Here is a 1,111,661-nt window from a genome sequence, read left to right as displayed (position 1 = left end):
TGAAAAGTGACACATTAAACGTCTTTCAAATTAATTCTAACATCAAAAGTGATGAGGTCAGAGGTCTTTGATGTTTTACTCGTATATCAGACTTCCTTCAAGTGAATTCCAGGATTCTATCATCAAAAGCAACAAGGACGAAGGAATTCAGTGTTTTATATTAGACTTCTTTCAACTGAATTCTGGAAGTCTACCATCAAAAGCATTGTAATGTTAGATTTCTTTCAAATGAATTCCGAAATTCAAACATCAAAGGTGATGTATTAGACTTCTTTCAAGTGAATTCCAGACTTATAATATGAAAAGTAATGTACATGACTTCTTTTGAGTGAATTCTGAAATTGTAACAAAAGTGATGTCAGAATTCCAGAATTCACTTGAAAGGAGTCTAACATTAAAAAGCAATGAGGTCAGAGCTCTTTGATGTTTTTATATTATAATTCTTTCAAATGAATCCTGGAATTCTAAGATCAAAAGCAATGCAATATTAAACGTCTGCCACCTGAATTCCAGAGTTCATTAAAAGTGATGTATTATTCTTCTTTCAAGTAAATTCTGGAATTCTGACATCAAAAGTAATGATGTCACAGCTCTTTGATGCTCTATGTTAGTCTCCATTCAGTTGACTTCCAGCATTCTGATATTTAAAGTGATAAGGGCATTGGTCTTTGGTGTTGTTATATTAGGCTTCTTTCAAGTGATTTCTGGATTACAAACATAAAAACAATATATTTGATGTCTTTTAAATGAATTCTGAAAGACGAAGATCAATAGCAATGTAATTACATACCTCTTTCAAGTAAATTAGGGAATTCTCACAATGAAAGTGATGTATTAGACTTGTTTTATTGAATTCCATAATTCTAACATCAAACGCAATAAGGTCAGTGGTTTTTGGTGATTTAAATTACATTTTTTCCACGTGAATTCCTAAATTCTAACATCAAAGTGATGTATGAGACTTCTTTCAAGTGAATTGTAGAATTCTAACATCAAAAGTGATGAGGTCAGAGCTCTTTGATGTTTTATATTAGGTTTCTTTCAAGTGAACTCCAGAATTCCAACATGAAAAGTGATGCATTGAGAGCATATTGGTGTTTTTACGAGGGCTGTCAATAAAGTAAGGGTCCTTTTTATTTTTTTCAAAAACTATATGGATTTCATTCATGTTTTTACGTACATGCTTGAACCCTCGTGCGCATGCGTGAGTTTTTCCACGCCTGTCGGTGACGTCATTCGCCTGTGAGCACTCCTTGTGGGAGGAGTCGTCCAGCCCCTCGTCGGAATTCCTTTGTCTGAGAAGTTGCTGAGAGACTGGCGCGTTGTTTGATCAAAATTTTTTCTAAACCTGTGAGACACATCGAAGTGGACATGGTTCGAAAAATTAAGCTGGTTTTCAGTGAAAATTTTAACGGCTGATGAGAGATTTTGAGGTGATTCTGTCGCTTTAAGGACTTTTCACGGTGCGAGACGTCGCGCAGCACTCTCAGGCGGCGTCATAAGCCTGTTCAAGCTGAAAACCTCCACATTTCAGGCTCTATTGATCCAGGACGTCGTGAGAGAACAGAGAAGTTTCAGAAGAAGTCGGTTTCAGCATTTTATCCGGATATTCCACTGTTAAAGGAGATTTTTTTAATGAAAGACGTGCGGACAGGTCCGCGCGTCGGGACGCAGCCGCCGCGACGCTCCGCCACAGGAAAAACACCTCCGTTGAAAGTCTTAAGGACAAGTTGGAACATGTCCTGCCTGTTAAACAATTTCTCATATACTCACTCCACTGAAAGCCATCAAAAGCCGCCTGGATTTTACAAATGGTTATCAACACAGAGGTGTTTTTCCTGTGCCGCTGCACCGCACTGGCTGCGTCCCGACGCGCGGATCCGTCCGCACGTCTTTCATTAAAAAAATCTCCTTTAACAGTGAAATATCCGGATAAAATGCTGAAACCGACTTCTTCTGAAACTTCTCTGTTCTCTCACGACGTCCTGGATCAATAGAGCCTGAAATGTGGAGGTTTTCAGCTTGAACAGGCTGATGACGCCGCCTGAGAGCGCTGCACGACGTCTCGCACCGTGAAAAGTCCTTAAAGCGACAGAATCACCTCAAAATCTCTCATCAGCCGTTAAAATTTTCACTGAAAACCAGCTTAATTTTTCGAACCGTGTCCACTTCGATGTGTCTCACAGGTTTAGAAAAAATTTTGATCAAACAACGCGCCAGTCTCTCAGCAACTTCTCAGACAAAGGAATTCCGACGAGGGGCCGGACGACTCCTCCCACAAGGAGTGCTCACAGGCGAATGACGTCACCGACAGGCGTGGAAAAACTCACGCATGCGCACGAGGGTTCAAGCATGTCTGACGTAAAAACATATGAATGAAATCCATATAGTTTTTGAAAAAAATAAAAAGGACCGTTACTTTATTGACAGCCCTCGTATATTAGACTTCTTTCGAGTGAATTCTGGAATATCAAACATCAAAATCAATGTATTATTAGACACTCTTTCAAGTGAATTTTAACATCAAAAGTAATGAGGTCAGAGCTCTTTGATGTTTTATATCGGACTTGTTTCAAGTGAATTCCAGAACTGTAACATTAAAACGACAAGGAGCAAGGATTTCAGTGTTTTTATATCAGACTTCTTTTAAGTGAATTCCACAATTCAAACATCAAATGTGATGAGGTCAGAACTATTTGCTGTTTGTATATTCAACTTATTTCAAGTGAATTTTGGAATTCTAACATAAAAACTAGACTTCTTTAAGTGATTTCTGGAATTTTAATATCAAAAGCAATGAGGTCAGAGCTCATTGTGTCTAAAACTGGACTTCTTTCAAGTGAATTCCAGAATTCGAAGAACAAAAGCAATGCAGTAATAGTTATTTGGTGTTTTTATATTCCACTTCTTTCAAGTGAAACCTGAAATTCTAACATCAAAAGCACTGAATTATTAATTTAATTTAACATTCTTTTAACCAGTTTAGTCCCATTGAGACTGAAATCTTTTTTTGCAAAGGAGACCTGAGCAATTATAAAATTAAAAAATATAAAATTCACCCAACCTGCATGTCTTGAAATGTGGAAGGAAACCGGAGCAAACCCACACAAACATGGGGAGAATATGCACACTCCACACAGAAAGGCCACAGGTGGGAATCGGTCCCATGATCATCTTGCTGTGAGGCAACAGTGCTAAATTTGATAATTCTAACATCAAAAGTGATATATCAGACTTCTTTCACTGAATTAAAGAATTGTAACATCAAACGCAATAAGGTCAGAGGTCTTTGGTGATTTATATTACACTTGTTTCAAGTGAATTCCTAAATTATAACATCAGAAGTGATGTATGAGACTTCTTTCAACTGAATTATAGAATTCTAACATTGAAAGCAATGAGGTCAGAGATGTTTGATGTTCTTATAATTGAACTCCAGAATTCTAACATTAAAATTAACTCATTCACTCTTTCCAACAGCATTATATAGCAACACACCGAGTAAGAAGCAGTTTCAAAAGTGAAAGTAAAAAAGTGAAAGTAAAAAAGAAAAACAGTTTGCAAGTATAAATACACAATTATAAATACCAGACATTCAATTTATTTCATTTACATAGCACCAAATCACAACAAAGTTGGCTCAAGGCCCTTCATACAAGTAAAGTTGAACTTTATCAATGCCTAGAGCAAGCACACAGGCGACAGTGGTAAGGAAGATTCAAGATTAAAAGCTTTTATTGTCATATGCACAGTATAGAAACATGTTTCCCTGTGCAATGAAATTCTTACTTTGCTGCCCACACTGGATGTGTCCTGTTGTGAAAGTGTAGTGACACGGACCCACAACAGGGGGCGCAAATGAACGGACAATAGGAGAAGTTAAATCTGAACACTTTACTGTTGTGAATGCCACAACTACACACAGCAGATTATAGAATGATTACAAAGTCAATTGATAAAGGTGTCGTGTGGGCAGGCTCGACGATAGGAGACGTCCGTCTGGAGAAGAACCGGAACCACACGATTTCCTCTGCCACCGAACCAGGAGGATACTGGAGCCGCCAGGTCCCGAGTTCCCCAGGTGGCCACCGTCTCTGCGTGTCGGATCTGGTACTGCTGGCGAAGAGCACAGTCAGGTGTGGGTGTGTGTGCACCCCGTAACAAGGATGGTGGTTATTCCACCTCCACCTCTAATCACACGCTCGTGCAGCTCCTGTCTAATTACTTATCTGGCGGAATGCAGAGTGAAGCAGTCGCAGCATACGCCAGTCCTTCGGAAAGACAGCTGCAACAATGTATCTACTGGACTCAATGTAGGAATACTCAGGCAGAGAAAGTTACCTCCAAGAAGTACAATATCTCGGCAACGTGGTGGAGGTGTCATCCTGCTTTTATCCGGGGTGAAGTGCAGAGGATTGGTGACAGCTGTCATAGCTGATGAGTGACAGCTGTCAACCCGGCCGCTCTTGGGAGGTGGCAGCGCCCTCTCGTGGCTGAAGCCCGCACTTCAGGCAGGGCGCCCTCTGGTGGTGGGCCAGCAGTACCTCCTCTTCTGGCGGCCCACACAACAGGATGCCCATATATATAACTAAGTATAAAATATCTAATTGTAAGGGGGGGGGATGAAATAACATAAAATAAGCATGCTGTATGTTTGTGTAATGGCCTACGTGATATGCACATGATAGTGCATCAGTGTGCAACATTCACTGTTTTGTGCAGCATTCAGCAGTAAATGGTTTCGTGCAATTGAGCCAATGGATTCAAGTTAACAGGTATTGTAGTGCAACAGAATAAAGTGTCCGTAATATAGTAAAGTGTCCAATAGAAGATAAAGTGACCAGTGATGGGGGGCTCTGTCCTTGGTGGGGGGTGTTCACCTGTTTAACAGTCTAATGGCTGTGGGTAAGAAGGAGTTCTTGAACCTGGTGGTTCTGCATCTCACAGTCCTGAACCTGCGGCCTGAGGGGAGGAGTGTGAATAGTCAATGTTGGGGTGAGTGGGGTCTTTGATGATGGAGACGGCTCTCCTGTGGACTCTGCGGTGGTAGATGCTCTGCAGAGAGGGTTGTGGGGTCCTGGTGATCTTAGATGCAGTCCTTATCATTCTCTGTAGGCGTTTGCGGTCCCACACAGTACAGCTGCCGTACCACACAGTGATGCAGGTGGTCAGGACTGACTCAATGATGCAGCTGTAGAAGTTGCTGAGGATCTTGTGTGCCATCCCAAATTTCATCAGCCTCCTCAGGAAATACAGCCACTGCTGAGCCTTCTTCACCACCTGTGTGGTGTTGAATGTCCAGGTGATGTCATGGCTGATGTGGACCCCCAGGTACTTGAAGTTCCTCACCCTCTCCACCTCAAGACCTCGGATGAACAGCGGCTGGTGAGGCCTCCTCTCCTTCCTCATGTCCACTATCATCTCCTTGGTCTTGTCTGTGTTGAGGGTGAGGTTGTTGTCTCCACACCACATCACCAGACTGTCCACCTCCCTCCTGTAGGCCGCCTCATCTCCGCCAGTGATGCATCCTATCACAGCGGTGTCGTCAGCAAACTTGATGATGGTGTTGTTGGGGTGGGAAGCGACACAGTCGTGGGTGAACAGGGTGTAGAGGATGGGGCTCAGGACACAGCCCTGTGGGGTCCCCATGTTGGTAGTGATGGTGGCTGACGTCCTTCTCCCGATCCTGACAGACTGTGGCCTGTCATTCATGAAGTTGAGAACCCAGTCACAGAGGGAGGGGTGAAGTCCGAGGGTTAACAGTTTGTGGGTAAGTTTGTGGGGGACGACTGTGTTGAAGGCAGAGCTGTAGTCGATAAAGACCATCCTAATGTAAGAGTCTTTATTTTCCAGATGATAGAGGGAGATGAGAAGGGCGGTGGCGATGGCGTCTGACGTAGACCGGTTGTGCCTGTAGGTGTACTGCAGTGGGTCGGTGGTGTCCAGGATGCTGTTATGAATGTGGGACAGTATCACTCTCTCAAAACACTTCATAATGATTGAAGTGAGTGCTACTGGCCAGACGTCATTCAGACAGGATGGGGGGTTCTTCTTGGGGAGGGGGACGATGGTGATGGTCTTGTAGCATCTCGGGACGATGCATTGCCTGAGGGAAAAGTTGAAGATGGAGGTGAGAACATCAGCCAGCTCGTTAGCACAACCATTAACATACCACTGTCCCAGCTTTTTTGAAATGGGTTGCAGGCATCCATTTCAAATATTTGCACAAAAACAATAAAGTTTATCAGTTTGAACTTTAAATATCTTGTCTTTGTGGTGTATTCAATTGAATATAGGTTGAAGAGGTTTGCAAAAGATTGTATCCTGTTTTTATTTACATTTTATTCAACGTCCCAACTTCATTGGAAATAGGGTTGTATGCCAGTGTGCTAGCCATACGAAAGGGAAAATAAGTGTATCTTAAGTCTGGACTTCGAAGTCTTTACAGAATCTGATTATTTTATTGATGCAGGGAGATCATTCCACAGAACAGAGGCATGATGTTGTGTGGGCCGCCAGAAGAGGAGGTACTGCTGGCCCACCACCAGAGGGCGCCCTGCCTGAAGTGCGGGCTTCAGGCACGAGGGGGCGCTGCCGCCTTACAGGAACAGCCGAGGTGACAGCTGTCACTCATCAACTATGACAGCTGTCACCGATCATCTGCACTTCACCCCGGATAAAAGCAGGATGACACCTCCACCACGTCGCCAAGATATCGTACTTCTTGGAGGTAACTTTCTCTGCCTGCGTATTGTACTAATTGATTTCAAGAGCTACTTCGTTGCAGCTGTCTACCCAGAGGACCGGCGTGGGCTGCGACTGTTTCGTTCTACGTCCCACCAGATAAGTGGTACTCAGACGCTGCACGAGTGTGTGTTAGAGGTGGAGGTGGAATTCCCACCGTTGTTGTTGCGGGGTGTACACACACCCACACTTGACTGTCTTTGCTCTTCGCCAGCAGTACCAGATCCGACACGCTGAGACGGTGGCCACCTGGGGAATTCGGGACCTGGCGGCTCCAGTATTCTTCGGGTTCGGTGGCGGTGGAAATCGTGTGGTTCCGGTTCATCTCCAGATGGACGTCTCCTATCGTCGAGCCTGCCCACACGACACCTTTATCCATTGACTTATATTTATTCTATAATCTGCTGTGTGTGGTTGTGACATTCACAACAGTAAAGTGTTCAAATTTAACTCCCTCTATTGTCCGTTCATTTGCGCCCCCTGTTGTGGGTCCGTGTCACTACACTTTCCCAACACATGATAAGAGAAAGCTCTGTGACCCACAGACTTTATTCACCCGAGGGACACAAAGTAGTCCTGCACCCTGAGAATGCAGAGCCTGAGCCAGTACGTAGGGTTCAATTAGATCAGCTAATTAGGGAGGTGCCAGGCCATGAACAGTTTTACAAGTTAGTAACAGAACCTTAAAATCTGATCTCACAGGGACAGGAAGCCAGTGAAGAGAAGCCAAAATGTGTGGCATGTGGTCAAACTTTCTGCTTCCTGTCAAAAGTCTGGCAGCAGCATTTCTAACCAATTGGAGACCCCAAATGCTGGACTGTGGCAAACCAGAAAATAGAAGATTGCAATAGTCCAATCTAGAAGAGACATGAATCAGGGTCTCAGTATCAGCCATAGACAGGATGGCACTAATCTTCGCTAAATTTCGCAGGTGGAAGAAAACAGTCCTCGGAATATCGCTAATGGGGAGGTCAAAGGGCAATGTAGGATCAAAAATTACCGCAAGGTTCCCCACTTTGTCAGTGTGATGTATGACACACAAGGCTAGGCTAAGCATTAGCTGGTCAAATTGATGCTGATGTCTCACTGGACCAAGAACCATCATTTCAGTCTAATCAGAGTTTAAAAGTAGGAAATTGCTAGACATCCAGCATCTCACTGATGCAAGGCAATCTTCTAAGGATTTTATGTGGATGAGATTACCAGCAGTTATCGGCATGTATAACTGTGGAACCCCAAATTTCATGTCACTAAGGTTAGAGGTAGTGTTATTGTACAAAACACAGTGAGAATGACTGGTCAGGTATGATGTCAACCATGCAAGGGCATTCCCAGTAATCTTAAAATAATTCTCCAGCCTATCGAGCTCAATATGATGATCTACAGTAACAAATGCAGCACTAAGATCTAACAGCAGAATTCTAACATCAAAAGCAATACCCCCCCCCCCCCCCCCCCCCATTTATTTAGGGTGACCAAACATCCTGTTTTCCCAGGACATGTCCTGGTTTCTCTGAGAAGCCTATCTGAATTTGTGTCTTTGGATATAGATAGTACTTTGTAATATAACAAATTTCTACCCATACAGAGGAAGCATATTTTAAATGTATTGAAATTATAAGGCGTCTTTGAGTAGACTTCGGAGTATCTCATTGCCAGGTCGAGTGTCCTGGTTTTTCGGTAGTCAAAATATGGTCACCCTAATTTATTTGATTACCATTACTACCAGTCTAATACTTCTATTAGTTTTTCAGTGTAACTGCTGTGAATTGTAGCTCATTATTTTACTCCTGTGTGAATCTTTGGAGTGGTTAGCATTTTCGTTAGAGGTTAGCTTGTGCTAGGTTGGCTATACTCTTGAATTTTCTGGTGCACAAAGTAGACAACTTTACACTTTACATAAATCCTGTGCGATGCTGGCAGATAGGGTGGCTTTTTTAGAGAGCTGTGTCCGTAAGCTAGAACAGCTTCTTAGCTCAGTGAAGTTAGATGTTACAGGCACTCCAGATGAGGTTAGTGTTGGGCCAGCTAGCATGCCCATTAGCATCAGCTTAGAAACGCCGGCTGTGGATGACGGCTTTTGGACTGGAGTTAAGCAGAGGAGGAAGTCACGCAGGGCTTGGTGCCCAGTTGCGGTACCCCGATCATACTCGCCACTGCGAACTGTGAACCGGTTTTCTCCCTTGGATATGCCTGTTGTGAGTTCTTGAGCCCATGGGTGACTTCCACGCCTATCTCCAGGCCTAAATGCCGGACTTTAGTGATAGGGGATTCTATTACCCGCAAAGTCAGGTTACAGATGCCGGCTGATGTTAAATGTATTCCTGGGGCCAGAGCTCCTGACATTGCCTCCCATCTTAGGGTGCTAATGTGACAGAAGGGTAGACAGACAAAGGAATGTGACACTATTCCAGGGAGTGAGGCATAAGTGTTGTTCTTCTTCCACGAGGTTCTTATCACAGCAGCCTTGAAGTGCAGCTGTGTTTGGTCGAATCAATCATGTGGGGCAGCCTGGATGGGCCAATTATTGCCGCTTCCACCTTCTTTATTTTCCGGTAAACCAGCGCTATGCCCGCTTCACACAGCAGGAACCCAGTCACCACCGTGCCAAATATATACACATCTTCAACATCCTCCACAGACAGCGTGTACAGGCACATGACTTCCCACTTCCTCCAACTGTCCATCATGTAACCCATCACATGTGTCCCGGCAGGACAGGTCGGGTCCTCTGGTCCCGAGTGTCTTATAGAAAAAATTGTGTCAATTGCGTTCAGAGACCACTTTAACAGATCCATTTTGCCGTTTCCAGAAGAGCAAAGCTGGCAGCCTCACAGACAACACGCCACAGAAGCAGGAAAGATAAGGAGGGAGGGAAAAGAGAAAAATGCGACCGTCTCGGCCGAAAGCAAGAAGGCAAAAAAAAAAGAAAAAAGAAAAAAAGAAAACTGGCCTTTTTGGGGTTGCTGTGGCTTGCTGATGCCGGACAGCCTTCATCCTACTGGGGAAGGTGCTGTCAACTTGTGTGCGAACATAGATAGAGCTCTACAGGGAGGGTAACATTAGGACTTCACAGCAGGCCACGGAGCAAGTGATTAGAGACCCTGCAAGGCTTATGACAAATGTGGGTGTGGAATCCATTAGCTTAGTGGGGAAATTAGTACAGAAAATCCACTATGGTAATAGTGCAGTTCATGTGGCAGGAAGAAAAATTCTTCCAGTTGAGACTGTGGCCTGTTTCCACAGACTTGTCCATAAAAATCATAGAGGGATATGCTTTGCAAATGTAATACCTATTACTACATTGGATGATGTTGAAATTGAGGATGGCCTGTTGGCTGTTGCAGCAATATCAAATATTTCGTGTCTGGTACCTACAACCCGCGTGGAATGTCCTGGTGTATTGAAAAATTATAGGCCGATATCAAATCTATCATTCTGCTCTAAAATTCTGGAAAAGGTGGTTTCATGGCAGCTTGTGGACTATCTTACTGAGAATTACCTTTTTGAGCCACTGCAGTTGTTGTGAAAGTGTAGTGACACGGACCCACAACAGGGGGCGAAAATGAACGGACAATAGAAGAAGTCAAATATGAACACTTTACTGTTGTGAATGCCACAACTACACACAGCAGATTATAGAACGAATACAGAATCAATCAAGGTGTCGTGTGGGCAGGCTCGACCATAGGAGACGTCCGTCTGGAGAAGAACCGGAACCACATGATTTCCTCCGCCTCCGAACCAGGAGAATACTGGAGCCGCCAAGTTCCGAGTCCCCAGGTGGCCACCGTCTCCGCGTGTCGGATCTGGTACTGCTGGCGAAGAGCAAAAACAGTCAGGTGTGGGTGTGTGTACACCCCGTAACAAGTATGGTGGTTATTCCACCTCCACCTCTCATCCACACTCATGCAGCTACTGTCAATTACTTATCTGGCGGGATGCAGAGTGAAGCAGTCGCGGCATACGCCGGTTCTTCAGGAAAACAGCTGCAACAACGTATTCACTGAAACAACGTTAGTAACACTCAGGCTGAGAATATTACCTCCTTGGTAGAACGATATCTCGGCGACGTGGTGGAGGTGTTGTCCTGCTTTTATTAGGGGTGAGGAGCAGATAATTGGTGACAGCTGTCATAACCGATGAGTGACAGCTGTCACCCTGGCTCTTGTGGGGCGGCAGCACCCTCTCGTGCCTGAAGCCCGCACATCAGGCAGGGCGCCCTCTGGTGGTGGACCAGCAGTACCTCCTCTTCTGGCGGCCCACACAACAGGACCCCCCCCCCCAACGGGCGCCTCCTGGCGCCCGACCAGGCTTGTCCGGGTGGCGACGGTAAAAATCGGCCAGGAGGGCCGGGTCCAGGATGAAGCTCCTCTTCACCCAGGAGCGTTCTTCGGGTCCATACCCCTCCCAGTCCACCAAATACTGGAAACCCCGGCCCATTCGACGGACGTCCAGGAGCCGGCGCACTGTCCAAGCCGGCTCCCCGTCGATGATACGGGCAGGAGGCGGCGCCGGGCCGGGTGTACAGAGGGGTGAGGTGTGATGGATCCGCATTGAAGCCGGGAGTTGGAGCCTCACTGCGGCGGGAGTGAGGATCTTGAGGATCTTATAGGGCCCATTGTACCGGTCCTTGAGTTTGGAGGAATCGACCTGGAGGGGGATGTCCCTCGTAGATAGCCACACCTCCTGCCTGGGCTGATATGCGGGGGCTGGGGACCGTCGGCGGTCTGCATGGGTCTTCGCCCTCGTCCGGGCCCTCAACAAGGCCGAACGGGCGGTGCGCCACACCCGACGGCATCTCCGCAGGTGGGCCTGGACCGAGGGCACACCGACCTCTCCCTCCACCACAGGAAACAAAGGGGGCTGGTACTCCAGAAACACCTCGAATGGGGAGAGGCCGGTGGCAGAGGACACTTGGCTGTTATGCGCATACTCGATCCAGGCCAGGCGTTCACTCCAAGCCGTCGGGTGTGCGGATGTCGTACAGCGCAGGACCTGCTCCAGCTCTTGGTTAGCCCGTTCTGCCTGTCCGTTGGTCTGTGGGTGATACCCAGACGAGAGGCTCACGGTGGCCCCCAGCTCCCGGCAGAAACTCCTCCAGACCTGCGAGGAAAACTGGGGACCACGATCTGAGACGATGTCTGTTGGTATCCCATGCAGACGTACGACATGGAGGACCAGGAGGTCCGCTGTCTCCTGGGCCGACGGGAGCTTCGGGAGGGCCACGAAGTGGGCTGCCTTGGAGAACCGGTCCACTATCGTGAGGATGGTGGTGTACCCCTGGGACGGCGGGAGGCCCGTGACGAAATCCAGACCAATGTGGGACCAGGGGCGATGAGGCACAGGAAACGGCTGAAGGAGTCCCTGTGCCTTTTGGTGGTCCACCTTGCCCCTGGCGCAGGTGGTGCAGGCCTGGATGTATTCCCGGATGTCAGCCTCCAGGGACGCCCACCAGAAGCGCTGCCGGACCACTGCCACGGTCCTTCGCACCCCTGGGTGGCAGGAGAGCTTGGAACCATGACAGAAGTCCAGGACGGCAGCCCTGGCCTCTGGTGGGACGTAAAGTTTGTTCTTTGGCCCTGTTCCGGGGTCCGGGCTCCGTGCCAGGGCCTCCCGGACGGTCTTCTCCACGTCCCAGGTAAGGGTGGCCACGATAGCGGACTCTGGTACGATGGGCTCCGGTGGATCCGACAGCTCGGTTTTGACTTCATTTTCATGCACCCGGGACAAGGCATCCGACCTCTGGTTCTTGGTCCCGGGGCGGTAGGTGATCCGGAAGTCAAAACGGCCGAAGAACAGTGACCAGCGGGCTTGCCTGGGGTTCAGCCGCCTGGCGGTCCTGATATACTCCAGGTTCCGGTGGTCAGTAAAAACCGTGAATGGCACTGACGCTCCCTCCAACAGATGTCTCCACTCCTCAAGAGCCTCTTTCACCGCAAGGAGTTCTCGATTGCCCACGTCATAGTTCCGTTCTGCTGGGGTCAACCTGCGAGAAAAATAGGCACACGGGTGAAGAACCTTATCGTTCTCTCCGCTCTGGGATAACACGGCTCCTATCCCTGAGTCAGAGGTGTCCACTTCAACCACAAACTGGCGACTGGGATCGGGCTGCACCAAGACGGGTGCAGTCGAGAAGTGCTGTTTCAACTCCCTGAACGCGGCATCGCACCGATCCGACCAGGTGAAGGGAATCTTTGGTGAGGTCAGGGCTGTCAGGGGGCTAACTACCCGACTATAGCCCTTAATGAACCTCCTGTAAAAATTTGCGAAGCTGAGGAACTGTTGCAGCTTCCTACAGCTCATAGGTTGGGGCCAGTCTCTCACCGCCGTGACCTTGGCCGGATCCGGGGTGACGGAGTTGGAGGAGATGATAAACCCCAGGAAGGACAAAGAGGTGTGGTGAAACTCACACTTCTCGCCCTTCACAAACAGCCGGTTCTCCAACAACTGCTGCAGGACCTGACGTACATGTCTGACATGAGTCTCAGGGTCCGGAGAAAAAATGAGTATATCGTCCAGATATACGAAGACGAATCGGTGCAGGAAGTCCCGCAAGATGTCATTTACCAAAGCTTGGAATGTCGCGGGGGCGTTAGTGAGGCCGAACGGCATGACCAGGTACTCAAAATGACCTAACGGGGTGTTGAATGCCGTCTTCCACTCGTCTCCCTTCCGGACCCGAACCAGGTGATATGCTTTCCTAAGATCCAGCTTTGTGAATATTTTGGCTCCATGCAGGGGGGTGAACACCGAATCTAACAAAGGCAACGGATATCGGTTGCGAACCGTGATCTCGTTCAGCCCCCGATAATCAATGCATGGATGAAGACCGCCATCTTTCTTGCCCACAAAAAAGAAACCCACTCCCATCGGGGAGGTGGAGTTACGGATCAGCCCGGCAGCTAAGGAGTCCCGGATGTAGGTCTCCATCGATTCGCGCTCAGGTCGTGAGAGGTTGTACAGCCTGCTGGACGGGAACTCCACGCCTGGAATCAAATCGATGGCACAATCGTACGGACGGTGCCGGGGAAGGGTGAGTGCCAGATCCTTGCTGAAAACGTCAGCAAGATCGTGGTACTCAACCGGCACCGCCGAAAGATAGGGAGGGACTTTGACCTGCTCCTTAGCCTGGGAACCGGGAGAAACCGAGGATTCTAAACACACCCGATGGCAGGTCTCGCTCCACTGAACCACCACCCCTGACGGCCAATCAATCCGGGGATTGTGTTTTAACATCCATGGGAACCCCAGAATCACACGGGAGGTAGAGGGAGTCACAAAAAACTCTACCTCCTCCCGATGATTCCCTGACACCCTGAGTTACTGGTAGTGTCTTGTGTGTGATTAAAGGGAGTAGGGTGCCATCCAGTGCTCGCACCTGCAATGGCGAAGGAAGCGCCACCAGAGGGAGCCCTACCTCCCTGGCCCATCTGCTGTCTAGCAGATTCCCTTCTGACCCTGTGTCTACCAGTGCTGGGGCCTGAAGGGTTAAATCCCCGCTAAGGATTGTAACTGGGAGTCGTGTGGAAATATGTGTGTGTCCCACGTGAATGTCTTGGCCCACCCTAAGCCCAGTTTCTAGGGGCGGGCATTGGTGTTTAACCGCTCGGGGCAGTCTCTCAATTGATGCTCAATTGAGCCGCAGACAAAGCACGCCCCGCGGGCGAGCCTCCTCTGTCTATTCGGTGGTCTAAATGTGGCCCTGCTCGTGTCCATAGCTTCGTCAGCAGGGGGAGCTGTAGCCACACGGAGTGTAGAGGCCGTGGAGTGTAGGAAGGGCGGACCTTTTTCGGACCCGGAAGGAAGAGGGACGGCGCGTGCCCGGCCACGCCCCTCATCTCGTTCCCGACGGCGTTCCTCCAACCGATTGTCTAACCGTATAACGAGGTCGATAAGCCCATCTAAATCCCGCGGTTCGTCCTTAGCCACCAGGTGCTCCTTCAGGACCGACGACAGATTGGATTATTGTAATGCTTTATTTTCTGGCCTGCCGCAGTCTAGCATTCGAGGACTTCAGTTGGTACAGAATGCTGCTAGCAGACTTTTGACACAAAGTAGAAGGTTTGACCACATTACTCCCATTCTGGCATCCCTTCATTGGCTACCGGTTTCTGCCAGATTGGATTTTAAGGTTTTATTATTGGTTTATAAAATTGTTCATGGACTGGCACCTTCCTACCTGGCGGACTTGGTTAAGCCCTACGTACCTGCGAGGCCTTTGCGTTCGCAGGGCGCAGGGCTTCTGTGTGTTCCGAGGATGAGCAAAAAGTCTGTGGGGTATAGAGCCTTCTCCTACCGTGGTCCGGCTCTTTGGAACGATCTACCTGCTGTTATTCGGCAGTCTGACACAGTGGAGATTTTTAAATCAAGACTGAAGACCCACTTTTTTAGACTGTCTTATCATTAATTTTTTAATCTGTTTGTGTTTGCTTTGTAATTTCTTTTTATTCTACTATGTTTTATCTTTTTACTGTGCTTTTCTTGCTTTTAATTTTGATTTTAGATTAATTTGTGTTGTTGTGAATTATGTGAAGCGCCTTGGGGCGAGTTTGTCGTGATTTGGCGCTATATAAATTAATAAATTGAAATTGAAATTGATAACTGCTGGTAATCTCATCCACATAAAATCCTTAGAAGATTGCCTTGCATCAGTGAGATGCTGGATGTCTAGCAATTTCCTACTTTTAAACTCTGATTAGACTGAAATGATGGTTCTTGGTCCAGTGAGACATCAGCATCAATTTGACCAGCTAATGCTTAGCCTAGGCTCATGTGTCATACATCACACTGACAAAGTGAGGAACCTTGGGTTAATTTTTGATCCTACATTGTCCTTTGACCTCCACATTAGAGATATTACGAGGACTGCTTTCTTCCACCTGCAAAATATAGGGAAGATTCATCCCATCCTGTCTATGGCTGATGTTGAGACCCTGATTCATGTGTTTGTCTCTTCTAGTTTGGAGTACTGCAATGTTCTATTTTGTGGCTTACCGCAGTCCAGCTTTAGGGGTCTCCAATTGGGTCAAAATGTTGCTGCCAGACATTTGACAGGAAGCAGAAAGTTTGACCACATTACACCCATTGTGGCATCTTTTCACTGGCTTTCTGTCCCAGTGAGATCAGATTTTTAGGTTCTGCTACTTGCCTATAAAATTGTTCACGGACTGGCACCTCCCTACTTAGTTGACCTAATTGAACCATACGTACTGGCCTGGGCTCTGCAGTCTCAGGGTGCAGGACTACTTTGTGTCCCTAGGGTGAATAAAAAGTCTGCAGGTCACAGAGCCTTCTCTTATCGTGCCCATGTTCTGTGGAACGATCTCACTGTATCAATAAAACAGTCCAGGCTTGCGTCTTAAGTCCAGACTTAAGACGCAGTTATTTTCCCTTTCGTATGGCTAGCATGCTGGCATAGTATGTTACTATGCTTTCTACCCTTTTAAATTCACTTGATTTGTAAACAGAGCAGGTTGCAGCCTCAACTTTATTTAACGTCTGGGTCTTTGAGTGAAGCTTAGGGCTAGTGGCGGCGATCATCTAAGCTTTTTTTCTGTTTTTCTTGTGGCTTAATGCTGACAAATTATGCTGTATTTGTTGTCGTTCTGATGCCTGATTCTGTTTGAGGTGCGGCTCCATCCAGAGATGGGAGTGGTGTCTACTTCTGCAACCCATCTCCCATCCAAGTACTAACCAGATCCTGCTTTGCTTAGCTTCTGAGATCTGACGGGATCAGGCTAGACTTCTTTCAAGTGAATTCCAGAATTCAGACATCAAATGTGATGAGGTCAGACCTATTTGCTGTTTGTATATTTGACTGCTTTCAAGTGAATACCGGATTTCTAACATTAAAAACGATGTATTAGACTTCTTTAAGTGATTTCTGGAATTCTAATATTAAGAGCAATGAGGTCAGAGCTCTTTGTGTTTTATACTGGACTTCTTTCATGTGAATTTGAGAATTCTAAGAACAAAAGCAATAAAGTCAGAGCTATTTGGTGTTTTTATATTCCAATTCTTTCAAGCGAATTGTGGAATTCTAACATCAAACGTGATGTTGTAGACTTCTTGCAATGAATTCCAGAATTTAAAAATATAAAAAAAGATGAGGTCAGAGCTCTTTGGTGTTTCTGTATTAGAATTCTTTCAAGTGAATTCCGGAATTATAACAATAAAATTTATGTACGCTTATTCTTTCAAGTGAATTCTGGAATTCTAACATCAAAAGTGGAATTCTGCATTTCAAACATCAAAAGCGATGAGGCCAGATCTATTTGGTCTATTTATATTAGACTTCTTTCAAGTGAATTCTGGAATTGTAACATCAAAAGAAATAAGGTCTGACCTCTTTGGCATTTTTATATTAGACTTTTTTCAAGTCAAATCCAGAATTCTAACTTCAAAAGACATGTATCAAACTTCATTTAGGTGAATTTTGGAATTCTAACATCAAACGTGATGTGGTCAGAGCTATTTGGTGTTTGTATTCCAATGTAATATTAAACCTCTGTCATCTGATTCCAGAATTCATTAAAAGTGATGTATTATTCTTCTTTAAAGTGAATTCTGGAATTCTAATAACAAAAGCAATGTAACGACCCCTGCGACATCTTGTGACATCTTCTTGTACTTAAGTTTGGTCAGGATATTCGGTAAATTAGATATAGAAAATGTATGGCAACAAAGTCACATTCAATATTATTGAATAGATTTAAAGTCCTGTCATACACATTAAAACTTAAATTAAACAATTATTTTAGGTACAGATAAATAAGAACAACAGTGTAAATGTGTTGAATTTAGAAACAATGTGCGAGAACAGGAGTTGGGCAGGGGTAGTGGCCAAGTGGTTAGTGCAGCTGGTTTCAGTGTGGAAAGTTCCTGATTCAAACCCCACCCCTGCCACATTTCTGTCAAATATTTTTTGGTGATATAACTCACCATTTGGTGTGCCATTACTAAATGCAACATATTTCAACTGTTGCTTTTATTACCATGTACTTAATTTTTTTGTTTAAGTTTAGTTAACTTATTCATTACCTTTTAATCAAAATTACCAAACTTAAAATCTATTAATTTATTTCATGTGTCACTTTGTTGCCACTTTTTAAAGTAACCATTGGTCAAATTTTTCAGTGAAATTCCAGAATTCTGATGAAAGAAGTCTAATATGAAAACACCAAAGAGCTCTGACTCATTTTTTTTTTAAATATTTTTAAATTCACTTCAAGAAGGCTATTATTACATTGCTTTTGATGTTTGAATTCCAGAATTGATGAATTCTAACATTGAAAGTGATGTATTATGATGAAAGTGATGCATATGTGTATGTGTGTATATGTATGTGTATGTATATGTATACGAGGTCTGTTAGAAAAGTATCCGACCTTTTTATTTTTTTCAAAAACCATATGGATTTGAATCACGTGTGATTGCATCAGCCAAGCTTGAACCTTCGTGCTCATGTGTGAGTTTTTTCACGCCGGTCGGTTGCGTAATTCGCCTGTGAGCAGGCTTTGTGTGAGCACTGGTCCACCCCTCTCGTCGTTTTTTTATTGCGAATAAATGTCTGAATGATTTGGAGCTTTGCTGCATCAATTTTTTTTCCAGAAACTGTGAGAGACCTCCAGGTGGACACCGTTCAGAAAATTAATATGGCTTTCAGGGACGATTTTATGGGGATTACATAGATTAAGGAGTGATCCAGACGGTTTAAAGACCGCCCACAACTGCTGAGAGCGCGCCGCGCTCCGAGCACCGATCGACAGGCTCAAACCCCGCTGAAACAACCAGATCATTTCCAACGTGAAGGCTTTGTTGATCCGGGACGTCGTCTGACCTTCACAAAAAGGCAGAAGGCGTGGATATCAGCACTTTTTCGGCATATTCCACTGTTACAAGAGTTTTTTTCATGGAAAGAAAAGCGGAGGGACGCGCCACGGAGCCGTTCATTACGCGGCACAAAACCACCTCCGTGTTGGTCTCACAGGACAGCTTTCAGGTGGACGCGCGGAATTCCGCTCCTCTTTCCATGACAAAAACTCCTGTAACAGTGGAATGTGCCATTCATTTCTAAACTGGATGCTGTCTTGATCCAATATGTCGTCTGACTAGCACAGGAATTGTGAAAAGATGTGGACATCAGCACTTTTTCGGCACATTGAGACAGACGTGCGGAGTTGTTCCACGCATCGCGGTGGAACCGCATGGCGCAAAGCAACGCCGTGATGAAGCCTCACAGGACATGTTGGGGCATGTCCAGCTCATGCTCAATTTCTCGGATAATCACACGACTGAAAAGCAACCGACAGCCGTCTGAAATCCACCTGAAAGCCGTCCTGTGAGACCAACACGGAGATGGTTTTGTGCTGCGTAATGAACGGCTCCGTGGCGCATCCCTCCGCTTTTCGTTCCATGAAAAAAAACTCCTGTAACAGTGGAATGTGCCGAAAAAGTGCTGATATCCACGCCTTCTGCCTTTTTGTGAAAGTCAGACGATGTCCCGGATCAACAAAGCCTTCACGTTGGAAATGAACTGGTTGTTTCAGTGGGGTTTGAGCCTGTCGATCGCGCTCTCAGCAGTTGTGGGCGGTCTTTAAACCGTCTGGATCACTCCTTAATCTGTGTAATGCCCATATAATCGTCCCTGAAAGCCATATTAATTTTCAGAATGGTGTCCACCTGGAGGTCTCTCACAGTTTCTGGAAAAAAATTGATGCAGCAAAGCTCCAAATTGTTCAGACATTTATTCGCAATAAAAAAATCCGACGAGAGGGGTGGACCACTGCTCACACAAAGCCTGCTCACAGGCGAATGAGGCAACTGACAGGCGTGAAAAAACTCACGCATGCGCACTAAGGGTCAAGCTTGGCTGATGCAATCACACGTGATTCAAATCCATATGGTTTTTGAAAAAAAATAAAAAGGTCGGATACTTTTCTAACAGACCTCGTATATGCATATATACAGTGAGGAAAATAAGTATTTGAACACCCTGTGATTTTGCAAGTTCTCCCACTTAGAAATTATGGAGGGGTCTGAAATTTTCATCGTAGGTGCATGTCCACTGTGAGAGACATAATCTAAAAAAAATCCGGAAATCACAATGTACGATTTTTTAATAATTTATTTGTATGTTACTGCTGCAAATAAGTATTTCAACACCTGTGAAAATCAATGTTAATATTTGGTACAGTAGCCTTTGTTTGCAATTACAGAGGTCAATCATTTCCTGTAGTTTTTCACCAGGTTTGCACACACTGCAGCAGGGATTTTGGTCCACTCCTCCATACAGATCTTCTCCAGATCTTTCAGGTTTGGAATTTCAGCTCCCTCCAAAGATTTTCTATTGAGTTCAGGTCTGGAGACTGGCCAGGCCACTGCAGGACCTTGAAATGCTTCTTACGGAGCCCCTCCTTAGTTGCCCTGGCTGTGTGTTTGGGGTCATTGTCATGCTGGAAGACCCAGCCATGACCCATTTTCAATGCTCTTACCGAGGGAAGGAGGTTGTTTGCCAAAATCTTGCAATGCACGACCCCATTCATCTTCCCTTCAATCCGGTGCAGTTGTCTTGTCCCCTTTGCAGAAGAGGACCCCCAGAGTATGATGTTTCCACCCCCATGCTTCACGGTTGGGATGGTTTTCTTGGGGTTGTTCTCATCCTCTAAACATGGTAAGTGGAGTTGATTCCAAAAAGCTCTATTGTGGTCTCATCTGACCACATGACCTTCTCCCATGCCTCCTCTGCATCATCCAGATGGTCACTGGTGAACTTCAAATGGGCCTGGACATGTGCTGGCTTGAGCAGGGGGACCTTGCTGCCCTGCAGGATTTTAAACCATGACAAGCATCATGTGTTACTAATGTAATCTTTGTGACTGTGGTTCCAGCTCTCTTCAGGTCATTGACCAGGTCCTCCTGTGTAGTTCTGAGCTTTCTCAGAATCATCCTTACCCCACAAAGTGAGATCTTGCATGGAATCCCAGACCGAGGGAGATTGACAGTCATCTTGTGTTTCTTCCACTTCCTAATAAATAATCATAACAGTTGTTGTCTTCTACCAAGCTGCTTACCTGTTGTCCTGTAGTCCATCCCAGCCTTGAGCAGGTCTACAGTTTTGTCCCTGGTGTCCTTAGACAGCTCTTTGGTCTCGGCTATGGTGGACAGGTTGGAGTGTGATTGACTGAGTGTGTGAACAGGTGTCTTTTATACAGGTAACAAGTTCAAACAGGTGCAATTAATACAGGTAAAGAGTGCAGAATAAGAGGGCCTCTTAAAGAAAAATTAACAGGTCTGTGTGAGCCAGAATTCTTGCTGGTTGGTAGGGGTTCAAATACTTATTTGCAGCAGTAACATACAAATAAATTATTTAAAAAAATCATACATTGTGATTTCCAGATTTTTTTTTTTAGATTATGTCTCTCACAGTGGATATGCACCTAAGATGAAAGTTTCAGACACCTCCATGATTTCTAAGTGGGAGAACTTGCAAAACCGCAGGGTGTTCAAATATTTATTTTCCTCACTGTATATATGCATATATACATATACATACACATACATATACACACATACACATACGAGGTCTGTCCATAAAGTATCGTACCTTTTTATTTTTTTTTAAACTATATGGATTTGATTCATATGTTTTCACATCAGACAAGCTTGAACCCTTGTGCGCATGTGTGAGTTTTTCCACGCCTGTCGGTGACGTCATTCACCTGTGAGCACGCCTTGTGGAAGGAGTGGTCCCGCCCCGTCGTCAGATTTTCATTGTCTGGAAATGGCGGAATGATTTGGGGTTTTTTTCCATCAGAATTTTTTCAGACACTGTTAGAGACAAGCAGCTGGAAACCATTCGAAAAATGTATCTGGTTTTCGGTGAAAATTTTACGGGCTTCACAGAGAATAAGGACTATTACTACAGCTTTAAGGATGGCCCACAATGGCGCTCGGTGCGCCGCGCTCTGAGCCACGACGACAGGCACGAACCACCGGATCATTTCTAAACGGATGGCTGTGTGGAGCTGGGACCGTCGTGTGCATTTTCTCTGGTTATCACAAGAGCTGGACATCAACCATTTTCTGGCAGATTTCACTTTTAACAAGAGATTTTGTCGTGGAAAGCCACACGGAGGCTTTGTGCGTCACGATCGATTTGCTGTTCGAGCGAGACAAAGAACATCTCCGTTTCGGCATGCCAGAGGACAAGTTCGGACATGCCCAGCTCTCCACAATTTCTCTTATAACTCACTCGACTGGTAAGCATTGAAAGCCGAGATAGACATGTCCGAACTTGTCCTCTGGCACGCAGAAACGGAGGTGTTCCTTTGTCTCGCTTCCAAAGTGAATCGGTCATGACGTGCGAAGCCTCCGCGCAGCTTTCCATGACAAAATCTCTTGTTAAAAGTGAAATCTGCTGGAAAATGGCTGATGTCCAGCTCTTGTGATAACCAGAGAAAGAGCACACGATGGTCTCGTATCGACAGAGCCATCCGTTTAGAAATGGTCCGGTGGCTTGTGCCGTGTCGTCACAGCTCGGAGCGCGGTGTGCCGAGCGTCCTTAAAGGGGTCCTTAAAGCTGTACTAACAGACCTTATTCTCTGTGAAGCCCGTAAAATTTTCACCAAAAGCCAGATAAATTTTTCGAATGGTTTCCAGGTGCCAGTCTCTAACATCTTCTGAAAAAATTCTGATGGAAAAAAACACCAAATCATTCCGCCATTTCCAGACAATGAAAATCCGACGACGGGGCGGGACCACTCCTTCCACAAGGCGTGCTCACAGGCGAATGACGTCACCGACAGGCGTGGAAAAACTCACGCATGCGCACAAGGGTTCAAGCTTGTCTGAAGTGAAAACATATGAATCAAATCCATATAGTTAAAAAAAAAAAAAGGTACGATACTTTATGGACAGACTGTAGAAGAATTTTTAGGTCCTTATTTGAACTATGATGAACTATCAAGTGTCCTGATCCGAACTGTATGTCCTCTGGTTGAACTAGCAGGTGTTCAACCCAAAAAAAAAGGGCTCTATTAGTCATTCAGTCTGTCAGGGGCTTTCCAAGGCCTTTTAGGTGCTTTCCCGCAGGCCACGTGCAGGGGCCTCAGGCCAGCTGCACTTGTGGCTGAGGCCACGTGCGGGGGGGGCCTCAGGCCAGCTGCACCTGTGACTGAAGGTCTTTTAAAAAAATCAGTTGTAAATCCTTCACGTTTTAATGGGAGCGTTTGTCACATTGAAATAATGGCCTAACACCTGCTCAGGGTTCACTAGAGGACGCTTCCAATAGAAAACCATGTCTTGGGAATGAAATAAATAAAAAAGTCGAAGGAGGAGCGATGCCCGCGGGTCTCCAATAAATAGATGAGCACGGTTGTCACTTATTCAGTCTCTCTAGAGGACTCAGTTTGTCTAAGCTCTGTGTCGAAGGCTTAAATAAACTTAAAAACTCTGTGCATTTTATCTTGCTTAAGGCTGAATTATTCTAAAGTGTTGTGTCCTTTTCTAGCATATCACTTGCAATTAGTTTGTGTTATCTAAAAGACGACATCCCGAGAAGACTAAAGACGGACCACGTCAGAACTTGGCGAGCCAGCTTCAGGAGGGTCCAGGGGCATTCCGGCAGCCTGGGACGGTCCAGCTCATCCCTCCAGACCGTAAATAACAGTGATCACGACTAAAAGGTAAGCAGAAACCTTTTATAACTCTGCACGATGTGGAGGAGCGAGTCGGGATTTCCGCCCAAGTTGACAGGTGATATTTTTTAATTGCCTCTTACCCAAAAGAACCTGGACTAAGAAAATTGATAAGAGACTAAAAAAAGATAAGATTGAAAATTATCAGGCCTTGTAGATAAAATGCTCAGAAGGTGTGTGTGTTCCCGGGAAAAAGAATGTCTGTGTGAGTGAAAGGTCAGGAATGTTCATGAACTCTGGTGCGGAAAAGAGTGCGTGGAGAACTAACCTGGATGCTTGGGGAATAACTGGTGTTGAAATTCGTTACTAACGTGCCGGCTGATAGCATGCGCTGTAGGGGTTAATTTAGGGGAGTATACTGACAAATAGATACAAGGTAATACAAGGTTATTTAAAGAGATTAACAGAGACTGAAGTGAAATAAGTGAGAAAAAGAGTTTAACAGAGAATACGTGCAGAGGAAGCACAAGATAAGCGCCTGAGGGGGCGCAGTAGAAATACCGTACGTGATAAAAAGAGAAAAGTGCAAAGTAGCACAGCTGACAGTAAGTAAAAGAGCTCAATAAAGGACGTCATTTTTTAAGAAAAGAGAAAAACTATAAAAAAAAAAAAATGAATGAAGAGTTAGTGCAGAATACATGAGAATTAATGAAGCAGAAAATAGTGCAGTAAGGCACCAAATACACGCTTGTGGGGCGTGGGAGAAGAATAAGTAATTAAGTACACAGTAATATGAGTTTTTTATAAGAAAAGAAAAAGAGAATATTTTCAGTGCAAAGGCACATTAAGCTCACGAGGAGCTCAGTAAGTGAAGAAAAAAAGTAGAAGAAAGTGCAGAAAGGCACAGGATACGCACGCGAGGCGCGGTAAGGCGTAGAAGTAAATGAAATATTGTATGCTCAGAGAGGAGCTTGTGAAAAAAAAAAATATATTAAGCACAGGATACGCACGCGAGGCGCGGTAAGGCGTAGAAGTAAATGAAATATTGTATGCTCAGAGAGGATCTGGTGAAAAATAATATATTAAGCACAGGATACGCACGCGAGGCGCGGTAAGGCGTAGAAGTAAATGAAATATTGTACGCTCAAAGAGGGCTTGTAAAAAAATAATATATGAAGTTGCTGGCAGCGCCGGAGAAGCTGTCTAACGTGAAGAAGAGATACATGCTTAAACAGAACACATTGGTGTTAAGTGAATAAAAAGCCGCGGAGTGAAAAGTGGCAGAAGTCTAGATAGAGATATATAGAAAGTTGTTTTTAATCATTTTTGTGTATAAAGCTTTTGAAGATTGGTGTGTGGGAGAGCGGGGAGTTGCAGGCAAAGCTGTGAGAGCTTGCAGGCTGGCTGACATACAAGATTAATGTGAAAGAGTACGAGGAGGAGGTGTTTAGACCCAACAGAAGGACTTGGGAAGTGCATGACAGGCAGAGAGGAAAGTGTGAAATAGAGACAGTGAAGAAAAAGACAGGAGAAAAGACTGCTATGTAAATACAGAGAAGGTAGATATTATTTCAAAGAAAGAAAACTAATAAACAAACATAGCAGAAAAAGACAAGAAGCAGAAAGTTAAAAAATTAGAAGGAAAATAGAAAGTCGGGAGCAAAGACATTAGGAAGTGTTAGGGTTGTAAGAGGATTAAATAAATAAAATTGGTTATAAATCAAAAGAGATAAAGCTTAGATTATAGTGAAAAAGCTGACAGACTGATCAATGCTTGGGACAGTCATTGATGGGAGACTTAAGTGATGATGAAATAATACTCCCAGAACATTACTTGACTGACGGAGACATCGAAACCCAGGGAATCAGGACACATTTTTGGCTGGAAAGGACCTATTTTGACAGGGTAGGAGCAGAACATTGGCAGGACGAACAAGAGATCAATCAGAAATTATGGCAGATTACTAAGGTAATCAATCTGAAGCAAAAGAAAGAACAATTCCCTCTAATTAATTGGGAGCTGCTGATAAGACGTCTGTGGCATCAGGGTTTAACCCCGTGGCTGGAGCTGCTTTGTGCTGATCCTAATAAAGAAATTAGCATACCATTAAATCATTTAATAACACTGCCAACCGATCCAGGTGAAGAACTGTTTCCTAGGTTGACTCTGACTGTGGTCCCAAGGAAGGTTCGGTGGGAAACAGGTAAATTTTCATATTTAGTTAAAGAAAAAGAAGACGGGCATAACAGTTGGAAATTTAATCCTTTTAAGGGTTTAAAATACAAAACAGGTGTTACAGCCAGCAAGTTATTGGTCTGGATCAGGACAGCCCCTGAGGGACTACCAGAACACCATAGAAACACCTCACATAGCGTTTGTCAGGGTTACATGGGTAACTCTCAAGGTCAAGGTCGGGAAAGTACCCCGCTAGACTTAGTACTAAGAAAATATCCAGGAAAACGCACTAAGGCCAACCAATGTATGAGAAAGTGGCACAAAAGGTCACATGGGGGCAGGCAATGGCCTTTGGAGGGATCATTTGATCCGGTGATGTGTGAAGCAGTTGCGGTAGAAATACAGAAAAAAGAAATTAAAGATCAGCAGAAGAACGTAAATAACAACAAAAAACGCACTGAAGAAAAAGAAGTTTTGGCCTTGTTCAAGCAGGAAGCACAGAGGCTACAGCAGAAAAGAGAAAAAATGACAGAGGAAAGATCCAAAGACACTAAAGCCAGTGCACCGAGCTGGGAAGCAGAGCCACCCCCATATAAACGTCATGATATGGGAAAGACAGCTGGACAATTTGTATTAGGAACTCGTGAAGAGGACCAAGGCATGGATGTGGAGGGCAAATTCACACTGACACTAAAAGCTCGAGAGCCACAAGGAGACAGGTCCTCAGTCTGTCAAATGGATCATACAAGGTCTCCAAGTCCGAAAGTAAGTGGTCGCTCACCACGACCAGCAGGGGGGGCCACAAATAACAGTGACACGGAGGCAGACGAGGATAAAGAGAGAGACCTGAAGGCTCCGCCTGCACATCGAGGTCCACTGAAAACCGTCCCCTCCCACCATAAGTCAGCCGACTGGACCTTCACAGGCTATAGAGGCTCCGAAGAGTGGCACAAGAGCTTCTGTGACACACTGGATCTGGCCAGAAGAGATAATGAAGAACTAGCTGAGCAGCTTCGGCTAGCGAAGGAAAGAATACAAAGACATAGGGATGCCGAGGAAAGAAGAATATTACAACAATCGACGCCCAATCAAGGGAATCACATTATAGAGCCACCCACCCGAACAATTTCTGGTGAGATCGTCATTGAGAGTGCAAAAGAGGCCCGACTCAGGCAAAGACAACAATGTGTAGCCAAAGACATAGCGGCTTTAGAACAGAATATAACCAACTGGATAGACTGCCTGGAACCAGTCAGTCGCACTTGATCTGGAAGACAGTATGGAGCCCCCACAGAAGAAGAGGAGGACGAAGACCTCATATGCCCATTGGTGGTTAGAAATGGTCACCATGTGTATACCCCATGGAGCTGGACAGACATGGTGGGGCTGGCCAACAGGCTGCCAGACATCACCCAAGGAGCTGGGAGATGGATAACTGCCTTAGAAGAAGGCACTGCAGGTGTAACCTTGTCTTTAGGTGACATAAAAGCCTTGCTAATGCATGTCATGGGAAAACATGACACTGAAGAATTAGCAGGAAAGGTTGGACTAACACAGATGATGGGCACTAATCAACATGATGAAGTCCCCTTTAATCGCTATAGAAACTCCATGTGGGAAGGACTGAGAAGAAAGTACCCTGAGGTCTTGGATCCCTCTAAATTGGATGATGAGGAGTGGACACCTGAAGAGTGCCCAAAGAAGTTCCTGCACCGATTCCAGAAGAGATGGGCAGAGGAAACAGGAAATGCATGGAACCATTCTCCAGCAACTGAAATCCTGTTTAAAATAACTGTAAAAAAGGCTCTACCAGATGAGGTTCAGAAAGCCCTAGATGGAGTCGTGGGACTATCAAAAATGAATTGGGCTTTATACTCTGAGCATATTTGTCACCATCTTGAAATCTACAAGAAAGAAAAACAAAAAGAAGATGCAGCAGCAAAATCCCTGACGAAAAAATTGGTGCAGATGCAGTTGGGAGAGCTAACCAAAGTCAAGAAAGAAAAAACAAAGACCCAGGCACCAATGATGACCCCTGTTCCTTCTGAGCCAGCAAGCATGGGCCTTACGGCAAACATTGCTGCCACCATACAGGCACCTGTGGTAACAGCCACACAGAGCCCCCAAGGAGCAGCAGGAAGCACTCCTACAGGAGAAGTCTCAGCACCAGTGGAGCATCACTATCACTACCATAGCACTGGCACACCCGGAAATGGACCCACCTACAGTCATGGGTGGAGAGGAGAGTCACGGAACTTTCAAGGTCAAAGAGGAGGGTGGCGAAGAGGATCTCGCCAACCTTCATTTGGAAGCAGATTCCAAAACTCAGCTCCCAGGAACAGTCAAGCGGGACCGCCTATGGGATCAACACCCCCAATAGGGGATCAACCCTCTAATGAGTGTTGGAGCTGTGGACAACCTGGACATCGAATGAGAAATTGTCCGGCCCGACCTTGGGTTGGACCCTCTGCCTATTGGCAATAGGGGGGCCTAGAGAAGACAGAGGGGGAAACGGTGGCATTGGCTATTTCGATGATACCTAAGGAAGAGCCAACCGTCACTGTTAATATACAAAACAGAGATTTCCCTTTCATGGTGGCTACAGGGGCAACATACTCTTGCATAGGGAAAATGGGCGCTCATCTCCCCCTCTCTGGGTCTGTAATTAAGACCATCGGCTTCTCTGGGAAAACTCAAATAATACCTTTTACACGCCCACTTCCTGTAACGATTGCAGGAAAAACAATTGAAGCACCCCTGTTATACTCACAAAATACACCTGTGAATTTGCTGGGAAGAGACATTTTATGTAAGCTACAAACCCAGATAGTGTGTACCCATCAAGGACTGCAAATACACTTTCCTGACGAAGCACTCGCCAACATTATGGTGCTTATGGACATGGAAAACAAGGTCCGACCTGTGCAACCCATGGTATACTGGCTGAAGTTACAACCAGAAAATTCAAATCTCCAACTGGAATGGGAAAAATGGAAGCCCTGGGCAGAACAACACTATGAAGCAGTATATACACCTAGTTTACCTTTACATGTCACCCTGATGTTCGATGCCAAACAAGAACAAACTGACTATGCATGCTGCTGGGATGTATTGATGAATCAACGGCTGTTTCACATAACCACCACAGAAATTTATTTAGGCCCCCAAGGGGCCGCAGCTTCTGTCAAGCTAACTTCAGCTGAACAACAATGGTATCAAGTGCCGAATGCCACGCCTCATGTGACCCTTTTAGTCTCAGAAAAGTACGAATCCCATGACCTAGGTCCAATGGTAAAGACAGCCTCAGAAGTTGAAGAATGGCAAAACATGGAAAGTCCACAAGTACATCTGTCAAAAGACCAGCAGTTTGTACGAATTAATTTAAAAGTAAATGATGAGGCTATAGCTCAAAAAGTGGAGCTCAATCCTAGATCAGAGGGACAGATGGTGTTATCGGCCCAACAAGAGAAATTGTTAGAGCAAATACCACCAGTGGTGTGGTCCAAAAGCAAAATGGATGTAGGACTAGTAAAAACAGCCTTACCAGTAAAAATAAAAGTAAAACCGGGAGCAAAACTGCCTCACCAAAGGCAGTATCCATTAAAACCTCAGGCTATTGAAGGCATAAAACCAGTAATTAAGGGACTAATGGCAGCTGGAGTTTTAATAAAAACTGCAAGCCCATGCAATACTCCTATCTATCCTATCCCTAAAAACAATACCGAAGAGTATCGGCTGGTACATGATCTGCGTCCTATCAATGCAATAATAGAAATGGATGCGCCTATAGTACCTGATCCGCATACTATACTATCAAGCATCCCTGCTGGAGCAAAATGGTACACGGTAATCGATCTGTGTTCAGCCTATTTCAGTGTACCTGTGCACCCAGACTCACAACATTTGTTTGCATTCACATTTCTGGGACAACAGCTAACGTATACACGGCTACCTCAGGGACTGAACCTGTCCCCAGCCATCTTTAACAAAGTCCTGGCTGAAGATTTACAACACCTTGACATACCCAGTACATTGGTGAAATATATGGATGATCTCCTTATTGCATCAGAGACTCAAGAACAGTGTGAAAAAGATTAATTAATTGTATTGCATGATTTGGCAGATGGAGGTCATAAAGTAAGTAAGGACAAATTGCAGTTCTGCAAACAACAAGTAGAATACTTGGGAAGACAGTTGTGTGGGACCACGCGATGTATAGCCCCAAGCCAAGTGGAGGCTATAATCAAGGCTCCCAAACCCCAAACAGTGGGACAGATGCTTTCATTCCTTGGGATGGCAGGGTACAGTCGGCCGTGGATTTGTGATTATGCTATAAAAACTGCACCTTTGCGTGCCATGATTAGAGCAGTGGGGCAAACAAGCAATGCAGCTCTCCTCGTCTGGACAGATGAGGCAACGGGAGCTTTTGAGGCCCTAAAAACAGACATGCAATCTGCTCCCGCATTAGGTAACCCAGATTATGGGAAACCTTTCCATTTGTATGTTACTGAAAAAGCTGGATATGCTTGTGCTGTACTAATGCAGGAAACAAATGAAGGAAAACAACCATTGGCCTATTATAGTACAAAGCTTGACAACATTGAAACAGGATTGCCACCATGCTATCAGGGTCTAGCAGCAGCTGCCTTTGCATTTGCTAACCAGTCAACGTTTTGTCTTAACACAAGCTAGACGCACTGGATATGAAGTTGTGTTGTCCGCCCCAGAAATAACAATACAACGTTGTCACACGGTGAATCCTACCACCAAATTGACCACACCGTTAGATGGTACTCCACATAACTGTGTGGCAGAGACAGAGAAATTTTTGAGAGCCAGAGAACATTTGTATAATCACGCCATAGATGCAGATCTAACCCTGTTCGTGGATGGCTCATGCTTTCGGGATGCCGCGGGATTGCATGCGGGTATGGGGATAGTTAAACTAAACACGGATGGCGAGACCTTTGAATTACTGGAGTCCCAAGGAATTGATCAGCCTTGTTCAGCCCAACTGGCAGAAATCAAAGCCTTAACTATGGCTTGCCAGATAGCTAAAGATCAACGGGTTAATATCTACACAGACTCAGCCTACGCTTATGGCGTATGTCATGTACATGCAAACATTTGGAAACAAAGGGGATTCCTGAGAGCAGATGGCACCCCTGTCACTCATGGAGAAGCGATTTCCCAACTGTTACAAGCTCTGCAATTACCATCTGAGGTAGCCATCATTAAATGTGCAGGTCATCAAAAGAATAATAACATCATAGCTCAAGGTAACAACTTAGCAGATGACGCAGCTCGCAAAGGAGCACAAGGAGAAAATATGTTTCCCCTGCTAACCATCCAAGATTGTGCCCCACTGGTTTCACTTGACGCACTGATAGTGGCTCAAAGTAGGGCCAGTGGAGAAGAAAAACGAATGTGGGTTAAACGAGGCGCTATTGAGACACGCAGTCAGGGGCCAGCGGACAAGCTGTGGCGCAGTAGTCATGGACATTTTGTGTTACCCACCAATTTATTACGACATGCAATCATTTGGGCCCACGGACCCGATCATTGTTCGCGAGTCCAAATTATGAACAAACTAAAAGCTGTCTGGTGGTCACCATATATGGCAGCTACAGTGGACCCTTTGTTGAATGAGTGTGAGGTATGTGCACAGTACAATGTCCGGAAATCATTCACAGCCCCTTTAGCCCACATTCCGGTCCCTGATGGGCCATTCAGACATCTTATGATGGATTTCATAGACATGGGAGCTGAAAACAGAGTTAAACGAATGAGATATGTTTTGGTAGTGATATGCAGATTCAGCCGATGGATTGAGGCAGTAGCCTCTGCAAATCAAGACCATAAAACGGTAGCCAAATTTCTGTGCCGAGATGTCTTTCCAAGATTTGGCATTCCAGATACTATCTCATCTGACAACGGTAGGGCTTTTGTAGCCAAGGTTACACAAGAAACATTCAAACAATTGGGTATCAAACAGAAGTTTGGGTGTGTTTATCACCCTCAATCAAATGGGGCGGTGGAACGGGCTAATGGCATTTTAAAGAACAAACTAGCAAAAATCATAGCAGACAGCAATGGCAAACTAACCTGGCTGGATGCGTTGCCGCTTGCTTTATTGTCAATGCGCTCACAAACTAACCGACTAACCCATTTGACACCATTTGAAGCTCTTACAGGTCGGCCGATGCCTATTCCATACCTGAGAGGACCCTATGAAGGACCATCGCTGGAGCAGCTACAAGACGAATGGCATAATTACCTGAGACAGTTAACCCAAATACACAAAACTATCTTTTTGCAGGTCAAAGGTGCTACAGAAGACAGAGAAGCAGAGATTCCACTCGGAAATCAGAGCATCCAGCCTGGTGATCTGGTTTACGTCAAAGTGTTCAAAAAGAAGTGGGACAGGCCCCGCCGAGAAGGTCCTTTTAAAGTTATTCTTGCCTCACATACAGCAGTCAAAGTAGACGGTAAGGACACTTGGTTTCATTTAAACCACTGCTGTAGGGTTGGTGGCCCAGCGCCCCTGCGGCCTCGGCAAGCTCGTCTTGGCAGAGCCGCCGGGCCAAGGGGGGAAGCAAGAGAAGCCAGAGACCCTACAGCAGCACCGAGGGATAGCCACGTCTCCCTGCAGCCAGAAGAAGCACCGAGGGAAGGCCACGCCTCCCTGCAGCCAGGCGAACACCGGCCAAGGCGCTCACAGAGACTGATTGAACAAAGACGACGCACAGCTTCAGAGAGTAGTGGATCCCTGCCAGATAGAGCAGCGACAGACTCAGATGCAGACTCAGAAACAACTGGAGACGCAGGCCAACAGACAGACAGAAATACAGACCGACAGATAGACAGGCCACAGGAGACATCAGACTCGGACAGCAACTTAGTAGATTTACCGACAGAAGAACCACAGGAAGTACAACCCAGACAAAGCACAGATACACCACACATCCCTAGTGACAACTCATCTAGTGACGGCTCACTCAGTAGCACATCTAGTAGCACATCTCAACAGTCATCAGAGCAATGATTAAGGAATTATTCAAGGGATTGACAATACTACTGGTGGTCAGTATGGGAGAAAATAGACATCCAAAACATACAACGGACTGTGCCGTGGCCATGGCCGCAATAGCAGCTAAACAAGGCATTCTAAACACAGGAAAAACATATAATTTGGTATACATTAAATCAAAAGCCTACAAGAACATAGGAATACAGGGAAAGCTGGGGGATTACATATTAGGCGAAGCCATTAGCATCAAATGTGAAGAGGAGGGAACACTCAACATAGAGGTAATTTGTGATAAAGGAGGATGCAGGGAAACCAAGCAAGACGTAACTGTTACAGTACATGAAGCCACAAAATGGGTAAAAATCAAACCAAGGAAAAAGAGGACAATTAGAAGCCTAGAAACAAGCAGTCACTTAGGGAGATGGGATCCCAGTACAGACCTAGCCCGTACACAAGGGTTGAAGACCAATTTATTTTACCAATGGTTGAAATTTTCGGCTAGGCAGATCAGTGAAAAGCCTTGCATAGCCTGTCACCGGAAAGGTGTGATACCTCAGGCTAAACCCCTACCTGATATCAACAACTGTTATAGGAGCCCCCAACATAACTCAGACCAAGCAGAATGCTATACACAATGTGTTATGAAAATGGCAGTAGGTGATGAAGACCTCGTATGCATCACTTTCATCACTTTATATATACACTCAACAAAAATATAAACGCAACACTTTTGGTTTTGCTCCCATTTTGTATGAGATGAACTCAAAGATCTAAAACTTTTTCCACATACACAATATCACCATTTCCCTCAAATATTGTTCACAAACCAGTCTAAATCTGTGATAGTGAGCACTTCTCCTTTGCTGAGATAATCCATCCCACCTCACAGGTGTGCCATACCAAGATGCTGATTAGACACCATGATTAGTGCACAGGTGTGCCTTAGACTGTCCACAATAAAAGGCCACTCTGAAAGGTGCAGTTTTGTTTTATTGGGGGGGATACCAGTCAGTATCTGGTGTGACCACCATTTGCCTCATGCAGTGCAACACATCTCCTTTGCATAGCGTTGATCAGGTTTGTTGGGTATTTTCTCCTCCAAACATTCTTAAAACCTTTTATAAGACAAACAGAGTCAAGAAACACCAGTGAGACAGAAAGTCAAATTAATCACGCGCGGAGTGCAGTCCAGGCTGTACACCAAGGCTACACTAAAGTCTGGCCTGTGCTCCCGCTCTTTTTATTAGAGATGCCCTCATTACATCATAAAACTTGTCCTAAGGGGGGGGGGGGACAACGCGAGACAAGTTTCTTCCCGTAACATAAACACATACGTCAATAAGCGCAGCTGTAAGGAAAAACAGTTTCTTTCTTTTACTCTTATCGTCGAAGGTCAGCACATCTCGTTCGTCTGTTGCAGTTATCAGCTGTTGTGCATCTGCCTGGAGTGTCCTGGTCTTCACACTAAGCATCACATCACAACAGTCAAAACACCCTTCAGGTCTATTACTCCCAGTTCATGACTGACCCCGTCATGCTTCACTCCCAGTCGTTAGCGGCTACAAAAACAAGTTGTATAATAATAATAAGTACATCCAGCTCTTCATTCCCAGTTCAGATTGACCCCAGCATGCTAAAACAAGGTTGAATAACACATACAGTCTCAGGGTTAGGTGCAAAACAGCACAACACCGTTCTCATGAGAAAGAAGACAAGGTACAAATGTTTAACAGTGATAACATATATACAAAATCTTTAACATTCCCCCCCTGTTTATCGCCTGTTAAACATACAGTAGTAGTTATCACCTAGCTTAGCACTTCTTTTTGAGATTTTCACTAAGAGGTTCATCATGGTATGTTCTATAGGCTTACACCCCAGAGGTGATGTCATCATTGTCACCATCATCGGTGTCTGGGTTACATACTTCCATTGGTCTGGGTACAGGTCATGGGAGTCATCGTCCTCCTCGGTGTCGTCTTGCCCCAGGAGTGGATATGATGCTGGTCCCCCTCCTGGTCCTGGACTTATTGCTGTGGTTATCATTCTATTTACAAGGCCTCGGAGACATGGAATACAACAACATCCACACAATGTTAGAATTGCAGCAAATACTGCTATAGACACTAATAGTGAAGAAATCAAAGACCTCCATCTTCCCATCCCTTCCAGCCACCAATCCCAGCCTTCGGTGTTTACTCCACTGTGCTCTTTCATCTTCCTGTTCAACGTCCTCAGCCCGTCAATGGCTTGAGTGAGACTGCCGTCTGCAGCCGTGTTGTTGGGAATGAATGTGCAGCATTGTTCTCCGAACATGGCACAAACACCTCCTTTCTCCGCCAACAACATATCCAGAGCAATACGATTCTGGAAGGCCATAAGGGACGTGGCTTCTAACTGTGAATGGACAGCCTTAAATCCTTCCTCAGTCCAATTTCCTAATTTCTGTACATTGTAGTGGATGTAGTTTATTCTGTCCACGTTTTTATTAATTGAACACCACCAACAGATGGAAGATTCGAATCCAGCTGCTATTTGATCAATCAGTTTATACTCGTCGGGCACTCCTCTGGGGACTCCTATTGCGTCAATATATGTTGGATTTCCTACTCCTTTCCACTCTCTTTTTACTCTATGTCTGGCTATGCCTTTCTGCCAATCTTCAGGAATAAGAGAGGCTGCATATGTCGTAACGTCTTCAGGGGTCATGGGTATGGCTTTAACTGGTAACAATAATGATATTAATGCACAATAACCTGACACATTTCGTGGCAGTCTGTCAAAGATTCTGTTATCACCACACCACCACCATACGTCACTCCTCCCGACAGGTTTGAATGTGGGAGTACTACGGACCACATTCTTACACCAGGCAGTGTGGCTTAAGCTACCCAAAGTCTTACTTGTCCCTGTCAAGTGTACACATGTATGGTTAGCATGCCCAACTTTGCTTGAAAATAAAGGTTTGATCTTAGTCAATTTGGTCAATGGATAGATCTTGTCCCACTTAGAACAATTGTTGTTTGCTGCAATGTATGTCTGTGTCATAACAGTCAGCAGACAGTCTTTGGGTAATGCTGCCGGTATTACCTGTAATATAGGTCTGGGTCCCATACATACAGCACAGTCCTTCTTTGCTGCTAGTCCTGCTTGTTCTGCCATTAAAAGCCAATTGTTATTTTGTCCACTAATTCCTGTAGTTACTAGGAACCAGTCATCTGCCTTCATGTCTTTTGTGCCTTGTACGGACATCCCCTTTGCTTGTATGGGCACCCCCTTTGCTTGTATGGACACCCCCTTTGACGTACTTAATTCGGTCAATATTGGTTGCTGTACTCTATCTGTTTCACAGAGGAAAAAATGGAAATACGGATCTTTTCCTGGTTTGTATACCCAAAGGAGGAACAACCAACAGTCTCCCTCTATATCAGGTGGGAATATGGTTCCTTTTTCTGTGGTATTTGAATTTGACTCTGGTACTTAGCCCACTCGGTTTGTGCCCATCTTGGTGTCCATCTACTCCATTCATCGGCTACCAACGTTTCCCATCTCTTATCTTGTTGATCATTGGTCATATACCATGAGAAACTATTTCCGTAATTAGTCCCTCTGTCACCATCCCCACCATCCCATATTCCATGGGTAAGAGCACTATATGGTACAGAGATGACCACAGAAGCTTTTCTAGGAATGCAGGCTTGTATACCAAATCGGTACGCATTGTTCCTATCACAGCTATGTACTGTGGCATTTATTATTGGACTGGGGTCTTCGTTACTTCTTTTTGGTCTCTGCAATCTGCGGAGGTGATCCTTATTATCATGTCCCGTGCTTATGGCTTTTAATAATAAGCCCAATCCAAAAAAGAAAAGTAGCATAACAAGGACTGTCCATGGGGTCCAGAAACCCTCGTTCTTTTGTTTTTTTTCTTTCGCCATTTCTGCACACTACAGCACACCTATGTTCAGAACAGTGGCTTCTTAATGTCTTCTGCTAGCTTTCGTGTCTAACCTGGATCTTAACACCAAGCTCACACACTATTACTAGTCTTGTCCTACTGTTCTTACTGTTTGTCTGTGTCTGCAGAAATGACTTTCTTACAGTGAGTTAAATGAATCCATGTACTTCTTTCCCCAATTTTCAAGGCTGTGGGTGTTGTGAGTAGTACTTGATGGGGCCCTTCCCATTTAGGTGAATGCCAGTGTTTTCTCTTGATGCTTCTTATCAACACCCAGTCTCCAGGTACCACTTTAGGGTCCTCCTGTGGAGAAATGGGATCATCAGTGTTTGGAACTCTCCCTCGTTGTCCTTCTAACATTTTTCTCATGTAATCCGCCAAATTGGCTTCCTCAGGTACATTCCAAATTTGCCCATAATATGGCAATCGATATTTTCTGCCAAACAATGTTTCATACGGTGTCAACCCCATGGTACTAGTTATGTTTATATACATTTTTACCAAATCTACACAATGTGTCCATGGTCTGCCTGTTTCCTCCATTGTCTTTCTAAGTCTGTTTTTTACTGTTCCATTCATCCTTTCCACTAATCTGGCGCTTTGTGGATGATAAGCACAATGATTTTTGAGATTGACCTGTAGCGCTTCTCCTACGTATTGCACCATTGTATTAACAAAATGCGCTCCATTATCTGAATAGACTGTTTCTGGTATTCCAAATCGTGGAATGATGTCTTTGCATAATGCCTTAGCCACTGTAAGTGCATCTGCATGTTTTGTAGGGAACAATTCTACCCATTTTGAGAAGGCATCAATTATGACTAAACAAAATTCCTTCCCTTCATGTTTACTCAGCTGTATATAATCCATATGAATCACTTGAAAGGGATATTGTGGTGTTGGAAATTTGCCTCTTTGGGGTCTCAAATTGCCTTGTGAGTTGTGTTTTGCACATATCATGCATGCTCTACAATGCTGTTTTGCATATGCATCGAACCCATAAAGACAAAAAATAGATTGCAATTGCGATATCATACCCCCTGATGAGACCTGCGTCACGCCATGGCTCATAATAGCTGCCCATTTAAACATATTTTTTGGCAATATGGGTTTCTTTTGTGGTCATACGTACAAATCATTTGCATACGTAGTTTCGTTCTACTTCCCACCAGATAAGTGGTTACTCAGACGCTGCACGAGTGTGTGTTAGAGGTGGAGATGGAATTCCCACCATTGTTGTTACGGGGTGTACACACACCCACACTTGACTGTCTCTGCTCTTCGCCAGCAGTACCAGATCCGACACGCTGAGACGGTGGCCACCTGGGGGACTCGAGACCTGGCGGCTCCAGTATCCTTCGGGTTTGGTGGCGGTGGAAATCGTGTGGTTCCGGTTCTTCTCCAGACGGACGTCTCCTATCGTCGAGCCTGCCCACACGACACCTTTATCCACTGACTTGTATTTATTCTATAATCTGCTGTGTGTGGTTGTGACATTCACAACAGTAAAGTGTTCAAATTTAACTCCCTCTATTGTCCGTTCATTTACGCCCCCTGTTGTGGGTCCGTGTCACTACACTTTCCCAACACAATACTCATCAAGACGGATCAATACGCTCAGTTGCGACCTCCACGACGTGAGACGAAATGAGGGTGGTGTGTGACATTCGTGGAAGATTTTTTGACAGGCAAAAACATGCTCCACAAATATCAAGAATATCACGCACCAACATGTACTATTAAGAAACCTATTCAGATGCGTTAAGTCACATTAAGAATTTTTTAGTTACTTTTTTAGTTGCTTTATACAGGTGCTTTATGCAGTTACTTCATTAGCAGCTTTATGCAATTACTTTATTAGAATCTGCAGAAAACTTGCAATTAATAAGTAATGTAACTAATAAGGTAACGAGTAATCTAACTTGGTTACTCGTTAGATTGAGCAATCAGAAAAGTAACTAATCAGCAAAGTAACTAATAGTTACTTTTCTGAGTACTAAATCTTAAAAATAACCAAATTAGATTATGAGTAACTTTATTAATTACATTCAGCAGCTGCCGACAAGGTGTCTGCAGCTGCTAATGAAGTAAATGTAAGAAGTAACTGTAAAATATAACTGTATAGATTAACTAATGAAGTAACTTTCCAAAGTTACTTTCCCCAACACTGGTCACGAATGACAGAAAAATGACATTCGTAACGCGTCTTGCTTATGTGTAAACGCACCTTAAACTGTTCCTTATGCAGGTGAATTCAGACGTTACAATGATGATTAAACACATTATACGAGGTCTGTGATAAAAGTAACGGACATTATTATTTTTTTCAAAAACCATATGGATTTGAATCATGTGATTACATCAGACATGCTTGAACCCTCGTGGGCATGCGAGAGTTTTTTCACGCCTGTCGGTTATGTCATTTGCCTGTGGGCAGTCTTTGAGTGAGGAGTCGCCCACCCTCTCGTCGTTTTTTCATTGTTTAGGAATGGCTCAGAGACTGCTGCTTTGTTTGATAAAAATTTTTTCAAAAACTGTAAGGCACAACTGAGTGGACACCATTCGATAAATTCAGCTGGTTTTCGGTAAAAATTTTAACGGCTGATGAGAGATTTTGGTCTGGTAGTGTCGCTTTAAGGACGGCCCACGGTGCCTGATGGCGATCTGCGCTTCGAGACGGCAGCGTCTCGCCGTTTCAAGTTGAAAACTTCCACATTTCAGGCTCTGTTGACCCAGTAAGTCGTCAGAGAACAGAGAACTTTCAGAAGAAGTCGGCATGAGGAGTTTATTCAGACATTCCATTGTTAACGGACATTTTGTAATGAAAGAAGTGCGGGAAGAGTCGCATGTCGGGCCAGACCCGACCGCGGGGGGTCGCGACAGGAAAAACACCTCCGTTGGAAACCTTAACGGGCAAGTTGGAACATGCCCAAGCTGTTAAACAATTTCTCAGTTACTCACTTGTTGAAAGCCATCAAAAGCCGCCTGAATTTTACAAATGGTTTTCAACACGGAGGTGTTTTTCCTGTCGCGGCGCACACAGATTTCCGTGATGACTCTGCGAATTTGCGCGCACGTCTTTCATTACAAAATGTCTTTAAACAGTGGAATGTCCGCATAAAGTCCTCATGCCGGCCTCTTCTGAATCTTCTCTGTTCTCTCACGACATCCTGGGTGAATTAAGCCTTAAATTAGAATGTTTTCAGGTCGAAACAGGCCGACGACGGTGCCTGGAAGTGCTGCGCGACGTCCCGCTCCGTGGGAAGTCCTTACAGCGACAGAAACACCCCATAATCTCTCATCAGCCGTTCATGCTTGGACAATGCTTGTGGCGTCCCACAGGGGTCAGTATTAGGTCCAAAACTGTTTCTAATTTATATAAATGATATTATCAATGTTTCCAAAATATTAAAATTAGTATTATTTGCAGATGACACAAGCATTTTTTGTTCAGGGGGGGATTTGCAGGAGTTACTGAGGAGGATCAGTATAGAAATGGGAAAATTGAAAATATGGTTTGACAGAAACAAATTAACATTAAACTTAAGTAAAACAAAATACATGTTATTTGGCTATTGTAATACAGACATACAGGTTCAGTTACAAGTCGATGGGGTAGATATTGAAAGGGTACATGAAAATAAGTTTCTGGGGGTGATAATAGATGATAAGATAAACTGGAAGACTCATATAAAACATATACAAAGTAAACTGTCAAGAAGCATTTCAGTTCTAAACAAAGCGAAACATATTCTGGACCACAACTCACTCACTGGTTATAACTCACAACGTGAAAATTTAAACTTATTAGTTTCAATTGAAAATGAAATTACAGATGGTCTAAACAAGTATCCTAATTCAATTATTATAATAGGAGGAGACTTCAACATGGTGATAAACAGTCAGATTGATAGGTGGCCACCTAAACAATCTAGCCCTAACAATCAATTACTGCTACTTATGCAAAGATTTCATTTGAAAGATATATGGAGAGAAAAATTTCAAACAGAAATAAATTTTACCTGGAGCATTAACAATGGTTCTAAACAGTCACACATTGACTTCTGGCTGGTCTCTGATTGTCTAAATACAGATGATATCAAAGTTCGTATCCTTCCTTCTCCGCTCACTGATCATAAAGCAATCTATCTCTCAATTAAACCATCTAGAAACATGTCTCAGGAAAACAGGAAAGGCTACCGGATACTTAAACTGGACATTGTGCAACAGAAGATTTTAAAAATACTCACTTACTATGTAACTAAAGCTAAAAATGAGAATTCTTTTGGAACAAACTGGGAGCTTTTTAAATATGAAAGTGCTAAATTTCTTACAACATACAGTTCCTACCTGGCTAAAACCAGGAAGGCTGAAGAAGATAAACTAGTTCTAGACATTATGACAATATCCAAATTAATTCCATCAGACTTGTCTGATGAAGAAAAAATTAATCTAGCATCTTTACAAAACAAATTAGATTATATATATATAAGGACAGAGCACAAGGTGCATTTGTAAGATCTCGTCTAAAATGGTTGGAAGAAGGTGAAACTCTTCATATTTTAAGTCTAATACACTCCAACAATTAAAAATTAATGGTCAAATAATCTCTGACCCAGCTTGTATTGCAGATCATGTAAGCTCATTTTATAGCAATCATTATAGGCCAAGTGATGCTGCTGGGAATATTGAGCAATTTTTAGCGGATATTAATATTCAACAAATTCAGTCTTCCCAAACAGAAACATGTGATTCCCCTCTTTTGATCAGTGAAATTCACTCAGCTATAAATCAATTAAAAAACAATAAATCCCCAGGACTGGATGGTCTAACATCAGAATTCTACAAACTTTTTAATAATCAGATTTCTCCATTCTTAATCCAAGTATTTTTAGAGAGCATAGAAAAAGGGACCCTTCCTCCTACATTAAATCAAGGAGTAATTACACTAATCCCAAAACCCAAAAAAAGACATATTCTTAATCGATAACTGGCATCCTATATGCTTACTGAATAAAGATTATAAAATCCTGGCATCTATCTTTGCCAAGAGACTTAAATCTGTGTTAAACACTGTAATAGGAGAAACACAATCCAGTTTTATGCAAAATCGACACATCTCTAATAACATCCGTCTTGTTTTAGATATTTTAGATTACTCCTACTTAATGCCAGATGATAGTTATATCCTATTTCTGGATTTTTATAAAGCATTCGATTCTGTTAATCATGATTTTATATTTAGCTCTCTTTCTAAATTTGGTTTTGGCCATCTCTTCTGTGATGCTATTAAAATGCTCTATAAAAATAACAACTGTACAGTTAAATTAAAAGCGGGCACCTCTCCCAGATTCAACCTGAATAAAGGAATCTGTCAGGGCTGTCCAATTTCTCCCTATCAATTCCTTTTAGACATGCAAATACTTGCTAGTTATATATCCACTAAGCAATTAAAAGGTATATCTGTTTTTGGTAAAGAAATTTTAATTAGTCAATTAGCTGATGACACTACACTTTTTTTTAAAGGACAACACCCAAATCCCATATGCACTACATTTAATACAATCTTTCTCTGAGGTCTCAGGTCTTAATCTCAATATAAAAAAATGTGAACTCCTCCCAATAAGGAATTGTGATTTATACTCAATTTGCGACATCCCTGTAAAAGAAAGAGTAACATATTTGGGCATTATTATTTGTAAAAATTATAAGGAGAAATGTGCTGTAAATTTTGCTCCCATAATTGATAAAACAAAGAAGCGTTTCAACCAGTGGCTCCAAAGGGATCTAAGTCTGAAAGGCAGAGTTCTGCTTACGAAAGCGGAAGGAATCTCATGGCTTACTTATTCTGCCTTATCACTATATTTAGACAATCCTACCCTTAAATCTATAGACCAGATACTGTTCAACTTTATTTGGAAAAATCGCATATATTATTTGAAAAAAATCCATCATAATGAACCTGTATGAGAAAGGTGGATTAAATGTCCTTGACTTTACAACTCTAAACAATACCTTCAAAATAAACTGGATAAAGTCTTATCTCAAAAACCCGACTTCCATTTGGAATATTTTTCCTAATCATATATTCTCGTGGGTTGGTGGCCTCAATTTCCTCCTCCTCTGTAATTACAATGTTGACAGGATTCCAGCAAATTTATCTGCTTTTTACAAACAATCACTATTAGCATGGGCACTTTTATATAAACATAATTTTTCTCCTCATAATTTTTTTATTTGGAATAACCAATTTATACTTTATAAGAATAAATTATTATTTTTTCCACATTGGTTTAACAAGAATATTCAACTGGTGGGTCAGCTTCTTGATAAAGATGGACTCTTATTCAGGTACAATGAATTCAATCAAAGGTGTAATCTTGCTGTAACACCAAAGGAATATGCAATTGTGTTTGATGTGGTTTCCAAAAAAACTTGTGAACTGTTCAAGTTGAATTGCTTTAATGGAACTATGTCTGTACCATGTGTAACTGACACTGCTGTTGGGAAAACTTGTTTTGCATCTAACACTAAACATAATAACAAAAGAATTTGTGTCCTATTTCAACAGGTTATAATATCTGTGCCCAATGTAATTTTTTACTGGTGAAAACTTTGTAAATGATAATATCTGGAACCAGAGCTGGTCCATCCTCCAAAGACTTATGATAAATAACAAAATGAAAGATGTAGCGTTTAAACTTTTGCATAGAATTTACCCCACAAATCAATATATGGTAAAATTTCTCAAAAAACTATTGATCCCAGCTGTTCTTTTTGCAAAAAAACTCCTGAAACTATTAGTCACCTTTTCTGGAGCTGTCCAGTCACGAGAATGTTTTGGAAAGATTGTCAGCAATTTATCAGGAAGTTTGATCCTGCTTTTTTATTAAAATTTGAACATGTAATTTTTGGTATTCACACGAATCTCCTCAGAAACAAAAAGATTGTTTTAAATTTAACTGTTTTTTCAAAATTTTACATACACAAATGTAAATTTTCAAACACAACTTTATTTTTCCCTGTTGTTATAAAAGCAATTGAAATGTATTTGTCCTCCATAGCAAAGAGCTCAAATCAAAAAGCAATCCTTACATATAATAGCTGCTTGTCACTTAATATATTCAACATTTCTTGATCTCATATTGTATAGACATTTTTTTTTGTATTTTTTTTCATTGTGTTACACAAAAAATGTATGTAATATATATATACGAGGTCTGTCCAAAAAGTAATGGACCTTTTTATTTTTTTCAAAAACTATATGGATTTGAATCATGTGCACTTGCATCAGCCAAGCTTGAACCTTCGTGCGCATGCGTGAGTTTTTTCACGCCTGTCGGTTGCGTCATTCACCTGTGGGCAGGCTTTGAGTGAGCACTGCTCCACCCCCCTCGTCGGATTTTTATTATCAGTGAAATGGCTGAGAGACTGCCGCTTTGCTCCATGAAATTTTTTTCAGAAACTGTTAGAGACAATCAGTTGGAAACCATTCGAAAGATTCAGATGGATATCGGTGAAGATTCTGTCAGCGTCACGCGGACTAAGGACTGTTAAAACCTTTTTATAGACGGCCCACAACGGCGGAGGGCATGCGGCGCACCGAGCGGCCATCGACAGACTGGAACGACCAGATCATTTCTAAACTGAACGCTGTGTTGATCCGGGACATCGTGTGACTACCACAGAAATGGCAAGAGAGCTGGACATAGCACTTTTGCGGCACATTCCACTGTTACAGGAGATTTTGCAACAAAAGACGTGCAGAGGATTTCGCGCGTCGGCACAGAGCCTCTCATGGCGCGCAACAAAAAAACACCTCCATGTTGGAAGTCTCACAGGACATGTTGGGGCATGTCCAGCTGTTACTCACTCGACTGAAAGCCATCAAAAGCCATCTGAATGGTTTCCAACACGGAGGTGTTTTTTTGTTGCGCACCATGAGCAGTTGCATGCTGACGCACGAAATCCTCTGCATGTCTTTCATTACAAAATCTCCTGTAACAGTGGAATGTGCCGCAAAAGTGCTATGTCCAGCTCTGTTGCCATTTCTGTGGTAGTCACACGATGTCCCGGATCAACACAGCATTCAGTTTAGAAATGATCTGGTCGTTCCCGCCTGTCGACGGCCGCTCGGTGCGCCGCGCGCCCTCCGCCGTTGTGGGCTGTCTTTAAAAAGGTTTTAACAGTCCTTATTCCGTGTGACGCCGACAGAATCTTCACCGATATCCATCTGAATCTATCAAATGGTTTCCAACTGCCTGTCTCTAACAGTTTCTGAAAAAAATTTAATGGAGCAAAGTGGCAGTCGCTCAGCCATTTCACTGACAATAAAAATCCGACGAGGGGGGTGGACCAGTGCTCACTCAAAGCCTGCCCACAGGCGAATGATGCAACCGACAGGTGTGAAAAAACGCACGCATGCGCACGAAGGTTCAAGCTTGGCTGATGCAAGCGCACATGATTCAAATCCATATAGTTTTTGAAAAAAATAAAAAGGTCTGTTACTTTTTGGACAGACCTCGTATATATAATTGCTTTTGGCTTTGCCTCCCCCTGGCATTCTGATGTTCATGTATAGTTTACTTTAAATATTACAAAAAAGGAACTTCTTTTTTCTTCTTTTTCCTTTCTATATCTCTTTGGCTTTATGTTTTGTTCGTTTGTTGTTGTATTTCTTGAAATAAAGTTTTGAAAGGAAAAAAAAGCAACTGCACATGGGGAGATGATGTAACTCGCTCGACGTGCAACCGTGCATGCGCATTTTTTTTGTTTTTTCCATCAAAGTTTGTTTTTATTAATTGTATTCAGTGTATCTATAGCCTAGTAAGTAAAACATTTTCTGTATTTTATGTTAGGAGCATAAATGTATTGTAGTGACCCTTCAAATATGTTCAGCTTGAAAATGTTATGAGATGTTCTGGGTTACTGACTGTTTGTAAATGCGTTGTTGTGTGTGGGGTAAAAGACAGGTATGTGATTGGACCACATGGGGAGGGGGGCCGGGCTAGAGAGCAGGAGTATAATGTGTTGGTGTGTACGTGCAGATATGCCACCGTGTGTTCAGCCTGTGTAGTAGCAGCTCGCTCAGAGACACCTGTATTGGCGTGGTTGCGGCCGACAGTAACCATTAAGTTTCCATAAAGAGATGGTTGTTCACGTCTATCTCGTCCATCCTTTCGTCACGTCCAGCAGGACGCGACACTGGTGTCAGAAGTAAAAGACCGGAGTTTCTGTTGTTTATCTCCGTTAGCCGCTCGTAGCCCGGACCGGCAGGATGGCCAAACAGCGGGGCAAGACCGACCACCGATGTGTGAAGGAGGAGGTGATGGACAGTGATTATGGAGGCGCTTCATGGTATATGAAGGAATCTGGCCCTACTTCTGAACACGTTGCTCGCTTAAAACAGACCGCTAGGAAGCTAGCTGCTGATGCTGGGTTCGGCTCGGGTGTGGGGGACCGCCTCGGCGCCAAATCTCCAGCTGGCGACGTGCGGCCGAATGTAAACAAAGATGGCGGCGCCCTTCGGCTCGAAGTGAAAACGCCGAAGTACTCCGGTAAGGTGGACTGGGAGGCTTTCCATGCCCAATTGGAAATGTTAGCATGGGCTGCGGGCTGGTCTGAGGACATTAAAGCACTTCAACTTGCCCTTTGCCTTACCGAAGAAGCCCTAACATGCTTGCTGCTGCTAAGCCCAGCTGAGAGGGACAATTATGGAGCTTTAGTGGGGGCCCTGAAGAGGCGTTTTGGGCAGTGTAACCAACCCAGTGTCCTGCGTTCAGAGCTGGCAAGCAGGCAGAGACTGAATGGGGAGCCAGTACATGCTCTAACCAATGACACTGAAACCTTAACTAGAAGGGCATATTCCCACATGTCTGCTGATGTGCAAAGTGAACTTGCCCCTGGTGAACGGAGCCCAACCGAAGGGTCGGGGGAGCGGGGTTCCTCTTCCCCCAGAAGCAGATGACGTCGCAGAGTCTGCATGCTTGGTGGGCTGGACGCACGCGGGGAATTTTTGCCATGTTCCCATCGCTCTGGCGGGTGCTCCATGTGTGGCGCTTGTCGACACGGGCTCCACTGCTACTTTGATGCGCCCTGATCTAGTTCCAGTTGAAACTTGTTTGGAATCTACTGTAGTAAAACTCCGGACAGTGACTGGTGAGCTGGCCTCTATGCTTGGTAGAGGGGTGGTCACTATTCGGGTGGGGAATATGTCTGTGAACTTTGAGGTGTGGGTTGCAGCTGTCCAAGATCCATGCATATTAAGACTGGACTTTCTCTGGGCTGCTCACTGTGTGTTGGATCTGGGCAAGAACACACTGACTTTTCCCGAGGGCCCCGCAGTTTAAATGGTGCACCCAACACAGACCCCATGCCCTCACCCAGCAACCTCGAGAGCTGCAGAGGCTTTCGACCCCCCCTTTTCATGTTACTTCCCCAACTACCTTGCCCACCGCACCCCAGTCCCCAACCCATGTGCTTCCCCCTGCCCTTGTCCAGCAACCTGTGGGGGGAGGGGTAGACAGACTGGCAGCAGTGAGGGAGATATGGGGGCGGAACAGAGAGAACTTGGAACCCCAACAGCAGGAGCAACCCGCTGCCTTGCATTGACGAGTCTCTGGACTTGGTGTCCGGCTCATCCTGGTTTTCGTCATTGGATTTACACAGCGGGTACTGGCAGGTGCCGCTTAGCCCTGACGCTAAACCAAAGACTGCTTTCTGCACTGGTAGAGGGCTGTGGCAGTTTCGTGTCCTCTGCTTCGGACTGTGCAACGCTCCAGCCACTTTTGAACGGCTGATGGAAAAGGTGCTGGCCGAAATCCCACGACAGGAATGTCTCATATACTTGGATGACATACTTGTCCACGGGAGCTCCTTCAAGGCCGCTTTAATGTCCCTGCGCCAGGTTTTACAAACGATAGCAGCAGCAGGTCTAAAACTCCACCCTGACAAGTGCTGCTTTATGAGAAAAGAACTGGAGTTTTTGGGGCACAAGATTGGAGGAGAGGGCATAAGCACCATGGAGGAGAAAGTGCAAGTTGTAAAGAACTGGCCAACCCCCTCTAATCTGCGAGAGCTAAAGAGCTTCATTGGACTGGCATCCTACTACAGGTGGTTTGTGCGTGGCTTTTCTTGTATAGCTGCGCCCCTGTTTCACCTGCAGTGTAAGGACAGTGACTTTGCCTGGACACCAAAGTGCGAGCAGGCCTTCAGCTGCTTGAAGAAGGCCTTAACGGAATCTCCCATTCTCACCCCTTCAGACCCCAACCGGCCATTCGTTTTGGACACAGACGCCAGCGATGTGGGAATGGGAGCAGTGCTAAGCCAAGTGGGGCAAGAGGGAGAGAAAGTGGTGGCTTACTTTAGTAAGACTTTCAATAAAGCTGAACGGCGCTGTTGTGTCACACGCAGAGAGCTCCTTTCTATTGTGAGAGCTATAGGCCACTTCAAGTACTACCTTTGCGGCCTGCCCTTCTCTGTGCGAACTGATCACGCAGCCCTCCAGTGGTTAATGTCCTTCAAAGAGCCGGAGGGGCAAATCGCACGCTGGCTGGAAGAACTGGCCCCGTATGTCTTCCAGGTGGAGTACAGTGCGGGAACTCATCATGCCAACGCAGACGCCGTGTCCAGACGTCCCTGTGCACCCGATGGCTGTCATCACTGTGAAAAGAGAGAGGCCCGGGAAACTGAGCTCCGCTTTGAGGAGGAGCAGGGCCCCACACAGCACGGTGATGTGCTGCTCTGCAGAGGAACACAGGTAGTTGACCCCCTGGAGTGGAGAGCCCAACAAGAACAGGATCTGGACTTACAACCAGTGTTGCAGGGGGTGGAGTCAGGACAAAAACCACAGTGGGGTGAAATTGCAGGTTGTTCTCTCGCTACTAAAGGACTGTTTGAAAAGTTTGGGGCTCTCCGGGTGAAGGACGGGGTGCTCCAGAGGGCCTGGAAAGAGCCAGCCACTGCGGAGGAGAGGTGGCAGGTAGTAGTCCCAAGGGCACTAAGAGAGTCAGTGCTAAAGGCCTGTCACGGATCTGCTGGAGCAGGTCACTTTGGAGTCTCAAAAGCTCTTCACCGTCTCCGGCAGAGTTTCTACAGGGGACAGCTCAAGAGGGATGTTGAGGACTTTTGCCGCCGGTGTGACCTTTGTACTGCTCACAAGGGTCTCCCAGACCAGTCCCATGCCCAGCTCCAACAGCTGGTAGTAGGTGCCCCTATGGAAAGAGTTGCAGTGGACATAATGGGCCCATTTCCCCGTACTGACAAGGGCAACCGCTATGTCCTAGTTGCTATGGACTACTTTACTAAATGGTCGGAGGCCTACGCCATACCAGATCAAGAGGCCGGGACTGTTGCAGATGCCCTGGTCGAGGGCATGTTTTCCAGGTTTGGTGCAGCAGAGGTCATCCATAGTGACCAAGGACGAAACTTTGAGTCTGGTGTTTTCTCTGCTATGTGTGAGCGACTAGGCATGCAAAAGACTAGGACTACCCCACTACATCCTCAGAGTGATGGCCTAGTCGAGCAATTTAACAGGACACTTGCAAAACAGTTCGCCATACTCACTGCCGAGCACCAGCGTGACTGGGACATGCACCTCCCACTTGTCCTCATGGCTTACAGATCTGCTGTGCAGGACTCCACCCTTTGCACACCTGCCCTTCTCATGTTAGGGCGAGAGATACCAGCAGAAATTGTTTTCGGCAAACCCCCGGACACACCAGCTGTTCCCCCAGGACCAGAGTACGCAAGGAGGCTCCAGGACCGAATAGAGTCAGCCCATGCTTTTGCTCGTGACCAGCTACAGAAAGCGGGCATAAGGCAGAAGAGAAACTATGACATTAGGGCCAAAGGAAAGGATTTCAGGGCTGTGGACCTGGTGTGGGTGTACAGCCCAAAAAGAAAGAAGGGACGATGTTGGACTGTCATTGGGTGGGGCCTGGTGAAGTACTAGAAAAACTTAGTGAGGTGGTGTATAGAGTTCAGTTGCCCCCTAGGGGTAGACAGGTGGCCCTTCACAGGGACAGATTGGCCCCGTACAGAGGTGATGCACGCCCCCAACACCGCCCTGCTCCCTCTAGCCCTTCCCAAAGGAGCCGGGATGGCACACCCCCAGATTCACCCACTGTTTCCCCTCCCAACTACCCGCAACCTTCCCCATCCCCACACTCACCCCCTGCCCACCAGCAGGTTCAGCCCTTTATGTTCAATGCCACTAGGCCCCAGAGACAGAGAAAGCCCCCTAGTCACCTCAGAGACTTCCTATGTGATCCCTCGGGGCGAGGGACTTAGTAAGGGGGGGCAGTGTAGCGACCCTTCAAATATGTTCAGGTTGAAAATGTTATGAGATGTTCTGGGTTACTGACTGTTTGTAAATGCATTGTTGTGTGTAGGATAAAAGACAGGTATGTGATTGGACCACATGGGGAGGGGGCCGGGCTAGAGAGCAGGAGTATAATGTGTTCAGCCTGTGTAGTAGCAGCTCGTTCAGAGACACCTGTATTGGCGTGGTTGCGGCCGACAGTAACCATTAAGTTTCCATAAAGAAACGGTTGTTCACGTCTATCTCGTCCATCCTTTCGTCACATCCAGCAGGACGCGGCAGTATGTATATGTATATTTTGCCTGTCAAAATAAGCTACCTCAAGGTTAAAAATACTTAGCGTTTTATAGTAAGTAGATTTTATACATAACTACATTCGGATGAACAATTTATACATTTACTTGCCCATCAAAATAACCGAACTTCGTCAAGTAATTTTTTCAGTGCACACATATGCAGTTACGCGAGGAACCTCATCTCGACGATGCACCTCATCTCGACAGAACACCGGTTGGAATTAATAACTTCAAAACGAATTGCCGCTTTAAATAAAATACCTCTTTAAAATGTTGTATTACAGACACGAAGCTACAATTGACTAAAATGTTTTTTTCTTTCCAAAATGAGACGTCCTGCATTCTTTATGAATTAAACTGATGCTGACTTGAAGCACAGCAAGCTCAGATGTATGGAAAGACATTCATGCCAATAATGTCTGAAAGGAAATGCTTTTGACAAAAACTACAGATTTTGTTTATTCCTATTTATCAAGGATCCACCATGAAGTTTATGTCCAACGTTTAAGGATCCAGTGACCAATTTCATATGTATTTACTTTATTCAATTTATTTTTCATGATTTATATAATGTATTTCCATTAGTGACACAGTTCTTGTTTCTGTAAAAAATAACTAAATTTGACACATTCAGTTCAATAAAATTCAGCTTGACGCATACTAGATCGCTATTGTTTGAAATTCAACTGTGGAGGAAATACTAATTATCCTGACTTTAATGTCATTGCAGCAACTCATAATTTGTGGACAAAAACCCAGTTATGTGACACCGCTATGCGGTTGTGTGTACTGTAATAAAACTGATTTTGGTGCGATTTGGATGTTATAAGGATTTTGTGTTGATTTCATGGATTTTCTCACTTGGTTATACAGGTGGACCCTGTATACATGTCAAAGGGATTGACATGTATGGATTCTTTCAATGGTAATGTGCCAGTGTTAATAGCTTTTAAGGCTCAAGTCAAGTTTTCTGCCTTTTATAGACAACGTCAAAGTTTTTCAGATTAAGAGTGAATTTGCCAAAAGAGTGTTTTTCTTGTTAAAATTCATTACAAGCTGAATGCTGGCACAGGAGATATCTCCCTGCAGCACTGGTAGAGAAGAGCACCACTGCTCTTCTCACACCATGGTGCTTAAAGTGTAGGTGACACCAAAAAATGTGCACAAATAATTACTAAAAATTATGAAATGTTGCTATTTTAAAAAATCCTCAACAATAAAAGTCGATAAGTGCGTGGGTGAAGGATAAAACAGCAGCTGTCTGAAGCCAGCGCTCTATTTCAGTCCTCAGCCGCAGCCATATTGTTGCTACATCATCACCAGAATGGCACCTGCTGATTCAAGCACAAATCAATTGCGAACACGGTGGAGGTTGAGCCGTTTTCGGATGAATTTTTTTTTCTAGTGTGGAGCTTTTTATTTATTTTTTAAGTCCAGTCTAAATGTGTTTCTGAAGAAACTGTGGGGGACACAGACTTATGGTTTTGAGGGTTATTTAGACCACAATGAGGGAGATGAAATCTTGGAGGAAAACCTTCAGTCTTGACAACAGTGATGATATTTATTGGCAGAGTTCAAAACACATAATGGTGATTCTAAAATAAATAAATACTGCAGGCAATTGCGGCATGCAGGTGGAGGTGATACTTTTTTTTTTGCCAGCTCTTTGGTCATAATCAACTGATAACTGATGTGACATCAAAAAAAAAAAAAAAAAAAAAAAGTGATGAAGAAGTGTGGATTTTTTTATTTATGACTTTTTTCTGAGAAACAGTTACATACATTTCACATCTGAAAAATGTTACAAAGGACTGAAAATATCTGCCATTTTAAAATAAATATTGTTTCCTTCTTGAATACAGTTAGCATACTGTAGCTTAGCAGCGTAACGCGTCATTATTAAATATTAAAGCCATTCATACAAGGAGTAAATAATATAGTCTTTCTTGTCCGTTTCAGTGAGATCATCTTCAAACTGATGAAAACATCTGAAAATAATTTAATTCGTTGTCCTGGTTGAAGAAAAGTCCATGATGAATTGAGTCTTTCCTGTGAATGGATCCTCTTGTTCCACCGCAGCCCGCTTTACACCGCAAGTTAAAAGACTCGCAGTTCCTCATCTGCTCCTAACGTCTCAGTCTGCACACAATGAAAATAATGTGAAAATACTCAGTTTTGCCTCCATGTGAAGTGGAGAATCCACATGACACTGCGCGTCCGTGCTCGTCAATATAAGTGTTTCCACCTGCCAATCACAAGGATTCTGCCAGCGAGAATGAACTGTTCTGACACCGAAAATACCGTGCAGCTCCGACCCGAACCATTCAGTGGAAACGGGAATGTCACTAGCCTGTACGAATCCATAAATTAATGGGACTATTAAGATAATGGATCCAGCGCTGATATCACTTCCTCCTTCTCCAATGTCGGGATTTGCCAGGAAGTTCCTGGTTTTTAGTGGCGCGCAGTTCAAAATCTGAATATTTATCTCTTCAGTAACTGCACACCAGGAAAGGATAAATTTCAAACAGTTTAATTTAAATTTTTAAAAAGTCTTAAATACTCAAAAAACATTACATATTGTGTTACCTACACAATAAACATGCTATGGGGACCTTCTTATCCTGGGCAATGTCTGGCTAGTTTATCATTTTTCAACTTTTCCTTCTTTATGTCCTGCATGAATTTTCATGTGTTTGATCAGATTGTTCTTATGTCCAAATCTTTTACAACAATCAGAACATCCAAATGGTTTCTCACCTGTATGAATTCTCATGTGTGTCATCAGATCAACCTTTTGTCTAAATCTTTTTCCACACTCAGAGCAGACAAATGATTTTTCTCCTGTATGAATTCTCATGTGCGAAAAAAGATTACCCTTCTGTCCAAATCTTTTACCACAATTAGAACAACCAAAAGGTTTCTCTCCTGTATGAATTCTCATGTGTGTGATGAGATTGTCCTTTCGTCCAAATCTTTTTCCACACTCAGAACAGCCAAATGTTTTCTCCCCTGTATGAATTCTCATGTGTAAAAGAAGATTACCCTTCTGTCCAAATGTTTTACCACAATCAGAACAGTGAAAAGGTTTTTCTCCTGTATGAACTCTCATGTGTGTCATCAGCTCACCCCTCTGTCTAAATTTTTTCCCACACTCAGAACAGCCAAAGGTTTTCTCTCCTGTATGAATTTTCATGTGTGAAATAAGATTGCTCTTCTGCCCAAATCTTTTACCACAATCAGAACAGCCAAAAGATTTCTCTTCGCTATGAATTCTCAAGTGTGTGATCAGACTTCGTTTATAACCAAATCTTTTACCACACTCAGGGCAACTATATGCTTTTTCACTTGCTTGCATTCCTTTGTGTTGTTTTGAGACATTGCTCTTTGTCTGACAGTTCAAACCTGAATAAAGATCTCTGGTTTCTTTCCATTCACAACTGTCATCAGTCTCGGTTTCAGAACTGTCTGAACTCCTACCCATGGTATCTGGTTGTAAATGATTATATGCACGTGAGCTGCAGGCTGGTTGTGGTCCTCCATATTCCTCTTCATCTTGTGCTGTCAGCGTTCTCTGCACAGTTGAGCTGCTGGCTCCATGTACAGCCTCTGTGCTCTCATCACTTTGGCTTTGATGAACCTGTGAGGACTGTGGTTTTTCATCATCTTCACTCTTCACAGGGTCAACAGTGAAAGGGTACTTCATGATGTCAGCGTCCTCCAGCTCATGTAGCTGCTGTGCCTGCTGACTTATCCAAAGTTTCTCTTGCTCCTTTTTAATGTCCTCCTGCTGTTCGGGGAAAAATTCTTCTTTTATCATGACCTGCTGCATGTCTGCAAGGAAACAATGAAATTAAATGTTAGAACAACATTCATTAAAATAAAGTAGCAGAGTGGTGAGTGTGACCAGACTACAGTAAGTTACTGCACGAATGGAACTGACAATATGGCAATGTATATCAAGAGTGTTATACATTTCACACATTTTTGAACTGCAGCCAGACATAACATTTTTACAACTTTGATGATTCGTCTAATTAAATCAAACTCTGGTACAATTTTGACCTTAATAAAGGCCCCTTCACACATAGTGTGAAGTTTGGATGACGTTTAGTGAAACAGAATTTGCGCACCACAAAACATTGCGCCGATGGGTAGGCGTGCACAATCCCGGTGCGAGAGCTTGTTCACGTGACAGTGTATTTCTAGCAGGAACAGTGTGAGGTACACAACATCGCGCTGCTTATGTGGAATTAAAAAAAAAAAAAAAAACAGCCGGTACCTGTGGGACCACATCGGATATAATGGATTCAGGTGGACCAGCAAATTTTGTCCGTTAACAAAATCAGTGATATGTATAAAATGGAGACAATCCATTATACGTATAAAACTGACAAAATCCGTTATATGTTTGCAATGGATTAGCTTCATTCAGGAGGTGCCGAATGATCAATGAGGAATCCGGAATCGGGACCTGCCTCGTTTAATGACCGGGTCAAAACTTTGTCTAAAAAAATAAATGCTTGCCTTAAATAAGCACTGGAGATTATGTGCATAAAAAAGTTCACATTTGGACGAGTCACTCTTTTTTCTAAGTCTGCTGTGGAGTGGTACCGTTAAATCCTAAAGCATGATTTACTCATTTTAATTTACTTTTTACTTTACTTTTACTAATTTTAATTTACTAATGGTAATTTTCAGTTCAACTTTTAAAAAATGGTGCCAGTTTGTTTCCCATGTCATGATTCAGAGGGCTACATATTATAGTTTGGGAGTTTACGCACATGGTACAACACTGTATGGTCTTACATAAATGACTATTTTGGGGGTAATTTTCAGTTCAACTTTTAAAAAATGGTACCAGTTTGTTCCCCGTGTCATGAGGATTCAGAATATATATAGTTTTTAGGGCTACATATTATAGTTTGGGAGTTTATCCCGGACAGACAGACAGACAGACATAGCCCTTTATGTGTACAGATTAAAGGGGAACAAACGCTTTTTGAGAATTTGTTTGGACATTCCTTGGTAAAAAATTAAGTGTTATTCATACACTTGCAGAATGTTTGAGCGCAGTGTAGATAATATTATTTGAATCAAATGTGCCGCTAAATTGACATGTAAATCGCCATTGGCTGAAGTCAGTGGAGGGCACTTCCGGGTTGACGTCTCCTCTGCTGGGGACGAGTACAGTTTACTGAGCTCACTCACTGAAGTTCTGTTACTCTCGTCAAGAAACAGGTGGGATATGCTGGAAAGTTGCACATATTGGCAAAGCTACAAAAAGAGGAACAAGGGAGATAATATTTCTTTCCATAAGTAAGTGGTTTTGGTTATTCTTGTCACTTTGTCCATGACATTTGGTTGATAAACAGGTGTATGTTTCTTGCCCATGCCCGTGTTGTCCAGGGACACGGATGACACTTAATTTGGAGATCCGTACTTTGTAAGTACTGCCTCAGTACGAATTTAGGAGCACGCAGACATGCCGTAGAGGTTTTAGTGCATGCAGAACTTTCGCTGCGGTCAGGCTGCGGATTCACCAGCAGTACAGATGACGCACGTTGTGAGTACTGCCTCAGTACGGATTCAAAGCAGCACATTTTCATTCAATTACTACTGAATTAACCAAATCCGTACGTAGGCAGTACGGATTATGGCACTCACCACATACTATGGAGGTCGACAGACTTGCATGCACAACGCAGCTTCTCACTTGAACTTGGACTTTATTTCCATGCGTCAGCAACACACACTCCACAGCTTCAGTCTGTTAACTAGCTGTAACTTTTCGAGGCAAGTAAACACTGGTACAACTGACTGCTGCAGGCTGGACATGCTCATGCATCGCCGATGCCGAAAAACACCTGCCGCTCCGGTCCCGCTCATAAAAAAGAAAAGCGACCCCACACACACACACACACTGCATTATTGTCAACTCTCTTTATCATTACACTCCTAGAGACGTGCGCTGAACGTACTCCCTCCCTCCTTTTGCTACTGCCTCCGTACGTTTTCACAAAAACGTAGTGGCCGTGGCATCGCAGAAAACGTACGGCGAAAAAAAAACGCACGGTGGGTTGTGACCGGGGCTTTACACACACCACTCAGACACAGAGATGTGCACACACACCACTGACTTCATGAATGAAACTCGGTCAATAAAGGATAATTGTGTAAAAATATAATATATTTACATAAATGTTTCATAATGGTTTTAGGAGCTGCGCTATGCTGAAAACAGCAGCAGCAGCAGCTCAGTTCAGTCCAGCAGCACAGCTTAACAATGCAGATCCCTGTAACTTTCAATACTAATATTTCGGAATGTGTGACTGGCAAAGTAAGTTTAATACTTTCCTAATATGACTTAATGTTAATTAATTTTACTGTCTCGATATCCAGGCCAGAATGGCATTTTAACACGCATTTTGCGAGTATTTTTTCTGAGTGTGTTCAGTCGCGAATCCCCATTAAAAATGCATTAACATCCAGCCACTTCGTCAATATTTTGCCCGGTTAGGAGGTGTCATGTCGCTGTCCATGAAAGGACATTTAGTGGGCAGCATTGGGAGTGCGGACTCTAGTACTCACATACGAGGTCTGTTAGAAAAGTATCCGACCTTTCTATTTTTTCCAACGACTGGAGCAGCGCGACTGCAAAATTTGATGCAGTCGCGCTGCTCCAGTCGTTCCGCCATTTCCTTGCAAAGAAAAAACGACGAGAGACCCCACCCAACCTCACACAAAGGCTGCTTACAAGCAAATGACGCAACCGACAGGAATGGAAAAAAATCACGCATGCGCACGAAGGTTCAAGGTTGGCTCATGCAAGCACACGTGATTCAAATCCATCAGGTTTTTGAAAAAAATAAAAAGGTCGGATACTTTTCTAACAGACCTCGTATAACCTCTTTGTTGGTGCCTCTGGCAGGGAATCTCAGAACAAGGCTCATCTTCCCCCAAACAGTGACGTCACCCGCGTAACCTGCATAAATGGCGGCAACCAGTCGATGCCAAATCCTCTCAGACCACAACTAAAACAAGGTTTTCTGTAGATGTTTTATAGTCTTTAGTGTTTCTTGAACTATCAAAAGAACGTTTTTTGTGTGTTTATTCATGCTATAAATAATCCATGGGGTTTTTTGTTCCCCTTTAAGCTTATAGACTCTCCCAAAGGTCATAAAACTGTCGATCGCTATGAGAAACTTTTTAAAGAGTAAAAATGTTGAAGAATCCCTTTAAAAATAATAATAATAATAATAATAACAGCTGACATGCAGATTAATACAGCGCAGCAGCTGTTTTATTGCCGCTTTATACATGAACATGGAATGTCTCAGTGACAGTTTTTCCACAGGCAACATGATGGCACACACATACATAGATACATATATACATATACACACATATATACATACATATATACATATACACACATATATACATACATATATACATATACATACATATACATATACACATACATATACATATATACATATACATATATATACACACACACATATACATACATACACATACATATATTTACATATATATACATACATGGGTGATTCCTTAACTACGGGCACTATTGGCCTTGTAAATGTAATTTCCACCACACCATTGCCTTACAATATAAAGCGCCTTGGGGCAACTGTTTGTTGTGATTTGGCGCTATATACATGTGCTCTGATGTCACTGTTTATCTCCATAGAAACTACCCAAACAATCTTTCATACAAACTGTTTAAAGGGACATTACAGTGTTGTGGTGGAAATTACGGCAATAGTGTGGGACAACTACATTTTGTTTAAAAAAATCACAACAGTTGTATGACATTGAATACCCCAATTATGTTTTGATTATTTTACTGATATTTTATTCAGAGATATTTTAAAACATTAGAAAAAACGTTTCTTTACCATTCATTTTTATCATTGAAAATCAAAAGTCTGGGTATGGGACAAGCACAAAAACGGCAATATTTGCATATAAAGATGCTGAAAAAAGGTGAAAAAGTCATCATAGACTACTAGAACAAATTTCTTAACACACTTTCATTGTAAAGATAACTATAAAAGTGTGAAATTTCCCCTTTTTTCTGTTTTTCATACAATATGATCAAAGGACATAATAAGTGCCCGTAGTCTAAGAATCACCCATATACACACACACACATATATATATATATATATATATACGAGGTCTATTAGAAAAGAAACCGACCGTTTTATTTTTTTTTTAAAAACTATATGGATTTGATTCATATGTTTTTACGTCAGCCAAGCTTGAACCTTCGTGCGCATGCGTGAGTTTTTCCACGCCTGTCAGTGACATCATTCGCCTGTGAGCACGCCTTGTGGAAGGAGTGGTCCAGCCCCCTCGTCGGATTTTCATTGTCTGAGAAGTTGCTGAGAGACTGGCGCTGTGCTTCATCAAATTTTTTTCATAAACTGTGAGGCACATCCGAATGGACACCATTCGACAAATTAAGCTGGTTTTCGGTGAAAATTTTAATGGCTGATGAGAGATTTTGGATTGTTTCTATCGCTGTAAGGACTTCCCACGGAGCGGGATGTCGCGCAGCGCTCCGAGGCGACGTCGTCATCCTGTTTCAAGCTGAAAACCTCCAAATTTAAGCCTCTGTTGACCCAGGACGTCGTGAGAGAACAGAGAACTTTCAGAAGAGGTCGGAATCAGCAGTTTATCCGGACATTCCACTGTTAAAGGAGATTTTTTTAATGAAAGACGTGCGGACGGATTGGCTCGTTGGCTCACGGCCGGTGCGGCGTGCCCGCCACAGGAAAACACCTCCGTGTTGATAACCATTTGTAAAATCCAGGTGGCTTTTGGTGGCATTCAGTTGAGTGAGTATCTGAGAAATTGTTTAACAGCAGGGCATGTTCCAACTTGTCCTTAAGGCTTCCAACGGAGGTGTTTTTCCTGATTTTTAAAAAAATAATAAGGTCGGATACTTTTCTAATAGACCTCGTATATATATATATATATATATATATATATATATATATATATATATATATATATATATATATATATATACACGCACACACAAAACCCCAATTCCAATGAAGTTGGGACATTGTGTAAAATGTAAATAAAAACAGAATACAATGATTTGCAAATCTTCAACCTATATTCAATTAAATACACCACAAAGACAAGATATTTAATGTTCAAACTGATAAACCTTATTGTTTTTGCACAAATATTTACTCATTTTGAAATGGATGCCTGCAACACATTTCAAAAAAGCTGTGATGGGGCAACAAAAGACTGCATAAGTTGATGAATGCTCAAAGAAGACCTGTTTGGAACATTCCACAAGTGAACAGGTTAATTGGAAACAGGTGAGTGTCATGATTGGGTATAAAAGGAGCATCCCCAAAAGGCTCAGCCTGTCTGCAGTCCAGACCTGTCGTCCATTGAAAATGTGTGGCGCATTATGAAGCGCAAAATACTGTTGAACAACTGAAGTCATACATCATGCAAGAATGGGAAAGATATCCACCTACTAAGCTTCAACAATTAGTGTCCTCAGTTCCCAAATGCTTACTGAGTGTTGTTAGAAGGAAAGGTGACGTCAATATTTGCACAAAAGCAAAGTTTATCAGTTTGAACATTAAATATCTTGTCTTTGTGGTGTATTCAACTGAATATAGGTTGAAGAGAATTTCCAAATCATTGTACAACCCCTGGCAAAAATTATGGAATCACCAGCCTCGGAGGATGTTCATTCAGTTGTTTAATTTTGTAGAAAAAAAAGCAGATCACAGACATGACACAAAACTAAAGTAATTTCAAATGGCAACTTTCTGGCTTTAAGAAACACTATAAGAAATCAAGAAAAAAAGATTGTGGCAGTCAGTAACGGTTTCTTTTTTAGACCAAGCAGAGGAAAAAAATATGGAATCACTCAATTCTGAGGAAAAAATTATGGAATCACCCTGTAAATTTTCATCCCCCAAACTAACACCTGCATCAAATCAGATCTGCTCCTTAGTCTGCATCTAAAAAGGAGTGATCACACCTTGGAGAGCTGTTGCACCAAGTGGACTGACATGAATCATGGCTCCAACATGAGAGATGTCAGTTGAAACAAAGGAGAGGATTATCAAACTCTTAAAAGAGGGTAAATCATCACGCAATGTTGCAAAAGATGTTGGTTGTTCACAGTCAGCTGTGTCTAAACTCTGGACCAAATACAAACAACATGGGAAGGTTGTTAAAGACAAACATACTGGTAGACCAAGGAAGACATCAAAGCGTCAAGACAGAAAACTTAAAGCAATATGTCTCAAAAATCGAAAATGCACAACAAATGAGGAACGAATGGGAGGAAACTGGAGTCAACGTCTGTGACCGAACTGTAAGAAACCGCCTAAAGGCAATGGGATTTACATACAGAAAAGCTAAACGAAAGCCATCATTAACAACTAAACAGAAAAAACAAGGTTACAATGGGCTAAGGAAAAGCAATCGTGGACTGTGGATGACTGGATGAAAGTCATATTCAGTGATGAATCTCGAATCTGCATTGGGCAAGGTGACGATGCTGGAACTTTTGTTTGGTGCCGTTCCAATGAGATTTATAAAGATGACTGCCTGAAGAGAACATGTAAATTTCCACAGTCACTGATGATATGGGGCTGCATGTAAGGTAAAGACACTGGGGAGATGGCTGTCATTACATCATCACTAAATGCACAAGTTTACGTTGATATTTTGGACAATTGAAAGGATGTTTGGGGATGATGAAATCATTTTTCAAGATGATAATGCATCTTGCCATAGAGCAAAAACTGCGAAAACATTCCTTGCAAAAAGACACATAGGGTCAATGTCATGGCATAGGGTCAGTGTCAACAAGCAGATCTGATTTGATGCAGGGATGAAAATTTACAGGGTGATTCCATAATTTTTTCCTCAGAATTGAGTGATTCCATATTTTTTTCCTCTGCTTGGTCTAAAAAAGTAACCGTTACTGACTGCCACAATCTTTTTTTCTTGATTTCTTATAGTGTTTCTTAAAGCCAGAAAGTTGCCATTTGAAATTACTTTAGTTTTGTGTCATGTCTGTGATCTGCTTTTTTTTCTACAAAATTAAACAACTGAATGAACATCCTCCGAGGCCGGTGATTCCATAATTTTTGCCAGGGGTTGTATTCTCTGTGTATGTGTATATATATATATATATATATATATATATATATATATATATATATATATATATATATATATATATATACACACACACACACACACATATACATATACACACATTTTTTTTCACTTTTTAAGAGGCTACGTTTATGACTAATGGCCGCAGGTACACTAAACATCAGGACTGCTGCTTTTACTGCGACTGCATCAAAATGAACTGTTGTCACTTAAAAACGAGTCATCATAACACGACATCACGAGTGAGGCATGTGCTCTCTGTACCCCATATCATGCACAATCCTACCTGCTTCTTTTGTACTATGAAAAATGGTTGAAAGTTGCTTTTGTAGGTGTTACCCTACACCTACACACAGTAGTTTAGCCATGGTAAAATAAGCAAACAGTATACAATATACACTGATTTATATTTCAGCCCTGGATTTTTTTTGATCCAATATTACACCCTGAAATTTATTTTCATACACTTTTTAAATAACACTTTCTATTTTGATTTCCACCTCTGCATCTATGCCACATTTCCCAAATATTTTTTTAATATTTTTAATCAAACCACCTTTTTTAAAAAAAAAAATTTCTGTTGTGATGTTCATCAATGAAACTGTTGAGTCCAGCAGTGAACAGTTTTTTCTCATATGCTGGAGAATTACAGAGGCACAGAATTCAGAAAGTACAGGCCTGTAATTTGTAAAATAGTGTCTGTACCAGTTGTGTATAATGGAATTACTTTGGCAGTTTCCATTTTGTTGGGAAATGCACCATTTGACAAAACATATTAAAAATATAAAAGTTAATGGTTTAGTTGTTTCTTCAATGACTCTCTTCATCACTATGCCAAAAGCCATTCCAGTCAGTAAACTGTTTCGTTTTTGCATGCACACCTATCATTCCTTTTTCATTTACTGCACTGAGAAACACTGACCATGACTGGTGTCTTGTCCAGTGTGAGGGGCTCAGCATTCCCCTTTCTGATCACTCCCCCTGCCTCCACTGCATATGCATCATTTCAGAGCGTCAGCAGTGACTCACCGATTATCACCTTGTTTCTGCTTAAAACTGCACTCCAGTCATCATCTATCTCAGCGACAGATCTCTGAAGCTTTTGTAAAATAATCATTTCCACATAAATTCAGCAATAATTCATAACAAAAGACAGGAGACTGATCAGAGCGAGACACCAGCGCAGCCGAGACTGACTCTCCGAGTCTAACTGTCTACACCCAAACCAATCAAAGGGAATAATGTGATTATTAACCATCAGATGACAAAGAAAAACCTCTAAAAACATTCTAAAGTCAGTTTTAAGCAGAAATGAGGCGATAATCTGTTAATCGCACTAAAGCTCCGACATGACGCATGCGCAGTGAAGGCCAGACTAGTGTAAAGGAGTGCTCAGTCTTGGAATCCCTGACACCGGGATGTACCCTGCCTAATGACTGCTGGGATAGGCTCCAGCCCACCCCAGCCTTTACTGGAGTAAATGGGTGCAGAAAATGAATGAAAGATCTTGCTCCAACTCGTCTCTGGTTGTATGTGGCTGTACTATTGTTTCTTCCAATTCTGGACAAATATTTACAAAGTATTTATTATATAAATGGTAAATGGACTGCATTTATATAGCGCTTTTCCATCAAAATTATGCCTCACATTCACCCCGATGTCAGGGTGCTGCCATACAAGGCGCTCACTACACACCAGGCGCAAAAGGGGGTTAAAGGCCTTGCCCAAGGGCCCTTAGTGATTTTCCAGTCAGGCAGGGATTTGAACCCATGATCTTCTGGACTCAAGCCCAACACCTTAACCACTAGTCCACCACCTCCCCCAATTATAGCCATGATCTACATCATTCATATTATTTATAGTCACATCAATAAGTCTGCATGGCTTGTGTGACTTTATCTGTTCCTATTTAATGCATTCCAAATACATTTATTTTATTATCTTCAAATAATCTCATAACACTCCTTTTTGCATATCCTCATAATACTCGATCAGGTGTGATCAAACCTGAAAAGAGCTGTGACTCTGCACCACACGGTGCAGTAGAGAACAGAGCGCACTTCCACAGAAGCAGAAAATAGCAGCTTTGGCTACATAACTGTAAAAACCTCCTGGTACAGTCCGCTGTTTTCCAAGTGCAGTGAGTGATGTGTCCTGCACAGCCGGCAGGAGTGAACTGGTTTTAAATAGCGGCAAGGTACACGCAACTGTGTGCACACATTAAAAAGCAAACACACGCAGCTGCAAGTATGAAATGAATATAGAAGGCTGAGTATGCGTGCATTTCGGGCGTATTTAAATGAAACACAACGCCACAATCTGCAGCTCTACAAATACGCCAATGTGAAAGGGGCTTAAAGCCCAAATACTGCCTCATGGCCAAATGGAGCCCTGCAGCCACAACAAGGACTGAATAGCCCAAAGGAACCCCCGTGCAGGGTTCTCAGCAAGATTTTAATGGGATGGAAAAATCACTGTAAGAAGCTGGTGGTTAGGCTTCAACCCCACTTTGCTTTATGGGCTTATAAAGGGCTTTTTACTTTAAAATGTAGCGTAATCACAAATTAATCTTGAAGTAAAAACAAATAAATAAATAAAAAAAAACATTTGTAAGGATTTTCTATAGTAAACTGCTTTATCTAAATTAGCAGTTCTGATGCTCCTGTGCAGTGACATACATTTCTACACTCTTCCATGTTCTGGCCTGATGCCTCATTTCTTATGCCTTTAAAGTAAGGCTGTAACGAAGATAAAAACAAACAAACAAAAAAACCCTATGGCTTTACTTAACAAAATGTGGCCCTCAAAATGCAGGCAATAGTGTTTCATAGGGATATAAATGTAAAAATTTTCTTTGGCCCCGGTCTCCCCTACAATACTCGCTCCTGCAGTACTGCTGCATGGCTGTGCTCAGACTGGGGGAGCGTTGAGACTGTGACACCGGGATAAGCTCTCCCTGACAGAACGGATGATGTCTCATTTTGGGGAAAACCAGTTTTGGTCATTTGTAGTTTGTCTGTATTACAACTTATGTAAAGAAGTGTCATTTGATTTAAAACGGCAATTTGCTTTGAAGTTATTAATTCCAGAATGATCTGTCTTTCCACCTTTACTCAGCAGAGAGCTGCAGCAAATCCCACAACACACACAGAGCGGGGGATATGATCATTATTATTATTATTTTTATGAGGGACAGTAACTTTAGTTTACGAACCAGAGAAGCAGGAAATATTAATGCTCCAGACCACGGCAGAGACTGGATTTTGGCTGCCCCACAAAAAAATGCACGTTAATGACGAACGAATATAAACTGTCTGTGTGAAGCGAGGGACAATTCTCGCTCCTGCCCGCAACTGCAAAAAAAAAAGAGTCCTGTTTAGCAACTTTAATCAGCAGAAAAGGTGACTCACGACTGATAGCTTTAAATGTTGTTGATACAGGTTGATGAATAAATCTTGGACCCGCTGCTTCTAAATCAGAACCAGCGGGTCCACAATTAACATAGAGAAATTATTATTTTCCCGTAACACACCTTCAAAAACCACATAACGGCTCAAATGCAGTTTGATTTTTTTTTATTATAACAGCGTAATGGTCTGTTACGCTGTTATAATGCTGGTGAGAACCCTGCCGTGAGAGAAACCATGATCGGTAACCCGCGATTGTGAATTCCTGAGTTAAACAGTGAATTCATGAATTTACCAAAAATTTTAAGGATTTCATGAAACCCCTGGTTTCACAGTCTTACTGTAACACACACACACACACACACACACACACACACACACACACACACACACACACACACACACACACACACACACACACACACACACACACACACACACACACACACACACACACACCCTGAGAGTTTCTACCCAGCCCTAAGCACCATATCCAAAGAGGCAGGAGTCTACCACAGCCAACAGGACCAAAGTTGCAGGCTGTGCAAATGTGCCTCAGAGACAGTCCAACACATAGCAGGATGCAAGCTGGGACAGTGTACACTGAGAAGCACAACAATGTGTCAGGAACTGTGCACAGAAACATCTGTGCCACATACGAATTAGAAGTCCCCACCCAAGGTGGTTGAGAACAACAGGGCTACTGGCCTACGGGAGTCCGATTCCAGACAGACAAGCAGCTGCAGGCCAACCAACCAGACATAGTGGTGGTTGACAAGAAAAAGAAGACCACAAATGTATTCGATGTGGCAATCCCAGCCAACAACAGCAGAAACAAGGTGCACAGGAAAAATTCAGAAGAACCAAGAGCTGAAGGAACAACTGGAGCAGATGTGGAAGGTAAAGTCCAAAGTGGTAATAGAAGCATTACAAGCTGTAACCTCCAATATAATACAATCCTTTTAATAGCTCAAGCTTTGTATAATCATTTTTAAAAGTCTGTGTTTCTCTATTAGTGCAAATGAATATTGAAGAATCTTATGTACAACTTGGATACTTTTACCACTGTGCACATAATAGGCCTACCGTAGGGGATTAGATTTATATTATTTACTGGATTGTCACAACATGTATAACTGCAACTTTGCTAATAAATATTCAGGCTGCTGTATTTCACAAAATGTTCACAAATCTTCTCATGAAAGGCTCATGAAATTTCTTCAATTTATTGCTCTAAAATGTACTTCAGAGAATTGAGATCCCTTCAGCTCCCAGGGACCTCCATCCTGAGGGTTTACTTGTCCTTGGATTTTTCTGTTACTGAATCACATGCCTGATATAGACATACAGAACTGCTGAAGGAGTGTGCGTTTGGTTGCATCTACTGGAAGATGGGGTTTGCCATGAACATTTCATATTAACAAAAAGATACTCAATGAAGAACAATGTAGTTTCTTAAGGCACCATTGTCAAACCCACCAACAGGAACCAAGTCAGGATAGCAGTAGGACAAGTGAGTCTCTAACTCCACCAAGTTGCTAAAACTGCTTACTGTCTATGCCTGCTCAACCTTGAAAAAGTATTTAATAGGTTTTCAACCTTTCAAACACAGTTTCCACTTTGTCAAAGTTTCAAATTCACTGTATGTTCATCAGTCTACGTGTCAGAAACGTCAGAACTCTTACCATCAGTTTGTGGTTGAAAATGACTCCATGGCCTCGGGTTCCTGGCTGCTTGTGATTCTCCACAGTTCTCTCCATCAGTTTCTACTGTCATTGTTGTGTGTTCAGTCGAGTTGCTGGCAAGAAGCTCCACTTCTGTGCTCTCACCTGTTTGGCTCTGGTGAAACTGTGATGACTGTGGTTTTTCTTCATCTTCACTCTTTCCAGACACAACAGTGAAAGGGAGCTTAGTGATTTCAGCCTTGCCTAGCCCATGAAGCTTCTTTCCCTCCTGACTTACCCAGAGGTCATCCTGTTCCTCTTTAATGTTTGGAAGATCTGAGTCATTTTGGTCCAGAAACTGATTCCCTTCAATCTGCTCAGGAAGAACATCTTCTTTGGTCAGTAACAGCTGGTACATTTCTGCAAGGAAGAATTTAAATGGATAAAAGTATGATCAACAATCATTCTTTGGGCCCTGACCAAATAACACACACACACACACACACACACACACACACACACACACACACACACACACACACACACACACACACACACACACACACACACACACACACACACACACACACACACACACACACACACACACACAAAGACTCTAAGACTCTGACCCCCTTTCTGAGATTACATAGTTACAGAATCATGAAATCAGTTAATCAGTTCACAGAACTTTGCCAGGGTATTACATATAGCCCAATAAATGTTAGATGCAAGACACATACATACATGCATAGATAAATGGATATGAGGGGAGGATGATAGCAAAATTACCCATTTGTAATACTTGCTATTCAGGAACCATAATAGATACAACCTTTTGCAACTCAAGATTTGAAAGAATCTTTTACTGTGTGTAGCAGGGTGGAAAATTTGGCGACAGTGCTATATACAGCCCAATCAAAGTAATAGGCAATATGCATAGTGTTCTCTCACAGCAGTTATAATTCAGTGTTCATACAGTATATCTTGTGTAATAGCATCCCCTTGTGGTCAACCATTTAATTTACCAGGCTATTTTTTTTTTACCACATTTGCTTCCTCTTTGAAAAGATGGAGTCAGATGGAAAAAATTAGAGGGCAAACAACAATTAAAATTTAATTAAGATTTAACATTTCATGCCCAAAACACTGTGTAAAAAAGAAAGGGGGTCAACTTTACAACTCTTGCTGTTTTGTAAATAACAATAAAGATAAAATAGTAAAGCTGGTGTGTGTGTGTGTGTGCGTGTGTGTGTGTGTGTGTGTGTGTGTGTGTGTGTGTGTGTGTGTGTGTGTGTGTGTGTGTGTGTGTGTGTGTGTGTGTCAACAGCATGTTATTGGACTGAGGAATTCGAATCAGGTCTGGGATTTGAATCAGGCTAGGGGTCTATACTGGGTCACAGAGTTCTCAAAGTACCGGTATAAGACATTCTGTACGCGTACTAGTGTTCCCATCCCCATAAATCAGTGCTGGATGTGATGAGCCGTTAGTCTGCTGTTTTAAGCAGCATTCAGCAGTGTGGTGACGATGCAACAAACAAGCAAGACACCCACTGTGAGTTTTAGAAACATATTTAGAATTTGTTGTCTTTCAAAATCTGTGTGCATCCGCTGGCTGTGTTAGCATGGACCCAGCTGCAGCTAAAAACATAAAAGCACACGGTTGGTATATATGTTTGTATATAGGGTGTCTCAAAAAAAATGTACCCAAAAGTGTTTTGACAGCACAGAAAAACCAATCAATATTATCAGACATTTTCTGCATGACCATGTCGCCAAAGCGTGTCATTTTTTTCTCCCCAATGCACAGTTATTAGTTGATATTTTAACCCCTTATCTTTTATGCCACATGATCAATGTCTGAAGTTTCCTAAGAAGCAATCATCAGTCTCCAGTTTTCCAGAAAACCACAGAGCAAATTCAAGTCTCCTTGCCATTTGTTAGGGAGTTAGTTTCCTCAGAGACTGAATTTTGTGTGGAATATATATACGAGGGCTGTCAATAAAGTAACGGTCCTTTTTATTTTTTTCAAAAACTATATGGATTTCATTCATATGTTTTTACGTCAGACATGCTTGAACCCTCATGCGCATGCGTGAGTTTTTCCATGCCTGTCGGTGACGTCATTCGCCTGTGAGCACTCCTTGTGGGAGGAGTCGTCCAGCCCCTCGTCAGAATTCCTTTGTCTGAGAAGTTGCTGAGAGACTGGAGCTTTGTTTGATCAAAATTTTTTCTAAACCTGTGAGACACATTGAAGTGGACATGGTTCGAAAAATTAAGCTGGTTTTCAGTGAAAATTTTAACGTCTGATGAGAGATTTTGAGGTGATACTGTGTCTTTAAGGACTTTTCACGGTGCGAGACGTCGCTCAGCGCTCTCAGGCGGCGTCATCAGCCTGTTCAAGCTGAAAACCTCCACATTTCAGGCTCTATTGATCCACGACGTCGTGAGAGAACAGAGAAGTTTCAGAAGAAGTCGGTTTCAGCATTTTATCCGGATATTCCACTGTTAAAGGAGATTTTTTTAATGAAAGACGTGCGGACGGGTCCGCGCGTTGGGACGCAGCCGCCGCGACGCTCCGCCACAGGAAAAACACCTCTGTTGAAAGCCTTAAGGACAAGTTGGAACATGTCCTGCCTGTTAAACAATTTCTCATATACTCACTCCACTGAAAGCCATCAAAAGCCGCCTGGATTTTACAAATGGTTATCAACACGGAGGTGTTTTTCCTGTGCCGCCGCACCGCGTCGGCTGCGTCCCGACGCGCGGATCCGTCCGCACGTCTTTCATTAAAAAAATCTCCTTTAACAGTGGAATATCCGGATAAAATGCTGAAACCGACTTCTTCTGAAACTTCTCTGTTCTCTCACGACGTCCTGGATCGATAGAGCCTGAAATGTGGAGGTTTTCAGCTTGAAACAGGCTGACGACGGCGGCTGAGAGCGCTGAGCGACGTCTCGCACCGTGAAAAGTCCTTAAAGTGACAGTATCACCTCAAAATCTCTCATCAGCTGTTAAAATTTTCACTGAAAACCAGCTTAATTTTTCGAACCGTGTCCACTTCGATGTGTCTCACAGGTTTAGAAAAAATTTTGATCAAACAACGCGCCAGTCTCTCACCAACTTCTCAGACAAAGGAATTCCGACGAGGGGCTGGACGACTCCTCCCACAAGGAGTGCTCACAGGTGAATGACGTCACCGACAGGCGTGGAAAAACTCACGCATGCGCACGAGGGTTCAAGCATGTCTGACGTAAAAACATATGAATGAAATCCATATAGTTTTTGAAAAAAATAAAAAGGACCGTTACTTTATTGACAGCCCTCGTATATATATATATATATATTTTTTTTTTTTGCCAAATGCACAGTCTCTTTCTGAGGATGGCATGAGATAAAGACACCTGTTACCTGTTAATCAGGTAGCGCTTTCCACATAAATGCACAATACCTAAGTTCTAAATTCTTCCTTGTTCAGATTGTGCAAGCCAGGGCCTTACCCAGGGGGAAACATGACATCCCACCCTCTCCCAACACCCCACATTGCTTTTGAAGACATTTTTTTGTATATTATACTGCTACTAATACTAACAACAATAATATTTTAACTAAAATGTTGATCAGTATTACTTTGTACCTAGGTTTTACTACTACAGCTCTGTACAAAGTGATACTGATGAGCCATATAAAAATGTTTACTTAATTTAACTTTTCTGCATAACTAAAGTGGGATGTGAAGTAATATCTTTTTTTTGAAGTAATACCTGAACTAGAGCATAAGCAGCTGGTCTGCTCTGTGTCAGCCTGATCCCGTCAGATCTCAGAAGCTAAGCAGAGCAGGATCTGGTTAGTACTTGGATGGGAGACCTCTTTGGAACGCCAGCGGCTGTGTGTGTTTCTCCAGGTAAAACTGGAGTTGCATCAGGGAGGGCATCCGGCGTGAAACTTGTGCAAAATATCAATGTGGATATGGTTGTATCCGCTGTGGCGACCCCGAACAAAACCGGGAGCAGCCGAATGAACAACAACCTAAACTACAGCATAACTGGGTCTGTTTGGGGCTCTAACTTTAAAATCAGATCAGTTAGGGTTAGAGAAGCCACGTGAACATGAAAATGAGACTCTTGGAGTTAGTAATCTTTTCAAATGTAGGTTGTGATGTCAAGTAAGGACCCGGTCACACGGCGTTAGCTAGACGAAGAAAAAAAAAAAAAGTCCCACAGTCAAAAATCATCGAGAGCGCATAAAAGGCCAAAACAAAACAGAAAATAACAAAAGAAAAATGAAGCGAACAGCGACCTTGATGCTAAATCAAAATGAAGCGCCAGCTTGTGATCATTTCTGCAGCAAGTCTGTGGACAGCATTGCTGCAGCTGCAGTGTCTTAGCGTGTACGCGCACACGCACGTATCAGCCAGAGATGTTGACAGGCTGGAGAGAGAGAGAAAACTTCATTTAACATTGCTATAATGTTTTGTTCATGTGGTTTCTGACATGTCTGGAATAAATGAACTTGAAATTAAATATGTACTGAGCATCGGACATCGTACGCACTGCATTGTATCAACTTTTAAGAACTGACATTGAGTCCTACAGGGAGTATATGCTGGTATTACACAGTTGTGGTTGGACGTTTACCTGCACTCACCACGGGCATGAATGGCTTTCTAGTCATAATGTCCACAAGCCAAAAAGTCCACAGCCAAAACGTCCACAGCCAAAACGTCCAAATGCCAAAATGCCTACAAATACACCAAAATGTCCACAGATATAAGCCAAAACATCCACGAGAGGTGCTAAAACTACTGTAACTACATCCCTTTCACAAATAAAGCACAAATAAAGGAATTTTGACTGAAAATAATGGTTGTCTGTCTTAATTCATGTATTTCCATAGGTCACTATTTTCTCAAAATTTTATAATTTCTGCATGCCTTATGTGATAAGATAATAAATAATTTAACAAATACATACAGATAATATTATATTATATTACCAGTAAACTGTGGACGTTTCGGCAAATATATGTGGATGTTTTGGTTTGTGGACCTTTTGGCTGTGACTTTTTGACTTGTGGACCTTATGACCAGCACCCCATGAATGTCATGGTAATTATGGGCTTTTAATGATGTCTTTGAACTGTTGTTTTGGCAGGGTGATATAACTGTACATCATAAATCATATAAGACATTAAAAATAATTCCTGTTTTTAAGGTACATACATCATAAAAAAAAAAAAAACTTTAAAAAAACAAGAGTGTGAAACACGTTTTGTGAACAAACCTGCTCTGCTTCAGCGCACTTTAGGCTTGAAAACAGCATTCAGCACTGTGACTCATTTCTTCTCTTCTTTAAAACCATTAATAATTTCTCCTTGATAATTCAATTATCTCTTCATCAGCTGATCACGGAAACGTTCTTCTCAGCTGTGGAACTTTTTGCTGTATCCTCGTACTTTCTCCTTCTGTCTTTTTATTGTCATTTTGTGTAGGTCTGGAGCTCTTTAAGAAACATTTGTTTCCGGCTAGCTTGCTTTAGCTTCGCCGCTCAACCCTATAACAGGAAACTGTATCGCCACCATCATCATCATCATCGTCATCGTCGTCGTCTTCTTCTTCTTCTTCTTCATCTTCCACCGCCCCTTCTTCTTCCTTGATTCATAATGGCGGCTGGCAAACCACCAGGTGCATTGCCGCCACCTACTGGACTGGACTGCAGACAGGAGTCGGTGAGAGTGGCGGCGGCGGTGGTGGTGGTGGTGGTGGTGGTGTCTTCTTCTTCTTTTAGGTTTAAAGATGGGTGGCAACCAGAATAAAGGTGCATTGCCACCACCTATGGTGTTGTATCTCAGTAGTCCAAGAAAAGAAAACAGAGAGAAAGAGGACAGAAGAAAAAAAAAAAAAAAAACAAGAAAGGAAAGGAAATACAAGGAACAAAGAAACCTACATCCAGTTGCACTCCAAGTTCTACTGAATAACCTCGTGTTTGTCAGACAGTGAGCCAAACTCACTATGCACCTTATTCCCGAGGGTGCTGCTGTAGATTATACCTCAAGTGCATGTGGATCCATGGGTTTACGAGTCAATCCAGTACCCCCGGATCCATTGTAACGGATCCACGTTGTGCCGACTTACTTTCCTTCGGCCATCTTTCTTGGCGGACAGACAACAGATCCACAGAAAATGGATCCCCAATCTTGTGTAACCTATCATTTTCATAATAATACAGTACCAGGTGAAATATAAAAAGCAACACACCCTTCGTCTGGGGAGCAATATAAGCGGAGGATCCAGTTCGTTGGGGATGGCGGATCACCTGAGCCGGAGACGATCCTTCCACCATCCCCAACTCACTGGATCCAGCTCACATTGCTCCCCAGACGCTGCATATTTTGTTATAATTTATTATGAGTGCGATTTCCTGTTAGACACCGGAAGTAGAAATGAGCCATTGTTTTCGGGCAGGTTTCATTTCCTGGAACGGGTTTATTTTAAAGTTTACTGTTTTCTTTTCTAAACGATGATCAGCTCCCGCAACATTTAAAAAATGTCCTTGCACAACTCGGCAACATGTTGCGCTGGTCGCTTTTGTACTAACGACCAGACAAAGTTAAATCTGCAGCTAAAATAGTGATTTTTTAACATGCAGCTGGAAGCCAGACTAAAAGAGTTTCCACTGCCGACCAAAGGATGAGAAACCAGAAGGATGTCGCTGAAAAAAACTCAACTTAAAAAGACTACCTAAAATGTTATACGTGTGCTTTCAATTTGCTGACAAAAAGCCCATAGAGGAACTTAGTTTATGACTGGGATATGACAGACCAGCGGAAAAGATAAAGATGATTGACAGCAGTGTCACCAGAGTAACAGGTATGATGTGTCTGGAGGACAAATCACTGTAGTAATAAAAATTAGCAACAACATGTATTACCCTTTTCTGAACAGTTAAAATGTAAGGTGTGTTTGGAATGCTGGTCAGTATGAACCTAAAAATGCCATAATTTCAGTAAAGACATAACAAAATGTTCAACAATGCAGTATTTTAATCTTAATCTGAATTTAATATTGTAGCTGTTGTTATTATTACCAGGTTTTCTCTTGGTTTCTGTAGCACAGAGGTGATGCTGTTACCAATGGGAAGTAGTGGGGTTGATGGAAGGTTAATGGTGTAATTAAAGTGTTGTCATGAAAACCCCACTGCATCACTTCTTGATAATGATGTACTGGGTTGCTGACCTCAGATGAACAAGATGAGAAAGATTTGGGTGAAGATGTCATCATGTGACGTCCATCGATGGAGGATCACACCTGTTCAAAAGGGCCCACCTTCACATGTGAAATACATCCACCACCATCAGCACCGCCACACCCTGTAGCTCACTGCATCTAAGGGCCCTGTCCCACTGGCATTTAGGAGGATTTGCATATGGATTGCGCACAAAATTGGCTCATATTCGCTTAACATCCGCAATATGCGTGAAACATGCTTGTATGAGTCAGCCGACACCCGCACACATCCGCAATTATCTGCAGAGGCACGTTTTTCCGTTATCAGGATTTTTGAGCTGCACAAAATTTTGGCTGCGGATGACATCCGCCTTACATACACAATACATACATATACCCACTCAATCTATGTGCTGTATATTCACTGTCATCTGCTGATATCCACAACTGACAGGGATTTGCGGCTTGGCAGCGGACTGGGAGAGTGTGTAAAATGGATATTTTGCATGACCATACATCACGAACTAAAATAAGTAGTAGCGACTGCATACAGATTGGCCACGAATAAAGCGTTTTTATTACATCTGCTTTGCATCTGATTTGCGGCGGCTGTAAATCAGATGCACTGTGTTCACAGCTGGACGCCGTTCTTTGTTCTACCGGCTGCCACGCGCTCTGCGCTGGACGCTGCGTATATAAAATAATTATTTCATGGCGGATTAATCATTTTATTCTGCAAACTGGCTGTTGAAAATGGCTCTAATCACCTTCTGAATCACAGAGGAAGCTGTAGCTGGGCCGTTTGCACGCGCGTCCGTCCGTGCGAACGGCTAACAAGCTGCAGAAAGCATTTTGAGCTGTCTAAAAGGTAATTATTTGACTTGTTTACATTGTCAAAGCTTGATAAAACAGTTGCATGTTTTTTCCTTCTTGTCTGCAGCTGTTACAGTATTTATTCCTGTGTTTATAACAGATTTAACTTCTTATTATAATCGGTCAGACGAGCTGCACTCTGATGTGATCCGCTTACATCACCACTCGCTCTGTTCACTGTTTGTTTACTCCAGTCAACTTGTCCAAGTCCAGCAAATGCTCCAGAGCCTGTATTGTTGGTGTGAATAGTGATGCCGACAGCCCGAGTGCGCTTCTTTTATGACCACAATGTAGATGCCGTGCACACGCAAACACGTGCACGATGCATTCATAATACACCTGTAATACTGCCGTAATAATTGCAATGCGTCGGATCCGTTTCTTCACTACGTGCGTTATACAACCATGATTGTTCATCATATATTTGCTATATATTATTAATATATCCATAATTCATACTGGGACATTTGTCATTTTTAGCCATTTTTGTTGTGGATGACAACAAATGCCCGTAATTTATGTACTCAATTCATGTGCAATTAATCCTCTCCCCAGTGGGACAGGGCCCTTAGGGAGTGATGCAGACTCCCGTCTGTATGCAGGGATTCCACTCGCAGAATTTCAAACACTTCATCAGCAATGATGGTTGTGGATCAAATTCTTATAACTTTGATGAAACGAAGACAAACCTTTGTCATGGATGATTTGACACACCGATTTAAACTAACACAAGCTCAGGTCAGCAGGACAGTGGGACTGTGGGTTGACATTATGTATGAACACATGAAGGATCTCACTGTGTGGTTGCCTCGTGAAACATTCAAAGCAACATTGCCAAAGGCTTTTAAAGAGCATGTTCCAAACACAACCTGTGTAAGTGACTGCACAGAGACAGTTTTACAAAAAGCAAAAACCTGGATTCAAGAAGTGAGTCAGAGAGTCACTATTATGCAAATAACAGTTAAGTATTCAGTGGCTCTTTCTCCCTCTGAAGTAGTTATGTTTATTTCTGATCCTTATGGTGGAAAATGCAGTAGCATGTACATAACACAGATCATGTTTTTTGTTTTGCTTTTTATTATTTGGAACATATATTGACAATGTATTGAAAACACAGTTTTCCTTGTAACTGTCATGCCCTGCTTGGGGTTAGTCCTTATTTTGCATCCCCTGTTGGCTCACCTCCGGCCCCAGCTTTGATGTATTAGTTATTTTTTTCATCATGAGTTATTCTGTTATGTTTTTCTTATCACTTTGTTACTTTTCATACTTTAGCCATTGTCCAGTTCTGTTCTAGTTCTGTTCAGCCAGTTTGTGTTTTCGTTGTATATCATTTAGCTTTCTTCTGTATATGCTGGCTGTTGTTTTCTGTTGTACTTTTATATCAGGTTTTGATTTCTGTTTATTAGTCTGTTCCTGTTTAATTTTGCTTTTGTATTGATTCCCTGATCAGTTCTAGTTGCTTTTGTTCTCATGCTCATGTTTGATTTCAGCTCTTGTTTTTGAAGTTCCACATTTGGTATTAGTTTATTCGTCACACCCAGCTTATTATGTTCACATCACAGCACCTGCCCCATGTCTGTTTCCCACCTTGTTTATGTCTGCTTTGTGTTTTCATTCACTCCCACTCTTGCTCCAGTTCACGTGTCTTTGTCTGTTACTTCACTCCACTCTGTGCTTTCCTTCCTTCACTATCTTGTACTCTGCACAACCTTTGGCTCCCCCGGTCACGCCCCCTTCCAGAGACTTCCACGCACCTGATTCACATCACCCTAATTTGTTTGCTCCTTATTTAAACCATCACAGTCTCACAGCTTACTGGCAGTTTGTCGTCAGTGGGTGATTCTTAGACTACGGGTACTTTTATGTCCCTTGATCATATTTTATGAAAAAAAGAAAAAAGGGGAAATTTCACACTTTTATAGTTATCTTTACAATGAAAGTGTTTGAAGAAATTTGTCCTAGTAGTCTATGATGACTTTTTCACCTTTTTTCCGCATCATTATATGCAAATATTGCCGTTTTGTGCTTGTCCCACACCCAGACTTATGATCTTCAATGATAAAAATGAATAGTAAACAAACGTTTTTTCTAATGTTTTAAAATATCTCTGAATAAAATATCAGTAAAATAATCAATTCAATCAATCAATCTTTTTTTTTATATAGCACCAAATCACAACAAACAGTTGCCCCAAGGCGCTTTATATTGTAAGGCAAGGCCATACAATAATTACAGAAAAAACCCCAACGGTCAAAACGACCCCCTGTGAGCAAGCACTTGGCTACAGTGGGAAGGAAAAACTCCCTTTTAACAGGAAGAAACCTCCAGCAGAACCAGGCTCAGGGAGGGGCAGTCTTCTGCTGGGACTGGTTGGGGCTGAGGGAGAGAACCAGGAAAAAGACATGCTGTGGAGGGGAGCAGAGATCGATCACTAATGATTAAATGCAGAGTGGTGCATACAGAGCAAAAAGAGAAAGAAACAGTGCATCATGGGAACCCCCCAGCAATCTACGTCTATAGCAGCATAACTAAGGGATGGTTCAGGGTCACCTGATCCAGCCCTAACTATAAGCTTTAGCAAAAAGGAAAGTTTTAAGCCTAATCTTAAAAGTAGAGAGGGTGTCTGTCTCCCTGATCTGAATTGGGAGCTGGTTCCACAGGAGAGGAGCCTGAAAGCTGAAGGCTCTGCCTCCCATTCTACTCTTACAAACCCTAGGAACTACAAGTAAGCCTGCAGTCTGAGAGCGAAGCGCTCTATTGGGGTGATATGGTACTACGAGGTCCCTAAGATAAGATGGGACCTGATTATTCAAAACCTTATAAGTAAGAAGGAGAATTTTAAATTCTATTCTAGAATTAACAGGAAGCCAATGAAGAGAGGCCAATATGGGTGAGATATGCTCTCTCCTTCTAGTCCCCGTTAGTACTCTAGCTGCAGCATTTTGAATTAACTCAAGGCTTTTTAGGGAACTTTTAGGACAACCTGATAATAATGAATTACAATAGTCTAGCCTAGAGGAAATAAATGCATGAATTAGTTTTTCAGCATCAATCTGAGACAAGACCTTTCTAATTTTAGAGATATTGCGTAAATGCAAAAAAGCAGTCCTACATATTTGTTTAATATGCGCTTTGAATGACATATCCTGATCAAAAATGACTCCAAGATTTCTCACAGTATTACTAGAGGTCAGGGTAATGCCATCCAGAGTAAGGATCTGGTTAGACACCATGTTTCTAAGATTTGTGGGGCCAAGTACAATAACTTCAGTTTTATCTGAGTTTAAAAGCAGGAAATTAGAGGTCATCCATGTCTTTATGTCTGTAAGACAATCCTGCAGTTTAGCTAATTGGTGTGTGTCCTCTGGCTTCATGGATAGATAAAGCTGGGTATCATCTGCGTAACAATGAAAATTTAAGCAATACCGTCTAATAATACTGCCTAAGGGAAGCATGTATAAAGTGAATAAAATTGGTCCTAGCACAGAACCTTGTGGAACTCCATAATTAACTTTAGTCTTTGAAGAAGATTCCCCATTTACATGAACAAATTGTAATCTATTAGACAAATATGATTCAAACCACCGCAGCGCAGTGCCTTTAATACCTATGGCATGCTCTAATCTCTGTAATAAAATTTTATGGTCAACAGTATCAAAAGCAGCACTGAGGTCTAACAGAACAAGCACAGAGATGAGTCCACTGTCCGAGGCCATAAGAAGATCATTTGTAACCTTCACTAATGCTGTTTCTGTACTATGATGAATTCTAAAACCTGACTGAAACTCTTCAAATAGACCATTCCTCTGCAGATGATCAGTTAGCTGTTTTACAACTACCCTTTCAAGAATTTTTGAGAGAAAAGGAAGGTTGGAGATTGGCCTATAATTAGCTAAGATAGCTGGGTCAAGTGATGGCTTTTTAAGTAATGGTTTAATTACTGCCACCTTAAAAGCCTGTGGTACATAGCCAACTAACAAAGATAGATTGATCATATTTAAGATCGAAGCATTAAATAATGGTAGGGCTTCCTTGAGCAGCCTGGTAGGAATGGGGTCTAATAGACATGTTGATGGTTTGGATGAAGTAACTAATGAAAATAACTCAGACAGAACAATCGGAGAGAAAGAGTCTAACCAAATACCGGCATCACTGAAAGCAGCCAAAGATAACGATACATCTTTGGGATGGTTATGAGTAATTTTTTCTCTAATAGTTAAAATTTTGTTAGCAAAGAAAGTCATGAAGTCATTACTAGTTAAAGTTAATGGAATACTCAGCTCAATAGAGCTCTGACTCTTTGTCAGCCTGGCTACAGTGCTGAAAAGAAACCTGGGGTTGTTCTTATTTTCTTCAATTAGTGATGAGTAGAAAGATGTCCTAGCTTTTTCGGAGGGCTTTTTTATAGAGCAACAGACTCTTTTTCCAGGCTAAGTGAAGATCTTCTAAATTAGTGAGACGCCATTTCCTCTCCAACTTACGGGTTATCTGCTTTAAGCTACGAGTTTGTGAGTTATACCACGGAGTCAGGCACTTCTGATTTAAAGCTCTCTTTTTCAGAGGAGCTACAGCATCCAAAGTTGTCTTCAATGAGGATGTAAAACTATTGACGAGATACTCTATCTCACTTACAGAGTTTAGGTAGCTACTCTGCACTGTGTTGGTATATGGCATTAGAGAACATAAAGAAGGAATCATATCCTTAAACCTAGTTACAGCGCTTTCTGAAAGACTTCTAGTGTAATGAAACTTATTCCCCACTGCTGGGTAGTCCATCAGAGTAAATGTAAATGTTATTAAGAAATGATCAGACAGAAGGGAGTTTTCAGGGAATACTGTTAAGTCTTCTATTTCCATACCATAAGTCAGGGTGGACTCATTTACATTTTGAGCAAAGCCAATAGAGTCTAATAATAGATTAAATGCAGTGTTGAGGCTGTCATTCTCAGCATCTGTGTGGATGTTAAAATCGCCCACTATAATTATCTTATCTGAGCTAAGCACTAAGTCAGACAAAAGGTCTGAAAATTCACAGAGAAACTCACAGTAACGACCAGGTGGATGATAGATAATAACAAATAAAACTGGTTTTTGGGACTTCCAATTTGGATGGACAAGACTAAGAGTCAAGCTTTCAAATGAATTAAAGCTCTGTCTGGGTTTTTGATTAATTAATAAGCTGGAATGGAAGATTGCTGCTAATCCTCCGCCTCGGCCCGTGCTACGAGCATTCTGACAGTTAGTGTGACTCGGGGGTGTTGACTCATTTAAACTAACATATTCATCCTGCTGTAACCAGGTTTCTGTAAGGCAGAATAAATCAATATGTTGATCAATTATTATATCATTTACCAACAGGGACTTAGAAGAGAGAGACCTAATGTTTAATAGACCACATTTAACTGTTTTAGTCTGTGGTGCAGTTGAAGGTGCCATATTATTTTTTCTTTTTGAATTTTTATGCTTAAATAGATTTTTGCTGGTTATTGGTGGTCTGGGAGCAGACACCGTCTCTACGGGGATGGGGTAATGAGGGGATGGCAGGGGGAGAGAAGCTGCAGAGAGGTGTGTAAGACTACAACTCTGCTTCCTGGTCCCAACCCTGGATAGTCACGGTTTGGAGGATTTAAGAAAATTGGCCAGATTTCTAGAAATGAGAGCTGCTCCATCCAAAGTGGGATGGATGCCGTCTCTCCTAACAAGACCAGGTTTTCCCCAGAAGCTTTGCCAATTATCTATGAAGCCCACCTCATTTTTTGGACACCACTCAGACAGCCAGCAATTCAAGGAGAGAAAACTACAGAGTCCGACATTGTTTTTGCAAAGTTATACACCGATTCAATGTTAATTTTAGTGACCTCCGATTGGCGTAACCGGGTGTCATTGCTGCCGACGTGAATTACAATCTTACCAAATTTACGCTTAGCCTTAGCCAGCAGTTTCAAATTTCCTTCAATGTCGCCTGCTCTGGCCCCCGGAAGACAATTGAGTATGGTTGCTGGTGTCGCTAACGTCACATTTCTCAAAACAGAGTCGCCAATAACCAGAGTTTGATCCTCGGCGGGTGTGTCGTCGAGTGGGGAAAAATGGTTAGAAATGTGAACGGGTTGGCGGTGTACACGGGGCTTCTGTTTAGGGCTACGCTTCCTCCTCACAGTCACCCAGTCGGCCTGCTTTCCCGGCTGCTCTGGATCTGCCAGAGGGGAACTAACGGCGGCTAAGCTACGTTGGTCCGCACCGACTACAGGGGCCTGGCTAGCTGTAGAATTTTCCACGGTGCGGAGCCGAGTCTCCAATTCGCCCAGCCTGGCCTCCAAAGCTATGAATAAGCTACACTTATTACAAGTACCGTTACTGCTAAAGGAGGCCGAGGAATAACTAAACATTTCACACCCAGAGCAGAAAAGTGCGGGAGAGACAGGAGAAGCCGCCATGCTAAATCGGCTAAGAGCTAGTAGCTGCGCTAAGCTAGCGGATTCCTAAAAACACGCAAAGTGAATAATGTGTAAATAATTTAGAGGTGATTCAGCAGAAGGAGTGCTTTAGTTAAGGCACGTGAAGATTACACTGGGAAACAAATCGTTATCTAGATAACTAGATCAATCTAACTGCGCAGATTAAACAGCTAACAGATACAGCAAAACACCGCTATGCTCCGGAACAGGAAGTGATACAATATCGCAGTGAGAGCCAACCACCAGTAGAGGCAAGCAAGAGCAAGCAAAAAGCTTGCATTTTAAACAAAATGTAGTTGTCCCACACTATTGCCGTAATTTCCACCACAACAATAATGTCCCTTTAAAACGTTTGTATGAAAGATTGTGTGGGTAGTTTCTATGGACAGTAAACAGTAACATCAGAGGACATGTATATAGTGCCAAATCACAACAAACAGTTGCCCCAAGGCACTTTATATTGTAAGGCAATGGTGTGGTGGAAATTACATTTACAAGGCCAATAGTGCCCGTAGTTAAAGAATCACCCCAGTACACATCCTAGCTCTTGTATCCAGTCCTGTTTTGCCTAGCTGTGTGTTTTTGAAATCTGTTCTGTTTTTTGACTACGCTTTTCACCTCATCCCTGATGTCCATGTTTGCTCGTGCTTCTGAACCCTGCTTGAATATGACTGCGTTTTTGCCTGACCCTGCTTGTACCTCCACTCCGCTGACTGGTCACCTGTGTACCATACCTCAGCCTGAAATAAAGACGACGACTGCACGTAAACCTGACCTGGGAGTCTGCAATGTGGGTCCAGCCGCTTCAGTTGGCTGGCAGCCGCCCATCCTGACAGTAACAATAAAAAATAGTAAATCCCTTCGGCTGGTCCCTTGTTTTGCACTCGGGGTCGCCACAGCAAATCCAAGGTGGTTTTGCATGTTGAATTGGCACAGGTTTTATGCCGGATGCCCTTCCTGACGCAACTCCACATTACATGGAGAAATGTGGCAGGGGTGGGATTTGAACCCGGAACCTTCTGCGCTGAAACCAAGCGCATTAACCACTTGGCCACCACCCCTAGTAACAATAAAAAACAAACAACTGAAAGTGTCTTATTTCCATCCTTCTTTATTTTCCTTCATATGGTGTTCCTTTGTTGTCTGTAACACACATTACATCTGGTAAGTGATGACTGTATTTTTAAGATATTCAGATATTTGGGGCAGAATCTTCTTTGCAACAAATTCATCCACTAATGTAGGAAGCATGTCTGAAAAGTAGAAATTCTGGAGGTGTTTCATGTGTCTCTGAAGACTTTGTCAAATGAAATGTCCAACTTCTGGTGTCCAGATAACCAGCTGCAAACTCATCACTGTCAAATGGACCTGGAGGAATGTACGAGGTCTGTGAGAAAAGTATCGGACCTTTTTATTTTTTTCAAAAACTATATGGATTTGAATCACGTGCGATTACATCAGACAAGCTTGAACCCTCGTGGGCATGCGAGAGTTTTTTCACGCCTGTCGGTTGCGTCATTCGCCTGTGGGCAGGCTTTGAGTGAGCGCTGGTCCACCCCCCTCATCAGAATTCCTTTGTCTAACAACTTGCTGAGAGACTGGCGCTTTGCTTTATCAAAATTTTTTCAGAACCTGTGAGGCAGATTGAAGTGGACACCATTCGAGAAATTCAGCTGGTTTTCGGTGAAAATTTTAACAGCTGATGAGAGATTATGGAGTGTTACTGTCGCTTTAAGGACTTTCTACGGAGCGGGACGTCGCGCTGTGCTCTGAGGCGCCGTTGTCAGCCTGTTTCGAGCTGAAAACCTCCAAATTTAAGCCTCTGTTGACCCAGGACATCGTGAGAGAACAGAGAAGTTTCAGAAGAGCTCGGGATCAGCAGTTTATCCGGACATTCCACTGTTAAAGGAGATTTTGTAATGAAAGACGTGCGGACGGATTGGCGCGTCGGCAGGCAGCCGGCGCCGCCACAGGAAAAACAGCTCCATTGGAAGCCTTAAGGACAAGTTGGAACATGTCCAATTGTTAAACAATTTCTCAGATACTCACTCTACTGAAAGCCATCAAAAGCCACCTGGTTTTTACAAATGGTTATCAACACGGAGGTGTTTTTCCTGTTCCTCTGTTTTCTTCTGAAACTTCTCTGTTCTCTCACGACATCCTGGGTCAACAGAGGCTTAAATTTGGAGGTTTTCAGCTCAAAACAGGCTGAAGATGGCGCCTCAGAGCACGGCGCGACGTCCCGCTCTGTGGGAAGTCCTTAAAGCGACAGTAACACTCCATAATCTCTCATCAGCCGTTAAAATTTTCCCCAAAAACCAGCTGAATTTCTCGAATGGTGTCCACTTCGATCTGCCTCACAGGTTCTGAAAACATTTTGATAAAGCAAAGCGCCAGTCTCACTCAAAGCCTGCCCACAGGAGAATGACGTAACCGAAAGGCGTGAAAAAACTCACGCATGTGCACGAGAGTTCAAGGTTGGCTGATGTAATCGCACGTGATTCAAATCCATATAGTTTTTGAAAAAAATAAAAAGGTACATTATTTTTCTCGCAGACCTCATAAAATAAAATGTAAAAATATGGCTTAGAGTTTATTTTAATGAAGGCTCACATGTATTCTGACACATCAGTTCAATATATTAGTTTATATATTATATGAGCAAAGCACCACGCAGCGGCGCAAAGCACGAAGGCACAAACCGGAAATGGCACAAACAATCTGATGTTGAATTAAAACCCAGGCTCGGTGATGTGGGATTTTAAGGCTTCTGCTGGACTCTACGTCTGCCTTAAAGCTAGAATATCGGCGATCTTCAATAGATAAAATATAGTCTGAAGTTTAATAAACTACATCATATTTCGAACTCATTAAAATTTTGGGGGAATTTTTAATTTGTGGGAACATACATAATTTGAGGGAAATCCATAGCATATTTTGCCCAGCGAATTTTAAAACCTGCAGACGAATTCAAGCCGGAATAACTCAGATAATCAGATAATAACAGACTCAGATAATAACCATAACTGTACACCATCAGACACCAGTCACCAGGCAACTCACCTGTCCAAAAGCAGCGCAGCAAAATCCTTGTGAGTTCGTTGCCAGTCTTCTGTCGCAGTTGCTCCCAACGATCTCTTTGGTTCCCAATGTTCACCATCATTGATCTTCTCTTTTTCTCTCGCTCCAAATGACGTCTTTTCTTCGCACTTTCTGTGTATATTGCCGGTCTTCCTCGCTTTCTTCCACTTCTACTGTCTCTCTCCTCCATCTTGCCTTCTTCAGTTTTAAATTTCTATCCCAGCATGCATCGCAGCTAGCGGTGAAACCCCCCACGTGACCTCTGATGTCACCACGATGGTGTCCTGGTTTTCGAATTTTTGGCACATGCCAATAATTCAGAATTTGCTTCGATACAGACAAATTTTAATCACGTTCAGACTAATATTTTGGGAATCCTTTATACTCACACTAACGAACAAAATTACTTTGGTCCCCATCAAAATTCTAACAATCGTCTCAATTTCAATATGCTTCCTAACACTCCAACTTTAAGGTAAATAAGTTGTGTCCTAAGATCTCTTTTAGCAGAATGGGACCGACCTTATGACGTGCAGGGACAGATACGCTTCATCAGAGCTTTTTGAGATTGTTCATTGCCTCCTAGTCCAGAGAGAGCTATGAAAGTAGCTAAAAATGCTACTGTATATTATCTTAGGCCACTTCTTCACGTCGTCCTCCCACCTCTCGATATTTATAGACATCGGGATTGTAAGGTTGTGTTGTTTGAGCTGTGACAGCTGCTGTCTCAGCTTCGTAGAAAGTGGATTCGCCACGAACAGTTAACATGTAAACAAATGCTGGTTCCGGTTCATACCGGAAGTCTTGCACTTGTAGATGTAGCGACGAACTGTCTTAACTGACAATGGTTTTCTGAAGTGTTCCTGAGCCCATGCGGTAAGATCCTTTACACAATGATGTTGGTTTTTAATGCAGTGCCGCCTGAGGGATCGAAGTGTCACGGGCATTCAATGTTGGTTTTTGGCCTTGCCAGGTATGTGTAGAAAGTTCTCCAGATTCACTGAATCTTCTGATTATGTTGTGGACTGTAGATGATCGAATCACTAAATTCCTTGCAATTGAACGTTGAGAAACATTATTCTTAAACTGTTGGACTATTTTTTCAAGCAGTTGTTCACAAAGTGGTGATCCTCGCCCCATCTTTGCTTGTGAACGGCTGACGCTTTTGGGGATGCTCCTTTTATACACAATCATGACACTCACCTGTTTCCAGTTAGGTGTTCTTTGAGCATTCATCAACTTTCCCAGTCTTTTGTTGGCCCGTCCCAACTTTTTTGAAACGTGCTGCAGGCATCCAATTCCACAAAACAATAGTTTATCAGTTTGAACGTTAAATATCTTGCCTTTCTGGTGTATTCAATTGAATATAGGTTGAAGAGGATTTGCAAATCATTGTATTCTGTTTTTAGTTACATTTTACACAATGTCCCAACTTCATTGGAAGTGGGGTTGTACATGCGATTTCTTAGTTTTTATTTTTAATAAATTTGCAAACAAAAAAAAAACTTTTTTCACATTATCATTATGGGGTGTTGTGAGTAGAATTTTTTTGGAGGGCGGGGGGGGGGGGGGGGGTGATTTTACTCCATTTTGGAATAAGACTAACATAACAAAATGTGGAAAAAGGAAGCGCTGTGACTACGTTCCTGATGCACTGTACCTTGTTCGGGTTGATGTTTCTCCTGTGCATCAGGTCAAAAGGTGGAACTCCAGCTCTGTTGGGAAGATACTAAAATGCTGGACATGAATTCTGGAGTGGCACAAAGAAGCTCTCATACACTAAAAAGATAAGCAAATGAGAGAAATTACAAAAGATGCTTTTTGGTTGTTTCTAAAACAGAGAAATGGTATAAAAGCAAGAAACAAACCGTCAGTGGCACCAAAACATAAGCAGTTAGGTTGCTCTCTAAAAGAGGGCTGCTCCCTTGGGGTTGCCACAGCAGATCCAAGGTGGCTATGCATGTTGATTTGGCAAACGTTTTACGCCGGATGCCCTTCCTGACGCAACTCCACATGACATGGAGAAATGTGGCAGGGGTGGGGTTTGAACCAGTAACCTTCCTGAAACCAAGTGCCTTAACCACTTGGCCACCAACTCCAAACGCAAGCCACGTATTTTGAAAAATGATGACCAAAAATGAAAATAAAATTGTTTATTAACACCCATCCACTTTTTATTTTTGGAGCCAATCTCAGCAGTCTGACGGCGAGAATATATGAACAACTTTATACCCAAAATTGATGAAACAACAAACCTGGCAACAGAATTTTCTTTTTTTGGTAATATCCCCAGTGGGCTGTAGGGATGAGTATAGAGAACTGGTTCCTTTCGGGTATCGTTAAGAAATGATTCGATCCACCTTCATCAATAACCTTTTTATTTAATGATTCCCTTATCGGTCCTTCAGAGTAGCGGTTGTTTTTGGGGGTGTTTGTCAGGAAAATTATAATTTCTCTACATTGATTACAGACCCTGCAGCGGGTCTGTAATCAACTTTTCTGCAGCGTGGCTTTGCTTTGAACCTTGAACCAATCGAAGCAGTGATTCACAGATCGAAGCAATGCTTCGATCATTGCTTCGTTGATTCATTTTTTTCTTTCGCTTTATCTTAATTTTCCCCCGCTAAAACCCTAAAGACCATATGGCTGTGAGTATTATTTACCTTTTTTTATGTTAAACCGACATTGTTATGGTCTTCTGAAACAGTTGATCGATGTATTTTAGCCCAATGCTAACACGTTAGCATGTCTATGGCATTTTCAATGTTAAAGTTAGCATTAAGCAGTTGCAGCTGTCAGCACGTTCGGGTGCATTGTTTTCTGTATAATAAGCGTTTGTTGTTGTGAAAGAGTCAAATGTATTACAAATTGTAATATTTTTTAAATTTATTTTTGTTTATATATTAATAGTGACAAAGTGACAAAGTAATAGCTAGCACAACAATAATAGTAATAATAACTAATCTAATGATTATATACAATTTTAGAGAAAGAGACAAAAAGAACCTGAATAAAAACACAACAGAAAATATAAAACCAACTAACAATGAACATAAATAAATAAATAAATAAATACATACATACATACAGAAATAAATAAGTGTTTCCTGTGAACACCTAGTGACTCTTACACCTCCATTTCATCCCTGCCTCATTTAAGTTTAATGACACTTTGTTTCGGTCAAACCATATTTTCAATGTGTTAATTTCTTCAGTGATTTCCTCCAGAACTATCTGCCAAGTTAGAAAACTGCTGCATCCTAGTAAGAGCAGAATACTACTGGAATGAATTTGAATAAGGAAAGTTGTTTTTTTTTTTCTTTTTTCTTCTCACCAAAATGGATGCTAAAATCATAGAATAAAAACTGTAAATTAATAGAAATTAGTAAGAAAAGAGTAAATAAACCATGGCTGACAAAGGGAATAAAAAAATGCTTGTGCAAAGAAAAACTATTTATACAGGTGCTTTTTAAAAATGCAAACAAAGGAAACAGAACACAGATACAAAAAATATAAAAATAAACTATTGACAATAATTAGGAAACAAAAAAAAGATTATTATAGTGAACAATTAAATAAGAGTAAAGATAATATGAGGGCAACATGGGGAATTATAAAAAGTGTGGTTGAAAGTGATGGAATGAAAGCAACTTTTCCAAATTACTTTGTCAAAGAAAATAAAGAGATATATGACATAAAAGAAGTGGCAAATGGGTTTAATGATTATTTTTCAAATGTAGGATCAAGTCTGGTGGGAAATAAACCAATAGTAGAAGATACATTACATACACTTGTAAATACGGTCAATAGTATTTTCCTGGACAATGTGGAAAAAGATTAAATAAGAAATATTGTAAAAAACTGTGTAAGCAAAAGATCAACTGACCATGAAGATTTAGACATGATGACTGTAAAAAGTATAATAGAAACTGTTATTGAACCATTTACTTATATTTGCAATCTGTCTCTGTTAACAGGGATTTTTCCAGATGAAATGAAAATTGCCAAGGTAGTCCCATTATATAAAAATGGAGACAAACATAAATTCTCTAATTACAGGCCAGTATCATTGCTTCCACAGTTTTCTAAAATTATGGAAAAAGTTTTTGTGACAAGGTTGGATAAATTCACTGAGAAACATCATATTTTAAATAATGCTCAGTATGGATTCAGAACAAAACATTCGACAGCTATGGCAATTATGGAATTAATAGAGAAAATATCAACAACAATAGAAAATAAGGATTATTTTGTAAGTATTTTTATTGACTTGAAAAAAGCTTTTGATGTTATTGACCACTCAAGATTGCTTCACAAGTTACAACAATATGGAATAAGAGGTATTGCACATCAGTGGGTAAAAAGCTACTTAGAAAACAGAAAACAGTTTGTTCAGATAAATAATATCAAATCAGAATTGTGTAATATTGCTTATGGAGTACCACAAGGATCAGTACTTGGACCCAAACTGTTTATTTTGTATATCAATGATTTTGTGAATGTATCTAATGTGCTTGGTAGCATTTTATTTGCTGATGATACAATGCTGTTTTACTCTGGATCAGATATACAGGAAGTAGCACAAGTGATAAAAACAGAATTGGAAAAGGTTAAGCATTGGTTTGATATAAACAGACTGTCACTAAATATTAATAAGACAAATTTCATATTGTTTAATGACAGAGCAAAAAAAAAAAAACGTGTCATTACAAATAGATGGAATGGATATACAAAGGGTAAAAGAAATGAAATTTTTAGGAGTCATAATTGATGAAGATCTTACATGGAAGTCACACATAAATTACATAAAAGGAAAAATAGCGAAAGCCATTGCTGTTTTGCATAAAGTAAAATATTCATTAAATAGTTATGGTTTATTAACATTGTACAATTCATTGATTTTCCCATATTTAACTTATTGTGTAGAAATCTGGGGATCAACATATACAACTTATATACAACCTTTGTTTATTCTGCAGAAAAGGGCTTTAAGGGTGATTAGCAACAGTGGTTTTAGAGATCCATCTAATCCATTGTTCATTAAGTACAGGGTACTTAAATTTCGTGATTTGGTCGATTTGAAAATATTACAAACAGTGTACCAAGCTAATAAAAATGCTTTACCAACAAACATTCAAAATATGTTTGAGAAAAGAGTAAGTAGTTATAAACTGAAAGGAATAGAAGTCTTTAGAAAACCAAGATACAGAACCAGAGTAAAAGAACGGAGTATTGCAGTAAATGGTGTAAAATTATGGAACAATCTCAGCAAAGAAATTAAAGAATTAAGGTCGCTTAAATTATTTAAAAAACGTATTAAACTAGATGTATTAAGTAAGTATGAAACTATAAAATAAGTTAGTGGGCTGTAAGGAAGTAAAAAAAAAAAAAATGTAATTTGTTAATAATGTATAAAATTTTTTAAGTTTAAAAATGTAACCTGTCAGAGATGTAATCTATTTAATAATGGTCATAATTATGAAATAAGTCAGTGGTATGTGACAAGTTTAAAGAAATACAATCTGTTAAATAATGTTGAAAAATGACGCTGGATATTGAAAGATTGTATTGTAAAAAGGGGCAGAAAATATAAGACTTGTTCTTCTCTCTGCTCCTTTTCATTCTGGTAATGGAGATGCTTTATTTCTGCTTTTCTGTTTTTTTTTCTTTTAAATGAATGAAATAAATAAATAAATGAAATGAAAATGAAATTGTCTGGAATAGTCTGGAATAGTCCCAGATTGCATTTCAGAGCTTCTAGAATTCACACATTTTCATGCAGGTGGTGTTTGGGGGTAATTTTGGGTTTCAGCTTTTTTTGTTTTTCACCACTTTCATCCCTGAATATGTGAAATCGTGAGTCACTTTTGTGCGGATTAAAGTTACTAACTGGGACTCCTGTCTTGTTGCGAGAAAGAAACAAGAATCGTTTTTTTTGTTTATTTTTATTTATACTCAACAAAAATATAAACGCAACACTTTTGGTTTTGCTCCCATTTTGTATGAGATGAACTCAAAGATCTAAAACTTTTTCCACATACACAATATCACCATTTCCCTCAAATATTGTTCACAAACCAGCCTAAATCTGTGATAGTGAGCACTTCTCCTTTGCTGAGATAATCCATCCCACCTCACAGGTGTGCCATATCAAGATGCTGATTAGACACCATGATTAGTGCACAGGTGTGCCTTAGACTGCCCACAATAAAAGGCCACTCTGAAAGGTGCAGTTTTGTTTTATTGGGGGGGGGGGGATACCAGTCAGTATCTAGTGTGACCACCATTTGCCTCATGCAGTGCAACACATCTCCTTCGCATCATCCGTGAAGAGAACACCTCTCCAACGTGCCAAACACAAGCGAATGTGATCATTTGCCCACTCAAGTCGGTTACGACGACGAACTGGAGTCAGGTCGAGACCCCGATGAGGACGACGAGCATGCAGATGAGCTTCCCTGAGACGGTTTCTGACAGTTTGTGCAGAAATTTTTGGTTATGCAAACCGATTGTTTCAGCAGCTGTCCGAGTGGCTGGTCTCCGACGATCTTGGAAGTGAACATGCTGGATGTGGAGGTCCTGGGCTGGTGTGGTTACACGTGGTCTGCGGTTGTGAGGCTGGTTGGATGTACTGCCAAATTCTCTGAAACGCCTTTGGAGACGGCTTATGGTAGAGAAATGAACATTCAATATGCGAGCAACAGCTCTGGTTGACATTCCTGCTGTCAGCATGCCAAGTGCACGCTCCCTCAAATCTTGCGACATCTGTGGCATTGTGCTGTGTGATAAAACTGCACCTTTCAGAGTGGCCTTTTATTGTGGGCAGTCTAAGGCACACCTGTGCACTAATCATGGTGTCTAATCAGCATCTTGATATGGCACACCTGTGAGGTGGGATGGATTATCTCAGCAAAGGAGAAGTGCTCACTATCACAGATTTAGGCTGGTTTGTGAACAATATTTGAGGGAAATGGTGATATTGTGTATGTGGAAAAAGTTTTAGATCTTTGAGTTCATCTCATACAAAATGGGAGCAAAACCAAAAGTGTTGCATTTATATTTTTGTTGAGTGGATACAGTGACCAATTTCATATTTATTTACTTTAAGACTCAATGAAATACATAGAAAACCTGTAAAGCCTACTTTTAGTACTAAATTCACAAGGGGTATCGATAAGGGAATCGATAAGGAATTGGATCGATAAGCAGAATCGATAATGGCATCGATATTGATAAAATCTTATCAATACCTATGGGCTGTGTACTAAAAAAAAAAAAAAAAATCTATACTCAAGTAAATGTATAATTATCCATTTCTGCCCCCTGGTCTTCCAGTCAAGCCTGTGCATTAATTTGACTCTGGTTCTCTTATTGACTTTTTTTTCAAAATGTTTCTGCAATTTATTCACAGCAGATTTTTGCTCAGTATTTTGAGAAACTTTAAAAATATTTTGCATCTTGCATCATACTGTAACCCAGGTGACTGTTGTATTTCTGTCTATTTTTTCCTCTATCTGGCACTTCAGCCAATATTTTCTGTCCCTAAATCTCACGGCAATATGAGCTGTTCGTGTGGTATTTTATGCCACAAGATCACGTTGGTCTGTTTAGCCAATTGCTGGTGCTCCTCCCCCGTGACATCACATGGTCACACGACGCGACGCAACCAGTCATGTTCCTTTTTTATGCCGCGCTGATTTAGTTTGGGTTAGGTGCTGTTGGTAGCCGGATGAGCGTCGAGCTGCAGGTCGGTCTAAACTTATTTTCTTTCTTTTTACTACCTTATGCTGCGTGACATTTAATGTATACATTGTAGGAGCCTCCTATCGTTAGTGATGGCAATTTCGAAGCCTCATGAACCAATGAGCCACTGCAACACAACTGGTTGAAAATCGACACACTGCTTCGACGTGTTTGATACAGTTTGAAGGGTGACATCTGCTGGATTGCTTTGAGAATTACCTTGAGCGAGTGCCCTGACAAATGTTTGCATTAATTCATGACTGATGTGGTTTGTTCTTGAAAAATAATAATAACAAAAATGTCATATGTATTATTGTGTCTTCTTAATGTAATAAATAGTCCCTATAGATGCACACATAATGGTTATGAAAGCCTTTATTGTAGATTATATGTAGATTTGTGTTATCATTCCTCAAACTATATTTGGATAAAATGTGATGGGAAACGTGAGAACGGCATGTGCTTCTGCAACTGGTGCTTATGTTGCTGTAATTTGTAAATTAGAATAGAGGGGATAGGAGACGGTGATTGTGCAACTTTAAACAATTTTTATTCAAAAAAAGAATAATGTCAACAGTGCTGGACTTTAATCGGCTCCTCTTCTGCCTCACCACCTCTCCAGCTTTGGAGGAGACCCGCTCGCAAGGCACTTATGTTGCTGCATCGACAAATATTTTTTTGCCATTCTCTGTAAATTGGGATCGACTGCGACTCGTGTTGCCCAGTATTTGAGCAGGTCTTCCCCTCTGGAGGTAGGCATATGTTGGGTCAAACCTTTGTAGTAAAGCCCTGACTATTCCACTATTTTGAACGGTTGTGCATCTTCCACAACATAGTCCACCAGTGCCTCATCCAAATCAGCTTGTCTGCCTTTAATAGAAATACAGTATGACATGCTGAGCTATTTTTGTTTATGAGTATGTTTTAATCTTAGATAAAGAATAAAATACAGGTTACATGGCCTGATTCCTGCTCCAGGAGCAGCAACAGAAGTAGCAGCCATTGATGTCTCTGGATGTTTGGACCTCAGGTGTCATTGAAGACGTATTGTTACTGTACCTCAGCTCTTGAGCACAAATCAAGCACTTGACCTTTTTGGGGCTTATTAGATCAAAGTGCTCCCAAGCAACTGATTGTGCTCTTTTTGGAACTGGCTCCTCCATGTCCCTTCCTCACCACTACTCACACACACACACACACACACACACACACACACACACACACACACACACACACACACACACACACACACACACACACCTTTCACTTCAACTAAATCACAGCTCTTCAGTCACTCAGCTCAGTCTCTGATCTACCTATAATATATAGTCTAACCTATAACCTATGTTGATGTACTGTGTGAATAAATGTTGCATATGAATGGATGCCTGTTGTGTATGGTGTGTGTCTGTCTATGTTAGATCCTATGTGTATGTACCAAATGAACGCTAAACTAGACCTAAATATAAACTAATGCTTTCCTTGGCTCCGATTCACGTGGTAATTGGCAATAACAGTGTCGCTAGCAATGTGAGTGTGTGTGTGAACGCAAGTGAGAGAGAGAGAGCGTGCGCGTGACCGTGGTGCACGCCGCTGAGAGCGGGACTCGGCAGAGTGACGTGATGCGTGTAGTAGTGTACGTTAATGGAGAAGTTTAGTGACGGTGGTTGGGCAGGTAGGAGGGCTCGTGCTGTAAACAGTATAGTTTATAATTAAAGCAGCAACTCTTCAGCACAATACTGCCTGCTTTGTTTGTGCTGCACCACACTATAGCAGCGTGGAACGTTCGAGGGAGTTAGCCCCGGAGGAAGAGCTGCCTTCGGCCCTGGAGGACAGATCTCCCCTGTGTCCCCCAACTAAAAGAGTTAGGAGGCTGAAGCAGGAATGGTTAACACTGGCGACCCAGATGGGACTCTCGTGCTGTTATAAGAGTGGTGAGCTTAAAAAAAAAGAAAAAAAAAAGAGGATGATTAAAAGCCAAAGATGAGTGACTGAAATAGCTGCGTGGCTAAGCTAACAACAACATGGCGGCCGCATGCTATCCTCCCGATGTTTACGGACAAGAAACCAACTTCTCAAATCCATTCATGTCATTTACCAATGGTCAGGACAATGTACAAGGTACTGTGGAAGCTTATGAACGCAGGACTGAGAGCAAATGTGAACATTATAACCCATTTCTGTACGCTGAAAAAGGCGCTAGCACACACGCTAATGTAGAAGATTTGTTCGCGAAGGCCGGCAGTCTCGCTCAGTTTTCCCCCACTAATCCCTTCTTCGAAGCTAACAGTCACCGCCACGGCTTTGTGGGAGTACCAGATGTCAATATGCCACTGTTTCCTCCTCCAGACATGTCATTAAAGGTGCATTATGCAGACACTAACCCTTTTGCTACTGCACACATGGACAGTTTTGTACATAGTACACCAGCTACATCCAAACCAGAAGCAAAAGCACTGCCTGTGTCCTATCCATGCATCTATCCAGCAAAGACTGTTAACTATGGACATTCTTCAGTAAGCCACCCCCGTCACTCGGCTCTACCTAAGAGCCAGCCCGCGCCCTGTTTGCCTCCATTATCGGACAGCGATGAGGACTACGACCCCAAAGAGAGTCCCCACGCTACGCCCTGGCCAGTACGACGGCAATACACCATGGAGAGAGTTTCTTCATAGATTTGAGAGCTGCGCTGAGGCAAACCACTGGTCAGCAAAGACAAAGGCCACCCAGCTAAAGTTCTGTCTTACTGGAGCTGCAGGCGCTATTGTCCACAGAAACCCTCGTTCATCCAAATGGGAGTACCGCCGCCTGCTGGAGGAACTCGAGACTGCATACAGCCCTTCTTCAGATCATGCGGTGGCTGTGGCAGTGGAGCTGAGGCAAAGAGTACGCAAATCTGGCGAGGCTCTTCATGTTTTCAGAGATGACATTTATAGAAAAATTGCTGTAGCTTATGGAGATTGGTCAGAGTCTGAACAAGATGCTATAGCTGTTGAGGTTTTCACAAATGGCTTGAGTGATGCAGAGCTAGTCCAAAGACTGTTAGAAAAGCATCCAGCTACACTAGCCAGAGCATGTGAAACAGCACACTGTCATGAAACCACAAAAAGGGCCGCATCCTATGTCACCAGCATGATGCAGCCAGGGGCCCGCAACACCCTTGGACGCAGACCTTGTGCTGCTGTTGTCAGGGAAATGGAGAAAAATGAGACTGTACCTGTAGTTACACCTGCAGCCAGCCCCTCAACCAACTGCTTTGTCCCAAGCATCCCTGCTAAAACTCCAAAGCCGCACAAGAACTTTAAAAAGGGCGAGATCCGCTGTCACAACTGTAAGGGTTAGGGTCACAAGCAGAGCCAGTGCCCCTCCTCTCCGAGAAACATATAGACTTTTGTTCCAAGCGCCAACCGAGAAAACTCCCAGGCTGCTGTGCTCCACCTTAAAGAACAGAATTGTGAAATGAGCATCCACCTGCACATGTACGAGCTGGAGGTGTGCGCAGTCTTGGACAGTGGGGCGCGGAGGAGCGTGCTGCCCCTTCATCATTACAGTGTCATTCATCCAGAGATGAGGCCTCCACTTCAGTTATCCATCGTTGAGACCTTGGTCAATGTGGGACCCGGAGACGTACCAGTACTTGGCGAAGCCAAAGTACCTGTCAGCATCAACAACCATCAAATCGAAGTGGACTTTCTAGTGGCAGACATTGCCGGTCACGAAGTGCTGTTTGGTCACCCTTTCCTCATCCAAGCAGAGGCCCGTCTGGATTTCGGTAAGCACCGCATAGTTCTGTTTGGAGAAGAAGTGCTCTACTTTCACCCTCAGGCCATCCCAAAGTCGCATGCTGTGAGAGTAGCCAGGACTGTTGTGGTTGAGCCCGGACAAGAGTACCTCATCCAGGGCACTGTGCATTGTAACAAAGCTGCTCAGGGAGACATGATGCTTAGCCCCACAAAAGGTTTTGTTGAGAAGCATAAAGTACTCATTGCCTGAGCCCTAGTTGACACTAAGCCCACTAATGTTGTTCCACTACGCCTCTTTAAGCCTGGCAACAAGACTGTGACTATTAAAGAAGGTGCTATTGCAGGCCTCCTCCAACCGGCTGAAATTGTGCCACCACCCCGTGTCCCCACGGCGGCAGACCATCCAGACAGCTCCCCTGCAGTGCCGGAGCACCTCCAAGAACTTTATGCTCAGACCTCCGTTGACCTTAATGACGGTGAAAAACTTGAACTGTCTAACCTGTTATGTGCATATGAAAGTGTCTTTTCCAGGGGACCTGGTGACTTGGGCTGGACCAGCCTTGTGCATCACCCGGCCTGGGGCTCCAGTGAAGCAACAACCTCGTCGGATAGCTGGGGGCAAGCAGCAGGATGCAGACTAGCAGATCCGTGAGAGCCTCCAAAGCGGCCTCGCCTCCCGCAGCCATAGCAGTTGGGCCTCACCGATCGTTATGGTTCGTAAAAAGGATGGTACGTACCGCCTGTGTGTTGATTACAGGGCCCTCAACGACCACACCATCACCGACGCATACCCGCTGCCCAGCATCCAAGACACCCTGGACACACTTGCCACTGCCAAATGGTTCAGCACCCTGGATCTTGCCTCAGGCTACTGGCAAGTCGAACTAACACCCAGAGCCCGGCGTGCTGCTGCCTTCTGTACGTGAAATGGACTATTTGAATGGAACGTCATGCCATTTGGCTTATGCAACGCGCCGGCGACGTTTCAGTGCCTCATGGACCACGTCCTAGCTGGCATGCAGTGGGAGACCTGCCTTGGACTACCATCACCCCATGCAGCCCATCCACCAAAACGTACTGGAGTCAATGGAAAAGACTACTTCCGAGATGGAGTCCTGGTTCGTTGTTTTTATTGTTTGGACGATACACAGTTCTATCCACAAATTGTCCTGCTACGCAAAATGCAACCCGATGTTATGCGCCAACTGCATGAGGGGCCAGTAGGTGGACATTTTGGTATTGAACGGACTGTGGCCAGACTTCAAACCCGATACTACTGGTACCACATGAGGGAAGATGTCGCCCTCTGGTGCCGGACTTGTATAAACTGTGCATGCAGAGCCCGACCCCACAAAACCCCTCAAGCACCCATGGGAACTGTCAGGGTTGGAGCCCCCATGGAGCGCATTGCACTGGACATTATGGGCCCACTTAACGAGACAGAACGCAAAAACTGTTATGTGCTTGTCATACAGGAGTACTTCACTAAATGCACTGAAGCTTTCGCCATACCTGATGAAAAAGCTGTGACAGTGGCACAGGTCATTGCAACCGAATGGGTGTGTCGTTTCGGAATGCCTCACTCGCTACACAGCGACCAAGGACGCAATTTTGAATCCGAGGTTTTTCAGGAAATGTGCCGTCTGTTTGGCATTGAGAAAACCCACACGACACCTTTCAGACCACAGTCCGACGGCCAAGTTGAACGTTTCAATGCCTCTCTACAAAAGATTCTGGCCTCCACTGCGGAATGTTGTCACTGGGATTGGGACTTGATGGGGAAGTGATGGTCTAGTGGTTAAGGTGTTGGGCTTGAGTCCAGAAGATCATGGGCTCAAATCCCCGCCTGACTGGAAAATCACTAAGGGCCCTTGGGCAAGGCCTTTAATCCCCTATTGCTCCCGGTGTGTAGTGAGCGCCTTGTATGGCAGCACCCTGACATCGGGGTGAATGTGAGGCATGATTGTAAAGCGCAAGGCCTTTAATCCCCTATTGCTCCCGGTGTGTAGTGAGCGCCTTGTATGGCAGCACCCTGACATCGGGGTGAATGTGAGGCATGATTGTAAAGCGCTTTGAGCGTCTGATGCAGATGGAAAAGCGCTATATAAATGCAGTCCATTTACCATTTACTTGATGATCCCATATGCAGTTATGGCCTACAGAGCAACCAAGCACAGTTCTACTGGCTTCACCCCTAACTACGTGATGTTCGGACGTGAAATAAATGAGCCTGTGGACCTGGTTGCTGGTTTGCCCCCGGACTCTGACTGTGCACTTTCAGCCCCAGAGTTTGTACAACAAATGCGTGAGTGGCTTGAACTGGCTCACAGCATCACTCGTGGAGCCCTGGGTGAGTCAGTCACACGTGCTAAAAGACAATATGACAAAAAAGCTTGCCCCGCACAGTATAAAGTCGGAGATGCTGTGTGGTATCTGATCAAAGGAACTCGTCATGTCAGAAACAAAGTCAAAAAGTTTCTCCCCTCCTTGAAGGACCTTTCTTTGTCATGGGACAGCTGGATGATCTGGTCTACAGGATCCAAAAGAGCCCAAGAGCCAAAGTCAAAGTCGTCCACCATGCCCAACTGAAACACTACCGCAGCCGCGAGCCCCTGGACAACACCTGGGTACTGGACCAAGCCCAGAACTGGACACCTTCTGAGATCCATCCACCAGCCTTGGACAAAGACCCAGCATTCCAGGACCTCGGCCTGCACCACCTCTACTCTACTGCCTCCAGTGATGGCCCCAGCAGCTCTCAGCCGCCTACTCCACCTGCCAACGACTCCAGTGTCATCGGGTTGCTTCCATCCACTCCTTCCCATGTGATATATGACCATGGTGGAGGTGCGGTGGAGGAGCCAGACCACCAGAGTCAGCCCGTGTCACGTCCTGAACGTCAGCACAGGAGATCAAATCGGTATGGGGACTGGGTCACTGAGTAAGTCACTTTCGAAATTAATATTTGCACTAGAGACATTATAGTTCTATTGAGACTCTAGTCTTGTTTACAATGTTTTGCATTTCTGCTACAAAGCACTTTTTCATTGTTAAAAAAAAAAAGATGAAGAGACAATGTTTTATATTCTTGCAGTAACATTTGCATGCATTGTGATTATAAGACCAGTCAGTTATTCCCGATCGTCGTAGAAATGTAGCTTAATCTGTAATGTACTCTTTTCCTCCTACTCACTTGTTCACTGTGAAATGAGCTAAAATTTATCACTGCTTAGACACTTGTGCTTACAGTTAAACCTACCTACTTTAATATTTACATTAGAATGTACTGGTTGGACTCAGCTGTCTCTTCACATATTTATGCCTACATTAATAGAGATTGTGTGGTAACTTTTCTTTATAATATGGAATGGAATTATTGCTAATTGCCAGTCCATGGTGGGGGTAGTGTTGTGGGATGTGTCTAATGTGTTGTGTTTAGCTCAGTGAGTGTGTGTGTGAACGCGAGTGAGAGAGAGCGTGCGCGTGACCATGGCACACGCCGCTGAGAGTGGGACTCGGCAGAGTGACGTGATGCGTGTAGCAGTGTATGTTAATGGAGAAGTTTAGTGACGGCGGTCGGGCAGGTAGCAGGGCTCGTGCTGTAAACAGTATAGTTTATAATTAAAGCAGCAACTCTTCAGCACAATACCCGCCTGCTTTGTTTGTGCCGCACCACACTATAGCAGCGTGGAACGTTCGAGGGAGTTAGCCCCGGAGTAAGAGCTGCCTTCGGCCCTGGAGGACGGATCTTCCCTGTGTCCCCCAACTAAAAGAGTTAGGAGACTGAAGCAGGAATGGTTAACAATGAACACTAAATGATGTGATGTTTTAGCCACGTATCCAAAGCATGTAATGTATGGTGTTATATTTAGTACATTAATTGTTTGGCTATATATACCTGCCTTTTTTTAATCATTGCTAGTCATTGGTTCTCATTACTAGCACTTTTGACCTGAATGTATTGTGTACTTAAGATTATTTTTGGGAATACTACAGCTAATCTTTCAGTATTCATGTGCAATGAAATACATGTGTATTGAACTGCTTTATTTATTTTTATACTGTTAACTTATTACATTGAAAATTGTTTATGGTGCAACCAGTGCTATGAATATGTATTGTGTGCACACTGAGCTAATGTTAAACATAGCCTACCAGAAGTGGAGTTAGTTACAGTCACTTGCCCAGTTCCGGATCATTGCCAGTTCCGGATCACTGCTGTAGTTTTTGTGCCGCCGTTTCTGGTAATCAGCACAAATAAGCTAATACTTGGTACCAATGGAAAGATTGATGTTTTGTCTACAAACGACCACAAGCTCGACCGGATCCAGCCATCCTTGTGATCAGCAGAGGAATCAAAACATCCCGGTGTCTGCAGTGTGCGCACTTTTTCTGACTCACTCATTCCTGCAAGTTTTAATTAGCCGTTCTGTGTTTTTGGTTCTAGAGTGGGAAAATACTTACTTGGGTAGAAAATGTCATTGTGTTATGTCTTGCTGTTTAATTGCTGCACGCATTTATCTCCGACGCGAAAATTTGCCAGTTCCGGATCACTTGAAGCAGCAGCCTCCTGTCTGTAGTTGTGAGCCTTGTGGACTTTGGGGCTCATCTCAAAATCACGAATGGGCATGAATGTGGGGGCTTTTACTTTTTAATTCAGGAGAAATCTCACCTCCATTTTTTGCTCGTAAAAACGTATAACGGTGCTTTTCGAAACTAAGTAAATTCTCATTTAATAAGTATAATTTCTATCATTTTGTGTTCAAAACACATTCTCGGGCACAGTGTGTATCATTCTGCATTAGAAGTGCTCCAGCCAGATGCCAGGAATGACCCCAAAGTGACACAGAGTGTCGTGATCCGGAACTGGCAAAAGTGATCCGTTTCTGGCAAATGTTTGCGCCACACATAATGTGGCTTCACACTTTAAGTAGAAGCGCTACACCACCCAGACTTTTTCAGCTAAATAACATCTAAATACCCAATACAACAATACACAGTAAAGTACATTCAGTTGCATTATGGCTCCGTATAGCGGGACTTTAAAAAAGGTGATCCGGAACTGGGCAACCATCTGTACATTTTATTTACTTTGGTCCTGTTGTCCAGGCCAGGTTTCTGACCCGATGGCGAGCTCGAGAAGGAGCAGGTCTTAAGCCTATTGAGCCTACCTGAACAGAGAGCACCTCTCCTGCTGGGCTGGTAGGGGCCTCTTTGCAGCCTACCAAAACTCTCCCCATGCACCCACATCACCCATTGCCTCTGCCATCCACACACACCCCACGGACTCTCCTGTGCACTTACCTGCCTCTGGAACCCAGTCAAATCCAGGCAGGGCCTTGAACTATGTGTGTGTGGCTGGGCTGCTGTTTTCTGGAGTTGCCTTTTGCTCTGTTGGATTTTTGATATAGTGCTGTTGGTTAGTGCACTTGGTTTCAGTTCAGAAGGCTCCGGGTTCAAATCCCACCCCTGCCACATTTCTCCATGTAATGTGGAATCGCGTCAGGAAGGGCATCCGGCGTAAAACCTGTGCCAATCCAACATGCAGATCCACCTTGGATTTGCTGTGGCGACCCCGAGTGCAAAACAAGGGAGCAGCTGAAGGGACTTACTTTTACTGTTGCTGGACTCTTGATATATTGCACTACAATAGTTCATTGTGTGTGAAATTTTCTAAGCGCTTATGGAGTGTAAATATTTCTATTTTTAGATGGTCGTTCATATGAACTGTTTTTTTTATGTTTGTCATTTTTGTATTCTTTATAATATATGGTACCAATCAAAATCAATTTAAGTCTCCTGCCACTTCTCTCCTTGAGCATATCCTGGTCTTCTGATAACTAGCCTATCATGCATTTATTATCTTACAATCTTATCTTGCGTCTCATTGGGATAGCATAATACACTTTAGCCTCTTAGCTTATTTGGTGACAGAGTTGCTACAATACATCTTAGGTGAACTGGAGTCTCTAAATTGACCGTAGATGTGAGTGAGAGTGTGAATGTTTTTGTCTGTCGGCATTAATGTTAATTGGCATTTTACAATTTTTGACTGTCAAATCTCTTGTGGTTAAAGCAGTGGGCTTGTGACCGGAGGACCGTCAGTTCAAACCCTGTCAGAATGAAAAAAAATAAGGACTCTTGGGTGAGGTCTTCATCCCAGGTTGCAGCTGAGCGTCTAAACGATGGCACCCCAACAGTGTGTGTGTGTAAATGGACTGAACGTGAGGCATTATTATAACGTACTTTGACAATAAAAGTACAATAAAAATGCAGTCCATTTATAGTTTACCCTAAAGTAAAGAAGCTGGCTACTAATTATACAAACCTTGAAATGGGATGTACATCACTCTACATACAAATATCACCTGAAAATGCTTAACTACATGTAAGATGTAAAATATGCATACAAGTGATAAGGTCAGATCAGTCACTTGCCTAATATACTAATACACACACACACCTTGTATGAGATAATTGTGGATTTACAAATCAACACTGTAGTGTCACAGAGGATGAATGCCATCATTTTCAATTTGGTCCTTGTTTTTGTGTTCAAGGTTTCACTCTATTTTTAAAGGGTTCCCATATGGACTGAGAGCACAAACACAGTAACAAGCTAAACAGCTCATTTGCATCTTGTATATGTTGTTTAAAATATGTACATCAATTTTTAAGTAGTTCATATTAAAATATACTATTTAAACTAGTTATTTGGTTGGATGGGGAGGTGATGGTCTAGTGGTTCAGTGTTGGGCTTGAGACCAGAGAATCCTTGGTTCAAATCCCAGCCTGACCGGAAAATCACTGAGGGCCCTTGGGCAAGGTTCTTAACCACCAAGTTAGTCCCTGTGTTTAGTGAGTGCCTTGTACGGCAGCACTGTGACATCGGGGTGAATGTGAGGCATACAGTAATTGTAAATCCGTTTGAGTGTCTGATGCAGATGGAAAGCGCTGTATAAATGCAGTTCATTTATCATTCATATGACATTCCATATTTGAGTACGAACTCATGTTTTGTTTTGTTTTTTCCCCCCTTTTAATGATGGAAGTTGATGACCTTTGACTTGGGTGGATTAGTGGTCAGTACCATCACCTCACAGCAAGAAGGTAGTAGGATTGTTCAAGGGTTGAAAAAGAAAACTTGTACTGAGACAAATTTTATGAAATTGTTTCCTTTTCATAAAAGCGTTACGTATCAATTTTCAGGACTCAACACACCGTTGGGTTTCATTTATCAGGGACTTGGAGCAATCAAATCCGTCACGGCATCACTGAGAAATATCAATGTATTCTTTAAATATAACAATGCTAAAATAATCCCTCGGCTGTATGAGCATAAAAATAGGAAAACGAATGTGACCTTTGGACGTCTTCAAATAGGTCAAGGTTTGCTATCTTTGAACTTCTCCAAGGTCTGTGTCCCAAGAATGTTCCCTGGTAATTTGAAGACTGACAGTAATAGGACTGGACTTATGCTGAGCACAGACAGGCGCAAAGTCTTCACAATACCCGATGGCCGAGTAAAAACCCTTTCAACAGTGTCATTAAAAACGTGTGTGTGTGTGTGTGTGGGGGGGGGGGTGTAGTAAACATGCAAAAAGACTGAAGACATCAATCAGATAATTTTACAAAAATAATTTATTTTATGTCCGGTCTCATAAACACACTATTTACAGAAATGTCTGACTGTATGTCCTATAACCATTATTTTGAGGGAGGGGGGCACTTTCCCCCCACACCTCTTGTGGGATTGTAGACTGGGTCCAGCCATGTCAGCTGCTTCATGTTCCAGATGTTCCAAGAACTCCTCGTGTTGCCTCTGACCCTTGCAAATGGCACAAAGTGTTGTCTCTGTTAAAATGCTTCCTCCAAAAATAAAGAATGTTGGACCTGAAATAACAAAATAATAGAAAAAAAATTATCTGCTGTTGCTTACAGAGTTGGTGTTAAGTCCTCAGATTCTGAGCCAGTCTGTTGAGTTCCTGTGACAGAGCTGTAACTGTGTCCAGGATCCTCTGTTTGTCCTCCTCCAGTCGAGCTCCACTCTCACGTTGCTGCAGTCGACACTGTGAAAGATGATGGGCACCATTTGTTGGACGGTGCTGTTTGGAGCTGGCCAGGCGACGTCACTGTAGCTCATCTTTGTGCTGAGTGATGAAGCGCCGCTGTGGAACGTAGCATCACACCGCTCATCATAACGACGCTTCTTCACCTCCTGACTCTCTTCCTTGTGATGCGCAGATTCAGGACATTTCCTCTGAAAATAAAGAACAACATAAGTTGCTTTGCTGTATCTTCAAGAAATTCTCATTTTCCCATATTTATATTATTATTTTTAATGTTTTACATTTAGACTATCTTCTAAATTGTTCACTGTTTTCACACCTTTGGGCAATTCCGGCGTCACTGACGTTATGAATTTTTGGACATGGCCCTTTAGCCCTATAGCTTCCAAGTTCCTCTACTTAGATTCTAGAGTTTTACAGTAAGAAACAATTGACCTTTACTTATTCTCACTGTATTACAAATTGGTCACTGTTCCCACTGTGCTTAGTGCCAGGGCAGAAAAAGAGTGCGTCACTGACATTACGAAAAAAGCACATCATGAAAAATCAAGCAACTTTATTCAAAATTTCTCCTCAAACTATTGGAGTTCAAACCAAGTATGATATTCATTTCTACCCAACATATTTGTTGTGAAAGTGTAGGTACACGGACCCACAACAGGGGGCGTAATGAACGGACAATGGAGAAAGGTGAATAACAAGTTTTACTGTTGTGAAACGAGCACAACGAATACAACAATTAACAATTTGGGGTCGAATCCGCTGGTGTCGTGTGGGCAGGCTCGAAGGTAGGAGACGTCCGTCTCAGTCGAACCGGAACCACCCAGATCTCCTCTGCCACCGAACCCTGGAAATACTGGAACCGCCAAGTCCCGAATTCCCAGGTGGCCACTGCCTCCGCTCGTCGGATCCGGTACTGCTGGCGGGAGAGAGCAACAACACACAGGTGTGGATGCGACAGCACCCAGTAACGGAGAGGGGAAGAGCCGCCTCCACCTCTTGTCAATATATAGCAGGAAGGTGAGTACTTATCCAAGCAATTTAGCTATCAGTAGTCAGCAGTCCTGAAAAGGTTTAACAAGTTTTAGCTGGTTATTCAGTATATGAATGCAGAGAACGTTACCTCAGTCTTAAGGCGATATCTCGGCACTGAGGTGGAGACGCCGTCCTGATGATATACCCCCGGGCTGAGTGGAGTCAGCTGTGTCCAGTAATGGGTGACAGCTGTCACCCTGACTGCTCTCGTACGGCGGCGTCCTCTGGTGCCTGGAGCCCGCACTCCAGGCAGGGCGCCCTCTGGTGGTGGTGGGCCAGCAGTACCTCCTCTTCAGCGGCCCACACAACAATATTGACAAAACCATCCACAATACTTTCATTCAACATGAATGATTTCTGAACTCGGTACGAATGGAAAATTGCGTCTCTGACATTACACGTCACTGACATTACGGATTCTTGACCTCTAAACATCTAAAGAGTGCATGAAAACTATCAGGTATTATGTGCCATACCTTATACTGTGGCTTGATTGAAGTATAAAGAACTATATGAAGTTGAATTTAGCCACATTTATGATGAGAATATTATAATTAAACAAATATGTTTGACTGTAGTGATATATACGTCTGTTTGTATGTATCAAACTACTAAATCATCAATCATGTAATCTGAAGTCATGCAGCTATTATTCTGATATGTCTGTAAACAGTCAAAATTCAAACAGCAGACAAAACAAGAGTTAAAAACATTGATAAAGAGGGTATTTCAAACATTCATTTCTGTCGGTTCCCGCAGACCCTTTTCCAGGGGTCGGGTCTCCTCCCTGATGGGTCGACGCTTACCGGGGTGAAGGCATTCGAATTCAGCGGCAAAGCCTGATCACGGGTGAGAACTGAATTTCTTTAAGTGCACGTGTGTGCTTGTGGCCGGGACCACCGCGAGAGAAAAAAAAACCCCGTAATGTCTTTCTTGGTTCGTCTCTTGGCTTAAACACTGTAAGGTGTGAGGCAAAAGCCTGGCTGTAAAGCGTTAAATTTTACTTAATTGAAAAAAAGAAAAGGTGGCACAGTGGAGCCATGCGCTCTGTGCTCGTTTCATTCCCGCTGTGTCAGACACCTGATGTGGGCTGTCAGGTCCATGTTGGGCCAACAGTGGTTTACAATTGGGGAGGAAAAAAAAAAACAAGAGACAACTAAAGACCACTTTCGGTTGCAGAACAGCGCGTAAAAAACTGTACAGTGTTAGGTCGGTGAAACCTTCGGTGGACGAGCCGTAAAATTCTGATATAAAAACCGGTTGGAGCAGAAGCGTGATAACAGCGGAGCTAAAACGTGATAACAGCTGAAGTGCGGCGGTGTGAATGTGTTTGTGTGAGTGCGCTTTTATGAATGAGTGTGCACAACTGACACCAGTTTTAACCCACTGGCAGAAACGAAGCCCTGTCTGTGAAGTAGGTTGTAAGCGTTCTATACGCACCACACCTGTTTGTGAACCTACAAGTCTGGAAAGAAGCCATAAGCAAGGTCTCCCACCTCTCAGAGGTCGAAGTGGTGACACTTTTCAGGCTGATCAGTGACCAAACAGTGAAAAAAGAACAACCTGTTCGTTTAGATCTCCCTATGAGATAACCCCACGAACAGCTAAAATGGGTAACAGTTGTTCTCGCAGCCAACATGACACACAGTCAAATGATGTTGGGTACATGGAGACAAAAGATCCAGCATCACCTGAACACTTAAAAAGTTTGGCGAGAGACAGTTAACTTCTCTGGAAAATTACAGTTAAACTCCACAACAAAGTCATTTGATACCATAAAAGAGAACACCAGTGATTTTACAAAAACACAAGAGATGTGGAGTAAAAAATACACCAGACCATGGTTTTGCACCAAACACAGCAGTTTTTAAACCTGCCAGAGCAGTCATAATGATGTAAGGTAGAAGTGTATTTTGTAGGCAAAGGTCAGCCCCACAGAGCGGCCAGAGGCAAGGCCCGTGGGCGTGAGATAAAGAGGAAATTAACATGTTGGAAGTGTGGGAATAATGGACACTTTGCGCGTGAATGTACACACTTGCAAAGATAAGGAGTCCTCCGTTTTCAACATGAATTTTATTTATGCACACATAAGGTTGCAATTCTTTCTTTTCTAGAAGATTATACTTGTCAATTTTTCCTTACTTTTTATTCTGTTGTCGCTATATAGACAGATTGTGTGTAATTGTGAATTGTTTTAGATAAAACTGTCAAGGTCACAGTTGCTGGCGCTCCAACATTTTAAAGTGTGGGGTTAAGATACTGAGAAAACGATGCATATTAATCAATTTTGTATGTGCATATGTGTGTGAGTTAGTGTCGAGGGGAAAAAGATAGATTATTTAGGGGAAAATTCTGAAATAGATCTGTTGATGAAATAAAACTTTTCAGCTTGTTAAGATGATAACTCAGACAATAAATACTATCGTCTTCCTACTTTCCATATTGAATGATCATATAACTGGGATGAAGTGGTTAAAATATGGTTGATTTTTGTACACTGGATAAGGTGTATAAGTTGGTTAGGTTTGCCTACTTAACAGATTTTACATAAAGCTAATCAAGATTATAGTCCCGTAGAGTGATTGATTGGATTTATTGTTGTGTGGTATATTTTTGTGTGGTGTTAGTTTGAGATTTGTGTGGGCCGCCCGAAGAGGAGGTACTGCTGGCCCAACGCCAGAGGGCGCAGTCGCCGCCAGGAGCACCAGGAACTTTGACAGCTGTCACTCATCTACTCATCATGCCTCACCCATAAAAGCCTGGGGGAAGACACCACGCCTCTGCCGAGAAATCGTCTAAACCGTTCAGGTAGACACTCAGCCATATTATTCAGCAAAGTTAAGTTGTGACTTCTTTCACACCTGTGCGGGTAACGATTGCATCTTCTGAGTTTGCAGCTTCTCCACTGACAGCCGAGTTGGAGGGAGTGGTAAGAGTTGGTGTTCTCCACTCTTCACTCTTACACTTGTGTAGTGGAGTCTGCACGGATAACCGGAGGAAGTAGTAAGATAAGGAGGTGGTGTTTTCTCCCTCCACCAGGAATAATCAGCTGACTGTTTTACTGGGTGTGTGCACTCACACCCACTCTTGACTGTTTCTGTTTCCTGCCAGCAGTACCTGATCTGACAGCTGGAGACGGTGGCCACCTGGGGACTCAGGACTTGGCGACTCTGGAGTGTTCCAGATCCGTTGGTGGTGGAAATCGTGTGGGTCCCGACTCTTCTCTGGATGGGCGTCTCCTATCCTCGAGCCTGCCCACACGACACCAACTTTATAATTGACTGTAGTATTGAATTGTATCTGTATCCATTGTGCACATTTCACAACATTAAAATTGTTACTTCGTATTTCCATTGACCATTCATTTACGCCCCCTGTTGTGGGTCCGTGTCATCACACTTTTCACAACAGTTGGTTCTTTTCTGTCTGAAGGAAAAAAAACTTAATTGACTGGTCAACTAATTACTTTTGATGACATAACAGACAGAAGGGAGCAGTGGTTGTGGTAGATTCTCTGAGGATTAAAAGTGATTGTGAGACTGTGACTTGACACCCGGTTTTTGACCTTCGGGCCTTAAACAGCCTGATAGAAGGTTTGGCGGAGTAAATCTCCTATCAGTGCACTGTAATTAATAGTTCCTTTGAGTTCTACATGTATACATGTGTGTACATTATGTTGCGTGTAATGTAACACAGGCCTTCTTTGGACCTGTGGACATTTTTTGGGTTTTTATTTGAGAAGAGTTGGGTTATTTTGCTTGTTTGTTGTAGCAGTTGTGGGATTTTGTTCCTGGTCTGGGCTGTTGGAGGAGGAGCATGTACACACACAGCTGCTGAGGGAAGCTCTAAATGCTCACTTCTCCTCCTCCTCCTCTCCCTGCCGCTCCACACCCCCACAACTTGAGAAATTGAGAAACACTGCAACGATATTTTGTTCTGCTTTAACACGTGAATTACAGGGGTTTACATGTAATTGCTTACATGTAATTGATACTAGTGTTTTAAAAGTGTTTGTTACTGTTAAATTTAGAGATATATTGTTTATTTGATGTAATCAATTCCAGCTTTAATGTTTTGCATTACGTTGCATTGACTTTACTAAATACATTCAATGTTCTATTTTTTGAAGCGTGGTTTGTTTTGGAAACAAAGTGTAATTTATCACTCCAGCCGAAGAGCAGAGCAGAAGGTTGTACAGTGTGTGAACAGTAAAACTAGGTTGATTATTGTAACATGTTTATAGGGCTCCTGTTAGACGCATTAATGTTGGTGAGGGTGAACTGACAGCAATGTAGAAGCAACAAATAATAACTCAATATTTTGATCATCCTGTGTTTTGATTGAAATAATGTGAACTCTCATGAGATGCAACTAACCCCTGCTGCAAATCAAGCAAGAAGCTGCAGGCTTTCATAAAGCATTGATGACCAATGAAGTGCTTATTAATTATTTGATGTATGCAGATTAAGTTTGGCCTTAAAGGATAGAGATTGTTGGACAACTTTTCACATGATTATTGTCCATTCTGACCCATAGTTATTCCTGCGAACCAAACATTGTTTATGTGTCTGATTCTGTCATTATTTCTATTGGTGTTTAAGCATTGATCAACAGATCTATTATTGGATAAATTGCTAAAAGATACTTCAATTCACTTTCAGTGATCCTGCATGTTTGATGTTCTGTGCAATTAAAACTGTTTTGACATGACACCTCTTAATGGGTGTTCCCCACCCCTTGGAACCCCTGCCCAGTATGGAAGGCTGCGAGCTCATGACGGGTAAGATCCCATCTTAAACCCTGGGATAACCTAAGGCAGGCCCAGTCACGATTACTCGACCTTGTCTCTGTGATGCTCTGACTCACTAGGACATGACGATATGGCACTGGGGTACTGTGGTGGGGTCAAATTTGCCCGTATGCCTAAATGGTAGGCAGTGTATTGATCTAATAGTACTGGATCATTGTCGGGAATTGAATTGTCATATTAAGGTTGGCCTGCACGTAATAATCAATATTAATCAATGCTTATCATTCATCCAATCAATCAATTTTTGCAAATTAATGCATCACAACATCCACCAAACCGCCGATGGTGGGTATGCCTGATCCTCAAACGAACCAGTCTAACCCTGCCCTGCAGCCTTTTCAAGTGAGCAGCTGTTTTAAGTCATGGACCATGTCGCGTTTCCACGGCTGTGATGGTTGGACTGGTCAATAATCATTTTGTGACGTTTGGATTTCAGGCATATGGAAAACATTATTGCAGAGCATGTCTAATTTGTGCAAAGCATAACCCGCAGGGTAATGAGGCTACTACAAGGGACATTTCCAACACCTCAATACCCATGCCTATCTCGGCTTTCAGTGCTTACCAGTCGAGTGAGTATAAGAGAAATTGTGGAGAGCTGGGCTTGTCCCAACTTGTCCTTTAACACTCCGAAACGGAGGTGTTCCTTTGTCTCGCTTCATCAGCGAATCGGTCGTGACGCGCAAAGCCTCCGCGCGGCTTTCCATGACAAAATCTTTTGTTAAAAGTGAAATCTGCCGGAAAATGACTGATGTCCAGCTCTTGTGATAACCAGAGAAATTGCACACGATGGTCCCGGCTCCACACAGCAATCCGAAATGATGTGGTGGTTTCTGCCTCTCGATGGCGGCTCGGAGCGCGGCGCGCCGTGCGCCATTGTGGGCAGTCCTTAAAGCTGTAGTAACACTCCTTATTCTCTGTGAAGCTCATAAAATTTTCACAGCCAGATAAATTTTTCGAATGGTTTCCAGCTGCCTGTCTCTAACAATTTCTGAAAAAATTCTGATGGGAAAAAAAGCGCAAATCATTCTGCCATTTCCTCGCAATGAAACAATGACGAGAGGGGTGGACCAGTGCTCACTCAAAGCCTGCCCACAGGCGAATGACGCAACCGACAGGCGTGGAAAAACTCACGCATGCGCACGAAGGTTCAAGCTTGGCTGACGTAAAAACATATGAATCAAATCCATATATTTTTTGCATAAAATAAAAAGGTTGGATTCTTTTCTCACAGACCTCGTATTTAAGCCTGGAACTTGGAGCTGTCATCTGACTGTCAGTCTGCTACAAATGCCCGCCTTCAGGGTGTGTCATGTCAAACTAAGGTCCTGAATGAACAAAGACTGTGATATGAACTTGACTCCTGAATGAACTGCACTTTTGATCAAACTCCAACCTGGAATGAACTGATCCTCTGAACTATTTAGTTTGGATTTATTTTCATGTCCAGATGTGTGCCCATATGCATTCCATAATCTCACCTGTCCTCTCACTTTCCCCCATGCAGTCCCAGCAGTGCCACAGGCTCACTTCCCTGGTTCCTGTCCCGGTTCTTTGTCTCGTCTATCCAGTCCTTGAGGTCCATCCTCCTTTGTTCTTCCACTACGCAGTCCCTTGTTTGGTTCAATAAACTTTTGGTTAACTCCTCCTGTGTCTGCCTTACTGCTCCTGCTCTTGGGTCTAACACGCAACCCGGTCCTAAACCGTAACAGAAGATTCTGGCCAAAACAATGACCCAGCAGGAGCAGTATTGGTTTTAGTTCCTAGTCTAGTTTGTTTTGGATACTGAACACCTCTGAGCTCCTTGACTTTTTGTTTTCCTGCTGAGTTTTTGGACTGAAGTCTCCGCTCTTGTCATAACTCCTCCTCTGTGGGCTCCCATGTCCACAACCTTTTGTGTTTTCCTGCTGTGTCATTTCAAGTTCTAATTATTGCCGTTATCAAGCGTTTCTTTTCCTGCAGTGTGAGCCTCGGCTATTAATTTATACATAAGTCATGTAAAACGGTTCATACGGTTTTTCCACGTCATGCTTTTGTTTCTGGCTTTAATATGGACATTCTGTAATTCTGTCGCGTGTGTACTCACGCAGCTGTTAATTATCTGAGTCATTCATCTCCACGCTGCATAGTGTTCAGCAGATATGCTACGTTGAGTTCGTTCCTCTTTGTGGAGTTCTGTGAACATCAACATGTAATCTGTAGTTCAGGTTGGCGCTGTTTTGGTACAGTGTGCAGTCATTCTGTTATTCCACGGGTTGAACCGTTCAGTTACAGTATGATGTAATCTGCTGACAGGCGGGAGTGATCAACACGCAGCCACTAAGTTCTGAGTTTATATAACTGTGGTTCTTGGAGTGCAGTTTCCCAGAGAATGTGAGCTGCCAAATTGCTGCATGTATTTAAGCCTTGGAGCTGTCATCTGACTGTCAGTGTTGGGGAAAGTGTAATGCACGGACCCACACCAGGGGGGCGTAAATGAACGGACAATAGAGATGCCAATAAATACAATTTAATATTGCAAATGTGCACAACAGGTCAAAATACTGCTTTTAGTCTGTCAATTGAGTTTCCACAAAAAGGTGACGTGTGGGCAGGCCCGAGGGTAGGAGACGCCTATCCAGAGAAGAGCCGGGACCCACAAGGCTCCACCGCCAACGGAGACCTGCAATACACTGAAGCCGCCAAGTCCCGAGTCCCCAGGTGGCCACCGCTTCCAGCTGTCAGATCCGGTACTGCTGGCAGGGAAAACAAACAGGTTAAAGGTGGGTGTGTATACACCCAGCAAACAGTCAGCAAAAAGTACAGTTCCTTCCTGAGGGAAAAAATCTCCACCTCCAAACACGGGAACACAGAGTACGTGCAGTGCCTTATGTATCATTTAAGTCAGAAGTGAGGAGTGGAGACGCCAACTCCTCCAATTTCCACAAACTCTGCTACAAGCTGCAAGTGTACAAAAGGTTACCACTGCAAAAAGCTCTGCTGCAAAAAACGTGTGCGTACGGCACCGAACGGCTGAGTTGTTTACCTGACAGGTAAGCTGATAACTCGGCAGACTTGTGGTGTCTCTTCCAGGCTTTTATGGGTTGAGATGATGCTGATGATGATTGCTGACAGCTGTCAGCTCCTGGCTCCTGGTGGACTCCTGCGGCGACTGCGCCCTCTGGTGCCTGAAGCCCGACGACAAGCAGGGCGCCCTCTGGTGTTGGCCAGCAGTACCTCCTCTTCGGGCAGCCCACACAACAGTCAGTCTGCTACATATGCCCACCTTCAGGGTGTGTCATGTCAAACTAAGTTCCTGAATGAACAAAGACTGATATGAAATGGACTCCTGAATGAACTGCACTTTTGATCAAACTCCAACCTGGAATGAACTCAAACTCGTTTCTGAACTAACCACATTAATGAGCTGAACCTCTGAACTATTTAGTTTGGATTTATTTTCATGTCCAGATGTGTGCCCATATGCTTTCCATAATCTCACCTGCTCTCTCATTTTCCCCCTTGCAGTCCCAGCAGCGCCACAGGCTCACTTCCCTGGTTCCCGTCCCAGTCCTCGAGGTCCATCCTCCCTTGTTCTTCCACTGCGCAGTCCCTTGTTTGGTTCAATAAACCTTTGGTTAACTCCTCCTGTGTCTGTCTTACTGCTCCTGCTCTTGGGTCTAACACATAACCCAGTCCTAAACCGTAACATAAATTATATTATTAATAAAAAATCAGCTATTACAATATAAAAAATTAAGTAGTGCTTGTGACGGGGTGCTTGCAGCACAGCGTCCCTCTCTGCCTTGCGTGCCCCTCCTTCTCTCTCCCGCTGTGCTCAGGGACTGTGATTACAGCGCACTGGTTCTCTGCTTGAATTCATATACACTTCCTCCCCAGTTGTAGCGCGGTTGAGGGTGCACATTTTGGGTCTATATGTCCCTATTTTTGGATACTGAATGTTGACAAACTCTCTTACCTGTTGTTGCGCAGCTCTCAGCTATCCTGACGGGGCTAAACTGAAGCGCTTTCTGGTTATGCTTTAAATAGCACATTGTGGCGTGCATCAAGCGGTCAGCTGACCTCGGGCTGAACCATTTTTGTGTGTGTAGATTTGTTACGTTTTCTTATTTTTGGGTACCAAAGATGGGTAAGGAATTTTTATTGTGATTGAGTTATAGATTGGTGGGCAGAGTTAAAAGGGAAAAAAAAGGAAGAAAAAACCCAGATTCCCCTCTGATTATCTCTTGGTTCGCCCAGGGGCAGGGCGTTGGGTATTTAGGGGGGGATATTGCTGCCGGGAGGAGATGGTGTTGGAGCTTTGGTAGTGATGCATGGGTGGTGCTGTTGTCCATACGGTGTCCCTACGGTATGGTGACCCTAAAATCCCTCAGTATGTGGCGGGAGAGGACATTGAAAACTATCTCCTTCGCTTTGAGCGTATTGCTAAGACATGGGGGTGGCCGCAGTATGAGTGGGCCTGCCGTCTGGTGCCGTTACTTAGTGGTAAGGCACTGGAGGCCTATACGGCAATGGATGAGGAGAGGGCCCACCTGTATCCTGAGCTGAGGGCGGCGCTCCTGGCCAAGTTTGACATCTCGCCGGAGACGTATCGTCAGCAGTTTCCGGTCCAGCCTGGTTCCACCTGGGGAAAACCCAATGGAGACATACAATCGCCTGAAGGGACTCTATCGTCGATGGATCCGTCCTGAGCAGCACTCCAAGGAGCAGATCAGGGAACAGGTCATCCTGGAGCAGCTTCTGCGGGTCTTTCCAGCTGACATCCGTACCTGGGTGAAGGAGCATGAGCCTGTAGATGGACTAGCTGCGGCCAAGCTAGCACTGCAGTATCTTAATGCGCGGAGGGGAGGCCCACCTGTACATCCCGGTGGACTTGGCTGTCAATCCATGGTGCAGCCCCGACGAGCATTCCGGACTAGCTACCAGCCACCAGCGGATCCGGGCCCAGCTCCTGGTCAACAAGGTGCCGGGAAGGAGTTTGTCTGTTACTACTGTCAACAGCTGGGGCACAAGGCGTCCTTATGTCCACTCAGAAAAGCAAAGTTGACTGGTGCCTGTTATACTCCCAGGACAGAGGTGGAAAATGCTGTAAAAAGAAGGCAGCGGTTTAAAGACATTACCATTAATGGCCAGCCTGTGACTGCTCTTGTGGATTCTGGTAGCTTCCTGGCCCTAGTGCGGAGAGACATTGTATCGACAGAGATTGTGGACTTTAGCAGGCAGTAGGATGTTTTATGTGTGCATGGGGACAGACATTCCTATCCAACAGCAGACCTGACGGTGGTGGTGGATGAACAGCCCTATTTGCTGACGGTGTCGGTAGTGGACAAGCTACCTGTTGCGGCCATTTTGGGGTGGGACTTACCAGTGCTGCTGGATGTACTATTGGATGAAAAGGATAGGCTGTTCCCACTGTCACTATCAGTTCCTGCGATCACCCGGGCCCAGGCCAGGGCTGGAGTGATGTCCATACCAGAGACGGTTCAGGAAACGTGTAGACCCCTTTTCGATGTTGGATAGTAGTCTGTTTGATAGAGGGGTCAAGGGGTCATGGAAGTCTCGCTGCCAGCGGCGTTTTGAGAAGGGGCTTGGGTAGGAGGAGGATACTGTGACGGGGTGCTTGCAGCACCGCGTCCCTCTCTGCCTTGCGTGCCCCTCCTTCTCTCTCCCTCTGTGCTCAGCGACTGTGTGATTACAGCGCACTGGTTCTCTGCTTGAATTCATATACACTTCCTCCACAGTTGTAGCGCGGTTGAGGGTGCACATTTTGGGTCTATATGTCCCTATTTTTGGATATTGAATGTTGACAAACTCTCTTACCTGTTGTTGCGCAGCTCAGCTATCCTGACGGGGCTAAACTGAAGCGCTTTCTGGTTGTGCTTTAAATAGCACATTGTGGCGCGCTTCAAGCGGTCAGCTGACCTCAGGCTGAACCATTTTTGTGTGTGTAGATTTGTTGTCTGATTTGTTACGTTTTCTTGTTTATTTTTGGGTACCAAAGATGGGTAAGGAATTTTTATTGTGATTGAGTTATAGATTGGTGGGCAGAGTTAAAATGGGAAAAAAAAACACATTCCCCTCTGATTATCTCTTGGTTCGCCCAGAGTCGGGGCGTTGGATATTTAGGGGGGGATATTGCTGCCAGAAGGAGATGGTGTTGGAGCTTTGGTTGTGATGCATGGGTGGTGCTGTTGTCCATACGGTGTCTGAGGTTGTTTTTTTTTCCCTCTTCCCCTCCTTGTGGGTTTTTTTTTTTTTTTTGGAAATTGCTGGCCCTGAATAAAGTATATTGCTGGGAGACATCTTGGACTCAGCCATTATTATTATATTTTTGAGCAGTTTCAGCAGAACCCCGTGACAGTGCTACTTGTTTTTGTCAAAGCCACACACCAAGTTCTACTTCACCTGTGTGATACACAAGTCGAAGCTTGGAATCAAGTTGTTGACAATGATGGCTAAAATAATTAATTGTCATTTGAATTTCAATACACAAATTGACACATTATAATTTGCAAATAAAGAATTCCTTTATTAAATGTCGTTCCTGTAATCTTTAGTTTTGATTGTCATGGCAATACACACACGCTGCTCAAAATAATTAGAGGAACACTGTGTTCCTCTAATTATTTTGTAGATCTATGTTTATATATAGATATATCAGTATACATATTATTTATTAAATATATCAGTGACATCCTCTGGACCACTGGGATGGGCTCCAGCATCTCATGACCTTGAACTGGAACAAGTGTGTTTAGAGGATGGATGGATGGATGGATGGATGGACGGACGACATCCTCTGTCTCCATTCTTTAGTTCATCAGGGGTCTTCCCCTATGGACCATCCTCTGGCTCCACCACTCTCCAATTTGTTTCATATATAGAGTGAGGAAAATAAGTATTTGAACACCCTGCAATTTTGCAAGTTCTCCCACTTAGAAATCATGGAGGAGTCTGAAATTTTCACCTTAGGTGCATGTCCACTGTGAGAGACATAATCTAAAAAAAAAATTCCGGAAATCACAATGTATGATTTTTTTTAAATAATTTATATGTATGTTAATGCGGCAAATAAGTATTTGAACACCTGTGAAAATCAGTAGCCTTTGTTTGCAATTACAGAGGTCAAACGTTTCCTGTAGTTCTTGACCAAGTTTTCACACACTATAGCAGGAATTTTGGTCCACTCCTCCATACAGATCTTCTCCAAATCTTTCAGGTTTGGAGTTTCAGGTCCCTCCAAATCTCTATAAATCGCCTCTATTGAGTTCAGGTCTGGAGAATGGCCAGACAACTCCAGGACCTTGAAATGCTTCTTACGGACCCCCTCCTTAGTTGCCCTGGCTGTGTGTTTAGGGTCATTGTCATGCTGGAAGACCCAGCCATGACCCATCTTCAATGCTGTTACTGAGGGAAAGAGGTTGTTTGCCAAAATCTCACAATACATGACCCCATCCATCCTCCCGTTAATACGGTGCAGTCGACCTGTCCCCTTTGCAGAAGAGCACCCCCAGAGTATGACGTTTCCACCCCCATGCTTCATGGTTGGGATGGTTTTCTTGGGGTTGTTCTCATCCTCTAAACATGGTAAGTGGAGTTGATTCCAAAAAGCTCTAGTTTGGCCTTGTGCAGGTCTACAGTTTTGTCCCTGGTGTCCTTAGACAGCTCTTTCGTCTTGGCTATGGTGGACAGGTTGGAGTGTGATTGACTGAGTGTGTGAACAGGTGTCTTTTATACAGGTAACAAGTTCAAACAGGTGCATTTAATACAGGTAAAGAGTGCAGAATAAGAGAGCTTATAAAAAAAAAATTAACAGGTCTGTGTGAGCCAGAATTCTTGCTGGTTGGTAGGTGTTCAAATACTTATTTGCAGCAGTAACATACAAATAAATTATTTAAAAAATCATACATTGTGATTTCCGGATTGTTTTTTTTTTTTTTTAGATTATGTCTCTCACAGTGGACATGCACCTAAGATGAAAATTTCAGACCCCTCCATGATTTCTAAGTGGGAGAACTTGCAAAATCGCAGGGTGTTCAAATACTTATTTTCCTCACTGTGCATATATATATATATATATATATATATATATATATATATATATATATATATATATATATATATATATAACAGCAGACGTACCAGCTTCTGCACGTACTGCAGACAAATCACAGTCCAAAAGCTAGAGTTTACTTTGTGTGTCTCAGACAAACACACAGATAGAATCCCACTGACATATTTATAATGTCGCCAGATTTTCGCTGGTTTAAAAGTGGGTAAAAAGACATTAAGACCAGATATCACCAATGTTTTCAACATAAATTTCAAAGTTGAAATTACAGTTATTCTCACTGGGAGCAGTCTTGTGGTTCATTAATTACATGGGACTTTCTGCTGTTAGCTGGAGCTAAATCATTGTTACTGCCACCAGTGATGAATAATACTTTCTTGAAAAACCTTCGTGTATCCATTCTTCAAGGAATCTTCTTGCTGCTCTGTGCGCTGGCTGCAGGTACACACACACACGCTGCAAGCAAGGTCGCAGGGAAAACGAGGACTGGATTTTCAGAGATGTGGACGTTCTCTATATGAATAAGTGGAATGGATTGGATAACGGTGCACTTACAGGGCTGTATGAAGTGAAGGGAAACTGACAGATTTATGATCATATTTAAGTTAATAATGAGAGGTTATATGATTGTTTATTTACACTCATATTCTAGCCACATTATATTGAATCTGTCAGCACTTTTTGTAAAAAAAAAAAAAAAATATTTAGGGGGGCTTAAAAATATTTTAGGGTGTGCTTCAGCCCCCCTAAATAGGCCTAATGACGCCACTGGCACTAAGACTGTGAGTGGATTATTAATCAATGACATTAGTGGTCATCTACCAGTTTTCATCGTTTATAATAGAAACCATCGGCGGAATCAGCCAGAGGAGAAAAAATACAGGCGAGTGCGGACAGAGGAAAACATGAACACACTAAAGAAGGATTTACAGGAGCAAAACTGGGAAAAGGTATACAGTGAAAGTGATGTTGATAGTGCATATGAAACTTTTTTTTTACAAATATTTACATTATTATATGATAAAAATTGTCCAATTAAGACTACAGAAAACAAAAAATCCAAGCTCGACCATGGATGACGAAAGGGTTACGAAATGCATGTAATAAGAAAAATACACTGTATAGAGAATTCATAAAACTAAAGACTAAAGAGGCAGACAATAGATATAAGAAATACAAAAATAGATTAACTAATATTATACGGGTATGTAGGAAGGAATATTATAGTAACATATTATATAATAACAAAAACAATATTAAAGGAATATGGGATAAAAAACAGGGTTACCCTCAGTATTTCATTGATAATAATGTCAAGAAGGAAAATAAGGATGAGGTAGTCAACGGTTTTAATAATTTTTTTGTAAATATTGGACCAAGCTTGGCAGAAAAAAATCCCAATTCCCAACCTGAGGAGTGGGATAATAATCTCATAGAAAGAAATCCCTGTTCAATGTTCCTCACAGCAGTGGATGGAAAAGAAATTATAGACATTGTGAATAATTGTAAATATAAAACATCTACCGATTTAAATGAAATTGATATGGTGGTGGTAAAACAGGTCATTGAATGGATTGTAGAACCATTAACATACATCTGTAACTTATCATTTCAAACCGGTAAATTTCCCAATCAAATGAAAATAGCTAAGGTTGTGCCGCTGTATAAGACTGGGGATAGACACCACTTCACAAATTATAGACCTGTTTCTTTGCTTCCACAATTTTCCAAATTATTAGAAAAGTTATTCAATAATAGATTAGACAAATTCATAAATAAACATAAATTACTTACTGATAGTCAATATGGATTCAGAGCACATAGTTCAACATCACTTGCATTAATAGAATCAGTTGAGGAGATTACAAACGCCATATACCACAAATTACATTCAGTTGGAATATTTATAGACCTTAAAAAGGCTTTTGATACAATCAATCATGACATATTAATCAGTAAACTTGAACAGTATGGGATTAGGGGGTTGGTGTTGCACTGGGTGAGAAGCTACTTAAGTAACAGAAAACAGTTTGTGAAGTTGGGGGAATATACATCATCATGCTTGGACAATGCTTGTGGCGTCCCACAGGGGTCAGTATTGGGTCCAAAACTGTTTCTAATTTATATAAATGATATTGTCAATGTTTCCAAAATATTAAAATTAGTATTATTTGCAGATGACACAAGCATTTTTTGTTCAGGGGGGGATTTGCAGGAGTTACTGAGGAGGATCAGTATAGAAATGGGAAAATTGAAAATATGGTTTGACAGAAACAAATTATTAAACTTAAGTAAAACAAAATACATGTGATTTGGCTATTGTAATACAGACATACAGGTTCAGTTACAAGTCGAGGGGGTAGATATTGAAAGGGTACATGAAAATAAGTTTCTGGGGGTGATAACAGATGATAAGATAAACTGGAAGACTCATATAAAACATACAAAGTAAACTGTCAAGAAGCATTTCAGTTCTAAACAAAGCGGAGCATATTCTGGACCACAGCTCACTCCGCATTCTTTACTGCTCACTGGTTTTACCATATTTACAGTACTGTGCAGAGGTATGGGGTAATACTTATAAAGGTACAACACAATCACTGTCAGTAATGCAGAAAAGAGCTATAAGAATTATTCATAATACTGGCTATAGAGATCATACAAATCCACTATTTTTACAATCCAAATTCTTAAAATTCACAGACTTGGTTCATTTTCAAACAGTACAAATCAGGTATAAAGCAATAAACAATTTACTTCCAGCAAATATTAAAAATATGTTTTTAACAGATCAGGGGATTGCAGTGTGAGGGGGAAATTTAATTTAAAGCATCAGTGGGCACGAACAACATTAAAAGGTTTCTGTATTTCTGTCTGTGGGGTGAGGATGTGGAACAGATTGGGAGTGGGGCTCAAGCAATGTCCAAGCATGAACCAGTTCAAACAGCGGTACAAAAATATGTTTTTTTTCTAGGTATAAGGAGGAGGAAGGGTAATGAGGGTTAGGGTGTTCTTGTTTTTTGCTTCGGCTTGTAAATATATAGTATTTTGTATGTAAGTAGGTATGTGTAGGTGTATATTTATGTTTGTGTATATATATGTGTATATGTATATGTGTATATATATATATGTATATATGTGTGTATGTATGTTGATATATATATATATATATATATATATATATATATATATATATATATATATATATATATCGGTTTAGGTGTGTAGGAATCTATGTGTATATGTGGCAAAGGGTATTACTGGTTGTGGGGAAGAAGGGGTAGGGATAAATAAGCTGATGCTTCACCCTACCCCTTTTCGGACATGTTGGGTACACAGTAGGAACTTTTTTGTTGTTGTCTTTACTGATCTATCTTGTAATTGTTGTTGTATCAAATGTTCGAAATAAACAGTTTTCATTCATTCATTCATTCATAAGACACACACAGTGGTCATAAAACAGCCCTCTCACTACTAAAGTTTGAATGCCCGGAGAAACAAATGGGTTTTAAGTTTGCTCTTAAAAACACCAAGAGTCCAGCGAACGAAGAGACAAAGGGAGATCATTCCAGAGTCTCAGAGCAACGGAAAGAGCGATCTCCTCAGGTCTTAAAGTGGGTACGAGGGACCCTTAGAAGGTTCTGATCCACTGACCTCAGGCTCAGAGCGGGAGCGTGGGGACATAACGTAAGAGGGAGCCTGTCCATGCAAAGCTCTAAAAGTCAACACTAGGATCTTAAAATGGAAATGAAAGACACTGGGAGCCAATGAAGGGACTTTAAAATAGGAGAAATATGAGTCCTTCTGTTTGAGCGAAACAGCAGCCTTGCTGCAGAATTTTGAACCTGCTGCAGAGGGGACAGCTCCTTTTTGTTCAGACAGGAAAACAAACTGTTGCAGTAGTCCAAACGAGAAGATACAAATGCATGAATAGTCAACTCAAGATCATCTTTTGAAACAGTTGATCTGAGATTGGAAATCTTCCTCAACTGGGAGAAACAGTCTGCTTGGAATGATACTCAAATGACGTTTCTTTATCGAAGATAACACCTAGATTTCTCAGGCTAGATTTTGTTTAATCGCTGGAATGACATCATCGGGGGCAAACGCCAGCACCTCGGTTTTATCCAAATTTAACTGCAGGGAATTTGTGCCGAGCTGGGACAGTGGTATGTTTACCACTGTGTTACATCACCTTTCCTTCTAACAACACTCAATAAGCGTTTGGGAACTGAGGACACTAATTGTTGAAGCTTTGTAGGTGGAATTCTTTCCCATTCTTGCTTGATGTACAACTTCAGTTGTTAACAGTCTGGGGTCTCCATTGTCGTATTTTGCGCTTCATAATGCGCCACACATTTTCAATGGGCGACAGCTCTGGACTGCAGGCAGGCCAGTCTAGTACCCACACTCTTTTACTACGAAGCCACGCTGTTGTAACATTTTTCTTATGAAAAATGTGCAATGTTTGGGTCTGTCTGAATTTGTCAAATTAAAATTTGGAGATTTGCCTTTGACATTTTTGTGTTCATGCGTATATGAGATAGAGGTGGACAGGGTGACAGGGGATAGGTGATGAGGAGGGAGAGAAGTGGCCTGCACGCTAGCTTTTTTGGATGCACAGTACGTGTGTGTGTGTGTGTGTGTGTGTGTGTGTGTGTGTGTGTGTGCGTGTGTGTTTATTAAAAGAGATTTTGCAAATTATGTTGTAAAAAGACGACTAAAACTGTCCTTTCATAGATTATGCATTTTTTGTTTGTTTTGGGACTTTTAGTTTACTTTGAATTCATAAAGAGGTAAATTTGGAGGCAGTGCGTTGTTCTGGTGGGTCAAAAATAAATGAGCTGTTTCAGCCTCTCCTGTTTCTCTGTGAGTGACAGCTTTCAGCACCACGGACAGCGCTGCGTTTATGGAGCTAAATCCAGGCCAAAAGTTTTGTAATCTGAAATAAAAAGACTGAAAAAATTAATTTTGAAACTGAAAATTCAATGTTTGTTCTTGAATTTTATAATCATTCAAAAAGTATTATCAAAATAAAAATAAGTGTAAGATATATATTTTTCAGTTTAAATAAATTTTGGATTCATCTCTGTAATTATTTTGATCAAATTATTTTCATTCGTATTTCTTTTTTTCACCTTCAGAATTTTTTTTTTCACTTTCAGATCTTATTTTTTGAGTTTCAAACTTTGGCCCCGTTCTGGCGTGGGAGGGCATGGCTTCGATTGAGAGGGGCATGGAATTGTGAGTGACAGGAGAGCAAACAGGCCTCACATGATGTTGCTTTCAGGAAACGTGGGTACTTTGATAGATAATGACTTAATACTTTCTCTCTACTGTCTTGATACTTGTAAATAAAGTGATATTAAGGACAAAGATGTCTATTACAAGTAATTCTGGACCACTCTGTCATTTTTGATGTTTAAAAACTGGAAAATATGCAAGATTGTAAAGTTTAACACCTATACCTAAAAAAACGATGTGTCCCAAATCCACCGTAAACGGTGGACTGGTCTTGGGTGGACTGTGCGCTGCACTTTTATATATATATGTGTATATATGTGTGTGTGTGTGTGTGTGTGTGTGTGTGTGTGTAAAAGCCTATTTTGAGTAATGTTGCCATGACAGTCAAAACTAAAAATTACACGAACGACATTAATTAAAGGAATTCTTTATTTGCAAATTGTAACGTGACAATTTGTGTGTATTTACACACATTTGAAATTCAAATGACAATTAACAATTATTTTGGCCGTCATTGTCAACAACTTGATTCCAAGCTTCGATGTTGTGAAAGTGTAGGAACACGGACCCACAACAGGGGGCGCAAATGAACGGACAATGGAGTAAGTCAAATAACAAAGTTTTACTGTTGTGAAACTCGCACAACAAACACAACAGATTACAATTTCGGGAACAAGCCAAATTCCAATGGTGTCGTGTGGGCAGGCTCGAAGGTAGGAGACGTCTGTCCAAGTCGAACCGGAACCACTCGATTTCCACCGCCACCGAACCCCGGGAATACTGGAGCCGCCAAGTCCCGAACTCCCAGGTGACCACTGCCTCCGCTTGTCGGATCTGGTACTGCTGGCGAGGAACAAAAACAGTCAGAGGTGGGTGCGCTGCACCCAGCAACACGGACGGTGGTAACACCACCTCCTCCTCTCGTCAAGTAAACACTGAAGTGCAGGAGTGTGAGTACTTATCCAACACTGTCTCCTGCTGCTCTTCTCTCTCTCTGTATAAAGGCAAAAAGTATTCAAGGTTGATATAGTCGGCTGGATACGTTACCTCCTCGTTAGAAACGATATCTCGGCAATGAGGTGGAGATGCCGTCCTGCTGATATACCCCTCTGATGATTGCTGTCAGCTGTCTCAGGTGATGGGTGACAGCTGTCACCCTGGCTGCTCCTGTGAGGCGGCAGCGCCCTCTGGTGCCTGGAGCCCGCACTCCAGGCAGGGCGCCCTCTGGTGGTGGTGGGCCAGCAGTACCTCCTCTTCAGCGGCCCACACAACATTCGACTTGTGTATCACACAGGTGAAGCAAAAGTTGGTGTGTGGCTTTGACAAAAACAAGTAGCACTGTCACGGGGTTCTGCTCAAACTGCTCAAAAATATAATAATAATGGCTGAGTCCAAGATGTCTCCCAGCAATATACTTTATTCAGGGCCAGCAATTTCAAAAAAAAAAAAAAAAAAACCCCACAAGGAGGGGAAGAGGGAAAAAAAAACAACCTCAGACACCGTATGGACAACAGCACCACCCATGCATCACTACCAAAGCTCCAACACCATCTCCTCCCGGCTGATTTTTTTATTAATAATATAATTTATTGGTAATTTTATGGAAAGATTTAGTATTCAGGGAAACTATTTATCCCAAAGTGGGATTCAAAGACATTGTTCATGTTGTATTTAAATAGTTGGCTAAAGCCACCTTATGTTTGTGTGCTGCATTTAAAAAAAAAAAAATGTCATGAATTAAAAGATTTCCTAAATGGAACATTTTAGCTTGAATAGACATATATAAACGGTTATGGTGAAAACCCGTTGAAATGCGAACGTTTAATGTCTGATTTTATTACTTTTTTAACCCCCTGCGGCCCCTTCCCATTTAATTCTTCTTGGACGTTATGACGTTTGAGCAAACGGTCTTTGACCTCAGAACTTTGTGACCCTCAGAGGTTCGCTGCAACATTTCCAAGTGCAGAAACATTTGATGGTGATTTCAGAGTCTCTGGCAGCAGCATGTTGACTGACAGTCAGGAGAAGCTGTGGACGCTCCTGTACAAAGGCGACCTGATCAAACTCAAGTGGCACTTGAGGAAGAACCCTGGCCTGGATGTGAACTTCCAAAGGGGAAGGAGGCGGAGAACCCCGTTGCATCTGGTCTGTGAGCTGGATCAGGACTCTGTGGAACCACGGAGCTGACGCCTCTGTGGGAGACTCCAGAGGAGACACGCCCCTTCACAACGTGGCCAAGAAGGTGCGGAGACACGGAGGAGTAGGTAAGAAGGAACGAGAACCACTGACAGGGACCCACACAGAGATCCCAGTTCTTTAAGGTCACCAGAGTGGATCCTGGACTGAAGTTTTTCACAGTGTATTTGTAAACGTTGAATATAAGTGTTCGGATTTAGACTGTTTTTAACCGGGATTGTGGCGTTTTTTCAATTATAATTTTGAATCTCACAAGGCACATCTATATTTATCATATTTATTTATTTGAGTCTAGATTTTCATAACTCAAGTGGTCAACTGGTACAATTGCAGAATAACGAACATGAAATGTGTGTTGCCAGCTGGATTTTCCACAATTTTGGCCTATTTTTTATTTTTTTTTATTTTTATACATTCTGACAGTCTTTTTTTAGCATCATTTCTCATATTTACTTGTGTATTAGCCTTTTTTTTTTGTTGAGTAAACCTGATTTTTGAAGTCTTTTCACCCACACAGGTTCTTCTTTCCAGCTTTTCAACGGTTTCTCTTTTTTGTGTTTTCAGTGTTTGAGCGCTTCTTTGTACCACTTCAGAATTCCTGTCCAAAGTCTCAGTATCTTCCTAACAGAGCTGGAGTCACACCTCTCGACCTGATGCACAGGAGGAGCATCAACCCCAACAAGGTAACATCATGGATTCAAGACAACAGCCACAACTTCATATTTATGATCAGAGAAGGTTTTGTTTTCACCTGTTTGTTCATGTGGGATAAACTCAAAAGTTTTCTCCTGATTTTTAATGTGATGGAGCAGCAGGACTTTAACATTTAACCTTATTAAACGTGGCTGCAGAACAGTTTTATCACATATTAATGTGTAAACAACATCACAAACAGATTCACTTCATCAAAAAAATAGTCTACACTAAATTAAACCAGCATACTGCCTGTGGGGATCCACAGCCTCTAGATTGGGTACACAGTAAATTTTGCAGAGTAAAATATACTCTGCCAGGATAACATTTGGTCCAAATAGAGTTGAATATACTCTATCAAAGTACTAAATCAATTCTCTCACAGTGTAAAATCAACTCTATCATGCTGTGAATGACTCTTACTGGAGTTGAAAAACATGATTTGGCAGTCTGGTAGAGCTGATTTCACTCTATAATAAAGTGTATTTAACTCTATTTGGACTGAGACCAAATGTTATCCTGGCAGAGTATATTTTATTCTGCAAAATTTACTGTGTAGTGTTTATAAAATAGGTAGGTGACACTTTTTGTGGTAAGGGTGGTAATAAATTAAGTAAAGCTTGTATGAAAATTCAGTAAGGTGTATCTTCTACATTACAAATCTAAGGTGTAACTCTACTAGTGTATACTAAGGTACACCTAAATATCTTTAAAATGAAAAATGAGAGCAGAGCCACTTCAGTGCCTGGTCTTGAGAACCAGGGATGGTTCTCAAGTATAATGAGTATGGGCCACCGTATCATGAGTTGGAATGGTGTGTGAGTCCAGAATGTTTTTAGAACCTTAGACTTCAACCATTTTTAGAAGAAGAACTCAACCCTTTTATTTCCTGTTAATGTTAATTTACTGTTGTAATGTATTTATAAATTGTTTAGGTTCTTATCATATACACACTATTATTATTTTATTTCTACTTCTGTTTTGTCATTTGATTTTTAAATGGATCACAATGGAAATGTTTTCACTTTCTTGTGTGATCCATGTATTTTTTAATGTTTTTACAATTATATTATGTACTTACATTGAACTTAAAATCACTCACACTTTTAATATAAAGATGACTTACTGCCCCCTGCTGGAATGGCGTGAGTCCAGAAAGTAGTTTGCATCACGTACGCAGAGCTGCTGTAAGCAGGTGGTTTTAATTTGACAAAGACAGCGGCTGAAGACATTAAAACCACTAAATATTTCACTCATGTTACCAAGATGAAAGTTACGTCACTTGTGGTACTCGTGAGACTTATTTAAACTGACTAAACTAACTGAGCTACACATCCCACTGTATAAACATCACAAATTAAACTGACATGGAAAAGAATCACTGCAAATCATTATTATGTTCAAAGAGGACAAAATGGTCCAAAACATGAGGCTGACTGGTCCTCACCTGAATCCATCAGAATACAAAACTCCAACAAGGAAAAGCAGCAGTTTTTACAGAGTTAGTGACAGAAACTTTATGAACTCACTCGCTCACTCCATTATGTCCACACTCACTGCAAAGGTGTAAAACCAGTGAACAACTTACAAGATAGTCAAAATGTAAAACATTAAAATTAATAAATAATAATAATATAAATATGGGAAAATCAGACAGTTTCTTGAAGATACAGCAAAGCAACTTATGTTGTTCTTTATTTTCAGAGGAAATGTCCTGAATCTGCGCGTCACATGGAGGAGAGTCAGGAGGTGAAGAAGCGTCGTTATGATGAGCGGTGTGACGCTACGTTCCACAGCGGCGCTTCATCGCTCAGCACAAAGATGAGCTAAAGTGACGTCCCCTGGCCAGCTCCAAACAGCACCGTCCAACACATGGTGTCCATCATCTTTCACGGTGTCGACTGCAGCAACGTGACAGAGTTCCACAAAGCACTCAGGAAGCAACAGGTCATGTGGCATCCTGACAAATTTTCTCAGCGTTGTGGAGCTCGACTGGAGGAGGGCAAACAGAGGATCCTGGACACAGTTACAGCTCTGTCACAGGAACTCAACAGACTGGCTCAGAATCTGAGGACTTAACACCAGCTCTGTAAGCAACAGCAGATACTGCAAAACCGGTTAACCTTAAAGTAAACCTGAAGAAAAACTATATATTTTTTCTATTATTTTGTCATTTCAGGTCCAACAGGCTTTATTTTTGGAGGAAGCATTTTGACAGCAGACACTTTGTGCCATTTGCAAGGGTCAGAGGCAACACGAGGAGTTCCTGGAACATCTGGAACATGAAGTAGCAGACATGGCTGGACCCAGTCTACAATCCCACAAGAGGTGTGGGGGAAAGTGCCCCCCTCCCTCAAAATAATGGTTATAGGATATACAGTCAGACATTTCTGTAAATAGTGTGTTTATGAGACTGGACATAAAATAAATTATTTTTGTAAATGTATCTGATTGTTGTTATCTTTAGTCTTTTTGCATGTTTACTATACCAGTTTTGGTGCTTGTTTCCAGAAATTAACATTTGTTACAGTTATCTGTGCCACTAAGAAGCAGATGAAGAAGCAGAAGAAGAAGGAGAAGAAGAAGCGTGGTTTCCATTTCCATTCCTCAGCATTTCAAATGGCAAATCTATTTGCAGGCCAGACCTGAGCAGTGAGATTCTTCAAAGCTTATTTAAGCTATGACAACAGAATTTTTCAGTATGTTTCATGTGGGTTCCATCTCATTATGAAATTGAGGGCAGTGAAGAAGTAGATCAGCTGGCCAAAGCAGCTCTGAACTCAGAAATACAGATCAACATTCCACTTAGCAAATGTGAAGTCAAAACACTCAAGACAGAAATGACCAAAGCATGGCAAAAGCTATGGGACAGGGAATCTAAGGGTTGGGTATTACAGAAAATTCAGGGACAGGTTGTATCAAGGAGATGGGAGATGGAGTCGCAGGGAAAAAGAAGTATTCACACGAGTACATATCGGTCACACAGGTTTAAATCATTCTCTCAGCATCATTGTAAAACATGAACCCGGTCAATGTTTGAGACGCAGCAGAAGGGAGACTGTTGAGCACGTGTTACTGGAGTGACAAGCACATAGCAGACAGTGAAGACTTCTATTATGCTACTTTCTTTTTCTATAGTAACACCACCTGCTTGGAGGCATGCAGTTACATATTTAAAGGGTACAGGGTGTTGGGGAAAAAACAAATAACCTTTTCTTAAAACACAAACAACAATAATTTAAATTCAAGTTAATCCTACCAGGTTTATTAAAAAGCAGAGCAGATCAGTCATCAAAAATCATTCATCTTTGCGTACAAATGGGTTCAGAATGCATACACATCTTTAATAACGCCACAAAACCGATACCCACAGCATTGTGCAGCAAAAAGAACAATCTTCTTTTCAAAAGCAGAGTTTTTAAACTTGCAGTTCAGAAATCTGTCCGGGAGGGGCTCCCAGTCCCACACGTCCTCGGTTTGAGCACAAACATGTAATAATGTAACTCCATGGTATAAAGTCCATAAAGCAGGCATTGTTGTTAATCCTTAATCGTCCAACGTTGTGATGGAATATGATCTGATAATTGCCCTGGGTGCAGAGGTTTGCAAGCACATACACCCCCACTTTTTGCCTTCGCGGCAAAGTGTAATTAATGTAGAACAGTGTTAAAGAATCACTCTCTTCTTGTTTTCAGCTCCGTATGAGAACAGGTCCATGTGTTTAGTTCAGTGGCGTTATTGTGTTTCTCCAAACACTCTCAAGGTTGGCTTTAGATAAGAAATAACGCAGTCATTGTTTTCCCTCTGGAAGCAAAGTTCTTTCACACAGTCAAAATATGAGATCACTAACATTTTACAGAATGCAGAAGCAGCAATTTTGAACAATACAATCATTTAACTTCATTATTTATCACCATAGTTCAAACATAAATGTACAAACCATTTGATTATAAACAGAGGCAACAACAATGATATTTGCAGTACACATCTTGACCTCATGACCTTTGAACATATCATGAAACATGTCAGGCATTAGCCATGACTTTATTAAAAATGGTCAATGTCTGACATGTTTTAAACCAACATGTTACACCCTACTTAAGCATATGTTATTTATGAAAACCTTAAACCAAAACACTTTACTGATGTGAGAGTCAACAAATCTGTCAGCAGTTCGACATGTTCAATACAATTCATCATAAGAACATATTTCAATCATTAATCAAACTATGATATTGTATCATTTCAAAACCATCATAAATCAATTGAATACCTATCAAAGCATAGGCATACACATTTTCATTCATTTGACATCATGATAAAACCCTTAAACACATTATGGCACAAGTATACACTCTATTCAACTTCATTCAATACAACACCTACTTCATTTAAACCTGCATGATGTGCATACTTCTAAACATTTGTTATTTTTTTGACAATAATAAACACAAAACTTTTTATTCAGTTTGGTAACTTTTAGCATTGCTAGCATGCAAAGCTAATTATGAGTAAAACAACATATATTTTCATTTATTCTTTACAATTGTTATTCACAAGGGCACAATTACAACTAGAAAGTGGGGGGGGAGACAAAGTGCAAGGCACGCAGGACCGAAGCCCATAGTCCAGGGGTTGTTGTGTGGGTCGCTGAAGAGGAGGTACTGCTGGCCCACCACCAGAGGGCGCCCTGCCTGAAGTGCGCTGGAGCAACCGGGAGTGACAGCTGTCGCTCATCAACAGCACCAGCTGTCACCCATCTTCACCCCAAACCACTTCACCATAAAAGCCGGGCAGCATCTTCACCTCGCTGCCGAAAAATCGTCTACCTGTCAGGTAAACCGCTCAGCCTGAGTAAACACAACAGTAGTAACGTCTTTGCTTCACTGTGTAACATTACTTTTGCAGACGAACCTGTTTGTACGTAAGGAGTAGTCGTGTGTTGGGGAGTTGGCGTACTCCGCTCCTCGGTTGGGGACTACTAAGTATACCAACAGGATCTGCACTTAATTCTGGAATATTGTGATTAAGAGGTGGAGGTGTTTCCCACCCTCTTCTGACTGTTTGCTGGGTGTTCACGCACCCACCATCACCTGTCTGTTCTTCCTGCCAGCAGTACCAGATCTGACAGCCGGAGGGAGTGGCCACCTGGGGACTCAACGCTTGGTGGCTCCGGGGTGCTCCAGATCCACTGGCAGTGGAAAGCGTGTGGGATCCGGCTCTTCTCTGGACAGGCGTCTTCTATCCTCGAGCCTGCCCACACGTCACCTTGAATTATTGACTGCTGTTCTAAATTGTGACGTCTGTTGTTCTGTTGTGCACATTCACAACATTAAATTGTTGTATTTTGGCTTATTCCATTGTCCGTTCATTTACGCCCCCTGTTGTGGGTACGTGTCCCTACACTTTCACAACAGGATTTCTCGGCCAGCGTCATGGATCCCGAGGGGCGTCAACCATCGAGTGAACCACCAATGGAAACGCAGGGTGCACAGGAGGCGTGTTAGGTGAGCTGCAGCAAATCTTAACCGCCTTCACTGCTCGGTTGGACTTGGTGACGGAGCAGAACGTTATACTTAATCGGAGGATGGAGGCTCTCACCGCCCAGGTGGAAGCGTGCATACAGGGCGCTGCTGCAGCACCTCCTCCTGCTGACCGAGCACTGAATACAGACATTCCAGTGGTGATTCAACGAACCTCCCCCCACCTTCCCCTGAAGCATACATAAGCCCTCCAGAACCGTTGTGTTGAGATGTGCGCAGACTTCTTGATGCAGTGTTCGCTCATCTTTGCACAGCGTCCCGTCATGTACGCGTCCGATGCCAGCCGGGTGGCTTATGTTATTAATTTGCTTCGAGGAGAGGCACGCGCCTGGGCTATGGCGCTCTGGGAGCAAAATTCACGGCTCATAACCACATATACTGGGTTTGTGAGGGAGTTCAAACAGGTGTTTGATCATCCCAATAGAGGCGAGACCGCTTCGACCATGCTGCTGTCAATGAGACAGGGACGTTGGAGTGCAGCCGAGTATGCAGTCGACTTCCGCATCGCGGCTGCGAGGTCCGGCTGGAATAACGTTGCACTCTGCACCACCTTTGTAAACGGACTGTCTACGGTCCTGAAGGAGCACCTGCTGGCTAAGGATGAGCCGTGGAATTTTGACGGGCTTATCGACCTGGTCATACGTTTAGACAACCGGTTAGAAGAACACCATCGGGAGCGAGGAGAAGGGCGTGGCTGGGCGCGAGCCGTCCCTCTTCCTTCCGGGTCCGAAAGAGTGCCGCCGTCCCCACGCTCCACAGTCAGAGAGCTCCGTGTGGCAACAGCTCCCCCTGCTGACGAAGCTATGGACACGAGCAGGGCTAAAGTAAAATCAAATGACAGACAACGGAGGCTGGCTCGCGGAGAATGTTTTCTCTGTGGCTCGAGTGAGCACATACAAAGAAACTGCCCCAAGCGGTTAAACTTCAACGCCTGCCCTTAGAGACTGGGTTAAGGGTGGGCCATAACATTCACGCGGGGAAATCCCGTAGATCCACACGCATCCCAGTGATGATCCTGAGTGGGCATCTTACCCTTCACGCCCCAGCACTGGTGGACACAGGGTCGGAAGGAAATCTGCTGGATAGCAGATGGGCTAGGGAGGTAGGGCTCCCTCAAGTGGCTCTACCTTCACTATTGAAGGTACGGGCACTAGATGGCACCCTTCTCCCGTTAATCACACCCCAGACACCACCCGTGACTTTGTGGTGTCTGGGAATCACAGGGAGGAGATTGTGTTCTATGTAACACCCTCTACCTCCCGAGTGATTTGGGGATTCCCATGGATGGTTAAGCACAAAACCCCGGATTGATTGGCCGTCTGGGATAGTGACGCAGTGGAGCAAAACCTGCCACCGGGAATGCTTAGGATCCTCGGTTCCACCCGGTGTGACAGCTAACGAGGAGGTTAAAGTTCCCCCCAATCTGTCGGCGGTGCCTGAGGTGTACCATGATCTTGCTGACGTCTTCAGCAAAGATCTGGCACTCACTCTTCCCCCACACCGTCCGTACGATTGTGTCATTGATTTGATCCCGGGCGCTGAGTACCCGTCCAGCAGGTTGTACAATCTCTCACATCCTGAGCACGAATCAATGGAGACCTACATCCAGGACTCCTTAGCTGCCGGGTTGATCCGGAACTCCACCTCCCCGATGGGTGCAGGTTTCTTTTTTGTGGGCAAGAAGGACGGCGGACTCCGTTCATGCATTGACTACAGAGGGCTGAACGAAGTCACGGTTCACAACCGATACCCGCTGCCTCTGTTAGATTCAGTGTTCATGCCCTTGCATGGAGCCCAAATTTTAACCAAGTTGGATCTTAGGAATGCGTATCACCTGGTTCGGATCCGGAAGGACGACGAGTGGAAGACAGCATTTAACACCCCGTTAGGTCACTTTGAGTACCTGGTCATGCCATTCGGCCTCACCAATGCGCCCGCGACGTTCCAAGCATTGGTTAATGATGCATTGCGGGACTTCCTGCACTGGTTCGTCTTCGTATACCTGGACGATATCCTCATCTTCTCCCCGGATCCTGAGACTCATGTGCAGCATGTACATCAGGTCCTGCAGTGGTTGTTGGAGAACTGGCTGTTTGTGAAGGGTGAGAAGTGCGAGTTCCACCGCACTTCTTTGTCCTTCCTGGGGTTCATAATCTCCTCCAACTCCGTCGCCCCTGATCCGGCCAAGGTTGCAGCGGTGAGAGATTGGCCCCAACCGACAAGCCGTAGGAAATTGCAGCAGTTCCTCGGCTTTGCAAATTTCTACCGGAGGTTCATAAAGGGCTATAGCCAGGTAGTTAGCCCCCTGACGGCCCTAACCTCTACCAAAGTCCCCTTCACCTGGTCGGATCGGTGCAAAGCCGCGTTTAGGGAGTTGAAACGCCGGTTCTCAACTGCACCCGTTCTGGTGCAGCCCGATCCCAATCGCCAGTTTGTAGTCGAAGTGGATGCCTCTGACTCAGGGATAGGAGCCATGCTGTCCCAGAGCAGGGAGTCCGATAAGGTTCTCCACCCTTGTGCCTATTTTTCCTGTAGATTGACCCTGGCAGAGCGGAACTATGACGTCGGCAATCGGGAACTCCTAGCGGTGAAAGAGACTCTTGAGGAGTGGAGACACCTGTTGGAGGGAGCGACGGTACCATTCACGGTTTTCACGGACCATCGGAACCTGGAGTACATCCGGACCGCCAGGCGTCTGAACCCCAGGCAAGCCCGCTGGTCACTGTTCTTCGGGCGTTTTGACTTCTGGATCACCTACTGCCCCGGGACCAAGAACCAGTGATCTGACTCCCTGTCTCGGGTCCACGAAGAGGAAGTCAAGGCCGAGCTGTCAGATCCACCGGAACCCATCATACCCGAGTCCACTATCGTGGCCACCCTCACCTGGGATGTGGAGAAGACCGTCCGGGAGGCCCTGGCACAGAACCCGGACCCGGGAACCGGCCCAAAGAACAGACTTTACGTCCCACCAGAGGGCAGAGCTGCAGTCCTGGACTTCTGTCACGGTTCCAAGCTCTCCTGTCACCCAGGGGTGTGAAGAACCATGGCAGTGGTCCGGCAGCGCTTCTGGTGGGCGTCGATGGAAGCCGACATCCGGGAGTATGTCCAGGCCTGCACCACCTGCGCCAGGGGAAAAGTGGACCACCAACGGGCACAGGGACTCCTCCAGCCGTTACCTGTGCCTCACCGCCCCTGGTCCCACATCGGCCTGGACTTAATCACGGGCCTCCCGCTGTCCCTGGGCATGACCACCATCTTCACAATAGTGGACCGGTTCTCCAAGGCGGCCCACTTCGTGGCCCTCCCGAAGCTCCCGACGGCCCAGGAGACCGCAGACCTCCTGGTCCACCATGTCATACGTCTGCATGGGATTCCATCCGACATCGTCTCAGACTGTGGTCCCCAGTTCTCCTCGCAAGTCTGGAGGAGTTTTTGTAGAGAACTGGGGGCCACTGTGAGCCTCTCGTCCGGGTACCATCCACAGACGAACGGAGAGGCAGAGCGGGCCAACCACGAATTGGAGCAGGCCCTCCGCTGTGTGACCTCCGCACACCCAACAGCCTGGAGCAACCATCTGGCCTGGATCGAGTACACACACAACAGTCAAGTTTCATCTGCCACCGGCCTCTCCCCGTTTGAAGTATGTTTGGGTTACCAGCCCCCATTGTTTCCGCTTGTGGAGGGAGAGGTCGGGGTGCCCTCGGTCCAGGCCCATCTGAGGAGGTGCCGTCGGGTGTGGTGCACTGCCCGCTCTGCCCTACTCAAAGCCCGGACGAGGGCCAAGGCCCATGCAGACCGCTGACATTCCCCGGCCCCTGCATACCAGCCCGGGCAGGAGGTTTGGCTGTCAACAAAGGACATCCCGTTACAGGTGGAATCCCAAAAACTGAAAGACCGTTACATTGGCCCATTCTCCATCCTCAAGGTCCTCAGCCCGGCCGCAGTGAAGCTGAAGCTGCCAGCTTCACTGCGGATTCACCCAGTCTTCCATGTCTCCCGCATCAAGCCGTACCACACCTCTTCCCTCTGCACTCCCGGACCGGCGCTGCCTCCTGTCCGGATCATCGATGGGGAGCCTGCTTGGACCGTGCGCAGGATCCTGGACGTCCGTCGACGGGGCCGGGGTTTCCAGTATCTGGTGGACTGGGAGGGTTATGGACCCGTAGAGCGCTCCTGGGTGAAGAGGAGCTTCATCCTGGTCCCGGCCCTCCTGGCCGACTTCTACACACGTCACCCGGACAAGCCTGGTCGGGCGCCAGGAGGCGCCCGTTGAGGGGGGGGTCCTGTTGTGTGGGCCACTGAAGAGGAGGTACTGCTGGCCGACCACCAGAGGGCGCCCTGCCTGAAGTGCGGGCTTCAGGCACGAGAGGGCGCCGGAGCAACCGGGAGTGACAGCTGTCACTCATCAACAGCACCAGCTGTCACTCATCTTCACCCCAAACCACTTCACCATAAAAGCCGGGCAGCATCTTCACCTCGCTGCCGAGAAATCGTTTACCTGTCAGGTAAACCGCTCAGCCTGAGTAAACACAACAGTAGTAACGTCTTTGCTTCACTGTGTAACATTACTTTTGCAGACGAACCTGTTTGTATGTAAGGAGTAGTCGTGTCTTGGGGAGTTGGCGTACTCCGCTCCTCGGTTGGGGACTACTAAGTATACCAACAGGATCTGCACTTAATTCTGGAATATTGTGATTAAGAGGTGGAGGTGTTTCCCACCCTCTTCTGACTGTTTGCTGAGTGTTCACGCACCCACCATCACCTGTCTGTTCTTCCTGCCAGCAGTACCAGATCTGACAGCCGGAGGCAGTGGCCACCTGGGGACTCAGCGCTTGGTGGCTCCGGGGTGCTCCAGATCCGCTGCCAGTGGAAAGCGTGTGGGATCCGGCTCTTCTCTGGACAGGCGTCTTCTATCCTCGAGCCTGCCCACACGTCACCTTGAATTATTGACTGCTGTTCTAAATTGTGTCGTCTGTTGTTCTGTTGTGCACATTCACAACATTAAATTGTTGTATTTTGGCTTATTCCATTGTCCGTTCATTTACGCCCCCTGTTGTGGGTCCGTGTCCCTACACTTTCACAACAGGGGTCTGAGAGCCGCTTTAGGCCCCCAGAAGCCAACGGTTTCTAGATAAGCTCACATACATTCTGAGCATCCATAACAGTAAACGTAATGTTTTGAGAAGACCATGAAGTGGACACCATTTGACTTATGCAATTTGAAACTGTGGATATAAGTACTTTATTCTGAGAATAGCCAGCATTGATTTTATTAACATCCTGGTGTAAATAAGGTATCACCACATGTGTAGAACTCAAAAAGAATGATAGGTTGAGTTTTCATTAAAAAAACAACAACTGCAATGTGGTAAAATGGATTCATAAATATGAAAGAACAGGCTCTTAATAATTATTAACTATCACATACTGTATTTTTTTTCTCAAGATTTGTTTTTGCCTAAGCTTGAAAAAACAACAGATCATAAGTTTAGGATAAATTACTTACCATGAATTTAATTTTCAAAGTGGCACTAATGACAACACTCATACTGAACATAATTTCGCTTGCATAGACTGATTTTGGAGATCAAGCAATAATTGCTGATGGGCTTTCTGAGGTCCCAGATAGCTTTTCTGATTTCCTTTTCTAACTTTCAGAATTTAGTAAATTAGCATATGGTCCATTGATACTTGTGTGTAGACACTAGCCCCTAGAGGCAACTATTTTTCTAATTCCGAATGTGACAAACAAGAAACAGGTGTTGTAAACAAGTCAATGCTGCTAAAAATACAAACTTGCAGAAACAAAGATACTATTCTGACATGGTTTTGCACATAAGGCTGACATGGTTTGCACATAAGACTGGCATAGCATGTTTCAAGTACACACATATGTCAGAACGTGGGGGGGGGGACATACCATATTCTGTCCCCCCTGGTTGAAAAGGTGTGTGTGGGGGGGGGGCATGTCCCCCTATCCCCCACCAAATTGCACCCATGGTTATTCAATAGAATATAGTCCAGTGCAGTCCCCACCACCACCACATTCTTTTTTTTCTTTTTCTTCCTCTTCTCCCTGTTTCTGTGTAGGCTCTCAGTTGTCCAGGTGGTTTCCATAGTAGAGAAGCTTGAATCTTCGACTGGACTGGGTTGCTTGACGCAATGACGTTTCGCTTCCAATCGCAGAAGCTTCCTCAGCTAAAATTCTCGCTCTGGTAGTCTGACTAGAGCGAATTTTAGAGACCATACATGCCCAAACAGTTGGTGGCGGTAAAATACTGTGTCGGTTTGCAAACCGCCAATAAACTCGATAGAAGAAGTTTCCGTTTCCTGTTAGCTTCCCAAACTATGGCTAGCTCACTGAATGTAGTCTGTGGATGAACACTGAAAACTCTACTTGGAACAGCTTAAATCTTACTCTGTGTATCTCGAATATGCCTCTTAAAGTCTGCAAGAGCTACAAAAACTAACCGTAAACCAGAAGAAGAACAGGCGAAGTTAGCGCAAAAAGTCCAGCAGCTGAGAAGATGTAACAGCGGCTAACTGCTGCTAATGAAGAGCGATTTGAGAATAATGATCCCAGTGTACCAGGAATAAATTAGTGGTTTAAAAGAAGAGAAGAAACGAGTCAAAGTGCTGGATTCTGTTTTCAAGAAACTGAAGTTCGCTGATACAGAGCAGGTTTGTCCACTCAATTTTAATTTGTTAGTTGAAATTGGAGTTGTGACCAACTCATCATCATTATGTCAGTCAAATAAATGACTGCGTTTTATGATGAATAAATCAAAGATAATTCAGCTTTTTAGTGAGTCTTTATAACGATAACAGCTTTCAATGACATTTGAACTGGATGATAACATGTTTGAAGGTTAAGGATTACCAAAAGACTATCACATTTACCAACATTAAAATATAGACAAGAGGGGATATGATTGAGCTTCATGAAATTGTCACGACAATTTATGAACCTGAGATTCATCACGGTGTAATCAGACACACAATTTAAAATATATATATATATATATATAAATTAATATCAACTCCGTAAACTAAAGTAAAGATTGAAAAATGGCAAAAGCTTTAAAATTGTAAATGGACAGCCTTTATGGAGTGCTTTTCCCTCTGATGTTGACAGTCCAAGCACTTTACAACAATGCATCTCTCACTCACTAACTTATCTGTCTGTCTATATGCGCTGTGTACATATATAGTGATGGTGCAATGAAACTTTGTGAAATGTTGAAGCCTTTCTCTGCAAGTTGTCTTGAAAAGTGGTTAATTTCTCGAGGCTTCCAATGCACACTAGAGACCCTACTGGTCATTAAGAATATGATGGAACAAAAAGTAAAAGACTGAGCTGGACACAAACCCAACCCAAAAATGTCTGTGTATTGACACAAATACAGATGTTTGAGAATACAAATGATTCTCATTGATTGATCTTGCCTTTGTCATAATGAAAATATAAAATTTATAATAATAAAAAATTTTGGACATACAGATTTATTGATAATGTCTTAGTTATTCAAATAAATGAATTAAAATAATGTATATATTGCTGTCAAAACCTCACACCAAGATCTGATTTGCTTCTCGAACCAGTCACGTGGTACAGCTCGGCAGTGAGGCTTTGGAATGATACTGATAACATTACTAGTCTGAAATGATACAAGCCTCGAAAAGCGCATCGCGTAAACACTTCCTGGATTACTCGACACACACTACGAAGCATTGCCACAACATATCACTACATGTACGTATGCATGTATGTATGTAAATGTGTGTATATGTAGAAATCAAATTAATTCATTCATTTTCTATACCCATGTACTCCAATTAAGGGTCATGGGGGGGACCTATCCCAGCAGACATATGGTGAGAGGCTGGGTACACCCTGGACAGGATGCCAGTCTATCGCATGACCACATATATATTCACACCTATGGCCAATTTAAAGTCATCATTTCACCTAACCTGTCTTTGGAAGTGGGAAGAAGCTGGAGCACCCAGAGGAAACCCACACAAACACAGTGAGAACATGCAAACTCCACACAGAAAGGACCAGGTGGGAAGCCATCCCACAACCTTCTTGGTGTGAGACAACAGCGCTGAGCACTAAGCCACCGTTTCTAGAAGTCAAATGTCAATTTAAATAGGCCAGATTTTAGGGCTGCAGCTATTGAATATTTTTGGAATTGAGTATTCTATCGATTATTTCATCGATTAATTGAGTAATCGGATAAAAAAGTACTTTTGTATTTTTAAACAATATCAGTAGTGGCAGGGCTCTCCCTAAGCAATGGCACAATGTCGCTGTGCCATCATGCAGATTTTTTAGTTTAGGGTGTTCCTTCTCTCTCTGTTTTCCAAGGTAATTATTTATTTTTTCACATTATTAAGTTTTGGAGCTTTGCCAAACCATAAGCCCAGGAGCTCTGAGAAATCTTCAGTCTGCGGACAGGACATTCTTTTTTTTCTTCTTCTTCTTATTGCACATTTCATTTGCACTTTTGTTTAGTGTATATTTCTACATGCCGTACAGAGCAGCTCAAACCGAAGTCAAATTCCTTGTTTTCTGTGGATACTTGGTGAATAACAGCATAATTTGAATAATTTGAAAAAACAGCAGTGGAGTGCAACATTTCCACAACAGCTGCACTGATAAATTAACTCTACAGCCTGTTGATTAAAAACGCTTATCAAATCTGAAAAAAAGACTCGTTAGCAGACTTTTAATGAGCCTTTCATTGGATTCAGGTGTGTTGGAGCAGGGAGACAACTAAGAGTGTCAGGAAGGTGGCTCTCGAGGACCGAACTTGGCCACCCCTGCTCTACAGTCTTCTTCTCGGTTTTTTGTGGGAGCGTTACAGTGCCACCTACAGGCCTGGCATATGTACTACAGCTTTAAACGAAGCTTTGAGGCAAAGAATTTGCCTCGAACATTTTTTGTAATCGAATTAGTCGAATTACTCGATTAATCGTTTCAGCCCCACCAGATTTAAATAATGACATAGACAGTGAACGGAATGTGTGAATGTTATATTGGAGATAGTTATGGTTGGTAACTGAATTATATTTACTTTTATGTGTGTAATATTAAAATGAGGCACAGCAACAGTTTTTTACACCTTATGGTTGTTCTGTGTCAGATCATCAGATGGCTTCCACCACTCCGTCTTGGAAAATTCTGGAAAAAGAAAACAATGTGTCTGTGTACTAGGTAAAAAAGCATATCCTGTCAATTTCATTTCAGTCAGCATTTTCCAGTTTTTGGTGGATGTTTGAAGTTATGTAAAACTTTACTGATTTTGCACTGTGAGATGAAATGCCATGTTTGGACCTCCATAAAAAATATATTGATAGTATACCCTTGAAACTTTGTATGCAGACTAATTTATGTATGGAGAATTCGATGATTTTAGTAATTTTTTGTGTATGATGATCAGAAGATGAGCTGCAGCCCTTGAAAAACGGGTTTTTATGCACTTTTACTAATTTATATGGGGCAACTTGGTACAGTTAAACAGGCCTCAAAATGGCAACAATTTTTTTTTTTTTTTTTTAGTTAAGGTTGCCAAAATGCTATTTTTTGGCACATGAGAATGGTAACATAGTGTTACTTATGTGCATCCCTTACAAAAAGACTAATTTGACAAAATCATTTTTGTCATTGATCATATCTCCAGGGGTATTGGTCACACAACTTTGAAACTTGACTAGTTGGTTACTAGCATAGATATGAGTTACTTGTTAAAAAATGGGAGATGTTTTCCTTTTTATTTTATGAAATTTTGAAAATGGCCATGTGACATGAAATACATTGTTTGGAGCTTACTAAAAAAGTTCTACTGATAGTATACCCTTGATACTTTGTAGTGTATAGACTAAATTATGTCTGGAAAATTCACTTTCTTAGTCATTTTAGTGCAGGGGTGCCCAACCTTTTTTGAACCGAGATCTACTTTTAAAGTTAACAAGCCATATCTACCAAGCCATATCAAACGCCATAGTGTAGCCCATGGGTTAAAGTTCTCCGTCACCACGACAGATTTCCGTCATTTGGAGAATTTATCCGCACATACGAGGGCGCACATAGTGTCATACGTGTTTTGGGGCCGAAATATGATACGCACATTGTCAAAGCAGCATCCCATTCTGCGCTAATTAAATTAAATTTAATTAGCTTATAATGCGCCAAATCACAGCAAAAGCTGTCTCAAGGCGCCTTACATAAAACAAGTCAACATAAAATTGAATAAATAATTAAAAATGAATAAAAAATTCAAATACATTAATAAAACAGCAGTAAAAGAATAAAACAAATAAAAAACTATCCATAAGAAAGAGAATAAAAATAGGTTTTGAGTCTTGACTTAAAAATGTCTACAGACTCAGACTGCCTCACAGTCGCAGGAAGACTGTTCCACAGGGTGGGTGCATGATACGAAAAGGCTCTTTGACCTGCTGACTTCTTCTTCACCCTTGGAACATAGAGAAGTCCCGCATCCTGCGACCGCAAAACCCGGGCCGGCACGTAGAGTTCCACCAGATCACACAGATAAGATGGCGCCAGTCCATGAACAACCTTATAAGTCAATAACAAAACCTTAAAATCTGCTCTCACAGAGACGGAGCCAGTGCAAAGATGCCAAAATGGGTGTGATATGTTCAGACCTTCAGCTACGTGTCAGAAGTCTGGCGGCAGCGTTCTGAACCAGCTGAAGACCCCTAATGCTGGACTGTGGTAACCCTGAAAATAGAACATTACAATAATCTAGTCTAGAAGAAACAAAAGCATGAATCAGGGTTTCAACATCAGCCATGGACAGGATGGGGCGGATCCTCGCTATATTTCTCAAATGGAAAAAAGCAGTCCTAGTAACATCCCTGATGTGGAGGTCAAAAGACAATATGGGATCAAAAATTACCCCAAGGTTCCTCATTTTGTCCGTATGATGTATGACACAGGAACCCAGGCTGAGCGCCAGCTGGTCAAACTGATGCCAATGTCTCGCTGGACCAAGAACCATCATTTCAGTCTTATCAAAGTTTAAAAGTAGGAAGTTACTAGACATCCAGCTTCTCACTGATAGAAGACAGTCCTCCAGGGATTTTATGGGAGTGAGATTTCCCGCAGTTATTGGCATGTACAACTGAGTATCACCAGCATAACAATGAAAGGCAATCCAAAAACTCTGCAGTATATGCCCAAGGGGTGCCACATACAGGGAGAAAAACAAGGGGCCTAAAACAGATCCCTGTGGAACCCCAAATCTCATGTCAGCAAGGTCAGATGTAGTGCCATTATACAAGACACATTGAGAACGACTGGACAGATATGACGTCAACCAGGCAAGGGTACTTCCAGTAATCCCAAAAAAATTCTCCAACCTATTGAGCAAAATATGATGATCCATGGTATCAAACGCAGCACTGAGATCTAACAACACCAAAACCGTAGTGGTGTCTGAGTCCATTGCTCACAGAAGATCATTCACAACTTTAGTGAGCGCTGTCTCTGTGGAGTGATATTCCCTAAAAGCAGACTGCAGCGGCTCAAAAAGATCATTATCAGTGAGGTGGTCTATGAGCTGCCTTGAAACCACCTTTTCTAAAATTTTGGAACAGAATGATAGATTTGATATCGGCCTGTAATTTTTCAATACACTAGGGTCAAGATTAGATTTCTTAAGTAATGGTTTAATCACTGCTGATTTAAAACATTTTGGAACAGATCCAGAGGTTAATGACAGATTAATCATTTCCAGCACAGTCAGCCCAAGAGTGGGCCACAGGTCCTTAAACAATTTTGTTGGTATGGGATCAAATAAACAGGTTGTGCTTTTTGTAGACGCCACAAGTTTCGTCAGCACGCCCAATGAAATACTATTCTGTCAATCTAGGTAACACCTCAGTGGTAGCGCCCACCTCCACAGCAGGTTTTAATGGCTGGGTCGAGGCGTGCTGAGATATGCTCAGCCTAATATCTTCTATTTTCTTCTCAAAATAATCTGAAAAGGGAGAACGACTAACAGGTGGCTGCCCATGAATAAGAAATGCGACCGTGTCAAACAGAAACTTTGAGTTATGTTTGTTATGTATCAGATCCGAGTAATAGGTCCGCTTCGTGGCCAGTAGTGCATGCTTATAATCTAAAATAGCATCCCGCCACACAAGGCGGAACACCTCTAATTTGGAATAACTCCATTTCTGCTCTAAACCTCTATCCTTCTGCTTGAGGTCACGCAAGTAACCATTGAACCAAGGTGACTGTGCCTTAGGAGGGCGTGACCTTAAAAGAGGAGGCGCAATCTTATCAAGTGTAGTTTTAAGCGTTAAATTTAGACTATCCGCAAGGCTGTCCACTGATTTTAGCATTCTCCAGATTCAAAGCTAAAATATCAGGTAGTCTGGCCTCAAGTTCAGTCATAGTTGAGGGTTTAATACGACGCCGCAGTAGTAGACAAGGTTGTTGTTCCACTAAACACGGCAGCGTAAATGTAAACCTGATAAGTGAATGGTCAGAGACTATAGATGCGAGAGGCAAAATGTCAATATTTGTGATAGCAAACCCACGTGCAAGAACCAGATCCAGGGTATTTCCGCTAATGTGTGTCGGGTCCTGAATGCATTGCTGGAATCCTAAAGCATCCACAATTTGCATAAATGATTTGCTAAAGGGATCAGAGGGCTTATTTATATGAATGTTAAAGTCACCAATAATCAAAATGTTATCTGCACTGGTTGACAAACTAGAGATGAACGCACCAAATTCATCTAAGAAGTCAGAATATGGGCCAGGGGGCCTGCAGTGACAAAATAACATAGCTGAGCTCCAGTTTTATGACCCTGACAGTACTTAGCATATGGGGCATAACGGAGAGTCAGATGCTCAAAGGAATTATATTTGTGACCCCAACAGCTAATAAAAAAAACCTAGATTTGTAAATAAAAGCCACACCCCCGCCTTGCTTCACACCATGAGACACGTGACTAAATGTGTACGCTAGTGGACAGGCCTCATTCAAAGGAAGGAGAGTTGTGAGTTTGAGCCAGGTTTCACACAAGCCAATCATATCTAAATGATGATCCATGATTAAATCATTAATCAGCAGTGATTTCGAGGACAGTGATCTGATGTTCAGGAGACCCAGGGTAAGGACCTCAGTGGGGATGACAGTCTCACTGTTCGGAACCCGGCGAAGCAAGCCCAGGTTCCGAGAGCGTCACTGGCGCACATCAATCCGGCGAAGACGTGGACGGCCGGGCCGACAGTCCTCAGAGCCCACCAGCGGCACCACACAGGCTCTAACCGGATCCACAAGGCGCCAGGGCAGCACAGATCCTACCAGAATTCTGTGCACAGCTCATCCGGAAGCCAAACAGCAGGCCAAACAGAGCTTCAGCTTCACCAGACGTCCACTTCGTCTCCCGCGGCGACGACTGTGCTTTCAGCCGAAAGGCAGCGCAGGAGCACGGCACAGAAAAGCCGGCACCTCCGATAAAAATGCAGCAGCAGTGTCAGCGTGGACTTCGGAGGAAGGGACTGTGTGAATTTTCACTCCTATCCGCTCTGTTTACTGCTTGCCAAGAGCCACGGTCCTTCTCCTCTCTATCTTCGTGGGAACATTGGCAGACCTTCCCCAAGTATAGCGGGGTGTGGCTTTGCTTTGAACCTTGAATCAATGAAGCAATGCTTTGATGTGCTGTTTCGATCCTTTATTTTATTTCGCTTTACCTTAATTTTTCCCTGCTAAAACCCTAAAGAGCATATGTCTGTGAGTAATATTTACTTTTCTTTGTTAAACCGACCTGTTATGGTCTTCTGAAAGAGTTGATAGATGTATTTTATAACTTAAAAACGGGACCGATGCTAATGCGTTAGCATGCCTATGCCGTTTTCAATGTTAAAGTTAGCATTAAGCTGTTTGCATCTCAGCATGTTGTGTACATTTGTTTTCTGTATAATAATTATTGGCTCAGTGTTTGTTGTTGTAAGAGGCAAATGTATTACAAATTGTAATATTTTTATATTAATAATAATAATAATAGCAACAACAATAATAGTAATAATAACTAATGCTACAGTACAATTTCAGAGAAACAGACAAAAAGAACCTGAAAAAACAAAACAGAAAAGATAAAACCAACTAACAATGAACATAAATAAATAAATATAGATATAAATAGCTGTTTCCTGTGAACGCCTAGTGCAGGAGTGGCCAGGTTCAGTTCATGAGAGACACATTCCTGACACTCTTAGTTGTCTCCCTGCTCCAACACACCTGAATCCAATGAAAGACTCGTTAGCAGACTTTTAATGAGCCTTTCATTGGATTCAGGTGTGTTGGAGCAGGGAGGTGAGTGGGGGCATCCATGCCCCCACTCATCATAAGTTCAGGATACTGTGCCCTCCAAACGCATTTGGAACACTTAGAATTTCACACATTTTAATTTGTTTATGTCATTTTAAATACAAGAAATACAAAAAAATAAAGAATAAAAATTTCTAAAATTATCTTCAAACTCAAACTGAAAGCAAATCTCTAAAACTTGATCAAACCTGTAAATAATCAGTTTTATTGCCAGTTTTCTTTAGACAAGTCAGGGGATGGAAACATGAATATTTCCATGTCAATGAATATGTCTTGGACTTTATTTACATCAGTTATGAAGAAATACAAAAGTTTCTTCACCAAAACATCAAATCTAGGCTTTCATCTCATCACATGCAAACACATGCAGCCTCCTACACAATCCAACAACCATGTCACAGACTGTAATGAGGGGACAGGAAAGGCAGAAAGCAGAGTAATCACAAAGTCCCTTTACCCTTAAAGACTGGCAAAGGGCATATCTCACTCCATTCAACACTATCTTTTAAAAAATTATATAACAGATTATGAATCATTACTTCATCACTTTTTCAGCTTACTTTATCTTGGGTGGGCGCTGTGTATCTGATAAAAATAAAATTAGCCATATAGTGACTGAAAAATGCACACAAATTCAGAGATATTTTAGCCATAAAAGTGACGTAACCTCAGGTGCTGAGTATTGTCACCAAAGTTCACATTCCTGACAGCTTCAAGTTTCTGAGCATTTATGAGAGGCAGGTAAAACCATCCCAATCCATGTTTATGACTTAATTTCTCTGGTCATATGGCCCCGAAATAAAACAAAATAAGTCCCCTCGGCTGCTCCCTTGTTTTCACTCAGTGTCGCCACAGCAGATCCATGGTGGATCTGCATGTTGATTTGGCCCAAGTTTTATGCTGGATGCACTTACTGATGCAACTCCACATTACATGGAGAAAGGTAGTAGGGGTGAAGTTTGATCCGGGAACCTTTCGCAGTGAAGCCAAGTACACTAACCACTTGACCACCACCTTCATATTATTAATAATAGTCAGCTCATTTGACATTTTATTTACTAGTGATATGCATTTTAAACTTGGTGGAGATCACAGATCTCCCTTCCCTTTCTCAATGTCAATGCCATACAACTCCCAAACCAACTTTAAATAATATGAGCGAAGCGGCGAGAAGCTCACTCATGGTACAGGGCGTCCTAAACAGGAAGTACTAAAATTCCAATCCACAGTAAAACGGGAAATGTTCAAATGTCAAACACTTCCAGGATTGACAGACGAGATCCCATGGAATCTTGCAGGAACTCAGTGGCAAGCTCACACTCAAACAGGAAGTGCTGAATTCTCAGTCACAGTGAAACAGGAAATGTCCGATGTTGAACACTTCCTGGCATGGGTGGAGCTAGAGCGGAGGACGGGGTTTCACTGGACTCCCCTGAAATCTGATGGGACACAGATGATTGACATGTCACGGCACCACACGTCTGGTTGAAAGGCCTGAATTTTCAAATCAGCGAGTCACATTGACTGTTAGGTTCCTCCTGTCCAGTACTTGGTGCTGTGTACCACAAAAAGTTCTAATCCACCTTAGTAGAAGAAGAAAAATGTTTGCTTCAGATTTGAACTGAACATGTCGTTTGAACTGAAACAGTCCTTCAAATGGTGATACAAGCATCAAATTCAGCACAGATACAGCTGGAACAAAATTAATGGAGCAACTTTAACTTTTGACCCCTGTAGAAACTGAAACTGACCTTTGTCACCATTCTTGCTGCTTTTACCTCATAACGCCATAACATTCAGTCACAAATTGTCCAAACTACCTTTTTGGAGTCTTTATGATCAGGCAAATAAATAATGTAGTGTAGTTTTCTGTATGATTGGAGCATATTTTAATTTTGACCCCTGTGTAATTCTTCAATTCAGAGATACAAAGAGATACAATATTGATTTTGTGTGTGTGTGTATGTATGTATGTATGTATATATATATATATATATATATATACACACACACCTACCTGGCTGCCTATTGAAAATTCAAGTGGCTAATCAGTTTTTTTAAAAGCTCCTCGCCATCTAATTTATGGATTATTTGTGCTGAATTTGATGCTTGTATCACCATTTGCAGGATTCCAATCTAAATATTCTCTTATCTGCTGCACTATATATGAGATGTAAGATGCTGCTCCTCAGTGTTTCTCAAATGCCATCAAAAATATTGGAACACTTGGTATTTCACACATTTTGATTTGTTTATTCCATTTCAAATACTTGTACATTTTTTTCTAAAATGATCGTCCTTAACTAAAAATGAAAGCAAATCACTACAACTTGATATAAATGAATTAAAAATATAAAATCATGTTTCCTGATGAAGTGGTGTAGAGGAGGATTTTCTTAAAAAGAAGACCTCAAAGTTCAGTAGTCCGTGGGCCAATTCGAGAAATGTGCACTCTGGTTGCACCCCCCCGCAACTTTAGTTTGATGGTACCACATTGTTCCTGGGTCTATTGGGATGACATTTTAACTTGTTGTCATTCACACAACCCGTCAAGGCTATATGAAAACAGCCACTTTATAATTGAGGGGTCGGAACGGCAGCTAAAAAAGCTGAAATATGTAATAAACATGTCACTACTGGAACCAGTTGTCCAGGAAGGTTCAAAATGTTATACACATAAACAAAACTTATATATTTAGTGAATAAGCACCTTGGTTTTCATTATCCATGGTGTAAAATATTGATATATTGTCCATTTGTCTAAAAAACGACCGATATTTTTGCTTTTTTTTTTTTTTCAAAAGTTTCATTTTAAGTTGTTATTATTAAGTACAATCTGTATATGACTTAAAACAAACAACACAGATCTATTCTTATGTTATTCCTACTATACCATATGAAATATAGACATCCTAGCATCAGTAGTAGTGGTGTTATAAGCATTTTCTTACCCCTACCTCCATATTAATGATAATCAGATAAGCAGCGATTTTCTGGAAAACATGTCAATTTTATTACTGAATGACTTTGACACTGGCCATACTGGCTGAAAAGTAATACTACTAACTACATAAACATGATCATCTGTACCAGCTAAACATAGCTTTGAACAAAATTTATTAACAACTGCTGTAGATAATAGGAAATGCATGGTTTGCCTTTAGTGGTAGTACAATGTTTCGGGCAGCCATTTTCATACATATAATACTGCATGTTATTCTGATGTCACTCTAATTGTCATCATAATCATCATAGTCATCATAATCATCCTCATCATCATCACTGGATTCCACTTGGTCTGTTTTATGGATGTTTGTGCATTGGCTGCAACCACATGCATCAGTACATGGTAGAGCATTCTTGCGGCATGAGCACCGACCACTCACACACTGCCTAGTATTACAGTTGCAGAAAACCAACTGCAGGAGTGCCTTCGGTGCAGGTGGCTTATCCATCCAGTGTATAGATATTGTGCCATTGCTGAGGTCCCAACCATGACCATCAGGGCTTGGTGTTGTAGCATCAGCATCAAGTGATGACCACCAGATGCATGCCTGGTAATTTGCACGCTTCACATGGTACTTGAGGGCATCTTTTGTGGGTGGAAGATGACAGGTTTGTGCATTCTTGCTGCAGAAAAGTTTGTAGCACACAAGGTCTGTGTCATTGCCACTCTGTCCATAGAGTGAACAGACAAATTTTTCACAGCCTTTCACTCTTTCATCATTAGCATCAAATGATGATCCAACCAGTTTCATGGCATTGCACATCTCTGCATTAGAAACAACCATTTTGAATGCCTGCTTTTTGCCCTCGCCAATGATCCAGTTGGCAAGGGCAACTGTTGATCATAGATGCCAGTTGATCATAGATGGCATCTTGCCATTCCTCTGCCGATTGTCGGAGTTTTGTCCAACTTTGCTGTGTGAAGTTTGTGAGAGGTTCGGCCACTGATCGGACATGACAGAGACACTGGTTCCAGTCAGGGCCCTGACGTGCAACCTTGGGGGCACGGGTGTCAAGGTTTATCAGTGGTTCAGCCATGGCTCATGACAATCTGTAGAATGAAAGGATAGTAGAAATAACCTGTGAATAGATCTGTGTTGTTTGTTGTAAGTTATATACAGATGGTACTTAATAACAACTTAAAATGAAACTTTTGGGAAAAAAAAGTTTACAGCTACAATTTGACAGAAAGATGAGATGAAATGAAGTTTCTAGTATTTACAGAAAGTGTGCAGTAATTCAGTCAATCAATGTCAACATTTATTTATAGAGCGCTTTACAGCACCAACTGGTGTCCAAAGCACTTAACATTAAAAACACAAATTCACAAAAATAAAACATATATACAAAAAAATTTAAAACAGCATGTAAAAATAGAACATGTCACCTCCCCACTAGGTGTTAAAAGCCAGTTTAAATAAATAAGTCTTTAACTTAGATTTAAAAAGTGCTAGGTCAGGAATAGTACATAATTCAAGAGGTAGCTTGTTCCACAGTCTGGGGCCAGCTACCGCAAAAGCATGATCACCCCAGCGTTTGTATCTTGACCTCGGAACATCTAAGTAAAGCTGGCCAGACACCTGTAATGTCCTACTGTAAATGTGCAAAGTTAAAATTTCAGACAAGTAGGGAGCTGCAAGGCCAAAAATAGCTTTAAAAACAAACACTAAAATCTTAAAATCAATTCTAAAATGAACTGGAAGCCAGTGGAGTCAGTACAGGACGGGCGTAATATGCTCCAGTCTAAAAGTGTTTGTTAAAAGACGAGCAGCAGCATTCTGCACCAATTGGAGACGTGCAAGAGAAAATTATTTAAAATTAAAATTAAAATTATTTAAACAAAATTAGGCAGGTGCATTTCACTTCTCAAATATCACTGTGTTTGTCTGCTATATTTAACTGAAATTGCTGATCCAAACAACCAATCATTTATAAAGGAAAATCATGGAAATCATCAGGGGTGCCGAAACCTTTACATACCACTGTAATTATATGGTTCTTGTTCTTTATTTTTGTTGTAATATGTGATAAATCTCTTATCACATGTCTATGTATCACTCCATCCATCATGCCCTTCGTATCTATATATATATATATATATATATATGTGTGTGTGTGTGTGTGTGTGTGTGTGTGTGTGTGTATGTTCTCCACTCAGATTGCAATAGCCAATCACAGATTAGCCTTTCTGTCCATCATTTACCTGTATTTTGGCATCCTTGGCACCAGACAGTTATGTTGGATCCAAAAGGATCCAAAAAGGCTAGGACCAAAAGTTATATTGGATCGGTTCCCACTAACCAATAGCGTTAGAGCTTACTGCCAATCAGAGCGTGGCATACAATTATTCATGAGATGACATCACCAATGACGTACTGGAGGTCAGGAACTTGCTGACAGACGCTGGTTGAAAAAAATGGCAACAAACATGTCAACAACAGCAGAAAATCGTCTGCCAGCGAGGTTTGCTGAGTTCACAGAGGAGGAACTGGTGGAAATATTGAACTCCAAGGATGCCAAAAACACTAAGAAGGTAGACAAGCATGCTACTGATGTTTTAGAAGCATTCATATGCTGTTCACAACAAAATAAATTGATCTAATTTACTTGACTTTGTTGTTTGCTTAATTTGGGAGGGGGGGTGGAGAACATAACAATTGATGGATGGCAAGTCGTCCAACATAGAGAAATATTGGATGCAGAAAAGTTATATTGGACGAGGCGTACTCCTTACCATCCATTATTTGTATAATATACACACACATACAGGGGTGCACATAACTGGTACTCGTGCTTCTGTGTGCTAAACAACATTGATGCACAGCAGAGGGAAACACTTTTCCTACAATCTGTCATTGTTTTCCTCTTATGAAACGCTTTCCTTGTGTTTTCTGCTGCGCATCATTTATTTTTCGCATGCACAAGCACCATGAGTACCAGTTATGTGCCGCAAGAGAGACAGAGAACCGCTGTCTGAGGAAGACAAAAACAGCGTGACAGACCCAAGGATCACACATGGATCAACCTCAGTTGGGTTTTCTTGGAATTGCAGACCTCAAAAATAATGACGTGTGAAAAACAGATACAGATCTAATGTTCTTGCTGCTGAGGGACGCTTTGTAACAGAGTTTGGTGTGGTCTGAAGCATGAAGTCATATTTCCTCCGTGATCATGTAGAGAGAGAGAGAGAGAGAGAGATCTGCCTGAGCTGAACACGTCCGAGCCGTAGGTGGAACGCCGTACAGAACAAATGGTAAAACAAAAAAACCGACCAACCTTATCTATGTCCCCTTTAATGGGTGCCCTCACGTTTGCCCTTTGCCCTTCGATATTCAGGTACAGTTCTTCACTGAGGGTGACGACAGAGGCTCTGGACACTCAAAAGTTCTCCCTCCATCCATTGTCCATGACAACGGCATTAACAAAGTTATCTCACCAGCTTCAACGTCTACTGGGTCTCTACCTCGTTCCAAACGTTTGTCCTGGTTGCTCTTCACAGTGGATCTAATAGCATGTGGCGTATGTTGTTGGCCATGACATTTGTTTCTCATTGTAGTACAAGAGGAGCAAAATATTTTGCTGTGGTAGTCCCAATAAGCTCAGCAGCTTCTGTAGCATGAACACAACCTGTAGTTTGCTATTGTAGTTGTTACATGATGTCTTGCGGCCAAGGTAGAGGTTACAGAAGGGGGGCTATCACATCATCATTCCAAAAAAAATTCTGTTTTGGGTGAACACATAAAAACACAAAGGTGCCATCTTCAGATTTATCCAGTCCTGGAGCAGGTTTGAAAAAGTTGCATTTTCGGCCACTGAAAACACCTGTTCTGTGTGAACAGAACACCTACACGATACAGAACTTCTGCAGATATACCTAAATTAATCTCTTTGTAGATGGGGCTTCAATTTGTTGAACCTCCTTTCTGAAACGGGCCCCTAGACATGCTCCCAGACCTGACAAGAATTCTGCTTTATCTTTATGATAGTAAATGTTCATAATTTTATCAATTTAAATTCTTCTTTGCAGACATGCCCCAGCACTTAATGATTAAAGAAGACATATGTGAGTGGCAGAAAGAGAATCCGAATCTTGACCAAAATTACTTGCAGCTTCCAAACATTAAAGAGGAGCAAGAGGAACTCTGGGTAAGTCAGAAGAGAAAAGAGCTTTATGGGCTTGGGGAGGCTAATATCACTAACACCCCAGTCACACCATGACATTTTAGCCAGCGTGTGTCGACCATATTAAAAACACTGGCATAGGCTGGTGTACGTCTAATAAGTTATGGGCAAGTTTTGTTTACGTTAAGAGCCCATTCAAGCATGATGGTATACACCATAGTCCAGCGAGTACGTCAAAAAAGTTTTGGCAGGCACAATATTTTTGACGTATGGCTGATATGTCCCGCATACACTAGTGTGCCGAGATAGAGTGGTGTCAACTCAGAACATGGCGCCATTTTGGGTTCAACTGCACTGAACTACTGAATGAACCTTTAATGTTTTCAACATTTTTTAAAATCATTTAACCACATACAGCAACACATCCAGGTACAGGCACTATCAAAATAAATATAAAAATAGTTAAGATATCAAATTTACATAAATTGACAATTTATGATGATTTATTTAATTAAAGTCTGATTTATGCAGCTGCAGCTCTGTAACTCCATGTCATGCAATGACACGTGTGACGGTTTTAAAGTTCTCCATCTCTGGACGATATTTTATTTTGGACAAATTTGATCCTCAACAAGCTTTTCTTTCTACAATCATCACCTCCAATTCAAAGGTAAGCTCTACATTTTCCTCTTTTACTGACTTTGTGCTTTAAATGTGCGGACTTTTGAGATCCATTTATCCACGTGCGCACGGTATAAACTGTTATAATATGATGGGAGACGAAGGATTGAAAGCAGAAAAGTATCAAATCACAACCTTTTGTGTCTGATTTAACAGGTGCACATCAGGCTTCAGATCCCAGTCTGAAAAAAAATAAATGGCTGGACTTTTAATCACAGAAATGACACTGGTCCTACTTTTCCTCAAATTTGCTAGTGTCAGAGCTTAACTTTAATTTGCTCCTCTGTATGTCCAGACTGATCAGGGTTTTTAATGGAAATACATTGCAATCAGATGGGACATTTTATCCAATGTGAGCGAAATGTATGTCACGGATTAGTTACAGTCAGGAGGCGCTGAATATCTACGTGCACGCCAGGCTGTGGCTCTGAGTCTGAGCATGGCTTTTAATCATGGAAATGTCTCCGGCCCCACATGCGAGGGGTTTAATGGAACTACATTGTGATCAGATGGGACATTTTATCCGATGTGAGTGAAAAATCCATTATATACAGTGTTTATTACGTGGAAATCAATACAAAAACTTAGGGACTTTTTTGTCCGGTGACTGCGAATATCTGGTTTATACGATGACAGTTTAGGTGAGTTTTAGTGTACTTTTGACTGAACAATAAATTTACCTACCTCACAAAGCTTTGATGATGAAGTCGCTTCCATCCCACAGCTGACTTTATTTTCCAAAATCTTTCTTTTGTTCAGATCTGAAGGGAATCTGTACATCTGAAGCTCTTGCTGTGTCTATTTGTGCATCCAAATGCACAGCAACATGTCATTTTCAGCAAATAAATAAAAAATTGCTGGATTTACATGCAGATAGATTAACAGTGAACACTATTTTGAACCCAAGATGGCAGCATGAGTCACGTGACCTTTTTTTTTTTTTCTTTCTTTTTTCAACTCTTCATGTCGCCACTCTCTCTAATCAAGGCACTCTAGCATATGCAGGCCATAAGTTGTAGGTAAGTTATGCAATTGTTGACACACATTTCTTGCAAGTTACTCATAGGTTGAAATACAGCCATTGATGCTGTCCATTGATTGGCTGAACAACTGAAAGCTGCAGTCCTCATACGAACAGTTCAGACTATTTCAAACATTAAAACTATTCACACACAGAGCAAATATAAAGCCTTAATCTTACCCGTTCAGTTCACTCGGATTCATCATCACACCCTGACGAAAAATCCACATAAAGCGTCCTGATTTTGGAAAACGACATCTGAAAATACTTTAGTTCCTTGTCATGGCTGAAGAAATGTAGTGTTTTAAAAGAAGTCCTGCAGTGGTTTGTGCGTTTCTCAGCCTGAACCAGAGAATACCAGCGCTTTGTGCCACAACAAGAAAATGAACTTATTTGAAAAGATGAAAGAGTCACAGCGCTTCATTCATTCATTCACCTCAGTGTTTACCACAGACATCAGTCGATTCTTCAGCATTCTGCTCACTCTCATCACTCATCTTCAACCGCTTTTACGGGTTCGGGTCGCGGGGCAGTAGCTCCAGCAGGGGACCCCAGACTTCCCTTTCCCATGCCACATTGACCACCTCTGACTGGGGGATCCCGAGGCGTTCCCAGGCCAGTGTGGAGATTTAGTCTCTCCACCTAGTCCTGGGTCTTCCCCGGGGTCTCCTCCCAGATGGATGTGCCTGGAACACCTCCCTTGGGAGGCACCCAGGAGGCATCCTTACCAGATGCTCAAACCACCTCAGCTGGCTCCTTTCAACGCAAAGGAGCAGCGACTCTACTCCGAGCCTCCCACGGATGACCGAACGTCTCACCCTATCTCTAAGGGAGACACCAGCCACCCTCCTGAGGAAGACCATTTCGGCCGCTTGTACCCGCGATCTAGTTCTTTCGGTCATGACCCAACACTCGTGACCATAGGTGAGAGTAGGAACGAAGACTGACCAGCAGTTTGAGAGCTCTGCCTTTTGGGTCAGCTCCCTTTTCATCACAACAGTACAGTAGAGCGAAAGCAATGCCGCCCCTGCTGTGCAGATTCTCCGGCCAATCTCACGCTCCATTGTCCCCTCACTCGGGAACAAGTCCCAGAGGTACTTGAACTCCTTCACTTGGGGCAAGGCCGTATTCCCTACCCGGAGTAGGCAATCCATTGGTTTCCTGCTGAGAACCATGGCCTCAGCTTTAGAGGTGCTGATCCTTATCCCAGCCGCTTCACACTCGGCTGTGAACCACTCCAGTGAGTCTTGGAGGTCACCGGCCGATGAAGCCAACAGGACCACATCATCTGCAAAAAGCAGTGATGAGACCCTGAGCCCACCAAACCGGAAACCCTCCTCCCCCCGACTACACCACGATATCCTGTCCATGAATATCACAAACAGGATTGGTGACAAGGCGTGGCACTGGCGGAGGCCAACCTCCACCAGAAATGAGTCCGACTTACTGCAGAGCACCTGAACACAGCTCTCGCTTTGCGAGTACAGAGATTGGATGGCCCTGAGAAGGGACCCCCTTATTCCATACTCCCACAGTATATCCCGCACGCAAGAAAATAAATACCATGAGTCAGCACGATAAAAATAAAATTGAAAAAAGTTAAATTACTCTGTTTGGCTCCGTGTGGAGGGGAGAGGCCGTGCGACAGCGTACATGTGCTTGATGGTGTGCTTGTCAATATTTTTGTGTTCCAACTGCCAAACTAAAGGATTTTGCCGGCGGTCGAAATGCAAACCAAGCCAGACTTGACTGTTCCAACACGTACCATACCGTGTAGTATTGACCCAAACCGCTCTGTGGAAATGCGGCTGTCAGCATACGCTGGCTAAATAATCATGGTGTGACAGGGCCCTAAGTTCATTTTCATGACTGTCTCTGTGAAGTGTGAAGATGAAGAAAAACTACAGTCATATCATATTCATCAAAGCCAAAGGCGTGAGAGCATAGAAATGGAGCACTTTTCCAGCAACTCAACTGAACACAGAACACAGAAAATAGAAGCTCATGGAGAGGACTGTGGTGGATCACAACCAGCCAGCAACTCGGGGTCATGCCCTCATTTACAACCACAAACTGATGGTAAGACTAACATATAGAGTTGATGTAAATTCCTAAATTTGAAAAGTGCAAACTTAGTATTTGATAGCTTGAAAATTTTCATGTATACCGTGTGCTTTTGACTGGTAGTGTGCACGCACACACACACACACACACATATACATATATATATATATATATATATATATATATATATATATATATATATATATATATATATATATATATATATATATATTCAGAACCAGAATTGGAAGCTATAGAAAGCGTTTAGAGGCTGTTATTTCTGCAAAAAGAGAATCTACTAAATATTGATGTATTTTTTTCTGTTGGGGTGCCTAAATTTATGCACCTGCCTAATTTTGTTTAAAGAATTATTGCACACTTTCTGTAAATCCTATAAACTTCATTTCACTGTGTTTATCTGCTATATGATAAACAACCAATGATTTATAAAGGACAATCATGGAAATCATCAGGTGTGCCCAAACTTTTACATACCACTGTATTAGGGTGGTACTCTACAGTTTGCCAAAAATAAAAATGTAACCTTTTTTTAAAGCACTTCCTAACAAAATTGTTCATCTTGATGAGAAAATGTTTTGTGCAGAATTTTATTTCGATACAACTATTCTAACCACTGCTATGCGCGGGGTGGAAATTGCAATGGTTGAGCATATTAGCTGAAACCAGCAATAGTAATGTACCTGTTCACAAATGAAAAACAAATTGAAACGACAATCCTTTCTCCTTTAACTGACCATACAGGAGAGATAAAAATAGTATTACATGTCACTGTCCACCTATTTGGTGAAAACAAGCAGTCATGGGGAGTGATGTTTGGCTCCAATTTTCTTCACCTCTGGGAATGTACGTTGATGCCACTCAACAACTTACAGCAGGTGTTGGCGCTGCTGTTCATCCTTCATTAGGATCTGATTGTAATCCTGGATAAGTTCAACTTGTCGCTCAGCAAAATCATTTACAGTAGCAATGGTATCCAGGACCTGCTGTGACGACTGGAATGATGGTCATCCTCCCACTCTGAGGGTTCTTGAGGGGTCTTGATGAGGAAGTCCATGTTGACGTTGAATGCCTCAAAAATGCAACCTGAGGAAGATGTAACAAAATCTGTCAGTGCCGGGCGGCAGTGGTTAATATTTTCCAAATCTCATGAAATTTCACCCAATTTATTTTTAATCCCTAAAGGAACCAAAACATGAAGAAGCACCTTGAAAAAGTTGTTGTTCTTTGGGTCCACTCTAATATATACAGTGAGGCAAATAATTATTTGGTTTGCCACAATAAAAGGCCACTCTGGAATGTTCAGTTTTATCACACAGCACAGTGCCACAGATGTTGCATGCTTTGTAATTGTGGGCATTTGTCAAGCTGACTGCAGGAATGTCCACCAAAGCTGTTAGCCGTGAATTGAATGTTAATTTCTCTACCATGAGCCATCTCCAAAGCCGTTTCAGAAAATTTGGCTCATGTGCATGCTTGTTGCCCACATCGGGGTCTTGACCTGACTGCAGTCCATTGTCGTAACCGACTTGAGTGAGCAAATGGCCAGATTCCATGGCATCTGGCTGCTGATCAACTCTATGCAAAGGAGATGTGTTGCACTGTGAGGCAAATGATGGTCCCAGCAGATACTGACTGATTTTCTGACACCCCCCCATCCAGACTCCCCAATAAAGCAAAACCACACATTTTTAGAGTGGTCTTTTATTGTGGCCAGCCTAAGGCACACCTGTGCAATAATCATGCTGTCTAATCAGCATCTTGATATGCCACACCTGTGAGGTGGGATGGATTATCTCAGCAAAGGAGAAGTGCTCACGAACATGGATTCAGACAGATTTGTGAACAATATTTGAGAAAAATAGAAAATGAAAATGTTTTGAGTTCAGCTCATGGAAAATGGGAGCAAAAACAAAAGTGTTGTGTTGATATTTTTGTTCTGTGTGTGTATATATATGTATGTATGTACATATAAAATTTTGCAAGGTTGGGAATTATTTTTTTTTTAAGTATAATGTTTGGAAAGACTGAGAAATCAGTTTTTTTCTTTGCAACTGAAAAGAAAATCTGTACAGATTTTCCCAAACACATTTTGAGTTTCAGATTTGTCATGCTTCACCTCGTGAATTTCCTACTAAAACATGGCGTATGCTAAAACACAGAAACTGGCATATGCACAAAAATATCATGATATATCAAAGTGTGTGCTAGCATGGATCCACGCACATTTCGTTTGTACATCCCACTGAAGGTGGAATTGAGCACACACGCACCAAACATTGCCCTGGCCATGCACCTGTTTAAATATGCAAATCCATGTAAATATAGACCCTGGAGCTGGGATTCCCCACACTGTCACACCAGACAACATGAACACAGAAAAGAATTTAGACCGAGTGTGTGTTGCAGATTAATGGAAATTACGTGGAGACATGCAGGATAGTTTATTTGTGACCGTGTTAAATGGAATATTCATGAAACTGGAAAAATTAAAAGTAAGCTTTATGGGTTATCTATGTCAGCAACATTTTATTGAGTTTTAAAGTAAATAAATATGAAATTGGTCACTGGATCCTAGTTCTCTGCACATAAATAGAAATAAACAACGTGTAGTTTTTGTCAAAAGCATTTCCTTTCAGATACAAATGAGACACGTGAAGATCAATGAACGAAGGATGTCTCATTTTGGGAGGAAAAAACCTTTTGGTCGGTTGTAGTTTATTGTTTGTACAACCCCTGGCAAAAATTATGGACTCACCGGCCTCGGAGGATGTTCATTCAGTTGTTTAATTTTGTAGAAAAAAAGCAGATCACAGACATGACACAAAACTAAAGTCATTTCAAATGGCAACTTTCTGGCTTTAAGAAACACTATAAGAAATCAGGAAAAAAATTGTGGCAGTCAGTAACGGTTACTTTTTTAGACCAAGCAGAGGGAAAAAATATGGACTCACTCAATTCTGAGGAATAAATTATGGAATCACCCTGTAAATTTTCATCCCCAAAACTAACACCTGCATCAAATCAGATCAGCTCGTTAGTCTGCATCTAAAAAGGAGTGATCACACCTTGGAGAGCTGTTGCACCAAGTGGACTGACATGAATCATGGCTCCAACACGAGAGATGTGAGTTGAAACAAAGGAGAGGATTATAAAACTCTTAAAAGAGGGTAAATCATCACGCAATGTTGCAAAAGATGTTGGTTGTCCACAGTCAGCTGTGTCTAAACTCTGGACCAAATACAAACATGGGAAGGTTGTTAAAGGCAAACATACTGGTAGACCAAGGAAGACATCAAAGCGTCAAAACAGAAAACTTAAAGCAGTATGTCTCAAAAATCGAAAATGCACAACAAAACAAATGAGGAACGAATGGGAGGAAACTGGAGTCAACGTCTGTGACCGAACTGTAAGAAACCGCCTAAAGGAAATGGGATTTACATACAGAAAAACTAAATGAAAGCCATCATTAACACCTAAACAGAAAAAAACAAGGTTACAATGGGCTAAGGAAAAGCAATCGTGGACTGTGGATGACTGGATGAAAGTCATATTCAGTGATGAATCTCGAATCTGCATTGGGCAAGGTGATGATGCTGGAACTTTTGTTTGGTGCTGTTCCAATGAGATTTATAAAGATGACTGCCTGAAGAGAACATGTAAATTTCCACAGTCATTGATGATATGGGGCTGCATGTCAGGTAAAGGCACTGGGGAGATGGCTGTCATTACATCATCAATAAATGCACAAGTTTACGTTGATATTTTGGACACTTTTCTTATCCCATCAATTGAAAGGATGTTTGGGGATGATGAAATCATTTTTCAAGATGATAATGCATCTTGCCATAGAGCAAAAACTGAAAACATTCCTTGCAAAAAGACACATAGGGTCAATGTCATGGCCTGCAAACAGTTCGGATCTTAATCCAATTGAAAATCTTTGGTGGAGGTTGAAGAAAATGGTCCATGACAAGGCTCCAACCTGCAAAGCTGATCTGGCAACAGCAGTCAGAGAAAGTTGGAGCCAGATTGATGAAGAGTACTATTTGTCACTCATTAAGTCCATGCCTCAGAGACTGCAAGCTGTTATAAAAGCCAGAGGTGGTGCAACAAAATACTAGTGATGTGTTGGAGCGTTTTTTTGTTTTTCATGATTCCATAATCTTTTCCTCAGAATTGAGTGATTCCATATTTTTTTCCCTCTGCTTGGTCTAAAAAAGTAACCGTTACTGACTGCCACAATTTTTTTTCCTGATTTCTTATAGTGTTTCTTAAAGCCAGAAAGTTGCCATTTGAAATGACTTTAGTTTTGTGTCATGTTTGTGATCTGCTTTTTTTCTACAAAATTAAACAAATGAATGAACATCCTCCGAGGCCGGTGATTCCATAATTTTTGCCAGGGGTTGTATTAGTCCTACAAAACAGAGAATATCATTATTATTACTCGTATTTACTTTATTTGATGGACAACTTCAGTTTATGCACCGGTGAAGCGCGTCCAGCTCACGCCAGAGAACCATCACGTAAAACTGTGGTGTGGAACGGAAAGCGGTTCTCGTTTCTTGCCCGCAACAAGACGAGAGTCCCAGTTAGTGACTTTAATCAGCACAAAGGTGACTCATGTTTGACATCTTGAATTGGATTTGAGGGGAAGTGAATGCAGAAATTACAGACCTGCTGTTTCTGAAAAGCAGCGAAGCAGAGAACCAGTGAAGCAGTCGGTCGCAGCGCTGCTTCATTGCTTCATTGCTTCAGACTTCAAGCAGACCAAAAGGCAAAAGCCATACAATAATTACAGAAAAACCCCAACGGTCAAAACGACCCCCTATTAGCAAGCACTTGGCGACAGTGGGAAGGAAAACTCCCTTTTAACAGGAAGAAACCTCCAGCAGAACCAGGCTCAGGGAGGGGCAGTCTTCTGCTGGGACTGGTTGGGGCTATGGGGGATGTCTTGGGTAGTGGGACTGCGGTAGAGGTCTTCAAGTATGACTGGACAGCAGACTGTGTCAGGGACTGGTTGAAGATTTTGGTGAAAATCCCAGCAAGCTGGTCTGCACAGTTTTTCAGCACCCGTCCGGAGATGCAGTCGGGTCCCATTGCTTTGCGTGACTTGACTCCCCTCAGCGTGCGCCTCACCTCGTGCTCCCCCCACCGTGATGTTGCTCCTGGACGCTGGTGGTGGCATGGCTGCTCCTGGTGCCACAGTCTCGAAGCAAGTGAAGAAGAGATTTAACTCTTTTCCCAAAGCGGCATCACCTTGAGCAGCTCTGATACCGGGTTTGTAGTTGGTGAGGTGCTGGACCGCCATCCATGCATGCCTGCCTGCTGTTGTTGCTGTTGGCGCGGACTCTGCTGTAGAGAGCCCTGTCACCAGCTTTGAAGGCGGAGTTTCTCTCCTTCAGCAGCTGCTTACCCTCCCTGGTCATCCAGGGTTTCTGATTGGTGTAGACCTGGATGCGTTTCTCCACTGTGACCGTATTGACAAAGTTTTTTTTTTTTTTTATACTTATCATTTTTATTTTTCATTATAACATAAATCACATTTTAAAAGAATGATAACACACATCAGAACAAAGTGGCATGTGACAATTGACAACATATTACTTTTTCACAATACAATCTTAAATAGGTCTCAGTTTACATCACCGAAGTTTGAATTCTGTCCATTTTTTCCACAGCTCTTCACATTTTGGTAGCTGTAGTCTTATGATATATGTAAGCCTTTCCATATTGTAGATGTCATCCACTATTTCTCTCCAGTTGCCCAAGGTGGGAGTGGTGGCCTTGTACCACTTTTGCATAATTGCTTTTTTCGTGGCCGCCAAAAGAATCTTCACCAAGTATCGGTCTTTAGTTGGGATTGCAATGTCTGTTAAATATGCTAAATACAATACTGTACATGTATTGGGTAGCTCATATCCCAGTATGTCTTTTAATTCTTTCCGAACATTATCCCAGTAGCTTGTCAACTTAATACAATGCCAAAATATATGTGTGTGGTTAACATCCTGCTCTCCACACAATCTCCAGCAAGGTTGATGTACAGACAGTGAACTCTTCTTTATCTTTGGAGAAATGAAAAAACATACAATATTTTTCCAGCAAAACATTTTCCACATTTTAGAACTCGATGTGTCCTGTTGTGTTACACAGATGTCATACCACATTTCATCACTTATCTCCGTCTTTAGTTCTTTTTTCCATTTATCTCTTATGTATAATGTTGAAGTTTTACTGTTACCTACCAAGCCTTGATACAATTTTGAAATTAGTTTTCCAGATATATTCTTGTATGCGTTACTTAGTACTTCTGTAATTGCATTTATTTTCCCTGTAAGACCTGGTCTTATTTCCTTGCGGTAATAGTCCCGAATCTGAAGATACATATAAAAATCTTGTTTGTCCAAGTCAAATTCTCTTTGTAGAGTCTGAAAGGTCTTAATTTCACCTCTTTTGATTAATGTACTAAACATAGTCAGGCCTGTGTTTGACCATTCCTTAAATTTTGAGTTCATGATTCCTGGTTTGAAGTTTGTGTCGTATGCCAACCAACTAAAGATCTTAATTTCACTCTCCATCTTGTATTTTTTTTAACTACTGAGAACCAGGTCTCCAATGTGAATTTAGTAAGCGAGTCTAAATATTTCTCATTTTCTTTAAACATGTTCTTGTTGGTTATCATGGTTCTTATACGGCCTCCTTCAGTATCCAATTCTATTTCCTTCCATTTAGTAGAACAGTCGATGGTACACCAGCAAATCAAAGATTTCATCTGTGCGGCGTAATAATAATTTTGTAAGTTTGGAAGTGCCAATCCCCCCTCTTTCTTAGGTATTTGAAGTGTTGAGTATTTGATTCTTGGTTTCCTCCCATTCCAAATAAATCTTGAGATTTTTTTATCCCACTCTACAAATTGTGAGGTGGGCATTGGCACCGGCAAACATTGGAACAGATACAAAATTCTGGGTAGTACATTCATCTTAATTATATCAATTCTTGCATTCATATCGAGTAACAGTATTCCCCACTTCTCCATATCTTTGTATATTTCCTGATTAAGAGGAATATAGTTTATTTTGTACAGATTGGTTAGATTGTTTGTAATTGTTATGCCCAGATAACTGATTGTTTCTTTCACCCACTTGAAGTTGTATTGTTTAATCATGTCTGTTGTTGGACTATAGTTAAAAGACAAAACTTGAGTCTTCATTTTATTCAATTTGTACCCTGACAAGAGACCATAAAAGTAAAAAATGTTCATCAATTTAGGGAGACTTATTTCTGGTCGTTTTAAATATATTAAGACATCGTCTGCAAATAATCCAATTTTATGTTCAGTTTCTCTAATTTTAACTCCCTCTATTTCCTCGGCCTGTCTTATTGCTTGGGCCAAGGGTTCAATAAATATTGCAAATAGAATAGGGGAGAGGCAACAGCCTTGTCTTGTGGACCTTTCAAGTTTGAACCAGTTCGAGAGACTACCATTTATCTTGATTCTTGCTTTAGGATTCTGGTATAATGTTTGAATACATGCGACAGATTGTGAATTTAAACCAAATTTCTCCAGACAAAGATACAGAAATCTCCAGCTAACACTGTCAAAAGCCTTTTCGGCATCTAAACTTAATAATATTGCACTTTCCTCCTTTTTCTGGATTTCTTCGATTACATGTAGAGTCCTCCTAATATTGTCATGAGTCTGCCGCCCTTTAATAAAGCCAGATTGATCTTCGTCTATTATGTCTGATATGAAGGTTTGGAATCTATTAGATATAATAGATGAATATATTTTGTAATCGCAATTTAGTATTGATATTGGTCTATAGTTTTCGCAGTATTCTCTATTTTTGCCTTCTTTGGGTATGACCGTGATTGTGGCCTCGTTCCATGATGAAGTTTCCCATTCTTTAGTGTCTGATTAAATGATGCTAACATCATTGGATTAAGTTCTTTTTTGAAGCTCTTATACTATTCTATGGGAAATCTGTCAGTCCCCGGAGTCTTATTAGGTTTCATTCTTTTAACTGTATCTTCTAATTGTTTCTCTGTAATCTCAGAGCAAATTTTAGTATTTTGTGAATTTCCTATATTTGGAAGATCTAATGAATTTAGAAATATTTTAATTGTCTCATCGTCGGCAGCTCTGGGTTGTTTATATAAATTTGTATAATATTCTTCAAATGCCCTCTCGATCTCTTCTGGTTTAAACTTTAGTGCTTTTGATATAGGGTCTCTAATTTTTAAAATTGTACTAAGCTGTTGTTTGTTTCTTAATTGCCTCGCCAATGATTTAGTTGCTTTCGGACCTCCTTCATAGTAAGTCTGTTTTAGAAATCAGATTTTTTTTTTTTCCACTTCCATTGTTAGTATATTATCAATCTTAGTTCTAGCTTCCTTGATTTTTAACAATGTGTTTGTGTCGTTTATCTTCTTGTGCAATTCTTTGAGTTTTTGTAATTCCTTCACAGTTTCCTGGTACTCCTTCAGTTTTTGTTTTTTATTGTATGAAGCTATTGATGTTAGTTTACCCCGTATTACTGCCTTCATAGCATCCCACAATATTTTGGGATCTATTCCTCCCCGGTCATTTTCGTTTCTATATATGTCGATGTCTTTTCTTATTTTTTTCCACTAATTCTTTATCATTTAGCAATCCAATGTTCAATCTCCAATTTGTGATCTTGGTTCTCCTATTTAACTTTACGGTCAGGTATAGTGAGCAATGGTCAGACAGGTCAGCTGTGCCTATCTTGCATTCTACTATTCTGAATCTATCTTCTTTATTCATTAAGAAATAATCTATTCTCGTGTAGGTCAAATGTGGGCTTGAATAAAATGTGTAGTCCTTTTTCAACGGGTGGGATTCTCTCCAGACATCTATTATTCCCAATTCTTTCAAAGTAGTATTTATGTAGTGTGCTATTTTGGTTTTGCTACCTTTTGTCTTGCTAGTAGTGTCCAAAAAGTGGTTCAAAACAATATTTAGATCACCTCCACTAATTAATATGCCATCAGACTCCTGGGAAATGATATCAAATACCAATTTATAGAAAGATTTATCTGACTCAGGGGGAGCATATATATTAAATAATGTAACCAGTTCTTCTTCTAACCTCCCTTTAATCATAATATATCTGCCTTCCTTATCTTTTACTTCTTTTATGCATTCAAATTTGATTTTATTAGAGATTAAGATTGCGACTCCCCTTTTACTACTTCCTTTAAATGAACTATAAAAAGTATTTCTGTAGCCCATAGTTTTTAATTTTCCATGCTCCTTGTCAGAGAGATGAGTTTCTTGTAAGTAGATTACATCAGCGTTTTCTTTTTTAAACTTAGTGAGAGCCTTTTTTCTTTTTATTGGATTATTCAATCCATTTATGTTGAGTGATATTATATTCAAAGGATTAAGTTGCATCTTTAACAAAAAAAGGATTCTTGTTTTTCACATTGCCACGAAGAACACATTTAACAATATGAACAATAACCTGAAAAGAACGGTTGAGAACCTGTATCCGGTAAGTCCAGGGACCTTCATCTGGTCCCAATGTCCCGTTGGTGGTGGAGGGGTAAAACCTCCTGGAGAAGGAGGGCCCCTCTGTAGCTGTGGAGATGGACTCCCCTTCATTCTACACTAGTCCAACAGTTTTCGATAGTCTCGCCAAAATTGTGCGTTAACGACGACGTTTTAGCTAGGGAGGTAGGTTGTAGCTTATCCAAAATATCTATCCAATATAAATAAAAACAGGTTTGTTTGTCCACATGACAATTTGTGTTGGGTTAATGATTTTCAAGTAAGGACAAGACAAAAAATAAGTAAGAGACACAAATCAAGGTTGATATAAAGAAATAATAATAATGTTTACTCCCAAACATAGCACTCTACTTATACTGGAACCTCGTATTAATAATATATATATATACACTCAACAAAAATATAAACGCAACACTTTTTGTTTTGCTCCCATTTTGTATGAGATGAACTCAAAGATCTAAAACTTTTTCCACATACACAATATCACCATTTCCCTCAAATATTGTTCACAAACCAGTCTAAATCTGTGATAGTGAGCACTTCTCCTTTGCTGAGATAATCCATCCCACCTCACAGGTGTGCCATATCAAGATGCTGATCAGACACCATGATTAGTGCACAGGTGTGCCTTAGACTGCCCACAATAAAAGGCCACTCTGAAAGGTGCAGTTTTATCACACAGCACAATGCCACAGATGTTGCAAGATTTGAGGGAGCGTGCAATTGGCATGCTGACAGCAGGAATGTCAACCAGAGCTGTTGCTCGTGTATTGAATGTTCATTTCTCTACCATAAGCCGTCTCCAAAGGCGTTTCAGAGAATTTGGCAGTACATCCAACCAGCCTCACAACCGCAGACCACATGTAACCACACCAGCCCAGGACCTCCACATCCAGCATGTTCACCTCCAAGATCGTCGGAGACCAGCCACTCGGACAGCTGCTGGAACAATCGGTTTGCATAACCAAAGAATTTCTGCACAAACTGTCAGAAACCGTCTCAGGGAAGCTCATCTGCATGCTCATTGTCCTCATCGGGGTCTCGACCTGACTCCAGTTCGTCGTCGTAACCGACTTGAGTGGGCAAATGCTCACATTCGCTAGTGTTTGGCACGTTGGAGAGGTGTTCTCTTCATGGATGATGCGAAGGAGATGTGTTGCACTGCATGAGGCAAATGGTGGTCACACCAGATACTGACTGGTATCCCCCCCAATAAAACAAAACTGCACCTTTCAGAGTGGCCTTTTATTGTGGGCAGTCTAAGGCACACCTGTGCACTAATCATGGTGTCTAATCAGCATCTTGGTATGGCACACCTGTGAGGTGGGATGGATTATCTCAGCAAAGGAGAAGTGCTCACTATCACAGATTTAGACTGGTTTGTGAACAATATTTGAGGGAAATGGTGATATTGTGTATGTGGAAAAAGTTTTAGATCTTTGAGTTCATCTCATACAAAATGGGAGCAAAACCAAAAGTGTTGCGTTTATATTTTTGTTGAGTGTGTATATATATATATATATATATATATATATATATATATATATATATTTTGTCTGTGGTACTTGTGTTGACAATGTCTATTTACAACTACCTCCCTTTATTTGTTTCACCTCATCTTCGAAACTCCTGGAGCCTCTCCTTTGCTCTCTGACTGGCTCCTCTCCTCGCAGATGACTCCTGGTTCCTCTCCCATGGAAACACTTCTTTGATCCTGTTGTTGAATGCCTCCTCTTGTTCTTCTCCCATCTCCACGTCAAGCCCCCTCTCCCGCATCTCCTTTGCTGCCTCCTGTGGGCTGGCATAGGTTTTTGGCCCGTTTTGCCAATGGATTCTGATTTTTGTTAGTGGTGTTTGGAATTTAACACTGTGTGTCTTCAATACCTTTTTGATGCCACTGTATGCTTTACGTTTTTTAACTACCTCGTTGGGGTAGTCGTGATCAAAAAACAGTGGTTTGTTGTTCACTTGTATTTGTTACTTCCATGCTTTCTTGAGAAGGGACTCTTTGGTGTCAAATTCCAAAAAGTTCACAATGATAGACCTAGGTGTTGCTCCAGGTCTAGGACGTCCAGCTATTGCCCTGTGTGTTCGTTGAATTGCGAGACGGGTCTCATCTGGTAGCTCCAATTCCTTCTGCAGCATTTTCTCCACGTAGCGGTGGACTGAGTCCCCCTCCGCTCCCTCTGGTACCCCGAAGATTCGAATGTTATTTCTCCTTGATCTTCCTTCTAAGTCAGTTAACTTCTCTTTCATATCCCGTTGCGTTTCCAAAGCCGTGAGGAGGGCTCGTTTTAACTCAATACTCCATTCTTCCAGTTCTTCGATCCAGTTTTGCGCCTCTTCTAGAGCTTGTTTCTGCTCTGAGAGTTCTTTTGTGCTTTCCGACAATGTCTGGTCGACCTGTTCTTTAAACGTACTGAATTCCTGCTTTAAATCTGACTTGACTTCGTTTTTGAGTGTCACAAAGTCACTCTTCATTTCTTGTTTAAGCTCTCGTATTTCTTTTGTTATGCTGTACAGCCCGTCCTGCCACGTACTAGCTGTTAGCTTAGCTCCCTTAGCATTAGCCATTAGCTTGTCCTCTCAAGTGGTACCTTCTTCCTCCGTTTCTGAATCGTTTTCGGCTCTGTTCTGAGGTCTCTGTTTTGGTCGTCTTCCTCTTTTTTGTTCCCCACTCATCCCCACTTGTCCTTTAATGTTGAATTTCGAGTATTCTCAGATTTGGGGATGAGTTTATGATTTCTTGGCGAGAGCCCTGTATTAAGCGTCCATTTTGCTTTCCGCCGACCAGAAGCCTCCTTGACAAAGTTTTTAATGTAACACAGTACAGTGTCTGTAAAAATATCCAGGTCCTCATCCTCAAAGATGTCCCAGTAAGTGCTGTTGAAGCAGTGCTGCAGCTACTGAGAAGCACTGTCTGGCCATGTTTTCATTGTGCTAATAGTGGTGGGGGTAGATTTCTGGAGGGAGGTATATGCAGGGATGAGTTGCATATATGGTCTTACTTGCTTATATGTGGTGCAGGTCTGGGCCTGTAGCCTTGCTTGATGTTGGTGTAAACCTTGCCCAGTGTATTTGCTCCTCTTGTGGTACATTTGATATGTTGATGAAGTTTGGGGAGCACTGATTCCACATGATTAAAATTACCCATGATAATGTGCACCACGTCCAGGTGTTGGTTCAACTGTAGGCTAATGACGTTGTGTAAAGGTCTGAGGGCCAAGCTAGCATTTGCATCCGGTGGAATGTAAACAGCGGTTAGCAAGATTCCAGTAAACTCCAGAGGAAGGAAGAAGGATGTGGATGGATGGATGTGCTGAGGGAGAACATGGATGTGGTTGGTGTGACAGAGGACAGGGTGAGATGGAAAAGACTGATCTGTTGTGACAACCCCTAACGGGAGCAGCCACAAAAAGAAGTGTGTGTGTGTGTGTGTGTGTGTGTGTGTGTGCATATACAGTGAGGAAAATAAGTATTTGAACACCCTGCGATTTTGCAAGTTATCCCACTTAGAAATCATGCAGGGGTCTGAAATTTTCATCTTAGGTGCATGTCCACTGTGAGAGACATAATCTAAAAAAAAATCTAAAAAAAAACAAAAAACAAAAATTGGAAATCACAGTGTATGATTTTTTTTTTTTTTTAATAATTTATTTGTATGTTACTGCTGCAAATAAGTATTTGAACACCTACCAACCAGCAAGAATTCTGGCTCACACAGACCTGTTAATTTTTCTTTAAGAAGCCCTCTTATTCTGCACTCTTTACCTGTATTAATTGTACCTTTATAAAAGACACCTGTTCACACACACACTCAGTCAATCACACTCCAACCTGTCCACCATAGCCAAGACCAAAGAGCTGTCTAAGGACACCAGGGACAAAACTGTAGACCTGCACAAGGCTTGGATGGACTACAGGACAACAGGCAAGCAGCTTGGTAGAAGACAACAACTGTTATGATTATTTATTAGAAAGTGGAAGAAAGACAAGATGACTGTCAATCTCCCTCGGTCTGGGATTCCATGCAAGATCTCACTTTGTGGGGTAAGGATGATTCTGAGAAAGCTCAGAACTACACAGGAGGACCTGGTCAATGACCTGAAGAGGGCTGGGACCACAGTCACAAAGATTACATTAGTACCACATGATGCTGTCATGGTTTAAAATCCTGCAGGGCAGCAAGTTCCCCCTACTCAAGCCAGCACATGTCCAGGCCCATTTGAAGTTCACCAGTGACCATCTTTTTGGAATCAACTCCACTTACCATGTTTAGAGGATGAGAACAATCCCAAGAAAACCATCCCAACCGTGAAGCATGGGGGTGGAAACATCATACTCTGGGGGCGCGCTTCTGCAAAGGGGACAGGGCGACTGCACCATATTGAAGGGAGGATGGATGGGGTCATGTATTGTGAGATTTTGGCAAACAACCTCCTTCCCTCAGTAAGAGCATTGAAGATGGGTCATGGCTGGGTCTTCCAGCATGACAATGACCCCAAACACACAGCCAGGGCAACTAAGGAGGGGCTCCGTAACAAGCATTTCAAGGTCCTGGAGTGGCCTGGCCAGTCTCCAGACCTGAACTCAATAGAAAATCTTTGGAGGAAGCTGAAACTCCAAACCTGAAAGATCTTGAGAAGATCTGTATGGAGGAATGGGCCAAAATCCCTGCTGCAGTGTGTGCAAACCTGGTGAAAAACTACAGGAAACGTGTGACCTCTGTAATTGCAAACAAAGGCTACTGTACCAAATATTAACATTGATTTTCACAGGTGTTCAAATACTTGTTTGCAGCAGTAACATACAAATAAATTATTTTAAAAAATCATACATTGTGATTTCTGGATTTTTTTTTTTTTTTTTTTTTTAGGTTTTAGGTCTCTCACAGTGGACATGCACCTAAGATGGAAAATTTCAGTGGGAGAACTTGCAAAATCGCAGAAATAGAAATAAACAAAATCTGTAGTTTTTGTCAAAAGCATTTCCTTTCAGATATTAATGACACAAATGTAACTTCATAGCCTCTGAGCTGAGCTCTTCACCCGGTTGCACGTCAGGATGTACTTCATAAGAAACTTAGACATTTAATAGATTTTGATTATAATGAACAAAATTCACTGGTCCACCTGTGTGCTGGCATAGTTTATTGTCCCACCAATGTGAAATGGTGGAGTATTTTGCCACCGTCAATGCGGTATATTATGGTCTGAAATCTCACAATTAACCAGTCAGATTTGCAGAAAAAAATGTAATTGGATTAGAATTATGCTTAAATAGATTTATGTTTTGGTGAGGGTTATCCAGATTTTGCATGCATACATTTGTAAATACATAAAAATACAATCTAAATACTTTTTACTTGATTCTGTTTATAGTTTCACTGTGTCAGTAGTTGAAGGAAACGTTAATAAAAGTACAACACACCTGTCAATTGTATCTAGTCTAACAGTGAGGGCAGAACAGTGAAAAAGCATCTACCTATATGACAACAAGCAAATGTTATGTCAGCCTCAGCATAATCAACGATGTCTGAAGAAAGGCGATAGAGCGCAGTGTCCATTTGCTCTGGGAAATCACATCACTCCAAAATCTCTAAAGGTTCAATTAAGTCATCTGCTAGTATAGCTGCTCTAAATCCTCGAGCCTGTGCCATAAATGTAAACACTGCCAAACTGCTGCAGGAGAGTATGATATTCTTGTGGTAGCAGAATTGAGTCAGTTTTCCTGATCTTCTGTTCAATCCTACCAAAGACATGGTCAGCTGGGAGATAACTGTGCCCTCTAACTGAAAAGTTGTGCTCAATGCCAGGATTGGGGAAAAAACTGTTTAAGTTCCATGAGCATGGACACCACAGTCAGATTTTTGTTTTGCCCAAAACAAGAGTCGCTAAACAGCCCTTATTGGTTGATCTAATAGGATTAATAAATGGAATAGTGTTGACAGTCCTGAATGCTTGGTCTCCAAAATAAAGGTCAAACAAGGTCTACGTCTATTGGATTCTATGATATGTGACATATGTTACCCCGTAACGTGATAAGTAAGGATGATACATGGTCCAAACTATTCCTTTTTAAAACCGTGTTAACTCAACTAGTAATTTGCATCACTTTTTACCAAAATTGGAGCAACTTCAACTTTTGACCCCTGTACAAAATGACGCTGACCTTTGTCACCATTCTTGCTATTTTTTATCCCGTAACTCCGTAGAATTCAGTCACAGATAGTCCAAACTATACCTTTTTGGAATCTTTATCATCTGGCAAATAATGTGGAATATTTTTCAATATGATTGGAGCATCTTTTAATTTTGACCTCTGTGTAATTCTTCAAATGACCCCTACCTGACCACCGATTGAAAATTCAAGTGGCCAATCGGTTTTTTCAAAAGAGGATTGTCTGAGGAGTATTTCTGCTGAATTAGATGCTTTTATCACCATTTGCAGGATTGCCCTCTAAATATTCTCTTAACCGCTGCACTAATTGGTCTAGAGGAAATGTCGGACTCAGTCAAATACCATGTGTAGTGCCAATCGCGGTTTGGAAAGAAGCAACAATTTGCAGCACATATAAACAAGGAAATATAGCGACTTGGCATGAAACATTCATGGAGCAGTGAATATGCTCAGTACAGAATAGCGTGGCAAATTTGTTTTTTTTTTTTTGTTTTTTGTTTTTTTTAAATTGGCATTTATCACGTTTTGGAAAAGAGCTCTTAATAAATAAATAAATATATGAATTTGAATTTATTAGGCACCAATGCTTACAAAAAAAAACCAAACACTCATTTACAGACAACAAAATCAATGCAAAAAAAAAAAAAAAAAATTACAGGAAAGAAAGAACAAGTAAACAATGAACATGGTGCCCAAAAGGTGTAGGCAGAAGGAACACTTACCAATGCCTACACCCACTCGTACAGTCAAATCAACCCAAGCTAAGTGCCAGTTCATACACTTTCATTTCCAACATAACTACAGCTGAGGGAAGTGAGTATTTCACAACAGCTCCTATTTCATTCCAGTTACCCCGGTACATATTCAATAGTAAGAATTCAAATGAAGCAGATTCATCATACAACACAACATTTTCCATCAGATACATATCCGGTGAACACCATTTCTTTGTATAAATATTTAAACTGGTTGATATTTGGACATTGTTTGAGTTTCTGAGGTAGCTTTTTTGGGCCACAAATAGAGACACAGAAGCATTTCCTGGTCGTCCTAGTGCCAGCAATTTTAAAATGATACAAACCCCTTAAATTATATATTCCTTCTCTTTGCCTAAAATATCCTTGAATTCTAAATGGTACTTGCTTATTTTTCACTTTATACATCAATTGAACAGTCTTAAACAAAATCATGTCATAGAGTTTTAAAATATTTGATTTGATAAAACATGGATTGGTATGATCCCAATAGCCTGCATTATGACTTATTCTTAATGCTCTTTTTTGAAGGATGAATAATGGTTGCACTGTAGTTTTACAGTTATTGCCCCCATACTTCAGCACAGTAAGTCAAGCACTGTAGTTTTATAGTTTTTGCCCCATACTTCACCACAGTAAGTCAAGTAAGGTGCAATCAGTGTGCAGAGTATGTAGTGATTTACCATCAAGAATGTGCTTTGCCCTATTTAATATTGCAATACTTTTTGATACTTTCTTTTGAATATGTTGAATATGAGCTTTCCAGTTGATTCTATCATTGATGATCACACCTAAGAACTTTTTCTCTTTGACACATACTATGTTTACCCCCTGTATGTTTAGCTGTATTTGTTCATCTTTTTTATGGTTTCCAAATAACATTATTTTACTTTTAGACCAATTTAATGACAATTTGTTCATATCAAACCATCTCTTCAACTTTATCATTTCAGATCCCAAATCAACTAATGTTGCAAATTATCTCCTGAACAAAATAAGTTTGTGTCATCTGCAAAGAAACTGCTTTAAACAAATCCGAGACTTTACATAAATCATTGATATACAATATAAATAATTTTGGTGCCAACACAGAACCCTGAGGAACCCCACAAACGATGTCCAGATACAAAGAACAGCAGTCCCCAAGTTTAACAAACTGTTTCCGGTTTTGTAAATAGCTTTTAATTAAATTCAAAGCACTCCTCTGATCCCATAAAGCTCCATCTTTTGAAATAATATGTTGTGATTGATTGTGTCAAAAGCCTTTTTTAAGTCAACAAATAATCCTATCACTATTTTCCTTTGGTCCACATGTTTATTAATCTCTTCTATTGCATTGAACAAAGCCAGTGCTGTGGACCTTTTTGCTCTAAACTCATAGTGACTATCATTAAGCAAGTTGTGTCGTTCAATAAATTTATCCAATCTGTTATTGTAAAGTTTTTCCAATATCTTTGAAAATTGTGACAATAAAGACACAGGCCTATAGTTAGTAAAAAGATGCTTGTCACCGGATTTGAATAAAGGTGTCACTTTTTCTACTTTCATACCATTTGGGACAATTACAGTTTGAAATGATTTATTAAGTATATATGTTAATGGTTTAGCAATTTCTGTAATTATTTGCTTTACTAAGGACATATGTACATCATTATGATCAGTTGACTTTTTGCTTTTACATGTACTGACTACCTTAATAATTTCCCTCTCATCAACTGGGCCAAGAAACATTGTATATGGATTTCTGTCAATTAATTTATGATTTCCCCATGGGCTGTGTGGAATGTTAGCTGCAAATCTGTCCCAACATTAGCAAAAAATGTATTGAAACTGTTCACAACTTGGTTCATGTTGTATTCATCCTTGTTGTTATTAGTAAAGTATTTTGGGTAGTTCTTTGCCTTTGATTTATTTGCTATAATGATGTTCAGCATTTTCCATGTTTCCTTTATGTTATTTTTATTATCATATAGTATTTTTGCAAAGTATGATTTTTTGCAGTTCCGCAAAATGGTTGTTAATTTATTTTTATAGTCCTTATATTTAATCTCTATCTCTTGATTTGTTTCTAATAAACTCTCTATATAGCATATTTTTCTTCTTGCAAGCCTTTTGCAGCCCCTTTGTTATCCATGGACACTCCTTATATTTATTATTTACACTGTACTGTATAATTGGACAGTTTTTGTTGTATATATCAAGGAATATATTTTCAAATTCGGCATATGCTAAATTAGCATCATGCTCTGCATAAATGGACTGCATTTATATAGTGCTTTTCCATCTACATCAGACGCTCAAAGCGCTTTACAATTATGCCTCACATTCACCCCGATGTCAGGGTGCTGCCATACAAGGCGCTCACTACACACCGGGAGCAATAGGGGTTAAAGGCCTTAATGATTTTCCAGTCTGGCGGGTATTTGAATCCATGATCTTCTGGACTCAAGCCCAACACCTTAACCACTAGACCATCACCTCCCCTGCATAAATAGAATTCCAATCCTGCAGACATAAATCATTTTTTAAGGCAGTAATAGCTTCTTCAGTTTGCAGTCGTGTACAATATTGTACTTTCTCATCACATTTCTTATTTAATTTTAGATCACCTACTATAAAAATTGGTAGGTGGTCACTAATATTGATCAATAATCGACTTGATGTTTTGGTATCAGTGAGAGTAGCTGACTGAGAAGTTATTCTTGAAGGCCTAGTAATTTCTGGATACAAATTTAAGCTGTACCTGGTATTAATGAAATCCTCTGTTACTTTATGTTGATATGGATTTAAGAGATCAATCTTTATATCACCACAGACAAATACACACTTATTACCCATCTGTGAAAAATGCTTCTCTATCCAATTTTGAAATTGTTCAATTTCAGAGCCTGGAGCTCTATATTATATATGCAACTAATATGATCTGAAAAAGAGAAGATATCCAGTGAGCTTCACTTGTGTGGACCAAAATACCTTGTTGATCTCAGGGGTAGAATGGGTAGACTGCTAAATGAGCGACAGTGTCACGCTCTCATGTCAATATGGACCAACATTGCTGAGGAATGTTTCTAACACCTTGTTAAATGGTGCCATGAAGAATTAAGGTCAGTCTGATACAGGTTACTTTCTGATCCAACACCGGGGGGGGGGGGGGGGGGGTTATACTGTTACACTGGTACCCATTTAGAGCTGGGTGGACTGAGGCCATGTCATGAAAATGAGGAGCAGCAATAGTATTTGACAGGAAGTCACACTGCACTCAGCTGTGATTGCTCATGTTCCTTCTGTCCAGTTGTATCCCGTCAAGCAAAAAATTGTGCCCAAGTTCTAGTCAATTCAAAGAATTGCCAAACCTTTGACAATTTATTGTCTAGCTGCAGTTCAACAGTGTGTGAATGTAAAACAAACACTCCTGATGCAGATTTCTATACTATCAGTCCCATCACTGCAATAACTTAATGTAGTCTGGTCTCCACTCCACTGCTTTATTATTATAATAGCGAATGCTATTCTAACTATATCAATTTGATTGCTCATTTGCAGACATGCAGCAGTTGTTGTTGATCAAAGAAGAATTTCTCCCGGAACAGCAGGAGAGGAATTTGAGTGTTGACCAGGAGGTGATTAAAGAGGAACCAGAGAATATGTGCATCAGTCAACAGGGACAGCAGCTTCACCAGGTGGAGGAGGCTGATATCACTGAGTTCTCTTTCACTGCTGTTCCTATGAAGACCGAACATGATGAAAAACCACAGTCATCACAGCTTCATCATAACACAAATGATGAGCGCACAGAGGCTGAGCATATAGCCAGCAGGTCAACTGTAAACAGAACACTGACAGCACAAGCTGATGAAGAGGACTATGGAAGACCAGAACCAGCCAGCAACTCAGGTCCATATAGTCATTTAGCACTTGACACCAATGGTAGATTTTCAGACAGTTCTGATACTGACAACGGTTGTGAATGGATGCAAATCAGAGAATTTAATTCAAGTTTTAATGGTCAGAAAAAACATAATGTCTCTGTTATTCATTGCAGGGGCAACATTACTAAAACACAGTTTCATTTCAGTGAATGTGAAAAAGCATGTGGTCATGTGAACTATTCAAAGCAAAACACAGGAATGCAAGCAAATGAGAAACCATTTAGTTGTTCAGAGTGTGGCAAAAGATTTGCATTAAAGGATAGTCTGATTACACACATTAGAATTCATCAGGGAGAGAAACCATTTGGCTGTTCTGTTTGCCATATAAGATTTAGGAAGAAGGAAGTTCTGCACAATCACATGAAAATTCATACAGGGCAGAAAGCATTTGGCTGTTCTGTGTGTGGTAAAAGATTTGGTAAAAAGAGCACTCTGATCACACACCTGAGAATTCATTCAGGAGAGAAACCATTTGCCTGTTCTGACTGTGATAAAAGATTTGGACGAAATAATGACCTGATCGCACACTTGAGAATTCATAGAGGAGAGAAACCATTTGACTGTTCTGAATGTGGTAGCAGATTTAGACGGAAAGGCAATCTGATCAGACACATGCGGATTCATACAGGAGAGAAACCATTTGCCTGTTCTAAGTGTGAGAAAAGATTTGGACAAAAGGATGAGCTGATTGCACACTTGAGAATTCATACAGGAGAGAAACCATTTGATTGTTCTGCGTGTGGTATCCAATTTAGACGAAAGTGCAATCTGTTGAGACACATGAGAATTCACACAGGAGAGAAACCATTTGTCTGTTTTGAGTGTGGAAAAGGGTTTGGACAGAAGGATGATCTGACCAAACACATGAGAATTCATACAGGAGAGAAACCTTTTGGTTGTTCTGAGTGTAGTAAAAGATTTGGATTAAAGGGCAATCTAATCAGACACATGAGAGTTCATGCCATGCAGGAGACAAACCTGCATGGCACGAACTCCACCACACACATAACACTATAGTGTGTCTTAGTGCCTGGCAGTGGTGGGCACAGCTAAACGAAAAGTTAGCTTTGATAACCATTAAACCGCTAACTGAAAATTTGACTTTTAGAACGCTAAACTGATGAACCGCTAAAAAATTTAGCGGAAGTTACCGCTAACTTTTCGTATTGACGCAGTACACTGTCAGCTACTGATAAGCCAGTTTTGAGTTTAAGCATCGCAGGGGCTGCTGTTGCGGCATATATTGTCGCCATGAGTATATGCAATGTTCAAAGACGCCGGCACATATTGTCCCAAGAGACAATATAAACTGGCAATCAAGGCACATATTGTTGCTGGTCATCAGAGCAAGAAGTTAAACATGATGTTTAACTATAAATTGTTTTTTCTTTTCTCTCTTCTCACACACACAAATGCACACTCATTCGCTCGCATTAAGTCTGTCAAGTAAGTCAGTCCCTTCGGCTGCTCCCTTGTTTGCACTCGGGGTCGCCGCAGCAAATCCAAGGTGGATCTGCATGTTGAATTGTCACAGGTTTTACGCCGGATGCCCTTCCCGACGCAACTCCACATTACATGGAGAAATGTGGCAGGGGTGGGATTTGAACCCGGAACCTTCTGCACTGAAACCAAGCACATTAACCACTTGTCAAGAACGTAATAAACTCATCTGCATTTATTTACTTCATTATTTAATATACTCCTTAAATTCAGCGGATGGTGTCATCTGATCTGAGGTCGTAGCCCTTTTTCTTTTTTTTGTGAGTGGCCCCTGGGGGTGCTCAGGAGGGCGGGGGCTGCAGGCAACCCCATCAACAGAGACAGTGGTGCGTCGACCGCTAACCCTTGACACGGGCAGCCGGCACACGGAGGTCTAAAAAGTAGGCTTCCTGTGGATGCGCACCGGGTTCGATTCTTCTGTTTTATCACTGTGAGCGCATGAAAATTGTCACATTTATTTGCTTGCATGCCTTCTCAACAGCACCAGGACTTTTCGCGACCAGTGCGCACAGGGCCGAGGAAAATGGTTTGATCCATCCTGTACTAACTGGTGATGCGTAACGTGGAGAAGCTTTTGCGCAGGCTGTAGAACACATCATTTCAGCATGACTTTTAGCACTCAGATGTTGAATTATTCAAAACTGTCAGGTGACATTGGCTGAGTAATAATAAAAAATGCTGGTGCTGCTGCTGATGGCAGTGACACAACAGGGCACGTGCCGGAGCCCCTGAACCCTCGCACTGTGCATAAGCACTGTGGCAATTTCAAATGAAATATTCACTGTGGGTGCGGTTGCTCAGTCCTCTCGTGCCCTTCCCTCCTCACCATGGGTTTGCCAAAGCGCGCAGTTGAACAGAAAATGACTGTCATGTGGTGATGTGATCCCTAAAGTGAGACTTAAGGACATTTAAACAGGTGCTTTTTGCTGTGAAGTTCTGTTAACTGTGCACAATAATATATTGTCATGTACGTGCAGACGAAGATGATTCGGGCTGCTGCCGGCAGAACAATCAAACGGGGATTTACGCTGTGCCTACAGTTCTTGCGCTGATCCACAGATTTACCCACAAATCCAACCAGGTTTTATGCACGAGGTATACGGATCTGATTCGAGCATCTCTCTCTCTCTCTCTCTCTCTCTCTGTCTCGCTCATTGATTGATTGGGCAAAATACATGGTATGAAATAACTGACAATATACATACGTATACTTGCTGAGGATGGCAAGGATGGCATTTCCATCATGGTCCCCATGACAACACAGGAAAACAAGATTAAAAAAACACAGAAATACTTAAAAATGGCTACAAAGTCATCTATATACACAAATTAATAAAATACAAAATTATTATGACTTCTCTCTCTCTCACTCACTCTCACACACACACACACACACAGAGATCTGTTGCGGCATATCATGACACTATGTACCAATGCTCACGGCACATATTGTCACTGGTGCAGTGGACTGTATGTAGTAACACACCTGACAAATTGTGACTGGCGACTGTGCCGCAATGGGGCCATGAACGTCAGCATGTATCGTCGTGGTGACAATATATGCACTGTGACAATATGCGCTGTAACAAGCTGCTGGGTAAATTCAAAGGTGATCACAAACATAAAATGAACACATGAAAAATAAATAAATAAAAATAAAACCCCAAACACTGTCATCATCTTTATCAGAAGCAGTAAATTGCAATATTTGAAGTCATATATGTATTTGACTCGCATGTATGTATGTGAATGGAGCTGCATTCACAAAACAAATGCATGAAAAATAAATAAAAAATATAAAATCCCAAAGACAGTCATCGTCTTTATCAAAAGCAGTAAATCACTGTATTAAGAGTCACAGTTTCTCTGTTATATTTATACTCGTATACACAGGAACTGCTCACCCGTGTTGCGTTCAATGCGACTGGTAAAATCCACACCTCATCCGTCGCGTTGAGCTTCCCCACTGAAGAAAAACCACGCACGTTTTGTTTTTATATAAAAATACAGCAATAAGTGTATTTTCACTTTAAAAAAAAAGTAAAAATTTGCATGTACACGCTTTCTTTAAAGCAGACACTGTCGATTTACACGACAAGAGCTCATCTCGATAGATCACCAGCGCTGCCGTCACACTGATCACTCCCCCATCTTTTATTACAAAATAAATGAATTTATGTGAAATGATTATTGTACAAGAGCTTCAGATATCTGTCGCTGAGATAGATGATGACTGGAGTGGAGTTTTAAGCAGAAATGAGTTGATAATCTGAATTGCTGCTGGTGCTCTGAAATGACACATTTGCAGTGAAGGCAGGGAGAGTGCTCAGAAGGGGGAGGGCTGAGCTCCCCACACCTGCCTGATTGTTGCAGACACACAACAGACAGGAACTAACGTGTGATTTTAGGGTTTACAAATGTTTTTGACTGTTACACTTTACTCACAATACCAGCAAAAAAAAAAAAAGTTAGCAGACAGAAAGTTAGCGGAACTAAATTTAGTGGAAGCTAATTGGTCTGCTGATGGTTTTCAAAGTTAGCTGAAAAGCTAATTCGCTAACGAAAAGGTTAGCTTTGCCAGTTAGAGATTAGCATTCTGTGCCCACCGCTGGTTCCTGGCATATACAGATGAGGACAAAATTATTAGCTTTGTTTTCTTCAAAATGTTTGAAATAATTTTGTGTGCAAAGTAAAATAATGTAAGCATCCAGAATAAAACTAGGATGTGTAGAATTTGTTGTGTTAAAAATTCCTTGCTCTGTTGAAAAGGAACTTAGTAAAATTTTGAACAAAATGTAAAATTTTGTGGCGGGGGGGAGGGAGTCATCATTTTCCTCAACTGTATATTTGTGGTGTTGACATTACATGTATGTAACACACATCTATACAGGAGAGATACCTTTTTTTCTGAATGTAATAAAATGTTTCACACAAAACAGAAATATCTTTTTGTGTGTCAGTCAGTCTTTCAGTTCCTCCCTTTTTTGTTTGGGAGTCAGCACATCTCTGGTATCCTCATGCTGATTTGGCACAGGTTTACATTGGGCACCCTTCCTAATGCAACTGCACTGCAACTCATTTATAAATGATGTGTGCACAGAAAATCTCATACACCTTGTTCCACATAGATGGTCTCTTAATCGATTCTCAGAGGGAATGGTGAAGGCAGAGATGACTGAACAGGCCAGTCTTGATGTGCAGTGTTTCTGACAGACGCTGCACATGGTTGCTGTGGTAAGCTTCTGCCAGTCAGGATCTTGCTCCCTCTCATTCCTCTGTCTCCTCTTCTTCTTTGTGTTATTCTTCTGCATTGGCTTAGTCCCTTCTTCCCAGGTCTTCCATTTGATGGAACAGCTCTTGTGGTTGTGCTTCAGACTTCAAAAAATGAAAATAAATAATAATGTTGTTATTGTTTAATAATAAACTACAGGTTTATTAACAAACATTGGCCAGAAAAACAACATGGAACCAATGTAAATTCTGTTAATTAACATTCAGTGCTGCATCAGTGGAGACTATCTACTGTGTCCACATAAGTACCCAGTAGAGCATTTTCACTGACATAAGAATTATGTGCATGACCCTGATTATGAAAATGTCACAAAACATCGTGAGACAGCCTTGAGATAAAGACACGGACTAAGCAGTGAAGTATGGTCACATTAAAAGATGAAAGCAAAATGAATTGGTGGTTTAGAGCCTTACGAAATGCCATCATTTGCATGGTCGGAGAGTGTTTTACTGCCTAGTAGTTTCAGGGTTTGCTCTGATGCAAAATCAACAAAGCTGGACACAATATATAAAATGTATCGTGTCCCTGGGATGCAGAATGTGTGGGGATGCCCCACGCATTCAAAACATTCAAAATCAGTTTTAAAGTAACTTTGTCTCAATTCTGTTTGATTATCCTCATTGCCATCAGCGACTCGCTGCATCTGTTCCTCTGTCTCCTTTTTGTTGGAGGCTGGGTCAACCTGCTGTGTGTTTGAGCAGAGCTCTGTAACAGCCACAAGAGTGGACACCAGCCTGCATCCCTCTATACAGAAAGTTTGGAAGAATAAATGGCATTGGTTAACTTTTATTTTCTTACAACTAGGAACCTAAAAGCCAAAGTGTACCAAACCACCTTTGTGTTTAATCATTGCATTTTAAAGAAGATGCCAGTTACTGCATTACATCGTTACTTATTATTAATTTGGCATTTTATATGAATTAATAGATGATTTCATAGATGGGGTGGTTGCAGAATAGTGACACTGCCTGTATGATTTTTAACCTCTGCAGTGATGCTTTATGACATGCTGAAATTTGTACAAAATCAAACTTAAAATTGCCAAATATTGAAGGCTAGTCAAAAAAAAAAAAAAAAACAGTGCTCCCAAGTAAATTCATCCAACAATGGTGGATTACATTGCCGATTTAGAAGACTATCGACCACTACTACCAGACCTGCTGCTCAGACATGGCTTCCCCGGAAAACAAAGATCTGTGTAAATGTAAGAACAAGGACTCCACTACTAACACAGAGGATCTCCAGACAAGAAATGTGGAGGTAGGTATGCTCATTTCATCAACACGAAGCTGGATTCACTTATGGCGATACACAGAAATTAAAGACATTCAAGTAAGCCTCAATTTTGCTTATGAAATAATAGATCGGCCAGAGTCTGAAAATAAATTGCTCAAAGCATCGCTGGATTTATTAACCAAAAAACAGACATGCTAACCAAAGAAAACAGAAGGCAAATTAAATACGTAATATTGGATATTCAGTCTAGGAGCACATGTGACAACTTAAATCTTCTCAGGGAAAACCCCACCTTCAAGATCTATGAATGGAACTCTTCTATGAACTAATATACATACTCCTCTCTGCCTGCTGTTATAACAAGCTGAAAAAGACTAAATATTGGGCCAGTCTATATTTTCCTCTGCTTTAGATAGATGTGTTTCTTGTAGAAGACAAATATCTGCATTTAGTTTTATAACATGATTCATGATTTTTACTTTATTTGCCTGTGAGCAAATGCCACATACAGTAGTGTTCAGAATAATAGTAGTGCTATGTGACTAAAAAGATTAATCCAGGTTTTGAGTATATTTCTTATTGTTACATGGGAAACATGGTACCAGTAGATTCAGTAGATTTTCACAAATCCAACAAGACCAAGCATTCATGATATGCACACTCTTAAGTCTATGAAATTGGGCTATTCGTAAAAAAAAACTAGAAAAGGGGGTGTTCACAATAACAGTTAATGTGCATTCAGTCAGTGAGTCATCAATTTTGTGGAACAAACAGGTGTGAATCAGGTGTCCCCTATTTAAGGATGAAGCCAGCACCTGTTGAACATGCTTTTCTCTTTGAAGTCTGAGGAAAAATGGGACATTCAAGACATTGTTCGAAGAACAGCGTAGCTTGATTAAAAGTTGATTGGAGAGGGGAAAACATATACGCAGGTGCAAAAAATTATAGACTGTTCATCTACAATGATCTCCAATGGTTTAAAATGTACAAAAAACCAGAGACTCGTGGAAGAAAACGGAAAACAACCATCAAACTGGATAGAAGAATAACCAGAATGGCAAAGGCTCACCCATTGATCAGCTCCAGGATGATCAAAGACAGTCTGGAGTTACCTGTAAGTGCTGTGACAGAAGACAACTGTGTGAAGGTAATTTATTTGCATAAATCCCCCGCAAAGTCCCTTTGTTAAATACAAGACGTGCAGAAGAGATTACAATTTGCCAAAGAACACATCAACTGGCCTAAAGAGAAATGGAGGAATATTTTGTGGACTGATGAGAGTAAAATTGTTCTTTTTGGGTCCAAGGGCCGCAGACAGTTTGTGAGACGACCCCCAAAATCTGAATTCAAGCCACAGTTCACAGTGAAGGCAGTGAAGCATGGTGGTGCAAGCATCATGATATGGGCATGTTTCTCCTACTATGGTGTTGGGCCTATATATCGCATACCAGGTATCATGGATCAGTCTGGATATGTCAAAATCCTTGTAGAGGTCATGTTGCCTTATGCTGAAGAGGACATGCCCTTGAAATGGGTGTTTCAACAAGACAATGACCCCAAGCACACTAGTAACTGAGCAAATCTTGGTTCCAAACCAACAAAATTAATGCCTCGCAGATGTGAAGAAATCATGAAAACTGTGGTTATACAACTAAATACTAGTTTAGTGATCACAGGATTGCTAAAAAGCAGTTTGAAATATATTAGTTTGAGTTTGTAGCGTCAACAGCAGATGCTACTATTATTGTGAACACCCCCTTTTCTACTTTTTTTTACTAATAGCCCAATTTCATAGCCTTATGAGTGTGCAAATCATAAATGCTTGGCCTTGTTAGATTTGTGAGAATCTACTGGTACCTTGTTTCCCATGTTACAATAAAAAATATACTCAAAATCTGGATTAATCTTTTTAGTCACATAGCACTACTATTATTCTTAACACTACTGTATAAGTTACTATCATCCATGGGCACTGCTTTGGTTTACAGTTACCCAGTTTAAAATGGGGGGTGGGCTGCCTCCTCACATAGACCCTGACCACTGGACACAGATTTGCAAAAACACATTTTCAACTAGAAGCACTCAGAGTGCAAACCTCCACCAAGGCCATGGGGTCACTGACGCCATAACATCTACACGCCGTGGAATCATTGAACCTAAAAATGTCAACGATGTTTGCTCAGTAGTAAAAAAAGTTTCATCTGCTGTGACTGGATAGCATGTATCCTTAGCGCTTGGCATCACAGTTTATTGCAACTTGCACCTTTCCCAGAAGCTACTGTCATCTGAGCACTGATATTGATATTGCATGTGCTTATAGACAAAAACAAATAAGAGACAAAATTCAATTTATTTCAACTAAACTGCAAATATATGAATTTTTTAACATTTATGAAACACTTCTCTAAACAAGGCCATAGGGTCACTGACCCTAAAGAGATTCCCTCCTTGGCACAGTGATCTATTTCTTTTTGTCTCTTCTCTCTAAAATTGTATATAATAATCATTAGATTATTAATATATAAACAAAACAAAAATAAACGAAAGAAATATTACAATTTGAAAACAAATGCACCCGAACGTGATGACAGCTGCAACTGCTTAATGCTAACTTTTAACATTGAAAATGCCATAGACATGCTAACTCGTTAGCATCGGGATCCGGATCACCACTAAAATTTAATCACTTGTTCCTCTTGTCATTTCCAACCACTCCACAAAATTTCATCAAAATCCGTTCAAAACGTTTTGAGTTATCCTGCTGACAGACAGACAAACAAACGCGACCGAAAACATAACCTCCTTGGTGGAGGTAATGACAAAAAATACCAACTTACAACTCATCCAATACAAAATTCTTCATCGAACACACATCACACAATATAAGATGTATAAAATGGGCTTCACAGACTCTGATGTTTGCTCACACTGTGAGCTAAACACCACTGACACCTATGTATTTTCATGCCCTTTGGATTTGCTCACCTGTCCAGCTTTTTGTCATGAAACATGTGTCCTCCATCTCAAGATACAGAATCCCCTATCTCCCAATATATGTTTACTTAGAGACATAACAGTTTATTGAACTGCCAACTAAAACAATCTAAAAATATACTTGTAGCATTGACTATTACAAAAAAAAAAAAAAAACTCCATTGCTGAATTGGAAAGATAATCAATATCAACCACTGGTCAAACCTCCTTTTCGAATATATATCAATAGAAAAAATAGCCGCTTCATTAAGAAAACAATTACCACAATTTAATGAAACATGGTTCTTATTTATTAACTCATTAAATTTGAATTGGAAGGAAGTTGGAGGTCTGATTTTTGTTGTTTTGGTTGGTTCTCCACCTGGGCTTCCGGTGCTTTGGGACTGCCTGTCGCCTCCCCATCTCATGGTTGCCCTGGAACCTCCCTGGGGTCTGGGGTGTGTGGCCCGCTCCCAGCACTGTGCCTCTCACTTCCGACGGCCCTTCGGGGTTCAGCCTCATGTGTCACACCTTTTTAAAGCACTTCACTAGCTTAGTACTTGCACGCACATTATATTGGGTTTTAAGTAGTGCATTATAGGGTTCATATAAGTTAGGTGTCAGGTGTCCTCCCATTGTTTAGGAGCTGAAACACAGTACTTTGTGGGGAGTTCCTTCAGCAGGTGCTCTTTGACCATGGCGATGTTGAACCTTTTGCAATGTCCAGACCTCATCTTAGGGTGGATATTCAACCGGCTCCCGGAGTAGAGCAGACAGTTCCAACAGTTGTCTGCGCCAGTTATTGTCTTGGTGGACAGGACATCTTTATGGTTGCACTTTTAGAAGATGTTGTCCACACAGGTTCCAGAGTGTTTAACTTCCAACCGGTGTTATTGTTACTTTTTTGTTCAATCATTTAGAAAACTGAAGTTATAGTTAAAGAAACTTCAATATTAAGATGTGTGGGGGTCTTTTAAAAAATTCAGTAAACACTATGTTTCAAAATTTGAGTAATTCTTCCACACAAACATTTGGCCGGAGGTGAGAAATCAAATCTGTGTGAATAACTTTTGAATATATAATTTTAAATGTACAGTAGTGTTCAGAATAATACAACCCCTGGCAAAAATTATGGAATCACCAGCCTCGGAGGATGTTCATTCAGTTATTTAATTTTGTAGAAAAAAAACAGATCACAGACATGACAAAATTAAAGTCATTCAAATGGCAACTTTCTGGCTTTAAGAAACACTATAAGAAATCAGGAAAAAAAAATTGTGGCAGTCAGTAATGGTTACTTTTTTAGACCAAGCAGAAGGAAAAAAATATGGAATCACTCAGTTCTGAGGAAAAAATTATGGAATCATGAAAAACAAAAGAACGTTCCAACTTGGCAGTGATGCCGGTAACGCGTTACTCTAATCTGACCACTTTGTTTAGTAACGAGTAATCTAATGCGTTAATCTTTCCAAATCAGTAATCAGATTAAAGTTACTTCTCCATGTCACTGTGCGTTACTATTATTTTTCATTGTGGGTCGATAGCAGCATTAAACTTGGTCTGTGGGCAGGAGGTCGGGGTTCGACTGAACTGCCCACTTTCAGCGAGCTGTGAGCTTTTCATCCACGGTTTTTTTGCAGCTGCTCGACTCGTCCTCACCTCTTAAAGCGCGGTGATCAGCACACCTGCACTGAGCTTTACAAAGACATTTTTTATACTTTTTTCCCTCCTTTATTTAGAATTCTGAGCTGAGCTGCTCCATATCGTTTCGTTAAAAACAGCTGATCCTCCGTGACGCGTCAACAACTAACACTATTTTCCACTCAAATGCACCTAAACTCTCTTTCTGAGGACCACATGATGTGAAAACGCAATAAAACTTTCCTACCTGTAAATCTGGTCATTTTTTCTGCATAAATAAATGTTATCCATTCTTTGTGCTCAAACGCCAAAGCAGGGGCGAATCCAGATAGAACGGGGGCGTGGGGCAAGGATGTGCCCCCCCTCCCCACAACACCCCTAGATTAAAGGTCCAGTTTTCAATCAATCAATCAATTTTTTTTATATAGCGCCAAATCACAACAAACAGTTGCCCCAAGGCGCTTTATATTGTAAGGCAAGGCCATACAAGAATTATGTAAAACCCCAACGGTCAAAACGACCCCCTGTGAGCAAGCACTTGGCTACAGTGGAAGGAAAAACTCCCTTTTAACAGAAAGAAACCTCCAGCAGAACCAGGCTCAGGGGAGGGGCAGTCTTCTGCTGGACTGGTTGGGGCTGAGGGAGAGAACCAGGAAAAAGACATGCTGTGGAGGGGGAGCAGAGATCGATCACTAATGATTAAATGCAGAGTGGTGCATACAGAGCAAAAAGAGAAAGAAACAGTGGCATCATGGGAACCCCCCAGCAGTCTACGTCTATAGCAGCATAACTAAGGGATGGTTCAGGGTCACCTGATCCAGGCCTAACTATAAGCTTTAGCAAAAAGGAAAGTTTTAAGCCTAATCTTAAAAGTAGAGCGGGTGTCTGTCTCCCTGATCTGAATGGGAGCTTGGTTCCACAGGAGAGGAGCCTGAAAGCTGAAGGCTCTGCCTCCCATTCTACTCTTACAAACCCTAGGAACTACAAGTAAGCCTGCAGTCTGAGAGCGAAGCGCTCTATTGGGGTGATATGGTACTACGAGGTCCCTAAGATAAGATGGGACCTGATTATTCAAAACCTTATAAGTAAGAAGAAGAATTTTAAATTCTATTCTAGAATTAACAGGAAGCCAATGAAGAGAGGCCATATGGGTGAGATATGCTCTCTCCTTCTAGTCCCATCAGTACTCTAGCTGCAGCATTTTGAATTAACTGAAGGCTTTTAGGGGAACTTTTAGGACAACCTGATAATAATGAATTACCAATAGTCCAGCCTAGAGGAAATAAATGCATGAATTAGTTTTTCAGCATCACTCTGAGACAAGACCTTTCTGATTTTAGAGATATTGCGTAAATGCAAAAAAGCAGTCCTACATATTGTTTAATATGCGCTTTGAAGGACATATCCTGATCAAAAATGACTCCAAGATTTCTCACAGTATTACTAGAGGTCAGGGTAATGCCATCCAGAGTAAGGATCTGGTTAGACACCATGTTTCTAAGATTTGTGGGGCCAAGTACAATAACTTCAGTTTTATCTGAGTTTAAAAGCAGGAAATTAGAGGTCATCCATGTCTTTATGTCTGTAAGACAATCCAGTTTAGCTAATTGGTGTGTGTCCTCTGGCTTCATGGATAGATAAAGCTGGGTATCATCTGCGTAACAATGAAAATTTAAGCAATACCGTCTAATAATACTGCCTAAGGGAAGCATGTATAAAGTGAATAAAATTGGTCCTAGCACAGAACCTTGTGGAACTCCATAATTAACTTTAGTCTGTGAAGAAGATTCCCCATTTACATTAACAAATTGTAATCTATTAGACAAATATGATTCAAACCACCGCAGCGCAGTGCCTTTAATACCTATGGCATGCTCTAATCTCTGTAATAAAATTTTATGGTCAACAGTATCAAAAGCAGCACTGAGGTCTAACAGAACAAGCACAGAGACGAGTCCACTGTCCGAGGCCATAAGAAGATCATTTGTAACCTTCACTAATGCTGTTTCTGTACTATGATGAATTCTAAAACCTGACTGAAACTCTTCAAATAGACCATTCCTCTGCAGATGATCAGTTAGCTGTTTTACAACTAGCCTTTCAAGAATTTTTGAGAGAAAAGGAAGGTTGGAGATTGGCCTATAATTAGCTAAGATAGCTGGGTCAAGTGATGGCTTTTTAAGTAATGGTTTAATTACTGCCACCTTAAAAGCCTGTGGTACATAGCCAACTAACAAAGATAGATTGATCAGATTTAAGATCGAAGCATTAAATAATGGTAGGGCTTCCTTGAGCAGCCTGGTAGGAATGGGGTCTAATAAACATGTTGATGGTTTGGATGAAGTAACTAATGAAAATAACTCAGACAGAACAATCAGAGAGAAAGGAGTCTAACCAAATACCGGCATCACTGAAAGCAGCCAAAGATAACGATACGTCTTTGGGATGGTTATGAGTAATTTTTTCTCTAATAGTTAAAATTTTGTTAGCAAAGAAAGTCATGAAGTCATTACTAGTTAAAGTTAATGGAATACTCAGCTCAATAGAGCTCTGACTCTTTGTCAGCCGTGCTACAGTGCTGAAAAGAAACCTGGGGTTGTTCTTATTTTCTTCAATTAGTGATGAGTAGAAAGATGTCCTAGCTTTACGGAGGGCTTTTTTATAGAGCAACAGACTCTTTTTCCAGGCTAAGTGAAGATCTTCTAAATTAGTGAGACGCCATTTCCTCTCCAACTTATGGGTTATCTGCTTTAGAGCTACGAGTTTGTGAGTTATACCACGGAGTCAGACACTTCTGATTTAAAGCTCTCTTTTTCAGAGGAGCTACAGCATCCAAAGTTGTCTTCAATGAGGATGTAAAACTATTGACGAGATACTCTATCTCCCTTACAGAGTTTAGGTAGCTACTCTGCACTGTGTTGGTATATGGCATTAGAGAACATAAAGAAGGAATCATATCCTTAAACCTAGTTTACAGCGCTTTCTGAAAGACTCTAGTGTAATGAACTTATTCCCCACTGCTGGGTAGTCCATCATAGTAAATGTAAATGTTATTAAGAAATGATCAGACAGAAGGGAGTTTCAGGGATACTGTTAAGTCTTCTATTTCCATACCATAAGTCAGAACAAGATCTAAGATATGATTAAAGTGGTGGGTGGACTCATTTACTTTTTGAGCAAAGCCAATAGAGTCTATAATAGATTAAATGCAGTGTTGAGGCGGTCATTCTCAGCATCTGTGTGGATGTTAAAATCGCCCACTATAATTATCTATCTGAGCTAAGCACTAAGTCAGACAAAAGGTCTGAAAATTCACAGAGAAACTCACAGTAACGACCAGGTGGACGATAGATAATAACAAATAAAACTGGTTTTTGGGACTTCCAATTTGGATGGACAAGACTAAGAGACAAGCTTTCAAATGAATTAAAGCTCTGTCTGGGTTTTTGATTATTAATAAGCTGGAATGGAAGATTGCTGCTAATCCTCCTCCTCGGCCCGTGCTACGAGCATTCTGACAGTTAGTGTGACTCGGGGGTGTTGACTCATTTAAACTAACATATTCATCCTGCTGTAACCAGGTTTCTGTTAGGCAGAATAAATCAATATGTTGATCAATTATTATATCATTTACCAACAGGGACTTAGAAGAGAGAGACCTAATGTTTAATAGACCACATTTAACTGTTTTAGTCTGTGGTGCAGTTGAAGGTGCTATATTATTTTTCTTTTTGAATTTTATGCTTAAATAGATTTTTTGCTGGTTGTTGGTGGTCTGGGAGCAGGCACCGTCTCTACGGGGATGGGGTAATGAGGGGATGGCAGGGGGAGAGAAGCTGCAGAGAGGTGTGTAAGACTACAACTCTGCTTCCTGGTCCCAACCCTGGATAGTCACGGTTTGGAGGATTTAAGAAAATTGGCCAGATTTCTAGAAATGAGAGCTGCTCCATCCAAAGTGGGATGGATGCCGTCTCTCCTAACAAGACCAGGTTTTCCCCAGAAGCTTTGCCAATTATCTATGAAGCCCACCTCATTTTTTTGGACACCACTCAGACAGCCAGCAATTCAAGGAGAACATGCGGCTAAACATGTCACTCCCGGTCCGATTGGGGAGGGGCCCAGAGAAAACTACAGAGTCCGACATTGTTTTTGCAAAGTTACACACCGATTTAATGTTAATTTTAGTGACCTCCGATTGGCGTAACCGGGTGTCATTACTGCTGATGTGAATTACAATCTTACCAAATTTACGCTTAGCCTTAGCCAGCAGTTTCAAATTTCCTTCAATTTTGAAATCTTTTTTTACTACAACTACTACTACTACTTAAAATAATATTAATTTCGACAAGTAAAATATTTAGAGAATTTAAATGTTAGAAAAATGTCAGAATGAATTTAATAGTTACATTTATAAACAATGTAGGTTTGAAATTGCAAGTTTTACTGTTACAGTGCTGTCAACAGTTAAATATGAGGTCAAGAAAGAGGTCTTTATTTTACTTTTTATAAAACAAGTATTTATTTTCATTGAAGTTAAGAAAGGGTGACTATAAAGTAAGTTTTGGCAAAACAGGTATCATTGTCATGTTGAGGTGGGTTGTTGTCGGCAGCTGGGGAAAGTAAAAAAGTAACTAGTAATCTAACTTAGTTACTTTTACAATTAAGTAATCAGTAAAGTAACTAAGTTACTTTTTCAAGGAGTAATCAGTAATCAGTAATTGGATTACTTTTTCAAAGTAACTGTGGCAACACTGGCTCCAACACATCACTAGTATTTGTTGCACCATCTCTGGTTTTTATAACAGCTTGCAGTCTCTGAGGCATGGACTTAATGAGTGACAAACAGTACTCTTCATCAATCTGGTTCCAACCTTCTCTGATTGCTGTTGCCAGATCAGCTTTGCAGGTTGGAGTCTTGTCATGGACCATTTTCTTCAACTTCCACCAAAGATTTTCAATTGGATTAAGATCCGGACTATTTGCAGGCCATGCCATTGACCCTATGTGTCTTTTTGCAAGGAATGTTTTCAGTTTTTGCTCTATGGCAAAATGCATTATCATCTTGAAAAATTATTTCATCATCCCCGAGCATCCTTTCAATTGATGGGATAAGAAAAGTGTCCAAAATATCAACGTAAACTTGTGCATTTATTGATGATGTAATGACAGCCATCTCCCCAATGCCTTTACCTGACATGCAGCCCCATATCATCAATGACTGTGGAAATTTACATGTTCTCTTCAGGCAGTCATCTTTATAAATCTCATTGGAACGGCACCAAACAAAAGTTCCAGAATCATCACCTTGCCCAATGCAGATTCGAGATTCATCACTGAATATGACTTTCATCCAGTCACCCACAGTCCACGATTGCTTTTCCTTAGCCCATTGTAACCTTGTTTTTTTTCTGTTTAAGTGTTAATGATGGCTTTCCTTTAGCTTTTCTGTATGTAAATCCCATTTCCTTTAGGCGGTTTCTTACAGTTCCGTCACAGACGTTGACTCCAGTTTCCTCCCATCCGTTCCTCATTTGTTTTGTTGTGCATTTTCGATTTTTGAGACATATTGCTTTAAGTTTTCTGTCTTGACGCTTTGGTGTCTTCCTTGGTCTACCAGTATGTTTGCCTTTAACAACCTTCAATTGACAATCTCTCATGTTGGAGCCATGATTCATGTCAGTCCACTTGGTGCAACAGCTCTCCAAGGTGTGATCACTCCTTTTTAGATGCAGACTAACGAGCAGATCAGATTTGATGCAGGTGTTAGTTTTGGGGATGAAAATTTACAGGGTGATTCCATAATTTATTCCTCAGAATTGAGTGATTCCATATTTTTTTCCCTCTGCTTGGTCTAAAAAAGTAACCGTTACTGACTGCCACAATTATTTGTCCTGATTTCTTATAGTGTTTCTTAAAGCCAGAAAGTTGCCATTTGAAATGACTTTAGTTTTGTATCATGTCTGTGATCTGCTTTTTTTCTACAAAATTAAACAACTGAATGAACATCCTCTGAGGCCGGTGATTCCATAATTATTGCCAGGGGTTGTAGTAGTGCTATGTGACTAAAAGATTAATCCAGGTTTTGAGTATATTTCTTATTGTTACATGGGAAACAAGGTACCAGTAGATTCAGTAGATTCTCACAAATCCAACAAGACCAAGCATTCATGATATGCACACTCTTAAGGCTATGAAATTGGGCTATTATTAAAAAAAAAAAATAGGAAAGGGGGTGTTCACAATAATAGTAGTGTGGCATTCAGTCAGTGAATTCATAAATTTTGTGGAAAAAAACAGGTGTGAATCAGGTGTCCCCTATTTAAGGATGAATCCAGCACCTCTTGAACATGCTTTTCTCTTTGAAAGCCTGAGGAATATGGGACATTCAAGACATTGCTCAGAATAACAGCGTAGTTTGATTAAAAAGTTGATTGGAGAGGGGAAAACTTACACGCAGGTGCAAAAATTATACACTGTTCATCTACAATGATCTCCAATGCTTTAAAATGGACAAAAAAAAAAAAAAAAAAAGACGCGTGGAAGAAAACAGAAAACAACCATCAAAATGGATAGAAGAACAACCAGAATGGCAAAGGCTCACCCACTGATCAGCTCCAGGATGATCAAAGACAGTCTGGAGTTACCTGTAAGTGCTGTGACAGTTAGGAGACGCCTGTGTGAAGCTAATTTATTTGCAAGAATCCCCCACAAAGTCCCTCTGTTAAATAAGACGTGCAGAAGAGGATACAATTTGCCAAAGAACACATCAACTGGCCTAAAGAGAAATGGGGGAATATTTTGTGGACTGATGAGAGTAAAATTGTTCTTTTTGGGTCCAAGGGCCGCAGACAGTTTGTGAGACGACCCCCAAAATCTGAATTCAAGCCACAGTTCACAGTGAAGGCAGTGAAGCATGGTGGTGCAAGCATCATGATATGGGCATGTTTCTCCTACTATGGTGTTGGGCCTCTATACTGTATACCAGGTATCATGGATCAGTTTGGATTTGTCAAAATACTTGAAGAGGTCATGCTGCCTTATGCTGAAGAGGACATGCCCTTGAAATGGGTGTTTCAACAAGACAATGACCCCAAGCACACTAGTAACTGAGCAAAATCTTGGTTCCAAACCAACAAAATTAATGTCTCGCAGATGTGAAGAAATAATGAAAACTGTGGTTATACAACTAAATACTAGTTTAGTGATTCACAGGATTGCTAAAAAAGCAGTTTGAACATAATAGGTTTGAGTTTGTAGCGTCAACAGCAGATGCTACTATTATTGTGAACACCCCCTTTTCTACTTTTTTTACTAATAGCCCAATTTCATAGCCTTAAGAGTGTACATATCATGAATGCTTGGTCTTGTTGGATTTGTGAGAATCTACTGAATCTACTGGTACCTTGTTTCCCATGTAACAATAAAAAATATACTCAAAACCTGGATTAATCTTTTTAGTTGCATAGCACTACTATTGTTCTGAACACTACTGTAATAATGAAAAAAGGCTGTTCCATCTGGACATTATACATACTTCTCCAAATAGTTAAAGGGACAGTGTTTTGACCATAGACAGTGTACACAGTCAAAAGCTTGAACATACACACAAATGCACCCTGTATTACACATTCAGTTGGTGCACAGTCAAAACAGTGAAGAAGGGAACAAATGAAAGCTGTGAAAGCTCTATCAAATGAACATGTGGATCAATACTGGATCTGCTGTGGTAACCCCACACAAAAGCAGGAGCAAGCACAAAACAAAACAAAAAAAAAAAAAAAAACTGTTACATATATTCAAAAAAAAGGGGGGGGGAGAAACACGCACACAAAGAGATTGCTAGTTTATCTGAGACATTTATTACATTTAGAGCAAATAGTTTCTCTCATATGAATAGTGGTGTATAAGGTGGACAGAGGTCTAAGAGCCAAATGTTCTCTTGTGTGAATTGTGTCATGTGTCTGATCAGCTTGTCTTTTCATTCAAGTCTTTTACCACACCAAGAACAGTCAAATGGTTTCACTCACACTCTTTTTAATGTCTCTTAGATTTCTTAGAGTGTAATGGACCCCAGACCCAGGGGGCTCTCTTCAAGTTGGCAACTGGTTTCTGTAGGTGATAACTGATAACTGTACTTCTTGGGCATCTGGGTGACCAGGGATTGCCTCCAGGTACTTCTTATGCTTTTTCACAACTGTAAGTTGTGCTTGTCAAGGGCAATTGCTGTCCTTCCATCTGTCCATACAGCAAAACCTTTTGCATCCTAAAATTCAAGAACCACTAATGTCTGAGATTTAAATTTTTGCATGAGGAATATTGTATACCTAAAGACCTGCATGCTAAATTTTCATTATTTGGTTATTCTCACTCATATTTTGGGTGTTTTATTATCCAGAATCATTACATAGTACTATAGCAAAGAATGGCACTATTTTCATCATAAAACTGACTGCTTATTCTTAAAAATTATTATTTCCTACAATATTGTTTTAAGGCCACTTCACACATAACACGATGTTGGGCGAATCAGGCTGAAACAGGCCGAATGGCGAAACTCGAAAGATTTCAGCCACAGTGGTGAAAGACAGATGGTCAGACAGCCATGTACGGATGCCATACTATCCCACTGCGACAGTTTTGTGCATGATTGTGTGCACGCACACGAATAGTGTGACCATCATGAGAGGTGCGATACCACATCACAGTCTCACAGCAGCGGAAGCAATTAAATGTACAAATGTTCATAAATTTAAGAAAATGTATAAGGACAAAATAATGGGACTATAGAACATTATAAGAACAATAAATGTACCATTTAACTGTAAGACAATCATGTTACTGGTAATGATGTTTAATTGATGCTTGATGACTTGATGCTGTGACAGCGTCTGTGTTAGAATTGAGGAAACAAACGGACTTCTTTTTGTCTATTAAAATATTTAACTCCTGTTATAAAGAGCAGAGAATACAAGAATATTGTCCTACTGTTCCTTTTTGTTCATGGATCAGGCCCATAGAAGTAAGACAAAGAATTAATGAAATTACATAAATGAGATGAAATAAAATCATCCCTCTCTCCCTCGCGCATGCACTGACTGGAGGTGAGGCCAGCGAAGTTCACAGCTGCAGGTGCTTGGATGGGGGGGATGACACACCTGCATGTCATTTGTAGTGGTCAGGGAGGTCCTAGTGCTCACGGGGCGGACACGACACACTGACCACACCTGGACAGTGGTATCCTGGGCACTACATTCGTGCCGCAACTGCTGCTGGAAGTTCACATGTGGTACCTAGACTCTGGCCAAGTGTGGGTCGACTGGGCATTCGGGCACCATTCATCCTCATTCGGCCGCTAGTGTGAAGGCTGGGCTGGCTCGACTGCAACATTCAGCCAGGGTTCAATGTGGCCGATCATTTCGCGCAACCTCTTGACCGTGGTCCGAATGGTCCCACCTGTGTACGACATGTACAAATGTTGCAACCACGGTCAGATAGCAATACGACCTCATCTTGACCGCCGTTCAATTGGGTTTCGAGCACGAGCGAGACATGAATGTGGAGTGCATGTGCTGTGGTCTAACAGTTGTGCTGACTGCTGTATGAGGCTTTTGAGTACGGCTCGGATTTTTCACAAGAGCCATTCAAATCCTCTTTCGTGTGCTATTTGGCCTCATTCATGTTATGTGTGAAGGGGCCTTTAATATGGGTCAAGGGCTGAGGGTCAACATGTCAACTTATATTTGTGTTCCTTACCCTTAGGAGCAATTTACCTGTTCTTCATAAGCTCTATGAATTCTCATATGTTTGGTCAGATTACCCTTCTGTCCAAATCTTTTACCACAATCGGAACACCCAAATATTTTCTCTCCCGTATGAATTTTCAAGTGTCTGATCAGATTGCTCTCTTGTCCAAATCTTTTACAACACTGTGAACAGCCAAATGGTTTCTCACCTGTATGAATAATCATGTGTCTGATCATATCACTCTTTTGCCCAAATCTTTTACTACACTCAGAACACTGAAATGGTTTCTGTCCCGTATGAGTTCTCATGTGTGTGAGTAGATCACGCTTCCGTCCAAATATTTTACCACAATTAGAACAGTCAAATGTTTTCACTCCTGTATGGATTCTCATGTGTGTAATAAGACTGTCCTTCCATCTAAATCTTGTACCACACTCAGAACAGCAAAATGGTTTCTCTCCCGTGTGTATTCTCATGTGTTTGGTCAGATTACCCTTCTGTCCAAATCTTTTACCACACTCGCAACACCCAAATATTTTCTCTCCCGTATGAATTCTCAAGTGTCTGATCAGATTGCTCTCTTGTCCAAATCTTTTACAACACTGTGAACATCCAAATGGTTTCTCACCTGTATGAATTCTCATGTGTCTGATCAAATCACTCTTTTGTCCAAATCTTTTACGACACTCAGAACATTGAAATGGTTTCTGTCCCGTATGAGTTCTCATGTGTGTGAGCAGATCGTGCTTCCGTCTAAATATTTTACCACAGTTAGAACAGTTAAATGTTTTTAATCCTGTATGAATTCTCATGTGTATCATTAGACTGTCCTTCCATCCATATCTTGTACCACACTCAGAACAGCAAAATGGTTTCTCCCCTGTATGAACTCCTATGTGTTTGATCAAATTACCCTTCTCTCCAAATCTATTACCACATTCAGAACAGCTAAGTGACTCTTCACTAGCTTGCATTCCTCTTTGCTGTTTTGAGACATTGCAATTTGTCTGAGAGATAAAACCTAAATGAACTTGTTCAGTCTCTTTCCAATCATGGCTGTTGTGAGTCTCAGATTTAGAGCTGTCTGAACTCCAACTATTGGTATGTGGTTGTAAATAACAATACAGACCGGAGCTCCTGGCTGGTTGTGGTCCTCCATAGTCCTCTTCATCAGCTTGTGTTGTCAATTCTTTGTTTACAGTCGAGCTGCTGGCTACAGGCTCATCCTCTGCACCCTCATCACTTTGGCTTTGAAGATCCTGTGATGACTGTGTTTTTTCATCATGTTCACTCTTCACAGGGACAGCAGTGAAAATTAACTCTGTTATATCAGCCTCCTCCAGCTGGTGAAGCTGCTGGCTGTTACACAGGTTCTCTTGTTCCTCTTTAATGTCCTCCTGGTCAACATTCTGATGCCACTCCTGCGGTTCAAGGGGAATTTCTTCTTTAATCACCAACAACTGCTGCATGACTGCAAAGAATCAATTAAATGGAAAATAAAACAATATTCATGAAAATAAGGCAGCAGAGTGGTGAGTATGACCTGCTGACAGTTCAGTCAGACATCTTACTTTCAAGCATAGGTAATTTCAGCAGGGGATTTTGATGCTGTTGCGGTAAAATCCAACTAAGTGGAGGTTAAAGCAACTGTGTGTACATCATGCAGTCGTGAACGCAGCCTGTAAAAACAGCCTCATGCTTCTCTTGCCGCACACTCTATGCACTTCTGATTTCAAAAACTGACAGAATCAAAAAATTTACAGAGTTGAGGACAATCGTCTCTTACCCTATGCACACATGAGCCTATTGAATCAAGCATTGTGCTCAATGTATGTGGACAGCCAAGCTTGCCAAAAGTCCACAGCCCCCAAAAAATAAGTTTCCCTGACTTTTTCAGAGTGTCTACTCTGCAGGACCACTGATCTGAATGAATTTGGATCAGAGGTTATGACTAATGAATTTAGCCTGAAAGGGTTAAGAAAATGTTGAAATGTTGGTTTGCATTCCTCACAAAGGAGAAGATGAAGAACCATGCACTACTTTTTCTGGGTCAGGCTCAAAACTTTTCAATCACCCCTCATATGTGCAAACAGGGTGCACAGCAGATTTAAGAATGCAACTTCTGAGGAAATCGAAAGCCCCACTCCACACCTCCAACATCACTGCAGAGGAGTCATAATGCACAGTTTGGTGGAAATTTCAGGCTGAAGGAGGAGCTGAGAAAAGCAGGCTGTGATGATGATGACGTTGTGGGTATGAGGCATTTGTTAAGGGAATCTGAATAGGTGACTACAAAAATAAGTTAAGAGTTTTAGTGGCTGATCTGCATGTCAGCCTCAAACTACAAAATATGAGTAAGATCACAAAGGTAGTGAAGGAGCTGTGGGTGGGGAAAACTCCAGTGAACTGGTGTATTGGACCTGAACTCCTCCAGGAAGGTGAAGATGCTCCTCTCCTGGTTTTGCAAAAAAGCTTTTTTTTTTTTTTGCCATTTAGAAGACAGGTACTATCCCTCTGGATTGAAAGAAATTACTTTCTAATTCTTCCAAGGGGAGTTTCAATTTCAAGGGCAGAGTATCCACAGGCATGACTGTCACTGATGTGACGTGAATATGAAGCATCACCGTAAAGCACTTTGACGGTCTCCTTCAGATGGAAATGTAGAAATGCCATCCAATTAATGATGTGGTAGATGAGTGGCAAGTAACTAGGGCTGAATCCTGTTAAATATGATCCTTCCTTGTATTTTTCACAATATAGAGTGAGACAGCATCATGATATCTGAAATAACAACATCACTCCCAGCCTAATTATATCTAAACTTTAAGCAGTTTCTGGGTGTGTTTTTACCATTATTTCATTTTTACATGCCGACAGCTGCTGGCAATCTCATACAGAGACTTTAGAGCATTGCCTTTCTTTATTGAAAAGCTGGATGTCAAGTAATTTCTTACTTTTAAATCTGGAGAAGACTGAAATGATGGTCCTTGGTCCAGAGAGAGATACAGAAACCAATGTGATCAGCTAACGCTAACTGTTAGAATGGCATAAGCAGGGGTCACCCCACTGAATCTGGTCTGTTTGAGGCTCCTTCCATATCCTTGCCACAGTCGCCTGTGTGCTGGCTCAGTGGGGTTGGTAACCTTACCCGTGTGAAGCGCTGTGAGGCAGCATTACTGTGATTTGGCGCTATATAAATGAAAATAAATTGAAACTGAATTTTACTTAAGGCTCATTTGTCATCACGCCTGTGTTGCGACCAAGTAATTTATATACATATTTTATACATTGCTAATTTGGATTTTATTTTGACTTGACGGACGTGGACGTTCACGTACTGTGCTGGCTAGTCCATGAACACTTTGTGTAAAATGACCACTTGGAATTGGGGTAAATAAAGTTGCTAAATGAAAGATGCCGCCTGGTCTGGTTCAAGAGTGCAACATAAACTTAGTGTTTCTGCCTGGTGGGAGTTCTTGCCACAAAGCAAGTGAGTTACCAGCGACTAGCAATGGATGCTGCAAGAGCTAACGTTACCTGCTAACCAAGCCAACATCAAGACTGAGGTTCTGCAAAACAAAGCAGTGAAGGAGAGAAAATACTGTGCTGGTGAGAATTTTTTTTTTTTGACTGAAACCTTTTTGGCGATGACAGATTGTACGGTGAAGCAGTACAACACGAGCACCGAAGGCACAAAGTCCTCTCTGGGAATCCAGGGCATGCCCTCCAGAATTTTTTTTTAACAATGGTGCATTTTGGTGCATTCTGGTAGATTCTTGACACATAATTCTTACATTAAAAAAAATAGTGTTCTCAGTTATATCTAAAAAAAATATAAGCTTAGAAAGTGATTTTTTTCTATTAAATGTGTATCTTTGACTGCAAGAAAATTTGGATACAGTGACACCATTTTTAATGGTACCACCATAACCCAATATATCATACTATATAATAAGACATCCAAATAATCTGTTTAATTTTATATGAAATAATAAAAGCTTCAGATCAATGATCATTCTCTACATCAAAATATGAGATCAAATAAAAGTTAACTATGATTTGTACATATTTTTCTTTTTCTGCCAATGCAGACTTTCTCTGAATTGTTACCAACTTCAGTTACCAATACTGCAGATGGTAGAGAGGCTTGAATCTTCGATTGGACTGGGTTGCTTGACGCGAGGACGTTTCGCTTCTAATCGCAGAAGCTTCCTCAGCTAAATTTCTTGCTCTGGTAGTCTGACTTGTCAAGACATAAGTCAGACTACCAAATCAAGAAATTATAGATTCAAGCTTCTCTACTATGGAAACCACCTGGACAACTGAGAGCCTTCACAGAAATACTGCAGATGATTGTTTCTTTGTGAATTTAAATGAAAAAAATGAATACTACATGAAACCTATGAGATTATCTGACTTCAGTTCAATCTGGTATCATATTTAATATCTATTCACAGTTCCCAGAGTTTTTCTGAAAAAAAAAAAAATCATATTTTAATCAATAATGGTAAACCAAATCAAATATGAATGTAAATTTTTCAGATTTTTATAACTTCACCTTATGCAGTGACTGGAAGGCTTTTAATGTCAAAATTCTATTTAAATGTGTGTATCCAGGACTCATTTTTTTTCTTCCAAACAAAGCACAACCTGCTTGGGTGGGCATCTCTTATTTATTATTTATTTATTTACATGGGGTTGTGCTGATTTTTTCCCCTCTTGGTTTGGACTTGAGACACGCTTTGCTATTAAATTCAACAGGCATATTTTGATCTTTTTCAATATTTAAGAACATTTGACTAAAACATTAACCGTCGTTATCATTTGAATGTGTTTCAGTGACTTTTCAGGCTGGATTAAAAGGCGCTGGTGGCCACGTTACTAATATTGATTTCTAACGGTTGACATCTTTACTGGCTTTGAGAGGGGTTCATGAGGAAATTGCGGACCTGCTGTTTCTAAAAAGCAGCGAGTCGAAGCGCTGCTTGCTGGTTCAAGCAGCAAGCAGAGCTGCTGCAGAAGTTGTAGTTGTGCAATCAAGGTAGAGAAATGATCATTTTCCCGATAAACACAATCAAAAACAAAAAGGCTACTGATGTCCGTGGATCGAATCATTTCTTAACAGGAACCGCTTTTCGATGCCCAAACCCTATATCAGAATAAATAAATTTCTGAGCTGAATATACACCAGGTTTCACACAGTTACACCCTGTCACATGATGCCGACCGTATTGAAACGCTAGTGTATGTTTAATAAGTGATGGGTAAGTTTTGTACAAGTTACGAGCATGCTGATATACGTTGTAATACAGCAAGTACCTCAAAAAGTTTGGGCATGCACAATATTTTCGACATATGCCGGCGTATGACTCATACGTTATCGGTAAGTTATGCAACTGTTGACACACATTTTCTTGTAAGTTACTCATAAGTCATTACCCTGACCTCTAGTAACACTGTGAGAAATCTTGGAGTCATTTTTGATCAGGATATGTCATTCAAAGTGCATATTAAACAAATATGTAGGACTGCTTTTTTGCATTTACGCAATATCTCTAAAATTAGAAAGGTCTTGTCTCAGAGTGATGCTGAAAAACTAATTCACGCATTTATTTCCTCTAGGCTGGACTATTGTAATTCATTATTATCAGGTTGTCCTAAAAGTTCCCTAAAAAGCCTTCAGTTAATTCAAAATGCTGCAGCTAGAGTACTGACGGGGACTAGAAGGAGAGAGCATATCTCACCCATATTGGCCTCTCTTCATTGGCTTCCTGTTAATTCTAGAATAGAATTTAAAATTCTTCTTCTTACTTATAAGGTTTTGAATAATCAGGTCCCATCTTATCTTAGGGACCTCGTAGTACCATATCACCCCAATAGAGCACTTCGCTCTCAGACTGCAGGCTTACTTGTAGTTCCTAGGGTTTGTAAGAGTAGAATGGGAGGCAGAGCCTTCAGCTTTCAGGCTCCTCTCCTGTGGAACCAGCTCCCAATTCAGATCAGGGAGACAGACACCCTCTCTACTTTTAAGATTAGGCTTAAAACTTTCCTTTTTGCTAAAGCTTATAGTTAGGGCTGGATCGGGTGACCCTGAACCATCCCTTAGTTATGCTGCTATAGACGTAGACTGCTGGGGGGTTCCCATGATGCACTGTTTCTTTCTCTTTTTGCTCTGTATGCACCACTCTGCTTTTAATCATTAGTGATCGATCTCTGCTCCCCTCCACAGCATGTCTTTTTCCTGGTTCTCTCCCTCAGCCCCAACCAGTCCCAGCAGAAGACTGCCCCTCCCTGAGCCTGGTTCTGCTGGAGGTTTCTTCCTGTTAAAGGGAGTTTTTCCTTCCCACTGTAGCCAAGTGCTTGCTCACAGGGGGTCGTTTTTGACCGTTGGGGTTTTACATAATTATTGTATGGCCTTGCCTTACAATATAAAGCACCTTGGGGCAACTGTTTGTTGTGATTTGGCGCTATATAAAAAAAAAATTGATTGATTGATGATAAGTAGAAACACATCCATTAATACTGTCCATAGATTGGCTGAAAGCGATAATCCTCATGCAAACACGCTGTTTCAAATATTAAAACCATTCACACACGGAGCAAATTCATCTTACCTGTTACATTGTTTTATGTTGAATTCATCATCACAGCCTGATGAAAATGTATCCCCATAAATAAAGCGTCCTGATTTGGAAAACTATGTCTGAAAATACAGTTCCTTGTCGTGGCTGAAGAAACGTAGCCTGTTAAAAGAAGTCCCTCTGTGGTTTTTTCTAATCAGCCCACGACACTGGCGTTTTGCACAACAAAACAATTAGCTTATTTTAAAAGTTCAAAGAGTTACAGCGCCTCATTCATTCATGTCAGCATTTACAACAGCCATCAGTTGATAGTTCTGCATTCTACATGCAATGAAAATAAATTCCATGATCCACCAAGACAAAAATAAAATAGAATAATGTTAAATTATTTTGTTTTGCCTTTGTGTGGAGGGGGCAAAGCCGTGCGACAGCGTACGCACACTCGATAACGTGCTCATCGATATTTCTGTGTTCCACCTGCAAAACAAAAGGGTTCTGCCGGTGGTAGAAATGCAAACCAAGCCAGACTTAACTGTTCCAACCCACACTGTGCCGTGCAGTACCAACCCGGACTGCTCGGTGTAAACGGGGCTGTCAGCATACACTGGCTAAATCATTATGGTGCGACAGCTGTATAATTTATTAAATGTACACCCACGTATGCCAGCATTTTTTAATACGGTTGGCACACAATGACTAAATCGTCAAGATGTGACAGGCCCCTGACTGACAGAGACTTTGGAGACCCACTCACTGAGTGACTCCATGAATTATATGCATGCCCTGTTAATTGTAAGGAATAAAAACAACACATCACTGTTTGATTTTACCCTACATTGATCATTTTACACATGCAGACATTCATATATATATATATATATAAATTTTCAATGTTGGATGATGTAAATGATATGTCAGTCCCACTTTTCACCCTCTCCATCAGTGTGTGAATGTAAATGCCTGCATGGACCTGAGTTGCTGGCTTCTTGTGATCCTCCAGATTTCTCTCCATCGCCTTCTATTTTCAGTGTTCTAGGTTCAGATGCTTTGCTGGAAAGAAGCTCCACTTCTGTGCTCTCATCTCGTTGGGTTTGATGAAGCTCTGATGACTGTGGTTTTTCTTCATCTTCACTCATTACAGTCTGGCAGATATGTGAAATATAGCAAACAACTGTGGGTTTATACATAGAAGCATGAAATTTGCCACATGTCTAGACCATGGCCCTAGTACACATTTTAGCTATGGAGACGGTGAAAGCATTGCGAACACCCCAAAATTTGGCCCAGGAGGATTTAAAAATGAAAATGACAGTAGACACAACTGTATTATATAAAAACAAAGCTGTTCTGTAGATTTCAGAAATATATACATTTTATAAATCAAAACAAATATTAAAATGCTTCTCTAGCTGTGCAAGAGGAATAGCATCATCTTAGTCGGACATGGTGACTAAGCTGCTTCAGGGACCTGAAATACCAATTATATACATGAAATACCAATTTCAAACATATTCGGCTATATAAGCCATGTCAAAAATTTTGGTTTAAAAAAATATTAACATTTTTACTAAACATTACTAAACATTTTTAGTAAAAATAAGTCCAAGTGTTAGTGTTAAAGATTTTTTCTTTCTTTTACATAAGCTATTTTTTGACTAATTGGATTGAGAGTATGCACGTATCATTGTTTCAAAGTTGTTTAAAATACACCAATATATTAATAAATTTTGCACTCCAAGCCATTTTTGTTGGCATATTAAACAAAAAATAGGCATACTGTTACCATCTCTGCTTTTCAAACCAATAAACATTCAAAAGTACGATCCAAACTTCTCATAAAATATGTGAGGAGTACTGAATTTTTGCCAAACAAATTATGTATTATTTGTTATTATGGCAGCACAGTGGCTTAGTGGTTAGCACTGTTGCCTCACAGCAAGAAGCTCGTGGGATCAATTCCCATCTGTGGCCTTTCTCTGTGGAGTTTGCAAGTTCTCCCCATGTTTACGTGGGTTTTCTCCAGGTGCTCTGGTTTCCTCTCACATAATAACTAGTTTTCACTATTTCAATTGTATAGGGGCATTTGAACAGCTATCTTAGAACTGGCATTTTGGCAAATAATTTATAAATGAATTGCATTTTTCCTATTGATTTGATTTAAACAAACTTGTGACACTTATGTAAGAAGCAAAATAGATATATTATCACATAAATGATTATTTACCAAGTCTTTAGACAAGTGCTGTTGAAAACTGTGAAAAAAAGAGAAACAGCAGAGCACATGCTTCCAGCTAAAAATGGCTGCTGCCACAGGGCATGCTGGGAGGTCAAGCAGTGGTCACTGTTGAAAGGCTGGGGGCACAGTAAATAACTGCTGCCATCCACTGACTGCCAGCTGAATATTGTTCTCATAGGAATCAAACAAAATATGCACAAAAGAAAAAGGGCCACTGGTAACATGCAGAAGTGGTGTAAACGGTACTGAATTCAAAGTGTCGCCAAATTTTTGTTTTTAACAACAGCAGACTGCTGAAACTTTTAAGAAATTATGCAACATGACTAGTACATTATGTTGGGTTAATCAGTTGGGATTATTTTTTAACTGAAAAGAAACACTGAAGTTCTAAATTTACTTTCACCATATGTAAGAGTTTCCCTATTCAAAGCAGGCTGCCCCATCTCAAGAGACACAACCCATAACTGACTGCACATGTGCTGTCTTTGCCAGACAGTAACTCCAGAATCAACACAGTGCCCCACTGAAAGCAAGTGGACTGATGACAGTGTTGGTCAAGGGTACAATCCTGTGGCAAAAAAAAGCCTGATACACTTCAATGAGCTGCAGGCTATGCCCATGCCAATTGATCTTAGGTGCCTTGATGACGGCAAAGGCATCAAAGTCACTATGCCGGGTTCTGACAAGATGTCATTCCTGTTAGAGGCCAGCCCTCTGCGCAACTGCGCATGTGCAGACTTTCACACGTCCCCCATGGATTGATGTGCCTCTCTTTACTGCTGTTGAACTCCCCGAATGAGTCACAGAGGAATGAAAATACAAGAACAATAAGTGTCTTTCCAATTTTAAAAGTAAAAATTTGTATGTGCACACTGTATTTACAGCACAATATCGATGGGATGCGGAACTGTCGATGTATGCGACGAGACGCACAATTCGACAAGACCGCACATCTCAACAGAACACCAGAACACTTGGCCAAGTGGCTCAAATCCTGCCAAGCAAATTCAACAATTCAAAGCTAGAGTGAGCAGCAAGATATTCTAAGAAAGCCTGTGACTCCAGTTCAGGGGATTCCAAGAAGTTCACAAGAAGTTCCAAGAAGTTCACAAAGTGCTACAGAGCAGTGACAAAAAGATATATACGTATATTTTTTTTCCTGTGGGGATGATGACACAGTTGACACTCTCCACAAAGCAGTACTTTTTTGGGCTCAACAAGAAAGTAGCAAAAATGTGCCACAGATCTTCAAGAGCAGCAACGTCTTGCAAAACTCAGCAATGTCTTGCAAGACGCCATTAGTATCACCTATGTGTTTGGTATCACTTTTTAACTTAATATACAGACAAGCTCCTAAGTCTTCTTTGCTAAGCTTGATGTTACGTACCACTCTGCCTTAATTTTATAACAAATGGTTTAAAACAAATATGGTTTACAAAACAGAAGGAAGTTCCACTGGTATGTGTTATTTATAAATGTCTATTAGATCTATCTCACCTTATCTTAGTAATTTAAGCTTCTATAACACCAGATAGTACACGCTCAGCCCAACTCATATGCTTAATGTACTAAAATCAAATCAAAATATGGAGAACTATCCTTTACTTATGCTGCAGCAAAAGACTGGAACGAGATTCAAAAGGTATTAAAACTGAGCACCTTTGTGTCGATAGGAATTTTTAAGCGCATTTTAAAGAATCTGCTGGCTGAAAACCTGCTCATGCTTTGGCTAAAATGAAGTAATTAGTACTTTTTTCATATGACTGAAAATGCTATTGTCTCTTACTAGTTCTAGTCTGTTGTATATACTGTAAAATGTTGTTATTTGATCCACATTTGTGATTTACCTCTGGTTTTTCCCTATCCACCAGGTAGTTATTGTAAATAAGATTTTTTTTCTTAATAACTTACCTGGTTTAAATTAAATCAACAGAGCTGCAGCACAGCAAGCCCGCAAAGGCAAACAGAATACAACAACACCAGCAAAAGTGTTGCTCTCACAGAGTTGCTGACATACAGTAGAGTTCAGAATAATAGTAGTGCTATGTGACCTAAAAAGATTAATCCAGGTTTTGAGTATATTTCTTATTGTACATGGGAAACAAGGTACCAGTAGAATTCTCACAAATCCAACAAGACCAAGCAATCATGATATGCACACTTAAGGCTAGAAATTGGGCTATTAGTAAAAAAAAGTAGAAAACCCGTGTTCACAATAATAGTAGTGTGGCATTCAGTCCAGTGAGTTTTGTCAATTTTGTGGAACAAACAGGTGTGAATCAGGTTGTCCCCTATTTAAGGATGAAGTCTAGCACCTGTTGACATGCTTTTCTCTTTGAAGCCTGAGGAAAATGAGACGTTCAAGACATTGTTCAGAAGAACAGCGTAGTTTGATTAAAAGTTGATTGGAGAGGGGAAAACTTATACGCAGGTGCAAAAAATTATAGGGCTGTTCATCTACAATGATCTCCAATGCTTTAAAATGGACAAAAAAAAAAAAAACAGAGACGCGTGGAAGAAATGGAAACAACCATCAAATGGATAGAAGAATAACCAGAATGGCAAAGCCTCACCCGTTGATCAGCTCCAGGATGATCAAGACAGTCTGGAGTTACCTGTAAGTGCTGTGACAGTCAGAAGACGCCTGTGTGAAGCTAATTTATTTGCAAGAATCCCCCCACAAAGTCCCCCTGTTAAATAAAAGACATGTGCAGAAGAGGTTACAATTTGCCAAAGAACACATCAACTGGCCTAAGAGAAATGGAGGAATATTTTGTGGACTGATGAGCGCAAAATTGTTCTTTTGGGTCCAAGGGCCGCAGACAGTTTGTGAGATGACCCCCAAACTCTGAATTCAAGCCACAGTTCACAGTGAAGACAGTGAAGCATGGTGGTGCAAGCATCATGATATGGGCATGTTTCTCCTACTATGATGTTGGGCCTATATATCGCATACCAGGTATCATGGATCAGTTGGATATGTCAAAATACTTGAAGAGGACATGCCCTTGAAATGGGTGTTTCAACAAGACAATGACCCAAAGCACACTAGTAAACGAGCAAAATCTTGGTTCCAAACCAACAAAATTAATGCCTCGCAGATGTGAAGAAATCATGAAAAACTGTGTATACAACTAATAATAGTTTAGTGATTCACAGGATTGCTAAAAAAGCAGTTTGAACATAATAGTTTTGAGTTTGTAGCGTCAACAGCAGATGCTACTATTATTGTGAACACCCCCTTTTCTACTTTTTTTTTACTAATAGCCCAATTTCATAGCTTAAGAGTGGTGCATATCATGAATGCTTGGTCTTGTTGGATTTGTGAGAATCTACTGAATCTACTGGTACCTTGTTTCCCATGTAACAATAAGAAATATACCGTATTTTCGGACTATAAGTCGCCAATTTTTTACATGTTTTGGCAGGGGGTGCGACCTATACTCCAGAGCGACTTATAAATGAAAAATATACCGGTAGATTCTCAATTAATTTACCGTAAAAAACAATTTTACGTGACAGAGTTGCACTATGTTTTAAAATGACCACCGAAATGGAAATGCAATGCATCATTGGCACTGTAGTATGATGGCCACCTATAGGTCACGCTGGTCGCGATAACCAATCAGAGAACAGAACATTGGACGCGTATTTCCTCACCTACACCCCGACAATGATTGTGAAACAGCGTGTGAAGCGACGAACACGGTGCTTGCTGTTATTCCGGGAAGGCTAACAAAACAGCTTCAACCCTTGGATATCAGTGTGAGCAGAGTGTTTAAGTTGATGCTGAGAGCTGCGTGCGAGCACTGGATGAGCGACGGCGGAGGATTAGCGTCTGCACTTGGAAGGAGCTGGCGTCGACACCACGGGGAGGTCATGAGCTGCGCAGGTAGGTGCTGTACGAACATCTGCAGCTGACACCTGGTGTATACATGGTCACAGTGGGTAATATGTTAGAAAAGACCCGTTCAGCAATGGTGTGGGTTATGGTTCGGCTCGCATATGTTGGTCCGCAAAATACCAACATATCGTAGGTAAAATGCAGCTCACGAGAGCACGCAAGGCTTGTGTGACTGTTCCTGCGACTTCTGACTACCATAGAAAAAAAAAATTTCAACATTACTGATAACTTAACAAGACAACGGAGAAGGCCTGAAAAATGCCAAAAAGAAAATCATACTCTGCAGATTACAAGTTGCGACTGGTGAAATATGCATCCGAAAACGGTAGCCGTCACAATATTATCATCTGAACGTTTCATGTTAACAAACCTGTATGTCCATGCGACTTATAGTCCAGTGCGACATATTTATGGTTTATTTTTCTTTATAATGGACAAAGTGGCTGGTGCGACTTATACTCCGGTGCGACTTATAGTCCGGAAAATACGGTACTCAAAACCTGGATTAACCTTTTTAGTCACATAGCACTACTATTATTCTGAACACTACTGTACATTGATGAAGCAAGAATGGATGAAGATGAAGCTCCAGTCTTCAAGCTTGTCAAACTGTATTCTACACAGCTTCAGCAATTTGGCGTCAAGACACCGACACAGACAGCACTGACCTTAAAAATCGCATCCTTGCCCACTTCCCAGACCAAAAAGCCTACAAAGAAGGGCGTGATGTACTCCTTGGCTTTGATAGAGACCTGGGAGCTGCTTTGCGTAAGCTCTGCAAGGAAGATTTTGATGATTAAGCCATCTGTTTGGCACGAACAGCCAAAATTGTGTGGAATGTTCCAACTGCAGACGACATTCACAGGCTCCTTTGATGATGCATGTCAGGTCATCAGGTCAACTCTGTACCCCAGTCACTGCTGGCAATTGTAGCCATGATCCTTGATAGTCCCAACATCCAGTCCCAGTCAAGCAGTGGTACACATCAAGCATCCCTCAGTGTTTGTCAGCTTCTGCAGTGTAACAGCTCTTCTCGCCGATGGGCTGAGAGTGCTGGTGTACATGTACATCACAACAAAACAAAAGAAACACCACTGTCCATCTATGTTCGCCCCACCGTTCATGCAAAAACATGGAAGCGTGACCTGGTGGAGACACTGTTTGACCTCAGGTTATCCATTTCCTATGACCAAGTGATGGCAGTCTCACACAGCAACAAAGTGTGTGAGCAGTACTGCCGAGATCAGGACATTTGCCCACCCAACCTTCACCAGGGGCTATTCACAACAGCAGCCCCTGATAACGCATACCACAACCCCATCTTGATGATTGAACACATTCCTTCCATGGCACTGGAATCTCATTGTTCTAGTACCCCATGCCCAATAATCCTGGGATGACTGCAGGGAATATCGTATCATTGAAGAGACAGCACCGACCTAGACACTAGCTCAGCTGCCTGAGTCCTACACCAATGTACACCCACTGGAAAAGATGAGGAAGGATGCCCCACCACCCAAGGCCATGTGTCCTTTCACAAATGATGGCCAGGCTACATACCTACCACTACAGGGGGAGGCTAGGTTAGTGCCTGCAAAAGAAATCACCTAGACAGATGCAAGTCTAATAATATTCCCAAAATGACATGTTCTTCTGCCATCCCCAGATGAATGGGAGTGGGTCAACCCACCCACCCAGCTGGAAACCGCTCTGGACAACCTTGCAAGAGGCCAGGACATCCTCAAGGGAATAATTTCTTGTGGCTGTAAGAAAGGCTGCTGAGGACGATGCAAATGGAATAAGGCAGCACTGAAATGTACTGCCCTGTGTCAGTGCAGTGGACAAGACTGTGATGCACAGAGTGGTCGCAGGCAACCTGAACAACACTGACTGTTTGCAACACCTTCAACTACTTGTACATTATGGTTACCAATTAGACTCTCTTGAGGTGCAGCCTCACTCGAACAATCTGCTCTCAAATCTGTTAACATGCCCAGTAAAAAGTTATATTATTGGTCAATTTTGAGTTATGTGCTTTTACACCTTATGTTTATAGTTTACCATGAATAAAGGGTGCTATTTGGATGAACTGAATCATCCAATCATCTGTGATTGTTTCATGATGCAAAATACTCTCTGAGGACAGTGTTCTTTTGGCTGCCAAAGCTCACACAGACCTTATTTCGAGGGAGGAGTTCCATAACTAAAAAGTTTACTAGGCTTGATGTCTACACATGCACCAAATTTCATGCTTCTAAAATCCACAATTATTACACCAATCTACCTGACTATTACAGATACAGTGAAAAAGAACTTTGTGATATCAGCCTCACCCTGCTCATGAAGCTGCTTTCCCTAATAACTTACCCAGAGTTCCTCTTGTTCCTCTTTAATGTTTGGCAGCTCTGAATCCTTTTGGTCCAGAATCCGATTCCTTTCCTTCTGCTCAGGAAGGACATCATTTTTACTCACTAGCAGCTGCTGCATGTCTGCAAGTAAGAATTTAAATTGATAAAGTTATTCATTATAATAAAGCACTATAGTGGTGTCTCTGAGTGACTTTACTACAAAGTGTTATTGGACTGCAGGATTCAGCTCAGGTTTGGGAACATGTACTGGTGTTGCATCCATCAGACTATGAAAATGTACTGTGTCTTGGTTGGCAACAAACCAGGGCCCGGTTTCATAAAACAGTCTAATCTTTTAGTCTACTGAGCTTACTTAGTCAACTAAGGTCAGTCGCCCAACATTATCCATCTAATCTCAGTTTCACATCGATGACTAAACTTGTAGATTATCCGTCTTACGTTAGTCAACGATTTTCACAGTCATAGCAGCCTCGCGAGTGCCGTTGCTAATAAATACCTCCAATGCTCAACAGTTTTGTTTACTTCCGGGCTGGTCCATCTGTTACAAACATGGTTGAGTCCACTGCAGCAGAGGAGAAGTACTCCCGACCTCGGGTCCGTATACATCTCCAATGGATTATTCCGGTCCCGGAACACCCACTCCCACCGCAAGACTCTCCTTCCTTCCAAAAGATGAGTCTTAGACTGCTTTATAAAACCGGGCCGTGGCAAATCACTGCTCCATCACCACCTCCAAAACACAGCCATCTAGGTGACATGTGGGTGTGTCCTAATTACATTAATATTATCAGTTATCAAGTTGTTCACCAATGAATATGGCTTTATAGACAGTTGCCAGTTATGGCTTCTGAAACAAGGGAGAAAAAAAGAAACAGCACAGTTCAGTTGAATCATTAGTGGACGTACATGACACCGGTGGGAAATACACACGTGGAACAAGAGGTGAAGCTTTTAACAGACAGAATATTTTATGTCCACTAATGCTTCAGCTGAACAGTGCTGTTTCTTTTTTTTTCTCCCTTGTTTCAGAAGCCATAACTGGCAACTGTCTTCTAGTGTTAGCGGAGGTTAGCCTGTAAGCTCGCCGTCGTGCTGATAATCATTCGAGTACATTTGTTTAATGAAGCTGCTGTAAATGAAGAAATTCATCAAAATATTGACATAAATTGCAAAGGCGTTTTGCTTCTTTCATCATCCATCCACCTCAAGTTCCAAGCGCTGTTTTCTAAGTGAGGCGGAAAGAACTGTACGTGACACCTGATTGGCTGATTACTCGGGTGGTATGAAAAATATTACCCGTCCGCGAAAAGGGTGTATTGCTATTCATTCTTTAGTGTTTTATCCAATCATATTGGCGTATCATTTATATATATGATAATTGACAAAATCACTTTACAAATCAAGTTTCAGAAATATATAATTCCTTGCTTTCAGGAAAATGCATTATAAAATTCTTGGAAAACTTATTTTGAGTCATATCAGAGATGTAACAAGCTTTTTTGACTCACCACACAATTTAAGCTGCCGTGTTATTTGTAATAGAACACTTCCTGGTAATAAAACAAAATGCCTTTTCTCAAATAAATTTAAGAAAACCTAAGTGAATTTTCACTTGTTACAAGGTGTTTTTAACTTAAGAAAAGCAGTTATATCTTACTGAAATTTGACGTAAAAGTTATTCTGATTTATATTACGTGTAATCGGATATTTTGACCACAAACCAGACAAATGGTAAAAATTTTGTTTTTAGTGTTGCTCTAAAATAAAGTTTAGTGAACAAACCTGCTGTTTCAACGAACATCAAGCTTGAAAACAGCATCCAGCACTTTGACTCATTTCTTCTCTTCGTTTAAACCACTAATACCGTGCGATTATTTTTAATAACATTTGAGTGAAGATATATTTGAGTCAAATATATCTTCATCAGCAGTTAGCCGCTGTTTCCGCTTGTTTAACTTTTGGCCAAGTTCATCTTCCCTTCTTCTTCTTCCGGTTTCTTCACGAGGTTTTTTGTAAGTCTGGAGCTCCTTCAGAAACATATCACAGGTTTACAAACTGAAATGTTATTTGTTTCCATGATAATTTCCAGTGTTTCCAGCTAACTAGCTGTGGCTTTGAAAGCTACCAGGAAAACAAACCGTTCTTCTTCAATACGGGTTCTTCTTCTTCTTTGAATTTTATTGACGGTTTGCAAACCAACACGGCGCATTACCGCCACCAACTGGTTAGGATTGGAGCATTACTGGATTCTGAAGTACGTTATACTAATGAGGAATTGAGAAGATGAGCGAGGGGAGAAAAAAGGGTACTAAATTCTCTTGAATAAACCTATTCCCTTTAGATCTTTAGAGAAAATTGTAAAAAAAAATGTATTGTGGAAATGTAAATGTAGATAAAGAAAGTAATCCTCGAAGCGTTAAACTGCTCTGTCCTCGTGTTCTGTCATTGTCTCGTAAAATTCTTCGCTGTCTGTTATATGCTTGTCACTCCAGTAACACGTGCTCCACCGTCTCCCTCCTGCTGCACCTCATTCATGTTTTCCAATGATGTTAAGAGTGTGATTTAAACCTGTGTGACCTATATGTAGTTGTGTGATTACTCCATTTACCCTGCCTCCTTGATACAACCTACGGCTGAATTTTATATACAACCCCAATTCCAATGAAGTTGGGATGTTGTGTGAAATGTAAATTAAAAACAGAATACAATGATTTGCAAATCCTCTTCAACCTATATTCAATTGAATACACCACAAAGACAAAATATTTAATGTTCAAACTGATAGACTTTTTTTTTGTTTGTTTTTGTACAAATATTTGCTCATTTTGAAATGGATGCTGTCTGCTGTAGGTGAGTTTCTCAGGCTGAGCTGGAGGACGCCAGCACTTTGTCCCACCACCAACAAGAAGGAAAAAAACAAACAAACAAAATATGCTAAATTGCAGTGTAAAATTACAGTGTTAAGATGTTACAGAGGCAGGGCGATGACATCATCCCTTCAGTTTTCCACAGTACAACACTTCTGGCATTTTCAGATTTATGTGATTAGAAAGATATTCCACTCATAAAAGAAAATAAACATTCATTAAGAGAACTGATTGTTTACACAAAGTGAGTGTGACGTTCAGTGACATCACGTTCAACAGGAACTGGAGGTACCTGGGGCAGGATCGGTCTCAGAGGCTGCATTTCTGGAATAGCAGGTAGGAGAGCTGTGCCCGGTTTCTGTGTCGCTGCATGCCCATTATAAGTGATGGCGGCGTCTGAAAGTGTGATTACGCATGATTCCTCCCTGCAGGCAGCAGTTATCTTGGACTCAAACAGAAAGTCCATCAGGTCTTCAATACAAGGAAGAACCCAACCCTGCTTGAACTGTGCCTTAATGTTCATAAACTCATGAAAAGCGGTTAAGAGCTCAGGCTTGGCTCAAAAAATCTAGTTGAGAGCCGAGAAAATTTACCGTTTGCTTTGCTGATTGTGGCAGTGATATTCACAAAATAGGTCTTGGATTTTAAACAATAATGTAGCCATGTCCTGGAGAGCGGAATGGAGAAAACAAAAAGGAATTGAAGACAAAAGGTACAGAGACATTTGGGTCTGGTGAGTACAGGAAGTCCATAGGTGCCTTGATGTAGGGAGGAACCCATCATTGCATGAAGAGTGTTCTGATGTTATGTAGGTCTGGGTAAACAGTCATGACATGAGGTTCGGAGTGAATAATGTCATCAATGGAGTTTAATATTTTGTTTTTTCAGTACTGATTAATGTGTCAGTATAGTTTGGTGGTGTTGCGTCGTCTATTGAAACCAAAGTGCAGTTTCAGCATCTGATGGGGCCTTAATGGCAGGTATGCCTCTGGTCGGCAAACCCAATCCAGGAGCCTACCCCTATTAAATAGATCATCCAAGGCATACAGGTCCTGGAACCAGTCAAAATCCCATGAATTATCCTCCACTAAGTCCCATGCTTGTTCCAGAAATCCAAACTTTTAACTGGGAGTGTAACAGCAATGGTAACAATTGAAGAGCTAGTTTAGTCTTGAAAAAATTGTTCTCCGCACCACAATGTCAGGGATACTGCCTGTTGGATGCATGGGTTGCTGGATTCTTCTATTGCATTAGCAGTTTCAATTTGAACCCAAGAATGCAGGCAGTAGCCAGAACAGGATGTAAAGTGATTGCAAGTTGATTTATTATCGAAGAACATGTGAATACGTCCAAACAAACAGAGAATGTCCAAAGTGCAAAACTGGCATAAACATTACAAACACAAATCAAAACGCAGGAAAAGATACGACCAGGTAAAACCAGGGAGCAAAATACAGGGGATGACAAGCAATGGCAAAGCTTATGGAGGGCTCAAAGATAAAGGATGAATACACCTGTCAAGGATTTTATACAGTTCATGCTCATATTATCATTTATTTTCTTTAGTTTATGCTTATATTATTATTATTTATTTTCTTATAGTTTATGCTTATTTTTTTTTTGTAGGTTTTAGAAAGAAAGACTTGTTGTCTGCATTCTTCATGATTGAGCAAACTATTTTTCATTTTTAAGTGCCTTATCCTGCTTTGAGCCCAAGGCTCATGTTGCAGGAATGGAAGGTTTCAGCCGTTACCTCGCTTTGCTATCACCCTCTTGCAGATATGACTCGTGTAACCTCTCCCGACTGTCCTTGTTTGTTTTTTCTCATGTTGAACTAAATAAAAGGCTGGGCCAGAGGAGGAGATTTTAGGAGAGCTTTGTAGCTGAGCACTTACAAGCTGCTTCATTGTTCTCCTCCTCTGCGCAGAGCAAAAAAATTATATATTTGTCTCTCTCTGACTGGTTTCTTTTCAGTGTTTGTGCCTCTCATTTCTTTAAAAACAGGGTGCAAACCCAACAGTTTTTTCTTGGCGCCCAACGTGGGGCGTCGACAGATCTTCTCGAGCGAACGGAGGAGACACGCCGCAGACTGTGCACAGCCGATTCCACTAGAGGGATCGAAGGAAAGTCCTGAGGAGTGAATTCTCCGTCGGGCCGGTGACTATAGACGTCCACCTCCGCTCGCCGCAGTAGATTGACGACGCCTCCGAAAATGAGGGGCGCAACAAATTAACGTAAGTAATTACTGCCTGCCTGTGAGGAAAATATGTTGAGGAGGGGTTCGAGTCCCCATCCGAATAAAGTGCGGGGGAGGGAGTTAGAGTCTCCGGTCCTGCCGGCACAGGTGGCGGAGGGGTTCGAGTCCCCATCCGGCTGAGAAATACAGGAGGAGTAAGAATAAATTTCAGGAGAAGCAGTTAGAGAGACGCAAATTAATTGATTATTTCAAAAGTGAAACTAAGTGTGTTGTGGTATGAATGAGAGAAAATTCTGTTTTGTTGTTTTGTTGTAAGGATTTTGTTGTGTTATTTATGTCTTGATATAAATGATTTATTTATTATTATTATTTATTATTTTTTTTTTTTTTAGATGAGGGCTTGTCTGTAATTGCAATCATTGATGAAATCTGTAATTTATTTTGTATATGTGTGAGAGTTGGAGCGGTTGTGGGAGTGTGTGTGTGTGTGTGTGTGTGACAGTGTCGGACTGTATGTGTGGTATTGTTTGACTGAGTATTCCTTAGTAATGATAAAGAATGAGACTGTGAGTGACTGAAGCACGGACAGCTTGATATCCCATTTTATCAGGGGATAAAGTGGAGCCGTTGTCTGCAAAGTAGGTCATTTTAACTCCATATGCACCACACTCACATATTCCCGACGAGTCTGCAAAGAGGGGGATTCCAAGGAAGGTCCGCCCCACGGGGTAGAAGCTTGACCTGAACTTTGCAGAGTGAAGGGTTAGCAACATGGGAAACACATGCACAGAAAATAAGCCCCTATTTCAGGGCGACGAAAAACACATGCACAAACGCAATCCGGAAAATCTGAAGTACATAACTAAATGAAAAAGAAATATGGCTTTTCAGGTAAATTGGTTGTGCCAGATTGTGAAGGTTTGGTGTTAAAACTTACACAGCAGCAGCAGCAAATAAAAAGGGTAACAGGAAAGTAAGAAAAGAAGGAGAAATAGAGTGTGCAAAAGTATGGCTCAGTGAAGCACAGATGAGAGTAGAGGCCATAAAGAGGAAGAAAAACCTGTGGTGACTCTAAAGGTAAATGGACAGGACATGGATTTTCTCTGTGACACAGGAGCATGTAGGACAGTGATAACAGACAGACCTCCCGGAACAGTGCAGTAAATGCTGCAGTAGAAACTAGTGCCCCTCTGGTCCCAGACCCACATACGCTGCTAAATAGATTAAGTCCTGGAAATATGTACTTCTCTGTCATAGACATCAGTAATGCATTTTTCTCAGTACCTGTTCATCCAGACTCTCAATTTTGGTTTGCTTTTACATTTAAAGGGAAAAGATATACATATACAGGACCCACCCCTCCGCCTTTTTACCGACATTTTTACACAAGCAATAAATTGTTGCTTATATTCATTTACTCCACCAGAAGATTCACAAATCTTGGTGTATGTAGATGACAATTTGGTGGCAGGAAAGACAAAAGACAGCTGTACAAAAATGTACTATGATGCTTTTGCAACATTTGGCAGAAACAGGAAGTAAAATTAAAAAGCAAAAGGTGGCAGTTTGTGCAACCACAAGTGACTTATTTAGGCCATATCCTATCAGCTGAGGGGAAACAAATACAAGATGATCGAAAGCACGCTATTCTCAAAGCGCCTAAACCGGCAACAAAAAAGGAAATGATGACTTTCTTAGGTAAGATGTAATTATTGCAGAGCCTGGATTCCATGTTATGCAGAGAAGGTGCAGAAATTGCAGGATTTAATACACTCTATACCAATGGCTATGACTGACAAAATACAGTGGATAAAGAAGCTGAAGAACAGTTTACAGCTCTTAAACAAGAACTTGTGAGTTCCACAGTATTATCTCTGCCCAATTATGCCAAGCCATTCACTCTCATGGTGGACACAAAACAGGGATTCATGTGTGCAGTCTTGCTACAACAACATGGTAATAAAAATAAACCAGTTGGCTATTATTCCAAACGTTTGGATACATTCTTATCGCCTGCTAGACAGATAGCTTATACAGCAATGCTATTGTCTCAGCCACAGATTACCATTGAAAGATGCAACACCTTGAATCCCGCCACGCTCCTACCTACTGAGATAGACGGTGAACCGCATGATTGTTTGGCAGACACACAGAAACAACAATTACCTCGACCAGACTTAACAGACGAACCATTTACAGATGGACTACATTACTTTGTGGATGGCTCATGTTTCAAAGATCAGAAAGGACAGACATTAACAGGCTATGCTGTTGTTCAATTACCAAATACTGTTATTGAAGCAAAACAGATTGATCATTTTAAATCAGCCCAAGCTGCAGAACTCATTGCATTAACCAGAGCTTGTATCTTGGCTAAAGGACAGAAACTGACAGTCTATACAGATAGTCAATATGCATTTTCAACAATTTGGTTCTTTGCAAAACAATGGCAACAAAGAGGTATGATAACCTCTACAGGGAAACCATGACACATGCAGGCTTACTCACAAATTTGCTAGAAGCAGTGACATTACCATCACACCTGGCATTATGTAAATGCGCAGCCACACCAGAGGTACAGATTTTGTCTCCAGAGGAAACTGCCTGGCAGACAAAATAGCGAAAGAAGCAGCAGCTGGTCGATATGGCACTTCTTCTATTTACACAGCTCAGACAGACAATGAACCATTAATAGATTCTGACCTTTTATTGGATATGCAAAAACAGGCACCAGGCAGGAACGACATTTGTGGTTGAAAAATGGGGCAACCCCAAACCCCAAAGGACTTTATTGTGTACATAACAAACCCGCCCTACCCAAAAGCTTATTCAAAGCAGCTACAATTGCGACACATGGGTTAACGCATGTGTCGACAGGGGGGATGGTATATATGGTAGACCAATAGTTTACTACCTGTGGATTTAATTTATACTCAAAAAAATTTTGTAAAGCCTGTGTTACCTGACTGAAACACAACCCACAGGGAAATATAAGACCCCAGAGAGGGCAATTCCCAAAACCACAGTATCCTTTTCAAATTGTTCATATGGACTTTATTGAACTAAATCGATGTGGACCTTATCAATACTGTCTAGTATTAATTGATGCCTTTTCAAAATGGGTAGAAATTGTTCCATCACAAAAAGCAGATGCTTTAACAGTAGCAAAAGCACTGTGTAAGACAATTATTCCGTATTATGGAATACCAGAGACATTGTACAGTGATAATGGAATACATTTTGTAAATGAAGTTGTACAAAGAGTAGCAGAACACATGAAAATTAAGTTAAAACATCATTGTGCTTACCACCCACAAAGTGCAGGATTAGTGGAAAGGACAAATGGCACAATAAAAACAAGATTAAGGAAATGTATGGAAGAGACAAAACGAACCTGGATTGAATGTTTGGACCATAGTAAAATTGTATATGAGAATACCACCAACACCATCAGGTTTAACACCATTTGAGATACTTTATGGACAACCATATCGTCTACCAATTTTTGACATGGATACTAAAACAGCAGATGAGAACAAACATTAGCAGATTTTATGAAAAAGACATTACACAGAAAGAGATAACTCAAACACATTTACTGCCGAATAATTTGATCTCCACAGGACGGCCTTCCAGTAGTCCAGCCAGGAGACTGGGTGTTCATCAGAGTGATTAAGAGGAAGACTGGTCCAGTCCTCGTTGGGAAGGTCCATACCAAGTGCTGTTAACAACACCAACTGCAGTAAAGATAGCGGAGAGATCAACGTGGATACATCTAAGTCACTGTAAGATACAGCGTGTGTTGGCTGCCTCCACAGTGTAAGGGGAAGTCTGGCTACAAAGGGAGTCTATTTAATTAGCAATAGATTGTCTCAACGCCAGTGAAGCAGGGAGATCCTTGCACTATTAGGTGAGGTTGGTTAACAACACTGTATCCTAGCAATCATGACTGAACTACAGCAGACCTCGGAGCGGCGTGCTCAGCGCCGCCGCTGCCGGACTGTTGGTAGGGCAGCCGGTTGCGTTGTGATCTTAGTGTGTTTCATGCTCCTTGGATTCCTGGCCTGGTGGTTGACCCAAGAATTGCAGCTCACTGGGGACCGAGCCAGAGAACAACGGAAGCAACGTCAGAAGAGGTTTATTCATAATGTGAATGAGACAGATGGCACCCTCATATATACCATACTAATATGTGGTACAGTAGATTTGTTCTTATTGGCTATGGAATTACATTGTACTAATTGTTATGTTTGTTCGCAAATGCCTATATCCTCAACACACCCAGCTCTGACGGCTAAACCGTACCCTGCTAGGGTGACAGAATGTCTTATCATACGGATGCATAAATCAAACTGTAGTTTGGGGGCAACAGTTCTCAGCAAATCTGACAAGACGTAACACCACTTGCCTCAGTGCAACCACTTATATGATAGGGATTTCAACAGAAGACGTACAAGCGTGCCCAAGTGCTTTTGGATTTTATTTTGACTTGACGGACGTGGACGTTCACGTACTGTGCTGGCTAGTCCATGAACACTTTGTGTAAAATGACCACTTGGAATTGGGGTAATAAAGTTGCTAAATGAAAGATGCCGCCTGGTCTGGTTCAAGAGTGCAACATAAACTTAGTGTTTCTGCCTGGTGGGAGTTCTTGCCACAAAGCAAGTGAGTTACCAGCGACTAGCAATGGATGCTGCAAGAGCTAACGTTACCTGCTAACCAAGCCAACATCAAGACTGAGGTTCTGCAAAACAAAGCAGTGAAGGAGAGAAAATACTGTGCTGGTGAGAATTTTTTTTTTGACTGAAACCTTTTTGGCGATGACAGATTGTACGGTGAAGCAGTACAACACGAGCACCGAAGGCACAAAGTCCTCTCTGGGAATCCAGGGCATGCCCTCCAGAATTTTTTTTTAACAATGGTGCATTTTGGTGCATTCTGGTAGATTCTTGACACATAATTCTTACATTAAAAAAAATAGTGTTCTCAGTTATATCTAAAAAAAATATAAGCTTAGAAAGTGATTTTTTTCTATTAAATGTGTATCTTTGACTGCAAGAAAATTTGGATACAGTGACACCATTTTTAATGGTACCACCATAACCCAATAATCATACTATATAATAAGACATCCAAATAATCTGTTTAATTTTATATGAATAATAAAAGCTTCAGATCAATGATCATTCTCTACATCAAAATATGAGATCAAATAAAAGTTAACTATGATTTGTACATATTTTTCTTTTTCTGCCAATGCAGACTTTCTCTGAATTGTTACCAACTTCAGTTACCAATACTGCAGATGGTAGAGAGGCTTGAATCTTCGATTGGACTGGGTTGCTTGACGCGAGGACGTTTCGCTTCTAATCGCAGAAGCTTCCTCAGCTAAATTTCTTGCTCTGGTAGTCTGACTTGTCAAGACATAAGTCAGACTACCAAATCAAGAAATTATAGATTCAAGCTTCTCTACTATGGAAACCACCTGGACAACTGAGAGCCTTCACAGAAATACTGCAGATGATTGTTTCTTTGTGAATTTAAATGAAAAAAATGAATACTACATGAAACCTATGAGATTATCTGACTTCAGTTCAATCTGGTATCATATTTAATATCTATTCACAGTTCCCAGAGTTTTTCTGAAAAAAAAAAAATCATATTTTAATCAATAATGGTAAACCAAATCAAATATGAATGTAAATTTTTCAGATTTTTATAACTTCACCTTATGCAGTGACTGGAAGGCTTTTAATGTCAAAATTCTATTTAAATGTGTGTATCCAGGACTCATTTTTTTTTCTTCCAAACAAAGCACAACCTGCTTGGGTGGGCATCTCTTATTTATTTATTTATTTATTTACATGGGGTTGTGCTGATTTTTTCCCCTCTTGGTTTGGACTTGAGACACGCTTTGCTATTAAATTCAACAGGCATATTTTTGATCTTTTTCAATATTTAAGAACATTTGACTAAAACATTAACCGTCGTTATCATTTGAATGTGTTTCAGTGACTTTTCAGGCTGGATTAAAAGGCGCTGGTGGCCACGTTACTAATATTGATTTCTAACGGTTGACATCTTTACTGGCTTTGAGAGGGGTTCATGAGGAAATTGCGGACCTGCTGTTTCTAAAAAGCAGCGAGTCGAAGCGCTGCTTTGCTGGTTCAAGCAGCAAGCAGAGCTGCTGCAGAAGTTGTAGTTGTGCAATCAAGGTAGAGAAATGATCATTTTCCCGATAAACACAATCAAAAACAAAAAGGCTACTGATGTCCGTGGATCGAATCATTTCTTAACAGGAACCGCTTTTCGATGCCCAACCCTATATCAGAATAAATAAATTTCTGAGCTGAATATACACCAGGTTTCACACAGTTACACCCTGTCACATGATGCCGACCGTATTGAAAACGCTAGTGTATGTTTAATAAGTGATGGGTAAGTTTTGTACAAGTTACGAGCATGCTGATATACGTTGTAATACAGCAAGTACCTCAAAAAAGTTTGGGCATGCACAATATTTTCGACATATGCCGGCGTATGACTCATACGTTATCGGTAAGTTATGCAACTGTTGACACACATTTCTTGTAAGTTACTCATAAGTCATTACCCTGACCTCTAGTAACACTGTGAGAAATCTTGGAGTCATTTTTGATCAGGATATGTCATTCAAAGTGCATATTAAACAAATATGTAGGACTGCTTTTTTGCATTTACGCAATATCTCTAAAATTAGAAAGGTCTTGTCTCAGAGTGATGCTGAAAAACTAATTCACGCATTTATTTCCTCTAGGCTGGACTATTGTAATTCATTATTATCAGGTTGTCCTAAAAGTTCCCTAAAAAGCCTTCAGTTAATTCAAAATGCTGCAGCTAGAGTACTGACGGGGACTAGAAGGAGAGAGCATATCTCACCCATATTGGCCTCTCTTCATTGGCTTCCTGTTAATTCTAGAATAGAATTTAAAATTCTTCTTCTTACTTATAAGGTTTTGAATAATCAGGTCCCATCTTATCTTAGGGACCTCGTAGTACCATATCACCCCAATAGAGCACTTCGCTCTCAGACTGCAGGCTTACTTGTAGTTCCTAGGGTTTGTAAGAGTAGAATGGGAGGCAGAGCCTTCAGCTTTCAGGCTCCTCTCCTGTGGAACCAGCTCCCAATTCAGATCAGGGAGACAGACACCCTCTCTACTTTTAAGATTAGGCTTAAAACTTTCCTTTTTGCTAAAGCTTATAGTTAGGGCTGGATCGGGTGACCCTGAACCATCCCTTAGTTATGCTGCTATAGACGTAGACTGCTGGGGGGTTCCCATGATGCACTGTTTCTTTCTCTTTTTGCTCTGTATGCACCACTCTGCTTTTAATCATTAGTGATCGATCTCTGCTCCCCTCCACAGCATGTCTTTTTCCTGGTTCTCTCCCTCAGCCCCAACCAGTCCCAGCAGAAGACTGCCCCTCCCTGAGCCTGGTTCTGCTGGAGGTTTCTTCCTGTTAAAAGGGAGTTTTTCCTTCCCACTGTAGCCAAGTGCTTGCTCACAGGGGGTCGTTTTGACCGTTGGGGTTTTACATAATTATTGTATGGCCTTGCCTTACAATATAAAGCACCTTGGGGCAACTGTTTGTTGTGATTTGGCGCTATATAAAAAAAAAATTGATTGATTGATTGATAAGTAGAAACACATCCATTAATACTGTCCATAGATTGGCTGAAAGCGATAATCCTCATGCAAACACGCTGTTTCAAATATTAAAACCATTCACACACGGAGCAAATTCATCTTACCTGTTACATTGTTTTATGTTGAATTCATCATCACAGCCTGATGAAAATGTATCCCCATAAAATAAAGCGTCCTGATTTTGGAAAACTATGTCTGAAAATACAGTTCCTTGTCGTGGCTGAAGAAACGTAGCCTGTTAAAAGAAGTCCCTCTGTGGTTTTTCTAATCAGCCCACGACACTGGCGTTTTGCACAACAAAACAATTAGCTTATTTTAAAAGTTCAAAGAGTTACAGCGCCTCATTCATTCATGTCAGCATTTACAACAGCCATCAGTTGATAGTTCTGCATTCTACATGCAATGAAAATAAATTCCATGATCCACCAAGACAAAAATAAAATAGAATAATGTTAAATTATTTTGTTTTGCCTTTGTGTGGAGGGGCAAAGCCGTGCGACAGCGTACGCACACTCGATAACGTGCTCATCGATATTTCTGTGTTCCACCTGCAAAACAAAAGGGTTCTGCCGGTGGTAGAAATGCAAACCAAGCCAGACTTAACTGTTCCAACCCACACTGTGCCGTGCAGTACCAACCCGGACTGCTCGGTGTAAACGGGGCTGTCAGCATACACTGGCTAAATCATTATGGTGCGACAGCTGTATAATTTATTAAATGTACACCCACGTATGCCAGCATTTTTTACGGTTGGCACACAATGACTAAATCGTCAAGATGTGACAGGCCCCTGACTGACAGAGACTTTGGAGACCCACTCACTGAGTGACTCCATGAATTATATGCATGCCCTGTTAATTGTAAGGAATAAAAACAACACATCACTGTTTGATTTTACCCTACATTGATCATTTTACACATGCAGACATTCATATATATATATATATATAAATTTTCAATGTTGGATGATGTAAATGATATGTCAGTCCCACTTTTCACCCTCTCCATCAGTGTGTGAATGTAAATGCCTGCAATGGACCTGAGTGTGCTGGCTTCTTGTGATCCTCCAGATTTCTCTCCATCGCCTTCTATTTTCAGTGTTCTAGGTTCAGATGCTTTGCTGGAAAGAAGCTCCACTTCTGTGCTCTCAATCTCGTTGGGTTTGATGAAGCTCTGATGACTGTGGTTTTTCCTTCATCTTCACTCATTACAGTCTGGCAGATATGTGAAATATAGCAAACAACTGTGGGTTTATACATAGAAGCATGAAATTGCCACATGTCCGAACCATGGCCCTAGTACACATTTTAGCTATGGAGACGGTGAAAGCATTGCGAACACCCCAAAATTTGGCCCAGGAGGATTAAAAATGAAAATGACAGTAGAACCAACTGTATATATAAAAACAAAGCTGTTCTGTAGATTTCAGAAATATATACATTTATAAATCAAAACAAATATTAAAATGCTTCTCTAGCTGTGCAAGAGGAATAGCATCATCTTAGTCGGACATGGTGACTAAGCTGCTTCAGGGACCTGAAATACCAATTATATACATGAAATACCAATTTCAAACATATTCGGCTATATAAGCCATGTCAAAAAATTTTGGTAAAAAAATATTAACATTTTACTAAACATTTACTAAACATTTTTAGTAAAATAAGTCCAAGTGTTAGTGTTAAAGATTTTTCTTTCTTTACATAAGCTATTTTTTGACTAATTGGATTGAGAGTATGCACGTATCATTGTTTCAAAGTTGTTTAAAATACACCAATATATTAATAATTTTGCACTCCAAGCCATTTTTGTTGGCATATTAAACAAAAAAATAGGCATACTGTTACCATCTCTGCTTTCAAACCAATAAACATTCAAAAGTACGATCCAAACTTCTCATAAAATATGTGAGGAGTACTGAATTTTTGCCAAACAAATTATGTATTATTTTGTTATTATGGCAGCACAGTGGCTTAGTGGTTAGCACTGTTGCCTCACAGCAAGAAGCTCATGGGATCAATTCCCATCTGTGGCCTTTCTCTGTGGAGTTTGCAAGTTCTCCCCATGTTTACGTGGGTTTTCTCCAGGTGCTCTGGTTTCCTCTCACATAATAACTAGTTTTCACATATTTCAATTGTATAGGGGCATTTGAACAGCTATCTTAGAACTGGCATTTTGGCAAATAATTTATAAATGAATTGCATTTTTCCTATTGATTTGATTAAACAAACTTGTGACACTTATGTAAGAAGCAAAATAAGATATATTATCACATAAATGATTATTTACCAAGTCTTTAGACCAAGTGCTGTTGAAAACTGTGAAAAAAAGAGAAACAGCAGAGCACATGCTTCCAGCTAAAATGGCTGCTGCCACAGGGCATGCTGGGAGGTCAAGCAGTGGTCACTGTTGAAAGGCTGGGGGCACAGTAAATAACTGCTGCCATCCACTGACTGCCAGCTGAATATTGTTCTCATAGGAATCAAACAAAATATGCACAAAAGAAAAAGGGCCACTGGTAACATGCAGAAGTGGGTAAACGGTACTGAATTCAAAGTGTCGCCAAATTTTTGTTTTTAACAACAGCAGACTGCTGAAACTTTTAAGAAATTATGCAACATGACTAGTACATTATGTTGGGTTAATCAGTTGGGATTATTTTTTAACTGAAAAGAAACACTGAAGTTCTAAATTTACTTTCACCATATGTAAGAGTTTCCCTATTCAAAGCAGGCTGCCCCATCTCAAGAGACACAACCCATAACTGACTGCACAATGTGCTGTCTTTGCCAGACAGTAACTCCAGAATCACACAGTGCCCCACTGAAAAGCAAGTGGACTGATGACAGTGTTGGTCAAGGGTACAATCCTGTGGCAAAAAAAAGCCTGATACACTTCAATGAGCTGCAGGCTATGCCCATGCCAATTGATCTTAGGTGCCTTGATGACGGCAAAGGCATCAAAGTCACTATGCCGGTGTTCTGACAAGATGTCATTCCTGTTGAGAGGCCAGCCCTCTGCGCAACTGCGCATGTGCAGACTTTCACACGTCCCCCATTGGATTGATGTGCCTCTCTTTACTGCGTTGAACTCCCCGAATGAGTCACAGAGGAATGAAAATACAAGAACAATAAGTGTCTTTCCAATTTTAAAAAGTAAAAATTTGTATGTGCACACTGTATTTACAGCACAATATCGATGGGATGCGGAACTGTCGATGTATGCGACGAGACGCACAATTCGACAAGACCGCACATCTCAACAGAACACCAGAACACTTGGCCAAGTGGCTCAAATCCTGCCAAGCAAAATTCAACAATTCAAAGCTAGAGTGAGCAGCAAGATATTCTAAGAAAGCCTGTGACTCCAGTTCAGGGGATTCCAAGAAGTTCACAAGAAGTTCCAAGAAGTTCACAAAGTGCTACAGAGCAGTGACAAAAGATATATACGTATATTTTTTTTCCTGTGGGGATGATGACACAGTTGACACTCTCCACAAAGCAGTACTTTTTTGGCTCAACAAGAAAGTAGCAAAATGTGCCACAGATCTTCAAGAGCAGCAACGTCTTGCAAAACTCAGCAATGTCTTGCAAGACGCATTAGTATCACCTATGTTGTTTGGTATCACTTTTTAACTTAATATACAGACAAGCTCCTAAGTCTTCTTTGCATAAGCTTGATGTTACGTACCACTCTGCCTTAAATTTTATAACAAATGGTTTAAAAACAAATGGTTTACAAAACAGAAGGAAGTTCCACTGGTATGTGTTTATTTATAAATGTCTATTAGATCTATCTCCACCTTATCTTAGTAATTTAAGCTTCTATAACACCATATAGTACACGCTCAGCCCAACTCATATTGCTTAATGTACCTAAAATCAAATCAAAATATGGAGAACTATCCTTTACTTATGCTGCAGCAAAAGACTGGAACGAGATTCAAAAGGTATTAAAACTGAGCACCTTTGTGTCGATAGGAATTTTTAAGCGCATTTTAAAGAATCTGCTGGCTGAAACCTGCTCATGCTTTGGCTAAAATGAAGTAATTAGTACTTTTTTTCATATGACTGAAAATGCTATTGTCTCTTACTAGTTCTAGTCTGTTGTATATACTGTAAAATGTGTTATTTGATCCACATTTGTGATTTACCTCTGTTTTTCCCTATCCACCAGGTAGTTATTGTAAATAAGATTTTTTTTTCTTAATAACTTACCTGGTTAAATTAAATCAAACAGAGCTGCAGCACAGCAAGCCCGCAAAGGCAAACAGAATACAACAACACCAGCAAAAGTGTTGCTCTCACAGAGTTGCTGACATACAGTAGAGTTCAGAATAATAGTAGTGCTATGTGACTAAAAAGATTAATCCAGGTTTTGAGTATATTTCTTATTGTTACATGGGAAACAAGGTACCAGTAGATTCTCACAAATCCAACAAGACCAAGCAATCATGATATGCACACTCTTAAGGCTATGAAATTGGGCTATTAGTAAAAAAAAAGTAGAAAACCCGTGTTCACAATAATAGTAGTGTGGCATTCAGTCAGTGAGTTTGTCAATTTTGTGGAACAAACAGGTGTGAATCAGGTGTCCCCTATTTAAGGATGAAGTCAGCACCTGTTGAACATGCTTTTCTCTTTGAAAGCCTGAGGAAAATGAGACGTTCAAGACATTGTTCAGAAGAACAGCGTAGTTTGATTAAAAAGTTGATTGGAGAGGGGAAAACTTATACGCAGGTGCAAAAAATTATAGGCTGTTCATCTACAATGATCTCCAATGCTTTAAAATGGACAAAAAAAAAAAAAAAAACAGAGACGCGTGGAAGAAAATGGAAAACAACCATCAAAATGGATAGAAGAATAACCAGAATGGCAAAGCCTCACCCGTTGATCAGCTCCAGGATGATCAAAGACAGTCTGGAGTTACCTGTAAGTGCTGTGACAGTCAGAAGACGCCTGTGTGAAGCTAATTTATTTGCAAGAATCCCCCACAAAGTCCCCCTGTTAAATAAAAGACATGTGCAGAAGAGGTTACAATTTGCCAAAGAACACATCAACTGGCCTAAAGAGAAATGGAGGAATATTTTGTGGACTGATGAGCGCAAAATTGTTCTTTTTGGGTCCAAGGGCCGCAGACAGTTTGTGAGATGACCCCCAAACTCTGAATTCAAGCCACAGTTCACAGTGAAGACAGTGAAGCATGGTGGTGCAAGCATCATGATATGGGCATGTTTCTCCTACTATGATGTTGGGCCTATATATCGCATACCAGGTATCATGGATCAGTTTGGATATGTCAAAATACTTGAAGAGGACATGCCCTTGAAATGGGTGTTTCAACAAGACAATGACCCAAAGCACACTAGTAAACGAGCAAAATCTTGGTTCCAAACCAACAAAATTAATGCCTCGCAGATGTGAAGAAATCATGAAAAACTGTGGTTATACAACTAAATAATAGTTTAGTGATTCACAGGATTGCTAAAAAAGCAGTTTGAACATAATAGTTTTGAGTTTGTAGCGTCAACAGCAGATGCTACTATTATTGTGAACACCCCCTTTCTACTTTTTTTTACTAATAGCCCAATTCATAGCTTTAAGAGTGTGCATATCATGAATGCTTGGTCTTGTTGGATTTGTGAGAATCTACTGAATCTACTGGTACCTTGTTTCCCATGTAACAATAAGAAATATACCGTATTTTTCGGACTATAAGTCGCAATTTTTTACATGTTTTGGCAGGGGGTGCGACCTATACTCCAGAGCGACTTATAAATGAAAAATATACCGGTAGATTCTCAATTAATTTACCGTAAAAAACAATTTTACGTGACAGAGTTGCACTATGTTTTAAAATGACCACCGAAAATGGAAATGCAATGCATCATTGGCACTGTAGTATGATGGCCATCCTATAGGTCACGCTGGTCGCGATAACCAATCAGAGAACAGAACATTGGACGCGTATTCCTCACCTCACCCAGACAATGATTGTGAAACAGCGTGTGAAGCAGACGAACACGGTGCTTGCTGTTATTCCGGGAAGGCTAACAAAACAGCTTCAACCCTTGGATATCAGTGTGAGCAGAGTGTTTAAGTTGATGCTGAGAGCTGCGTGCGAGCACTGGATGAGCGACGGCGGAGGATTAGCGTCTGCACTTGGAAGGAGCTGGCGTCGACACCACGGGGAGGTCATGAGCTGCGCAGGTAGGTGCTGTACGAACATCGGCAGCTGACACCTGGTGTATACTATGGTCCACAGTGGGTAATATGTTAGAAAAGACCCGTTCAGCAATGGTGTGGGTTATGGTTCGGCTCGCAATGTGGTCCGCAAAATACAAACATATCCGTAGGTAAAATGCAGCTCACGAGAGAGCACGCAAGGCTTGTGTGACTGTTCCTGCGACTTCTGACTACCATAGAAAAAAAAAATTTCAACATTACTGATAACTTAACAAGACAACGGAGAAGGCCTGAAAAAATGCCACCAAAAAGAAAATCATACTCTGCAGATTACAAGTTGCGACTGGTGAAATATGCATCCGAAAACGGTAGCCGTCACAATATTATCATCTGAACGTTTCATGTTAACAAACCTGTATGTCCATGCGACTTATAGTCCAGTGCGACATATTTATGGTTTATTTTTCTTTATAATGGACAAAGTGGCTGGTGCGACTTATACTCCGGTGCGACTTATAGTCCGGAAAATACGGTACTCAAAACCTGGATTAACCTTTTAGTCACATAGCACTACTATTATTCTGAACACTACTGTACATTGATGAAGCAAGAATGGATGAAGATGAAGCTCCAGTCTTCAAGCTTGTCAAACTGTATTCTACACAGCTTCAGCAATTTGGCGTCAAGACACCCGTTCACACAGACAGCACTGACCTTAAAAATCGCATCCTTGCCCACTTCCCAGACCAAAAAGCCTACAAAGAAGGGCGTGATGTACTCCTTGGCTTTGATAGAGACCTGGGAGCTGCTTTGCGTAAGCTCTGCAAGGAAGATTTTGATGATTAAGCCATCTGTTTGGCACGAACAGCCAAAATTGTGTGGAATGTTCCAACTGCAGACGACATTCACAGGCTCCTTTGATGATGCATGTCAGGTCATCAGGTCAACTCTGTACCCCAGTCACTGCTGGCAATTGTAGCCATGATCCTTGATAGTCCCAACATCCAGTCCCAGTCAAGCAGTGGTACACATCAAGCATCCCTCAGTGTTTGTCAGCTTCTGCAGTGTAACAGCTCTCCTCGCCGATGGGCTGAGAGTGCTGGTGTACATGTACATCACAACAAAACAAAAGAAACCCACTGTCCATCTATGTTCGCCCCACCGTTCATTGCAAAAACATGGAAGCGTGACCTGGTGGAGACACTGTTGACCTCAGGTTATCCATTTCCTATGACCAAGTGTATGGCAGTCTCACACAGCAACAAAGTGTGTGAGCAGTACTGCCGAGATCAGGACATTGCCCACCCAACCTTCACCAGGGGCTATTCACAACAGCAGCCCCTGATAACGCATACCACAACCCCATCTTGATGATTGAACACATTCCTTCCATGGCACTGGAATCTCATTGTTCTAGTACCCCATGCCCAATAATCCTGGGATGACTGCAGGGAATATCGTATCATTGAAGAGACAGCACCGACCTAGACACTAGCTCAGCTGCCTGAGTCCTACACCAATGTACACCCACTGGAGAAAGATGAGGAAGGATGCCCCACCACCCAAGGCCATGTGTCCTTTCACAAATGATGGCCAGGCTACATACCTACCACTACAGGGGGAGGCTAGGTTAGTGCCTGCAAAAGAAATCACCTAGACAGATGCAAGTCTAATAATATTCCCAAAATGACATGTTCTTCTGCCATCCCCAGATGAATGGGAGTGGGTCAACCCACCCACCCAGCTGGAAACCGCTCTGGACAACCTTGCAAGAGGCCAGGACATCCTCAAGGGAATAATTTCTTGTGGCTGTAAGAAGGCTGCGAGGACGATGCAAATGGAATAAGGCAGCACTGAAATGTACTGCCCTGTGTCAGTGCAGTGGACAAGACTGTGATGCACAGAGTGGTCGCAGGCAACCTGAACAACACTGACTGTTTGCAACACCTTCAACTACTTGTACATTATGGTTTACCAATTAGACTCTCTTGAGGTGCAGCCTCACTCGAACAATCTGCTCTCAAATCTGTTAACATGCCCAGTAAAAAGTTATATTATTGGTCAATTTTGAGTTATGTGCTTTTACACCTTATGTTTATAGTTTACCATGAATAAAGGGTGCTATTTGGATGAACTGAATCATCCAATCATCTGTGATTGTTTCATGATGCAAAATACTCTCTGAGGACAGTGTTCTTTTGGCTGCCAAAGCTCACACAGACCTTATTTCGAGGGAGGAGTTCCATAACTAAAAAGTTTACTAGGCTTGATGTCTACACATGCACCAAATTTCATGCTTCTAAAATCCACAATTATTACACCAATCTACCTGACTATTACAGATACAGTGAAAAAGAACTTTGTGATATCAGCCTCACCCTGCTCATGAAGCTGCTTTCCCTAATAACTTACCCAGAGTTCCTCTTGTTCCTCTTTAATGTTTGGCAGCTCTGAATCCTTTTGGTCCAGAATCCGATTCCTTTCCTTCTGCTCAGGAAGGACATCATTTTTTACTCACTAGCAGCTGCTGCATGTCTGCAAGTAAGAATTTAAATTGATAAAGTTATTCATTATAATAAAGCACTATAGTGGTGTCTCTGAGTGACTTTACTACAAAGTGTATTGGACTGCAGGATTCAGCTCAGGTTTGGGAACATGTACTGGTGTTGCATCCATCAGACTATGAAAATGTACTGTGTCTTGGTTGGCAACAAACCAGGGCCCGGTTTCATAAAACAGTCTAATCTTTTAGTCTACTGAGCTTACTTAGTCAACTAAGGTCAGTCGCCCAACATTATCCATCTAATCTCAGTTTCACATCGATGACTAAACTTGTAGATTATCCGTCTTACGTTAGTCAACGATTTTCACAGTCATAGCAGCCTCGCGAGTGCCGTTGCTAATAAATACCTCCAATGCTCAACAGTTTGTTTACTTCCGGGCTGGTCCATCTGTTACAAACATGGTTGAGTCCACTGCAGCAGAGGAGAAGTACTCCCGACCTCGGGTCCGTATACATCTCCAATGGATTATTCCGGTCCCGGAACACCCACTCCCACCGCAAGACTCTCCTTCCTTCCAAAGATGAGTCTTAGACTGCTTTATAAAACCGGGCCGTGGCAAATCACTGCTCCATCACCACCTCCAAAACACAGCCATCTAGGTGACATGTGGGTGTGTCCTAATTACATTAATATTATCAGTTATCAAGTTGTTCACCAATGAATATGGCTTTATAGACAGTTGCCAGTTATGGCTTCTGAAACAAGGGAGAAAAAAAAGAAACAGCACAGTTCAGTTGAATCATTAGTGGACGTACATGACACCGGTGGGAAATACACACGTGGAACAAGAGGTGAAGCTTTTAACAGACAGAATATTTTATGTCCACTAATGCTTCAGCTGAACAGTGCTGTTTCTTTTTTTTTCTCCCTTGTTTCAGAAGCCATAACTGGCAACTGTCTTCTAGTGTTAGCGGAGGTTAGCCTGTAAGCTCGCCGTCGTGCTGATAATCATTCGAGTACATTTGTTTAATGAAGCTGCTGTAAATGAAGAAATTCATCAAAATATTGACATAAATTGCAAAGGCGTTTTGCTTCTTTCATCATCCATCCACCTCAAGTTCCAAGCGCTGTTTTCTAAGTGAGGCGGAAAGAACTGTACGTGACACCTGATTGGCTGATTACTCGGGTGGTATGAAAAATATTACCCGTCCGCGAAAAGGGTGTATTGCTATTCATTCTTTAGTGTTTATCCAATCATATTGGCGTATCATTTATATATATGATAATTGACAAAATCACTTTACAAATCAAGTTTCAGAAATATATAATTCCTTGCTTTCAGGAAAATGCATTATAAAATTCTTGGAAAACTTATTTGAGTCATATCAGAGATGTAACAAGCTTTTTTGACTCACCACACAATTTAAGCTGCCGTGTTATTTGTAATAGAACACTTCCTGGTAATAAAACAAAATGCCTTTTCTCAAATAAATTTAAGAAAACCTAAGTGAATTTTCACTTGTTACAAGGTGTTTTTTAACTTAAGAAAAGCAGTTATATCTTACTGAAATTTGACGTAAAAGTTATTCTGATTTATATTACGTGTAATCGGATATTTTGACCACAAACCAGACAAATGGTAAAAATTTTGTTTTTAGTGTTGCTCTAAAATAAAGTTTAGTGAACAAACCTGCTGTTTCAAACGAACATCAAGCTTGAAAACAGCATCCAGCACTTTGACTCATTTCTTCTCTTCGTTTAAAACCACTAATACCGTGCGATTATTTTTAATAACATTTGAGTGAAGATATATTTGAGTCAAATATATCTTCATCAGCAGTTAGCCGCTGTTTCCGCTTGTTTAACTTTTGGCCAAGTTCATCTTCCCTTCTTCTTCTTCCGGTTTCTTCACGAGGTTTTTTGTAAGTCTGGAGCTCCTTCAGAAACATATCACAGGTTTACAAACTGAAATGTTATTTGTTTCCATGATAATTTCCAGTGTTTCCAGCTAACTAGCTGTGGCTTTGAAAGCTACCAGGAAAACAAACCGTTCTTCTTCAATACGGGTTTCTTCTTCTTCTTTGAATTTTATTGACGGTTTGCAAACCAACACGGCGCATTACCGCCACCAACTGGTTAGGATTGGAGCATTACTGGATTCTGAAGTACGTTATACTAATGAGGAATTGAGAAGATGAGCGAGGGGAGAAAAAAGGGTACTAAATTCTCTTGAATAAACCTATTCCCTTTAGATCTTTAGAGAAAATTGTAAAAAAAAATGTATTGTGGAAATGTAAATGTAGATAAAGAAAGTAATCCTCGAAGCGTTAAACTGCTCTGTCCTCGTGTTCTGTCATTGTCTCGTAAAATTCTTCGCTGTCTGTTATATGCTTGTCACTCCAGTAACACGTGCTCCACCGTCTCCCTCCTGCTGCACCTCATTCATGTTTTCCAATGATGTTAAGAGTGTGATTTAAACCTGTGTGACCTATATGTAGTTGTGTGATTACTCCATTTACCCTGCCTCCTTGATACAACCTACGGCTGAATTTTATATACAACCCCAATTCCAATGAAGTTGGGATGTTGTGTGAAATGTAAATTAAAAACAGAATACAATGATTTGCAAATCCTCTTCAACCTATATTCAATTGAATACACCACAAAGACAAAATATTTAATGTTCAAACTGATAGACTTTTTTTTTGTTTGTTTTTGTACAAATATTTGCTCATTTTGAAATGGATGCTGTCTGCTGTAGGTGAGTTTCTCAGGCTGAGCTGGAGGACGCCAGCACTTTGTCCCACCACCAACAAGAAGGAAAAAAACAAACAAACAAAATATGCTAAATTGCAGTGTAAAATTACAGTGTTAAGATGTTACAGAGGCAGGGCGATGACATCATCCCTTCAGTTTTCCACAGTACAACACTTCTGGCATTTTCAGATTTATGTGATTAGAAAGATATTCCACTCATAAAAGAAAATAAACATTCATTAAGAGAACTGATTGTTTTACACAAAGTGAGTGTGACGTTCAGTGACATCACGTTCAACAGGAACTGGAGGTACCTGGGGCAGGATCGGTCTCAGAGGCTGCATTTCTGGAATAGCAGGTAGGAGAGCTGTGCCCGGTTTCTGTGTCGCTGCATGCCCATTATAAGTGATGGCGGCGTCTGAAAGTGTGATTACGCATGATTCCTCCCTGCAGGCAGCAGTTATCTTGGACTCAAACAGAAAGTCCATCAGGTCTTCAATACAAGGAAGAACCCAACCCTGCTTGAACTGTGCCTTAATGTTCATAAACTCATGAAAAGCGGTTAAGAGCTCAGGCTTGGCTCAAAAAATCTAGTTGAGAGCCGAGAAAATTTACCGTTTGCTTTGCTGATTGTGGCAGTCCTGATATTCACAAAATAGGTCTTGGATTTTAAACAATAATGTAGCCATGTCCTGGAGAGCGGAATGGAGAAAACAAAAAGGAATTGAAGACAAAAGGTACAGAGACATTTGGGTCTGGTGAGTACAGGAAGTCCATAGGTGCCTTGATGTAGGGAGGAACCCATCATTGCATGAAGAGTGTTCTGATGTTATGTAGGTCTGGGTAAACAGTCATGACATGAGGTTCGGAGTGAATAATGTCATCAATGGAGTTTAATATTTTGTTTTTTCAGTACTGATTAATGTGTCAGTATAGTTTGGTGGTGTTGCGTCGTCTATTGAAACCAAAGTGCAGTTTCAGCATCTGATGGGGCCTTAATGGCAGGTATGCCTCTGGTCGGCAAACCCAATCCAGGAGCCTACCCCTATTAAATAGATCATCCAAGGCATACAGGTCCTGGAACCAGTCAAAATCCCATGAATTATCCTCCACTAAGTCCCATGCTTGTTCCAGAAATCCAAACTTTTAACTGGGAGTGTAACAGCAATGGTAACAATTGAAGAGCTAGTTTAGTCTTGAAAAAATTGTTCTCCGCACCACAATGTCAGGGATACTGCCTGTTGGATGCATGGGTTGCTGGATTCTTCTATTGCATTAGCAGTTTCAATTTGAACCCAAGAATGCAGGCAGTAGCCAGAACAGGATGTAAAGTGATTGCAAGTTGATTTATTATCGAAGAACATGTGAATACGTCCAAACAAACAGAGAATGTCCAAAGTGCAAAACTGGCATAAACATTACAAACACAAATCAAAACGCAGGAAAAGATACGACCAGGTAAAACCAGGGAGCAAAATACAGGGGATGACAAGCAATGGCAAAGCTTATGGAGGGCTCAAAGATAAAGGATGAATACACCTGTCAAGGATTTTATACAGTTCATGCTCATATTATCATTTATTTTCTTTAGTTTATGCTTATATTATTATTATTTATTTTCTTATAGTTTATGCTTATTTTTTATTTTTAGGTTTTAGAAAGAAAGACTTGTTGTCTGCATTCTTCATGATTGAGCAAACTATTTTTCATTTTACATAAGTGCCTTATCCTGCTTTGGGAGCTGCAAGGCTCATGTTGCAGGAATGGAAGGTTTCAGCCGTTACCTCGCTTTGCTATCACCCTCTTGCAGACATGACTCGTGTAACCTCTCCCGACTGTCCTTGTTTGTTTTTTCTCATGTTGAACTAAATAAAAGGCTGGGCCAGAGGAGGAGATTTTAGGAGAGCTTTGTAGCTGAGCACTTACAAGCTGCTTCATTGTTCTCCTCCTCTGCGCAGAGCAAAAAATATATATATATTTGTCTCTCTCTGACTGGTTTCTTTTCAGTGTTTGTGCCTCTCATTTCTTTAAAAACAGGGTGCAAACCCAACAGTTTTTTCTTGGCGCCCAATGTGGGGCGTCGACAGATCTTCTCGAGCGAACGGAGGGAGACACGCCGCAAACTGTGCACAGCCGATTCCACTAGAGGGATCGAAGGAAAGTCCTGAGGAGTGAATTCTCCGTCGGGCCGGTGACTATAGACGTCCACCTCCGCTCGCCGCAGTAGATTGACGACGCCTCCGAATCAAATGAGGGGCGCAACAAATTAACGTAAGTAATTACTGCCTGCCTGTGAGGAAAATATGTTGAGGAGGGGTTCGAGTCCCCATCCGGAATAAAGTGCGGGGGAGGGAGTTAGAGTCTCCGGTCCTGCCGGCACAGGTGGCGGAGGGGTTCGAGTCCCCATCCGGCTGAGAAATACAGGAGGAGTAAGAATAAATTTCAGGAGAAGCAGTTAGAGAGATGCAAATTAATTGATTATTTCAAAAGTGAAACTAAGTGTGTCTGTGGTATGAATGAGAGAAAATTCTGTTTTGTTGTTTTGTTGTAAGGATTTTGTTGTGTTATTTATGTCTTGATATAAAATGATTTATTATTATTTATTTATTTATTTATTTATTTATTATTATTATTATTATTTTTTTAGATGAGGGCTTGTCTGTAATTGCAATCATTGATGAAATCTGTAATTTATTTTGTATATGTGTGAGAGTTGGAGCGGTTGTGGGAGTGTGTGTGTGTGTGTGTGTGTGTGTGTGTGTGTGTGTGTGTGTGTGTGTGTGTGTGTGTGTGTGTGACAGTGTCGGACTGTATGTGTGGTATTGTTTGACTGAGTATTCCTTAGTAATGATAAAAGAATGAGACTGTGAGTGACTGAAGCACGGACAGCTTGATATCCCATTTTATCAGGGGATAAACGTGGAGCCGTTGTCTGCAAAGTAGGTCATTTTAAGTCCATACGCACCACACTCACATATTCCCGACGAGTCTGCAAAGAGGGGGATTCCAAAGGAAGGTCCGCCCCACGGGGTAGAAGCTTGACCTGAACTTTGCAGAGTGAAGGGGTGACCAACATGGGAAACACATGCACAGAAAATAAGCCCCTATTTCAGGGCGACGAAAAATACATGCACAAACGCAATCCGGAAAATCTGAAGTACATAACTAAATGAAAAAAGAAATATGGCTTTTCAGGTAAATTGGTTGTGCCAGATTGTGAAGGTTTGGTGTTAAAACTTACAGCAGCAGCAGCAAATAAAAAGGGTAACAGGAAAGTAAGAAAAGAAGGAGAAATAGAGTGTGCAAAAGTATGGCTCAGTGAAGCACAGATGAGAGTAGAGGCCATAAAGAGGAAGAAAAACCTGTGGTGACTCTAAAGGTAAATGGACAGGACATGGATTTTCTCTGTGACACAGGAGCATGTAGGACAGTGATAACAGACAGACCTCCCGGAACAGTGCAGTAAATGCTGCAGTAGAAACTAGTGCCCCTCTGGTCCCAGACCCACATACGCTGCTAAATAGATTAAGTCCTGGAAATATGTACTTCTCTGTCATAGACATCAGTAATGCATTTTTCTCAGTACCTGTTCATCCAGACTCTCAATTTTGGTTTGCTTTTACATTTAAAGGGAAAAGATATACATATACAAGACTCCCTCAAGGTTTTGCTGACAGTCCGACCATTTTTACACAAGCAATAAATTGTTGCTTATCTTCATTTACTCCACCAGAAGATTCACAAATCTTGGTGTATGTAGATGACATTTTGGTGGCAGGAAAGACAAAAGACAGCTGTACAAAATGTACTATGATGCTTTTGCAACATTTGGCAGAAACAGGAAGTAAAATTAAAAAGCAAAAGTTGCAGTTCGTGCAACCACAAGTGACTTATTTAGGCCACTTCCTATCAGCTGAGGGGAAACAAATACAAGACGATCGAAAGCACGCTATTCTCAAAGCGCCTAAACCGTCAACAAAAAAGGAAATGATGACTTTCTTAGGTATCTGTAATTATTGCAGAGCCTGGATTCCATGTTATGCAGAGAAGGTGCAGAAATTGCAGGATTTAATACATTCTATACCAATGGCTATGACTGACAAAATACAGTGGAATAAAGAAGCTGAAGAACAGTTTACAGCTCTTAAACAAGAACTTGTGAGTTCCACAGTATTATCTCTGCCCAATTATGCCAAGCCATTCACTCTCATGGTGGACACAAAACAGGGATTCATGTGTGCAGTCTTGCTACAACAACATGGTAATAAAAATAAACCAGTCGGCTATTATTCCAAACGTTTGGATACATTCTTATCGCCTGCTAGACAGATACCTTATACAGCAATGTTATTGTCTCAGCCATATATTACCATTGAAAGATGCAACACCTTGAATCCCGCCACGCTCCTACCTACTGAGACAGACGGTGAACCGCATGATTGTTTGGCAGACACACAGAAACAACAATTACCTCGACCAGACTTAACAGACGAACCATTTACAGATGGACTACATTACTTTGTGGATGGCTCATGTTTCAAAGATCAGAAAGGACAGACATTAACAGGCTATACTGTTGTTCAATTACCAAATACTGTTATTGAAGCAAAACAGATCGACCATTTTAAATCAGCCCAAGCTGCAGAACTCATTGCATTAACCAGAGCTTGTATCTTGGCTAAAGGACAGAAACTGACAGTCTATACAGATAGTCAATATGCATTTTCAACAATTTGGTTCTTTGCAAAACAGTGGCAACAAAGAGGTATGATAACCTCTACAGGGAAACCAGTGACACATGCAGGCTTACTCACAAATTTGCTAGAAGCAGTGACATTACCATCACACCTGGCATTATGTAAATGCACAGCCCACACCAGAGGCACAGATTTTGTCTCCAGAGGAAACCGTCTCGCAGACAAAATAGCGAAAGAAGCAGCAGCTGGTCGATATGGCACTTCTTCTATTTACACAGCTCAGACAGACAATGAACCATTAATAGATTCTGACCTTTTATTGGATATGCAAAAACAGGCACCAGCGCAGGAACGACATTTGTGGTTGAAAAATGGGGCAACCCCAAACCCCAACGGACTTTATTGTGTACATAACAAACCCATCCTACCCAAAAGCTTATTCAAAGCAGCTGCAATTGTGACGCATGGGTTAACGCATGTGTCGACAGGGGGGATGGTATATATGGTAGACCAATACTTTACTACCTATGGATTTAATTTATACTAAAAAAAAATTTGTAAAGCCTGTGTTACCTGATTGAAACACAACCCACAGGGAAATATAAGACCCCGGAGAGGGCAATTCCCAAAACCACAGTATCCTTTTCAAATTGTTCATATGGACTTTATTGAACTAAATCGATGTGGACCTTATCAATACTGTCTAGTATTAATTGATGCCTTTTCAAAATGGGTAGAAATTGTTCCATCACAAAAAGCAGATGCTTTAACAGTAGCAAAAGCATTGTGTAAGACAATTATTCCGTATTATGGAATACCAGAGACATTGTACAGTGATAATGGAACACATTTTGTAAATGAAGTTGTACAAAGAGTAGCAGAACACATGAAAATTAAGTTAAAACATCATTGTGCTTACCACCCACAAAGTGCAGGATTAGTGGAAAGGACAAATGGCACAATAAAAACAAGACTAAGGAAATGTATGGAAGAGACAAAACGAACCTGGATTGAATGTTTGGACCTAGTAAAATTGTATATGAGAATAACACCAACACCATCAGGTTTAACACCATTTGAGATACTTTATGGACGACCATATCGTCTACCAATTTTTGACATGGATACTAAAACAGCAGATGAGGAACAAACATTAGCAGATTTTATGAAAAAGACATTAACACAGAAAGAGATAACTCAAACACATTTACTGCCGAATAATTTTGATCTCCCACAGGACGGCCTTCCAGTAGTCCAGCCAGGAGACTGGGTGTTCATCAGAGTGATTAAGAGGAAGAACTGGTCCAGTCCTCGTTGGGAAGGTCCATACCAAGTGCTGTTAACAACACCAACTGCAGTAAAGATAGCGGAGATATCAACGTGGATACATCTAAGTCACTGTAAGATACAGCGGGTGTTGGCTGCCTCCACAGTGTAAGGGGAAGTCTGGCTACAAAGGGAGTCTATTTAATTAGCAATAGATTGTCTCAACGCCAGTGAAGCAGGGAGATCCTTGCACTATTAGGTGAGGTTGGTTAACAACACTGTATCCTAGCAATCATGACTGAACTACAGCAGACCCCGGAGCGGCGTGCTCAGCGCCGCCGCTGCCGGACTGTTGGTAGGGCAGCCGGTTGCGTTGTGATCTTAGTGTGTTTCGTGCTCCTCGGATTCCTGGCCTGGTGGTTGACCCAAGAATTGCAGCTCACTGTGGACCGAGCCAGAGAACAACGGAAGCAACATCAGAAGAGGTTTATTCATAATGTGAATGAGACAGATGGACACCCTCATATATACCATACTAATATGTGGTACAGATATGTTCATTTATTGGCTATGGAATTACATGTTACTAATTGTTATGTTTGTTCGCAAATGCCTATATCCTCAACACACCCAGCTCTGACGGCTAAACCGTACCCTGCTAGGGTGACAGAATGTCTTATCATACGGATGCATAATCAAACTGTATTTCGGGGGCAACAGTTCTCAGCAAATCTGATAAGACGTAATACCACTTGTCTCAGTGCAACCACTTTTATGATAGGGATTTCAACAGAAGACGTACAAGCGTGCCCAAGTGCTGCTCCATTGACTAGACTGAAGGGAAATGCAAAAATATCATCACATGTTAAATTGTCATCACAACGGCCATTCCCGATTTGCTTTTATGGGACAGGGAATAAAACTGTAGGTAAAATTAAGAAACGTCTGTGTACCCAAACGTATGTTTTATCAAATAATTTAAGCCTAACCAAAACATATTATGTGGATGGTACTTATCTTCATCACATTGGACGGGGATGTAATTATACAGGCTCCTGTCCATGGGGAACGGATGAATCATGTGCTTATGTTAGTAAGTTTTTGCTACCACCTGTAAATGGTACTCCGCTGTATGATGACATCTATTGGCTTTGTGGTTCCAGACTGTACATGAGTCTCCCACCAAATTGGGGTGGTGTGTGTTCACCTACCCAGGTGACTGACTATACATATGTGGTAGTGCCAAGGACCTCCACAGAGAAGAATGGCAGCACCAGACGGAGGAGATCGATACCCAGATGCGTTGCCACATGTTCACATGTGGGGCTCGGATGTACCAAAGGACCAAAAATTGTGGTCTGTAGGAGATAAAATAGCACATTCATTGTTCTCCTGGATAGGAGTGGTAAAAAATTCATTAATGATTGAAACTCTGAATTATCGATTGGGTCTGTTCATGAATGTAACTGAGAAAATAGTAGCAGCTCAAAACACTGAAATAGATGCTTTACGTACCATGGTGATGCAAAATCGCATGGTTTTAGACTTGCTTACTGGTTCACAGGGAGGAGTTTGTGTTCTGCTGAACACAACATGCTGTACTTTCATCCCAGACTCCATTCATTCAGTGGATATGCAGGACGCATTGGAAGAGCTGAATAAACTTTGTGATGCAATGCATAAAGACACCCTAGCCGTGAACCGGTGGAATCCCTGGTCCTGGTTGACTTCAGGACCATGGTGGCAGTTACTATTGAAAATGGTGACACCAGTTATTATAGTCCTAATTCTGATTGGACTTTGCATGTGTTGTGTGATCCCTTGTATCAAAACAATGGTTGGCAAAATGGTGTCAAATACATTTGTACAGTGTAATCTGGCTTTCCAACAAACTATGCAATATCAAGCATTGAAACAGTCAGACCTTAGTGGAGAAAACTATAATGACTGTGTTGAGAATTATGATGATATTGAAAAGCTCACAACTCCAGTTCAAGCTTGAACTGTTGACGTGATGAGTTAACACACTCTTAGCCTATGAAGCTTTAGCTGAAAATGTAATAAGACAAATGGTTAAAGTGGACAAATTTTCTATTGAAGTGTGTTTTGGACATGACAACCTTATGTAAATAAACGATAAACAGGGAGGATTATGTCAAGGATTTTATATAGTTCATGCTCATATTATCATTTATTTTCTTTAGTTTATGCTTATATTATTATTATTTATTTTCTTATAGTTTATGCTTATTTTTTATTTTTAGGTTTTAGAAAGAAAGACTTGTTGTCTGCATTCTTCATGATTGAGCAAACTATTTTTCATTTTACATAAGTGCCTTATCCTGCTTTGGGAGCTGCAAGGCTCATGTTGCAGGAATGGAAGGTTTCAGTCGTTACCTCGCTTTGCTATCACCCTCTTGCAAACATGACTCATGTGTAACCTCTCCTGACTGTCCTTGTTTGTTTTTTCTCATGTTGAACTAAATAAAAGGCTGGGCCAGAGGAGGAGATTTTAGGAGAGCTTTGTAGCTGAGCACTTACAAGCTGCTTCATTGTTCTTATAGTGGAACATAAATGACTAAATGAGTGACAGGGGTGGGAAAATAGAGGAAGCCAGAAAACAACACATGCTGAAACAAACACACACACACACACACAACATGACTCACTACTTAACAGAAACCCGGGGGGTGAGTGGAACCAAAAATGTTATGGTAATAAGTAAAAAGAGAACCACAAAATAACCAAAGAAAACCAAGGAAACAAAGGTAGAAAACTAACATGGAACTCAAAGTGTAACCAAGTGCAAAACAGGAAAATAAGAAGAACAAATGAGGACACAGCACTGACATACAATGACCATAGACAGGGGACAGAATAAAAGGAAATCTACACAAAAAGGGCACGGACAGAACACAACAACACAGGGGGCAAAGATAGGGGCAAACCACAACACTAGAGGACAAATGAGACACTGCACATCAGTTTACGTTGGTCCTCATACAGACTGAAGCCAATGAAACACTTCTGGAAGTGAGTAATGAACCATAGGAGACTGATAGTTTGAAATTATGATCCACTTAATTTTAGCTTTTGGCTAATTTCACAGTTGTAACCTTTTGGTAACATCACTAACCAGTAGCTGTCATATATGTGCCATATATAGAGTGCCGTAAGTTGAGACTCTTGGATGCTGTGGTAAATCTGCATCTCTGTGTTGTTCTCTGTGTTGAGGCTGAAAACATTTTTCAGACTTTCGCTTTTGTGGAGGAAGTGGACCAAAAGAAGTTTGACATTGTGTTAAGAAAATACGACGAGTACCTCAATCCCAAAAGGAACATAATTCACGAGCACGCCTGTTTTCACCAGATAGTACAGCAGCCTGTTGAGAAAGTAGAAATGTTCATCAGAGCCCTTTATGACTTATCAGAATACTCGTATTGTGACTTTGGGATACATAGAGAGGAGCACATTAGAGACGAATAGTTGTGGGAATTCAAGGAGCTGTCCCGTAAACTACAGTTGGAGATGACGTTCACGTTGCCTAAAACTATTCAGGCCATGCGACAGTCCGAGGTGGTAACGACACATGTGCACCAGCAGGGGGAGGCATGCATGACGGTGCAGGAAATTGCATGTGCTAAATCCTTACACAGAAGAAGAGCAGTGGTTAAAATAAAAAGGAGAGAAAGTGGGGAACAAATAGAATCAAAATGTGGATGCGTAAAAATAAAGCACAGAAAGCAAGATAAATGCCCTGCCATGACATCTACATGCAGCAAAAGTGGGTCACCAGGAAAGAATGTCACAGTAAGTCAATGAGTAAGGTGACAAAGGCAGAATCTGTATCACTGATGCCATACCTGAGCCGTCACAGACACTAACGGAGACAGTGCTAAATGGACGATACAGATTGTAAGTGGATTGTAAGTGGTGCAACACCAGTTGAATTTAAAATGGATACAGGTGCTGATGTAAACATTATGGAAAAGGAGACATTCATCATCCCAGAGCAAAGACTGATGCAGACAAACATTCCACCAATGAACAGCCCTGGTGGTCAGCAGATACAAAGACAAACACTACTCATTCCCAGTGTACGTCATTCAAAGCCAGACTGCTAATAATGCATTGCAGCAGCAGCTCAATAATTCAGGAACAGCCACCCATCTTGCGCTCAATACGACTGGTAAAAATGTACGAGCTTCCCCACCGAAGAAAACCCACGTAAGTTTTGTCCTTACATAAAAATACAACAACTGTCTTTTCACTTAAAAAAGTAAAGAGTTGCATATACACGCTGTCTTTAAAGCAGACACACTGGTGATTGCTAGAGGTGGGCAGATCGATCCTAATATGGATAATATCGATACCAACGCTGGTATTGATATTGAACGATCCTTGTGTAAAAAGATCGATACTCAACCTTTATTTCTCTCCCACACACACTGACTGCTGCACACGCAGATTCATCAAAGTCTACTCTGGCTGTAAGAGCAGCGCTGTGCTGTGTCACACAACATGGAGCAGCGCACCCTTGTATTGTGGTTTGTCAGCCCTCTACCTCAGGAGATTTTGTTTTAAGTTGTGTTGAGTGATATTCTTTTTAAACAAAAATGTTGATTGTGATAATAAAGTATTTTGTTGTCACGTACAATGTTTGGTGAAATTCTATCCTCGGTCTTTTGGATCCTTTGGATCTATGAAGCTTAAATATGAAAAAGTATCGGTATCGGTGATACTGGGCCTGTATTTACTTGGTATCGGATCAATACTAAAATTCCCGGTATCGCCCACCTCTAGTGATTGCTGCTGCAATGCATTATGGCCATTCAGGTTTGGGTTTTTAAAATTATTGTTATTGTAGTACATGTTGCTTTAGCAGTATTGTTAGTGTTATAGATTTGATATGTTTTTCTAGTTGAAGTAGTGTAGTCTGTTTGGTAAAGATAAGTTACTGTATATTGACATCATTAGTGAAAAGTGCATGGTGTTTGATCTCTTCTGCCACTGTGTGTTGTTGTGTGTGAAAGTAAATAACACTTCTTTGTAACAGCCAGTAAGTTGCATAAAGACAGTTCTGGTTTGTTCTTCCACGCAGTTTGCCGCAATGTATAATATTGTCAGGATTCAGGGCCCTGGTCATGATTTATCATCTTGCCTTGCTTCTGTTTTTGATTATTCTGTTTATGGTTTCTGTTTATCCTTTGCTTCTGTGTTTTATCGTCTTGTTTATGCTCTGTTTATGATTAGTTGTGTTTCATTTATTTTCTGTGTATCACTTGGATTGCCATGTATTTAGTTTTGTCTTAGTTCCTCTCGGGGATGTAGTGTGTTTCTCTTTATTGCTTGTTAGTTTAGTCTCAGTTTAGTTTTATCACGTTTATTGTATTATGCTTTAGTCTCTGGTTTTGGTTATTATTTATCTTCAGTGTTTTCACCTGGTTACGTTCCTTTGGTTGTGTATTGAATTCTCTGTTCATCATCTATTTTCTAGTTAGTCATTAGTCTGTTTGCCACTCTGTCATTTATTGTATCACCTTTTATTCTGTAGTCATCAGTTCCATTCTAGTTCTGTTCAGTCTGCGCTTGTTTTCAGCACTTAATCGTTAGTGTATCACTTATCTGTTTATTTTGATCATATGTTGTATTATCTGATGTTCTATTTTTGCCACCAGTGAGTTTTAGTTAGTCTCTACTTTTTATTTTCTCATGGTGTAGCACTCTGTCTTTCTCTGTAATCATTAGTTGCTTTTCCTTTATACTTTAGCCACTTGGGGAGTTCTGTCTTAGTTAAGTTTCTTTTTATTTTTCTGTGGTATTCATTTCTTTTTGTCTCTGCTTGGTTGTAGGTGGGGTCACTTGCACTCAGTTGTTTTGTCTGTCACGCCCACCTGTCTTGTCTGGCCACGCCCCTTCCAGAACCTTCCCCACACCTGTTTTACATCACGCCCTGATTACTCCCCCTGTATTTAACCTCTGGGGTCCGAGGGCATTTTTTATACAGTTCACTCGCCTGGCATAAATGTTTTATTATTGCTGTTAACAGCTCTCCCTGCATCCCACAATCAAGTTTTATGTCTCTTTTTTTTCAGGACAACCTGTGCTTTCAGAATATATATGTTTTTGTTGTGTTTTATAAGTGTAATAAAGGTTTACAATCAAAAATAGGCAAGAATAAATAAAGTGAAAAATAATTTTCCACACACATTCATTTAAAACACACAGCAAACTATAATAAACAACTGTTTTGGCACTTTATAAAGGTAATTTCAGGTCTTGTGTGAAAGACTGGACAACAAAAAGGTTCAAACAAACACAAATGCACATTTTGAACAATATATACAAAATGGTCTATGCGTTTTGTTATTTTGATATGGTAAACAGTGCTTTACGCAGAGAAAGCAACAGAGTTATCCAGTAACATTCACATGCAAACTAGTGGAGCAATCCTGATAGTTACACACTCTTTGTTTGAGCACGTGAGATTGTCATAAGAGGCTCTCCATCTGCTCCTCTGCTTTCACTTTTGCTGTGCGTAATGGTGCAGGGCGCACTGAGTATGTACTAATAGTATGTACTCATTGGAGCACCCAGGGGGCTATTCAAATGGGCAAACTAGTAACATATCACTCCTGAAAATGATCTTTGGCTTTTCACGTGAAGGTAAATCTGCCCTACGATTGGATTTTGGAAAACCATGTGACAGTGAATCAATTCCGATTGGACACTCACATTGCGCACGTCATCACACAGCTTCTATGAGGAGTACAAAGATGGCCGATGGCTGGCTCGAAAGTCCGCGGAGTTAACTTTTCAGCAAAAAAAAAAAGTAAGTTTCTATCTCATATCATTCAAAAGTTATTTATAATTTGTAAAGCTGTCAGGGCTCATGATGGATTGACACAGGAAACAGGTGGAGACCAATGCAGACTCTCAGACATGGCTGGTTGTGATGAATAAAAAGCTTTATCTTGGAACCAGGCAGTAGATTCGTTACATGAGTAATCAGATAATGAGGCAGAGGTATCAGACAGGGTACAGGCTGGGACGTGGTCAAAAATACGAGCTGAGGTCATACCACGGCGTCGAGGAGTATCACAGGCAAAAACAAAGGCAGAGTAAAAATGCAAGCTGAGTTCAGGATTAAGGCAAGGCGGAGGTCGGAGCAAACAAGCAAGGTCAAAACACTGAGAATCAAACAAGACATGAACTGAAGGCGAGAGAGTGAACAAAGTCAACAATCGGGCAGTGAGCTGTGCAACTGTGAGGGTTTTAATAAGGAGCAAACTAATCAGGTTGATGTGAAGAAAGAGGTGTGGTGAAGTGAACAAAGAGGAGAGAAGAAAGGCAAGAGTGTGCGAGAGGGCAAAACAAAGCGGAGCAAAACAAGAGAAGTGGGTGACAGAAAAACGAACTGTGAGAAACATGACATGTTCAAAAAATGAATGTGAACAAAAACAAAAGGGGCAAACTTAAGAACTACCGTAACAAATCAAAAAGGGGAAACCAGAAAACTAATGATTAAAACTAAAACTAGAATGGAGGTGTAACTGAACGGTACAGAAAAGTGAATACAATAAAATGGCCAAACAAACTATCGGTTAAACCACAAATAAACAAAACCCAGTGAACACAGAATGATGCAATGAATAAAACAAGATAACTGATACACAGAAAATGCAATGAATAACAAATGGAACATAATCTGATGAGTAACACCAAAGATAAATAATAACAAAAACCTGTGACTAAACATTATACAACAAATGTGATAAACAGAACTAAACTAACTTAAAAACCCAGAGTGAGCAAATACGAACTACAAAATAAATGATAAACAAAGAATGAAACCAGTGACGAAAGTGTAACACAAGAAAAAGCAACAAATAACTGAATAACTGCAAACTAAATGATGAGGTGCTAAATGAAACCAGTGACTAAATAATAAAGAAAGCAAAACAATAAACAGATCCAAACTGAGACTAACTTGTTAAAGTAACAACTAATGAAAGTAGAACCAGAAAATCACAAAGGAAATCCACCAAGGGCTAAGACCTAAACCCCGAGCTGGGGCTGAGCATGACAAAAGCTTGGTCTTAGCCATCGTATACGACGGCGTTGGCCCCAGAGGGTTAAGCTCTCACAGTCCCTCACTTCCCTGCTAGTTTGTTGATCGTATGTCACATCTTCACCTTTTTGTCATAGTCTGTTTGCCTCGTTTTTTTTACCTTGCTTGTTTGTCTCGATCTCTGCCATGCCGTGAACCTGACCCCATCTTGTGAACTGAACTACAAATCTGCCTCTTGTCTGTCTGTACCACCGCCCCACTGACTGCCTTATTGTGTACCGAACCATTGCCTCATCAAGTTTGCGGATGACACAACCGTTGTCGGTCTCATCTCAGGGGGAGATGAGGCCGCCTTCCAAGAGGAAGTCCGCAGACCGATGGGGTGATGCAAGGACAGAAATCTTATCCTTAATACTTCCAAAACAAAATAAATAATCATGGATTTTCACAGAAGAAAGTCAGCAATGGAGCCCCTTCACATTAATGGGGAATGTGTGGAAAGGGTTCCTGCCTTCAAGTTCCTGGGCATACACATTGCAGAGGACCTCTCTTGGTCTATCAAGTCCTACCGCATCGTCAAGAAGGCCCAGCAGCGAATCCACTTCCTGAGAATACTAAGGAAACACCACCTGGAGGAGAAACTGGTGGTGTCCTTCTACTGCTGCTCCATTGAGAGTGTGCTGGTCTACTGCATTTCCACCTGGTATACCTGCTGCTCAGCAACAGATAAGAAGGCCCTACAACCCTGGTCATCATATGTTTGCACTGCTGCCCTCTGGCAAATGTTTCATGTCCATCAAATCATGCACAAATAGATTCAAAAACAGTTTCAACCCTACCGCAATACGGACATTGAGCACTTCCAATCATTTTCACATATGGTCCATTTAGATCTGAGAGACTGAGCCCTTCTGTGGGTTGGACTGCATGTACCTTATGCACTTATGCACTTTTTCCAGTCTACCATCAGCTGCTATTCCAATTGAGTACGGAGAATATATGTGTATGTATGTGGTGCTTCTGGGAATAGGGGAGGGCAGTGAGTGGAGATGTACGTGCAGGTTTTTGTTTTTTTTTTTTGCATTGTCTTATATTATTTTAGTACTCAATATTTTTTTTGTTTGTTTTTTTTTTGTTGTTTTATTTTAGAGCACCAAGCGGACTGCTGTCCAATTTTGTCGTATTTTGTGCAATGACATGAAAGAATTCAATTCAGTTCAATTCAATTCTGTGCCTCACCACACCCAGTTATGACAAATATAGAGATAAACTATGTCTTCTTTTGATAAAGATGATGACAGGGCTTGGGGTTTAATTTTTTATTTATTTTTCGTGTGTTCATTTTGGGTTTGTGATCGCCTTTGAATTTACTCAGAAACCCATGCGGTGCTTAAACTCAAAGCTGGTTTATCAGTAGCTGTTAGTGTATCAAGTCAATACCAAAAGTTAGCGGTTTGTTGTAACTTCCGCTAAATTTTTTAGCATTTTATCAGTTTCACACAGCTAACCGAAAAGTTAGCTTTTCGGTTAGCTGTGCCCACCATTGGGCTAGCCAAGCGCATGGAGGAAGTGCACAAAGCTTTTGGTGAGCATGGGACTCTCAAGACAATCTCGTTACAGTTAAAACTGAGCCATAAGCCATCTCACACTCTCAGATAGCGCACTGCATTGTGGGAGATGAGAGGTCATCTGACCCAAAAACAGCCAAGGTGTGTTTAGATCAGATGTTTATCAGTATTTTGTGTCTGTCTGGTGTCAGCAGTGACAGTAATTCCAGTTCCAATAGCGTATCTTAAAGTTGCTCCAGTTAAAAAGGTCGTAGATGGATCTCAATGCCCTTAACTGAGTGTCCCGCGGGAACCAAAGCATTTTTTTATTTAGAACTTTATTAGAGCAAAACCAAACAAATGAATACAGTGACAACTGTCAGAATCTATAACAAAGAATCAGATGTAATAACGAAGCGATGATAAACACGCCTCCAAAGAAAATACAGTCTGTATTACATCATTTCCTCAATGAGTTGGGTGGATTGTATCTGTTATAATGTGGTCTGAAGCATTTACTTTGAAAATTAGAGTGCTCAAAGTGGGCCAGGTCACCTGGATATCCCAGCTAAGAATAATGGAATAGGATTGCTATTTTGTGGGTTTTCATCTCTTAGCTGGGGCCATGATTAAGAGGAACAGCTGGGGGCTTTCGTATTGTGTGGCTAGAGGTGAAATTATTGAACCAGAAATGTTTTTCATTGATCAAGAATGAAAGTCAGAAGTTTGAAGGCGATCAGATACCGTTGTAGTTCCGGCCATAAAGCGCCGGTCACAACCCACCATGCGTTTTTTTTTCACCGTACGTTTTCTGCGGATGCCACGGCCACTACGTTTTTGTGAAAACGTACGGAGGCAGTAGCAAGAGGAGGGAGGGAGTACGTTCAACGCACGTCTCTAGGAGTATAAACATAAAGAGAGTTGACAATAAAGCAGTGTGTGTGTGTGTGTGTGTGTGTGTGTGTGTGGGGGGGGGGGGGGGGGGGGTCAGCTTTTCTTATGAGCGGACCGGAGCGGCAGGTGTTTTTTGGCGTCGGCGATGCATGAGCATGTTCAGCCTGCAGCGGTCAGTTGTACGAGTGTTTACTTGCCTTGAAAAGTTACAGCTAGTTATCAGACTGAAGCTGTGGAGTGTCTGTGTTGCTGAAGTTTGGAAATAAAGTCCAAGTTCAAGTGAGAAGCTGCGTCATGCATGCAAGTCTGTCGGCCTCCCCACATCAGAGTTATTAGTGAAAAGTCACACAAGGTGTGAAACACTGATAGAGGAATATATTCACTACACACTTGATTGCCAGCTTTTTAAATTTCAACTTAATTCTAATTTATATATGTGTATCACAATCTTCAAGATCTGATACCTACAGTTGAATTCCATAGTATGTGGTGAGGAGCCTACTGCCTCCGTACGGATTTGGTTAATTCAATAGTAATTGAATGAAAATGTGCTGCTTTGAATCCATACTGAGGCAGTACTCACAACGTGCGTCATCTGTACTGCTGGTGAATCCGCAGCCTGACCACAGCGAAAGTTCTGCATGCACTAAAACCTCTACAGCGTGTCTGCGCGTGTCTGCGTGCTGCTAAATTCGTACTGAGGCAGTACTTAACGACGTACGGATCTCCAAATTTAGCCCACATTTTTGCAAGTAGACTGCATGCACGTGCAAGTACGGCGGGTTGTGACCACGGCTTAAGCGATGCCAACTAGCGATCCGGTGGCATTATTCCCATGACCCGCCGGACAGCATCCGGTGTACTGGGAAGACGGGTGGAGATGGAAGGGTACTGACAGGAGCCTGCTAATTAATTTGACTCAACACGGGAAACTTCACCCGGTTGGGACACGGAAACGATGAACAGATTGATCGCTCTTTGGCTCCCACTGGCTCCTGTTAGAGTTTATTCTCACCGTTCTTAGCTGGTAGAGCGATTTGTCTGGTTAGTTCCAATAACAAATGAGACTCCGGCATGCTAACTGGTTACGCTGTCCCATGTGGTCACCGTCAACTTCTTACAGGGACAAGTGCTGTTCAGCCATCCAAGATTGAGCAATAACATGGGTAATTGTGACAGTAGTGAAGAAGGAAGCAGACATGCAAACTCCAGCCATATTGTTTAAGCCTGTAGCAAACCATTGCTTGGATCCCATGACCACTGACCTGGAAGTGCTAAAGGCTTTCCCAGGCATGCGCACGCAAAACTGTGAGATGGCTTATATGCAGTGCACATAGTGCGCAGAGTCCCCTTACCTGTCATACAGAAAGTAAAAGAGGAAATACAGTGTAAGGGGAGAACAGTGTCATTGAGAAAGTGACAGAGCCAACTGACTGGTGCGCTCCAATGGTGCCAGTCCCAAGGCAAAATGGCAACATTCACATCTGCGTGGACTTGAAGCATTTAAATGAGGCTGTAAAAAGAGAGATGTATGTCCTTCCAGCTGCTGAGGAAATCATTGCAAAGGTGAGTCGCACCACGTTTACATCACTGGATGTCACCTCAAGGTTTTGGCAGATACCTCTAAAGCTAGAAAGCAACAGATTAAACATGTTCATAACAGCATTTGCCAGATACTCATTCAAACGTCTTCCTTTCGGCATCACAGGTGCTCCGGAGATCTTCCAGCGAAAGACAGCCGAGACCCTCAATGGTGTCTTACTTCCCGTCTTATCCTTTTAACGCTTATGTTTTTTTTTCTTGTTTATTAGTCTTTAGTCTTAGGTCGTGCCTTTTTGTTCGGTAACTTTCTTTGTTTGATTCCTGTGTTTTTCTGTTTGATGAAGCAGTTTTTCAAAATAACTTTAAGGCATGAGTCAAGTCATCTGAGCTTCAAAGACAACTTCCTAGCTGAGTTTTTCAAATTAAGAACAAATTTGCGAGTCTACAAATTCTTCCTTTTCCACTCAATGCCCAAAGTTTTTTTGTTAACTTTAATTTTTCTCCACAACTTTTTTGCCAAGTCTTGAGTCTTTTTCTGAATTTTTACAAAGACTTTAAATTGATTTTCCATAGGTTTTGAAAGCTACTGGAGCATTTTTGACAGCAAACACCGAAATCTTGATCCTTGGTCTGGTGAATCAAACTTCAACAGCACTATCATATGGTCCTGCTGAAATCACCTGTACTAAGACCTGAACTGAACCTTCAAATGATCTGATGGTTGTTGCTGTCAGTGAACCAAAGTGCCTTTGTTTAATTTTCTTTAATAATATTAACAATAATTTGTGAACCCAAAATTCACCACAAAATTCAAACCAAGTTTATTCTTATGCATTTCATATTTAGCGTCTCTTTCACTTTCCCCTTTTTCTGGATGTCTCACGTCTCATCATCACCTCAGTAATAAAACTATGAATCATTATCCATATTCTCAATATCTGTCACATGTGTTTGTGTCAGGATTTGGGGTTTGACAGGTTTTTTATTTCTTGGCTTTGTGTTTTTCAGTTACATTTTGTTTTTTCTCTTGCTGGGGTTTTTTCTGTTTGGGTCTGTCTTTCCTGTTTGTCTCTGCTTGCTCTTGGTGGTGGGTGTTTCCCTCTGTCTGGCCACACCCTCCTTCTGGTGTGTTCCACGCACACCTGTTCTCTATCTGCACCTCATCACCTGGGTGTATTTAAGCTCCCCATTGTACCTTACTCTCTCGCCAGATTGTAGCGCCTTGTGCCTCTTTCCAGCTGTGTATCTTGTATTTCCTCGCCTTGCTTCATTTGCCTCATTGTGTTTTTTGACTACCTGCCTGTGTACCTCGACCATGCCTAAGCCTGATGTTTTTGTTACTGTTGCTCTTTTTGGACTGCCTATCTGTGTACCGACTCCAGCCTGTTTATAGAGTAAATGCCTTAACTCCACTGAGCTGTGTACCTGCGTCCTGCATTTGTGTCCAGCCCGTCTTGCCTGTCAAACCTGATAGTTTGTAGCTGTAAATATTTAAATAAAGGTAAATATTACTCCAGTTGGTTGTCTTGGTTGTGTTCAGTTGAAAACAGATGTTTAATTAATCGTATTCATAACTTATTTCAAATCAAAGATTGATTAATCCTGCGCTTCTGGCAGGTGTTGCCCCTTTTCAGGTATTTAATTAAATTTCAGATATAACTAAATATTATTGTTGCTACACAGAGCATCTCTTGGACAGATACTGCAACACTATGGAATTGCTTTTCATTGCTATGATGATGATGCCACTTTACATGCCAATAAATGCAGATAATCTCACTCACACTATGACTTAAGAGGATTGCCTTGTTTCAGTGAAGATAAGGCTATGTCCAGTAATTTCTTCCTCTTAAATTCTGTCATAGATCCTGTGAGACACACTGTGTCTGACACAGGCATCAGTTTGATTAGCAAAAGTTAATGTGCATGTGATTTGTGTGTCATTCATCATAGCAACAAACTAAAACTCTCAAGATGCCCTTGTCCCACAAATTAGAGAAACTACAACAAAAAATGTTAATTTCATGTTCTGATGCTTAAGGATTTTAAAAGAACAGATGGCCTTGAAATACTTACGGCAGCAATGGTAGAGACCCATAAGGTCAATGACAGTGACATCATAGATCACGCAGTGACTTCCACAAGTGACTTGCACAAAGTATTATGGGAAGCACACAGTGGCAACCAATCAGAGTAGAGATGTACAGTTACGTGTGCTGGCTCGTCTCTCTCTGGCTCCTCCTCCAAGCACACCAAAACTGCAAAGTTTATGTGTAAATCTAAGCTGCTTCTCATATAATATATAAAAGCTAGTGAGAAATAAACACAAAAAAACACTGTTTTTGTAACCTGATAACACCTCTGGACTGATTTATAAGACATTTCAGGGATTTCACATCAAGGTGAATTCTGGTCTTCTCAAAAGCTCATACATGCACACACTCCTCCTGCAGACGGCATTAAAAAGACAAGAGCAATCAGAGATTTCTGACAGCTGCCAATCTGGATCCGGATCACCTCCAGAATTCAGTGGAGTCCTCCATGCCCTAATATCTGTCTGTGGTACAAATTTAGCAAAAATCCTTGAAGTAGTTTGAAGTAATCCTTCAAAGCCTATATATAAAAGGAAAGCTTGATCCAGAATCCGGATCTGGATCCGGATCCAGATAACCTCCAAAACTGAATTGAGTATTCCATAGCCTAATATGTATCCGTGGGGAAAATTTGGTGATAATAAGTGAAGTAGTTTTGACAGAATCCTTTGAAGCCTATATAAAGTGAGACTTGAACCATAATCCGAATTCAGATCCAGCTCACCTCCGAAATTTAATGGAGTCTTTCACGACCTAATATGGATGTTGTTGTTGTTGTTGTCAATTCGGCTACTCCCATTTGTTCGGGGTTGCCACAGCAGATTCACCCAGATCCGCATTGGTATTCGGCACAAGTTTTACAATGGATGCCCTTTCTGACGCAACTCCAGTTTTACCTGGAGAAACACACACAGCCCCTGGTGTTCTGAAGAGGTCTCCCATCCAAGTACTAACCAGGCCCCGTATTGTTTAGCTTCTGAGATCTGAGGGGATCAGGCTTACACAGAGCAGACTGGCTGCATCATGGCCTAAAATACAGTATATTTGTGTTGAAAATTTCATCAAGATCCGTGCAGTAGTTTTGGCATAATCTTGCTAATAGTAATCTATCAAAGCCTATATAAAGTGAAACTTGATCCAGAATCTGGATCACCTCCAAAATTTAATGGAGTCTTCCTTGGTCTTCACAGGTGGTGAAAATTTCAAAATCCATGCAGTAGTTTTGACATAATCTTGCCAACAGACAGACAAATAAATAAACACAAATGATTTTATTACATCCTTGGAGGACGTAAAAAGAAAATATGCATTATGGAATTACCCCAAGATAAATATGTTCTCTTGATTAAAATGAGCTGTAATTTTACAAAACATTTCAAAATAAGATGACATTATATTACTTGGATTTCAGCAGAAATGAAATTGTTAGTTTAGTAAAATGTCAGTGGCTTTATAGCTTTAAGTAAACAAAATGTTGTGGAGCCATCTGAGATGGGGCTTTTGGTTTGTTGTTTAGGTCTGTTCCCCATGTTCCACCCTGACATCCACACCTGCTATCTTCCTGTTGCACCGTGCATGTGTGAGTGAAGTGATCTGTGGGTGCACCTGTTCTCCTGACTCTGTGTGTGTGTGTGTGTGTGTGTGTGTGTGTGTGTGTGTGTGTGTGTGTGTGTGGTTCCACCTTTTTTTCTGGATGCGTGGGGTATGTCTGCTGTTCTTTAAACCTTACCTGTCTTGGTCCTGTTTTCATTTTATATATCGCCAAATCACAAGAGCTGCCTCAAGTCACTTCACACAAGTAAGGTCTAACCTTGCTAACCCCCAGAGCAGCACTGGTAAGGAAAAACTCCCTCTGAGGAAGAAACCTAAAGCAGACCAGACTCAAAGGGGTGACCCTCTGCTTGGGCCATGCTACAGACATAAATTACAGAACAATTCACAAAACGAATATACAAGAAATCCTGTTGGTGCACAGGACAGGAGGGTTTTCAGCACAAATACCACATCCATCTCTGGATGGAGCTGCACCTTAACCAGGGAGAAAAAACAGAATCAGGCATCAGAAAGACAAGAAATACAGTATAATTTGCCAGCATTAAACAAGAAAAACAGGATACTAAGGTGATTGCCGGCCACTAGCCCTAAGCTTCACTAAAAGACCCAGAATTTAGGTAAAGTTGAGGCCACGGCACGCTCCGTTTCCTAACAAAATGAATTAAAAGAGTAAAAAGCGCAGAACTATACTATGCCAGTATGGTAGCCATACGAAAGGGAAAATAAGTGTGTCTTAAGTCTGGAGCTGAAAGTCTCCACAGAATCTGACTGTTTTATTGACACAGGGAGATCATTCCACAGAACAGAGGCACAATAAGAGAAAGCTCTATGACCTGCAGATTTTTTTATTCATAGACAGGATGGGACGAATCTTCGCTATATTTCGCAGGTGGAAGAAAGCGGTCCTCATAATATTGCTAATGTGGAGGTCAAAGGACAATGTAGGATCAAAAATTACCCCAAGGTTCCTCACTTTGTCAATGTGATGTATGACACACGAGCCTAGGCTAAGTGTTAACTGGTCATTCAAATTGATGCTGATGTATCACTGGACCAAGAACTATCATTTCAGTCTTATCAAAGTTTAAAAGTAGGACATTTCTAGACATCCAACTTCTCACTGATGCAAGGCAATCTTCTAAGGATTTTATGTGAATGAGATTACCAGCAGTTATCAGCATGTATAACTGCGTATCATCAGCATAGAAGTGAAAGGTAATCCCAATATGCACCCAAGGGGTGCTATATAAAGGGAGAAAAGCAGGGGGCCTAAGATGGACCCCTGTGGAAACCCAAATTTCATGTCACTAAGGTTACTTGTAGTGTTACAGTACAAAACACAGTGAGAAGGACTGATCAAGTATGACGTCAACCATGCAAGGGCACTCCCAGTAATCCCAAAGTGATTTTCCAGCCTATCAAGTAGAATCTGATGATCTACGATATCAAATACAGCACTGAGATCTAACAGCAACAGAACCGTAGTGGTGTCCAAATCTACGCCATTTCCATTCTAGACATCTAGCCTTATGCTTGAGATCATGCAGGTAATCACTGAACCAAGGTGACTGTGTTTTTGGGGAGCACGGTTTTAACACAGGTGGCGCAATCATGTTGAGTGCAGTTTTGAGCACTGAGTTTAAACTATCCACAAGACTGTCTACTGATTGGGTATTTGCCAAATGTGAAGCTAAGACATCAGGCAGTCTAGCTTCGAGTTTAGTCTTAGTTGAGGAGTTGATGCATCGCCGTAGTGATATATAAGGTTGTTGTTCTACTGAAAACAGCAGCGAAACAGAACACTTAATAAGTGAGTGATCAGAGACCACTGATGTAAGAGGCATGGTGTCAATATTCATGACAGCAATACCACATGTGAGAACCAAATCCAGGGTATTTCCACTAATGTGTGTCGAGTCCCGAATGCATTGCCGAAATCCTAATGCATCCACAATAGAGCTGCAACAACGAATCGCTAAAATCGATAAAATTCGATTACGACTGGCGTTGGCAACACATTGCGTCATCGATGCACTGTGTCGAGCGATTATGGCGCCAGAAGCGACCAGTGCACAGAGCAGATCAGACGCTGTTTCGTAGAAGAACTACACACTTAGAATATGGCAGAAGCAAGTAGACAGAAGAAAGTCAAGACTTCAGAAGTGTGGGAGCACCTTACGTTAACGCAAAGACGTTTTTTAACTGCAACATTTGCAAGTCGGACCTCGCATGGCACGGGAGTACGACGGTAATGATGCATCTCAAACGAAAGCATGTCAGAGTCATCAACGAGGAAGGGGAGAGCTCCGTGTCTGGGCAAGTTAACAAATCTTTATTTTTGTTTAAGCAGTCGTAACGTCTCAGTATGACAAGTCAGGCAGTGATATGAAGCTAGTCAGGCTCAGGCTGTCTGCGCGTCTCCCAGAGCAGTGAGGTGAGGGGCAGAGTGAGAGAAAAAGAAAACAGTAACAGCACCGACAGTTTTTTATTAATGTTGTCAAAGTCCGACCATCGACATTAACGCTTGTCTGATTGTCCGGGACAAGTGTAAAATGTGATCAAATCAAATCAATTTTATTTATATAGCGCCAAATCACAACAAACAGTTGCCCCAAGGCGCTTTATATTGTAAGGCAAAGCCATACAATAATTACGGAAAAACCCCAACGGTCAAAACGACCCCCTGTGAGCAAGCACTTGGCGACAGTGGGAAGGAAAAACTCCCTTTTAACAGGAAGAAACCTCCAGCAGAACCAGGCTCAGGGAGGGGCAGTCTTCTGCTGGGACTGGTTCCGACTGGGACCGATCAGACAAGTAATAGCTCTAAATCGTTGTCCGACTGGACAAGTGGCATTTTTTTTGTTTTTTGTTTTAAAACATTCAAATTCTTCTCGCACAACTGGCCGCTCCCCCCCTCCCCCGCAGACAGAGAGCCGAGCAGCGCTGCAGCGGAAAAAAACTCTGTCAAAGTCTTCACATTAAACGAGCTCCAGAAATTCATTTATAGGCTTTATTTTACAGTTGAAAACCTTCATGTTTCCAAAGTTTGCTGAGAGAGAGAGAGAGAGAGAGAGAATATGTGGGATGAGTCACATGTCATTGTGAGAGAATTACAGAGAATGTTGCACATATAATGAGTCAGGCTACAGTTTTTGATTTAGGTTTTATGGTTAACTGGTTATGCTAATTGCTCATTTGCAGCAATAAAAAATACCTCTTTTTTTCACCATATATTTTATAACATTTATATGCTTCAATGTTGTTTTATGGCAACTCAACCCTTTGATAAAGCAATGCCATTTGAAATAATTATTTTTGTTCTTTATTATAAACTGTTTTATTCTTTATTATTTTATATTTCAACAGCCAAGGGACATTTGACAATTTGTTGATTTTCAAGTATTTTAAGTTTTCAAATAATGTTCTGTTGTTAAATAAAGTGATGGAAGGAGAGAAAAATTGTTTCCCTGGCACATTTTTTAAAAATTCCCCGCTAATCCGATTAATCGTGTCGAAACCCCATCAGATTAATTGATGATCCAAATAATCGTTTGTTGCGGTCCTAATCCACAATTTCCATAAATGATTTGCAGAGGGGATCAGAAGGCTTATTTATATGAACGTTAAAGTCATCAATGATCAGAATGTTATCTGCACTAGTTGACAGGTTAGAGATGAACACACCAAATTCATCTAAGAATTCAGAATACGAGCCAGGAGGCCTATATACAGTGACAAAGTAATATGGCTGATTTTTATTCTTCTGACCTTGGCAATGCGTAATATCCTGAGCAGAGCAGAGAATCAGATGCTCAATCGAGTTATATTTGTGACCCCCAACAACTAATAAGCTAAACCTAGATTTATAAATAAGAGCAAGACCCCTGCCTTGCTTTGCATCACAAGGGACGTGACTAAATGTATATGCTGGTGGGCAGGCCTCATTTAAGGGGAGGACAGCTGTAGGCTTAAACCAGGTTTCACATAACTGAATCATATCTAAATTAATTAATTAAATTAAGTGATGATCAGTGATTAGATCATTAATCAACAATGATTTTGAGGATAGTGATCTTATGTTAATGACACCCAGACGAAGGACCTCAGTGGGATTGAACTGTCTGTGTTTAGAGGAAGAGGAAAAAGACCATCCAGATTGTTACCAGTGCAAAGTTCAAAAGCCAGCATCTGTGATGGTATGGGGGTGTGTTAGTGCGCATGGCATGGGCAACTTACACATGGGTGATGGCACCATCAATGGTGAAGGGTACAGCCAGGTTTTGGAGCAACACATGCTGCCATCCAGGCAACGTCTTTTTCGGGGATGTCCCTGCTTATTTCAGTAAGACAATGTCAAGCCACATTCTGCACGTGTTACAAATCAATTCAAAATCAAATCAATTTTATTTATATAGCGCCAAATCACAACAAACATGTTGGGAAGGTGTCGTAGCACGGACCCACAACAGGGGGCGCAAAGGAACGGACAATGAATAAGCCAAAAAGTAACAATTTAATGTTGTGATAATACACAACTAAATGTACAGAAATTTGCACAGTCAATAAACACCAGGTGACGTGTGGGCAGGCTCGAAGATAGAAGACCCCTGACGAGAGAGAAGCCGCGTCCCACACGGCTTCCACCACCAACGGTCTGAAGAACACCGGACCCGCCAAGTCCCGAGTCCCCAGGTGGCCTCTGTCTTCGGCTGTCGACCCTGGTACTGCTGGCAGAAAGCAGAGATAAGATGTATGAGTGTGAGTCCGCACACTCAGTAATTCACAGTCCATACACAGTTAGGAGGGAGCACCTCCACCTCCAATCACACACTCGTACAGCTCCTGGTTCAACCACTTATCTGGGTTGGGATGTGAGGCGAAGCCGTCACTGTCACACCAAACGCCAATCCCTCAGACAAGGAAACACTCCAGGAAAAACGGCTGTAACAGAAGTTCAGGTTAAACACACAAAGTGTCTGTCAGCAGAGAAATTACCTTTGTAATGGTAGTCGATTTCTCGGCGGGGAGGTGGAGTTGCAGTCCGGCTTAAGTAGTGGTGTAGATAAGTGACAGCTGGTGTGATGAGTGACAGCTGTCACTTCCTCTGGGTCTGGCGCCCTCTCGTGCTTGGAGCCCGCACTCCAAGCAGGGCACCCTCTGGTGGTAGTGGGCCAGCAGTACCTCCTCTTCAGTGCCTCCTGGCGCCCGACCTGGCTTGTCCGGGTGTCTTCTGTAGAAATCGGCCAGGAGGGCCGGGTCCAGGATGAAGCTCCTCTTCACCCAGGAGCGTTCTTCAGGTCCATACCCCTCCCAGTCCACCAGATATTGGAACCCCCGGCCCGTACGACGGATGTCCAGGAGCCTGCGGACTGTCCAAGCAGGCTCCCCGTCGATGAGCCGGGCAGGAGGCGGCGTAGGTCCAGGTGCACAGAGGGGCGAGGTGTGGTGTGGCTTGATACGGGACACGTGGAATACAGGGTGGATCCGCAGTGAAGCTGGGACTTGGAGCTTCACTGCAGCCGGGTTGATGATTTTGAGGATTGTGAATGGTCCGATGTACCTGTCTTTCAACTTGGGAGAGTCCACACAGAGGGGGATGTCCTTTGTTGAGAGCCACACCTCCTGCCCGGGCTGGTATGTGGGGGCCGGGGAATGCAGGCGGTCCGCATGGGTCTTGGCCCTGGCCCGGGCCTTCAACAGGACAGAGCGGGCGGCCCGCCACACCCGGCGGCACCTCCTGAGGTGGGCCTGGACCGAGGGCACACCGACCTCTCCCTCCACCAGCGGGAACAATGGGGGCTGGTACCCCAAACATGCCTCAAAAGGGGAGAGGCCGGTAGCAGACGAAACTTGGCTGTTATGGGCATACTCGATCCAGGCCAGATGGTGACTCCAGGCTGCCGGGTGCGCGGAGGTGACGCATCGAAGGGCCTGCTCTAGCTCCTGGTTGGCCCGCTCTGCCTGGCCATTTGTCTGGGGGTGGTACCCGGACGAGAGACTCACGGTGGCCCCCAGCTCCTTACAGAAACTCTTCCACACCTGCGAAGAGAACTGGGGACCACGATCTGAAACGATGTCTGATGGTATCCCATGCAGCCGCATGACGTGGTGGACCAGGAGGTCTGCCGTCTCCTGGGCCGTCGGGAGCTTCGGGAGGGCCACGAAGTGGGCCGCCTTGTAGAACCGGTCCACTATCGTGAGAATTACGGTGTTGCCCTGGGACGGCAGGAGGCCCGTGATGAAGTCCAGGCCGATGTGAGACCAGGGGCGATGAGGCACCGGCAGGGGTTGGAGGAGTCCCGTAGTCCTCCGATGGTCTGCCTTGCCCCTGGCGCAGATGGTACAGGCCTGGACGTAGTCCCAGACGTCGGATTCCAGGGACGCCCACCAGAAGCGCTGCTGGACTACTGCCATGGTCCTACGCACTCCGGGATGACAGGACAGCTTGGACCCGTGACAGAAGTCCAATACGGCAGCTCTTGCCTCTGGTGGGACGTACAGTCTGTTCTTGGGGCCGGTCCCCGGGTCCGGGCTCCTTGTCAGGGTCTCCCGGACGGTCTTCTCCACGTCCCAGGTGAGGGTGGCCACGACAGTGGACTCGGGGATGATTGTCTCGGTGGGGTTCGACAGCCCCGCTTTGGCTTCTTCTTCGTGCACCCGGGACAATGCATCTGATTTTTGGTTCTTGGTCCCGGGGCGGTACGTGATCTGGAAGTCAAAGCGCCCGAAGAACAGAGACCAGCAGGCTTGCCTGGGGTTCAGCCGCTTGGCGGTCCGGATGTACTCCAGGTTCCGATGGTCCGTGAAAACTGTGAAGGGCAACGATGCCCCCTCCAGCAGGTGTCTCCACTCTTCAAGAGCCTCCTTCACCGCGAGGAGCTCCCGATTGCCGACGTCATAGTTCCGTTCAGCTGGGGTCAACCTGCGGGAAAAAAAGGCACAAGGATGGAGAACTTTATCAGCCTCCACGCTCTGGGACAGCACAGCTCCTATCCCTGAGTCAGAGGCGTCCACTTCCACTATGTACTGGCGATCAGGATCAGGCTGCACCAGAACTGGTGCAGTCGAGAACCGGCGTTTCAACTCCTGGAACGCAGCTTCACACCGATCCGACCAGGCGAAGGGGACCTTGGTGGAGGTCAGGACAGTCAGGGGGCTAACTACCTGACTGTAACCTTTAATGAACCTCCTGTAGAAATTTGCAAAGCCGAGGAACTGCTGTAGTTTCCTGCGGCTTGTTGGTTGGGGCCAATCTCTCACCGCCGCAACCTTGGCCGGATCAGGGGCAACGGAGTTGGAGGAGATGATGAACCCCAGGAAGGACAAAGAAGTGCGGTGGAACTCGCACTTCTCGCCCTTCACAAACAGCCGGTTCTCCAACAACCGCTGTAGGACCTGACGTACATGCTGGACATGGGTCTCAGGGTCCGGGGAAAAGATGAGTATATCGTCCAGATATACGAAGACGAACCAATGCAGGAAGTCCCGCAAGACGTCATTTACCAAAGCTTGGAACGTCGCGGGGGCGTTAGTGAGGCCTAACGGCATGACCAGGTACTCAAAGTGACCTAACGGAGTGTTAAATGCCGTCTTCCATTCGTCTCCCTTCCACATCCGAACCAGGTGGTACGCGTTTCTATGATCCAATTTCGTGAAAATTTGGGCTCCATGCAGGGGCGTGAACACTGAATCCAACAGAGGTAACGGGTATCGGTTGCGAACCGTGATCTCGTTCCGCCCTCTGTAATCAATGCATGGACGGAGTCCACCGTCCTTTTTACCCACAAAAAAGAAACCAGCACCCATCGGGGAGGTGGAGTTCCGGATCAGCCCGGCAGCTAAGGAGTCCCGGATGTAGGTCTCCACTGATTCGCGTTCCGGACGTGAGAGGTTGTACAACCTACTGGACGGGTACTCAGCGCCTGGGACCAAATCGATGGCACAATTGTACGGTTGGTGCGGGGGAAGAGTGAGCGCCAGATCTTTGCTGAAAACGTCAGCAAGATCATGGTACTCCTTTGGCACCGCCGATAGATTGGGGGGGACTTTGACCTCCTCATTAGCCGTCATGCCGGGAGGAACCGAGGATCCTAAACACTCCCGGTGGCAGGTTTCGCTCCACTGCGTCACAACCCCGGACGGCCAAGCTATCCCGGGATTGTGCTTCACCATCCATGGAAAGCCCAAAATCACTCGGGAGGTAGATTGTGTTACATGGAACACGATCTCCTCCCTGTGATTCCCAGACACAACCAAAGTCACTGGTTGTGTCTGATGTGTGATTAATGGAAGCAGGGTGCCATCTAGTGCTCGCACCTGCAATGGTGCCGGCAGAGCCACCAGGGGGAGCCCTACTTCCTTTGCCCATCTGCTATCCAGCAGATTCCCTTCCGACCCCGTGTCTACCAGTGCTGGGGCGTGAAGGGTTAAATCCCCACAAAGGATTGTTACTGGGATGCGTGCAGATTTGCGGGGTTTCCCCGCGTGCGTGTTATGGCCCACCCTTAGCCCAGTTTCTAAGGACGGGCGTTGTAGTTTGACCGTTTGGGGCAGTCCTTCTGCCGGTGCTCACAAGAGCCGCAGATAAAACACTCCCCGCGGGCCAGCCTCCTTTGTCTAATGTTTGTTTTCACTTTGGCCCTGCTCGTGTCCATAGCCTCCTCAGCAGGGGGAGCTGTAGCCACACGGAGCTCTCTGGCAGTGAAGCGTGGGGACGACGTCACCTTTTCGGAACCGGAAGGGGGAGGGACGGCTTGTGCCCGGTCAAGCCCCCCGGCCTGCTCCCAACGATGCTCGTTTAAATGGTTGTTTAAGTGTATAACTAAATCGACAAGCCCGTCAAAATCCCGCGGTTCCTCCTTAGCCAGTAGGTGCTCCTTCAGGACCGGGGACAGTCCATTTACGAAGGCGGCGCGGAGCGCAACGTTATTCCAGCCGGACCTCGCTGCCGCGATGCGGAACTCGACTGCATACTCGGCTGCGCTACTGCGACCGTCTCATAGACAGCAGCACGTTCGAAGCGGTCTCGCCTCTGTTGGGATGGTCAAACACTTGTTTGAACTCCCGTACAAACCCAGTATAAGACGTTAGGAGCCGTGAATTCTGCTCCCAAAGCACCGTAGCCCAGGCGCGTGCCTCTCCTCGAAGCAGATTTATAACATAAGCCACCCGGCTGGCGTCTGACGCGTACATGACAGGGTGCTGTGAAAAGACGAGCAAACACTGCATGAGGAAGTCCACGCACGTCTCAACACAGCCCCCGTACGGTTCCGGAGGGCTTATGTATGCTTCAGGGGACGGTGGGGGGGTCGTTGAACGACCAGTGGAACGTCTGATACCGGCCCAGGACCAGCCAGAGGAGTGGCTGCAGCAGCGCCGTGATCGCGCGCTTCCACCCTGGCGGTGAGAGCCTCCACCCTCCGATTAAGGAGGACATTCTGCTCGGTCACTAAATCTAACCGAGCCGTGAAGGCGGTTAAGATCTGCTGCAGCTCACTCAACACGCCTCCCGCTGACGCCTGCGCTCCTGGCTCTTCCATTGGCCGTTCAAGCTCGGGTTGACGCCCCTCGGGATCCATGACGATGGCCGAGAAATCCTGTTGGGAAGGTGTCGTAGCACGGACCCACAACAGGGGGCGCAAAGGAACGGACAATGAATAAGCCAAAAAGTAACAATTTAATGTTGTGATAATACACAACTAAATGTACAGAAATTTGCACAGTCAATAAACACCAGGTGACGTGTGGGCAGGCTCGAAGATAGAAGACCCCTGATGAGAGAGAAGCCGTGTCCCACACGGCTTCCACCACCAACGGTCTGAAAAACACCGGAGCCGCCAAGTCCCGAGTCCCCAGGTGGCCTCTGTCTTCGGCTGTCGACCCTGGTACTGCTGGCAGAAAGCAGAGATAAGATGTATGAGTGTGAGTCCGCACACTCAGTAATTCACAGTCCATACACAGTTAGGAGGGAGCACCTCCACCTCCAATCACACACTCGTACAGCTCCTGGTTCAACCACTTATCTGGGTTGGGATGTGAGGCGAAGCCGTCGCTGTCACACCAAACGCCAATCCCTCAGACAAGGAAACACTCCAGGAAAAACGGCTGTAACAGAAGTTCAGGTTAAACACACAAAGTGTCTGTCAGCAGAGAAATTACCTTTGTAATGGTAGTCGATTTCTCAGCGGGGAGGTGGAGTTGCAGTCCGGCTTAAGTAGTGGTGTAGATGAGTGACAGCTGGTGTGATGAGTGACAGCTGTCACTTCCTCTGGGTCTGGCGCCCTCTCGTGCTTGGAGCCCGCACTCCAAGCAGGGTGCCCTCTGGTGGTAGTGGGCCAGCAGTACCTCCTCTTCAGCGGCCCACGTAACAAAACAGTTGCTCCAAGGCACTACAACAGTGTAGCTTCGTAGTAAAAGAGTGCAGGTACTAGACTGGTCTGCCTGCAGTCCAGACCTGTCACCCATTGAAAATGTGTGGCGCATTATGAAGCACAAAATACGACAACGGAGACCCCAGACTGTTGAACAATTGAAGTTGTACATCAAGCAAAAATGGGAAGAATTCCACCTAAAGAGCCTCAACAATTAGTGTCCTCAGTTCCCAAACACTTATTGAGTGTTGTTAGAAGGAAAGGTGTTGTAACACAGTGGTAAACATACCACTGTTCCAGTTTTTTGGAAACGTGTTGCAGGTATCCATTTAAAAATGAGCAAATATTTGCACAAAAACAATAAAGTCTATCAGTTTGAACATTAAATATCTTGTCTTTGTGGTGTATTCAGTTGAATATAGGTTGAAGAGGATTTGGAAATCATTGTATTCTGTATTGATTTACATTTTACACAACGTCCCAACTTCATTGGACTTGGGGTTGTAAAATATGTACATGTTCAGTGAAGCCCCTCTATCAGTCACCCAACCATCTATGTTGTAACAGCATCTGCTGGGGGCCTTGTGTGTGCACATATATGAGACGAGAGGTTGTGGAAATCAGCAAGTATATGTCCAGCACCCTCTGTGCATTTGCAGATTTTAATGAGACAAACGTAACTCCATAAGACGTTAGCTCTGCATTAGTGCAGGTCTGCGTGCACGCTGACGTCCATGCCATCGCTCAAGAGCTGTTATTACCTTCAAACAACAGCGGTGAAAGGGGCAGGAGTGTGAATGTCTAAAGAGAAAAAAGAAACAAACACTGCCAATCCTGAAGATTCTGAGATTTTCAGTGGAGAAGAAAATCGAAAGAAAAAAAAAGAGTGTGAATTTCTCGCTGGCCTGACATGATATATGACAAAGATAGGGTGACCAGATTTTCAAAGTAAAAAACTGGGACACTAACATTGTTAAAACATAATCACGACAGATTCTCAAAAAGACTTATGACTGTTTATTAAAGTTAACAGAGACAGTGATACAGCTTGTTAAGCTTTTTTGAAGAACTAATGCAAAGCCCACAAAACAGGCAAAACATTAACAATTTTAACAACAACAAAATAAGTGCATATATGCAGAAGTCTATGACTTTAATGTTTCAGACTTGAATGTACCTTTTTAAGGAAGCTATGGTTTGGAATTATTCTTTCAAAAAACTCAGAACAACTATCATGAAAGTTCACCCGAGTAATGAGCAGCGCTTTCAAAGTGTCCAATCCCATACGGTTTCTCTCATCAGTCCAAGTATTGTTCATTATTGAAAAAATGCGCTCAACAGGAGCATTTGTGCCAGGAAGGCACATAGCAAACACACAGAGCAAAAATGTTTTTGAATGGAACATGACCTTGCGTAAAATGTGTGAACATTTCTGCCCAGCTGTGTTCCACTGTCCAATCTTTTCACATGTGTAGGTTTTGACAGAGGTGACTTCATCAAACAGCTCTGTTTCACTGATGTCAATCTGTGGCAGCTTGGTGGAGACATACCTTAGGGAGCTTTCAACCTCACCCCACTCTAGTGTGTGTGCTCCAGTAGTGTCCAGGAGAGGCACTTCAGTTCTTGGAATGGAGAGCCCCACTCCTGTAGGTATGAGATGCAGCAGTCATAGAAGTTCTGGACACCGGTCTTAAACACATTCACTTGATGGTGCTCTGGGAAGCCAATCAGAAGACTTTTCACCTAAAATTAAAAATAATATTCAGCAATTAGAAATGTGGAAACATGCCATTCACTGTAAATCAATGCTTTAAATTTAAGGATAGGATATATAAAAAAGGCTATTTCAATTGAAGGTAGAGTTATTAAATGTATATACTATGCATTATTTCCACAAGTTCAATTACAACTCACCTTTAAGCCCATGAAGAGGGCAGCCTTTCTCTCCATAAGCTTTTCCAGGAGACTGGAGATGTGCAGGGCAGAATGGATGGCAGAGCTCTTCTCCTTCTCCAACTTTTTTATGTTGTCATTGAAGAGTGTCAGTTGGTTGTCAATGAACCAAAGCCATGCCTCACACACTGGGTCTTCAAGAAACTCTAGGATGGCATTTGGAGCTTTTTCCTGTGATCTGAAGTAGGACTGAAGTGCTGGATATACGAGGTCTATTAGAAAAGTATCCGACCTTATTATTTTTTTCAAAAACCATATGGATTTGAATCACGTGTGATTGCGTGAACCCTCGTGCGCATGCGTGAGTTTTTCCACGCCTGTCGGTTGCGTCATTCGCATGTGAGCAGGCTTTGAGTGAGGAGTGGTCCACCCCCTTGGCAGATTTTCATTGTCAGAAATGACGGAATGATTTGGGCTTTTTTTCCATCAGAATTTTTTCAGAAACTGGTAGAGACTGGCAGCTGGAAACCATTAGAAAAATTTATCTGGCTTTTGGTGAAAATGTTACGGGCTTGGTAGAGAATAAGGAGTGTTACTGTTGCTTTAAGGACGGCCCCCAGCGACTGTGGGGCGCGCTGCGCTCCGAAGCCGCCATCGACAGGCTGAACGACCATTTCATTTCTAAACGGATGGCTGTCTGGATCCATGACCATCGTGTGCCATTTCTCTGGTTATCACAAGAGCTGGACATCAACCATTTTCCGGCAGATTTCACTTTTAACAAGAGATTTTGTCATGGAAAGCTGAGCGGAGGCTTCACCGTCACGATGGATTCGCTACTGGAGCGAGACAAAACCACCTCCGTTTTGGTCTCACAGGATGGCTTTGAGATGGCGTTCAGACAGCTGTCAGTGGTTTTTCCATCGAGTGATTATCCGAGAAATTGTGGATGTGCCTGGACATGCCAGAACATGTCCCGTGAGGCTTCATCATGGCGTTGCTTTGCGCCATGTGGCACTGCCGCGACGCGCGAAGCCTCCGCTCCTCTTTCCATGACAAAAACTCCTGTAACAGTGGAAAGTGCCGTTCATTTCCAAACTGGATGCTGTGTTTTATCCGGGATGTTGATTTTGACAACAAAGTTCTCAATGTCACAGGGAAGTGTGTCAGCTGCTGACTGCACTGTGTTGTGCACAATGTGTGCAGCACATCCTACTCCAACCAGACTGCAGGGGGTGGCTTGATCAAGTTTATAAAACACATTATTTTGTCCTCTTCTTGCTTTTCCACCAAAATTTGTATTTGTGTTGTCAGCACAAAATCCAACCACTTTATCCATCAGTTCAAATGCAGAGAGGCTACTTTTGACTTCATTGAACAGGAGGGTGGATGTCTCACCTGGTAGTGATGCAAAATTTAGGATCTTCACACACACACCCTTGTCATGGTGAAGTAGCGAATCACAACAGGGACAAGTTTTACTGCCTTGTGGTTTGATGTGTCCGCCGCAACGGAGAGGAAACGAACATCCGCGGTCTCCTCCTTCAGTAACTCCATGGCATGGGATGCAATGACTCGCACAATAATAGCCTCAGCTTTGGTACGAGCTCAGGTAAAACGCTGGTCGTAAAATTTCCATGTCATGTGCTAAATGCGCTAACAAAGCTACTGTTAGCCTGTTCCCATCTCTTGTGCTTGCTAGTTTTGCTGTGGATCTGCACATCGGTTTTTCCACCATGTGAAACGGAAAACTCACACTTACAGAGTACAAAATGCAGCATGTTCGTTTCCAGGCACTTTCCTTAGAAAGCTGTATTGATCCAGGAGCTCTGTAGTTAATTTTGATTTTCTTTTCGGCATCGTACTGACTCGCTGTTTTAAATGCATCCATCTGAATGGTGGCAGCGTGCTACACGTTTCATGTCAAGACCATATGGGCCAACGATGAGCATTAAGATACAAATACGCGGAGGACTGTTGAGACTTTTAATTGGTTCAGATTTTAAATCTCCATAGCAACTATGTGATTGACATACACATGGTCCAAACACAACAGGTTTTAACCATAAATGCGCTTTGTTGGTTTTAAATGACTTTGCCGTGTGATTTATGATGTTAAAGGAAGAAATAGGGGGAAAATCGGGACGTACGGGACGGGGCTTGGATAAAACCAGGACAAAATCATGTGGGTGCTGAAATCAGCTGGGACAGGGGACAAAGGGCTCAAAATCGGGCTGTCCCAGCTAAATCGGGACATCTGGTCACACAAGACAAAGAGGTTATATCATCACACAAACGGGATGGAGCCTTTTATATTATGTTTCTGTTTGATATTCTTTTTGTATTTTATTGTCTTTTAAATGGAACGGAGCCTCTCAGCTTGCTGAACCAGCCTGTGACATCATCACGCTAACGTGTGATTCATGCTAATGAAATGTCCCCTACATCACCTTGGAGGTGTAAATGGGGCCAAACACAGAATCCCTCAGTGTCAGAAGTGTTTATCCCCCTCTGGCTTCCACTTAATACGAGATACAGTGAGGCAAATAAGTATTTGATCAACTGTCGAGTTTGTTTTCCCACCTACAAAGAATGGAGCAATCTGTAATTTTTATCATAGGTACACTTAAACTGTAAGAGAGAGAATCTCAAGGAAAAAAAAATCAGAAAATCAGGAAATCACATTGAATGATTTTTAAATAATAAATTTGCATTTTATTGCATGAATGAAGTATTTGATCACCTAACAATGAGCAAGAATTCTGTCTCTCACAGACCTGTTAATTTTTTTAAGAAGCCTTCCTATTCTGCTCTCTTTACCTGTATTAATTACACCTGTTTGAACATGTTATCTGTATAAAAAAAAGACCTGTCCACACACTCACTCAATCACACTCCACGCTATCCACCATGGCCAAGACCAAAGAGCTGTCTAAGGATACCAGGGTCAAAATTGGAGACCTACACAAGGCTGGGATGGACTACAGGACAACAGGCAAGCAGCTAGAAAGTGACAACTTTTGGCGTAATTATTAGAAAATGGAAGAAGCATAAGATGACTGTCAACCTTCCTTAGTCTGGGGCTCCATGCAAGATCTCGCTTTGTGGGGTAAGGATGATTCTGAGAAAGCCCAGAATTACACAGGAGGACCGGGCCAATGACCTGAAGAGAGCTGGGACCACAGTCACAAAGATTACATTAGTAACACATGATGCTGTCATGGTTTAAAATCCAACAGGGCAGCAAGGTCCCCCTGCTCAAGCCAGCGTATGTCCAGGCCCATTTGAAGTTCACCAGTGACCATCTGGATGATCCAGAGGAGGCATGGGAAAAGGTCATGTGGTCAGATGAGACCAGAATTGTTGGGAAAGTGTAATGACACAGACCCACAACAGGGGGCGTAAATGAACGGACAATGGATTGAGCCAAAAGATAACAATTTTACTGTTGTGAATGTGCACAACGAAATACAGACAATCACAGAATTTGAAACAGTCAATGTACAAAGGTGACGTGTGGGCAGGCTTGAGGATAGAAGACGTCTGTCCAGAGAAGCGCGGGGTCCCACACGATTTCCACTGCCAACGGGTCTGAAGTACACCGGAGCCGCCAAGTCCTGAGTCCCCAGGTGGCCACCGTCTCCAGCTGTCAGACCTGGTACTGCTGGCAGGAAGCAGAAACAGTTAGGCGTGGGTGTGTGCACACCACGTAACACAGTCAGCAACAGTTCCTTTATGGTGGGCAAAACACCTCCACGTCCGAAACAGGAACACAGTCAAAGCAGAGCCTGAATCAACTACTTATCACAGCTTGTAGTGAGGAGTGAAGACCGTCACTCTTCCGTCACCCACAAACCCAGCCTCCAGCTGAAGTAGAGAAACAGGTACGCCTGCAAACAGTTCAGAAGCAATTATGTGCGTTCGGCACAACAACGGCTGAGAGAATTACCTTGTAGGTAGAAGATATCTCGGCAGCGAGGTGGAGATGCTGCCCGGCTTATATGGTGGTGGTGGTTGATGAGTGACAGCTGGTGTTAACGATGAGTGACAGCTGCCACTCCCAGTTGCTCCTGTGGGGCAGATGCGCCCTCTCGTGCCCGAAGCCCGCACTTCAGGCAGGGCACCCTCTGGTGGTGGGCCAGCAGTACCTCCTCTTCAGCGGCCCACACAACAAGAATAGAGCTTTTGGAATCAACTCTACTTACCATGTTTAGAGGATGAGAACAACCCCAAGAAAACAATCCCAACTGTGAAGCATGGAGGGGGACACATCATTTTTGGTGGTGCTTTTCTGCAAGGGGGACAGGATGACTGCACTGTATTGAAGGGAGGATGGATGGGGTCATGTATCGCGAATTTGTCAAACAACCTCCTTCCTCACTAAGAGCATTGAAGATGGGTCATGGCTGGGTCTTCCAGCATGTCAATGACCTAAAACACACAGCAACTCAGGTGTGGGGCAACTCAGGTGTGGCTCCATAAGAAGCATTTCAAGGTCCTGGAGTGGCCTGGCCAGTCTCCAGACCTGAAATCAATATGAAATCTTTGGAGGGAGCTGAAACTGGAAACCTGACAGATCTGGAAAAAATCTGTATGGAGGAGTGGACCAAAATCCCTGCTGCAGTGTGCAAACTTGGTAAAGAACTACAGGAAATGTCTGACCACTGTAATTGCAAACTAAGGTTTGTGTTTGAAATATTAAGGTCTGTTTTTCTATTGTATCAAAAACTTATTTCATACAATAAAACGCAAATTAATTATTTAAAAATCATACAATGTTATTTATATATATACGTGTGTATATATATATATATATATATATATATATATATATATATAAGTTGTGCTCAAAAGTTTACGTACCCTGGCAGAATTTTTGCTTTTGACAACACAAAAACCTTTTCTTCACTCATGGTTAGTGGTTGGGTGAAGCTGTCATGCCCCGCCCTGATCTCGGCTCCTATAGTTCATCTCCATCTTCCCCAGCTTTGTTTTATTAATTGTTATTTTAATCATGTTTTTATTCTATGTTCTATTTTTGCTTTGTCACTTTCTTTCTTTGTTACTTTTAGCCTTCAGCCATATTTCAGTTCCGTTCTAGTTTTGTTCAGCCAGTCTGTGTTTTCATTATTTAACATTTTGTTATCATCTGCCTATTTTTTGCTGTTTACATTTCTGTTTTCTGTAGTACCTTGATGTCTGGTTATCTTTCAGTCTCTGTTTTACTTAATGTTTTATTTCTCAGTCGGCTGTTTAGTTTTGTCTTAGTATTTAATTCCTATTATTTTGTGATCAGTTTTTATGTAGTTTTTCTTCAGTGTTTATCTTTTGGTTTGCTTTGCTGGTCTGTTCGAGTTTGTATTGATCTTTAGTTGTCATGTCAGTAATTCTCTTCACTGCTCACTTGCACCTGCCTGTCATCCTGTCTTCGTCTGCACTCCTCTCAGGTCTCTTGTATTCACGCCCAGTTTCATTTGTATCAGTCTTCTTCTGCTCACTGCACTCTCTTGTTCTGCACCTGCACTTTCTCATCTCTGTTGGCCACGCCCCATTTGTCTGTCATTTCCTTGCCCACTTGTCACTGCTTTTTCTTTGCATCTCTTTTCCCCTCTTAGATTCACCTGACCACGCCCCCCTTCCAGGTCCTTCCTCCACCACGTGCACCTCGTTATCCAATTACCACCTGTTCTTATTTAAACTGCTTCAGTTCACTTCCTCCCTGCTCGTTTGTTGTTATTTATCATTTACTAGCACCTCGTCTCTGTCGTGTTTACGCCAAGCCGTGTTTTTTACTCTGCTCTGTGTACCTTATCCTGCTTTTTGCCTCAGCCCTGATAACCCTGTTTGCTCGTGTACTGACCCTGCTTGTTTTTGACCACGTCCTCTGTCTTGTCCCTGCCTGGTACTTTTGCTCCGCGGACTGCCTTCCTGTTGCCAAACCCCTGCCTGAATTAAAAACCATCCTTTTTACTCATACGTCCTGTCTGAGAGTCTGCATTTGTGTCCAGCCTCTGTCTGTGCCTCGCATCCGCTCAACCTGATAGAAGCCATTTATTGTCAAACAACTGTTTCCTTGTTTTAAATCAAAATGACAAGAGAACTACCCAAATGAACCTGATCCAAAGTTTACATACCCCTGTTCTTAATACTGTGTATTGCCCCTTTTAACATCAATGACAGCTTGGAGTCTTTTGTGGTAGTTGTGGATGAGGATCTCTGATGGTAAAGCTGCCACTGAATGTGTCTTGGACTTTATTTACATCAATTACAAAGAAATACAAACAATATGGCACTTTATGGTAAATCTGCATGGAGTAGACAGTTCTCAAAAACTGAGTGACTGTGCAAGAAGTAGCCCATATGGAAAAGATATTCATAAATTTTATAAAGTTTGTATCTGTTCTATCTGGAACTTGTAAGTAATACATGTGACAGTCAAACCAGATATAAGATCCTTAGTAAATTTGTACAATATGTGACTTATATAAATTGGGAACTTAAAGAACAATATATGACAGTAATTCCACATATAGAATCCTTAGTAGATATGTGTAATATCAAAATGAGACTTATACGCACAACACATGTCAAATATAAAGTTTATTACTGGAACCGATGTAATTTCTTGTAAGTTTTTTCTATTTCTTTTTCATATGGGAGAAGAGTGAGGAAAGCCACCAAGACACCCAGACAACCCAGAAGAAGTTATAGGCTTATGTGGCTGTAATTGGAGAAATTATGCACAGTGCAAGCTTTGCATTTTGTATCACCAGTTATCCATCTTCATGATAAAGTGGTATAGAGGAAGATTTTCTTAAAAAGAATACCTGAAAGTTTAGCTACAAATTGCCAGAAAGTACATCTGAGATTTGATCTGTTTTGGTGAAAGAAAATCCTTCTCTGCTCTACTCCACTATGAAGCCAAGAGTAGTGATGCAAAATGCAAAGCTTGCACTGTGCACAATTTCTCCAGTCACAGCCACATAAGCCCATAACTTATCCTGGGTTGTCTGGGTGTCTTGGTGGCTTTCCTCACTCTTCTCCTTCTTGCACAGTCACTCAGTTTTTGAGAACTGTCTACTCCATGCAGATTTACCATAAAGTGCCATATTGTTTGTATTTCTTTGTAACTGATGTAAATAAAGTCCAAGACATATTCAGTGGCAGCTTTACCATCAGAGAGCCTCGTCCACAACTACCACAAAAGACTCCAAGCTGTCAGTGATGTTAAAGGGGCAATACACAGTATTAAGAACAGGGGTATGTAAACTTTGGATCAGGGTCATTTGGTTAGTTCTTTTGTCATTTTGATTTAAAAAGAGGAAACACAGTTGTTTGACAATAAATGCCTTTCAACCAACCACTAACCATGAGTGAAAAAAGTTTTTGTGTTGTCATTCATATTCTCTTAAAAATGGCCAAAAAAGCAAAAATTCTGCCAGGGTATGTAAACATCAAACAGTGGATCAAATACTTATTTGCCTCACTGTAGGTACAACAACGAATGCAGAACTGGAAAACATACCTACATTACCCCCCCATCCCCACCCCCAGCTAGTAAGTGCATGGATAAAACCCTTATGACTGTATTGGACAGGATGTTATGTGCCGACGCGGGTTGAGGAGCGGACCAGCGTCTGACTGAACCCAGCGCTAAATAACCAGAAAGCGGTTCCAAAAACAAAACAGTTTTATTTCCCTCCTGTGCAATACTTGGTGTACAACATAAATATTTGGTTGTCTGAGGGTGAAGGACTCTTCTGCCAGCACCTTCTCCACAGACAAAAACCAGTTTGCATACCACCTGGAGAGCAAAGAAAAGAAAACAACACCAAAATGTCCAGCCAAACCCCCCAACACACAACAGTACCTCCCCATCAACGGGAAGCCTCCCGGCGACCGAACAGACCAGGCCTGACAACAGCACCTCCCTCTGGGGTCCACGTCAAGAAGCAGATGACGTAACGCTCCCAAGGTCCACCGCAGACAAGCAGGACAGGGCACCGTGGCTGGAAGGCCGGCTGGCATCAACAAAAAAGCCCAAAGAGTCCCATATACAACCCAACATACAAGAAAAAACACAAAACCCACCCAAACCCTCCCCAGGGGACCGTCCCATCCAACCCCTGGAAGAAAAGAAAAACCCCCAAATGCAATAACCTAACATAGCCCCAACAACACAATACAAACATAAATTCACAAAGAAAAATAACAAACAACACCCCCCCCCCCCCCCCCAGAACGATGTGCAGAGCCCAACACCCCACAGAAGACCTTTACCGCCAGTTCCAGGAGTAATAACCAAAACCGGGATCCCACTGAGGTCCCCAGGTATACATGGAGCAACAGCGCCCCCCAGAGGACCGTACCATCAACCCCAGGAGGCACCCTCCCCACAACCCAGGAACCCCAGACCCGGCCACACTTGGCTAGTCAGCCCCACAATCAATTCCCCCCCAGAGGACCGTCCCATCAACCCTGGAGGGGGAACCTGGAAGGAAACATAAAAAAACACAAAAATCCAACCCCCGGCGGACTTCATTAAACCACCCCGAGGGCAAATAAAACAACCGGCAAACCCTGTTAGCCCCCCCAGCACCCCGAAAGACCCCAGATCACTCCCAGTGCCTATCGTCGGCTCAATTTTGGCGAACGGCACAAAACTACCAAGCTGGGGAAGGAAACAGGAAAAACTAACCCAGTCCCATCCCCTAAGCGCAGCGGAAAACCGGAAATACGTCCGGTGCCCCAAACTGACCATACCACTAGCCCATCGGGAGGGGTGGAACTACCGAAATGGCGAACGGCACAGATCGGCCCACCACTCCGACTGAGGTACGTTCCCGCTGCACCATACCCCGGTAACACCAATGACGAACGGTCAAAGGCCCACCGGGGCTGGAGAGGAACCGGGCATCAACCAAACCAAAAAAAACGCCCCTGACAACCCCCCTAGGTGCAGAGGTTTTCTGAGAAACGCTCAGCTTAACCAACCTGCACCACCCCACAACCCAAAAGACAAACGGTCTTAGAGCATGTGAGGTTGGAGTTAGGGAAGCAGGGAAATAAAAAACAACAAAACAAAACGACCCAATCCTCAAACAGAAATTACCTAAGTCCAAAAAATGAAAACATATGATTTCCTGAGTCCAGCCGAGCTCCGAACTGCCAGTCGTTCACTCCACCAGAACCGCCTCAAAATCCCCAAATAATTTATAACCCCTTACATGAAAACAAAAACAGCCCAAATAACTAAACAACCAAAGGTCTCTTTTTTTGTGTGTGTGTGTCCATTATTATGCCTGTTTAAGAACACCTGGAGATACGTCATCGTTATCTTTCTTGACGCTTATGTGACCGGGGCAATATGGCGGCTTCAGCTCATCCAAGCTGCATGGGCTCATCCGCAAGAGGAGCCAGAGGTCCCATCGGAGGAGTCTCAGTGGGGCGAAGAAGAGGCAGCCCTGATCTGTGTCGGGGAAAGCCCCGAGACGAAAAGACCTGCTCTGATGTCCGCCCTCTCTCGCGTCCACGCTCCTTTATCCGATCATCTAGACGAATAACCAAAGATATTAGCTCATCTAAATCTTTTGGTTCGTCACGGACTGCTAGCTCGTCTTTTAATGAATCGTTCAAACCATCCACAAACACTCCTCTCAAAGTTGCAGCATTCCAACCGGACTGAGCAGAAAAAATTCAGAAATCCACGGAATAATCCGCCGCACTCCGCCTCCCCTGCCTGAGATTCAGCAACCGTTGAATCAGAAGAGAAGGAAGCCGGTCGCTGAGCAAAAACCAGAGAACATTGCATCAAAAACGGAGCACAGGCTTCAACGTTTCCCGCATAAGGCTCCGGATGACAAATAATTGGTTCGGAAGCCGACTCTCTGGGTGACAGAGTTATCTGCACCGGTATCGATGGTGCCGCAGCTGGAGCAGCAGGAAGCGGAACGGCTTGCACTGCAAGCTCCGTAACGCGGGCATCTGTTTGTTTAATTTGGTTTGCGAGATGCTGTAATTGCTCCCATATCTTCTCCAAGTGTTCTTGAACTCTTTCAGCAAAAGGAACCGCTTCTGCCGCTGGGTCCATTTTGGAATGGCCGGGAACTACTGTTATGTGCTGACGCGGGTTGAGGAGCGGACCAGCGTCTGACTGAACCCAGCGTTAAATAACCAGAAAGCGGTTCCAAAAACAAAACAGTTTTATTTCCCTCCTGTGCAATAATTGGTGTACAACATAAATATTTGGTTGTCTGGCGAAGTGAAGGACGGCGCGCTCTCCAGCGCCCAAATGGATCGAAGCCCGACACTTCTGGACCCAGACTCACCACCGAACACCCCCCAGGTGGATACGACAAACTGACTCTGTGAAGGATGGAAAAGGTGAGGTAAGTCAACAGAGCTACAACAAATATCCTTCAGAGGCACACACTATCAGCAACACATTCAGGTCTGAATTTAAGCTTTATGTAAATGAGCAGCTTCTCACAACAGGTGGAGGATCATCATTCCGTACGCCATGGCAGTGAGAAGCAAACTGCACAATTCTCATCACTGTTCAAATATACTGCGTAACAAAATACCAAATTACTGTTAACACTTATTCAGACAATCATCACCTCTGATGTGTGCTGACAGCATGTGTCCCTCACCCGTCCTCCTTCACAGGCACGATGTGTCAAACCCTGGCGCGGTCCTCAGCGTCTCACAAACGAACGTCACAAGGTCGAGTTCCCGGCCATTCTGCTCGAATCACTCATGGCTTAAATGCAGAACGCCAGCTTATTATCTGCTTCAGCTAAAAGTCTTTAAGTTTGCACGTGAGCATCATCCACAGGTGCTGCAAGTCATTAGGCCTGCACGTGAACATCCTCCACAAGTGCAGCCAATAATGCTGATGAGGGTGAAGGACTCTTCTGCCAGCACCTTCTCCACAGACAAAAACCAGTTTGCATACCACCTGGAGAGCAAAGAAAAGAAAACAACACCAAAATGTCCAGCCAAACCCCCCAACACACAACACAGGACACATTACATGTTTGTACTGTGAATGCACATTGGTTAACATAGTAACATATATGCTATTCAGGGTATTTGCTCGATTACATACACATGTCTACAGCACCCAGCCTCCATATGGTGCCTGCCCACAATGGATCTGGATGACTAAACAATATGGTACAGATACCAACACACCAACCTCCAACATACATATACCCCCCACCCCCACCCCACATGGTGTACACCCAATCCAACATGTGAACAGCAGCGGGCATACTGCATCATACCCATACAGATAGGATGCCCCCCCGACATCATTTTAGAAATTGGTGAGTGTGCTGTCCACATTTTTCTTCCTGTTTTTTAAATTATTATTTATTTTATTATGTATAGGGCTGTGCCTTACTGGCTACAATCGGGGGGAATTTCCACAGCCTCATTTCACATAATAACAGGATAATAGCAGCCCATAGCCATCTTGAGCAGTTTGTTCATAGAAATGTCATCATTTCAGCAGTGATTGGTGTTCAACATCCGTGAGAATGGTTCACAGGGAAGCTGGGCACAGCAGGAGGTAGGAGGCACAATACAGACTCACAAGCAGGTGGTAGGATATTAAAGGCTTTATTGTAAATTCAGGCAGTGGGTCTGGTACACAAAAAGCCAGTCAGCAAGGTGAAGGTACAGACAGATGAAAAACAATGGCATAGTCAAAAAACAGGCTGAGGTCAAGAGCACGGCAAACAGTAGAACGAGGGCTGAGACAAAAGGCAAGGTCGAGACAAACAAGCACAGTCAGCAACAAGGAACAATGGCAAGGAACTAGGAACTATGGTGCAAGAGCTGGAACGGAGATAGGAACATCAACAAACTAGCAATTGCAAACAGAACTCACAGGGCTTAAATACATGGTGGATTAATTAGGATGTGATGTGAAGAAGGTGTGGTAAGCAGGCAGGAGGAGGGCGTGGACTAACAAAGATGAGAGGCAACTGGGTGAGACGAGAGTGTTGTGACAAGTGGGCGAGGAGATGACAAACAAAATGGGGCGTGGCCAACAGAGATGAAGTACATGTGAAGGACAAGAGAGTGCAGTGATCAGAGGGCGTGACTGATACAAATGAAACTGGGCATGAAACATGAGAACCAAGATGAGAAGGGACAGACAAGGGAGTGCAGTGACAGCATATTGACTAAGAACCATAAACTAACAATACTAAAATGTCTGTACAGAGAAGAACTAAAAACCAAAGGCTGCATTGAATCTAAACATGAACAGAATCAGACTAGGCAACATATGGAAATGACTGAAGAGAAAGCAACAAGAAAATCAAAAGCAGAAACTAGAACGGAACTGACACAAATAATACAACTAAAGACTGTGGACGGTGGTGGTGGTGGTGCCTAACCCAGCAGTCCTGGGACGTGAGGCAGGGTACACCCTGGACAGGATGTCAGTCTTTTTCAGGGCCACATGTAGACAGACAAATATATACAGTAATATAAACAGTCTATGCTTCTGATGTAACGTTTTTATTGTGTGTGTGTGTGTGTGTGTGTGTGTGTGTGTGTGTGTGTGTGTGTGTGTGTGTGTGTGTGTGTGTGTGTGTGTGTGTGCATGTGCGTAAAAATGTTGCATCCAGAGTGGGAGCTGAACCTGCTTCTCCTGCATGATGGCGCAGGATTATTCTATTCGGCTAAACACCAGGTCGTGGACTGTGACATTCGTCATTCATGTGCACATGCTTGCCACCATCAATTCTCTTTCCTTTGCACTGATAAAGAAGCAAAAGTCTATGATAAATATTCTACCTTACACGTTTGTCACCACTGACTCTGTAGCTTAAATGGTAAATGATTGCATTTTTATTGCACCTTTCCATCTAAATGGAATGATGATGCCTCAGATTCACCCATTCACAAAGACACACTCACACACTGATGTCAGGGTGCTGCTATGCAAGGTGCACACTACACACCGGGAGCAGCTTGTGGATTAAGGACATTGCCCAAGGGCCCTTAGTGATTTTCCAGTCAGGCTAGGGCATGAACCGAGGATCCTCTGGTGTCAAGGCCAATGCTTAACCACGAAACCATCACCTCCCTAGCTTAGTGGAAAGAGTTTTGCACCTCCACGGGAGACATGGGTTAGATTCTCCAAAGAAAAATAAAAACCGTTAAAGTTAGCCAGTGAACCCCATCAGGATGCCAAAGCAACTTTCAATTGAAATATGTTATTATTTCAAATATGTATAAAAATGTATAAATAACAAATATAAATATGTTATTATTGTTGTTATTATTATTATTGTGGTGCAATCTGGGGTGGTGGTCTCCATCTTTAAAAAAGGGACTGGAGAGTGTGTTCCAATTATAGAGGAATCACACTTCTCAGCCTCCCTGGGAAATTCTATGCCAGGGAACTAGAGAGGAGACTTAGGTCGTCAGTCGAACCTCAGATTAAGGAGGTGCAATACGGGTTCCATCCTGGTCGTGGAGTAGTGGACCAGTTGTTTACCCTCACAGGGGTCTTGGGAGTATGACCAGCCAGTCTACATGTGTTTTGTGAACTTGAAAAAAGCCTTATGACCGGGTCCCTCTGGGTATCCTGTGGGGGGCACTGTGGGAGTATGGGGCACCGGATTCTCTGCAATGTACAATCCAGTGTCAATATGACCAAAGTAGGAGCTATGGCCACATTCTTGGCATTGTGTCAGACTTGTTTCTGATGGGAGTTGGACTCTGCCAAGGCTGCCCCTTATCACCAATCAGTCACGGTCTGGAGGGTGTCCAGTTTGGTGACTTCAGAGTTTCATTTCTGCATTTTGCAGATGATGTGGTTCTGCTGGTTTCAACAGACACAGAGATTAAGTTTGAGGATGAGTAAATGGTAAATGGACTGCATTTATATAGCGCTTTTCCATCTGCATCAGACGCTCAAAGCGCTTTACAATTATGCCTCACATTCACCCCGATATCAGGGTGCTGCCATACAAGGCGCTCGCTCCGGCTCATTAAAAGTCTGCTAATGAGTCTTTCATTGGATTCAGGTGTGTTGGAGTAGGGAGACAACTAAGAGTGTCAGGAATGTGGCTCTCGAGGACCGAACTTGGCCACCCCTGCACTAGAGCATCACCTCCCCTAAGCACTTCCAAATCTGAGACCATGGTCCTCTGTTGGAAAAGGGTGGATTGTCCTCTCTAATTTAGGGGAGAGTTCCTGACCCAAGTGGAGGAGTTTAAGTATCTCAGAGTCTTGTTCACAAGTAAATTGGAGTGGGAGATTGATTGATAGATAGATAGATAGGATTGGGGAAGCATATGAAATTTTACGGATGTTGTAACAGACCGCCGTGGTAAAGAAGGAGTTGAACTGGAAGGTGAAGCTCTCATTTACCAGTCGAATTACACTCCTATCCTCACCTATGGTCATGAGCTTTGGGTAATGAATGAAATAATAAGATGATCTGTGGTGACCTCTAATGTCAGTTATGTAAGTGAGGGTTAACAACAACATCTGTACTGTACGAGGTCTATTAGATAAGAAACTGACACTTTTATTTTTTTAACTATATGAATTTGAATGACGTGTGATTACACCAATCATGCTTGAACCCTCGTGCGCATGCGTGAGTTTTTTCACGCGTGTCAGTGACGTCATTTCCCTGTGGGCAGGCCTTGAGTGAGATGTGGTCCAGCCCTCTCGGCTGAATTCCTTTGTTTCACATGCTGCTCGACACGGCGCGGGTTGCTTTATCAAAATTTTTTCTGGACCTGTGAGGAATATCCGAGTGGACACTATTCGAGAAATTAAGCTGGTTTTCGGTGAAAAGTTTAACAGCTGATGAGAGATTATGAGGTGTTTCTGTTGGTGTAAGGACTTCCCACGGAGCGGGACGTCACGCAGCGCTTCCAGGCACCGTCGTCGGCCTGTTTCGACCTGAAAACATCCTAATTTAAGGCTTAATTCACCCAGGACATCGTGAGACAACAGAGAAGATTCAGAAGAGGCCGGCATGAGGACTTTATGCGGACATTCCACTGTTTAAGGCCATTTTTTAATGAAAGACGTGCGCGCAAATGCGCCGAGTCGTTTCCGTGACGACTCGGTGAATCTGTGTGCGCCGCGACAGGAAAAACACCTCCGTGTTGAAAACCATTTGTAAAATTCAGGCGGCTTTTGATGGCTTTCAACAAGTGAGTAACTGAGAAATTATTTAACAGCTTGGGCATGTTCCAACTTGCCCGTTAAGGTTTCCAACGGAGGTGTTTTTCCTGTCGTGACCCCCCGCGGTTGGGTCCGGCCCGACATGCGACTCTGCCCGCACGTTCTTTCATTACAAAATGTCCATTAACAATGGAATGTCCGAATAAACTCCTCATGCCGGCTTCTTCTGAAAGTTCTCTGACGACTTACTGGGTCAACAGAGCCTGAAATGTGGAAGTTTTCAACTTGAAACGTCGAGACGCTGCCGCCTCAAAGCGCAGATTGCCGTCAGGCACCGTGGGCCGTCCTTACGGCGACACTCCTTTGTCTTTCGGCTGTTCCCGTTAGGGGTCGCCACAGCAGATCAATTGTTTCCATCTCACCCTGTCCTCTGTATCTTCCTCTGTCACACCAACCACCTGCATGTCCTCTCTCAGCACATCCATGAACCTCCTCTTTGGCCTCCCTCTTCTCCTCCTGCCTGGTGGCTCCATCCTCAGCATCCTTCTCCCTATATACCCTGGGTCCCTCCTCTGCACATGTCCAAACCATCTCAATCTCGCCTCTCTGACTTTGTCTCCAAACCGTCCCACCTGAGCTGTCCCTCTGATATGTTCATTCCTAATCTTGTCCATTCTTGTCACTCCCAAAGAGAATCTCAACATCTTCAGCTCTGCCACCTCCAGCTCTGCCTCCTGTCTTTTTGTTAGTGCCACTGTCTCTAAACCATACAACATAGCTGGTCTCACTACTGTTTTGTAAACTTTCCCCTTCACTCTTGCTGATATTCTTCGGTCACAAATCACTCCTGCCACCTTTCTCCACCCACTCCACCCTGCCTGCACTCTCTTCTTCACCTCTCTACCACACTCTCCATTACTTTGAACAGTTGACCCCAAATATTTAAACTCATCTACTTTCACCACTTCTACTCCCTGTAACTGCACTATTCCACTGGGCTCCCTCTCATTCACACACATGTACTCAGTCTTGCTTCTACTGACTTTCATTCCCCTTCTCTCCAAAGCATATCTCCACTTCTCCAGACTAGACTCAACTTGCTCTCTACTCTCACTACAGATCACAATGTCATCTGCAAACATCATAGTCCACGGGGACACCTGTCTGATCTCATCTGTCAACCTGTCCATCACCACTGCAAACAAGAAAGGACCCAGAGCTGATCCTTGGTGTAATCCCACCTCCACCTTGAATGAGTCTGTCATTCCGACTGCACATCTCACCACTGTCACACTATTCTTGTACATGTCCTGCACTACCCTAACATACTTCTCTGCCACTCCAGACTTCCTCATACAATGCCACAACTCTTCTCTTGGCACCCTATCATAAGCTTTTTCTAAGTCCACAAACACACAATGTAGCTCTTTCTGTCCTTCTCTGTACTTTTCCAACAGTATTCTCAGAGCAAACATTGCATCTGTAGTGCTCTTTCTCGGCATGAAACCATATTGCTGCTCACAGATCTTCACCTGTTTTCTAAGCCTAGCTTCTACTACTCTTTCCCATAACTTCATGCTGTGGCTGATCAGCTTTATGCCTCTTTAGTTACTGCAGTTCTGCACATCACCCTTGTTCTTGAAAATAGGAACCAGCACACTTCGTCTCCACTCCTCAGGCATCCTCTCACTTTCCAAGATTTTATTAAACAATCTGGTTAGAAACTCTACTGCCATCTCTCCTAGACATTTCCATGCCTCCATTGGAATGTCATCTGGACCAGCTGCCTTTCCACTCTTCATCTTCTTCATAGCAGCCCTCACTTCTTCCTTGCTAATCTCTTTTACTTCCTGATTTACTCTCACCACATCATCCAGCCTTTTCTCTCACTCATTTTCTTTATTCATCAACTCTTCAAAATATTCCCTCCACCTTCTCAGCACACACTCCTCACTTGTCAGCACATTACCATGTGCATCTTTTACCACCATAACCTGCTGCACATCCTTTCCAGCTCTGTCCCTTTGTCTGGCCAATCGGTACAAGTCCTTTTCTCCTTCCTTACTATTCAACTTCTTGTACAGCTCGCAATATGCCTTTTCCTTTGCTTTTGCCACTTCTCTTCCCGCCTTACGCCGCATCTCCTTGTACTCCTGTCTACTTTCTTCATCTCTCCGACTATCCCAAAACGTTTTTGCCAACCTCTTTCTCCTTATGCTTTCCTGGACCTCTTCATTCCACCACCAAATCTCCTTGTCTTCCTTCCACTGTCCAGATGTCATACCCAGTACTGCCCTAGCTGTCTCCCTCACCACATCTGCAGTACTTTTCCAGTTGTCCAAAATTGCTTCCCCTCCAACTAGTGCTTCTCTCACCTGCTCGCTAAATTTCACACAACAGTCTTCCTCCTTCAGCTTCCACCATCTGATCCTTTGATGAGCTCTCACTCTCTTCTTCTTCTTTACCTCTAAAGTCATCCTACAAACAACCATCCTATGCTGTCTAGTGACACTCTCTCCTGCTACCACCTTACAGTCTGTGATTTCTTTTAGCTTGCATCTCCTATAAAGAATGTAGTCCACCTGTGTGCACCTTCCTCCACTCTTATATGTTACCCTGTGCTCCTCCCTTTTCTTAAAGTAGGTATTCACCACAGCCATTTCCATCCTTTTTGCAAAATCAACTACCATCTGTCCTTCCCCATTCCTATCCTTGATACCATATCTACCCATTACTTCCTCATCACCTCTGTTCCCTTCATCAACATGCCCATTGAAGTCTGCTCCTATCACCACTCTTTCATGCTTGGGCACACTCTCCACCACCTCATCTAACACACTCCAGAAATCTTCTTTCTCCTTCATCTCACAACCTACCTGTGGGGCATATGCACTGATGATATTCATCATCACCCCTTCAATTTCCAACTTCACACTCATCACCCTGTCAGACACTCGCTTAACCTCCAACACACTTTTAACATACTCTTCCTTTAAAATGACCCAACACCATTTCTCTTCCTGTCCTCACCATGGTACAACAACTAGTACCCACCGCCGATGCGCCTGCTCTTACTTCCCTTCCACTTGGTCTCTTGCACACACAATATGTCTACCTTTCTCCTCTCCATCATATCAGCCAGCTCTCTCCCTTTACCAGTCATACTACCAACATTCAAAGTCCCCACCCTCATTTCCACCCTTCTAGTTTTCTTCTTCTCCTGCTGTTCATGGCAGCGTTTTCCTCCTCTTCTTCGTCGTCTTCGCCCAGTAGTAGCCCAATTTCCACCAGCACCCTGTTGGGCAATAGCACCGGTGGCGGACGTTGTTAACCCGGGCCGCGACCGATCCGGTATGGGAATTCGATTCTGAGTCTGCATAGTTGGGTTGGCTTGTTTTACGCCGGATGCCCTTCCTGACGCAACCCTCCTCATTTATCCGGGCTTGGGACCGGCACTCAGAATGTACTGGCTGCACACCCCATGTGGCCAGACCAAAATCTCTCATCAGCCGTTAAAATTTTTACCGAAAACCAGCTGAATTTATCAAATGGGGTCCACTCAGTTGTGCCTTACAGTTTTGAAAAAATTTTGATCAAACAAAGCAGCAGTCTCTGAGCCATTCCTAAACAATGAAAAAATCGACGAGAGGGTGGGCGACTCCTCACTCAAAGACTGCGCACAGGCGAATGACGTAACCGACAGGCGTGAAAAAACTCTCACATGCCCACGAGGGTTCAAGCATGTCTGATGTAATCACACATGATTCAAATCCATATGGTTTTTGAAAAAAATAATAAGGTCGGATACTTTTCTAATAGACCTCGTATGTGTAGATGAGCTGATCAGTTAAATAATGTATGTCTGTGTTTTGATTGCAAGGATGAAGGAACGGAAGAACTTCTCTCACAATGTAAGTATCAGTTAACAAGAATACATGTGGGTATCCGCAATGTGTCAGTTGACATTAATAACATATGTGCTGTGTTTCCCTCGTGGGGAGAAAGGAAATGATCTGTGGCGACCTCTAACGACAGCTCAACAAATCCACAATTCAGTACTTTAACGTTTACTATAATGCCCCTGGCGGCCCCCTGCGCTTCACAGAATGCACCGCGGAGCCAGCAGAGTTCTGGAGTCTCACAGTGCTTGTAAACAATGGCAAAGCAAGGATGTGGATGGAGTTGATCCAGCGAGCTCACGGGCGATTATAATGATGACACATTCTCGCAAGTTGAGAGGGTTATCTAGGAGGTGTGGCACCTGTGATAAACTTCTCCTGTGCACCGATGTTGTCTTGTTGTCCATTCTTCATGACGATTGTTTACATTGTGCCCTGAAGCGAAACTCTGCTGAAACTGATATCTCGCGTGAGTCACGGGCCGCGAGATGGAGCGAGACTCACAACTGCGAAACACCAAATGTAAGTATCTCAACGGATCAGTTGCAGCTGGTAGTCTTGGATGGGGTTAATCTTCAAAGTTAAATTTATGACTGCCCCACTTGTTCACAATTTAAGTACCTTCAACATTTACCTACATGTTTGTGAACATCAGAGTGATTTCTTTCTTCTTTTTTAAACATTTGTCTCCAATGCTCTTGATCTTTTTTTTAATTTATTTTTTTTTAATTGAGGATTTATTTCATTCATTTAAAAGAAAAAAACAGAAAAGCAAAAGCAAAATTAACAAAACATTACAAACCATTGAATGAAAAGGAGCAGTTTGGAAGAACAAGTCATATATTCTGCCCCTTTTTTACAATACAATGTTACAAAGCATCATCAATCGACATCATTGCATTTCTATGACTTTGTCACATGCCACTGACTTCTTTCCTAATTTTAACCATTATTTAAAAGACTACATCCCTAATAGATTACATTTTAAAATTCAAACATTCTAAACATTATTAACAGATTACATTTTTGGCTTTGTCACAGCCCACTGACTTATTTCATAGTTTCATACTTATGAAATACATCAAGTTTAATACGTTTTTAAAATCATTTAAGCGACCTTGATTCTTTGATTTCTTTGTTGAGGTTGTTCCATAATTTTACACCATTCACTGCAATACTCCGTTCCTTTATCTTGGTTCTGAATCTTGTTTTTTAAAGACTTCTATGCCCTTCAAATTATAACTACTTACTCTTTTTTCAAACATATTTTGAATGTTTATTGGTAAGGTATTGTTATTCGCTTGGTACATTATTTGTAGTAATTTCAAATCAACTAAATCATGAAATTTAAGTACCCTATACTTAATAAACAATGGATTAGATTGGATCTCTAAATCGACTGTTGCCAATCACTTTTAAAGCTCTTTTCTGCAAAATAAATAAAGGTTGTGTATAAGTTGTACATGTTGATCCCCAGATTTCTACACAATAAGTCAAATATGGAACAATCAATGAATTGTACAGTGTTAATAATCCATAACTATTTAATGAATATTTAACTTTATGCAAAACAGCAATGGCTTTCGCTATCTTTCCTTTTATGTAATTTATGTGTGACTTCCATGTAAAATCTTCATCAATCATAACTCCTAAAAATGTTGTTTCTTTTACCCTTTGAATGTCCATTCCATCTATTTTTAATGACACATCATTTTTTTAACTCTGTCATTAAACAATATGAAATTTGTTTTATTAAGATTAACTGACAATCTGTTTATATCAAACCAATATTTCACTTTTTCCAACTCTGTATTTATCACTTGTGCTACTTCCTGTATATCTGATCCAGGGTAAAATAATGTTGTGTCATCAGTAAATAAAATGCTACCAAGTACATTAGATATATTCACAAAATCATTGATATACAAAATAAACAGTTTGGGTTCAAGTACCGACCCTTGTGGTACTCCACACATGATATTACACAATTCTGATTTAGTATTATTTATCTGAACAAACTGTTTTCTATATTCTAAGTAGCTTTTTACCCACTGATGTGCAATCCCTCTTATTCCATATTGTTGTAACTTGTGAAGCAATCTTGAATGATCGATAACATCAAAAGCTTTTTTCAAGTCAATAAAAACACTTACCATATAATCCTTATTATCTATTGCTGTTGATATTTTCTCTGTTAATTCCATAATTGCCATAGCTGTCGAATGTTTTGTTCTGAATCCATACTGAGCATTATTTAAAATATGATGTTTCTCAATGAATTTATCCAACCTTGTCACAAAAACCTTTTCCATAATTTTAGAAAACTGTGGAAGCAATGACACGTTATGTTTGTCTCCATTTTTATATAACGGGACTACCTTGGCAATTTTCATTTCATCTGGGAAAATTCCTGTTGACAGAGACAGATTACAAATGTAAGTGAATGGTTCAATAACAGTTTCTATTATACTTTTTACAGTCATCATGTCTAAATCTTCATAGTCAGTTGATCTTTTGCTTTCACAGTTTTTTACAATGTTCCTTATTTCATCTTTTTCCACATTGTCAAGGAAAATACTATTGACCGTATTTACAATTGTATTTAATTTATCTTCTACTATTGGTTTATTTCCCACCAGATTTGATCCCACCTTTGAGAAATAATCAAACTAATTTACAACTTCTTTTATATCATTTATCTCTTTATTTTCCTTGACAAGGTAATTTGGAAAAGTTGATTTCACTCTGTCACTTTCCATCACACTTTTTATAATTCCCCATGTTGCCCTCATATTGTCTTTACTCTTATTCAATTGTTCACTATAATAATCTTTTTTTTTTGTTTCCTAATTATTGTCAATAGTTTATTTTTATATTTTTTGTATCTGTGTTCTGTTTCCTTTGTTTGCATTTTTAAAAAGCACTTATATAAATAGTTTTTCTTTACACAAGCGTTTATTATTCCCTTGGTCAGCCATGGTTTATTTACTCTTTTCTTACTAGTTTTTATTAATTTTTTAGATAAAAAAGATAGATTAATTTTTCGAGATAAACCCTTTCAGGGAAATTCTGAAGTCAACCTCCATGCCAAGTTTGGTTGACTATGCCCTGAGAGAACCCCAGGGAACAGACAAACATTGTTCAACATTCTAGTAGTGGTGTTAATTTTATAGTGTTACGTTTATATTTTGTAGTTTCTTTTCTTGAGGACCACAATGTAAATAAGTCTTCTGACTTTATTGTGTTATCCTCAGCATTTATTGTTTTCATCAACAATATTGTACTGTTTTATGTTTTGAATGGCAAATCAAATCAAATCAAAAACCTCAAATTATAGTGTTATGTTGGCTCAACTGTTTATCCATAAAACATTTTATGTTTTATTAGTGTTTGTTTTAAATGACATTGTTATTTCGATGTGACGTATGTATCATGTTGTTTTCCTTTTTGGTTGTAACTTGTTTTTCGTGCACTACAATGAAAATAAGTATTTAATGTTTATTTATTGTTTCCAAATAAATCATTTCAGTTCTTTATGTGAGACGCCTGTGTCAGCGGCATCAACATTACCATAGCAACAGATACAACGCGATGGGAGATACCAAATGACAGGGGAGGGGTCGACTGTTTACAGCGACGATTAAAAATTTAAATTCAAAGGTTCCGTTAGACATAAAGAGGCCAAAACTATATTTTATAATTACAGAAAACACAAAAGATACATTTATTAATTTTGCTCAGTAAATACGATTGACTGAATCGTTTAATTTTTGTACCACCCCGTGTACATGGAATAATAGAGCCTGATTTCAACATGGCGGTTGTGGGCTGAGAAAGTTAGAGGTTGCTCTTTTTCTTCACTGATGAGTACCGATTTACACACGGCTTGTGATTTTTCTCTATTAAATGAGGATATGGTGAAAACAGACGACAGAGTGGCGGACGGCTGGAGAGAAGTGTTTGAGAGAAGCCGGATGATTCCGCCACCCGGTCAGACAGCCCGCCTGGCAGCGGAGCGACACTTGACGGAGTCCAGCGGGTTCCGGCTCCGCCTCGGCCGGCTGGCTGCAGCACATCTCCCGCAGGTGACGCTTTCTTCCACCGCTACACGGAACAAAGCCGACCAGCAGTCGTGTGGTTAGCAACACCTAAAGTCGGCGTGACGGCATGTTTGTTGGAAGTCAGTCACTTTTTTCTTAGTCAGAGTGGAACTAAATTAAGGGAAAGGCTGCCTTTTTTACTGTAAGATGAAAAACACAACTTAAACTGGCATTCAAATTTATAAACTAATTTGTTTAAAACTATAGTCCCTTTTTGTACAGACAGTTGCCCAGTTCCGGATCACCTTTTTTAAAGTCCCGCTATACGGAGTCATAATGCAACTGAATGTCCTTTAATTGTGTATTGTTGTATTGGGTATTTGGATGTTATTAGCTGAAAAAGTCTAGGTGGAGTAGCGCTTCTACTTAAAGTGTGAAGCCACGTTATGTGTGGTGCAAACATTTGCCAGAAATGGATTACTTTTGCCGGTTCCGGATCACGACACTGTGCGTGCGTTTACATGGCCGTGCGCAACCGGGTTATTGCTAATATTCCGGTTATGAAAGTGTTATTGGCTGCATGTAAACCTAGTCACAGAGAGAAACCTTGGGCACAGATGGGAAAGGTTTGGCTCCATGACACTACAGACTGACACACAGATGGGATCTTATACATTGGAAAAAGTCAGAAGACATTATTTCCAGGAATTAATGGACTTTATTGTGCCACAATCCTGAGAGAACTGGAGGTGAAAGAAAGCTGCATGCTGCAGCACAAACCATGCATGTCGCTCACAATCTGTCTGTGAGGAGTTAACCTGGATGTGGAAATGTCTTCTCACTAGAGATCAGTCTGTGAGCAGGAGTTAATGGACTTTTTTATTTTACTTGCCAAAATCTTGAGAGAACTGGAGGAGGCTTAGTGTGCAGTAGCGCAGGGTTGTGTAGATTTACAGACAGTTGTGTAGACAGTTAAAAACTGTGTACTTTCTGCATCCAGTGCTATACGCTGAAAAAATTAAACAGGTTCAATTTTTTGTTCAATTTTCTTTTTTCTGCTGCATAGAGGAGCAAAATCTCAGCATAGAGCTGCTTAAACTGGGCGTAGCGCTGTATAACTCGGCATAGTCAGTACACCGCAATACGCAACTCTACATTGGCCCCAGTATGAAAGTGGCTTTAGAGAAAAACAATACAGAAAACACTTTGGCTGTTGATAATGGTGCCATTACTTTGTTTGTCCAGCACAAAATGCTGTTGTTTTGCAGTTTATAAAATAAACACATATTTTTCAGTCATAATTTGTCTGCAGTCTGCAGTTAATCCTGTTTAAAACAAACAAACAAAAAAATCGTATGGAATTGTGAGTTGAGTGAATGATTATTCTATGACATCTACACATAGTGTGTCATGACATATTTTTGCAGTATTTTAACCTACGGGTTGGCGCAGAGACATGTCACTTCTGCCGAAGTGGCGAATCCAAATTCGTACTTCCGCGACTGGCCGCTCGATGAAAACAAACTCAGGCTGCATTGACAGTCTATTGAAATCAGCTGGTTTTGTTTTGCCTCTAACTTGCTTCAAACAGCCAGCTGATAGCTCTCATTGCCTGGCACAATGACATTTATACACCAAGCTGAGCTGAAATGAACCATTGTACATTAAATTGACTTTATTGACGAGTCAGACCCCTTTGAAAAGTGACCAAATTACATGAAAATTCAGTAAGGTATATCTTATATATTATATTCCAATTCTGAGGTGGAACTGTGCTAGTATATAAAGGTATATCTAAAAAGGAAGAGTAAAATAGGAGAGTAGAAAAGAGTAGATTAGAGCCACTTAGGTGCCTGGTCTTGAGAACCAGGGATGGTTGCGCATGGCGACGTTTTCATCGGCCAAAAACAGCCACCAGTGGGCACTCGGGTAAAGTCCATGGCAACCCACGAGTCAAAATAACAAACTTTCCAGACAATACAAAATATGATCATAATCATGGCGATATAAGACTGTAAATCCTTTATTTAAAGACTAAGCAACAAAATTATAGTGTGTCAAAGAAAATCATTTCTACGATTTAAAGTTACAGTCACTTGCCCAGTTCCGGATCATTGTCAGTTCCGGATCACTGCTTTAGTTTTTGCGCCGCCGTTTCTCGTAATCAGCACGAATAAGCTAATACTTGTACCAATGGAAAGATTGATTTTTGTCTCCAAACGACCACAAGCTTGACCGGATCCAGCCATCCTTGTGATCAGCAGAGGAATCAAAACATCCCGGTGTCTGCGGTGTGCTCGCATTTTCTCAATGAATCATTCCTGCAAGTTTTAAAGTAACGATCGCTAAGACGTAGCAAAGGTGAGTTAGCCGTTCGGTGTTTTTGGTTCTAGAGTGGGAAAATACTTACTTACTTGTGTAGAAAATGTCAGTGTGTTATGTCTTGCTGTTTAATTGCTGCGCACATTTATCTCCGACGTGAAAATTTTCCGGTTGTGGATCACTGAAGCAGCAGCCTCATGTCTGTAGTTGTGAGTCATGTGGACTTTGGGGTCATCTCAGCATCACGGATGGGCATGAATGTGGGGCTTTTACTTTTTAATTCGGGAGAAATCTCACCTCCACACTTCATTTTTTGCTTGTAAAAACGTATAACGGCGCCTTTCGAAAGTATAATTTCTATCATTTTGTGTTCAAAACACATTCTCGGGCACAGTGTGTATCATTATGCATTAGAAGGGCTCCAGCCAGATGCCAGGAATGCCCCCAAAGTGACACAGACTACGTTTACATGCCGTTAATATTCGGCTTAAGGTCAATATTCCGGTTTCTGAATCATTAGGAATAACCCGTTTACATGCTTAAGCAGACAGAGTTACTCCTGTATACATGGTCATTGGTATCATTTGGAATATCCCCATCTAAACAGCGGTGCACGTCTTCCACTGGTGCTTGATTTGGTCTGGCGTTCGTGCAAATCCTGCTTCGTGTAATCCTGCTTTGTGTCAAACCCCTCACTACACACTCTTCTCAAACAGGCATTAACATTTTCTCATTTTTCTCTCCTGCGGGCTGCCTCCACATCAAAACAGCAAGCGTAGTCTTTGGACTTGTTGCCAGATTTGGTGCAGCTCCGGACAGCGGAGAGAGGGAGGCGGTGTGAGTGGCCCGCTGCGGTGTTTACTGAGCCTGCAGACTCAGTAAGCGCATCGGAGGCAGAGCAATTGCAGTGATGCCGACCGGTGCCGCGACGCAGAACACAATACGCTGTTTATCTCTGCTTCTGTGGTGTCCGGTGGGTTGCGCGCACCGCATACAAGTATTTGCCGTACTCAAAAGACCAAGATTCCTTGCAGATAGGACATGCGCAGAACACAAAATAATGTTCCTTTCTATGGGATATCCCGATGCACGTTTATATGACTTGATATTCGGGTTAGAAAAGGAGTAACCCAGGGGTCTTATTTTGGGTTTTTAAAAAACGGAATATGAGCATATTCGGGGGTCTCTCTCTCTCTCTCTCCTCTCTCTCTGTCTCTCTCTCTCTCTCTCTCTGTCTGTCTCTCTCTCTCCCAGCGTGCAACAACATTTCTGATCGTCAAAAATGGTCATTTTCCTGCTACACACCCTTGGAAACAGCGTATTGACCCAACTGCAGCATACTTTCTTCAGGCAGCAGCGTAGTGGGCTGTTACGTTGTTAGAATGCTGGCGAGAATCATGTGAGCAAATCATCTACATCAACATCGCTTAGGGACAAAGCAACAAAATATTTTATAGTCTCACAGTTTAGAGGTCATTTTTGTGAAATAGTTTGGTTTTGTTTCCAGGAACCTTCTTCCATAGAATTGAATACTGGACACTGACAAGTACGGAAAGTTTTTGTCAGTTTGCAGTTACCTTGATGTGCAGTGTCTGCATGTCACTTTCAAGCAGAAAAACCTCAGTTTATGCAAGAATCCTTAAATCAGACTCAATTGTGTTACATTAGACAAACCTATATTGTAGATTAATTATGGAAGATGAGAAGTGTACATTTTATTTTTTAATCAAGCAATGAAGAAGTTGTTGGGTAATGTGTATGATTCAATTAGATAGATAGATAGATAGATAGATACATACATACATTACACCAGACACACAAATAACATTGTTGGTAGTGCAAAAAAAGCAATAAAAGGTCTAATCAGATGCATCTGAGGACTGGGACAGCAGTCTGCCACTGAATGAGCTCCTCTGCCTGATGATGACGCTGTGCAGAAGGTGCGCAACATTGTCCATAATGGCCAGCAGTTTACTGAGGGTCCTTGTCTCTGCCACTGATGTTAGTGTCTCCAGCTCTGTTCCCAGCATTTGATGGTTTGATTTGCACCACTCCACAAAGTCCTGTATCAGGTCCCTGTACTCTCTTTCCTGTCCCTCTCGCACACATCCCACAATAGCAGTGTCGTCTGAAAATTTCTGCAAAACTTCTTTAGCCATGCTACATAGGATGGCTGTTATTTGATTATACGCCAAGATGATTTGGTTGAATTGGTTTACTTGCCATGCAGCAAGTAAGGTAATTTAGCCAAATAATGTAAACATATATACATGCTATTGAGTATCTGCTGACACAAAGTCCTAATCCAGTACGTGCATTTTCTTGATATTGCATTTGCACAGAAACATATTGTAAGCACATTAAAAATCAATCCATTGTGCATGTTTGGCAGCACCATGCCTTAGTGGTAGGCACTGTTACAGCAAGAAGGTCATGGGTTTTGAGTCCTACCTCCATTCCCACCACCATCCATTTCCTATACCCGCTTACTTCAGTTAAGGGTTGGAAGGTCAGCTGGAGAATATCCCAGCATTCATAGGGCGAGAGGCAGGGTACACCCTGGATAAGATGCCAGTCTATCGCAAGGCCACATATAAACAGACAAACACCTTCACACCCACAAAGTTCCCAATTCACCAAACCTCTTTTGAATGTGGGAGGAAGCTGGAGCACCCTGGAGGGAACCCACACAAACACGGGGAGAACATTGTTAAAAATATATTTAGTATTATTATTATCACTTTACCGAGGCGTTGCTAGGCCGGTAGCGTAGATTTACGTCGATGCTACCTGGCTATACCCGCCCACTGTGCGTAAACAAATGACGTCGCTAGCCAAGAACTGTCTGCAGAGGGAAAAAAAAAAACTAAAAAGGTGAGAAGTGTGGTGTTGGTCCCTAATATGGATATTCTGGATGATTTTCTCATGGATAGTACGACAATGAACAGCAGCTAAAGCAGCCAGCTTGATGAGGACACAATGCCGAATTTGGAGAGCAACGCGCACCAGCCGACACCAACTTTTTATGTACGAGTTACGTGTTGTGTATCTCAGTAAAAAGTGATAATAATGCATATACATGCTTTTGGAGGGCGGTATGCATTTTCTCAGTCCCTCCGTCCATGCCGTCGCCCGCAATGACAGATATTCGTCCTCGTCTAACTCGGGCGAATATCTGTCATTTTGGGCGACTGGTCATGAACGTCAGGCCTCTGAAAATGCATAGCATCCTCCAAAAGCATGTTATTGTATTATTATTATTATTATTATTCATAGTAGTAGTATGTGCAAAATGTTGTCATGTCTTCACAAGTGGATCTTTACTCTCTAAGGGGGTTGGGGTGGCTCCTTCCACTGCTTGCCCAGCTGCCTACGCCCATGTCTTAGACAGTCATGGGACTTTCACACTGAATATGTCAGACGCGTCAAATGTCTCAAAACGGTCTAAAAAGCATTATTTTCAATGAGACGCGTTGCTTTTTAGATGCGTCAGAAGCGTTGCGTCAAAAGCCGAGCTAAACAGACACTTCTAACAGGAGCACGCTTGTCGGCAGGCTGACGCGGACAAAGTTCAATCCAGTCCAGCTTTCGACACTCTGAGCTGTGACGTACCTTCGCGTTGTCCAATAGGACGATGCGTCGGGCCAAAACATGGAAGACGAGTGGCAGAAACCACTGATCTCTACAAAATGGATCGGTGTAGAAACCACAGATTTGTACAAAACAGATCCGTGCAGAAACACTGATCTGTACAAAACAGAAACGTGTCACAGGACTGCTCATTTATAGAGTAGTTTTCTGAAGAAAAATCCTTGGAAAATGTTTTTTTTGTTGTTGTTTGTTACCTCAGAATTTGATTACTGTTAAAAAAAAAAGTTTAGAACACTTGTAATTAAAATAGCTAAATAAATCAATAAATGGTTCTTTAAAATTCTTTCATCTTAAATTAAAACCACCTGTTATTTCAGATTAGATAATTTCTTGTTTAACATAAGGAACCTCGGACATTTATTTTTAGACAAAATAACATGGAAATTTGTACATTTTTAAAATCTGGGAGATTATTTATATCTCATTTCAACCAGAAAAACAGACACTCTAATAAATACAAATGTTTATTATAAATATAACAGGAAATAATTTAACAATGACTGCAGTGTGATTGTAAAGTAGGATTTCTGTGACATAAACCTCGTGATGAATTTTTTTATAGTAATTTCAACTTGTAATTTTGCCAAAATATATAATTGCCTTAATGTTGTTATCAGGACAGTCATTTCTAAAATATGAATTTGAGCACAATAAGTGGAGAGCTTCTACCTGTGCAGATGTCTTTTGACTTGATTTGTGGACATTTTAATGATCCGTTCATTCATTGTTAAAATATAAAATGAACATCTTTTTAAAAAATAATAAAATAGTTGCTGTTGAAAGAGCCTTTTATTTAGAAGCAGGTGATGTTATGCTGGATTCTCGGGACCAGATGAAGGTCTCTTCTGCAGCTTTGAACTCTGGTGGTGTTGCTGAAGAAACTTTTGACCTATTTTGAAGAGCAGAGATGTTTTCTTTCGACTGGACTTCGTGGTGTTCAGCTCATCAATGGAAGTTTGGTTGTCTGCACAGCAAATGTTCCTGATTGGGACAAATAAAAATATTTATTTAAATATAAAGAAACACTGAACAGTTTATATATAAAAAAGGAAAAAAAAAAAAAAAGGTAAAAAACGATGGGAAAAAAAACGCCCGAAAAAATAGTTATTTAAAGATGAGCTTTTGTGGTGTATGCATGAATGACCACACCGATATGTGCTTTTACTCCAAAGCACATATCTGTAGCTGTAGCTTTATTTGGTAAAAATAAAAAAGACTGAACCATTTACAAATTAATGCGTTCACTCAGATCAACTGTGCTAAAAGGCTATGCTAACGTTAGCTGATCATTAAACCTTCACAGCAGTTCAGTAAATTACATTATTCTCACCTCGGTAAAGCTGCAGAACTAAACTCCGTTGGGCAAACTGGGACTTCACATATATCCAAAAAGTTGGAGATTTCGGACTGAGTGGGTTTGCTCCATCACCCCGGCTGCCTGCCTCACTCTGCTCAGTGATGATGCCTGAAGGCCGGCTTCTCCGTGTGGGTCAGCCCGCTGTCGCGGTTCGATCGATATACCACCAAGTCGTCAGTCCTCCCTCGGTCGGCGTCACTCCGAAAAGTAGCTGGAATAAAAGCTCCCAGCAAGGTGATGGGAGAATCGTTCTACTGCTGTTTTTTAAAGCTTTTTCGTGGTTCAGGTGACCCAAATTCAAGATGGCGATCGCTGAACTTTTTTCAGGTTGTGGAAACAGCCAGAGTGTGACGTAGCATTCTCTGCCCCCTTGCCGCTTCCAAAGCGACGCGTCTGACGTTACACGTCGAATGCGTCAGATGCGTTGGAAATGCATCCGACGGATTGGGAATAGGGCAGTCACAATTATTACAATATTCGCCAATCACGATTATTTTTCATATTCGCAAATACTTTTCATAATCACGATTACCGTGAATTACTTATTTTATCCACAAAGTTGTATAAAACGACTCCGAATCTGACGTCATTGTGCAGCAGCAGCCACACGCAGCCTCTCTGTCTCATTCACTCTGTTTCCTCTCGTCTTGGTCAGATGGTTAGCGAGGCTCGAATAATAACACGGAGCGTGAGGAGGTTCAGGTTCCAAAGCCACGTACCACGGCACTGCTGTGGATGCGTTTTGGTTTTAAGTAGGGCTGCCACGACTAGTCGACTACCCTTACCAAAAAATAGTACTGATAAGTATATAAAAAGTAAACTGGAAGTATACTTGAAACATACTTGCATGTACTACTTTTTGGTAAGGGTAGTCACGACTATGTTGACGATTGAAATCATTAACAACTAATTTAGTAGTATTTAAGTCTTTGTTTTTCCTTTCAATTCATAGTTTTAGGCAGCCGTCCTGCCGTCATTTGGACGTTCAAATTTTGAATGAGACGGCGAATTAAAACAGTGGCCGTCTCATTCAAAGCCGTTTAAAATGCGCAGTTTACCGAAGGAGCTGTGTGTATGTGCGTGCGTGCGCATGGAGTCAACTCGCTAGACTGCGAGGGAGGGAGCAGGTGAGGGAGTGAGATTCCTGAACGGAGGTACGAGACGTTATGTTCTGCTGTGAACCATCAGTGCACTTAAGACAGTGAGCGCGGAGCAGAGAGAAAGGATTTTAACCCGAGTGAACATGTTAAAAAACAAACAAACAAACAAAAAAAACCTTGGGGCTGCCTTTACTCTCTGTACTTTCTCTACACGTGTGGTTCTGATGGCACGGACCTGTTCACACCATGTGCGCGTCGTATACTAAATTTATGAGATCACGAGATGAAATAAACGGTCAGATATCCTTAAAACATCCTTAAAAATGAGAATATATAAATGAACTGAGCAAAAATTACACACACACGGGTTTAAAAAAACCCTGCTGTGGAGAGCTGTGCAGAGGCACAGATCACAAAAAGCTGAACTTTAACAGCTGTTTATTTTCCAAAGGTATGTATTTGTTCAATCTTGAGCTTAATGTAGTGTTCAAGCACAAAACGTGACTGATGAGAAAAAAAAGATGACTTCATCACACTAAAATGAACTGGAGTCAGAATAAAAATACAAGCTGCTGATTTCTGTTATTTTTCAAAGTTATTACGCTGCAGCTATATGTTTTAATGATTTCAAAGTGAGTTGCCTCTTACTGTATTCTGATTTATTTATACAAAATAAATAAATAAAAACATGGGGAGTGTAATCAGCCTGCATTGTTCTATTAAGTTTATATCAGTTTTCCTGAACATGTCCAGGTGTTTTTCCTTCTTTATAAGAGTTTGGTGTTTGCTCCACAATGTTTTAAAACACAATAAAATGTTCACACTGTTCTTTATAGCAGTTCTGTAATTTCAGAAATTCAACAGAAACAACCACAAATCATAAAAAGTTGGGACTGTATGTAAAATGAAGATAAAAATAAAAATGTTGCACTATTCCCAGTTTCTCCACTCAACAAAAGCCAAACATTCTTCCAGAGTTGTGTAATCATACTATGATAGTAGAATATAAAGAAGGGGAAAAAAAGAAAAAAAAAATAGACAATATAATCGTCAATCGCAATTATTTACCTGACAATTAATCGTCTCCAGAAATTCCTAATCATGACAGCCCTAATTGGGAAGCGCTGAGGGATTGGCCTGAAGTATTCAATGTGAAAGGCCCTTTACAGTCACAGTGGAAAGAAAACCCACACACACAATTTGTTTACTTTTGTGTAAAGCACAATGATAAGTTTAGATCGTGCCATCCAAGAGAAACACGTGGTGCATATTTGAAGAAAAGGAGAGCAAAATATATATTTTTGAAGTTTTCACTCCGGGGATACTGCTTATTATTTTGCATTGGCACTGCACTCTGAAATTACAAATGCACTGCTGATGATGGGTGTTTAAAATAGAGATGTGTAGAGGTGGGCAATGCCAGATTCTATGAGTAAAAGTCCTTCCACATATTTGTGCCACCTCAGGCAAGAGAGGGGCATGGAACAGTGGTCCCATATTCGGCCTATATTCTGAATTCTTAGATGAATTTGGTGAGTTTATCTGTAATTTGGTAATCCGTGCTGATAACATTTGATTGTTGGTGACTTCAGCATTCATATACTAAATAAGCTTTCTGACCCCCTCTGCAAATCATTCATGGGTATTATAGACCTATTAGGATTCCAGCAATGCATTCAGTGCTTGACTAACATTAGTGGCAATACCCTGGATTTATTCCTTGTTCGTGGTATCGCTGTCATAAATATTGACATCATCCCTCTTGCTTCGGTGGTTTCAGATCACTCACTTATTAAGTTTACAGCCTCTTTGCCTTGATCACTAAAGCAAGAAATTTATTTATCATCACATTAACTCCTCAGCTACAATTGAACTTGGAGCTAGATTGCCTGATATCTTGGCGTCACTTTTGGAAAATGACCATTCAGTAGATAGTCTTGTGGATATCTTAAACTCAGCACTCACGACCACAGTGGACATGATTTCTCCACATACATTAAAACGATGCCCCCCCAAAACACAGTTCAGTGATTACTTACATGGCCTAGGCTCAATCATAAGTCCAGGGTTCTAGAATGAAATGGTGCAGTTTAAAACTAGAAGTATTCCACCTCGTGTGGCACAATGCTATTCTAAACAATAAGCATGCACTGTTGGCTACAAAACGGGCCTACTACTCTGACTTGATTAACAAAAACAAGCATAATTCAAAATTCCTGTTTGACACGGTGGTAACACTTAATTCACCGACAACCACCTGTAAGTCACTCTCCTTTTTCAGCCCAAGATTTCTTAGATTATTAAGAGAAGAAAAGAGATGACATTAGGTTAAATATATTCCAGCATGCCTTAGTCCGGCTACTACACCCTGTTATTGAGTGGTGTCACTGATACATCACCCAGATTTACCGAATGTGATATTATTTCACTGGGTGTGCTGACAAAACTTCTGTTAAAAGCACAACCTGTCTGTTCGACGCTAGACCAACAAAATTGTTTAAAGACCTGTGGCCCACTCTTGGGTCTGTTGTGTTGGAAATTATGTGTGTCACTAATCTTCAGTTGAATATAGGTTGAAGAGGACTTGCAAATCATTGTATTCTGTTTTTATTTACATTTTACACAACGTCCCAATTTCATTGGAATTTGGGTTGTACATTACACTGACAAAGTGAGAAACCGTGGGGCGATTTTTGATCCCACATTGTCCTTTGACCTAAACATTAGATATATCAGGGTTCTCACCAGCATTACAACAGTGTAACGGGCCATTACGCTGCTGCATGAAAAAAGTACGCTGCAGTTGTGCCGTTGAGCTGTTTCCAGGGGCGTGTAATGGGAAAATGATCATTTCTGAAGATCAGAAATGATCATTACTGATTGTGGACCTGTAGAGGGTCCAAAATCAACCTCAGCAAACCCATTTAAAGATGTCTATCGTAACTCACTTTTCTGCTGATTAAAGTTTCTACTAGACTGTCGTTAGTTACTGCGGGTAACTGTTCCTCATGACGTGCATTTTCCATGGGACAGGGCACAAATGTTCTCTGGTGTGGATCATTGCGCGTATGGGGAAAAGTTCTCGTACAGCCACTAAAGTTCTTTTGCAGTGTGCCGCGCACCGAACTTTGGAAGGAAAGTTCTCTGCAGTCGCTAAAGTTCTCCTGCAATATGCCGTGCACCGGGCGCTGGGGGAAAGTTCTCTGGAGTTGCTAAAGTTCTGCAGCTGTTAATGTTCTCCTGCAATGTGCATCGCAACGAGTGCTGGGGGGAAAATTCTCTTACAGCCGCTAAAGTTCTCCTTGCATTGAGCCACATGCCAAGTGCTGCGGGATAGGGGAGAGCGGGACCAGCTTCCCCCGCTAGATTTTTAAATTTATAACACTCTGAAACACTACTGCCTACATTTTGAGCGCCAAATTGTGTGAAGTAAAGCCCTAGGTTTTTTTTTTTCTAATCTTTGTTACAGCCTTACTTTAAAGCCAAAAGAAACAAGGCATCAGGCCAAAATACAGAACAGTGTAGATGTGTGTCAGGAACATCAGAACTGCTAATTTATACACAGCAGTTTATTCAAGAAAATCCTTATGTGATCATCCCGAACCCCCGGCTTTTTAAGGTGATTTTTCCATCCCATTACCCTGAGAAACAATCCTGAATATCATGAGGACTTCTTTCTTCTACCTGTGAAACATAGCGAAGAGTTGTCTCATCCCGTCTATGGCTGATGCAGAGACTCTGATCTATGCATTTGTCTCCTCTATCCTCGACTACTGCAATGTTCTTTTCTCTGGTTTACCACAGTCCAGCATTAAGGGTCTCCAGTTGGTTCAAAATCCTCCTGCCAGAGTTTTGACAAGAAGCAGAAAGTTTGACCACATTGCACTGATTTTGGCATCTCTTCCCTGGCTTCCTGTCTTTGTGAGGTCAGATTTTAAGGTTCTATTACTAACTACTTCATTCTTCGGCCTCTCCCGTTAGGGGTCGCCACTGCAGATCAATCATTTCCATCTCACCCTGTCCTCTCTATCTTCCCCTCTCACACCAACCACCTGCATACCCTCCTTCAGCAGATCCATAAACTTCCTCTTTGGCCTCCCTCTTCTTGTCCTGTCTGGTGGCTCCATCCTCAGCATCCTTGTCCCTAGTGTACCCTGGGTCCCTCCTCTGCACATGTCCAAGCCATCTCAGTATCGCGGCTCTGACTTTGTCCCCAAACCATCCCACCTGGGTTGTACCTCTGATATGTTCATTCCTAATCCTGTCCATCCTTATCACTCCCAAAGAGAATCACAACATATTGAGCTCTGCCTCCTGTCTTTTTGTTGGTACCACTGTCTTTAAGCTGTACAACATAGCTGGTCTCGTTCTGTCTTGTTAACATTCCCCTTCACTGTTGCTGATATTCTTCGGTCACAAATAATTCCTGCCACCTTTCTCCACTATATATAGTGGACTGTACTATCTTCCTCACCTCTCTACCACACTCTCTATTTGAACAGTTGACCCCAAGTATTTAACTCATCTACTTTCACCACTTCTACTCCTTGTAACCGCACTATTCCACCTGGCTCCAGCTCATTCACACACATGTACTCAGTCTTGCTCCTACTTACTTTCATTCCCTTGCTCTCTAGAGCATATCTCCATATTTCCAGGCTTGACGCAACCTGCTCTCTACTCTCACTACACATCACAATGTCATCTGCAAATACCATCAGGGCTGTGAAAACTCTGCGGATCCGCGGGATTCCGTGGATTTCATCATGGGAGGTGGGGTGTTAGTGTTGTACTCTTTAATCGTGAAGATCACTGAGTTTTTAAAATGCTTATCGCAAAGCGTTCTCTTTTTTACGACATCGTGTAAGTTTTATAAGTCTGATGTGAGTTACAGATAAAAATCAGTTTCCTTGGATCCACGGAGTTTCGCGGAGAAAAAATGCCACTCAAAGCGTAGCTGTTATGACAGTTGTCGTAAAGCAGGACTGGTTGGATGCTGTGGCAATGCTGTGTGGCTCCTGTGCGATGCTTAAGCTAAACTTAGCATGTGGACATCCCAAACTTTTAGAGCTTTCAAGTTTTAAAAGAAGATTTGTGCAGCATGTCTGTGTCACAGACCGGCGTCGCACAGAGAGAAGGTGGCGAGAAGACTATTTGAAAAAGTCTTATAAGGACAAGAATCCGTGGAATTGTCGCTGGCCTCATCAACACACCTGAAAGATAAAAGAAACGGGAAAAGTGAACTGTGCTCGCTCAGGAAACACGGTAAGAATTTTTCTCTCCCTGGAAAATAAACATTCTGCTGTTCAAACAGGATTTTAGACAAGATTATGTGACTTTTTTCACTAATCTAGACTTTCTTTCATTGTAAAATAGACATTGTGGCTTTGAATGGATTTAGGCTGCATGAATTTACACAAGAATATAAGTAACTTTTTACTATAAGGTATGTTATTAATATTTTACCATGATTTTCCAAATATTCTACAAGCTTTAGCTGTGGTTTTTGAAATGCTGTAACAGTCTTTTCAGTCTTCAGAAATTTCATGTAATTTAATTGTTTTGAATTAATGCATAATTTGGTTAACAATTAAAAGGAAAATCATTCCAGGTCCTACTTCCATGTCATATTCTGTTATTTCAACATCATCATTGACAGGTCGAATAAAAGGTTGAATATAGGATCATTTAAATATCCACTAATTTTGAGATTTGTTCTTCCAGGAGATGCTGAAAAAGTATCATTAGATAAAAATTTAATTCTGGGGCCGCACAGATCCTTAGACCCCAGCTCCTGGGGAGCTGTACTCCCCCCCAGACCCCCGCAAATTTTCCTCGGATTTCACAATTTAATTTCACAGCCCTGCACCATAGTCCATGGAGACTCCTGTCCTGATCTCAACTGTGACTCTGTCCATCACCATTGAATGGACTCAGAGCTGATCCTTGATGTAATCCCACCTCCACCTTGAATGAATCTGTCATTCCTACTGTGCATCTCACCGGTGTTACACTATCCTTGTACATGTCCTGCGCAACCTTCCACATGCTTCTCTGCCACTCCAGACTTCCTCATAACAATACCACAACTCCTCTTTTGGCACCCTGTCATAAGCTTTCTCTAAATCCCCAAACACACAATGTAACTTCTGGCTTCTCGATACGAGGTCTGTTAGAAAAGTATCCAACTTTTTTTTTGTTTTTTGCAAAAACCCTATGGATTTGAATCACGTGTGATTGCATCAGCCAAGCTTGAAACCTTTGTGCGCATGCGTGAGTTTTTTCACGCCTGTTGGTGCGTCATTCGCCTGTGAGCAGGCTTTGTGTGAGCAGTGGTCCACCCCTCTCGTCGGATTTTATTGCGAATAAATGTCTGATGATTTGGAGCTTTGCTGCATCAAATATTCCGAGAAACTGTGAGAGACCTCAGGTGGACACTATTCGGAAAAATTCAGATGGTTTTCAGGGACAGTTTATGGGGATTACACAGATTAAAGGAGTGCTCCAGCCGGTTTAAAGACCGCCCACAGCGGCTGAGAGCACGGCGCACTCCGAGCACCGATCGACAGGCTGACACCCCCGCTGAAACAACCAGATCATTTCCAACGTGAAGGCTTTGTTGATCCGGGACGTCGTCTGACTATCCGAGAAATTGTGCATGAGCTGGACATGCTAGAACATGTCCTGTGAGGCTTCATCATTGCGTTGCGTTGCACCATGCGGCTCCACCGCGAACGCGCGGAATTCTCCGCACGTCTGTCTCAGTGTGCTGAAAAGTGCAGATGTTCCACTTCTTGCCGCAATTCCTGTGGAAGTCAGACGACATCCCGGATCACACAGTGTCCAGTGGTGAAATGAATGGCACATTTCACTGTCACAGGAGTTTTTGTCATGGAAAGAGGAGCGGAGGAATTCCGTGCAACGCGGTGGAGCCGCATGGCGCAAAGCAATGCCGTGATGAAGCCTCACTGGACATGTTCTGGCCATGTCCAGCTCATGCACAATTTCTCTGGATAGGTCACATGACTGAAAAGCCACCGAAAGCCGTCTGAAAGGCATCTAAAAGCCGTTCTGTGAGACCACACAGGAGGTACTTTTGTCCTTCGCCATGAGCGTCATGGTGGCGCTCCCTCCGCTTCTCTTTCCAGTGAAAAAAACTCCTGTAACAGTGGAATGTGCCGAAAAGTCGTGATGTCCACATCTTCTGCCATTTTTGTGGAAGTCAGACGACATCCCGGATCAACAAAGCCTTCACGTTGGAATGATCTGGTGTTTCAGCGGGGTGTCAGCCTGTCGATCGGCGCTCGGAGTGCGCCGCGCTCCTCAGCCGCTGTGGGCGGTCTTTTAAACCTGCTGGAGCACTCCTTAATCTGTGTAATCCCCATAAAATCGTCCCTGAAAGCCATCTGAATTTTCCAAATGGTGTCCACCTGAGGTCTCTCACAGTTTCTGGAAAAATTGATGCAGCAAAGCTCCAAATCGTTCAGACATTTATTCGCAATAAAAATCCGACGAGAGGGGTGTACCACTGCTCACACAAAGCCTGCCCACAGGTGAATGACGCAACCGACAGGCGTGAAAAAACTCACGCATGCGCACGAAGGTTCAAGCTTGGCTGATGCAATCACACGTGATTCAAATCCATATGGTTTTTGCAAAAAATAAAAAGGTTGGATACTTTTCTAACAGACCTCGTATTTCTCAATCAGTATTCTCAGAGCAAACATTGCATCTGTACTGCTCTTTCTCGGCATGAAACCACATTATTTTTCACAGATCTTCACCAGTTTTCTAAGCTTAACTTCTGCTACTCTTTCCCATAACTTCTCTCATTTTCTTCATTCATCAGCTCCTCCAAATTCCCTCCACCTTCCCATTGCACTCTTCTCACTTGTCAGCACTTTACCATGTGTATCTTTTATTGCCCTAACCTGCTGCAGATCCTTTCCAGCTCTGTCCCTTTTCTGGCCAATCTGTACAAGTCCTTTTTTCCTTCCTTCCTGTACAAATTCATGTACAGCTTGCTCTATGTCTTTTCCTTACCTTTTTCCACTTCTTTTTTTACTTTACACTGCATCTCCTTGTACTCCTGTCTACTTTCTTCATCTCTTTGACTATCCCAATTCTTTTTTTTTTGCCAAACTCTTTCTCCTTATTCTTCTTGGATATCTTCGGTCCACCACCAAGTCTCCTTGTTTTCCTTCCACTGTTCAGATGTCATGCCCAGTATCTTACTCGCTGTCTCCCTCATCACATATGCAGTACTTTTTCAGTTGTCCAAATTTGCTTCTCCTCCATCCAGTGCGTGTCTCATTTGCTCATTTGCTGAATTTCACACAACAGTCTCCTCCTTCAGCTTCCACCATCTGATCCTTTGTTGACCGTTCTCAGGGTGCAGGACTGCTTTGTGTTCCTAGGGGGAAAAAAGTCTGTGGGGCACAGAACCTTCTCTTATCATGCACCTGTTTTGTGGATTGATCTCCTTGCAGAGATAAAACAGTCAGATTCTGTAGAGGCATTCAAGTCCTGACTTAAGACTTCTGTTCTCCCTCACATATGGCTAGCATACTGGTAAAGCATGGAACTGTGCTTCCTATTCCCTTAACTCATCGTATTTGCAACGGAACAGGATTCGGCCTCACTTCATATAAATTCTGGGTTTGTTAGTGAAGCTCAGGGCTGGCTTCTAGTGATCACCTTAGTATCCTCGCTGTTTCCCTGCCAGTTTACTGTTGGTTAACTCATACCTTAGGTGTAGTTATTTCCGGTGTCGCAAACCGAATGGTCCCCCTGCCTTCACTGTGCATGCGTCATTTCAGAGCATCAGCAGTGATTCACTGATTATCGCCTCGTTTCTGCTTAAAACTATCTCGTTTCTGCTTAAAACTGACTTTAGAATGATTTAACAGGTTTTATTTGTCATCTGATGGTTAATAATCACAGCAGAGTCAGAGTTAGATGTGCGCTCTGATCGCACCCCGTCTTTTATTATGAAATAATGCTGAATTTATGTGGAAATAATTGTACAAACGCTTCAGATATCTGAGGTAGATAATGACTGAAGTGCAGTTTATACAGAAACAAGGTGATAATCGGTGAATTGCTGCTGATGTGCCAAAATGACAGTGCAGTGAAGCCAGAGGGGAGTTTTAGGGGGGACCGTTCAGTCAGCGACACCAACCAACTGATTCCTCTCTTTTCTCTCTGTCTGAGGCACTGATGATATTGTGCATAGCTGACAGCTGCGTGCTAGAGGGGCACTGGATTGATCACCGATGCCTTGGCTGAAGCTGATGCAGCACACTGCACTCTGCTTATGGAATGTATTCCTACATGATGATGTGATGGATGGATGCTGGCCCTGCATCTCAGGATGCTGGATGACTCCTTGCCAATGACTGTGTGCTCATCTCAGTAATGCACTTTGTTTTAATGCTATTCTGATGTCCTGTTTCCTGTTTCTTCAGTTTGGTAAAAACTTTGTAAAAACCGTGTAACTGTTAGAATGGCCAAAGAAGTGTGTCACCCTTCTGAGTCTGGTCTGCCTGAGGTGTATTTATCAATATCATCAGAGGGAGTTTTTCCATACCATGGTCACCTGTGTCCTTGCTCTAGGGGTTAGTAAGGTTTGACCTTACTTGTGTGACGTGCCTTGAGGCAGCTTTGTTGTGATTTGGTGCTGTATAAATTAAATAAATTGAGTTGAATTGGTCCAATAGCACCATTCACTCGCTGACGTTTAATGGACAGGCCCTGCCTAGCCATGTATATTTCCTGTGATTATTATTGTCATTGTGTTGGAGCCTTTATAAACTAGTAACAGTAATATTTTTTACTATTCTAGCTGTGGATGTTGGTCTTCTACTCAAACATCCACATATTGTGCATGAGTTTCCATTCAATGCAAAGTTTCCATTCAGTGCTTGGAATCTAAGGCTCAGGACTATACTGCAAACTCATCCTGACCATGGCTTGTGTCTCAGTCTCCTGTGCCACTATCATTATCGTGGAACCATTAGTCTGGTGTACACACAGTAATGCACACACAATACGAGGTCTATTAGAAAAGTATCCGACCTTTTATTTTTCTCAAAAACCATATGGATTTGAATCACGTGTGATTGCGTCAGCTGAACCTTCGTGCGCATGCATGAGTTATTTTGCCTGTCGGTTGCGTCATTCGCCTGTGAGCAGGCTTTGAGTGAGGAGTGGTCCACCCCTCTCGTCGATTTTTTTCATTGTTTAGGAATGGCTCAGAGACTGCCGCTTTGCTTGATCAAAATATTTTCAGAAACTGTGAGGGACATCAAAGTGGACACCATTCGAGAAATTCAGATGGTTTTTGGTGAAAATTTTGTGGGCTTCAGAGAGATTACGAAGTGTTACTGTCGCTTTAAGGACGGCCCAGAGCGACTGGTGGTGCGCCGCGCTCCGAAGCCGCCATCGACAGGCTGAGTGACCATTTCATTTCTAAACGGATGGCTGTATGGATCCGTGACCATCGTGTGCAATTTCTCTGGTTATCACAAGAGCTGGACATCAACGATTTTCCGGCAGATTTCACTTTTAACAAGAGATTTTGTCATGGAAAGTCGAGCGGAGGCTTCGCGCGTCACGATGGATTCGCTACTGGAGCGAGACAAAACCACCTCCGTTTTGGTCTCACAGGACGGCTTTGAGATGGTGTTCAGACAGCTGTCGGTGGTTTTTCCATCGAGTGATTATCCGAGAAATTGTGGATGTGCCTGGACATGCCAGAACATGTCCGTGAGGCTTCATCACGGCGTTGCTTTGCGCCATGCGGCACCGCCGCGACGCGCAAGCCTCCGACAAAACTGACAAAATGACAAAAACTCCTGTAACAGTGGAATGTACCGTTCATTTCCAAACTGGACGCTGTGTTTTATCCGGATGTCATCTGGCTAGCACAGGAATTGTGAAAAGACGTGGACATCATCACTTTTTCGGCACATTGAGACAGACGTGCGGAGGAATTCCGCACGTGTCACACATTTCCTAAGTGCTCCGCAAGCAGTATTAGATGTTCGTGTATGTCACCTGGAATTTGGCAGACACCTGCCATGAGAGGGATCGAATTGGAGGAATTCGCGGCGGTGCCACATGGCGCAAAGCAACGCCGTGATGAAGCCTCACAGTACATGTTCTGGCATGTCCAGGTACATCCACAATTTCTCGGGTAATCACTCGATGGAAAAACCACCGACAGCTGTCTGAACGCCATCTCAAAGCCGTCTTGTGAGACCAAAACGGAGGTGGTTTTGTCTCGCTCCAGTAATGATGCAACCGACAGGCGTGAAAAAACTCACGCATGCGCACAAAGGTTCAAGCTTGTCTGACGCAATCACACGTGATTCAAATCCATATGGTTTTTGAAAAAAATAATAAGGTCGGATACTTTTCTAATAGACCTCGTACGTTTTCTTTTCAGATGAGGTTTTTTCTATGTTAAAGTAGAGCTTGAGATAATCTGCAAACATGTAAGCATCCCCCTGTAAATTGTATCTAGAAATAAGTTACCAAACATCGTAACACTTCTTTGCCATATGAAATTGTTTCCCGCAAATTGGTCACTCTACATTTGTTCTTTAAGATAAATGGAAGAAGTAAAAACAAAGCTCTCGATTTACTGATCGATCTACGTTCCGATCCTCACCTATGGTCATGAGCTTTAGCTCATGAGATTTAGCTCATGACCGAAAGAACAAGATCGCGAGTACAAGCGGCCGAGATGAGTTTCCTCCGCAGGTTGGCTGGGTGCTCCCTTAGAGATAGGGCGAGGAGCTCGGTCACTTGGGAGGAGCTCGGAGTCGAGCCGCTGCTCCTCCATGTCGAAAGGAGCCAGTTGAGGTGGCTCGGGCATCTTTTCCGAATGCCCCCTGGATGCCTCGCTGGAGAGGTGTTCCGGGCACATCCCATCAGGAGGAGGCCCCGGGGAAGTCCCAGGACTCTGGAGGGACTACATCTCTCGACTGGCTTGGGAACGCCTTGGGGTTCCCCCGGAGGAGCTGGGGGAGGTGTGTGTGGATCAGGAGGTCTGGGCGGCTTTGCTTGAGCTGCTGCCCCCAACCTGACTCCGGATAAAGCAGAAGAAAATGGATGGATGGATGGATGGATGGAATAAGTAAAAACTGATTATGATGAAATAAATTTGTGTACTGTATATTGATGGTCAACACTTCAGGACCCAAGGCAGTTCCGTGATGTGGTGGATGTAGCAACGAGCAGCATCAGTGCATGCTCCCAGACTTGACTTGATATTGATACCAATTTATATTCAAGTGAAGGTTGGGCTTGTGGGTCTTACTGTGAATTTTCCTTTGCTTGTATTTTCCCATTGCTGTTATAGGATACGTCAGTGGGGGGAAAAGATGTGAACTACCAGCTGCGAGTAACACTGTTTGACAAGAGTCACCAGCACTTCTTTGGGACAACATGGAAAAGCTCACCTCAGAAGATGAAAAACAACAAGATCTTATTTGATGAGGTAACTTAATTATTAAAGCCATTTCTCTGAAACATGGCACCATTAGGTCATAACTGACTTTCTGTATTTGTAGCTCCTAATGTTAACTGCATCTATAACTTTTGTGTTACACATGGAGACAGGCACACCCAGTTAAGATGCCCTAACCTGACGGTTGGGCAACGTTAAATAATCTACGGCATACAAAGGAACATTTTATTTCATCATATTATGTATCACAAAAATGAAGATATTTTGTTTACTGCAATTGTTAAGCCATGTGATAGACTGACACACTGTGTAGGGTATTCCCCGTCTCATACCCTATGACTGCTGGGGTAGACAGAGCTCTCAAGTCTCATGTAGGGCTGCAGCTATCAATTATTTTAGTAATCGAGTATTCTATCGATTATCCTGGCGATTAATTGAGTAATTTGATAAAAGTACTTTTTAAAGTGCGTTTTTAAACAACATCAATAGTCCAGGGCTCTCCCTAAGCAGTGGCACAATGTCGCTGCTCCATAGTTTTGACATTTTGCTGAAATGGTGACGGGATGTGGCTTTCTATTTTGTTTTCTCCAACTTGTAAAATTTAACATTTTAAAGGTTTTTTTTTCTTCTTCTTTTTTTAATAAAGGTTGGTGGACTGGGTCCCTGCGTGACTTTTATTTTTTTTTATCCCTCTTTCATTCAGCAGATGCATTTCAGCTGAGGTTGAACATGCAAGCCTCGCAGTCAGTTTTTTTAATTGTTATTTTATTTAAGTTACTCTGTTTGTGAATAGTTGTGTGTTGCCCAAAAAAGTGAAAATTAAAAAGCGAAACACTCAGTACGAGTCCGAGGAAAACACAGGAAAACACAGAAGTGAAAGTGATTGGCTGCAACCTTCCATCTCTTCCGGACCTGTACATCTCCAGGACACTGGGGCGTTCAGGTCGGATCAGAGCCGATCCTTCTCACCCTGGATATAGCCTTTTTGACCTCCTCCCCTCAGGCAGGAGGCTACGGTCCCTTCAGACCAGAACCTCCCGCCATAAGAACAGTTTTTTCCCCTCTGCTGTTAGTTTCCTAAACAAGAACCTTTAGAACTCTACATTGTTGCTATCACCACCATTTATCACCATTTATCATCACCATTTATTTATCTTAGCTCGTACATTCTGTACATTTTGTAACATTGTTATAGTCTAAAGTTTCATTATTATTACTTGTTTTACTGCTCTTTTTTTTTTTTATGTTAGCACCAAGTACCGCAGCAATTTCCTAATGTCGTGAACTTGTTCACTCATATGGCAATAAAACTTTTCTGATTCTGAAGAAAGAGTGGACAGCAGCTGGCCGCCGGGTCAATAGTCTCTCCCCATGTAGTGTGTTTTTTAAAAGACAAACACACTGCTTCACTTTAAATGCGAAGTAAGTCTATTTCAGATAATCAGTGTGGACCATCTTTCTCTTAAAAGGCTTCATTTACTATGTGTGTGTGTTGAAAAGCGGTAGCTATCATTGCTAATTTGATTAGCTGTTATGCTCTAGCCTTCTTCTGTTTTTTTTTTTTTTTTCTTCTGGGAATGTTGCAGTGCCACACACAGGCCTGGCATATGTACTACAACGTTAAACGAAGCTTCGAGTTACAGAATTTGCCTTGAACATTTTTTGTAATCGAATTATTCGAGTTGCTCGACTAATCGTTTCAGCCTTAAGCCCTATTCGGACGGGATTAGTTTTATGTGGTGACGCGGGGTAAAGTAATTATTACCAGGGAATTTAGTCCCGTCCGAACGCACCGTGTCAGTAAAAAACACGGAGTATGTCAGTAAACTTTACAGCGACTTTTACCTTCTGTAAAACGGTCAGGAGAAACTACCGTAGGTAATATTAATCCCGTGCGAATGCGACCCTCAGTAAAAATGTAGGTAATATTTTGTCACATCCTGTTTTAAAATACTTTGCCGCACTTTTAAGAATATGGGGGCGCCTGAAGAAGCATTCGGTTTTGTGGGCAGTCAAAATTGTCCGACTTTTTTAACTAGTCATGAATGCATACGCCTAAGACCAGTGAAAAGACTTCAAAGGCCTTTTATTTTATAGTGTATTGTGATCCTCATTAGACTATATTTAACATACTAATTTATTATTTCTTCCTCAGCCGATGCCTTATTCCCTGCCCCACCGGCATCCACCAGAATGTTGAGAAACAACTTTTGGGAAACAGCAGTACAACATTTTGATGATGATGGCTGGTACCTTAATTTCAGGATGCCAAAAACATCTTTTTATTGTTTGTGCAATGACCTCTCCCCTCTCATACGCCCACAAAACACTGTCATGAAGAATCCTGTACCTCTTGACAAAAGAGTTGGGATTACACTTTATAATTGGCAAGCAATGTTGAATTTCATGATGTTGCATATTTATTTGGAGTTGGCATCAGCACAGCATGTGACATATTTTGGGAGGTGTGCAAGGCACTTTGCCAAATTAAGAAAAAATATGTCATAAGGCCAAGAAATGAGGCAGACATGCAGGCCATTATTGATGGGTTTGAAAGAAAGTCTGGATTCCCAATGTGTGGAGGTGCCCTAGATGGCACACATATACCAGTCATCGCACCTTCTGCATATCACACAGACTATTACAACCGCAAAGGTTGGTACAGTGTGCTACTTCAAGGGCTTGTGGACTCCAACTACAGATTCCTTGATTTTGATTTTGGATGGCCAGGGAAATGCCATGATTCTTTTGTTTTTGAATGTTCCCACCTTTACAACAAGTTGGAAAATGGAACCTTTTTCCCAAACCTGAAAAGGATGATTAATGGGGTTGAGATTCCAGTTGTGATTGTGGCTGATTCTGCATACAGTTTGTCTGAGACCATGATGAAGCCTTACCCAGAGGGCGCAGCAACACCATCGCAATGATGCTTCAATGAGCACCTGAGTCGGGCACGCATACATGTTGAACATGCATTTGGACGCCTCAAGGGGAGGTGGCGAACTCTGATGAAGAGTAACGACTCAAAAACCTGCAATCTAAAATATAGTTACAGCATGCATTGTCCTACACAACTTCTGCGAGAACCTCAAGCTGCAATGCAACACTCCACCACACACAGACAGCTGTGAAACATTTGAGCAGCCACAGGGAGAAATTAATGATGACACACAAATACCACAAGAAAATAATGGAGAACACACCCGCATGGCTTTAGAGGTCTTTATTAATCAATTGTCATAAAAAAAAAAAAAAAAACCCAAAATATCCAGCTCAAACACATGCCAAAAATGTTAAAATATTCAAAATATTTCAAAATGTAAACATTTACCACACTGCAACACAGTGGCTGCAACAGTTCCATTACGTTCTTCAAGTAAATGAAAAAAGTGCTTATGTTGCTAACTCTTTTTTAGCATTACAAATGAACTTTCCAGTTTAATTTTTTCTGCATAGTTTAACAAAGACAATAAAAAAATCCTGAGTTTAAGGACAACAAATGAACAATCTCATCCAAAATAAACGTTTTGGACAAAAGTAAATGTTTCTTGTGTTTTTGTAATAAAGTTGAATAAAAGTAAAGTGCGAAGAAACAAATATTTCTTGTATATCAAAACAAGGAGCTTATTAAAGGGGGAAAGAGTGCTGTGAGTGCTGTGACAGCTGAGGCACTTGGAGCGGGGGGCCCCTCAAGATGCTCAAGGTAGCTAGATGGATATGGACCATAATTGAACTGAGTACCTTGAGGAATGGGCATTTGCCCCCACTGAAAAAACTGCATCATGAATTTCCTCGTCTCTCTTGCATGGCGCTCAGCATGTTGGGAAAGTGTAGTGACACGGACCCACAACAGGGGGCGTAAATGAACGGACAATAGAGGAAGTTAAATGTGAACACTTTACTGTTGTGAATGTCACAACCACACACAGCAGATTATAGAATAGATACAAGTCAATGAATGAAGGTGTCGTGTGGGCAGGCTCGACGATAGGAGACGTCCGTCTGGAGATGAACCGGAACCACACGATTTCCACCGCCACCGAACCCGAAGGATACTGGAGCCGCCAAATCCCGAAGTCCCCAGGTGGCCACCATCTCAGCGTGTCGGATCTGGTACTGCTGGCGGAGAACAAAGACAGTCAAGTGTGGGTGTGTATACACCCCGTAACAATAACGGTGGGAATTCCACCTCCCTCAACACACACTCGTGCAGCTCCTGTCTCAGTACTTATCTGGTGGGAAGTAGGACGAAACAGTCGCGACCCACGCCGGTCCTCTGAGTAGACAGCTGCAACACAATAGCTCTTGGAATCAATCAACACAGGCAGAGAAAGTTACTTCTCAAAGAAGTCGATATCTCGGCGACGTGGTGGAGGTGTCATCCTGCTTTTATCCAGGGTGAAGTGCAGATGATTGGTGACAGCTGTCATAGTTGATGAGTGACAGCTGTCACCTCGGCTGTTCCTGTAAGGCGGCAGCGCCCCCTCGTGCCTGAAACCCGCACTTCAGGCAGGGCGCCCTCTGGTGGTGGGCCAGCAGTACCTCCTCTTCTGGCGGCCCACACAACAGGACCCCCCCCCTCAACTCCCAAGCTGGCTCCCCGTCGATGATACGGGCAGGAGGCGGCACCGGACCGGGAGTACAGAGGGGTGAGGTGTGATGCGGTTTCAACCACTGATGTTAGTGTCTCCAGCTCTGTTCCCAGCATTTGATGGTTTGATTTGCACCACTCCACAAAGTCCTGTATCAGGTCCCTGTACTCTCTTTCCTGTCCCTCTCGCACACATCCCACAATAGCAGTGTCGTCTGAAAATTTCTGCAAAACTTCTTTAGCCATGCTACATAGGATGGCTGTTATTTGATTATACGCCAAGATGATTTGGTTGAATTGGTTTACTTGCCATGCAGCAAGTAAGGTAATTTAGCCAAATAATGTAAACATATATACATGCTATTGAGTATCTGCTGACACAAAGTCCTAATCCAGTACGTGCATTTTTCTTGATATTGCATTTGCACAGAAACATATTGTAAGCACATTAAAAATCAATCCATTGTGCATGTTTGGCAGCACCATGCCTTAGTGGTAGGCACTGTTACAGCAAGAAGGTCATGGGTTTTGAGTCCTACCTCCATTCCCACCACCATCCATTTCCTATACCCGCTTACTTCAGTTAAGGGTTGGAAGGTCAGCTGGAGAATATCCCAGCATTCATAGGGCGAGAGGCAGGGTACACCCTGGATAAGATGCCAGTCTATCGCAAGGCCACATATAAACAGACAAACACCTTCACACCCACAAAGTTCCCAATTCACCAAACCTCTTTTGAATGTGGGAGGAAGCTGGAGCACCTGGAGGGAACCCACACAAACACGGGGAGAACATTGTTAAAAATATATTTAGTATTATTATTATCACTTTACCGAGGCGTTGCTAGGCCGGTAGCGTAGATTTACGTCGATGCTACCTGGCTATACCCGCCCACTGTGCGTAAACAAATGACGTCGCTAGCCAAGAACTGTCTGCAGAGGGAAAAAAAAAACTAAAAAGGTGAGAAGTGTGTGTTGGTCCTAATATGGATATTCTGGATGATTTTCTCATGGATAGTACGACAATGAACAGCAGCTAAAGCAGCCAGCTTGATGAGGACACAATGCCGAATTTGGAGAGCAACGCGCACCAGCCGACACCAACTTTTTATGTACGAGTTACGTGTTGTGTATCTCAGTAAAAAGTGATAATAATGCATATACATGCTTTTGGAGGGCGGTATGCATTTTCTCAGTCCCTCCGTCCATGCCGTCGCCCGCAATGACAGATATTCGTCCTCGTCTAACTCGGGCGAATATCTGTCATTTTGGGCGACTGGTCATGAACGTCAGGCCTCTGAAAATGCATAGCATCCTCCAAAAGCATGTTATTGTATTATTATTATTATTATTCATAGTAGTAGTATGTGCAAAATTGTCATGTCTTCACAAGTGGATCTTTACTCTCTAAGGGGGTTGGGGTGGCTCCTTCCACTGCTTGCCCAGCTGCCTACGCCCATGTCTTAGACAGTCATGGGACTTTCACACTGAATATGTCAGACGCGTCAAATGTCTCAAAACGGTCTAAAAAGCATTATTTTCAATGAGACGCGTTGCTTTTTAGATGCGTCAGAAGCGTTGCGTCAAAAGCCGAGCTAAACAGACACTTCTAACAGGAGCACGCTTGTCGGCAGGCTGACGCGGACAAAGTTCAATCCAGTCCAGCTTTCGACACTCTGAGCTGTGACGTACCTTCGCGTTGTCCAATAGGAACGATGCGTCGGGCCAAAACATGGAAGACTAGTGGCAGAAACCACTGATCTCTACAAAATGGATCGGTGTAGAAACCACAGATTTGTACAAAACAGATCCGTGCAGAAACCACTGATCTGTACAAAACAGAAACGTGTCACAGGACTGCTCATTTATAGAGTAGTTTTCTGAAGAAAAATCCTTGGAAAATGTTTTTTTGTTGTTGTTTGTTACCTCAGAATTTGATTACTGTTAAAAAAAAAGTTTAGAACACTTGTAATTAAAATAGCTAAATAAATCAATAAATGGTTCTTTAAAATTCTTTCATCTTAAATTAAAACCACCTGTTATTTCAGATTAGATAATTTCTTGTTTAACATAAGGAACCTCGGACATTTATTTTTAGACAAAATAACATGGAAATTTGTACATTTTTTAAAATCTGGGAGATTATTTATATCTCATTTCAACCAGAAAAACAGACACTCTAAATAAATACAAATGTTTATTATAAATATAACAGGAAATAATTTAACAATGACTGCAGTGTGATTGTAAAGTAGGATTTCTGTGACATAAACCTCGTGATGAATTTTTTTTATAGTAATTTCAACTTGTAATTTTGCCAAAATATATAATTGCCTTTAATGTTGTTATCAGGACAGTCATTTCTAAAATATGAATTTGAGCACAATAAGTGGAGAGCTTCTACCTGTGCAGATGTCTTTTGACTTTGATTTGTGGACATTTTTAATGATCCGTTCATTCATTGTTAAAATATAAAATGAAACATCTTTTTAAAAAATAATAAAATAGTTGCTGTTGAAAGAGCCTTTTATTTAGAAGCAGGTGATGTTATGCTGGATTCTCGGGACCAGATGAAGGTCTCTTCTGCAGCTTTGAACTCTGGTGGTGTTGCTGAAGAAACTTTTGACCTATTTTGAAGAGCAGAGATGTTTTCTTTCGACTGGACTTCGTGGTGTTCCGTCATCAGGAAGTTGGTTGTCTGCACCGCAAATGTTCCTGATGGGACAAATAAAATATTTATTTAAATATAAAGAAACACTGAACAGTTTATATATAAAAAGGAAAAAAAAAAAAAAGGTAAAAACGATGGGAAAAAAAACGCCCGAAAAAATAGTTATTTAAAGATGAGCTTTTTGTGGTGTATGCATGAATGACCACACGATATGTGCTTTTACTCCAACGCACATATCTGTAGCTGTAGCTTTATTGGTAAAAATAAATAAGACTGAACCATTTACAAATTAATGCTGTTCACTCAGATAACTGTGCTAAAAGGCTTATGCTAACGTTAGTGATCATTAAACCTTCACAGCAGTTCAGTAAATTACATTATTCCTCACCTCGGTAAAGCTGCAGAACTAAACTCCGTTGGGCCAAACTGGGACTTCACATATCCCAAAAGTTGGAGATTTCGGACTGAGTGGGTTTGCTCCATCACCCCGGCTGCCTGCCCACTCTGCTCAGTGATGATGCCTGAAGGCCGGCTTCTCCGTGTGGGTCAGCCCGCTGTCGCGGTTCGATCGATATACCACCAAGTCGTCAGTCCTCCCTCGGTCGGCGTCACTCCGAAAAGTAGCTGGAATAAAGCTCCCAGCAAGGTGATGGGAGAATCGTTCTACTGCTGTTTTTTAAAGCTTTTTCGTGGTTCAGGTGACCCAAATTCAAGATGGCGATCGCTGAACTTTTTTCAGGTTTGTGGAAACAGCCAGAGTGTGACAGTAGCATTCTCTGCCCCCCTTGCCGCTTCCAAAGCGACGCGTCTGACGTACACGTCGAATGCGTCAGATGCGTTGGAAATGCATCGACGGATGGGAATAGGGCAGTCACAATTATTACAATATTCGCCAATCACGATTATTTTCATATTCGCAAATACTTTTCATAATCACGATTACCGTGAATTACTTATTTTATCCACAAGTTGTATAAAACGACTCCGAATCTGACAGTCATTGTGCAGCAGCAGCCACACGCAGCCTCTCTGTCTCATCACTCTGTTTCCTCTCGTCTTGGTCAGATGGTTAGCGAGGCTCGAATAATAACACGGAGCGTGAGGAGGTTCAGGTTCCAAAGCCACGTACCACGGCACTGCTGTGGATGCGTTTTGGTTTTAAGTAGGGCTGCCACGACTAGTCGACTACCTTACCAAAAAATAGTACTGATAAGTATATAAAAAGTAAACTGGAAGTATACTTGAAACATACTTGCATGTACTACTTTTTGGTAAGGGTAGTCACGACTATGTTGACGATTGAAATCATTAACAACTAATTTAGTAGTATTTAAGTCTTTGTTTTTCCTTTCAATTCATAGTTTTTAGGCAGCCGTCCTGCCGTCATTTGGACGTTCAAATTTTGAATGAGACGGCGAATTAAACAGTGGCCGTCTCATTCAAAGCCGTTTAAAATGCGCAGTTTAACGAAGGAGCTGTGTGTATGTGCGTGCGTGCGCATGGAGTCAACTCGCTAGACTGCGAGGGAGGGAGCAGGTGAGGGAGTGAGATTCCTGAACGGAGGTACGAGACGTTATGTTCTCTGTGAACCAATTCAGTGCACTTAAGACAGTGAGCGCGGAGCAGAGAGAAAGGATTTTAACCGAGTGAACATGTTAAAAACAACAACAACAAACAAAAAAAAACCTTGGGGCTGCCTTTACTCTCTGTACTTTCTCTACACGTGTGGTTCTGATGGCACGGACCTGTTCACACCATTGCGCGTCGTATACTAAATTTATGAGATCACGAGATGAAATAAACGGTCAGATATCCTTAAAACATCCTTAAAAGATGAGAATATATAAATGAAACTGAGCAAAATTACACACACACGGTTTAAAAAACCCTGCTGTGGAGAGCTGTGCAGAGGCACAGATCACAAAAAGCTGAACTTTAACAGCTGTTTATTTTCCAAAGGTATGTATTTGTTCAATCTTGAGCTTAATGTAGTGTTCACAGCACAAAACGTGACTGATGAGAAAAAAAAGATGACTTCATCACACTAAAATGAACTGGAGTCAGAATAAAAATACAAGCTGCTGATTTCTGTTATTTTCAAAGTTATTACGCTGCAGCTATATGTTTAATGATTTCAAAGTGAGTTGCCTCTTACTGTATTCTGATTTATTTATACAAAATAAATAAATAAAAACATGGGGAGTGTAATCAGCCTGCATTGTTCTATTAATTTATATCAGTTTTCCTGAACATGTCCAGGTGTTTTTCCTTCTTTATAAGAGTTTGGTGTTTGCTCCACAATGTTTTAAAACACAATAAAATGTTCACACTGTTCTTTATAGCAGTTCTGTAATTTCAGAAATTCAACAGAAACAACCACAAATCATAAAAAGTTGGGACTGTATGTAAAATGAAGATAAAAATAAAAATGTTGCACTATTCCCAGTTTCTCCACTCAACAAAAGCCAAACATTCTTCCAGAGTTGTGTAATCATACTATGATAGTAGAATATAAAGAAGGGGAAAAAAAGAAAAAAAAATAGACAATATAATCGTCAATCGCAATTATTTACCTGACAATTAATCGTCTCCAGAAATTCCTAATCATGACAGCCCTAATGGGAAGCGCTGAGGGATTGGCCTGAGTATTCAATGTGAAAGGCCCTTTACAGTCACAGTGGAAAGAAAACCCACACACAATTTGTTTACTTTTGTGTAAAGGCACAATGATAAGTTTAGATCGTGCCATCCAAGAGAAACACGTGGTGCATATTTGAAGAAAAGGAGAGCAAAATATATATTTTGAAGTTTTCACTCCGGGGATACTGCTTATTATTTTGCATTGGGCACTGCACTCTGAAATTACAAATGCACTGCTGATGATGGGTGTTTTAAAATAGAGATGTGTAGAGGTGGGCAATGCCAGATTCTATGAGTAAAAGTCCTTCCACATAGTTGTCCACCTCAGGCAAGGAGAGGGGCATGGACAGTGGTCCCATATTCGGCCTATATTCGAATCTTAGATGAATTTGGTGAGTTTATCTGTAATTTGGTAATCCGTGCTGATAACATTTGATTGTTGGTGACTTCACATTCATATACTAAATAAGCTTTCTGACCCCCTCTGCAAATCATTCATGGGTATTATAGACCTATTAGGATTCCCAGCAATGCATTCAGTGCTTGACTAACATTAGTGGCAATACCCTGGATTTATTCCTTGTTCGTGGTATCCGCTGTCATAAATATTGACATCATCCTCTTCTTGCTTCGGTGGTTTCAGATCACTCACTATTAAGTTTACAGCCTCTTTGCCTTGATCATAAAGGCAAGAAATTTATTTATCATCACATAACTCCTCAGCTACAATTGAACTTGGAGCTAGATTGCCTGATATCTGGCGTCACTTTTGGAAAATGACCATTCAGTAGATAGTTTTGGATATCTTAAACTCGAGCACTGCACGACCACAGTGGACATGATTTCTCCACATACATTAAAAACTGCCACCCCCAAAACACAGTCAGTGATACTTACATGGCCTAGCTCAATCATAAGTCCAGGGTTCTAGAATGAAATGGTGCAGTTTAAAAACTAGAGTATCCACCTCGTGTGGCACAAGCGATTCTAAACAATAAGCATGCACTGTGGCTACAAACGGGCCTACTACTCTGACTTGATTAACAAAAACAAGTCATAATTCAAAATTCCTGTTTGAGCACGGTGGTGAAGACTTAATTCACCGATCACCCACCTGTAAGTCACTCTCCTTTTTCACAGCCCAAGATTTCTTAGATTATTAAGAGAAGAAAAGAGATGAAATTAGGTTAAATATATTCCAGCATGCCTTAGTCCGGCTACTACACCCTGTTATTGAGTGGTGTCACTGATACATCACCCAGATTTACCGAATGTGATATTATTTCACTGGGTGTGCTGACAAAACTTCTGTTAAAAGCACAACCTGTCTGTTCGACGCTAGACCAACAAAATTGTTTAAAGACCTGTGGCCCACTCTTGGGTCTGTTGTGTTGGAATTATGTGTGTCACTAATCTTCAGTTGAATATAGGTTGAAGAGGACTTGCAAATCAGTGTATTCTGTTTTTATTTACATTTTACACAACGTCCCAATTTCATTGGAATTGGGTTGTACATTACACTGACAAAGTGAGAAACCGTGGGGCGATTTTTGATCCCACATTGTCCTTTGACCTAAACATTAGATATATCAGGGTTCTCACCAGCATTACAACAGTGTAACCGGGCCATTACGCTGCTGCATGAAAAAAGTACGCTGCAGTTGTGCCGTTGAGCTGTTTCCAGGGCGTGTAATGGGAAAATGATCATTTCTGAAGATCAGAAATGATCATTACTGATTGTGGACCTGTAGAGGGTCCAAAATCAACCTCAGCAAACCCATTAAAGATGTCTATCGTAACTCACTTTTCTGCTGATTAAAGTTTCTACTAGACTGTCGTTAGTTACTGCGGGTAACTGTTCCTCATGACGTGCATTTTCCATGGGACAGGGCACAAATGTTCTCTGGTGTGGATCATTGCGCGTATGGGGAAAAGTTCTCGTACAGCCACTAAAGTTCTTTTGCAGTGTGCCGCGCACCGAACTTTGGAAGGAAAGTTCTCTGCAGTCGCTAAAGTTCTCCTGCAATATGCCGTGCACCGAGCGCTGGGGGAAAGTTCTCTGGAGTTGCTAAAGTTCTGCAGCTGTTAATGTTCTCCTGCAATGTGCATCGCAACGAGTGCTGGGGGGAAAATTCTCTTACAGCCGCTAAAGTTCTCCTTGCATTGAGCCACATGCCAAGTGCTGCGGGATAGGGGAGAGCGGGACCAGCTTCCCCCGCTAGATTTTTAAATTTATAACACTCTGAAACACTACTGCCTACATTTTGAGCGCCAAATTGTGTGAAGTAAAGCCCTAGGTTTTTATTTTTCTAATCTTTGTTACAGCCTTACTTTAAAGCCAAAAGAAACAAGGCATCAGGCCAAAATACAGAACAGTGTAGATGTGTGTCAGGAACATCAGAACTGCTAATTTATACACAGCAGTTTATTCAAGAAAATCCTTATGTGATCATCCCGAACCCCCGGCTTTTTAAGGTGATTTTTCCATCCATTACCCTGAGAAACAATCCTGAATATCATGAGGACTTCTTTCTTCTACCTGTGAAACATAGCGAAGAGTTGTCTCATCCCGTCTATGGCTGATGCAGAGACTCTGATCTATGCATTTGTCTCCTCTATCCTCGACTACTGCAATGTTCTTTTCTCTGGTTACCACAGTCCAGCATTAAGGGTCTCCAGTTGGTTCAAAATCCTCCTGCCAGAGTTTTGACAAGAAGCAGAAAGTTTGACCACATTGCACTGATTTTGGCATCTCTTCCCTGGCTTCCTGTCTTTGTGAGGTCAGATTTTAAGGTTCTATTACTAACTACTTCATTCTTCGGCCTCTCCCGTTAGGGGTCGCCACTGCAGATCAATCATTTCCATCTCACCCTGTCCTCTCTATCTTCCCCTCTCACACCAACCACCTGCATACCCTCCTTCAGCAGATCCATAAACTTCCTCTTTGGCCTCCCTCTTCTTGTCCTGTCTGGTGGCTCCATCCTCAGCATCCTTGTCCCTAGTGTACCCTGGGTCCCTCCTCTGCACATGTCCAAGCCATCTCAGTATCGCGGCTCTGACTTTGTCCCCAAACCATCCCACCTGGGTTGTACCTCTGATATGTTCATTCCTAATCCTGTCCATCCTTATCACTCCCAAAGAGAATCACAACATATTGAGCTCTGGCCTCCTGTCTTTTTGTTGGTACCACTGTCTTTAAGCTGTACAACATAGCTGGTCTCGTTCTGTCTTGTTAACATTCCCCTTCACTGTTGCTGATATTCTTCGGTCACAAATAATTCCTGCCACCTTTCTCCACTATATATAGTGGACTGTACTATCTTCCTCACCTCTCTACCACACTCTCTATTTGAACAGTTGACCCCAAGTATTTAACTCATCTACTTTCACCACTTCTACTCCTTGTAACCGCACTATTCCACCTGGCTCCAGCTCATTCACACACATGTACTCAGTCTTGCTCCTACTTACTTTCATTCCCTTGCTCTCTAGAGCATATCTCCATATTTCCAGGCTTGACGCAACCTGCTCTCTACTCTCACTACACATCACAATGTCATCTGCAAATACCATCAGGGCTGTGAAAACTCTGCGGATCCGCGGGATTCCGTGGATTTCATCATGGGAGGTGGGGTGTTAGTGTTGTACTCTTTAATCGTGAAGATCACTGAGTTTTTAAACTGCTTATCGCAAAGCGTTCTCTTTTTTTACGACATCGTGTAAGTTTTATAAGTCTGATGTGAGTTACAGATAAAAATCAGTTTCCTTGGATCCACGGAGTTTCGCGGAGAAAAAATGCCACTCAAAGCGTAGCTGTTATGACAGTTGTCGTAAAGCAGGACTGGTTGGATGCTGTGGCAATGCTGTGTGGCTCCTGTGCGATGCTTAAGCTAAACTTAGCATGTGGACATCCCAAACTTTTAGAGCTTTCAAGTTTTTAAAAGAAGATTTGTGCAGCATGTCTGTGTCACAGACCGGCGTCGCACAGAGAGAAGGTGGCGAGAAAGACTATTTGAAAAAGTCTTATAAGGACAAGAATCCGTGGAATTGTCGCTGGCCTCATCAACACACCTGAAAGATAAAAGAAACGGGAAAAGTGAACTGTGCTCGCTCAGGAAACACGGTAAGAATTTTTCTCTCCCTGGAAAATAAACATTCTGCTGTTCAAACAGGATTTTAGACAAGATTATGTGACTTTTTTCACTAATCTAGACTTTCTTTCATTGTAAAATAGACATTGTGGCTTTGAATGGATTTAGGCTGCATGAATTTACACAAGAATATAAGTAACTTTTTACTATAAGGTATGTTATTAATATTTTACCATGATTTTCCAAATATTCTACAAGCTTTAGCTGTGGTTTTTGAAATGCTGTAACAGTCTTTTCAGTCTTCAGAAATTTCATGTAATTTAATTGTTTGAATTAATGCATAATTTGGTTAACAATTAAAGGAAAATCATTCCAGGTCCTACTTCCATGTCATATTCTGTTATTTCAACATCATCATTGACAGGTCGAATAAAAGGTTGAATATAGGATCATTTAAATATCCACTAATTTTGAGATTTGTTCTTCCAGGAGATGCTGAAAAAGTATCATTAGATAAAAATTTAATTCTGGGGCCGCACAGATCCTTAGACCCCAGCTCCTGGGGAGCTGTACTCCCCCCCAGACCCCCTGCAAATTTTCCTCGGATTTCACAATTTTAATTTCACAGCCCTGCACCATAGTCCATGGAGACTCCTGTCTGATCTCAACTGTGACTCTGTCCATCACCATTGAATGGACTCAGAGCTGATCCTTGATGTAATCCCACCTCCACCTTGAATGAATCTGTCATTCCTACTGTGCATCTCACCGGTGTTACACTATCCTTGTACATGTCCTGCGCAACCTTCCACATGCTTCTCTGCCACTCCAGACTTCCTCATACAATACCACAACTCCTCTTTTGGCACCCTGTCATAAGCTTTCTCTAAATCCCCAAACACACAATGTAACTTCTGGCCTTCTCGATACGAGGTCTGTTAGAAAAGTATCCAACTTTTTTTTTTTTTTGCAAAAACCATATGGATTTGAATCACGTGTGATTGCATCAGCCAAGCTTGAACCTTTGTGCGCATGCGTGAGTTTTTTCACGCCTGTTGGTTGCGTCATTCGCCTGTGAGCAGGCTTTGTGTGAGCAGTGGTCCACCCCTCTCGTCGGATTTTATTGCGAATAAATGTCTGAATGATTTGGAGCTTTGCTGCATCAAATATTTCCAGAAACTGTGAGAGACCTCCAGGTGGACACTATTCGGAAAATTCAGATGGTTTTCAGGGACGATTTTATGGGGATTACACAGATTAAGGAGTGCTCCAGCCGGTTTAAAGACCGCCCACAGCGGCTGAGAGCACGGCGCACTCCGAGCACCGATCGACAGGCTGACACCCCGCTGAAACAACCAGATCATTTCCAACGTGAAGGCTTTGTTGATCCGGGACGTCGTCTGACTATCCGAGAAATTGTGCATGAGCTGGACATGCTAGAACATGTCCTGTGAGGCTTCATCACGGCGTTGCTTTGCACCATGCGGCTCCACCGCGACGCGCGGAATTCCTCCGCACGTCTGTCTCAGTGTGCTGAAAAAGTGCAGATGTCCACGTCTTCCGCAATTCCTGTGGAAGTCAGACGACATCCCGGATCAACACAGTGTCCAGTGTGGAAATGAATGGCACATTTCACTGTCACAGGAGTTTTTGTCATGGAAAGAGGAGCGGAGGAATTCCGTGCAACGCGGTGGAGCCGCATGGCGCAAAGCAATGCCGTGATGAAGCCTCACTGGACATGTTCTGGCATGTCCAGCTCATGCACAATTTCTCGGATAGTCACATGACTGAAAAGCCACCGAAAGCCGTCTGAAAGCCATCTAAAAGCCGTTCTGTGAGACCAACACGGAGGTGCTTTTGTCCTTCGCCATGAGCGGCATGGTGGCGCATCCCTCCGCTTCTCTTTCCGTGAAAAAAACTCCTGTAACAGTGGAATGTGCCGAAAAAGTCGTGATGTCCACATCTTCTGCCATTTTTGTGGAAGTCAGACGACATCCCGGATCAACAAAGCCTTCACGTTGGAAATGATCTGGTTGTTTCAGCGGGGTGTCAGCCTGTCGATCGGCGCTCGGAGTGCGCCGCGCTCTCAGCCGCTGTGGGCGGTCTTTAAACCGGCTGGAGCACTCCTTAATCTGTGTAATCCCCATAAAATCGTCCCTGAAAGCCATCTGAATTTTCCAAATGGTGTCCACCTGGAGGTCTCTCACAGTTTCTGGAAAAAATTGATGCAGCAAAGCTCCAAATCGTTCAGACATTTATTCGCAATAAAAATCCGACGAGAGGGGTGTACCACTGCTCACACAAAGCCTGCCCACAGGTGAATGACGCAACCGACAGGCGTGAAAAAACTCACGCATGCGCACGAAGGTTCAAGCTTGGCTGATGCAATCACACGTGATTCAAATCCATATGGTTTTTGCAAAAAATAAAAAGGTTGGATACTTTTCTAACAGACCTCGTATTTCTCAATCAGTATTCTCAGAGCAAACATTGCATCTGTACTGCTCTTTCTCGGCATGAAACCACATTATTTTTCACAGATCTTCACCAGTTTTCTAAGCTTAACTTCTGCTACTCTTTCCCATAACTTCTCTCATTTTCTTCATTCATCAGCTCCTCCAAATATTCCCTCCACCTTCCCATTGCACTCTTCTCACTTGTCAGCACTTTACCATGTGTATCTTTTATTGCCCTAACCTGCTGCAGATCCTTTCCAGCTCTGTCCCTTTTCTGGCCAATCTGTACAAGTCCTTTTTTCCTTCCTTCCTGTACAAATTCATGTACAGCTTGCTCTATGTCTTTTCCTTACCTTTTTCCACTTCTTTTTTTACTTTACACTGCATCTCCTTGTACTCCTGTCTACTTTCTTCATCTCTTTGACTATCCCAATTCTTTTTTTTTGCCAAACTCTTTCTCCTTATTCTTTCTTGGATATCTTCGGTCCACCACCAAGTCTCCTTGTTTTCCTTCCACTGTTCAGATGTCATGCCCAGTATCTTACTCGCTGTCTCCCTCATCACATATGCAGTACTTTTTCAGTTGTCCAAATTTGCTTCTCCTCCATCCAGTGCGTGTCTCATTTGCTCATTTGCTGAATTTCACACAACAGTCTCCTCCTTCAGCTTCCACCATCTGATCCTTTGTTGACCGTTCTCAGGGTGCAGGACTGCTTTGTGTTCCTAGGGGGAATAAAAAGTCTGTGGGGCACAGAACCTTCTCTTATCATGCACCTGTTTTGTGGATTGATCTCCTTGCAGAGATAAAACAGTCAGATTCTGTAGAGGCATTCAAGTCCTGACTTAAGACTTCTGTTCTCCCTCACATATGGCTAGCATACTGGTAAAGCATGGAACTGTGCTTCCTATTCCCTTAACTCATCGTATTTGCAACGGAACAGGATTCGGCCTCACTTCATATAAATTCTGGGTTTGTTAGTGAAGCTCAGGGCTGGCTTCTAGTGATCACCTTAGTATCCTCGCTGTTTCCCTGCCAGTTTACTGTTGGTTAACTCATACCTTAGGTGTAGTTATTTCCGGTGTCGCAAACCGAATGGTCCCCCTGCCTTCACTGTGCATGCGTCATTTCAGAGCATCAGCAGTGATTCACTGATTATCGCCTCGTTTCTGCTTAAAACTATCTCGTTTCTGCTTAAAACTGACTTTAGAATGATTTAACAGGTTTTATTTTGTCATCTGATGGTTAATAATCACAGCAGAGTCAGAGTTAGATGTGCGCTCTGATCGCACCCCGTCTTTTATTATGAAATAATGCTGAATTTATGTGGAAATAATTGTACAAACGCTTCAGATATCTGAGGTAGATAATGACTGAAGTGCAGTTTATACAGAAACAAGGTGATAATCGGTGAATTGCTGCTGATGTGCCAAAATGACACGTGCAGTGAAGCCAGAGGGGAGTTTTAGGGGGGACCGTTCAGTCAGCGACACCAACCAACTGATTCCTCTCTTTTTCTCTCTGTCTGAGGCACTGATGATATTGTGCATAGCTGACAGCTGCGTGCTAGAGGGCACTGGATTGATCACACGATGCCTTGGCTGAAGCTGATGCAGCACACTGCACTCTGCTTATGGAATGTATTCCTACATGATGATGTGATGGATGGATGCTGGCCCTGCATCTCAGGATGCTGGATGACTCCTTGCCAATGACTGTGTGCTCATCTCAGTAATGCACTTTGTTTTAATGCTATTCTGATGTCCTGTTTCCTGTTTCTTCAGTTTGGTAAAAACTTTGTAAAAACCGTGTAACTGTTAGAATGGCCAAAGAAGTGTGTCACCCTTCTGAGTCTGGTCTGCCTGAGGTGTATTTATCAATATCATCAGAGGGAGTTTTTCCATACCATGGTCACCTGTGTCCTTGCTCTAGGGGTTAGTAAGGTTTGACCTTACTTGTGTGACGTGCCTTGAGGCAGCTTTGTTGTGATTTGGTGCTGTATAAATTAAATAAATTGAGTTGAATTGGTCCAATAGCACCATTCACTCGCTGACGTTTAATGGACAGGCCCTGCCTAGCCATGTATATTTCCTGTGATTATTATTGTCATTGTGTTGGAGCCTTTATAAACTAGTAACAGTAATATTTTTTACTATTCTAGCTGTGGATGTTGGTCTTCTACTCAAACATCCACATATTGTGCATGAGTTTCCATTCAATGCAAAGTTTCCATTCAGTGCTTGGAATCTAAGGCTCAGGACTATACTGCAAACTCATCCTGACCATGGCTTGTGTCTCAGTCTCCTGTGCCACTATCATTATCGTGGAACCATTAGTCTGGTGTACACACAGTAATGCACACACAATACGAGGTCTATTAGAAAAGTATCCGACCTTATTATTTTTCTCAAAAACCATATGGATTTGAATCACGTGTGATTGCGTCAGCTGAACCTTCGTGCGCATGCATGAGTTATTTTGCCTGTCGGTTGCGTCATTCGCCTGTGAGCAGGCTTTGAGTGAGGAGTGGTCCACCCCTCTCGTCGATTTTTTTCATTGTTTAGGAATGGCTCAGAGACTGCCGCTTTGCTTGATCAAAATATTTTCAGAAACTGTGAGGGACATCAAAGTGGACACCATTCGAGAAATTCAGATGGTTTTTGGTGAAAATTTTGTGGGCTTCAGAGAGATTACGAAGTGTTACTGTCGCTTTAAGGACGGCCCAGAGCGACTGGTGGTGCGCCGCGCTCCGAAGCCGCCATCGACAGGCTGAGTGACCATTTCATTTCTAAACGGATGGCTGTATGGATCCGTGACCATCGTGTGCAATTTCTCTGGTTATCACAAGAGCTGGACATCAACGATTTTCCGGCAGATTTCACTTTTAACAAGAGATTTTGTCATGGAAAGTCGAGCGGAGGCTTCGCGCGTCACGATGGATTCGCTACTGGAGCGAGACAAAACCACCTCCGTTTTGGTCTCACAGGACGGCTTTGAGATGGTGTTCAGACAGCTGTCGGTGGTTTTTCCATCGAGTGATTATCCGAGAAATTGTGGATGTGCCTGGACATGCCAGAACATGTCCTGTGAGGCTTCATCACGGCGTTGCTTTGCGCCATGCGGCACCGCCGCGACGCGCGAAAGCCTCCGACAAAACTGACAAAATGACAAAAACTCCTGTAACAGTGGAATGTACCGTTCATTTCCAAACTGGACGCTGTGTTTTATCCGGGATGTCATCTGGCTAGCACAGGAATTGTGAAAAGACGTGGACATCAGCACTTTTTCGGCACATTGAGACAGACGTGCGGAGGAATTCCGCACGTGTCACACATTTCCTAAGTGCTCCGCAAGCAGTATTAGATGTTCGTGTATGTCACCTGGAATTTGGCAGACACCTGCCATGAGAGGGATCGAATTGGAGGAATTCGCGGCGGTGCCACATGGCGCAAAGCAACGCCGTGATGAAGCCTCACAGTACATGTTCTGGCATGTCCAGGTACATCCACAATTTCTCGGGTAATCACTCGATGGAAAAACCACCGACAGCTGTCTGAACGCCATCTCAAAGCCGTCTTGTGAGACCAAAACGGAGGTGGTTTTGTCTCGCTCCAGTAATGATGCAACCGACAGGCGTGAAAAAAACTCACGCATGCGCACAAAGGTTCAAGCTTGTCTGACGCAATCACACGTGATTCAAATCCATATGGTTTTTGAAAAAAATAATAAGGTCGGATACTTTTCTAATAGACCTCGTACGTTTTCTTTTCAGATGAGGTTTTTTCTATGTTAAAGTAGAGCTTGAGATAATCTGCAAACATGTAAGCATCCCCCTGTAAATTGTATCTAGAAATAAGTTACCAAACATCGTAACACTTCTTTGCCATATGAAATTGTTTCCCGCAAATTGGTCACTCTACATTTGTTCTTTAAGATAAATGGAAGAAGTAAAAACAAAGCTCTCGATTTACTGATCGATCTACGTTCCGATCCTCACCTATGGTCATGAGCTTTAGCTCATGAGATTTAGCTCATGACCGAAAGAACAAGATCGCGAGTACAAGCGGCCGAGATGAGTTTCCTCCGCAGGTTGGCTGGGTGCTCCCTTAGAGATAGGGCGAGGAGCTCGGTCACTTGGGAGGAGCTCGGAGTCGAGCCGCTGCTCCTCCATGTCGAAAGGAGCCAGTTGAGGTGGCTCGGGCATCTTTTCCGAATGCCCCCTGGATGCCTCGCTGGAGAGGTGTTCCGGGCACATCCCATCAGGAGGAGGCCCCGGGGAAGTCCCAGGACACGCTGGAGGGACTACATCTCTCGACTGGCTTGGGAACGCCTTGGGGTTCCCCCGGAGGAGCTGGGGGAGGTGTGTGTGGATCAGGAGGTCTGGGCGGCTTTGCTTGAGCTGCTGCCCCCGCAACCTGACTCCGGATAAAGCAGAAGAAAATGGATGGATGGATGGATGGATGGAATAAGTAAAAACTGATTATGATGAAATAAATTTGTGTACTGTATATTGATGGTCAACACTTCAGGACCCAAGGCAGTTCCGTGATGTGGTGGATGTAGCAACGAGCAGCATCAGTGCATGCTCCCAGACTTGACTTGATATTGATACCAATTTATATTCAAGTGAAGGTTGGGCTTGTGGGTCTTACTGTGAATTTTCCTTTGCTTGTATTTTCCCATTGCTGTTATAGGATACGTCAGTGGGGGGAAAAGATGTGAACTACCAGCTGCGAGTAACACTGTTTGACAAGAGTCACCAGCACTTCTTTGGGACAACATGGAAAAGCTCACCTCAGAAGATGAAAAACAACAAGATCTTATTTGATGAGGTAACTTAATTATTAAAGCCATTTCTCTGAAACATGGCACCATTAGGTCATAACTGACTTTCTGTATTTGTAGCTCCTAATGTTAACTGCATCTATAACTTTTGTGTTACACATGGAGACAGGCACACCCAGTTAAGATGCCCTAACCTGACGGTTGGGCAACGTTAAATAATCTACGGCATACAAAGGAACATTTTATTTCATCATATTATGTATCACAAAAATGAAGATATTTTGTTTACTGCAATTGTTAAGCCATGTGATAGACTGACACACTGTGTAGGGTATTCCCCGTCTCATACCCTATGACTGCTGGGGTAGACAGAGCTCTCAAGTCTCATGTAGGGCTGCAGCTATCAATTATTTTAGTAATCGAGTATTCTATCGATTATCCTGGCGATTAATTGAGTAATTTGATAAAAAGTACTTTTTAAAGTGCGTTTTTAAACAACATCAATAGTCCAGGGCTCTCCCTAAGCAGTGGCACAATGTCGCTGCTCCATAGTTTTGACATTTTGCTGAAATGGTGACGGGATGTGGCTTTCTATTTTGTTTTCTCCAACTTGTAAAATTTAACCATTTTAAAGGTTTTTTTTTCTTCTTCTTTTTTTAATAAAGGTTGGTGGACTGGGTCCCTGCGTGACTTTTATTTTTTTTTATCCCTCTTTCATTCAGCAGATGCATTTCAGCTGAGGTTGAACATGCAAGCCTCGCAGTCAGTTTTTTTAATTGTTATTTTATTTAAGTTACTCTGTTTGTGAATAGTTGTGTGTTGCCCAAAAAAGTGAAAATTAAAAAGCGAAACACTCAGTACGAGTCCGAGGAAAACACAGGAAAACACAGAAGTGAAAGTGATTGGCTGCAACCTTCCATCTCTTCCGGACCTGTACATCTCCAGGACACTGGGGCGTTCAGGTCGGATCAGAGCCGATCCTTCTCACCCTGGATATAGCCTTTTTGACCTCCTCCCCTCAGGCAGGAGGCTACGGTCCCTTCAGACCAGAACCTCCCGCCATAAGAACAGTTTTTTCCCCTCTGCTGTTAGTTTCCTAAACAAGAACCTTTAGAACTCTACATTGTTGCTATCACCACCATTTATCACCATTTATCATCACCATTTATTTATCTTAGCTCGTACATTCTGTACATTTTGTAACATTGTTATAGTCTAAAGTTTCATTATATATTACTTGTTTTACTGCTCTTTTTTTTTTTTATGTTAGCACCAAGTACCGCAGCAATTTCCTAATGTCGTGAACTTGTTCACTCATATGGCAATAAAACTTTTCTGATTCTGAAGAAAGAGTGGACAGCAGCTGGCCGCCGGGTCAATAGTCTCTCCCCATGTAGTGTGTTTTTTAAAAGACAAACACACTGCTTCACTTTAAATGCGAAGTAAGTCTATTTCAGATAATCAGTGTGGACCATCTTTCTCTTAAAAGGCTTCATTTTACTATGTGTGTCGTGTTGAAAAGCGGTAGCTATCATTGCTAATTTGATTAGCTGTTATGCTCTAGCCTTCTTCTGTTTTTTTTTTTTTTTTCTTCTGGGAATGTTGCAGTGCCACACACAGGCCTGGCATATGTACTACAACGTTAAACGAAGCTTCGAGTTACAGAATTTGCCTTGAACATTTTTTGTAATCGAATTATTCGAGTTGCTCGACTAATCGTTTCAGCCTTAAGCCCTATTCGGACGGGATTAGTTTTATGTGGTGACGCGGGGTAAAGTAATTATTACCAGGGAATTTAGTCCCGTCCGAACGCACCGTGTCAGTAAAAAACACGGAGTATGTCAGTAAACTTTACAGCGACTTTTACCTTCTGTTAAACGGTCAGGAGAAACTACCGTAGGTAATATTAATCCCGTGCGAATGCGACCCTCAGTAAAAATGTAGGTAATATTTTGTCACATCCTGTTTTAAAATACTTTGCCGCACTTTTAAGAATATGGGGGCGCCTGAAGAAGCATTCGGTTTTGTGGGCAGTCAAAATTGTCCGACTTTTTTAACTAGTCATGAATGCATACGCCTAAGACCAGTGAAAAGACTTCAAAGGCCTTTTATTTTATAGTAGTGTATTGTGATCCTCATTAGACTATATTTAACATACTAATTTATTAATTATTCTTCCTCAGCCGATGCCTTATTCCCTGCCCCACCGGCATCCACCAGAATGTTGAGAAACAACTTTTGGGAAACAGCAGTACAACATTTTGATGATGATGGCTGGTACCTTAATTTCAGGATGCCAAAAACATCTTTTTATTGTTTGTGCAATGACCTCTCCCCTCTCATACGCCCACAAAACACTGTCATGAAGAATCCTGTACCTCTTGACAAAAGAGTTGGGATTACACTTTATAAATTGGCAAGCAATGTTGAATTTCATGATGTTGCATATTTATTTGGAGTTGGCATCAGCACAGCATGTGACATATTTTGGGAGGTGTGCAAGGCACTTTGCCAAATTAAGAAAAAATATGTCATAAGGCCAAGAAATGAGGCAGACATGCAGGCCATTATTGATGGGTTTGAAAGAAAGTCTGGATTCCCAATGTGTGGAGGTGCCCTAGATGGCACACATATACCAGTCATCGCACCTTCTGCATATCACACAGACTATTACAACCGCAAAGGTTGGTACAGTGTGCTACTTCAAGGGCTTGTGGACTCCAACTACAGATTCCTTGATTTTGATTTTGGATGGCCAGGGAAATGCCATGATTCTTTTGTTTTTGAATGTTCCCACCTTTACAACAAGTTGGAAAATGGAACCTTTTTCCCAAACCTGAAAAGGATGATTAATGGGGTTGAGATTCCAGTTGTGATTGTGGCTGATTCTGCATACAGTTTGTCTGAGACCATGATGAAGCCTTACCCAGAGGGCGCAGCAACACCATCGCAATGATGCTTCAATGAGCACCTGAGTCGGGCACGCATACATGTTGAACATGCATTTGGACGCCTCAAGGGGAGGTGGCGAACTCTGATGAAGAGTAACGACTCAAAAACCTGCAATCTAAAATATATAGTTACAGCATGCATTGTCCTACACAACTTCTGCGAGAACCTCAAGCTGCAATGCAACACTCCACCACACACAGACAGCTGTGAAACATTTGAGCAGCCACAGGGAGAAATTAATGATGACACACAAATACCACAAGAAAATAATGGAGAACACACCCGCATGGCTTTAGAGGTCTTTATTAATCAATTGTCATAAAAAAGAAAAAAAAAAACCCAAAATATCCAGCTCAAACACATGCCAAAAATGTTAAAATATTCAAAATATTTTCAAAATGTAAACATTTACCACACTGCAACACAGTGGCTGCAACAGTTCCATTACGTTCTTCAAGTAAATGAAAAAAGTGCTTATGTTGCTAACTCTTTTTTAGCATTACAAATGAACTTTCCAGTTTAATAATTTTTCTGCATAGTTTAACAAAGACAATAAAAAAATCCTGAGTTTAAGGACAACAAATGAACAATCTCATCCAAAATAAACGTTTTGGACAAAAGTAAATGTTTCTTGTGTTTTTTGTAATAAAGTTGAATAAAAGTAAAGTGCAAGAAGAAAACAAATATTTCTTGTATATCAAAACAAGGAGAGCTTATTAAAGGGGGAAAGAGTGCTGTGAGTGCTGTGACAGCTGAGGCACTTGGAGCGGGGGGCCCCTCAAGATGCTCAAGGTAGCTAGATGGATATGGACCATAATTGAACTGAGTACCTTGAGGAATGGGCATTTGCCCCCACTGAAAAAACTGCATCATGAATTTCCTCGTCTCTCTTGCATGGCGCTCAGCATGTTGGGAAAGTGTAGTGACACGGACCCACAACAGGGGGCGTAAATGAACGGACAATAGAGGAAGTTAAATGTGAACACTTTACTGTTGTGAATGTCACAACCACACACAGCAGATTATAGAATAGATACAAGTCAATGAATGAAGGTGTCGTGTGGGCAGGCTCGACGATAGGAGACGTCCGTCTGGAGATGAACCGGAACCACACGATTTCCACCGCCACCGAACCCGAAGGATACTGGAGCCGCCAAATCCCGAAGTCCCCAGGTGGCCACCATCTCAGCGTGTCGGATCTGGTACTGCTGGCGGAGAACAAAGACAGTCAAGTGTGGGTGTGTATACACCCCGTAACAATAACGGTGGGAATTCCACCTCCACCTCAACACACACTCGTGCAGCTCCTGTCTCAGTACTTATCTGGTGGGAAGTAGGACGAAACAGTCGCGACCCACGCCGGTCCTCTGAGTAGACAGCTGCAACACAATAGCTCTTGGAATCAATCAACACAGGCAGAGAAAGTTACTTCTCAAAGAAGTCGATATCTCGGCGACGTGGTGGAGGTGTCATCCTGCTTTTATCCAGGGTGAAGTGCAGATGATTGGTGACAGCTGTCATAGTTGATGAGTGACAGCTGTCACCTCGGCTGTTCCTGTAAGGCGGCAGCGCCCCCTCGTGCCTGAAACCCGCACTTCAGGCAGGGCGCCCTCTGGTGGTGGGCCAGCAGTACCTCCTCTTCTGGCGGCCCACACAACAGGACCCCCCCCCTCAACTCCCAAGCTGGCTCCCCGTCGATGATACGGGCAGGAGGCGGCACCGGACCGGGAGTACAGAGGGGTGAGGTGTGATGCGGTTTCAACCGGGACACATGAAAGACTGGATGGATCCGCAGTGAGGCCGTGAGTTGGACTGAGGACCTTGAGGATCCGGAATGGCCCTATGTAGCGGTCCTTTAATTTTGGGGAAGCCACCTGGAGAGGTATGTCCCGTGTGGATAGCCATACCTCCTGCCCGGGCTGATATGCGGGAGCCGGGGACCGTCGACGGTCTGCATGGGCCTTTGCCCTCGTCCGGGCCCTCAACAAGGCCGAACGGGCGGTGCGCCACACCCGACGGCATCTCCGCAGGTGGGCCTGGACCGAGGGTACACCGACCTCTCCCTCCACCACAGGGAACAAAGGGGGCTGGTACCCCAGACACACCTCGAACGGGGAGAGGCCGGTGGCAGAGGACAATTGGCTGTTATGCGTGTACTCGATCTAGGCCGGGTGTTCACTCCAAGCCGTCGGGTGTGCGGATGTAGTACATCGCAGGGCCTGCTCCAGCTCTTGATTGGCCCGTTCAGCCTGTCCGTTAGTCTGAGGGTGATACCCAGACAAGAGGCTCACGGTGGCCCCCAGTTCCCGGCAGAAACTTCTCCACACCTGCAAGGAAAACTGGGGACCGTGATCCGAGACGATGTCTGTTGGTATCCCATGCAGACGGACGACATGGTGGACCAGGAGATCTGCTGTCTCCTGGGCCGATGGGAGCTTCGGGAGGGCCATGAAGTGGGCCGCCTTGGAGAACTGGTCCACTATCGTGAGGATGGTGGTGTGCCCCCGGGACGGCGGGAGGCCCGTGACGAAATCCAGACCAATGTGGGACCAGGGGCGATGAGGCACAGGAAGCGGCTGAAGGAGTCCCTGTGCCTTCTGGTGGTCCGCCTTGCCCCTGGCGCAGGTGGTGCAGGCCTGGATATAAGCCCAGACGTCAGCCTCCAGAGACGCTCACCAGAAGCGCTGCCGGACCACTGCCACAGTCCTACGCACCCCTGGGTGGCAGGAGAGCTTGGACCCGTGACAGAAGTCCAGGACGGCAGCCCTGGCTTCTGGTGGGACGTATAGTCTATTTTTCGGCCCTGTTCCGGGATCTGGGCTCCGTGCCAGGTCCTCCCGGACGGTCTTCTCCACGTCCCAGGTAAGGGTAGCCACGATAGCCACGACTCCGGTACGATGGGTTCCGGTGGATCCGACAGCTCGGTCTTGACTTCATGTTCATGCACCCGGGACAGGGCATCCGACCTCTGGTTTTTGGTCCCGGGGCGGTAGGTGATCCGGAAGTCAAAACGGCCGAAGAACAGTGACCAGCGGGCTTGCCTGGGGTTCAGTCGCTTGGCGGTCCTGATATACTCCAGGTTCCGGTGGTCAGTAAAAACCGTGAAAGGCACTGACGCCCCCTCCAGCAGGTGTCTCCACTCCTCAAGAGCCTCTTTCACAGCAAGGAGCTCTCGATTGCCCACGTCATAGTTCCGCTCTGCTGGGGTCAACCTGCGGGAGAAATAGGCACACGGGTGAAGAACCTTATCGGTCTCTCCGCTCTGGGATAGCACGGCTCCTATCCCTGAGTCAGAGGCGTCCACTTCAACCACAAACTGGCGACTGGGATCGGGCTGCACCAAGACGGGTGCAGTCGAGAAGCGCTGTTTCAACTCCCTGAACGCGGCATCGCACCGATCCGACCAGGTGAAGGGAACTTTTGGTGAGGTCAGGGCTGTCAGGGGGCTAACTACCTGACTATACCCCTTAATGAACCTCCTGTAAAAATTTGCGAAGCCGAGGAACTGTTGCAGCTTCCTACGGCTCGTAGGTTGGGGCCAGTCTCTCACTGCTGCGACCTTGGCTGGATCCGGGGCGACGGAGTTGGAGGAGATGATAAACCCCAGAAAGGACAAAGAGGTGCGGTGAAACTCACACTTCTCGCCCTTCACAAACAGCCAGTTCTCCAACAACCGCTGCAGGACCTGACGTACATGCTGTACATGAGTCTCAGGGTCCGGAGAAAAAAATGAGTATATCGTCCAGATACACGAAGACGAATCGGTGCAGGAAGTCCCGCAAGACATCATTTACCAAAGCTTGGAACGTCCCGGGGGCGTTAGTGAGGCCGAACGGCATGACCAGGTACTCAAAATGACCTAACGGGGTGTTGAATGCCGTCTTCCACTCGTCTCCCTTCCGGACCCGAACTAGGTGATATGCGTTCCTAAGATCCAGCTTTGTGAATATTTTGGCTCCATGCAGGGGGGTGAACACCGAATCCAACAAAGGCAACGGGTATCGGTTGCGAACCGTGATCTCGTTCAGCCCCTGATAATCAATGCATGGACGAAGACCGCCATCTTTCTTGCCCACAAAAAAGAAACCTGCTCCCATTGGGGAGGTGGAGTTCCGGATCAGCCCGGCAGCTAAGGCGTCCCGGATGTAGGTCTCCATTGATTCACGCTCAGGTCGTGAGAGGTTGTACAGCCTGCTGGACGGGAACTCCACGCCTGGAATCAAATCGATGGCGCAATCGTACGGACGGTGCAGGGGAAGTGTGAGTGCCCGATCCTTGCTGAAAACGTCAGCAAGATCGTGGTACTCAACCGGCACCGCCGACAGATTGGGAGGGACTTTGACCTGCTTCTTAGCCTGGGAACTGGGGGGGACCGAGGATCCTAAACACACCCGATGGCAGGTCTCGCTCCACTGTACCACCATCCCGGACGGCCAATCAATCCGGGGATTGTGTTTTAGCATCCACGGGAAGCCCAAAATCACGCGGGAGGTAGAAGGAGTCACAAAAAACTCGATCTCCTCCCGATGATTCCCAGACACCACCAGAGTTACAGGTGGTGTCTTGTGCATGATTAAAGGGAGAAGGGTGCCATCTAGTGACCGCACCTGCAATGGCGAAGGAAGCGCCACCAGAGGGAGCCCTACCTCCCTTGCCCATCTGCTGTCTAGCAGATTCCCTTCGGACCCTGTGTCCACCAGTGCTGGGGCTTGAAGGGTTAAATCCCCGCTCAGGATTGTGACTGGGAGTCGTGTGGCGATATGTGTGTCCCCCACGTGAATGTTATGACCCCCCCTTAGCCCAGTCTCTAAGGGCGGGTGTTGTCGTTTTGGCCGTTTGGGGCAGTTTTTCTGCATGTGCTCTTTTGAGCTGCAGAGAAAACACTCCCCGTGGACCAGCCTCCTCATTCTGTCAGCTGTTCTCATTTTGGCCCTGTGCGTTTCCCTAGCAACGTCAGCAGGGGGAGCTGTTGCCCCACGGAACGCTGCGGCTGTGGAGCGTGGGGAGGGCGGAACCTTTTTGAACCCGGAAGGGAGAGGGACGGCGCGTGCCCGGCCACGTCCTTCGCCTCGCTCCCGACGGCGTTCCTCCAACCGATTGTCTAACCGTATAACGAGATCGATAAGCCCATCTAAATCCCACGGTTCTTCCTTAGCTACCAGGTGCTCCTTCAGGACCGACGACAGTCCGTTTACGAAGGCGGCGCGGAGCGCAACGTTATTCCAGCCGGACCTCGCAGCCGCGATGCGGAAGTCGACTGCATATTCGGCTGCGCGCCGGCGCCCCTGTTGCATTGACAGCAGCACTGTTGAAGCGGTCTCTCCCCTGTTAGGGTGATCAAACACTGTTCTGAACTCCCTCACAAACCCAGTATACGTATGAAGGAGCCGTGAATTTTGCTCCCAAAGCGCCGTAGCCCAAGCGCGTGCCTCTCCTCGAAGCAGATTTATTACATAAGCTACTTTACTAGCATCAGACGCGTACATGACGGGACGTTGTGCAAAGACGAGCGAACACTGCATGAGAAAGTCCGCGCACGTCTCCACACAACCTCTGTACGGCTCTGGAGGGCTTATGTATGCTTCAGGGGATGGTGGGAGGGGTTGTTGAACAGCCACTGGAACATTCATATCCTGCACAGGGTCGGCAGGAGGAGGAGCTGCCGCAGCGCCCTGAGCGCTCGCCGCCACCTGTGCGGAGAGAGCCTCCACCCTGCGGTTCAGGAGGATGTTTTGCTCGGTCATCTGATCCAACCGAGCCGTAAAGGCGATGAGGATGTGCTGCAGCTCACCAATCACGCCTCCTGCAGACGCCTGCGCTCCCTGCTCTCCCATTGGTCGTTCAACAGCTGGGTGACGCCCCTCGGAGTCCATGACGCTGGCCGAGATATCCTGTTGGGAAAGTGTAGTGACACGGACCCACAACAGGGGGCGTAAATGAACGGACAATAGAGGAAGTTAAATGTGAACACTTTACTGTTGTGAATGTCACAACCACACACAGCAGATTATAGAATAGATACAAGTCAATGAATGAAGGTGTCGTGTGGGCAGGCTCGACGATAGGAGACGTCCGTCTGGAGATGAACCGGAACCACACGATTTCCACCGCCACCGAACCCGAAGGATACTGGAGCCGCCAAGTCCCGAAGTCCCCAGGTGGCCACCGTCTCAGCGTGTCGGATCTGGTACTGCTGGCGGAGAACAAAGACAGTCAAGTGTGGGTGTGTATACACCCCGTTAACAATAACGGTGGGAATTCCACCTCCACCTCAACACACACTCGTGCAGCTCCTGTCTCAGTACTTATCTGGTGGGAAGTAGGACGAAACAGTCGCGACCCACGCTGGTCCTCTGAGTAGACAGCTGCAACACAATAGCTCTTGGAATCAAGTTACCTCTCAAAGAAGTCGATATCTCGGCGACGTGGTGGAGGTGTCATCCTGCTTTCATCCAGGGTGAAGTGCAGATGATCGGTGACAGCTGTCATAGTTGATGAGTGACAGCTGTCACCTCGGCTGTTCCTGTAAGGCGGCAGCGCCCCCTCGTGCCTGAAGCCCGCACTTCAGGCAGGGCGCCCTCTGGTGGTGGGTCAGCAGTACCTCCTCTTCTGGCGGCCCACACAACACAGCAGCCTCCAATCTTCTCATTTCAAAATCAAGGCGACGCTTCTCAATATCCAGGCGGTTCCTCTCTAATTCTTTCTCCCACTCTAGCCTCTCCCTCTCATAACGCAGGCAGCTACATGCTGGAAAATGAGGTCCAGACCCTTCTCCACAGCCTCCATCACGTGTCTTTTTCCCCTTCCGTTTACGACTCCCTGTCGTAACAATGAAATTGAGAGATAGACACATCATTTTTTTTTTAGTAGAATTGCTTATTGAATGAATTCTATCTGAATTTATTAAATTGACAGACACACATGAATTTACAGTAGAGTTACTTATATTAAATTAATATGAATTCAAATTTATTTGAAATGGCAGGTGTTGGGCATAAATGAGTAAATAGAAGTTGTAAGCACAGACTTACTACTGCTTGGTGGCGGTTGTGATGTACTTGGAGTCATGGGCTCTGGATCATTGGTAGCTGCACTCACCTCACCACTGGGAGTACTGGATCTGCTCTGGTCTATTGAGGGTAGCGTGGAATCCTGTTCAGGGTTACTCAGAGTGCTAAGCGCTGTAAGGACAAACATAATTATACTTAATGCATTTTTAGAAGAGTAGCAAAATTTTATATTTTTTTACAAAACATTGGACCAATTTTAACAGTCCATACTGAATGTTGTCATTAGCTAGTTTTCTAAATGCTTGTGATGTCTATAATTAATGAATACCAGTAACATAAGTGGAAAAACATGAAAACAATTTAAAAAAACTTAATAACCTAGCTTCTGCTTATCCTTCATTTCGGACTTATCCCCTGTACTTCTGTTGTCCACGTGATTTTCGCCCGGGTTTGTTATGGGTCGGCACCCTAAAGAGAAGAGTTCGGTTATAGCATTGCACAGGAAACAGCAAGCTAGCTAGCTAGTGTCTTTCAGAGAGATTAACTAAGTAATTAATTAACTTATTCTTACCCAATACTGCATCCATCTCTTCAAAATAGGGTGACTTTACAGGATCGAGCCGCTCCGTCGGTTGTGCTTTACGCTGTCTCTATACTTCCTCTTCAAGTGCTCTATCCGCTCTTTTAGCTTAACCCACTCACCGAAATCTTCGCCGACTTTTGGACATTTCTTAACAACCGCGCGATATATTTCTTCCCATATGGTGTGGTTATGCACCATGCTTTCAAACATTTGTTGAAAGCGCTGTCCTCCCCACACAGATATTAAATAGAGAGTTTCCTCTCTTGTCCAATTTCTATGCTTCGCTCCACGTTTTGTCCTGGTCGGCGCCATGTTTATTGTAGTCAGAAAAACAAGGAAACGCAGTACGTACAGGAAGTTATGTAGCACGCACATGCCGATGAAAGGGTGACGGCAGGGTTTACTCCACCCATGTCTGGTGAAATTACGGAGATTTCCAGTCCCGTGCGAATTGAACATTTTTATTACAGAGATCCCATGGTAAACAGTAATTACCCTGCATCCTCCTGTAAAACTAATCCCGTCCGAATAGGGCTTTAGTCTCTTGCATTTGGAGTGAGACTCACGCTTGAAAACAGTTCTGTCAGGTCTCACGAACTCGCCGTGAAACTCAATATGTTGTCACACACTCATGCTAATGCGTGACATTCCACCGCTATGACCTGCAAGACAATATTTGGTGGAAAATAACTCCTTGAGCGTATCTCAACTTGAGAGCTCTGGGTAGACTTCAGCCCCCCGTGACCCTTAATTGGAGAAAGTGGGTATAGAAAATGGATGAATGGATGTAATAGTTAATTATTAAGACTTTGGAGGTTGGTTGACTTTAGAAGGTTGGGTCCTTAAGAAGGATACTTTTTGTAAAGTATGAGGTCTGTGCCATTTTGAAATTGAGCATTTGCTGATGTGTTTGACCTTGCATTTCTCCAACATTTTAAAAAGCCCAATCAAACAATGTGTTTTTTTTTTTGTCAGCAACCAATTATATAGCTTCATGGTGGAGTAGATGAGAGAAGGATTAAAAGAAGAAAAGAATTTCATCTAGAGTTGAGGCATATGGGAGACTCGAGCCTATGTTTGATCTGTGTATCCACACTAAAGAAGGCACAACTGAACGTGGCCTGCCAGGTGCTGATTAGTAACCCTCATTCATGTGCAGATTACTAAGCTGCTGTATAATGAACCATGACACAGACAATGTTAAAAATAAAGTTTTATATGCTTTTGTAAGAACACCTTGCCTTGCAGTGTCTGGTGTGAAACAGCCACTATTGAGAATGAGTTTTAAATTCACCAATGGATTGGGCGAATGGTGAGAGCTTTTCATGAAAAAACATGTCCAGTGAAAAAAATATATATTTGGGGTGTGGTTAATGTGAAAGCTATCATGTCAACAGCAGTCAAAATCTGTGGAGTTGATCGAATATTCTGACACCTTCTTTTGTAAGCGCTGGCTGCACTCATGTGGACAGCAGCAGGAGGTTATAATGGCACACTGCTGTCAGCCCATTATTGCCGAAATAAAAAGTTATAAGTATAATTCAGTTAGTGTGCTGCCAGATTCCTGTGGATGCGCTGAAATTATTATTGATATCTAAATTAATGGGTATATGGCAGTATTTTTGCTTGTTATTCACAAAAATATTTCTGTCCTGGCTGGGTTTCTCGGCCTGGCAGGCCATCAGACATAGAATGCTGTGGGGGAAACACCATATGGTCATGGTTGTACACACCATTTTTTGGGGGGGGCTTGTTAGATTCCTGTCTTGGTTGGGGGGTTTTGGATATGGTGTTCATGTGTCCCTTGTCCCCATGTCTTTTCTTGTCTTAGTGCTCACCTGTCCTGTCGCTTTCGGGGTTGTGAGGGTTCAGTGAGGATGTGTGAGTGAGTGTGCCGCTCACTCTCTCTCTTCTGCTCTTTCATTGATTGATTTTGTGATGCCTTTCGCTTTGTCAGAACTGCTCGGTAGATTGGAAAATGCTGCTTTCATTGTCTGCTGGCTTGCTGCTGCAGGATGTTTGGCTAGAAGCTCTGCATTTACTTCAGGATGGTGCCTTGCTAGGTGGGCTTTGAGGTTTGTCGTATTTCCGTAGTACGCAACGTGTGCATTACAGATTTTACAAATAGCTTTTGACATGTCCAGTTCTGCTTTTCCCTTCAAAGCAAAAAATCCAAAATGTGATGGTGGGGGTTTTATCCCTGCACCACGTAGCGAGTTGTCCGCCATTCTCTGCTTTGTTTTTTTCCCTGCGGATGGATGTGACATGGACTTGCCAGGTAGAGAATCCAAGAAAAGCATTTCACCCTTTGCTGGAGAAAAGCAGTAACTTTTACAAACCTGGCTGATAAACATAGTCTAAAATTAAGCATTCATATTTAGAAAAATATCAATATTTTTGTTAAAAAAATTGATTTAAAAATTATAAAACAAAAATTGCGATACTTATGTGAATCAATTTTTTTTCTCCCGTCCCTAATGTGGCTAGATGTGAGTGGGTCATGTTGATTTATTTAATTAATTTAAACCCTGATTTACACTTCTGCAGCTCTGTAACTCTGTGTCGTGGAATGACGTGCGTGACAGTTTTAAAGTTCTCAGTCGCTGGATTATGTTTTATTATGGATTAATTTGACTCTCAACTAACTTTTCTTTCTACAGTCATCACCTCCAGTTCAAAGGTAAGGTGTACACTTTCCTCTTTTTCAGACTCCGTGCTGTAAATTTGCAGACGTTTCTGTCGTATGTGATCCTGAAATGTAATCAGCATGCGCGCTGCAAAAACTATTAAAATATGATGGGAGACAAAGGAGTGAAAGCAGAACAGTGTCAAGTCGCAGCCTTTTGCAGTGCACGTCAGGCTGCAGGTCGGTGTCTGAGCTCAGTGTGAAAAAATAAACGGCCAGTCTTTTAAATCAGGAAAATGACTCCGGCACCACCTGCGAGGGGTTTATAAAGGAAAGACATTGTGATCGGACGATGTGAGCGAAAAATCCATGATACAAAATCCGCTATATACGGGATTTATTACATGGAAAACAATACAAAAACTTTGGGACTTTTTTTGTCTGGTGATTGCAAATATCTGGTTTATGTGATGACTGTTTAGGTGAGTTTTACTGTACATGGGACTGAAAAATAAATTTACCTACCTCGCAAAGCTTTGATGATGAAGTCGTTTCCATCCCACACAGCTGACTTTATTTTCCTAAATTTTTCTTCTGTTTGGGTCTGAAGCAATCTGTATATCTTGAATAAATGAATAAAATAGCTAGATTTACATGCAGACAGATTAACAGTGAATGCTATTTTGGCCCCGTGACCATTTTGGGGGGGGGGCATCATGTCGCTACTCTCTGAATAAAGGGACTCTAATTCACACAGCCAGCATGAAAGTAGAGAGCAGACTATGGGGCAATTATTGTAGCAAAAGTACAGATCCACAAAAGTGTAAAAAAAAAAAAAAAAAATCCATGTGTGTATAAAGACAAATGCTTAAAAAATCTGTGCGTCAATCAATTGGATGTGTTCTTACACGTGACTTTTTCTACAGTTCTGCTGCATTAGATCTGTAAATGCATGCAGCGATTTATGTGTGTGTGGAGACTTGTCTGTGTTACTCCACCAGAGGGCGCAAGCACCCTTGACTTCGCTCACTGCTGTCGTTTTAAGCCTGGCTGGTACCTCGAAGAGATCAAAATACACATTTGCAAATACTTTTCCTTCAATAATGGCCCCATAAATGTCCAAAAGACAAATGTCGGGCTGAAAAAGATGATGCAACAGTGTGTAGTTTATGAAGAAAGGTGTAATAAAAACACACAGCTTTGTTTCCGCCCCCGAGACCATCCACCAATCACAGTCGGGGACTCACACTGTTTAATTTGCATGCAGTATCTATAAATGAGTGGTTCCACTGGTCTACAAATATTTAGAAGTTGTCTGCTTCAGAAATAAAATGTGCTATTTATTATGGATTTTGATGTGTTGAATTCAAATATGACAGTAACAATGGCTAAATGGCTACTGTTTCCAAGATATACAAGGTTTTACATTTTAACTGTGTGAGTCCCCATCTGTGATTGTTGACTTGGAAAATTGTCTCGTCTTTTCCAGCCATGACAGTGTAAACTTGACAAATAATTACCTTTTTTAGACGGCTCCAAATGCTTTGTCCAGCTCATTCAGCGGCTGCTGCTGGAGCGGTCCTCTGAGATTCAGGAAGTGATTAGAGCTGTTTTCAGCAGCCAACTTGTAGAGAAAATGATTAATCCGCTATGAAATAATTATTTTATATACGCAGCATCCAGCGCAGAGCCCGTGGCAGCCGGTGCAACAAAGCACGGTGTCCAGCTGGGAACACAGCGGATGGGATCGTCACGACGACTTGCGTGCAAGTGTGTGCATCAAAGTCGTGCAAGTGTCAGGGCACCTTAAGGAAGCATGCTGATCTTGTTTAGGTGTGTTCATAAACGTTTTTGCAGATCAGTGTTTGCTTGCATTATTTACAACCTGCCGTGGCACTGTCTGCCTGTGATACTTTCACAGGCAGCCAGTAAAGACTCCCTACTGTTTTCAGATTAAAACACTTTTACTAAGCGATGAGCTGGTATCAGCTTTAGGTTGTTTAGTGCAGCAAGTGAATGAACCCTGACAAACACACAGGAGCTCCTGCTGTGACACTGCTGTTTAGCAGTCCATTCATTTACGCAAAATGCAAAAATTACGCATTTATGCAAAAACATTCAATGTCTGACCAAAGTCAGTTCATGTGTATTTAGTGCTCATGATAGTGATCGAAATTTGTACGACATAACCATGTGGTGCAAAAGAAGAGTTTATACTTATTTCTGTATTTGACACACTTTGACTTGAAGTTGTTTATGCAGAATCGTATGTTTGGCCTTTGAACTGGTTTGCAGTGAGAGGTTTTTTTGAGAGTCTGTAAATGGGGATAATATACTGAGTATTAAATGCAGAATTTTGTGTTAAATCCTGTTACAGTGATACCAGTGAGTCACAGCACTGGCACATTCTCATTTTGTCACCATCTGTTTTCGCGCATTTGCACTGATGTTCTTTTCATTGAGCAGTCTCTCGCAGTGTTTGGCCCCACATTGATTCACAATAATAGTCATAGCCTGTATAAAAACCCTCTCGGTATCCTAATAAGCATCCAAATCCTATTATCTATCCAGGGTAATAATATAAACCACATCATATCCTATCAGGATGATGAAGTGGGCCTGGCCCGCTCTGTGTCGTGCTGCAAGAGCTGCACCAGTTTTTTTTTTATTGGATTTGGCCCGTTGCACTCACATTCATGCTGGTGTTTATGAGTACGAAATTGCTGTTTGATATCCAAATAATTTGAGAAGGGGGATTCTCTCCTGAGTTACAGGAGCTCTGTGAAAATTGCAAGGCCTCCTCATCAGCCATGGTGGATTGGTTTTAATATCTGGTGAAAAATGAAGACAACCTGTGATTAAAGAGAGAAAGGGAGTGCTCTAACTAAATCTGCTCCTTCATTTCTTTCCAAGCAGAGGCAATATGTTATAACAATGATGACTGAGTCTTTTATATCTGCTGAGTTGTTTTTGAGCTGTCAGATTCTGATTGATTTGCTTTGTTTTGAATGTGGAGTGTGCATGCTTGAGGACAGTTTGATTTTAGGTTTCAGTGGTTTCATTGGTTGTCTTGAGAGCTGCAAGTATACTGTAGCTCAGAAATGACACATTTTAATAGAAATTTTTCATGTTGAATTGTCTGTTTAGTTGAATTTTGATTACTATAATTTTGTTTTTGGCTGTGCATCCTGGAACAAAGCGTAGCATGTGCTAAATCATCCAAATTTATTCAGTTGCTGTTTTTATTTTATAATGTTTGTCAGCTGTGAGAGGTTTTTTTTTTTTGTTTGTTTTTTTTTTTTGCTCATGCATTGCTTGCCTCAATCTGATAATGTGCAAGAAGTTGACAGTAGAGGGCAGTGTTGTTCCACAGATTGAGCAGATGGCAGCTGGCAGCTGCGCGAGTTGAAGGAGGCAATGGATGTGCATCTTTCTGCATTGTGTCTCACAGTGATCACTCTATTTGAACTCACAGGGAGCCAGTGGGTTCCTCTCACATGTGCAATATTGTCAGACAGACAGCTTGGCTTGAGAGAAAAGGCCACAGTTTGTTTTTGTCTATGCAACCTCTGTTTTTCCAGTTGTCACAGCGCCACTTAGCGAGATCTATGTATGACTGTACAGTAAAAACAATTTGACATAAGATACTCTGGAACTTTTCTGTTACTCCAACCCTAAAACTAATCCTTGTTTTGACCTCATGGTCAATTGAATTATCCTTCAACTAGAGATAGGTCAATTTGATCCTATTGCTTGCAATAAGTTGGGTCTGATATTGACATCATTCACTTGTTGGATATCGCATGCACAGGACAGGACTGATCTTGATCCCTCACCACTTCACATATGGCAAATAAATACATGGGTCTGGTTTCATAAAGCAGTCTAATTTTTAGTCTACTAGTCTAACTTACTTAGTCAACTAAGGTTAGTCGCCCAACATTAGCTGTCTAATCTCCGTTTCATGGCTAAACTTGTAGATTAGCCATCTAACATGAGTCGGCATAAGTGGCCTCACCAGTGCCGTTGCCAAGAAACGCCTCCAATGCGCAAGAGTTTTGTTTACTTCAGGGTTGGTCATCTACTGCAAACATGGCCAAGTCCGCCGCACCAGAGGAGCGCTCCCGGCCTCGACATCCGTAAACATCTCCAATGGATTATTCCGGTCCACGAACACCCACTCTTTTTGCAAGGCTGTCCTTCCTTCCTGCTCCATCAATTGGTGGTGCATGATAGCCACCATTTTGAGGTAAGACGCTGAAGTTTTGTTGAATATAATAAGATTAGACCCCTCTGTACTAAGCAAAATTTTATTTGGCTAACACGAAACTTTAGCCAACTAAGTGCTTTGTTCAGTGACTCATGTCGAAAGATTAGCCAACTAAGTGAGTTAAATCGACGAAACAAGATTAGACTGCTTTATGAAACCGGGCCATGATGTGGCGAGCCTACTGCACTTGTTAATTGCTATGGTGGTGACTATAAAAACACACACACAAATCAGTGTAGACATCGGGCATAATAAATGGGTTCATATCATGCTTGTTTGTTGCAGGAGTGGCAGCCAAGTGGTTAGTGCACTTGCTTGAAATCAGTCCGGAATGTTCCTGGTTCAAACCTCACTCCTGCCACATTTCTCCATGTAATGTGAAGTTGTGCCAGGAAGGGCATCCGGTGTAAAACGTGTGCCAGTTCCACATACAGGTCCTCCTTGAATCTGCTGTGGCGACCCCGAGTGAAAACAAGGGAACAGCTGAAGGGGCTTACTTTTACTTCATGCTTGTTTGGTGAAGAAAATGTTTCCTTGCGTAACACAGTTTACTTTTTTGTGCTGACCACAAAGTATTTTTTACAGAACTGCTCATCATTACTGTCATTATCGTTTATGATGAGATCATTTTCATATAGGCGGAAATAAATTTAATGAAAAGTGCTGTAAAGCTTTCTTTATTTTAAACACTTACATGGAAACTAAAAATAAACCAAACATCAACTTTCAGTTAATTACTTTTGTAGGTGCTGTGTGTCACGCTTTGTCTGCAACAAAAAACACATGCACAGGCAGACAAACGTACAGTTCAGTCCATAAGTATTTAGCTCTTGGTATTTCATGCATTGTAATTTGTTTCTGCCATTACAGAAACTATAAAAAAATTAAAATTTCTAAAATTATCATCCTTAAAATCAAACTCAAAGCAGATCTCTACAACTTCATATAAATTAATAAAAAATATAAAAACCAAGATAATGGGTTGCATACGTAATGGCCCACTTTGGTATAATAGCTGTAAATAATCAGTTTTATTGCTTGTTTTCTTCAGACAAGTCAGTAGATGGATAAATGAACATTTCCATTATTTACATCAATTATAAAGAAATACAAACAGTATGGCATTCCATGGTAATTCTGTGTGGAGTAGACAGTTCTCAAAACTGAGTGACTGTGCAAGAAGGAGAAGAGTGAGGAAAGCCACCAAGACCCTCAGACAACCCAGAAGAAGTTATAGGCTTATTTGGCTGTGATTGGAGAAATTGTGCATTGTGCATGTTTTGCACTATCAGCAGTTGTGCAGCTTCATGATGAAGAGATATAGAGGAGGATTTTCTTAGAAAGAAGACCTGAAAGTTCAGCTACAAATTGCCAGATGGTACATCTTACAACCCCAGTTCCAATGAAGTTGGGACGTTGTGTAAAATGTAAATAAAAATAGAATACGAGGTCTGTTAGAAAACTATCCGACCTTTTTATTTTTTTTTAAAACTATATGGATTTGAATCATGTGCGCTTGCATCAGCCAAGCTTGAACCTTCGTGTGCATGCGTGAGTTTTTTCACACCTGTCGGTTGCGTCATTCGCCTGTGGGCAGGCTTTGAGTGAGCACTGGTCCACCCCCCTCGTCAGAGATTTTGTAATGAAAGACGTGCGGAGGAATTTGTGCATTGGGACAGAGCCGCAATGGCGCACAACAAAAAGCACGTCCATATTGGAAGTCTCACAGGACAAGTTGTGACATGCCCAGCTGTTACACAATTTCTCGGATACTCACTCGACTGAAAAGCCACCGAAAGCTGTCTGAATCTTCCGAATGGTTTCCAACACGGATGTGCTTTTTGTTGTGCGCCATTGCGGCTCCATCCCGACGCGTGAATTCCTCTGCACGTCTTTCATTACAAAATCTCCTGTAACAGTGGAATGTGCCGCAAAAGTGTTGATGTCCACCTCTTATGCAATTTGTCTGGTAGTCACACGATGTCCCGAACAACACAGCGTTCACTTTGGAAATGATCTGGTCGTTTCAGCCTGTCGATGGCCGCTCGGAGCATGGCGCGCCCTCTGCCGCTGTGGGCCATCTTTAATCCGGTTGTAATGCTCCTTAATCTGTGTGACGCCCAGAGTATCCTCACCAAAAGCCGTCTGAATCTTCCGAATGGTTTCCACCTGGCTGTCTCTCACAGTTTCTGGAAAAATTTGATTCAGCGCTGCTCCAATCGCTCAGCCATTTCCCTGACAATGAAAATCCGACGAGGGGGCTGGACCACTGCTCACTCAAAGCCTGCCCACAATGACGCAACCAACAGGCGTGAAAAAACTCACGCATGCGCATGAAGGTTCCAGCTTGGCTGATGCAAGAGCACATGATTCAAATCCATATAGTTTTTTAAAAAAAATAAAAAGGTCGGATAGTTTTCTAACAGACCTCGTACAATTATTTGCAAATCCTCTTCAACCTATATTCAATTGAATATGCCACAAAGACAAGATATTTAATGTTCAAACTGATAAACGTTATTGTTTTTGTGCAAATATTTACTCATTTTGAAATGGATGCCTGCAACAGGTTTCAAAAAAGCTGGGACAGTGGTATGTTTACCACTGTGTTACATCACCTTTCCTTCTAACAACACTCAATAAGCGTTTGGGAACTGACAACACTAATTGTTGAAGCTTTGTAGGTGGAATTCTTTCCCATTCTTGCTTGATGTACGGCTTCAGTTTTTAACAGTCCGGGGTCTCCGTTGTTGTATTTTGCGCTTCTTAATGCGCCACACATTTTCAATGGCTGACAGGTCTGAACTGCAGGCAGACCAGTCTAGTTCCCACACTCTTTAACTACGAAGCCACGCTGTTGTAACACGTGCAAAATGTGGCTTGGCATTGTCTTGCTGAAATAACCAGGAACGTCCCTGAAAAAGACGTTGCTTGGATTGCAGCATGTGTTGCTCCAAAACCTGGATGTACCTTTCAGCATTGATGGTGCTATCACAGATGTGTAAGTTTCCCATGCCATGGGCACTAACACACCCCCATACCATCACAGATGCTGGCTTTTGAACTTTGCACTGTAACAGTCTGGATGGTCTTTTTCCTCTTGTGTCTGGAGGACACAACGTCCATGATTTCCAAAAACAATTTGAAGTGAGGACTCATCAGACCACAGCACACTTTTCCACTTTGTGTCTGTCCATTTCAAATGAGCTCCGGCTCAGAGAAGGCGGCGGCGTTTCAGGATGTTGTTGATGTATGGCTTTGACTTTGCATGGTAGAGTTTTAACTTTAACTTGTAGATGTAGCGACGAACTGTGTTAACTGACAGTGGTTTTCTAAAGTGTTCCGGAGCCCACGTGGTACGATCCTTTACCCAATGATGTCAGTTTTTAATGCAGTGCCGCCTGAAGGATCGAAGGACATGGGCATTCAATGTTGGTTTTTGGCTTTGCCGCTTACGTTGAGAAAGTTCTCCAGATTCTCTGAATCTTCTGATTATATTATGGACTGTAGATGATGGAATCCCTAAATTCGTTGCAATTGAACGTTGAGAAACATTGTTCGTAAACTGTTGGACTATTTTTTCACGCAGTTCACAAAGTGGTGATCCTTGCCCCATCTTTGCTTGTGAACAGCTGAGCCTTTTGAGGATGCTCCGTTTATACCCAATCATGACACTCGCCTGTTTCCAAACAGGTGTTCTTTGAGCATTCATCAACTTTCCCAGTCTTTTGCTGCCCATCCCAACTTTTTTGAAATGTGTTACAGGCATCCATTTCAAAATGAGCAAATATTTTCACAAAAACAATAAAGTTTATCAGTTTGAACATTAAATTTCTTGTCTTTCTGGTGTATTCAGTTGAATATAGGTTGAAGAGGATTTACGAATCATTGTATTCTGTTTGTATTTACATTTTACACAACGTCCCAACTTCATTGGAATTGGGGTTGTAGATGCAAGTCTATATGTGATGTTTTGGTTAAAGCCCCCCCACACACACATATAATAATTAATTAATTAATAATAAATTAATAATTAATTATAAGGCACACATGGTCATACAGAGCACAGCTAACAAGCTAATTAATGTTACTATACCAGGCACAAAACATGAAGAAACTGCTTTTTCAAGACACTGAACAGATGGTCATACGTGAGGTGAATGTGCAATTAAACGTTTGAAATTATTTATTTATTTATAACACAAACACTGCTTCAGCGATCACAAGCTATGAGCTAATTAATCTTATTGTAACAATTGCAAAATGCAAGTAAAAAATTAAATACCAGGTTCTGAATCATTACTTACAACTCTTTTTAACTTATGCGAGTCCTGCTTTAGTTGATAGAAATAAAATTAGCCATAGAGCGTCTGAAAAAAGTGCACACAGATTCAGGGCTATTTTTAGCCATAAAAGTGCTGTAACCTCAGGTGCTGCCTGAACGTGACTCCACCTGTGTTCAGCTCCAGTCCTCTTCATGACTTAGTCCAGTAAACAAGGTCAGTTTGGGTTATTTTTTTGTCTCCAAATGTAATATGGATTTAATCAGTGGTGGGCACAGTTCCGCTAATCTGCTAACGACTAATTATCGAAGATAATGTTTTCATTATCAGATTAGCTTTTCAGATAACTCTGAAAACCATCATCGGACCAATTGTTTTCCGATAAGTTTTGGACCGATAATTTTTAGACTGCTGTCATATTTTTGCAGACGTGGTAAACAAAGCTTAACACTTACAAATGTTTATGAAGTCTAAAATCAGTTGTGTACCGACTTGTTAAATGTTTTGTAGTAGATGTGCAGTTCTATCCTCTGCAAACAGAGGAGAGCTGGTTCCAGAAGAAACTGCTTTATCCTCTGCAAGCAAAGGAGAGCTGGTCACAGAAAAGAAAAAAGCTCATTTCTTTTAACCCCATACTGATATGCTGGCAATATCACACAAGTCATCCAGAGGCATACAGTTTTAACTTATGGTTAAAATTTTAACCAAAGTGATTTTGGACAAGTTATTTAAATTTATATTAGTTATTTAAATATGTTTTAGTTTTAAAGTAATGCACTAATTTTGAAGGTTTTAGTGTGGACACGCTGTGCCCAGTGCATTATGAGTAATCTCAGTACATTCACAACAGAAGAAATGCATTTGGGACGCTCTGATCAGGCTCCACATGGACAATAGCATTAAACTCTTTGTATATAGTGTCTAAAACTCTTGTGAATGTTGTATGGCTGGGGGGCCTGGCTGCCTTTTTGTTTCTGTCTTTTGTTTTTCCTTCCAGGTGGCTTGCATTTGGGACTGAGTGGCTGTGTTGCTGAGGTTATCAGGACCTCACCCTGATCACCTGCGGCTCGTCAGGACTCACAGCTGTGGTGCATCTATATGGATTGGATCATGGTGGCATTTAAGACAGGAGTATACAGTGTGTATTTGCCAGAGACTCGACCTTGTGACCAGACGGGTGAGATCGTCGTCTCGGGAGCCATCTCATCATCAGTGGATGCAGAGAACGTCCAGGGTTTGATGCACGGTCTGTGAAAGAGGAGGGGGTGAGGTCTCACGCTCGTCAGCACACTTCCTGAGGTACGTTAGATTTTGTGACTAACATTTATACAGTCAGTAAATGTGGTGTCCCTCACACCTTTTTATATTGAGCTGTATGTTAGTCATGTATCGGCTTCCACTGCAGTGGAGTTTTGTGAACTGGATGTTCCATGCCTGCAGGTTGGGAAGCTGATTAGTAATCAAGCCAGGAAGTGTTTGCTGTTTGTACACCTTTAAATGTTCTCTCTGTGTGTAGAGTGTGGACTCACATAATGGTTCCTTCTTTCACAGACTCGGTTTGTTGCGGCCACCTGGGGGGTGTCGACGGGGTCCTTGGGTCCGAACAGCTTCTGGCTCCGGACCGTTAGCGCTGCTGGGAGCGCACCACGCCAGACCGCACTTTCTTTTGTTGTTTTTTGTATCACTGTTATGTATTAAATTCAGTTAGCCTTTGTACCGTGCTCTGCTTATTTCATACTGGGTCCTTCAAACGCTGGTCGGTTCTCCGAGCTGCGTCCGACACATAACAGTGAATATATTCTCTGGACTTATAGATGCTGTTATTGTGTTTGTTTTATGTAAAAATGCCAAAAGAAGCCCAGGTTGCTTTTCCATTATTTTCAGTTGGAATCATTGCAGTCGATTCCTGTTTGCTCCTTAAAAACATAGCAGATACCGATTATCTGGAATTTTGTTTTGGCAAGTATATGGCAGTGTTCTATTTACTTTGACACCCGTTCAGTTCCATTCCATATCAGATGGTTATCTAATTACAACTTGTTTTTTTGTTTTTTTTTGTAAATGCTTTTTTTTTTTTACAAATAAAAAAATGGCATGTTTTACAACAGCACATTTATATGTAAACACCAACACACACCTCACATTAACGTGTTGGTTTTTACATAGAATGAATGAGTCAACCAATCAGTGTTAGCGGAGGCACATTTTACCCATAATCCCTTTGGCATCTGTCTGTGTTTGTTACAAAACCTCAGAATTAGTGCATTAACATTAAAATATATATGTTACATTTGATCTTTGTACAAATGACAGAATTGACATTAATGGAGTTATTCTATCATATTAATTTTATTTATAACTCAAAACCATAAGTCAGCACTGCTTTATTTTCCAAGACCTCCGCTTCACGGCGATGCTGCTATTGAGTAGAGAGTTGAGATTTGCTGCTCCGCTCAACTGCTTCTCTGCTGGAAGCTATGTAGTAAACAGGAGCTATGTAGTAAATAGGAGCTTCCAGCAGTGTGCAGGGCGCTCAAAGACAGAAGTGCTGACTCATTGTTTGGGTCTGTGATTGCCTTTGATGCTACCAGACGCAGTCATGGTGTTAAAACTCAAAATCAGCTTGTTAGTAATTGCAAGTGTACTGGAGACAATACTGGAAGTTATCGGTTAGCTGTAGCTTCCGATAAGTTTTTGGGTGGTTTATCGGTTTAGCTTTATAAAAGATAACTTTTCAGTTAGCGGATTATCTGTTATCAAAGCTAACTTTTTGGTTAGCTGTGCTCACCACTGGATTTAATATGGTTTTAATATGGCTTGAATTTGGTTTTCCAATCAAATTCTTGTATTTTGCGATCAACATCAGTCCATCTCGGCCTCTTTGCAACTCGCAGTGTACTTGGTGGGGAAAAAATTGCATACATCTCAGTAAGACTGAATAATAATGATTTCATACCATGAAAGTGGTGTCTCTAATTTCACTCCTGCTGTGTTTGCACACAGAGCCATGTCAAATTATTGTTCCACTTTGTGGCGCTATCTTTTGGCCACAGAAAAAGTGTTGCTGCTTGGCACCGGGGTTCCTGGTAGCTTAGCTCAACTATTGGTTTAGCTCAGCTTGGCCAATAACACAATCACTGAAGCTGGTCCACGTCATGGCTGTACTGTTAACAACAGTCAGTTGTCGTCACGTTCTGTCCGACTCGGTGATCACAGAAGTGACTTCCTCTGTGAGACTAACTGGTGTTCCACATACAGCAGCTTAGTTTAGCATGGCGTGGCGCCACGGCACAAACCACAAACACGGCCGGTTCCACACTTTCAAGAGGTGTCCCACACATATCATCTTAGCTTAGCATGGCGCAACGCCACGGCACAAACCACAAACACGGCCAGTTACAATCTTTCAGGATAGGAAACGTGCCTTAAGAATTTTCTCCTGGCCACACAAAAGGAAAGGATAAAATCAATGATTAGATCCATGTTTTGAAGACCATTCTGACACTGTGCTGGGCTTCACTGCTGTTTGTCTGAGACACACTACAAAAAAAAAAAAACCCTCCCACTTTCCTCCTGAAAATATTATGTTTGGAAAATGTGTCCACCTAATAAGCAACACTAGTCATTTTAGTGCATCCTCGTGAAACAGATTTTATCCATTTTGATATATTTACCATCAAAGTCCACAAAAACACAGATTTCACACTGTAAAAAGTTCCATTTTTTTCCCCCCATTCATTTCAATGGAGGCCCTCCAGTGGCCGTTACCGTACATGATGTAATCAAAGTCCAGTTTTATGAGAAGTTCATGTTTCTGAGCGTTTATCAGCAGGTGAAATTAGATTAAATTTGCCATGTTTATGACTTAATTTCTCAGGGCATATGGCACCAAAAATAAAATGCAATACACCAATATTTTCATAATTATTTATTTGGAATGGGTAGCTCATTTGACATTTTAATTACTAGTAATACGCTCTTGAAACCACTGAACAGATGATTATATGTAAGATAAGATAAATGCAATGCAACTAAATATTTGAAAACTTTTGTAGTACATGTGTAAAAGAAACTTTCCCTTAATTTTCATCTTGTTAAATATATATATATAATACTGTATTTTTGGAGTATAAGTTGCATTTTTGTCTAGTTTGGGAGGTCCTCCGACTTATATACCAAAAAAAAAAAAAAAAATCACACATTAGTTATTAAGCATAATAATTTTAATGACTATTTAGGTATATAAGACTTTAGCAGGAATCAAAGTACTAAACAAGATAAACTATAATAATAAAAGAATAAATGCCATTAATAAAAATTACACTACAATAATGCATAAAAATCCTAAAATAAAAGGCTGATGATACAGAAAAAGGTGCAACTTATACTTCAGTGGGAATTATACCCAGGTACAACTTATATATGGGTTTTTCCTCTTCAAGAGGCCTTTTTAGCAACTTGTACTCAATTTCAATTTCAACTTATTAATTTATATCGCGCCAACTCACGACAAAGTCGCCCCAAGGCGCTTCACACAATTCATTACAACACAAAGTAAATTAAAATCAAAATTAAAATCAAGAAAGGCACAATAAAAAGATAAATACAGTAGAATAAAAAGAAATTACAAAGCAAACATAAAAACAAATTAGATTAATGATAAGACAGTCTAAAAATTCAAGAGTAGGAAATTACTAGACAACCACCTTGTCACAGATATAAGGCAATCTTCTAAGGCTTTTATATGGGCAAGATTACCAGCAGTTACCGGCATGTACAATTGAGTATCATCAGCATAACAATGAAAGGCAATCCCGTAATGCTGCAGAATATGCCCAAGGGGCGCTATATAAAGTGAGAAAAGCAGAGGGCCTAACGCAGACCCCTGTGGAACCCCACTATTTTCCCCGTATTTTCTACTCAAGAAAATACGATATATGTACACACACACAAAAGTAAAATGTTGCATCAGGTCAGCGTGGCAACTCCTTTTACTTTTCATCCATGTCTTCTGATTTTTTAACTGTAATTAGACTGGACATAACTTCTAATATTTATGTACTGTTGGGAAAGTGTAGTGACACGGACCCACAACAGGGGGCGCAAATGAACACTAATTTTGTCTGCCACGTAGGTCGGTGTGATGTCATCGATGTGCAGAGGCACTTACATGTCTGCACCAGCGATGTGCTGGTCTGTTGGTATTAGCTGTTATGTAATATTTGTCTAATATATTTAAAATGTATTGACCTGCCCACAAATGGCGTATATCATTCAAATATTTTTTATTTGATTTGTGATCATGGGCACCCATTGTTTTGTATCACTCCGTGCATCACTAGTCTGCACGTTTTTTTTTTTTTTGTCAGTTCCACATTGCAACTGTGGGAAGTGACATACTGTTCTAGAAAGTACTGCAAAAAAGGTTTTAGCCTATTAACATAGTTTAGTATCTTTACCTGAAGTATAATAAATATGTCTAAGTAGAAAGTTTATACCTTCCTGTATGCTGAGATTTATCTGCATTTCTTGATTTTCTCTGTTATTTTGTTGTGGTTCAACCCTATCCCCTGACCACAGCAGTAAATTCACCCAATCAAATTCTTTCCCCATGCAGCATGACAATGCAATCTTGAGAGTTGGAGGGCTGCACTTCATCCTGTCAAAACAGCCTCGACTCCATTTTATTACACATAATTCTTTTTGCTGCTTCAGCCAAAAACATCATCCCCTTTGAGACTGAATTTATAGAAAACTCTCAGTTTACTGCCACTTCTTTTAGTGGTGAAGCATTTCAGATGTCATGTCTAAACAAGCTATAGTTACACTAATTAATGGTAGCTTTTAAATGTTTGCTTTAAGAAGCTTTGGTTGTATTTGACCAGATTTTGTAAAATTTATTCTCAGAAATTATGTCCTGTTTATTAAGAGACACCACAGAGCTGACATCAAACAGCTTTTGGTCTTTAAAATTTAACGTAGATTAATTGAAAAGTAAAAGTACCAGTGTGAACCTGTCTTGGTATTCTGGTGCCATGGCTGTGTGCTATTGGGCTGCTGTTATATGAGCATTTAATGGTTTCAGTTGGAAGTCAGACCAATCCATGTCACTGTTTCCTCAAATTTGGTTAATTATTTTTTGAGTTATTCTGTTCATAATTCATCCAACAAAGAAAGATTTCCTTAGCAACTATGTCATTTGCGGAGTAACTAGAACTCTCCTTGAAATATACAGATTTATTTTGAATTTTTCAAAAGTTTTTTAAATGCTGTGCTCACACAAACACACAAAGTACCATGAGCCTGGTTGCATTGTGTTAATATCTCAAAATCTTAATATAAACTACAAGTATGTGACCATTAGAGGCATTTGTTTGCTTTTAAAGGCTTTTTTGTTGGAGTATTGAATTGGACTCTGGTGTAAAAGACTCTTTTTAAGGCATTAAATAATTTTGCCTTTTACACTTTGAATTGAAACACCTTAAGCAAATGTTCAGCACAAAACCATTGCTCTATATTGAGTCTTATGTTTTGTCTTTCTCTCAACATTTCTTTTACAAGGCCTGGCAACTCCTTCAGTTAGTGCAGTGAGCCTATGAAACCCCTGTCTGAAAAGCCATGTGATTGATGGACAAAAGAGCTGCAATGGCAGCAAAGATGGGCCTTCAACTTAGTTGGGTGCTTAATTCCTTCTCCCGCCTGGCACGGTACACTCTGAGATATATGCTTCAATTATACATGGGGATGGTGGGGGTGCAGACTGCTGCCTTGCTGGAAAACTGATCAATATTTTAGCTCTGAGGAGACCAAACATCAAGTGGAGCAGCTGCTGCTTAACAGCTTTACACACTGGTGTTGTCCAGCACCTACTACACAGCCATGTAGTGTGTTTGTGAGCTTGGAGGTGGTTCAAGCGCCACAGGGGGTGCTGCCGAGGAGACAGTGGGGACAGCCAGGAGCTGGTGTGAGTTGTCTGTGTGTGGGGGGGTGTAATTACTGAATTTTTATGCAACTCTTCTTTGTCCATCCCTGTCCTTGTCTCATTATGTTTGCTGCCACACCACAGAACACAGGTACTTATATGTGGACTGACATGGAAGGTTGCACTGCCATTCACTGTGGCCACAGTGTATCCCTGACCACCTTGGGAGGTGCTTCGGCCAGTTGGATCACAATCCTTCCTCAATGCATTTTTGGGCACATTTACATGTGCTACTGCAATTGCAGTTCAACTGCATTCTGATCAGCAAAATTGGAAACATTTTAGTGCCGAATGTAAAGGGCTGAATGTTGTAAGGTCTCCCTGGAGTCTGCACTGCACATGGGAGAGGGGGACATGTGGGAAAAAAGAAACACAAAGTCTGTCTTATACAACTTGCACTGGGCTTTGAAACATAAATTCTAAAATGTACTTTTTTCCCCAACGGTTTTCAGCTTTTCTTTGCATTACTTTATTTTTCCTGCATTCAGGGCAAAACTTGTGATTCATTTCTGGTACTCCAGTGTAGCATGTACTGTACTTGAGAGTTTTCATATCAAAAGTACACTATTCAAAGCTCCATTCATTGTGATTTGTGTTTTCACTGTTAAGGATGCACAAGCAGAACTTTGTCTTTTGTATTTTATTTTTTGGCTTCTAATCCCAACCTCTGCCACAGGTGGCTACATTATCATGTCAGTCTGCATCAAAACCTGTGCATGAAAAATGGGATTCTGCAGTGCGCAAGGTAGTGTTCCCCAGTGGCGGTTTTAACTGTATATGCAACATCTCTCTCTCTCTCTCTCTCTCACACACACTCACACACACACACACACTTCAGAAAAGAAGAATTCTCCGATTGCCATGCTTTGAGCTAAAACGCCTGACAAGTTCATCCAAATCCAATGACTTGGCCCGTCGAGATTCGACGCTTAGCACACCCAAGTGACTCAGATGGGCATCACCCATGGTTGTCCTTAAATGGTTCTTAATAAGTGCTAGCACTGAAAAGCTTCTTTCACAAGAAGCACTACTTACGGGTGTTACTACAGCAATCTTCCCCAGCCTGAAAAGTTCATGGAACACCTCTTTGAAAGGCTCTAGAAAAGCAACAAAGTCTGTGAGGGTGGTCAGTTTTTCCATTCCATTCTTTGTCTCTATCCAGCACTCTCTTAATCTGATACACCTAATTGGACAAGTCCTCAAGATTCGAATCAAACGTCTTGGCAAAAACAAAAAGTGTCTCTTTCTCTAAAAAGGAAGCACTTTGAGGGCTAAGTGCTTGGATTCCCTTCATAATATGACAGTTGGGTTCAGAAAACCGTCTCTGCAACTCACCAATCATTGAATCAAGCACTGGGTAGTACACATGTCTCTTAAAGCTTTCCTTGTCATCTTTCTGTACTCTCCGCTCACCTGATGGTGCCATCAAAATGTAATCACACAACCTGGAATTCATCTTTGGACATATTCTAAGGACATATTTTACAGCAGTTTCCTCAACTTCTCTCCACAGATCCTCAAAACAAGCCTCACTCCTATATTGCTGTAAAGTCAAAAGCAGTGATTCCACAAGAGCAACTGCTGCCGCTAGGTCCAGTGAGGGAGACTGCAACATGTCTGACAGAAATTTAGACTGTCCTAACACTTTATGGAATGTTACCAAAACACCAATGAATCCCATATCAAGTTGTGCTAATATACCACGAGCATCGGTTGCCCGATCACCATCCTTTTCCTGCCCAATCTGTTGAAGAACACGGTACACAGCAGGAAGTCTATCCAGCATATTACGACAAGCTGAGTACCTGCAAGCCCACCTGGTGTCATTTAATGAAGGCATCTCACGGGGCTGACCATCATACCTCTCTCTTTGAACATCCTGCCATTTTGTATGCACGTAAGATCCTAACAAGAAATTGTGTAATTTTGCATGAGTGAAAAAAAAAAAAAACAACCTGCCTGAGTTACTGATTTCACACTATCCACAATCACAAGATTTAAGCAGTGAGCCTTACAATGTACATAAAAAGCATATTTTGCCCCCTCCTGAATTTGTGTGCAAACGCCAGAGTGCTTTCCACTCATAACAGCGGCTCCGTCATAGCCCTGACCGACTAGGTTGCTACGATACTCCAGCCCATGCTTTTCAAAGCATTTTATGATCAAACTACTTAGTCTTGTGGCATCAAGCTGATCAGCCTTCATAAAATCAAGAAAACTCTCATGAATGGCACCATTGTAGAAATACCTTACAACAAAAGACATCTGTTCTTTCTTCTGGAGGTCTTTTGTTTCATCCGCAATAACGCTGAATACCTCACTTTGCTTTACTTCATTAATTATGTCCTGTTGAACCATCTCTGCAAGAGTTTCCAGAATTTGGTTTTGTATGTTTTTGCTGGTGTATTTCACATTGCCATGTGCCTTCATGCGTTTTTCAATCAGTGGGTTGTGTTTTGCGATAGTATTGAGGATGGCTACGAAGTTGCCTTGATTGTCTGAGCCTTCAGACTCCCTGTGCCCACGCCGAGACATATTTTGAACAGCAGTTAGGAGCAGTACCTCAGCAATGGTTTTGATATACATCTGGTTCTCAGCTATTTGTTTTTCCCTCTCTTTAGGAGAAACAGAGTCTTTAGAGATGGAGTACTCCAGCCACGTAAAGTCTCTGTACCAGGCTACATTGAACCTTCTCTTCCTGTTTCCCTGCTCGGTCATGGGGAACACCTTTAGGACAGGTTGCACTGGACCGTCTACTCTGGACTTCGAAATGTCTGCAGAGAAGCAAATAGAAGAAATATGTTAACATTTTTCAAAATATTTTAAATGTCATTATCAAACAGTATGCAAAGACAGCTTTTTTTCCCGTTAAATTAAAGTATTAGACCGCTGAACACACCTCGCACAGTGTATGGTTACAACAGCAAGAGAAGAGAATCATCATCATCATCATGCCATCACTTATAAACATTTTTAACCGCTAAATGAATCTATGTATGCATGTCTGTCTGCAGATGTGTGCAATATCAATCAATCAATCAATCAATCAATCAATCAATCAATCAATCAATCAATCAATTTTTTATATAGCGCCAAATCACAACAAACAGTTGCCCCAAGGCGCTTTATATTGTAAGGCAAGGCCATACAATAATTACGTAAAACCCCAACGGTCAAAACGACCCCCTGTGAGCAAGCACTTGGCTACAGTGGGAAGGAAAAACTCCCTTTTAACAGGAAGAAACCTCCAGCAGAACCAGGCTCAGGGAGGGGCAGTCTTCTGCTGGGACTGGTTGGGGCTGAGGGAGAGAACCAGGAAAAAGACATGCTGTGGAGGGGAGCAGAGATCGATCACTAATGATTAAATGCAGAGTGGTGCATACAGAGCAAAAAGAGAAAGAAACAGTGCATCATGGGAACCCCCCAGCAGTCTACGTCTATAGCAGCATAACTAAGGGATGGTTCAGGGTCACCTGATCCAGCCCTAACTATAAGCTTTAGCAAAAAGGAAAGTTTTAAGCCTAATCTTAAAAGTAGAGAGGGTGTCTGTCTCCCTGATCCGAATTGGGAGCTGGTTCCACAGGAGAGGAGCCTGAAAGCTGAAGGCTCTGCCTCCCATTCTACTCTTACAAACCCTAGGAACTACAAGTAAGCCTGCAGTCTGAGAGCGAAGCGCTCTATTGGGGTGATATGGTACTACGAGGTCCCTAAGATAAGATGGGACCTGATTATTCAAAACCTTATAAGTAAGAAGAAGAATTTTAAATTCTATTCTAGAATTAACAGGAAGCCAATGAAGAGAGGCCAATATGGGTGAGATATGCTCTCTCCTTCTAGTCCCCGTTAGTACTCTAGCTGCAGCATTTTGAATTAACTGAAGGCTTTTCAGGGAACTTTTAGGACAACCTGATAATAATGAATTACAATAGTCCAGCCTAGAGGAAATAAATGCGTGAATTAGTTTTTCAGCATCACTCTGAGACAAGACAAAAAAGCAGTCCTACATATTTGTTTAATATGCGCTTTGAATGACATATCCTGATCAAAAATGACTCCAAGATTTCTCACAGTATTACTAGAGGTCAGGGTAATGCCATCCAGAGTAAGGATCTGGTTAGACACCATGTTTCTAAGATTTGTGGGGCCAAGTACAATAACTTCAGTTTTATCTGAGTTTAAAAGCAGGAAATTAGAGGTCATCCATGTCTTTATGTCTGTAAGACAATCCTGCAGTTTAGCCAATTGGTGTGTGTCCTCTGGCTTCATGGATAGATAAAGCTGGGTATCATCTGCGTAACAATGAAAATTTAAGCAATACCGTCTAATAATACTGCCTAAGGGAAGCATGTATAAAGTGAATAAAATTGGTCCTAGCACAGAACCTTGTGGAACTCCATAATTAACCTTAGTCTGTGAAGAAGATTCCCCATTTACATGAACAAATTGTAATCTATTAGACAAATATGATTCAAACCACCGCAGCGCAGTGCCTTTAATACCTATGGCATGTTAATATATCGGATCTGTGAAATGTATATTACGTGTATGTGGCTAGACACCTTAATTTTCTTCTGGAAATCTGGATCAATAAAGTACCTCTACTCTACTATTGTTAAGCAATGAATAGTTGTTGTCAACTGACAACTTCAACGGGATGCTGGGCATACATACCATCAGGTCCAGGTGGCATAGCACAACTGGTCTTCACTGGCTCCTCTGGTCTGCACTGGGACAGGTCTACAAAGAGCAAATGGAAAAGAATAAAACAATCACAGTTAGTGCAATACACCTTGCCTGTAATCTTTTAGTCACATTTAAGACAAACACAGCTTACCATCGGAGGAAGCACGATCTTGGGACTGTGGTCCGGGCAGTTGTTGTTGGTGGAAGCATACGGGTTCCCCCTCACTCTGGCTTTCATCCTTCGAACCTTCACCATCTGATAGAACTAATACAGAAATAAATAACCCATATTTCTATTCAAAATGCCATCTGACCTTACCAATTTAGTTATTTTAATTAATAAAATGCAAATAAGTACATTACACCCATACAACATGACATCATTACTTATAGGGTTACTATAACAGCTTAAGTTGAACTACATACTTAACTATACTTAACATTTGTACAATTGTACAAATTACCAAGTCGACTTGCTGTACAACTTATTAGCAGCAGTAGGCATTTGGGTGCTAAAACAAGTCTAGAACTTAAGCAGACCCTTAAACTGAGCATTTTTCCTCTACACAATCTCAATGAATAATACCATTTCCAGAACAATACATTGTATTATTTGTAGTCATCTCGTTTTGCCTACTATATCCTGTTTTCTCTGACCTGGTGTTGGGCTAGCAGACTGGTACTGCAGTTGTTGACTGTCCTGTGGTGCTGGTGCCTGTGTACTTGTGGTGCCCTCTAAAGCCTCACTTTCAGGTTTTCTTTTCACAAGAACCTGCTCAATTCCCTGTGTCTTTCTTTTCATGCTGTCTGTCTCTATATCTGCCAAAATCTTACACAAAACACAAAATCACACAACATCTTAATGTTAAGCGCTGGACAAACAGGTCAAAGCTATTGCTATCCTACCAACAAAATAACAACTTATGACGCTAACAAGTGCAGTGGATTACAAGTTTAGAAGCCACCCATTTTAATGTAGTCACAGTTTAGTTTAATATAAACCTAAACTTAACAACAAACAAGAAGATTTGACTCACCAAATAACGAAGTCACCTTGTTAAACTTCCATCTCGTCGCCGCTGACTGGCATTAGTTTGTAGAATTCTAGCAGCTACATCCTCTTTGATTCGCATGGAAGCGGAATGGTAGCTGTCTTCACGTGAAGCAATAGAGGGTTTTAATGTGACGTATCGGTCACATCATTTTGTGTCACGTGGCCATTCTGGATTACGACGCGGTGGCCGCTGTGATTACACTTCGTGCATTTGGCGAACAATTGCAGAAGTTTCAACGTCGGTGTGAGGAAACCTCACGGCACCGTGGCGCTGTGAGAGATCTGCCGCTAACAGAAATCCACTGCTCCCAGAATTTTTATTTTATTCGGCAATAAAATTATATAACAATACATAAAAATACTGCAGAGGATAACACAAGAACGCTTCCAATACGGATGCTTATTTACATTGTGGTCCTCGAGCACTGAGCTGCTGATCCACAAGCTGCCCTTACAGCGCCTGGTGAGAGAAATCGCTCAGGACTTCAAGACGACCTCTGCTTTCAGAGCTCCGCTGTGATGCTCTGCAGGAGGCCGGCGAGGCTGACCTAGTCGGCAGCTTGCTAGTTCACAATATCGCAGTGTGACACGGCCAGCCAGTTCGTTACATTAACACTAAACTCAGTATCTGGTATAAGATACGGATCCACTGAACCAACTGCTACACATCTATCACGATAAATAGCTTTATCTCGAGGATTTAAAGCCTCGTAATAACCGGACATTCTCTTCATTTTTCTATCACGCGTCAGCCTCCTTGTAATCCAGAATGGCGACGGCACCTGTCCTGCAGCAAATCGGTCACGTGATTGAAAACCCTCTATAGAAAAAAAATCCTCCACAGGTCTGTTTCTTTTTCTATTCAGTTGTATTGACCTAACCGGCGCACTGCCATCAACAGTTTGGGGGTGGAACTGCAGCAGTGATAATTTAATTCTCCATTTGTTGTTCTCGCCAGGTGATTGACAGAACAGGGGCACTTCAGGGGCCAATCAAATTAGAGGTGGGGCCTCGGCCCCTGTGGCCACGCCCCTAGATCCGCCCCTGGTGTTCCCACATGTCTAAATAGAGTTGACTCATTCCCCTAAATCTAACCCAGCAATGTTTGAGTGTAAAGACATCATACATTTTTTTTTTTTTTTTTTAGTCAAGGCTTCAGTGTTTTCTTCATTGTCACTGAGTCGAAGCATGAGCCCATTACTGCATAAAGTCCCTATTACACTGTTTTCACTGCTACACAAGACAGATGTTGGCAGAAAAAAAACCCCCAACAGTACCAAGTGCTATCACTGGCCTTAGTAAACCATGACAGGGTTTGTGGGTGTAACTGAGAAGCTCTCTTGGTGATTTCTACAGATTTATAATACATGATGGGAGAGTGAGTGTGTGACGTGTGCTGGCTTTTATTTCATGTTGGATCACTGATGAATAAAGCTTAGCCACTGCCAACTCCTTGCTTGACTAACTAGGTATTCCTCTGTGACACCATTACTGGTGATGTTTTGTGATGTTGTTTATTTGTAGTTCTACAAATTGCTCAGATGAGGTGACTTGTGGCTACACTATACCTCTCACAGCTCGGAATTATATGAAAAGCACTCCATTCTTGAAATCTCTACTGGACACATAAGGTCCCCAGACTATTGTTGATCTTTGTCTTTTCAGCTAGACTGTACAAAATACCAGGAGACCAAACCTTTGGTGTCAGAAAAAGTCTTCACACAGATAGTGCTTAGAGTGCATTCTGAAAGTATTCACAATGTGATGTTTCTTTTCTAGTACTACACCAGAGTACTGGAGAGTAGATTTTGTCAGTTAGGCAAATCTCAGATTCAGGAAGAGCAATGCGGGTTCTTTCCTGGTTGTGGAATGAGGGACCAGCTCTTTACCCTTGCAAGGATTTTAGAAGGGTCTTGGGCATTATTATCATTTATTCACTATTATCACCGGTAGCGTAGATTTACGTCGACGCTACCTGGCTATACCCGCCCGCTGTGCGTAAACAAATGACGCCATAGCGCGCGCACCCCAAGAACTGTCCGCAGAGGGAAAAAAAAAACTGTCTGCAGAGGAAAAGATAAAAAGGCAAGAAGTGTGTGTTGGTCCCAATATGGATACTCCGGATGATTTTCTCATGGATAGTACGACAATGAACAGCAGCCAAAGCAGCCAGCTTGATGAGGACGCACTGCCGAATTTGGAGAGCAGTGCATGCCAGCCGATGTGAGCCAACTTTTTATGTATGCGTTACGTGTTGTGTATCTCAGTAAGTGATAATAATTATCATCTAACTCGAGCGAATATCTGTCATTTAGAGCGACTGGGCATGAACGTCGGGCCTCTGAAAATGCATACCGCCCTCCAAAAGCATGTTATTGTATTATTACTTTAAAAGATATGTGCAATATTTTCACTTTGTAAAAAATGACAGCGTTACCGTTAATACCGGTAAACTGTCTGGAATTAGTTGTTTATGAGTAAAACCATGTGCATTGCATTTCATGTTTCCTCCCCACTGTCTGTCTTTTTGCATGTAGAAAGTAAATGACAGTTTTTTGGGGGTGGGGGGACAACAGCAGCCAGCCCGCTCTCTCTTCTGCTGGGGGAGGACTGAGCTCACAGCCGTCTGACTATGTAAGAAACTCTGGCTTGTTGTTCGTTTTTGGGTTTGTAATCACTTTTGATTTTACTCAGAAGCCTCGGCGGTGCTTAAACTTGAAACTCGCTTATCAGTAGCCGACAGTACTAAAAGTTAGTGGTTAGCTGTAACTTCCGCTATTTTTTTGGGGGGGGGGGGGTATTAGTTTAGTGTTATAAAAGTTAACTTTTCAGTTAGCAGATTAGCGGTTATCGAAGCTAACGTTTTGGTTAGCCGTGCTCACCACTGGGATTTGTGGTTTTGTTCCTTTGCCTGTCAATTGGTGCACTGCATCTGTGTCTCACTTTATTTTCAGCATTCTTCACTCATTGTCCATGGCTGTGCTATCAAAACTAGTAGCCATTGCTTAGCTTTGTTAGAACTAAATATGCTGAGCTGTTTTTTAAAGCTTTTGTTTGTTTGTTTGTTTGTTTTTTTAACAAGAAAATCCCACTGACGAGGCAGATGATACACTACATACATATGCACAGTTAAGAAGTGACGATCATATGGGCACTTGTTTAATACATTACTACATAGTGTGAACAAATGCTGTGTGATGATTTTAAAGTATATGGGTGATTCTCAAGAAATTCAGATTTAAAAGGAAAGACTGGCTGTGTCTCTGACTGTGTGTTTCCAGTGGGACCTCCTTCCCAGACGGATTGACTCCATAGCGACTGGATTGAACAGCGCTTTTCTGTTTAACAAGGTCATTATACTCTCTTTTATTTGAGTTACCAGTGCATTACTTTTGTTAGTCTCTAAGTGCAGCAGCTGTGGATTTTAGGTCATTAATTTACCACTGTGTGAATCCTAGTTAGCTTAGTTAGCTCCTGGTTAGCTTCTCGTTAGCACTTAGCTTGCACTAGCCTTCGCTACTCAATTATTCTTTTCTTACTGCACAGCACTTTAAAATAATTTGTGAGATGTTATCAGTCAACGTGGCCCTCTTAAGTTGCGTTTACACATAACCAAGACGCGTTACGAATGTCATTTTTCTGTCATTCGTGGCACATTCCTGACATTCTTAATGTGACTTAACACATCTGAATAGGTTTCTTAATAGTGCGTGTTGGTGCGTGATATTCTTGATATTCGTGGAGCATGTTTTTGCCTGTCAAAAAATCTTCCACGAATGTCACACACCACCCTCATTTCGTCTCACGTCGTGGAGGTCGCAACTGAGCATGTTGATCCGTCTTGATGAGTATTGATCCTTAATAGAACGTGACAACGTTCGTAGTGGTTCCTGTGATGGTTCTTGGAGCCCAAACTGTCACGCGTTATTACAAAGTGACACGAAAACTGTCAAGTTTTGACACGACTTGTAACGCAGCGTCACATTTCACTGCGCGCCACGACAAATCAGTTTTCTGTCACGTGCGCACAATTAAACTCGGCTCCAAATGTCGTTCCACAGTTCCTGCTGAAGCTCCTCAGGACGCTCCTGCAGGTATTCCACCTGCTGTTGTAACTGATGAGCGGGAGAACGAGTCTGGGCAACCAGAGGAGTGAGAGGAGACTCACGTGCAGCCAGACATCTCTGCACCTCCTCCAGTCCGGCAGAGGAAGAAGCGTGCGCACAGTTAAACCCTGCTGCATTGCATTCAGTTTGATTGCTGACACCAAGTCAGCTAAAAGTCTAATTTCAGTGCTCTTCAGCGCGCTCCTGCAGGTGTTTCACCTGCTGCATGTGCCTGATGTTTGGGAAAATGGGCGAGACGAGAGCCGCATAAAGCCACACATCTGGCTCTGTCCGTCTCCTCCTCCTCCTCTCTGCGCCACTCCATGGCACAGAGCCCAACTACGCATGCAGTCACAAAGTTATTCTGAAAAACTGGAGCGATCTGAATTTGGTTGGATGAATATGGGTGTGTGTGTGGAGACAATTCACCTCGTTCACAACGTGACTGAACTTAACGATGCGCTGTTACGCGCAGTAGCGCGCAACAACACGGAACACTATTCTTGACCGTGCGTAATGGTTCATGATAATTCTCCAGCAACACGTGCCATTGGTCGTAACGCATGGTAACAGGTTGCAGCAGTTCCTGAGGACACCTGACGCCTCTGCCCCGAATCATCACATTCGTGATCAGCGGCCAAGAATGTGTACTTCGTGGCATTCGTGACTTGTTGTCGTTATGTGTAAGCGCAGCATTATAGAGCCATGTCCTTAAGTTAGAGCAGCTTCTTAGTTCAGTAGAGTTAGATATCGTGGGTGCTGCAGATGAGCTTTGTGTCAGATTAGCTAGTGCACCCATTAGCATTAGTTTAGCACTGCCGGCTAAAGATGACAGCTTTCAGACTGTTGTTAGGCAAAAGAAATCCCATAAGGCTTGGTGCCCGGTTGTGGTACCCGGCTCACAGTCACCGCTGCCAGTTGTGAACCATTTTTTTCAGCCTTAGCTATGCCTATTGATAGCCCTCCACAGGTAACTTCTACCTCTATCTCTTGGCCAGAACACTGCGCGTTGTTGATAGGGGATTCTATTACCTACAAAGTCAGATTACAGATGCCAGCTGATGTTAAATGTATTACGGGGGTCCGAGCACCCGACATTACCTTTCACCTTAGGGTGACAAGGTCAGACAGACAAAGGAACACGAAGTAGTTATACCCATATAGTTATTCATGTCGGTGCCAATGATGTTAGGATGTGGCAATCAGAGGACACAAAAATGGACATGGAGAGGACTTGTGACCTCATCAGAAAGATGTGTAGGCATTGATTATCTGCAGAATAGTCTCTGCTCCCCTCCCCTCTTGGGGAACTAATGAGGCATTTAGTAGGATCATCTTTAAATAGGTGGCTGGCGCAGTTTTGTAGACTGCAAGGCTTTAGTTTTATTGATAACTGGCCCTCTTTCTGGGGTTGCTGTGGCTTGCGATTACCAGATGGCCTTCACCCTACTGGGCAAGGCGCCACCATCTTATCTGTGAACATAGAGTCATAGAGGCAGGGTAACATTTGGAAGCTACAGCAGGCCATGGAGCAGGTGAATGGAGAATCTGCAAGGCCTAGTAGTAGTGTGGCTGTGGAATTAATTAGCCTGGTGGGGAAATTAGTGCAGGAAATCCACTATGGTGACAGTGTAGGTTATGTGCCAGGGAGGGAATTGTTTTTTTTTCAAATTGAGGCTTTGGCCTGTTTCCGCAGATGTACCTATAAAAAGCGTAGAGGGATATGTTTGGGAATTTTAGTGTACATTGTTACACTGGATCAGTGGCAGTTCAACACCGAATTACTTCCTGGGCGAGACCCCCTCCAAGCACTCCCCACAAAAAACAGAAAAACATAGCACAAACAGCCATTTTTTTGTTATTATTATTTTTAATATTTTAGAAGTGCCCTTGAATTTGCAATTGAAATTGATATGAAAGGACCGCAGGCTACAATATAACCCGTATACAAAGCATCCATGAATTGCAAATTTGAATAAACATGCCCTTACATGCTAAATGTCTGTCATTAGATGCTATAGTAATCTGTCTTTCAGGGAGGAACAATTATTGGCTTGGTTACTGCCTCAAATTCTATGCTTGGCACATTTTTCATTATGAGGGGAGACGCCCTGGATTTGATCCTAGCTTATGGTACTGCTGCCTCAAATATTGACATTCTGGTAGACTGCCTGATTTACTTTCATCACGTGTAGAATGCTGAAGAATCAAATGATGTCTGCGGTAAATGCTGAGGTGAATGAATGAGGCACTGTGACTCTTTCAAGTTTTACAGTGTTAATTGTCTTGTTGTGACACAAAGAGCCACAGAAGGATTTCTTTTAAAACTCTGCATTTATTCAGCCACGGCAAGGAATTAAAGTATTTTCAGATGTTGTTTTCCAAAATTAGGACACTTTGTGGAAAAGTTTTCATCAGACTGTGATGATGAATCCGACTGAAATGAACAGGTGGGATTAATACTTTCTGGATGCACTGTATATTTGCTGTTTTGTGTTTATTTGTATTTGACATTTTATGTAAACTGTGATTAAAATATGGGAAAGGGGCTTGCGTGAACAAAGGCTGACTGATTAAAGCTACTTCCTGCAGAATTTGTTACTGCAGTGCACAGCTCAACTCATTTGACTGAAGTCACTGTCCTCAGAAGATTTACAGTATTTTAAATAAAAACTATGACTCGAGAATTAGTAATTAGCTTCCCAGATTACCTTAAGGTGCCCTGACACTTGCACGTCTTGGATTCATGCACTTGCACACACGTCATCGTGATGATCCTGCCTGCTGTGTTCCCAGCTGGGCGCCGTGCTTTGTTCCTCTGGCTGCCACGCGCTCTGCGCTGGACGCTGTGTATATAAAATAATTATTTTTGTAGCAGATTAATCATTTTCTCTGCAAGTTGGCTGCTGAAAATGGCTGTAATTGCTTCCTAAATCACAGAGGTCCGCTCCAGCAGCAGCTGTTCGCGTGCACTGAATGAGCTGGAGAAAGCATTTGGAGCCATCTAAAAAGGTAATTATTTAGGTTTACATTGTTATAGCTTGGTAAAACAGTTGCATGTTCTTTCCTTCTTGTGTGCAGCTGTAAAAGTATGTTTATAATTGATTTAACATCTTGTTATAATCGTTCAGATGAGCTGCGCTCTGATGCGGTGTCTGATGCAACGCTCCCTCTGTTCACTTCTTTACTCCACTTGACAAGCTGCACGTAGTGTTGGTGAGAAGATCACGCTACGTTGCACGACATTTAAGCGTGAAAGATTTTTTGAACATTTCAGAATTCTCTTTATGCAGTTGCGCACACCGGCGCCACTCTCACGTTCAGTCTACACCTGTTAAAGATGAGTTTACTCTCCTGCACGACACAGGGCATGCAAGCGCATGCATCAAAGTCGTGCAAGTGTCAGCGCACCTTTAGAATGCAGGAACAAAGTCTGCCCCACTCACCTGAAGCTAGATCCACCCCTGCAGTTTTAGCAGCTGAAAGTGGCTGTGCTCTGCTGAAATGGAGCACCTTGTGCACAGACAACAGATCTTAATCATTACAGTGAGGTGTGAATGTGTGGTTCTGTTTGTGAATGTATGTCTTTGTTTTGTGTGTATGTGTGTTTTTTCTGTACTGCTACAGGGGAACTTTGATTTTCATGTTTAGCCAGCTTTCTCTGGATGTACACAAATCTTTTCTGTGTCTGTGAATGTGTTGCATAAACGCTTTGAGCATGTGATCTCAGATAGAAGTAGAGCCCGACCCATATGAATTTTTTGAGACCGATGCTGATAACGATATTTGGATGGAAAAAAACGGCGATCATCGATAAATCTGCTGATTTGCCGATAGCCGATAAATCAGCTAATAGTGAATCTGAATGTTTCAACCTCTTAGCAATAAACAAATTTTTTCATGCTAGAAATAAGGTCTACACAATGTGGGCTTAATAAAAAGTGTGACCGACCCAATGAAGCACATTTGACACTACTACATAAACTGAGTTGATCAAACTGAGTTGAACTGAAACGAGAGAAATGTGGGGTGAATGTAATCGCAAAGTTATTACAAACAACATCCTTATAAACTTACTTGTATGCTTTTGTCAGCTGATCAGTGCAGTGTGATGGTGAACTACGGGGGCCGGTGATGAACACATTTAAGCAGGGGTATAAGCAGCTCTCAGTTGAATGGAGTCAGAGCTCCATCTACTGGACAAACGGTGCAAGGACATTTTACATTGCCGACACAAACACTATTTCAGTAATTGTTCTGTTTATGAGAAATTATCGGCGTTCTATCGGCAAAATTTCGGCCGATACTTTGAAAAGGGCTTATATCGGCCGATAATATCGGCCGGTTGATATATCGGTCAGGCTCTAGATAGAAGTGCCACAGACATGTTGTTTAATAATAATAATCAATTTTATTTATATAGCGCCAAAACACACATATACACATCGACTTACATTATGTTGTTGTTTCCTGTCTCTTGTAATTAATGTTGAGGTTTTGAATTTAACCACATTTTCTTGCAGTAGAAATTTCAGCAGTTCTGGTACCAAAACAATTCTGGGACCTAAGCATTTTTGTACAGTGCAACTCAACATGTACTGTATTTTTAATCACATTAATGAATGCTGGGATTATTTTGGGTTGTGGTTAAATACTGAGTTGATGCAGATTGTTTACACTCACCTGTATTAATTTTCTGTTCCTAATGTGTGTTTCGGAACCAAAAACTATAGCTTTTCTACTGTCCCGTAAGTGTTCATTGTTTTGCAACAGCCTTTCTTTATGTTTTTTATTTTGTTCTTCTGCTGCAGTGTCACAGCTTTCCCCCCTCACACTTTAATGGGCCCCCTCTTCTGTTTTGAAAATAGTTAGGGTTTGCATCACCTCCTAATGTGTCTCCGCTAAATCCCTGGTAGCTGCTGGTTGTCGACAGGGACTTCAGGCTGCATGCTTCTGCGCTGATGATATTTTAATATCACCCCATTGCTGTTCACCCCTCTTTAGTCAGATTATGGGGGATATTTACCCCTGTGAGAATCCATTACTGCATTGTTGACAGTCATTGTGGAGTATAAATTCTCATTAGGTTCAACATATGTTGTGCCTAGTGTCGCTGCCGATAGAAGCAGTTTTCACAGTGACATCTCCTCATGTTCCTGTGGTGTTCTGAAGTCATGCACTTACATAACATAAGTGTTCTTCAGGGGGAAAACAGTGTATTCTGTTTTGGTCTTAAAGTTCCACACATTTTCGAAGTTTGTTCATGCAAACTGAGATTTGAATTCGAATTTCTTGCTCACACTGCTGCTGCTGTTCTAGTTTGGCATGTCCAAAATCTTAAAGATTACAACCTTAAGTCAGATCAAATTCAGTGACTGTGCTGGAAGGAGATTAGTGATGGAAGCCACAAAGACTCCCAGACAGTTGAAGGAGTTATAGGCTTCTGTGGATGCTAGTGGAGAAATGGGGACTAGTGCAACATTCCTTAATTTTTGTGTTCTCTGACAGAAGAATTTTTGTGCTCTCTTTAAAGTACAGTAAAACTCGCATATGGATTCAGGTGGACCAGCAAATTTTGTCCGTCATAATTGAAATCTGTTATACTTATAAAACGGACAAAAAGTGCTATATGTATAAAATGGACAAAATCTGTTGTATGTATAAAATGGACAAAATACGTTATACTTATAAAACGGACAAAATCCACTGTATGTATGTAACGGATTAGTTACAGCCAGGAGGTGCTGAACAATCTGGGAATCCCCAGCACCAATAAGGCTTATGTATTTCCTTGATTAAAAGCCTGACCTTGAATCAGGACCTGCCTCATTTAATGACCGGGTCAAAACTTGGTCTGAAAAAATTAAATGCCTGCCTTAAATAAGCGCCAGGCATTGTGTGCATTCAAAAGATTACATTTGGTTGAGTCATTCTTTTTTTCTAACTGGGCTACGGAGTGGTACCTTAAAATCCTAAAGCCTGATTTATGCTTCTCCAGATCCGTAACTCTGTGGCCATGTAATGACGCTGATGTGCATGTGACCAGTGGTGGGGACAGTTCCCCTAATCCGCTAACCACTAATTAGTGAAGTTAACTTTTTTGTTAGCGGATTAGCTTTTCAGCTAATTTTGAAAACCATCATCGGACCACTTAGCCTCCGCTAAATTTAGCTCAGTCCACTAACTTTTTTTTGCTGCCATAGTGAATAAAACTTAATCCTTAAAAATCTTACATTTTAGTACTTACCTGGCTGTGAGGTCAGTCCTCCCTCAGAGAACGAAGCAGGCCGGCTACTATTGCCAAAAGACAGACAGTGTGGAGGAAGCATAAGCGCAACACACTTTTCACTCATGGTTTTACTCATAAACAGAATAGACAGTTTGTCGATATTAATGGTAGCTGTGTCATTTTTACAGAACGAAAATATCACACATATGACATATCTTTTAAAGGAATGCACTAAATTCTGAAGGTTTGAGCTTTTAACAGACACGTGCCGAAAGGCATTATGGGAAAATTCAAATGTCTCTTTCGATCATCCCTCCCCGGTTAAAATGCATGAAACACTGCCATCTACTGGATGGGAGTGTGAATAGCGGCCGGTGTTGGTCGTGATTGAATTACACTTCACAAACAGAATTTTCAGTTTTGCAAATTACTTTTTTTTACAAATGAAAAATGACATATTAACAAATACACATTTATTTGTAAAATCCAACACACACGTTACAGTAACTTGTGTGTTAGTCTACAAATATAAACCAACCAGTGAAGGAGACTAACTTTCAATATCGACAAACTGTCCGGAATTAGATATTTATGAATAAAACCATAAGTGAAAAGTGTGTTGAGCTTCATGTCCCCTCCACACTGTCTGTCTTTTGGCATGTTGAAAGTAAATGGCTTTTTTTCCCCCCTTCTGGGCAATAGCAGCTGGCCCGCTCTGCTCTTTTCTGCTAAGGGAGGGCTGAGCTCACAGCCGCCTGACTACGTAAGTCAAAAGCTCTGGCTCATTGTTCGTTGTTGAGTTTGTGATCGCTTTTGATTTTACTCAGAAGCCTTGGCAGTGCAAAAACTTGAAACTGGCTTATCAGTAGGCAACAGTACTAAAAGTTAACAGTTGTAGCTGTGACTTCCACAAAAAAAAAAATTATGAAATTTTCCTCTGGAACGGCAGCTTTGTCTGGATTAATTTGTCCATCAACGAGCTCCACTTCTTTATACAATCATCAGCCTCCAAACCAACGATACGGGACGTACAATTTCCTCCATGAATTGTGGGTCATTTGAGCATCTTTTTCTGACTCCATGTTGTAAAGTCATATTTGCGGACTTTTTTGCCAAATGAATTTGATCCATGATTGAAATGTATTCAGCATGCCCACTGAAAAAACTTTTAAAATATGACAGGAGAGGAAGGAGTGAGAATGTAAGAGTGACAAATCACAGTCTTTTGCGGTCTCCATAGCAGGTGTCTCCGATTACTTTATTAATGGCCAGAATAACTGATACTCGATTACTTGATTACTCGATTGTATAATGAAAATTCATTATACAAAATCTGTTATATACAGTATTTATTACATGGAAAACCATACAAAAACATTGGGACTGTTGCTTTTGTCTGGTGAGTGTGAATATCCAATTAATATGATGAAGGTGTAGGTGAGTTTTACTGTATATTCATCATTCATTCATTTTCTACACCTCCTTACTCCAGTTAAGGGGTGGGGGGTCTATCCCAACAGTGATAGGGTGAGAGGCGGGGTGCACTCTGGACAGGACCCCACTCTATCACATGGCCACATGTAGACAGAATGAATGAATGAATGAATGAATGAATGAATGAAAATGAATGAATGAATGAATGAATGAATGAATGAAAATGAAACTGTTTATTTCGAACATTTGATACAACAACAATTACAAGATAGATCAGTAAAGACAACAACAAAAAAGTTCCTACTGTGTACCCAACATGTCCGAAAAGGGGTAGGGTGAAGCATCAGCTTATTTATCCCTACCCCTTCTTCCCCACAACCAGTAATACCCTTTGCCACATATACACATAAATTCCTACACACCTAAACCGATATCAATATATATATATATACATATATATACACACACATACATATACACATCAACATACACATATATACACATATACATATATACACGTATATATACACAAACATAAATATACACCTACACATACCTACTTACATACAAAATACTATATATTTACAAGCCGAAGCAAACAACAAAAACACCCTAACCCTCATTACCCTTCCTCCTCCCTATACCCAGAAAAAACCATATTTTTGTACCGCTGTTTGAACTGGTTCATGCTTGGACATTGCTTGAGCCCCACTCCCAATCTGTTCCACATCCTCACCCCACAGACAGAAATACAGAAACCTTTTAATGTTGTTCGTGCCCACTGATGCTTTAAATTAAATTTCCCCCTCAGACTGTAATCCCCTGATCTGTTAAAAAACATATTTTTAATATTTGCTGGAAGTAAATTGTTTATTGCTTTATACACAATTTGTACTGTTTGAAAATGAACCAAGTCTGTGAATTTTAATAATTTGGATTGTAAAAATAGTGGATTTGTATGATCTCTATAGCCAGTATTATGAATAATTCTTATAGCTCTTTTCTGCATTACTGATAGTGATTGTGTTGTACCTTTATAAGTATTACCCCATACCTCTGCACAGTACTGTAAATATGGTAAAACCAGTGAGCAGTAAAGAATGCGGAGTGAGTTGTGGTCCAGAATATGTTTCGCTTTGTTTAGAACTGAAATGCTTCTTGACAGTTTACTTTGTATATGTTTTATATGAGTCTTCCAGTTTATCTTATCATCTATTATCACCCCCAGAAACTTATTTTCATGTACCCTTTCAATATCTACCCCCTCGACTTGTAACTGAACCTGTATGTCTGTATTACAATAGCCAAATAACATGTATTTTGTTTTACTTAAGTTTAATGATAATTTATTTCTGTCAAACCATATTTTCAATTTTCCCATTTCTATACTGATCCTCCTCAATAACTCCTGCAAATCCCCCCCTGAACAAAAAATGCTTGTGTCATCTGCAAATAATACTAATTTTAATATTTTGGAAACATTGACAATATCATTTATATAAATTAGAAACAGTTTTGGACCCAATACTGACCCCTGTGGGACGCCACAAGCATTGTCCAAGCATGATGATGTATATTCCCCCAACTTCACAAACTGTTTTCTGTTACTTAAGTAGCTTCTCACCCAGTGCAACACCAACCCCCTAATCCCATACTGTTCAAGTTTACTGATTAATATGTCATGATTGATTGTATCAAAAGCCTTTTTAAGGTCTATAAATATTCCAACTGAATGTAATTTGTGGTCTATGGCGTTTGTAATCTCCTCAACTGATTCTATTAATGCAAGTGATGTTGAACTATGTGCTCTGAATCCATATTGACTATCAGTAAGTAATTTATGTTTATTTATGAATTTGTCTAATCTATTATTGAATAACTTTTCTAATAATTTGGAAAATTGTGGAAGCAAAGAAACAGGTCTATAATTTGTGAAGTGGTGTCTATCCCCAGTCTTATACAGCGGCACAACCTTAGCTATTTTCATTTGATTGGGAAATTTACCGGTTTGAAATGATAAGTTACAGATGTATGTTAATGGTTCTACAATCCATTCAATGACCTGTTTTACCACCACCATATCAATTTCATTTAAATCGGTAGATGTTTTATATTTACAATTATTCACAATGTCTATAATTTCATTTCCATCCACTGCTGTGAGGAACATTGAACAGGGATTTCTTTCTATGAGATTATTATCCCAATCCTCAGGTTGGGAATCGGGAATTTTTTCTGCCAAGCTTGGTCCAATATTTACAAAAAAATTATTAAAACCGTTGACTACCTCATCCTTATTTTCCTTCTTGACATTATTATCAATGAAATACTGAGGGTAACTCTGTTTTTTATTACCATTTTTGATAATGCTATTTAATATATCCCATATTCCTTTAATATTGTTTTTGTTATTATATAATATGTTACTATAATATTCCTTCCTACATACCCGTATAATATTAGTTAATCTATTTTTGTATTTCTTATATCTATTTTCTGCCTCTTTAGTCTTTAGTTTTATGAATTCTCTATACAGTGTATTTTTCTTATTACATGCATTTCGTAACCCTTTCGTCATCCATGGTCGAGCTTGGATTTTTTGTTTTCTGTAGTCTTGTTTAATTGGACAATTTTTATCATATAATGATGTAAATATTTGTAAAAAAGTTTCATATGCACTATCAACATCACTTTCACTGTATACCTTTTCCCAGTTTTGCTCCTGTAAATCCTTCTTTAGTGTGTTCATGTTTTCCTCTGTCCGCACTCGCCTGTATTTTATTTTCTCCTCTGGCTGATTCCGCCGATGGTTTCTATTATAAACGATGAAAACTGGTAGATGATCACTAATGTCATTGATTAATAATCCACTCACAGTGTTATTCTCAATATCATTGCTGAATATATTATCAATTAAGGTAGCACTATGGGATGTAATTCTGCTTGGCCTGGTGATTTTTGGATATAAACTCATACTGTACATTATACTGATAAATTCATCTGTTATTTTATGCTTATTTGGATTGAGCAGATCAATATTTAAGTCACCACAAATGAACACAGTTTTTTGATTAGTTTTTGAGAACATTTTTCCCATACAGTCAGTGAATGTTTCAATACTAGATCCTGGTGCTCTATATATACAGCTGACTAATACATTTTTGCTTTTTTCTTCACATATTTCAATAGTTATACATTCTAATAAGTTATCAATCACAGTTGTCATATTGTCTACTATTTTATAATCCATGTTCTTATCCACATACACAGCCACTCCTCCTCCACTCTTATTTTTTCTGTTTACACAATTAAATTCATATCCATCCAGTTCAAAATCCATTCCTTTATCTTCATTGATCCATGTTTCTGATATAGCAATTATGTTAAATATTTTTTTAAACTGACTTAAATATTCTTTAATGTTGTTAAAGTTTGCATATAGACTTCTGCTGTTGAAATGGATTATTGATAATTTGTTATCCGTTTTAATGATCCGATTAAACTGTTCATCTGTATAATAGCAACAACTGTCATTGATATTTGAGAAGAAATTATTGTCCGGGTCTATATCGTGCTCCAAGTCCAGTACATTGTGGTCTGTGTATTTAAATGTTCTCAGTTCTACTTTTCCATGATCAGCAATCCTTTGAGTTATATCCTTCTTGTCTCCAGATGTAGATGAATAGGTAGTAGATGAATAGGTTCCTCTGGTCTGTGTCATGGTGTTGTGATGTGTTTGTGTCCTCATACCTTATTGGTCATATCTGTCCAGATCCTCGCTTTAAGAAACACTATTGTTCATATTTGTCCAGCTCCTCGATGTTCCTTATTGCCATGACTTTTGCTTGTTCTGGTGATCCGTTCAGTTTGATGAATATTTTACAGTTTGAAGTCCATGTGTGCTGGATTTTTCCCTGTTTCTTCAAGAAGCGTGCTTTCCTGGCGATGTCGGCATTCCGTTTGGTGAGATGTTCATTGATGAATACGTTTGTCCCTTTCAGTTTTCTTCCTTGTTTTAACAGTGCTGTTTTGTGTTTTCTGTTGATGAATCTCATGATGACGGTTCGTTTATCACCGTCATTTCTCCGGGGCAGAGGGTGGCATGCTTCAATGTTATTTAAATCCATTTCTATACCTTTAGATAGGAGGAAATCAGCAACCTGTTTTTCCACAGAGCTGACCTCCTGTTCACTGGGCTCCCCTCCGCTCTCATCTGTTACCGCCCGTGCGTAGGACCGTGGTTTGATGTGAAGACCTGTGATGATGACGTCGTTGATTCTGGTGTACTGCTCCAATTCAGCCACTCTATTTTCCAGCTGCACCAGATGCCGGTCTTTCTCGGCATTCTGGAGCCGTAATGCCTTCACCTCCTCCACCAGATCCATGATTGATTTCTGTTGCTGCTTCACAACAGAAATCTCCTCTGATAAAAAGTCCAGAGATTTTTTAATATCGTCACCTTCCTCCGCTGTCAGAACCTTCTTAGGCCCCATGGTCGGCTTATGAGCAGCTTGTCGATCGCCGATGTTAACAGCCTGCGTTGTTTGTCACCGGGATGGATCTGCACTTCGCTGGTGCCGCGCGGCCTCGGTGTTTCCGCGCTGATGGATGCGCGGTGGCTGCACGAGGCCTCGGGGAAGCGGCACTCGTGACGCGCGGTTCTAATGACGCAGCGCGCGGCCTCAGTGAATTCACCACGTTGGGCCTCGGACGTTGTTGCTGTCCAGTCGCGGGGCTAAGTTGCCGGTTGAGGTGGTATTCCCACTGTCCGGGTTGGCAAACACCGGCGTGGCAGATGGCAACTACAAACACCACCTCTGAAAACTCAGGTACAAACTTTTTGCAGCTCACTCTGACGACACGCAGCTCTGACTGACTGTGACTGACGCAGCTCTGACGTGTAGGTGTGAAGACCTCTTAGACAGACAAACTCATTCACACTTGCACGCACACCTACAGTCAGTTGAACTTTTCCAATTCACCTAACCTGCCTTTAGAAGTGGGCGGAAGCCAAATGGAAACCTATGCAAACATAGGGAGAACATGCAAACTCCACACAGAACACCCCAGGTAGGAAGCGATCCCAACACCTTCTTGCTGTGAGGCAACAATGCTAAAGACTATGCCACTGTGGTGCCGAAGTACATATTCAGCAGTGCTCAGTTTGATCTCTGAGGAAAGTTCTCACACCCAGCCAGTCCATTTATTTATTCATTTAATTTTGAAGCGGGGTGACATCACATAAGATCACTTGATTAGTTGATGGTGAACTGTGATGCACCAGATCAATCCAAAAGCATCTTAGTTTTGCCTAGGTAATAACCTATAGACATTAGAGCATGACACGGGAGTGGATTTTCACTCCCGTCCCATCCCGCTCCCAGGAAAAAAAAAAAATCCCATCCTGTCCCAATCCTAGACTGGAGTAAAAAATAAATCCCATCCCGCTCCCACTCAAAATCAGTCCCACTTCTGTATGTCTCGCGCCGTGATGATCAATCAGGGACTGAATATGTAGTGATGTGGAGATGTCTGGAGTTTGACTGAAGATGTGAACATGTCCTGTCTCTGGTAGCAGCCTGTGAGCAGGACTTATGTGTCTTTTGTCCTTTATTTCACAATTATGACAGTGTTTTTGGAGCGAGCTGCAGCACCACAGCTGCAGGAGCGGAGTTTCTTTTTCTTATGTTACGTGCGCGTGCAAGCGAATGGAGATTATTTTACTTATTAACTACACAGATGTATAATAAAACAAATGGTGACTGGTTTCTAAACACAATTATGACTGAGTTTTTTGGTGGAAGAGCGAGCTGCAGTAAGCAGCGGAGTTTCTTTTTTTTATTGTTTAAATGTGCGCGCGTGAACGGGACAGTTGGTCCTCAAGTTGGGTCCTGCAGAGGCAGAAGGACCACTGAAAGCAGCCGTCATCCAGACGCAGCTCCTGCAGCAAATAATGATACTCTCTGTATTGGGAGCTTTTCACAACAACTCGCTCCGTGTGATCAAGGTCCGTCATGTTAACTTGACTGACAACCGGAGCCGGCGAGCGGAATGGAAGTTCCTCCTATTTGATGACGCACCGGGGCGAATTTTCAAAGCAAAAGCAGAGCGACTCACCGGGTGAAGGAGGCGCGTCCGTCGCCACGTGACCCCCGCAAATTTGTAGCGTTTGATCGCGCCCGGTGTGAACGCGGCATTAAATAGATGAAAATCATCATCTATTTTTGGCATTCCCGCTTCTGCCCGCTCACGTTCATTTTTATTCCCGTCCCATCCCAATCACGGGATTGATAAAAATTTTGGCTCCCATCCCGCGGGAATCCTGCAGGAATCACATGACCCACGGGAATTCCCGAAAAATGTCATCCTCTAATAGACATGTCTGCTCTGCCCCTTATATCTCAAGCATTTCATTTGGAAGTGGATCTGCAAAATTTCACATATTTAATCAATTTTGACACCCTATTTGAATTTAATGCTCCACACCCCGAGTAGCTGGTGGCGTAATGGTCAGACATTGGTTGCCAACCACCAGTAAACTCCACAGAAGGAGATGTTGCTACATCATCACAGGACAGTGTGCACTCTGTCTTTCAGCCATTCGTGTGCACACATAATTGTAGCAACAGGTGTATGAGGTGTTAGAGGCAGCTATGAATTTACACGTTTTGCATACGATTCCTGCTTCATGCGCACTTTGTGCGTACTTTGACCAAATTCACACTACGTGTGAAGGGGCCCTTGTCCGAAATATTGTGTTCTCAGCCTGCTATTTTTTTTTAATTTGTAGGCGAGTAGTTTAGTTGATTCCCCCGCCTCATAGCGTCTCTGTTTTAGAAAAATTAACTTATTTTTAATATCATTTTAATAGATATCATTTAATTTGTTTTTCCCTGTTTCTTTCTTTTTTTATTCCTTCATTCAATGTCTGTTTATGCCTGTTTTCTAATTCTTTTTAAATTCAGTTTGTAATCTTTCTGTCCTTTACTTTTTATATTGGAGCAGTAGCCTATAATTTTTCCCCCTGAGTACCGCTTTGGATGCATTCCAAAGAATCGGTGGCGATACTTCCCCATTATCATTTTCCTCAAGATAATCTTTAATATCTGTCTTAATTTGTTCCCTTATTTGATTTAGAATCCCAGTATTTAGCCTCCAAATAGTGTTTTTTTTTTTCAGAACTTAATGTCAGATCCATAGAAATTGGTGCATGGTCTTATAGGTCCATGCTCTCGATACTGCAATTCATCACCCTGTCTAAATCTCTTTGAAACATAAAAAAGTAATCAATCCTAGAATATACAGAATGTGGGAGAGAGAAAAAAGTATAGTCCCTCTTTGGAACACTGTATTTATTCATTTTAAATTGGCACATATACATCTATACATCAGAATTATTTCTCAGCACTGTGCAAGTATAGTCCCTCTTTGTTGGATTTAGATACGTCTCCATACGTCTAATAGACCAAGCTCCCCCAATATTAACTTTAGATTTTTGTCCATTTTCTTCTCCTTACAGTGATGAGATTTCGATGTATCTACAGTGGGATGAAGTCTAACATTAAAGTCTCCTCCACAGATTAGAATGCCCTGTACCTCTGAAATCAACACGCCAAAAATGCATTTATGAAGTTTCCATTCAGCTCCCAGAGGGGCGTAAATATTTAAAAAAGTAACCAAGACACTCTGCAGGTTTCCCCAGATCAATACAAATCTCCCATCTGTGTCCCTCCTTTCATATAGACACTCAAAATTCAGTTTACTAGCAATTAGTGTTGCCACCCCTCTTTTGGAGCCCTGACTACAGGAGGAGGAGTACTGATTAAATCTCTATTATTTACATTTTTCATATTCAGTTACTGTTAGGTGAGTGTCTTGGAGGAGAGCCACATCTATTCCTTCCCTCTTCAATTTTGCCATTCTGCTGCCATTCCCACTGCTCTTCTTAATTGGATTCCCAAGGCTGTTTACATTATAAGTAGCTACTTTAAGTGACTGAATGATTCATCAGCCACGGTAGATAGACGATTCAAAAGGGTCGGAAAGTGTTCTTTCCACCTTGCAAGGATGGTTTGATCTTCTGTGAAGGCGGTTGCCCAGTCGGAAGACTGGAGGGTGTTGGTACCTCTGCGACGAGGACCAACAATTTTGTTTGTTGCAGTGTAGAAGCACCGGAAGTCTCTGCTGTCAGTGTAGGACTGGATGTCTTTTTGTGTTGTCTTGCCACCAGAAGTCCTGCATCTCTTGAAAAATTCGCTGGCACTCCTGGTTTGCCTCATGGAAGCATAGCAAGCGAGTGTGGGTGGAGCAGTTCTGTCATGTGAGGTGGGCAGATCTCTTGTCATATATCGGCATCATTTTGGTCAAACCAGCCTTGATAGGAACGTTTGGAGTAGCTGACTACATCCTCTGCAGCCTTCGGATGATGCCACGGAGCACGAACCATTACGCTTCCACAGAATCCCGCTGAGGTGCCGATGGTGGGGCCTCATTCAGTAGCTCTTCTTTGCCTGTAGGGATCTTTAGTCTCGCGACATCGAAGCATAGTGCCCTCTTTGCTGGTCTGTTGTGGCGGGGGAGGTTACGCAGTCAGTCTGAGGTGAGATGTTAGAAGCCGATGGTCTGTCCAAGAGTTGTCTGCACTGGGCACGCCGCCTGTCACAAAGACATCGCTCCGGTCATGTGAAGGGGTGAGGATATATTCAAGGATGGTCCAGTGTTTTGACTGTGGGTGTTTCCAGGTGGTCTTGGGAGGATGCCAAATTTGAGGCTTGTTGGTCCTGCCACAGATAGCATTCACATGAATTTGTGAGGCTTTTTCACTTAAAAAAAAAAACTTTTTTTCTACTCAGATTTTTGTGTGTAAATTTAGGTCCATTATGTTAATACCGTATGTCAGAATGAAAGAAAAACTGTAAAGTCACACAGGTGAGGTTGTGCTGAAAAAAAAATGAAACCATACAAGGCAAAGTAAACAGTTTGTAAGAGTAAATTCTAAAAGTAAAACCAAAAGTAGTCAAAAACAGCCAATTTTACCCTGGACCACAGAGGGTTAAAGAATAGTCAGTAGTAATAGTCAGTGTTCAAAAAGAAATGACACTGTACTTAATGTGCAATTTTTTGTACAAAATAAAAGTGTTTTCACTGTATTGTCTTGGTTATATACGTATTGGGATTGATTCATTAATATTACAATGAAAATTTACCATAATCCAAGTTTACATTTAAATGAATTTTGTGTATGAAAGTGCACCAAATCTTACCATTTCATCTTCGAACTTATTATTTTTTTCTCATTGGTCGCTTCACTCTTGCGTCTAAGGATTTACTTCTTAAAAATTTCTGAATGGCATGCCTTATATTGGCATCAGGTTATGAGCAGAGTCAAGACAGCAGTTGCAGATGATGGCCCATTACGTGGGCAAAGTTGAGGTGAAATGTACAACAAATTAGGGAAGTAAAACCAAAATTAAACCATAACTACAATCTGTGACTTTGGATGGTGCCGGAGCTTTCTATTTTTGTTACTGCACATTAGCAGTGGTTAACTCACTGCTTCAAAATGTGTCAGTTTCCCAGCCAAATACTAATCAGGGCCCACTCTGCTTCACCTCTGAGGTTTTATATAAAAATATTCAAAGAAAAGTTAACAATATTTCATCGATAGTTGGTGTGGGGTACATCAGAATATTCGAAGGGCACTGGTACTGTTTCCTTGAGAATTGAGTGTACCCTTCTGTTAAACTAGATAAATGTCAAATTGAGTGATAGATTGGCTCAATAAGGAGCTAGGGTGCTTTTTCTTACCAAAACCTGGAACAGAATTTAGATGGAGGTGCAGCAAAACAGATGAAAGAGAAATTCTACCTTTTGAATTGTCACTCTCTCATGAACAATGTACATGCTCAGACTGTTCTGAGACTGGGGACGCTATCTTTGACCATAATGTAAATTCTGCATTATCACAGAGAATGGAAGCCAAGTGCACATGACACAAAGTAGAGATTCCTTTTTTATACAACCTGGGATGGGCTCATGAAGAGTTCATCAATTGATGACATTTTTATGACTTAAAATTTGAGGGAAATAAATAAACTGAGTGAAAATAAAGGCTTCTATACATGAATACTGAATGACATCCATCATTGTTACTTTGTCATCTCATTTCATTTCATCTTGTCTGTTTGCTGTTGCTGTTAGAATATCTAAATCCAGCTCAGTAAATGCATAGACTTCCTGAGAAGCTGTCTTTTTCACTGGTAAGAAATGGTGTTAAATTAGAACTGGCAACCATGTATTAAAATTGCATAAAACTACATTTCTCCATTTCCATAGAGAGCTCAGTGATGAAAATGTCCTTTCTGTGCTCAGTTACCCATCTTTTCTATCTCATTTACCCATGTTGACAAGGCCAGGCACATGAAGTTGTTAATGTTGAACTACTTCCAGCAGAAGACTAATCTTGGCAAAAACTCTGGAGCTTGCCGCAACTGTTTTGTGTTTTGTGAGATGTGCACATTGATGAGACATGTCGTCAAGGTGCACATGTAAAACCAGCAAGCTAAAAAAAAATCCACATCAAACTTGACCTTGTTCACTTTCTTTGCCTTCCACACTTACCACTACATTTGAATATTTTTATTTGGAAAACTATAACTGCACTCAAAGCACACTTTTGTTTCCTTCACCAAGCCTCCATAGTCATACTCTTTCTTTTAAATAAACCCCAAATCAAATTCTAATCCTTTGTCCATTCTAGTGGACCACCTCTGTCTGAAAATAGTTTGTCCACCAGGTTCAAATCGTTGTCTGAAAGTAGACAAAGGTACACCTGCGCAATCATGAGATCTTGAAGACTCACATTTGACCCTTATTGTGACCTTGATTCTGATTGCTCACTTTTGTTTTTAACCTCTGACCTAATCTTGATGTTTGTACCTGACCATTTTTGATTCTGATTGCTGGCATTTGATCTTGATCACTAACGTTTGATCATGAACACCAGTCTGACCTTTGGTCCTGGCTGCTGGCCTTTAATCCTGATCACCCAGCTTTGATCCTGATCTTTAATTATGATCACTCATCAGCGATCCTGATCACTAAACTTGGATCCTCACTGCTGAACTGAACTGCTCTTAATCACAGGCATTTATTCCTGATTGATTAGTTTGATAACTAATAACTCAATAACTCATTGTTCATCGTGGTCACTGAATGTAGGTCCAAGATGCTAATCGGTTTGATTATGTAAGTATGATTACAAATCAAAGATCAAAGGCAGGATCTGTATCAAAGTGGTGAAATTTTAAAGCTCAAATAACAAATGCATGATCTAGTTCAGATGAAACAGGATCAGATATCAAAGGCAGGATCTCCATGATCTGGATCTGTACAAAAATTTATTCAGGACCTCATTGACTCAAGGCCTACCTCTACCAAGGAGTGAAAGAATGACCTCCTTGACAAACATAACAAGTAGTTTAAATTCTCTGGGAATAGAGGGCTGAATAAAGAGTAAAATACAGATGTGTTTGAAACAGGAAGACTTCTGAGGTTTCCAGTTTGAATATACAGTAGTGTTCAGAATAATAGTAGTGCTATGTGACTAAAAAGATTAATCCAGGTTTTGAGTATATTTCTTATTGTTACATGGGAAACAATGTACCAGTAGATTCAGTAGATTCTCACAAATCCAACAAGACCAAGCATTCATGATATGTACACTCTTAAGGCTATGAAATTGGGCTATTAGTTAAAAAAAAAAGTAGAAAAGGGGTGTTCACAATAATAGTAGCATCTGCTGTTGACGCTACAAACTCAAAACTATTATGTTCAAACTGCTTTTTTAGCAATCCCGTGAATCACTAAACTAGTATTTAGTTGTATAACCACAGTTTTTCATGATTTCTTCACATCTGCGAGGCATTAATTTTGTTGGTTTGGAGCCAAGATTTTTCTCGTTTACTAGTGTGCTTGGGGTCATTGTCTTGTTGAAACACCCATTTCAAGGGCATGTCCTCTTCAGCATAAGGCAACATGACCTCTTCAAGTATTCTGACATATCCAAACTGATCCATGATACCTGGTATGCGAAATATATTCCCATCACCATAGTAGACGAAACATGCCCATATCATGATGCTTGCACCACCATGCTTCACTGTCTTCACTGTGAACTGTGGCTTGAATTCAGAGTTTGGGGGTCATCTCACAAAGTGTCTGTGGCCCTTGGACCCAAAAAGAACAATTTTACTCTCATCAGTCCACAAAATACTCCTCCATTTCTCTTTAGGCCAGTTGATGTGTTCTTTGGCAAATTGTAACCTCTTCTGCACATGTCTTATTTAACAGAGGGACTTTGCGGGGATTCTTGCAAATAAATTAGCTTCACACAGGCGTCTTCTAACTGTCACAGCACTTACAGGTAACTCCAGACTGTCTTTGATCATCCTGGAGCTGATCAGTGGGTGAGCCTTTGCCATTCTGGTTATTCTACCTGACTGAATGCCACATTACTATTATTGTGAACACCCCCTTTTCTACTTTTTTTTTTTTTTTACTAATAGCCCAATTTCATAGCCTTAAGAGTGTGTACGAGGTCTGTTAGAAAAGTATCCGACCTTTTTATTTTTTTCAAAAATCATATGGATTTGAATCACGTGTGATTGCATCAGCCAAGCTTGAACCTTCGTGCGCATGTGTGAGTTTTTTCACGCCTGTCGGTTGCGTCATTCGCCTGTGAGCAGGCTTTGTGTGAGCAGTGGTCCACCCCTCTCGTCTGATTTTTATTGCTAATAAATGTCTGAACGATTTGGAGCTTTGCTGCATCAATTTTTTCCAGAAACTGTGAGAGACCTCCAGGTGGACACCATTCGGAAAATTCAGATGGCTTTCAGGGACGATTTTATGGGGATTACACAGATTAAGGAGTGCTCCAGCCGGTTTAAAGACCACCCACAGCTGCTGAGAGCGCGCCGCACTCCGAGCGCCGATCGACAGGCTGAATCAACCAGATCATTTCCAACTTGAAGGCTTTGTTGATCTGGGACGTTGTCTGACTTACACAAAAATGGCAGGAGACGTGGACATCAGTACTTTTTCGGCACATTCCACTGTTACAAGAGTTTTTTTTCATGGAAAGAGAAGAGGAGGGATGCGCCCCCGTGCCGTTCATGGCGCAGCACAAAACCACCTCCGTGTTGGTCTCACAGGACGGCTTTGAGATGGCTTTCAGACGGCTGTCGGTGGCTTTTCAGTCGTGTGACTATCCGAGAAATTGTGGATGAGCCTGGACATGCCAGAACATGTCCTGTGAGGCTTCATCACGGTGTTGCTTTGCGCCATGTGGCACCACCGCGACGCGCGGAATTCCTCCGCTCCGCTTTCCATGACAAAAACTCCTGTAACAGTGGAATGTGCCGTTCATTTCCAAACTGGATGCTGTGTTTTATCCGGGACGTCGTCTGACTAGCACAGGAATTGCGGAAGACGTGGACATCAGCACTTTTTCAGCACATTGAGACAGTCGTGCGGAGGAATTCCGTGCGTCGCGGCAGTGCCGCATGGCGCAAAGCAATGCCGTGATGAAGCCTCACAGGACATGTTCTGGCATGTCCAGGCTCATCCACAATTTCTCGGATAGTCACACGACTGAAAAACCACCGAAAGCCGTCTGAAAGCCATCTCAAAGCCGTCCTGTGAGACCAACACGGAGGTGGTTTTGTGCCGCACCATGAACGGCACGGTGGCGCATCCCTCCGCTTCTCTTTCCATGAAAAAAAACTCCTGTAACAGTGGAATGTGCCAAAAAAAGTACTGATGTCCACGTCTCCTGCCATTTTTGTGTAAGTCAGACGACATCCCGGATCAACAAAGCCTTCACGTTGGAAATGATCTGGTTGATTCAGCCTGTCGATCGGCACTCGGAGCGCGGCACGCTCTCAGCAGCTGTGGGCGGTCTTTAAACCGGCTGGAGCACTCCTTAATCTGTGTAGTAGAGAAGCTTGAATCTTCAACTGGACTGGGTTGCTTGACGCGAGGATGTTTCGCTTCAAATCACAGAAGCTTCCTCATCTAAAATTCTTGCTCTGGTAGTCTGACTTCTGTCTTGACTCTTGTAGAGAAGAAAATACAGACTGTTCTGATTTTTCAGATATTTTCTTCTCTACAAGAGTCAAGACAGAAGTCAGACTACCAGAGCAAGAATTTTAGCTGAGGTATCTTGTGCGATTTGAAGCGAAACGTCCTCGCGTCAAGCAACCCAGTCCAGTCGAAGATTCAAGCTTCTCTACTATGGAAACCACCTGGACAACTGAGAGCCTACAGAAATCCTTAATCTGTGTAATCCCCATAAAATCGTCCCTGAAAGCCATCTGAATTTTCTGAATGGTGTCCACCTGGAGGTCTCTCACAGTTTCTGGAAAAAATTGATGCAGCAAAGCTCCAAATCGTTCAGACATTTTATTCGCAATAAAAATCCGATGAGAGGGGTGGACCACTGCTCACACAAAACCTGCTCAGAGGCGAATGACGCAACCGACAGGCATGAAAAACTCACGCATGCGCACGAAGGTTCAAGCTTGGCTGATGCAATCACACGTGATTCAAATCCATATGGTTTTTGAAAAAAATAAAAAGGTCGGATACTTTTCTAACTGACCTCGTATATCATGAATGCTTGGTCTTGTTGCATTTGTGAAACTCTACTGAATCTACTGGTACCTTGTTTCCCATGTAACAATAAGAAATACACTCAAAACCTGGATTAATCTTTTTAGTCACATAGCACTACTATTATTCTGAACACTACTGTATGACTATGGTGGCCGATAGCTGGACATGCAGCCCTGACACTGGGCCGGGGGACGGAGTGGCTCTGCATTTCAAGGGACCGGTCTACATTCTTCTTTAGCATTTTTTTTTTTCTGTAGACAGTATATTTTAGTGAAAAATAAGACTTTATTGTGCTCTCCTGTATCAGAGAATTTTTGGGTCTATTTATTATATTAAGGCCTTTGTAGATCGGAGTGGCTTTCTTGTAGATGAGCTGTTATTTCCTATATGAATGGAAAATAAGTGTGTGTAAACAGATGGATATACCTCCCCTACATTATAAATAGAATCACTAAAACCTCTGTTGTCCTCCTCAGCATTTGTGTAAAAATAGTGAGGTCAAGCCTGCCCTGTGGCCGCACCAGAGAACATACCCACCTTGTTTATCTGAGAATTTTGCTGTTCATATCTTGTAATTTTTTTTAACAAGATCTGTAATACAGAGCCCCCGGTGTGTCTGGCACGACCACAGAGGACTGGAAGCATCAGAACTACTGGATGAAAGATGATTTTTCATTTTACTATGTTACCATAAAAGCTGGCAGCGTGCATAAGTTTCTGTTTTGTGTCAGGTGTTTCTTTAACACAGTGTAGTTAAACATACTTTTATGAGGCATCATTTTGCTTATGCCACAGTCACCGGCCAACACAGCCACCTTACATTTTTGACCGACGGATGAAAAATGTTGGTTCCTGCTCTTTTATAATATACATATGTCGCAGACATGAATGAGCGAAGCTCAATCAGCATCTCACCATGTCATTTAGGTCCTTCAGACTTTACTTTGAGTAAATGCTTCAAGGGAGCATTAGCATTGCAAAAACCTTTCAGCTGCCGGGGAGGCAACTTGTTCCAGAAAGGGCCAAGAGGGTGCAGGTTTTCTTTGCAGCCAATGACTCCACCCGGTGATTTAACTCATTAACTAATTCCACCTGCTAAAAGTGATATTAATCAGTGAAATCACCGGGTGGAAATCACCAGTTGCCCACCCCTGGTTTAAATTAAAAGATGCTCCAATCATATAGAAAACTACACCACATTATTTGCCTGATCATAAAGATTCCAAAAAAGGTATAGTTTGTCCAATCTGTGACTGAATATTATGGAGTTATGAGGTGAAAGCAGCAAGAATGGTGACAAAGGTCAGTATCACTTTGTATAGGGGTCAAAAGTTAAAGTTGCTCCATTATTTTTGCTCCACCTGTATTTGTGCTGAATTTGATGCTTGTATTACCATTTGAAGGATTGTTTCAGTTATCTGCTGCACTAATAAGCCAACATGAACAAGCTGCTGTCTTAGTTTAAAAATGTGTACATAAGGCCTGAATTAAAGGAGAAATGCTGCTTTTAACAACCTGGACCTCAATTCTGTCATAAAATATGGTTGTTTACTCACCAATATAAGTTTGGTGTGATTAGAAGTCCATAGTTCAAATGACATGTTCAGTTCAAATCTGGAGCAAACATTATTCTTCTTCTAAGGTGGATTAGAACTTTTTGTGGTACACAGCACGAACTACTGGACAGGAGGAACCTAACAGTCAATGTGACTCACTGATTTGAAAATGCAGCTCTTTCAACCAGACGTGTGGTGCCGTGACATGTCAATCATCTGTGTCCAGTCAGATTTCAGGAAAGTCCAGTGAAACCCCGGCCTCTGCTCCAGCTTCACCCATGCCAGGAAGTGTTTGACATTTGAACATTTCCTGTTTCACTGTGACTGAGAATTCAGCACTTCCTGTTTGAGTGTGAGCTTGCCCCTGAGTTCCTGCGAGATTCCATGGGATCTTGTCTGTCAATCCAGGAAGTGATTGACATTTGAACATTTCCTGTTTTACTGTGGATTTGAAAATTGGCACTTCCTGTTTAGGACGGCCCGCACCACCTGCGCGGCTCTTTGTTCATATTAATGGTGATAATAATAGAGCACGTCCAAGATACAGACCGAGTTGGAAATTGAAGTTTCTCTATTTGTTCTCAAATTGTAACAACACACACCATAATAATGAAGCAGAATATTTGGGGTTTCCAAAAGAAATATGTTGATTCTGCTCATAATGACAAGAAAGAAAAAGGTTTTCATGTTATTTTGGCTGTTTTAAAATATTTTTTGATCTTTCTATTTATTTGAGAATGAACTATCTTAAAAAAATGGGATAACACGAAATGAAAGTAACATGGCAATGAAGTACTACAGTATCACTGGAGCACTTTACGATTGTTTGTACACACACACACACACACGTATGTATGTATGTATATATATATGTGTGTGTGTGTGTGTGTGTGTGTGTGTGTGTGTGTGGTTGGGTTTGACAAATTAAAAAACAAGATGTCATTTGAAAAAAAAAACGAGGAGGCAAGAATGAGTAATGAATATGTTTTTCATGTAATTTTTTATGGCTACACTAGGTCCTGTACTTCCATACATCGCTAAGGTTACCGAGCACAGTGGTGATTTTGGAGTTGGTGGCATTGTCAAACCTGCCAGATGGCTCCCAGCAGGCCCTGGGACGAGGCTTCACTGTCCTGGATCTTTTTACCAACAGGCCAGACATTCAGGCTGCCGATGAAGACAGAAGGTGATTAACCCTTTCTTAATTACACCATCCAGGCATTAATTAAATTTCGTTTGAGGAGACGGGTTGGCAGGTGTCATGGATAGATGTATAGTTATTCCTTTATGAATATGATCAAGGGTTGCTATTATTTATGGTTTTGCAAACTTGCAGTGGTTAACCTTTTGTACTAATGAACTATGTGATCAAAGGGGTGCTTAATGCTGATGCCATAAAATGGTTTCCTTTTCCTGGTTAGGTTGATGATTGTTTTAGGGATGCTAGTTATATTTTAGAAAGAATATAGCACAACGGTAAATACACTGAGTTTGGTTCAAAGAAATGTACTGGCTTCCTTCTTTCAATTTAATTTAAATTTATCTTGCAGATTAAAACTACACCATGGAACACCAAGAAGCCTGCTCCACCCCCTTCTGAGAGATAGGGATCAATGTAAGGACTTTTTTATACCATGGTCTCTTCTCCTTTCTTAGTACAGCAGACAAATGAAAGTGCTTCTCTTTAAATGTTTGTCTAAGGCTATCTCATTCTACTGTGGCCGGGTTTGGACAGTATCTTCTGAGCTATTGTTATGTTCAGAGATATAGGACAGCTGGAAGAGAGTGAATGTGACTATGCCTGGGAGAGCTGCAGCTGCTGTTGATTTACTCTGTCAGCTATAGTATTATTGGGTCTCATATGGAAAATAATATAATACAATAAAATATATCTTTTTTTTTTGTATGTCATGGGCAACCAAAAAGACACAGTCCATGCTTTATTTTTGAATATTACACAAACCTTGGTAGACAAGCTTGAATCTTCGACTGGACTGGGTTGCTTGATGTGAGGACGTTTCGCTTCTAAACTAGAAGGTTCCTCAGCTAAATTTCTTGCTCTGGTAGTCTGACTTCTGTCTTGACTCTTGTAGAGACTCTTGTAGATTCTTCTCTCGGACAAGGGGACTGAGCTAGAAAGGATGTGCAACAGGTTAGGTTGTCAAATGATGCAGATAACAATGTGCTGACAGTGAATGAATGAATTTATTTATTCGGCACACAGATGAACAATAATAAAGACAATAACAAAAACTCATAAAAAGAACAATGTAACAGTGAACCCATGTGGCTGAAAGGGTGAAGGCAGAAGCGAAGCTTATAAATACTGCATAAAAAGCTGCATAAATACAGCTCTTGGAGTCCAAGACAAATTTCCCGGAAGGGACAATAAAGTGTATCGTATCGTATCTTATACCATAAAAAATTAAGAATGTATACATATATAAATATATACTCATAACAACAATATCAAAGAAATGTGCATGAACAGTATAACTTAATGCACTAAAATTTCAAAACACAACCAAACAAGCAATAGTGCACACTCCCAAGCACAATAACAAAATCGGTAAACTTAATTCTTCAAATTATAAAGAGTAATTATTGTTGTGTGGGCCGCCAGAAGAGGTACTGCTGGCCCACCACCAAAGGGCGCCCTGCCTGAAGTGCGGGCTTCAGGCACGAGAGGGCGCTGCCGCCATGGACACAGCCGGGAGTGACAGCTGTCACTCATTAATTCCTGACAGCTGTCACACATTCTTCATCATCACACTCCATAAAGACCAGACGTCATCTCCACCTCGTTGCCGAGATATCGTACTTCATTGTAGGTAATATCCTCAGCCTTTTTGTGTTTATCTGTAATCTGTACATTGTGAGTGTTTGCAGGCGTACCGGTCCCTTGTTTTGTGGAAGCTGAGTGAGTGCAGGACGGCACTCTTTTCTCTGAGGGATCACTGCAAACACATCAGCATATTGAGTGAGAGGTGGAGGTCGCATTCCCACCGCTGTTGTTACTGGGTGTACACACACCCACACTTGACTGTCTTTGTTCTCGCCAGCAGTACCAGATCCGACAGTCGGGGACGGTGATCACCTGGGAATTCGGGACTTGGCGGCTCCAGTATTCTCTGGGTTCGGTGGCGGAGGAAATCGTGTGGTTCCGGTTCATCTCAGGACAGACGTCTTCTATCCTCGAGCCTGCCCACACGTCACCTTTGTGATTTGACTGTAATTATATTCTGAGATTGTCTGTATATTCGTTGTGCACGTTTCACAACATTAAATTGTTACTTTTTGGCTCATCTATTGGCCGTTCATTTGCGCCCCCTGTTGTGGGTCCGTGTCGCTACACTTTCACAACAATTATATTATTTTTATAAAGCCTTTTAAAGCCAACTAAGGTACCAAGTAATTGAATATTATCAGGACAATTATTCCATATGTTAACACCTTTAATAGAAACACAATGACTTTTTACAGTAGTTCGAGCTTTAATTTCTCAAATAATAATGTTCCTCTCAAATTATAACTGGAGTCCCTCATTTTAAACAAATCCTGGACATGATGAGGCAAAAGTTTATTTTTAACTTTATACATAATTTGTATTGTTGATGTAATCAACCAAGTCCCAGAATGTAAAAATTTTAAACTGGCAAATAATGGATTCGTTGGCTCATGATATGGTTTATTACAGTAAATTGTTATAGCTTTCTATTGCAACAAAAATAATGGATTAGTATTAGTTCTGTATATATTTCCCCAAGCCTCAACACAATGTGTCACATATGGAACAAGTAATAATACAATAACATGCTTTTGGAGGGCGGTATGCATTTTCAGAGGCCTCGTCTAACTCTGGCGAATATCGGTCATTTTGGGTATTGGAATCACATTAACAATATTTAATGTCATTTCATTCATTCATTTCATTACTTTAACAATATTTAACATCATGGAGAACCCAGCAAATGCATACATAAAACATTGGCTCACTTTAACAATATTTACTAGCATGGCGAATGTCAAATTAATGTCTGGGATTGATGTTGATAGTGCACTTGTTAAATGTTGGGTTGTAAAACAGTGACGTCATTTGATTTTGCACATTGTTTTTGGGAGTTTGGAATTGTCACATTTATTACATTGTGTTCTGGAGGGGCTTGGCTGATGTTGAATACATTTTTCTCATCTGTGTACACATCTGCCATGTAGGGCTGTCACAATTATTACAATATTCGTCAATCGCGATTATTTTTCATATTTGCGATTATTTTTCATATTCGCGATTACCGTGCATTATTTATTTTATCCACAAAGCATAAAACGACACAGAATCTGACGTCATTTGCTGCAGCCTCGCTCTCGTCTTAAGGCGGGACAATAACATGGATGCTGAGGAGCGATCCGTCCTGCCATTTGGATAAGACGGCCGATTAAAACAGTGGCTGTCTTCTTCAAAAGCCATCTAAGCCGGAGCTGTGTGTGTGTATGTGTGTGTGTGTGTGCGCGCGCGCGCGCACGCGGAGTCAACAGGCTGCAGACTGCGAGGGAGGGGGTGCGTGAGGGAGATTCCTGAATGCAGGCGCAACACGTTACAGTCTGAGAACCATCAGTGCACAGCGAGCGCGGAGCAGAGAGAGGATTTTAACCTGAGTGAACATGTTAACAAAACCAAAATGTGAAGCTGCTTTTACTTCTCTCTGAACTTTCTCTAAAGGTGTGATTCTGCCGTTACTGTCCTGTTCACACCATGTGCGTGTCGTATGCTGAATTTATGAGATCATGAGATGAGATAAATGGTCATATGTCTTTAAAAACATATTTAAAAAATGAGAATATATGAATGAACTGAGCCACAAAAAAAAAACAACCCTGACATGGAGAAGCTGTGGTGATGTTCAGACGCACAGATCACAAAAAGCAGGTGAGAACTCTGAACTTTAACAGCTGTTATTTTCCAAAGGTATTTATTTGTTCAATCTTGAGCTTAATGTAGTGTTTAAGCACAAAACGTGACAGATGAGGAGAAACAATTTCAGAAATGCAACAGAAACAACCACAAATCAGAAAACATTGGGACTATATGTAAAATGAAGATAAAAATAAAAATGTTGCACCATTCCCAGTTTCTCCACTCACAGAAACCAAATGTTCTTCCAGAGTTGTGTAATTATACTACAATAGTAGAATATAAAGAAGGGGAAAAACAGAAAAAAAAATATTTGTCAATCGCAATTATTTGTCTGACAATTAATTGTCTCCAGAAATTCCTAATCGTGACAGCCTTACTGCCATGGCAGCCATGTTTGCTGCTGGCATGTTAGATGGACCAGGCACCTGCAAGCAAAGTGCAGATAGTGTAACGATTGATTTATGAAATGCAAATATGGACTTTTAAAACTGTTATTACCTGTTTATCGCTGCAAGATTCCCGGATTTCATTGTCATCAGCGCAGTCATATTCCATATGGAAGGTGGCTTGATCTGATATTCCTTGGCCCACGCTTCCTGATGGAGAGGTGTTTTTCATCTTCAGCGTGTCAGTGAGGATTTCTTCTGGTTTTCAGATATGTCTTTGATGTAATGGCTTAGGCTAGTGGTTTTCCGGTGTTTTGCAATTGCGATGATACTGTGAGGATCCACCCCAGCTCTGTAGAGTGTGGTTATTGTCGAAGCTCTCACAGAGTGGCAGGTATAGATCTGTGACAGGCCTGCTTTTTTTGAGATTGATTGCTTCATTCATGAAAGTGGTGTCTTTCCCATTGGCACATTTTTGTACCAGTGTCCATTGCTATCATACAACTTAAGAGGATATTGAAATAATCTGTTGTTGCCTGGGTGCAGTTTCTCAAGCAGAAATTTAAACATAGTCACAGCAGGCCCATACATATGTTGCTTCATATAGTCTTGTTCTGCTTGCTTGTTACCACCCTGGTGGTTCTTGGTGACTTCCGTTGCCTGCATATATACTTACTCCTGTCCACTATCATCCGTTGTGGTAGTAAATGTGTCCTTAGTCATGGTGGCCTACCCCTCACGGCCACGTCAGCCAAAAAAATGACAGAGATTGAACCAGCTGCACTCAAGTAGTACAATGGGATCAGAACGCCATGAATTAAAATATTTTCCAGTTTTCTCCATGTTCAACTCACCAATAGGAGGTTTGTGCATTGGCTTCTTGTTTCCCTGTGCGAAAATAAACTTGCATCGAGTAACGAACATCTTGTTGGCTGTGGTGAAGGAGCCGTCTTTGATGACTTTAATACCTCTGCTGTAAGGTGCGGAGCTCACGGTCCGTTGAATGGCTGCCCTTAGCTGAGTTAGTGTAGATGGGGTGAGCGATTTACCCGGCTTTTTACTCTTCACCTCGGCGTAGTAGCGCCGCAGCGTGTCATTTAGTTCTGGTGGCATAACAGTATGCAGGTCGCATTCAATATTGCGCTGTGCGAGCCAGTCACTGAAATTGTGCATTCCAAACTCGATGGATTTTGTCGTGTTAGCTCGTACCACGCTGCTCTCCAAATTTGCCAGTGCATCCTCGTCAAGCTGGCTGTTTTGGCTGCGGTTCTTTGTCGGACTATCCATGAGAAATCATCCGTATTGGGAGCAACACGTACTTCTCGCCTTTTTATCTTTTCCTCTGCGGACAGTTCAGGCTGCGCGCTATGATGTAATTTGTTTATGCACAGCGGGCGGGGTATAGCCAGATAGCGTCGACATAAATCTACGATACCAGCCCAGCAACGTCCCGGTAAAATGATAATAATGAATGATATAAAATGGTTAATGAATGTTGGGAGAGGAAATCTTGTGCTTTATGCAGAATTGCAGTGGCTTTTGACGTTTTAGATTTAACATCATTAATATGTGTTTCCAGCTTAATTTATCATCAATAAAAACACCAAGAAATTTTATATCAGTTACAATTTCAATTTCAATATCATGTAATAATAAATTTCTGCTTAAAGGGAACAGAAACACCCATGGAATATTTATAGCATGAGTAAACACAATAAGTAAACAAATGCGTTCTTTTGATAGTTCAAGAAACACTAAAGACCATAAAACATCTACAGAAAAAAGTTGTGGTCTGAGAGGGTTTGACATTGACCGGCTGCCACCATTTATGCAGGTCAGGCGGGTGACATCACTGGTTGGGGGGAAGATGAACCTCATTCTGAGATTCCACTACACTGTGGAATCTCGCTTTTAGTGCTGCCCACTAAACGCGAATGTCCTTTCATGTACAGTGACATGACACCTCCTAAAAGGGCAAAATATTGACAAAGTTCCCGGATGTTAATGCATTTTCAATGGGGATTTGCGACTGAACACACTCAGAAAAACACTTGCAAAATACGTGTTAAAATGCCATTCTGACCTGGATATTCGACCAGTAAAATTAATTAACATTAAATCATGTCAGGAAAGTATTAAACTTACTCTGACACCCACACATTCTGAAAGTTATTGTTGAAAGTTACAGGGATCTGCACTGTTAAAGCTGCGCTGCTGGGCTGAACCGAGCTGCTGCTGCTGTTTTCAGCATAGCGCAGCAGTTCAAGACATTTACGAAACATTATATATTTATTTATATCTATATATATATATATATACGTATATATATATATATACGTATATATATATATATATATATATATACGTATATATATATATATATAGATATATATATACGTATATATATATATATATATACGTATATATATATATATATATACGTATATATATATATATATATACGTATATATATATATATATATACGTATATATATATATATATATATATACGTATATATATATATATATATATATACGTATATTGTATTTTTACACAGCTATCCTTTATTGACCGAGTTTCATTCATGAAGTCAGTGGTGCGTGTGCACATCTCTGTGTGTAAGTGGTGTGTGTAAGTGTCGTCCCCGGACAACACAGGCACAGGCAGGAAACATACAACTGTTTATCAACCAAATGTCACAGACAAAGTGACAAGAATAACCAAAACCACTTACTTATGGAAGGAAATATTGTCTCCCTTGCTCCTCCGTTTGTGGCTTTGCCAACATGTGCAGCTTTCCAGCATATTCCACCTGTTTCTTGATGAGACTAATAGAACTTCAATGAGCGAGCTCGGTAAACTGCCCAGAACACCCCAACCAGTGACGTCAACCGGAAGTGCCCTCCACAGACTTCAGCCAATGGCAATTTACATGTCAACTTAGCAGAAAATTTCATTCAAATATTATCTACACGTCACTCAAACATTCTAAAAGTGTATGAATAACATTTAATTTTTACCAAGAAATGCACAAATAAATTCTCAAAAAGCATTTCTGTCCCCCTGCAAGACTTATTCCCAAATATGATACACTTAGTTTTACCAAAATGGAGCGATAATTTGTTTGAATTGAACCATTGTTTAAATTTCTGTAATTCATTCCCCATCGTGTCCAGTAGCTGTCCCAAATGATCCCCACTACAAGCAAGGATAATGTGTTGAAAAGGTGGAGGGAGCACTTTGAGGACCTGATGAACAATTAAAATGAGAGCAAGAGGAGGTTGGATAATGTGCCATTGAGAGAGTTAATCAGGAAGTGCAATGGATTAGTAAGGTTGAAGTGAAGACCGTGGTGAAAAGGATGAAGAATGCAAAGACATATATGATCTAGGTTCCATACCACTCGAGGCATAGAAATATTTACAAGTTATGGCAGTGGATTTTTTTATTGAGATTGTTTAACAGAACCTTGGAAAGAGAGAGAATGTGAGATGTGTAGCGGAAGTGCACCGATACAGATTTTTAAGAGTGATGTAGAGAGCTGAAGGGTATTTTCACTAGAAATTTGGCAAAGTGGATAACAGGCATTTTTGCAAGTATGAACCATATTACAGGCATAGAGATTAAGCATTTTCAGGGACTTGTCCTATAGGAACAATGTAACAGACTCATTCAACTTGTCCTATATAGGGATGGGTATTGATAAGATTTTATCGATATCAATGCCATTATCGATTCTGCTTATTGATCCGATTCCTTATCGATACCTCGTGAATTTTGTACTGAAAGTAGGCTTTACAGGTTTCCTATGTATTTCATTGAGTCTTAAAGTAAATAAATATGAAATTAGTCACTGTATCCTTGATCTCTCTACATAAATAAAAATAAACAAAACAATGTTTCGCTTTGAAGTTATTAATTCTGACTGGACTGTATCATTCTAACTTGACTCAGCAGAGTGCCGCGCAGCATTTGGAGCTGTGTGAACAGAATGGAGGACGATTCTCGTTTCTTTCTCACAACAAGACAGGAGTCCCAGTTAGTAACTTTAATCCGCACAAAAGTGACTCACGATTGACATATTCAGGGATGAAAGTGGTGAAAAACAAAAAAAGATGAAACCCAAAATTACCCCCCAACACCACCTGCACGAAAATGTTTGAATTCTAGAAGCTCTGAAATGCAATTTGGGACTATTCCAGACGATAAACTGGAGTGAGTGCAGCATCCATTTAGGTGAGAAAAAAACCCAACATTCCTTATTCAGATTTCTTCCAGTAGTATTCTCTCTTACAAGGATGCAGCAGTTTTCTAGTTTGGCAGATAGTTCTGGAGGAAATCACTGAAAAAATTAACACATTCGGGGTTTTCACGTATCCCATAATCCCTTGCGTGCCAGAGAGTCGCTGCAGTCAAAACAACATAGAGAATCCACACGATGACAATTGTAAATGAATATTATATTACAAAAATGTCTTTTTTTTATGCTTTTCATCACGTTAATAAGAGACTGCTGCATGATACCCTGAAACCTTGCTAAAACAATTATAACAAAAAATCCATGTCTGCTACATTTAATCTGCATGGAATTTAATAAGCGCAAACCGAATTTCAGACATATTATATATATTAGTCTGGAACAAAGAGGACAAACAGTGTTGTAAAGAACAATAATCAAGATGTTAAAGAGCAAACTTCACTTTCCCCCAGAACGACATGAAGAGGAAGCGAGCGTAGCTCACAGCAGCTCCCACTGAAAATAACGGAGAGACAGCCTGTGATTCTCGCATGTTTACATAAAATAAATGCAATATCAATGTCTAAAAACCCACAGAATATATTCACAAGAGTTTTAGGCACAATATAAAAATAGTTTTATGTTGTGATGTTAATTGTGTTATCCGTGTGCAGCGGTTAAAGTGAAGCATGATCAGAGCATATCAGTGCAGTTCTCAATGTTACTGGAGATCTCGCAGCGCGGCGACCTCTCTGAGGTTTTGCGGGATTTGAACCTGAAAAGCCTCAATCGAAAATATGGTTTGACCGAAACAAACTGTCATTAAACTTAAATAAGACAGGGATGAAATGGAGGTGTAAGAGTCACTAGGTGTTCGCAGGAGAACACTTATTTATTTCTGTATGTATCTATTTATTTATTTATGTATGTTCATGTTAGTTGGTTTATATTTTCTGTTGTGTTTCTATTCAGGTTCTTTTGTCTCTTTCTCTAAAATTGTATTAATAAGCATATATTGTATATAATAATCATTAGATTATTAATATATAAACAAAAATAAATTAAAAAAATATTACAATTTGAAAACAAATGCACCGGAACGTGATGACAGCTGCAACTGCTTAATGCTAACTTTTAACATTGAAAATGCCATAGATATGCTAACACGTTAGCATCGCTCCCGTTTTTAAGTTATAAAATACAGCTATCAACTGTTTCAGAACACCATAACAGGTCGGTTTAACATAAAAAAGGTAAATAATACTCACAGATATATGCTCTTTAGGGTTTTAGTGGGGGAAAATTAAGCGAAAGAAATAAAGAATAAACGAAGCAATAGATCGAAGCACTGCTTCAATCTGCGAACCACTGCTTTGATTGGTTCAAGGTTCAAAGCAAAGCCACGCTGCAGAAAAGTTGATTACAGACCCGCTGCAGGGTCTGTAATCAATGTAGAGAAATGATCATTTTCCTGACAAACACCCCCCAAAATAACGGCCAGTTAATGGCTTAACAGAATTGTTAAGCAAAAAGCTTATTGATGTCGGTGGATCGAATCATTTCTTAATGATACCCGAAAGGAACCGGTTCTCGATACCCATCCCTAGTCCTATATGTCCTATATATGAATGAGTTTTTCAAGAATCGTTAAGAATGATTCGATTCACCAATATCAATAGCCTTTTGCTTAATGATTCCCTTATCGGTCCGTCAGAGTTGTCGTTGTTTTTGAGGGTGTTTGCCGGGAAAATGATGATTTCTCTACGTTGATTACAGACCATGCAGTGGGTCTGCAATCAACCGCTTCTGCAGCGTGACTGCTTGAAGCTTGAAGCAACGAAGCAGTGCTTCGATCCGCTGCTTTGTTGGTTCTCTGCTTCGCTGCTTTTCAGAAGTGGCAAGTCCACTTCTTAACCCCTTTCAAAGATGTCAATCATGAGTCACTTTGTGCTGATTAAACTGACCAATTTCATATTTATTTAGTTTAAGACTCAGTAAAATGTTGTTGACATAGAAAACCTGTAAAGCCTACTTTTGGTACACAGAAAATTCACAAGAGCTATTGATAAGGGAATCAATAAGGAATCGGATTGATAAGCGGAATCGCTAATGGCATCGATATCGATAAAATCTATCATACCCATCCCTACCCTTACCCCACAAGGCGAGATATTATATGGAGCCCCAGACCGTGGAAGATTGACAGTCATCTTGTGTTTTCTTCCATCCATGAAGCAAATAGCGTCTGTGTCAGTGTGAGTATGTGGCTCTCATATCTCTTTGACTCTTTGTCAGACCGCCCTCAGCTTCCGGCTATGGCTTGTGCATGACATGATGATGTGCATCCTTTATGATGAAAATTTTGGGAATTAATTTTCAATACCTTATTTTGAAACCTTGTATTTTGATTACATTGTAACATTCGTACTTACAAGATGGCATGGCTCGCTGATGTTACTGGTAGCAAAGTTAAACAACATCAGTGAGTTTATGTTGCTTGCACCATTTCACAATAAAACATTTAATGGCCGGTATCCCAGCAAATACTTTACTGTGAAATGCATGCTGTCAGTGTTCCTTGCGACTAGGGTTTGGTATCAAGAACTGGTTCTTTTCGGGTATCATTAAGAAATGATTCGATCCACCAACATCAATAGCCTTTTTGCTTAACGATTCCCTTATCAGTCCTTCAGAGCGGCCGTTGTTTTTGGGGGTGTTTCTCGGGAAATGATCGTGTCTCTACATTGATTACAGACCCTGCACCAGGTCTGTAATCAACCGTTTCTGCAGCGCGGCTCTTCTTTGAAGCTTGAAAGCAATGAAGCATTGATCTGCCCCGCTGCTTCTTTGGTTCTTTGATTTATTTCTCTTTATCTTAATTTTCCCCGCTACACCCCAAAGACCACATGTCTGTGAGTAATATTACCTTTTTATTTTAAACCGACCTGTTATGGTCTTCTGAAACAGTTGATAGATGTATTTTATATCTTAAAAATGGGACAAATGCTAATGCGTTAGCATGTCTATGGCGTTTTCAATGTTAAAGTTAACATTAAGCTGTTCACATCTCAGCATGTTTGTGTGCATTTGTTTTCTGTATAATAATTAATGGCTCAGTGTTGTCGTAAAAGAATCAATGTATTTATTACAAATTGTAATATTTTTAAAATTTGTTTTTGTTTATATATTAATAATAATAATCGAGTATTCTATCGATTATTCTGGCAATTAATGGAGTAATCGGATAAAAAGTACTTTTGCGTTTTAAAACATTAGCAGTCCAGGGCTCTCCCTATGGCACAGTGTCGCTGTGTCATCACGGAGATTGTCAAATTTAGTGTGTCCCTTTCTGTTTTCCTGGGTAATTATTTATTTTTTCACATCTTTACAAGTTTAGCATCTTTTCTGGTGTCAGGAGCTCAGTCAAAGTCTTGACATTTTGATGAAATGGCAATGGGATGTGGGTTTCTGGTTTTGTTTCCCCCAACTTGTAAAATTTAACCACTTTTATTTGTTTTTTAAAGTTGGTGGACTAGGCCCCTGCTGCTGCTGCTACTGCTTCTTCTTCTTCGTCTTCTTCTTCTTCGTCTTCTTCTTCTTCGTCTTCTTCGTCTTCTTCTTCTTCTTCTTCGTCTTCTTCTTCTTCTTCTTCTTCTTCTGCTTATTATTATTATTTTATCTGAGCTACCGTGTTTGTAAAGCATTGTGTGCTGCCCAAAAAAGCGAAACACTCATTGTGAGTCTAAGCAAAACACAGAAGAAAGAGTGGACTACTTCCAGATGACTTTTTGTCAGTGTTGCTGGGATGGAGCTGTGTGAGGGCAGTGCCGCTGCATACAAATTTGCGAAATGTAGTATGGTAGGTAAAGTTTCACGTCCTTTTCGCCTCTGATTGACTAGAAAGTGTCTACCATGATTGGCTATTTGATTGGCCGTAAAACGTCATCTTAAGTTCAGGAACTGCTGTGTCTTATCTCAGTCGTAACAGTGTGATAAATGCGTGCCGTTATATTTATATTCCAAGTTCACGTTTTCATAGCCTTCTTAGAGTGTGTTTAAATAGTCTTAGCTTTTTGGGGGTAGTTTTTGATGAAAACGTGAACTTACAATGTCATCACAATATTGGATTCTTGTTTACTCTGTTGGCTCTGACAGTATTCTGTTAAAGCATATGCAGACGTGCAATGCCTGGGTCCAAATGTAGGCCTATGCAGTAAAATATCTCCTCCAATCTTAACACATTTCAGCCCATTTGTCACAATTGTGACTGACACTTTCAAGGCTATAAAAATGTTACTGAATCAATCATCAGTACATGTAGAGCAAAAATGGAGACATGGAAGGGTTTGAATGAAGTATGTGCAATATCAAGTGTGTAGTACAATTTCTCACATGACCAAGAATCGATAATGGCATCGATATCGATACATTTTATCAATACCCATCTCTCATTGCGACTGAGTTTAACTTGGCAACACTGATGAGACTTTAGCTAAAATCCATTAAGTACATAAGCTGAATAAATATTATATTTTCCCACAATTTGTACAGCGTTTCAGTAAGTACATAAGCTGAATAAAATCTTACATTTGCTATGAGTTCAAGTTAAATAAACTGTGACCCCATGTAATGGACTGCATTTAATATAGCACTTTTCCATCTGCATCAGACGCTTAAAGCTCTTTAAATAATGCCTCACATCACCCCGATGTCAGGGTGCTGCCATACAAGGTACTCACTACACACCAGGGGCTCAGGGGGATTAAGGACCCATGTTCTTTCTTTTTGGCTTCTCCACATAGGCCTCACATGAACTTATAATTATGAAAGGAAAGAATAACTGAGTTTGTCCCAGAATCTCTAGATTGATCCCACGTGTCTTCAAACCCAGAATATGAATTCCAAAACAGTGTAGTGCCTGACAGTGTGAATCACTCTGTTTCCCGGTGAGAGCCGAGTTCCTGTCCTGGCTATCATGTTGCATAAATATTTGAAAACTTCCTCTCAAAAAGGACTCTTAAGCTTGTTGAATTATTAACCATATGTACCTTTGTTTAGGTGAAATGTTGCTTCTATATTTTGAGGGGCCACATTGCTGCCCTCATATTGTAACATGGTAGCAGTTTTTGGTTCGACTGAATTTTCTTCTTTTATACTATTTTTACAACTCCCATTCTGTGCTATACAATATTTTTGATGTGAAGGTGTCTATAAAGCACAAGTTGTCGGAACTGGGTGCCATTCTGAGTTACACATTTCACATCAGTTAAACAGTCTTCCTGCGGTGACTGGCATCCTGTCCAATATGTTACAATTTGAAACACGTTCTGTGGTCTTTCATGTATGGATGTTGCAAGGTTGTCGACATGAAGTTTGTCATGTGTTACAAATGATAATGATGTCTAATTCATTGGTGAAAAGCTGAAGAATCGCTTGTTCAGTGCTTGACAGATGGTTTTTCACAAAAGTGAAATTTGAGCTCACTTTCTATTTTCTTTAATTTAACTGTTGTGCGTTCCGCCAAGATTTTCTGGTTTGCAATTGTCCCTGGATCAAGACCAAAGCCAGGCTTTCAATGACTCCCTCGACCTGGTCATCATAAGTGTATCAGTATGAGTGAATGTAGCGAATTTACAGGAGGAATTACTGGTCTCAGCAGTGACCTTTATGTCTGTGGGTTCTTGGTCTTAAGATCAAGAGATGGCTTTGGTCCTATTCAGACTGGGGTTTGCAGTCCAGCTTGAGCCGATTCAATCCCAGATTTCTTTATAGCCAGATAGTGTCAGACATGTCTTTTGAATCTGGCTAATCTACACTCACTCATTTCATCACTCATCTTCAACCGCTATCTGGGATCGGGTCACAGTGCAACAGCTCGAGCATTGACCACCTCTTACAGGTGAATCCAAGGCGTTCCCAGGCCAGTGTGGAGAAAATAATCTCGCCATCTAGTCCTGGGTCTTTCCCGGGATCTCCTCCCAGATAGACGTGCCTGGAACACCTCCTGAGGGAGGCGCACAGGGGCATCCTTATCAGATGCCTGAAACCACCTCAGCTGGATCATCTCAGCGTGAAGGAGCAGTGGCTTATTCGAGTTCCCCATGGATGACCAAGCTTCTCACTTTATTTCATCCTGCACATGCATCCAAACTCAAGCCAGCTCAAACCAAATTCAAGCTGTGCATGCGTGCACATGGGATGTTTCCATTGTCAGAGTGAATGAGGACAACTTGGCTGTGTTTTATCTTTGCAGAGGAGGAATAATGGACAGCCTGATGGATTAGTTGCAGAGAGTCGTCTTTCAGAAGTGGAGTGAGCCGGATTTGAGTGTGATTTGACGCAGCCACTGTTAGTGGCCATTTTACGCATCACTTTGTGCGTGCTTTTATATCCACCCTTATAATTGAAAACACGTGGGTGTGGTTCTTGGTCCAGTGAGACATTGGCATCAATTGTGACCAGTTTGACCATCATTTGATGCTTAGCCTAGCCTCATGTGTCATACATCATACTGACACAGTGAGAGACATTGGGGTAATTTTTGATCCTACGTTGTCTTTTGACCTCCACATTAGAGATATTATGAGGACTGCCTTCTGCCACCTGCGAAATATAGCGAAGATTCGTCCCATCCTGTCTATGGCTGAGGGTGAGACCCTGATTCATGCATTTGTTTCTTCTAAATTGGACTACTGCAATATTCTATTTTGTGGTTTACCTTAGCTCAGCATTAGGGCTCTCCAATTGGTTCAAAATGCTGCTGCCAGACTTTTCACAGGAAGCCGAAAGTTTGACCGCATTACACCCATTTTGGCGTGTCTTCACTGGCTTCCTGTCCCTGTGAGATCACATTTTAAGGTTCTGTTACTAACTTATAAAATTGTTCATGGGGCTGGCACCCTCCCTACTTAAGCTAACCTACTTAAACCCTACGTACCAGCCCGGGCTCTGCGTTCTCAGCGTGCAGGACTACTTTGTGTCCCTAGGGTGAATAAAAAGTCTGTGGGTCACAAAGCTTTCTCGTATCGTGCCCCTGTTCTGTGGAATGATCTCCCTTCATCCACAAAATAGTTGGATTCTGTAGAGACTTTCAAGTCCAGATTTAAGACACACTATCTTCCTTTCATATGGCTAGCATACTGGCATAGTATGTTACTATGCTTGTACTCCTTTTAAATTCATTTTATTATAAACAGAGCTGGCCTCAACTTTATCTAAATCTGGGTCTTTTAGCAAAGCTTAGGATAGTGGTTGGCTATCACCTTTAGTATTTCTTTTTTTTTTTTTTACTTGCCCCCATCTGCATATATAGTAATGGTAAGTGCCACACTGGCAAGAACCATTTATGAACATTAAATACCCATATATCAATTTATTCTTGCAGACAGAAGGTATGTAGTGCATAAGTAATAGGGTGTGTGTGTTGTGAGACCCCCATCTGCCCTTCCCGATGCAGCCTACAACATCCTACTCAAAGCCAACCGACACTTCTATCAGGAAGGGCCGACCATCAAAACAACACAAAGACAGACAAGAACGAGAGACAATGGTGAAAACAATAACTGTGACGTGAGACACCAAAGAGACGGTGCCCCAACCATACAACTACATGACAAACAACCACACATGAACAAACAGTGACAGTAACAGTCTGTTGTCTAATTAGTGAGCATCCATACCCTAATCTAGAACACCGTAGTGTTAATCCTCTTAAGAGCACCCAAAAACTGAATTGTGGTGACGGCCACAAAAGCGCAACCATCCACACACAGAGATCCAGATCACAGCTAAATATCCGATCACTACTGTGGCTGGTGTGTTGGGCCAAGACAAGAGTACAGAACCTTACCATATGACATGGACCACTCCGGCATGTCAGAAGCCACACGGCCGGCCGCGGCACAGACGGAAGTGGGTCCAGGACGCAGGGCCCCGGGGGAACCAGGAGAAAAGGGGCAGCGGAAGGGCACAGGGGCCAGGAAAGGCAGCTCCCAGAGCCACTGGGCAGCACAGCAAACCAACAGGGAGCGGCCCGACGGTGCCAGAACGCACCCCCGATGCTCCCCAGTGCCAACACCCACGCCCCATCACCACCGCCCACCCTCACAATGGGCCGCGGGACCCCGGGCCCCACAGGCCCAGAGCAGGGCCAGGGGACCACGGCAGAACCGGCGAGGCAGACCCCCTACCCCAGTATTTCTTCTGTTTTTCTTGTTGCTAAATGCTGATAAATTATACTGTATTTGTTGTGTTTCTGCCCCCTGATTGTTTTTCTCTTTGTTTGAGGTGTGGCTCCTTACACAGATGGGAGTAGGCATCTTCTTCTGCATGCCTCCCTTCCTGTGCACCAGCATGGACTCCCAAAATTTCCTGTATATTCGTATGTGTGTGTATGTATATATATATATATATATATATATATATATATATATATATATATATATATATATAATATACAAGGTCTGTTAGAAAAGTATCTGACCTTTTTATTTTTTTCAAAAACTATATGGATTTGAATCATGTGCGCTTGCATCAGACAAGCTTGAACCTTCGTGCGCATGCGTGAGTTTTTTCATGCCTGTCGGTTGCGTCATTCGCCTGTGGGCAGGCTTTGAGTGAGCACTGGTCCACCCCCTCGTCGGATTTTTATTGTTTAGGAATGGCGGAGTGACTGCCGTTTTGTTCCATGAAAATTTTTTCAGAAACTCTGCCAGTCAGCCAGCCACCGAAAGCCGTCTGAATCTTATGAATGGCTTCCAATGAGAGAACTTGCAAAACCGCAGGGTGTTCAAATACTTATTTTCCTCACTGTACATGCATGCCAAACTATGGGGGCAGTCTGTACAGATCACGGATCACCTGTGATCCGTTACGCCACTAATTATAACTACATTTTGCTAATGACATTTTGACAGTGGAACACAGAGAACTGTATGCACAGCTGTCTTTGTGCATTTCACTGGTGTAATGGCATAATTTTACAGTTTGCTTTACTACTGTGGATGGGACAATAATGTCTGGAATAGATTTTTTTATTGCCATCGCATGAATATTTTAAGTTATGTGGCAGAGTTCATGCATAATGAATCACAAGGTACATACCCTCAAGTGGCTGAATTTCATTTTGTGCTTAACTTCCATTGACACTCACATAATCCTCAGTTACATATGGTCTATATCACCTTACCCTCCACTCTCAGCTGTACAATTAATCTTTGAAAGTCATATTCAAACTGTCTCCACCCCAGAGCACAAATGTTGGATTTTCTTGGGTCTTAGTAAATCAGGCCCTATGCGATGGTACAAATGGATCCATTTCCACTGCAGGAACTCAGACTCCTCCCCAAATTTCAGGAATGGGTACAGGAACTGCCCATTTCAGCTTTTGTGTCTCTGGTGGAGTGAAGAACCACTGGGCTTGCAGTGACAGTCAGCAGCCTATTGCCAGTGATAGTAAACAAGACTTTGACTTTAGCTGTGGGATTAACAGAACATTAAAAATGTTTGCAAACTCTTTTTTTTTTTTAAATACCTGCCTGAAGCCTTCTTGACTGCAATCCTCTATAATGTCCATGAAGTCCCTTGTCATTTGATCTGTTGCTTTTTCGCTAAATTGTGGTTATTTTGCTTGTTTCTGATTGTTCTCACTTTCTCAAATGCCACTTGTGCTGGTGTCACTTTTCAGCATCGAACCACACCCAGCAGCACTTCTGGTCCAATTAGAAGTACAGATCCTGCAGGAGGGACTTTCTCTCCTGTCAAGCCCTCTGATGAACGTTGAATCAGCACGTGTTCAGGAGAATGACCTGATGCATAGATCCCTTCAGTTTTAAATGTGAAGGTTTTCATTTTTGAATGTACATGACCAGATGAATACATAATTGATGAACGGGGTGGGGTGAGAAAATTTAGAATGCCTGGTGTGGTTTAAAAAAATAATTCCAGGCATAGTGCAGCTAGAAGCCAATTTCCCTTCCTGTAAAATGTATGTTTTGCATAAACAGTGCTTTTACATCTTGCTATAATCAATGGGATGCACCGATACCACTTTTTTCCAGTACGAGTATATACATTTGGGTACTCGTCGATACCAAGTACCAATATGAATACTAATGCATGGCTGTGAAAACTCTGCGGATCCGCGGAATTCCACGAATTTCATCATGGGGACAGGGGGTGGGGTGTTTGTGATGTACTCTTTAATTGTGATCATCACTGAGTCTTTAAAATGCTTATCGCAAAACGTTCTCTTTTTTTACGACATTGTGTAAGTTTTATAAGTCCGCGGACACTGATCTGTGTGTTACAGATACAAATCAGTTTCCTCGGATGCGCAGAGTTTCGCGGAGGAAAAATGCCACTCAAAGCGTAGCTGTTACGACAGTTGTTGTAAAGCAGGACTGGTTGGTTGCTGCGGCGACGCTGTGTGGCTCCTGTGCGGCGCTTAAGATAAACGCAGCATGTGGACATCCCAAACTTTTAGAGCTTTCAAGTTTTTAAAAGAAGATTTGTTCAGCATGTCTGTGTCATGGAGCGACGTCACACAGAGAGAAGATGGTGAGAAAGACTGTTTGAAAAAGTCTTATAAGGACAATAATCCGTGGAATCGTCGCTGGCTTCATCAACACACCTGAAAGAAAAGAAAGGGGAAAAGTGAACTGTGCTCTCTCAGGAAACACGGAAAGAATTTTTCTCTCCCTGGAAAATAAACATTCTGCTGTTCAAACATGATTTAGACAAGATTCACTTTAGACAAGATTCACTTTAGACAAGATTCACTTTTAGACTTTATTCCCTAATCTAGACTTTCTTTCATTGTAAAATAGACATTGTGGCTTTGAATGGATTTAGGCTACATGAATTTACACAAGAATATGTGACGTTTTACTATAAGGTATGTTATTGATATTTTACCATGATTTTCCAAATATTCTACAAGCTTTAGCTGTGGTTTTTAAAATGCTATAACAGTCTTTTCAGTCTTCATAAATTTCATGTAGTTTAATTGTTCAGAGTTAATGCATAATTTGGTTTACAATTAAAAAGAAAATCATTCCAGGTCCTACTTCCATGTCATATTCTGTTATTTCAACATCATCGACAGTTCAAATGAAAGGTTGAATATAGGATCATTTAAATATCCACTAATTTTGAGATTTGTTCTTCCAGGAGATGCTGAAAAAGTATCATTATATAAAAATGTAATTCTGGGGCCCCACAGGGCCCTAGACCCCGGCTCCTGGGTAGCTGCTCTCTGACAAACTTGAAAATTAGGGCTGCAAAATTGATCTTTATTCTAGGAAAGAAAACTATTACAATCAATGTAGTGCATACAGTAGGCCTACAAAATCAGAACGTACTCTAAAGCCCATTGCACATGATGGTTTCCTTGCGCACCAGTAGCATGCTCACCATGTATGCAACCCCTTTCTGCTACCCAGTAGTAAGTCGCTACACAACAACATTTTCCTGCTACTTGTCAACCCCATGGCCCCATTAGGCCCTGACACTGATACTAAACCAGGCCACATGGCTGGAATGTAGGACAGGTCAAATTCCCTATATCCTGTTGGTCATAAGTAAGTCAGGTCCCTGCGATTTGTTAGTCACTACACATGGACTGTGAGTATGGTCACCGTGCATGGAAAATCTAGCACTGCTAGATATCCTGCGCATGGTGAGCAAGTCATACAATCCTGTCCTTAACCACTACACACGAAGAGAACGAGTAGCTGAAAGGGGTTACTCACGGTGAGTATGTTCACCATGCACAAGAAATCTCTCATTAAGAAATTCAAAATACAAGAGATAATATCATGAACTTCAAAAGGCACGTTTTTTTGAGGGGCCAGCCATTTCAGGGTTAGTACCTTCCCGTTTATTGGCCTTGCTTGCTTCTGCAAACACCCCAGAGAAGTAAGGCTGAAGATGAACTTTTGGTCTGTCTTTGGGCGGCGTGACTTGTCTGGAGCCATGATGAAACAGCTGGTCTTGGATCCCACTCTTCTATGTCCACCATATTGTGATGCACATAAAGGTATAAATTCTCGGTTTCAACAGACATACTCATTCTGTCATCTGATTTCAGCACATTACTGGAGCTAATGATACGTTCAACATCTACAGAGTGAGGCTTGGCTGCAAGTATACGGGCTAAAGCCACCAACAGATTATGGAAACTTCCTTCAGATCCAGCAAGTTTCTTAACCAACTCAGACAAGCTTAAAGAAGCCAACGTGCCACTGGTCAAATCTAAGTTCACTGCATCCCGATATTCCAAATCCAATTCCATGAGGTCAAGGTCTGGGCAGATCTGTGTGTGGATTGCCTGGAGATCAGCATCTGGTGACAGTGTGACAAATGGTTTGATAAGCGCCATTAGATCTCCATCAGCATCAAACCGAACCACCAAGCAGATCATTGGCTTCCAAGTTTGCTAAGTTAGTTTTCACAAGTTGAATTTGTTCATGTAGATTTATTACTGTTACATCATCAGCTTGAATTCTTTGTTGAAATCGGGAGAAAACTGACAGTATATCAGCAATATATGCCAAGAGTTCCAGGTTTTGCTTGCTTGTTAAGAAAGCCAGAAAACCTTTAGCTTGTACATCTCTTGCTGGAGCACTCTTGAAGTACAAGACAAGTGCGTTCCATGAGACCAAAACGACTGGAGCATGGAATGGTGAACTGAGTCCATCTAACCTCAAACATACGAGGCAGAGATAGGTATTCAAGGTTATTTTCAGATGCAATATCTTTCAGTTCCCTTGTACGCAGCCCTGATGTATGGAAGTAGGAGGACATGCCTGCAAGCTTTTGCAGGAGGTGGCTAACCTCTTCAATACTGTCAGTTACAGATTTCCATGCCAGCTGGGACCTATGCACTGCACACCAAATCTTCATGGTTGGAATATTGGACTGTACTGCCTCATCAAATTGTGCCCATAAGCCATTCTTTTCGCCAGTGTTGACACTGGCTCCATCAGTTACAAATGAAGAAACACTTCTCAGCAGAGGCATTGCATCATCACCAATAGTTTTTTGGCAAGCTCTTACTACAGCATCATACACTCCACTGGCCCCTCTCAGTAGGCTCTTCAGCACCAAGAAATACTAAGTCTTCTTCACCATCTTCACCAACAAGTTTTGCCAAAACGTAGATTTTGTCAATTTGTGTTCGGTCGACAGATCCATCACAGCGCAGTGACACTGCCAGTGACTTCTCGATTCTTTCCAAGATGAGCTCTGTCAACTTTGACAATTTCTTCCAAGAACTCATGATGGATGCAGGTGAGACATATTGAAGGTCTTCACTCAATTTGCTTCCTGTCAGATCGTGCGACTTATCATTGAATCTGAAGGCTTGTGCTTTTTTGCTCACAACTATCCGCATTGGGAATGAGTATGCTGATAGGGTAAGTCGCTTGGCATCAGCATAAACATGTGTCAACAAGCCTCCTATTTTGTTGGCTAATTCTTCATTAGCTTTTGAAACTGCCATTCCCATTGGCGTTTGTTCTAGTATCCTGTTTTCGTAAACTGGAATGTCTTTTTTGGCTTACAACAGCTTGATGGAGATCAGATTCAAAGTGGTTAGTGACTGTTGCTTCTCTGTACACAGCACCCTCCTCCAAAACGATATTAGGCAGTTTGCCTTTCCAGGTGTGTTTCTTTACTGTGTCCAAATCATCATGACACACATTACATCTCACAAAATGTCTGCCATTTCTATGCATGTGTGTCAGCTTATTCCAGTGTGAGTTTTCCTTTATTGTGTCTTGTTTTGAGGTAGTCATACTTTCTTTTTCTTTGGGCTCCAGTACGACAGCAAGAATGTTCTCATTCATCTCACTGGATGAATTTGGAGACTGTTGGGTTTTGCTGCTTTCATCATGCTCTGGTTCTGCAGCTTCTGTTAAAGCCCTTTCACTCTTTTGTAGCTCATTTTCTGCATCTTTGTTGCTGTCTGTTACTTGATTCTGCAACCATCTATTCATGAATGCTCGTTGACTATCTTTACTGGCCATGATTTGGGTACAAATTACATCAGTGGGCAAATCTGCAAGGTGAGAGAAATGGAGAGGTTTTTTTTTTCCTTACAATTTCCAATCATGTGGAAGTCCATTTAAAATCCTCTGTTTAAATTTTAATTTGTGCAGACTCACACTTAAGCAGTTAAGCTTGCTTTTGTGTGCAGGTTGCACAACTAATTAGCATAAGCCAAAACATCTTACTGATGATCTTAGCCTCAATAGCATGGCAGATATTACAGGCCTATGGTATAATAGTCTAGCTATAATATTCATGTTTAATGTTATTCATGTAGTACTACTTACATATAGAGCTTTCAAGGCAGGTGTATGAAACAGTCAGTCATGTCCTGAAGGGCAGTGAAGGCTGAATTCTTATGGCATTGAGGACAGTTTCGTGTGAATGAGGTAATTCAGTATGTTATCATTGTGTCTTGCTGCCTGAGATGAAGAAAGGAAGTTGAGGAAAAGAAACTGCCCCCTGCAGGAGACCCTGCTACCTCTAGCTACCCCTGGTGGTAAATTAGCAACTAAAGCTATATGCCTTAGTGTAGGTGTTTCTTGGTGGTCTTTTCCTAATAAACATGTATCCCTTGTAAAAGGGTTCTGATATTTACATTATAAAACCAGCAATCATATCCAATTATGATTTATCTCTCTGGCAGAGTATGGTCAGTAGGCCAGTAGGGGAAGCCGGGAGGGAAGGCTGAAGGTGTACAGCCCCGGCCCCATGACAGTGACCAGTCACCATTGTCCTCACACCTCACTATCACTGTAGGCAAAGGCCCCATCACCCTGGAAAATTCTCATTTGGTGCCAAATTTCCATAAATGTGCAGTTGTAAAAAATCCTTAAAAAAAGCCCTGAATTTAATTGTGTGCAGACAGAATCGCCTGATGCCTGTGGTAACTGAGATGTTAATGAATGAAGCGTGCTGTGACTCTTTCAACTTGTGGCAAAAAGTGCAGCTCGTGGGGGGGAGCAGAGGTTCCACTGACTTCGTCACAGGCACCCAACAAATGGATTACACCTGTAGCGGCCCTAGCCGGTCTCCCATCGGCCTGGACAGCCACACCAGGGGCTGCAACTCAGCAACCTGATGAACAACCTCCGCTGCTGAAACCGTGATCTGATAGAGGAACTGTTGCACAAAGTGCCCAAGTCACACAGGAACGTTTTTCAGCCACAACAAGAAATTAAAGTATTTTCAGATGTTGTTTTCCAAACTCAGGAGGCCTTATGTGGATAATTCTTCAGGATTTGATGAATCCCACTGAAACAAACAGGTAAGGCTTCATATTTCTCCATGTGTGAATTTACTCTGCATGAGGACCGCGGCTTTCAGCCAATCAGTGGACAGCATTGATGGACGTATTTCGATTCATGAGTAAATTGCATGAAAGCCTGTAAAAATCCATAAATTAGCCACATCATTGTTTAAGCTGCAGTGTTCAAAAGACATAAGTAAAGTTAGTGACCGATACCCGATACTGGTATCAGAATCAGTGCATTCCTAGTTATAAGCTTTGTAATCTGTTATGCACCTGCCAATATTACTGTAGATCTGTGGAGAAACACCCAAAGTGGAGACAATAACAGGGAAAACCTTCCCCATCAGATTTAACTTTAAGGGAAAAGAAAGTGAGGTGAAAAAAATCCTCCAGCAGACATAACTACAGTGCTGGTGCCATACATATCTCCACCGGAGCAGGGTCAAGAGGCAGGAAATGGGAAAAGGAAAGCAATGAGAGAAGAAACTGTAGGGCTGTCAAAAGTCTTCAAGCCACAGAGGTGAAAATGGGAGGAAACAACATAAGGGGAGATGGTACGATCACTTGCTTGTTCCAAATACCTCTTCTCAACAATCTGGAAGTAAAGGACAAGGAGTCAGAGGAGAAAATGCAGAGTTGCTTTGACTGTTATATATCCTTTGCCAAAAACACAGTGGTCCATGGCATTACATGGTATAAGCACATCTGTGGATACATTATTTTAGTGCGGATGTGTGCAGTTCTGATTTCTCCCTTTTCCTCCCCTGTATCCCTCTGTTTTCCCTCTTTTGTCACATACATATAGAGTTAGTCTTTTTGAAGATCAGACAGTCATTGTTTTCTAGCAACAGGTCAGCTGTACCTTTTATAATTCAATATGTAATGTATTGTGTTCTGGCTCTGTGGCGTTTTGCTTTGGATTCTGAGTGCAGTGAGTGACAGCATCGCACGGCAGCTTACTGGTTGAGTGTTTGGCACTCTTGACTCAAAAATGATCTGTCTAAAAGCAGAAAGTGTTGACACAATTATGTGAGAAGTGCTCGTTAACCTTGTCTAGCACGTGTGTTACCACCCCTGCAAAGAAATATGATACATTTTGGCATTTGTGAGTCAGTTCATACTTGTCCGTCAGCATTTTGATGCATCTATGAATTGATTTCAGCCCCACCCTCCACCCTGAGCAACAACAACAACAAAAAGACTGTATTTCCTCAGTGCAGCAAAAAAAAAAATAAAAAAATCATGTCAGGCAGCTTACAGCGTAGTGGATTTGTTTTGTTTGTGTGTGTGTGTGTAGGTGTGTGTGTGTGTGCATGTGCAGAGTGCAGTGGTACCAAACAAATGGAACCAAACTGTACTCTAAATGCAATGCAAACACAAATACTAAGGATGAATAATCCATGTCATATGACATGCAAAGCACCAATCAAATGACAAGGATCCAGTCAGACCGTTATATAGTATACAAATAATGAATGTTTATGAGTTCAATGGTATGAATATTTCATGAGGTGAAAACTGGAACATACTCTTCAACGAGGCAAAGCCGAGTTGAATGGTACGTTCCAGCTTTTTTGAAGATCAGGACCTGGACACACTATTCAGTCTGTCCTCTTCTACATAAGGTGCTGTGTAGAAAACATCACAGAGGACAGATGCATCCTGGTCTTTCCAAACAGGGAGCCCTTGATCACAAAGGAGGTCCAGACCCTGATCAGAGCTCATAACTTGGCCTTCAACATGAGACAGAGATCTCGACGTCATTGCCAGAGCTCACCTGAGGAGGGGTACCAAACAGGCTAAGAACATAAGAATGTTTTTAGAATGTTAGAGTTCAACAGTTTTTTTCAAGAGGAACTCAACCTTTTTATTTCCTGTTAAGCCCTGGTCACATAGAACTACGAAGGACACCGAAGCCAAAACGAAACAAGAAATCTGGACTTATGTTGACTGTTGGAGACATCATTGTCCAGCTTTGTTCCTGTAGCTGGGCCCTTTGCCAGAATTTTCAAACTGTTGAAAAATGGGAACGAATCATAACGACAACCTGAATTTGTCCATATTCCGTTTTGCGTTCTGTTTTGACAGTTTCCTCATCATTTGCATAGTTCCCGTACCATCAGCCAAGGGCGCAGTTTAGAACTAGAAATTGGGGGGGGACAAAGTGCCAGGCCCGCAGGGCTGAAGGCCATAGGCCGGGGTCTGGGGGCTGCTTTAGGCTCCCAGAAGCCAACGGGTTTCTAGATAAGCTCAGATGCATTCTGAGCATCCAGAACAGTAATTTTATGTTTTGAGAAGACCATAAAGTGGACACCATTTGACTTATGCAATTTGAAACTGTGGATATAAGTACTTTATTCTGAGACTAGCCAGCATTGATTTTATTAACATCCTCGTGTAAATAAGGTATCACCACATGTGTAGAACTCAAAAAGAATGATAGGGTTGAGTTTTCATTAAAAAACAACTGCAATGTGGTAAAATGTATTCATAAATATGAAAGAACAGGCTCTTAATACTTATTAACTATCGCATCCTGTATTTTTTTCTCAAGATTTGTTTTTGCATAAGTTTGAAAAAAACAACAGATCATAAGTTTAGGATAAATTGTTTATCATGAATTTATTTTCGAAGTGGCACTAATGACAACACTCATACTGAACATAATTTCGCTTGCATAGACTGATTTTGTAGATCAAGCAATAATTGCAGATGGAGCTTTCTGAGGTTCCAGATAGCTTTTCTGATTCCTTTTCTAACTTTCAGAATTTAGTAAATTAGCATATGGTCCATTGATACTTATGTGTAGACACTAGTCCCTAGAGGCAACTATTTTTGGTTTCAAATCTGGGCAAAATGCAGTCCCAGAAAATCCCGAATGTGACAAACAAAGAAACAGTGTTGTAAACAAGTCAATGCTGCTAAAAATACAAACTTGCAGAACCAAAGATACTATTCTGACATGGTTTGGCACATAAGACTGACAATGGTTTGCAGATAAGACTGACATGGTTTGCACGTAAGACTGGCATAGCATGTTTCAAGTACACACATATATGTCAGAAGGTGGGGGGGGGGACATACCATATTCTGTCCCCCCTGGTTGAAAAGGTGGGGGGGGGGGGGCTATGTCCTCCCTATCCCCCACCCGATTGCGCCCATGCCATCAGCATTCCCTTTGACTGTCGTCCAGCTTCGTCCAACCTCTCAAGTCCAACGTCTTGCGCGAATGTTGAAGATATCTGAACGGATCAATAACTAAAGATCCGATGAGCTGAACTTGACTCTCCCATGTGTGGGACAAAAAGCAATGTTTTCATACAGAAACAATAGCGGCAACAATATTTTATCAACTACTTTAACTATTTACTCATGTTCCAGCCGTCTCTCAGCAGTTTGTGGTTGGAACGTGCGTGTGCACACACGTTCTTGTGAAGACAAACCTGTTGTCAAGACAACCAGATCCCGCAGCTATAGGTGCACTTATGGTACTGGCAACATAAGACTTGACTTACTTATAGTAACAGCAACATGCGACTGAGCTAAACTGGCTAAACTTCTGCTTTGATTCATCTGTCTACTTCTTTACCATCTTCACTGCAGGCTTTGCAGATTTTAATTTCCTCCTGTAAGTAGGGATGAGTGATCAGAGAGTCCCAGAGCTGCACAGGGAACAGAGTGATAGGCATCTTTTATTGTTGTGTAGCAGTGGTCAGAAATGTTTGAGTCCCTGGTGGAACACATGATGTGCTGTCTGTATTTATGGAGATCATGGCTCAGATTTGTAGTGGAATATGCACACTGACCAGCACGAATGGGAAGAACTCCCACTGTGAATAGAATGGGTGAAAATTTATGAAAAAGTCCTCTTCAATACTGTGACATCTGTGCACCAACTTTCATTTACATAAAAGCATGTTCTGCCTCCTCTCGTTTTCCCAGAGAGCTCCGTTATGCGGTCTGAGCTCAGCAGATGGAAGCCAGGAAGGTGCAGAGCACTGTCAGGGATATGTTCACTGAGCCAGGGTTCAGTGAAACACAGTGCGGCTGATCTCCCGATGTCTGAGTTTTTTCTGGTGAGAATCAGCAGTAATTCACCCGTCTTGTTCGACAGAGAGCATACGTTGGTGAGATGGATAGACGGAAGAGCCATAGATAGACAGAGCACAGCGCAATAGCCCCCACTGTCTCAGCTTCTTGAGCATACCCGCCTCGCTTCCCCCTCTGGCGTCTTCTGTAAGCTCCAAGCAGGGCTCCTCCTCCAGCCAAAACATCTGTCAAACCCCCCTGGTTCTGGTGCAAACTGGCAAAAACCATTTCAACAGATGACAGTCCAATGTTATGATTTCTTCTCTGGAGTAGGAGACCAGTGGGGCATGCAGAAAACACACAGACAGACGTGGTTCCTGGATCCAAATTGTCCGCAGGTTATATTTGAATTTTCTGATCCGTGAATTACGTTGTATCAGAACCCAGTACTGATATTGGATCGGATCGGCCCCATCCCTAATCATGATGCCATATAGTTGCCTTTCTTAGAGAAATATTTTTAATAAACTCACTCTGAAAATTGAACTCAGGAATAATGGCAGTTAACATTGTGTGATTTTGGTTAGGTCAATTATACTGACTGAATGAATGTTAATTTTGAATGAAAATTCAGGAACACTTGTTAAAAATCGCGTCCGTCCGTTTTCCATGCAAACATTGAGACAACATTTCAATCTCGACACAGAAAGGCCACGGGTGGGACTCGATGTCATGACCTTACTGTGAGGCAACAGTAGCTAACCACTAAGCAACTGTACTGCCCAAAAATACATTTGTTGTTCTTATTATGTCCGCCAAGGACGGAATAAAATTACCTGCATTTATTTGTCTGTTTGTCTGTCTGTCTGTTAGGCAGGATTACATCAAACTACTGCACGGAGTTTGATGACATTTTTAACACAGATACATATTAGTCCATGAAAGACTCCATTAAATTTTGGAGGTGATCTGGATCTGGATCCAGATTCTGGAGGATCAAGATTTCACTTTATTTGCGCTTTGAAGGATTATGTCAAAACTACTTAACGGATTTTCACAAAATTTGCACCACAGATGGAATTAGGGCATGGAAGACTCCACTGAATTTTGGAGGTGAACCAGATCTCAATTCTGAATCAAGATTCACTTTATATAGGCTTTGAAGGATTACGTCAAAACTACTTCACAGATTTTGATGACAGTTTCCACACAGATACATATTAGGCCATGGAAGACTTCACTTAATTTTGGAGGTGGTCCAGATCCAGATCTGGAATCTGAATCAAGATTCACATTATATATGCTTTGAAGGATTACGTCAGAACTGCTTCATTGATTGTCACCACCTTTTCACTATGGACACATATTAGGCCAAGGAGACTCCATTAAATTTTGGAGGTGATCTGGATCCAAAATCTGGATTCTTGATCAAGATTTCACTTTATATACACCCGAAGGATTATGTCAAAACTACTTCATGGATTCTCACCATATTTGCACCACAGATAGACATTAGGGCATGGAAGACTCCATTAAATTTTGGAGGTGATCCAGATATGAATTCACATTCCCGATCAAAATTTCCCTTTATATACACTTTGAAGGATTACATCAAAACTATTTCATGGATTTTGACAAAATGTTTTAAACAGATATATATTAGGCCATGGAAGACTCCATTAATTTTGGAGATGATCTGGATCCGGATTCTGGATCAAGATTTCGCTTTGTATAGGCTTTGAAGGACTTCTTCAAGACTACTTCACAGATTGTCACCAAATTTGTACCATACATAGACATTAGCGCATGGAAGACTCCATTAAATTTTAGAGATGATCCGGATCTGGATTGGCGGACGTCAGAAATCTCTGTTTGCGCTTGGTGGTGGTGTTATTATTATTATTATTAAAGTGAAGGGATGTGCTCATTTTTGGGCAGCATGGTGGATTAGTGGTTAGCACCGTTGCCTCACAGCAAGAATGTCATGGGTTCGATTCCCACCTGTGGTCTTTCTGTGTGGAGTTTGCATGTTCTCCCTGTGTTTGTGTGGTGCTTGGGTTTACTCCCACATTTAAAGACATGCAGGTTAGGTGAATTGGAAACTTTATAATTGTCGATGTCTCCTTTGCAAAAGGTCTTGATCTCAATGGGACTAACCTGGTTAAATCAAGATAAAATAAAATTATTTATGTAATCCTGCCAAAGTGCCACGTTCAATATTACTAACTTCCACAGCACCAACTACATGGGTGCAAACAATATTTTTGGGTATGAGCAAAATTTAATGCAGTTATTTATTGTCAGAATCCTACCTAGTCATCACTGACAGATAGACAGCCAGCAGAAGGCAGAAAGTGCTTAAAAAATTTTTTTTCTGCATTTTTTGTTACAAGCAGGCATCTATGCTAGATCAAGTCCTTATATAGTATAGTTTTTGGCCATTTTTGGGCCAAAACCCCCCATTTTTGGGTCAAAATTCAAAAATGGTCCAATCCTTATTATATGCATATCCAATTACTCATCTTGACGAGTAGAGCTTAAAAATATATAGTTTGACCTATTTTTGACCTTGTGTTACATCACAACGGACCGAAAATGTGGAAAGGTCAACGCACTTTTCGTGAAGGGTCAAATTCATAAAATCTGTATGATGGTCCGATTATGACAATTTGGTGTCTAATTATATGTTTCTTGCACAAGAAAACCAATAAGACAACTGTACATACACCATTATGCCAGTCTTTGCTATGAAAATACAATATGTCAGATAAGATGGGTCTATTGATGACTTTATCCAACTTCAAAATGGTTATGACATCAAAATTGATCATAATTGGCCTCTTTTACATCAAGCACATTCATTAAATATAAAATTGCATAACTATGTTTTTTGTAAATATAAAGAAAATCAGAATACAAAAGCAAGAAGACAGAGACATTTTAGAGTACACCATGGCTAATTTATTAAAATAATTTGTTATGAGTCATTGTTTCCATTACCAACATATGAGGTCTATTAGAAAAGTATCCGACCTTATTATTTTTTTCAAAAACCATATGGATTTGAATCACGTGTGATTGCGTCAGACAAGCTTGAACCCTTGTGCGCATGCGTGAGTTTTTCCACGCCTGTCGGTTGCGTCATTCGCCTGTGAGCAGGCTTTGAGTGAGGAGTGGTCCACCCCCCTCGTCGGATTTTCATTGTCAGGAAATGGCGGAATGATTTGGGCTTTTTTTTCCATCAGAATTTTTCAGAAACTGGTAGAGACTGGCAGCTGGAAACCATTAGAAAAATTTATCTGGCTTTCGGTGAAAATTTTACGGGCTTCACAGAGAATAAGGACTGTTACTACAGCTTTAAGGACGGTCCCCAGTGGCTGTGGGGTGCACCGCGCTCCAAAGCCGCCATCGACAGGCTGAACGACCATTTAATTTCTAAACGGATGGCTCTCTGGATCCGTGATCTGATCGTGTGCCATTTCTCTGGTTATCACAAGAGCTGGACATCAACCATTTTCCAGCAGATTTCACTTTTAACAAGAGATTTTGTCATGGAAAGCTGAGCGGAGGCTTTGCGCGTCATGATGGATTCGCTACTGGAGCGAGACAAAACCACCTCCGTTTTGGTCTCACAGGACGGCTTTGAGATGGGGTTCAGACAGCTGTCGGTGGTTTTTCCATCGAGTGATTATCCGAGAAATTGTGGATGTGCCTGGACATGCCAGAACATGTCCCGTGAGGCTTCATCATGGCGTTGCTGTGCGCCATGCGGCAGCGCCGCGACACGCGAAGCCCCCGCTCCTCTTTCCATGACAAAAACTCCTGTAACAGTGGAATGTGCCGTTCATTTCCAAACTGGACGCTGTGTTTTATCCGGGACGTCGTCTGACGAGCACAGGAATTGTGAAAAGACGTGGACAATCAGCACTTTTTCCGGCACATTGAGACAGACGTGCGGAGGAAGTCTGCGCGTCGTGGTGGTGCCGCATGGCGCAAAGGTACCTATCTCGGCTTTCAATGCTTACCAGCCCAGTGAGTATAAGAGAAATTGTGGAGAGCTGGGCATGTCCCAACTTGTCCCCTGGCACTCCGAAATGGAGGTGTTCCTTTGTCTCGCTCGATCAGCGAATCGGTCCTGACGCGCAAAGCTTCCGCGTGGCTTTCCATGACAAAATCTCTTGTTAAAAGTGAAATCTGCCGGAAAATGGCTGATGTCTAGCTCTTGTGATAACCAGAGAAATTGCTCACGACGGTCCCAGCTCCACACAGCCATCCGTTTAGAAATGATGTGGTGTTTTCTGCCTCTCGATGGCGGCTCGGAGCGCGGCGCGCCGTGCGCCATTGTGGGGCGTCCTTAAAGCTGTAGTAACAGTCCTTATTCTCTGTGAAGCCTGTAAAATTTTCACCGAAAGCCAGATAAATTTTTCGAATGGTTTCCAGCTGCTTGTCTCTAACAGTTTCTGAAAAAATTCTGATGGAAAAAAAGCCCAAATCATTCCGCCATTTCCTCGCAATGAAACATTGACAAGAGGGGTGGACCACTCCTCCCACAAGGCGTGCTCACAGGTGAATGACGCAACCGACAGGCGTGGAAAAACTCACGCATGCGCACGAAGGTTCAAGCTTGGCTGACGTAAAAACATATGAATCAAATCCATATGGTTTTTGAAAAAAAAAAAATAAGGTCGGATACTTTCTAATAGACCTCGTATGTATGTACGTACATACATGTACGTACATTTGGATTACTTGTAATCTGATTACTTTTGGATTACATTTCAAAGTAATCCTACCCAACCTTGTTTACAAGACAGTAGTGAGACCAGCTATGTTGTACGGCTTAGAGACGGCAGCACTAACAAAAAGACAAGAGGCAGAGCTGGAGGTGGCAGAGCTTTAGATGGTGCAATTCTCTTTGGGAGTGTTGAGAATGGACAGGATTAGGAATGAACATATCAGAGGGACAACTCAGGTTGGGACAGTTTGAAGACAAAGTCAGAGAGGTGAGATTGAGATGTTTGGACATGTGCAGAGGAGGGACCCACAGTATATAGGGAGAAGGATGCTGAGGATGGAGCCACCAGGGAGGAGGAGAAGAGGGAGGCCAAACAGGAGGTTTATGGATGTGCTGAGGGAGGACATGCAGTTGGTTGGTGTGACAGAGGACAGGGTGAGGTAGAAATGATTGATCTGCTGTGGTGACCTCTAACGGGAGCAGCCGAAACAAGAAGAAGAATTTGATCTCATATTATTCTGTTGAAGGGTTTCATTGTGACCTCCTGTATGGTGTCATGCAGCACCAGCACTTTTCTCCCAGACTTGTCCTTACCTGACCTCATCAGAAATTTGACCTTATTCCTTTATGGGTGTAAGCGTGGTGACTTTTTGATAAACCCAAGTGTAATTGCTCTTTCTGTGTTGTCCTAAAAAGCTGTGCCAACAGGTGAAGATTCTTTAAACAAGGTTCTTTAAACCAAGCAGCTGAACTGACATGAAAATAAATTGATCTGAAAATGCTCCTGTGTCCCTCTTAACAAATTGATATGGTAGGATTCATTAAACCACACTCAACAAAATCACAGTAATTCCATAGCAATAGATGTGAATGTGCAAAATAAAGGGAAAGAGCAAAGGAAGTGTACTGAGATTGGGCCTTTGTACAGCCATTAATTTTTAACTAGTTCACATTGAATCAGATTCAAAATCACCTGATTTGCATTCATCTTTCCCATTCAGCCTTTTAAAGTTTGTGTGTGATGCTGTCTTTTTTTTTTTTTTTTTTTTGTACCTGCTTCCTTGGTTTCACATCCTTTGCCAGGTTCCTTCTCACCCAGTTTGGAGGAAACACACCAGTGCTGTAAGAAATTTTGGGATAGTTTTCTAATCTCTGAACACCATCTGAAACCCAAGACTGATGCATAATAAATAACAAGAAATATCTGATGAAAATTTTGCGGACACCTGGGCACCATCTGTGTAGAGAAAGTTCCACGTTTGATCTCCCCACCCTTTGCTCCCTTTACACTCAGCCTACATTTTCTGTTTTCAAGGTAAGAAACACTATGCAGTGCTGCAACCTCAGAGATTTTCTGGAGCTGTTTTCCATTTTTAACTGTAGATGTAACCATTTTTTCATTGTAGTAAATTAGCTGGTCAAATGAGTCAAATGGCTTAGCTGGGATGATGGATGAGCAGGCAGGTGAATATCGAGGTACAGTCCATTATCTTGTTTTTTTTTCTTGATCCCTTTTAAATTACTATCAAGGACAAGTCACTGACTTGTCCTTGAGCCATAAGTCAAAAGTCACTAACGTATCTAAAAATCACAAATGTTCCACTGTTCATAGAAATGTTCCACTCCTTCTAAGCTTTTAAAAGTTTGTACTTCTCTTCAAATTGTGGTTAGCATGCTTGCCTCTCTTCAGATTGTGAGATATTGATCAAGTGACTTCAAGATTGCAAATGTTTTTACCTCTTTCATAATCAGGTGTTCATCCCTATTGCACAGAGGCCTTTTTTTAGAACGCCATATATCCATGATAATACTACATTTTTGGGCTATTCATTATGTCCATTTACTAATCGTAAAATATTACTGTGCAAGAGCACATTGATTTTTTTTTTTTTTTTTTTTTGCTATGGCTCTTGGAAATTTGCATATATTTCATTGTCTATGGTCACTACGTATACTGAATGGTGGTATATATCAAAATTAATTATTTTTGTATGCCCACTTATTCCAGTCAAGGGTCAAGGGGGCTGGAACTTATCCTAGAAGCCATAGGGCGAGGGATGGGGTGTACCCTAGACAGGATGCCAGTTTGTCACAGGGCCACATAAACACAGAAAACACTCATTCACTCCTTCGGCTAATTTAAAGTTTCCAATTCACCTAACCTGCATGTCACTGGATGTAGGAGTAAGTCAGAGCACCTGGAGGGAACCCGTACAAGCACGGGAAGAATATGCAAACTCCACACAGAAAGGACCACATGGGAAGCGACCCCAGGACCTTCTTGCTGTGAGGCAACAGTGCTAACCACAGTGAGACAGGAACTGACTAACGACTGAAGAATACTATAAATGATAACCAGATAACAAAACAAGCAAGCAAAGACTAAATGATCAGCAGAAAGCAAAACACGATAATAAAGTACAATGGATAATAACCGAAATGAGAACAGTGAAAAATAAACAGATGATAACTAAAAGATCCATAATATGAAGACAACTGGCTGGAGAAAACTAGAATGGAACTGACAATGGCGGAAGTATGAAAGAAACCAAAAGAAAGTAACAAAGCAAAACAAGAACAGGGACTGACCACATAATGAAAACAACAATTAATAAAACAAAGCTGGGGCAGATGATGAACTAAATAAAGAGGCCAAATAAAGATTAAAACTTGGATCAGGGACGGGCATGACAGAACCCCCCCTCAAGGCAGCCAAACCCTGGACGCTGACAACCCCCCCCCCAATAAAGGGCGGGATAGAGGGGGACCAAGGACGGAGGAAAACAGAGACAGGATGATACATAGAAGGCCGAAAACACAGGAAATCCCATGGGCAACAGACAACATGACCAACGGCCAGGAAGGGAACCATGGGCCGTTAAATGGGGCCGAAAACACCAGTAGGTGGGCGGACACCAGGTATACCCTGGCGCTGAAACAAGTTGGGATGCTGGCATACCCCCAGGTCCGGGGGGCGACCATGAAGCTTCTCAAAACTCTTGGCAGACTCTGGAACATGATTACGGGGAGTATTGGACCCACAAGCAGAGTCCAAGGAACCTAAGGGACTGGACTCAGGGCTGAAACATTTGGAACCCCAACGGCAGAAAACCACATGCAAAAAGTTGGAACCCATAAATGGAGAAACCAAAACAGTTGATACAGTAAGAAAACCCAGATCAATAAATTTATCCAATAAGTGGGAAAACACAATCAGTTTCCAGAACCCGATTCCAGACTTTGATCCAGTCCAATGAGCATGGAAACCAGTGATTTAAGGAATGCACAACAGATCCAAACCATTTAAACAAAGCACTAGGAAAAGCAGCAAAAGTGACCTGAAGACAGGCACACAGGTGCATACTCCAGACACCTAAGAGGGTCCATAGCCAATTGCATGACATAGTACACAGCTTAAGTAAAGAAATCTCAGCTGGGAATGAATTAGTCCTGAACACCCTCTCCCTCAAAAATACAAAACATAACAAAGACATCCAGAAAAATCCAAATCATGATCTGACCAGGAAAAATAATTTGGGAACCCATAAAATGACTCGGCAATTGCCTTAGAGGAATTAAGACTCAATGGACGACACCCCATCCCAGGAGAGGACCCGACAAATGAAATAATTCTGAAGCCCATCAGTAAACATATGGCAATCAAAATTTTCACATGAAGGTTACATGAAAACCGTCTCAGGCTCTGACGTGGCACCTTCAGCAGAAAACCGACAGATTCATAGGCTTGAGAACAAATCAGCATAATCCAGATATAAAAAGAGAAATTACTGGCAGTCCTCAGTAGTCGTCTTTTGGGAAGACTCAGATGGTGGGACCGGCTGAGGAGGCTCTGGGATGGCTGGGCCGCTTGTCTGTGTGTGTGCGTGATGCACATCCACAGGAGCCACTGCTGGCAGAGAAGCACAGCGCGCAGAGACTCTTCCTGCGGCTGCCGAGGGTGGATCTGCGGCAGAGCATGCGGAGGCTGAGTCGACTGCAGGCGACGATGAGGCAGAGTGTACTGGTAATGACACAGGTGACATCGCAGAAGCAGCGTTGAGTGACGTCACCAGTGAGGCGGCCATGATGTATGCGGAAGCAGGATCAGTTACAGGTGACGAAGCAGCTGGGCATGCTGATGACAATGGTGGTGATGAGGTGATCATAGGAAACACAGAGACTGAGTCAGCTGACGCCGCCGGGGTGTCCACCACTGTGCGTGAGGAGGTGGGGCTGGCTGCTGCCATCAAGAAAGTGGCTGGACCGACCGGGCTGATCGGCGGCGTGTGTGTCATACCCGCAGGTGCCGTTGCTAGTAGTGAAGAGGCTCTTTCAGAAGCTGCTGCGGGTGGATTCACGGCGGAGCTGGTCTCGAACACAGGTGGCAAAAAGGCAGGAGCATCGCGTGATGTCATCAGCGAGGTGGCCGTGATGCATGCAGAAGCAGTGTCTGAGCAGGCTGCAGGTGGCAGAAAGGCTGGATAGGAGAAAGTAGGTGCTCCTGGCCCTTGCGGTGCTGTGCCGAATACCGCCACAAAAGGCGAGGAGTGTGCCATGGCGATTACAACTTCAGGAGGTGGGGCGCACGCCGCAACCGTGGCAGGACCCACAGGAGACATAGCGGCTTGACTTGGTCAGGGGACATGATTGTCTCTGGGTTCCTGGGTGATGTGATCTCTGTGGCTGGAGCTTGTGACTCTGGCTGGGGCACTTGTAGCCTGCGCAGCGCCGGGACCGGCACTACATGGAACGGCCGCGCTGGGAACCAGCGACCAGAACACACAGCCCAACTGGATCTTGGCGCGACGCCTTGGGCTCCGCTTGGCTTCTCCATGGTGTTGGCTTTGGGGATCTTCTGGCTGCATTACCAGAACAAAGGGCAGAAGGTAAGCAGCTTTCTTCTGTGTTATTTTGTGTTTGGGTAGAGTGAGGGTGGTGTCTGAGAGGGTTATGACGCGCGGCTCCTCACAACAGGTGGCAATGAGCTCAGACTCAAATAAAAAGTCCATGGGGTCTTCAATGCAGGAACGGACCCAACCCTGCTTAAACTGCGTCTTTATATCTCTTAGCTCAGGGAATCGGGTTAACAGCTCTGGTTCGGCTATAAACATCTTGTCAAGTGCCGGAAAAATGTGCTGCTTGCCTTGCTTACACTACAGTAAGCAAGGCCTGATAATCAAAAAATAAGTCCTGTATCTTAAATAAGGATGAAGCTGTGTCCTGTAGAGCTAACTGCTCAGACTCAGTGTCTTCATCTTTATCTTCATCCAAATCCGTCCAGTCAGACTCGTTATCTGACGGCAGGTAGGCCTCTGGGTGCCTCACCCAATCTGGGAACTTCTGTTCACAAAACACATCATCCAAGTCCAGAAGCTCTGGGAAATATTCAAAAAGCCATGGGTTTGTATTCACAAGATCCCAGGCTTGCTTCAAAAAAATCAAATTTCTCTTTGGGAGTGAAACAGTCACAGAAACAAATGAAGAAAAAGGAGAGGTCCTCAAAAATCCCCTTGATCACCTTTAAATCTGGGAGCTTGACAGCAGTGTCCATGGCAGGAGTGGAGCCTGCAGAGTCCATTTTGTGGCCAGATTGTACTGTCAGGACGGGCGGGAGCCCGTCACCAGGAGTGGCTGGACCCGCAATACAGCCTCCCAGAGTAGGCTTTGGTGTGAAGGAAATCATGGTCTATATTCTAGCATCAGGTTTGGTACACATGTAATCAGTCAGCGTGGCAGAGGTACAAGCAGGGTCAGGCTGAGATGCAGTCATAAACAAGCAGGGTTCTGAGGCACGAGCAAACACCGACATCTGGGACGAGGCAACACGCATGGTCGAAGACAACAGAGCAGGATTCGGAACACAGCAAGACAAAATCAGGACTGTGAAAGGCTCTGGAAAGTGTACAAAACAACAATCTGGCAGGGAAGTGAAGGACTGTGGGGTTTAAATGCATGTGGACTAATAAGCGAAGTCCACATCTCGGGCCACGCGGTGCATTATGGGTAGGCTAAATTTTTTTGGCTACCATCCCACATGCTACGACGGCGGAAAGCAGCGAGGACTGCTATGATTTGGATCATTTCAACCGCTTGTAAGCTCTGCGGATTGCCTGTTACAACCAGGACTACATACGGCAGTGGACAGAAATGGAAAGAAGAGCTGGCTGACTTTGCGTATGCTGCAGCGTTACAGAGACTACTGTTGGTGCCGACAAAGGAGGAAGAGAGAGCTGCTGTTGAAAATGACCAGTCTTTGTTGATAGTTGGAGACAAACAAATTTCTGACCCCTTGAAGGCAACTGACGACGAAGTCCAGAGTCTGAAACTGTGGATATTGCAGAATATTTGCTAAGCAGGGATGAGAAATCGCTACTCCGCTGGCTTCGTAATAACTACAAGGAAGGTGGGTCTCACATATAACTTCTTTGGTGTCACATTTGTTTTGATAAGTTGACAGACATACAATAATATGTGCATGCATGCAGGTCATTTATAGAACGTGTCAATTTTACAATATTACGCGCCATTAATCAGAGAATAATGAGAAAAATAAACCCAAGGACATAATGAGACAGGAACTGACTAACGACTGAAGAATACTATAAATGATAACCAGATAACAAAACAAGCAAGCAGTGACTAAATGATCAACAGAAAGTAAAACCCGATAATAAAGTAGAATGGATAATAACTGAAATGAGAACAGTCAAAAATAAACAGATGATAACTAAAAGATCCATAATATGAACACAACCAGCTGGAGAAAACTAAAACCGAACTGACAATGGCGGAAGTATGAAAAGTAACCAAAACAAAGTAACACAGCAAAACAAGAACAGAGACTGACCACATAATGAAAACAACAATTAATAAAACAAAGCTGGGGCAGATGAAGATGAACTAAATAACTGATGACAGTGGCCAAAATTGCAAGTCAACTGTTTGTATCTTCTCCTAATAAATACCTAACAGGTATTTCAAATTTTTTTCAAACTGTCAGCATTATTTTGAGAGGAATCAAAAAGACCCTTATGTGTTCTGAGAGCGACGATCCGGGCCTATCAGAATAGCAAACATTTACTTTTAGAAATACTTCTATAAAACCCAGGACTTGTCTGAAGAATATTTTGGACAATTTAGCTGTCATGTCTTGATGTAAATCAGAAAGTCATTGATGAATTGCCAAATAACCATAAACCAGTTAGAAATTTGATCAGTATTATGATGACATATTATGAAAATGTATTATATAAGAGAAAATGGTGGACTTGGTTGCAGATAAGATGTTTTCTATGCAATCATATATAACAAGCAAGGTGGACTCTGCTCAGCGGAACACTTATGAAATGACATTTAAGATGGCATCATTGGCCAATATTAAAAGGAAATTAGTAATTATACCTCTGGCAAATTCACAGTTATCTGATAAAGGTAGAGAGCACTTTTTAGCTGTAACACAACATTTGCTGATTTCTCTTAAAAAATAGACATGAAAAAAAATGGTTAGAGAAAAGATATCACTAGCTATGACCTAGTGTACCAAATACTGTCCAACATCAAAACGGTTTGGGATAATTTTGAAAAAGCTGACACACATTTTCTTTTTATATAACTTAGTACATGTGATTGTGGAAAAGGAATTTGCTTCTAAAAATGCAGTATAACACCATTAGCTATGGAATAGACAGATTTATTGTGAATTTAAAATACCTTGAGACCTTGGGATCCCTTTGCGTTCTCAAGGTGCAGAACTGCTTTGTGTCCCTAGGGTGAATAAAAAGTCTGCGGGTCACAGAGCTTTCTCTTATCGTGCCCCTGTACTGTGGAATGATCTCCCTGCTTCAATAAAACAGTCAGATTCTGTAGAGACTTTCAAGTCCAGACTTAAGACGCACTTATTTTCCCTTTCTATGCTTTTTACTCTTTTAATTCATTTTATTAGGAAACAGAGCAGCCCGCGGCCTCAATTTGATCTAAATTCTGTCTTTTAGTGAAGCTTAAGGCTAGTGGCCGGTGATCACCTTAGTATTTCTTCTGTTTTTCTTGTTGCTTAATGCTGACAAATTACACTGTATTTGTTGTCTTTCTGATGCTCGACTGCTTTTTTCTTTTCTCTCTGTTTGAGGTGCAGCTTCATCCAGAGATGGGTGTGGTATCTGTTCTGGAAACCGTCCTGTGCACTGGCAACATTTCCTGTATGTTCATTTTGTGAATTGTTTTGTAATTTGTGTCTGTAGCATGGCCCAAGCAGACGGTCACCCCTTTGAGTCTGGTCTGCTTGAAGTTTCTTCCTCAGAGGGAGTTTTTCTTTACCACTGTTTCCTCTGGGGGTTGGTAAGGTTAGACCTTACTTGTGTGAAGCGCCTTGAGGCAGCCTTGTTGTGATTTGGCGCTGTATACACTCAACAAAAATATAAACGCAACACTTTTGGTTTTACTCCCATTTTGTATGAGATGAACTCAAAGATCTAAAACTTTTTCCACATACACAATATCACCATTTCCCTCAAATATTGTTGAGGGAAATGGTGATTTAGACAGATCACAGATTTTTATCACAGATTTAGACAAACCATTCTAAATCTGTGATAGTGAGCACTTCTCCTTTGCTGAGATAATCCATCCCACCTCACAGGTGTGCCATACCAAGATGCTGATTAGACACCATGATTAGTGCACAGGTGTGCCTTAGACAGTCCACAATAAAAGGCCACTCTGAAAAGTGCAGTTTTGTTTTATTGGGGGGGGATACCAGTCAGTATCTGGTGTGACCACCATTTGCCTCATGCAGTGCAACACATCTCCTTCGCATAGAGTTGATCAGGTTGTCAATTGTGGCCTGTGGAATGTTGGTCCACTCCTCTTCAATGGCTGTGCGAAGTTGCTGGATACTGGCAGGAACTGGTACAAGCTGTCGTATACGCCGGTCCAGAGCATCCCAAACATGCTCAATGGGTGACATGTCCGGTGAGTATGCCGGCCGTGCAAGAACTGGGACATTTTCAGCTTCCAAGAATTGTGTACAGATCCTTGCAACATGGGGCCGTGCATTATCCTGCTGCAACATGAGGTGATGTTCTTGGATGTATGGCACAGCAATGGGCCTCAGGATCTCGTCACGGTATCTCTGTGCATTCAAAAAGCCATCAATAAAATGCACCTGTGTTCTTCGTCCATAACAGATGCCTGCCCATGCCATAACCCCACCGCCACTCGATCCACAACATTGACATCAGAAAACCGCTCACCCACACGACGCCACACACGCTGTCTGCCATCTGCCCTGAACAGTGTGAACCGGGATTCATCCGTGAAGAGAACACCTCTCCAATGTGCCAAACGCCAGCGAATGTGAGCATTTGCCCACTCAAGTCGGTTACGACGACGAACTGGAGTCAGGTCGAGGCCCCGATGAGGATGACGAGCATGCAGATGAGCTTCCCTGAGATGGTTTCTGACAGTTTGTGCAGAAATTCTTTGGTTATGCAAACCGATTGTTTCAGCAGCTGTCCGAGTGGCTGGTCTCAGACGATCTTGGAGGTGAACATGCTGGATGTGGAGGTCCTGGGCTGGTGTGGTTACATGTGGTCTGCAGTTGTGAGGCTGGTTGGATGTACTGCCAAATTCTCTGAAACACCTTTGGAGACGGCTTATGGTAGAGAAATGAACATTCAATACACGAGCAACAGCTCTGGTTGACATTCCTGCTGTCAGCATGCCAATTGCACGCTCCCTCAAATCTTGCAACATCTGTGGCATTGTGCTGTGTGATAAAACTGCACCTTTCAGAGTGGCCTTTTATTTTTCCATATACACAATATTGTGTATGTGGAAAAAGTTTTAGATCTTTGAGTTCATCTCATACAAAATGGGAGCAAAACCAGAAGTGTTGCGTTTATATTTTTGTTGAGTGTAAATGAAATAAATTGAAAAAATTCTCTCTGCAGACACAAAGGCATATGACAGCTGACTGACCAACCTGAACCAGCGACGCATGTCCGGAATGTTTTACGGGGACGGGAAGTTCTGAATGGCCTCAATAGATTTATGGCAGGCTCGCACTGTTGGAGCCAATTTGGAAGCTAGCAAACTCAACAGACTCTTTGGCGAATGTGAACTTGGGGGGGTTCAGAATGATGCCATTATGTCCACAGGTGTCGAACCAGTCAACAGCTTGGAAGAAGCTGCCATGGATGTCATCAGCCCACACCACAGTGTCATCGACGATCTTCACCTTTTGAGGGATGTCGGTGATGAATTCATCGAAGCGCCGACTGTATGCATCGTCTGAGGCAACGTAGCCTTGAGAGGCGACGCGATATCGATATCGACCCCAGGGCATTATGAACATTTTCAAGTGCCTGTCCTTGTGCAGTGGGATACTATGATACCCATTCCAAGCATGGAACACAGTTTTCCTACTATTTGGCAGAATGGTGCGAGCCTGGTAGAATGGCGCCTGGGTGTGGTGTGTTTCTCTGGTTGCATGGCGAGTAAGCGCCTGGAAGTCAACAGTGCGTCCGGATAGCATCCGGATCTATCATGAGGTGCATTGGGGGGCCTGACATCATTGGGAGGGTTGTGGGTACCGTTGCCTGAAGAGAGGGCCTCAACGGAGCACAGATCTTCAAACACTGCTGTGGCACCGCCTGGGGCCAGGGGGGACTCCTGGGCTTTATGCCACTGTGAACAGCAACAGACACTCTCATGGTGCTGCAGTAGACCACACATGGTGCATGTGTGATTATAGGCAAGGTATGTCTTCATGTGTTCCTTCCTGCTGCCAGTATGCCCTTGCCTGCCACAGTAATCACACAAGGGGGGTGTGGTATCTGTTCTGGAAACCGTCCTGTGCACTGGCAACATTTCCTGTATGTTCATTTTGTGAATTGTTTTGTAATTTGTGTCTGTAGCATGGCCCAAGCAGACGGTCACCCCTTTGAGTCTGGTCTGCTTGAAGTTTCTTCCTCAGAGGGAGTTTTTCTTTACCACTGTTTCCTCTGGGGGTTGGTAAGGTTAGACCTTACTTGTGTGAAGCGCCTTGAGGCAGCCTTGTTGTGATTTGGCGCTGTATACACTCAACAAAAATATAAACGCAACACTTTTGGTTTTACTCCCATTTTGTATGAGATGAACTCAAAGATCTAAAACTTTTTCCACATACACAATATCACCATTTCCCTCAAATATTGTTGAGGGAAATGGTGATTTAGACAGATCACAGATTTTTATCACAGATTTAGACAAACCATTCTAAATCTGTGATAGTGAGCACTTCTCCTTTGCTGAGATAATCCATCCCACCTCACAGGTGTGCCATACCAAGATGCTGATTAGACACCATGATTAGTGCACAGGTGTGCCTTAGACAGTCCACAATAAAAGGCCACTCTGAAAAGTGCAGTTTTGTTTTATTGGGGGGGGATACCAGTCAGTATCTGGTGTGACCACCATTTGCCTCATGCAGTGCAACACATCTCCTTCGCATAGAGTTGATCAGGTTGTCAATTGTGGCCTGTGGAATGTTGGTCCACTCCTCTTCAATGGCTGTGCGAAGTTGCTGGATACTGGCAGGAACTGGTACAAGCTGTCGTATACGCCGGTCCAGAGCATCCCAAACATGCTCAATGGGTGACATGTCCGGTGAGTATGCCGGCCGTGCAAGAACTGGGACATTTTCAGCTTCCAAGAATTGTGTACAGATCCTTGCAACATGGGGCCGTGCATTATCCTGCTGCAACATGAGGTGATGTTCTTGGATGTATGGCACAGCAATGGGCCTCAGGATCTCGTCACGGTAGCTCTGTGCATTCAAAAAGCCATCAATAAAATGCACCTGTGTTCTTCGTCCATAACAGATGCCTGCCCATGCCATAACCCCACCGCCACTCGATCCACAACATTGACATCAGAAAACCGCTCACCCACACGACGCCACACACGCTGTCTGCCATCTGCCCTGAACAGTGTGAACCGGGATTCATCCGTGAAGAGAACACCTCTCCAATGTGCCAAACGCCAGCGAATGTGAGCATTTGCCCACTCAAGTCGGTTACGACGACGAACTGGAGTCAGGTCGAGGCCCCGATGAGGATGACGAGCATGCAGATGAGCTTCCCTGAGATGGTTTCTGACAGTTTGTGCAGAAATTCTTTGGTTATGCAAACCGATTGTTTCAGCAGCTGTCCGAGTGGCTGGTCTCAGACGATCTTGGAGGTGAACATGCTGGATGTGGAGGTCCTGGGCTGGTGTGGTTACATGTGGTCTGCAGTTGTGAGGCTGGTTGGATGTACTGCCAAATTCTCTGAAACACCTTTGGAGACGGCTTATGGTAGAGAAATGAACATTCAATACATGAGCAACAGCTCTGGTTGACATTCCTGCTGTCAGCATGCCAATTGCACGCTCCCTCAAATCTTGCAACATCTGTGGCATTGTGCTGTGTGATAAAACTGCACCTTTCAGAGTGGCCTTTTATTTTTCCATATACACAATATTGTGTATGTGGAAAAAGTTTTAGATCTTTGAGTTCATCTCATACAAAATGGGAGCAAAACCAGAAGTGTTGCGTTTATATTTTTGTTGAGTGTAAATGAAATAAATTGAAAAAATTCTCTCTGCAGACACAAAGGCATATGACAGCTGACTGACCAACCTGAACCAGCGACGCATGTCCGGAATGTTTTACGGGGACGGGAAGTTCTGAATGGCCTCAATAGATTTATGGCAGGCTCGCACTGTTGGAGCCAATTTGGAAGCTAGCAAACTCAACAGACTCTTTGGCGAATGTGAACTTGGGGGGGTTCAGAATGATGCCATTATGTCCACAGGTGTCGAACCAGTCAACAGCTTGGAAGAAGCTGCCATGGATGTCATCAGCCCACACCACAGTGTCATCGACGATCTTCACCTTTTGAGGGATGTCGGTGATGAATTCATCAAAGCGCCGACTGTATGCATCGTCTGAGGCAACGTAGCCTTGAGAGGCGACGCGATATCGATATCGACCCCAGGGCATTATGAACATTTTCAAGTGCCTGTCCTTGTGCAGTGGGATACTATGATACCCATTCCAAGCATGGAACACAGTTTTCCTACTATTTGGCAGAATGGTGCGAGCCTGGTGGAATGGCGCCTGGGTGTGGTGTGTTTCTCTGGTTGCATGGCGAGTAAGCGCCTGGAAGTCAACAGTGCGTCCGGATAGCATCCGGATCTATCATGAGGTGCATTGGGGGGCCTGACATCATTGGGAGGGTTGTGGGTACCGTTGCCTGAAGAGAGGGCCTCAACGGAGCACAGATCTTCAAACACTGCTGTGGCACCGCCTGGGGCCAGGGGGGACTCCTGGGCTTTATGCCACTGTGAACAGCAACAGACACTCTCATGGTGCTGCAGTAGACCACACATGGTGCATGTGTGATTATAGGCAAGGTATGTCTTCATGTGTTCCTTCCTGCTGCCAGTATGCCCTTGCCTGCCACAGTAATCACACAAGGGGTTGCCCTGGTTAAGATGGGGAGGGTTGCTACTTCTGGTTTGTTAAAGTGACCTCTCTTGACACCTGTAGGATCTGATGGTTGCTGCAGTAGCTGTGTCACCACCAAGGAGGAGGCCAAGCACTTGCCGCTTTCCTGGGCCTCTATTGCTTGAATACTGTTCTCTAACGTCAGTTTCTGATTGGATTGACCAAGGATATCGAGACAGATTTCATCATCACAGATTCCGCGTGTCAGTGCATCCCGTATCATATTATCACTATAGTCCATATCCTCTGCACAGCCAGGTTTGGGACATGTAATCGAGAAATTGCATACATTAGCCTGTCCTCTCAAGCGGCTGACAAATGCTCTAACATGTTCATCCCTGTCCTGCCACATATTGTGAAGTTGGACGTGAGCTACCATGATGTTTTCCTGGTGAACAGCAAGCGTTTTTATGGTCTGAAGGACCAACTTCAGTACTGCTTGAAAGAGAGCTGGATGTGCGGGTGAGATCTTTCCTCAGCGAATCATCACAACATTCCAGGAGCTGGTATACAACGTCCTGTCCAGTAAGGTGTACCCGCTTGATAGTCATTCCACCTTTGTGAGACGTAGGACCATTCCTCGCTAGAGCCAGCCGATGAGATAGTGGGCTGTTTCACCTTCTCCGCAGAGGCTGTAATGGCAGTAGCTGTGTTGGGCGGAGGGTGGGCTGTGCTGGCGTGTATATCCAGGAAGCGGATGAGGACTTATGGAGGAGTTGAACTGGGCCAGCTGATGTCCCAGCCTGGTGCAGGGCAGTCAGTGTAGGCCATTGTGGACGAGATGTGTGAGCATGGATGAGTGCCAGACATTTTACTCAACTTGCCAGTGAGCAATGCTCACACATTTATTCTGCAAGAGATTAAACATGGGTGTTACAACACAGGACAACGTATAATTATGTACCATGGCTATGCAGTACTCTATCACAAACTACTTAGCATGAGGGTTAGAAAGTGATCCATCACCAGATACTTTTTGGTAACATGTACTACAACTATAATCCTATAAATTGAAGTTGTTCTTAATGAATTTCCCATGGAGAAGAAGCAAGACATGGGCTTGATTTGTCAAGAGGGTGTGAAAGGACTGGGATGGTCCCACATAATCATATGTAGTTGGTATTTCACTGAGGACAGTGACATAAACAAGCTGAAGTCCATCATAGTGGCTCTTCTAATTCCTGAAGCTGAAGGAGGTTAGCGCCACTGCTAGCATTTACTCCAAAGGTAAAGAACACATTCTGATAATGTGTGACCTATGTACATATTTAAAAGTTGGAAATCCATCAGTCTTTTGTTTTAGAGTGCACGTCACACAATACAGTAAAATATTTTATGGCACATATTGTAATGCAGTCTGTCAGAGGCTTCATTTTATCATACATCAAAGGCATGTGGTCCAATGTGTTACCCAATTCAAATTTTGGTGAGACAAATAACGATTACACAACCAAATTGCTTACCTTTCTGGTCTTCCAAATGCCTGGCTTCCCTGGCAGGGAATTGCCGCTCCATTCGTTATTACTGTCATTGTTTTGGTGTGATTCTTTTCCTGAATTTTCTCCTTCTGACCATTCTGGCTCGGACCTGTAAGACTATACACCCCCTTGATTCTCCGTTGTCAAAATCTCCTCTGTTTGGTCCATTTCATCATCATCGACAGAGAAATATCGAATTAAATGCTTTCCACATCTGTGTTTGTGTCCTCCGCCGTTGTGAACAAAAGCATTTGATAATGGACCATCCATGCCATGATGTCTTGCAGCATCATTCACTCTCACCAGAAGGGGGATATTTTAAGAGCAATGTGTGACCAAATAAGGAATAAAATAAATTAGCACAGACTGATCTGGGCCCAATACACCAATGATTCTGACTTAATATAGAACAGCCTTTGAGGAAAATGTATATTTCTGGACCTTTGCATGTCATCTTTAAAACACTGAGCCTTTTCCTAAGCCACGTGTCCTCAGACATGAAGGCAGACAAACTTCACACAAACCTTCACAAAGGCTCCAAGTTTGTTTTTTTCCAACTGCTTGGCTGTAGCACTACTGCTTCACACCCACATACAACATGGATTATGTTAAACAAAACTGTACAGTTGAATTATAATTATTAATATTATTAAGGTGTGACAATGTGAAGTATCTGTGGTTGAAATTAACACCAAAGCTTGAACATGTTCAACTGAGTTCCTTTATCACTGGATGCTTAACATAAATTTGCTGTGTGAGAAGTGTTTTGTCTCGTGAAAAATAGGTAAAACAGTTGAGAAAAAAAAGAGCAATCAGAGATTTCTGACAGCTGCCAATCCGGATCCCATGTCGCAGACCAAACAGCCCCACTAAAAATTGATCCCCCCTGCCTCTACTGCGCATGCATCATTTCGGACCACAGCAGCTCTTCTGAGATGGACACTCTTCACCCAAAGCGATCAAATGGATTAATGGGATTATTATCAAATGACAAGGTAAAACATCTTAAATCAGTGGTTTTCAGGCTGTGAGGCGCCATTTAAAAATGTCAATCGTGAGCCACTTTTGTGCAGATTAAAGTCACTAACTGGGACTCTTGTTGCAGGAAAGAAACGAGAATCATCCTCTGTTCCGTTCGCACAGCTCCAAACGCTGCGCCGCTCTCTGCCAAGTCAAGTTAGAGTCCAGTCGAAATTAATAATTTCAAAGTGAATCACCATTTTAAATCAAATGACACCTCTTTCCAAATGTTGTAACACAGACGGCAAACTACAACAGACTAAAACTTTTTCCTCCCAAAATGAGATGTCCGGTGCTCTTTATGAATTACATTGATGTTAACTTGCAGCGGAGCCATCTGCAAGAGCTCAGCTCAGCGGTATGGAGTGACATTCATACAATTAATGTCTGAAAGGAAATGCTTTTGACAAAAACTACAGATTTTATTTTTATTTACACTATGTCCAGAGATCAAGGATCCAGTGACCAATCTCATATTTATTTACTTTAAGACTCAATAAAATGTTGCTAACATAGAAAACCTGTAAAGCCTACACAGAAAATTTGCAGGAGGTATTGATAAGGGAATCGATAAGGAATCAGATCGATAAGCACATAAAATCTTATCAATACCCATCCCTGTTTGAATTATATTAATATTATTTATGTTAAAATGTGTTAGTTATGCCAAAGACATTTAAAAAACACACAGAGATGTTTAAATGTTTTTTTTTTAAAGACAATGTTTAAAATATGACAAAAGGCAAAAGTAGAAAAATAGAAAGTTCATTAAAAACACATGTTTAAAATGTTTGAAAAGGGTGTGAAAGAATATAAAGTTCTTTAAAACCATGTTTAACCCCCTCTAAACCTCTATATCCCATCAAAGGGAAATTTCACTTTTTATTTGTGAGATACTGACAAGCCAAAATGAGGTGGGTGGTTGGGGTTACAATATTTACAAAGGCTGTAAAATGTGTAAATGCATAGACAGCTCCTTAAAACGCACAAATACTTTTAAAATGTGTTTAAGATGTGTAAAAGAATAAAAAGAAACACATGAAGATGTTGAAATTGTGTGTATGTGTGTCGGGGGCGGGCGCAGCTATTCTCTTGTTCTCTGAGGGGGGAGCATACTCTCCCCCATCTTAAATCATTCTAAAGTCAGTTTTAAGCAGAAACTAGGCTGTTTTAAGCAGAAATGAGCGAAACTCGGTGACGCTTTGAAATGACCAACGTGCAGTGAATGCATCAGCTAGCAGCTCTTGTTGCCGCAATGCTCTGATCGCTTCCTCCATATTTTATGATGAAATAATGCTGAATTTAGGTGGAAATGATTGTTGTACAAAAGCTTCAGATACCTGTTGCTGAGATAGATGATGACAAGTGCAGTTTTAAGCAGAAACAAGGTGATAATCCATGAACCGCAGCTAATGACGCATGCGCAGTGAAGGGAGGGCGGACAGATTTTTTAGGGGAGACTGTTCGGTCTGCGACACCGCATCCGGATCAACGACAAAATTTAATGGGTTCTTGTATGGCCTAATATCTATCTGTGGTGATAATCTTGTCAAAATCTGTGCAGTAGTTTTGACATAATTCTGCTAACAGACAGACAACCAGACGGACAGACAGACAGACAAATAAACCCAGGTCATTTTATTACGTCTTTGGCACACGTAAAAATGTGTTGATGGTTTAAAAGCACTGCATGGAGTGCTTTCAGTAGGTTCTTCTAACTGAAATGTTTATCTTTTTGAAGAAATATGATGGCTGGTTGATTGATTGATTGATTTACAACCCCTGGCAATAATTATAGAATCACCGGCCTCGGAGGATGTTCATTCAGTTGTTTAATTTTGTAGAAAAAAGCAGATCACAGACACGACACAAAACTAAAGTCATTTTAAATGGCAACTTTCTGGCTTTAAGAAACACTATAAGAAATCAGGAAAAAAAATTGTGGCAGTCAGTAATGGTTACTTTTTTAGACCAAGCAGAGGGAAAAAAAATATGGACTCACTCAATTCTGAGGAATAAATTATGGAATCACCCTGTAAATTTTCATCCCCAAAACTAACACCTGCATCACATCAGATCTGCTCGTTTGTCTGCATCTAAAAAGGAGTGATCACACCTTGGAGAGCTGTTGCACCAAGTGGACTGACATGAATCATGGCTCCAACACGAGAGATGTCAATTGAAATAAAGGAGAGGATTATCAAACTCTTAAAAGAGGGTAAATCATCACGCAATGTTGCAAAAGATGTTGGTTGTTCACAGTCAGCTGTGTCTAAACTCTGGACCAAATACAAACAACATGGGAAGGTTGTTAAAGGCAAACATACTGGTAGACCAACGAAGACATCAAAGCATCAAGACAGAAAACTTAAAGCAATATGTCTCAAAAATCGAAAATGCACAACAAAACAAATGAACGAATGGGAGGAAACTGGAGTCAACGTCTGTGACCGAACTGTAAGAAACCGCCTAAAGGAAATGGGATTTACATACAGAAAAGCTAAATGAAAGCCATCATCAACACCTAAACAGAAAAAACAAGGTTACAATGGGCTAAGGAAAAGCAATCATGGACTGTGGATGACTGGATGAAAGTCATTCAGCGATGAATCTCGAATCTGCATTGGGCAAGGTGATGATGCTGGAACTTTTGTTTGGTGCCGTTCCAATGAGATTTATAAAGATGACTGCCTGAAGAGAACATGTAAATTTCCACAGTCATTGATGATATGGGGCTGCATGTCAGGTAAAGGCACTGGAGAGATGGCTGTCATTACATCATCAATAAATGCACAGGTTTACGTTTATTTTGGACACTTTTCTTGGGGATGATGAAATCATTTTTCAAGATGATAATGCATCTTGCCATAGAGCAAAAACTGTGAAAAGATTCCTTGCAAAAAGACACATAGGGTCAATGTCATGGCCTGCAAATAGTCCGGATCTTAATCCAATTGAAAATCTTTGGTGGAAGTTGAAGAAAATGGTCCATGACAAGGCTGCAACCTGCAAAGCTGATCTGGCAACAGCAATCAGAGAAAGTTGGAGCCAGATTGATGAAGAGTACTGTTTGTCACTCATTAAGTCCATGCCTCAGAGACTGCAAGCTGTTATAAAAGCCAGAGGTGGTGCAACAAAATACTAGTGATGTGTTGGAGCGTTCTTTTGTTTTTCATGATTCCATAATTTTTTCCTCAGAATTGATTGATTCCATATTTTTTTCCCTCTGCTTGGTCTAAAAAGTAACTGTTACTGACTGCCACAATTTTTTTCCTGATTTCTTATAGTGTTTCTTAAATCCAGAAAGTTGCCATTTGAAATGACTTTAGTTTTGTGTCATGTCTGTGATCTGCTTTTTTTCCACAAAATTAAACAACTGAATGAACATCCTCCGAGGCCGGTGATTCCATAATTTTTGCCAGGGGTTGTATACATGATGTAAAAGTACTTTAAATTGCACTTTATTAAAAAAAACTTATTTTTAAAAAACAATATAAGTGTTCCATAATAGGAGTAAAATATACTTTCTACTTCCAGCAGTGTCTTGTGGTGTTTAAAGTATGTCGCCTTTTTTTGTTTTACATTTTCTGTAAAGTGTTTCAGGGTTCAGGTGTGGTAACTTGGCAGGGAAATGAAACTCTTCGAAATGATCCCTTCTTGAACTTCAAACAGACTTGCCATTGCTTTGATGCATGTTTAGAGGTATTCTTCTGCTGGAAAATTAATAATTTTTCACACAACTTAAAGCCAGAAGGATTTGCAGGTCTCTGTCAGCTCTTTTTGGTTCATGCGGTCACCAAGGCTGGGATGTCTAGCTGTACTTGTGTGTTGTTGGGCAGAATATTTGCACAAAGTATTTTAATGCATAACACCATGGAAGAAAATATATTTATATATATATATAGTATATTATTAAAAGAGTATATACATTTTATCGTAGAATTTGTTTTTAGAAACATTTTTTGTAGAAACTTTGAAAAATTTATTTCAATGCCTTAGGGCTCCTTCACACATAGTACGAATGTTGTTGAATTGCACATGAAGTGCGCATGAAGCACGAATTGTATGCAGTATGTGTAAAATCGTAGCTGACTCCAGTGCCTCGTACACATGTTGGTACAACTATTTGCGCACACCAGCGGCAGAAAGACAGAGTGTGTGCTGTGAAAGCCCATCAAACCCTCTTGCGGCAGGTGTCAGCCAAATTCTAGGTGACACGCATGCATATCTAACACCGCTCACTTTGCTCTTAGAAAATGTGTGGGCATTCGCACTATTAGCATGAAAACAGTCAGCAGACGATCACTTTCGAGCTGGATGTGAAATTTGTCTATGTGCCCCCATGAGTGTGGCTTTGCAAACAGACACAGAGTGACACATTGGTGTGTGCGCTGAACTGACAGGGGCTGTGGAGATCTCTGGTTCTGGACGTCCCAGCTGGAGAACACGTACCGTGTTTGGATGGAGATGAACTAACAACTACCCACTGTGACACGCGTGTGTCTGCTTGCTGTCCTCATGTGGACATACATAAAACCATATATCACTGTTGCAATGGGCTGCAGTGACTGTGCACATGACGCACACATTGACAGGCTACCCCACGTGAAATGGACCATCGGATTATAACACACAGCGGGCGATCTGAATGCCACGTCACCCACGTGAGCTCTGTTCTGCATGATTACACATTTGTTGTGCCGGACACGAGTGTGGGGCTGGCCCGACACGCCGCCAGCAGATGTGGACATGATAAAAGCGCACTGCTTCTCATTCATGTCATTTCATGACTGTATGTCTGTGACCATGGGTCATCTACAGAGGAACAGACGGATCATACTTGTATTGTCTGCTTGAAAAGAGGGATTCAATAAAATGCCGTGTTTTTATATATATATATATAAAAACATAAGAACATGATGGTTGCTGACCTCCAAGGAGTTCATCCACCCTTTGACAGGTCTTCTTTTTTGTCCCGGTGGCTGTCATGCCACCCTCCTTACCACTGCAAGCGCTAGTCAGGCAGCCAGTTTTGATGCTGCAGATTGGGTTGCGTTGTTACCAGTAGGAGGATCAATGCTGACTCTGACCTGACATGAATGCCCTAGCCACATGTTAAAGGAGAGACAGAGGTTACAAAATCATGCATTTTACTTAAATATATCACCTTTTTTCATATTTACTGTCATGTTTACATGATGTTGTAGCAGGATTATGTATTGCTATCATGTTATTTAAGACATAGGTTGTTTCACTGTTGCCATTCATGGTTACTAAATTAATTTAATTGACTTTGAATTTTCTGCAGTGACTTAACATCACTGTCGTCTTGTTGAAAATATCTTTGTGAATGTATGGAGCTTCCTGCGTTGTCCCTGATGTTGTTGAAGATGAGATCATTAACCCTGTCAGAATGAAAGATTGTGGCGTTCCTCTGCGTCGATGACAGGATACGCGGGGTCATCGCGTATTGTTCCATGGCCTACTTGAACAAAAACATGTCTTGTTTCACACACTTTTTCTTCTTCATCTCTGCCACAGAGCACTTCAGGCAGAGCCTCTTTTAAAGTTGATTGGGTGTCATTTCAGTTTAGACCTGGGATGTGCACATTGTGTGTAATGGAACATTGTACTGAGGTCACCAACAGCCAGATGAATTATTGAAAATTGGAAGTGTCTGTGTGTGTCATGTTATGCTATCAGCTGCTTCTGTGGAAATTTTACAAGACACCAAAATAGCTGGATCACTTTTCTTAGGGTGGCTTCTGTGCGCTGGTGGAATGGAATGTCATGTCTTGTTTATCTGCATAGTAGTTTACCATCTTTTTTATAAAATGCATATTTAACATTTGTTTTATGTGTTTTTCCAGACCATACTTTACTGAAGATAATCGATGGAACACATTTGGAGTGTTTGGTAAAAAAACACCCTGCTATGGTTTCCCTGATGCACCTCCTTCCAGAGAATGTCTTTGTGTCTGGAGATCAGAATATTCCTGGGCTCGCTGTTTGTCCATCAGGTAAAAAGACCTTGTTGGCAAGGCTACAAACAGACACTTTTCTTTACAGGCACAGGTGTTCTTTAGCTATAAATTCAGTTGAATAGGAAAGTGTGTCCAACCTTTTGACTCGGACTATATGTGTTACACTAAAATTGTCTTTCAATGGAACAGTGTATTCTGTGAATAAAAGACCAATGGATAGCAGCTACAGAAGACGTCATTTCAGTGGAAAAACTCACACAGACTGAGACTGCAGGAACCACAGATGGTTAAAAAACTGGAAAAATGGCACTCTTATAAGAAAAACAATTAGCAATGTGTTACCCAGACATTTTTACTTATTGTTTGTTCTGTACAAAATTTGTATAAAGCTTTAAAAAATATGACAAAAAAAAAAAAACTTAAAACATTACCACACTGATGGAACTATTGATGAAGCAACATGACATGAGTAACGTCTTAGGATCTCACTGCACTTCAATGAGTAGTTGCATTTTTATTCATAATTTCACATTTAATATATGGACAGAGATGCATTTTTTTGTTGTTGTTTTTTTTGCCTGGTTCATGGGACCAATATTGTCACATGTGAGGATGAGGATGCTTCCTTATAGCATGAAAACAATAGGCCATCATTGATTGTTTATTGACTGGCTGTAATGTTGTCATGTGTCTGAGTATAGAGACAATCCAGACACTGCACACTTCCCTAAGCTGCTGATGCATGCTTGGCTGATAAATGCTGTTGAACACAGACAGCATATACAGGCATTTGTGATAAACTCTCAGAGAAACAATTATTTAGATATACGCAGGTCAGGAATCGATTCGCATTGTGACTGTTTCAGAGAATTCATGGAGTCTGACATGACAGGGAAAGTTAGCGGGTCCTTAGCACCCAGTGACTTGAATATAGTGTACAAATAGGCCTCGTTGAATGGTATGTTCCAGCTTTCACCTCATGAAATATTTGTTCCATTGAAAGAACGTAAAAATATTCATTATTTGTTTAAAGGCTAAAATTGATCCTTGTCATTTGATATTTTATTAATTTATAAACAGCAGAAAAGGGACTTACATTTTGGTGTTCCACTGTAACGTGTAGTTCAGTGATGCTGTGCACTGACTTCGGACTTCCATAAAAAAAAAAGACTTTGTGTAGTTCCTCAGTCCAGCCAAAAATCACATCAGTGTTTCATGTGAACAGGTCCTCATGCATCCAGATGGCTTACAGCGTAGTGGAGTGTGTGTGTGTGTCTGTGTGTCAGTTAGCTCAATCAAATCATCGTGTCATTGTCCCTTTCTTTCTTCCTGCTAACAGCCTCCAAACAGCACAGTGGATTTGTTTTGTGTGTGTGTGTGTGTGTGCGTGTGTGTGTGTGCAGCGTCAGTTAGCTCAATCAAATCATTGTGTCGTTGTCCCTTTCTTTCTTCCTGTTAACAGCCTCCAGAAAGCACAGTGGATTTGTTTTGTGTGTGTGTGTGTGTGCGTGTGTGTGTGTGCGTATATACTTGTATATCTTACAAGAATTAGCAGCATCAGTTAGCTCAATCAAATTATGTCTCGGGAGAGTCGTTGTCCCCCGCGTGCGCGTGCACACACATGCAACCTGGTTGGCACTTGTGCGTGCATGTACGACCAAAAAAAAAGACTGTGTACAACCTCAGTGCAGCAAAAAAAAAAAAAAAAAATCACATCAGAAATGAGTCCAGCTTTTCTTTCTTTCTTCCTGCTGACAGCCTCCAGACAGCACAGTGGATTTGTTTTGTGTGTGCGTGCACGATCATGTGTGTGTGTGTGTGTGTGCAAGAGGACGTGTGCACGTGTGTGTGCGTGCAGAGTGCAATGGTACCAAACGTATGGAACCAAATTTGCACTCTAAATGGAACCAAGTGTTGTGAAAGTGTAGGTACACGGACCCACAACAGGGGGCGTAATGAACGGACAATGGAGAAAGGTGAATAACAAGTTTTACTGTTGTGAAACGAGCACAACGAATACAACAATTAACAATTAGGGGTCGAATCTGCTGGTGTCGTGTGGGCAGGCTCGAAGGTAGGAGACGTCCGTCTCAGTCGAACCGGAACCACCCAGATCTCCTCTGCCACCGAACCCTGGAAATACTGGAACCGCCAAGTCCCGAATTCCCAGGTGGCCACTGCCTCCGCTCGTCGGATCCGGTACTGCTGGCGGGAGAGAGCAACAACACACAGGTGTGGATGCGACAGCACCCAGTAACGGAGAGGGGAGAAGCCGCCTCCACCTCTCACTCAATATATAGCAGGAAGGTGAGTACTTATCCAAGCAATTTAGCTATCAGTAGTCAGCAGTCCTGAAAAGGTTTAACAAGTTTTAGCTGGTTATTCAGAATATGAATGCAGAGAACGTTACCTCAGTCTTAAGGCGATATCTCGGCACTGAGGTGGAGACGCCGTCCTGATGATATACCCCCGTCCTGAGTGGAGTCAGCTGTGTCCAGTAATGGGTGACAGCTGTCACCCTGTCTGCTCTCGTAAGGTGGCGGCGCCCTCTGGTGCCTGGAGCCCGCACTCCAGGCAGGGCGCCCTCTGGTGGTGGTGGGCCAGCAGTACCTCCTCTTCAGCGGCCCACACAACACCAAGCTGCACTCTAAATGCAATGCAACACAAATTGGATGAATTAATCCATGTCATGTGACATACAAAGCACCAATCTAATAACAAGGATCCACTCAGCTGTTATATAATACAAACTAGGGTGACAGACTAATTTAAATGCATTTAGAATTTTTCTTGAAAATCTCACCCTCAAATCGCAAAACACATACACAGGCTCTAAGCAATAATTTAACAATTAAGAAAAAAAATTCACTCTTAAAAATCAATACAGAAATATTTTTTAAAAATGTAGACACTGCTATTTTTTGAATAGCCTGTAAAGTAATAATAAATTTGATAATTTTTTCTTCATGATTTAATTTGGAATAGAATCTGCAGTGTTCCCAATCCATTTGAATGTATGAAAATGTGTGTGTGTGTGTGTGTGTGTGTGTGTGTGTGTGTGTGTGTGTGTGTGTGTGTGTGTGTGTGTGTGTGTGTGTGTGTGTGTGTGTGTGTGTGTGTGTGTGTGTGTGTGTGTAAAATAGTGTTGCACTGGGCAGGTCCAAATGTAATCTGGCCACTGTTATTCTGTCTTTCTTCTATAGTACATTAATGCATTTGCATGTATGCAAATGAAAGCTATTATACTGTATAACGGCTGAGTGGATCTTTGTCATTTGATTGGTGCTTTGTATGTCACATGACATGCATTAATTCATCCCATTTGTGTTACATTGCATTTAGAGTGCAGCTTGGTTCCATTTACAGTGCAAATTTGGTTCTATATGTTTGGTACAATTGCACTCTGCACGCACACATGCACCTGCGCAAGTCCTTGTTTATGCATGCACACGTGCTTGTGCATGCGCATGTGTGTGCGCCCACGCATGCTCACACAGACACATGCACGTGCGCCCACACATGTGCACATGCACACACACAAAACAAATCCACTGTGCTGTCTGGAGGCTGTTAACAGGAAGAAAGAAAGAAAAGCTGGACTCATTTCTGACGTGATTTTTTTTTTTTTTCGCTGCACTGAGGAGGTCTTTTTTTGGTAGCACACACATGCACAAGCGCCGACCAGGTTGCGCGTGTGCGCGCATGCGACTCTCCCGAGACATAATTTGATTGAGCTAACTGACGCTGCTAATTCACACACACACACACACACATACACACACAAAATCCATTCCGCTGTAAGCCGTCTGGATGCATGAAGACCTGTTCACATGAAACGCTGATGTGATTTTTTGGCTGGACTGAGGAACTACACAAAGTTTTTTTTTTTTTTTTAAGTCAGTGCACAGCATCACTGAATTACACGTTACAGTGGAACACCAAAATGTAAGTCCCTTTCTGTTGTTTATAAATTAATAAAATATCAAATGACAAGGATCAATTTTAGCCTTTATATGAAACAAATAATGAATGTTTTTACATTCTTTCAATAGAACAAATATTTAATTCGGTGAAAGCTGGAACATACTATTCAACGAGGCGAAGCCGAGTTGAATAGTATGTTCCAGCAGAACTATAAGAGTTGAATGGTTTGTCCAGCAGAACTATAAGAGGTGGACTCCCCAAACTAAGTGGAAATACTTGGTTAAAAGACAAACACGTTTGAAGTCCTTCATGCAGACTTTGTGTTGCGGTAAATGTAAATATCAATGAATCTAAACTGAGGTAGTGGTGTATTTCACTGTTTTTACATTGCAATTTTACAAACATAAAATTAATGTATTCAGACAGGAAGGCAAACTGGGTTGTATAGGACAGCCAGTTGCTTAACGGTTGAGAACGTAAACTATCTGAAGGAGGGGATTAAATAAACAGAGATGGCCAACACATATACAGGACTGGAAATTTGAATCTGCCTGGTCATACAGCCGGCTATTTTGGGGGTAATTTTTAGTTCAACTTTTTAAAAATGGTACCAGTTTGTTCCCCATGTCATGAGGATTCAGAATATATACGAGGTCTGTTAGAAATGTATCTGACCTTATTATTTTTTTAAAAAACCATATGGATTTGAATCACGTGTGATTGCGTCAGACAAGCTTGAACCCTCGTGCGCATGCGTGAGTTTTTTCATGCCTGTCGGTTGCGTCATTCGCCTGTGAGCAGGCTTTGAGTGAGGAGTGGTCCACCCCTCTCGTCTATTTTTCATTGCGAATAAATGTCTGAACGATTTGGAGCTTTGCTGCATCAAATTTTTCCAGAAACTGAGAGAGACCTCCAGGTGGACACTATTCGGAAAATTCAGATGGTTTTCAGGGACGATTTTATGGGGATTACACAGATTAAGGAGTGCTCCAGCCGGTTTAAAGACCGCCCACAGCGACTGAGAGCGCGGCGCACTCCGAGCGCCGATCGACAGGCTGACACCCCGCTGGAACAACCAGATCATTTCCAACGTGAAAGCTTTGTTGATCCGGGACGTCGTCTGACTTTCACAAAAAGGCAGAAGATGTGGACATCAGCACTTTTTCCGGCACATTCCACTGTTACAGGAGTTTTTTTCACGGAAAGAAAAGCGGAGGGACGCGCCACGGCTCCGTTCATTACGCGGGACAAAACCACCTCGATGTTGGTCTCACAGGACGGCTTTCAGGTGGATTTCAGACGGATTCCGGTTGCTTTCCAGTCGTGTGAATATCCGATTGTGATTGTGCATGAGCTGGACATGCCAGAACATGTCCCGTGAGGCTTCATCACGGCGTTGCTTTGCGCTGAGCGGCTGCACCGCGACGCGCAGAATTCCTCCGCACGTCTGTCTTAATGTGCCGGAAAAAGTGCTGATGTCCACGTCTTTTCACAATTCCTGTGCTAGTCAGATGACATACCGGATCAAGACAGCGTCCAGTTTAAAAATGACCGGCACATTTCACTGTTACAGGAGTTTTTGTCATGGAAAGAGAAGCTGCTCCACCAAAAATAATGTCGGATACTTTTCTAACAGACCTCGTATACTATATGGTTTTTGTTATTTATTTTTGTTGTAATATGTGATAAATATCTTCTTACATGTCTGTTTATGTATCACGCCCCATATCATGCCCCGATGTATCTGTATCAGCCTGAGTCTAAAACAGACATGTGATAAGGTATACATGTGTGTGTATAAAATAACACTGCACTGGGCAAATCCAAATGTAATCTGTATGCTGTTATTCTGTAGTTCTTCTACAGTACATTAATGCATTTGCATTACATTGATGTGGCTATGATACGGCAGTATTGCATCCTGTCATTGTGTAGTGTATGGCTGGCCTAACTCTTCTTCTTTGCCTAAGGTTTGAGCTCCATCTTCCTCCATGCTTGTTTTATTTCTGCATGTGAGGTGCCCACTTGTGGCACATATGTAAACATGTCATCAACTATGTTGTTCATATTGCTGGATGACAAATTGTTATTTCAGCTACCAGTATGTCTGTAACTATATGGTCTGGCACATCCTGAGTGTGGAGGTTGCGTCTCCTCTGCTCCCTCTTTTGGTTGACTGTGATAATACTGGAAAGCTAAAGCCCTCAAATGTGTTTGCACACATTAGGTGCAGTCTCACATAACTCAATAATAACTCACTTGATTTGTCCATCTGTCAAAATAACATTCAGGTCATTCATCATGGCACTTAAATGTATTTTTAGAACTTATTTCTTCCAGAAGTTGAAATGTCTGCAGTAGTTAGAAAGTGAGTTTCTGGGGGAGAATGTAATGAAGTCTGACAGTGCAAAGCTACAATCATTGGGAGTCAGTGGGAGGTTTGGTAGCAGGCTAATCCTCTTCATGTTCTGGGGCTGTGAGCAGCAGAGACCTAAGCTGCCTTTAAGACCACAGCCATCAGCTTGATATTCACACAGCATTCAAGGCATTCCAACTCTGTGCTCTGAACACAAGTGCTGCAATGAAACGCTTGATGGCTGCATTACTCTTGAAGTGATTACGATCACATTGGCCATTTTCTCTTTGTGTCCGAAAAGGCTGATTGTTGAAATCAAATGTGTTCTTACTGCATCTATTGCTTGTGGTGCATTCTTGAAGCAGTTTGAATCCAGTTAATTCTGTTGTAATTATATTTTTCTGATTGATATTAGGATGCTTTATGCAAATAAAAATAATCTTTCAATGGAAGTGGATATTTCTTATTAAAATTCAAATCACAAATTCAAAGCTTAATCAAATAAACATTTGCCACAGAAGAGAGTATAAGTTTCTTCACCTCGCTCTTGCATATTTCCATGAGACTCCAATGAGAAATATTTATTTATTCTTGTAAGTAACTCAGGGAAGAGTTGATGAAGCTAATTTGAGTTTGTACACAAGTTGGTACACAAGTACTGTTCCTTTCTTGTTTTAAAAAGGATTAAAGAAGTACTTGAGTAGGGGTTGACTGATTATTGGCCTGGCTGATTATCACAGGAGATAGTCAATATTTTTAGGGTTATCTGTATTGTTCATTTCTGAAGCTCATTTGCTGATAAAACATAGTTTTAAAATACAGTACTTTGAGTTTTTTTTTAAAGAAAAAAATCGCTGTGATAACTGACCAAACGGCGTTTGCTACACTGTATTTTGGCTAATACGTGACTGAAAGTGGCGTATTTGTCACACTGTTGGCTTATCCCGCGGCGCACTGCTCACAGCCCTCACGGCCCGACACGCATGTCCTGTCAGACAGACGTGATATTCAGATCACCTGCTGCGTGTCCACATGAACTGACGGTCCGTTTCTCCAGCCTGTTGCAAAAATGATATATGTTTTTATGTATTTCCATGTGATGACAGCAAGCACACACACGCACGTGTCTGTCAAAACATGGGACATGTTCTGCAGCTGTGATGTCCAGGACCAGAGATGTCTCAACAGCTGTTGGCAGTCAGCCACGCCCCCTGTCCTGACAGTGCACAGACCAAGATGAGAGATGCCTCATCAAATGGCCACACATTTTCTAAGTGCCAAGCGAGCAGTGTTAGATGCGTGTCGTGTGTGTCACTTGGAATTAGGCCGACACCTGCCGCGAGAGGGTTCGATGGGCTTTCACAGTGCAGTCTTTCAGCCGCTGGTGTGTGCAAATAGTTGTAGCAACAGGTGTACGAGGCGTTGGAAGCAACTACAATTTTTCACGTATTGCATACGATTCCTGCTTCATGCGCAGTTCGACCACATTCGTACTATGTGTGAGTGAAGACCATCATCCATACATCAGCATGTATAAACTTTGGCTGTGCGTTTATATTGTCCAAAGGAGATTCTCTGCTGAGGCCTCGGCTGCTTCAGATGCTGCCCCTCACCCTGAACAGACTGACCGTGTGGCTCCAGCCGTCCCTCGACAGCTTTGAGCGCCAGTTGCTGCAACTGATCAACGCTGACTGTCTGAACACGGTAAGGCCATGTTTCCAGTTTCCTTATCATACACCACCTCAGCAGTCAATGTACATTAAACCCCACTACCTTGAATAAGTCAGCGTGAGCAATGTGGCAGCATCGTTTATTTGTTACGCTTATTTAGTCGTCTTCTGTGTGCATTTTAATTTGGCATCAAACTAAAAATATTGCAGACATGCTCATAGGAAACATCTCCTGCAGACAGTAAGTAGTGGAAAATATTGAAGGCCATAAACACATTCTAACTGCTGAAAGTACACAGTATGGTGTATTTACAAAGAAACACAAATCAAGTTTTAAATGAGTCACATAAAACACTTTCATCCTACAGTTCAGTTCACTCCCCAGATTAAAGATAGTCATGATGACCTTGATCCACCTCCACCAAGATTATTTTCTTCAACCTGATACTTTACTTTATCTCACTTTATATTTCTATAGTCTGCAAGCACGATCACGTTTTACTGCTACCACTGGAATGTAAAGCACCTCCCAAACTCAATGAGGCTTATCTATTCTATACCCTTTAATGCTCGATGGTTAGCCGTATTTGACAGGTGCAGTGATGGACTCGGAATTATTTGTACTTTGGCTTGATTTGTTCACTTCTGCCTAAGTGAGATGTGTCTTTTGGAATGGATGAAAACTGATATGAAAGTTGCTGTCATTCCTCATCTCTCAAACGCTGCTCTTTGTTACAGCTTTCATCCAGCACAGAGAAAGGAATGCTAGAGTTCATTATAAAGTGTGTGTGTGTGTGTGTGTGTGTGTGTGTGTGTGTGTGTGTGTGTGTGTGTGTGTGTGTGTGTGTGTGTGTGTGTGTGTGTGTGTGTGTGTGTGTGTGTGTGTCTGTCTGTCTGTCTGTCTGTTATTACTTAGCTGACTTGGAATCAAACCACATATTAAATGTATTTTTCTTCTAAATAGTCAAATTGATACGGTAGCGGTAGATACATGTAGGTTGGTCGTGATGACTGTGAGTTTATAATCGTCAACTGATTTATGCTGTCTTTCGTTATCTGATAATGGCAGCATCTTGTGAATGGTTGCAAAATAACCTAGTAACAGATAATAGATCTAGTGAAAGAAAAATGTAGAAAGCTCAAAAAACTTTTTGCAGCTTCTTTGGTGAGTAGCCACTCTCTTCACAAACACCCTGGATCAGCAGATAAGCGGGCTTGGTATCTCTGAAACATTGGTGTTCTGGTTCCAAATATATGGAAGTGCTGTTTCATCTGTGGACTCCTGAGAAATATATGAAAATGAGATTTCAGTGGTTGTTATCTAACCTCAAGCATGTGTGTCAAAGGTATTGGAATATGAATGTTGTTCTTGTTTATATGCATAGTATGTTTGCTCCATGCCCTCATTATGAAGAAACAATGTGACATGTCCAGTTTCTGCTAGGGATGGGTATCGAGAACCGGTTCCTTTCGGGTATCGTTAAGAAATGATTCAATCCACCGACATCAATAAGCTTTGTGCTTAACGATTCTGTTATCGGTCCTTCAGAGTGGCCGTTGTTTTGGCGGGTGTTTGTCAGGAAAATAATCATTTCTCAACATTGATTACAGACCCTGCAGCGGGTCCTTAATCAACTTTTCTGCAGCGCGGCTTTGCTTTTGAACCTTGAACCAATCGAAGCGTGGTTCGCAGATTGAAGCAATGCTTCGGTCGATTGCTTCGTTTATTTCTTTCTTTCACTTAATTTTCCCCTGCTAAAACCCTAAAGAGCATATGTCTGTGAGTATTATTTACCTTTTCTATGTTAAACCGACCTGTTATGGTCTTCTGAAACAGTTGATAGATGTATTTTATAACTTAAAAACGGGAGCGCATGTCTATGGCCAAACTAGAAAACTGCTGCATCCTAGTAAGAGCAGAATACTGCTGGAATGAATTTGAATAAGGAAAGTTGTATTTTTTTTTTCTCACCTAAATGGATTCAGCACTCACTCCAGTTTATTGTCTGGAATAGTCCCAAATTGCATTTCAGAGCTTCTAGAATTGAAACATTTTCGTGCAGGTGGTGTTGGGGGGTAATTTTGGGTTTCAACTTTTTTTGTTTTTCACCACTTTCATCCCTGAATATGAATTGTGATTCACTTTTGTGCTGATTAAAGTTACTAACTGGGACTCCTGTCTTGTTGCAAGAAAGAAACGAGAATCATCCTCCGTTCTGTTCACACAACTCCAGTCGTTGCGCAGCTCTCTGACAAGTCAAGATAGAACGATAGAATTCAGTCTGAATTAATAACTTCAAAGCGAAACACAGTTTTGTTTATTTTTATTTATGTCCAGAGATCAAGGATACAGTGACTAATTTCATATTTATTTACTTTAAGACTCAAGGAAATACATAGAAAACCTGTAAAGCCTACTTTTAGTACAAAATTCACGAGGTATCGATAAGGAATCGGATCGATAAGCAGAATCGATAATGGTATCGATATCGATAAAACCTTATCAATACCCATCCCTAGTTTCTGCTGTAGCGGATACAAGTTAAAACACTCTCATCTCTCACTCATCTTCAACTGCATGTCCGGGATCGGGTCATGGGGGCAGCAGCTCCAGCAGGGGACCCCAAACTTCCCTTTCCCTGGCCACATTAACCACCTCTGACTGGGGGATACTGAAGTGTTCGCAGGCCAGTGTGAAGTTAAAACAATATTTAATTAAATATGAAATTTAAATAAATACCTTGAAAAGGGTACCACCTACAATAAGCAGGGAAAAAAAATGTTCCCATTGATATTAATCCGTCTTTGATCAGAAAGTCGTAAGTTCTGGATACGATTGATTAAACATCTGTCTTCAACTGGACACAAGTCAAGCAGCTGGCACAATATTTACAAATTTTATTTACATATGCACAGGTGACAGACACTGGTGACTGGGAATTTGAGAATACGGATAATGATTCACAGTTTGTTCCTGAGATGACATGTTAATGATGAGACGATGATGAGTACTAAATATAGAAATCGATAAGAACTAGCATGTTGCCTGTGGGGATCCATGGGCTCTAGATTGGGTAGTGTTGATAAAATAGGTAACTGACACTTTAACATGGTAATAAAGTGTGCAAAGTTTCTATAATGAGTTGGAATGGTGTGTGTGATTTCAGAGTGTTTTTAGAACCTTAGACCTAAACAGTTTTTAGAAGGAAAAACTCAACCCTTTTATTCCCTGTTAATTATATAATTTTTTCATATTAATTTACTGTCTTAATGTATTTATAAATTGGTTAGGTTCTTGTTGTCATATACACACTATTATTGTTATTATTATTATTTTCATTATTATTATTTATTATTTTATTTTTACTTCTATTTTGTCATTACAATACATTAACACACCAAATGGTAAATGTCAGCTCTCCCCAATTTATGTGTGATCAAAATTGCATACCAGCATGCACAGCTTTTGTCTATTCTGCATTCTGCTGTAAGCAGGTGCTTTTAATTTGACAAACGGAGACTGTGGCAGGACACATTAAAAGTGCTACACTTTTCACTTATGGTACAGGGAGCATGACACTTAAGTCACTAATGGTAACAGCAACATAACACTTCGCTAAACTGACTTGACCAATGGAACTACAAAAGCACAATAAAACAGTAACATTAGAACACTGTTAAACTAACATGAACCACAATAACAACATTTAAAACCCCAAACTCTCATGATGCATTACAGCACAATGTCCATTGTTTACTGGTTAGCTAAAATCACTAATTTCTTAAAAACATTTTGTCCTATCAAATTTCCATTTTTGCAGCATTCATCCTTGACCCAAAATACATAAGCATACTAAACAGCAAATGTCAGCTTTCCCCCCGGTATTGCAGTGATCAAAGCCATACACACGCACTCGCGCATGCGCGCACACACACAAACATACAGAGGTCATTTGGCTATTATAATGTATAGAAACCTGGTTGGAAATTAGCAGTGAATTTTGGATTCACAAATTAATATGTATATGTTGCGGACATGAATGAGCAAAGCTCTTCAGCATCTGACCATGTCATTTAGGTCCTTCAGACTTTTTTTGAGTAAATGCTTCAGCGGAGCATTGGCATGACTAAAACCTTTCAGCAAAAAATATAAAGAAATTGGCAAATTGTAGCTGAACTATCAGGTCTTCTTTTTAAGAAAATCCTCCTCTACACCACTTTCGTCAGAAAGCTGGATTTTATATTTGTAATTAATTTATATCAAGTTGGAGAGATTTGCTTTTCAATTTGAGTTTAAGGAAAATAACTTTAGATTTATTTATCTACATTTGTGTCACTGGTGTGTCACTCAGACAACAAAATTAAGAGGTTATTTAAAAATAAATACTTCAGAGAGCAAAATTAGGAGGTTACACAGGTTTTTTACAGTACAGAGGAGTAAATTACCTGTATTTCTCATCCTGGGTGTCTTCACGTTATATCTCATAAATCAACAGCTGCATGCTCGTTTAAAAAATCACTGGAAAAACACGTGTGTGTGTATATATATATATATATATATATATATATATATATATATATATATATATATATATATATATATATATTAGGCAACTTGAATTAAATGAGAATTGCCACTTTTAACAACCTGGACCTCATTTCTGCCATAAAATACAGTCGCTTACTAGTGATATAACTTTGGTGTCATTTGGAGTCCGTGAGTCAAACATTTTTTCTTTTTCTACGGATTAGAATTTTTTTGTGGTACACAGCACCACCTACTGTAAAAGGAGGAACCTAGTTGTCGATATGTATCACTGATTTCAAAATGCAGCTCTTTTCAACCAGACGTGTGGTGCCGTGACATGTCAGTCATCTGTGTCCAATCAAATTTCAGAGGAGTCCAGTGCAACCTTGGCCTCCACTGTAGCTCCACCCATGCCAGGAAGTGTTCAACATTTGACATTTCCTGTTTCACTGTGGACTCAAAATTTGATACTTCCTGTTTCCGTGTGAACTTGCCATTGTATTTGTCATGTACTGTGTGTCATCCAGTGTGTGGTCATGCCTTGTTTGGGGTTCTGTTTCTTTTTCTGTGTAGTTCCTGCATTGTTTTTATTGTCTGATTGGGGAAGATGTTGGTTTGTGCTGTAGGTGTGACTTCTCTTGCTGGGTGTTTCCTGCTTGGGCTTCTCTGTCCCTATTTCTCTTGTCTGTCTCGCTTGGTGCTTGGTGGTGGTGGTGGTGGTTGGGGGTGGGGGGGGTGTCACACTCTGTCTAGGCCACACCCTGTTCCGGTTCTTTCCACAGGTGTTCCTAATCTGTAGCTCACTACTTGGTGTATTTAAGCTTCACTGGTTGCACTGATAATTTGCCTGATCGTTGCGCCTTGTGCCCTCACTTCTAGCTCCGTTCTTTGTATTGTTCAAGTCCTGCTGCCACGTGTGTTTTTGACCCTCTGCCTGTGTTTCTCGACCACGCTACTTGCCTGATGATTTTGATCTGTTTGCTATTCTTGGACTGCCTCTTTGTGTACCGGACCCCACTGATTACTTCAGTAAACATCTTATTGAACCAGAACTTCTGTGTCCAGTCTCGCATTTGTCTCCAGCCATCCCAGCTAAAGTATCTTGATAGAACGATCAGGCCAACGATGGAGACAGCAGACTCGGACCCATTCCAGTTGGCGGTCCACCACCATAGCCGTCAGCTGGCAGAACAGGAGGCTCGCCTCACAGCTATAAGTGCCGGTTTATCAGATCTCGCCAAGAGGCAGGACCTTTTATGACTTCTCTGAGTGCTCAGATCGATCAACTAGTTGCCACCTTGACTCATCAGGCCTCGTCCACCCCAGCCACCACCAATCCACCACCTCCAGGACCGAGTGCTGCCCCGCCTACGCTTACAGCACCCCCTGTGGTTTGCAACCAGCTTTCACGACCAGAACGGTTCTCTGGAGACGCTAAACCCTTCCTCACTCAGTGTGACCTCCATTTTGAATTAGCGTCAGCAATGTTTCCATCCGATAGGACAAAGATCGCATTCATTATTACTCACCTGACCGGCCGGGCAGCAGCGTTGGCTTCAGCAGAGTGGAGCAGGCAGTCTCCAGCTTGTGACTCCCTCCAGGCGTTCAAGACAGCATTCCTCCAGGTGTTCCAACACACATCACCGGGCCGAGAAGCGGGCCATTCCCTGATGTGGCTTTGTCAAGGAAACGGACGCGTTGCAGATTATGCCATCGACTTCTGTACCTTGGCGGCTAAGAGCGAGTGGAACCCTGCAGCTCTCCACGATATGTTTTTCCAAGGCCTGTCTGCGCAAATCCAGGATCAATTAACTGCTGTCGACCTCCCGGAAGAGCTGGACCAGCTGATGGCACTGGCAATCCGCACCGACTGCCGGTTGGGGACCGGCCTTGACGTGACGTAGGCCCCCCTGCCCAGCGCTCGGAGGCATCCCCTGCTCATCGCGCCAGGACCTCCTCCTCCAGCTCTGGCTCCAGTTCGTCTCACTCTCCCTCAGAGGAACCCATGCAGTTGGGACGCACCCGGCTGTCCACAGAGGAGTGGCAGCGCCGAAGAGACCAGGGCCTGTGTTTCTACTGTGGTCAAGCAGGTCATGTGGTCACAGAATGCCAAGCCAGGGGTGCCCCCGTGCGGTCGCAGTCGGTACTACGGGTGAGTCAGAATTCCATAACTTCAATTTCTCCCCAAAATGTTATCATGGCGAGCTTTGTTTCCGATCATTCGTCATGTTCTGTACCGGTATTTATTGATTCTGGTTCTGATTCTAATTTACTGCAGTCCTGTCTTGCCAGGTCTCTACACCTTAAGCTGTATCGTCTCTCACGTCTACTGGGCACAAGTACCGTTTTTAGTATGGACCGATCATAAGAACCTTGAATACCTGCACTCTGCTAAAAGACTTAATTCCAGACAAGCTTGGTGGTCAATTTTTTTCTGTCGATTCAATTTAGTGCTGTCATTCCGGCCTGGGTCTAAGAACGGCAAGCCAGACGCTCTCTCCCAATGGGAGGACCCATCGGAAGAGATGTCAGACCCTGACACTATCCTCCCCACATCCTGTTTCCTCTCTGCACTCACTTGGGACATTGAGACCAAGATCTGGGCCGCAGTACGAGACCTTCCCATCCCTCAGGGTTGTCTTCCGGGTAGGCTGTTCGTTCTGGATACATTTCGAGGGGAGGTCAGATTGTTTGTTGCTGTGACGCCACTCTGAACTTCACACGGTTGTATACGCTTCTTTTATTCCTGTTTAGCACTCTTCTGGTTATTAATTGTATCGACTCTGAACATTATTTAACAACAGTCTTGTTGTGAATTGCTAGCAGTTAGCATTCGCTAGCGGTTAGCTTTCGCTAGCTAGGTCGACACCTCCCCTCTCCGTTATTACTTTTTATAGCTATTTCTTTTCTACCCGTTTAATTCTTCTGTTCGTTTTTCAGTTGAACTGCTGTGAATTTTAAGTAATTTTTACTCCTGTGTAAAATCTTAGGAGCGGCTAGCGTTTTCGCTAGCAGTTAGCTTGCGTTTGCTATTTCTGACCCTTGTCATTTTTTCATTTCATTTTTTTACACTCCTGTTAGTTAATTAACTGTTTAGTGTATTTTATAGCTGCTGCTTTTTTTTACCTGTTTCATACTTCTGTTAGTTTTTCAGTGTAACTGCTGTGAATTTTAATTCATATATCTGCGTCTGTGTGAGCCTTAGGAGTGGTTAGCTTATCCATTATTGGTTAGCTTGTGTTTGCTTGGCTACATTTTTGAATCTCTTAGTGCACAAAGTACACTACTAATTCTACTTTACACCCTCCATAAATCCTGCGTGATGTTGGAAGATAGGGTGGCTCTCTTAGAGAGCCGTGTCCGTAAGTTAGAGCAGCTTCTTAGCGCAGTGGAGTTAGATGTTATGGGCACTCCAGATAAGATTAGTGTTGGGCCGGCTAGTGAGCCCATTAGCATCAGCTTAGAAATGCCGGCTGTGGAGGACGGCTTTCGGACTGTGGCTAGACGGAGGAAGCCCTGTAGGGCTTGGTTCCCGGTTGTGGCACCCCGATCACACTCACCAGCGCAAACTGTTAATCGGTTCTCCCCCTTGGATTTGCCAGATGTGAATTCTCTGAGTCCACGCGTGACTTCCACTCCTGTCTCCAGGCCGAAACACCGGACTTTAGTGATAGGGGATTCTATCAACCGCACAGTCAGGTTACAGACGCCGGCTGATGTTAAATGTATTCCTGGGGCCAGAGCTCCCGACATTGCATCTCATCTTAGGGTGCTGATGCTGCAGAAGGGAAGACAAACGAAGGAACATGACATGAGATATAGTCACATAGTTATTCACGTTGGCACCAATGATATCAGGATGAAGCACTCAGAGGTCACAAAAATGGACATAGAGAGGACTTGTGACCTTGCCAGAAAGATGTGTCGGCATCGATTAATAGTCTCTGGTCCCCTCCCACTTATTAAGTTTACAGTTTCACTGCTGTGTTTAGTGGAACAACAACCTTATTTAACATTACGGATATGCATCAACTCCTCAACTAAGACTGAACTAGAACCTAGATTGCCTGATGTCTTAGCCTCACTTTTGACAAATACCCAGTCAGTAGACAGACTTGTGGATAGTTTAAACTCAGTGCTCAAAACTACATTTGACATGATTGCACCACCTGTGTTTAAAACTGCGCTCCCCCAAATCACAGTCACCTTGGTTCAGTGATTACCTGCGTGACCTCAGGCATAAAGCAAGAGGTCTAGAATGGAAATGGCGTCGTTCAAAATTAGAAGTATTCCACCTTGCATGGCGTGATGCTATCTTAGACTATAAGCATGCATTATTGGCTTCAAAGCGGACCTATTACTTTGATTTGATCAACAAAAACAAGCATAACTCAAAGTTCTTGTTCAAAACGGTGGCAACACTTATTCATGGACAACCACCTGTAGTTCGCTGTCCTTTTACAGCACAAGATTTCCTGGATTACTTTGAGAAAAAAATAGATGACATTAGGTTGAACATATCCCAGTATGCCTTAACCCAGCCACTACACCCTGCTATTGAGGTGGGCGCCACTACTGAGGTATTACCTAGATTTACAGAATTTGATGGTATCTCTCTAGACATGCTGACGAAACACGTAATGTCAACAAAAAGCACAACTATTTTATTTGATCCTATACCAACAAAACTGTTTAAGGACCTGTGGCCCACTCTTGGGCCGATTGTGCTGGAAATTATTAATCTTTCTTTAACTTCTGGATCTGTTCCTAAACGTTTCAAATATGCAGTGATTAAACCATTACTTAAGAAACCTAATCTTGACCCTAGTGTATTGAAAAACTATCGTCCAATATCAAATCTATCATTTTGCTCTAAAATTCTGGAAAAAGTGATGTCACGGCAGCTCATAGACTATCTTACTGAGAATAATCTCTTTGAGCCGCTGCAGTCTGCTTTTCCACAGAAACGGCTCTCACTAAAGTAGTGAATGATCTTCTGCTTACAATGAATTCAGACACCACTACGGTTCTGTTGCTGTTAGATCTCAGTGCTGCATTTGATACAGTGGATCATCATATTCTACTTGATAGGCTGGAAAATCATTTTGGGATTACTGGGAGTGCCCTTGCATGGCTGACGTCATACTTGACCAGTCGTTCTCACTGTGTTTTGCACAGTAACACTACCTCTAACCTTAGTGACATGAAATTTGGGGTTCCTCAGGGGTCTGTCTTAGGCCCCCTGCTTTTCTCCCTTTTATAGCACCCCTTGGGCACATAATGCGGCATTTTGGGATTACCTTTCACTACTATGCAGATGATACTCAGTTATATATGCCGATAACTGCTGGTAATCTCGCTGACATAAAATCCTTAGAAGATTGCCTTGCATCAGTGAGAAGTTGGATGTCTAGAAACTTCCTACTTTTAAACTCTGAAAAGACTGAAATGATGGTTCTTGGTCCAGTGAGACATCGGCATCAATTTGACCAGTTAATACTCAGCCTAGGCTCTTGTGTCATACATCACACTGACAAAGTGAGGAACCTTGGGGTAATTTTTGATCCTTCATTGTCCTTTGGTCTCCATATTAGAAATATTACTAGGACTGCATTCTTCCACCTGCGAAATATAGCGAAGATTTGTCCCATCCTGTCTATGGCTGATCCTGAGACCCTGATCCATGCGTTCATCTCTTCTAGATTGGACTACTGCAATGTTCTATTTTCTGGTTTACCGCAGTCTAGCATTAGGGGTCTCCAATTGGTTCAGAATACTGCAGCCAGACTTTTGACACGAAGCAGAAAGTTTGACCACATTACACCCATTTTGGCTTCTCTTCACTGGCTTCCTGTCCCAGTGAGATCAGATTTTAAGGTTCTGCTACTAACCTATAAAATTATTCATGGACTGGCACCTCCCTACCTAGCTGACTTAATTAAACCTTACGTACCGGCCCAGGGTTTATGTTCTCAGGGTGCAGGACTACTTTGTGTCCCTACGGTGAATAAGAAGTCTGCGGGTCACAGAGCTTTCTCTTATCGTGCCCCTGTTCTGTGGAATGATCTCCCTGCGTCAATAAAACAATCAGATTCTGTGGAGACTTTCAAGTCCAGACTTAAGACGCACATCTTTTCCCTTTCATATGGCTAGCATATTGGTACATTTTTGTTTTACGCTTTTTACTCTTTTAATTAAAGTTATTAGTAATTGGAGCGGGCCGCGGCCTCAACTTTACCTAAGTTCTGGGTCTTTTAGTGAAGCTTAGGGCTAGTGGCCGGCGATCACCTTAGTATTTCTTGTGTTTTTCTTGTTGATTAATGCTGGAAAATTATACAATATTTTTTTGTCTTTCTGATGCCTGATTCTGTTATTTCTCTGTTTAAGGTGCAGCTCCATCCAGAGATGAGAGTTGTGTTTGTTTTGGCTACCCTCCTGTCCTGTGCACCAACTGCAATTCTTGTATATTCGTCTGTGAATTCTACTGTGAATTATTTCTGTAATTTATGTTTGTAGCATGGCCCAAGCAGAGGGTCACCCCTTTGAGTCTGGTCTGCTTGAGGTTTCTTCCTCAGAGGGAGTTTTTCCTTACCACTGTTGCTCTGGGGGTTGGTAAGGTTAGACCTTACCTGTGTGAAGCTGTTGTGATTTGGCGCTATATAAAGGAAATAAATTAATTTGAAATTAGGTCATATGTTGGGCACACACCAGTCGTTTTGCCTGTCATCTGGGTATCAATAACCCGGCAACTCTCATCTGAGAAAGGTTCTGGTGGCCACGATTACTTTCTGACGTCACTGAATACATTGGGGCTTGTCCTACCTGCGCAATGTGCAAATCCTCTACCCGATCACCTACTGGCAAGCTCCACCCACTACCCATTCCTACACGACCGTGGTCGCACATCTCAGTGGACTTCGTAACAGGCCTGCCGCCATCCAAGGGTAATACTGTGATACTGACAGTTGTGGACCGCCTATCTAAGATGGCGTACTTTATACCTCTACCAAAATTACCTACCACTAAAAAGACACTGAAACACTGTTGAACCACATCTTTAGGCTACATGGTTTTCCCCAGGACATTGTTTCGGATCGGGGTCCGCAATTCGTCTCTCGGGTTTGAGGCGAATTCTGCCGACTGCTGGGAGTTTCTTCTAGTCTCACCTCCGGGTACCACCCGCAGGCTAATGGACAGTCAGAGAGGATCAATCAGGAAATGGAAAAAGGTCTTCGCATTCTCGCATCACAGCACCCTTCATCCTGGTCTACACAATTAGTATGGGTAGAACTTTCCCACAACTGTCTGCCGTCTGCATCCACTGGCTACTCCCCATTTCATGTGTCGCATGGATTTCAGCCTACTCTGTTCTCCTCCACAGACCTGACTTCTCGTGTACCCTCAGCTCTATCACTCATCATCTGCTGCCGATGGACCTGGGAGCGGGCCCGTCGGGCCTTACTACATTCATCAGCGCCCTACAAGGCCACCGCGGACAAGAAGAGGCCACAGGAGCCTGCCTACTCATCTGGACAACGTGTGTGGCTCTCCACCCACCATCTGGCCCTCCGGGGTCTACCACGGAGGCTTGCCCATTGCAAAAGTTATTAACCCGGTTTCTGTTCGCTTTCGGCTTCCCAGGTCCATGAGGATACACCCCACCTTTCACGTCAGCCAAGTGAAGCCTGCCTGTGGCAGTCCTTTGTGCCTCCTGGCCGGCCGCCCGGTTCGTGGATGGTGGGCCTGTCTTTTTGGTGCGGCGCCTCTTGGGGTCTCAGCGGCGTGGGAGGGGGGTGCAGTATCTGGTGGACTGGGAGGGGTACAAGCCGGAGGAGCATTCCTGGGACCCTGCCCGCTTCATCCTGGACCCGGACCTGATTTCAGACTTTCACACTCGGCATCCTGTCTCCCCTGGGCTGTCGGGTGCCGGCCGTTAGGTGGGGGTACTGTCATGTACTGTATGTCATCCAGTGTGTGGTCATGCCTTGGTTGGGGTTCTGTTTCTTTTTTCTCTGTAGTTCCGGCATTGTTTTTATGGTCTGATTGGGGGAGATGTTGGTTTGTGCTGTAGGTGTGACTTCTCTTGCTGGGTGTTTCCTGCTTGGGCTTCTCTGTCCCTATTTCTCTTGTCTGTCTCGCTTGGTGCTTGGTGGGGGGGTGTCACACTCTGTCTAGGCTACACCCTGTTCTGGTTCTTTCCACAGGTGTTCCTAATCTGTAGCTCACTACTTGGTGTATTTAAGCTTCACTGGTTGCACTGATAATTTGCCTAATCATTGCGCCTTGTGACTCAGTTCTAGCTCCGTTCTTTGTATTGTTCAAGTCCTGCTGCCACGTGTGTTTTTGACCCTCTGCCTGTTTTTCTCGGCCACACTACTCGCCTGATGATTTTGATCTGTTTGCTGTTCTTGGACTGCCTCTTTATGTACCGGAACCCACTGATTACTTCAGTAAACGTCTTATTGAAGCAAAACTTCTGTGTCCAGTCTCGCATTTGTCTCTAGCCATCCCAGCTAAAGTATCTTGACAGTATTTCCACGAGATTCCATGCGATCTTGTCTGTCAATGCAGGAAGTGTCGATCCAGGAAGTGTTTGACATTTTACATTTCCTCTTTCACTGTGGACTCGATATTTGGCACTTCCTGTTTCAGTGTGAACTTGCCACTGTATTCCTACGAGATTCCATGAGATCTTTTCTGTCAATCCAGCAAGTGTTTGACATTTGACATTTCCTGTTTCACTGTGGACTCAAAATTCCTGTACCATGAGCACTGTGGGTTGCTTTGCTCATATTATTATTTTCAAGAAAATTAAACAAAGAAAGCCACTGACGACAAAGACCAGCTGAACACGTGAAGGTTCACTTATCTGGGTCCTTTGGATTGGGTGGAGTGAAGAGGTTCCATCCGGTCCGTTTCTTGGTCAGCCTTTTTCTCGTCTCCTTTAAACGGCCTGCATTGAGGTAACCCATCGGGTATCCCAGATGACCACATGCATTGGGACTGCTTCCAAAACTTGTGGATGATCAGTTTAAAGTCTTTGTAAAATTTTACAAAAAAACATTCCACGCTTCGCAACAAAAAGTTGTGGAGAAAAATTAAAGTTAACAGAAAAACCATTGGCACCAAGCGGAATAGGAAGAATTTTTGAGATTTGCAAATTCACTCTTAATTTGAAAAACTCAGCTAGGAAGTTGCCTTCAAAATGCAGGGGACTTGACTCATGCCTTAAAGTTACTGGCAATGTAAGTGACGTTCCAGGCTATAGCTAACATAAAAACGCGGGATTAAATCAAAGAAACAATGAAACAAAAGCCATGAGCTAAGACTAAAGCTGCGTTCACACTGGGCGCGACATGAGCGACTGCAGCCACAGGTTGCCATGTAATCCCTATGTAAGAACGTGTTTTGGCGCCAAACCGCGCAGCGCGACGCGATGGACGCGAGTGAAGCGACGCGAGTGAAGCGACACAAGTGAAGCGATTTTGAGCGTTTTGCACGTTTGTGGCGCGATATTGCGTCACGTCACATCGCGTTGCCCTCCTATGCAAGTTGAAAAATCTGAACTTTTTCGTCTCTTCACGCCGCGATGACCAATCAGGGACTGAATATGTAGTGACGTGGAGATCTCTGGAGTTTGACTGAAGATGTGAACATGTCCTGTATCTGGTAGCAGCCTGTGAGCAGGACTTATGTCTCTTTTGTCCTTTATTTCACAATTATGAGAGAGTTTTTGGAGCGAGCAGCAGCACCACAGCAGCGGGAGTGGAGTTTCTTTTTATTTTTATTTTACGTGCGCGCGCGAGGGAATCGTCCATAAAGATTATTTTACTTATTAACTACACAGATGTATAATAAAGCAAATGGTGACTGGTTTCTAAACACAATTATGACAGAGTTTTTTTGGGAAAGAGCAAAGAGCAGCCCTGCAGCAAGCAGCGGAGTTTCTTTCTTTCTTTTTTTCTTTTACGTGCGCTCGCGAGCGAATCGTCTGTGGAGAATATTTTATTAATTAACTACACAGATGTATAATAAAACAAATGGTGACTGGTTTCTAAACACAATTATGACAGAGTTTTTGGAGTGAGCAGCAGCCCTGCAGCAGCGGGGAGCAGAGTTTCTTTTTTTTTTTAATTGTTTACATGTGCGCATGTGAACGGGACAGTTGGTCCTCAAACTGGGTCCCGCAGAGGCGGAATGACCGCTGAAAGCAGCCGTCATCCAGACGCAGCTCCTGCAGCAAACAATGATACAACTCGCTCCGTGTGGTCAAGGTCCGCCATGATGACTTGACGCCAAGCGGAATGGAAGCTCCTCCTATTTGATGACGCATTGGAGCGAATTTTCACAGCGAAAGTCCCCCCAAGCAGAGCGACACACCGGGCGAAGGAGGTGCGTCCGTCGCCTGGCGACCCACTCGAATTTGTAGCATCTGATCACGCCCGGTGTGAACGCGGCGTAAGGATGAAGAAGATGGAGGGTCAAGAGAAGAGGCATCTGGAGGAGCGATTGAAGAGATGAGGAAGAGTTAAAGAGTCAGGGAAAAGCATTGAAGCGAGTGTTCCTTTGTGTTTCGTTTTTTTTTAAGAACACTACGCGTCATGCATGGTTGTAAGTGCCGCCCACTTGGCATCAGGTTGCTTCCAATAGAAAGTTATTTGAAAAACACAAGATATACAGTAAATGACATATACCTTCTTTCTTCTTTGGTTAACAAATATAAGCTGACTGAATGTCACCTTCTAAAGCAATCCTAGAAAAAGGACGTGATTAACAAAAACACTGTTTGCACCATGATGATTCATTAATAATCAACAAATAACATTTATACATGCACCAACAGATTTTGTAAAAGGAAGACTCATAACATCACATGCTTATATATGAACTTGCAAGAGTCTGCGATGAAAACTGTGTGCTGCACAGCAAGTTAAAGGTGAAAAATGCAATGATTACAAACAAACAAACAAAAAAACATATATATATTGACAAACATATCTTGCAAAACTTTGTTTTGGCAAGATATTGGGGTGGGGGGTAAGATATCCAGGGTGGGGGGCAAGATATCTTTTTAAAAAAGATCTTTTTTAAAACTTTTTTTATTATTTTTTAACGTGGACATCACCTGCTTAACCTCCCACTCTTGAATTGGTTCATCTAATTTCTTAGCCGTTTCTTCTGTCAGTTCTGTAAAAATTTTTTTAAGAAACTCTGCTAATTTTCCATCATCAGTGCAGGTGTCTGTATTCTCATAGAGAGATTTAAAAAAGCTTGCAAATGATTCTGCTATTTTCTGGGAATTTGTAACAACAGTGCTTTATGATTTTATTTTTTGGTCTATATTAGATGACTTTTGTTTACTTAGTTGGAAAGATAATCTACTTGCTCTATTACCATCCTCATAGTATTTTTGGTTGGTAAATCTCAAATTTCCCTCAATCTTATCAGATAGTAAACCATCTAGTTCTGTACGGGTTGCATTTAATTGTTTTAATAAGATGTTTGATGGAGATTGTTTATGACTGTACTGTAATTATTTTATTTTATTTTCCAATTCATGCTGTTTGGCTTCCTTCTGCCTCTTCTGAGCACTTGTAAATGAAATAATACAGCTCCTAAGGAAAGCTTTAGCACAATCCCATAAAATAAAGGGAGATGTTTCAGTCGAATTGTTAGTGTCTATACAATTTTTAAGTTCTGTTTTAATAAAAAGACTAAATTCTCTGTCATTTAAGAGGGAGACATTTAGTCTCCATTGTTTGGAGGATGGACTGTGACCTATATCCCACTTTAACTCCAAGGGTGCATGATCAGATAGTGTAATAATAGGATGCATTTTATGTATTCTATGCTGATCTTTTTTAGGGGTGAAAAAAATAATCAATTCTTGAAAATGATGCATGACTGCTTGAGTAGAAAGTGAAATTCCTGCTTCCAGGATATGTGCACCTCCATAAATCTACAAGACCAGACTCTGTGCATTGGTATTTAAGCATTTTACTCATTTGGGAAAGGGCAGTTTTACAGGGGGGTTGTCGGTCTGCCCTATTTGACATCACATAGTTAAAATCGCCCCCATTAAAATAAGTCCGGTGCCATACTGTAACAACTTGTTAAAAAGCATTTTAATAAAGCTTGGGTCATCTTCATTTGGTGCATATATGTTAATGAGGGATACTTCTATGCCATCAATCAGTCCATTAACTAGGATATATCTGCCCTCCGTATACTTGTGCATAGATGCTTTTATAAAATTGACATGCCTGTGAATGAGTATGGAGACCCCCCTCTTCCTCCCAGACCGATGAGAGGAATAGTATATTTTGTCTGCCCACGACTTCTTCAGCTTTTCATGTTCGATGTCTGATAAATGGGTTTCCTGAAGATAAGCTATCTGACAGTTGATTTGTTTCAATTTAAGCATGATTTTCTTCTGTTTAACAGGGCTACGGAGACCTTTAACTTTGTAGGTTCTAATTTTTAGAACCCCCATTAATAAAATGCAGATATTGCCAGGGAAGCAAGACTATTAAAAAAACAGGAACACATTGTTGCTACATGGGTCTGGAACTGTAGGGTTTGGATTAGAGTGAAAGAAGGAACAAAGAGTATACAAATCAGAGACATGGAGGACCTTACAAAGTACAGACCTGAGTAGACAAATAAATATGACGTCAGTTGGTAGTATGACCAACAAAAAATCAGAACAAACATGGAAACAGATGATAAAATATATGACATAGACACCAATATTGATGAAAGTATATTTGACTTGACTACAATTGGTTGTGAGTATTATATGGAAAAACAGTTAAATAGTGAAAAAATTACTGAAGATACCCTGTCACTCATACATATAAACATCCGAAGCTTGTACTGTAAAATGTCAAAAATAAAGGATTATTTAAACCAGTTTAAAAATAGATTCAGCATTGTTGCAATCACAGAATCTTGGCTTAAAGATTACCTCATGGCTGATGTTCAAATGGAGGGATATGACCTATATTTTGTAAATAGAAGAGATAAAAAAAGGCGGAGGTATTGTTTTGTACATAAAAACAGATCTGACATGTAAACTTGTAGAAGAAATGACAATAATAGATGATGTCATAGAAATTGTAACTGTGGAAATTGTACATGAAACATCTAAAAATATTCTAATCAGTTGTGTATACAGAGCACCAGACTCTTGTGTTGTGAAATTTACAGATAAAATAATAGAATTATTCCATCAAATCAAAAACAAAACGCTCTTTATGTGTGGAGACTTTAATGTTAATGTGGAAAGCTCCAGTTGCCAAAGAGCAAGTGATTTTTTGAATTCAATGTGTTGGGAAAGTGTAGGAACACGGACCCACAACAGGGGGCGCAAATGAACGGACAATGGAGAAAGTCAAATCACAAAGTTTTACTGTTGTGAATATGCACAACCAATACAACAGATCACAATTAGTAGTCGAAACCAATGGTGTCGTGTGGGCAGGCTCGACGATAGGAGACGTCTGTCCGAGTCGAACCGGAACCACCCGATTTCCTCTGCCACCGAACCCCGGAGATACTGGAACCGCCAAGTCCCGAACTCCCAGGTGGCCACTGCCTCCGCTCGTCGGATCCGGTACTGCTGGCGAGGAACAGAAACAATCAAGTGTGGGTGCGGCTGCACCCAGCAACACGGAGGGTGGAAACACCACCTCCACCTCTTCTCAAAAAAACAACACTGAAGGATTGGAAGGTGAGTACTTATCTATTCACGTCCAACACGGTCTTCAGCTGACCTTAAGCACAAGCAAAAAGTATTAACTCTCAGAATAGAGCAACTATCTGAGTTTGTTACCTTTTAAGTAGAGCGATATCTCGGCAATGAGGTGGAGATGCCGTCCAGTAGATATACCTCCCTGTTGATTAGTATCAGCTGTCTCAGGTGATGGGTGACAGCTGTCACCCTGGCTGCTCCTGTGAGGCGGCAGCGCCCTCCGATGCCTGGAGCCCGCACTCCAGGCAGGACGCCCTCTGGTGGTGGTGGGCCAGCAGTACCTCCTCTTCAGCGGCCCACACAACATCAATGAATAGCTTGGGCTTATTCCCCTTGATAACAAAACCAACCAGAATTACATCGCAAAGTGCAACTGTAATTGACAATATATTTACAAATAGAACAGATGAAATTATTAAGAATGGGATCTTGATGACAGATCTTAGTGATCATTTACCAGTTTTTTCAATATTGAAATATAAAAATAGGTACAAAAAAAAAACGGTTATAAACTTTAAAAGAGATAAGTCATTAAAAGCCTTAGAGGCATTAATTATGACCTTAAAAATCAAATTGGGAAGAAGTTTATGTCGGTGACGTTAATGTAACATATAATTCATTCATGAAAATACTGATGAAATCATATAATAAAAATTGTAAATTAATAAAAACTAGTAAGAAAAGAGTAAATAAACCATGACTGACTTGTTGGCAGTTTCCTCGCTTGCGAGGATAGTGGGAAGGCCTTTTTTAATTTTTTTATTTTATTTTCTACAAGCCCTCTGGTGGCTGAAAAGTCTGATGCGGATGCACAAGACCTGTTACACTTGGGGCAAATGAACACTTGAGTAGGCTGGGCTTGTGCTGCTGCCCGCTCTGTCTTTGACGCTTCTGGCGTGAGGCCTCACTTCTTTCTGCCTCAAACATCAGGCTGGCGGATTTGATGCTGGAACGCCAGCTGAGCCTATCTGTAGCTAGATGCTGCCATGACTGATGCTGAATGCCTGCAAGGGAGAGCTGTTTCTTCAGCTGGTCCTTATAGCGCTTTTTGGGGGCCCCTTGGTATCGTCTCCCTTCCTTGAGCTCGCCAAAGAGAATTAATTTCGGCATGCATGTATCAGCCATCCTGGCCACGTGACCTGCCCAACGAAGCTGTTGTTTGAGTATAATAGACTCCATGCTAGGCAATTTGGCTCTGGTAAGGATGTCCTCATTTGAGACGTAGTCCTGCCACTTGATCCCGAAGATGTTTCGGAGACAACGCTGATGAAAGCGTCCCAGTAATCTGATCTGAACCCAGTACCAATACAGAACCCAGGTTTCAGCTCCATACAGGAGGGTAGGGACCACAATGGCTCTGTAGACCTGCACTTTTGTGGAAAGTCGCAGTGCATGATTCTGCCAGACTTTCTTAGAGAGGCGACCAAAAGAACTGCTGGCCTTGGTCTAACAGGTCTAGGTCCTTGGCAACAGATGCATTGTTTGAGATAACACTACCGAGATACGTGAAGTGCTCTACTGCATTCAGGCTGGTACCCTCGATGTTGATTTGGGGTGGGGTATATGCTGTATGGGGGACCGGTTGATATAGCACTTCTGTCTTTCTCAGGCTGATGGTGAGGCCGAAGGCTCTTGTTGCTTCAGCAAAACAGTTGACAATGTGCTGCAAGGCTTGCTCCGTATGGGCGACGAGGGTGCAGTCATCTGCGAAGAGCAGCTCCATGATTAGCTGTTCTGTGATCTTAGTGTGGGACAGAAGGTGCCGCAAGTTAAACAGACTTCCGTCGGTTCTGAAGCGGATATAGATGCTGTCTGTCAAGTCTTCTTTGGCCTCACGAAGCATCATGCTGAAGAAGATGGAGAACAGAGTGGGCGCGAGGATGCAACCTTGTTTGATGCCATTTGAGATGGGGAAGCTGCCGGATAGAGTCCCGTTGTACTTCACTTGTCCCATCTGGCCCTTCATGCAGCTGGCGGATGATGGTGAGGAGCTTTGGAGGGCAGCCAAGGCATGCAAGAATCTTCCACAAACCCTCACGATTGACCGTGTCAAAAGCCTTGGTTAGGTCTATGAAGGCTGCATAAAGGGCCATGTTTTGTTCTCTGCACTTCTCCTGGATCTGTCTCAGGACGAAGATCATGTCGGGTGGTTCCCCTGTTGGCCGAAATCCCCACTGACTCTCGGGAGTATTTTCATGCGCTGTGGTAGGGGTAAGCCTGTTGAGCAGCACTCGAGCCAAAATCTTACCTGCTATTGAGAGGAGAGTGATGCCCCTGTAATTAGAACAGTCGGACTTGTCGCCCTTGTTCTTGTACAGGGAGACAGTGACCGCATCCCGAAGGTCATGTGGAACCATTCCCTTTTCCCAGCAACTGGAGAAGAGAATCTGAAGTTTGTCGAGGACTACCTCACCTCCATTTTGGTACACCTCTGCTGGGATGCCATCTATGCCAGGAGACTTCCCTGGATTCAGCTGCGTGGTGGCCTTTCGGATCTCTTCAAGTGTTGGGGGGTCATCAAGTTCCCATTTCACCTCCACCTGGGGAATCTTCTCGATTGATGACTCTTGCACAGTGCGCTTGTCACTGAAGAGGTTTTCAAAGTGTTCTGACCAACGCTGCATAATGGTTTCCTTGTCCGTCAGAAGGGTGGAGCCATCTGAGGAGCGCAGGGGTGCTTGCACTTGATGTGCTGGCCCATGGATGGTCTTAAGGGCTTCATAAAAGGAGCACATGTCTCCGGCATCAGCATGTTGTGTCTTCTCCGCAAAAGCTAGCCACCAGTCGTTCTGCAGTATGCGGAGCTTGCTTGCAGTGTGGAGCAGGCATTCTGTAAGCTGTCTTGGCAATGTGGTCATCATCATTTAGCTAAAAGAGTCTTGTGGCATGCACGTTTCTTTTCTAGTAGTTCCTGGATCTGTGCATCAGACTCATCAAACCAGTCAATATTTTTCCTGGCTGAGAAGCCCACTACTTCTGCTGCCGTCTCCTGAAGGATGGTCTTTAATCTCATCCACTGTTGTTCAGGGTCGTCAGGCAGGCCTTCTTCTCCACCCAGTCTCTCCTCTAGTTTGGCCTGGAACTCCTTTTTTGTGTCTATGTCTTGCAGCTTGTGGACTTGTAACTTCTTAAACTGTGGGCCTTTCTTCTTAGGAGGGGGCTTGAGAGTGAAAGCAATCTTGGAATTGACCAAGCGATGATCCGTATAGCAATCCGCGCTAGGCATCACCCTGGTATGTAGTACGTCTCTTCTATCACGCTGTCGCGTCAGAACGTAGTCCAGAAGGTGCCAGTGTTTGGAGCGTGGGTGTCTCCAGGTTGCTTTGAATCTCTCTTTCTGTTGGAACAGGCTGTTGGTGATCGTCACGTCATGTGCAGAGCAGAACTCCAGCAGCAGGCGGCCATTGTCGTTACAGTTGCCTATGCCATGTTTCCCTAGCACGTCCTTCCATACATCAGAGTCGCAGCCCACTCTGGCGTTGAAATCTCCCATGATGAGGAGCTTGTCCTGGGTGTTGACGCGCTGTAGAAGGTTGTGCAGCTCGCTATAGAAAGCCTCCTTAACTCCGATGTCGGCCTGCATGGTTGGGGCATACACACTAACAATAGTGGCAAAATCATGGCAAACTGTGTAACCTATGTGCTATGGTGCTCTTAATCATGAACCCGACCCCTGAGAGTCACGATCTTCTTTAGCCTTCCCTGACCAGAACAGTGTGTAGCCTGTGCCTTCCTCGGTGAGTGACCCTTGGTCTGCAAAGCGCACCTCGCTGAGTGCAGCAATGTCTATGTCAAGCCTTGCTAGCTCTTTGGCGACTAAGGCTGAGCGTCTTCGAGGACGATCGCTATTGTCTGAGTCCATCATTGTGCGTACATTCCAGCACGCAATTTTCAGGTTCTTTGTTTTTCTTTTCGCACCGCGTGTAGTGATGCCCGTTGGCAGCGGTGAGCCAACCGGGTCTAGTAAGACAAGCCATGTTTAGACCACCTTTTCTAGGTGTGTCTCCATGTGGAGCAAGCAGGGCTATCCCTAAACAGGGCTGCTTGGTCACCCAGGGCCCTGCCGGATGATGCTGTTGTCTCGGGTCAGCAATCAAATGACCATAGCTCCTGAGCCGCCTGCATGCAGGATCGAGACTGCAGCTCCCAGTGCCATCATGCACCTGCTGTTTTCACCTCTTCCCATCGCTGCAGGGCTTTCCTTCCCGCCTGTGCTCGTTGCTTAAAGTGGGGATCAGCTCGCGCACACCAATTCCACTCTTTAGGCAAGGTGGCACTCCACAGTGGCACATACAAGCTGAGACGGCTGTGGCGACCACCAGGCTGTAGGTTTTACATCAGAGTGACCTTGCGGGAGTGCCTAGATCCCGTATAGGTCATGGACCTACCACTGCCATACTTGAATAAACAATATCTGTGTTGTAAAACAACAACAACAAAAACACAAAGCCAACCTAATCAAAACCAAAGTGAGTGCAGCTCCAGGAAAACCTACCTGAAACAATCTAAAACTGACTGAAAATAAATCTGACTCAATCTAAACCGAAAACAATTCATCTAGCGCAATGTAACTATAGCTTGTACGCTAACAAACATTATATCAAATCAAATTTATTTATTTATTTATATAGCGCCACGTCACAACAAACAGTCGCCCCAAGGCACTTTATATTGTAAGGCAAGAGCCATACAACAATTACAGAAAAGCCCCAACGGTCAAAATGACCCCCCTGTGAGCAAGCACTTGGCCACAGTGGGAAGGAAAAACTCCCTTTTAACAGGAAGAAACCTCCAGCAGAACCAGGCTCAGGGAGGGGCAGTCTTCTGCTGGGACTGGTTGGGGCTGAGGGAATATAAAGCTAACCAAATCTAAATGCACTTAAACAATCACAGTCAAACCTTTATCACTATGAAAACAGATAAGTGTTGTATAAAGCTAACTGAATCTGAAAGTAACTGAAAAACAGGTAACCGAACATAAATTAATGCAAAGATATACAAATTGTTAAATGAATACGAGGTCTGTCCATAAAGTATAGGTCCTTTTTATTTTTTTCAAAAACTATATGGATTTCATTCATATGTTTTTACGTCAGATATGCATGAACCCTCGTGCGCATGCGTGAGTTTTTCCATGCCTGTCGGTGACGTCATTCGCCTGTGAGCACGTCCTTGTGGGAGGAGTCGTCCAGGCCCCTCGTCGGAATTCCTTTGTCTGAGAAGTTGCTGAGAGACTGGCGCTTTGTTTGATCAAAATTTTTTCTAAACCTGTGAGACACATCGAAGTGGACATGGTTCGAAAAATTAAGCTGGTTTTCAGTGAAAATTTTAACGGCTGATGAGAGATTTTGAGGTGACACTGTCGCTTTAAGGACTTCCCACGGAGCAAGACGTCGCGCTGCGCTCTCAGGCGGCGTCATCAGCCTGTTTCAAGCTGAAAACCTCCACATTTCAGGCTCTATTGATCCAGGACGTCGTGAGAGAACAGAGAAGTTTCAGAAGAAGTCGGTTTCAGCATTTTATCCGGATATTCCACTGTTAAAGGAGATTTATTTAATGACACTCCGCCACAGGAAAAACACCTCTGTTGGAAGCCTTAAGGACAAGTTGGAACATGTCCAGCTGTTAAACAATTTCTCATATACTCACTCCACTGAAAGCCATCAAAAGCCACCTGGATTTTACAAATGGTTATCAACACGGAGGTGTTTTTCCTGTGCCGCCGCTCCGCGCCGGCTGCGTCCCGACGCGCGGACCCGTCCGCACGTCTTTCATTAAAAAAATTTCCTTTAACAGTGGAATATCCGGATAAAATGCTGAAACCGACTTCTTCTGAAACTTCTCTGTTCTCTCACGACGTCCTGGATCAATAGAGCCTGAAATGTGGAGGTTTTCAGCTTGAAACAGGCTGATGACGCCGCCTGAGAGCGCAGCGCGACGTCTTGCTCCGTGGGAAGTCCTTAAAGCGACAGTGTCACCTCAAAATCTCTCATCAGCCGTTAAAATTTTCACTGAAACCAGCTTAATTTTTCGAACCATGTCCACTTCGATGTGTCTCACAGGTTTAGAAAAAATTTTGATCAAACAAAGCGCCAGTCTCTCAGCAACTTCTCAGACAAAGGAATTCCGACGAGGGGCTGGACGACTCCTCCCACAAGGAGTGCTCACAGGCGAATGACGTCACCGACAGGCATGGAAAAACTCACGCATGCGCACGAGGGTTCATGCATGTCTGACGTAAAAACATATGAATGAAATCCATATAGTTTTTGAAAAAAATAAAAAGGACCTATACTTTATGGACAGACCTCGTATAAAGCTAGCAATCTAAAATGTACTTAAAATCACACTATCTGAATCTAAAAATGTATTATCACTATGAACATAATTTCATGCAAAGCAATAGCTAAATGGATATAAAGCTAACAAAGTAAAATTGACGTAAAATAACACTATCTGAATCTAAAAATGTATTTATTACTATGAAAACAGCTAAGTGTATATAAAGCTAACTGAACATAAATTCATGCAAAGCTATGTGACTAGCTAAATGAATATAAAGATAGCAATCTAAAATTTACTTTAATAACACTATATGAATCTAAAAATGTATTTATCACTATGAAAACAGTTAAATGTATATAAAGCTAACTGAAAAACAGCTAACTGAACATATAAATTCATGCAAAGCTATGCAAATAGCTAAATGAATATAAAGATAGCAATCTAAAATTTACTTAAAATAACACTATCTGAATCTAAAAATGTATTTATCGCTATGAAAACAGTTAAATGTATATAAAGCTAACTGAAAAACAGCTAACTGAGCATATAAATTCATGCAAAGCTATGCAAAGAGAGAGTTAGAGAAGTAGAAAAAAATCATACTTACTAACATACTTACATACATACAATGATAATATAACATGATATAATATAACATGATAATACAGCTACTATGATACAGCTAACATAACAACACAGCTACTGTGATACAGCTAACATGATAATGGTATTATATTGGTATAATGGTATATGGTATATGGCTGACTAAGGGAATAAAACATGCCTGTGTAAAGAAAAACTATTTATATAGGTGCTTTTTAAAAATGCAAACAAAGGAAACAGAACACAGATACAAAAAAATATAAAAAATAAACTATTGACAATAATTAGGAAACAAAAAAAAAAAGATTATATAGTGAACAATTAAATAAGAGTAAAGATAATATGAGGGCAACATGGGGAATTATAAAAAGTGTGATGGAAAGTGATGGAGTGAAATCAACTTTTCCAAATTACCTTGTCAAGGAAAATAAAGAGATATATGACATAAAAGTTGTAAATGAGTTTAATGATTATTTTTCAAAGGTGGGATCAAGTCTGGTGGGAAATAAACCAATAGTAGAAGATAAATTAAATACAAATATGGTCAGTAGTATTTTCCTTGACAATGTGGAAAAAGATGAAATAAGGAATATTGTAAAAAACTGTGTAAGCAAAAGATCAACTGACTATGAAGATTTAGACATGATGACTGTAAAAAGTATATTAGAAACTGTTATTGAACCATTCATTTACATTTGTAATCTGTCTCTGTCAACAGGAATTTTCCCAGACGAAATGAAAATTGCCAAGGTAGTCCCATTATATTAAAATGGAGACAAACATAACGTTTCAAATTACAGGCCAGTGTCATTGCTTCCACAGTTTTGTAAAATTATGGAAAAGGTTTTTGTGACAAGGTTGGATAAATTCATTGAGAAACATCATATTTTAAATAATGCTCAGTATGGATTCAGAACAAAACATTCGACAGCTATGGCAATTATGGAATTAACAGAGAAAATATCAACAGCAATAGATAATAAGGATTATTTTGTAGTGTTTATTGACCTGAAAAAAGCTTTGATGTTATCGATCATTCAAGATTGCTTCACAAGTTACAACAATATGGAATAAAAGGGATTGCACATCAGTGGGTAAAAAGCTACTTAGAAAATAGAAAACAGTTTGTTCAGATAAATAATACAAAATCAGAATTGTGTAACATTATGTGTGGAGTACCACAAGGGTTGGTACTTGGACCCAAACTGTTTATTTTGTATATCAATGATTTTGTGAGGGACGGATGGAGTGTGAGATCGATAGACGGATCGGTGCAGCATCTGCAGTGATGCGGTTGCTGTATCGGACCGTCGTGGTGAAGAGAGAGCTGAGTAGGGGGGCAAAGCTCTCGATTTACCGATCGATCTATGTTCCGATCCTCACCTATGGTCATGAGATTTGGCTCATGACCGAAAGAACGAGACCGCGGGTACAAGCGGCCGACATGAGTTTCCTCTGCAGGGTGGCTGGGCGCTCCCTTAGAGATAGGGTGAGGAGCTCGGTCACTCGGGAGGAGCTCGGAGTCGAGCCGCTGCTCCTCCACGTCGAAAGGAGTCAGTTGAGGTGGCTCAGGCATCTTTTCCGGATGCCCCCTGGACGCCTCACTGGAGAGGTGTTCCGGGCACGTCCCATTGGGAGGAGGCCCCGGGAAGACCCAGGACACGCTGGAAGGATTACATCTCTTGGCTGGCTTGGGAACGCCTTGGGGTTCCCCCGGGAAGGATTACATCTCTCGGCTGGCTTGGGAACGCCTTGGGGTTCCCCCGGAGGAGCTGGGGGAGGTGTGTGTGGATTGGGAGGTCTGGGCGGCTTTGCTTGAGCTGCTGCCCCCGCGACCCGACTCCGGATAAAGCGGAAGAAAATGGATGGATGGATGGATGGATGGATGGATGGATGATTTTGTGAATGTATCTAATGTAATTGGTAGCATTTTATTTGCTGATGATACAACATTATTTTACTCTGGATCAGATATACAGGAAGTATCACAAGTGATAAATACAGAGTTGGAAAAAGTTAAATATTGGTTTGATATAAACAGATTGTCACTTAATCTTAATAAAACAAATTTCATATTGTTTAATGACAGAGTAAAAAAAATGATGTGTCATTAAAAATAGATGGAATGGACATTCAAAGGGTAAAAGAAACAACATTTTTAGGAGTTATGATTGATGAATATTTTACATGGAAGTCACACATAAATTACATAAAAGGAAAAATAGCGAAAGCTATTGCTGTTTGCATAAAGTTAAATACTCATTAAATAGTTATGGATTATTAACATTGTACAATTCATTGATTGTTCCATATTTGACTTATTGTGTAGAAATCTGGGGATCAACATGTACAACTTATACGCAACTTTTGTTTCTTTTGCAGAAAAGAGCTTTAAAAGTGATTAGCAACAGTCGTTTTAGAGACCCATTTGTTCATTAAGTATAGGGTACTTAAATTTCATGATTTAGTTGATTTGAAATTATTACAAACAATTACAAACAATGTACCAAGCGAATAACAATACCTTACCAATAAACATTCAAAATATGTTTGAAAAAAGAGTAAGTAGTTATAATTTGAATGGCATAGAAGTCTTTAAAAAACCCAAGATTCAGAACCAAGATAAAGGAATGGAGTATTGCAGTGAATGGTGTAAAATTATGGAACAACCTTAACAAAGAAATCAAAGAATCAAGGTCGCTTAAATTATTTAAAAAACGTATTAAACTAGATGTATTTCGTAAGTATGAAACTATGAAATAAGTCAGTGGGCTGTGACAAAGCCAAAAATGTAATCTGTTAATAATGTTTACAATGTTTGAAGTTTAAAATGTAATCTGTTAGGGATGTAATCTTATAAATAATGGTTAAAATTATGAAATAAGTCGGTGGCATGTGACAAAGTCATAGAAATGTAATTTGTCAAATTATGTTGATTAATGATGCTTGATATTGTAAGATTGTATTGTAAAAAAGGGGCAGAAAATATAAGACTTGTTCTTCCAATCTGCTCCTTTTCATTCAAGGGTTTGTAAAGTTTTGTTATTTCTGCTGTTCTGTTTTTTTTTCTTTTAAATGAATGAAATAAATATTAAAAAAAAAAAAATTTGCCGGAGGGGAATCATACATTAATTTCCCACATTTGAAGACCACCGGATGAAAGTAAGGAGCAGAGGCATGTAGTCCACAGATATAGCCTGTGTAATACAGTGGTGTAGCCATGTACGTATATGGTGTGGACATCGATAATTAAACCAAATAATATGAAGTGGATCCTCATTGTTAATAAGGCTGCAGTATAACATTTCTCTCACAATACACTCGGCATTCAATCATGTAAAAGAAACAAGTGATACGGTTCCTGTATCAGTGTTTGAAGCAGAGTCCCCGGAGAACAGGGGGACCATAACAGGCACAGCAAAGAACAAACCAGTAACATTAGTTACAGAGAACAGTGGTGGACCTAGTCCCAAGCCACAAAGCATATGGCAAAAAAAAAAACAGTCTCAGAAGAAATAGACTGTCTTGACAGTGCAGAAAAAAGTACTCACATGGGCTCCTGCAGCGCTGGCATGAGGACAGACAGCCACATATTATAAAGTGTACTCACATGAGAGTTCTGGGGAAGTTACTCAGCAAGTGTTAAGTCCTGCCGTGATACAGCGGGATGATCAGTCCTCAGTCTGTGCGTAGCTCTCAGACATACTCCATTGCCTTTTTCGGATCCACAAACTCCTTTTCTTGGTCGTTAACGGTGAATCGGAGTCTAGCCGGAATAGAACAAGCTGTACCGATATGCCTTTCAGTCCCTGATAGCTCTTTCATGTACTTTCGAAAAGGCAGCCCTGGCTCTGGGGGCGCTGATCGTGTAGTCGGGGAAAATCGCGATGCGTCTCCCGTTGTATTCAGTGGGGCGTGTGGTCCCGTGCTCTCCTCAGGATTTCAACCGCGGTCTCCATCAGAGTGGAGTTTAGTGATTAGCACTTGTGGATGCTCCCGGTTTCCTGATCCTCTGGGCCCCCGTAGGCGATGTGATCGGTCAACTTTTATATCTCGGTCCAGCTGCAGCATTTCTGTTTTGTGTTTCCCTAAATATTTTTATTGGATTTTTAACACCAATAATACAGAAATACAGGTATACAAAAATATATATGCATTTTTTTAAAGAACAGAACAGAACCAACCTTCCACAGTGCACAGCACAATCACACCTCAGTAATAAAATATTGAAATAAAAAAACAGCTACAAAAGGTACAATCTGAAGAAAGAAGTCCCATCTTAAAAGTATTAAGATGTGCAATGTAGGCAGGTTAAAAAAATAATAGCAATAATAATAAATAAATATATATATTAAAAAAAGAGACAAAAGAAAAAAAAAAAAAAATAAGAGGGGGTCTTCATTGTGCAAAGACAAAAAGAAAAAGTACTGAGATAAAAGGGCCAGTAAGTACTAAGCTAAATATGACCAAATAATTAAAGTTGAGTTAATCCAGATAATATAAAGGGCAATAATACAAGGGTCAAGCATAAAATATGTGATTATAGCTGAAATTCTGTTACGGTTACGTGGGTACCTTCCGGGTCTGCAGTGTCTGAATATGATCAAAAAAAGGTTTCCAGATCTTAATACATTTTGAGGTGGATCCACGAAAGGTAAATTTAATTTTTTCAAGTTTGCTGAAATATAAAGAATCATTGATCCAAATTTCAAATGATGGAGGAGAGGCTGATTTCCAACACAACTTTGTCTTGCCAACAAAGTGAGGAATGCAAAAAGATCAGTTTTGGTATGGCGACTCTGTCCGGGAAAAACCCCAAACAGTGCTGTTAAAGGATCAGGTTGGATGGTCAGCTGGACAACTTCTGATAATGTTGCAAAAATTTTCGTTCAGTATTGTTGAAGTGATGGGCATGACCAGAACATATGGATTAGTGATGCATGCATTTGGTGGCAACGGTCACAATCTGGACTAACATTAGGATATACCCTAGAGAGTCTAGCCTTAGTCCAGTGAGTGCGATGCACTATCTTACATTGAATTAATCCATGCCTGGCACACAGTGAAGAACCATGTACCCGATGGAGATTTTTTACCCATAAATCATCCTGGATAGCAAAGCCCAAGTGGTGGGCACAGCTCACCGAAACGTTTGCTTTGATAATCACTAATCCACTCACTAAAAGGTTAACTTTTATAGTGCCAAACCGATAAACCCCAAAACATTTAGCGGAAGTTACAGCTAACCACTAACCTTTAATATTGACTTGGTTCACTGCCGGCTACTGATAAGCCAGTTTTGAGTTTAAGCACTGCAGGAGTTTCTGAGTAAATTCAAAAGCAGTCACAAACCCAGCATGAACAATGAGCCTGAGCTTTTGTCTTCATGCACCCTTCCGATTGTTGCAAAAAAAAAAAATGTTATTTATATTTCACACACAACAACACAGGCAATGGCAGAAGAGATCAAATGCAAGGCACTTTTCACTCATCAACAAAACTAATTCTGGACAGTTTATTGACATTAACAGCAACTCTGTCATTTTAAGGTGCTGTGGACTGATGAAACTAAAATTGAGTTATTTGGATATAACAAGGGCGGTATGCATGTCTGAAAAAGAACACAGCTTTCCAAGAAAAAACACTTGCTACCTACAGTAAAATTTGGAGGTCGTTCCATCATGCTGTGGGGGCTGTGTGACCATGCAGGTACTGGGAACCTTGTTAAAGTTGAGGTCACATGGATTCCAGTCAATATCAGCAGATTCTTAAAAACAATGTTCATGAATCAGTGACAAAGTTTAAGTTACCCTGAGCCAACCCACCATGAGCAATCCATGGGGTACCTTAAAATTTGAGTTTCTGACTCGTCAAAGGAGTATTACACTTTACTAACCATGCAATGTGCTCTTATATGTAGTTAACTGCCATAGTCTGTAACTGTGGAATGGTTCATAGAAGGGGGTGTATATCATATATGTATATCATGTTTCAGTAGGCCACTGAAGTTTTTTTAGGGGAAGATATATTGTCCAAACGGACAAAAATTAACGTTTTTTTTATCCAAAAGATCCCTTCGGGCGGAATATTACGGCCCTTTTTAGGGTAGGGGGTTAAATGGGCCAAAACAGCGACATAGTCAAATGTGGATTTTGACCTTTGAATATCTTTGTGCATCCTCAGTAAGCCTCATTGATCTTATGGTATATGAAAGTATGGCTGGATTTCTCCCATTTAGCGTTGTATTGTTGAAGGCTAACTGAGGGTGCCGCCTATAGGTGGCACTTCAAGTCACAATTTTTGGCATTTTGGGCTACATTTGGGGCCCTCCCAGGGCGTGCGCCCTTAATAAGCCTTGCTCATTTATGCATATTTGGATACACTGGGACAAGTTTTTTTCCAAATTTGCATAGTGTCTTAGTTAGGGCGCTTTTGCATAGGTGGTGCTCTTTATGTTAAGAACGCGATATTTGGCGATTTTCATTTGGCCATATCTCGGTGAGCCCCCTATGGATTTCAGTGAAACTTGTTTTATTATGTTCCTCTGTATCTCTGCTATTCATCAGTGTTTGGTTAAGAATTATTTATATGCTACAGGGTACCCAGACAGAACCTGAGTGTTCTGAGCTTCTGACAGTCCAGGTTTGTTGATGATCGGTCTGTGGATTCAACATAACAGTTTGAGAATCATCTATATATTAACCCTCTGGGGTCCGAGGGCATTTTTTATACAGTTCACTCGCCTGGCATAAATGTTTTATTATTGCTGTTAACAGCTCTCCCTGCATCCCACAATCAAGTTTTATGTCTCTTTTTTTCAGGACAACCTGTGCTTTCAGAATATATATGTTTTTGTTGTGTTTTATAAGTGTAATAAAGGTTACAATCAAAATAGGCAAGGAAAAAATAAAGCAAAAAATAATTTTCCACACACATTTATTCAAAATACACAGCAAACTATAATAAACAACTGTTTTGACACTTTGTAAAGGTAATTTGAGGTATTGTGTGAAAGACTGAACAAGAAAAAGGTTCAAACAATAAACACAAATGCACATTTTGAACAATATATACAAAATGGTCTATGCGTTTTGTTGTCCATTGATATGGTAAACAGTGCTTTACACAGAGAAAGCAACAAAGTTATCTAGTAACATTCACATGCAAACTAGTGGAGCGATCCTGATAGTAACATGCTCTTTGTTTGAGCACGTGAGATTGTCATCAGAGGCTCTCCGTGTGCTCCTGCTTTCACTGATCGCTGTGCGTAATGGCGCAGGGCACACTGAGTATGTACTAATAGTATGTACTTATTGGAGCACCCAGGGGGCTATTCAAATGGGCCAACTAGTAACATATCACTCCTGAAAACGATCTTTGGCTTTTCACGTGAGGTAAATCTGCCCTACAATTGGATTTTGGAAAACCATGTGACGGTGAACCAGTTGTGATTGGACACTCACATTGCGCACGTCATCACACAGCTTCTATGAGGAGTACAAAGATGGCTGATGGCTGGCTCGAAAGTCCGCGGAGTTAACTTTTCAGCCAAAAAAAAAAAAAAAAGTAAGTTTCTATCTCATATCATTCAAAACTTATTTACGAGTATAATTTAATAAAGCTTGGTCTTAGCCGTCGTATACGATGGCGTCGGTCCCAGAGGGTTAACAGCCAAGTGGCCCCTGTGTGTGTGTGTGTGTGTGTGTGTGTGTGTGTGTGTGTGTGTGTGTGTGTGTGTGTGTGTGTGTGTGTGTGTGTGTGTGTGTGTGTGTATTTTTGTTTGATCACGGGCAAACTGGGGAGAGCTGACATTTGTCATTTGGTGTGCTTATGTACTTTGGGTCAAGGATGAATGCTGCCAAAATGAAAAGTTGATAGGACTAATATTTTTGGAGAAGCTACAAGTAGTAGCTAACAACACTGAACAATGGATGTTGATAATTACATTCTGGACTCACATGCCATTTCAGCAGGGGGCAGTAAATCATCTACGTATATATTCAAAGCGAAGTGGCTTTGTGTATATGTATGCGTGTGTGGGTGTGTGTGTGTGTGTAGTTCAATGTAAGTACATAATATATTTGGAAATGCATTAAAAATACATGGATGACAACAGACATTATTTCCATTGTGGTCCATTTAAAAATCACATGACAAAATACAACCCCTGGCACAAATTATGGAATCACCGGCCTCGGAGAATGTTCATTCAGTTGTTTAATTTTGTAGAAAAAAAGCAGATCACAGACATGACACAAAACTAAAGTCATTTCAAATGGCAACTTTCTGGCTTTAAGAAACACTATAAGAAATCAGGAAAAAAAATTGTGGCAGTCAGTAACGGTTACTTTTTTAGACCAAGCAGAGGGAAAAAAATATGGAATCACTGAATTCTGAGGAAATAATTATGGAATCATGAAAAACAAAAGAACGCTCCAACACATCACTAGTATTTTGTTGCACCACCTCTGGCTTTTATAACAGCTTGCAGTCTCTGAGGCATGGACTTAATGAGTGACAAACAGTACTCTTCATCAAGCTGGCTCCAACTTTCTCTGATTGCTGTTGCCAGATCAGCTTTGCAGGTTGGAGCCTTGTCATGGACCATTTTCTTGAACTTCCACCAAAGATTTTCAATTGGATTAAGATCCGGACTATTTGCAGGCCATGACATTGACCCTATGTGTCTTTTTGCAAGGAATGTTTTCACAGTTTTTGCTCTATGGCAAGATGCATTATCATCTTGAAAAATGATTTCATCATCCCCAAACATCCTTTCAATTGATGGGATAAGAAAAGTGTCCAAAATATCAACGTAAACTTGTGCATTTATTGATGATGTCATGACAGCCATCTCCCCGGTGCCTTTACCTGACATGCAGCCCCATATCATCAATGACTGTGGAAATTTACATGTTCTCTTCAGGCAGTCATCTTTATAAATCTCATTGGAATGGCACCAAACAAAAGTTCCAGCATCATCACCTTGCCCAATGCAGATTCGAGATTCATCACTGAATATGACTTTCATCCAGTCATCCACAGTCCACAATTGCTTTTCCTTAGCCCATTGTAACCTTGTTTTTTTCTGTTTAGGTGTTAATGATGGCTTTCGTTTAGCTTTTCTGTATGTAAATCCCATTTCCTTTAGGCAGTTTCTTACAGTTCGGTCACAGACGTTGACTCCAGTTTCCTCCCATTCGTTCCTCATTTGTTTTGTTGTGCATTTTCAATTTTTGAGACATATTGCTTTGCGTTTTCTGTCTTGATGCTTTGATGTCTTCCTTGGTCTACCAGTATGTTTGCCTTTAACAACCTTCCCATGTTGTTTGTATCTGGTCCAGAGTTTAGACACAACTGACTGTGAACAACCAACATCTTTTGCAACATCATTAAACTTAAGTAAAACAAAATACATGTTATTTGGCTTTTGTAATACAGACATACAGGTTCAGTTACAAGTCGAGGGGGTAGATATTGAAAGGGTACATGAAAATAAGTTTCTGGGGGTGATAATAGATAAGATAAACTGAAAGACTCATATAAAACATATACAAAGTAAACTGTCAAGAAGCATTTCAGTTCTAAACAAAGCGAAACATATTCTGGACCACAACTCACTCCGCATTCTTTACTGCTCACTGGTTTTACCATATTTACAGTACTGTGCAGAGGTATGGGGTAATACGTATAAAGGTACAACACAATCACTATCAGTAATGCAGAAAAGAGCTATAAGAATTATTCATAATACTGGCTATAGAGATCATACAAATCCACTATTTTTACATCCAATCTGTCTTGTAATTGTTGTTGTATCAAATGTTCGAAATAAACAGTTTTCATTCATTCATTCATTCAACATTGCGTGATGATTTACCCTCTTTTAAGAGTTTGATGATCCTCTCCTTTGTTTCAATTGACATCTCTCATGTTGGAGCCATGATTCATATCAGTCCACTTGGTGCAACAGCTCTTCAAGGTGTGATCACTCCTTTTTAGATGCAGACTAACGAGCAGATCTGATTTGATGCAGGTGTTAGTTTTGGGGATGAAAATTTACAGGGTGATTCCATAATTTATTCCTCAGAATTGAGTGAGTCCATATTTTTTCCCTCTGCTTGGTCTAAAAAGTAACCGTTACTGACTGCCACAATTTTTTTTCCTGATTTCTTATAGTGTTTCTTAAAGCCAGATAGTTGCCATTTGAAATGACTTTAGTTTTGTGTCATGTCTGTGATCTGCTTTTTTTCTACAAAATTAAACAACTGAATGACCATCCTCCGAGGCCGGTGATTCCATAATTTTTGCCAGGGGTTGTATAAGTCATAATAATAATAATAAAAAAAAAAATAATAATAACAGTGTCTATGTGATATCAAGAACTTAAACAATTTATAAATACATTAAGATAGTAAATTAACATTAAAAATTATTTAATTAACAGGAAATAAAAGGGTTGAGTTCTTCCTCCGAAAGCTATTGAGGTCTAAGTTTCTAAAAACATTCTGGACTCACATGCCATTCCAACTCATTATAGAAACATTCCTTAATTTGTTACAACCCTAGAAAAGTGTCAGCTACCTATTTTATAAACACTACCCAATCTGGAGCCTGTGATTCCCAATGGGCAACCCGTTAGTTTAATAGTAACACTAAATTGATCCATGCTGATATTCCCTTTCCAGCCACAGGCCTTCCAGCTGCCTTCCCAAAGCCAGCCAGTTTCTGGCCAACAGCTAGTTCCTGGGGAGTTTTTATGATGATGATGATGATGATGATGATAATAATAATAATAATAATAATAACTAGGACTGCAAGCAGTCATATACGGGCCCTCGTGCCACACGACTGCCTACCCAGGCCACCGTGTCCCCTTGTGACTAGATAGGTGCATACAGGGGCTGACCCTCATTACACAGTTCAAGTTTCAAGCAAATCAGACAATGCATGTAGGAGTTATGAAAATGTGATGTTCATCCACGAGGGGGTGCACAGAGCACAAACAAAGGGCCCAGGTGTGTTAAGGGGCCAACCCTCATCACACATGTGAAGTTTCAAGTCAATCAGGCAAAGCATGAAGGAGTTATCATGGCTTGATTTTCCAAGGCGAAGGGTCAAAATGGTGGCGCCATAGCGGCCACACCCTTTGACATAGTAAAAAGCTTTCGATAACTTTTGATCAGTATCGTCTCGGGATGATCTGAAGGAAATTTGAAGTACATTGGACAAAATCCCTAGGAGATGTTCAAATACAACATGTGAAAATCATGCCAAAATTACACGAAAATTCAAAAAGGCCGACTACCGGTTTGGAGTAGACCAATGGTGCAAGAGACATTTTTGTACGTCTATGCAAGTCGCACATGTGTACCAATTTTCATCTCCCTTCTCCTCCAAAAAAAAAAAAACCCTATGGGGAGGGGTTTTTTAAAGTTGCAAGGGGGCGCTATTGAGGCATTTTGCACCGCCCATGGGTGAAAACCCTATGAATTGTAACAGGTTGTCGTGCTTGACCTGTGTATCAATTTTCATGATGATATGGCAAAATTAAGGCCATCAAAAGGAAGAATGTAATTTCATGGCAAAGACAAGAATCTTTCTTCGCAGAAAAAAATTGCTCAGTCAGAGAAACAAATAATTATTTTCTGATCGTTAAGCAGCAGTTACATTATAAAAAGATGGTTACAAGTCCGCACAAACCAGCTAAAAGAATTTGGTATGAATGTAGCATGAGCAGATGTTTCTTTACTTTATCTTTTAATATTGAAAATAGTTTATTTTTACTTTTAACTTTTTTGTTGGGGTGGCCTGAGGGCTGGTCACCCTTATTGGCCCTGGTCCACTGATTTCTATCTTGCCCTTATGAAGCAACTTGGGACGACTTGTGTTGTGATTTGGTGCTTGCCCATAAAATTTAATTGAATTGAATTCTTCTTTCTCTCCATTTCTTTCCATGTGTGTGATTTTGAAGTTATCTGTTGCTTTAAATTAGCTTGTCATTTTCTTTCATTTCCAAACCCGAGGGCACTGCTGCTTATTATCATAAAGATAATGTATTTATTTGCATCATTGCATCATGATAGCATAGTTGTAATTAGTTAGCTCTGTTTAGAAATCACTTTAATTATCTTGCCCAGCAACATTATTTTTTCATTGTTTTTTTTAAAGTAGGGAACTTCACAACTCCATGGAAAATGGTCATGAAATTTGGTAAAGTGATAGGCCGTTAGCCAAGAGAGAATACATTAAATGTCACTGCATAATGAAGATCTAACATTTTTGCTTTATTACATCATAAACAAACATCTACTTTTCTCTACTTGGCACAATAAACTTCTTTTATTGTGACAGCATAAGAGAGACATTGATGTCATAAACTGCTTTTGTTATCATTATAGTGCTTTTAGTTGGATTTTCTTTTGGCAATCACAGTATCAGGCGTGGCACAAACTGTATGGACACACCTGCAAACTCACACAACTGAGTTCAAAAAGAGGTTTAATGAGTACAAGCAGGAGATTGGTACACATTTGGTCCAGCAGCGTGGCAGAGGTAGCAGACAGACGAAAGGCTGAGGCGTAGTCAATAAACAGGCACAGGTCAAAGTACACAGTGTGAGTACTATCAGAGGCAAGACAAACCTGAGGTCAAAAACAGGCAAAGTCAAAATACCGGCAGGCAAAACAGGACAAAACAAAGCAAGGGATGTAGGTTAGAAATTGACATTAAAATCAAGAATCTGGCAGTAAGCTGTGAGACTGTGAGGGCTTAAATAGGGAGCAGGTTAATCAAGGTATGATGGGCTTCAGGTGTGTGGAAGACTCTGGAAGGGGGCGTGTCCGTGGAAGACAAAGGTAAGTACAAGAGAGTGCAGTGAGACAAAAGCAAACTGTTAGGTAAACTAATGGTGCAAAACATGACATGTTCAAGACAACCCATAATTACATGAACAAAACAAAAAGCGGCAGGACAAATCTAAAAGTGGAAAACAAAAAGGTCCATGAAGATAATCAAAACTAGAACAGAACTGTTTCCAGCAAGAATATAAAAGTAAATGCAAAAACCGTTAACAAGGTTACAACAAAAACTAAGACTACACCGAAAATAAATGAACAGAACCACAAAACCAGAAACTACAGGCATATGCAATAAATAACAAAACAAAATAATTGATAATCAGAGAATGCAATAACAAACGGAACATAAAATAACAGAAAAGAAACACTGAAGATAAATAAAAAACAAAATCAGTGGTTAAATGTGATAAGCAGAACTAAACTAAGACTAAAGTAACTAAAGGGACCAAGAATGAAAGAATGCAATAAACAACTACCGAAGCTAAGGCGGAACTGAACAAAAGACAAGATGACATACACAGAAGATAAAATTAAACAAAACTAGTAATAATTGAGCATGGCCATAAAGCCATGAATAAAAACACTGAAGACTCTGAGATGTCAATGAGAACCCACAACTTAAGACAAGAACCCAACATGGGCAGGAGCATGACACACAGCATCTTCACTATTAATTCAATTTGGCATTTCTCAATTATTCTGTTAATTTGTTATTCTGTTATGAATCTGTTAGTGATTTTATTGCTGTTATTTCATGTGTAAGAGGCTTTAGATATTTGTGATTTTAAAAATATACAACCCCAATTCCAGTCACGTTGGGACTTTGTGAAAAATACAATGATTTGCAAATCCTCTTAACCTATATTCAATTGAATACACTGCAAAGACAAGATATTTAATGTTCAAGCTGATAAACTTTGTTTTTGTGCAAATATTTGCTAATTTTGAAATGGATGCCTGCAACACGTTTCAAAAAAGCTGGGACAGTGGTATGTTTATCACTGTTTTACATTACAATTATCTGAACGTCATATAATCATTGCTCATTGAATTTTGTCATCATCAAATTGCTTACTGTGATATGTCCTGTTATTTAACTCCTGCCTGAGTTAAATAAATATCTTAAACGTGTTTAAGGCCTTGCCTTAAACGAAATGGGTTTTTAGCCTTGCCGCTTACATCTAGAAAGTTCTCCAGATTCTCTGAATCTTCTGATTATAATATGGAATGTAGATGATGGAATTCCTAAATTCCTTACATTTGAATGTTGAGAAACATTGTTCTTAAAATGTTGGACTATTTTTTCATGCAGTTGTAGCAAGTATGATTATATAATGCTAGAGAAAGAAGAGATGAAAGGATTTGGTAAAAGTGGTAGGCCAGTATAAGAAGTTATTGACTCGGCTCTGGGAGGTGCGATGCAGTGAAATAAAGAGAGTGACAAAATATCATCTTTTTAGTGGCCGTTGCCTTATTATTGAAAGTGCAAAGTTATATTTACAATATTTACAAATCTGCAGATATTACACTCACAAACATTGAGTAGTTCAGAAATGTTGTTACCCAGGTTTCACACAATTTTTTATAGTTACCAAGTGCACTGGTTTTGTAAATTATTTGTAGATCACAAAATATTTTTCAACACAATATCAATCAACAGCAATGCAAAATAAAGTTCACAGTGTTTTCCAACGACCTGTCACTCCTGCAGTAAAGTGCATTTTAAAAGTCCATAAGCACCGGTTTTAATTTGTGCAAAGTCACAGGAGTCCAAAGCACAGAGTTTGTGCAAAAGTAATAGTTCACATGCACAGCACAGTTCAATACAGTCTTTAGGTTTGTGCAATAAAACCCGCGCAAATGAGAGGGGGAGAGGTTAGGCTGTTTAGCCTCCTAATGCACTGATGGGTTGGAAAAGTAAGTTGTTGCTATTGTAGGCTCGGGCTCAGCTCGCCATCATAGGGTCCCCAAAGGACCTGGCCTACATGTAAACAGCAGGATCATAAATCATTAAAAAGTTTAAACAAATACTACTAGCTAGCTTTTTCACAAATTTCATTCCAGTTCAGTGTACACATTCACAACGTCTCCATTAATAAAAGGGAAACACATATTAAAGTAGCGATACATAAACATTCAAAGATTTAGACGATGCGGCTTGTAAACACAGGCTATAAACTTTGGCTCACAGTTAGCATTGAAATACATTGCTTTGAATGATCGCGGCTAACGCCCAGCTGGGCAACATGCTAACCATAGCACAAACAACAAACAGACTCATCAGTTCCTCTCACAGATCCCTCACACAGCGAAACCCGATGTCCTAAAGGCGGATATAGTCCGAGGTCTAAAAGAGGCATGTAACTTAGTAAAGATGTACAAGAAACAATTTAAATAAGGTTGAAAGTTATCGGAGCGTACCTGTCACAGCCATGTGCTAGCTCCCTCTCCCCATGTCTGCAGTGGGAGAGAAGCGGAAGGCTTACATGCTCGAACGAGTTGTACGAGGCTGTATGTGGTGCGTGCGTAATGACGTTATGTGATACATTTCAGGTCGCGCAAAAATGGGATTTATTTATATTTATAGTAAGTGTTTTTTTTATGTGGGTTACACAGTTGTTCACAAAGTGGTGATCCTCACCCCATCTTTGCTTGTGAATGGCTGAGCCTTTTGGGGATGCTCCTTTTATACCCAATCATGACATTCACCTGTTTCCAATTAGGTGTTCTTTGAACATTCATCAACTTTCCCAGTCTTTTGTTGTCCTGTCCCAACTTTTTTGAAATGTGTTGCAGGCATCCATCTCAAAATGAGCAAATATTTGCACAAAAACAACAACGTTAATCAGTTTGAACATTAAATAGCTTGTCTTTCTGGTGTATTCAGTTGAATATAAGTTGAAGAGGATTTGCAAATCATTGCATTCTGTTTTTAATTTACATTTTACACAACGTCCCAACTTCATTGGAACTGGGGTTGTATATCAAAGCTGAGCACAAAGCTGGTTGTTTTTGGCAGCTCAGTCAAAGGTTCAAGAGATGAATGAGGAGATTACTGCTACTGCTAGAATGCATATGGTAAAAATATATGGCTGTTTAGACAACGAGTGTTGGGAGTGCTTTGTTGCTGCACTCACCTGGGTCGTCTTTACGAACTACAAGAACCACTGGCGCACCAACACACCCATCAATGGTCAGGCCTACAGGTGTCGACGTATGAACCCTGTGAGGTTGCAGGATCTGTTGTTGTAGCACGCCTGCAAACAGAGCACAGTGAGATATGAGGACTTGGGCCTACCCAAGGAGATTACCATTAGGGTCGGGAATGAGAGGATTTATTTGCAAATGACGATAGTTGGTTCATAAGCTGACAAATCCCTTTATATTTTGGAGCCTTGAATAAAATAAATGATTATGTTGCTCACTTGTTCCTGTAGGTACAACTGGAAAAGGTTGGCATTGGGGGGGCATTTTCATTTATATGAAGACTAAACATTTGTATCAATGATGCTCATGTGGCACGAGACCGATAGTCAGCAAGCACCTTAAGGGAAAGATGAAAAGAACTTTGAAGAGTTAGCATGCTGGCAGATAACTGCAATCTTCACCACCACCACCAAGTTCCTCCTGCTCCTGTAGCACCTCCATGCCAGCGGGAGCCTCACCGTAACTTTCATTGTCCGATTCCAACACCACCTGCTGTTGCTCAGAGGGACCCACAGGTGCCCCTGCCAGTCTGACTTCTGCAGCAAACGTTAATTTTTTCTGCTCTTTGCAGCATCAGTCACAAGAACTTTTTAGTCTTGTTTTTTTCCTTTTCCCTCAGTTTTTCTGCACAGGTTTTGCGTTTTTTTTCTCTGTTTTTGGACTCGCTTTGTTTTTTTGTGTTCTGCTGTGTTGTTTCTCTCTCTCTCACATCATGATTGCTCCTCATTAAAGGTGATTGGATGGGGTGGGGTGGGGGGGTGTTTAGAACATTTGTGGGTGGGGCTCCCGGGCTTCTGTAGCCTACCATAGGGCCACAATTGGGTCAGGTATGATTTTGACAGACAAGCCATTGGGCCTATGCTGTGTCTGCAGGCTGCAGCTAAGTTCGGTGGCCTTGTGTATGTCTCTTTCTCTGGGCTGGGAGAATTACCATGTCAAGGTGCAGCAAAAAAAAAAAAAAAAAAGCAGGCAGCCATTGGCCCATTATTGATCAGACTACCAGGAAAAATCCCCAGTGGCCAATAGACCCTTGTTTTACACTGACCTGGTAATACAGTAATTAACACAATAAAGTGTGTTTAAGAGTAAACGATGCAAAGTGCATTTTTATGTTCCTTTGTTTGTGCTTGTATAAAGCGACATGTTGCCATGAATAATCTTTTCATTTTCGCCTTTACAGTTTCCTTATTATAGAAAGTGTTTGACAGTCTTCATAACCAGCAACAACTGCACATATTAGTCAGGTTTTCCAAACTTTAATAACTTCAGCACTGTGATGACATTTTCACATCTGTGAGAGGTGTTAATACATGCACAGGTCAGCTTGGTTCCAGATATTAATTAAAATCTGTGTGTGTGTGTGTGTGTGTGTGTGTGTGTGTGTGTGTGTGTGTGTGTGTGTGTGTGTGTGTGTGTGTGCGTGTGTGTGTGTGTGTGTGCATATGTGCATGTGTGTGAGGAGTAATGTGTGATTGTATTTTACCTTTAAAGTGTGACTTCTGGATTGTTATTGAGCTGTCTCTGTGTTGTCTAGTGTTAGTGTTGTACTCTTTAATCGTGATCGTTACTGAATTTTTAAAATGCTTATCCCAAAGCGTTCTTTTTTTAATGACATCATGCAAGTTTTATAAGTCTGTGGACACTGATCTGTGTGTTACAGATACATATCAGTTTCCTCGGATCCGCAGAGATTCGCGGAGGAAAAATGCCACTCAAAGCCTGGCTGTTGCAACAGTTGTCGTAAAGCGGGACTGGTTGGTTGCTGCGCTGACTGGCTCCTGTGCGAAGCTTAGCTAAACATAGCATGTGGACATCGCACACTTTTAGAACTTTCAAGTTTTTAAAAGAAGAATTTTGCAGCATGTCTGTGTCACGGAGCGACATCAGACAGAGCAAAGATGGCAAGAAAGACGGTTTGAAAAAGTATGATCAGGACAAGAATCCGTGGAATTGTTGCTGGCTTCATGAACACACCTGAAAGATAAACAGGAAATGCGAACTGGTAAGAATTTTTTTCTCTCTCTGGAAAATAAACAATGTGCTGTTCAAACAGCATTTCAGAAAAGATTATGTGCCTTTTTTTCTTTCATTAATCTAGACTTTCATTCATTGGAAAAAAAAGACATTGTGGCTTTGAATGAATTTAGGCTACATGAATTTACACAACAATGTAAATTAGTTTTTATTAATGTGGACTTTTTTCATGGGAAAAAAAAGACACTGGCTTTGAGTGGATTTACAGGAATTTCCACAAGAATGTGTGTTTTTTTTTACTATAAGGTATGTTATTGATATTTTACCCTGATTTTTAAAATATTCTACAACCTTTAGCTGTGGTTTTTGACATGCTTTAACAGTCTTTTCAGTCTTCATGAATTTCATGTAGTTTAATTATTCTGAGCTAATGCATAATTTGGTTTACAATTAAAAGGAAAATCATTCCAGGTCCTACTTCCACGTCGTATTCTGTTATTTCAACATGATCATTGATGGTTCAAATGAAAGGTTGAATCTAGGATCATTTAAATATGCACTAATTTTGAGATTTGTTCTTCCAGGAGATGTTGAAAATGTATCAGTAGATGAAAATTTAATTTGGTTTCTGGGGCCCCACAAGGCCCTAGACCCCGGCTCCTGGGGAGCTGCGCCCCCCAGATCCCCTGCGAATTTTCCTCGGATTTTACAATTTTCATTTCACAGCCCTGTACTATATAAAAGACAAAGCAGGCTGAACATTTCTGAAATAGGATTCATTTGTCACTTTCAACTCAAAGGACACCTAGTTTGTCTGTACTGCCACTTGTTCCAGTCGAGTGGCTTCTTATCATAATTAGGCCTGTAACCGTTGTTGAGATGCAGATAAAAGGCCGGGCTTTAATGCACTCTGCTTGCATCAAATATTCATGAAATGCAGGTCTCCATAATGACTGATGATCCAGTTTTTAGAATTCACATGAGACAAAATGCACAGCAACAGAATGAGGAAAGATACATTCATAAATATTGATATTTCTCTTTGTTTGCTTGTACTATTTTGAATATCTGATGGAAGATACACTGATGTATGAAATACTCAATTTCCAACTTCACACTCATCACCCTGTCAGACACTCGCTTAACCTCCAACACACTTTTAACATACTTTTCCTTTAAAATGACCCAACACCATTTCTCTTCCTGTCCTCACCATGGTACAACAACTTGTACCCACCGCCGATGCTCCTGCTCTTACTTCCCTTCCACTTGGTCTCTTGCACACACAATATGTCTACCTTTCTCCTCTCCATCATATCAGCCAGCTCTCTCCCTTTCCCAGTCATACTATCAACATTCAAAGTCTCCTCTCTCATTTCCACCCTTCTAGTTTTCTTCTTCTCCCGGTGTTCGTGGCAACGTTTTCCTCCTCTTCTTCGTCGTCTTCGCCCAGCAGTAGCCCAATTTCCACCGGCACCCTGTTGGGCAATAGCACCGGTGGCGGATGTTGTTAACCCTGGCCGCGACCGATACGCTATGGGAATTCGATTCTGAGTCTGCATAGTTCGGTTGGCTTGTTTTACGCCGGATGCCCTTCCTGACGCAACCCTCCTCATTTATCCGGGCTTGGGACCGGCACTCAGAATGTACTGGCTGCAAACCCCATGTGGCTGCTAAATCTGCATTTTATGGTTCTTCTGTTACATGGGCATGAAATATCCAACTGGAGGAAAATATGACACCATTTTTCATGCTCTAAAAGTCAAATACTGATGTGAAAAATGTTTGTGCTTTGTTTTGCATGACACATAAATTGTCAGTATTCCACAAATGCTGACATCATAAATGAACAGAAAAATCTGTGTTGTTGGGTTTCCCATTTACATAAGTGAAGAAGAATCAAATTTAAACAAATCAGTGTTCCTGTGAACTAAAAATGATATTAACTTAATGAACAGTAGGTGCAGGAGCAGCCGAAGGGACTTTATTCATGTTAAGACCCTATCAGTTGTTATAAAAGCACAAATTGCTGAAGTCAAATGTTTAGATGAATGCAGACATAGAACAGTAATGCTGCATTTACACATAGGCAAGATGCGTTCCGAATGTCATATTTGCATTATTCTTGGCACATTCCTGACATTCTTAACGTGACAGCGCATCTGAATAGGTTTCTTAATAATGTGTGTTAGTGCGTGATATTCGTGATTTTTGTGGAGCATGTTTTTCGCTGCCAAAAAAATCTTTCACGAATGTCATGCACCACCCTCATTTTGCCTCATGTTGTGGAGGTCGCAACTGAGCGTTTTGATCCGTCTTGATGAGTGACAGTGTTCTTCTCTGACATGCGCACAGTTAAACCCTGCTCCACCACATTCAGTTTCATTGCTGCAGTATGCTGAAGAAGGATATTATTTGTCTGATCATAAAGATTCCAAAAAGGTATAGTGTGGACTATCTGTGAATGAATGGTCTGGAGTTATGGGGTAAAAACAGCAAAAACACTGAGAAAGGTCAGTTTCAGTTTGTACAGGGTCAAAAGTTAAAGTTGCTCCAATGTTGGTAAAAAGTGGTGCAAATTACTGGTTGAGCTAATAGGATTAATAAATGGAATAATTTTGACTGTGTTGCGTGCTTGGTTTGCAAAGTAAAGGTTAAACAATATCAGCATCCATTGGATTCTATGACATGTGACATATGCTACCCTGTAACATGATAACTAAGCATGATACGAGGTCTATTAGAAAAGTATCCGACCTTATTTTTTTCAAAAACCATATGAATTTGAATCACGTGTGATTGCGTCAGACAAGCTTGAACCCTCGTGCGCATGCGTGAGTTTTTCCACGCCAGTTGGTTGCGTCATTCACCTGTGAGCAGGCTTTGAGTGAGGAGTGGTCCACCCCCTCGGCGGATTTTCATTGTCAGGAAATGGCGGAATGATTTGGGCTTTTTTTCCATCAGAATTTTTTCAGAAACTGTTAGAGACTGGCAGTTGGAAACCATTAGAAAAATTTATCTGGCTTTCGGTGAAAATGTTACAGGCTTGGTAGAGAATAAGGAGTGTTACTGTCACTTTAAGGACAGCCCCCAGCAGCTGTGGGGCGCGCCGCGCTCCGAGCCGCCATCGACAGGCTGAACAACCATTTCATTTCTAAAGGGATGGCTGTCTGGATCCGTGAACATTGTGTGCCATTTCTCTGGTTATCACAAGAGCTGGACATCAACCATTTTCCGGCAGATTTCACTTTTAACAAGAGATTTTGTCATGGAAAGCCGAGGGGAGGCTTCGCGTGTCACGATGGATTCGCTACTGGAGCGAGACAAAACCATCACAGGACGGCTTTGAGATGGCGTTCAGACAGCTGTCAGTGGTTTTTCCATTGAGTGATTATCTGAGAAATTGTGGATGTGCCTGGACATGCCAGAACATGTCCCGTGAGGCTTCATCACGGCGTTGTTGTGCGCCATGCGGCACCGCCGCTCCTCTTTCCATGACAAAAACTCCTGTAACAATGGAATGTGCCGTTCATTTCCAAACTGGATGCTGTGTTTTATCCGGGACGTCGTCTGACTAGCACAGGAATTGTGAAAAGACGTGGACATCAGCACTTTTTCGGCACATTGAGACAGACGTCCGGAGGAATTCCGCGCGTCGCGGCGGTGCCGCATGGCGCAAAGGGTTCAAGCTTGTCTGACGCAATCACACGTGATTCAAATCCATATGGTTTTTGAAAAAAATAAGGTCGGATACTTTTCTAATAGACCTCGTACATGATGCAAACTATTCCTTTTTAAAACCGTATTCATCCAACTAATAATTTGCATCACTTTTTACCAAAATTGGAGCACCTTTAACTTTTGACCCCTGTACAAATTGAAATTGACCTTTGTCACTGTTCTTGCTGTTTTTACAGATAGTCCAAACAATACCTTTTTGGAATCTTTATGATCAGACAAATAATATGGAATACCTTTCAATATGATTGGAGCATTTTTAACTTTTGACCCCTGTCTAATACTTCAGTTGGCCGCCTATTGAAAGTTCACGTGGGTACCTGGCATTTTTAACAGAGTAATGTCTAAGGAGTATGTGTGCCAAATTTGGTGCTTGCATCATTATTTGAAGGATCCCTCAGTAAATATTCACTTATCTGCTGCACTAACAGTGATTTTTGTCTTGTCTGAATGTGCCATGTTAATTGTGTTAATCATTTTTACTGACTGCGCACTTCCACGTCCATACGGATTTGTGCACCTTTTACCTTCTGTAAAACAGTCCGTAGAAATTACTTGCGGTTACGTTAATCCTGTGTGAATACACACATGAGTAATATCCTGTTGAAATGGAGTTTCCTTCCATTTATCTCCAGCAAGACAATCACCTTGTCATTAGCAGAGATTTGACATTCACTCTTGAGTTTAATTTAAGTTGAATTTCTTTTTTGATCTGGTAGCACATCGTTGCTACAAAATTATGTGATTCTGTTCATGTCAGTGCGTCACCTCTGTGCATTCCCATAGCTGTTATATATGACAACTGCATACAGAAACATTCACTTTGTGTCCTGAGCTCATAAAAATGTTACAGAAAATAGGAGCAAATATTTGCAGGTTTTGTGGTTGTCTTCATAATTTTTTTTTTTTGGAATGTTTCAGCACTTGGGCAACAGTGATTTATCAGTTGCATCGCTGTGCCAGTTAAAATCTGTTAAGGACCAGAGGAGTGGGAGGATGAGAGTGGCATGCTAATGATGCTGCTACTGTTGTTTGCCATGTATGACTCACCTTGTGTACGGGGGAGCTAACATCCATTGTGTGGGATGTAGTAACACATAGACAGACCTGCTCTTAGTGCCAAACAAACACATGTACATTTTAACATGGATGCATGTTATAAAACTGAGCGTCATGCATGACTTGAAGGTCTGTAGGAATAGTTTTAACCAGAGTAACACATGACTGATAAGTCCATCAATTTCAATTCAAAATTTTAAAAGAACAGATGGCCTTAACCTTATTACGGTTGTGACCCATATTGTTATGGTGCAAAAACACCCAAAAGCAGAGATTAGGTCTTGAATGCAGTGAACAGACCTTATGTTCCAAAAAAAAAAAAAAAAAAAAATTATTTTACAGTGGATTATTATCTGCAAACAGACTGAGCCAAAGAACCAAGCACTGGAGGATGGAGAGACGAACCAGAGCGCTGGTTTGCAAAGTGGATTTACAGACTGGGTAGCAGCAGTGTGGCGTTCAGATCCAGAGCAGAACCAGGTGGCTGTGACAGAGCTGAGTGATTCCACAGGCTGTGAACACGGAGACAAAAATTAGTAATGAACAAACATATGTAGCAAGAGACTAAGAGCACAGAACTGAGGCCAGATACCCCATAGGCACAACTGAGTTTTTGGTGTCTGAATGGGTGAAGAGCCGAGGTATAAATGCAGGTGAGGATGATTGCTGGCAGGTGTGTTCCCTCAGCTCCGTGACGCAACCCAGAGAAACGGGAGGAGGAGTGAGGCAGGCAGCTGAAACACAGCACATACAGTCTATGATAGCGGCATTGTAGATCACTTTAGGGCTTCCACCGACTTGCACGACGGATGCTAAGAAGCACATGGTGACAGCCAATCACAGTAGAGATGCTCGTTGACGTCAGCTGCTGCTTTCTCAAAATAATACAACATGAAGGAAAATGCTTCAAAACAGCTTATTTCTGCATAAATTGAAAATGTTTCTAATTTATTTTGTAAAGGTTCTTCTTTTTCTTTGGGCTGCTCCCGTTAGGGGTCACCACAGCAGATCAATCGTTTCCATCTCACCCTGTCCTCTGCATCTTCCTCTGTTACACCAACCACCTGCACATCCTCCCTCAGCACATCCATAAACCTTCTCTTTGACCTCCCTCTTCTCCTCCTACCTGGTGGCTCCATCCTCAGCATCCTTCTCCCTGTATACCCTGGGTCCCTCCTCTGCACATATCCAAACCATCTCAATCTCGCCTCTCTCACTTTGTCTCCAAACCGTCCCACCTGAGCCGTCCCTCTGATATGTTCATTCCTAATCTTGTCCATCCTTGTCACTCCCAAAGAGAATTCCAACATCTTCAGCTCTGCCACCTCCAGCTCCGCCTCCTGTCTTTTTGTTAGTGCCACCGTCTCTAAGCCGTACAACATAGCTGGTCTCACTACTGTCTTGTAAACTTTCCCCTTCACTCTTGCTGATATTCTTCGGTCACAAATCACTCCTGCCACCTTTCTCCATCCACTCCACCCTGCATGTACTCTCTTCTTCACTTCTCTACCACACTCTCCATTACTTTGAACAGTTGACTCCAAATATTTAAACTCATCTACTTTCACCACTTCTACTACTTGTAACTGCACTATTCCACTGCGCTCCCTCCCATTCACACACATGTACTCAGTCTTTCTCCTACTGACTTTTATTGCCCTGCTCTCCAGAGCATTTCTCCACCTTTCCAGACTAGACTCAACTTGCTCTCCACTGTCACTACAGATAACAATGTCATCTGCAAACATCATAGTCCATGGAGACTCCTGTCTGTTCTCATCCGTCAACCTGTCCATCACCATTGCGAAAAAGAAAGGGCTCAGAGCTGATCCTTGGTGTAATCCCATCTCCACCTTGAATGAGTCTGTTATTCCTACTGCGCATCTCACTGCTGTAACACTATTCTTGTACACATGCACACCCCGTGAATGCGCATCACGAAAGGTCAGTGATAACTTCCAGTAATTTCACAAAATCATGCTTGTGCACATGCACTTCCACCTGATGATGACATTAAAAGGAAAATAAAATATTCATTATGGAATTCGCTACAAGTAAATATGTTCTCTTCATTAAAATGAGCTCTAATTTTCTAACACGTTTCAAAAATGAACCAACATTGTAATGTTTGGATTTTAGTACAAAGTAAAATTTGTCAGTTTTGTGAAATTTGAAAGACCGTACTGCTTTAAAGTGTCATAAACTTTAAGTTTAGGCTAGAAGTAGAGGTACAGTCAAAAACTTTAACAGTGGTGCATGTTTTTGTGTGTGTGTGTATTGCAATTGTTTTCTCTGTACATCACCACAGTGTATTTAAAATGAAACAGTCAAGGTGTGGGTGTAGTGTGTATTTTCAACTGAAGTTCAAAAGGTTTAACGAAAATACCACATGAACGATTTGGGAATCACAGCCTTTTAAAAATAGTCTCTCCATTTTCAAAGGCCATGAGTATTTGAACCAAGTAAATATAAGGATTATTACTAATTTATGTAATCATTCTTAACAGCCAATTTCTTTAGACAAGTCGGGAGATGGATAGATGAGCATTATCAATTCCCTGAATATGTCTTTAACTTAATTTCCACAGCATCCGGAAGTATTCCCAGGGCTTCACTTTTTCCACATTTTGTTATGTTACAGTCTTATTCCAAAATTGATTAAATTATTTTTCCCCTCAAAATTCTATACATACTACCCCATAATGACAGTGTAAAAAAGTTTTTTTTTGTTTTGTTTTTTTGCAAATTTAGAAAAAAAAAGAAATCATATGTGCAAAAGTATTCACAGTCTTTACCATGAAGCTCAAAATTGAGCTCAGGTGCATCCTGTTTCCACTGATCATCCTTGAGATGTCCACTTGTTGTAAATTCAGTTGATTAGACATGATTTGGAGAGGCACACACCTGTCTACATATAAGGTCCCACAGCTGACAGTGCATGTCAGAGCACAAAACAAGCATGAAGTCAAAGGAATTGTCTGTAGACCTTTGAGACAGGATTGTCTCGAGGCACAAATCTAAGGAAGGGTTCAGAAACATTTCTGTTGCTTTGAAGGTCCCAGTGAGCACAGTGTCCTCCATCATCCATAAATGGAAGAAGTTCAAATCTACTAGGACTCTTCCTAGTTCTGGCCACCCGTCTAAACTCAGCTATAAGGGGAGACAGGCTGTAGTCAGGGAGGTGACCAAGAACCTGATGGTCACTCTGTCAGAGTGAGAGGAGAACCTTCCAGAAGGACAACTATTTCAGCAACAATTCACCAATCAGACCACTGTAGTAGAGTGGCCAGAGGGAAGCCACGCCTTTGTAAAAGGCACATGGCAGCTCGCCTGGACTTTGCCAAAAGGCTCCTGAAGGACAAAGATCGAAGTCTTTGGTGTGAATGCCAGGTGTCATGTTTTGGGAAAACCAGGCACCATCCCTACAGTAAAGCATGGTGGTGGCAGCATCATGCTGTAGGGATGTTCTTCAGCGACAGGAAGTGGGAGACTAGTCAGGAATGATGGAACAATGAATACAGCAATATGCAGAGACATCCTGGATGAAAACCTGCTCCAGAGCACTCTTGACCTCAGGCTGGGGTGACAGTTCATCTTTCAGCAGAACTATGACCCTACGCACACAGCCAAGATTTCAAAGGAGTGGCTTCAGGACAACTCTGTGAATGTCCTTGAGTGGCCCAGCCAGATCCCAGACCTGAATCCAATTGAACATCTGTGGAGAGATCTGAAAATGTTATGGTTTATGCAATGTCTGATGGAACCCAAAATGCAAGGCAGAAAGCAGAGGAGAATGGTAATCGAAAAACGCAAGTGATTTATTTCTCCCAGCCCATAGTAAAAATACATTCCAAAACCAACAGTAAAAATCTATAATCAAACTGCAAACAAAACTCCAAGAGATGCACAAACTAACACCAGGGTGCAGGTGGCAGCACACAAGAAGGTAACTCACATAAAAGAAAATACTAACTCTCTGAGAAACAATTTAACACAGGGTAACACTGGAGCGTGGATAAGGGCAAAAACAAAATTCTCACAGCCAGGCAACACGAACAAATGTGAGTGAATGAACCCGTAAGAGGCAGGGAAGAAATGAGGGCTTAAATAGCAAACGATTAACTCAGCACAGGTGTGTAACTAAGGACACAGGAAAAACAGATGCAGGTGGAAATCAGGGGAAGGAGGAGGAGGAAGTGCACATGAGGAAGTGACTGCGCAAAATGGACGACTGGTGTGTGACAGGGTCAAAGGTCATGTCGCAAACAGGAAGATGGTTAAAAAAACTAAAAATGTATGGAAGATGAGGAAAGGAACATAAGTAAATTACAAGAAAAGATGTCAAACGCTAAAGATGCAAAATACAAATCCAAGTACCCAAAACCCATGGACTTAAAAAGGTGTAAAAGGAGTAACCAAACAAATACATAAAAGAGGTGAACAAAAAATACTAAGTGAAGGTCTCTAACAGAAAAGCAATGTGGGGCTCAGCGTAGAAATAAAAATGCTACAATACATAATACAATAAAAACTAAACAATGACCACAAGGAAGTACATTAACCAAAAAGAACTCAAACCAGTGAGGGAGTGCAACAGAAAAATAAAACAGGACAGAGAGATCAGCACACAAAACCAACTTGCAAAACCCAAACATAATAACACTTAAAGGGCACTAACAGGGGCAAACCACAACAGAAAATGGCTGTGCACCGACGCTCCCTTTCCAACCTGATGGAGCTTGAGTGGTGCTGCAAAGAGGAATGGGCAAAACTGCTCAAAGATAGGTGCACCAAGCTTATGGCATCATATTTTGGAAGACTTGAGGCTGTAATTGCTGCCAAAAGTGCATCAACAAACATTGAGCAAAGGGTGTGAATGCTTATGTACATCCATAGTTTTTTTAAATTATTTTTAATAAATTTACAGAAATAAAAATAAACTTTTTTTGTGTTTATTTTCATTATGGGGTGGTGTGAGTACAATTTTGAGGGCAAAAAAAAAAAATAATTTTATCCATTTTGGTTTATGGCTGTAAGATAACAATGTGTGGAAAATTGAAGCATTGTGAATACTTTTTGGATGCACAGTACATCAATCCTTACCTCCACCAAAGACTTATACCCCCATCACACATATGCCGATTGAGGCCGAATGGCATCAGAATGACATATCCAGCCACAATCGGGAAGTATTGAGGTGTGGCCTGAAGACCAGTGGACAGCAGTCTGTGAGCATCAACATATTTGGTCCCATTCGCTTGTTCGCTCAGTTGTCCCAAGTATGTTCAAAACACTCTTGGCTCCATCGAGATGGGATGTACATCTGACAGTGGTCTATGTGCAGTTTTTGCATCATCTGTTTACATATTCAGATGGCATCAAAACAGCATCTGAAACGATCTGATCGTGGTTGATTGCGCTCTGAGATTGATCTGTCACAGCAAAGTCTGCCGACATGTTGTGCCACAGATGTCCGCCTCCACTGGACCCCAGCCAGGGAGGGCAAAGGAAATGTTGATATGTGGCATGCATTCATCATGTACAGTGGGTGTGAACAGCGCGCAATCAAACCAGAAGCACTGTGTGCCGCTGCACCTCTCTGTGACTTCATGTGCAGTAATGCGTCATCACACACATCAGAGCTGAATGGACCTCACCGCTGTAATATACATATTATTACTTGATCACCATCTAAACTCTGCAGGAGGTGTGACATGGAACTGTATCGCCAGGCTGTGACACCATTATTAAACATGAAACTCACCTCCAGCATGGAACCAGGACAGTGCAGAGCACACAGGATCCAAACCACAGCCTGTGGTGAAAAACCTCACCCGACTGCTGTGTGCTGCAAATCACCACGGCAAAAACTGTCAGGCTTGGTGATGACAACTGGCAGGACACAAATGCAGGACACAAACTCACAGCTCTGTAGGCTTAAATCTTTTACTGGCTCCGTTAGCTGGGGTCGGTACATGGTAAGGCAGTCAGACGGGAGCAAAAGTACAAAAATCATCAGGCTATAGGCGTGGTCGAGGAAGGCAAGCAGGTGGTCAAAAACATGATGAGGCAAACGAAGCAAGGCAAAAATACAAGAAAGAGCTGGAAGGAAGGCACAAGGTGCATCGATCTGGCGAAGGACCAGAGCACACTGTGAGTCTTAAATACACGCAGGTGATGAGATGCAAAACAAGAACAGGTGTGAGGAGAAGCGACCAGAACTGGGGTGTGGTTAGACAGAGGGAAACGCCCACCACCAAGAGAGAGACAGAGAAAACCTAAGCAGAAAGAAACAGCCAAAGAGCAGACAGCTCACAAAATAAAACAAAAATTCAATAAAACAGAACACATACGAAACAACATACCAAATCCTGACAAAAACTAAATCCCATGTGATAATCCAACAGAGATCACAGCGTACAGAGTTGCGTTGTGCTCCTGAAGTGAGCAAAAAAGAAAAAAGAATTTAAAACTTGCTGGAAAGGCTGCGCCGGTGCATGGTGACTGCTTGACCTACTGGCAGCAAATTTTCAGCAAAGGTGTCCAGTGTGGCACGCACGCCTTGCACACACATGCTCATGCTTAGTGGCTCATTCAGCCATTATGAACACACACACAGCTGAGTGATAATTTCAGCATGCACACACACATGAGATCAGCAGCGCTGGGAAGGGGAGGACGAGTGCAGATGTGATGGCATGAGTGAGTGAGTGTCCACACCATGCCGACTTTGACACATATGGCGTGAGTCCAGTCCATACGTTTACTGTACTTCGGTGTCCAGTCCCGGCAGGGACTGTGCAAAGGCAGGAACACAGTGCTCCCTCCCACTACAGTCCCGTGTTTGCCATCCAGACGTTTGGACATCAGGCAGTCTTCAGCGCCTTTTATGGCCACCTGACAGCAGTCTGTGTCATCTGCCTGTTGTTTACATACGCTTTGGATGCCATCGTGCAGGTGTGGACGAGGTAATCTGGCTGTATTCTTACACTGCTGACCACACCTGTTTTCGTCCCGACTGCGTCAGATTATGACAATATTTGCCATTTCGGCCTGGTTCCTGCACATTCTTGTTATGTGTGACGGGGGCTTTAGTTTCCTTGTCTGTTGATCCATCTGTCAACAAAATTAACCAAAAACCATTCCATTAATTTACCTTAATCTTGGTGAAGGGGTATGGCAAGGCCCAGTTTTGTTTCTGTGTGCAAAATACAATAATGTAAGCATGTAAAATGAAACTAGGATGTTTAGAAATGCTGTGTTGAAAATTCCTTGCTCTGTTAAAAAAGCATGTGCGAAAATTTTGAATAAAACATTAAATTTCATAGGGCCGTCTAACAGTTTTGTCATCATCTGCATTAGCAGAGCCTATTTTCTTCTCCTCCTTCTAAAGATGTAGTGTGGAGGAGGAAGAAGAACAGTGTTAAGAAATAATGTTTTTTTAAGTGGAATACCACACTCTTGAATAAAAAGAGGGAATAAATTGTTTTATTCTGTTTGAAGGAATATGTATTTAGACTACGTAAAATTACAAGGACAGCTTTTATAAGAGCCTTGTGCACAAACTGAGCAACAAGAAGTAAATTAAAGGTGAGCTTATTATCTTTTACAAATGTTGTACAAGAGTTTCCAGTTGCCTCACATATGAACATCTGTTCTGTGACTCAAAGAAGCAGTTTACTCAGGTTTTTGCCTGGTATAGTAATATTAATTAGCTTGTTAGCTGTGCTCCTTAACCCGTTTCTTATAAATAAATAATGTGGCACTTAAATTCATTTTGCTTCTTGCTGAAGCGGTAAATGCGACTTACACTCCAGTGTGACTCATAGTATGGATTTTGTTCTTTTTTTGTCCCTCTTAAAGATGCAGTTTTACACAGGTTCAACTTATACTCTAGAAAATACTCTATAAGTGAAAGTGAATGCTTAGAATTGTCTCTTCTTTTTTTTGGATCTCGAAAATTGTCAGCGGTCTAAAGAAAACCTGATAGGAGTTAGAATTGTTCAGAGGTGCTCCATAAGGCGTCTGACTGCCTTATTATTGATCAGTGCCACTAAGCTCTGTCATGACCATTTATAAAGTTCCTACGCAGTGATTATAGCACCAATATTCATTTGCTATCTTGACTTTGTACTTTCCAGCTGGAGCCATTAGGAAGAGCTTGCTTATTCACGTTGTCTCCTGCCCTTTGAGCACAAAGAAATAACCTTCAGAAACTAATTCATCCTCCTCTGAAAATCTACCCTCATTTTCCTCAAACTCATACAATGAGGCAGCTGCCGCCTGCTTTTCATTTCTCTCGCAACCTCTATTATTTCTAATTTCAGACCAAATTACTTTCTTTCTCTTTCAGCACTTCCATTCTATTCATTTGACAGTAGATCAATTTTGCTTACTAACATTTTTGTCCCCACTGCTCTATTTCTCTCTCGCTCCCTGCATTTGCAGTATTGCTCCTAAAGAGACTCTAAAAGTTATTTTGCTGTTAATGTTTCACAGTGATGCCATTTTCAGTAAATGCCAATACTGAAGAAAAACATCCACCACTTTCGTGAGAGGTTGGGGGGGCTTTCGTATTAATAAAAATGCAAGGGGAAAAAAAAAATCTTTCAGGCCCCAGAAATGCAGTGGATATTTTTCCTCCAGCACTTGTCTGACACCTCCCCACTCCTTCTCCATCCATGAGGAGATAAGCTATTGTTCCTTCATAGATACATATCTTCCCAACTTCATCTTTATCCTCCACACTAATTTTTCAGAATTTGCGGCCATTTTTTTTTCCTCTTGATGGCAAACACAATGAAATAGATGTGGGGTGATGATGATCGTGGTGAACTGGTCTCAGCGCCACACTGGTGTAGAGTTGGCTTTGCTTTGCTCTTGATTTACTCTGGACTTACAGCTGCATCTAGAACTTCACAGATAATGCATTGACATGTTATTTCAGTTTGTAGATGTAATATCTAGTAGGAAATGAAGGCTTCATAGAAATGTTAGGTCAGTGGTGGGCACAGTTCCGCTAACCGCTAATTATCGAAGATAATGTTTTTTTTATCGGATTAGCTTTTCAGATAACTTTGAAAACCATCATCAGACCAATTATCTTCCGATACGTTTTGGTCTAATAATTTTTAGACTGCTAACATATTTTTGCAGGTGTGGTGAACAAAGCTTAACAGTTACAAACATTTATTAAGTCTTAATTCAGTTGAGTAATTACCTGTTAAATGTTTTGTGGTAGATGTGCAGTTCTATCCTCTGCAAACAAAGGAGAGCTAGTTTCAAAAGAAACCGCTCTATCCTCTGCAAGCAAAGGAGAACTGGTCACAAAATTAAAAAAGCTAATTTCTTTTGACCCCATACTGATACACTCATCCAGAGGCATACAGTTTTAACTTATGGTTAAAATTTTAACCATACTAATTTCGGACAAGTTATTTAAATTAAAGTCATGTCTGAAGTTTTATAAAGTGAAAATATCAGTTATATGTTTTAGTTTTAAAGTGATGCTCTAATTGTGAAGGTTTTAGTGTGGACATGCTGTGTCCAGGTGCATTATGGGTAATCTCAGTACATTCACGACAGAAGAAATGCATTTGAGAGGTCTGTAATTTTCATCACAGGTACACTTCAACTATGAGAGACAAAATGAGAAAAAAAAAAATCAGGAAATCACATTGTAGAATTTTTAAAAGAATTTATTTGTAAATTGTGGTGGAAAATAAGTATTTGGTCACCCACAAACAAGCAAGATTTCTGGCTGTCACAGACCTGTAACTACTTCTTTAAGCCCCTTTCACTGGGGCTGCTCCCAGTTGTTCCCTGTTGCATCTTGCAGGCATTTCTGCATCAGGTACACGCAGCAGGGGGCAGAGAGGAAGTGAGGACGCAGCCTGCAGGTTCTCTGCACAGAGAAGTCAGAGTGCGCAGTTTGGCTGCAGACAGACTGAGCACTCTGACTTCTTTTCTACTTTATATTTGTTCCTGTGCTGAGCTGCAGGTCTGCGCTCTGAGTTCTGTTATATAACCCCTGGCAAAAATTATGGAATCACCGGCCTCGGAGGATGTTCATTCAGTTGTTTAATGTTGTAGAAAAAAAGCAGATCACAGACATGACACAAAACTAAAGTCATTTCAAATGGCAACTTTCTGGCTTTAAGAAACACTATAAGAAATCAGGAAAAATAATTGTGGCAGTCAGTAACGGTTACTTTTTTAGACCAAGCAGAGGGAAAAAAATATGGAATCACTCAATTCTGAGGAAAAGATTATGGAATCACCCTGTAAATTTTCATCCCTAAAACTAACACCTGCATCATATCAGATCTGCTCGTTAGTCTGCATCTAAAAAGGAGTGATCACACCTTGGAGAGCTGTTGCACCAAGTGGACTGACATGAATCATGGCTCCAACACGAGAGATGTCAACTGAAACAAAGGAGAGGGTTATCAAACTCTTAAAAGAGGGTAAATCATCACGCAATGTTGCAAAAGATGTTGGTTGTTCACAGTCAGCTGTGTCTAAACTCTGGACCAAATACAAACAACATGGGAAGGTTGTTAAAGGCAAACATACTGGTAGACCAACGAAGACATCAAAGCATCAAGACAGAAAACTTAAAGCAATATGTCTCAAAAATCGGAAAATGCACAACAAAACAAATGATGAACGAATGGGAGGAAACTGGAGTCAACGTCTGTGACCAAACTGTAAGAAACCGCCTAAAGGAAATGGGATTTACATACAGAAAAGCTAAACAAAAGCCATCATTAACACCTAAACAGAAAAAAACAAGGTTACAATGGGCTAAGAAAAAGCAATAGTGGTCTGTGGATGACTGGATGAAAGTCATATTCAGTGATGAATCTCGAATCTGCATTGGGCAAGGTGATGATGCTGGAACTTTGTTTGGTGCCGTTCCAATGAGATTTATAAAGATGACTGCCTGAAGAAAACATGTAAATTTCCACAGTCATTGATGATATGGGGCTGCATGTCAGGTAAAGGCACTGGGGAGATGGCTGTCATTACATCATCAATAAATGCACAAGTTTACGTTGATATTTTGGACACTTTTCTTATCCCATCAATTGAAAGGATGTTTGGGGATGATGAAATCATTTTTTCAAGATGATAATGCATCTTGCCATAGAGCAAAAACTGTGAAAACATTCCTTGCAAAAAGACACATAGGGTCAATGTCATGGCCTGCAAATAGTCCGGATCTTAATCCAATTGAAAATCTTTGGAAGTTGAAGAAAATGGTCCATGACAAGGCTCCAACCTGCAAAGCTGATCTGGCAACAGCAATCAGAGAAAGCTGGAGCCAGATTGATGAAGAGTACTGTTTGTCACTCATTAAGTCCATGCCTCAAAGACTGCAAGCTGTTATAAAAGCCAGAGGTGGTGCAACAAAATACTAGTGATGTGTTGGAGCGTTCTTTTGTTTTTCATGATTCCATAATTTTTTCCTCAGAATTGAGTGAGTCCATATTTTTTTCCCTCTGCTTGGTCTAAAAAAGTAACCATTACTGATTGCCACATTTTTTTTTCCTGATTTCTTATAGTGTTTCTTAAAGCCAAAAAGTTGCCATTTGAAATGACTTTAGTTTTGTGTCATGTCTGTGATCTGCTTTTTTTTCTACAAAATTAAACAACTGACTGAACATCCTCCGAGGCCTGTGATTCCATAATTTTTGCCAGGGGTTGTAGTATATCTTTCCTCCTTTGACCGCGAGATGCGCGCGCATGTGAACGAACTGTCTGTGAGCAAATGTGGAAATGTCTGGAGTTCTACTTGATTTTGACATGTTCTGTCTCTGGCAATCAGTCTGTGAGCAAGGCTTATGTCCTTTTTTGTCCTTTTTTAAACACATGATGAGAGTTTGAGGGGAGAACAAGGAACTAATGCCTGCAGCCAGACAGTTTATTTTTCTTTCTTTATTGTTCACATGCGCGCATGAACGAACCGTCTGTGAGTAAATGTGGAGATGTCTGGAGTTATACTTGATGTTGACATGTCCTGTCTCTGGCAATCAGTCTGTGAGCAGGATTTGTGTCCTTTTTTGTTCTTTTTTAAACACAGTGATGAGAGTTTGAGAGGAGAACAAGGAACTAATTGCCTGCAGCCAGACAGTTTTTTTTTTCTTTCTTCTTTTTTAAGTTCACATGTGCGCGCGTGAACAAATCGTCCGTGAGTGGACTGGAGATGTCCGGACTTTTTACTGGATGAGGACATCTCCTGTCTCTGCCAAACAGTCTGTGAGCAGGACTTTTGGATTTTGTTTAAACACTTTTGTGAGAGTCTTCTCACAAAAGTGTTTAAAAGTGTTTGCTCCTGCTCCTTTGTGAAAAGGAGCAGCAAGGAGGAGCAGCTGCTGCAATCAGCATTTTTTTTTCTGTGTTTTTTTGAGCGTGTAGTTTTACTGCATTATGTACACGGTATGAAAACAATCCTGTGTGATTTATACTTTGGGAACAATGGAACACAGCAGGAATCATAAATTGGCATCGGGTAACGTTGTCTTGTGAGTGTGTGGCTTGAGTGTGTGGCACACTGAGTACCGTCCTATTGCTCTGACTTGCGCCATAACCACTTAATTCTGCGTCGAGCAGAGGACACAAAAAAATTAAACGTTTAATTTTTGTTTCCGCCCCTTGCGCTGTTGTGGCGCCGAGCTGCATCACCTCCGCACCGAGTTGCTTCCACGCGGCGTCGTCATAACAATGCACGACGCAACTGGGAGCAGCCCCGGTGTGAAAGGGGCTTTAAGAAGCTCTTCTGTCCTCCACCTGTTACCTGTATTAATGGCATCTGTTGGAGCTCGTTATTTGTATAAAAGACACCTATGCATAGCCTCAAACAGTCAGACTCCAAACTCAACCATGGCCAAGACCAAAGAGCTGTCAAAGGACACCAGGAAGAACATTGTAAAAGAGTGAATCTACAATCGGCAAGAAGGTTGGTGTGAACACTGCATTATTCAGACATTCAGTCTACATCAAGTCCATGTCCATCAAGATCTTCCAGCCCTTTCCCTACCATCAGTATCTCTGAGCCTAGTGTCAATTGGCAGCCTTTGAAAAGGCTCACAAAAGTGCCAAATCTGACTCTGAAATAGAGCTCCAGAAATCTGTAGTGCTAAAAGAGCTGTCCAACACTGTGCATTCTGGGTTCAAGAGTCCTGCAGATGCAGAGTTCACATTTGGAAAATAAGTGGCATCTGAGATGAAACAAATTAATAATCTGCCATTGAGAACAAGAGTCAAGAAATCTATTGTGACTGTTTTGTATGACATAGCAAGATCAAATTTTGACCTGTCATGCACACTATGGAGCAGGAACACCTTGAACACCACAAAGTGTGTTCCAAGCACAACCTCAAGGGCGAGTCTATTCACCACCATTATCTCAATATGGGGGTGATTCTTTAACTACGGTCACTATTGGCCTTGTAAATGTAATTTCCACCACACCATTGCCTTACAATATAAAGCGCCTTGGGGCAACTGTTTGTTGTGATTTGGCGCTATATACATGTGCTCTGATGTCACTGTTTATCTCCATAGAAACTACCCAAACAATCTTTCATACAAACTGTTTAGGGACATTACAGTGTTGTGGTGGAAATTACGGCAATAGTGTGGGACAACTACATTTTGTTTAAAGAAAATCACAACAGTTGTATGACATTGAATACCCCAATTATGTTTTGATTATTTTACTGATATTTTATTCAGAGATATTTTAAAACATTAGAAAAAACGTTTCTTTACCATTCATTTTAATCATTGAAGATCAAAAGTCTGGGTGTGGGACAAGCACAAAATGGCAATATTTGCATATAATGATGCTGAAAAAAGGTGAAAAAGTCATCATAGACTACTAGAACAAATTTCTTAACACACTTTCATTGTAAAGATAACTATAAAAGTGTGAAATTTCCCCTTTTTTCTGTTTTTCATACAATATGATCAAAGGACATAATAAGTGCCTGTAGTCTAAGAATCACCCATAAAGGGCCTTGGGGCGACTGTTTGTTGTGATTTGGCGCTGTATAAATAAAATTGATTTGATTTGATTTGATCTTACACACACACACACACACACACACACACAGGCCACCTCAGGTTCTGCTGCTGTGGAACCTGCTGTGGAAACATGATGACGTTTGCAAACAGATTTTGATCGATCAGTTATTACTCCTTGATCATCCGCTTGCAACACAAAGTAGTTTTTCTGAGTTAACTAGTCAGCTCCGACTAGTTAACTTGTTGTCATGTTGCTGTTGGTGCTGTGGTAGTTGTTTTTTGTGCTTTGCATTTAATGACAGTTGTGGAAACACCTGTCTCTTCAATACCGATGATACTACTGACACAGCCAAAAACGAATAGTGTCACATTTTCAGAATTTTGGTGTCGATTTGGTCTCAAAGTGTCGTTTCTCCTGACATCCATAGTATGGTGGAGACAATCTTCCATTGTGAAATTCAGGGTTTTACAATGATGAAAGGCCAATTTTTGGAGATAAAACGATGTGTTTGTGCTTCCTGGATGAGTGTTGCTGTCGTCTTTCTTATCCAGATGCGAGGTGTTCAGGGACGTTTGTTCATATCATGCAACTGTGTGGACTGACAGTTGTGGAAGCAAGATCTGTGGAATATCACAAATATGCCATATAAGCATGAGACAAATGTACTATGTGTGTTTGTGTGTAAGAGAGAGAGAGCAAGAGACGAAAACACCCACGTGGCACTTCTGTGTTCATCACTCAGAAAACTCCTTCTACTGTGACTCTGGAAATGGTGTATAATTTAACTTGCGGTTCATTTGATTGTTCCCTTTAAGCTTCTTAGCGTCTTAGCTCTAAAATATTCATATTTCAGGCAAGGGAGGAAGAAATCTGTGATGGCAGCAGACAGGCAAGAGGGAGAAGAAACGGGACAGTGAGCAAGAAAGGTGGAGAGAGAAACATGCGGATTGGGGAAAAGAATGAAGGAAATGAAAAAGAAACTGGAAGGAGGGAAGTCAGGAGAGGGACGCATAGACCAGAAAGCAGCACTTTCAAGTGATGTTCTCTTATAAATGCCCAAAGAGCTTTCTTTCTTTCAGAAACACTTCACTGTGAGCGTGCCACATGAGAGCCAATGTCAGATTCCTCTCATCTTCCCAGACAGAAACCAGAAAGAACGGGAAGAAAATGGCACATTCATAGTCATAATCTTGACATCTTCGTGCTATTCGGAAGTATTTTCTAATACCTATACCTAAATCATCAGGTTTTTTTTTTGTTTGTTTTTTTGCCAGTTTTCATTAGACAAATCAGAGGGTGGACACATGAACATTTCCAGCTCACTGAATATGTCATGGACTTTTATTTAGATCAACTTTTAAGAAATAAAAACAGTATGGTACCCCATGGTGAATCTGTGCGGAGTAGACTGTTTTCAAAAAGTGACAATGTACAATTAGAGATTTTTGATGAGGTGTACCCATGATTATGCGGACCTGGTCAGGATGGGGTTCACCGAGGCCTTATAACTGCTTTATTATATGGTAAACAAGAAAACTGGAGTTTGTCAAACATACTAAAACTGAAAAATCAACCTGAAGTTTCAACTCATTATTACTGTCATACTGCACCAACTGACATCCCATCGATCGACTGGAGATGCCTGTTAAGTCCGTGATGAAGAGTCGTCAGGCTTGTTTTCTTATAAAGTTCGCCATTCACCTGTCTAGCTTCCGCGTAAAATCGACCGAGTACTCCGTCAAGCATCCGTCTGTCATAAGTTTCAAAGTTGGGCGCATGTCCCTTTTCAGTGACATACTTGCGAAACAGGTTGGCTGCTGACTGTGTATTTCTGTGGGTGTTCTTCGCATTTTTTTCATGTAAAATTTGTTTTAAGTCAGCGTCGCTAACAGATGCAAACCTGTCTTCTGCCATCTTGTCGACAAACTGACAGCCAAAGCAGGCGTTGTATCGCGTTATCTGATTGGTCGTTATCGATAGAAGGCATCGCTCAATTAGCTAGCGCTACGCTGCATGCGAGGTGTACGCGTTTCACACGTGCGGTCTACTCGGCTCCACCAGCAGTCAACTTGGCATGTGGTACAGCTCAGAAAGTGGCGAATGGGCCAATCAGAAGTTCGCAAAATTCCATACCATATAATAATGCAAAAAGGAGACTGCTGAGGGAAGCCATCACGACACACATCGCAACTCCGAAAGAATTATAGGCTGTACATAGGACAAATTTGGCCTGTTGCATCACCACTCATAGGTTCATGGTGGAGTGGAGCAGAAAAGAACCTTCATTAAGGGGAACAGCTCAGATCTCGGCTTGAGTCTCCCATGCGCCTCCTGGTAAACTGGAGCTGAACTTTTAAGCCTGCTTTTTTTGTTTGTTTGTTTTTCAGAAAATCCTTCTCTGCTTCTGAGTTGCAGGAGGATAATTTTAGAAATTTTAATGTAGAGAAGACTGAATGACTTTTTTTGTGTTTGAAATGACAAAAACAAATTAAAGTGTGTAAAAGCGTGCAAACTGTTGTGCATGATTTTGAATTGAATAAACTTTGTGTTTTAATCTGGGGCAGCACAGTGGGTTAAGTGGTTAGCACTGTTGCCTCACAGCAACCCATGGCTTTTCTGTGTGTAGTTTGCGTGTTCTCCCCATGTTTGTGTGGGTGCTCTGGCTTCCTCCCACTTCGGAAGACATCCAGGTTAGGTGGATTGGAAACTTTAAATTCTCCGTAGGTGTGTGTGCAGGTGTGTATTTTTGTTTTGTCAATATGTGGCCCTGCGAAAGACTGGCGTCCTGCCCAGGGTGTACCCCGCCTCACTCTCTGTGACTGCTGGGGTAGGCTTCAGCCCTCCCGTGACCCTTAATTGCAGTCAGCAGTTGAAGATGAGTGAGTGAGTGTTTTAATCTGCCCCTGGTTGTGGTATCGATTGAATCTAAACATTGGCTCTACACTTTATTCACAACTGTGTTGCCGCTTTTTACTCAGTATTTTAAGAAACTCCATGAGAGCTGGAAGGAATTTATAGAGTTTCTATTTTGATTTTTGATTTTATTAGAATTTTTTATTTATGTTTTTACATTGTCTCTATTCACAACGACACCCTTGTGTTATGCATGAACTCAGCCACATAACTGTGTTTCCATGCTGGCAATTAAAAACAAAACAAAGCAAAAAAAAACAAAAAAACAATCTGCGACAGGACTTTCAAATTGTTTTTAAGTAGGCGAGGGTCAGGCTAAAGTAGCAACCTTATCCCAACGCAGGATATTCCACATCACTGGGGAAGTTATATTCTGACTTAATCCCCAACCTAAATGTCTAAGTTTAATAATAAAGGAAAATGCAAAAAATAATTGCTCACAGTTGATTCAAATCAAAGCTGTTACTTTTGGCTTTATAATTAGTGTTTGATTTTTACCTGAGACCAAAATATGACCATCGGGTATGATGAAGACTTTCCATCCATCAATCTGTCTGTCTGTGCTCAGCATAGGTCCAGTCCTATTACTGCCACAGTCTTTAAATTCGGATTGCCGGTTCCAGCTTTCACCTCATGAAATATTCGTACCATTGAACTCATAAACATTTATTATTATATACTACAATATAGTTTGCACTGGGATACCAATTAACAAGTGCAGATTATAAAGAAGACAATAAGATCTAATAAGAATGTAAATAGCAGCTGTATACCTATAGAATATTTCCACACAACATAAATCGAACACCAAAATGAGGACTAGAAAAACAATGGACTAGTAATAGGCTAAACATTTGACCTAAATTCACATTAATAACAAAGGGTTGAGTTCCTCTTCACTTAAATTTTTTTTTCTTTCGGCTGTGTTGTGTGGGCCGCCAGAAGAGGAGTTACTGCTGGCCCACCACCAGAGGGCGCCCTGCCTGGAGTGCGGGCTCCAGGCACCAGAGGGCGCAGCCGCCTCACAGGAGCAGCCAGGGTGACAGCTGTCACGCATCACCTGCAACAGCTGTTACCAATCAGCAGGGATACATCAGCAGGACGACGTCTCCACCTCTTTGCCGAGATATCGTTCTACCTGGAAGGTAATATTCTCAGCTGACTGCTTGACAGTAAACCTTTGTGATTTTGTGAGTGATAACAGACCTTTTTTCCAACGAGATGTGGAGGTAGCTTTCCTGCCGTGCGGATTACTGGGTGCAAACGCGCCCACCTTTAATTGTGTTTTTGTTCCGCGCCAGCAGTACCAGGTCCGACACACGGAGGCAGTGGCCACCTGGGAATTCGGGACTTGGCGGCTCCAGTATTCCCGGGGTCTGGGTGGCGGAGGAAATCGTGTGGTTCCGGTTCTGCTTTGGACAGGTGTCTCCTATCTTCGAGCCGGCCCACACGACACCTTTGTGAATTGATTCTGATCTATTGTTGTAATCTGTTGTATTTGTTGTGCACATTCACAACAGTAAAGTGTTGTTATTTGACCTACTCCATTGTCCGTTCCTTTGCGCCCCCTGTTGTGGGTCCGTGTACCGACACTTTCCCAACAGGATATCTCGGCCAGCGTCATGGATCCCGAGGGGCGTCAACCGGCTGTTGAACGGCCAATGGAAGAACAGGGCGCACAGGCGTCCGCAGGAGGAATGATCGGTGAGTTGCAGCGGATCCTCACCGCTTTCACGGCTCGGTTGGATTTAATGACCGAGCAGAACGTCCTCCTTAACCGCAGGGTGGAGGCTCTCGCCGCGCAGGTGGAAGCGCGCCCTCAGGGCGCTGCTGCGGCTCTCCCTCCTGTCGATCCTGTGCGTAACAGTGACGTTCCACAGGTCGTTCAACGACCCCTCCCACCTTCCCCGGAAGCATACATAAGCCCTCCAGAGCCGTACGGAGGTTGTGTGGAGACGTGCGCGGACTTTCTTATGCAGTGTTCGCTCGTCTTCGCACAACGTCCCGTCATGTACGCGACTGATGCTAGTAAGATAGCTTATGTCATTAATCTGCTTCGCGGCAAGGCACGCGCTTGGGCTACAGTGCTTTGGGAGCAAAATTCACGGCTCCTTCTGATATATGATGGGTTTGTGAGGGAGTTTAGAACAGTGTTCGATCACCCAAATAGAGGAGAGACCGCTTCAGCCGTGCTGCTGTCAATGAGACAGGGGCGCCGGAGCGCAGCTGTTTATGCAGTCGACTTCCGCATCGCGGCTGCGAGGTCCGGCTGGAATAACACTGCCCTCCGTGCCGCCTTCGTAAACGGACTGTCGTTGGTCCTGAAGGAGCTCCTGGTGGCCAAGGACGAACCGCGGGATTTAGACGGGCTTATTGATCTCGTTATACGATTAGACAATCGGTTAGAGGAACGCCGTCGGGAGCGAGGCGAAGGACGTGACCGATACGCGCCGCCCCTCTCCTTCCGGGTTCGAAAGGGGCCGCCCTCCCCACGCTCCACAGCCGCATCGCTTTGTGGGGCAACAGCTCCCCCTGGTGACGTTGTTTAGGGAAACGCACAGGGCCAAAATGGGGAGGCTGATCCGTGGAGAGTGTTTTCCTCTGCAGCTCAACAGAGCACACACAGAGAGACTGCCCCAAACGGCCAAAACGTCAACACTCACCCTTAGAGACTGGGCTAAGGGGGGGTCAAGACATTCAAGTGAGACACACACAAATTGCCACACGACTCCCAGTCACAATCCTGAGCGGGGATTTAACCCTTCAAGCCCGAGCACTGGTGGACACGGGGTCAGAAGGGAATCTGCTAGACAGCAGATGGGCAAAGGAGGTAGGGCTCCCTCTGGTGGCGCTTCCTTCGCCATTGCAGGTGCGGGCACTAGATGGCACCCTCCTCCCTTACTCACACACAAGACACAAACAGTAACTCTGGTGGTGTCTGGAAACCACCGGGAGGAGATTGAGTTTTTTGTAACTTCTTCTACTCCCGCGTGATTTTGGCATCCCATGGATGTTAAAGCACAATCCCCGGATCGATTGGCCGTCTGGGGTGGTGGTTCAGTGGAGCGAAACCTGCCATCGGGTGTGTTTAGGATCCTCGGTTCCTCCCGGTTTCCAGGCTAAGGAGGAGGGTCAAAGTCCCTCCCAATCTGACGGCAGTGCCGGTTGAGTACCACGATCTTGCTGATGTCTTCAGCAAGGATCTGGCACTCACCCTTCCCCCCAGCACCGTCCGTACGATTGTGCCATTGATTTGGTTCCAGGCGCTGAGTTCCCGTCCAGCAGGCTGTACAACCTCTCACGACCTGAGCGCGAATCAATGGAGACCTACATCCGGGACTCATTAGCTGCCGGGCTGATCCGGAACTCCACCTCCCCGATGGGGGCAGGTTTTCTTTTTTGTGGGCAAGAAAGATGGCGGACTTCGTCCATGTATTGATTACAGGGGGCTGAATGAGATTACGGTTCGCAACCGATACCCGTTGCCATTATTAGATTCCGTGTTCCCCCCCCTGCATGGAGCCAAAATCTTTACTAAGCTGGATCTTAGAAATGCGTATCACCTGGTTCGGATCCGGAAGGGAGACGAATGGAAGACGCATTCAACACTCCATTAGGTCACTTTGAGTACATGGTCATGCCGTTCGGCCTCACAAACGCCCCCGCGACATTCCAAGCATTGGTTAATGATGTCTTGCGGGATTCCTGCACCGATTCGTCTTCGTATATCTAGACGATATACTCATCTTTTCTCCGGATCCTGAGACTCATGTCCGGCATGTACGTCAGGTCCTGCAGCGGTTGTTGGAGAACCGGCTGTTTGTGAAGGGCGAGAAGTGTGAGTTTCACCGCACATCTTTGTCCTTCCTGGGGTTTATCATCTCCCCCAACTCCGTCGCTCCTGATCCGGCCAAGGTTGCGGCGGTGAGAGACTGGCCCCAACCCACTAGCCGTAGGAAGCTGCAACAGTTCCTCGGCTTTGCAAATTTCTACAGGAGGTTCATTAAGGGCTACAGTCAGGTAGTTAGCCCCCTGACAGCCCTGACCTCACCAAAAGTCCCCTTCACCTGGTCGGATCGTTGCGATGCCGCGTTCAAGGAGTTGAAACGGCGCTTCTCGTCTGCACCCGTTCTGGTGCAGCCCGATCCTAGTCGCCAGTTAGTGGTTGAAGTGGACGCCTCGGACTCAGGGATAGGAGCCGTGCTTTCCCAGAGCGGGAAGACCGATAAGGTCCTTCACCCGTGTTGCCTATTTTTTTCCGCAGGTTGACCCCGACTCCGAACGGAACTATGACGTCGGCAATCGAGAACTCCTTGCGGTGAAGAGGCTCTTGAAGAGTGGAGACATCTGTTGGAGGGAACGTCCGTGCCATTCACGGTTTTCACTGACCACCGGGACCTGGAGTATATCAGGACCGCCAACGGGCTGAACCCCAGGCAAGCCCGCTGGTCACTGTTCTTCGGCCGTTTTGACTTCCGGATCACCTACCGTCCCGGGACCAAGAACCAGAGATCGGATGCCTTGTCCCGGGTACATGAAGATGAAGTCAAAGCGGAGTTGTCGGATCCACCGGAACCCATCATCCCGGAGTCCACTATCGTGGCCACCCTCACCTGGGACGTAGAGAGAACCGTCCGGGAGGCCCTGGCACGAAGCCCGGACCCCGGAACTGGGCCGAAGAACAAACTATACGTCCCACCAGAAGCTAGGGCTGCAGTCCTGGACTTCTGTCACGGCTCCAAGCTCTCCTGTCATCCAGGGGTGCGAAGAACCGTGGCAGTTGTCCGGCAGCGCTTCTGGTGGGCGTCCCTAGAGGCCGACGTCCGGGATTATATCCAGGCCTGCACCACCTGCGCCAGGGGCAAGGCTGACCATCGCCGGGCATCAGGTTTACTCCAGCCGCTGCCCGTGCCTCATCGCCCCTGGTCCCACATCGGCCTGGATTTTGTCACGGGCCTCCCGCCGTCCCAGGGTAACACCACCATCCTCACGATAGTGGACCGATTCTCCAAGGCGGCCCACTTTGTGGCCCTCCCGAAGCTCCCAACAGCCCAGGAGACAGCGGAACCTCCCTGGTCCACCACGTCGTCCGGCTGCATGGGATTCCAACAGACATCGTCTCCGATCGCGGTCCCCAGTTCTCCTCGCAAGTCTGGAGGAGCTTCTGCCGGGAACTGGGGGCCACGGTGAGTCTCTCGTCCGGGTACCACCCTCAGACCAACGGGCAAGCAGAACGGGTAAACCAGGAGGTGGAGCAGGCCTTGCGCTGCGTGACTGCCGCACACCCGGCGGCCTGGAGTACCCATTTGGCCTGGATCGAGTATGCCCATAACAGCCAGGTGTCTTCAGCTACCGGCCTCTCCCCTTTTGAGGTATGTCTGGGGTATCAGCCCCCATTGTTTCCGGTGGTTGAGGGAGAGGTCGGTGTGCCCTCGGTCCAGGCCCACCTGCGGAAGTGCCGTCGGGTGTGGCGTGCCGCCCGTTCTGCTTTGCTAAAGGCCCGGACGAGGGCAAAAGCCCATGCAGACCGTCGGCGGACCCCGGCCCCTGCGTATCAGCCTGGGCAGGAGGTGTGGTTATCCACAAAGGACATCCCCCTCCAAGTGGACTCCCCCAAGTTACAGGACCGTTACATCGGCCCATTCAAGATCCTGAAGGTCATCAGTCCAGCCGCAGTGAGGCTTCGGCTGCTGGCCTCACTGCGGATCCATCCTGTGTTTCATGTGTCCCGGATTAAACCTCATCACTCCTCACCCCTCTGTACTCCGGGTCCGGCGCCGCCTCCTGCCCGGATCATCGATGGCGAGCCGGCTTGGACTGTACGCCGGCTTTTGGATGTCCATAGGATGGGCCGGGGCTTCCAGTATTTGGTGGACTGGGAGGGGTACGGCCCCGAAGAACGCTCCTGGGTGAAGAGGAGCTTCATCCTGGACCCGGTCCTCCTGGCCGATTTCTACCGCCGCCACCCGGACAAGCCTGGTCGGGCGCCAGGAGGCGCCCGTTGAGGGGGGGGTCCTGTTGTGTGGGCCGCCAGAAGAGGAGGTACTGCTGGCCCACCACCAGAGGGCGCCCTGCCTGGAGTGCGGGCTCCAGGCACCAGAGGGCGCAGCCGCCTCACAGGAGCAGCCAGGGTGACAGCTGTCACGCATCACCTGCAACAGCTGTTACCAATCAGCAGGGATACATCAGCAGGACGACGTCTCCACCTCTTTGCCGAGATATCGTTCTACCTGGAAGGTAATATTCTCAGCTGACTGCTTGACAGTAACCTTTTGTGATTTTTGTGAGTGATAACAGACCTTTTTTCCAACGAGAGGTGGAGGTAGCTTTCCTGCCGTGCGGATTACTGGGTGCAAACGCGCCCACCTTTAATTGTGTTTTTGTTCCTCGCCAGCAGTACCAGGTTCGACACACGGAGGCAGTGGCCACCTGGGAATTCGGGACTTGGCGGCTCCAGTATTCCCGGGGTCTGGTGGCAGAGGAAATCGTGTGGTTCCGGTTCTGCTTTGGACAGGTGTCTCCTATCTTCGAGCCTGCCCACACGACACCTTTGTGAATTGATTCTGATCTATTGTTGTAATCTGTTGTATTTGTTGTGCACATTCACAACAGTAAAGTGTTGTTATTTGACCTACTCCATTGTCCGTTCCTTTGCGCCCCCTGTTGTGGGTCCGTGTACCGACACTTTCCCAACAGGCTGTTCCCGTTAGGTGCACTTCCTGATGCAACCCTCCTCATTTATCCGAGCTTGGGACCGGCACTCAGAATGTACTGGCTGCACACCCCATGTGGCTGAGTTTTCTCTGCACTTAAGTGACTGAATAAAAATGACTTTAGCTGTATTTTAAAATATGCCTTATTGCTTATGGCTAACCTTGTCCCATTTTAAGACGTCAAAAGGTCACGTTCTGTTTACTATTTTTATGCTCTTACGGCCAATGTTATTTTAGCATTGCGTTATATTTAAATGAGCAATGACCAACAAACCTTTAACACAAAAACAACACCAACATGAAACAAAATATCTATGGACCTCAACGTTTAGGTCATTGGTCCATTTGAAAAATTAGGATATCCTGCCAAATGTCTGATTACAACATAATGGCACATCACCCTCTGCTGTGAATGTAATAAGCACTGTGGCAACAATGTAACAGCCAACCCCGATATCCCCTACTGCATGCAGTGTAGCAGACAATCGAATGAACAACAGGACGTAGTAGCTATATAATGACCGCTTTGATCTGTCCCTCTGAAGATTAGATTCTAGGATTTGTTTATCATGTTTGGATCATCGCTCCAGCCCCCAGTAAACCCTTAACTGGAGTAAGCGGGTGGAGAAAATGGATGAATGGATGTTTGGATCATTTACCTTCAGTGATCAACAGCTGAAAACACTTGCTAGCCCTGGTCTGCTCCTGGCTGATAAGGGAATTATTTTGCTGTAGTCTGCCAGTAGAAGCCCACAGAGCGCTGCTTTATAGGTTCCAAGCACCAGCAAAGCTGGTCAAAGGACCTTATTGTTTTTGTGCGTATTATTATTATTTTTAGGATCCACTCTAAACCTCACTTTGGGTTTTTATTCATTTATATTTTTTGGGCCTGTGCAGTGGTTCTCCTAACAGTTTGCGTTGGTGTGGACAGTAAACATTATCCACCACATATTTCCTCAGTAATTGTGCATTAACTGGACCTACTGACTGCTGCTAAAAGTGCTAAAACTATTAGAATACAACATTAAATAACCCCAGAGTTTCACTCAGGATAAATATTGCAACAGGGACATCTTAGATGATCGGTTAGGAAGTTTCACCGCACAACAAGCCATATTATTCCAGTTGTTTGTAACAAAATACTCCAGACAGACAGCAACAACACAACAGCGAGTGGCTTCATTACGGTCGAAGGAGGAGTCGCTGGACCATGCTGCTGTCAATCAAAGCAACCACACCCACAATTATACCGAATTTTATTAATTAAAACTTATTAAAATCAGAAATTAGAAAAAAAAATCACCCCTGTGCAGTTGTCACAGAGGAGGAAACTACAGTGAGGAAAATAAGTATTTGAACACCCTGCGGTTTTGCAAGTTCTCCCACTTAGAAATCATGGAGGGGTCTGAAATTTTCATCTTAGGTGCATGTCCACTGTGAGAGACATAATCTAAAAAAAAAAAAAACAGAAATCACAATGTATGATTTTTTTTTAATAATTTATTTGTATGTTACTGCTGCAAATAAGTATTTCATCACCTACCAACCAGCAAGAATTCTGGCTCACCTGTTAATTTTTCTTTAAGAAGCCCTCTTATTCTGCACTCTTTACCTGTATTAATTGCACCTGTTTGAACTTGTTACCTGTATAAAAGACACCTGTTCACACACTCAGTCAATCACACTCCAACCTGTCCACCATAGCCAAGACCAAAGAGCTGTCTAAGGACACCAGGGACAAAACTGTAGACCTGCACAAGGCTGGGATGTACTACAGGACAACAGGCAAGCCGCTTGGTAGAAGACAGCAACTGTTATGATTATTTATTAGAAAGTGGAAGAAACACAAGATGACTGCCAATCTCCCTCGGTCTGGGATTACATGCAAGATCTCACTTTGTGGGGTAAGGATGATTCTGAGAAAGCTCAGAACTACACAGGAGGACCTGGTCAACATTGATTTTCACAGGTGTTCAAATACTTATTTGCAACAGTAACATACAAATAAATTATTAAAAAATTATACATCATGATTTCCGGGGTTTATTTTTTTTAGATTATGTCTCTCACACTGGACATGCACCTAAGATGAAAATTTCAGACCCCTCCATGATTTCTAAGTGGGAGAACTTGCAAAATCGCAGGGTGTTCAAATACTTATTTTCCTCACTGTATCTATAGAGACTAAAACCGTTTTTGTACCAGACTATAAACATGTTTATTTCTGCTTTAAAGTTGGACATTTTAAAATGGGCTTCTATGGGAATTTGCTTTGTTTTGGAGCCAACCTCAAACGGCCAGTAAAGGAACTGCACTTCCTGGTTGGGGTCAAAATGCGAGAGCAATGTTGCTGCTTGATTGCGATCGGTGGATTAAGTTCTTTCCAATGGTGTAGGTCACACCTCTTTGTGCCAATGTATGTTTTTTGCAATTTGCAAAATATGCAAAAGTAGACCCGTGCAAACTCGTCTCTAAATTTTTGATGCAGAAAGGTCAGATTGGTGTCAAACATTCTCTGGTGCATGATTCTGAAAAATTGGACTGGAAACTTTGAATTTTTTTACTTTGTTTACAAGTTTCTTGACCTTGGATTTGACCATATGTAATGCTATTTAATTAACGATGGCTTTTCTCATCAATGGGCTTACCAAATGGCATGAAATTTGGTAGGTTGGTGGAACACAGAACAATCTTATACAGAAAATGCATGGTAAAAACCGCGTCCCTATAAATAACAAATATGTTTTGACAAAAACAACTTCTAGTAACTTGTGAAATTTCAGTCACACATAAGAAAACTTTACACTGTGGCGTGAGCTCTGGTATAGGCCACGCCCATTTCTGTCTTAATGTGTTTTTTTGCATAATTCCAAAATGTCCAAATTGGTCCGAAGTGAACTTGACTCTGTATTTTTGACACAGAAAGGCCAGATTGGTGTTAAAATGTTCTCTCCTACATGACACTGAAAAATTGGACTGGAAACTTTCAAATTGTTTCCTCTGTTTACAAGTTTTGTGGCTTTGAGTCTGACCATGTGTTCAGTTATTTAATTTATTATGAGTTTTCTCATTAATGGGACAACTGAATAACATGAAATTTGCCAGTTGTATGGATTTCCTCTTACAGAGTCACAGTCCTAAATTTGGTGGAACTATGCCACTAGATGGCGCTGCATAGCATATTTATATGAATTTCACAGCTCTAACATGCTCAAAATTTCATGTAGATCTTGCCTGAGAGTCTTACAAGGTGCCATTTTACTATTAGACCAAAGCCGATGATGAGTCATTAAAAAAATATCATTTCATATTTGTCATTAATTTTAGAACTGTTAAAAAACTTGAAAAATCCTCAGATTCATGGATGTGCCAGATGTCAAATTTGCCTTCTTCTTCCAGGATACTGTTAACATTTTTTGAACTCGATTTGGTAAAATGTGCCACAAGGTGTCCTTAAATGTTGTTCAGATGTTTGCAATGAATAAGACATGTATCCAGATTTGTAAAAATCACATTTTGAAGAACTGCTAGGTTGGAAACATGATGTTCTGCTGTCGCCAATAGTTTCAGACTGAACGGTGATGATCTGGATGTAGCTGCAGCAAACAGGGATTCTTCTTCTTCTTCTTTTTTGGTGGTAGGCCTGTCAGCTGACTGGTGCATTACTGCCACCATTTGGCATGAAATCTGTGACTTCCCTGGAATACAAAAGTATACATTTTGGGCAAAATGAAATGTGTGTTTTGCGTTGCTGCTTGCTTCTCAGTGGTCCCTGCTTGAGGCAGGTCAGGATCTGTGCGGGTACAAGGGGTGCTTGGACCCTTAATATTTGCTTGCAATTTTTTTTTCTTTTTTCAGATCAGGTGTGTGTGTGTGTGTGTGTGTGTGTGTGTGTGTGTGTGTGTGTGTGTGTGTGTGTGTGTGTGTGTGTGTGTGTGTGTGTGTGTGTGTGTGTGTGTGTGTGTGTGTGTGTGTGTGTGTGAGTTTTGACAAAGTGCGACCTGAGTTCAAATTTAATTAATTGGAATTTGAGGTCCGGTTACATTCCAGCTGAGTCAGGCAGCCTCAAAACTTTAACACAGTTCACATTCTAAAAACAAATTAGTTCAGTATTTAAATGGACCAGATGTTTACAATTAATACACACATTTGTACCACTCCGGCAGCCATGCGTGTTGTTTTGTTGTATACACCCAGTTGAGCAGCTTTAAAATTGCGTGCTAATCTGTGTTGCCCTCAGTTGTCGCCTTGCTTATGAGCACGTTTGCATCAGCATGAATTAAAACGCAGATGTAAGTAGACTGCACTTTAGTATGTGTATCACTGTTATCATCTTGTGGGCTGCTGTCAGGGACAATTCCGGTTACAGTTTAGTGATTTAATTGAATGTATGCAAACAAATGGTCTGTCAACTTACATGCAGAGAAACAGCTGGTGTTTGCACAGACAACACATGCACCTATAAATCCAAAACGTAAAGCAAAATGTAAATATCTGCCCTTGTAGGTTTTCTCTTTATGAAAGATAAACACACAGCACACGCTGTTTACCAAGTAAGTTGTGGAAGGACGTAACAAGTGCACCACAAGGCCAAAACTACTTTACATGAAATGCCTATCCCTCCCCCAAAAAGAAGTATGAATAACAAGAAGAATCCATAATAATAATAATAATAATCCATTTCTCGTGTGTGTGTGTGTCAAGCAAAGAAAAAAATTGTTGGCTGATGTGTTTGATTTAATTTGCCTTCCTTGACATTGAGTGTCCTGCTGTGTGACTGTTGTGCATGCAGGCATCATGCTCATGACAGCGATGCTTAAACTATATACTGTGCAGCCCCACAAGAAACATTTCACGAGCAGAACTCCCTTTTCTGCTTCCCATGAAAACCTAAACCTTTTTACAATTCCATTTTGTCATTCTGGGGCAATAGAAGACGATGTTGCTGATGTGGAAACATCACTTTTATATTTCTGTCTGCTCCAAGTCTAGGATGCACACAATGAAGGAAAAACAAAAATGACGCTGTTATACTATGGCAGTGTGACTTAAATGCAGAACAGCAATCCAACAAGTCAAGGATTATATCACCTGAAAGGGCTCTGCTCCTCTTCTACACACAATACTATGTTTTCCTAGCAGAGGCATGAAGCGGGGGAACTGAGTTCTGCTGAACTTTGCTAGAAGTCAGTCGTTTTCTTTGTGTCATTTATTACAGGTGTCTAATTGTAAAAGCTTTCACAAGCTGCAATGTGCACCCATGTGCCAAAGCTTTAGAAAACTATAAATTACTAGCACATTGCACGTGGGGATCCATGAGCTCCACATTGGGTAGTGTTATGAGACCAAGCATGAGAATTTTGAGAAGACATTTCCTCAAAATTGAGCGGTAAGAACAACAAAAATGAATGCACTGAAATTGTCATATATCCTATATGTTACATTTGTTATATGTTACATATATGTTACATATCTATGACACAGCAATAATAAAAAGCAACAGAATGCTCAATAAGAGTGAGCTTTGTAAAATTTTGCAAAAACCTTGTAACCGTTAGACTGGCCTAAGCAGTCAGTCACCCCTCTGAGTCTGGTCTGCTTGTGGTTTCTTCCTTAATATCATCAGAGGGAGTTTTTCCTTACTACTGTCACCTGTGTGCTTGCTGTAGGAGTTGGTAAGGTTAGACCTTGCTTGTGTGAAGCGCCTTGAGGCAACTTTGTTGTGATTTGGTGCTATATAAATGAAAATAAAATGAACAAAAAAAGAGTGGTGTGAATCTTGGGCAACCAAGTGTACTGAAATACTGGCTGGTGATCGAATGAAACAACTTTGTGATGCAATAAAAAATGAAGGGTACATTTCCTTAGCTGGGAATGAGTCCACTGACACCACTGATAATACTCAGTTGATCCTGTTTGTGACATAATATGTCGAGCCAAAGAAGTTTGTTGAAGATGTGTTGAGCATGGCAACCCTCAGTGGACAAGCAAGGGGAGAATACGTATATAACGCAATACTGAAAATGCTGAATGAAAAAGGAATAGATATGAAGAAGATTGTATCAGTTGTTACGGATGGTGCTCCAGCTATGATGAGGAGAGAGAGAGGACTGGTTCAACGTCTGAACAATATCATACCACTGCATGATTCACCAGTCTGTCCTTTGTGTAAGTCTTGGAGAAGTGTACTCTGAAATCATGGCAACAATGATGAGACTCAACTCCTTGAGAGCATCATCTGCACTGCAGCACTGCTTGCTACACACATCCCTGACAGAGGTCAATGTGAGGCATCAGTGCTAACCAGTAAGCCACCATGCTACCCAAGTACCACTCCTGTTTTAATATGCTGCTCCGTGTTCATTCCCACTCTACTCACACACCCTACTGAGCCCTATGTCATTATTATAGCAACCGATGTGACTAAGATGGAAAATGAGGATTGCCACACAGATGCACAGATTGTATCTGGTCACTTGTTAACCCCCAAAACGTGAATCATCTGCAAATCATGAATTATCTGCAAACCGTTAATTGCAAAATGTGAATACTGAAAAAATATCTCCCAAAACCTGAACGCAGGTCTCACAAAAAAATGCGAGTGCTAGTCTCGCAAAATGTGAATATCGTGTGTCTGTGTGTGTGTGTGTGTGTGTGTGTGTGTGTGTGTGTGTGTGTGTGTGTGTGTGTGTGTGTATGTATATATATATATATATATATATATATATATATATATATATATATATATATATATGTGTGTGTGTGTGTGTATTTCCAGTTTAAATAGTTTATGGATTTCAGTTTACAGATCAATTACTGCAGGAAATCTTGATTGCAAACCCTATCACCGCAAAAATGACTTTTTTTTTATTTAATTTTTGTTTTTTTGGGGGGGGGGGGGTTTTGGCGGAGTGGGAGGGGGTGAGGGGTTGCTACAGCCTGAGGAGGTGATCTGAGCAGCTCTCCCTTCTGGTGTCAAGCGCCCAGGCCCGCTGGGTGTGTCCCGCTCCGTGGACGGTGTCAGGTGAGGGGTTTGACTGAGACAGCCCACCTGTCAAACTCACAGAGGACAGAAACCTCCCCCTCCGGTAAATGTCTCAATAATCTTAAGAGAAACGTTGTAGAAAAACAAACACTACATTCTAACCTCAGGAAGGTAGACAACAAGCTAAAACCTTATTTTCATCCATATGAGCCATCCTGCAAGCTGCAAGGCGGCGAAGAAACAGAAGCGTACAAAGTCTACAAAGTACAAAAACAAGACACCAGAAAAATATTCAATAAATTTAAGGTGTGGTGTCACCAAATTCACTGCACACATCAGTGGAGTCCTGCTGGTTATTCTGCAGCACTCAGTTTGGAAAAATGTGCAAAAATTTAATTTTAGTGAACTAGTGAATTTTATTGCTCATTTTATGACTCATTTTAATGATTTAAAAAATCACTATTAATTAACGGTTTGCGGATAATTTCCCATTTGCAACTGATTCATGTTTTGGGGGTTAACGCTTGTTATATGCATACAGTACCAATCAGCAGTTTGGACACGTTCTGACTCAATTGAATGGGAAAGGGTGTCCAAATTTTGAACTGATACTGCATAATGTGCAAGTGAGATCAGATTTGAATTAGCTATACAATAAATCTGATTTGAACTAGCAGTATGATCAAAGCCTCTGCTGTGTACCTCTGTCATGATTTCACATAAAGTAGCCAAAACATGGGAACAGATGAATACAGAAATCCTCTCTTTAAAAAATGTTCATGTGGGATTGATTATCAAATCTCTGTTGCTGTGTGGTAGATTATTATTTGTAAAGAGGGTCAGCGTGGGAAAGTGCCTGGAGAGAAAACGAGTCATCACAAAGAGAGGCAAGCAGCAGCTTTCATGGCTTTAGGTGCTCTATACAGTTTCCAGGCAGGCAAAAAAAAAAAAAAAAAGCCCAACTGATATGCTAATTTGACTGAGAAGGTGTGGGTGGTCATGGAGAAGGTTTTAAGCAGTGAAAAGGAGAGAAAGGGAGCTTTTCAAGAAAAAAGATAGAAAGGGAGGGTGGGAGGAGTGAGAGATATGTAGCAGAGATTAATGGATAAGTAGATGAGAGAGTAAAGATTGAATTGAAATAAGTGCAAATGAGTAGGATTTGAGGCGTGGCGCAGCATGCAGTGATATGGTCCATCACTGAGCTCTTAACAATCAGCTGTGTGTTTGCGTGGCACTCAGTTAAGATGTGCTGATGTAACCGGTCGTGACTGACTCTGTGTTGTGTTTGAAAAAGGAGAGTCTCAGACGTGGGTATCTTTGGAGGTCGTCTCCATTTAATTTCTCTCCCTCGGACATCAGTAACCAAAGGGCAACCACAAATGATACATTAAATCATTTAACAGGATATAACATACCTGACAAACAGTGAAATAAAAAATAAAAATCCTCCAGTCAGTGGCTTCAACACGACATGCCCCTCCACAAATTAAATGACACAGATATATGTTTCAGCATATCGTAGGTACTTTATAACAAACCTAAGCTAGCCAATAAACTTAAAAAAATGCAATTAACCATTGCTAAAACAGAAATTCCCTCCCGATCGCAAGACGACTTACCTCTCCCTCGGACATCAGTAATAAAAGGGGAGAGGAAAGGCGCGAAAACGCTACTTATAGAGGACGGTGTCACATTAAAATGTGAACGTAAGGGGACAGGTGCATACTAAAGTTCCACATACTGACCTGGAGGCCCAACCTGTCAGGTATTAACTAAAATAAATGAATAAAAATAAAATCAAGGTTACACAGATTTTGTGTAATTATACCAATAACTAATGTACAACATATTTTTACAAACACACATTGTTGCTGTATAATTGACCCTGTTACACTCACCCCCCCTAGAATTACACACATTCTGGGTAACAAAACAATCCACATAAGCAACCTGGCCATCAAGAAAATAACCGACTGACATGAACCAGCAATATGAGCTTCCTATTCAAAAGATAAGAGAATGTGAGAATTGCTTGGCGCCTAGCAAGAACTCAGAGTACTCTACAGACAAGATGAGGTGCCATATACACCACACACAGGCCGACGAGGTGGGTGAGTAAAGGAACAAAAGGGCACAATATAGCAACATGTAACCACAATAACAAAGAGCAGCTTTACATAACATGCCACCCTGATTCACATATCTCACACATGAAGAACAGGACAGGGGCCCGGCTGGACCCCTAGAATGGACTCAAGTTGTGCCATGGACTCAATCAAGCGGCACAATGGTCTAATGACTCTACCCAACTGCGTGGTACATTGGCCATCTGCATCGGGTGCTTGAGGTGGATCAGCAGGCAGTGGTTGTGGCAGGAGAGCTGGGAAAGCCGTTGGGGGGTCCAGGGAAATGGCAGGGGTACCAAAAGCAGGTGAGGCTGCTACAGAGGGAGAAGTCAGACAGCCAGAAGTAGGGGGCTCATTAATGGAGGACTGCTCACGGACCCATGAAGCAGTGCGGCCATCATCCCAGTCATCAACTTCTGAAAGCGAATCAGCAAGGGATGGCTCAGCTGTTGCAGCTGCAGTGTCTAAACCAGACACATCTGTCTCATGCCAATCAGATTCGGGGGGGCATTGGTCATGCTGGGGGCGGGCACAGACATGGGAGAACCATCATCCAAGGCTTCTCCCAGTGGAAGGAAGTTGACCTGAAGCAGCAGATTCCTGTGAACTAGCCGTTCATTTCCCTCTGGATCCCTGATCCGATAGATGTGCAAGGCAGGTTTTGAGGCCACCACGGTATGTACAACAGGCAGCCACTTGTCAGTGAGCTTACATTTACCCTTGATGCCCTTGTTTGCCAGCAGCACCTGGTCACCGAGAGACAGAGGCTGACCTTTGACCCGTTTGTTGTACTGGTCACACTGATGCCTCTGTTCAGCTGTGCAGTTTTTCTGAGCCAGTGCCATGGCACAGTGCAGGTCCTCCAAAAGAGAAGAGAAGGTCAACTGGCAGCCTAGGGACTCTCCCAAACATCAAGTAGAAGGGCGCGAACCCGGTGGTCTCAAGAACCGTGCAATTGTATACGAAGGTCATGGTTTGGATCATTTGGGGCCACTTCCGTTTGGAGCGAAGGGGAAGTGATCTCAACATGTTGCCCAAGGTGCGGTTAAACCTCTCCATGCTGCTGTTCCCATAGGATGGTAAGGTGAGGTGTGGGACTTCTCAACACCTGACAACTTTAAGAGCTCAGAAACCAATTCGCTCTCGAAGTTTGCTCCCTGATCAGAATGGAGGCCCTGAGGGAAGCCATAAATGCAGAAGAAGTTGTCCCACAGTCTCTTGGCCACCCTCTTGGCAGTTTGGTCCTGGCAGGGATGTGCCAACTTTGTGAAGTGATCAGTGATCACAAGGACATCCACAGACTTGTTGCAACTGTCCTCAGCTGACCAAAAGTCAGTGTTAACTTATCCCATTGCTTCAGCAATCTTAGAGTTGGCGGAGTCTCATTGCAGCGTTCACGCCTGGAAGGTCTCTGTTTCCTGTCAACATAGTGAGTGACTCTTGAGATGACTGGGTCCTGCTGCTGGTGTGACTAAAGTTCAGCAAGAGACAAGGAGGGCAACATGTCTTGGCCAGGAGGTCTCAGGTTGGTGAGGTGGTCAGCCATGGAGGCCGCACATTGCCTGGGAACAGAGTCCCATTTGTCTAAAGAGGAGAGGAGTGCGGCGATATCCTCTTCGGACATTGAGCCTTCAACAGCAGAAGAGTGAGAGGGACCCATCAGTGACTGTGGCTGGCAGGTGAGTCGGAAGGCATCCTGCACACATCCATCACTGACATCACACACCTGGTCTGGCAGCTCAGAGTAAGGTTCACTCAGCAGCCGCTGTCTCAGAGGCTTCACAAATGGATCTCTGCTGAGGGCATCTGCCACCACATTCATCCTGCCAGGAATGTGTTTGATCTCAAAGGAATATGGAGCCAGCTTGGAGACCCACCGCTGCTCACAAGCATCAAGTTTCGGCTTTGTTAAGATGTATGTGAGGGGATTGTTGTCAAACCAAACAGTGAACCTGTGACCCTTGCACCAGTGGCTAAACTTATTGCAAACCACCCACTTCAGAGCCAAAAATTACAGTTTGTGAGCAGGATAGTTGGCTTGACTGCGACTGAGAGTTTTACTCGCAAAGGCGATAGGTCTTGCCTTCTCCTCACCAGCAGGCATCTGTGACAGAACAGCACCCAGACCATCAAGGGAAGCATCGGTGGAGAGAATGAAAGGCCTATCAAAGTCTGGGTGCGCCAAAACCACACTGTTGATGAGTGCGCTTTTCAAATCTTCAAATGCTTTCTCACAGGCGGGAGTCCAATCTTGAGGAGTCAGTTCTCGGAAGGTGCCAGCCTGCCTCTGACCAAACGAGTCTTTAGCCCTCCTCTTCTGCCCTGCAGTCAAGGTGTAGAGTGGCTTTGCGATGGAAGAACAGCCAGGAATGAAGTGCTAATACAGCGCCATCCCAAGGAAGGACTTGACCCTCTGCTGAGATGGGGTGCGGCCATCATCATCCATGAGTTCCTCCCTCCTGAAAGCAGAGATGGCCTTCACTTTCTCTTCATCGACTGAGACACCATTACTGTCCACCATATGGCCAAGAAACCTCACAGATCTGCGTAAGAAGTAGCATTTCTTCTGCGCCAGCTTCAGGTTGTTGGCTCTGAGACGCAAGAAGACCACCTCCAGCCATTTCAGGGCTTCCTCCTCTGATGGAGCAAAGACGAGTAGGTCATCCAGATAACAGAGGAGGCTGGAGAACTTCAAGTCATCGAACACACTGATCATCATCCACATGAATGATGCAGGACTGTTGCATAAGCCCTGGGGAGTCTGTTGTACTTAATTTTCCCCTGCTAAAACCCTAAAGAGCATACATCTGTGAGTATATTTACCTTTTCTGTGTTAAACCGACCTGTTACGGTCTTCTGAAACAGTTGATAGATGTATTTTATAACTTAAAAATGGGAGCGATGCTAACGCGTTAGCATGTCTATGGCATTTTCAATGTTAAAAGTTAACATTTAGCAATTGCAGCCATCATCACATTCGGGTGCATTTGTTTTCAAACTGTAATATTCCTTAAATTTGTTTTTGCTTATATATTAATAATCTAATGATTATTATATACAATTTTAGAGAAAGAGACAAAAAGAACCTGAATAGAAACACAACAGAAAATATATAATAGCAATTAACAATGAACATAAATAAATAAATACATACAGAAATAAGTGTTTCCTGTGAACACCTAGTGGCTCTCACACCTCCATTTCATCCCTGTCTTATTTAAGTTTAATGACAGTTTGTTTCGGTCAAACCATATTTTCAATTTGTTAATTTCTTCAGTGATTTCCTCCAGAACTGTCTGCCAAACTAGAAAACTGCTGCATCCTAGTAAGAGCAGAATACTACTGCAATGAATCCGAATAAGGAAAGTTGTATTTTTTTTCTCACCTAAATGGATGCTGCACTCACTCCAGTTTATTGTCTGCAATAGTCCCAGATTGCATTTCAGAGCTTCTAGAATTCAAACATTTTCGTGCAGGTGGTGTTAGGGGGTAATTTTGGGTTTCAGCTTTTTTTGTTTTTCACCACTTTCATCCCTGAATATGAGTTGTGATTCACTTTTGTGCGGATTAAAGTTACTAACTGGGACTCCTGTCTCGTTGTGAGAAAGAAACGAGAATCATCCTCCGTTCTGTTCACATAGCTCCAAACGTTGCGCGGCTCTCTGACAAGTCACGATAGAACGATAGAATTCAGTTTGAATTAATAACTTCAAAGCGAAACACAGTTTATTTTTATTTATGTCCAGAGATCAAGGATACAGTAACTAATTTCATATTTATTTACTTTAAGACTCAAGGAAATACATAGAAAAACCTGTAAAGCCTACTTTTAGTACAAAATTCACGAGGTATCGATAAGGGAATCGATAAGGAATCGGATCGAATCGATAATGGCATCGATATCAATAAAACCTTATCAATACCCATCCCTACTGATAATGCCCTTCAACTCTATCTCAGACAGCACCTCTCTCAGTTTATGATAGTGTGCTGGAGGGACACGGCGATAGGGAAGCCTGAAGGGGCGATCATCAGTGAGGTGAATTCGGTGGACAAACTCCTTTGCTTCCCCGCAGTCCAGCTTGTCTTTAGAAAAGACATCCTGGTAAGTGAGCACAAGTTCAGCTATCCGCTCTTTCCATTCATCTGACACTAGTCAGGGGGCCAATTCTGAAAAGAGCTTCCGTTAAGACTTTTGCGGACATGTCAGGGTACAAGATGACAACCTATTTTTTTTAGTCAGAAGGGACACACAGGTGAAATTCTAGAGTGGTTGTAAGGCTGAAAAAATGTTTTTGTGACTTTTAGGAGCTATTTTAGGGGAAAAAATTGTTATTTTGTGTAACACGACATAACTACAGAAAATGGTGATTATCTCAGGAACCGCAAGGGCCACAGACAAAAACTTGGTATAAAATGAAAGCTGACACTTCTGGGATGTAGAAGTAGAAGTGGTAAGTAGAAGTGTCAGCATGTACACACTCTAGGAGAAAATGGAGCTTGAACATGTAAAAATCCATCTCCTCCTAAAGTGTACCACTTTATAAAGTTAATATCAGCTTGAAAACACAAGATACAAACTAAAAACCTCTACAAATCAGTACCCTCATCTAGGGGAAAGAGGTGTGCCAAGTGTAAGGCATGTATTGTGAAATGGGACAACACTGCATAGGTTTTTAACATTTAATGACTAGGCGGAAATCTAGAATTCTAATTAAGCCAATACCATTTGGTCCTATTTGACTTAATTCATATACCTGACTGTAACTCAATATGCAACAACTGTATCAAAGCTATATATATATATATATATATATATATATATATATATATACACACACACACACACACATATATATATATATATATGTGTGTGTGATATATATGTGTGTGTGTGTGCGCGCGTGTGTGCCTATATAGGCCTATATGCAATAGAAAACATTAAGGCAACATATTCATGTTTTGACCAAAAACATTGTTTAATAAAAAATAAACACACTTTACAAACTTAAAGGAACTTGGACTTCTTTAGGACTTCTGAACTTTCATTAGCAGCATGGTAATGTCCATCAAAGCCTGCTGGTAGAATTAGATTGGTTTGTTGTACTCCGAATAAAGTAGAAATTGTATGTTGCCATCAGAAGACACCTACGAGCCATGTCCACATTTTCAGTCAGAGTCCTAAACAGGGATTTAACAGAAGAGTTTGCGGTTTAATTTTGTTAAAAGATGCATCACATGAACAGGAAAATTATTATTTTGAACATAATATGATAAACATATGATATTGTGATGTGGTTACCTGAGTATTCTTGCACCAAGCTACTGAAGCACAACCACATGCCCCACAGCAAAACATCCCACCTCTTCGACATCGGCACTGCCTAGTGCTGCACTGCGTTCCACTCTCCTTGCATCCACAGGTCGTCAGCTCCAAAGATCTTGCCTGTAATGGTTCTTTGGTTAAAAGCTTGGGTACCAGCACACCATCCTTCATATGCCAACCACAGCTAGTTGGTGAGGGAAGCTGTGGATGAGACACTAGTGATTGTTTCCAAATCTTTGTTTGATAGTGTGCCCTCAATGTTGCGCAAAGACAAGCAGCAACACCAGAACATTTGTGTTTCTGCACTGAATGATGAGCCACTGAAACCCCTTGACTGTTGCATCAACTGCATGTAGCAGAATGCGTGTATCCGCTTCCTCATGAACAGCCTGCAGTTGGGAAACATCAAAGTCAGCTGTAGATGCCACTTTTTCAGGGTCAGGAAATCCCCCACTGATCACAATTTCCCAACCATACTGATGAATTTGCCTTTCGAGCTCCTCTGACAGGAAATGGGTCAGGCTGGCTTTGTTTTCGTCCAGGTCAATAAAGGTATTCCAGTCAGCGGGTACCTTCACATCCCTTCTGACAATGGTCCGAATCTTTCGTTGTGTCATGCTGCGTTTTGCTCTAGCTCCATTCTTTATTGAGTTTTGTTTGTATTGATCAAACACTAGGTCAACTCTTGTGATCCCACCATGTAGATGACCAGTGACTTTATGCATGAAAATGTCAGCGTACTCTTCAAATGTTGATGCATCAAGAAGTTTTCCTAATGCTCGCACCAGGGCCATCCCATCAATTATAGTGCACGTGCTCACAGGAGATGGAGTGAGGTCTGTCGCCATTGCACCAGCTTGTAGTATGGTGGCAAGGTCAGCTTTGCTGGTTGGTCTGAGCAACAGATCTGCTGTGGCAAGTGAGAGGCGTACTGCACACAGTTCTTTTTGAAGGAGCTCATCAATGTTGACCTCTCTAACTCCCTCCTCAGTCTTGATGGAAGGCAGTCTTTGTGGGTGTCTTCATCATCCTCTCCATCATGTATGAGATAAAACAAGGATCTCCATTGAATCTCTTTCTTCAGGCCTCATAGCACAGATGTGGTAACAAAACAGTGCCCCTGTGGTGCAATACTCCTTTGGTATGCTTATTATTAATTTTATCAAAGGTTATATTTGCACATAAGATGGATTATATTGGAAGAATGTTCAAGAGTACAGTAGGGGTTAAGAAGAGAAGGAAACATTTAGGGATAAATTCCGATTTTCCCACTTTTAAAGATATAGTCATAAAATGGACAAAATCTCATTTTCCAAGCTGACAACCAGTCTAGATTACATCCCTAGGGTTCAAATAATAATATTTTATAGGTTGTCGGCTTGTACCCTGAGATGTCCGCATCAGTTACAATGTCAGTTTTGGCCCCCTGACTACACCTCACAGCCCTCAAGGTTGATGTCTGCCAACCCACAGTCCTTAAGCCGCTGAAAGGGGGTAGAGTTGGCATCTGATTTGGGGTTAGGGTCCGTTGACTGACAGGTCTGTGGCCTACTCACACCCTGGGAAAGGGGGAGGTCCTCCACTGCCACACAAGGAAACACATCTGCCACTTTTGCATTGCGGCGCAGTGTTACAGGTCTCATTGTTGGGTTAAGGACCTTCATCGGGACCCAGCATTCTCCCCACATGGGTGCTACAACCCAACCAACAATGATGTCTTTAGGAGCTGAACGGGAAGATGTGGGCTCCACAATGATAGTGCTCCCAGGTGACACAGGAGCACTACTGGGTAAATTTCCCCATACCAGATACTCCATTTGTGGTGCAAGAGTGACTGCCTGCTGCATCTTGACAGTACCAACTTTGTCAGGCAGTTCTGGACCAGACCAACGAGTAATGCAGCTGAGCAACTGAAGGAATTGCTCACACTCAGGGTCTGAAGTGTTGGGGTGGATAATCTCCCAGGATTTATCATCAGACTTCATCCTCTGTATTATTGGCCTAATGACATTGCTGCCAATGATGAACTCGTCTCTCTCTGTCTCGGGACAAGGAAAGTCGGCACAATGAATTTGGACCCATAAACCTCAATTTCCAGGTCATAGATACAACTGGGTTGTGTTGTTAGGCCATCACAGCCAACAAGGACCACCATGTCAGGCACAGGCTGAGGACTAGGAAGAGCACCAGTGGCTCTAAGCTTGGACTCTGCCTCTACACTGAGAGTGCATGACATGCTCCCTGAATCAAGCATCCCCCTCAAACTAGACTGACTTCTGACAGACACTTCACTTCAAATAAATGAATACAAATAAAATCAAGGTTACACAGATTTTGTGTAATTATACCAATAACTAATGTACAACATATTTTTGCATACACACATTGTTGCTGTATAATTGACCCTGTTACACTGACACTTGCACAACTTTGATGAATGCACTTGCACAACCTGTGTTGTGCAGGAGAGTAAACTCTTCTTTAATGGGTGTAAACTGAACGTGAGAGGGGTCCCGGCGTGTGCAATTGCGCAGAGAGAATCTTGAAATGTTCAAAATCTTTCACGCATAAATGTCGTGCAATGTGGCGTGATCTGCTCGCCAACACTACGTGCAGCTCGTCAAGTGGAGTAAAGAAGAAGTGAACAGAGGGAGTGGTTGCGTCAGCGCACCTCATCAGAGCGCAGCTCGTCTGAAGGATTATAACGAGATGTTAAATCTTTCACAAACAAACTTTTACAACTGCACACAAGAAGATTATAACGAGATGTTAAATCTTTCACAAACAAACTTTTACAACTGCACACAAGAAGGAAAGAACATGCAACTGTTTTACCAAGCCATTAAAATGTAAACATTACAAATAATTACCTTTTTAGATGGCTCCAAATGCTTTCTCCAGCTCATTCAGTGCGCATGCACAAATGGCTGCTGCTGGAGTGGTCCTCTGTGATTCAGGAAGCGATTAGAGCCGTTTTCAGCAGCCGCTACGAAATAAAATTACAAAAATAATTATTTGATACAGTAGTGTTCAAAATAATAGTAGTGTTATGTGACTAAAAATATTAATCCAGGTTTTGAATATATTTCTTATTGTTACATGGGAAACAAGGTACCAGTAGATTCACAAATCCAACAAGACCAAGCATTCATGATATGCACACTCTTAAGGCTATGAAATTGGGCTATTAGTAAAAAAAGTAGAAAAGGGGGTGTTCACAATAATGGTAGCATCTGCTGTTGATGGTACAAACTCAAAACTATTATGTTCAAACTGCTTTTTTAGCAATCCTGTGAGTCACTAAACTAGTATTTAGTTGTATAACCACAGTTTTTCATGATTTCTTCACATCAGCGAGGCATTAATTTTGTTGGTTTGGAACCAAGATTTTGCTCGTTTATTAGTCTGTTTGGGGTCATTGTCTTGTTGAAACACCTATTTCAAGGGCATGTTCTCTTCAGCATAAGGCAACATGACCTCTTCAAGTATTTTGACATATCCAGACTGATCCATAATACCTGGTATGCGATATATAGGCCCAACACCATAGTAGGAGAAACATGCCCATATCATGATGCTTGCACCACTATGCTTCACTGTCTTCACTGTGAACTGTGGCTTGAATTCAGAGTTTGGGGGTCATCTCACAAACTGTCTGCGGCCCTTGGACCCAAAAAGAACAATTTTACTCTCATCAGTCCACAAAATATTCCTCCATTTCTCTTTAGGCCAGTTGATGTGTTCTTTGGCAAATTGTAACCTCTTCTGCACGTCTTTTATTTAACAGAGGGACTTTGTGGGGGATTCTTGCAAATAAATTTGATTCACACAGGCGTCTTCTTACTGTCACAGCACTTACAGGTAACTCCAGACTGTCTTTGATCATCCTGGAGCTGATCAGTGGATGAGCCTTTGCCATTCTGGTTATTCTTTTACCCATTTTGATGGTTGTTTTCCATTTTCTTCCACACGTCTCTGTTTTTTTTTTGTCTATTTTAAAGCATTGGAGATCATTGTAGATGAACAGCCTATAATTTTTTGCACCTGCATATAACTTTTCCCCTTTCCAATCAACTTTTTAATCAAACTACGCTGTTCTTCTGAACAATGTCTTGAACGTCCCATTTTCCTCAGGCTTATTGTGAACACCCCCTTTTCTACTTTGTTTTACTAATAGCCCAATTTCATAGCCTTAAGAGTGTGCATATCATGAATGCTTGGTCTTGTTGGATTTGTGAGAATCTACTGAATCTACTGGTACCTTGTTTCCCATGTAACAATAAGAAATACACTCAAAACCTGGATTAATCTTTTTAGTTACATGACACTACTATTATTCTGAACACTACTGTATACGCAGCGTCCAGCGCAAAGCGCATGGCAACCGGTGGAACAAAGCACAGCATCCAGTCGGGGACATTAGATGCTGTCATGACAATGTGCGTGCAAGTGCGTGCATCAAAGTCGTGCAAGTGTCAGGGCACCTTTAGACTATAGTAGGAAGTGCCTGCACTATCACATGTTGATTTATTTATTTTTTGTCTTTGAATGTTTTATTTTACGCAATCATTAGGTTTTGAGATTTTTCACCTGTCTTCTTTCAGTGCCTCATTCACTTATTCATTTTCCATACTCGCTTATTCCAATTAAGGGTCACGGAACTGTAACCTTTCCCAGCAGTCATTGGGCGTGATATGGGGCTCACCCTCACAAGGCCACCAGTCTACGAGGTCTATTAGAAAAGTATCCGACCTTATTATTTTTTCAAAAACCATATGGATTTGAATCACGTGTGATTACATCAGACATGCTTGATCCCTCGTGGGCATGCGAGAGTTTTTTCACGCCTGTCGGTTACGTCATTCGCCTGTGGGCAGTCTTTGAGTGAGGAGTCGTCCACCCGCTCGTCGATTTTTTTCATTGTTTAGGAATGGCTCAGAGACTGTTGCTTTGTTTGATAAAAATTTTTTCAAAACTGTAAGGCACAACTGAGTGGACACCATTCAATAAATTCAGCTGGTTTTCGGTAAAAATTTTAACGGCTGATGAGAGATTTTGGTCTGGTAGTGTCGCTTTAAGGACGGTCCACGGCGCCTGACGGCGATCTGCGCTTCGAGGCGGCAGCGTCTCGCCGTTTCAAGTTGAAAACTTCCACATTTCAGGCTCTGTTGACGCAGTAAGTCGTCAGAGAACAGAGAACTTTCAGAAGAAGTCGGCATGAGGAGTTTATTCGGACATTCCATTGTTAACGGTCATTTTGTAATGAAAGAACGTGCGGGCAGAGTCGCATGTCGGGCTGGACCCGACCGCAGGGGGTCGCGGCAGGAAAAACACCTCCGTTGGAAATCTTAACGGGCAAGTTGGAACATGCCCAAGCTGTTAAACAATTTCTCAGTTACTCACTTGTTGAAAGCCATTAAAAGCCACCTGAATTGTACAAATGGTTTTCAACACGGAGGTGTTTTTCCTGTCGCGGCGCACACAGATTTGCCGAGTCGTCACAGAAACGACTCGGCGAATTTGCGCGTACGTCTTTCATTAAAAAAATGTCCTTAAACAGTGGAATGTCCGCATAAATTCCTCATGCCGGCCTCTTCTGAATCTTCTCTGTTCTCTCACGATGTCCTGGGTGAATTAAGCCTTAAATTAGGATGGTTTCAGCTCGAAACAGGCCGACGACAGCGCCTGGAAGCGCTGCAGGACGTCCCGCTCCGTGGGAAGTCCTTACACCGACAGAAACACCCCATAATCTCTCATCAGCCGTTAAACTTTTCACAGAAAACCATTTTAATTTCTCGAATAGTGTCCACTCGGATATTCCTCACAGGTCCAGAAAAAATTTTGATAAAGCAACGCGCGCCGTCTTGAGCAGCGTGTGAAACAAAGGAATTCAGCCGAGAGGGCGGGACCACATCTCACTCAAGGCCTGCCCACAGGGAAATGACGTCACCGACACGCGTGAAAAAACTCACGCATGCGCACGAGGGTTCAAGCATGATTGGTGTAATCGCATGTCATTCAAATCCATATAGTTAAAAAAAAAATAAAAGGGTCGGTTTATTATCTAAGAGACCTCGTATTTCAGTAGCTCATACTATTTATTACACACACACACACACACACACACACACACACACACACACACACACACACACACACACACGCACACACACACTTCCAGATTTCCAGTTTTTGAAAAGGGCAGGGTGGAAGCAAGAATTGTGGGCACTTCTGCAAGCAGAATTCACCAAAGATGGCATTTGCCAAAAGTGAATGATAGGTTCTACCTTACTCGTGTGATGTGCCTTAAGGCAGCTTTGTTGTGATTTGGCAGTATATGAATGAAATAGAGTTGAATTGACTGGGATTCTTATTCTTTTTTCCCTCTTAACAATAAATAGAATGTGAATTAATGAAAGCAAAATTAAACACCAGTGTTTAATGTCTTTGACTTTGATCCTGATGTCTCTGACACTCTATCTGTAGTGAGCGCCTTGCATGGTAGCACCCTGACATCGGTGTGTGTGTGTGTGTGTGTGTGTGTGTGTGTGTGTGTGTGTGTGTGTGTGTGTGTGTGTGTGTGTGTGTGTGTGTGTGTGTGTGTGTGTGGGTGGGTGGGTGGGTGGGTGGGTGGGTGGGTGGATGGGTGAATGTGAGGCATCATTGTAAAGTCCTCTGAGCTTGTGATTCAGATGGAAATGCGCTGTATAAATGCAGTCCATTTACCATAATCCATTTTAGTGTCACAGATTATTTACACAAAGATTCACTAAAGTCTTTACAGACTGAATGTACATGAAGGAGATTAGCGAGGAAAGCCACCAAGACAAGTCAGCTCTGAAGGAGTGGTAGGCCTCTGTGGCTGTGACTGGAGAGACAGTACATATAATGCTATAAACTGCTGTCCTTGCTAAATGGTTAATGTGATATATATTTATAATCACGACCTGCAAAAGCACATTTTGATTGTTTAATTTGAACTTTGTTGTGGTGTTCTAGGCAACACTGGTGGGGGTGGAAGTCTCTTCCATTCATGGATCAATTGGATTTTTTCTTTTATTTATTTTATGGTTAGGAGCAGGGGTTTGAGTGACTGCAGAGAGAAACAGCAGTAAACAATTCTCCCCTTTTCCTCTTGGCTCCAGAGCAGATGACCGAATGCCTTTCTGAAAATATTTTCAACTTGATTTGTTCATTGCAGCTGCACACATAAAAAAGGCGAGTGCTCTAACAAGACAAAAAATTTAAGTCGCTCATCAGTTTTGAAAATGTATACGCCAGACTTCAAATGAAGGCAAAACTGGCGACAGGTTGTGACAGTGAGCGCTGAATCACACAGTCAGCTGCAGTTAATGCTGGATCCCAAATACATTCACAGCTTTACTGTGGTTACGGGGATCATTTTGGAGCTGCTTGGTTTTAGAAGATGTGGGAAAACAGGCAGGATGGATTGAATTTGGGCAGGGCAGGGAAGTGCAGGGTGTAGATGTGGGAGGGCAGGGTGCAGAAGAGGGAGGGCAAGGTGCAGTGCTCTCTGAATTCTGCCGAGCTGGAACGCACGCACACACACACACACACACACACACACACACACACACACACACACACACACACACACACACACACACACACACACACACACACACACACACACACACACACACACACACACACACACACACACACAAATCCAGCCATCCACAGGTCTAAAAACATGTTCACCATCACATATACGAGGTCTCTTAGATAATAAACCGACCCTTTTATTTTTTTTTTAACTATATGGATTTGAATGACATGCGATTACACCAATCATGCTTGAACCCTCGTGCGCATGCATGAGTTTTTTCATGCGTGTCGGTGACGTCATTTCCCTGTGGGCAGGCCTTGAGTGAGATGTGGTCCCGCCCTCTCGGCTGAATTCCTTTGTTTCACACGCTGCTCGAGACGGCGTGCGTTGCTTTATCAAAATTTTTTCTGGACCTGTGAGGAATATCCGAGTGGACACTATTCGAGAAATCAAGCTGGTTTTCTGTGAAAAGTTTAACGGCTGATGAGAGATTATGGGGTGTTTCTGTCGGTGTAAGGACTTCCCACGGAGCGGGACGTCCTGCAGCGCTTCCAGGCGCTGTCGTCGGCCTGTTTCGAGCTGAAACCATCCTAATTTAAGGCTTAATTCACCCAGGACATCGTGAGAGAACAGAGAAGATTCAGAAGAGGCCGGCATGAGGAATTTATGCGGACATTCCACTGTTTAAGGACATTTTTTTAATGAAAGACGTACGCGCAAATTCGCCGAGTCGTTTCCGTGACGACTCGGCAAATCTGTGTGCGCCGCGACAGGAAAAACACCTCCGTGTTGAAAACCATTTGTAGAATTCAGGCGGCTTTTAATGGCTTTCAACAAGTGAGTAACTGAGAAATTGTTTAACAGCTTGGGCATGTTCCAACTTGCCCGTTAAGATTTCCAACGGAGGTGTTTTTCCTGCCGCGACCCCCCCGCGGTCGGGTCCAGCCCGACATGCGACTCTGCCCGCACGTTCTTTCATTACAAAATGACCGTTAACAATGGAATGTCCGAATAAACTCCTCATGCCGACTTCTTCTGAAAGTTCTCTGTTCTCTGACGACTTACTGCGTCAACAGAGCCTGAAATGTGGAAGTTTTCAACTTGAAACGGCGAGACGCTGCCGCCTCGAAGCGCAGATCGCCGTCAGGCGCCGTGGACCGTCCTTAAAGCGACACTACCAGACCAAAATCTCTCATCAGCCGTTAAAATTTTTACCGAAAACCAGCTGAATTTATTGAATGGTGTCCACTCAGTTGTGCCTTACAGTTTTGAAAAAATTTTTATCAAACAAAGCAACAGTCTCTGAGCCATTCCTAAACAATGAAAAAAATCGACGAGCGGGTGGACGACTCCTCACTCAAAGACTGCCCACAGGCGAATGACGTAACCGACAGGCGTGAAAAAACTCTCGCATGCCCACGAGGGTTCAAGCATGTCTGATGTAATCACACGTGATTCAAATCCATATGGTTTTTGAAAAAATAATAAGGTCGGATACTTTTCTAATAGACCTCGTATTTTGGGTTTTGAGTGGTATTTGCTGTTTGTGTGGTATCCAACCAGCAGCCTCCAGCTCTGAAAAATGAAGCCAAAATGGAAGTACCAAAACCTGCAGTTATGTACTTGAATGGCCACTTGAAGCTAGCTTCAAATGTGAGTCACATCCCATAGAACCCATGCTGAAATGTCAAACTTTGGATTAGAAAGAAGCATCATTACAGCCTGGTACAAACAAAATTTGTTTTGTGTCTATATACATTTATAAACATTTTTTGGGGTGGAGGGTCCAATTTTATGCCTGTTTGTCTATCTTCCATTTATCAGTTGGAAACCAGGTGTCAAAAAGCAATGACAAATGTGCACAGCAGAGATAACCAATGTTCTGTGAAAATTATCTGAAAAAGAATTTAGAAACCAAACAAGTTACAAAAAAACCCCTGAGAACACCACAAAAAAACTTTGATTGAAATGCATGAACTAAATACATACTCTGGACATTTGATCACATCTAATTGAACTTATGACAAGCCACTTCTAAACAGCACTTTGACCTTGAAAGGTTTTTCCAAGGTAAAATTGTTTGGAATTGGAAACTAGTGTTGGCGGAGGTTTGCTCTGTACGAGCGCAGTGCTCTAGTTATTATTTAATTTGTATGATTGTTATGTTAGCACAAATAGCAGGTAGCAGTCGCATGGTAATGCACTGATAGTGCCATGGTTATTGGAGGTATAACCCACTCATCCTTTTTATTACCCAAATCCAGGTGACCTGTTAAAAGAGTCTCTGCTCAGTCCTCAAATAATGCATTTTTCACTCAAACCCAGGTTGCCTAACTTGTTAACATTAGTTAGTACCCTTTTGTCCATTTATGGTTTGGCCGTAGAGACACATATATGATAGCTGGAGGTCAGACTCACGCCTGAGCATGTGCTGACAAGGAGCATGCTGTGCCATTACCAAAGAGGGCAAACCACTGTGTCTGTCTTGAGTTTTTATTTTTTTGTTCTTTTTATTTTCTTTCTGTCTGTCCCTCAACACACACACTGTATTGCACATCTGGGTACTTTGTGTCCTTTTTGCCCTCTTTGGTAATGATGGCCGTGCCCCCATGTGGGCACGGCAGCATTACATTAGCATTGTCGGGAGTGTGCACTCTGGCTTTCTTATATGTAACTCTATGGATTTGGCTTAGACTTAGGCAGAGCCAGGTACTGCTAAGAGTGCAGCATTTTGATGTACCCCACTTCACACCCATTCTTCAGAAACCCTATGGGTGATGCCATGAGGGATTGATGGATGGATGGATGGATGGATGGATGTGCATGATGGTGCTAACTAGTGTTTCTCACTATTCTCCAGAAGCAGTCAGGACCAGAAGGTACATTGAGGACAGTTGTCATCCAAGAAAGGAGGCTCCATGTTGGCGTCCATAATGGATGGTGTTTTCTTGAGAAACCCCAAGTGGTGGTGCTGGAGCCACTTGCCCCAAGAGCCAGAGATGGGGCAAGTGGGACCTCCAAATCTAAGGACAGGTGAGCTGAGGACTTGCACATGTGCAGTAAGTGTCTGCAGTGTTTGCACTAACATTCAGGTTTTATATTATGCTGTTTGTCAGACAAAACCACAAATTGGCAAGAAAACTTTCAGGAGTGCTTATAGTTTATGGTATTTCAGTAGCTTCTCCAGGTGCTGCTTCCTTTGCTGAAAGGCAACTGATTGAACTTTCATTCAGTAAAGTCAGCAAAAACTGTTTTTGACATGGATTTCCTTTATGTGTAATATTGGTTGACAGGTATGTGGAGAAAGTGAGAAGTGCAGACTTCCATGTTGTCATTTCATTTCTCTTTTCCTACCTTCTGAGGAATATCTGGGCTGTTTTGCCCCGTACCTTCACCACTGAGTGCAGTGACGATCAGTCCGTCAGCTTGTTCTTTAATTCATTGCAAAGTTGAGTTTGAAAATGACTGTGAACACATCATGAGTTGTTCCTCTTTTGTTATAGACTGATGTTTGCCACAAAACAACCCAAAACCCCCCCCCCAAAAAACCCCCAAGAAAAACACCAACAATAATGGATTATAGTGAGACCCTGTCGGTACATTTACACACTCAACTGTGCTTTACATATTCCTCATTAATTCCACCCCCCACCTTCCAAAAAAAAAAAAAGAAAGGAAAAATAAAAAGGAAGCAGCAGCTTGTGTGGCATTTTTGCTTTTATCAAAGCTTTTATCAAAGCTGACTTGAAAAGGTAACATTCTGATGCCAAAAAGGGCTTTAACCTCAATTTACCACAACACGTACCAGCATCCTGAGAATGTATCAGAACTCCCATTATATAAAAGGTACTCAGGATAATGTCATTCTTATGGCGAGCCCACAGATGAATATTGCTTTTGTATGTTCTCTCTTTAACATTTTGTTTTGTTGAGATATCTTTCCTGTGGCTAACCTTGTTGAACTGGAGATTGTACTGTAAAGCTTTGCAAAGTCTGACTGTAGGGGGCAGCATTGTTCTACTGTATGCACAAACGCTGTGTGGCTGTCTCTGTGAAATGGGAAGGACTGGCCAAACAGTGAAACGTGGGTTTTTAAAGTTCAGCAGAAGATTTCAGACAAATTTACAACAGCCAAATGAAAATATTATTTTAAATAATACATGCACATTTACATTTAAACATTTTGTGCATCCCTTTGCCCAGTGTTGCTTAAAATCATGTCCACAAACTAATGCAAAGATTTCCATGCTGACCTGAGCACCAGGTTAGTGCGCAAAAGGGTGGGACATTATTGACTGTGCGTAATTGTTTGTGATAATTAATTGTAACGTGCGGCAACAGATTGCAATAGTTCCTGAGGACTCCTGACGCCTCAGCCCCGAATCATCACATTCGTGATCATCGGCCAAGAATGTATACTTTATGGCATTTGTGACTTGTTGTTACTATGTGTAAATGCACCATTACACTCCTATTTTCATCTCAGAATGAACTCCTCCCCTAATTGCCAAAATTTGGCATGAGGCAGCACCTGATCACCCCACCCCACAACTGCCACATTTTGTTTTAACAACAGACCCATGTTAGTTATGTTGATCAAACTGCATCAGGAGAGACTTTATGTTCATAAAGAAAGCAGCAAAATCACACCACATTGTGTGCTGTTTACTTCTCCCATTATTGTTGTCACAACATACGCTGCACCTGCTGCAGGAGTTAATGCATGTTACGTAACAGCTCCTCTTTAGGGTCAAAGAATCTAGCAGTAGCTGGGATTGGAGGATACTGTTGTATTAGGTCACACTTTCCTGTTTTTTTTTTCCCAATTTAAGGGTCACTGGGTCTCCACAGTTGCTTTCTTTGTCCCTTCATGGAAATCTCTGAGGAGCTTTTAAGGATTTATTTGTCTACAAAATCCTGGCTGCACAGAAAGTTCTCTCTGTGGAGAACTGACACACTGACATGATCCAAGGTGGCTGGTAGGGCAGTTTGCATTGTTTGTTGAACTATCGTTTAAATACCGCTTTCCTGGACGGACTGCCTCCTTAGCGACTGGACTGAATGGCGCTATTCTAATTAGTACAAAGTTGTAATTGTTTCTTTTTATTTCTGTTACATGTCTGTCAGTTCTTTTAGTTTTGAAGTGCAACAACTACAAATTTTAGCTCATTATTTTATCACTGTGTGAATCCTAAGAGTGGTTAGCTTTATGTTAGTGCTTAGCCTGCGCTACATTTTGCTACACATTTAGGTCCTCTTGGTGCACAGCACTTTACATTAATCTTGCCGCTGCCGAATGCGAACAGTTTTTCACCCTCAGGTATTGCCTGTTGATAGCCCTCCAAGCCCACGGTTGACTTCTACCCCCATCTCCAGGCCGAACTGCCGTGGGTTAGTGATAGAGGATTCTATCACCCACAAAGTTAGATTTCAGGCACCAGCTGATGTTAAATATATTCCTGGGGCCAGACCACATGGCATTACCTCTCACCTTAGGGTGCTGACGTTGCAACACCACACTAGATATAACTACATAATTATTCATGCTGCCGTCAATGATATTAGGATAAGACAATCGGAGGTAACAAAAATGGACATAGAGAGGACTTGTGACCTTACCAGAAAGATGTGTTGACATCAATAAGTAGTCTCTTGTCCCCTCCCCTCTCAGGGTAATGATGAGGTATTTGGTGGGTTGATGCCATTGAATAGGTAGCTGAACCTAGCTGAAACATACCTCTGTCCTCCCCTTAAATAAAGCCTGCCCACCATCACACACGTTTAGTCACGTCTGTCGTGATACAAAGCAAGGTGGAGGGGTTATTCTAATTCAAATCTGAGTTGAGTTTACTGGCCCTTGGGGTCTAACAGATATTTTGTTTGAACATTTGACTCTCTGCTCTGCCCAGGATACTATGTATAGCCAAGGTTCAGAAGAATAAAAATTAGCCATGTTATTTTATCACCGTATATAGGTCCCTGGGCCCATATGATGAATTCTTAGATTCATTTTGTGAGTTTATGGCAATCCGTGCCGATAACATTCTAATTGTTGGTGACTTCAACATTCATATATATTCTGACCTCCTCTGCAAATTTTTCATGCACATTATAGATGTATTCGGATTCCAGCAATGCATTCAGGGTGTGACTCACAATAGCGGAAATACTCTGGATTTGGTCCCCGTTTGTGATATCACTGCCACAAATATTGACATTGTGTCTGTTGTGCCTTGTTCACTGGAACAAGACACTTATTTATCATCACGGCAACACATTAACTTCCCAACTACAACTGAACTTGGAGCCAGACTGCCTGATCTTAGCATCACTTTTGGAAAATGACCATTCAGTAGATAGTCTTGTGGACAGCTTAAACTAAGCGTTCACAACCATATCGGATGTGATTGATCCGCCTACATTAAAACCTTGCCCCGCAAAACACACTCACCTTGGTTCAGTGATTCCTTATGTGGCTTCAAGCATTACTCTAGAGCTCTAGAACGAAAATGGCATAGTTCAAAACTAGAAGTATTCCACGTTGCATGGCATGATGGTATTCTAGACTTCAAGCATGCATCACTGGCTACAAAACGGGCCTACTACTGTGATGTGATTAACAAAAATCCTATTTGACACGGTGGCAGTACTTATTCATGGACAGCCACCGGTAAGTTGCTCTCCATTTACAGCACAAGATTTCTTAGATTACCTTGAGAAGAAAATAGATAACATTTGGTTAAATTTATCCCAGCATGCCTAGGTCCGGCCACTACACCCCATTATTGATGAGGGTGACATCACTGATGCATCACCTACATTCAACAAATTTGATATTATTTCGCTAGGTGTGCTGCTGAACCTTGTAACTTCTGCTAAAAGTCTTTTCGACCTTATACCAACAAAACTGGTTAAGAACCGTCTTAGGCCCCCTGCTTTTCTCTCTGTGAGAAAAGCAGGGAGCAATGTGAACACATTGTTGCAGACCACATACTACTTTTAAGATTATTTTATGTTGAATGTTTTATGATGAATGTTTGATGTGTTTTCACGTCTTGGGGCTTCGGCAGCTCACGTAAGTCAAATTTCCGTTTTACGGACAATAAAGTTTTATCTTATTTTATCTTATCTTTATATAGCTCTTAAGAGGTGCTACATATAATTGGGCAAATACTGTGGCGTTATGGGATTACTTTTTATTGCTACGCTGCTAACACTCAGTTGTACATGCTGATAACTGCTGGTAATCTCATACACATAAAGTCTTTTGAGGACTGCCTTGTGTCAGTGAATAGCTGGATGTCCAGCAATTTCTTACTTTTAAATTCGAACAAGACTTAAATGGTGGTTCTTGGTCCAGCGAGACATCAAATTTAGTTTGACCAGCTAATGCTTAGCCTAGGCTTGTGTGTCATACATTGCACTGACAAAGTGAGGAACCTTGGGGTAATTTTTGATCCTATGTTGTCCTTTGACCTACACATTAGAAATATTACGAGGACTGCTTTCTTCCACCTTTGAGACATAGCGAAGATTCGTCCCATACATATCTGTGGCTGATTAAGACACTGATCCATTCGTTTGTCTCTTTTGGAATGGATTACTGCAATGTTCTGTTCTCTGGTTTACTGCAGTCCATCATTAGGGGTCTCCAATTGGTTCATGCTTCTGCCAGAGTTTTGATAAGAATTCACGTTGTGGATTATCTGCAGCTCGTGAAATAACTGCACATGGGGAGTCAATGCGCGTTCACATGGACTGATCATTTTACTGCTCTGATATATTCAATCATCTTTACACTTATATTTATTCCTCGTTTTGACAGTTTTATGTTATAAATCAATATATATGGCTTAGTAACATAATACAGTGATACAGCAGTGACCACGGCACACCAGAGTTTTTTTTTTTGTTGGAGCAAGACAGAGCAGCATGTTGTCAGACAGTGAGAGTTCTGATGAAGAAGGAGATGATCCCTCTTTCGTTCTGGACGAGGAACCAGAGCAGGTGGTCTCACCGACGTGTGCACAGATCTCCACAGCTTCTGTTTGCAGTTTCTCCAGGACTCGGGTGCTATGAGCGCCATCCCACCGCCGAGTCCTGGAACTCAGAGATGCAGACACACACTGCTCCAGCTTTGGCTCCAGGCGGGTTTCGGTTAAAGCGTCGAGATCGTTAGCTTCAGTTTTGTTTAGTTCCTCTTTCGTCCCTTTTGCGCTCTTGCTTCGCAGGATATTCGGTGATAAAGCTCTTTCGTCCACCTTTTCTCAACAAATTGTGACTTTTTTACTTTTTTCCCTTTGTGCAGGATTTGTGCAGGAATTGTTGTGTGCTGTGTGACTGGGCCATAAGGGGTTTAACAAATTTGTACTCACGATGCAAAGTATTGTTGACACAAATTAATCACTTAATCTGCTTACTTACAAAGCAAGGGGGAAAAAAATCAAATATGAATGAATTTAGCTGGCAGTAATTACTGTTAAACTTTTTTGAGCACTTCTGCTGAAAGTTGTTTCTCTGTCTGGCTTCTGTTCTGTTTCGTAGTTCCAGACAGGAGCAAAAGACAAAAGAAATGAAAGAGAGAGAGAGAGAAAACTGAAGTGCTTGTCTGTTCTCTGGAGTCTGTGAAGCGAAAAAAGAAAAGGCGTTCTGCCCCACCTCCTGACACACCAGTGCTTCACCGTATGCTCCCGCCTGTGGTGTATGCAAGCTGTGAATGACGAACACCAAGAGCGCTGTTTCACACAGGAAGCTGGCACTTGCCAGGGAACATTTAGCAAGCGAGTGTAACTCCTCAAACACAGTTAATTTGTTTTGTATTATGGAATGGTGAACACCTTCAAAAGAAATAACGCATTATTAAACAAGTGGAATAGTCAAAATGCATATATTTCACTTTACCCTTTTTTGAGGCTATTTCACAGAGTGCCATTCCCTCCCGTTTCATCCCAAATAGCAAATTGGGGGTGCGTTTGAAGCATCATAATAACTTCTTGATCCATCTTTTGTCAATCTTGAACAAACTTTGTACTCAGTGCATCCGGAAAGTATTCACAGCACTTCACTTTTTCCACATTTTTTAATCTTACAGGCTTATTCCAGAATGGAGGAAATTTTTTTTCCCTCCAAATTCTACACATAATACCCATAATGACATGAGTTTTTAGATTTTTGAAAATGCATTTAAAAACCCACAAAAACTAAGAAATCACATGTACATAAGTATTCACAGCCTTTGGCATGAAGCTCAAAATTGAGCTTATATATATATATATATATATATATATATATATATATATATATATTTTTTTTTTTTTTTTTAATTTATAACCCTCTGAAACACTATTGCCTACATTTTTAGGACCACATTGTGTGAAGGAAAGTCATAGTTTTTTTAATTGATCGTTGTTACAGCCTAACTTTAAAGTCAAAAGAAACAAGGCATCAGGCCAAAACACAGAATAGTGTAGAAGTGTGTCAGGAACATCAGAACTGCTAATTTATACTCAGCAATTAATTCAAGAAAATCCTTGTTTTTTCCTTACATTAAATGACTTGTAATTAAAATCATTTGAAGTTTAAAAAAAAAGATTCTTTAAAACCATTAAAACCATAACTTATCTGTTGTTTTTGTTGTTTCAGGTGGGATGGTTTCTTGATTAACATGATAATGACCCTTGGACATTTATTTTTAGACAAAACAGCATGAAAAGCAATATGTACATTTTTAAGTCTGGTAGATTCATTAATTTATATCTGCATTTCAGCCAAGAAAAAAAGACACCATAAATAAATGTAAATATTTATTATCAACAAAACAGGAAATGATGTAACAATGGCTGGAGTGTGTTTGTTCATTAGGACTTCTCATGATTAAAATTTTTTATAATTGAGTCATTTCAACATTAAATCACACCGTCATTGACTATGTTATTGTTTTTAATGTTGTAATCAGGACAGAGTAATTACTAAAATCTGAATTTCACTATTTTAGTGGTTGTGAAAGTTGTAAAATTATGCACAATAGGGCAGGGCTTCTACCTGTGCAAATGTCTTTTTGACTGAACTTTGACTTCATGGACATATTTTCATTCATTTAATGTTAAAATAAGGAAACGTTTTTCCAAATAATAAAATAGTTACTGTTTAAAGAGCCTTTGTTTTATTTATAAGTGTAGCAGCAGATGTGAGTTTGCAGAGATGACAGGTGAGCTGTCCTAAGCATCCCCGAACCCCCAGCTTTTTAAGGTGATTTTTCCATCCCATTGCGCTGAGAAAAAAACCCTGCAGAGAACCCCGTTAACTGCAACTGCATAAACAAAATGCTGTTAAGAGTTTAGTGCCATAACAAACGAATATTATGGCACTTTTGTTCATATCGAAGAATATTGTTCATATCGAAGAATATTTTATACATATATATATATATAAATTTTTGAACCCAAAATTCATACCTAATTTCCAGCCATGTTTATCTATGTTATAATAGCCAAGTGGCCTCTTTGCGTGTGTGTGCGTGCGTGTCTATGGCTTTGATCACGCAAAAACCGGAGAGAGCTGACATTTGCTGTTTGGTATGCTTATGTATTTTGGGTTAAGGATGAACACTGCCAAAACATAAAGTTGATAGGACAGTTATTTTTGGAGAAATTAGCACTTTTGCCTAACCAGTAAACAATGGACATTGTGCTGCAATGCACCATTGGAGTTTGGGGTTTGAGGTTCATGTTAAACAGTGTTATTAGTGTTATTGATTTATTGTGTTTTTGTTGTTCAATTGATTTATTCAGTTTAGTTAAGTGTCATGGTGCACTTACCATGAGTGAGTTAAATCTCATGTTGGTACCATGAGTGAACAGATTGTCTTGTTTAATGGCTAAAGTGCTTTTTTCCAAGAGCTCGCCAATCACATTCAGGACCAGCTGATCATCGCAGAACTCACTGAAGTCCTTGACGCGCTAATCGCGCTGGTGATCAAAGTGGACCGGAAGATGACAGACAGGTCCGATGGGAGACTCGTTCTCACAGCAACAGGTCACGGCACCAAGCTTCTGTTACGACAGGTCAGCCCTAGTGGTGGGTTGAAAAGATCGATTCGCAGATTTTAAATCGATTCTCATTTTAATTGCCACAGATCGATTCACACATCCAATATATCAATCAATTCAATCAATCAATTTTTTTATATAGCGCCAAATCACAACAAACAGTTGCCCCAAGGCGCTTTATATTGTAAGGCAAGGCCATACAATAATTATGTAAAACCCCAATGGTCAAAACGACCCCCTGTGAGCAAGCACTTGGCTACAGTGGGAAGGAAAAACTCCCTTTTAACAGGAAGAAACCTCCAGCAGAACCAGGCTCAGGGAGGGGCAGTCTTCTGCTGGGACTGGTTGGGGCTGAGGGAGAGAACCAGGAAAAAGACATGCTGTGGAGGGGAGCAGAGATCGATCACTAATGATTAAATGCAGAGTGGTGCATACAGAGCAAAAAGAGAAAGAAACAGTGCATCATGGGAACCCCCCAGCAGTCTACGTCTATAGCAGCATAAATAAGGGATGGTTCAGGGTCACCTGATCCAGCCCTAACTATAAGCTTTAGCAAAAAGGAAAGTTTTAAGCCTAATCTTAAAAGTAGAGAGGGTGTCTGTCTCCCTGATCTGAATTGGGAGCTGGTTCCACAGGAGAGGAGCCTGAAAGCTGAAGGCTCTGCCTCCCATTCTACTCTTACAAACCCTAGGAACTACAAGTAAGCCTGCAGTCTGAGAGCGAAGCGCTCTATTGGGGTGATATGGTACTACGAGGTCCCTAAGATAAGATGGGACCTGATTATTCAAAACCTTATAAGTAAGAAGAAGAATTTTAAATTCTATTCTAGAATTAACAGGAACCCAATGAAGAGAGGCCAATATGGGTGAGATATGCTCTCTCCTTCTAGTCCCCGTCAGTACTCTAGCTGCAGCATTTTGAATTAACTGAAGGCTTTTTAGGGAACTTTTAGGACAACCTGATAATAATGAATTACAATAGTCCAGCCTAGAGGAAATAAATGCATGAATTAGTTTTTCAGCATCACTCTGAGACAAGACCTTTCTGATTTTAGAGATATTGCGTAAATGCAAAAAAGCAGTCCTACATATTTGTTTAATATGCGCTTTGAATGACATATCCTGATCAAAAATGACTCCAAGATTTCTCACAGTATTACTAGAGGTCAGGGTAATGCCATCCACAGTAAGGATCTGGTTAGACACCATGTTTCTAAGATTTGTGGGGCCAAGTACAATAACCTCAGTTTTATCTGAGTTTAAAAGCAGGAAATTAGAGGTCATCCATGTCTTTATGTCTGTAAGACAATCCTGCAGTTTAGCTAATTGGTGTGTGTCCTCTGGCTTCATGGATAGATAAAGCTGAGTATCATCTGCGTAACAATGAAAATTTAAGCAATACCGTCTAATAATACTGCCTAAGGGAAGCATGTATAAAGGGAATAAAATTGGTCCTAGCACAGAACCTTGTGGAACTCCATAATTAACTTTAGTCTGTGAAGAAGATTCCCCATTTACATGAACAAATTGTAATCTATTAGACAAATATGATTCAAACCACCGCAGCGCAGTGCCTTTAATACCTATGGCATGCTCTAATCTCTGTAATAAAATTTTATGGTCAACAGTATCAAAAGCAGCACTGAGGTCTAACAGAACAAGCACAGAGATGAGTCCACTGTCCGAGGCCATAAGAAGATCATTTGTAACCTTCACTAATGCTGTTTCTGTACTATGATGAATTCTAAAACCTGACTGAAACTCTTCAAATAGACCATTCCTCTGCAGATGATCAGTTAGCTGTTTTACAACTACCCTTTCAAGAATTTTTGAGAGAAAAGGAAGGTTGGAGATTGGCCTATAATTAGCTAAGATAGCTGGGTCAAGTGATGGCTTTTTAAGTAATGGTTTAATTACTGCCACCTTAAAAGCCTGTGGTACATAGCCAACTAACAAAGATAGATTGATCATATTTAAGATCGAAGCATTAAATAATGGTAGGGCTTCCTTGAGCAGCCTGGTAGGAATGGGGTCTAATAAACATGTTGATGGTTTGGATGAAGTAACTAATGAAAATAACTCAGACAGAACAATCGGAGAGAAAGAGTCTAACCAAATACCGGCATCACTGAAAGCAGCCAAAGATAACGATACGTCTTTGGGATGGTTATGAGTAATTTTTTCTCTAATAGTTAAAATTTTGTTAGCAAAGAAAGTCATGAAGTCATTACTAGTTCAAGTTAATAGAATACTCAGCTCAATAGAGCTCTGACTCTTTGTCAGCCTGGCTACAGTGCTGAAAAGAAACCTGGGGTTGTTCTTATTTTCTTCAATTAGTGATGAGTAGAAAGATGTCCTAGCTTTACGGAGGGCTTTTTTATAGAGCAACAGACTCTTTTTCCAGGCTAAGTGAAGATCTTCTAAATTAGTGAGACGCCATTTCCTCTCCAACTTACGGGTTATCTGCTTTAAGCTACGAGTTTGTGAGTTATACCACGGAGTCAGGCACTTCTGATTTAAAGCTCTCTTTTTTAGAGGAGCTACAGCATCCAAAGTTGTCTTCAATGAGGATGTAAAACTATTGACGAGATACTCTATCTCACTTACAGAGTTTAGGTAGCTACTCTGCACTGTGTTGGTATATGGCATTAGAGAACATAAAGAAGGAATCATATCCTTAAACCTAGTTACAACGCTTTCTGAAAGACTTCAAGTGTAATGAAACTTATTCCCCACTGCTGGGTAGTCCATCAGAGTAAATGTAAATGTTATTAAGAAATGATCAGACAGAAGGGAGTCTTCAGGGAATACTGTTAAGTCTTCTATTTCCATACCATAAGTCAGAACAAGATCTAAGATATGATTAAAGTGGTGGGTGGACTCATTTACTTTTTGAGCAAAGCCAATAGAGTCTAATAATAGATTAAATGCAGTGTTGAGGCTGTCATTCTCAGCATCTGTGTGGATGTTAAAATCGCCCACTATAATTATCTTATCTGAGCTAAGCACTAAGTCAGACAAAAGGTCTGAAAATTCACAGAGAAACTCACAGTAACGACCAGGTGGACGATAGATAATAACAAATAAAACTGGTTTTTGGGACTTCCAATTTGGATGGACAAGACTAAGAGTCAAACTTTCAAATGAATTAAAGCTCTGTCTGGGTTTTTGATTAATTAATAAGCTGGAATGGAAGATTGCTGCTAATCCTCCGCCCCGGCCCGTGCTACGAGCATTCTGACAGTTAGTGTGACTCGGGGGTGTTGACTCATTTAAACTAACATATTCATCCTGCTGTAACCAGGTTTCTGTAAGGCAGAATAAATCAATATGTTGATCAATTATTATATCATTTACCAACAGGGACTTAGAAGAGAGAGACCTAATGTTTAATAGACCACATTTAACTGTTTTAGTCTGTGGTGCAGTTGAAGGTGCTATATTATTTTTTCTTTTTGAATTTTTATGCTTAAATAGATTTTTACTGGTTATTGGTGGTCTGGGAGCAGGCACCGTCTCTACGGGGATGGGGTAATGAGGGGATGGCAGGGGGAGAGAAGCTGCAGAGAGGTGTGTAAGACTACAACTCTGCTTCCTGGTCCCAACCCTGGATAGTCACGGTTTGGAGGATTTAAGAAAATTGGCCAGATTTCTAGAAATGAGAGCTGCTCCATCCAAAGTGGGATGGATGCCGTCTCTCCTAACAAGACCAGGTTTTCCCCAGAAGCTTTGCCAATTATCTATGAAGCCCACCTCATTTTTTGGACACCACTCAGACAGCCAGCAATTCAAGGAGAACATGCGGCTAAACATGTCACTCCCGGTCTGATTGGGGAGGGGCCCAGAGAAAACTACAGAGTCCGACATTGTTTTTGCAAAGTTACACACCGATTTAATGTTAATTTTAGTGACCTCCGATTGGCGTAACCGGGTGTCATTACTGCCGACGTGAATTACAATCTTACCAAATTTACGCTTAGCCTTAGCCAGCAGTTTCAAATTTATATTTATTATTATATTTATATAATTATATATTATTATATTATTTATTATATTTATATATATACACACACTTCTTGCTTGCGTTGGAACGGTTCTGTTGCGGGCAAGAAACAAGTTTTTGTGAATTAAAGCCATTGTTCGTTTGTTTGTTTTTTATCTTTGTTACAGCTTTACATGGAAGGGTGTAGAAGTATACCTCTGTCAGGGCCAATGACCAGGCACCTCTGCTACCCTCTTTTGGCTGCCCTGGATCTGTTCAATAATTCTGCCCTTCAGTATGTTTGTAAAATAAAAATACTACTCTATCATTCTGGGAGGGAGATGGTCCGTGCCATCAGTCTTATAGCCATCATTATTAAATACCAATACTTCATTAATTTGCTGTCAGATGTCAATATAATACTAGCATTATGTTGCATAACGAATCAATTAGGTAAAGCTCAAAAACAATTTTAATAACACTAACCCAAATCAGTATCGGATCGGATCGAATCGGAATAATCGATTCTGAATCTTAAGAATCGGAATCAAATTGATTCTTGAAATTTGAATCGATACCCAGCTCTAGTCAGCCCAACCTAATTCAAGTCCATCAAGAGTCAACACAGAGGAACCGATGCGGCTTGGACGCACTTGTCTCTCCACTGAGGAGCGCTGTCAACACCAGGAGGAGGGGCGATGCTTCTACTGTGGACAACAGGGTCACTTGGACTCTAGTTGCCAGGTCAGGGGTGCCCCCACACAAAACAAGCAAGTGGCATGGGTGAGTCAAAATTTGATCATTGCGGCTTCTGCTCAAAACATGATAAAGGCCAGTTTAACATTCTTCTGTGACCATTCCAGTGTTTATTGACTCAGGCTCTAATGCTAATTCACTGCATTCCTCTCTTGCCAGGAACCTGCTTCTTAAGTTGCATCACCTCCCATGCCCTGTGGCGGTAACAGCTGTGAATGGCAGTTCGTTGGGGCAAATTACACACTGGACTCAGACAATGAAATTAACTGTGTTAGATAACCATTCTGAGAGATTAGCTTTTGTGTGTTTGATAATATGACTCACCCGACAATTTTGGGGCACCCTTGGCTCATACAGCACAACAGCCAACTTTAATTGGGCAGCAGGGCACATAGACTCTTGGGGTCCAAATTATAATACAACCTGCCTCATAGGGCATCCTGACCCTTACCATCAACCTTTGATTATGTAAAGATATGTCTGTATGGCTTGATTCTCTACAGATAATTACATTATATCATTTTCAAGCTGCCCTTGTTTGCTCTAAAAACCATTTTGATGGCCATTACTTTCTGCTTTATGCGTGTTCTTACAAGTTACTGCAATTCCCGTGGGCAGCAAAACACAGCCTAACACTGGCTTACGCATTTGAAAAATGGTAATGTTTTATCTGACTTGTACTCTAACCTGTGATTTACTCCACAAAGCATAATCAGCATTTCACACACATCCTCTGCTGCCATATACAGTGAGGCAAATAAGTATTTGATCCACTGTTGATTTTGCAAGTTTTCTCACCTACAAAGAATGAAGAGGTCTGTAAATTTTATCGTAGGCACACTTCAACTGCGAGAGACAAAAAATTCAGAAAATCACATTGTATGATTTTTAAATAATTAATTTGACTTTTATTGCATGAAATAAGTATTTGATCACCTACCATCCAGCAAGAATTTTGGGTCTCACAGAACTGTTAGTTTTTCTTTAAGAAGCCCTCCTATTCTTTATCTGTAATAATGGCACCTGTTTGAACTTGTTACCTGTATAAAAGACAACTGTCCACACAATCAATCACACTCCAATCTATCCACCATGGCCAAGACCAAAGATCTGTCTAAGGACACCAGGGACAAAACTGTAGACCTGCACAAGGCTGGGATGAGCTACAGGACAATAGACAAGCAGCTTGGTGAGAAGACAACAACTGTTATGATTATTTATTAGAAAATGGAAGAAACACAAGGTGACTGTCAGTCTTCCTCAGTCTGGGGGCTCCACAGAAGATCTCACCTCATGAGGTAAGGATGATTCTGAGAAAGCCCAGAACTACACAGGAGGACCTGGTCAATGACCTGAAGAGAGCTGGGACCACAGTCACAAAGATTACATTAGTAACACACTACGCCATCATGGTTTAAAATCCTGTAGGGCAGCAAGATCCCCCTGCTCGAGCCAACGCATGTACATACCCATTTGAAGTTCACCAAAGACCATCTGGATGATCCAGAGGAGGCATGAGAGAAGGTCATGTGGTCAGAGGAGACCAAAATAGAGCTTTTTGGAATCAACTCCACTCCACACTCCACTTTTGGAGGTGCTTATGGATGGGGTCATGTATTGCGGGATTTTGGCAAACAACCTCCTTCCCTCAGTAAGAGCATTGAAGATGGGTCATGGCTGGGTTTTCCATCATGACAATGACCTGAAACACACAACCAGGGCAACTAAGGAGGGGCTCTGTAAGAAGCATTTCAAGGTCCTGGAGTGGCCTAGCCAGTCTCCAGACCTTAACGCAATAGAAAACCTTTGGAAGGAGCTGAAACTTGAAACCTGAATGATCTGGAGAAGATCTGTATGGAGGAGTGGAGCAAAATCCCTGCTGCAGTGTGCAAACTTGGTCAAGAACTACAGGAAACATCTGACCTCTGAAATTGCAAACAAAGGTTTCTGTACCAAATGTTAAGGTCTGTTTTTCTATTATATCAAATACTTATTTTATGCAATAAAATGTAAATTAATTATGTAAAAATCATACAATGTGATTTTCTTTTTCTTTTTTTTTTTTTTTTGATTCTGTCTGTCACAGTTGAAGTAAGTGTACCTACAATAAAAATTACAGACTTCTCCATTCGTTGTAGGTGTGAGAACTTACAAAATCGACAGTGGATCAATACTTATTTGCCTCACTGCAGCTGCACTCCTTTTTCCAAATTCATTTTAATTCCCACCTGTACTTCAGCTCTATGAACAACATTGTTGTTGGGAATCCCAGCATGAATCTGCACATGTTCACCTCTCAACAAAGATGAGAATGCAGTGAGATGTTTTACTCCTTGTTACTTGCATTGTTTTTGTCATGGTGTGTCATCACCATCAAAGTGATATGTTTTTGTGTTTTTTTTTTTGTTTTTTTTACATTTGACTGATTGGGCAAGTTGGGTGGTTAACTATGTGGCCTGATGTGACACTTTACATTTTCAAATATATTTATTGTGAAATATTTCTTTCAACAAGGCACTTGGTCTGACATTTACATGTTTCTTATTAGAAAGAAAAAATCTGACACATACATAAACAACAAAAAGGCATAGTGACAATGTCTAAAATAGAAATAAAAATAATCAAAACATAAGAAACAATAACAGTAACAAAATAATAATAATACTTAAAATAAAAAAACAATAAACAGCAATAGCCCGCTGTAAAGAAATTAAGTATTAAATACAAGAACTACAAGACATATAGGACAAGCGCCCCCACCCCACCCCCCCTCCCCCAGGATTGCCACGTTGTTGGTCATGTTAGTCAATTATTGAATCAAGGTAAGAGGCCAATGGTTCCCAAGTTTTTTCAAACTCCCTCAGTTTATCTTTTAGGATGAATCTGATTCTCTCCAGGTGGAGGGTGTCGGTCAGGTCTGATAGCCAGTATTTAAATGAGGGCACTTCTTTTTCCTTCGAATATAAAAGGATCAGTTTCTTGGCAGTTATAACACCGTATGACAGGAGACGCTGTTGTGCTACATTAAGATTTAAGAGCTCATCAGATATTCCCAAAATGATCAAAACAGGATCTGGGATTATTTGGATTTCCAGAATCCTAGACAGGAAATGAAATATGTCACCCCAATATTTTTGTAGTTTATGACATAGGGCATAACTGTGTGATAAGGTAGCCTCTGCGCATTCACATTTCTCGCACAGTGGCGATACATCTGGAAATATTTTATGCAACTTGGCCTTGGAGTAATGTAACCTATGTAGAATTTTAAATTGTATCAGTGTCGGATGTTAATGGAACAGTCATGTATGTGTTCAAGGCATTCTTCCCACAGGAATTGAGATATTTGGGTTCCAAGCTCTGTTTCCCATTTATCCTTTAGGGCGTTTGTTTTGGGTGAACCCATGATCAGCAATGTGTCATACAGTTGAGAAATTATGGACTGTGACCTGGCAAACATTTTAATGGAGATCTCCAAAGCATTTGGTGTTACTGATGTGACACTTTACATGGCTCGATCAGTCAGGATATATTATTACCGAGTCCTGATATATCTGTTTTCAAGTAAACTTTATGAAAGTTTGGCCAAGTCCCATTACGTTCATGTTGGTGTGCCACAATGATGCTGTGCCTCACACAGTACAGCTGTCACTGCTTAGACTTTAAAATGCTTAAAAATGTGAAGTGCACAATCTGGAAAATACATTGCCCCCAGTTGTGTCACATTTAACACAGTGTCTTTAGCAATATAAGATAGCAGACTTCATAAGAAGGTCTGTTGTTGCTTTTGGAAGCATGGCAGGAATGGCTAAGAGTCACAGGACCTCAAAATGGGTAGTCAGAAGGTGTAGGTGTGTCAGTACGATATAATAATTATATATATTGCACTTTAAAGAGAAACATTTACAATGTACTCTTCATCATAAAACAGATAAAAACAGTTCATGTAAAATGTCAAGTAGAAAACCCCCTGCAAATATAATTCAGACCAACAATAAAAACTAATGATAACCTGAAGAAATAAAATAAGATTTGCCTTAAAAGATTCAGCAGAAACAGACTGTCTAATGTCAACAAGGCAAACTGTTCCACAATGTCAGAGCATGGTAAGCAAAGGGACTAAAACCTGTTGACTTCTTTTTAACCCTGGGAACACAGAACAAACCTGCAGTCTGTGATCGCAGCGCATGAGATGGCAGATAACGCTGATCAAGTTCAGAAAGTTAGCTCACACCAATCTATTTAGAGCCTTATAAGTCAGCAGCAAGACCACAAAATAGACTCTTAAACAGGAAGCCAGTGAAGGGAAGCCAAAATAGGTGTAATGTGATCAAATATCCTGATTTTCATCAAGACTCTAGCAGCAGAATTCTAAACTATCTGCAGAAATGTAACACTCTTTAATGGAAAACCATTAAACACCACGTTACAATAGTCAGTTTTGGAATACACAAAAGCATGAATCAAAGTTTTCGAATCTGCCATTGACAAGATGGGTCGAATCATTTCAATATTTTAAACATGAAAATGGGCCATTCTCACATCCTCGTTAATGTGTAGATCAAATGACAATCTTGTATCAAAGATCACACCAAGATTCTTGACCTTCTCGCTCTGATGAATCACACATTTTATTTTATGGGAAATACCATCTGTGCTGTATTTTTGACAATAAACATAAAATATCTGTCACATCTGTGGCACAATGTTTCCTACAACACAATTATTTCAGGAACAAGTAATATATCAAAGTGAAACTGGTATGAGAATAATAATATACTGATTTGACTATACCTATACCAAACAGTTTTTCATGCATTTGCTGATTGTCTTTGATGGAGCACAGTAATCGGTAGAAATGGTGATATACATGGAATAAACAACTTTGTTTACTCAGTTACTGCCACTTGAGTGATATTAGTTAATTTACTGCAGTTTAAAATTAGTATTTTGTCATGTTTCTGTGTTTGTCCTGCCTTTCCTTTCATGTCTTCACACAGTGTCTCTGGTTTGTTCTCAGCTCTGCACTATCACCCGTCCCTCAAATGCTGGGTCTTCGCAGCAACCTGGAGCTCAAACTGATTAACCATCGAGCTTTAGCAGTTGTCTTCCAGCTGGAGTACGTCTTCTCTGCTCCAATTGGCCGAGATACCATGGTAAGATGGACGCATTTACACATTACATCTTGTATGATTGTGATGTTAGTATTTTAACCCTGATTTGAATAAGAAGTCTGTCCTGAAGGACCAAAGCCCCAGATGAACAGGTATGAGGGCCGATTGAGAAGTGCCAAAAATCAATGACAAATTGTGCATAGGAGAGAGAACCAGTGTTCTGTGAAAATGATCTGAAAATCCAAAAAATTTGAAAAAAAAAACCTGACAACATCACAAAAAACTTTGATTCAAGTGCATGAACTAAATACATACTCCTGACATTTGTTCACATCTAATTTAGCTTATGAAAACCATTTCTAACAGGACTTTGACCTTGAAAAATCTTTCCAAGATAAAATTTTGTGGAATTGGAAACTAGTACTAGCGGAGGTTTGCGCTCTATGAGCGCCATGGTTTGGTTTATGTTTTTTTTTTTTTTAGCTGCAACATTTTTTTTCGTTGTATGTCCTGTCAGGCTTGTTTTCGTGCTTTTTGTGTTATCTTTTTGAACAGCCATAGCAGATGGTCGCCCCACTGAGTCTGGTGAGTTTGAATGGTTTTATCTTGTAATTAAAAAGAAAAACATTGCATGAGTTTTTCTGGCCTAAAGTGGCAGAGCTAGAAGTGAGGACTGAAATGCAGCAGACAGGTAAGCTATGATCAACAATGGTTCATTGTTAAACAGGTTACCGATTGTGCAGTAGTGGAGAATCTGTTGTTGGTTTGGCAGCTGCATGGAGGAGGAAGCATCAGAGAAGACCTCAGGAGGCAGGGATCCACATAGGAAGCCAGTGGAGTGGCAGTTGGCAGCGTGCTGGGAAAATCTGAAGTGCACAGTTGAAAAAGTGGTTGCACAAGAGAATGATTAAGCTACTGAGACTCATTGCCATTGTGTACCACAGAACAAGACAGGACAATGTGGTGAAGTTGATCTGAGACAGAAGCGTACATATATAATGCACACAATGATGATGATGAGGCCCAGCAGTGCAGCCTATTCCAGGTGCCCATAATCACCCTCTGCAACTGACAGACTATGGTGTGGGTGGTGGTGTGTGTGGGGTGGGGGTGGGGTGAGGTTACTGCCTTTCATAATTACCACTGTTGCCAACATGTTTGCTCATTGGGGTAGGTAAGGTCTAGACTTAATGTTATCAATTCTATTTAAGTCAGTTGAATTTTAGAGGGCAAGGCCAAAGTTAGGTTATGTCATCAACCCTCTGTTTCTTTGACTCTGTACATCTGGAGCCACAAAACCCTTTTGACATATAAAATGAGAATAGCCCTGCATATATTGTTGTTTTTACCCGTATGCTATGTACTAAAAACTATAGTGTGATGCATTTATGAAATCAATGAACTGCTACAGAGAACATGGAATGGCTTGTTTGATGCTTACTTTCAAGTGAATTCTCAATGTCCATTTGAGTCATCCACGTATTTAGGAAATAAAAATCCAAACGTAAATTATCCACCTGCAGTAAACAAAATAAAGCTGTCTGCTTCTGTGTTCCGTCATCATTTTATCGCATGTACTGTTGGGAAAGTGTCATGACACGGACCCACAACAGGGGGCGTTAATGAACGGACAATGGATAAGCCAAAAAGTAACAATTTAATGTTGTGAAGTGCACAACGAAGTACAGACAATAACAATAGTGCGGAATGTCAATCATACACAAGGTGGCGTGTGGCAGGCTCGAAGATAGAAGACGTCTGGTGATAGAAGAGCCGGAACCCACACAGCTTCCACCACCAACGGATCTGAAGAACACCGGAGCCGCCAAGCCCTGCGCCCCAGGTGGCCACTGTCTTCAGCAGTCAGACCCGGTACTGCTGGCAGAGAACAGAAACAGTTTGATGAGTGTGAGTACGCACACTCAGTAATCCCACAGTCTGTGTTCAGTTAGGAGGGAGAACCTCCACCTCCGATAACACACTCGGACAGCTCCTGAGACAACCACTTATCTGGGTGGGGTGGGAGGCGAAGCCGTCGCAGTCCACACCAAACGCCAACACAGCAGACAAGGAATCTGTCCCAGGAAAACGGCTGCAAAAGAGATCAGACTAATGTTCGATTTAGATTCAGCAGAGAATTACCTGTATGGTAGATGATTTCTCGGCGAGGAGGTGGAGTTGCAGTCCGGCCTTTATGGTGATGGTGATGGGTTGAATGAGTGACAGCTGGTGCTGATGAAGAGCGACAGCTGTCTCTCCCAGTGGCTCCGAGCCCTCTCGTGCTTGAAGCCCGCACTCCAAGCAGGGCGCCATCTGGTGGTGGTGGACCAGCAGTACCTCCTCTTCAGCGGCCCACACAACATGTACTGCAGCGTGCAGTCAGCTGTCAACCTGAATAAAAAATTACTGAAATAAAATTCACTTAACAATGTAAAATATATATTTTCAAAATAATTTGCCATTTAACATATTTAATTTAATTGGTTAATGTGATTTTTGCTCCGTGGCCTCTGTGCACAACGTCCGCACATCAGAGCTGTAAGACGTCACCTTCGTCTTCACACAGGACTGTAAGCTGTCATCTGTGAGCGGTGTTAGTTTTTAATATAGTTCGTGTCGGAGAAGACCTGCTCACATACGTATGTAGATCTGAAGGTTGACAGGACTCCAAATGCATACTTTTTCATGTTCATGTAAATGTTGGGATGGCATTCCATGTTTTGAACACAAGTTTGTCTGGTTTGGGAAGTTTTCAGTGTCACTCCATTTGTGAGTCTAAGCAAGAATGGCCTTCTGATGGGCAACATTTTCAAGATCAGCTATCAAGCGTTTGAAGTTGGACACCCATATATCTTTGTCGGTGATGTCGGCTAGCTCCATCTCAAGATCAGGTTGACTTACAGCTGCAAATGCAGTCATATTCAGTCGGGATAGATCAATGCTCAGGGGAGTGTCAGGGAAGGATAATCTGTTTTTTTCCCTTGTTGAACTCACAGAATCATTTCCCAAATGATATTTGCATTGCGATGATTGCAGACTGCAAATACTGAGAATTTATCATATTGTGAGCTTGTTTGAACTCTCTCATAGAGGGGAATTGACACCGTGTATCTAGCTGCAAATCTCGGGCTAACACTGTCAACTTGTGCTCAAATGCCAAAACCTCCTCCAGCATGTGCAGAGCTGTGCCTCCTTTCCCCTGAAGAGATGTCTTCAGTGTGTTCAGGTGCGCTGTCATAGCCACCATGAAGTGCAGCCTTTCCAGCCACTCTGGTTGTTCCAGCTCAGGAAAAGTGATCCCTTTGCTGCCCAGGAAAGTTTTCACCTCTTCCAGACAGGCAGAGAAGCGTTTCAGCACTTTCATATGGACAGCGGACTTTGTTATTTGACTTTATTTTGTTGACATTCTGAATGACAGCATTCATTAATTCTGCGCATTCCGGAGGAAATGTTTGAGCGCACAGTGCCTCTTGGTGCAGGATGCAGTGAAATGTCAGCAACTTTCTATCCAGAGACTTCTTCAGTAAAGCCACAACACCCTTCTGCTCTCCTGTCATACTCGGTGCCCCATCAGTGGCCACTGACACCAGCTGGGTGGTGTTTATTTCTTTAGCTCTTAAACAATCCAAGACAGCCTCACAGATGTCCTCCCCCCGTGTTTGGCCTTTTAGTGGTATCAATTCAGTCATTTCTTCCTGTGGCACGGCAGAGTTCACATATCAGCAGAACAGCGCTATTTGTTCAGTATCACTTTTGTCTTTGGACTCATCACAGGCGAGTGAGTACACCAAAGCTAAATTGGTGTCTTTAATTTGCTGTCTGGTGATGTTTTCTGCCATTTTTATAGTTCTGTCTTTGACAGTTTTTGCAGAGAGAGACATAGCTCTGATTTCCTGCACAATTGAAGTCAGAGGAATACATGTTCTGAAATCTGAATGAATGAATCTTTCATGTATTCTCCATCTGTGAATGGATTCCCACGCCTGACTATTTCCTGAGCAGCCACAAAACTGGCATATGTAGTTGAATTTGCAGACTTAATCCACTTCATGAAATGATTTTTTACTCAGATCAGCCTTCCGCTTCAGTTCCAAAATGGCCATTTTTTTGGTCCTCTTCATGTGAATATTTTTCAGCAAAGACTGTGTTTATTCTCGAAATGTCTTGCAACATTTGACTTTTTGTTGTTTGCCTATTTCTCACCACATACCAAGCATACTGATAAACCAGTCTCATCAGCTGTGAAAGCAAATGAATCTGCCCACGTAGCATTAAACGTTCTGCTTTAAAAGTTTCTTCAAAAACTTTTCTTTTCTTGGATTTATCCATCATTTACCTATTGGAGCTTGAAAAGCTCAATAAATCTTGCCACCGGGTGTCACACATCATTGTGACGTTTCAACGCATATTTTGAGCGACAAAAAAAGACATTTTATTTTAATGTTGCAAGATCGCCATAATCTTCAAATTTAAAATTACATTTAAGAAATGAACAAACTAAAATAAAAATACATTTAAATTAAACACTAATTTTTTTTCCAAAGTCAGAGGGAGCCACAACAGAGGGTTGAAACAGCCGCAGGCAGCTCTGGATCCGCGGGTTGCTGACCCCCGCCTTAGGTCACTGGTTAGTGTCACAGTCTCATAATAATGCATGCAGTTAGACAGAAAGCAACAGGAACATTAAGACTGAGACCTTCGTTCTCCTGCAAAGATGTTTACATAGACTTTTACTTTACATATAAAAAGGCTCACTGGAACAAGTTCTTTTTAATTGTTAATGCATGATACAATACTATCATTAACAATAGTAATTATTACCACCGCTAAGGAGGTTATGTTTTCGGTCGCGTCCGTTTGTTTGTTGGTTGGTTGGTTGGTTGGTTTGTTTATTAGCAGGATTACTCCAAAAATCCTCAACGGATTTCAATGAAATTTTTACCAGGGGTGTATCTTGGCCTAACTTAGAAGTCATTAAATTTTGGTAATGATCCGGAACACGATCCGGATCCAGTAATTGTGATTCTTCATCATTGCAGAATAGGGCCAATTTCATCATTTTTACAAGTAACTTCATGAAGATGGGTCACAAAGGCTGAACAAAAATTAAGTTACGACACAACAATAATTTAGCATTTGTTTCTCCTCGTTGAATAAACTTATTAGAAAATTAAAAAAAACTTGTGTAGTTTGTGCAGTTTCTCTTTATAAATACATTTGCTGAAGATCTAAGGATTTAACCCTCTGGGGCCGACGCCGTCGTATACAACAGCTGAGACCAAGCTTTACAAAATTATAAATAACGTTTTAATGATATGAGATAGAAACTTTTTTTTTGCTGAAAAGTTAACTCTGCAGACTTTCGAGCCACCGTTCACCATCTTTGTACTCCTCATAGAAGCTGTGTGATGACGTGAGCAATGTGAGTGTCCAATCGGAATTGGTTCACCGTCACATGGTTTTCCAAAATCCAATCGTAGGGCAGATTCACCTCACATGACACACCAAAGATTGTTTATAGGAGTGATGTGTTACTAGTTTATTATAGTTTGCTGTGTGTTTTGAATAAATGTGTGGAAAATTGTCTGCTTTACTTTTTCCTTTCTTATTTCTGATTGTAAACCTTTATTACACTTATAAAACACAACTATAGCATATATATTTTGAAAGTACAGGCTGTCCTGAAAAAAAAGAGACAAAAAACTTGATTGTGGGACACAGGGAGAGCTGTTAACAGTAATAATAAAACATTTATGCCAGGCGAGTGAACTGTCCAAAAAATGCCCTCGGACCCCAGAGGGTTAACCACTGAATCTGAAACATGATGGTAGATGCGTGAAACGACGTGGAATAAGTCTCTTTGCCAAAAGGTATTCCATGTGACGTCACTGACCCAATGGCTTTGGTGGAGGTTTGCGCTCTCCGAGTGCTTCTAGTTGCAACTGTTTTTGCAATTTTCCCTTTGTCCTACAGTTGCATTGCAAAAAATGTCTAAAACTATTGCAACATGAACTGCAACTTTTTTTTAATTATTTATTTATTTTAATAAAAGCTGACATAAAATCAGGTGCTATGGGCCACAACATTTGAAAAAGAAGAAAAAAGAAGCCTGTGAAATCTATGGAGTGTCTGTGTCACAGAGCCATAATAATGATGTTAGCCATTAACAATAATGATGTTGGCTGCTAATAGTCCTGACTGCCTTTTTAGATCTTTATTTTAGTGGTGCAGAAATAGAGAGCATTACAGTCATCTAATTTGCTCACGATGTCAACATCAACCACTTTGTTGGAGTAATAGAAGACAGACCCCACCTTCTAAGCAAAACCTTTCTGTTTCTGTTTGCAGACAGTCTTCGCTACCTAGAACATGCATACATTTACAAGCTGTCATTCATTTCACGAAATAAAGAGCTTCACCTGTTACTTTACATTTCTTTTTTCTTGCCGCAATAAGAAATTGTCCATTTCAGTTCAGAATTTAAGACCCATGCCTTTGAAGGACAGAGAAAGGAGATGACCTGGAGATAAGGAGACTGGAGGGTGGAACAGGATGCACTACAGGCTAAGAGAGAGGCAAAGAAGAAATGAAATACACGAGGGAGTAAGATGTAAGATAGAGAAATGCATCAGCAGGCAAATAAGGAGGTGAAGAGGGTAATGGAGGAGTTGTTTGAAGAATTGAAAGCATAAGAGGTAGGGAGAGAGTGTTGGACTCTCAGAGATGAGAGACGAGGCGAGGAAGGATTTTAGTCAGTAAAACAGATAAGAAATGAGCAAAGTGCAGTGCTGAATAAACATGATAGGATCCAATGTGGTTGGAACGAGTTCACTGAAAAGCTGTTCAGCGAAGAAAATAGCAAGCTGATGGTGGATGGTGTCCCAAACGAAGGATTAACAATGATTAGGAGGAAAGACGTTAAAGAGCCACTGAATATGATGAACTGTTTACAGTTGGTGTTAAACTGGACCCAAAAGCAGACTCAGAAACAGGTCCTTGGTTAGTGTTGTTTATGAAGCAGAATGGCTGAGACAGGAAGATGGTTTACAGGTGAGTGGCAGTGACTGGTTCGTATTAGCATCTGGATGACGCAAGGATGGTTTGCCCGTCAATGACGGAGATTGTAGATTAGTGGCATCCAGACGATGAGTTGTTACTGAGCGCGATGAAGCAGTGACGCTGATACAGGTGATGCACTGAAGCATAGCAGAGACACTGTTAATCTTAATTTCTAGAAAATGCACGAGGGGTAACTCAGAACTTGAGTAAAGTCAATGAGTGGCAACGAAAAATCTGGTAATGAGTGGCTGAAGATCTGGAGTTGTTGCGCTGCAGGATATAGATTGTGCATAACAGGTGTGTAGGGTCAGCAGGTGTAGTGTCACGTCTGTGTCATGTACACATCAGCACATCAAGAAATGAGACACAAGGGAAGACTGAGAGGAAGAGTGACAAGGAAAACAAAGAACAAAATAAGACACCATGACAGGATTGTTGAGAGAAGGCTAAGGGAAGATGCCACTATAGGTGAGGGCAGTTTTGTTTTATGCTACAGTTGTTTGGGCACCCCTGATGATTTTCCTTTATAAATCATTGGTTGTCCGGATCAGAAATTTCAGTTAAATATATCATATAGCAGACGAACACACTGATATTTGAAAAGTGAAATGAAGTTTCTAGTATTTACAGAAAGTGTGCAATAATTATTTAAACAAAATTGGGCAGGTGTATAAATTTGGGCACCCTTGTCATTTTATTGATTTGAATACTTTTAGCACTAATTATTGGAACACAAAATTGGTTTGGTAAGCGCATTGACCCTTGACCTCCTTACACAGGTGAATCCAATCATGAAAAAGGGTATTTAAGGTGGCCATTTGCAAATGTTTCCCCGCTTTGCATCTCTTCTAATGAGTGGCAACATGGGAGCCTCTAACCAACTCTCAAATGACCTGAAAATAAAGTTTGTTCAACATCATGGTTTAGGGGAAGGATATAAAAAGCTATCTCATAGATTTCAGCTGTCAGTTTCCACTGTGAGGCACATAGTGAGGAAATGGAAGCCCACAGGCACAGTACTAGTTAAGGCCCAAAGTGGCAGGCCAAGAAAAATTTCAGATAAGCTGAAACAGAGGATGGTGAGAACAGTCATTGTCAACCCACAGACCTACTCCAAAGACCTACAACATGATCATGCTGCAGATAGTGTCTCTGTGCATCATTCAACTATAGAGCGCACTTTGCACAAAGAGATGCTGTATGATGCTGTAATGTAGAGGAAGCCTTTTCTGCGTTCACGCCACAGAGTTGCTTGAGGCCCCTTGTTATTTGGACATAACAAGGGGCAGTATGCATGGCTGAGAAAGAACACAGCATTCCAAGAAAAACACTTTCAATTTAAATTTGAATTTGAATTTTTTAGGCACCAATGCTTACAAAAAACAAAACAAAAAACAAAATCACTCATTTATAGACCACAAAATCAATACAAAAAGCAAAACAACACAAAACAAACAAACAAAAAAGTTACAGTAAAGAAAGAACAAGAAAACAATGTGCATGGTGCCCAAAAGGTGTAGGCAGAAGCCACACTTATCAATGCCTACACTCACTCGTACAGTCAAATCAACACAAGCTACGTGCCAGTTCATACACGTTCATTTACGACAAAGTCTGAACTGTAGCAGCTCATAAATACAGCTGAGGGAAGTGAGTATTTCACACCAGCTCTTATTTCGTTCTAGCTACATATTCAATAGTAAGAATTCAAATGGAGCAGATTCATCATACAACACAAACTCAACATTGTCCATCAGATATATATCCGGAGAACACCATTTCTTTGTATAAATATTTAAACTGGTTGATATTTGGGCATCGTTGGAGTTCCTCAGGTCGCTTATTCCATTTTTTTTAGGCCACAAATAGAGACACAGAAGCATTTTCTGGTCGTCTTAGCGCCAGCAATTTTAAAATGATACAAACTCCTTAACTTATATATTCCTTCTCTTTGCATAAAATATTCTTGGATTCTAAATGGGAATTGCTTATTTTTTACTTTATACATCAATTGAACAGTCTTAAATGACATCATGTCATAGAGTTTTAAAATCTTCGATTTAATGAACAGTGGATTGATATTATCCCGATACCCTGCATTGTGAATTATTCTTAATGCCCTGTTTTGAAGGATGAATAATGGTTGCACTGTAATTTTATAGTTGTTGCCTCATACTTCAGCACAGTAAGTCAAGTACGGTGCAATCAGTGTATGTATCAGAGTATGTAGTGATTTACCATCAAGAATGTGCTTTGCCCTATTTAATACTGCAGTACTTTTTGATACTTTCGTTTGAATATGTTGAACATGAGCTTTCCAGTTAATTCTATCATTGATCATCATTCTATCATTCATCATCGCTTGCTACCTACAGTAAAATTTGGAGGTGGATCCATCATGCTGTGTGGCTGTGTGGCCAATGCAGGTACTGGGAATCTTGTTAAAGTTGAGGGTCACATGGATTCCAGTCAATATCAGCAGATTCTTGAGAACAATGTTCATGAATCAGTGACAAAGTTGAAGTTGCGCTGGGGATAGATCTTTCAACAAGACCTCGACTGTAAGCACTGCTCAAAATCTTCTAAGGCATTCATGTAGAGGAACAAGTATAACGTTCTGGAATGACCATCTAAGTCCCCAGACCTGAATATTATTGAAAATCTGTGGTGAGATTTTAAGTGGGCTGTCCATAGTCAGAAACCAACAACGAGATGTTTTTTAAAGAGTAATCGCCCAAAACACCTTCTCCCAGAATCCAGAGTCTCATTGGAAGCTACAGGAAGCATTTAGAGGCTGTTATTTCTACAAAAGGAGGATCTACTAAATATTGATGTTTTTTCTGTTGGGGTGCCTTGCCTAATTTTGTTTAAAGAATTATTGCACACTTTATGTAAATCCTATAAACTTCATTTCACTTCTCAAATATCACTGTGTTTGTCTGCTATATGATATATTTAACTAAAATTGCTGAACCAAACAACCAAAGATTTATAAAGGAAAATCATGGAAATCATCAGGGGTGCCCAAACTTTTGCATACAACTCTAGGTAGAGGATCATCTGATGTACTGTTATTTTTGGCACAGATGGAGAAAAATGTAAGGTTTGTATATGACTATTAATCTGGAGATGGCTTATAATATGGAGGTCACATCAAGAGTTTTGGAGATGCATCAGGAAGAAACGAGTACCACAGTAGTACTGTATCTAATAGTAGTGCTATGTGACTAAGATTAATTCAGGTTTTGAGTATATTTCTTATTGTTACATGGGAAACAAGGTACCAGTAGAATTCATAGTTTGGGGGTCATCTCACAAACTGTCTGCGGCCCTTGGACCCAAAAAGAACAATTTTACTCTCATCAGTCCACAAAATATTCCTCCATTTCTCTTTAGGCCAGTTGATGTGTTCTTTGGCAAATTGTAACCTCTTCTGCACATGTCTTTTATTTAACAGAGGGACTTTGTGGGGGATTCTTGCAAATAAATTAGCTTCACACAGGCGTCTTCTAACTGTCACAGCACTTACAGGTAACTCCAGACTGTCTTTGATCATCCTGGAGCTGATCAGTGGGTGAGCCTTTGCCATTCTGGTTATTCTTCTATCCATTTTGATGTTTGTTTTATGTTTTCTTCCACGCGTCTCTGGTTTTTTGTCCATTTTAAAGCATTGGAGATCATTGTAGATGAACAGCCTGTAATTTTTTGCACCTGCATATAAGTTTTCCCCTCTCCAATCAACTTTTTAATCAAACAACGCTGTTCTTCTGAACAATGTCTTGAACGACCCATTTTCCTCAGGCTTTCAAAGTGAAAAGCATGTTCAACAGGTGCTGGCTTTATCCTTAAATAGGGGACACCTGATTCACACCTGTTTGTTCCACAAAATTGACAAACTCACTGACTGAATGCCACACTACTATTATAGTGAACACCCCCTTTTCTACTTTTTTTTTTTTACTAATAGCCCAATTTCATAGCCTTAAGAGTGTGCATATCATGAATGCTTGGTCTTGTTGGATTTGTGAGAATCTACTGAATCTACTGGTACCTTGTTTCCCATGTAACATGTAGAGCTAACTTGTATGACTGGAGAACATGCCTGGTGTTTCTGGATGTGACCATTTGCTATGCCCTGATGCATCTCCCCGTCATGCTCACGGTGTGTGAGTGGGATTATTATGGGTGTGGTTTGGTGGGCTTTCTTTCACCCTGGATTTTTGGTGGAGAAGGTGGCTGCCTGAAGTTGTATGGGGTGGCGGTAAGGATGGTGTGTTGGGTGGCTGTTCAGATCCCGTTCTGGGGAGTAGGCTGTGGCTGGGGTTGGTGGCAGTGGCGGGATGGGCCTTTTCAATGGCTGTCAACCCTGGAGGGTGTGATGATGCCCATGGATGCTTGCGGCTTGTGTACTCATGTTTGGTACTGGGGAGACACTAGCCCACTCTCTCTAGGTTTAGTCCTGTCTGTGCTTATGACTCACCATCTGGTCCCATTACTGTGCATGTCCTCTCCCACAGGGGCTGTGTGCCATGATTTCGGGGCTCCTGTGTGCTGTGTGGCACTTCCTCTGGTTTGGGGACAGGTGGTTTTTATGCTACTCCTCACAGTCATTCACATTATCACATATCCCATTTACATCCATTGCATCCCCCACATATAATTGTAGCTTTCCCTCACACATATGCATACATTCATGTCATTTATGTTTACTGGCGTTGCAGACCGAACGGTCCTCCCCTAAAAAACGTTCCGCCTTTTGCATCTGCGCATGCGTCATTTTGGACCACAGCAGCATGTCTGAGACGGAGTCTCTTCACCCACAGCAATCAAATGGATTAGTGGGATTATTAACCATCAGGTGATAAAGGTAAAACCACTTAAATCATTCTAAAGTCAGTCTTAAGCAGAAACAAGGCCGTTTTAAGCAGAAATGAGGTGAAATTCCGTGACGCTTTGAAATGACCCACGCGCCATGAATGCATCAGCTAGCAGCTCGTTTAGCCATGGTACTCTGATCGCTTCCGCCACCTTTTATGATGAACTAATGCTGAATTTATGTGGAAATGTTGTACTAAAGCTTCAGATATCTGTCGCTGAGATAGATGATGACTGGAGTGCAGTTTGAAGCAGAAACGAGGTGTTAATCTGTGAACCGTGTCTTCACCGCGTCATCAGGGGGGACCAATTTTTAGGGAGACCGTTCGGTCTGCGACCCCGGTACTCAGTTCTGCTGCCAGTATTGACATGAATACCTCCTTTATTATGCATGGTTTATGTTTTTTGTTTGGTTGTTTCCTTTGTCTTTTTTCTTTTCCTTTTCTCTTTCCTCCCACTGTCTTTGTTAGTGTCCTTGTTGTCTTTGTGATAAATGAGATCCATTTGTCCCTCTATCAGCGAAAGATGTAATTTTCCTTCCTTGGCATATGTGTTTCACAAAGCAAAAAAAAAAAATAAAAATAAATATATATATATATATATATATATATATATATATATATATATATATATATGTATGTGTGTGTGTGTGTGTGTGTGTGTGTGTTTTAACTTGGAGATGTTGCCTGTCTCAGATTGGAAAAGTGACCCACCCCTATTAAAGTCATAAAAATGTTATTTAAACATTTTTATGACTAGACTAACCACTAGACCATCACATGGGAGGTTATGGTCTAGTGGTTAAGGTGTTGGGCTTGAGACCAGAAGATCCTCGGTTCATATACCCGCCTGACTGCAAAATCACTAAGGGCACTTGGGCAAGGCCTTTAATCCCCTATTGCTCCCGGTGTGTAGTGAGTGCCTTATATGGCAGCACCCTGACATCGGGGTGAATGTGAGGCATAATTGTAAAGCGCTTTGAGCATCTGATGCAGATGGAAAAGCTCTATATAAATGTAGTCCATTTACCGTTTAAACTTATACAAATGAAAAGAAAGGGAAAAGAAAATAAATTTATTCATGAACTCTTCGTACTTAACAGTATTTAGTTTATAATATGATTTAGTGCTGGCTTAATTGCACCTTTGATGGAAAGAAAAGATCAAATAATATATCATAAACTGTATCTTATGATGTATAAAAAAATGTTATTTCTATTAATTAATAACTATAATAGAACATGCTTATAAATAAAATGTAAAGATTTTATGGCGCAGGGCTAGGGCTGCACCATATAGCACTTTAGCATCGCCATCACGATCTGCACGTTACATCACGATTGTTACATCGGCAGCACTCGCTATGTGGCATAATTAAATTAAGCATGCATGTTTATATTGGCAAGTGATAAGGGAAAAAAATGTTTTTTGTTTTTCATGAGTAACCAACAAAAGCTGTTGAAGAGTTTGATTTTACTCAACAAAGGATCCTGGTCGTGCAAGTGCGTGACATGCACTTTCTTCCTCACTGTGCTGCATGCCTCAGTCATCTTCTTAGCTGAAGAAAAAAAAAAGCAGGGGACTCCCTTGCAACTTGTCTTGCTTTCAGTGGCCGAAAATTAGGCTTTTTGAAAAAGGTGTCCCAGAGTTTGGATAAATCTGAAAATGCTGGATTCATGTTTGAGGTTGCCTCTGTAACCTCAGCTGCTCACAATTAATGACACATTGTTGTTAACATTGTAATTTAACATACTTTTTTTTTGTCTTGGTGGATCACAAATGTGATTTATTTTCACTGCGAACAGAAAGATGAAGAGACGACTGATGGCTGTGGTGAATGCTGATCATAACTCATTGGAGTGCTGTGACACAAACAAAATAACTGCGGAATGGACTTTCAGCTTTTAAATTAAGTTCTTTTTCTTTTTGTTGGTGGGACAAATTGGCGATTTTGTTTAACTCAGGCTGAGAAACACACCCAGAGTACCGTAATACAATACTGAGGCACTTCTTTAAAAGTGATGTTTATTCACAAGCAGTTTCCACAATTAGGAATTAAAGTATTTTCAGACAATGTCTTCCAAAACAAAGGCGTTTTCTGTGCATAACAATTTTCCACAGGCTTTGATGATGAATCCTGCTGAATCATTTACTCTGTTTGTCGCTTTGCAATGTTCTAGCCTTCTGCTGCTACATTGATTACATCCTTGCACCAGTTATGCGCTTGCTCCTATCTTTTTTTTTGTGGAGTGTTACAGTGCCACATCCAGGTCTGGCATATGTACTACAGCTTTTTCGGGCATTTTCAGTGGATTTCTATGGATGTGGACAAATATTTTTTCTGGAAGCAGACATATATAACAATATAGTTGCTATGGGCAAAAAATATCTCTGTCAGTTTTTTTCCAATATCGTACAGACCTATATGGGGCAAGTCAGTTTACCAGAGTGACCCAGGAATATGTGGTCAAAATTGAATATGTAGTCAGAATTCTATGTGACACCTCTGTCCACCAGTTACTGAAACCTCTGATCAGGTTATGGCCGGCACAGTCACCAGTTTTTCACACAGTTGAAAAATATATATATTTTTTCTTTCTTTCTTTTTTGTGGTGTGTTGCATTGTCTGTAGACACAATGCAACCATTGTCACCACAATAAATGAGAGTATCTTTTCGAAATACAGGCTTCCCTCCTTTACTGGAACTCCAGAGACATGAATCCATGCCAAAGGTCACCGAAAGTATTGTTGTGGTTCATGGTGGTCTGACATTTTACTATGGCACTTTTTGTTGTTTTTTTCACTGAGGCACTTTTTTTGTTTTATCCACTGAGGCAGTGTTTGTTGTTTTGCTTTTGATTTATTGCATGCCTGTACATCTGGAAGCCTGTTTGCTGAACTTACATGAGTCTCAGTCTATTGCTTTAGCTTTGGTAGAGGCTGCTTGCTCATCCCTGACTCCCTGCTTTGCATAATTCAGGATTTTCATGCACCAGGAAATGATAAAGAACTCAACTCCAGGTTTCAGACCCCCAGCTGCATTATCGCTCACTTTTCATCCAAACTATTCTACAGTCCACTCAAATAAGTAAAATCACTGCTGAAAGGCAAATATTGTTGGTTCATTATCTTTCGATTACCATTTGCAACATCAATTTGCTTATAAAAACTTTGACCTTTGTTATCATACATTATTATCACTTTACGGAGGCGTTGCTAGGCTGGTATTGTAGATTTACGTCGACGCTACCTGGCTATATCCACCCGCTGTGCGTAAACAAATGACGTCATAGCGCGCACAGCCCAAGAACTGTCCGCATAGGAAAAAAAACTGTCCGCAGAGGAAAAGAGCATGTTATTGTGTTATTATTATCACTTACTGAGGTGTTGCTGGGTATTGGTATCCCAATACCCGCCCGCTGTGCATAAAGTGATGACATCATAGCATGCGCAACCCAAGAGCTGTCTGCAGACGATAAAATGAAAAGGCGAGAAGTGTGTGTTGGTCCCAATATGGATATTCCATATGATTTTCTCATGGATAGTCTGACAACGAACAGCAGCCAAAGCAGCCAGCTTGATGAGGACGCACTGCCGAATTTGGAGAGTGGCGCGTGCCAGCCGACACGACAAAAGTTAAAGTGAGCCAACTTTTTATGTATGCGTTACGTGTTGTGTATCTCAGTAAAAAGTGATAATAATGCAAATAACATGCTGTTGTCGTGCTGTATGCATTTTCTGAGTCCCTCTGTCCATGTCGTCGCCCGCAATGACAGATATTCCACCCTTGTCTAACTCGGGCGAATATCTGTCATTTTGGGTGACCAAACTACAGGAAACTTAATACAGTAAGTCTCGCTAAAACGGAGTAGCTCCTCACTGGTGGAGTGCTGTTTTGTGGCTTGGAACAGCTGTTGGCTGTGTGTCAGTTTGTTGAAGCTGGTTTGTGCAGCACTGGTTTGTGCCAGCTTCTGGCTGTGGTCTGTCCCTTGTAAAGTGTCAATGAGGTTTTCGTATGATTTCACTGCCGTGTCACCGCCTGTCCTGTATAACTATGTCTCAATCATTCTGCTTTGGAGAGACTGCAGCTCCAGATTTCACATCACTTCTGTTCTGGCTTCATGACACAGGCAGCCTGTGAACACAGCACTGAATTTAAGATCCTACTCCTCCTGACATGCACGGTTCTCCACAGGAAAGGTCCAGATTGACTGCTGATTGCATGGGAAAGACTCTGACCATCACCCTCACTGTTCCCCATTCAAAATTTATAGCAAGATGTAATTGAGGTTTTGGTGTTGTGGTTCTAGGCTCTGAAACATTCTACCTTTGAGCACTAAGTTAGGTTTTGGGATGAACTCTTAAACTAAGGGTCCACATGCTCACTCATACGCTGTCTTTCTTTCATGTCTGGCTTTTGTGTATTTTTATTTTATTTTTATAGATAGATTGATTGAAAGAAATCAATCAAACTTCAAACTTTATTTGTATAGCCCTTTACAACAGTGACTACTGAACCAAAGTGCTTCACATCAATGCATAAAATCAACAACAAATGAACAACCACAATAAAACTATGTACTAAAGGCAACTCTGAACAAATAGGTTTTTAGTTTAGCTTTGAACAGAGATAGAGTACTTATCGAGCGCAACTCAATGGGCAATGAGTTCCAAAGTCTAGGCCCAGCCACCACAAATGATCGGTCTCCCCACTGTTTGCTCTTGGTCCTGGGGACCTCCAGCTGGTGTTGACTGGAGGATCACAAAGTTCTTGTTGGTGTGTGTGCAGCTAACAGCTCACACAGGTAAGAAGGTGCAAGTCCGTGTATAGCTTTAAAACAAACATTCAAAGTTTAAAATCAATTCTGAAGCGGACTGGGAGCCAGTGAAGACTAAACAGCACAGGAGTAATGTGACTGTGTTTGCGAGTGTTTGTCAGAAGGCGGGCTGCAGCATTTTGAACCATCTGCAGATGTTGGAGACAGCTCTGGTTGACACCCACATACAGTGCATTACAATAGTCTATCCTGGAGCTAATGAATGCATGCATAGCCTTTTCTAGGTCCGTCCGTGAAAGGAAAGGTTTGACTTTGGCCAGAAGACGAAGCTCAAAAAAGCTGGCTTTCACCACACTGTCAATTTGTTTGTCAAATTTTAAATATTCATCAAATTTGACCCCCAGATTTCTTACAACTGACTGATGGTAAGGAGCAAGATCATTTAAGTCAGGTATAGCACCACCAGGTTTCAAGCCAAAAAAAATGCACTCAGTTTTGCTCTCATTGAGGTGCAAAAAGTTCTGCGAAAGCCATTGTTTAATGTCTGACAATGCATTTTGCATGGACAGCAGTGCACAGGACCTGTTGTGTGTGACTGGCAGATACATTTGTAAATCATCGGCATAGAAATTAAAAGACATATTGTGTTTGGATAAGACAGAACTCAGTGGCAACATGTATAGGGAGAACAGCAAAGGACCAAGAATGGAAGCTTGGGGCATGCCTGTAGTTAGGGGAACAGTAGAGGAGGAGAGATCATTCATCATGACCCTAATGCTCCTATCAGTCAGATAAGACTGACACCACTTTAACACAGTGCCCTGGAGTCCAACCTGTTCTCGCAAACGTCTGCAGAGGAGAGAGTGGTCCACAGTGTCAAATGCTGCAGTTAGATCCAACATGACCAGCAGCATGGGTCTTTTCGAGTCCAGACACATGAGGATGTCATTCTGCACCTTCAACAGAGCAGACTCAGTGCTGTGACGAGACCTGAAACCAGACTGAAATTTTTCAAGAATCTGATTTTGTTCTAAAAACTTTTGCAACTGTATAAAAACAAGTTTTTCTAAAACCTTGGACAAAAAAGATAAATTTGAGACCGGCCTAAAATTTGCCAGGACAGAGGGATCCAGATTGGGTTTCTTAAGTAGTGGTCTGACAACAGCATGTTTAAACACTTGTGGAACTGTTCCAGAGTTAAGACAACTGTTGATAAATGAGATGAGGCATGGCCCAACAGAAGTAAAGACCTCTTTTAATAACTTAGCGGGAATTATGTCCAATGGACAATAACCAGGTGAAATGCTCTGCAACACCTCAGAGAGAAGCGAGAGAGACACCTGCTCAAAGTGATCCAGAGTCGCTGCTGGGATTGTGGGAGAGACCACTTCTACACAGACACCAGAGTTATTTACAATGTTGTCTCTTACTGCTGCTATCTAGTCGAGACGGAGACATCTGCCAACACTGTCGGTGGATTTACGACTGAGTTGATAGTGTTAAATAACACTTTAGGATTACTAGAACTGTTAGTAATGACCCGGGAAAGATACTGAGATTTAGCCAAAGTGACTGCTCGTTGATACTCCACCAGCCTGGCACGCAGAATTTCTAAAGAGACCTGCAGACGATCCCTTTTCCATCTGCGTTCAGCTTGTCTGCAGCTCCTGCACAGGGCTCTTGTGATATTATTTAGCCAGGAGTCCAGTTTGGGCTTTGTGGATTGTGGAGAAAGAAATCACGAAAGAACTTTATTGATCCCTTGAGCAAGGTCCCTCTGGGAAATTAAGGGTCCATTTGCAGCACAGCACAGAGAAACAGTTTAGTTATTGAAATTTGTCTCAAATTTTACGTTATTGTGCAGATTTTTATGAGTATTGTTCTTGAAAACGGCCCCTGATTTCTTTTTTAAATGTATTTTTTAAACATTACCTCAGCTTACTTCAGGGATGAGAGTTTTCCATGGATCTGCGGATTTCAGACTTTTTCTGGGTTTCTGGGCCATTTCTGAGATTGGCGTCCATTGAGAAAAATTGTAGGTGGGAGTGGCGGAACAGCAGGGTGATCTGTGCGAGTTAAACCTTTCCTCACAAACATGGAAACCATGCCGAACACTGCCGAAACTGCAAGCTAAAACACGTAATGTAATTGGTTAATTTTGTACAATGCCGAACTTTCAGCCAATCAGAGTCGTGCTAATAAAGTCGCTGAAAGTACCCAGACATGGATTTTCTACAATTTCAGTCTGTCGAGCTGTGTGTTTAACAAATAAATAATAAATGGGCTGCATTTATATAGCGCTTTTCCATCTGCATCAGATGCTCAAAGCGCTTTACAATAATGCCTCACATTCACCCCAGTGTCAGGGTGCTGCCATACAAGGTGCTCACTACACACCGGGAGTAACTAAGGGATTGAGGACCTTGCCCAAGGGCTCTTAGTGATTTTCCAGTCAGGTTGGGATTTGAACTGAGGATCCTCTGGTCTTTAACATGGCGAAAAATTATCAAGAGAGAGGAGGAAGACTGCACTTAAGACATAGATAGTGGTTTAAAAAATAAATTGAAAGTGGACATGGTTGGAGCGGGAGGTGGACGTGGACAGGACAGTGGCAAGACTGTGAATTTGCCTGCAAGGTTGAACTTCACAGGAAAAGTAGTCTGTATGTTATGTTCATCAACTACGGATCTAGAGGGGAAAAACTTTGGAAGAACATTGCAAGACGAAGCTGCATGTCACCAAAGTTAAGATTAAACGGAGTGATGTGCTGCCCGGTGTAACAGTATATCTTACCCCCCCGTATATCTTACCCCCCGTGGGGTAAGATATCCTTACCCCTCACCCCGGAAATCTTCCCCCCTACCCCTGACAAGCAACATTCCTACAGGGCAGCAGTGATTAACCCAATCAAGGCCCAATCAGGACAACCTTTAAACTCTATACTTCATGGATGTTTTGTGGTCACAGATGAAGCAGTTTGATTGATGGCGAAGGATATTTGTATTCTTTCCATATGTATTTATAGATATCTACAGTAGTAACATTCCTATTTTGAAGTATCTTTAAATCCCCCTTCTAAATGTACTCTACAAATATATGGACTTGATTTGGAAATGTGATGGAAAATACTCCAATTTAGTTTTGCATAAAATATCCACTATATGTATAGAACACACAGTACCACACCATCTTTATTTATAAAGCACTTTACTTCAACCAGAGCTGACCCAATGTGCTGTACACTAAAACATATAGTCAAATCATTAAGACATATATTTAAACAAGTTAATAAATAAATATAGAGCACGCACATGCAAACAGACACAATAGTATGCAAAGAAACATATGTTTAAGAAACATAATCAAAATGAGGGCCATAATGTCTGCCACCTTTCTCAAATCTCTTTTGTACAAACTAGGTCATCAGTATAAAGAGTGGCAGATAGGAAGCAGCAGAATAATACAAATGTAACATGAAATTGACAAATATGAATATTTGAAACAGTGTGATTCTCACTGGACGAGCAGCTTGGCAAATAAATGGTAAATGGACTGCATTTATAAAGCGCTTTTCCATCTGCATCAGATGCTCAAAGCGCTTTACAGTAATTCACATTCATCCTGATGTCAGATGTGTTCAAATCATTTTTATCCACTAAATATTACAGAAAAGTAGTTTCAAGTTTTAGTAGCATGAAGAATGAGTCAAACTTTATAGAGTCCCAACTGGTGTTCAACTACACGGTAAGTGACCCCACAATAAATGAAATTCAAATGTATTCAAAAGAACGAAGTCCCTGGAACAGACCCTTCTGTACCCTGCAAAAATAAGTTTACTTCTTATTATGATGACAGCATCTATTTGTAATCATATAACTATATTCTGCTAGTACTAATGTAATCATAAAATATTATTAATTTGGTGTATTACATGACATGTTTTACTGTAATCTGAAGTTTGACCTAATTTAGGTGACATTTGACCTCAAGCAAAACCCTGAAGGTCAAGGTCAATCACTTATCCCAGGTAATGGGCAAGGCCTATGACTATGTTCATGGCAAATTTGTAGGCAAAATTTCAAAAATTGCGACCAGGAAAGTTGTTTATTTGAATTTTGTGTTTGACCTTCCTGTGACCTTGAGCTTGATCCTTTTGTGTACTGAAAGGTACCTTACTAGGGCTGCTATATGTGAAGTCGCATAGTGTGATGTAAATTGTGTGCTGCACAGCGAGTTAAAGGTGAAAAATGAAATGATTACAAACAACATACACTGATAAACATATTCTGCCAAAACAAAGTTTTGGCAAGATATTGGGGGGTGGGGTGGGGTGGGGTGGTAAGATACCAACATCCTGTGATCAGGTGCATGTCCAATAATTCTATTCATGCAGTTAATATGTGGTTACAATCACTGAAAGTACTGTTCAGGGCTGCAAAACCAGCATTTTTATACGGATTTCCATCAAAATTTGTTTCCATGTTCCGTTTATTTTGTCATATAAAACCACTAACTTAAAATATATATATGTATATTATGGCTTTATTTTGGCATGAAACGTGCATTTTTTTCAAAACGTAATCCAGTGGAGAAAAACAAACAAACCCTTCTTCTTCTGTGGCGCATAACGGTAGCCGGCAAAATTATTGTTGCATTGCTGCCACTTGCTGCATCAGTCCGTTATATCAGTACTAAATCCTCTCGATGAGTCCAGTGTCTTTCATATATTTAAAAAGCCAGCACTTCCCCCTCTGACTTGACCTTATGGCTAAAATACTTCCTACAGAAACTTCTTTGAGGTCTTACAATTGATTTCCTTCAGTTTTTACTGTTAATCTCTTTAAATGATTGACACATACTTGCATGAAGTTTCAGTATATTTCACAGCTCATTGCAGGTTAAGGAAAGACACTGGAAGAATAGTTTATGCAAGTTCAGTGATATCTGTCCAATACTATGGCATTTATAGTAAGTACATATTCTGTAGGATGTGGCAGGTACTGAAAGTCTACATACACAGATTCTGTTATTATGGTCAGGCTTCGACATACCCCAACATACAAAAAAATATAAAATGGAAATTTGTTGTGTGTTGGGGGGTTTGGCTGGACATTTTGGTGTTCTTTTCTTTTCTTTGCTCTCCAGGTGGTATGCAAACTGGTTTTTGTCTGTGGAGACGGTGCTGGCAGAAGAGTCGTTCACCCTCATCAGCATGATTTGCAGCACCTGTAGATGATGCTCACATGCAAACTTAAAGACTTTCAGCTGAAGCAGATGATGAGATGGCGTTCTGCATTTAAGCCATGAGTGATTCAAGCAGAATTGCCGGGAACTCGACCTTGTGACGTTCGTTTGTGAGACGCTGAGGACCGCGCCTGGGTTTGACACATCGTGCCTGTGAAGGAGGACGGGTGAGGGACACATGCTGTCAGCACACATCAGAGGTAATTGATTGTCTGAATAAGTGTTAACAGTAATTTGGTATTTTGTTACGCAGTATATGTGAATATTGATGAGAGTTGTGCAGCTCGCTTCTCACGGCCGTGGTGTGCGGACAGATGATCCTCCACCTGTTGTGAGAAGCTGCTCATTTACATAAAGCTTAAATTCGGACCTGAATGTGTTGCTGATAGCGTGTGCCTTTGAAGGATATTAGTTGTAGCTGTTGACTTACCTCACCTCTTCTATCCTTCACAGAGTCAGTTTGTCCTGTCCACCTGGGGGGTGTTTGGCGGTGAATGTGAGTCCAGAAGCGCCGGGCTTCGATCCCTTTGGGCGCTGGAGAGCGCGCCGTCATTCACTCCGCCAGACAAATGCACTTTATGTTGTACACCGAGTTTTGCACAAGAGGGGGATAATAAAATTGTTTTGTTTTTTGGAACCGCTTTCTGGTTATTTAGCGCTGGGTTCAGTCAGACGCAGGTCCGCTCCTCAACCCGCGTCGGCACATAACAGAAATTTATGGAATTAGGTCTCTCTACTGGCCCCAAAATGCCTCTAAAATGCTCAAAACCTTCAGGCCCCACCAGGGGCTTTGCCCCTGGACCCTGCTGGGGGCCTACAACGGCCCACGGGCCCCCACTGATTTTCAGAGGTTTTTTTCTTTCTCATCCCTGTTACTTAATAGGTGTGTGTGGGAGTGGAAGTATGTATGTCTCCGTGCATGTGTGTGAGCGTTGCTCTGTGGCCTGGTGAAGAAGTGGGTTATGCAGTTTGAGTGGGGTGATGGAAGTGTGATAAAAGTCTTCACTCCTGGAGACAGCAGAGGCTATGACGCTCTAAATCTCACTTAGAGAACCATCGTGTGCTTCCAAACTTCTCCTGTCGCAGCAGGTGAATACAAACGCATCCATTTCTTAGGACTTTGCTTCCCAGAAATGTGTGATGGGACAGTCAACATGCTTCACTGTGTCACAGCTGTCTGAAATGTGATGAATCTGAGGTGTTGTAGCTGCAGAGAGCCTTCAGGGCAGGCAGCTGCACACTGTCAACACTATTTCACAGCACCTCAAACCGCTTATGATCCACAAATGCAACGGTTTTGACTGATTGCTGCCACATCCCTTCTGAGACATTAAAGGCTCTTTTTACTGATATGCACATCGATATCTGATGTATTGAAAGTGCAAAAAAATGTAATTTCGCAGTTACCCCAGATGGTGTGAAATAACAGCCACCACTATACTGCACTGTTAGGAAATTCAGAATTATGAGAAAACTATCATAATATGAGAATAAAACAACAGTTTTGTGAAAATTAAGGTATAAGATTTTAAAAACAGATTTTGAAACAATCTGTAGTTATTTGTATATTAATACATTTAAATCAATTAAGCAATACAAAGAAAAGCAGTTTGAGCCAAAGTAAAGTTTTAAGAAAAGCAAGTGTAAAATAGTGCTATAATATTATAATTTAAATTGCATCATATTTCTATGCCAAACATTTATCATATTGTTGTGCTGATGTGCCAGCAAGTGGGAGAACTTGCAAAATCGAAGGGTGTTCAAATACTTATTTTCCTCACTGTATATATATATATATATATATATATATATATATATATATATATATATATATATATATATATATATAAAATATAAGGATTAAACAACGAGAAGCCGTGCATTATACGGTTTGAATGCACAACGCGGAGTCTAAACACTACGACATGAAGCGGAATGGTGTTACTCTTTACTTTAATCCGCTTATACCATGGTCCCACACAGTGAGCTAACACACAAATATTTATTTAAGTTAACAGAACTTGATAAAAATATGTGAGTATTTGGGACTATTTTATACCAGTCTCAAGATATTTTGTCTCCAATGCGCTTATCTAGTCTGCGGGCTCGCGCCGCAGCGGGCCACTCACACCGCCCCACTCTCTGCTATGTGGAGCTGTGGCAAACTCTGGCAACAGGCTCAGAAACTATGCTCACTGTTTTGATGCGGCCCACAAGGTTTTCTTCTTCTTTCCTGTCTTCAATCTTGTCCAGTTCATCCGATGTTAAATCTTTACGCCGTCGCTTTTGCTGTTCTTCTCATTTGCTCTCCTCCTCTTTCCATCCCTCAAACATTTTATTTTGGCCAACAATATAAAAATTCACTTGGAAAGCCATATTTTATCGCGTTTCTGTCATTCACCTGTCAAACAGTTGATCTGCGCCAACTGATTTGCGTGTTGCTATGGTGACGACCAGAGCGGAGTGATTATAACAGTGACAGTTAACTCGCTGAACTACGTGTGCGTATACACAAAAATAATGCACACCAGTTAGACATGGAATTCTCACTGACCATGGTATATATACAGTATACATATAGCCTATAACCACAGTTCCTCTGAAATTTATTTGTAGCAAACACAGTTTTGACAATGTGCATTTAAAAACCTCAACAACAAACAAACAAAAGCAGTATCTCTTTTCAGAAATGGTGCCCCAGTTACGAGGGCTAACAGCTTTGACGGGCACCATTTCTTCGTTGGAAAGTAGTTCCAATTAAAAGTGTTCATAAGAAGGTCTATTCAGAGGAACTGGGACATTGTTTCTCATAAGTTATGTTGATACTGAATCTTTTAAAGCACAACGTTTCAGTGCAGTGAGACCCATAAATGACACCCTGTTCATCTCCATTTCATTTGGGTCATAACATACACTATATATATATATATATATATATATATATGCCTCCGATTCGCCTTACTGAGTCTGCCTGCTCGGTAAGCGCAGCACCCTGAAGAAAACCATACACCCTTCAGCCTTCGGCCTCAGGGTGTATGGTTTTCTGAAGGGTGTATAAAGCTATATTCATTGGTAAAACAACTTGATAACTGATAATATTGGTGAATGTAATGAGTAAGATATATGTATTACCATTTCTCACCAGAGGTGTGTGTAGTCAGTTTTTGTTGCTGACTGTGGCTGCAGATTGACTGCACCGTGGTGACCGTCTGCAGGCTGCAATTTCTTTTTATTATAAATGTGACCACAATGCAACATTGATTTTAGTGTCCATGACTGCAACCTTGTTTGCAAATACTTTTTGAATTGCTGTGAAAAGACAAAATGTTTTTTAATTGATTTATTCATGCAGCATTAGAATAAAATGTTCAGATGTCATCATGAACACACTGATCCATTGTTGAATTAAATTAGCGCCAAACAAATGAAAATAAGCACAGGCAGCTGTAACTAATTGTCACTCTGGCATTCAGTAAATTAATTGTTGGTGCACATGTATACACACACAGTTATTTATCCACAAATCACAATATCACAATATCCACAAATCTGTGTAAATAAAAATGAACAGGGAGTATTTCAATGACATTCATCAAATGTTGCTATGTTGCTCAATATACATTCGGATATGTCATCATTGATAAATTAACCAAATTATTCTCATTCTCTTTGCATCACGATTAATTCTTTCCAAATTAATCATGTATATACAAATCGTGAGCATTCACATTCATACAAAACAAATCTCAATTATCATGACATCCACATTTTCACATACACATGGATCAGCACAGGCATCAACAATTACACTGTATCCAAAAGTATAACATTGTCATTTGTCATAGTCAACCACTCCGAAGTTGCATTGACATCACACACGGACAGATTTATGAAGTCTTTTGTCCCTCAGGCCATCAGACTGTTTAACTCTTCCCAACACAACAAAAAATAATCCTGTGATACATCTGATTAGACCTTTTATTGCTTTTTTTTTTTGCACTACCAACAATGTTTACACTGTTTACTTCTTTGCACAACTTACACTGTTTATATTGTGTACTGTTTACATCTGCACTACCTCTTTATTACTGCATTATTACACTATATTTACGCCTCCGTTATATTCTGTGAGACTGGATGCTGACATAATTTAAAAATTTTAAAATTTTATTTTTAGTTTAGTTAGTGGTTTTTATTGAGTGGTCTATTTTCTTTTATTTATTTAATCTTATTTGTGTGTCTGGTGCAATGTGTGTGTCTTGTCTAATGTGCAAGCTGCTGGATGCCTTGAATTTCCCTTTAGGATCAATAAAGTATCTATCTATCGGTCGGTCGGTCGGTTGGTCGGTCGGTCGGTCGGTCGGTCGGTCGGTCGGTCTGTCGGTCTGTCTGTCTGTCTGTCTGTCTGTCTGTCTGTCTGTCGGTCTGTCGGTCTGTCGGTCTGTCTGTCTGTCTGTCTGTCTGTCTGTCTGTCTGTCGGTTGGTCACAGTCTTCAAAGAATGTCGATTACGCAGTATTCCCAAACTATCAGTGAAATGCTGAGTTGAGGAATAGTGTTGTCACCATGCTGTGGCCTCATATGTGACCTCCTGCTGCCAACAACATGACCCACAAGGTCAAATACCCTCTGATTGGAGCTGCTGGACATGAAGCAGAATGTATAAAGTACGAATGTTACAGGCCTGGGGTACTCATTGGCATTACTGAGCCACCATTGGAGTGGTGTGATGTCTCCATGGACCTTGAGGCCGTTGCTTCCTCAGCTTACACGGAACATCGTTTTATTGCACAGGCTCATCATCAAAGTCATTTTAAGGGGCTGTGCCACTTGGTCGGAGTTGAGTCTGTTGGCTTCTTGGCTTGGCATACTTGACATGAGTTAAGGGGCAAGCTGTCAAGTTCATTGGTTACTTACTGGATGACTGTCATTGTCTTTTGATGAAAGAAATACAGGCACCTTGTGATGTGGATGAACTTGTCCTGCAAAAATCTATAGTAAACAGAATTTGTGGTTGATATGTCAAAGCATTTTAGTCACTCCTCAGGCATGATTTGTAGACATGCTTCATCACCATGACGAGAATGCTATAATGTAGTGTCTATCTTTTAATTTTACAGAATTATGTGAAGGTGATTTTTACTGACCAATCATCATGAAATACAAATTGTTAATAAAGTATGAATGATACGCTTATGTCCAGCAATCCAGTGACAGCTTCTTGGAATTGCTGATTATGTTTCATAGGATTTTCTGCACAGTGATGCTTATATGTGACCACCCAGGAAAGCACAAGATGCAGTCTAGGCTGGCCGTTACCCTCAAGGACTTTGGTGGCGTTAGGGAAAGACTGAAACATTTGTAAATATAGGAAGTATACTACTGCACCATCTTGAGTTCTTTGCTGTCAGATATAATTGTTGCATCACTGTTGTCATGCTCAACATGTCAGGACTATCTTTAGGTGTGTGTGCTTTTTTTCATCTACGTTGTAGTTGTGTACAAAGGAAAAATTAAAAAATTGTTGCTGTCCAACTATTTCAGGACCTGACTGCTGTTCCAGTCACCATAGTGGAGCTTGAAGTGTAGGTGGCACCAAAAAATGTACACAAATATTCACTAAAAATGATGAAATGTTGATATATTAAAAAAATCAATAAAAGTCAATGGTAAGTGAGCAGGTGAAGGATAAATAATAGCTGGCTGAAGCCTGCACTCTATTTCAGCCCTCAGTCATGGCCATATTGTTGCTGCGTCATCACGAGAACAGCACTTGCTGATTCAAGCCCAGATAAATTGTAAACACAGTGGAGGTCGAGCTGTTTTTGGACAATTTTTTTTTTCGAGTGTGGAGGTTTTTTTTTTTTTTTTAGTCCAGTCTGAAGGTGGTTCTGAAGTAGCTGTGGGAGACTCGGCCTTATGGTTTTGAGCCTTATTTAGACCACAGCGAGGGAGACAAAAGCTTGGAGGAAAACCTTCAGTCTGACAACAGTGACAATATTGGCAGAGTTCACAACACAGAATGGTGATTATAAAATAGTAAAAATAATGCAGGTGATTTCGGCATGCAGGCGGAGATTATAAACTTTTTTCCCAGCTCTGTGTTCATAATCGACTGATTAAAAATGTTTTTAAAAAGGTTTGTTTTACTATCCTTGACGTCAGAAAATAAGTGATGTGGAAGTGTGGATTTTTTTTTCTTAGAAACAATTACATGCATTTCACATCTGAAAAATGACACGAGGGACTGAAAATATCATCTATTTTTAAAATAAAGCTTGTATCCTTCTTGAATACAGTTAGTGTACTGTACGTTAGTAGCGCAACACGTTATTATTAAATATTAAAACCATTCACACGAGTAAATAATATAGTCTTACCTCTCCGTTTCAGTGAGATCATCTTCAGTTTGATGAAAACTTATCCACCTTTACAAAACAACATCTGAAAATAATTGAATTCCTTATGTCCTGTCTGAAGAAAAGTCACTTTGTTACAAGTTTGGTTCCAGGTTACAGCGCCGGCTGTAATCCGTTGATGGATCGAGTCTCTGCTGTGGACGAATCCTCCTCTTGTTCCACTGCTTTGCAGTGCAAGTTGAAAGACTCTGTCCCTCATCTGCTCATACCATGTCAGTGTGCGTGCGATGAAATTATCCCATGATCCACAAAACCATAAAATAAAATAATGTGAACATACCCAGTTTTGCCTCCGTGTCGAGTGAAAAAGCCGCAGACACTGTACGTGCGCTCTTGTCAGTATAAGTGTTCCACCTGCCAATCAAAGGGATTCTGCCAGTGAGAATTAACCGTTCTGCCACCCTAAACACCCTGCAGCTCTGACCCGAACCACTCGGAGGAAACGGGGCTGTCAGTAGCCTGTAAAAATCCATAAATTAATCCATAAATTAATGGGACTATTAAGATAATGGTTCCATTGGTGGTTCCATGGTGCCACTTCCTTCTTCTCCAGTGTTGGGACTTGCCTGGACGTTCCAGGTTTTTAGTGGCTCGCAGTTCAAAATCAAAATATTTATCTCTTCAGTAACTGCGCACTAGGAAAGGATAAATTTCAACCTGTTGTTTCATTTTAGTCTTAATTACTCAAAAAACATTACATATAGTGTCACCTACACTTTAAAACCATCACTGCTCTTGTTCTGAGGAGAGAGCAGTGCTCATGGACTTTGTGACTCAATGTACAATTTTATTTTGCATATATTCAGCAAACTACGAAAATGAGTTTTGAAGAAAAAAGAATGATTGACTTCTAAATACGCAAATTCTCAGGATCGAATCATAAAGATTTGCATTTAGGGAGATGTTAATCTATAAAATATGGTACTTGAAGGCTTCGCCTTTCTCTTCATTCCTCTCTGTACAAAACTGTACACAAATCAAAATACTTAAAATCTTGTAAAAATCAGACTTCACCTCACGATTGCAAATCATTGACGTCTAAAAAAGACAACCCTTGCATCAACCATTTACCTTTATAACTGCATTGTGAATGTACAAGCCCATTATTTTACAAGAACATTATCAGTTCATAATTTATTGATTGGTATCTACATTTTTGTTTTTTGTGGAATTATAAATTCCGAGCTACAAAATGTTAACAAGTAGATAAAAGGTTTTTATCCACTTGTTAATTGCAGTGATGCCGGTAGCGTGTTACTTAGTAATGCGTTACTCTAATATGACCACTTTTTTCAGTAATGAGTAATCTAACGTGTTAATCTTTCCAAATCAGTAATCAGATTAAAGTTGCTTCTCCAAGTCTCTCTGCGTTACTATTATTTTTGCATCGTGGGTTGATTGCAGCATTAAACTTGGCCCATGGGCAGGAGGTTGGGGTTCGACTGAACTGCATGCTTTTAATCCGCGGTTTTCAGCAGTCTGTCCAAGATGAAAAAACAGTCATAGCCTCTCCAAGCACCATGACAACATCACACCTGCACGGAGCTTTAGACATTTTTACACACTTTTCCCCTCTTTATTTAAAATTCTGAGCCCTTCTCTGTGTGTCCTCGCTAAAAACAGCTGACCCGTGACACGTTAACAACTAACACTTCTTTTTTCCCAACATAGTGCACCTAAACTCTCTGTCTGAGGACGACATGACGTAAAAAACACTGCTAAAAATTTCTTACCTGCCAATCTCGTCGCTTTTTCTGCATAAATAAACGTTATGCATTCTTCCTGCTCAAACGCCAAAGCAGGGGAGAATCCAGACAAAAAGGGGCAAGGGGCTGGATAGGGGACCCCCCCCCCACAACACCCCTAGCTTAAAGGTAGACTTTTGAAGCCTTTTTTTTTTTACTACTACTAATACTACTTATAATAATAATAATTTCAACAACTAAAATCTTTAGAAATAATTTGAATGTTAGAATGAATTTAATAACAATGTAGGTTAGAATTTGCAACTTTTACCGTTACAATGCTGTCAACAGTTAAATATGAGGTCAAGAAAGATGTCTTTATTTTATTTTTCGTAAAACAAGTATTTATGTTTATTGAAGTCAAAAAAGGGCAACTGTAAAGGCCTCTTCACATATAGTGCGAAGTTTGGTCGAATGCGGCGAAACAGCGTGAAATAGTTAGAATTATCGCACCACAAAACATCACGCCAACTGGCAGGCGTGCATGATCCCAGTGTGAGGGTTTGTGCACGCGGCGGTGTCTTTTGAGCAGGAACACAGTGTGAGGTGCACCACATCGCGCTGCTGATGTGGAATAAATAAAACATAAAAAACAGCTGGTACCTGTGGAACCACATCGTGCCGCTTATGTGGAATAAATAAAACATAAAAACCAGCTGGTACCTGTGGAACCACATCACACCACTTATGTGGAATAAATAACTTTATACTACAACTGATAATAACTGATGGTAAGAGAAGATCTGAAATGTCACAGGAACTTTTATTCAATTGTTTTCATCAAATAAAAATGAATAAAGAAAAAATAGACCTTTACATGCTTGAAAAAAAATTGCATTCAGCTGTCTCAGTCTCAGTCTTACTCACTCTCTCCCTCTCTCTAAACATGAATCTAACATTTTCACACAAACATTTTTACACATTTAATAAATCTGTGGATATGTTTCTGTGGCCTTATATGCATTTAAGTGCAAAAGATCTACTACTTAGCAAATCTATTTTGTTTTATTTTGTAAGGAAAAGTTTCTCTTTTTTTCCTTGTACGGAAATAAACGTATTAATTCATTCATAGCAAACTTTGTTTTTGATGCTATTCTGTTTTTTTCTGTGTTCTGTTTCTTCAGCTTGGGAAAACTTTGTAAAAACATTGTAACTGTTAGAATGGCCTAAGCAGTGGGTCACCCCTCTAAGTCTGGTCTGCTTGAGGTTTCTTCCTCTATATAATCAGAGGGAGGTTTTCTTACCATTGCCGCCTGTGTACTTGCTTTGGGGGATTGGTAAGATTAGACCTTACTTGTGTGAAGTGCCTTGAGGCAGCTTTGTTGTAATTTTGCGCTGTGTAAATAAAATTAATTGAAATTGGATTGACAGAGAACACAACAAACCAACAACCAAACAAACCAAAAAAAAAAAAAAAAAATTCTGATATTTCTATTACTTTTATTAAATCCGGTGTCGTCAACCGAACAGTCCCCCCCCTAAAAATCGTGTGTCATTAGCTGTGGCTCACCGATCATCATGTTGTTTCTGCTTAAAACTGCACTCCAGTCATCATCTGTCTCAACGACAGACATCTGAAGCTTTTGTACAACAATCATTTCCACATAAATTCAGCATTATTTCATCATAAAAGACGTAGGAAGCGATCAGAGCGCCACAGCTACACAAGCTGCTAGCTGATGTGTTCACTGCGCGACCATCATTTCAAAGCATCAGCGTGTATCACCTCGCTTCTTGCTTAAAACAGCCTTGTTTCTGCTTATAAATTACTTTAAAATGATTTAAGAGGGTTTACCTTGTCATCTGATGGTTAATAATCATATTAATCCATTTGATTGCTTTGGGTGAAGAGACTCTGTCTCAGACATACTGTTGTGGTCCGAAATGATGCATGTGCAGTGGAGGCAGGGCGGAACAATTTTTAGGGAAGGACCGTGTGGTCTGTGACACCGGATATGCCTATATCGGAGTAATTAACAGATGTTTGACTTATGTATACAGCAACACAGAAAACTGAATTAAGATCTTTAATCCACATGTTTTGCCTCCACTTTCTCAGGACACACATACTGCTGAATTTTTGACCATGGTTGATGTGAGGTAAATAATATATAAGGGTACAGTGTAGAGCATATCGTTTGTGTGAGCTTGGTTTGTGTATGGCTGTAGAGTAGACAGTGTATGTGCATGCTTTGATTGTCCGGTAGCATCTACCAGAGGGCATCAGGTCAAACAGTTGATTTCCAGGGTGGCAGGAGTCTTTAAGAATACTGGCTGCTCTCCTCAGGCAGCAGGATCTGAATAAGCCCTCCAGTGAGGGCAGTGGGCATCCATTGCTCCTCTGGGCACCCTCTGAAGAGCCTTCCTGTCAGCTGCAATGTACTTAGCATACGACACATGGATTTAGTATGACAACATGCTCTCAGTTGAACGGCAGGAGGAGACCAGCAGGGACACGTAAGGACGCCAGGCAGGCTAGTCCATTACCTTTACCCTCTTCTTCTGTAGCTATGCTTTTGTAGGATGTGCAGTATATGGTTTTGCATTATCTTGTTGAAAAATGTATGGACATCTATTGAAAAGTTATTGTCTGTCTTGCCTACTCAATGTAGGCCCGGGCACCTTAGGCTGTACTTGAGCATGCCTTTCCCCCCTTCTTCCCTTCCCTACTGGCCTGCTCTCACACTACGTGTCATGCTTCGGACCCAAGCATGTCTGCGTCAACACACCGTGACTTTTGTTTTGAGAAAGAGCAGTCTCCCAAGCACCACAATAATGGCTTGTAAAATTGAAAGATTGCTGAGTTTAGCTTGATTCAGATGAGATTAGTTTTATATGGGGAAGTGAAGTGATAATGTATTATTTATTAGGACCATTAGCAAGTGTTTAAGAAAGCTTAATATAAATGAGAGATAGCAGTGGCTAATCAATGAACAATGCAGATGAACGGCTGTCACGCAACAGCCAGTCTGTGTTAGCCTGATCTTGTCACATCTCAACCTAAGCAGAGTGGGTTCTGGTTCATAGTTGGATGGGAGACCTCTTCAGAAGACCATGTGTCATGTGTGTTTCTCCATGTAAAACTGTAGTTGTGTCTGGTATAAGATTTGTGCCAAATCCTAATGCGGGTCTGTCATGGATCCACTGTGGCTACCCTGAACAAACAGGAGCAGCTAAAACACAAGCGACAATGAACGACTGTGACTTACAGCCACATGTTTTGTTCATCTCTCATATAGGCACAAAAGAAATGTCTCATCACACTGGTTTTGGATTTTATGGACACACTGTGCATCTTTAGATCACCTATTTTGTCAAATGCACAGCGTCCACAATGAGCATGCCCAACAAGGCGTATGAATTTGTGACCTTGCTGCCACAACTCAAGTTTTGCATTGACTCTTGCCCCTGTGTAATGGGAAATTGCATTGATTTAATTGTTGATTGGCATGCTGTGATATAATAAGAGAGAAAGGACACAGTATTGATCATTGAGTCCATCATCTCCTCTTCCATCACTGTCTGGTACGCTGCTACCACTGTTAAGGACAAGAACAGACTGCAATGTATCATCCACACAGCAGAGAAGGGGATCAACTGCAATCTGCCATCCCTGCAGGACCTTTACACCTCCAAGGCCCTGAGGCGAGCAAGGAAGATAGTGGCCAATCTCTCTCACCCAGGACACAAACTTTTTGTCACCCTCCCCTCTCGCAAACACCTGAGGTCCATTAGGACTAAAACCTCAAAACACAAAAACACCTTCTTTCCATCCACAGCTAGACTAATAAATAATGCCAGAGACTCCCAGTTACCCTGCTTCCCCCACTTCCACAAAGTACAGATTGGTCATTCCTGCACTGGAAGGTACTGTACATTTGCATAGAAATCTTATGCTTTTACACAGTCCCATTCCACTACGTCATATTTATTAACAGCGAACAAAGTTTTACTTATTTGACTATTTGATTCTTTTACTTTTTACAGAAGCATATTTTCCTTTTCTTTTTTATTGTTGTTTATGCACCATTAACATCAGATCAAATTCTTTGTATGTAAGAACTTATGTGGCAATAAATTTGATTCTGATTCTAATAGGCTTGCATCTACACCTGTTTTTTTATATGCTGCTGTATTAAAATATAGCCCAAACTATTACCTTCACAGGCAGCAAGTTTACACTAGTGGAGTCCCCAGTGATGTCTTGAGGACACAAAAATAAATGACTGCTTTTGTTGATGAATCTTATTTGGCTAGAAGTACAACTCCAATTCCAATGAAGTTGGGACGTTGTGTAAAATGTAAATAAAAACAGAATACAATGATTTGCAAATCCTCTTCAACCTATATTCAATTGAATACACCACAAAGACAAGATATTTAATGTTCAAACTGATAAACTTTGTTGTTTTTGTGCAAATATTTGCTCATTTTGAAATGGATGCCTGCAACACATTTCAAAAAAGTTGGGACGGGGCAACAAAAGACTGGGAAAGTTGATGACTGTTCAAAGAACACGTAATTGGAAACATGTGAGTGTCGTGATTGGGTATAAAAGGAGCATCCCCAAAAGGCTCAGCCATTCACAAGCAAAGATGGGGTGAGGATCACCACCTTGTGAACAACTGCAAGAAAAAGTCCAACAGTTAGTCCAGCAGTTTAAGAACAATGTTTCTCAATGTTCAATTGCAAGGAAATTAGGGATTCCATCATCTACAGTCCATAATATTCTCAGAAGATTCAGAGAATATGGAGAACTTCTACACGTAAATGGCAAGGCCGAAAATCAACATTGATTGCCTGTGACCTTTGATCCTTCAGGCAGCACTGCATTAAAAACCAACATCATTGTATGAAGGATCTTACTGCATAGGCTCGGGAACACTTCAGAAAACCATTGTCAGTTAACACAGTTCGTTGCTACATCTACAAGTGCAAGTTAAAACTCTGCCATGCAAAGCGAAAGCCATACGTCAACAACATCCAGAAATGCCGCCACCTTCTCTGGGCCTGAGTTCATTTGAAATGGACAGACACAAAGTGGAAAAGTGTGCTGTGGTCTGATGGGTCCACATTTTAAATTGTTTTTGGAAATCATGGATGTTGTGTCCCAGGGACAAAAGAGGAAAAAGACCATCCAGATTGTTACCAGCGCAAAGTTCAAAAGCCAGCATCTGTGATGGTATGGGGGTGTGTTAGTACCCATGGCTTGGGCAACTTACACATCTGTGATGGCAACATCAATGCTGAAAGGTACATCCAGGTTTTGGAGCAACACATGCTGCCATCCAAGCAACGTCTTTTCCAGGGACGTGCCTGCTTATTTCAGCCAGACAATGCCAAGCCACATTCTGCATGTGTTACAACAGCATGGCTTCGTAATAAAAGAGTGCGGGCACTCGACTGGCCTGCCTGCAGTCCAGACCTGTCACCCGTTGAAAATGTGTGGAGCATTATGAAGCGCAAAATACGACAACGGAGACCCCCGGACTGTTGAACAACTGAAGTCATACATCAGGAAAGAATGGGAAAGAAGGTTGAAGGTCGAAGAGGATTTGCAAATAATTGTATTCTGTTTTTATTTACATTTTTCACAACGTCCCAACTTCATTGAAATTGGGGTTGTACTGAAAACTTGTCCTTTTTATGGCCCAAAACACTATGTAGTACTTTATTGTTGACGAAAAATGTGAAGGAGCTACTTGTCTTCATACTTTTCACTTTATTTGGAGAAAGAGTTCTTTCAGAGAAAAAACAAGTTCTGCAAGCCTTCTGTCATTTGTCCTGTTGGCTGTCGTGATGCAAATATTAATGGCTGTGTCCTGCATAATTGCTCAGATTGTTTCTACAATTCGTTTGTCAGCACAGGCTTGACATTACTAGGTCAGAATTCTGATTGTGATATGCAGTCTTAGCATCATGGGTTTGTGTGTTATTATCAGGGTGATGTCTCTGTGAACCCGAGCTCTATGTTTTAGACACACACAAAAAAAAGATTGTGTGTGTGATTGTATTTGCCTTTACCGTATATTTTTAATGTGCTTCGTTGAAAACTGAGACTAAGTGTATGATTGATGTGTAAAACAGTCACATGATGTATGTGTGCAAGCAGCATGTTCTTATTAACAGTGTCTTGTCATGAAGAATTGTCCTCAGACCAAACCTGTTTACATTGGTGCCCATGTTGCTCCCCATTTGACATACCACCACTAGATGGTACTGTGTAATGCAGTTTGAGATGCACCCTGTCCATAGGGTCGTGCATGAGTGGAGAGCAAGTGGACGCAGTCTGTCTTCCTGTTGTCTTTCCCCTGATGAAATGGAATTATGTTCTTTGATGTATTTTGAGGGGCTAAGGTGGGTGAAAAGAGTAAAACAGTTTTGTTGAAATCTCTTCTCTCCATAAATATCACCGCTGCAATCCAGAGGCAATCACTCGCACTGCCACCACTGTCATCTTCGTCATGTTAAAAATCCACTTTGCTGCTCTCTGCAAGACAACGAATGAAGGTGGCCTGTTTTCCCCAAATTGCTTTGCCTCATTGCCTTTGGTTGCCATGCATGAAGAAAGAAAACCATGCAGTGTCATCATTATCCTCCGGAGGACTGTTGATTTTGGTTGTGATGGATTGTTCTTTTTCTCTTGGCTGTCTGTGTCTCAATCTGTGTCTCAGTTCGAACAGACTGCTGTTATTCTCTTTACGAGCAGGGATGGAAATAGTCATTTAAATGAGGGAGGATGGGGAGAGCAGTGGAACTGAGATTTTGTCTAATGGGCTGCTCTCAGGGTGTCTGAGGTCAACGAACTTCAATAATCAGCAGTCGTACTGCAGCCAAATACATCATGCCCATTTCCACAGCCTTTCCCCTTTTCTTCTGCACTGTTTCTACCTCCTCCATCTCATCAAACGTTGCATTGTATTACCCAGCATCCCTCTCAGTGCCAGTGCCTCGCTGGGTTGCTTAGAGGGGAACTGTGTTCTTCCCCATTCCACTCCAGCCACACTTTTCAACATCACCATGGAACAAAATCCAGACATGCTGTAAAAGCAAAAAAAAAAAAAAACAGGACTGAAAGTGTGTCCAGTTATCAGCTCTGCTCCCCGAAATAGTAATTACCAAACTCCACAATGTTGAGATGACATGACATATGGTGGATCTCTGACCATACTGTCATGTGGTTACTTACTTAAAAAATGCACTGATTTGGTTATATGATATTGTTATGTTATATCAATAAACATACTGTTTGTTCAGTGTCATAGGTCTGAAGAATGTCAAGTACAGTGTACTTGACCCAAACTGTATTTTCATATTTGGTGGGTACATGCCTTGGAGGAGTACTTCGCATGGGTTCGAAGGCCAGTGACCTTGACCTGCTTTTCAAGGTCACCAGTGGTCACTACTGTCAAATCCTTCACCACAATGTAGCTCGGCGCCTATTGCTTGCAGAAACTTCATATTTGGTGGGTACATGCCTTGGAGGAGTACTTTGCATGGGTTCAAAGGCCAGTGGCCTTGACCTCCGTTTCAAGGTCACATTTGTTTTGTTGTTTTTCATTGTATATCCCAGTTTACATCAAACACATAAGGCTTCAACCAAATACCCACCCCATACAAGTACATATTACTGCACTTTGCATGGAAAATAATACTGCGCACGGGGCATTTTGTGATGAATGTCTCTAGTTTTATAGATGTAACGTGCACAAAAGCACAGAGCAAGAGCATCTAAAGCTTTCTTTGGACATATTTCTTGTTGAAATATGATATCAGGAGTGATTTTTTTTTTTTATATACTACAAGTGGGGGGGTCAAATCTTTGGAGAACCACAGTAATTTAATACTGGACTGGTTGGTACAAATTTTTGGAATTAAAGAAAGGCAGCCACAAAACTTGGGAATGAAAATAAGATCCCCCGGACTATATCAGAACATTACAAATGGAAATGGTTGTGCAGCCGGTCTGCTCTGTGTCAGCCTGATCCCATCAGATCTCAGAAGCTAAGCAGTGCAGGATCTGGTTAGTACTTGGATGGGAGACCTCTTTGGAACACCAGCGACTGTGTGTGTTTCGCCAGATGAAACTGGAGTTGCGTCAGGAAGGGCATCCGGTGTAAAACTTGTGCCATATAACAATGCAGATCTAGCTGTATCCGCTGTGGTGACCCCAAACAAAAAATGGGAGCAGCCAAATGGACAACATGCAACCCATTTTTCATTTCATTGTGACTATCGGAGAGGGGATGTGTACCATATAATCCTAACATATATACATAATACTGAACTATAAGAGTATGATAGTTGGGCAGGGGTGATGGCCAAGTGGTTAATGCACTTGTTTCTGGTGCAGAAGGTTCCCGGTTCAAGGCCAGCCCTTTTCATTCCCCCATAATTTGGAGTTGTGTCAGGGATTGCAACTGGTGTAAACCTTGTGTCAGGGATTGCAACTGGTGCAAACCTTGTGCCAAATCAACATGCAGATCCACCTCAGATGTGCTGTGGTTACCCTGAGTGAAACGAGGGAGAAGCTGAAGGGATTTGCTAAGTGTATCATAGTCATTTCAAAATATCAGATGAGTTGTCATAGCGAGACCAGTTGAACTGTAGCAAAATTGCTTGCAGTTATCCGGGAGGTGTGTTTTTCAGACTACAGTGATGTTATTTCATGATGTGTTAGCGGTGCCATCAGTATCAGCTTCAGATCATCTCTGTGAGCCTACTGGATTCTCCAATATCCTCGAAATGTGTTTTTTGGACTGTATTTTTGACAGCCCTGACCTTGACCTTGATCTTTGAACATTCTGCTCCATCAGCTAATCATTTGAACACACTCTCACAAGGAATATTCCTACCAAATGTGGTGAAAATCTGTTGACCTGTGTATCTCTCTCTCTCTCTCTCTCTCACACGCACGCTCTCACTCACTCTCGCTCTCTCTCTCTCACACACACACATACACAGGATGCACATTAACAAGTGTTCCTGCTTGATTTCCAAAGACTTTTGCGATAGCCAGCCGGTGAGCATTGGGCCAAGACGGGCCTTCAGCGGCAGCTAACCACCTAACCGCGAGCCGAGACCGGTCGCTAGTGATAGCCTGCCGGTTAACATCGGGCCGAGATGGGCCTCCAGTGGCAGGTACCCAGCTAACCAGCTAACTGCGAGTCGAGACCGGCATCCAGTGACAGCCAGCCGGCCAACATTGGCCTGTCTTTGAATTTCATGTCTGAGGAACTAAATGGACTGGTAAAATACCAAACAGAACTGCTTGGTTATTGAAGGAAGTCCGAGAACTCAGAAAAATGCTGCAAGAGAAAGACAATAAAATACGGATTTTGGAGTACTGTGTAGACGAGTTGGAGCAGCATATTACGATGGACGAGGTGATTGTGTCTGGATTGAACATTAAACATCGATCATATGCCAGAGCTGCTATCTCTCGGCAGCGGTACCAGCATGGATGAGGACACTCCGGGAGAAATTCACTCCCTGGAGCAACAGATCATTGATTTTTTTTTTTTATCTCAGGACATCCACATCAACAACAACGATATTGCAGACTCTCATTCAATTCCAAAAAAAGACAAAAAGTCTAAACCGGTTATTGTTATCTGGTTTGCAACAGGAAACTTAAGAATGAATTGTTAAGGCAAACAAAAAGGTGAGAGGAACTGAGGTGTATTTAAAGGAACATTTGACAAAGAAAAATGCAAGACAAGCCAGAGCTCTAAAAAAACAGAAAAAAAAAATACAAGTAACTTGGACCAGGAACTGTAAAGTATGGATTAAATTAAATTGATCTCCTGAGGAAGCAAAAATTATGATAATAAGAGAGCTCTCGGATCTGGATAAATTTAAGTGACTGCTTCCTAAGAAGGGCAATGGCCATTATTGGTTCCTTTTCATTTACTTGGAGTGATTTCTTTTATGGTTGTTTTGTTTGTCTTTCTTTCTTTATGGGACAAATTCTGCGAAAACTTACACCACGAATATATATACATAAACATTGCCCTTTGGTGTCAAATGTTGGAAATAAGTAAAATGTTGACAAACCTTGGATCATTAAGGGACTGCAAAATGCATGTAAAAAGAAGAATTTTCTGTACAAGCAGTTCTTAAAACTAAGTACATTTGATCCGGAGAAAAGATATAAGACATATGAAAATAAATTTACTAACATTATGCGATCTTGTATTATAGTATTATAGGCAGTATTATAGTGATTTATTGGAAAAAATAAAACAAACATTAAGGGTACTTGGAAGATTGTAAATAAAATCATAAATAAGAGAAAAGGTGTTAAAGAATATCCTGCCCTTTTTACAGAAGTACTGGTACAGTTGTTAAGGAGAATAAAGCTACAGCAGATCACTGTAATGATTACTTTGTAAATGTAGGTACAAATTTAGCTGATTCAATTGTATCTTCTGGAAAGCGCTTTTTGGATTACAGTAAAACAATTAATGAAATTCAGGATTCAATGTTCATTAAATAAACGGATGAATATGAAATAATTGACATTGTTTGTAAAGTAAAGGGGAAAAAAATCAACTGATTTTGATAATTTTATGTTTTTGATTAAAAATATTATTGATTGTATTGTTAAACCTTTCACATATATTTGTAATGACTGGGAAATTTCCTTTCAGAATGAAATTGGCTAAAGTGGTACTGCTGTTTAAATCTAGGTGACAAACATGACTTCTCAATTATAGACCAATCTCACTCCCGCCACAATTTTCTAAAATTTTGGAAAAGGTATTTTTAAAGAGCTTATATGATTTCATAACCTAACATCACATACTTAGCCAACAGTGATATGGTTTTAGAAAAAAATCGTACTACTTCACTGGCTGTAATTGATTTTGTTGAACAGATTACAAATGCAATTGAAAATAAGCATTATACTGTAGGGTTTTTTTTATTTACATCTGATACTATAGACCATACTGTGCTGTTGGACAAACTACAGAGGTATAGTATCAGGGGATGGGTGTTGTATGGCTGGCCTGGCTGCCTTTTGTTTCTGTCTTCTGTGCTGTCTTTTGTTTTTCCTTCCAGGTGGTACGCGTTTAGGACTGAGTGGCTGTGTGACTGAGTTTTCAGGACCTCACCCTGATCACCTGAGGGTGATCAAGTGCATCTCGTCAGGACTCACAGCTGTGGTGCATCTACACGGATTGGAGCATGGTGGCATTTAAGTCTGGAGTACAGAGTGTGTATTTGCCAGAGACTCGACCTTGTGACCAGATGGGTGAGATCGTCGTCTCAAGAGCCATCTCATCATCAGTGGATGCAGAGACCATACCAGGTTTGATACCATGGTCTGTGAAAGAGGAGGGGGTGAGGTCTCACGCTCGTCAGCACACTTCCTGAGGTACGTTAGGTTTTGTGACTAACATTAGTACAGTCAGTAAATGTGGTGTCCCTCACACCTTATTATATTGAGCTGTTATGTTAGTCGTTTAATCAGCTTCCACTGCAGTTGAGTAATGTGAACATGGTGTTCCATGCCTGCAGGGTGGGAAGCTGATTAGTAATTAAGCCAGGAAGTGTTTGCTGTTTATGTACACCTTTGAGTGGTCTCTCTGTGTGTGGAGTGTGGACTCACATGATGGTTTCTTCTTTCACAGACTCGGTTTGTCGCGGCCACCTGGGGGGGTGTTGGCGGGGTCCTTGGGTCCGAACTGGTTCTGGCTCCGGACCGTTTGTGCTGCTAGGAGCGCACCGCAAATCCACCACGCCAGACCGCGCACTTATTTGTTTGTATTTTTTCACATCACTGTTATGTCATTAAATTTTGTTATCCTTTGTACCGTGCTCTGCTTATTTCATACTGGGTCCTTCAAACGCTGGTCGGTTCTCCGTCCTGCGTCCGACACATAACAGTAGTCTCTGGCCAAACATCACGGACCCAGCGGTAGCAGAGGCGGTAGCGCGCCGGGAAGGCGGCAGCAGACGTTCAGAAGTTATCCGGATCAGTTGCGGGTGCTCTCCGCCCGGATGGTGCGTGTTTGAGAACCCATTACTGAATACTGATTTGAGCGCTCTTGCAGCCGTGTTCCTGTGTTGTGCCTTATCTGAGGGTCGTGGTGGAGTGTGACTGGCGACGGCTTTGCGTCACACTTCGACCGGATAAGAGGTTTAAACGGGAGCTGCAAGAGTGTGTCTGTAATGGGTGAACGCGCACGGCGGAGCTTTGTGGCACGGGTCGCTGTGCTTCCTGTTGTTACAGTTGTAGCCCCGTTTCCCCGGGTAAAGATAGCTACTGCGTCTGTTGTTCAGCTCCGGCGTAATTTAGTTGAAGCACATTTTTGGTTGTGTTTACATGTAGCTGCTCACAGGAAAAGCAGCATGAATGGTTTTCTCTGTTACCAAAGGGGGTTTTTATTTTCAGCACTTTGGCTCCCTCTGTTGGTGACTGAGTCACATTACCGTTAAGCTCTTAAGTTGGAACAGGTGTGTTCCATTTGTTTGAGCTTGACGGTATAAATCACTTATTAGTTTTGTGTTGGTTAATTTTTTTGTGGGTGTTTTTTGAGTTGGTTTTTGTGTGGGATTTTTTACACTATTAGTGTCTGGGGTCGTGACCCTGCAGTCTCTCTGGAGCATACAAAAAAAGACCCAAGTAACTTTATGTTAGTCTGTTAGTCTTTCTTTTTATTTCTTTTGGTTTCACCTCCCAGGGTTTGATGGGACGGTCCTCTGGGGGGTGATGGGGGGGTAATTGGGTTGTTTTTTCTTTTTCTTCTTTTTTTTTTGTTTTTGTTATGCCCTCTCTTCTCCTCTGGCTCCAGCCGTGTGAGCCGTACATGTCGGCGTTGCTGGAGTGGTGCAGTTTGGTTATGCTGGGCGTTTCCCAGGTAACCTCTGCACCTGGGGGGGGGGTTGGGGTATTTTTTTTTATTCCCTCTCTTCTCCTCTGGCTCCAGCCGTGTGAGCCGTAGGTTGTCGGCGTTGCTGGAGTGGTGCAGTTTGGTTATGCTGGGCGTTTCCCAGGTAACCTCTGCACCTGGGGGGGGGGTTCGGGGTGTTTTTTTTTTTGTTGATTCCCTGTTCCACCTCCGGCTTCAGCGCGCCTTTGAGCCGTCTGCCATCGGCGTGGCTGAGGTTTGGGGCAGTGGAATATACCCGCAGCTGGTGGCTGGTTTGGAAGTCGGAGGGGTGGCGCCGTTTTGTGCTGTCTGCCATAACCGCTGTTCCACTCCTCCCGGTGGACTTCTGGGGTATAGTCATGGTTGGTGACGCTGGACGTGCTTCCATTTTCCACTGCGCCGAGGGGGTGGGGCTGGGGTTGTTTTGTTTGTTTGTTTTTTTTTCTCTCCTTTTGTTTTTCCCCCCGGTTTCCGCCCTCAGGGTGTGACTGTGGTGTCCTCTGGGGGGGAAAGGGCTGTGGGTCCATCTAGCCATAGACGGCCAGGGCTGGGTCCGTTGGTCATGAGGGGGGGCGTCTCCTGGGGTTGATGGAACGGTCCTCTGGGAGGCGCTGGGAGTCCCCGTGGGTGACTTTGGATCCCAGAGGGACCTCGGCTGTGGTTATTACTCCTGGAGCTGGCAGGATGTCCTCTGGGGGGTGTTGGTCCCTACATGTCGTCGGGGGGGGGGGGGGTGTTAGCGTTTTTATTTGCAAGCTTAAGTTTGGGTTATTTTTCTTTTCTCCTCTTCCCGGGGTTTGATGGGACGGTCCTCTGGGGAGGGGGGGGGGTGTTAACGTTTTTATTTGCAAGCTTAAGTTTGGGTTGTTTTTCTTTTCTCCCCTTCCCGGGGTTTGATGGAACGGTCCTCTGGGGAGGGGGGGGGGGGGGGGTTTGGTTGTTTGTGTTTGTCTTTTTTGTTTTATGACTAATCAGACTTTACACATGGTTGGACAAAGGCTGACCGCACAGGTTTAAGAACTCCTGGCCACACCTGTGCTTATTGACTGACAGAAACAAAGGCAAAGATGCAGCCAGAGGAGAAGACATCAACCGTTCTGTTAGATGAAGATTCTGTTGGAAGATGAATGCAGATACGGTTTCCAGCCATGGTCCCTGGAGGGGGGTGTTTCTCCTGGGCCAGGTTTGTGTGGTCGCCGGGAGGCTTCCCGTGAGGGTGGGGTGCTGTTGTATGGCTGGGGGGGCCTGGCTGCCTTTTGTTTCTGTCTTCTGTGCTGTCTTTTGTTTTTCCTTCCAGGTGGTACGCGTTTAGGACTGAGTGGCTGTGTGGCTGAGTTTTCAGGACCTCACCCTGATCACCTGAGGCTGATCAAGTGCAGCTCCTCAGGACTCACAGCTGTGGTGCATCTACACGGATTGGAGCATGGTGGCATTTAAGTCTGGAGTACACAGTGTGTATTTGTCAGAGACTCGACCTTGTGACCAGACGGGTGAGATCGTCGTCTCGAGAGCCATCTCATCATCAGTGGATGCAGAGACCGTACCAGGTTTGATACCATGGTCTGTGAAAGAGGAGGGGGTGAGGTCTCACGCTCGTCAGCACACTTCCTGAGGTACGTTAGGTTTTGTGACTAACATTAGTACAGTCAGTAAATGTGGTGTCCCTCACACCTTATTATATTGAGCTGTTATGTTAGTCGTTTAATCAGCTTCCACTGCAGTTGAGTAATGTGAACAGGGTGTTCCATGCCTGCAGGGTGGGAAGCTGATTAGTAATTAAGCCAGGAAGTGTTTGCTGTTTATGTACACCTTTGAGTGGTCTCTCTGTGTGTGGAGTGTGGACTCACATGATGGTTTCTTCTTTCACAGACTCGGTTTGTCGCGGCCACCTGGGGGGGTGTCGGCGGGGTCCTTGAGTCCGAACTGGTTCTGGCTCCAGACCGTTTGTGCTGCTAGGAGTGCACCGCAAATCCACCACGCCAGACCGCGCACTTATTTGTTTGTATTTTTTCACATCACTGTTATGTCATTAAATTTTGTTATCCTTTGTACCGTGCTCTGCTTATTTCATACTGGGTCCTTCAAACGCTGGTCGGTTCTCCGTCCTGCGTCCGACACATAACAATTGGCATACGATTGGATGATTAGCTATTTATACAGTAGATGTCAGTGTGTACATATTGGTGGGACAAATTCTGAACTCATGAAAATTACTTGTGGGATACCCCAGGGTTCATTTCTGGGGCTGTTGTTTCTTCTGTATATTAATAACATATGTTTGGTTTCCAAGTCCGTCAGTTGTATTTTGCATGCTGATGATACGACAGTGTTTTGTAGTGGGGATCACTTGGGACAGACCTTGGACATGATAGACCTTGGACAAGGAGCTACAGAAGTTTAAACAGTGGTTTGATTCAAACAAATTATCACTCCACTTTGGTAAAACAAAGTGTATCATATTTGGAAACAAGTCCAGGAGTTCCTGCAGAAATTTATTATTAAATGATATTGAAATTGAAATTGTAACTGATACAAAATTTCTTGGTGTTGTTATTGATGATAAACTGAGCTGGAAATCGCATATTTTGTTAAATCTAAAATGTCAAAAGCAATTGCAATTCTGCATAAAGCACAAGATTTCATTTCCCAACAGTCTTTAACTATTTTATATCATTCACTGCTTGTTCCATATATGACCTACTGCATTGAGGCATGGGGAAATACATATAAAACTAATACTAATCCAATAAGAATTGTCTGTAACAAATCACATTGCGAGCCAATGAATCCATTGTTTGCTTGTTTACATATTCTAAAATTCTGGGACTTGGTTGATTACATAACAATTATGTGTGAAGTAAAAAATAAACTGCTGCCACAACATGTCCAGGATCTGTTTAAACTCCCATTATAATTTTAGAGGAATTTTATTTTTTGAGAAATCAAGGATCCGAACTACTGCAAAAATACATTGTGTTTCTGTTAAAGGTGTTAACATCTGGAACAACTGTCCTGACAATATTAAAGTACTTGGTACTTTAGTAGGCGTTAAAAGACATAACAGAAATAACAAAATTGCTTGCTATAGTTGAAGAATTAGGTCTATTGATTTGTTAATTACTTTCGGGTTTGTGTGTTGTGTGCCCGTGTTTGTCTGGTTGTATTTTGTAAATTTGAGTTCATTGACTAACTTTGCACATTTTTTTTTTTTTCTTTTTGGTATTGTCATCATATGTGTGTGTGTGTATATATGTACTTGTAGTGTGTATGCATGTGTTGTATGTATGAATGTGCGTATATATATATATATATAGTTTTTTTTTTTTTTTCTTTTTTCAAAAACCTGATGGATTTGAATCACGTGTGCTTGCATGAGCCAACCTTGAACCTTCGTGCGCATGCGTGATTTTTGTCACGCCTGTCGGTTGCGTCATTTGCTTGTAAGCAGCCTTTGTGTGAGGATGGGTGTAGTCTTTCATCATTTTTTCTTTGCAAGGAAATGGCGGAACTACTGGAGCAGCGCGACTGCATCAAATTTTGCCACAAACTGGGCAATAGCCAGGTGGAAACCATTCGGATTATTCAGATGGTTTTCGGTGACGATCCTCTGGGCATCACACAGATTAAGGAGCGGTACAACCTGTTTAAAGACGTCCACACAACGGTGGAGGGCGCGCCACGCTCCGATCGGCATCAACACGCTGAAACGACCGGATCATTTCCAAAGTGAACACTGTGGTGATGTGGGACCGTCGTTTGATTATCCGAGAAATTGCGGAAGAGGTGGACATCAGCACTTTTTCGGCACATTCCACTGTGAAAGAAGATTTTGCCATGAAAAGAGTGGTGGCGAAATTCATCGACACGAAGCTGATGGCGCAGCAACAGCGCCTCCGTGATGAAGCTTCACAGGACATGCCCTGACATGTCCAGCTTGTCCACAATTTCTCGGATAGTCACACGACTGAAAAGCCACAGAAAGCCGTCTGAATCTTCCGAATGGTTGACGAGCTGGGCATGTCACAACAATATATATATATATATATATATATATATATATATGTATATGTATATATATATATGTATGTATATGTGTATATATATATGTGTGTGTGTGTGTGTGTGTGTATGTGTGATTGTGTAGATATCTTATTTTTTTAGTATAAGCGGTGGGTATTTATAAGCTTTGCTTCTGCCCTCACCCTTTAGGCCACACGGGATCTTTGTAAAGTTGTTTTGTTATGAGTTTTTTTTTGTTGTTGTTGAATTGTGTGCCAAATAAACACCATTCATTCATTCATTCATTTTAGTCCTCATATTTTAACAATAACTTTGAAAATTACCCGTGACATTCTTTTTAACAGTTAAAAGACTTAACGTTATGTGAATTATCTTGTCTTTAAAAAGATCAAAGTATTTTAGAAGAGATTGCTCTTACCGTTGTTCTTGTGAGTTCTACGAGACATCATTGGAAGGAGTTAACCCTGAACATTCATTATTAATCGATCCTCTTCAGGTCCTTGACATTCTCTTATCAGCATCAGGAGAAGTGCAAAATAGTTTTCATCACAGCAAATCATGCTTTCAGTTATCCACATAAAACTGTAAGTGGGCACCTTCACATGCAATTTGTTCCTGCTTGGGTCACTGATAACTGACAAAGTGAAGAAGGCTCTACTAATTGTGCTCTGCCAGCACCAATTTCTCCTCCCCACACAACCCGTAACTTCATCTGAGAAATCGCTCCTGCATTCCCGTCGCTGCCTCTTCTCATCAGCTGTTAACTTTGCTCTGTTCATCAGCTGAACCATGTAATACAATCACATTCCGCTTCATGCAAGACAATGAGGCTTATTGTTGTGCTGCTGTCGAGCTTCTCTAATGAAGGGTTGATGCCAGGGAAATCAAGGCAAGAGGTGCTGCTGGCTGCCGTGGCTTTGTCTGTCGGGAGGTGTGACAAAAAAATAAAAAACAGTGACATGGGGAACGAGTGACTGCTCACAGGTCAACGCCTTGGAATATTGGAAACAGATTGATATAAAGAAGGGAAAGATGGACGATGTGGAGAGGAGGCAGATTGTTTCATCCTCTCACTGATCACCGTTACGCTTCTGAGAGCCTGCCAGATCGCCGGAACAGTAATTGCTTCTTTTTTGAGTTGTTCCACAGCAGCAGGCTTGTAATGGTGAAAAGGATGTCGACAGTACTTGTTTTGAACTGAAATATATTCATTTCTGGTTGTAGAATGGCCAAGTTCCTTAAACAAATATCACTTTAGCCATATCCTATTTTTGATGTTCTGCCACCTTTCAACCTCTCTGTGCTTCTGAGGAAGTGCAGCCATTAATGCGTAACCTTTACACACTCAATGGTTTGCTCTTTACCTGCTTTAATTTGGACATATGCAAACACAGGGCAGTACTAACATACGAGTGGTCACTTACCCTGCTTCTCAAGATCCCTCATCCTGCATACAGTATTTCCCTCCTGTCCTGCTCCAGAGACCTGCAAAATATTCAGGGCAGGTGATCTCTCCAAGCAGGTTTGGTGAACATGGCTGTACAATAGGGCTGCATACCTAGAGCACTTTCAAATGTGTTGAACGCTTGGTCTCCAAAGTAAAGGTTAGACACCGTCAATGTGCATTGGATTCTATGGCATTTTTTTTTCATTCATTTAAAAGAAAAAGACAGAAAAGCAGAAATGAAATTTATAAGACTTTGAATGAAAAAGAGCAGAGAGAAGAACAAGTCTTATATTTTCTGCCCCTTTTTACAATACAATCTTTCAATTTTAAGTATCATTTGATCTCCCATAATGTGATAATGTCCATCCATTTTCTTCCGCTTATCCTAGGTCGGGTCACAGGGGTAGCAGCTCAAACAAAGCCGCCTAGACCTCCCGATCCACACACACCTTCCCCAGCTCCTCCGGGGGAACCCCGAAGCGTTGCCAAGCCAGCTGAGAGACGTAGTTCCTCCAGCATGATGTGGGTCTTCCCCGGGGCCCCCGCCCGATGGGATGTCCCCGGAACACCTCTATAGCGAGGCGTCCAGGGGGCATCCGGAAAAGATGCCCGAGCCACCTCAGCTAGCTCCTTTCGACGTGGAGGAGCAGGAGCTCGACTCCGAGCTCCTCCTGAGTGATGTGATAATGTAAGCATAACAAGTGCAGACTATTCTTTTTCAAAACCCCGTTAGCTCAACTAATAACATGGATCACTTTTTAGCAAAACTGGAGCAACTTTAAATTTTGACCACTGTACAACTTGAAATTGTTTTGTGTCACAATTTTTGTTGTTTTTACCCCATAACATTCAGTCATAGATGGTCCAAACTATGTATATATTTTTGGAATCTTTATGATCAGACAAATTTTGTAGTACAACCCCTGGCAAAGATTATGGAATCACCGGCCTCGGAGGATGTTCATTCAGTTGTTTAATTTTGTAGAAAAAAAAGCAGATCACGGACATGACACAAAACTAAAGTCATTTCAAATGGCAACTTTCTGGCTTTAAGAAACACTATAAGAAATCAGGAAAAAAAATTGTGGCAGTCAGTAACGGTTACTTTTTTAGACCAAGCAGAGGGAAAAAAATATGGACTCACTCAATTCTGAGGAATAAATTATGGAATCACCCTGTAAATTTTCATCCCCCAAACTAACACCTGCATCAAATCAGATCTGCTTGTTAGTCTGCATCTAAAAAGGAGTGATCACAGCTTGGAGAGCTGTTGCACCAAGTGGACTGACATGAATCATGGCTCCAACACGAGAGATGTCAATTGAAACAAAGGAGAGGATAATCAAACTCTTAAAAGAGGGTAAATCATCACGCATTGTTGCAAAAGATCTTGGTTGTTCACAGTCAGCTGTGTCTAAACTCTGGACCAAATACAAACAACATGGGAAGGTTGTTAAAGGCAAACATACTGGTAGACCAAGGAAGACATCAAAGTGTCAAGACAGAAAACTTAAAGCAATATGTCTCAAAAATTGAAAATGCACAATAAAACAAATGAGGAACGAATGGGAGGAAACTGGAGTCAACGTCTGTGACCGAACTGTAAGAAACCGCCTAAAGGAAATGGGATTTACTTACAGAAAAGCTAAACGAAAGCCATCATTAACACCTAAACAGAAAAAAACAAGGTTACAATGGGCTAAGGAAAAGCAGTCGTGAACATGTAAATTTCCACAGTCATTGATGATATGGGGCTGCATGTCAGGTAAAGGCACTGGGGAGATGGCTGTCATTACATCATCAATAAAGGCACAAGTTTACGTTGATATTTTGGACACTTTTCTTATCCCATCAATTGAAAGGATGTTTGGGGATGATGAAATCATTTTTCAAGATGATAATGCATCTTGCCATAGAGCAAAAACTGTGAAAAGATTCCTTGCAAAAAGACACATAGGGTCAATGTCATGGCCTGCAAATAGTCCGGATCTTAATCCAATTGAAAATCTTTGGTGGAAGTTGAAGAAAATGGTCCATGACAAGGCTCCAACCTGCAAAGCTGATCTGACAACAGCAGTCAGAGAAAGTTGGAGCCAGATTGATGAAGAGTACTGTTTGTCACTCATTAAGTCCATGCCTCAGAGACTGCAAGCTGTTATAAAAGCCAGAGGTGGTGCAACAAAATACTAGTGATGTGTTGGAGCGTTCTTTTGTTTTTCATGATTCCATAATTTTTTCCTCAGAATTGAGTGATTCCATATTTTTTTTTCCCTCTGCTTGGTCTAAAAAAGTAACTGCTACTGATTTCTTATACTGTTTTTTAAAGCCAGAAAGTTGCCGTTTGAAATGACTTTAGTTTTGTGTCATGTCTGTGATCTGCTTTTTTTCTACAAAATTAAACAGCTGAATGAACCTCCTCCGAGGCCGGTGATTCCATAATTTTTGCCAGGCGTTGTATACCTTTCAATACAACTGGAGCATTTTTAAACAACCCCCTCTGTAATCCATCATCACCCCTACCTAGATATAGCTGCCACCCTGAGATGGCTCTCATACATTTTTGTGCTGGCCATGGTATAGTGAAGCTGGATCATAAATGTTCTTTTGCCACCTTAAGTGTTATTGAAAATCTGCTTTGCCCTTGGACTATAGAGACTTCAGGTTTTTAATGTTTGAGACAGCTGTCAGAGTAGATGAATCAACAGAAAACAAGTTATATTTCTAAACTCTATTGTCCCGATGATCACTATAAAATCCGATATCCATCAGTTGTTTTTCTTTTTCCCTTCTCACAAAAGTTAATCTAAATGTATGTTCTATTTATGAACAGGGAGCCAAATCATCTGTAACTAATCTGTTATGTGGGCCGCTGAAGAGGAGGTACTGCTGGCCCACCACCACCAGAGGGCGCCCTGCTTGGAGTGCGGGCTCCAAGCACGAGAGGGCGCCAGACCCAGAAGAAGTGACAGCTGTCACTCATCCTCAGCTCCAGCTGTCACTCATTCCTCATCATCACCATCACCATAAAGACCAGACTGCAACTCCACCTCCTCGCCGAGAAATCAACTATCGAAGAGGTAATTTTCTCTGCTGACTCATATCGTTGAGTGATAATCTGAACTTCTTTTGCAGCCGTTATCCTGTGGTGTTTGTCCTTATCTGTGGGATTGGCGTTTGGTGTGACAGCGACGGCTTCGCCTCACACCCCAAACCAGATAAGTGGTTTAAACAGGAGCTGCACGAGTGTGTGATTGGAGGTGGAGGTGCTCCCTCCTAACTGAGTGCAGACTGTGGATTACTGAGTGTGCGGATTCACACTCATTCATCTTGTCTTTGCTTTCTGCCAGCAGTACCAGGGTCGACAGCCGAAGACAGAGGCCACCTGGGGACTCGGGACTTGGCGGCTCCGGTGTTCTTCAGACCGTTGGTGGTGGAAGCCGTGTGGGACGCGGCTCCTCTCTCGTCGGGGGTCTTCTATCTTCGAGCCTGCCCACACGTCACCTGGTGTTAATTGACTTTACAGATTTTGTGTGTTTAGTTGTGTGTTGTCACAAATTGTTACTTTTTGGCTTATTCATTGTCCGTTCTTTTGCGCCCCCTGTTGTGGGTCCGTGCTACGACACCTTCCCAACAGGATTTCTCGGCCATTCGTCATGGATCCCGAGGGGCGTCAACCCGAGCTTGAACGGCCAATCGGAGAGCCAGGAGCGCAGGCGTCAGCGGGAGGCGTGTTGAGTGAGCTGCAGCAGATCTTAACCGCCTTCACGGCTCGGCTGGATTTAGTGACCGAGCAGAATGTTCTCCTTAACCGGAGGGTGGAGGCTCTCACCGCCAGGGTGGAAGCGCGCGATCAGGGCGCTGCTGCAGCCACTCCTCTTGCTGGTCCTGGGCCTGTAACAGACGTTCCACTGGTCGTTCAACGACACCCCCCCCCGTCCCCTGAAGCATACATAAGCCCTCCGGAACCGTACGGGGGCTGTGTTGAGACGTGCGCAGACTTCCTCATGCAGTGTTCGCTCGTCTTTTCACAGCGTCCTGTCATGTACGAGTCAGACGCCAGCCGGGTGGCTTATGTTATTAATCTGCTTCGAGGAGAGGCACGCGCCTGGGCTACGGCGCGTTGGGAGCAGAATTCACGGCTCCTAACGTCTTATGCTGGGTTTGTACGGGAGTTCAAACAAGTGTTTGACCATCCCAACAGAGGCGAGACCGCTTCGAGCATGCTGCTGTCAATGAGACAGGGGCGTCGCAGCACAGCCGAGTATGCAGTCGACTTCCGCATCGCGGCAGCGAGGTCCGGCTGGAATAACGTTGCGCTCCGCGCCGCCTTCGTAGATGGACTGTCTCCGGTCCTGAAGGAGCACCTGCTGGCTAAGGAGGAACCGCAGGATTTTGACGGGCTTGTCGATTTGGTTATACGCTTAGACAACCGTTTAAATGAGCATCGTCGGGAGCAGGCCGGGGGGCGTGACCGGGCACGAGCCATCCCTCCCCCTTCCGGTTCCGAAAAGGTGACGTCGTCCCCACGCTTCACTGCCAGAGAACTCCGTGTGGCTACAGCTCCCCCTGCTGAGGAGGCTATGGACACGAGTAGGGCCAATGTAAAAACAAATGTCAGACAAAGGAGGCTGGCCCGCGGTGAGTGTTTTGTCTGCGGCTCTTGTGAGCATATGCAGAAGGATTGCCCCAAAACGGTCAAACTACAACGCCCGTCCTTAGAAACTGGGCTAAGGGTGGGCCATAACATGCACGCGGGGAAATCCCGCAAATCTGCACGAATCCCAGTGACGATCCTTTGTGGGGATCTAACCCTTCATGCCCCAGCACTGGTAGACACGGGGTCGGAAGGGAATCTGCTGGATAGCAGATGGGCAAAGGAAGTAGGGCTCCCCCTGGTGGCTCTGCCGGCACCATTGCAGGTGCGAGCAATAGATGGCACCCTACTTCCATTAATCACACAACAGACACAGCCAGTGACCTTGGTTGTGTCTGGAAATCACAGGGAGGAGATAGTGTTCCATGTAACACCTTCTACCTCCCGAGTGATTTTGGGATTTCCATGGATGGTGAAGCACCATCCCCGGATAGATTGGCCGTCCGGGGTTGTGACGCAGTGGAGCGAAACCTGCCACCGGGAGTGTTTAGGATCCTCGGTTCCTCTCGGCACGACGGCTAATGAGGAGGTTAAAGTCCCCCCCCAATCTATCGGCGGTGCCAAAGGAGTACCACAATCTTGCTGACGTCTTCAGCAAAGATCTGGCGCTCACTCTTCCCCCGCACCGACCGTACGATTGTGCCATCGATTTGGTCCCGGGCGCTGAGTACCCGTCCAGTAGGTTGTACAACCTCTCACGTCTGGAACGCGAATCAATGGAGACCTACATCCGGGACTCTTTAGCTGCCGGGCTGATCCGGAACTCCACCTCCCCGATGGGTGCTGGTTTCTTTTTTGTGGGCAAAAAGGACGGCGGACTCCGTCCATGCATTGATTACAGATGGCTGAACGAGATCACGGTTCGCAACCGATACCCGTTACCTCTGTTGGATTCAGTGTTCACGCCCCTGCATGGAGCCCAAATTTTCTCAAAATTGGATCTTAGAAACGCGTACCACCTGGTGCGGATCCGGAAGGGAGACGAATGGAAGACGGCATTTAACACCCCGTTAGGTCACTTTGAGTACCTGGTCATGCCGTTCGGCCTCACTAATGGCCCCGCGACGTTCCACGCTTTGGTAAATGACGTCTTGTGGGACTTCCTGCATTGGTTCGTCTTCGTATATCTGGACGATATACTCATCTTTTCCCCGGACCCTGAGACCCATGTCCAGCATGTACGTCAGGTCCTACAGCGGTTGTTGGAGAACCGTCTGTTTGTGAAGGGCGTGAAGTGCGAGTTCCACCGCACTTCTTTGTCCTTCTTGGGGTTCATCATCTCCTCCAACTCCATCGCCCCTGATCCGGCCAAGGTTGCGGCGGTGAGAGATTGGCCTGAACCAACAAGCCGCAGGAAACTGCAGCAGTTCCTCGGCTTTGCAAATTTCTACAGGAGGTTCATTAAAGGCTACAGTCAGGTAGTTAGCCCCCTGACAGCCCTGACCTCCACCAAGGTCCCCTTCACCTGGTCGGATCGGTGCGAAGCCGCGTTCAAGGAGTTGAAACGCCGGTTCTCGACTGCACCAGTTCTGGTGCAGCCTGATCCTGATTGCCAGTACATAGTGGAAGTGGACGCCTCTGACTCAGGGATAGGAGCCGTGCTGTCCCAGAGCGTGGAGGCTGATAAGGTTCTCCATCCTTGTGCCTATGTTTCCCGCAGGTTGACCCCAGCTGAACGGAACTATGACGTCGGCAATCGGGAGCTCCTCGCGGTGAAGGAGGCTCTTGAAGAGTGGAGACACCTACTGGAGGGGGCGTCGTTGCCTTTCACGGTTTTCACGGACCATCGGAACCTGGAGTACATCCGGACCGCCAAGCGGCTGAACCCCAGGCAAGCCCGCTGGTCCCTGTTCTTCGGGTGCTTTGACTTCCGTATCACGTACTGCCCCGGGACCAAGAACCAAAAATCGGATGCGTTGTCCCGGGTGCACGAAGAGGAAGCCAAGGCGGGGCTGTCGAACCCCACCGAGACCATCATCCCCGAGTCCACTGTCGTGGCCTCCCTTACCTGGGACGTGGAGAAGAGCGTCCGGGAGGCCCTGGCAAGGAGCCCGGACCCGGGGACTGGCCCCAAGAACAGACTGTACGTCCCACCAGAGGCCAGAGCTGCCGTATTGGACTTCTGTCACGGATCCAAGCTCTCCTGTCATCCCGGAGTGCGTAGGACCGTGGCAGTGGTCCAGCAGCGCTTCTGGTGGGCGTCCCTGGAATCCGACGTTCGGGACTACGTCCAGGCCTGTACCATCTGCGCCAGGGGCAAGGCAGACCATTGGAGGACCTCTGGACTCCTCCAACCCCTGCCGGTGCCTCACCGCCCCTGGTCTCACATCGGCCTGGACTTCATCACGGGCCTCCCGCCGTCCCAGGGCAACACCATCATTCTCACGATAGTGGACCGGTTCTCCAAGGCGGCCCACTTCGTGGCCCTCCCGAAGCTCCCGACGGCCCAGGAGACGGCAGACCTCCTGGTCCACCACATCATGTGGCTGCATGGGATACCATCGGACATTGTATCAGATCGTGGTCCCCAGTTCTCTTTGCAGGTTTGGAAGAGTTTCTGTAAGGAGCTGGGGGCCACCGTGAGTCTCTCGTCCGGGTACCACCCCCAGACAAACGGCCAGGCACAGCGGGCTAACCAGGAGTTGGAACAGGCCCTTCGCTGCGTCACCTCCGCGCACCCGGCGGCCTGGAGTCACCATCTGGCCTGGATCGAGTATGCCCATAACAGCCAAGTCTCGTCTGCTACCGGCCTCTCCCCTTTTGAGGCATGTTTGGGGTACCAGCCCCCATTGTTCCCACTGGTGGAGGGAGAGGTCGTGTGCCCTCGGTCCAGGCCCACCTCAGGAGGTGCCGCCGGGTGTGGCGGACCGCCCGCTCTGCCCTGTTAAAGGCCCGGACGAGGGCCAAGACCCATGCGGACCGCCGGCGTTCCCCGGCCCCCACATACCAGCCCGGGCAGGAGGTGTGGCTCTCGACGAAGGACATCCCTCTCTGTGTGGACTCCCCAAAATTAAAGGACCGATTCATAGGACCCTTCAAGATCCTCAAAATCATCAACCCGGCCGCAGTGAAGCTCCAACTCCCAGCTTCACTGCGGATCCACCCTGTGTTCCACGTGTCCCGCCTCAAACCACACCACACCTCGCCCCTCTGTGCTCCGGGACCTACGCCGCCTCCTGCCCGGCTCACTGACGGGGAGCCTGCTTGGACAGTCCGCAGGCTCCTGGACGTCCGTCGTAAGGGCCGGGGGTTCCAATATCTGGTGGACTGGGAGGGGTATGGACCTGAAGAATGCTCCTGGGTGAAGAGGAGCTTCATCCCGGACCCGGCCCTCCTGGCCGAGTTTTACAAGAGACACCCGGACAAGCCTGGTCGGATGCCAGGAGGCGCCCGTTGGGGGGGGGTCCTGTTGTGTGGGCCGCTGAAGAGGAAGTACTGCTGGCCCACCACCACCAGAGGGTGCCCTGCTTGGAGTGCGGGCTCCAAGCATGAGAGGGCGCCAGACCCAGAAGAAGTGACAGCTGTCACTCATCCTCAGCTCCAGCTGTCACTCATTCCTCATCATCACCATCACCATAAAGGCCGGACTGCAACTCCACCTCCTCGCCGAGAAATCAACTACCGAAGAGGTAATTTTCTCTGCTGACTCATATCGTTGAGTGATAATCTGAACTTCTTTTGCAGCCGTTATCCTGTGGTGTTTGTCCTTATCTGTGGGATTGGCGTTTGGTGTGACAGCGACGGCTTCACCTCACACCCCAAACCGGATAAGTGGTTTAAACAGGAGCTGCACGAGTGTGTGATTGGAGGTGGAGGTGCTCCCTCCTAACTGAGTGCAGACTGTGGATTACTGAGTGTGCAGATTCACACTCATTCATCTTGTCTTTGCTTTCTGCCAGCAGTACCAGGGTCGACAGCCGAAGACAGAGGCCACCTGGGGACTCGGGACTTGGCGGCTCCGGTGTTCTTCAGACCGTTGGTGGTGGAAGCCCTGTGGGACGCGGCTCCTCTCTCGTCAGGGGTCTTCTATCTTCGAGCCTGCCCACACGTCACCTGGTGTTAATTGACTTTACAAATTTTGTGTGTTTAGTTGTGTGTTGTCACAAATTGTTTCTTTTTGGCTTATTCATTGTCCGTTCTTTTGCGCCCCCTGTTGTGGGTCCGTCCTACGACACCTTCCCAACATAATCAACTCCAGCAAACATCAAACAAAAAGATCACACATGAATAAGACAAATTAAGGAAGACTACACACTTTTTCTATGCTGCACTCTTCTACATGTCACCAAACAGATTGTTTTCTTTTAAAATGGACCAATAAATTGGTAATTAATTGGTCCATTTTAAATTATTGGTGCTGTACAAACAATACAAAAAAAAGTTCTGTGTGCAATATGTCCACACATCCGTAGCAATTTGTCAAGCAACAGTAAACTTAAAAAAAAAAAAAACTGAGGACACAGTTCTTAATTGAGCAGATTGGAGGTGAAGGAAATTCCTTTTGAGTTGGTGAAGTCTCTGGATGTTGTTGGGCTGTTGTAGCTGACATGCTTATGTAACATTGCATGGCAGTTGGTGATTGTACCACTGGATTGGCAAACTGGGGTGGTGGTCCTCATTTTTCAAAAAGGGGACTGGACAGTGTGTTCCAGTTATAGAGGAATCACACTTCTCAGCCTCCCTGGGAAAGTCTGTGCCAGGGTACTAGAGAGGACACCTAGACTGTTAGTCTACCTCAGATTCAGAAAGAGCAATATCGGGTTCCATCCTGGTCATGGAACGATGGACCAGCTCTTTACCTTTGCAAGGATATTGGAGGGGACTTGGGAGTATGACCAGCCAGTCTACATGTGTTTTGTGGACTTGGAAGAGGAGTATGACCAAATCCCTCAGGGTATCCTGTGGGGGGTGCTGCAGGGGTATGGGGTACCGGATTCACTGCAAAGTATGATCCGATTTCTATATGACCAAAGTCGGAGCTGTGTCCACATTCTTGCCATTATATCAGACCTGCTGCCCCTATTTGTCACCAATCCTGTTGTGATGTTCATGGACAGGATTTCAAGGTGCAGTCATGGACTGGAGGATATCCAGTTTGGTGACCTCAGAGTTGCATCTCTGCTTTTTGAGATGATGTGGTTCTGTTGGCTTCATGAGGCAGTGACCTCCTATGTGCACTGAGCAGATTTAAGACTGAGTGTGAAGTGGTTGGGGTGAGAATCAGTACCTCCAAACCTGAAACCATAGTCCTCTGTCGGAAAACAGTGGATTGTCCCCACTGGGTCGGGAGAGTTACTTCCCCAAATGTAGGAGTTTAAGTATCTCTGAGTCTTCTTCATGAATAGGGGTAAATTGGAGCAGGAGATTCACAGATGGTTAGGGGCAACGTCTGACATTTTACGGATGTTGTGCCGGTCCATCATGATAAAGAAGGAGTTGAGACAGAAGGCGATGCTCTCAATTTACCAGTCAGTTTATGCTTCAATCCTCACTTATGGTCATGAGCTTTGGGTAACGACTGAAAGAATAAGATCGCGGGTACAAGTAGCAGAAATGAGATTCTTCTGTCAGGTATCTGGGCTTACACTCCTGAACAGGGTGAGAAACTTGATTATCTGGGAGGGACTCAGAGTACAGCCGCTACTTCTTTGCATCGAAAGGAGCCAGTTGAGGTGGTTCAGGCATCTGGTGAGGATGTTTCCAGGTCTTCTCCCTAAGGAGGTCTTCTAGCTATGTCCAAGCGGGAGGAGGCCCCAGGGAATACCCAGGGCACGCTGGAGAGATTATATTTCCCAAGTGGCTTGGGAATGCCTTGGGATCCCCTATAAAAGTTACAGGACTTGTCCTGGGATAGAGAAGTGTGGGTCGAGCTGCTTGCTCTGCTGCCACTGTGACCTGGACCCGGATAAGCGGCTGAAAATGAATGAATGAAAAACAGTCAAGGTTTTGAGTGATGTTTTTCAAATAACTGAGAGAGATGAGTGCAGTGGATCCAGAGCTTCTGAATGTCTGTTAATGTAGTCTGAAGTGCGACTACATGGACAGAACACTGCCAGCAGTGGAGAAAATACTGCCAAAAATAACAGACATCAAAGTCACTTTGAAGTACTATATCTGTGCTGGGAAACATTTTAACCATAAGTGACTTTTTAATTATTAAATTGTGGTGTGGGCCTTTAGTTTCCTCCACTGCAGAGGAACCAAGTTTTTATAATAGTGACAGTCCTTTAATTATGAATTTCTTATGTTAGTGACATGCTGCGACAGTGTTTTGGCTTTTGGGCAGCTAAGTTTAAAAGGCTTCTTTCTAAGATTTAAAATGTTATTAGAGCTGATCATATAGTGCAGCTTTGCAGGATGGTACAGTGATTAGCACTTGTGCGTCATAGCATGTAGGTTTTGAGTTCAAGTCCACCACTGCCCAGTTATATTCTATGTGGGTTTTAAATGAGGACACTGTTCAGTTGATTGTGTTTGAGCTGTTGTCAAATTCATATTTCATACTCGTATTCGTATTTCTATTAATGGTACAGAAACTGAAAAATACTTAAAAGAGAGCAGGTTTTTGTTGAGTTCTGCTGGATAAAAAACGCGTAAGTGCTAATAGAGGGAGATATAGTAAATCACATGCACGCTATTTGTGAACGGTTGTTTTAATTGCTCTTCTCACTAAACTGGACTTGTATAATTGTTCTCAGACAAACTTGTCATCATAACTACATTTGAATTTGGTCTCACATTACTGTATGAAAGCACATCAGTACTTTCTCATAGTTCATCCATCCATTCATTTTCTCTTCTTGCGGTTGGGTATATGTCACTTCTGGCGATGTGGCGAATCCGAAGGTGAGAATTCATACTTCCGCACACACGTGTGACTGGCGGCTCAGTGAAAACACACTCGGGCTGAATGTTTGTCTATTGAAATCAGCTGGTTTGGTATTGTCTCTTGCTTGCTTCTATCAGCCAGCTGATAGCTATCAGTGCTTCGAACGATGAGATTTATACACCAAGCTGTGACCGTTGAGTCCTTTTCAGACTCAACAACATCATGACTGCAGTTTCTGCATGTAATGACTTTGCAGACTTGACAGCCTGAGATTCTCAATTATACCCAATTATTTTATGTCACCTTGTTGCCACAATGCTTTTCAGTAGCCTTGCCTTGTTTGGTGGCATGTGTGTCAGCACAACCCTCCCTGTGTGACCTTGCAGTTGATATTTCAGTCTGACATAGTGTAGTAACAGAATGGGCCAGGATCCACAGACACACATGGCATCTGGATGGACATACCTTTGTTCACTTTGACTGAGGGATACATGTACAACAGACCATGTACATAACATAGGATGTACCCAGAATTGCATATGTATCATACGTACAAACGTGGCAAGCAACACAGTTATTATCACTTATGTACACACATCCAGATTACATGCATGAGTCGGCTGTGATTAGGTACAAAGGGATGGCATACAATACATCCTGTAATGTCCATCCACTGGGGCCATGAGGTGCACATATGACAGCACGTCAATGATATTACATGCAATCATTACAATGGACATGGGTACAGCGACCAACGAGAAGGCCTGTGAAGTCCAGGTAGTTGGACCCCTGAACATACACACACACTGCACGTTGCTGAGTGGACCTGTACACTGATGTGAGACAGGAGTAATTGGTGACGTAGCTAACAGGAAAATGTCCACACACCCACCCTCCACATGGTGGAACTCAGAGAAAATAAGGGCAGTATAAACAAATTAGGCAGATACAGAACAGATAAATGACAAGCCCACTCCCCCCACATGGTGAACACCCGGACAGAATAAGTAAATGGAAATCAAATAATAAAAATACACAATTAAATACACCCACCCTCTACATGTAGTGTATATGCTGCAATGAGGTGGCTCCTCCTGTCCCCCATATTTGTGGTTGGGCTGCTCAGTCTGTGGTGTATGTGTGGAGGTGTGCAGTTGGCTGGTGGTGGGGTCCAGGTCAGTATAAAGTAGCTGGGTGTGGTAGGTGTTTGTACCTCTGCTGATGCCATTCAGGTTCCCCATGCCCTGGCTCTGTGTAGCTGTGGGTGATGGCTCCGGTGGGGTTGTGCTGGCAGGGTGGGTGGTCGGGCTACCCTGTGGCATGGGGGGGATGAGGTGCTGCTGGTACTGGTGCTGGACCCAGCTGATCTCCTGGGAGCCCCAGACAGTGCTTGTTCTGTGGACCTGGACTAGTCACTGCGATGGATGGGGCTGCCACCCCATTGCTGTGTACGGTTGGCAGCTGGGCCCAGGGATGAGTGCAGGAGCATAGGGCATGGGCAATGTGGCTGCCAGCTGCTGCTGCAGCTGGGTCTGGGTGGGCGCTGCAGGTGGTAATTTGTGCTTGTACCTTTGCAACAGGTGGCAGGCCTCACCCTGGAACCTCAGCCACATGGGGGGTGGGAATGTGTACGTCACTGCCTTCAAGTGCTCCACAGTGGTGTCTTTCTCGCATTGAAGGGGTGACTTGTCCGTGTCCAACGTCTTCTCAGTTCCGTGATGTGGGTCATGGTGGCATCAGATGGCCTGGACCTGGCCCCCATGGATGTGTCTATGTCTGACTGAGCAGTCATGGGCGGGTGGTCGTCCGCGCTGTCGGACTGTGAGCCAGAGGGGGCCGCTCCTGCTGTGGCAAGCGGGGCTGTCCGGACCTAGACCTTGGCCTTCATCTACAGGAAGCACATTCAGACATGGTGTAAGCATATATGAGCAGATATTGGTATATCATCATCAACATGTACATGAAGGGATAATGTAATGACGTGGAGGACTACACACAACATGTCCACATTACAATATTGTGAAAAGGTACTTGCACTGACAGTGACCATCTTCTTGACCTGGACAATGAAATGAGGCTTGATAAAGTCAAAGTGGCAGGAATCAAGCAGTCCCTAGCGGTCAGCTCCACGGATCCTGGGCCTGATGGGGCCTGCTTTAGTTTCCCATACCTCGTCCTCATGTTGGCGTGCTACCTCCTGAGCTGGTCCACACCTTTGTCCATCTCCCTGGCCTTTTCCTCTCACAGTGCGTCCTTCAGCCCCTTCCTGATGTAGTGCAGGTGTTTTTTTATTGAGGAGGCACTCCTGCTCCGGGGTCTGGAGCCAGTCCACCATCTCCTGCTTCTCTGTGAACTTGGCTGTGACCATCACCCACCTACGCTTCTGTGGCATGTGGGCGCATCACTGAGAGGGTGCTTGGTGTCTGTTTCACTGATGTAATGTGTTGTTGGCTCCACAACCTGGGCGGTTGTGAGTGGCGGGGATCCGGGGGGGTTGCTGTGGCCCCAGCTTCCAGAAGTGGAGGTGGAGGTGGTTCCTGGTGTGGTTCAGGCGCTGGCTCTGCTGGGCCTTCTTGGGCTGTGGCGAATCAGCCCCGTCCATGGCTCTGGATAGTGGCAATGTTCATCTGCTTGGCTGTCCTTTTCCTAGGCGGGATGGTGACGGTGGTTGGTTGTGATGGTTTGGTTGTTTTAGTCATTTGAATTGTTCTCTCTATCATTGTCTCGCTGTTGATCATGTGATCATCCATGGAGACACTGGTTTGCGTGCCAGCCATCCGCAATCTTCTGCTATCTGGTGTTGCAGTCAATTTGGTCCAACCACATTTGCTGCCCAGTCGGGATGTTTCCACCACATTCATGTTGCATTTGGGTGCCACTCGGGACATTCTGGTTGCATTCGTGTTTAGGGATGGGTATTGATAAGATTTTATTGATATCAATGCCATTATCGAGTCTGCTTATTGATCCGATTCCTTATCGATTCCCTTATCAATACCTCTTGTGAATTTTCTGTGTAGTAAAAGTAGGCTTTACAGGTTTTCTGTGTCAACAACATTTTAAATTGGTCACTGGATCCTTAATGTTTGGACATAAATAAAAATAAATAAAATCTGTAGTTTTTGTCAAAAGCATTTCCTTTCAGACATTTTGGCATGAATGTCTCTCCGTACCTCTGAGCTGAGCTCAGCTGGCTGCTGCACGTCAGCGCAGGACGTCTCGTTTTGGGAGGAAAAAACATTTTGATTGATTGCAGTTTGTTTGTATTACAATGTTTGGAAAGAGGTGTGATTTGATTTAAATGGTGTTTCGCTTTGAAGTTATTAAATCCGACTGGACTCTATCGTTCTAACTTGACTCGTCAGAGAGCTGCACAGCGTTTGGAGCTGTGTGAACAGAACGGAGGGCGATTCTCGTTTCTTTCTTGCAACAAGACAGGAGTTCCAGTTAGTGACTTTAATCTGCACAAAAGTGACTCACGATTGACATATTCAGGGATGAAAGTGGTGGAAAAAAAAAAAGCTGAAACCCAAAATTACCCCCCAATACCACTTGCATGGAAATTTTTGAATTCTAGAAGCTCTGAAATGCAATCTGGGGCTATTCCAGACAATAAACTGCAGTGAGTGCAGCATCCATTTTGGTGAAAAAAAAACAACTTTCCTTCTTCATATTCATTCCAGTAGTATTCTGCTTTTACTAGGATGCACCAGTTTTCTAGCTTGGCAGATAGTTCTGGAGGAAATCACTGAAGAAATTAACAAATTGAAAATATGGTTTGACCAAAAAAAAGTTGTCATTAAACTTAAATAAAACAGGGAAGAAGAGGAGGTGTAACAGTCACTAGGTGTTCACAGGAAATAGTTACAGTGAGGAAAATAAGTATTTGAACACCCTGCGATTTTGCAAGTTCTCTCACTTAGAAATCATGGAGGGGTTTGAAATTTTCATCTTAGGTGTATGTCTACTGTGAGGGACATAATCGAAAAAAAAATCCAGAAATCACAATGTATGATTTTTTAATAATTTATTCATATGTTACTGCTGCAAATAAGTATTTGAACCCCTACCAACCAGCAAGATTTCTGGCTCTCATAGACCTGTTAATTTTTCTTTAAGAAGCCCTCTTATTCTGCACTCTTTACCTGTATTAATTGCACCTGTTTGAACTTGTTACCTGTAAAAAAAGACACTTGTTCACACACTCAATCAATCACAGTCCACCCTGTCCACCATAGCCAAGACCAAAGAGCTGTCTAAGGAGACCAGGGACAAAACTGTAGACCTGCACAAGGTTGGGATGGTCTTCAGGACAACAGGCAAGCAGCTTGGTAGAAGATAACAACTGTTAATGATTATTTATTAGAAAGTGGAAGAAACACAAGATGACTGTCAATCTCCCTCAGTCTGGGTTTCCATGCAAGATCTCACTTTGTGGGGTAAGGATGATTCTGAAGCTCAGAGCTCAGAACTACACAGGGGGACCTGATCAGTGACCTGAAGAGAGCTGGTACCACAGTCACAAAGATTACAATAGTAACACATGATACTGTCATGGCTTAAAATCCTGCAGGGCAGCAGGGTCCCCCTGCTCAAGCCAGCACATGTCCAGCCCGTTTGAAGTTCACCAGTGACCATCTGGATGATCCAGAGGAGGCATGGGAGAAGGTCATGTGGTTAGATGAGACCAGAATAGAGCTTTTTGGAATCAATTCCACTTACCATGTTTCGAGGATGAGAACAACCCCAAGAAAACCATCCCAACGATGAAGCATGGGGGTGGAAACATAATACTCTGGGGGTGCTCTTCTGCAAAGGAGACAGGACAACTGCACCGTATTGAAGGGAGGATTGATGGAGTCATGTATTGCGAGATTTTGGCAAACGGCCTCCTTCCCTCAGTAAGAGCATTGAAAATGGGTCATGGCTGGGTCTTCCAGCATGACAATGACCCCAAACACACTGCCAGGGCAACTAAGGAGGGGCTCTGTAAGAAGCATTTCAAGGTCCTGGAGTGGCCTGGCCAGTCTCCAGACCTGAACTCAATAGAAAATCTTTGGAGGGAGCTGAAACTCCAAACCTGAAAGATTTGGAGAAGATCTGTATGGAGGAGTGGAACAAAATCCCTGCTGCAGTGTGTGCAAACTTGGTCAAGAACTACATGAAACGTTTGACCTCTGTAATTGCAAACAAAGGCTACTGTACCAAATATTAACATTGCTTTTCACAGGTGTTCAAATACTTATTTGCAGCAGTAACATACAAATAAATTATTATAATCATACATTGTGATTTCTGGATTTTTTTTTTTAGATTATGTCTCTCACAGTGGACATGCACCCAAGATGAAAATTTCAGACCCCTCCATGATTTCTAAGTGGGAAAACTTGCAAAATCGCAGGGTGTTCAAATACTTATTTTCCTCACTGTATTTATTTCTATATGTATTTATTTATTTATTTTCATTGTTAGTTGTTTTTTTCTTTTCTGTTGTGTTTTGTTTCATCAGGTTCTTTTTGTCTTTTTCTCTATAATTGTATTGTAGCATTATTAGTTATTATGAGTTATTATTACTATTACTGTTGTTGTTGCTACTATTATCAATAATATATGAATAAAAATAAATAAAAAGAATACAATTTGACTCTTATGACAACGAACGCTGAGCCTTTAATTATTATACAGAAAACAAATGCACACAAATGTGCTGAGATGCGAACAGTTTAATACTAACTTTAACATTGAAAGCGCCATAGACATGCTAACGCGTTAGCATCGGACCTGTTTTTAAGTTATAATGTTCCTAGGGTGAATAAAAAGTCTGCGGGTCACAGAGCTTTCTCTTATCGTACCCCTGTTCTGTGGAATGATCTCCCAAATGCAGCACTGAGATCTAACACCACCAAAACTGTCGTGGTGTCTGAATCCATTGCCACTTTAGTGAGAGCTGTCTCTGTGAGATGATATTTTCTAAGGGCAGACTGCAGTGGCTCAAAAAGATTAGTCTCATTATCGTGGTCCACGAGCTGCCGTCAAACCGCTTTTTCCAGAATTTTAGAGCAAAATGATTGATTTGATATCTGCCTATAGTTTTTTAATACATATGGGTCAACATTAGATGTTTTAAGTAATGGTTTAATAACTGTAGATTAGAAACATTTAGGAACAGATCCAGAAGTTAATGAGAGATTAAAAATTTCTAGCACAGTCGACCCAAGAGTGGACCACAGGTCTTTAAACAGTTTTGTTGGTATAAGATCAAATAAGCAGGTTGTGCTTTTTGTAGACGTTATGAGTTTCGTCAGCATGCCTAGTGAGAAACTATCAAATTCTGTAAATCCAGGTAATACCTCAGTAATGGCACCCCCCTCCCCCCAATAGCAGGGTGTAGTGGTTGGGTTGAGGCATGCTGGGATATGTTTAACCTAATGTCTTCTATTTTCTTCTTGAAGTAATCCAAGAAATCTTGTGTTGTAAAAGGAGAGCGACTTACAGGTGGTTGTCCATGAATAAGTGTTACCACCGTGTCGAACAAGAATTTGAGTTATGCTTGTTTTTGTTGATCAAATCAGAGTAATAGTTCTGCTTTGTAGCCAGTAGTGCATGCTTATAGTCTAAGATAGCATCACGCCATGCAAGGTGGAATACTTCTAATTTTGAATTATGGCATTTTCGTTCTAGACCTCTAGCCTTATGCTTGAGGTCACGGAGGTAATTGTGATTTTAATATAGGTGGTGCAAACTTGTCGAATGTAGTTTTGAGCGCTGAGTTTAAACTATCCACAAGACTGTCTACTGATTGGGCATTTTCATTCATTCATTAACATGTCTGGTTTCAGTATGCAGATGTAGCCAAATGCATGCTCCAATTAAAAAAAATAATAATAATTTCATGCCTGTAGGCCTCCAATCATTTGTAAATTTTCATCACTGTTGGGGTGAATAAATCTGGACTCACAATCAAATATGTGTAGATTTGTCCCAATTCCAAACTCAGTCAGTTTTTCAGGTCACGGCTCCATTTCTCTGTTGGAATTATGTGTGTGGATCAGGAAGATCTTCCATTTCCTTACCACATCTTAGGTTGGTGACATATTTTTCTCATGCCATCATGTATTTTGAAACATCGGACATAATTTCATCTGTTCCAAAAACTGTTGATGCTGTTACAATTCAAACACTAACAACAATGGTGTGCTCAGCCAGTCTGTGGACAGCCAAGCATGAATGATCACATATACCCCTGGTATACAGTGTGCAGGTTTTAGTTATCCCAGGTGAAAGATTAGCATTGTGAAAGAAATATGGCATCATATTTGGTTGTAACTCTGAAAACGGATGGTTTCACATTGTCCTGTGTGACAGGTTCAAGGACAGCCGTTGTCGCATTCTTGCAACCAAAGAATGGAAAAACATCATGTTTGAAATTCCACAACCAGCATCCAGAAATGCATTTTGAAATGAGGCAGTCTAGCCTGCCTCTAGTCTGTCCTTCCATTAAACACAAAAAGGAATTTGCGTGGAATATGTTTCTGAACATCTGGCAAGAGCAGCCACCTTCACCAGAAACATAAGTGGTACTCTTTCCAATCTACCCTTAACTGAGCTTTATCGTCTCTGTTGTGACAGAGTTTGTGTGACATGCTGGTAAATGCAAGCTTCTTCATCTGTTGTCAGGGTGACATGATGATGTTTCATTCCATGATCCTGTGTTACAGTCTGCACACATCGAAAACGTTAAATAAATCCATGTTGCACCGTGTGGCTTGCATTGAACTGCTGAAATCTCAGAGTGTATAGTGGGCTGTACAGGATACATAATAAATAGTATTAGGGGCAGAAACCCACGACATGGCTTGTGGTCAGGTTTATTACAAGTATCAGTCTGTAGCTGGTCCTGTGCACGATAGAGGCTGTTGTTTGGATTTTAATTGGTTCACCAATAGGTACACAGTGTGCGCTTCACTGTGACATCTCCTAAGAGACAGCTTTGGTATGTTCACTTGCTCAGTCATTGTGTGTCCCTGCAGGCTTTAACAGTGTTTGCTGAATGACAGTCATCTTGTGAAGCTTCCCCAATCACATCCTCATTAAAATGGTCTCTTTTCAATGACAAATGACCTTGAACTCACAAACCCCTCCCATGGTCTGGTTGTGGACCTCATTTTCAGAGAAACGCAATGTATTTATGTTTTGTGCTGATCTGAAATGCCATACAAATGTTAATTAAATGTTCAAAATCAAAGATCTTAAGCCCAGTAATGTCAGCAGGATTTGGAGGTGATATATTCCGCTGATTTGTGGTCTGTTCTCGAAGTCGTTCCTCCCTTGAGGCCACTTCCCTTTCTCACATTGAGAAGAGACTTTTAGTATTTGGCCGGGAGGCTACATGCAGCAGACACAATATTTTGCTCACCTAATTAAAATGAATGTCAGCTCTCCTCCCACTGAGAAGTGCATCAATCTCCTCATGCGATTGGCCCAGAGTGAGTCTTTCCTTGTCAGTGCCTGCCAGTTGTGCCATCCTTCTACAGACAGATGTGTCGCCCGGGCATTGAGGGAGGGAGAGGAGATGGTGTTTTCACATATAACGGTTGCCATGTGGACGCTCACTTCAGACTGAAGCCCTTTTGTTAATACTCAGAGGCTCCCGCCAAAACTGAATAGTTTTCATTTCAAGAGGCCAATAGGTTTTGGTGCTGTTTGAATTGATAGCAACAAAGGAAAGTACTGATTTGTGTTTGTATGGTTTTGATGTGTGTGTGTGTGTGTGTGTGTGTGTGTGTGTGTGTGTGTGTGTGTGTGTGTGTGTGTGTGTGTGTGTGTGTGTGTGTGTGTGTGTGTGTGTGTGTGTGTGTGTGTGTGTGTGTTTACCACAAAATTTACCTGAAAAGGATGTATAGACTAGAATATGCCCTTAAGGGATGTTCATTTTTCATTTACGGTCAATAGAGGATTAGTACACTCACTGTCCACACTGCCATTACTTATTGTTTTACTCCTTATTGACAAAATACGTATATAGAGTGAATGGAGGGGCTCACAGACTGAGTAATAATGTCAAACACTATAATTAGTGCCATTAAAATAAAGGGGAGAATTCTGGCTCAGATACCAAATACTACGAGTAAGCTGGAACTAGACCAAGTGCCTGACTGTTCAGATTAACCTTTGCCCTTTCCTGTCACTTGTCACAGGTAATAATCTTAAATCAAATGGAATTGACAGTGATTGGATGCAAATTCATACAGGATAAACATTGCAAGACTTTCATGTTCAGGCCCTGAAAGTAAAAGCAACATTTAAAATTATTGTCACTCTTGTGGATGTTATATGTAATATGCATGTTTGCAGAGTTGAATGAAAACACACATCCACCCACACATCCACCTTGAATGAGTCTGTCATTCCTACGGCACATCTCACCACTGTCACGCTATCTTCGTACATGTCCTTCACTATCCTCACATACGAGGTCTATTAGAAAAGTATCCGACCTTATTATTTTTTTCAAAAACCATATGGATTTGAATCACGTGTTATTGCGTCAGACAAGCTTGAACCCTCGTGCGCATGTGTGAGTTTTTCCACGCCTGTCGGTTGCATCATTCGCCTGTGAGCAGGCTTTGAGTGAGGAGTGGTCCACCCCCTCGGCGGATTTTCATTGTCAGGAAATGGCGGAATGATTTGGACTTTTTTTCCATCAGAATTTTTTCAGAAACTGTTAGAGACTGGCAGCTGGAAACCATTCGAAAAATTTATTTGGCTTTCGGTGAAAATTTTACGGGCTTCACAGAGAATAAGGACTGTTACTACAGCTTTAAGGACGGCTTTAAGGACGCTCGGCGCGCCGCGCTCCATGCCGCCATCAAGAGTCACAAACCACCGGATCATTTCTAAATGGATGGCTCTGTGGAGCCAGGACCGTCGTGTGCACTTTCTCTGGTTATCACAAGAGCTAGACATCAACCATTTTCCGGCAGATTTCACTTTTAACAAGAGATTTTGTCATGGAATGCCAAGCGGAGGCTTCGCGCGTCACGATGGATTCGCTACTGGAGCGAGACAAAACCACCTCCGTTTTGGTCTCACAGGACGGCTTTGAGATGGTGTTCAGACAGCTGTCGGTGGTTTTTCCATCGAGTGATTATCTGAGAAATTGTGGATGTGCCTGGACATGCCAGAACATGTCCCGTGAGGCTTCATCACAGCGTTGCTTTGCGCCATGCGGCACCGCCGCGATGCGCGGTATTCCTCCGCACGTCTGTCTCAATGTGCCGAAATAGTGCTGATGTCCACATCTTTTCACAATTCCTGTGCTAGTCAGACGACGTCCCGGATAAAACACAGCGTCAAGTTTGGAAATGAACGGCACATTCCACTGTTACAGGAGTTTTTGTCATTGAAAGAGGAGCGGAGGCTTCGTGCGTCGCGGTGGTGCCGCATGGCGCACAGCAACACTGTGATGAAGCCTCACAGGACATGTTCTGGCATGTCCAGGCACATCCACAATTTCTCAGATAATCACTCGATGGAAAAACCATCGACAGCTGTCTGAACGCCATCTCAAAGCCGTCCTGTGAGACCAAAACGGAGGTGGTTTTGTCTCGCTCCAGTAGCAAATCCATCGTGATGCGCGAAGCCTCCACTCGGCTTTCCATGACAAAATCTCTTGTTAAAAGTGAAATCTGCCGGAAAATGGTTGATGTCCAGCTCTTGTGATAACCAGAGAAATGGCACACGATGGTCATGGATCCAGACAGCCATCCGTTTAGAAATGAAATGGTCGTTCAGCCTGTCGATGGCGGCTTCGGAGCGCGGCGTGCCCCACAGCCGCTGGGGGCCATCCTTAAAGCGACAGTAACACTCCTTATTCTCTACCAAGCCCGTAACATTTTCACCGATAGCCAGATAAATTTTTCTAATGGTTTCCAGCTGCCAGTCTCTAACAGTTTCTGAAAAAATTCTGATGGAAAAAAAGCCCAAATCATTCCGCCATTTCCTGACAATGAAAATCCGCCGAGGGGGCTGGACCACTCCTCACTCAAAGCCTGCTCACAGGTGAATGACGCAACCGACAGGCGTGGAAAAACTCACGCATGCACATGAGGGTTCAAGCTTGTCTGACGCAATCACACGTGATTCAAATCCATATGGTGGTTTTTGAAAAAAATAATAAGGTCGGATACTTTTCTAATAGACCTCATACTTCTCTGCCACTCCAGACTTCCTTATACAATACCACAACTCTTCTTTATACTGGTTACTCATGTGTCAAGGTAATGTGTAGTAGGTGATGTCCTGTAATTCACAGCTATAGTGCAGGTTACTGACAGAGGTATTTAGTGTAGGGATGGGCCACATCATATCGTTATTTCTTGCTCTGGTAGTCTGACTTCTGTCTTTTCCACATGTGGGCCCAGCAAACACTCTGGCCACCCCATCGGAAACCGGCATCTCCGTGGCAAATCTACTACTTCCTTTTTTATAGGAAAATACTCGGGGAGGGTGACACCTAGTGGTGCCCTACGTTACACATAGTAGAGAAGACAGAAGTCAGACTACCAGAGCAAGAAATTTAGCTGAGGAAGCTTATGCGATCAGAAGCGAAACGTCCTCGCGTCAAGCAACCCAGTCCAGTCAGAGATTCAAGCTTCTCTACTATTATAAGGGCAGGTGATCCTCACGTTTTTATAAGACATGAACATTATCAGCTGGTAGATATTCTCCCCATAATAAGAATTTGTCATTCCACAATGTTAACCTGGATGTGTCCTTGGATGTGCTGCCCCCTCCAGCAGACCACAGTATAAAAGAGGATGCTGGCTACTATGGACTGGTAGAACATCCACAGGAGTTTCCTGCAGATGTTATACAACCGAAACCTCCTCAGAAAGTACAGCCTGCTCTGTCCATTCCTTTACAGGTGGTTGGTGTGGGTTGTCCAGTTCAGTTTGCTGTCCAGCCACTGCCCACGGTACTTGTAGAAATTCACAGCCTCCACCTCAGCTCCCTCCATCAGAACTGGTCGCAGACTTGGTCTGGACTTCCAAAAATCAATGACCAGCTCCTTTGTCTTTGAGGTGTTGAGCTATAGATGGTTTGTGTGACACCAGGCAACAAAGTCCTTCACTAGGCTCCTGTACTCCTCCTCTCTGTCATCCCTGATGCATCCAACAATGGCTGTGTCATCTGCGGACTTCTAGATGTGACACAACTCCGAGTTGTAGCAGAGGTCAGAGGTGTACAGGGTGAAGAAAAAAGGGGCCAGCATCGTGCCCTGATGTGCTCCGGTACTGCTGATCACAGTGTCAGACGTGGTGTCCCTCAGCCTAACATACTGTGGCCTGTCGGTGAAGTAGCTGGTGATCCAAGTGAACAGACAGGGGTCCACTCACATCCTGTTCAGTTTGTCCTGGAACACAAGGGGCTGAATAGTGTTGAAGGCACTCGAGAAGTCCAGGAAGAGAATCCTTACTGTGCCATTTCCCTTATCCAGGTGCGAGTGGACTCGGTGCAGCAAGTAGAGGATGGCATCCTCCACACCAATACCTGCCCTGACATAGTTGATGATGTGTTTACATATGTGCAATGGCAGTGTGTGGAGTTATTACCTTACGTTAGGAGGAAAGCATAAGCTGGCCATACAACACAATGTGATGAATTGTGATACTACCATATCAAAAAGGCATCAACATGATGCACAAGTGTATTGCAGAGCCATATTTGGTTTGTGCGGAGGAGGATGGCGGGAGGTGCACAACCGGTTGTTCCTGTCTGTGGCCCAACAGTCAACTGTAACTGGACAGAGCTGCCATTCACCATTTAATTTTTGTTATGTAGAATTTGTGTATCCTTCTTCTTGTTTCGGCTGCTCCTGTTCGGGGTCACCACAGCAGATCAGTCATTTCCATCTCACCCTGTCCTCTGTATCGTCCTCTGTCACATTAACTACCACATGTCCTCCCTCGGCAGATCCATAAACCTCATTTATCCAACTACCGTCATTTAGACCAACTGCCGTTCCACTCTTCGCCTTCATAACCACCCTTACTTCATCCCTACTAATCTCTTTGCACTTGCTGATTTACTCTCTCTACAAGAGTACATCATCTTGTACATCATCCAGCCTTTTATCTCTCTCATTTCTTTATTCATCTGCTCCACAAAATATTCCCTCCATCTTCTCGACACATTGTCCTCTTTTGTCGGCACATTGCCATCTGCATCTTTTGCCACCCTAACCTGCTGCACATCCTTTCCAGTTCTGTCCCTTTGTCTGACCAATTGGTAAAAGTCCTTTTCTCCTTCCTTGCTATTCAGCTTCTTGTACAGCTCGCTATATGCCTTTTCCTTAGCTTTTGCCACTTCTGTTTTCACCTTATGCTGCATCTCCTTGTATTCTTACCTATTGCTTCATCTCTCAGACTATCCCAATTCATTTTCGCCAACCTCTTTCTCCTTATGCTTTTCTGGACATCTCTGATCCAACACCAGGTCTTCCTTCCACTGTCCAGATGTCATTCCCAGTACCTTCCTAATTGTCTCCCTCACCACATCTGCAGTACTTTTCCAGTTGTCCAAAACTGCTTCTGCTCCATCCAGTGCCTCTCTCAGCTGCTCACTGAATTTCACACAACAGTCTTACGCCTGTATCATTCTGTTCACATATTATGGGTACAGTCTCTTAATTCTTAATCATGTTTTCCAGCAGGGAATGATTAGAGCACCTGTTTCAGCTTGATTTTGTGTAACAGTGATTGCTGGTTCACAGGAAAAACAATCAAGGATTGGAGATGAGGCAAGTGATGAGAAAAACAGCTATATTTTTCATTACAGTCACACTGGCAGATATTCAGTGCAAATTTGATTTATTTACACAGATAATTTATGCCTAACACAGATGTGACAGTATCCAATCCTACATGCTCTTTTTTTTTTTTTGTCTTGTTATATTACAGAGCTGATCTGTTCCACATGTGAGGAAAAGATCAGATCCTGGGCCTATTCAAAGAAAATATATATTGTAAAGATGCCCATCTGATGGCCATAAAGATTCATACATTTAAACTATAATGGTTTAAGTTTCTTTTAAGTAAAGTTGGCATCAGAGCTTATAAATGGTAATGGCTAAACAGCTGAGCTGGTCATGTGGCATTCCGTTAAAATGTCATACAGCCGATCAGATTAGCTGCACTTGATCGTAACCCAGGTAGAAAAATTGTGACTGTGTAACTGTCTCAAGAGTCAAATATCTACTTTGTGTTTTGGAAGAGTACGTTGCACAGATAAAAATCTCGGAACAAATGATTTACTGTCAGGTTGGGAGGGAGGCATTTCTGCTGTGACCTGCTGCAGCATTGACCCGATGGCACAACCTGATATCCACCACTGGACCAGTTGACAGATGAAGGCATTATTAAACTTCAGTTCCGGCCTTTGGAATGTTTACGAATATTTTGCACATAGCATCTGGTACTACTAAAGCAGTACTACAGATGCTGATTTTACAACTGCTTGTTTATCCTTCATATTATAATGATCTTTTTTTATTGTAAGAGACCTCTAAGAAGGGAAGCCCTGCAGTGCATACTGTACCTGAGGTACTTCATAATGATGTACTCACTTAGAACACTACAACTATACAACCCCTGGCAAAAATTATGGAATTACCGGCCTCGGAGGATGTTCATTCAGTGGTTTAATTTTGTAGAAAAAAAGCAGATCACAGACATGACACAAAACTAAAGTCATTTCAAATGGCAACTTTCTGGCTTTAAGAAACACTATAAGAAATCAGGAAAAAAAAAATTGTGGCAGTCAGTAACGGTTACTTTTTTTAGACCAAGCAGAGGGAAAAAAATATGGACTTACTCAATTCTGAGGAAAAAATTATGGAATCATGAAAAACAAAAGAACGCTCCAACACATCACTAGTATTTTGTTGCACCACCTCTGGCTTTTATAACAGCTTGCAGTCTCTGAGGCATGGACTTAATGAGTGACAAACAGTACTCTTCATCAGTCTGGCTCCAACTTTCTCTGATTGCTGTTGCCAGATCAGCTTTGCAGGTTGGAACCTTGTCATAGACCATTTTCTTCAACTTCCACCAAAGATTTTCAACTGGATTAAGATCCGGACTATTTGCAGGCCATGACATTGACCCTATGTGTCTTCTTGCAAGGAATGTTTTCACAGTTTTTGCTCTATAGCAAGATGCATTATCATCTCGAAAAATGATTTCATCATCCCCAAACAACCTTTCAATTGATGGGATAAGAAAAGTGTCCAAAATATCAACGTAAACTTGTGCATTTATTGATGATGTAATGACAGCCATCTCCCCAGTGCCTTTACCTGACATGCAGCCCCATATCATCAATCACTGTGGAAATTTACATGTTCTCTTCAGGCAGTCATCTTTATAAATCTCATTGGAACGGCACCAAACAAAAGTTCCAGCATCATCACCTTGCCCAATGCAGATTCGAGATTCATCACTGAATATGACTTTCATCCAGTCATCCACAGTCCACGACTGCTTTTCCTTAGCCCATTGCAACCTTGTTTTTTTCTGTTTAGGTGTTAATGATGGCTTTCGTTTAGCTTTTCTGTAAGTAAATCCCATTTCCTTTAGGCGGTTTCTTACAGTTCGGTCACAGACGTTGACTCCAGTTTCCTCCCATTCGTTCCTCATTTGTTTTTTTGTGCATTTTCGATTTTTGAGACATACTGCTTTAAGTTTTCTGTCTTGACGCATTGATGTCTTCCTTGGTCTACCAGTATGTTTGCCTTTAACAACCTTCCCATGTTGTTTGTAGTTGGTCCAGAGTTTAGACACAGCTGACTGTGAACAACCAACATCTTTTGCAACATTGCGTGATGATTTACCCTCTTTTAAGAGTTTGATAATCCTCTCCTTTGTTTCAATTGACATCTCTCGTGTTGGAGCCATGATTCATGTCAGTCCACTTGGTGCAACAGCTCTCCAAGGTGTGATCACTCCTTTTTAGATGCAGACTAACGAGCAGATCTGATTTGATGCAGGTGTTAGTTTTGGGGATGAAAATTTACAGGGTGATTCCATAATTTATTCCTCAGAATTGAGTGAGTCCATATTTTTTCCCTCTGCTTGGTCTAAAAAAGTAACCGTTACTGACTGCCACAATTTTTTTTCTTGATTTCTTATAGTGTTTCTTAAAGCCAGAAAGTTGCCATTTGTGTTGTGTGTGCCGCCAGAAGAGGAGGTACTGCTGGCCCACCACCAGAGGGCGCCCTGTCTGGAGTGCGGGCTCCAGGCACCAGAGGGCGCAGCCGCCTCACAGGAGCAGCCAGGGTGACAGCTGTCACGCATCACCTGCAACAGCTGTTACCAATCACCTGATCAGCAGGCGTACATCAGCAGGACGACGTCTCCACCTCTTTGCCGAGATATCGCTCTACCTGGAAGGTAACGTTCTGAGCTGATTGTGAGATCTTTTTGACAGTAACCTTTTGTGACTTTTGTATAGCAGACTCTTTTTCCAACGAGAGGTGGAGGTAGTTTTCCTGCCGTGCGGATTGCTGGGTGCAAACGCGCCCACATTTAATTGTTTTTTTTTTTTTGTTCCTCGCCAGCAGTACCAGGTCCGACACGCTGAGGCAGTGGCCACCTGGGAGTTCGGGACTTGGCGGCTCCAGTATTCCCGGGGTCTGGTGGCGGAGGAAATCGTGTGGTTCCGGTTCTACTTTGGACAGGCGTCTTCTATCTTCGAGCCTGCCCACACGACACCTTTTGTGATTTGGCTTTTGTCTATTGTTGTAATCTGTTTGTTGTGCCCATTCACAACAGTAAAGTGTTGTTATTTGACTTCCTCCATTGTCCGTTCATTTGCGCCCCCTGTTGTGGGTCCGTGTACCTACACTTTCCCAACAATTTGAAATGACTTTAGTTTTGTGTCATGTCTGTGATCTGCTTTTTTTCTACAAAATTAAGCAACTGAATGAACATCCTCCAAGGCCGGTGATTCCATAATTTTTGCCAGGGGTTGTATGTGCTGCACACATACGAGGTCTGTTAGAAAAGTATCCGACCTTTTTATTTTTTTCAAAAACCTGATGGATTTGAATCGCGTGTGCTTGCATGAGCAAACCTTGAACCTTCGTGTGCATGCATGAGTTTTTTCACGCCTGTCGATTGCATCATGTGCTTGTAAGCAGCCTTTGTGTGAGGATGGGTGGAGTCTCTCGTCATTTTTTCTTTGCAAGGAAATGGAGGAACGACTGGAGCAGCGTGACTGCATCAAATTTTGCCAGAAACTGGGCGACAGCCAGGTGGAAACCATTCGGATTATTCAGACGGCTTTTGGTGGCTTTTCAGTCATGTGACTATCTGAGAAATTGTGGAAGAGCTGGGCATGTTACAACATGTCCTGTGAGGCTTCAACACGGTGGCGCTTTTGCTGCGCCATCAGCTTCGTGCCGAAGCCATCGGCATGAATTTTGCTGCAACTCTTTTCAAAAATCTTCTGTCACAGTGGAATGTGTCGAAAAAGTGCTGATGTCCACCTCTTCCACAATGTCTCGGATAGTCACACGACGGTCCCACATCACCACAGAGTTCACTTTGGAAATGATCTGGTCATTTCAGCATGTTGATGGCCGCCCGGAGCATGGCGCGCTCTCCACCGTTGTGCGGCCATCTTTAAACCGGTTGTACTGGTCCTTAATCTGTGTGATGCCCAGAGGATTGTCACCGAAAACAGTCTGAATAATCCAAATGGTTTCCACCTGGCTGTCGCCCAGTTTCTGGCAAAATTTGATGCAGTCGCACTGCTCCAGTCGTTCTGCCATTTCCTTGCAAAGAAAATCTGATGAGAGATTCCACCCATCCTCACACAAAGGCTGCTTACCAGCAAATGACGCAATCGACAAGCGTGAAAAAACTCACGCATGCGCACGAAGGTTCAAGGTTGGCTCATGTAAGCACACGTAATTCAAATCCATCAGGTTTTTGAAAAAAATAAAAAGGTCGTATACTTTTCTAATAGACCTCGTATATTCAATGATGTAAATTGTTTATAGCTTATTTTTCCCACAAATACTGTAACATTACATTATATGTCTTAAGTAACAAATAATAAGCTTTTGCATTAGAATCTCTTTTACTTTACATTTTGATCATTTTAAGGGGAGACTATAATGATACACTCCTGTTCTGATACATGCACATTCACAGTACTTTGGTCTGAGTGGTGCACTTGAGTTCCCTGAACATCTCCTTGAAGCGCTGTCTCCACTGAGCTCCAACTGAAGAACAAGCTCGTGCCTGGGCATTGTTTAGCTTGCTGAGCTAAACAGAGCACAGTAGCTGGCTGGGTTCTTTTGGACTACTAGTGCAATCGTGAGTGGTTAGTGTTCTTAAATTAAAGATCCAGGTGTATGGTCCCACACTTTGTCCAAGGCTTCTTATTGTGCAGAATAAGTGAAAACTATGGTCCAATGTCTGGCTGAAATAATGACTTGAAGAGGCCGATAAACTGCATCAATAGTGGTAACCAGTGGTGGGCACACTTCCGATAATCCGATAACAGATAATTATCGAAGATAATGTTTTCATTATCGGATTATCTTTTTAGAAAAACCATCATCGGACTAATTATCTTCAGATGAATTACCGTCCGATAACTTTTACACCGATAATGTACTAAACTAAGCTGAACAGTGAAAAACATTTTTAAAACTGTTAAAGCTGTTGAGACCTACCTGAGACATATCCAGCTCTCCACAAGTTCTCTTATAATCACTCAACTGGTAAGCACTGAAAGCTGAGATAGGCATGTCCAAACTTGTCCTCTAACAATCCGAAACGGAGGTGTTCCTTTGTCTCGCTTCATCAGCGAATCGGTCGTGATGCGCGAAGCCTCCGCGCGGCTTTCCATGACAAAGTCTCTTGTTAAAAGTGAAATCTGACGGAAAATGGCTGATGTCCAGCTCTTGTGATAACCAGAGAAAGAGCACACGACGGTCTCGTATCCACAGAGCCATCAGCTTAGAAATGATCCAGTGGTTTGTGCCGCGACGTCGCAGCTCGGAGCACGGCGCACCGACCATCCTTTAAGGGGTCCTTAAAGCTGTAGTTAAAGTCCTTATTCTCTGTGAAGCCCGTAAAATTTTCACCAAAAGCCAGATAACTTTTTCGAATGGTTTCCAGGTGCCAATCTCTAACAGCTTCTGAAAAAATTCTGATGGAAAAAAAGTCCTTTTCATTCTGCCATTTCCAGACAATGAAAATCCGACGAGGGGGCGGGACCACTCCTTCCACAAGGCGTGCTCACAGGCGAATGACATCACCGACAGGCGTGGAAAAACTCACGCATGCGTACGAGGGTTCAAGCATGTCTGACGTAAAAACATATGAATGAAATCCATATAGTTTTTAAAAAAAATAAAAAGGACCGTTACTTTATGGACACACCACGTATACTCCTGAGCTGTACGGGGAACATCGGAGAGAAGAATGTGACTAAAAACCTGATGAAGCAGCCAAAAACTGACCAAAGTTACAAAGTTCTCCTTTAAAGAGTAGCCTGCATGTGATTGCTGAGACAGGGCTTAATTAGAATGACTGGGATAGTGATCTGTGTGTTACTGGATTCAGCTGTCCTATCAGACTGCATCGCTCATGTGACGTGACAGAGACGAGGGGTCTGTAACTCCATTGTGCCAGAGAAAACATGCACCCCGACATCCTGGTCATTGCAGTGACGCACCAAAATGTAAGTCCCTTTTCTGTTGTTTATAAATTAATATAATATCAAATGACAAGGATCTATTTCAGCCGTTAAAACAAATAATGAATGTTTTTATCTTCTTTCAATGGAACAAATATTTAATTCGGTGAGCTATTCATACCATTGAACTCATAAACATTCATTATTTGTATAACAGTAACACAAGACAGTTGAACCAAATTTGTTGATATTTACTGGGTGAATATCAGTTTAAGAGTGGCACACTACTTCAGGGGTGAAGTAGTGGTGGTCAGTACTCATAATAGTGGCTTTGATTAGTATTGTAGGGTTTATGAATAATTTGATGCTTCATATGTGTAGATAGAGTGAAAACAAGCTGAGAAACTGAAGCAAATGACATAGCAAATAGTTTGTACATATACTGGTGTGAAAAACAGTGATCTGAGGGTAGTCCAAAAATGGACTGAAAAGTAGTCGCGTAGATGGGTTTATTTAAAATGACAGATATAGGTACAGATTCTTTATTGTCATTGAAACATGTACAACAAAAGGTAAGGTGCAAGCCTTTCAATGCAAATATAAACCTGAGTTAACCACACACAGACTTGAAAGCTCTGGGAAAAGAAAGGTTAACGGAATGAAAAAGGTATGTCCAGAGTGCAGGGTTGGGTAGGATTACTTTGAAATGTAATCCAAAAGTAATGAGATTACAAGTAATCCAAATGTATATACATACATACATGTAATCCACATGTATTCCTTCAAAGTAATCCTACCCAACCTTGCCAGAGTGTATAAAGAAAGAAAAAGTAGATGCAAAAAAGAGATTACATAAAAAAGAGAAAAGTATGTACAAAACTGTCGATATTTCAGTGGCAGTGGATATTGCACATAAACAAATATTGCACTCATTTCAAGTGCGGCATATGACCTGGATATTTGGTTCCAGTTTCATTCAAAACTCTAACAGCAGTTGGGTAGAAACTGTTTTTCAATCTATTTGTACTTGCTTTAATGGCCCTGTACCGTCTGTCTGACGGCAGCAGCTCAGAGAGTGGTCAGGGTGGGATGAGTCCTTTAGGATGGTGTTGGCTCTCCTGAGACAGTAAGAGTTGTGAACACCCTCCAGTGTGGGTAGAGGGCACCCAGTGATCTTCTCTACCATTTTGGTAACCCTCTGGAGCTCTTTCCTTGTTGCCACTGTACAGCTGGTAAACCATGTACAGAGGCAGTATGTGAGGATGCTCTTCATGGTAGAGTGGTAAAAAGACATGAGTAATCTCTGGTTTATGTCATTTTTCCTGAGGATTCTCAGAAACTGGAGTCTTTGTGGTGCCTTTTTTTACCAAGTCTGTGATGTTCCTGTGCCAGGTCAGTTTCTCCTCTATGTGGACTCCTAGGAAACAGATGTCCCTGACTCCTTCCACACAGATCTCCCCAAATGATAATGGGCTGAATGTCTTTTTGTTTCTCCTGAAGTCTATGAGTAGCTCCTTGGTTTTGGATGTGTTGAGGAGCAGGTTATTTTCTCTACACCACACCATCAGCAGTTTTCTTCCCATTTCATATCACAAACTGTCAGGGTGTGAGGTTGCTCTGTTTTGCCTGGTTTTGTTTTTCTGTTTGATTGTTCTTTTATTTGTTTCTTCTTTTGTGTGGTCTTTTTCTGTGTCTCTCTTGGTGGGTGTGTCTCTGCCTTCTTGACCACGCTCTGTTCTGGGCTCCTCCCCGCGCACCTGCTGACTATCTTCTGCTAATCACCTGGATGTATATATACTGCTCATTTTGCTCTGTTTCCTTGCCAGATTGATGCGCCCTGTGCCTTCTCTCCAGCCTTTGATTCCGTGTTCTGCCCGCCTCATAGTGTCCTCGACCTCCAGCCTGTTTATTCCGACCTCGTCTTAGCCTGATGTTTTTGGTTCTGTCGCTGTGTTTTTTGGACTGCCTTTTTGTGTACTGACCCTTGCTGAATCCTCCACTAAAGACTACCAACCAGAGCTACCCGTGTGAGCCTTGCATTTGTGTCCAAGCCAATCATCCCGACAGATCAATCTGGCCAACAATGGACACAGCAGGCTCAGATCCTTTTCAGCTAGCGGTGCGTCACCACAGTCAGCAGCTTGCACAACAGGAAGACAGACTTGAAGCACTTAGCTCCGGGTTTAGCGAACTTGCTAAACGCCAGGAAGCCTTTATGTCTTCCATCACTGAGCAGATGAGTCGGTTACTGACACAACGTAGCCCTCAGGCATCGTCGGATGCTGCCACCACTGGTTCCGGTCCACCTCCACCAGCACCCACAGCCGCCTCACCCGTATCTGCATCAACCCCGGTGGTGTGTAACCAGCTGTCTCAACCCGAATGCTTTTCTGGCGAGACTGGAGACGTCCGACCGTTCATTACGCAGTGTGAACTCCATTTTGAACTGATGTCACCCATGTTTCCTACCGATAGAGCCAAGATCGCTTATATAATCACTCACCTGACCGGACGTGTGGCGACCTGGGCCACCGCTGAGTGGGGTCGCCAGTCACCAGTTTGTGCTTCTCTCACAGCCTTCACCACCGCCCTTGAACAGGTTTTTCAGCACACGGCCCTTGGTCGCGAGGCAGCGCGCTCGCTTATGAGGCTAAGGTAGGGCAGCCGCCGGATCACCGATTACGCCATTGACTTCCGCATTCTTGCGGCCAAGAGTGAATGGAACCAGTCGGCTCTGCTAGATGTCTTCTTCCGGGGTCTGTCCGCTGACATTCAGGACCAACTCGTAGCAGTGAATTTACCAGAAGATTTGGATAGTCTTATTGCACTGGCAATCCGTACGGACCGTCGTCTGCAGGACTGCCCACGACGAGGAAGCCGCTACCCGGAACAACATGCCGACATGCCTCCAAACCGACCTTCCTCCTCCACCCACGCTCGGCTCGACCCTCCTCCCCTCAGTGCTGAGGAACCCATGCAGCTGGGACGCACACATCTTTGCTTTGCGGAGAAACAGCGCCGCCGTGAGGGTGGACTCTGTTTTTACTGTGGACAGCCTGGACATATGATTTCTAATTGTCAAGCCAGGGGTGCCACCGTGCGGTCAAAAGCAGAAGTGCGGGTGAGTCTTAATTCCATTTCAACCGTTTCGCCTCAGAACATTATTCCAGCCAAATTAGTATCCGACCACTCCACTATTACTGTATCAGCTTTTATTGACTCTGGTTCTGATGCTAATCTAATCTTATCCTCTCTCGCTAGGTCCCTTCACCTTAAGATGTATAAGGTCTCTCGTCCACTGGTGGTACGTGCCGTGGACGGTCATGTTATGGGCCAAATTACACACCGCACTCAGTCGATTACAATGATAGTATCTCACATACACTCTGAATCCATCAGTTTTCATGTACTGGATAAGATGACTCACCCAATCATTCTGGGGCACCCCTGGTTACAACGTCATGGGCCCAACTTTGATTGGGTAAAGTGTGAAATTGTTTCATGGAGTCCGGCATGTTACAACGTCTGAAGAACACCATTTGCGTTTCTCAGGGGTCCAATCCTGATCTCACCGGGGTTCCTGAATGTTATCATGATCTGGCAGCTGTTTTCAGTAAAGCCAAGGCGAAATTGTTGCCTCCACATCGCGATTACGATTGCGCTATCGAGCTCCATCCCGGGGCGACGCCGCCACGCGGTAAACTCTATTCTCTTTCAGCTCCGGAGCACAATGCTATGAACGAATATATTCAAGAATCCTTGACGGCAGGGTTGCTACGTCCTTCTTCATCCCCCGCTGGGGCGGGTTTTTTCTTCGTCGAAAAGAAGGATAAGACGCTCCGCCCCTGTATCGATTACCGGGGCTTAAATTACATAACTATTAAAAACCGTTATCCGCTCCCGTTGATCACCTCCGCGTTTGAGTTATTAGAAGGAGCCACAATCTTTACCTAACTCGATCTGCGAAACGCCTACCACCTAGTCAGGATAAAACAAGGAGATGAATGGAAGACAGCCTTTAACACCCCCTCGGGGCATTATGAATATCTCGTCATGCCCTTTGGACTCACAAATGCACCTGCCGTGTTCCAGAATCTGGTTAATGATGTGTTACGGGATTTTATCAACAAATTTGTCTTTGTTTACCTAGACGACATTCTGATATTTTCCCATGATTTGGCCACGCACAAACACCATGTCCGTATGGTCTTACAGACCTTGTTACAAAACAACCTTTTTGTGAAGGCCGAAAAATGCGAATTCCACAGATCCACAATTTCTTTTCTCGGGTTCGTGATTTCCGCAGGCAAAATCAAAATGGATCCTGCCAAAGTGGTGGCGGTTCAGGAGTGGGCAGCACCCACATCCCGCAAGGAGGTTCAGCGATTTTTGGGTTTTGCCAACTACTATCGCAAATTTATCCGGGGCTTTAGTTCTATCGCAGCACCCCTGCAAGTCGCGACCTCAACCCTCCACTCGTTCAACTGGACGCCTGAGTGTGAGGAGGCATTTAGAGTCCTAAAGAATCGCTTTACCACGGCCCCCGTGCTGCTCCTCCCTGACCCCGCTCGGCAGTTTGTGGTTGAAGTCAATGCCTCCAATGTGGGGGTGGGGGCAGTCTTGTCTCAGCGAAATCCTGCAGACAACTGGCTACATCCATGTGCCTTTTTGTCTAAGAAACTGTCCTCAACGGAACCGAATTACGGCATCGGCGACCGCGAACTGTTAGCGGTAAAAGTGGCCTTGGAGGAGTGGCGGCACTGGCTAGAGGGGGCACAGTACCCATTTGTGGTCTACACAGACCATAAAAATCTTGAATACCTCCGCATCGCAAAACGCCTTAACTCTCGTCAGGCCCGTTGGTCCATTTTTTCAGTCGTTTCAATTTCACCTTGTCCTACCGTCTGGGCTCTAAAAATGGTAAACCGGACACTTTATCTCGTCAGGGGGAGCCTGTTGACACGTCCGTAGAGCCGGAGTCGATTCTGCCCTCCTCCTGTTTTGTGGCCGCCCTTACTTGGGACATCGAGTCACGTATAAGATCCGCTGTAGGGGATGTACCAATCCCCACTGGGTGTCCACGAGGGAAGCTTTTCGTTCCTCCGGCCCTCAGGGGCGAAACCATTCGCTGGTGCCACGATACTCGTATGTTTTGTCACCCAGGTATTAGGAAGACTCTTTACCTTGTGCAGCGGAGATTCTGGTGGCCTGGCATAGTCAAAGACGTCTCAGAATATGTATCTGCCTGTCAAGTTTGTGCTATGCACAAATCGTCCAATCAGCCGCCCGCTGGTGCCATACTGCCGTTACCAATCCCGGTTCGTCCATGGTCTCACATCTCAATGGATTTTGTAACTGGGTTTCCTCCTTCCAAGGGACATACTGTGGTCCTGACCATCGTTGACCGCTTATCTAAAATGGTCCATTTTATACCTTTGAGCAAACTCCCGTCGGCTAAAGAAACTGCTGTGGTAATGTTGAATCACATCTTCAAGCTACATGGGTTGCCTCAGGATATAGTATCTGACCGGGGCCCACAGTTCGTGTCCCATTTTTGGAGGGAGTTTTGCCGTCTCCTCGGGGTCACCTCCAGCTTGACCTCGGACTACCACCCACAGGCCAATGGGCAGGCGGAGCGGGTTAATCAGGAGTTGGAGAAAGGGCTTCGGTTGCTAGCGTCACGTCATCCCGCTTCCTGGGCCGATCAACTCCCTTGGGTGGAACTCGCACACAACTGTTTGCCCTCCACTTCCACTGGTTACTCTCCGTTCCACGTGGTCTTCGGTCATCAGCCCGCGCTCTTCTCTTCTGTCGACCTTAACTCCCCGGTTCCTTCGGCGCTTAGCCTGATCCCCCGTTGCCAGCATACCTGGGAGCGGGCTCGGGCTCTTCTGTTGCGTTCTGCGGTCTCTTATAAAGCCTCCGCTGACCGTAAACGGTCTGCGGCTCCTTCTTACACCGTGGGCCAGAAGGTATGGTTATCGACCCGTCATCTGTCCCTTAGGGGCGTGCCCCGGAAACTGGCTCCCCGGTTTGTTGGACCGTTCCCAATCTCCAGGGTCATCAATCCTGTCTCAGTCCGTCTTCGTCTCCCCCGGTCCATGCGTGTCCATCCCACGTTTCACGTCAGTTGTGTCAAACCCGTTCGGTCGAGCATTTTGTGCCCTCCGGCCGTTCCCCCGCCGTCCGCCCGCTATGTGGATGGTGGCCGTGTTTTTTCTGTGCGCCGGCTCTTGGCCTCTCGCCGTCGCGGGCGCGGTTTGCAGTATTTGGTTGACTGGGCGGGGTTTGGTCCTGAGGAGCGGTCGAGGGTCCCCTCCCGTTTTGTTTTGGATCCTGGTCTTGTTCGTGCTTTTCATGCTGCCCACCCTGCAGCGCCTGGGCTGCCCGGGGTCGGCCGTGGCGGTGGGGGTACTGTCAGGGTGTGAGGTTGCTCTGTTTTGCCTGGTTTTGTTTTTCTGTTTGATTGTTCTTTTATTTGTTTCTTCTTTTGTGTGGTCTTTTTCTGTGTCTCTCTTGGTGGGTGTGTCCCTGCCTTCTGGACCACGCCCTCCGACCTCGTCTTAGCCTGATGTTTTTGGTTCTGTCGTTGTGTTTTTTGGACTGCCTTTTTGTGTACCGACCCTTGCTGAATCCTCCACTAAAGACTACCAACCAGAGCTACCCGTGTGAGCCTTGCATTTGTGTCCAAGCCAATCATCCCGACACAAACATGTATGGGCTTCAGAAAAAGGGGGTCCCACTTTGCTGTGGGGGGGAGAGGAGGCCCTTTCTGTACCCCGGAGTTGAGTTGAGTTTGCTCATTTTTTCATTTATTTGTTGGTTCGATTGTCTGACTGTGAAGGACAGAAACTGTCTGACTAGCACTGGTAAGGTTTGCTCCAAAATTATTGGAGCCCAACAGAGAGACCGAATGCTCTCTGGAAGAAAGGTTTCATTCGAAAGGCCAAATGTATTGTTAATCATGGTCATCTGTTGTCGGGATGGTGTTGCTTGTCTCCTCCATGAAGACAAACCGCTACTCTTAAGGCATTTATTCCTTCTGCCGTTATGCTGTTTAATACAGAGACTCCACTTTTTCCAGAACTAATATGTTTTGCACAATCCATATGACAGGCACCGTCGCAGAATGTGACTGATTGGTGCAATTATACGTATGTAGTATGCACTTTAATTTATTCGTGTACATTCCCAATTCCAATGAAGTTGGGATGTTGTGTAAAATGTAAATAAAAACAGAATGCAATGATTTGCAAATCCTCTTCAACCTATATTCAATTGAATACACCACAAAGACAAGATATTTAATGTTCAAAGGAAAGGTGTTGTAACACAGTGGTAAACATACCACTGTCCCAGCTTTTTTGAAATGTGTTGCAGGCATCCATTTCAAAATGAGCAAATATTTGCACAAAAACAATAAAGTTTATCAGTTTGGTCCGATGATGGTTTTAAAACTTATCTGAAAAACTAATCTGCTAACAAAAACATTATCTTAGTTAATTATCTGTTATTGGATTAGCTGAACAGTGCCCACCACTGGAAATGACACGTTACCTGCCTGTGATGCATCACATCCTGTCCACACAGACAAAACCCAGTACCAAGCCCCTGACACAGTGAGCAAAATTTCTTAAGTTTCACCACAAAAGCTGGGAGACATTAGGTCAGTCAGTGCAAGTATAGCTGAAGGGGTGGAAAATTTGTAATACAGGAGGTTCCTGGGGCCCCAGGGCTGGAGCAGAGTTAGTTTCAGGTGTTACATATTTCTTCAAATTCTGTTTTATTGCCCAGTCACATGGCACTTAACGAAGGGCAACAAAGCCCTAATGAAACAAGAGATCTGGACTTTCGTTGACTTATGTTGGCATCATTTAACCTGTGCACATCTTTGTTCCTGCAGCTGGCACTTTGTCAGGATTTTTAAACTGTTGAAAAATTTTAAACGAAGGGCAACAAAAACCTCAGTTTGTCCGTATTTCGTTTTGATGTCGTTCTTGATGTTTTTTTTATCGTTTAATTAGTTTTTGTAATGTTAGCATTTACTTTGACTTCATTCGACCAGCTTAAAGTTTTCACACTGTGCAGAAACTGGTTTGTGAGTGCTGCTGCTGACAGTGTGGATTCTGATGATGAAGAAGATGATCCCTCTTTTGTTCGGGATGAAGAATCAGAGCAGGTGGGTCCACCGACATGCACACAGATCTCCACAGCTTCTTTTTGCAGTTTCTCCAGGACTCAGGCGCTATGAGCTCCGTCCCAGCGCTGTCCAAAAAACAGAGATCCAGACACACACTGCTCCAGCTCTGGCTCCAGGCACATTTCGTTTTATGCGTCGAGAACAATGTTAGCTTCAGTTTTGTTAAGTTCCTCTTTCGTCCCTTTTGCGTTCTTGCTTCGCAGGCTATTCGGTGGTAAAGCTCTTTCGTCCACCTTTTCTCAACCAATTGTGACTTTTTTACTTTTTTCCCTTCGTTCGGGAATCATCGTGCACCGTGTGACAGGGCCGTAAATCCTAGGCTTCATGTTTTCTTCTTAATAATGTTAATGTTAATAATGTTTTTATCTGTGCCACTCTACCATGAAATTGTGACTGGTGAAGTAGCAGACAGAAGTTGTGTGCATAGTCTCTCCTTTCACAGTATCTGGAGCTTCTAGGTGATTCTCCGTTGTCATAGGTGTCCTGGTTTCACTTACTAGTCCCCTTCATGCACAGTTGCCCAGTTTTTGGGGACGGCTCGCTCCAGGCACATTTATCAAACTTTTTGATAAATGTGTTATATGATAAATGTGATTGTTTGGACTAAACTGCAGGGTGTCTGGAACTTGGTATCAATTGTATACCTTCATATTTGCTGACTCATCAGTGACATAATGCAACAGAGTGGCAGCTGAATGTCTGTTTGCTTTTGCTTCTTTACAAATGAGAGCTGATGCACAAAATGTGCTGTACTTCCTACACTCTTCACCAATTTTTTCACCTGAGGGATCTCATTCATAGTTTGCTTTCATGCTGTAGCTGACATCTCAAACAACAAAAAACTTCAGTGTCAGTGTCCAAATATATATGTACATAAGCATAAAAAAAAGCTTATTTTAAGTCACTTGTATCTTCTGGGTTGCTCTCTGCTGGTATCTGCCAAACATTATTCATCATAAAGTGTTCCTTCTTAAGCATGTTGGATTAGGTTTTTCTTTTTGCATTCTCCATGTTTATGCTTGCCTTTCAAGCTCACTCACTTTACAGCCCCCTAGTTAAATGCTACAAGACTTGATGTAACTTGCTGCTCAAATTTTGTGACCTGTATACCACTCAATGTCATCTGACCTCCGGACCTGCAGTTTGAGAGCCCAGCATTACAGGGTTCACGGTTTGATACACTAATGATATTTAATTTATTATTATTTAATTTAAATGAAGCTCAAGTGCCAACAAAGCTCTTTGGTACTCTTGATGAACATATTGTGCGTGTGCACTGGAGCTGAAAAATGCTTTGTGCCATCACATTCTTTACTACTTAAGATGAAAAGCTGTCAAACAGCAGTTGTGTTTTGAGAATGTGTGTGTATGTGTGTTGACGGCTTGTGCAGTGTGTACCCCGCCTCTTACTCATGACTATGGGGATAGGCTCCAGCTTTCCGTGACCCTTAACTGGAGTAAGCGGGTTCTGAAAATGGATGGATGGATGAATAATTGATAATTGATGAAAAGTTATATTGGTATCAGCTTTTCAGCATTGTGGTGGATTTTGCTGCATGCTATATTGTTCCATGATATTGTTTCAGCCTCAGTCCTCAGTGTTTTTCAATTTACATTTCTTGCTCCAGGTTATGGGATCATTATTTCCACCTTGTTGTATATTTCAAACAGAGACATTTTTATGTGTGAAGATGCCACAGTGTTATATTTTACACATCTAAACAAGGCTGATGGATTCTTCCCTTAGAAAATGCTTTGCCGGTTGGAGCAATTATGTGAGCAGTGACATGGCTTGTTATTGTTCTCTCTACAACTTTTTGAAAAAGTTTGCTGCTTCCTTGTTTTTGCTTTAGGCTGCTGTTTCTATTTTTTTTCTCTCTCTCTCTCTCAAGTGAACTGTTATAACAAGCTCTTGGTTGCTGTCCTCATAAAAGGTAATGAATTGTTTTAAATGTAAAGTTTAACTTTTAAATCAACACTGTAATCACACTTTGAACAGTTTAGATTTTGATCACTCCACCATATCCCACATAATGGCCATTGCTTCATCAACAACCATCAACCAACTTTTAACTTAAGTGCAAATTCACTGATTAATCTAAATGTTGCTGTCTGAAAACTGTGCAAGTGCAATAAGCCATTAGAGTATTTCCTCTGGATTATAATGCCATTGACTGGATGCCTTTGTGCTGCCAGCACCAGCCTTTACAATTGATTAAACCTCACTGAGTTACTGTGAGTCAATGTGTCGGACCCTCGAGGCAGTGCCAACTTTCTCCTCATTGAAGTCACTCAGCTAACTACCTCCTGCAGCGGCACACCACGGCACTCTTTGCTGTCATATAATCAACAAATGCATACTAGCTGTTAAGCCTGTGCTTACCTTGGAATGTTGTGAACAGTTTGTGTTCAAGGATTACATGCATAATGTGAATTTTCTGCTCCGCTTTGAATAAAACTGTCATCCCTGTTTGTTTACTCGAACCACAGCTAAAGAGTCTGGTTAAGATTCCTACAATCCTATTGTTTGCCAGCCTGAGCTGGCAGCGATTTATGCCGTTTATATGTAGATCACCATGTTTTGATGCCCACTTTCAAACAACTGAAGTGAAACCATGCCTGCAGTGTTGGGAAAGTGTAGTGACACGGACCCACAACAGGGGGCGTAAATGAATGGACAATAGAGGGAGTTAAATTAGAACACTTTACTGTTGTGAATGTCACAACCACACACAGCAGATTATAGAATAGAAACAAGTCAAATAATGAAGGTGTCGTGTGGGCAGGCTCGATGATAGGAGACGCCCGTCTGGAGATGAACCGGAACCACACGATTTCCACCGCCACCGAACCCGAAGGATACTGGAGCCGCCAAGTCCCGAAGTCCCCAGGTGGCCACCGTCTCAGCGTGTCGGATCTGGTACTGCTGGCGGAAAACAAAGACAGTCAAGTGTGGGTGTGTGTACACCCCGTAACAATAATGGTGGGAATTCCACCTCCACCTTTAACACACACTCGTGCAGCGTCTGTTTAACCACTTATCTGACGAGACGAAGGACGAAACAGTCGCGACCCACGCCGGTCCTCTGGTTGACAGCTGCAACACAATAGCTCTGGAAATCACTGAATGCTGGCAGAGAATATTACCTCTCACAGAAGTCGCGATCTTGGCGATGTGGTGGAGGTGTCATCCTGCTTTTATCCCGGGTGAGATGCAGATGATCGGTGACAGCTGTCATAGTTGATGAGTGACAGCTGTCACCTCGGCTGTTCCTGTAGGCGGCAGCGCCCTCTCGTACCTGAAGCCCGCACTTCAGGCAGGGCGCCCTCTGGTGGTGGGCCAGCAGTACCTCCTCTTCTGGCGGCCCACACAACATGCAGTTTACATTATCTTTTTTTTTTGTTTGTTTGTTTTTTTTGCTGTTGTGTAGATTTGTGAAATCACAGCCATCTGCATTGATACTCAATAAGATATTTCGTTTACTCAGGTCATGGGCACTCTACGTGGTTGACAAAATGCAGTTAATTGTTAAGAAATGTTAAGTTTGAAAGAGTGTTTCACTGCAATTTGCCTCTTAAAAGGCATTAAATTTCTGTGATTGAAGGACTTACAAATGTGTGATGAGCACTATTAAGCTGATAAAAGCATTTTCTGGCTTTTTTTCTTCTGGCATCCTTGTAGCAAACGTCACTAATTGGTCCTTTATTTTCTCAGTCTGTCTGAACTCAGTCAGCGTTGCTCCTCTTGAATCATCACTGCTGCTGAATGGATTCATTGAATACCAGAAGTAGGAGTTAGGTCATGTGCTAGACACTTCTTTTGCTCTTTCCGTTGTGTTCTTTGGGAACGCAGATGAGTTCAGGACAGACTGGTTTGGAAAAAGACAAATGAGATGCTGTGACAAATGTGCTGACAAATGACTAGCTTAATTTTCATGTTTCATACAGTGTTCTCTCAATTCAACTCCACAACAAGAAGACAAAACAGGCAGAGCCTCAAGAGGAACATACTGCAATCGGTTTTATGCCTGCCATAAATTTCTGGAGGTTCAAAGAAATTGTTGTTAATGTCTGTTCTTCTTAGGGGTAAAATTAAAGTGAATGGAATATTGATCTGCCTCTGGGACCGAGCCAATTTGTGAGGGCTATCTGTCTGAGTTTATGTTTCGTTAAATTTCTCTGAGTTCAGTTAGTTCCTGTAGCTAAATGGTCATGTCATTGACATATGTAATGTTCTGGTGGGGAGGAAGTTCCTGGATATCTCTTATCTGAGTGATGGTGAGCCTGATGTGCATATAGTGCATATAGTGTTCATTTTCATTGCGTATTATATACAATGAAATTTAGTTTGAGGCAAACCACTGGACGTAGCAGCACAACAATGGGTCCTTGGGTACCGCTGGAATGACTTGCAGCTACTTAGAGTGACTAAGATCAGGAGTATCAGTTACATTGCAAGGGAGCATCAGCTTCAGCATTTTGGCCGTGTTGCACATTACTCTATGCATGATTCAGTGTGCAGGTACCTCAGCGTTGAAGACCCTGTGGCTGGAGAAGGACAAGGAGACAGCCACGTTTCACCTGGCTATGCCAAATAGATGGTTATTTTCAGAGACGTGGTGATGGATTGGTTATCTGCCTATGTGGTTGCTATCCAGGATCCAAGGTGGTTCTGTGGTGCAGTGAGGCTCGGCACCAGCACGTGCTTCCAGACCTGACTTACGACTTGATAAATTGTCACTTTGAGTGAACTGTAACTTGGAATTTTGATATGTTTAACAGTAAATAGTGAAAGTGCAACTGTTGCACTTCACTTGAAATGAGTGCTTACAACTTTAGCCAGTTTGTTGGAGACAGTATGGTGGGTGGGGGGTTCTCTTACCTTTTCAACTTTTAAAGAGGGGCTCTGTGGAAAAGGAGCCACTGCTTGAGGAGATTTGGAGCACCCTGTGTTGCAGAGAAGTACTGTGGAAGAGGATTCCATATATTTATTGATTTCTGCATTAGGATTTATTGTTGCAGCTATGAGTCCAAGAAGACGGGTCCAGTGGAATTTTTAAAGGCATCTTCCAAGCTTCCAGTCAGTGAATATAAAGGATGCCGAGCAAAAATGAAGTGAAGCATTTACATGTCACATTAAGTCAGTTGTTTCTTTGTAAAAGCTTTTGAAAAAAGAAGAAATCTTTTTTGGCTGTTGTGAAATATGCGGCTTGCTGTCTTTAGTGCTTGGACCTTTGGTGCTCTGATTCTCTGCTCATGTGAGCTGTTAGGTGTCTGAAAAATGTCAGCTCCATTAACCTTGCTGAGCACTTACTTGGGCTCATTTCTACACACTTACTTTGCTTCATTTTGTATGACATTTTGTTTGGTTTTACCTGAAGTCATTTGATTTCCAGAGCTGTGCCCTCACCCCAGCTGAAACCAGTTCAGACAGGGCTGTTTCCACAGATGCGCTTAGCCAGTACTGGGGCAATTAAGTGCTGAACAGCATTATATATTTTTTCCCCACTGTGGCATCACCACAGTAGGCAGTTTATGTTGGCCTATTTGGTAACATTTCTTTATGTATTGAAGCAGAAGCACCATGGCTTCACAATGTTCAAATAGCATTTCTGCTGACAAACACACTCTGGTGGAAAAGTTCTCTTTTTCCAGAATTCCACCCAGTGCGCACTGCATGCTCGATGGAATAAATAAGCTGCTCACATGAATGATGATCTATGACATTCGACAGTGTGGTGTTACATGTTAAAAAAAAAAAAAGGGTCAGGGGAATTGTAAGTGTTGAGTGGAGCATAACACTCCACTTTCTTCTGAAATGATGCCGAGCAGCAGGGTTCTTGTGTATTCTCCATTGGCCTGCCTATGATTGATTGCAATTGTCTGAAGCCGGCCAGTTTATTAATCGATTCTGCAAAACTCCGAAGTCCTCCCTGGGTGATTTAAAACAACTTTTCCTGAGACTAGCTGAACCAGAGGGGCAGTGACAGATTATAAATCATGTTCAAACACAACAAAGCTACATTTAAAATGTGTATGTGAGTCGTCAGACTCCTGCTGTATTCATCTGTGGTGCAGAACTCACTGTAATACATCATTTTCACAGTTATGCAGCGGTATATCATGAAAACTACACCTGACAACACTGAGCATCTCTAAATCATATGAAACGCTTGACTGCATTTTAAAATGAGTGTTTTCCCCAACTTATTGCAATAATTTAATGTAGATGAAATGGTAATTAATAATTACCTATAAATTTTATAATAGTGACAAGAGCCTTTGTTTACCTTGACTGCAGACAGAAATAGACCTGTATTCGGAACAGAAGTATATGACTGCCAGTCCTTTATTCAAACATTTTAGAGGGTTTTTTTTTTTTTTTTTGTCATAGACCTGTGTTTTTGCTGCTATCATATAAAATTTAGGATGGACAACCCTCTTCTGATCTCTTGCCACGTACATAAAATAATCAAGATTGACCTGAAACCAATATTTGAAATATGTTTGTACATGTTACAGGTTTATACAGATCGTCCAGTTGGTGACCTTTTGAATTAAGGCAGTCATTGAGGGTTAGTCAGGGAAGTTTCTCATTGCTGTTGTTATCTTTTCCACTTTGTTCTGTGACCTGCTTCTCTTTTTATTTGCTGTTGCTGCTGTTTGTGTTCATGCAAGTTCAGTATGTCCAACATTTGCACTAGTTGTCTTTTTAAATTCAGGATAACGTACATTTCCAAACCATTATTACAGTATATAACAGTCATGTCAGACATTGTGGTGATCTTGGTGTCCAGCAGACCAAGGCTTTCGAAATGAAAGAACGTGACAGACAAGCTCATTTCAAGCTACATGTACCTTCAAAACCACACGTACGAGGTCTGTCAATAAAGTATAGGTCTTTTTTATTTTTTTCAAAAACTATATGATTTCATTCATATGTTTTTACGTCAGACATGCTTGAACCCTCGTGCGCATGCGTGAGGTTTTCCACGCCTGTCGGTGATGTCATTCGCCTGTGAGCACTCCTTGTGGGAGGAGTCGTCCAGCCCCTCGTCGGAATTCCTTTGTCTGAGAAGTTGCTGAGAGACTGGCGCTTTGTTTGATCAAAATTTTTCCTAAACCTGTGAGGCACATCGAAGTGGACACGGTTCGAAAAATTAAGCTGGTTTTCCGTGAAATTTTTAACTGCTGATGAGAGATTTTGAGGTGATACTGTCGCTTTAAGGACTTCCCACGGAGCGGGACGTCACACAGCGCTCCCAGGCGCCGTCGTCAGCCTGTTTCAAGCTGAAAACCTCCACATTTCAGGCTCTATTGATCCAGGACGTCGTGAGAGAACAGAGAAGTTTCAGAAGAAGTCGGTTTCAGCATTTTATCCGGATATTCCACTGTTAAAGGAGATTTTTTTAATGAAAGACGTGCGGACGGGTCCGCGCATCGGGACGCAGCCGGCGCGGTGTGGCGGCACAGGAAAAACACCTCCGTGTTGATAACCATTTGTAAAATCCAGGCGGCTTTTGATGACTTTCAGTGGAGTGAGTATATGAGAAATTGTTTAACAGCTGGACATGTTCCAACTTGTCCTTAAGGCTTCCAACAGAGGTGTTTTTCCTGTGGCGGAGCGTCGCGGCGGCTGCGAGCCGACGCTGCAATCCGCCCGCACGTCTTTCCGCCCGCCGTTAAAATTTTCACGGAAAACCAGCTTAATTTTTCCAACCATGTCCACTTCGATGTGCCTCACAGGTTTAAAAAAAATTTTGATCAAACAAAGCGCCAGTCTCTCAGCAACTTCTCAGACAAAGGAATTCCGACGAGGGGCTGGACGACTCCTCCCACAAGGAGTGCTCACAGGCGAATGACGTCACCGACAGGCGTGGAAAAACTCACGCATGCGCACGAGGGTTCAAGCATGTCTGACGTAAAAACATATGAATGAAATCCATATAGTTTTTGAAAAAAATAAAAAAGACCTATACTTTATTGACAAACCTTGTATGTTGAGAGATTGAGAGAAAAGTGTCTTATTCAGCTACATTCATATGATATGAAGTCCTTTCCTCAGATTTGTGAAATTTACATGTTCTCTTCAAGCAGTCATCTTTATAAATCTCATTGGAACGGCACCAAACAAAAGTTCCAGCATCATCACCTTGCCCAATGCAGATTCGAGATTCATCACTGAATATGACTTTCATCCAGTCATCCACAGTCCACGATTGCTTTTCTTTAGCCCATTGTAACCTTGTTTTTTTCTGTTTAGGTGTTAATGATGGCTTTCGTTTAGCTTTTCTGTAAGTAAATCCCATTTCCTTTAAGCGGTTTCTTACAGTTCGGTCACAGACGTTGACTCCAGTTTCCTCCCATTCGTTCCTCGTTTTTTTGTGCATTTTCGATTTTTGAGACATACTGCTTTAAGTTTTCTGTCTTGACGCATTGATGTCTTCCTTGGTCTACCAGTATGTTTGCCTTTAACAACCTTCCCATGTTGTTTGTAGTTGGTCCAGAGTTTAGACACAGCTGACTGTGAACAACCAACATCTTTTGCAACATTGCGTGATGATTTACCCTCTTTTAAGAGTTTGATAATCCTCTCCTTTGTTTCAATTGACATCTCTCGTGTTGGAGCCATGATTCATGTCAGTCCACTTGGTGCAACAGCTCTCCAAGGTGTGAGAGGTTTTTTTTTTTTTTTTTTTTTTAGTCCTTCGGAGGAATTGTGAGTCAGATTTGACATTTTAATGCCTCATTGGTAAAGAAAGTCATACAAAACCCAATCATTGTTAAATTGACCTGTCACACCTCGTGTGAGTCATTGTGTCAGAGCTGTCTGTTGCTTTATAAAAAGTTTGATTGAAGTTGTTTTCCTGAATAACAACAGTAATCATCTTATTCCATCTCACAGCTGTCTGCTACCTCGACATCCAGAGCTGCCTTCCTACAGTGCCTCCGGTGGGGAATTTGGTGCCCATTCCACAAGTTAGCTGAGTGGAAAGGGGAAGAGATACGGCTTGTTTTGCATGGAGGCACAAAGCCAAACCCTCATGGAGTCATGGTCTACAGCACAGAAATGTCTGCCAAAACTCAAAGCCCTGTGCCGCACTCGACTCTGAGCACAGCCCAGGTAACACGCTGGCTGAAGAGGAACATCTTTTGTTTGAATGAACACTTGTCACTTGCCATGAATATACTCAGACAGCTCGGCTGACACAGATGTTACCCTGAAGGCAACAAAAACTGCGTTATCTAATTACCCTGCACGCCGGTGGTAGTAGTGCCTGTTGTTGCAATCGCTCTTGTCTGTGTGCAAAATAGTTCCGATACAGGACAGCAGATTGTCACCAGACTTGGAAACAATATTCTTTGGGTGAGTGTCCCCAGATGATTAACTTTTAGAGCAGATCGGTCAAAGGTCAAGGTCATCAACAATACAGTCTGTAAAACGCATTTTCCAGGATCTCTCTGCAACCAGTGGTGCTGGAGAGACTGTATTAAGCTTTAACCAATCAGCTATTCATTTGTAATCAAATGACATGAGTGGCATTATGATAAAGTGCCCTGGAATATTATGAAGCTCTTTAACATGTTGTGCATGCAGGTTTGTATTGCCCTTCAAATGCCTTTCATTAATTGTCTGGCTTTACATGTTGTATCATTTGGATGTTTTTCTCAACATACACAAAATCCTTAATGGCCCCTTCACACATAACATGAAGTTGGGCGAAAGAGAGAGAAAGTGGCCGAAAAAGGGCAAAAAAAAAAAAAAAAAAAAAAACGAACTGGGAAACTGCAAAAAAAATTCCAGCTGCTGTCAGGAGGAACAGACGGTCAAACAGGCGTGTACGATCCGGTGGTTTTGTGCATGCTTGTGTGCCTTCGTCATGCCATGCGAATGTTGCAAGCGCAATCAGATGGCAGTGCGTCCTCATCTTGCATGCCGTTCGGATGGGTTTCCAACACGAAGGACACGCGAATGTAGAGTGTGTGTGCTATGCCCAAATGGATGTAGCGACTGCTGTATGAAGCATTCGAGACGGCTCTGATTTTTCACGAGTGGCATTCGAATCCTCCTTTGTGCGCCATTTGGCCTCAATCGTGTTATGTGTGAAGGGGCTCTAAGTTATGTAATTTCTCTAAGCACCTGTTCAGCACCTCCACAGTAAAATAAAATAGAAGGTCTCTCATTATAGCATGTCTTCACGAAAGCCCAAAACATTTCAGCTGGTATTTAACCCCATTTTGCGAATCAGTGACCATAAGCACGTTGTGGTTTCTATTCAAACAACTTTTTCACCAAAGTGTGTGAAAGTCACTTGATTAAAAAACACTGGGGGCCTTATCTTCCACACTGTTCAAAGCCACTCACTGATGACTGCATACCCAATGGAGGTGTCATTTTCACACCCAGCACCCATGTTTTTAAAGCAGCAAATCTACTCCCGTTAAAAGTCCCAAATCTTCTCTGTGCACCCATGGGTGTGTTAGTCTTAAAACGAGGTGAATTAGTTTTCTTCCTGCCTCCAGCCCAACACACTAACAGAGAACAGAGAAAAGAATATCTGTTTTAAGTTTGAATTTTCACCCGCCTGCAGTATCACACACACAAAAAAAGAAAGATCTGGTCTTTGCACACTTCTCTCATTTCAGATATGTTTCCCCCAACAGAACCTACCTGATTTTGTTGTTTTACATATGTTTCTTGTGTGATACTGAAATATGTGAAACTTTTCCCTTCACAAAGGTCTCGGAGGCAAAGGATATGCTATCGTTCCGTTTTTGGACCGTTCTGGAAAGGAAAGCATCCAGCCTAAAGGCATCTTTGAAGACAAAGCAGGAGGATGTGTCATGCCGGAGATCATTTTCATCACCCTCACAGAGTAAATATCACCACATGCATGTGTGCTGAAGTCCCTTTTCAAGCCCATCCTATTTTTTTTCAGAGTTGTAAACATGGCAAAATAATACTTAAGAGCAAGTGAGAAGTTCTTAAGTGCTGAAGTCCTCTATGTGACATTGAAATGTATTTCAGTCTTTGCTTTTCTGTTCTCTTTCTCAAAATGACTTTGTGAAGAATGTGCCCCAAGTGTGCATTAACACCCAGGTGTAATCAGAGAAGTTCTAAGCAGCAAATATCAATGTGGGCTGTCCTCTGTGCTACGCAGCCCCTGGCGTCTGCAGCAGTGTTATCTCGGTGGTGCCACCTGCTCTCTGTGTGATTAGCATGCTATGATTAGGGTCTGAGGGCATGAAGGGATAAACTCAAAGCGGTTGGACCAGACTTTGGCCATCCTGTGCAGCCTCTTGGGTTCCAGGTGTCCTTATGCTGTATGTTAAGCACACTGCACATTTGGCCAGAGTGTGTGTTTAAGGTAGATGTTTAGGATTCTGTTGTAGTTAATGTCATCATCATCATATTTGTCACATTCTCAGAAGTTGATGCAAATACACAAATGTTCACTGTAACTGCTCTGCTCATAGCAGAAGGTGGAGCTGAAAAATCAGTGCAGGACTGATTTTTCAGCTCCATGTTGGGAAGAAATGACTGAAAATGTCTATTTTTTTCTTTCATTCAGTTGTCGGTTCATCTGATAGTTGTGGACATTGTTACTCGAAGATTTATAGCTGGTGAAAGTTATGGATTGTCCCAGTGTTGTTCCACATCATTGTTGCCTATTATGAACCGTAACAGCACTTATTAAAGTGCACATCATCTTATCCAAGGTCACATCGTCTAAGCTTGAAGTACCTTTTTTTTTTCTGCTGATCCCCTTTATGTTTTGTATCATTTGATGCCATCTCTGCCAGACTGTTCTCAATGTTTTCACAAAATTTCATCAAAATCTGTTTCAGTAACATTTCTTATGTACATTTTTAAGGGCCCCTTCTCACATAACACGGAAGACGCAGAACCCGGAAGAAACGCCACACTCATGGGGACACCTAGACAGATTTCACATCCAGCTCCAAAGTGACTGTCTGCTCACTATTTTCATGCTAACAGTGCGAATAGTCACACATTTTCTAAGTGTCAAGCGAGCTGTGTTGGATGTTTGTGTCTGTCACCTGGAATTTGGCCGACATCTGCGAATGGTTGTAGTGACAGGTGTATGAGGCATTGGAGGCAGCTCCAGTTTTTCACAAATGACATGCAATTCCTCCTTCGTGCGCTAGTCGCCTTCAATCGTGTTATGTGTTTCGGGGCCCTAATGATTTTTGGTCGTGTCCTGGATGTCCAAACAAAAACAACAACAACAAAAACCAAACAAACACAAAACAAACAAACAAAAAACAAAAAACAAAAAAAAAAAACAATGACAATTTTAAAATTTTTTGAAAGTGATTTATGGTTAGAGGTTAAATCTCAGCCATTATTACCTCTACCAACAAACAGAGGACATCAATATCAAATCAAAAAGGCCAGAATATAATGGTGAGTTTAATGGACTCTTGCAGATTCAAACAAATTGAAGATAGCAATAAAATTTTCCCTGCACTGGAACAGCATACAGTTTGTCCAGTAAAAATGTAGGTGGGTGAGAGAGTTAGTCTCTCCCAGTAAGACTGCGTAGACAATAACTCCAAAGCAACAAATATTATCTTGTAACTCACCCCATTAAAAAAAGTACATAAATGAAGTGATTAGATAGTAATTAACTTTAGCAAATCTGGTAAATCAATAATGAAACTTCCCAGCATAATATACCATGGGTGCCTGGCCCATCTGCTAGATGGTGATTGGATGCTGGATGAAGAACTCCTACAAAGGCCCTGTGGGCCATTGGTACCAGTGCTTGTTCCCGGCTTCCTTAGCATGAAGCGGATGAGAAGCGATGGAATCCCTTGGATAAGACACCAGTTCTGGGTGGATTATGGAAAATTATGAAAAGCTGTGGCTCAGATTACATGTAGTTTGCCTGCCATGTGCTGAACACTGGGCTCTTTGTGTGCTGCATGCCATGCACTGGTGCCCGGTGCTGCCAGTCTGTTGCAGGACTGACACATACAGACAAGCACATTCACTCTCAATTTAGAGTCACCAAGTCCTTTTAGTATTGTTGCATACTAAAACAGAAGTGAATTAATGGCAACAGTCAGTGCACTTTTGTGGTGTCATTAAGTATTCGGGCAATTACGGTTTTGGTATTTTTATCTCTATACCACCACCACAATGGTATTGAAATGCAATTCCCAATACCGGCATATAGTGTAGACTTTCATCTTTAATTTAAAAGGCTTAAAAAAACATTAACCATTGAGTAGTAACAGCCATTTTTAGGGTGGGTTTGTGTTATAAATAAATAAACAATGCACAGAGTTTTAAAACATTTAATTTCATTGCATGTTCACCTCACATATGATTGTGTGTTCAGTGGCTTAAAGCATTGTTTATTTATGTTTTGTGCCTGGTATATAACAGTAATTAGCTTGTTAGCTGTTTTTTATCGCTATTTGTGCCTTCTAAGTAAATAATGTGGTGATTAAATTCATTTTGCTATTTGTTGCATGAAGTGGTAAATGCGACTTATGCTCCGGTGGGACTTATGTATTTGTTTTTTGTTTGTTTGTTTGTTTGTTTGTTTTTTCCTTTCGTAAAGTGACATTTTTGAACAGGTGTGACTTATACTTTGGAAAATGGGTACGTAAATTTATGCGTGAGGGGTAAATTTTACTCAGCACATTTGACTGACTTCGTCATTATAGAACTGGCCACTATATATTTTTGCTTTAAGATACAAACTCTTTTAATCATCTTTTATCTTTGGACTTCAGCAGGATTTGTTGGGACCATCAATAAATTCCATAAGAATAATTTCTGACTGTATAAATACCATGACATACAACCCAAGTGAGATTAACAGCAGAAAAAAGTCAGGTTATCTTCAGTGTCATACATCAGTCACTTATCTCATCCCAAATTTAAGTACTGGTTATTGAAGAATGTAAATATAACGCAATGCTAAAATACCCTCGGCTGTATGAGCATTGTGTTCTTTATAATCTGCAGTTGTTTAATTAATTATTAAGATCCGATTGTCATCCGTACAGTTTATACATGTTCAAATCATATCATCATTTGTTCATGTTGTGCAAATCATGGAATATTTGTAGATCAACCTATGTGCATTTGCAGTTATTAATGACACAAATTTAACTCCATAGGATGTTAGCTTTGAGTTAGCAAAATTTAGCATGCAAGCTAACATCTGCAAAACTCTTGTAAATAACTCCAGAGGTGTTATCAGGTTACAAAACAGGGTTTTCAGTTTTAGAAGTGTTTATTTCTTGTTAGTATTTACATAATATACCAGAAACAAAGCTATTAGCAAGTAGCTACACCATGAGGTGACGTCACCGTGCTAACCTTGTAAATAGGTTCAGAGGTGTTATTAGGTTCCAAAAACATCGTCTTCAGTTTTATGGGCCGATCATACAGCACTTAATGAAGGGCAACGAAGCCCAAATGAAACAAGAAATCTGGACTTTCGTTTCCCATCTTTTTAACATTTGCGCAGCTTTGTTCCTGCAGCTGGCGCTTTATCAGGATTTTTAAACTGTCGAAAAAGTTGAACGAATGAATCCGTAACCCGCAATTTGTCCGTATTTTGTTTTGCTGTAGTTCTTGACGGTTTCTTATCGTTTGCTTAGTTTTTGTAATGTTACTGTTTAGTTTGACTTTGTTCGACCAGCTGAATGTTTTCACACAGTACAGAAGCCAGTTTGTGAGCGTTGTTGTGGAGGACAGCTACAGCTCCTCCACGGTGGAGCTGGTGTGTGCGGTGTGGTGCTTCTGCCACTGCGTGTGATGTGGCGAGTGCTGCCGCGGTCATGCCATGGTGCTGGCTGGCCAGGAAGAATTTGTTGGCTGCCTCCGCCAGCGCATGGCAGTCCGTGATCATGGTGTTGCTGCAGTTGCTGCACAAAAAGTCCGGCCGGTGTGCAGTGTTCATGAACTCTTGAGTTTGCAGTCCTCCAGCCTGTGCAGAGAGAAGATCCTGCTGGCCCTTTCAGTCTGACAGTTCAAAGGTTTTGAGGAAGTGATCCTTGATCGCTGTGTATTTGTTTGCAGAAAGGGGGCTTTGCAGGAGCACAATCAGCCGCGTTTCCGTGTAGCTGCTGAGTGCCAACACGATCCTTGATCGCTGTGTATTTGTTTGCAGCAGGGGGACTTTGCAAGAGCGTGATCAGCTTTGTTTCCGTGGAGCTGTGGGCCGACATGTTGTAATAATATTTCGTGTCATCTGCTGTGATCTCTCAGAGCAAACTGCGCCTCCGTTTGTGCAAACCAGGCAGCAGTTTACAGAAGCGTGACTTTCAAGTGTGGAAAAACTTCCAGCAGCAGCGGGCATTCCCATGTGAACAGTTTTGATCCACAGAGGTGTGACATATAAAAACAAAAAAACCTAGTGTGATTGCAAATGGCTGCATTCTTTTCTGAATGACATTTGAGTTGCTAAGTCATGTATGAGGCAGTCCTTTTGTGCACGCATGTACGTGCGCGTGTGCTACAACACATCCAAACCCTGAATGCATTCATCCAGAGTGAATCAGCAGGAGAGAAAGTGAAGTGTCTGTGTGTGTGTGTGTGTGTGTGTGTGTGTGTGTGTGTGTGTGTGTGTGTGTGTGTGTGTGTGTGTGTGTGTGTGTGTGTGTGTGTGTGTGTGTGTGTGTGTGTGATCCACGTACACAGCGCTTATGCGTGCGAGATCAGAACTGGTAATCAAACCCACACGCGTGCATGTGACTGACTGCTTGAGCCACACAGCCGCAGCCCGGTGATCAGAAATACCAGGGTTTTTTACGTTTAGCACTTCGTTTTTTTGTCAATATAACATACAGAACATAGCGAGGCAGTGAAAGAACTGTACACTACTACGCAGAAACAAAAGAAAATTAAGTAGATAAATGAAAGTATTAAAATACTTAAATAGAATAGTAACAATAAAAAAATTTTTTTTAATAAAATAAATAAATACCCAGTGAGGATGAGAGCATTGCAGTTAGCGGTGAGAGTGATGCATCAAAAGTCATGTCGAGTCCTTGCTTTAAGCTTTGGCCTAAAAGGTTCCTTTTTTTGGGGGGGGGGGGGGGGGGGGATTTTTACTTCAAGTTTAAACGTGATTATGTACTGGTTGATTATTTATTCTCAAGATTGGCAATAAATTTAGTTTTCAGAGTTTAATCATTTATACTTATATGTAACTAAAACTTGGATTAATTCTTAAGCAAATTTAAATTAAATGAACCAAGGACACGGCTAAAATCCCTCTCGAGAGGTAAAGGGTTTAAGAGAACACACCCACGCTAATTGCATTTAGTCCAACCACCTTAGCATCATAGACATTCAACCTGAAGTTCCTATAAAGGAGAAATGGGCATTCCATTTGAGATAGAAACAGTCCATTCTGTCCAGTAGTTTATATGAAAGGCATTCCAATGCATTTAGTTTGCCCAGCTCCTTGAGCCACTGAGCCACCAGAGGGGCTGTTGGAGATTTCCAGTAGGATATTGTCATTTTTTGTCCCAACAACAAGACAGTCTGAGTCCATTCCTTATCATTAAACGGGGAGTCTCGAAAAGGTGATGGATCCCCGATCACAAAAAGCCTCTGAGAAAATGGCACTTTGTGTTTAGCAATTTGTTCAATATGTCGATGGATCTCCATCCAAAAGCACTGAATTTGTGGACAATCCCACAACATGTGAATGAGTGTACCTGGCCCTTGCGAACACCTCCATCAGTTTGCAGAGGGTATAAGCTTTGCTTTATACATTTTATGTGGTGTCCAGTATAATCTATTCAGAAATACCAGTGTTTTGAAAAAAGTTAGAGAGAGACAGACAGCACTGTCTCTCTCTCTCTCTCACTGTGTCCCCCCTCCCCCTCTGTCGCGTACGTGCGCTTTTTGGGTGTACAGGCAGTGATTAGAGTTTTGGTATTTGAGAGATTTGAGAAATAATTGGTGTGTTTGCAGTGTGTATAATTTGGTGGAGTATTTAGGGTGTGTGGTTAGTGTGGTGGTGTTTTTTTTTTTTTTTTTGTAAACATGAGGCGTCTTATGAATGTTGAGCAAGTGTTTCAGGTTTTTTTTTTCTTTTTTAATTGGAGCAAGACAGCTCGCGCCGTGTGTCATCAGAGTCTGAACCAGACAATGAGGATTGAGGATTCTGATGATGAAGGACATGATTCCTCTTTTGTTCTGGATGAGGAACCAGAGCAGGTGGATCCGCCGTTGTGCACACAGATAGTCACAGTGGTTCAGATCATGCTCTTCTGTTTGCAGCTTCTCCAGGACTCAAGCACTACAGAGCCCATCCCAGCGCGGAGTCCTGGAATGCAGAGATGCAGACACACACTGCTCCAGCAGTGGCTCTAGGTGCATTTCCTTTAAACGTTAGCTTCAGTTTTGTTTTGTTCCTCTTTTGTCCCTTTTGCGCTCTTGATTCACAGGCTATTCAGTGGTAAAGCTCCTTCATCCACCTTTTCTCAATGATTTGTGACTTTTTTACATTGTTCCCTTAGTTCAGGAATCACCGTATGCAGTGTGACCGGGCCATTAGCTTCTGAGATATGATGGGATCAGGCTTACACAGAGCAAACTGGCTATTAACTCATTGAGTGCCATTGACGCTTAAACACGTCTTTTCAGATAGTAACGCTCAGCGCCAAAGACGCGTTATCGCGCCAATTACATTTTTTATGGGGGGGGATCAGCTGATCTAGCTTGTCTAAAAAAATTAGAGTTGTAATCACAAGGGAACCCATTCTGTGGGTGGTAGGAGTGTGAGTGTGGACCGGAGTGTTGGGAAGGTGTCGTAGTACGGACCCACAACAGGGGGCGCAAATGAACGGACAATGAGTAAGCCAAAAGGTAACAATTTAATGTTGTGACAACACACAACGTAACACACAGAATTTGTAAAGTCAATTAACACCAGGTGACGTGTGGGCAGGCTCGAAGATAGAAGACCCCGACGAGAGAGAGGCCGCGTCCCACACGGCCTCCACCACCAACGGTCTGAAGAACACAGGAGCCGCCAAGTCCCGAGTCCCCAGGTGACCTCTGTCTTCGGCTGTCGACCCTGGTACTGCTGGCAAAAAGCAGAGACAAGATGAATGAGTGTAAGTCCTTACACTCAGTGGTCTACAGTCTGTACACAGTCAGGAGGAGAACCTCCACCTCCGAATCACACACTCGTGCAGCTCTTGTCTAACCACTTATCTGTTCAGAGAGTGTGGCGCAGTCGTCGTCGTCACGCCACACGCCGAAGTCCCGGATAAGGCAACGTCCACAAGAATAAGGCTGCAAGAGAGATCTGGTTTAGTACACACAAAGTGTCAGATAGCAGAGAAAATACCTCTCGGTAGTCGATTTCTCGGCGGGGAGGTGGAGTTGCAGTCCGGCTTAAGTACTGGTGTAGATGAGTGACAGCTGGTGTGATGAGTGACAGCTGTCACTTCCTCTGGGTCTGGCGCCCTCTCGTGATTGGAGCCCGCACTCCAAGCAGGGCGCCCTCTGGTGGTGGTGGGCCAGCAGTACCTCCTCTTCAGCGGCCCACACAACACGGAGCGTGGCTCACTCTCCACAGTTGTGCGGACGTCTTACAGTTGTACCGCTCCTAATCTGAATAGTTTCCACCTGGCTGTCGCCCAGTGTCTGTCAAACTGTGATGCAGTCACGCTGCTCCAGTCATTCCGTCTTTTTCCTTGGAATGAAAAAACGCCGAGCGCACGACACACACCTCACACAAAGGCTGCTTACAAGCAAATGACGCAATCGACAGGCTCATGCAAGCACACGTGATTCAAATCCATCAGGTTTTTGAAAAAAATAAAAAGGTCCAATACGTGGGAGCCAGAGTGAAAAGACGCGCCGCTGAGAGAAGAGACAGACGGTGTCCCTCCCCTGACGTTTTTTTTTTTTGGTGCATTATACGATAGGATCACTTTTCATAATGTTTGAGATGTCACTGAAGCAAAAACAATTATAATCAAAGACATTTTCTCCTTGAAATGTTGCTTGTCACAAAAAGCCAATTTTCTCAGTTCAGAAATCAGCATTTTTAGTGATACCCACCCATGTTCTGCAGACAATTACTAAAGAATGGAAAGAGGTACAAGCAAACAGTTTTTTTCTGATGATAAAGGAAAGTCTGAAGTTTCTTTTCGTATGTTTGTTGTTGACATGGACATAGAACTCAATTTTCTATGGGTCTTGAAAAAACACTCAAATGCTGAAAAATCCTGGCACTGGGATGTTCTGAACTTTGAAAATTGCTGGCACTCAATGAGTTAAAAGCTAGTGAGAAATAAACAGTTCTAGCAGTGTGGGGCCTGGTTATTACTTGGATGGGAGACCTCTTCAGAACATCAGAGGCTGTGTGTGTTTCTCCAGGTAAAACTGGAGTTGTCTCAGGAAGGGCACAAATGAGGTGGGCTTCATAGATAATTGGCAAAGCTTCTGGGGAAAACCTGGAGAGACAGCATCCATCCCACTTTGGATGGAGCAGCTCTCATTTCTAGACATCTGGCCAATTTTCTTAAATCCTCCAAACCGTGACTATCCAGGGTTGGGACCAGGAAGCAGAGTTGTAGTCTTACACACCTCTCTGCAGCTTCTCTCCCCCTGCCATCCCCTCATTACCCCATCCCCGTAGAGATGGTGCCTGCTCCCAGACCACCAATAACCAGCAAAAATCTATTTAAGCATAAAAATTCAAAAAGAAAAAATAATATAGCACTTTCAACTGCACCACAGACTAAAACAGTTAAATGTAGTCTATTAAACATTAGGTCTCTCTCTTCTAAGTCCCTGTTAGTAAATGATATAATAATTGATCAACATATTGATTTATTCTGCCTTACAGAAACCTGGTTACAGCAGGATGAATATGTTAGTTTAAATGAGTCAACACCCCCGAGTCACACTAACTGCCAGAACGCTCGTAGCACGGGCCGAGGTGGAGGATTAGCAGCAATCTTCCACTCCAGCTTATTAATTAATCAAAAACCCAGACAGAGCTTTAATTAATTTGAAAGCTTGTCTCTTAGTCTTGTCCATCTAAATTGGAAGTCCCAAAAACCAGTTTTATTTGTTGTTATCTATCGTCCACCTGGTCGTTACTGTGAGTTTCTCTGTGAATTTTTGGACCTTTTGTCTGACTTAGTGCTTAGCTCAGATAAGATAATTATAGTGGGCGATTTTAACATCCACACAGATGCTGAGAATGACAGCCTCAACACTGCATTTAATCTATTGTTAGACTCGATTGGCTTTGCTCAAAATGTAAATGAGTCCACCCACCACTTTAATCATACCTTAGATCTTGTTCTGACTTATGGTATGGAAATTGAAGACTTAACAGTATTCCCTGAAAACCCCCTTCTGTCTGATCATTTCTTAATAACATTTACATTTACTCTGATGGACTACCCAGCAGTGGGGAATAAGTTTCATTACAGTAGAAGTCTTTCAGAAAGCGCTGTAACTAGGTTTAAGGATATGATTCCTTCTTTATGTTCTCCAATGCCATATACCAACACAGGGCAGAGTAGCTACCTAAACTCTGTGAGTGAGATAGATTATCTCATCAGTAGTTTTATATCCTCATTGAGGACAACAGTAGTTTTATATCCTCATTGAGGACAACTTTGGATGCTGTAGCTCCTCTGAAGAAGAGAGCCTTAAATCAGAAGTGCCTGACTCCGTGGTATAACTCACAAACTCTCAGCTTAAAGCAGATAACCCGTAAGTTGGAGAGGAAATGGCGTCTCACTAATTTAGAAGATCTTCACTTAGCCTGGAAAAAGAGTCTGTTGCTCTATAAAAAAAGCCCTCCGTAAAGCTAGGACATCTTACTACTCATCACTAATTGAAGAAAATAAGAACAACCCCAGGTTTCTTTTCAGCACTGTAGCCAGGCTGACAAAGAGTCAGAGCTCTATTGAGCCGAGTATTCCTTTAACTTTAACTAGTAATGACTTCATGACTTTCTTTGCTAATAAAATTTTAACTATTAGAGAAAAAATTACTCATAACCATCCCAAAGACATATCGTTCTCTTTGGCTGCTTTCAGTGATGCCGGTATTTGGTTAGACTCTTTCTCTCCGATTGTTCTGTCTGAGTTATTTTCATTAGTTACTTCCTCCAAACCATCAACATGTCTATTAGACCCCATTCCTACCAGGCTGCTCAAGGAAGCCCTACCATTAATTAATGCTTCGATCTTAAATATGATCAGTCTGTCTTTATTAGTTGGCTATGTACCACAGGCTTTTAAGGTGGCAGTAATTAAACCGTTACTTAAAAAGCCATCACTTGACCCAGCTATCTTAGGTTTAGAATTCATCATAGTACAGAAACAGCATTAGTGAAGGTTACAAATGATCTTCTTATGGCCTCAGACAGTGGACTCATCTCTGTGCTTGTTCTGTTAGACCTCAGTGCTGCTTTTGATACTGTTGACCATAAAATTTTATTACAGAGATTAGAGCATGCCATAGGTATTAAAGGCACTGCGCTGCGGTGGTTTGAATCATATTTATCTAATAGATTACAATTTGTTCATGTAAATGGGGAATCTTCTTCACAGACTAAGGCTAATTATGGAGTTCCACAAGGTTCTGTGCTAGGACCAGTTTTATTCACTTTATACATGCTTCCCTTAGGCAGTACTATTAGACAGCATTGCTTAAATTTTCATTGTTACGCAGATGATACCCAGCTTTATCTATCCATGAAGCCAGAGGACACACACCAATTAGCTAAACTGCAGTTTTGTCTTACAGACATAAAGACATGGATGACCTCTAATTTCCTGCTTTTAAACTCAGATAAAACTGAAGTTATTGTACTTGACCCCACAAATCTTAGAAACATGGTGTCTAACCAGATCCTTACTCTGAATGGCATTACCCTGACCTCTAGTAATACTGTGAGAAATCTTGGAGTCATTTTTGATCAGGATATGTCATTCAATGCACATATTACATAAATATGTAGGACTGCTTTTTTGCATTTGCGCAATATCTCTAAAATTAGAAAGGTCTTGTCTCAGAGTGATGCTGAAAAACTAATTCATGCATTTATTTCCTCTAGGCTGGACTATTGTAATTCATTATTATCAGGTTGTCCTAAAAGTTCCCTAAAAAGCCTTCAGTTAATTCAAAATGCTGCAGCTAGAGTACTAACGGGGACTAGAAGGAGAGAGCATATCTCACCCATATTGGCCTCTCTTCATTGGCTTTCTGTTAATTCTAGAATAGAATTTAAAATTCTTCTTCTTACTTATAAGGTTTTGAATAATCAGGTTCCATCTTATCTTAGGGACCTCATAGTACCATATCACCCCAATAGAGCGCTTCGCTCTCAGACTGCAGGCTTACTTGTAGTTCCTAGGGTTTGTAAGAGTAGAATGGGAGGCAGAGCCTTCAGCTTTCAGGCTCCTCTCCTCTGGAACCAGCTCCCAATTCGGATCAGGGAGACAGACACCCTCTCTACTTTTAAGATTAGGCTTAAAACTTTCCTTTTTGCTAAAGCTTATAGTTAGGGCTGGATCAGGTGACCCTGAACCATCCCTTAGTTATGCTGCTATAGACTTAGACTGCTGGGGGGTTCCCATGATGCACTGAGTGTTTCTTTCTCTTTTTGCTCTGTATGCACCACTCTGCATTTAATCATTAGTGATTGATCTCTGCTCCCCTCCACAGCATGTCTTTTTCCTGGTTCTCTCCCTCAGCCCCAACCAGTCCCAGCAGAAGACTGCCCCTCCCTGAGCCTGGTTCCGCTGGAGGTTTCTTCCTGTTAAAAGGGAGTTTTTCCTTCCCACTGTCGCCAAGTGCTTGCTCACAGGGGGTCGTTTTGACCGTTGGGGTTTTTCTGTAATTATTGTATGGCTTTGCCTTACAATATAAAGCGCCTTGGGGCAACTGTTTGTTGTGATTTGGCGCTACATAAATAAAATCGATTTGATTTTGATTTGAAGGGCATCCAGCGTAAGACTTGTGCCAAATACCAATGCGTATCCGCTGTGGTGACCCTGAACAAAACGGGAGCAGCTACAACATTTCTCACTAGCTTGTACATAATATATGAGAAACATGTATGTCAACACACAAAACAAAGCGGTTTTGAAAAGACCAGTGACTGATGGTGTAGCTGTTCTCTGATTGGCTGTCACCCGCATCACTCAAAAACAAAACGGATTAGATTGAAACAGAATGTGACTTTTTAACCTCTTAAAATACATCAAGGTTAGCCATCTTTGAACTTGTCCAAGGTCTGTGTCCCCTGTGAATTTCAAGAGTTTAGCAGTAATAGGACTGGACTTACGCTGCGCACGGACAAATGAACGGATGGACGAAAAGCCTTTGCAATACCCAATGGCCACATTTGATGGCCTCCGGTAAAAATGAATTTCAGCTAAGCGCCTGTTTTTTTGCAGTTTATAATGGAATTGAAAGTGTTTGCTGCTTAATTTTCCGTTATTTTTTCTGTTATTGACACCACGTAAGTGTGACCATCCAAAAATAATTCATGAACCCCAAGATTTAAAGAGGCTTAACACTGAAATAATGTTTTGATTAAATATTCCTTCTGCACAGAGTCAGAGTTTAATGAGATGCCACCATCTGCACCTTTTATTGAAACCCCAACTGCTGATTGCCTCTGTGTTTGTTACTGAAATGATTTCAATCACAGCAAACATGACACACACATCAACATCAGAATGACTCGAGTTTACCCCAGCCGTATACTCACTGATTTCTCCCCTAATGATGCAGTTAACTACTGTTGGGAGAGAAGAATACCATTGATCAACGCTTACTACAGGGGTGTACAGAAAAGGCTTTTGGCAAAGTTTATTAATGACATTTTCATCTATGTTGAAGTGTCCTCAGAGTACTGCTTGGCATTCAGGCAAGAATGGCATCATGAATCTCTGTCGTTCTTTGACTTTTGGGTGCCTAATTACTCTACACCTTTTTTCCCTCTATACTTTTCTCAAACAGTCTCATTCACACTACCCAAAAAAATAGTCATGGAAAATTTTCAAAAAACAGATTTATATTTATCCATTTTATATTTATGAAAGAATGGCCTCATACAGCATGCATTATGTATTACTATTGAGCCACTATTTACTGAGTACATTTTTATACACTCTTACAAACAAAAACTTGGGGTGATATACAGTAACCATCCTATCTGTCTGTCTGTCTGTCTCTCTGTCCGTGAGTCTTGTAAGCGCAACTCCATCTAAAATGTGGATTTCAATGCAACGATGACAACACACACATATGAAGGTGTGACTGCATGCAGAGTGAAGATGGGTTTGATTGTTTACTTCTACAATTTGAAGAAAGACTGTTCTGGTCGCTGCGCCACAACTAAGTGGAATGGAATCCTGTTCAGAATAATCCTAGCAAGCACTTTTCTTGGCATAGAGAACCATCTAATACTCCTGTAGTTACTGTATTCCTGGTGATCACCCTTTCCTTTCCAGACAGAGACAACAAGTCCTTTCTTGCAGTCCATTGGGATGCTACCCATAACTGACCAAACTGCATTTGGTACAGCGTATTTTTGCTGATATGTGACTGAAAGTGGCGTATGTGTCATACTGTTGGCCTGTCACATGGTCCTGCGGTGCCCCGCTCACTGTCCTGTCAGCCAGACGTGACTTTCAGATCGCCTGCTGCATGTCCACACGAACTGACAGTCCAGTCCAACTGGAACAGCCTGTCAGTGTGCGCGCTCTCCAGCCCGCCGCAGAAGTGATATATGTTTTTATGTATTTTGATGTGAGGACAACAAGCATCCACACGAGTGTGTCCATCAGAACACGGTGCGTGTTCTGCAGCTTTGGTGTCCAGGACCAGAGTTGTCAACAGCTGCCACGCCTCCGTCCGTTCAGCACACAGACCAAGGTGTCACTCTGTGATCAGATAAGAGGCGCCTCGCCTGCGGGGGTTGTGCAAACCACACGCATGCACATGTTAATGGGGGAAAGCAGGGGAGTGTGTTGTGTGGGCCGCTGAAGAGGAGGTACTGCTGGCCCACCACCACCAGAGGGCGCCCTGCCTGGAGTGCGGGCTCCAGGCACCAGAGGGCGCTGCCGCCTTACGGGAGCAGCCAGGGTGACAGCTGTCACCCATCACTGGACACAGCTGTTCCACTCAGCACGGGGGTATATCAGCAGGACGTCGTCTCCACCTCTGTGCCGAGATATCGCCTTAAGATTGAGGTAACCTTCTCTGCAAGCATATTCTGTATAATCTGATAAAACTTGTTAAACCTTTTCAGGACAGCTGACTACTGAAAGCTAATTACTTGGATAAGTACTCACCTTCCTGCTTTATTGTGACAAGAGGTGGAGGCGGCTTCTCCCCTCTCCGTTTACTGGGTGCTGTCGCATCCACACCTGTGTGTTTGTTGCTCTCTCCCGCCAGCAGTACCGGATCCGACGAGCGGAGGCAGTGGCCACCTGGGAATTCGGGACTTGGCGGTTCCAGTACTTCTGGGGTTCGGTGGCAGAGGAGATCTGGGTGGTTCCGGTTCGACTGGGACGGACGTCTCCTACCTTCGAGCCTGCCCACACGACACCAGCAGATTTCGGCTTAAACCCCAAATTATTGATTGTTGTATTAGTTGTGCTCGTTTCACAACAGTAAAACTTGTTATTCACCTTCCTCCATTGTCCGTTCATTACGCCCCCTGTTGTGGGTCCGTGTACCTACACTTTCACAACAGAGTGCGCAACACATGCACACGTATTGTGGGGGGAGCCAACACTCAGACACATAACATGTGCACTTGGCAACTCCACAGTTGTGGGGCACTTAGACAAATTTCACATCCAGCTCGACAGTGATTGTCTGCTGACTGTTTTCGTGATGATAGTACGAATGGCCACACATTTTCTAAGTGCCAAACGAGCACTGTTAGATGTTCATGTGTGTCAGCTGGAGTTTGGCCGACACCTGCCGTGAGAGGGTTTGATGGGCTCGCACAGCGCACACTCGGTCTTTCAGCTGCTGGTGTGCGCAAATAATTGTAGCAACAGGTGTACGAAGCATTCAAGGCAGCTACGAATTTACATATTTTGCATACGATTCCTGCTTCATGCGCACTTTGTGCGCACTTTGACCAAGTTCGCACTATGTGTGAAGTGGCCCTTACTCAAACATGCCCCAGTTGTTCCCGGTGTGTAGTGAGCGCCTTGCATAGCAGCACCCTGTCATCGGTGTGTGAGTGTGTTTGTGTGAATGTGAAGCATAATTGTAAAGCATTTTGAACATCTGATGCAGATGGAAAAGTGCTATATAAATGCAGTCCATTTATTATTTACCATTTACACCTCTTCTAAACCTTGGGAGAACGCATCATCATCTAATCGCTTGTGAACTTGCTGAATCGACACCATACACATCCTCTCTAGCCATTGTTTAGAATCAGAGTCAAATTTATTGCCAAGTAACTTCTGATACAAGTAATTTGATCTTGTGTCATTGGTGCATAAACAACAATAAAAGAAAATACTCCTGTAAGAAGTAATAGGTGCATAAACAACAGTAAAAAGAAAAGGCAAGAAATACTTCTGTAAGAACTAAAGGAGTCAAATAGACAAACGGGCAAAATTAAGTTTACTGTCAAATAGATGTAGTGGAATGGGGCTGTGCAGGCAGATGAACAGTTAGGAATAATCAGTCTGTACTTTGTGGGAGTTGGTGGCAGGAGGCAGGGTAAATAGGGTGGTCTCTGGCATTATTTATAAGTCTAGCTGCGGATGGAAATAAGCTGTTTTGGTGTCTTGAGGTTTTTGTCCTGATGGATCTCAGCCATCTGCCAGAGTGGAGGGTGACAAAAAGTTTGTGTTCTGGGTGAGAAGGATCGGCCACTATCTTCCTTGCTCGCCTCAGGGCCCTGGAGGTGTACAGGTCCTGAAGGGATGGCAGATTGCAGTCAGTCACCTTCTTTGCTGCGTGGATGACATGCTGCAGTCTGCTCCTCTCCTTAGCAGTGGCAGCAGTGTACCAAACAGTGATGGAGGAGGAGATGATGGACTTAATGATGGCTTTACATGGCTTTGAAACACTGGAACTTTGCTGGCACAGTGGTGCATTCTGGGAAACGCAGAAGGATTATGGGAAACATTAAAGCAACAAATAGAGAATGTGTTGAGAATTTTAAAACAAAAACTGCAATGGCGATGACCCTGTACTGTTTGCCCATGTTTGCAGGAAGAATGGGACAAAATAACACCTGAAACAGTTCATCACATAATATCCTCAGTGCCAAAAAAAAAAAGTATTTTCACTGTTGTGAGAAGGAATAGCAACATGACAAACTGGTAAATGCTTCAGTGTTCCAATTTTACTTTATTTTATTTTTCTTGCAGGCCATAAATGCAGAAGTGGATTGGAAATGGATATCCAGAAATGGATAATACAGTATATTAACAAATGAAATGAAGTTGACCAGAAAAAAAAAACCCTAAACAAAATATGAAATATTCTGGGTTTATCATGTCTGCAATGAAATGGAAGTGAAAGAAAATTTAAGAATCATGTATTTGAATCAGATTTCCTGACCACTTACCAAGCCATACGTATGACGCTGAGCACGGCAGATAGATCACAAAGAAAGAATGCTGCTAGTTGGAGAACACCACATCTGTTGTGAGCATTTTTAAAGTGTAACTGAACCCACTGATGGGATTTCGAGGACGGCACTCAGCAAGGTTGTTGTATGGCTGGGGGGCCTGGCTGCCTTTTTGTTTCTGTCTTTTGTTTTTCCTTCCAGGTGGCTTGCATTTGGGACTGAGTGGCTGTGTTGCTGAGGTTATCAGGACCTCACCCTGATCACCTGCGGCTCGTCAGGACTCACAGCTGTGGTGCATCTATATGGATTGGAACATGGTGGCATTTAAGACTGGAGTATACAGTGTGTATTTGCCAGAGACTCGACCTTGTGACCAGACGGGTGAGATCGTCGTCTCGGGAGCCATCTCATCATCAGTGGATGCAGAGAACGTCCAGGGTTTGATGCACGGTCTGTGAAAGAGGAGGGGGTGAGGTCTCACGCTCGTCAGCACACTTCCTGAGGTACGTTAGATTTTGTGACTAACGTTTATACAGTCAGTAAATGTGGTGTCCCTCACACCTTATTATATTGAGCTGTACGTTAGTCATGTATCGGCTTCCACTGCAGTGGAGTTTTGTGAACTGGATGTTCCATGCCTGCAGGTTGGGAAGCTGATTAGTAATTAAGCCAGGAAGTGTTTGCTGTTTATGTACACCTTTGAGTGGTCTCTCTGTGTGTAGAGTGTGGACTCACATAATGGTTCCTTCTTTCACAGACTCGGTTTGTTGCGGCCACCTGGGGGGTGTCGGCGGGGTCCTTGGGTCCGAACGGCTTCTGGCTCCGGACCATTAGCGCTGCTGGGAGCGCACCGTATCACCACCACGCCAGACCGCACACTCTTTTGTTGTTTTGTATCACATCACTGTTATGTATTAAATTCAGTTAGCCTTTGTACCGTGCTCTGCTTATTTCATACTGGGTCCTTCAAACGCTGGTCGGTTCTCCGAGCTGCGTCCGACACATAACAAAGGTGATTACTAGCAATGTTTACGATGATTTAATTGGGTTGTAAAAAAGTGAACTTATCCTTTTAACTTATATTATTCCACTCATGATGTGCTGAGGTGAAGAATATGTGACGATCATATTCATTAATGAATTTTTTAATCACTCATATCTTTATATACTGTGCATCTGGAAAGTATTTACAGCACTTCCCTTTTTCCACATTTTGTTATGTTAAAACCTTATTCCAAAATTGAGTAAATTAATTATTTTCCTCAAAATTCTCCTCACAACACCCCATAATGACAACATGAAAAGTTTTTTTGGGGAAATTTATTAAAAATAATAAACAAAGAAATCGCATGTACATACAACCCCAATTCCAATGAAGTTGGGACGTTGTGTAAAATGTAAATAAAAACAGAATACAATGATTTGCAAATCCTCTTCAACCTATATTCAATTGAATACACCACAAAGACAAGATATTTAATGTTCAAACTGATAAACTTTATCATTTTGTGCAAATATTTGCTCATTTTGAAATGGATGCCTGCAACACGTTTCAAAAAAGCTGGTACAGTGGTATGTATACCACTGTGTTACATCACCTTTCCTTCTAACAACACTCAATAAGCTTTGGGAACTGAGGACACTAATTGTTGAAGCTTTGTAGGTGGAATTTTTTCCCCATTCTTGCTTGATGTACGACTTCAGTTGTTCAACAGTGTCCGTTGTCGTATTTTGCGCTTCATAATGCGCCACACATTTTCAATGGGCGACAGGTCTGGACTGCAGGCAGGCCAGTCTAGTACGGCACTCTTTTACTACGAAGCCACACTGTTGTAACACATGCAGAATGACATTATCTTGCTGAAATAAGCAGGGATGTCCCTGAAAATGACATTGCTTGGATGGCAGCATATGTTGTTCCAAAACCTGGCTGTACCTTTCAGCATTGAAGGTGCCATGGTTAGTGCCCATGCCATGGGCACTAACACACCCCCATACCATCACAGATGCTGGCTTTTGAACTTTGCGCTGGTAACAGTCTGGATGGTCTTTGTCCTCTTTTGTCCGGAGGACAAGACATCCATGATTTCCAAAAACAATTTGAAATGTGGACTCATCAGACCACAGCACACTTTTCCACTTCGTTGGTTTTTAATGCAGTGTCGCCTGAGGGATCGAAGGTCACGGGCATTTAATGTTGGTTTTCGGCCTTGCCGCATACGTGTAGAAAGTTCTCCAGATTCTCTGAATCTTCTGATTATATTATGGACTGTAGATGATGGAATCCCTAAATTTCTTGCAATTGAACATTGAGAAACATTGTTCTTATACTGTTGGAATATTTTTCACGCAGTTGTTCAAAAAGTGGTGATCCTCGCCCCATCTTTGCTTGTGAATGGCTGAAGCTTTTGGGGATGCTCCTTTTAAACCCAATCATGACACTCACAATTAATGTCCTCAGTTCCCAAACGCTTATTGAGCATTGTTAGAAGGAAAGGTGATGTAACACAGTGGTAAACATACCACTGTCCCAGCTTTTTTGAAATGTGTTACAGGCATCCATTTCAAAATGAGCATATATTTACACAAAAACAAAAACGTTTATCAGTTTTAACGTTAAATATCTTGTCTTTGTGTTGTATTCATTTGAATATAGGTTGAATAGGATTTGCAAATCATTGTATTTTGTATTATTTACATTTCACACAACGTCCCAACTTCATTGCAATTGCGGTTGTAAGTACCCTTTGCACAATACTTTGTTGATGCACCTTGGCAGCAATTTCAGCCTCAAGTCTTCTTGAATATGATGCTGCAAGCTTGGTGCAACTATCTTTGGGCAGTTTTGCCCATTCCTCTTTGCAGCACCTCTCAAGCTCCATCAGGTTGGATGGGGAGTGTTGGTGCACAGACATTTTCATATCTCTCCAGAGATGCTCAATAGGATTCAGATCTGGGCTCTGGCTTGACCACTCAAGCACATTCACAGAGTTGTCCTGAAGCCACTCCTTTGATATCTTAGCTGTGTGCTTAGGGTGGAGCAGGTTTTCATCCAGGATGTCTCTGTACATTGCTGCATTCATCTTACTTCTCAATCCTGACTAGTCTCCTAGTTCTTGCCACTGAAAAACATCCCCACAGCCTGATGCTACCACCACCATACTTCACTGTAGGATGGTGCCTCGTTTCCTTCAAACATGATGCCTGGCATTCATGCCAAATAGTTCAATCTTTGTCTCACCAGACCAGAGAATTTTGTTTCTCATGGTCTGAGAGTTCTTGAAGTGCCTTTTGGCAAAGTTCAGGTGAGCTGCCATGTGCCTTTTACTTAGGAGTGGCTTCCGTCTGGCCACTCTACAATTTCAATTTCAATTTATTTTCATTTACTATATAGTGCCAAATCACAGCAAAATTGCCTCAACGCGCTTCACACAAGTAAGGTCTAACCTTACCAGTCCCTTTGTGCTAGCACACAGGCGACAGTGGTAAGGAAAAACTCCCTCTGATGATTTAAGGAAGAAATCTCTAGCAGACCAGACTCAAAGTGGTGACCCTCTGCTTGGGCCATGCTATTGTCACAGTTGACAAAAATGAATGTACAGGAAATTTTGGGGATTTATGCCGGTGCTCAGGATGGGAGAATTACAGAAAAAACACACTACCCCTCTGGATAGAGCTGCAACACAGAGAGAAAAAACAGAATCAGACATCAGAAAGACAACAAATACAATATAATTTGTCAGCATTGAGCAACAAGAACAGAAGAAATACTAAGGTGATCTACCATACAGGCCTGATTGGTGGATTGCTGCAGAGATGGTTGTCCTTCTGGAAGATTTTCCTCTCTCCATAGAGCAATGCTGGAGCTCTGATAGAGTGACCGTCAGGTTCTTGGTCACCTCCATAACTAAGGCCCTTCTCCCCCAATCACTCAGTTTAGATGGGCTCTAAAGTCTAGGAAGAGTCCGGGTGGATCTGAACTTCTTCAGTGTATGGATGATGCCGTCCACTGTGGTTATTGGGCCTTTCAACACCGCCGAAATGCTTCTGTACCCTTCCCCAGATTTGTGCTGCAGACAATTGCTTTGACTTCATGCTTGGTTTGTCCTCTGATATGTACTGTCAGCTGTGGGACCTTATATGTAGACAGGTGTGTACCTTTCCAAAACATGTCCAGTTAACCAAATTTACCCCAGGTGAACTCCAATTAAGCTCTAGAAACACCTTAAGGATGATCAGTGGAAACAGGATGCATCTGAGCTCAATTTTTAGCTTCATGGCAAAGACTGTGAATATTTATGTACATGTGATTTCTTCGATTTTTATTGGTAATAAATTTGCAAAAATCTCCAAAAATGTTTTCACATTGTCATTATGGGGTATTGTGTGTACAGTTTTGATGGAAAAATTATTTTCATCCATTTTGTAATAAGGCTGTAACAAAATGTGGAAAAACTGAAATGCCATGAATATTTTCCGGATACAATGTAACGGTCAGTGTAGCTATAATGAGGCCAGTAAGAGAGAAGAATGGTGAGAAAACAGACAGCCTACAAATAAAATGGCTGCCAGAGGGAATGCCAGAGCAGATTTGTGACAGAGAGCCAAACAGTGTTGCACTGTGTCCACCCTTTATGCACGTCGCATGAACAGATGGGAGCTACAGTCAGACACCCCAGGCAACTGAAGCACCATTTCCAAAAGGGCGGTCAAGCCCGGCACAGAGAGTGAGAATGTGTGGGAGAGAAGGACAAAGAGCTGTTGGAAAGTCTTTTATTTCAGTATCTCCATGACAACCAACCAGAATCCCCAGGAAGCGCTGCTGGACTTTAAATTCACTGTAGCATTTAAATCCTGTCGAGTCTCTTGATCTGTATGAAAATGGATAGATTCCTACTGATTGTAAATGCAATATTTCTGGCTTCCTGCATTTCGGTGGAGTTATCTAGCTGTTTACAGCAGTGTCTCTGAATCTGTTATCTGAAGAAATGGGATAGGTTTTGTTCTACAAAGGGGCAGCTGAATAATAAAAGGGTCAAAGAAAAACCAAACTTAGTTTTGTGGCACTATAAGTCGTGTGGGGATACTAGTACAAAATCCAGAATGGTAAATAGGCAAGGGTTTTCAATACACAAGTAATTAGTCCAGTCTAGGCGGAAGCTTATAATAAAGGTGAGACAAAAAGCACAGGTAATCATCAGGAGTAAGGACTAGTCAGCATCAGTTACACAAGGAGAGCAAAATGCAACAGATCTGTGTACAAAGCAATAGACATTCTGGCACTGAACCTTAAATACACAAACACTGGGAAGAGCAGAGCCATCAACGAAATGATGAGCAGCCCTGGACACCTCAGGGTGCAGAAACTGAAATGGAAAGAAGCATGGGAAAGACAACCTATCAAAATAAAACAGGAAATAGAACTGACACATAGTTAACAGAACCACGACAAGTACATGACAGCTCAGTGGCTATGTGGTTAGCACTGCTGCCTCACAGCACGAAGGTCAGGGGATCACTTCCAGTGTCATCCTTTCTCTGTTGTGTGTGTGTGTGTGTGTGTGTTCTCTGCGGGTGCTGTGTGTGTTCTCTGCGGGTGCTGTGGCTTCCTCCCACATCCAGAGACATATAGGTTAGGTGAACTGGTGACTCTGAATTGACCATAGGTGAGCACGTGGATGACTTTGTCTACTGTACATGTGGCCCCACAATAGACTGGCAGCCTGTCCAGGGTGTACCCCGCCTCTTGCCTGATGACTGCTGGGATAGGTTCTAGCCCCGTGACCCATAACTGGTGTCAGCCAGATTAGAAAATGAATGACTGACAAGGACAGTGGCTTGTAAAACTATTTGCCACCTTGTGGTCCCCCCCCCCCCCTTTTTTTTTTATTTTTTATTTTTTAAACCATCTTGTAATTTAAACAGATTTTTATTTGGAGCTTATTCAGTGGACTCCCTTCAGCTTCTCCATTTTTCAATCAAGGTTGCCACAGGAGATCTGAGGTGGATCTGCATGTTGATTTGGCATAAGTTTTACACCGGATGCCCTTCCTGACGCAACTCCGCATTACATGGAGAATGGGCAGGGGTGGCCTTGAACCCAGAACTTATCCCTTTGGAAACAATCATACTAACTGCTTGGCCACACGAAATAATCCAATTCCAGATCAATAAAGCGCAGTGTGGAAAAAAACAAAACAAAATCTTGTTTTAAAAAATTCTTATTGGCCTCCTTTTCATTGAAGGGCCTAACAATTACAGGAGCACAAGTAAATCACCATTTCCACAGCTAGTGTTCTTTTGACAAGTCAAGACGGATATGTGAACATCTCCAAGTCACTGAATATGTTTTTGACTTCATTTATATCAATCAATCATTAAGAAATACAAAGGAGGTGTCCTGTCTGCAGCAGGTCCAAAATTCTGCAGCAAGGCCGCTGTCTCGCCCAAACAGAAGGACTCATATTTCTCCTATTTTAAAGTCCCTTCATTGGCTCCCAATGTCGTTTTATTTCCATTTTAAAATCCTGGTGTTGACTTTTAGAGCTTTGCATGGCCAGGCTCCCTCCTACATTAGAGACCTGTTATGTTCCTACACTCCCGCTCGAAGCCTGAGGTCAGTGGATCAGAACCTTCTGAGGGTCCCTCGTACCCACTTTAAGACCCGAGGAGATCGCTCTTTCCAGGCCATTGCGCCGAGGCTCTGGAATGATCTCCCTTTGTCTCTTCGTTCGCTGGACTCTTGGTGTTTCTAAGAGCAAACTTAAAACCCATCTGTTTCTCCAGGCATTCAAACTTTAGTAGTGAGAGGGCTGTTTTATGACCACTGTGTGTGTCTTAGTGCTATTTTATTGTGATGTACATTGTATTTTTCACAGAATTTTTATCTGTGTGTGCCTTTTGTGAAGCACTTTGTGACTTCCCTTATCTGTGAAAGGTGCTATATAAATAAACATTACTTACTTACTTACTTACTTACAAACAGTATGACACTGTGGGGTAAATGTGTCTAGAGTAATTGGGTAAGAAGCAGACTTGTCTAAATACTTGTCTATTTCACTCTACCATGAAGCTGTAAACTGTCAGGTTGACACAGATTTTGAAGTGCAATTTGATAAATTCCATACTTTTTGTGGAAATGTTTGTATGCACAGTTTAAGCACAAATCTGTGCGTATGAACGGTTGATAAATGAGGGCCCTGAAGTTGTGCCAGGAACCCCAAGAAGAAGAAGAAGAAGAAAGCTATAATCAGTGGCAGAGTACTACAGTGAAATCATGCTTGCTGGCCTGGTCTTTAAAGATTTTAATGTGGTACTCTGCTACTGGACAAGGCTCGCTTCTTCTGCAGTGAGCATGCTGGTCTGGTCTCACTGCATCATGGGGCATAAATTATGCCAGATACACATCCAGCAAGGTGACCATTCTCATGAATATGATAGCTTCCACTTAATTTTGTCTCTGACGTGCTGCATACAGCCAGTTATTATCGGATTTTCTTATGGTTTCCCCATTCCCCTGTGAAAAACAGAGGAACCCACATATTTCAGGTCATAGTAACAAAGCTCTGGGATGAGTGTCCTTTCCCATTTCATTCAGTTCTTTCATTCTATGAACACTTGTAACAGCAACAGACACTCAAGTATTACTGTTTTCTGTCAGGTAACAGCAAATGCAACAATGGTGTGTTTCTCACTGTTTCAAAGCACCTATTCCCACTGTTTTAAGGCACCCCTCTTCATGTAGGTTGACACAAGGGGGAGTCCTAGAATTGTTCCACAGAAGCCATGCTGACAAGCCCACTTGTCAGGTGTGCATGTGAGTTTTGTAATTAGCCGTAATGAGCTCAGAAATCATCCAAGGTGGTTATTCCAGTCTATTTTTCGGTCCAGTTAATCAGGCGAGCAATACTGCAGTGGTTTTTATTCAGCCAGGCTTTGGGTAATTCCATGTCTCATGTTTTAATGGTCTTATGTCTATTTCTATGAGGATGTTTGTATTTAATTCTTTTGATAATTTTATTTTCCACCATAAAGAGTTTTGTTTCCCATTTTGACCACTTTTAGTCTGTAATTTATTCATGCATGTGACATTTTATGACCCTTTGTCAGGTAGAGGTGACATATAATGGGTTTATTTATGTACAGTATGTAATGGAGCAGTTATCAACAACCAAGTTGTAAAGCCCCCCCCACAGAAAGGCTGGACATTAAGCGCTTTTGACATCTCAGCAGACACTTTGCCACCATGTTAGCACTCGGACTCGCATTGCTAAATAAAGCTGAGTCATCGTGGTGGACATTAGCGTCATTCAGAAGTCATTTTTCTGTCAATGGGATTCTTGTTTTTTGATCCAGTGGGTAGCTAACTAGTGTTATTTGCCATGCTGGATTCCTTTTTGAATGAATTTCCACAGCCAGGCTCAAGGCTGCGGGGTGCTGTTTTGTACTGAATAATGATAAATTGTGGCTTTAACGATAAATAAGGCATGTCATGGCCACTAAGCTGCTGGCACAGGGGCTGGATCTGCTTTACAGCCAACTTTCATTACTCCTCAGTTATTTAATGTCAAACCAAGCTCAAAAATTATGCCACACAGGCAGCCCATGAGAAAACTATCACAGTGTTATCGTAGGTTTGTTGGGTACTGAATGGGATGCTGCTTCAGTATTTAATTAAAAGTGATATGATGCCAAAATATGTGTCCAGGAGTGATGGCCAAGTGGTTAGTGTGCTTGGTTTCACTGCGAAAGGTTCCAGGTTCAACCCCTGCCACATTTCACCATGTAATGTGGAGTTGCATCAGGTAGGGCATCCGGCATAAAACTTGTGCTAATTCAACATGCAGATCCACCTTGAATCTGCTGTGGTGATCCCAAGTGAAAACAAGGGAGCAGCCGAATGGACTTAGTTACGATGACGCCTAAATAGATCCTTGTCATTTGATTGGTGGATTGTACGAGGGCTGTCAATAAAGTATAGGTCCTTTTTATTTTTTTCAAAAACTATATGGATTTCATTCATATGTTTTTACATCAGACATGCTTGAACCCTTGTGCGCATGCGTGAGTTTTTCCACGCCTGTCGGTGATGTCATTCGACTGTGAGCACTCCTTGTGGGAGGAGTCGTCCAGCCCCTCGTCGGAATTCTTTTGTCTGAGAAGTTGCTGAGAGACTGACGCTTTGTTTGATCAAAATTTTTTCTAAACCTGTGAGACACATCGAAGTGGACACGGTTCGAAAAATTAAGCTGGTTATCGGTGAAAATTTTAACGGCTGATGAGAGATTTTGAGGTGATACTGTCGCTTTAAGGACTTCCCACGGAGCGAGACGTCGTGCAGCGCTCCCAGGCGCCGTCGTCAGCCTGTTTCAAGCTGAAAACCTCCACATTTCAGGCTCTATTGATCCAGGACGTCGTGAGAGAACAGAGAAGTTTCAGAAGAAGTCAGTTTCAGCATTTTATCCAGATATTCCACTGTTAAAGGAGATTTTTTTAATGAAAGACGTGCGGACGGGTCCGCGCGTCGGGACGCAGCCGGCGCGGTGCGGCGGCACAGGAAAAACGACTCCGTGTTGATAACCACTTGTAAAATCCAGGCGGCTTTTGATGGCTTTCAGTGGAGTGAGTATATGAGAAATTGTTTAACAGCTGGACATGTTCCAACTTGTCCTTAAGGCTTCCAACGGAGGTGTTTTTCCTGTGGCGAAGCGTCGCAGTGGCTGCGAGCCGACGCTGCAATCCAGACTGAGGTATGTCTCAGTCCTTGTCTGGTTCTGCCCTCATCTTCACTACACCTCCTCCTCAGATACCAATGCCAGCAGATCTCTGAGTAACACTTGGCTGTACACCTACCTTATTTTGATGTTGGTTTTAAATTTCATTCTGACTGGCATTTAAAAAGACTTAAATCAGAATCAGAATCGCCTTTATTGTCATTGTAATTTGCATTGCAACAAGATTTGAGTGCAACTCCAAAAGGTGCTTTTCCGAGGTCCGAGCAATTGTTAGCCAAGTAAAAGATAATAAAATTTACCAATAAATTATTCAAGTATATGTACAACTAAATAAAATAAAATGTGGACCAAGTAAAATGTAAAATGAGAATTATATACAACTGTGGAATCATATTGCATGAGAAATATTACACATGATTTACAGATATTGCACAAGAAACTTGAAAGGTGCGGATTAGAGTGATTTGTTATTGTTCAGTGCAGTGATTGCTCTGGGGAGAAAGCTGTCTCTGAGTCTGTTTGTCTGAGTTTTGATTGACCTATACCGTCGGCCGGAGGTAGTAGGTCAAACATGTGGTTGCTGGGGTGGGATGTGTTTTTGCTTATGCTGGCAGCTCTGCTAAGGTAATGAGAGCTGGCAATGTCTTCCAGGCTGGGCATAGAGCAACCAGTGATCCCCTGGGCCGTTTTGATCACCCTCTGCAGTGCTCTCCTGTCTGCTGCTGAGCACCCCCCGTACCACGCTGTGATGCAGTACGTCAGGATGCTCTCGATGGTGGCTCTGTAGAACAACACCAGTAGCTTCTCCTCCAGATTGTTTCTCCTGAGCACCCTCAGGAAGTGGAGTTGCTGCTGGGCTTGCTTCACCACCACTGTGGTGTTTGCAGTCCAGGAGAGGACTCCTCGGCGGGGAGGTGGAGTTGCAGTCCAGCCTTTATGGTGGTGGTGATGAGTAGTGGATGAGTGACAGCTGGTACGGATGATGAGTGACAGCTGTCACTCCTGGTCGCTCCGACGCACTCTCGTGCTTGAAGCCCGCACTTCAAGCAGGGCGCCATCTTGTGGTGGTGGGCCAGCAGTACCTCCTCTTCAGCGGCCCACACAACAGGACCCCCCCCTCAACGGGCGCCTCCTGGCACCCAACCAGGCTTGTCCGGGTGATGGGTGTAGAAGTCGGCCAGGAGGGCCGGGTCCAGGATGAAGCTCCTCTTCACCCAGGAGCGCTCTTCGGGGCCATAACCCTCCCAGTCCACCAGATACTGGAACGCCCGGCCCTTTCGACGGACGTCCAGGAGCCAGCATACCGTCCACGCGGGCTCCCCGTCATTGATCCGGGCAGGAGGTGGCGCTGGTCCCTGGGCATACAGTGGTGACGTATGGCAGGGCTTGAGTCTTGACACATGAAACACGGGGTGTATCTGCAGTGTAGCTGGCAGCTTCAGCTTCACTGCAGCCGGACTGAGGACGTTGAAATGGTCCGATGTACCTGTCCTTTAGTTTGTGGGATTCCACCTGCAGGGGGATGTCCTTAGTGGATAGCCAGACCTCCTGCCCAGGCTGGTATGCAGGGACCGGGGAACGCCGGCGGTCTGCATGGGCCTTAGCCCTCGTCCGGGCTCTGAGCAGGGCAGAGCGGGCGGTACGCCACACCCGACGGCACTTCCTCAGATGGGCCTGGACTGAGGGCACCCCGACCTCTCCCTCCACTAGCGGAAACAATGGGGGCTGGTACCCCAAACACACCTCAAACGGGGAGAGGCCGGTGGCAGATGAGACTTGGCTATTATGAGCGTACTCGATCCAGGCCAGATGGTCACTCCAAGCCGTCGGGTCCGTGGAGGTCACGCAGCGGAGGGCCTGCTCCAGTTCCTGGTTCGTCCGCTCTGCCTGTCCGTTCGTCTGGGGGTGGTACCCAGACGAGAGACTGACGGTGGCCCCCAGTTCCCTGCAGAAACTCCTCCAGACCTGGGAGGAGAACTGAGGACCACGATCCGACAATGTCTGATGGAATCCCATGCAGACGCACGACGTGGTGGACCAGGAGGTCTGCAGTCTCCTGGGCCGTCGGGAGCTTCGGGAGGGCCACGAAGTGGGCCGCCTTGGAGAACCGGTCCACTATCGTTAAGATGGTGGTGTTGCCCTGGGATGGCGGGAGGCCCGTGACAAAGTCCAGGCCAATATGAGACCAGGGGCGACGAGGCATGGGCAGAGGCTGGAGGAGGCCTTGGGCCTTGTGGTGGTCGGCTTTGCCCCTGGCACAGGTGGTGCAGGCCTGGACATACTCCCGGACGTTGGCTTCCATAGACGCCCACCAGAAGTGCTGCCGGACCACTGCCACGGTCCTTCGCACCCCTGGATGACAGGAGAGCTTGGAACCGTGACAGAAGTCAAGGACCGCAGCCCTGGCCTCTGGTGGGACGTACAACTTGTCCTTCGGACCTGTCCCCGGGTCCGGGCTCTGTGTCAGGGCCTCCCGGATGGTCTTCTCCACGTCCCAGGTAAGGGTGGCCACGACAGTGGACTCGGGGATGATGGTGTCAGGGGGGTCTGACGGCTCGGTCTTGACCTCCTCTTCATGCACCCGGGACAGGGCGTCAGATCGTTGGTTTTTTGTCCCGGGGCGGTAGGTGATCCGGAAGTCAAAACGCCCGAAGAACAACGACCAGCGGGCTTGCCTGGGGTTCAGACGCTTCGCAGTCCGGATGTACTCCAGGTTCCGATGGTCCGTGAAAACCGTAAATGGTACCGATGCTCCCTCCAACAGGTGTCTCCACTCCTCAAGAGCCCCCTTCACCGCAAGAAGTTCCCGATTGCCGACGTCATAGTTCCGTTCAGCTGGGGTCAACCTGCGGGAAAAGTAGGCACATGGATGGAGAACCTTGTCGGACTCCCCGCTCTGGGATAGCACGGCTCCTATCCCTGAGTCAGAGGCGTCCATTTCAACTACGAACTGGCGCTTGGGATCGGGCTGCACCAGAACCGGTGCAGTCGAGAACCGGCGTTTCAACTCCCTAAATGCGGCTTTGCACCGATCCGACCAGGTGAAGGGGACTTTTGTGGAGGTCAGGGCTGTCAGGGGGCTAACTACCTGACTGTAGCCCTTGATGAACCTCCGGTATAAATTTGCAAAACCAAGGAACTGTTGTAGTTTCCTACGGTTCGTTGGTTGGGGCCAATCTCTCCGCCGCAACCTTGGCTGGATCAGGGGCGACGGAGTTGGAGGAGATTATGAACCCCAGGAAAGACAAAGAAGTGCGATGGAACTCACACTTCTCGCCCTTCACAAACAGCCGGTTCTCCAGCAACCACTGTAGGACCTGACGTACATGCTTGACATGGGTCTCAGGATCCGGAGAAAAGATGAGTATATCGTCTAGATATACGAAGACAAACCGATGCAGGAAGTCCCGCAAGACGTCATTAACCAATGCTTGGAACGTCGCGGGCGCATTGGTGAGGCCGAACGGCATGACCAGGTACTCAAAGTGACCTAACGGGGTGTTAAATGCCGTCTTCCACTCCTCTCCCTCCCGGATCCGAACCAGGTGATAAGCATTCCTAAGATCCAATTTTGTGAAAATTTGGGCTCCATGCAGGGGCGTGAACACTGAATCCAACAGAGGTAACGGGTATCGGTTGCGAACCATGATCTCGTTCAGCCCTCTGTAATCAATGCATGGACGGAGTCCGCCGTCCTTCTTGCCCACAAAAAAGAAACCAGCACCCATCGGGGAGGTGGAGTTCCGGATCAACCCGGCAGCTAACGAGTCCCGGATGTAGGTCTCCATTGATTCGCGTTCCGGACGTGAGAGGTTGTACAGCCTGCTGGACGGGTACTCAGCGCCCGGTATCAAATCAATGGCACAATCGTACGGACGGTGCGGGGGCAGCGTGAGTGCCAGATCCTTGCTGAAGACGTCAGCAAGGTCGTGGTACTCGGCTGGCACCGCCGCCAGATTGGGGGGGACTAAAACCTCCTCCTTAGCTGTCACACCGGGTGGAACCGAGGATCCTAAACACTCCCGGTGGCAGGTTTCGCGCCACTGAACCACAAACCCAGGCGACCAATCAATCCGGGGATTGTGTTTTAACACCCATGGAAAACCCAAAATCACTCGGGAGGTAGAAGGTGTTACATAAAACACAATCTCCTCCCTGTGATTCCCAGGCACCACCAATGTCACTGGCTGTGTCTGGTGTGTGATTAGTGGAAGAAGGGTGCCATCTCGTGCCCGCACCGACAATGGTGACGGTAAGGCCACTAGAGGGAGCCCAACCTCCTTTGCCCATCTACTATCCAGCAGATTCCCCTCCGACCCCGTGTCCACCAGTGCTGGGGCGTGAAGGGTTAGATCCCCACTCAGGATCGTGACTGGGATACGTGCAGATCGTCGGGGTCTCCCCACGTGGGTGTTGTGACCCACCCTTAACCCAATCTCTAAGGACGAGTGCTGCTGTTTTGACCGTTTGGGGCATTCTCTCTGTGTGTGCTCGGTAGAGCTGCAGAGAAAACACTCTCTACGGATCAGCCTCCTTTGTCTCTGATCTGATCGCTTTTTGGCCCTGCTCATTTCCCTAGCAACGTCAGCAGGGGGAGCTGTCGTCATGTGGAGAGCCCTGGCAGCGGAGCGTGGAGAAGTCGGGTCCCTTTCGGACCCGGGAGGAAGAGGGACGGCTTGTGCCTGACCATGCCCTTCGTCTCGCTCCCGTCGGTGTTCTGTTAATCGGTTGTCTAACCATATAACCAGGTCGATAAGCCCAACTAAATCTCGCGGCTCGTCCTTCGCCACCAGGTGCTCCTTAAGGACCAGAGACAGTCCGTTTACAAAGGCGGCGCGGAGCGCAACAGCATTCCAGCCGGCTCGCGCTGCTGCGCTGCGGAAGTCGACTGCATACTCAGCTGCGCTCCAACGCCCCTGCCGTATCGACAGCAGCACGCTGTCGGAACTCCCTCACAAACTCAGTGTAAACTGTTAGGAGCCGTGAATTCTGCTCCCAAAGCGCCGTAGCCCAGGTGCGTGCCTCTCCTCGAAGCAAATTTATAACGTAAGCCACCCAGCTAGCGTCTGACACGTACACGACGGGACGCTGTGAAAAGACGAGCAAGCACTGCATCAAGAAGTCCGCGCACGTCTCCACACAGCCTCCGTACGGCTCTGGAGGGCTTATGTATGCTTCAGGGGAAGGTGGGGGGGTTCGTTGAACGACCAGCGGAATGTCTGTTTCTGGCACACGGTCAGCAGGAGGAGGTGTTGCAGCAGTGCCCTGAGCATGCGCTTCCACCTGGGCGGTGAGAGCCTCCATCCTACGATTAAGAACACTGCTCTGCTCGGTAACTAAGTCCAACCGAGCGGTAAAGGCGGTTAAGATGTGCTGCAGCTCACCCAACACGCCTCCTGCTGGCGCCTGTGCACCTCGCTCTTCCATTGGCTGTTCAAGCGATGGTTGACGCCCCTCGGGATCCATGACGCTGGCCGAGAAATCCTGTTGTGAAAGTGTCATGACACGGACCCACAACAGGGGGCGTTAATGAACGGACAATGGATAAGCCAAAAGTAACAATTTAATGTTGTGAATCGCATGACGACGTACAGACAATAACAATATGGTGGACTGTCAATTATACACCAGGTGACGTGTGGGCAGGCTCGACGATAGAAGATGCCTGGCAAGAGAAGAGCCGGATCCCACACAGCTTCCACCACCAACGGAGCTGAAGAACACCGGAGCCGCCAAGCCCTGCGCCCCAGGTGGCCGCTGTCTTCAGCAGTCAGACCCGGTACTGCTGGCAGAGAACAGAGACAGTCCTGATGAGTGTGAGTTTGCACACTCAGTAATCCCACAGTCTGTATACAGTTAGGAGGGAAAACCTCCACCTCCAATCACACACTCGTGCAGCTCCTGTCTAACCACTTATCTGTTTGGGGTGTGAAGCGAAGCCATCGCTGATCACACCAAACGCCAATCCCACAGATAAGGCAACACCCACAGGAAAACGGCTGCAAAGAAGTTCAGACTATTAGTCAGTGTTAAGTGCAGCAGAGAATATTACCTGAATGGTAGCTGATTTCTCGGCGGGGAGGTGGAGTTGCAGTCCGGCCTTTATGGTGGTGGTGATGAGTAGTGGATGAGTGACAGCTGGTACGGATGATGAGTGACAGCTGTCACTCCTGGTCGCTCCGACGCCCTCTCGTGCTTGAAGCCCGCACTTCAAGCAGGGCGCCATCTTGTGGTGGTGGGCCAGCAGTACCTCCTCTTCAGCGGCCCACACAACACTTATTTTGATTCAGTGCATTTGTTATGCCTTCTACTGCGTCAACTATTGCCATAGAGGTGGTTCTGTTTGGCCTAAAGCCATACTGGCTTTCATTTATTAATTGATGTTTGCTGATGAAGCTTTCAAGTCTTGCGGAGAATAATTTTTCCATTATTTTTGAGAACTGAGGCAGCAGTGAGATTGGTCTGTAATTGGTGAAGCTGTGTTTATTCCCACTTTTGAATAGTGGGAATACTTTTGCTATTTTAATTTTACTTGGGAAACAACCGGACTGGAATGATAAGTTGCAAACATGGGTGAAAGGACTTACAATATAATCAACAACACGCTTACAAGTGACATGTCAATGCCATGACAATCAGTGGAATATTTACTTGTATAATTGAGAACTATCCTTTTGATTTCTTCTTCATTGGTTGAGGAGAGAAACATTGAGTGAGTATTCTTAATCATTGTTGCATTAAATTGACTTTTGGGTTGGTCTGGAATCTCAGCAGACAGCTCTGGACCAATATTCACAAAGAACTGGTTAAATTTGTTAATGATATTGATCATGCAGTGATTGTCACCACTGATGTTATCAAAATGATTGGGATATTCTGATTTTGTTGATCCCTGTTTAATAATGTCATTCTATATGTCCCATGTTTTCTTTGTGTTTGATTTATTATCAAATAGTTTTTGTTTAAAATACAGCTGTTTAGCAGTTCTAATTATATCTGTTAATTTATTTTTGTAAATTTTATATCTTTGTTCCGCATCTTTAGTTCTAAGCTTAATAAACATTTTGTACAGATTTTGCTTTTTTTTTTTACATGCATTCAATATGCCTTTTGTAAGCCAAGGACTATTTATAGATTTTTTCTTTATACTGTATTCTTTAACTGAACAAAAATTATTATACAGGGAGACAAACGTATGCAGGAAATTGTCATATGCTGTATCAACATCTGTTTCAGAAATGACTGAGCTCCAATCCTGTTCTTTCAAACTGTTGATAAAAGCATTAATGGTTTCATCAGTTCTTATTCGTTTGTAAGTAATCTTCCTTTCCTCATAGCTTTTCTTTAATTCGTAGTCACACAGAGTAAACACGGGCAAGTGATCTGTGATGTCACATATTATTAAACCACTTGTTGCAGGAACACCCATATTATTGGTAAAAATATTATCTATTAATGTATTACTGTGTGAGGTTATCCTGCTTGGTTTGGTTATTGTAGGGAAAAGAGACAAACTGTTGTGTGTGGGGGGGTTTGGCTGGACATTTTGGTGTTGTTTTCTTTTCTTTGCTCTCCAGGTGGTATGCAAACTGGGTTTTTGTCTGTGGAGAAGGTGCTAGCAGAAGAGTCCTTCACCCTCATCGGCATTATTGGCTGCACTTGTGGAGGATGTGCACTTGCAGACCTAATGACTTGCAGCACCTGTGGATGATGCTCACGTGCAAACTTAAAGACTTTCAGCTGAAGCAGATAGTCTAAGCCATGAGTGATTCGAGCAGAATTGCCGGGAACTCGACCTTGTGATGTTCGTTTGTGAGACGCTGAGGACCGCGCCAGGGTTTGACACATCGTGCCTGTGAAGGAGGACGGGTGAGGGACACATGCTGTCAGCACACATCAGAGGTGATGATTGTCTGAATAAGTGTTAACAGTAATTTGGTATTTTGTTACGCAGTATATTTGAACATTGATGAGAATTGTGCAGCTCGCTTCTCACTGCCGTGGCGTACGGAATGATGATCCTCCACCTGTTGTGAGAAACTGCTCATTTACATAAAGCTTAAATTCAGACCTGAATGTGTTGCTGATAGTGTGTGCCTTTGAAGGATATTTGTTGTAGCTGTTGACTTACCTCACCTTTTCCATCCTTCACAGAGTCAGTTTGTCGTATCCACCTGGGGGGTGTTCGGTGGTGAGTCTGGGTCCAGAAGCGTCGGGCTTCGATCCATTTGGGCGCTGGAGAGCGCGCCGTCCTTCACCTCGCCAGACAACCGCACATTTATGTTGTACACAAATTATTGCACTGAAGGGAAATAAATTTGTTTTGTTTTTGGAACCGCTTTATGGTTATTTTAGCGCTGGGTTCAGTCAGACACTGGTCCGCTCCTCAACTCGCGTCTGCACATAACAGTAGTTCCCGGCCATTCTAAAATGGACCCAGCGGCAGAAGCGGTTCCTTTTGCTGAAAGAGTTCAAGAATACTTGGAGAAGATATGGGAGCAATTACGGCCTCTTGCAAATCAAATTAAACAAACAGATGCTCGCATTACGGAGCTTGCAGCACAAGCCGTTCTGCTTCCTGCTGCTCCAGCTGCGGCACTATCGATACCGGTGCAGATAACTCCGTCACCCAAGGGGAGGCGGAGTGCGGTGGATTATTCCGTGGATTTCCAAATTTTTTTCTGCTCAGTCCGGTTGGAATGCCGCAGCTTTGAGAGAAGTGTTTGTGGATGGTTTGAACGATTCATTAAAAGACGAGCTAGCAGTCCGTGACGAACCAAAAGATTTAGATGAGCTAATATCTTTGGCTATTCATCTAGATGATCGGATAAAGGAGCGTGGACGCGAGAGAGGGCGGACATCAGAGCGGGTCTTTTCGTCTCGGGGCTTTCCCCGACACAGATCAGGGGTGCCTCTTCTTCGCCCCACTGAGACTCCTCCGACGGGACCTCTGGCTCCTCTTGCGGATGAGCCCATGCAGCTCGGACGAGCTGAAGCCGCCATATTGCCCTGGTCACATAAGCGTCAAGAAAGATAACAATGACGTATCTCCAAGTGTTCTTAGACAGGCATAATAATGGACACAAAAAAAAAGAAAAGGGGGAAGATCTTTGGTTGTTTAGTTTTGGGCTGTTTTTGTTTTCATGTAAGGGGTTATAAATTGTTTGGGGATTTTGAGGCGATTCAGGTGGAGTGAACGACTGGCAGTTCGGAGCTCGGCTGGACTCAGGTAATCATATGTTTTCATTTTTTGGACTTAGGTAATTTCAGTTTGAGGATTGGGTCGTTTTGTTTTGTTGTTTTTTTATTTCCCTGTTTCCCTAACCCCAACCTCACATGCTCTAAGACCGTTTGTCTTTTGGGTTGTGGGGTGGTGCAGGCTGGTTACGCTGAGCGTATCTCAGAAAACCTCTGCACCTGGGGGGGGGGGGGTTGTCAGGGGCGTTTTTTGGGTTTGGTTGATGCCCGGTTCCACTCCAGCCCCGGTGGGCATTTGACCGTTCGTCATTGGTGTTACCGGGGTGTGGTGCAGCGGGAACGTACCTCAGTCGGAGTGGTGGGCTGATCTGTGCCATTCGCCATTTCAGTAGTTCCACCCCTCCCGATGGGCTGGTGGTATGGTCGGTTTGGGGCACCGGACGTATTCCCGGTTTTCCGCTGCGCTTAGGGGATGGGACTGGGTTAGTTTTTCCTGTTTCCTTCCCCAGCTTGGTAGTTTTGTGCCTTTTGCCAAAATTGAGCTGACGATAGGCTCTGGGAGTGATCTGGGGTCTTTCGAGGTGCTGGGGGGGGTAACAGGGTTTGCCGGTTGTTTTATTTGCCCCCGGGGTGGTTTAATGAAGTCCGCCGGGGGTTGGATTTTTATGTTTCTTGTGTTTCCTTCGAGGTTCCACCTCCAGGGTTGATGGGACGGTCCTCTGGGGGGGAATTGGCTTGTGGGGCCGACTAGCCAGGTGTGGCCGGGTCTGGGGTTCCTGGGTTGTGGGGAGGGTGCCTCCTGGGGTTGATGGTATGGTCCTTTGGGGGGCGCTGTTGCTCCATGTGTACCTGGGGACCTCTGTGGGATTCCGGCTTTGGCTGTTTCTCCTGGAACTGGCGGTAAAGATCTTCTGGGGGGTGTTGGGCTCTGCAATTCGTTCTGGGGGGTTGTTTGTTATTTTTCTTTGTGAATTTATGTTTGTATTGTGTTGTTGGGGCTGTGTTGGGTTGTTGGATTTGGATGTTTTTCTTTTCTTCCCGGGGTTGGATGGGACGGTCCCCTGGAGAGGGTTTGGGTGGGTTTTGTGTTTTTTCTTATATGTTGGGTTGTATATGGGACTCTTCGGGGTTTTTTGCTGATGCCAGCCGGCCTTCCAGCCGCGGTGCCCTGTCCTGCTGTCTGCGGTGGACCTTGGGAGCGTTACGCCGTCTGCTTCCTCACGTGGACCCCGGAGGGAGGTGCTGTTCTCGGGCCTGGTCTGTTTGGTCGCCGGGAGGCTTCCAGTTGATGGGGGGGTACTGTTGTGTGTTGGGGGGTTTGGCTGGACATTTTGGTGTTGTTTTCTTTTCTTTGCTCTCCAGGTGGTATGCAAACTGGGTTTTTGTCTGTGGAGAAGGTGCTGGCAGAAGAGTCCTTCACCCTCATCAGCATTATTGGCTGCACTTGTGGAGGATGTTCACGTGCAGGCCTAATGACTTGCAGCACCTGTGGATGATGCTCACGTGCAAACTTAAAGACTTTCAGCTGAAGCAGATAATGAGATGGCATTCTGCATTTAAGCCATGAGTGATTCGAGCAGAATTGCTGGGAACTTGACCTTGTGACGTTCGTTTGTGAGACGCTGAGGACCGCGCCAGGGTTTGACACATCGTGCCTGTGAAGGAGGACGGGTGAGGGACACATGCTGTCAGCACACATCAGAGGTGATGATTGTCTGAATAAGTGTTAACAGTAATTTGGTATTTTGTTACGCAGTATATTTGAACATTGATGAGAATTGTGCAGCTCGCTTCTCACTGCCGTGGCGTACGGAATGATGATCCTCCACCTGTTGTGAGAAGCTGCTCATTTACATAAAGCTTAAATTCAGACCTGAATGTGTTGCTGATAGTGTGTGCCTTTGAAGGATATTTGTTGTAGCTGTTGCCTTACCTCACCTTTTCCATCCTTCACAGAGTCAGTTTGTCGTATCCACCTGGGGGGTGTTCGGTGGTGAGTCTGGGTCCAGAAGCGTCGGGCTTCGATCCATTTGGGCGCTGGAGAGCACGCCATCCTTCACCTCGCCAGACAACCGCACATTTATGTTGTACACAAATTATTGCACTGAAGGGAAATAAATTTGTTTTGTTTTTGGAACTGCTTTCTGGTTATTTTAGCGCTGGGTTCAGGCAGACGCTGGTCCGCTCCTCAACTCGCGTCTGCACATAACACAAACTGTACATTGTATCAGAAAAATCGTCTATTACTTTCAGTTTGGTAGGGTTCAGCAAGTCAATATTGAAGTCACCGCAAATGAATAACAGTTTTTGACTAAAAGAAGAAAACCTTTCTTCCATAATTGCAGTGAAAGTTTCAATATTTGAACCAGGTGATCGATACACACAACTTACGGCCATATTTTTCCTTTTCCCATTACAGATTTCAATGGTAATACATTACATAATCCCCTCTATTGTGAAAGAAAAATTTGATAAAGTTGTAAAATGTACAGATTTGTGGATAAAAAGTGCTACCCCACCTCCTGATTTGCTTACTCTATTCATACATTTTAGCTTATACTCATCAAGACAAAATGCCATATCTCTATTGTTATTAATCCAGGTTTCGGTAATTGCAGTAACACTAAAAGGAAAATTAAATTTAAGCAAAAACTCTTTGATAGAGCTGAAATTACTGTACATACTTCTACTATTAAAGTGTATTATGGACAGTTTCCCCTCAGAATTTATATTATTGTTAAATTGATCTTGTGTAAAATAGTTACAGTCACCAACCAAGGTAGAAAGACAATTATTATCAGGGTCTATCTCAGGCTGATCAAGTATGCTGCACTCCATGTAATTAAACGTTTCCAGTTCCATTTGTTTGTGTTGGAGAATAGTCTATAATATACTCAAATCCTTGCTGTTTGGTGATGAAGGCATATTTGAAGTTGTCGTATTATTCAAAAAGTCTCAGGACAATGTTAGATTTGTATTACCTTTTCAGCACCATTGTCAGATGTATTTGTCAAAATCCTCCATCTTCCTCACCACCAACACTCTGGCTTCCTCAGGGCTCCCGTTCAGTTTTATGAAGATCTTACAGTTGGAAACCCACGTGTGTTGTATCTTTTTAAGTTTTTTTGAGTTGTCTAGCCTTTCTAGCAATATCAGCATTCCTTTTTGTTAAATGTTCATTGATGAAGACGTTAGTTCCTTTTAGTTTGCGACCTTGTTTTAACAGTGCGACTTTGTTTTTCCGATTGGCAAATCTCAGAATGACAGCTGCTGGTCTCTCGTTATTCCTGGAGGGCAGTTGGTGACAGGCTTCGATGTGCGCCAGGTCCATCTCTATCCCCTTCTCCTGGAGGAACGATGCCACCTGTTGCTCCACTGACCGCTACTCCTCCTCGCTGGGCAGCCCGCTGATAGCGTCGGCAGCCACCGCTCCTGCATATGAGCATGGCTTGATTTTAATTCCAATGATGATCAGGTCATTCATGCGAGTATATTGCTCTAACTCGTCCACACGCCGCTCCAAATCCTCAATGCGCCGATCCTTCTCAGCGCTCTGAATACGTAACAAGTTCACCTGTTCCAACAGAGACAGAAGTTTGGTTTGTTGTTCTCTGACGGCAGTCATTTCCCCGGTCAAAAAGTCGAGGGAAGCTTTTATGTCCTCAAACTCCTCCGGTGACGGGCCTTTTTTTGGTGGCATTTTGATGTGTAGCCACGACAAAGTAACACAAAGAATAAAGCACCAAAGTCACTTTTTTGCTCAGTAGGAGCTCGATAGTAGCTAGCTAGCAGCTAGTTGGCAGGTAGGCTGCTAAATCGGCTCCGTGTAGCAAGCAACCAGTCCATGAAATTATTCTGAAAACCAGACTTTCCCGGACTCAGCGTCCACTCAAGTGATGGAAAGATGGGCATCAGTTGGCAGTGCACACTGACGAGCATACAATGTGCACTGGACAGTCACAGTTAATTTAGCACGCTCACCAAACGGAGCGTCCTGTCTGACAGGAAGTGAATTGTGATGTGGGATGTGGTTGAAGGCTGAGCTGAAGTCCAGGAAGAGCATCCTCACATAGCTCTCCTGGTGCTCTCCAGTTGGCACAGCGCGGTGTGGAGCGCTGTGGTGATAGAGTCCTCTGTGTGGCGGTTTGCCCTGTAGGCAGACTGGTAGGGGTCCAGAGTGGGAGGCAGACAGGCCCTGATGTGCTGAGAGACCAGTCTTTCAAAGCACTTCATGACCACAGGCATAAGTGCAACAGACCTGTAGTCATTTATGCTCTCCACTAGTGACTTCTTTGGGACTGGGATGATGGTGGAAGATTTGAGGCAGAGTGGAATGATAGCCTGCGACAGGGACAGGTTAAAGACGAAGGTGAAAACTCCAGCCAGTTGGTCAGCGCACGCTTTGAGTACCTTGCCAGGTACACCATCGGGGCCGGCTGCCTACCTGGGGTTCACCGCCTTCAGCACACGTCTCACTTCATGTTACTGAAGTGTTAGCATGCTAGTGCTACAGGGTGGTGGGTGTGGAGTTGCTGCTGATCTGTCTGCTTCAAAGCGGGCAGAGAAGTGGTTCAGCTCCTCTGCCAGTGAGGCGTCAGACCTAGCATTTCCTGGGTTGCTGCTTTTGTAGTTGGTTATATGATTTATTGAAATAAATAAATGGTAAATGGACTGCATTTATATAGCGCTTTTCCATCTGAATCAGACGCTCAAAGCGCTTTACAATTATGCCTCACATTCACCCCGATGTCAGGGTGCTGCCATACAAGGCGCTCACTACACACCGGGAGCAATGGGGGATTAAAGGTCTTGCCCAAGGGCCCTTAGTGATTTTCCAGTCAGGTGGGGATTTGAACCCATGATCTTCTGGACTCAAGACCAACACCTTAGCCACTAGACCATCACCTCCTCCTCCTTATTCCCTGCCACATCGTTCTGCGGTCATTCACAGCGAAGTGGTCCTCCGCTGACCTGGCCACGCTGTACAGGGCCCTGTCCCCTGATTTAAAGGCGGTGTTGTGGCTTTTTAATAGGGACTGGACAATGCTGTTCAACCAGGGCTTCTGGTTCGGAAAAACCCTAACCCTTTTGTTGACGGTGACAGTGTCAACACAGTTCTTAATGTAAGAGAGTACAGTGTCAGTGTACTCCTGCAGGTTGTGGCTGGAAAATAAATCCCATACAGTTCATGAGAAGCAGTCCTGTAGCTGGGAGAGCGCTCCCTCAGGCCAGGTTAGGATTGTCTTTCGTTGTGGCTTTGTTCGCCTCAGCAGGGGGGTGTATGTGGGGGTGAGGGATTGGCAGCGACGGTCTGATCCAGTGAGATGGGGGAGGGGAGTGACTTTGTACGCATGTTTTATGTTTGAGTAAACATGGTCTAAAGTATTTTCCCCTCTGGTGGCACACTTCACATACTGTACGAACTTAGGGAGCACAGTCTTTAAACATGCTTGGTTGAAGTCACCAACAACAATGCAAACGCCATCCGGGTGGGCCAGCTGCTGTTTATTTACACAGGCAAGCAAGAGGCTAAGGGCCGTGCTAACGTTAGCATCGGGTGGGATGTAAACAGCAAACACAATGACTACTGTGAACTCTCTTGGGAGATAAAAAGGTCTGCACGAGACTGCCAGCACCTCTAAATCAGGAGAACAGTGAGAGTCAATGATCCTGCTGCTACAGCACCACTCGCAGTTCACATAAACACAGAGCCCCCCACCTCTGCTCTTACCCGAATCACTGGTTCTGTCCTGCCGGTGTAGCATGCGGCCTGGTAGCTCGACTGCAGCGTCGGGGATCAGCAGGTGAAGCCACGTCTCTGTGATGAAAATAATGCTGCAGTTCTGGACAAAGCTGTTTGTCGCCATCTGTAGCTCCAATTCGTCCATTTTGTGTGATGGATCTAGCATTTGAGAGGAAGAGGCTCGGTAATGCTGGCCTGTGAGGTTGTTTGCGTAGCCTAGCATTGAAGCTGGACCGACATCCTCGCTTCTGCTTCCTGTCTCTGCGCCACCTTCTCCACCTGCTGGGCAGGCCGGTAATCCACGGAGAGCCCGGTGTTCTCGCTGTGTCCTCCGGGATGTTGTGGTACTGGTGGAATTCGCTCGTAACCTACAATTTGTACCTCAGACCGAGGTCAATAAGGTTCTGACAGCTGAAGCTGTGGGTCGCTTTACAAAACTCGAAGAATATAAGCGAAAAAAGTAACAAAAACAATCACCAAATTGGAGAGCTAAAAGCCGCTGCAGCCGTGCGTGCTGCCATCTTGAGGTTAAATCCATCTTACCCTAAATCTGTAGGAACCCTGTACCTTTACTTTCATTATTGCTCAGTATTTTTATACAAGTACAAAGACTTTTATTCTACCTTTTGAGAATCCAGTCCTAGTTTAGCTGCTGTAATTCTTCTTGTGGCAGTATTTGTTGTGATTAAAGCTGTTATTAATAATAATCTGCATTCTCATATTGTAAAGCTGCTCCTTTCTGGAGGTGATGGATCAAATCACCAGTCATTAAACTGTGTGATTATTATTATTTTGTCTGACAGTCGTGTATCATCAGCTGGTCTTTCTCAGGTTTCTATTTTCACCAACCATTTATTGGTTTTGATTTAAGTTTCTCTTTAGTTTGTGTAAGAATTTAAGGGCCAAGAGTGTGATATGTTTTTGAGACTGTAATCCCCACTGAGGAATTCTTGTCATTATCAGGTCTTTCAAAACAAATGACTTCAGTTGAACATCATTTTATTACCTCTGCCAGCCAACAGATCTGGGGTAGAGGTTATGTGAATGCCTTTGTATTTGACTGTTAATGCAAGTACTCCATGATACTTGATTGGAGTGAACATCTTTGTGTAGGGAGACATTGATTCAAGGACTCATTGACAAACTTACTCATTAGTTTTTTAGCTATGAATTAAGAAGTATACAAAATGGCATTTTTACTTGGATTCAGTCAGAAAGTCCAACTTTCCATGGCCAGAAAGCCCCCCCAAAGGATTGTCTATCAAACATCAGAGTACCCCCCCCCACACACACACAAGAAAATCAAGATGTGCCAACCTTGATGACATCAGCCCTGTGGACCTTGGTCCAAGCAGCTAAAAACAGATGATAGAGTTTGACAGTGATGTGTATATAAACGTCCTTGGATTAGGGGACAGCTGATATCATTTTCAGGCAGGTTCAGGCCTGATTCAAAATCTTTTTGATCTTTAGTTGGCCTTTTGAGAGAGAAATAGCTTAGATCTCTTTGGGAACAAAGAACTGGCCTTGTGTTGGTTGGTGGAAGTAATACCTTTTGGCAGTATTGAGGCTCAGCACAGTACGTAAGTTAAGCCCTGGTCCCACCAAATAATGAAGGATGAATAATGAGCCACGTAGCATGTTTTTTTTTTTTTTGGTACGCGTCCAGTTATTCAACAATCGTGGGAGAATAGTGGCTCTGAGAGGCTCTTAAAGGCAGAATATTCAGCTAACGAGGCTCATCTCTGATCATGGCGTTAATTTCAAGAAGTTCAAAATTGAACAACAACAGTGTGGGGCAGTTTGTGTGTGAGTTATTACAATGACAAATGAAGATTTTAGAGGCGTGTTTGTAGTGAGGACGAGGCTGTTAAAACCCCATTATCCAAGAACTTGGCGGCTATGAGGACAGGACAGGCTATTTTGAACAGGCTATTTTGGCTCAGCCCTCTTGCGCATTACAGTCCCACCTGCTTTGTGTGCTGGACACTGTATATAAAATAATTATTTAGTGGCAGATTAATCATTTTCTGTCACAGTTGGGCAGTTGAAAACACCTCTAATTGCTTCTGGAATCACAGCGGACCGTTTCATCTGGACTGTTTTTTTTCTCTGTCTCTCTCGTGTGCTGAGTTGGAGAACATATTTGGAACAGCATAAAATGTAATTATTTGTAATGTTTATATTGTAACCGCTTGGTAAAACAGTTGCGTGTTCATTCCATCTTTATAAGCAGCTGTAAAAATATGTTTATGATAGATTTATTATTTGGTTATAAAGTATCAGATGAGCTCGGCTCTGTGCCATGCTGATGCAATGACTCGCACTCAAGATGAGCATTTACACAGAACGCGAGCTCGCAAAAGAGCCATTTTGCAGACACGACCACAAAGTTAAAAGTTGGATCAAGCCTGGTAAAACAGTTGCATGTTCATTCCAGCTGTAAAGTATGTTTATGATAGATTTAACATCTTGTTATAATGGATCAGATGAGGCGCACTCTGTGCGCGCTGACGCAATGACTCGCGCTGAAGACAAGCATTTACGCAGAACGCGAGCTCGCAAAAGAGCGTTTCGCAGACACTAATGGATGAACACAAAGTTAAAAGTTGGATCATGGTGTCAAAATGACTGTACGCCATGGAAGAAATAAATCCAGCGAGAAGAAGCGCAGAGGCAACTGTCCAGAAACCAGTGGTTCGGTTCTAGCTGGTCTGTGGTTGTTTTGTGTTGTGGTTTTTTTTTCCAGGGGGGGTGATCCACAGCGGCCACCTCATTGTGGTGTCTTTTTTTTTTTTTTTTTGGTCACAGACAGTTGGGTGAACTGCTGCATTTAATGACTCTGGAACACAGGTGAACTGCAGCCTGGCGCACGGCTGCGCACACTGGCCGGACTGTACAGGACCGCCTTTTTCTGGACTGCATTTAAAAAATGTGACAACATCTTGAATGGATGCTGTGAATTGAAAACATACACTTGGGTTGGCCAAACCCATGCTTAAACGTGCACCAACGTTGCATTACATGGTGCTACATGGATCATATGTGGCTTGACGTGGATCATATGCGGCGACACGAGCCATTCAAGGCTGGAAGGGCTCAAATAACAGGTCGGTCGTGGCTCACTGGAGGCTGATACCTGGCACATGTGAGGTACAGAGAGGCACATAGAAGTGCCTTAGTAAGGATACATGATAGCTTAAAACGTGGATCATTCTTCAAATAATCGCTGACACACCCATGCGTGGCTCATTATTCATGGCTTATTATTCGGTGGGACAGAGGCTTTATACTTTACAACACAGTTTGGTTAAATTTGATGCTTCACCTTCATCTTTTGTCTTGCTTTTGTTTTCAGGTCAAAAGCACATTCCATTGCCTTCTCCTGAGTCACCTCAAGGCCCTGGGGTAAGAACACTTGTCAAGTCCTACAACAGTTTTGATGATATAAGCTCAAGACCTTTAATAGCTCAGTTATAGTACCATTAAACAAAAGAGGTTTGTCTGAGGTCCTAATCCAGGACAAAAATCATTTCTAAACTAGAAACCTTTTCCACATTTTTTATTGGCATTCCAAAAAAACATGACCAGTCTAACTTGCAACATCACTGCTGGCTGTTGCTTACATATGTGTCAGTAATCCAAGTCAGTGACCCAGAGACTCAGAAACAGACCTCAGGCACTGTCGCACCGAAATAGAATGCAGCCACTCTTCATGTAATTAATCACAGCTGTGATTGATGATACGTCAAGGTGTGTGCTGCGAAAAGGTCGACTGCAAGCGGACTCATTTCAGTCTGTGACGTTGTCACTCAGTCCATGCAGACGCATGACTCAGGCCTGCCTGTATTCTGTGTTACTGCAGCCTTATACCGAAACACATAATGTACGCATAGATGAAGAGGAAAACACTCTCCAAATGTTTGGATTTTGGTGTCTTTTTAAGGGATTGTACACTGCAAATGAGCAGTTAATTAAATTAGAGTGCTAGAAGGGCTTCATTAGTGTGCATGTTGTGCCTTCATTAACACCAAGTCCCAAAACAAAAATCTCTTGTCATGTCAAATGTTTTTTTGAATTATTATTCCTGACTCTGTGCCTGTGCACAATTTCACCACAAAATGTAATCATTTTTCAAGCCTTTACACCAAGTTAATAAAATGAATTCATTATCTGAGTAATTTTTTTTTAAATTAAGCATTCCATGTGTTATTTTGTCCCATTCCTTCTGAAAACACTTCTCAGGGTGTGTAACAGTACAGGGTCAGCATAGTTACATTTTTCATTTCAAAATTGTCCACACATTCTCTAAGGGGACAGATCAGGACTGCAGGCAGGCCAGTCCATGAACCATACCTTCTTCCTCCACAGCCATGCCTTTGTAATGTGTGCAGAATGTGATTTTGCATTGTCTTGTTGTCCCTGGAAAGATGTTGTCTTGAAGGCAGCATATATTACACTAATATCTGAAAGCACTTTTCTGCATCATTGATGCTGCCATCACAGAAGTGTAAATTACCTTTGCCAACGGCACTGACACAACCCCATGCCATGACATCTTTTGGACTTGTTGCTGGATGGTCTTTTTCATCTTTTGTTCAGAACACATGCCACGACAGTACATATCTCTGAGCCCACCGACAAGGTTAACATAAGGCTTCTTTATGTTTTAAGTGACATTTGTGAATGTAACGCCATATTATAGTGCTTAATAAAGGTTTTCCATAGTAATCCCTTGGCCATGTGCTTATATCAGCTATTGATGAATGCAATTACAGGTGTTCAGCCTAAGGTTACACCCTTGTCCTTAACACTGAAATTCAGAAATTTATGAAGAATTTTATCTAGCATTTACAGTATTTTATCATTCCACTGCTGTGATCACACACGCACATTGATTTCTCTTTCGGAATGCTGTTTTCATTTTTTTTTTCCCTTTGTCTCTGCTGCCATGATAAATACACATTTCAGACATTATGTGTATACTTGACTATTCATGAGGTGTTTTGCATTGAACATTTGTGGTTGAATGTGGGTGTCTAGAGAGCAGATTATGAAGCATATCCATTTGCACACAATTCAAAGTGGTGTGTGACTTAAAAAGACAACTTTGCTTTTGTTTGTACATATAGCTTTAGCATGAATCCCACCCAATGTTTTATAAATGAAGCCCCAGGTGTTTTGACCTATGTTAGAAAAGGTTTTTCTTTTTAGAACACTCCATTTACCAGCATGGTTAAAAACAGATAAGTCTGTATGGCAGTTAAAACGTATATAATCAATGCCTGTATAATAGTTCTATGGATTAATTGGTTCGACCAGCTGGGTGTGCATCAGAGATTTTTATTGTTCACATTATTCTGGTGAATCACTTGATCATTTCTGCTCCAGGTTTGACCCAGCTCAGATTTGGTTAATGATCATTTTCAGCTGACTTAAGTCTAAGTCTGTTTTTTTGTTTTTGTTTTTTATTTCAAAAAATTAATCCTTAGGGTTCCTTGGATCAGCATTACATCTGGTGTTAATGTTGCCTCAAAAAAAAAAAAAAGCTTTGAGTGTGGACATACTTTCTGTTGTCTTATCAAAAGAAACATTGGATTTCAGTTAACAGCTGACCCGCAGTGATTCCGGCCTACATGACGAGGCCTGGAAATGTCTTTAGCTCTGCTCTCTCCACACGCCTGCCTTTCCATGTTTTATATAGAAGCATCATAAATCTTGACTAACCTGCAGTCATACTGTGTCTGGGTGTCGACAGAGAGTCTGTCATTTTTAGAAACTATCCACTGAATTTAGGCAGTTCAGGAAAAAAATTAAAAAGCATTTGCCCCAGATCTCTTAACGTGAGTAAAAAAGCATATTTATTGATTACAGACATTTAATCAGTTTTTTTTTTTATTTGAATAATCATTTATTGATTGCTTATGACAAAGAGGGCGGACAGTGCAACAATTTATTGATCGTTGGTCATCAGCAGTGGTGGGCACAGCTAACCAAAAAGTTAGCTTCAATAACAGCTAATCAGCTAATTGAAAAGTTATCTTTTATAAAGCTAAAATGATAAACCACCCAAAAATTTATTGGAAGCTACAGCTAACCGATAACTTTCAGTATTGTCTCCAGTACACTTGCAACAACTTCTGTCTTTGTGCGCCCTGCCCATTGCTGGAAGTTCCTGTTTACTACATATTTTGCAGCAGTGAAGCAGCTGAGAGGAGCTAAGCTCAACTCTACACACAAAACAAGCCATTATTCCTTAACAGAATACAGCCGTGCCAGCGTGAGGCAGAGGTCTTGCAAAATAAAGCAGTTTTGACTTATGGTTTTGATTTTTTTTTTAAATGACTCCATTAATGTCAATTCTGTAATTTCTACAAAGTTAAAATATAACACAGCTTTTAATTTTAAATAATGCACTCATTCTGAAGTTTTGTAACAAACATAGACAGATGCCAAAAGGATTATGGGTAAATGAGCCTCCGCTAACACTGATTGGTTGACTCATTCATTCTCTGTAAAAACCAACACGTTAATGTGATGTGACGTGTGTGTTGGTATTTACATATAAATGTGCTTTTGTAAAATATGCCATTTTATTCATATGTAAAAAAAAAAAAGCCATTTGCAAAAGCCAAAAGTCAAGTTGTGTGTCAGGGTCAAACACCTATAGACACTAAAGAAAGAATGGACACGGGATGCAGCAAATCTTTTTTGCCAGCTTTGCAAAGGGAAGAGTAGTCTCAGAACACACAGTCTCCACCTCTCTCTCTTTGACTCTCTCTCTCCTCAGCATCTTTTATTCACTCAAAAAAACGTGATGTACAAGCAGGGCATGATTGTATAGTTATTGGTTAAAGGCTCACATGCGTCATACAACTTGTCAGTTAACTTGAGTAGAGGCACACGCAAATCATCCTGTGCAGCTGTTGAGCAAAGATCAATTAAAATCCTTTCTTTAGGATTTCTTTTGACTGCTGGCTTAAACTCCCTTCTACTCCCATCAAACATCCTGTCTTCAGGCAGGATGTGAAGCCGACTGGTGCTCATCATTTCTGTTGTTTACAGACTTCCCACGGGAACTTTCCTCATTGCAGGTCTCAGCGGTCAGCACGGACGTGTAACACAGCACAGTACAGAAATATAAGCATAAAATAATGAAATGCTGAACAAGTGATAATATATAATGCTGAACAAATGATAACTGTAGGAACATAATTTCCATGGTATTAAGAGCATAATTTCTCAGACCTTATATTTTTTCAACTGTCTGATATAACCGGGGTCAAAATGCATAGAACTCTGCCATCTACTGGCACCCAGACGCTCAGACCCTTACCCATAATCCTTTGCGTACCACTTTTTTTTTTTTTTTTTGCGTGCCAGAGAGTTGCTGCTGTTTAAATAACAGAATCCACGATGACAATTGGAAATGAACGTTATACAACCAAAATGTACATTTTTATTTCTTGAGCTGCTGCAAGATGCTGCAACAACTCTAAGTTGCGCAAAGGATTATGGGCTATCTCAATACTTAGGGTGAATACTGCCATGAACACTACTGGCAAGTAGATGGCAGTAGAGACCGTGAAAACTTGCCAAAACAAATATTCCAAATTATCTGTGTGCTACGTTTAATCTGCGTGGAGAAGCAACCCGAGCTTCTTCTGGCATTTTTCCATAAAATAAACACAATAACAACGTCTATAAATCCAGAGAATATATTCTCACGAGAGTTTTAGGCACAATATACAAAGAGTTTAATGCTGTTGTCCGTGTGGAGCCTGATTAGAGTGTCTCAAATGCATTTCTCCTGTCGTGACTGTACTGAGATTACCCATAATGCACCTGGAGTCCTGGACACATCATGTCCACACTAAAACCTTCAAAATTAGTGCAATACTTTAAAACTAGAACATATAGCTGATGTTTTCACTTTATAAAACTTCACAAGTGACGTTAATTTAAATATGTCCGAAATTAGTTTTGTTAATATTTGAACCACAAGTTAAAACTGTATGCCTCTGGATGACTTGGGTGATATTGCCAGTGAGTTAGTATGGTGTCAAGAGCAATTATCTTGTGACCAGCTCTTCTCTGATTGCAGGGGATAGAGCAGTTTCTCCTGAAACCAGCTCTCTTCTGTTTACAGAGATCAGGCCTGTTTATCTGCTACAAAACATTAGTAAGCACTAAAATCTTTGATATCAGACTTAACAAATGCTTTTAACTGATTAAGATTTATTCCCTTCACCTACAAAAACATTTTAGCGATCTAAAAATTATCAGACCAAAATTTATCCAAAGTTAATTGGTCCGATGATGGTTTTTAAAGTTATCTGAAAAGCTAATCCGATAATGAAAACATTAGCTTCGATAATTAGTGGTTAGCCGATTAGCGGAACTGTAGTCACCACTGGTCATTAGGCAATGTGAAAATCATGACTAAAACCTGGAAAATGGGTTGGCAGTGATTGTGGACACTGCATGTACAGTGGACACTGGGGCACAGAAGCCAGCGCTGTTAAGGTGTTAAAGGGTGTAGGAGGTATGTTGGGTTGTTTGTTGTCCAGGAGATGGGGGATGTGGAGATAGATTGGGGTTTTTTTTGTTGGGGGGTGTTTATAAGAGTAGGTCTCTGGATGAGTGTTTGTGTGTGTGTGTGTGTGTGTGTGTGTGTGCGTGTGCGTGCGTGCGTGCGTATTAATGGATGTTTGCAGTACGTACGGCCCAGGGGATGAAGCTATTTGTCATCCTGCTGGTGTGGGACTTTGTTGACCTGTAGCGTCTCCAGGAGGACAACCTGTCAAACAGGGTGGGCAAGGTATGTGGGGTCTCCTGAAATGGCCTTGGTTCTCCTCAGGCAGCAGGATGTGGCGATGGTTTGCACGCTGGGCAGAGGGCAGCCAATGATCTTTTGGACAGTGTTTATGACCCTCTGCACCACCTTCCTGTCTTCGGCAGTGGAGCCTGCATACCACACACCCAAACAGCACGCTCTCTGCCAAGGAGTGATAGAAGGCCAGCAGCAGCTTCGTGTCCAGGTTGTTCTTCCTGATAGTGGTGCAGCTGAGCAAAACATTCCATAACAGTTGTTCATTTTGTGACTAAAGCATCAAATTTGGCACACATATTCTAAATTAACTAATACTTATTACGTCCACCAAGGACATAATAAAATCATCGGCATTTATTTATATGTCTGTCTGTCTGGTAACAGGATTATGTGAAAATTACTGCATAGATTTTGACAAAATTTTCAACATAGAGGGATATTAGGCCAAGGAAGACTCCATTAAATTTTGGAGGTGATCCGGATCTGAATCTGGATTCTGGATCAAGATTTCGCTTTATTTAAATTTTGAAGGATTATGTCAAAACAACTTCACAGATTCTCACCACATTTGCACCACAGATAGGGCATGGAAGAATCCCCTGAATTTTGGAGGTGATTTGGATCCGGATTCTGGATCAAGATTCACTTCATAAAGGCTTTGAAGGATTACGTCAAAACTACTGAACGGATTCTCACCAATTTCAACACAGATACATATTAGGCCATGGAAGACTCCAATACATTTTGGAGGTGATCTGGATCCAGATCCAGATTCTGGTTCAAGTTTCACTTTGTATGATTTGAAGGATTACATCAAAACTTTTCACCGTGGGTACATATTAGACCATAGAAGACTCCATTAATTTTTGGAGGTGATCCAGATCCGAATCCGGATTCTGGATCAAGATTTCTCTTAATATATGTTTTGAAGGATTACGTCAAAACAACTTCACAGATTCACACCAAATTTTCAACACAGATACTTATTAGGCCATGGAAGACTCCAATAGATTTTGGAGGTGATCTGTATCCGGATCCCAATATGGATTCTGGATAAACATTTCACTTTTTATAGGCTTTGAAGATTAGGTCAAACTACTTCATGGATTCTCACCAAATTTGCACCACAGATAGATATTAGGGCATACAACCCCTGGCAAAAATTATGGAATCACCGGCCTCAGAGGATGTTCATTCAGTTGTTTAATTTTGTAGAAAAAAAGCAGATCACAGACATGACACAAAACTAAAGTCATTTAAAATGGCAACTTTCTGGCTTTAAGAAACACTATAAGAAATCAAGAAAAAAAGATTGTGGCAGTCAGTAATGGTTACTTTTATAGACCAAGCAGAGGAAAAAAATATGGAATCACTCAATTCTGAGGAAAAAATTATGGAATCACCCTCTAAATTTTCACCCCCAAAACTAACACCTGCATCATATCAGATCTGCTCGTTAGTCTGCATCTAAAAAGGAGTGAACACACCTTGGAGAGCTGTTGCACCAAGTGGACTGACATGAATCATGGCTCCAACACGAGAGATGTCAATTGAAACAAAGGAGAGGATTATCAAACTCTTAAAAGAGAGTAAATCATCACGCAATGTTGCAAAAGATGTTGGTTGTTCACAGTCAGCTGTGTCTAAACTCTGGACCAAATACAAACAACATGGGAAGGTTGTTAAAGGCAAACATACTGGTAGACCAAGGAAGACAAAGCGTCAAGACAGAAAACTTAAAGCAATATGTCTCAAAAATCGAAAAATGTACAACAAAACAAATGAGGAACGAATGGGAGGAAATTTATGAAACAAAGCTATTATGAAAATGGCCCAAAATCAAAGAAACTTCTTGCATGGAGAATACGTAAACAACAGACGGATAGATTTGTGAACGGGGTGAGGAACCCTACTGACAATAAAATGTGCTATGAATTGAAGAGTATTCAAAAGTCTTTTGTAGCATACTACCGACAGCTGTATGCTCAGCCACATCTACAGAATCCACAATTTATAAATCGTTTTCTTTCACAGCTGGATTTACCATCTATAGGAACTGAACAAAATGCCATTTTAAATAGTGAAATAACAGAGGAAGAAATCAATAAAGTTATTTCTAAATTAAAAGGAAATAAAATGGCTGGAGAAGATGGTTACCCAGCAGAATGGTATAAATACTTCAGAGATCAAATAACCCCTTGTCTCAAAAAATGTTTTAATTATATTCTAAAAGGTGGAAAGATTCCACCATCTTGGAGAAGAGCAGTTATATCTGTGATTCACAAACCTGGTAAAGACAAAACACAATGCGGTTCTTATCGACCAATATCCGTTTTAAACATTGATTACCGCATATTTGCGACAATATTGGCTAAAAGACTCGAAGTTCTGATTCCAGAACTGACGGACGCTGATCAGTGTGGTTTTGTACATGGCAGACAAACAGACGATAATATTAGACGTGCTCTTCACCTCATTTATAACATGAAAAGATTAGAATCTGTTGCAGTTAGTTTCGATGCTGAAAAAGCATTTGACTCTGTCAGTTGGGAATATCTTTACCTAACCCTTAACAGATTTGGTTTCAATACAAATATAATTAACTGTTTAAAATCATTATATGAACTACCTTCGGCCAGAATTAAGATAAATGGGGACCTTTCAGATACTGTATATTTGGAAAGGGGCTGTCGTCAAGGCTGCCCCCTTAGCGCTAGTCTATTTGCACTCTTTATTGAACCCTTGGATCAGGCTATCAGAGAACATAAAGATATCTCAGGTATCGAAATAGGAGACACTACATACAAAATTTGTTTATATGCAGATGACATCCTCTTGACATTAACCAATCCGACGACCAGTTTATCCAATCTGTTGACACTATTGTCTGAATACGGTTCATACTCTGGGTATAAATTAAATTTACAGAAAACACAAATTATTACCTTTAATTATCAACCACCCATAGAAATTTCTAAAGAGATAAATATCAACTGGAAAGGCAACATCATTAAGTACCTTGGAATATCGATACCAAAGGATATATCTTCACTTTATGATGAAAATTATAGAAAATACACAGCCAATATTAAAGTAGACCTACAACGATGGGCATTAAAACCAATGAATATGTACGATAGGATTGAGACAGTTAAAATGAATTTATTACCAAGGTTCCTTTACCTATTTCAAGCGTTGCCAATTGAAATAACTTTCACACAATTTAAGGAGTGGAACAAAATGTTATCAAACTTCATATGGGGAAACAAAAAACCAAGAATACGACTTCAGACTTTACAATTACAGAAAGAACAGGGTGGTTTAGCCTTACCATGTTTAGAAAGTTACAATAAAGCTGCGCAAATACGAATATTGTTGAACTGGGGTGACCTTAGATATGAAGCTAAATGGAAAAAGATAGACCAAACATATTTTGATATACCACTACAAGCTATGGTTGGTGACAAACCACTATTGAAAACATATTCAGAATCTTGTTTGATCCCTCCTTGGATAAAATCTCCAATGAACGAATGGATTAAAATACTTAAAAACAAGAACGTTGAATTCAAAGCTAAGATATTACGCTGGCCAGCTTATGATTCCGAATTTTTGCCAGCCAAAATTGATAGCAGATTTCAACAATGGCCACAGGAGGGCATAACGAGCTATTGGGTCATAACAACAAAAGGCACACTGAAAGGTTTCTCTGAGTTTTTAGATAAACATAATCTGAATAGACATGACCTTTTTAGATATTTTCAACTAAGACATTACTTTAATAAGAAAATTAAATATGAAGGAGAAGAGGAGGATTTGGTGAAACATTTCCTTGCGGCTTGTAAAGGTAACGCACCAAAGAAACAAATAACAACAGTGTATAAAGGTGTACAAGTACTTAAGAATATTTCTACTATGTATATTAAAGAAGCATGGGAAAATGAAGCCAATATCATAATAACAGAGAAAGAGTGGCTTGGTATATGCAAAACTGTTACGATTACTACCTGTTCTGGTTTTTGGAGGGAATTTGCATGGAAGACTGTAACACGTTTTTTTGTCACACCACATATCAAAAGTAAGCAGTGTAACGACCCCGTAAAAGCCTATTGTTGGAGAGAATGTGGACATACTAAAGCAGGACATTTTCACATATTCTGGGACTGTGTGAAGATCGCACCCTATTGGACAACGGTGATAACAACAATTCAAAACATTATTGGATTAACTGTGTCAAATGGATTTATTGAAATATTTTTGGGATACATCTCTTGTGAATTGCCTAAATCACAAAAATATCTTTTGTCTATCTTGCTGGCTGGAGCAAAAAAAGTGATTACTAGGAAATGGTTGAGTAAAGATGTACCTTCACTCCACGATTGGGTTAATGTGGTTAACGAAATTCAAGATATGGAGAGGATGACTTTTTCACTGAGATTGTCTGTCGAGAAATGTAACAGATATTGGGAGAAATGGGAACGATTCACTCGATCACTGAACCTTTAAAAGATGACGTACTGTATAGTGTGTTATACATTATTACTACATGTTCATATAGTTGATGCCCAACTTTATTTTCTTTCTCTCTTTTTTCTTTTTTTTTTTTTTCCTTTTCCAAGAGGTCTGCTTGTTATTACCATTGTTCCATTTACATTTGTTATATATATAGGAAAATTGTTCAACAACCAAAAATAAAAATAAAGTTAAAAAAAAAAAAAAAAAACTACTTCACGGATTCTCACCAAATTTGCACCACTGATAGATATTACGGTATGACAGACTCCACTGCATTTTGGAGGTGATCCTGATCCAAATTTGGATGCTGGATCATGATTTGTCTTTATATAAGCTTTGAAGGATTATGTCGAAACAGGTTTCAATGTCCAGACGTATGTCCTTGGACATTGTATTCTAATACCTGCGGTGTTGCCAACAAGACTGACCATGTCCTCGTCGGAAAATGTTCGAGAATTCTTCTGACAGAACTGTAGGATCTACAGAAGTGCCTAGTTTGTGAATACCAACCACAGATTTGGTGTGGTTCCCCTAAGGGTTCGGTTGAAGTCTTACAGCCTGGCAGCTCATTGCCAGAGATTCACTCTGGCCAGACATCAAGATCAGACTGTCTCTCAAGAATTTGCAATACAGTCTGGCTGGAGGACTTGCAGACAGAGTTGCTTCATCGGACTACTCTATGGGACATCATGAGAATTTGTGGGATCCCCAAGAGGTTACTAGACATCATGGCCAGCCTACACACAGATACCTTTGCAGGAGTACAAAGGTCCAAGTCTTTAGATAATGACCTAAGGTGATGACTTCTTCACGAGATCAACTCAACTTAGTTCAACTCAAACTTTATTTATAGAGCACATTTAAAACAACCGGGTTTGACCAAAGTACTGTACACATTAAAAGAGGATAATCAGCAAAATGCACCAATTACAATAAATAGTACATAACACAGTACTAGAAATATAATTGAATAGATTAGTTAAAATTTAATTAAAAATTAAACTCAAATAAAACTCAAATAAAATTTTGCCAGAAGCCCACTTAAACTTGATTAAAAGCCAGAGAGAAGATGTGAGTCTTTATGGAAGACTTAAAAACCTCATTCGATCCTGCAGAGTGAATGTGCAGGTTATTCCAGAGCCTAGAGGCCGCAGCCACAAAGACGCTGTCACCATTAGTTTTTAGCCTCATTTTTGGGGTGACCAGTAGCAGCTGATTAAATAAATTAATTTTGTAGCCAGTTATTTTAAAATCATATATGGAAATAAAATAGACATGTGATTTAATACACATATTGTTTGACAAAATGACATCATATGCAATAAAAAAAAATTACTTTGAAAGTTTGGAGCCAAAATATATGTAAATATACATCTGCTGCTGTGTATTGAGCCCATGTATCAAACTGATCTTTTAAACAGGCTGTTTGTTCATAGTTCAAACCCCCACTGTGGCTGAAGTCTGGTGCTAAGCTTTGCTGCATTCATGCCACCATGGAACCGGTTTGGGTCCTGGGTGTCATTCCCAGCCAGACAACTGGTCTGTTCCCACATCTCAAAAATAACCATCAATCTGTCGCAGCCAGGTGAAACGTGGGCGTCCACTTTCAGCTACTGCTGTCTTCAACATTCGGGCATCTGCGTGCTGGATCATACACACAGAGAAAAGGGCCACATGGCCAGAATGTCACAACTGATGCTCCCTCACAATGCAAGTGATATTCCGCATAGCAGTCTCTCTTACTAACTGCTCATTACCTCCGCCAAGGAGGTTATGTTTTCGGTCACGTCTGTTTGTTTGTTGGTTGGTTAGCATGATTACTCAAAAAATTCTCAACGGATTTCAATGAAATTTTTACCAGGGGTGTATCTTGGCCTAACTTAGAAGTCATTAAATTTTGGTAATGATCCAGAACACGATCCGGATCCAGTAATTTTTTTAAGGATTCTTTATCATTGCAGGATAGAGGCAATTTCTGCATCTAACTTCATGAAGACGGGTCACAAAGGCTGAACTAAAATTAAGTTATGACACAACAATAATTTAGCATTTGTTTCTCCTCTTTGAATAAACTTATTAGAAAATTAAAAAAACTTGTGTAGTTCATGCAGTTTCTCTTTATAAATACATTTGCTGAAGATCTAAGGGTTTAACCCTCTGGGGCCAATGCCATCGTATACGACGGCTGAGACCAAGCTTTACTAAATTATAAATAACTTTTTAATGATATGAGATAGAAACTTACTTTTTTTGGTGAAAAGTTAACTCAGTGGACTTTTGAGCCACCGTCCACCATCTTTGTACTCCTCATAGAAGCTGTGTGATGACGTGAGCAATGTGAGTATCCAATCGGAATTGGTTCACCGTCCCATGGTTTTCCAAAATACAATCGTAGGGCAGATTCACCTCATGTGACACACCAAAGATTGCTTTTAGGAGTGATGTGTTCATAGTTTATTGTAGTTTGCTGTGTGTTTTGAATAAATGTGTGTGGAAAATTATTTCCTGCTTTACTTTTTCCTTTCTTATTTCTGATTGTAAACCTTTATTACACTTATAAAACACAACTATAGCATATATATATTTTGAAAGTACAGGTAGTCCTGAAAAAAAAAAGAGACATAAAACTTGATTGTGGGATGCAGGGAGAGCTGTTAACAGCAATAATAAAACATTAATGCCAGGCAAGTGAACTGTCCAAAAAATGCCCTCGGACCCCAGAGGGTTAACCACTGAATCTGAAACATGACGGTAGATGCGTGAAACGACGTGGAATAAGTCTCTTTGCCAAAGGGTATTCCATGTGACGTCAGTGACCCTATGGCCTTGGCGGAGGTTTGCGCTCTCCGAGTGCTTCTAGTTTGGTATAAAATCATTCCAGTGGTACCCAAGTAGCCTTTGGAGACACCTGTTACCAAAGACAGTTGCCTTAGATCACTGGTTAGCATCCAAGTCATATAACCATACAGCAAGATAGGTAACACCAGGACCCTAAAGACTTGGATCATTGTTTGTCTGCAAAGATATCAGCATCGCCAAACACCTCTGTCTCTATAAGCTCTTTCCAGACACCTCTCGATCTCAAAGGTTGAGGATATATGTTACTGCCGAGATAGGTGAATGGCTCTAAAAGTTCAACACATTCATCACATACAGATACACTTCTGCTGACCAGTGGTGGGCACAGTTCCACTAATGTGCTAATTATCGAAGCTAATGTTTTTCATTAGCGGATTAGCTTTTCAGATAACTTTGAAAACCATCAGCGGACCAATTAGCTTCCAATAAATTTAGGTCCAATTATTTTTAGGCCGCTAACATATTATTGCAGGCATAGCGAATAAAGCTTAACAGTTAAAAACATTTGTGAAGTCTGTAATCAAAGATTTTAGTGCCTGCCTGTTACATGTTTTGTAGCAGACAGGCAGCTATGAGAGGCACAGCTCTATCCTCTACAAACAGAGGAGAGCTGACTACTAGACAGAAAGGAAGAGGGAGAAAAAAATTTCTCTTCACACCATACAGACTTGCCAGCATATCACCCAAGTCATGCACAGGCAGACAGTTATGACTTATGATTAAAATTTTAAACAAACTAATTCTGGACAAGTTATTTAAATTAACATCATGTCTGTCATTTCATAAAGTGAAAATATCAGCTATACGTTTTAATTTTCAAGTAATGCACAAATTTTGAATGCGTTTAGACATATGCCGCAGTGCATTATGGGTAAATTAGTTTCCTGATGTGTGGTTGGTTGGTCGGTATAACACACAACTTACTGAAATGTGTGGTGGGTTTTACAAATAAATGTGTATTTGTAAATATGTCATTTTTTTCATTTGTAAAAAAACAAGGCAATTTGAAAACCGAAAATTCTGTTTAAGTGGATTCAGCACTTTTAGAGAATGTGTGGCACTTGGTATTCGTACTGCCTTGAATACTGCCATCTACTAGCCAGAATTTCTGGAGTGATCTAACAGGCTGATGTCAGCTTAATGAAAGTGTTGGCTTTTTTTGGTAAGTGAAGAGCTTAAAGTCTTCAAGTCTCGGGGACAGTAAGTCTGCAGGTGTTGGACACGTGCCCTGGCTTCTGCGCGAGCCTCAGTGACGGCACAGATACGGTATCTGTCAGATGGCCACCCAGAGTTCCCCACATAGAAACAAAACCAAAAACATGGTGAAAGACCTGCTGTTGTTGGCAGACACCACACAGCTCATCACGGTGAGTGCTGCAACATTTACAAATTAGCCTTTATTTGCGACTCCTTTCTGTCTGGCTTGTTGATACTGTTAAAAATTTATTGTTGGTTCAGTCACAATGATTTCTCTGTGTTCAACCAGAAACAGCTCAGCTGTTTTCTATCCTGTTCTACGTGGATGTCAAGTGGTGATTATCAGTGACATTCTCCTCTGAAAAGGCTCGGTGTACAAGCTGTGTGCTCCAACTCTGTCTGTAGGCATTGTTGGATCTGACAACTTGTTCTTGCTGGTATAAATTATTGATCCATGACACACTTGGTTTGGCGCCGTGCAGAATGCTGAGGATCCAGGCTTATTTATAGCCAGCATTTGGTTGAGCAGCTGAGGTTGTTTTCCTGTGTTAATGATGATTTTCTGCACCAGGCTTCGGTCATGTTTCAGGGCCATGCTCATGTTCTGTTGACCAGGCGGTCTTGTAGTCTGTGGGTCGGAGGTGAGGCCTGCTGCTGGCAGAGTGCTTTTTGGCAGCAGCTTTTCCCACAGCTTTCATTTGTACAGAACCAGTGTCAGCTCATTTTTATTTTTTTATTTTTTCCCCTCACAGAATGTCTGTTGCAAAGAAAACAACACCTAAGAGAAAGGAATTTTTGAGAATGCATTTGGCAGGTCATAATCAGGCACACCACTAACAGTAACAGGTTTCCTGTCCTCTTTATGGTGGCCGCAGGAGGCCATATTCTTAATGCCACGCCAAGCTGTTCTGAGATCACTGCTGCACTGAGCCTCCACTTTCTCTTTGTATTTTAATCTGGCTTTTCTTAACTCTCCTTTCACTTCTCTGGAGACTTCTTTTTTCTCTAATTGGTCACCAGTGCAATAAACCACTTTCTTTTTATTAATTATTGATTTCAGCTCTTTAGTTACCCATGGTTTGTTATTTGGATAAATGACAACTTTTTGTGACGGGACAGTGGAGTCAACACAAAACGTTATGTAAGAGGAGATAGAGTCACAGAGTTCATCTATAGAGGGTTTTCAATCACGTGACCGATTTGCTGCAGGACAGGTGCCGTCTCCATTCTGGATTACAAGGAGGCTGGTGTGTGATAGAAAAATGGAGAGAATATATGGTTATTATAATGATTTAAATGCTCGAGATAAAGCTATTTATCGTGGTAAATGTGTAGCAGTTGGTTCAGTGGATCTGTGTCTTGTACCAGATAGTGAATTTAGTGGTGATGTAACGAACTGGCCAACAGTGTCACACTGCGATATTGTGAACTAGGAAGCTGCCGACCAGGTCAGCCTCGCCGGCCTCCTGCAGAGCATCACAGCGGAGCTCTGAAAGTGGAGGTCGGTCTTGAAGTCCTGAGCGATTTCTCTCACCAGGCGCTGGAAGGGCAGCTTGTGGATCAGCAGCTCGGTGCTCGAGGACCACAATGTAAGTAAGCATCCGTATTGGAAGCGTTCTTGTGTTATCCTCAGCAGTATTTTTATGTATTCTTATATAATTTTATTGCCGAATAAAATAAGATAAAATTCTGGGAGCAGTGGATTTCTGGTAGTGGCGGATCTCTCTCAGTGCCATGGTGCCGTGAGGCTTCTTCACACCGACGTTGAAGCTTCTGCAATTGTTCGCCAAATGCACGTAGCGTATCACAGCGGCCACCGCGCCGTAATCCAGAATGGCCACGGGACACAAAATGACGTGACCGATACTTCACATGAAAACCCTCTATATCATCAGAGGCATCAAAGAAACAGTCCCAATCAGTGCACTCAAATGAGGCTTCAACTAGAGAAATGCTGTCCTCAGACCAACATTTCACAGTCTTTACCTCATTTGGCAGACGCCTGAACACAGGGACGTACTGCGGCATGAGATACACACAGTTATGATACGAGGATCCAAGTGGAGGAAGTGGGAGGGACATGAACGCACCCTCCACAGAGCCATAGCACAAGTCTAAAGTCGTGTCCCTCTGGGTTGTAGCACAAGTGACGTACTGTTCGTACGTCTTAAGGGTATCACCAAGACGACAATGATTAAAATCTCCTAAAATGAATTTTGGTGCGTCTGGACATATATATATATATATATATATATATATATATATATACAGTAGTGTTCAGAATAATAGTAGTGTTATGTGTCTAAAAAGATTAATCCAGGTTTTGAGTGTATTTCTTATTGTTACATGGGAAGCAAGGTACCAGTACATTCAGTAGATTCTCACAAATCCAACAAGACCAAGCATTCATAATATGCAAGCTCTTAAGGCTATGAAATTGGGCTATTAGTAAAAAAAGTAGAAAAGGGGGTGTTCACAATAATAGTAGCATCTGCTGTTGACGCTACAAACTCAAAACTATTATGTTCAAACTGCTTTTTTAGCAATCCTGTGAATCACTAACCTAGTATTTAGTTGTATAACCACAGTTTTTCATGATTTCTTCACATCTGCGAGGCATTAATTTTGTTGGTTTGGAACCAAGATTTTGTTAATTTACTAGTGTGCTTGGGGTCATTGTCTTGTTGAAACACCCATTTCAAGGGCATGTCCTCTTCAGCATAAGGCAACATGACCTCTTCAAGTATTTTGACATATCCAAGCTGATCCATGATACCTGGTATGCGATATATAGGCCCAACACCATAGTAGGAGAAACATGCCCATATCATGATGCTTGCACCACCATGCTTCACTGTCTTCACTGTGAACTGTGGCTTGAATTCAGAGTTGGGGAGTCCTCTCACAAACTGTCTGTGGCCCTTGGACCCAAAAAGAACAATTTTACTCTCATCAGTCCACAGAGAGGCAAAAATCAAAGCACGTCCCATTTTCCTCAGGCTTTCAAAGAGAAAAGCATGTTCAACAGGTGCTGGCTTCATCCTTAAATAGGGGACACCTGATTCACACCTGTTTGTTCCACAAAACCGACGAACTCACTGACTGACTGCCACACTACTATTATTGTGAACACCCCCTTTTCTACTTTTTTTTACTAATAGCCCAATTTCATAGCCTTAAGAGTGTGCATATCATGAATGCTTGGTCTTGTTGGATTTGTGAGAATCTACTGAATCTACTGGTACCTTGTTTCCCATGTAACAATAAGAAATACACTCAAAACCTGGATTAAACGTTTTAGTTACATAACACTACTATTATTCTGAACACTACTGTATATATATATATATATATATATATATATATATATATATATATATATATATATATATATATATATCAAAGTAGATTCTGTGAATTGGTAGAACTGGAGATTCTGCTAGTAGAGACTGCAATTCTACCAAGCCATTCATTATCATGACAAGAGCATATCTAGACATAGAATGACAGCAATACCTTACTGTGGAAATTAGAAAAATATTTGTTGTATCAACTTCACATTGGAGTCACACCATGCTGAAATGATCACAGTAAGAAAGTAAGAACTCGTAATCAACGGAAACGATTGGAGTCTCTACTGGGATTCTGGCACTAGCTTTTCAGATTCATCTAGTAGTAATCTCCAATTCTACCAAATTGCAGCTTCTACTTTAACACACACACACACACACACACACACACACACACACACACACACACACACACACACACACACACACACACACACACACACACACACACACACACACACATATATATATATATAAAATGAAATCATCTGATTGTTTACAAACCCCATTTTCAAAAAAGAAAAGAAAACTTGATTTGTTTCAAACTATATTGTCTGGTACATGAGTACATGACACAATAGAGCCAATGATGACTTAATTATAAAATTGTTATTACAACTTAAATTATGGAGTTTTTGCACCTCACATAAATGATGATTGTTATGGTGAACACTGGCCACACGTTTTAGTTGGCTGTTTTTATGTTGAAAATACTGCATAATATTTTCCAACCAGGCATTCACTACACAACACAGTGCTGTATCTGTTGGGAATGTGTAGTGACATGGACCCACAACAGGGGGCGGTAATGAACGTACAATGGATGAGCCAAAAAGTAACAATTTAATGTTGTGAATTGCACAACGGAATACAGACAATTGCAGTTGAGGAGTACAGTGAATCATACACAAGGTGATGTGTGGGCAGGCTCGAGGATAGAAGATGTCTGTCCAGAGAAAAGCCGGATCCCACACGGCTTCCACTGCCAACGGATCTGAAGAACACCGGAGCCGCCAAGTCCTGGGTCCCAGGTGGCCACCGTCTCCAGCTGTCAGACCAGGTACTGCTGGCAGAAACAGAAACAGTTAATGGTGGGTGTGTGAAGACACACCCAGTAATTGTTCCCTGAGTAGTTCCTCCGGGAGGGAGAACCTCCAACTCCAGATACAATATCACCCGTGCAGCTCCTGTTGGTCTCCTTCCTGGATGGAGTGAGAGACGAAGACCGTCGTCCTCTCACTGTCTGCCAATCCAGCCTTTAATAGACCTCGCAGGAACACAGCTGCACACAGAACACTGTTAAGGTACAATAATAATCACCGCAGAGAAAAATGACCTTGTTCGGTAGCTGATTTCTCGGCGAGGAGGTGGAGTTGCAGTCCGGCCTTTGTAGTGATGGTGATGAGTGACAGCTGGTGCTGATAAGTGACAGCTGTCACTCCCAACGGCTCTGACGCCCTCTCGTGCTTGGAGCCCGCACTCCAAGCAGGGTGCCATCTGGTGGTGGTGGGCCAGCAGTACCTCCTGTTCAGCAGCCCACACAACAGTATCTGTGTAACTCAGATGTATTTCCTAAAATATGCAGAACCCAGCACACAGTGTGGTGTGCAACTTTATCTGTGATGAGGGTGAGCTGTGGACTGTGCACAGCACTGCATAAGTTCACCCATTGGTGGCTGAGGCACAGCTGCATTGTGAGAGAGAATTAAAATTAAAGTGTGTGCAAAAGATAATTATTTCACGTTTGTTAGTTTATGCTCACATGATGTGTGCCATATTGTCCAAGTGCAGATGATAGAAAATGACATTCTGTGTGATAAATGTTATTGTTGGGTGTTTATGTGAAAAATAGGATGCACAAATACATTTAATGAGCATATAATAGTTTTTGTTTGCTCAGAGTGACGGGTGCATCATGTGAGCTACCTCATCTATTCCAGTGACCACGTGCTCCATTTTTTTTTTTTTACTTCATGTGCACAAATGAATGAAACCATGGAAATGAATTATATGACACATGCATAAAATTTTGTATTTTATTCTCACTACAGACTCCAAAACTCCATCAGCACTGTGGGCACCTTGGCTGTCAGGTCCATCTAAGAAGTGCAGCTTTACTTTTTAAATTGACTTGCACATGCACTCAACCTTACCATCAACACTGTCATAATACAGTAATAACACAGGTTGGGCCATTTTCTTTTAAATATGCCAAGAAACAGTCAAGTAGAAAAACAATCCATTGGATGATTTACATCATTTTTCTTGCAGTTTAGTTCCATGTACCATTCATTTTGGTTCCATACGTTTCACTCCATTGAACGACTCGACTTGTGTATGTTTCATGAAAATGTGTCCTTTAAATGAGGAAGCTTTCTATAGCTTGTGGACTTTGCCTTTACTATGAAGTATTTAGATGTCATTTATACCAAATAATGAACATTTTCTATTTGTGCAGCAGAAATAATATTTAATTTGTTCAAAGATGCACATAGTAAAGATAGTAATGTTTGATTTGGCTGCCATATCAATTAAAGCACTGAGAAGCAATGGTTTCAAAGGATTCAAGTCTAATCCCCATTCTGAGTTGAAAGATTTCAACGGACACATAAGTTCTTGCTCTAATTATGTTGTTTTGTTGGATTAAAATCAATGTCCACACTTTCAAGGTGAACATAACTGTATATTGCAGAACACTTTGTTTCTATTGTAATTTAGGGCACTGCATCAGTTCTGCAATACGTGTGACCTTTAGCAGTTTGCATTGTACGCTTTTGTTGAGAAAGTGTCTGAGAAATTGGTGTTGTACTGGCTGACAAGATTTTGAAAGGTGAACTGGCTTTTTGTTATATTTATTTTGTTTTACAGTCCAGTCATTTGGGAACATGGGGATAGAGAGACAGTGACCACGTCAGGTGACTAACAAGTGAAAGAACACAGTCTGAGTCAGTAGGTGCTGCTTTCTATTATGCCTGGGTCATACAGCAACATAATTATGCCGATTTCTGACCCAGTCTTCCCCTTCTGATAATCTTAAACCCAGACTATCGTGATGGCTCTTTTGATAATCTTAACAGATATTCCTGCTGGTGTGGTGTGTTAAGCATGCTCTAGTCTGCTCAGAAGGATGTCAGGACTGCTCAGACCTCAAATTGTGAATATTCAACATGTTGGATTGTCTTGGCCCGATATCCCAGCTTGTGGGGTGTGCCCCGAGCACAAACGAGCACGGAGCCTGTTGAATGTGACGTGTAACCAATCAGAAAACAAGGTGATGGAAGCACAGCGGGGAATTCAAAATCGTTTAACTCCGAAGTTATATTTGATCTCGAGAGGTTTTGCAAGCTTTCCCGTCTGACCTGGTTGTGTTCGTGAGTGAAATCTGTTCGTGTGTGTTGTGTTGTCTTTACTATGTGGCTGCACACCACACACTGTACAACCAAAACTGCTATATCTATGATTTTTTATATCACCATGTGTGGGGTGTCTCAGGTAAAGCGCTGCATTTTTTCCACATTTTTTAATGTAATATGCCTTATTCCAAAAATTCATTTTTCCTCAAAAATCTACACACAATACCCCATAATGACATTGTGAAAAAATGTTGTTTTTTTTCTGGGAGGGGGTGGGATTTTGGAAATTTCCTAAAAAAAAAAAAAAAACTAAGAAGTCACACGTACATAAGTATTTACAGTCTTTGCCATGAAGCTCAACGTTGAGCTCAGGTGCACCCTGTTTCCACTGGTCATCATTGAGATGTTTCTACAGCTTAGTTGGAGTCCACCTGGGGTAAATTCAGTTGATTGGACATGATTTGGAGCTGGCCACCCTTCTAAACTACGCGATCAGAGGAGAAGGGCTTTAGGGAGGTGACAAAAAACCCAATGGTCACTCTGTCAGAGCTGCAGCATTCGTCTGTGGTGAGGGGAGAACCTTCCAGAAGGGCAACCATCTCTGCATCAATCCACCAATCAGGCCATTATGGTTGAGTGGGCAGATGGAAGCCACTCCTTAATAAAAGGCACATGGCAGCCCATCTGGAGTTTGTCAAAAGGCACCTGAAGGACTCTCACACCATGAGAAACACAATTTTCCTGTCTCATGAGGCAGTGATTGAAGTCTTTGGCATGAATGCCATGCGTCATGTTTGGAGGAAACCGGGCACCGCTCATCACCTAGCCAATACCGTCTCTACAGTGAAGTATGGTGGTGACAGCATCATGCTGTGGGGATGTTTTTCAGCAGTAGGAACTAGGAGACTAATCAGGATTGAGGGAAAGATGAATGCTGCAATGTAAACCCTGTTCCAGAGCGCTCTTTACCTCGGACTGGGGCGACAGTTCATCTTTCAGCAAAGCAATGACCCAAAGCACACAGCCAAGATATCAAAGGAGTGGCTTCATGACAATGCTGTGAATCACCTTGAGTGGCCCAGCCAGAGCCCAGACCCGAATCTGATTGAACGTCTCTGGAGAGATCTGAAAATGGCTGTGCACCAACGCTCCCCATTCAACCTGATGGAGCTTGAGAGGTGCTGCAAAGAAGAACGGACAAAACTTCCCAAAGTTAGGTGCACCAAGCATATGGCATCATATTCAAGAAGCCTTGAAGCTGCAATTGCTGCCAAACGTGCATCAACCAAGTATTGAGCAAAGGGTGTGAATACTTATGTACGACGGCATTTTAGGGCTACATTGAGGTTTTGTTTTTATTTTTTTAGACTTCGAGAATAAAGTCATAATATTACGAGAATAAAGTCATAATATTATGAGAATAAAGTTGTAATTTTACGATAAACTCTGAATTTTACAAGAAAAACTTTTAATATTACGAGAATAAAGTTGTAATTTTAGGAGAAAGAACTCAGAATTTTATGAGAAATAAACTTGTAATATTACGAGAATAAAGTTGTATTTATACGAGAAGTGATAACCCTGCAGACTGCCATTTCCAGCCATCTCCTCCTCCATGAAAGAGGCGATTTCAAGAGCAACTAATCACCAGAACTACAGGTGAAGTCTGCGTGGTTACTCCTGCGGAATAGACACATTTTCTTGCATATTCTTTTCAAAGTTCTGATACTTATGATAATGTGCTGCAGATGGGCCAAAAGATAAAGTATGTCGGGAGGTGGTGGCGTAATGGTTTGCACACTGGTCTGAGATGCCAGCGATCCGGGTTCGATTCTTGATTGCAGCCATGCTCCCAACTGGCACTTTCAACAGGAGTGCTGAGGAGGAGTGCGAGACGTGCCGTGGGCCCTTTTGGAAACAATCTTTGGGCTTTTGTTGACTACTTACGTTAAAAAAGAGCCTTTATCTCTCTTCCTTATTTGTAAAATCTATACTGAAGTACAACTTAAAGCGCTCCACAGATCTCATTTTGAGATGCTGAGTTTTTCTCTCATAAAATTACATCATTATTGTTGTAATATTATGACTTTATTCTCATAATATTACAAGCTTTTTCTCATAAAATTACAGCTGTATTCTCATAATATTATGAGTTTATTCTCATAATATTAGGACTTTATTCTCATAGTATTACGACTTTATGCTCAAAGTCTAAAAAAACTCAATGTGGCCCTAAAACACCGTTGTATGTATGTACATGTGATTTCTTAGTTTTTTATTGTTATTTTTTTAATAGATTTGCAAAATAATAATAATAATAATAATAATAATAATAATGGGTGTTGTGAGTAGAATTTTGAGGGAAGAAATGAATTTACTCCATTTTGGAATAACACTGTAACATAGCAAAATGTGGAAAAAGGTAAGTGCTGTGAATATTTTCTGGATGTATTGAAGTAAAAAACACCATTACTGACAGATGTATTTTTATTTTTGCATTTACACTGTAGTGTGTAGAGTGTGTAGAGAATGTGTCAGCCCTCTGATGCCTTCCATTTCATTTTTTTCTGAATGACAGTGACCTTGACTCAGAGATTGTTTACTTAGATAGGACAAAAGTGTAAAGGTATGCTGTTTATTCCATGAATTAAAAGTCATGGTACAATACTGGAAAAAAAAATACTCATAAAGGTTCTCAAAAAAGAACTGGCTCCTCAGTCATCCATTAAGGGTTGCTACATTATTGAAGAGGGTAATAAATGGCTACGCCATTATTCCTAATATGAAATTTGTACGTATGCCATAAATTTGTCACTTTCAAAATCATTATAGTGTGATGCATGTCATTGTAAGGATAGTTACTAATGCTCCATATATGAAGAAAGGTAGCAGATCAGTGATATTATTTGCCAGTTTTTCCTGTTTTGATGTAATAGAACAAATTAAATTCTCAAAACTGAGAGTACCCTGTTTTCGTGACTAATTTTTATAAGCCATTATTGGCATGTCTGTATGATGTAATCCAAGATTAGCATGTAGCAGCACACACTTCCTCATGACTGACATGCCTTAGGGCCCCTTCACACATAGTGCGAATAAGTACAACTCAGGGCCGCTCATGGCAAAACAGCTCATATGAGTGAACCACAAAACACCGCACAGTGCGACAGTCCGTGCAGTGTGACTGTGTCTTTCAAGCAGGAACACAGTGCGAGCAGCTGCAGTTGCTTGCACTGTGTTCCATGGGACGAGGCAGGGCTGGACTGGGACCAAAAAAACGACCCGGGCATTTTTGGCCATGGCGGCCCACCATGATTATTTAATACGATACACGAAAACACACAACATACCAGAGGATATATGCATACAGTGTTATTTCAAACATTAAAATAAAGTGCAGTAGAATGTGCCACAAATTACTGCATTTACAGTTGTTTTTGACAAGAAGGTGATCAGAGAACCTCTGCCTTGGGTTCCTGAAGCATGGATCTGCTTACTTTTTTCACTTATGTTACTGAGGTGCTCTTTTAAGCAGACATCATATTTCCCCAGCAATATTATCAATTCCAAAAAAATTGCCATAATCGAGGCTGTCAATGTCCAAGTTGTATGCAGCCTCACTGTGCTCCTGTAGCTTAAGCCTCTCTTCCCTATGACCTTCACAACCTCCACTACACGTTCCTACACCTGACGTCTCTTCTTAACGTGCTCACAGTGTCTGCCTTCTCTCAAGGAGGTGGTCAATGCTTGCTCTGGAGCAGTTTAAAAAATATGCCTCAGCACACTATGTGCCATGCCTCTCTCATGCTCTTCTATTCTTTGGTGCACATGCCTCCAGTCTGTCATGCCTCTAATAAAAGCACTTGGATCATTGGGCTTACTAAAAGCAAGGCAAACAAAACAAAATAAAGCATGACACTGACTACAATGTGTCAGCCATTTCCATGCTATGTCTTCCATTCTGTTAAAGAGGATCTGGACAACTGGGTTTGGGGCATCCTGTTGTGGATGAAACTTAAAAAATTCCTACCTCTTTGTGGGATGAGGGCGGCTAAAATAGTCAACTGCCTGATCTCCCTGTGACTCCTCCACTCCTTCAACAGTCTCTCTTGACTAAACACAGAGAAACAGAAAGAGGCAGGAATGTTAATTTCACTAGTGTTATTTCTCTGGTTACCTACCAATAATCATCCATATTTCAGCAAAGCAATGTTTCACTAATATTACATGATCAACTGTAAGCTATAACACCTGCAAACAACAAATTTATGACAAGCTGAAATAACACTGAACACTTAGGCTAATAGGTGTTTACATTAGAGTGACATGAGCCTGTCATAAACATGACATAAGCACATTAATGACATGTCATTCAGTTTTGTAATATCTGCACAACAGTGTCAACTTTACATCAGTCTACAAAAATCAAATGACACTTTATAACAGTATAGCTGCATTAATGTTCATGGCTTAAATCAAATAAAGTAGCCAAGGCCTGTTATCTCATATGGTAAGTTGGACAACAAATCTACTCATAGCATTATTCAAAAACAAAGGCCATTTTCTCTCTCTGTCGCTCACTCACACACACCCACACGGGTGGCCACCTCCAAACCAACGAGGCATAAAATTCTATAGGCTAATTCATGTTTTAGTCTGACTGAATAAAATGAGTACTGTAATAATTTCCTAAATTTACACTTTTGGCACATAATAATTCCGCCCATACTGATTTAGTGAAGCCAGTCGTTCAAGAGCCCTCTGTCCTCCCTTTAAGATGGTCATTCTGCTAACATTTCGCTAGCTTCTTACCGGGTTGTCAGTAGCTCTTCTGACCTCCTCCTGGGTCACGTCTCTCTCCTCCTCCTCCTCCATCTCCTCGACCTCCAAATCTACCTGGATTGCCACTTCTTCCTCTATGTTTTCCTACTACTCTGTTCCACCGAACTCTGTGCCACCTCGACAGCCGGTGCACTCGGGGCTGCTTTTGATGTTGACGGCGCTGCATGCGCTGCTGTGGCTGAAGCACTGGCAAACATATCTGTAATTTCCACACATTTTGCTGCGTCAACTTGTAGGCTTTTGAGCCTTTCTCTTGCAGCTTCTCTGCGGCTCCCTTGCGTTTCTGTTGTTTATCCATTTTGATAGCCGGATATTCACTTAACTCTCTCCAACTCCGTTCAGCTCAAATGGCAGAAATTGATAACCTGGGTCAACATGAGGCGGAGGGCGGGCTGAGGAAGGCTGAGAGATTTCATTGGTTTAGCCCAGTGTCCTTCAAGAGATTCTGCCAATGGCCACATTTTGTGTTTCAAATACCGTCACGGCCGATTTTTTTTTTTTTTTTTTTTTTTTTTACTTTTTGTTCTTATGAATATAAAATTATGACAGCCCCAGCCCAATGCCCTGTGGGCCCTAAGCCAGTCCATGCCTGGGACAAGGTGCACCACAACAGGAACATTTGTCTGCCATTACAGAGGTCAGACATTTCCTGTAGTTCTTGACCAAGTTTTCACACACTGCAACAGGGATTTTGGTTCACTCCTCCATACAGATCTTCTCCAGATCTTTCAGGTTTGGAGTTTCAGCTCCAGCCAAAGATTTTCTATTGAGTTCAGGTCTGGAGATTGGCCAGGCCACTCCAGGACCTTGAAATGCTTCTTACGGAACCCCTCCTTAGTTGCCTTGGCTGTGTGTTTGGGGTCATTGTCATGCTGGAACACCCAGCCATGACCCATCTTTAGTGCTCTTACTGAGGGAAGGAGGTTGTTTGCCAAAATCTCGCAATACATGACCCCATCCATCGTCCCTTTAATACGGTGCAGTCGCCCTGTCCCCTTTGCAGAAGAGCACCCCCAGAGTATGATGTTTCCACCCCCATGCTTCACCATTGGGATGGTTTTCTTGGGGTTGTTCTCATCCTCTGAACATGGTAAGGGGAGTTGATTCCAAAAAGCTCTATTTTGGTCTCTTCTGACCACATGACCTTCTCCCATGCCTCCTCTGGATCATCTACATGGTCACTGGTGAACTTCAAACGGGCCTGGACATGTGTTGGCTTGAGCAGGGGGACCTTCCGGCCCTGCAGGATTTTAAACTATGACAGCATCATGTGTTACTAATGTAATCTTTGTGACTGTGGTCCCAGCTCTCTTCAGGTCATTGACCAGGTCCTCCTGTGTAGTTCTGAGCTTTCTCAGAATCATCCTTACCCCAAAAAGTGAGATATTGCATGGAATCCCAGACTGAGGGAGATTGACAGTCATCTTGTGTTTCTTCCACTTTCTAATAAGTAATCATAACAGTTGTTGTCTTCTACCAAGCTGCTTGCCTGTTGTCCTGTAGTCCATCCCAGCCTTGTGCAGCTCTACAGTTTTGTCCCTGGTGTCCTTAGACAGCTCTTTGGTCTTAGCTATGTTGGACAAGTTGGAGTGTGATTGATTGAGTGTGTGAACAGGTGTCTTTTATACAGGTAACAAGTTCAAACAGGTGCAGTTAATACAGGTAAAGAGTGCAGAATAAGAGGGCTTCTTAAAGAAAAATTAACAGGTCTGTGAGAGCCAGAATTCTTGCTGGTTGGTTGGGGGTCAGATACTTATTTTATGCAATAAAATGCAAATTAACTATTTAAAAATCATACAATGTGATTTTCTGGATTTTTTTTAGATTCTGTCTCTCACAGTTGAAGTGTACCTATGATAAAAATTACAGACCTCTCCATTCTTTGTAGGTGGGAAAACCTGAAAAACTGACAGGGGGTAAAATACTTATTTTCCCCACTGTAAATACTACATAAAAGGGGATGCAGTATGGAACCCCGCAGTTAAATAACCCTGGTTAAAAAAAAAAATGCCACTCACGGGATTTGAACCCGCTCGCTCTGATTACCAGATGGAAACTTTACCACTGCACTACAATCACTGTCTTGTAACAGGAGTGTGAAATGGCTAAAATCAACAAGCAGATAAATGTATTTTCTAAAAAAAGGAAAAAAGGTTGTCAAAACTGACCAAATGGCGTTTGGTACAGCATATTTCTGCTGATACGTGACTGAAAGTGGCGTATTTGTCACAGTGTTGGGCTGTCCTGGTCCTGTGGCGTGCGGCTCACAGCCCTCAAGGCCTGACACGTGTGTCCTGTCAGAAGTGACATTCAGATCGCCTGCTGCGTGTCCATGTGAACTAACGGTCCATTTTTATGTATTTCCACGCAAGCACACACATGCGTGTCCATCAAAACACGGGACGTGTGGTGCAGCTGTGATGTCCAGAACCGGAGATGTCTCAACAGCTGTGGTCAGCCAGCTACGCCCCCTGTCCTGTCAGTGCACAGACCAAGATGTCACTCTGTGATCAGATGAGAGATCCTTCGCCTGCGGGGTGGGGGGTGCGCAAACCACACGTACACACATGTTGGGGAGCAGGGAATAGGGCAGTCTAAGGCACACCTGTGCACTAATCATGGTGTCTAATCAGCATCCTGATATGGCACACCTGTGAGGTGGGATGGATTATCTCAGCAAAGGAGAAGTGCTCACTATCACAGATTTAGACTGGTTTGTGAACAATATTTGAGGGAAATGGTGATATTGTGTATGTGGAAAAAGTTTTAGATCTTTGAGTTCATCTCATACAAAATGGGAGCAAAACCAAAAGTGTTGCCTTTATATTTTTGTTGAGTATAAGTGCCAAACAAGCAGTATTAGATGTTCGTGTGTGTCACCTGGAATTTGGCCGACGCCGCAAGAGGGTTCGATGGACTCACACGGCGCACACTCTGTCTTTCAGCCGCTGGTGTGCGCAAATAGTTGTAGCAACAGGTGTATGAGGCAGCTACGTTTTTACACATTTTGCACACGATTCCTGCTTCATGCGCACTTTATGTGCAAATCGACCAAATTTGCACTGTGTGAAAGGGCCCTTAGATTACCCCAAAGTGTTGTAGTGTAGAAGCACGGCAGTGCTTTACTTTACTAATATGCATTTGGGATTACTGCTACTCTTACAGACATCGCTGCCACTGTTCTTACAGCCAGAGCAGAGTCTCTATAATATCCTCTGTCTCTTCCTAAGATGCACCATCATTCAGCAACGCAAGTTCCCAAGATCAAGAGTTCCTTATACGGAATACCTATACGCAAATTCGGAATCTCAGTACGTGTAGATGCAAGTTCACACACATTAATACATACACAACTGTGAGTTCATCCCACACCTACTTAGAATCCTAAATTCTTTCAAAACCAACACCCATTAATGTGCCCATATTAGATGCAAAGAGTCCTTTTCCGTCACACCAAAACTGACAAACCTTGCACATAATAACAGATGTGGCTCCATCGTTCAAAGTAATCCTTTAATTCCAGCAAAGGCTCCCATGTGCTTTCATGGGACCCTTGCCATCCTGCCCTTACATTCTTTAGTCTACATTCTTTTTTCTTTCAGCAGGAAAAACACAAACAATTCTGTGATGAAAATATGGACAGTTTCCAAAGTTTAGACTAAGTAAAGAAGCTGAATAATGTCTTTCCTCTTCCTCTAAAGTTGCTGTTTTTCTCCTGTCAACATGGGAATGCAGTGTATGACTCCTCTGTGTGCTCTGCTGTTTCAGTGCCACACTTCTCTGGTGAACTATTTTCAGGAGGCATAAACAAAAGGGGGCTTGTGGCTTCTTATGAAAGTAAAGGTTGATAATATTTTTGATTAGTGAATACTTTGGGCCACAATATGTTAAGAAGTTAACTTTTTGAGATGAAAATGCTTCTTAGCAGTCGATCCTCTGAGTGCTGTATTCATGTTTGATGATTGTTTTGTGTGCAAGAAATCCCTTTTTGAACAATTTATAATACACTCAAAATGGCCAATGGCCACAAGATAATGCTCATCTCTATTTCAGTGGGTCAACATGTGAATGTGGCAGCTCAGTGTGTTTCTCTTTCATACAGTCACACTGGAGTTGCGTCAGGAAGGGCATCCGGCATAAAACCTGTGCCAAATATCAATGCGGATCTGGTTGTATCCGCTGTGGCGACCCTGAACACAAAACGGGAGCAGCCGAATGGACAACAACAGTCAGGTCCATAAATATTGAGACAGTGACACAATTTTTGGAATTTTCTTCTGTACACTTGGAAACAAAGTTGCTTCATTTTTACAGGTCAGCAGGAATTAGACAAACTAACATAAATGGAGACCTAAGTCCTGTACAGGCACGGTGGCCCGTCAGGCTGCAGCTTATCCCCAGATAACATCGCATGAAGTGGATAAGACTCTGACTCCACCTGCATGGGATGCCAGTCCATTGCAGGCTACTTCTCCAGCAAATTTACAGCCTATTTACAGCTGGGTGGGCTGGGACAATGCAAATGAAATGCCTTGACAAAGGACACATACACGTAGCCTGAAGTGGACACCTGGAATCGATGCCTGGTCTCTATATTGATAGTTTAACTCCAATCCCACAGAGCCACCTGCTGAAGAAGTTTCAAGTTTAAATAAATGAAAAGATTATTGTCAACACTTAGATGAAAATTCTTTGCAATCAATGAATGGCTGAAGTCTGAAACCCATGAACATCTACCCTTTATAAAGTTCTCCTTTAGATGCTTTGACAGGCTTCGGTTTTGTCTTTAGTAAGTGAAAAATTTGCTCATTGGGTTGTGGTCAGGTGAATGGCCATTCAAGAATATTCTATTTCTTTGCCTTGAGTAGCTCTTGGGTTGCTTCAGCAGTAAAATAACTCTATATGGTTGAGAATTTATCATGCTAATTTCATTATCATTAGAACCAATGACCCGGAGAGAACCTGTGTAACAGTGCACACAGTGTGCGCCTCCTGCTCGTCCTTCACTGTGTGGATAAAGGTGCACGTAGTGGTCTGCAGTTCTTCTGAAACACATTTCTGCATTACATTGATACAGTACTGCATTGCCTGGAGGCATGAGCGCATCATATGGTTTATTGTGTGCCGAGGTTCCGGTTTAAGTTGTGTGCTCAGTCAGTCAAGAGCTAAGAAACATCCATCATGACGAACCAGCAGTGGTTGGTGCAGCTACACATGGAAAACATACAGCGCAGCTGATCTCCATCGTTCAACCATGTGTCTGAAGTTTCCTCCACATGCTTGGTTTCCTTTATGCTTTCAAACATTTTGATTACCTGTTACATGCAGAGTTCACGCCAGACTCTATTGTTGACAGTTTGACTCAGTGCTCCCTTTTGTTGTTGTGTGCTATTATTATCACTTAGTGAGGCGTTGCTGGGCCGGTAGCATAGATTTGCATTTATGCTACACGTCTATACCTCCCCGCAGTAACGGGGGGGTATTGGGATACCCGCCCGCTGTGCATAAAGTGATGATGTCATATCATGCGCAACCCAAGAACTGTCCGCAGACATTAAATATTGTTAATGTGATTCCACGTGTTGTGTATCTCAGTAAGTGATAATAATGCAAATAACATGCAGTTGTCATGCGGTATGCATTTTCAGAGTCCTTCCATCCATGCCCAGTCGCCCAAAATGACCGATATTCGCCGGAGTGGCGAATATCGGTCATCAGGCATGATGAGCTGTCTTACTGTCTTTCTCTCTCTCACCCCTCACTCATTTTCATACAAGAATGGGGTGAGGTGAGCACGTACGTACTGTGTGTGTGTTTTATCATGAAGCCAGAATATGATCCGTTTATCTGTTTGCGTCTCAGAGCAAACAGGCTGACGTCAGACCTTTTGCAGCCACAGCAATGATACTACTGTTTGTTCTGCACCATCTTTTTCTGTGTGTGTGTGTGTGTGTGTGTGTGTGTGTGTGTGTGTGTGTGTGTGTGTGTGTGTGTGTGTGTGTGTGTGTGTGTGTGTGTGTGTGTTTCACATCGAGTGAGTCTGATGTATTTCACACCATCTGTTCAGAGGACGTGATGACTCAGTGCATGGTCTTATGTGTGTGCACGTGTAAAACGTCATTCCCCTTTGATAACAGCTGACTTGTTATTGTCCTCTGCGGCTTGTTTCTCAAACATGTAAAAGTAGATGCTAGGTGGGAAATTTAGCAAAAACACCTAAAAAAAAAGTGTCAGTATTTCAGTCACAGATTGGAGATATCCAAAATTTTGGTTTCAGGGTAATTCACAGTTTTAGCCCAAAATGGCTGTTGTTTTTGTGGCGGTGTGAGAACCAGCAGCAGTAACACCTGCAGCATCTCTTTGATACTTTTGTTTTTGCACAGCACACATTGCAAAGGGCATAAGAATGTCACAAATGTGTGCAAGGTTTATTCAAATGAGGCAGTGGAAAACAAGTTTGGGGTATTTTCTTTGAAATGGCTCTCAGGTGTTGCACTGATCACAGGACTCTCAGAATCATGTTTGCTGTTGGTCTGTTGGATTTGGTGGCACCTGTTAAGTTTATAAAATGTCATTAGCATAAAATTAACATTAGGACTGGGTTTGCTGAGGACCAGCAAGCTCTTATGCCTGACTGCAGTGGTATGGCGCATAGATGCCTTTGATCAATGCTGGAGGTAGCCTATCGATTGGCTGAATATAAATATGTCGTTTCACTCATCAAGACTACTCATTATTTTTACTTACTTTAGGTGAACAGGCACAATCTGGCCATTCTGTGTGGGAAATGAGTCAAGGCCACCAGTCTGGAAGTTGAGTATGTTATTATGGCCTTTTAAAACAACAGAATCAAAGACATTCGCAATACAACACCCAAGCAGTCCTTGTGAAGAACATCATATGTACAAAAACAGACATGTTTGAATTGGGAAAAACATGGGGAGAACATGCAAACTCTACACAGAAAGGCCACAGGTGGGAATTGATCCCATGACCTTCTTCCTGTGAGACAACAGTACTAACCACTAATCTACCATGCTCCCCAATATGGCCTTTTTAATATAGTATAATATAATATTAATATAACCTGATGAAATTTGGATTATTTTACAGAAGGTTAAAACTGTGACTGGATTCACGCAGTCTGTATGGTGCAGCATACTCAGGATTTTCTGGTAATTATTACTTCACCCCACCTCCCCATATATAAAGCTTGTGCTGCCCAAATAATTCATGCAGTAAGGATTTATCAATCAGTCATACTGCATGCATGATGAGATTTTCATGGAGTCATATTTTGCATCTTTTGCATGCTGACCAGAATTCAACTTCATCAATATGATGAGAATCCAGACCCAGTTTTAACCCAAATGTTGCAGAATTCTTGAATCTGTGCAGTCTGGATTCAGGGCTCATCATTCCGTGGAAACCTCTCATTAGAGCATTCAATAAATTATTGAATTTGGATGCTGTTCCACATCTTGACTACTGCAATTATATTTGGGTGCTGGTTTTGATTGAGTGGATTGTGGTGGAGTGTTGGAGAGACTTGTAAACACAAGCAGCAATGGCATCAACCACCCAACAAAGGCTTTAGAAATGAAAGAAACTGGCGAACAAGCTCATTTCAAGCTAAAAATAACTTCAAAATCACACACACAGCGAGAGAGACGGAGAAAGAAGGAATAAGTATCTGCTTCACATGTACGTATTGATATGAAACACTTTCTACAGGGTTTTGTGGATTTCTGTGTGTTTCGTTTTCCAACATAACTGCTGTTTCAGGTATTCTGAAAAGATTTTATTTCTATGATTATCACCTCCCTCGCGTTCTTTTTCTTGTGCATCTAAATTCATCTAAAATCCTTTCTACAGGTAGAACGTAGCTGCTGTAAAACACTCAGAAATTACCAATTTACTTCTCTGATTTCATACATTTCTGGGGTCCAACAGTTTGTTTCTGTCACTGACAGCTACACTTGCTCCTAATTTCAATCATAAATGCAGCATGCACCAACCATGCAGCAGGTGGCAGACAAATCTATGGGATGTTGCATTTGTAAAACAGTTGCTTTTCTCAGTTGGTCTAATTGATTTAATCAGTTTGTCATTGTTAGATGTCTTTTTAATTTGGAGACATCGCTCTTCTCTCTGGGTCTAACTATGTGTGTTTTTAAAGTTACATGTACCTTGACTTGAGCTTATTTTCTTTAATTTCAAAATTCTCTAGCAGTGGTGGCCAGCAATGTCCTTGTTGCTTGTAGGATTCAACATAATCAAATTTTGACAATAAAAGTCCTAAAATAGATAAGGTGGTGGGTGTTTCACTCTGTCTGGCCACACCCTTCTTTGCAGCTCTGTTTCGTGTTTTTTCAAAGTCCCGCTTGCCTCATAGTGTTTTTGACCTCCTGCCTGTTTTGACCACGCCTTAGCCTGATGATTTTTGTACTGTTGTATCTTTTGGACTGCCTACTCATGTACCGACTTCAGCTATCCACACCAGTAAACTCTTTTAAAAGCCAGAGCTGTTTGTTCAAGTCCTGCATTTATGTCCAGCCATTCCTGACATCCACTCTGATATTCTGTGCTCATCCCTCTGTTTTTCCCGTGTATATGATAACTTAAGAAATACAGGATGGATTTCAGCTAAATGTTAGATTTATTGTGTACCAAGACCTATAAAAATGTAGTTATATAGCGCATCCATAATAGGTTGGTGGTGGTAACATTGTTTGGCCATTATTATGTCCAATCCGATTTCACCTTCTACTTTTTTTTCTGCTGGGATTTGTGCTTGCCTTTGTGGAATGTTGTTGCAAAATAAAAACTGGCAACATTACCAGAAAATATCTTGATAAATTAGCTTTCAATATCAACACAAACGTCATCATCACCACATGCTTTTGGCTGTAGATTTGTGGTGCTGTGTGTTCATGTTTCTTGGCTCTGAACCATTCAGACAACATGACCGTGGAGAAGCACCTCCCCATTTGGTGATCCATATCATCGTATTAAACTGTAATTGTCACACCTTTTCAAAAGGTATGAGACAAGTAATTGTACTGTCTACAGAATAATAACTTTGATTTATATTACAGTTCAGCCATGATGTTTGTGCATAGCACCTCTGCTGCACCTGAATGAAGTGAAATACCTGGAACGTATTTGTGTAAGTACAATAGACACGAGTACATCTTTTCCTGCACAGGAACTGGTAATTATAAAGGAAGAGCTTGCTCTGGTGCCTTGCGTCTCTACACCCCCCCCCCCCCCCCAACACACCACATAACCAGTTTTGTAATTTGTCCTCTGTGCACCATTACAGTGGGTTTGAAATTAAGCAGTTAAGATGTGTTTGCCATGTGTACTTTTAGCTTTAATTCAAGGGGTTTAACAAAAGTATTCTGTTAACCAGAAGACTCAGGTCTACATTTGTTCAGTCTTCTTGTGTTAAAATCCTTCTCTTCCACTCCACCATGAATCCGTGATTGCTATCGCAACAGACAAAAAGCTACATAAGCCAAGAATTTCTGCAGAGGTGTCTTGTTGGCTTCCCTCACTCATGTCCTTCTTGCACAGTTACCGAGTTCTTAGAACTACCTAATCCAGACACATGTACTCTATACAGTGCCATATTGTTTGATGTATGATGTATGTTTGATCTAAATAAAGTCCAAGACATATTCAGTGGCTGTGAAATGTTCTTGTATCCATCCCATGGATCGAAGATTTGATTTGGACTAAAAAAAAAAGATCATTATATTGAGTTTATCTTAATTAGTTATGGCTTCTGAAAATGGAGGGACTGTGGGGAAAATGGTGGTAATTTCTAAATGGTTGTGATATTTTTGTTAAATGCCTTGAATTAAAGCTATAACTGTACTCAGCATCATCCTGAGTGTTTCATTTCAATGCCATTGTGGCTGTGTACAGAGAGGAAATGACAATAAATAAATAAATAAATAAATAAAATTAAAGTGTCACTGCCCAACTACCTATGGTTCTGACTGTATGAAACTACATTCTTTGTTAGTATTGTGGAATATGTTCGCTAGCTGGGTCTTCATCACTGAGTTACATAAAATATTAGCAGTATTTTCAGAATGTCAACAAAGAATAGTTGTGAAATGACAGCCTTTCACCGGGTTTGTCCTCTTGTGATAGCTCTCGTTTCATCGAGGCTCTCATAAGAACTGTAATCCCACTAGTCATTTTAGTGGATGGGTACCTCCTGCTAAATGTTGCCATTTCATTATTTTTCTAAATTTAATATGGCCATAACTTCATCTTTTATGAGGTTAAACATGTTCTCCTTCTCTTCTTCCATCCACACATGCCACACCATGTTTTTAGAATGGCATATGATCCTTTCTCTTTCTATTCCTTTTTTTTTTTTTTTTTTGCAAAATATGGCTTTTTCGAATCGCCTGAAAAACCACCTCATGTAAGCATAAAGCATTTTTGCAGTATTCAAAAGTTTTGTTTTCATGAAGCGTATTTTCAATTTGTTACTTCAAATTGCGTGATTTGGAGGGTATTGGAAATGTTCTTGTTGGTCCACGTGCCATGAGAGATGTCACATGCAAATGCCTGAATGAATGTGAGAGTAATGTCCTCAGAAGACTCCACATCAACATGACTGCAGTTCTTTGAATATAAGATAAAAACGGTTCACTTCACTCTGATGGCTCACACATGTGCACTGCATTCTGATGCAGACGGAGGGAGTTTTTCTTTGCTGTTGAGGTCTCATTTTTTTATGAAATCACAGGTTGTTCCGCATCTTCATGATGTATTATCAGGGGTCTACATTTTCTTATCTACTGTAAAAGTATACACAGGATGTTTCAAACCATCTTTAAAGTATAGTTCCCATGTGAAAACAGAATGTGCTGTGCTGCCACAACTCACTTTAAAATCATGGGTGCACAGATAAAGCAAGTGCTCTGCTATTTAAGCAGCGTTGGCACCTGGGTGTGAAAATGACACCAATGACACTCATGTGGTGCTCCTGCTGTGCTTTGCAGCAGATAGAAGCTCGAGCTCTTGGTGGTTATTATGTATGTTCAAAAAAGTCCCATTGACACTGAGGCTATGCTTCCTTAAAATAAACATCAGCTTGATTTTCTGTGCATGTTCCCTTAAATGGGATGGATCAGCAATTTCTATGGCCTCATATTAATGGAAGGAGGAGCCAGAGCAGTGACGGGTCCTGCCTGTCTCCCACACATCATTACAGGTCTGTTTCGAAGAACAAGCAGGAGTACAAATGTATTTCCTCACTAGTCCAAAAGAAATACCTACGTTTTTCTTTTATGACTTTGTAAATGTTTTTGACAGAGCTGTGGGTACTTTGAGGATATTTCAGGTGAAAAATCAACCATATTTGACTGCAAGGACTGCCTCCCACTGCAAATCAGGCCCAGTTTATGACAGTAGTACTTTAAAGTTGTGTGTCATACAGCTGGTTAGTACAGACAACACATGAATTTGAATGTAGCCCATGATACTAGAGCTTTTGGGCATGTGTACAATGGTACACTTAGGGAATAACCCTGTTATGTCTGATGATTTGTGGATGTTCATGCTGGTTACGGTCACAATTGAGCTTTACGTAAAACGGCTATTTGCGACCGTATAACAGCATGAACGTCGCAAATCATCAGACACAAGGGAGCTATTCCCATTCTAATTCAATTCCATCTGTTGCACTTTTTATTTTTCTGTAGGTAATTCGGTCAGAGAGGCTTACCGTCGAGCCGAGGCAGCATTGTTCCAACAGGGTCAGGGTGCAGAGTAATCCATCAAATATGAAAATCCATCAAATGTGAAACGGTAATTCTGTATCAGAATCCACATCAATAGTTTGTATGGTATCTTATATTCACCTATTTTGGCAGTGGCGGTGGTACGCGACTTTCTCTCGCTCTCAGCTAACAGCGCCAACAGCTAGCAGAGCGTGCAGCTGGTGTTCTGTCGAATTGTGCGTCTCATCGCATAAATTGACAATTCCTCCTCCTGACAATATTGCGCATACATGCGCATGTGTGCGCGGAGGACAGGAATGACATCTCATCAGAACACCGGTCAGGACGCAGAGTAATACATCCAAATGTAAAATGGTCTAATATTTTGCCACCGTTACCCTGATATTAAACGATCTGAAATCTCACACGCTTAACCAATCAGATTTGCGGAAAAAATTGTAATTGGATTACAATGTGCAGTCTATGTGTTAATGTCTGCAATTATACCAAAAACATTTCCACAAAGCTAAAATGTAATAATGCATTTTATTTCTAGGCACCTTTCTTGACACTCAAGGACACTGCACAGATATAAAAACAATAGAACAACAGTAAAAAACAAAAACAAGAGGAGAGCAAACAGTGAGTCTTTAAATGCACTGCTCTGCACACACATTCACTAACCACTTCACTCACCCACTGCATTGAAATTGCCCAGCCCTTGTTCCAAAAAAAAAAAACAGAATTTGCATTGTATTTTAATTTTAATTTAGACTGGAGCCTGGCATTAAAATAACTGAGCCACCAACTTTACATTGAAGCAGAAACAATTTCAAGAGATGACAAAGCCATCTGTAAAATGAAGTAAGATGCTTGGTGTGTGCAGTCTGGTACGATCCACAAGAGTGACTCAAAATGAAGTGACAGTAATGGTGATATTCCACTCCTGCCACAATCTGACCACTCAGCTCTACACCGCACTTGATGCATGCTGCATATTGCTCACATTGTCTGACTCTTTAAAATACTACCACATATCTGCACAGATCACATCTTACTACTACTCCCTGTTCCTGATCACAATGTGTCCTCACATCACAAATTTAAGATGTTTAAAACTTTCCCAATAGCTCAAAATGAGTCACAACACTACTTTTACCACCTATTACATCCCACTGAGGGCCCGGATTGGTGGTCTTGTGCTATGTATGCAGCTTATTCTATGTTAAATATTACGAATTGGAAACTGCTTAAGATCGGGGTTGGGGGGGGTAACAATAGGACCCTTTTCATTTTTAGTCTCAGAGCTTCACATATTCTCTGACTCCTTAATCAGTGTGTTTACTGATTGATTTTGGTCATTTAAAGGAAACGTATGATTAGTCAGAATTTTAATTTTGAAATTCAGCTCGTGAGGCCCTGATTGTATTGCAGTACAATATAATAATGGGCACAGTATACTCCTAATGAAAAGATGGTGATTACAGATGCTTTAAATGTGAACGTAAAGTAGCTCAAAGAGGCTCTGTAGTCTATTTTTGCTTTGGCTTTTTGCATTCAAGGAATGGAAAACACCTAATTAGCCAAATATGATGGGACACACCATTTCCGAGTTCCTGTGGTAGTATGTAGTAATAAAACCATAATATGACTCTAACATGACAAGGAGTCTGTGAATCTAATGTTCAAATATCTCATTTTAGTTCCGGTGGCATTTTGACACAACTTGAAGTCTTTTTGGATTCACACACATACAGCCAGAAAATAGCACATTGCCAAAATGTAATCTGAATGAAACAGGTCACCTGGATCAGTCTCATTATCAGCCACGGAAAAGGAAGGCGGCGGTTGGATTTTTTTTTCCATTGTTCTGATACTATGAAGATGAATAATCCAAGTCACAGGTTTTATTCAGTCTACTGCCTCATAAAGGTCAAAATTCACACTACAAACCAAAGCTACAGTCAAGGCTGGGCCGTGTTCACAAACAGAACCAAATAACCTTTATCAATTAGAAGAAGAATTTGCCAAAAAACATGTCAGGTCAGTGTGAAACTGTGGCAGGTAGGAAAACAAACACTTCAAAAGATAAAGAGGCAGATAAATGTCTGCAGAGCTGAGCTTGATGTTGAGATAACTGAACCGAGAGAAGAGGGAATGACGAGTGAATAGTCAGCTCAGTGAGTGATTGGTGAAAAACAGGACTGTCAGACATCCGTTACACCCATCACATCTTTGTAATATCATAAAATGATTCTGAGTAAAGTCATCTTCTAATGTTGGGGAAAACGGAAGAAATAAAACGTTTGAGGCAAATTCAAACAGTCGTCAAAATTGGCTTAACTTGTCCTTGACCACAAACCCAAATATCCACAAAACTTCTTTATAACCCAGAAACTAATGTCTGTAAACAGAAAGACATGTGCCATAAGCCCCATTTTGTGTATTTCAGAGGGTACAGTCTGCTATAGTGCCACAGTATGTACATACAGACATTGCTTTACTTTTTAATACCATTTACTGTAGGAGTAACAACCATGGACAGCTCTGCAACAAGTAATAAATAAATAATGCAAGATTGACACAGGTGGAGAATTTAATAGTGTATTTGCAGGAAGCCCTCAATTTTTTGAACGCAACATACAGAATTTTATATTGCAAAAATAATCAAGATGGACAAACAAACATGATGGACAACATATTGGATGTCAACAGATGTAGTTTGGACAACATGTCAGAATGGACACAGTGGTGGACACACTTCCGATAATCCGATAACAGATAATTATCAAAGATAATGTTTTCATTATCGGATTATCTTTTTAGATAACTTTAAAAACCATTATCGGACTAATTATCTTCCGATAACTTGTACTCCAATAACTTTTAGACCGATAACGTAGTAAACCAAGCTGAACAGCAACAAACATTTTTAAAATCAGTTGAGACCTACTTGTTAAAAGTTTCCTTAGAGATGTATAGTTCTACCTTCTGCAAACAGAAGAGAGCTGCTTTCGAGAGAAACCACTCTATCCTTTGCAGGCAAAGGAGAACTGGTCACAAAAAAAAGATCATTTTCTTTAACACCATACTGATACACTGGCAATATCATCCAAGTCATCCAGAGGCATACATTTTTAACTTATGGTTCAAATTTTAACCAAACTAATTTTGGACAAGTTATTTAAAATTACTGTCATGTCTGAAGTTTTATAAAGTGAAAATATCAGATATATGTTTAAGTTTTAAAGTAATGTACTAATTTTTAAGGGTTTGTGAGCACATGCTGTGACCAGCAGTGCATTATTGGTATAATAGGGTAATCTCAGTACGTTCACGGCAGGACAAATGCATTTCAGACACTCTGTTCAGGCTCCATGGACAGTAGCATTAAACTCTAGTGCCTAAAACGCTTGTGAATATATTCTCTGAGTTTATAGACGTTATTGTATTCACGTTTGTTAAATTCCACGCATCTTAAATGTAGCAGACACGGATTATCTGGAATTTTGTTTTGGCAAGTTTTCAAGGCCTCTACTGCCATCTACTGGCCAGTAGTGTTTATGGCAGTATTCGCCCTAAGTACTAAGCGTCTGGCAGTGGTGGGCACTACTTCCGATACAGATAATTATCGAAGATAATGTTTTCATTATCGGATTATCTTTTTAGATAACTTTAAAAACCATTAGCGGACCAATTATCTTCCGATTAATTTTGTCCGATAACTTTAGAACTGATAAACAAAGTAAACAAAGCTGACACAGACAAGCATTTTTTAAATTTAAAATCAGTTCAGCACCTACCTGTTAAAAGTTTTGTAACAGATGGACAGTTATACCCTCTGCTAACAGAAGAGAGCTGCTTCTATGAAAGCGTCTCTATCCTCTGTACACAAGGGAGAAATGGCCAAAAAAAAAAAAATAATTTCCTTTAACACCATACCGATATGCTGGCAATATCACCCTAAGTCGTCCAGGGCATACATTTTAACTTATGGTTCAAATTTTAACCAAACTAATTTGGACAAGTGATTTAAAATTACTGTCATGTCTGAAGTTTTATAAAGTGAAATATCAGATATATGTTTTAGTTTTAAAGTATGTACTAATTTTTAAGGTTTGTGAGCACATGCTGTGCCCAGCAGTGCATTATGGGGAGGAATGATGTAATCTCAGTACGTTCACAGACAGGACCAATTGCATTCAGAACTCTGTTCAGGCTCCACGGACAACAGCATTAAACTCTAGTGCCTAAAACTCTCGTGAATATATTCTCTGGGTTTATAGACGTTGTTATTGTATTTGCGTTTGTTAAATTCCTGCAAATTCCAGACAGACACAGAGGGACCACTTTCAAAGCTACATTTCTGTTGGGAAAGTGAATTCAGCGACCCACGTTTGAGGGGCGTAAATGAATGAGTTCAAATAAATACGTTTATTATGCAAAGTGCAAACAAAGTCAAATATGCTTAAGTCCAATTAACAACAAAATGGTGACACGTGGGCAGGCCTGAGGGTAGGAGAAGCCCTATCACAGAGAGGAGCCGGAACCCACATAGCCCCACCACCAACCGGAGCCTGCAATACACCAGAGCCGCCAAGACTTGAGTTCCCCAGGTGGCCACCGCTCGAGGCTGTTGGACCCTTACTGCTGGCAAGTAGCACAAACAGGTTAAGGTGGGTGAGTGTTCACCCAGCAAACAGTCAGCAACTCACATAAATCCTCCTGAAGGAATAAATCCAGATACTCCCAGAGTGCAGAGGAAAACTGGAAAACGTGCAGTGTCAATTGTTATACTTAGTAAGTAAGAAGTGAGGAGTGGAGACGCCAACTCCTCCAAATTTCCACAAACTCGGCTCCAAGCTGCAAGTATATAATCACAACTGCAAAGACTTCAGTAACTATGAATGTGCGAACGGCACAAAAGGCTGAGTAGTAAGCTGATAACTCGGCAGAGTTATGATGTCTCTTCCAAGCTTTTATGGGTGTAGTGAATGATGATGATGATGAACAGCTGCTGACAGACTACGAGCGCACCTGGAGAAGTCAGAGAGGCCCACCGGCCCGTGTGCCCTCTAAGGGCCAAAAAGTGCCAGTGTGGCAGGGCGCCATCTAGTGGTGGCCAGCAGTACCTCCTCTTCAGCGGCCCACATAACAATTTCTTCAGTATTTTTTTTCACAATAAGGCATTAGTCTTCGGGAAAAAAAGCATTTTGTCATCAGGCTGTGATGATGAATCTCAATCAAACGACATAAGAGGTCACATTAAGACTTTATATTTACTCAATTTATGAATGGTTTTAATATTTGAAGTTTATGAATGGTTTTAATATTTGAAACAGTCATAACTGTATGAATGATCATGTGAGGACTGTAGCTTTAGGTTTAGCTGCCAATCGATGGGCAGCAGTGGGTTAGTGCTCAGTCCATTATGTTGGTACCTCAGGCTTCATCTGTGAGGCTGAGAACAACACAGAACTGTCTATTTAAAAAATACACGGAACTCACTGCTTCACTTTAAAGGCACAATAAGTGTATTTCAGCTGATGAGTGTATATCTTCTTTATCTTAAAAGGCTTTATTTTACTCAGTGTTCCACTTTGGAAAATTCTAGCATCTGCTGCCACCTACAGCACGCTGTATTATCTTCTTCTTCGGTTTTCGTGAGTGTTACAGCGCCACATACATGTCTAGCATGTACAGTGTTTTCAGGGTCCCATTATAAACATTACTAACCAGTACAGGAACAATTTTTTTTTGTTATAACCAGTTCGCGAACATCAATTTTTGAGATGGAGCCCAAAACTGGAAACGATAAAATACTATTTTGTTTCGGAATGAACCAGCTGAGAAAAAATTCTGGTTCAAAGCCCTGGTGAATATTATTGAAGAAAGCAGCTAGTTTTCACTTCTCCTGCAGCACAACAGCACTGAGTCCAGATAAGAGGAAAAGCACCGTCTGTTTTCTCAGCCAAGATAATCCACTCTGGATTTTTCTGTAGTTGGCATCATTGTTGACTGAAGTACTTTGTCAGGCCCCTGTACTCTGTGGAGTACCATGAGAAGTTTTTTTTTTGGTGACAGTTGTCCATGTTGAGCTTGAATTCAGAAATATAAATAGAAAAGATGGGTGGTGACAGTATAGCTCCTTGGGGTGCTCCATTATTACTTCACAGGTACACTGCTTTCCATGTGAAGATACTGAAAGTGAGCAGTGAGGAAGTTGTTTTTTCAAAGCTGTCATATGTGAGTGCAGTCACACAGACATTGTTCATGGATTTTAAAACGCAGCTGATATTTGAAGAATAAAATGTGACTCTAACACTCGTCTGCTTTTCAAGGTGTGAATTCAGTGCACAGAAAAAAATTATTCCATCTTCCACATTGGTGCTTTCTTGATATGCAAACTGCAGGGGGTCCAGGCTATCAGTCTGTTCCAATATTCACAGCTTATTAATTTTCCTGGAACAGGTTGACACCATTGCTATGGATACAGCTGTAACCAACGGTCCATATGTGCCATGAAGATGTTTGATACATCAGCTCAAAGCAGGTCTCATCTCTCTGTGGGCTTTATTTTCTGCTTCACAGCTACATGTGTGCAAGTGGTCCTGATGTGTGCTTTTCTTCTGGGTGTCAGTGGCTCCTCGCGAAGCTACAGAGACCGACATGACGCTTGTCAACACAAGCATCATGCCGGTCTTCATGGTGTGATGACTTCCTTTCTCTTCTTTGTCTGGTTTGTTTATTTTTTTGCTGTTCTGAACTACAAACCCATGGAACTAAATGTAAATCAATACACTGTCCAGGCAAACTGAGTGCATGTGTGTCACTGTGTCTGTCAGATCAATATGTGGAATGAACACTCCGCTGTTATTGTTCAGTATGGCTTAATGCAGTCCGTCGTTGAGACAGTTATTTGGCCAGAGCACATTCAATAGTGCTCACAAACTCGGTTAGAATATTGATACAGATGTGGTCATACGTTTGCATATACTTATCATGAATGTCATGATAATATTAGGCTTTCAGAATACATTTTCATATTTGATTTTTCTGATATCAACACATATCAAGGATGGAAGGGTTTGTTTCACAGCAGATTGATCAGCACACAGTTTTCTTCTTCTTTCAGCTGTTCCCCTTATGAGTCATTACATCAGATCATCTGTCTCCATCATCTCCATGTCCTTTACATCTTTCTTGTCACGGCCAACCACCATGCATGTCTTTCCCTCAGGCACATCCCTAAACCTCCACTTTGCCAGCCAGCTGTATCCCAGCATGCTGGATGGTAAACAAAGCGACAGTTAAGTGTCTTCGCTCGTCGTACACTGTGTTGTTGGATCTCACAAGGTGGACGACGGGACAGTCCAATTGTGACGACATGACTCAAACAGTTTTAGACTTAACAGTGTTAGACCCAAACAGAAAAAAAACCCATTATGAATCAAACCATTTTAGACTGTTTTAAAGGCTGTCGGGGCTCCATGAGGCAGTTTTATTAACAGTCATTAAATTCAACCAGTGGCGTCATTGGATGTCACACTGTGGGTGACGGGATAGTCCAAATGGACCACATGAGTCAAACAGTCTTAGAAACATAAACATAACATAATACAGGGATGATAAATTTCCGCTTTTTGGCTCAGGTTTGAGATCAATGCAAATTCGTTGTGTTGTAAATTCCCCTTAGTTGTTGTATCTGTATTTGGCATCAGAATTTTGGCTCTCTGTTGGGACTGTTTACACAGAGACTGCTACCTGCTGCTTTGGACTTGAATTAACAGTCTTTTTCAAGACTTTTTTACTTTTTTACCTTTTTACTTTTTTTTTTACTTTTTTACTGTGCTCCAACGCCTAAGGAAGACCTCTAACGGTCAAAACATCGCGACGGAGCACTTTTATCAGCTAACTTTCATCAGCGTTGGCAAGCTAACTAGCTTGCTAACGCTTTCGTTTTTATTTATTTATTTTTAAAAAAAAAATTTTTTTATTTTTTTTCTCTTTTAGCACTGTTGTCGTGCGTTATCTGTGCTGCTCCACAGCGTGTTTAGTTGATTTTTATTTTATTTTAGCACCGTTGTCGTGCGTTGCCTGTGCTGCTTCATGGCCTGTTTGGTGCCTTGATTGGGGCACTCCTTCTGCTGAATCACCTTTAAATTATTTACACATTATTCACTTTGTGTGTTTTTAGGAATCCGCTAGGTTGCGTAGCTACTAGCTCTTAGCCGATTTAGCATGGCGGCTTCTTCCTGTCTCTCCCGTACTTTTCTGCTCTGGGTGTGAAATGTTTAGCTTTATTCCTCGGGCCATCCTTTAGCAGTAACAGTACGTGTAATAAGTGCAGCTTATTCGGTAGCTTTGGATGCCAGGCTGGGCGAATTGGAGACTCGGCTCCGCACCGTGGAAAATTCTACAGCTAGCCAGGCCCCTGTAGTCGGTGCGGACCAAGGTAGCTTAGCCGCCGCTAGTTCCCCCCTGGCAGATCCGGGCAGTCGGGGAAAGCAGGCTGACTGGGTGACTGTTAGAGGAGCGTAGCCCTAAACAGAAGCCACCGTGTACACCGTCAACACCGTTCACATATCTAACCGTTTTTCCCACTCGACATACACTCGCCGAGGAATCAAACTCTGGTTATTGGGCGACTCTGTTTTGAGAAATGTGAAGTTAGCGACACCAGCAACCATTGTCAATTGTGTTCCGGGGGCCAGGGCAGGCGACATCGAAGGACATTTGAAATTGCTGGCTAAGGCTAAGCGTATAATTTGGTAAGATTGTATTCACGTCAGCAGTAATGACACTACGGTTACGCCAACGGAGGTCACTAAAATTAACATTAAATCGTGTGTAAACTTTGCAAAAAACAATGCCGGACTCTGTAGTTTTCTCTGGGCCCCTCCCCAATCAGACCGGGAGTGACATGTTTAGCCGCATGTTCTCCTTGAATTGCTGGCTGTCTGAGTGGTGTCCAAAAATGAGGTGGGCTTTGGATGTTGTAGCTCCTCTGAAAAAGAGAGCTTTAAATCAGAAGTGTCTGACTCCGTGGTATAACTCACAAACTCGTAGCTTAAAGCAGATAACCCGTAGTTGGAGAGGAAATGGCGTCTCACTAATTTAGAAGATCTTCACTCTATAAAAAAGCCCTCCGTAAAAGCTAGGACATCTTTCTACTCATCACTAATTGAAGAAAATAAGAATAACCTCAGGTTTCTTTTCAGCACTGTAGCTAGGCTGACAAAGAGTCAGAGCTCTATTGAGCTGAGTATTCCATTAACTTTAACTAGTAATGACTTCATGACTTTCTTTGCTAACAAAATTTTGACTATTAGAGAAAAAATTACTCATAACCATCCCAAAGATGTATCGTTATCTTTGGCTGCTTTCAGTGATGCCAGTATTTGGTTAGACTCTTTCTCTCCGGTTGTTCTGTCTGAGTTATTTTCATTGGTTGCTTCGTCCAAACCATCTGCATGTTTATTGGACCCCATTCCTGCCAGGCTGCTCAAGGAAGTCCTACCATTATTTAATGCTTCAATCTTAAATATGATCAATCTATCTTTGTTAGTTGGTTATGTACCACAGGCCTTTAAGGTGGCAGTAATTAAACCATTACTTAAAAAGCCATCACTTGACCCGGCTATCTTAGCTAATTATAGGCCAATTTCCAACCTTCCTTTCTCTCAAAGATTCTTGAGAGGGTAGTTGTAAAACAGCTACTGATCACCTGCAGAGGAATGGTCTATTTGAAGAGTTTCAGTCAGTTTTAGAATCATCATAGTACAGAAACCAGCATTAGTGAAGGTTACAAATGATCTTCTTATGGCTTCGGACAGTGGACTTATCTCTGTGCTTGTTCTGTTGGCACCTCAGTGCTGCTTTGATACTGTTGACCATAAAATTTATTACAGAGGATTAGAGCATGTCATAGGTATTAAAGGCACTGCGCTGCGGTGGTTTGAATCATATTTGTCTAATAGATTACAGTTTGTTCATGTAAATGGGGAATCTTCTTCACAGGACTAAAGGTTAATTATGGAGTCCACAAGGTTCTGTGCTAGGACCAAGTGTATTCACTTTATACATGCTTCCCTATGCAGTATTATTAGACGTATTGCTTAATTTTCATTGTTACGCAGATGATACCCAGCTTTACTATCCAATGAAGCCAGAGGATACACACCAATTAGCTATACTGCAGGATTGTCTTACAGACATAAAGACAGGGATGACCTCTAATTTCCTGCTTTTAAACTCAGATAAAACTGAAGTTATTGTACTTGGCCCCACAAATCGTGAGAAACATGGTGTCTAACCAGATCGTTACTCTGGATGGCATTGCCCTGATCTCTAGTAATACTGTGAGAAATCTTGAGAGTCATTTTTGATCAGGATATGTCATTCAAAGCGCATATTAAACAAATATGTAGGACTGCCTTTTGCATTTACGCAATATTTCTAAAATCAGAAAGGTCTTGTCTCAGAGTGATGCTGAAAAACTAATTCATGCATTTATTTCCTCTAGGCTGGACTATTGCAATTCATTATTATCAGGTTGTCCTAAAAGTTCCCTAAAAAGCCTTCAGTTGGTTCAGAATGCGCAGCTAGAGTACTGACGGGGACTAGCAGGAGAGAGCATATCTCACCCGTGTTGGCCTCTCTTCATTGGCTTCCTGTTAATTCTAGAATAGAATTTAAAATTCTTCTTCTTACTTATAAGGTTTTGAATAATCAGGTCCCATCTTATCTTAGGGACCTCGTAGTACCATATTACCCCATTAGAGCGCTTCGTTCTCAGACTGCGGGCTTACTTGTAGTTCCTAGGGTTTGTAAGAGTAGAATGGGAGGCAGAGCCTTCAGCTTTCAGGCTCCTCTCCTGTGGAACCAGCTCCCAATTCAGATCAGGGAGACAGATACCCTCTCTACTTTTAAGATTAGGCTTAAAACTTTCCTTTTCGCTAAGGCTTATAGTTAGGGCTGGATCGGGTGACCCTGGACCATCCCTTGGTTATGCTGCTTTAGACGTAGATTGTGGGGGGGTTCCCATGATGCACTGTTTCTTTCTCTTTTTGCTCCGTATGCATCACTCTGCATTTAATCATTAGTGATCGATCTCTGCCCCCCTTCACGGCATGTCTTTTTCCTGGTTTTTTCCCTCAGCCCCAACCAGTCTCAGCAGAAGACTGCCCCTCCCTGAGCCTGGTTCTGCTGGAGGTTTCTTCCTGTTAAAAGGGAGTTTTTCCTTCCCACTGTGGCCAAGTGTTTGCTCATAGGGGGTCGTTTTGACCTTTGGGGTTTTTCATAATTATTGTATGGCCTTGCCTTACAATATGGAGCGCCTTGGGGCAACTGTTTGTTGTGATTTGGCGCTATATAAGAAAAAAGTTGATTGATTGATTGATTGATCTGCCCACAGCTGGGGTAGATCGCGGTGAGCCGTCCGGCCATCTGTCCATGGCTGAGGTGGATTCTGGTGGGTCACCCTGTGGCACTCCTTGCCCAGTGAGAAACTCCTGCCACTTGCCTGGTCGGCTTCCAGATTTGACTTTGGACTCCTGGTAGCTGCAGAGTCGGCCTCCTGAAGACATCTGGGACTCTGGTTGACTGCTTAGACGGCCGCTGATCGCTGCCTCCGGATCCATCTGGCCACGTGACCAGGTGGATCACATGAATTTGACCTTCTGCCGGCCATTGGGCCATGTTTGTTTGATTTTGTTGTTCGTGGTTATCTGTTCTGTTGTCCAGGGATATTTGGGTGTGTTAGAGTTTATTGTTATTATGTTTTATTTTCTATTACTCTGGAATGTGGGCTTTTCTTTTCAGTCTTCTTGTGTTTAATTAGTTTCATGTGCATTCTTCTGTTGTGAAAAGTGTAGGAACACTGACCCACAACAGGGGGCGCAAATGAACGGACAATGGAATAAGCCAAATATAACAATTTAATGTTGTGAATGTGCACAACAGAGCAACAGACAACACAATTGGGATCACCAGTCAAATAAGTTACAGTGGTGTGTGAGCAGGCTCGAGGATAGAAGACACCTGTCCAGAAAAGAGCCGGATCCCACACGCCTTCCACTCCACCGGACCTGAAGCAATCCTGGAGCCGCCAAGCACTGGGTCCCCAGGTGGCCACTGCCTCCGGCTGTCAGATCGGGTACTGCTGGCAGAAAGAACAGACAGGTGATGGTGGGTGTATGAACACCCAGCAAACAGTTCAACACGAAGGTGAAAGCACCTCCACCTCTCAATCACGGAGTTTGTACAGATCCTGCAGTAACAATTAACAGTCTGCACACTCAGAACACTGTCAGTACGTACAGAAGTAAAAACGTTACTACTGTATTAATCAAAGGCTGAGACGTTTACTTCACGGTAGACGATTTCTCGGCAGTGAGGTGAAGATGCTGCCCGGCTCTTATGGAGGTGTGGATGATGATGATGATGAGTGACAGCTGGTGTTGTAGATGAGTGACAGCTGCCACTCCCGGTGCTCCGGCGCCCTCACGTGCCTGAAGCCCGCACTTCAGGCAGGACGCCCTCTGGTGGTGGGCCAGCAGTACCTCCTCTTCAGCGGCCCACACAACATCTTCCTCCTTTTCCTGAGTTGTTGCACCTGACATTGATTCTATTGTTGGTGTATTTAAACCCTCACTTGTCCATGGTTCATTGTTGTTTGATTCTCTGTGGTCTCTGTGGCTCCCATGTTTTCTGACTTGTAAGTACTTGGTGCATTTATAGCTTTCCCAGCTGCCCACAGATTTCTTGTCTTTGTTGTTTTCTTTTTTGGTATCACTTGTTTGGTTTTTGAACACTGTGCCTTTGGCCTCGGCATTCACTGTTTGGAGTATTGTCTCCTGACAATAAATCACCTTGGATTATAACACATTTTTTGAGTTTGGGCTGCCTGCATTCAGGGGTTTGTTTTCTGATTATTTATGAACATAACCTTAACAAGTTTGGTCATTTGATGTAACTGGGAGCTGCCCTGGGGCCATACAGGGAACTCAAAGAATATGTACCCCAACAAGCTGTGAAATGTCTCTGGATCCCCCAGGAGATGCTGGATTATATGGCTGGGGATAATCCTGTACTGTTCTTAGTTAGGTGTCAATGCTAATCTCACTCTGAATCTTCAAAGAAAGAACGTAAATCAGAATTATTCACATATGAGAGTTCTGGCTCGACTTTAAATGAAAAAAAGACTTGCTGCTCACATCGGCATTCTATGAATGGATGGTATATGAAATCAGTTTTCTTCCTCTTATATCTGCACTTTCCACTGTACTGTGTTGGTGTGCCGGATGGTTGTGGCTGAATGTGTTTCCTGATGATAACTTTTTTCCTGGCTTTGGGATTGGAAACAGTTTCACAGTCGGTGTCTTGTTCAAAGACACATCAACACACAGACCAGTTAAAGGTAGAGAGTGAATCACCAACTTTTCAGTTAATTTGACAGCCAAACTATCACCTGACTTCCACTTTTATTTTAATATTGTTTTGTTTTGTTTTTTTGTTTTTTTCATAAGGATGTGGAAATTGGAAAGGCATTGGCTATTGTTGCCCTGAGTTATTTTGTAAAGCTTATGAAATTTAATCATTGATGTAACAGTAGTGTTTCATGTTATTGCTTTCTATCGGTGCTCCTGTCAAGTTCCTCAGTGTAATAATAAATGAATAAAAATTAGCAGTTGTCATGATTGTTAAAGTTCAGTTGCTTTTTGAATTCAGTTTGATTTAAAAGCCCGTCATGCTCAGCTGGTTTTCGATCAGTTTAAGCAAAACTGGGACAACAGCAGTAATTTACAGCTTCTCAAAAGACAGGAGAGAACCCTGTGCTTCATTAGGTGAGGCTGATATGAAGCCGTGGGGCACATTTGATGGAGGTCTCACAGTAAGAGTTTTCTTTAAATCATAATAAATTTTAAGGTTGCTATAAGATTATGGTGAACCTTAAGTATGCGCTCACCAACATGGGATGGGAGACTGAGCTCAGCTTCAAAGAAATTTGTCTTAAACAACTCAGTGTGATTTAGGAAAACTGTTGTTTTTTTTTACCAACCCCAGCAATGTTTGGTGGTCTGGTGACTTTTCAAGTCAAAATGATCTCACAAGCTTGAAATAAGCAGACAAGCAGACTGCATTCTGGAATCAGACCTTCTGGGACAAAACAGTGCTGAAGGCTCGTGGGTAGGGGAGTTGGCGGAGTGAAAAGTTGTCAGTGCAGTAAAATGGTCTGGTGATGTCTTCTGACATCAGGAGGTGTTGATCTAGTGGTTAAGAATTGTGCTTCAGACCAGAGGATCCTCAGTTCAAGACCCAGCCAGACCAGAAAATCACTAAGGGCCCTTTGGCAAGGTCCTTAATTCCCTAGTTGCTCCCGGTGTGTAGTGAGCGCCTTGCATGGCGGCACCCTGACAATGACTGAATGTGAGGCATCACTGTAAAGCGCTTTGAGCATCTGATGCAGATGGAAAGCGCTATATAAATGCAGTCCATTTACCATTCTGAGACATAACATGTGTCTCCCCGGTGTAAAGTACATTTCTGATCTCTGTTGTTCGTCATCATAATGATAATAACAAATCATTTGTATTGTTTCTCTGCAGCTCTCACTGTCTCAGCTGACAGCTACTTCACGCTACCCAACCATCAGCCAATCCAGCTCTCTGTCACCATGGCAACAGCCAGTTCCTTCTCTGCTTCATCCTTCCCCATTGGCATCGGCCCACCAGCTGTCACATGTCGTAAGATTTCCACCCCCTTACTCTCACGCGCAAAACACACACACCATCATACACACACACACACACACACACACACACACACTGAGGAAAATATGTTAGCAATAAGCAAAGGGAGAATAAACACACAAGGACGGGAACTGATGACGTGAGCATTTAAACAGCACAAAAATACTCAACACAGTATGTAAGGATTTGTAACTTTGTAAAGATGAGGGTTCAGAGACGCTCATCTTCACAGCAGTCAGACACACACATCCTGTAATGTGAAGTCAGTCCTGCACACTCTTTGTCATTGGAAGTGCTGGAGGTGGTGGAGCTGCACCTTTTCATCGTCTTAATCAAAAGAAACATTATTCTTTTATTTGGCTTTTAAAATCTTTCGACAAAGGCTGCTTCAATTTTCTGAAGGTTTGCAGTATCCTTTGCCACTTTGTGTTTTTGCCTTCAGGAAGAATATGTTCCATATACTCCTTTAATGTTATGTTGCTTACCCCCACTTTTTTACATTTTCCACCAATTCCAAAGCGAGCAGCATTGGCCTTGACAGCCACCAGACCCAGGCTTGGGAAATGAATGAGAATAAGATCATGCGACATGTAACTTCAAAAGCCCGCACGATGAGAGACAGAGAACGAAGGAAGAAGTGTCTGCTTCTGGTCAAGTCAAGTTAAAATTTCCACTCAATAAAAACTACTGCAGCTCTGAAATTTTATGTCAGATTCAATTCAGTTTACTTTATTTGTATAGTGCCAAATCAGGGCAACACGGTGCCTCAGTGGTTAGCACTGTTGCCTCACAGCAAGAAGGCCCTGGGTTCATTTCCTACCTGTGGCCTTTCTGTGTGGAGTTTGCATGTTCTCCCTGTGTCTGTTTGCATGTTCTCCCTGTGTCTGTAATTTAATTTAATTTAATTTAATTAGCTTATAATGTGCCAAATCACAGCAAAAGCCGTCTTAAGGCGCCTTACATAAAACATGTCAACATAAAATTGAATAAATAATTAAAAATGAATAAAAAATTCTAATACATAAATAAAAACAGAAGTAAAAGAATAAAACAAATAAAAATAAAAACTATCCATAAGAAAGAGAATAAAAATAGGTTTTGAGTCTTGACTTAAAAATGTCCACAGACTCAGACTGCCTCACGGTCGCAGGAAGACTGTTCCACAGGGTGGGTGCACGATATGAAAAGGCTCTTTGACCTGCTGACTTCTTCTTCACTCTGGGAACACAGAGAAGTCCCGCATCCTGTGACCGCAAAGCCCGGGCCGGCACGTAGAGTTGCACCAGATCAGCCAGATAAGATGGCGCCAGTCCATGAACAACCTTATAAGTCAATAGCAAAACCTTAAAATCTGCTCTCACAGAGACAGGGAGCCAGATGCCAAAATGGGTGTGATATGTTCAGACTTTCTGCTACATGTCAGAAGTCTGGCGGCAGCGTTCTGAACCAGCTGAAGACCCCTAATGCTGGACTGTGGTAACCCTGAAAATAGAACATTACAATAATCTAGTCTAGAAGAAACAAAAGCATGAATCAGGGTCTCAGCATCAGCCATGGACAGGATGGGGCGGATCCTCGCTATATTTCTCAGATTGAAAAAAGCAGTCCTAGTAACATCCCTGATGTGGAGGTCAAAAGACAACGTGGGATCAAAAATTACCCCAAGGTTCCTCATTTTGTCCGTATGATGTATGACACAGGAACCCAGGCTGAGCGCCAGCTGGTCAAACTGATGCCGATGTCTCGCTGGACCAAGAACCATCATTTCAGTCTTATCAAAGTTTAAAAGTAGGAAGTTACTAGACATCCAACTTCTCACTGATAGAAGACAGTCCTCCAGGGATTTTATGGGAGTGAGATTTCCCGCAGTTATCGGCATGTACAACTGAGTATCATCAGCATAACAATGAAAGGCAATCCCAGAACTCCGCAGTATATGCCCAAGGGGTGCCACATACAGGGAGAAAAGCAAGGGCCTAAAACAGATCCCTGTGGAACCCCAAATCTCATGTCAGCAAGGTCAGAGGTAGTGCCATTATACAAGACACATTGAGAACGACTGGACGGTCTGTGAGGGTTCTCCAGCTTCCTCCCACGTTCAAAGACATTTTGAAACTTTTAATTGTCCGTAGGTGTGCTTACATGTGTGAATGTGGTTATCTGTCTATCTGCACCCTCCGATAGACTGGAATCCTGTACAAAATGTACTGCATCTCACGCCCTGTGACTGCTGGGATAGGCTTCAGCTCCCAACCCTTAATTGGAGTAAGCGGCTTGAGATGAGTAAGTGAGTGAGTGAGTGAGTGAGTGAGCACCAAATCACAGCAATGCTGCATCAAGGTGCTTCACATCAGTAAGGTCTAACCTTACCAACTCCTAGAGCAAGCACGCAGGTGACAGTGGTAAGGAAAAACTCCCCTCTGATGATTTGAGGAAGAAACCTCCAGCAGACCAGACTCTAAGGGATGACCCTCCACTTGGGCCATGCTACCGACACAATTGACAATACGAATTGGCCAGTAGCTTAAGCTTCACTAAAAGACCCAGACTTTAGATAAAGATGAGGTCGCGGCCCGCTCTGTTTCCTAATAAAATTTAAAAGGGTAGAAAACATAGTAACATACTATGCCAGTATGCTAGCCATACGAAAGGGAAAATAAACGTGTCCTCAGTCTGGACTTGAAAAGCTCTACAGAATCTGTTTTATTGATGCAGGGAGATCATTCCACAGAACAGGGGCATGATAAGAGAAAGGTCTGTGACCCGCTGACTTTTCATTCACCCTAGGGACACAAAGTAGTCCTGCACCCTGAGAACGCTGAGCATGGGCCGGTAAGTAGGGTGTAATTATGTCAGCTAGGTAGGAAGGTGCTAATCCTTGAATAATTTTATAAGTTAGTAACACAACCTTAAAATCAAACCTCACAGAGACAAGAAGCCAATGAAGGGAGACCAAAATCAGTATAATGTGGTCAGATTTTCTGCATCTTCAAAATTCTGGCACTCCAAGCTTCCTCACTTTGTCAGTGTGATGTATGATGCATGAGTCCAAGTTAAGTGTTAGCTGGTCAAACTGATGTCAATCTCTCGCTGGACCAGGAACCATCATTTTAATCTTCTCTCGATTTAAAGGTAAGAATTTGCTAGACATCCAGCTTTTTCAGTTAAGCAAGCCAGTCCTCGAAAGTCCCAATGTGTATGAGATTACCAGCGGTTATCCACATGTACAGCTGAGTGTCATCAGCACAGCAGGGGAAAATAATCCCATTACGTCACAGTATATGTGTCATGCTCGGCCCTGATCAGGTTTTTGTTGTACTTGCTTCCCCTTTCTTTGATCCACTTTCTGCTCCTGTTCTGTTTTATTAGTTATTTATCATGTATTTATTCCTGTTCTATTTTACTTTGGTTCTCTGTTACTTTGCATTCTTTAGCTATTGTCTAGTTCTTTTCTTGTTCTGCCAGATTGTGTTTTCATTGTTTCATTCAGTTGTCATCTATTAATTTCTGTTGATCTTTAGTATTGGTATTTTTGTGTCATGGCTTGTTGATTTTGTCATCTGGTTTTCATTTGGTATTCTTCAGTGAGTTGTGTTTTTATTATGTTATCACTTGTTTAGTTTTGCTTTAGTATTCTGTTTCATGTCTCCTGATCAGTTATCATGTCATGCCTGGTTCCTAGCTATGTTTTTCGGCCCTACGTTTTTGTTGTTACTTTTGTTCATAGTAATATTATATTCCATAGTAGCTCTGTTCTTAGTTTTGTGTTTCACTCCAACCTGCACCTGCTTTTTGTTTTCATCCCTCTGGCATCTCTGTGTTGTCACGTCATGTCACTCCACTAGTTCTGTGCCCTCCTCTCACACTTTGTCCCAGTCTGCTTTGTGTTTTCATTTAGTCACATTCTTGACACCTGTTCACACATCTTTGTCTTTTCTTCTCTCCACCTTGTGTTCTCTTCCCTCACTGTCTTGTACAACATAGTATCTTTGTTCATTAGCCATGCCCCCTTTCTGGATCTTTCCTCTCACATGCACCTTGTTAACACCACCTGTTCCTAATTAGTCCACATCCATATAAACCCTCACAGTCTCACAGTCCCTCGCCAGATTGTTGTCGCTTCCAGCACACTCTCCAGCCTTTTTGTTCTCTGTCCTGATTAGTCTTGCCGTGTATCAGTTCCTTGCTCTGTGTTTTTTGACTGCCTTTTTGCCTCAGCCTATATGCCAGTGTTTGCCCGTGCCTCAGACCCCTGCCTGGAGATGACTGCGTTTTTGCCTCACCCTGCTTGTGCCTCTGCTCCATTTTCTGACAACCTGTGTACCGAACCTCTGCCTGAAATAAACATGACGACTTGTACCTCAGACAGAACTGTGGTGGAATCCAAATCCATAGCAAGCAGAAGATCATTTACCACTTTAGTAAGAGCTGTCTCTGTGGAACGGTGTGTTCTAAATGTGGATTGCAGTGGCTCAAAGAGGTTATTCTCAGTAAGGTGGTCCACGAGCTGCTGTGAAACCACTTTTTCAAGAATCTTAGAACAAAATGATGATATCAGCCTATAATTGTTCAGTAGACTTGGATCAAAGTTAGATTTTTTTAAGTATTGGTTTAATCTCTGTAGATTTGAAACATTTAGTAACAAATCCCAAGGTTAGTGGCAGATTAATTTCCAATACAGTAGGCCCAACTGTAGGCCAAAGGTCCTTAAAGAGTTTTGTTGGTATAGTGTAGAAAAAACATGTTGTGCATTTAGCAGAACTTCCAAGTTTTGTCAGTGCACCCACTGAAATAATATCAAATTCAGTAAATGTAAGTGAGGTGTCACATCAGTAACAGTGGTGAGACTAAGGCATGCTGGGATGTATTTTACCGAATTTCATCTATTTTCTTTTCAAAGTAATCTAAGAAATCTTGAACAGTAAGTGGAGAGTGACTTGCAAGTGGTTGTCCTTGAATAAGTGTTCCACCATGTCAAACAAGAACTTTGAATTATACTTTTTGTTTTGTTAATCAAATCAGAGTAGTTGGCTGGTTTTGTAGCCAATAATTATGCTTATAGTCCAGAATAGCGTCACTGTATGCAAGGTGGAATACTTTAAGTTTGCTCTACGAAATTGTCGCTCTAGGCTGCTAGACTTGTGCTTGAGGCTACGTAAATGATTACTGAACCAAGGAGCGTAGGTTTTAGGGGGATGTGGTTTTCGTGTAGGTGGAGCAGTCATGTTCATTGTGCTTGTGAGCGCTGAGTTTAAGCTGTCCACAAGACTATCTACTGCATGATCATGTTCCGAAAGTGATGCTAAGATGTCAGGCAGTCTAGCCCCAAGTTCATTTGTAGATGAACATTTGATGTGTGTTACGGCATATATTATCGAAGTGCATATGTTGTTGCCATGATGATATATACCATGTTTACAGGCACCGGCACATAATGTTGCTGGTACAAATTGTCCCAAGCGACAATATATAATGACAATCAAGGCACATATCGTCACTGGTCATCAGAGCAAGAAGAAACACACACACTCAATTGCTTGATCTCATTACGTCCGCCAAGAACGTAATGAAATCATCGGAATTTATTTAATATGCTGCTTAAATTCAGCAGGTGGTGTCGTCTGATCTGAGTTCGTAGCCAAAAGATGTTTTTTTTGTGCGAGTGGCCCCCTGGGGTGCTCAGGAGGGCAAGATGGCAAGGTTGACTGCTTACCCATGACACGGGCAGCCAGCTCACAGAGGTCTAAAAAGTAGGCTTCCGTTGATGCACACCAGGTTTGGTTCTGCTGTTTTATTGCTGTGAGCATATGAATATTATTAGATTTATTTTCTTGCAAGCCTTCTCAACAGCGCCAGGACTTTTCGCGACCAGTACGCACAGGGCCGAGGAAGATGGTTTGGTCCATCCTGTCTAACTGGTGATGTGTAACGCGGAGATGCAGAACACCACAAATTTCTGCATGACTTTTTGCACTCACATGTTGGTGAATTATTCAAAGCTCTCGGGTGATATTGGCTCAGTAATAATAAAAATGCCAGCGCTGCGGCTGCTTCTTTTGTTGATGGCGGTGATACAACAGTTTGCGCGCCGGAGACCCTGGACCCTCGTACTGTGCATAAGCACGGTGGCAATTTTGGATGAAATATTCACCGTGCGTGCAGTTGCTGAGTCCTCTCGCACCCCTCCTTCCTCATCATGGGTTTGCCAAAGCGCGCAGTTGAACAGAAAATGACTGCTGCATGGTGGTGTGATCCCCAAAGTGAGACTTAAGGTGCTTTTTCATGCACAATAATATATTGTCTATGTGCAGAGGAGGATGATTCGGGCTGCTGCCGGTGGAACAATCACAACAGGGATTTATGTTGCACCAACAGTTGTAGCGCTGATACACAGATTTACACGCAAATCCAACCAGCTTTTATGCACAAGGTGCACAGATCGAATTCAAGCAAGTCTCTCTCGCTCTCTTTCTCTCTTTGATTGATTGATTTGGCAAAATACATGATATGAAATAACAGTGACAATATACATACATATACTTGCTGAGGATGGCATGAAATAGCACAGACTTATTTCCATCATGGTCCCCATGACAACACAGAAAAAAAGCAACAAAGACAAAAAACCAAAACTCTCTCTCTCTCTCTCTCTCTCTCACTCACTCACTCACTCACATACACACAACTGTTGCGGCATATCATGACAATATGTACCAATGTTCACAGCACATATTGCTGCTGGTGCAGTGGATTGTATGTAGTAACATACCTGGCACATCGTCGTCATATATTGTTGTGGCGACAATATGTGCTGTAACAGATGTGTCGCCATGATAAATAAGTGTCTCGTCACAGTGGTCAATGCAACAAGACCGTAAAATTAATAAATGAGTGATCTTAAACCACTGACACAAGAGATACAATATCAGTAATTGGAACAGTAATAGAGCTACGACCAAATCCAGGCTGTTTCCACTAATGTGAATTGAACTCAGAATGCATTGCTGGAATCCAAAAGCATCAATAATGTCCATGAATGATTTGCAGAGGGACCCAGACAGCTTGTTTACATGAATGTTGAAGTCACCAACAATCAGGGCCCATATTCATAAACATCTGAGAGTCCTCCCAACTTAGCCTAAAAATTCCTAGCAAGCAATCTTAGCCTAAAGGTGCACTGACATGAGCATGCCTGTGGCTCACGCAATAACACGGACTGTGTCGTGATGATCCCACCCGCTGTGTTCACAGCTGGACGCCGTTCTTTGTTCTGCTGGCTGCCACGTGCTCTGTGCTGGACGCTGCGTATATAAAATAATTATTTTGTGGTGGATTAATCATTTTTTTCTGCAAATTGGCCATTGAAAACGGCTCTAATCACTTCCTGAATCACAGAGGAGGCTGCAGCCGGAGCCTAACAAGCTGCAGAAAACATTTTGAGCTGTCCAAAAAGGTAATTGTCATGTTTACATTTTCATGCTTGATAAAACAGTTGCGTGTTCTTTCCTTCTTGTGTGCAGCTGTTAAAGTATGTTTTTAACAGATTTAACTGTTGTGAAAGTGTAGTGACACGGACACACAACAGGGGGCGCAAATGAACGGTCAATAGATGAGCCAAAAAGTAACAATTTAATGTTGTGAAGGTGCACAACAAATACACAGACAATCTCAGAATATGATTACAGTCAATCCACAAAGGTGACGTGTGGGCAGGCTCGAGGATAGAAGACGTCTGTCCTGAGAAGAGCCGGAACCACACGATTTCCGCCGCCACCGAACCTGGTGAATACTGGAGCCGCCAAGTCCCGAATTCCCAGGTGATCACCGTCCCCGACTGTCGGATCTGGTACTGCCGGCAAAGAACAAAGACAGTCAAGTGTGGGTGTGTGTACACCCAGTAACAACAACGGTGAGAATGCCACCTCCACCTCTCACTCAATATGCTGATGAGTTTGCAGTGATCCCTCAGAGGAAAAGAGTGCCGTCCTGCACTCACTCAGCCTCCACAAAACAAGGGACCGGTACACCTGCAAACACTCACAATGTACAGATTATAGGTAAACACAAATGGCTGAGGATATTACCTCCATTGAAGTACGATATCTCGGCGATGAGGTGGAGATGACGTCTGGGTTTTATGGAGTGAGATGATGAAGAATGAGTGACAGCTGTCAGGAAATAATGAGTAACAGCTGTCACTCCCGGCTGTGTCCGTGGCAGCAGCGCCCTCTCGTGCCTGAAGCCCGCACTTCAGGCAGGGCGCCCTCTGGTGGTGGGCCAGCAGTACCTCCTCTTCTGGCGGCCACACAACATTAACTTCTTGTTATAATCCTTCAGATGAGCTGCGCTCTGATGTGAGCTGCTGACATCACCACTCGCTCTGTTCACTGCTTGTTTACTCCTCTTGACGAGCTGCACGTAGTGTTGGAGATTAGATCGCGCCACATAGCACGACATTTGTGAGTGAAAGATTTTTTGAACATTTCAAAATCCTGTCTGCACCAGTTAAAGATGAGTTTACTCTCCAGCATGACACAACACAACACAGGTCATGCTGTTGCGTGAATCAAAAACATGGTTGTGTCAGAGCACCTTAAGAGTGATTCAGGACGTGTATGAGCGCAACTCTGTGCAAAGAGTGGACAGAAGCTTTTATCTTTGTGAGGAGGCGGGGTTGACCCCATTGCAAGGTGTGATAGTCTGCTAAGAGATGTGATTGGTTGTCACATTAAGAGAAATAGGAAAAAACAAATGCAGTATGCGCGCCTAGTTATGAACGTGCAGTGAAATCAACTGATGATATAACCTGAACTGTATTAAAAAAGTATAATGGTGAAAATAATTTAATTTCATGGTGATGAAACTCCACAAAATTAAAGGGGATAGAGAATCAAAATCATCATTTTCATGTTTTTGGTGTTAGTTCAGAGTCTCCCCGCTGTGGGGAATACACACGAAGTGCCAGCAAGTTTCAGAACCTCTGTTTCAAGTATTTCTCCTTTTTTGAATCGCCGCTAGAAAACAGGCCAATCGGTTTTTGAGAGAAAACTTACGTCACTTTTTCACCAATAGTCCCCCCCACACACACACACCCACACCCACCCCCTTTCACACACGCCCCTTCGAAATTAATTATTCATAAGGTTGTGCCCACCCATTCGTAACACTCGAAGAGAAGCAATGGCGAGCTACAGGTGTGCTTTCCCAGGCTGTTTTAGCGGACTACGATCTTCCCACGGAAAGCAATGTACGTGATCACTGGCTTTTATTCATTTTTAACCGCATCCCCAGTACATACAACCGCCGACTATTTCTTTGCTCTGCGCATTTCACGGAGGACTGTTTCACAAACCTTGCACGATTTCGAGCTGGCTTCAGTCAGCATTTAATACTCAGTAGAGGGTCAGTTCCGACTCTGCGACAAAATCAACCCCAGCAATCAGTACAGCCTGTATCACATTTTCTTTTGTTTTAAATTTGTGTTGCGCCATATTCCTGTTGTAAGAATTGCACGTTAGAATGGCACGTTAGCTCTGGTTTGTTCCTCTAAAGGGAATGAGCTAACCCCTTAGCAGCTAGGGATGTGTATCGAGAACTGGTTCCTTTTGGGTATCGTTAAGAAATGACTCGATCCACTGACATCAATAAGCTTTGTGCTTAACGATTATGTTATCGGTCCTTCAGAGTGGCCGTTGTTTTGGGGGGTGTTTGTCAGGAAAATGATAATTTCTGTATTGATTACAGACCCTGCAGCGGGTCCTTTAACAACTTTTCTGCAGCGCGGCTTTGCTTTGAACCTTGAACCAATCGAAGCAGTGCTTCGCAGATTAAAGCAATGCTTCGATTATTCTTTCTTTCTTTTGCTTAATTTTCTCCTGCTAAAAACCTAAAGAGCATACGTCTGTGAGTATTATTTACCTTTTCTATGTTAAACGACCTGTTATGTTCTTCTGAAACAGTTGATAGATGTATCTTATAACTTAAAAACGGGAGCAATGCTAACGCGTTAGCATGTCTATGGCATTTTCAATGTTAAAAGTTAGCATTGCAGCTGTCATCACGTTCGGGTGCATTTGTTTTCAAATTATAATATTTCTTAAATTTATTTTTGTTTATATATTAATAATCTAATGATTATTATATACAATTTTAGAGAAAGAGGCAAAAAAAAACCTGACTAGAAACACAACAGAAAATATAAAAGCAATGAAAATAAATAAATAATGCTTTCTTTTCAGTGAGAGCAAGGGCAGCCAATCAAACAACGGCAACCGATCAGCGCCACCTACTTGCATTTCATAATGAGGTTGCCAAATAAGCTCCGAAACGATGCCATTAAAGGCAAACGAGGCATTCTAAACCCAGCATAGTAACATAGCTGTTTCAGAGAGTCTTTTAGGAAGGTTCTGAGCCATTACAGACCCAACCAATTTTTTTGGGGCTACATATCACATCACAGAACAAGGATTAATGCCCCATTCAACCTCTCTCTATCACCTTTAAATGAATTGTTACACAGCTTCAAAATATTTGAATGTACCTCATTCACATACCAGATATTATATTGATTAGCTGTTGTTATATTGTTATATATTTATATTGCTTGGGACTCCAGCTATGGCGATCACATCTCCTCCTCTCTGCTCCAACCTTCAGCGGTGCAACTCCTGTTGCAGCAGCTACCACACACTCACATCGCCTCAATTTGGAAAACAGACTGTTTCAAGTTTAGTGCACATAAACAGTGCCAAATGTATATGTGTTGTCTTAATTCTGATGTGTGCCATTATTACGGTAAACAAGTAATAATTGTGGATTAATTGCTGTAGCTTGTCTGTGGAAATGTGAGTGCGGACGTAATCTTGTTGTTGTTGCACTTGTAATGACAATGACAATAAATCTCATCCATCCATCCATCCATATTGTTATATTTACTGTCCATGCTGGTAATTGCACACAAGTGACGAGTGTGAGAAGTGCTGGTACGTGCTGCAATCCAAAGCAAGAATGGAGAGTGCCGCACACAACCAACATTCTTCTCAAACAGGTGACTGTTGTAGGATATGGCAGCTGACATCGCTTACTTGATATCAATAATGGTGTGAATCTTATAGAATGTACGAGGTCTGTCAATAAAGTAATGGTCCTTTTTATTTTTTTCAAAAAGCTATATGGATTTGATTCATATGTTTTTACGTCAGACAAGCTTGAACCCTCGTGCGCATGCGTGAGTTTTTCTACGCCTGTCGGTGACGTCATTCGCCTGTGAGCACGCCTTGTGGAAGGAGTGGTCCCGCCCCCTCGTTGGATTTTCATTGTCTGGAAATAGCGGAATGATTTGGATTTTTTTCAGAAGCTGTTAGAGACTGGCACCTGGAAACCATTTGAAAAATTTATCTGGCTTTCGGTGAAAATTTTACGGGCTTCACAGAGAATAAGGACTGTTACTACAGCTTTAAGGATGGCTTTAAGGACGCTCGGCGTGCCGCGCTCGGCGTGCCGCGCTCCGTGCTGCGACGACGAGGCAGAAAACGGCAGATCATTTCTAAGCTGATGGCTCTGTGGATACGAGACCGTCGTGTGCACTTTCTCTGGTTATCACAAGAGCTGGACGTTAGCCATTTTCCGGCAGATTTCACTTTTAACAAGAGATTTTGTCATGGAAAGCCGCGCGGAGGCTTCGTGTGTAACGACCGATTCGCTGTTTGAGCGAGACAAAGAACACCTCCGTTTCGGCGTGTCATGGGACAAGTTGGGACATCAGCTCGTCATCGCAGCTCGGAGCGCGGCGCGCCGAGCGTCCTTAAGTCCGTCCTTAAAGCTGTAGTAACAGTCCTTATTCTCTGTGAAGCCCATAAAATTTTCACCGAAAGCCAGATAAATTTTTCAAATGGTTTCCAGGTGCCAGTCTCTAACAGCTTCTGAAAAAATTCTGATGGAAAAAAAAGTCCAAATCATTCCGCCATTTCCAGACAATGAAAATCCGACGAGGGGGCGGGACCACTCCTTCCACAAGGAGTGCTCACAGGCGAATGATGTCACCGACAGGCGTGGAAAAACTCACACATGCGCACGAGGGTTCAAGTTTGTCTGACGTAAAAACATATGAATCAAATCCATATAGTTTAAAAAAAAAATAAAAAGGACCGTTACTTTATTGACAGACCTCGTACATGCAATTTACTTTTCTCCCATAGCCAGGTATCACAATGTTGTGATGACCTTCATCTCAGGCGTTATTACATTACTATGCTGGGTGGGAAATGTTAACTGATTCTTGATGAGGTCAACCACAAACATTATTATATGGTATGGGATTTTGCCAACTTCTGATTGGCCCATTCACCACTTTCTGAGCTGTACCCATGCCAAGTTGACTGCTGGTGGAGCTGAGTAGACCACTTGTGTGAAATGAGTACACCCCGCATGCAGCTTAGCGCTAGCTAATCGAGCGACGCCATGTATCGATAACGACCAATCAGATAACGTGATACAATGCCTACTTTGGCTGTCAGTTTGTTGACAGGACGGCAGAAGACAGGTTTGTGTCTGTTAGCGACGCTGACTTAAAACAAATTTTACACGAAAAGATGCAAAGAATACCCGCAGAAATACACAGTCAGCAGCCAACCTGTTTCACAAGTACGTCACTGAAAAGGGACATGCGCCCCAACTTTGAAACTTATGACATACGGATGCTTGATGGAGGCTCGGTCGTTTTATGTGGAAGCTAGACAGGTGAATGGCGAACTTTATAAAAAAAAAACAAGCCTGATGACTCTTCATCACGGACTTAACAGGCATCTCCAGCCGACTGATGGGATGTCAGTTGGTGCAGTATGACAGGAATAATAAAGAAACTTGAGATTGATTTTTCAGTTTTAGTATGTTTGACAGTTTTAGATGTTTTGACAATTTTTCAATTTTCAATTTCAATTTATTTTCATTCATAATAAGAAGGCTGTGGGGTTTGTTTTTGTGTGGAGCTTGCATGTTCTCCCTTCTCCTGTGTGGGTTTCCTCAATTTCACTTTCAATTCAATTCAGTTTCAATTTAATTTCATTTATATAAGCGCCAAATCACAACAGAGTTGCCTCAAAGCGCTTCACACAGGTAAGTCTAACCTTACCAACCCCCAGAGCAACAGTGGTAAGGAAAAACTCCCTCTGAGGAAGAAACCTCAAGCAGACCAGACTCAAAGGGGTGACCCTCTGCTTGGGCCATGCTTCAAACATAATTACAGAACAATTCACAGAACAATTCACGGACGAATATACAAGAAATGCTATTGGCACACAGGACAGGATGATCGCCAACACGAATACAACTCCCATCTCTGGATGGAGCTGCACCTTAAACAGCGAGAAAACAGAATCAGGCATCAGAAAGACAAAAAATACTGTATAATTTGCCAGCATTAAACAACAAGAAAAACAGAGAAATACTAAGGTGATCGCCAACCACTAGCCCTAAACTTCAGTAAAAGACCCAGAATTTAGGTAAAGTTGAGGCCGCAGCCGGCTCCAATTACTGATAAATGAATTAAAGAGTAAAAAGCGTAAAACAAACTTTACCAGTATGCTAGCCATATGAAAGGGAAAATAAGTGCGTCTTAAGTCTGGACTTGAAAATCTCCACAGAATCTGACTGTTTTATTGACGCAGGGAGATCATTCCACAGAACAGGGGCATGATAAGAGAAAGGCTCTGTGACCCGCAGACTTCTTGTTCACCTTAGGGACACAAAGTAGTCCTGCACCCTGGAAAGTAAAGCCCAGGCTGGTACGTAAGGTTTAATTAGGTCAGTTAGGTAGGGAAGGTGCCAGTCCATGAATAATTTATAGGTTAGTAGCAGAACCTTAAATCTGATCCACTGGGAGAGGAAGCCAGTGCAGGGATGCCAAATGGATGTAATGTGGTGTTACTTTTTGCTTCGTGTCAGAAGCTGGCTGCAGCATTTGAACAATAGGAGACCCCTAATGCTAGACTGCGGTAAACCAGAAAATAGAACATTGCAGTAGCCAATCTAGAAGAGATAAATGCATGGATCAGGGTCTCAGCATCAGTCATAGACAGGATGGTACGAATCTTCGATATATTTCGCAGGTGGAAGACAGCAGTCCTAGTAATATTCTAATGTGGAGGCAAAGGACAACGTAAGATTAAAAATTTACCCTAAGGTTCCTCCACTTTGTAAGTGTGATGTATGGTCACACGAGTCTGGGTTAATCATTAGCTGGTCAAATTGATACCGATGTCTTACGGACCAAGAACCATCATTTCAGTCTGTCAGAGCTTAAATGTACGAAATTGCTGGACATCCAACTTCTCACTGATGCAAGGCAATCTTATGGGAATGAGATTACCAGCACTTATCAGCATGTACACTGAGTATCATCAGCACAACAATGAAAAGTACTCCAAAACGCCGCAGTATGTGGCCAAGAGGAGAAAAGCAGAGGGCCTAAGACGGACCCGTGTGGAACCCCAAATTCATGTCACTAAGGTTAGAGGTAGTGTGTTGTACAAAATACAGTGAGAATGACTGTATATATTAGATTTGTATAACGGATTTTCACTCACATCGGCCAAAACGGCCCGCCCCATCGCAATGTATTCCATTTAAAACCCTCGCAGCACTGGCACCAGCAGTCTGGGGCATGCCCAGTTGCAACAGAGATACGAAATGAAGTTCAACACTAACACGCACCGATTCGACAAAAGTGGGTGCCGTATTTCCTTGAATAAAAGCCCGGGCATTTATTTTTTTCAAACTGTGCTCAGACCCGGCGCCTAAATGAGGCAGGCTTTTATTCAGGCCAATTATTAAAAATACAAAATGCTGCTTGCTGCCTGCACTGTAATATGGTGTTAAGCTTCACACATATCACTGAGTGTGGTGAACCAAAGACAACCACTTTAGATCAGAGCCCTTTGCATGGCTGCGAACCCTCCCTGTATCCTGAAGTGCATCTGCTTATTGATGGAAAAACTGCAAGGGCTGTGATTTGTCACTTGTACTTTTTCACTCCTTCCTCTCCAGTCATATTTTAAAAGTTTTTGCAGTGCACCTGCTGATTAAGTTTGGGTCATGGATCAAATTTGTTTGGTAGAAAAATCCCCAAATATGACCAACTTTACAACATGGAGTCAGAAAAAGAAGCTCAAATGACCTGCAATTCTTGGAGGAAAAATGCACGTTCTGTACCGTTGGTTTGAAGGTTGATGATTGTATAAAGAAGCGAAGGTCATTGAGGGACAAATTGATCCCAAAAAAGCCACATTTCCTTCAGCAAATTGCATTAACGCACCCACCAATGAGACGGTGAACTTTAAAAGTGTCATACACATGCCACCGTCATTGTATGGCCACATAGTTACGGAGTTGTATAGAAGCATAAATCAGGCTTTGCGATTTTAAGGTACCACTCTGCATCACACTTAGAAAAAGAGTGACTCAACCACATGCAATCTTTTTAATGCACATAATGTCTGGTGCTTATTTAAGGCAGGCGTTTTATTTTTTTCAGACAAAGTTTGACCTGGCCATTAAATGAGGCAGGCCCCTTTCAAGGTCAGGCATATAATCAAGGAATACGTAAGCCTAATTGGAGCTGGGGGTTTCTTGTAGATCGTTCAGCGGCTCCTGACTGTAACTATCTGTTACATACATATAACGGATTTTGCCTGTTTTATACATGCAGCCTGATTATACATTATTTTTAAAGCTAATTGAATATAAATCTTGCTGGAAATCATATTTCTGTTACCATCAATGTTTATCCTTATTCTTCTTCAGTTTACAAGTGTTGTACCTTCTGTACGTGGTGGCACGTTGTGTAATGAGGGAATTACAGAAGAGAGAATGTTTCATCTGGGTCTTTCATAGACTGAGGCAAGACGGCACACATGAATATGAAGGTTGAGAGAGAGCATGTTTACATCAGGGATATCTGTACAGACTTTGCAAATGAGTGAGTGCCCTTGCAAGGTTACTGGGAATTAAAGGAGACACTTCCTCCAGTGATAAGGAATTGCTGAGCTACAGTATAGAGATGATCCAAGGTCAACTTTAAAAAACTTGTATCAGGCTGTATTTTTCACATAATGCTCTACATATATGACATACATCAGGTTTATACAGTATATACAACCCCAAATCAGAAAAAATGTGGCGATATAGAAAATACAAATTGAAAAAAAGTGAGTCTTTCATTTGCTTTGACTTCTTTTGCAAACGGTACAATTCAAAACAGTTCATCTTTTGTGTGGTCAACTTGTTTCATCTTTTATATACATCTATTCCTACATTTAAGGCCTGCAACACATTCTAAAACAAAAAACTATGGGACTGGAGATGCCTGCTTGAACATTTCCAACTCACTGAATATCTCGTGATGACATTTGTATCAGTCATTAAGAATGCAGACAGTATGATAAGTAAGTAAGTAAGTAAGTAAACTTTATTATATAGCACTTTTCACAGACCAGGGTCACAAAGTGCTTCACATGATAAATCAATAAATACAAAATAACACATACAAACATTTAAAAGAAAATCAAGCTAAAATGCAATTTAAAAAGGTGAGTCTTAAGTTGCTTTTTAAAAACATCGACAGAGTCTATCGAGCGAAGGGAGCAGGAAGCTCATTCCAAAGGCGCGGCGCCACGGCTTTAAAAGATCTGTCCCCTCAGAGTTTTAAAACGGTACGGGAACCTCAGCAGGTCCAGGTTGGAGGACCTCAGGCCCCGGGTGGACACATACGGTTGGATCAGTTCCTTGATGTATTCTGGAGCCCTGCCCATGCAGAGCTCTAAATGTAAGCACCAGGATTTTATAATTTGTCCTAAACGAGACAGGCAGCCAATGCAGGGACTTGAGTATTGGGCTAATATGGGCTCTCCTGGGGGGGCAGGTCAGAAGCCGTGCAGCGGAGTTTTGCACAACCTGCAAACGAGCCAGTTCTTTCTTATTAAGACACGTGAACAGGCTGTTACAGTAATCCAGTCGCGAAGATATAAAAGCATGTACATCATCTCTAACTCTTCAAAAGACACCATTTTTCGAAGTTTAGAGATATTCCGGATCTGGAAAAAACAATTCCTAACTAACTGTTTCGTATGATGTTCCAGAGACATCCCTTTATCCAAGATAATGCCAAGATTGCGCAGGCTGCCCTTAACTGAACTATTCAGTTCACCAAGGTGCAGCCTGATAGCAGGCACGGCACTCTCCGGAGCAACAATCAATGTTTCAGTCTTATCAGAGTTCAGCTGCAAGCTGTTTTCACTGAGCCATTCCTTAACTTTGGTGAGACAATTGGTTAAAGAATTGAGTTTCTGGGTCTCAGTTGTTTTAAAGGAGCAGTACAGCTGCAGGTCATCAGCATAGAGATGATAGGATACGTCACAAAACTGCTGGATCAACTTGCCGAGAGGGATGATATACAAAAGAAATAAAATAGGTCCCAGAACCGAGCCCTGCGGCCCACCCCACAAAAGGTTAGCAGACTCAGACATCACATTATCAACAGACACACTAAAAGTTCTGCCAACCAGGTAGGAGCTAAACCACTCTAATACAGGACCCGACATCCCCACCAGATCCTGTAGTCTCCTGATCAGGATGCCATGGTCACTGTGTCAAATGCAGATGACAATCCAACAAAACCAAGACAGTGCATTTGCCAGTGTCAGCGGCCATCATAATGTCACTCGACACTTTCAACAGAGCCATTTCAGTGGAGTGAACTCACGGTACCCCGATTGAAAAGTGTCATAAATGTTGTTAGTCTGCAAAAAAGAAAGTTAGTTGGGCACAGACCAATTTTTCCAGGACTTTAGCCAGGAAGGGGTTTTTGATATTGGCCTAAAGTGCTTCAGATCTGTAGGGTCCAGTCCAGCTTTCTTAAGCTGTGGCTCCACAACAGCATGCTTAAAAGAACTGGGGAACACACCAGTCGACAGGGACATATTAAACATTTTGGCAACACATGGCCCAATAGAATCAAATACATTCATGAAAAGTCTAAAAGGAAGAACATCTAGTGTACTGGAAGATGGTTTCATTTTGCTGATAATGGATAAAATGTCCTCCTGTGTAACAGGAGCAAATGATGCCCAGCATTGAGGGGGTGGTCCCATATGCTGGGGGCCTTGACAAGGTGGCACTGACTGTGGCAGTCTATCTTTTATAGCCCTGACCTTATCAATAAAGAATTCAGAAACTCATCACTAGTAGTTTTATAGTGAACAGGAGTGACATAAGTAGCAGGTGCCACAATAGAGCTAATAGTTTCAAAGAGTGCCTTGGGATTTCCTCTATTAGAGGAAATCAGCAGATTGAAGTAGTTTGCCCTGGCCTCCTCTAACATCTTAATTAGGGAGGCTATTAGGTCTCTCAAATGCAGCCTGTGGACCTCCAATTTTGTAGATTTCCACAAGCGTTCAGTTTGACGACAAGATCTCCTTAGATTCATGATCGCATCATTAATCCAGGGGCAGAACTTTTCACGAGATACATTCTTAGATTTAAGTGGTGCAACTTGATCCAAGATAGTTGCACAGTGACCGTTAAAGCTGTCCACAAGGCCATCAATTTCAGTGCATTCACTAAAAAGAAGAGGATCAAAATTATCACAAAAATGTGTGGATGTTGCCCCTGTGATAATCCTCCTTTCTACCTTGGAGAGCACAGGCCTTGGCTGAGACGGCACCCTCAAGTCAAAGAGAACACAGGAGTGGTCGCTCAACAGAACATCCTCTACGCACACATCAGTAACATGTAGACCCAATGTGAAGACCAGATCCAAAGTATGGCCTTTACTATGGGTGGGGCCTGACACATGCTGTTTAAAATTAAATGTCTCAGTCACTGATAAAAGTTCTACAGCATGACTTGATGTGTCATTGTCAATGTGCAAATTAAAATCCCCCATAATTAAAACCCTTTCCAGTCGAATTATGGATGTTAAAAGGTCTGTAAAATCCTTTAAAAAGGTCCCAGCAGGGCCTGGGGGGCGATAAATCAAAATACAATAAAAAGTATCTGAGGAACCAACTTCCATCATAAGTACCTCAAAATAGGCGGCGTGATCTGTATTCGTATGATACTGCATGCTAAATTTGTATCAAGGAGGCACTTATCAAAAACTAAGTGGCCATGCAAGAAGATTAGTGAGGGAAGCCACCAAGACACCCATGACAGCTCTGAAGGTGTTATAGGCTTCTGTGTTTGTGGTTGGAGAAACTGGGCAGAGTGCAACTTTTATTTGATGTATCACCAGTTATACAGTTTATACAGTCACCAGTGTCCATAGGAAAATGTGTTTCACATCTGAGGGCACTCTGAATATCACCCAGAGGAGTCATAGTACAGAGCTTGATGGAAATTCTAGGCTGTAGAGGGAGCTGAGAAACCAGGATGTGATGGCTCTGAGAATGGACAAGGAGGCATTTGTTGAAGGAATCTGTGATCAGGTGACACACCATCTGTGATCAAGTGATCCTCGGCCTGCTTACAGAAGAAACATAGCACTTAATTCTATGAATACAGACAAACATTACAAGCAACAAAGGGTAGAGTTTATTCCAACTCATATTCCCAAACTTGAGTTGAATTGACTTATGTTGTGTGTGTGTGTGTGTGTGTGTGTGTGTGTGTGTGTGTGTGTGTGTGTGTGTGTGTGTGTGTGTGTGTGTGTGTGTGTGTGTGTGTGTGTGAGAGAGAGACCCTCCGTCCATTTGTCTGTCCATCTGTCTGTCTTGGTGGAATGACGGAAGGTCAGTCAAGGACAAAGTATTTATTTATTTTTTTGAAATATCAGTTAAACACCAACATCAGAAATCTTAAGCCCAAAGCTTCAGGAATATTTATAATGGTTCTTTTGAAGAATTTGTTTGATATGCTAATGGTTACTGATAAACATTATGTCCTTTCTCTGACCTTTGACCATAGTTGACCTTGAAAGACCAAACTCATTTAGAATGGCTATTTTGAGTAAGGGGTGAAAGATACACATATGGTTACTATGGAATATGAATTTCAAGTTACATATCACCTTTCTATTTGAGGCAGACAGAGTTGTACTGTGGGGAAGGTGTCAGAACAACTTTTGTAGATGGAGTGTATATACGAGGGCTGTCAATAAAGTAACGGTCCTTTTTATTTTTTTCAAAAACTATATGGATTTCATTCATATGTTTTTACGTCAGACATGCTTGAACCCTCATGCGCATGCGTGAGTTTTTCCACGCCTGTCGGTGACGTCATTCGCCTGTGAGCACTCCTTGTGGGAGGAGTCGTCCAGCCCCTCGTCGGAATTCCTTTGTCTGAGAAGTTGCTGAGAGACTGGCGCGTTGTTTGATCAAAATTTTTTCTAAACCTGTGAGACACATCGAAGTGGACACGGTTCGAAAAATTAAGCTGGTTTTCAGTGAAAATTTTAACGGCTGATGAGAGATTTTGAGGTGATTCTGTCGCTTTAAGGACTTTCCATGGTGCGAGACGTCGCACAGCGCTCTCAGCCGCCGTCGTCAGCCTGTTCAAGCTGAAAACCTCCACATTTCAGGCTCTATTGATCCAGGACGTCGTGAGAGAACAGAGAAGTTTCAGAAGAAGCTGGTTTCAGCATTTTATCCGGATATTCCACTGTTAAAGGAGATTTTTTTAATGAAAGATGTGCGGACGGGTCCGCGCGTCGGGACGCAGCCGCCACGATGCTCCGCCACAGGAAAAACACCTCTGTTGAAAGCCTTAAGGACAAGTTGGAACATGTCCTGCCTGTTAAACAATTTCTCATATACTCACTCCACTGAAAGCCATCAAAAGCCGCCTGGATTTTACAAATGGTTATCAACACGGAGGTGTTTTTCCTGTGCCGCCGCACCGCGTCGGCTGCGTCCCGACGCGCGGATCCGTCCGCACGTCTTTCATTAAAAAATCTCCTTTAACAGTGGAATATCCGGATAAAATGCTGAAACCGACTTCTTCTGAAACTTCTCTGTTCTCTCACGACGTCCTGGATCAATAGAGCCTGAAATGTGGAGGTTTTCAGCTTGAACAGGCTGACGACGGCGGCTGAGAGCGCTGAGCGACGTCTCGCACCGTAGGAAGTCCTTAAAGCGACAGAATCACCTCAAAATCTCTCATCAGCCGTTAAAATTTTCACTGAAAACCAGCTTAATTTTTCGAACTGTGTCCACTTCGATGTGTCTCACAGGTTTAGAAAAAATTTTGATCAAACAAAGCGCCAGTCTCTCAGCAACTTCTCAGACAAAGGAATTCCGACGAGGGGCTGGACGACTCCTCCCACAAGGAGTGCTCACAGGCGAATGACGTCACCGACAGGCGTGGAAAAACTCACGCATGCGCACGAGGGTTCAAGCATGTCTGATGTAAAAACATATGAATGAAATCCATATAGTTTTTGAAAAAAATAAAAAGGACCCTTACTTTATTGACAGCCCTCGTATAACTGTGCTGTCAGCTTCAGACATCTTATATTATAGCAGCTGTGCTTATTTTAAACCCTGTCAAATGAAACAAGTGAAATGAGAAATGTTTGTGACTTTGTACCATTGCCACACTGAAAGGCAAACAAAGGGGACTCACAGCTCCCCGTGTATAATTGCTTCCAAGTTACCATTTATGTGTCTGGAAAACTGAAAAACTTTGGGGGGAGTGGGGGGTTTTGTTTGTTTTTCTTTTTTGTTTTGTAGTTTTGTCCTGTGTGTATGCTGATTTCCCTTGTACTGAGTTGTACATGAGATAGAGGGCCTGATTTACAAAGATCACGTATAACAAGTGCCAAACTACGTGGGCCCTCTAAGCTTTTGCTCATCAGGTTGGTGTGTGAATGTAAGGGCAAAATGAAATTCATTCAGCTTCTAACAGGTATGCACCTTTTGCTTTATTATGCACAAACTCTTCCAGAAAATGGACCATGATGACGTGCCGGCAAAAAAAACAAAACCAAAAAAAAAACAGTCAGCTGTTTGACAATTAATAATGGTTCCGTTGACAGTACTTCAGTAAACTGGTGAATAATTATGCTGCTTTCTGCTGGTGGAACACACAGAGAACAAACTGAATCAGCCGTGATCATCCCGGACAAAGCGTGACACATCAATGACAGCAATGATCAGGAGCTGCACCAAAATGCGAAAAAGGTACTTTGTTTTCAGCGCAGAATAGCACAGAACTACAGTCCACCTGTTACGCGTGAAGACATTTATTCTTAATGAAACAAGCACAAAGTAAACTGTTAACTCTTTAAAAATTCCACCCATTTACAGTTAATGTTGTTTTCCTGTCTACATCTTGGCTGCTGATACAGCAGTCTGTCTAGCGCAATATGCTAACACCCTGATTTCAAACAGGCAAAATATAGATAAAATCAAAACTAAGTCCCTTCAGTTTTTCCTTTTTTTTCCCATTCAGAGTCACCACTACACATCCGAGATGGACGTTTTACACCAGATGCCTTTCCTGACACTGTATTACATGGAGAATAGGCAGGAGGCAGCATGGTGGCTTTTGTGGTTAGCACTGTTGGCTCACTGAAAGTAGGTTGTGGGTTTGATTCCCACCTGGGCCCTTTCTGTGTGGAGTTTGCATGATCTCCCTGTGTTTGTGTGGGTTCGCTCTGGGTGCTCCGGCTTCCTTCCAAAACCATAAACGTGCATGTTGAGTAAATGCAGAGGTAAGGAGGGCAGTCACTACAATGGGTTTACATGGACATGTACCTGCATGTTTTTGGTTCACTTTTTAATTAAAATAATATAAATTAATTTTGAATTAAAAATAGTTCAACTTCTTACCTTCCTGGTAGAAATACCGGGGCTTTGGGATCATAACACTGACATGGAAACATGCTCGTGACTACACAGCATGATGCATCATGCAATGTAAAAAAAAATCCATGGATAAATTCTTGTGATGTCATTGTCCCAAGATCCTAATGGCATGAAATTTCCAGCTTGAGACAAAATAATGCTCACTGCACACTCTGGAGTTGAGCGTGGGATTAAAGAGCGTGAATGCAGACATGCATTTAAGTAAAATCCACACAGAGTATAACACGGTTGGTTTCAATATCCTCACTGAGCAAAAACAGTTCTCAGTTTGTACATTAGGCCTACAGGCCCGAGATCACCCAGAACCACTACAGTTATCACCAACAGTCCAGAACTTCTAATACATTTGTTCACAATTCTCCAGAAGAACACTTTCACATGCATGTTTTCCAATTTTCCCATGGCCAATCATACTGCTGTACTGAACTTATTACTGTCCTAAAAATAAGATTGTCTTCATCAACTTGTGTCTCTTGGATGCTTTATTCTCATTCACGTAGCGTTCTGTTTAAAGTCTACTATGGTGGTGAAGGATAGTTTTCAAGAATTGTGCACTAATCAGTACTAATTCAAACATCACATTTTGCCCTCTTTAGTAATGGCAGCGTGTGCTCCTTGATGGCACATGACCAGGCGTGACTCCGCTTTCTAGCTTTGCCATATCCAAGTCTATAGTGGTTGCAAAGAAACCCTGCACTTTTTTGGCTTTTTCTGGAATGAGTTGAAGACTCATTCTGGGTCTAAAGAATGAGTGGAGAGGCACAGAACCAAAGTTGCTTGATGTCCGGTGCAAGGTTTCCACAGTCAGTGATGATTTGGGGTGCCATGTCACTGCTGGTGTTGGTCTACTGTGTTTTATCAAGTCCAGAGTCAATGCAGTTGTCTCCTATGAGATTTTACAGCAATTCATGCTTGTATTTGCTGAGATGTTTTGTGGAGATGCTGATTTTCTTTTCCAGCAGGACTTGGCACCTGCCTACAATGCCAAAACTACTAGTTTGCTAACCATGATATTGCGGTACTTGATTAGCCAGCCAACTGGCCTGACCTGAAGCCCTTCAAGATCTATGGAGTAATGTCAAGAGGAACATAAGAGACACCAGCTCCAACAATACAGATGGGATAAAGGATGCTGTCAAAGCAACCTGGGCTTCTGTAATGCCTCAGCATTGCCACAGGCTGATCACCTCCATGCCATGCCACATTGATGCAGTAATTCGTGCGAAAGGAATTTATATGTAATGAGCTTAGAATATATAAAATTTTCATTTTCTGAAATAACTGACAAATTTTAAACTTCTTCAAAAATAATCATAAATTTCCCTACATTATTTATTTCTGGTATAAGAGAGACAGCAGGTGTTTAGTGTCATTTTGTCTGAACCACTCAAAATTTGGTAATATTCAGTGATAAGCCGTAATTTCTCTCAATATGCAAAATTAAAATTTTTCATTTTGGACATTCATTGTACACTAATCTACAAATTACTTCATGTATTACACTAGACTGTGAGACAAAGACTTTAGTAAGCCCATTTACAGCACCATAGGAGTTTGTCCACATGAATAAATGTGTATTTTCAATAAAAATTTGAAGAATTTTCTAAAAATGCATTTCATAGCATATTCTGAAATATGAGATTGTTCTGAACTTTTTGATATGCAATACATGGGCTAAAAGAAACCTTTAAAGGGGATTTACTGAAAGTATGTCAAAATCGAGAAACCACCCTTGGCCCGCAGAGGCTTAAACACTTGATATGCACAAAAGCACCAAAACACCGCTGCTGAGGTACTCATAAATTGAAATTTTGAACTGGGACTGAAATATCTTTATTGTCATGCACAAATCACAGTTTGCACAAAGTTCTAATGACTTTGTGATAAATGATTTTTCTGAAGTGCGTGTTGTTACAAACCAATTATATATTCTTGTTGCATCCACATTAAGCTAAGTTGTTCCCACATATTTTAGAATTTTTGGCTGTTATTAGTCTGCATCTGAAAAAATTGTGTTTTGATGGCTGTGCGGAGGGGGAGATGATCACTGTCCCTCCATTCCTTAAAGGAGTGGGACACACTACACTTGACAAGAAGATGCAAAACAGAGGGAAAGGGAAAGTGGTACTGCAAAGGGAGAGTATCTGGATTGGGCCAAAGTCACCAATAGGTCAATTAAGCACTCGTTTCATCAAAGGTATGATATTGAACGTTGAAGCAGATGTGCTACTACAACAGAAGACAGTACTCTCAGACAAGATCAGGAAATTGAGGTTACACTGGGCACACACTCACCAAATTTGGACAAAAAGAAATTGGAAAAACATTGGCTGGTCTGAAGTGTTTTGATTTCTCTGAGACATTCGGACAGTAGGGCCAGGATTTGACATAAATAATAGTAGGGGTGGTGTAGTGGTGTAACAACAGTGTGATACTATGGCCCTCATGCTCCTAGGCCCTTGTTGCTGTGCCCCAAATCTGAGGACTATTTTGTTGAATTGGTGCCATGAAGAATTAAGGCGGTTCTGAAAGTCAAAGGTGGTTTAATTCGGTACTACCAAAGTGTACCTTATGAAGCAGGCAGTACCTGTATAACACTGCTCTATGCAGTTTATCTGCTGACTTGTATAGTTAGAAATGAGGGGATCACCCACATGTGGCTGTGAAACAGCTCAGCACCTAATTGTCACATTTTCCCATTTAAAAATGGGGGAGAAAAGTCAATTTGGTTCTAATTCCTTCAAATTTAAGATGACTGTCTGAACGGTGAGTCTGTATGTATGTTCTAGCATTATTTGCTAAGTATATATTAATCTGTGTTCATTCTTTGTTTCAGTATTAGATATATCTACAGAAATCAAATCAATCAATCATCCATCCATCCATCCATCCATCCATTTTCTTTCGCATTATCCGGAGTCGGGTCGCGGGGGCAGCAGCTCAAGCAAAGCTGCCCAGACCTCCCGATCCACACACACCTCCCCCTGCTCCCTCGGGGGAACTCCAAGGCATTCCCAAGCCAGCCGAGAGACGCAGTCCCTCCAGCATGTCCTGGGTCTTCCCCGGGGCCTCCTCCCAATGGGACGTGCCCGGAACACCTCTCTAGTGAGGCGTCCAGGGGGCATCCGGAAAAGATGCCAGAGCCACCTCAACTGACTCCTTTCGACGTGGAGGAGCAGCGGCTCGACTCTGAGCTCCTCCCGAGTGACCGAGCTCCTCACCCTATCTCTAAGGGAGTGCCCAGTCACCCTGCCGAGGAAACTCATCTCGGCCGCTTGTACTCGCGATCTCATTCTTTTGGTCATGAGCCAAATCTCATGACCATAGGTGATGATCAGAATGTAGCTCGATCGGTAAATCGAGAGCTTTGCCCCCCTACTCAGCTCTCTCTTCACCACGATGGTCCAATACAGCGACGACCGCAGCAGGAGCTTGGTTCACATTGCCGGTAGTAAGTCAAACCTGTTTCCAGTGCACGTTGGCCTCCGCCAGGGCTGCCCTTTGTCACCGGTTCTGTTCATTATTTTTATGGACAGAATTTCTAGGCGCAGCCAGGGTGTAGAGGGGGTCTGGTTTGGGAACCACAGAATCTCGTCTCTGCTGTTTGCAGACGATGTGGTTCTGTTGGCTTCGTCAAATCAGGATCTTCAGTGTGCACTGGGGCGGTTTGCAGCCGAGTGTGAAGCGTCCAGAATGAAAATCAGCACCTCCAAATCCGAGGCCATGGTTTTCAACCGGAAAAAGGTGCTTTGCCCTCTTCAGGTCGGTGGAGTGTCCTTGCCTCAAGTGGAGGAGTTTAAGTATCTCGAGGTCTTGTTCACGAGTGAGGGACGGATGGAGCGTGAGATCGATAGACGGATTGGTGCAGCATCTGCAGTGATGCGGTCGCTGTATCGGATCAATCAATCAATCAAACTTTATTTATACAGGCCTTTCCACAGCCCAAAGGGGGAGCAAAGTGCTTCACAGTCAGATAAAAAAAGCACAGAGAATAACTTAAAACCATAAGACAATAAGCAAATTTAAAACAGACACATCAATAAAAATATACGTCCAAAAATATTTACACATAAGAACCAAATAAAATGCCAGAGCACTGCTGGTTATGCAAAAGCCATTCTAAAAAGCAAGGTTTTTAATTTAGATTTAAAAAGACCCAAGTCAATGATGGTGCGGATCTCAGTGGGGAGCTTGTTCCAAAGTCTGGGTGCGGCCACAGAGAAAGCCCGGTCTCCCCAGTGGCAGGATCTGGACCTCGGAAACTCTAGTGCACACTGGTTAAACAATTACTCCGTGTAATGAATCCTTTCAGAAAAATGTTACAATCCGTGTCCTAATTGACACTGGCTAATTTTGGAAGAGGTCCATTAAGACTCTGTACCTTGGCCTTTATATCTGGCTTATCATCGTAGCCCAAAATGTCTTATTGTCACCTTTGCAATGGTGATGAGATATATATATAAAAAAAATCCTGTAATTTATGTCCAGACCCAGATCTAGTTGATCTGAGCAAAGGTGGCACTTGACCTTTTTTAGATAGAGCAACCCTTTTTTTCTTTTTCCTTTTCTTTTTATTTTCCTTTTTTTTCACTGTGGCAGAGTGATGTTATTGGTGAGTTTGATTCTTGTACAGCTGCAAATGTGCTTTCCTGCTGGTGTTACATGTTTCCCAAACTGATATTCAAGAATGCGATGAAATCTACACTGAAATTGTCTGTCTTCAAATTTTTTGTACAATGACATTTGCTCGATGAACATGACTTTTTTTTTTCCCCATGTCATCCTTGTCAGAAATCTGCCCATCTTGTGTCTTAATTATTTTATAGTCTGAATACATCTTGCTACCCTCAATCCTGATAGCCTTACAAGCCTCAGAATGCTCCTGCTTTTTGGTGTTCTCATATGAAACAGATTCATTCACCTTTCTACAACTGTTTCCTGTCACACGTGTCCCTCTGAATGATGTCATTCTTCTTTGATGTCTGTTAACGTCTCTATGACCCCATTGTGTTTTAGGCCTTCTCATCTGCCAGCAGCATCACCCACACTGAGCCGGACCTTCAGTCAGATGGGAAAATGTCATCTTCACTTCAGGATGAAGGAGACCGACTCCGTGATCTTCCCTTCACCCCTGTCCATGCACCTGTCATAACTCTGGGGACGAGTGTACCCAGGTGAGCGTCTCCTAATCTGTTCTGCTGGAATACGGAATGATATGTCATATAAAGCCAGAAATCTTATAGTCAGGTCCATAAGTAGTTGGACAGCGATGCACGCGTTTGTGCACGCACACACACACACACACACACACACACACACACACACACACACACACACACACACACACACACACACACACACACACACACACACACAGTTGTGCTCAAACATTTACATACCCTGGCAGAACTTTTTGATTTTTTTTTTTTTTTTTGGCCATTTTTCAGAGAATATGAATGATAATGATTATTGACTTGAAAAAAGCTTTTGATGTTATTGACCACTCAAGATTGCTTCACAAGTTACAACAATATGGAATAAGAGGTATTGCACATCAGTGGGTAAAAAGCTACTTAGAAAACAGAAAACAGTTTGTTCAGATAAATAATATCAAATCAGAATTGTGTAATATTGCTTATGGAGTACCACAAGGATCAGTACTTGGACCCAAACTGTTTATTTTGTATATCAATGATTTTGTGAATGTATCTAATGTGCTTGGTAGCATTTTATTTGCTGATGATACAACGCTGTTTTACTCTGGATCAGATATACAGGAAGTAGCACAAGTGATAAAAACAGTATTGGAAAAGGTTAAGCATTGGTTTGATATAAACAGACTGTCACTAAATATTAATAAGACAAATTTCATATTGTTTAATGACAGAGCAAAAAAAAATAACGTGTCATTACAAATAGATGGAATGGATATACAAAGGGTAAAAGAAATGAAATTTTTAGGAGTCATAATTGATGAAGATCTTACATGGAAGTCACACATAAATTACATAAAAGTAAAAATAGCGAAAGCCATTGCTGTTTTGCATAAAGTAAAATATTCATTAAATAGTTATGGTTTATTAACATTGTACGATTCATTGATTTTCCCATATTTAACTTATTGTGTAGAAATCTGGGGATCAACATATACAACTTATATACAACCTTTGTTTATTCTGCAGAAAAGGGCTTTAAGGGTGATTAGCAACAGTGGTTTTAGAGATCCATCTAATCCATTGTTCATTAAGTACAGGGTGTTATGTGTCGACGCGGGTTGAGGAGCGTCTGACAGAACCCAGCGCTAAAATAACCAGAAAGCGGTTCCAATAACCAAAACAATTTATTTTTTTCCACCCTCTGGTGCATAACAAAGTGTATGAACAAAAGATGCGTCAGTCTGGTGGAGTGAAGGCTGGCACTCTCTCCAGCGCCTAAAAGGATCGAAGCCCGGCGCTTCTGGACTCACTTTACCGCCAAACACCCCCCAGGTGGACACGACAAACTGACTCTCTGCGAAGGATAGAAAAGGTGAGGTAGGTCAGCAGCTACAACCAATATCCTTCAAAAGGCACACACTATCAGCAACACATTCAGGTCTGTATTTAAGCTTTATGTAAATGAGCAGCTTCTCACAACAGGTGGAGGATTACCACTCCGCACGCCACGGCAGTGAGAAGCAAGCTGCACAATTCTCATCACAATTCAAATCTACTGCGCAACAAAATACCAAGTTACTATCAACAATTAGTCAAACAATTAATCACCTCAGATGTGTGCTGACAGCATGTGTCCCTCACCCTTCTTCCTTCACAGGCACGATGTGTCAAACCCAGGCGCGGTCCTCAGCGTCTCACAAACGAACATCACAAGGTCGAGTTCCCGGCAATTCTGCTTGAATCACATATGGCTTAAATGCAGAACGCCATCTCATTATCTGCTTCAGCTGAAAGTCTTTAAGGTTGCACTTGAGCACCATCCACAGGTGCTGCACATAACGCTGATGAGGGTGAAGGACTATTCAGCCAGCACCTTCTCCACAGACAATTCTTTTTTCATACCACCTGGAGAGCAAAGACAAGAAAAGAACACCAAAATGTCCAGCCACACCCCCCAACACACAACACAGGGTACTTAAATTTCATGATTTGGTCGATTTGAAAATATTACAAACAATGTACCAAGCTAATAAAAATGCTTTACCAACAAACATTCAAAATATGTTTGAGAAAAGAGTAAGTAGTTATAAACTGAAAGGAATAGAAGTCTTTAGAAAACCAAGATACAGAACCAAAGTAAAAGAACGGAGTATTGCAGTAAATGGTGTAAAATTATGGAACAATCTCAACAAAGAAATTAAAGAATTAAGGTCACTTAAATTATTTAAAAAACGTATTAAACTAGATGTATTAAGTAAGTATGAAACTATAAAATAAGTTAGTGGGCTGTAAGGAAGTAAAAAAAAAAAAATGTAATTTGTTAATAATGTATAAAATGTTTTAAGTTTAAAAATGTAACCTGTCAGAGATGTAATCTATTTAATAATGGTCATAATTATGAAATAAGTCAGTGGTATGTGACAAGTTAAAGAAATACAATCTGTTAAATAATGTTGAAAAATGACGCTGGATATTGAAAGATTGTATTGTAAAAAGGGGCAGAAAATATAAGACTTGTTCTTCTCTCTGCTCCTTTTCATTCTGGTAATGGAGATGCTTTATTTCTGCTTTTCTGTTTTTTTTTTTTCTTTTAAATGAATGAAATAAATAAATAAATGAAAAAAAAAATGCAAATGAATGAAAAAATAACACAAAAACTTTATCTCACTCATGGTTAGTGGCTGTGTGAATCCATTTATTGTAAAACAATTGTGTTTACTCTTTTTAAATCAGTGCAGCATTGAACTGAACAATGGTAGCCTTAGCTTTACCCGGCACTCAGTGCTTTTTTAGTTCTTGTTTTTTAAGAGATACTTGTTTGTTTTATTGCATGCCCGTTTGTCTATTCCTACTGTTCTATGCTGCGATGTGACACTGAAATTTCCCCATTGAGGGATGAATAAAGGCTTTTCTTATCTTATCTTATTTTATCTTAACTCACCAAATAACCCTGATCTTAGGTTTACCTAAGCTACTGATTTTGGCCTAATAACATGCACACAAGTTGACACAGATGGGTTTGAATGGCTACAAAAGGTAACCATCCTCACCTGTGATCTGTTTGCTTGTAATCAGTGTGTGTATAAAAGATTGGTGAGTTTCTGGGCTCCTTGCAACTTTCGTCTAGTGCTGCACTGACTTTTCTAGTTTCTGAGTCATAAGGAAAACAAAAGAATTCTCAAAGGATTAGCCAGAAAAGGTCATTGAACTGTATAAAACAAGAAAGGGATACAAAAAGATATCTAAGGAGCTGAGAATGCCAATCAGCAGTGTTCAAACTCTAATCAAGAAGTGGAAAATGAGGAAAACCACGGGCAGGTAGACCAACAAAAATTTCAGCAAAAACTGCTAGGAAAATTGTTCGGGTTGCAAAGGAAAACCCACAAATAACATCAGCTTAAATACAGGACTGTCTGAAAAAAGTAGTGTGGCTGTTTCAAGATGCACAATAAGGAGGCACTTGAAGAAAAATGGGATGCATGGTTGAGTCGCCAGAAGAAAGGCATTACTATGAAAATGCCACAAAGTATCCTGCTTACAATATGCCAAACAGCACAGAGAACAAAGTCATTTGGAGTGATGAGACCAAAATTGAATGACTATAAACGTTACATTTGGAGAGAAGTCAACAAGGCCTGTGATGAAAGGTACACTATACCTACTGTAAATGGTAAATGGACTGCATTTATATAACACTTTCCATCTGCATCAGATGCTCAAAGTTGCTTTACAATAATACCTCACATTCACCCCGATGCCAGGGTGCTGCCACACAAGGTGCTCACTACACACCGGGAACAACTAGGGGATTAAGGACCCTTAGTGATTTTCTGGTCAGGCTGGGATTTGAACCAAGGATCCTCTGCTCTCAAGCCCAACAGCTTAACCACTAGACCATCACCTCCTCTACTGTGAAACACGGAGGTGGATCGCTGATGTTTTGGGGATATGTGAGCTACAATGACACAGGACACTTGGTCAAAATTGATGGCAGGATGAATGCAGCATGTTATCAGAAAATACTGTAAAGAAATTTGCACTCATCAGCCCAGAAGCTGCGCATGGGACGTACTTGGATGACAACGACATGACAACGATCCAACACTTAAGGCCAAGTTGACCTGTGATTGGCTACAGCAGAATAAAGTGATGGTTCTGGAGTGGCCATCTGAGTATTCTGACCTCAGTATCATTGAGCCACTCTTGTTGTGAAAGTGTCGTGACACGGACCCACAACAGGGGGCGTTAATGAATGGACAATGGATAAGCCAAAAAGTAACAATTTAATGTTGCGAATCACACAACGATGTACAGACAATAACAATACAGTGACTGTCAATCATACACCAGGTGACGTGTGGGCAGGCTCGACGATAGAAGACGCCTGGCGAGAGAAAAGCCGGATCCACACAGCTTCCACCGCCAACGGAGCTGAAGAACACCGGAGCCGCCAAGCCCTGCGCCCCAGGTGGCCGCTGTCTTCAGCAGTCAGACCCGGTACTGCTGGCAGAGAACAGAGACAGTCCAGATGAGTGTGAGGTCGCACACTCAGTAATCCCACAGTCTGTATTCAGTAAAGGAGGGAGAACCTCCACCTCCAATCACACACTCGTGCAGCTCCTGAGATAACCACTTATCTGGGTGGGGTGTGAGGCGAAGCCGTCGCAGTCCACACCAAACGCCAACTCCACAGACAGGGTATCCGTCCCAGGAAAACGGCTGCAAAAAGAGATCAGACTAATACTCGAATTTGAGGTTTAGCAGAGAATTACCTGATTGGTAGTTGATTTCTCTGCGAGGAGGTGGAGTTGCAGTCCGGCCTTTATGGTGATGGTGATGAGATGAATGAGTGACAGCTGGTGCTGAGGATGAGTGACAGCTGTCACTCCCAGTGGCTCCGGCGCCCTCTCGTGCTTGAAGCCCGCACTCCAAGGAGGGCGCCATCTGGTGGTGGTGGGCCAGCAGTACCTCCTCTTCAGCGGCCCACACAACAACTCTGGGGAGATCTCAAATGTGCAGTTCATGCAAGACAGCCCAGGAATTTACAGGAACTGGAGGCTTTTTGCCAAGAAGAATGGGCAGCTTTAACAGTAGAGAAAATAAAGAGCCTCGTCCACAACTACAACAAAAACCATGGGTACACAAGGAGTACATACAAACTCCACAAACAAAGGACCAGGCACGAATTGATTGTAGGACCCTCTCAATGTGAGGCAACAGTCCTAAGTATTAATCCACAGTGTTGCATGTTGTCATGTTGCTGGCTTTTGACATTTGACACTTCTGTAAAACATTAGTGGTTGAATTTTCTGTGATCGGCACCTCATTCAAGTTTATTTTCTAAATAAATGCTCCTTTGCCGCACTTGCAGTCAGGGACAAAAGTGTAATAAAGTTGAAATGATAAATCACCAAAATTGTGAAATGATTAATGTAGTATTTTTCTTTAATTAAAGTTGTAAGTCAGCACTACATGCACATCTTGATTGCCTCATTTCAAGGCATTGTGTGGATGTACAGATGCAGAATAATAAAAACAATGTTACTGCTCTAATGCTTATGTAATCCACTGCATGTGTTGCTCATGTTTGGCAAAAGCACCCTTGAATGCAGTCACTTGTTTGTCTCTTCTCTGCCTGACCTCTGGCACAGTCATTCGTTAGCACAGATTATTGACTGTCCTATTTATCTACAGACTGGTATTGATTGGCTCGCTAATTGGCAGCATGTGTGCTGTATCTTATAGCAGTGGTTTCAGTAAATTCCAGAATTTAGCTTGGAGCCAATTTAAAATAATAATTGTTTTGTCAGGCTTCCCGAGCACTTTCAGTAATGGTGTTTCTGTGATAACGTGAGCATCATTAGTAAATCCATCTGTAATGAATAGCACAATGTATCTAAATGCACTCACAGTTTCCCTCGTTTTTAATCTATGTGAAGTGGGTTTTATAATTGTGGTGGTCACGTAGCCAGATTGTTGAGGTGGAATAATAAAAGAGATAGCACACCCTGTAAATAATTGGCACTGTAGCTAACAAACTAGGGATTACATTATTGCAGAGACTCTAAATAAATTAGTGTCTGGCATTCAGACAGTTTTCCGTTCTGAGTCTGGATCGAGATGTGATGCTGTTCAGTTCAGTACTCTGAAACGTCTCTGCCTCTTCACTTTGAGGCAAAACACTTTTTGACTGTTTTTGGCATGGAGTGACCCATTTCTTTGAGAAGAACAATGAAGTCTTAAGAAGTTTAATTGAAGTTGTTGTGCATATCTGATGAGTGTCTTTTGAAATAAAAATGATGGCTTGAATATTAATCAAGTAGGACTAAATTAAGATAAAAGTTTCATCGAGGGGGGACATGAGGGAAGGTGTGAAATTGACACAGCACAAAACTCAGTTAACTCTTGTTGCCTTGGGAAAGCTGTAATTAAATTGATCAAAGCTTCACTGTTTCATAAGTGTGACGCTGTCAGCTAATTTGTTTACCCACTGGACGCAGGCAGTATTACCATCAGGATACGCTCAAACATTCTCTGTCACTCTCCCGTGCTTCCACTTCAGCCATCCATCTGTGCATGGTGTTTATCATCCAAAAGCATTTGGTGTCAGTGTTAAAACTGTAAGTTATGGATGTTACCATAGTTTCAGAAAAACAGGTGGCCACTATGATTAGAGATAACTGCCAATTATGCACGGAATCCAGTGAAAGTGTTTTTGGCATCCATTCTTTCCCCCATAAGCATCCTCTCTCTGCTTCTGCTTGATGGATAATGCTGACGTCCTCATGCTGTGGAGTCATTGTTGCCCCAGGCTTTGGCAGGTCCAGATGGATATTGAAACTCTTTTAGCTTCAGTTTGGCAGAATGACGAGCAGAATGAATGAGCGAACCCACAAGACAAACATCTTCAGTCAGACTAAAACTAACTCAACATAAAGTATGTGCAAAACAACAGAACAGCACATTGCTCAGGTTCATGTGTTTCTTCTGCTTCATTTATAATCACAATTCACCCGAGCAGTGTGATGAAGACGGAAAACATTATCTTGTCTTTTCAATTTGATTGATGTTTGCTTGTGCATCTGGAACTTTGAATTAACGCTTTGGATTCTGATCTAATTCCAGCTCTGTAAGCTCCAGGAGCTCTATGGCCTACCTGTATTCTGCTGACTTCCCTGACATTGTGGACTCCACTGGGAAAGTAGCTGAAGTTCTTGACTCTACAGAACCTGTGCTTTTTGACCCCCAGCGGGAAGAGACGGACCCTCTGCAGGGGAATTTGCTTGTGTTCCAGTTTTTGGCCTTTTCTAGGTGAGTCCCACAGTTCTTTATCAGAGGAAGGTGAAGGTTTATTAGTACCATCTCCTGGGTGATGTTTGATTCAGCAGTCTGTGTGCTGAACAGTGTGTTTGGTGGTGTTATTTACATCACTATCAATTTAGATAATACACCTTGATAGATCACCTGCAAATGAATAGATCACCATACAGACTGCTGGGGTTCACCCGACACAGGATGAGTCACACATCAGAAACTGTATCTACAGTAAATGGTCTGCATTTATGTATATAGCGCTTTTCCATCTGCATCAGATGCTCAAAGCGCTTTACAATAATGCCTCACATTCAACCCGATGTGAGGGTGCTGCCATACAAGGTATTCACTACACACCAGGAGCAACTAAGGGATTAAGGACCTTGCCCATGGGTCCTTAGTGATTTTCTGGTCAGACTGGGATTTGAACCGAGGATCCTCTGGTCTCAAGCCCAACGTTTAATCTCTAGACCATCACCTCTCCTATAGTGGCAAAAAAAGTATGTGCACCCAAGAGCTTTTACACATCTTAAACTTGAAATTACATCAAATATAAAAAATAAAATTCAGGCTTCTGTATATAAAAATCTCAATGATGCTCTTCTCAGTAACATGTGAGTAACATGACATAACATAAATAAAAATATAAAAGCCAAAATGATAGCTTTATTAAAATCCCCTTTACACAGGGACGTGGTCTGTACAGAGGTCCTTATGCAGTCATGAAATCGCATCAAATGCCGCATGACACCAAACAGGCTGTTAGTTGCCACCAGGACCTTACAAGGTCCTCTAGGTATTCTCTCACAGACCACTATGATCGCAATGATCACTGTGAAGTATGAAGCTGCACCTGACTGCCACAGGAGAGTTGCCAAGCCTGGAAGATGCACAAATACCACACAGGTCATGCAAAAACTGTTGTGAAAGTGTAGGAACACGGACCCACAACAGGGGCGCAAATGAACGGACAATGAAGGAAGTCAAATAACAACACTTTACTGTTGTGAAAAAGCACAACCAAACACGGCGAATGTGAAATTTAACAGTCAGTCAATTACAAGGGTGACGTGTGGGCAGGCTCGAAGATAAGAGTCGTCCGTCTAAAGCAGAACCGGAACCACACGATTTCCTCCGCCACCGAACCCCGGGAATACTGGAGCCGCCAAGTCCCGAACACCCAGGTGGCCACTGCCTCCGCTTGTCGGATCTGGTACTGCTGGCGAGGAACAAAAACAGTTAGATGTGGGTGTGTGTGCACCCAGCAACACGTATGGTGGGAATGCCACCTCCACCTCTCGTCGAAAAAAGAAACAGAATATCTGCTGTCCAACACACACAAGCAATAGATATTCCTGTCAGAGAATCAACACAGTCAGCTGAGATTGTTACCTCCTTGGTAGAGCGATATCTCGGCAAAGAGGTGGAGATGCCGTCTTGCTGTTATACCACTGCAGATCAGATGATTGGTGACAGCTGTCGTAGGTGATAAGTGACAGCTGTCACCCCGGCTGCTCCTGTGAGGCGGCAGCGCCCTCTGGTGCCTGGAGCCCGCACTCCAGGCAGGGCGCCCTCTGGTGGTGGTGGGCCAGCAGTACCTCCTCTTCAGCGGCCCACACAACAGGACCCCCCCCCTCAACGGGCGCCTCTTGGCGCCCGAACAGGCTTGTCCGGGTTGCGGCGGTAGAAATCGGCCAGGAGGGCTGGGTCCAGGATGAAGCTCCTCTTCACCCAGGAGCGTTCTTCGGGGCCGTACCCCTCCCAGTCCACCAAGTACTGGAAGCCCTGGCCCATCCTTCGGACATCCAAAAGCCGGCGCACAGTCCAAGCCGGCTCGCCATCGATGATCCGGGCAGGAGGTGGTGCCGGACCCGGAGTACAGAGGGGTGAGGTGTGATATGGCTTAATCCTGGATACGTGGAAAACGGGATGGATCCGCAGTGAGGCTGGAAGCTGAAGCCTCACTGCGGCTGGACTGATGATCTTGAGGATCTTGAACGGACCTATGTATCGTTCCTGCAACTTAGGGGAGGCCGCTTGTAGGGGAATGTCCTTAGTAGACAACCACACTTCCTGCCCTGGACGATACTTAGGGGCCGGGGTCCGCCGACGGTCTGCATGGGCCTTTGTCCTCATCCGGGCCCTCAGTAAAGCAGAACGGGCGGCACGCCACACCCGACGGCACTTCCGCAGGTGGGCCTGGACCGAGGGCACACCGACCTCTCCCTCAACCACCGGAAACAACGGGGGCTGGTACCCCAGACACACCTCGAAAGGGGAGAGGCCGGTGGCTGACGACACTTGGCTGTTATGGGCATACTCGATCCAGGCCAGATGGGTACTCCAGGCCGCCGGGTGCGCGGCTGTCACGCAACGCAGGGCCTGCTCCATCTCCTGATTGGCCCGTTCTGCTTGCCCGTTGGTCTGGGGATGATACCCGGATGAGAGACTTACCGTGGCCCCCAGTTTCCGGCAGAAGCTCCTCCAGACGTGCGAGGAGAACTGGGGACCGCGATCGGAGACGATGTCTGTTGGGATTCCATGCAGCCGGACGACGTGGTGGACCAGGAGGTCCGCTGTCTCCTGGGCCGTCGGGAGCTTTGGGAGGGCCACGAAGTGGGCCGCCTTGGAGAATCGGTCCACTATCGTGAGGATGGTGGTGTTGCCCTGGGACGGCGGGAGGCCCGTGACAAAATCCAGGCCGATGTGGGACCAGGGGCGATGGGGCACGGGCAGCGGCTGTAGCAGTCCCGAAGCCCTGCGATGGTCAGCCTTGCCCCTGGCGCAGGTGGTGCAGGCCTGGATATAATCCCGGACGTCGGCCTCTAGGGACGCCCACCAGAAGTGCTGCCGGACAACTGCCACGGTTCGTCGCACCCCTGGATGACAGGAGAGCTTAGAGCCGTGACAGAAGTCCAGGACTGCAGCCCTGGCCTCTGGTGGGATGTAGAGTCTGTTCTTCGGCCCAGTTCCGGGGTCCGGGCTTCGTGCCAGGGCCTCCCGGACGGTTCTCTCTACGTCCCAGGTGAGGGTGGCCACGATAGTGGACTCCGGGATGATGGGCTCCGGTGGATCCGACAACTCCGTTTTGACTTCATCTTCATGTACCCGGGATAAGGCATCCGATCTCTGGTTTTTGGTCCCGGGACGGTAGGTGATCCGGAAGTCAAAACGGCCGAAGAACAGTGACCAGCGGGCTTGCCTGGGGTTCAGCCGCTTGGCGGTCCTGATATACTCCAGGTTCCGGTGGTCAGTGAAAACCGTGAATGGCATGGACGTTCCCTCCAACAGATGTCTCCACTCTTCAAGGGCCTCTTTCACCGCAAGGAGTTCTCGATTGCCGACGTCATAGTTCCGTTCGGCCGGGGTCAACCTGCGGGAAAAATAGGCACACGGGTGAAGGACCTTATCGGTCTTCCCGCTCTGGGACAGCACAGCTCCTATCCCTGAGTCCGAGGCGTCCACTTCAACCACTAACTGGCGACTAGGATCGGGCTGCACCAGAACGGGTGCAGACGAGAAGCGCCGTTTCAACTCCTTGAACGCGGCATCGCAACGATCCGACCAGGTGAAGGGGACTTTTCGTGAGGTCAGGGCTGTCAGGGGGCTAACTACCTGACTGTAGCCCTTAATGAACCTCCTGTAGAAATTAGCAAAGCCGAGGAACTGTTGCAGCTTCCTACGGCTAGTGGGTTGGGGCCAGTCTCTCACCGCCGCAACCTTGGCCGGATCAGGAGCGACGGAGTTGGGGGAGACGATAAACCCCAGGAAGGACAAAGATGTGCGGTGGAACTCACACTTCTCGCCCTTCACAAACAGCCGGTTCTCCAACAACCGCTGCAGGACCTGACGTACATGCCGGACATGGGTCTCAGGATCCGGAGAAAAGATGAGTATATCGTCTAGATATATGAAGACGAATCGGTGCAGGAAATCCCGCAAGACATCATTAACCAAAGCTTGGAACGTCGCGGGGCCGTTTGTGAGGCCGAATGGCATGACCAGGTACTCAAAGTGACCTAAGGGGGTGTTAAATGCCGTCTTCCACTCGTCTCCCTTCCGGATCCGAACCAGGTGATACGCATTTCTAAGATCGAGCTTAGTGAATATTTGGGCTCCATGCAGGGGCGTGAACACTGAATCTAACAGGGGCAACGGGTATCGATTACGAACCGTGATTTCGTTCAGCCCCCTATAATCAATGCATGGATGAAGTCCGCCATCTTTTTTACCCACAAAAAAAAAACCTGCACCCATCGGGGAGGTGGAATTCCGGATCAACCCGGCGGCTAAAGAGTCCCGGATGTAGGTCTCCATTGATTCGCGCTCAGGCCGTGAGAGGTTGTACAGCCTACTGGACGGGAACTCACCGCCTGGAACCAAATCAATGGTACAATCGTACGTACGGTGGGGGGGAAGAGTGAGCGCCAGATCCTTGCTGAACACATCAACAAGGTCGTGGTACTCCACCGGCACCGTCCCTAGATTGGGCGGGACTCTGACCCTCTCCTTAGCCTGAGAACCGGGAGGAACCGAGGAACCTAAACATACCCGATGGCAGGTCTCGCTCCACTGAACCACTACCCCGGACGGCCAATCGATCCGGGGATTGTGTTTTAACATCCAGGGGAACCCCAAGATCACACGGGAGGTAGTAGGAGTCACAAAAAACTTGATCTCCTCCCGGTGATTTCCTGACACCACCAGAGTTACAGGTGGTGTCTTATGTGTGATTGGAGGGAGTAGGGAGCCATCTAGTGCCCGCACCTGCACAGGCGAGGTAAGCGCCACCAGAGGGAGCCCTATCTCCCTGGCCCATCTGCTGTCAGATTCCCTTCAGAGCCCGTGTCCACCAGTGCTGGGGCCTTCAGGGTTAAATCCTCATAAAGGATTGTCACTGGGAGTCGTGTGGCAATGTGGGTGTGTCCCACGTGAATGTCTCGGCCCACCCCTAGCCCAGTGTCTAGGGGCGGCCGTTGGTGTTTTAACCGCTCGGGGCAGTCTCTGACCTGATGCTCTATCGAGCCACAAACAAAACACGCTCCGCAGGCCAGCCTCCTCTGTCTATCTGGTGTCCTAAATGTGGCCCTGCTCGTGTCCATAGCTTCGTCAGCAGGGGGAGCTGTAACCACACGGAGCGTAGAGGCCGTGGAGCGTGGGGAGGGCGGAGCTCGGTTGGAACCGGAAGGGAGAGGGACAGCGCGTGCCCGGCCACGCCCTTCGTCTCGTTCCCGACGGTGTTCTTCTAACTGATTGTCTAATCGTATAACCAGATCAATAAGCCCGTCTAAATCCCGCGGTTCGTCCTTAGCCACCAGGAGCTCCTTCAGGACCAACGACAGTCCGTTTATGAAGGCGGCACGGAGGGCAGTGCTATTCCAGCCGGACCTCGCCGCCGCGATGCGGAAGTCGACTGCATAAGTGACAGCTGTCACCCCGGCTGCTCCTGTGAGGCGGCAGCGCCCTCTGGTGCCTGGAGCCCGCACTCCAGGCAGGGCGCCCTCTGGTGGTGGTGGGCCAGCAGTACCTCCTCTTCAGCGGCCCACACAACAAAAACACCTCACAGAGCACCCCATGACTGCCTGATGGACGTGCAATGACCACACCATTTTGAACTCAGACAACAAAGAGCAATATCATCTCAAAATCACAGCCATTGGGCACACAATGGTCGGGCTCTGTGCCATGATTTTTATGAATAAAGTTCATCATATAAAGTGCATCAGTTCAGTTTATCAGAAAGTTTCAGGCGTGTGAAAAACCTTGAGAGGATGTGGGGGCTGTTGAGCAGCCATGGGGGGATGATGATCTGCGCTGTCAGACTCTGTCTCTGAGGGGAGCGCTCCTGGACAATTATAAAGTTTCCAAATCACCTAAACTGCTGATCCTATGTCTAAAATACTTCCAACAGAAACTTCTTTCAGGCTTATTCTTCTAAATTCTGAGAGAAGCTCTTGCCCTTCTCTGGAATATTTATTATAATACAGGAGGACATCCCTAATCACCACAACAATATCATAATCCCAGAAATCTACAGATTTTATTTATTTTTATTTTTGTCTAGAGATTAAGGATCCAGTGACCAATTTCATATTTATTTACTTTAAGACTCAATAAAATGATTTGACATATAAAACCTGTAAAGCCTACTTTTTGTACACAGAAAATTCACAGGAGGGAATAGGAATACGAGAATCAATAACGAACTGAATCGGCAAGCGGAATTGATAATGGCATCGATATCGACAAAATCTTATCAGTACCCATCCTTATGGTGGAGGCACAATCATACGTGATGTGAACATATAGTAAATAATGTCTTGAATACTGTCTACATAATAAAACCTGTCTTCATGGAAGACCGCATTCCAAAAGCAGACTTGCAGTGGCTCAGAAAGTTCACCCTCAGCAAGGTGGTCCACAGGCTGCCGCGTCAGCTTCAGCCAGGGCATCTTGTGGTCAGTCCAGTGCCCTGGGGTGCATAGCCATCATCAACAGGAGGTCTCATCAGTGCCTCAGACAGAAAGAAAAAGAGCAGAGTCAGTTGGCTGGAAATAACTACACCTGAGGTATGAGTTCACCAACAGTAAATCAACAGGGAGAGAATACTAAGGTGATTGCCAGCAGCTAGCCCTGAGCTTCACTAACAAACCTAGAAATTAAATGAAGTGAGGCTGAGACCTGTTCCGTTGCCTATAACATGAATTAAAAAGATAGGAAGGAGGATGTATCTTTAGTCTGGACTTGAATGTCTCCGCAGGGAGATTGTTCCACAAAGCAGTTCACAATAAGAGAAGGCTCTGTGGTCCACAGACATTAAGTTCATTGTGGACTCACCACAGTTTTGTCCTTTTATGCATCAATTGTATAATCCAGAGTTTCACTTACAGAGCTCAGTGTGAAACTCCAGTCGAAGGACAAAACGTGAGAACAGGACAACAGTCATGTGACTTTTTTCACTCCATGGTTTTAAATAAAAGATGTTGAAATTTTTCATGGCTGTCAGTTGTTTTCCTGCCATAAACAGTCCAGTGAAAGGTGTTAATTATACAGTGATATTATTTTTCTGAAAATGTCGCTGACGCTCCCATGAATGACAGGGAAACGTACGCACACATGCACAGGCGCACAAGTTAAAACCAAACTGACAAGCGTGAAAAATTAACCATTTCATTTTGAGCTTGTTTTGTCCACTCTCTCTTGCTGTCTCTCTCTCTCACTCTCTCTTTCAGTGCGCATGAACAATGAGGAAATATGATGGCAAACCACTCAAAATCCAGCATATTTGTCAAAAAAGTGGTAGCTCTCTGTGAATCTGTTGCACACAAAGTCCATGTGAGACACCAACACACACAAGGACCACTGAAGTGGTTAGAAAGGTTTTCACGTAACCTCTATGGATCGGGCACATTTTAAGATGTACGACAGGCTCACAACTACCGTTGTCCTGTGTAAAGGGGGCTTAAGTTATTGCAGCCTTGCAACACAAGTAAATCAACACTTGTACAGCCATTTTTTCTGTAGACAAATCTGGGGATGGAAACATGATCATTTCCAAGTCAGGGAATAATAATCATCATCATCATCATTATTATTATTATTATTATTTATTGTTATTACAATACAAGATGCCTGGTCAAGTCAACGCAGTAGTCAGACAAATCAGTATTCCAGAACTTTTTGGGAAGTAATGGACTGCGTGTGTTCTGGACCAAAGAGAAAAAAGACCATCTCGACTGTTATCCACAACAACTCCAAAAGCCGGGGTCTGTCACGATTTAGGGTTGTGTCAGTACCCTTGTAGAAGGTAACTTACAGTTCTGTGATGGCAGGATTAAGTTTTTTTAAGATTTTAGGGGAACACATGCTGCCTTCAAGATGACATCTCATGCAGGAAGAAGGAATGGAAACAGCAAAGTGATACAAATGCTTTAGCATCCCAACTTTTTTTTTTTTTTGGAATGTGTTGCAGTTCTTTAATGTAGGAATGGGAGTATATTAACAAATGAAATGAAGTTGACCTAAAAAAACATGGAATATCTTGTGTTCATACTGTGCAATGAAATAGAAGTCAAAGTAAATGTAAAACTCTGTGATTCTTACATTTTGCATACTATATATATATATTTTTTTTTTTAATTAGTTTGGCAGGCCCTGTGATTTATACAACTTACATACCAAAAATTCACAAGTTTGTTATTAATACTAGTGATTATGATGACTATTTATATAGGACTATCCCAAGAATCAAAGCACTAAACATAGAAAATAAACTCCAATAATAAAAGAATAAATGCCAGTAATAAATACTACACTATACAACAATGCACAAAAATCATAAATTAAAGAACCCATAACAGACAAAAAGGTGCAGCCTATAGTCCAGTGCGACATACTCTGGAAAATACGGCATTTGATTTGAGGTGTGTGTGTGTGTGTGTGTGTGTGTGTGTGTGTGTGTGTGTGTGTGTGTGTGTGTGTGTGTGTGTGTGTGTGTGTGTGTGTGTCTTGCACAACAGGAGGTTTGTATTTGTCCACCATCTATACTTGAACCCATGTTTTGTCTTCTGGTACTCCCTGAAGTAGTACACACTACTGTTCATCTGTCTGTCCTGTCTTTGGGGCCCTCGTTCATCTTCCAGCCCAGGAGCGACAGTCTTGAAAATTCTGTTTGAGTCAGCACAGATCAAGCCAGATTAAACTCTCTAAAATGATGACTGTAAAGATATTTCATTGTGGTTTCAAATGTCAGGACTGTTGTGGTGTAAGTAAAATTTGAGCAATCTTTGATTTGACATCATTTGGCTCATATCTTATTGTATGCTGATCCATTGGCCAGTTAACTGTATTGGAATAGATGGATTCCTTTGTGCACACTGGTTGCCAGCCAAGAACAATTCCCTGCTTTGTAATGCTGCTTTTTAGTCTTGAACTTTAGCCAGAACGTGTCCACTTAAACCTACATAACTTGCACACGTCATGTGCGTACACGTCACACATAGATACATGCTCATAGATTGCACAGTAACACACGAACACATTGGCAGTCAGCGCACACCAAATAGCCCCTTTGTCAGCAGCCTATCACAGAGGCCTCTGATCCAACTGTCCCCGTCACGTCTTGACATCAGCGCTGTCAGCAGCACTTGTCATGACATGTCCATCACAGACTCACCAACACGCTGACATGACTTCTTGAGAAACACAAAGATTATTTTTATTAGGAAGTGTGTCAGGCGTTTATGACTGCAGCTCTCAGTGCCTCTCTATAGTTGTTCTCATTGTTTTGATTTTTTGTTCTCATCACTTTGCTTTGGCTTTTCTTTGTTCTCTGTTTGATTTAGTTCAGTGTTACTCACCATGATATGTACTATATTTACCTGGATATTTGCAAGCAGCCATATATTTAATCAAGTCTTTGAATAGTTTGAGTTGAATTCAGCAAGAGTCAACTCTGGAATGAGAATAAGTACCAGCCTCATCTGAAAAAGTAACCTTGTGATGGATGGACATCTCATTCAGGGAAAGTATTTGGGAATAAGTACCAGCTAGCTGACCCTCAGGACCTGTGTAGAACTCACACTCTTTAGGGAAGTGAAAAATGGGCAGGAAATTAAGAGAAAGAGAAGTGGAGAGACATGTAGTAATGTCAGCTAGCTCAGGAATTGAACCATACGATGCTGCAAACCATGTTTTATTGTCTAGATTAGGCCCCTTAATGCCTCATCCAACATTATAGTCAGCTGATCATTATGATGAAGAGCCTCAAGTAGAACCGGTTTGATTTCAGAATGTGTCAAAAGTTTGGAAAACTGAAAAGAACATTTGTCTTGTATTATTTTTCTTTTCATTTTTCCCCACATCTGTGTGGCATTGATATGCCTGATGGACTGTCTTCAGTTTGATTAATTTTGCACACTCTCTCCAGTCAGCCTCTTTTCTTCCAAAACGCCTCTTACTCTGTCCATTCAAATCAACATGGGCCATCTCGCTCTTTCTTGTCCCTTTGTACTCTTCCCTCACTGTCATTTCTTGTCTGTGCAGTACTTCTCTGGGAGCTGTCTCACTGTGACCATTGCTCTACCTGCTCCTGCCCTGTGGTGGTTTTTCCCCTGAGCTTCCTCTGTGGAACCTTTTTTTTTTTTTTTCCATATTTTCATTGTATGTGGCATCAGTTTGATCTCTCTGTAGTTTCAGTGGTCCTGAATATCTCCTTTCTTCTTAAAGGTGGATAAAATCACACAATTCCTCCAGTCCTCTGGCATTTTCTCCTGTTCACAGATCTTCTGCTTTAGATCTTACATCGACCCTTTTCCCACTCTCATAGTCTCTTCCACACTTTCTCTGGTATTTCACCTTGTCTGGGTGCTTTTCTACTCTTCATCCCCTTCACTCTTATTTAAATGTAATCCATTGCATGGGGATGCACCCCATAAGATTGAAGACAAAAAAAGAAAAACTCTTTTTTTTTAAGCCCATACTGATATGCGGCCAATATCACCCAAGTCATCCAGAGGCATACATTTTTAACTTATGGTTCAAATTTTAACCAAACTTATTTCAGACAGGTTATTTAAATTAACGTCACTTCTGAAGTTTTATAAAGTGAAAATATCAGATATTTGTTTTAGTTTTAAAGTAGTGCGCTAATTTTTAAGGTTTTAGTATGGACATGCTGTGTTCTGGTGCATTATGGCAGTGATTTTCAACCTTTTTTGAGCCGCGGCACCCTTTTTATATTTACAAAATCCTGCGGCACACCACTGTCATGTGTCACGTGTCACGCACCACTAACTCGACTATCTCTACACGTGCGTTAGCACGTTAGGAAGACGTGCGGTACAGATATGACGTAACATAGTATACTATAGTCATAGAGCTGTATATAAGAACTAGAGAGCGCAGTCCCATTGCTGCACACTAAATGAAAACGTCCCTTCATGGACAGCGACATGACGTCTCCTAACCGGGCAAAATATTGACGAAGTACCCGGATGTTAATGGATTTTCAATGGAAATTCGCGACTGAACACACTCAGAAAAATGCTCGCAAAATACGTGTTAAAATGCCATTTTGTCCTGGATATCGAGCCAGTAAAATTAAATTACATTAAATTATGTCAGGAAAGTGTTAAACTTACTCTGACACACACACATTCTCAAATATTAGTGTTGAAAGTTACATGGATCTGTGCTGTTAAGCTACGCTGCTCGGCTGAGCTGCTGCTGCTGTGTTCAACGCAGCGCGGCTCCTAAAACCATTACAATACTTTTATATATATTATATTTTTACACAATTATCCATTATTGACGAGTTTCATTCATGAAGTCAGTGGTGTGTGTGTGCACATCTCTGTGTGTGTGGCAGCACAACGCGGGTCATTAATCTCATTATTTTAAGGTGCAAAAAAAAAAAAAAAACTCCCCAGTCTTGTCCAACAATTTTTAGTCACTAACGACAAGAATTTTAACTAGACATTGGTCTAGCAGTGGAAAATATCAACTAGACATAAGTGAAAATAATGATCTGTGTCATCGGGCGACACAGGTACGGCAGGAGACATACAGCTGTTTATCATCCAAATATCACGGACAAAGTGACAACAATAACCAAAACCACTTACTTATGGAAGGAAATATTGTCTCCCTTGTTCCTCCGTTTGTGACTTTGCCAACATGCGCAGCTTTCCGGCATATTCCACCTGTTTCTTGACGAGACTAAGTGAACTTCTATGCACACAAATCACTAACTTGGCCAGAATTAAAATGGCGATCACGCCTCCTTGTTGGCACACGGCTCAGCGCTACTGCGCGCTTTGCTGCCATCTACTGGAATAAAAGAGCATTACACCATCTGCCACACTATTACAGCACATACACCCGATAATGGTGATATTTGATAATTGCCCACGGCACCCCTGACGATCGATCACGGCACCCCAGTTGAGAATCACTGCATTATGGGATAGGGTAATCTCAGTATGGTAATCTCAGTACGTTGCATTTCAGACACTTTGATCAGGACAACAGCATTAAACTCTAGTGCCTAAAACTCATGTGAATATATTCTCTGGGTTTATAGACATTGTTATTGTGTTTGTTTGCTTTTATTAAATTCCACGCATCTTAAACGTAACAAGTAGCAACACAGATTATCTGGAATTTTGTGTTTGCAAGTTTTCAAGGTCTCTACTACCATCTACTGGCCAGTAGTGTTCAGTATTCAAACTGAAGCTGGGCTGATATTTTCAAACCACATGTCGGACTCGTGTTTCCAGAAGCAAAAACAGAAACTTTTTTTTCAAACTTAATTCACAAAAACTCCACTTTAACCGCTGCACATGGACAACACCATTTAACATCACAACATAAAACTATTTTTATATTGTGCCTAAAATTCTCATGAATATATTCTCTGGGTTTATAGACGTTATTGAATTTGTTTTATGTAAATGTGGGAGAGTCACAGGCTGTCTCTCCGTTATTTTCAATGGGAGCTGCTGTGAGCTATAATCGCTTCCTGATCATGTCGTTCTGGGGGAAAGTGAAGTTTGCTCTTTAACGTCTTGATTATTGTTCTTTACAACACTGTTTGTCCTCTTTGTTTCAGACTAATATATATGTCTGAAATTTGTTTTGCGTTTATTAAATTCCACACAGATTAAACGTAGCAGACACGGATTATTTGTTATAATTGTTTTAGCAAGTTTTCAGGGTATCATGCATGCAATTTCTTATTAACGTGATGAAAAGCATAAAAAATTACATTTTTATAGTATAGTATTAATTTATAATTGTCATCATGTGGATTCTCTATATGTTGTTTGACTGCAGCGACTCTTTGGCGCGCAAGGGATTATGGGATACGTCAATATTTGTTTTGACACCGGTTATATCAGACGGTTATCTAATTACAACTTGGCTTTTTTTTTTTGAAAATGCCTTTTTTTTTTTTTTTTTTTACAAATAAAAAAATAAAAAAATGGCATATTTTACAAAAGCACATTTATCTGTAAACACCAGCACATGACACACCTCACATTAACATGAATCATCCAATCAGTGTGAACAGAGGCACATTTTACCCAGAATGCCGTCTGTCTGTGTTTGTTACAAAACTTCAGAATTAGTGCATTATTCAACGTTAAACGATATATGTTATATCTTAACTTTGCACATATGACAGAATTGACATTAATGGAGTTATTCTATCAGTATTCATTTTAACCATAACTCAGTGTTATGTGTCGGACGCAGCCCGGAGAACCGACCAGCGTTTGAAGGACCCAGTATAAAATAAGCAGAGCACGGTACAAAGGATAACAGAGTTTAATAAACATAACAGTGATGTGAAAAAATACAAACAAATAAGTGCGCGGTCTGGCGTGGCGAATTTGCGGTGTGCTCCCAGCAGCACAAAACAGTCCAGAGCCAGAACCAGTTCGGACCCAAGGACCCCGCCGACACCCCCCAGGTGGCCGCGACAAACCGAGTCTGTGAAAGAAGAAATCATTATGGGAGTCCACACTCAACACACAGAGAGACCACTCAAAGGTGTACAAACAGCAAACACTTCCTGGCTTAATTGCAAATCAGCTTCCCACCCTGCTAACACCCCCCCCCTCCCTCCGCAGAGGACCGTTCCATCAAACCCCGGGAAGGGGAGAAAAGAAAAACAACCCAAACTTAAGCTAACAAATAAAAACACTAACACCCCCCCCCCCCCTAATGACATGTAGGGACCAACACCCCCCAGAGGACATCCCGCCAGCTCCAGGAGTAATAACCACAGCCGAGGTCCCTCTGGGATCCAACGTCACCCACGGGGACTCCCAGCGCCTCCCAGAGGACCATTCCATCAACCCCAGGAGACGCCTCCCCTCATGACCAACGGACCCAGCCCCGGCCGTCTATGGCTAGATGGACCCACAGCCCTTTCCCCCCCAGAGGACACCACAGTCAAACCCAGAGGGGGGAAAAACAAAAGGAGAAAAAAAAACATACAAACAAAACAACCCCAACCCCACCCCCTTGGCGCAGTGGAAACTGGAAGCACGTCCAGTGTCACCAACCGTGACTATACCCCAGAAGCCAACCGGGAGGAGTGGAACAGCGGTTATGGCAGACGGCACAAAACGGCGCCACTCCTCCGACTTCTAAACCAGCCACCAGCTGCGGGTATATCCCACTGCCCCAAACCTCAGCCACGCCGATGGCAGACGGCTCAAAGGCGCGCTGAAGCCGGAGGTGGAACAGGGAATCAACAAACAAAAAAAAAAAACAACAACACCCCGAACCCCCCCCCCCCCCAGGTGCAGAGGTTATCTGGGAAACGCCCAGCATAACCAAACTGCACCACTCCAGCAACGCCGACACTACGGCTCACATGGCTGGAGCCAGAGGAGAAGAGAGGGAACAAAAAGAAAACACCCCAAACCCCCCCTCCCTCCCGGGTGCAGAGGTTACCTGGGAAACGCCCAGCATAACCAAACTGCACCACTCCAGCGACGCCGACACATACGGCACACCCGGCTGGAGTCAGAGGAGAAGAGAGGGCATAACAAAAAACAAACAAAAAAAAGAAAAAAGAAAAAACAACCCAATCACCACCCCATCACCCCCCAGGGGACCGTCCCATCAAACCCTGGGGAGGTGAAACTAAAAAAAATAAAAAGAAAGACTAACAGACTAACATAAAGTTGCTTGGGTCCTGTTTTGTTGCTCCAAACAGGCTGCAGTGTCACAACCCCAGACACTAATAGTGGAAAAAAAATAAATAAATAAAATCCCACACAAAAACCAACTCAAAAAACACCCACACAAAATGAACTAACACAAAACAAATAAGTGATTTATACCGTCAAGCTCAAACAAATGGAACACACCTGTTCCAACTTAAGAGCTTGACGGTAATGTGACTCAGTCACCAACAGAGTGCTAAAAATGAAAAACCCCCTTTGGTGACAGAGAAAACAAACGAGCTGCTTTTCTGTGCGCAGCTGTGTGCAACACACAACCAAAAATGTGATTCAACTAAATAACACCGGAGCTGACACAACAGACGCAGTAGCTATCATTACCCGGGGAAACGGGGCTACGACTGTAACACAGGAAGCACCGCGACCCGTGCCACAGAGCTCCGCCGTGCACGTTCACCCATTACAGACCCACTCCTGCAGCTCCCGTTTAAACCTCTTATCCGGTCGAAGTGTGACGCGAAGCCGTCGCCAGTCAACACTCCACCACGACCCACGGATAAGGCACACACAGGAACACGGCTGCATGAGCGCTCAAATCAGTATTCAGTAATGGGTTCTCCAACGCGCACCATCCGGGCGGAGAGCACCCGCAACTGATCCGGATAACTTCTGAACGTCTGCTGCCGCCTTCCCGGCGCGTTACCGTCTCTGCTACCGCTGGGTCCGTGATGTTTGGCCAGAGACTACTGTTATGTGTCGGACGCAGCCCGGAGAACCGACCAGCGTTTGAAGGACCCAGTATAAAATAAGCAGAGCATGGTACAAAGGATAACAGAGTTTAATAAACATAACAGTGATGTGAAAAATATAAAAGTGCGCGGTCTGGCATGGTGGATTGCGGTGCGCTCCCAGCAGCGCTAACGGTCCGGAGCCAGAACCGGTTCGGACCCAAGGACCCCGCCGACACCCCCCAGGTGGCCGCGACAAACCGAGTCTGTGAAAGAAGAAATCATTACGGGAGTCCACACTCAACACACAGAGAGACCACTCAAAGGTGTACAAACAGCAAACACTTCCTGGCTTAATTGCAAATCAGCTTCCCACCCTGCAGGCATAGAACACCCTGTTCACAAAACTCCACTGCAGTGGAAGCTGATTTAAACGACCAACATACAGCTCAATATAATAAGGTGTGAGGGACACCACATTTACTGACTGTATAAATGTTAGTCACAAAATCTAACGTACCTCAGGAAGTGTGCTGACGAGCGTGAGACCTCACCCCCTCCTCTTTCACAGACCATGCATCAAACCTGGACGTTCTCTGCATCCACTGATGATGAGATGGCTCTTGAGACGACGATCTCACCCGTCTGGTCACAAGGTCGAGTCTCTGGCAAATACACACTGTGTACTCCAGTCTTAAATGCCACCATGTTCCAATCCATGTAGATGCACCCCAGCTGTGAGTCCTGACGAGCCGCAGGTGATCAGCCTCAGGTGATCAGGGTGAGGTCCTGATAAACTCAGCTACACAGCCACTCAGTCCCAAATGCAAGCCACCTGGAAGGAAAAACAAAAGACAGGACAAAAGACAGAAACAAAAAGGCAGCCAGGCCCCCCCAGCCATACAACAACTCAGCAGGGCTTTATTTTCCAAGACCTCCGCCTGACAGCAGTGCTGTGATTGGGTAGAGAGTTGAACTGTGTGGTTCCTCTCCGTTGCTTCTGTGCTGTAAATGTACCGGAGACAGTACTGGAATTTATCGGTTATCTAACTTCTGATACATTTTTGGGGGGTTTATCGTTTTATGTTTATCAAAGATAACTTTTCAGTTATCTGATTATCTGTTATCAAAGTTAATTTTTTGATTATCTGTGCCCACCTCTGAACGTAGCTGTAAGTACTTAAAGGTGTTCAAAAACAGTATTCAACAGGAGTCAGAGTTCAGTGCACCAAAAAGCCTTTATTGCTGGCAAAAAGGGGAGCAAATTCAACACAAGTTACACCTAGAACGCTTTGATGTAACCTTGGCACGTGTCCGGCTTTTATTCTATTTGCACTGTAGCTTTCCACACCTGCAGACCAACCCCTTAACATTGTATCATTACACCATTAGAACATCTGTTTGTAAGAACCGTCCAGGACACGCTGCAAATCATTTGGTTCTTACCGAGATAAAAAAAAACAGCTTCGATTTAGAAGTGCTAGTATAAGACTGTTCCATGATGCATAACACAATAAAGGGCTGACGGACATCCAAAATGTCTTTGTAACTATCTGATCTCTACCTAACTGCTTTTCAGAATGGCTGACACACAAAATGTTCTTGTATTTGGCTCAACTATCTGATCCTTTTATAAGCTGCCTAATTGATAAAACCAAAGTATTCCCGTCTATTTGGCCAGCATGATGGAACACACTGATATATTGTTTTGCATCGACATACGCAAACACACATACACAAATACTATAAGATTTTTACATAACAACCTTGAATGCAACGTGAGCAGACACCTGCTAATATCTGTTTACTTCAGCTCGCAGCCAAACACATAGACACTGATTCAAGACAGTCTAAGGACCGCCCACTTGGAGGCCGGCTTAGGCACAGAAATAAAAGTTAGCGTAGGAAGGAGATCTGGGCTCTTTGTTCCAGGTGTAGTATGTGATCTGGTCCAAGACCCCAGCACTGTTAGATGACTCTCTATATCAGGGTTTGAACTTTTCAATACAAAATTTAAAATTTGAAGGCCATTTCCTGTCCAATCCTTTTTGAGATCACTCACCACATAAAAGAACTTAACATTAGATGATTTATCTTATTTTAAGAGCTAATTTCTTAAGTGTTTGACATGCAACGTGCTTATTTATAGATTTAACAGTCTTAATTCAAGAATATTGTCAAGTGAAATTATCTTGTTCCATAGACAGATAATTTAACTTGTTTTGAGCACCTTTTCCCTCAGATTTATTGTTTTTATTTTGTTTTTAGACACTCCTTTTTTGCATTGCAAGTTCAGGCATGTTCAAACCAGTCTCTGAGCATGCTTGTTTGTTTCTTATGCCCTTATGTTCTGATTCTCTTTTTCTATTTTTTTTTTCAAAACTAAGTTATCTTCTCCTTTTTTAACCTTATTTTTTTTATTTCTTTCTTGTGAAATTTTTTTGAAGAAAATACATGTATTTCTTCACACAAACATATGGTTTACATACAGCGTGTAGGGAGTACATTAGGTGCACACAAGATGTTGTTCAACACTTGTAACTACTTTTATGTAGTGACAGATTAGATTTATCTCAATAGATACAATAGGTGCTGACAATAGTACTTCTCACAGTATAATTATCGTTGGCATTTGCATTTTTTACTTAATATGTTTTTAGCACATCACCTGTGTTATTGAAAAAAATCTCCTTTTATCTGTTCAGTCATGACTGTCCTTGATACAGTATTCAATTTCATATGCTGTTTTTGATTATGAGTAGGAATGTCTGTGACTCAAATATGAAGCGGGTGGTAAACTGGACTTTGTAATTGCTAAGCTGGACATTTGAAACACTTCTCGATTTGACTTTCACCAGAACTTGCTGAAAAGACTATATCAGGGCCATTGCTTGAGGAAAAAGGAGATTTCAAGACTGAACAAAGTAGTAATTCCCACATACCTGACATTTCTAATGATGTTTTTGCTGATTCAGTGGCAACACGAAGCAGTTTACTGTGAGGTTTTTAACTTCCCCATAGCTAGTTTGCCCATGATTGTATTACCATTCTAACTTAATAATGGACCACTTAAGATTATTTTTGTCCCAAGAGAAATCTTTTACTGAAAAAGAAAAAAAAAAAAAAAACATCTGAAAATAGGGTTCAGGTTGAAAAATTCTGAAGTTCCCCTGTACTGATATGCTCACTTAAAGTATACACGTTAAGAATGTGTGAGAAAAACAATGCATCCATACTAGTCCAACACAGACAGACCCCAGATTTGTCTTGTTACCTGGTGGTTGACCACGCAAAGTGAACTCCTGTTCACCTCACGACTTCACTTGTGCTTGTCTGATTACTTCCATGCAGTTTCTAGACAAAATGCATTATTAGTTCCATACTGTCTATTTCTTCATAATTTATATGAATACATTCCAAGACATATTCAGTGACTTTTAAATTTTCCTGTATCCAGCCCCAATAAAGCTGATTATTTACAGGTATTATACCAAAGGGGTCCATTACTTATGCAACCATGATCTTGGCTTTTATATTTTTTATTAATATATATCAGGTTGTAGAGATTTGTTTTCAGTTTGAGTTTAAAGAACATAATTTTCCAAATTTTTATATTGAGAAACCTGATTTACTTTTTGTATTTGAAATGGTATAAATAAATTAAAATGCATTAATTACCAAGGGCCAAATACTTTTGCAAGCCACTTTAGATAGATGGACTGGGTAAAATAAGTGTTGAACACGTCACCATTTTTCTTAGTAAATATTTATGAAGGTGCTATTGACATAAAATTTGCACTAGTTGTCAGTAACGACTCAGATAATCCACACATACAAAGAAACCAAAACAAATAAGTACAGAAATTAAGTTATGTGTAATAAAAATGGAATGACAGAGAGAAAAATATTGAACATGGTTACTGAAATGTATTTAACACGACATACGTTGCAGACGTTTTATCACTTGGCGGTCTCTAGCGTCATCTTCAACGCTGTAGTGTGCTGGGGCAGCAGGGTGAAGGCAGCTGACACAAACAGAGTCAACAAGCTCATCAGGAGAGCTGGCTCTGGCCTGGGGGTTGAGCTGGAATCCGTGGTGGAGGTCTCAGAGAGGAGGATGCTGAGGAAGCTGCTCAGCATCCTGGACAAAACAGCCTACCACCTGCATGTCACACTTACATCCTGTCAGAGCATGTTCAGTCATACACTGAGACCACCGAGATGCACCACAGAATGCCACAGGAGGTCTTTCCTACCTGTGGGAACCAGACTGTATAATTCCGCCCCCTTCTGCAGTCCTCCGTCAGAAATCTTGCCAGGAGCACCTGGTCATGTCTGGATTATGGTGAAATGATGTTCCACTTCTGGACCATGGCCCCAACAGTGCTCACTGGACTATTCAGAAGTTTAGAAATCCTTCTGTAACCAGTGCCATCAGTATGTTTTTCAACAATAAGATTTCAAAGATCTTGAGAGAGCTCTTTGCTTTTACCCATCATAAAATGTTTCTTGTGTGACACCTTGGTTATGAGACACCTTTTTATTTGCCATCAGTTGGGACTGAACCATTTGATATTAATTTGCACAGACAAGGCACAGACCGCTTTCTATTTACTGATAGAGTACAGCTCTTGTCTTGGCTTCCCATGTCTTTTTGCATCTCTCTTTCTTAAGGTGTTCATTACTTTTTCTCCTGTGTCATTTCACATTATTACACATAACAGTTTATGGACATCTATGGTTTGATTTCTTTGTATGTGTGGATTGCTTTGGTTGTTACCAACATCTGGTGAAAATTCCATGTCAATAGCCCCTTTAGAAATATATGTATTGAGAAAAGTGGTGATGTGTTCAATACTTATTTTACCCGCTGTAGGTAGGTAGGTAGATCAGCCACTGTAATAGAGAGCCCAGTAAGTGTGTTTATATATATATACACTCAACAAAAATATAAACGCAACACTTTTGGTTTTGCTCCCATTTTGTATGAGATGAACTCAAAGATCTAAAACTTTTTCCACATACACAATATCACCATTTCCCTCAAATATTGTTCACAAACCAGTCTAAATCTGTGATAGTGAGCACTTCTCCTTTGCTGAGATAATCCATCCCACCTCACAGGTGTGCCATACCAAGATGCTGATTAGACACCATGATTAGTGCACAGGTGTGCCTTAGACTGTCCACAATAAAAGGCCACTCTGAAAGGTGCAGTTTTGTTTTATTGGGGGGGGGATACTAGTCAGTATCTGGTGTAACCACCATTTGCCTCATGCAGTGCAACACATCTCCTTCGCATAGAGTTGATCAGGTTGTCAATTGTGGCCTGTGGAATGTTGGTCCACTCCTCTTTAATGGCTGTGCGAAGTTGCTGGATATTGGCAGGAACTGGTACACGCTGTCGTATACGCCGGTCCAGAGCATCCCAAACATGCTCAATGGGTGACATGTCTGGTGAGTATGCCGGCCATGCAAGAACTGGGACATTTTCAGCTTCCAAGAATAGTGTACAGATCCTTGCAACATGGGGCTGTGCATTATCCTGCTGCAACATGAGGTGATGTTCTTGGATGTATGGCACAACAATGGGATCTCATCACGGTATCTCTGTGCATTCAAAATGCCATCAATAAAATGCACCTGTGTTCTTCGTCCATAACAGACGCCTGCCCATACCATAACCCCACCGCCACCATGGGCCACTCGATCCACAACATTGACATCAGAAAACCGCTCACCCACACGACGCCACACACGCTGTCTGCCATCTGCCCTGGACAGTGTGAACCGGGATTCATCTGTGAAGAGAACACCTCTCCAACGTGCCAAACGCCAGCGAATGTGAGCATTTGGCCACTCAAGTCGGTTACGACGACGAACTGGAGTCAGGTCGAGACCCCGATGAGGACGACGAGCATGCAGATGAGCTTCCCTGAGACGGTTTCTGACAGTTTGTGCAGAAATTCTTTGGTTATGCAAACCGATTGTTTCAGCAGCTGTCAGAGTGGCTGGTCTCAGACGATCTTGGAGGTGAACATGCTGGATGTGGAGGTCCTGGGCTGGTGTGGTTACCCGTGGTCTGCGGTTGTGAGGCTGGTTGGATGTACTGCCAAATTCTCTGTAATGCCTTTGGAGACGGCTTATGGTAGAGAAATGAACATTCAATACATGCGCAACAGCTCTGGTTGACATTCCTGCTGTCAGCATGCCAATTGCACGCTCCCTCAAATCTTGCGACATCTGTGGCATTGTGCTGTGTGATAAAACTGCACCTTTTAGAGTGGCCTTTTATTGTGGGCAGTCTAAGGCACACCTGTGCACTAATCATGGTGTCTAATCAGCATCTTGATATGGCACACCTGTGAGGTGGGATGGATTATCTCAGCAAAGGAGAAGTGCTCACTATCACAGATCTAGACTGGTTTGTGAACAATATTTGAGGGAAATGGTGATATTGTGTATGTGGAAAAAGTTTTAGATCTTTGAGTTCATCTCATACAAAATGGGAGCAAAACCAAAATATATATATATATATATATATATATATACACACACTCAACAAAAATATAAATGCAACACTTTTGGTTTTGCTCCCATTTTGTATGAGATGAACTCAAAGATCTAAAACTTTTTCCACATACACAATATCACCATTTCCCTCAAATATTGTTCACAAACCAGTCTAAATCTGTGATAGTGAGCACTTCTCCTTTGCTGAGATAATCCATCCCACCTCACAGGTGTGCCATATCAAGATGCTGATTAGACACCATGATTAGTGCACAGGTGTGCCTTAAGAGTGTGCATATCATGAATGCTTGGTCTTGTTGGATTTGTGAAAATCTACTGAATCTACTGGTACCCTGTTTCCCATGTAACAATAAGAAATATACTCAAAATCTGGATTAATCTTTTTAGTCACATCACAGTACTATTATTCTGAACACTACTGTATGTTCATTTAGACTTCTAGATGTGATGACTTTCTGAAGTTCAAACCGAGCATCAGTATGGGGAAGAAAGGTAATCTAAGTGACTGGGATTTTCTCACACAACCATCTTTAGGGTTCACAGAGAATGGCCCACAAAAAGGAAGATAATACACCAGTGCACTCTGCATGGAGGAGTGGCAGACAGCCACTGGCAGCTTTTCTCCTTGTCTGTTTTTCATCCTCACTGCTGTTCTTTCTTAACACCTGCATTTGTTTTGTGGGTGTGAGGTCCTGAGAGATGTGGGTAACCAGGAATTTGAAGTTTTGAAGCCTTGCCACAGTGTACTCATTGATGTAGAGTGATGTAGAGTGTGTGCGGCGCTTCCTGAAATCAGCGATAAGTTTCTGTGTTTTCATGGTGACTGGTGTCAGATTGCTTGCTGAACACCACACTGTCAATTTCCGGACTTCATCTCTGTCAGCAAACTCATTTCCTCTGGAGATAAGTGACCATAGTGAATTTGTTGGTGGGATGGTTTGGAATGCAGTCATAGTGGTATAGATCATAGAGTAATGGATTCAACCACTGTTACATGTGAGTGTGGAGGAGAAGTGGGGGCCAAATTTTAGTTTGTAGGTTGTTACTGGGGAAGTCCTTTGTCCAGGTTGGGGGGGATCAAGCAGTCTACTGAGTAGTTTGTCTGGAATGTTTGTTTTTGAATAATGAGCTACGCTCTATATGAAGTTCCCCCAGTGTTCTGTGTGACTTGGCCTCATGTGAAGTGTTAATGGAATTTAACTCCATAACTGAAGTGTTGTGTGGTAAGGTCGGTCTGTCTCAGAGCACGTCATGACTGCTGATGTGGGTTTGACCAGTCTGTTCTCACTCAGACTGTCTATGGCTAACTTTTTGGGCACAGGCATGATGACTTCAGGAAGGGTGGAATGAAGACTTTTGTTTGGGAAGGATTTATCATCTCGGTGTATACCGCTGAGAAATATATTTCCTGGTCTTTATGACATATGATAAATGGTGCTGATTCAGGTTGAATAACCATAATGTGATCAAACTTCTGGCTTCTTTTTAGGCCACTTTAAGGTGATCTAAAATGCAACATGAATCAATACACTTCAGCATAAGTTGTTTGTAGCTCTGTGGCTCACTGGTAGAGTGGAATGGGGTTACCATGTAATTACGGCAGGCGTGTTGCAGTCAGGGACTTAGGCATCAGCAGCAGTAGCACTTATGCAAAGCAGACAACATGTGTATCAGCAGCATAATTTGAGCCTCTCACTCAGGCTCCATAATTATCAATCTAGTGTGTTTACAGGATGAATATTCATGCACACTCTCTTCTGAAGATGGAGTGCAGCGCCGTCTTTAACCGTATCTGAGTGTGGCGATTGACTTAGATGTCACATTTCCAGTTTGAAATCTGGCAGCTGTCCTGTCATCAGAGGGGATCTCCCAGCAGTCCCTGCATGTTTCCATGTTGATTTTGTTTTTTGTTTTTTTTTCCTGATTATTGGGCACTCTGTAACTGATTGCAAGTCTATTCTGAAAAGTAACACTCTTGTTCCTGTTCTCAAACTCAGCTTTTAATCGGTTCTCTGCTAAATGGAGCACACACAGGCACATCGGCAATTTTTTGTGACCATTTACAAAGTGTGTGTGTGTGTGTGTGTGTGTGTGTGTGTGTGTGTGTGTGTGTGTGTGTGTGTGTGTGTGTGTGTGTGTGTGTGTGTGTGCAAATGCACGGAGGCATTTTTTTTTCTCTGTAGGAGTCCTAGTAAATAAAAATGCATACAGTGACTGTCATTTTTAATGTGAACTGACTGGGATTTTCTGTTTTTCATAGATTTTTTTTGCTACCTTTTACATTGAATGTATGAACCAAGCTATGATATTGTACCTACTCTATCAGCCATCAAACTTATAGCTGCACTGAAGTTGGCATTTAACACATTTAGACACATTTAAACAGTAAATAGCGGAACCCATTTGTTCTGTGTTCTTTTGTGGCTTGTCTGAAACCTAACTGATGACACAAAATTTGTTTTTGTATACACTGCTTTAATTATGATGAGGACCGCTGTACCACACGACTAACTTGGTGTTAAAAGTTACGTGGTATTTCCTGTGTTGATCTCTTTAACAGTAAAATCTATAAGTGTTTGGTCTAATTATCTTATGTGTCCTGGGTACAAAGTTAAACTCTATCAAGGACTCATGGTGGTCCTCCAGCCTGCAGATTAGTCCCTGTATGTTTGTTTGTGGTGGGTTTGTTGTTGGGAGTAACTGTGCTTCTTGCATGCATTTTGATGGGGTAATTCTATGTGGATCCTCATCACTAGAAAAAGAAAACACCGGAGAGCACCACCAGTCTTGTTTCTCATGTGTACTAACAGGTGTGACACTGAGGAGTCATTCAGTGGGCAGCAGTGCCCAGTGTCAAAGCCTCAGGCGGCTCACGCACGTGTACGTGGAACATCTTTTCTCTCATTGAGTGTGACCATATTCGACTGCCATCAAGGGAACTTGGAAAGCTTTGCACTGCATTGCCAGTGCTCTCTGACATTCACAATAATGGAAGCGAACGCATCTTTGGGGATGGACACACCAAGTTTGGTTCTTTTCCAGTGGCAGTTTCTCAATAGGAAGCACTAGGACGCCACCCCCTCTGAAATTTAGGAAAGTCTACATAAACGTAGCAAAATTTGTCAGTATATTATATTAAAAAATAAAAATAAGCATTTTCTTTTACCACAAAAATGATAGCCTATCAGCACCTGTTATCATTTAATAAAAGGGTTTCACAATGTGGCGCCCTCTCTGTGTTGCTGGTATAGCCTTTTGTGTAACGGCTATACCAGCACCGCAGAGAGGGCGCTGGTGGACCTCAGTCTGCAGTTCATCTCCACCTTAAAGACACTAACCACACGTTTGAGGACAAGGAAGTTAAAATCTTAGCCAGAGAAAGGAAATGGTTTGAGAGAGGAGTGAAGGAGGCATTTTATGTGAAACAGTTGAAACCCAGCCTTAAACGGGGAGGGGGTCTGAGACACGCTTTGTCCCTGTTTACAATGGGGTACTCAGGTCAAAGCAGTTTCAGTCTTTTATTCATGGTAATGAGTCATTCACATCATCAGGAGAGTCGTCAGGGGAGCCATCAGGAGATGCGTCCGTCCCATCATTGGGGGGACAGCTCCCCTGTCATTAGGAGGGTGCTAACTAGAGCACAATAGGTGCTAATCAGAGCTATTGTTTAGTCACTAGCCTATAGCAGTCTGCCTCTCGGTAGGAGGGGTCTGGTTAGGATTAAAACTCCACCTTTTGTGGCTTCTGTTATTCTTCTCGACAAGAGTCAAGACAGAAGTCAGACTACCAGAGCAAGAATATGGAAACCACCTGGACAACTGAGAGCCTTCACAGAAACATCTCTGATTGGCCGTCTAAATTTTGCCTGTACAGTGCACAGAACAGTGCCCGGACACTAAAATTTGATACTGACAGCGAATTGTATTGCTTTAGTGTTTCTTGTCCTCATGTGACTGGACAATGAGTGCTGTCAATCACACATACGTCATTGCGCATGAGTATCACATCGTCAATGCAGCTGACGTGATACTCACGCGCAGTGATCTTACATGCCCTTTCTGTCTCGTACCGGTGTTGAAAATGGCAGCTTCTGTTATGGTTAGAGGTCCGGACGGGACTGGACCGGTTCAGGCTATGGACCCAAATGCTGGGAGCAGGGAACAGAACTGTCAGAGTTTATGCAGTTCTTGGGAATACTTCTTAGACATGCCCAGTCATAGGCAGGAATGAGTGAGAGCAGAATCCCACAGAGACATGAAGGAACTTAACTGGAGGAGAGCAGAGCTGAGAGCCGGAGAGTTCCAAAGTGGCATTGCTGTGTAGGTAGACGAGGAGCCAGGGATCAGGGCAGAGTGGGAGCCACGCAGGATAGTGTTTGGAACGCCAGGAAAGACAATGCGCTCTAATGCAGGAATTAGGCAGCTGGCCAGGTTACCTTGAGTATAGCTGCGGGAAGCTCTGTCATCTTAGCGCATGGGAGCAGCAGTAAGATGAGGTCAAGATCATGAGTCTCGGAAAGGACCAGGCAGGACTGGAACACTAGGAAGATGACTGTCAAGTATCTGGCAACCGGTGACCTGAAAGTCTGAGTTTAAATAGCCTACTGCTCATCAGCTGCTCATACACGGCAGGTGTGCAGCTGTGTATGAGTGGTGAGGCGCAGCAGGTATCGGCTCTGCATGCGCCATCTGGGGAAAAACTCACAAACTACAACTAGGTTAAGAACAGGATTGGGAGGCAGACCATGACAGCTACAAATGGATCTGCATAAAACTCTGTTATTTCATTACAAAATAACCTGTTTTCAAGACATTCACTGGAAGAGAAAAAGAGGATAAAGGAGCTTGGACCTGACTCACCCGACTTACAGATACATCAGCAGGCAGGTGATCGGGGCGAGCTTACTGCCGGGCCTTCCCCTGCTCTTGCTATGCTAAGCGGAGCTGGCTAGCAGGCTGCAGTGTGAGTAATGCCTTTTATTACTTCCTGGGTTTGCTGTTTCAAACTGTCAGCACCGATGCATTGTGGACCACAGCCAGGGACTTAGGTATCAGCTCCACTCAGTGATTAACGATCGCCCCAGTGTTGACACTCCTCTGGTCATGGGTGACTTCAGTGTGGCCAGTAACACAGTTATGAAGGTTGTATGGGATCTAGTGACTGTGGTAAAATTGACTTTGACCTTGCAAAATGTGAGACGCAATGGGCTGGATCCCTGTTTCAGCATCCAGAGCAATACAATTGTGCATTGCATTCTAATTTTGTTCTTAATGAGATTGGTTATGTTGGGTCTGTAGAAGTTCCCAGGTTGTGAAATCTGATAACAGACTTGTTGCACCTTCTCTAAGGACATAGTTGAAGTCTTGCAGACTGTTGTGTGCTCAGTGCCTCAGACTTAGCCTGAGTAAACTTCAAAATCATATTGCTCTGCATAGGTTTCCTGGGCAATTTCTGTGATGGACCTGCAAACATTGGCATAAGTAGTGACCCCACTGGAATGCGGGAGGTCTTTCTTAGACATATTAAGCTGCCAAATACTGTATGTGAATCATCTGCATCCATTGGAGGTGTGAGTCATCAACATTCATTAGAGGTGTTTTTTCTTTGAATGTCATTCAGAGGAGTCATACTGCACAATTTGGTTGAAAATCTGAGCTGTATAAGGAGCTTAAGAAGGTGGCTGTAATAGCAATGACGGTCGACAATCAGACACATCATCTATGGTCGAGTAGTCTTCAGCCTATTTACAGAGGTATTAAAATTCTGCACACCTCTAAATTGACACCCCGTCCAATTGAAGTCATGACAAGGTCCTGAAACATGGCTGTACTGCTCTACTGGGCTGGTTATTTTGAATAGTCATGTAAAGCTGATCCTCCTGACAGGAAGCCTTTTGGACATATCTGATACCAGGATTCAGGTAAAGTCAGCTGCAAACTACCAAATGTCAGTGAGATTGCATTTGTGGTGAACTGCAGGGATCTGTTGTGTCGTGGTTGAACTAGTCTAGGCAGATGGAAAATTCAGAAGTTCCTCATTTAGTTGCTGGACATTATAACTGGCTTATACACATGTACTGTGAGTAAATGTCAAGACAAGAGAAGCCTTTGACAGGGTTATGGAGTCATGAGCTCATGAGACAGACATGTTTGGTGTTATGGAGTCATGAGCTCATGAGACAGACATGTTTGGCAATGCAGGTACCTTTCTGTAAGAACAATGGTTCAAGTCTTGAGGATGCTGGTGATTCTGGCCTTGCCTTACTGTACAGTTGTGAGACCTGGGTCCTACCCAGTGACCTGATAAGACTTAATGTCTTTGACACTGTGTCTCGGCAGAGTTGATACTACTGCTGGAATGACACTGTGTCAAACAATTTGTTATTTGGAGATTCAGATGAAGTGTACTGCTTGTGTTGTGAGGTAATGTCAGCTACAACATTATTGGAATTAGCACCCATATCTGAGCTTGATCCAGAGCACAGATGCCTCAGTGCTGAGGACTGCAGCAACTGGAAAAAGTCCAAGGGGATATATCACCTGGCAGTGACAGATAGATGGCTCCTTGCTGATTGTCTGACTGGGCAGTTGCCAACCAAGATAAGATAAACATAACATGAACTTAACTAATTCTGTGGGGGGCATTTCAGGGTCACAGCAGCTCAAGAGTAAAAAAAGATGTAGGTAAATACATGTATTAGAAACAACTATTGTACATTATTATCACTTTACCGAGGCGTTGCAAGGCCGGTATCGTAGATTTACGTCGATGCTACCTGGCTATTCCCGCCCGCTGTGTGTAAACAAATGATGTCATAGCGCGCGCAGCCCAAGAACTGTCCGCAGAGGAAAAGATAAAAAGGCGAGAAGTGTGTGTTTGTCCCAATATGGATATTCTGGATGATTTTCTTGTGGATAGTACGACAATGGACAGCAGCCAAAGCAGCCAGCTTGATGAGGACGCACTGCCGAATTTGGAGAGCCGCGGGCGCCAGCCGACACGACAAAACTTAAAGTGAGCCAACTTTTTATGTACGCGTTACGTGTTGTGTATCTCAGTAAGTGATAATAATGCAAATAACATGCTGTTGTCATGCGGTATGCATTTTCTGAATCCCTCCGTCCATGCCGTCGCCCGCAATGACAGATATTTGCCCGAGTTAGACGAGGGCAGAGCCTGTATTGTTGGTGTGAATAGTGATCAGTGGTGGGCACAGATAACCAAAAAATTAACTTCGATAACAGATAATCAGATAACTGAAAAGTTATCTTCGATAAAGATAAAACAATAAACCACCCAAAAATGTATCGGAAGTTACAGATAACCGATAAATTCCAATATTATCTCTGACACATCTACAACTAGTAGTAGAACAAATTTAATAGCTTACAATAATATTAAAAATAAAAACAGACCCCAACAATGAGACCACACTTTTCTTTCTACATTCTGCCCCTGCTGGAAGCTCTTACTTACTACAGAGCTCCCAACACAGAGGCACAAGAGCAGCCATAAAGCCAACTATCAATTACGACACTCCGGTCAGGCGCAGGTCTTGAAAAATAAAGTCATGCTGACTTATGGTTTTGATTATAAATAACATTAATACCGATAGAATAACTCCATTAATGTCAATTATGTCATTTGTACAAAGTTAAAATATAACATATATCTTTTAATGTTGAATAATGCAGTAATTCTGAGTTTTTGTAACAAACAGACAGATTGCAAAGGATTCTGGGTAAAAGTGCCTCTTTTTGGAGCGAGGCGGAGGGGAAGGCGAAGGGCTACAAATCCCTCCGTTTGGAGGGGTTGGAGGAGCTTACTGCTGTCTCTGAAAAAACAAACATGGCGCCGAAAGAGCCGCACAAATGAAGCGGCTTTCATTACAAATTACTCTGTTTAGAAAGTTGTAACTTGCCAAAAAACTTTACAGGCAGTTGTGACAGCAACGTGTATGCTGCTGGATGCATGTTGCGTATGTTGTCGTTCTGAAGAATATTGCAACGTCGCTCGTGCGCTGCGTTATAATGCATATACACACGAACGCTACGATAAGACACTTTTATATCTCACAACGGAGAAAATCATGATAAAGTGTAAGCACGTTAATTTGTATGTTCATAAATCTTTGGATAATATCAATCCCTGCTGTTGGATTTCAAGGTCTGTAACGTGTGTGTATTTTGTAAACAAATGGAGCCCTGAACACACTCATCTAATAAGCTTTCAGGCAGAAAATGAAAAGTTTCATCAATGGGAATAAGTTGGAAAATATATACACACACATGTATATGTGTAACACATAACCTGACGTCCTAATAGACTGATATTATTTGTCAAGAAAATTTCTAAAGGAAATAAGGCTGGATGCAAAAAAAGGAGAATTTGAAAAAGAAATAAGGTTGTAATTCCATTAAAAAAGTGAAACTTGTATAATGTATACATTCATTGCACACAAAAAAGCCATTTGCAAAGCCAAAAAGTTGATTTGACAATCATCTGACATAACCGGGGTCAAAATAAATAGAACACTGCTATCTACTGTCTACTGGCTGGGCCACTCTAGGACATTCACAGAGTTGCCCTGAAGCCACTCCTTTATATCTTGGCTGTGTGGTTTGGGTCATTGTCCTGCTGAAAGACAAACCGTCGCCCCAGTCTGAGGTCAAGAGAGCCCTGGATTAGGTTTTCATCCAGGATGCCTCTGTACATTGCTGCATTCATCTTTCCCTCAATCCTGACTAGTCTCTCAGTTTGTGCCGCTGAAAAATATCCCCACAGCAAGATGCTGCCACCACCATGCTTCACTGTAAGGATGGTACCTGGTTTTCTCCAAACATGACACCTGGCATTCACACCAAAGAGGTCAATCTTTGTTTCATCAGACCAGAGAATTTTGTTTCTCATGGTCTGAAAGTCCTTCACGTGCCTTTTAGCAAAGTCCAAGTGGGCTGTCATGTGTCTTTTCTAAAGAGTGGATTCCACCTGGCCACTCTACCATACAGGCCTGATTGGTGGATTCCTGCAGAGATGGTTGTCCTTCTGGAAGGTTCTCTCTCCAAAGAGGAATGCTGGAGCTCTGACAGAGTGACCATTGGGTTCTTGGCCACCTCCCTGACTAAGACCATTCTCCCCTGATCACCACTGTGCTCATTGGGACCTTCAAAGCAGCAAAAATGTTTCTGTACCCTTCCCCAGATTTGTGCCTTGAGATAATCCTGTCTCGGAGGTCTGTCAGCAATTCCTGTGGTTTCATGGTTGGTGTGTGCTCTGACATGCACTTTCTACTGCGGGACTACATGTGTAGACAGGTGTGTCTCTTTCCAAATCATGTCCAATCCACTGAATTTACCCCAGGTGGACTCCATTTAAGCTGTAGAAACATCTCAGGGATGATCAGTGGAAACAGGATGCACCTGAGCTCAAGTGTGACCTTCAAGGCAAAGGTTGTGAATACTTACGTACATGTGATTTCTTAAATTACTTAAATAAAAATGTACAAAAACTAAAACAAAAGCAAAAAATGTTTTCACATTGTTATTATGGGGGATTGTGTGTAGAAGTCTGGGGGAAAAAATTAATTGTATCCATTTTGGAATAAGGGTGTAATATAACAAAACATGGAAAAAATGAAGCTCTCTGAATAGTCTGTAACTGTGCAAGATTGCTTGCTATAAGCTGACAAGCTTGCAACAACAGGTTGAAAGCTGATACTCTCCAATCAGCTGTCATGGGGAGAAACAAGGTGCCCACTCTGTGGGCACATAAGGGATGAGGTATTCAACAGAACAGAAAAGTATAAGTGGACTTAAAGAATGGATGGAACGTGTGACCCGGGATGTTGCTTTTGAAGCATTGTTGTGGAGTCTGTATAGAAAAAAAGACAGCACCAGCTGTGCTAAATGGGGTCTCACTACATCACCAAGGTTTTGAAACAAATGTTTGACATCATTTTATTTGAGTCTGCTGTTGAAACATATAGAAACACAAGTGAATGGATTAGGATCACTGTTTTTAATTAAATATTTAAGTGCTGCAATTAGTGTGGGATCCGTATGTGCGCTGACACACACATTGTTTTTATGGCATTAACAATTGACATTATGTACACAGAAAAGTGCATACTCTGTTTGCTATATATACACAAAGGGCCATAATCCATTTTGTAGATTTTGGATGCATTATGTAGTGAGAACACATTCAGACACACTTGTTTGTCCATGATGATCTGCCTTACATGATGGTTGGGTCTGAAGCTGCTGTTGCCTTACAACCTTGTATGTTTTAAAGGTTAAGGTATGTGGATTGTTTAAAAGGTAATTAAATTGTCTTTCACGAAGTTTTGATACTGCTGTTATTTCCCTGCAGCTGACATTCTCGAGCTCTGTTGGCATTGTGGCAATGCAGTGATTTACCACTAAACATCATTTAGCTCCTTCCCATTACAGCAGTCAAACTTAAATTTTGTGGAACAGCTAGTAAGGTTTTCTTGACAACAGTACATGTTGTTTGGTCAAGCAGAGGGTGTAGGAATGCCTGTCAGGTCGTCATAACTCATATTAACGCATGTTTACCAATTATTACAGTGTTCCACCATTACGTACTTATTATAACAAGGCAGGTCAGGTGGATGTGGTGATGTGTGGCACCAGCACATGCTCCTCCACCTGACAGCAGTGCAGTTATGTATTAATGTTGCTGTTTGTCCATGAGTACATTAAGTCCAATCCCAGTGGACAGTGATTATTTGTGAAAAAAGAATACATTTCCCTTTTAATTATCATTTCAGTTTCTATTTACACAGACAGAGTTGTAACAAGAAAGCACCCTTAGAAAATCACTGTTACGGCTAAGCCAGTGAATGATTTGAATACAAAATGCAGAGAGCTGTGGTGAAACCAAAGTAACAATTTATTGAACAACAGAGTAAATGAATATTGCAATTAATCATGGAGGAGGCACGAGAGCAAAGAGACAATGACTTGACCAGAATGAGATGTTGGCAGTGGACCATAACTAGGTAGTTGCGATGGATCTGACGGGAGACAGGAATGCTGAAAACAGGGAGTACAAGAGAAATGTCAAAAAACGGAAAACCAGGAGTCATGAAAACACATGGAAGAAAAGTAATCCAGAAGGATAAACTGAGGCCAGGTACCACTAAGCTGAGCTGAGTTTCTGGTGAGTGTGGAGTGGAAAGACTTAAATACAGGTGGTGATGATTGCAGACAGGTGAGGCAAATCAGCTCTGCCATGCAGCGTCTGGAGAAACAGAAAGGGAGGGGGAGCAAAGCAGAGCAAAACACCAAAGCAGTGCAACAGTATCTCTCCCCCTCCCCCAATAGGAGCCCCAGGAGACCCACCAGGTTGGACCGGGTGGGCCCGATAGAAGTCATGTAGAAGGCAGGGGTCTGGGTTGAGGCCCCACGATACCAAGGAGTGTTTCTCAGGTCCATCATTGTCTCAGTCCACCAGATACTGGAAACCCTGACTCCAGCACATCCAAAATCCAGCGACCAGTCCAGACCAGCCATCCAAGAGCCGGATGGGAGGAGGGGGATTGGCCAGAGAACACAGCAGACTGGTGTGCACTGGCTTCAGGTGAGAGGAGTGAAAGGATGGATGGATGGATGCGTAGAGACCAGGGAAGACAGAGGCGGGCAACTGCAGGGTTGATCACTCAGTCCACAACAAAGGGACTGAGATACTGGGGTGCCAATTTTTGTGCTGCCGCTTGGAGCCGGATGTCCTTAGTCTATAACCACAACTCCTTGCTGATACTATGGGGCTGGGGTTTGATGCTGGTCTGCATGGCATCTTGTCTGGTTTCTCGTCTGAAGCAGAGCGGACCTGGCCATCCTCCATACCGCTGACAGAACCACTGTTGGACACACACCGACAGGACAGCCAGGTCCATGTCTCGTGTTGGGAAGCGAGGTGAGCATTCAAAAAGTATAAGTCCAGTGGCTGAACTCACCTGAGAATTGTGGGCATACTCCACCCACGGCATCTGGGTGCTTCATGTGGACAAGTGAGAGGACGTCACACACCAGAGAATGGACTCAAGTTCTTGATTGGCCCAATCTGCCTGGCCATTGCTCTGTGGGTGGAAGCCAGAGGAGAGACTGACCAAGGCCCCAAGTGCTGAACAGAAGGGCTTCCACACTTTGAAGTGAGCTGGACTCCCCGGCCCAACACAATGTCCATGGGGATGCCATGCAGTCGAAACACATGGTGGACCAGGAGGTCGGTGGTTTCCTGGGCAGATGGTATGGACAGGGCCACAAATTGTGCTGCCTTGGAGAAGCGGTCCACAACTGTGAGGATGGTGGTATGGCCATTAGATAGTTGGAGTTTGGTTATGAAGCCCAGGCAGATGTGTGACCAGGGATGACAAGGCGTAGGCAAAGGATGGAGGAGCCCATCCAGCGGCTGGTGGGAGGGCTTGCCCCTGGCACAGATGGTGTAGGCCTTGATGGAGTTACGTACATCTGCCTGGATGGTGGGCCAAAAGAAGTGTCGTTGGAAGAGGTTCAATATTCTGTGATATCCGTGATGACAGACAAATTTGTAAGGGTGGATGAACTGAAGTACTGCTGACCAGGCTGAAGGTGGCACAAAGAGCCAGCCAGGAGGCCCTCCTCCGGGATCTGCATGGTTCTCCTGTGCCTCCCGGAAGACTCTATGTCCCAAGTGATGGCTCCAGTAACCATGTTGTCTGGCAGTGTGTGATCCGGAGGCATTGTATTCTTAGATCTGGGTTGGCATGTGTTGGAAAAATTGAAACAACCACAAAACAGTAACCACCTGGCCGGTCTAGAGTTCAGTCTTTTAGCAGATTGAATGTATGCAATATTTTTATGATCTGCCCAGACAATAAATGGAACAGCAGTACTTTCAAGCCAATGTTTCCACTCCTCCAGCGCCTCGTTAACTGCCAGGAGTTCTTGGTTCACATCATTATTACGCTTAGTGGGAGTCAGGCAAAGGGAAAAGAAAGCACAGGGGTGCAGATGGTGGTCACCCTCAGCCCGCTGAGATAGGATGGCCCCAATCCTGATGCCAGAGGCATGGACCTCCACAATGAACTGGTGGTCCGGATCGGGCTGAATGAGGATGGGTGCTATGGATAACGGGTGTTTGAAAAGTGTGTTCTGCATCAGAGGACCACAGGAATTGGCTTTTGGAAGATGTGAGTTTAGGTAGCGCGGTTACCTGGCTGAAATTCCAAATAAATCAGCAATAGAAATTCTAGAAACTGTTGTAGCTGCTTGACATTGGTGGGTGTTGGCCAGCACTAATTTTGGCGGGGTCTCGTTTGATTGTGCTGAAATATAAATCTGAGGAATGAAATATAATCCTGGTGAAAGGTGCACTTTTCAGCTTAAAGAAAAAGACAGTTTTCCAGAAAGAGGTTGAGGACGAGGTGGACATGATGCTATGCATTACCGAGCTTGGTAATGTTCCTTGAAAAGATCAGTATGTCATCAAGACAAACAAAAACTAAACAGTTGAGGAAATCCCAATGTACGTCATTGACTAAACCCTGAAAACTGGCAGGAGCGTTTGTGATACCGACGGGCATGGTCACTCATCACCCTCCTTGACTCTAACCAGTTGGTACACACTGCGCAGATCTAATTTTGTGAAAATAGAGGCCCAGTGTAAGTAGTTGAATGCCAAATCTAATAATGGGAGTGGATGCTTGTTCTGCATGGTTATGTCATTCAAGCCCCGGAAGTCAGTACAGGGGCGCAAAGTCCCATCCTTCTTACCTACGAAGAAGAAGCCTGCCCCCAGGGGAGATGACGAAGAACAAATAAGCCCAGGAGTCTTTCTTTCTCCCGCCATCTTTCCCTCAACTGGCTCCATCCATTCCCTCTCTGGGCATGATAGGCTGTAAAGCCGGCTGGAGGTAAGGGACGCAACCGGAAGCAATGTGTGGCCTATTGATGAGCACTGGCATTGGCGAGGGTCTATTGGCGACTGCTGGCTTTTGGCTGACCGGACAATCGCAAAGGATATGGGTCCGAGTAGGGATGCACCGATCCACAATTTTTCTCTTCCGATCCTATCCCGATACCTGAATTTGGATATCTGCCGATACCTTTCCGATCTGATACCAGAGCTCTGTTTGCTTTAATATTATTATTATCATTATTGTTGATTTTCTTAAAAAGGAGACCTGAAAGTTGAGCTACAATTTGCCAGAAGGTGTATCTAAGAAGAAATCCTAGATCTGATATTTTGGTGAAAGAATTAAGTACTTTTATTTTTTATAGACTTTTACAGCCTTATTTTTATAGACTTAAAGAGAAAAGACAGCACTCTCTCTCTCTGTCTGTCTCTGTCCCTCTCTCTGTCTATCTCTCTCCCTCTCCCTCTCTCTCTGTCTCTCTTTCTCTCCCCCCCCCTCTGTCTGTCTCTTTCTCACTCGCTTTCTCTCTCCCTCCTTCTCTCTCTGTCTCTTTCTCTCTCACTGTTTTTATGCTACGCAAACTTTGAACTTTTTGGAAACATGAAGCCTTTCAACTGTAAAATAAATGTATCATCAGCGGCGCTCACGTGCAGCAGACTTGGAGACTTAATTTCCTTTCAGCGGACAGAATGTCTGTTTGGCTTCTCCTCCTCTGCTACACGCTGAGCTGGCATTCTGCAGCCTCGAGACAGTGAAGAGGCTAACGTTTTAGCACACATTTTCAGTAACAATTCAGTTAATTTTTCTGAAAATCCGTGCTCGACGAACAGACAATTTGAACCCGAGAGCTGGGCAGAAATTTGCCACTACCAGCAGCTTGAACACTGTGGACGAGGCCTCTCTCAAACAGCTCGGCTTCAGAAAACCTCCCCTCTCCCTTCCTCCTCTCCTCAGGCTCAGCAGCAAACAGCAGAGAACAAACAACAGCAGCTGAGAGGATTCTCAGTGGCTCTTCTCCGGTATCGGAAAATGTCCCGGGTTGGATCGGTATTTTCCGCTATGTGAATTACATCAGTATCAGAAACCGATCCCGATACCGGATCGGATCGGTCACAATCTTAGCCCCAAGCACTACAATAGATGCACTCCCTGGCTTCTGTTCTACATCTTCTTTTCTCTGGTGTTAATTGAGCCCTGCCGAGTTGCATGCGCTCGTCGGCAGGGGCTGCGGTAGCTGCGGTGAGTGCATTGCTAGTGGACCACAAGGAAGGAAGAACAGGACGAAGTTGCGAAGGGATCTGAGGGGAAGACGCACATTTGGCACATCAAGCATATCTGTGTGCTTGGTCATTCTCTGTGCTTGGTTAGGCCTCATTTAAAGGGAGGACAGCTGTAGGTTGAGGCCAGGTGTCACATAACCCAATCATATCTAAGTGATGATCCATAATTAGATCATTAATCAACAGTGATTTTGAAGACAGTGATCTTATGTTCATGAGACCCAGACAAAGAACCTCAGTGGGGTTGACATTTGGACTGTTTGGATTTAGGGGTGGTTCCAGAGTAGCATATATAACAGGGGTGGGCAATCATGTGCCATAAAGGGCCGAGACATTGCAGGTTTTCCTTGCTACCACTCACCTTCGCAGGTGATTTCATTAATGTTCAGGTGTCTCAGCAGGTGATTTCATTGATGACCAGGTGTTATGTGCAGGGGAGAAGCTCATCAGCAACCCACCAGGTGAGGTGATTGGTTGCAAGGAAAACCTGCAGTGTCTCGGCCCTCGTTGCCCACACCTGATATATAAGATGCCTGGAAGTAGGTTTAGGTTTGAGACATTCCACACTGGTTGTAGGTAGCAGACACGAATTATTTGATATTGATTGAACAGCCAACAGGCCATCCTCAATTTCATTGTCATCCAATGTAGTAATGGGTATTAAGCTTGCAAAGCATATTCCTCTATGATTTATGGATATGTCTGCAGAAACAGGCCACAGTCTCGACTTGATGAATTTCCCTGGCAGATAAACTGCATTATCACCATAGTGAATTTTCTGCACTACTTAACCAACTAAGCTCATTCCTGAGGCTTGCAGAAGAGGGTAAAATTCCCTAGTTCCAAGTGGCAATATCTCTAGAAACACTCCCGTGTGTCTCCACTCTGGGTTCACTCATAATTTAAAGCTCTTCAAAGCTTTCTCTGAAACGATACTTATCGGTGAAATTCCGGCCAGCGGAAATTATAGCCATTTTAATAGCCAAAGCGTCAAGATTGGAGGCATCCTAGACCTTCCCAGGATGTCTTCTCAAGATAACGAGGCCATAAACTCACAGCCTTGACAACCAGTTTTTCCAACAGGCATCAGTTTGAAAAACAACGTTGTGTAAAAAAGAACATTCTTTTATCCAATTATAAACGTTGTAATGTTTTCTTGTGTGTTTAATCAAGCAAAACACTGCATATATTCAGTTTAACCTGACGTGTTCCTGTTATAACTTGGTATGGAAAATGTGATTTTAGAATTATTAATGTTTTCTTTTTGACAGAATGTTATGTTTTAATCAGTGGTTTGTTTATATTAGTTGGGGAACTTCATTTATCTTATACTCAGTTGAGGAACTTGAGAGCAAAATGTATGACAATATATTTAGTATATTATATATATTTAGTATAATTATTTGAAGTCTAGCTTTCTCCAGCTAAAAGTCCCAAGTGGGTGTGGCTTAGTGACGTAATCTCCACTTGAAGTTCCACAACCAAGCCCTCTTCTGTTCTTCTCTACCCCCTTCGGCAACTCTCTTCTAGGGCCCTCTTCGGCAAGCCTCTTCTCTGCTCTCCTCTTCTCTTCTTTCCTCTTCTTGAAATGCTTAATTAATTGTTTGTTTTGTGGCCATAGCCTCGTGTAGAAGCTACCAAGGGGTTTTCTTTGTTCATTCTAACTTTAACAAGTTACAGGCCTGACAACTCTTTAGGGTTTGTCAAGTTTTCAAAATTTTTAAGAACCTTCTGAGTGGAACTTTTCAGAATAAGAGCAAATTTACAGAAAAGCGACTTTTCCCTTTTTGTAATTCACAACGGCGCTTTTAAAACTTTAACTTTTTTCTAAATTCACAAAGATTTTCTAATTGGTATCAACAACCTTTTTAAAACTACTACTAGAAACCATTTTCAACAAATACTTTTACCTCTTGGGTCAAGCAAGCCGTCTACAAACCTGAGTGCTGAAGCAGCGGCTGTTCTGCTGGCAAACTCAGCCAACGCTGAAGCCTTGGGATCACTGGGAGAACCTCTGCTTTAAACCCTGACCCAAGTGAGCTCAAGCTGCAAAGGCCAAACCAGGCCCATCGATGGCCGACGCCGATCGAATCAAAACCACCTCTTCAACAGATCGGCTAAGTGACCCCTGTTAAAGGTTCAACAAAAGCTTTGTTGTTACTGGGTACAAAGTGGCTTTAAAACATTCACATATTTGTTTAATAATTTTCTTAATAATAATTGGCTTCAAAATTCATCACTAAATTCAAATCAGATTTATTTATTTAATTGCTTAAGCTTTATTCCACTGCTCTCTTTCTACATCTCATGAGAAACAAAATGTGTCCATAAATGAACTTATTTAATTACTGTCCAAACTCAAAAATACTGTAAACTGTTCATTTTCTTGTATATTTGTAAGTAAAATGTAAATATTTCTGCAGTGGTTCATTTTGTGTTCAGATGGAAACTCTTGGTGAGTCATATCGTAGAATTTATGACTTTCAAATTTGAAACTGATTAATTCATGTTTAAATCAAGGTTCCCAGTCCTTAAAACTGGGTGGTGCTCCTGAGATAAATTAAATATTGCTTTACAAATGTGGCGTGACTTAACCTGGGTCCCTCCAAAAGGACCTTTCAACATTAAAGATTAATAAATGTTAATATTCAAATTTCCTTACATTTCTTGTCCGCCCATTTGATTCAACTACTTATTAAATCTTAAAATTGTTAATTATTTTGGTGGCCTGCTGAATAAGGTCCAGTCCAATTTATTTCACTTCAGGATTTTAATAATTAAATTCGTTACATATTTATGGAGCCTCCAGTGTGATGTTCAACAAAAATAACTTCTGCTTAAATTTGTTACAATAGGATCTTAAAAATTAATTAAACACCTGCAAATTTTAAACACAGTGCTCATACGGCTGAGGGTATTTTAGCATTGTGTTACATTTTCATTTGTAACAAAAACAGGCATTTGCAAAACTGAAAATTCTTTTTCTGAAGTGTGATTCAGGATTTGTGGATCACATTCACTTTACTTTGCTCAGTTACATAATTTTGAGACACACAATCATAATGTGCATTTTATTTAATTGTGCTATGTATGGTGTTTTTGTAGTTCAGTTGGTTTTGTCAGTTTAATTGAGTCTCATGTTGCCAGTACCATGAGTGATTTAAGTTTCATGTTGCTGGGACCATGAGTGAAATGTGTATTACTTTTGATGCCTTCCACCACGTCTCTGTATGTCTAAAAATAGAAGCACCTGCTTGCAATGGAATGCGGAAAAGACAAAAAGCTCTCAGTTTTTTTTAATGAAAGAAAAAGATATATTTACAAGTATACAGTTATTTGTAAAAACCAACACATAAGTTAAAAATCGTAAATTCATGTTTGTGGATCACAGAACACGTATGCAAATCAAGGAATATTTGTAGATCACCTTCTGTGCATTTGCTTTCTGTGAATTGCTAGTTATTTCTTTGTGGATTTGTGCAGTTTTAAGAATAAGAATTTCAGAATATCTCAAAATTACGTAACTGAACAATGTGATGAATGAGTGTGATCTGTGATCCCCAAATGCTGAATCACACTTCACAAACAGAATTCGGTGTTGCAAATGCCTTTTTTTTTTTTTTTACAAATGAAAAATTATGTATTTACAAATACACATTTATTTATAAAAAAAAACAATGCGCAAGTTACATTTCAGAAATTGGATTGGAAAATACATGTGCAAATCAAGGAATATGTGTAGATCACCTTCTGTGCATTGGCAGGTATTGATAGATAGATAGATAGATAGATAGATAGATAGATAGATAGATAGATAGATAGATAGATAGATAGATAGATAGATAGATAGATAGATAGATAGATAGATAGATAGATAGATAGATAGATAGATAGATAGATAGATAGATAGATAGATAGATAGATAGATAGATAGATAGATAGATTGATTGATTGATTGATTGATTGATTGATTGTCATTACAACAAGTGCAATGAAATTTCTTCCCACACAGTTACCTCAGACAAAATACAGTTAATCCACAGTTATTACAAGTTGAACGTAATAATGGCACACATCAGAATTAGAACACCCATACATATACATTTGACTGTTTATGTACACTAAACTTTAAAACAGTCCATCATCCGAATTGAGGCAGTGTGAATGTGGGGGGGCAGCAGTGTCCTGCGTGGCCGCAAATGAGACAAATTTAACTCCATTCGCCCTATTGAGATTTCCCATAATCCCTTGCCCACCAGAGAGGTGCTGCAGTCAAAACATTGAGGCACCACATAATTGCAAATGAATGATGAATGATGTATTTTTTTATGCCTTTCATAACATTTCTAAAGAGACTGCATGCATGAGACCCCTGAAAATATTTCGCGTTTGCTCCCTTCAAACTGCATGGAACTTCATAAACACAAACTTAATTTCAGACATATATATATTATATATATTACTCTGGCACAAACATTGTTGTAAAGGACAATATGCAGGGAGTGAAGAAAGCAAACTTCACTTTCCCTCAGAATGACATGAACAGGAAGTGACCGCGGTTCACAATTCCCATTGTAAATAACGGAGAAACCACATGACATTCTCGCATGTTTACTTAAAACAAACACAATAACAATGTCTAAAAACCTAGATAATATATTCACAAGAGTTTTAGACACAATATACCAAGAGTTTTCCTTGCAATGTTAATGCTGTTGTCCGTGTGCAGCGGTTAAATTGCAGTGTTATCTGAGCATCTCAGTGGATTTCTTAATGCTGCTGTCATCTTGCAGAGCGGTGACCTCTCTGAGAGTTTGCGAGATTTTGAGAGATTTGAAACCTCAGTAGGGTGAATAAAAAACCAAGAGTCATAAAAACAACAAGAGTAGAGAAGCTTGAATCTTCGACCTGACTGGGTTGCTTGACGTGAGGACGTTTCGCTTCAAACCACAGAAGCTTCCTTAGCTAAAATTCTTGCTCTGGTAGTTTGACTTCTGTCTTGACTCTTGTAGAGAAGAATAAACCAGAAGCCAACAAAAGCTGGAGTTTTTTAACCTAACCAGACCCCACCTACCGAGAGGCTGACTGCTATAGGCTAGTGACTAAACAATAGCTCTAATTAGCACCTATTGTGCTCTAGTTAGCACTCTCCTAATGACAGGACGGAAGCCTCCCCTGATGGCTCCCTTGACGACTCTCTCCTGATGACGTGAATGACTCATTACCATGAACAAAAGACTGAAACTGCTTTGACCTGAGTACCACATTGTAAACAGGGGACAAAGCGTGTCTGAGACCCGCTCCGCGGTTAAGGCTGGGTTTCAACTGTTTTACAAAGAATGCTTCCTTGACACTTCTCTCAAACCATTTCTTCTCTCTGGCTAAGATTTTAACTTCCTTGTCCTCAAACGTGTGGTTAGTGTCTTTCAGGTGGAGATGAACTGCAGACTGAGGTCCACTGGCGACCTCTCTGCGGTGCTGGTATAACCTCTTGTGTAAAAGTTTCTTCGTCTCACCTATGTAGTGTTCATTACAGTTTTCCTGACATCTGATATGATACACTACATTGCTCTGTTTGTAACTAGGGATCCTGTCCTTAGGGTGAACTAATTTCTGTCTCAAGATGTCAACCGCCTTAACCGCGGAGCGGGTCTCAGACACGCTTTGTGTCTGAGACCTCAAAGGCAGCGCAGTTTTTATTGCTGCAACCTTCAACCCCCAAGATGGGCGGCGCAGGCCCCTCCTGCTGCGGCCTTCACCCACTTTGCCTCAATTCAGATGACAGACTGATTCAAGTTTAGAGCACATAAACAATGTCAAATGTATATGTGTTGTCTTTAATTTTGATGTGTGCCATTATTACAGTAAACACATAATAATTGTGGATTAATTGCTGTATCTTGTCTGAGGTAATTGGAGTGTAAATGTAATTGCCCTTTTAGGGATCAATAAAGTTGTCTGAAACACACAGAAGTAAGAAGGATGTTGTTGTGTGTTGGGGGGTTTGGCTGGCTGTTTTTGTGTTGTTTTCTTTTCTTTGCTCTCCAGGTGGTATGCAAACTGGTTTTTGTCTGTGGAGAAGGTGCTGGCAGAAGAGTCCTTCACCCTCATCAGCATTATTAGCTGCACCTGTGGAGGATGTTCACGTGCAGGCCTACTGACTCGCAGCACCTGTGGATGATGCTCACGTGCAAACTTAAAGACTTTCAGCTGAAGCAGATAATGAGATGGCGTTCTGCATTTAAGCCATGAGTGGTTCAAGCAGAATTGCCGGGAACTCGACCTTGTGACGTTCGTTTGTGAGACGCTGAGGACCGCGCCAGGGTTTGACACATCATGCCTGTGAAGGAGGACGGGTGAGGGACACATGCTGTCAGCACACATCAGAGGTGATTATTGTCTGAATGATCGTTAATAGTAATTTGGCATTCTGTTACGCAGTATATTTGAACATTGATGAGAATTGTGCAGTTTGCTTCTCACTGCCGTGGCGTACGGACTGATGATCCTCCACCTGTTGTGAGAAACTGCTCATTTACATAAAGCTTAAATTCAGACCTGAATGTGTTGCTGATAGTGTGTGCCTCTGAAGGATATTTGCTGTAGCTCTGTTGACTTACCTCACCTTTTACATCCTTCACAGAGTCAGTTTGTCGTGTCCACCTGGGGGGTGTTTGGCGGTGAATCTGAGTCCAGAAGCGCCGAGGCTTCGATCCATTTGGGCGCTGGAGAGCGCGCCGTCCTTCACTCCGCCAGACAAACCAAATATTTATGTTGTACACTAATTATTACACTGGAGGGGAAATAAAATCGTTTTGTTTGTGGAACCGCTTTCTGGTTATTTAGCGCTGGGTTCGGTCAGACGTTGGTCCGCTCCTCAACCTGCGTCTGCACATAACAGATGTACTGAGGCTGAGCTGAGTTTCTGGCGAGTGGAGTAGAAAGACCATGCCTTAAATACAGGTGGTGATGATTGCAGACAGGTGAGGCAAATCAGCTCCGTGACACAGCACCTGGAGAAACAGAAAGAGCAGAGATACATACATACATACAAGGCATCCAGCAGCTTGCACATTAGACAAGACACACATTACACCAGACACACAAATAAGATTAAATAAATAAAAGAAGATAGACCACTCAATAAAAACGACTAACTAAACTAAAAAATAAAAATAAAATTTTGTCAGCATCCAGTCTCACAGAATATAATGGAGGAGTAAATATAATGTAATAATGCAGTAATAAGGAGGTAGTGCAGATGTAAACAGTACACAATATAAACAGTGTAAGTTGTGCAAAGAAGTAAACAGTGTAAACATTGTTGGTAGTGCAAAAAAAATCAATAAAGGTCTAATCAGATGTATCACAGGATTATTTTTTGCTGTGTTGGGAAGAGTTAAACAGTCTGATGGCATGAGGGACAAAAGACTTCCTAAATCTGTCCGTGTGGCAGGACTGGGACAGCAGTCTGCCACTGAATGAGCTCCTCTGCCTGATGATGACGCTGTGCACAGCAAAATACTCCCAGATAATGTTGATGGTCGTAATCTCCTCACACCCATTTTGTAATTGACTTTATCATTTTAATTATTGATAATATTATAACATGGATAAAATTACAGTTATCACAAAATAAACCATGGATAGGAAATGCTCAATCCCACTCACTGCATGTATACATGACTACCTTTAAAGGTGCTGTTTTTTAAAGAAAGGATTATACCAGATTTAAAATTTTTAAAAGTAGCAAAATTTTTGATTTTTCTTTCTTTCTTTCTCTCTGGCTGGCTTTCTGTCTTTCTTTGGCAGGTCATCCAGCTAGTATTCTGGTATGACCGAAAAAGCACACATTCATTATTAATAATAATTGTAATTATCTATGTTGGGCTTTCCCAGGATCAAAAGCACAAAAGAAATAAACTCCAATAATAAATGAATGAATGCCGGTAATAAAAAATTTACTGCAACAATGCATAAAAAGTGTGACTTTTTTCCTCAAAAAGGGCATTTTTTTGACAATTTTGACGTACACTCTGGAAAATACTGTAATAATTATATAAAATAATAAAATATATAAATAAATAAATAAAATATAAGGAATGAAATTGTTAAAGAATATGAAAGCAACAGTGTTTTGAAATGATTGTATTTTACAGTAGGCTGAATGTCTGGTTTACTTGTCCATTACTATGTGGCTGTATTTGTCATACGATGACAGTGAAAGTGGTACTACATTTTCCCCTTGTTTCCACCAGCAACTGAGTTTGAATTATGGGGATTCCTGATTTAAAAAGTGATTCTCATATTAGAAAATTAAATTTATTTTTTCACTGTTACCCCATTCACATTAGTCCTGAATGACATTCCTCTCTGTCTTTTGGCAGAATACCAACTGTTGGGGTTGTTCCCGATTGGCCTGACAACATCTACTTCACCTTCCAGTTTTATCGCTTCCCTCCTGTCACATCACAGCATCTCAAACTACTGACCAATGAGAAAGATCAACAGAAAGTTCGTTATCCACTTCCCTGTTTTCTGACCTCCATTGACAGAAGCGGTAATGTCAATGCGGGTAAGGCTCCACTTCTGTAAGTCTGTTCTTTTCCTTACTCAATCCATCATGTCTTAAATGGGCAGCATTTCCCTGTGGACACTAAATATTGTTGATGAAGGGTTGGTAGCAGTACCAACACCAGTGTGAACCGTGGGCTGTAAGTGATAAGCATTCTTTTTACCATAAACACCTTTGAGACATTTTGTAGCTCAAGCTTTCATGTTCACAAGAATGAAAAATTTCACATCAGTGCATTTTAAAGTTGACTCATTGTCAGGTCCGTTGCCCTAACTGGACCTGGCACTTAAACTGTGCCTGAGATCGTATCCTGCAAAACACAGTTTCTCAAAGCACAATCACATAAAAAGAGACAACATTAGACAAAGATCTCTTTTGTGAGCTTTGCGCAAAGGGGAGAAGCTTCGGAGAGCGCGTACAAACCTAAGACCAACCTTGCTTCTCCTGCTCCTCTCCGCCGCCCCTCCGGCGCTCTGCCCTTTTATTAGAAAAGAAAAAAAATCATAAACAATACAACGTAGCATCAGGGTACATTGTGTTTGGGGAAGGGAGGGGTGAACGGTTGCTTGTGAGTTACGGTTTCCTGTGAAACATGCTCATTTCTTTCACTGAAAGAAGGGAGTAAGCAGTTAAGTTTCGATGTCAACAGAGTCCTGAAACAATCTTTAGTTCATCACTGTGGCTGAGCAATCATTTAGCTTAAATGCACCATATATGAATGGGTACATAATTATTATGATTAAATGAGTAAATGAAGTATAAAATAATATAATTCAGACAATAATAAATGTAGAATCCTTTAACAAGTCAGCTAGGACACATTCTTTCAGTCTTGTGGCTGGTTTCACTCCCACATCACACAGATAACAGATAGTTGATACAGTTCATTTCACAAGAAACAGAAACTTAACTCAGACTACTTTTGATTACATTGAATATCATGTAAGCAGGCAATGATTAATTAAATAAATGATAACAACTCATAAAATCTCCATCACTCATAATTCATGGTCTGGATCCACTTCAAATCTGGACTCTGAACCCAGGTCTGTTAGTATTTGGTGCACCGCTCAGGCGCTGAGTCATGATATATCATTTATATGCTAAAAGTTGAGGGTTTATAGACATTTGGACTTTTTAAATATTTTGAAAAGAACACCCACTGATAAAATACAGCTGGGAAGATAGACTGTGCTATAAACTAATGATTGATGCGTATCAATGAAAATAAGGAGCTCTTACAACTGAAATATCTCCCTCTGAAAGTCGGCATTTAAGCAAAATTCATCCATCATCAACAACTTCAAAAATGCCGCCATTAACACAATTTTAATCAATCAGAAAAAAACCCTGGATTGCTTACATAACTGCTGTGATGTTGTCAGGGTTTGAATTTTGTTAGTTTTACGAGGGCTGTCAATAAAGTTACGGTCCTTTTTATTTTTTTCAAAAACACCTCTGTTGAAAGCCTTAAGGACAAGTTGGAACATGTCCTGCCTGTTAAACAATTTCTCATATACTCACTCCACTGAAAGCCATCAAAAGCCACCTGGATTTTACAAATGGTTATCAACACGGAGGTGTTTTTCCTGTGCCGCCGCACCGCGTCGGCTGCATCCCGACGCGCAGATCCGTCTGCACGTCTTTCATTAAAAAAATCTCCTTTAACAGTGGAATATCCGGATAAAATGCTGAAACCGACTTCTTCTGAAACTTCTCTGTTCTCTCACGACGTCCTGGATCAATAGAGCCTGAAATGTGGAGGTTTTCAGCTTGAAACAGGCTGATGACGCCGCCTGAGAGCGCTGCGCGACGTCTCACACCGTGAAAAGTCCTTAAAGCGACAGAATCACCTCAAAATCTCTCATCAGCTGTTAAAATTTTCACTGAAAACCAGCTTAATTTTTCGAACCGTGTCCACTTCGATGTGTCTCACAGGTTTAGAAAAAATTTTGATCAAACAACGCGCCAACTTCTCAGACAAAGGAATTCCGACAAGGGGCTGGACGACTCCTCCCACAAGGAGTGCTCACAGGCGAATGACGTCACCGACAGGCGTGGAAAACTCACGCATGCGCACGAGGGTTCAAGCATGTCTGACGTAAAAACATATGAATGAAATCCATATAGTTTTTGAAAAAAATAAAAAGGACCGTTACTTTATTGACAGCCCTCGTATATTATAGTCCAGTCAAAATAAGGTTAGACCTCCCACTAATTGCAAGAGAAATTAAATCACTTTTATTTTGCTCCTTTAGGTACATCAAATAACATATTAAAAATCCCAAAAAATTCCATGAGTGGAACATGGATTTTTTGGGATTTAATATTTCAATATTAGGGACCTGTCGAAACTGGGGATCATCACAAAAAAACGATTATGACATCAGTGAATTTAGAGTTAACTGTTAAATCTCTTGAGTTAGGGCTTATTCTTACTAAATTTCAGTTATATATGTTTACCACATTCCTGGGGGTCATACTATGGGTTCTCCTACCTCACTAGAGTACCGGTAGCAGCAGATTGAGGAATTCAGTCAAGGTGGCATTTTTTAGGATGAGCAATGTTGCAATCATCATTCTTGAGGTTATCAGATAGAAATGTCAGTTAAATTTGTCAGTCTTCTCATCAGACATGTTTTCACAAATACCCCTGCTTTCCCCACAAGCTGGATTGCACAGAACTTGGAGTTGCCTACAGCCACAATGTTTTGTTCCGCAGCCAGATTTGCATCCGCATCGAACTAACCTTTGCAGTTCTTTTGGGGCATAGTCTATATCAGTTGATATTGGAACTGGTGTCCCCCCTTGTACCTTCCAGCCCCATTCCTGAGCATTTAATTCAAGACCCTGCCAAGTCTGTACCAGGTGATACACCCTCAGAGAATGGTACTTGGCCACGGCTTGTGTTGGCGGAAGCGATTTGGGGTGAGTAACTTGTTTTCTGGTGGCTAACAGTTCTACATTTTGTGTGTTGAAGTTTGTTTAAGTTATCCTTTCCCTTGTATATTGAAAGCAATGCCTTTTCTCCAGCTGCGACTATGTGAGATTGGGAAGCTCCCACTGTTTTGAAAGCCTCAGCTGCCTCAAGAAACAATTTGTTCTTCACCAGTGAAAAACCCAGAGCCTTTCCTTGTCCAAATAACCTTGACGTCGTGTCACATCCAAGGATTGCGTGCAGAAACAGGATATTACTGCAAACCTTGTCACCTAGGACTTCTTGCACTCTGTGGATGTCAAGGAAATGAGCAGGAGATCCGGATTTGGGTGGTGGCATTAAATATATTTTCTTATGTTTCTTTGTTGTGTAATAGATTAGCAATACTAGGAGGTCAGTGTCACTGCCAACTAATATGGTGTCTCTTTTCCTTGCCACATCCAGCACAGTCTTAACAATCAGAACATCAGCATCTCCTTTTGCATGTAAGATCTCACACCCTGCCATTTCTAGATATTTGCCAAGAAGGTGAATAAAGCGCTGCTTGTTCTCGTTGTTTGCCAAGAATTCGTCCTTTTTCATTTGGAGAGGCATGTTTGCATTGAACTGAATGCTCAAAGCTGACTTGGTAGCTGTGCATCGGGTTTGCGTGCCATCCTTTGGATTTGGTCCACTCTGGTAACCATCAAACACTATGACTGGTGTCCCGTACTTTTTAACATGGGAGACATAGCTTTGGCAGATAGCATTGTATGTCGTGCCTACATCCCATAGGATTTTATGCAGGAGAGCACCTCCGTCAAGGATGTATGTGGGTTTTCCAGTTTCAGTCTGTTTCTGCTCATCATCAGATACATTTCCAGCCTCATCCCAGATGGCATTAGCAAGAACAGGCTTATTTGCTTTCAGGAGGACATTTCTTTTTTCAATTAGAGCCGGAGGATAGCCACAGAGTTCATAGCAGAATGCTTCCTCAAGACTTTCTTTCTGCGTGCTAACCATGACCAATCTTTGGAAGAGGAGAAGAGGGTCAGTGGTTACATCATCACCATCAATTGCAATCTTTGACTTCGAGTCCATTGTTATAGCTTGGTCCTTTTTCCTAAATGTGTAGTTCCTGACCTGTTTCCCCTGCATTCCCCCCAAGATCTTGCACCCAACATCCTCTGCTTTCTGCGCATTCACACTTTCTGTTGCTAACACACCATTCACTAAGTTTCTGAGATTTTGATCATTTCCAAAAATTTCCTTGTCCTGAATGAATGTGACAAGCTTATTCACATCATCTGCATCTATTTTCTGGCGTGCCACTGAAAAGTCTGTATGCTGTTCACGCGTAGTGTAGGCAACCGACGTCAGATTCTGCTTCGCCTGATTGACCTCAGCACAGACAGGACTGGATAAGGCCCATACGAGTCTTTGGATTTCGGTCATTCCTCGTCCTCTTGTCAGTCCTCCTGTTGTCTTCAAACTTCGCATGAGGACCTGTTCGATCACCAGGTCTGGGGAATGACCAGCCCAATACCTGTCTGACGTCCTCACCGCATGTAATCCACTGGTGAAATGTTCATAGACCACAGAGTTTGTGTCCCGTAGATCACACATTTTATGTAAATAAATGTGGACAGATTTTGTGTACAGATTATGACCTGCTGCAGCTAGGTAAGGCAGCATTTCATGCATTGCTTCCAAGTGTAAAGGCCAGTTACTCGTTCTTTCTGAGGTAATGAACTTTCTAATGATGGAAATCATCCTCATGTACATTAGCCATAATTGAGTTGTTCTTTCTGTTCCATGGCTCACTTTATCATTTATCAGATCTCTGATAGTGGCGATGGCTGCTGAGAATTCAATATCTTCTGGGGCTATATCACCTGCAACCAACTGGTCATACATGTCAGCATGTTTTGTCAGTACCAGATGGTGGAACTCTGATTCTGCACTCCCAGCCTTCAAGGCAGATGGAGTAGTGTTGCGCTTGTCAACCGATATCTTGATCAATGTCATCATCGTTGTCCTCATCTAGGTCATCTGCTAATTCTACATCCTCTGACTCTTCTTCCACACCGTCACACTGTGTACTGGGTTGACTCTCAATTCCATGCACCTTATAGAGCAGTATCTTACTCAGAGCAGTGTCCAATAGAAAATATCCACGCAGTGCTCTTGAAACAGCTTTTCCACTTAGAATATGGGCAACAGTGTTACCAGCAAACACCTTCTCCAAAACTTTTTTCAGACCAGAACCCTGCATGAGATGACCAACACAGGCCAGAAAACTCAGTGTATGGAAACCACCAAGTCTGAGAACAAGTAACCTTAAAGAACTACTTGCTGACTCATTTTCAATGATTGTGGTTGCTTTGCACCAGAGAGGTTGATCAAATGTTATGATTGGTACTACTCCGTATTTGTGGGCATGGTCAAATACGAAATGCAATGTAGAGTATATACATGTAGGATCTGAGGGGTTCATGTCAATCCTGGGTAGGAGCATGACTGAGGCCTGCCCAGGGTGTTCACCTTTCAATATCGACTGCATGAAACCAGACCAGCTAGGTCTCTGAGGACGAACAGCGAATGCTAACTTCCACAAAAGATCAATGTCTGCTGTGTGCTCTTCATACCGTGGCAACTGAAGTTTCTTATAGTTCAGGCATTTCATACCATCACTTGAAGCAGAGTAAAGTCTTATATCATAGTTCAGGCATTTCATACCATCACTTGAAGCAGAGTAAAATCTTATATCAATCGGCCCTACTCTAGCAATATCATCAGCAGACACAGACACGCTTTATAATGCTTGCAGATGTTAGCTTTGGTGTGATGTTTGCAACAGTTCTCATGCCGTGAAAAGTGCCACTGCCGTCCAAGGTTCTAATGTTGTGGTCTATGTTGTCGGTGGCATACTGTATAAAATGGCCTGGGGTGAAACCTGGTATCTCTACACCTTTCTGTACAGCTGCACGATGATTATAATTTTGGAGTTCTGAATATGAGATGGCAAAACCATGTTTGTACAATGTATCATTTAAGAACTTTGATGCAAAGTGAGAGTGCATCTCAACTCCCAAGCCCAATTGCAATGGAGCAATGAGAATTCTAGGACGTGTTGCCTGCATTACCGCCTGTCCTATGAAGCTACTTTGAGTCCCTTATCTTTCCCTGCAAACAAATCATTTAAAAGGATTACCAGGGACTGAGGCAAGAAAGCAGTAGCTTCTTCCACAGTAGACATTTCAAAAGTGGTTGGGTAAATGTCTTTAGATTGCTCTGTACATTTAATGTCAGTCTTGATCAGGCTCGCTGCTGCTTTAATCAATCAAAGCTTCTCAGCCTCTTCATTGGTTGTCTTAGCTTGGTGAAAAAAATCACCAAGTATTGATGCAGCCTTTTGCCTGAATGTCACAACATTTTTTTTCCCATTTATTTCAGTGATGATAATTCTATCACCAAAGTGTTCATAGAGTCGGTCTTTCATATGAGTCAATCCATATGCCTTGCATTCCGAATCTTTCAGGATGTCCGTCATTTCAGCAATCAGATCGTACAGTATAGTCTGTTCCTCATCACGATCTTGCAGATTTTCCACAACCTGCAAAAAGGCTTCCTCTCTACAAACATGTTTTGGTCGATCAGCCTTGGATTTATTGGCATCACAGCCACTCGTCGAAAAACGACCCGGGATCTGTTTACCTGTGCGAAAGTTACTATCACAGGATGTGTGATAAACAGCATCCCCTGCATGCATATCACTCACAAACTGTATTCTGGACTGTACTGTCTCAACCCAAGAATCACCTTGGGAGTCAAAAATAGTGAGAAGTTTGTCTTTGCTTGGCAAAGTTCGAACAGGCAAAAGCGAAACCTCTTTCTTTTTACCCCATACTTGTCGGCAGTTCCACAAAACAATGTTCCTTATACACGAAAGTATTCTTGGATGAATGTAAACTTTGCCGCCTGTCTTCAGAAGGAGATGTTTCAGCTTTTCACTTTTTTCGCCCAGCATCCATTTTGAAATCCCGCCGACAGTCTCTGTGCACCTTTTGCCCTGACTTGATTTCTATTCTTACGCCAGCAAGCTCAGCAGAGTTATTGATTCCTTTGATACCCTTGTCTTGCACAGTTGAGAGGGGCTTCCCATTGCTGAGACGCTCATTGCAGAAAACGCAAGTATCCATTTCCTGCAAGAAAGAAAGCTGCAGGTTAGGATAATATACACTACTTTAACTTACCACAAACCACACATTATGTAACTGTAACCCACAGTTGAATTTGTCTTTGAATGTGTCATTTAATGGACCTATACTTGTACAAAATGAGTGGTATCACTCTATTTGCTATAATTTATCACCAGGAAATTGAAATGTTAGTAACCCAAAAGCATCGAAATTGATGTTCAGGGGTAGGGGTACCCCAGTTATGAGTACAAGCAACCATTTTATGTACTTCTAATCATTTTCATCTGAAAGAGTGGCCCCAAAAAACAGGGTTAGACACCAAATGGAATGAAATCCTGAAAAAAATACATATTTACAGTATTTTCTTCATACCCCATACACGACTGAAAAGGCCAGACACAATGAAATCAACCTTGAAATTCACCATGTTCCACACCTTGGATTTTTTGGGATTTTGAGTCAGAGGTAGGGCAGGCTCAGAGGAAAAGAATACAAGTGGTTTCATTTCTCTTGCAGTTAGTGTGAGGTTTGGCCCTTTTTTGGCTTAGATTGACTGGACTATTATCAGGGCTTTGGTTAGTTTATTCTCTTGCTGGGATATTTCTGCTTGGGCCTGTCTGTCTCTGTTTCTCTTGTCTCTCTTGATTCTTGGTGATGGGCGTTTCTCTCAGTCTCTGGCCACACCCTGCTCCTGGTGCTTTCCATGTGCACCTGTTCCTGATTTACTGATTACCACCTGGGGTTATATAAGCTCAGTAGGTGGTTTTGTCCCTTGCCAGTTTGTCATGCCTTGTGCCTTCATTCCAGCTCTATACCTGCATTCTTGTTCATGCCTGCCTCATAGTGTGTACCTGACCTCCTGCCTGTTGCCTTGACCACGCCATATTGCCTGATGATTTCTGTACTGCTGTTTTTGTTGGACTTCCCACATGTGTACCGACCACTGCTATCCACTTCAGTAAAGCCTTCTAACAATCAGAGATGTCTGTTGGAGCCATGCATTTGTGTCCTACCATTCCTGACCATCCTACCTGATAGATGTAGCATGAGCATAGAAAGCTACACGTGGCGAACACACGCTATGTAAAAGTGCTCTCTCTCCCTCTCTCTCTCTCTCTCTCTCTCTCTTCCTCACTCTCTCTCCCCTCTTTCGCTCTCTGTCTCTCTCTTCCTCTCTCTCTCCCTCTCCCTCCCTCCTTTGCTCTCTCTCCCTCTCCCTCCCTCCTTTGCTCTCTCTCCCCTCTCTGTCTCTCTTTCTCTCTCTCTTCCTTGCTCTCTCTCCCTCTCTCTCTCCCTCACTCTCTTTATCTCTCTCTCTCTCTCTCTCTCTCTCCCCCTCTCTTGCCGTTTTCCTGCTGAGCAAACACCAAGCCTTTCAACTGTCAAATAAACTAAATTTCAAAATGTATCATCAGCTCTACTCACGGGAGTAACTCTGGGTAAACACTCAAGGATTTTGGCGGTTTTTCCATTCAGCGGAGACAAAGTGAATCTCTGTTCAGCTGTCCTCCTCAGCTGTGTTCTGAGCTGCTGGTAAAGCATTTCACAGCCTCGGGACGTTGAAGCGGCTGATGTTTCAGTAACAATTCAGTTCATTTTTTGGAAAATCTGTGCTCAGTGGCACAGACCATTTGAACCCGAGAGCCAGGCGGAAATTTGCCATTACCAGTGGAAGAAACAGCTCACCTTCAAAAAAAAAAACAAAAAACTGTTTCATCGTACTATTTTGAGATTAGGCTCTGTAAAATCACAGTGAAATCTAAAACATGATGAAAATTAAATAAAAATATAAATGACAATATGATGTATTGCATATGTTTGGACACCTTTTAATGCAACACAACAAATTTAATTTTTTTTCAGCCAGTTGTCTGCAGACTAGTCAGGTGATAGTTTCAAGTGTATTTTAAGGTTAAAGAATAGCTTTTAGACTCAATATTTCTTAACAGTGTAGTCCCTTTCTTTTTTTAACCATTGAAATTCTAAAAAAGATGTTATTCAGCACCACAATAATTTTGTTTCTTAGTATTCAAATAAAGAATTCATACTCTCATATTGCAAACATGATCCTTAATTTCTGCGGCAATATCATAGAAGAGGTTGAGGCTTTAGGTCATGATTACTGTATTTTCTGGACTGTATGTGTCTAGTGATTATTATTTTCAATAATGAATGTGTGACTTTTCGGTATACAAGTTTCACTGGAGCATAAGTTGCCCCTCCCAAAGTAGTAAAAAAAGCAACCAAACATGTCTTGTAATCCAAATACTGTCTTGTACTAGTGCTGTATTTTCAGGATTACATATCAGTGTAAGTATACTTACACTGATATGTAATTCATGCAAGCGTGGGTGGGTTGGGGAGGGGGTGGTATCATTTTGTGAGCTTTCTCACAGACCTCTAGTTTAGTTGGTTGTGGCATCCACCACACCACAGACCTGCCTTGTGTCCTGGTTGGCAACTAGCCAAGTATACAGCCAGTCCATCTCCAACTTCCAAAAGAAGCTATATATCTGTTGCATCCAGCTGGTCCTCAGGGCCGAGGAACCTCTATGCTGGATTATGCCCAGAGAAACACTCCACATGGCCAAAATGTCATGTTCCCTCACAATTCAAGCGATATGCCTCATCTTTTTCTTCATCATTCACTATTTGTTTGACACGAAGTTATTCCAGCTGTCCCCAAAGTCATTGAATTTAGTCACTGGCTACCGTCCTTACAGCCATACAATAAGACAGGAAGCCCCAGTACATGTCCAAAGACTTGCGGGGATTTCCTACTGAAACATAGCATACGCCAAAACCCAGAAACTGGCGTAAGGACAAAAATGTTCTGATGTATCAAAGTGTGCATACGCATGGATCCACACACGGTCCATTTTTCCATCCCCTGAACGTGGAATTGAGCGCACATGCACATGTACCATGCTTCTCCCTATCCACACCTGTTTCAATATGCAAATGCACATAAATATGCGCTGTGAAATTCCCCTCCATCAGATCAGTCAACATGAACCCAGAAAAGAAATTATACCGAGTATGAGCTACAGATGAAGTGGAGACATGCAGGGCAGTGTGGACACAAAGGATTTTATCAACCATGGTGATTCATTGTGAAATAGTTCCAAAAAATGAACAGTCCCAAAATATCTCATACATGCAGTGCGAAAGTGAAAGATCAAAAAGCAGGACCAGAATTACCAAAATGTCAAAAACTGAGGAAATCACAAGAAACAGTACTTACACACAAGAATATACAAGAACCTGGTTGAGGAGTTTACACATGAGACCTACACAATGGACCGCCAATGACTGACAAATAAGGAAGTGGTTAAATAACCAAACTGATGAAGGAACAAGTGTGTTGAATCAGGGGTAGGAGGAGGAGCAAGTGCACAGGAGGAGTTGACTGAACAAATTGGAAGATTTTGTGTGGTGGGGTCAAAGGTCATGTGACAACTAATAAACAGTTATCACAATTAAACAGAGTCTGCAGGTGAGTAGAACATAATACAGCAAAGGTGCACATAAGGTAAGTACAGAAAACAGTGTGAAAATAAAAAAACAAGCAATTAACATAAATCACACTGAAAAGCAAAGGTGCACTTAAGGTAACTGCAGAAAACAGTGTGAAAATAAGAAAACAAGCAAATAACAGAAATCACATTGAAAACTATACGACAACCAGAATGAAGTACATAACCAAAACTAGAGGGGGACTCAACCCATTGAGTGAGTGTAACAGAAAAATAAAACAGGACATGAGAACAGCACACAAATCCATTGCAAGTAAACACTCAAAGGGCAAATCCCAACAGGTTGACAGTGTGTGACATTTACAACATTACACACGCATTTATTGACAAATACTGAACACAGGGGGCTGTTAGGAACCTCTACAACCCCTGGCAAAAATTATGGAATCACCGGCCTCAGAGGATGTTCATTCAGTTGTTTAATTTTGTAAAAAAAAAAAAAAGCAGATCACAGACATGACACAAAACTAAAGTCATTTCAAATGGTAACTTTCTGGCTTTAAGAAACACTATAAGAAATCAGGAAAAAAAAATTGTGGCAGTCAGTAACGGTTACTTTTTTAGACCAAGCAGAGGGAAAAAAAATGTGGAATCACTCAATTCTGAGGAAAAAATTATGGAATCATGAAAAACAAAAGAACGCTCCAACACATCACTAGTATTTTGTTGCACCACCTCTGGCTTTTATAATAGCTTGCAGTCTCTGAGGCATGGACTTAATGAGTGACAAACCGTACTCTTCATCAATCTGGCTCCAACTTTCTCTGATTGCTGTTGCCAGATCAGCTTTGCAGGTTGGAGCCTTGTCATGGACCATTTTCTTCAACTTCCACCAAAGATTTTCAATTGGATTAAGATCTGGACTATTTGCAGGCCATGACATTGACCCTATGTGTCTTTTTGCAAGGAATGTTTTCACAGTTTTTGCTCTATGGCAAGATGCATTATCATCTTGAGAAATTATTTCATCATCCCCAAACATCCTTTCAATTGACGGGATAAGAAAAGTGTCCAAAATATCAACGTAAACTTGTGCATTTATTGATGATGTAATGACAGCCATCTCCCCAGTGCCTTTACCTGACATGCAGCCCCATGTCATCAATGACTGTGGAAATTTACATGTTCTCTTCAGGGAGTCATCTTTATAAATCTCATTGGAACGGCACCAAACAAAAGTTCCAGCATCATCACCTTGCCCAATGCAGATTCGAGATTCATCACTGAATATGACTTTTATCCAGTCATCCACAGTCCGTGATTGCTTTTCCTTAGCCCATTGTAACCTTGTTTTTTTCTGTTTAGGTGTTAATGATGGCTTTCGTTTAGCTTTTCTGTATGTAAATCCCATTTCCTTTAGGCGGTTTCTTACAGTTCGGTCACAGACGTTGACTCCAGTTTCCTCCCATTCGTTCCTCATTTGTTTTGTTGTGCATTTTCGATTTTTGAGACATATTGCTTTAGGTTTTCTGTCTTGACGCTTTGATGTCTTCCTTGGTCTACCAGTATGTTTGCTTTTAACAACCTTCCCATGTTGTTTGTATTTGGTCCAGAGTTTAGACACAGCTGACTGTGAACAACCAACCTCTTTTGCAACATTGCATGATGATTTACCCTCTTTTAAGAGTTTGATAATCCTCTCCTTTGTTTCAATTGGCATCTCTCATGTTGGAGCCATGATTCATGTCAGTCCACTTGGTGCAACAGCTCTCCAAGGTGTGATCACTCCTTTTTAGATGCAGACTAACGAGCAGATCTGATTTGATGCAGGTGTTAGTTTTGGGGATGAAACTTTACAGGGTGATTCCATAATTTTTTCCTTAGAATTGAATGATTCCATATTTTTTTCCCTCTGCTTGGTCTAAAAAAGTAACGGTTACTGACTGCCACAATTTTTTTTCTTGATTTCTTATAGTGTTTCTTAAAGCCAGAAAGTTGCCATTTGAAATGACTTTAGTTTTGTGTCATGTCTGTGATCTGCTTTTTTTCTACAAAATTAAACAGCTGAATGAATATCCTCCGAGGCCAGTGATTCCATAGTTTTTGCCAGGGGTTGTAGTTTCACAATAAATAAACCAAAAAATTAATGTTAATAAAAACCCATCCATCCATCCATTTTCTTCCGCTTTATCTGGAGTCGGGTCGCGGGGGCAGCAGCTCAAGCAACGCCACCCAGACCTCCCGATCCACACACACGTCCCCCAGCTCCTCCGGGGGAACCCCAAGATGTAGTCCCTCCAGCGTGTCCTGGGTCTTCCCCGGGGCCTCCTCCCAGTGGGACGTGCCCGGAACACCTCTCCAGCGAGGCGTCCAGGGGGCATCCGGAAAAGATGCCCGAGCCACCTCAACTGACTCCTTTCGATGTGGAGGAGCAGCGGCTCGACTCCGAGCTCCTCCCGAGTGACTAAATTTGTTATTATTTTGTTAATAAAAACAAAATACATATTTGAATGCGCACATGCCCAGATGTACCTGTGCTGGTTTTCATTCGGAACAATTACACGAATAAACTACTCATGGCGCACATGACAGAAGGGGGCATGAAATGTGGGGTAACAGGTTGAGGACTTCTGGTGGGGGGTTATGGCTAAGGTTAGGGGAATGGAAACGGTTATGTTATAGTTAGGGTTAGGAGAAGTGGTTAGGGGTGGAATAGTAAATAAAAAAAAAAATGCCACAGAAATGTCATAACAGGAGCATTAAAAAAAGGCGTGATACTGGGCTGCCCCAACCTTGCTGTTAGTCAGGATGAGATGAGAGATGAGATTTATTGTCATTGTCATTAGTGTCATTAGTGCAACAACAACGAAATTACGTTTACACTCCAATTACCGCAGACAACATACAGCAATTAATCCACAATTATTACTTGTTTACTGTAATAATGGCACACATCAGAATTAAAGACATACACATTTGACATATACATTTGATATTGTTTATGTGCACTAAACTTGAAGCAGTCCATCATCCGAATTGAGGTAAAGTGGGTGAAGGCCACAGCAGGCGGGGCCCGCGCCGCCCAGCTTGGGGAGTTGAAGGCTGGAGCAGTAAAAACAACGCTGCCTTCGAGGTGGCAGGGAGGAAGCCAGGGTGAGGGGGGTGGAGAGACACGGGGGAGGGGAGAGGGTAATAGGGATGGAAGGATGGAGACATGCATCGTGTGCAGAAGAGTTAAATTTCTGTCCATGTGTGTGTAAAGTCTGATGTAGCTAGGCAACAGCAGGCTGGGGGGGGGGGGGGGGGGGGGGTTAGATAGATGAGCAGGGGGAGCAGAATTTCTTCACCAAGGCCGCAGATCATTCTGGGGGAAGAGCAGGGTATTTGACATTCAGGAGCCCATAAGGCTGCCATGTTGATGTTAGGCGGAGAGATACAGAATTCCATTTACTGCACCTCTGACCGTCTCGAGTCCAAATTTATGAAGAATATTCTTTGGTCCTCAGCAACACATTCCTTTGCAATACAACGTATTTGCTCCAAGATGGTCTCCATTTTGTGTTTGAGTTCAAGAGTTCACGCAGTCTGAGATTACACAGCATTGTCCAACTCATGAATCATGACGGACGTATGAGGGGATGAGATTCTGGAAGCAGCCATCTTGCTAATATTCCTGTGGGTCAGGTCAGCACACAAACCAATCAGCGCCAAACGTCCCACCATAAAGAGAATAAAAATAAATCCTCAACATTTTCCACAGAGAGTGGAGCCAAGCATGTCACACTCCGTCTCTCTCAGGCGTTGAGAGCATAGCCCGCTGGGTAGGTTCCATCAGGGCACGCAGGGTCCCCCAACCCTGATTTCCTTGTTGAAAAAAATGGTGTCAATAGCTTTGAGAGACCAGCTGATCAAATCTTAGTTTGAAGAATTCACTCTGTGGTGAAGCTGGGACTTTGAAGGTCAGAGCAGACATAGAGAACAGAAAAAAGAGGAGAGTAGAGGGGAGGAATGCGTCCGCCCCTGTCGGAGTCCCAAGCTGATCGCGATGAATGAGTCGTGAATGAGTCATGTTGAACCAGGCCACCTAGCCACAATGTTAGATGCATTTGCACATCACATATGATTTGAACATTGATAGAATGATAATGTTTCCTATTAACAAAAACATTCATCATATGATGGCACCTAATCAGGCTCTCACTGCAAACTGTGCTTTAATGTTGGAATATGATGTACCTGGATAACATTCAGATAATTGCATTCCACACCACTGGCATGGCTCGGTGCAAGGTTGACTGGCACACTCCTGACTGATTGGCCAGGTCCCGCTGGAACGCCCCTGTTACCAGGAAGCCGAGCGTGGTCAGCACCTGTGTGGGCACAGACAACCCCTGGCTCCTCGCTATATCACGGCCTGGGCCGGCCACAATTCTGTGGGCAACTGCAGTAACTTTGGCCTTGGTAAACAAAATCAGCTTGTTAGCCAATTATCATCACTTGCAAGTAAATCCTTGCATTTCCTGAATACACGCTCATGTCGGATTGCGCCATTTGGAAGGTCTTCTAACAACACTCGCAGCCATTGTTAGTGCTATTTTCCACATCACTTTGCGCATGCTTTTATATGCACCCACATAATTCCAAACACATGGGTGTGTTAATTGTTTCCCAGCATCACCTCTACATGTCGGCAGTAGAACAATACCTGTAGAAATGTATGTATTTCAGCAAAGATTTTGGTATGATGCACTGCATATTTCCCTGGTCATTTCACTTTTGATACTTCTGAATGTTGGGGTGGAGATGGATGTACGTGTAGCGCATGGCCTTGATTCGTCCTGATTAAATAAATACATTAATGCTGTCTCAACAAAAACCTGAGTTTTCAACTGGAGACAAAGACTGTGCTTCCACCCCCTGTTGAGAAATTCTTAAGTCATCTGGTGATCTTCAGATAAGCTTGGAGACATCCCCCGATGGTCCAACACAGTTTCGCAGAGAAAAACAAAACTGTAATTCAAAGTTCTTCAAAAGGAGCCTTGCCTGGTTTATCGGTTAAACTCCGGTCATTATGAATTACATGACATTATAATTGCTTCACATCAGAATCTGAGCTTCTCTAAGCTAGGAGAACCCAAATTTTATGACTTCAAGCCCTGGACAGAACCTCTCCTCACTGCTAGAGGACTCTTCCCCCATGATAACATGTGGTCATAAACTTTATCGTGACAAGCAGCTATTATATTTAGGTTTAAGTGAAGAACAAGACATTCTTTTAAAATAAAAAAAGAATTGCATCAGTATTTATTTTTATTCATATATAAAACACTTCTAATGTTTGTATTGATTAATCAAACAAAATGCTTTGCATGTAGTCATTCCATTTATTGATATGTGTTCTTGCCACTGAGGTTGTTTGTGTCATTCTTCCTCCATCATCAATATGTTGAAGTATTCTGCATTAACCAAATGAAGTGTTTAAGTGACGATTAATAATGTGTATCCATTTGAGTGTCTTAGGACAAATAGTATTTCAAAATAGTTAATGTGTTTAAAAAGTTGAATCATTTCTATCTGCCCCGTGAACATGTGAAGTGGTCTGTGAAACTACACACCCTAAATGGGCGGAGTTTGGTGACGTCAGTCCCCCTTAAAAAAGAACCGAGTCTCGCTCACTCTCTTGGAGCGCTCTGTAACTCTCTTTTCTTCTCTCTTTCATTAACGCCTTATTTTTATTTTTGGGCCAAGGCCCCATTGTTAAGTTAAGCTAAGCTACTGCATGGCATTCATTCATTCATCCTATATTTTTTACAAACTTAAAGTTTAACCTGATGCTTTAAGGTGCGTCAAGTCTTTTGAATTTTTAAGAGAACTTCTGAGCTGAGCTTTTCAAATTAATAGCGAATTTACAGAAAAGTGACCCTCCTTTTCTGATGGCTATATTGTTTTTTCAACGCTTTTAAAGTTTTAACCTTTATCTAAATTCACAAGGATTTTTAATCTGGCTCCAACAAACTTTTGAAAAACTACCAGAAACCATTTTCAACAAACACCTTCCACCTCTGAGGTCTAGCCAGCTGATGACAAACTGCAAGCAGCCACCCAGTCGGTATAACCAGCCGACACAAGCCTTTGGGATTGCCGGGGAGACCGCTGAGTTAACCTCTTGACCCAAGTGAGCTCACGCTGCCCAGAGCATGAACATCAACGATGCACGGACGGATCATCCGAACCATTTCTTCAAACGGACCAGCTAAGTGACCCAGTTAAAGGTTCCAGAAAAAGGGTTTGTTGTCTATGGATACAAAATGGCTATTTTTAATTCTGCTTCTTTTTAAACATATTCATATGTTTGTTTAATAATTTCTTAAAATTAATTGGCTTCAAAATTCATCACTAAATTCCAATCAGATTTATTTACTTAAAGTCTTTAAGCTTCATCTCGCTTTCTTCCAAAGTCTCATAGTAAGAAAATTGTTTCCATGAATGAACTTATTTAATCACTGTCCACAAAAATGCCAGTAAACTGTTCAGTTCTTTTATACTTGTAAATAAATTGTAAATATTTCTGCTGGGGTTCATTTTGTGTTCAGACGGAAACCCTTGGTCAACCGTATCGTGTGAATTCACTTTCAGATCAGAGACTGATTAAATTAAATTGAGACTGATTAATTAATTTGAGACTGATAAATTAATTAATGTTTAAATTAAAGTACCTATGCTTCAAATAGGTGGTTCCCAGAGTAATAATTAAATAATAAGTATTAAACCCTAAATTAATTATTTTGGTGACTCATTATATGGGGCCTAGTCCCATCTAGTTCAATTTGGGAGTTTAACTACTTATTCATTACATTCGCTATATATCTAATGTGGCTCCGTGTGGAAGTTCTAATAAATAAATTACACTACATCTAATGGTTCTCCGTGTGAGGCCTGAATATCTGTAAATTTACTACATGCTACATACCTGACGTTTTTGTGCATACGCATGCTTTGTACATGAGGCCCCAGATCTCTAATGACTTGGAACTTCATTCTTCTGCAAAGGTATTGACATCACCAAACACTTTTTTCAGCAACCTCATGACAGCATAATTTCTTCCCAGGTGTCTCTCGATCTTAAAAGCCTGAAGAAACAAGTAAGTGTTTCTACAAGTTCAACACTTTCATGGAATACACTAGCACCTCTGATGGCTGACTCCAGGGAATCATTAAAAGTCTGGGTCTTCATCTTGATCCAGGACAATTGCAAATCCAGACACTCTGATTCTTTACTCAGATTCTCAATTGTTGCAATCATTGATTCCTCAAAGATCACAGTATTGTCCGTGAAGGCCAGTACTGACGTTCCTCACCGACGTGGTCACTCAAGCCAGTGGTTTCCACCACTCCACACAACACCTAGGTCAGGCAGTATAGGAGCCAGAACACATCCCTGACAAATGCCAAACTTTACTGGGAAGACATTAGAGACTCTGCTTGTTTGGAGATTCTATATAAAATATTGATTGCAATTATTCAAAAAAGTAAAATCTAATGTACATTATTCTTTTCTAAAATGATCATTTATTCTGCAAAGGAGGTGTGCATGTTGTTGCACAGAAAGCACATGTAAGCTACGATGACCAAATGTCCTGTTTTTCCTGGGACATTTCCTGGGACATGTTTTCATGTCCTGTCCTGGTTGTCCTGGGTTTTTTTTTTTTTTTAAGAAAGTGATGAAAATGTCCTGGTTTTCATTGTTTTTCATCTTTGAGCATCTTTGAGTAAACTTCAAGTACCTTTTTTTTTCATTTTCATTTTGGTTTTCAGTAATCAAAATATAGTCACCCTAATGTAAGCAGGAATGCTACAAAGGTTAAATTGTACTGTAATTGTATTTTGAGCATCTTAAAAATAAAAGCAGGTACAGTATTATCGTACAGATTGTTTTCAGAGTGAATGACGTCTTAATAGGATATGAAACATGCAGTTCATATCTTTTATTTTGTTGTCACTGTGTGGTTCGGTGACTGACTGCTTGAATGCTTATTGGAACTCTTTTGTGCTTGTGTTAGAGGAACAGTGCAATTCTACTGGCACAACACAGTGTATTGCAATTGATAACATTGTTATATTCTTTTATAGAACACATTCTGGTCTGAGCACTGCCTTGATTTGTTTTATTCTCCAGGTTAATGTTGTGCATCCAGTGCCTACAAACTACACTCTCATTCTGCGATGTACTTTGATGTTCTCTGATACTGAGGTCCTCTTTCAGCCCGCCAAGCGAGTGCTGATTTATGTCAAGTCTGTTGATGTAGCAGCTAATGAAATCGAAGTAAAAAGCTTCTCACACAACATGCTTTTGAATGCATACACAGTCACCCCACTTCCTACACATACTCATTTTCTCCATTTCCCACACACACTGATGTGTAAGGTATCATCCTGTGTGCACTGTTAGAAAGTCTCCATATATACATACATACATACAGATTTCCCCATAAATTCTGTGCCTTATCTATAGCCTTTCCATGTTTACTGGCTACTGAGTCTTCCATTTCTCCTTTGAAGGCTTAAAGGTCTGCATAATCAGGGAAATTCCTCAGTCTGTCAGGACTTCCAAGGTTTTGCTAGTTCTCAGGTATCAAAATAGGATACATGTACAGTATGCAGTAAACCCTGTTGTCTCAAATGTTTTTGCAGATATAATTTGCATCCTGCACAAATCACCACATCCAAAGGCCGAGAGTTGACAGTGCTGACAAAAAAAATGTTGGCATGAATGTGTTTTACAGTTAACGTGTCTTTCAAAGCAAAACATTGTTTCCTCTTGCGGTTGTGTGAAATTAGATTTTGTCATGAACCAAAGTGTCAGTGGAAACTGAGCAATAATTTATTTATTGGGGAAACAATTGTAACTGCAGTGTTGAGTAATGATGCAGTCTCAATTTGGAACATCTCACATTGCAGCTCAAAAAATAGCAAATAATATTATCAGAATCCCCCCCCCCCCCCCCCATATTAATACAATAACATGCTTTTGGAGAGCAGTATGCATTTTCTGAGTCCCTCCGTTCATGCCCTATCATCCAAAATGACCAATATTCACCCGAGTTGGACGAGGGCGAATATCGGTCATTTTGGACGATAAGGCGTGGACGGAGGGACTCAGAAAATACATACAGCAGGACAACTGCATGTTATTTGCATTATTATCACTTACTGAGATACACAAGACGTGGAATCACATTAACAATATTTAATGTCATTTCAAAACGCACGACACCCAGCAAACGCATACATAAAAAGTTGGCTCACTTTAACGTTTGTCGTGTTGGCTGGTACCGTGCTGCTCTCCAAATTCGGCAGGGTGTCCTCATCAAGCTGGCTGCTTTGGCTGCTGTTCATTGTCGTACTATCCATGAGAAAATCATCCAGACCAACACACACTTCTCGTCTTTTCATGTATCGTCTGCGAACAGTTCTTGGGTTGCGCATGATATGACATCATCACTTTATGCACTGCAGCAGGTATAGACAGGTAGCGTAAATGTAAATCTATGCTACCGGCATAGATACCGACCTCAGTAAGTGATAATAATGATCAATGTCAGTCTTTATCACGATATACAATTTAATAACACTATGCAGGGGTGGTGCCCATGTGTTTAATGCGCTTGGTTTCAATGTGGAAAGTCTCCACCTAATGTGAAGTTGCATGAAGAAGGGCATCTGGCGTAAAATGTGTGCCAAATCAACATGCAGATCCACCTTGGATCTGCTGTGCCGTCCCTGAGTGAAAAGAAGTCCCAGTTTGTGGAGACAGCTAGATACCTTTGGTACCTGGTCCCTTCCTCAGAGGATTGTTGAATGACTTAGGGAGAATGAGTTGAGAAGTAACACTTCACATGATGAGGTATTGTCAGCAATTAAACTTTAGTCATGTGGTACATTTCCCAGAGAAAAAGGAAGAAGCTGAAAAAACTTACTTACAGATATACCTACCTCTGATAGGCATGCAGTCAAAAATAGTTGATGCTGAGCCAGTCATCACTTGGTTTTGTCTTTATTTATTTTTTTAATCATTTTATCTTTAGTTTCATTATTTTTGCACACAAACTGAATGAAGGCAAAGGTGGAGTAAGTTCCTCCTTTCACTGCCACCATTAGTATGGGATCAATGTGAAGCATTTTATGTTTTAGAACACAGCACACAGGCCTTATGTTCCTCTCTAATATGTAGTTTTTTGTTTTTCTTTTTCGTGGTTTTAATCTCTCCATGCCCTGATGCATTACGTAGCTGCTGCCTCACTGTGCCTCACTGTCAGAAGGTGTTGCTATTCAGTTAATCACTGTGGTTTTATACAAAAAAATAGGTAGTCTTTCTATTTTGTCATGTTTGTATTTGTTTATGTGGTATCTTTCTATATAACAATACTCTCCCTCATTCTTATTGTTAATCTCATTATCTGTTGGCACTGTTGGGATGTTAACATCACTGGTACCAGAAGGCTTGTGGCTGATTCTCCAGACAACTGTGAACCACCAAATGTTGGTGAGATTGCAAAGCCAGTGAAACAGCTGGGAGTGGGGAAAGCTCCAGGGACATGTGGCATTAGAGCTGAGCTCTTTCATGTTGTGGAGATACTGTCTCCTTGCACTTCAAACAATCTTTGTTTAAATCTGGAAGACAGGTATCATCCCTAGAGAAGGGAAGGAAGGACTTGTTGTCCCAATCAGAAAAGGAAAGGGTAACTGCAAGATTTGTAGCCACTATGGGGGTATTACACTGCTCTCTGTCCGGGGGAAGGTGCTTGCATGGATTATTCTTAATAGGATTCAGTTCCAGCAACTTGCTGCCCAGTGACCACAACAGTCTGGCTTCATGTCCACAAAGTATTGACCACATGCTAGCTGTGTGAGCATTCATAGAATGAACGGCTAAATATCGGCAGTGCTTCTTTGCAGCTGATGTTGAGTTTCGTAATGTTTGATTCAGTTGAATGGACTGAGAATTCATGGGATCCCTAAGAAGTTACTTGACATCATGGTCAGCCTATACACAGGTCGTGTGAGTGCTGTACAGAGTGGAGGCAGAGAGTCTGAGTTTTTCTTAGTGAAAACTTCTGTTCATCAAGGATGTGTGCTGGCTCCTACACTGTTCAGTGCTTGCATGGATTGGGTTTTAGGTTGGCTTGTTGAAACCAGTGACCAGCAACTGTTAATGAAGAAAAGTTTTCTGACCTTGACTTTATTTATGCTTCTGTGATCTATGCAGAGTCAATGGATACCCTGATTGAAGCATTTGAGAAGCTGAGTGAGGAATTGGAGTGTCTTAGATTCATAGTGGAGTAGGGTTGGCTATTGAGAACCGGTTCTTTTCTAGTATCATTAAGAAATGATTTGATCCACCGATATCAATAGTCTTTTTGCTTAACGATTCCCTTATCGGTCCTTCAGAGCTGCTGTTGTTTTTGAGTGTGTTTGTCGGGAAAATTATCATTTTTCTACCTTGATTACAGACCCTGTAGTGGCTCTGTAATCAACAGCTTCTGCAGCGAGACTCCAGTTTGAAGTGTAAACCAATGAAGCAATGCTTTGATCCACTGGTTCGTTGGTTCTTTGGTTCATTGCTCTTCAGAAGCGGCAAGTCCGCTTCTTAACACCTCTCAAAACCATTAAAATATCGTGAGTCACTTTTGTGTGGATTAAAGTCACTAACTGGGAGACTCTTGTTTTGTTGCGGTCAAGAAATGAGAATTGTCCTCCGTTCCATTGGCACAGCTCTAAACGCTGCTCTTGGCTCTCTACTACTGAAACAGAGTCTGTTCAGAATTAATAACTTCAAAATGAACGGCTGCTTTAAACAAAATGACACCTCTTTACAAATGTTGTAACACAGAAAAGAAACTACAATCGACTAAAACATTTTTCCTCCTAAAATGAGACGTCCTGCATTCTTTATTAATTACATCCTGAAGTGCAGCATGGCCAGCTGCAAGAGCTCAGCTCAGATGTATGGAAAGACATTTGTGCCAATAATGTCTGAAAGGAAATGCATTTGACAAAAACTACAGATTTTGTTTATTTCTATTTATGTCCAGAGATCAAGGATCCACCATGTAGAGTTTATTATGTCCAGAGTTTAAGGATTCAGTAACCGTTTCAGTTTAATATTTATTTACTTTAAGACTCAATAAAATGTTGCTCAATTTCAATTCAATTTCAATTTAATCAGCTTAGCACCAAATCACAACAAAAGCTGTCTCAAGGCACCTCACACAGAACAGTTCAACATAAAAAATTAAAATAAATAAATACAAATTAAAAAATTCAAATACATAATTAAAAACAGAAGTAAAAGAATAAAACAAATACAAAAATAAAACATATTCATGCAGTAATCCTTACCTTTACTCTGACTTTGTGTTACAATTCAGAGTATGAACCGAAGCTATTTCATGTTTTTTTTATTTGTTTGTTTGTTTGGGTTTTTTTTTTTTTTGTGGTCAACTTCATTTCATTTGTTGACATACAGCCATTATTGCATTAAAACCTGCAACACATTCCAAAAAAGGTTGAAATACTAAATAATTTACCATTTTAGAATTTATGCCATTCCTTCTCACAACACACTGTTGCACACTGTGCGTGACCCACCAGCGTGTGGATACGCTCTTACACTTACCAACTCAACCATCTGCTGCCTTGTGGATTGAGCCTCTCAAGGCAAAAGCTCAGAGAAGGAAAACTCCTACCTCAAACCACTGCCTTGTGGCACATCCAGTCACGGGAAAGGCTTTGTGCCAGGTGAAGGTGAAACGGAGTGGTTGCTCGTAAACTTCATCAGACATGAGGAATAGAGATATACACTCTAAAAAAATGAACCGCTGTCTCAATGAGTAAAAAGTGATGTAACAATTTGCATTGATTTTTTTTTTTTTTTTTTTCTTCAATTTAACTCGAGAAGTCTTGGGGTATTAACTCAGTTGACAGTTGAAATAACTTTATAAAATCTATATAAATTGTTACGTCAGTTTTTCTCATTGAGACAGCAGTTCCTTTTTTAGAGTGTTGTTAAGTTTGAACATAGGCTCTATCAGCCTCATAGCATCTGCATCAATTCAGTGTCAGGACTCTGTGTCCTGCTGTGCTGAAATTCTCCAGAGATTCAATGAATTCCTAAAGCCTGGCTCAGCAGGGAGCTGCCAGCTTGTCCTTTTGATATGCTCTTTGGTTCACACATTTCTTTCCAGTCACGCTTAAAATTCATTTGATCAGATTTTATATGTGAAAGTGCAGCCACTTATCTTCTGTGGAAAATAAATGACCGAGGTATCTCAGATTTGTGACAGAATTGCAGATTTAAGGAACCTGATGCAGGATGGAGAGAAGTGTTGAAGTCCATATCAAAGTTGAGGCAGCACGGTGGTTTAGTGGTCAACACTGTTGCCTCGCAGCAAGAACGTCATGGGATCGATTCTCAGCCGTGACCTTTCTGTGTGGAGTTTGCATGTTCTCCCAGTGTTTCTGTGGGTTTCCTCCGTGTGCTCCGGTTTCCTCCCACGTTTAAAGACATTGGAGGAAACTTTATAATTGCCCAGGTCTCCCTTGCAATCTCAATCTCAATGGGACTAACCTGGTTAAATAAAGGTTAATTTAAAAAAGAAAAAGTTATTTGTTTACCAAATATTTATCCGCTGACTTAATAGGCAGGGAGAAAGCAGGAAACAAAGGTCAAGGTCACAAGCAGAGGTTGGGCAATTGGCAAGCAAGGTGTCCAGGAGAAGCTGAGGTCAGAGTCGGGTTGGCAGGTAGAAGTTTAGGATCCAGCCAAGCCATCAATAATGAACGCAGGAAAACAAAGCAAACTGATGACACCGCTGAATGACCCAGCTGATGGTGTGGACGCCAAGTGTGTGTGGTCTCTTTGATGAGTGTCAAAAAGTCTTGAAGATAAATTGTAGGTCCAGTTGCTTTAGAGTGGTTGCTGGAAATGTCCCACCTCAACAAAAGAGGTCCACCATGAACATCCGCTCTAACACTCGAACATAGCCTGGGAGTCTGATCTACACCTCATTGTTGTTGATAGAATTACTAACTGTGGACATCAAGCTGGTGCATATGTCATGTTGTAGTGCCTTATAATTTATTAAGATGATCACAGGGTGCTAAAATGATTATCAGGTCCCTTTCTAAATACTTTGTCCCTTTAAATAAGTAAATGTTTAAAGTTGTTGTGGTGGTGTACAGAGATCAACCTGTCCAGATCTGGATATTCAAACTTCTCTCAGGAGTGAAGTTGATGCCAGCACTCAGTTTTTCTGTTTAGGCTCAGAATCCTGTTGTGAGCAGCATTAAATGGAGATTTGTTTGTGCATTGATCTGTAAGATGTGTTAAGATGAGACAGGGGGTGATTGAGAAATTTTGATTCACACCTAGGGAAAGTAGGACGTGGTTCTCCGTTATTTGCATTCAGAGAAACCAACATTTTGCGAGGATGTGTGAAGTTTTGACTCACTGGGTGCAATTCTGAGAAATGTTGGTTTCTCACAATGCTAAAGACGGAGAACCACGTCCTACTTTTTTTTTGGGTCAGGCTCAAAACGTCTCAGTCGCCCCTCATATATTCTTCACCAACCTTTCTGCTCACAAATGTGTAAATTTAGAATTTTCCAAAATGTTGTCCAAAATTTAAAAAAAAAAGTTCATTATTCATTTCAACAATCATCTCACATTTCAGATATTTTCTGACCTGCTGGTGTGTTGTTCACCTAATCTTTAGTAGTGTTGAGTCTCATTCTCCAACACACAGACGCACAAAGGTTTTCAGAAAAGTAACACACCTGCTATTTACATGCAAATAAGCTGACTAGAGGATGAAAGTGTTAAGCCTCGGTCCCACCGAATAATGAAGGCTGAAGAAGGAGCCACGCATGGGTGTGGGATGATTATTTGAAGAATGACCCAGGTTTTCATCTTAACACGTATCCACTATGAAGGTGCCACTATGTGCCTCTCTGTACCCCGCATGTGCCGCGTAGCAGCCTCTAGTGAGCCACGACCGACCTGTCATTACAGCCTCGAATGGCTCGCATCAGCCACACTAAGCCACGTAGTGCCATGATAGCGCCATGATAGCGCCATGATAACGCCATGTTGGCGCATATTTAGGCATGAGTTTGGTCCAAACCTCCAGCCCCCCCACACCTGGTCCCTTCAAAGTGTTTTTTTTTTTTTTTTTACGCAGTCCAAAAATAGACACTCCATCACAGTTCCGCAGTTGTGCGTTGTGCGCCAGGCTGCAGTCCACCTGTAATGCACCAGACCAGCTAGACCCGAACCACAGGTTCCTGGAGAACCGCCTCTGTGCTCCTCGCTGGCTCCGCGGCTCTCTGGCTTTTTTTTTTTTTTTTTTTTTTTTTTTTTTGTGGCTTTAAACACACAAAACTTTATGTTTGTCCATTTATTTCTGCAAAATTGCTCTTTTGCGCGCACGCTGCTGTTGTCCTTTCATGGACAGCCGCCTCTCTGCTCTTTCTGGCTTCCTTTCCCTGGCTTTATGCACAATCATTTTTACAACATGATTCCACTTTTGACTTTGTGTTCGTCTGTTTATTTCTGCAAAAGCGCTCTTTTGCGCGCGGTGCCGTTCTCCATACAGAATGAAGTGGCCGTTTTATTATATACACCTGTGGATCATTTTCAATATATATATTTCTTTATTTCTTCCGCAGCTTACAAGTCACCATGATACAACTTTTAACTTTGTGTTATGTCTTCAAAATCGCTGTTTTGCGCGCTCTCCACCTGTGCTGCCGCACAGCTCTTAGCTGCTCCACTGGAGTTATTATCTTCCATGGCTTTAAACACACATCCACTTTCACGCAGTCACCCAAATTTTAACTTTGTGTTCGTCCAATATTGACTGAAATATCACTCTTTTGTGAGCTGGCGTTCTGCCTAAATGCTCGTTTGAAACGTGATGAGTCACTACTGCCTCAGTGCGTCACTGCACACACACAGCGGAGCTCATGTGATACATTAATTCCAGAAGTGATTACAGGTATTTTCGGCATCCAAGGTTTGACAGAAAATGCTTAATCCGCTACAAAATAATTATTTTATATAGAGTCCAGTGCACAGAGCAGGTGGAATTTGGTGCGCAAAGAGGAGACCCGCTCCAAAAATAGCCTCTCGGTTCCTGCCTCAGTGCGCGCACACAGTGATCCATTAACAAGATATTAAATCAACATACTTTTACATACAACAGACATCAACATACAGGCATACTTTTATAGCAAGGAACTGTTTTATCAAGCTATAAAAAAAACATTAAAAATAATTACCTTAAGCTGCTCAAAATACATTCCATATGGAGCAGGAAAGAGAGGAAAAAAAGTGTCCAGATGAAACAGTCCCCTGTGATGCCAGAAGTGATTAGAAGTGTTTTCACCATCCAAGGTTTGGCAGAAAATGATTAATCCACTACAAAATATATAGAGTCCAGCGCACAGAGCAGGTGCAATTGTGTGTGCAAGAGGAGGAGCCGCTCCAAAAATAGCCTCTGAGGTCCTGCGAAGGTGCCAGGCACACGGATAATGGACTTTTTGCAGACTCGTAAGCACCATGCAAATGCCTCTAAGCCGTCGCAGTAACTCGAACACAAACTGCGCCACGCTGTTGTTGCTAAATTTTGAACATCTTGAAATTAGCGCCACGCTCAGAGAGGAGCCTCGTTAACTGAAGATAATGCCTCTAAGAGCCACTCTGAGCCACTATAATGCCACGATAGCTCACGAAACAAAAAAAACAGGGTGCGTGGCTCCTTCTTCACTCCTTCTTCACTCGGTGGGACCGAGGCTTTATTTGTAACAGTGTTCACCACAGACCAGATCCAGTTCTTCTGCTTCAGATTCATTTGGACAAACCAAAGTGAGATACATTCACGTTCAGGTGGTTGTGGAAAATTTTAATTATTTTGTCAACTATCTGCTCAGGATGTGAGTAAACTTGTTCTTTTGGAGGTCTTACACATCACAGCTATGTTCCAGCCATAGATTGTTGTTAGGCATGTTCTGGTCACCTTATTAGACACTTACTAGGGCTGTGGAACTGTCTGCACATCATACTTTATTGGCATCGCTGTCATTTTGTAACGCAGTTCTGTTGCAGCCATAGAAGCCAGCAGCTTATACTTTTGTGACAGCTTTGAGTAGATGGAAGCTTGCAGCGTACTGTACCTCCACCCAACTGCAAACTAACTGGAAGTCTAATTGTCTACAGTAACAGACGTGTGGGTGTGCGGCAACTTTGAAGAAAGATGTAAAGCTTTTTGTCTGCTGTATAATTACATATCCAAAAAAAACCCCACCCATATTTAGAGAATTTGTATTCTGTGACTCAGTTCTGTACTGTAAACTAAACTCTCAGTCAGCAGAATGTGACACTCATTATATTTTATACGTATTCTCAACACCAGGCAGCAAAAATGATTTTGTTGTCCAAACACTTTTTCTGCCTTGTGGTGGTTGTGTTTTCACTCATGACTGTTGGTTTCTCATCAGCATTATTCAAAAAATAATTATGTGAATTTCTCAACACTGGTGACTGGTAATTTAATTAAAACCTAGTGCACTGGTGGCTGAGGGTCACCCAGGCTGGGATGTCTGCCTCTCTGTCTCCATACTAGTGGCTTGTATGTACTTTGGTAGAAGTAAATCTTTGACAAATAAACACCTGAATTAACAAACTGATCACAGGAGGATTTTCTGGAAAAGACTGTGCCAGATTTCAACTGCCGTTTCCCAGAAGGTGCATGGGGAGCCAAGATTCAATCCTTTTTCTTCTTGTACAATCCTTCTCCACTCCAACATGAAGCTGTGAATGTGGATGCAACAGGAAAATGTTGCACCATCCCCGGTTTCTCCAATCACATCCACAGCACCCTATGATTACTTCAGAGTTGTCTGGGTGTATCTCAATCTTGGTGGCTTCCCACACTTTTCTTCTCTCAACCTTTGGAAGCTTCTTGCTTTACACAGATGTACCGCACATTACCACATTGTTTGTATTTCTTAATGATTGTGTGTGCTCTCATTACCACCCCTCCACCACACACACGCCCACAGCATTTTGGGAGAATTAAAGGTCCAAGTGGAGAGAGCTGATGGGCACTTTGTCTGACCACAGGCAGCAGTAGCCTTGATGGTCACCAGACGCAGTGTCGCAGACTGAAACCGAATGGGCCCCTCTAAAAATTGGTCCGCCCTGCCTTCACTGCGCATGCGCCATTTTTGTGCGTCTTGAGTGTTTCGCTAATTATCACCTTGTTTCTGCTTACAACTGCACTCCAGGCATCATCTACCTCAGCGGCAGATATCTGAAGCTTTTGTACAACAATCATTTCTACATAAATTCAGCATTATTTCATAAGAAAAGATGGGGGAAGCAATCAGAGCACCACAGTCACCCTGCTCAGAGTGCCTCATTGGACCGACATCTCTGCTATTTTGGCCTTGTGGGATAGCTCGCGCCCACAGATTGAGCTCGCCGGACTACTTTTGCCACCCTGCTCAGCGTGCCGCTCTCATGGGAGTGACAACACACAGAATGTGTCTCCTCCCAGATAGATCTCTACAGCTTCTTCTTCTGACTTTAACCCAAGTCTTTCACCGCCAACTGTAAATGGTAAGCAAAACATTCCAATCGTATCTTTCTGAACTCTTCCACATCAGACTCCATCATGTCAGTGTTTACAATGTGCTTGATAACAGGTGAAGTTGCTCATAAACTTTAAATATTTATTATGACCACTCTTAAAACTTCAGTTATCTTTATAATTTTATTACTGGTAAATTTTAGAATTAATTTCGATGAGATATACTCATTATGTCACAGGAACTACTTTTTGCGCAGGAATTCATCAAGCATGTCGGCCGCGGGCGTGTACTAACACAGAATACCCAGAAACTGGACAGTTGTTCAGCCGTAACGAGAGCATCCACTTTTAGCTTGCCATGAGCTAAGCCAGTGGCACTCGTGAGAGTGTGCACCGCAGTAGCACGAGCTGCTAGCTGCTGCGTTCACTACGCCTCCATCATATCAAAGCGTCACCGATTATCGCTTCATTTCTGCTTAAAACAGCTTCGTTTCTGCTTAAAACTGGCTTTAGAATGATTTAGGAGGTTTTACCTTGTCATCTGATGGTTAATAATCACATTATTCCCTTTGATCGCTTTGGGTGTAGAGAGTCGGTCTCAGATGAACTGCTGTGGTCCCAAATGACACATGCGCAGTGAAGGCAGGGCAGACCAGTTATTATTTCTGCAGTTTGGTCTGCGACACTGGTCTTTGGAAAAGGAAGATGCTGACATACAAAATACATATAAATTCAGCCACACCTAATTCTAGCTTTCAACATCCCTTCAGCATCACCAACCATCCAGCAGATGACAGTGTTCACCGGGTGGCAGACAGGTTACTGAAGTAAAGCAAAGTTGTTTTTGATCTGGTCCACTAAAGTCCATGTTCATTATATGCCCTTTTAATTTAGAGATATTCAAGATGAGAGCATTCATATATATACACTCAACAAAAATATAAACGCAACACTTTTGGTTTTGCTCCCATTTTGTATGAGATGAACTCAAAGATCTAAAACTTTTTCCACATACACAATATCACCATTTCCCTCAAATATTGTTCACAAACCAGTCGAAATCTGTGATAGTGAGCACTTCTCCTTTGCTGAGATAATCCATCCCACCTCACAGGTGTGCCATATCAAGATGCTGATTAGACACCATGATTAGTGCACAGGTGTGCCTTAGACTCTTGACCTCCTTATACAAGTGAATCCATTCATGAGAAAAGGTATTTAAGGGGGCCATTTACAAATGTTTCCCGTCTTTGCATCTCTTCTAATGATTGGCAACATGGAAGCCTCTAAACAACTCTCAAATGACCTGAAAACAAAGATTGTTCAACATCTTGGTTTAGGGGAAGGATACAAAAAGCTATCTCAGAGATGTCAACTGTTAGCTTCCACTGTGAGGAACATAGTGAGGAAATGGAAGACAACAGGCACAGTACTAGTTAAGGCCCAGAGTGGCAGCCCAAGAAAAATATCAGATAAGCTGAAGTGAAGGATGGTGAGAACATTCATAGTCAACCCACAGACCTGCTCCAAAGACATACAACATGATCTTGCTGCAGATAGTGTCTCTGTACATTGTTCAACTATACAGTGCACTTTGCACAAAGAGATGCTGTATGATGCTGTAATGCAGATGAAGCCTTTTCTGCGTACATGCCACAGAGTCGCTTGAGGTATGCTAAAGCACATTTGGACAAGCCAGCTTCATTTTCAAATAAGGTGCTGTGGACTGATGAAACTAAAATTTAGTTATTGGACATAACAAGGGGCGGTATGCATGGCTGAAAAAAAAAAACCACAGCATTCCAAGAAAAACACTTGCTACCTACAGTAAAATTTGGAGGTGGTTCCATTGTGCTGTGGGGCTGTGTGGCCAGTGCAGGTTCTAGGAATCTTGTTAAAGTTTAAAATAAAATAAAATATTTGACCTAAGATGGCAGAGCGCTAGCAGCGTCATGACTGAGCGCTAGCAGCAATTAAGAGATTATCGCCCCGTTTGCGCTTAAACTGCCTTGTTTCTGCTTACAATCGACTTTAGAATGATTAAGAGGTTTTACATTGTCATCTGACAGTTAATAATCACATTATTAGTGTGAAGTTCGCTGATCCACAGCAGGATTGTTTTCCACCGGTGCGGCTTCATTTGAAGCCCGAGGCGTCAGCGCAGTTCCACCAGCATGGCTCCATCTGAAGCCCGAGGCGCCAGCGCAGTTCCACCGGCGTGGCTCCCCCTGAAGCCCGAGGCACCAGCGCAGTTCCACCGGCGTGGCTCCACCTGAAGCCCGAGGCACCAGCGCAGTTCCACCGGCGCAGCTCCACCTGAAGCCCGAGGCATCAGCGCAGTTCCACCGGCGCGGCTTCACCGAGGCCCGAGGCGCCAGCGCAGTTCCACTGGCGCGGCTTCACCGAGGCCCGAGGCGTCAGCGCACATCCACCGGCACGACTCCACCTGAAGCCCGAGGCGCCAGCGCCGTTCCACCGGCGCGGCTTTACCGAGGCCCGAGGTGCCAGCGCGGAGTTATCTGACCATGGGTCCGAAGAAGGCACTGACGGCGGAGGAGGGAGACGATATCAAGAAGTCCCTGGACTTTTTGTCTGAGGAAATCTCTGTTGTTAAAATGCAGCAGAAATCCATTATGGAGCTGGTGGAAGAAGTGAAGGCTCTCTGGATCCAGAATGCCGAGAAAGACCGGCGTCTCGTGTACCTGGAGAACCGTGTTGCGGAGTTGGAACAGTACACAAGGATGAACGACGTTATTATTACAGGAATTCATATTAAACCTCAATCCTATGCACAGGCGGTGTCAGAAGACAGCGGAGGGGAGGCCAGCGAGCAGGAGGCCAGCTCAGTGGAACAACAGGTGGCTGACTTCCTGCAATCTAAAGGTATTCAAATGGACTGTAATAACATTGAAGCATGCCACCCCCTGCCCAGGAGAGAGGATGGAGAAAGCGAGCAGTTATAATGAGGTTTGTCAACAGAAAACATAAAATGGCATTGTTAAAACAGGGACGGAAACTCAAAGGAACAAACGTATTCATCAGTGAACATCTGACCAAAAGAAACGCAGACATCGCCAGGAAAGCTCGTTTCTTAAAAAAGCAGGGAAAAATTCAACAGACATGGACATCCAACTGCAAAACATTTATCAAATTGAATGGAACACCAGAACAAGCGAAGGTTATGGTAATCAGGAACATCGAGGAACTGGACAAATACGACCAATAAGGTATGAGGACACAAAAACACCACAACACCATGACACAGACCAGAGGAACCTATTCATCTACTACATCATCTACATCTGGAGACAAGAAGGATATAACTCAAAGGATTGCTGATCATGGAAAAGTAGAACTGAGAACATTTAAATACACAGACTACAATGTACTGGACTTGGAGCACGATATAGACCCGGACAATAATTTCTTCTCAAATATCAATGACAGTTGTTGCTATTATACAGATGAACAGTTTAATCGGATCATTACAACGGATAACAAATTATCAATAATCCATTTCAACAGCAGAAGTCTATACGCAAACTTTAACAACATTAAAGAATATTTAAGTCAATTTAAAAAAATATTTAACATAATTGCTATATCAGAAACATGGATCAATGAAGATAAAGGAATGGATTTTGAACTGGGTGGATATGAATTTAACTCTGTAAACAGAAAGAATAAGAGTGGAGGAGGAGTGGCTGTGTATGTGGATAAGAACATGGATTATAAAATAGTAGACAATATGACAACTGTGATCGATAACTTATTAGAATGTATAACTATTGAAATATGTGAAGAAAAAAGCAAAAATGTATTAGTCAGCTGTATATAGAGAGCACCAGGATCTAGTATTGAAACATTCACTGACTGTATGGGAAAAACGTTCTCAAAAAGTAATCAAAAAACTGTGTGCATTTGTGGTGACTTAAATATTGATCTGCTCAATCCAAATAAGCATAAAATAACAGATGAATTTATCAATATAATGTACAGTATGAGTTTATATCCAAAAATCACCAGGTCAAGCAGAATTACATCCCATAGTGCTACCTTAATTGATAAAATATTCAGCAATGATATTGAGAATAACACTGTGAGTGGATTATTAATCAATGACATTAGTGATCATCTACCAGTTTTCATCATTTATAATAGAAACCATCGGCGGAATCAGCCAGAGGAGAAAATAAAATACAGGCGAGTGCAGACAGAGGAAAACATGAACACACTAAAGAAGGATTTACAGGAGCAAAACTGGGAAAAGGTATACAGTAAAAGTGATGTTGATAGTGCATATGAAACTTTTTTACAAATATTTACATCATTATATGATAAAAATTGTCCAATTAAACAAGACTACAGAAAACAAAAAATCCAAGATCGACCATGGATGACGAAAGGGTTACGAAATGCATGTAATAAGAAAAATACACTGTATAGAGAATTCATAAAACTAAAGACTAAAGAGGCAGAAAATAGATATAAGAAAGACAAAAATAGATTAACTAATATTATATGGGTATGTAGGAAGGAATATTATAGTAACATTATATAATAACAAAAACAATGTTAAAGGAATATGGGATATATTAAATAGCATTTTTAAAAATGGTAATAAAAAACAGAGTTACCCTCAGTATTTCATTGATAATAATGTCAAGAAGGAAAATAAGGATGAGGTAGTCAATGGTTTTAATAATTTTTTTGTAAATATTGGACCAAGCTTGGCAGAAAAAATTCCCGATTCCCAACCTGAGGATTGGGATAATAATCTCATAGAAAGAAATCCCTGTTCAATGCTCCTCACAGCAGTGGATAGAAAAGAAATTGTGAATAATTGTAAATATAAAACATCTACCGATTTAAATGAAATTGATATGGTGGTGGTAAAACAGGTCATTGAATGGATTGCAGAACCATTAACATACATCTGTAACTTATCATTTCAAACCGGTAAATTTCCCAATCAAATGAAAATAGCTAAGGTTGTGCCGCTGTATAAGACTGGGGATAGACACCACTTCACAAATTATAGACCTGTTTCTTTGCTTCCACAATTTTCCAAATTATTAGAAAAGTTATTCAATAATAGATTAGACAAATTCATAAATAAATATAAATTACTTACTGATAGTCAATATGGATTCAGAGCACATAGTTCAACATCACTTACATTAATAGAATCAGTTGAGGAGATTTTTATAGACCTTAAAAAGGCTTTTGATACAATCAATCATGACATATTAATCAATAAACTTGAACAGTATGTGATTAGGGGGTTGGTGTTGCACTGGGTGAGAAGCTACTTAAGTAACAGAAAACAGTTTGTGAAGTTGGGGGAATATACGTCATCATGCTTGGACAATGCTTGTGGTGTCCCACAGGGGTCAGTATTGGGTCCAAAACTGTTTCTAATTTATATAAATGATATTGTCAATGTTTCCAAAATATTAAAATTAGTATTATTTGCAGATGACACAAGCATTTTTTTGTTCAGGGGGGGATTTGCAGGAGTTACTGAGGAGGATCAGTATAGAAATGGGAAAATTGAAAATATGGTTTGACAGAAACAAATTATCATTAAACTTAAGTAAAACAAAATACATGTGATTTGGCTATTGTAATACAGACATACAGGTTCAGTTACAAGTCGAGGGGGTAGATATTGAAAGGGTACATGAAAATAAGTTTCTGGGGGTGATAATAGATGATAAGATAAACTGGAAGACTCATATAAAACATATACAAAGTAAACTGTCAAGAAGCCTTTCAGTTCTAAACAAAGCGAAACATATTCTGGACCACAGCTCACTCCGCATTCTTTACTGCTCACTGGTTTTACCATATTTACAGTACTGTGCAGAGGTATGGGGTAATACTTATAAAGGTACAACACAATCACTATCAGTAATGCAGAAAAGAGCTATAAGAATTATTCATAATACTGGCTATAGAGATCATACAAATCCATTATTTTTACAATCCAAAATCTTAAAATTCACAGACTTGATTCATTTTCAAACAGTACAAATCGTGTATAAAGCAATAAACAATTTACTTCCAGCAAATATTAAAAATATGTTTTTTAACAGATCAGGGGATGGCAATCTGAGGGGGAAATTTAATTTAAAGCATCAGTGGGCACGAACAACATTAAAAGGATTCTGTATTTCTGTCTGTGGGGTGAGGATGTGGAACAGATTGGGAGTGGGGCTCAAGCAATGTCCAAGCATGAACCAGTTCAAACAGCGGTACAAAAATATGTTTTTTCTAGGTATAGGGAGGAGGAAGGGTAATGAGGGTTAGGGTGTTTTTGTTTTTTGCTTCGGCTTGTAAATATATAGTATTTTGTAGGTAAGTAGGTATGTGTAGGTGTATATTTATGTTTGTGTGTATATATATATATATATATATATATATATATATATATATATATATATATCAATATCGGTTTAGGTGTGTAGGAATCTATGTGTATATGTGGCAAAGGGTATTACTGGTTGTGGGGAAGAAGGGGTAGGGATAAATAAGCTGATGCTTCACCCTACCCCTTTTCGGACATGTTGGGTACACAGTAGGAACTTTTTTGTTGTTGTTTTCACTGATCTATCTTGTATTTGTTGTTGTATCAAATGTTCAAAATAAACAGTTTTCATTCATTCATTCATTCATTCATTTTCATTCATTCATTCATTCAAAAGTTGAGGGTCACATGGATTCCAGTCAATATCAGCAGATTTTTGAGAACAATGTTCATGAGTCAGTGACAAAGTTGAAATTGCACCAGGGCTGAATCTTTCAACAAGACAATGACCCTAAACACTGCTCAAAATCCACTAAGACATTCATGCAGAGGAACAAGTACAATGTTCTGGAATGGCCATCTCAGTCCCCCAGACCTGAATATTATTGATTTTAAGGGGGATGTGCATGCCCGGAAACCAACAAACCTGAGATGTTTTGTAAAGAAGAATGGTCCAAAATACCTTCAACCAGAATCCAGACTCTCATTGGAAGCTTATAGGAAGCATTTAGAGACTATTATTTCTGCAAAAGGAGGATCTACTAAATATTGATGTATTTTTTTCTGTTGAGGTGCCCAAATTTATGCACCTGCCTAATTTTGTTTAAAGAATTATTGCACACTTTCTGTAAATCCTAGACACTTCATTTCACTTCTCAAATATCACTGTTGTCTGCTATATGATATTTTTAACTGAAATTGCTGATCCAAACAATCAATGATTTTTAAAGAAAATCGTGGAAATCATCAGGGGTGCCCAAACTTTTACATACAACTGTATCTGCTCCCTGTGCCAGTTCACTGTTTTTTTTTATCTGGTCACAAGTGTAATTAACTACGTATATACTCTGTGATTTTTTTTTTTTTTATGTAACATATTTGAAGCAACCCTTGTTGACCAAAGGTAAAAGCAATGGCTTCAGTAACCACCAGGATTAGTATTCAATAATGAAATAAAGTTCATGTAACTTCAAAACAACACGCATGTTGAGAACAGAAGTCATAAATTAATATGAACGGAGCGCCACGGGCCAAAAGTAAATGTTGACGTGTGAATTACTGTCATGGGTCATGCTTTTTGTGTGTTATTCTATTCTCATTGTTTATCTTCTGCCTTTATTATTATTATTATTATTACTACTATTGTTATCTGTGTCCTCTGGTTATTGAGTTATTTTATTTCTGGTGCTTTTACTTGGACGTCTCTTCCACATTTGCTCCATGGAGCTTAATTTCCTGTTTCTGGCTTTCTGAGTTGTGCACATACCTGTTCAGGGCTTTGCACAGTAGACTGAGCAGAATGCCACTGCAGTAATCCAGATGGGGGTGATGAATGCATGGTTAAGGTTCTCAGAGTTCTGGGATGGTAGTAAGCAGATATGGTGATGGATTTGATGTGAGAGGTTGGAGCTTTTTTTTTTTAGCTATTGTGTTAAATGGGAAGAGATAGATTAAGTAATTTATCTATTCATTCACTGCATTTTACAGGGTACAAAAGGGACAGCAAATATTCTAAAGCAGTCCAAGCATTGGGTTTGATAGAAAGACCAGAGAGATGTTTCAAATGCGAATAATAAAAATGAGTTTTCAGACTATGTGACTAAGTGTAGTGGATGGAGGTGGCAAACCTAAGTGGCTGTGGAAGTCTGGTCCAAAGTCCAGTGGTTGAAATAGAGAAGACTCACATCTGGCTTCAGTCTTGACAGAGAAACAGCCAAACGCCAGATCTGAGAGTCCGACAGCAACAGTGATGACTTTAGAGTTGTCAGATATAAGCTGCAGTGAAAGCATTTAGCTCTTTGAAACAAACTAGCGCATTGCCTGTGACGGACCCGGCACCACGAGGGGGCGTTTGGGGGCAACGCCCCCTCACATCATCAACCTCGCCCCCTCTGATGTGAGAGTTATCAAAAATAAAAATAAAAAAGAAAGAAAAAGAAATACTGGAAAATATAGCGCCTCGCAGTTTTGCGGATTTTCTTAGTCCAATTTTGCATGCTTTTTTTTTTTTACAGCGCATTGTGCTCTGCGTCCTCATCAAGCAGGCCGGTGTTCTGTCGAGATGAAGGGACACCTGTTGCGACACCGCGAAGAGAGAGTATGCGCATTGTGTTCTGCGTGTCTATTTATAAGAATCTTCTCGCCTAGAAGAAAAAAGAGCGCCAACAAGTACCCATAACTGTGTTCTTCATTCGGAAAAAGACACCTGCTGCGAGGTGTGAGTGGAAAAATGCGCGACAGTGGCGCGGTGCCAGGACGAAGAGGTGCGATCAGAGGAACAGTAAAATACTGGTCAGTCACTATTAATAATTTCTTATGTGTCCAACCTCGTAGGTTGATCGTTAAAATTAAATTCGTTAGTTCTAAAAGCCATCATAATTATTTATAGGAAAACATTCTATTTTTATTTCTCAAACATATGTTTGGGCCTGAAAACAGGTTGGTCTTATTTTTCTACTAAGGTTTGAACTTTGAGAGTGTTTACACATGAGAGAAAAGTGAGAAAATGTTAATGCCTGTTTGAGAAAAGTGTATAAAGTGTGTAGTGAGGGGTTTTACAGCCTTAAAACGTCTATAATAATTATAAAAAATAACGCTGACTACTTCGCGGATTTCGCCTATTGCGGGCTATTTTTAGAATGTAACTCCCGCGATAAACAAGGGACCACTGTATATCTACATGAAAGGTTTATCTTTCACCCGTTGTGTGACTGTCATGCCCAGTTGCGCTGTGTTTGCGCTTGTGATGGAGGGCTGTATGTGGGGTTAATCTACTGTCTCATGTCGTTTCTCAGATCAGTTGTTGGTTTGGTTTTGTGGTATGCAGGAGATCACTTGACCAAGGGTCTATACGTTCAAATAATAATTAAAAAATACTGTCATCACTCTTTACTCTTACTCAGTCAGTCTCTTACAAAGGTGTAGCCTAAATACATGAGCTTTCTAGGAGCGCACCCAATTCATTACGCACGCTCAGAGGCAGGTGCCCTCCGGTGCGCACTTTTTTTGGGAGGGGGGGGGGGACCCCGCCCCCTGTGATAAACTCATCGCTCCCTTAATATTTTTTTTCTGGCGACGGGCCTGGCCTGTGAGGATCCATGGGCTCTAGACTGGGTAGTGTTCATAAAATAGGTAACTGACATTTTCCAAGGGTGGTGATAAACTGTGCAAAGTTTCTATAATGAGGTGAAATGGCACGTGAGCCCAGAATGTTTTTAGAACCTTAGACCTTATACCTCAACAATTTTTTGAAGAACTCAACTCTTTCATTTCCTGTTAATTATTTAAATAAGAGGTAATTTACTGTCTTAATGTATAAATTGTTTAGGTTTTTGTTATCATATACACACTATTATTATTATAATCATTATTATAATAATTATGATTATTAAAAAGGAGAAAAAACATATCTGCCAAATGGCAAATATCAGCTGCTCTCCCTGGTTTCACCATGATTGAAGCCACACACACACACACACACACACACACACACACACACACACACACACACACACACACACACACACACACACACACACACACACACACACACACACAGAGGCCACTTTGGCAGGAAACAGGAAAGTTTAAAAATTAAACCACACAGGAAGCAGTGCTATGAGGCCAGGCCAGGGGTAATTTGGTCCAATTTTTGCACCAGTTAGCAGTCTGACTGTGGCTTTATATATATATATATATATATATATATATATATATATATATATATATATATATATATATATATAGTGAGGAAAATAAGTATTTGAACACCCTGCGATTTTGCAAATTCTCCCACTTAGAAATCATGGAGGGGTCTGCAATTTTCATCTAAAGTGCATGTCCACTGTGAGAGACATAATCTAAAAAAAATAAAAAATCCGGAAATCACAATGTATGATTTTTTTTAATAATTTATTTGTATGTTGCTGCTGCAAATAAGTATTTGACCCCCTACTAACCAACAAGAATTCTGGCTCTCACAGACCTGTTAATTTTTCTTTAAGAAGCCCTCTTATTCTGCACTCTTTACCTGTATTAATTGCACCTGTTTGAACTTGTTACCTGTATAAAAGACACCTGTTCACACACTCAATCAATCACACTCCAACCTGTCCACCATAGCCAAGACCAAAGAGCTGTCTAAGGACACCAGGGACAAAACTGTAGACCTGCACAAGGCTGGGATGGACTACAGGACAACAGGCAAACAGCTTGGTAGAAGACAACAACTGTTATGATTATTTATTAGAAAGTGGAAGAAAGACAAGATGACTGTCAATCTCCCTTGGTCTGGGATTCCATGCAAGATCTCACTTTGTGGGGTAAGGATGATTCTGATAAAGCTCAGAACTACACAGGAGGACCTGGTCAATGACCTGAAGAGAGCTGGGACCACAGTCACAAAGATTACATGAGTAACACATCATGCTGTCATGGTTTAAAATCCTGCAGGGCAGCAAGGTCCCCCTGCTCAAGCCAGCACATGTCCAGGTCCGTTTGAAGTTCACCAGTGACCATCTGGATGATCCAGAGGAGGCATGGGAGAAGGTCATGTGGTCAGATGAGACCAAAATAGAGCTTTTTGGAATCAACTCCACTTACCATGTTTAGAGGATGAGAACAACCCCAAGAAAACCATCCCAACCATGAAGCATGGGGGTGGAAACATCATACTCTGGGGGTGCTCTTCTGCAAAGGGGACAGGACAACTGCCCCGTATTGACGGGAGGATGGATGGGGTCATGTATTGCGAGATTTTGGCAAACAACCTCCTTCCCTCAGTAAGAGCATTGAAAATGGGTCATGGCTGGGTCTTCCAGCATGACAATAACCCCAAACACACAGCCAGGGCAACTAAGGAGGGGCTCCGTAAGAAGCATTTCAAGGTCCTGGAGTGGCCTGGCCAGTCTCCAGACCTGAACTCAATAGAAAATCTTTAGACGGAGCTTAAACTCCAAACCTAAAAGATCTAGAGAAGATCTGTATGGAGGAATGGGCCAAAATTCCTGTTGCAGTGTGTGCAAACCTCGTGAAAAACTACAGGAAACGTTTGACCTCTGTAATTGCAAACAAAGGCTATTGTACCAAATATTAACATTGATTTTCACAGGTGTTCAAATACTTATTTGCAGCAGTATCATACAAATAAATTATTGAAAAATCATACATTGTGATTTCTGGATTTTTTTTTAAGGTTATGTCTCTCACAGTGGACATGCACCTAGGATGAAAATTTCAGACCCCTCCATGATTTCTAAGTGGGAGAACTTGCAAAATCGCAGGGTGTTCAAATACTTATTTTCCTCACTGTATATACCTCAGAGAACAGATTTCTTGTTAAGTTTTCTGATGACTGTTCTCTTATCTCTACGACAAAGCTCAGAGTCTGATCATGGTCCTGCACTATCTGAGTTTGTTCATTCGTGTGATGATCAATTCCTTGACCTGAATGTATGTGTCCAGAACTCAAGAAATGGTCATTAATTTCAGGCATACCAACAGGGGACACAAAGCTAGTGTCATACATGGTGTAGAGGTCTAGAGGGTTGAGTCTTATAAAATACCTTTGAACAGTGTTTGCTCAGTGTTTCAACACTGAGCCTGTTGTCAACCGTGGACAACAGAGAATCCATCTGATGAGGAAGCTGAGCTCTTTCAATGTTAGTGTGTGAGGATTTTATAAGTAACTTTTATTGCTCATTTATTGAAAGTCTCTTGCATTTGTTGGTTCAACGGATTGTCTATTAAGGACAAAAACAGCCTGAACGACATTGTCAATGTTTGCTCTAAAATAATTGGGGTCAAGCAAAGAGACTCGCATTTGTTTTGGGAGAATCAGGTGGAAAAGAAAGCTAAGTGTGTTCTCAACCAAACTGATCATATGCTGTCCGGTCAGTTCACGGTGATGCCTTCAGGCCGCTGTTATATGTACTGTTGGGAAGAATGAACAGATACTTCAAATCTTTTATTCCTTCTGCTATCAAGCTGCTGAATGCAGACAGCAGTCATTTTAAATGACATTTCCTTTATCGAGCATTGTACAAGATGACATGTTACGATTGTTCCTATTGTTCTTATTGTTGTCTATTTATTTTTTAAGTATTCATGACCTCACTGACCTTGGTTTGTTGTCTTAATGTGGAGTGCTGTTTCTCACACATGCTGTGTGCGTAGTTGTGTGATTGTGCTGGTGAACTTGAAATGAATTGCCCTTTTAGGATCAATAAAGGTTAAATTGAATATATATATGTGTGTGTGTGTGTGTGTGTGTGTGTGTGTGTGTCCTGGTAGTCAGGAGGATATTATCTCAGACATTTGCAATAAAATGCTCTGAAAGCACAAATATGCTCGAGTCCACAGCAGGTAGGTATCACTGATTGCTGCTCCAACGAGCAGGTTGCTGCCTGGATCCACTGACACATTCTAGCTGCCAATCAAAGTGACCACGCCCCAGTTATTCATAACTTTATATCTGAGTGTGGTCACTTTGATTGCCAACGCTTTGACAACAAAAGCGTTGGCAGGCGGCACTTACTCCATTTCCTGTTATGCCCACAACACCTCCATGGCTAAATAAATGACCAACCCCTTTGCACTCTGCCTCCTAGTTTGGACTCAGACTTAGGAGTGTGTAAATAACAATGTGTGGACGGACAAATCAGACTTAAATTTTCTTCAGATTGCATGTCTTAAATTTGAAATGTAATCCCTGCCTTCTTTCATTATCCTGCTGCCATACTTCACCCAAAAGTGTATTTATTCAAATAGTGTATTCAAAGTGTATTCAAATAGAAAGCATTTTTTTTTAAGTAGAAGAAAATGAAGAAGATGGAAATTTGCTGCTCGAAGCCATGAATTTAACTCTGTCAAGTGTTCATGAAATAACTCTTTAGGATCTTGGCAGCATGCTTGCGACCATTATCATCTTGAAATATGGGAACTGTGGTGCGCTCGTAATTCTCTAAAATCGCCTCACATTCCCTAAATGTTGTACTCCCTGCAGCTTAATCATCACACCTAATGACTCCCTATGCTGTTACCGCTTCAGATGGAACCAACATGCTGCTTACACATATCACTGGTCTTTGTCTCATTTTTACTCAGCCTGGTGGAAGGTAAAGGTGAAATATTGATTTTACAGAATGACTTTAAATTTCACTCCCTGTTTTTGGAGAACATTAATGTAGCTTTAAGTCATTTTCAAACCTGACACTTTATTACATTTTGAACTCCTCGGGTTCAGTTTAACACAGATTTATTATAAACAGACTGGGAGGTAAAAACACAGTGTTGTGTGTACGGAGGGATCCCTCATTCATCGGACAGTTCTGGTGACTGTTATCCAGCATCATGGGCCCACAGAGGTCTTGCTGCATATTTAACTTTCACTTTGCTAAGTTATCAGAAAAAGCTCAGATAGTTATTTAACTTTATTCAAGGCTACACCTGTACCTCATACATTGTGAATAACTATTCAAATGAGCTGACAAACTGGTTGAAAACAAGGTGTTTTGTAATCTGATGATTGCTGTGAAAAATAACCCAGTCACTGCTGAATTACTTTTAAAAGAACTGTGAGATGATTGTAGCAGAGCACAAGAAATTACACACAACTTTATGAACCTCACTTCAGTCTGATGTATGATGTAAAAGTCATCACACTGATGTGCTGAATGTACAGTAGTGTTCAGAATAATAGTAGTGCTATGTGACTAAAAAGATTAATCCAGGTTTTGAGTACATTTCTTGGAAAACAAGGTACCAGTAGATTCAGTAGATTATCACAAATCCAACAAGACCAAGCATTCATGATATGCACACTCTTAAGGCTATGAATTTGGGCTATTAGTAAAAAAAAGTAGAAAGGGGGGTGTTCACAATAATAGTAGTGTGGCATTCAGTCAGTGAGTTCATCAATTTTGTGGAACAAACAGGTGTGAATCAGGTGTCCCCTATGTAAAGATGAAGCCAGCACCTGTTGAACATGCTTTTCTCTTTGAAAATCTGAGGAAAATGGGACGTTCAAGACATTGTTCAGAAGAACAGCGTAGTTTGATTAAAAAGTTGATTGGAGAGGGGAAAACGTATATGCAGGTGCAAAAAATTATAGGCTGTTCTTCTACAATGATCTCCAATGCTTTAAAATGGACAAAAAAAAAAAAAAAAAAAAACAGAGACGCGTGGAAGAAAATGGAAAACAACCATCAAAATGGATAGAAGAATAACCAGAATGGCAAAGGCTCACCCACTGATCAGCTCCAGGATGATCAAAGACAGTCTGGAGTTACCTGTAAGTGCTGTGACAGTTAGAAGACGCCTGTGTGAAGCTAATTTATTTGCAAGAATCCCCCGCAAAGTCCCTCTGTTAAATAAAAGATGTGCAGAAGAGGTTACAATTTGCCAAAGAACACATCAACTGGCCTAAAGAGAAATGGAGGAATATTTTGTGGACTGATGAGAGTAAAATTCTTCTTTTTGGGTCCAAGGGCCGCAGACAGTTTGTGAGACGTGCCCCAAACTCTGAATTCAAGCCACAGTTCACAGTGAAGACAGTGAAGCATGGTGGTACAAGCATCATGATATGGGCATGTTTCTCCTACTATGGTGTTGGGCCTATATATCGCATACCAGGTATCATGGATCAGTTTGGATATGTCAAAATACTTGAAGAGGTCATGTTGCCTTATGCTGAAGAGGACATGCCCTTGAAATGGGTGTTTCAACAACACAATGACCCCAAGCACACTAGTAAACAAGCAAAATCTTGGTTCCAAACCAACAAAATTAATGCCTCGCAGATGTGAAGAAATCATGAAAAACTGTGGTTATACAACTAAATACTAGTTTAGTGATTCACAGGATTGCTAAAAAAAAAAAGCAGTTTGAACATAATAGTTTTGAGTTTGTAGCGTCAACAGCAGATGCTACTATTATTGTGAACACCCCCTTTTCTACTTTTTTTTACTAATAGCCCAATTTCATAGCCTTAAGAGTGTGCATATCATGAATGCTTGGTCTTGTTGGATTTGTGAGACTCTACTGAATCTACTGGTACCTTGTTTCCCATGTAACAATAAGAAATTTACTCAAAACCTGGATTCATCTTTTTAGTCACATAGCACTACTATTATTCTGAACACTACTGTATGTGCGTTTTCATGGTTACTGAGTAGACTGACTGATGCCATCACAGTTAACTGGTGCAGACAGGAAAGGTTTTTGTCCCCCTTTTTGGCTGCTTTGGATTACAGATGACGATCATAATTGGAGAGCCATAACAAACACGCAGCTAGAATGCAGTTCTTCACCATCACACTTATTGTTTTGTTTCAGTTCCAAAGTCTTGTAACTGTCTATGTATGTAATTGTCTGTTGTTGTACAGGCCCCCTGGGGCTGCAGATGCAGTTCAGGGTTGATTCATCTTTCCTGAAGCCAGGAGAGAAGCGCTGGTTCCTGCAATACCTGGCGCTTCACACCATGCATATTGATATCTGGGACAGCGACTCATTGCTCCTCATCGGCTCTACAGCCATCCAACTCAAGGTAACAAACTATGGGTCTGTTTAACTCAGGGTTTGCATGTGTAAAAATGTGCACAAACAACATAGTTCTCACAAAAAAAGGCATGCTGATTTACTAACCGTGTGCACTGAGGATTACATTTTTCAAATACGGAAAATAGCATGCGCTGTAGGGGAGATGATGGTCTAGTGGTTAAGCATTGGTCTCTAGTCCAGAGGATCCGTGTTTCAAACCACAGCCTATCCAGAAAATCGCTAAGGACCCTCGGGCAAGGTTCTTAATCTCCAGTTGCTCCTGGTGTGTAGTGCGCGCCTTGCATGGCAGCACCCTGCCATTGGTGTGTGAGTGTTTTTGTGTGAATGGGTGAATATGAGGCATCATTGTAAAGTACTTTGAGCATCTGATGCAGATGGAAAAGCGCTATATAAATGCAGTCCATTTACCATTGTCAATTTAGTGCATTTCATTTTGTGAATATGAAATTTGAGGTTTGTCCACCCAAGTGCGCAAAATTGTGGGAGGGAACATGCAAATAGATGAGGTTTGCACACACAACATGATTTATCAAGGTCACAAGGAAATCTGTGGCCTGATAGCACCTATATTTTGCACATTTTAAACCTTGGCGTTAATTTAGTGCACTTGAAATCATTGCCTCCTCATACAGAGAGTATTTAAAAATCGTTACATTTTTCAGGCATATTTAAGGAGTTAACGTTTCTTTAAGAATAACTGTCTCCATGTGTAATGTGTGGACCACACACAGATGCACATATTGGAGTCTCATCATGGCTGTGTGCACAGGACACACAGTGTGTGAACACATGCATGTGATGGCTGTTATGAAAAAACAGTAATTTAACATTTAATTCTTGTTGCATCGATGGTATTTAAGGAAACTGGTGAATAATTATGTTGTGTTCTACTGGTGGAATACAGAGAACTGCGTGCACAGTTACCTGTGTGCATCAATGAAATGATGGAATATAATGCAAACATATGAAGTATTTTCTTCATAAATTATCATCTGGTTCAAACATCCAGGCCATAAGGAAGCCATGTGTAATTTAACACAAGAGATATTAAGATTATTGAATACCAATTACCTCCTTTGCAGCCACTTTTCTTTAGCCAAGTCCTTGAATGGATACATGAACATTTCCAAATCACTGACTATGTCTTGCACTTCATTTATATCAATTAGTAAGAAGTAAGAACAGTGTGGTACAGTTTTCAAAAACTGAGTGAACAGGACACCAAGACAAAAACTCTGCATGGTTATAAGCCTCTGTGGATGTGATTGGAGAGACTGTGGAAGTTTTTGTGATACAGATTTATGGTGAAGTGGCACAGAGAAGGATTATATTACAGAGAAATACTAAATTAGACAAAACATAAATTACCCATGCGCCTTCTAATACTGCAATCTGTAGATGAAATTTTATGACATCTTTTTAAGAAATTCCTTCTCTGTTCCACTCCACCGTGAAGCTGTGTATGGTGTAATCCTTTTCATCGAGAAAGGACCTATCAGGTAAAGATTTGTTTAAAAAGGGCATCTATTCAGCTTACACCCAGTGTGCAAAGCAGCACACAACCCAAATGCAGTGCCTTTGCTCATGCCCCCCGACACAGCGGCGGTTTTCACATGTCATGTAAATATTGAATATACACTCAACAAAAATATAAACGCAACACTTTTGGTTTTGCTCCCATTTTGTATGAGATGAACTCAAAGATCTAAAACTTTTTCCACATACACAATATCACCATTTCCCTCAAATATTGTTCACAAACCAGTCTAAATCTGTGATAGTGAGCACTTCTCCTTTGCTGAGATAATCCATCCCACCTCACAGGTGTGCCATATCAAGATGCTGATTAGACACCATGATTAGTGCACAGGTGTGCCCTAGACTGTCCACAATAAAAGGCCACTCTGAAAGGTGCAGTTTTATCACACAGCACAATGCCACAGATGTCGCAAGATTTGAGGGAGCGTGCAATTGGCATGCTGACAGCAGGAATGTCAACCAGAGCTGTTGCTCGTGTATTGAATGTTCATTTCTCTACCATAAGCCGTCTCCAAAGGCGTTTCAGAGAATTTGGCAGTACATCCAACCAGCTTCACAACCGCAGACCACGTGTAACCACACCAACCCAGGACCTCCACATCCAGCATGTTCACCTCCAAGATCGTCTGAGACCAGCCACTCGGACAGCTGCTGAAACAATCGGTTTGCATAACCAAAGAATTTCTGCACAAACTGTCAGAAACCGTCTCAGGGAAGCTCATCTGCATGCTCGTCGTCCTCATCGGGGTCTCGACCTGACTCCAGTTCGTCGTCGTAACTGACTTGAGTGGGCAAATGCTCACATTCGCTGGCGTTTGGCACGTTGGAGAGGTGTTCTCTTCACGGATGATGCGAAGGAGATGTGTTGCACTGCATGAGGCATATGGTGGTCACACCAGATACTGACTGGTTTCCCCCCCCCCAGTAAAACAAAACTGCACCTTTCAGAGTGGCCTTTTATTGTGGGCAGTCTAAGGCACACTTGTGCACTAATCATGGTGTCTAATCAGCATCTTGATATGGCACACTTGTGAGGTGGGATGGATTATCTCAGCAAAGGAGAAGTGATCACTATCACAGATTTCGACTGGTTTGTGAACAATATTTGAGGGAAATGGTGATATTGTGTACGTGGAAAAAGTTTTAGATCTTTGAGTTCATCTCATACAAAATGGGAGCAAAACCAAAAGTGTTGCGTTTATATTTTTGTTGAGTATACTTGTGCTTAGCTGTGTGCCTGTGGGCATGGTGGTCTAAAACTGCAGTGTGGTCATGTGTAGTACTGCTGCACTGGTATCGTGTGGCACTTGCAAAACAGTCCAAGCAAAATCCTGGTCTAAAGTCAAATCCTGGGTACATGTGATCTGTAAAGGGGAACCCACTTAGATGTGGGTTCATGACACATGTACACTCTGTTTGTATACACAACTAAACTCAATTGAAAACATTAATTGAACGTTCATGGAAAAATACAAAACTTTGGCTCTTAAAGGTGATGTCAGAGGTCATTCTGATTGGTTTATTTCATGTTATGCCCAAAACACGCCCATGACTAATGAAGAAGATGAATCCAACCCTTTGTTCTCTATGCACTGTGTAATGCTCAGATTACATGCAGCATAAATAACAAAAATGAGTTGGATGCTCCGCAGAGGGACTTGCATGATGCACACTAGACCAACATTACATTTTTTCTTTTTTTCAGCTCTCCTTTTTATTGATTGGACAGATCCTCTCAACAGCCTGACATTTCTTCTTATTTTACTGTTGTTTTGTCTCAGTTTACAATGTGTTGTCTTCATTTTCACTGTGTTATCATTATATTATTACCCTTTATACAGTACACGTCTACAATTCCTTTTTTCCATGCACCCTTTTTTTTTTCCCTAGTACATGTTGCGACAGGGTAAATCAGCAGTGCAGGCGCTTCATGAGGTGGAGGTGTTGACAACTGATTATGCAGGAGAAGACACAGTGCTGATGAGGACCATTCATGACCCGTCCTCAGCGGCCACGCCCACGACAGTGCACACCGTTCTCAGGGGTCGAATGCACATACGCACAGGCAACACAGGTAAGCACTGCAAGATGTGACTTGGACACTCTTTAGTGGTTGAAATTAGAGATGTCCAAAGATTGATCCCAAGTGGAATTTGAACCTAATTTGGTTCCATTTTTATTGAGGATCAGTATCATTATATACCAAATTTAGCAAACCCAATCCATAGCTGGGCCCTTTTTTTTTTATCTAAGAGTCATGTCTCTACATATTTAAAATGCACCACCAAACAACAAAAGTTCACAACAGCACAACCAGTTGGAGTTCATGCAGTTGAATTTATTTTCTGTTAGACTGCATCATCTATGTGCTTAACTGTACAGAAGTTCAGCAATATTTATTCCAGCAAAATGATGTTTACTGTATTGATTGTAAAAACCTCCAAAGGTTATAAAATTTAAAAATTAAAAAGACTTTTTTCTTAACATTTTCTGTAATATTGCTAACATTTGACACAGTAAGTAGTTTTCTGCAGAGGCTGCAGAAAAACCTGTGTAAATACTGGAACAAAAGAAATGCTCACAGCTCTGTAGGAATTCATTAGGAAAAGTAATTTGCATTTCACATAACTGCACAGTGTTTTTAATGGATGTTTGAAATTTGTTGTGCAACATATGAACCACAAACAAAAGTTTAGGGTATATTGAAGTCTTTTTGGGGGGATTTCAGTGAGACTTCCCACAGTGGTTTCACACCATGTGAAGATGTGCAATGATTGTGGTCCAGTATCTTCAAGGAGAGATAACTGAACCTTTTTTTTAATACATCATAATTGTCAATTACAAATAGTTAAAATGCAAAATGCTATATGTCCAAAACCATACATTTTTCATTGCGGCCAACATGCACTTGGTTGCTTTGGTCACTATCAATGTGCAATGTATTAAAGTATTAGAAGTCCAAGTAGTATTTGACTTTTATTTAGCTATTTATGTGCATTTTTGTACATTTTGCAGTGAATTCATTTTCAGTTTTTCCCATTTGAGAATAATGCACTTATAGTGTTTTACACCTAAATTTCAATTTTTAAATTTATTTTCATTTATATAGCGCCAAATCACAACAGATTTGCCTCAAGGTGCTTCACACAAGTAAGGTCTAACCTTACTAACCCCTAGAGCACCAGTGGAAAGGAAAAACTCCCTCTGAGGAAGAAACCTCAAGCAGACCAGACTCAAAGGGGTGACCCTCTACTTGGGCCATGCTACAGACATAAATTACAGAACAATTCCCAAAACAAATATACAGGAAATGCTGTTGGTGCACAGGACAGGAGGGTCTCCAGCACAAATACCACACCCATCTCTGGATGGAGCTGCACCTTAAACAGAGAGACAAGAAGCACAGTATAATTTGCCAGCATTAAACAACAAGGTGATCCCCGGCCACTAGCCCTAAGCTTCACTAAAAGACCCAGAATTTAGGTAAAGTTGAGGCCGTGGCATGCTCCGTTTCCTAATAAAATGAATTAAAAGAGTAAAAAGCGTAGAACTATACTATGCCAGTATGCTAGCCATACAAAAGGGAAAATAAGTGCGTCTTAAGTCTGGACTTGAAAGTCTCCACAGAATCTGACTGTTTTATTGACACAGGGAGATCATTGCACAGAACAGGGGCACGATAAGAGAAAGATCTATGATGCGCAGACTTCTTATTCACCCTAAGGACACAAAGTAGTCCTGCACTCTGAGAACGCAAAGCCTGGGCTGGTACGTAAGGTTTAATTAGGTCAGCTAGGTAGGGAGGTGCCAGTCTGTGAACAATTTTATAGACTAGTAGCAGAACCTTAAAATCTTGTTGTGTGGGCCGCTGAAGAGGAGGTACTGCTGGCCCACCACCACCAGAGGGCGCCCTGCCTGGAGTGCGGGCTCCAGGCACCAGAGGGCGCCGCCGCCCCACAGGAGCTGCCTCGGTAACAGCTGTCACCCATCACCTGAGACAGCTGACGGCAATTATCACTGGGGTATATCAGCAGGACGGCATCTCCACCTCATCGCCGAGATATCGTTCTACCTGGAAGGTAATAATCTCAGCTGACTGCTTGACAGTAACCTTTGTGATTTTTGTGAGTGATTGCAGACTTTTTTCTCCAACGAGAGGTGGAGGTAGCTTCCCTGCCGTGCAGGTTGCTGGGTGCAAATGCGCCCACGTTTAATTGTGTTCTTGTTCCTCGCCAGCAGTACCAGGTCCGACACGCGGAGGCAGTGGCCACCTGGGAGTTCGGAACTTGGCGGCTCCAGTATTCCCGGGGTCCTGTGGCGGAGGAAACCGTGTGGTTCCGGTTCTACTTTGGAGAGGCGTCTCCTATCTTCGAGCCTGCCCACACGACACCTTTGTGAATTGAACTTTGTCCATTGTTGTAATTTGTTGTTTTTGTTGTGCACGTTCGCAACAGTAAAGTGTTGTTATTTGACCTATTCCATTGTCCGTTCATTTGCGCCCCCTGTTGTGGGTCCGTGTTCCTACACTTTCCCAACAAATCTGATCTCACTGGGACAGGAAGCCAGTGAAGAGACGCCAAAATGGGTGTAATGTGGTCGAACTTTCTGCTTCCTGACAAGTCTGGCGTAAGCTAAAGACCTAAACTCTTCAAATATAAACAGACCTGTTGAGTTATTCTATAGTGAGGTTGACCAGTTTGTTAATTCAAGTATTTCATCACAAAAGATTTGCTACCATTGATGTAGGTATAATACATGCAAGCAGCTAGTATGGCAGAGCGGGGGTGTTGCTGCAAACGTGTTCACAAATGTCTCCTAACATTTTAATGTTTTCAATCCTATTTTTAAAGATTAAGAGTCAGTAAGAACTCAGACTGGATTGGGCATTAAAAAAGTCCCAGAATCACTATATAACTAGTCATCCTCTGGAAAAATATTTACATCAGATGGTTGTATTCCACCATTCATTTTACAAATACCTTCTCTAAAGACACTTCAATTTCTGAGTCTGCACCAACTTGTAAAATATAGTGAGATTATTTTAGATTTAGTTCATGTGTCATTTGGTGCTTGAGTATGTGATATTTGTTTGTAGTGATGTGTGCAGTTAGGCACTGACACCTTCACTTTCTCATGTTTAAAGCTCCCATTTCCAGGAGATGTGCAGCCTGTGAAGCGAATATTGTGCCAAAGCCAAGTAGCTTGATGTGATAGTTCTACTCCATCTAGCAATTGAGCACCTTTCCCTTCCCTTCCCTTCCCTTCCCTTCATCCAATTTGCACCTAGCGTACCCCTGTGGTGTGATGGCAGCTGACAATAGCTCCATCACCATTAATCTAGTGTTGCAGCGGCACTCCATCTTATAAACAATCCATCATTCTCCGTGCCTCGGAAACTCTGAGGAGTGCCATTGTTAGAGCTAAATATGCCGGCATTTTCTCATTGCACTTATCAGTCAAAGCAGGCTGAGCGTGTGCCTGGTTATTGGGTGTGCCGAGGGTGGGAGGGGCTGCTGTGTCTGGCATGTAAATTCCAATCAAGACTCAGATATCCATCAGGCAGCCTCGTTGACAGTCAGAATCAATTTGGAGAGAGTGGAACTCGCACATTCCTTTGTTTCTGTTTCCATCTGTCGCTGCCTTCCCCAAATTAACACTCTTTTCTCTTTATCACTGTCTTCCTGTTTTCTGCTATTCATCCCCTTACCTCTTTTGCTTCGAACACACTCTTCCTCCCGCCCTATTTATTTTGCTCCTGCTCCGCATCTTATTCCCTGCTTGTCATTATGCTGTAATGAATCAGCGCACTAATTTTGCTAGGTGGTAGAGGATGAGAAGCATGGCCATTTGTCCCTAATGAAATCAGGGTGCTCAGGAATCACAAGTTACCCGCTGCACAACAGATGGATCTCCATCACTACAACTTCAACAGACTTCTGAGAGAAGCCATCACACGTGCCGTATATGCATGCATGCGTCCATACTTGTGGACATATTGACAGGCAGGACTAGTAGAGCGTGGACATGCAGGCAAGACTGGAAGGATGACAGGACTGAGATGGAGACGGTGCAGAATATCACTGATTTCATGTCGGAAACATGTCATTTTCAGATTCACGATCATTGTTTATTTGGTAATATATAATATATTATATAATATATAATATATTTTACACCAGTGATAAATTTGTGTATTTCTTTACCTGTTTGCTGTCGCAGAGACACGGAAGAAAATTCCCGTTCGCAAAATACGCGTGCGCACCCACACACACACACACACACACACTAAAACCCACCCACGTGGGGTCTGTGCATTCATCAAACCCACGTGAAGTTGGTGAATGTGATTGTTAGTGACTGAGTTTTCCACCAATGGTAACAGCCCTTTCTCCTGCTGCAGTTGAGGGAGTCCTGTTCCATTCCAGTCCTCTCCTCCTGCAGCTGAAAGGAGGAAATGAGTCATTTTGCTGCTGCTGTCTGCAAAATGCACAGTGAATATGAGAATATTATCCCCCAAAAAACTGGCATAAATTATTAATCATAATTCAAGTTATTCTTGGCCTACTAACAAAATTTAAGAAGTGGTGTGGAGGTTGAAGTCTCCACGTTCAACACACATTCAAACAGACACTCAGAGAGGAGCTGATTGTGTGCTATGTCCGCTTAATTAGGTTATGTGACCTTTGACGTGTGGGCGCGTCATTCAAATCCAGTTGGTTCAATGAAACTTCAGGGTGAGAAAAAGGCCAAAATAACAAACAAAACAAACTTCCAAAATCCTTGCTCTTATGTAGTGCTCAAATAAAACAACCAAAAACAGTGGTCTTACCTAAGCTCCTAAATAAGAAATAGGAGAAAACTGTGAAAATATGTCTTCTCACCCCTACTAACAAAAGATATTGGACTGCTTTACAAAAAAAAAAAACTAGTAGTTACAAAATGTACAAAAAAGAACACAAAAAGATTGACAAAAGAGACAAGTGTCCTCAGACACACATCAGTTGGGAGCAGGAAGAGGGTGGAGCACTGGAGGTTGGTTTCAACCTTCTTTATAACGCCAGGGCCTTCACTTCTGAACCAATCAGCCAGTGCCATCTGTACAAGCTCACCTAAAACAAGAGAGACTCACACAGCATGCAAAATAAGCAGCGCCTCACTAAGGTGGGGAGAGTAAATAATACACTTATATGCTACTAACAGAACTACATATGACCTCAAGGTCACAACACCTAGCCTCAGTCAGTCTTCTCTGGATCACTTACAAACGATCAAGAATGCAGCTACAAGGCTTCTTACAGTCCTCCAAGAGGTCTCATGTCACACCCATTTTGTCTTCCCCTTCAGTTCAGCCTGCAGTTTATAATATTGGTGATGACTTTTCGAGTTCTGCACGGTGGAATACCACTCTACATCAGTGAAATTTTGCACCCTTATGTAACAAGCAGGCCTCTGAGGTCCTTGGACCACAGCCTGTTAGTTGTCCCTAGGTCAAGGCTGAAGACCAAAGGAGCCTTTTGCGTTTGAGGTTGTGGCTCCCAAATTGGAAGGCGCTGCGTCTGCATCTACGTTCTTCAGACTCTGTTGAAACCTTTAAAGAGAAGCTCAAGACTCAGTTGTACAGGCTTGCTTTCAACTAGTTTGATGTCACTGCTGTTTTAATTTCTGTATTTGTATTTCATTTTATGTTGCTGTAAAGTACTTTGTTACCTTGAAAGGTGCAATACAAATAAACTTTGCTTACTTACTTCGCAGTAGCTTCCAAAGAAGATGGAGTTTCTCAGGACAGCATTTGTACTCCTTGTAAGGAATTCCACATGGTCCATGGACTGAGCTTTTTTTGGTTCCATGCACCACCTGCTGCATCATTTAAACAATAATATTAACAATAATGTAAAAATGGGTGCCAGGGTGCTGAATCAGCACAGCTGTATAAGTGTTGTCTTGTGATTGTCTTGTTCATGTGTCCCTGTTTTGTTGTTTTTTTTGGAGCAAACTGCAATTTTGACCTTTTGTGAGTGAAGCTGTATTGCTCTACCTGCAAAGTAAGTCAAACATAAGATTTAATAAACACCTAAACTGAAGTTAGCCCATTTGCTCAACTTGTTGGTAAGATGCTAATGGTGTTAGCATGTGTAGCAACTGTCAGTAGCTTGATGACATTAGAGCGAGTTAATCCATGATGCTGAGGAAATAAGTGGGTCACAATTTCTAATGGCCACACCAAAACAAAACCATGATGAGAACCATCACTTTGCCCCCCCCCAAAAGAAAAATATGATGTAATCAAACACCTAAACAAAGTTTAGCCTGTTAGCTGAACTCCGGTGGTCAGGCTTCATTTGAACTCACCCACACGCCACGTTTTTACCTATATATGGGCTGCGGACCCACACACACACACACACACACACACACACACACACACACACACACACACACACACACACACACACACACACACACACACACACACACACACACCTTACATGGTTTATGCATAGGGTTGTTCATCATCAAATGTGCTTGATTGTGCAAAGCTGAATGAGCAATATTTATTCCAACAAAATAATACTTAATGTATAAACAAGAATGGTCATAAAAACTAAACTAAACTAAAATTCACATAGTTTAAAAATGAATTTAGAAATGCTGTTTTTTACTAACACTTGATACATATTTAATAGTTTTTATGCAGAGGGCAGTGACTCTATAAACCTCTAAAAGCTAGAGCAAAAGAAACACAGCTCTGTAGGAATCCATTAGGAAAAGTGATTTTTGCTGAATTTTCATGTTGATATTATTCAGTTGTCCAAGGCATTTACATAATTGCAATGTGCTTTTAATGGATTGTGATAAGTTTGTTGTGCAACATGGCAACTGTAAATATAGGTTCTTTGGGGGGTATATAGAAATCACCCGGTCAGTCCATCTGGCCATATGAAGAAGGGAAATAATTCTGTTCCGACATCTTCAATCGGAGATATTTGGATTTTTGTGAGCCCAGTTAACCTGTGCAAGTTGGGGTCCACAAAATCAGACCGCAAGTTATCCGAAACAGCGAGTTAATGAAGTTCATTCATTTTCTACCGCTTAGTCCAATTAAGGATTGCGGGGGACTGGAGCCTATCCCAGCAGTCATAGAGCGCAAGGCGGGGTACACCCAGGACAGGACGCCAGTCTGTTGCAGGGCCACAAACAGACACACCCACACTCACACCTATGGACAATTTAAAGATCCCAATCCACCTAACCCGCATGTCTTTGGATGTGGGAGCAAACCGGAGCACCCGGAGGAAACCCACACAAACACGGGGAGAACATGCAAACTCCACACAGAAAGGCCACGGGAATTGAATCCACGACCTTCTCGCTGTGAGGCAACAGTGCTAACCACTAAGCCACCGTGCTGCCATGCTGTTAACGAAGATGTCCAAAAAAAAACCTCAAATCTGTTTACCTTGCCAAATTATAATTCTTTCGACCATTTGAAGCACGATTCCTTCCTGGTTGGTGGATAGTGATGATTTCTTCATCTGAAGTGGGTTCGGGATCTTTTTCTTCCTCCTCTGGCTGCTGCAAGTCAGCGATGAGGGGTTTGTCAGTGGAGATGATTTCTGATGATTCAAAGTTTTTGGATGTGATTCTTTAGATCCTTATTGCTGGTTCAGGTTGGGGTGGAATTTATACACTCGTGTGGTGGGTGCATGTATAAATTCCAGTATGGCAGTAAGGATTTAAAGAGTCACATCCAAAAACTTTCACTTGTCAGGAATCTTCCTCACAGAATCATCTGCTCTCATCACTGACCTGCAGCAGCCAGAGGAGGATGTAGAAATCATCGTCCAGAATTGTCCACACTGATTATCCCTCCCAAAAACACTCAAATCAAATTGGACTTTTATAGATAGTCTAAATTTTCATTGGTCCACAACTTGACCGCGAGTAAAGCCGAATCACGACTTACATGTGTGCAAGTTAACGGGACTCACCTGTATTTGATGCATCATATGAGACCAAATTCATAAGTGTTGTCACTTATATATATACTATCCTGAATCAAATGCATGTCTATGACTTTACCCAGGCAGGATGCCAGTTCATTGCAGGTTACTTCACCAGCCAAGGCTGGTTATGCTTACAGATGGGGGGACTGGGACAATGCAGATGAAGTGTCTCATCCAAGGACACAGACAGGCAGCTTGGAATGACACCCTGGTCTGTATAGTCGTTTTCCATCTCCAGATCCATCTTCCGTAAATGAGCTTTCTGCTCTGTATTTTAGTCATGCATGCTACTTACATATGTCTTCACAGCTCACTCTTCAGAACTTATCAGAATTTGGCTTTATAGAAGGGAAAAAAGGTGATTGGCAGCCTGTCATTTCAAAATGTAAAAAAGTGGAATGCCAAATGATACCTTTTTTTTATCACAAGAGAAGATTGACAAGTAGTTCATTAATTAAATTTCAATTATGTATGCTGGCAGGCCCATTAATTCATTTAAAAAAGGATCATTTATTAATTGCAGTCACAAAACACAAAAGGAAGAAGTTTAATCTGAATAGAGACAGGAGATGAGTTTCACTGCAAATGAGAGAGGAAAACATTGCTGTTTGAGGCGTCCCACACAGAACAGTAGGAGTCGACGAGGAGGGTGTAAACCATGACGACCATCTGTTTTTCCCATTAAAACCTACTGACTGGTGAATCCAGAAGAAAGCAAAGATGCTTTATTGATTTCATCCACAGGAGCTAGAAGAAGGAAATAAAAGGGATCAAGGCAGATATTTTACCTTAAGACAACTGCAGCAAATCAATATTTGGAAGGTTTTCAAGCTATATTTATATTTCATTATTTAAAATGCACAATGCAAATGAGTACGTAAATCCGTCAGTTAAATATATAAGAATTTTGTCATGCAGGCTTGTTTTATATGTCATCCCTTTCAGACTGATGTTTAAAAAATAATAACAAAAAAAGGAAAAAAAATAACAACAAAAAGAAAAGAACACAAGCACATGAAGACACAAAATACAAACATGAGTAAAACAATTACACAACTATGACATATAGAAACATTAGCATAACAAGCATAAGCACAAATGCTAAAGGAACCACATATGCAACAAAAAGTTGGAAAAAATGATTAGTTACCAAAACAATAAGCTATAAATGACAGTAACAGTAAGTGTTTACGTAATTTACATTGGTTTGTAAGTCACCTTATTTTTCGAAATTGGTGCTCTTGCTTCATGCAGAAGCTAATAGGCTAATTAATGTTATTGTATGAGGCACAAAGAACTTGGGAGTAAACTGCTTCTTGTTGGCACTGAATAGACAAAAGTGTCAAGGAGCTAAATGTGTGCACATTTACCACACTAAATGTATTTAAACTTTTTAAATTGATTATACATTTTAAAAACATAATTGTCTGTCTTACCTGATCCGAGCCATCCTCTTAGTTCAATCAATCAACAACTTTATTAATCCCACAAGGGGCAATTTCATTTAGTTGTCCTCCAGCTGTCCCATAAGTGGAGTAGTGTGAAGGTTATTCCCTATCTTTATTCAAATTGCATTTGAAAGTTATTCCCTCTACTTTATAAAAGTGTGATCTTTCAGTTTGAGAGCATATTTATTAATTTTGCTTGTTCTCAAAAAGCCAGCTTGTCATCATTCAAATCTTCATCATCTTCTTCTCGTTGTTTTACAGCAGTTGGCATCCATCTTAAACCAGCCAAACAAATAATAATAAAACAGCACAAATTATAGCACTCAAAATATGGTACATACAGTTTGTCACCACTGGAAAATGATTGAGACCTCAATGCAGAGAAAAGATGAGTTGGTGTAAGAAAAACAGTTTTATTTACCAGAGCTATGGATGGTGCAGAGGTCAGTACACAGGAGAGCAGACAGATAATGAAAGCAAAAGTCTCAAAGAGGGGGTAGACAGGCAGATGGTACAAAAAATTGAGCGAGAGATCAAAACAAAGCAAGCAACCAGAAAAACAGGCAATGGTGTCCAATAAGCAACAGGCAGTCTCAAAGGTACTCTACAAAAAATCTGGTTCAACAACAAGAAGTCTGACACAAGGAAACACTCAAAAGAGCAGCAAGAAAAAGGGCACAAACCAAAACTAAAAAGAACTGTCAGGCAACACATGAGAGGAACATAGGGATTTCAATACACACAGAAGAAAATCACACAAATGGGATACAGGTGAGGGTAAACACTAATTGAAAGCAGCAGGGGAAGAGAGACAGGAGGAAGGTTAACCAAAATGCACAAGGAAACTGTGGCCACCACAATAAAACAGGAAGTACAGAAGAAAGACAGAACAGTGACAACACAAACAGCCAAACCCAGGAACAGTCACAAAGGAGTCCTATACAGGATAGACACAGATCACAACACAGTTTTGCTGATGTTAAAATGTAAACTTGAATTTGTTAAACAATTTGAGATACTTCCATCTGTGGCTTGCTTGCTATTTTATTTATTTATTTTTGTTTATATATGTTTTTGCAAGTAAATGATCATGTCATCAGCATACAATTGATAAGTCACAGTATTTGCACACATTTTTGATAGATCATTAGTATACAGGCTAAATAGCAAAGGGCCCAATGTAGATCTGTGAGGTACACCAACATAATTATTCACTATTTGAAAAATATTCTGACCTGTATATACACATTTTATTATTTTTTAAATCTATAAGAGATTTTATCCATTTAATAAGAGTTGAAAAGATGGACACGTTGATAATGTTGTAATTAAACTGTCTTGAATAACTGGATCAGTGGGTGTCCTCAGTATTTTCCAGAAGAAAACTTTGTAGAAAAGTTTGTAGTTTCAGTCGAGTGATCTTTTCGGAATCCACATTCCATAAAATGCAATATGAATGAAGTAGAATTCAAGTGTGATACTATCTGTTCTGAGATCCATTTTTCAGCAACTTTTGTTTCTTTCTGCATAATACTATAGTTACTAATTGCCATGTTTTTTGTTTTTTACCTGAGTTGAACACTGGTATAATTATTGTAATCTTCAAAGCACTTGGAAACAGTCCTTCATCCATAAACCAATTAACAATTTTTGAAATGGGGGAAATAAGTGCCTTCTGGTGAGTTTTAATAAATACATAGTTTGTCCAAATACATAATTTACCCTTAAACCATAAAATGAAGAAATATTTCTCTGTATTGTGAAATTGGTCACATCTCTAAAAAACAGAATAGGATCATGAGTATTCAAAGGAGTGAATCTGTTATCTGCTCTAGAATAATTCTAATAATAAGTAATTTATTCATTCATGCATTTTATCCATGTCTGGGTCAGAGTGGGAGCAGACTAAGCTGCTCACCCCACACACACTTCCCTATCCACAGTCAAGTCCTCTAACACTTTCTGGGGGATCCCAAAGTGTTCCAAAACCAGATGAGAAACATCATTCCTCCAGCATGTCCTGGGTTTTCCATGGGGTAAAGTCCCAGTTGGATGTGCTTGCAAGACCTCTCTGGGGAGACAATCAGGGGCCATCCTCACCAGATACCCGAACCACCTCAGCTAGCAACTTTTATTATGAAAAACCAGTGGCTTTACTCAGAATGCCTTCTGAATATTCAGGTTTTTCACCCTGAGTGTAAGCCCAGGGTACAGGGTCAGGTATCTGGGCTTACCCGGTGGAGAAATCTAATTTCCACCAGTTGTTTCCATGACCCTGTTCTTTTGCTCATTTCCGTACAGTTCGTTCAAGACCATATGAGAGGATAGGAGCATAAATCGACTAAGCATAAGTGTAGCCTTCTGCCACAGCACTTTCTTCACCATGAAGGTCTGGTACAGCAACCCTAACCCTAACCCCAATCTCTCTATCAATCTCCCTCTCTAACTTAGCCCCAGTTGTGAACAAGACCAAAACATACTTAAACTCCTTCACTTGGAGCTGTACATCTGACCCAGAGGGGACAATCTACTCTTTTTCGACAGAGGACCACAGTCTCAGATTTGAAGGTGTTAATCTTCATCCCATTCGCTTCACACTCAGCCTCAAGTCATGTTCCACTTATTCCTGATAGTCATTTTTAGAGCATGATTCCTTTGTTATAAGAGTAACCAATTTTTTCATTTAACCACAGCATATCTCTTTTTGCTCTGTATGCACCACTCTGCATTTAATCATTAGTGATTGATCTCTGCTCCCCTCCACAGCACGTCTTTTTCCTGGTTCTCTCCCTCAGCCCCAACCAGTCCCAGCAGAAGACTGCCCCTCCCTGAGCCTGGTTCTGCTGGAGGTTTCTTCCTGTTAAAAGGGAGTTTTTCCTTCCCACTGTTGCCAAGTGCTTGCTCACAGGGGGTCGTTTTGACCGTTGGGGTTTTTATGGAATTATTGTATGGCCTTGCCTTACAATATAAAGCGCCTTGGGGCAACTGTTTGTTGTGATTTGGCGCTATATAAATAAAATTGATAAAGAAATTGATTGTGATTTGGCGCTATATAAATAAAATTGATAAAGAAATTGATATAGTTTCTTTGACCAGGTTAAGATTACACTTTTCTCATAAAACCAGTAGAAGTTGTTTGGGCTTTAGCTAGAAATTAATTGAAAATATCATCCAAAGCTTGGTTGGTTGATTGAAGCATTGATGGATTAATCCATTAGTCAATCAATAAAATGCACATTATTTATAAACCTAACTAAAATGTAGTTGCATAAGTAAGATTGTTTTCTATCCAATAATGGCATACTTAATTTTATGTAGTATTTATGCTGTAATTATGTTATTGTCTACCATGATGAGAAACTCAGTTCCAAACACCAGTGCATAGTGTGGGTTGACATCGCTGGGTACCTAGTAGTAAGGAATTTACAGAATCAGAACTGATACCATAGTCCACTGCCAACATAAAGAGAAAGAGAACATGAACCATGGTGTGTTTGTCTCTCAAAAGAACCTTTGTATCCACCACACCAAGTGGCCGTATTCACAGAACGTCCTCGTACAAAGAATTTCTCATACAGATAAAAGTAGAAAAAAATTCTTAGAATTATGACTTTTTTATGATCTTTTCCTTGAATAGATATCCAAAGGTGAAAAACTGTTTGGAGGACAGAGGTACACTTTTAAGAGGCTTAACAGTGTCTTAAGCAGATAAGAAAACAGTGGAAAGACAAAGAGGCAAGAGAAATATTCTCCAAATACTGAATGACAGTGAGCTAATGAAATGCTACGGATTAGATTGTGCACAGATAATGTTTGCTGTTGATGTCATTACAGATGTGCTCACATCTTCCACTTAACGCAATAATATCTTAACCCCTGAAATCAAAGTGATCACAACACCAAGACTGGAAGACCTGCAACCTTTCATCAGAGGAGTGATTACACAAACAGTTACTACACTTTCACAACCTTGTATTGTGATGCAGTTCATTTGATGTAAATTAATAGTTTAACCCACTACAGACGCTGAAGACTATCTGGCCAGTGTGTATCCCTTGATACCAAAGTAGGCATAGGATGAGAGTCTCCGACTCCCCCTGGATGGGACGCTCGTCCATCACAGGTTACTTCCCCAGCTAAGACCATTAGTCATTGACAGTTGGGTGAACTGGATAATGCACAGAAGCTGCCTTGTCACAGGCAGCTTGAGCCTGGAACCTGTAAGGTCGGGTCTAGGAACATGGACTGGTGCTGTTTTTGGGCAGCTTATTGGCCAAGAGCTTAGTGGGCCTGCTTCCAAAGCAAAAGGTTCCTGGTTCAAGCCCACCCCTGTCCATTCTCGATGTAATGTGGAGTTGCAGTAAGAAGGACACCTGCCGTGAAATTTGTGCCAAAATATCCATATCTGATCTGCTGTGCCGACCAAAGGGAGAACCTGAAAGAAATTAGTATGTTTTCTTTTGGAGACTGGCCCCTAATATCTTTGACCTCGTCCGCCAGTCACTGCGCGTCCCTTGATCCCAGGGAAGGTGGAAACAAAGTCACGACACAAAAGAATCTGTTCAGATTGCACCCTGCCTGATTTACCATTCAGAACAGAGTTTTATTTAAAACAACACTGAGTAGTAAAATCAGTTTTACGCTGAGCTCTGCGGATCCTGTTCTCAGCCCTAACATAGCCTTAGCTCTCAGCAGGAGATAAGAAGAAGAGTGACCCATGCTTTCTATCATTCACTTAAATAACCTCCTCTAACAGTGATACACCTATTCTTGAGGCATTGTTTTGTCCTTTCCTCTCATTGGTGAGAACCATCTGCTTCTGGGAATTCTCCTCTCCTCACGTTGTGTGGCAAAGCTAGCTCGGAAGGAGAGGTTTCCAGCACGTGACTTCCCTCAAGTGTCCTTACCACATCCGTCCCTGACTGGCCTGTACAGGACATGTCATGGCCACATACTCCAGGCTTCCTCCCTTGTTCCCGTGAGACTCTGGAAAACACATTTCACAAGATTATCGTTAGCCATAACATATGTCTTAAATGTCAGCAGGCTAGCGTGCACAGATGTGCCTGCAGTCTATCACTTAGTTTCACAGCAACATGACGGGGTACATCTTGTCTAGACATTCCACTGATACTAAACAGGCCGCATAAGCAGTTTAAATACTCCCACGATTAGTAAACAGTAGAATGATGGGTACAGTATCTTCAGCACATAATGTGCTCTTACGAAGAAGCCCTAAGTCTAAGGCAGTGGATATTATACTAATATGAGTCTAAGCATGTTCAACTGGACAGTGCAAGCATACATGAACACAATATGATCATAAAACAGCATTTTTAGGATTATGGCAGAAACTTCACGCCGTTACTCAAACATCAGCATATCAGGTCAAAAACATATACATTTTAATCAAACAGACCGGATGATTTATTCTGGTTGTTTCTGAAAGATAAGCACAAGAATTAGTAGCAAAAAATGCAATTATATTCTTCATTTCCCACATTATAATAAGGATGCAGCAAAGGTGATATTTTGAAGGTACCATCTGACTCTGGTCTTTAGATCTTATTTTCTTTTGTCTTACTTAAACTTTTTTACTCCTTTTTTTTTTGACACACACACACATACATGCGTGCATGTCTCCTTCAGCACAGTAGTGAAGACAGATTAGAACGTTCTCCAGACCTCACAGTCCTCCTCATCTGCAGCAGGCTGATAAGGCCTGTGGAGACTGGTGGTTACAGCGTGAGAAAGTGAAGTGAAATCCTGCCTCAAGCTGCCTGAAGTGGAATAAAATATCAGTGAAATTTACCTAGCAATTAGTTTAGCTTGGTGTCTTCGCTGAAGGGCACACATACAGTATGTCTCACTGATTATGGGTTCTTGCTGGTGGTGCATTAGATCAGACTTTATCAATGTTCTTCTAGCCCTGAGGTGAGAGTAAATTTGCTTATTCTGAACGGCTGTTGCCCTGCAACGCAGAGTCTGAAGGAATTGAATATTGCAGACTTCTTTGAAACTCCCTTGGTGCTTGCTCCCATTTGTTCAGGAGGCGTTAAATCAGTGGTTTGTTGTGGCCTTAACCTCATGAATCGTTGAGAGAGAAAAGAGGGCATGCAGGTGGGACGGTGCCAACTAAGCTTATTGTCATGCAAGCGTGAGAGGTAGTCAATAACTTTGATAGAGTTCAGCCACAGGATCTTTGTTCACAGCCACGCTCCTCCTCAGAGACCGTAGTAGTCCGAGGTTTACTGTGTGCAGCGCAAACTCAGATCATGGCCTGGCTTATATTTCACACAGGGGAGGTCATCAGTTTCGTTTGAACAGTCAGCTGGGGTGTTTACACCCCTGGGGATGTATAATGTGACATTCACGTCAACCAGCATTAACTCTAACTTAGATCTTCTCTGATGACCTGGATGATGGAGCCACTGATAGCAGATTAATTAATATGAGTGGCTGATTAAATTATCATCGGGCTCATCAACAGTCCATTTGTTTTTATTGTGAGCAAGTAGCTCGGGGTGTTCCTGCGTGTTCACAGACTTACTGTATGAGCTCATCCATCATCGAAAATATTTCCCAAAACTAAAGGTGGAGAAAAGCTTGTGATGGGGTGCTGGAGATGAAATGTCTCTGTGGCTTTGTTATTGATTGTAAATGTTGATGTGACAGCAGAAGTAATGTCTTGTAAGTAATATTTGGGAAATATAACTCAAACAGATGCATTCAGGTGAGCTGTGCGGCCGGACCGGCGTGATGGATGACGAAGGGAATACGGCAGGATGGCAGACACCTTGCCCATTAATCTGCAGAACGGCGCTGTCTGTGTGCATGGCAACACCCGCTCCGCATTACTCATTTAGCTGCTGGCCATTACCGGTTTGGTGATGAAGGAATTTGTCTCCAAAAGATGTGGAGGGTGCTTTTAGCTCCCCTTCTGAAACTCCTACAAGCTCATAGAGCTGTCACATCTGCATGATAAAGCCACTTAATTGCTGCACTCGCCATATTTCACATGAAAGCGCCGTGCACCATGTGCAGCCTCTCAGAAACTCTTCGCACGCTGCATTTAACCATTCCAGTGTGGAACACCTAAAACGGGTTTAATTAATGGGAGCATAACCAAAATGAATGATTTTAAAGACCTTAAAGTCCAACTGAAGTGAAAAAAACAAAAAAGACAAAAAAAAAAATAATGTGTTTTAATACTACAATATATGTGATGATAAAGATGTGAATGACAGAAATGGGTTCGATCAGTTGTAAAATGAAGGCTGTTTTTGTCAGACCTCATCATGTGGCTGACATAAGACAAATGAAGTCAATGACTCCATAAAATTTCTATAACCAACGATGTATTGTACAGTTCTGAAAGTTGGTTTCTGATAGACACAGATAAAGACAAGTGAGAATTCTAGTTTGGGTCATGTTGACATGCACAATAACATAAAGTAAAGTCAGATAGATCGACCACATTGCTTGTGAAGTCTGGAAGGTCCTGTGGCAGTCCTGGTGCAATCATTATAAAACGTCTCTTCAGCTGCTCCCTTCTTTGTACTCTGGGTTGCCACACCAAATCCGAAGTGGATTTACATGTTGAATTGGTACAAGTTTTACGTCAAATGTCCTTCCTGACACAATTCCACATTACATGGAGAAATGTGGCAGGAGTGGGTTTTATACATACTACAAAAACAGGCCGTTAGGATTGTGCATAATATGAGGTACAGGGAGCACACGAACACTTTTTGTGGGCACATGCACAAATACAAATTTGTACAATCTATGTTTTGTACAAATACAAAACATAGATTATGTATGAAGTAAAAAACAATGTACCTCCGGGTTATACTCAAAAGATGTTTTGTGACGGGGATTGGGGGGTGTTATAATTTAAGGTTAGGTTAAGTAAGGTTAGACCTTACTTGTGTGAAGCGCCTTGAGGCAACTTTGTTGTGATTTGGCGCTATATACGAGGTCTATTAGAAAAGTATCCGACCTTATTATTTTTTTCAAAAACCATATGGATTTGAATCACGTGTGATTACATCAGACATGCTTGAACCCTCGTGGGCATGCAAGAGTTTTTTCACACCTGTCGGTTACGTCATTCGCCTGTGGGCAGTCTTTGCGTGAGGAGTCGTCCACCCTCTCGTCGATTTTTTCATTGTTTAGGAATGGCTCAGAGACTGCTGCTTTGTTTGATCAAAATTTTTTCAAAACTGTAAGGCACAACTGAGTGGACACCATTCGATAAATTCAGCTGGTTTTAGGTAAAAATTTTAACGGCTGATGAGAGATTTTGGTCTGGTAGTGTAAGGACAGCCCACGGCGCCTGACAGCGATCTGCGCTTCGAGGCGGCAGCGTCTCGCCGTTTCAAGTTGAAAACTTCCACATTTCAGGCTCTGTTGACCCAGTAAGTCATCAGAGAACAGAGAACTTTCAGAAGAAGTCGGCATGAGGAGTTTATTCGGACATTCCATTGTTAACGGACATTTTATAATGAAAGAACGTGCGGGCAGAGTCGCATGTCGGGCCGGATCGAACCGCGGGGGGTCGCGACAGGAAAAACACCTCCGTTGGAAACCTTAATGGACAAGTTGGAACATACCCAAGCTGTTAAACAATTTCTCAGTTACTCACTTGTTGAAAGCCATCAAAAGCCGCCTGAATTTTACAAATGGTTTTCAACACGGAGGTGTTTTTCCTGTCGCGGCACACACAGATTCACCGAGTCGTCACGGAAACGACTCGGCGAATTTGCGCACACGTCTTTCATTACAAAATGTCCTTAAACAGTGGAATGTCCGCATAAAGTCCTCATGCCGGCCTCTTCTGAATCTTCTCTGTTCTCTCACGACGTCCTGGGTCAACAGAGCCTTAAATTAGGATGATTTCAGCTTGAAACAGGCCGACGATGGCGCCTGGAAGTGCTGCAGGACATCCTGCTCCGTGGGAAGTCCTTACAGCGACAGAAACACCCCATAATCTCTCATCAGCCGTTAAACTTTTCACCGAAAACCAGCTGAATTTCTCGAAGTGTCCACTTGTATATTCCTCACAGGTCCAGAAAAAAGTTTGATAAAGCAACGCGCGCCATCTCGAGCAGCATGTGAAACAAAGGAATTCAGCCGAGAGGGCGGGACCACATCTCACTCAAGGTCTGCCCACAGGGAAATGACGTCACCGACACGCGTGAAAAAACTTACGCATGCGCACGAGGGTACAAGCATGATTGGTGTAATCGCATGTCAATCAAATCCATATAGTTTTTTTTGTTTTTTTTTAATAAAACTGCCGGTTAGTTTTATAAGATACCTCGTAAATGAAAATAAATTGAAATTTAAGAAGAATGTTAAGCACTTTGTTCACACAACTATGAAGAGTGTGTGTATTTCAGTTTGTGGGGTGGATTTGTGGAAAGGGTTGAATGAAGAATTGAACAGAAGCACTAATGTAGAGTACTTTAAAAAAGGAAGAACAACTTTAAGAACGTATGCAGGCGAGCAGGTTCATAATGACAGATGGGTTATGTCTAGACAAAAATGTTTATATATTTGATTTCTTTAATTATTTATGGGGTTTTTTTCTTTTTTGAAGCACTGGATGGGTGTTGGACTGTAAATACCTTGGAATTACATAGTGATGTAATTAAGCTGTTGTGTATTTTAATATACAAATTGTGTGAAGGGGGTAGGAGTTTATAAGTGTTTACTTCTTCCTCCTTTTTGAGCATTTTTCTTAGTTGACATATTTTTCTTGTGGATGTTTTTTTTTTCTTTTATGTGTGTTTGTGTGTGTTTTCTATGTTCAAAATAAATTCATTCATTCATTTTAAATTCTTCACTGTCAAACATGTAAAGTGCAGGTGTTGCAGTCACCAAGTGCTGTGGAAACTAGTCCAGATGTTTTACTGTTAGTGAACTTGACTGTGTAACATTTTCTCTCCATGCCTTAAAGTTTGCTGAGTGAGTAGCTCAGGAGTTGGGCTCCTGATATGTCAAGCTGTCTGTGTCCTTGGACAAGATACTTCATCTGCTTGGTCCCAGTCCACCCAGCTGTGAATGGGTAACAGCCTTGGCTGAGGTAGTAACTTTGATGGACTGGCGTCCTGTCCAAGGCTGTTGTAAACTCTAATCCTCTTCAAGATATCTCATTTGGGTATCAGCACCGGCACCAGTGGGCTTGGATGGTTGCTGTGTCATTGTGCTCGCCGTAAAAGCTGCAGCTGATTACCATTTGCACATACTTTTTATTGTGCTTCATTGATGTATGGTGATTGGCACTGCTACTATTAACGCCCATTGTCGCATATATGCTACAATCTCTGACTCAAATATGCAATTTACCAAATTGACCTGTATGCCCGTTGTCGCAAATTTGCAACATACCATCACTATTATTATAACATTATAACATAAAGTCATTACCAGAATACCCAATATTACTATCTAGTTTTTGTGCATAAGTAAAATTAATAATCTCAACATTATTTACCATCTACTTAAAGGCAAAAACACACACATAACATTTTTTTATATACAGCTATATAAATTCAGGCGTTAAGGGGTTAAAGTTTTTCGCATGTGTCGCATAATGTCACTGTGTTGCTGGATTTATTCATCATTATGGCAGAGAATCTTGTGGATCACTGAATTAGGTGTAACATCGGCAGCACTAACAGCAACCTGCACTCATAGCTGAAGCTTATTAGCTAAGTAAATACAGCATTTCTTTATCAGAGGTATTAAAGATAAATGCCCCACTATTTAGCACCTAAACTGAGTCATCTTTATATGTCGAGATGTTTTAAGGCGGGCTTACACTGTGCGAGTTTTGGCCCTTTTTCAGACGATTTTTCACTCGTGTGAGAATTTTTTGGATCGCGCTGAGTTTCAGGTTAATTGTGCGTCCTGCATCGTGCAGTCTACATGGAGTAACGAGCTGTGTTTAACATCTCATGACCACCTCCCGATCGGGGAAAACGTGGTCTAAAAACAGCTTTTTGTTGTTGTTTTTTTTCTCAACCACCACTCCTAGTTGGATGATCTATGCATGCATTGTTTGGTTAAATATTTATGATTGATTGGTAGTCACACAGAAGTCATGCAGTGAAGTCAAACATAGTCAAAAAACACCATTATAGACATATATATGTATATTTACTTGTACATTTATATTGTGGTGTGTAGAATGCATGTCAGCCCACTCATACCTTTCATTTTGTTAATTTTTTTGCAACACACGGCGCGCCATCCTCATTTATACAGCCACTTTACAGTGTTTTGAATCATGCTCACAGAATGTTTTTGCTGTATTTTAAACATTAATGGTTGTTAAAACAGAATCACTGTCAACACGTCATCTGCTGTCAGCTGGAATGAATGCATTCCACTTTCACTTTAAATTTCTGCTTCATCTGTTTAAAGTGCTTCGAGCCAGCGTACTGTTAAATTGAAACAAGGCTTTTGACCTGTGGTATTTGAAAATGCTTTTGAGACTGAGCAATTATTTGTCACCCTTCCATTTCCTGCTGTTTTATGTTTTTTGCTGAGAACTGTGAGTAAATGTTTCCAACAGCTCGCAGCTGTGTGGAGGATGAATTCATATTACTTTGGCAACACAGAGGAAAAACTTGATATTGATCATTATTCACTGTCTTCATGCGAGCACACAGCCTGCAGTGTTCACTTAGCCGCTGTTCTTTAATGAAGGCAGTAAAGTGATGATTTTGCCGTTTTGGAACAAGAACAGGAGACAAATGAGTTTGAAAACTGAGAACACTTTGGTTTTGAGGCACAATTTTGCAGCATAATTTACTGTTATCTTAACTAAAAAAAAAAGGACACAGTGAAATTGATATAATTGTAGTACTACTGTAACAATGACTGTGTTATATTCACTGAAGCATCTCTGCTTGTCCCCAAACACTGAGATTTGGTGCCTGATTTTATGCCAATGAGAACTACTGTATTACAGGAGAAGAGGATTCATGTCCTTAACTGCAGACTGTATGTCCTTAATTTAATTTGGACTGCTTTTGGCACATCCACAGTGACAATTTGTTGCTTCTCATGTGGCTTCAAAGAGAACTTTGCGCTAAAACAGATGATTTTTTTCAGCAGAAATTGTTATTAGTTGTTACTTTAACAAATGGAAGTCACTCATGACTGGAGCTGCTGCTTCAATTGCACAGATTGGTTTTCTGTCGACTGTGAAACACGTCAGGTGTTACAGGGATCTGAGACATAGTTGTCCTATTAGACCAGTATTCATCATTAGTTAGCAGTTGCTGTTGAGGAGACAGCTCGGTGGCTTATTTAATTTACTGAAATCTGTTCAGAAAATCCCCTTTCACGACCCACACGTTTTCTTTATTATTGCACGATGAGCATGTGTTACATCTGCCAAGAATCAACTCTGCTCTGTCACACATTTAATTAAAAATCCATTCAGAGATAAAGTTTCAGAACAAAACCATGACTCAGCAATCTGAATAATGTACCTCAGTATCATCGTCAACTTTATTCATTCAGAATTTATTGGATTCACCCAAACGTCTCAGTATGTTTTGCAATATTTCATTCATAATCTAGTGAACAGTCTGACCAATAGGTGAAAGCGTTAAGCAATAGTGACCTCGCGTCACTGAACTGAGAGAGCTGAAACTATGGTGACAAGTTTAAAGCTGCAGGGACGACTGACTGAGCTGAGAATATGCGTTTTGAAAACCATTTATGCCTTTGTACAAATTATGGCTTTCTACCAAATATAGAATGATTGTTTTTAATTCATCTATGGTGTTTTATCCATAGGAATGTATCTTTTATTTATTAGGGACACACAGAACACATCCAGATTACCTCATCCACACCTCCACGATGACATACAAAATGGTAAATGACACAGACTGCTGTCAGACGGCCATAAAAGGCGCTGAAGACTGCCGGATGTGCAAATGTCTGGATGACAAACACGGGACCGGAGTGGGAGGGAGCGCTGTGTTCCTCCCTTTGCACAGTCCCTGTTGGTACTGAACATCGCAGTACAACCAGCATATAAATGGACTGCATTTATGTAGCGCTTTTCCATCTGTATCAGACGCTCAGAGCGCTTTACAAAAAATGCCTCACATTCACCCCGATGTGAGGGTGCTGCCATACAAGGTGCTCACTACACACCGGGAGAAACTAGGGGATTAAAGACCTTGCCCAAAGACCCTTAGTGATTTTCCAGTCAGGCTGGGATTTGAACCGAGGCTCTTCTGGTCTCAAGCCCAACGCCTTAACCACGAGACCATCACCTCCCCTATGGACGTATGGACTGAACTCACGCCATTTGTGTCAAAGCCGGCATGGTGTGGTCACTCATTCAGTCATGCAGTCACATCTGCACTCGTCCTCCACCTCCCAGCGCTACTGACCTCATGTGCACGTGTGTGTGTGTGTGTTTTCATAACAACTGAATGAGCAGCTATGTGAGCATGTGTGCGTGGGGGGTGCACGTGCACGCCGTTGCCAGCTTCTAGACACTGCTGGCAGTGGGCCATGCTGTCCCATGCATTAGACGCAGCCTTTCCAGGGAACTTAATGTTAGTTTGTTGTGTGTTTTGGCTCACTTCAGCAACACAACGCTCCTGGGCCATTGTTGGAAGTGAGATTCGCAACAGTTCCATGTCATATCTCCTAAAGAGTTAGAAGGTAATCATATACTACAGCTGTGAGAGCCATTCAGCTCCGAGCCTGATGCATGCAATGACGCGTTACTGCACATGAGACCATGGAGAGGCGCAGCTGCCCGTGTTATATACAGGTATGATGGAGACAATAGTTAACATTATTTACGCCGCCCATGGGAAGGCATGGACAAATATCTGTACTGTAAGGTCTATTGTAGATATAACAGATTGTTCTGATTTTCGGCTGTGTGCATGCAGTAGCGCATGGTGCTTTCGGGTTGATAGCCACTGTTCACATTAACTGTAAATGATGAAGTGTGCCACATACATTTTTATTTTTTGCAAAAACTATATGGATTTGAATCATGTGCGCTTGCATCAGCCAAGCTTGAACCTTCGTGCGCATGCGTGAGTTTTTTCACGCCTGTCGGTTGCGTCATTCGCCTGTGAGCAGGCTTTGAGTGAGCACTGGTCCTCCCCCCTTGTCAGATTTTCATTGTCAGGAAAATGTCTGAACGATTGGAGCAGCGCTGCATCAATTTTTTTCAGAAACTGTGAGAGACAGCCAAGTGGAAACCATTCGGAAAATTCAGATGGCTTTCGGTGAAGATTCTATGGGCGTCACAAGGATTAAGGAGCATTACAACCGGATTAAAGATGGCCCACAGCAGCTGAGAGCGCGCCGCACTCCAAGCAGCCATCGACAGGCTGAAATGACCAGATCATTTCCAAAGTGAAGGCTGTGTTGATCCAGGACATCGTGTGACCCAGAGAAATTGTGGAAGAGGTGGGCATAGCCATTTTTAGGCACATTCCACTGTTAAAGGAGATTTTGTAATGAAAGACGTGCGGCGGAATTTGCGCGTCGGGATGAAGCCGCAATGGCAGAGAACAAAAGCAAGTCCGTGTTGGAAGTCTCACGGGACATGTTGACATGCCCAGCTCTCCACAATTTCTCAGATACTCACTTGACTAAAAAGCCACCGAAAGCTGTCTGAATCTTCTGAATGGTGGAAGACACGGAAGCCCACCTCTTCCGCAATTTCTCTGGGTCACATGACGTCCCGGATCAACACAGCCTTCACTTTGGAAATGATCTGGTCATTTCAGCCAGTCGATGGCCGCTCGGACCGCGGCGCGCCCTCAGCCGCTGTGGGCCGTCTTTAATCCGGTTGTAATACTCCTTAATCGTTGTGACGCCCATAGAATCTTCACCGAAAGCCATCTGAATTTTCCGAATGGTTTCCACCTGGCTGTCTCTCACAGTTTCTGAAAAAATTTGATGCAGCGCTGCTCCAATCGTTCAGACATTTTCCTGACAATGAAAATCTGACGAGGGGGCTGGACCAGTGCTCACTCCAAACCTGCCCACAGGCGAATGACGCAACCGACAGGCGTGAAAAAACTCACGCATGCGCACGAAGGTTCAAGCTTGGCTGATGCAAGCGCACATGATTCAAATCCATATAGTTTTTTGCAAAAATAAAAAGGTCTGTTACTTTTCTAACAGACCTCGTACAAATCAACAGTTCCTTTGTGTTCCGGGATGGTGGGGGGTGGTGGGGAGGCATTAGAGGTGGACATTATTATATGTGGCACGTGCAGGTCATACCGACAGGCTTTGCCATGCCAGATCCATCTCGAGGTTCTCTCGTACGCGCTCAAATTGTTTTGAAACTTTGTCGCCGTCACAAATTGTAAATTGTGGTCAGATGGTGCTCAGATTGCACATGGACCACCATAGATGTCCCATCACGATGGTGCCCAGAGGGTTTTGAACATGTGCGACACAATCGGGGGCAGATGGCTGTCAGAACGTTTTGAACTGCAACTGGACACTTTTCGGATGTGGGCCGAATCGTCATTCTGCGCCATTCAGCCTCATTCTGGCTATGTGTAACAGGGGTACAACAGGAACTGGTTTTCGATACTCATCCCTAGTAATAACTAGAAACCCGAACAAACAAGCTACCAAAAAAGGCTTTGGGATTTTGTCACTGCCATTTCATAAGTGTCATATACAAGGACTCATGATACCTTTGCAGAAAGCAACCATACTCTAGTGCTGGTAAAGACTTGTCCAGTATCAGTAGTTATTTAACCTGGCAAAAGGTTCATGCACAGCAGAAAATCAGGTTTCCTCACCAGGACTTGAGAACAATATTTGGCAGGCATGCTCAGTAGTCAGAGGCCACCGCGGAAAGTCAAACACCGAAAATCAAAAGTTTTCACAGAAAAAACAGGCTTGGAATAAGACTGGGAAAGCCAAAGTGGCAAGTAGAATGACTTAACCATCCGGCAGCCATCGTCTGATTAAAAACAGCCCCTTTTAAACTTGACAGAGCACTACTTAATAAAACTGAATTAGCTTCGAGGGGTCAATGCCTGGTGTGCACAGCACAATGAAAAGTGAAAGTGAAACCAACTGTAGGCACGGGGGGAATAAAAATGTGCAGTAGGGTGATAAGGTTTCTGTACTCAACACCGTCCTGTAGTTACACTGTGAATCCTATGGGGGGAAACCAGCATCTCATTTCCAGAATGACAGCTACGTAGGGCACGTGGGATGGCATATGTGAGATTATACCAACCTGGTCTCATGGCAAGTCGTGATTCAGCAGCACCAAATATACATTAATCTATTGGTTCGCGATATTATGACGTAAAGCGCCTCATTGTCCTCACGGCAGCACAAATTCATTCTAATGCATTCTGTGATGGCTGCACGAAATGAAAAGTGAAGCGGGGGGTCGGGGTGGTTATGGTTAGGGTTGGGGGTAGGAGCAGGGTTAGTAATAGTGAGTTAAAACCCCATCACGAAAATTTGACTAATTTCATGATGGGAGCACAAAAAAAAAACAAAAAACGTGAGACTGGGCTGAATTATACACATATCCACAGAGAAATCACAGAAAACAATTCAAAATCATAACTCAGGTTCATGAGGGCACACACACATGGATCATGGCAATAACAGCAAAGTGACACGAGACAGAAATGTTGTGAAAGAATGTGTATCTTTCTCAATGACATAATGCAGTCAACTTTGGGATGAAAGCTTTTTGCCAGAATTATCCAGCGGTTCTGTCGCAGTTACCACAGACTAGGAATCAACAAAAACCATGGTTAGAAGATAGATTCCATTTCTAGTACTGCAGCTGGTCACGAAGGGGTGGTATGGACTGTGTGTCTTCACCTTTGTCCAGCCATCAGCTTTTCCTTATCTGCATCTTGTCTCTAGATCCGAATCAAGATGAAACCTGCTTGAAGACAGTAGGATGTCTGCTTGACAAAGAGCTCATCAAACCTATAAATTGTAGTAGCTACTCTGATCTTGTTGGTGGCAGCATGTATAAATCAAATCAAATCAATTTTATTTATGTAGCACCAAATCACAACAACAGTTGCCCCAAGGCGCTTTATATTGCAAGGCAAAAGCCATACAATAATTACAGAAAAACCCCAACGGTCAAAACGACCCCCTATGAGCAAGCACTTGGCGACAGTGGGAAGGAAAAACTCCCTTTTAACAGGAAGAAACCTCCAGCAGAACCACGCTCAGGGAGGGGCAGTCTTCTGCTGGGACTGGTTGGGGCTGAGGGGAGAGAATCAGGAAAAGACATGCTGTGGAAGACAGCAGAGATCAATCACTAATGATTAAATGCAGAGTGGTGCATACAGAGCAAAAACAGAAAGAAACACTCAGTGCATCATGGGAACCCCCCAGCAGTCTAAGTCTATAGCAGCATAACTAAGGGATGGTTCAGGGTCACCTGATCCAGCCCTAACTATAAGCTTTAGCAAAAAGGAAAATTTTAAGCCTAATCTTAAAAGTACAGAGGGTGTCTGTCTCCCTGATCCAAATTGGGAGCTGGTTCCAGAGGAGAGGAGCCTGAAAGCTGAAGGCTCTGCCTCCCATTCTACTCTTAAAAACCCTAGGAACTACAAGTAAGCCTGCAGTCTGAGAGCGAAGCGCTCTATTGGGGTGATATGGTACTACGAGGTCCCTAAGATAAGATGGGACCTGATTATTCAAAACCTTATAAGTAAGAAGAAGAATTTTAAATTCTATTCTAGAATTAACAGGAAGCCACTGAAGAGAGGCCAATATGGGTGAAATATGCTCTCTCCTTCTAGTCCCCGTCAGTACTCTAGCTGCAGCATTTTGAATTAACTGAAGGCTTTTCAGGGAACTTTTAGGACAACCTGATAATAATGAATTACAGTAGTCCAGCCTAGAGGAAATAAATGCATGAATTAGTTTTTCAGCATAACTCTGAGACAAGACCTTTCTAATTTTAGAGATATTGCGCAAATGTAAAAACGCAGTCCTACATATTTGCTTAATATGCGCATTGAAGGACATATCCTGATCAAAAATGACTCCAAGATTTCTCACAGTATTACTAGAGGTCAGGGTAATGCCATCCAGAGTAAAGATCTGGTTAGACACCATTTTTCTAAGATTTGTGGGGCCAAATACAATAAGTTCAGTTTTATCTGAATTTAAAAGCAGGAAATTAGAGGTCATCCATGTCTTTATGTCTGTAAGACATTCCTGCAGTTTAACTAATTGGTGTGTGTCCTCTGGCTTCATGGATAGATAAAGCTGGGTATCATCTACGTAACAATGAAAATTTAAGCAATGCTTTCTAATAATACTGCCTAAGGGAAGCATGTATAAAGTGAATAAAATTGGTCCTAGCACAGAACCTTGTGGAACTCCATAATTAACCTTAGTCTGTGAAGAATCCCCATTTACATGAACAAATTGTAATCTATTAGATAAATATGATTCAAACCGCCGCAGCGCAGTGCCTTTAATACCTGTGGCATGCTCTAATCTCTGTAATAAAATTTTATGGTCAGCAGTATCAAAAGCAGCACTGAGGTCTAACAGGACAAGCACAGAGATGAGTCCACTGTCTGAGGCCATACGAAGATCATTTGTAACCTTCACTAATGCTGTTTCTGTACTATGATGAATTCTGAAACCTGACTGAAACTATTCAAATAGACCATTCCTCTGCAGATGATCAGTTAGCTGTTTTACAACTACCCTTTCAAGAATTTTTGATAGAAAAGGAAGGTTGGAGATGGCCTATAATTAGCTGGGTCAAGTGATGGCTTTTTAAGTAATGGTTTAATTACTGCCACCTTAAAAGCCTGTGGTACATAGCCAACTAATAAAGATAGATTGATCATATTTAAGATCGAAGCATTAATTAATGGTAGGGCTTCCTTGAGCAGCCTGGTAGGAATGGGGTCTAATAGACATGTTGATGGTTTGGAGGAAGTGACTAATGAAAATAATGCAGACAGAACAATCGGAGAGAAAGAGTCTAACCAAATACCAGCATTACTGAAAGCAGCCAAAGATAACGATATGTCTTTGGGATGGTTATGAGTAATTTTTTCTCTAATAGTTAAAATTTTATTAGCAAAGAAAGTCATGAAGTCATTACCAGTTAAAGTTAAAGGAATACTCAGCTCAATAGATCTCTGACTCTTTGTCAGCCTGGCTACAGTGCTGAAAAGAAACCTGGGGTTGTTCTTATTTTCTTCAATTAGTGATGAGTAGTAAGATGTCCTAGCTTTATGGAGGGCTTTTTTATAAAGCAACAGACTCTTTTTCCAGGCTAAGTGAAGATCTTCTAAATTAGTGAGATGCCATTTCCTCTCCAACTTACGGGTTATCTGCTTTAAGCTGCGAGTTTGTGAGTTATACAATGGAGTCAGGCACTTCTGATTTAAGGCTGTCTTTTTCAGAGGAGCTGCAGCATCCAAAGTTGTCCTCAATGAGGATGTAAACTACTGACGAGATAATCTATCTCACTCACAGAGTTTAGGTAGCTACTCTGCACTGTGTTGGTATATGGCATTGGAGAACATAATAAAAAGGAATCATATCCTTAAACCTAGTTACAGCGCTTTCCGAAAGACTTCTACTGTAATGAAACTTATTCCCCACTGCTGGGTAGTCCATTAAAGTAAATATAAATGTTATTAAGAAATGATCAGACAGAAGGGGGTTTTCAGGGAATACTGTTAAGTCATCAATTTCCATACCATAAGTCAAAACAAGATCTAAAGTATGATTAAAGTGGTGGGTGAACTCATTTACATTTTGAGCAAAGCCAGTTGAGTCTAATAATAGATTAAATGTAGTGTTGAGGCTGTCATTCTCAGCATCTATATATGTGGATGTTAAAATCACCCACTATAATTATCTTATCTGAGCTAAGCACTAAGTCAGACAAAAGGTCTGAAAATTCACAGAGAAACTCACAGTAACGACCAGGTGGACGATAGATAACAACAAATAAAACTGTTTTTTGGGACTTTCAATTTGGATGGACAAGACTAAGAGTCAAGCTTTCAAATGAATTAAAGCTCTGTCTGGGTTTTTGATTAATTAATAAGCTGGAGTGGAAGATTGCTGCTAATCCTCCCCCTCGGCCCGTGCTACGAGCATTCTGACAGTTAGTGTGACTCGGGGGTGTTGACTCATTTAAACTAACATATTCATCCTGCTGTAACCAGGTTTCTGTAAGGCAGAATAAATCAATATGTTGATCAATTATTATATCATTTACTAACAGGGACTTAGAAGAGAGAGACCTAATGTTTAATAGACCACATTTAACTGTTTTAGTCTGTGGTGTAGTTGAAGGTGCTATATTATTTTTTCTTTTTGAATTTTTATGCTTAAATAGATTTTTACTGGTTGTTGGTGGTCTGGGAGCAGGCACCGTCTCTACGGGGATGGGTTATTGGGGGGATGGCAGGGGGAGAGAAGCTGCAGAGAGGTGTGTAAGACTACAACTCTGCTTCCTGGTCCCAACCCTGGGTAGTCACGGTTTGGAGGGTTTAATAAAATTAGCCAGATTTCTAGAAATGAGAGCTGCTCCATCCAAAGTGGGATGGATGCCGTCTCTCCTAACAAGACCAGGTTTTCCCCAGTAGCTTTGCCAATTATCTGTGAAGCCCACCTCATTTTTTGGACACCACTCAGACAGTCAGCAATTCAAGGAGAACATGCGGCTAAACATGTCCCTCCCGGTCCGATTGGGGAGGGGCCCTGAGAAAAGTACAGAGTCCGACATTGTTTTTGCAAAGTTACACACCGATTCAATGTTAATTTTAGTGACCTCCGATTGGTGTAACCGGGTGTCATTACTGCCGACGTGAATTACAATCTTACCGAATTTACGCTTAGCCGTAGCCAGCAGTGTCAAATTTCCTTCAATGTCGCCTGCTCTGGCCCCCGGAAGACAACTGACTATGGTTGCTGGTGTCGCTAACTTCACATTTCTCAAAACATAGTCGCCAATAACCAGAGTTTGTTCCTCGGTGGGTGTGTCGCCGAGTGGGGAAAAACGGTTAGAGATGTGAACGGGTTGGTGGTGTACAGGGGGCTTGTGTTTAAGACTATGCTTCCTCCTCACAGTCACCCAGCCAGCCTGCTTTCCTGGCTGCTCGGGATCTGCTGGGGGACAGCTAACGGCGGCTAAGCTACCTTGGTTCGCACCGACTACAGGGGCCTGGCTAGCTGTAGGATTTTCCAAGGTGCTGAGCCGAGTCTCCAATTTGCCCACCCTGGCCTCCAAAGCTATGAATAAGCTACACTTATTACAAGTACCATTACTGCTAAAGGAGGCCAAGGAATAACTAAACATTTCACACCCAGAGCAGAGAAGTGCAGGAGAGACAGGAGAAGCCGCCATGCTAAACCAGCTAAGAGCTAGTAGCTGCGCTAAGCTAGCGGATTCCTAAAAACACACAAAGTGAATAATGTGTGAATAATTTAGAGGTGATTCAGCAGAGAGAGTGCTTTAGTTAAGGCACGTGAAGATTACACTGTGAAACAAATCATTATCTAGTCATCTAGATCAATGTAACTACGCAGATTAAACAGCTAACAGATACAGCAAAACTCCGCTGTGCTCCGGAACAGGAAGTGATACAATACTGCAGTGAGAGCCAACCACCAGTCAGGTATAGGTCAGAGTAATTTGGATTTTATTTCGATGTGAATGTGCGAGCTCACAGGTTGTGGATGTGTCTCCTTCCTGCAGGATTCACAGCAGATCCCAGCCAGAAGACAGCAGGTGACGTGACGGTGTCCCATTCTTACATCATTACACCCCGTGAGGTCACGTGTACTTTCAGAGGAGGGAGCCTGCCCTCCAGGAACATCCTTCATCAAAATGGTACGTGCTGCCATCGCCAGTCCACTGAGTTCTGTGTCTGTGTGCTTCCCTTCCTTAACTATAGACCCTCCTTTCACTTTTCAGTCTGTTCCTCAGCGCACGTGTATGTGAAGCAATTACTGTCTTTCTTTGTGCTCCCGCCTTGATCAATTTGACTAGATCCATTTCACATTCTGTCTGTTGGCTGCGCCGCTGAACCACTCAATTTTCAGCCTAATTGAGCTTGCAGAAGCACCTTTGGTGGCTTGCTACAGTCCTGTTTGTATACTGTGTGTGTGTGTGTGTGTGTGTGTGTGTGTGTGTGTGTGTGTGTGTGTGTGTGTGTGTGTGTGTGTGTGTGTGTGTGTGTGTGTGTGTGTGTGTGTGTGTGTGTGTGTGCATGTGTGCGCAGTTTAAACACAGGCGTACGTACACACATGCACATGGAAACCAATTTTTTCCTCAATTAGACAAGCTGTCTCCAGAAGGCTGGTGGGTGCTGCTGGACTTGTCCTGGATTGTGGACTGTGGCAGAGGTGTGCGCACACTTGCAAAGGGATCCACGGCTGCAAATAAGTAGATAATTATTCCCAACAGCATTAAACAGGTCTGGCAGATGTTAAATTCCACAGCCTGAGGGGAAGACAACACAGAGCTGCTGTCTAATTGTGTTTGGAAATCGTTTGTTCATAGCACACTTCACACATGCATTGACAGAAATCACTGCATAAAACATGTTTGCAAATTAATGCGCGCATACGTTCACGACAGTGCAGTCCCCCAATTGTTGCAGTCATTTATTCACAGCAGTGCAATGTTTTATTTCCTCTGCTCTCGTGTCTCCAACGTGCACAGACACCACACAGCAGTCTTTGCTCTTCTGACTGCACCTTATGTGTGGCATTTCAAAGGCGGAGTGCAGCTAATTGCTTTCACTGGAGTCCAGCGGCTTCAGTAAGCCGAGGCGAACAGAGTGACTGTGTTCAGTCCCGCTCCTGTCTGCCGCTCTGCACAGGCGGCGCACCCCGGCATTATCTGGTTAAGTGACTGGCTTTTGAGTCAATGCCTCTTTGATAAGGAGGCTCAGGAAGAATGTCCTGGGATGGCTAGTGATGCCGGGAGTGAAGAAAGAGGAGGAATAGAGCAGGGTGGCTGCTGGAATGGTGATGAGTTGCACTTTTGGGAAAAAAGATATAAATGAATAAAGTACATAAAATCCAGTTGCTGCCTTCAGATTAATATATGTTGAATGTTCTGTCAAGAATATCAAATCACAGTGGCATTATACAACTAAGCTCAGCTCTGAGTACGGCTTTGCTGGAAATCCCATCAGCAGTCTGCCACCGTGCTCGCTGATGCACGAGGCCGGACACGTCTGCTCCACATGCAAATTACCATCAGCATGGGTACTGATAGCGTATCTCCTTATCTGTGCCAATCACAGTGGGACGTGGATGGACAGATGATACTCCAGGAAACATTAGTGTGTGATGGTGGAGTGATGAACAACAAATGCACAGTATCACACATCTGCAGGTAGCAGCAAGGAGTGGCCTTCAAAGAGTACATCTTCTTTTTGAAATGTCATTATTATTACTCCTTTAGACGAAGATCCCCATACTGTCCACAGTATTGTTTTTTTTTTTTTATTATTTGGTAAAGACAACTACAGGGGACTGTCTGGTCATGGTAAATGGGGCCTTTCTGGTTGAATCCCTGTGGGCCTATAACAAAGGCAAAAAAAAAAAATAATAATAATAATAATACTAGTTTGCATTTTTCACATCATTTTTGCATTTAAAAAAAATCTGACCAATACATTTTTCTCTAGTTTAGAATTATTTGGGAGGCTGCCTACAGGTAAGAAAAATGTCTGTGTCCTTGAATCATTATAAGAGCATCCTAGGGTCCCCCTAAAAGCCAAGAATGACATTTTGCACATTTCTCAGTGTATTGCTGAAAACCTGCTTGATAATATATTCTATAAATCTGCATATAGATTCCTTGAATTACTGTCAACCTACACAAAGTTTTTAATCTACCTTAAGTGTTGCTAAAGACACCCATAGCCCCCCTATAGTGAATGGGCCAAGCAGGTTTTCAGTACCACTTAAGGCTACTAAACAGCACTTGGAATCCAGCCTCAGTGTACCATGGCCTAACGAAAAAAATGTATGATGGCCATCCCTGGGTGGTAGCTCCATTTAGGTGGTCAATGAAGAATTACACAGAGGACAAAATTGAAAAATGCTCCAATGTCATTGAGAACTTACGGAGCCATGGAAGTGTCATCGCAAAATGTATTGCATGTAGAGAGAATGTGCGCACGTTTTATAATATTGTGCACACGTTTTAAGTATCGTTTGAGTAAAGCAAGGGCACGACCTACTAAACGTGGCTACAATTTGTAAAACGTGCACTCATATTGTCTTGACACATAATGTTGGCTATTAGCCAACAAACCAGGAGACAGTGTAATACATTTCCCCCATTAGAAATGTATGTGGTCAGGGTATAACAAATGGTTTGAGCGCACAAGGACATATAGAGAACTCCAGCTACCCAGCATGGCATCATCTGGAGTTTAAGCACATTAAAAAGGATGCCGATAGGATAACAATTGTCATATTATGAAGTTCATTTTGAACGAAAGGAAAACGTGTGCACGTTGAGGGCTCAATTAAAGGAAAACGTGCGCATGAATTATCACGGCCATTAAAACGTGCACATGCATTATGATGGCCAGGAAAACGTGCACACGTTTTAGTAATTCGAGGGCTCAGTTAAAGGAAAACGTGCGCATGAAATTATCATGGCCATTAAAATGTGTGCACGAATTATGATGGCCAGAAAACATGCACACTTTTTATTAATTTGAGAGTACATTTTATTAATTTGTGGGCTCAATTAAAGGAAAAACGTGTGCACAAATTATCATGGCCAGAAAAAAAATATCACTTTAAGTGACCTCTCCCGGGTTCCGTAAGAACTAGAGCACCGCACACGTAGAGCGCAAACATCTGTCAATACTAGCTTCCAATTCCACAAAAATTTTCCACTTGGAAAAAACTCAGAGTCTTGTTAGAAGTGACTTTTCATAAACTAATAGATGTTAGATGTTATATATATAATTAGATGTTTTATATATATATATATATATAAATATATTATATATATATATATATATATATATATATATATATATATATATATATATATATATATATATATACACGAGGTCTGTGATGAAAAGTATCTGACCTTATTATTTTTTTAAAAACCATATGGATTGAATAATGTGTGATTACATCAGCCAAGCTTGAACCCTCGTGGGCATGCGAGAGTTTTTTCACGCCTGTCGGTGACGTCATTCGCCTGTGAGCACGCCTTGTGGAAGGAGTGGTCCAGCCCCCTTGTCGGAATTCCTTTGTCTGAGAAGTTGCTGAGAGACTGGCGCTGTGCTTGATCAAAAATTTTTCAAAAACTGTGAGGCACATCCGAGTGGACATCATTCGACAAATTCAGCTGGTTTTCGGTGAAAATTTTAACGGCTGATGAGAGATTTTGGATTGTTTTATCGCTGTAAGGACTTCCCACAGAGCGGGACGTCGCACAGTGCTCCGAGGCGACGTCGTCATCCTGTTTCAAGCTGAAAACCTCCAAATTTAAGCCTCTATTGACCCAGGACGTCGTGAGAGAACAGAGAACTTTCACAAGAGGTCGGAATCAGCAGTTTATCTGGACATTCCACTGTTAAAGGAGATTTTTTTTAATGAAAGACGTGCGGATGGATTGGCGCGTCGGCTCGCAGCCGGCGCGGCGTGCCCGCCACAGGAAAAACACCTCCGTTGGAAGCCTTAAGGACAAGTTGGAACATGCCCTGCTGTTAAACAATTTCTCAGATACTCACTCAACTAAAAGCCACCAAAAGCCGCCTGGAATTTTACAAATGGTTATCAACACGGAGGTGTTTTTCCTGTGGCGGGCGCGCCGCGCCGGTTGCGAGCCGATGCGCCAATCTGTCTGCCGTCTTTCATTAAAAAAAATCTCCTTTAACAGTGGAATGTCCGGATAAACTGCTGATTCCGACCTCTTCTGAAAGTTCTCTGTTCTCTCACGACGTCCTGGGTCAACAGAGGCTTAAATTTGGAGGTTTTCAGCTTGAAACAGGATGACGACGTCGCCTCGGAGCTCTGCGCGACGTCCCGCTCCGTGGGAAGTCCTTACAGCGATAGAAACAATCCAAAATCTCTCACCAGCCGTTAAAGTTTACACCGAAAACCAGCTGAATTTCTCGAATGATGTCCACTCGGATGTGCCTCACAGTTTTGGAAAAAATTTTGATCAAGCACAGCGCCAGTCTCTCAGCAACTTCTCAGACAATGAAAATCCGAAGGGGGCTGGACCACTCCTCCCACAAGGCGTGCTCACAGCCAGCTCTCCACAATTTCTCTTATAACTCACTCGACTGGTAAGCATTGAAAGCCGAGATAGGCATGTCCGAACTTGTCCTCTGGCACGCCGAACGGAGGTGTTCTTTGTCTCGCTCGAACAGCGAATGGGTCGTGATGCACAAAGCCTCCGCGCGGCTTTCCACGACAAAATCTCTTGTTAAAAGTGAAATCTGCCGCAAAATGGTTGATGTCCAGCTCTTGTGATAACCAGAGAAAGTGCACACGACGGGCCCAGCTCCACACAGCCATCCATTTAGAAATGATCCGTGGTTCGTGCCTGTCGGCTCAGAGCGCGGCGCGCCGAGCGCCATTGTGGGCCGTCCTTAAAGCTGTAGTAACAGTCCTTGTTCTCTGTGAAGTCTGTAAAATTTCACCGAAAGCCAGATACATTTTTCGAATGGTTTCTAGGTGCCAGTCCTCTAGCTTCTGAAAAAATTTCTGATGGAAAAAAACCCCAAATCATTACGCCATTTCCAGACAATGAAAATCCGACGATGGGGCGGGACCACTCCTTCCACAAGGGCGTGCTCACAGGCGAATGATGTCACCGACAGGCGTGGAAAAACTCATGCATGCGCACGAGGGTTCAAGCTTGTCTGACGTGAAAACATATGAATCAAATCCATATAGTTTAAAAAAAAATAAAACGGTACGATACTTTATGGACAGACCTCGTATATATATGAGAGAGAGAGTCATGAATACTCGCTGGAGCTCAGAACTGAACCTACAACAGAAGCTAACTAATTAGCAGGAAAACAAAATCAAAAGAACACAACACAAAAAAGGTACAGTAACACAGGTAAAGTTTCCAAAGAAGTGACATTTAAAGACTTGACAAGAGGATCAAGCCTGATGTCCTGACTTTCTTTTCCCTGTTTGTCCATACTGCTGTTTTTTGTTTCACTCATGCAGCACTCCTCTATATTTCTGTATGCAGCAGTGCTCATATCCGCCCAAGGTTTTTGGCCAGTTTCATTCAGGCTTTATCTTCCATCACATTGCAGCACATAGTCCGCACAGGGTTACAACTGTGTGGGGGGAAAAACCTAAAGTTGTTTTTAGACCTCAAAATGTTATTTAGCAGCTCTCTCCTTTCTAAACATTGTTCCAAAATGTAAAATTAGGCACATTTCTTTCAAATAAAATTGGGGCAATTTGCATGATTCAGTCAAATGAGATGGAGTGCATCGTGACTGATAGCTGAATGAGTTAGTGGTAATTAAATATTTCAGTTCTTACAGAGGACACACAGCCTTGGAGTGAAAGATAATTGTGGTCTGTGTTTCCCAGTGGCGGTGTTGCAGTCCAGTTGTAGTGGTTCCAGCTGTGTGACTGGACGGTTCTTGTGGACAAGCTGTTGTTTCTTTAGTCGAAATGGTGGCTTAGAGGTCTGTCGACACGTCTCTGCCATTTTGACCATATGTTCTACAAACCCTCCACATGTCCCAGACAGAGAGATTAGATTCCGCTCTGTTCAGTAATTATTCATGATGCGAGCTGTTTGTCCATTTCAGCAAGGAACACAGCACAAGCACAGAGGCGGGAGATGGATGTGAATCGCTTAGTGTCGTCCAGAAGCCAGAGTAAACCTGACACCATCACTCCTGATGATCCCAACTCAGATGACCCTGATGATGGTTGCCGCAAACTCAGCATCATGGCTGCTGTGCATCAGCAGGAGAGCAGGAAGATCCAACTGCAGCAAAAGGTCACGGTGAGGTTAAAGTTTCTCCTTGAGCTGTAGACAGAGTGTACTCATACAACTCTGGACTGTTACACTGTTACACCATCCATTCTCAATTTGTTTGACTAGTGTGAGTGCTCTGGGGCTGGGTTCTGGCATGGTTGCACTTGTCTGGACCAACTTGCGGAGGTGGTATGGGACTGATTCAGTTGCATGTAGTGTGATCACCTACAATGACGGAACATGGGACACTTGCTACTAATATTATTATTACTACTTGGTTAATACAGACTTCAATTATTTAACAAAATTTGTGTTAAAACACACCTGGTTTCTCACCTTATTGATGAACATAATTGTGGTCACTGAGCAAAGCTGCAAAATATTCCTATATCTTCTGCCTCAATAATAAAAAAAAAAGATCCATCCCATTCCAGATCCATTCCAGCTTATTAATTAATCAAAAACCCAGACAGAGCTTTAATTCATTTGAAAGCTGACTCTTAGTCTTGTCCATCCAAATGGAAGTCCCAAAAACCAGTTTTATTTGTTATTATCTATCGTCCACCTGGTCGTTACTGTGAGTTCTCTGTGAATTTTCAGACCTTTTGTCTGACTTAGTGCTTAGCTCAGAATAATTATATTATAGTGGGCGATTTTAACATCCACACAGATGCTGAGAATGAGTACTCATCATAGTTTTACATCCTCATTGAAGACAACTTTGGATGCTGTAGCTCCTCTGAAAAGAGAGCTTTAAATCAGAAGTGCCTGACTCCGTGGTATAACTCACAAACTCGTAGCTTAAAGCAGACAACCCATAAGTTGGAGAGGAAATGGCGTCTCACTAATTTAGAAGATCTTCACTTAGCCTGGAAAAAGAGTCTGTTGCTCTATAAAAAAGCCCTCCGTAAAGCTAGGACATCTTTCTACTCATACTAATTGAAGAAAATAAGAACAACCCCAGGTTTCTTTTCAGCACTGTAGCCAGGCTGACAAAGAGTCAGAGCTCTATTGAGCTGAGTATTCCATTAACCTTAACTAGTAATGACTTCATGACTTTCTTTGCTAACAAAATTTTAACTATTAGAGAAAAAATTACTCATAACCATCCCAAAGACGTATCGTTATCTTTGGCTGCTTTCAGTGATGCTGGTATTTGGTTAGACTCTTTCTCTCCGATTGTTCTGTCTGAGTTATTTTCTTTAGTTACTTCATCCAAACCATCAACATGTTTATTAGACCCCATTCCTACCAGGCTGCTCAAGGAAGCCCTACCATTATTTAATGCTTCGATCTTAAATATGATCAATCTATCTTTGTTAGTTGGCTATGTACCACAGGCTTTTAAGGTGGCAGTAATTAAACCATTACTTAAAAAGCCATCACTTGGCCCAGCTATCTTAGCTAATTATAGGCCAATCTCCAACCTTCCTTTTCTCTCAAAAATTCTTGAAAGTGTAGTTGTAAAACAGCTAACTGATCATCTGCAGAGGAATGGTCTTTTGAAGAGTTTCAGTCAGGTTTTAGAATTCATCATAGTACAGAAACAGCATTAGTGAAGGTTACAAATGATCTTCTTATGGCCTCAGATAGTGGACTCATCTCTGTGCTTGTTCTGTTAGACCTCAGTGCTGCTTTTGATACTGTTGACCATAAAATTTTATTACAGAGATTACAGCATGCCATAGGTATTAAAGGCACTGTGCTGCAGTGGTTTGAATCATATTTATCTAATAGATTACAATTTGTTCATGTAAATGGGGAATCTTCTTCACAGACTAAAGTTAATTATGGAGTTCCACAAGGTTCTGTGCTAGGACCAATTTTATTCACTTTATACATGCTTCCCTTAGGCAGTATTATTAGACGGTATTGCTTAAATTTTCATTGTTATGCAGATGATACCCAGCTTTATCTATCCATGAAGCCAGAGGACACACACCAATTAGCTAAACTGCAGGATTGTCTTACAGACATAAAGACATGGATGACCTCTAATTTCCTGCTTTAAACTCAGATAAAACTGAAGTTATTGTACTTGGCCCCACAAATCTTAGAAGCATGGTGTCTAACCAGATCGTTACTCTGGATGGCATTTCCCTGATCTCTAGTAATACTGTGAGAAATCTTGGAGTTATTTTGATCAGGATATGTCATTCAAAGCGCATATTAAACAAATATGTAGGACTGCCTTTTTGCATTTACGCAATATCTCTAAAATCAGAAAGGTCTTGTCTCAGAGTGATGCTGAAAAACTAATTCATGCATTTGTTTCCTCTAGGCTGGACTATTGTAATTCATTATTATCAGGTTGTCCTAAAAGTTCCCTAAAAAGCCTTCAGTTAATTCAAAATGCTGCAGCTAGAGTACTAACGGGGACTAGAAGGAGAGAGCATATCTCACCCATATTGGCCTCTCTTCATTGGCTTCCTGTTAATTCTAGAATAGAATTTAAAATTCTTCGTCTTACTTATAAGGTTTTGAATAATCAGGTCCCATCTTATCTTAGGGACCTCGTAGTACCATATCACCCCAATAGAGCGCTTCGCTCTCAGACTGCAGGCTTACTTGTAGTTCCTAGGGTTTGTAAGAGTAGAATGGGAGGCAGAGCCTTCAGCTTTCAGGCTCCTCCCTGTGGAACCAGCTCCCAATTCAGATCAGGGAGACAGACACCCTCTCTACTTTTAAGATTAGGCTTAAAACTTTCCTTTTTGCTAAAGCTTATAGTTAGGGCTGGATCAGGTGACCCTGAACCATCCCTTAGTTATGCTGCTATAGACGTAGACTGCTGGGGGGTTCCCATGATGCACTGTTTCTTTCTCTTTTTGCTCTGTATGCACCACTCTGCATTTAATCATTAGTGATCGATCTCTGCTCCCCTCCACAGCTGAGTTAATTTATATCAGTCCAAATCTGGGAGCATCCCTTATTGTTTTATCGTCCTCGCTTCCCATGCTCAAGGAATTTGGATACACAAGTGGGAACTGATCCATAAATTCTTCCATTTTTATTGAACCTTTATTTAACCAGGTTATTTCCATTGAGATTGAGATCTCTTTTGCAAGGGAGACCTGGACAATTATTAAGTTTCCAATCCACCTAACCTGTATGTCTTTGGATGTGTGAGGAAGCCAGAGCAGCCACAGGGAACCCAAGCAAACATGGGGAGAACATGTAAACTCTACACAGAAAGTCCACAGGTGGGAATTGATCCCATGACTGTCTTGCTGTGATGCAACAGTGCTAACCAGTAAACCAACGTGCTGCCCAATTAACCAATAACTAATTTTACTGTCTGGAGGCTGTTGGCAGGAAGAAAGAATGAAAAGCTGGACTAATTTCTGACATGATTTTTTTTTTTTTTTTTTTTGCTGCTCTGAGGATGTACACAACCTTTTTCTGGTAGTACACGCACACTCAAGCACCAACCTGGTTGCGTGTGTGCGCGCGCACGGGGGACAATGAGCTGTCCAAATGAGCTGTATCAACGAGCCAGAGGGAAGATGGACAATGGGCATGAAAATGACAACTGTAAGTAACTACCCTAAGTAACTGCCCTTGTTTGCACTCGGGGTCGCCACAGCAAATCCAAGGTGGATCTGCATGTTGAATTGGCACAGGTTTTACGCCAGATGCCCTTCCTGACGCAGCTCCACATTACATGGAGAAATGTGGCAGGGGTGGGATTTGAACCCGGAACCTTCTGAACTGAAACCAAGCGCATTAACCACTTGGCCACCACTGCTGCTGAAACTGTATTGGGTGGAAACTAGCAATGACACTTGTGTTGTGTGCTGTGCTGCTTTACATGTGGTAGACAGTACTCATTATCTCACATTCTGTTCCTGCCAGTCAACTCTGTGTTTTGTTTTAAAATAAAACTTTAGTTTGACCTTTTGAACTGTGTTCCTCCTAGTTTTGATGTGGTGGTAACAATAGAGCATATAACTGATTGCATGTACAGTAGTTAGGGTTACCAAAAGAACAGAGCCTTTCCAAGCATTTATACCATTAAAGATCCTTAGAGTATTTTTCAATATCTCACACCACAGGTGCAATCTGGATGATATTTCAGGGATTTGTCAACATCCTCATCAGCTTCCTGTGGCGGCGTGCCAAGCTTTCTGTAGTTATTACATCTGCCAAGGATATAATGACATCATCTGTGTTTATTTATTTATTTATTTATTTATCGTCTGTTAGCAGGATTATGTCAAACTACTGCATGGATTTTGATGAAATTTTCACCACGGAAAGATATTAAGCCATGGAATACTCCACTAAATGTTGGAAGTGATCTGGATCCAGATTTCACTTTATATACGCTTTGAAGGATTGCATCAAAACTACTTCACAGATTCTCACCAAATTTGCACCACAGATCGATATTAGGCCATGGAAGACTTCACTGAATTTGGAGGTGATCCGGATCCGGATTGGCGGACATCAGAAATCTCTGATTGTTCTTGTTTGTCATGATTTTTGTTCCGTTCAGATTCCCACAAATCTTTCACTGCCCGTCACTGTGCATAAATGTTTGCATACGTATATATCATGACAAACATCCCTATTAACAAACCTGACCTTTGTCCTTTTGGCTCATGGTGACACTGCTGGCATGTAATATCCAGGTGTTCCGGGTTGTACAACTCCAACCGTGATAAATGCTACTCAAACACTTCAGAATGTGGCTGCTGTTGATAGCAAGTCTTCGTACGCTGGAATGATATAAGCGTGAGAAAAATGGCACTTTCTTTGTTGGCTAAGAGTCCAGTAAATAGAACTACTGAATACATGAGTTGAGAAATATATATATTTTTAAATGCAGCTTTCACAAGATATGAAATAAACTGTTTTTGTCACAGACTGTGAGACAAAAGCACAGCTTGTCTGTGTTGCGCTCTGCGTTGGAATGAGCATGCACAAAGCTAATCAAACCAGAGGCTGAGAAAACACTTCAGGTCATATTGATTAGTTTTGAAATGTCTGGTCTGTGTTCCAGATTGATTGAAAACCTGGATCCATGGCTATTCTTTAAGGTTTTTTCTGAAAAATGTAATTGTCCCCAATGTTTAGGAAAGATCATCTAATACCATTTGGCATTCTGTGCTCAGGAACATATTGTGACATTATCACAGCCTTCTTGCAGAACATTTATACCAGTGATACACCAAAAACATAATGTTTTTGCCACCGTTTTGGTGCAGGGACATTTGTTATATGCAGGGGTGAACATATTTTATCCTTTCCAGGTCTCAGTGCAGAGCAGGTCGCTCAGTGAGATCAGGAGTTGGGGACCAATATGTTGACCTTCGTTCAATTCCTGGTCATGTTACCTGTGTGGCTGTGGACAAGATGCTTCATCTGTATTGTCTCAGTGTAAATGGACTGCCTGTAGACAGCCTGGGGGTGTAACCTGTGATGGAGTGATGTCCCATTTTGGGGTTAGGTCATAGACTTGTGCTCACACTATGGAATCGAAGAATAAGCGGCTGAATCTCTGGGCCTCTACAGGATTTACTTCTTCAGTTTCTTCTCAGTGAGGAATGTACCTGCATTTGTCCACTCCAGAGGTTCATGCACTCTTTTGTCTCTAGTTTAATCTCCAGTCATCTGTCATTACCTTGTGTGTTGGTGAAGCAGGGATAAAGTGGTATTCTTTTCACTGGGGTGTGTGTCTCTGTGGACAAGATAAATCAAAAATAGCTGGCTTGATTTCCGTCAAAATGAATGGGAAGGTTCCTTGAATAGTTATCCAGAAGTGATTAGATTTTGGATCAGTTTGGTTAAAGGTGAGGGAAAACCTGGTCTTAAAAATTACATTTCTTTTAGATGATCACACACATTTAAATAGATGATCTAAAGCAAATATTCTTTCATTTATTTTCTGTACCCCCATCTTACAATTAAGGGTCACTGAGGAGCTTATCCCACTGGTCAGAGGGCGGGAGCTGGGGCTTTACCCTGGACAGGATGCATGTCTAACACACCATGTCTTTTGAAGTGGGAGGATACAGCAGCACCCAGAGTGAACCCACACAAACACAGGGAGAACATACAAACGCACACACGGAAAGGGCCAGCTGGGAAGTGAACCCGGGACCTTTTCTCTATGAGGCAACATTTCTAACCACTGTGATTGGTAGATATGAAGACTTCATAACGAAGTCACACAGAAGTCATATGATGAAGCTATACATAGCTGAAAACACCATTACAGATGTGTTTATTGACTTATACATTTACATTGTGTTGTGTAGAGTTTGCATCAGCCGTCTGACGTCTTGTTTTGTTTACATCAACATTCTTTGCCTCTTTCTTTCGGTCGTCATGAGTTTATCTTTACACTGAACCAGTGTCAGCTTCTGCAGTTTGAACTCGAAAGTAACTCCAGGCCTTATTTCTCTGCAGCTCAGTTTTGCTGCTTGTATAGTCTGTATACTTAATACTTAACATGATAACAGTGTATGATGGAGTGTACGGAAATGGACAAATAATAAATCAGTAAATAAATAATCATGTCATCGAGCCACACAATATCATGCAGGCATAACTCTGGTGGTGTTTTCAGTAACAGCAATACATTTGCTGTGGAACAAAACTCTGTGTGTGTGTGTGTGTGTGTGGTGTGTGTGTGTGTGTGTGTGTGTGTGTGTGTGTGTGTGTGTGTGTGTGTGTGTGTGTGTGTGTGTGTGTGTGTGTGTGTGTGTGCGTGTGTGTCATGCAGGGCTGTTTCCACAACCCGGTTCTATAATTGGCCAGAGTGTTCAGGTTTTCATTATATCCACAGATGCCACCAGCAGATCTCACTGACTAACACAACTTTAAATTGAGTCGAAAAGTTCATTAGTAAAATATCTGCTGATGATATTATACAATTATAGACTTTTGATTTCGGTGTACCTGTGATTAGCGGACCTGACCAGGTCCGCATAATCACAGGTACACCGAAATCAAAAGTCTATAACTTCTTTTTTATATGGTAAACAAGAAAATTGGGAGTTTGTCAAACATACTAAAACTGAAAAATCAATCTCAAGTTTCAGCTCTTTATTATTACTGTCATACTGCACCAACTGACATCCCATCAATCGACTGGAGATGCCTGTTAAATCCGTGACGAAGTACTCCGTCAAGCATCCGTCTGTCATAAGTTTCAAAGTTGGGCGCATGTCCCAATTCAGTGACGTACTTGCGAAACAGGTTGGCTGCTGACTGTGTATTTCTGCGGGTGTTCTTTGCATCTTTTTCGTGTAAAATTTGTTTTAAGTCAGTGTCGCTAACAGACGTAAACCTGTCTTCTGCCATCTTGTCAACAAACTGACAGCCAAAGTAGGCATTGTATCGCGTTATCTGATTGGCCGTTATCGATAGAAGGCGTTTCTCGATTAGCTAGTGGTACACTGCAGGCGAGGTGTACTCGTTTCGCACGTGCGGTCTACTCAGCTCCACCAGCGGTCAACTTGGCATGTGATACAGCTCAGAAAGTGGCGAATAGGCCAATCAGAAGTTGGCAAAATCCCATACCATATAATAAAATGGAAGAAAAACCTGCACCTTCTTGTCACCCAGGTTTGAGACCACTGGTTTCTACATGATGAAATGTAAGATATCACATTTGACAGCTAATATTGAGGCTTAAAATAATTTGTTTTTGGTGTCACTGTAGATTAGTGGTTCACAATTACAACAAGAAGATCGTGGGATTGCTTCCCACGTCGTCCTTTCGGTGTGGAGTTTGCATGTTCTTCTCATGTTCATGTCACTTCCCTCCAGGTTCTCTGGCTTCCTCCCACATCCAAAGACGTGCAGGTTAGATGGATCGGAAACTTTAAATTGGGTGGAGGTGTGTGAGAATGAGTTTGTCGCTATGAGGCCCTGCAACAGACTGCCGCCCTGTCCAGGGTGTACCCCGCCTCACGCCCTATAACTGCTGGGACAGGCTCCAGCAACTGACCCCCAAATATTTGACATAATCTTTAACAGTCTACAAAGTGAAATCCTGATCCAGAATCTGGATCCAGATCCAGATCACCTCCAAAATCTAATGGAGTCTTCCAAGACTTAACACCAGTGTGGTGAACATTTGGTGAAAATCTGTTAAGTAGTTTTGACGTAATCCTCAAAATCCAACAAAGTGTAGCATACAAAGTAAAATTTTGATCCAGAATCCAGATCTGTATCACCTCCAATATTTAATGGAGTCTTCCGTGTCCTAATACCTATCTGTGGTGAAAATGTCATCAAAATCCGTGCAATAATTTGACAGACTCCTGCTTTTATTCTATTTATTTTATTTTATATCTTGATTTTATTACGTTCTTGGCGGACCTAATAAAAGGTTATAAAATGCCAATACACTTACACAAAAGATTGATTGATGATTGGTGATTAACATGGCAGACTGTCACAAAATTGCTAACAATTATTTATATCCATCTACAGATGTGAGGGCCAACAAATCATTTCAACTTGTTTTGATGTTGAACCTAAGACCTGGGGGACTCTACTAGTAACGTGACAAATGCATACATTTAGAAATAAACTGAAACAGCCTGATGATGACATCTTCATCAAAGGCTTACATTGTAGCAACCGTATTTCTTACTAGCAGACTCGACACATGAAGACAAAAATGTTACAGTGTGACTGTCAGTATGACCAAAAAAAGGCTGCGAGGTACAGTGTGATGGCAGTGACAGCCATGACAGCTGTCATCAATTGATTGATCATTCTGATTTATTCAAAGATCATCAAAAAGAATGTGATGCACACCAGTCACTTTGCATATCAATCTCTTTTCACGTTTGTTGTGGCCTTACCTCATGAATCGTTGAGAGAGAAAAGAGGGCATGCAGGTGGGACGGTGCCAACTAAGCTTATTGTCATGCAAGCGTGAGAGGTAGTCAATAACTTTGATAGAGTTCAGCCACAGGATCTTTGTTCACAGCCACGCTCCTCCTCAGAGACCGTAGTAGTCCGAGGTTTACTGTGTGCAGCGCAAACTCAGATCATGGCCTGGCTTATTTCACACAGGGGAGGTCATCAGTTTCGTTTGAACAGTCAGCTGGGGTGTTTACACCCCTGGGGATGTATAATGTGACATTCACGTCAACCAGCATTAACTCTAACTTAGATCTTCTCTGATGACCTGGATGATGGAGCCACTGATAGCAGATTAATTAATATGAGTGGCTGATTAAATTATCATCGGGCTCATCAACAGTCCATTTTTTTTATTGTGAGCAAGTAGCTCGGGGTGTTCCTGCGTGTTCACAGACTTACTGTATGAGCTCATCCATCATCGAAAATATTTCCCAAAACTAAAGGTGGAGAAAAGCTTGTGATGGGGTGCTGGAGATGAAATGTCTCTGTGGCTTTGTTATTGATTGTAAATGTTGATGTGACAGCAGAAGTAATGTCTTGTAAGTAATATTTGGGAAATATAACTCAAACAGATGCATTCAGGTGAGCTGTGCGGCCGGACCGGCGTGATGGATGACGAAGGGAATACGGCAGGATGGCAGACACCTTGCCCATTAATCTGCAGAACGGCGCTGTCTGTGTGCATGGCAACACCCGCTCCGCATTACTCATTTAGCTGCTGGCCATTACCGGTTTGGTGATGAAGGAATTTGTCTCCAAAAGATGTGGAGGGTGCTTTTAGCTCCCCTTCTGAAACTCCTACAAGCTCATAGAGCTGTCACATCTGCATGATAAAGCCACTTAATTGCTGCACTCGCCATATTTCACATGAAAGCGCCGTGCACCATGTGCAGCCTCAGAAACTCTTCGCACGCTGCATTTAACCATTCCAGTGTGGAACACCTAAAACGGGTTTAATTAATGGGAGCATAACCAAAATGAATGATTTTAAAGACCTTAAAGTCCAACTGAAGTGAAAAAAACAAAAAAGACAAAAAAAAAATAATGTGTTTTAATACTACAATATATGTGATGATAAAGATGTGAATGACAGAAATGGGTTCGATCAGTTGTAAAATGAAGGCTGTTTTTGTCAGACCTCATCATGTGGCTGACATAAGACAAATGAAGTCAATGACTCCATAAAATTTCTATAACCAACGATGTATTGTACAGTTCTGAAAGTTGGTTTCTGATAGACACAGATAAAGACAAGTGAGAATTCTAGTTTGGGTCATGTTGACATGCACAATAACATAAAGTAAAGTCAGATAGATCGACCACATTGCTTGTGAAGTCTGGAAGGTCCTGTGGCAGTCCTGGTGCAATCATTATAAAACGTCTCTTCAGCTGCTCCCTTCTTTGTACTCTGGGTTGCCACACCAAATCCGAAGTGGATTTACATGTTGAATTGGTACAAGTTTTACGTCAAATGTCCTTCCTGACACAATTCCACATTACATGGAGAAATGTGGCAGGAGTGGGTTTTATACATACTACAAAAACAGGCCGTTAGGATTGTGCATAATATGAGGTACAGGGAGCCACACGAACACTTTTTGTGGGCACATGCACAAATACAAATTTGTACAATCTATGTTTTGTATCAAATACAAAACATAGATATGTATGAAGTAAAAAACAATGTACCTCGGGTTATACTCAAAAGATGTTTGTGACGGGGATTGGGGGGTGTTATAATTTAAGGTTAGGTTAAGTAAGGTTAGACCTACTTGTGTGAAGCGCCTTGAGGCAACTTTGTTGTGATTTGGCGCTATATACGAGGTTATTAGAAAAGTATCCGACCTTATTATTTTTTTCAAAACCATATGGATTTGAATCACGTGTGATTACATCAGACATGCTTGAACCCTCGTGGGCATGCAAGAGTTTTTTCACACCTGTCGGTTACGTCATTCGCCTGTGGGCAGTCTTTGCGTGAGGAGTCGTCCACCCTCTCGTCGATTTTTTCATTGTTTAGGAATGGCTCAGAGACTGCTGCTTTGTTTGATCAAAATTTTTTTCAAAACTGTAAGGCACAACTGAGTGGACACCATTCGATAAATTCAGCTGGTTTTAGGTAAAAATTTTAACGGCTGATGAGAGATTTTGGTCTGGTAGTGTAAGGACAGCCCACGGCGCCTGACAGCGATCTGCGCTTCGAGGCGGCAGCGTCTCGCCGTTTCAAGTTGAAAACTTCCACATTTCAGGCTCTGTTGACCCAGTAAGTCATCAGAGAACAGAGAACTTTCAGAAGAAGTCGGCATGAGGAGTTTATTCGGACATTCCATTGTTAACGGACATTTTATAATGAAAGAACGTGCGGGCAGAGTCGCATGTCGGGCCGGATCGAACCGCGGGGGGTCGCGACAGGAAAAACACCTCCGTTGGAAACCTTAATGGACAAGTTGGAACATACCCAAGCTGTTAAACAATTTCTCAGTTACTCACTTGTTGAAAGCCATCAAAAGCCGCCTGAATTTTACAAATGGTTTTCAACACGGAGGTGTTTTTCCTGTCGCGGGCACACACAAGATTCACCGAGTCGTCACGGAAACGACTCGGCGAATTTGCGCCACACGTCTTTCATTACAAATGTCCTTAAACAGTGAATGTCCGCATAAAGTCCTCATGCCGGCCTCTTCTGAATCTTTCTCTGTTCTCTCACGACGTCCTGGGTCAACAGAGCCTTAAATTAGGATGATTTCAGCTTGAAAACAGGCGGACGATGGCGCCTGGAAGTGCTGCAGGACATCCTGCTCCGTGGGAAGTCCTTACAGCGACAGAAACACCCCATAATCTCTCATCAGCCGTTAAACTTTTCACCGAAAACCAGCTGAATTTCTCGAAGTGTCCACTTGTATATTCCTCACAGGTCCAGAAAAAGTTTGATAAAGCAACGCGCGCCATCTCGAGCAGCATGTGAAACAAAGGAATTCAGCCGAGAGGGCGGGACCCACATCTCACTCAAGGTCTGCCCACAGGGAAATGACGTCACCGACACGCGTGAAAAAACTTACGCATGCGCACGAGGGTACAAGCATGATTGGTGTAATCGCATGTCAATCAAATCCATATAGTTTTTTTTGTTTTTTTTTTAATAAAACTGCCGGTTAGTTTTATAAGATACCTCGTAAATGAAAATAAATTGAAATTTAAGAAGAATGTTAAGCACTTTGTTCACACAACTATGAAGAGTGTGTTATTTCAGTTTGTGGGGTGGATTTGTGGAAAGGGTTGAATGAAGAATTGAACAGAAGCACTAATGTAGAGTACTTAAAAAAGGAAGAACAACTTTAAGAACGTATGCAGGCGAGCAGGTTCATAATGACAGATGGGTTATGTCTAGACAAAAATGTTTATATATTTGATTTTCTTTAATTATTTATGGGTTTTTTCTTTTTTGAAGCACTGGATGGGTGTTGGACTGTAATACCTTGGAATTACATAGTGATGTAATTAAGCTGTTGTGTATTTTAATATACAAATTGTGTGAAGGGGGTAGGAGTTTATAAGTGTTTACTTTCTTCCTCCTTTTTGAGCATTTTCTCTTAGTTGACATATTTTTCTTGTGGATGTTTTTTTTTTCTTTTATGTTGTGTTTGTGTGTGTTTTCTATGTTCAAAATAAATTCATTCATTCATTTTAAATTCTTCACTGTCAAACATGTAAAGTGCAGGTGTTGCAGTCACCAAGTGCTGTGGAAACTAGTCCAGATGTTTTACTGTTAGTGAACTTGACTGTGTAACATTTTCTCTCCATGCCTTAAAGTTTGCTGAGTGAGTAGCTCAGGAGTTGGGCTCCTGAATGTCAAGCTGTCTGTGTCCTTGGACAAGATACTTCATCTGCTTGGTCCCAGTCCACCCAGCTGTGAATGGGTAACAGCCTTGGCTGAGGTAGTAACTTTGATGGACTGGCGTCCTGTCCAAGGCTGTTGTAAACTCTAATCCTCTTCAAGATATCTCATTTGGGTATCAGCACCGGCACCAGTGGGCTTGGATGGTTGCTGTGTCATTGTGCTCGCCGTAAAAGCTGCAGCTGATTACCATTTGCACATACTTTTTATTGTGCTTCATTGATGTATGGTGATTGGCACTGCTACTATTAACGCCCATTGTCGCATATATGCTACAATCTCTGACTCAAATATGCAATTTACCAAATTGACCTGTATGCCCGTTGTCGCAAATTTGCAACATACCATCACTATTATTATAACATTATAACATAAAGTCATTACCAGAATACCCAATATTACTATCTAGTTTTTGTGCATAAGTAAAATTAATAATCTCAACATTATTTACCATCTACTTAAAGGCAAAAACACACACATAACATTTTTTTATATACAGCTATATAAATTCAGGCGTTAAGGGGTTAAAGTTTTTCGCATGTGTCGCATAATGTCACTGTGTTGCTGGATTTATTCATCATTATGGCAGAGAATCTTGTGGATCACTGAATTAGGTGTAACATCGGCAGCACTAACAGCAACCTGCACTCATAGCTGAAGCTTATTAGCTAAGTAAATACAGCATTTCTTTATCAGAGGTATTAAAGATAAATGCCCCACTATTTAGCACCTAAACTGAGTCATCTTTATATGTCGAGATGTTTTAAGGCGGGCTTACACTGTGCGAGTTTTGGCCCTTTTTCAGACGATTTTTCACTCGTGTGAGAATTTTTTGGATCGCGCTGAGTTTCAGGTTAATTGTGCGTCCTGCATCGTGCAGTCTACATGGAGTAACGAGCTGTGTTTAACATCTCATGACCACCTCCCGATCGGGGAAAACGTGGTCTAAAACAGCTTTTTGTTGTTGTTTTTTTCTCAACCACCACTCCTAGTTGGATGATCTATGCATGCATTGTTTGGTTAAATATTTATGATTGATTGGTAGTCACACAGAAGTCATGCAGTGAAGTCAAACATAGTCAAAAACACCATTATAGACATATATATGTATATTTACTTGTACATTTATATTGTGGTGTGTAGAATGCATGTCAGCCCACTCATACCTTTCATTTTGTTAATTTTTTTGCAACACCCGCGCGCCATCCTCCATTTATACAGCCACTTTACAAGTGTTTTGAATCATGCTCACAGAATGTTTTGCTGTATTTTAAACATTAATGGTTGTTAAAACAGAATCACTGTCAACACGTCATCTGCTGTCAGCTGGAATGAATGCATTCCACTTTCACTTTAAATTCTGCTTCATCTGTTTAAAGTGCTTCGAGCCAGCGTACTGTTAAATTGAAACAAGGCTTTTGACCTGTGGTATTTGAAAATGCTTTTGAGACTGAGCAATTATTTGTCACCCTTCCATTTCCTGCTGTTTTATGTTTTTTGCTGAGAACTGTGAGTAAATGTTTCCAACAGCTCGCAGCTGTGTGGAGGATGAATTCATATTACTTTGCAACACAGAGGAAAAACTTGATATTGATCATTATTCACTGTCTTCATGCGAGCACACAGCCTGCAGTGTTCACTTAGCCGCTGTTCTTTAATGAAGGCAGTAAAGTGATGATTTGCCGTTTTGGAACAAGAACAGGAGACAAATGAGTTTGAAAACTGAGAACACTTTGGTTTTGAGGCACAATTTGCAGCATAATTTACTGTTATCTTAACTAAAAAAAAAAAGGACACAGTGAAATTGATATAATTGTAGTACTACTGTAAACAATGACTGTGTTATATTCACTGAAGCATCTCTGCTTGTCCCCAAACACTGAGATTTGGTGCCTGATTTATGCCAATGAGAACTACTGTATTACAGGAGAAGAGGATTCATGTCCTTAACTGCAGACTGTATGTCCTTAATTTAATTTGGACTGCTTTTGGCACATCCACAGTGACAATTTGTTGCTTCTCATGTGGCTTCAAAGAGAACTTTGCGCTAAAACAGATGATTTTTTTCAGCAGAAATTGTTATTAGTTGTTACTTTAACAAATGGAAGTCACTCATGACTGGAGCTGCTGCTTCAATTGCACAGATTGGTTTTCTGTCGACTGTGAAACACGTCAGGTGTTTACAGGGATCTGAGACATAGTTGTCCTATTAGACCAGTATTCATCATTAGTTAGCAGTTGCTGTTGAGGAGACAGCTCGGTGGCTTATTTAATTTACTGAAATCTGTTCAGAAAATCCCCTTTCACGACCCACACGTTTTCTTTATTATTGCACGATGAGCATGTGTTACATCTGCCAAGAATCAACTCTGCTCTGTCACACATTTAATTAAAAATCCATTCAGAGATAAAGTTTCAGAACAAAACCATGACTCAGCAATCTGAATAATGTACCTCAGTATCATCGTCAACTTATTCATTCAGAATTTATTGGATTCACCCAAACGTCTCAGTATGTTTGCAATATTTCATTCATAATCTAGTGAACAGTCTGACCAATAGGTGAAAGCGTTAAGCAATAGTGACCTCGCGTCACTGAACTGAGAGAGCTGAAACTATGGTGACAAGTTTAAAGCTGCAGGGACGACTGACTGAGCTGAGATATGCGTTTTGAAAACCATTTATGCCTTTGTACAAATTATGGCTTTCTACCAAATATAGAATGATTGTTTTTAATTCATCTATGGTGTTTTATCCATAGGAATGTATCTTTTATTTATTAGGGACACACAGAACACATCCAGATTACCTCATCCACACCTCCACGATGACATACAAAATGGTAAATGACACAGACTGCTGTCAGACGGCCATAAAAGGCGCTGAAGACTGCGGATGTGCAAATGTCTGGATGACAAACACGGGACCGGAGTGGGAGGGAGCGCTGTGTTCCTCCCTTTGCACAGTCCCTGTTGGTACTGAACATCGCAGTACAACCAGCATATAAATGGACTGCATTTATGTAGCGCTTTTCCATCTGTATCAGACGCTCAGAGCGCTTTACAAAAAATGCCTCACATTCACCCCGATGTGAGGGTGCTGCCATACAAGGTGCTCACTACACACCGGGAGAAACTAGGGGATTAAAGACCTTGCCCAAGACCCTTAGTGATTTTCCAGTCAGGCTGGGATTTGAACCGAGGCTCTTCTGGTCTCAAGCCCAACGCCTTAACCACGAGACCATCACCTCCCCTATGGACGTATGGACTGAACTCACGCCATTTGTGTCAAAGCCGGCATGGTGTGGTCACTCATTCAGTCATGCAGTCACATCTGCACTCGTCCTCCACCTCCCAGCGCTACTGACCTCATGTGCACGTGTGTGTGTGTGTGTTTTCATAACAACTGAATGAGCAGCTATGTGAGCATGTGTGCGTGGGGGGTGCACGTGCACGCCGTTGCCAGCTTCTAGACACTGCTGGCAGTGGGCCATGCTGTCCCATGCATTAGACGCAGCCTTTCCAGGGAACTTAATGTTAGTTTGTTGTGTGTTTTGGCTCACTTCAGCAACACAACGCTCCTGGGCCATTGTTGGAAGTGAGATTCGCAACAGTTCCATGTCTATCTCCTAAAGAGTTAGAAGGTAATCATATACTACAGCTGTGAGAGCCATTCAGCTCCGAGCCTGATGCATGCAATGACGCGTTACTGCACATGAGACCATGGAGAGGCGCAGCTGCCCGTGTTATATACAGGTATGATGGAGACAATAGTTAACATTATTTACGCCGCCCATGGGAAGGCATGGACAAATATCTGTACTGTAAGGTCTATTGTAGATATAACAGATTGTTCTGATTTTCGGCTGTGTGCATGCAGTAGCGCATGGTGCTTTCGGGTTGATAGCCACTGTTCACATTAACTGTAAATGATGAAGTGTGCCACATACATTTTTATTTTTTGCAAAAACTATATGGATTTGAATCATGTGCGCTTGCATCAGCCAAGCTTGAAACCTTCGTGCGCATGCGTGAGTTTTTCACGCCTGTCGGTTGCGTCATTCGCCTGTGAGCAGGCTTTGAGTGAGCACTGGTCCTCCCCCCTTGTCAGATTTTCATTGTCAGGAAAATGTCTGAACGATTGGAGCAGCGCTGCATCAATTTTTTTTCAGAAACTGTGAGAGACAGCCAAGTGGAAACCATTCGGAAAATTCAGATGGCTTTCGGTGAAGATTCTATGGGCGTCACAAGGATTAAGGAGCATTACAACCGGATTAAAGATGGCCCACAGCAGCTGAGAGCGCGCCGCACTCCAAGCAGCCATCGACAGGCTGAAATGACCAGATCATTTCCAAAGTGAAGGCTGTGTTGATCCAGGACATCGTGTGACCCAGAGACATTGTGGAGAGCTGGGCATAGCCATTTTTAGGCATATTCCACTGTTAAAGGAGATTTTGTAATGAAAGACGTGCGGCGGAATTTGCGCGTCGGGATGAAGCCGCAATGGCAGAGAACAAAAGCAAGTCCGTGTTGGAAGTCTCACGGGACATGTTGACATGCCCAGCTCTCCACAATTTCTCAGATACTCACTTGACTAAAAAGCCACCGAAAGCTGTCTGAATCTTCTGAATGGTGGAAGACACGGAAGCCCACCTCTTCCGCAATTTCTCTGGGTCACACGACGTCCCGGATCAACACAGCCTTCACTTTGGAAATGATCTGGTCATTTCAGCCAGTCGATGGCCGCTCGGACCGCGGCGCGCCCTCAGCCGCTGTGGGCCGTCTTTAATCCGGTTGTAATGCTCCTTAATCGTTGTGACGCCCATAGAATCTTCACCGAAAGCCATCTGAATTTTCCGAATGGTTTCCACCTGGCTGTCTCTCACAGTTTCTGAAAAAATTTGATGCAGCGCTGCTCCAATCGTTCAGACATTTTCCTGACAATGAAAATCTGACGAGGGGGCTGGACCAGTGCTCACTCCAAACCTGCCCACAGGCGAATGACGCAACCGACAGGCGTGAAAAAACTCACGCATGCGCACGAAGGTTCAAGCTTGGCTGATGCAAGCGCACATGATTCAAATCCATATAGTTTTTGCAAAAAATAAAAAGGTCTGTTACTTTTCTAACAGACCTCGTACAAATCAACAGTTCCTTTGTGTTCCGGGATGGTGGGGGGTGGTGGGGAGGCATTAGAGGTGGACATTATTATATGTGGCACGTGCAGGTCATACCGACAGGCTTTGCCATGCCAGATCCATCTCGAGGTTCTCTCGTACGCGCTCAAATTGTTTTGAAACTTTGTCGCCGTCACAAATTGTAAATTGTGGTCAGATGGTGCTCAGATTGCACATGGACCACCATAGATGTCCCATCACGATGGTGCCCAGAGGGTTTTGAACATGTGCGACACAATCGGGGGCAGATGGCTGTCAGAACGTTTTGAACTGCAACTGGACACTTTTCGGATGTGGGCCGAATCGTCATTCTGCGCCATTCAGCCTCATTCTGGCTATGTGTAACAGGGGTACAACAGGAACTGGTTTTCGATACTCATCCCTAGTAATAACTAGAAACCCGAACAAACAAGCTACCAAAAAAGGCTTTGGGATTTTGTCACTGCCATTTCATAAGTGTCATATACAAGGACTCATGATACCTTTGCAGAAAGCAACCATACTCTAGTGCTGGTAAAGACTTGTCCAGTATCAGTAGTTATTTAAGCTGGCAAAAGGTTCATGCACAGCAGAAAATCAGGTTTCCTCACCAGGACTTGAGAACAATATTTGGCAGGCATGCTCAGTAGTCAGAGGCCACCGCGGAAAGTCAAACACCGAAAATCAAAAGTTTCACAGAAAAAACAGGCTTGGAATAAGACTGGGAAAGCCAAAGTGGCAAGTAGAATGACTTAACCATCCGGCAGCCATCGTCTGATTAAAAACAGCCCCTTTTAAACTTGACAGAGCACTACTTAATAAAACTGAATTAGCTTCGAGGGGTCAATGCCTGGTGTGCACAGCACAATGAAAAGTGAAAGTGAAACCAACTGTAGGCACGGGGGGAATAAAAATGTGCAGTAGGGTGATAAGGTTTCTGTACTCAACACCGTCCTGTAGTTACACTGTGAATCCTATGGGGGGAAACCAGCATCTCATTTCCAGAATGACAGCTACGTAGGGCACGTGGGATGGCATATGTGAGATTATACCAACCTGGTCTCATGGCAAGTCGTGATTCAGCAGCACCAAATATACATTAATCTATTGGTTCGCGATATTATGACGTAAAGCGCCTCATTGTCCTCACGGCAGCACAAATTCATTCTAATGCATTCTGTGATGGCTGCACGAAATGAAAAGTGAAGCGGGGGGTCGGGGTGGTTATGGTTAGGGTTGGGGGTAGGAGCAGGGTTAGTAATAGTGAGTTAAAACCCATCACGAAAATTTGACTAATTTCATGATGGGAGCACAAAAAAAAAAACAAAAAACGTGAGACTGGGCTGAATTATACACATATCCACAGAGAAATCACAGAAAACAATTCAAAATCATAACTCAGGTTCATGAGGGCACACACACATGGATCATGGCAATAACAGCAAAGTGACACGAGACAGAAATGTTGTGAAAGAATGTGTATCTTTCTCAATGACATAATGCAGTCAACTTTGGGATGAAAGCTTTTTGCCAGAATTATCCAGCGGTTCTGTCGCAGTTACCACAGACTAGGAATCAACAAAAACCATGGTTAGAAGATAGATTCCATTTCTAGTACTGCAGCTGGTCACGAAGGGGTGGTATGGACTGTGTGTCTTCACCTTTGTCCAGCCATCAGCTTTTCCTTATCTGCATCTTGTCTCTAGATCCGAATCAAGATGAAACCTGCTTGAAGACAGTAGGATGTCTGCTTGACAAAGAGCTCATCAAACCTATAAATTGTAGTAGCTACTCTGATCTTGTTGGTGGCAGCATGTATAAATCAAATCAAATCAATTTTATTTATGTAGCACCAAATCACAACAACAGTTGCCCCAAGGCGCTTTATATTGCAAGGCAAAAGCCATACAATAATTACAGAAAAACCCCAACGGTCAAAACGACCCCCTATGAGCAAGCACTTGGCGACAGTGGAAGGAAAAACTCCCTTTTAACAGGAAGAAACCTCCAGCAGAACCACGCTCAGGGAGGGGCAGTCTTCTGCTGGGACTGGTTGGGGCTGAGGGGAGAGAATCAGGAAAAGACATGCTGTGGAAGACAGCAGAGATCAATCACTAATGATTAAATGCAGAGTGGTGCATACAGAGCAAAAACAGAAAGAAACACTCAGTGCATCATGGGAACCCCCCAGCAGTCTAAGTCTATAGCAGCATAACTAAGGGATGGTTCAGGGTCACCTGATCCAGCCCTAACTATAAGCTTTAGCAAAAAGGAAAATTTTAAGCCTAATCTTAAAAGTACAGAGGGTGTCTGTCTCCCTGATCCAAATTGGGAGCTGGTTCCAGAGGAGAGGAGCCTGAAAGCTGAAGGCTCTGCCTCCCATTCTACTCTTAAAAACCCTAGGAACTACAAGTAAGCCTGCAGTCTGAGAGCGAAGCGCTCTATTGGGGTGATATGGTACTACGAGGTCCCTAAGATAAGATGGGACCTGATTATTCAAAACCTTATAAGTAAGAAGAAGAATTTTAAATTCTATTCTAGAATTAACAGGAAGCCACTGAAGAGAGGCCAATATGGGTGAAATATGCTCTCTCCTTCTAGTCCCCGTCAGTACTCTAGCTGCAGCATTTTGAATTAACTGAAGGCTTTCAGGGAACTTTTAGGACAACCTGATAATAATGAATTACAGTAGTCCAGCCTAGAGGAAATAAATGCATGAATTAGTTTTTCAGCATAACTCTGAGACAAGACCTTTCTAATTTTAGAGATATTGCGCAAATGTAAAAACGCAGTCCTACATATTTGCTTAATATGCGCATTGAAGGACATATCCTGATCAAAAATGACTCCAAGATTTCTCACAGTATTACTAGAGGTCAGGGTAATGCCATCCAGAGTAAAGATCTGGTTAGACACCATTTTTCTAAGATTTGTGGGGCCAAATACAATAAGTTCAGTTTTATCTGAATTTAAAAGCAGGAAATTAGAGGTCATCCATGTCTTTATGTCTGTAAGACATTCCTGCAGTTTAACTAATTGGTGTGTGTCCTCTGGCTTCATGGATAGATAAAGCTGGGTATCATCTACGTAACAATGAAATTTAAGCAATGCTTTCTAATAATACTGCCTAAGGGAAGCATGTATAAAGTGAATAAAATTGGTCCTAGCACAGAACCTTGTGGAACTCCATAATTAACCTTAGTCTGTGAAGAATCCCCATTTACATGAACAAATTGTAATCTATTAGATAAATATGATTCAAACCGCCGCAGCGCAGTGCCTTTAATACCTGTGGCATGCTCTAATCTCTGTAATAAATTTTATGGTCAGCAGTATCAAAAGCAGCACTGAGGTCTAACAGGACAAGCACAGAGATGAGTCCACTGTCTGAGGCCATACGAAGATCATTTGTAACCTTCACTAATGCTGTTTCTGTACTATGATGAATTCTGAAACCTGACTGAAACTATTCAAATAGACCATTCCTCTGCAGATGATCAGTTAGCTGTTTTACAACTACCCTTTCAAGAATTTTTGATAGAAAAGGAAGGTTGGAGATTGGCCTATAATTAGCTGGGTCAAGTGATGGCTTTTTAAGTAATGGTTTAATTACTGCCACCTTAAAAGCCTGTGGTACATAGCCAACTAATAAAGATAGATTGATCATATTTAAGATCGAAGCATTAATTAATGGTAGGGCTTCCTTGAGCAGCCTGGTAGGAATGGGGTCTAATAGACATGTTGATGGTTTGGAGGAAGTGACTAATGAAAATAATGCAGACAGAACAATCGGAGAGAAAGAGTCTAACCAAATACCAGCATTACTGAAAGCAGCCAAAGATAACGATATGTCTTTGGGATGGTTATGAGTAATTTTTTCTCTAATAGTTAAAATTTTATTAGCAAAGAAAGTCATGAAGTCATTACCAGTTAAAGTTAAAGGAATACTCAGCTCAATAGATCTCTGACTCTTTGTCAGCCTGGCTACAGTGCTGAAAAGAAACCTGGGGTTGTTCTTATTTTCTTCAATTAGTGATGAGTAGTAAGATGTCCTAGCTTTATGGAGGGCTTTTTTATAAAGCAACAGACTCTTTTTCCAGGCTAAGTGAAGATCTTCTAAATTAGTGAGATGCCATTTCCTCTCCAACTTACGGGTTATCTGCTTTAAGCTGCGAGTTTGTGAGTTATACAATGGAGTCAGGCACTTCTGATTTAAGGCTGTCTTTTTCAGAGGAGCTGCAGCATCCAAAGTTGTCCTCAATGAGGATGTAAAACTACTGACGAGATAATCTATCTCACTCACAGAGTTTAGGTAGCTACTCTGCACTGTGTTGGTATATGGCATTGGAGAACATAATAAAAAGGAATCATATCCTTAAACCTAGTTACAGCGCTTTCCGAAAGACTTCTACTGTAATGAAACTTATTCCCCACTGCTGGGTAGTCCATTAAAGTAAATATAAATGTTATTAAGAAATGATCAGACAGAAGGGGGTTTTCAGGGAATACTGTTAAGTCATCAATTTCCATACCATAAGTCAAAACAAGATCTAAAGTATGATTAAAGTGGTGGGTGAACTCATTTACATTTTGAGCAAAGCCAGTTGAGTCTAATAATAGATTAAATGTAGTGTTGAGGCTGTCATTCTCAGCATCTATATATGTGGATGTTAAAATCACCCACTATAATTATCTTATCTGAGCTAAGCACTAAGTCAGACAAAAGGTCTGAAATTCACAGAGAAACTCACAGTAACGACCAGGTGGACGATAGATAACAACAAATAAAACTGTTTTTTGGGACTTTCAATTTGGATGGACAAGACTAAGAGTCAAGCTTTCAAATGAATTAAAGCTCTGTCTGGGTTTTGATTAATTAATAAGCTGGAGTGGAAGATTGCTGCTAATCCTCCCCCTCGGCCCGTGCTACGAGCATTCTGACAGTTAGTGTGACTCGGGGGTGTTGACTCATTTAAACTAACATATTCATCCTGCTGTAACCAGGTTTCTGTAAGGCAGAATAAATCAATATGTTGATCAATTATTATATCATTTACTAACAGGGACTTAGAAGAGAGAGACCTAATGTTAATAGACCACATTTAACTGTTTTAGTCTGTGGTGTAGTTGAAGGTGCTATATTATTTTTTCTTTTTGAATTTTTATGCTTAAATAGATTTTTACTGGTTGTTGGTGGTCTGGGAGCAGGCACCGTCTCTACGGGGATGGGTTATTGGGGGGATGGCAGGGGGAGAGAAGCTGCAGAGAGGTGTGTAAGACTACAACTCTGCTTCCTGGTCCCAACCCTGGGTAGTCACGGTTTGGAGGGTTTAATAAAATTAGCCAGATTTCTAGAAATGAGAGCTGCTCCATCCAAAGTGGGATGGATGCCGTCTCTCCTAACAAGACCAGGTTTTCCCCAGTAGCTTTGCCAATTATCTGTGAAGCCCACCTCATTTTTTGGACACCACTCAGACAGTCAGCAATTCAAGGAGAACATGCGGCTAAACATGTCCCTCCCGGTCCGATTGGGGAGGGGCCCTGAGAAAAGTACAGAGTCCGACATTGTTTTTGCAAAGTTACACACCGATTCAATGTTAATTTTAGTGACCTCCGATTGGTGTAACCGGGTGTCATTACTGCCGACGTGAATTACAATCTTACCGAATTTACGCTTAGCCGTAGCCAGCAGTGTCAAATTTCCTTCAATGTCGCCTGCTCTGGCCCCCGGAAGACAACTGACTATGGTTGCTGGTGTCGCTAACTTCACATTTCTCAAAACATAGTCGCCAATAACCAGAGTTTGTTCCTCGGTGGGTGTGTCGCCGAGTGGGGAAAACGGTTAGAGATGTGAACGGGTTGGTGGTGTACAGGGGGCTTGTGTTTAAGACTATGCTTCCTCCTCACAGTCACCCAGCCAGCCTGCTTTCCTGGCTGCTCGGGATCTGCTGGGGGACAGCTAACGGCGGCTAAGCTACCTTGGTTCGCACCGACTACAGGGGCCTGGCTAGCTGTAGGATTTTCCAAGGTGCTGAGCCGAGTCTCCAATTTGCCCACCCTGGCCTCCAAAGCTATGAATAAGCTACACTTATTACAAGTACCATTACTGCTAAAGGAGGCCAAGGAATAACTAAACATTTCACACCCAGAGCAGAGAAGTGCAGGAGAGACAGGAGAAGCCGCCATGCTAAACCAGCTAAGAGCTAGTAGCTGCGCTAAGCTAGCGGATTCCTAAAAACACACAAAGTGAATAATGTGTGAATAATTTAGAGGTGATTCAGCAGAGAGAGTGCTTTAGTTAAGGCACGTGAAGATTACACTGTGAAACAAATCATTATCTAGTCATCTAGATCAATGTAACTACGCAGATTAAACAGCTAACAGATACAGCAAAACTCCGCTGTGCTCCGGAACAGGAAGTGATACAATACTGCAGTGAGAGCCAACCACCAGTCAGGTATAGGTCAGAGTAATTTGGATTTTATTTCGATGTGAATGTGCGAGCTCACAGGTTGTGGATGTGTCTCCTTCCTGCAGGATTCACAGCAGATCCCAGCCAGAAGACAGCAGGTGACGTGACGGTGTCCCATTCTTACATCATTACACCCCGTGAGGTCACGTGTACTTTCAGAGGAGGGAGCCTGCCCTCCAGGAACATCCTTCATCAAAATGGTACGTGCTGCCATCGCCAGTCCACTGAGTTCTGTGTCTGTGTGCTTCCCTTCCTTAACTATAGACCCTCCTTTCACTTTTCAGTCTGTTCCTCAGCGCACGTGTATGTGAAGCAATTACTGTCTTTCTTTGTGCTCCCGCCTTGATCAATTTGACTAGATCCATTTCACATTCTGTCTGTTGGCTGCGCCGCTGAACCACTCAATTTTCAGCCTAATTGAGCTTGCAGAAGCACCTTTGGTGGCTTGCTACAGTCCTGTTTGTATACTGTGTGTGTGTGTGTGTGTGTGTGTGTGTGTGTGTGTGTGTGTGTGTGTGTGTGTGTGTGTGTGTGTGTGTGTGTGTGTGTGTGTGTGTGTGTGTGTGCATGTGTGCGCAGTTTAAACACAGGCGTACGTACACACATGCACATGGAAACCAATTTTTTCCTCAATTAGACAAGCTGTCTCCAGAAGGCTGGTGGGTGCTGCTGGACTTGTCCTGGATTGTGGACTGTGGCAGAGGTGTGCGCACACTTGCAAAGGGATCCACGGCTGCAAATAAGTAGATAATTATTCCCAACAGCATTAAACAGGTCTGGCAGATGTTAAATTCCACAGCCTGAGGGGAAGACAACACAGAGCTGCTGTCTAATTGTGTTTGGAAATCGTTTGTTCATAGCACACTTCACACATGCATTGACAGAAATCACTGCATAAAACATGTTTGCAAATTAATGCGCGCATACGTTCACGACAGTGCAGTCCCCCAATTGTTGCAGTCATTTATTCACAGCAGTGCAATGTTTTATTTCCTCTGCTCTCGTGTCTCCAACGTGCACAGACACCACACAGCAGTCTTTGCTCTTCTGACTGCACCTTATGTGTGGCATTTCAAAGGCGGAGTGCAGCTAATTGCTTTCACTGGAGTCCAGCGGCTTCAGTAAGCCGAGGCGAACAGAGTGACTGTGTTCAGTCCCGCTCCTGTCTGCCGCTCTGCACAGGCGGCGCACCCCGGCATTATCTGGTTAAGTGACTGGCTTTCGAGTCAATGCCTCTTTGATAAGGAGGCTCAGGAAGAATGTCCTGGGATGGCTAGTGATGCCGGGAGTGAAGAAAGAGGAGGAATAGAGCAGGGTGGCTGCTGGAATGGTGATGAGTTGCACTTTTGGGAAAAAAGATATAAATGAATAAAGTACATAAAATCCAGTTGCTGCCTTCAGATTAATATATGTTGAATGTTCTGTCAAGAATATCAAATCACAGTGGCATTATACAACTAAGCTCAGCTCTGAGTACGGCTTTGCTGGAAATCCCATCAGCAGTCTGCCACCGTGCTCGCTGATGCACGAGGCCGGACACGTCTGCTCCACATGCAAATTACCATCAGCATGGGTACTGATAGCGTATCTCCTTATCTGTGCCAATCACAGTGGGACATGGATGGACAGATGATACTCCAGGAAACATTAGTGTGTGATGGTGGAGTGATGAACAACAAATGCACAGTATCACACATCTGCAGGTAGCAGCAAGGAGTGGCCTTCAAAGAGTACATCTTCTTTTTGAAATGTCATTATTATTACTCCTTTAGACGAAGATCCCCATACTGTCCACAGTATTGTTTTTTTTTTTTTATTATTTGGTAAAGACAACTACAGGGGACTGTCTGGTCATGGTAAATGGGGCTTTCTGGTTGAATCCCTGTGGGCCTATAACAAAGGCAAAAAAAAAAAAATAATAATAATAATAATACTAGTTTGCATTTTTCACATCATTTTTGCATTTAAAAAAAATCTGACCAATACATTTTTCTCTAGTTTAGAATTATTTGGGAGGCTGCCTACAGGTAAGAAAAATGTCTGTGTCCTTGAATCATTATAAGAGCATCCTAGGGTCCCCCTAAAAGCCAAGAATGACATTTTGCACATTTCTCAGTGTATTGCTGAAAACCTGCTTGATAATATATTCTATAAATCTGCATATAGATTCCTTGAATTACTGTCAACCTACACAAAGTTTTTAATCTACCTTAAGTGTTGCTAAAGACACCCATAGCCCCCCTATAGTGAATGGGCCAAGCAGGTTTTCAGTACCACTTAAGGCTACTAAACAGCACTTGGAATCCAGCCTCAGTGTACCATGGCCTACGAAAAAAATGTATGATGGCCATCCCTGGGTGGTAGCTCCATTTAGGTGGTCAATGAAGAATTACACAGAGGACAAAATTGAAAAATGCTCCAATGTCATTGAGAACTTACGGAGCCATGGAAGTGTCATCGCAAAATGTATTGCATGTAGAGAGAATGTGCGCACGTTTTATAATATTGTGCACACGTTTTAAGTATCGTTTGAGTAAAGCAAGGGCACGACCTACTTAAACGTGGCTACAATTTGTAAAACGTGCACTCAATATTGTCTTGACACATAAATGTTGGCTATTAGCCAACAAACCAGGAGACAGTGTAATACATTTCCCCATTAGAAATGTATGTGGTCAGGGTATAACAAATGGTTTGAGCGCACAAGGACATATAGAGAACTCCAGCTACCCAGCATGGCATCATCTGGAGTTTAAGCACATTAAAAAGGATGCCGATAGGATAACAATTGTCATATTATGAAGTTCATTTTGAACGAAAGGAAAACGTGTGCACGTTGAGGGCTCAATTAAAGGAAAACGTGCGCATGAATTATCACGGCCATTAAAACGTGCACATGCATTATGATGGCCAGGAAAACGTGCACACGTTTTAGTAATTCGAGGGCTCAGTTAAAGGAAAACGTGCGCATGAATTATCATGGCCATTAAAATGTGTGCACGAATTATGATGGCCAGGAAAACATGCACACTTTTTATTAATTTGAGAGTACATTTTATTAATTTGTGGGCTCAATTAAAGGAAAACGTGTGCACAAATTATCATGGCCAGAAAAAAAATATCACTTTAAGTGACCTCTCCCGGGTTCCGTAAGAACTAGAGCACCGCACACGTAGAGCGCAAACATCTGTCAATACTAGCTTCCAATTCCACAAAAATTTTCACTTGGAAAAAACTCAGAGTCTTGTTAGAAGTGACTTTTCATAAACTAAATTAGATGTTAGATGTTATATATATATAATTAGATGTTTTATATATATATATATATATAAATATATATATATATATATATATATATATATATATATATATATATATATATATATATATATATATATATATATACACGAGGTCTGTGAGAAAAGTATCTGACCTTATTATTTTTTTTAAAAACCATATGGATTTGAATAATGTGTGATTACATCAGCCAAGCTTGAACCCTCGTGGGCATGCGAGAGTTTTTTCACGCCTGTCGGTGACGTCATTCGCCTGTGAGCACGCCTTGTGGAAGGAGTGGTCCAGCCCCCTTGTCGGAATTCCTTTGTCTGAGAAGTTGCTGAGAGACTGGCGCTGTGCTTGATCAAAAATTTTTCAAAAACTGTGAGGCACATCCGAGTGGACATCATTCGACAAATTCAGCTGGTTTTCGGTGAAAATTTTAACGGCTGATGAGAGATTTTGGATTGTTTTATCGCTGTAAGGACTTCCCACAGAGCGGGACGTCGCACAGTGCTCCGAGGCGACGTCGTCATCCTGTTTCAAGCTGAAAACCTCCAAATTTAAGCCTCTATTGACCCAGGACGTCGTGAGAGAACAGAGAACTTTCACAAGAGGTCGGAATCAGCAGTTTATCTGGACATTCCACTGTTAAAGGAGATTTTTTTTAATGAAAGACGTGCGGATGGATTGGCGCGTCGGCTCGCAGCCGGCGCGGCGTGCCCGCCACAGGAAAAACACCTCCGTTGGAAGCCTTAAGGACAAGTTGGAACATGCCCTGCTGTTAAACAATTTCTCAGATACTCACTCAACTAAAAGCCACCAAAAGCCGCCTGGATTTTACAAATGGTTATCAACACGGAGGTGTTTTTCCTGTGGCGGGCGCGCCGCGCCGGTTGCGAGCCGATGCGCCAATCTGTCTGCACGTCTTTCATTAAAAAAAATCTCCTTTAACAGTGGAATGTCCGGATAAACTGCTGATTCCGACCTCTTCTGAAAGTTCTCTGTTCTCTCACGACGTCCTGGGTCAACAGAGGCTTAAATTTGGAGGTTTTCAGCTTGAAACAGGATGACGACGTCGCCTCGGAGCTCTGCGCGACGTCCCGCTCCGTGGGAAGTCCTTACAGCGATAGAAACAATCCAAAATCTCTCACCAGCCGTTAAAGTTTACACCGAAAACCAGCTGAATTTCTCGAATGATGTCCACTCGGATGTGCCTCACAGTTTTGGAAAAAATTTTGATCAAGCACAGCGCCAGTCTCTCAGCAACTTCTCAGACAATGAAAATCCGACGAGGGGGCTGGACCACTCCTCCCACAAGGCGTGCTCACAGCCCAGCTCTCCACAATTTCTCTTATAACTCACTCGACTGGTAAGCATTGAAAGCCGAGATAGGCATGTCCGAACTTGTCCTCTGGCACGCCGAAACGGAGGTGTTCTTTGTCTCGCTCGAACAGCGAATGGGTCGTGATGCACAAAGCCTCCGCGCGGCTTTCCACGACAAAATCTCTTGTTAAAAGTGAAATCTGCCGCAAAATGGTTGATGTCCAGCTCTTGTGATAACCAGAGAAAGTGCACACGACGGGCCCAGCTCCACACAGCCATCCATTTAGAAATGATCCGGTGGTTCGTGCCTGTCGGCTCAGAGCGCGGCGCGCCGAGCGCCATTGTGGGCCGTCCTTAAAGCTGTAGTAACAGTCCTTGTTCTCTGTGAAGTCTGTAAAATTTTCACCGAAAGCCAGATACATTTTTCGAATGGTTTCTAGGTGCCAGTCTCTAGCTTCTGAAAAAATTCTGATGGAAAAAAACCCCAAATCATTACGCCATTTCCAGACAATGAAAATCCGACGATGGGGCGGGACCACTCCTTCCACAAGGCGTGCTCACAGGCGAATGACGTCACCGACAGGCGTGGAAAAACTCATGCATGCGCACGAGGGTTCAAGCTTGTCTGACGTGAAAACATATGAATCAAATCCATATAGTTTTAAAAAAAAATAAAACGGTACGATACTTTATGGACAGACCTCGTATATATATGAGAGAGAGAGTCAATGAATACTCCGCTGGAGCTCAGAACTGAACCTACAACAGAAGCTAACTAATTAGCAGGAAAACAAAATCAAAAGAACACAACACAAAAAAGGTACAGTAACACAGGTAAAGTTTCCAAAGAAGTGACATTAAAGACTTGACAAGAGGATCAAGCCTGATGTCCTGACTTTCTTTTCCCTGTTTGTCCATACTGCTGTTTTTCTGTTCACTCATGCAGCACTCTCTATATTTCTGTATGCAGCAGTGCTCATATCCGCCCAAGGTTTTTGGCCAGTTTCATTCAGGCTTTATCTTCCATCACATTGCAGCACATAGTCCAGCACATGGTTACAAACTGTGTGGGGGGAAAAACCTAAAGTTGTTTTTAGACCTCAAAAATGTTATTTTAGCAGCTCTCTCCTTTCTAAACATTGTTCCAAAATGTAAAATTAGGCACATTTTCTTTCAAAATAAAATGTGGGCAATTTGCATGATTCAGTCCAAATGAAGATGGATTGCATCGTGACTGATAGCTGAATGAGTTAGTGTAATTAAATATTTCAGTTCTTACAGAGGACACACAGCCTTGGAGGTGAAAGATAATTTGGTCTGTGTTCCCAGTGGCGGTGTTGCAGTCCAGTTGTAGTGGTTCCAGCTGTGTGACTGGACGGTTCTTTGTGGACAAGCTGTTGTTTCTTTTAGTCGAAATGGTGCTTGAGTCTGTCGACACGTCTCTGCCATTTTGACCATATGTTCTACAAACCCTCCACATGTCCCAGACAGAGAGATTAGATTCCGCTCTGTTCAGTAAATATATTCATGACTGCGAGCTGTTTGTCCATTTCAGCAAGGAACACAGCACAAGCACAGAGGCGGGAGATGGATGTGAATCGCTTAGTGTCGTCCAGAAGCCAGATTAAACCTGACACCAGCACTCCTGATGATCCCAACTCAGATGACCCTGATGATGGTTGCCGCAAACTCAGCATCATGGCTGCTGTGCATCAGCAGGAGAGCAAGGAAGATCCAACTGCAGCAAAGGTCACGGTGAGGTTAAAGTTTCTCCTTGAGCTGTAGACAGAGTGTACTCATACAACTCTGGACTGTTACACTGTTACACCATCCATTCTCAATTTGTTTGACTAGTGTGAGTGCTCTGGGGCTGGGTTCTGGCATGGTTGCACTTGTCTGGACCAACTTGCGGAGGTGGTATGGGACTGATTCAGTTGCATGTAGTGTGATCACCTACAATGACGGAACATGGGACACTTGCTACTAATATTATTATTACTACTTGGTTAATACAGACTTCAATTATTTAACAAAATTTGTGTTAAAACACACCTGGTTTCTCACCTTATTGATGAACATAAATTGTGGTCACTGAGCAAAGCTGCAAAATATTTCCTATATCTTCTGCCTCAATAATAAAAAAAAAAAGATCCATCCCATTCCAAGATCCATTCCAGCTTATTAATTAATCAAAAACCCAGACAGAGCTTTAATTCATTTGAAAGCTTGACTCTTAGTCTTGTCCATCCAAATTGGAAGTCCCAAAAACCAGTTTTATTTGTTATTATCTATCGTCCACCTGGTCGTTACTGTGAGTTTCTCTGTGAATTTTCAGACCTTTTGTCTGACTTAGTGCTTAGCTCAGATAAGATAATTATAGTGGGCGATTTTAACATCCACACAGATGCTGAGAATGAGTATCTCATCAATAGTTTTACATCCTCATTGAAGACAACTTTGGATGCTGTAGCTCCTCTGAAAAAGAGAGCTTTAAATCAGAAGTGCCTGACTCCGTGGTATAACTCACAAACTCGTAGCTTAAAGCAGACAACCCATAAGTTGGAGAGGAAATGGCGTCTCACTAATTTAGAAGATCTTCACTTAGCCTGGAAAAAGAGTCTGTTGCTCTATAAAAAAGCCCTCCGTAAAGCTAGGACATCTTTCTACTCATTACTAATTGAAGAAAATAAGAACAACCCCAGGTTTCTTTTCAGCACTGTAGCCAGGCTGACAAAGAGTCAGAGCTCTATTGAGCTGAGTATTCCATTAACCTTAACTAGTAATGACTTCATGACTTTCTTTGCTAACAAAATTTTAACTATTAGAGAAAAAAATTACTCATAACCATCCCAAAGACGTATCGTTATCTTTGGCTGCTTTCAGTGATGCTGGTATTTGGTTAGACTCTTTCTCTCCGATTGTTCTGTCTGAGTTATTTTCTTTAGTTACTTCATCCAAACCATCAACATGTTTATTAGACCCCATTCCTACCAGGCTGCTCAAGGAAGCCCTACCATTATTTAATGCTTCGATCTTAAATATGATCAATCTATCTTTGTTAGTTGGCTATGTACCACAGGCTTTTAAGGTGGCAGTAATTAAACCATTACTTAAAAAGCCATCACTTGGCCCAGCTATCTTAGCTAATTATAGGCCAATCTCCAACCTTCCTTTTCTCTCAAAAATTCTTGAAAGTGTAGTTGTAAAACAGCTAACTGATCATCTGCAGAGGAATGGTCTTTTTGAAGAGTTTCAGTCAGGTTTTAGAATTCATCATAGTACAGAAACAGCATTAGTGAAGGTTACAAATGATCTTCTTATGGCCTCAGATAGTGGACTCATCTCTGTGCTTGTTCTGTTAGACCTCAGTGCTGCTTTTGATACTGTTGACCATAAAATTTTATTACAGAGATTACAGCATGCCATAGGTATTAAAGGCACTGTGCTGCAGTGGTTTGAATCATATTTATCTAATAGATTACAATTTGTTCATGTAAATGGGGAATCTTCTTCACAGACTAAAGTTAATTATGGAGTTCCACAAGGTTCTGTGCTAGGACCAATTTTATTCACTTTATACATGCTTCCCTTAGGCAGTATTATTAGACGGTATTGCTTAAATTTTCATTGTTATGCAGATGATACCCAGCTTTATCTATCCATGAAGCCAGAGGACACACACCAATTAGCTAAACTGCAGGATTGTCTTACAGACATAAAGACATGGATGACCTCTAATTTCCTGCTTTTAAACTCAGATAAAACTGAAGTTATTGTACTTGGCCCCACAAATCTTAGAAGCATGGTGTCTAACCAGATCGTTACTCTGGATGGCATTTCCCTGATCTCTAGTAATACTGTGAGAAATCTTGGAGTTATTTTGATCAGGATATGTCATTCAAAGCGCATATTAAACAAATATGTAGGACTGCCTTTTTGCATTTACGCAATATCTCTAAAATCAGAAAGGTCTTGTCTCAGAGTGATGCTGAAAAACTAATTCATGCATTTGTTTCCTCTAGGCTGGACTATTGTAATTCATTATTATCAGGTTGTCCTAAAAGTTCCCTAAAAAGCCTTCAGTTAATTCAAAATGCTGCAGCTAGAGTACTAACGGGGACTAGAAGGAGAGAGCATATCTCACCCATATTGGCCTCTCTTCATTGGCTTCCTGTTAATTCTAGAATAGAATTTAAAATTCTTCGTCTTACTTATAAGGTTTTGAATAATCAGGTCCCATCTTATCTTAGGGACCTCGTAGTACCATATCACCCCAATAGAGCGCTTCGCTCTCAGACTGCAGGCTTACTTGTAGTTCCTAGGGTTTGTAAGAGTAGAATGGGAGGCAGAGCCTTCAGCTTTCAGGCTCCTCTCCTGTGGAACCAGCTCCCAATTCAGATCAGGGAGACAGACACCCTCTCTACTTTTAAGATTAGGCTTAAAACTTTCCTTTTTGCTAAAGCTTATAGTTAGGGCTGGATCAGGTGACCCTGAACCATCCCTTAGTTATGCTGCTATAGACGTAGACTGCTGGGGGGTTCCCATGATGCACTGTTTCTTTCTCTTTTTGCTCTGTATGCACCACTCTGCATTTAATCATTAGTGATCGATCTCTGCTCCCCTCCACAGCTGAGTTAATTTATATCAGTCCAAATCTGGGAGCATCCCTTATTGTTTTATCGTCCTCGCTTCCCATGCTCAAGGAATTTGGATACACAAGTGGGAACTGATCCATAAATTCTTCCATTTTTATTGAACCTTTATTTAACCAGGTTATTTCCATTGAGATTGAGATCTCTTTTGCAAGGGAGACCTGGACAATTATTAAGTTTCCAATCCACCTAACCTGTATGTCTTTGGATGTGTGAGGAAGCCAGAGCAGCCACAGGGAACCCAAGCAAACATGGGGAGAACATGTAAACTCTACACAGAAAGTCCACAGGTGGGAATTGATCCCATGACTGTCTTGCTGTGATGCAACAGTGCTAACCAGTAAACCAACGTGCTGCCCAATTAACCAATAACTAATTTTACTGTCTGGAGGCTGTTGGCAGGAAGAAAGAATGAAAAGCTGGACTAATTTCTGACATGATTTTTTTTTTTTTTTTTTTTGCTGCTCTGAGGATGTACACAACCTTTTTCTGGTAGTACACGCACACTCAAGCACCAACCTGGTTGCGTGTGTGCGCGCGCACGGGGGACAATGAGCTGTCCAAATGAGCTGTATCAACGAGCCAGAGGGAAGATGGACAATGGGCATGAAAATGACAACTGTAAGTAACTACCCTAAGTAACTGCCCTTGTTTGCACTCGGGGTCGCCACAGCAAATCCAAGGTGGATCTGCATGTTGAATTGGCACAGGTTTTACGCCAGATGCCCTTCCTGACGCAGCTCCACATTACATGGAGAAATGTGGCAGGGGTGGGATTTGAACCCGGAACCTTCTGAACTGAAACCAAGCGCATTAACCACTTGGCCACCACTGCTGCTGAAACTGTATTGGGTGGAAACTAGCAATGACACTTGTGTTGTGTGCTGTGCTGCTTTACATGTGGTAGACAGTACTCATTATCTCACATTCTGTTCCTGCCAGTCAACTCTGTGTTTTGTTTTAAAATAAAATACTTTAGTTTGACCTTTTTGAACTGTGTTCCTCCTAGTTTTGATGTGGTGGTAACAATAGAGCATATAACTGATTGCATGTACAGTAGTTAGGGTTACCAAAAGAACAGAGCCTTTCCAAGCATTTATACCATTAAAGATCCTTAGAGTATTTTTCAATATCTCACACCACAGGTGCAATCTGGATGATATTTCAGGGATTTGTCAACATCCTCATCAGCTTCCTGTGGCGGCGTGCCAAGCTTTCTGTAGTTATTACATCTGCCAAGGATATAATGACATCATCTGTGTTTATTTATTTATTTATTTATTTATCGTCTGTTAGCAGGATTATGTCAAAACTACTGCATGGATTTTGATGAAATTTTCACCACGGAAAGATATTAAGCCATGGAATACTCCACTAAATGTTGGAAGTGATCTGGATCCAGATTTCACTTTATATACGCTTTGAAGGATTGCATCAAAACTACTTCACAGATTCTCACCAAATTTGCACCACAGATCGATATTAGGCCATGGAAGACTTCACTGAATTTTGGAGGTGATCCGGATCCGGATTGGCGGACATCAGAAATCTCTGATTGTTCTTGTTTGTCATGATTTTTGTTCCGTTCAGATTCCCACAAATCTTTCACTGCCCGTCACTGTGCATAAATGTTTGCATACGTATATATCATGACAAACATCCCTATTAACAAACCTGACCTTTGTCCTTTTGGCTCATGGTGACACTGCTGGCATGTAATATATCCAGGTGTTCCGGGTTGTACAACTCCAACCGTGATAAATGCTACTCAAACACTTCAGAATGTGGCTGCTGTTGATAGCAAGTCTTCGTACGCTGGAATGATATAAGCGTGAGAAAAATGGCACTTTCTTTGTTGGCTAAGAGTCCAGTAAATAGAACTACTGAATACATGAGTTGAGAAATATATATATTTTTAAATGCAGCTTTCACAAGATATGAAATAAACTGTTTTTGTCACAGACTGTGAGACAAAAGCACAGCTTGTCTGTGTTGCGCTCTGCGTTGGAATGAGCATGCACAAAGCTAATCAAACCAGAGGCTGAGAAAACACTTCAGGTCATATTGATTAGTTTTGAAATGTCTGGTCTGTGTTCCAGATTGATTGAAAACCTGGATCCATGGCTATTCTTTAAGGTTTTTTCTGAAAAATGTAATTGTCCCCAATGTTTAGGAAAGATCATCTAATACCATTTGGCATTCTGTGCTCAGGAACATATTGTGACATTATCACAGCCTTCTTGCAGAACATTTATACCAGTGATACACCAAAAACATAATGTTTTTGCCACCGTTTTGGTGCAGGGACATTTGTTATATGCAGGGGTGAACATATTTTATCCTTTCCAGGTCTCAGTGCAGAGCAGGTCGCTCAGTGAGATCAGGAGTTGGGGACCAATATGTTGACCTTCGTTCAATTCCTGGTCATGTTACCTGTGTGGCTGTGGACAAGATGCTTCATCTGTATTGTCTCAGTGTAAATGGACTGCCTGTAGACAGCCTGGGGGTGTAACCTGTGATGGAGTGATGTCCCATTTTGGGTTAGGTCATAGACTTGTGCTCACACTATGGAATCGAAGAATAAGCGGCTGAATCTCTGGGCCTCTACAGGATTTACTTCTTCAGTTTCTTCTCAGTGAGGAATGTACCTGCATTTGTCCACTCCAGAGGTTCATGCACTCTTTTGTCTCTAGTTTAATCTCCAGTCATCTGTCATTACCTTGTGTGTTGGTGAAGCAGGGATAAAGTGGTATTCTTTTCACTGGGGTGTGTGTGTCTCTGTGGACAAGATAAATCAAAAATAGCTGGCTTGATTTCCGTCAAAATGAATGGGAAGGTTCCTTGAATAGTTATCCAGAAGTGATTAGATTTTGGATCAGTTTGGTTAAAGGTGAGGGAAAACCTGGTCTTAAAAATTACATTTCTTTTAGATGATCACACACATTTAAATAGATGATCTAAAGCAAATATTCTTTCATTTATTTTCTGTACCCCCATCTTACAATTAAGGGTCACTGAGGAGCTTATCCCACTGGTCAGAGGGCGGGAGCTGGGGCTTTACCCTGGACAGGATGCATGTCTACACACACCATGTCTTTTGAAGTGGGAGGATACAGCAGCACCCAGAGTGAACCCACACAAACACAGGGAGAACATACAAACGCACACACGGAAAGGGCCAGCTGGGAAGTGAACCCGGGACCTTTTCTCTATGAGGCAACATTTCTAACCACTGTGATTGGTAGATATGAATGACTTCATAACGAAGTCACACAGAAGTCATATGATGAAGCTATACATAGCTGAAAACACCATTACAGATGTGTTTATTGACTTATACATTTACATTGTGTTGTGTAGAGTTTGCATCAGCCGTCTGACGTCTTGTTTTGTTTACATCAACATTCTTTGCCTCTTTCTTTCGGTCGTCATGAGTTTATCTTTACACTGAACCAGTGTCAGCTTCTGCAGTTTGAACTCGAAAGTAACTCCAGGCCTTATTTCTCTGCAGCTCAGTTTTGCTGCTTGTTATAGTCTGTATACTTAATACTTAACATGATAACAGTGTATGATGGAGTGTACGGAAATGGACAAATAAATAAATCAGTAAATAAATAAATCATGTCATCGAGCCACACAATATCATGCAGGCATAACTCTGGTGGTGTTTTCAGTAACAGCAATACATTTGCTGTGGAACAAAACTCTGTGTGTGTGTGTGTGTGTGTGTGTGTGTGTGTGTGTGTGTGTGTGTGTGTGTGTGTGTGTGTGTGTGTGTGTGTGTGTGTGTGTGTGTGTGTGTGTGTGTGTGTGCGTGTGTGTCATGCAGGGCTGTTTCCACAACCCGGTTCTATAATTGGCCAGAGTGTTCAGGTTTTCATTATATCCACAGATGCCACCAGCAGATCTCACTGACTAACACAACTTTAAATTGAGTCGAAAAGTTCATTAGTAAAATATCTGCTGATGATATTATACAATTATAGACTTTTGATTTCGGTGTACCTGTGATTATGCGGACCTGACCAGGTCCGCATAATCACAGGTACACCGAAATCAAAAGTCTATAACTTCTTTTTTATATGGTAAACAAGAAAATTGGGAGTTTGTCAAACATACTAAAACTGAAAAATCAATCTCAAGTTTCAGCTCTTTATTATTACTGTCATACTGCACCAACTGACATCCCATCAATCGACTGGAGATGCCTGTTAAATCCGTGACGAAGTACTCCGTCAAGCATCCGTCTGTCATAAGTTTCAAAGTTGGGCGCATGTCCCAATTCAGTGACGTACTTGCGAAACAGGTTGGCTGCTGACTGTGTATTTCTGCGGGTGTTCTTTGCATCTTTTTCGTGTAAAATTTGTTTTAAGTCAGTGTCGCTAACAGACGTAAACCTGTCTTCTGCCATCTTGTCAACAAACTGACAGCCAAAGTAGGCATTGTATCGCGTTATCTGATTGGCCGTTATCGATAGAAGGCGTTTCTCGATTAGCTAGTGGTACACTGCAGGCGAGGTGTACTCGTTTCGCACGTGCGGTCTACTCAGCTCCACCAGCGGTCAACTTGGCATGTGATACAGCTCAGAAAGTGGCGAATAGGCCAATCAGAAGTTGGCAAAATCCCATACCATATAATAAAATGGAAGAAAAACCTGCACCTTCTTGTCACCCAGGTTTGAGACCACTGGTTTCTACATGATGAAATGTAAGATATCACATTTGACAGCTAATATTGAGGCTTAAAATAATTTGTTTTTGGTGTCACTGTAGATTAGTGGTTCACAATTACAACAAGAAGATCGTGGGATTGCTTCCCACGTCGTCCTTTCGGTGTGGAGTTTGCATGTTCTTCTCATGTTCATGTCACTTCCCTCCAGGTTCTCTGGCTTCCTCCCACATCCAAAGACGTGCAGGTTAGATGGATCGGAAACTTTAAATTGGGTGGAGGTGTGTGAGAATGAGTTTGTCGCTATGAGGCCCTGCAACAGACTGCCGCCCTGTCCAGGGTGTACCCCGCCTCACGCCCTATAACTGCTGGGACAGGCTCCAGCAACTGACCCCCAAATATTTGACATAATCTTTAACAGTCTACAAAGTGAAATCCTGATCCAGAATCTGGATCCAGATCCAGATCACCTCCAAAATCTAATGGAGTCTTCCAAGACTTAACACCAGTGTGTGGTGAACATTTGGTGAAAATCTGTTAAGTAGTTTTGACGTAATCCTCAAAATCCAACAAAGTGTAGCATACAAAGTAAAATTTTGATCCAGAATCCAGATCTGTATCACCTCCAATATTTAATGGAGTCTTCCGTGTCCTAATACCTATCTGTGGTGAAAATGTCATCAAAATCCGTGCAATAATTTTGACAGACTCCTGCTTTTATTCTATTTATTTTATTTTATATCTTGATTTTATTACGTTCTTGGCGGACCTAATAAAAGGTTATAAAATGCCAATACACTTACACAAAAGATTGATTGATGATTGGTGATTAACATGGCAGACTGTCACAAAATTGCTAACAATTATTTATATCCATCTACAGATGTGAGGGCCAACAAATCATTTCAACTTGTTTTTGATGTTGAACCTAAGACCTGGGGGACTCTACTAGTAACGTGACAAATGCATACATTTAGAAATAAACTGAAACAGCCTGATGATGACATCATCTTCATCAAAGGCTTACATTGTAGCAACCGTATTTCTTACTAGCAGACTCGACACATGAAGACAAAAATGTTACAGTGTGACTGTCAGTATGACCAAAAAAAAGGCTGCGAGGTACAGTGTGATGGCAGTGACAGCCATGACAGCTGTCATCAATTGATTGATCATTCTGATTTATTCAAAGATCATCAAAAAGAATGTGATGCACACCAGTCACTTTGCATATCAAATCTCTTTTCACATAGTGTTACTGAGCATATTAGTGCTGTGACACACGGCCTCCAGCTTTACGTCTTCAAAACTGAGCTGCCCTCAATTTTTAATACAGCTGTTGCTAGAGAGCAGGTGTCTCTGTCAGATTGGAGTTGATCTACCAGTATATAGACTGGTATTCGATTGAAGCTGTGTGTCCTACATGCCACGTGTCTGTGTCTTTGGACAAGAAATTTAATTTGCATTGTCCCAGTCCACCCAGTTGTAAATGGATACCAGTATAGGCTGGGGGTATAACCTGTCCAGGGGAAGTCCTAGACTTTAATCCCTGTATGGTACGGTATCCGGGGATAAGGAACAGCCCAGTCTCTGGGTGAAAATATAGATGAGGACAAAATTATTAGGCCACCTATGGAATTTAACATTTTCTTCAAAATGTGCCCAAATGCATTTTTAACAGAGCAAGAAATTTTCAACACAGCATTTCTAAACATCCTCATTTTATTTCGGATGCTTACATTATTTTATTTTGCACATAGAAACAAAAGGATTTCACAAAATCCAAAAACTGCTAGGGTCAGAATTATTACCCCCCTGATGGTAACAGTCAGTGTGTACTTTTCTGCTCGAAAACAGTCTGCAGTCATTTGTTGTAATTTTCAACAAGCCTCCCAGGGAATCCCAGCCCTATTTTTTATTATTTTATTTTGTTGTTTTTTTTTTGTGAATCTCTGAAGCTCCTCCAGATTTGATGATCTTTTGGCACAGACTTTGGTCTTCAGTTCACTCCACAGATTGTCAGTGGGATTCAAGTCAGAGTTTTGTACAGACCAGTCAGTAACATTCACGTTGGCCTTTTGGAGGTAGTTCTTCACCACGACCAACATGCATTTTAGGCTGTTGTGTTGAAAGACAAAGCAACAACCCAGACATAGTTTTGCTGCTGACTGCTTGAAGTTTCTTTCAAACTGTTCACACATCCTTATTTCTTCAAGATTCCTTCCATCTTGAGTTGATTCTCAGGTCCCGATGCACTGAAGCATCACCACAGCATAGTACTCTGACTGTATCACTGTGGGGACGGTGTTCTTTTGGTTCTACAACTCTCCCTTTTTCTCCAAACATAAGCAACGTCTCTATGGCCAAAGAGCTCTAGTTTTGTCTCGTCTGACCAAAGGACATGCTTGCAGTATGCATAATCTTTCTCCAGGTTGTCCTTGGTATACTTCAGTCTGGCTTGAAGGTTGTCTCTTCTGCAGTAGTGGAGTTTTTCTTTCTTTCTTTCTTTCTTTCTTTCTTCTTTCTTTCTTTCTTTCTTTCTTTCTTTCTTTCTTTCTTTCTTTCTTTCTTTCTTTCTTTCTTTCTTTCTTTCTTTCTTTCCTGTCCAGGACTTTAATGACTGTCTTCTTTGAGACTACAATTCCTGCTTACACCATTCAAGGGTCACAGCGGGGCTGGAGCCTATTCCAGAAGTCATAGGGTGTGAGGCGTGGTACGACTTGGACAGGACACCACATACAGACAACCAAACACATTGACACACAAACACGGCTATGGTCAATTTTGCAATTTCCAGTTCACCTAACTTGCATTTCTGTCGACGTGGGAGGAAGCAACACCAAAGGGAACCCACACAAACATGAGGAGAACATGCAAACTCCACACAGAAAGGACGAGGTGGGAAATGATCCTATGACCTTCTTGCTGTGAGGCAACAGTGCTAACAACAAACATTAGTAATAATAATAATAATAATAATAATAATAATATACTCGTAGTCTTTATTGTCATTGTCAGGTGGCCAACTCTGTGAAGAGTCCCGGTGGGTCTGAACTTCTTCCATTTACGGGTGATGGAGGCCACTGTGCTCATTGGGACCTTCAAAGCAGCAGAAATCTTTCTGTACCCTTCCTCAGATTTGTGCTTTGAAATCCTGTCTCAGAGCTCTACAGACAATTCCTTTGACTTCCTACTTGTCTGTGCTCTGACATGCACTGTCAACTGTGGGACCTTATATGCAGACAGGTGTGTGACTTTCCAAATCATGTCCAATCCACTGAATTTACCACAGGTAAGGATGATCAGTGGAAACAGGTTGCACCTGAGCTCAATTTTGAGCTTCATTGCAAAGACTGTGAATACTTATATGCATCTGATTACTTTGGGGGTTTTTTTTGTGTTCGTGTATTTTTAAAAATTTAGAAAAATCTCAAAAAATGTTTTTTTCGCATTGTCATTATGGGGTATTGTGTGTAGAATTTTGAGGAAAGAAATTAATTTCATCCATTTTGGAATAAGGCTGTAACATAACAAAATGTGGAAAAAGTGAAGTGCTGTGAATCCTTTCCGGATGCACTGTAGATGTGCACATTCAGTATATGGCACATTCCAAAGTGCCAAAATAATGAGAATATCTGGTGATTACTTCAACCCTCCTCCCATATGAAGCATATGTCACCCTAATAATTTTTGCATTAAGGGATTTAACAAACAATCATACTGCATGCATGAGAAGAGGAAATATTTTGGGGCTTTGGTGTGCTGGTGACTATGACATCAGTAAGGTGAGAAACCAGACCTGTTTCTAACCCAAATGTTGCTGAATGAAATGAAGACTGTATTATCCGATTAGTAATTATATTATTAAATTAAACAGTCCTGTCAGTGACATTTGCTCAGTGGTATTGTGTTGTTTGTGCCCAGACTTCATGTGCACGTCTGTGTGTCTGTATCTGTCAGTTAGGAAGCTTAGTATAAAACATCCTTTTAATCAGTAGCAAATGAGCATTCAGGAAGCTGGACTTGTCTTTCATTTCTCTTTTTGGTCTGCGGTGCAGCCCAGCTGAGAACATCTCTGCAAGTCAGACCAGATGTGCGCCAGCAGCTCAGCTCCATCCCCAGTCAAACCATACAATGCAGGTGTAACATGCTCAGCGTGGTCCAGACTATGATGCAAATATTATGGGGTGCATCATGGAAAAAACTGCATCATGTGTGTCTGAGTGTGTGTCTGGTTGTGTTGCATAGCATGTCCTCGCATATGCACAGCTAAATCACACACATTTTGTGGCAGACATGTCCTCCTTCGTCTTTGAGAAAAAGCACCATGGTTCAGCACCGCAAACAGCTCCCACGGAACTGAAGGCAAAAAGGATGACAGTTATACATTTGTGCCACATACACAGCTGTTACACCAATTTGTTGCCATTGTGCATATATGTGCATCAGTTCAATTGGCAAAACAGTCATATATGTGGCCGGAACTTTTTTTTTCCCATAAAGTTTGTTTCCATACTCTTGAGGAGGTTCCAACAGACACTGTTGGAAGGGGAGGTGATGGTCTAGTGGTTAAGGTGTTGGGCTTGAGTCCAGAAGATCATGAGTTCAAATCCCTGCCTAATTATGCCTCACATTAATGCTTTTAGTACATAGTTTTATTGTGGTTGTTCATTTGTTGTTGATTTTATGCATTGATGTGAAGGACTTTGGTTCAGTAGTCACTGTTGTAAAGGGCTATACAAATAAAGTTTGATTTGATTTGATAATTGTAAAGCGCTTTGAGCATCTGATGCAGATGGTAAAGCGCAATATAAATGCAGTCCATTTACTGTTGGTGACTCTCCTAACTCACTGACAGTCTTATCCCTATGTCACCTTAGATCACTGGTTAGTGTCCAAGTCTCACAACCATACAGCATGACAGGTAGCACTAGGACCCTAAAGACTTGGACCATTGTTTGCCTGCAAAGTTATCTGCATTGCCAAACACCTCTGTCCAGTGACTTCATGACTCCATAAGGTCTTCCGGGCATCTGTCGACCTCAAAGGCTGAGGACCCAGAGACATGACTGTCACTGCCAAGGAAAGTCAGTGTCTCTACAAGTTCAAAACTTTCACCACATACAGATACACTTCTGATAGCTGAGTCCAGGAAGTCATTGAATCTTAGTTCTAATCCAGGCAGTGGTGGGCACAGTTCAGCTAATCCGGTAACCGATAATTTTCAAAGCTAATGTTTTTGCTAGCGGATTAGCTTTTCATATAACTTCTAAAACCATCAGCGGACCAATTATCTTACGATAAATTTAGTTCTGAGAATTTTCAGTCCGCTAACTTTTTTTTGTTGGTAAAATGAGCAAAGTTTAACAGTCAAAAATGTTTGTAAACTCTAAAATCAAGCATTTTCGTCTGTTGTGTGTTTGTGGTTGTCGCTTGCCGATGATGTCATCATTAAGCGCAAAGCGTGATTGGCCGGTCAACACAGGGAGCATTGTGTGTAGTGTAGTCCAGGTTCACTTTGGACGTTACAGTGATTGTTACCGTCCGCTCAAAATGGACTAATTTTAACATTATTTTATTTTATTTCTTTGTGGCTGACGGCATAATTTAATCGCCAAGACTTGGTGGGAGAGAGGAGATCTCACTGTGCAGCTGTATTACAGAGGAACTTTTCTTAGACACCGTTTTGGATAATCAGGATGCTTTATGTGGATTATTTCTTCAGAATTTAATGAACCCCACTGAAACTAACAGGTAAGAATTTATATTTACTACGTGTCTTTTACTCCGCCAATCAATGTATTAATGGACGTATTTTGGTTGTTTAAGCCACAGGGTTCAAAGCGTGTGAAAAAAGCAGCAGCTTTTAGTTCGTAAATGATGTGTATATAATACAGAAATAAACTGTGACTTCTAATACTGTGTTTTACTGCTTTTGAGAGATGATGACAGTGTTTGGGGTTTTATTTTTTTACTCATTCATTTTTCGTGTGTTCTTTTTGTGTTTTTGATCCTTGAATTTACCCAGCAGCCCCTGCACTGCTTAAAGTGAAACTGGTTTATTAGAAGCCGACAGTGTAATCTGATGTGGCTGTGTCCGAATCAATACTAAACGTTATTGGTTACCTGTAATAGAGATCATTTTTTTAGCAGTTTATTGGTTTAGCATCATAAAAGAGTTCAGTTATCGGATTAATGGTTATTGAGGCTAACTTTTTGGTTAGCTGTGCCCACCACTGAATCCAGGACAATCTCAAGCCCATAGACTCCAATTCCTCATTCAGCTTCTCAAGTGCTGAAATCAGACTATTACTGATTCCGCAAAGATTACAGCATCGTGCACGAAGTCAAGGTAAGCATACCTTTTCTTCCCAGCAAAAGCACTCAAGTCACTGGTTTCCACAACCTGACCCAGCACCCTGACCAGTGTAGAAGCTATAGTGGAGCAGATGACTGTATCAGTCATTAATTTCTGGAAATAAGCAGCAAAACTGGAACACATAGTCCTTAGACATTAAGCCTCATCCCACCGAATAATAAGCCATCAATAATGAGCCATGCATGGGTGTGTCAGAGATTATTTGAAGAAGATCCACGTTTTAAGCTGTCACATATCCACTACTATGGCTCCTCTGTGTGCCTCTCTGTACCTGACATGTGCCAGGTATCAGTCTCTAGTGAGCCATGACCAACATGTCATTTGAGCCCCGTCCAACCTCAAGTGGCTCATGTCACCGCATATGTTCCACCTCAAGCCACATATGATCCATGTAGCGCCATGTTAACGCGATGTTGGTGCATGTTTAGGCATGAGTTTGATCCAAACCTCCAGCCCTCCCATACTTGGTCCCTTTAAAGTGTGGGTTTGCAGTTCACAGCATCCATTCAAGATGTCACATTTTTTAAACGCAGTCCAAAAAAAAAAGACGCTGTACTGAGTGAGTGCACGCTCCCGCGCCAGGGGATACAAATTCTGACGGGGATAGCTACTGTCCGGTGTGCATCAGGCTGCTGTTCACCTGTTTTCCAGAGTCAAATGCAGCAGTTCTGTGCGTTCACCCAGCTCTCTGTGACCACAAAAAAACAAAACAAACAAACAAAAAGACACCACAATGAGTTGGCCACTTTAATTATATACACCCACTGCCACAACTGTGTGGATCGCTTCCAAAAAAAAAAAAATTCTTTATTTCTTCCACGGCTTACAGTCACCGTGATCCAACTTTTAACTTTGTGTTATGTCTGCAAAATCGCTTTTTTGCGCGCTCTTGTTCTGCGTTCCTGAACAGCTCTACGCTCCTTCTGCTGGCTTCCTTTCCATCTGCAGCTTCACTGGCTTTATTTCTTGCGCGGCTTTAAACACACAGCCACTTTGACATTGTGATCCAACTTTTAACTTTTTGTTTGTCCGTTATTGACTGCAAAATCACTCTTGTGAGCTCACGTTTTTGCATAAATTCTCATCTTGGGTGCCAGTCAACGCACACCCAAGTCAGCGTGCCTCATCTGATCCATTAACAAGATGTTAAATCTATCATAAGCATACTTTTACAGCTAGGAATGAACATGCAACTGTTTTACCAAGCTATAAAAACATTACAAATAGTTACCTTTAAGCTGTTCCAAAATATGTTCCTCATGGAGCAGGAGAAGGAGGAAAAAAGTCCAGATGAAACAGTCCTCTGTGATTCCAGAAGCAATTAGAGGTGTTTTCAACATCCAAGCTCTGACAGAAAATGATTAATCTGCTACAAAATAATGATTTTATATACGGTGTCTGGCGCACAAAGCAGGTGGAATTGTGAGCAAGAGGGCTGAGCCTCTCCAAAACGGTCCTCGTAGCTGCCAGATGCTTGGATAATGGGCTTTTACAGCCTTGTCCTCACCACACACATGCCTTTATAATCCTCGTTTCTCCTCGTAGTAACTCCCACACAAACTGCCCCACGCTGTTGTTGCTAAATTTTGATGATCTTGAAATTAGCGAGATGAGTCTCGTTAACTGAATATTCTGCCTCTAAGAGCCTCAGAGCCACTATTCTTCCACGATAGTTGAATACCTCCTCTCGTATCAAAAAAACATGCTGAATGGCTCATTATTCATCCATTATTTCATTATTCACCATTCATTATTTGGTGGGACCCGGGCTTTTTACTCTTTTGGAAAAAAAACCAAAAAGATTGGCCAGTTGGATTTTCAATAGTCAGCCAGGTAGGGGTCAATTGAATAATTACACAGGGGTCAAAATTAAAAGCTCCTCCAGTCATATTGCAAACTTTACCACATTATTAGTCTGATCATAAATATTCCGAAAAGGTATAGTTTGGACTATGAATTACTGAATGTTATGGAGTTATGGGGTATAAACAGCAAGATTGGTGACAAAGGTCAATTTCATTTTGTACAGGGGTCAAAATGAATTTGATGGTTGGCTTCGTAGATGTGAAGCTAGACTGTTCATGTTGCTGAGCAGCACATAGCTGGAATTGTATTAAGAATAATCCTTTAGAGCACTTTCCACGGCACAGAGCAATGTAATACCACTATAGTTTTTACAATCTATATGATCACCCTTTTTAACAAGTCCTTTTTTCCAATGTGTAGCAATGATACCTGTCTCCCAGAATGAAACAAAAATTGTTTGCAATGCCAGGAGAACACCATTTCCACCCGTGAGGAAGATATTAGTGCCACAGATCCCTGGAGCTTTCACCACCCCAAAGTGTTACACGGCCTTTGCAATCTCACCAAGATTTGATGGTTCACAATTGACTGGAGATTCAGCTGTAAGAGCCCTGGTGCCAGATGCTAAAGTGTTAAAGTCAGTGTTAAACTATTATGTGTCCTTGACAACACAACTGCTCCTGATATTATTTCACAACACGGTTTGTCATGCATTGCAGGCGGCACGGCAGCTTAGTGGTTAGCCCTGATGCCACACAGCAAGAAGATTGTGGGATCACTTCCTGCCCTTTCTGTGCAGAGTTCTCCTCATGTCTATGTGGGTTTTCACCGGGCACTCCAGTTTCCTCCCACAATCAAAAACATGCCTATTTAGTGTCTGCAGCTTTCTCTGTCTCTGACTAAGGCAGTGTCTCTACATGTGGAATTGGTCCCTGTGCACTGGACTGTGACCAAGTCCAATTGACTGTGGCTGCTCACTGCTCTTAGTGGCTGGATTGTGTCTGACTGTAATTCAGATGGTTTAAATGCAGAGGATAAATTTTATTGTATGTCCAGTAAAGGCCCTCCTTCTTCTCTGGCTTGTGTCCAGTAATTATATTTGGTCTTAGTGCTGAATGTACTGTTATTTAGTTCAGGTTGATTTGTCTAAGGCAGAGGTCTCAAACTGATTCCAAAAAGTGCCGAGTGGGTGTAGGTTTTCTTTGCAACCACCCATTTCAGGTGATTTCACTGATTAACTGATTCCATCTGCTCAAAATGATCACTTTGAGCAGATATATGGGAAAGTCACCACTGCCATAACACAACTTTACAATAATGGTGTTGATTTCTGTCATTACAAATGTAACAACAAATTTATAAGAAGCAGAATACTTAGTAATTGTCTCACTAACTCACTCAAAAGAGATTATATTCTTGAAGATTTTGGAAAAGACGAAATAAAAAGATTAGATGTACAACCCCAATTCCAGTGAAGTTGGGACGTTGTGTAAAATGTAAATAAGAACAGAATACAATGATTTGCAAATCCGCTTCAACCTATATTCAATTGAATACATCACAAAGACAAGATATTTAATGTTCAAACTGATAAATTTTATTGTTTTTGTACAAATATTTGCTCATTTTTAAATGGATGCCTGCAAAACATTTCAAAAAAGCTGGGACAGTGGTATGTTTACCACTGTGTTACATCACCTTTCCTTCTAACAACACTCAATAAGCGTTTGGGAACTGGGGACACTTATTGTTGAAGCTTTGTAGGTGGAATTCTTTTCCATTCTTGCTTGATGTACGACTTCAGTTGTTCAACAGTCTGGGGTCTCTGTTGTCATATTTTGCGCTTCATAATGCGCCACACATTTTCAAAGGGCGACAGGTCTGGACTGCAGGCAGGCCAGTCTAGTACTTGCATTCTTTTACTACGAAGCCAAGCTGTTGTAACACGTGCAGAATGTGGCTTGGCATTGTCTTGCTGAAATAAGCAGGGACATCCCTGAAAAAGATGTTGCTTGGATGGCAGCATGTATTGCTCCAAAACCTGGATGTACCATTCAGCATTGATGGCGCCATCACAGATGTGTAAGTTACCCATGCCATGGGCACTAACACACCCCCATACCATCACAGATACTGGCTTTTGAACTTTGCTCTGGTAACAATCTGGGTGGTCTTTTTCCTCTTTTGTCCAGAGGACATGACGTCCACGATTTCTAAAAACAATTTGAAATGTGGACTCATCAGAGCACAGCACACTTTTCCACTTGGCGTCCATTTCAAATGAGCTTGGGCCCAGAGAAGGCAGCGGCATTTCTGGATGTTGTTGATATGTGGCTTTCGCTTTGCATGGTAGAGTTTTAACTTGCACTTGTAGATGTAGCAACAAACTGTGTTAACTGACAATGGTTTTCTGAAGTGTTCCTGAGCCCACGCAGTAAGATCCTTTACACAATGATGTTGGTTTTTAATGCAGTGCCGTCTGAGGGATTGAAGGTCACGGGCATTCAGTGTTGGTTTTCGGCCTTGCCGCTTACGTGTAGAAAGTTCTCCAGATTCTTTGAATCTTCTGATTATATTATGGACTGTAGATGATGGAATCCCTAAATTCCTTGCAATTGAACGTTGAGAAACATTGTTCTTAAACTGTTGGACTATTTTTTTCATGCAGTTGTTCACAAAGTAATGATCCTCACCCTATCTTTGAGACTTTTGGGATTGCTCCTTTTATACCCAGTCATGACACTTACAATTAGTGTCCTCAGTTCCAAAACGCTTATTGAGTGTTGTTAGAAGGAAAGGTGATGTAACACAGTGGTAAACATACCACTGTCCCAGTTTTTTTGAAACATGTTGCAGTTATCCATTTCAAAATTAGCAAATATTTGCACAAAAACAATAAAGTTTATCAGTTTGAACAATAAATATCTTGTCTTTGTGGTGTATTCAATTGAATATAGGTTGAATAGGATTTGGAAATTATTGTATTCTGTTTTTAATTTACATTTCACACAACGTCCCAACTTCATTGGAATAGGGGTTGTAAATATTTACAATTTTCTCAGTTGCTAAGACACATTTCTCTAAAGCTGCTCTCCTTTTCTCTAAACTGTCAACACAAACCCCAATTTTCAAGCTACATTCATAAAACCCCAGACTCTTCTTGCAAACCCAAACTTTCACCTCAAAACAGTTCAATCTGTGCTCAAACGGAACTATGTTGTCAAATCGTGCCCCGAGTCGATCAAAATTAAAACCCTACTGAGCAGGCTCTGAACACTAGAAAAATAGAAAATACAATGCTCAGGACATGAAGCTGTAGAAATAAATGTTTATTGTTCACTGTAGGCTAAATGCATGGTGCAAAAAACAAAAAAAACAAAAAAAACTGTATTAGCACTTGCACATAGTTTGAAAAAAGTACAAATAACAAAAATCCTGTGCATTTACATGTAGCACTTGTACAGTACAAAAACAAACAGAAATCATGTGCATTTAGCACTTGTATACAGTAAGCCTATGTAAAAATAAAGTACAAATATATACATGGAATTCTAGGCCTGCAAACAGTTAGACTAACGCTCCATTACAATACCACAGTACATTGGCACAGTGATATGCTGAGACATGTATTTACTTACAGTATTCTGTGGTACAGTATATAATATAATCATACAGTAATTCCTGTCGACATTTACATACTATAATGTCAGAAAAGGTAATGACCTGCTCTCTTATCTAAATCTTGGGATTCTGGTGGACACAGTGAATCTACTTTTGTTTGGTTGGACCCTTTGTCCGGCCCTTATGCTCATAACGTGGACAAGAACACAGCCAATCACAGTAGGTCTGATTTCATCAGATACTATTCACTGACCACTTCGACCACCTCTCACACCAACTCCTCTCCATTGTAGTACCTCACAAACCAGTGCTCTCTGAACTGGTTTATATATGTTCCCTCACATCACTGGACACAAGTGCGATCAATTTGGAGTTGTTGTGTTCAACTGGTGACACCAGTGCTTTAACTGTGTTTGACTTTTGCCACCTGCACTCACCATTGTGCAACACAGGTGCATCACAATGAAAATGTGTTGGCAAGTTGTGTCTAAATAGGTGAAAAGTGCTTATGGTTTTGTCAAAAGAGTGATTGATTCAATCAGTGGATTCATGCAACTGAGCATTTGGTTCAGACAATATGGTTTAGTGTTTTAGCAATTGAGAAAAACTAACATTTCCATTCTCACCAAAGATGAAACAACTCCAATTTAAAATTATTAACAAGCTGTATCCAACTGTTTTTAAAACAGAGATTCCAAATGGGTGTCGGTGTGGCTTTTGTGAGACTGGAACTGAAGACCTGCTGGATCATCTTTTGTTTTTGTGTGAAACAGTGCAAAGCTTTTGGTTTGACCTGCAACAATGGATTGTTTCTAACGGAATTTGGATCTGCAATCTAACCATTACAGACATCAGATTTGGAATATTTTGGAATAATTGTAAAGCCTTTCTTATTAATAATATTTACTAATATTTACTTTACTACTAATTTTACTAAGCAAACATTACATACACAAATGTCATTTTTTTCAAGACAGAATCAATCATTATTCATTGGAGAAATGAGTTTAAACTTTATTATAAGCCTATCATTGATTGAATATAATAATGCTTTAAACTAGTTTATTTTATAGACAAATATTATAGACAGAGATATTATATACATATAGATAATTTGCACATGCGCAGAGATCATTTGCGAGCGCGCAGTTAATATCTACGCATCTGAAATAATATAATACACCCGAAATGCGAGTGTGGTTTTGGCAGCGATCTGACGCCATGGTACTCTGCCTCTTGCCTAATGACCGCTGGGATAGGCTGCAGCTCCTTAAGTAGAATAAGCGGGTTTAGAAAATGAATGAATGAATGATTTGTCTAAAATGATACAGTATATACTGTATATGACTGAAGCATAAGTGATTATAAAATAATACATAGAGGATATGGTCTGAGTTCCTTCACCACAGTGACATTCATGAAACTAACTCTTCAGATCGTCCTCAAATTCACTGAAAAATGTTCAAATTGCCAGGAGTTTGCAAAGTTAATGGGGGGTCATCTTTGGCCACTGTGGTTTGTAATGGTTTTAGAGTATGAGCTGCAGAACTGAGAAAGTCAGTGGAGCTTTTATATATCAAGATGAACCTCACTAATACTTCAGACAAATTTGACATTGAGTTTGTTTCAAATGTAAATGTGGCCATCAGGAGTCAGAGTCTGTAAAAACCTTGTGTATGGGACATAGCTGTCTTGTATCAAAATGAAACTTGGTGCGCAAGGTCATTTTACCAAGACAGCAGCCAGGTTTCATGTTGGCCATGTTTCAGATGTAATTGTGCCCACCAGGAGGTGAGCTGCTTAAAGCTACATAGTGTACTTAATAATGTCACAAGGACTTATTGGACATTGCAGAAAACTTTAGACCAGGTTTTTGCTGATCTACAGAGTGAACTCTTTCTGCTATCTCATGATATGAACACACCAGCACTGTGCCTGACTTCGTTTCATTTTAAGGCCAACACACCTATGGCCACATACATTTGGACAGTTCAGCTTGCTGTTGATATATGGCAGAGGTTTTAGCATGAAAACCATAACTGCACTGGGTGGAAACTACAAATTATATTAGTGTTGCTGTTTTGGTGTTGGGGTAAAAACATTGGGTCCAACAACTCTGCTTCAGTTTCTACAGCCTATATTAAAATTTATTTATTGTTCTGTATAGTGCAGCCATTTTACAGTTTACAGGAATTACACCTGAAACATCATTTGCTATCTTTAGAAAGATTGTTACAGCTCTTACTGGGTTATTTGAGGAGCCAAGTGGGGATATTAAGCAGCTCTGACTCAACTTGTTTTTCTTACATTTGATTTAAGGGATTGGATAAGGATGCTCAGCGGATCAGAGAGCCTCTTTGGATCAAATGCAATGAGGAGCGCAGCAAGGCAGACGGTATTGCTAATATGCTGAGCCAAGCCATTACTACACAACACATTCTTTACGCCAGCCTGGGCTCTGCTGAGTACATGGAGTTTGTCCTTAAAAACCCCTTCAGCGTTCCTCAGACGGTCACGATCTGCAGTGACGACCCTGAGCTCAGGTAACACCCATGTGTTCTGAAAGTATCACATGACTTTTTTTCACAAACTAATACAGGTTATCGTTGGTCTTTAAAAACAGCAAAGTTTGGAGCACTAAATACTGAGGTAATACACTTTTTTTTGTGAAACTGCATTTAGGCCTTTAAGAAATTACCTGTCTGTGTCCTTATTGCTTTAAATAGAAATGAGGTGCTGCTGCTGCTGACCACGCCCACTCTGCCTTTAAAGAGGTGGGCTGTGTCTCATTGCAGGGGCTGCATCTTTCTAAAGGTGCCTTGACACTTGCGCGCATTCATTGCCACGCCACCCACTGCGCTCTCAGCTGGATGTGTGCTTTGTGCCGCTGGACGCTGTGTATATAAAATAATTATTTTGTAGTGGATTGATCATTTTTTTTCTCAGAATTTGGCTGATGAAAACACCTCTAATCACTCCCGGAACCACAGAGGACCATTCTTCTCTCTCTCACCTGCACTTCATGAGGTGGAGAATGCATTTGGAATAGTCTAAAAGGTAATTATTTGTAATATTTATAATATTTATATTGTAATAGCTTGGTAAAACAGTTGCATGTTCATTCCTTCTTATGAGCATCTGTAAAATTATGTTTATGAGAGATTTAACCTCTCGTCATAATCGTTTAGAGGAGCTGCGCGGTGATACGGTGTGCTGACGCAATGACTCACACTCACACTCAGTGTTTTTTAATTGTTGGCGCAATGTTCTCTGGCATGGCAGACTGTGTACAAGTGCGCAGATCAAATCTGTGCTAGTATCAAGGCACGTTAAGGCTACAGTTGAAAGAGTGGTGTGACTGGGCTGTTCTGCTACAAAGCTCCTTGTGATGCAGCTGACAAATACAACCTTCATCCCTCTGAAAATGAAGGCTACAGCAGGTGTAACCTTCACTGCCCAAACAATCCCAAGAGACATTGTTTGATTTTTATTACCTCCCTAAAAAAGAGACAATTTTGGGCTTCATATGTACAATTTTAAATAACTCATGTTTATCAGTTGATAAGTAAAGTATAAATACATATTAAGAAAACATTATGAATCTACGGATTACACCCACTACGCTAACTCGTCGTGCACAGCTGTCAAGGTCGCTAGGTGACTAGGGGTAGGGGCGAGAAAAGCTAATGATGTAATTGCAAATTGTTCTGTGGGCTCAGCCATCTCAATACAAAGGGCTGCTTTAGCCTCTGCTGTCTCTGAAGGCCAGATCTTCGTAGAATGCAGCCTTAGAAAGATGCAGCCCCAAAATTGGTACACAGCCATAGTGACTCTTATGTTTTCTCAAGCAAAGTGGGTGTGTGCAACAGGAAGTGCACACAAACTCAGAAATTCAGATGCAGAACCGCAGAGAAGGTGCACTATCAAACCAGGGAGCTGAAGCTGAACCAGAGCAGGACCAGGTGGCAGACCAAGCAGATTGAGTCCAAAATCTGAAAAAAACACAGAACAGGGTCAGTAGGCAAAAACCAGGGAAGACAAGAAGCAAGAGACAGAGCTGAAGCCAGAATACCCTGAAGGCAACTGAGTTTCCGGCATCTGAGTGAGTGAAGAGTAGAGGTATAAATACAGGTGTGGTTGATTGCAGTCAAGTGAGTCCAATCAGCTCCATGAGTCAGCCAGAAAAAAGACAGGAAGGGAGGAAGTGAGGCAGCAGCACAACACAAGACCTCAAATTACCTTTATAAAGTGTCAAAACAGTTGTTTATTATAGTTTGCTGTGTGTTTTGAATAAATGTGTGTGGAAAATTAGTTTTCACTTTATTTCTTCCTTGCCTATTTTTGATTGTAAACCTTTATTACATTTATAAAACACAACAAAAACATATATATTCTGAAAGCACAGGTTGTCCTGAAAAAAGAGACATAAAACTTGATTGTGGGATGCAGGGAGAGCTGTTAACAGCAATAATAAAACATTTATGCCAGGCGAGTGAACTGTCCAGAAAATGCCCTCGGACCTCAGAGGGTTAAGAACAATGTTTCTCAACGTTCAGTTGCAAGGAATTTAGGGATTCTATCATCTACCATAATATATCAGAAGATTCAGAGAATCTGGAGAACTTTCTACACGTAAGCGGCAAGGCTGAAAACCAACATTGATTGCCCGTGACCTTTGACCCCTCAGACGCCATTGCATTAAAGACCGACATCATTGTGTGAAGGATCTTACCACATGGGCTCAGGAACACTTCAGAAAACCATTTTCAGTTAACACAGTTCGTCGCTACATCTACAAGTGCAAGTTAAAACTCTACCATGCAAAGCGAAAGCCATACTTCAACAACATCCAGAAACACTGCTGCCTTCTCTGGAACCAAGCTCATTTGAAACGGATACCAAGTGGAAAAGTGTGCTGTGGTCTGATGAGTCCACATTTCAAGTTGTTTTTGGAAATCATGGACGTCGTGTCCTCTAGACAAAAGAGGAAAAGACCATCCAGAATTTTACCAGCGCAAAGTTCAAAAGCCAACATCTGTGATGTATGGGGGTGTGTTAGTGCCCATGGCATGGGCATCTTGCACATCTGTGATGGCACCATCAATGCTGAAACGTACATTCAGCTTTTGGAGCAACACATGCTGCCATCCAAGTAACGTCTTTTTCAGGGACTTCCCTGCTTATTTCAGCAAGACAATGCCAAGCCACATTCTGCACATATTACAACAGCGTGGCCTAGTAAAAGAGTGCGGGTACTAGACTGGCCTGCCTGCAGTCCAGATCTGTCGCCCATTGAAAATGTGTGGCACATTATGATGCACAAAATACGACAACAGAGACCCCGGACTTTTGAACAACTGAAGTCGTACATCAAGCAAGAATGGGAAAGAATTCCACCTACAAAGCTTCAACAATTAGTGTCCTCAGTTCCCAAATGATTATTGAGTGCTGTTAGAAGTAAAAGTGATATAACACAGTGGTAAACATACCACTGTCCCAGCTTTTTTGAAACATGTTGCAGGCATCCATTTAAAATTGAGCAAATATTTGCACAAAAAGAATAAAGTTTATCAGTTTGAACGTTAAATATCTTTTTGTGGTGTGTGGTACATACATTTGTGGTGTATTCAATTGAATATAGGTTGAAGAGGATTTGCAAATCATTGTATTGTTTTTATTTACATTTTACACAACGTCCCAACTTCATGGGAATTGGGGTTGTATTTGCAAGACAGTCATCAACTGGCTATTCATCAGACAAACAGACACATCATATTTGAACAGTTTTAAACTCACAAAAAGAGCTACATCTAAATATTTAGCAAGTACCAGTTTGGAAAGGTAGGAACATTATGTACATTCATCAGAATATGCAGGCTGGCGTTTTCACAAAATGCTGAAGAAATACACATATAATGTCCATTCATTTCTCATACTCATGCCTGGAACAAAAAAACTTGAATCATTCTCTTAACTGTGTATCTGGACCATTCTTCAATGGTTCTGACCACTGGCTCTGAAATTCAAGACAATGCAATTATTATTTTATGCATGCAATATTACTCTTTCAAAATCATACAAAAATGAACAATAAAACTTAGGTTATTATAAATGCTATAATTTCTTCAAGTAAAAGGTCAATCTTTGGAACGTGAAATTCAAAGGCAGGGGGGTGAAAATGTTGGACACATTGCTTTGTGAGTTTTTAAAAGAATTTCACCATCAGTCATAAAAGAACAAAGCATGCAAGGACAGAACTATTCAGAAAGGCCATTTTTAGCACTCTGGCGGCCAATACTTTTACTTAGAACCCATACTAAAAGTTTTATTATTGAGTAGTAAAAGGCTGAAAAGATTAGTTGCATAAGCCCTATCTTAATTAATTTTGAGTGGTTTTAAAAAGCATTGAAAATAAGAATTGTCAGGCGTGGCACAAACCGAGTAGGACACAAATGCAAAACTCTCTCAAGCAGGCTGGTGTAAGAAAAAGGTTTAATTACCAAGCTGGGATTTGGTACACGGGAGGTCCAGCAGCGAAGCAAAGGTACAGACAGACTTGAGGCTGAGGCTTGGTCAAGGAAACAGGCTGAGGTCAAAATACACGGCGTGGTGGCAATCAAAGGCAGAAACAAAATCGTGGTCACGGACAAAGCGAGGTCAAATACCGGCAGGCTGAATACAGGGCTAAACAAGGCAAGGATGTGAGAGCTGGAAAGTGAAAACATTCAACAATCGAGTGAGGGACTGTGAGACTGTGAGGGTTTAAATAACTGGTGATGTAATTAGTGCAACAAGACACAGGTGTCAGTGAAGGTTCTGGAAGGGGGTGTGACCAGGGAAGACAAAGGTAAGTGCAAGAGAGTGAAGGCAGGAAAATACAGGGTGGAGTGATGAAAGAAACAAAGACACGTGACCAAGTGCTACAGTGGGAGTGAATGAAAATACAAAGCAGACAGAGACAAAGTGTGAGACAAAGACATAATGGCTGGTGCAGTGATATGGAGTGAGAACATACTTGGGCGGGCGTGAAGGAAACAGAACAATGCACAAAGCTAAAACAGAATCATATATTAACTAGACCTGACAGAACTAAGTAGAAGGCAGAAAACAAAGAAATCAATGATCTTAAACAAAACTCGAACAGGACTGACACAAATCAAAGTATAAGAATAAGTGCAACAACTGATGAGCAAAAAATAAACCATCTAAAACCAGTGACCAAACAACACAAAATAAGTCATAAACAGAAAATGCAATACATAGTTAAAGGAACACAACTGGATGAAAACTCTGAAGATAACCAATACCAGTGATTAAAGCATGATAAAGCAACACAAAATAAATGATAAACAGAGTGCAATAAATAACTAAAGGAACATAACCAAAACCTGTGACCAAGGCATAATATACACAATGTGATGAACAGAACTAAACTACAGCAACTTAACAAACCAAGAATGAACAGACACAAGGATAACAGAAACCAAACTAATGATAACCTGAACATGACAAGACATGGATAAAAACACAGAATACAAACGCAGATACAAGGCCATACTAATAACAGATGGCCCTAAAGGGCTGGATCATGACAAGAATAATACACAAACAATGACATTTATGTTGTAATATTTGTAATATCAAAGTTCTTTTTGTATATTTCTATCAAAGTCTAAGTTAATAAGCATTTTGGAAACACAAAGCCTTTCAGTTGTAAAATAATCTATACATTTCTGAATGTATCATCACCTACGGACCAGGAGGAATTCTGGATTGTTTAATTTAGGATTTTGATGGCAATTTTTTTTTCAGGTTAGACGGACAGACACGCTGTTTTCAGCTGCTCTGCAAAATGCTGAGCTGCTGTTAATACTGCTGACTGGTGATCTCTGCTGCTTGTGGCTGATTTGATATGAAGAAAATGAAAAATACATTTTCTTATTTAATTATCTGTTTAAAATTGGAACATAAAACAAAACTGCAACTCTATAAGCTTGAAACATGATCGAATTGGTACAATTTCAATAACATTTCAGTTAAGCCCCCGTCACACATAGCAAAAATGTGGAGGAGCCATTCCGATACGGCAAATAATGCCATTATCCGACGCAGTCAGGGGGAAAAGGGGCGTGGCCCAAAGGCTTCCCGACTGCCTCGTCGTCACCTGCATAATGGCATCCAGAGTGTGTTTAGGCATCAGGTGGATGACACAGATTGCTGTCAGACGGCCATAAAAGGTACTGCGTACAGGCATACCGTGCCAGATATATCTCGAGGTTCCCACATATGCACTCAAATCATTTTGGATTGCGTTTTGCTGCCATCCAAATATGTAAATTGCGATTACATGGTCCTCAGACTGCTCATGGACCACGGTCAGATAGGTGTCCCATCTCGACTGCACCCAGAGAATTCTGAACATGTGCTTCACACTCGAGGCCGCCGGCAGATTTTGACCAAGTGTGTGCTGGGTGTCACAGCCAATTTGAACCCGAGAGCCAGGCGGAAATTTACAGTACCGGCTGGTGCCTGGCGCTGCCCACAGTGGCGACAACCCTGCACACTGACATGAAAACTCACATGAAACTCCAAATAATAACACACCAGGAATAGTCACAATGGGGAGCCAGAAGATAAGGACAGACACAGACAGAGATCATGACCGTATGCTTAGTGAGCAAGATAAAGCCAGTTTATCACGAGGAAAGAGAGACAGTCTGAAAAGTTTATCTGTCATAGTGATGTGATGCGTTTCCAAAAATAGTGTTGTAAAAGTTTTAGCTGTGTTACTCGTTGAATATGTCAGCGGTGAAGATGTGTTTCTGCACTCCAAGTGTTTTGTTATTCTTTGCATTCTAACAAGTAGTAGCAAGCTGTGCTGTGCCGTGGAACTGTGGTCACACCTTCTAGATTGCTTTCATGTGTGATGTTGTGGCTCCGAAAATAGTTCCAACAACATGTGCTCAACCTGATCAGGGAATGGATAATATTTACTTCCATTTCCCTCATGCTAGCCTGTGATTCTGTCCATGCTTAAATGTCTTGTTGTGCTCCAGGCCATGTCTTGGCTGTCGTCATGAAGCCACTGTTTTCTGCTCCTGTCTTTGTTGCAGTCTTTCCTGCGGCACTCAATATTAAATGCTTCCTGTTGCATGCCGAGGTGGTGACGCAGATCTAACCCATATTTTCAGGTCATAGAAATGGTCAACCATAGACTGTCTGTCTGTCTATTCACATTGCATTAAAAAAGATCAGTTTGACACTCATCAGTTTTAACCTTTATTAGTAGGATTACTCAAAAAAAAAAAAAAACTATCGTCATGAAAGTCGATGGAAATGCTGTGACATTTTAAAACAGTTGTTTAACGTGAGATAGGACGATTCTTGCCTCACTGTGGATCTTCAGTCTAATGAGTGTCCTAAAAGTGATGCATGGTCTCTTTACAGCTGTCGGCTTTAGATCATAAACAGCAAGAGCGGCATCTCATTCTGTAGTTAGGTCAGGAATTGATTTCAAAGAAAAATGACAATGGGTTGTTTCTCACAGGTAATAAGACACCAACCAAAACAGCCTTGTTGAAGGCTCAAATTGTTGCAGTGTGCATAACCTGCACGTCTTTAGTTTTGTTCACCACGCTCCCTCACCTAGCCGCACTATGATCACTGACACGTCATGGGTTTCCTCTTCTAGTTTTTTTTCATGTCATAATTTATCATCTCCTAATATGTCCTTTTTAGCCACATTCCATGTCTTTGTTTACTTTTCATTTTATTCATCATAATTTGAGATGTTGACAAATCAGCAGTTGAATTCATCCTACTGGAGTAGCTTTTAACTGGCTTCTCCAAATCTGAGTAACTCTGAGTTTAACTGAGCTGACATGCTGTCAATCATGACTGCTGAGGCTGTTGTATTCTAATAAATCTGTCCTCTTCAGCCATTATTCTACAATTAGGAGTAGATTAGTGCTGTGTGTTAGTTGATGAATTACTTATGACAAGCAAAATTCCCCACATTGAGGCAGCTCGGAGATGCTCCACCATCATACAGGAGAGTCGGAAATATATATTTAAGACCAGAAACAAGAAAAAGGATTAGATTTCCTTAAATCAGTTTTTTTTTAGATTAAGCTGGTTTGATCTCATGACTAAACCAAATCTCGACAGTGTGATCTGAATGAAATATATGTCAGAGTAATTGTCAAGTTATACAGTGTTTAAATTATTCAGCTTCTGCCCAAACTTGAAAATGGCCTGGCAAGACCATGAAGAATGAGACGAATCAACTCTTCCTCTTCTTAATTTTTAATTTAGAGGATTGTTAGGTTGAAAACCTTCAACAAAACAGAAATATACATTCATCATCAAATCATTTTTCAAACCAAAACACTTATCATTATCATTTCGTTTATACATTTCACTCCATCCATACCAGTAGCCTCTTCACAGTTTGCCCAAGCTTAACAGTTGTGTCATCTATATACGAGGTCTATTAGATAAGAAACCAACACTTTTATTTTTTTTTTAACTATATGGATTTGAATGACGTGCGATTACACCAATCATGCTTGAACCCTCGTGCGCATGCGTGAGTTTTTTCACACGTGTCGGTGACATCATTTCCCTGTGGGCAGGCCTTGAGTGAGATGTGGTTCAGCCCTCTCGGCTGAATTCCTTTGTTTCACACGCTGCTCGAGACGGCGCGCGTTGCTTTATCAAAATTTTTTCTGGACCTGTGAGGAATATCCGAGTGGAAATTTAGCTGGTTTTCGGTGAAAAGTTTAACGGCTGATGAGAGATTATGGGGTGTTTCTGTCGCTGTAAGGACTTCCCACGGAGCGGGACGTCATGCAGCGCTTCCAGGCGCCGTCGTTGGCCTGTTTCGACCTGAAAACATCCTAATTTAAGGCTTGATTCACCCAGGACGTCGTGAGAGAACAGAGAAGATTCAGAAGAGGCCGGCATGAGGACTTTATGCGGACATTCCACTGTTTAAGGACATTTTGTAATGAAAGACGTGCGCGCAAATTCGCCGAGTCGTCACGGAAAGGACTCGGCGAATTTGTGTGCACCGCGACAGGAAAAACACCTCCGTGTTGAAAACCATTTGTAAAATTCAGGCGGCTTTTGATGGCTTTCAACAAGTGAGTAACTGAGAAATTGTTTAACAGCTTGGGCATGTTCCAACTTGCCCATTAAGGTTTCCAACGGAGGTGTTTTTCTTGTCGCGACCCCCCGCGGTCGGGTCCGGCCCGACATGCGACTCTGCCCGCACGTTCTTTCATTACAAAATGTCCGTTAACAATGGAATGTCCGAATAAACTCCTCATGCCGACTTCTTCTGAAAGTTCTCTGTCCTCTGACGACTTACTGGGTCAACAGAGCCTGAAATGTGGAAGTTTTCAACTTGAAACGGCGAGACGCTGCCACCTCGAAGCGCAGATCGCCGTCAGGCGCCGTGGGCCGTCCTTAAAGCGACTCTACCAGACCAAAATCTCTCATCGGCCGTTAAAATCTTTACCGAAAACCAGCTGAATTTATCGAATGGTGTCCACTCAGTTGTGCCCTACAGTTTTTGAAAAAAATTTTTATCAAACAAAGCAGCAGTCTCTGAGCCATTCCTAAACAATGAAAAAACGATGATAGGGTGGGCCACTCCTCACTCAAAGACTGCCCACAGGCGAATGACGTAACCGACAGGCGTGAAAAAACTCTTGCATGCCCACGAGGGTTCAAGCATGTCTGATGTAATCACACGTGATTCAAATCCACATGGTTTTTGAAAAAAATAATAAGGTCGGATACTTTTCTAACAGACCTCGTACAACACATCTATATACCAAGATAGGACCTGCATGATGAGTACAATGCATGGAACAGTATTCAGATGATCATCTCTGACACAACAGCAGTCAATACTGGTCACAAAAATTGTGTTGTAGCCAGGCTTCAGAGAAGACATCGGCTGCCAGCACAACATTCTTGATCTTGTTCTGCGACATGTGTTGGACTTCTTTTTTCCTATACGGTCACGGTCACCTAACATTAACTACGAGTTTATTGATGAGATTTTGGAACAGTATGATGATTTGCAAAATGCATACATGGGCACAGAAGTGATACCAGAATATGAGAACCTTGGCTGGAGACATGATTTTAAATTCCTTTTTGAGCTTTGTGAAGCATACAAGTTTTACAAAATGGAGGGAAAATGGCCTCACATCAAATGGCACAAGCTGCCATCACTTCACAGTGCCAGGTGGAACTCACGAGGAATTTTAGCACTTATTGCATTTTTCCTTCTTGCAAAGTGGCGAGAACAGCTGAGGGTAACTTGCGATTTCATTGCAACTACATGGTCGCGGGCCTGGTTTTCTAACCAACACTATTCAGAGACAGATTATGAAGACCTGCTGTCATCAATATCCAAACTTAAGTGTCCCAAAGCTGTGAAATGCTTCTCTACTCATACTAGCTGAGAGAGCTGTAAGGTTGATGGAGGAGGTTTGTTCTACTTGCAAAACAGACAAATATCTTAGCAGCAAATTTATTAACACTAATACACAAATCTGAAACACTATTAAAAACACGACAAATGCTATATGTACTCATTTTCATGTATTCCTCATGTGTATTGTATGTAAAACTGACATGTTATAATAAAGAGTGTTTGAGCCGCAAGGTGTTTTAATGTGAAATATGAAACTGTCTTAGGTGTGGGAGGTTTTTTCAAGGTCTCGCAAAACCAAAGTCATTTTTGTGAGTTTTAGGTAAAAGTTCATCATTTATAACCCCAGGCTAATAAATTTGAGATTTGTCATAACCCTACTGTACGTGTTTTAATGTGTATGTGCATTACTGACTGGAGACACTGCACGTGTTTTAATGTGTATGTGTGTTACTGACAGTAGAGACTGCACGTGTTGTAATGTGTATGTGTGTTACTGACAGTAATGACTGCACGTGTTGTAACGTGTATGTGTGTTACTGACAGTAGAGACTGCACATGTTGTAACGTGTATGTGCATTACTGACTGGAGAGACTGCACGTGTTGTAATGTGTATGTGTGTTACTGACAGTAATGACTGCACGTGTTGTAATGTGTATGTGTGTTACTGACAGTAGAGACTGCACATGTTGTAACGTGTATGTGCATTACTGACTGGAGAGACTGCACGTGTTGTAATGTGTATGTGTGTTACTGATGCTGTAGAGACTGCACGTGTTGTAACGTGTATATGTATTACTGACTGGAGAGACTGCACGTGTTGTAATGTGTATGTGTGTTACTAACAAGAACATTGTAAAAGCTACAAGTGATCCTTCAGGATTACTTGCTTTAGGGAGCATTTGCTTCCTTCATGTTGCATCATTGTTAAATCCTACACGCTCACACAGACAGATTTCATTTGTCGTTTCTGCTCATGCCTGATTGTTGGATTACCATCCACCACATTGACCATCAAAGGCCAGATGGATCTGTGGACGAATCCTTCCTGCCCAATCACCAGTTACCAGGCCTAATTGAAAGTCTTCAATCCCTACATCTGTCTTCTTGCTGTCTTAGCTCGGTGTTTTTTTTTAATTTTCAGATGAGGCAGTGTGACTCGAGCAAACACTCTGCCGCCTCTTCAGAGACCAAAAAAGGTATAAATTAACAAACACCTTCTGTGTTTCATGTGAATTTTTTTGCAGCACTGTTCCACAGTTCTGCAGACAAATTTGGATATGTCTTTCACACTGACAGTCACAGCTGTGACACTTTCAAACTTTTCTACAATTCCAATATGTTCCTCCCAGTTAATTACAAATAACGCTTGCAAAAATACTGTAGAGATTTAAACAAACAATTGTTGAAATTGAACTTCCACCCAGCAGGAAAAAAGTAAAAAAAAAAACAAAAAACTATCACTACAAGGATCTCATTGTAATTGAGATGATTCTTTTCGACATCACACTCTGTAATCTCCTTTCACAGCCCCAGACTGTTCATGATGTGTAAAGCTGATACCAGTGACAGAGATACCTGTAAATATGGGGACATGGATCCAAATTTATCCGTATGATGCATCACCAATGGCAGTAAATGAGAAAATATCTATTTTATGGGTTTTGAACCCGACACTCAATATAACAATAGTGACATAGTGAGGATTTGTGATTAAACTTGGAAGATGTGTTGAGATTGATTAATTATTTCTGGTCTCCCTTCCCGCTCATGACATTGAGAGCCACTGTGTGTTAACATTTATAAATAGGTGGCTGGTGAACCCCTTCAGAGAACAGAGCTTTAGTTTTGTCGATAACTGACCCTCTTTCTCAGGTCGCTGTGGTTTGCTGATGCCAAATGACCTTCACTTAACGGGTGAAGACACTCTGAGGACTCATGAACTATATTTTCTAAGAATATATCAGTTTGCCAAATCTAGAGATTTTGTGAAGAAGGGAGATTTTGTGAACTACTGAGAACCACGGCCGTTTGTCAGTCACAGAAAAAGGACGTGTGCCGACAGTGTCCCAGAGTGTGAGATCCAACTGGACTCATGAGGATGGAAGAAGACACTCTCGTTTCCCCTTCGTCTTCATCATTAAAAGTATTTCCAAATTTATAGATACCTCACCAGTTTGTTGACTTATGTGTTCTTCTATGAGGATGCAAGTAAGTGCCTTTGGTTATTTCATTGTTCTGAAGAAACAAAGTAAAACAAGTCAGCGCTTTCCCTGATATACATAATAGTGTATCCATACGTTAGCGTTGAGAAAGGTCGGCGAGCGTCAGCTTTGACGTCGACGGTGACTCAGAGCCCGCAGGCTGCTCCTCACATCGAGGACACGTTTTCTACCTGTTGCTGTCTGTTTTGTCAGTTTTTGCACTTGGCCTCAGAGAGCCTCATGTCTGTTTCTTCTGCTGCTTTCTAGTGTGACTTTCTCCTGCCTCTCATTTTGCCTCCCTTTCATTACCTTTCTCCCTTTTTCCTGTGATTTCTCAACTCCCTGTTCAATCTTTTCCTCAGTAGGTATTCCTTGTAGCACTCTTCTGATGTTTGTTCTCTACGTGAATCAGACCATGGTTGTTCATGGAGCCTCAGATCAAATTCACACATAGTCTATGTAGTTGAGATGAGTCAGAGGGGAGGTTCTTTCTTCTAAATGCACAGGTGGGAATCTCAAAATAAATTTCATGGGATTTTCAGTTAAAAGTGACCCTCGCATTAACAGGTGGGGCCCTGAAAATTTCATACACTCAGTTTCTGACTGAAATACATTTTCTCTTTCTGCCCACGGGTCCAAACCTTTGAAGTTAAAGCAGCATGTCTCGTTATGTATTTGTGTGTGGAATTTTGGCATTCAGAGGAAGAGGAGAGAGCGTAGTCGTGTAATCCCTCAGATGGGACGTCTTATCTGCTGCGTTCTCTCTGATAATCCATGAGGGTCAATGCTCACTTGACCTCTGTATGTTTTTAATAAAAGCTTTGCTCCGTAATTTGAAGAAAACAAGCGTTATGTTTTGTGTACTCACTATATGACCTTGCTTTTGATTTTTGGCTGGAAGATGAAAGGCTTTGTAAGAATAATAGTTCATTATTGTTGCCTGATACACTGCTGAATGAAAATGTAGTATCTTAAATTCTGTGCTTAATCCCTTGGAAATTCAGAAAAACGACTATTTACCACTTCCCAGTAGTTATCAGTTAATTATAAAGACATGACATCACTGTACCAATATACCATTATAACTATGCAGTGGAGCCATTTATAATTATTGATTCTTTACCTGTGAATGCAACACATGCATCCTATAGCAACATGCAGTTCTCAAACTGTTTTAATTTAACACTTTATTTAACCAGGTTAGTCCCGTTGAGATCGAGACCTCTTTTGCAAGGAAGACCTGGACAATTAGAAAGTTTCCAATTCACCTAACCTGCATGTCTTTAAATGTGTGAGAAAACCGGACCACCTGCAGGAAATCCACTCAAACACGGGGAGAACATGCAAACTCCACACAGAAAGGCCACGGGTGGGAATCGATCCCATGACCTTCTTGCTGTGATGCGACAGTGCTTACCACTAAGCCACCGTGCTGTCCATTTTTCTTCATTCATTTATACATTCATTCATTTTCTGCTGCTTGTTACCCTTAGCAAAAAGTAGTATACTTAAAGTTAATTTTATTAAGTATGCTTCAGTATAAGTATAGCAAGTATATTACAGACCGTGTACTGTTAGTATACTAGAAAGTACACAAATTTAATACCTTTTTGGACTAAATTGGAACATTTAAAGTTTATATTTTAAATTTACATTTCAAGTATATTTTAAAGTTTGTTTTAAGTTTGCAAAAGTACACTTTAAAGTATACAACAAGTATACTCATCTATATACTATCAGTGTACTTGGTATATCCCTCTTGTACGTATGCTTAAAGTATACCACACGTACACTTATCAATGTACTTGATGTATCCCTCTCCTATGCTTAAAGTATACCACAAGTGCACTTATCAATATACTGCCATTGTATTAGTTGTATACTTTGAGTCCCTATTTTTAGTTTATTATCGTATACTTAAAGTATACTGTTATACACATTGGTTATTTCACTATTTTACTTTTTATACTTTAATTTTGCTTGGCATATTACTTGTAGCTTACTATTTATATACTGAAAATATACTCCTTAAAGTATTCTTAAAGGTTACTCATACTGTATGTACACAAGAGTGTGATGCATTTAAAAAAAGAATCACAAGACAGAATGTTGAAAACAAGTTTGATATATTTTCAAACATTTCAAAAACAAAGACCTATGAAATCAAGTCCTTCCTTTGTGGAGAAAAATAAAGGAAAAAGTGCATGTAAAATGTAAACATAATGGTCTCTCAAGATCAAGTCCTTATTTGTAAAAATGTAAACATAGTGTCTTCAACTGAGAACTAAAGTCCTTCCTTGTCAAAAAAGGTAAAAGAAAAGTGCAAACCTTTGGAACCAATAATAAATAACTAAATAGAAAAAAAAAAATCTGTACATTTATGACTTCTTTTCAGTTACTTGAGTCAATGGCTTGACCTAGTATATCTTGCTCCAAGTGCATAATAAGTGTTAGTACTTTGTGGGAGAAAGACATAAAAAGTATATGTTGGGTATTTTCTCCTCCAAACATTCTTAAAACCTTTAACAAGACAAACAGAGTCAAAAAACACCAGTGAGACAGAAAGTCAAATTTAGCTTGCGAGGAGTGCAAACAGTCCGTACACGTAGTACCACTGAAAGCACTAAGGACTGTTGCGCCTGCTCACTCTTTTTATTAGGAAAACCTACCCACAGCGTGAAACTTGTCCTAAGGGGGGGGGGAGAACGCATGACAAGTTTCTTCAAGTAAAACAAACATATGCGTCAATAAGTGCAGCTGCGTGGAGAAACAGTTTCTTTCCTTTAATCTTATCATCAAAGGTCAGCACATCCCGTTCTTGCAGGCTCTTCTGTTGCACTTATCATCTGTTCTGCATCATAAATTCACAACAGTCAAAACTGACCTCAGCATACTATCTTCACTCCCAGTTCAGACTGACCTCAGCATACTTAAGACAAAGTTGAATAACAAGTACATTATCAGGGTTATTTTAAAGACAGACAGGTACAAAGCAGCACAATAACATTTTCATCAGAAAGAAGACAAAGGTACAAATGTTTAACAGTGATAACATATATATATATATATATATATATATAAAATCTTTAACAGTATACTAAAGTATAAGTTTTAGTATTAAAGTATAAGTGTCTTGGTATAAATGCACTTAGACTTAGACTTTTGTTGATACTTTTCAGTATAAGCCAAGTATACGTCACTATACTATTCTTAAGTATGTAAAATATAGTTTATAAAAAGTCACCTTCAAGTATACTTCCTCAATTTTAGTAAAAAATAAGTATACTCATACAACCCCTGGCAAAAATTATGGAATCACCGGCCTCGGAGGATGTTCATTCAGTTGTTTAATTTTGTAGAAAAAAAGAAGATCACAGACATGACACAAAACTAAAGTCATTTCAAATGGCAACTTTCTGGCTTTAAGAAACAGTATAAGAAATCAGGAAAAAAAATTGTGGCAGTCAGTAACGGTTACTTTTTTAGACCAAGCAGAGGGAAAAAAATATGGAATCACTCTATTCTGAGGAAAAAATTATGGAATCATGAAAAACAAAAGAACGCTCCAACACATCACTAGTATTTTGGTGCACCACCTCTGGCTTTTATAACAGCTTGCAGTCTCTGAGGCATGGACTTAATGAGTGACAAACAGTACTCTTCATCAATCTGGCTCCAACTTTCTCTGATTGCTGTTGCCAGATCAGCTTTGCAGGTTGGAGCCTTGTCATGGACCATTTTCTTCAACTTCCACCAAAGATTTTCAATTGGATTAAGATCTGGACTATTTGCAGGCCATGACATTGACCCTATGTGTCTTTTTGCAAGGAATGTTTTCACAGTTTGTGCCCTATGGCAAGATGCATTATCATCTTGAGAAATGATTTCATCATCCCCAAACATCCTTTCAATTGATGGGATAAGAAAAGTGTCCAAAATATCAACGTAAACTTGTGCATTTATTGATGATGTAATGACAGCCATCTCCCCAGTGCCTTTACCTGACATGCAGCCCCATATCATCAATGACTGTGGAAATTTACATGTTCTCTTCAGGCAGTCATCTTTATAAATCTCATTGGAACAGCACCAAACAAAAGTTCCAGCATCATCACCTTGCCCAATGCAGATTCGAGATTCATCACTGAATATGACTTTCATCCAGTCATCCACAGTCCACGATTGCTTTTCCTTAGCCCATTGTAACCTTGTTTTTTTCTGTTTAGGTGTTAATGATGGCTTTCGTTTAGCTTTTCTGTATGTAAATCCCATTTCCTTTAGGCGGTTTCTTACAGTTCGGTCACAGATGTTGACTCCAGTTTCCTCCCATTCGTTACTCATTTGTTTTGTTGTGCATTTTCGATTTTTGAGACATATTACTTTAAGTTTTCTGTCTTGACACTTTGATGTCTTCCTTGGTCTACCAGTATGTTTGCCTTTAACAACCTTCCCATGTTGTTTGTATTTGGTCCAGAGTTTAGACACAGCTGACTGTGAACAACCAACATCTTTTGCAACATTGCATGATGATTTACCCTCTTTTAAGAGTTTGATAATCCTCTCCTTTGTTTCAATTGACATCTCTCGTGTTGGAGCCATGATTCATGTCAGTCCACTTGGTGCAACAGCTCTCCAAGTTGTGATCACTCCTTTTTAGATGCAGACTAACGAGCAGATCTGATTTGATGCAGGTGTTAGTTTTGGGGATGAAAATTTACAGGGTGATTCCATAATTTATTCCTCAGAATTGAGTGAGTCCATATTTTTTTCCCTCTGCTTGGTCTACAAAAGTAACCGTTACTGACTGCCACAATTATTTTCCTGATTTCTTATAGTGTTTCTTAAAGCCAGAAAGTTGCCATTTGAAATGACTTTAGTTTTGTGTCATGTCTGTGATCTGCTTTTTTTCTACAAAATTAAACAACTGAATGAACATCCTCCGAGGCCGGTGATTCTATCATTTTTGCCAGGGGTTGTAGTACAGTGGAATAAACTTCTTTTTGCTAATGGTATGGTGGCAGTACACGAAGCAGCTCACCCTATACTTCCTTATCCTCCCAGTTGGATGTGCTAGGAAGACCTCCCAAGGGGGCCGATCGGGGCTTCCTTACTTGATGCATACAGCACCTCAGCTAGCTCCTTAATGTGAAGAGGCAGTGGCTCTGCTCCTACTCCCTCATGGATATCAAGCTTCTCACTTTGTTCCTGAGGAACCTCATTTCTGCTGCTTGTATCTTTGAGCTATTTCTTTTGGTCAGTATCCAAAGTTCATGACCATTGGTGACGATAGGAATGGAAATCGACTGATAAATTGAAAGTATCGCCTTCTGGCTCAGCTCTTTCTTCATCACAATGGACCGGTAGAGCACTGCAGGACGCTAAACTTCGTTCTAGTCCTTCTACTGATATCATGCTCCATACTACCCCAAACAAGACTCAAGATATTTGAACTCCTCCATTAGGGGCAGTAAGACTCTCCTTACCCACAGTTGGCAGTCCATCCTTTTCTGACCATGGTCTCAGATTTGGAGGTGCTGATCCTCATCCATGTCACTTCACACTTGGCCTCAAGCCTGCTCACAATTGTATTTATTTATTTATTTTGTTTTCTGTTTTCTGCCCCACACCACAGTGGACCAAATAAAGAGCCACATTGGGATGCCCTTCTTGAAACCACTCCTGTTCTGATTGGAGAAACATATGTATCTTGTGTTCCTTGGCACCTCCCAGCCAGGTACTAAGCAGGACCTGCTCTGCTCAAATACTAAGACCTGACGTGATCCCCTTTGCACAGAGCAGCATATGCCATTCACAAAAGTGATAATAAAATTAAAGTGTTACAAAAATATATTCTGAGCAGCACTCATAGTCATTATTCTACTCCCAAAACACAAAATGAAATCTTACAATATCAAAATAAATAAATAAAATTTGAATAACATTTACAAATAATGTAGGAACATGGGGCAATGTAAGAAGGTCATGGGATCAATTCCCACCTGTGGCCTTTCTGTGTGGCGTTTGCATGTCTTTTTTGTGTTTGTGTGGGTTATCTCTGGGTGGTCCGGCTTCCCCTCACAGCCAAAGACATCCAGACTAGGTGAATTGGAAACTTTAAAATTGTCCATAGGTGTGTGTGGGTGTGAATGTGTTTGTTTGTCTATATGTGGCCCTGCGACAGACTGACATCCTGTCCAAGGTGTACCACGCCTCACGCCCTATCACTGCTGGGATAGGCTCCAGCTCCTCTCGACCCAACCTTGGATAGGTAGCTCAAGATGAGTGCGAGTGTAAGAAAATGCCCAGGGCAGGAAATGTATCTGGACTTGCTGAAACACAATATTACTCAACTCAGCCAGTCACATTACTTGTCTTACAGTTTTCTTTTACAGCGTTGCCAATCTAAGAGAAACATGAGAAATATTTGCAACTTCTGAGGGACAATGAATGATAGAAGAAAGCCACAATCTGCAGCCAGAGGCAGACAGAAGGCCTTATTTTATTGGTTGATGCCAAAACCAAGTTTGTAAAGGGAGCCTGTCAAACTGGGGTGTGTCTGAGTGCACATTGCTGTTTTAAGTGGCAGCAAATACCATCACAAATCCAAGTGATGGGCGCAGATGGGTTGAATTTGCCATGTTCATTAAACACAAGTATGTTGTAATCTGAACATAATGTCAACCAATCAGAGTGGTGCCTGTTCCCTTTAAACTAGAGTGCACCAGGCACACAGCACTACAGTTTTGAGAAAACAAATGCAACTGAAGGCCTCCTGGTGCATTGTAGTATTAGCACCCACCTGTCAAAATGCACAGCAGGCAGTGGCCACCAAAGATCCCTAAAGTGAAGCAATAAAGATAATTTTTTTTTAAATATATTTTTGTTTACTCTTACATATTTTGTTTAATAATTGTTTTTCAGTCACCTCTGTTATGTATTTTAAGTGTATAGTGTCACTTATATCTGAAGGGGTGGGGGTTCAGTGACTGTAAAAGATCACTGAAGATCACTCACTCATCTTCAACTGCTTATCTGGGATTGGGTCGAGGGGGAAACAGCTCCAGCAGGGGACCTCAAACTTCCTTTTCACAGGCCACATTAACCACCTCTGACTGGTGGATCCTGAGGCGTTCCCAGGCCAGTGTGGACGTATAATATCTACACCTAGTCCTGGATCTTCCTGGGGTCTCCTCCCAGGTGGACGTGCCTGGAATACCTCCCTAGGGAGGCACCGAGGGTGCATCCTTACCAGCTGCATGAACCACCTCAGCTAGTTCCTCTCAGTGTGAAGGAGCAGCAGCTGTACTCTGAGCTCCCGATGGTTGACCGATCTTCTCACCTTATCTCTAAGGGAGACACCAGCCATCCTTCTGAGGAAACCCATTTCAGCCACTTGTACCCACGACCTAGTTCTTTCAGTCATGATCCAACTCTCTTGACCATAGGTGAGAGTAGAAACTACGACTGACCAGTAGATCGAGAGCTTCGCCTTTTGGCTCAGCTCCCTTTTCATCACAACAGCTGTGCCGATTCTCCGGCTCCATTGTCCCCTCACTCGTAACAAGACCCCGAGGTACTTGAACTCCTTCACTTGGGGCAAGACCTCATTCCCTACCCGAGTAGACAATCCATCGGTTTCCTGCTGAGAACCATGGTCTCAGATTTAGAGGTGCTGATCCTCATCCCAGCTGCTTCACACTCGACTGTGAACTGATCCAGTGAGTGTTGGAGGTCACAGGCTGATGAAGCCAACAGGACCACATCATCTGCAAAAAGCAGCGATGAGACCCTGAGCCCACCAAACTGAAGACCCTCCTTCCCTGTGACTACACCTTGATTAAAAAATGTCGATGGGCTATTTTTCCTTTTCTGTAGACATGCATTATGGAGAGTCTCCATAATGCATGTCTACAGAAAAGGAAACCATGCAGGGAGCTTTTATATTCTGGAAAAAGAAAATAGCCCATACACATTTTTAAATAAAATAAAATAAAATAAAAGGCAAAAAGTGGTTACAGGCTGACAGGACTTTTTGCAATATTTGTCAGGGTTTAATTGTAGTATAAATTAGTCTGAATCGTGAACACTGAGCCTGTAGAAGAAGCAGGCAGAGAAAGAGAGAGAGAGAGAGAGCACCTGTTGAAGAAACAGCCTTTAATTTGTAAAGTCAACCATTAATTTCTGATTGCTTGACAGCAGTTACAAATGCAGTCACCTCTGAATTGCATTCACACCCTTATATTTGATACCAACCTTTGACACACTGGCACTTCACTCACAGACAGGAAAGATTGAGAAAGACTGAACTTTTAGGGTGGAGAAAATACATCCACTGGATTTATAACACCCGGCCAAAAATAAAAAAGAAACTTGCTCCCCCTTCCCCCAAACAAACAAACAAACAAACAAACACACACACACACACACACACACACACACACACACACACACACACACACACACACACACACACACACACACACACACACACACACACACACACACACACACACACACACACACAAACAGAGAGAGAAACAAAGCCGAGTGCTCTGGCAAGGTGAAAAATTGAAGTCATTGACTGGTGATCTATTTTGAAAATGTACTCCCCAGCCTTCATTTGAAGTCTTGGTGAGGCACTAGTCACCACGCTGAGTGCTGCTCTGTCACACCCCCTGTAGCTCCTGTAGTTCTTCTTGCCTTCCCTGGGCACTGGGTGTACAGTCTTTATGCAAGGGATGGGGGTGTACATTTTTAAAATCATTCATTGAGAATCTCAACTCATGGTGGCTTTTTTATGATAGATGCCTTGGTCAAAGTGTATTTATGGCCATGATTTATATCACATGATCTGACAGTTAAATCACCTCTATCATCATAACATGAATTACTTTTATTGAGAGCCATAAAGTCAACACAGACATGGGAGTGAAGATGAACATTAACAAAAAATTAAGTTGACTGTATGTCACAATTAGTTAAACAGTATTACACCATTCACTGTGAATTTGAATGCAGTTTACAGGATACGTTCACTGTGGGAGGGGTGTGGTTTAGTGTGTTGGATGTAATAATGACAGGCGTGATACATCAGTGGTGCAGAGCGGCAGCACGTGCCCATCATCAGTGTATTTATGTCACAGTGAGGTAAGTGTCTCAGACGCAACAGGGGCCTCATGTACAAACCGTGCATACGCACAAAAACCTGGCATATGCCCGTCTCCACGCTCACGTTCAGATGTACAGTAGTGTTCAGAATAATAGTAGTGCTATGTGACTAAAAAGATTAATCCAGGTTTTGAGTATATTTCTTATTGTTTCATGGGAAACATGGTACCAGTAGATTCAGTAGATTCTCACAAATCCAACAAGACCAAGCATTCATGATATGCACACTCTTAAGGCTATGAAATTGGGCTATTAGTAAAAAAAAAAGTAGAAAAGGGGGTGTTCACAATAATAGTAGTGTGGCATTCAGTCAGTGTTTGTCAGTTTTGTGGAACAAACAGGTGTGAATCAGGTGTCCCCTATGTAAGGATGAAGCCAGCACCTGTTGAACATGCTTTTCTCTTTGAAAGCCTGAGGAAAATGGGACGTTCAAGACATTGTTCAGAAGAACAGCGTAGTTTGATTAAAAAGTTGATTGGAGAGGGGAAAACTTATATGCAGGTGCTCTCATCAGTTCTTCTGTTCTGTACTGTGTAGTATGTGCCTGAAACGTGTTCATAGTACTGTCGATGAGCCTCCTGTCATCTCACTCATGATCTTTAATCTTTATACACAGTGTCATCACTAACACTGATGAGTGGCGCTACTTCAAAGGACTAACTAAAACACCTACCCTGCTGGAAGACAACATGTTCCACTTAGAGGACGGAGCCGCAGGTCCCAGAGTTTACCTTCGGCCTAAGGAGAGCATCCATGTTCCCTTGAAATACCAGACCTTCCTCTGTGACCACACCGTGGTTTCTCAGGTACACATTCCAGACTGTAAATTCTGATGGAGCACATTACCTTCCCAAAGTATATGTTATGTTTCGGACGCGGTCGGAGCACCGACCCAGCGTTTGAAGGACCCAGCATAAAATAAGCAGAGCACGGTTCAAAAGATAACAGAATTTAATAAACATAACAGTGTAGTGCTAAACAACCAAAAATGTCCGCGGTCTGGTGAGGTGAAAACACGGCGCGTTCTCAACAGCGCAAACGGTCCGGAGCCACAGCAGTTCGGACCCAGGGACCCCGCCGACACCCCCCAGGTGGCCGCGACAAACCAAGTCTGTGAAGAAAGAAAACATGAGGTGAGTCCAACTCCACACAGAGAGACACAACTCAAAGGTGCACGCAATCAGCAAACACTTCCTGGCTTAAATCTATACATCAGCTTCTTACCCTGCAGGCACGGAACAACTCAGTTCAAATCTCCACTGCAGCAGAAGCTGATTAGACAATTAGCATAACGTGACAGCTAACTAACACAAGGTGTGAGGGACACCAAATCCACTGTCATTACTTCATAAAAGTCACCAGAAACCGAATTACCTCAGGAAGTGTGCTGAAGAGCGTGAGACCTCACCCAATCCTCCTTCACAGACTGTGGCGTCAAACCTGGAGTGGTCTCTGCGTCCGTGATGGTGAGATTGTTCTCCTGACGTCGATCTCACACGTCTGCTCACAAGGTCGAGTCTCTGGCAATCACACACTGTGCATTCAAGGTTTAAATGCAGCAATCTCTGATTAAGACAAAATACACCACAGCTGTGAGTCCTGATGACCTGCACGTGATAACAAGCCTCAGGTGTTCAGGGTGAGGTCCTGATGCTCAGCCACTCAGTCCTGAATGCATACCACCTGGTGGGAGAAACAGAAAACAAAAACCAAGCCAGCCAAACACCCCAGCCCACAACAGTATATTTGCTTTTTTTTTTCTCCATTAAAAAAAAGAAAATGCAGTTAGAGGGTTTGCACATGAATGCTTCAATTTAAAATGGGAATTGAATGGAACTCAATTAATCAATGCACAGATTTACATAAACAAAATGAAAACATATGATGGGATAGAAAATAGATTAAAAAAAAATATTGATATTACACACTGATCATTACCTAAGCATGTTGCTTTCAACACACAGCACAAACTACTGGACAGGAGGAACCTAGCAGTCAATGTGACTCACTGATTTGAAAATGCAGGTCTTTCAACCAGACATGTGGTGCCGTGACATGTCAATCATCTGTGTCCAATCAGATTTCAGGGGAGTCCAGTCAAACTCCGGCCTCCACACTAGCTCCACCCATGCCAGGAAGTGTTCAACATTTCCTGTATCACTGTGACTGAGAATTTGGCACTTCCTGTTTGGGTGTGAGCTTGCCATTGAGTTCCTGCAAGATTCCATGGGATCTTGTCTGTCAATTCAGGAATTGTTTGACATTTGAACATTTCCTGTTTTACTGTGGACTTGAATTTTGGCACTTCCTGTTTAGGACACCCTGTACCATGAGTGAACTTCACGCCACTGCGTGACACTTCACTAATATTATGCAAATAGTCTGTTTTCTTATCTCCTTGTAACTGGGATTTTGGCCCTCTGGTTATGTAATTTTTTCTGTTTGTTTCATTAACATTTTTTTAATTCTTTACTGATAGCCAATTTTGGTAATAATTTGTTTTCTTACAACCTCACAGGGACAAAGCTTCCTTCCTGCAGGCAGAAGTTGTCATGTGGCTAAGAAGAATCCCTCCAATCTTATTGTTGCCAAATCTGTGAAGGTACAGAGTGCCATTTCTATTTTTTCTTCTGTACTGTTCTGGTTCTCAGTGGTTTGGTTTTGTCTACAAGTCAGAACTAGAAGAGCACTCGGTATCCGTATCTCAGGGAAAATCAGCTGGAAAGGTTCAAAGCAGTATGCCTAAAACACTTTTTTACCTTTTATTTAGTCCTTCAGACAATGCATTGTCATTAACAAAAAACAAAACAAAAAATGATTTGGTAGTTTACAGTCTTGTTCTTTGTAGCGACAAATGTAGTCCATGGGCGACGATATTGTCGCCCATGGACTACATTTCTAAGGCATTTTTATGTTCGTCAGAAGCTCTAGGCAGCTTAGAGTGATGCTTCACTTTCCTTCTTTCACACACACACACACACACACACACACACACACACACACACACACACACACACACACACACACACACACACACACACACACACACACACACACACACACACACACACACACACACACACAAAATGCACAATGCACGGAGGTCCAGAGCTACTGATAAGATGCTCAAGGTACATTATATAAGATAATAACAGTGAGAAAAGTGCTGTTCTTTCACCTTCCCCACCCACATTTTTTCAGTCCATCTTGAGAGTAGAATTTATTGCTTCTCATACAAGTTTTGTTACCTTGCAATTCCTTACTTACGTGATCTTATATACATTATAAAGTCTGTTTGGCCTTGTATTCTGCTGCTGTAGGTCACAACCTGATTTGTATTCTTTTGAAATATGGTGTGAACAGGTGCAAGATCAAATGTCATGGCCAAGCCTCCTGCTTCTACCCCTTCCTCTTTTCTCTCTCCTGTTCTTCATGTAGCCTCTCAATCAACTCTCTGCTCCCACTCATGTGCCCACTTAGACGTGCATGATTAATCACCTTTTCTCTCCCTTGTGTCACCCTAAGCTCTTTATCTGTTTGAGCTAATGCCTCCTTTTCTTCCTCTTGACAGCAAGCTTGAAGGTCATTCACACACACGACACACACCATCTCATCACAGACCAGCTGGACGCTCATCACCCTGTCACTCCACTTATTCACACTGATGACACTATCTCTGACTGCTTGGAATGAATTTTACTGTCCCTGAGCCATTTATCCCTTGCTCATTTGTAGAACCCAACCGATGTGGATTTTTGGGGGCCGATACTGATGCCTTTATTGGGGAGTGACAAATTTATGATACTGACACATCTGCCGATGTATACATAAAAACTGGCAATGATTCCTAACATTTCATTGTCAAACTGTTATGACAAAGGAATGTAACTGAGACTTGTTGTTTTACAGTTTAAACATGGATTTTACGGTGAATAACTATAAATACAGTGTGTGACATATGGACCACTGTTTCTCTGTGGGTCACACCCACTGGACAATGTTTTATACACGTTACCTATGTCAACAGGGTACGTTTTTGCTTCCAGTGTTTATGTCTGGTATGAGGAGGCTGGGTGACCTACAGTGGCTTGCAAAAGTATTCAGCCCCTTGGTATTTCACACATTTTAATTTGTTTATGGCGTTTCAAATACATAAAGTAAATTAGGCTTCTCAATATAAAAAATTCTAAAATGATCTTCCTTAGACTCAAACTGAAAACACATCTGTACAACTTGATATAAATTAATTAAAAATATAAAACCAAGATGATGGGTTGCATAAGTAATCAGCCCTTTTGGTATAATACCTGTAAATAATCAGTTTAATTACCAGTTTTCTTCAGACAAGTCAGGAGATGGATACATGAACATTTCCAAGTCACTGAATATGTCTTGAACTTTATTTACATCAGTTACGAAGAAATGCAAACAATCCAAAAAATCCTCCTCTGCTCCACTTCATCATGAAGCTGTATAACTTGGGATACAAAATCCAAAACTTGCACTGTGCACAATTTCTCCAATCACAGCCACAGAAGCCTATTAACTTTTTCTGGGTTGTCTGGGTGTCTTGGTGGCTTTCCTCACTCTTCTCCTTCTTGCACGGTCACTCAGTTTTTGAGAACTGTCTACTCCACACAGATTTACCATAGAGTGCCATACTGTTTGTATGTCTTCATAATTGATGTAAATAAAGTCCAAGACACATTCTGTGACTTGGAAATGTTCATGTATCCATCATCTGACTTGTCTGAAGAAAACTGGCAATAAAACTGATTATTTACAGGTATTATACCAAAGGGGCCCATTACTTATGCAATCCATCATCTTGGCTTTTATATTTTTAATGAATTTATATCAGGTTGTAGAGATTTACTTTCAGTTTGAGTTTAAGGAAGATAATTTTAGAAATTTTTATATTGAGAAGCCTGATTTACTTTTTGTATTTGAAATGCCATAAACAAATTAAAATGTGTGAAATACCTAGGGGCTGAATACTTTTGCAATCCACTGTATATGAACATGGCCCCATCTGAACATAACGTTTGTAAATTGAATGTGAAGTAGTGACTGAAGAGTCCATGCAGCTTGATAGTCATAAAGAGAGATAACCCCATCGTTGTTGGAGAACCGGCTGTTTGTGAAGGGCGAGAAGTGTGAGTTTCACCGCACCTCTTTGTCCTTCCTGGGGTTCATAATCTCCTCCAACTCCGTCGCCCCGGATCCGGCCAAGGTCACGGTGGTGAGAGACTGGCCCCAACCTACGAGCCGTAGGAAGCTGCAACAGTTCCTCGGCTTCGCAAATTTTTACAGGAGGTTCATCAAGGGGTATAGTCAGGTAGTTAGCCCCCTGACAGCCCTGACCTCCACAAAAGTCCCCTTCACCTGGTCGGATCGGTGCGAAGCCACGTTTAGGGAGTTGAAACGCCGGTTTTCGACTGCACCAGTTCTGGTGCAACCCGATCCCAGTCGCCAGTTTGTGGTTGAAGTGGACGCCTCTGACTCAGGGATAGGAGCCGTGCTATCCCAGAGCGGAGAGACCAATAAGGTCCTTCACCCGTGTGCCTATTTCTCCCGCAGGTTGACCCCAGCAGAACGGAACTATGACGTGGGCAATCGAGAACTCCTAGCGGTGAAAGAGGCTGTTGAGGAGTGGAGACATCTGTTGGAGGGAGCGTCAGTGCCATTCACGGTTTTTACTGACCACCGGAACCTAGAGTATATCAGGACCGCCAGGCGGCTGAACCCCAGGCACGCCCGCTGGTCACTGTTCTTCGGCCGTTTTGACTTCCGGATCACCTACCGCCCCGGGACCAAGAACCAGAGGTCGGATGCCTTGTCCCGGGTGCATGAAAATGAAGTCAAAACCGAGCTGTCGGATCCACCGGAACCCATCGTACCGGAGTCCACTATCGTGGCCACCCTTACCTGGGACGTGGAGAAGACCATCCGGGAGGCCCTGGCACGGAGCCCGGACCCCGGAACAAGGCCAAAGAACAGACTGTACATCCCACCAGAGGCCAGGGCTGCTGTCCTGGACTTCTGTCACGGGTCCAAGCTCTCCTGCCACCCAGGGGTGCATAGGACCGTGGCAGTGGTCCAGCAGTGCTTCTGGTCGGCGTCCCTGGAGGCTGAAGTCCGGGCATACATCCAGGCCTGCACCACCTGCGCCAGGGGCAAGGCGGACCACCAAAAGGCGCAGGGACTCCTTCAGCCACTTCCTGTGCCTCATTGCCCCTGGTCCCACATTAGTCTGGATTTCATCACGGGCCTCCCGCCGTCCCAGGGGCACACCACCATCCTCACGATAGTGGACCGGTTCTCCAAGGCGGCCCACTTCGTGGCCCTCCCAAAGCTCCCGTCGGCCCAGGAGACAGCGGATCTCCTGGTCCACCATGTCGTACGTCTGCATGGGATACCAACAGACATCGTCTCAGATCGTGGTCCCCAGTTTTCCTCGCAGGTTTGGAGAAATTTCTGCCGGGAGCTGGGGGCCACCGTGAGTCTCTCATCTGGGTATCACCCACAGACCAACGGACAGGCAGAACGGGCTAACCAAGAGCTGGAGCAGGCCCTGCGCTGTACCACATCCGCACACCCAACGGCTTGGAGTGAACACCTGGCCTGGATCGAGTATGCGCATAACAGCCAAGTGTCCTCTGCCACCGGCCTCTCCCCGTTCGAGGTGTGTCTGGGGTACCAGCCCCCTTTGTTTCCTGTGGTGGAGGGAGAGGTCGGTGTGCCCTCGGTCCAGACCCACCTGTGGAGATGCCGTCGGGTGTGGCGCACCGCCCGTTCGGCCTTGTTGAGGGCCCGGACGAGGGCAAAGACCCATGCAGACCGTTGACGGTCCCCGGCCCCCGCATATCGGCCCGGGCAGGAGGTGTGGCTATCCACAAGGGACATCCCCCTCCAGGTTGATTCCCCAAACTTAAGGACCGGTACATTGGGCCCTACAAGATCCTCAAGGTCCTCAGTCCCGCCGCAGTGAGGCTCCAACTCCCGGCCTCACTGCGGATCCATCCGGTATTCCATGTGTCGAGACTGAAACCACATCACACCTCACCCCTCTGTACACCCGGTCCGGCGCTGCCTCCTGCCCGTATCATCGACGGGGAGCCGGCTTGGACAGTGCGCCGGCTCCTGGATGTCCGTCGAATGGGCCGGGGTTTCCAGTATTTGGTGGACTGGGAGGGGTATGGACCCGAAGAACGCTCCTGGGTGAAGAGGAGCTTCATCCTGGACCCGGCCCTCCTGGCCGATTTTTACCGTCGCCACCCGGACAAGCCTGGTCGGGCGCCAGGAGGCGTCCGTTGAGGGGGGGGTCCTGTTGTGTGGGCCGCCAGAAGAGGAGGTACTGCTGGCCCACCACCAGAGGGCGCCCTGTTTTGAAGTGCGGGCTTCAGGCACGAGAGGGCGCTGCCACCTCCCAAGAGCAGCCGGGTTGACAGCTGTCACTCATCGGCTATGACAGCTGTCACCAATCATCTGCGCCTCATCCCAAATAAAAGCAGGACGACACCTCCACCACTTCGCCGATATATCGTTCTTCTAAGGAGGTAACACTCTCAGCCTGAGTATTCCTACGTTGATTTCAGTAGATACATTGTTGCAGCTGTCTTCCCGAAGGACCGGCGTAGGCTGCGACTGCTTCGCTCTGCTTTCCGCCAGATAAGTAATTAGACAGGAGCTGCACGAGCGTGTGATTAGAGGTGGAGGTGGAATAACCACCATCCTTGTTACGGGGTGTACACACACCCACACTTGACTGTTTTTGCTCTTTGCCAGCAGTACCAGATCCGACACGCGGAGACGGTGGCCACCTGGGGGACTCGGGACCTGGCGGCTCCAGTATCCTCCTGGTTCGGTGGCGGAGGAAATCGTGTGGTTTCCGGTTCTTCTCCAGACGGACGTCTCCTATCGTCGAGCCTGCCCACACGACACCTTTATCAATTGACTTTGTATTCATTCTATAATCTGCTGTGTGTAGTTGTGGCATTCACAACAGTAAAGTGTTCAAATTTAACTTCTTCTATTGTCCGTTCATTTGCGCCCCCTGTTGTGGGTCCGTGTCACTACACTTTCACAACACCCGCCTGCTGTATGCAAACTGAGTGTTTAATGTAGCCCTTTTAAGTAGACTTCAGTCACTTTAATCTTCTGCTCCATGCCTCAACTGAACATCTAGTGTACGCTGTCAGAAAGCACTCTGTGGAGTGTTAGTGTGTCGCCTCCTCCCACCTCCTCCCACCTCCTTACTACTCTATCCCACGCAGTCACAGCTCAGACACAAAGATCGCTTTGATGTGCCATCTATTTAAAAAGTTACACTAGCCAGACAAGATTATCAAGCAAAATTATATGCTGAAAATCACTTTTATCTTGCTACACATTGTTTATCTTCTCCAACTGGAAAATGTCAAGCCTGGGAGTTAAATTATCTTTGATTGGAGGACAGTTTGACACGTCTGGATAAGCTCCTTTAACTGAACCATGAGTATGAAGCATTACTCTGGAGTTATCTAACCATTTAAAACACTTATTAACCCTTTTCTACCATGTTAGACATTTAGGAGAGGGAGAAACAATGTAATTGTGCATGTTCTGATTAACTTTAGATAAAAAAAATTGGCTCTGGATCTCTATATGATGTAACACGCTCTGCAGCCTCAGTGTGCTGCCACTGAAATGACTTCCGTTCCTCACAAATCCACACAAATTGAATTGTTTGCTCTCACTCCGTGAGCTGGAAGGGAGGCTTATGTTATTGACTCATACCTGCGTTTTTAACACAAGATACAGTATCATCATTCCTAATCCTGTTGTTGGCGTTGAGTACAATACCCTGAAGCTGTCTCGCCGCACGGTGCAGGAGTGATGAAATACGTATTTGCTAGTATTCTACAATAGTGCATCTGTCTACAGTAAGTGTGGATTTGTTGTCAGTGTCAGCACTGCTGCTCTGAGCAAAAATTCTGTCAACCGGGTCAAAGGGGTCCAGGGTGGATCAAATCTGCGTCCTGCTAAAACTGACAAGCCCCAAAAGCAGAGCTGTCCGAGTGCCCGCTTTGGCACCGTCGGCAGTCAGCACACATTTCCAGCATCAGCCCCTCCTCCTGTTCAGCATGCGCATGAAGGATTTGGACAGCTCCTGTTTGTCAAGGCTCAACCCCCAGAGAGGCTTGGAGTGAACACCTGGCCTGGATCGAGTATGCGCATAACAGCCAAGTGTCCTCTGCCACCGGCCTCTCCCCGTTCGAGGTGTGTCTGGGGTACCAGCCCCCTTTGTTTCCTGTGGTGGAGGGAGAGGTCGGTGTGCCCTCGGTCCAGACCCACCTGTGGAGATGCCGTCGGGTGTGGCGCACGGCCCGTTCGGCCTTGTTGAGGGCCCGGATGAGGGCAAAGACCCATGCAGACCGTCGACGGTCCCCGGCCCCCGCATATCGGCCCGGGCAGGAGGTGTGGCTATCCACAAGGGACATCCCCCTCCAGGTTGATTCCCCAAACTTAAGGACCGGTACATTGGGCCCTACAAGATCCTCAAGGTCCTCAGTCCCGCCGCAGTGAGGCTCCAACTCCCGGCCTCACTGCGGATCCATCCGGTATTCCATGTGTCGAGACTGAAACCACATCACACCTCACCCCTCTGTACACCCGGTCCGGCGCTGCCTCCTGCCCGTATCATCGACGGGGAGCCGGCTTGGACAGTGCGCCGGCTCCTGGATGTCCGTCGAATGGGCCGGGGTTTCCAGTATTTGGTGGACTGGCAGGGGTATGGACCCGAAGAATGCTCCTGGGTGAAGAGGAGCTTCATCCTGGACCCGGCCCTCCTGGCCGATTTTTACCGTCGCCACCCGGACAAGCCTGGTCGGGCGCCAGGGGGTTTCATGCATGCTCATGTTCACGTGCACAAACACAGTGCAAGCACGTGGAAAGTCGCGCACACAGCAATGGAGAAATTTTTTTTTAAAACACCACAATTTAATAATACTTAATTCCTGTTATAAATAGCGGACTTAGGCTCCGCCTAGACGTAAACCAGGAAGTACTGAAATGACTTGGATTACTTTTATGTTTTACATGAATTACCTGATGCACTTGTCTCATGAAGACATCAGCCGGGCTCTCGTCTCATGAAGAGCCAGCTCCTGTGTCATGAACACATCAGCCGGAATGGCATGCCCAGCGCGCAGTGATCCGCTGCTGACCGCGCTGCCAATGTGATAAGTGTTTTAATTATTATAATGTCGGAAAATCCTGCAGACACGTGCCTCGCGGTGATTTTCTGCATGGCACGATATTCACCAGTGTTGTGGTGCCCTGTTGCAGCGGTCAGCTGACAGACGCTTTATGTCCACAGCAAAGCGTATGAGCAAAGCAATCATACATGAATGAGTTGAGTTCATGCCTTTACTCTTACTTGTTTTATTTCATTTTTACTCTTCCTGTCTGTCATGTAAACTACAATTTACGTGGTGGAAGTGACATCAGCCTGCCCGACCGGCTCATTAATTTCACACCATGCCGCGTGCTCAGAACGCTGGTCGGTCCTCATGTGATCGTGTTTGTACGTAATTGTCAGCATGTCACGAGGGCATGAAGCACCGCAAATACATGTGCATTGCGTGTTCACCAGCTGAGTTGCAGTACACAGTGGTCAGCTGTTCCAGCACCACACTGTGCTGGACAGCAACCAGACTCCGGGACCTTCATCCACACCTGACAATGTTGGATTCATGGTGTGTGTGTATGTGTGTGTTGGGGGAGCAATACAATCCACAAGCCATTTGTGTGTGTGTGTGGGGGGCACAGTCACACCCATGTTGTGCTTGGTAATGCCACACTTATGTTGCACTTAGACAATTTTCACAGACAGCTCGAATGTGGTCATCTGCTCTCTACTCATGCCAGTGAGCGCGAATAGCCCCGCCTTTTCTAAATGCCCAGCGAGAGGTGTTGGATGTTCGTGTGTGGCACCTGGAATTTGGCCGACACGTGCCGAGATGGGGGTTGTCTTTCGGCCCCTGGTGTTTGCGAATGCTTTTGGTGACAGCTGTACGAGGCATTGAGGCGGCTCTGATTTTTCACGAGTGGCATGCAATTCCTCCTTCATGTGCCAGTCAGCTTCAATTGTGTTATGTGTGAAGGGCCTTGAGCTAAAGTATCACTGCCACTCACACAAAACAGGTTTGGAACCGACTGACACTAAAATTGATGAAGCATATCAGAAAAAAATGGGTTAAGATGTTTTTTGTTTGTTTGTTTGTTTGTTTTTTGCAGGCTGATGAAGGCTTGTATCAGTAAAAAGCATCCTGCGTTCTCAGTTGTTTTGAAAGTAGAATCAAACTAATTGTTAAATTGTCACTATACAGATAGACTGGAACTGTTTGTGTGAGTTCAGGATAAACTGTTATGGATAATAATAATTAAAAAAACCGCTGCCTGAGTCACACAGGCAGGGTACAGCTGGAATAGAATTCCTCCAGCTGTTTTGTTTTGCCTTTTGATACATTTCCCAAAAGGGTCCAGCTGTCAGTTATGTCACATTCTGCCCAGCATCATTTCTTCCAGCCAAATTCATACTCACTGATATTAGAAACAAATGAGTGACAGATGATCAGCTTATCAGCACAAGCTTTAGCCAAACACACAACCTGTCAACACTTATCTTTGACCATTTACAGAAAGAGCACCAGCAGTGGTTTGGAAGTTAAAGAGCAGATCTGAAAGGATAATATACGAGCCCCAACCTCTGGCTGTCAAAACTGAAGCCACTCGGACAACTGTAGGTGGGTGGGGTGTGGTGTGTGTGTGGGTTTAGACTTTTTAAGTCATGAAGTGATGCAGTTAGGGACATGGTCCCTTTGAGTGACAGGCAGTATATGCTGCTGAGCCGAGTCTTCTTTATGGAAGGCACGATCCAGAAAAAGCACAAAAACGGGATGAAATGGCTTACTTGGCTTGCCTCCTTATGAAGTTGCTGACCTGGCAACTGGGTGACTTATAAAGTGCATACCTGGCAACCTGCTCAAAAACAAAAGTAAATTTGAACATGGCTGCATTTTTAACCAGAACTGCAACAAACGCTGTTTTTGGCTTCAGATTTTGACCCCATTGGAATACAATCAAACAAGTATTAATCTTTACTCACTCGGAATACCCCGTGTAAAGATGTTTGAACATGGTTGAAGCTGGCTACGAACACCCAGAAGTGACCATGTAATGATGCTGATTTGGCAAATTAGGATGAAATTTTTGAGTAGTTCATAAATTTCACTCCGATTTCAAAAAACCGGTGCCGATGAGGCTGTCACTGGGAAGGAATGGTGGTCTGTGGAATAGGCCTAATAGCATTAACCCAGGAACCCAGCACATTCTACCACTTAAATGGGATGGCAGAATGACACCCTGATTGGTTTATTTCATGCACAAAAGAAGCTCCTAATTAATGAACCATATAAATCCTTCCCTTTTGTGTCCTGTGTTGGACTTAGCTTATGCACCCTATAAATAGGAATGTGGACTTGGATACGCCTCTAGTACACTGGATCTGCCTCTATTGCTCTAGTACTGTGCTTTTGGACTGTGTGATGCAGAACGTCAAGATAGAGCCCTAAAAAGACATTTTGACCAGTGTGACACCCAACCTGATGCTGTTTCTCTTACTAACAATAGAGTGAACCATTGAACTGGAAATGGGCATTTCTCTGATGCTGCTTTACCTTTGACCCTGTCTCCACAGGTTACCTTCAAAACAGATGATGGCAAGCCGTTAGCCATCTGCCAGGTGAACGTGGAACCAACACCTCATGTTGTTGACCAGACTTTTCGACTTTACCACCCGGAGCTCTGTTTTCTCAAAAAGGCCATCCGGCTGTCACCCTGGCACGACCCCGCAAGTAACAAAGGTTTCCTCCATCACTGTGTTCCCCACATTCCCTCCTCTGGGTGCAGACTGCACAGACGGGTGCAGAAAGAGATTGAAGTATTTGTGTTCCGAAGTATAATAAGGGAACTTCAGCTCTATTTCTCTCTATGAGATACTTTTCCCTGTGGGATTTACACTGCATTTTTCTATTTATTGGTTTCAGGCTTTCTAACTTTTGTTGGTTCAAACAAAGAGCACGACTTAATTTCCACTCTGAGCATTAATTTCTACATTATTTGTACACACATATAAATACTCTGAGTAGGAATGAATGATGTATTGTGTCTTCTTCTTTATGTGTTTCTGCTGAAATATCAATTTTAAAACAATAAAAAAAAAAACCCTACATATATATTTAAAATCCATACACTTTCTCTCGCCAAAAAAGTACAATGTTATAGAGGCTCAGGAAAGAGAAAACAGTCTGGTCCATAAGTGTTTGTACAGCCATGCAGTTTATGTAATTTTGTCTCCATACACCACCACAATGGAATCAGATGAAGCTGAAATTTCAGCTACAGTTTGCCAGAAGGCACATGGGAGACTCAAGCCTCGATTTAATCTTTGTATGTGCGTTTTGTTTGAAAAAGTGCCACTCCACTGTGAAACTGTATGACTGAAGATGCAACAGATGGAATTTGTAGCATACACAGTTTATGCAGTCACAACCACAGAAGCCTATAACACTCATGTCAGAGTTGACATGAGTGTCTTGGTGGCTTCCCTCACTATTCATCTTGCACGATCACTCTCATTTTCACTTACTGGGTTGTCTTGTCACTGTCTGTCATCGTGAACACTGGACTGCATATGGTTGTTTAGTTCTTGGTGGCTTTCCTCATGAATCACCTCCTAGCACGGTCACTCAGTATTTGAGAACTCCATACTCCAGACAGTTACCACACTATTGGTATTGTTTTAATGACTGATATAAATGAAGTCTCGGCTATATTCAGTGATTTGGAAATGTTCATAGACAGGGGTGCACTTAACTGGTACTCATCATGCTTGTGTGTGCTAATATACAAATATGAATGTTTATGAGTTCAGTGGTGAAATATTTCATGAGGTGAAAGCTGGAACATACCATTCAACGAGGCGTGCATGTGGGCGCGCATGCACATGTGTGTGCAGAGTGCAATGGTACCAAGACATTTGGAACCAAATTTGCTGTTGTGAAGGTGTCCGTAGCACGGACCCACAACAGGGGGGCGCAAATGAACGGACAATGAGTAAGCCAAAAGGTAACAATTTAATGTTGTGATAATACACACGAAATGTGTCGTAATTCTCACAGTCATAAACACCAGGTGACGTGTGGGCAGGCTCGAAGATAGAAGACGCCCGACGAGAGAGAAGCCGCGTCCCACACGGCCTCCACCACCAACGGTCTGAAGAACACCGGAGCCGCCAAGTCCCGAGTCCCCAGGTGGCCTCTGTCTTCGGCTGTCGACCCTGGTACTGCTGGCAGAAAACAGAAAGATGATGTATGAGTGTGAGTCCGCACACTCAGTAATTAACAGTCCAAACACAGTTGGGAGGGAGCACCTCCACCTCCAAATCACACACACTCGTGCAGCTCCTGGTCAACCACTTATCGGTTTTGGGGTGTGAGGCGAAGCCGTCGCAGTCACACCAAACGCCAAAAATCCCAGATAAGGAATACCAACAGGAAAAACAGCTGCAAAACAGATCAGATTATTATTCGCAATAATCACAGCAGAGAAGTGTACCTTGGTACTGGTAGTCGATTTCTCGGCGGGGAGGTGGAGTTGCAGTCCGGCTTTTATGGTAGTGATGATAACGAGTGACAGCTGGTGCAGAGGATGAGTGACAGCTGTCACTTCTTCTGGGTCTGGCGCCCTCTCGTGCTTGGAGCCCGCACTCCAAGCAGGGCGCCCTCTGGTGGTGGTGGGCCAGCAGTACCTCCTCTTCAGCGGCCCACACAACATTTGCACTCTAAATGGAACCAAGCCGCACTCTAAATAAACACAAATGGGATCAATTAATCCATGTCATGTGACATACAAAGGTGCAATCAAATGACAAGGATCCACTCAGCTGTTATATAAAAATCACTGCTGCACAGCAGACAGCACACAGAGGGAAACAGTTTTCCTACAATCTGTCATTGCTTTCATCCTATGAAGTGTTTCCCTTGTGTTTTCTGCTGTGCATCATTTATTTTTAGCACGCACAAGCACCATGTGTATCAGTTATGTGCATGCCTGTTCATGGATCTGTTCTGGTCTCTGAAAATGGAGATGCTGTGTATCAAAATGGCTGTCATTACAAAATAGTTAACAGAACTTATTCTTTGTAAAACACCTTGATTTAAAGCTGAATGTCTGCAGGACAAGTGCATCTTGCGGTGGTGTGGAGGCAAAATAAAAAAAATATACGTATATATAAAAATGTCACCATCCAAACATTATAGACATGACTAAAATGGATGATGACAGCAAGCTAGAATGTACACAAATGTACAGTAACTACTCTGTGTTTGACAAAAACAGTTCCTGCAGGCTGACTCCTTGTCAGGAACAGGATCTTGGTCAACCTAATCCTTCTCTCTCTTTGTCTCAACTTCGGTGAAGCAGTTGGCGTTCTGACCAGCACGGCTCCCATTTCTGTTCGCTGCAGTGACCAAAACGTCATCTGCCACACAGAGAGGCTGGTGAGAGAATGACTTGACTGAACACTTCAGACTCTCTTTGTGTGAATTAACAGCTGTTGTGATGTTTAAAAAAAGGCCCTGACACAGTGCTGCACGCTTTTCAAGTGGTGAATATTATCTCTCTGCCTTTTCCTCTTTTCTTCTCTGTTTATTGCTGTCTAGGTGCCAGGGGAGCCTCAGGATGTGTATTTGAAGGTTCCAGGGATCCCCAGTCCACACATAAAAATATTCTTTGTCATGCTTTTCACGTATGTATTTTACACTGAAAGAATGAAATTGTTTCCTATTAACAAAGACAAATTCAACGTGATGGTGCCTTTATAGCAATGTGTGTAGAGTCAATAGCTCCAATTACATTAGTGAAACCGGCTCTCACTGCAAATTGCGCTTTAACGTTGGAATGTGTTGTACCTGGATGACATATACGTTATTGCGTTCCACACAGCTGGCTCGGCTTCTCTAAAGGTTGACTGGCACACTCCTGAGTTCTGACCGGTCGGCCAGCTCCCGCTAGAACCCTTCTGTTGCCAGGAAACCCAGCGTGGTCAGCACTTGTGTGGGCTCAGACAACCCCTGGCTGCTCGCCGTATTGCGCTGTAGGGCCGACCGCAGTTCTGCTCGCAACTCCAGTAACAGTAACCTCGGTAATTGACATTGGCTTATGAGCCAATTATTGTCATTTGCAAGTAAACCCTGGCATTCCCTGAATACATGCTCACGTTGGATTGCACCATTTGCAAGGTCCTCTAGCAATGCTAATGCAACCATTGTTAATGCCATTTTATGCGGCACATTGCGCATGCTTTTATGTCCACCAATATAACTGCAAACATGTGGATGTGTTAATTATTCATGTGTCTCTGGTGTGCACATCACTCTGATGACTTCTTGTTTTCACACTATTAACGGTTTCCCAGCATCACCTCTATGTGTTGGTAGTGGAACAATAGCTGTAGAAACGTTCGTACACCAGCCATGATTTTGGCGTGGTGCACCACACATTTCCGCGGTCATTGCACTTTGATACATCTGATCATTAGCATGGAGAAGGACATACACCACATTTTTGTGCGTACACAGCCTTTGTACATGAGACCCCTGGTCTTTTTTTTATTATAAAACTGATGTGATAAAAAATACTTTTCAGCATCTTCAATATTGACTTCTGGTTCTGTTTATGCCTTAGAAGGCATCAGAGAGAACATAGAGAGGGCCGACTTCCTATATGCTGCATTGTAATTGGCTGAGCGCCGGCTGCCATTTTGAATGTGTGTAACTGGGTGTTGCTATAGACGCACAATGGCAGTCTTTGTGTCACTCTAGAGTCATATTAGAGACAAAAGTTTCAGTTTATGTGCATGTTTCTTGACCTTGGATCATAACTATCATATCAGCAACATCAGAATAACATCAAGATCTAAGTGAACTGAGTATTCGGCTGTCAATTGCACCAAGTACATTAAAACAAACAAGGAAGTGGCATTCTACTCCTTTCCAAAGGACAAAACGAGGTGAGCCATGTGCTTGTTTAGTATTGACTACTAATCAGTGCTATTCAGTACTGTTCATGAAAGGCAGACAAGCCCGGTTATGAGAAACATTATGGATTTAGGTATAAATGGCCATATACGAGGTCTATTAGAAAAGTATCCGACCTTATTATTTTTTTCAAAAACCATATGGATTTGAATCACGTGTGATTGCGTCAGACAAGCTTGAACCCTCGTGCACATGCGTGAGTTTTTCCACGCCTGTCAGTTGCGTCATTCGCCTGTGAGCAGGCTTTGAGTGAGGAGTGGTCCAGCCCCCTCGTCGTTGTTTCATTGCCAGGAAATGGCGGAATGATTTGGGCTTTTTTTCCATCAGAATTTTTTCAGAAACTGTTAGAGACTGGCAGGTGGAAACCATTAGAAAAATTTATCGTCATTGTTTCATTGCCAGGAAATGGCGGAATGATTTGGGCTTTTTTTCCATCAGAATTTTTTCAGAAACTGTTAGAGACTGGCAGCTGGAAACCATTAGAAAAATTTATCTGGCTTTCGATGAAAATGTTACGGGCTTGGTAGAGAATAAGGAGTGTTACTGTCACTTTAAGGATGGCCCCCAGCGGCTGTGGGGTGTGCTGCGCTCCGAAGCTGCCATCGACAGGCTGAACGACCATTTCATTTCTAAACGGATGGCTGTCTGGATCCGTGACCATCGTGTGCCATTTCTCTGGTTATCACAAGAGGTGGACATCAACCATTTTCCGGCAGATTTCACTTTTAACAAGAGATTTTGTCATGGAAAGCTGAACGGAGGCTTCGCGCGTCACAATGGATTCGCTACTGGAGCGAGACAAAACCACCTTCGTTTTGGTTTCACAGGACGGCTTTGAGATGGCATTCAGACAGCTGTCGGTGGTTTTCCATCAGTTTTCTATCAGTAGGCCTATCTGGCCCTATCTAGGCCTATCCCTTTAAAATGCACCAATGCTGACTCAGCTAGGTTTGCCAGGGCCACAGACTGTATAGTTAGCTATATATGTCACCATGTGACATGTGAAGTCTCAGGTAAATTATACCTGGTATGTTCAGCTGATCTATTCATCATCAAGTAAGATCATTGTGTTGAGATCAGGCTGCCTAGGTTATAATATACTTACAGTGCCTTATTTTCCACTCTATACACTCCACAATCATAACAGCTGTTTAAATAAATGTTTGTAATTGTAGTTCCTTGTGTTCTAAAGTTAAATAGTGCATTACAGTAGCTTGTAGTACACTCAAGAGAAGTTTTGTTTACAAAACATCACTCCACCACAGCAGCCAAGCTGTCCCAGTTACACACAATCAAAATGGCGTCCAGATTACGTCATTTTGGGGGAGTCGGCCCTCTCTATGTTCTCTCTGGAAGGCATGTTCAGTTGGTGAGTCTCTTTCCTCCCACTGAAAGCCTTCCTGTCTGTGAGAAGCTGATTAGCACAGCTGTAGATCAGTGCTCCTCACCTCTGACAGATGACCTGCTGCTCTGCCTCATTGTTCCTGATGATGACTTCCTCTGTAGTGATCAGTGGATGGCGGCGCCCTCACAGATTTGGCAGATTTACGTGCATTTCTTGGAGCGGGTGGACGTGAGCTGTGTGACTGGCCAGCGGGGCTGTCAGTCACTGCTGCTGAGGGGGAAGCAGGCCATTCGCAAGGTCAAATGTTTCTCGTCGCATCCTCAGGAGATTGAGGTAACACTTTTCTTTTGAGTGTTTTTCCGCTGTGTGACCTTATTTCTACTCAGTGACATTGTCTTTCCTTTGCCCCCTGCAGTCTCATGATTTGCTTTCATTTTTAGGGTTTTTGCTAAAAGGCAATAACTTTTATCCATTATTAATAGTTCTCATAGTGCCTACCCAAAACTTATTTCAAGCTAATTGTTCTCTTAGCAGGAGGAAACAAAGGAACATTAACAGTTTCTGTTGTAATAACCTCAGGTGAAAATTAAAGTCATTACCAAGAATGAGCAAATGGAGATTGAGTGACTAATGGATCTTGTCATGTCGTTTTATTCCATTTTATGAGGTTCCCCATTATTTTCTGCAACGCAGTCATGCCAGGTCTTGTCGGGTCACAATTTGACACAAGCTAATTAATTAATAATTGGATCATGCTGTGGCAACTCAACAGATGGATGCCGCAGCCCTTCTCAGAAACATATCAAATTAGTACATGTTGAAGGTTTTAATGAGATGTACAGATTCTGAGTTTGAGTTTAATTGGATCAGTGGCTAACATTTTATAGGTTGAGAAGATTGTATATCCATCTGTCTATATATCGATCAATAGATAGTGTATCACTCACCACTACCCACCACAAACATCACAAATAGCAACAAACACATCACACAATTGCTGGCACTTTCCATGCTATGGTGAATGTTTTGAACACTTGGGCTCATCCATCAGCCACCCATTAGATCCTCTGAGATCACACCAGGACAGTTAGATGTGAGAATTGTCAAAATCCAGTGTGCTGAGGGCTTCTAGAAGCATCGCATGGACAAAAAAATGTTCCTTCTGTCGCTGATTTGGCTTTGATAATTGATTCACCAATTGTAGGCCATTTTTCGAGACTGCTCTTCACTGTTTGGAAGTTTTTTGAGCCGTCTGTCCCTGCAATCAATGAGCTGTATATGTTTATGGTTGCTTAGCTGCAACATTTCTGTCTGCTTGATTGATAGTTCTTTGTTGTGCTTTGTTTTGTTTTTTTGTTATTGTTGGTAGGGCCAAAGCAGATGATCACCCAACTGAATCTGGGCTCCTTGAGGTTTCTTCCTGTAAAAAAAATAGGTGGTTATTAGGTTGGTAGCAGTGTGGCCTTGAGGTTGTGTTTGGGCTTTGAGGCTATGTGGCTTTGGTGTGGCACCATGTGGTCACTTAGTTCATGTGTTATCACACACCTGTTTTCTTCCTGTAAAAAAAAAGAAAAATAAAGAAAAAGAAAAAAATGCCAGAGGGAGTTTTTTCTTCATCAGTGTATGCCATGATGCATACTGTCCTGCTTATCACGCTACACAGAACAGTTTTACTTTTATACATACCGTTTAATACAACACAAGCACTCACCGCAGATAAAGCTCAAAATCTTCAACCATAAACACATAACTTTATTGAGCCGCATTGAGGGGAATGCCCCGCCCATCTGGGGGCGGAGCTGGAGTCTAGAGTGAAGAAGCAGGCAGAATGTGTGTGATCAGCTTTCACCAAATTAAATAGTTGTTCCATTGAAAGAATGGAAAAACGTTTATTTGTTTTATGTAATGGCTAAAATATATCCTTGTCATCATCTGACAGCTCTTCATGCATCCAGACGGCTTACAGCGGAGTGGATTTTGTGTGCGTGTGTGTGTGTTCCAAGAACTAGCACCGTCAGTTAGCTCAGTCAAATCATAGTCCTGCTTGTGTTATTGTCCCGCGTGCGTGCGGTGCCCGCGCTCTCACACAACCGGGACAGTGCTTGTGCGAGTGTGTACTACCAAAAAAAAAGACTGTGCTTCCTGCTAACAGCCTCCAGATGGCTTACAACGCAGTGGAGTGGTTTTGTGTGTGCTTGCGCGCTGTGTGTGTGTGTGTGGTGTGTGTGTGTGTGTGTGTGTGTGTGTGTGTGTGTGTGTGTGTGAGTGTGAGTGTGTGCGTGCGTGCATGTAGGTGTGTGCAGTGGTGGGCACAGCTAACCAAAAAGTTAGCTTCAATAACTGCTAATCAGGTAACTAAAAAGTTATCTTTTATAATGCTTGATAAACCAACAAAAAATTTCTCAGAAGCTACAGCTAACCGATAACTTTCAGTATTGTTTCTGGTACACTCTCAGCCACTGACAAGCCAATTTTGAGTTTAAACACCGCCAACACTTCTGATAGAATCTAAGGCGATCATAAACCCAAAACAGCCATTGAGTCAGCGCATCTTTATTGTGCGCCCTGCCCACTGCTGTAGTGAAGCATGATTTACCTTGACAGTATACAGTGGTCCAGCCATGAGGCAGACCTCTTGAAAAGGAAAGCAGGTTTGACTTATGGTTTTGATTTATAAACCAAATTAATCTGGATAGTTTAACTACATTAATGTCAAGTCTGTCATTTGTACAAAGTGAAAATATAACACATATTGTTTAACTTTAAAATAATTCATGAATTCTGATGTTTTTAACATGTTAACACACAGATGCCAAACTGCATTACTGGTAAACTGAGCCTCAATTTCAATTCAATTTATTCACTTTATATCATGCCAAATTACAACAGAGTCGCCTCAAGGCGCTTCACACAAAACAATTCAGAAAACAAAATAAAATGAATTAAAAGATTGCAAAGCATAGTAAAATAGTAAAAAAGTAAAAAGCATAGTTACATAATATGCCAGTATGTAATATACCATCCAGTAGATGGGTCAAAATGCATAGAACATTGCCATATACTGAATGGCAGTGTGAATGACGCCTGGTTATGTCACATGCTTGTTGCTGCCTGGCTGAATTACTACTTAACACACAGAATTTTCAGTTTTGCAAATGCCTTTTTTTAACAAATGGAAAAAAAATTACATATTTTACAAATACACATTTATTTGTTATGTTTTGTGTTGGTTAAATGAATCAACCAATCGGTGATCGCATGCTCAGTTTACACATAATTCAGTTTGGCATCTGTGTGTGTGTTAATATGTTCAAAACTTCAGAATTAGTGCATTATTTTAAAATTAAAAGATATGTGTTATATTTTCACTTTGTACAAATGACAGAGTTGACATTAATTAAACTATCCAGATTAATTTGGTTTCTAAATCAAAACCATAAGTCAAACCTGCTTTCCTTTTGAGGACTTCGGCCTCACGGATGGACCGCTGCATGCTGTAAAGGGTAATGACTTTTTTTGTGGCAGCCTGGTAGTCAGGCCCCTTCTGCTGGGGTACAATCAAGCTCAGCTCCCCTTAGGCCTGGTTCACACGGCAAGATAATTAGGCCAATATTGGGCCCGATCTTCCCCTTCCGACAATCTTAAGGACGCCCCCAACAATCGTGATGACGCTAAAGATAATCTTATCAGATATTCCTGCCGTATGTGGTGTGTTAAGAGCACTCTGAACTGCTCGGAAGGACATCAGGAGCACTCCAATCGCAAATTGGGGATATTCAACATGTTGGATTTTTTTGGCCCAATATCGCAGCGTGTGTTGTGTCCCCCGACCAAAACGAGCATGCAGCCTGCTGAATGTGATATGCAGCCAATCAAAAAGCGAGGTGACGGACGTATGGAGTGGAAAATAAAATCAAAACAGCTGTTCTGACTTATCAGAAAGTCCGGTGGTCGTGCTGTCTCCACTCCTTTAAAGAATGCCTTTCTTTTTCTTTTGTATCATTTTTTTCCCTCTGTTTTAAGTAGTCCACAAAGTATCTCCGTTTGTTTACTCACATTTAGTCTCGAGAGATTTTGCGAGATTTCCTGTCTGATCTGGGAATGTTCGTGTGTGAAATCTGTTTGTGTGTTGTATTGTTGTCCTTACCGTGTGGCTGAACACCACACACTGTACGACCAAAACTGTCAGATCTATGATTTTTTTATCTTCACGTGTGTGGTCTCTCAGGTTTTGGAAACCTAAAGATAATTTTAAAATCCTGTCATGTGAACCAGGCCTTAGCTGCCTCACTGCTGCAAAATACATAGCAGACAGGAGCCAACAGGGTTTATAAATGTTTTTCACTGTTACTATTTTAAAAAAATGTTAGCAGTTTAAAAGTTATCTGAACTAAATTTATTGGAAGCTAATTGGTCCGCTGATGGTTTTTGAAGTTAGCTGAAAAGCAAATCCGCTAACAAAAAGTTAGCTTTGATAATTGTTAGCGGATTAGCGGAACTGTGCCCACCACAGGGGGTGTGGTGGTGGTGGTGGTGGTGTGTGTGTGTGTGTGTGTGTGTGTGTGTGTGTGTGTGTGTGTGCATGCGTGCGCGCGCGCAGAGTGCAATGGTACCAAACGTATGGAACCAAATTTGCACTCTAAATGGAACCAAATTGCACTCTAAATGTAGTGCAACACAAATGGGACGAATAATCCATGTCACGTGACATGCAAAGCACGGATGAAATGACAAGGATCCTCTCAGCTGTTATATAATTTCTCATAGAACACTGCGAAATTATAGAAGTTCTATTGTTTTGTTTTTTTGTCATTCAAGTTTTTATTAATTTTCCTTTTTCACACAAGCATCCACTTATAACAACCCAAAAAGGCAGAGCAAATAAAAAGTAAAAAAGAAAAAAATAATAAATTGAAATGTAATGTGTAAAATAATTAATGGCATCTTAAATGGTTCTTTAAGAAATGACATGAAATATAACCACATTTTGCTGGTTTTATCCTGGACCTTATGTACTTTGGAGATGAATGCCTCATAAGCCGCGGCCTCTGACATCAGTGAAATCCAGTCCTCAAGTTTAGGCCGATTTGGGCTCTTCCAAATCTGTAGAATTGATCTGGTGGCCACTATAAATGCAGCCATCAAAAATCCGAATAGTTCTTTCGTAGATGAAGGGGACAAGAAGGACTTATCCCCCAACAGGCACAATTGTGGTACTGCTGGGATAGTTATCCCAGTCCATTTTTCCAGTTTTTTAATGACCTCCGTCCAAAATGGAACGACCAGTGGACATTCCCAAAGACAGTGCATGTATGTTCCTATATCTATGCCACATTTCCAGCAAACATTACTTTGAAGTTGTTATGTGGGCCGCTGAAGAGGAGGTACTGCTGGCCCACCACCACCAGAGGGCGCCCTGATTGGAGTGCGGGCTCCAAGCACGAGAGGGCGCCAGACCCAGAAGAAGTGACAGCTGTCACTCATCCTCAGCACCAGCTGTCACTCATTCATCATCATCATCATCACCATAAAGGCCGGACTGCAACTCCACCTCCTCGCCGAGAAATCGACTACCGAAGAGGTAATTTTCTCTGCTGACTCATATCGTTGAGTGATAATCTGAACTTCTTTTGCAGCCGTTATCCTGTGGTGTTCGTCCTTATCTGTGGGATTGGCGTTTGGTGTGACAGCGACGGCTTCGCCTCACACCCCAAACCAGATGAGTGGTTTAAACAGGAGCTGCACGAGTGTGTGATTGGAGGTGGAGGTGCTCCCTCCTAACTGAGTGCAGACTGTGGATTACTGAGTGTGCGAATTCACACATCCAGAACTGTTTTTGTTTTCTGCCAGCAGTACCAGGGTCCACAGCCGAAGACAGGGGCCACCTGGGGACTCGGGACTTGGCGGCTCCGGTGTTCTTCAGACCGTTGGTGGTGGAAGCCGTGTGGGACGCGGCTCATCTCTCGTCGCGGGTCTTCTATCTTCGAGCCTGCCCACACGTCACCTGGTGCTAATTGACTTTACTGATCTTGTGTGTTTAGTTGTGTGTTGTCACAACATTAAATTGTTACTTTTTGGCTTATTCATTGTCCGTTCCTTTGCGCCCCCTGTTGTGGGTCTGTGCTACGACACCTTCCCAACAGAAGTAGTCCCATTTTGAACAGCTTTGACAGTGTAAAATAATATCGATGTATCACTTTGTAATGGATAAACTTGCTTCTGGCATCTCAGGTCAATCTTAAGCCATTACAATGTGCACATTGATTACCCAAAAGTTTCTTAGAAAACTTTGACGCCGTTTGTTGGGTACCTGGCCTATTCAACCAATCCTGTAATGTACTCTCTTTCTGTATCTGATTTAAACCAAACACTGAGCCCACGTTACTCCTAATCTGTAAATATTTCCAGAAGTCCCCTTTATCAACCAAATTAAATGTTTCTCTTATCATGTTAAAGGACATAAAGTTATGCTCTCTATATAGATGTTCTATTTTGTGCACCCCTTGTTCGAGCCATTTCCGCCACAAAAGGGAGATTTTCCAATACGCACTAACAGATTATTCCATACCGAAGAATAGGTCTGTTTGTATGGACAGATTCGTAATATTTTATGTGTCTTTGCCCATGCCCACTGTGAGTGTTGTATGATTGGATTATGTTGTATTGAATTTGTAGATTTGTGGGAAAGCAATTGAATAATATTAAATGGGGCCACAATTTCCTTTTCCAGTTTAATCCCCACTACCTCCGGTTGCTCATTTTTCCAATGATTAGATCATTTTTCATTTCAAATGCAAGATTATATAATTCCAGGTCCGGAAGAGCCAGCCCTCCACATTCCCTCAGAGCTGTGAGTTTTGCTATTCCAATTCTTGCTTTTTTACCATTCCAAAGAAAATCCCTAATTAATAAATTATATTGTTTAAAAAAAAGTTACCTATTGTTATTGATATCATCATTGATATATAATTAAATTGAGGAGCAACCAACATTTTAATAGTATTAATTTTACCCCACAAAGTAAAATTCAGCAATTTCCACTTATCTAAATTAATTTTCAATTTTTGTAATAATGGCTCTAAATTTATTGAAATTATGTTTGTCAGTTCTGAACATAACCTAATTCCCAGATACTTCATTCCAACTGGAACCCACCTAAACTGGAATGGAGAAAGAAGAGGTTGGAGACATCCCTTTGACACCGGCATAGCTTCTGACTTTTGCCAATTTATTTTATAGCCTGATAGCTCTGAAAATTTGTCAATTATGCATAAAACCTTTGGAACTGAAGATGAAGGGTCTCTTATAAAGAGCAAAATATCATCAGCATACAGAAACATTTTATGCTCTTCTGAGCCGTGGATTACTCCCCTGATGCTTTTATCATTTCTAACTGCGGCCGCTAATGGTTCTAAAAATAATATGAATAATAGGGGACTGAGAGGATCCTCTTGCTTTGTCCCTCTCCTTAATCTAAAGAATGGTGATACCAATCCATTTGTTAAAACTGCCGCCCTTGGGTCGGAGTAAATAACACTCACCCATCTAATTAATCCCTCGCCAAACCCAAATGCTCTTAGAGTATATTTAAGAAAGCTCCATTCTACTCTATCAAAGGCTTTATGAACATCCAATGATAAAGCCACTATTGGAGTGCTGTTATTTCTACTCGCCCACATAAGATGTAAGAGCCTTCTGACATTGTCAGATGAAGTTCTTCCCTTCACAAAGCCAACTTGATCCGAGTGAATCAGGCTTGGCAGTATTTTTTCCATTCTTAGAGCAATAACAGTCAGTATTTTGCAATCCACATTAATCAAACTCACTGGCCTAAAACTACCTGGATCTGTAGGATCTTTATCCTTTTTGTAAATAAGTGAAATGAAAGCCTCATTAAATGTGTCAGGCATCTTTCCCAATGAAAAGGACTCTTGGTAAACCTCAGAACAGGAGCCAGTCTATCCATTAGCTTTTTATAATATTCAGATGGAAACCCATCTAATCCAGGTGATTTTCCTACTTTCATTAAGGATATGGCCTTTTTCGCCTCTTCCACTGTTATAGGACTGTCTAAACCTTTCTGCTGATCTTCTGTCAATCTTGGCAAATGAAATTTAGAAAATAATTTGTCACCCCTCTGTTTATCATATACTACCTCTGACTCATAAAGTTTCTTATAAAATGTCAAAAAGACTGTTTATGTCACTACTAGTACTGGTCTTAAGTACCCCGTTCTCATCTTTAATAGCAGGTATGTTGTGTGGGCCGCTGAAGAGGAGGTACTGCTGGCCCACTACCACCAGAGGGCGCCCTGCTTGGAGTGCGGGCTCCAAGCACGAGAGGGCGCCAGACCCAGAGGAAGTGACAGCTGTCACTCATTACTCCAGCTGTCACTCATCTACACCACCATATAAGCCGGACTGCAACTCCACCTCCCCGCCGAGAAATCGACTACCAGTACTAAGGTAATTTCTCTGCTGAATTTAAACTGTGACTTACGTCTGATCTGTTTGCAGCCGTTGTCCTGTGGTGCCCTTTCAACTGGGTTGGCGGTCAGTGAGAGAAGCGACGTCTTCGCCTCTCACTCCATCCAGATAAGTGGTTACAGGAGCTGCTAGTGTGTTCCTAGGTTGGAGGTGGAGGTGCTTCCTCCCAACTGTGTTTGGACTGTTAATTACTGAGTGTGCGGACTCACACTCACACATCATCTTTCTGTTTTCTGCCAGCAGTACCAGGGTCGACAGCCGAAGACAGAGGCCACCTGGGGACTCGGGACTTGGCGGCTCCGGTGTTGTTCAGGCCGTTGGTGGTGGAGGCCGTGTGGGACGCGGCTTCTCTCTCGTCGGGCGTCTTCTATCTTCGAGCCTGCCCACACGTCACCTGGTGTTTTATTGACTGTGAAAATTAAGACACGTTTCGTTGTGTAATATCACACATTAATTGTTACCTTTTGGCTTACTCATTGTCCGTTCATTTGCGCCCCCTGTTGTGGGTCCGTGTTACGACACCTTCCCAACAGGATTTCTCGGGCCAATCGTCATGGACTCCGAGGGCGTCAACTCCAGCTTGAACGGCCAATGGAAGAGCCAGGAGCGCAGGCGTCAGCGGGAGGCGGGTTGAGTGAGCTGCAGCAGATCTTAACCGCCTTCAAGGCCCGGTTAGAATTAGTGACCGAGCAGAGTGTCCTCCTTAATCGGAGGGTGGAGGCTCTCACCGCCAGGGTGGAAGCGCGCGATCAGGGCGCCGCTGCAGCCACTCCTCTGGCTGGTCCTGGGCCCGTATCAGAACGTCCACTGGTCGTTCAACGAACCCCCCACCGTCCCCTGAAGCATACATAAGCCCTCCGGAACCGTACGGGGGCTGTGTCGAGACGTGCGCGGACTTCCTCATGCAGTGTTCGCTCGTCTTTTCACAGCGCCCCGTCATGTACCGCATCAGATGCCAGCCGGGTGGCTTATGTTATTAATTGCTTCGAGGAAAGGCACGCGCATGGGCTACGGCGCTTTGGGGAGCAGAATTCACGGCTCCTAACGTCTTATACTGGGTTCGTACGGGAAGTCAAACAAGTGTTTGATCATCCCAACAGAGGCGAGACCGCTTCGAACGTGCTGCTGTCGATGAGACAGGGGCGCCATAGCGCAGCCGAGTATGCAGTCGACTTCCGCATCGCGGCAGCGAGGTCCGGCTGGAATAACGTTGCGCTCCGCGCCGCCTTTGTAAATGGACTGTCCCCGGTCCTTAAGGAGCACCTACTGGCCAAGGCTGAACCGCGGGAATTCGACGGGCTGATCGATTTAGTTATACGTTTAGACAACCGTTTGAATGAGCATCGTCGGGAGCAGGCCGGGGGGCGTGACCGGGCACGAGCCGTCCCTCCCCCTTCCGGTTCCGACAAGGTGACGTCGTCCCCACGCTTCACTGCCAGAGAGCTCCGTGTGGCTACGGCTCCCCCTGCTGAGGAGGCTAGGGACACGAGCAGGGCCAAATTAAGATCAAAAATCAGACAAAGGAGGCTGGCCCGTGGGGAGTGTTTTGTCTGCGGCTCTTGCGAGCACATGCAGAAGGACTGCCCTAAAACGGTCAATCTACAACGCCCGTCCTTAGAAACTGGGCTAAGGGTGGGTCATAACACGCACGCGGGAAACCCCGCAAATCAGCACGAATCCCAGTAACAATCCTTTGTGGGGATTTAACCCTTCATGCCCCAGCACTGATAGACACAGGGTCTGAAGGGAATCTGCTGGACAGCAGATGGGTAAAGGAAGTAGGGCTCCCTCTGGTGGCTCTGCCGGCACCATTGCAGGTGCGAGCACTAGATGGCACCCTGCTTCCATTAATCACACATCAGACACAACCAGTGACTTTGGTTGTGTCTGGGAATCACAGGGAGGAGATAGTGTTCCATGTAACACCTTCTACCTCCCGAGTGATTTTGGGCTTTCCATGGATGGTGAAGCACAATCCCCGGATTGATTGGCCGTCTGGGGTTGTGACGCAGTGGAGCGAAACCTGCCACCGGGAGTGCTTAGGATCGTCGGTTCCTCCCGGCACCACGGCTAATGAGGAGGTCAAAGTTCCCCCCAATCTATCGGCGGTGCCAAGGGAGTACCACGATCTTGCTGACGTTTTCAGCAAAGATCTGGCACTCACTCTTCCCCCGCACCGACCGTATGATTGTGCCATCGATTTGGTCCCGGGCGCTGAGTACCCGTCCAGTAGGTTGTACAACCTCTCACGTCCGGAACGCGAATCAATGGAGACCTACATCCGGGACTCCTTAGCTGCCGGGCTGATCCGGAACTCCACCTCCCCGATGGGTGCTGGTTTCTTTTTTGTGGGCAAGAAAGACGGCGGACTCCGTCCATGCATTGATTACAGAGGGCTGAACGAGATCACGGTTCGCAACCGATACCCGTTACCTCTGTTGGATTCAGTGTTCACGCCCCTGCATGGAGCCCGAATTTTCACAAAATTGGATCTTAGAAACGCGTACCACCTGGTTCGGGTCCGGAAGGGAGACGAATGGAAGACGGCATTCAACACCCCGTTAGGTCATTTTGAGTACCTGGTCATGCCGTTCGGCCTCACTAACGCCCCCGCGACGTTCCAAGCTTTGGTAAATGACGTCTTGCGGGACTTCCTGCATCGGTTCGTCTTCGTATATCTGGACGATATACTCATCTTTTCCCCGGACCCTGAGACCCATGTCCAGCATGTACGTCAGGTCCTACTGCGGTTGTTGGAGAACCGGCTGTTTGTGAAGGGCGAGAAGTGCGAGTTCCACCGCACTTCTTTGTCCTTCCTGGGGTTCATCATCTCCTCCAACTCCGTTGCCCCTGATCCGGCTAAGGTTGCGGCGGTGAGAGATTGGCCCCAACCGATAAGCCGCAGGAAACTACAGCAGTTCCTAGGTTTTGCAAATTTCTACAGGAGGTTTATTAAAGGTTACAGTCAGGTAGTTAGCCCCCTGACTGCCCTGACCTCCACCAAGGTCCCCTTCGCCTGGTCGGATCGGTGCGAAGCCGCGTTCCAGGAGTTGAAACGTCGGTTCTCGACTGCACCAGTTCTGGTGCAGCCTGATCCTGATCGCCAGTACATAGTAGAAGTGGACGCCTCTGACTCAGGGATAGGAGCCGTGCTGTCCCAGAGCGTGGAGGCTGATAAAGTCCTCCATCCTTGTGCCTTTTATTCCCGCAGGTTGACCCCAGCTGAACGGAACTATGACGTCGGCAATCGGGAACTTCTTGCGGTGAAGGAGGCTCTTGAAGAGTGGAGACACCTGCTGGAGGGGGCATCGTTGCCCTTCACGGTTTTCACGGACCATCGGAACCTGGAGTACATCCGGACCGCCAAGCGGCTGAACCCCAGGCAAGCCCGCTGGTCTCTGTTCTTCGGGCGCTTTGACTTCCAGATCACGTATCGCCCCGGGACCAAGAACCAAAAACCAGATGCATTGTCCCGGGTGCACGAAGAAGAAGCCAAAGCGGGGCTGTCGAACCCCACCGAGACCATCATCCCCGAGTCCACTGTCGTGGCCACCCTCACCTGGGACGTGGAGAAGACCGTCCGGGAGGCCCTGACAAGGAGCCCGGACCCGGGAACTGGCCCCAAGAACAGACTGTACGTCCCACCAGAGGCAAGAGCTGCCGTATTGGACTTCTGTCACGGGTCCAAGCTCTCCTGTCATCCCGGAGTGCGTAGGACCGTGGCAGTGGTCCAGCAGCGCTTCTGGTGGGCGTCCCTGGAAACCGACGTCCGGGACTACGTCCAGGCCTGTACCATCTGTGCCAGGGGCAAGGCAGACCATCGGAGGACGACGGGACTCCTCCAACCCCTGCCAGTGCCTCATCGCCCCTGGTCTCACATCGGCCTGGACTTCATCACGGGCCTCCCGCCGTCCCAGGGCAACACCGTTATTCTCACGATAGTGGACCGGTTCTCCAAGGCGGCCCACTTCGTGGCCCTCCCGAAGCTCCCGACAGCCCAGGAGACGGCAGACCTCCTGGTCCACCACGTCATGCGGCTGCATGGGATACCATCGGACATCGTATCAGATCGTGGTCCCCAGTTCTCTTCGCAGGTGTGGAAGAGTTTCTGTAAGGAGCTGGGGGCCACCGTGAGTCTCTCGTCCGGTTACCACCCCCAGACCAACGGCCAGGCAGAGCGGGCTAACCAGGAGTTGGAACAGGCCCTTCGCTGCGTCACCTCCGCGCACCCGGCGGCCTGGAGTCACCATCTGGCCTGGATCGAGTATGCCCATAACAGCCAAGTCTCGTCTGCTACCGGCCTCTCCCCTTTTGAGGCATGTTTGGGGTTCCAGCCCCCATTGTTCCCGCTGGTGGAGGGAGAGGTCGGTGTGCCCTCGGTCCAGGCCCACCTCAGGAGGTGCCGCCGGGTGTGGCGGACCGCCTGCTCTGCCCTGTTAAAGGCCCGGACGAGGGCCAAGACCCATGCGGACCGCCGACGTTCCCCGGCCCCCACGTACCAGCCCGGGCAGGAGGTGTGGCTGTCGACAAAGGACATCCCCCTCTGTGTGGACTCACCCAAATTAAAGGACAGGTACATCGGACCATTCCCCATCCTCAAGATCATCAACCCGGCCGCAGTGAAGCTCCGACTCCCAGCTTCACTGCGGATCCACCCTGTCTTCCACGTGTCCCGTATTAAGCCACACCACTCCTCGCCCCTCTGTGCACCTGGACCTCTGCCGCCTCCTGCCCGGCTCATCGACGGGGAGCCTGCTTGGACGGTCCGCAGGCTCCTGGACGTCCGTCGTAAGGGCCGGGGGTTCCAATATCTGGTGGACTGGGAGGGGTATGGACCTGAAGAACGCTCCTGGGTGAAGAGGAGCTTCCTGGACCCGGCCCTCTTGGCCGATTTCTACAGACGACACCCGGACAAGCCTGGTCGGGCGCCAGGAGGCGCCCGTTGAGGGGGGGGGTCCTGTTGTGTGGGCCGCTGAAGAGGAGGTACTGCTGGCCCACTACCACCAGAGGGCGCCCTGCTTGGAGTGCGGGCTCCAAGCACGAGAGGGCGCCAGACCCAGAGGAAGTGACAGCTGTCACTCATTACTCCAGCTGTCACTCATCTACACCACCATATAAGCCGGACTGCAACTCCACCTCCCCGCCGAGAAATCGACTACCAGTACTAAGGTAATTTCTCTGCTGAATTTAAACTGTGACTTACGTCTGATCTGTTTGCAGCCGTTGTCCTGTGGTGCCCTTTCAACTGGGTTGGCGGTCAGTGAGAGAAGCGACGTCTTCGCCTCTCACTCCATCCAGATAAGTGGTTACAGGAGCTGCTAGTGTGTTCCTAGGTTGGAGGTGGAGGTGCTTCCTCCCAACTGTGTTTGGACTGTTAATTACTGAGTGTGCGGACTCACACTCACACATCATCTTTCTGTTTTCTGCCAGCAGTACCAGGTCGACAGCCGAAGACAGAGGCCACCTGGGGACTCGGGACTTGGCGGCTCCGGTGTTGTTCAGGCCGTTGGTGGTGGAGGCCGTGTGGGACGCGGCTTCTCTCTCGTCGGGCGTCTTCTATCTTCGAGCCTGCCCACACGTCACCTGGTGTTTATTGACTGTGAAAATTAAGACACGTTTCGTTGTGTAATATCACAACATTAAATTGTTACCTTTTGGCTTACTCATTGTCCGTTCATTTGCGCCCCCTGTTGTGGGTCCGTGTTACGACACCTTCCCAACAAGGTATTGTATAACTAGCCTCTTTCTTTTTAAGCTGCCTGGCTAATAGCCTACCTGTTTTCTCTCCACTCTCATAAAAATTACTGTTTAGTCTAAATAGGGCATATTCAACTTTTTTTATTATATACTTCATTTATCTGTAATTTTAGGTCACAAACATGTTTCAATGTATCATCTGAATAGTGCGCTGATAGTTTCCTCTCCAGTTCCTTGAGTTCTGTTTCCAATGTTATCTTTTTTGAATGTTCCCTTTTTTGTCTGCTGGCATAAGCAATAATCTGCCCTCTCATATAAGCTTTTGATGCCTCCCAAACTGTTCCAATCTTTTCTGTTGAGCCTATATTAATTTTGAAAAAACTATCCAACTCATCTTCCAGCAACTTAAGAAATTCAGGGCTTTGCAACAAAGATATATTTAATCTCCATCTACCCCTTCTACCTAGATCTGGCTCCAAAATCACTCCCAGGTGCACAGGAGCATGATCAGTTAAAGCTATTGGTCCCATTATACCATCTGACACATTCCCAACCAGATTATTATTTATTAAAAAGTAATCAATTCTGGAATGTGATTTGTGTTTATGTGAATAAAATGTATACTCCCTCTCTCCCGGGTTGACTACTCTCCATATATCCACTAGTCCAAGATCTTCCATTATTAGTGTAATAGTCATTCTGTCTTTTGGTTTATTTCTGGTGAAGGTGGTCTTGTCTAATGCAACATCTAAAACTTGATTAAAATCTCCCGCAATTATTGTATGATCCCCTGACAAGCCCCCCATTATTTTGTTTACTTTATGAAAAAAATGTGCATCCTCTATATTCAGGGCGTAGATATTACATAAATTAACCGTAACCCCATTAACATTAGCTTCCACACATATCACTCTTCCTTCTGAGTCCTTTTGTTCTTTTATAATAGAAAAATTAAGTTTTTTGTGCACCAAAATAGCCACCCCCTGCTTTTTACTTGTACATGAACTGTGAAACACCTGCCCCACCCAGTCCCTCCTTAATTTAAGTACCTCTAAGTCTGACAAATGTGTTTCCTGTATAAAGGCCAACTGAGTCTGTTCTGATTTCAGGTATGTTAGGCATTTCTTAAGCTTTATCGGGTTCTGAAGTCCATTTACATTCCAAGTTGTCATTCTTACACACTTAGCCATTATAAAGAATATATATTATAATAGACCTTGTTGCCACTGAAAAGATAAAATGTAAAGAAAAAAGTGCCATTATTTCTCCATTTAAACACTCAAATACACATAAAAAAAACCATATTCTTAAGAACGAACAATTGAAGTAACCCCACAAACTCACCCCGCCCCATATCCCTCCCCCCCACTCTCTGTTCAGAGAGAAACCTCCCATAAACGTGGTCCATGTGACACACGAGTGGTCGCCCTTAGAGATCCCCCTCTACTTCTCCCTCCTGTATACATTATAATTTCTCAAGTAACCATTATTAAGCAAAAGTAACCAAATGACCTTGAAAATTATCAATATACTATGGCCAAGAACCACCTTATATTCAGATTACAGAGTAATGTCCATATGTGGCAATTGCCTCCACAGTGTACCCGTATTCACTCCCTCCCCCCACAAAGAAGGGAAAGGAAAAAAAAAACTGTGGCTTGCCAAAAGCCGCATTACTGCAGTTCCTTTGCCGTTTCCTCCTCCCCCTCATTGTTACTTAAGAAGGACATAGCCTGGTGATGGTCCGTAAACTTCACCCGTTTACCCTTCCAGGTGAAGTGTAACTCTGCTGGATAAGCCAGGGTAAAATGCACATCCAGCTCGTGCAACTTCCGACTGACGTCCGTGAACTTTTTCCTCTTTTCCGCCGTTTCCCTGGTCATATCAGGGAAAATTGACAGCTTGCAGCCTTTCCAGATGATAATCTCTTTCCTGTTATACTCCTCCCTTGCAGTGGCGAGCACCCGTTCTCATTCCAAGTAGCTCAGAAACCTGATGATTATTGGTCTCGGTGGTTTATTGTCCTCCGGTATCGGCACAGGTGCGTGATGCACCCGCTGTAACTGTATCGGGCCGTGCTCAACACCAAGTGCTTCAGCAATTATACTTTGCACACACTCCTCCACATTTCCGTTCTCCATCCTCTCTTTCAACCCAATCAGGCGTAAATTCTGGCGGCTATCTTGATTAGCTGCATTCTCTACTCCCTGATGGAGTTCCTCGCATCTTTTTGTGCTTTTATTTAACAATTGGCGAAGCTTCTTGTTATCGTCTTCCAGCTCGGAGATGCGTTGCTCGGCCTCCTCCAGTCTCAGCAGGACTCCGTCCATATCACCACGTAGCTCCACATTAGCCTGCTTCACTTCACTCACATCACTTTGTAGAGTTGTCAGAAGCTGACTGACTCTAGCCATTTCTTCTTTCTGTAGAGACTGCTGTATTTCCATTAACACACCGGAGTCCGCAGTTTGGCTAGCGGGCCTTGGATTAGCTGCCGCGCTGCTAGCTACCACACTTTGTTTAGCCGCTGCCATCCTAGTCGTCATTGCTCACTCCAAAACGAACACCACCCCACCCGATAACTTTTACGGTTGGCCAGTAACAACCATTCGTTACTGAGAAGCGGATTTTGAAAGCAAAATAAAGTAAACTCGAGGGCCTCGATCGGGAGAGTTCTTTCAAGTGGCGATCTTGCTCGGTGAACCCACGTGACCTCCCCAGAAGTTCTGTTGTTTTTACAAAAAAAATAAATAAAAAGAGGCAGCTGTGCTTCACAGAATAATTCTGTATAAAATATAAGTAAAAATATGAGAATACCTTTCCAGAAAAGACTGCTAATTTTACAGTATAAAACCATTGTAATTTGAAAAAGATAAAAGAAAACAGCGAATGTGGTAAAGGCAGCCTTGAAACAGGGATATTGTGTTTTGGGAGCAAGTACACTAACTCATATGAATTAGTCTGAAAAAGTAATTGAACTGTGGATGTTGTGTGTTGGGGGGTGTGGCTGGATATTTTGGTGTTCTTTTCTTTTCTTTGCTCTCCAGGTGGCATGAGAACTGATTTGTCTGTGGAGAAGGTGCTGGCTGAAGAATCCTTCACCCTCATCAACATCATGTGCAGCACCTGTGAATGGTGCTCACATGCAACCTTAAAGACTTTCAGCTGAAGCAGATAATTGGATGGCGTTCTGCATTTAAGTCATGTGTGATTCAAGCAGAACTGCCGGGAACTCGACCTTGTGATGTTCGTTTGTGAGACGCTGAGGACCGCGCCTGGGTTTGACACATCGAGCCCGTGAGGCAAGGAAGGGTGAGGGACACATGCTGTCAGCACACATCAAAGGTGATTAAGTGTTTGACTAATTGTTGATAGTAACTTGGTATTTTGTTACGCAGTATACTTGAATTGTGATGAGGATTGTGCAGCTCGCTTCTCACTGCTGTGGCATGCGGACAAGTGGTCCTCCACCTGTTGTGAGAAGCTGCTTATTTGCATAAAGCTTAAGATACAGACCTGTATGTGTTGCTGATAGTGTGTGTCTTTTGAAGGATATTAGTTGTAACTGCTAACTTACCTCACCTCTTCTATGCTTCGCAAAGAGTCGGTTTGTCGTGTCCACCTGGGGGGTGTTTGGCGGTGGTAGTGGATCCAGGAGCGGCGGGCTTCGATCCTTTTTGGCGCTGGAGAGCGTGCCAGCCTTCACTCCACCAGAAGGACGCTATTTCTGTTTTTACACGTTTTATGCACCAGTGGGTGAAATAAATTTATTGTTTTTGGAACCGCTTTTCTGGTTATTTGTAGCGCTGGGTTCCATCTGACGCAGGTCCGCTCCTCAACCCGCGTCGACACATAACAGTAGTTCCCGGCCATTCCATAATGGACCCAGCGGCAGAGGCGGTTCCTTTTGCCGAAAAAGTTCAAGAACACTTGGAGAAAATATGGGAGCAATTACAGCATCACGCAAACCAAATTAAACAAACAGACGCCCGTGTTACGGAGCTCGCAGCGCAAGCCGTTCCGCTTCCTGCTGCTCCAGCTGCGGCATCATCGATACCGGTGCAGATAACTCCGTCACCCAGAGATTCGGCATCCGAACCGATTATTTGTCATCCGGAGCCTTATGCGGGAGACGTGGAAGCCTGTGCTTCGTTTTTGATGCAATGTTCTCTGGTTTTTGCTCAGCGACCGGCTTCCTTCTCTTCTGATGGGAGTCGTGTGTCATATGTGACAAATTTGCTCCAAGGTGACGCCTTAGCTTGGGTCACAGCGTTGTGGAGTAACAACTCGTCATTGTTAGGATCCTTTAAGGCTTTCTCCCGGGAGTTCCGACTGGTTTTTGACCATCCGGTGAAAATGAATATCGTTGCTCAACGGTTGCTGAATCTCAGGCAGGGGAGGCGGAGTGCGGCGGAGTATTCCGTGGACTTTCGGATTTTTTCTGCTCAGTCAGGTTGGAATGCCGCAGCTTTACAAGGCGTGTTTGTAGATGGGTTAAATGAGTCATTAAAAGACGAGCTGGCAGTCCGTGACGAGCCAAACGATTTAGATGGGCTAATATCGTTGGTGATTCGTCTAGATGATCGGATGAAGGAGCGTGGACGCGAGAGAGGACGCCCATCAGAGCGGGTTTTTTCGTCTCGGGGCTTTCCCCGACACAGATCTGGGCCGCCTCTTCTTCGCCCCACTGAGGCTCCTCCGACGGGACCACTGGCTCCTCCTGTTGACGAGCCCATGCAGCTCGGACGAGCAGAAATTACTGTATTGCCCCGACATAGAAACGTCAAGAAAAATAATGGTGACGTATCTCCAGGTGTTCCGGGACAGGCAAAATAACACACATAAAAAAAAAAAAAATCTAGTACGGGTTAATGTTTTGTTTTCTTTAAATAGGGGTTATAATTTGTTTGGGGAGTCAGAGGCATGTCTGGTGGAGTGAATGTTAGGCGGTTAGAAGCCCGTCTGGGCTCACTTAATTGTTAATTTTTATGTGTTTTTAGGTATTTTCTGTTTGGGTTGTTGGGTCGTTTTATTTTGTTGTTTTTTATTTCCCTACATCCCTAACCCCAACCTCACTTGCCCCAAGACCGTTTGTCTTGTGGGTTGTGGGGTGGTGCAGGTTGGTCACGCTGAGCATTCTCAGAAGACCTCTGCACCTAGGGGGGGGGGGTGTCAGGGGCGTTTTTCTTGGTTTGGTTAGGGCCCGGTTCCACTCCAGCCTTGGTGAGCCTTTGTACCGTTCGTCATTGGTGTTGCCGGGGTGTGGTGCAGCGGAGACATACCTCAGTCGGAGGGGTGGGCCGATCTGTTGCCGTTCGCCATTTCGGTAGTTCCACCCCTCCCGAGAGGCTGGGGTATGGTCGAGTTGGGGCAGCGGACGTATTTCCGGTTCTCCGCTGCGCCTTGGGGTTGGGGCTGGGTTAGTTTTTCCTGTTCCCTTCCCCGGCTTAATGTTTTGAGCCGTTCGCCAAAATTGAGCCGCCGAGGGGCTCTGGGAGGGACCTGGGGTCTTTCGGGGCGCCGGGGAGGGTAACAGGGTATACGGTCGTTTTATATCCCCCCGGGGTTGTTTTTGGTAGTCCTCCTGGGGTTGAGTTTTGATTTTGTTCTGTTTCCTTCCGGGTTCCACCTCCAGGGTTGATGGGACGGTCCTCTGGGGGGGAAATTGACTTGTGGGGCCGACTAGCCAGGTGTGGCCGGGTCTGGGGTTCCGGGGTTGTGGGGAGGGTGCCTCCTGGGGTTTGATGGTACGGTCCTCTGGGGGGCGCCGTTTGCTCCATGTATACCTGGGGACCTGTGTGGGATTCTGGTTCTGGCTGTTCCTCCTGGAACTGGCGGTAAAGGCCTTCTGGGGGGGGTTGGGCTCTGCAGGTCGTTCTGGGGGGGTTGTTTGTTATTTTTCTTTTATGCATTTATGTTTGTATTGTGTTTGTGGGGCTGTGTTGGGTTTTTGCGTTTGGGAGTTTTTCTTTTCTTCCCGGGGTTTGATGGGACGGTCCCCTGGGGAGGTTTTGGGTGGGTTTTGTGTTTTTTCTTGTGTGTTGGCTTGTACTGGGGAATGTTTTGGGGCTTTTGTTGATGCCAGCCGGCCTTCCAGCTGCGGTGCCCTGTCCTGCTGTCTGTGGTGGACCTTGGGAGCGTGGTGCTGTCTGCTTCCTGACGAGGACCCCGGAGGGAGGTGCTGTTCTCGGGCCTGGTCTGTTCGGTCGCCGGGAGGCTTCCCGTTAAAGGGGGGGTACTGTTGTGTGTTGGGGGGTGTGGCTGGATATTTTGGTGTTCTTTTCTTTTCTTTGCTCTCCAGGTGGCATGAGAACTGATTTGTCTGTGGAGAAGGTGCTGGCTGAAGAATCCTTCACCCTCATCAACATCATGTGCAGCACCTGTGAATGGTGCTCACATGCAACCTTAAAGACTTTCAGCTGAAGCAGATAATTGGATGGCGTTCTGCATTTAAGTCATGTGTGATTCAAGCAGAACTGCCGGGAACTCGACCTTGTGATGTTCGTTTGTGAGACGCTGAGGACCGCGCCTGGGTTTCACACATCGAGCCCGTGAAGCAAGGAAGGGTGAGGGACACATGCTGTCAGCACACATCAAAGGTGATTAAGTGTTTGACTAATTGTTGATAGTAACTTGGTATTTTGTTACGCAGTATACTTGAATTGTGATGAGGATTGTGCAGCTCGCTTCTCACTGCTGTGGCATGCGGACAAGTGGTCCTCCACCTGTTGTGAGAAGCTGCTTATTTGCATAAAGCTTAAAATACAGACCTGTATGTGTTGCTGATAGTGTGTGTCTTTTATTAGTTGTAACTGCTAACTTACCTCACCTCTTCTATGCTTCGCAGAGAGTCGGTTTGTCGTGTCCACCTGGGGGGTGTTTGGCGGTGGTAGTGGGTCCAGGAGTGCCGGGCTTCGATCCTTTTTGGCGCTGGAGAGCGTGCCAGCCTTCACTCCACCAGAAGGATGCTATTTCTGTTTTTACACGTTTTATGCACCAGTGGGTGAAATAAATTTATTGTTTTTGGAACCGCTTTTCTGGTTATTTGTAGCGCTGGGTTCCGTCTGACGCAGGTCCGCTCCTCAACCTGCGTCGACACATAACAGTGGAATCTGTTTTTGCCTATTATATTTAGGCTACTCAGTTCTAAATGACATGATTTTTGTTTTAGAACTCCTCATATTAACATACTCTGTAGACATACAATAAAGGTATGTTAATTGGCAATATGATACACAAGTCACTATATTTTCAGAGTACTTCATATTGTGTGACAGCACAGTGATGCAAACAGTAAGCATGCTTGTCTCCTCAGATAAATATCCCAAGTTCAAACTGCCCGATGCCCGTTCTCCTTGTACAGTTGGAACAACATGTGGATCCTGTGCCAAACCTTCTGTGGTGGTCCTGAGCAAATTGTTGGCAGTACAACATCTTATTGAATGTAGAAATAATTATTTCAAAAACAGCATAATAATGTTAATTTATTTAAAATTTACTATTGGATTTACAGTTTAAAATGTAAACAATTTGTAAATTACAGCAACTTTATTCCCTAAAATTTACAGGTTACTCTGTGAAGGTATTTATGTATTTTTACTGTATTATTATAACTGAGTTATTCTGGCAACCACAACTGCCAGTTTTTACTGTAAAAAGAATTTTGTTTAACAGTGTATGCTATTTTGCAAATTTGTTTGATGTGTTAAATTGAAAACAAAAGTATTAAAAATTTTACCAAAAATGTCATGACCCTAATAGTTTTCCCTAAATAATAATAGTGCATTTACTTAATCGACATGAAACGTGGGCTGATAAAAAAATTAGAACCCTTAATTTTGAACCGACAAATATGTTTTGATGTTTTCTTTACTAGCGTTTGAAGGTCATTTTCTCAATTACAAACAAACCAAATTCATTCAAACATTACTTCATATCACAGACACATCAAAGATCATGGGCAAAAGAAGGAATGCAGAGTTATTAAAGCTTTATATAGTATGATCCACTGGATACAAAGATAAAATGACCTTCGGAAAAATGTCTTCCGCTAGTTTTCATGTTTTTATACAGATGTATTACTTATTACATATTTCATTAGCTCATACAATGTAAACTGTCTTCGACCTTTTTGTATGTTATTAATACCTTAAACACATTTGAAATTTTTGGCGGCAGGGTGGCTTCGTGGTTAGTACTGTTGCTTCATAGTGAGAAGGTCATGGGAAACTTCTCACGTGGGACCTTTCTGTGTAGAGTTTGAATGTGTTTGTCAGTCTGTATGTGGTCCTGTGATAGACTGGCGTCCTGTCCAGGGTGTGTGAGCAGTGTATGTTGGGATGGGCTCCAGCCCCCTGTGACCCCCAATTGGAGTAAGCGTGTATAGAAAATGGATGGATGGATATTTAAAGTTTATGCGAGACAGATTGTGGTGCCAATTTGTTAAACTGGATTGGACTGATGCAGTGACAATGTGTCGGGTTTTTTTTTTTTTGTTTTTTTGAGAGCTACAGGAAAATACTATTTAATATTATGCACTCATATACTGTAGTTTGAAAAAGTGTTGGCACCAATAGTGCACATAGTACAGTCCAGATGTGTTTTCCCTGAAGAAACGAGGTCCTGGCTGAGAATGTGGCAGATGTTTTTTTTTTTTTTTTTTAAGATCTCAGCGGTTGCATCAGAGGCCACTTTGATCTGATTCTCAGCAGGTCGGCTCACTGCAGAATGCATGGATGAGTTTCAAAAACAGGGTGAAGCTCAGCGCCAGAGAATAGCGCTGCTTTTCTCAGCACATTGAAAAGTGGCTGCACAGTAAATCTCATGCTCACAGCCTTCTGTCTGTCCATTCATTCCCTGCCCCCCTTCCTCCGTTATTCACCAGACCTCATTCACCCATTCTCTCGACCACTCTGTGATCTGCACATTTCCTCCTTTCTTTTCCCATTCATTTCATCCTTTTCCATCACTTTCTCCTCTCATAATCAAAACCTAATCAAACCATGTCAGATTATTTCACTTTTTTTGTGCAGCTGGACCCAGGGGGTGTGTTTGTTCTACCTCCGGCAGCCGTACAAGAGCTCCAGCTGAAGGTGCAGCCATGGCGTGCAGGCAGCCGCTTCCTGTATGTTAATGCGGTGGATGTGGATCAGCGGCGACTCGTCACTGCCTGGCTGCTCTGTCTCACTGTTCACCGTCCTGTGATATCCAAAGTAAGAGCACTTTCTTCCTTAAAAACTTCAGTATTTTGTCTGAGTATCTTAGGAGTTTTACTGTTGCACTTCTCAGAGGTCATTTGTCAGACTCAGCTTAGAGACACAAAGCTGTGTCACTGGTGACGCAATAAAAAGGGAACATGTGGCCGATCCCACACAATCAACATGCATACAGTAGTGTTCAGAATAATAGTAATGCTATGTGACTAAAAAGATTAATCCAGGTTTTGAGTATATTTCTTATTGTTACATGGGAAACAAGGTACCAGTAGATTCAGTAGATTCTCACAAATCCAACAAGACCAAGCATTCATGATATGCACACTCTTAAGGCTATGAAATTGGGCTATTAGTAAAAAAAAGTAGAAAAGGGGGTGTTCACAATAATAGTAGTGTGGTATTCAGTCAGTGAGTTCGTCAGTTTTGTGGAACAAACAGGTGTGAATCAGGTGTCCCCTATGTAAGCATGAAGCCAGCACCTGTTGAACATGCTTTTCTTTTTGAAAGTCTGAGGAAAATGGGATGTTCAAGACATTGTTCAGAAGAACTGCGTAGTTTGATTAAAAAGTTGATTGGAGAGGGGAAAACGTATATGCAGGTGCAAAAAATTATAGGCTGTTCATCTACAATGATCGCCAATGCTTTAAAATGGACAAAAAAAAAAAAAAAACAGACGCGTGGAAGAAAACATAAAACAACCATCAAAATGGATAGAAGAATAACCAGAATGGCAAAGGCTCACCCATTGATCAGCTCCAGGATGATCAAAGACAGTCTGGAGTTACCTGTAAGTGCTGTGACAGTTAGAAGACGCCTGTGTGAAGCTAATTTATTTGCAAGAATCCCCCGCAAAGTCCCTTTGTTAAATAAAAGACGTGCAAAAGAGGTTACAATTTGCCAAAGAACACATCAACTGGCCTGAAGAGAAATGGAGGAATATTTTGTGGACTGATGAGAGTAAAATTGTTCTTTTTGGGTCCAAGGGCCGCAGACAGTTTGTGAGACGACCCCCAAACTCTGAATTCAAGCCACAGTTCACAGTGGACAAGACAGTGAAGCATGGTGGTGCAAGCATCATGATATGGGCATGTTTCTCCTACTATGGTGTTGGGCCTATATATCGCATACCAGGTATCATGGATCAGTTTGGATATGTCAAAATACTTGAAGAGGTCATGTTGCCTTATGCTGAAGAGGACATGCCCTTGAAATGGGTGTTTCAACAAAACAATGACCCCAAGCACACTAGTAAACGAGCAAAATCTTGGTTCCAAACCAACAAAATTAATGCCTCGCAGATGTGAAGAAATCATGAAAAACTGTGGTAATACAACTAAATACTAGTTTAGTGATTCACAGGATTGCTAAAAAAGCAGTTTGAACATAATAGTTTTGAGTTTGTAGCGTCAACAGCAGATGCTACTATTATTGTGAACACCCCCTTTTCTAATTTTTTTTTTACTAATAGCCCAATTTCATAGCCTTAAGAGTGTGCATATCATGAATGCTTGGTCTTGTTGGATTTGTGAGAATCTACTGAACCTACTGGTACCTTGTTTCCCATGTAACAATAAGATACTCAAAACCTGGATTAATCTTTTTAGTCACATAGCACTACTATTATTCTGAACACTATTGTATGTGAGATAATGGTATGGTAATATTTCCAAAATTATTTATAATGTTGTTCCTCCATCTTTCCAGTTGTTGTGGAACACACAACACATGTTCACTGAGGGTTCTTGGTCTTCTGACCCTCCATCGCTTTGACTTTCTCAGGGAAATGGTGACCTGTCAGACGTTCCACATCTTGTGGATTCGCAGTTCCACGGGGATGAATCGGTGTAGCATCGGTGACCCGCACTAGTGTCTTCACCACCTCTTGACAGAAAACCTGATAAAGAACAGGCTTCTTTCCAAGCTTTTTGCAATGCTCCTTATAGAGGAGGTGTGCATTCAGCACTGTCATCATCAAGAGGTGGAAAAATTACTTTTTCCACCACTTGAAATTCCTCCTGTTGAAAGCTGGATAGGAAACCATCTGGTTGTGCCTGTCGACAGCACCTATATACTTGTCATAGTCGATAAAGCTGGACTCTGTATCAGCTCTCCCATAGATCAGTCGGTTTTGCCAGGAACAGTGATGAAATTGGCACCGTGGATTGTTGTGCACACACAAACCTTCTTCCTATTGTGCCATTTCAGCAGCTGCATTGATCCATTCTTCAAGTCCTTGTGCTCTCCTTTCCTATGTTTGGCTGTTTTCAGCTCATTTGGGAGACCTCTCCAATTCAACTTCAGGGTACCACACCTGGGTCCTTCTCTTCAGAAGATTCTGGAAAAGGATCAGCGATGTATAATAATTGTCGAACAGTTTGTGACCTTTGTTGAGATACGGCTCATCAGTCTTATCACAAGTTCATATATCTTCTCATTTGCTGAAGCTGGAATACCCTGGTCCCCCTGGTATATCTCGAATTGTGTACAATAGCTGTTGAAGGAATCACACAGCTTCACTCTGAATTTGTCTTGCTTTTGCGGCATGTAGACTCTGAATGACAGGTTACCCTGCCAGGCAATCATACCCTCATCCAGAGCCACATATTCACCAGGTGTGTAGAGAGACATGAATTTCTGTTTCATTATTTCGTACAGCAGTCAGAGTTTGAAAATAGGATTGTGGCCATCCTGTCCCGGTGGTACATACGGGCTGTCGTTCAGATGAAATAACGACAGTATCAACAGGAAACTGTTCCTGGTCATCACTGTATGGAAGAATGGATTCTGTAGTTCATCTGTCGACCAATAATTGTGTACATGTTGGTGCTGCACCAGGCCCATCCCAATAATAAGAACCAGAAATGTTTTCATTTCGTCTGCGGACACAGGATACCACAGTCCGAATGATGAATTTCGCTTCCAGCGCCTTAAAAAGCGTAAGAGAGGAAGGACCTTTTTTAGTCAAACAGTCAGCGAGTTGTGACTTGGCTTCTGACCAGAAAACCTCTTTGATTTTGTTTGTTTGTATGAGCTCTTTAATGCTACTTATCTCTAACCTGAGTCTCTTTTCCGACACCTGTTTTGTACTCTTAAGTGCATCAAACAGGGAATGATTGTCCGTAACACAGGTAACAGGAAGAGAGTTGAGATCTGCTCTACCAGAGGTAAGTTCAGAGTAGAGCGTAGCCAGGAACATTGCATTGTCAATACCATCTGACATGGCAAGGGTTTCTTTAGCCAGTGTGCTTCTTACCACACGTCTGATTTTCTTAGATTGCCAAAACAGTGGTGAGAACTTTCCCGTTTTTCCCATGAGGACAATTAAAGCTCCTCCCTGTGTACCTCCATCTGGAAGATTGCCAAGAGAGGCATCACTGAAGACCATAAAACTCAAATCATTACTGTCTCCCAAGTATTGAAATTTAAGTGTGACCTTTTCTGATTTTAGTTTGCGAATCGCTTTGTTCACTTCATGAATGGACTGAACAGTGGCATTTCTAATGTTGGATGCCAGACTACTTGTGTCAAACATAACATCTGGTCTAGTTTGTTTAGCAACCCACAAAATCTGTCCTATTTTTGACCTTGGTTGTTCTCTTTCTGTCTCATTTAGCGGTGCATCTCTCTGTACAGCCCGTGCTGCTTGTAAATGAACTGGTTGTAAGTTGTCAATATAATTGTGCTGATGCACCTCTACTCCTCCAGCCACAGTCACAATGTCCACGTAAGAAAAACAGTCATCTTCTTCACGGCCCACATGAAAAGCAGACTTATGCACTGGGATTACTTTAGTACTGAAGTGCTCTGATCCTACCCAGAGAAAATCATCCACATGGCATGCCAGTACTCCTGTTACCTCAGCATGCTCGTTCTGCCAGTAAAACACTGCTGGATCAACTTTTGACATTTTACCACCAGTGCCCAGCATGAGTTCTTTGACCTTATTGTACCAGTAGAGGGAGGCATCTGCAAGTCCATAGACACATTTCTTCAGTTTCCACAAAACATTGTCCACACCTGCTTCAGGTGGGGGGCAAATGTAGACATCTCTTGTGAGTTCCATACCTTGCGAAAAGGCAGATTTAACATCAGTAGAATGAACTTTCCATTTGTTTTGACAGATCACAGCTAACAGCAGCCTGAGCGACTCTGATGCACATGTGGGGGAATCTTTCTGTAACTCATGGATATTGAGTTCTTCAAAACCTCTCGCCACAAGGCGAGCCTTTGGAACAATACCTTTAGAGGTTTCTTTCAAAGTACAAACCCATCTGGTTGAAACACATTTTTGAACTTTGTTGGTAACCTCTTCATAGACATTGTTATTTTTCCAGTTTTCAATCTCTTGCTGTTTAGCAGCGTCAAAAGAGATGTCTTTTGTAATGAGTACATCAGCATTTGTGTTATCAATGCAGTGTGAAGATTATCAACCTGTGACATGTCTAACGCTTGTTTTTGTCCTTCACTGCCATCAAGTTCAAGATGCTCCATGTTGTACCAATTTTTGTATTGTCCCTTGGCTTTTCCTGCTCTGCCTAAAACTCTGGCAGTGTGCTGAGTACCATCATCTCTGTTTGCAAATGTGACGATCTGGCCTGTTCTTAGTTTGACATTACTAAAACCATGAGTATTAGTTACACTACTCTCTGTGTCACTGTGTGCCTCATTAGTTCTATTAACATTTTCTCTCTCATCAGTCTCTATGTTTTCAGTGACTCGTTCTTCTCCATTAAGACTCATCTCATCATCCGAACTCTCTCTTACATCAGTATGAACAGTGTTTTCATTTTCTTCCTCATTTTCTGGAAGACTGGGCAGTATTGGCTTATCCTCATCCTGTCCATTCACTTTATTGAGCCTGGACTGATGTACTCTCACCAGAATCCCACCGTGTCTTACAAACACAACAGCTCCGTCCTGACCAATAACTACACCTGGACCCTTCCGCTCTGTAGTGTCTGCTCGCTTGTAGTACACTCTGTCTCCTGTCTCATACTTTTCATCTGTAGGTCTGAGCTGCTTACGCAATGCTCTTCTTATCCTTTCTGAGCATTCCACCTCTGTGAAAGCCCTCCCCGAAGCATGTAAAGCTGCTAGATGTTGCCCTACTTTAGTACTCATAGAAGTTCCCTCTAAAGCAGGTAGTTTATCAACCAAACCAGAAGGAAGATTAGGACTGTGTCCAAACACAAGCTAGTATGAACTGTAACCATGCACGTTGATCATACTGTTTTTGGCCATCAGTGCCCAGTCTAGGGCAGTTTGCCAACTGCACCCATTTTCGTTTTTTACCTTCAGGAGGATTTCAGTTAGTGTCATGTTGTGTCTCTCCAGCAGCCCATTGCTCCAGGGACTGTATCCTGCGGTAGTCTTGGTCTCAATGTTAAAGTTTTCTGCCATGTCTCGTATTTCCTCATTGTTAAACTCTCCACCGTTGTCAGTAAACAACCGCTTGGGTGAACCATGGACACTTATCCATGAATGGATGAAGGAATTGACAATCTCTGAGGGTTTCTTGGTCCTGACAATGTTTCCTGCGCTGAAGCGTGTGAAATGGTCGATGATGTGGAGGTACCACACGCCAGGTTCCAACTCATGCAGATCCACTGCCACCGTTTCATTATACTCCGAGGCCAATGACAAACCGACAGCTGGCTTGGGCTTGGTCCTGCTGTACCTCTGACATGTCTCACAGTCATGAATGATCTCCTGCAAAATGACTGGACACTCTTTGTCAGTATTTCCAGAGCTGTGAATGAGCCGCTGCAGCCGGTCTGTGGAGGCGTGGCCAAACTGCTTGTGAAGCTTCAGCGGAACTTTACGCTTCTCTTCTGTTGACATCTCTGCTGTGACGACAAGAACTTCACTTTCATTGCCACTCAGATGAGGACCTTCATCTCTAATGTCCACACAATAGTGTCCCAAACTAGTGAGCTCCAAAGGCACTGGTTGCTTGAACATTATAACTCTGTCATTTTCCATATCTAAAATAGTTCCTGCTCTTTTTAGAGACATTTTGCTGAACAGCAAGGGAATGTCAGCAGAAACAACTTCAGTTTCAATGTGGCACTTTGTTTGACTGATCTTAGCAGGAAGTTTCACTTTTCTGTTGGAGTTTACCACTTGTCCATCTCCAAATCTGAATGGTCTACAGCTTGGTGATTCTGTTTTTGACATTTTGTTGATTTGACTTTCACTCAAGTCTTTAATGTAACTATTCAGCCACTTTTCACCACACACAGTACTCGTGCATGCAGTGTCAATAATGGCTGATCCCAGTGATTCAGTTAGGAATATCTCAGAGTCAGTCATAACTTTGATAAACAGAGTAATATTGCATTCCTCCACTTTTTCATCTTCTGTTAACTTTACTTCATTTCGTCGGTGAGGACAATCTTTGGCACAATGGTATGTGCTCTGACAAATGGCGCATTTTGTTCGCTTACCATATTTGTCGAGCGCATTTGTGCCCTGCTGTGGGTGCTGCTGATTGCTCTGAGAAGAGCTGTTCCGCCGTCTGAATTTACCCGGTGGTCTTTGATCCGTGAAAAAAACTCCATCTTGTGTCTCGCCGCCATTGCTCGCTCCGTTGTTTTTGCCTCCAAAAATCCGCTTCAGTGCAGACTTCATCAACGCAAATGATAGATCCGTGCACGCTGTAAATGCCAGCTGCCTGCTCTTTTCCTCGAGACAAGCTGTGTCCAGAAGTTTAAACGCCAACACAGCGTCAGGCAGCGTCATGTTGTACTTTTTCATGCGGTTGTAACGTTGTTCAAAGTCTGTGACGTAGTCCGCCATGGACAAAGCACTGTCTTTGGCTATCGAGTCAAAATGAGAGTATGCTTCATAAGCACGGTCTTTTTCCTCTCGAAGGAATACCGCGTCCAATTTAACAAGCAAGGTTTCCATACCATCATCCTTGTTCAGATCGGCTGTGGATATTTCCAAGGCAGTCTCTCTAGCTCTCCCTTCGAGCCCCAGCGCCACTGCGAGTGCCTGCTTCTTCTTGTCTAAGTCCGTGACAAGTCTCCAAATACTAACTTCATTTTTCCAGCACTCGTATGGCCGAGCTTCGTCAAACTTTGGCGGTATTTTATAATTGGTAACCATCCTCTGCTACCATGTAAATGCCAAAAACACGACATCTCTGGTACCACAGAACATTCCTTTATTCCGCCATTACGTTCCTACACACGCACAGCCATCCACCTCCAGAGAGAGAGAGAGAGAGAGGAGAAAAAAAAACTCTCGCGATAACACGTTTCCAAGTGTAGGAAGTTAACAGTCTAACCAATGCAAAACGAGCATTGGACCTGGAGGTATGTCTGATGTACGCATGGGCTTCAGCTAATCTTTGGTGTTCATTGCTTATTACACCGGTTCTGGGGGTGTACTCCGAACACTAAATATAGCAGACCGACAGTCAATGGAAGTTTCTCTGGGGAGCAATTTTTTTGAGGAGAGATAGGGAGTGTCTTGTATGGCAGTCTGCTATATAACGATGACCGGCAGGACTACAATTAACGCAGGTCTACTTATTGGCAGGTGAGCTCCTTATCCACTGAGCTGTTTACAGATGGATTCAAAAATGGTTTTGATGTACATACTTGTGTCTAGCTTCCTCAATCGGGACAACTCAAGTGTACGTGGGTGAATTTATATATTATCTAGCTCATTAGTTTAAAATGTTTTATCTCGTAAAGTTATGCGTGATATTAACCAGCTATCTAAGACGTCTGTGTTCCAGTGAAATTGAGTGAGTGAAATTTGTTGTCTGTTTAGTTTGTATATTAGCACCAATGGCAGCAATTAGCAGGTAATTATACCTTTAAATGTTGTGTGGGCCGCTGAAGAGGAGGTACTGCTGGCCCACCACCACCAGATGGCGCCCTGCTTGGAGTGCGGGCTTCAATCACGAGAGGGCGCCGGAGCCACTGGGAGTGACAGCTGTCACTCTTCATCAGCACCAGCTGTCACTCAGCCAACTCATCACCATCTCCATAAAGGCCGGACTGCGACTCCACCTCCTCGCCGAGAAATCAACTACCAATCAGGTAATTTTCTCTGCTTACTCAAAACATTGAGTAATAATCTGAACTTCTTTGCAGCCGTTTTCCTGTGGTGTGTCCTTATCTGTGGGATTGGCGTTTGGTGTGATCAGCGACGGCTTCGCTTCACACCCCAACCAGATAAGTGGTTAGACAGGAGCTGCACGAGTGTGTGATTGGAGGTGGAGGTGCTCCCTCCTAACTGAATACAGACTGTGGGATTACTGAGTGTGCGACCTCACACTCATCAGGACTGTCTCTGTTCTCTGCCAGCAGTACCGGGTCTGACTGCTGAAAACAGCGGCCACCTGGGGCGCAGGGCTTGGTGGCTCCGGTGTTCTTCAGCTCCGTTGGCAGTGGAAGCTGTGTGGATCTGGCTCTTCTCTCGCCAGGCGTCTTCTATCGTCGAGCCTGCCCACACGTCACCTGGTGTATGATTGACAGTCACTATATTGTTATTGTCTGTACGTCGTTGTGTGATTCACAACATTAAATTGTTACTTTTGGCTTATCCATTGTCCGTTCATTTACGCCCCCTGTTGTGGGTCCGTGTCACGACACTTTCACAACAGGATTTCTCGGCCAGCGTCATGGATCCTGAGGGGCGTCAACCATCGCTTGAACAGCCAATGGAAGAGCGAGGTGCACAGGCGCCAGCAGGAGGCGTGTTGGGTGAGCTGCAGCACATCTTAACCGCCTTTACCGCTCGGTTGGACTTAGTTACCGAGCAGAGCAGTGTTCTCAATCGTAGGATGGAGGCTCTCACCGTCCAGGTGGAAGCGCGTGCTCAGGGCGCTGCTGCAGCACCTCCTCCTGCTGACCGTGTGCCAGAAACAGACATTCCGCTGGTCGTTCAACGAACCCCCCCACCTTCCCCTGAAGCATACATAAGCCCTCCGGAGCCGTACGGAGGCTGTGTGGAGACGTGCGCGGACTTCTTGATGCAGTGCTCGCTCGTCTTTTCACAGCGTCCCGCCTGGGCTACGGCGCTTTGGGAGCAGAATTCACGGCTCCTAACGGTTTATACTGAGTTTGTGAGGGAGTTCCGACAGGTGTTCGACCACCCTCATAGAGGCGAGACCGCTTCAAGTGTGCTGCTGTCGATACGACAGGGGCGTCGGAGCGCAGCGAAGTATGCAGTCGACTTCCGCATTGCGGCAGCGCGAACCGGTTGGAATGCTGTTGCGCTCCGCGCCGCCTTTGTAAACGGACTGTCTCTGGTCCTTAAGGAGCACCTGGTGGCGAAGGACGAGCCGCGGGATTTAGATGGGCTTATCGACCTGGTTATACGGTTAGACAACTGATTAACGGAACACCGACGGGAGCGAGACGAGGGGCGTGGTCAGGCACAAGCCATCCCTCTTCCTCCCGGGTCCGAAAGGAAGCCGACTTCCCCACGCTCCACTGCCAGGGCTCTCCACGTGACAACAGCTCCCCCTGCTGACGTTGCTATGGAAACGAGCAGGGCCAAAAAACGATCAGATCAGAGACAAAGGAGGCTGATCCGTGGAGAGTGTTTTCTCTGCAGCTCTACCGAGCACACACAGAGAGAATGCCCCAAACGGTCAAAACAGCAGCACTCGTCCTTAGAGACTGGGCTAAGGGTGGGTCATAACACCCACGTGGGGAAACCCCGACGATCTGCACGAATCCCAGTCACGATCCTGAGTGGGGATTTAACCCTTCATGCCCCAGCACTGGTGGACACGGGGTCGGAGGGGAATCTGCTGGATAGCAGATGGGCAAAGGAGGTTGGGCTCCCTCTAGTGGCCTTACCGTCACCATTGTCGGTGCGGGCGCTAGATGGCACCCTTCTTCCACTAATCACACACCAGACACAGCCAGTGACATTGGTGGTGTCTGGGAATCACAGGGAGGAGATTGTGTTTTATGTAACACCTTCTACCTCCCGAGTAATTTTGGGTTTTCCATGGGTGTTAAAACACAATCCCCGGATTGATTGGCCGTCTGGGGCTGTGGTTCAGTGGAGCGAAACCTGCCACCGGGAGTGTTTAGGATCCTCGGTTCCACCCGGTGTGACAGCTAAGGAGGAGGTTTTAGTCCCCCCCAATCTGGCGGCGGTGCCAGCCGAGTACCATGACCTTGCTGACATCTTCAGCAAGGATCTGGCACTCACGCTGCCCCCGCACCGTCCGTACGATTGTGCCATTGATTTGATACCGGGCACTGAGTACCCGTCCAGCAGGCTGTACAACCTCTCACGTCCGGAACGCGAATCAATGGAGACCTACATCCGGGACTCGTTAGCTGCCGGGTTGATCCGGAACTCCACCTCCCCGATGGGTGCTGGTTTCTTTTTTGTGGGCAAGAAGGACGGCGGACTCCGTCCATGCATTGATTACAGAGGGCTGAACGAGATCACGGTTCGCAACTAATACCCGTTACCTCTGTTGGATTCAGTGTTCACGCCCCTGCGTGGAGCCCAAATTTTCACGAAATTGGATCTTAGGAATGCTTATCACCTGGTTCGGATCCGGGAGGGAGACGAGTGGAAGACGGCATTTAACACCCCGTTAGGTCACTTTGAGTACCTGGTCATGCCGTTCGGCCTCACCAATGCGCCCGCAACGTTCCAAGCATTGGTTAATGACGTCTTGCGGGACTTCCTGCATTGGTTTGTCTTCGTACATCTAGACGATATACTCATCTTTTCTCCGGATCCTGAGACCCATGTCAAGCATGTACGTCAGGTCCTACAGCGGTTGTTGGAGAACCGGCTGTTTGTGAAGGGCGAGAAGTGTGAGTTCCACCGCACTTCTTTGTCTTTCCTGGGGTTCATAATCTCCTCCAACTCCATCGCCCCTGATCCGGCCAAGGTTGCGGCGGTGAGAGATTGGCCCCAACCAACGAACCGTAGGAAACTACAACAGTTCCTCGGTTTTGCAAATTTCTACCGGAGGTTCATCAAGGGCTACAGTCAGGTAGTTAGCCCCCTGACAGCCCTGACCTCCACAAAAGTCCCCTTCACCTGGTCGGATTGGTGCGAAGCCGCGTTTAGGGAGTTGAAACGCCGGTTCTCGACTGCACCGGTTCTGGTGCAGCCCGATCCCAAGCGCCAGTTTGTTGTTGAAGTGGATGCCTCTGACTCAGGGATAGGAGCCATGCTGTCCCAGAGCGGGGAGTCCGACAAGGTTCTCCATCCATGTGCCTACTTTTCCCGCAGGTTGACCCCAGCTGAACGGAACTATGACGTCGGCAATCGGGAACTTCTTGTGGTGAAGGAGGCTCTTGAGGAGTGGAGACACCTGTTGGAGGGAGCATCGGTACCATTTACGGTTTTCACGGACCATCGGAACCTGGAGTACATCCAGACCGCGAAGCGTCTGAACCCCAGGCAAGCCCGCTGGTCGCTGTTCTTCGGGCGTTTTGACTTCCGGATCACCTACCGCCCTGGGACAATGAACCAACGGTCTGACGCCCTGTCCCAGGTGCATGAAGAGGAGGTCAAGACCAAGCCGTCAGACCCCCCTGACACCATCATCCCCGAGTCCACTGTCGTGGCCACCCTTACCTGGGACGTGGAGAAGACCGTCCGGGAGGCCCTGACATGGAGCCCGGACCCGGGGACAGGTCCGAAGGACAAGCAGTACGTCCCACCAGAGGCCAGGGCTGCGGTCCTTGACTTCTGTCACGGTTCCAAGCTCTCCTGTCATCCAGGGGTGCGAAGGACCGTGGCAGTGGTCCGGCAGCGCTTCTGGTGGGCGTCTATGGAAGCCGACGTCCGGGAATATGTCCAGGCCTGCACCACCTGTGCCAGGGGCAAAGCTGACCACCACAAGGCCCAAGGCCTCCTCCAGCCTCTGCCCGTGCCTCGTCGCCCCTGGTCTCATATTGGCCTGGACTTTGTCACGGGCCTCCCACCGTCCCAGGGCAACACCACCATCTTAACGATAGTGGACCGGTTCTCCAAGGCGGCTCACTTCGTGGCCCTCCCGAAGCTCCCGACGGCCCAGGAGACTGCAGACCTCCTGGTCCACCACGTCGTGCGTCTGCATGGGATTCCAGCAGACATTGTCTCGGATCGTGGTCCTCAGTTCTCCTCCCAGGTCTGGAGGGGTTTCTGCAGGGAACTGGGGGCCACCGTCAGTCTCTCGTCTGGGTACCACCCCCAGACGAACGGGCAGGCAGAGCGGACGAACCAGGAACTGGAGCAGGCCCTCCACTGCGTGACCTCCGCGCACCCGACGGCCTGGAGTGACCATCTGGCCTGGATCGAGTACGCTCATAATAGCCAAGTTTCATCTGCCACCGGCCTCTCCCCGTTTGAGGTGTGTTTGGGGTACCAGCCCCCATTGTTTCCGCTAGTGGAGGGAGAGGTCGGAGTGCCCTCAGTCCAGGCCCATCTGAGGAAGTGCCGTCGGGTGTGGCGTACCGCCCGCTCTGCCCTGCTCAGAGCCCGGACGAGGGCTAAAGCCCATGCAGACCGCCGGCATTCCCCGGCCCCTGCATACCAGCCCGGGCAGGAGGTTTGGCTATCCACAAAGGACATCCCCCTGCAGGTGGAATCCCAGAAGCTCAAGGACAGGTACATAGGACCTTTTGCCATAACCAAAGTCCTCAGTCCGGCCACAGTGAAGCTGAAGCTACCAGCTTCACTGCGGATTCATCCAGTGTTCCATACCTCAAGGATCAAACCCTACCACACGTCGACTCTCTGCACCCCCGGACCGGCGCCGCCTCCTGCCCGGATCATAGATGGAGAGCCTGCCTGGACCGTGCGCAGGCTCCTGGTTGTCCGTGGAAAGGGCCGGGGGTTCCAGTATCTGGTGGACTGGGAGGGGTATGGACACGAAGAACGCTCCTGGGTGAAGAGGAGCTTCATCCTGGACCCGGCCCTCCTGGCCGACTTCTACCGGCGGCACCCGGACAAGGGGGGGGTCCTGTTGTGTGGGCCGCTGAAGAGGAGGTACTGCTGGCCCACCGCCACCAGATGGTGCCCTGCTTGGAGTGCGGGCTTCAATCACGAGAGGGCGCCGGACCCACTGGGAGTGACAGCTGTCACTCTTCATCAGCACCAGCTGTCACTCAGCCAACTCATCACCATCTCCATAAAGGCCGGACTGCGACTCCACCTCCTCGCCGAGAAATCAACTACCAATCAGGTAATTTTCTCTGCTGACTCAAAACATTGAGTAATAATCTGAACTTCATTGCAGCCGTTTTCCTGTGGTGTGTCCTTATCTGTGGGATTGGCGTTTGGTGTGATCAGCGACGGCTTCGCTTCACACCCCAACCAGATAAGTGGTTAGACAGGAGCTGCACGAGTGTGTGATTGGAGGTGGAGGTGCTCCCTCCTAACTGAATACAGACTGTGGGATTACTGAGTGTGCGACCTCACACTCATCAGGACTGTCTCTGTTCTCTGCCAGCAGTACTGGGTCTGACTGCTGAAGACAGCGGCCACCTGGGGCGCAGGGCTTGGCGGCTCCGGTGTTCTTCAGCTCCGTTGGCAGTGGAAGCTGTGTGGATCTGGCTCTTCTCTCGCCAGGCCTCTTCTATCGTCGAGCCTGCCCACACGTCACCTGGTGTATGATTGACAGTCACTATATTGTTATTGTCTGTACGTTGTTGTTTGATTCACAACATTAAATTGTTACTTTTGGCTTATCCATTGTCCGTTCATTTACGCCCCCTGTTGTGGGTCCGTGTCACGACACTTTCACAACATTAAAGTTAAAGCCTGTGTATTATACCACAGATTTTAACTACATTGATAATGCCACAGTTATTGTGGCTATAGGCCAGTTATAGATTTTACTACTTGCACCCAATTAATCAATCACTTTACTGGTATATTAATATGTGACAGTGGCAGAAAAGACTGGTTTGAACAGTGGCGTTTTGACAGCATTTAAGAATAAATGTAATACGAGCAGATCAGTCCCATTCAGTACATAATGTAAAATGAAAATGGATCAGCGGTCACACAGGATTTTTCCCTTCCTGGATCAGCTGGATTTCCTAAATGGGTAACGTCAGTAAAAAGATCCTGTGCCAGCACCGAAAGGCAATCACTACAACAAGTGTTTACCACTCAGACCAACTGTCCTCCATCCATTACATTTCACTCTATTCTGGACCCCATAACTAAAAGAACAAGTCCAGCACACGCCACTGCTTATCCAACGTCTGTACCCATTTACAGCTGGGTGGTCTGAGGCACTACAGATGGTGTCTTCTCCAAGGACACAGACAGTTAGTGTGACTAGGTATCGAAGTCAGGCTAACGTATTAGTAGTCCAGCTCCTATGCATTTTCCTATCAGTGAAATAGCACCTGACCAGATAACCAGTGAGGTGACCAGATAACCAGTGGAGTAATCATATAGCCAGTGAGATGACCAGATAACCAGTGAAGTCATCATAGAAACCAGTGAGCTGAGAAGACAACCAATTAAGTCATTATAGAGACGGGTGAACTGACAAGATAACCAATGAAGTCATCATAGAAACCAGTGAGCTGACCAGATAACCAGTGAAGTCATTATAGAGACCAGTGAGCAGACAAGATAACCAGTGAAGTCATCATATAACCAATGAGGTGACAGATAACCAGCAAAGTCATCATAGAGGTCAGTGAGCTGACCAGATAACCAATGAAATCATCATATAAACAGTGAGCTGAGAAGACAACCAGTGAATTGATTAGATAATCAGGAAGGTGACCAGATAACCAGTGAGGTGAACAGATAACCAGTGAGTTGATCAGATAACCAGACTAGAGCACAGCGCTCATAGAGCGCAAACCACCAACAACACTAGCTACCAATTCCACAAAATTGTACCATGGAGAAAATGTCAAGGTCAAAGTCCTGTTAGAAGTGACTTTTCATAAGGTAAATTAGATGTGATCAAATGTCAGGAGTATGTATTTATTTCATGCACTTGAATCAAAGTTTGTTTTTTGTGGTGTTGTCAGGTTTGTTTGTTTGTTTTTTTCCCCAACTTTTCAGCTTCTGAATTCTTTTTTCAGATAATTTTCACAGAACATTGGTTATCTCTGCTATACACAGTTTGTCATTGCTTTTTGGCACTTGGTTTCTGACTGATAACTGGAAGACAAACAGGCATAAAATTGGAGCCTCCATCCAAATTTGGTGGTGTAGATAAATCATAACAGAAAAATGAGAATGATTGAGGCACTTTTGATTGAGATAACATGCAAAATGTACATGAATGTACATCAAATTGTCTTTTCAATGTCAAATTCAAATGTCCACAAAATACACAATCCACATCAGATCTGGATCGAACTTTGTCAGGTGATAGTGAGTGCCAGTCTGCACCTCCCTTTCAAATATGACAGTGATTGGGGAATTCTTGATTAAAATCAATGTAAAATGGGCTTTTCAATGTTACAATTAAATGGCCACAAAATCTGTAATGTGGATCAGCTCTGGATCAAACTTTGTCAGTCGATAAAGGATACCATCCTACATAGTGCTTGCAAATATGAAAGAAATTAGATCTTTTTTGACAGAGGTATGAATTTTTGAAAATTTATTCAATGTTAAAAATAGGGATTTTTCCAATTTTCCAACATTTTTCCTGACTTTGACCTTTGACTTTGAAAATTGAATCACTTCTTGCCGATCAGGATATGAATCTTCAGTAAAAATTTCATTATGATATATGAAAAATTGTGGGCTCCAGGCTGTTCACAAACAGTCAAACAAACAAATGGGCAAAAACATAACACAACATAACTTTGTTGGTGGAGGTAATAACCACTGAGGTGAATATACAGTATAATCAGTGTGAGAAAACTGGATCATGTTGTATTTGAATGTTGCCTATTAAGTCATAAAATCTGATACTGAACACTCAGTTGTTTGAAATGGATTGTGACATTTAAACAGGCCATGGATGGTTTAGGAAACAGTGGTTGACATCTGAGGTGCATGCCCTGCTGAAAGAAAGAGATGCCTCCTTAGCCTCAGATGGCTAAAATGGACCATAGACAGAAAATTCAGGAACAGTTTCAGGATCGTGGGGTCTCCAAGAAACTGTGGCAGGGAATCATATCTGTTACCTGCAACCTGTGATGGTGACACTGACTTCCTGAATGAACTCAAGAACTACTTGGGACATTTTGTGGCACAAAATAAAACTCCAGTGGCCATGGCCACCCCACTCCAGGAGGAGGTAGTTCTGGCCCTTGATCCAGCTGATGTCGGACCTTGAAAAAAATAAACCCACAGAAGGCTGCAGGTCTGGACCATATACCTGGCTGCATGCTCACTGGGTGTGCAGAACAACTGGCACAGGTCCTGACAGACATTTTTAACATCTCCCTTTGTCAAGCAACTATGCCTTTGTGCTTCAAAACATCAGCCATCATCCCAATGCCCAAAAGACCCTCCATTACCACCCTTAGTGATTACCGCCCTGTAGCCGTCACTTCCATAATCATGAAGTGCTTTGAAAGCCTAAAAAAGAGCACATCCCCTCCACTTTACCTCCCACATTCAACCCCCTACAGTTTGCATACCGACCAAACCACTTATCCACTGCTCTCCACCTGTCCATGGGACACCTGGAGAGGAAGAATGCATGGGTCTGGAGACTGCTAGTTGATTTTAGTTCTGCGTTTAACACCATAATCCCACAGCAACTGATGGGGAAACTGGGCCCACTGCAGTGGTGGGCACAGCTAATTAAAAAGTTAGCTTTGATAACCGCTAATCCGCTAACTGCAAAGCTAACTTTTGTAACACTTAACCGATAACCCTGTAAAAAATTTAGCAGAAGTTACAGGTAACTGGTAATCACTAACTTTTAGTATTAACTTGGTACACTATCGGCTACTGATAAGCCAGTTTCGAGTTTAAGCTCCGCCGAGGCTTCTGAGTAAGATCAAAGGCAATCACAAACCCCAAACAAATAACGAGCCAGAGCTTCTGTCTTTATGCACTCTGCCCGCTGCTGCTCCGCAAAACTAAAAAAAAAAAAAAAAAAATGTAATTTACTTTCAGCATACAACACAGACAGTGGGTAGGAGACATGAAAAGCAAAGCACTTATCACTCATGGTTTCACTTATAAACAGAACTAATTTCAGACAATTTATCAACATTAACAGCAACTCATTTTTACAAATTGAAAATATTGCACATATCTTTTAAAGTAATGTGCTAATTCTGAAGGTTTGAGAATTAACAGAGACAGGCACCAAGACGCATTATGGGAAAATGAGTCTCATCTGAATTACTGGTTAGTGGTTTATTTATTTGAAAAAACCAACACACAAGTTACTGTAATGTGTGTGTTGGTTTTTTACAAATAAATGTGTATTTTTAAATATGTCATTTTTTCATTTGTAATAAAAGGCATTTGCAAAACTGAAAATTATGTTTGTGAAGTGTGATTCACTACAACGAATAGCGGCAATGATCACATGTTGGTCGCTATTCACACTCCTATCCAGGAGATGGCAGTGTTCTATGCATTTTGACGTGGGGGGGTGATTGACTGTTAATGTCGATTAAAAGATATGTGCGATATTTTCACTTTGTAAAAATGACACAGTTGCTGCTAATGTCGCTAAACTCTCTGGAATTAGTTTTGTTAAGTGAAACTATGAGTGAAAAGTGCTTTGTGTTTGAGGTCTCCTATCCACTGTCTGTGCTGTTGTATGTGGAAAGTAAATGACACTTTTTTGTTGCAGCAGCAGCCACCCTGCCCCCTTTTCAGGTCTGGTTGATGGATGAGGCAGGACGCAAATGCAGGACTCAGACACAAAGCTCTGCATGTAAAATCACTGTACTGTGATAGTAAACAGGGTCCGGGAAAACAGGAAGGCAGTCCCCTCCTCTTCACCCTCATGACCCATGACTGTTGTGCAATGTTCAGCAAAAATCACATCATCAAATATGCTGACGACACAACCATAGTATGGCTCATCCAGAATGAGGATGAGGAGGAGGTGAGCCTCTTCATTGATTGGCACAACAGCAACAGTCTACTCCTGAATGTGGAGAAAACCAAGGAGGCGGTTAATTGACTTCTGGAGAAGATGCCCCCCCCCACACACACACACACATTTACATGAAGGACTATGCTGTGGAGATTGTGTAGCAATCAAAATTCCTGGGGGTTCATGTCTCTGACAACCTGACCTGGTCTCTGCACATATCCTATCTGGTTTAAAAGGCCAGCCAGCATCTGCACTTTCTCCACAGGATAAAGAGTGCCCATTTGAGCCCAGCTGCCCTCACGTCCTTCTATAGAGGAACAGTAGAGCATGTACTAACCAGTAGTATCTCACTGTGGCATGAAAATAGCACCCTTGCAGAAAAGGAGGCACTGGGGAGGGTTGTAAGGGCAGCAGAGAAGATTATTAGGGCCAGCCTGCCAACCACTGGTGAACTGGCAGAACAGCACTGCTTGTCCAAGGCATGAAGGATAATCAGGAACACTTCACATCTCTTTAACAAATTGTTTTCCTTCCTGCCCTCCGGTAGACAGTACCATAGCCTGAGGTGCAAAACACGTGGATTCAGGGACAGCTTTTACCCAACCGCCATAATACAGTTAAATACAAATCGATAGAAAGAATATACAACCCCAAGCCAATGAAGTTTGGACGTTGTGTAAAATGTAAATAAAAACAGAATACAATGATTTGCAAATCCTATTCAACCTATATTCAATTGAATACACCACAAATACAAGATATTTAATGTTCAAACTGATAAACTTTATTGTTTTTGTGCAAATATTTGCTCATTTTGAAATGGATGCCTGCAACACATTTCAAAAAAGCTGGGACAGTGGTATGTTTACCACTGTGTTACATCACCTTTCCTTCTAACAACACTCAAGAAGCATTTGGGAACTGAGGGCACTAATTGTTGAAGCTTTGTAGGTGGAATGCTTTTCCATTACAGTCCAGGGTCTCTGTTGTATTTTGCTCTTCATAATGCGTCACATGGGCGACAGGTCTGGACTGCAGGCAGGCCAGTCTAGCACTCGCAATTTTTTACTACGAAGCCACGCTGTTATAACACGTGCAGAATGTGGCTTAGCATTTTCTTGCTGAAATAAGCAGGGATGTCCCTGAAAAAGACATTGCTTGGATGGCAGCATGTGCTGCTCCAAAACCTGGATGTACCTTTCAGCAATGATGGTGCCATCACAGATGGCACTAACACATCCCCATATCTTTACAGATGCTAGCTTTTGAACTTTGCGCTGGTAACAATCTGGATGTTCTTTTTCCTCTTTTGTCCGGAGGACACGACATTCATGATTTCCAAAAATGATCTGAAATGTGGCCTCAACAGATCACAGCACACTTTTCCACTTTGTGTCTGTCCATTTCAAATGTGCTTTGGCCCAGAGAAGGCGGCGGCATTTCTGGATGTTGTTGATATATGGCTTTTGTTTTGCTTTGAGTTTTAACTTGCACTTGTAGATGTAGCGACGAACTGTGTTAACTGACAATGGTTTTCTGAAGTGTTGCTGAGCCCACGCAGCAAGATTCTTTACACAATGATGTCGGTTTTTAATGCAGTGCCACCTGAGGGATCAAAGGTCACGGGCATTCAATGTTGGTTTTCAGCCTTGCCCGTTACGTGTTGAAAGTTCTCCAGATTCTCTGAATCTTCTGATTATATTATGGACTGTAGATGATGGAATCCCTAAATTCCTTGCATTTGAACGTTGAGAAACATTGTTCTTAAACTGTTGGACTATTTTTTCACGCAGTTGTTCACAAAGTGGTGATCCTCGCCCCAGCTTTGCTTGTGAACGACGGAACCTTTTGGGGATGCTCCTTTTATACCCAATCAAGACACTCACCTGTTTCCAATTAACCTGTTCACCTGTGGAATGTTCCAAACAGGTGTTCTTTGAGCATTTATCAACTTTCCCAGTGTTATGTTGCCCCTGTCCCAGCTTTTTTTAAATGTGTTGCAGGCATCCCTTTCAAAATGAGCAAATATTTGCACAAAAACAAATCAGTTTGAACATTAAATATCTTGTCTTTGTGGTGTATTCAATTGAATATAGGTTGAAGATGATTTGCAAATCATTGTATTCTGTTTTTATTTGCATTTCCCTCAACGCCCCAACGTCATTGGAATTAGGGTTGTAGAATGTCGTACACTGTAGCATCTGAAAGCAACTTTATCCTTGTAGCATCTTTATTTGTGCAATATCCTGTGTCCTTTATTTATTTATTGTATGTTACGTATATACAGATACAGAGACAGTTATTGATAGTTTTTTTTCCAAACCCTATTTATCACTATCACACACCTTGGACTTTTATTCTGTGTTTTTATCTAATTGTGCAGCGTGTCGATATTTCATTCTGTGACAGCATCTATGATGTTTTTTACTGAATGACAATAAAAACGCCTTTATCTGGGGTGTTCTCTCTTATGGTGCTCACTGTATGTGGGCGGTGTGTGTGTGTTTGCAGGCATTTGAGGTGTGTGTTCCAGTTGGTGGAAGCCGTGGCAGCTCCAGGAAAATCACCTACACAAACCCGTACACTAGTAGCCGCACATTCCTGCTCAGATCTGACCATCCAGACCTGCTGCGGTTCAAGGAGGATAAAGTCCAGGTGAGATGAGACAGTCTCTTACTTTCATTAAGAGTAAGATCGATACTTTGACCAACAGCCAGACAAATGTGGAACCTTTCTGCTGAACAAAATGAATTGTTGTTAACAGAATCAGATACTTAGACTGAAATACTTTGCATGGACAGAACTATCTTTTAAGGAATCTCTGTGACCCGATTTCCGAATTATATTCTGTGATATCTTAAACTGGAACTTATTATTCTGATCAAGAAACATTTCTGCTGCTTTGACACATTGTCAAATTAAACAAGCATTTCTGAATGGTATACACTGACTGCATGTCTGTAAAGTGTCAGAAATCCTGCTGTGTTCTCAAGCACCACATCTGGATCTCCTGGAGCATCCTCAGGTATCCCTTGGAGTTTCGTTATGTCAGTCAACAACAAATCTGTGCAGAAAGAGAAAACAATAGAAATATGGATCCATATTTCCAAGAAGGAACAGGAGACATCAAACATATACATAATTTTCACCTTGATTTTTTTTTTTAATGTTGACCTTTTCAAACTGTCTTTTCCTGTTTCACTTGAATGTGAAGCTGTGACTTCACTTTCTCCAGTCACTTGGTGGCTTCCCTCATGAGTCGCCTTCATGCACAGAAGGAAAATGTAATCACTTGACATCAGTTGTAGACACTTCATCTTGTGACTTATCTGTGAAGGAATAACACACACCTGAACATGAAACAGCTCAGCAGCTATCTGTCCCAGTCTGTGTGGTTCCCTAGTTTTGAACGGATCATACAGACATAGTGATGTCATGACCACATTTCAAAGTATTAGGTATGTAGAGAAAATATTACACAAGCCATAAAATTAACCATTTTGAATGAATGAATGAATGAATGAATTTATTCAGCACGCACATAAACAAAACAAAATACCAACATAAACTCTTACTAACATACATAAAAAATAAACAAAAGAAAAATACAACAATAACTCAGTTTCTCAAATTAGGTGCAGCCGAAAGGGCATGGGCTGAAGCAAAAGCTTGTAAACGCCCACCCCGTACACCGTACACCCGTTACCATCCACAGTTAAATACACTCAAATAAGATAGAAATCAGAAAATAACATAACTAAACAGAATAGAACAATTTCATATTTACATTTTACATTTACATTTTATATCTACATTAGAATATAGTTAGGTACTAACAATTGCATCAATGGCATTCCATTATTTTCAATTCATTTAAAGTTTAATGTTGTGTGGGCCGCTGAAGAGGAGGTACTGCTGGCCCACCACCACAAGATGGCACCCTGCTTGAAGTGCGGGCTTCAAGCACGAGAGGGCGTCGGAGCGACCGGGAGTGACAGCTGTCACTCATCATCCGTACCAGCTGTCACTCATCCACTACACATCACCACCACCATAAAGGCTGGACTGCAACTCCACCTCCCCGCCGAGAAATCAGCTCCCAATCAGGTAATTTCTCTGCTGAACGTGAAACTGCATTATAGTCTGGACTCTTTTTGCAGCCGTATTCCTGTGGTGTTCCTTATCCGTTGGATTGGCGTTAGGTGTGATCAGCGACGGCTTCGCTCCACACTCCAAACCAGATAAGTGGTTAAACAGGAGCTGCACGAGTGTGTGATTGGAGGTGGAGGTGCTCCCTCCTAACTAAACACTGACTGTGGGATTACTGAGTGTGCGAACTCACACTCATCAGGACTGTCTCTGTTCTCTGCCAGCAGTACCGGGTCTGACTGCTGAAGACAGTGGCCACCTGGGGTGCAGGGCTTGGCGGCTCCGGTGTTCTTCAGATCTGTTGGTGGTGGAAGCTGTGTGGGATCCGGCTCTTCTCTCGCCAGACGTCTTCTATCATCGAGCCTGCCCACACATCACCTTGTGTATAATTGACATTCCACCATATTGTTATTGTCTGTACTTCATTGTGCGATTCACAACATTAAATTGTTACTTTTTGGCTTATCCATTGTCCGTTCATTAACGCCCCCTGTTGTGGGTCCGTGTCATGACACTTTCACAACATTTAACACATTTTTACCTTCTAAGCAATTACAAATAGTCTTGCACCCTGATCATTACTGACATAATGTCATACACCAAGTACTGTTCAATGTCTATGCAATCGTCTACACTTCTTACTAAGTCTATTAACATTTTTACTCGTTTGTGTACTGTGCTAACATAATTTCTTTATATTTCTTTTTGAACTTATAAATGTTTCCACACAATTTAATGTGGTTATCCAAATGATTCCATAATTTAACTCCACATACCGACACACACCAACTTTTCAGAGTAGTTCTTACATAATTTACTATAAAGTTACCACATCCCCTCAATCCATACTGTCCTTCTCTCTTACAGAACAGTTTCTGTATATTACATGGCAGTTCATTTTTATTGGCTTTAAACATTAGTAATGCAGTATGAAACTTTACCAAATCAGTCATTTTTAATAATTTTGACCTGATAAACAATTCATTTGTGTGGTCTAGATATCCTTCTTTATGCAAAATTCTAACTGCGCGTTTTTGTAATATAACGAGGGGATGAAGTGAACTCTTATAGTTGTTACCCCATACTTCTATACAGTAAGTTAAATAAGGCAAAATCAATGTACAATATAACACTCAAAGGGCATCATGCTCCAACAAATATTTAACTTTATTAATAACTGCGAGACTTTTGGAAACTTTACTCTGTATATATCTAATGTGCTTTTTCCAACTTATTTTTTCATCTATTATTACACCAAGAAATTTACATTCTGATACTCTTTCAATTTGAACACCATTTATACATATCTTTATCTCAGAGTTTACATTGTAATTTCCGAAAAACATTATTTTAGTTTTATCTAGATTTAAAGATAATTTACTTGTGTCCATCCAACTTTTTAGTTTATTCAATTCCTCATTAATAATACGGGTAAGTTCACTATAATTTTCATTTGCATAAAATATGTTTGTGTCATCTGCAAATAAAATCATTCTCATCACTTTGGATATATTAAATATGTCATTTATATATAAATTAAATAACTTTGCTCCCAAAATTGAACCTTGGGGTACTCCGCATAAAATCTCCAAGTTATTTGATGTAAACTCACCCATTTTCACAAACTGCTTTCTCTCTGTTAAGTAACTCTGTATCCATTGCAGTGCAACTCCCCTAACACCATACAGTTCTAATTTTTTAATCAAAATTGAATGATTAAGAGTATCAAAAGCTTTCTTTAAGTCTATAAAAATGCCAACTGCATATTTCTTTCTCTCTATAGTATTGGTTATCTCCTCTATGGTTTCAATTACTGCCATTGAAGTGGACCGCTTACTCCTAAAACCATATTGGCATTCATTTTCTATATACTGCATTAGCAGTGGGCTGAAAATATGTCCTTGACATCTGACCTTGATCACTGACTGATCCTTACCAAAATTAGATCACTTCTTCCAATCCACAAGCCCAGTGTGCCTGACAAGTGTGATCAAAATTAGATTGTTTTTCAGGTAGCTTGCTAACATACATGCAGACATAGGCATATAAAGACCAAGATGATATGCAGAATAAGCTGTATATAAGCCCAGAGACCCCCTGGTGCCACGGCTTATCTCCAGATTTCACAGCATGATGTAGATGAGTTTATGACACAGGTTACCTCCCCAGCCAAGGCTGGTGTCACAGATTGAATGGTGCTCCTACAGATCGGCGCCCGTGCCTTCACTGCGCTTACGTCATTTCAGAGCATCAGCTGCAATTCACAGATTATCGCCTTGTTTCTACTTTATTTCTGACTTTAGAATGATTTAAGAGGTTTTACTTTGTCATTTGATGGTTAATAATCACATTATTCCCTTTGATCAGTTTGGGTGTAGAGAGTCAGTCTCAGATGTGCTGCTGCTGTGCTCTGATCGCTCCCTCATCTTTTATTATGAAATAATGCTGAATTTATGTGGAAATAATTGTTGTACAAGTTTCAGATATCTGTCGCTGAGATAGATGATGACTGGAGTGCAGTTTTAAGCAGAAACGAGGTGATAATCTGTGAATCACTGCTGACGCTCTGAAATGACGCATGCACAGTGAAAGCAGGGGGACCGATTTTTAGGGGGGGAATGTTCAGTCTGTGACACCGGTACCCATTTACAGCTGGGTGGACTCAGATAATGCAGATTCATTGTCTTGTACAAAGACAGAGACAGGTGGAATGAGCGGGATTCACACCCAGGTCTACAAATCCACATGTTGGTAGGCCAGCTCCTATCTATCAGCTCTGTACACACACACACACACACACACAAACACGACACTCCTCTCCCTAAAACCGAATGAACAAACAAACAAACAACAGCTTTGCTTGTCTTCAGATGTCCAAAAAAGATTGCACTACTCAACTTAAAAAAGTTAAGGTAACAATTTGCATTTATCTTTTTAAGTAATTCAAACTCGGCCACTATTGAGTATGACAGTGGTGGCTCGTCCATATGGGCAATCGTGCAACGCAACACCAGAGAGTCTGCAGTTTTTCCTAACTCTGACTCATCATCCAATTAGTGTGTGAAGTTGTGCTTCATGAAGTACTGCCCTTTAGGACAACTTCAGCCGCTCTGAACGGTCACATTGACCGCACCAATACACTTCATATGAAACCTGTAAAACCTTTTGCTGTTGTTTTTTTTATTTTTGTTTTTTCAAATTGCAGGCTCTCCATGCAATCTCTGTTATAGCTCCAAGTGTGTGCACTTAACATCCTGATGTCATATGTAACCTGTGGGAGGGAATTAGTCTGGCAGCAACGGACCAGACAGATGATTCAGAATCATCTGTCTGGCTCATGTTGTCCTAACAAATACAGTTGAAACTCTCCTGGAAGCAGAAAAAGTGATGAGCAGGCTAATGGTGATCATTCATCACCTCACCTCCATCAATGAGGGCTTCAGCTGCCTGTAATATGCAGTCACAGCTCCTGAGAGAGAGCACTCTATGGGATTATATTTGTGTCAGCTTTGTGAGCAAGGTTCCAAGTAAAAGGTCAAACAACTGAACCTGCATTTTTTTAAATTAGATTTTTTTTTTTCTTCATTTTTAAAATCTTCTTTCAACCGCTCCTATTAGGGGTCGTTACAGCAGGTCAAACGCTTCCATCTCATCCTGTCCTCTGCATCTTCCTCTGTCATGCCAACCACCTGCATGTCCTCCCTCAGCACATCCACAGACCTCCTCTTTGGCCTCCATCTTTTCCTCCTGCCTGGTGGAAGTTATGGACAATGCCAGTCACCCTCTGCACACTGTCAACAGCAACCAGAGGAGCCTCTTCAGCCACAGACTGCTCCTTCCCAAGTGCAGGACCAACAGACTTTGTCCTTCAGGCCAACAGACTGTACAACTCCTCACTCAGGGGGACGATGAGTAACAGGAAGACAGAGGACGGGAAGGAGAGGAACAGTAGTAGACAGTAAACCAGCATTGATCAGTATGTCTGGTATTTATATTGTGTATTTATATTTATATTTGCAAACAGGTTTTTCTTTTTTACTTTCACTTTTGATACTTTGTGTACTTCTTACCGTGTGGGCTGCTGTACAATGCTGCTGGAACCTTAATTTCCCTGAGGGAGTCTTCCCAAGGGATCAATAGATTAGATTAGATTGGATTAGATTAGATTGAACTTTATTGAACTTTATCAATAAAGTTCTATCTAATCCAATCTAATCTAGTCTCTCTTCTTCACCTCTCTACCACATAATCCATTACTTTGGACTGCAACTTTTTAAACTCATCTACCTCAATCATCTCTACTCCTTGTAACCGCACTATTCCACCAGTCACACACATGTAATTAGTCTTGCTGTGACTGACTTTCATTCTCCTTATCTCCACATCTCCAAGCTAGTCTTAACCTGATCTCTATTCTCACAACAGATCACACCATCATCTGAAACCATCCATGGAGACACTTGTCTGTCAACCTGTCCATCACCTTTGCAAACAAGAAAGGGCTCAGAGCCAATCCTCGGTGTAATCCTACCTCCACTGTCACACTATCCTTGTACATATCCTGCACCACCCTCACATACTTCTCTACCACTCTAAATGTCCTCATACAATACCACAATTCTTCTCTTGGTACCCTGAATGTAGTGGCTGTGCATCCCATGTGGCTGAGTTATTCATTATACATTATAAATGACATTGTATAAAATGATACAATAACAATATTTGGATTGTTTGGTTCTGTCTTGTCAAAACTCCATATATGTAAAATACAGACATAAATAATCAGAAAACAACACATAAAGTATAAAACACACTTATTTCTATTGAGGCCCAAAAGAAGATGCACCATCACCATTCAGCATATGTGCAACATATTGTAATATACAATAATGACACACAAATCACAAAACCCATGATTAATATTTGATATCATTTTTAAGGTATGGATCAGATCATTTTTCAGATCAGCAAAAAAGAGGGAAAAAAGAGAATAACTACTTTGTGTTCTATTGTTATAACAAGAAGGAAGAGACAGTGGACAGTTCATCCTCAACTCCTTTCACATCAGTAGAGATTCTTTCTGTGGTTGGATCCAGAATTGCGTTGAGCCTGTTGTCTGTAACGACGCATGACATTGTAACAGGCTGGTTGAGTGAGCAGCTACCATGGGAGTTATAGTCTTTCCACATTACGAGGATCATTGAGAAGTTTTGAGCTTCACCCAGAACAAGTTGGGCGTGGTTCTTCATGTTTTGCACTCTGAGAAACCAACATTCCTCAAGAATGTGTGAAGTTTAAACTCTGTTAGTGCAATGTGGAGAAATGTTGGTTTCTCAGAATACAAAAGATGGTGAACCACGTCAGACTCAAAACCTCTCAGTCACCCCTTGGAGATTTGTAGGAAGATAAATACATTTAAAGATCGAATATTTGAGGGCATTTTTGCAGATGACCACATAGAGATTGACCACAGTTGAGTCATTGTAGAGCCTAGGATTTAAATTGTATTCAAAAGACGTTTACAGCGAAATGGATGTAGCTGTCTGCTTGTCAGGCGTGGCACAAACAGAGCAGGACACAAATGCAAAACTCTCACAAGCAGACTGGTGTAAGAAAAAGGTTTAATTAAATAAGCAGGGATTCGGTACACGGGAGGTCTGGCAGCGAAGGCAAAGGTACAGTCAGGCGTAAGGCTGAGGCTTGGTCAAATAAACAGGCTGAGATCAAAATACATGGCGTGGTGGCAATCAAAGACAGAGACAAAGACGTGGTCAAAGACAAAACAAAGTCGAATACCAGCAGGCTGATCAAAAGGCAGGAAATAAGGGCTGGAAAGGGAAATACATTGAACAATCTGGCAGTGACCTGTGAGACTGTGAGGGCTTAAATAACTGGTGGTGTAATTAGTGGAACAAGATGCAGGTGTCAGTGAAAGTTCTGGAAAGCAGACCGGGGAAAGCAAAGATTGTGCACAGTGCAAGATAGTGAAGGCAGGAAAACACAGAGTGGAGTGATGAAAGAGACAAAGACACGTGAGCAGGTGCAAGAGCAGAAGTGGATGAAAACAGAGCAGAAAGAGTCACAGTGAGAGACGAAGACACAAGTGCTGGTGCAGGGGCAGTCAAAGAAGACGAGGCAATAACAGAAACCGCAGACAGAAAACAATACAACTATGACCAGGAATGATCTAAGCAGGAACATATGAACTGAAAAGTGAATCATCAAAATAAAAGCAAAACTAGAATGAAAACTAATCATGGCTGAAAGTAGAAATGAAAGATAACCAGGTGGCAAAACAAACTATTGTTTAAACAGCAGATAAACCGGTGACTACAGAATAGTGCAATAAATAAAAAGACCTAACTGATGAGCAATAAGTGACAAACGGAACATAATCAGAAGAAACACTTGAAGATAAATAACCAAAACCTGTGACTAATGCGTAATACAATTAATGTGATAAACAGAATTAAACTAAGGCTAAACCAACATAAGGGACCAAGAGTAAAAGCAAACAATAAATAATAAAGCAAAACTATATACATGAGCAGCACAGAAGATAAATGAAACAAAACCGTTCATAAGGGAAGCAAGACCCATGATAACAAGACATGACATGAATAATCACACAGGGGCTAGAACACAGAAATGGATACAAATCCATACTTATGGCAAACGGCCCTAAAGGGCCGGATCATGATACTGCTAGACTTAGGGGAAATGTTTGTGTTGTGTTGTTTTCTGGTGGTTACTGGTGGTATTGCTACGGGCCCCTTCACACATAGTGCAAATAAGTACCACTCAGGGTGATTCACATATGAGCGAACCACGAACCGTCGCACCGGATCGTGCACACGACGGTGTTTTTCTAGCAGGAACACAGTACGAGCATCTGCAGCTGCTCGTACTGTGTTCCTGTGTTTGTCTGAAATGAGTATCTGGCTCAACCCTATTACGGACCAAGTTGTACTTGCTGCACTCATCACCTTTACATCGCACCCGTGCATGGTGTTAATCCTGGAAAACAGTAGAAGGACTGTGAGCCATCATCCAAAGCTATTTCATAGACTGTGTAATGTAATTCACTCAAGAATATTTTATGAGGTTTTTTTTGCTTCAAGCCATCAGTGCTTTGTGGGGCATCATCTTCATTCATTAACTGTTCAAATGAATTATTTTCCAGAACAAAGGCGGAGGGATCGAATGAATTCATTAGAACTGTTGTCAGCAGCCCCATGTCTCTAATCGCTGATTCACGCACACAGACGTGAAGGGCTGGACATCATTGGCTTTCATTTGCTGAGGTGAGATGAAGTGTCAGAAATAATGACACAAACAGCATTTTAATTATCAGATAAATTACTGAGTTGAGATGAGAATCTGCTTCCACGTAAACTATTAAAGAGTTGTGCAGTGCATTGATTAGATAGCAAGCAGAGTGAAAAACAGCGTGGAGCCTCATAAAACATTTACTGTGTTTGTGGCATTAAGCAAATGCAGAGGCACTTTCTCTTATTTTGAAATAACTAACTAGCTGTGAAAAAAAAAGAAAAACCAGCTGTCCAGAGGAAAAGCAAAATGGAGATCTGCAGTGTGTGTGTGTGTCTGAGGAAGACTACAGCATGAACCCCTAAAACTGGTCCAGCAATGATAGGTTTAAAGGAAATAAGAAGACTGATAAGCCCCAATTAAGATACTGGTGGAACAAACTAAATGACTAAAAGGAACTCCTGAAGAAAGAATGGTGGAAGCATCCACATTAGGCTTTGTTTGCCCTTAATTAGAGATGAGGGTAATTAAAGTTGCATTCATGATGGAGATACAGTAATTTAGACCAAAATCAAAATGTGACGTCAAGAAGTTAAGGACAACTAATGGTGCAAAAGGAAAATTAGTGTTTCTTCATATATGTGATAGTTTTATTATTACAGACAACCATCAACAACAGACAATAAGTAAAAGCTGGAACCACATCCATCATGACCATCTGACCCAGAGCAGGAGCACGGAACATCTCAGACACATGTTGGTCAGGCTATATTCCCTGCACGGGCGTGAGGTTTAACCACATCACGCAGCTGCTGTGAAAAGCTGCTGTGTTCCCGCGTGCACGGACCGTCGCAGCATGTATTTTTTTATTTTTTATTTATTGTTTCTTCACAGCAGCTGCCACTGTGTTCCCATGTGCACAAACCGTTGCACCGGGATCGTGCACGCCTGCCTGCGATGTTTCGTGGTTAGCTCTAAATAGCTGTTACAGTAGTGTTCAGAATAATAGTAGTGCTATGTGACTAAAAAGATTAATCCAGGTTTTGAGTATATTTCTTATTGTTACATGGGAAACAAGCTACCAGTAGATTCAGTAGATTCTCACAAATCCAACAAGACCAAGCATTCATGATATGCACACTCTTAAGGATATGAAATTGGTCTGTTATTAAAAAAAAGTAGAAAAGGAGGTGTGCACAATAATAGTAGTGTTGCATTCAGTCAGTGAGTTTGTCAATTTTGTGGAACAAACAGGTGTGAATCAGGTGTCCCTTATGTAAGGATGAAGCCAGCACCTGTTGAACATGCTTTTCTCTTTGAAAGCCTGAGGAAAATGGGACGTTCAAGACATTGTTCAGAAGAACAGCGTAGTTTGATTAAAAAGGTGATTGGAGAGGGGAAAACTTATACACAGGTGCAAAAAATTATAGGCTGTTCATCTACAATGATCTCTAATGCTTTAAAATGGACAAAAAAACCAGAGACGCATGGAAGAAAATGGAAAACAACCACAAACTGGATAGAGGAATAACCAGAATGGCAAAGGCTCACCCATTGATCAGCTCCAGGATGATCAAAGACAGTCTGGAGTTACCTGTAAGTGCTGTGACAGTTAGAAGACGCTTGTGTGAAGCTAATTTATTTGCAAGAATCCCCCGCAAAGTCCCTCTGTTAAATAAAAGACATGTGCAGAAAAGGTTACAATTTGCCAAAGAACACATCCCCTGGCCTAAAGAGAAATGGAGGAATATTTTGTGGACTGATGAGAGTAAAATTGTTCTTTTTGGGTCCAAGGGCCGCAGACAGTTTGTGAGACGACCCCCAAACTCTGAATTCAAGCCACAGTTCACAGTGAAGACAGTGAAGCATGGTGGTTGCAAGCATCATGATATGGGCATGTTTCTCCTACTATGGTGTTGGGCCTATATATCACATACCAGGTATCATGGATCAGTTTGGATATGTCAAAATACTTGAAGAGGTCATGTTGCCTTATGGTGAAGAGGACATGCCCTTGAAATGGGTGTTTCAACAAGACAATGACCCCAAGCACACTAGTAAATGAGCAAAATCTTGGTTCCAAACCAACAAAATTAATGCCTCGCAGATGTGAAGAAATCATGGAAAACTGTGGCTATACAACTAAATACTAGTTTAGTGATTCACAGGATTGCTAAAAAAAAACAACAGTTTGAACATAATAGTTTTGAGTTTGTAGCATCAACAGCAGATGCTACTATTATTGTGAACACCCCCTTTTCTACTTTTTTTTTACTAATAGCCCAATTTCATAGCCTTAAGAGTGTGCATATCATGAATGCTTGGTCTTGTTGGATTTGTGAGAATCTACTGAATCTACTGGTACCTTGTTTTCCATGTAACAATAAGAAATTTACTCAAAACCTGGATTAATCTTTTTAGTCACATAGCACTACTATTATTCTGAACACTACTGTACATTGTTCTTTCTGGTAAAGTACAGCTTGGCCAGGGATGGCAATATCTTTAACTTTCTGCATTGTAAGTCCTCATGATAGCACCTCAGCAGACAAAAACGCGGCTGTTAAAATGTCTTTTCTCCTAAAGTTGAGATATTTTACAGCTACAGTGAAGCTAACAGCAAACAGTAACATTTTTTTGTTTTGCTTCTCTGTTTTGAACAGTTTCGCAATCTTTTGACTGCTGAAATCACAGACATGCTGTTAAAAACTGAAACTGCTTTAAAGTAAGCTTCTAGTTGCTCCAGAAGGTTCACCCAGTTTCTGCTACTGCTGTACAAAAGTCAGGAAAACAGATATGGTGCAGACAATCTCCAATCAATCAATCAATCAATCAATGTGTAAGGCAAACATCTGGCTCACCATAACTGTCAGTCACATTACAGTGTTTCTGCTCCTCTAAACATTTGGTGATTTGGTATGTTCTATTTTCTTTAATACAGCCAGAGGAAACAAGTCATCTTCTCAGTCTTTTCATATTGTTATATTTGGATCTCAAACAAATTCATCAATGTACAGCTAAAACATATCATTTGACGATGTTGTTCCAATACTTTGAGAGGGGACTGTCAAGTCAGGAAATCGATGACATATTGGTTGTGTGTGATGGACATGACTAGGGATCGGTATTGATAAAATTTTATTGATATCGATGCCATTATCGATCCCGCTTATCGATCCGATTCCCTTATCAATACCTCCTGTGAATTTTTTGTGCTCTAAAATAGGCTTTGCAGGTTTTCTATCTCAACAACATTTTATCGAGTCTTAAAGTAAAGAAATATGAAATTGGTTACTGGATCCTTGATCTCTGGTTATAAATAAAAATGTATAAAATGTGTACATGGTGACCCGTGGATGCGAAGAACTGAATTGATTTGATCTTGTTTATTTCAGGGGTGGCACAGTGGCACAAGCAGGTTTGCTTCCCAAACAGAAGGATCCTGTTCAAGGCCACTTGGGCCTCATTCTCTATGTATGTATGTGTGAAGAATCATGAAAAGGCATCTGGTGTGAAAACGTGTGCCAAAACCACATGCAGCTCTACTGTGGTAAACCCAAGAAAAAGAAGAGAAGCCAAAAGAGACTTTTTTTATTGTTAGTTCAGTGGACTCCAGGCAAAGTATCATTTTGTCTGAGAGTCTGATGCTTCAAAATGGTCTGGTGTTGCTGAGCACTTTTGATCTGCATTTTCTGTACTCTGAAAATGGTTTATGGGTGTTTTATAAGTTTGACTGTTTTGAAAGCATGTTGTAGGCTGTCAGGGAGTTTCTTTATTTTTTTGAAAACCCCACACTACAGCCCTGAGCAGAATTTGCAGCCAGGCTGAGCTGAAACACAACATGAATTCATTAAACATCAAACCGAAACTTTACCTGACACACAACAGCAGACTCAGCTAAATCGTTTGTTTACAAGGTAAATAACAATTATTCATTTATAGTCTTTTCCCCACTTTTAATGGTAAGAAAACATGATGAACACAAAAACAACAGAAAGTACCTTAGAAAAGTTTTGTGATTACAAAACATGATTAAGAACCCCTTCACACATAACACGATTGAGGCTTAATGGTGGACGAAGGAGGCGTCAAATGGCACTTGTGGTATATCGGAGCCACACTTGAATGCCTTGTACAGCAGTCGCCACATTGATTCAGGCATGGCACATGCACTCTATATTCGCGTACCGCTCGCGCCGGAAACCTATTCAAGCGGCGGGCATGATGAGGTCGCACTGCTATCTGATCATGTTTGGAGCATTTGAACGGCATGTCCTACGCAAGTCGGACATATCGTACCACGGACGAGCAACTGCACGAAATCATCATCCATGTTGAACCGTGGCTGAATGACACCATCGAGGCAGCTTTCACACCAGTGGCCGTAAGTCATCAAATGCTGCACGAATGGCCATTTGATCCACTGTCAGCTGAAGTCGGCTAGAATCCAGGTGTCACCCACAAACATCCAACACCACTCACGGGGCACTTAGATAAGGCGAGGCTATTTGTGCAGCCTGCACGAAAATAGAGAGCAGGTGACCACTTTCGAGCTTGCTGTGTGTATGGCCTCACATTTTCTAAGTGCCGCACGAGTATGGCGTTACCAAGTAACACAGTGCCCCCCCCCCCCACAACACAAATGGCGTACAAGTGTGTGTGGGTCCCCCATACACCATGAGTCTATCAAGGTGCGACTGAGGTTGCAAAGGCTTGCATGGTGGGTCCAGTACAGTGTGATCGTTGTCAGTGCAGCACACACAGCTGGATGGCTGTCACATCCATGATAGAACAGCTGACAGCTGTGGAACACCATGGCATATTCCAATCTCACACCACAACAGAAATGTAAATAAAAACCCAGCCCTCCTGCATGTCACAGCGTCAGCGTGCCAGCCGACCGGAGAGCCACGTGACGTGACACGTGATCGCTGATGCTCACGGCACAGGTGAGCCCACTGAGGCAATCAAATGATCCCAGTGCATGCGGTTGCACCGAAGCTGGCAGATGATCACACGCGGGTTCACCATAGCGAGCCATGTTGCACTTGACCACTCTGTCATCACTACTCAAAGCTGGAGAACAGATATCATGCCATGCAGAACAGCACTTCTTCACAACACGCCACCACCATGCACATGTATCTGCGGGCTCTTTTAACACCATGAAAAATAAAAACAGCTCACCGGCCCGCTGCACCTCGTGACACGTGACCATTCATGTGAGTGCTTTGCTGCTCCACATCATAGCTGACTGTTGTACCCGTGGACAGTGCCAGTAAGCCCATACATGTGAGGAGAGGTGGGTGTGCTGATCATGTATTGATTGACATGGTAAAACGCGCACACATGCACTACAGTTATGCATATGTCAGGGGACCGTGGTTGACATGAAATCACGTCATGGGATGGATGACATTTGAAATCATGCAGGGATAGAGCTGACCACTGGCCACGGCGAGTGCTGCGGTCCTACTGCGTGTGCCGGTTCCACATTGTAGCTGACCGTCAGCGAAACGCAAAGCTCTGGAGGACGCATATTGTCACATGTGTTCCACTCATCCATATGCAAGGCACGGTACTGCACGTGTCTGCGAATGATGACGACATGGAGAGAAATAAAAACAAACTAGATCGCCACAACCACATCTCAGCGCACACGGTGATGACCATGCAGTCAAAGCTGCACTTGACCACTGTGTCATTGCTACTCAAAGCTGGAGAACACATATCCTGTGATGCAGAATATCACATCACAAGACACCACCACAAGGCGTGTGCATCAGCGGGCTCCCCTCATATAGTAATCAAGAAAAACGCATATCTTTGGAACGCGGTCGCCAGAGCTTCAGTGCACGCTGGACACGCTGAGCAGGCTCATGTGTTCATGATACGAACGCATCAGGTCATTCATGTAAAAAATAAAAGGAAGAAAAAGTCATCATGTCACTTCATCACTTCCTGGTGTATATTGTGCGCACAGTAATTAAATATTATAGAAACTGCAGTGTTTTGTTTCTTTTTTGTTTGTTTTTTTACAGTGAGAACAGATTCATGATCAGTAACATGGTTGTCTTACATTTAAACAGTACATTCATTGTTCTCATAATATTCTGAATCTGTGCTGTCGCATTAATTTTGTGCTTATGCATTTTCATTCATTTATGTACGTACATATATGCAGCATCTCACTGCTTCGCTGCTGTGTGGCCAAGACTTTCCATGTGCTCGCGCTGTGTTCCTGCAAGCGCCACGGGTGTGCATGAAACCATTGCTGCGTGACCATTCACGCCTGTCCGACCATGTGTCCCTCCTGGCAGCAGGTGGAATTTTTCGCAGCTCCCCAATTTTTTTATGTTTTTTTTCACAGTCTTTCGGCCGGTTCCTGCTTCTTTCTCCCAACTTTGTGTTATGTGTGAAGGGGCCATAATGGTATACATGTATGCGTATGTGAAAATATTTACGTAAAACATCTACAGTTTATACGTAGGCATCAGTTGGCAGGATGTGAGTGTGAGGAAAGCGTAGTTGTGTATCGTAAGAGGGTAACCAGGTGTCTTTGTATATGATGTTTTTCGATGCTGTTTTTCGTATACGTTTTAAGCTTTTCTAAGTTTGAATGATCTAATAATAAATTGAATCAGTGGGTTATGAATATCTTTGTTCCTTTTTTCCAGTTCAATAGTAGAATTTTATCGGTAGTTAATCATATCAATACAAATGATTTGTGCTATGGGGATGTAATGCAGAGAGGTAGTTTGTTGATTGGAGAACAGCGAATTGAATTCTGATTGGATTTTATTTCTGTGGGAATTCGAGGTCAAGGTTTATTTATTGTCATTCAAGCATGTAAAACACTAAAGGAACGGAATTCCGTAGTCAAGGTCCGGTGAAGGCATGAAAGTAAAAATAAAAGGAAACAATATGCAAAATATATACAAATAAAATACACAATAAGTTAAACATAACTAAAATAAGTTAAACCTGAAGTAAGTTAAACAGAAGATCCAGTGTGTTTAACTGCAATAAGTGAACTGTGACCTTATTGCACTCAGTTCCATTTAGCAGAGTTTCATTAGGTGTCTGACATTTTGTTTATCAGTCTGATAACTTACAGAAAGAAGCTGGACCATAGACGGGAGGTTCTGGCCTCGATGCTGTGCAGCTTTCTCCCTGAAGGCAGACAGATAAAGAGTCCATGGGCAGGGTGAACGGGTTCCTTCATAATACTGCAGGCCCTGCTCCTGCAGCGGCTGATGTAAATATCACTGATGGAAGGAAGGTTACGACCAATGATCCTCTGTGCAGGTTTCACCATGCACTGCCTCCCTGCCCGCTGCAGAGCAGTGAGCGTACCACACAGTGATGGACTGGGTCAGGACGATCCCCACCACACGTGTAGAAGGACACAAGAGCAGGGAGGGCAAGTCCAGCTTATGTCAGCTTCCTCAGAAAGTAGAGGTGTTTGGTGGGCCTTTTTTCCACAAGCTTGCTGTGTTGTTTGACCAGGTGAGGTTCTCAGTACTGTGCAGACCCAGGTACCCGGGGAACTTATGGAGAGTTGTTGCCAAGCCAAAACATAAATCTTTTTTATGGAAATGCTGAGCAACATGACATGGTGACTGCCAAGCCAAGTGAAGGCAGCATGATGGCAGCATGATATACTCGTACATTGGTTGGTTGGTGGATTTATTTATAGTTATTGCGTCTGCCAAGGATGTCGATTTTGCAAGTTTTCCCACCTACAAAGAATGGAGAGGTCTGTAAGTTTTATCATAGATACACTTCAATGACTGTGAGAGACAGAATCTAAAAAAAAAAAAATTTGATTTTAAATAATAAATTTGCATTTTGTTGCATGAAATAAGTATTTGATCACCTACCAACCAGCAAGAATTTTGGCTCTCACAGACCTGTGAGATTTTCTTTAAGAAGCCCTCCTATTCTGCACTCTTTACCTGTATTAATGGCACCTGTTCACACACTCAGTCAATCAGACTCCAACCTACCCACCATGGACAAGACCAAAGAGTTGTCTAAGGGCACCAGGGACAAAACTGTAGACCTGCACAAGGCTGGGATGGGCTACAAGACAACAGGAAAGCACCTTGGTAGAAGACAACTGTTGGCGCAATTCTTAGAAAATGGAAGAAACACATGATGACTGTCAATCTTCCCTGGTTTTGGGCTCCATGCAAGATCTCACCTCGTGGGATAAGGATGATTCTGAGAAAGTCCAGAACAACACAGGAGGACCTGGTCAATGACCTGAAGGGAGCTGGGACCACAGTCACAAAGATTACATGAGTAACACATGACGCCGTCATGGTTTAAAATCCTGCAGGGCAGCAAGGTCGCCCTGCTCAAGCCAGCACATGTCCAGGCCCATCTGAAGTTCACCAGTGACCATCTGGATGATCCAGAGGAGGCATGGGAGAAGGTGATGTGGTCAGATGAGACCAAAATAGTGCTTTTTGGCATCAACTCCACTCGCTGTGTTTGGAGGATGAGAACAACCCCAATAACACCATTCTAACTGTTAAGCATGGGGGTGGAAACATAATTTTTGAGGGTGGTTTTCTGCAAAGGGGAGAGGATGACTGCACCGTATTGAAGGGAGGATGGATGGGGTAAGGTATCATGAGATTTTGGCAACCTCCTTCCCTCAGTAAGCGCATTGAAGATGATTTGTGGCTGGGTCTTACAGCATGACAATGACCCAAAACACACAGCCAGGACAACTAAAGCCGGGCTCACACGGCAGGATAATTAGGCCGATATCGGACCCGATCTTCCCCTTCCGACAATCTTAAGGACATCCCGACAATCGTGATGATGCTAAAGATAATCTTATCAGATATTCCTGTCTTGTGTGGTGTGTTAAGAGCATTCTGATCTGCTCAGAAGGACGTCAGGAGCGCTCCCATCGCAAATCATGGATATTCAACGTGTTGGATTTTTTTGGCCTGATATCGCAGTGTGTGTGGTGTCCTCCGACCAAAACAAGCTCACAGCCTGCTGAATGTGACATGCAGCCAATCAGAAAGCGAGGTGACGGACACACTGAGCGTAAAATAAAATCAAAACAGCTGTTCTGACTTACCAGAAAGTCCGGTGGTCACACTGTCTTCACCCTTTTAAAGAACACCTTTTCTTTTCTTTTTGTATCATTTTTTCTGTTTGTTTTAAATAGTCCACAAAGTACCTCCATTTGTTTACTCTGAAGTCACGTTTAATCTCGAGAGATTTTGCAAGATTTCCTGTCTGAGCTGTGAATGTCCGTGTGTGAAATCTGTTCGTGTGTGGTGTTGTTGTCCTTACCGTTTGGCTGAACACCACACACTGTACGACCAAACCTGTTAGATCCATGGTTTTTTATCTTCACGTGTGTTGTCTCTCAGGTTTTGGAAACCTAAAGATAATTTTAAGATCCTGCTGTGTGAACCAGGCTTTAGGAGTGGCTCCATAAGAAGCATTTCAAGGTCCTGGAGTGGCCTGGCCAGTCTCCAGACCTGAACTCAATAGAAAATCTTTAAGAGGGAGCTGAAACGTCAAACCTGAAAGATCTGGAGAAGATCTGTATGGAGGAATGCACCAAAATCCCTGCTGCAGTGTGCAAACTTGGTCAAGAAGTACAGAAAACTTCTGAGCTCTGTAACTGCAAACAAAGGTTTCTGTACCAAATATTAAGGTCTGTTTTTATACTTACTTCATGCAATAAAATGAAAATTAATTATTTAAAAATCAAACAATGTAATTTTTCAGATTTTTTTTTTTTTTTTTTTAGATGCTGTCTCTCAAAGTTGAAGTGTACCTACGATAAAACCTCTCCATTCTTTGTAGGTGGGAAAACTTGCAAAATCGACAGTGGATCAAATACTTATTTGCCCCACTGTGTATAGGCTTTAAAGGATTACTGTTAGCAGAATTATGTCAAAGCTACTGCACGGATTTTGACGAAATTTTCAACACAGATACATATTAGGCCATGGAAGAATCCATTCAATTTTGGAGGTAATCTGGATCCAGATCTGGATTCTGGATCAAGTTTCACTTATACAGGCTTTGAAGGATTATGTTAAAACTACTTCACAGATTCTCGCTAAGCTTTCACCACGGATACATATTAGGCCATGGAAGACGCCACTGAATTTATGTAGGTGATCCGGATCCGGATCTGGATCAGGATACGGATACTGGATCAAGGTTTCCCTTTGTGTAGGATTTGAAGGATTTCTTCAAAGCTATTTCACAGATTCTGACCAAATTTGCATCACAGGTAGATATCTGGGCATGGAAGACTCCACTGAATTTTGGAGGTGATCCAGATCCGGATTGGTGGATGTCAGAAATCTGTCATTGCTCTTGTTTATTATAAACTTTTTGTTTAAACTGTATGAAACATCAAGCATCAGTTGGATTTCAATTGTCATAAGTGTTTGATAACAAAATTTTAGCAATAATTGACATTTTTTATGTATAATACAGATATACCTGTATTGTAAATTTGATTGGAATATCAGATTGGAATTGACTAAAAATAATTCATTTTGATCAGGCTCTAGAATGAAGAATTGTGACATATTACAGTCTGTAAGGTTTTTCTGTATGATTTCTCAAAACTGAAGGTACTGTAATTGGCAGCGACTGGGTATGTTATTTTCTTTTTGGATATAATTGAAGGCCATGAGCAAGACATGATTGGCAGGTTAATCCTCTTCCAATCTAAGATGGAAAAGCAATGTGCTTCTTATTCATTAAAACTATGAGATCATTCCAAAGCAGGTATCAGGATGGTGAGAGCTTATTATGGTGAACTTCAGTGGATTTTCACCAGGAAGTTAGTGGTGTTCATGCTATTATTTTTATAACAGGCATGCGTTTTTATGGATTTATCTGCAAATGGAAGGTATTTAATATTCAGTTCTTGAGTTATTTTCTATTTGTATCCATGTGGATTGATAATCTTTGTTTAATTTTGGATATACAGTAACTGGGTGTCAAAATTCAACCCCTCAGCTGTGTCGTGACATCTGGATAATGGATCAAGTAAGGGATTGCCTGTTGGGGTGTAATACAATGGGGATGTTGTGTGCTTTGTGGCCGCCACGGTAACAATGAAGGCCCAACAGGAACCCTGAACACAAGATAGCTAACAGGGTTCTGGTGAAAAAAGAAGTCTTTAATCGCAGACAAGGTGGAGAAGGTGATTGCTTGTAACCCAGCGACTGAAAGTGGATGAAGACTGCAGCAGGTCCTCAGAGCCCGATCATCTAGGATTTCCCAACCATTGGACCAGGCCAAGGATCTGTCAAGGACCATCTGTTTGGCAGCGTGCAGCGACATTCCCACATTAAACAAGCCAAAGCACAGGTGTCTCTCCATGTCTGTACACCATCACATTTGCGAATCAGTCAAGAAGCTGTCTTCCTCGCCACCGCGCTGACTTTGTTTATCATATTGAGCTCAGAGCAATGGTTAAAGTATTATTGAATAAACTATCCCCATGTTGGTATCCCTCAGACAAAGTTTTCTGGTAAAATTTTCTTGGAACCCCCCAAAATAAGTAAAAGTAATATACACAAAGATGATGCTGACACAAGCATAACATCACAGTACCGTTTGACCTCTGAATGCATAGTTTCCAGCATACTGTTCAAAGGCAAGAATCCTCATCGCCTATAAAGTTGCAATAGAAACCTTGTATTTTAACACTCATAGGTCACAATTCTAAATTGCTTCCAAGCAAGGTGAATTTTGGTTAAATTGGTGTTGTAACACTATAAATGCTTTATTTCATTACTAAAGCCGTGGTCACAAGCTACAAGCAATAGCTAGCGACAGAGGCAAAGCAACAACTTCCCATTCATTTTCAATCAGAGTTGCCATTTTGCAGCGGCAAGAGACAACGGTCGCTCTGCCACCAACTAGACAGGGCCAGAATAGACCTGAAGTGTAGTTTATGCAAATACTGAGCAACATGACATGGTGACTGTCAATCAGAGTCAATAGGCAAAGCAACATCACACGGTTGTTTGCTTGAACAAAATAATGCAAAATGCCGGAAAATGCAATGAAATGGCTTTCTGTATAAATCTAATATGTTTCTCATGTGTTTTATAAAAGTTAGAGAGAAACACTTGTAAAACTAAAAATACTGTTTTGTAACCAGATAGCACCTCTGAAGTGATCTACCAGACATCTTACACAGATGTAGCGGGCAACGCCCATCAATCGACAAAGCCAACTGTGTGTCGCCGTTGTTTGTAGCTAATGTGACTGCAGCATAAGGAACAAAATTTAAGTGCTTTTTGTGACTTAAATGGTAAGAAATGACCTGGCTTTATGTTAAATTATTTTCACCCTTAATATATAATCACACAATAATATATCAACAGAATGTCTTTGTTAATTACTTTCAGTATATTATCTTTTAACATTTACAGCTTAATTGGGCACTTTGCTTGCATTTTTTAGTAAAAAAGAAACATAAAAAAACATAAAACATAAAAAAGAAACGTGGTGCTTTGTGGACAAACACCATGGCATGAACTGGTGTCCTCACGATGCTTTTTAATTTGGAGTCATGTGTGTTGTGTTGCCTGTGCTCAGATCGGCGGAGGCGAGACTTACACCATTGGACTGCGATTTGCCCCCAGTCAGAGCACCGGCTCCGTGGAGATGCTGGTGTACATGAATGACCTGGACGAGAAGACAGAGGAGACATACTGTGTGAAAGTCAACTACTCGTGAATGTAGCGAGTACAAACTCCAATCTGCAACTGAATCCACGGAATGTGTCAAAACAACATATTGAGCACAGATGAGCTGGGATTTTTCAACTTTGTAATTTGTTCTCTATTACACTGTTTTTGTATTCTGCAGAATATTCTGTTGTGTATGAGACGTGCAAATGAGCATTTTCCACTGTCCTAGATGAGCTTTAACTGAAAGGAGGTCAAGTCTTAAGAATCAAATATTGCATGCAAAACAATCAGGCAAAGCTGCTTCCTGTAAAATGCTTTGTGCCAAACATGATTTAAATTATACACTAAAGCAAAGCAGAAACCAGACATAAAAGTGATTTTTACATAAAAGCTCAACACAGTGTTTTATTTTGCAAATATAAACAAAAGTGATTGACAAAGTGTGTGTTTGTGTCTGTGTGTTATAATCAGCACAAAAGGATTTCAGATTAAGATTTGTGAAGTCCTTCTGAAGTGTCCAGCAGCTGATCCTTGGCTGTATGAAGGTGGGCTGACGGTGAGCACAGGAACGCGTTGGCGACTTTAATTACCCAGCAGGCCCACGTGAATGCCACTAGGTGATTGAGCTTTAATCTGAGGCCGGCTTAGGGTCCAGCTTCACCTCCCAAACAGCCAGCCCTCTACAGCATTATTCGGAGAAGTGTTGGAGCGAGGTACTATTTTCTGGCAAAGCACACATCTCGTCAGATCGCCCTCATTAACACCACCAGCAGCCTTTTAAAACCCATCCTCTCCGTCATGCTCGCTCTCCTCAAGAAGACGACACACTGTGTTATGTAACACAGTTACACAACACCCTCCCCACTTCTCTGTCATTAGGATGCAGACTGTTAAAGAAAAAAACCTCAGCACAGAAGATAACAAACTGAGTGGGCTTAGCTTTTTCCCAACATATCTGAAACAAAAGCATTGATGTCTTCTCTGTTTTAACTTTTGTGAATAAAGTACACAAAGACTTCATGGACAAAGGAGGCAGAGGAAACGTGACCCGGCCCAGGGCCTCCGTCTGTAGCAAGAAGCCCGGCCAGGCTTAGCCCGTCTTGGTCCAGACTCGGGTGGCAGAAGCCAGCTCTGGGGGCATGGAACATCATCTTGCTGTGGGGGAAGGAGCCGGAGCTTGTGCAGGTGGTGGAGCGCTACCAGTTAGATCTGGTGGGCCTTTCCTCCACACACAACCTCTGCTCTGGAACCACTCTCCTTGATAGGTGTTGGACCTTATTCTTCTCTCGGGTTGCAGAGCGTGTGAAGCGCCAGGTGGGTGTGGGGATACTCGTGAGCCCCCGGTTCAGCGCTGCTGCATTGGATTTTACCCCGGTAGATAGGTAGGAGTGTCGCCTCCCTGTGCCTTCGGGTTATGGAGGGGAAAACTCTGACTATTATTTGTGCATATGCACCGCACAGAACAAGTGGGCAATGACAGAGACACCTGGAGAGGCCTGATTGGGAGGAACAGCCTCTCTGATCTAAACCCGTGCGGTCATTTGTTATTGGATTTGCTAATATGCTAATTGTGGGCTGTCCATGATGAACACCATATACGAACATGCTCATAAGTTTACATGGTACCAGAGCACCCTAGGTCAAAGATCGATGATCGAATTTGCGATTGTATCATCTGATCTGAGGCCATATGTCCTGAACACTCAGGTGAAGAGAGGGGCAGAGCTGTCAACTGATGGCCATCTGGTGGTAAATTAGATGAGAGGATGGGGGAGGACTTTGTACAGCCCTAGTAAGCCCAAACGGATAGTTTGGGCTTACTAGGGGGAGTATGGAGTGAGGGGGTCCATTCTCGGGCCATCCAGTCTCTCTACTCACAAAGCGAGAGCTGTGTTTGGGTACTAGGCAGTAAGTCGGCCTTTATCGGATGGAGGTTGGCCTCCACCAGCGCTGCGCCTCATCACCAATCCTGTTTCTGTTATTCATGGACAAGATATCAAGGCATAGTCAGGGGAAGGAGGGTCTTCAGTTTGGTTGGCTCAGGTCTCATCAATACAGATGATGTGGTCCTGTGGGCATCATCAGCCTGTGTCCTCCAGCCCTCACTGGGTCAATTCATAGCTGAGTGTGGAGAGGCTGGGATGAGGATCAGCACCTCTAAATCTGAGGCCATGGTTCTCAGCAGGAAACTGATAAACTGCCTACTCTGGGTAGGGAATGTGGTCTTGCTCCAAATAAAGGAGTTCAAGTACCTCAGGGTCTTGTTCACGAGTGAGAGGACAATGGAACGTGACATTGGCTGGAGAATAGGCACAGCAGGGATGGTACTGCATTCGCGCTACTGTATTGTTGTGACGAAAAGGGAGTTGAGCCGAAGAGCTCGATCTAATGGTCAGTTCATTCCTACTCTCACTTATGGTCATGATGGTTGGGGCATGACCGAAAAGAACGGATTGTGGGTACAAGTGGCCAATTTGGGTTTCCTCAAGGAGGGTGGCTGGTGTTTCCCTTGGAGATAGGATGAGAAGCTCAATCATTTGTGAGGAGCTTGGAGTAGCTCCGCTGCTCCTTCATGTTAAAAGGAGCCAGCTGTGGTGGTTCAGGCTTAGTAAGGATGCCTCCTGGACAACTCGCTAGGGAGGTGTTCTAGGCATGTCCAGCTTGGAAAAGACCCAGGACGAGGTGGAGAGATTATCTCCACACTGGCCTGGGAATGCCTTGAATCCCCAATCAGAGGTGGTTAATGTGGGCCAGAAAAAGGAAGTTCTGGGTCCCCTACTGGAGCTGTGCCCATGTAACCCCAATCCCAGATAAGCTGTGGAAGGTGCATGAAACTGATTGTGAGTGAATAAAGTACTTTGGATACAAGTCAGAATATGGCTGCATGAACTTTCTGACATTACTGAGCTCATCACTGTGAGTTTGCATGTACTGTATCCACGTGCTGCGTGCTGGAATGCCCTGGGTCATCCCTGTGAAAATATTATGTTTGTTGAAATGCCCACCCCTCCATATACTTCAGTAAAATGTCTGATTCACAATTAATCCAAAGAACTACTGATTAAAAAAATGCATGCATGGGTAAAATAATTAATTAAGAAAATAATACCCATGCAAAGCAAGTTATTGGATCACGCAGTGCATTATGGAACTTGGGAAAGACCGGTGTTCTGTCGAGATGAGGTGCGTCGTCGAGATGAGGTTCCTCGCATAACTGCATATGTGTCCACTGAAAAAATTACTTGATGAAGTTCGCTTATTTTTATGGGCAAGTAATTGTATAAATTGTTCATCATAATGTATAAAATCTACTCACTATAAAACGATAAGTATTTTTATCCTGGAGTTATCTTATTTCGACAGGCAAAATATACATATACATACATTTATGCTCCTAACGTAAAATACAGAAAATGTTTTACTTATTAGGCTATAAATACACTGAACACAATTAATAAAAAACTTTGACGGAAAAAACAAAAAAAAATAAAATGCGCATGCGTAGTTGCACGTCAAGCGAATTACATCATCTCCACATGTGCAGTTGCGCATGGCCACCTCATCTTGACGGGTGACGTCTTCAAGTCCGGGGTAAAAAAGGTAGTGGTACAGTATTTGTTACTTTAACACTTTTTAACCCTTAGAGCCCGAATGATGCTTTCCTGCATCCTGGTCAACTTTTCTTAATATTTCTATTAATACATCATAGTGTTCTAGACAAATATGTCATATTCAGAAAGTTGGGATTGTTCTGACCATTTTGATATGCAATACATGGGCATTATACTAAAAGAAAGTACCTTAAAGGGGGACTTTCTTAAGGTATGTTATAATCAAGAGTTCAGGGGTTTTAAACACAATCCATTCTGCAAAATCAAAACGTTCATCTTAAAAGTAATCCACTACAGTGAACAGTCTGTTTGCGGGAGCTTTAGATTTAGCTAGTCATAGTGCCATCTAATTCCAATGCCCAACCAATGAGCCCCACCAGTTATAATAAAGACCTCTAGGTAATCCCATCACATTACACTATGTAACACAATTTTTGTTCCTGGCTTCTAAGTGTTATATTTCAACTGCTTATGTCTAAAGTCTATGGAAAAATGACTACATTCAGCACAAACTTTGATTTTATTTTCTTTAACGTTCTAGAAAGTTCTAAAGGTTTCTTGAAATTTCTTGATAATTCTCGAAACTTCTAGAAAATTCTGGACAGTTCTAGTAGTTAAAGAATATTCTAGAAGACTACTCAGTAGTAGTGAAGGCGAATCGAGAATATTCTTGAAAACAGACAAATTTCAAAATATCATTGTCCTGATCACAGAAGCAAAGTTTCTGTGGAATAACAGCTATTTTCTATTTATTTAAGGCATAACAGGTTAGGAAAACACACTGTGTACCCAGGAACAAAACAAAAATAAAAATTTGTTACATAGTGTTATAGGCTTTTTGTTGTGATCATTTTGAATATTTCTTATATATGGAAAAAGGAGCGAAAACTGATCAAGACAAACTTGTGACTGGCCAGTGAAAACCAAATAATAAACAAATAGGAATCCTGCAGATTTGCAAAAAGTGCAGATGTTGTCATATTAGTTGTCAGATTCTCAAATTGTATAAGTAAAAAAAGAAGTTGCAGAATCTAGAAGTGTTTAACTTCAAACGGTAATAAAAAACTACTTCCAGCTTTAACAGAGTGTTCTCGTATTAGAACACTCTATTACAGTATTAGAACACACATATTACTGCTTATTCCGTTCAATAATGGCTGCTGGGATACACCTATCCCTACAGCACTTTGACCTGCCCTTTGGAACTAGGTGTCTGCTCTGAAGGGAGAGGCTGGAACCCGTAATGCAGAGGGTGGGACTCATCTGCTCTGAAGGGAGAGGCTGGAACCTGTAATGCAGAGGGGTGGGACTCATCTAGGGTTGCCAACCGTCCCTTGAAAAACGGAATCGTCCCTTATTTGGAAATAAAAGTGTGCGTTCCATATTGACCTGAAACGGGACACAGTTTGTCCCGTATTTCTGTGAGAATCAAAAAGTCTGTAAAATGTCAATGGAATTGACTGGCGCTTTATATGGAAACTTACGGTAAATTTGATCCCAGCCTCTCTCCTGCTTTTCACCAATGAGCTGACAGACACGAGTTGACAATACAGAATCACTCTTATCTCATTGGTCGAGGGACATCTGCTCGCAAGAAGATACCGACGTCATGAGCCGACGACGGTCGCTGGACGACAATAACAAAGCAGCATGGCTGATATCGATGCAGACACCGACACTGGCACTGCAGATATGCCTACGGACAGCAATGTCTGTAACGTCGTTACTACTCCTCCTAAAAAAAAAAAAAAACAAACAAACAAAAAAGAATGCAAAAATACAGGGGCGAATGAGAAAAGGAAAATGGCTGGGTGGAAAAGGTGCGCGACAACAGCTATAAGTATTGTAAGTATTGTTTACTTTTCAGACTTTATTTTTTGCACTTTTTATCACACTAAATGTGTAAATGTACACTGTTACATTGTTTTGCACTGTTACATTGTTTTGGATGATGCAAATTTTCAATTGTTTTTTTGTTAATTTATACAATTTTAAGTTAAGCACTACAGAGAGTTTTATTTTTAAATAATTTTTTTTTATTTTATGCTTTGAAGTAGGACAGAATGCTCATATTGAAATTGTGAGTGAAAATTTATTTTGCACTAAAAATAAATTGCTAAATAATAATTTGTTTTCCACGTGTTCATATTAGAACAAATGCATGTATGCATCTACTTAAATTCAGGGTCAAGTCAACAGTCAAATGGTTAAAAATCGTTTCACACAGACACTGGGAAGGGTGAAGGCAATGGTCGGTCGGCCCTGGCGAGGTGTCCCTTAGTTATTTTTCAGAGAGTTGGCAACCCTAGACTCATCTTGTAAGCTTGATCTTATGATTCGCTCCACCTGCCTGGTTACAAGGATTCTGAACTAAGCTGTGGCTCTCCAGTCATATTACTAGACAACTTCACAATCTGCTTCAGGCAGTTTTGTTTTTCAAGGAAAGGTTTCCATACCATGCCACCAAAGCAAAAGATAAGATTGAGTCAGTAAATGTATGGAAAAATAAGGTCAGCATGGTTTCATCAATATGCAAACGGGCCAATTTTTGTAGACAAAACAAATGCTGGTGCTCCCTTTTAGGGCCCCTTCACACACAACACGAGTGAAGCCGACTAGCGCACAAAGGAGGAATTACATGCCATTCATGAAAAATCAGAGCTGCCTCCAAAGCCTTGTACACCTGCCGCTACAATTATTTGTGCACACCAGTGGTGGAAAGACAGAGTGCCCCGTGAGAGCCCATCCGATCCCTCTTGTGGCAGGTGTCGGCCAAATTCCAGGTGACACACACTAACATCTAACACTGCTCGCTTGACACTTAGACAATGTGTGGCCATTTGTACTATTAGCACGAAAACAGTGAGCAGGCAATCACTTTCAAACTGGATGTGAAATTTGTCTAAGTGCCCCCATGAGGGTGGAGTTGCAAAAAGCAACACATTGCACATGTCGACACTTGTAACTACTAACAAGCTGATTTTGAGTTTTAACACCATGATCGCTTCTGGTAGCATCAAAGGCGACCACAGACCCAAACAATGAGTCAGCACTTGTGTCTTTGTGCGCCCTGTCCACTGCTAGAAGCTCCTGTTTGCTACATATTTTGCAGCAGTGAGAGAAGCTAAGCTCAACTCCACACAGAAAAACAAGCCATTATTCCTTAACAGAATACAGCAGTGCCGCCGTGAGGCAGAGGTCCTGGAAAATAAAGCAGTTTTGATTTAGAAATTAAATTAATCTGAATAGAATACTTCCATTAATGGCAATTCTGTCCTTTGTACAAAGTTAAAATCTAACACATATGTTTTAATTTTAAATAATGCATAGTAGAGAAGCTTGAATCTTCGACTGGACTGGGTTGCTTGACGTGAGGACGTTTCGCTTCAAATCACAGAAGCTTCCTCAGCTAAAATTCTTGCTCTGGTAGTCTGACTTCTGTCTTGACTCTTGTAGAGAAGAATAAACCAGAAGCCAACAAAAGCTGGAGTTTTTAACCTAACCAGACCCCTCCTACCGAGAGGCTGCTGCTATAGGCTAGTGACTAAACAATAGCTCTAATTAGCACCTATTGTGCTCTAGTTAGCACTCTCCTAATGATGGGATGGAAGCCTCCCCTGATGGCTCCCTTGATGACTCTCCTGATGAAGTGAATGACTCATTACCATGAACAAAAGACTGAAACTGCTTTGACCTGAGTACCCCATTGTAAACAGGGGACAAAGCATGTCTGAGACCTGCCCCTGTTAAGGCTGGGTTTCAGAAGATTCAAGAAGATTCAAGCTTCTCTACTATGGAAACCACCTGGACAACTGAGAGTCTACACAGAAACATGGCGACTTTAAATAATGCATTAATTCTGATTTTGTAACAAACACAGACAGATGTGAAAGGGATTATGGGTAAATGAGCCTCCGCTAACACTAATTGGTTGACTCATTCATTCTATGTAAAAACCCACATGATAATGTGAGGTGTAAGAAAAAGAAAAAAAGCCATTTGCATAAGCCAAAATTCAAGTTGTGATTAGACAATCGTTTGATATAACCGGGGTCAAAATGCATAGAACACTGCCATCTACTGGTGCCCAGATGCTCAGACCCTAACCCATAATCCTTTGCGCGAGAGAGTTGCTGCGGTTTAAACAGGACAGAGAGAAAACACGATGACAATTGTAAATGAACATTATACAACCAAAATGTACATTTTTATTCCATCCTCTGCAGCAAGAGGCTGCAACAACTCTCTGGCACGCAAAGGATTATGGGATATCTCAATAATTAGGGTGAATACTGCCATGTACACTACTGGCCAGTAGATGGCAGTAGAGACCGTGAAAACTTGCCAAAACAAATATTCCAAATAAATAATCCTTGTCTCCTACGTTTAAACTGCGTGGAATTTAATAAACGCAAACTGAATTTCATACATCTTATATATATTTTACTCTGGAACAAAGACGACGCTCTGGAAAGCGCGAAGTTCAAATGTCCGATAAAGGTATGTACTTGCGGAACTAGTGTAAAAAGTGTGGAATGTAGTGCAATGGCCACGATTAGACCTGATTAAATAAAATATATTAATCCTTTCTCAACCACAAAAACCCCACTGGAGACAGACTGCATTTCTATTCAAGTTGAGAAATTCCTAAGTCATCTGGAGATCTTCAGATAAGTTTTGGAGACATCACCCGATGGTCCAGCACTGCTTTCCAGAGAAAAACAAGTTTAAAGCAAAGAAAAGACCTTTGGTTGGAAATAAAATTTGAGATCAGTATTTCTTTCATTGATATCTAAAGACTTATAGTGTTGGTTGTATTGATTATCCAAACAAAATGCTTTGCATGTAATCATTCCATTTATTGATGTGCTCATTTTAACTGATGTGTGTGTGACCTTTCTGTAGTATCTAAAATGCAGATGTTGAAGTACTCTGTTTATCCAAAGAATGTGTTTAACTGACTATCAATAATGATGTGTCAATTTGAGTGTCTTAGAACAAATAGTATTTCAAATTAATTAATGTGTTTAAATAGTTGAATCATTTCTGCCTGCTCTAAGAACATGAAGTTTCTGTGAGATTATACACACCCTCAATGGGCAGAGTTAACGTCAGTCCCCCTTTAAAAGTTAGAACAGGCTTTGCTTCTCTCTTCTGCCGCCTCTTCTGCAACTTTTTCCTCTCTTTTTCCTTTGTCAGATGCTTAATTTTATTCGTTGTGGGCCATGGCCTCATTGCTAAGCTAAGCTAAGCTGCCACATTGCATTCATTCATTCTTGACTTTTGGGACAAACTCAAAGTTTAACCTGATGCTTTAAAGGCATCTGAAGTCTGAATTTTTAAGAGAACTTCCGAGCAGAACTTTTCAAATTAAGAATGAATTTACAGAAAAAACGACTTTGTCTTTTTCATTGTTTTTTGTCAATGCTCTTAAAAGTTTTACTTTTTCTAAATTCACAAAGACTTTAATTTGGCTCCAACAATTTTTAAGCTACTAAGAACCATTTTCAACAAATACCTTCCACCTCTGGGTCCCTGCTGACAACGTAGCTGTTTCCAAACCTGACTGCAGCCGCTAACGCCGGTAAAACCAGTTGACACGAGCCCTGGGATCACCCGGGGACACCTCTGAGTGAACCCCTCTGACCCAGGTGAGCGCAGGCTGTCCCAGCAGAAATATCCACGATGGACGGACGGAACAAGCCCTCCAACAGCAGCTAATCGACCCAGTCCAGGCTCCATAAAGGTTTGTTGTCAATGGAATCAGGTGGCTCTTCTCTTTTATTTAAAACATTCATGTAATATTTTTCTTCATAATTGGCTTCAAAATTCATCACTAAATTCCAATCAGATTTATTTACTTAAAGTTTTAAGCTTCACCTCTTTCTTCCAACGTCTCATGAGTAAGAAAATTGTTTCCCTGAATGAACGTATTTTTCATCACTGTCTATAAAATGCCAGTAAAATGTTCATGTCTTGTATAAATTGTAAATGTTTTCTACTGTGGTTTATTTTGTGTACAGAAGGAAACTCTTGGTCAACCGTATTGTGAGAATTCATGACTTTCAGATCAGAGATTGATGAAATTAAGTCGAGACTAATTAATTCATTTGTGACTTGTTATGTGTCGGACGCAGCTCGGAGAACCGACCAGCGTTTGAAGGACCCAGTATGAAATAAGCAGAGCACGGTACAAAGGCTAACTGAATTTAATACATAACAGTGATACAAAAATCAACAAAAGAAAGTGCGGTCTGGCGTGGTGCGCTCCCAGCAGCGCTAACGGTCCGGAGCCAGAAGCTGTTCGGACCCAAGGACCCCGCCGACACCCCCCAGGTGGCCGCAACAAACCAAGTCTGTGAAAGAAGGAACCATTATGTGAGTCCACACTCTACACACAGAGAGAACACTTAAAGGTGTACAAACAGCAAACACTTCCTGGCCTGATTACTAATCAGCTTCCCAACCTGCAGGCATGGAACATCCAGTTCACAAAACTCCACTGCAGTGGAAGCCGATACATGACTAACATACAGCTCAATATAAAAAGGTGTGAGGGACACCACATTTACTGACTGTATAAATGTTAGTCACAAAATCTAACGTACCTCAGGAAGTGTGCTGACGAGCGTGAGACCTCACCCCCTCCTCTTTCACAGACCGTGCATCAAACCCTGGACGTTCTCTGCATCCACTGATGATGAGATGGCTCCCGAGACGACGATCTCACCCGTCTGGTCACAAGGTCGAGTCTCTGGCAAATACACACTGTGTACTCCAGTCTTAAATGCCACCATGTTCCAATCCATATAGATGCACCTCAGCTGTGAGTCCTGACGAGCCGCAGGTGATCAGGGTGAGGTCCTGATAACCTCAGCAACACAGCCACTCAGTCCCAAATGCAAGCCACCTGGAAGGAAAAACAAAAGACAGAAACAAAAAGGCAGCCAGGCCCCCCAGCCATACAACATGACTGATAAATTAATGTTTAAATTATAGTAGTTATGCTATATAAAAAAAAAGAATACATTGTGCTCCATTAATGCTTAAATAATAAGTATTAAACCCTAAATTAATTATTTTGGTGACCTGTTATTTTGGGGCCTAATCCAGTCTAATTCAATTTGGGAGTTTAATTACTTATTCACTACAACTAAATGCTACATATAAAGGGGTCCCCGTTGTGAGGCCTGAATATATGTAAAGCAAAGTGTCTCCACTCAAATGAATAAAATTAAAAACGGTACATATTTATTGGTGTCCCATGTGGAGGCATAATTCTGATGGTTTTCAGAGTTATCTGAAAAGCTAATCCGATAATAAAAACATTAGCTTTGATAATTAGTGGATTAGCGGAACTGTGCCCATCACTGGTCACGTATCACCAAAAATACGTTGTAACAAACGGTGTTTCGTTTCATCAGTTATTACTAGGGTTGGGTATCGAGAACCAGTTCTTTTCGGGTATCATTAAGAAATGATTCGATCCACCAACAGCAATAGCCTTTTTGCTTAACGATTCTCTTATCGGTCCTTCAGAGCGGCCGTTGTTTTTGAGGGTGTTTGTTGGGAAAATTATCATTTCTCTCCGTTGATTACTGACCCTGCAGCGGGTCTGTAATCAACCGTTTCTGCAGCGCAGATTTGCTTTGAACCTTGAGCCAATGAAGCAGTGCTCTCTGATCCACTTCTTCATTGGTTCTTTTCTTCGCTCCTCTTCAGAAGCGGCAAGTCCAATTCTTAACTCCTCTCAAAGCCATTAAAATATGTTAATCGTTAGTCACTTTTGTGCAGATTAAAGTGACTAACTGGGTTTCCTGTCTTGTTGCGAGAAAGAAACGAGAATTGTCCTCCGTTCTGTTGCTCCAAACGCTGCTCCACTCTCTCCTGAGTCAAGTTAGAAAGATAGAGTCCAGTCAGAATTAATAACTCCAAAGTGAATCGCCAGTTAAATCGAATGACACCTCTTTCCAAACGTCGTAATACAAGCAATAAACTGCAATCGATGTTTTTTTCCTCCCAAAATGAGATGTCCTGCACTGACATGCAGCAGCCCAAGGCTGTATGGCTGCAGACCTGCAGACTCCAGCAGCTGTCTGAGTTCAGCTAAGATGCATGGAGAGACTTTCATGCCATTAATGTCTGAAAGGAAATGCTGTTGAAAAAAACTACAGATTTTGTTTATTTCTATTTATGTCCAGAGATCCAGTGACCAATTTCATATTTATTTACTTTAACACTCAGTAATATGTTGTTGACATAGAAAACCTGTAAAGCCTTCTTGTAAACAGAAGGTTCACAGGAGGTATCGATAAGAGAATCAATAAGAAATCAGACTGATAAGCAGAATGGATAATGGTATTGATATTGATAAACTCTTATCAATACCCATCCATAGTTATTATGGTACTTTTTCTCTTTTTTTAAAAAAATACGCTTATCTCCTTGTTGATTTTAGCCATTTTATGCTCCTGTTATGAGATGACAGTGATTGTTGTGCAGTGGTAACTTTTCTGTCTAGTAATCGGAGCTTTTGTAAATTGCAGGTTCGAATCCCATGAGTGGCATTTAATTTTATTTAATCAGGGGTTTTAACCACAGGGTTCTGTATTGTGTCCCCTTTTATTTATTATTTATATCAACTCAGTGATATTCACTAATTATACTGCTGTTTTTTAATTTTATTTTTCTCCACATCAGCAGCGCGATGTGGTACAACACAACTGCTTGCACTGTGTTCATGCACACGCACGATGGTTCATGGTTACCCATTTCGTCTTTGGTTTGTGGGGCCCTTACACACAGCATCATAGTTCTTTTAGAATTTAAGACGAGTCGATAACTTTACCAAAGTATTTATACGATTGCACATATTCCTCTGGGTGATCCTTAATGAGTGTGACTCTGTGTGTGTGAGCGTCTTTCCTAAAATCATATTTACTTTTTGATATGGTATCAGTATTTCTTTTCCAAGTGTCTGATAAGATAATGTCTAAAATTCTACAATTTGTTAATTTGATTTGGTCAAATTAAAAAAATAATCTTTAATACACTCAAACTGACTTTTTTATGTTATATTTGGTCAGATGCTGGGGGGAAGACCAGATATTTAAATGAAATTATTTTGTTTGGTTGTTTTTTTTTGTTTTGTTTTTTTTAAATAAAAATGACTTGTTAGTCTGGTTCCTCTGGTCTGGTATGCAGCACTTTGGAATGAATGTGATTTAGGGATGATGTGATGTTTGGAGGCATGGAGATTCATATCAGGCTGCCATCACCTTGAACTTTGACATTCCTCCAAAAAAGAAAATTCAGAGTAAATGAACTGCATTTATATAGCGTTTTTCCATCTGCATCAGACGCTCAAAGCGCTTTACAATAATGGCTCACATTCACCTCGATGTCAGTTTGCTGCCATACAAAGCGCTCACTGCACCGCGGAAGCAACTAGGGGATTAAGAACCTTGCCCAAGGGCCCTTAGTGATTTTGCAGTCAGGCTGGAATTTGAACTGAGGATCTTCTGGTCTCAAGCCCAATGCTTTAACCACTAGACTAACACCTCTTCTAAGCATTAGCATGCTCAGCTGTGAGATCATCTCACTGTTAATCAACATTAAGAGAACCAAAAGGTTATAAAATCATATATTTTCATTATTGATTAATGTTCGGGTTTTTTTCTTACTATTCCGCAGAAAACTTTGACATGAGCCACTAGATGGCACAATGGCAGCGCCGGGCTTGGGGGGGCTTAAACCCACCAATAATGAGCCAAACCCCCCCAATAATTCTGCCAATAATGTGAATAGCGACATATTTGTGGATCTCAACTGCAGTTTTGCACTGAGAATGTCTCAATATTGCGTAACTGAGCAAAGTGATGAATGTGTGTGTTCAGTGATCCACCAATGCTGAATCACCCTTCACAAACACAATTTTCAGTTTTGCAACTAAACATTTATTTGTAAAAACCCACACACAAGTTACAAATCAGAAATTTGTGTTTGTGGATCAAAAGCACATGTACAAATCAAAGGATATTTGTAAATCACCCTCTGTGCATTTGCAAGTATTAATGAGACAAATTTAACTCCATACTCCAAAAATTTAGGTTTCCTAAATATTTATTACGGCCACTCTTAAAACTTCACTTATCTTTATAATTTTATTACTGGTAAATTTAGAATTGATTTAGATGAGATATACTTATTATCTCACAAGAATATATCACAATTATCTGGGAACTACTTTTTGCGCAGGAATTCATCAAGCACGTCGGCCGCAGCCGCGCACTAACACAGAATATACAGAAGCTGTATATCATTGTTCTGCAATCATTCTAAGTGATGTGTGTGTGCACTGATACCACATTTTAGAGGAGCACGGGTGACTAAAACATATACCTTGGTATTTAGAAAGCAATTTACTATATATTGTTCATTTAAACGACATTTTGTGGAGCTCCTCCAACTTTTACCCCAGCCCCCCCAACAAAAATTTCCTGGCGCCACCACTAGATGGCAGTACAACCATGTCATGGCTACAGTAGTGTCAAAAATGACAAACTATGTATTTCTTTCACTGCAGTTTTGGATGTTGCCAGAACATTTAGAAGAGACATAATAAATGTTTTTCACAGTGCTGGCACCTGTTTTTCTTCCAGTAGAAGTGATAAATGATGCTTGCATGTATCTGTGACTATAGAATACCCTTGCGGGAGTCCATCCACACTTTGACCACATGAGGTGAATGGACAGTCCTAATAAGGCTGTGGTGTTGTGGGTG

The 1,111,661-nt window shown here is 42.3% G+C and overlaps 4 protein-coding genes and 4 long non-coding RNA genes across 12 annotated transcripts; 6 read left to right on the top strand and 2 right to left on the bottom strand.

Annotated features, from left to right (window-relative positions):
• Positions 1–52,753: 52,753 nt before the first annotated feature.
• Positions 52,754–71,998, bottom strand: LOC117511991 (zinc finger protein 1 homolog). Of its 2 annotated transcripts, XM_034171916.1 has the most exons (4): positions 71,721–71,998; positions 66,737–66,858; positions 66,460–66,655; positions 52,754–53,999 (listed from the first exon to the last, which is right to left on the bottom strand). In XM_034171916.1, the coding sequence occupies exons 2-4, from the start codon at positions 66,854–66,856 to the stop codon at positions 52,813–52,815; spliced, it is 1,503 nt and encodes a 500-aa protein (XP_034027807.1). In that variant the 5' UTR covers positions 66,857–66,858; positions 71,721–71,998; the 3' UTR covers positions 52,754–52,812. The 2 variants fall into 2 exon arrangements, with proteins under 2 accessions (XP_034027807.1, XP_034027808.1); XM_034171917.1 differs by lacking the exon at positions 71,721–71,998 and having other exon boundaries at positions 66,737–66,919.
• Positions 71,999–137,547: 65,549 nt separating this feature from the next.
• On the top strand, positions 137,548–180,817 carry LOC117511990 (zinc finger protein OZF-like). 2 transcript variants are annotated; one of them, XM_034171914.1, is made up of 4 exons: positions 137,548–137,903; positions 152,631–152,749; positions 156,311–156,506; positions 176,526–180,817. In XM_034171914.1, exons 2-4 carry the CDS (start codon positions 152,633–152,635, stop codon positions 177,926–177,928), a joined length of 1,716 nt encoding a protein of 571 aa, XP_034027805.1. In that variant the 5' UTR covers positions 137,548–137,903; positions 152,631–152,632; the 3' UTR covers positions 177,929–180,817. The 2 variants fall into 2 exon arrangements, with proteins under 2 accessions (XP_034027805.1, XP_034027806.1); XM_034171915.1 differs by lacking the exons at positions 137,548–137,903; positions 156,311–156,506 and having other exon boundaries at positions 152,669–152,749.
• Positions 180,818–181,564: 747 nt separating this feature from the next.
• On the bottom strand, positions 181,565–214,526 carry LOC117511989 (gastrula zinc finger protein XlCGF57.1-like). Of its 2 annotated transcripts, XM_034171912.1 has the most exons (5): positions 214,170–214,526; positions 212,386–212,507; positions 204,849–205,020; positions 198,427–198,768; positions 181,565–181,786 (listed from the first exon to the last, which is right to left on the bottom strand). In XM_034171912.1, exons 1-5 carry the CDS (start codon positions 214,204–214,206, stop codon positions 181,782–181,784), a joined length of 678 nt encoding a protein of 225 aa, XP_034027803.1. In that variant the 5' UTR covers positions 214,207–214,526; the 3' UTR covers positions 181,565–181,781. The 2 variants fall into 2 exon arrangements, with proteins under 2 accessions (XP_034027803.1, XP_034027802.1); XM_034171911.1 differs by lacking the exon at positions 181,565–181,786 and having other exon boundaries at positions 195,433–198,768.
• Positions 213,778–222,704, top strand: LOC117511992. The gene is made up of 4 exons (XR_004561178.1): positions 213,778–213,790; positions 215,500–215,504; positions 222,118–222,120; positions 222,621–222,704. It is a non-coding gene; the product is annotated as an uncharacterized LOC117511992 (long non-coding RNA).
• A 70,691-nt stretch (positions 222,705–293,395) lies between these two features.
• Positions 293,396–1,097,707, top strand: nphp4 (nephronophthisis 4). The gene is made up of 30 exons (XM_034171910.1): positions 293,396–293,661; positions 314,414–314,551; positions 399,210–399,379; positions 399,744–399,808; positions 453,691–453,840; positions 461,652–461,788; positions 558,287–558,459; positions 576,232–576,367; positions 673,091–673,309; positions 674,927–675,062; positions 719,821–719,870; positions 771,768–771,905; positions 799,784–799,941; positions 807,049–807,234; positions 852,787–852,974; positions 898,132–898,292; positions 901,736–901,919; positions 933,058–933,196; positions 941,013–941,017; positions 969,881–970,080; positions 991,771–991,994; positions 1,013,889–1,014,078; positions 1,015,791–1,015,874; positions 1,026,015–1,026,180; positions 1,028,801–1,028,877; positions 1,029,040–1,029,125; positions 1,031,923–1,032,094; positions 1,054,977–1,055,156; positions 1,075,654–1,075,797; positions 1,097,173–1,097,707. Exons 1-30 carry the CDS (start codon positions 293,440–293,442, stop codon positions 1,097,311–1,097,313), a joined length of 4,419 nt encoding a protein of 1,472 aa, XP_034027801.1. The 5' UTR covers positions 293,396–293,439; the 3' UTR covers positions 1,097,314–1,097,707.
• On the top strand, positions 324,726–337,624 carry LOC117511985. 2 transcript variants are annotated; one of them, XR_004561174.1, is made up of 3 exons: positions 328,144–328,154; positions 334,740–334,744; positions 337,478–337,624. It is a non-coding gene; the product is annotated as an uncharacterized LOC117511985 (long non-coding RNA). The 2 variants fall into 2 exon arrangements; XR_004561175.1 differs by lacking the exons at positions 328,144–328,154; positions 334,740–334,744 and adding an exon at positions 324,726–324,736.
• Positions 348,774–360,689, top strand: LOC117511988. The gene is made up of 3 exons (XR_004561177.1): positions 348,774–348,786; positions 351,732–351,736; positions 360,567–360,689. It is a non-coding gene; the product is annotated as an uncharacterized LOC117511988 (long non-coding RNA).
• Positions 830,144–838,290, top strand: LOC117511987. Its single transcript, XR_004561176.1, has 3 exons — positions 830,144–830,155; positions 832,549–832,557; positions 838,065–838,290. It is a non-coding gene; the product is annotated as an uncharacterized LOC117511987 (long non-coding RNA).
• Positions 1,097,708–1,111,661: the final 13,954 nt, after the last annotated feature.

This window comes from Thalassophryne amazonica, chromosome 6 (genome assembly GCF_902500255.1).
Source record: "Thalassophryne amazonica chromosome 6, fThaAma1.1, whole genome shotgun sequence".
Taxonomy (NCBI): domain Eukaryota; kingdom Metazoa; phylum Chordata; class Actinopteri; order Batrachoidiformes; family Batrachoididae; genus Thalassophryne; species Thalassophryne amazonica.
This window is presented reverse-complemented; position numbering and strand designations above follow the sequence as displayed.

Bases quoted from the DNA above. Each gene is read 5' to 3' on its own strand.
- LOC117511989 (XM_034171911.1), bottom strand. From the start codon at position 214,206: ATGCTGTTTTCAAGCTTGATGTTCGTTGAAACAGCAG. The intron at 205,021-212,385 runs GTAAGTTATTAG...CATATCTGCCAG, and splicing joins AGGAACAAGAGGAACTCTGG to ACTGTAATGAGTGAAGATGA. The intron at 198,769-204,848 runs GTCCATGCAGGC...GATTCTTTGCAG, and splicing joins ACAAGAAGCCAGCAACTCAG to TCATGCAGCAGTTGTTGGTG.
- LOC117511990 (XM_034171914.1), top strand. From the start codon at position 152,633: ATGCCCCAGCACTTAATGATTAAAGAAGACATATGTGAGTGGCAGAAA. The intron at 152,750-156,310 runs GTAAGTCAGAAG...GTCTCTGTGAAG, and splicing joins AGGAGCAAGAGGAACTCTGG to TGTGAAGATGAAGAAAAACT. The intron at 156,507-176,525 runs GTAAGACTAACA...GCTCATTTGCAG, and splicing joins TTTACAACCACAAACTGATG to ACATGCAGCAGTTGTTGTTG.
- LOC117511991 (XM_034171916.1), bottom strand. From the start codon at position 66,856: ATGTACCAGCTGTTACTGACCAAAGAAGATGTTCTTCCTGAGCAGATT. The intron at 66,656-66,736 runs GTAAGTCAGGAG...GTGTCTGGAAAG, and splicing joins AGGAACAGGATGACCTCTGG to AGTGAAGATGAAGAAAAACC. The intron at 54,000-66,459 runs GTAAGAGTTCTG...GTTTCCTTGCAG, and splicing joins TTTTCAACCACAAACTGATG to ACATGCAGCAGGTCATGATA.
- nphp4 (XM_034171910.1), top strand. From the start codon at position 293,440: ATGAGTACCGATTTACACACGGCTTGTGATTTTTCTCTATTAAATGAG. The intron at 461,789-558,286 runs GTAAGGCCATGT...ACTATTCTCCAG, and splicing joins ACGCTGACTGTCTGAACACG to AAGCAGTCAGGACCAGAAGG. The intron at 1,032,095-1,054,976 runs GTAACACTTTTC...TTTTTTGTGCAG, and splicing joins CGCATCCTCAGGAGATTGAG to CTGGACCCAGGGGGTGTGTT.